At 41.5% G+C, this 1,153,433-nt stretch overlaps 1 non-coding gene across 1 annotated transcript; it reads right to left on the bottom strand.

The window, feature by feature from the left end:
• Positions 1-116,646: 116,646 nt before the first annotated feature.
• On the bottom strand, positions 116,647-116,718 carry TRNAW-CCA (transfer RNA tryptophan (anticodon CCA)). The gene has a single exon. It is a non-coding gene; the product is annotated as a tRNA-Trp (tRNA).
• Positions 116,719-1,153,433: the final 1,036,715 nt, after the last annotated feature.

Here is a 1,153,433-nt window from a genome sequence, read left to right as displayed (position 1 = left end):
CTGGTTGACTAGAGGCTATGGCAGGTGGGTTTGCAGGAATGGGGCCCAGGAAGCATGTCCAGGAGTCAGGAGGTGGAAGGTGGTCTGGGAAAGGGTTTATCTGGAGATGAAAGAGAGAGATGGGAGTGATCTGTGAGGAAGGGCCAGGCATGTAACAATCACAAAGGCCTAGTTTGCCTGGCAGAGTTTTCCTGAAAGTCACTGAAACCCTTTAGAGGGTTTGGGGGCAGGGAAGATGTATTATTAGTTTTGTTATTTAGAAAGATGAGTCTTTTAGTAATGTGGAGAATGGGTTACATTGGAAACAAATGATCCTTTTGTGAAGCAAAGATTATAAGAATTTAATATAGGACATTGGTAATAGCAGTAGACAGGACAGCTTGAATAGATATTAAAGTATCTTTGTAATCTGTTGGGTACAGAGTTTGAAGGAGAGTTGAGCATCTGAAATAATGATTCTTGCATTTTTAGTTGAGTTTTTGAGAATCAGATTAAATATTGACTTGGAAAATGTTATCGGCACACACACACATTTTTGCTGAGAGATTTGGGGGAGCATTTCAATGATCCACATTCCTCTCAAGTGCAGCCTTACTCCATCCCTGAGGTTCATTTAAATTTCATCTCTGTTAAGAACCTCTGGTTTAGGAAAACTGCCTGACATGAGCCTGGGGTAGGTTGCTGCACAATGGAATCGTTACCTAACACAGGGGACAGAACCAAAAGTGAAGGTTGGAGAGGAAAGATGGCATCAGCTGAGGGCGCGTTGAAACCTAATAGATACAACAATTAATGTACCTAAAAGTGCAGGGTGTAAGTGAGGAGGACTACTTTGTCTGAAATAATCAGTTAATAGGTGGTATTTGAATATCAGAAATAAATAAGGTGTTTCAGGATGTGTGCTGAGATAAAAGAGAAGTGAATAAAGGATAGAATCTTGAACCTGAGAGTTCCTTACAATATACTAAGAAAATGAGCAGATAATCAGTACTCCATTTCCGGGAGCCAGTGCGAGGAGTCCCGCCTGTGGCAAAGGTCATGAGGTTAAGGGGCCTGACAGGCAAAGGCGAGTCAGGCCTTAAGGGAGCCTCGCTGGATCTGCTCGTGCATCTGCCCCAAAACCAGAGTCTGCCTGCCTTACTGCGTTATGCTTTTCACTTTCGCTTCTGACATTAACAGGGGCTGTCCCCCACCACCTTCCTCTAAAAGGAATTAACTTAGAGCTCCAGTTAATAAGTCTCCTGGGCGTAAAAAGAATGCCTCGGCTTAAACCCCTCTGATAGCTTTCTAACTTACCTGACCGGTCTGTCTGGATTTTTACAACTGAGCATGTGAATTGTTTACAGCTTCCCAACCGCCAGAGGCACTGAAAGCTTCATGTCAATGTATGGCAAAACCAATACAGTATTGTAAAGCAAAATAAAGTTAAAAAAAAAAAAAAGAAAGAAAAATTCTAGGAAAAATCATTAGAATAAAACTGATTAAGGGTTTCATTGTTGAGCCAATACTTGCTGTCAAGTTTTCATATCTTTTGATGTAACTTTATTTAGTACTTTGAAGGTGATGCAGATTAAGGAAAAACACTCCAGGGACAATGAGATTAACATTCATTAAGGAAGAGAGCCATAAAATGTTAATAGGCCTTTTGGCCCGAAGATAATGTAAATCACCTGAGACCCTTTGTATACAGGAAGATTTGCAGAAAGAAAGCCTGGTCTTGATAAGGGTCAGGGCTGCTGACCCTGCATACCTTTGTATTATCCATTGATCTCTATGTACAACCAAAAGTATAAAAAGCTTTCCTGGAAAATAAAGGATGGACCAGTTTCTCAGACCAGTTTCTCAAACTAGTTTCTTGGAAATCTGGCTCCCCTCTGTGTTGACTCTCTCTCTTTCTCCCTCTCCCTCCCTCTCCTTTTCAAGCTGATCCCTTGGAACGCAGAGGCTCTCCATGTCTACTTATTTGCCTGGGCTTCTAAGACCCATGCAAGAGGGAGCCCAAGGCAGGGCACTCTCCGCTATTCAAGCGGGCACCTGTGGCCTAACGTAGATGGCGCAAGTTTCTTGTCTTGAGACTTTATTAGCTTTCTGTGTAAACCAAGGAATATCAGCCACTTTTCTCCACTAATTTTCCTACTACACTATTCTTTCCTAATCTCTCTTTATATCTCTAATTAAATAAGTCTCTCCTCACTGACTGCGTCCCCGCTTCGAATTCCCTGGATCCACTGGGGCTGGACCCCAGCAATCCATGCTACTTAAAGAAAGATAATTTTGAAAGAATGGGATGATTATTTACAAATGCCTCCATGATGAGATTTCGCCTGTGGTCGAGTGGTTAAGACTCTGTGCTTCCGAAGCAAAGGGCCTAGGCTCAGCCTCTAGTTGAAGAACTAAGATTGCACATGGCCAGAAAAAAAAAGCAACTTTACAAAATACCTCGGAGAGACCGAGAAGTTGAGAACTGCACAATCTCTTGGGTCTGGCGAGCAGAGGTCACGGGTGGGGGTTAATGGCTAAAGCTGTGTCACTGGTGTGGGTAGAGCAGTGAGTTGAGGGGTGAATGGCACTGAGGACCAGGGAGCATGGAGCGCAAGGGTGGTCTTTCCTTTTAAAGAACTCATTCGTGGGGGGAAGGCCAGGCCACGTGTGCATCAAGGGGCACACAATCATTGTAGATGCCTCACTAAGGTAAGTTAAGATGCTCGAGATTCATCCACTGCTTCCTGCAACCAATCCTGCCTTCAGAAGGCGCTTGTCCCGGATTCCAGACAGACCAGGAGTCTGTTCAGAGGCTCAGGCTGACCCGAATGGTCAGGTCAAGACTCACGCTGGATTGCATTTTGTGAGGTTTCCTATTACTGAACATGTGCTGGCAAAACCTGAACTCCCTCTCAAATAGAATCAGTACCGTGAAATCCTGAATCAAGAGGGACATTGTTTACAACATTGTACGGCATTCTTCATTTGTTTTTCTCTCACAAATAATGCATGAGTGTTTCATCTATGTAGTCAAAATGGTGAAGATGCTCCCTGAGAGTGGAATAATGTTTGAAATTTTTTGTCTTACTCAGTGTATCAAGAATGCAGCCCAAACAGAAAAGAGGTAAGGTCTCAAGTTATAACTTGAGTGCTGAAGAGTTGATGCTTTCAAATTGTGCTAGAGAAGACTTCTTGAGAGTCCACTGCACAAAAAGGAGACCAAACCACTCACTCCTAAAGGAAATTAGTCCTGAATATTCATTAGAAGGACTGATGCTGAAGCTGAAACTCCACTACTTTGGCCATCTGATGCGAAGAGCTGATCCCTTGTAAAAGACCCTGGTGCTGGGAAGGATTGAAGGTGGGAGGAGAAGGGGGTGGCAGAGAATGAGATGGTTAGATAACATCACTGACTCAATGGGCATGAATTTGAGCAAACTGGCCTGGAGAAATCCATGGACTATACAGTCCATGGGTTGCAAAGAGTCAGACACGACTGAATGACTTTCACTTCACTGGGAGATAGTATAAGTCTTCCCTGGTAGCTCAGGCTTTTAACAAATCTGCCTGCAATGTGGGAGACCGAGGTTCAATCCCTGGGTCTGGGAGATCCCCTGGAGAAGGAAGTGGCAGCCCATTCCAGTATTTTGCCTGGAGAATCCCATGGACACAGTCCATCAGTTCAGTTCAGTTCAGTTCAGTCACTCAGTCATGTCTGACTCTTTGCGACCCCATGAATCGCAGCACGCCAGGCCTCCCTGTCCATCACCAACTCCCGGAGTTCAGTCAGACTCATGTCCATTGAGTCAGTGATGCCATCCAGCCATTTCATCCTCTGTCTTCCCCTTCTCCTCCTGCCCCCAATCCCTCCCAGCATCAGAGTCTTTTCCAATGAGTCAACTCTTCGCATCAGGTGGCCAAAGTACTGGAGTTTCAGCTTTAGCATCATTCCTTCCAAAGAATTCCCAGGGTTGATCTCCTTCAGAATGGACTGGTTGGATCTCCTTGCAGTCCAAGGGACTCTCAAGAGTCTTCTCCAATACCACAGTTCAAAAGCATCAATTCTTCGGCACTCAGCCTTCTTCACAGTCCAACTCTCACATCCATACCTGACCACAGGAAAAACCATAGCCTTGACTAGACGGACCTTAGTCGGCAAAGTAATGTCTCTGCTTTTCAATATGCTCTCTAGGTTGGTCATAAATTTTCTTCCAAAGACCAAGCGTCTTTTAATTTCATGGCTGCAATCACTATCCACAGTGATTTTGGAACCCAGAAAAATAAAGTCAACCACTGTTTCTACTGTTTCCCCATCTATTTCCCATGAAGTGATGGGACCGGATGCCATGATCTTCATTTTCTGAATGTTGAGCTTTAAGCCAACTTTTCTGCTCTCCTCTTTCACTTTCATCAAGAGGCTTTTTAACTCCTCTTCACTTTCTGCCATAAGGGTGGTGTCATCTACATATCTGAGGTTATTGATATTTCTCCCGGCAATCTTGATTCCAGCTTGTGCTTCTTCCAGCCCAGCATTTTTCATGATATACTCTGCATAAAAGTTAAATAAGCAGGGTGACTATATACAGCCTTGACGTACTCCTCTTCCTATTTGGAACCAGTCTGTTGTTCCATGTCCAGTTCTAACTGTTGCTTCCTGACCTGCATACAGATTTCTTAAGAGGCAGGTCAGGTGGTCTGATATTCCCATCTCTTTCAGAATTTTCCACAGTTTATTGTGATCCACACAGTCAAAGGCTTTGTCATAGTCAGTCCATGGGGTCGCAAAAAATCGGACATGACTGATCGACTCACACTTACCTTCCTGGGAGGTAGTGAAGGACAGGGAAGTCTGGTGTTCTGCAGTTCATGGGTTGCAAAGAGTCAGTTATGACTTAGTGACTGAAAAAGAAGCTGAAGTCCATACGAAAGGAATGACTTCAGTGAGCCCAGAGGCTTTCATCTTCCCGTACATAGAAGAATGCTAAATTCCTCAACTTGGTATCTGATGGGTTTCCTTACTTAGCGATCTTTGATGTTTAGAGTGCCTGCCCCTCTTTGTTGCAAACTTGTATATAACCTGACTCCTAAACCTGCTTCTTCGGAAGCAGGATTTGTGTCCACGTAGCATCCTTTTCATAATTCAGTTCAGTTCAGTTCACTCAGTCGTGTCTGACTCTTTGCGACCTCATGGACTGCAACATGCCAGGCTTCCCTGTCTGTCACCAATTCCTGTAGCTCGCTCAAACTCAAATCCTTCCAGTCAGTGATTCCATCCAACCATTTCATCCTCTGTCATCCCCTTCTCCTCCTGCCTTCAATCTTTCCGAGCATCAGGGTCTTTTTTCAATGAGTCAGTTCTTCACATCAGGTGGCCAAAGTATTGGAATTTCAACTTCAGTTGAATATTCAGGACTGGTTTTCTTTAGGATGGACTGGTTGGACGTCCTTTCAGTCCAAGGGACTCTCAAGAGGCTTCTCCAACACCACACTTCAAAAGCATCAATTCATGAGGGATCAGCTTTCTTCATGGTCCAACTCTCACATCCATACATGACCACTGGAAAAACCATAACCTTGACTAGATGGACCTTTGTTGACAAAGTAATGTCTCTGCTTTTTAATATGCTGTCTAGGTTGGTCATAGCTTTTCTTCCAAGGAGCAAGTGTCTTTTAATTTCATGGCTGCAATCACCATCTGCAGTGACTTTGGAGCCCAACGTAATAAAGTCTCTCACTGTTTCCACTGTTTCCCAGTCTATTTGCCATGAAGTGATGGGAACTGGATACCATGAACTTAGTTTTTTGAAAGTTGAGTTTTAAGCCAGCTTTTTCACTCTCCTCTTTCACTTTCATCAAGAGTCTCTTCAGTTCCTCTTCGCTTTCTGCCATAAGGGTGGTGTCATCTGCATATCTGAGGTTATTGATATTTCTCCTGACAGTCTTGATACCAGCTTGTGCCTTCTCCAGTCTGGCATTTCGCATGATGTACTCTGCATATAAATTAAATAAGCGGGGTGACAATATACAGCCTTGACATTTTCCTTTCATTTCCATATATGAAATATGTGTATATACATATTCATTTTTATATTCTTTTCTACTATGGTTTCTTATATAATATTGCATATAGTTTCCTAGTTCAAGGTGTTTTGATGGTGTGTGGTGGGGAGGGTCTTTTCTAGTCTTGGAGGCTTAAAGAAAGCCTTCATGAAGAACCACCACTGATGTTAGCACTTGAATGAAGAGCAGGGCTTGGCCAAAGGGAAAAAGTGATGGAAAAGAATTTAGGAAGAGACAGTGGTGGTTGTAGAGGACCTTGGTACATTTAAGGATGAAAGGAAGGAAAGCGAGTCAGAGACTTCAAAACATCATGGATGAAATGGAGGTCCAACCAGTCCATCCTAACGGAAACCAGATCAGAAAGAACATTTAGGACTTTGATGCAGACAAGACGGCAGGACATCTGGGAATGATATCAGATTTGTCTTCAATGATCCCCCTGCTGCCAAGTGGAGAAGAGATTCTGTAGTCCAGGAGAGTTCATGTGAAATAGTTTAGGTACCATCTCAGGGATTCGAGTGAGATGGAAGAGAAGGATGTGAAACAGCTGTGCATGGGGATGATGAGAAGCTGACGGAGAGGGACAGGTTCGAGAGGAATTTTGTTGGTTATGATGAGAGCCAGGGCGGTGGCACTGACTGCCCAGTTTCTGCAATAAGTGCCTGGGGGGCCGGTGATTCCTCTGCTCGGATGAGGGACACTGAGGAAGCGGGGTTGCAGGGTGCCTGAGTTGTGAGAGATGAGGCGAGAAGCAGTAATAATTTAAACCAATTTTGGTTTGTATCAGAAAATAACTGTCTCCTTTAATTGACAGTATCATCTAATTAACAGTGACAGTTGAGCCTATGATGTCATTTCCTTGACATTTCAGATGGTTTCAGGCTAAGTAGGTGCTTCTAAATGTACCACTTTTTTAAAAGACACATTTGCCACAAGGGGTTTATTTTCTTCTTTGCTTCTTTTTCCCTCTGATTTGAGATGACCTGAAATGAGAGAATAAGCAGATAAATTCAGCGATGATGATTTCTTGCTGTTCAAAGGACTGTCTGACCTGTGCCAGAGAAATGCTTCAAGGTTTTGCCTCAGCTCACTCCACAGCACCCATGGTGGTCAGCTCTTCAAAAACTATCTGGAAACCGTGCACCTGTTTCATGGATTTCTCGGCAGAGAACGTCACAGAAAGGACATTATAGGGTTGGGATAGTAATGAAAGGAGTTGGGAGTTTGTAGAGAATGTAGACAGTAGTTCTATTCAAAGCCAGGAAACAAGCTGAAATTTAAGAGAATGTATTTAAAAAGAAATCTTGGAAGAAATTTTCAGGGTTAGTGAAAATGCAGTCTGGACCCTCAGGGCCTCTAAAGTGGCGATGTTTGGGTTTTTAGGAATACCTAGGGTGTCCTGCAAGGGCCAGAAATGTGGGCAGGGGCCCTGCATTGACTGCTTGCAGGCCGTGTGGACCCATGAGTCATACCCAGTGCCTCTACCCCCTGCACACAACTTGATGCAAGTCTCAACAACTCCCACGGTTGTCGAAACACGGGACCCCATGTTAGAGCATATTGGCTTATATTTTCATAATGTGGAAATTTTTAAACACGACTCTCAGTTGATTTAAATAACAAGGAAGTGCCATTTCTTGGATGTTGGTGAGTGTGTGTGTGTGTGTCTGCTCAGTCACTCAGTTGTGTCTGACTCTTTGTGACCCCATGAACTATAGCTCGCCAGGATCCTTAATTAATGGGATTCTCCAGGCAACCTACTGGAGTAGGTTGCCATGCCCTTCTCCATGGGGTCTTCCACACCCAGGGATCAAACCTGCATCTTACGCAACTCCTGCATTGGCAGATGGGTTCTTTACCACTGAGCCACCTGGGAAGTATTTCTCGTCACATTGGGTGAACATAGCTACTACCACGAGACTCCCCTGCGTGAGAAAGTTCTGTTTCAGGTTGTACAGCAGCTGGCTTTAATCAAATTAACAAAAGATATAGGAGACGTGGGCCGGCGAAGAAAAAATAGCTGCAATAGTTGCCAATTATTGTGTCTTTACTTCTTTTAAAATGGGGCACTGATTGCCAGTTCTCAAGATAGGGCCATTAACCAGTTGTGTCTTTTCCTTAAAAACTAGTATATCTCATCCTTATCTTGTTTAGAAAATCCTCTTTCTTTTCTTTATCAGATCATTAATAATTAATACTATTATTATTCCTTTAATGTTCTGAGAATGAAATATGCTCTCTAACGCTGCCTACCTGAAGCTACAGCTATTTCAAAATAATGTCTATTATCTTTCAGAAGGCAAATAGGCTGTTCTTGTTGGCTTGTCCAGGGAGCCGCTTACGCTGGGTTCTAAACTGTGTTTTCTCAGTTTCCTGGTAAAAAGAGATTTAACATAAACATGACCTGATGACCCTCTGTCACTGAAATCTGTGCTCACATACAAGGGCCTTGCTTCCCGTGTGGCACCAGTGGTAAAGAACCCACCTGCTAATGTAGGAGACCTAAGAGATGCGAGTTTGATCCCTGGGTTGGGAAGACACCTTGGAATAGGAAATGGCAACCCTCTTCAGTATTCTTGCCTGGAGAATCCCATGGACTAGGAGTTGGGCAGGCTACAGTCCATAGGGTCACAAAGACTGACACGACTGAAGAAACTTAGCATGCACCCACAAGGACTTTAAATAGTTTTAAGATTATGAAAGTTCATTAAGAAAAACAACAGTGGCTGTTTAACTCCTCCAGTGAAAACACTTTGCATGATTCAGTGAAGATTTCTAAGGTCTCTTAAAATCTTTAAAATTAGCATTTATAGCTACATCCTTCAGAAATTATTTTAAGCCATTACTTATCTTCAAAAGGGAATAGGTTCAGATGACCCAATATCCGTGACAATGAACATGCCAGTTATAATAGGCAGCATATTGTGATGATGTCAGGCATCCATCTATCCCTCCATGTATTTCTTATTTTACATATTTCACAAATATTTATTGAGAGTTTCCTAAGCACATTTTTCTTTCTATCTTTCTTTCTTTACTTTTTTTTTTTTTTTAGTTTCTGAGTGCAAAGAAAAATAAAATATACATTTTACTCATAGTATGGCAGGGGAAAAAACATACTAACAGACAGTTATAAAGCAGTTTAATTCTAGAAAATTAAAGGAAGTACCCAAGTTAACAAGATGTGACCTTGAGAAGACCTTACTCTCTCTAGTCCTTCCCCCCCTCCAAAAAAAAAAATGACTTTTTGCTCTCTTCCAGAAAATATTAATTACCTGTATTGTTGTTTAGTCACTAACGCCATGGACTGTAGCCTGCCAGGCTCCTCTGTCCATGAGAATCTCCAGGCAAGAATACTGGAGTGGGTTGCCATTTCCTTCTTCAGGGGATTGGTGTAGGACATACCCATTTCTGTGTTTATAGATCCAGGGGTTGGGAACATTTTGTGTACACAAAACATGAAGACTGAAGTGGCTTGAGGGCTTCAAATCAAACTTTAGATCACTGCTATTATAAATGAAAATAATAACAAAGTTGTAAAGCACTTTATGGATTTAGAAAGATTTACCATTTAGCCTTAGAAACTCAGACATTGTACAGATATCTATTTATAATGGCTTATATATGGTAATTGGCATTTTCAGACAGTGGTTTAAATTGAAGATGCATAGTGTTAGGAAACAAAACTGTCAATCTTGCCATCATAAGGGAACAAGACATTCAAAGATAGGCTGTTAGAGAAGAAATTACATCCCCAAAGCAAGAATTTACAACTGTGAAATATGTTCAATATTAGAAAACACTCTATAAAGAAAGCAACATCTTTCAAGCAGCATATTGTAACTGATGACTGTTAGAAGTGAAATGCACAAGAATTTTTTAATTTTCTTTAGGATAAACATATGTTATTTTTCCAGGGCAAAGCATCCAATCTTTACTGCTTCATAGACGATTCTACCATTTCAGAGGCTTTCAGAAAGGATCTCATAAAAATCGATTATAAAATGGCATTTCCATTCTAAGCCTCAAGTCTTTAGTTTTTTATTATAAATATTTATGGTGAGGCCCAATTGATTATGCTTCATAAAGCAGTAATAGTTACCTACATAAAATTCAGTCTCTGATCTTGTTTAACTGTTGCTTGTACATAAGCATTGCTGGTCTATAGTAAGACTTTATTCCACTGGGTACAAAAATTGCCTAAATGCGGAACTACTGTCATAATTACATTCACCTAGAAAGTCATCTACAAGAATTATGTCTCAAGTTGTCAATTCAGTTGTCACACGTGAATTCATGTAACACAAATGTCACATTTTCCCATCTGTTTCTACGTCAGGTACCCCACCCCCACCCAATGAGAGAACTGTAACTCATGCTTCCCTGTGTTTCCTACTGCAGGAAAACTTTAATTAGGTATAAATGAGTTTAATCAGTGAATAATTAACTTCTATTAAAGTTTAAGGAGATTGCCTGACCTGGCCATTCTATTCTGAATTTAATCTGGAAGAGGCTGGATAATTAGTGTGAAAGAAATTGATGCTAGAGGCTGTCCTTCTCAGTGTTCCCACTGAACTGAGACGAGTCAGCCAGAAAGTTCATTTTGGAGTCAATGTCTCAGGCTCCACAGACCACAGTGCACAATTTCCCCATGGAGTACAACCCAGAAGAGGCTGATCATGCTGTTTTCATTAGAAGGCTACCAAACTGATGGAGTCTTGGTTATCCTCTGTAGAGCCTATCTATCTTAGGACCTGCTAGTCCATGTCTCTTGGATCTACGATTTTACAGCACATGCTAAGTTTCGTTATCAACCATTCATGCATTTGTTCACCTGTTTGCTTGCCTTTCATTTCATACCTGCCATGGCTTGGTAATGTACTAGCTGCTGGAGATAAAAATTTAACCAAAGCCAGTCCCAGATCTTAGAGAACTTACAGTGAGAGGGCCAGAAAAGTACATACACAGTTGACATGGTATTGTGAAAATGTACCTGAGCAGGGCCCCGTGGGCCTTCCAGGGACAGGCCCTCCATCATATCCTTTGCTTTAGCTCCTCTCTGAAGTACCTAAGTAATAGTAATTGATGCATATTCCCTGAGTTGTTTTGCAGATGTAGAGAAACCTCCCAGCATCCAGCAAATGGAAGATGTTAACTACTTGATGACCTTGAGCACACAATCCCAGTCCTCCTGGAGCCTAAGGACTGATGATGTTAACCCCTGTGACACCACCCGGCTACCTCAACATCAGCCAATCAGAGAATTATGCAAAAGATGGTCGCAGACCCTGAAATGCTCCCTACTCCAACCTGGGTTTTAAAACTGCATTGGCTAAACATATCATGGAGGATCCATATCAGAATATGTTATCCAGTGGGCAAGAGACTGAGGTAAATTTGTAGGTACTGCTATGAACGTTTCCCAAGATGCATTGTGAGAAATGCTATGCAGAGTGTATTCATACTTGTGTTAAAAACTCCACCTCCAGAGATGGAACTCTTAATCGGTGTCACAAGACTCAGTGTGGGTGCTTTCATTTTGCATTCATACCTTCCTTTAGTAATTTGCTATCATGCACGGTTAGTCGCTCAGTCATGTCTGACTCTCTGCAACCCCATGGTCTGCTAGCCCACCAGGCTTCTCGGTCCATGGGATTTTCCAGGCAAGGACACTGGAGTGGGCTCCTTCTCCAGGGCATCTTCCTGACCCAGGGATCGAAACTGTGTCTCTTATGTCTCCTGCATTGGCAGGTAGGTTCTTTACCACTAGAGTCACCTGGGAAACCAAGATATGTATTAATTTATGTTGAAAACTAAATACTTAAAGATGGCAATCAAAGTTAAGAAGGAAAAATGTATAATTTAGGACAAGGAGTAATGTTGAAATGTAGTTATGCGTGTAATTCCAAATCAATAAAGTTGATATTTTAATGATTCATTAGACATGCTGGAATAGTATGATTTCTTATTTCAAAATAATTGACACCACTGTGCTGTTAGTGAGATCACTAATGTGGTTCTTTGGAAAAGCTAAGACCTAGGGGTCGCAAACAGTCAGACATGACTGAGCGACTGGACTGAACTGAACTGAGCTGAGAAAGTCGAGAGCCTTGACTCCTGACCACAGTTTGACTAGCCAAGGTGCCATTCACACCTTAGGTCTTAGTTTAAAAGTGCTTGGGGTGTGAGAGCAGTTAAAGCCTCAAAGATTAATAATGAGGCCTATTGAAGAGCAGTAATACATGAAGACGTCTCAGAAACTCTCCAGGAATCAGAGGCTTTCAGGCTTTCGTGTAGATTGTTTTGTTATGGGCTTTTGTATTATTATTATATTTTTGCCCAGGGTGGGGGTGGAGGTTAAGGTTTTTTGGTCTTTTTGCTTTTTGTTTTAGTCCTACAGAGGGTAAAAAGCATCATGTTACACTTGAGAAAGTGTCAACTCTGCTTCTGAAAGTCCCAGAAAACACTGGAGATTCTTGATGTTGTTTCATGCTGCATCCTCTTGTGTTAAAAGAAAAATTTCCACAAGTTACTGATCTAGTAAGCTTTTATCCAGTGATTAATAAACTGGGCAGCACCTAGTCTAGCAGATACAAAGTTGCCATGGAAAAGCTGTACAAAGAGAGATTTTTATAGACCAAGGGGAGCAAGAACAAGGAAGTTATACTGGGCATGGGCTGGCTGGGTAAAACTGGGTTACTCTCTCTTCATGGAGCAGAGGGAAGTCTTGGAGCTGGGCAAGTGGTTGTGCTGAGCAGAGAAGCACTTAGTTGATGTGTAGCCTCAGCTGATTCGTTGGGGATTCCCAGGTAGCACAGCTGGTAAAGAATCAGCCTGCAATGCTGGAGACCTTGGTTCGATTCCTGGGTTGGGAAGTTCTTCTGCAGAAGGGGGGTTTCCCTGGTGGCTCAGATGGTAAATCATCTGCCTGCAATACAGGAGACCCAGGTTTGATCTCTGAGTCAGGAAGATCCCCTGGAGAAGGAAATGGCAACTCACTCCAGCATTCTTGCCTGGAAAAGCCCATGGACCAAGAAGCCTGATAGGTTACAGTTCATGGGGTTGCAAAGAGTCAGACACGACTAAACGACTTCACTTTCTTGGAGAAGGAAATGACAACCCACTCCAGTACTCTTGCCTGGAAAATTCCATGAACTGAGGAGCCTGGTAGGTTGCAGTTCATAGGGTCACAAAGAGTTGGACATGACTGAGCAACTTCACTTTCTTTCACTTTCTGCAAAAGAGATAGGCTACCCACTCCAGGATTCATGGGCTTCCCTGGTCGCTCAGATAGTAAAGAATGCCTGCAATGAGGGAGACCTGGGTTCAATACCAGGGTTGGGAAGATCTCCTAGAGGAGGGCATGGCAGCCCACTCCAGTTCTCTTGCCTGGAGAATTCCCATGGATGGAGGAACCTGGCAGGCTACAGTCCGTGGGGTCCCAAAGAGTCAGACACGACTGAGTGACTAAGCACCCAGCACAGTTGATCGGTTGCTCTTAGGTAGGTTGCTGACTTGCTGCTCTTCCTTTTCTGGGATAACAAGCATAGGAGCTTGCTGATGTGAAGTTTAGCATGAACAACTCCGTCTCAAGCCTAATCCGGTTATTTTAAACTATCTGAGGCGTGGAGTTCCCTGTCCATGAGTTTCCACTCCTTGAGTTTTCAGACAATCCTTATTCCATCTAAACTCAGACTTTCCAAGTATACACATCAACAATCATGTGTTCACATGCGTTTCTTCAGTTTCTGTTTGCTTCACCTTAAATGGTTTTGCTTATTCATTTATTTGGTACTGGATTGATTTCAAATTTCACTTAAAAATAAGAACCAGGAAGTGACATTCCAGTGAAACAGTGAAAGGTCATATCATGCCTGGGGTGATCCTGACAGATTCTCTGATGCTGTGCGAGGGGTCATGTTGGCTTATCCTGGATTTGAGACCAGACCTGTGAAGCTGGTGCTTGGAGGCACCAGGTCTTAGAATTGATATCCGCCAACAGCTGAGAGCCCTTCTGGTCTCTAAAGTATAGTCAACCTGGTCACTCATGGTCATGAGCAGTCTAGCTTTACCAAAGGAAGAATGACCAGAGAATGTCCAGCCAACACTTGAAGGCTTTGCTGTTGTTCAGTCTAAAAGTCCTGTCTGACTCTGTGACCCCATGGACTGCTGCACGCCAGGCTTCCCTGTCCTTCACTGTCTCCTGGAGTTTGCTCAAATTCATGTGCCATTGATTCGGTGATGCTGCTTAACCACCTCAAGGGCTTACCAGCTCATAAATTCAAAGGGGAAATAGGATTTTATTACCCAAACTTTGTTTCCCTGAAACATTTTTAGGATCTCATCTAGTTCATGAGAATGCATACTTATTGGAAAAATGCCAGTATAAACAACTTAGTCTCCACTAAGTAGATTTCTTAGTAGATTTCCCTTCGGCCTCAGGAGAAGGAGATGGCAACCCACTCCAGTATTCTTGCCTAGAGAATCCCGTGGACAGAGGAGCCTGGTGGGCTGCTGTCCATAGGGTCACACAGGGTCAAGAACAACTAAAGTGACTTAGCATGCATGCATGCATTAGAGAAGGAAATGGCAATTCACTCCAGTGTTCTTGCCTTGAGAGTCCCAGGGATGGAGGAGCCTAGTGGGCTGCCATCTATGGGGTCACACAGAGTCAGACATGACTGAAGTGACTTAGCAGCAGCAGCAGCTCCTGCCTCAAGTATGGGCCTCTGTGATATAAACTTCAGGTATGACCAGGAACAAAAATATTTACATCCCCTATCCTAAACCTCATCTTTATAATCATCATTTTTATATTTAATAGTTAAAATCTTTATACACTGAACTTCATTTTCTAAATAAATTCTACTTCTTAAGTATCAATGGTTTTCACAATTTCCTACTGCAATTATTTTAACTACAAATATCAGTTAGATTCAAATTTCTTTCTGTTAAAGAGTCTTGACAACTTTTTAAAAGAAAATGTTAAGTATTAACTCCATATGGTCCACAATGTGCATGAAAATCCTATGGGGTGGTCGTTTTTCCCTACATTTGGAAATGTAGGAAAAAGCAACATAAGGCTTTATAAAACCTATGAGGTCAGTAAAAAGTCAAAGAAAATTTATAAGAAAAGAATGAACGAAGCTTTAGAACAATCCAGGAGGAATGACACATATAAATAGGAAATAAAGTTGAGATGGGGGAAAGTCACACTAAATAAACACCTTACCTGGGAGCAAAATAAATCACAGTGCATAGAGAGTGATGGGGTAAAATGATATTAATAACATTAAAACCATAAAATCTAAGGACAGAGATTGTGTGACTTTGAAAACAATATTGTTCTCCTATCCAGGTCCAACCCAAAGCCTAAAAGAATGATGTGTAATGCCACAATGGGTAGGATTGTGTGAATTTCACTGAAGTTTTTCTATGAGTAATTTATATGTGGCTGCCACTAACTGCATGCATGGTTTCTCAGCTATGATTTTCATATTGCTTTTGGGAACAATATTATTTAGAATCACTCCTTGACCTTTCATCATCTTCAAGTTTATGTATTCACTATGCTTCGTGTAATTTTGATAAGCTGTTTTGTAATTGTTCTGTCATTTCATGTCATGACTCCCTGAAAATACAGGGTTCTTTGAGGTTAGGAACTTTGTCCTTTATTTTTTGTATTTATGACCTATGCTTCCTTTTCCAAACATATTTTCTTCTATTTCTCCCCAACATGTAAGGGCCTGCGCAGGCACACACACACACACACACACACACACAAACACACACACACACACACACACACACACACTGTACCCCATGTGCAGAAAATGACTTCTCAAGACTTCATTACTGACCAAAAATTTTGGAAAAACTAATTGACAGCTTTTCTTTGCATTGAATGGACTGAACATTTTATGTTTTAAAAGTTATGGTAAAAATGGGACTTTAGAATTATCAGCTGAAAAATGTCAACAGTTTTTAATTGATGGAGTATTTATATTGCATTTGGAAGGAGCATTCTGTTGGAAGTTAGCCATATGGGTTTTAATTTTGAATGTGTCTTAAACTGTGTGATGTAGGCAGTTTATGTAATCTTCCCTAAAGTCAGTTTTCTCATCTATAAAATGTAAAGTTCTATAAGATGATCTCTGAAATCTTCCAGTTTTTAAACCTATGACAAAAATAGCTTGTTTTTTTAAAAAAGAAATTAATAGTGAATAGATAAAATGGCAGCCGGCAGGAAGGCAGTTGAAAGCTAACCATGGTGGCTGGAAAATGAAAATAAGAAAATGGAAAACTGAATCCATTTTAGCTCTCCATGCTGACGCAGTTCTCAAGGGCTTTATGAATTCACTGTCTGTGCTCCTTACTCCCAGTCCTTTGTTCTTACTTTGTTGAACTGATAATCTCATCCCATAGATTACCAACCCCTCTTTTTATTTTTATTTTACTTTATTTTTTGTTTGCATTTTATGATTATGACCTTTATTTCAACAATAATTTAACATTATAATTAAATCTGAAGTCATTTTCATTTCTAAAAATATATCCTTTTCCCCTTTTCTGCAATTTAATGAAGTGATTTTCCATCTCAATCTGCAATACTGATTACAAATTTTAATATCATTTTTCAATAAAGTTCTTCTATGTTATTTATCTTATACAATTGTCCAAATACAATCTTTCCCCCCCCCCATATACTTCATTATTTAGCATAGATCCTCATTTGGAATTGCTAGTCTTTCTCTTCTTTATTATTAAGATATCATTTTTAAAAATTTTCCTAAGATATTAAACCTCTGTTTTTTATATTTGTTAAAAAATCTTTCCCCTGTGTTTTTTATTTTTTTATTTTTTTTACTTTATTTTACTTTACAATACTGTATTGGTTTTGCCACACATTGACATGAATCCACCACGTGTGTACATGCATTCCCAAATATGAACCCCCCTCCCACCTCCCTCCCCATAACATCTCTCTGGGTCATCACCGTGCACCATCCCCAAGCATGCTGTATCCTGCGTCAGACATAGACTGGCGATTCGATTCTTACATGATAGTATACATGTTACAATGCCATTCTCCCAAATCATCCCACCCTCTCCCTCTCCCTCTGAGTCCAAAAGTCCGTTATACACAGCTGTGTCTTTTTTCCTGTCTTGCATACAGGGTCGTCATTGCCATCTTTCTAAAGTCCATATGTATGTGTTCATATACTGTATTGGTGTTTTTCTTTCTGGCTTACTTCACTCTGTATAATTGGCTCCAGTTTCATCCATCTCATCAGAACTCATTCAAATGTATTCTTTTTAACAGCTGAGTAATACTCCATTGTGTATATGTACCACACCTTTCTTATCCATTCATCTGCTGATGGACATCTAGGTTGTTTCCATGTCCTGGCTATTATAAACAGTGCTGCGATGAACATTGGGGTACATGTGTCTCTTTCAATTCTGGTTTCCTCGGTGTATATGCCCAGCAGTGAGATTGCTGGGTCATAAGGTAGTTCTATTTGCAATTTTTTAAGGAATCTCCACACTGTTCTCCATAGTGGCTGTACTAGTTTGCATTCCCACCAACAGTGTAGAAGGGTTCCCTTTTCTCCACACCCTCTCCAGCATTTATTGCTTGCAGATTTTTGGATCTCAGACATTCTGACTGGTGTGAAGTGGTACCTCATTGTGGTTTTGATTTGCATTTTTCTAATAATGAGTGATGTTGAGCATCTTTTCATGTGTTTGTTAGCCATCCGTATGTCTTCTTTGGAGAAATGTCTATTTAGTTCTTTGGCCCATTTTTTGATTGGGTCGTTTATTTTTCTGGAATTGAGTTGCATAATTTGCTTGTATATTTTTGAGATTAGTTGTTTGTCAGTTGCTTCATTTGCTATTATTTTCTCCCATTCAGAAGGCTGTCTTTTCACCTTGCTTATATTTTCCTTTGTTGTGCAGAAGCTTTTAATTTTAATTAGATCCCATTTGTTTATTTTTGCTTTTATTTCCAGTATTCTGGGAGGTGGATCATAGAGGATCCTGCTGTGATTTATGTCGGAGAGTGTTTTGCCTATATTCTCCTCTAGGAGTTTTATAGTTTCTGGTCTTACATTTAGATCTTTAATCCATTTTGAGTTTATTTTTGTGTGTGGTGTTAGAAACTGATCTAGTTTCATTCTTCTACAAGTGGTTGACCAGTTTTCCCAGCACCACTTGTTAAAGAGATTGTCTTTACTCCATTGTATATTCTTGCCTCCTTTGTCAAAGATAAGGTGTCCATAGGTGTGTGGATTTATCTCTGGGCTTTCTATTTTGTTCCATTGATCTATATTTCTGTCTTTGTGCCAGTACCATACTGTCTTGATGACTGTGGCTTTGTAGTAGAGCCTGAAGTCAGGCAAGTTGATTCCTCCAGTTCCATTCTTCTTTCTCAAGATTGCTTTGGCTATTCTAGGTTTTTTGTATTTCCATACAAATCTTGAAATTATTTGTTCTAGTTCTGTGAAAAATATGGCTGGTAGCTTAATAGGGATTGCATTGAATTTGTAGATTGCTTTGGGTCGTATACTCATTTTCACTATATTGATTTTTCTGATCCATGAACATGGTATATTTCTCCATCTATTAGTGTCCTCTTTGATTTCTTTCACCAGTGTTTTATAGTTTTCTATGTATATGTCTTTAGTTTCTTTAGGTAGATATATTTCTAAGTATTTTATTCTTTTCGCTGCAATGGTGAATGGAATTGTTTCCTTAATTTCTTTTTCTACTTTCTCATTATTAGTGTATAGGAATGCAAGGGATTTCTGTGTGTTGATTTTATATCCTGCAACTTTACTATATTCATTGATTAGCTCTAGTAATTTTCTGGTGGAGTCTTTAGGGTTTTCTATGTAGAGGGTCATGTCATCTGCAAATAGTGAAAGTTTTACTTCTTCTTTTCCAATTTGGATTCCTTTTATTTCTTTTTCTTCTCTGATTGCTGTGGCCAAAACTTCCAAAACTATGTTGAATAGTAGCGGTGAATGTGGGCACCCTTGTCTTGTTCCTGAGTTTAGGGGAAATGCTTTCAATTTTTCACCATTGAGGATAATGTTTGCTGTGGGTTTGTCATATATAGCTTTTATTATGTTGAGGTATGTACCTTCTATTCCTGCTTTCTGGAGAGTTTTTATCATAAATGGATATTGAATTTTGTCAAAGGCCTTCTCTGCATCTTTTGAGATAATCATATGGTTTTTATTTTTCAATTTGTTAATGTGGTGAATTACATTGATTGATTTGCGGATATTGAAGAATCCTTGCATCTCTGGGATAAAGCCCACTTGGTCATGGTGTATGATCTTTTTAATATGTTGTTGGATTCTGATTGCTAGAATTTTGTTGAGGATTTTTGCATCTATGTTCATCAGTGATATTGGCCTGTAGTTTTCTTTTTTTGTGGCATCTTTGTCAGGTTTTGGTATTAGGGTGATGGTGGCCTCATAGAATGGGTTTGGAAGTTTACCTTCTGCAATTTTGGAAGACTTTGAGGAGGATAGGTGTTAGCTCTTCTCGAAATTTTTGGTAGAATTCAGCTGTGAAGCCATCTGGACCTGGGCTTTTGTTTGCTGGAAGATTTCTGATTACAGTTTCAATTTCCGTGCTTGTGATGGGTCTGTTAAGATTTTCTATTTCTTCCTGGTTCAGTTTTGGAAAATTGTACTTTTCTAGGAATTTGTCCATTTCTTCCATGTTGTCCATTTTATTGGCATATAACTGCTGATAGTAGTCTCTTATGATCCTTTGTATTTCTGTGTTGTCTGTTGTGATCTCTCCATTTTCATTTCTAATTTTATTGATTTGATTTTTTTCTCTTTGCTTCTTGGTGAGTCTGGCTAATGGTTTGTCAATTTTATTTATCCTTTCAAAGAACCAGCTTTTGGCTTTGTTGATTTTTGCTATGGTCTCTTTTGTTTCTTTTGCATTTATTTCTGCCCTAATTTTTAAGATTTTTTTTCCTTCTACTAACTCTGGGGTTCTCCAATTCTTCCTTTTCTAGTTGCTTTAGGTGTAGAGTTAGGTTACTTATTTGACTTTTTTCTTGTTTCTTGAGGAATGCCTGTATTGCTATGAACTTTCCTCTTAGCACTGCTCTTATAGTGTCCCACAGGTTTTGGGTTGTTGTGTTTTCATTTTCATTAGTTTCTATGCATATTTTGATTTCTTTTTTGATTTCTTCTGTGATTTGTTGGTTATTCAGAAGTGTGCTGTTCAACCTCCATATGTTGGAATTTTTAATAGTTTTTCTCCTGTAATTGAGATCTAATCTTAATGCATTATGGTCAGAAAAGATGCTTGGAATGATTTCGAGTTTTTTGAATTTATCAAGTTTAGATTTATGGCCCAGGATGTGATCTATCCTGGAGAATGTTCCATGAGCACTTGAGAAAAAGGTGAAATATATTGTTTTGGGGTGAAATGTCCTATAGATATCAATTAGGTCTAACTGGTCTATTGTATCATTTAAAGTTTGCGTTTCTTTGTTGATTTTCTGTTTAGTTGATCTGTCCATAGGTGTGAGTGGGGTATTAAAGTCTCCCACTATTATTGTGTTATTGTTGATTTCCCCTTTCATGCTTGTTAGCATTTGTCTTACATATTGTGGTACTCCTATATTGGGTGCATATATATTTATAATTGTTATATCTTCTTCTTGGATTGATCCTTTGATCATTATGTAGTGGCCTTCTTTGTCTCTTTTCACAGCCTTTGTTTTAATGTCTATTTTATCAGAAATGAGTATTGCCACTCCTGCTTTCTTTTGGTCTCTATTTGCATGGAATATCTTTTTCCAGCCCTTCATTTTCAGTCTGTATGTGTCCCTTGTTTTGAGGTGGGTCTCTTGTAAGCAGCATATATCGGGGTCTTGTTTTTGTATCCATTCGGCCAGTCTTTGTCTTTTGGTTGGGGCATTCAACCCATTTACGTTTAAGGTAATTATTGATAAGTATGATCCTGTTACCACTTACTTTATTGTTTGGGGTTCGGGTTTATACACCCTTTTCATGTTTCCTGTCTAGAGAATATCCTTTAGAATTTGTTGGAGAGCTGGTTTGGTGGTGCTGAATTCTCTCAGCTTTTGCTTGTCTGTAAAGCTTTTGATTTCTCCTTCATATTTGAATGAGATCCTTGCTGGGTACAGTAATCTGGGCTGTAGGTTATTTCCTTTCATCACTTTAAGTATGTCCTGCCACTCCCTCCTTGCCTGAAGAGTTTCTATTGAAAGATCAGCTGTTATCCTTATGGGAATCCCCTTGTGTGTTATTTGTAGTTTTTCCCTTGCTGCTTTTAATATTTGTTCTTTGTGTTCGATCTTTGTTAATTTGATTAATATGTGTCTTGGGGTGTTTTGCCTTGGGTTTATCCTATTTGGAACTCTCCGTGTTTCTTGGACTTGGGTGATTATTTCCTTCCCCATTTTAGGGAAGTTTTCAACTATTATCTCCTCAAGGATTTTCTCATGGTATTTCTTTTTGTCTTCTTCTGGGACGCCTATAATTCGAATGTTGGAGTGTTTCATATCGTCCTGGAGGTTTCTGAGATTGTCCTTGTTTCTTTTAATTCGTTTTTCTTGTTTCCTCTCTGATTCATTTATTTCTACCATTCTATCTTCTATTTCACTAATCCTATCTTCTGCCTCCGTTATTCTGCTATTTGTTGCTTCCAGAGTTTTTCTGATCTCATTTATTGTGTTATTCATTATATATTGACTCTTTTTTATTTCTCCTAGGTCCTTGTTAAACCTTTCTTGCATCTTCTCAATCCTTGTCTCTAGGCTATTTATCTGTGATTCCATTTTGATTTCAAGATTTTGGATCATTTTCACTATCAATATTCAGAATTCTTTCTCAGGTAGATTCCGTACCTCTTCCTCTTTTGTTTGGTTTGGTGGGCAACCCTCCTGTTCCTTTATCTGCTGAGTATTCCTCTGTCTCTTCATCTTGATTATATTGCTGCGTTTGGGGTGGCCTTTTTATATTCTGGTAATTTGTGGAGTTCTCTTTATTATGGAGCTTCCTCACTGTGGGTGGGGTTGTATCAGTGGCTTGTCTAGGTTTCCTGGTTAGGGAGGCTTGTGTTGGAGTTCTGGTGGGTGGAGCTGGGTTTCTTCTCTCTGGAGTGCAGTGGAGTGATCAGTAATGGGTTATGAGACGTCAAAGGTTTTGGAGTAACTTTGAGCTGCCTGTATATTGAAGCTCAGGAGTGTGTTCCTGTGTTGCTGGAGAATTTGTGTCATATGTCTTGTTCTGGAACTTGTTGGTCCTTGGGTGGAGCTTGGTTTCAGTGTAGGTATGGAGGCATTTGATGAGCTCCTATTGCTTAATGTTCCCTGAATTCAGGAGTTCTCTGATGTTTTCAGGCTTTGGACTTAAGCCTCCTGCTTCTGGTTTTCAGTTTTATTTTTACAGTAGCCTCTAGACTTCTCCATCTATACAGAACCAATGATAAAACATCTAGGTTAAAGATGAAAAGTTTCTCCGCATTGAGGGACACTCAGAGAGGTTCACTGAGTTACAAGGAGAAGAGAAGATGGAGGGGGTAGTTAGAGGTGACTGGAATGAGATGCAGTGAGATCAAAAGAGGAGAGAGCAAGCTGGCCAGTAGTCACTTCCTTATGTGCGCTCTATAGTCTGGACCGCTCAGAGGTATTTACGGAGTTATACAGGGAAGAGGAGAGGGAGGAAGTAGACAGAGGTGACCAGGAGGATAAGAGAGAGGAATGAGAAGGAGAGAGACAAATCCTGCCAGTAACCAGTTCCTTAGGTGTTCTCCACTGTCTGGAACACACAGAGATTCACAGAGTTGGATAGAGAAGAGATGGGGGAGAAAAGAGACAGAGGACACCTGGTGGAGAAAAAGGAGAGTCCAAATGAGGAGAGAGTGGTCAAGCCTGTAATCTCGCTCTCAGGTAAAATTGGGTAGTGAAGTTTGGGTTTTTAAATGTACAAAATTGACAACAAAAACCGAAGAGCAAAGATTAAAAATCTAGAGAAGAGGTTGGATTTTCAAAAATACAATATTAAAGAAAAGAAGCAGAAGGAAAAAGGAAAAAAGAAAAAAAAAGCCACAAGAATTATTAAAAAAAAAAAAAAACACCAATAACCACCCCAAAACTATATATGGTGTTTGCCTTAAAAAAAAAAAAAAGAGTCTTTTTTTTGAATAGTAAGAATAGGTTATAGAAATAAAAATTAGAGGAGAAATAGAAGACATAACTATTAAAAAAAAGTCAGAAAAAAGAAAAAAAAGGAATGATTTTAAAAATAGTAAAAATGTATCTGGCCCTTCTCTGATGTTGTGGGCATTGTGGGGTCACTTCCAAGGTGGTTCCCTCTGTTTAACTTCTTCTTTATGCTGGTTTTTTAGGCTCACTAGTTCAGTCGCGCTGTGGGGAGGGGGGATGCTGCAAACAAATAGCGCTGTCGTGTGCACACAGTGTCTCAGCCCTGCTGGACCTGTCCCTTCTCGCGGTGTACAAACTGCTCCGGCTCTACGATGCTCAGCCGGGAACTGTCTGAGGCCGGCCCTAGGCTGTGTGCACTTCCCCGGTCTAAGCCGCTAAGGTTCGGCGCTCAGGTAGCCCTCAGAGGCTCAGATTCGGTTGGGACTGCGTTTTGTGCCCTTCCCGGGTCCAAGGAGCTCAGGAGTTTGGCGAACGAGATCACTGCGACTTGTCGCCTTTTCTGCCTCTGCTGCTCAGTTTTCTGGGTGGACCGCTGGCACCCCTTGTGAGGCAGATGATGACTGTCCAGCACCCCCCGAAGTCTTAGCAAAGAAGCCTGCTTGCAGTTTGGTAAGTGAAGTCTCTCCGGGTCTGCAATTGCCCCTTTCCAGCCCTTATGGCTCTGGCAGCCTGTCCCCGGCGGGGGATGGTCTGCAGCCGGCTTTTTCCGTTCCGTCCTTTGTTCTGTGCTTGGTCCTGGAGGTGTCTTGTGTTCGAGCTTTTCGCGTGGTAGCTATCCGACAGTCTGGTTTGCTAGCCCAAGTTAGATCGTTCTGGTTGCACGTGGGGCGTTCCTGCCCGATTCTTACAAAGCACTGCAGCCCGCGCCTCCCGTGCTTCCCTGCCCTGCCCCCACTTCCCAGTGGCGGATGCAGGCGTCTGTGCTGCTTTTCCACTGGGGGAGTTACTGTTGGGCTTGTAATCTCTTGGTTTAATTATTTCTTTATTTTTCCCTTCCTGTTATGTTGCCCTCTGTGTTTCCAAGGCTCGCCACAGACTCGGCAGGGAGTGTTTCCTGGTGTTTGGAAAGCTCTCTTCTTAAAATTCCCTTCCCGGGATGGGCTTCCCTTCCTAGGACGGAGCTCCCTCCCCACCTCCTTTGTCTCCTTTTTCATCTTTTATATTTTTTCCTACCTGTTTTTGAAGACAATGGTCTGCTTTTCTGGTTGCCTGATGTCCTCTGCCAGCCTACAGAAGTTGTTTTGTGGAGTTTGCTCAGTGTTGAAATGTTCTTTTGAGGAATTTGTGAGGGAGAAAGTGGTCTTCACATCCTATTCCTCCGCCATCTTAGGACCGCCCAACCCCTCTTTTTAAGTGGGACTTTTTTTATTTCCTGTCCCATTCAGCTCTAGCTAGTTCACCACGCGCTAGAGTATCCCGCATTTGGTCTCCTGACTTTCTCCTTGTTTCTTTGTTCTCGTACTTGCTTTGCTCTGTTAATTTGTCTTTGCATAGGGTATGACTAAGAGCCTCTCCACAGAAGGGAGGTTTACATTTTGAGAAGCAAGACATCAGAAGAAGTAGCACCTTGCGCATCTCCGGGTACAGCCCTCAGCACAGCTACGAGTCCTGAAAACCGAGCACTTTGTTTAGGGCTCTCTTACTTGTACTAGGGCATGCGAGGAAGCCCGATCCATTCAGACTTGAGCAGACTTCTCTCATCTTGGACATCCTTCTTCCCACTCTCACGAACGGACACAGAGACTGTGGGGATGATATTGGAAGCCCTGCTGATCCCACCTTGCTGGCACCAGTGTTGTTCTCAGTCCCCAGAGGAGCCCCCTACCATCTCCTGCTTCCTCAGTCCTTCCGCTTGCTGTTGTCCAGCTTCTCTCCAGATCATCATTTATCCACAAGCAATTCTAGCTACCTGCTGACCATACTATATCACTATATTTTCACTTGATTGTTTCCTTTAACTCCTGACCTCAGTTGTTCCACGGTGACCCTGACACTTTGACAGCTGCTGCTCATGATTCCTCCCTCTTACCTCTGTCAAGTTCAGAAGGAGAGGCTGACATTTTTATCCACCTCAATTTCTATTTCCAAGCTATCACTCTTCCACCTTGCATTAGGCAAACAGAGAGATGAAAAGAAAAAGTAAGGAAATCAAACAAAACCATCACCAAAATACATTAAGAAAGCCCAGGTTTCCTGGTGGTGTGCTGTATACTTCCTCTCCTGCCTCCTCATAGACCTCCAGCAGTCCACACCCCGTTCATTATTTGTGGCAGGTTTTGGAAGCAATCTCGAATTCTCCTTCCCCACACAGCTATGGTCAATTCATCTTTAACCAAGGAGGCAAGAATATACACTAGAGAAAAGAGAGTCTCTTCAGCAAGTAGACAGCCTCATGTAAATCAGTGAAGTTAGAACACACCCTCACACCATACACATAAATAAGCTCAAAATGGCTTAAAGACCATAAAACTCCTAGAAGACAACATAAGCAAAAGCATTCTCTGACATAAATTATAGCAATGTTTTCTTAGGCCAGTCTTCCAAGGCAATAGAAATAAAAATAAAAATAACAAATGAGACATAATCAAACTTAGAAGCTTTTGCACAGAAAAAGCAATCATAAACAAAATGAAAAGGGAACCTACGGACTGGGAGAAAGTATTTGCAAACCATGTGACCAACAAGGGCTTAATTTCCAAAATATACAAACAGCTCATACAGCTCAATAGCAGACCCAATCAAAAAATGGGCAGAAGACCTAAACAGACATTTCTCCAAAGAAGACACAACGATGGCCAATAAGCACATGAAAAAGATGCTCAAAACTACAGTGAGATACATAGATGTTTTATCAATGGGGCTGTATAGATGGAGAAGTCTTGAGGCTACTGTAAAAATAAGAGTGAAACCCAGAAGCAGGAGGCTTAAGACCAAATTCTGAGAACACCAGAAAACTCCTGGCTCCAGGTAACATTAATTTACAGGAGCTCATCAAATACCTCCATACCTACACTGAAACCAAGCATCACCCAAGGGCTGACAAGTTCCTGAGCAAGACATACCATGCAAATTCTCCAGCAACACAGGAACACACTCCTGAGCTTCAATATACAGGCTGCCCAAGTCACTCCAAACCCACTGACATCTCATAACTCATTACTGGACACTTCATTGCACTCCAGAGAGAAGAAATCCAGCTCCACCCACCAGAACACCAACATAAGCTTCCCTAACTAGGAAACCTTGAAAAGCCACCTGTACAACCCTACCCACAGCAAGGAAACTCTACAATAAAGAGAACTCCACAAATTGTCAGAATACAGAAAGGCCACCCCAAACACAGCAATATAAACAAGATGAAGAGACAGAGGAATACCCAGCAGGTAAAGGAACAGGATAAATCCCCACCAAACCAAACCAAACAGGAAGAGATAGGGAATCTACCTGATAAAGAATCCTGAGTAATGATAGTGAAAATGATCCAAAATCTTGAAAACAAAATGGAATCACATAAATCCTTGTCTCACAGCCTGGAGACAAGGATTGAGAAGATGCAAGAAAGGTTTAACAAGGACCTAGAAGAAATAAAAGAGTCAATATATAATGATAATGCAATAAATGATATCAAAAACACTCTGGAGGGAACCAACAGTAGAATAATGGAGGCAGAAGATAGGATTAGTGAGGTAGAAGATAGAATGGTAGAAATAACTGAATCAGAGAAGAAAAAAGAAAAACGAATTAAAAGAAATGAGGACAATCTCAGAGACCTCTGGGACAATGTTAAACACCCCAACATTCTAATCATAGGAGTCTCAGAAGAAGTAGATAAAAAGAAAGACCATGAGAAAATACTTGAGGAGATAATAGTTGAAAACTTCCCTAAAATGGGGAAGGAAATAATCACCCAAGTCCAAGAAACCCAGAGAGTCCCAAACAGGATAAACCCAAGGCAAAACACCCCAAGACACATATTAATCAAATTAACAAAGATCAAACACAAAGAACAAATATTAAAAGCAGCAAGGGAAAAACTACAAATAACACACAAGGGGATTCCCATAAGGATAACAGCTGATCTTTCAATAGAAACTCTTCAGGCAAGGAGGGAGTGGCAGGACATACTTAAAGTGATGAAAGGAAATAACCTACAGCCCAGATTACTGTACCCAGCAAGGATCTCATTCAAATATGAAGGAGAAATCAAAAGCTTTACAGACAAGCAAAAGCTGAGAGAATTCAGCACCACCAAACCAGCTCTCCAACAAATGCTAAAGGATATTCTCTAGGCAGAAACACAAAAAGGGTGTATAAACCTGAACCCAAAACAATAAAGTAAATGGCAACGGGATCATACTTATCAATAATTACCTTAAACGTAAATGGGTTGAATGCCCCAACCAAAAGACAAAGGCTGGCTGAATGGATACAAAAACAAGACCCCGATATATGTTGTCTATAAGAGACCCACCTCAAAACAAGGGACACATACAGACTGAAAATGAAGGGGTGGAAAAAGATATTCCATGCAAAGATATGAGTAGCAATACTCATATCCAATAAAATAGACTTTAAAACAAAGGCTGTGAAAAGGACAAAGAAGGCCACTACATAATGATCAAAGGATCAATCCAAGAAGAAGATATAACAATTATAGATGTATATGCACCCAATATAGGAGCACTGCAATATGTAAGACAAATGCTAACAAGTATGAAAGGGGAAATCAACAATAACACAATAATAGTGGGAGACTTTAATACCCCACTCACACCTATGGACAGATCAACTAAACAGAAAATTAACAAAGAAACGCAAACTTTAAATGATACATTAGATCAATTAGACCTAATTGATATCTATAGGACATTTCACCCCAAAACAATGAATTTCACCTTTTTCTCAAGTGCTCATGGGACCTTCTCCAGGATAGATCACATTCTGCGCCATAAATCTAGCCTTGGTAAATTCAAAAAAACTGAAATCATTCCAAGCATCCTTTCTGACCACAATGCAGTAAGATTAGATCTCAATCACAGGAGAAAAACTATTAAAAATTCCAACATATGGAGGCTGAACAACACGCTGCTGAATAACCAACAAATCACAGAAGAAATCAAAAAAGAAATAAAAAAAAATGCATAGAAATGAATGAAAATGAAAACACAACAACCCAAAATCTGTGGGACACTGTAAAAGCAATGCTAAGAGGAAGGTTCAAAGCAATACAGGCTTACCTCAAGAAACAAGAAAAAAAGTCAAATAAATAACCTAACTCTACACCTAAAGCAACTAGAAAAGGGAGAAATGAAGAACCCCATGGTTAGTAGAAAGGAAAAAAATTATAAAAATTAGGGCAGAAAATAAATGCAAAAGAAACAAAAGAGACCATAGCAAAAATCAACAAAGCCAAAATCTGGTTCTTTGAAAGGATAAGTGAAATTGACAAACCATTAGCCAGACTCATCAAGAAACAAAGGGAGAAAAACCAAATCAATAAAATTAGAAATGAAAATGGAGACATCACAACAGACAACACAGAAATACAAAGGATCATAAGAGACTACTATCGGCAATTATATGCCAATAAAATGGACAACTTGAAAGAAATGGACAAATTCTTAGAAAAGTACAACTTTCCAAAACTGAACCAGGAAGAAATAGAAAATCTTAACAGACCCATCACAAGTATGGAAATTGAAACTATAATAAAAAATCTTCCAGCAAACAAAATCCCAGGTCCAGACGGCTTCACAGCTGAATTCTACCAAAAATATAGAGAAGAGCTAGCACCTATCCTACTTAAACTCTTCCAGAAAATTGAAAGGGAAGGTAAACTTCCAAACCCATTCTATGAGGCCATCATCATCCTAATACCAAAACCTGACAAAGATGCCACAAAAAAGAAAACTACAGGCCAATATCACTGATGAACATAGATGCAAAAATCCTCAACAAAATTCTAGCAATCAGAATCCAACAACACATTAAAAAGATCATACATCGTGATCAAGTGGGTTTTATCCCAGGGATGCAAGGATTCTTCAATATCTGCAAATCAATCAATGTAATGCTCCACATTAACAATTGAAAAATAAAAACCATATGATTATCTCAATAGACGCAGAGAAAGCCTTTGACAAAATTCAATATCTATTTATGATAAAAACTCTCCACAAAGCAGGAATAGAAGGAATATACCTCAACATAATAAAAGCTACATATGACAAACCCACAGCAAACATTATCCTCAATGGTGAAAAATTGAAAGTGTTTCCCCTAAAGTCAGGAACAAGACAAAGGTGCCCAGTTTCACCACTACTATTCAACATAGTTTTGGAAGTTTTGGCCACAGCAATCAGAGAAGAAAAAGAAATAAAAGGAATCCAAATTGGAAAAGAAGAAGTAAAATTCTCACTGTTTGCAGATGACATGATCCTCTACATAGAAAACCCTAAAGACTCCACCAGAAAATACTAGAGCTAATCAATGAATATAGTAATGTTGCAGGATATAAAATCAACACACAGAAATCCCTTGCATTCCTATACACTAATAATGAAAAAATAGAAAGAGAAATTAAGGAAACAATTCCATTCACCATTGCAACGAAAAGAATAAAATACTTAGGAATATATCTACCTAAAGAAACTAAAGACCTGTATATAGAAAGCTATAAAACACTGATGAAAGAAATCAAAGAGGACACTAATAGATGGAGAAATATACAATGTTCATGGATCAGAAGAATCAATATAGTGAAAACGAGTATACTACCCAAAGCAATCTATAGATTCAATGCAATCCTTATCAAGTTACCAACCGTATTCTTCACAGAGCTAGAACAAATATTTCACAATTTGTATGGAAATATGAAAAACCTCGAATAGCCAAAGCAATCTTGAGAAAGAAGAATGGAATGGGAGGAATCAATCTGCTTGACTACAAAGCCACAGTCATCAAGACAGTATGGTACTGGCACAAAGACAGAAATATAGATCAATGGAACAAAATAGAAAGCCCAGAGATAAATCCACGCACCTATGGACACCTTATCTTTGACAAAGGAGGCAAGAATATACAATGGATAAAAGATAATCTCTTGAACAAGTGGTGCTGGGAAAACTGGTCAACCACTGGTAAAAGAATGAAATTAGAACACTTCCTAACACCAAACACAAAAATAAACTAAAAATGGATTAAAGATCTAAATGTAAGACCAGAAACTGTAAAACTCCTAGAGGAGAACATAGGCAGAACACTCTCCAACATAAATCACAGCAGGATCCTCTATGACCCACCTCCCAGAATATTGGAAATAAAAGCAAAAATAAACAAATGGGACCTAATTAAAATTAAAAGCTTCTGCACAACAGAGGAAACTCTAAGCAAGGTGAAAAGACAGCCTTAAGAATGGGAGAAAATAATAGCAAATGACACAACTGACAAAGAATTAATCTCAAAAATATACAAGCAACTCCTGCAGCTCAATTACAGAAAAATAAATGACCCAATCAAAAAATGGGCCAAAGAACTAAACAGACATTTCTCCAAAGACATACAGATGGCTAACAAACACATGAAAAGATGGCTCAACATAACTCATTATCAGAGAAACACAAATCAAACCCACAATGACATACCATTTCATGCCAGTCAGAATGGTTGCTACCCAAAAGTCTACAAGTAATAAATGCTGGAGAGGGTGTGGAGAAAAGGGAACCCTCTTACACTGTTGGTGGGAATGCAAACTAGTACAGCCACTATGGAGAACAGTGTGAAGATTCCTTAAAAACCTGCAAATAGAACTGCCATATGACCCGGCAATCCCACTGCTGGGCATACACACCGAGGAAACCAGAATTGAAAGAGACATGTGTACTCCAGTGTTCATCGCAGCACTGTTTATAATAGCCAGGACGTGGAAGCAACCTAGATGTCCATCAGCAGACGAATGGATAAGAAAGTTGTGGTACGTATACACAATGGAGTATTACTCCATTAAAAAGAATACATTTGAATCAGTTCTAATGAGGTGGATGAAACTGGAGCCTATTATACAGAGTGAAGTAAGCCAGAAAGAAAAACACCAATACAATATACTAACGCATATATAAGGAATTTAGAAAGATGGTAATGATAACCCTGTATGCGAGACAGCAAAAGAGACACATGTGTATAGAACAGTCTTTTGGACTCTGTGGGAGAGGGCGAGGGTGGGATGATTTGGGAGAATGGCATTGAAACATATATAATATCATATGTGAAATGAATCACCAGTCCAGGTTTGATGCATGATACAGGGTGCTCGGGGCTGGTGCACTGGGATGACCCAGAGGGTTGGGATGGGGAGGGAGGTGGGAGGCGGGTTCAGGATGGGGAACACATGTACACCGGCGGTGGATTCATGTTGATGTATGCCAAACATTATTTACAATACAGCATTGTAAATAATTAGCCTCCAATTAAAATAAATAAATTTATATATATAAAAAAACTACAGTGAGGTACAACTTGACATCGTCAGAAAGTCCATCATTAAGGAGTCTGAAAATAACAAATGCTGGAGAGGGTGTGGAGAAAAAGGAATCCTCCCACACTGTTGGTGGGAATGTTAATTGGTGCAGCCCATGGAGGTTCCTTAAAAAACTAAAAACAGAGTTGCTATATAATCCAGCAATCCCATTCCTGGGAATAGATCCAGGGAAAACTCTAATTTGAAAAGACACATGCACTCCAATGTTCATAGCAGCAGTACTCACAATATCCAAGACACAGATGCAACGTAAATATTTGTTCACTGACAGATAAATGGATGATAAAGATGTGGTGTATGTGCATACACGGTAGAATACATAGTGCAGCGCAGTTCAGTCACTCAGTTGTGTCCGACTCTTTGCGACCTCATGAATAGCAGCACGCCAAGCCTCCCTGTCCATCACCAACTCCTGGAGTTCACTCAGAGTCATGTCCATCGAGTCAGTGATGCCATCCAGCCATCTCATCCTCTGTCGTCCCCTTCTCCTCCTGCCCCCAATCCTCCCAGCATCAGAGTCTTTTTCAATGAGTCAACTCTTCGCATCAAGTGGCCAAAGTACTGGAGTTTCAGCTTTAGCATCATTCCTTCCATAGAAATCCCAGGGCTGATCTCCTTCAGACTGGACTGGTTGGATCTCCTTGCAGTCCAAGGGACTCTCAAGAGTTCTTTCCAACACCACAGTTCAAAAGCATCAATTCTTCGGCGTTCAGCTTTCTTCACAGTCTCCTCAGTCATAAAAAAGAATTAAATAATGCCATTTGGAGCAACATGAATGGTCCTAGAGAAAATAATACTAGCTAAAGTTAGTCAGAAAGATAAAGACAAATATATATGATATAACTTACATTTGGATTCTATGATATGATATAAATGAATGCATTTATAAGACAGCAACAGACTCTTAGACATAGAAAACAAACTTATAGTTACCAAAAGGGATAGTGGGGGGTGAAGGGATACATTAGGAATTTGGGATTGACAGATACAGACTCCTACATGTAAAGTCAATAAACAAGAAGAAGCTGATGTGTGGCACAGGGAACTGACAGTCAATTCCTGAAAGTGAAAGTGAAGTCACTCAGTTGTGTCCGACTCTTTGCAACTCGATGGACTGTAGCCCACCACACTCCTCTGTCCATGGGATTTTCCAGGCAAGAGAACTGGAGTGGGTTGCCATTTCCTTCTCCAGAGGATCTTCCTGACCCAGGGATGGAACCCAGGTCTCCCGCATTGTAAGCAAGACACTACCATGTGAGCCACCAGGGAAGTCCTACTCCTGTCATCTTAAAATGTTAAGTTATGGGAGTAGGTCTAGTACAACCTTGAGACATTCTTTTGATTTATTGTAATAAACAATTAAAAAAGTATATAATTCCCTTGCTAAGACTAGTGAGGGGGGCACTCTCCATACCCCTTCTGATGTCTGTGTCACAATCTTTCTGTCTTTTTTCACTTTAATAAAACTCTGCTACGCAAAAGTTCTTGAGTGATCAAGCTTAGTCCCTGGTCCAGAAGTTAAATCTTCAGAGATCACTGATAGCTTACTGTTCACTGTAAGCTATCAGAACCATAATCAATATCCTGTAAAATCCTTATTGGCTACCCAAGTGGCACTTCCAGTAAAGAACCTGCCTGCCAACACAGGAGATGTCAGAGATGCAAGTTTGGTCCCTGGGTTGGGAAGATCCCCTGGAGGAGTGCATGGTAACCCACTCCAGGATTCTTGCCTGGAGAACTGCATGGACAGAGGAGCCTGGTGGGCTACAGTCCATGGGGTCACAAAGAGTTGGGCACAACTGAAGCGACTTAGCATGCACACACACAAGAAACTTAAATGGAAACAAATGAACCTTTATTTCCATCTAAGCCCCCCACCATCTGAGTGGCTCCACCATCACACCAATCATCCAACACAGTCAAGTCTACCTGCTGGGTTTCTCGGCTCTCTCACACATGCGGTTTTCATTTGACGTCCACTTGTATTGTCAGGCTGTGATCCGTGTGATCAGATTGGCTAGTTGTCTGTGATTGTGGTTTCAGTCCGTCTGCCCTCTGATGCCCTCTCTCAGCACCTGTAAAGAAAGATGAGTGCCGAAGAATTGATGCTTTTGAACTGGTGTTGGAGAAGACTCTTGAGAGTCCCTTGGACAGCAAGGAGATCCAACCAGTCCATCCTTAAGGAGATCAGTCCTGAGTGTTCATTGGAAGGACTGATGCTGAAGCTGAAACTCCAATACTTTGGCCACCTGATGCGAAGAGCTGACTCACTTGAGAAGACCCTGATGCTGGGAAAGATTGAGGGCAGGAGGAGAAGGGGACAACAGAGGATGAGATGGTTGAATGGCATCACTGACTCAATGGACATGGGTTTGGGTGGACTCCGGGAGCTGGTGATGGACAGGGAGGCCTGGTGTGCTGCGGTTCAAGGGGTCGCAAAGAGTCGGACATGACTGAGCGACTGAACTGAACTGAACTATATTGTCAGGTGTCTCATATGGTCTTTTCCTGTAAAGTTGCTCATGGAAATTTTCAGGACCTCCACCTCCAGTCCCCGGTCCCTCATTGGTTCTTCAGATGTGTTCATCGTACATTCACCTTCGTCTCCTTTGCCAAATGGGACCTGAAACCCTGCACTGTGTTCAAGCTTCTCCAGGGGTCTGTCTCATCCTACTTGCGTTCATCTCTGATCTCCTCCTCACGTGATCCCCACTGTCAACTGAGCACTGGATGGCAGCTGGTGCAGTTATTTTTCCAAGTAAACTTAAAAAATCCTGATTCTCCATAGAATGTATTTCTAAGTTTGTATACTCTCCTCAGACTTCTTCTCCACTTGCCTTGTATCACCCAGGGAACATGCAATGTAATCTACTAATATTATAAATTCTTTAGTTTGTTGCCATCACATTAAAAATTTGCTTTTATTTTCCCCTATTTCCCCCCTTTCCTTATGTTTTAATAGAAGATGAATTCCTGTTCCTGTCTAAAGACCATCTCCTATTGGTCCCTGGATCTGAACACCCACCTGCTCCCACTCTCAGGGACACGGCTCACTTGCTGCTTCCCACTCTTCAGTCTGTGTTATCCAGAATCTTCCTAGGTGCCGAATACCTCTGACAGAGCCCTTTGTCCCTCCTCTATTCAGCCTCATGGAAAAGAGTGAAAAAAATTTTTTTTTCTTCTCATCCTACAGATTTTATCTCAGGAGCAATTTCCTTTGGGAGGGCTTTGTTGAGCTCCCCGATTAGGCTGAAAGCTTCAACTCTGCAGATCACGGCACCTTTTTTATTTTAGCACCTGTATATATGGAAACTATTCATCTGTTTTTGTGATTGTTTGTTAACAATCTGTTTCTCCACTAGACAGGAGGCTACATAAGGGCAGAGACCTTACTTTTTTTTTTTTTAATTCATCTTTGTATGTCTTGGGTTCAGCACAATGCCTGCCACTTAGGAGTATTTGACAAATAGTTTGTTCACTTATAAAGGCTATCAAATGAGTTACCTTAAACTCGTGCTGAAAACAGGCTGTCCCAAACCATTTCCTGGCTACACAAACATGGCCGGAAGTAGTCCAAGATATGAGATTCTCCCCCATTTATATATCTCTGTAATGAATATAAATATGTTATATGCTTATGGACACAAGCTCCTGCAGGCGAACACTCACCTGCAGACAGAGCGCAGGCAGGATCCTGACCTACTCTGATGGTCCCTCCGGAGCTGTGTTTCTACAAACGTCAGGTGGTAGAGTGATGAGGCCCACCTGCTCTTCCCGATACGGGAGGTCCTGGGCCAAAGCACCACACGGCACTCCAGGACGGTCACACTGATGTGACTGTCTCATAAGTCTTTTCATTTAAACCACAAGCTGTGTGGCACCAGCTCATCGTCTCTCTGGAACACGCCTCCCTGGGGACAGATTCTCTCCAATTACGCACTTTGGCATTGCAGCTGCCCTTTGATGACTTCTCTCTCTTCCTGCCAGTTTATGACTCTGCCTTTCCCCTAGTATAAAGCAAGTCGTTTCCTGCATTTTACGAGTCTCAAGCATGGATTTTTCACTCACAATTAATTTGAGCACCATCCTAGCTCAGTGCTAATGCAATGATGCCCTCGAAGAAGGGAGGGGCCTGCTCTCCTTTCAGATGGACTTAGAGAATGAAAGGATGATTGCGGATCATTTCTCAGATTCCTTTGCCACATGTGAGCCCTGGTGTCACACTATGTAGGAGAAAGTTGGCTCTCTTGTGCTCATCTGTCCTTCACGTCACCCCGTGAAGTTCCTGTTGACACCTGAAAAAAATCTGTGGTGTCTGCTTGTCTTCTTTCAGTAAGCCTTTCATCCTTTCACTTTTTCTGAAGTTGCTACCCAGGGAGAATAATGATTTCCTATTTTCCTTTGACTCTGAGGAACATAAAAATCTATTTTTTTTCTTTCTCTGTTTTTTCCTCTGAGATGATGTAGCAATTGTATTACCATTTTATTGAATACCATTTCTGTCTTCACTGGTCCCCTTCTTCAGACCTCTATGATTAAGTCTTGTTCTGATCAAAGACATGTCCCAAAGTGGATGGGTCTCAAATAGTTGCTTCTATTAATTTGAACTATTTTATATAAATTAATTATGTAAATATGCACCAGCTTACATTCTAGTTGTGGTGAGGCAACTGAGATTCAAGTGTTAACAACCCATAAACAACCATGATTACACAATCTGACCTGTGCCGGGGAGGAGGTTTTCATTCTATACTTGAAGGCTCATTGGGTAGCAATGTAGGCATTTGAGAAAGAGACAGATGGATCCTATTTTAGTTTGAAAAGAATAAGAGGTGTCGTGGAGGCCGAGAGAAGAGAGAATTTCAAGGAAACATAGATGCTGCTTGGATGCAAAATGTAAATATTTGCTGCATTTACGACCAAGCAGTTGTGTAACTAGTGCCTATCTGCTTATATGTAAATACATCTTATAGATATTTTAAACCTTAGTTTCTGTTTTCTTCTAGAGAAGATTAAGTAGGAGATGACAGTAGAAACCAGATTGTGATGCTGGGAATAAAGTTCACAGACACATTTCAGTGGAAGCTCAGAAAATGACCAATGAAGCCTATTAGAAGACATTGAGACCTCGTAGGGCAGATAAAATTGAACCGAAATCAAAGGCGAGAAGCATGAAGGAGTCAGGCATTTAACAGTATGATGAGAAATTCAGAATACATCTATTTGATGGTTTATTAGTTAGGGTGCTTTCCGTGGCAAGTGACGGAATTCGAAAGTTCTGATTAACTTATAAAAGTTAGTGTCAGAAACGGTCACATCTCTGGCTTCACAAATGCCGTCAGGAGCCTGTCCCTCCTTGTCTTAGCTCCGCTTACCTGTGCAGTAGGTTCAATGCCAGCCAGCTTCTCGTTTCAACCTGAGACAGTCCTTAACAGCTCTTGGTTTACATGTTATAACTCCGTGGGGCCTGAGTCCGAGACACTTGCTCACAGCATCTGTACTGGTCTCCAGGAAGGGATTACACAGTACCCTGCACCAGCCACTTGCCCAAGCATTGGACTCTACAATGACTATCGACCATGAGACTTCCCTGATACTGACTCTCTCTGCAACCAAACCTCTGTGCAGGCAGAGGCGGACCGAGGCAGGTGGGTGGGTGAAGGGAGTGTTCCGTCACGGTGGGGAGGGATATGTAATTCCTGACACTGCTTAGAATTACAGAGGCCAGGTGACAGTTCAAAGCAGGACATTTACAGCAGTGGCCCCAACCTTTCTGGCCCCAGGGACTGGTTTTGTGGAAGATGGTTTTTCCACAGACCTGGATGGGGGATGAGTTGGGGATGATTCAAGCACATTACATTTACTGTGCACTTCATTTCTATTGTTATTACATCAGCTCCACCTCAGATCATCAAGTTAGATCCTAGAGCTTGGGGGTCCCTGCTTTATGGTTTGAACTCCTCTGTAGATAATGCACCCTCTTATTGTCCCTCTCAACTTGTACACAACCAAGTATGAGTTGATGTCTTTGTGTGTGTGTGTGTGTGTGTGATGATTGACAATTTTGTTCCTTTGAGGGAGAAAGGTATGTCATCTTGATTTTCTAGTTCTTAAGTAAATGACAGTTATTACAGAATATAAAGTTCTGAGAAAGGGCATAAAAATCAAATCTTCAAATGACCTGTAGTGTTAGAATGACTTTAGTGAATCAAAATCATTCAGCAGAAAGAAATCCATTAAATGAGAGTGAGAATCATCCACTTTTGAAGACAACTGATATGTAGTGGAATGTGTCTTCTTATCTCTTAGTCTGCTGGGACCCTGAAGCTAAAGACCCAGCTAAACCATACCCAGAATCCTGTACCGCAGAAGCTGCAAGATGATAAAGGTCTGTTGTTTTAAGCCAGTAATTTGTGGAAATATGTTATGCAGCATACACATGTTTGCCCTATGTTACAGTATGTTTATCTTTAAATGTGACTTAAGATAGAGCTGTACAGATACTCCTTATCCTTTTTAAAATTCTTTTTTTCATCTTTTAAAAAAATTTAATTGGGTAAAATTGCTTTACAAGATTGTGTTAATTCTGGCTATATAACCACCCGAATCAGTTATATGAATACATATATCCCTTCCCTCTTGGCCCTCCCTCCACCACCCTAATCCCACCACTCTAGGTCATCACAGAGCGCTGAGCCAAGCTCCTATACTATATAGCAGCTTCCCATTAACTCTCTGCTTAACACATGGTAACGTATATGCGTGAATCTGAATCTCCCAATTAGTCGCACTTAATTGAGACAGTTAATTCTGTTTAGATATTCCCTACCCTTATTAGTTCTTTATCTTGTCCTATTCTCTATTACTGAGAGAGAGGTATAGAAATACCCAACTATGGTTGTGGGTTTGTCTATGTTTTCTTGAACATCTGTCGTAGTTTTCTTTGTGTATTTTGAAGTTCTACACCTAGTGTGATACTCTGTTATATACATCAACTTGGCCAGCTGATAGTCCCTTTTATTCAACATTTACCTAGGTGTTGCCTTGAAGTCCAGTTTGTCCAACAGTCAGAGAAGCATTACAGATTCCTGATGCTTCCTGTTTGCATAGTACCCTGAATCCACTACATACAAACAAGGTCTGTTCCAAGACTGTCTCTGTAAGTCCAATTTGTCCTGAAGTCCAACAAAGTTAGCCTGTGCTTAGTCGCTCAGTCATGTCCAACTCTTCCCGACCCCGTGGACTGTAGCCCATCAGGCTCCTCTGACCATGGGATTTCCCAGGCAAGAATATTGGAGTGGGTTCCCATGCTCTCCACCAGGGGATCTCCCCAACCCAGGGATCAAACCCAGGTCTCCTACATTGCTGGCAGATTCTTTACCATCCGAGCCACTGGGGAAGACTTAGGTACCAGTTAACACTATCGGCTCTATAATATTGTAGTGTAATAGGTTTATAATACTTTTTGCACAAATAATACATTAAAAAAAAACATGAAAAATAAAGAAAACATTTTTAATCTTGCAGCATAGTACCTTGAAAAGTACAGTAGTAGAGAACCACAGTGGGCATACCAGGGCTGCCATTCAGTCAACAGGCAAGAAGAGCTATTGTCTGGAGGCTGGAGATGCTAGAGCTGAAGGACCAGGAGCAACAGGAGAGGGAACGCAAGCTGCCGATTCACTCGTGCCTGACATGATGGAATGCATGTTCACATCTTTGAAAGTTGCAGCTTGAAGGTTCATATGTAGAGGACTTACTGAAGTTCCTTTGAAAACGCAGAGATAGGAAACGCACATACACACACTCATGCCTGATTACCCAAGGTCCGTCTAGTCAAGGCTTTAGTTTTTCCAGTAGTCATGAATGATTGAGAGAGTGGGCTATAAAGAAATCTGAGCACCAAAGAATTGATGCTTTTGAACTGTGATGTTGGAGAAGAGTCTTCAGAGTCCCTTGGACTGCAAAGAGATCTAATCAGTCCACCATAAAGGAGATCGGTCCTGGGTGTTCATTGGAAGGACTGATGTTGAAGCTGAAACTCCAATACTTTGGCTACCTGATGTGAAGAGCTGACTCATTTGAAAAGACCCTGATGGGAAAGAGTGAAAGCAGGAGGGGAAGTGAATGACATAGGATAAGATGGTTGATTGGCATCACCTACTCAATGGACACAGGTTTGAGTGAACTCCAGGAGTTGGCGATGGACAGGGAGGCCTGGCGTGCTGTGGTTCATGTGGTCACAGAGTCAGCCACGACTGAGCGACTGAACTGAACTGAACTGCACTGAGTCTCTGCAGGGCTCACCTTTGGGGCAGGCTGTGGTGACTGATGGCTGCAACATCTTTTTGTTTACTGATAAGATAAGCGATGTTTTTTTATTCACATTTAGCTTGTTGTAGCTGCTCTTATAACATGTGATCTTAGGCTCTTTCCTAATGATACTCCTCAATTCCTTCTAAAAATTGTTTTCACCCTCTCAGGTTTAGAAAAGGATGGAGACTAAGCTCCCGAATACGATCCCAACACACTTGCACATGTGTGCATGCGCATGCACACACACACACACACACACGCATGCACACACACTGCCATTTGCCTGGAAAAGACTCTCAAGGGACTAGAAAATCTGCTGCCAGGTGGTTCTTCTCTTCCTGCATAGCACATCTTGATTTCAGATGGCAATGAGCACAATGATGATAATTCAGTAAATAATGCCTGGCCCCCCCCATTAAATGACAATAGACGATTATGAGTACTAACCAGAGGTTCTATAAAGTGCTCTATGAAGAGGTAAAAGAAAATCTGACGAAGAGAAGAGAAGTCCAGAAGAGAAGCAGAAGAAGTCCATTGACAAAGTCCAGAAGAGAAGCAGAAACTGGATCCTGAAGCCCCCATTTGTCTAAATAAAAGATGGGGATTTGCCGTTAAGTAAGTATGTCCTTAAGTGTTTAAGTTTCTCTCTACTTAAAGGCCACCTGCTTGGAGAATTCTTTGCTGACCAACCACCCACCTGACTCTGTAACTCTCTGCCCCTGAAGCATGCTTATGTCTCTCCACCTCACTTTCATTCCCTTCCCTGCCTGTCTTTTTCACTGGAATATAAACTCCCTAATCAGAAATTTCTGTTTTAGCCATCCACCATTCATTCTTGTGAGCAGGTATCCAGTTAGTAGCTGTTGAATGAATACAACGTGGGTGTGACAGGTCTGTGTCTCCCTGTGCCCACGTCTAGAAACATTGTTCCAAATGGAAAATAATTCCATCAAGCTTAAATCTAAGCTGGAAGTTTAGACCTGAGCACCTAGTAGTGTGGGCTTCCCAGACAGCGCTAGCAGGAAAGCGCCCAGCTGCCAATGCAGGAGACGAGAGAAGTGGGTTGTTCCATCCCTGAGTGGGGAAGACTCCCTGGAGAGGGAAATGGCAATGCACTGCAGTATTCTTGCCTGGAGATTCCCATGGACAGAGGAGCCTGGTGGCTACAGTCCATGGGGTTGGGAAGACTCAGACATGACTTAACATGCACACATTTAGTAGGGTGGCTCTGTGACTGCACTGTTCTCCAAGGTTCACTGGTTTTCTCTATAAATAAAAAGTTACATAGAGTAAATGTCAGGTTGTCTTGCTAGAAAAGGCAAACATTAAGTAGCCTTCCCTCAACCTGGACGATGTGTTAAATATTAGCATAAGGACACCTTTTCAAACCATTCCTGAGTTAGAAAGCTCATTATTGAACACACTAATTAATAAGTATTTTTAATTCCACAAGGCTACCCTCATTAGGCTTACTTACCACTTCCCAAGCAGTTCCACCCAGACAACACATATTTTCATCAAAAATTCCTATTTTGGAATAAAAATGTATATATACTTCTGTTTTTATAATGTCCTTCAGACTTGATATGAACATATTAACCTAAAATTGAAACTCCAATACTTTGGCCACCTGATGTGAAGAACTGACCCATTTGAAAAGACCCTGATGCTGGGAAAGATTGAAGGCTGGAGAGGGGACACCAGAGGATGAGATGATTGGATGGCGTCACCAACTCAACGGACATGAGTTTGAGTAAACTCTGGGAGTTGGTGATGGACAGGGAGGCCTGGAGTGCTGCAGTCCACGGGTCACTGGTGACCCACTCTGGTAATCTTGCCTGGAAAATCCCATGGACGGAGGAGCCTGGTAGGCTGCAGTCCATGGCGCCACTAAGAGTCGGACACGACTGAGTGACTCGACTTTCACTTTTCACTTTCATGCATTGGAAAAGGAAATGGCAACCCACTCCAGTGTTCTTGCTTGAAGAACCCCAGGGACGGGGGAGCCTGGTGGGTCACACAGAGTCGGACACAACTGATGTGACTTTGCAGCAGCAGAGTGATTTAACTGAACCTAAAATTTGTGTACCATTTTCCAAAGACCTTTTCTAAGCCAGTGCTTATATTTAGAAAACAGTGAATTGCTTATGAAATTAAAGGCAGATAAACCCCAGATATCAGTGAAAGAAATAAGGAAAAACAAAATAATAGGTCATTTTCTCAAGAGTATTTGTTTAAATGTATTAAACCTGAATTTCTTATTCCAGGTAAAATTTATAATATCTAGCTCTTGCTGATATAGCTTCCCTGGTGGCCCAGATGGTAAAGAATCTGCTTGCAATGTAGGAGATCCATGTTCAATCCCTGGGTTGGGAATATCTCCTAGAGAAGGAAATGGTAACCACTCCAGTATCTTGCCTGGAGAATTCCACAGCCAGAGGAGCCTAGTGGGCTACAGTCCGTGGGGTCAAAGGAATCAAACATGACTGAGCAACTAACATACTTATTGATATAAATAAAGGCCTTCAAGGGACATCCTGAAGTATGCTCAAGAGTCAGGAGTAACTCTATTGAAAGAAACTCTCTTGAATTCCTGCTACTAAAAACCTTGCCCGTCTATGGAGAGGGCAACTCCACCAGGGCCTCAGCAGCAGCAAACCCAACAGAGGATCTAACTGTTTATCATTCCAGTCCAGATGTGGCTCAGATGGTAAAGAATCTACCTGGAATGCAAGAGAGCGCCACAATGCAGGATACCCTGGTTCGATCCCTGGGTTGGGAAGATCCCCTGAAGAGAGAAACGGCAACCCACTCCAGTACTCTTGCCTGGGAAATCCCATGGACAGAGGAGCCTGGGAGCGGGCTACAGTCCCTGAGGTCATGCAAGTCTCACACAATTTATCAACTAAACCAACACCACCACCACAGAAGTATAAAGAAGGTTATAACTTTGTTTTTTACCTGCTTAAGTCAGAACTGGTCAAGTTCAGGCAAAATGATCTATTTGGATCAAACTCCTGAAAGATATTGATTTATAAATCAGAATGCCAATATTATCAATTGATAATGTGAGCTATGATAAAGTGGCTCAGACTGTAAAGAACCTGCCTGCAATGCAGGAGACCCGGTTTTGATCCCTGGGTCTGGAAGATCCCCTGGAGAAGGAAATGGCAACCCACTCTAGTATTCTTGCCTGGAAAATCCCAGGGACAGAGGAGCCTGGTGGGCTACAGTCCATGTGGTCGAAAAGAGTCAGACACAACTGATGGACTACAATTTAATGTGAGCTACAGCTGAAGTATCTCCCGTACAATCAATAGAAATCATGACATCTACAAATTTATTTTCAGGCCACAATCTTCATTTTACTTAGTTCGCCTATTGTAATTAGGCTCTTAGGTACTTTTCCCAGAAATTAAAGGCAATAAAATTATCTGGCATATTTCTGTGATATGAAGCAACTATTACCAAGATGATCAAAAATCATGTTAATTAAACACAGAGTCTACTAATCTTCATAAAGTTACTAGATTACTAGTTCAAACTGCAGGCTGAAATAGACAAAAGAGTATAAAAATTAAAAGTCAGTTTGAGTTCACAACAAATTCTGTGGTCAGTGAAAATGTTTATTCTTTCCCATGAATAATTACCCATTTGTCTGACTCGAACATATTTTTATAATAATGGTTTCTTTTTTAATAAATTATGTTCTTCATGAATTATGGATCACGTTGTCTCTCAAACCCAATACATGCAATTCCACTAGTCATGTCACATGTGTCAAGAAATTACTCAGGAAAATGGCGCATATTTGCTTGAAAAGCTGAGAGTCATTAACATCAGAGGCCATTATCAATTAAAAGTGCGTTGCTGATAGGCATGGATTTCCTGATCTTAGCACCAAATTGATCTACCTTGTGACATGAAACCTGGTTTTGCTTAACACTGAGCATGTAAGTATTGATTTTTCTTCCTGAGTTATGTTTGCACTGAAGTCTAAAGTTGAATTTTTAATGCAGAACAAATTAAGATGTTTTAAGCACCAAGTAGATTTGATATGTCTGAAAGCATAAAAGGGATTATTTTAGCAGTGGTTCAGTGAACGTCTGTAAATGATAGATCTGAGTACTTTCTCCCTGCTCATCTCACAGAGGCTGCATGTTAAACTACATGGAGGTTTTTCAAAAGACAAAATGCCTGAGTTAGAATAGAATAAAAGTACTGATGGGAATAAATATTTATTGCCATCCTTAATGTTATTTATCTTTATATGTCACTGCTGTGTATTAAAGGTTTATATGCAACACCTCAGTTTGGAGAAGACGTAATTAGAAAGTAGTAAGTGCCAAGAGTACACCCTGTTATTGTTCCACTTCATATGTGAGGAGCTGAGGGTTAGGAGTTGTACAACTTGCTCAGCTCACAATACCAGTAAGAGGCAGAGTGAGAATTTGCTTTAACGCCTTGCTTATTAATTTAAAACACACTGCTCTTTTCAATCCCAACACCCTCTGACCCTTTTCAAAATGTACTGAAACAATGAATTGAACAATACGGGTCACACCAAGTGATATATAAATTACCATGAGGGATGAATAAGAAAATAAGCTTAAGCAAACATTAAACCCTAGTTATTAGGAATTTCTTGCATTTTTCAGTGAGTTTGATTGAGTTATTCTAATACTACTTTCTCTTAATTTTAGTATTGAGCAAATAAGTAAATACACTGTAGACGAATCCAGAATTTTCAATGTGAATTATACAAAGAGGTGATAATAAACCTTTGGCATTGAATTGGAATTGGAGTTATCAGTATGAACCCATAATTTGACAGATGGACATAGATACAAATATACATATATAGATGAAATCAGTTCAGTTCAGTTGCTCAGTCATGTCCAACTCTTTCCGACCCCATGAGCTGCAGCACACCAGGCCTTCCTGTCCATCACCAACTCCCAGAGTCCACCCAAACTCATATCCACTGAGTCAGTGATGCCATCCAACCATTTCACCCTCTGTCATCCCCTTCTCCTCCCACCTTCAATCTTTCCCAGCATCGAGGTCTTTTCAGATGAGTCAGTTCTCTGCATCAAGTGGCCAAAGTATTGGAGTTTCAACTTCAGCATCAATCCTTCCAATGACTATTCAGGACTGATTTCCTTTAGGATGGAATGATTGGATCTCCTTGCAGTCCAAGGGACTCTCGAGTCTTCTCTAACATCAGGTCAAAAGCACCAATTCTTCAGTGCTCAGCTTTCTTTATGGTCCAACTCTCACATCAATACATGACCATTGGAAAACCCATAGCCTTGACAGACCTTTGTTGGCCAAGTAATGTCTCTGCTTTTGAATATGCTGTCTAGGTTGGTCATAGCTTTTCTTCCAAGGAGCTAGTGTCTTTAAATTTCATGGCTAAAGAATCTTTTGAAAGAGCAAGGGTCTTAATTTCATGGTGAACTCAGGGTGGAAACTAACTTTCTGCATTGCTAAGCCCTCAGTCAGGGAAGCCTCTTCAAAGGTTCACCTGTAAGGAACTCAGAATGGAAAGGAACTGATGCTGCTCCTAAATGGCTATGGTTCATATCAAAGGAATGATTTCGATAAGCCCAGACTCTTGCATCTTCCCCTACACAGAGAAGCCCTTAAATCCACCAACTTGAGAAGTCTGGCTTTCTTTATTGAATGGTAGTCTTCTGATGTTCTGACTACTTGGTCTTTGTTGAAAAAAAAAAAAAGAGGTCCCTCTCTTACCTCTTCAGATCAGTCCCTCAGAGCTAATTGGGTTTCCATGGTGGCTCAGATGGTGAAAAATTCCCCTGAAACGCAGGAGTGGCAGGTTCAGTCCCTGGGTCAGGAAGATCCTCTGGAGGAAAATGGCAACCCACTGTAGTATTCTTGCCTGGAGAATCCCATGGACAGAGATGGCTGGTGGGCTCAGCCAGTAGGGTGGCAAAGAGTTGGCCATGACTGAGCGACTAACACTTCATACGTCAGTGCTATCTGAAAGGCTGAGTCCTGGGCTTAAATCCTGTTTTGTGTCTGCCACATAAAATATAACTCTCAATTTTAGGTTGTGCTTCTTTTTTTCCAATCTACAGAACCCAACCTTTCCAGTGGTTTAACACAATAGGAGTTTGTTGCTTGCTCGTATAAAAGTTGGAGGCCAATGGTCCTGGTCAGACCACCATGATTTAGAGTCCGAGGCTCCTTAAATCTCACAGCTCACCCTCAGCCTTGCCTTGAGCAAGACAGAAGGGAAAGGAAATGAAGAACGCACATTCAGGGTTTTCCTGACTTGATGGTTAGTGACAACTATACCTCAGTTCACATTCTGTTGGCAAGAACTATTGCTTCCTGCACCCCCAGGACTATTTCTCTGTTGCTATTTTTAAAAATAGTACTTATTTGTAGTTCCAAGGTGCAGGCTTCTCCTGTGGAGCAGCGGCTTCTCCTGTGGAGCACAGGCTCCGGGGGCATGGACTTCAGGAGTTGCAGCTCCTGGCTCTGGAGCACAGACTCGGTGGTTGCGGCACCCTGGCTCAGTTGTCCTATAGCTTGTGGGATCCTCCTGGTCAGCGGTCAAATCCATGTCTCCCTCATTGGCAGGCGGATTCTTTACTACTGAGCCATAGGGAAGCCCTCTCTGTCACATTTTTATGCTTATTTTTCCAAATTAAAAAAAATTAAGGTAAAATGTACATCTGTAAAATTCGCCCTTTTAGTACAGGGTTCAGTGAGTTTTGACCAACGTGACCATTTTAACTATCCCCACGGTAAAGATTTTGGACATCCTCCTACTGATTTCCCTTCAATGGCCTTGTAGTCAAACGGTCCTCCACTCCCAGTCCCTTCCAGCTGCTCATCTGTTCTCTGTGCCCATGCTTTCACTTTGCCAGAGGGTCATATAATGCAATAATACTATATGTAACTGGTGGATTTATCTGTTTTGCTTTTCAGTGTACAAGTTTTTGATTAGTCTAAACTTCAGTTTCAAGTCCACAATGTTTGTGTGTTTTAAAAATAGGCTGAAAAACATCTATTTCTGCTTTATTGACTATGCCAAAGCCTTTGACTGTGTGGAGCACAATAAACTGTGGAAAATTCTGAAAGAGATGGGAATACCAGACCCCCTAACCTGCCTCTTGAGAAATCTGTATGCAGGTCAGGAAGCAACAGTTAGAACTGGACATGGAACAACAGACTGGTTCCAAATAGGAAAAGGAGTACGTCAAGGCTGTATATTGTCACCCTGCTTATTTAAACTGTATGCAGAGTACATCATGAGAAATGCTGGACTGGAAGAAACACAAGCTGGAATCAAGATTGCCGGGAGAAATCTCAATAACCTCAGATATGCAGATGACACCACCCTTATGGCAGAAAGTGAAGAGGAGCTAAAAAGCCTCTTGATGAAAGTGAAAGAGGAGAGCGAAAAAGTTGGCTTAAAGCTCAACATTCAGAAAATGAAGATCATGGCATCTGGTCCCATCACTTCATGGGAAATAGATGGGGAAACAGTAGAAACAGCGTCAGACTTTATTTTTGGGGGCTCCAAAATCACTGGAGATGGTGACTGCAGCCATGAAATTAAAAGACGCTTACTCCTTGGAAGAAAGGTTATGACCAACCTAGACAGTATATTCAAAAGCAGAGACATTACTTTGCCGACTAAGGTCCATCTAGTCAAGGCTATGGTTTTTCCTGTGGTCATGTATGGATGTGAGAGTTGGACTGTAAAGAAGGCTAAGCACTGAAGAATTGATGCTTTTGATCTGTGGTGTTGGAGAAGACTCTTGAGAGTCCCTTGGACTGCAAGGAGATCCAACCAGTCCATTCTGAAGGAGATCAACCCTGGGATTTCTTTGGAAGGAATGATGCTAAAGCTGAAACTCCAGTACTTTGGCCACCTGATGCGAAGTGTTGACTCATTGGAAAAGACTCTGATGCTGGGAGGATTGGGGGCAGGAGGAGAAGGGGACGACCGAGGATGAGATGGCCGGATGGCATCACGGACTTGATGGACGTGACTCTGAGTGAACTCCGGGAGATGGTGATGAACAGGGAGGCCTGGGGTGCTGCGATTCATGGGGTCACAAAGAGTCAGACATGACTGAGCGACTGAACTGAGTTGAACTGAAAATAGGCTGCATTAGCATAGCTTTAAATTCACAGCAGGACTGAGTGCAGGGTACAGGGAATCCCTGTGCATTCCTGCCCCCACACGCTCAACCTCCTCAAGCCAGCATCCTCTGCTGGAGCGGTTCATACGTTGCAATCAGTAAACTGATGCTGGCACACCGTCACCATTCACAGTCTGTGGTTCACACTGGGTTCACTTCCATTTTGTGGGTCTGGACAAATGTATAATGATGTGTGTCCACCATAACCGTATCATGCAGAGTGGTTTCAATGCCCCAAAGGTCTGCTGGGCTGTGCCTCTCCACCCCTTTACCTCCTTCCAGCTCCTGACAGCCACTGTGTTTTTGTCATCTCCCAAGTTTTGCCTTTTCTAGAATTTTGTATAGTTGAAATCACATATAGTATATATCCTTTTCAGGTTAGTCTTTCTTACTTAGTAGTAGGCATTTAAATTTCTTCCATGTCTTTTCATGACCTAGTGTTTAATGATATTCCATTGCCTGGATGTACTACAGTTTATGCATTTACCTGCTGCTGCTAAGTCGCCTCAGTCATGTCCGACTCTGTGTGACCCCACAGACAGCAGCCGACCAGGCTCCCTTGTCCCTGGGATTCTTCAGGCAAGAACACTGGAGTGGGTTGCCATTTCCTTCTCCAGTGCATGAAAGGAAAGTGAAAGTGAAGTCGTTCAGTTGTGTCTGAGTCTTCTACCAGGCTCCTCCATCCATGGGATTCTCCAGGTGAGAGTACTGGAGTGGGTTGCCATTGCCTTCTCCATGCATTTACCTACTGAAGGACATTTTGCTTGCTTCCAAGTTTCAGCGACTGTGAATAAAGCTGCAATAAATATCCTTGTGCAGGTTTTTGTATAATCCTGATTTTCAACTTCTTTGGATAGATACAAGAATCGTGATTCATATGGAAAGATAATATCTAGGTTGTTTTTTTTTAAAAGAAACTGGCAGACTGTTTTCCAAAATGGTTGTACTATTTTGCATTCCCACTAACAGCAAATGAGAGTTCTTGTTGCCCCTCACCCTCACCAGCATTTGATGTTTCTGGTGTTTTGGATTTCACTGGTATCTCATTGCTATTTTAAACTCAAAATTCCCTCATGACGTATGACTTGTACATCATTTCGCATCCTTTTGTGTATCAACCTAGTATCCTCTAACTTTGTTATAATTGCTATTAGTTCTAAATTTTTTGTTGTTGCTGTTGATTCTTTTGGACTTTTATATGCATCATCATATCATCTCTGAGCAAAGACAATTTCATTTATTCCTTCTCAATCTCTCTAAAATTTGATCCCTGTTCTTGCCTTCCTGGTTTAGTTAGGATTTCCAGTATGATGTTGAAAAACAGTGGCAAGAAGGGGCCTCATAGTGTTGCACCCTTAGCGGGAAGTCTTCCAGCTCCTCACCGTTAAGTACAATGCCAGCTACAGCATTTTTTGTAGATGTTCTTTATCAGTCTGAGGACGTCCCCCTATATTCCTAGTTTACTAAGTTTTTTTTTTTAATGAATGGGTGTTGGGTTTTGTCAAATACATCTTCTGCATCTATAGATATGATCTGTGATTTTTCTTGTTTAGCTTGTTGATGATATGGATTACACTGTGTACATGCACGCGTGTTTCGTCATTCAGTCGTGTCTGATTCTTTGTGACCCCATGAACTATAGTCCACCAGGCTCCTTTGTCCATGGGATGTTTCATGTGAAAACACTAGAGTGGGTTGCTATTTTGTCCTCCAGGGGATCTTCCTGATCCGGGGTCTTAGCTTCTGTCTCCCGTGACTTCTTCATCGCAAGGCCAATTCCTTAACTGCGGAGCCATCAGGGAAACCCATCGATTACATTAATAGATTTTTAAATGTTGAGCCAGCCTTACATTACTTGGAATAAATCCCATTTGGTTGTGATGTATAATTCTTTTCATTTTTTTAGTTTACTTTAAAATTAAATTATAGCTGACTTACAATGTTGTGTTAATTTCAGGAGTACAGCAAAGTGAATCAGTTTCTATCTTCTTTTTCAGATTCTTTTCCCTTGTAGGTTGTTACAAAACATTGAGTATAGTTCCCTGCACTATACAGTAGGTACTTGTTGGTTATGTATTTTATATAAGCTTCCCTGGTGGCTCAGAGGTTAAAGCGTCTGCCTGCAATGCGGGAGACCTGGGTTCGATCCCTGGGTCAGGAACATCCCCTGGAGAAGGAAATGGCAACCCACTCCAGTATTCTTGCCTGGAGAATCCCATGGACAGAGGAGCCTGGTGGGCTACAGTCCATGGGGTCGCAAAGAGTTAGACACGACTGAGCGACTTCACTCCCTCACTCACTCAGTGTGTATATGTTAATCCCAACCTTCTGATTTATCAAATGCCACTTTTCCCCTTTGGCAACCAACTTGTTGGATATGACATGCTAATATTGTGAAGATTTTGCTTCTATGTTCATGAGAGATACTGATCTATAGTTTTCTTTTCCAGTAATGTCTTTATTTGGTTTTTATATTAAGGTAATTCCAACCTTACAGAATGAGTGAGTTAGGAAGCATTCCTTCTGCTTCTATCTCCTGCAAGAGATTGTAGAGAATTGGAATAATTTTTTTCCTTAAATATTTGGTAGAATACATCAGTGAACCCACATAGGCTTAGTATTTTAATTTTAAAAAATAGATATAGGCTTATTCAAGTAGTCTGTTTCTTTTTGTGTGTGTTTTAGCAGGTTTTGTCTCAAGCAGTTGGTCCATTCCATCTAGGTTGTCAAATTTGTGGGCTTAGAGTTATTCATAACATTTCTTGACTCTCTTGTTCATGTCAATGTGAGCTGCTTTGGTGGCTTATCTTTCATTTCTGACACTGGTAATTTATGTCTTTTCTTAGCTATCCTGGCTGGTGGCTAGTCAGTTTTATTGATCTAGCTGCTTGAGATGGAAGCTTTGATTTTAGATATTTATTCTCTTCTAATACATCCTTTCTATAGTATATATTCCCCTCTAAGCTCTGCTTTTACTGTATCCCACAAATTCTGAGAAGCTGCATTTTCATTTTTTCCCTTGATTCATGGACCTGACATTCCAGGTGCCTATGCAATATTGCTCTTTACAGCATCGGATCTTGCTTCTATCACCAGTCACATCCACAACTGGGTATTGTTTTTGCTTTGGCTCCATCCCTTCATTCTTTCTGGAGCTATTTCTCCACTGATCTCCAGTAGCATGTTGGACACCTAATGACCTGGGGAGTTCCTTTTTTGGTATCCTATCATTAAAAAGAAAGTTTTAAGTCTCTTGAGGCTTCTTCTTTGACCCATGGGTTATGTGGATCTGTCTTATTTAGTCTTCAAGTATTTTAGGATTTCCCAATTATTTTTCTCTTATTGATTTCTATTTTAATTCTAATGTGGTCTGAGAGCAGCCATTATATGATTTCTGTTCCTTTAATTTTTTAAAGGTAAGTTTTGTTACCCAGAATATTGTCTATCTTAATGAATGTTCCAAATGACCTTGAGCTGAAAATGTATTGTGCAGCTGTTGGATGAAATAGTCTCTAAGTATCAACTGTATGCAGTTGATTGATGGTGCTATTGAAATCAACTACTGATTTTCTGCCTACTGGATCTGCCCATTTCTGGTAGAAGGTGTTGATATTTCACATACAATAGAGGGTTCATCTATTTCTCCTTGCAGTTCTATCAGTTTTTGCCTCACATATTTTGATGCTGTGTATATACACATTAAGGATTGTTAGCTCATCTTGGAGAACTGACCCCTTATCATGATAAATGTCTCTCTTTATCTCAATAATTTTTCTTGCTCTGAGGTTTGCATTGTGTGGAATTAATACAGCTATACCTGCTTTCTTTCCACTAGTTTCAGCATGCTTTATCTTTCTTCATTCATTTACTTTTGATCTATACGTACCTTTTATTTTAAATGGATATCTTCTACACAGTATAAGTTTGGGTCTTCCCTTTTGATCTACTCAATCACTTTTTAAAAAATATTTTAAAATTTTTATTTTTACTTTATTTTACTTTACAATACTGTATTGGTTTTGCCATACATTGACATGAATCCGCCACAGGTGTACATGAGTTCCCAAACATGAACCCCCCTCCCACTTCCCACCCCATATCATCTCTCTGGATCATCCCCACGTGCCAGCCCCAAGCATCCTGTATCCTGCATCGAACATAGACTGGCGATTCGTTTCTTACATGATAGTATACATGTTTCAGTGCCATTCTCAATCACTTTTAATTGTTCTACTTACACTATGAGGCTTCCCAGTTGGCACTGTGCTGTGCTTAGTTGCTCAGTTGTGTCCGACTCTTTGTGACCCCACCAGGCTCCTCTGTTCATGGGATTCCAGGGCAAGAATACTAGAGTGGGTTGCCATGCTCTCCTCTGGGAGATCTTTCCAACCCAGGGACCAAACCTAGGTCTCCAGCATTGCAAGTGGATTCTTTACCATCTGAACTACAAGGGAAGCCCATGGATACTGGAGTGCGTAGCCTGGCCCTTCTTCAAGGGATCTTTCTGACCCAGGAATTGAACCAGGGTCTCCTGCATGGCAAGCAGATTCTTTACCAGCTGAGCTACCAGGGAAACCCAGTGGTAAAGAACCCACCTTCCAATGCAAGAGACTTAGAGATGTGGGTTTGATCCCTAGGTAGGGAAGATCTCCTGGAGAAGGGAATGGCTACCTACTCCAGTATTCTTGCCTGGAGAATCCCATGGACAGAGGAACCTGCCAGGCTACAGTCCATAGGGTCACACAGAGTTGGACATGACTGAAGTGACTTAACACGTATGCAGATACTTAAAGTATGCTATGCTGTGCTATGCTATACTTGGCCAGAAGCCACTAGTAAGTGTGAGTAAAGGCCTATTGATGTTTTGCTTTGAATTTAACTGGAATGTTTTGGTTTATTTAAAAAATTCTTAGAGTTTTGTTTCAATTTGTTTTCCTAATATTTTCCAAATATTCAGAGAATTCAGGAAAATTTTACGATGCTACAAATCGATCTGAGATAATTTTGATTTTAGCATGGTTTCCTTCTTTTTGAATTCCTGGATTGAAGTAGTAAATGGGGGTGCCCTTCAAAGAGACATCAAGGTGCATGTTACCTCTGGGATTTATGCCTTGTGGTGTCTTGTGTGAGAAATAAAATCTGTGCATATATTGAAGAGATGTTCAATTAATTCTATCTTCCCCTGAATCACAGGCAGTACTATGAGGCTGAAAAGGAAGAGAAACTGTTGGAGAATCACTGTTGATTATGTTTCATTTGAGTGCACTAGACTCCTACAAAAAGAATGTTTCACTAAATAAATTTGGAGTTTGTCTTCAATTGTTTATTTCTTTCCTTCATCTTTTTTCAGCTTCCTCAGGAAGCTAAATGGTGTTGATTTAATTATCTTTCAAGCTATTGTAGATTATACCAATATGCATCCTTATTTCTGTGAGTGAATGACTGAACAGTTCTATTAATGAAACTATTGGATTTAGAGAGTTTATTGATTTCAAGTCTTGGAGCAAGAATTGTCAATACGTTGGTTTGGTACTTTGGTTCATTTAGACTCAAAAATTCCTAGAGATAGTAGAAACTGAGGTTCTGCTTTAGAATTAAAAATTTAACAAGAAACCTAATCTTTCCCTTCTTTAAATTTTGGAGACAATGTTGGAAGATCCATTTATGCAAGTAATTACTAAACACACATAGAGAGGCTTTATTGACATCAAGGCTATGACATGAATATGTCTAGCTTGTTACAATTTGAGTTTTGAGAAACTATGCCTTGTAATAATTGACTCCTTCACTTGAATCATCACAGTAATATTTTACTCGGTGTAATAAAATTGGCATATTCTCTAGTAATATTTGAAATTGATCATCTGCTTATCATTAGTAGAAAGAATTGATGAATTAAAAAAAAATCAATCAACATATATTGAATTTCTCTAAAAAGCAGAGAACTAGAGTTAGAGTAACCTAGCTTCCCTGAAAAATCAGGCTATGTTTACAAATGATTCTGAAAGATTTAAAGTAGAATTAAATTGGAATTGTTAATTCCATCCAAAATGGAAATGGCTTCTGGCTTGGCAGTGCTGAACACCTGGCGCTTGTTTCTAGGACATGTACCAAGTCAAACCAACTGGAGATGGGGTAAAACAAAGCGCTGTGCTGGAGAAGGTCCAGATAGAATGAGTGTTATCTGTCTTTAATAGATGGAGCCCTGGTGGTCTGAATTCCTCTAAAGCCCTGGAAGAATGTTTAGGGATTTTAGCACTGCCTACATGCCAGCAGACTGCACTGGCTCAGCTCATGGGCTCATTTAGATTTGTCAGTGTATAAACCTGCAGGTCCACAACAACATCAGGGGCCCCCTTAGGAGCTAGTTAAGAATAAAAACGCAGTCGTGTACAGATACCCTACGAGAGGCTTGGAGGGATCAAGTAGTGGTTCTCTGCTGGCGCTGGTCATTTTCAGTACTTGGGACACTCCTAACCATAAAAGGAGGGATTTGGGCTTTTTATCAGAAATTCAAAACTCTCTCGGGAAAGCACAATTGTTTCGTTTGAAATAAATGTCATTTTTTAAAAATGTAGACTATTTTTAAAGTCTTGACTGAATTTGTTACAATATTTCTTCTATTTTATGTTTTGGATTTTTGGCCCCAACGCATGTGGGGTCTTAGCTCTTCAATCAGGGATGCAACCCGCACCCCTGGCATCAGAAGGTGACATCTTAACCACTGGACTGCCAGGCAAGTCCCATGAAATAAGTGTCCCCTGAGCTGATGCAAAAATGGATTTGTGTCACAAAACCTGTGATTTAGTCTAGGAAAGAAATAGATGCTTCAAGATGAAGATACAGTTCCTGTACTTGCCACTGGCTTAGGCTTCATGGTTGATACAGTGACTTATTTCTGATCCCAAATGGGGCTCAGATACCTTGGGGTATCTGTAGGTAGAGCCCACAGCAGGAGACAACATACATATGAGAGGAAATGTTATTTCTTTGATGTGCTGTACAGCAAAACCCTGGAGATGTGAAAGGAACTTTCAGGACAGAGGAAAAACACCTAACTGGAGGCTCAGAAAGCCTTGGCTATAGTATCAACATCTTCTATTTTCTTGCTTCTTGGAGTGATTTAACAAGACCCAACTCACTTGATTTGCCCAGTTTCTACTCCAGTTCACTCAAGGCTGAGCTGATTGTTTTTAAGATGATCTGAAAATGTAATACTTTCTTAACGATGACATAACATTTCTGGCAGAGAAAAACCAAGAGGAGGGAAACCCTTTGCTGACCTTGCAGCATTTGTTTTTCTTGTGAGAAAATTAAGGAAACACTTGCCTTGTGATGGAGCAGAACAGTAATCTATCTGAAGGTGAGGTGACAATATTATGATAGAATGTATATTAAGTATACACTTAATGTATATTAAGTGACTTAATCCACCTAAGACAGCAGTTTGTTCGTTTAACTGTTATCAGTTGTCAGTTATTTTTGTTTACTCCCAGAGTGACATGGTTTATCAATTCTCAAGCTGATACTTTTTAAGGAAAAAATGTATTTAAATAAAAATTGATATATTTAAGACCTCCTATACTGTGGCATGAAATCCACTAATTTTGGATTTCTGAACAATTGGTTTCAGATTGAATAGATGATTATTTGTCAATATTTCTGATGCTGGGAAAGATTGAGGGCATGAGGAGAAGGGGCTAAAAGAGGATGAGATGGTTGGATGGTATCACCAACTCAATGGACATGAGTTTGAGCAAGCTTTGGGAGGTGGTGATGGACAGGGAAGCCTGGCATGCTGCAGTCCATGGGGTCGCAAAGAGTCAGACACGACTGAGTGACTAGACAAAAACAACCACAAATTAGAATATATACATAAATATCTGGTATTAGTTCTGTCTTTCAATGTGAAACATGAAGAACTTGCCAGGTACTATTTGGATCCAAGTGTCCATCTCTCTTTTTGTTGCGTTCTGTTCTCTTTATGCTTTGGGGTTCCAGTTTTGGTTCTTTTATAGTAACTGAAAAATTCCAGTGTACCAAGATGAGTTGGTTAGATAACATCACCAAGTCAATGGACGTGAATCTCAGCAAACTCCAGGAGATAGTGAAGGACAGGGAAGCCTGACATGCTACCCTCCATCTCAAAGAGTGGAGATCAAAGTGGGATCTCAAAGAGTGAGGTCTCAAAGAGTTCAGACTTAGAGACTGGACAACAACCACAACGTAAAGATCTATGCTAGGATAGGCGTTCGGTGTGACTCTGCATGTGACTTGAAGAACCTCTGTGTGTTTGAGCAGAATCCAGCGGTCTTCTGTATTAACCGTTGTTATAGAGCCACATGCAAATATGTGTGTATTGTTGTTCAGTCACTAAGTCATATCTGACTCTGCAACACCCATGAATTGCAGCACGCCAGGCTTCCCCGTGCTTCACTATCTCCCCGAGTTAGCTCAAACTCATGTTCATTGAATCAGTAATGCCATACAACCATCTCATCCTCTGCCACCTCCTTTTCCTCTTACCCTCAATCTTTCCCAGCATCAGGGTCTTTCCCAAAGAGTTGGCTGTTCACATCAGGTGGCCAAAGTATTGGAGCTTCAGCTTCAGCATCAGTTCTTCCAATGAATATTCAGGACTGATTTCCTTTAGGATGGACTGGTTGATCTCTTTGCAGTCTAAGAGACACTCAAGAGTCTTCTCAAGCACCATGATTCAAAAGAATAATTTCTTCCATTCTCAGCCTTCTTTATGATCCAACTCTCACATCAGTACATGGCTACTGGAAAAACCATGTATGTGTGTACAATATGGACAAACTTATTTTCTAAAAAATACAATAAATGCCTATCTCTTGAACAGAAGGAGACTAAGTTTATGAAGGTCATATTATGGTTTCATCAGACATTGAGCAAGAGGGGTACCACGGAAGGAGGAACTACCTCCTCTTGCAACATTCTCAGGTCGTCAGGACCCCACAGTGTGCTCTTGGGCACCCTTTCTTCTACTGAGGTGCCCTGTATATTGCTAACACCATTTTCTGCTTGCCAACAATCCACACGGTTTTCCAGAATTTCATTACTTTCTGCAAATAGCTGATGGATAAATTAGAGAGTTATGTGATGGAAGTCACGGCCCTGCATCTCTCAATATTTCAACATGACATTAATACCTGCAGATCTCCTAGGGATGCAGCATTGCTTCTGTTTTTCTATTTTTGTCAGTGGAGTTACTCCCAGGGGCTTCTACTTGCTCTTTCTACTAGAACAGTCTGTATTTCACAGTCAGGGACCCCAGGTGGGAATTCTTCCAGCTATTGAGTATATCTCTTTCAGCTCTGCCTCAAGAATAGACATAATAATCACACTGAGTCTGTGTACTCACTGGGCCTACTGTGAGAAAACCTTGGGCCAAACCCAATTATTTTCTGATTTCCTTAACTCCACTGACGGATGAAACACAGTGATGTTTTGGATCACCAGTAACTTGGGTGCAACTTTGGGATGATTAGAGTCTACCTAATCATCTTCAGGAGGTTTCGTTTTTCCCCTTCCCTTTTTACAAGCTTCCTTCACCTTGGGAAACAAGAAACCATGAAGAGAGCTTCATGGTGCATGGTTGTGGTTTGGCAAGATTTTCCTTAAGGGAAGTTCATATTCTCTTTGTCAAGGGATATTGGGTTGAGAAGGGTCCAAGAGGCTTTGATTCTTAATGTTGTATTTAAGTTATATTTTGGCTCCACAGTCCTAGAGTTTTTCTGATTATATTGATCAAGATATTTTAATTTTATTATTAAAAAAATGTTATTGGAGTATAGCTGCTTTACAATGTTGTGTTAAGATCTGTTTTTAAATGGTAACAGTATTTTTCACCACTCAGGATACAATGAGCAGCTTTCCACTGTCAAGGATCTCCGATCAAAGCCTTCTGACTCTTTTACCAATCCTAGTGTCTAATAGGACAAATGACCCATCTTATTTCTGGCGTTTAAGTGATGCCAGTTGGCCTCTGCTCTTATGCAAGCCCATCATCTCCTTTAAAACCAGAGAACTCTTTACCTCCACATGTCAGGGTGATCTCACAGGAATGTGAGAATTCCAAGGTTCCAGATTCACACCAAAGCATCAAATGCACGTTTCCAATTCTTAAACACTCATTCCATCCCAATCAAGACTCTAATTTGTATATAAGACTCTGGATAGCTTGTAAATCCAAATATCAGAATTCTTTCAATATTGAAATTTGGGCATGATTTGAATGGGGTTCCCAGGTGACAAAGTGATAGAGAATCTCCCTTCACTGCAGGAAGTGCAGGAGATGCAGGAGACGTGGGTTCGATCTCTGGGTCAGGAAGATCCCTAGCGGAGAAAGTGGCAACCCTCTCCAGGAATCTTGCCAGGCAAAACTCATCAACAAAGGAGCCTGGCTATGGTCCTAGGGCTCTCAAAGAGACACGACTGAAGTGACTGAGCATGCACGCACACTGAATGTATATAAGTCTTACTGATAAGATATTGTTTAGACTTCTCAGAGAATTTCTTTATTCTCTGACTATACCTTGATCTGAAAGTTTGAGGTGCCTATTGTGCTAGAACCTGGTACCTTCCCACCAAACATGGAGTGAGGGAGTTGGAACACCAATATTCCCATCCAATGTGGGGTGTCAGTGCTGAAACCAGAACCTTTCTGCTGTAACCCCAACATTCTAGGGTGATGGCATTAGAACCCAAGTATTTTCACTCAGTGTGAGAAAAGGAGCTAGAACTCTGACAGTGCCACCCAAAGCGGGGTGAAGGTGCTAGACTTGGGCTTCCCCACTTGATGAGGGGGACCGGGTGCTGGGACCCCAACAGTTCCGCCTGTGAGAGTAGTAAAGATGTCACATTTCCATTCACTGTGGGGTGAGGTGCTAGAACCCCAGCATCCCCCCCCGGACGTCAGCTCCTCCAACAATCATATTGCTCTGGGCCTTCCCTCCGCATCCTCAAGAAGGTCCCAATTTCAGTCTCTTCTTAACCATCCTTGCCTCCTCTCCTCTTGCAGTGAGACCTGTGCTCACTGACCCGAAGGTTGGCCTTGCCTATCTGGCCACCCTCTCCCTTCCATTCAGCACAGGCACTCCCCACCCATGGCTGGTTCTCTCTTGATTTCTGGTTCCCAGAGAACCACCCTGACACTCACTATGCAGCACTATTAGGTCAATTAGTAATAATTACCTGTGGTGTTGCAGAAGACTCTTGAGAGTCCCTTGGACTGCAAGGAGATCCAACTAGTCCATCCTAAAGGAAATCAGTCCTGAATATTCAGTGGAAGGACTGATGTTGAAGCTGAAGATCCAATAGTTTGGCCCCCTGATGCCGATTCATTGGAAAAGACCCTGATGCTGGGAAAGACTGAAGGCAGGAGTAGGGGACGACAGAAGATGAGATGGTTGGATGGCATTGCTGACTCAATGGACATGAGTTCGAGTAAACCCTGGGAATTGGTGATGGACAGGGAGGCCTGGCATGCTGCAGTCCATGGGGTTGCAAAGAGTCGGGCACAACTAACTGACTGAACTGAACTGAAGAAGTATTCTCCTATCTTTCTGAAGATCTGGAAAAAAATGGTGCTTTAAAAATTCCGTTTATGATGGTTTTTATGGATTTTGGTGCCATTCCTTCTCTGTTCTTATTTGAGTAAATCCTGAGAAAGCGTATTTAAAGCTTTCTGTGCAGAGCCAAGATTTGTTGAGGGGATGGCTCACATTTAGAGTAATCGAGTGGCAAAGAGGCTGTCTTGCTGTGAGTGGGGTGTGGAAAATGTACAGTTTGTGGGAGGGATTGTCTGTGGCTATTGAGTTTCTCCAGAGAGGGGCCTACCATATCCCATCTGTGGGCAACACGGAAGGGGCAGCATGCCTTCTGGGAGTTTGTCAGGGGAAGGTGTTGAAGCTGCCACAGTCCAATTACAGAATTTAATCTTCCCTTTTTAGCCTCTCACCTCAGCCCAGGCTTCTGCTGTATCTGGTTTCTCAAGTCCATATCCCGCCAGGTCGAGTTTTTACCGGAAAGAGGACTCCAGCGCCATGGCTGAAGGGTGGTGGAGCCGGCGTGTGTAGAGGAAGGGGCTGGGGTCCCTGCCCTCTATGTGGACCCTCTGTCCTGTTCTGGGTTTCAGCCCACTCCCTTCTCCGGCCAGTGTTCAGCCCTTCACCGTCCACCCCTGTGTGAACCTAGTAACTGCCCTAACTCCCTGTTGCTGTGTTCTAGTTTTCTTTGCCATTTGGGTTAACACCTCTTGAACTTCGCTACTCTACTATTTGTAAAGTCTTGGAGGGAAAAGGGGCAAATATGTGTGCTGCATACATTCTTTGTAAACTGGAAGCTTGATATTTAATTTCCACCAGTGCTATTCAGGCTCTACTCCCCCCCGCCCCCACCCCCTGCAGCATCATGACAGAAGCTGTTTTCTGTGTCTGCGTCATGCAGCCCATGGTCCCCTGGAAAGCTGCTTGTCTTATGCACACTACTCATCTGGTCCCCAAATGGTCAGGGACAGATTCTGCAGTTTCAGCTCTTCATAGAGTCTTCACTTAGCAGAGGAGAAATAAAAATTTTGTAAAGGAAGACATTACCCAGGTTGGCTAACTTGGAGTATAGGTTGCAATTTTACTACCATGAAGCTACCATTCAAATCAAGTGCTTCAGTTCCTGTGTGTTAGTTTTCATATGATATCCATAAGCATATACACTCAGTTGCATATAGATATAGATATACACAGGTATGTATACGTGAATATGTGTGTGTGTGTATGTGTGTGGGTGTGTGTGTTTGCGTGTGTGAGACAGAGAGAGAGAGGAAAAGAGATTGGGAAAAACAGAGAGACAGTAGTGAAAGTAATATTCCAGTGATATTCTGGTTTGTTCTGACTTCGTAAAATTCAGTTTAATTTTAAAGCCACGTGGTACTTACGTAGATCATATGCTTCCGTAACTTATTCTTGGATATTTGCATATGACTTCATCAGAGGTTTATAAAGTTTGAAGTTTAAATTAAGAGTTCTGGGAATGGGTGGGTTTTCTATGAATAAAACTTCATATTTTCAAATCTTAAATGGGCAGTGGAAACTTTTTCATTGAGTATAGATGATAAGTTGCAACCTACTTTTAGTGAGTGGGTTTCCCCTCTTACTTCCCTCTGGGACAGTGTCTCTAGAGTTCTGCAAATAGAAATCTCTTACAAAAAGATTCTTACTAAAGATAATTTAAATTTACCCTTTTTAAAATCAATAGTAAGCACATATTATTTGATCAGTACAATAAAGCACTGTTAGAATATGCACAAATATCTCTCTGTGTTTCTCTTTATTTTCATCCAGTTTGATTTCTCAAACTTCTTATGGTAAATTTATCAATAATCTGATCATATGCAACACCTATTTCTAAATTTGAAATACCCTAAATATTACATGGAACTTAATATTCTTTGCAAGACTAAACTTTCAGTTTCTAATATAGCACTTGAGAAGGGTTCTGAATGCAGAAACTTTCAGCCTTTCTCTGATGCTTATGCTGTGAGACATTGTTCTGTAATCTCAATGCCAGAGGTGTAATTTAAACTTGCATAGAGGTTAATATTGTAGGGCTCTTGGGCCATGGAAGTGACAGCTTCTCACACACTTGAATGCTGATTTTTCTTCACCAGGACCCTACATTTTCATTAACTGCTGATGCATATTTTAAAGATGTAAGAGTCGCCTCAGGCTGTTGCAGAGAAAAATGGTTCTTTTCTGCTTTCATTCCGTCTTCTTGTTCGCGTCTACAGCTTCCCCTTCAGTCTAAGCCTGATTCTGCTGCAGGGACATGCAGCGTGCAACGCGAAGTCCAACAGCCACGTTCTTTTTCTAAGATGACACGGAAGCTGTATTGGGCTGGTTAAAAGTTTTCAGAGAAAGGTTGTTCTCAGCTGAGTTATATCATCAGTTTATGTGGACAATGAAAACTATAATTAAACATAAACCGACGCTAGTGGTAAATAAGTTGCCTGTCAATGCAGGAGACCTGAGAGACATGGGTTTGATATCTGGGTGGGGAAGATCCCCTGGAGGAGGGCGCAGCAACCCATTCCATATTCTTGCCTGGAGAATCCCATGGACAGAGGAGCCTGGTGGGCTACAGTCCATGGGGCCACACAGAGTCAGATATGACTGAGGTGACTTGGCACACAAAACATAAAGTTGGGGAACAATTCAAATAGCATTATATGTAATCTTGTACAAACACACCCTACTTATATTCTTATCCTCAGACCTTCTGTTACTGTATAATTTTATTCCCATGCTTCTCTGACTCATTGGTGGAACACCTTATATGTATATATATATATTTTTTTCAGATTTTGACTTAGAGTATTTTTCCAGTCTCATTAATAAATAATTGACATACCTTTTGGTATAAATTTCCCTCATGGCTCAGTGGTAAAGAATCTGCCTTCCAATGCAGGAGATGCAGATTCTATCCCTGGGTCAGGAAGATCCCCTGGAGAGGAGATGGCAACTCATTCCAGAATTCTCACCTGGAAAATCCCATGGCCAGAGGAGTCTGATGGGCTCCAGTCCATTTAGTTGCAAAAGAATCTGATACAACTTAGTGACCAAACAACAAAAACAGTATAAATTTCTAATGAACAGCATGATTTATATATATTAGGGAATGATTACCAAAGTGGGTCCAGCTAGTGTAATTCTCTTCAGACACGATAAAAATAAAAGGAATGAAAAGGAAAAACGTTCTCCTGTGATGACAACTCAGGATTTACTCCGTTACCAACTTTCCTGAAAATCAGAACAGGGCAAGCTATACTGTTGTCATCCTGGTGTCTATACATCACTAGCGCTTGTAACTGGAAGCTTGTGCCTTCTGACTACTTTCTCCAGTTTCCCCTCCCTCTAACCTGTGCACCTGGCAACCACAAATCTGAGCGCTTTTCCTCTGAGTTTGTTGAGAAGGACAGGGAAGCTTGGAATGCTGCAGTCCTTGGAGTAGCAAAGAGTCGGCCGTGACTGAGCGAGTGCACAGCAGCAACCCGTAAGTAAGATCGTGCGCTGTTTGTCTTTCTCTGACTTTCCTCACTTATCACAGTAACTTCAAGGTCCATCCTTGTTGTCGTGATGGTACGTTTCCTCATTTCTTTAATCACTGAATAACATTCCATTGTGTATATATATACATATAAAAGTGAAAGTGAATTCGCTCAGTCGTGTCCGACTCTTTGTGACCCCATGGACTGTAACCTATCAGGCTCCTCTGTCCATGGGATTTTCCAGGCAATAGCCCTGGAGTGGATTGCCATTTCCTTCTCCAGGGGATCTTCCCGACCCAGGGATCGAACCCAGGTCTCCCGCATTTTAGACAGACGCTTTACCGTCTGAGCCACCAGGGAATACATACATATATACCACAGCTTCTTCATTCAGCTGTTGATGGACACAAATTGTTTCCATGTCTCGGCTATTGTAAATAATGCTGCTATGGATATGGAGGTGCAGATATCTTTTCAAGTTAGTGTTTCTGTTTCCTTTGGGTATTTTCCTAGAAGTAGAACTTCTGGGAGTTCTAGTTTTAATTTTTTGAGGATCCTCCATGTTGTTTTCCATAATGGCTGTGCCAATTTCTAATCTCATCAATGTGCAGAAGGCTTCTTTTTTCCTCCACATTCAAGCCAACATTTGTCATCCCCTTTGAAAATGGACATGCTAACAAGGGTGAGACGATATGTCGTTTTGGTTTTAATTTGCATTTCCTTAATGACTAGAGACGTGGAGCATCTTTTATAGTAGCTTTTGGCCGTTCCTCTATCTTTGAAGAAATATCTATTCACATCCTTTTGCTCATGTTTAATTAGGTTATTTAGAGTTTTTGTTTGTTTGCTTGCTATTGAATTGTACAAGATTTACAAGTATATTTTGGATATTAGTCTGTTATCAGGTACATAGTTTGAAAACATTTTATTTCTAACCTGTAGGTGCCTTTTCGCTACATGATGATGGTTTTTTTTGTTGTGCAGAAGCTTTCTAGTTTGATGTAGTCCCACTTGTTTTTTTGCTGATTTTATTGCTTGTTCTTTAGGTGTTATATCCAAAAAAATTATCAAGGCCCATATCTGATAATTAATCTACTGAGAACATGAGATTTATCAAAAGGTCACAGTTGAAATTTGACTGGGCAAGGAGTTCTGTATAAATTGGAAAGGTATCAGAGTCTAGATGGCAGAGACTTGTTGAATGGTATTATTAGGGTTGCCATTTTTAGGAAATAAAAATATAGAACACCTAGATAAATTTGGATTTCAGACAAACAAAAAATAATCATTCAGTTCAAGTTGTCTCATTTAGTACTTGGAATACTTTTATTAAAATACTAACTCTGAACATTAACTTTTACGTAAATTATATACTCTTATCCTCATCCTCTTGGCTGTGACTGTTTCTTAAGATGTTTCTGATGACCTTAACAGTTTTGAATAATGTTGGGCAAATATATTGTAGAACGTCCCCCAGTGGTGTTTTGTCTCATGGTTTTCTCATGATTAGACTTTAGTTACATGTCTTTGGGAGGGAGACCCCATAGGTAAACCTCATTCTCATCATAACGTATCAGCATCACATCACTATTGGCATTGACCTTGATCATGAACTGAGAGAAATTTTCTTTTAAAATATAGAATCGATTTTGATCAGTTTTAAAATAAAAAATGTCCTGGAATACTGCTTTTCAAATTAATCAACATACATATTGCATAATTCTATTTACCTGTGGAGTTACAGGCTAACAGATTCAGAGATGGGGTGGTATCTAAATGAATTTGCAAGACAAGTTCAGACAGATGGGAAATCAGTCAAGAATTCAGTACCGCTTTTTTACTTCTCTGAGGAAAATGAAGTACCTGCATAGAGGTCTTGGCTGTCAGGAAATGAGGCAGGAAATGAGGGACATGACACAAAATGGGAGTTGAATAGATATTTCTTTGGATCAGAAGGTGATCCTTGCTTTTATAGATTACCAATCAGTTGGATAGCTGCAGGGAGATGCAATCAAGGGACTGAAATACAGGGTTTATTAACCAATAATCTTTCTCCTCAGCTGCAGGGGTGAGTAACTATTTCTGCCTCTTTATTTCCTAGGGTACATGATGGTCCTAAAAGCTTGTACTTATCCCGCCCTACTCCGTGTAACTGGGAACAGACAAATGGAAGCACTGGACAGACTCTTATAGCTACCAGTTCTATGAGCTGGTCCTATTTCTAAATCTGAGGTCTTATATCAGTGGGACCTTGGCTCTGTGTAAATAAGTTAATGACTAATGAAAAGAAGGGGAAGGGGTTAGTCAAGGAAATGGAAGCAATAGATGGATAATGGATGGTGAAGAAGAAAAAAGAAAATTGAACAATAACTAGTACCCACTGAGAGTCTGAGAGCAAAATAATAGTATTATTGAGTAGCTGTATTACAGATGCCAGCAAGAGAGAAGCTATTTGTCTGCAGAGTGTCTCCTTTGTTTGAAGATGAAGGCCCAGAATAGAGTCCAATACATTTAGGGGTGTTTCTTCTCGCTGTGCCCGGGTGATGCCAGGACCACCTTGCAGAGGAACACTCACTTGGTATAATTATATTTCACCTTGTCTTTGGTTCCTTTTCTAACGCTGTATCTCCTATAGAGGACCCCTTCCAGATTTAGCCACACCTGGTGACTTTCTCTCTGTCTCTCACACACATGCATTACTGAAATATTTTAAAGCAAATTTTCAGATTACTTGTGATTTCACTGCTATACAATCAGCATGTTTCTCTTAAAAATATGAACATTTTCTTACTAAGATATAATGCTCTCATCCCACTTATGAAAAGGAACAATAATTCCGGTAACATTTAGTACTCATTTCCCACTCAAGTCTCTCTGATGATCTCAGAAATAGGATTTTACAGTTGGTTTATTTGAAGCAGACTTTAGAAAGTTCACTCGTTGCGTGCACTTGTTCAACCTCTTAGGTCTTTTAAAATATAATACAATCACTCCATCATTTTTGTTTTCATGCAATTGACTTAAAGTAAGTGGGTCAATTACCTTGTAGAAAGTTATAGTTTCTTGATTTATTGATGGCTTCATGTGGTCATTTAACTTGATTCTCCATCTTCTGGATTATCTGTAAACTTAAAGCAAGCTCTAAGGGATTGGTTAGACGACAGGTCAACTGATGAGGAAAAAGGCCTCCTGGTGACGCTATGTATTTTGACTGCATCACAGCCTCCTGGTTCCCACGCCTGCTGATGCCAAGATGGACCATTCCATTTAGTGGAGGCAGCCTACACCTTTCACTGAAATTTTGCCTTCTTTGTTCAAGTGATAATCTTTGCCTGAATTCATCATTTTATTTAAATGTTGCAAAATGGTTGTTTCTTTTTTCTCTCATTTCTAGTTATTAGTTGGAATTGTTCTCTAAACATACCTCTCACGAGCTAGAATTCTTTGATTCCATCGAAGTACATTTCAGAAAAGGATGACAGAAATGTGTTTAATTCTTTTGCATTTTCTGGCAACTTCAGAGTGAGAAGCTGTGGTCTCTAGTAGCACTGTGACTCCCTGCCTACATTCCCTGACTTTGAGCATTTCAGCACAAGTTCCTCAAACCTCACACCAACAGAAACCTCAGCTCTGTTCCTGACAACTTTCTCTGGTGGTCAGGCCCTCTTTGCCTGTAACCACAGCAGACCAGAGAGAAAGGGAAATCAATGCCTATGACCGCCTTTCTCATTGCTCTAACCGGTACCGGACAGGGACAGGTGAAAAGAGACCGAGGGTGCTCCTCACTCAGGTGAGGTACCGCTGAGGTCTCTGCTCTACACTGGCTTCCCAAATCCTCCGCAAGAATCAAGCCCCAGTACCTCACTGTGACAATTAGCTTAAAAATGTGCACTCTGACAGCATACTGAAAAGCAGAGACATTACTTTGTCAACAAAGGTCCATCTAGTCAAGGGTATGGTTTTTCCAGTGGTCATGTATGGATGTGAGAGTTGGACTATAAGGAAAGCTGAGCGCCGAAGAATTGATGCTTTTGAACTGTGGTGTTGAAGAAGACTCTTGGGAGTCCCTTGGACTGCAAGGAGATCCAACCAGTCCATCCTAAAGGAGATCAGTCCTGGGTGTCCATTGGAAGAACTGATGTTGAAGAAACTCCAATACTTTGGCCAAGTGATGCAAAGAGCTGACTCATTTGAAAAGACCCTGATGCTGGGAAAGATTGAGGGAAGGATGAGAAGGGGACGGCAGAGGATGAGATGGTTGGATGGCATCACTGACTCAACGAACATGGCTTTGTGTAAACTCTGGGAGTTGGTGATGGACAGGGAGACCTGGCGTGCTGCGGTTCCTGGCGTCACAAAGAGTCGGAGACGACTGAGTGACTGAACTGAACTGAACTGGTGTGCACTCTACATGTCTTCTCAAGCTTTTTTCCTTTCTCCATCTCGTGCCCTCACTATTTTGCTGGTGTTTCTGGGGTTTATTTTCCAAATAAACTTCACGCACACAAATCCTTGGCCAGGGTCTCTTCTGTGTGAGACCCGAACTAGAAGGATGCCCTGCTTACTGTCAGTGGCAAGCACTGCTTTGATGCTTCTTCCCCTGTGTTTCTTTTCCCTTCTCTCTGGCTCATTCTCAGTCACTCTCCTTTAAGTAATAACACTCATTTTATGAGTTTTATATATTCTGGCATTTCAGTTATTACAGTCATTTTGAAAACACTCAAATTGCCATATTTTTGATCACTGACATCCTTTCTCATGTTATATCTTTAATCCTTTCCTTGCATTTCTTTCAAGATTTTATTTCTAGAGGAATTTTAGGTTTGCAGCAAACTTGAGTGGAAAGCAGAGAGTCCCAGGACACACACAACTTCCCCTGCTATCCCCATATGGTACATTTGCTTCTTTAAGAAAGTCAGAGAAATGGATTCATTTCATGTCTGGCTTCTTTCACTCAGGGATATACATATGAGTTTTATTTATTTTTGATGAGTAGTGCTAATCCATTTATTTTCATTACGGCATTTCATTGTGTTAATGTAGCACACAATATTTCCCATTTTTGTTGTTTTACATTCAGGTTTCTTCCAGAGTTATGAAACACTCATAATTTAATTATGAATAAAATTATGATGAATGATATTGGACAAAGCTTTGAGTATATAAGTAAAATTTCTTAGGTAGATACCTAAGAGTGATATTACTGATTGTATGGTGGGTATATTTTTAATTTCTCTGAAGTTGCTATGACATTTTTTAAATCCTTGCTAGCAATGTAGGAAAGTTTCTGCTTCTATACATTCTTGTCAACCATAGTATCATCAGCTTTTAATTTTTAAAAATGTTTTTAGCTATTCTAGTGGTTTGGCATTATTCAAGGCATAGTTTTCATTTTTATTATTTTATTTTTAAAATTTTGTGTATTTTTATATTTTCATTTGTTGGCTGCACTGGATCTCAGTTGCTACACGCAGGCCTGCTATGGTTGTGGCGGGTGGGGGCTACTCTCTAGTTTCGGAGCACAGGCTTCTCCTTCCGGTGGCTTCTCTTTGTGAGGCACTTCGACCGCAGAGCCTGGGCTTAGTAGCGGTGGTGCACAGGCTCAGCCGGCCTGCAGCGCGCGGAACCTTTCCAGACCACGTCCCTTGCCCTGGCCAGCGGATTCTTAACCACTGGAGCACCAGGGAAGTCCCAGGCACAGTTTCACACAGCGGGCATGGTCTGTGTTTCCTTGATGAGCAATGACGCTGTGCGGCGGAATCCTAACCACTGGAGCACCAGGGACGTCCCAGGCACAGTTTCACACAGCGGGCATGGTTTGTGTTTCCTTGATGAGTAATGACGCTGTGCACTCTTTTGTATGCTTGCTGGCAACTCCTATTTCTTCTTTTGTTAAGTCTGTGTTCAACTCGCTTGCCCATTGTTGAGGTTTTTGTCTTTTTATTGTTGAGTTATAGAAGTCTTTTATATTCTAGATGTAAGTCATTTCCCAGATACATGTGATAAAAGTATTTTCTTCCAGTGTATGGCTTTCCTATCATTTATCCGTGACTTTTATGGAGCAGAAGTGTTTTAATCCTCTTTTTAAAAATGTCTTTAAAGTCCAACTTACAAATTTTGCTTTATGACAAATTCTTTTTCTGTATTTTCTAAGAAGTCTTTATCCCAAGATACCTACCTACCTAATTAACTAAATATATATATATATATATAATAATGTACTTGCTTATTTACACATTTGCATGTATTACTCTGTCACTCTATTGAATATTTTTAAGAACTCTGTTCGTGTACAATGTATGTACCATATGTTTACTCATTTTAAATGTAAAGGCTATTATTAGTAAAGTGATAGAACTGTGTATTCCTGACCACAATCCAGTCCTAGAACTTTCCACCACCCCAGGACCATCGCTCATGCCATTTTTGTGGTCTTTTTCATTCCCACCTCCCGCCTTGTGTAACTACTAACCTGCTTTCTGTATCTGTGGAACTGTGTTTTTAGACATTCATAAAAATAGAATCATACAGCACTGTAACGGAAAGAATTTAAAGCACCCTCATGACTTCTCTCCCTGGTATGATAATGGTGACCCTGGTAATTTTTATGACAAAAGAGAAATGAGGGAAGTGCTAATCTGATCACATTAGCGCTTTAAAGTTGGAGTCTTCTTTGGTTAGGAGCAGAAGGGAAGTCAGAGAAGTGAATGGGAGCACTGAAAGAATCCCAGGAGTCTTTGCAGGCCTTGGAAAATGAGGCGGCCCCTTGAGGGGACAGGACAGCAGCCTCAGGAGGTGGCAGCCAGCCAGGAAATGGGGAGCTCTGTCTTCACACTGCTAGGAGCTGCACTGCGCCATGGCTTGAAGGGGCTTGCTGGCAGATTCTTCCCCAGAGGCTCCAGATCGGAGTTCAGTCTGGCTGACATCTTGATTTCTTCGTGGAAGACCCAGCTAGCTGTGTCCAGACCCCCAACCCACAAGTGAGACGCTGGATGAGTGTTGTGTCTGCGGCTGAGTGTGTGGGACACTTGGGATACAACAACAGAAAATGAATCACACATACAGTCTTTTGTGTCTGGCTTCTGTGACTAAAGTTGAGGTCCCTCAATGTAATATCAGGTGCGTGCCTGCTAAGTCACTTCAGTTCAAGTCCAACTCTTTGCGACCCCATAGACTGCAGCCTGCCAGGCTCCTCTGTCCATGGGATTTTCCAGGCAAGAATACTGGAGTGGGTTGTCATTTCCTTCTCCAAGGGATCTTCCCCACCCAGGGATCGAACCCAGGTCTCCTGGATTGGCAGGCATATTCTTTCCCACTGTACCACTTGGGAAGCCTTTTAGAAATATACATATATTACTTAAAAGACTTGAATCTGGTTGATTTAAATAATTTAATAGATTTACTTTGTATTTTAAAGCTTCATATTTTTATATCCTTTTGATAGGAAATTTAGATTGGTCTACAATTGTAGAAAATACAATCTAATTGTTCACAAAAAAGACACAGCATTGCTCTCCATATCGTGTTTATCAAATTAGCCCCTGAGACTAAAATTGAAAGGATATATGGTTTGCAGACAGAATAAGAAAATGTCTATGAAATCATAGTGAAAAAATACTGTAAGTGACACGCACACACACACGCACACACATATAGGAATGTTGTTGATGTGTAAAATGGCAACCCACTCCAGTACTCTTGCCTGGAAGATCCCTAGGACAGCGGAGTGTGGTGGGGTCACAGTGCATGGGTCACAAAGAGTCGGACATGAAACTCAACGACAACAAACAAGCGTGCTTCCTGTGATCACAACACTTTGTCCCTTTCTGCAAATGTACTTACTTCAACTATTTACACCAAGAGGAAAATAGTATAAATTAGAATTTGAGGCAACTCCTCAAAATGTGGACATAAAGTTGTTTTACCACCTTTTGTTGAGGAAATCTTTCTTTCCTTATTAACTGTTTGCTGTTTTGTTTTTATTGAAAATCAGTTTTTCATTTAAATGGTAGTATAGATATGGCTGTTGATTCTGTTTCGTATTTGTCTATTCTCATTCAGATCCCACATTGTCTTGATATCTATTGCTTTATAATGTTTTGAAATCATTAGGTAGAAATCGCTCCCAATATTGACTTTGGTAGCCTATCAGTTCAGTTCAGTTGCTCAGTCGTTTCCGCCTCTTTGCGAACCCATGAATTGCAGCACACCAGGCCTCCCTGTCCATCACCAACTCCTGGAGTTCACTCAGACCCACTTCCATCGAGTCCGTGATGCCATCCAGCCATCTCATCCTGGGTTGTCCCCTTCTCCTCCTGCCCCCAATCCCTCCCAGCATCAGAGTCTTTTCCAATGAGTCAGCTCTTTGCATGAGGTGGCCAAAGTACTGGAGTTTCAGCTTTAGCATCATTCTTTCCATAGAAATCCCAGGCCTGACCTCCTTCAGAATGGACTGGTTGGATCTCCTTGCAGTCCAAGGGACTCTCAAGAGTCTTCTCCAACACCACAGTTCAAAAGCATCAGTTCTTCGGCTCTCAGCCTTCTTCACAGTCCAACTCTCACATCCATACATGACCACAGGAAAAACCATAGCGTTGATTAGACGGACCTTTGTTGGCAAAGTAATGTTTCTGCTTTTGAATATACTATCTAGGTTGGTCATAACTTTTCTTCCAAGGAGTAAGTGTCTTTAAATTTCATGGCTACAGTCACCATCTGCAGTGATTTTGGAGCCCAAAAAATAAAGTCTGACACTGTTTCCAAGTAGCCTATCATCATACTATATATGACAATTAGTCATGTAGAGTTAGTCGCTCAGTCGTGTCTGACTCTTTGCGACCCCACGGACTGTAGTCTGCCAGGCTCCTCTGTCCATGGGATTTCCCAGATAAGAATAATGGAGTGGGTTGCCATGCCCTTCTCCAAGGATATGATAATTATATCATTATACATATATCCATATCATATGTATATCATAGTATATATCATGATATAAATGCTTTAAGATTTCTTTAATTTTTTTCAACAAAATTTTATAAGTATTTTGAAGAAATCTTGAGTATCTTTTGATAGATTTATTCTTAATCATTTTTAGTATTTGATATTATTACAAAGAATGTTGCTTTAAAATTTTATTATCCAGTTGTTCATTGATAGCACATAAAATTATGTGACTTTTGTATATGGATTTTGTATCCTGTTACCTTGAAAAATGCACATATTCATGATGAAGATTATCCAAAAGTGGCGTATTTGTGTATTGAGAATAGAAATGCCATCAGGTTTGCCCAGAGTGGTTCCACCTCCACTTCAGAAACATTACACTGTGTTTTCCTCAGCCAGCAGCCTTTCCATGTGAGAGTAGGTATTTCAGTTTTATCTGTGAATATCCTGTTGAAGGGAGAGATTCAGTAAAATGACCCTGTCAAATGACACTAAATTTCTGAGCTAGGATTTGGAGGTCTTTCTAATTTAAGGTCATTTTGCTTTAGAACCATTACAAATATTGAAGCTGTGATTTGGCTAATAGCTAGTTTTTATTGCTTGCACAACATGTGTGGCTCAGCGGATGAAGAATCCACCTGCAATGTGGGAGACCTGGGTTCCATCCCTGGGTTGGGAAGATCCCCTGCAGAAGGGAAAGGCTACCCACTCCAATATTCTGGCCTGGAGAATCCCATGGATGTATAGTCCATAGGGTCACAGAGAATCCGACAGGATTGAGCGACTTTCACTTTCACTTTCAGATCATTGATAAAAGTTAAGAAAACAAAGAGACCTCCTATTATAGCAACAAATGCATGATATTCAACCAGCTGTAAATCTGTAAACCCACCCAAGCAAATATCAACACTCCTTTATGGGATTCCTATATAAATATTCCTAGTAAAGTCCTCTGATGTGGATGAATAACTAATGAAACGGATCTTGTATGATAAGTGCTAGATGGGTCTTTAAGGTCCAGCTTACAGTGGGCAGATTATGGACATGGAGCAATGATGTCCACATGAGTCTGATAGGCTGTTGAGTGATCTTTGTTCCCCAACTTATTTTTTGATTTATGAAATGGCATTTATCAAATGCCCTTTGGGCATCCACTCAGCAGTGAGCATAAATTTAAAATACAATAAGTGCGTCTTCTCCATGACATTTTTTTCCAACACACTGAGAAAAGAAAATGCTACAGGGAAACAATTTAACAGAGGAAATCATATGAGCATTAGACAGAGTCATTAAAAGTTGTACACTGGGAAATATAACTGGGTTTCGCTGAATATTTAATCAAAATTAATTAAAAAGGATTCTCTCACAGACTCTTATTGACTTTCTCTGTGGGTGTCTAAATAGTGTTAGATCCTATGGCGAAATAGGATTTCATTGCTATCTGTAAATAATGGATACCTCACTACTGATATTATATATTTTGTCTGCAAAATATGGGGTTGAATTGTATATGTGTATAAAATTGTAACTGATGATATAATCTGTGTTTTCATGAGATATGTAAATACAAAAAAATGTTCTTTGTGACTTTGCTTTTATATTTTTAAAAAATTTCCATGGCAGGGACCTGTGAAGAGCTCTGTCCTTCTGAGATTGCCCTCGATGAAGGGGACAGGGGATGCGTGGAAGAGGATCACGACAGCGTCTCTGCACCACTGTGTGGACTGTGGCCTGTGAGATGGGAAGTGTGTCAGGAGAGCTCTGAGTGTCAAGGGTAATGCTTGGTTTCATTTGTATCCAAGGTTTCCCTAAACACCATGACGCAGCTGTAAAAATGAATGCATTCGACTCGGTTCTAATAAGGTGGGTGAACCTAGAGCCTATTGCACAGAGTGAAGCAAATCAGAAAGAGAAAAACGATATCATATATTAACACATATATGTGGAATCTAGAAAGATTACTGAGGAATCTATGTGCAAGGCAGCAGTGGAGATGCAGGCGCAGAGAACAGACTTGTGGAGATGGGGCGGGGAGCATAGGAAGGAGAGAGCGGCAGGCAGACACACACATTCCCATGTGTAAGACGCATAGCCTGGGGGGATTCGCTGTGTGACGCAGGGGCTCAAACCCAGTGCTCTGGGACCGGGTGGGAGGCGGGAGGGAGTCTCCAGGGGAGGGAGGCATATGTATGCCTGTGGCTGGTTCATCGTGATATATGGCAGAGACCAACACAGCATTGTAAAGCAATTATCCTCAAATCAAAAACAAGTAAATTTAAATAAAAATAGAATTGGTTAACCTGATATGGATAGATAAAGATAACTAATTAATACTGTGGGTTTTCTTTGACATCCTCCAGGGTCCTTGACTCATAAACATTGTTTTCAGTGGCTCAAATCCAGTGAGTATAGGTTATAATTTACATTTGTGAATGAATTTCCACAAATAGAATTAATGTCAGACCTTCAACTAGAGACTCCTGATTACGGAAGAGGAAAGTTTTAGAGATCTACTGAGGGAATTGGAAAATAACCATTCGTTGGTCAATTCCTAACAAAAATAAATCATGTTTAGAGGCAGTAGCTCATGGCCTTTGTCTTTGGAAAGTGTGGGGCAATTTATTGTTAGAAATCTGCATTTATTGAAAGCACTTGGATCTCGTTGATAAAATAAAACTTATTTTGTATATTAAGTGTATGTTTTCATATCATTTGAGTAGAACATTTAAGATTGCTCTAAGACCATAGGCAATAACATTTAATTATCTACAAAGAAAAGACAGCACTGCTCTTTACTGTCATGCTTAGCACTTTAGTCTCTTGAGGCTAAAAATTAAAGAAATATGGTTTGCAATGAAGAGAAAATAAGAAAATAATTACAAAATCATAATGAAAGTACTGGAAGTGGGGCAAAAATAACTACACATTTAGATTCATGTAAGAATTCATTATGACCAACCTAGACAGCATATTCAAGAGCAGAGACATTACTTTGCCAACTAAGGTCCGTCTAGTCAAGGCTATGGTTTTTCCAGTAGTCATGTATGGATGTGAGAGTTGGACTGTGAAGAAGGCTGAGTGCCGAAGAATTGATGCTTTTGAAGTGTGGTGTTGGAGAAGACTCTTGAGAGTCCCTTGGACTGCAAGGAGATCCAACCAGTCCATTCTGAAGGAGATCAGGCCTGGGATTTCTTTGGAAGGAATGATGCTAAAGCTGAAGCTCCAGTACTTTAGCCACCTCATGCAAAGAGCTGACTCATTGGAAAAGACTCTGATGCTGGGAGGGATTGGGGGCAGGAGGAGAAGGGGACGACAGAGGATGAGATGGCTGGATGGCATCACTGACTCGATGGACGTGAATCTGAGTGAACTCTGGGAGTTGGTGATGGACAGGGAGGCCTGGTGTGCTGCGATTCATGGGTTCGCAAAGAGTCGGACACGACTGAGCGACTGAACTGAGCTGAAGAATTCATGACACCACCCTTATGGCAGAAAGTGAAGAGGAACTAAAAAGCCTATTGATGAAAGTGAAAGAGGAGAGTGAAAGAGTTGACTTAAAGCTCAACATTCAGAAAATGAAGATCATGGCATCTGGTCCCATCACTTCACGGGAAATAGATGGGGAAACAGTGGAAACAGTGCCAGACTTTATTTTTTGGGGCTCCAAAATCACTGCAGATGGTGACTGCAGCCATAATATTAAAAGACGCTTACTCCTTGGAAGAAAAGTTATGACCAACCTAGAGAGCATCTTGAAAAGCAGAGACATTACTTTCCCAACAAAGGTCTGTCTAGTCAAGGCTATGGTTTTTCCTGTGGTCATGTATGGATGTTAGAGTTGGACTGTGAAGAAGGCTGAGTGCCGAAGAATTGATGCTTTTGAACTGTGGCATTGGAAAAGACTCTTGAGAGTCTCTTGGACTGCAAGGGGATCCAACCAGTCCATTCTGAAGATCAGCCCTGGGATTTCTTTGGAAGGAATGATGCTGAAGCTGAAACTCCAGTACTTTGGCCACCTCATGTGAAAAGTTGACTCATTGGAAAAGACTCTGATGCTGGGAGGGATTGGGGGCAGGAGGAGAAGGGGACGACAGAGGATGAGATGGCTGGATGGCATCACTGACTCGATGGACATGAGTCTGAGCGAACTCCGGGAGTTGGTGATGGACAGGGAGGCCTGGGGTGCTGCGATTCATGGGGTCACAAAGAGTCAGACACGACTGAGCAACTGAACTGAACTGAACTGAAGAATTCTGTCTGTGGTCACAAAATAGTGTCTCTTTCTGAAAGTATATTTCAGCTACTTACACTGGGAGAAAATAAATGTATTTAAGAAAAAGGAGGTCTGAGGACAGTTTTTGGTTTTTATAAGTAAAGAGGACTTCTGCTGGCATTTGGGCTTCCCTGGTGGTCAGCATTAAAGAATTCACCTGCCAATGCAGCAGATGCAGGAGACACGGGTTCAAATCCTGAGTCAGGAAGGTCCTCTGGAGAAGGAGACGGCAACCCACTGCACTATTCTTGCCTAGGAAATCCCATGGACAGTGGAGCCTGGTGGGCTACAGTCCACGGGGTCCCAAACAAGTCAGATACGACTTAGTGACTAAACAACAGCAACTACTGGCGTTTAGTGTGCAGCAGCTCAGGATACTGATAAAATCTGCAATGAATGGCCCCTCACACAACCTCACAGCTGAGACACAGCTGACATCCAGTGTCAGAAGAGCCAGTGAGCGAAACCCTGACCCAGAGGAAGCTGCCTCTTTCCCTGGTTTGCCTACGTGTCCCCAAGGGCCAGCAAAGGGCCTCCGGGCCTGGTACTGCTAACTGCGTAAGTGGAGGCTGAAGGGCGCGCAGCACGTCTCTAACGGTTTTCAGCTGTGCATCAGTACTTCGGGGCATCCTCAGGTGCGTGGGCCCTGCATCTCCATGACAGGCAGTCACAGGGATGAAGGAAATCGTATTTAGGCCTCACATACGTGAGTTCTCTTCCTCAGTGGTTCTTACTCAGTTTGGTTTAAAAATATTTGAACAGCTGGCACTTTACTGAGAAACAGGCAGCTTCTTGGATCCCAGCCACTTCTGGAAAGTGGCTAAACTCCCACCTGAAGAAGAGGAGTCAGTGTCTCTCTGTGAAAACAGAACTGTCTCCTGAAAACAAGTCAGTGTGGGAATGGAAATACTTCACCTTTTTGAGAGGGAAATGTTAGAAAATCAAGAAAATGCACCATACATTTCTTCAGTCTACTTTAGAAACTGAGGCTTGCCTTTTTCCCCAGTTGAAGTTGAGTTAACGCTAAGAGCATAGTGTGTCTAGAGACTGGAGACTCATTTCCACAAGGATTCAGCAGCCAGGTGTGAGTGAGTGTGTGTGTGAGAGAGAGAGGGAGGGAGGGGGCGCCTCGGTATGGATGCAAGTGTGCACACGTGTCAGTGTGTGAAGTGCAATAGTGTGATCGATGTGTGTGAACACACATGTGAGGGTGTGCAGATCTGTGTGTGCACGCGTGTGTAGTGCCATAGGCTTCTCCAGAGGGACCAGTCCTCGTGTACTAACACTGAATGCTTTGTAAAAGCACACGGGGAAAATGACAGGTCACTAAATACGACCTCCGTGCGAGGGAGCACTCCTTCCTTTGACACAGCACTCTGTCACCTCTAGGATCCAGTGGAACAGACTGGATTGCTGGAGAAGAGGGCACACTGACCTCTTTGATTATGAACACTGGTATCAGTCACAAAACACTGCCTTACGGGTGGTCTTACATCCATGGACTGCGGCCCACCAGGCCCCTCTGTCCACGGGATTCCCCAGGCAAGAATACTGGAGTGGGCTGCCATTTCCTCCTCCAGAGGATCTTCCCAGCCCAGGCATCAAACCCATATCTCCTATGTCTCCTGTGTTGGCAGGCAGATTCTTCTACTGCTGAACCCCTGAGGACGGTCCTACATCTGAACAGTACTTATTAGCTGTGTAGCACTATCCGGCTAGTTGTTTAATTGCTAAGTCGTGTTTGACTCTTTGTGATCCTGTGGACTGTAGTCCGCCAGGCTCCTCCATCCATGGGATTCTCCTGGCAAGAAAAGTAGAGTGGGTTGCCCTTTCCTTCTCCAAGGTAGCTAGTCAGCTGTGTGAAAACAAGGACTCTTCATTTCATGTCTTTTCTTCTCTGTTACCTCCTTGTCCGGCACCTAATACAAAAGCCAGCATGAAAGGGACACTTGAAATGAACTCTGTCCATTTTTACTGTGCATTGCGGGCCAGTCAGTCTGCTAAGGACTGGAGTCCCAGTGATGAAAAAGCCTGAACTGCCCTATGGCACGAGGGTCCATAAATAAAACATGCAAGATGAAACTGCCGCTCCTGATATGGACAAAATCCTGCAGGAAAAGCTAAGGCAGCTTACTTTAGAGTTAAATTCTGAGACATGACTGGAATTTTTCTTGGAAGGGAAAGGAAACTAAAGAGAATTTAAGAAAAGAAAGGTCATAAGGTAGTTTATTGTGCCAAAAGATGATTTACCCTCTTGTTTGGGAAGAATTTGCTTATTTTTTGTACACACATGCCATCAAGAAATGTCTCTTTCTTCCTCTGTCTTATATGGCTTGAGCTGCCGTAGCAGACTATCATAGACTGGGAGGCCTAACCAACAGAAATGTATTTTTCACAGTGTTGGAAGCTGACCAGAGTTGTCTTCCAGTAAATAGACAACCCCTCTGCACACCCCCCGCAGCCCACCGCCACCATCTTCACAGAGAGAGAGAGAGAATCTTCTGGTTTCTCTTCCTGTTCTTACAAGGACATTAATCCATCATGGGCGCTGCACCCTCACGACCTCATGATTCCTGGGTGCATGCTCAGTGGCTCAACTGTGTCCAACTCTTTGCAGCCCCATAGACTGCAACCCACAAGGCTCCTCTGTCCATAGGGATTCTGCAAGCAAGAATACTGGAGTGGGCTGCCATGCCCTCCTCCAGGGGATCTTCTTGATCCAGGGATTGAAGCCGTGTCTCCTGCGTTGGGAGGTGGATTCTTTACCACTGAGTCACTGGGGAAGTCCCTTCTAATCCTAATTGCCTTCTAAAGGCACCACAAGCAATGCTAGCCCTGAGGAGGAGGACTTCCAACATGTGAATTTTAAAGGGACACGATGCTCAGTCCATCACTATATCTATCCATCCTCTCCCAATTTATCGATTATCTGTATGCATTAGGCTGTTTCTCAGCTCTTTCTGTCAAAGTAGGGAGCAATTTCAGATTTTTATACATAGTAAGGAAGAATTACATGAACATGCCTGTATTTTATAGAAGATGTTGTGGAGCAGTTTCAGAGGAGAGGCTGGAAGGATGGAGATGCTCATTTAATGTGCAGGAGATAGTGAAGGTCTGAGAGGCAGAGCAGCAGAATCCGGAGGGGAGGACACGGGTTAAAGGAGAAAGCAGAGATAAGGCGAGAGTCACAGATTCAATGAATGTGGAGTGTCGACAGAAGTGGAAAAACCCTGGATATTTCTGGAAATTGTAACTGTGCAGCTGGTGACGTAACAACAAGACAGTGAACACAGAAGGGGACGGATAACATTTACAGGTAGGAAAAAGACAGCCGTGGACATTACAGTGTGAAAATAGAGCCTGTGAAGAATCATGGGATTTGAAGTCGAGCAAATTTAGGTGCAAACACAAGCTTTCTCATTATTGGGTGTATCTCTTACCGCTTCACTTTTCTATAAAATTGAGGCAATTGTTCCTTTTCTGAATCTGTTGTAAGAATTGCAATATATGGCTTATATTGTTTCTGAGTTATTTTCTTTGAAGGACTTGCAACTATGCTTAGACATAATAAATGCATGATTAATGTTACTACTATCACATAACATTTGCCACTCATCTTGATAAATGCATTAATAAGTAACTGTGTGCTGCAGTCCATGGGGTTGCGAAGAGTTGGACACAACGAGGTGGCTGAACAGCAACAATGTTGCTCTTGCTTTATAAGAGGCATGTTCTCAGATCTCTCCAAATAGCAATGTGCTGAGTTTTCAGCAACATCCTCTGAATTACTATTATAATTTTTATTTTAAAGACGAAAACTGAGACAGAAAAATCTAATAAATAAGCCAGACGAGGGGAAATCCCTAAGTGAGTGATTTGCACTAAGGAGTGAAACAGAAGAGCATGTGGCTGCAAAGGAGGAAACGTGCCGGAAACATCGCTGTGTGTAGTGCCGCGGACAGGTGGAGAGTGAAAGCGAAGGCCCCAGGCTGTGTGCGGAGACGGGATTCCCATGGGGTTGGGGAAGGAAAGGCAGGCGGCAGTGGAACTGAAAGGCTGGTGGAAAGAAAAGACGTGGAAGCAAACTGGGGGAAGAGCAATTTAGGAGAGAAGTGATGTAAGAGAGAAGAGGGAGACGGAGACAGGGAATAAACATGCAGGAAACGACAAATTTCAATCTTTCTATGTAATTTCTAAGGTGGCCCTGCAATTAATTCTCTTCAATTTCATACATGAGAAAAAAGAAAGAAATAAGAGACAGCATCTTGCTTAGGGCAACATTGCCAATCCATTTATGGTGGAGTTTCTATTCAAACACAGAACTTGAGATTTCTCAGGGTACCCCACTGAGCTCCACACCTTTCCACTCTGTCTGTAATTGAAATAAAAACAGGAACATCACCATTTAAGGCAATTCTTGCTCATTTAATGTCTACAGAACCTTTTGTTCGCAAGCAATAGCACAGTATGTGTGCTTTGCATTCTAAGGCTACTGCTTTCAAAATGTTTTCTGGATTACATCTCTAAACAAACTGCTCCAATTTTCTTATGGGTATGTCAACTACGTTATTCGCTATATAACTGAAGTGTTGTAGAGTGATAAGACTTTAACTCAGTGTTCAGTTAGGACCCTTTCTGTCTTGGTGTGTATGAAGCCACCAGCAAGAAAAAGCAATGTGAGTTAATATATGGAATTTATTTTTTCTGTTTCCAACTTACTTCACTCTGTATAGCAGGCTGTAGGGGTATCTGCCTCATTTAAAGTGATTCAAACTCATTCGTTTACACGGCCGAGTCCTATTCAAGTGTGTATGCGTACGACATCTTCATTATCCATTCATCTGGCTATGGACATCGAGTCTGCTTCCATGTCCTGGATATCACAAACAGTGCTACAGTGAACATTGGGGTACATGGGTCTTTTAGAATTGTGGTTTTCTCAAGGTACACTATCATGTGTAAAACAGATAGCTGGTGAGAAATTGCTATATAGCACAGGGACCCCAACCTGGTGCTCTGGGATGACCTAGAGGGATGGAATGGGCGTGGGGGGGAGGCCCCAGAGGAGGCAAAATATGTATAATGGTGGCTGATGCATGTCTATGGCAGAAACCAACACAACATAGCAAAGCAATTTTCCTCCAATTAAAAAATAGAAGCTGCAACATGAGAACTGCCGGGTTTAGGTCTTAGTGCGATGACAGACCCTCTCTCTATTCAAGACCTGCTGGGAGACTGACACTAATTTTCCCAGGACGGGCCCATTATTCACCCTCAGCGCACACACACGATTCTGCTGATGAGTTGGCGGTCAGCATTTCCTTGAGCGAGTCATCAGTGTGCTGCCTGCTGTTTCATTCTTATTTAGGAACTGGTATCTGAGTCCTGCCGAAAAGACTAAGCCTGAGACGCCATGGCCGGCCCGCTGTGGCGGGCAGGGCCGAGGAGGCTGGCGCTGCGAGAGAGCTGCCCTGCACCAAAGATGCATGTTCTCGAGGGCTTGTATATAGACCCTGCAGATAGACCCTGCTTGTTTATGCCACGTGAGGGGCAAGGGGATGCAAATATTGAAGACGGGGACAGGAGAGTCTTCAGCTGGAAAGAGGCATTGCTGAAGATGCTTGGGTGAACCACACAAGGTTGACAATCAAGTTACAAGGTACCCAGTGCGCCAGCAGCAGATGCTGTCAGCACTAGTCAAGGGGCACGTGCCTTTCCTCTAGGCCAGAGCGCGGATCCTCAGGAGAGCCGCTGCGTGCGTCACTTCTCCTCTTTGCGTTCCGTGACGCGTTTGCCGTCACAGGAGCCTTTCCACCTCTGGGATCAGCAAGCACAATGACTCAAGATCTTTATTCCTTGCAGAACTGGTGGTTGAACATCAGTTTAACCTCCTCTCTCCTGCACCCTGGCGAGGAAGGGGTCCAAGAAAACCACAAGCTCATTGGAGAAAAGGTGGAGGGAAGAAGGGAAAAGAAGGGATTCCCCACACACAACTTGTAAGACCGAAGTAGACCCACGTTGAGGAAAGCAGGGAAAGTGATCAATGAATGGACACGGAGTTACAGAGCGGTTGTTGGCTGTTGAACTTGATGAAAACTAGGGGGGATCCTGAAAGGCTAAGAGGCCTCACAGAATGTTTTCGGGAGGGGAAACTGGGTCAGTGAGTATTTAGTGAGTATAGCATGTGAAAAATAAGTATAGCTCACTTTTTTCCTCTGTATATTAAATACATCATTTAAAACTGGTTATAACTTGAGACTTTCCCATGGCAATTGAGTCAGACTAATGTGGTATTTGTGACTCAGAAATGACATGATTAAATATCATTTTATATATCAGAGGCCTACTATTCTCCTTAGTTACTATGCAATAAATGGTTCCTGTAGCTCTCCTTTGAAATCTCAAGACAACCATTTCTCTAGGAGTCTATGGTTTAAGAACCTTAAAATTAGAGAAAACTTAAAATAGTAAAACCATGTTTCACCATTGAAAATAGCTGAAATCAGAACAAAATGGACAAGGGGTGGTGCTTCCACCCTGCATGTCAAAAGCTTCAGTGGAATGCCACTTGAATCCCACCAATGAAAAAAACTCAGAAAATCTACAAAAGATAATTTTCCTTGAACCCACCAGAGAGCAGCTAGGTGTTCTGAAAAACAAAGGCTGCTGAGACCTTCCGAGGAGATTAAGGGCATGCAGACTGCTTTGCCTTTGGTGGAGTGTGGGAGAAAGGGGTGGTCCTTGTGAAAGAGGGTAGGAAGAAAGCAGCTTAAGTTTTAACAAGTTCTTAAAAGACACGAGTTGGCTCAACAACAACCCAGAATAACTGGGAGCCGGGACGTGAGAGGATTCTACACTTTCTCATTCACATGCTTTCTTGTGTATCCTCCAGGGGCTCTGGGGAAAGGACAGGGCAGGGACCTGGGGACACTCTTTCCTGGATGAAGCGGGCATCCCAGTGGTGCTTGATTGCTGCTGGGGGCCGTTGAGAAACAGCACCATCGCCTCAGACCCTTCTCTATGTGAAGTCAAAGCCTGTGGTAAGAAGAAATAACCTTCCAGCCTCCAGCCCACACAAAGATGACTGCTTCTGGAAGAGGAGTGTAAGCCAAAGGATACCCAAGCAGATGTGTACTACCAGAAACATTGACAATTCCTCAGACGAGGATCATGCTAGTGGAGGCAAATTTGAATCCAAACAATAGTGAAAATCACTGGAAAGAGTAAAAATGAGGATAAACATAAAACGCAGTTTATGTTATTTTTAACTGCTTCAAAAGAAAATTGTTAAAGAAAAAGAGTGATGCTGTATTGCCGAGTTCATGACATACATAGAAGGGAAATTATTAAAGCAGTAGCATAAGGCATGAGAGGAATATTACTCAGCCATAAAAAGGAACACATTTGAGTCAGTTCTAACGAGGTGGATGAACCTAGAACCTATTATACAGCGTGAAGTGAATCAGAAAGAGAGAGATGAATACCATATTTTAACACACATATACAGAATCTAGAAAAATGGTACTGAAGAGTTTACTTGCAGGGTGACAGTGAAGGAACAGACATAGAGATTAGATTTATGGACACGGGGAGAGGGGAGGAGAGGGTGCAATGTATGGAGGGAGTAACATGGAAACTTACAATACCGTATGTAAAATAGATAGCCAACAGGAAACTGCTGTATGGCTCAGGAAACTCAAGCAGGGGCTCTGTATCAACCTAGAGGGGTGGGATGGGGAGGGGAGATGGGAAGAGGTTCAAAACGGAGGGGATATATATGTATACCTATGGGTGACTCATGTTGAGGTTTGACAGAAAACAGCAAAATTCTGTAAAGCAATTATCCTTCAATAAAAAACAAATCAATAAAAAAAGCATGAGCAGAAACATGGAAGTAAAATGGTGTAAAGTTTTATGATTCTACATGAAATGGTGAAATACTATTGAAGTTAGATTATGGCAAATTAAGAATTAACTTTCAAACCCTATACCAGCCACTAGAGATGAAATAAACCACAAATAATTTGTTAACTAAAATGAAGATAAAAGGGGAATAAGTAACAAAGAATAGATGGGGAAATTAAAAATAACAAGGAAATGTAGACAACAACTTGTACATGAATATTCAGGGGGTGTTTGAGAAGTTCTATATCTCAATTACAATAGTTGTCACGCAGCTGTGTAAATTTGCCAACACGTTTCAACTGTAGCACTTTAAAGCGGAATATTTTTACCAAATATAAAATATACTACATTAAGTCTCACTTAAAATCTAGAAGAGGTAAAAATATTATTTCAAAAACTATAACATAAAACTTATCATTGTGCTCAGTTGCCTCAGTCATGTCCAACTCTGCGACCCCATGGACTTGTAGTCTGCCAGCCTCCTCTGTCCATGGGATCTTTTAGGCAAGAACACTGGAGTGGGTTGTCATACCCTCCTCCAGGGGATCTTCCTGACCCGGGGATCAAACCTGAGTCCTCTGTGTCTTCTGCACAGAAGATTCTTTACTGCTGAGGCACTGGGAAAACCCAAAACATATCAAAATTACATCAAAAATATAAAAAAGTATTTTTGTTCATTAAAATACAATTTTATTTTTGTTTTTACTTATTGAAGATTTGTGTATACTTGTCTGTGTTTAGAGGTGTAAATTTTTTTAAAAAATTTAATGATGACAATATTGACTATCACCTGAAAGTTACATATTCACCATTAGATGATCAATACTATTATTAGGACATATGAAGAATAAAGGAAAATTGTGAAAACATTGTAACAGACTTAAAATGTTTTTCATGAGACACATGTACCCCAATGTTCATCGCAGCACTGTTTATAATAGCCAGAACATGGAAACAACCTAGATGTCATTAGCAGATGAATGGATAAGAAAGCTGTGGTACATATACACAATGGAGTATTACTCAGCCGTTAAAAAGAATACATTTGAATAAGTTCTGATGAGATGGATGAAACTGGAGCCAATTATACAGAGTGAAATAAGCCAGAAAGAAAAACACCAATACAGTATACTAACACATATATATGGAATTTAGAAAGATGGCAATGACAACCCTGTATGCAAGACAGCAAAAAAGACACAGATGTGTATAATGGACTTTTGGACTCAGAGGGAGAGGGAGAGAGTGGGATGATTTGGGAGAATGGCATTGTAACATGTATACTATCATGTAAGAATCGAATCACCAGTCTATGTCCGATGCAGGATACAGCATGCTTGGGGCTGGTGCACAGTGATGACCCAGAGAGATGTTATGGGGAGGGAGGTGGGTGGGGGGTTCATGTTTGGGAACGCATGTACACCCGTGGTGGATTCATGTCAATGTATGGCAAAACCAATATAGTACAGTACTGTAAAGTAAAATAAAGTAAAAATAAAAATTAAACAACAACAACAACAACAAAAATGTTCTTCATGTTTTCCCAAATTTCACAATCAATTTTTCCTTTAAAATAAATGAAATGTAGCTGCGTACCTTTACTCCTTCCCTCTTAAAGCTATTATTAAATCAATGCATTTTCTAACATATAGCATTTTCTAACATATAGCATTTTAGGAACGAAGAAACTAGCTAGTAATTCAAGAATAAAATGCTGCACATTAGATCAAGTGCACTTTGAATTAACTGACCACTCTAGGAAATGCAAAGCAACTTTCAAAACACACCACTGTATCTACTGGGGTTTGGCCTTTTATGATCAATTCACTATGTGATGCATCTTATTCTTTGTCTTAGAACATTTATTTAGATTAATTTCCCCTCTCTCTCAATGCAATAAGCCCCTAAGACCTACAAATTAAGTTTGCTTGTCTTAGCTTTTATTAAACATCTGTATCTCATTCTAAAAATGCAAGCAAGGAGTCTACTTTGCTGGGTCATGACCAGTCCTGGATCAGATTAATATTGAGTTGTCCTGACTGTGTATATGGTTGTTACATTTCAGAAAATAAGCTATCATTGACTTCAGAAAGCTCAATTAAAAAACTCTGGAAATAGAGAAGAGAGAATGTCAGTGCTTTCGCTCCTGGAGATTGAAACTGACCCTGTCTTTACCATTATTAGAGACCACATTTTCCTCCTTAGGGCTGGAGTGTAACACTATGTTCCTTCTTTCAGGAAGTCTCTCACAAAGGCAGTAAAACTCTTCAGACCACAAGAGTCTTGGTTCTCATTTAAAACATCCCCACGGATTTTATGTTGTATGTTGAAAAGGTAATCAGACATGAGAACCAGCTTTCTTTGACTGATGAAATGAGGTGCTTTATTCTTAGCAGTAAAAATGACACTGATTTTAGAGGATAAGAGAGTGTGGGGAATATCTAACCCCAAACTGCAATTGTTCCTAGAATTTAGACTTTTAAAATCCACCCTCAGGAGGTGAGCATAGCTCTTTAACTCCTTAAAGCAGGCCATGCAGTGATCTCCCTCCCAAAAGGTAAGTGTGAAAAAGAAAGAAAGAACCAGCTTACAGAGGAGCAGCCTGGCAAAGATGACATCAGTCCGGCGATCAAGGCCAGCACTGACAGGGACGACAGCATGCGCTCGTGACGGGATGTGGTCAGCATAGCTGCTGTCTCCATGATCTTCCTCCTCCGAACCCATAACCCATGGCTGGAGATGAGAGAAGCCATCAGAGAAATCCCTGTTGAGGGGCCTTCTGAAAAATCATTGACTAGAACTCCTCAAAAGTTCAAGAATCAAAGACAAGAAAGTGTGAGAAACTGGCGTAACCAAGAGTAGCCTAAGGAAAGATGATGATGTTATGTGGTCTTTTGGATGGGATCCTGGAATGGGAAGAGGATGTTAGATAAGAGGAAGGAAATCTGAGTACAGTATGGATTTTAGTTCAGACCAGGTTTCAGTATTTGTTCACTAATTGTGGCAAATATGCCACTTTATTGGTAGCTGCCAACAATAGTGAACACTGAGTGTAGGTATATGGAGGATCTCTGCACATCTTCATGATTTTCTGTAAATCTAACTGCTCTAAGATACGGGGCTCCCCAAGCGACGCTAGTGGTAAAGAATCCACCTGCACTGCAGGAGACATAATGAGACATGAGTGCGATCCTTGGGTCAGGAAGATCCCCTGGAGGAGGGCATGGCAACTCACTCGAATATTCTTACCTGGGAAATCCCATGGACCGAGGAGCCTGGCGAGATACAGTCTGTAGGTTTGCAAAGAGTCAGACACGACTGAAGTGACAGCACACACAGCGTATTCTAAACTGCAAACTTCATTTTAAGACCTTGAGGGACGCAGTGATAAAATGTCACTCCCTAACCCCGTTCCAGTTAGTGTTACTCGGTTTGAGCATGCAGTGATGCCATTTACTAAATGGAGAATTTTATGCGTTTAACCCAGTTTGATATTTTCCACCTTGTCCTATATTTTCTAGCAGACACCTGTTATTTCCCATTAGTTGTTGCAGAGGTTGGACTCTCATCCGTCTCACCAGTTGTCACATTTTCAGCATAACAGTTAGCACGAGGTGTGAGTATCACAAATGTGTTTATTAGTCTATTTGACCTATTTAGATTCATGAGCTGGGTCAAAACGAATCTTGACGAAGACTGAGTTAAACTCCTTGCCGCATCAAGTTGGTGACAGATCCAGAATTGGAAGCCTTGCTTTCTGAAATTCTGATTTATTGAACTTCTCATTATAATGTGACTGACAAAGGAATATCCCCACTGCATCACATATAGCAATATATAGTTTATAATTAATGCAATTATTTGAGATAACATCAATTTGCTTCCCTATTGATATTAACATTATCAGCTCATTTCTAAAATAGAATTCAATCTTCTTCAAGAAGGACAAGTACCCACCAAAGGAATATTGTTCTCAGTTTACTGAACACCTTCGAGAATCTGTCATTGTCTGAAATGTCCTTTGCTTGTTCTTTTACTTTTTAGTATGGAACATCTTTTACTAAGCTTAAAATAATTTTGTTATTCTTGTTCAGTCATTCAGTCATGTCCAAGACTCTGTGACCCCATGGAGTGCAGCACACCAGGCTTCCCTGTCCTTCCCCATCTCCTGGAGCTTGCTCAAACTCATGTCCACTGAGTCAGTGATGCCATCCAACCATCTTGCCCTCTGTCATCCCCTTCTCCTGCCTTCAATCTTTCCCAGAATCAGGGTCTTTCCCAATGAGTCAGGCCTTTGCATCAGGTAACCAAAGTATTGGAGCTTCAGCTTCAGCATCAATCCTTCCAATGGATATTCAGGGTTGATTTCCTTTAAAATGGACTGGTTTGATCTCCTTGCAGACCAAGGGGACTCTCAAGAGTCTTTTCCAAAACCACAGTTTGAAAGCATTAATTGTTCAGTGTTTAGCCTACTTTATGGTCCAACTCTCACATTCATACATGACTACTAGAAAAACCATATCTTTGACTATATGGACCTTTGTCGGCAAAGTAATGTCTCTGCTTTTTGTATTTTGTATTTCCTCCTCCTCCTCCTCCTCCTCCATATGTAAAATTATAATATAACTTTAGTGAAAATTTGATTTTTTAAAATAATATTTGACATGCAGAAATTATTTAGAGCAGAAAATCACCATCTTCTTCTTTTTGAGTGTCAAGAACCTCTTATTTCCTATCTGGGGATAAATTCATTTGCTTCAGCATTCAAGGCACCATTTGGTGAATGGGCATCATATCAACATACGGTGTCCAAATTTCTTGAATAAATAAGCTCAATACTAAAAAAAGACACAATTTTCTCTTTAAGCAATGATAAGATTAAGATAGCAATTGTCTATTATACTTAGATAAAAGCAGTTTTACCAAGTTTTTTTTTAATCAAATGAGTGTTTACAATGTCATTCTAAATACCATAAAATGGGACTGCTCTTTGTTGAATCAATAGCTGTAATTTGATATGAAACCCCAAATTAAAAAATATATATATATCCTCTTCCTTCTCTTTTTCTTTTTTTTTCTTTTTATTTATTTTTAATTTTAAAATCTTTAATTCTTACATGCGTTCCCAAACATGAACCCCCCCTCCCACCTCCCTCCCCATAACATCTCAGTGGGTCATCCCCATGCACCAACCCCAAGCATGCTGTATCCTGCGTCAGACATAGACTGGAGATTCAATTCTTACATGATAGTATACATGATAGAATGCCATTCTCCAAAATCATCCCACCCTCTCCCTCTCCCTCTGAGTCCAAAAGTCCGTTATACACAGCTGTGTCTTTTTTCCTGTCTTGCATACAGGGTCATCATTGCCATCTTTCTAAATTCCATATATAAGCGTTAGTATACTGTATTGGTGTTTTTCTTGTTTTTGAAAAGTGGGTTACACCTTTGCTTTAACTAGACAAAATTTAAAAATATTTTTTGACGTTTTGGTGGACTTGCTTTTGATATTGGCAAGCAAACGCTCCAAGTCTGCAACACGGCGGGAGGTCGGGTAATGTTTGCCAGAGGAGAGTTCTTCTCTATTGAAAGCCTTGTTCTCACCCACACACCAGTGAAAATAACTGGATAATTGAAAATGAAAAACTTCTCTTGAATTTATCAGAGGTCTGAAATCCCAAGGAAAATAGCTAACTTCAAACCTGGAGAGAGACCAAAGCTTTCAGGGAGAAATGGACCACAAACATTTGTTTATCTGGGCGGGGTGTCACTGAAACATGTTTGTCAGAAATTCTTCATGAATTTATTGAAGGAATAAACACAATGTAAAAATAGAAACAGTTTCCTCTTCACACAGTGATCTGAATAAGGTGACAATTTGTCATTATTAATAGATATAATAGTATCCAGCAATATTAGATACGATGATTAGATATTTCCCACAGCTGACAGTGGGCTAGCCTGAGAATGGGAGGGTCTCCTGAATCACAGACAAGGGGTTGGCTTCACACTTCAGTAGGATTTTCCTCAGAAGCCTCACCAGACACTCACAAGGAACACCACGGGAGTCATGAGAACATATCCCCGCTGAGCTGATGGTGGAGGGAAGTGAAGCCCCCACGGACGCATCTCTGTCTCTTCTCCAGGAATGGAGGCTTTGTCTGCAGGGAGAAAAGCCATGAGACTGTTGGCTGAGGGCACTGGTGGAAATCCCACTGATGATGGAGGCAGAAAAGGAAAACAAAACTCCACAGCTGGTGATGGGAGAAATATGCGGAAGGTGAGCAGGGAGATGCAAATGGCATGGAGGGCAAACTTCCATCCAAATCAGCTCTCGACTCTGCACAGAGCTCCCCCTTCTAAAAGCTGCACATCAGGGTGTGCTCATGCCCAACAACTGAAAAAAAAAGCTTCAGTTTGTCCTGTACAACATATCCACCTCACAGCAAAATTTTGTGAAGTATGACGGATGCCAAGAAAATACTCAGTCTGAAGATACATAACAGTCCTTGGGTTACAGGTCTGGTCTCAAACATCAAGTGTGGGATTTAAGATAACTATCATTAATATGTTACATGAGAAGAAACATAATTTCAGGTGACTGGAAACTGTAAGAAATAACCATACAGAAATGTTATAAATGAAAAAAAAAAAAAAAGAAGCAACAGAGATGAACTCTTTTGTCAGGCTCAGTGCAGACTACAGGTCTAAATATAAAGCCAGGGTCTTAAACATAAGGCAGTAGAAATTACCCAAACTAAAACATACAGAGAAACAAAGAACGAAAGAACAGGCAGAGAGCTGGACATTTTCAGGAGGCCATATTACAGCTACGTGTAATAGTTGGAATCCCAGAAGAATGAATAAGTGTAAACCAATACTTGAAGAAGTGACAGACAAGGACTTTCAAAAGCATTTACAGACACCAAACCACATAGCCGAGAACACCAGCTGGAAGAATACTTCATAAATAAGCAAAAAAGAAGTGAGAAAGAAGCCAAACCAGAAACTAAATGAGACACAACTAGACAGAGGAGACTGGCGGGCTACAGCCCATGGGACTGGACATGACTTAGCAACTAAACAGGAATAGTTGTTAATATATTAATTTCTAATGAAATTGTATACAGAATGAGGAATATTACCAGGGGTAAAGACAGACATTTCATGATGATAAATAGAAGCTTGCTCTCCAAGAACCCATAAACAATTATAAAAACAAATGCATATGTTGGTAATTTAGATGGAATTTTTATGTTTGGGTGCACACGACAATTCTCAAGCGTTCTCCCCTCTCTGTTCCTCCGTGTCGTGCTCACCATCACCACCATGTTGCTGCTAGTTACATCAAACTATTATGAAAATATTGATATTTTCAGCTTTACTAATTTATAAACTACACATTTTCCTTAGTTATTTATTCATGGTGAATTCCCATGTATCTCTTACGTCTTCCATTTCTTCCTGGGTATTTTGTTCATGAGTGCTTTTAGAAAGGGTGTTTTTTAATGCTAACATCTAAATTACTTTTTGTTATTGTTGTTTAGTGGTACAGACGTGTCTGACTCTTTGTAACCCCGTGGGCTGTAGCCTGCCAGGCTCCTCTGTCCATGGGGCTCTCCCAGCAAAAATATTGGAGTGGATTGCCATTTCCTTCACCAGAGCATCTTCCTGACCCAGGTGTTGTACCCAGGTCTCCTACCCAGGTCTCCTGCATTGGCAGGCGGATTCTTTACCACTGAGCCACCAGATATACATTTCTTGTTTGCCTCACAATAGGTTTCCTTCATCTCTCTGAAAGGACCATTTTTGTCTTCCTTCAACTACTACTTCTGTGGAGAAGCCTAACAAGTCTTCCTTTTCAGGTGCTCAATTTTGAAACCTTGAAAGTCTTGACACTCTCGTGTCTTTGATGTTTTAAAATTTCTTTCTAATATGTTTAGTGTGGATTTTTAAAATCCGTATATTCTATACAGCTCTCTATGTCTTTCTGTAATCTGTGGACTTTCATCCCTCTTCACTGGGGTTTGATTTCTTATTTTCTCTAGTTTACTGTTGCTGCTATAATGCATAACCAGAAACATAGTGTCTTAAACACAGACACACATTTCTTCTCTTACGGTTCTGGAGGTCAGGGTCTAAACACAAGGTGCTGGAAGGACCGAGTTCCCTCTGGAGGCTCTGGGGCTTTCCAGCTTCATTCCTGGGCATGTGGTTCTTTCTCCGCAAAACTCCAACTTCTTGCTTTTATCATCACACCTCTTCCCCCATACCCAGACCTCCCCTGCCTCTCTCTTGTAAGGACTTACATGATTACATTTAGGGTGGATTGGATAATCCAGGATCACAACCCCATCTCAGGATCTTTAGTTTAATCACACCTCTGAGTCCTTTTTGCCATGGAGTGTCCCATTCTCAGGTTCTGGGGATTTGGACGAGAATACCTTTTGAGGGATGGTTGTTCAGCCTCAAGATCACTACTTTGAATAGTTGCTCCTCTTCAATAGGTTTTTGCACACCCCTTTCCTTCTACTTTTCAACATTCAGAAAACGAAGATCATGGCATCTGGTCCCATCACTTCATGGGAAATAGATGGGGAAACAGTGGAAACAGTGTCAGACTATTTTGGGGGGGCTCCAAAATCACTGCAGATGGTGACTGCAGCTATAAAATTAAAACACGCTTACTCCTTGGAAGAAAAGTTATGACCAACCTAGACAACATATTTAAAAGCAGAGACATTACTTTGCCAACAAAGGTCTGTCTAGTCAAGGCTATGGTTTTTCCTGTGGTCATGTATGGATGTGAGAGTTGGACTGTACAGAAAGCTGAGTGCCAAAGAATTGATGCTTTTGACCTGTGGTGTTGGAGAAGACTCTTGAGAGTCCCTTGGTCTGCAAGGAGATCCAACCAGTCCATTCTGAAGGAGATCAGTCCTGGGATTTCTTTGGAGGGAATGATGCTAAAGCTGAAACTCCAGTACTTTGGCCACCTCATGCGAAGAGTTGACTCATTAGAAAAGACTCTGATGCTGGGAGGGATTGGGGGCAGGAGACGACAGAGGATGAGATGGCTGGATGGCATCACTGACTCGATGGACATGAGTCTGAGTGAACTCCGGGAGTTGGTGATGGACAGGCCTGGCATGCTGCGATTCATGGGGTCTCAAAGAGTCGGACACGACTGAGTGACTGAACTGAACTTCCTTCTACTTTTATAACATCTTTCGTCAACACTTCTCCTTTTATCCACATCTTTAGCCCCAAAGTACTGCCATCCAAGAACTCGAGGTTTCTCTTGCACCCTACCTTCCTAGTCCCATGAAACTCTCCTCCTGCTGCCTCCTAAAGGGTCTCTGAGTTTGGGGATACACAGAATCTTCTCTTTAGAGGACTTGGGTTTTACCAAAAAAAAAAAAAAAAGAAAGGAAAAGAAAGAAGAAGGAAGGAAGGAACGATGCTAGGAAGGAAGGGAGGAAGGAAGCTTTGATTCCAAGTATATTGTCTTCCCTGCCTGCCATAAATATTCCCGGAGACAAAGAAGCATATTGTCTGACCATCTGCTTGAAATGGGAGGGAAGCAAAACAGGGAGAAAAGACACAAACAAGTCACTGCGGTTGGAAGAAACAGAGCCGAGTTTAACTCTAGGTCTGGAGCTTAATGTGTGAAGCAGAGATAGCAATGCCACCTCACAGGGCTGTGAAAAAATCATCAGTGAACCTGAAAGTGCCATGCGAATATAAGTGCTTATTGTTTTATACAGTTAGGAAGCAAGCAGTGATTCACTTCCTCGTTCATTTCTGTTGCCTTTTTCTTCTGGTTGTTTTTGACTTGTGATAAAGACAACTGCGGCTGAGTGAGTGGAAAATATATATATTTTTTCCTTTTAAAATTGAGGGAAACACAGTTCAAAAGCCATTTTTTAAAATTTTCATGAAATTGCAGTGGACTGACCTCCACTAGATTATCTTGCTGCAAAGCTATGTGAGACTAACCTCAACGAGGCAATTGATTTTTTCCTAGTGCCTTATGAAGCCCGTTAGGCAGGTTTCACTGTAGAGTCCATTACTGCATGGAGAGCCATTGGCCCTTTTTATGACTGGCAATATAAAAGGTTCATTAGCTTCCCGCACCCACACCAGAGAGCCGGGGCTGAGGGGCCAAGGCAGCGCTGGGCAGAGGCTTTTTCCTTTCTGCTTATTAGCACCTTTTAATGGGTGGTAAATCACCACCTTCACTTGTCTGCCTTAGAATCCTTTTCCAAGGAGCAGACACACACAGAGGAACATTAGTGACCTGTTCTTTCCCTCCTTTGTGTGGATATTAAAAGGTCATGGTGACAAAGGCAAGAATGACATGTTTAGAAGGACGTGGAGGTTAGCTGGGTTTGGATTTCGTAGCTACTGTCTTCCCTCCTCCGCTTCATGGACAGATACTGTGAACTGATTAGGGAAATTTTTCTCATTGATTTAGTGTGAATATTTTCTAACTTAAGTGTACATGTTTCTTATATTTTAAACTAGATTTTCCTAAATAAAAGATCCCCAGTTATATATATTTATATATATATATATAATCAATGCACACACAGACACACACATGTGCAGGCACAGAGAGACAGACACACACACACATATATATAGGCTTCTGCACTGACTCAGTGGTAAAGCAGCCACATGCAATGCGGGATACCTGGGTTTGATCCCTGGGTCGGGAAGATCCCCTGGAGGAGGGCCTGGCAACCCACTCCAGTATTCTTGCCTGGAGAATCCCATGGACAGAGGAGCCTGGTGGGCTGTGTACAGTCCATGGGGTCACAAAGTGTCAGACATGACTGAAACTACTAAGTACATATGTGTGTGTGTATATATATGTATGTTTAGAAGCATTGCTAGAAGGAAAAAGTTAAGAGCTAAGAAGCTCTTTTCATCTTAACTTGCCAGTCAAATATAATATTTAGGGGGAGTACAGTTAAAATTCACTGGTGACACAGAACTCTGGTCTTCCTAAATGGTAAAGTTCACAAAATGCTCAGATAGATGTCAGGTGGTCTGAAAAGTCTCCCAGGGACTCTGATTTCTTAACTCTTGCACTAAAATTCATCATTTGATTCATTCACTTTTAAAATGAATAATTCATTTATTATCTAAGACACACATATTCTTTTGAAAAAATATGCAGTGTAATATGAAACTATAAAATTGTCTAAACTACACTGTATAGAATTCAAACATTTCTATGCATATACTTACTTGTATATTAAAGTTATGCTTATTGTTCACTGTATCCTAGGAACAGTGTTTCTGATTAATGAATTTAATCTAATCATCATTCTTAATGTGCACTATTATAAAAGTATATGAAATCACAAGAAATTTTAATAAATGTCCTGTTATGTTCAGCTTTACTCTTTTTATCCTCTTCCTTTTTCTCTTCTTTATTATTTTGCTACTTAAATATGAACATAATAAACATTCGTAAGGATTGGAGAAGGAAATGGCAACCCTCTCCAGTATTCTTGCCTGGGAAATTTCATGGACAGAGGAGCCTGGTGGGCTGCAGTCTATGGGGTCACAAAAGAGTCAGACACGCCTGAGCAACTAGCAACAGCAAAGTTTGTAAGAAGGTAGAATGCTGAGTGTGCAGGCATATGGTGCGTGCTGGCTGGATTTAATCCCAGCTCCATTTGACTTCGCTCTGAAGATGGCCCTGAGGACTTGGTCTGTGTGTGCGTGCTCAGTCACTCATTCCTGTCTGACTCTTTGAGACCCAGCGACTGTAGCCCACCAGGCTCCTCTGTCCTTAGGGTTTCCCAGGGAAGGATACTGGGGTGGGTTGCCATTTCCTGCTCCAGGAAATCTTCCCGAGCCAGGGATCAAATCCCATGTCTTGTGTTTCCTGCATCACCGGTGGCCTCTTTACAACTGTACCACCTGGTGCAGTCCCGTGAGAACTTGGACATGTTTCAAAACTACTTTGAGTCTTTAGTTTCCTCGTGTGAAAATGAGGATAGGACTCACAGGGTTTTGTGATGATGAATTTCAATACCACTTGTGAGTTGTTTGGTGCTGTCCCTGGAATGCAGTAAATACCTTGTAAATGGTAGCCACTGTGTATCAATTCAGTGGTGTAATTGTGCATTGGTCTCACTATTTCTTTGGAATGAATTTCTAGAGGGAGAACTGTTGCTTTCCTAATAGGATTCTTTAGGAGACTGCTGGATGCATAGTTAAGCTGTCAGCCTGAAAGCCTGTGCTAACCTGCACCCTAAACAATGTGCTTACACTAAATTTTTCACTTATTCTCACAAATGCTAGGTATTCTCATGGGTTAAAAAATACGAAAAGGTTGCTCCATTATTAATTTCCAAATTTTTTGGTTACTAGTAAGACTGCACTTTTTAACAACACTGAGGTGTTTTCTCAGCATCTGTGTTTCTTCTTTAGTGGTTTGTTCATTCATGAATCAAGCTGTTTTCCTATTGATAACATTTCCTCTAAGTAATAAAAGCTGTAACCCTTTTTGTGACACAAGCTGCAATTTTTTTTCAGATTTTCATTTACTTTTCATCCTTACTTATATTTGTTTTTTCAAGGCTACAGTGGTTTTTCAATTACTTATGTTATTGAATCTATTAGTCTTTCTCTCTAAGATTTCTGCCTTTGGGGGCCATAGCTGGAAAGTATTTCTTCTTTCTCCTGTTGAAATAAAAAAGCGCTCAGATTTCCTGGTTTGTTGTTTTGTCTTTATTTAAAATTGCCATGGAACACCTGCTTTTGTGAGAAAATTCCAAAAACGTTATACACTTAAACCCACTGTGCTAAATAGTGATGTGAGCCATAAGATATTACAGTAGTGTTAGGGGTCAAGAATTAGTGAGAACATGCCCAATTATAGGTGTGAAATATTGTGGCCTTTTACACAGAGGCTGATGACCTCCAGTATGGTTTATGCTAACTCAAAACGTCTTAATATCTGGTTGCATATATTCCATGTTAGATTTTACCTAGATGTTAATAGAATAAAAGGAGCAGGAACATTTCTTTAACTGCAAGATTATACAAATATTAATTTATAGTTTCTTCCAAAATGTTGTTTTTAGTATATAACTCAGTTTTTTTTTTAATTAAAAAAATTTTTTTTTTTTTGCACAGGCCTCCCATTGCAGAAGCTTCTCTTGCTGTGGAGCATAGGCTTTAGGGCACAGGGGCTTCAGTCATTGAGGCGTGTGGGCTTAAAAGCTGTGGACCAAGGGCTTAGCCACTCCGTGGCACGTAGGATCTTCTCAAATCGGGGGTTCAACCTTTGCCGCCTGCGTTGACAGGCACATTCTTATCCACTATGCCACCAGGAAAGTCCTACAACTCAATTCTTAACCATGTAAGTATCATCCAGAAAAGCTTAACAAAAAATCTGTAGTTTTATACTATTTTAGCTGGTCAATTGGCTCAGGATGCATTTAAAAAGTATCAGCCATTTATCATTGAATTGAGATGGCACCTACTCTCACTTCTTTGACCATTAAATTTTGCTTTTGGAATTGGATTTGGTGTTAATAATTAGATATTATTCTAAATTAAGTGGTATTTAAATAAAGGAAAATACAATATTTTCCTCAGGTCAATACTTTCTAACATAACCTCTTTAACACATTTCAATATTTTGCTTTTCTCCTACAAAATAGATGAAAGGATATCTTAAATTGTAAAACATTTCAACTTGTTAACTTTTTACCTCTTAGGCTATTGGACTTTGTTTATAAAACATTGCACATTTCATAGGAAAAAGTTGTATATTATATGAAACTATGTATTTGCCAGCCTTGTGACTTCAGGGGAGAAAAAGTTATTTTTTCTACTAAAGGAGCTTGCAGAGAGTAATGCTAAAACATTAGCACAAATAGCCAAAAGGCACATTAAATTGCAAAATTATTAATATGTTAGGAAAAGTGCATTCATCTCTCAAATTCTCTGCTTCACTCTCCCCTCTTCTCTCTGTATTAGCAACTGATGTGAGTATAGTAGAGGACACTGTGACTTCATATTCATATCTATTGCCAGGCTCTCTTCCTCAAGCTCTCTAATTGTATCATTTTCATACCTGGGGTGACCTGAACTATATTTACTGGGTGAGTTTCACATCTGTTTCAAGGATTAATTTTAACCATATGTGGGAAGTATTTTTTATATCCAGCCAAAAAGTATACACATTGCTTTGAGTGGAGCTGTACCTATTTACCCAATTCTGAGAATTTTGTTTCTGCTTTCTTAACCTGACTTAGAAATTTTCCTGATCTCTAAGAGCTTCTATATTTGGTTCTTCCTCATTCTAAGCAAATTCTTTCCTTTTTACTACTACCCTTCTCTCCACCCCAGACTAAATTCTGTGCCAGAACCTACCCCAGTGATAGATCCTCTGGCTAGACTTCCCTGATGTAACTGGTAGAATCATTACTGCTAACATTTATCACTAAACAGTAAATTATGTTGGAATATTTAACCAGCTCCCGTAACTATTTCCTTGGATCCTTTGGATAGCTATTTTCATATTATGACCTAGTCCTTTTCTCTGCAAGGTGTGTTGTGCATCAATAAACATCTCTAGTCCTTTTTTTTGGCCCCTCCTAATCTTTCTTGTCCTGCCATAGTTAATGTTGTTCTGCCTGATTCTGCGTTATACTCGTCTATTTTAATGCTGCTTTTTAAAATCTAGTTTTCAGCTTTGTAGATGACCGATCATTTTTATTTACCCCAATATAGGCTAATATAATAAAGATAAAATTGCATTTCTACTGTCAGAAGAAAAGTAAAGTAGTCTAGATGGTCTGGGTAGTTTTAGGGTCTAAGAAAGTGAAGTTACAGGATACTATGGTGCATTTTCCTTTGTTATAGCATGAATATATGAATTTATATGAATTTAGGATGGGCTACAGTGCAGGGTAAAGTTAGAGCTAATTTCTAGATTAAAATGAGACTACCTAGAATTTTTCGTTTCATCTGTGACATGTAAAGAGCTTAAAAGTTGTCACTCCTATCCGTATAGGAGCACTTTTATATCAACTGCTTTTCTTGGATTCTTCAGAGAACTGAGGTCATAGGGCAAACTACCATTCCAAAATCCAGAGACCAGAAAATTAAGAGAGTGATGGCTGAAATATCCTTATTTATCTGGAACAGAGACCTCCAGAGACATGGACTGGTAGAATACTTGGTAGGGGATGGGAAGCAAAAAATGCTCCTGAAGTTCGCGGCCCAGAGACACAGACCCAGTGAGAAGCTGAGGTCTATGTTTAATGTTTTGAAATGCCTTGCCTCTCACACACCCTGTCCCCATACCAACAGAGCTCCAGGACAGTAACAGTGGGTTGCAGCTGGACGGGCCACAAGGTACAGACTGTCTCTGCAGAGAAACAGTTAGGGAGCGCCAAACTAACAGGGAGACAAGAGGGACACTAGGGGATTCAGAGGCTTTAGCACCGACAACTGCAGCAAAGAGGATACAGTCAAACTCCCGACCAGAATACAAAGCTGCGCAAGAACGCCCACTGACATCAGGTCCTCTCCTCTGGCACACTGTGCCTACAACTGCAGCAAAGAGGATACAGTCAAACTCCCGACCGGAATACAAAGCTGCACACGGACGCCCACTGACATCAGGTCCTCTCCTCTGGCACACTGTGCCTGAATTTCAGTGCAAAATTAACAAGATGCGATAAAAGGTAAGAGAAAATACAGTCAGGAGACAAAACAAACATCAGAACCACGCACAAACGTTGGAACTATCAGATAAACATTTAAAATAACTGTGTTTGAGATGTTAAGGATTCTAATGGAAAAAAATAGACAATATTTAAGAATGAATAAGTAATATTAGCAGGAAGATAGAAAATCTAAGGAAAAATAATCAGAAGTAAATGCTGGAAAGAAAAAGTAAAAGATGAGCTCATAAATTGATTGGTTATGGCTGAGAAAAGAGTGAGTGAGTTTGAAGATAAGTTAATAAAAATTCTTCGAACAATAATGCAAATAGAAAAAATTAAAGAAATAGAATAGAATCTCCCCAGAATTGTGGGCCAGTTTCAGACTGTATAGCACACATAAATGGTATAACAGAAGGAGGGAGACCAGAATAGAAAAAAACTATTTGAAGTAATAATGGCCAAAGTTTCACCAAAATTAATAACAGGAAATATACTATAGAGAAAATAACACGCAGGATAAAAAAATAATAAATTACACCTAAGAGCCTCTTGGTGAAAGTGAAAGAGTGGAGAGAAAAAGCTGGCTTAAAACTCAACAGTCAGAAAACTGAGATCATGGCATGGTCCCATCACTTCATGGTAAATGGATGGGAAAACAGTGGAAACGGTGACAGACTTTTTTTTGGGAGGCTCCAAAATCACTGCAGATGGTGACTGCAGCCATAAAATTAAAAGACGCTTGCTCCTTGGAAGAAAAGCTATGACCAACCTAGACAGCATACTAAAAAGCAGAGACATTACTTTACCAACAAAGGTCCATCTAGTCAAAGCTGTGGTTTTTCCAGGAGTCATGTATGGATGTGAGAGTTGGGCTATAAAGAAAGCTGAGTGCCAAAATGTTGATGCTTTTGAACTGTGGTATTAGAGAAGACTATTGAGAGTCCCTTTGACTGCAAGGGGATCCAACCAGTCCATCCTAAAAGAAATCATTCCTGAATATTCATTGGAACGACTGATGCTGAAACTGAGACTCCAATACTTTGGCCACTTGATGTGAAGAACTGACTCATTTGAAAAGACCCTGATGCTGGAAAAGACTGAAGGCAAGAGGAGAAGGGGAGACAGAGGATGAGATTGTTGGATGGCATCACCAACTCAATGGACGTGCGTTTGAGTAAACTCCAGGAGTTAGTGATGGACAGGGCAGCCTGGCATGCTTCAGTCCATGGGGTCGCAGAGAGTCAGACACAGCTGAGTGACTGAACTGAAGTGAGGCATAACGTATTCAAATGTCAGAAAACCAGTGACAAAGAAACCATCTTGAAGAAGCCAGGGAAATAAAATGCTTTAAATATAAAAGAAGAAAGAGCTGTCATCAAAAACTGTGCCAAACAAGAGACTGGACATCACACCTCACACCCATTAGAACAGCCACTGAAAAACCAACAAACAGAAGTAACAGCTACTGACAAGGATGTGCAGAGGCTGGAACCCACTCCCTCGTGCACCAGTGGGTGGAGTGTGAAATAGTGCAGCCGCCAGGGAAACAGCATGGAGACTCCTCAGAAAACAGAACCATCATGTGACCCAACACTCTGCTTCTGGGTATACATCCAGGATCTTGAAAGGTATTTTAACAAATGTATTTATTGCTTCATTATTTAAAACTGCCAAGAGGTGGGAGAAACCCAGATGTCCACTGATGGATGAATGAATACAGAACATGTGGTCTATATATGCATACACGAAAAGGGATATTACTTAAAAATGAGGAAATCCTATCATATGCTACAAAATGGATGAAATCTGAGGACATTGTTAAGTACATAAGTTAGTCACAAAAGGATGAATACTACATGATTTCGTCTACATCTGGTATCTAAAGTAGCCAAATGTTTAGAAACCAAAAGGAGAATGCTGGCTTAAAGGGGCAGGTGGAGAAGGAAAAGAGGAAAAGGAAAGAAGTCGTTCAATGGTTCCAGAGTTTCAGTTTTGCAAGATAAAGAGAGTTCTAGAGGCTTGTTGCCCAGCAGTGCACATAGAGTACTGTGCTGTACACTTAAATATTGCTAAGATGGTAAATTTTATGTTACAGGCTTTTAACAATAAAAGAAACTGCAAGAGAGTTTATATTGGTTTACAGCTTTTTATTACACCAACTTTGTTATTATGGCAGTTCTTTCTCTGTTGAAAGATTTTATGTTTGAAATAAAATATAATAGAATACATTTTTAATAAAGTATTGGGAAATTAAACTTCATTTTCTTTGATTGACAAAGATATTGTTTTCAAAAATACTGTGCTGCCTAGAAGAAACTCACTGGAGGAAAAATAATGTTTTTCAATTTGAAAATTAAGGCATGAAAAAGATATAACAGGAAATAGTAAGTAAAAGAAAGTTATTAGAGCAGTATTACTATTACAAGGACTATTACTTAATGCAAAATTACCCTCAACAAGGACAGAGGTATTTCATACTGGTAAAAATAAATTATCAACCCAAGTACAGATAACATCATGAAATTGAATACATTAATCAGAAGAATTTTAAATACGTAAGACAAACAATTACATTTAAAAGACTTATAAGTAAGAGACTTAGTAGCTTACTTATTAACTTTCAGGAACTCATAGTTTGGGTTTTCAAGTCAGCCTGGAGGAACGGCAGTTTTTGTCGCAGCGACTGTTCAGTGATGGAGGTGCTGAGAGTGATGACTGGTTGGTGTCCAGTTCCTTACTCAAGGATCGGGGCATCTCGCTGACCGCAGGGTTTCTGATCAAGCATGGTTTGTCAAGTTTCTTGTTAATTTTTGAAGATATGGTGTTTTTCTGGAGACTATTTTATTGCCTAAGATAAATCAACAAACGAATAAAAGAAAGAAATGGAGAATTATTTGAATGTCCATAAAATACTAGAACAAAAATAATCATAGATAAAGAATATTTGAGCAAAGAAGTTAACTAGACTGATTATATATCTGAGCATATTTACAAATTTACTATTTACCCAAAACTTAAGAATATGTATTATTTTTCAAAGTACATGGGCCTGGTGCTCTGTGACAACCTAGAGGAATGGGGTCGGGGGAGGCTCAAGAGAGAGGGGATATATATATATATATATTCACTAAATACTCATTGGAAGGACTGATGCTGAAGCTGAAGCTCCAATACTTTGGCCACCTGATGGGAAGAACTGACTCATTGGAAAAGATCCTGATATGGGAAAGAGTGAAGGTGGGAGGAGAAGGGGAAGACAGAGAATGAGATGGTTGGATGGCATCACTGACTTGATGGAGACGAGTTTGAGCAAGCTTCGGGAGTTGGTGATGGACAGGGAGGCCTGGTGGACTGCAGTCAATGGGGTCGCAGAGAGTTGGACATGATTGAGCGACTGAACTGAATTGAGATGTATATATATATGTACATATATATCATAGAGAGTCAGACACGACTGAGTGAGCACAAAAACAGATAAGTAAATAAAAGCACATGGAATATCTAGCAAGAAAAAATGAGAAAAGACACATAATCCTAATATGAGGAGTGTGAAAAGGATACAATTACAGGGTCTATAGACATTAAAAAGATCTTAAGATGATATGTGCAATTATATCAATAAATTGGAAAGCTTAAAAAAGATGGACAAATCCATAGATCTGGATGCTTTACTGGGGAATGCTCATCCTCTCTGACTCAAAAGTAATGAGTTAAAAGAACGGAACGGATGCCATTAATGGAGCCCCTGCATTTTTCTTCTCAGCATCGTGTGATGAGTAGCCTTCTTGCACTTCACTAGATTTGTAAGAATAACTCTCAATTTTTTGTTGTGTGTGTGTTGTCATTTTTTCTTTTAGTCTGAAACCTATTGTTTACATCTAAAAAGTGGATTCCTATTCAGATGAAATATTTTTGTGTATCAAGTGATATTATTACCTGGAAACAATGTGTTTGATTGCAAACAGTTAGCACCTAACACAAAGATTTTACCATGCACACATATAAACCATATAGACTTTCCTGATGGCTCAGTTGGTAAAGAATCTGCCTACAGTGTGGGAGACCTGGGTTCGATCCCTGGGTTGGGAAGATCCCCTGGAGAAGGGAAAGGTTAGCCACTCCAGTATTCTGGCCTGGAGGAGCCCATGGACTGTATAGACCATGGGGTCACAAAGAGCTGGACACAACTCAGTGACTTTCACTTTCATAAACCATTCAGTTCAGTTCAGTTGCTCAGTCGTGTCTGACTCTTTGAGACCCCATGAATCGCAGCACGCCAGGCCTCCCTGTCCATCACCATCTCCCGGAGTTCACTGAAACTCACGTCCATCGAGTTGATGATGCCATCCAGCCATCTCATCCTCTGTCATCCTCTTTTCCTCCTGCTCCCAATCCCTCCCAGCATCAGAGTCTTTTCCAATGAGTCAACTCTTCGCATGAGGTGGCCAAAGTAGTGGAGTTTCAGCTTTAGCATCATTCCTTCCAAAGAAATCCCAGGACTGATAAGAATCTTCTCCAACACCACAGTTCAAACGCATCAGTTCTTCAGCGCTCAGCCTTCTTCACAGTCCAACTCTCACATCCATACATGACCACAGGAAAAACCATAGCCTTGACTAGATGGACCTTAGGCGGCAAAGTAATGTCTCTGCTTTTGAATATGCTATCCAGGTTGGTCATAACTTTCCTTCCAAGGAGTAAGCGTCTTTTAATTTCATGGCTGCAGTCACCATCTGCAGTCCATATAAGAGCAAATTTCCTCTCTGAGGGGAGACGCCACGTGTCCTTTTCCTCATGGTTGCTGGGTCCTGTATCTCTCAGGATGGCACATTGCAGCAGTTAAAACGTGTACTCACAGATGCACCCAACAAGAGAGGCTAGGTCGACAGGCACTTTGTAAGGTCAGCTGCGGAAGCAACAGGAGTAGCTTCCCCAGAACTTGGGAAGCAGCTCATTTTGCTTTTCACCAGGACTACAGTCTTCTCTTTCCCTCTTCCTCCTGTGAGTCAGTTAAGCTTTTCATCTGTGTTACACACAATGTTATTGCATCCTTCTAGATGACTGCTTTTTATGAGACGAAATGGTTGGGTGGTGCCATTTTGACCCCACACTGGATTTACTGTGCTTTTTCTAAAACTGCCGCCATTTGGTATTTCCATTCATTTCCTGGAATTGTAAGTCAGGCCAGCTCAGGAGCGTGGGGCTGCAGATCAAGGCTACTGTATGAGCTGACAGATAGAAAAAGACACAGGGGCTGTCATTTACAGAAGAAATACAGAATTCTGAGTTTATAGATGCTCCGCTAATACTTTTCTGATCAACAAAAGCTTAGGGATTTTTCACGGAAAGTCTCATTTCCAAGAATCTCAAGCAAATGTTGCCAAATCTCTACCAAATATTAGCAGTTTCCCTTTAAAACTTAAGAAAAGTGGATGATTCTCTTACTTCTCCAGTATCTTCAACATCCGCTCCGAACATTTTGAGAAGCAATGGAAAGTAACATTAAGATAACGCTTTAGATTTTCATTCCTGCTCTTCTTTCCCTGAATCCTGCGTGTGTGTAAGAACATGTATAGGAAAAAAAAAATAACAAAATGGACACCAAAATGTGAAATAATACACAGACTTATGTCACCCTAGAGCTGCTGCTGCTAAGCAGCTTCAGGCGTGTCCGACTCCGTGCGACCCCAGAGACGGCAGCCCACCAGGCGCCCCCATCCCTGGGATTCTCCAGGCAAGAACGCTGGAGTGGGTTGCCATTTCCTTCTCCAATGCATGAAAGGAAAAGCGAAAGTGAAGTCGCTCAGTCGTGTCTAACTCTTAGCAACCCCGTGGACTGCAGCCCACCAGGCTTCTCCATCCATGGGATTTTCCAGGCGAGAGTACTGGAGTGGGGTGCCATTGCCTTCTCCAAGGACACGATAGTTTGTTTTAACTGTCTTACTATTGCAAACTATGATTTAAACAAAAGAATATTCATATAACACACTTCTCACTTAGAATTTATCAATAGGATATGTTTCTTATAGGGCACAAGTATTGAAGAGTACCTGAAATGTGTACTTCAGTTGATGTTGCCAAATTGTGCTATTTAGAGTTTGTGTAACTTAACAGTTCTTGCATTTCTTACATGTTTTGTTTCATTTTGGTTTCTTGTATCTCTAGGAACAATTGTAATAGACTATTTTCCTCATAGATTGTCTGCTTCATGGAGATTGTAAAGTGATTTTTATATACATGAACCTGTTTCAGGGCTTCCCTGGCGGCTCAGACGGTAAAGAACCTGCCTGCAAAGTGGGAGACTTGGATTCGATCCCTGAGTTGGGAAGATCCCCTGGGGGAAGGCATGGCAACCCATGCCAGTATTCTTGCCTGGAGAAGTCCATGGACAGAGAAGCCTGCCGGGATACAGTCCATGGGGTCACAAAGAGTTGGACAGGACTGAGCGACTAAGCATAGCACATCTATGTTACGATTTCTTTTGTAGCTGTAATTATAGTCTCTTTCACTCTTCTGAGTTTTTAGATTTGTGCTTTCTCCTTTTTAAAATTAATTATGTTTTGCTGGAAGCTAATTCATCAATTCCTTTTTTGGGGGGCCTGTTTTGTTTTTCTTGCCTTTTTGTGAGTGTGTACTAAGTCGCTTCAATCATGTCCACCTCTTTGCGACCCCATGGACCATAGCCTCCCAGGCTCCTCTGTCCATGAAAACTCTCCAGGCAAGAATACTGGTGTGGGTTTCCATTTCCTTCTCCAGGAGATCTTCCTGACTCAGGGACCGAGCCCACGTCTCTTAAGTCTCCTACACTGGCAGGCGGGTTCTTTATCACTTCTGATTTCATTTCTTAATGTTGTTTCTCTTTAAAAAACACGACTTACACACCACATAAATTAATTAATTAAAGATATGCAATCAAAAAATGCAATCTATGTGCTACAGAGCTTCACAGGTGGCACTAGTGGTAAAGAACCCGCCTGCCAATGCAGGAGACAAAAGACACAGAAGTACAATGCCTGGGTCGGGAAGCTCCCCTGGAGGAGGGCACGGCAGTTCACTCCAGCATTCTTGCCTGGAGAATCCCATGGACAGAGGAGCTTAATAAGCCATGGTCCATAGCGTTGCAAAGTCGGACATGACTTAAGCGACTTACCTCAGCACAGCACATGCGCTACACGATAAACACAGCTTAAAAACAACTGCTGCTATTTATCTGTGTAATAATTTAAGACTATGAATTTCCCTATGAATATAGTTTAGCCATACTCAATAAACTTTGCTGTATAAATATTTTTTATTATCAAGTAATAATCATTTATGTACCTACTTCAGTCTAAGTGTTTATTAGAGTTTTAAAACTTTCAGATAACTTTTAATTTTTCTTCTATTTTTAGTATTATTCTTCTGTTTTATTCCCCATGGTTAGAAAACACTATCCATATTCTTTTCATATTTCAAAATTCATTTGGGTTCTCTTTACAATTTTATATATTCACAATTTTGACTAAATGCATTATACAATTTGAAAATACTTTGCTAGCAATACAGCTTTTATTAAACATCTATTAAATTATTCTCTGAAAATGCTATTCTGATTCCTTACACTTTTCTTTCTTTTTTTAACTTTACTCTCCTTGCTTTCCCAGTGGAAAAGGAATTGCAACCTGGTACAATTCCTGAAATATCCAGTTTGTGAGTCAGATTGCTGCTGTTTGCTGTGTAAATGTTTATGTGTGAAACCTCATTGAACATGCTGCCCCTCATTACTAAATGCTCCCTCCACCCATCTCATTTAGCTCATTCTTCTTGTGGAAAGTCTGCTCATTTTGTGTGTGTGTGTATGTGTGTGTGTATGTGAACATTTTTCCTGGAGATTTTCAAGTTCAACTTTTTGTGTTTGACATATAATAAAATTTCATTTCTAACTAAGTCTTTGAGGTACTTTACTTTAATAAAAGTATTTATTCTATATTTATCTATTGATATTAAAGGGATATTTTGGACTTAATTCAGAGATCCTGAATTTGTTGTGTTTTTTATTATCCTATATTTAATTAGACTATTATCTTTAATAAGGCTCAACACACTCCACAAATGAACACTGCTTTTCCGCCTAAATTTCTGGTGAGTTAGAAATATTAAAAACTGATTCTACATTTGCCTGCATACATACCCATGCTATGTACCTAGTAAGCTTGGAAATTCAAGAAGTGGTAATCCAACCCCTTAAAATATAGGTAGCATACCTGGCTTGATTAAATAAGCATTACTTGTGTTTACTATTAAGTTCAATATTTGGAAAGAAAAAGAGGTCAGTTGGGTTGCTTGACTTTTCTCCACATCAAAGCATGCTACCAGGCCTATATTAAAAGTGGAAAAATCACCTTCTGAAATCAATTTCCTAGATTATTAATATTATATGTGACTAATCATCCTGCATACTCCAAACAAAAATTTATGAGTAATGGCCAAATACTAGTTACTGAAGCGAAACCAGAAATGAAAACAGTCTGTTTATTCCATAAGTAATTTGTGGGCTTTTGGCAATTGATAGAAATTTCTTGTTATTAAACACTAATTAATTTGTCAGCTAGTTTACTTTATGGACTGGCTGGATGTTCTTTTTTTCTCATACATATTTTATTACTTTGGTTAAGTAATTAAAGTTTCTTAAATAGCTTGTGTTTCGCTCTGCAGCTTATCTATGAATTTCAATGAACTTGGTGTGAGTCTCTTTCGGGGAATCTAATATTTGTGGAAACCACAGGCTGCCCTCGGAGATGGGTTAAGCGTCTTCAAAGCCTGGTGCAGCTCCATCATCTCAAGCGCCTGCCTGTGAAGCTTGAAGCCCCAGGACGTCGGGCTTCTGACGATGCAGCTGGAATGAGAGCCTGGGATATGATAGGAGAAGCGCCTTGGAAACCGCGTACAGAGAAAGCTTTCTCAACGTTCCGGGCCTGGAGACAGACTTAGGGATGAGCTGCTGTTGCCAAGGAACCACACAGCGCATCCTCCCAGCACGTGACCCACGGCCCACGCCGAGTCCCCTCCATCCCTGCTTTTGATTAATCTCCTGTTCTCTTATTTAAATTTGGTAATTGCATTTGAGATTCTACAGTAAATATCACTGCTGGAACAGAGCATGTGAAAGAAAAAAGATCTTGCTTTACTGAAAAGACACATTTAAGACAGGGCAGAAATGCGCCTCGTTGGTTATTGTGCTGGTAACTGGGAAACACACAGGGAAGAAGCTCGTAGACTGGTCGTTGCCGCCGGGTGACTGCAGCGGTCTTCACAGAGCTCCCCTACCTCTGGCTTCTCTGCTGGCCTATAAACAGAAGAACACCGTCTCCCATAATTTTGAGGGTCATTCTGTCACTTCTTGGCACTCATTTTCCTGAAGGATTCTATTCAGACGTTATCCACGTTCTTCCTTTCCCCTCCTCTACTTGCTTCTCAACCATAAAACCACCCTGCTGACTTGTTTCTAGAAGAAGGCATTTTTGCTTTCATTTTGAAGTTTTTTTTTTTCATTTTTGTGTGTTACTTTCATTCATTCTCTTCATCTCTCAATATTTCTCTTCATTTTGAAAATTGACAGCATTTATAATACCATTATAACTATATCATCATCCCCTATAAATCCAGCTTAAAATGTGCACAGAGTCCGTTCATTTGTGGTGCTTTGCTGTTGTTATTATTTTAAATTTTCAATCAGAATAAAAACTACATCTGCTTTTCAAACACAGTGCTCTTCTGCATGGCATGCACTTGAATTTTATGCAGCAAGGGCATTTGAACAGTATTTTCACGCGCATCTCTGTTAAATGTTTTGTTTCAAGAAAGAGTGCTTAAGCTTTAAAGTTTTTGAGACATCAGTATGAGGTGAAACATGGGCTTCCCAGGTGGCTCAGTGGTTAACAATCTGCCTGCCAGTGCAGGAAACGAAAGAGACGCAGGTTCAATTCCTGGATTGGGAAGATCCCCTAGCATAGGAAATGGCAACCAACCCCATTATCCTTGCCTGGAGAATCCCATGGACAAAGGAGCCTGGAGGTCTATAGTCCATGGGGTTTCAGAGAGCTGGACCTGCACAAGCACAGACACGCAAGCAATTTGATGTAACTGTAGCCTTCTTTATGGAAAACCATAAACGTTATGGTGGGAGCAGGCGTCTCTCACCTCCTGCGCACGGCTGCTTTATCACATTAACGGCTTGGATGTAGGACTCTCGTGATCTCAGATAGATACACACACACACACACACACACACACACACACACACACACACATATATGTATATATATATACATAAAACGCTGCATGGGCAGCGTTAGCATTGTATAGTCAGTTTATCTGGTTATATCACTTCTGTATTATTCTTGAAAGGCTTTTTATGATGTATGAAGCCCATAATACTTATCTATAAACTAATGCAGTTATATCATTGTTGTGGTGATGCCTCGTTTCACTTGGAAAGCACGCACATGAAGCAAGACTTCTGGTTTCTTGTGTTGTTCAGTCCTAGTTTTTACTTTTATTCATGAAGCATTAGAATTTGCTTTCAATTTTATGGACCTTAGCTCTGAGTTTTGCAGTGGTGGACAGATAGTCTATATCATATATTGCAAATACTTCTACAATTCAGCACTGATATCATACCGAGAGAGTCAATTCCTAGGCAGATTGATATGAAGTCCAGGAGTCCCCAAGGAGAGAGGGGTCTGGAATTCTCAAGAAAGAAGGAAGGACAAACTTTTTTGTCCCTCTACATTCCTTAGGATTATAGAACAATAATGTATCCTGCTTGAGGACAATCTCTGGAAAAAAATCTTCTGGCCAATCCTGTTATCTTAAGGTGTGAATTATGGGAGTAGGTCTAGTGAGGTCTTCACAACCTCCAGACATTCTTTTGAGTCACTGTAATAACTAATTGGAGAGTATGTAACTCCACTGCTAACACTAGCAAGGGGATACTCTTTCTGCCTGCTTCTGATGCCTATGTCAGAAGCTTTCTCTATCTCCTTTATACTTTAATAAAACTTTATTACACAAAAGCTCTGAGCGATCAAGCCTCATCTCTGGCCCCAGATTGAATTCCTCTCCTCCGAAGGCCAAGAATCCTGGCATCTTTGCGTGGTTCAACAACAACCTTTCAATACTGTATTTTGTAAATGATAAAAGCTCTTCATGAAGGGGGGAAAGCAGTGGGCTTGGATTGTCCCTTTCTGTTGCTGAGTCCTGTCATGCTGGTTTATCTCTTTCCCTGGATCTATTGTCTTCTCCTAAAATAATGGTATCTGAGTAGAAGTCTTATCAGCATCATTATTAGTTATCCGTGTCCTTTATTTTTATGAACAGAGTTGTTTAGTTGCTAAGTCGTTTATGACTCTGCAATCCCGTGGACTGTAGCTCACCAAGCTCCTCTGTCCATGGGATTCTCCAGGCAAGAATACTGGAGTGGGCTGCCATTTCCTCTCCAGGGGATCTTCCCAATGTGAATAGAGATCCCTCTTATTTTTTATATTAGACAGCTAATAACAAACTTGAAATTATGAAATACTAAGATATAATTAACACTACAATGATAAACATATTTTAAAACTTCTTTCAAAATTCCCAAAAGGTGGCACTGTAAGTGGTAAAACTCTGATAACTGAGGTCAATCAACCACCCTATGAAAGATCATTCCTGGTACAAATTCACAAGTCTAATATGTGTATTAATAGAACTGACTGTTTATATACACCAATTTGTATTTTTACTGATGCATGAGAATATTTAAGTGAATAAATATTCCATATTTGGAATGAGATTTTTGAAAAATGTCACTGTTTTAAACCGTAGCCAATTGGAAATCTCATTCCTGTGAATAACTGTAAATCTTGCATTGTGTGTATTTGTTGTTGTTCACTCAGCTGTGTCTGACTCTTCGAGACCCCATGGAGGGCAGCACTCCAGGCTCCCCTGTCCTTCAATATCTCCCAGAGTTTGCTCACACTCATATTCATTGAATTGATGATGCCATCCAACTATTGCATCATTTGTTTTCCAGTGATTCATCATAAATATTCACCAAGTAAAATAGTAAAGAATAATTTTATCTTCCAGCTATGGAGTTTTGTCACAGCAATGTTTTCCTTTGATCTTTACTGAATTTTCTTCTTGTGAAGATCTGACTTTTGACCTTTATCAGCAGGTTATTTTTTCATAGGCATTTAGGAAAACATGAAAATTCCTTTAAAATACAAAAACTTCTAATCCAAAAAGAATGAATGAATTCTCAGGTGAACATAAATCCTGTTACCCCAGCTTATTAAAAAAGGACAGATTTTTAAATAAACATGAGAAATCGTTAAATAACTGTTGCTGTCTGCTTATGCAATCACTAGTAATATATTGTTATGTAAGGATGCTAGCTGCCATAATTCAGGGCATATTAATAACACCTCTAACACAGTTGTCTGAATATTTTACAAAGCAGAAACCTTTTTTGTCGTGTGTTTGTGTGTACCTGTGTCTTAACTATCTATTGTTATCCTGAGCAGAAAAGTGCTTAGTGGTCAACCTGTGAAATACTATTGGGTTCGGAAATGAGATGTGTTTATAAAGTGATGAAATTTGTTTCATCTGTGTCTTGTAAACTGTTTCTGAAGTCAATTCTCTGAGACACATAATAAAACCACTTGGAACAATGGCAACTTCATTGTAACAAGTGCACAGTCTTTTATAAGGAAGAGTTTAAAAGGAATTGTAAATGACAGAACATCGATTCAAGCTGGCTTAAATAAAAACACTGTCCATTCGCTTCAGTGGCCGAAGGGACTGGCTGCAGGCATGGCTTGACCCTGGGATTCAGATGGTGCGTGCTGTTGTTTCTGCTCCTCAGCTTACCTCAGTTATGTTGACTTTGGTTTCTGACTTTGTCTAAGTCCAGCAAGTCAAAAGTTCAACTTGGAGGAAGAAGAGTTTGCTTCTTCCTGGCTGATTTAGAAAAATCCTGAGGTTTCAGTCCTTGGGATGCAGGTGGATCCATGGGGATGGAATCGCACTGTTTACCATGTCCCGGGCTATGTATCTGGGCTTCCCTGCTGGCTCACTGGGTAATGAATCTGCCTGCGACAGAGGAGAGGGGGTCACAGCTTTGATCCCTGGCTTGGGAAGATCCCCTAGAGAAAGAAATGGCAACCCCCTCCAGTATTCTCACCTGGAAAATCCCATCGACAGAGGAACCTGGTGGGCTACACTCCATAGGGTCGCAAGGATTCAGACACGACTGAGCTGAGCGACTAAGCTCTGTCTTTATTTTATCGCTAAGTCGGTTGGACAAGCGGTGTTTATTGTGTTCCTGGCTAGACTTGGGGCTTCTCAGGTGGTGCCAGTGGTAAAGAACCTGCTTGCTGATGCAGGAGACCTAAGAGACACGGGTTCAGTCCCTGGGTTGGGAAGATCCCTTGGAGGAGGTCATGGCAACCCACTCCAGTATTCTTGCCTGGAGAATGTCATGGCTAGACTCGGGCAACATTTTCCATCCCAAGGCTGGTTTTGGAGCCCTAAACCATTGCCTACAGCAGAACAGGAAACTTACTTGTTCCTTCTAAGCAAATCTCTGTTAACTTAATTAAGGAAGGTAGATGTAAGCTTGGGTAGAACAAACAAATAGCTAACAACGTGATGCACTTGAAGCCAAAAGTTTTGACTTATATTGCCATAGCTTCCCATTACTGTATAGTTAACTAATAACTCAAGGATTTACATATGAAGGCCTATAAGAACAAGTTAGATATAAAATTAGTCTTATTAAAAGTATTAAAGAAATGAATTAATTCAAATCTGTGCATATATTAAATTTTATTATTTCCTCCCTATTTTTGGCACACCCTGTAGAAAACTACAAATAGGGGCTGCCCTTATTAATTTTTTTTCAGGAAAACTATAATTATCTACTTATTCACAACTCAGTGTTTAGAGATTTTTTTTCCCAGTACGGTTTGAAAAGTGAATTGTCTAATATCCTTATTATTATTAATTTATTTAAAATATGTACACTCTCCATATATTGGTCTTGAAGCTTTCACTCTGCTGCACTTTACTTTCTCTTGTAATCAATTTGTCTTTTTATCTGATAAAGGAAAGGTTAATGCTTGGGGAATTTCCACTCTTGCGTAAGTGACAGCTTGGCGTCCATTTCCCTTTTCCATGCTACCCATTTAGATCACTTCACAAAGCCTCCTTTATCCGAAGGATAACAGACGACTCACTTCTCTCTTTCCATTGCAGAGTATTATAATACTATTTATTTTCTCATTTCTTTCTTCACTGCTACATTCGCCCCATTATCTCCTGAAGGTGCTGTGAGAGGACACAGAGAAAGGAGCAGTGGAGATAAAAAGGGAGCATTTGGCCTCGCTGAGTACGTTTGGAGGGGTGGGGACTGACTGATCGAATTTTGGGTTATTGGCCCTTGTATTTTGCAGCATTGATACTGTTTTCTATGACCTAGACATGTAACATTTAAGCAGACTGAAAGTCAGTTTTAGAGGGGAGAGAAAAAGAGAAATGGATATACTTTCTAAAACTGAATTGAAGCTATGTCATTTGTTGCCCAATTTAGGATTCACCAAGATACTTATAATCCTGAAAATTCTCATATCGCTCCTCAAACTCAGCAAGTCTTCATTGTTCAAGACAAATTTACATTGTGTCATCTTTGGTTACAGCATTTACCTTACTGCACTTATTTATACAGTCATACATGTGACCTGTTTGACTCTGAACTCCGTGACAGCAGGCATTTGGTATCACCGATTTTATAGTCTAGTTTCAACTATTCATGGTGGCCGTTCAAAGTGCGTAGAATTTCTTATCCATGCGCTATTTCCCAGAATCACTGTTTTTCCTATGTTTACAGCCACCCACATATATTCCTGAAAAACACAGAGTTGGAAGATACTTCATAAACCAGGGGACAATTAAAGTCAAGTTACCATTATGTTACAAAGAATTTGTTACAAATAAATTTGTCTTTTTATCTGACAAAGGATAGGTTAATACTTGGAGTTCTTTTACTCAGTTTTGAAAGGAATTAAGCCATCTACAGTGGGTCAGGAAGATCTCCTGGAGGAGGGCATGGCAATCCACTCCAATATTCTTGCCTGAAGAATCCCATGGATAGAGGAGCTTGGTGGGCTACAGTCCATAGCATCACAAATAGTTGGGCATGACAGAAGCAACTTAGCATGCACACATAGTGCTTATAATAATAAAAAAAAATTACCAACACATGAAAATGGAGAGAAAGTTACCATATACTTATCACACAGCTTCAGAAACTAACAACTCATGATTAATCTTGTTTTATCTACATATAACAGCACACACGCCCACATTTTCTCCATCTCTAGGATTATTTTGAAGCAAAGGCATGACATAAATTTATCCCATCCATAAATATTTCAGTGCATACCTGTAAAAGACTCTGAAAAATATGACAAAATCATTATCTCACCTAAAACAAGGAAAATAAAATTTAATGTTAATAACCACCTAGTAGGTGTTAACTGTCTCATAATTGTAAAGTGCATTTTTGGAATTGGCATCAAAATAACATTCACACGATTCTTAAGCCTCTTTTAACCCACACCCTCACCTGAGTCATTTTTTGCCCTGAAGTTTTATTTGCTGATGAAACTGAGTCCTTTGTCTACCAGCTCTTGTGGGGAAATCGCTAATTGCATCCCTGTGGTATCCTTTAACATGTTCATCTTTTCCTGAACTTCCTGTGAATTGGGTAGTGAGATCTGAAGGCTTAATCTGAGATCAAATTTTGGCAAGAATAATCTCATGCATCTTAGAGTGTATTGTCTGCTTCCTTCCATCAGGAAACATGAACAGTTACCTTCCTTTTGTGATGAGAGGTTTTCATAGTGGTATTTATAACCTTGGTCCACAGTGTCATCAGTTGTCATCAAGTGCCGATAATTTAATAATCACTCATGTATTCTCTCTTCACTAATTAGCTGGGACACTATCAAGAAAAAATTCTCATGATATTTGGTTTTACTGTGATAAAGCTCACAAAAGAAAGTGAAAGGTTGTTGAACCATGCAAAGACGCTGGGATTCTTGGCCTCAGGAGGAGAGAAATTCAATCTGGGGCCAGAGATGAGGCATGATTGCTTAGAGCTTTTGTGTAATAAAGTTTTATTAAAGTATAAAGGAGATAGAGAAAGCTTCTGACATAGGCATCAGAAGGGGGCAGAAAGAGTACCCCCTTGCTAGGGTTAGCAGTGGAGTTATACACTCTCCAATTAGTTACTGGAGTGAAGTTAAGTCACTCAGTCATGCCCGACTCTTTGCGACCCCATGGGCTGTAGCCTACCAGGCTCCTCTGTCCCTGGGATTCTCCAGTGAAGAATACTGGAGTGGGTTGCCATTTCCTTCTCCAGGAGATCTTCCCAACCCAGGGATTGAACCCAGGTCTCCTGCATTGGAGGCAGACGCTTTACCATCTGAGCCACCTGGGAAGTCCAGAGAATGTCTGCAGGTTGTAAAGACCTCACCAGACCTACTCCCATAATGTACACTTTAAGATTACAGGATGAGCCAGAGGCTTAATCCAGAGACTGTCCTCAGGCAGGACACATTGTTATGTAATCCTAAGGAATGTAGAGGGGAAAAAGTTTGTCCTTCCTTCCTCCCAGAGAATCCCAGACCCCTCTTTCTTTGGGGACCCCTAGACTTCTTCTCAACCTGCCTAGGAAATGACTCTCTCAGAAAGGCAAGTTAAAGTTTTGAATATTTTTTTCAGTTTTTTTAAAAACTAGTTTTTGAAATAGTGAATATGTTCTCTAGTATCCTGAAAAGATAACCAGAAAGCTTATTTATTCATTTATTTGAGTACTTTTAAAAAGGAAAAGATTTAAACATTGTTGTATTAAATCCACTGTTGTTTATTATACTAATTTTTTTTTTCCTTTTTTGATGTGGACCATTTTTAAAGTCTTTAAAGTATTGGCTCTTTTTTATTTTTCAGTTTTTTAGGCAAAAGGCATGTGGGATCTTAACTCCCTGACCAGGGATTGAACCGTATCTTCTCCTTTGGAAGGTAAAGTCTTAACAAGTGGATCACCAGGGAAGTCCCTTATTATACTTATTGTTCAGTAAGTAATCTGAACGTAATCTGATGTTCAGAGTTTGATCATTTTTCAGCCAGCAAGAGCTTCTTCAATTTGGCTACTGGGTCCTTTTATAAGACTTTATTTTATAGAAACATACAATGCATATAGAAAATGTACCTATCATTCAGCCTATAGCTCACTGAATTTTCCCAAATTTAGAACACCCGGATCAAAGACTAGAACATTACCAGCAAGTGCTAAATCCTAAGACAATGGGAAGGGTGACTATAGATGATATTTCTACTCATTTTACAAAACCATTCCCCATCATCACAAAATGCATGTGGGAGATAGGGTATACAAAAAGTCTCTTGGGAACAAACTGGTTATTCTTTACTTGGTAGAATTGGGAGTCTGGTGTTTTCCTTCCACCAGAGCAGTCTGATATTGGACTGTGTTGACCAATTCCTAAAAAAGTTCCAGGACCTGGAAAAATTAATGTTTGCAGATGAACATTTTTTATGGAGGACGTTCTTCTTTCATAACATTTTTTATTAGAAGAGTCCCCCCTTGCATAATCGATTCTTGACAAAATTTCCCTCTTGCCATATGGGTCATATCTCTATATTCTAATCTGAAAGTGACTTTCCAGTTGTGAATTACAACAAATGATTCTTAGTCACCTAATCAGGAAAGGATTTTTCAAACAGGAACACAAGTTGAGGTAAAAAGTGGGAAGCCAGTGTTTATTAAATACTTTCATGTGTCAGGTACTGTCCTTGATACTTTTTATAAGTATCAAAACTAATCTATACCAGAAACCCCCAGGGAAGTAAGAGTCTTCATTTTATAAATAGAAGCAATGAGGTTTAAAAATTGGAAAGTTACTCTTTCAAGGGCACACAGTTCGTGAGTTGTTGATCCTAGAACTAAAAATCGTTCCTTCTGTGACATATTTTTCTACCATAATAAACTTGTTTTCCTCTTCCACCCCAGTCTTCAAGGAGAGACATTGTACTAATAACCTCTTTATCTTTTCTTTTTTTAAACTGTGTACTAATAATCTGTTCAAGTGGACTGGAAACTCCCTCCAAAGTGTTCTGATATATCGCATTGGTAAAAATCAATGTGTCCACAAGAGTTAATCCTGTTAAATTTATAAAGATACATTTACTTTATTGGTGTTAATTGTGTCACTAAATTTATGCCACTCTGTCCCAAGGTATCAGTGCTTATCTCTATCAACACAGATTCCTGGAAACATAGAAGAGACACTGAGAGATACCTGTACAATTTTTATTAGTCTACAAATACTGGTGATGGACAGGGAGGCCTGGCACGCTGCGGCCCATGGGGTCACAAAGAGTCGGACACGACTGAGCTACTGAACCGAACTGAACTCTGCCTAAAGGGTGATCGTCACAAAGGACTGCCAGGGTCACCTCTTTAAAAGTGAAGTCCCAGAACCAATGCCAAGAATGGTCTATAAGGATGTGCCCATGTTGCCTGGAATATTAATCTTCTGGAAGGCTGCTTCTCCTGGGGTTACTTGATGAAACACAGAATCATTGGAAATATTTTCTCTTGGATAATCTGGCTTTGCATTTTTATTACACACCTAGAGTTTCACGGAGGATTTACGGGGGAGTAAGGAACAATTACGATTGTGATGTGAGAGGGCATCAGAGGGAAGACACACTGAAACCATAATCACAGAAAAATAGCCAATCTGATCACATGGACCACAGCTTTGACTAACTCAAAGAAACTAAGCCACGCCATGTGGGGCCACCCAAGATGGACGGGTCATGGTGGAGAGGTCTGACAGAATGTGGTCCATCGGAGAAGGGAATGGCAAACCACTTCAGTATTCTTGCCTTGAGAACCCCATGAACAGTATGAAAAGGCAAAATGATAGGATACTGAAAGAGGAATCCCACAGGTCAGTAGGTGTCCAATATGCTACAGGAGATCAGTGGAGAAATAACTCCAGAAAGAATGAAGGGATGGAGCCAAAGCAAAAACAATACCCAGTTGTGGATGTGACTGGTGATAGAAGCAAGGTCCAATGCTGTAAAGAGCAATATTGCATAGGAAGCTGGAATGTCAGGTCCATGAATCAAGGCAAATTGGAAGTGGTCAAATAAGAGATGGCAAGAGTGAACGTCGACATTCTAGGAATCAGTGAACTAAAATGGACTGGAACAGGTGAATTTAACTCAGATGACCATTATATCTACTACTGTGGGCAGGAATACCTTAGAAGAAATGGAGTAGCCATCATAGTCAACAAGAGAGTCTGAAATGCAGTACTTGGATGCAATCTCAAAAACAACAGAATGATCTCTTTGTTTCCAAGGCAAACCATTCAATATCAGAGTAATCCAAGTCTATGCCCCAACCAGTAATGCTGAAGAAGCTGAAGTTGAATGGTTCTATGAAGACTTACAAGACCTTCTAGAACTAACACCCAAAAAAGGTGTCCTTTTCATTATAGGGGACTGGAATGAAAAAGTAGGAAGTCAAGAAACACCTGGAGTAACAGGCAAATTTGGCATTAGATATGGAATGAAGCAGGGCAAAGGCTAATAGAGTTTTGCCAAGAGAACACACTGGTCATAACAAACACTCTCTTCCAATAACTCAGGAAAAGACTCTACACGTGGACATCACCAGATGGTCAACACCTAAATCAGATTGATTATATTCTTTGCAGCCAAAGATGAAGAAGCTCTATAGTCAGAAAAAACAGGACCAGAAGCTGACTGTAGCTCAGATCATGAACTCCTTATTGCCAAGTGAAGTGAAATGAAATCGCTCAGTCATCTCCAACTCTTTGTGACCCATGGACTGTAACCTACCAGGCTCCTCTGTCCATGGTATTTTCCAGGCAATAGTACTGGAATGGATTGCTATTTCCTTCTCCAGGGGATCTGCCCAACCGTGGGATCAAACCAGGGTCTCCCGTATTGTAGACAGACGCTTTACCATCTGAGCCACCAGGGAAGTTCAGACTTAAATTGAAGAAAGTAGGGAAAACCACTAGACCATTCAAGTATGACCTAAATCAAATCCCTTATGATTATACAGTGGAAGTGAGAAATAGATTTAAGGGACTAGATCTGATAGACAGACTGCCTGATGAACTATGGATGGAGGTTCATGACATTGTACAGGAGACAGGGATCAAGAGCATCCCCATGGAAAAGAAATGCAAAAAAGCACAATGATTGTCTGGGGAAGCCTTACAAATAGCTGTGAAAAGCAAAGAAGCAAAAAGCAAAGGAGAAAAGGAAAGATATAAGCATCTGAATGCAGAGTTCCAAAGAATAGCAAGGAAGATAAAAAAGCCTTCCTCAGGGATCAATGCAAAAAAATAGAGGCAAACAACAGAATGGGAAAGACTAGAGATCTCTTCAAGAAAATTAGATATACCAAGGAAACATTTCATGCAAAGATGGGCTCAATAAAGGACAGAAATGGTATGGACTTAACAGAAGCAGAAGATATTAAGAAGAGGTGATAAGAATATTCAGAACAACTGTTCAAAAAAGATTATCATGACCCAGATAAGCACTATGGTGTGATCACTCACCTAGGGCCAGACAGCCTGGAATGTGAAGGTAAGTGGCACTTAGAAAGCATCACCACAAACAAAGCTAGTGGAGGTGATGGAATTCCAGTTGAGCTATTTCAAATCCCGGAAGATGATGCTGTGAAAGTGCTGCACTCAATATGCCAGCAAATTTGGAAAACTCACAGTGGCCACAGGATGGCAAAGGTCCGTTTTCATTCCAATCCGAAAGAAAGGCAATGCCAAAGAATGCTCAAACTACCGCACAATTGCACTCATCTCACACGCTAGTAAAGTAATGCTCAAAATTCTCCAAGCCAGGCTTCAGCAATACGTGAACCGTGAACTTCCAGATGTTCAAGCTGGTTTTAGAAAAGGCAGAGGAACCAGAGATCAAATTGTCAGCATCTGTTGGATCATTGAAAAAGCAAGAGAGTTCCAGAAAAACATCTATTTCTGCTTGATTGACTATGCCAAAGCCTTTGACTGTGTGGAGCACAATAAACTGTGGAAAATTCTGAAAGAGATGGGAATACCAGACCACCTAACCTGCCTCTTGAGAAACCTATATGCAGGTCGGGAAGCAACAGTTAGAACTGGACATGGAACAACAGACTGGTTCCAAACAGGAAAAGGAGTGCATCAAGGCTGTATATTGTCACCCTGCTTATTTAACTCATATGCAGAGTATATCATGAGAAATGCTGGGCTGGAAGAAGCACAAGCTGGAATCAAGATTGCTGGGAGAAATATCAATAACCTCAGATATGCAGATGACACCACCCTTACGGCAGAAAGTGAAGAGGAACTAAAAAGCCTCTTGATGAAAATGAAAGAGGAGAGTGAAAAAGTTGGCTTAAAGCTCAACATTCAGAAAACAAGGATCATGGTATCTGGTCCCATCACTTCATGGGAAATAGATGGGGAAACAGTGTCAGACTTTATTTTTTTGAGCTCCAAAATCACTGCAGATGATGATTGCAGCCATGAAATTAAAAGATGCTTACTCCTTGGAAGAAAAGTTATGACCAACCTAGATAGTATATTCAAAAGCAGAGACATTACTTTGCCAACAAATGTCCGTCTAGTCAAGGCTATGGTTTTTCCAGTAGTCATGTATGGACGTGAGAGTTGGACTGTGAAGAAAGCTGAGCACCAAAGAATTGATGCTTTTGAACTGTGGTGTTGGAGAAGACTCTTGAGAGTCCCTTGGACTGCAAGGAGTTCCAACCAGTCCATCCTAAAGGAGATCAGTCCTGGGTGTTCATTGGAAGGACTGATGCTGAAGCTGAAACTCCAATATTTTGGCCACCTCATGTGAAGAGTTGACTCATTGGAAAAAACTCTGATGCTGGGAGGGATTGGGGGCAGGAGGAGAAGGGGGCGACAGAGGATGAGATGGCTGGATGGCATCACTGACACAATGGACATGGGTTTGGGTGGACTCCGGGAGTTGATGACAGACAGGCAGGCCTGGCGTGCTGCGACTCATGAGGTCATAAAGAATCGGGCACGACTGAGCGACTGAACTGAGCTGAACTGAAGGAGCAATTTCTTTCTGTTTTTGTTGTGGGGCCACCTGTCAATCTCACCCTCAATAGCACCGAAAGGGAATTCTGTTAGGTAACAATAAACGTCCATGGATGGCACACATTGGTGGCTGAAGTCACTGTTGGAGAAGAAGACAAGCATTTTATGTGTTCTAAAGCAGCTGTGACTCCATGTCCTTTGTGGCATCACCTCATTCCTCCCACTGTGATTTTCCCAGCCATGCTTTTCGCATCAGTGAACAATGTGTGGTTGAGGATTTTTATCATCCGTGGATAATTTTACTGCTAACCAATAAAATACAATTTTCAATAATTAAGACTAAGAAGTTGGTCAGAAACAAAGTTTAAAATTGAGTGTCTGTTCTATGAGTTAATCCCTGGATTCTTATTTACCCAAATCAGAAGGTAACAGAAGTGCTCTGAAGCACGTGAGAAATAGAGCATCTCTTCTAATGGTTGAAGAAAACATCTCCGGCATGCACACCAGCCTAATCTCTGCTCAGGCTACGGCCACTGCCTCAGGGCAGTCAGAGCCGTGGCTTCTCACTCTCTAAGGACAGAGAGCTAATTCCTCACTTGCTCCTGCTCTTCTGTTGTATGTCTGCAACTGAAATCAGTTCATGCACAAGGAAACGGAATTGATGGAACATTATCTCTTAGATCCAAACGACTGTCTCACTTTCATCCTGAAAAGATAATCTCTGTCATCATTGCATATACTTGCAGAATATGTTCACAGTAGGAGATGGTACCAGATAGTCTAGGCATTTTGAAATTAGATTGTTATATTTAACAGAGAACACAATGGCACGGAACAGTTTCACTGGCCTTGAATTCATGATACAGAGTCTGACTACTTTCAGTTCAGTTCAGTTGCTCAGTTGTGTGCGACTCTGTGACCCCATGGACTGCAGCACTCCAGGCCTCCCTGTCCATCACCAACTCCCGGAGCTTGCTCAAACTCATGTCCATTGAGTCGATGATGCCATGCAACCATCTCATCCTCTGTGGTCCCCTTCTCCTCCTGCTTTCAATCTTTCCCAGCATCAGGGTCTTTTCAAATGAGCCAGTCCTTCACATTAGGTGGCCAAATCATTGGAGTTTCAGCTTCAGCATCAGTCCTTCCAATGAATATTCAGGACTGATCTCCTTTAGGATGGACTGGTTGGATCCAACCAGACTCTCGAGAGTCTTCTCCAACACCACAGTTCTTTATGGTCCAACTCTCACATCCATATATGAAAACTAGAAAAACCATAGCTTTGACTAGATGGAATTTTGTTGACAAAATAATGTCTCTGCTTTTTCATATGCTGTCTAGGTTGGTCATAGCTTTTCTTCCAAATAGTAAGCATCTTTTAATTTCATGGCTGCAGTCACCATCTGCAGTGATTTTGGAGCCCCCAAAAATAAAGTCTCTCACTGTTTCTATTGTTTACCCATCTATTTGCATGAAGTGATGGGACCGGATGCCATGATGTTAGTTTTCTGAATGCTGAGCTTTAAGCCAACTTTTTCACTCTACTCTTTCACTGTCATCAAGAGGCTCTTTAGTTCTTCATTGCTTTCTTCCATAAGGGTGGTGTCATCTGCATATCTGAGGTAATTGATATTTCTCCTGGCAAACTTGATTCCAGCTTCTTCTTCATCTAGCCTGGCATTTCACATGATGTATTCTGCATATAAGTTAAATAAGCAGGGTGACAATATACAGCCTTGATGCACTCCTTTTCCTATTTGGAACCAGTCTATTGTTCCATGTCCAGTTCTAACTGTTTCTTCCTGACCTGCATATAGGTTTCTCAAGAGGCAGATCAGGTGGTCTGGTATGCCCATCTCTTTCAGAATTTTCCACAGTTTATTGTGCTCCACACAGTCAAAGGCTTTGGCATAGTCAATCAAGCAGAAGTAGATGTTTTTTTCTGGAACTCTCTTGCTTTTTTGATGATCCATCTGATGTTGGCAATTTGATCTCTGGTTCCTCTGCCTTTTCTAAATCCAGCTTGAACATCTGGAGTTTCATGGTTTACATGTTGTTGAAGCCTGGCTTGGAGAATTTTGAGCATTATTTTGCTAGTGTGTGGTATGAGTGTAATTGTGTGGTACTTTGAACATTCTTTGGCATTGCTTGTCTTAGGGAATCAAATGAAAACTGACCTTTTTCAGTCCTCTGGCCACTGCTGAGTTTTCCAAATTTGTTGGCATACTGATGACTTTACTTCTCATTTATTTTCAGAGGAAGGCCAGAACTTGTGCATTTGAACAGGAAAGAGTCTATGAACCCACCACTGTCTCCTCTGTGTGACTTTCAAAAAATTAGAAAATGGATCATCTCATCTCTTTACAAAATTTTGTCTCAAGAAAGAATTGCAGATTAATTAATGGGGAAGAATGAGTGACTGAAAATCGTATTATGCTTTTCAAAATTGTTTTCCTTTTGGTAAATAAAATAACTTTAATCTAAAGAATATTTTTTAAGTACTTTATGAAAAGCCTGTCCTGCCAAGGATATAATTCAGTAAGTAAATGGATGCCCGTTTGGCCCCTTAAATGAAAGATACATTTCTAACATATACTCATTCTGGTATTAGTCTCTACAGGGTGAACTACCCAGAGGTTATAAAATTTTTAATTAGTGATATTAATAGTATCTTGGGTCTTTAAAAATACTTCGTAGGAATTCTATTTCTAAAAAAACTACAGTTCCAGGTATGGGTCATTAATTTTGGTCAGTCAGTTAAAAAAAAATTCATATTGAATAATTATCTCAAATCGAAACACAAATGTTTGGTTCTTGGTGTCTTGGGTTTACATTTTAATATATTGCTGATTTGATGATGGCATTGACTTACCGGTATTCTTTTAAGAAGCTTCAGAATTAAACCATGGGGTTTGGAACACGGCCTCCAAATGGGGGGCTTGCTTCCCCTGTGTGTGTTGCAGGCTTGCTGGTTGTGACATGCAGAGTCTCTCGACTTGCAGCGCACGGGCTCTGCAGCCCTTGGGCTCAGTGGTTGTGTCATGCAGGCTTAGCTGTGCCATGGCGTGTGGGACCTGAGTTCCCTGACCAGGGATCAAACCTAAGTCCCCTGCATTGCGAGGTGGATTCTTAACCACTGGACCACCAGGGAAGCCCTCTCCACAGCTTTAAGTTTTCCAAATTGTCATATGGTTGGAATCATAGCTATGGAGCCTGTATTAGATACGTTTTTGCTAACATTTTCTGTGTCTGTGGCTTGTCTTTTCATTCTCTTAGCAATATCTTTTGCAGGACAGATGTTTAAAATTTTAATGAAGCCCAATTTATCAATATTTCTTTTGTAGGTCATTCTTTTAGTGTTGTATTTAAAAACTAATTGTCACACTCAAAATCCATAAATAGTTTTCTATGTTTTCTTCTAGGGGTTTCATGCTTTTATATTTTACATTTAGGTCTATGATCCGTTTTAAGCTAATTTTTGTGGAAAGTGTAGAGTCAGTGTCTAGATGAATTTTTCCCGCCATGTGGAGACCCTGTGGTTTCAGCACTGTGTGTTGAAAGGCGATCCTTTTCCAGAGAATTTCCGTTGCTTTTTTTGTTAGAGATCAGTTGACTATTTTTGTGTGGAAGTTTTTATTGCCTCTATTCTGTTCACCGTTCTCTTTGTCTATCACTTTCCAGGATCCCTCTGTCCTGATTACTGAGCCTTGATGTTCGAAAGGATTTGAAGTCGGATAATGTCAATTCTCTTTGCTTTTCTCCTTCCGTAGGTATTCAGCACTCTGGCCTTTTGCATTGCTTTATAAACTTTAGGGTTGATTTGTTGATATTCATAATTTAACTTTCAGAATGTTGATTTGGATTTCATTGACTCTATTGATCAAGATGGGCAGAACTGACAATTTAACAATATTAAATGTTCCTATTGATGGACATAGAATATCTTTCCTCTTATTTGGGTCTTAGTTATTTAGACCTTATTTATTAGTTATAATTCTTTGTATCTTTCCAAGATGGAAGCTCAGGCGGCTTAGTTGATATTGTTCTTTTTCTGTAGTCTGTGCATTCAGAGCTATGAATTTCCCTCTCAGACTGCTTTGGCTGCACCCCATAGGTTTTGTTATGCTGTCCTTTCATTTTGGGGCTTCCCTGGTGGTTCAGTGGTAAAGAATCTGCTCGAAATGCAGGAGACCCAGGTTAGATCCCTTGGTCAGGAAGATTCCCTGGAGAAGGAAATGACAATCCACTCCAGTGTTCTTGCCTGGGAAGTCCCAGAGACAGAGGACCCTGGTGGGCTATAGTCCATGGGGTTGCAGAGTCAGACACAACTTAGTGACTAAACAACAGAAGCAGCATTTTCACTTTCACTTAGTTCAAAAAATTTTAAAATTATCTAGGGCCTTCTTCTATGAGTCACTTGTGTTTTAGAAGTGCATTGTTAAATCTCCAAATATATTGGATTTCCAGCCATCTTTCTGTTACGGATTTCCACTTTAATTCTGTTGTTGTGTGAAAACATTTTGCATGATGTCTAATCTTTTAAATTTGTCAAGATGTGTTTTACTACCCAAGATGTGTTCTATATTGTGAATGTTCTCCGTGTGCTTGAGAAGAATGTATGTTCTGTTATTGTTGGGTGGAGTAAACTATGTCAACTGGATCCAGTCGACTGATGATGCTGTTCAGTTCAGTTCAATCTTTACAGATTTTCTCCCTGCTGAATCTATTACTGAAACAAGGGTATTGAAATCGCCAACTGTAATAGTGGGTCCATATATTTTTCTTAGCAATTTTGTCCTACATATTTTGATGACCTGTTGTTCCGAGCATACATATTAAGGACTGTTGTGTCCTCTAGGAGAATTGATCCTCTCGCCATCAAGTAATGCTTTTGTTTACCTCTGATAATTTTCCTTGCTCTGAAGTTTGCTTTGTCTGAAATCAATATAAAATTTCCATTTTTCTTTTGATTAATATTAACATGGTATAGCCTTCTCCATCTCTTTCCTTTGAATCAATCTGTGTCTTTATATTTAAAGTGGATTTCTTATAAACAACATATAGTTGGTTCTTGTTTTTGTCCTATTCTGAAAGTTTTTGTGTTTTGATTGATATATTTATATCATTAATGTTTAAAAGTGATCATTTATATATTTAGATGGATATCTACTCTATCTGTCGAGGCTTTCTGTTCATTGTCTTTTTTTCCTTTGTTTTTTGACTTTTCCTCTTCTTCTGCCTTCTCTTATTTTTACTGAGTGTTTTATATGATCTGGTTTTCTTTATTCTGTTAGCAAGTCAGTTATACCTCCTTTTTAACTTTTTGAGTGATCGTCTTACTGTTTGCAATAGACAATTACAGCTAATCCAAGTCACTTTCAAATGACACTATGCTGCTTCATGTTCAGTGCAAGACCTTGTAACACAGAATTAATAATCCCTTTCCCCATCCCTTGCAACACTGCTGATATTCATTTCACTTACCCATATGCTACAAGGGGCTTCCCTAGTAGCTCAGCTGGTAAAGAATCTGCCTGCAATGTGGGAGACCCGGGTTCAAGCCCTGGGTCAGAAAGATCCCCTGGAGAAGTGAACAGCTACCCATCCCAGTATTCTGGCCTGGAGAATTCCATGGATTGTATAGTCCATGGGGTCCAAAGAGTCAAACATGACTAAGTGACTTTCACTTCACTTTATAGGCTACAATTACTGACACATTGTTGATATTATAATCAGAAAAAAAACCTGTTATCTGCTTAATGAATTAAAAATAAGAAATAAAACATTTTATTTATCTTATTTATTCTTTATCTAATGCTGTTTCTTTTAAAATGTAGATCTGAGTTTCAAACCTATAAAATTTTTTCTCTTTCAAAAACTTCTTTTCACTTTACTTATAAAGCAAGTTTGCTGGAAATAAGTTCCCTCAATTTTAATTTTTCTGTGAAAATCTTTATTTCTCCTTCACTTTAAAATTATGATTTTCCTGGATACACTGAAAGTTGTTTCTTTTTTTTTTTCTCTGAGTATTTAAAATGTTACACCCAAATTCTTTCTTGCTGCTATGGTTTCTGAAGAGGAGTCCAGTGTATAGAGTATAGGAAATTTTTTTCCCTCTGCCTTCTTTAAAAAATGTTCTCCTTGTCTTAATTTTCTGAAGTTTGAATATCATATGCCTAGGTGTAGATTTTTGGAATTCATCTGGTTGGGTGTTCTATGAGCTTCCTAGATCTGTAGCTTGATATCTGTCATTAATTTTCCAAACTTCTTAGCCATTATTATTTCAAACATTCCCTCTTTTCCTTTCTCGCTTTCTTCTTCTGGTATTCTTACTGTGTCTGCCTTACATCCTGTGTAACTGGCCCACACTTCTTGGCTATTCTCTTCCGTATTTCTCATTCCTTTATTCTTTTGCATTTCCGTTGTGGAGATCTTTGTTCACATATCTTCAAGAATACTGATTCTTTCTTTGGCCCTGTCTGGTCTATTGATAAGGCCATCAAAGGCAATCTTCATTTCTGTTACAGTGTTTTTGATTTCTATCATTTCCTTTCGATTCTTTCTTAGCGTTTCCATCTCCTTCCTTGTATTACCCGTATGTTCTTGCATGCTGTTAACTTTTCCACTAGGAGGTTTGGCATATTCATCATAGTTATTTTGAATTCCATGTCTGGCCATTCCCAAATCTTTGTGACATTTGAGTATGGTTCTAATCCCTGGTATGTCTCCTCATACTTTGTTTTCCACTTTTGGCATGCCTTCTGACTCTTTTGTTCAAGGAGGACATAATACATTAGGTAAAAGGAACAAAAGAAGACAGTCCTTTGGTGTGAAGTTTTATGTTTATCTGGCTGGGAGTTAGGCTATGTTTAATGTTTGCGGTAGTCATGGTGTAAGTCTGAGGTTAAAATTTCCTGTAGCGGCCTTGCTTTTGTATCCTCTTTTTCCTTTGGGTTTCTCTAGAGCCTCCTGAAGTAGGAGCTGAGGCTTGTAGTTCTTTTAGCTGCAATCTCCTGTTATTATGTCAATGCCTTTTTGATGCAGAGGTAAGAGGTTGGCACAGGAATCATTCTATGGTCCCAAGAGTAAGTCTCGGTGTCTTAGTGAACTTGAGCTGGGTATTTCCCTTCCCCTAGTTCAGATAGCTTTCAGAAAAACCCTAATAAGCAACCTTCTGGTAAAATCATCTCCTTTGAGGGCAGACCTGTTAAGGAAAACAGAGAGTGCTGAACTTTTCTCAAACTTGTCACTTTTCCCCACCCTCTGTAGGAAGTTCTAGGAACTTCTTCTCAGATTGCGTGGGAAGCTGAGGGAAATCTCAAGAATATGTGGGGCTCTTCAAGGCTGAGGCTTTTAGCAATCAGGCTGCTTCACACAAAGGCACAAGCATTTCATCAATTACATTTTAAAGTACTTAAAGTATTTTTATGCTGAACATCATGAAATACAGATTGGAAATATTATAGCTTAATTTTCAATTATAAGCCTAATTTTATGATTTAGGTTATACTATATATATGCATATGTGACATAGACATATGTTATATTCCTATATATTAATATTTATCTTAATTTCATATAGATATTTATTTTAGTAACTTCTCTAAGAGCAAAAGGAATTATAAGAGCTATAAGTCAACAAACCTATTAAATATATTGGGTTGAACAAGACAAGTCTAAAGCTCAATTTCAGTCTGTCAATCCAACATCTTCATTAATTAATGACTGTGTGTAAGTGGCTTAAGTTGATGGATAAGAGGACACATTTTGGATTCAGGCAGACTTGGAGGAAAGTTTCATATCCACACCTGTGAGTTGAGCTTTGGACCTCAGTTCCTCATTTCTGTAATAGCAATATTAATAGCACTTACCATGAATGACTGCCTTGTGAATAAAGGCGCATGCATAGCCTGGAACCGAATATGTTCTGAACATATATATATATTTTTTATTATTGATGTTTTCATCACCAGTGACATTATAGCCATTGTCTTGCATGTAGTTTTTACTACTCCTTGCCACTTGCTGGTGGCTTCCGTGGGGGCTCAGATGGTAAAGCGTCTGTCTACAATGTGGGAGAGCCGGGTTCAATCCCTGGGTTGGGAAGATCCCCTGGAGAAGGAAATGGCAATCCACTCCAGTACTATTGCCTGGAAAATCCCATGGACAGAGGAGCCTCGTAGGCTACAGTCCATGGGGTCACAAAAAATCGGACACAACTGGGCGACTTCACTTTCACTTTCACTTTGCCACTTTCTATCATTTTTTTTGTCCAAATTTAAAGTAAACTAAAGAACACAGCTGAGCACATAACCTGGGTGTGCCTCCCAGAAGCTCCTGGCTTCAACTGTCTTCTGCTTCCCCCAAAACCCTAAGCTCAATATCTCTAGCCCAGAACTTTTTTCCAGGCTTTAGAGCCATATTCCCAATTTTCCATTGTTTTTCTCTATGTAGGATGATAAACAAACCCAATAGCTCATTTTTGCCATAAATCATTTTTGGCAAATTAAATTAGCAAAATGTTTAAAATATAGTGAACAATAAGTTAGTAGTCCTATACATTGCTATGAGAGTTAAGATTTCATTACTAGAGTGTTTTGGTTATATGAAGTGAAATAATTTAGATATTTTTAACTTTTATGTCCATATTTCTACTGCTGGGAATCCAGCCTAGAAAAACAATAAAAAATGTGGAAAAATATAGCTCTAAATTTTGAATTATTTTACCTCCCTTTGTAATGAGAAAATTGGGATGAAACCATACATCCAATTATTAATTAATGTTTATATTAATGTATATTTTCATAATAGAGGAAATAGCTATACAAGGTTAAATGAAAAAATAGCATAATGCATCTATATTAAAGTTTCAAAATAAATGTCACACTCAACACACTCATGAGGCGGAAACAGTGAAGTTAAAAAACTCAAGTTGATTTCCACGTCAACTCCAGCTGGAATGTAGCTCAGTGTCCGTCACATCCATCACGTGTTCCGCACAGCACAGCCTTCGTGTGCTGCTCTGGCCACGTGGATCTCCTCCGTGTTTTCCCATCCTTGCTAATTGACCAGCAGTGTCCATGAGCCTTGTTACTCAGTTATCAGGTCTTATCCCTTTTCTCAGGTAGAAGACATATCACTCACATAACCTATTTTTATGACATTCATTTCAGAAATATGTGAATTTGTTTTGCTATATTTTGTTTAATACATTTTATTTGGATGACAGGAAAGAATACACTTATTCTGTCCTAATATAAATATTCATTGGCCGATAAGCCAGGGAAATAACACACCAAGCTAGAGAAACAAAACAAGGACGTGAGCCTGCTAAATATGTTCCTGGAGAGATGCGTACCTGGCTGAGGGAAGATGTACCTGCAGGTATTTATAAACTTTTAAACCATTATTTCCCAGAGGAGCCCTTACTGCCATCTTCTCTTTTACAAAGAAAAGCAGTGTTTTATCCAAGAGCTCTTCGGGGTGAGTTTTCTCAGCTCACTCCACTGGGGGTATCACACCATTAAAATACCTCTGGGCTCCACTGAAGACCTCAGATATCTTCCCTTCCCCTCCCACCAGAGTTGGGAATGCAGCTCAGGAAGCTGTGGGAATGGCAGCTTCCCTGTGTTATAATTAGTACTCTGCATTTCCACCTTCTCGAGACTTCCCATGCTCCTGACAGACGCCTTATTTCCATTCCTCATGCAGTGAGGCCAAGAGACACACCCTCAAAGGGCTGTGACCCCAGCTCCTGGGGTCAGTTTCCCGGGGAATCCCACCAGCCCTCCTGCCCAAGACAGTGAAATTGCTCAAGGCAGGGCTGATTAATTTCTCCCTGCTTATCCTGCACTCTCCTCTCAGGATATCTGGTCTCGGAATTGACTTCCTGGTCTTGTACTTTTTCACAATCCAAATTAACTTTAATGCACGGCAGAAATCTCATCTCGACCTAGAAGTAACAGTCAGACTATAGGGAGAAATCAAATACTTAGTCAATTTGAAAGGGGAAAAGAAAAAAATAAATTAGAAATACTACATCAAATTTATTTTCAACCCTGTTGAGATTGGAGAGGGAGAGAGAGAAGACAGAGCTTCCCTGCTGGATGGAGATATGTGTACACGCTCACAGAGTTACTGAATGCATTTCTCATATTTCAACCAAATTTTGGCAAAATGCAAACGTGTTCATGTATTGACTGCATGGGGGCAGAGAATATCCTAAAGTGATAGCTCATAACCGCAAATATATCTCCAGTTCTCTTTTTAGTTCTGGCTTGCTCTCGCGTGTGTATTATTTAAACGTACTGTTGGCTTCGATAAAGCGTTAAGGAATTGCACTCTGAACACATCGCGTGCCCCGTGAGTTCAGAATCTCTCCCCCAGCGTTCCTGCCAAGCCTTTGGCATGCCTGTTCCCGGACATGAGTCAGAATACGGAGAGAGGGCTAACTGACAGGTCTCTGAGTCTAAAGGCGAGCCGTGACCTCCAGGAGAGCTGTTCTCTTAATGAGCCAACAGCCACACGGCCCTGTGCTGAGTGCTGACGCGCGGGCTCGGGTCTCCTGGCCGCCAGCAGGTGTCAGCAGAGCCCGGGCGTCCGCCGGGCCCGGGGCTGTGACTGCTGTAAACACCCGCCTTCGCGTCCATTCATCTTCGCTTGTCAGAGTCTTCGTTAAGTGCTTTCTGTAGACTGACCCTGAAACTGCATCATTTAATCCATAATCATATATTGCCAACATTTTCCCCTTTTAAGGCTTATAAATGGCATTAATTCAGAGGGAACAGGGACCACTGATAGCTTTGGGCAGCCTTCTGCAAAAGGAAATATTCATTAAATGCAGACGCACCCCGGAGACTGCCAACTTGCCTGAGATAAAGAAGTGGTTTGGAACGGAAATGGGGAAGCGCGCTGGAAAAATAATAGACACTTTGTGCTTCTTCCTTCGCTTTTCTCTAACACGTTTTACTTGGCATTCAAAACAGATGCATTGGTCAAAGATGCATTTGCTTAGATGTCCTGTTGAATATTTTCCTACCTTTACCCTATCCAACGTAATGCTTTAAAATATCTTTTCCCCAGGATGTTGTTTCAGAGAAGGCATGGGCAGAGGAGCCTGGTAGGCTGCAGTCCATGGGGTCACGAAGAGTCGGACACGACTGAGCAACTTCACTTTCAGTTTTCACTTTCATGCACTGGAGAAGGAAATGGCAACCCACTCCAGTGTTCTTGCCTGGAGAATCCCAGGGACGGGGGAGCCTGGTGGGCTGCCGTCTATGGGGTGGTGCAGAGTTGGACACAACTGAAACGACTTAGCAGCAGCAGCAGGAGGTTGTTTTCGTTGTTGTTTAGTTGCTCAGCTGTGTCCGACTCTTCTGCGACCTCGTGGGCTGTAGCCCACCAGGCTCCTCTGTCCCTGGATTCTCCAGGCAAGAATACTGGAGTGGGTTGCCATTTCCTTCTCCAGGGATCGAACTTACCTCCCCCTCATTGCAGGAGGATTCTTCACAGCTGAAGCACTAGGGAAGCCCAATTTCTGTCTGGGACTGAGCTTCATGATTGAAAATAGGCCCTGAAATATTCTGGTCCCTTTCAGTGAGGTCTTCATGGTCTCATAACTGCACTCAGAGACCATTTCTCAGAAAAGACAAGATGTTATTAAAGTGAAGGCCGTTGGTATACCATGGGTTTAAATAATCAGAGTTAAACTGATGAGTGTAAGGAGGATAAAAAGGCTTTTTTTTTTTTTCTCTTCCAGGAGAGGAAGAGAATGTCTTGCTTATTAGAAAGACTGTCATGATCTCCCAAGGCTCTAGGTGGTGCTACAGAGTTAGCCTGTACCATCGTTTAGTGCAATCCATTTCTTCCACCTTTTGGGGGTGTCTAGCGACCCACTCCAGTATTCCTGCCGGGAGAATCCCAGGGACAGCGGGGCCTGGTGGGCTGCCGTCTATGGGGTCGCACAGAGTCGGGCACGACTACAGTGACTTAGCAGCAGCAGGGCACTTAACATCAGAAAATATATTGTAAAGAGCACATTAAAAAAAAAAAAAGGCCAAGTTGTAAAAGAAATCACCGAGAACTCCGCAGCTTCGGCAGTGACGAACTAAATATGCAGAGATGTGTTTAATTCCAGGACCCATATTTAGAATAATTTTCAACTGAGTCAAAAGAATCTAGAAGTAGTTACTGGTGTTATGATGCAGAATTAATGAATTATGCTAAATTGAAATGAGTTTTCCACGAAACTTTCTAGCAAGTAAAAGGATGCAGCGTTTGTGATGATGCTGGTGCACTGCCTGTTTTTCTCTGTGTGAACCTTCTGTGTGAGGGTGTCATGTGTGTGCCCTCTGCGGGTGCCCTGTAACTGCCTTCAGTGGGGAAGCAGCTCTTTGCACAGGGCAGTGCCTGTGGTTCACAGACAGGTGCACACACACGAGCCTACACACACGTGAGCCAGGTGTCCTCAGACACGCGGTGCCACATGCACTGGTTAGAAAGCGTACAGGTGCCTTTCCAGAGAGCAGAGTCGTTAAGAAAACATCTTTCCTCCTGTTGAGATACGGTGAGTCAAGGAAAAAGAAAGCAGGTACGAAACTAAAAAGAGTAAGGCATGACTATTTACAGAAAATTTCGTGTGACTATTTACTGAGATATTCAGGCTGAAAGAGGGTCTTCCCCATCAATTTCATGAGAGTGGCCCCTAAGGATTCTCTTTCAATCCTGTGTCTGCTGACAGGTAAGCTGATGTATTAACCTCTTTAGGGCTCCTGAGCAGGGCTTTGAGATATGCTGTAAACTCCTTTTCCATGCTCTTGGTTTCATTATTTCTAACCCACCTCCCTTCCACTCACCCTCTACCAACAGCAAATGTTACCTTCATTATTTCCAGCACTTCCTTTAAATTCAAGTCCTCCCTTTCCTATCATGGAATAATTTCTTTCTTTTCAAAACAGACGCACACACAAACTGTCCTTAAACATACACTGTGGACCAGATCCTGTCTGTTATGAAAACTCAGCATTCCATGACCTAATTTTAATCCATACACCATTCTTCCTCAGAGACATCATCCCCACTTTATCAATGAAAATATTGAGTTTCTGAAAGGCTGAGTAACTTGCCAATGGCTCCAAGCTAGAAATAACAGAGACTTTATAGACCCACGTGATTCAAAAGACTGTGCCACTAGAAATTATGTTATAAAAGCTGATTATTTCCTATGAAAAAGAACAATATAAACACCTGAAAAACTAAAAACTCTATCTTCCCTTCTTCATCCACTTCCATTAGCCTGTAATTGTAATTGTATCTGTATCCTGTAGTTGTATCCTGCTATCTGTAGCTGTAGTTGCTATCTGGACTGCCCTTGTGGCTCAGCTGGTAAAGAATCCACCTGCAATGCGGGAGACCTTGGTTCTATCCCTAGGTTGGGAAGATCCCCTGGAGAAGGGAAAGGCTGCCCACTCCAATATTCTGGCCGGGAGAATTCCATGGACTGTTTAGTCCATGGGGTTGCAAAGAGCTGGACACAACTGAGTGACTTTGAGTGACTCATTTTTCACTATCTGTAATTCATTAATCAAAATCTCATTGATTGCCTACTGGCTTCCGTCACTGCTTTCCTAAAGTCAGGGTTTGGGAAAAAGTCACTGGAACCTGTGATACAACATCGAGTGTCCATTGAGAGAGGGCAGGTGAAGACCCTCAGAAAGTTCTTCAAGGATGAGACCGTCCTGCATTTCCTGACCCAGCCGAGGACAATCTGCCTTCCTTTTCCCAACATTTTCCTGAAATTTACTTGTCAGAGATCAATTATTCCTTAATGGAGGGACAAGAGAATCAGTGGTCAAATCCAAGGTCAAAAGCTGGCCCAGTTCGAAGGCCAGGTACTCACAGTTTTGGTTGGGTCAGATGGATGGCTGAGGGACAGATCCATGTGAAAGGCCCACTCCTGACTTTGCAGCCTGTGTTTTCCAAATCCTGCTGACCTTGTTTTGAAATGTTCAGGGCCCGTGTTGTGGTTGCCTGTGACCTCTTGCCTGAAACCAGTGTTGCAGTCCTGGCTTTGGTGGGGAAGGAGAGGGTCCTTCTTTTATCAAGAGTGCATCCATCATTCTACGGATAATGCCCGAGTCCCAGCTTTTCCCAAAATGCCAGGTTGGCTTTTCTTTCTGCCCACAGGCTTACAGACGGCAGCGTGTGAGAGGACCCCTTCCTCTGGTGTTCCAGGTGGAAGTCACTTGTACCGCACGCAGATCAGTGCGTCTAAACTAAGTTGAGGTCAGTGATGTGTTAGGAGGCCTCAGTTCCAGGCCTTGCCCCTCCCCCATCTTTGGGTTAACTTAGAACCTGAGGGAATTGCTGACGGGATGGAGCAGGAGATGAAGGACTTGGGTTCAGTTCAGTTCAGTTCAGTCGCTCAGTCGTGTCCGACTCTTTGCAACCCCATGAATCGTAGCACGCCAGGCCTCCCTGTCCATCACCATCTCCTGGAGTTCACTCAGACTCACGTCCATCGAGTCAGTGATGCCATCCAGCCATCTCATCCTCGGTCGTCCCCTTCTCCTCCTGCCCCCAATCCCTCCCAGCATCAGAGTCTTTTCCAATGAGTCAACTCTTCGCATGAGGTGGCCAAAGTACTGGAGCTTCAGCTTTAGCATCATTCCTTCCAAAGAACACCCAGGGCTAATCTCCTTCAGAATGGACTGGTTGGATCTGCTTGCAGTCCGAGGGACTCTCAAGAGTCTTCTCCAACACCACAGGTCAAAAGCATCAATTCTTTGGTGCTCAGCCTTCTTCACAGCCCAACTCTGACGTCAATACATGACTACTGGAAAAACCATAGCCTTGACTAGATGGACCTTAGTCGGCAAAGTAATATCTCTGCTTTTGAATATACAATCTAGGTTGGTCATAACTTTTCTTCTAAGGAGTAAGCATCTTTTAATTTCATGGCTGCAGTCACCATCTGCAATGATTTTGGAGCCAAAAAAAAAAAAAAAAGTCTGACACTGTTTCCCCATCTATTTCCCATGAAGTGATAGGACCGGATGCCATGATTTTTGTTTTCTGAATGTTGAGCTTTAAGCCAACTTTTTCACTCTCCTCTTTCACTTTCATCAAGAGGCTTTTTAGCTCCTCTTCACTTTCTGCCATAAGGGTGGTGTCATCTGCATATCTGAGGTGATTGATATTTCTCCCGGCAGTCTTGATTCCAGCTTGTGTTTCTTCCAGTCCAGCGTTTCTCATGATGTACTCCGCATATGAGTTAAATAAACAGGGTGACAATATATAGCCTTGACGTACTCCTTTTCCTATTTGGAACCAGTCTGTTGATTCATGTCCAGTTCTAACTGTCGCTTCCTGACCTGCATACAGATTTCTCAAGGACTTGGGTACGTCCCCATATTCTTCACCCCTACAACCAGCCAAATTCCTTTTTAAATTAGCAGAAATGAGTGTCAATGAGTTAAAGGGCTCCCCAAGAGGCTCAGTGGTTAAGAATCCACCTGCATTGCAGGAGACACAGATTTGATCCCTGGGTCAGGAAGATCCCCTGGAGGAGGAATTGGCAACCCACTGCAGTGTTCTTGCCTTGAGAATCCCATGGACAGAGGAGCCTGGAGGGCTACAGTCCACAGGGTTGCAAAGAGTTGAATGAGACTGAATTGACTGAACACACACAACGAGTTAATAAACAAGAAGATACTAATAGATTGCGATGAATTGATGATACTTTGCTCTTGTTTATGAGAAAACACAGCACTGGTAACTCAGCGCTCGTGTTTGTCCCACTGGCTGGGCAGAACAAGACTGTTTCCCTAATGTAAACCAGTGTGGAGTCATTGCTTTAGGAACTTCTGGTGTGTCCCAGCAGTCATGGCCAGTGTGACTCAAGGACACCAGAGAGGAGCTTGGGCTTCAGTTGAGGGTGGATCCTGTGGGCAGGATGGTGGGAGCAGAGACAGGAGCAGGATCACTAAGGCGGGATGTGTGCGAGCTCAGATGACGAAGGTAATGTTGAATTTAGAGGAGCAGAGTGAATATTAGGTAAAACCTTCAAACTTCAGGTCAACTGTTGGCTCTTCTCTGAAACCTTCCCTGATGTTTGCATCACTTCATACTGTAGTCTGTGAGTGTGTGTGTGTGTGTGTGTGTGTGTGTGTACACGCACAAACACATGTAGAGTAGCTGAGTTTGCTAAGGTAACAGTAGTCCCCAAGTCTCACTTCCTCACCATAAAGAGCTCTTCTCTCCTGCTCATGTGATAAGCATGGCTGCTGTGGGTCAGCTGCAAATGGAGCCCTGGTTGCTGCAGCTCAGGCCCCTCATCCCGGGCCATTGGCGGCCCTGTAGCTCTGCTCATATGTGGCACATGTCCTCTGTACCCATGTCCCACTCACTGGTGGAATCCTGTGTCCTGCAGTCCCAGCTGAGGAAGGGGGCTTTGGCAAGTGATGTGGAAACATGGGGAGACTCGATCTCCTTATTGAGAGGAAACAAGTGATTGAGGACAATAATGCGACCTCTCCTGTGCATGCAATGGCTCTGCTGTGCAGTCTGTCACACGTGCCCACTTTTGCTAGATGCTCTCTGAGGTCAGCCATTGCAACTGTATCAGGCAGAATGATGCCTTGCTCCTAGGAAGCATTGCTGCTGCTGCTAAGTCACATCAGTCATGTCCGACTCTGTGCAACCCCATAGATGGCAGCCCACCAGGCTCCCCCAACCTTGGGATTCTCTAGGCAAGAACACTGGAGTGGGTTTCCATTTCCTTCTCCAATGCATGAAAGTGAAAAGAGAAAGTGAAGTCTCTCAGTCGTGTCTGACTTTCGCGACCTCATGGACTGCAGCCCACCAGGCTCCTCTGTCCATGGGATTTTCCAGGCAAGAGTACTGGAATGAGTGCTAATTTAATCGAATGGAACTGGGCCATATTTAATTAAGGAAAACATATGATGAGAGAGGCCAGTCGTCATGAAGATGACTCGAAGACCCAGCTCGGTGCGTCCACTTAGCCGCCCTGTTTTGTTTTGGGTGCTGCTTAACACATGCACCTCACTTTTCTTCTCCGGGAAAAAAGTAGCACAGCCTGTCTTCCAGAGTTGCTGCAAAGATTGAAAGCAGTACTTGCATAGCCCTGAGTCCTCAAGATGCCCTGGGCACATTTTGCTAGACTATTATGTTCAGTCCATTGAGAAGAAGGTCATGGGCAGTTGGGTGCAGCGTTGCTGCTTTGCGAATCCAAGTCTTCACCTCGGTGCCTGCTTAGCTGCCATTGGCCCTGGAGGTAGGAAGCACGGATTTCAGCATTTGGAACGTCACACATCAAAATGCCCCGTATCAGATTATATAGCTGCAATGTAGGTGCAGAATATGTCTGAATCTCTATCAGAGAACTTATAGAAACAAATTTCCCAAATGGAGAAATGTTTATATTTCCTTTCATCATGCAATAGAGCATTAATGAAATAACAATGTAAACACAAGGCATTTTCTCATTTTTTTATTCCCTAGAAGAGCTTGTATACATTGGAATCAATTTTGTCTTGAATGTTTAGTAACTTCTGTCAAACAGAAGTTGAGTATGGGTTTGGTGTTTCATTTGTGAGAAGAATTTGAATTAATTGAATTTGTTTAAGGGATATAGGACTATTTGGATTTCTGTATCTTCCTGAATCATTTTGGAAAGTTGTATGGCTACAGAAACTTGCTCCCTTCACCTAAGCTTTCAAAGGCACTGATAGAAACTTGTTAATTAGCATTTTAACATCTTCAGCATGTCCTGCATTGACCTCCTCTCATTCCTTAATGTTGTTTCTCTCTCTCTTTTATATCTTAGAGACATATTGGTTCAAATGCCAATATATAACCTTGTTGATCATTTCTACCTAATACTTATTTTTCTCTTATTAATTTTCCCTTTTATCCTTATGATTTTCTTCTTTTAATTTTTTATAAACTTATTTCATCAGTTACTTCTCATTCTGACTTCTTAAGCAGATTAATTTTCAGTCATGACTGCTGCTAAGACAGTAATCTGAAATAAATCTATAGCCTTGAGTATATATATGAGTATATATTTATCTTAGTCTAATGTACATCTTTGATTTATGCATTATGCAAATTGCTTACTGGTTGCCAGAAGTTTGTTTCATTCTCTGGTTAGCTTCTTAGATTTTGATCTACCTTAATTGTACTCAAATTGAGGACTTAATTTTTAGTACGTTATTCCTTTTAAATCAGTTGTCATTTGGCTTAAAGATATTTACATTGTTAATTTTCTAAAATTTTCAGTGTGATTTTAAAAAATATGGTTCTTGTTGTTCTCAGTTGAAGTTTGTTCATTGTTTAATCTTATATTTCCAGCCTTTTAGAATAAGATGCTAAATTCTTTCTTGTAATGGGGGACTTACCCTTTTCTCCTTGTAGTTCTGTTTATTTCTACATTATTTATTTTGAGGCATATTAAGTACTGAATTCATGTTTAGAACTTTTTGCTTTTCCTGGTGAACTGACTGTTTATATCAGTATATAGTTGCTCTTTCTTATAGAGCTGAATGTCATTCCTTACCGTTTCTATTAAGCCTATGTCATGTTCTAGATCAATGCGTACAGTCTCACCCTTTCACTTTAACGTTGCCTATTTCCCTGTGTTTTAGATCTATCTCTTGCAAATAGCATAGAATTTTAGAAATGTAAAGTTTGGTTACATAATTTCTATCTCCCAACTGGGGTTCTCAGTCCCTTTTTTGCTGTGTTTGGTCACTTATTTGGATTTTCTCTACTATTTTGTTAGTGCTTTCTCTTCACCCTGTGACTATTTTCCTCAAGTGTAGGCAGTTGTGGAAGTGAGGCACAGCTCAGCAAAGGTGTGCCTGGCATTTGGCCGTAGTGTGGCACCAGTCTCTCTCCCGGTAGCCCTGAGTTTTAGTAATGTGCATGGCTTCTCTGTGGCCAAGTCTCTTCATTTGCTAAATGTGAGTGTGACTTTATCTTATAGGGTGGTTGCAAGTACCAAACAAAATACATTTTGGAAACTGGCTCATACAGTTCCAGTCACACAGCAGTTCAATTCAGTTCAGTCGCTCTGTCGTGTCTGAGTCTTTGCGACCCCGTGGACTCCAGCACGCCAGGTTTCCCTGCTCATCACCAACTCCTGGAGCTTACTCAAACTCTTGTCTGTCGAGTCGGTGATGCCATCTAACCATCTGATCCTCTGTCGGCCCCTTCTCTTCCTGTCTTCAGTCTTGCCCAGCATCAGGGTCTTTTCAAATGAGTCAGTTCTTTGCATCAGGTGGCCGAAGTATTGGAGTTTCAGCTTCAGCATCAGTCTTTCCAATGAATATTCAGGACTGATTTCCTTTAGGATGGACTGGTTGGATCTCCTTGCTGTCCAAGGGACTCTCAAGGGAGTCTTCTCCAACACCACAGTTCAGAAGCATCAATTCTTTGGCACTCAGCTTTCTTTATGGTCCAACTCTCATATCCATACACGACTACTTTAAAAACCATAGCTTTGACTAGACGGACCTTTGTTGGCAAAGTAATGTCTCTGCTTTTTAATATGCTATCTAGGTTGGTCATAGCTTTTCTTCCAAGGAGCAAACATCTTTTAATTTCATGGTTGCAGTCAGCATCTGCAGTGATTTTCGAGCCTAAGAAAATAAAATCTGTCACTGTTTCCATTGTTTCCCCATCTTATTTGCCATGAAGTGATGGGACCAGATGCCATGATCTTAGTTTTCTGAATGTTGAGTTTTAAGCCAACTTTTTCACTCTCCTCTTTCACTTTCATCAAGAGGCTCTTTAGTTCTTCTTTGCTTCCTGCCATAAGGGTGGTGTCATCTGTGTATCTGAGGTTGTTGATATTTCTCCCTGCAATCTTCATTCACATGGCAGGTGCCCTATAATGAAATTCACCTCTCCCACTCCATCCATGGTGAATTAGGAGGCACGTCACAGAGCAAACAATTAAACAATGTTCTGCATAGACCCTGCTCTTCCCAATGATAACAAAAATAGCAATACAAAGAAGTGTTAACTGGGCACTTAACATGGGACACGTGTACTTAATTCTTGCAGCAAGATCTTTTTATTTTTGCCTATACTTATTTTTGGTTATTTTTCCCATATACTTTTTAAAGTTGACATATTTTCATTTTTATTCAGTTCAAGAAATTTTCTTTTGGCTGTGCTGGTATGTGGGGTCTTAGCTCCCCATCAATATTTGTGCTAAGTCATACAGTTGAGTCTGACTTTTTATGACTACCACCCACCCCCACCTCCATCCCACCTCTCCCCTAGCTCCTCTGTCCATGGGATTCTCCAGGCAAGAATACTGGAGAGAGTTGCCATTTCCTCCTCCAGGGGATCTTCTTGACCCAGGGATCGAACCCACATCTTTTGAGTCTCCTGCATTAGCAGGCAATTTTTTTTTTTTCTTTTTAACCAGTAGCGCCATGTGGGAAATCCACTTGGTTCCCCAACCAGAAATCAAACCTGTGCACTCTGCAGTGGAAGCATGGAGTCTCAGTGACTAGACCACCAGGGAAATTCACCAGGGAAAATCACCTATATTTCCTTTTTAAAACATCTTCTGCTGAAACCTTGGGATCACGTGTTTTGTCTAAAGCCTGAGCCCTTATGAAGATTTAGCACCTTCTTGTAACCAGATTACCCACGTCCAAGGTCACAGGACATCCGTGAGCAGGAGAGCAGCTTTCCCTTCCTGGCGCGGCTCCTTGAAGCCACGGGCGTAATTCACACACACTTGCCTAGCGAGTCGGTGATTATCCACCAAGGATGTTTCTCCCGCCGTGCCCGTCATAATGCTCCCCTGGGAGGTGAGGAGTCGGTCATGGTGCATTAGAACCGCTGTTTCTCCCTCCCAGCTACCGTTAACGCCTTTCTCCAGCCAGGGAACTGCTAAGTGGAGAGAGTACATCATTTCTGTTTTCAGATTTCAGACTAGCTAGAGCCCCTGATGTGTGTGGAAATGAAAGAGGCTATCATTTGACACCTCTAGGATGCATTGATCACCTGTACTCCTGCGAGCGGAGCCAGCATGCTTTTCTGCTCTTGGCTAAAGGCATGAAATAGCATGAGAAGATTTGTACAAGTAATATAATTTGCTTGTAGTTGCTCTTCTGAGCAGTAATTTCCCCAATCAGATTTCCTTTCTGGGATTAAAAAATGAAATAAATATGAACCGATTTGTCTGATGCCAGCAAAGAAAATATAAAACTGGTAACTAGTCTGCAGATATGAGAGAGAAATCTCAACAGCCCAATAAATTCTGTGCTTCATTATTTGTTATTCATCACAGGAAAAAAATACAAATGAAAAGGCCTGACCTTTCCCAGGCAGTAGAACTGCTCTGACAATAGTCAATAGTAACAGCTAATAGTTGTACAATTTAAGGTCTGCTGTATAATGATACATTTGTAAACACATTTTTTTTTTCCTGGAGCCATGTGAGGAGCAATCTACAGGCAGCAGATATAAAAATAAAATCTCTCCTTCCTGCTGGCTGTTCTCCCTCCCCTATATTAGAATCCATGGGAGAGCCATCCAGGGAGAGAAGAGGCCCGGCTTGGCGAGGAGGGAGCAGGACAGGGGATACAGACCAGGCGCTTTTTGCTCTCTGACCCAAGCCTCTTGGCAACGGAAAGCGTGTGCTTCCAAAAACACCATGGTGACTGCTTGGCAGAGAGCGGTATCTATGTTTGTGATGAAGGAGATGTAAAAATACACTCTGTGTCGGGAGAAAGGACATAGACGACGGGGATGCAGTGAGAAATCTGGCCCATAGCCAGAGTCACTTTCAAGTCAAAGACATTATATCTCAGCTTATAATAACTACTTGTTATATGTCCTACTTTTAAACAGTTCTTCACTGTCTCTTTGTAGATAGACCCATGGGCTAAAAATCCTTGATAAGGACTAAAATACCAGCTTTTGTCATTTGAAAGGTGTGAGTGTTATCAGCTCACTAATTTCTCCCTGGATATAAATTGGCAGGCCCTATTCTGGTACCTGCACATCTGGTACTTCATCAGGAAACTTGCCAAAACCATCAGAAATGCTTAGCACAAGGTGTAAGCCAAATGTAGGCTATCAATTCAGATAGCAACACAGAAAAATAAAAGGAAGGAATGGTGCTAAATTGCATCAGACATTTAATTATCCTCCTTCTGGACATCTGCACGCATGCACACACACACACACACACACACACACACACACACACACACACACATCTCACTAGAAACTTTAAGATCAAGCAAAGTCACTCCACTTCACTTCACTCCTGAACTCCCTATTTCTCTATGCTCCCAAACACGCAGGCGCGATGCAGGCGCTGGCGGGGCCGGGGCTGTGGATTGGGATCCATCTCCCCTGGCCGGTCACTGAAAGAATCGGCGCCTTGTGGGAGAGACAGACAAGCAAGTAGAAAAGGAGTCTAGCTCCTCAAGTGGGCATCTCTAGGGTCTGTGAAATTTTACCTTTGGGACGAGGTGGCATTACAGATGAGGCGCCTGTGGAGCCGAGCCTTGTCTGCATTCTGCCAAAGCAGATGCGATTGTCTGAAGTGACACACGGGCTTGGAGAAGCAGCCAGGATGGGGGAGGAAACCCGACCTCGTCCACTGCGTCTGGGCTCACAGCACGGGACGTGGGGGCAGAGGGAAGCCGCAGGTGGATGCAGGCGCCTCCACGCCCCCCCCCCCCATGCAGGCGTGCTCTTTATTTCACTGCGGAAGGCTTTCACTTCAGGGCTTTTTGGCTTCCTTAGAGTAACCTCCAGTTCCTTGCAACAGCACTGAAAATGCATGCGTTATTGGTCCTCTTCCTTCCCTTTGCCACCCTCCTACTGACTCCATTGGGACTATTTCCAAGACAAAGCATTTACCCTTAAACGTTTATCACAGTGTCTACCTTGGGGAACTTAATCTACAATGGTAAAGAAGGCAGTGAGAGAGCTTCACAGATACGTTTTAAAGAGAAGGAATCCTACAGACACAGCTGATGCTTGCATTCATCGATTAAAGTCAAGTGGGAGGATTATGGTGAAATGGAGGCTTCTGGTTTGGGCCGCTGGGGGAATGGCATTGCCCGGCATCAGGAATGGAGCACAGGAAGAATGGCAAGATTTAAAAGGAAAACTAGGCATTTATTTGGGGATGTGTGGAATCCGAGGAGCCCTGGAGATGTCCAAAATTGATATTCACAGCTAGTCATAAAAAACCGAGGCTTAAAGAATTGATGCTTTTGAATTGTGATGCTGGAGAAGACTTGAGAGTCCCTTGGACTGCAAGGAGATCAAACCAGTCATTCCTAAAGGAAATCAACCCTGGATATTCATTGGAAGGACTGATTCTTTCCAATTCGTTGGAAGCTGAAGCTCCAATACTTTGGCCACCTGATGCGAAGAGCTGACTCATTTGAAAAGACGCTGATGTTGGGAAAGATTGAGGGCAGGAGGAGAAGGGAGCGACAGAGGATGAGATGGTTGGATGGCATCACCAACTCAATGGACATGAGTTTGAGTAAACTCTGGGAAACAGTGAGTGAAGGACAGGGAGGCCTGGCGTGCTTCAGTTCATGGGGTCACAAAGAGTTGGACACTACTTGGCAACAGCAACAACAGGATGGACTGCCTGCTCCAAGATGTACAGACAAATACCAACAGTCAGTGAGATCCACGTGAAAATTTTAGGTGCTCAAATTCTGTTGGGGCATTTAAAAGAGTCACTTGTCCTGGAAAATGGACTGAGCTGCTCCCACACTCTTCTTCAAGAAAGAATATTTGTGTTCTAAATAGAAGCCCTGGCATTGTCCCAGCTCATGGCCACGTTTAGCAGCAATATTAATTTCATTTTCTTACAGTTGCAGCTGTGAACAACTTAAAAAGGTCATTTTTCTATATTTGAAATATAGAACACATATTAATTTTCCAGTAGATTAACTTAATGATCAAAACTGGAAAATAAAAGAAAACACTTTTTTGGGGAGTCAAGAAAGAAGAAGACAGACATTCTCCTTACCCTGAATCTACTTATTCGGCACAGTTTTCACCCTACGGACATTCTGTTGTCCTCAGTTGACACCTGTACTCAGACTTTGTGTTTTACTCCCTGTCTGAGATGATTCAGAATCACTGCTGTTTCCTACCCCAGTGAGCAGGTAGAGGCCTGCAGAACCTAGGGCCTGTGATAAGGGCAGAAACTCTGGGTCCACAGAACATCCGAAAGTTTATACTGTATACACGTGTGTGTGTGTGAGTCGCTCAGTTATGTCCAACTCTTTGTGACCCCATGGGCTGTAGCCAGCCAGGCTCCTCCATCTACACAATTCTCCTCCATCCATGGAATTTAAGAATACTGGAGTGGGTAGCCATTCCCTTCTCCAGGAGATCTTCCCAACCCAGAGACTGAACCCAGGTGTCCTGCATTGCAGTCAGAGTCTTTAACTTCTAAGCCACCTGGGACATATAGAGTATATTCATAAATATGTCCCATATACACTCCAGATGTAGGAGTGTATCCCTAAAGATATTGTAGTCTCTGGTATTTGTTCTCACATTTGTCTCTAAATCTCTTGAGGCCTTAGTTTCTTGATCTTCATACCACAGTCTGGGCCAGTTGAATTACTCAATATTTGAAACACGTTTGCTGACCTCTTGCACTTCAGTAATTCCTCCAATTATCCAGGATGTTCACAAAATAAATCCCATTCCCTGTCATGATTTTGAGAATGATTAAACAATTATATAACCATTTTGCTCAAATTTAACATAGAATATCCTCATTAAACTTAAGACGAATCTAATCAGTTGGCAAACCTGTTAGTCATTTGGTGAATTCAAAGTAAGTGAAAGTCACTCAGTCATGTCCGACTTTTTGTGACCCCATGGACTATACAATCCATGGAATTCTCCAGGCCATAATACTGGAGTGGGTAGCCTTTCCCTTATCCAGGGGATCTTCCCAACCCAGGGATCGAACCCAGGTCTCCTGCATTGTAGGCAGATTTTTTTTTTTTTTTTTTACCAACTGAGCCACCAAGAGAAGCCCTTGGGGAATTCAACACAATGACTGAAAATATTTATTGAGTACCTAGGTTATCTGAGCTACTACAGATTAAAATAAACAGGTAAAATAGAAATGAAAAGATGGCATAAGTGTAGTGTATATAGCCAGAGTCAGTGGTATGAATGGGATCTTGGATGACAACGTTGAAAAGTTAGGCACAAGCAACATTCACTTGGAAAGCCAGGATACTCATGTGCAGAAGGTCAGGAACTCCTGTCCTTTGAAAACCCTTTCTTGGCCTTGCATTCTGTTCCAATTACTCTTAGCTTACTTATTTGAGGTTCCTTTCGACTTGTAGCATGACTGGCACATGGTTGATAACGTGAATATTTGCCCTTCATTGACTTGATTCTTTGTTACTTTGTATCCAAACCTAACATCCAGAGCGGCGTCTGCCTCTAGGTCCCCTTCTTCGTGGACAGACATTCTGTGTTTGCTCTTCCTTTTGGCTTTGGAAATAGTCACTCTCCTGCCTTTCCCAAAGGCTGGCCTTCCATTAGGGAATTATTTTCTTCATTAATATTGCCTCGGTAACTACTATACTTTGCATGCCACTCGACGTTTTGTAACTAAGATGTACATATTACTTTCAGTTTACAAGTGAACTCCACAGAGAGAATAAACCCAGTGCTAAAACTGCCTTCTCTGTGTTTACAGGTATGCCAGCCTTTGTATTCTAAATTCTTTCATAGTTCTTTTGTTTGTTTATCCCTTTTGACGAAAAGTTCTTATGGAAGTCTCACTGAGTTTGTATTGATTCTATTCATCATTTTTGGAAGAACTGACATCTTAACCCACAGACATGGAATATTTTATTTAGGTCTTTTAAAGACTTCTCTCAGCCAGGTTCTGTAGTTTCCAATGTTTAGGTCTTTCATATTTTTTCATCAAAATTATTGCTTAATATTTAATATGTTCATATTATTCTATACATGTAATATGGTATTTTATTTATTTACATTTCCATTTGGATATTGGTAGTCTATAGAAATACACTGATTTTTATGTTAATTTTCTACTATTCAGATTAGTAAACTCGCTTATTAGATCCAGCTCTCCCTGTAGATATTATCAGATTGCCCGTGTGGATGGTCTTGTCACCCATGAATACAGATTATTCTCCTTTTTAATGCAGTAGTAGTGTTAGTTGCTCAGTCATGTCTGACTCTTTGCAGTCCCATGGACTGCAGTCCACCAGGCTCCTCTGTCTGTGGGATTCTCCAGGCAAGAGTACTGGAATGGGTTGCCATTTCCTGCCTTCCCCACCCAGGGATCACACCCTGATTTCCTTCATTGCAGGCAGATTCTTTATGATCTGAGCCACCTCGGAAGCCCTCTTTTTAATGTGAATGCCCTCTATTTCTTTTTCTTGCTTGATAGCAATGGCCAGAAACTCAGCATAGCATGGAATAGAAGTTGCCACCCCTTGTCAGTCATTCAGCATTGAGTATCGTTAGCTCAGGCTTTTTGTTGATATCCTTTATCAGGTTGAGGAAGTTCCCTTATATTACTATTTTGCTGAGAGTACCAACCAGGAAGGGATGCTGTATTTTTATCATAAACCTTTATTGTACCCATTGAGACCATTATGTAATTTCTCTCTTTTTTTTAAAACATGTTGATTGTATTAATTTATTTCTGAATATTAAATCAACCCTGCATTCTTTGATGAGCTATGAATTAGTCAAGCTGTATTTTTCATTTTACATATCATTGGGTTAATTTACTAAAAATTTGTTAAGAATGTTTGTGCTTATGTCCCGAGGAGTATTTGACAGCATTGCCTTGTTTTGACATCCTTTGCTATTTATGGTATTAGGTATCTGGTTTTTGGTCTTAGAAGGATTGGGGAAGAATTTATTCTTTTTTTTTATTTTTTATTTATTTATTTTTTTAATTTTAAAAATTTTAAAATCTTTAATTCTTACATGTGTTCCCAAACATGAACCCCCCTCCCACCTCCCTCCCCATAACATCTCAGTGGGTCATCCCCATGCACCAACCCCAAGCAAGCTGTATCCTGCATCAGACATGGACTGGCGATTCAATTCTTACATGATAGTATACATGATAGAATGCCATTCTCCAAAATCATCCCACCCTCTCCCTCTCCCTCTAGTCCAAAAGTCCGTTATACACAGCTGTGTCTTTTTTCCTGTCTTGCATACAGGGTCGTCATTGCCATCTTTCTAAATTCCATATATATGTGTTAGTATACTGTATTGGTGTTTTTCTTTCTGGCTTACTTCACTCTGTATAATCGGCTCCAGTTTCATCCATCTCATCAGAACTGATTCAAATGAATTCTTTTTAACGGCTGAGTAATACTCCATTGTGTATATGTACCACAGCTTTCTTATCCATTCATCTGCTGATGGACATCTAGGTTGTTTCCATGTCCTGGCTATTATAAACAGTGCTGTGATGAACATTGGGGTACATGTGTCTCTTTCAATTCTGGTTTCCTCGGTGTGTATGCCCAGCAGTGGGATTGCTGGGTCATAAGGTAGTTCTATTTGCAATTTTTTAAGGAATCTCCACACTGTTCTCCATAGTGGCTGTACTAGTTTGCATTCCCACCAACAGTGTAGGAGGGTTCCCTTTTCTCCACACCCTCTCCAGCATTTATTGCTTGCAGATTTTTGGATCACAGCCATTCTGACTGGTGTGAAGTGGTACCTCATTGTGGTTTTGATTTGCATTTCTCTGATAATGAGTGATGTTGAGCATCTTTTCATGTGTTTGTTAGCCATCCGTATGTCTTCTTTGGAGAAATGTCTGTTTAGTTCTTTGGCCCATTATGGAAATACAAAAAACCTCGAATTGCCAAAGCAATCTTGAGAAAGAAGAATGGAACTGGAGGAATCAACTTACCTGACTTCAGGCTCTACTACAAAGCCACAGTCATCAAAACAGTATGGTACTGGCACAAAGACAGACATATAGATCAATGGAACAAAATAGAAAGCCCTGAGATAAATCCACACACATATGGACAGCTTATCTTTGACAAAGGAGGCAAGAATATTCAATGGAGTAAAGACAATCTCTTTAACAAGTGGTGCTGGGAAAACTGGTCAACCACTTGTAAAAGAATGAAACTAGATCACTTTCTAACACCGCACACAAAAATAAACTCAAAATGGATTAAAGATCTAAATGTAAGACCAGAAACTATAAAACTCCTAGAGGAGAACATAGGCAAAACACTCTCAGACATAAATCACAGCAGGATCCTCTATGATCCACCTCCCAGAATTCTGGAAATAAAAGCAAAAATAAACAAATGGGATCTAATTAAAATTAAAAGCTTCTGCACAACAAAGGAAACTATAAGCAAGGTGAAAAGACAGCCTTCTGAATGGGAGAAAATAATAGCAAATGAAGCAACTGACAAACAACTAATCTCAAAAATATACAAGCAACTTATGCAGCTCAATTCCAGAAAAATGAACGACCCAATCAAAAAAAGAATTTATTCTTTAATTTTCCTGAATTGTTCACGTGGAATACATTCTCTTATTAGGTGCATACATATTTAGGACTGTCATGTCTTTTTGAGTAATTGACCCCCTTACTGTTGTAAAATGACCTTCCACCTTTCTGGTAATCTTTACTCTGAAATACTTGTCTGCTATTAGTATAGCCAGTCAGATTTCCTTTTGATTGGAGTTAGCCTGATGTGTCTTTTCAATCCTTTCCTTTTAATTAATTTTTATTTATATTTAAATGCATGTTGTAGGCAGCATATCATTGGGTCTTAACTTTTCATCCAATCTGGCAATCTCCACTTTGTAATTGGAATATTTATACCTTTATATTTTAAGTGACTATGATATAGTTATAGTTAATTCTGTCATTTTCTGCTTCTATACTTTCTTTCTTCATTTTCTTACTCTCTCTCTTCTTTTGGTTTAAGCATGTCTGTATGATTCTGTTTTATCTCCTTGTTGGTACATTAGCTGAAAGTGTTTTCTTATTTTACTCATCACCGGAGTGAAGTGACTGAACTGTAACAGTAACAGAAGTGTTTATAGTATGCCTGAAAGCGTCTTGATTTTCACCTGGTTTTGTCTGGTTTCTGGGGCGACAGGCGTCTCTTCCAGCAGTTCAGAGTGCTGCCCAGTCTCCTCTCACTTGCACTGTTTCCAGTGAGAAGCTGCCGGCGATCTCTGTTGCTCTGTCTGTAATACCCCTCTACTATTTCCTCCGTTTATGTCAGTCCTTTTGGGTGATTCTTTCCTGCCGTGAGATAGTGCTTCACACATGTGCACAGCTTAGTGCTCAGCCAAGTGTCTGAGGGGAACCCCTGACAAGGCCCCAGGTGTCTCTCTCTCTCTGTCCCACTTCCTGGTCTCTGAATAGCTCTATTCTCTCTGTATCTCTCTCTTTCTTTCACACTCTCTCTGCCTCTCTTAGTCTCCCATCTCTAATATTCAGCCCATTAAACTCCAGCCAGCTTGTCCCCCAAAGCTTCTGCTCTGTCCTTCATCACGGAGCCCAGTGGATTCCGCTTGGGTTCCCTTCCCTGGGCTGTGCTCTACAAGCATCGTGGGGCATGAGCTGGGGTGCTTATAGGGCTCACCTCATTGTTTCCTCATGTATTAGGGATATATAGCTCACCAGTAGCATCTGTGGTGAAGAAAAAAGCTAACTCTATTCATTTCTAAAGTTTGCTTGTTTTATTTGCTAGACTATTGACTCTTATGCAATTTAGAAGTTCACCACAAAGACTCACCCTTGGCAGAATGTCAGCTCCATAAGAGCAAGGATGGTTCACGAAACACCTCCCTGTTTAACGTGGACTCCGGCATGGCACGGTGGCCCGATGCATTTAGCTACGTGGAGGAATAAATGCATATGAAAGAATGTTTTGGTCATTCTCACTGCCACGGCACCTATTTAGACAGTCCTTAGCATCCGCCTCACATTTCTGATGGGCCCTTGGTTGTCTCAGATTGCGCTGCAAACAATAATATCAGTTTTATTTGTGCAAAAGGCTACACTGTTCTGTAGCCAAGAACGCATACCAAAGTTGGTTAGGCACACACTTTACCAGACTTATGATCTACCACAAGAAACTGGGAAGGAAAAATGTTCAAAAATAATTTCTGTATACAAAACAAGCAAAATATTGATATATTTAATATTTTAAACAAGTCTCATAAATCAATGAGAAAAATAAATACACATTGATAGAAATGATTGCTTAAGGATATGAATAATCATTTCCCTATAGAAGAAATAGAAACACTGTTGAACATATGCAAACACTGCTGATGCTCACTATAATTTAGATGACTAGTCACATTGGGAATGATATAAATTATAATACATATTATTGATAACAGTGAAGTGAAAAATGCAATATTACAGACTTTCTGGGGGAGAGCAAATTGATGAAAACTTTCTGGAGAATAATGAGATAACATTTATTAACATTTTCTACCTGAAGAAACATTTTAAAGTATTTTTAGATTTTTAAATTTATTTATTATATCAGGAAATTGAGATAACTGTAGTGTCTGTCAGGAGGTATTTTAAAAAGCAATGGCATATTCACTCATGGAATATTTTGTAGTGTGTTAAACTATTGTAAAGTAGTATTTCATAATCTGTACTTTTGCTAAATAAAAGGCACATTGCAAAACACTGTACCCTGTAGGATTTCTTTCTGAAAAAATAATCAAATGATAATAAATAATAAAATTGCAGAGGGCAAGTCTTGTTGACATTGTAGGTGGTTTTTATTTTCTTACTATTATACTTCTGTAGATTCTCATTTATATGCATGCAAATGAATTAATTTTGTATTGAGAAAACAATCACATGTGAAAACAAACAAAAACTGGAACAGAAAAGAGCTTGAGGCTATAATATCTTCTTTGATAGTGGTCTTCTCACCAAATGAACTAGCAGGAAAGCCATCTGGAGCTGTGATTTTGAAAACATATGCACTAAAATCTTAAAAGCTTTTTCAAACTCTCTTCAGCTTCACTTGGATACCTTACTGCCATCTAAGTTAAGTAACTAAGTCATTTCTCCCCAATTATAGGTTAAGTTGGAGAAGGTGATGGCATCCCACTCCAGTACTCTCGCCTGGAAAATCCCATGGATGGAAAAGCCTGGTAGGCTACAGTTCATGGGGTTGCAAAGAGTCGGACACGACTAAGTGACCTCACTTTCACTTTTCATTTTCATGCATTGGAGAAGGAAATGGCAACCCACTTCAGTGTTCTTGTCTGGAGAATCCCAGGGACGGCAGATCCTGGTGGGCTGTTGTCTATGGGGTCTCATAGAGTCGGATGCGACTGAAGCGACTTAGCAGCAGCATAGGTTAAATAATTTGCCTGTTTCAACCAGGATGTAAATAATCGCCAATTAATGAACTCATTCACTCCGTTCAGTTCAGTTGCTCAGTTGTGTCCGACTCTTTGCAACCCCATGAACCACAGCACGCCAGGCCTCCCTGTCCATCACCAATTCCCAGAGTCCACCCAAACCCATGTCCATCATATCGGTGATTCCATCCAACCTTCTCATCCTCTGTCATCCCCTTGCCTTCAATCTTTCCCAGCATCAGGGTATTCGCAAATGAGTCAGCTCTTCTCATCAGGTGGCCAAAGTGTTGGAGTTCCAGCTTCAACATCAGTCCCTCCAATGAACACCCAGGACTGATCTTTAGAATGGACTGGTTGGATTTCCTTGCAGTCCAAGGGACTCTCAAGAGTCTTCTCCAACACCACAGTTCAAAAGCATCAATTCTTTGGCGCTCAGCTTTCTTCACAGTCCAACTCTCACATCCACACATGACCACTGGAAAAACCATAGCCTTGACTAGATGGAGCTTTGTTGGCAAAGTAATGTCTCTGCTTTTTAATATGCTGTCTACATTGGTCATAACTTTCCTTCCAAGGAGCAAGCGTCTTTAATTTCATGGCTGCGATCACTGTCTGCAGTGATTTTGGACTCAACATATAGCTAATGATCATTGTGTTTTTGCTGTTGGATTAGGCATTTGGGACATTTATGACCAATGTAACTGAAGGCCTGTTCTCTGAATGCTTGGTATTTGTGTACCATGGCAAATCATTTTCATGTCTTGAGAGTGTTAATCCATCAGTCGTGTCCGACTCTTTGTGCTCTATATGGACTGCAGCCCACCAGGCTCCTCTGGCCATGGAATTCTCCAGGAGAGAATACTAGAAGGGGTAGTCATTCCCTTCTCCAGGGGAATCTTCCTGACACAGAGGTGAAACCTGGGTCTCCTGTATCACAGGCAGATTCTATACTATCTGAGCTACCAGGGAACCCTCAGGTGTCTTGGCTACCCTTAAAACCATATTTCAAAGTGTGATTAATTTAGCAGATTAACCTCAAAATTGTCCTAATGATTAGTTTCATTATTGCATTCAATGTGCTGTTTCTTACCTTGGATAACATCTTTTTTAAGGTAGAGCTTCTAAAAGACTATTGATGAATGGGTATCCATGATACGTGTAATTAAACTATTATAGATCTTTCTACCTAATGAAGAGGAAACTTTGCAGGACACCCCCACTATCCTTCATTCTTTCCTCTTAAATTCTGCTTGGAACGGTCTTCACAGTTTCCACACTTATAAATGGTAGAACCAGAGTACTTTTTTAAAAACTATAGAACAAAAATCAATATTCATGAAATAAAATTGTTGTTTCTCAATAGAAGTGGTCACGTTATTAATAAACAGATCTCAGGAGATATACTCCAACCTGTGGGTGGCATGCAGGAGGGAAAAAGTACATGAGACCCCGATGGAAACGCAGGAATTATATCATCAGCCAAACGCTTTCCCTGGTATGAAATATAAAGTTCCTCTAATATTCCTTGTTATCTTTTTGCAGCTCCACATACCTCCTTCTGGCTTATACAGGGAGGTGGAAATGTCCATAACACACCCAGAAGTCTCCTGAAGTATACGAGATCAAAGATTTCCTTTCCTGAGCCAAGAAATAAAATGAGAGGGATCTTTCTGAGTTTCCTGTTTAACCAAAGCAGCTGAGCAGTGATTATGGCCAAAGGCTGCCTTCCTCTCTTTTTATATTCAAAAGATTTAAGTCAGCATCTCTCTAATCATAGCATTGAGTACTGTAATAGACTTTTCTGAAAGAGGATAAAAAATTTCCCTTATCTTTTTTATGATAAAAATTCAGTGCAATATAGCACTAGAAATTGCTTTTCAAGCTTCCTGGAGAAGTTCATCCACTGCAAAAGGGGAGTAATTTGACATGGTGGTAACGTGTTCTCTGGGTAGAGAAAACGATTGAATCTTAGTGTGCTCTGTACTGGAGACAGACTGGGGATCTACTAGGTTTTTTTTTTTTTTTTTTTTTTTTAAATAAAAATCTACTAGGTTTTTTCTCAGGTGGTGCTAGTGTTAAAGAACCTACCTGCCAATGCAGGAGACATGAGAGGCGGGTTCGATCCCATGGATTGGGAAGATCCCCTGGAGGAAGGCTTAACTGCAGTCCACCAAATACACGAATGAATGCTTGGCGCCAATTTAACTATTAGAAACCCATTGTTTGAGTTCGTATGATCACAATTTCTAAACTCGTTTGAGACAAACCTCGCTAGCATTATTGTCTTTGGGGTTTGAAGGAAAAACTTTACTTACCGCTCTGTGCTTGCCGGAAAGGTTGTTCAGGTTTGGGAAGCGGATACTCTGGGTTTCTTAAATGTAGAGTAAAATGAACGGTAGACGCCCTGCTTCTCCTCCTCCAGGACAATGTGAACATGCCACGCAGTTACCGCTGCTACAAACTCTGCCAGGTTATTTCCTTCGCTGACAAATACACTCCAAAGGTCTCCATTCATCAGCAGCATGGCTAAATGTGGGTTGCCAGGACAAGGTGCTTGGCAGGGGGATGATGCTGATGTTGGAGACGGATTGGGCAGAAGTGGAAGCAGCTGACTGCCAGAGCAGGATGCAGGCGATGAGGCGTCCTTGCGCTTTGAAAGCACTGGGAGTCAGTGTACAAGGGCAGTGAGTCGAAAGCGAGGCAGACAACCAAGGGCTGGTTTCAGAGCGCAAGCCACAGAGCCGAAGTCCGGACACAGTCCTCAGAATCGAAGGGTAGACAGCCATGGCTGAGCACCTGAGAACTTCACTGCCAATCAAAGATCAAAGAGTCCGAAAGCACCTGGGACAAAGCAGTCCAGGGAAGTAATTCTATCATAACCATGATCAGATGAATTGTGAAATGAGTGAACAAAACTGTATACCATCGCATCATAGCCTAATGCCATTTTCTTAAAGCAGAGATAAAAATGTCATTACACCAGGAATTCAGGGCAGTGTTATGTCCACTTCGATTTAGTAAAAAGATTGTGATAATTATCATCAGGAGCCTAAGGAGAGGGAAGACCAGTTTTTCATGTTAATGGTATTCCACATCATATTCATGGGACATGGGAAGGATATAAGATATTTGTATAAGTATTGCTTGCACTTTAAGCCTAAAGCTTTCTAATATATGAGATAAATATAGAAAGGCATATCAAATTAAAATGTTTTCATTTAAACTAGGAGTCTTTTATGAGAGTCAAGGGAGAAATTTAAGAGACATAATTGGGTAATAATGCCTATACAGGCTGGGCATGGAGAGATAAGAAAAACATCTTTGCAGAGATGAGATCCATGCTGTTTATTTTCCTTAAGAGATTTTCTTTTACTTTTCAGTGAATAATTTTCCCACTTGTTATAGCTGCCATCTTTGAGGGGATGAATACTGGCTTATAAAGAAACATGAGCATCACATGTTCCTGTTTGTAAAATGTTTTTCAAAGACTATATATGGGTAAAACCTGTACATTAAGGTAAATAAAATGTTTCTCTTCTACTGTAAATTGGTTTCATATTAAACATTGTTTAAGCTGACTGGATATTGAAAATAATTTTGTCCTCCAGAAAATGTTCTAATCAGACAATCAGTCAGTTCAGTCTCTCAGTTGTGTCTGACTCTTTGAGACCCCATGAATCACAGCACGCCAGGCCTTCCTGTCCATCATCATCTCCCAGAGTTCACTCAGACTCACGTCCATCGAGTCAGTGATGCCATCCAGCCATCTCATCCTTGGTCATCCCCTTCTCCTCCTGCCCCCAATCCCTCCCAGCATCAAAGTCTTTTCCAATGAGTCAACTCTTCGCATGAGGTGGCCAAAGTACTGGAGTTTCAGCTTTAGCATCATTCCTTCCAAAGAACACCCAGGACTTATCTCCTTTAGAATGGACTGGTTGGATCTCCTTGCAGTCCAAGGGACTCTCAAGAGTCTTCTCCAACACCACTGTTCAAAAGCATCAATTCTTTGGCGCTCAGCTTTCTTCACAGTCCAACTCTCACATCCATACTAATAGCAGTGCTTAAATTGTTGTTTTTCAGTTGCTAAGTTGTGTCCAATTCTTTGCGACTCCATGGACTGTAGCATACCAGGCCCTTCTGTCCTCCACTATCTCCTGGAATTTGCTCAAGTTCATGTCCACTGAGATTAAATTGTTCCTCTTAGCTTACTCTCCTAAGTAGCTTTTGTTTCAAGTGACACAACAAATATGGTAGCTGGTGGGAATCCATGGCTCCACTTTGCTTTTTGTTTTTGTTTTTTTTTTCCTTTTTTTTTAAATTAATTTTTTAAATTTAATTTTAAAATCTTTAATTCTTACATGTGTTCCCAAACATAAACCCCCCTCCCACCTCCCTCCCCATAACATCTCTGTGGGTCATCCCCATGCACCAGCCCCAAGCATGCTGTATCCTGCGTCAGACATAGAGTGGCGATTCAATTCTTACATGATAGTATACATGATAGAATGCCAGTTTCAAGGGCACAAGGAAGAATTTATCATCACTGGCATCATGGTTAGTTGCATAGATTTCTGAAGTTTTCACCCAAGTCAATCTTTATAGCAATTGAATGTGATAAGATCCAAATGTGTTTCATAGGACCACCCATGATCCCCAAAGCACCACTTGTTTCTCTTTGTGGATGAGAAGTATTTGCCTTTAAGGTACTCCAGTTTTGCTGTGAGGATCAGTGATGAAGATGAAAGGGAACCATGAATTTCTGAGTGAGAAGAGATGAGGACTGATCTCTGTATACAGCAATTCAATCTTGCTTTGCTTCCTTGTAAATTCCCTTAAGCTGTGTCATAGATGTTCACTGTAACTGAGATTTTAACCTCTTTATTTCTTTAGACAGCAAAGGCAGCAGCTCTATCCTTGTTGATCTTAGATTACAAACTTCTCAAGGACATGGCTCTATTAGTTTAATTCACCTCAAATCAAGCGTAGCACCATGATGGAGAAAACTCACTCTCCATCCTTTCTATGGGTGACTTTTTACCTGCTATTCATTACACATCCATTCCTTTTCTTGTCTGAGCTTCAGATGGGGGTGATACCTCTTTTACTCCTTGGAATACCATACCAAGAGGGATATTTCTCTAAGCGACTAGGTATGTAACTGATTTGCCAACATGCAGGCATGTGTGCTGATGACAAGGGCTCGTCTAGTCAAAGCCATGGTTTTTCCAGTGGTCATGTGTGGGTGTGAGAGTTGTACCATAAACAAAGCTGAGCACTGAAGAATTGATGCTTTTGAACTGTGGTGTTGGAGAAGACTCTTGAGAGTTCCTTGGGCAGCAAGGAAATCAAACCAGTCCATCCTAAAGGAAATCAGTCCTGAATATTCATTGAAAAGAATGATGCTGAAGCTGAAACTCCAATACTTTGGGCACCTGATGCAAAGAGCTGGCTCATTGGAAAAGACCCTGATGCTGGGAAAGATTGAGAGCAGGAGGAAAAGGGGATGACAGAGGATGAGATGGCTAGATAGCATCATTGACTTAGTGGACATGAGTTTGAGCAAGCTCCAGGTGTTGGTGATGGACAAGGAAGCTGATGTTTTGCACCCCGTGGGATCATATAGAGTCAGACATGACTGAGCAACTGAACTGAATTGATGCGTGTATGCTAAGTCACTTCAGTCGTGTCTGACTTTTTGTGACCCTATGGAATGTAGCCCACCAGGTTCCTCTGTCCATGGGATTCTCCATACAAGAATACTAGAGTGGGTTCCCAGGCCTTCCTCCAAGGGATCTTCCCGACCCAGGGATGGAACTCGCATCTCTTGTGTCTCCTGTATCAGCAGGCAGATTCTTTACCATTAACACCGCCTAGGAAGCCCAGTTAGAATGCTTTGTGGAAAACCTGACTTTAGTACTACAGAACTTTCCAAACCACAGGACTCTGTTAAGGGCGATTTTGTCCTGTAGCTACTTCGCTAGTACTTCTATATCTATCTAGCTGTTAGCACAGCATGATGGATAAGAAGCTTTATTCACTCAATGGCTTCTTGTAACTACCAGTGGCCAAAGAGACTTAACACATGAGTGCCTGAGACCTACTCTTGTGCTCTGACACTGCCACGCCCTGATGCTTAAATATAATGTGGCATTGTTTCAAACTTAGCAGTAGGGTGTTAAAAAAAAACAAAACTCTTATTCAAAATTAGTGTATACGCTATTGAAATGTCAGACAAATGTGCTGAGCATTGCACACTGAAGTGATTTTATAATTACCTGAGCTCTGGGGAAAACAGGATGAAGTGTAGGGGGTAACAAAATGCTCTTGATCTTCCCTTGTCTTACCATCATGCTTACCTATGTGGAATTTTAAGGCTTCCTAGGGTTGAGTGAAAATTCCCTGGTGGCTCAGACAGTAAAGAATCTGCCTGCGATGCAGGAGACCCACATTTGATTCCTGGGTCAGGAAGATACCCTGGAGAAAGAAATGGTTTCCCACGGTAGTATTCTTGCTGGAGAATCCTATGGACAGAGGAACCTGGCAGGCTACAGTCCATGGGGTCAGAAAGAGTCAGAAAATAACGGAGCAACTAACACTTACTCACTTACGCCTGATATGTAAGAATGAAAATTACTCATCCACTATTGACACCGTACACAATCTTCATTCAAACAATGGTTTTGCAGTGTCCCAACTACAGATTCCCAAATGCGACATTTTCAGGATTGTGTGTGCATGGAACAAAGTGTAATCACGTTGACCCTACCAGGGCTGCACTTGTCATCTTTACCTCAAGGTCATCACGATGGTGCAGTGGTGTGCTATTACCAAAACAAGCATTAAAGTGTCGTCTGGCATGTGGACAAGTCTGTCCAGAACTCTGTCACATAAAATCATCTTCAACTTGCCTTGCTTGGAGTCTAGTTGGATAGACTGGTGATTTCCCTCCTTCCCAAAGATAGATAATCAGGTTTTCTATCTCTTATTTTTGAAAAGTTTGGCTTTATGCAAAGAGCTGCCTGTGATACAGAGGTGTACGACATCATTAGTGTCATTTAATCCATGAGTGGAATCTCAAGGACTTTCTCACCAATCATCATGAACTTGGGGTTCTCAAATGGCCATAAACCACTCATTGTTAATGAGGATTGTCTCATATGATCTGTGGCACAGTGATTATTTAACCATGGCTATTCCTGGGTGAATTTCTTCCATACTGTTGGTTCTGCTGGTAGAACTTCGCCTTGATAAGATTCTTTGGGCTTCCCAGGGGGCTCAATGGGTAAAGAACATGCCTGCAATGCAGGAGACATAAAAGACGCCGGCTCAACCCCTAGGTCAGGAAGATCCCCTGGAGAAGGGCATGGCAGCCCACTCCGATATTCTTGCCTAGAGAATCTCATGGATGGAGGAGCCTGGAAGACGATGGTCCATGGGGTCTCAGAGTCGGACAGGACTGAAGTGACTGAGCACACACACAATCATTCCTCAGGTGCTTGACATGCGCTCTGACGTCTGCTTCTAGATTTCTTGCTTCCTTGTGGGCAAGGAAAACTGGCAAGAACACTGTTTTACACAGTTACATTTTTTAAAACTCTGGGTACGTATGGTCTGCAGATATATACATACAGCTGTACCTGAATGAAGACTGGGTTTTATTAACTAAACAGTGCAGGGAAAGCATTATTGCATTTTAAGGTACAAAGGAAATACTACGACTGACCATCTGGGAAAACAAAGACTTTTAGCATACTTAAGGCATTTCTGAAAAAGGACATGTCCATCAGATATGAATTTCTGAAGTGGTGGTTTTGCAGAAGCAAGTTGAGAGAAAGAGAGACTCTGAAGAATGTCCAGCAATGTTGACCAGATTATAAGGGCTTAGGTTATGTAAAGCCTTGTAGATGTTAGTTAGATTTCTGATTATATCCCAAGTGTGATTTTAGGCTGAAGAAATTTTATATTGTGCTTATTATGTTTTGCATATTGCAGAGATCATTCTGACTGGTTTGCAGAGAATGGAGTGATTAGGAAAAAGAATGTAATGGGCCAGTTAAATGACTATTGCATCAGTCCATCAAGGACTTGATCCTGTATTGTTAGCTGTTATTAATCCATGTGGATAGATTCTAGGTACAATTTTAGAGATAAGCATGAAAGATTTGCCTTGAGGATGAGGAGAGGGAGGGAGACAGAGTTCCAGGAGTGATTTCTGCTAAGAAGCACCATTAAAGGAACAGATTTTCAGTTGATAAAGTGTGAGGGTTTGTTTATTTTTTGCAATGCTTGTTAGATCGCTGGAAACACCTCGGCAAGTCGGTGGATCTGGAGGTGTGGGGCGGAGAGGCACTTTGAGGTCTATCAGGGCTTCAGACAGTGTGCCACGTGCAAGATGATGTACCACAACTGAGCTCAAACTGCAGAATCCAGAAATGAGCCAGAAGAAGAGGGGTGTTGAAAAGAGACCTACAGTGAGCTAACACTAAAGAGTGGGAAAAAAAAATGGTTACAGAAGAATGAGGAACGCCAGTGCTGTGGCATCCTGAGGGTCAAGAGAAAAGCGTGTTTCCTGAAAGAAAGTACTTTCTAGTCAGCTAGGACTTCCCTCGTGGCTCGGGCGGTAAAGGGTCTGCCTACAATTTGGGAGACCTGGGTTCGATCTCTGGGTCGGGAAGACTCTCTGGAGAAGGAAATGGCAACCCACTTCAGTACTCTTGCCTGGAAAATCCCATGGATGGAGGAGCCTGGTAGGTACACTCCACGGGGTCACAAAGAGTTGGACAAGACTGAGCGACTTCACTAACGACTAATAAGGTATTGAAAAGTGTCCACATGAAGTCGCCAGTGACCTTACCCAGAGTAGTTTCCAGTGGGTGAGCATCCACTTGAGTGGATCGAAAAGATACTGGACTTTGGAGAGGCAGAGACAGGATTTCCCACATGCACTCTTACTTATTATTAATGACTTGGGCTATTGTGCACCAAATAACCAATGCTTTTGAACCATGGCGTTGGAGAAGACTCTTGAGGGTCCCATGGACTGCAAGGAGATCAAACCAGTCGATCCTAAAGGATATCGGTCCTGAATATTCATTGGAAGGACTGATGCTAAAGCTGAAACTCCAATATTTTGGCCACCTGATGAGAAGAAGTGACTCCTTGGAAAGACCTGATGCTGAGAAAGATTGAAGGCAGGAGGAGAAGGGGACGATAGAGGATGAGATGGTTGGATGGCATCACCGACTCAATGGACATGAGTCTGAGCAAGCTCCGGGAGGTGGTGATGGACAGGGAAGCCTGGTGTGCTGTGGTCCACAGGGTCGCAAAAATTGGAAAAGACTGAGCGACTGAACTGAACTAAAAAGGAAGATGAACTTTTTTTCCCTTTATTAGTTGTGTAAGTTGTTGCTGTTGTTCAGTCATGATTGGACTCAAGAACTCAGTATTTACAGAATTCAGAACAATTATTCCTTGTTCTTTTTAAGTACACTCAAAGCAACTGTACTGTCGTTAGTATGCCACGTTTACCTTCTCAGCTACTAATCAAAGGCTTTAAGCTAATTTAGAGAACAGAACACATAGCAAATTAAATCAGCTAAAGCGGTTTATCCTCTGATGCATTCTATAAGAAGAATTTTAAACTCTCAAAAGAAATTTCATGTTAAGTATGAAATGTGGGACTCCAAGTCAAATTTGGGAATCACAGCACATTTGTCAAAGGACATTATTTTATTTAATAATAGGTACAGTAATTATATTTATTTAGTGCTTATTCCATGTGTGACTTTTTGTCAAATGATAATATGTAGTGTATTGTTTATTTTGTGTAATGATCCTATAAAGCAAAACCATCTATGTCCTATGCACTTATGAGAAAAAATAAAATGGAACCTGCCTGCTTTCACACAGGAAGTAAGTATCAGAACAAAGAATTTGGAAATGTGTCTGTCTACTTCAGGGATTATTCCCTGACCCGCCACTACATTGTCACTGAAATATTTATTCTTAACAAATTTATATCCTGTAATTTTAATTTCTAGGTTTTAATACTATGGAAATAATTATAGATGTAGCCCAATGGTTATCTTTAAGCAAGTTTGGTCTCACTTTTGAAAGTAAGAGAATATTAAAAATTATCCAAGCATATAAAAATAGATAATTATTTAAATAAATAATAGAGAGCCATATAGTTTTATTTTATGGATCCAATATAAAATAACTTATAAAATTTTGTCAAAAATCTTTCAATAAAATGTCAAGTGAGAACATAAAGAATATAAATACTACTTATTGTATAAACTTATACATTTTTGACATATGTGCACACAAAATTATATCAGCACACTCTAAAATGTTAACACTGATTGCCATGAGATGGTGGCAATTTTACATTTTATTTTTGCCTTCTTTCACTGTTTTTGTATTTTCAAATTTTCTATTACATATTCAAATTTTCTATTATAATTATGTATTTCAAATTTCTATTATGTATTGTTTTTAAAATAGGACCATCACTAAACTAAGAAATAAATGTGATTTTTAAAAATAACTGTTGCTTAAAGTAAATGAAAGAATCATTAAACAAGTTTTTCTTTAGGACAGAAATATAGTCACTCATTCAAACAGGGCTCCAAGATTCCTGGATTTTTTCAGCCTGAAACTCCTTTGTGGTTTCATCCAGGTCCAGTTTGACCCAACATGGCTCTGTGTCCTCAGTTCTCCTGGACCCCTGAGCTGCACTGTCTCTAGGGGTCAATAAACTCACCTGTTCTGTGCTTGCACTTTCAGCTTCTTAATCCTGACGTCTGAGTTCTTCTTCATTTTTAGCAAGTGCCATAGCAACTGAGCATTTTCATAGCATGTCTCAGGGTACAAATCAAATCCAATAACTTTTAAGTTGGACAAAGCGAAGTGTTCTGTCAGACTCAACCACTGTGAACTTTCATAGACTCCACACTAGTCAGCAAAGAGGCTTCTATTGATCATCTTCTCCATACTCCAGAGGCAATTGGTCTTTGTGAAGTAAACGCAGGAAGGAACTAGCAAAAATTTGGCTGAAGTTCCCAACCAGTATGAGATTCTCAGTAACTAATAGGTTCTTTGGGGACATCCCTTGCTCCCCTTCTCCCAAAGCATATTTGTCCCCATTTTAAGTGCTGTGAGCTGTGAGATGTCTTAGAGTTGGTTTAATGTATCAATGTAAATATTGAGCCTTAGTTAATCAAACACAGAAATGACACACACAGGAACCTGTGTAAAAGAGACTGCAGGAAGTTGACTTTGGGGAAAACTCAAAGAAAACCTGCTTGTTAGGGACAAGAGCAGAAAACTTCACCTTCGTTCTCCCAGAGGATTATAAATCGACTGCATTGATCTCTATTTATCATTTACCTAGGGCCAAGCCCCATGCCAGAAGCTGCAGGAACAAAGTGTTGGCTTCCAGGAGCCCTTAGACACTTCCTTTCCATGAGCTGGGACCTGGGAGCTATTTTTGCAAAGTTTAAACTGTCGCACAGTCATCTAGAATTGTGCCTCCCAAGGTGGTACATACTTACAGGTAAACAAAAGACACAGACACTGAGCATTTATCATGTGTGGTGAGGCAGACAACGCCGCTTTCTCGTTTGACTCCTTTTCTGTTTTTACCATCTCCATTCCCCTAGTGCCTTAGTCCAATCCTTTCCCCTCAAAAGAGAAAAAGAAAAGAAATAAGTCCATCTATTGAGTAACATCCTAATTACTCTCCTTTCTATAGTACGTTTTCTGTAAAAATGCCTCGCCATCATGTCAGATTTTTTGCTAACACATCTGATCTTGATTATTCTTGCAAGTAAAATAAGATGGCTTGCCACTGTCCAGAGCATGGGCAAAGGCTGTATTTCTTTAAGCACGTGCATATAATTGCGTGTGTGTGTGTGTATGCACATTCACGTATGCACACTTGAATAGTGCTCATCTTCTATATAAAGTTTTGATCATAACTTAAACTAATATATTGAATATTCACCATGTAATCTAATAATCTTTAAATATGTAAGATTTTGGAGCCAATGTGTGATAGTCTATCTATAACTGTACTATGATATATTTATTCAATCTAGTATCATCAGGCATTTGTTCAATTTTAAATAGCGTAAATAATAACAAATAAATGTCATTATATTAAAACATAGAAATAATGTGGAAATCTTATTTTAAATCCCTGGTCATTTACCAGGATAGCATCAATGGAACAGAGAGAATAATTATTTTGGATTAACTGTGGGCTTGTCTGCTGCTGCTGCTGTTGCTGCTGCTGCTAAGTCACTTCAGTCGTGTCCAACTCTGTGCGGCCCCAGAGACAGCAGCCCACCAGGCTCCCCCGTCCCTGGGATTCTCCAGGCAAGAACACTGGAGTGGGTTGCCATTCCCTTCTCCAGTGCATGAAAGTGAAAAGTGTAAGTGAAGTCGCTCAGTCGTGTCTGACTCTTTGCGACCCCATGGACTACAGCCTACCAAGCTCCTCCGCCCATGGGATTTTCCAGGCAAGAGTACTGGAGTGGGGTGCCATTGCCTTCTCTTGGGCTTGTCAGTGTAGGTCTTTTCTAAGTCATCATTTAATGATACATGTGCAACTCTTTTTCCTTGGAAGTTTTGCTTCTGGAAATCAACAGAGAAAGAATCACTTTCAAGTATAAAAACACCTGCCTTTGGAATTGGGTAGGGGGAAAATTATACAGATTTTACCATTTAGTACAAAATCTTGTGTGTGTGTGCGTGCATGCTCAGTTGGATCTGACTCTTTGCAACTCCATGGACTGTAGTCTGCCAGGCTCCTCTTCTCACGGGACTCTCCAGGCAAGAATATTGGAGCGGTTGCCATTTCCTTCCCCAGGGGCTCTTCCTGACCCAGGGATTGAACCCTTGTCTCCCGCATTGGTAGGTGGGTTGTTTACCGCTGAGCCACGTGTGAAGCCTTAAATCTCGAGATATGAAGTGTTCATTTATCTACTGTAGTAGACAACATGATAAATTCTCAAATTGCTTTTATAAAGAGAAAGCACAGAATAAGAATTTTGAATGTGTTATGTCCTCAAATTACTTCTTTTTAGGGAAATCAGAGAATAAGCATTTTTGGTGTGGGTGGGGTCTTTATGATTAAAACACTTACTGGGAGAAGCAGAAGCTCCAGTGTCTTTTCCTTTGCTACCTATGAGAGCAGTATGCTAGTACTGCTAACAATCAAGACCAGATATGTTAGCAAAAATTCTGACATCGTGGTGAGACATTGTTACAGGGAACAAAACTAGAAAAAGGAGAGTAATTAGGACTTACTTGGTAGGGTTGCAAGCACCCATTGAAATGGCTGTCCCCTGAAGGAGCAAGTATGGTGTAGACCAAGGAACACAGGAAATGAACACTGAATCCTCATTTTCTCTATCCTTTCACTTTTTTCTTCCCCAGCCCACTGAGGAAAAGATTCGAAGAATTGTGTCTTTAGATCTAGATTCTAGTCTAGTCTTTTTTTCCAGCTGAACAACAACAACAAAAAATAAATGATGTTTTGAGAGGAAATTGATGAAAAAAAATTTATTTCTATTTATCTGTATGCATCAATTTGGGCTTTTATTTTCTACTTTAAAATGCAGCAAAAGGAAATTCATTGGGTAGTTTCTACATGGTTGAAGACTCTGAGGCCAAGTCTAAGTTGTTTAATATAAGCTAATACTGGTCAAGTAAGTGGAATAGAATGTACTATTCCAGAGTATATTCTTACTGAGAAGTTAGTTGCCGCCTGCCACCTGCTTGCTGATGAAAGTGGGAGCTGTGTTCTGTGCCAAGTGGAGCATATTGAACAGGAGGGAGAAAGAGGACAGGTGTGCTGAGATGAAGCCGTTGACACATGAGTCCTTGGGAATGGAAAGCAAGCAAGTGCCCTGTGTGAATGGCTAAAAATAATTACTTCTTTAGCTAGTTGTAAGAAAGAAATGATAATAGGCTTATTTTTGTGGGTTTCTAGATATTGGAAATTGTACATATTGCATTTAACTTATTTCACTAAGATTTTTGCTTTAAAAATAGGAAAAATTTGTCCACTTCAGATCTTGCAAATCTCTCTTGCTCTTATAATTTATTTTAAGCATGTCATTTTGGGGGATTTTTTTTTTTTTTTTGCTTTTTCATAAGAGTGAAACATTAAAAAAATGTTTTAAAGCCTTCTCTGTTCTGGAACAAAAATAAAAACAAACAACGAAGGCAAAGATTAGCTTTTTACCCCATTTGTCCATGGAAAACAGGGACCATAAATGTGATAATTTTACAAATACATGTGGCTTTTCTCAGTGATATATTTGTTTTTCACAATGTATGGATTCCTAGATAATGGACTTCAAAAAATGATACACTTTTCTAAGTATGTTGTGTAAACCCTTGACAGAAAATAATCATTTGCTTTATTTTCTTACTGCATATCATTTCACATGTATGCCTGCACATTAGCATATATATATATATATATATATATATATATACATACATACATACATATATCTATATTCTAGCTCATAAAGATGAAATCATTACCTGGGATTGTGTTTACAACTCCATTGTCAATGAAGGCATCTGTTGCTAAATGGTAGTGCCTTTAATTATAGTCATTACTGACTGTCAATGAGAATTCAGGTACTTAAGTTTAACAAGGAAATAAATTACAGACTTTAGTAAATTTCCTAGTAGGGGGCTAAACTCAGTAAACATTTTTACAAGCATGGCAGCTCTGGAAGATATACATGTTGCCAGTAGCCTGTGTGCTGTGGGTGTGAACAGTGACCTTGGTCAGCAGTTGGGAGCAGAGTCTGCACAGCCACAAACTTGTCCTAGTGTGACCCCCTCAATACTGCCCGGAGAGTTACTGCACCCCCTAGCTGCCCATGAGGTGGCACCCACCTTATCTCCTCCTAGGACCCTAACCCTGATCTCCAGGCTGCCGTCTGGAAAGCAATCACACCTCATTCTTCACAAAGAAAGCAGAGGCAAGTGTTCTCAAACTCCTCTTACCCAAATCTACCATCCTCAGTGTATTTATTTGCTCTCAATCTCTGCCTTCACTTATGTCACAAAGAAAAGAAGATGTTTATATTCCTGTGAAGCAGTGTTTCTCATTTACTCGAAGAATCTTTTTAGACTAGTTTTCCTAATTTTAACATCACTTACACACTGTCTATCTGCCCATAAACTGCACACACTCTATATTTTAGGCATAAAAGAGAAAGATATTTTGCTCCCTAGAAACCATCTTCTGGCCAATTGGTGGTAACATTCATTGAACCTATTGACAATGCATATTCAAAGACAACCATCTGGCTGTGCTGTTAGGGGGGTGTGCGTGTGTGTCTAAAGGCAGAAGCTTAGGTAATAGAACAACCAAATAAAGTCATCTCGAATTGAAAAGGGAATTTATTGACCCACATCTCCAATATTGCAAGTGAGAACAACTTTGACGAAAGGTGTGACCTGAGCTTCTGCTCCATTTCTATCTGATTCCCTCGAGTTACTGCTCCTCTCTTAAGTTCCTTGGACCTTGGTTGCCCCATCCTAGGATTGATTTCTTCATGGCTACCACAAGGCTGTCTACAGTCCCATGGGCTACCCACTTCTCTGTTCACTTTCAAGGGGTCTACCTCTCCCATAATCATCCAAACTTGACCCCTTAGCTTTGGGCTGATTATGTGGGTCTTTAATCAACAGATGTTATTTAAAAATGCCATGTGAGTAGGCTTGGGCTCCCTGAAACTGTAACCATGGAAGAGGTCAATGGGCTTCCCCTGTGTAGCTGAGACCATGAAATTCTATCTTGAATCAGGGGAGTAAGGTTAACCCCAACCACACTCCACTGTTTCTCTACAATGGGTCAGGGGAAATCTTAGTTTTGGAGAGATTATTAATGTCTGTTTCACCACTCCGTAATGTCAGTTGGCTCAGGACTTGACTACTGCAGTCATTTCTTCTGCCAGATAATCATTAATTCTTCCTCTGAAGCACACCCATCAAATAATATTCCAAATAAATATTTCTGATAAAATTTTGTCCTATGGATGGCCACAGTCCCATTCCCTCTCTTCCAGATGATAAAATTCAGAGAGAGTATTATTTCTGCTCCCTGTCATCATCTCCATAATATATTTTCTCGTCAATCCATTATAGTTGAGTCTCTTTTTAAGGACAAAAATTATTATTGTCAGTGCCATTCACGTTATCTATCGTGAATTTATATTTAAATCAGATAGAGTTATCACACTTTGTTCTTCTTTTACAAAATTGGTGACTCTACTTTCTTCTTCCATCTGTATAAGTTTTAGAATCGTTGGTAATTTCTATAAAAAGTTACTAATATATGTTTGAAATTGAGTTCAATCTGCAATACATTTTTAAGGAGTTGATGCTGTTACGATACTGAGGCTTTTAATCAATTAATGTGATATATTTCTCCATTTATTTAAATCTTCTTTGATTTCTTTTATCAGTCTTTTGTAGATTTCAGTTTTTCAGATACAGATCTTTCAAACAATTTGAAAGATTTATGCAAAAGGATTTCATGATGTTTGGTCTATTTCAAATGACAATTTAAAATTTTATTTTATTTTATTTATTTTATTTTTTATTTTTTTATTTTTTTAATTTTAAAATCTTTAATTCTTAAAATTGTTTGTTGCTACTGTGATTTTTGAAAGTTTAACTTATGATCTGTGTAATCCTAAACTCACTCCTTAGTTCCAGTAGTTTCTCTGTGAATACTGACAATCATTTTGGCTGCAAATTTTTGTTTCTTCTTTTTGCCTCACTGCACCAGCTAGCACTTCCAATCATTTGTTGAATAGGATTTCTAAGTGGACGACCATGGTTGTTTCACAGCTTAGGGGCAAAGCATTCAGTCTTTCACCCTATGCATAATGCTATCTGTAGGATTTTTATAAGTCACTCTTATGAAATTGAGAAGGTCTCTTTCTAGATCTCATTTGCTGAGGATTTTAATCATTAATATAAGAGAGTAGAAGAACATGGCCAAGAGGGCAGAGAGGTGCTCCAACGCTGAGAGGCAGGGGGAAGAAGACGCAACAAAGGCATCTCAGCAGGAGCAGCAATTGAAGTAAATGTTGTTAGTGAATCTCAAATAAGTGTGTTCAAAGAGACTGAGTGAGATGAAAAGTGACTCTGAATTTTGTAACAAGGAGGTGAGTTTTAACCTTCGCAAGAGCATTTTTAGTGGAGTGGTGGGAAGGATAGGAAGATTCAAGTGCTACAAAAGGAATGGAAGGCGTAAAGTAGGCAACTACAGGCTCTTTTCATCTTTTTTTCTTCTTTTGCTGTGAGGAGGATAGAGCTGTGGGGAGATTTCTTGAGACAGAAGTGAACATAGGCGTAGATTTCTCATGTTAATATGTTCTGGTAGGCTTTTTGGCCAAAAGACATAATCTGAGAAAGAATATGAAATTGATGATAAGAGAAGAAATAGTAAAAACGATAGATGCAAATTCATGAGTAAGACTACAGCGAATGGGACTCAAAGCAAAGTTAGGAGGGCTTGGTCTTTAAAAAGAGCAAGGACAGTTCTCCTGGTTCAATATATGTGACAAAGCGTCGTTCTTTTTAACACAAGACAGAAAGAACTCACAAAGGGAGAACAGATAATGAAACAGGAAGAAATATGAAAGCAAAGGCACATAATCTACAAGAGAAAAAATATAAATAGTAGTCATTTTTATAAGCTTCAGTCATAGTAATAGCATGACAGCAGTAATGATAAACGACAAATTAAAACAGCTGCAGTGATGGGAGTTGGTGGAGTAAATACTCACCTCCTTTCACTCTCACCGGTTTCCGCTACGACACCTTCGCAGCAGGCACATGTCAGTATGGAGAATTTTGAACAGTATCTACAGTCATGTGGGTCAGGAGATATTTTCCTTTTCATTTTCTCTTCGCGCATGCCTCAGCCGCTGAGCTGTCCCAGGCAGAGGCAAGGGCAAGGAAGAGCTTCCAGGAAAAGATGCCAAGAACTAGCTAAAGGGTAAAGTTCCAGCAAGATCCCTGACTGACCACTGGATAGCACACAGCAGGATGGAAATGCAGAAACTTTGAAAACATAGTCGGCACTTTCACTGCAGCCCAAGAAGCTGTCAATATTCTCCATAGAATAAGGAAAAAAGAGACCTAGAAGCGTATAATGTAAAATATCCAAGATACAAACCTTAAGTCTCTACTCATTTTGGAAAAGATAGTCAAGTGAACACCGAAAGAAATAACAAGTCAAGTGCTTTGTGTAATAACACATATATAAGAATGGGTAAAGAACATGCCTACAATGCAGGAGACACAGGAAATACAGATTTGAGCCATGCGTCACAAAGATCCCCTGGAGGAGGAAATGGCAACCCACTCCAGTATTCTTGCCTGGAAAACTCCATGAACAGAGCAGCCTGGTGGGACACAGTTCATGGGGTCACAAAAAGTCAGGCATGACTGAGAGACTAACACATTATATTTTTATATTGTATTTCAAACAATATAAGTGTGGTTTTCCTGGGCTGGCTACTTGGATGTTGGGCAGTTATTACATGATCCTCATGATAACTGTACCGTGATAGTCATCATCGTTTTTTCCACTCTGCAGATGAGTATGGGGGCAGATTTTTAGATAACATGCCCACAGCTTCATAGCTGATGAGCATAGTCTGGATTTTAACTCAGACCATCTGGCACTTGATTCCTTCTTTTCAATCACTGTACTATGTTGCTTTTCAAAAAGGCCATGAAAAGCTAAGACTGAAAATGCTGGAAAGAGAAGAAAACAAATAAAATGTGGAATGTTTTCCACTGAAATATGAATGGATTTTACTGACATATTTAGTGACCCAAAAGATTATTTTTTTGGTAGTGATTCACAGCAAACAAGGGGATGGGAGGAGCCAGGGTTCAGCACCACGTTCTTATGCCCGGCCTTCGCAGGCTGCTAGACTAGATGGAGATTTACAGATCATTTTTAAGTGCAATAGAAATAAATAAACTCTTTAGAAACATGGCCCCTGTTGTGGTCTAAATTGCGTCCCTTAAGAATTCATACATTGAAATCCTCACCCCCAGTGACTCAGAACATGACCTTATTTGGAGAGAGTGTCTTTAAACAGATGATTACAATAAAAGAAAGTAATTAGGGTGGACTCTAATGCAATAGACGTCCCTGGTGGCTCAGGGGTAAGGAATCTGCCTGCCAATGCAGGAGACGTGGGTTCGATCCCTGGGTCAGAAAGACCTCTTGGAGAAGGAAATGGTAACCTACTCCAGTATCCTTGCCCGGAAAGTCTCACGGACAGAAGGGACTGATGGGCTATAGTCCATGTGGTCACAGAGTCAGACAATGACTGAGCGACTAACCCACCACCACTGCTAACTCAATGTGGCTGATATTGCTATACAAAGGGGAAATTTGGGTACAGATATGCACATGGGGAGGATGCCCTGTCAAAACTGGAGCATCTAGACAAGGGCCCACCAGAAGCTTGGAGAGAACTTGGAGCCAATCCTTCCCTCAACCTCTGAGCACCTCGATCCTACATTTTCAGCCCAGAACCATGAGACAACCTTGGGTTGGTTTAAGCCACCCAGTCTTTTCACTTCCTATAGCAAGCTGAGCAAACCAACACCTCCTTGGTGATAGACAAGAACCCAGGAAAGAATTAGTGATGTTGGTCCTGGAGAGAAATGTGTTAGAAACCATAAGGTAGACACATGTTTCCTTATTTCTCCTCCAATAAGTACCACTTAAAACAAACGTAAGGAACCTGAAAAGTGCAGAGCAGGAAAATCAGCTGGGAACCTCAGGATCCAGGAAATGATGTAGTGGTGAGTTCTGTTTCCTTTTCCCCTCATATCCCTAAACTGTGGAGCTAGGAACGCAGAAATAGCACATGCATACACACAAAAAGCCCAAGAAACATCAACTCTTTTCAGCCCAGCGGTGGTGGAAGGGATGCTCAGAGTGGTCCTGGAAGCCACAGGAACCTCTCTGCACTGACTCAACGTCAAAGTCCTCCTGGTGATATATCACCCTAGGCTTACAAGGTGCCGCTGTTGGTGAAAACTAGGCAAAGTGCATGCGGGGCCTCTCTGTCTTATTTCTTTAAACTGTGTGTAATTCTAAAGTTATCTCTGAGTAAATAAAAAAGTTTGAATCCCTCATAGCTCAGCTGGTAAAGAATCCGCATGCAATGCAGGAGACTCTGGTTTGATTCCAGGGTTGGGAAAATCTGCTGGAGAAGGGATAGGCTACCTGCTTCAGTATTCTTGGGCTTCCCTTGTGGATCAGCTAGTAAAGAATTCACCTGCAATGCAGGAGACCTGGGTTTGATCCCTGGGTTGGGAAGATCCCCTGGAGAAGGGAAAAGCTGCCCACTCCAATATTCTGGCCTGGAGAATTCCATGGACAGTATGGTTCATGGGGTCGCAAAGAGTTAGACACGACTGAACGACTTTCATGAGACAGAGAACTTGGTAGAGGAAAACAGTCAAAACTGTGTGAGAATTCATAAATGCACTTTTAATCATTGGTACTTCCAGCCTCTTGTTCATCTTAGGAAAATGTGGCCTTTTTACCAGCCCTCTCTGTGTAGGACATGAAGATGGGCTCTGGGAACACACTGTGTGGGTCCAAGTCCTGACTTCAGGGTTCACCAGCTGAGTGGCCTTGGGCAGGCTTCCCCAACCCTGACCACATTCTAAGGTCAGTCCTTTTCTCTACAAGATAACAATTAGAGAAAGTCCAATGCTTGCTTCTTTCTGGGTAAGAATAAAATTAGTTAATCTACTTGAATACCTTATGTCTCTGTTCTTCACTTTATGCGTAAATGATCTGTGAACTGGTTTTGGTATTTTATTTTTCTTTCAACCAACTTTCTGAAAGCAAAGGCTTTATTTCCCAGTCCTATTACAAATACATCAGGAGAAAAAAAAGTTTCATTAATATTAAAACATGTTCTTAATTTCAAGTGGCCGTATTTTTAAAAAATGAGTATTTTCCATTTGTTCATTAAATATAACTCTAAAAGAGTCTCTTTGTTGTTGTTGTTCAGTCGCTAAGTCATGTCCAACTCTTTGTGACCCCATGGACTGCAGCAAGCCAGGCCTCCCAGTCCTTCACTATCTCCTAGAGTTTGCTCAAATTCATGTCCTTTGAGTTGGTGATGCCATCCAACCATCTCATCCTCTGCCGCCCTCTTCTCCTTTTGCTTTCAATCTTTCCCAGCATCTGGGTCTTTTCCAATGAGTCAGTTCTTTGCATCAGGTGGCCAGGGTACTGAAGCTTCAGCATCAATATCAGTCCTTCCAATAATATTCAGAATCTCTTCTCTTAGTCAAATAAAATTTATATGAAAAGTTCTTCATCTAGTTTTGAATTATTTTTTTCATTTTATAAACTGCAAAGAAATACACATTTCAAACTAAGCTACTAATATTTCTAATACAATATTTTTATTTCTTAAATGGCCAAAATGTAGCTATAGTTAACACAATTTACTTCATTCTTCCTAAAACAAGGGACACTGGATTCATGCATACTTACTGAGGGTAGATTTAGTGAGCATTGCAGAAAAAAGAACAATCTTATTTTTAAATTGATAAGATTTCAAAACAGATATGTCAATTGTATCTAAAACGCATTTTTTTCCCTTTAGCTTTGTGATTAGCTAAGCATTTTATACCAGAGAGATTTAGTTTTCTGAGGACAAAGTGAACTTCAAATTTCTCTCACAAACTATGTATGTTTTCTCAATTTGCATTTGCTTATGAAAGTGTTTGATTCATTTTGATAATGTTACTGAAAGATTTCTCATATAAAATTCAGCCTACGAACTTCAATTTAAGTATGTACAAAGTACGACCGTGTTTAGCCATTTTATTCGACTCGTATCAGGCAAATAATTTGAGGCAGTGTTCTGAGACGTTCTGTCATATAAGTTAAGCTTAAGTCAATGCAGGAAACATTCCCTGAGCATCCACTATATGCATGAAAGGTACCAGGAGCCACCGCTACAAATAGAGGGAAAAGATACAAATTTCCAATCTCACAGGGTCATCCACACTGAACTGTAATCAGGCAATTTTACCATATTTTTATATGCTAATCCAAGGGAGTGAAAGCTACTGTGAGATGGAATAAGAAGAGCATGTAACCAGGAACTTGCAATTGTGACAGGGGAAACAGGTTGGGTGAGGTGATGTCTAAAATGAGTGCTGTCAGATATGGGCTATAAACTACCTTAGCAAGGTCTTTGGGAGAAAGTGAAGAGAGGAACATGTCAAGCAGAAGACATAGTCACCATCAGGGTCAGATGTGGGGCGGGGGAGACATTTTCAGCTTGAGGATCTGAAAGTGACTCAAGAAAGTTGGGGAAAGAATATGTGAGTGAGTGGTGAGAGAGGAGTTCGCAGGTAACTGAGGTCAGTGGGAAGCTTTGGACTATTTTGGAAAGGGGCTGATTGAAGAACTGGTACTTTGGCTTAGAAACAGCACTCAGTGCAATGAATGGAGGGAAGAATACGGCCAGAACTCAGTGGTAGAAACCAAACACAATCCTGGAGGCCTGAACGATGCATAGCAGCACTAGAAATGCTGAAATGCTGAGGAATTAGACAAAGCTAGACTTCCCACGGCCAGAGGAGTCTGGCGGGCTGCAGTCAACGGGGTTGCAAAGAGTCGGACAAGACTAAGCAACTAATATCTTCAGGAAATAAGGTGAGTACAAGTGGACGTTACTTCTCGGACGCATGACAGAGCAACTGTAAAAAGAGGGCATGCATTCCTGATCAGAGCAGTCTGCTGGATTCTGACTGTGTTTCACCTCCTAGAGGCTAGCGTGAACTGTCAGGATTGGCTGTCCACTGGGAGAAAACACTTTCCGCTTCACCCCCTGCTCAGATATGGCCATATGGCTGGTTCTTAGCAGTGGAGGCTAAGTGGAAGTGACGTGAAATATTCCCAGGCTAAGGAATAAAGAAACAGTTATGTCTTCTCCATTTTTCTACTATTGAATGGATAACATGTCTAGGATGACTATAAACACAGATAATACATATGATAGATTGCTATCCACTTAATTACTCTTAACTTAATTATCCTCTTTCACTCAACTTAACTCTTTAATTTTAACAAAGAGTGAAGAAAGGGGTACCTTGAAGTGAAATGCTGCCTAATAAAACTAATCTTAGTGGTCAGATCTGGTGGCTTAGATGGTAAAGAATCCACCTGCAATACAGGAGACCTGAGTTCAGTTCCTGAGTCAGGAAGATCCCCTGGAGAAGAAAACGGCAACCCACTCCAGTGTTGTTGCCTGAAGGATTCCATGAACAGAGAAGTCTGGTGGGCTACATCCCATGGGGTCGCAAAGAGTAGGACACAACAGAGCAACTGACATTTTCACGTTTTTTTGCACACTCGTGGTCAGAAGGAAGGCCACGAGGAAACCAACATGGGTTGGAAAGAGAGGACCTTTTATATGCGGTGGCAAAACATTTGGTAATATGTCCTTTATAAAAACTTGGAAAGCAACTCATATGCATACTGAAGTATAGTTTAGGGGAGGGGTTGGCAAGAGTCAAAATATGGTATAGTTTAATTTTACTTTCTGCTTTTATCAAGACATCCAAAAATAATAGGTGAACTTAGCCAAAAAACTGCTTGAGCGAATAAGTAAAATAAAGCTAATCCAAAATATCCGGATCAAAAATTCAGCTGCCTCCTGATCCCAATGGGAAGAGACAAAACTGAAAAAAAAAAAGGGAACAACAAATGTTCATTAAGGTTTATGAATTATTCATAGAGATGCATCCCTGAGACTCTTCCTTTCCTTTATGCCTAATTTTCAGATCATCTCGTGAAAACTGATGTTAAATTGAGAGAGAAAGTTTTGGGAACAATGGGGAAAAAGTCAGGCTCAAAAGTGATGTCTAGTTGGAGAAAAAATGTGGTTACTGGCACATGTTGCTGACTGGAGGCAAGTAAATCAGGCACCTACTAAATTTTAACTTAAATTACAGTGTTAAGAAGTATAAAGCAGTGCTTAGGTCCCCTATCTAGAACAGCAGAAGGACAGGGTAGGCTTTACAGTACTGAGAAAGGCTGAAATCAGCAGTGCCCATCAGACTAGACCTGGAGAAGGAAGGGCAGAAAGAATCTCAGGAATGGGCCGGAGGCACTGAGGAAAACACACGAGAAACACAGAAAGTGAGGCTGAACAACTGATTTCAGAGGATTAACCATCCCGATTTGTTGCACTTTCTAATTCCCAGGGAAACTAGAATGGCTGGTCCCCCTACAATTGTTCTAGAAAGGAATTTTTCCAGGTGAATCATATGGTAGAAGAAAGGAACAAAGTAGCTGAAGATATAAGTAGTTTGGTTGTAATGATGGATGATGATTCCAAGCCAGCTAGGAAGGGAGGCATGGTAAGCATGGGAAGGCAGAAGGACTCAGGGGCTAGAGGTCAGGGTGAGGTCTGGGTTTAGCCACAGTGAAAGCAAAATGCAAATACAATGGAAGAAGAGTTGACCACCTAATCCAGGATGCATTAGCCCATATATGGTGTACAGGCTAACATATTTTAACCTTAAAGTCAGCAAAAACAAGACCAGGAGCTGACTGTGGCTCAGATCAAGAACTCCTTATTGCCAAATTCGGACTTAATTTGAAGAAAGTAGGGAAAAGCACTAGACTATTCAGCTATGACTTAAACCGAATCCCTAACGATTATACAGTGGAAGTGAGAAATAGGTTTAAGGGAATGGACCTGATAGACAGAATGCCTGATGAACTATGGACGGAGGTTCGTGACGTTGTACAGGAGACAGGGAGCAAGACGACCATCAAGAAAAAGAAATGCAAAAAAAATGGCTGTCTGAGGAGACCTTACATATAGCTGTGAAAAGAAGAAAAGCGAAAAGCAAAGGGGAAAAGGAAACATACACTCATTTGAATTCAGAGTTCCTAAGAATAGCAAGGAGAGATAAGAAAGCCTTCCTCAGTGATCAGTGCAAAGAAATAGAGGAAAACAATAGAATGGGAAAGACTAGAGATCTCTTCAAGAAAACTAGAGACACCAAGGGAACATTTCATGCAAAGATGGGCTCGATAAAGGACAGAAATGGTATGGACCTAACAGAAGCAGAAGATATTAAGAAGAGGTGGCAAGAATACACAGTAGAACTACACAAAAAAGATCTTCATGGTCCAGATAATCACGATGGTGTGATCACTCACCTAGAGCCAGACATCCGGGAATGTGAAGTCAAGTGGGCCTTAGGAAGCATCACTACGAGCAAAGCTAGTGGAGGTGATGGAATTCCAGTTGAGCTCTTTCAAATCCTAAAAGATGATTCTGTGAAAATGCTGCACTCAATTTGCCAGCAGATTTGGAAGTCAGCAGTGGCCACAGGACTGAAAAGGTCAATTTTCATTCCAATCCCTAAGAAAGGCAATGCCAGAGAATGCTCAAACTACTGCACAATTGTACTCATCTCACATGTTAGTAAAATAAAGCTTAAAATTCTCCATGTACAGGCTTCAACTGTACATGAACCGTGAAATTCCAGATGTTCAAGTTGGTTTTAGAAAAGGCAGAGGAACCAGAGATCAAATTCCCAACATCCGATGGATCATTGAAAAAGCAAGAGAGTTCCAGAAAAACATCTATTTCTGCTTTATTGACTATGCCAAAGCCTTTGACTGTGTGGATCACAACAAACTATGGAAAATTCTGAAAGAGATGGGAATACCAGACCACCTGACCTGCCTCTTGAGAAATCTGTATGCAGGTCAGGAAGCAACAGTTAGAACTGGACATGGAACAACAGATTGGTTTCAAATAGGAAAAGGAGTACGTCAAGGCTGTATATTGTCATTCCACTTATTTAATTTCTATGCCGAGGACATCATGAGAAATGCTGGACTGGATGAAGCACAAGCTGGAATCAAGATTGCTGGGAGAAATATCAGTAACCTCAGATATGCAGATGATACCATCCTTATGGCAGAAAGTAAAGAAGAACTAAAGAGCCTCCTGATGAAAGTGAAAGAGGAGAGTGAAAAAGATGGCTTAAAGCTCAACATTCAGAAAACAAAGATCATGGTATCTGGTCCCATCATTTCATGGCAAATAGATGGAAAAACAGTGGAAACAGTGGCAGACTTTATTTTGGGGGGCTCAAAAATCACTGCAGATGGTGACTGCAGCCATGAAATTAAAGATGCTTATTCCTTGGAAGGAAAGTTATGACCAACCTAGACAGTATATTAAAAAGCAGAGATGTTACTTTGCCAACAAAGGTCCATCTAGTCAAGGGTATTGTTTTTCCAGTAGTCATGTATGGATGTGAGAGTTGTACTATAAAGAGAGTTGAGTGCCAAAGAATTGATGTTTTTGAACTGTGGTGTTGGATAAGACCCTTGAGAGTCCCTTGGACTGCAAGGTGATCCAACCAGTCCATCCTAAAGGAAATCAGTCCTGAATATTCATTGGAAGGACTAATATTGAAGCTGAAACTCCAACAGTTGGGCCACCTGATGGGAAGAGCTGACTCATCTGAAAAGACCCTGATGCTGGGAGAGATTGAAGGTGGGATGAGAAGGGGGCAACAGAGGATGAGATGATTAGATGGCATCACCAACTTGATGGACTTGAGTTTGAGTAAATTCCAGGAATTGGTGATGGACAGGGAGGCCTGGCGTGCTGCAGTGTGTGGGGTCACAAAGAGTCAGACATGACTGAGTGACTAAACTGAACTGAACCTGATAAGATAATTTTTTTAGCAAGACAAGTGAATTCAGTTATGAAAATACTTTAATAAGCCATGTTGTATGTGAAAGTGGTCATTATTGTTGTGTGTTTATTTATGTATCAATCCTACTGTGTTACATGTATTTTTCCTAGGTTTTTGAATCATAAAAGACAATATATTTTATTTTTATACCACTTAAGTGGTGAGTCAAAATTTATATCTACAGGTAAAGAGTATTCCAAACAATCATTCACTGAAAATAGTATTCACTAATTTTGTCACAAATGTGCAAAAGAGCATACAGAAAGCCACATACACACGCACAACTTTTTTACACACTTTTTTTTGATGCAAAGAACTTTAAAACATCTCATAAGAAGTCATGAATAAGGGCATCGAGCAAAGACATGCAGTTCTAATAAATTGCTTGTTAATTTAACTCCTGGGCTTAATTTATATTGAGACCTTAGTACAGTGAAATTATTGATGGGAGAGTATATGAAAAAATATGAAGTTCATCCTGATTAATATCCTGACTCCAGTTTCACCATCACTCTCCATTGATAACTAAACTAGATGGCATCAACTGGGTTTAATATACAGAAGATGCTCTTTCCTTAACAATTTGGGTGGGTTGGTTTGAGTTAGCATCGAGGATCTCCAAAAAATAGAATAGAGAGCAGAAATGGTTTTGATTTGATTTTACTGTATTTATTGACTGTATAATTAATATTGGTATGTTTGGAAGAAGGCATGAGGATACAGAGGGTGAATTTTAATTCAACTCAAGGTGTATAAAGTGAGTGATTACACATTATGTGCAAAGAACCAGTCTTGGACTGAGGGGATGACCTTGAAGCTAAGTTACATGGTTTAGGCCCTTTCACATTGGTGTAAGACAAAAATAATCAGGTCCTATTGACAAGAGCCATTCTAGGCTGTTTACAAATGAACACTTGCCCACTCTCACATTTATGGTTATCTGGGTGGTGATGCAATTGTAAACCTTTTGTGCAAACCATACTGCAAGCATCAAGTTTGAATTAAGGGATTTTCTCAGTCGTTTGAATCTCAGTAAACGAACAAGCAAAAAAGAACCTAGTTAACAAGATGCTTGTCCTGAGTTACTCTTTCATAAATTGGATAAAAATGATTTTGAGCACTAAACTAAGAACGGGCTTTAACTTGTGTACCGTCCTCATTGTAAGGAGAACGATTGGAAAGGTAAAGCCCAGTAGGATGGCCAGCGGTTGCCATACATGATGGCTGCACCCTTGCAATGACCGTGAACTGGCCCATGAAGAACACTCACGGTACCATTTAACTGGTTCCTTGTCCCACTTATTCATTGTTTACAGGCACTGAAGTTCATCAAAGTAAATCTGTGGCTGGCAGTTACCAGGAGAAAGTAACAGTGTTATGTATCAGAGCCCTGATTAAATGAATCAGCTAGCTTTAGGCCCTGCAGAATCTGGAGGAATCGAGCATAAGCCTCATAAAGCATAACAGGTGAACAAACCATGTTACTGCGGGCATCATTACCTTCCATCATTTGCCTGTATTTTCACAGAGGGCATAGGTTACTAGATGACTCTCAAGGGAATAGAACTTACTAGGAAGGAGAATCTAGTATATTGCATCTCTTATATTATTTGGCTTTGATTAACTCAATTTGAGTTCTCACGATTATCAGAAATGCTACAGAGGAATTTTTAGAGGATACAATATAAGAAGCTATGGACAACATATTGGAAAGTTTCTTCTGAATTCCTCACGGAGATTTTGGGAAAATTTCTCCCTTCAAACTAATGGAAAAATGTGCTATTGTCCTTGTGGTTGTGGTAGTTGTGGTTGTTGTTGGAAGGACCTCATTATTAACCAGGTAGCAACGTTTCTTTGGCCCCATATACCCGAAAACACCCACTCTTGGATATATCTTCATTTCCCTCTATGCAGAAAACATTTGCCCTCCTGATTTATAAAGGTGTGAGGATCGAGTTAAACAGACCTTCACTGGCAACATCTCAAAACCTATAACATGACGCTGGGGAATCTCTAAAGACAAATGAGAAGACCCTACCCTAAAAAGATCAAGAGTACAGTAGGTTTTGTGCAATTTCTGTCTAAAATAACATGGAATTCCAACAGGTGTTTTATGCATGCTAGTTTTGTGCTTACGTGCTTAGTCACGCAGTCATGTCTGATTCTTTGTGATCCCATGGACTGTAGCCTTTCAGGCTCCTCTGTCCTCGGGATTTTCTAGGCAAGAATACTGGAGCAGGTTGCCATTTCCTTCTCGAGGGATCTCCCAACCTGGCGATCGAACTTCCATCTCCTGTGTCTCCTGCATTGTAGGCGAATTCTTTATCCACTGAGCCATTGGGGTTTGGTAGCGTTGGCTTTTCCAGTCCACTTATCCTTATTTTTCACTCTTTATTTCAGCAACTGAGACGACAGCATCACCAAGGGCAGCTCATGAATATATGAGCACACAGATACAAGGCAGGGTTATGCCGCCCTGGAAAGGAAGGTCAAGAAGGCTGAGAAAAATACACCGAAGCCAAGGTACAAAGGAACTGTGGGGAAGCAACACTTGGTCAAGGCATGAGAATTTATTATTTCTCACAGCCACCTCTACCACTGCCAGATATGCATTTTAACCTAGCTGTAATTGATCTGTGCATGGGTTTAGGAGAAAAGGTGGCCACTGTGTAAGAACAGATGAGATTTAAGCAGGGGAAAATAAATTGCAAGAAAGAGGTAAAAAAAAATTTAGAAATGAAAAACAATACAGTTAGAAAGGTGAAGAATGCCTTTAATAGATTCACCAGGTGACTCAAACCAGCTAAGCAAAAAATCACTGAATATGGAGACAGGTTAAAAGAGATTAAATAAGTCAAAACAGCATGAACCAAGGAATAAAAGTAGCAATTAAACAATGGAGAATATCTCAGGACTGTAGCACAGAAGGGCTTCCCAGGTGGCTCAGCGGGTAAAGAATTTGCCTCTAATGAAGGAGATGCAGAAGTGGGTCCGATCCCTGAGTCAGGAAGATGCCCTAGAGAAGGAAATGGCAACCCCCTTCAGTGTTCTTGCCTGGAGAATCCCCGGGACAGAGGAGCCTGGTGGGCTGCAGCCCACGGGGTCGCAAAGAGTCAGACACCACTGAAGAGAGTGAGGATGCGCACACACAGAACAATTATGGAATTAGCATATGCGGAATTGGAACCCTAGCGAAAGAAGAGACAGTGAATAAAACAGGCGAATTTTGAAGGGATAACAGTAGGAGTTTTCCAATGATAGTGAACAATAAAAAATAATAATGAGGTCTAGAAATTCACTGATATCTGAATAGGATAAATGTCACCAAAAATAAACATATGATGTTCAAACCACTGAAAACGAATATGAAAGACAAAACATTGAAGGCGGTCAGAGTCAGGAAATAAAACATTACAGAAAGTCCTCTGTAGGTGGGGGTTCCACATCCATAGACTGAACCAACTGTGGATGGAAGTATGGAGCCCATAGTTACGAAGGACCAGTGGAAGCTTGCCACTCTGTACAAGGGACTTGTGTTTGCATGGATTTTGGTACCCATGGGGGATCCTGGAACCAATTCCTTGTGAATCCCAAGAGATCACATGCACAAAGGAGCAAAGATAAAGACTTTGCCATGTCTCATTCAAAGCTGCAAATTATATGAATGATTGTTAATGAGGTAAAATGACAAGAAAAAACACCTCACAACCCCTAATTCTATACAGAACTTTTTTTCAAAAATAAACATGAAATTAAAATTTTTCAATTTTTTTTTCAAAAATGAATTTGAAGGAAAGCCATTTTTCCATAAACCAGCTCAAGGAGCCCATTTTCAGATAAACTGAGCCTGAGGACATCTTTTACAGATGTCGCATTTATGCTCTCAATTAATGTTTGCAATAGTCCTGTAAGAGACATCTTACTAGTGTCCTGGTTTACAGATTGGTCAGTGGAGGCACAAAGACGCAAAGTAGTTAGTCTAGGGTCTGGAAGCAGCAATGGCGGAAGCGGGGATTGTCATGTATTCTGAAATGATGTGGGCCCAGGTTCAGGCCATTGCCCAGGTGCCTGTCCAGAGAAAGCCAACTCACAAAACCCACGGAAAAAACGTTCCTACCTACTGACAAGGGCTTGCGTGCTATTACTGCATAATCTAGACACTGCTATCATTCCAGGTGTATTTCTGCACATGATTACATAGGGCAATATGAACCTCTGAGGCTCCTGTTGTTTTCAGCTGGGGTGGGGCGATGGAAGGTTTAGAGATTCTGAAATGGAAAGATGTTGAGACCAGAGGAACAATTAAAGATCGAAACTCCCTGCCACGGTCATCATGACCTCACGGCGACGTACAGCACATCGTGTGCAAGTATTGAGGGCTGTCATTACACCGGCGGGAACGAGGGCGTGGAGGAGAACTTTGGAGGGCTTAGCTCACATGACATCTCGGTTTCCTCCCCGTCCTAAATTAAAGCACAATCTAAGAAACTCTTATGCTCTGAAGCTTCGAGAAAAGTTTTACCAACAAGGATTCCTCCTCCAAGATCCCTTTACCTAGGAATTTAAGAGCAACATGGAAAACACGGAACAATATCCCTGGTTTTCACTCTGCAGCCATCCACCCCATCCCCTTCCAATGCACATGCATGTGCACGCACACACACACACACATACACACACGCACACACACACACACCACATCTCATTCAGAGGACAGTGTAATACCACCGTATGGAAGAATAAGGAATATATTTCCAGGGAACCTCAGCCTGATCCAGCCCTTAAGATAAATCTTGGCTTGCAACGTTACAACTTACACACATAAAAAATTGACTTTGGAGCATGCACAGATAGTATTTTATGATCATTTGATATTTAATATTGCTGTTGTTCTATGAAGATTGAATTAGACTCACCCATGCTGCCATTTAGCACACATACAATTGCCATTACTAGAAAATTACACAGATAACACGGTACCTATCTGCCCCCCACGTGTTCTCATGCACACTAGTAAAGTCCCTTACTTTGCCAATTATGCTGCTCTGAGCCTGGCTACTCGGGCATCATTCACACCGTGTTAGTGCCTGTGAAGATCAGCCTCCATGCTGTCTGGTGGCATTACAGTGACTCCCAGTTTCATTTCTGTGCAGAATCATCCCGGGGTCCCTGTCATTAGACTCATTTCCCGTGGAGCTTCTAGTCGGGCACATCGGGGTTTGTGTCACCGTGACAGGTCACTGAGACTTGCCAGTACTTCCCTGACACTAGCCTTGCATTTTGCTTTTTACGTTTGTTTTAACCTTAATGAAACTTGCTCTGGAAGACAGGCTGGCATAGCAATGAAGCCTGAGTCACTACAGTCCTCTGCACCCAGAAAGAAATGCCAGCGCTGCGGCTCAGTCTTCACAGCTTTTTACATCTGAGTGCCAGGTGGATTTAAAATTTCTTTAAAATACTTCCACTAATCGAGGGTGCATTCCAGGATCCCTCTTTCCTCAAAATCTGCCACCATTTTTCTCTTCCTTCCCTGCTATGCAGACCGAAAAAAGCTATCATTTCAAAAGTATTCATACTGAATTTCTATTTGGCTTTCCCAGGAAATCATGAAAAATGTAATTGTGCATAAATGGAGACATTTTGACCTACAGTGATACAGTTAGGAGACTCATTATTAATCTTTCTTCTTTACCATAACATAGAAATTAAAGCACATGGAGTTGTAAGGGTTTATATATTTCAGATGTATGCTTATTGACACAGGTGTTCTTTTAAAGAATTTCTTGGGGGGAAAAAACCAGTTTCTATGGCAACCACATCACATTTAAGACCAAAAAGAATTGACTTCAACTTGAATTGAATAGCTTCAACTTGTATTTAGAAAATCCAAATAAATTTCAACAAATATAATCTGTGCCCACAGTCTGCTATTAGTCCGTTCTTATCTTTGTTTTTTGGTAACAGGTCTAAGTATGCCTGTCTGACTTAATGAAAGTTCAGAGTGTGGAATTCTAGACTGACAATTCTAAGGTTTCTTTTTTCCTTTCAAGGACTATATGAAGTGACAGTCAACCAAGAGTGCACAGGGATATACATTTTCTCATACCTGGCAATAATGGTAGAAAACTATACATTTTACCAGTTTCACCAGTGGAAATATTGACTCTGGCTTAGTTTACATATTTTTCAATACTAGAGAAGTTCAATAACTTTTCTTCATTATAGCATACCTAGGAGACATTGTAGGTTTGATTCCAAATAATAAAGTGAATATTGCAACAACAGGAGTCACTTTTTTTTTTTTTTTGGTGTCCCACTGTATATAAAAGTTACGTTTTACACTTTGCTACTCCCTGTGAAATGTCCAATAACATTGTGTCTTAAAAATATATACACTTTAATTCAAAATACTCTATAAAAAAGTAAATCATCATCTGATAGCACAAGTTTGCACAAAACTTTAATTTGTAAAAAACACAGTATCTCTGAAGTGTAAAAAAGTAAATCACAGTAAAATGAGGTTTGCCTACATTATCAAGTACTGATATTTTATTTCATTATTGCTATATTCCATTTTTTAAAGGAAAAGCGTAACAATATGTCTTAAATTTTTTTAGCTTATATTTGAGCATAGTCAATTTACAATGCTCTGTTAGTTTCAAGTATATGGCAAAATGATTCATATATATATATATATATATACATATATACTCATATGTATGTATATACATGCATCCATTCATTTTCAGATTCTTTTCTCATAGAGGTTATGACAGAATATGAGGAAAGTTCCCTGTGCTATACAATAAGTCCTTCTGATTCTCTATTTTATATATAGAAGTATGTATATGTTAATTCTTAATTAATTTTTTTTTTTTACCATATTCTTCCTTTGTTATATACACAGAAAATATTTTATGCAGGTCTTTCTCCTTTAACTTTTCTTTCAAGTGATATAGGATTGCTTCTTTTTGATGAGAGCATCTATGTTTGCAAGGCTTTAGGTCTTTTGGATGACTTCTTTCTTTCCTGTCTTGGTTCAGTTTGCTCTAACAGAATACCAAGACTCGGTGGCTTAAAAACAACAGAATTTCTCACAGTCTTGGAGGCTGGATGTCCCCGATTATGGGGCCAGCATGCTGCGGTTCTGATGAAGACCCGTTTCTGGGTTTCAGACTTCTCAGTGTCACATGTTAGAAGGGAAAGGAGCTTCCTGGGGTCTCTTATAAAGGCACTGATCTCATTATAAGGACTCTTTGAATTTCATGAGTGAATATATATCTTCATTTTTATACCTTCAGTTCTCTTCCTCTCTTCACTTAACAGAAATCCTACACTTTTAGCATCACGAAATATAAAATCTCTTTTGATAGCTTGAAGAAAAAACTCTACATTCATAATTTTTCACAATAAAGTCTGCTCTTAATGCGCATGTGTTTCATTATATATATAAATATATATATTAATATTACCATTAATGTCAGGCTCTATGAAAAATCTTGTAAAATTTTTATCTGTAAACCATACTATATTTGTAGATTAGTTTTGAAGAATTAATGTCTTTGCCATATTGATTCTATACCAGGGACACCATCCCTCTAGTAATTCAGACCCCAGTTACATCTTTATAAATGTCTTCTGATTTGTAACATTATTTCCTAAGTATTTTATGTTTTTTTAACATATTCATTCATATTTTATAATTAGTGTTCATTGATTATAAAATATTTATATATATTTATATATTGATCTTACACAAGCCATTTTTTAACTGTACCTTTTCAGTTGATTCTTTTGAATATTGTAGGTAGATTATCATTGTCTGGAAATTCTTACCAGTTTTTCCTTTTTATTATAGTCTTGATAGTTATTTTTTCCCTATTATTTGTCCTTTATGCCTATCATCTTTGGTTACATGTTCTTCTTTCTCTTTCTTTTAAAGGTATACATGATAACTTCACTTGTGATTTTTTTCTGCATTAATAAATTGCCTCGTTACTTATTCTAGGCAATGAGGCAATTTATTAATGCAGAAAAAAAATCACAAGTGAAGTTATCATGCCTCATTACTTATTCTAGTTGAGCTTTCCCTGGTGGCTCAGATGGTAAAGCGTCTGCCTGCAATGCGGCAGATCTGGGTTTGATCCCTGGGTTGGACGATCTCCTGGAGAAGGAAATGGCAACTCACTCCAGTATTCGTGCCTGGAGAATCCCAGGGACAGAGGAGCCTGGTAGGCTACAGTCCATGGGGTCGCAAAGAGTCAGACACGACGGAGCGACTTCACTTCACTTCTTCACTTCACTTCACTTCTTCACTTCATTTCACTTATTCTAAGTGCCACTGCAAATTGTTGTGGCCTGACTTGCTATCTCACTTATGTTTTCAAATGTACCATTAACATTTTTTTTAATTTTATTTTTTTACTTTACAATAGTGTATTGGTTTTGCCATATTTCTAATGTTTATCTTATTTCATTTAATATTTTTAGTGACAATGAGCACTGACTCCCCATGTGCTGCAGTCTCTGGCGTTTCTATGTTTTATTTATTTATTATTAATTGGAGGATGATTGCTTTACAGCCTTGGCTGGTTCTGCTGTATATCAGCATAAATCAACCATAGGGATACGTCTGCTCCTTCCATCTTGAGACTCCCTCCCTTCTTTCATTTAATTTTTGAGAGAATTCAAAACAGATTTTGTCAAAATGGATTTTCTCTCAATTAAGACTTTTTAAAACCTTTTTTTTTTTTTCCTTTTTAATCTACTGATAGTTTGAGTCTTCTTATGTTGCAAAGTAATTTCACGGGACTTGTCCTGGTTCTCGTGCTGGCTAATCCTTGAGCAGGGAGCCTCACTGAGATGATGCTCGCACTTTTTCAGATTGTGTGTTGGGAATCTCACCTTACAGTGTACTTGCTGCCGTTAGATTTTCTTCTCCGGATCTTATGTGGGGGAATGAGTTAAGTGATGAGTGAGGAAGCTGGATTTTGGCGGGGTATCTGTGGAAAGCACCTTCTCTCCATTTGGGTAGACCATTTTGCCAAGGCCCAGCTTCCTTACATACTTTGACTTTGCCCTGTTATTTATTTCCTAGCCTTACTTCACAAAAATAGCACCTGTATGAGACCAATTGCCCAAACCAAACCTGGGAATTACTTCTGACATTTACCTTTTCTTCTCCACTAAAAATCCTGTTGCTGCAACTTCAAGGATATCCACCTCCCCCCTACCCCCCCAAAAAAATACTCATTTCACTTATTCAGTCAGTGCAAAAGCCCCAGTTAAAGTCCCCACAATGTCTTCACAGAGTGTGGAGTCACTCCAACTGATGCTTTGACTTTAACTCCTGTCCCCTCCACTTTCTTCTTTATAGGGAACCCAGGTTATTTTTAAGCATCTCTATTGATTGATGGCAGTCCTTTCTTGGGAATATTCCAAGGTCTGCATCCGGTACTTTCTTTAAAATACGAAGTCCGTAGTATGGCCGGACGATCTGTACGGTGCCATGTGCCTGCCTGTTCAATTGCTTCAGTCGTGTCCAAATCTGCGACCTCATGGACCGTAGCCTGTCAGGCTCCTCTGTCCATGGGATTCTCCAGGCAGGAATACTGGAATGGGTTGCCACGCCCTCCTCCAGGGGATCTTCCCGACCCAGGGACTGAACCCACGTCTCTTATGTCTCCTGCATCGCAGGCGGATTCTTTACCCACTGAACCACCTGGTGCTCTAAGACCACCTAATATATCTGATTATGAATGCTGTTTATCTGACAGAGTCTTTTAATATGGCTCTTCTCATAGCCCTGGCTACCCTTCTTCAACCCTGGCTACCCTTCTTCAACCCTGGCTGATCCAGATAAGGGCTACAAGTGGGATCTTGTTACGGTATTTTTTAAAAAATGTATTTTCAACATCATATTAGTTCTTCAGGAAGAATTTTAGCTGGAGTTCAGTGTCATTCTTCAGTGTTATTTAGCAAAAACAATTGCTCAAAGATAATGGCATGTGAATTCTGTTTTCCAAGTTTCTGATAATCCTGATATTGGGCTTAGCATGTCTGTTATGGACTGAATTGTTTCCCCTTCAAATTCATATCTAAAGCCTTAAGCCCCAATATGAATGTTTGGAGATGGTCTTTTAGGGTATAACTAAGGTTAAATGGGGTCATAAGAGAGAGGTCTTAAACTTATAAGATTGCTGACCTCTTAAGAAGAAGGAGAAAAAGAGATCTGTTTCTCTCTTTAAGCACGTACATCAGGAAAAGACCGCGTGAGCAGACACTGAGAAAGCAGCCATCTTCAAGTCAAACTGAGAATCCTCTAATGCACCCTTCTTAGTATCCAACAGAACTACGAGTTTAAACAAAATCAGGAAACATGTGAAAGACCCAAACAAGATCAATACCTGTGACCCAATTAGCATATAGATAACATGGGCATAGAACTGATTATATGCTGGACTGTATAACCTGTCTTTCATACTGAGAGTGGAAATTATTCAGAGTATGCTGTGTGAACACAATGAAGTTAATCTAGAAATCAGTAAAGGGTAGGTAAGCGGAAAGTCTCCCAATGGTAAAGAACTAATTATTTTTAAACAACTCATGCTGCTGCTGCTGATGCTGCTAAGTCGCTTCAGTCGTGTCCGACTCTGTGAGACCCCATAGACAGCAGCCCACCAGGCTCCTCCATCCCTGGGATTCTCCAGGCAAGAATGCTGGAGTGGGTTGCTATTTCCTTCTCCAATGCATACATGCATGCTAAGTTGCTTCAGTCGTGTCCGACTCTTTGCGATCCCACAGACGGCAGCCCACCAGGCTCCTCTGTCCACAGGATTCTCTAGGCAAGAACACTGGAGCAGGTTGCCATTTCCTTCTCCAACAACTCATGAGTTAAAAAAAGAAAAGTGACAAAGGAAATGAGAAAATATTCTGAACTGTAAGATAATCAAATATGACATATTTAAATATATACACATCCAGCTGTAAATCTATTCTTTGGAAAAATTTCTCTGTGTATATACTACATTTTGGGGCTTCCTCAGTGGCTCAGTGGTAAAGAATCCACCTGCAACGCAGGAGATGCAGATGATTCAATTTTGATCCCTGGGTCAGGAAGATCCCCTAGACGAGGGCATGGCACCCCCTCCAGTATTCTTGCCTGGAGAATCCCATGAGAGGAGCCTCGTAGGGTGCAGTCCATAGGGTCTCACAGCGTCAGACAAGACTAAAGGACTTTGCATGCATGCACCACACTTTAATCAACAGACTCACAGAAAGCCCACCATGACTGGAGTAGAAGTAAGACAAGCTAAGATGTTATTTTATTAGTCCAGGTTGGCAATGATGATGTTTCAGAACAAGGCAGTGGCTCTGGAAGTGGTGACATATAGAAAGAGTCTGAATACATACTCTTGAAACAAAGGCCTTGTGTCAAAAAGCTATAATGGGCTCCTGTGAAACAGTCAAACAAATACTGTGTTAAATGGATACGTAATATTTGGTTAGTGAAGAATTGAAGACAAGCTGAGAAACTCCAGAGAGATGTAATACAACTAGGCAACTGGACAGCTTGGTGGCAAGGTAAGTTTAGTATACACACCAGAGGATAGAATACATTTCAAGATCTGTTTCAATATAAATCCACTATCTGTTCCGTGATGATTGCAGTCACTGGGAAAATAAAGATTGAAGATCCTTGTACTTTGTTCATTTACAACATCTCATTAGAAAATTATTGAGTACTTACGTAGTCTTCATATCCTATACACACATCATCTAAGATTCTAAAACTATACTGAAGAGTGAAGGGCAATAATAACCAAGACATTCCCGAAGAAGAAGGAGATAGGATTTATCTTACATGTTGAGTATATTGTATGTATTAAGTATATCTATGCAGCGGTTGTCAAGCTATGTTACGCTTTTTCAGTGGTGTAGATTTAGGGATTGATGAATAGAACAGCAGAAAATAGTAAGGAAGTCCAGAAACAGATCCATGCTTACGTGAAAACCAGGAATAGATTAGAGCTGTCGTGTCCCCTCCAGGGGGGACAATCATCAGCGCACAGTTTAGGGATGGCCATGTATCCATGTGAGAAAAAGGAAAGAGATCTCTATCTCAACTGATGATAAACAGCAGTTGCTCCATATGAGTAGTAGTCAAGTCAAAGTCTCTCAGCCGTGTCCAACTCTTGCGACCCCATGGACTGCAGCCCTCAAGGTTCCTCTGTCCATTGGATTTTCCAGGCAAGAATACTGGAGTGGGTTGCCATTTCCTTCTCCATATGAGTAATGAGCTTCAAATGCAAAGCTTGCTTTAGTTACTAGGGTTCCATTGACATCAACATCCTGCTTTTTCTATTTACACTATGGATATGTAAGATATTAACATTGGAAGAAGCTGGGAAAAGACAGTAAGCGAATTTTCTGCATTTTTGTAACTGCTTTATAAACATACAATTCTTTCAAAATAAAAGTTTCTTAAAAAAATAGCACAAATAATATATGGTCAATAGACAATTGGATTACATGAGTCCTGAATTTAAATGTGAATAGCAAAACATAATTTTTTTTTAAACAACATAGTAGAATAACTTTACAGTAGGATGGGCTTTCTTAAAATAAGACTTACTAAATGCAAACCGTAAATACATACATCAATAACTACCACTTTATTAAAACAGTAATTTATGCACACTACAATTTTTATCTTATTGCCACAGTTGCCAAAATAAATTTAAGGAAAACGAAATCAACAGGTCAATACTAGCTGATTATCAGATAGTTACTAAGATTTGGAAGTCAGATTTAATCTTGTCTGCTTAATTCCAATTTCCTTGCTTTCAGTGTCATAATCTATTCCTTTCCTTCCCTGTAATGATTATGCTTAACAATGCAAGCAGCCTGCAAACTTGGAAAACATACATGGATAACATTATATACAGCCACACGTGTACCCATATTCTATCTTTTAAGTGTGAAAAAATGAAAATAATGTAGTTAATAATAAAATTACATGTATTTTATTATGTAAATGAAGGAATATGCAATAGATCATACGTAGTTGGAAGATTGTTTCCACTCAAATTTATATTCCAGAGAGGAAAACAGCTAAGTTCTAAGCCTTTTTTCTGTATTATTGGCATTTTGTGGTAAATCATCAATAAGTATACTCATATAATAAAGTTATTGTGCATGTCATAGTTACAAATACAGATGGATACATTTGTTGGATGGGTGACATATACCACAAGAGGTGTGGCGGTTAATAGGCTGATTTTTTAAGGTTGTGAGCAATGTTTACATGTAAACGTTTAAATGTAAACCTAGACAGCATGCTACAAAGCAGAGACATTACTTTGCCAACAAAGGTCCATCTAGTCAAGGCTATGGTTTTTCCAGTAGTCATGTACGGATGTGAGAGTTGGACCATAAAGAAAGCTGAGCACCAAAGAATTGATGCTTTTGAACTGTGGTGTTGGAGAAGACTCTTACGAGTCCCTTGGACTGCAAGGAGATCCAACCAGTCCATCCTAAAGGAGATCAGTCCTGAATATTCATTCGAAGGACTGATGCTGAAGCTGAAACTTTAATCCTTTCGCCACCTGATGTGAAGAACTGACTCTTTTCAAGGCCCTGACATTTCAAGACCCTGACGCTGGGAAAGATTGACGGCAGGAGGAGAAGGGGACGGCAGAGCATGAGATGGCTGGATGGCATCACTGACTGAATGGACATGAGTTTGAGTAAGCTCCAGGAGTTGGTGATGGACAGCGAGGCCTGGAGAGCTGCAGTCCATGGGGTCGCAAAGCGTCTGAAACAATGTATGGTTAATGTCTGAACACAGCAAAGTACATTCTTCCTCAAGGTACATGGCAATTGTTTCTGGAGAAATCCACGGATATTAAAGACCAGAAGAAAATGTTTTACGTCTCAAAAGAGCATTAGATTCAGGCTCAGATCGTCATCCTCCTGAAGGGGTCTTAGTGGGCACTGAACGGCTCCTTAGTGTGCAAGGCTGTCCTATGAACGTCAGCGTATCTGCATCATATGCGTCCAACCCACTAAACCTCAGTGCATTGCCACCCTTCCTGAAACACAAAGCAACTCCCGTGTTTCCAAATAACTTTTGAGGATTCTGCCGAGAACCAATGTCTAACTTACACCCACTTCAGATTATTTTAATTTAGCCTGGTGACATTATATTCAGTAGAAACAATAGCATAATAGTTCCTCCCATTAATTTGCTCTTTCAATTTCAAAGTACTTTCTACCTAACTCTTAACTCAAAAACTGCAAAAGTTGTCACTTCTCCTTTTCAGGTACATTTAACTTAAAACATTTTAGTGATTTGTTCCAAGTCAAGCAGTCAGCAGGTAAAAGCGTGGGTCTCTATTCGGCTGTGTTAGTTCAGCCATCTAAGCCCTTGATACGGAGTGGATCTTTGCCACACTGGGACACATGCCATTTCCTTGGCTGACTTCAACGAAGGAAAGGTTAGCAGTTTGCTCTGGGTGTTCGCTGCCACCTTCCATGGCTTCTGCCCCAGGCTTCCCAGGGCAGTTACTGTTTTCCCTAGCCTGTGCTTCACAGTGCAGCCAGCCTGTCTTGGAGATGTGCACCCAGCATTTCTTGGAGCCCACGTGATATATTAAGAGACTGTGTTCACTGTTGAAGGCAACCATCTGTTACCAAGTGCTGACACGTTTGTACCGATCGCAGCGCTGGGGAGAAATCCAGCAGAGCTGCAGTGGGGTGGTGAGGACAGAAGGCAGCTGGCGGCCCGAGTCCCAGAAGGACGGGATGGGTGTCTCCATGGGAACTGAGAACCACCAAGAAAACTCTCACGCAAGCCATCCAGTTGTGACACGTGAACTATCAGCCAAAGAACAACGTACAAGCAAATTTCTCCATCCCTCTCCCAAGTAGTGCATAAGGAACACAAGGCCATGCTGGGGAAACGCACGCCAACATTTTCAAACTCATCTGTCCCTGTTGGAATAAACAGCTCTGATCTAAAAAGACTGTGTATATCCAATTCTGTGATTAGAGACCCACCTTCTTTAAGGCATAAGATAAGAACCAACTTGTTCTCTACTTCTTGACAGCATGATGGTGCAGCAGGTGAAAATTTATCTGTTAGGGATTCCCTGGACAAGCTTTCATAGGAGAGAACCCTAAAGCAGGTACATAAGAGGGTGTGGTCAGCAAAATAATCACCCCTCAAAAATGTCCACATCTGAGTCCCCGGAACCTGGGAACTCAGCCGTGTTCTATGCTAAAGTGAGTTAGGATGGCAGATGAAATTTAATTTGCTAGTAAGTTAACTGTGCAATGGGGAAATGACCCTGTATTTTCCGGCTGGATCCAACGCAATCTCATAGATCCTTGTAAGTGAAGGAAGGAGGCAGAAGTGTGTCAAGATGATGCAAATAGGAGAATCAACCAACCACTGGAGGTTTGAAGGTGGAAGGGGACCACCAGCCATGGGTGCTGAGAGCCTCTGGAAGCTGGAAAAGGCTGGACAGTGGATTCCCTCCTAGCACATCTGGAAAGGCATGGCGTCCTGCTGAGACCTTGGCTTTTGCCCAGGGAGGGCTATTTCAGACTTCTGACCTCCAGAACTGTATGATAATAACACTGACGTTTTACCAGTCACTAGGGATAATTTTTTTACAGCAGCAATAATAGGAAGCTCATACAGGATGACATAGCTGCTGATGCCTTTTATTTATTTATTTTTCTGCATGATGGCAGCCTGAGCGGCAGGCTGATAAATTTAGCAGCAGTGACTTTGTGGTGAGGGAGAAACATATTTCATGGCTGGGCGCGTGTTGCATCATACATTGAATTCTACCGTAATTTGAGCTTTCCCCTTTTAGGGGCAGTAGAGACTATAAGCAAACAAGTACTTTGGGAATAATTCCAGAGCTCTGGTAAGAGGAAAATTACAAATGATGTCCAGGCAAATTAATTTTGGCTACAGGAAGAACGATTTTGCATCACACATCACGCTACTCATTTGTCAAAGGAATAGTCATTTTGAGAAGAGGGGATTGGAAGAATAATGATTTAAAGAGGCATATAAAGTTAACTGAAGACAGCTGAGGCCAGTCAATGAACTTTGCTTTATTCATACTTTTACTCGACACTTTAGGAGCTATTTTGAGTGTGGAGATGCTAAAAAGAAACCAAACTTACTTTGTGTTCTCTGGAAGTTAATTGTCCAATGAAGGAGGCAATCCTATGGATGATTAAAACACAGCTTGTCAATTGCCTCCCTAGGGCATAAATAGGATTCAGGGAAACATGGAGCTGGAATTCGCATATAACTGGAAGAGGGCAATCAACATTTCACAATATGACCATCGTGCCTGTGTGTCCTCATCGTATCCAAGAACACCCGGTTCTTGCACCCAATGCCACATTACACTGTTTCAGTTATTTGCCAGTCCTTGAGGGAAAGGGCTTCCTTTCTTTCATGTTTGAATTCCTGGAAACTACTGCAGGCTATCGCCATTCTGAAGATGCTATTAACTCACTCATTTGCTGGATGACTGAATGAATAAGTGAATGACGGAGTGAAGGATTGAATCAGGTGACATTTGTCCTGATGGACCGTGAGCTACACGTGAATGATGGGTGGGCCAGGGCAAAGTATCTTCTAAATAAAACAAACACCTTTCTACTGTTTGGACCCAGATTGCAAAGACCTTCCTCACCAATGCACTGTCCTTACACATACATGGGACCTAAACCCAGGTGCTCTCAGACCGAGAAGTAACAGACCAGCGCTGCTCTCCAAGGAGGTGAACACTTTCTCCCAATAGATCGGCACAATAGTTCATTCAAATGACTTAGAAACTGAGCTTTGAGATCAAGGCTTCAGGGAGCAGAGTACAGAAAAGGATCTCTTACTTTGTCCCTGGACTCGGTAAAGTCCTTCTGGCTTCACAATCCTGCTGTCGCCCTTTGCCCACGCCTTGGTCTACCTTCCCGGATTACCCGCGTTGTTCACCTTGGGTCTGGCTAAAGCCACAGTCTTTCCAAGGTCCAGAATCAAAAGAGCCATATTTACATATTTGCCTGCTTCTAAAGAGCCAAGAGACTCTAAAACAATTAGATCCAGACTGATCGCAGGCCATTCTTATTACTTCCAGAAACCACATCTGTAGTGTCATGTGTTTGTTCAGTTTCTTTTTGCTCATTTGTTTGTTTCCTACTCTTTCCAAGGCACAAGAGAAGAGGACCAGCGGTTTGGGTGGGCAGAGTGGTGGCGGTGTTTATTCTCAAGGTCTCATCAGGAAAAAGAAGAAAGTTGGGAGTCAGTTGAGTCCTGTGGAAAAGGTCATGACCAAACATGTGAACAGTTTCCCATCAATAACTGGAAATGGAAGAAATGTTCCTTTATTCAAGTAACAAAGTTGTTTAAATTGCATTTTGGTCATAACATACTGGGGGCACTAATGAGCTTTTATGATGATAGCTAATTTCACATGGTTTAACAAAGTTAACTTAAAAACTTGAATTAACAACTAGCATTTATATATCTATATAGGGTTCTGAAAATGTGATTTTCGCTTATATCTTACTAGAGAAGAGTAAATGTCTACAGATTACGAATTTTATTAGGAACTTGAAACTGATACTTGTTGGATTTGCATATATCCAAACAATACTACTCTTACCGTTTGGACTTTATTATTTATAACATTAGCTGCTGGTTTACAAACTGGAAGGATCATCAGTCCTAGAGTTATAAAAGAACAGTTTTGTATCCTGGTGTTTTGATATAAATACTTGAGTGCTTTTAGGGATTACGCCAGAATCTCTCTGTTGATAATTAGATATAATTTGCTAGAAACAACATTGTTGTCTGTTGTTTAGCTGCTCAATCATCTCTGACTCTTTGCGACCCCGTAGACTGTAGCCCATCAGACTCCTCTCTCCATGGGGTTCTCCAGGCAAGAACACTGGCGCAGGTTGCCATGTCCTCCTCCAGGGGATCTGCCTGATCCAGGGATTGAACTCACATCTCCTGCATTGGCAGGCATATCCTTTAGCCCTTAGCCATGTGGGAAGCCCTTGAAACAACATTAAGACATAAAATCTCAATGTTTATACCATATTGTGTATGTGCTTTTGGAGCCAAGTAGCTAGTGTTGTGACATAGATTTGGAGGCAGTATTAATTTCTTAAACAGTTTACATCCATTATTGTGGATGCTTGTATAGAAATGTATAAAGTCATGTATATATTTTGATAGGCTAATATTTTTATTTTTTAAAATATTTATTTGTCTATGCTGGGTCTCCGCTGTGGCACACGGGGTCTTCCACCATGGCAGAGCACAGACTCTAGTTGTGGCGTGAGAGCTCAACAGCTGTGGCGAGGACTTAGCTGCTCCTCAACACGTGGGATCCTAGCTCCCTGACCAGGGACTGAACCCACATCCACTGCATTGCAAGGTGGGTTCTTGATCACTGGACCACCAGGAGGGGTCTCTGATAGCTTAATATTTCTTAAAAGGCAATGCCAACGTTTCATGAGAGAGGGGTTATGTTACTTGTATCTCAGCTTTACATGTGAAAACAGTGCAACTGGTTAAACAATAAATTGCTTGTCATGTGGGTGCTGAGTTGCTTCAGTTGTGTCTGACTCTTTGTGGCCCCATAGACTGTAGCCACCAGGCTCCTCTGTCCATGGGATTCTCCAGGCAAAAATGGGTTGCCGTTTCCTTCTCCAGGAATTATTTGTTAAATAGAAGATAACAGACTCAAACTTCAGATTTCAACTAAGCTGCTTATCATACATGCATACAATCCTACATCAGCACAGAGTAAATTAAACAAGGGAACATTACTCGGAATATTTTAATATATGTCCAAATATCCAAGAGGAAATATAAAAGTGTTATGGAAAGAAACACCATAAATATCCCCATAAAACTCCTGAAATTTGCCATGCAAATTTTGAAACAGATCAGAGTCATATTTTTTGAGCAATGTAAAAATTTGAAAATTTTCATTGAGATTGCATGTCAGAAGTCAAATTATCTCATAGAAACTCTTGACACTGTTGGGTTCATATTTTCCATTCTACACTCTCCCTCTGTCTCTCTCTTTCTCAGTGTGACTGGGAGGTTGGAGTCAATGTTGTAATTTTCTCAGTGCTAAAGTATTTTGATAATATGGTTTTAAAGTGGCTTTTATTTTTCCTTTCAGGCATTTAACCAATGACTGAAGGAATGAAAGACATATATCAAGGAAACTCCAATATTTAACATTCTTGAGAAACTAGGCTTAGAACTATCAAGTTCCAGTTTCTAAAGACAAATACTCCTTTTAACTTTTTTTTTTTTTTTTTTTGGTTTTTACTACAACATTTGAATACGTCTGGATGTGACCTTCAGTTTCTTAAGAAGTTCTATCAGGTCACTTATGCCTAAAGTTTAATAGCACACAGCAACAGGAGATGAATAATGACAAGGTCCTGAAGCAATGAAACTAAGCATCGTGATACAAGCGTGTCTACAGGATGATTGACAACATGACATTTGAGCAACTCCTGAGCATCTCAGATGAAGGCGGGTCACCCCAGGAAGCATGAGCTGAAAGCTGGCACAGTGACATAAGGAATCAAGTCTTCAGACAGAGTTGTAGCAGCAGGCATGTATCAGTGTGCCAGGCAATAACTTGAGAGGGAATGACTCAGTTTGGGCAAGAGGGGTGGCCATCTAAGAAGCAGAACCTTAAGACATGACAGTTCTCACAGCTGAGGCTACCACTGTGCTCCACAGAATGTACGCCTGCTCTTTAAAAAGCTGTGTGCATGCTGTCAGTGGAGACATTTGGTAACTCAGTGAAGGGCGAGTTCCTTGAGATGTCAGCTTCTGCGTAGTCATCGATACAATAAACATGCAATGTCGCAGCAACACACTTGGTGAGAATAATTTGTTTATGAAGGAATTTAAATTGTCCTTCTAGAATCTTAGCTCCCGATGCTCTGTAGTGAGATAATAAAATCAGAAAAGGAAAAGGAAACAGAAGGTGAGGATAAGCAAAGTCCATATGCAGGGACGGAGCTGCTACTGATGACGTAATGATAGAAAATGTCTGAAATCCTGTCCCTAAGGAAAATGAGGCCTTGGCATCTTTCCATCCCATGGAGTAGACAGTCAAGAACGGCGATAAACATTGCAAGTGCTGTTATTTAATGTATAAATAGTGAGATGCAAAACCAGGGAAGAGGAATGCCTTTTACAGTGTGGGGGAAGTTAAGTCTTAAGAGGCTTTCTGCAAGAGAAGAAGTAAAAGCTGTCTCGACTAACACAAAATAGGTGGTCATTTGGGAAAAAAAATGAGGAGCGTTGGTTAAGGAAAAGTCCTGAAGATTTCCTTGGTGGTCCAGTGGTGAAGACTGAGCTTCTAATGCAGGGGGCAAGGTTTGATACCTGGTTGGAGAAATAAGATTCTACATATCACACCGTGCCGCCAAAAAAAAGGAGTCTTGCAAGAGAGAAACACTTTTAAAGTTTTCAGATAGCTTGAGAATCATGATATTATTATTATTCTTTTCAAACATTTCAGCCTTAGCACTCCGTTACACAAAATTTATTGAGAGCATCAAGAAGTTTCTGTTAATGTGGGTTAAATTTGTCAATATTTACTTGCTAGAAATTAAAGGAAAAATTAAAATATATTTATTAATCTATTTAAAGTGAACGTAATTAAATCATTGTCATTTAACATATCTTATTTTTGCAGATAAAAAATGCAGTTAGAGGACTGGCATTAATCTACCATTCAGTTCAATCGCTCAGTAGTGTCTGACTCTTTGCGACCCCAGGAACCACAGCACGCCAGGCCTCCCTGTCCATCACCAACTCCTGGAGTTCACCCAAACCCATGTCCATTGAGTCGCTGATGCCATCCAACCATATCATCCTCTGTCGTCCCCTTCTCCTCCTGCCCTCATTCATTCCCAGCATCAGGGTCTTCTCAAATGAGTCAGCTCTTTGCATCAGGTGCCCAAAGTATTGGAGTTTCAGCTTCAACATCAGCCCTTCCAATGAACACCCAGGACTGATCTCCTTTAGGATGGACTGGTTGGATCTCCTTGCAGTCCAAGGGATTCTCAAGAGTCTTCTCCAATACCACAGTTCAAAAGCATCAATTCTCTGGTGCTCAGCTTTCTTTATGGTCCAACTCTCACATCCATACATGACTACTGGAAAAACCATAACATTGACTAGTCAGACCTTTGTTGCCAAAGCAATGTCTCTGCTTTTTAATATACTGTCTAGGTTGGTCATAACTTTCTATCTAAGGAGTAGGTGTCTTTTAATTTCATGGCTGCAATCACCATCTGCAGTGATTTTGCAGCCCCCAAAATTGAAACCTATTAATATCTGACATAATTGAAGACAGATGGATTTACAGTTGCTTCTATACTCAATCCATTGCAATATGCAGTTTTAGCTGAAGTTTAAACTTTCTTCTTATATAGATATGTAACTCAAAAAGGAAGAGGTATTTTAGTAACATTTCTCAATAATAATGGACAGTCTTCTTTGATATTATACCAAAATTCAACAAATGGCAGTTTCTCAAAGTTTAGCTGCAATTTTAATAGAATCTCAAACAATATCAATATACTTTCAGTTTATTGTTCTATATTATACTGGCCTATCTTGCACTTTCAATGGCTCTTTCACCAATTGTTTTTTGGTCATCTAGAAAATGCTGTTTAATTGAGTTATGCAGATCTTTCAAATATTGATGCACCTTATCCTGTAATTAAAAAAAAAATGACACTTGGTAACATCACCACAGATTTATCAGAAAACTAAAACACAAACACTTGGAAGTCTTTAAGTTCATGTTGCTGATATTTGTTTTCCAAAAATCTAACTTTCAGTTGAAAGCACAAAGACTATTTTATGTTTTAAAATATATCAACACAATATTGTAAAGCAAATAGTCTCCAATTAAAAATAAATAAAAGAAAATAAATATATAAAGTATAAAATATGTTTTAAAATTTCCTCATTTTTTCCTGATAAGGACATCCAAACATTTTTGTCTTTATATATTTCCAATAATCAATAGTGAAAATCACTCTATCATGTCTGACTCTGCGACCCCAGACTGTAGCCTCCCAGGCTCCTCTGTGCAGGGAATTCTCCAGGCAAGAATACTGGGGTGAGTTGCCATTCCCTTCTCCAGGGGATATTCCCGACACAAGGATCGAACCCAGGTCTCTCACATTGCAGGCAGGTTATTTACCCCCTGAGCCACCCAGGAAGCCCCAGTAGTCAATACACTATTTTTAACCACCATCATCTTGTGCATCAGCAGCAGTGAAGCCGGGGCTCATTTGACTCTTCTTTCCAGACAGGGAGGGCATCTCGGTCCATGCGTGGTGGACAGGTGGCAGGGTGCAACTGACCTGCCTCCCTCTCTGTCACACCTTTCCTTATTTCTGTCCCCTACCTTGTGCTGTGGAATCCCTAGTTCTAGTGAAGGTATTTTCCCACGCAGATAGTTGTCCAAATTGATGTGTTGGTAGGAGGGTGTGCACTAGGATCTCCTATCTTGCCATCTTGCTAAAGTCATCCTAAAATTTTATTGTCAGCAATAACTACTGTCAATTATTTTCCTGAAAGCAAAAGCTTTGAAGCTAATTTCAAGGAGCTGTTAATCTATCAAATATCATATGATATTGCCTATATGTGAAATCTAAAAAAAAAATGATAGAAATGCATTTACTTATAAAACAGAAACACTTTCAGAGTTAGAGAATGAATTTATGGTTACCAAGGGATAGGAGGTGGAAATAGATGGGGAGTTTGGGATAGACATGCACATACTGCCATATTTAAAATAGCCAGTAAGGACCTACCATATAATATGGAACTTTCCTCAGTATTCTGTAATAACCTAAAGGAGAAAAGAATTTGAAAAAAAAAACAAAAACGGATACTTGTATGGATATAATTAAATCACTTTGCTGTATGTATGTAGGTAACACATCACTGATAATCAACTATATGCGCATGCTCAGTCCCTCAGTTGTAATGGACTCTTTGTGACCCCATGGAATCTAGTCTGTCAGGGTCCTCTGTCCATTGATTTCCCAAGCAAGAATTTTGGAGTAGGGTGCCATCCAATTTGGATCTTCCCAACTTAGGGATCGACCCAGCATCTCCTGCATTGGCAGACGGATTCTTTAACACTGAGTCACTAGGAATGCCCATCTAATGAGCTATCAGTTCAGTTCAGATCAGTTGCTTAGTCATATCCAACTCTTTGTGACCCCATGGACTGCAGCACGCCAGGCCTCCCTGTCCATCACCAACTCCTGGTGTTTACTCAAACTCATGTCCATTGAGTCGGTGATGCCATCCAAACATCTCATCCTCTTTCATCATTAGTATAGCTAATGAGCTATACTTTAGTATAAAATGTTTTAAAAAATTAATGCAAAAAAAGAAATTGTCAATCTAATACCCACGTCTGAATATCCATAATTAGTCTGTGAGTCATTAAGTAAAATGATATTTTATGAAAAAGCAGCTAGTTCAGTTTGAAGCTCAAACTATTCTGTATTTCTCCTTGAGAGAGCCATCTGAAATGATTTATGCATACTTCCATTTCATTAGGGCTCCCTCAAGGCTCAGTGGTAAAGAACCCACCTACCAATGTGGGAGGTGCAGAAAACAAAGGCTTGATCCCTTGTTTGGGAAGACCCCCTGTTGGAGGAAATGGCAAGCCACTCCGGTTTCTTGCCTGGAAAATTCCAAGGACAGAGGAGCCTGGTGGGCAGCCTTCCATGGGGTTGCAAGGAGTTGGATGTGACCAAAAATACATACACATCAGTCATTTCATTAAACTATATTAAAAGATGTGAACTCAAGTATTGCAATTTTAAGAACTTCATACATTTTTAGCTTTTTATCGAGAGCAATATTTAGATGATTGTACTCACTCCCTCACTATGGGTGTTTAACTGTGGAGAATCTACTGACTTGTCCAGTCCAGTATGGTGCCACTGTCTTGATTCCAAGGGGCCAGCAGATTGACCTACAATTGCTTTTGTGGCATCTTAGCATTATTATAAAAGTAGATTTAACTCATGTGCCCCTGTACATGACTCCTCACATTCCACAGGATCTGTAAAGGAAGGTAATGAAATATCATTCCCCAGATTATGTGGTCGGGAAAGGCACATTATCTGGGTCAGTTGGACACATGCTCAGCCGTGTGCCACTCTTTGTGACCCCATGGACTGCAGCACACCAGACCTCCCTGTCCATCACCAACTCCCGGAGCATGCTCAAACTCATGTTCACTGAGTCGGTGATGCCGTCCAGCCATCTCATCTTCTGTCGTGCCCTTCTCCTCCTGCCTTCAATCTTTCTCAGCATTAGGGTCTTTTCCAGTGAGTCAGCTCTTTTCATCAGGTGGCCAAAGTACTGGAGCTTCAGCTTCAGCATCAGTCCTTCCAATGAATATTCAGGACTGATTTCCTTTAGGAAATCATTCTCTCAGTGCAGCTCATCTAATCACAGGGGCCCTGAAATTCAGAGTTTTCTCTGGCAGAATAGGAGAGTGGAGGTTAGAGAGCTTAGAATTAAAGAAAGCTTTGAGCCACTGCTGCTGGTTTGAGGATGGAGGGGGTCATGTGCCCAAGAACACAGACAGCAACTAGAAGCTGAGAATGATGCCAGCAAGGGAATGAGACTTCAGTCCTAAAGCTGCTTGAAACTCAATTCTACCAACCGCATAAACAGTCCTGAAGCGGATTTCCATCAGGACCTCCAGGAAGAGACGTCACTCTGCAGACACCTTGCTCGTGGTGGCTATGTGAGACCCAAAGAGAATCCAGCCACGTGTCTGGACTTCTGACCCAGGGAAATTGAAAGACAATAAAGGTGTACTGTTTTAAGCCTATAAATTAGTGGTAATTTGTTCCACATGGATATAACATTCAGAAATAGAAATGAATGCACCATGAAAATTCTCAGGGACTCTGGTGGGCCCACAGGGTATACTTTGAGAATTACCTGGTGCTATATGAATGTCTAGAGGGGTGAGGTGGAAGGAAGAGGGAGGCTCAAGAGGGAAGGAATATATATAATTAAGATTCACATTTTTGTACTGCAGAAACCAACACAGTAAGGCAATTATCTTCCAATAAAAAATTTTAAAAAAGGAATAATTTTGTAGACATCAACTGGAACCTACACTGTTTATACATCTTATATATTCATACATCATATTTTTACACCACACACACTTCTCACAAGCTAAATTTGGGCTTTCTTGGATCCACTGAATGAAGTCTTAGCATTCTGAGATCACAAACCTGTCATCCACAGTCAGACCAGGCCTGTGGGTGTGTTTCCGTGTGGCCCACATGCGTTAGACCACACAGTCTTTTCAATTAGGGGCAATATTTAAACATCAATAAACATAGAAATCCAGACTTGCTGCCTCTTTGCAAATCCACGGTGGGTGGTACAGCGAGCCCCTGTGGCTCGGTGGCAGCATCCAGATGAAGCTGGTTTGAAGATGTGCCTTTACTTCAGGAATGTTCTCTCCAGCTAATCCCAGGCCCCTCCTGTCCTGGGATGTTCTTAGCTCCCCCATCAAAGTCACCCTCTGGGTGCCCGAGCCAGCAGCTCAGCATCAGCAGTGTGAGACAGACTGAGCCAAGTTCCAGCAGCTTCCTCTCGGGCTTCTCTCCCCTTTTCTCGTTCCTTCTGTATCTCCGGGGCAAGGCTGGTTGGCTGTAGACCAGGCGCCAGCCGGCTGGACAGCTGCTTCACTTAACAAGGGCTGATTTGCCTGGAGAGGAAAGGAGAAAAAGCAAGAGGAGCGACCCAGATGGGACAGGAGGAAGCTCACCTCTGTTGTGGGTTCTCCTGGCAGTTTCATGCTGATGATGAAGCAGGGATGGTTTGGGAAATGATGCCTGTAAGATTCACAATGGAGACGCTATAGCATACTTCACTCCTTGGAACAGAACCCACTTTCAAGGTATAAAACTATTGTAAGACGCATGGCTATCTCCAGGCATCAGGAATGACCATCGAGGGCAGGGCTATCAGCAGCCGCTGATCTCAGTGACCATCTCTTTTACAGGGAACCTGGAGCTGTCAGCTTTCACCAGGCGCATTTCCTTGTGGTCAGTTAAGATTCTGATGCTCTTTCCAAGGAAAAAGTCATAAATTCATTTTCAGCTAAGGCTGGCAAACCAGACCTTTTTTTTTTTTTCCTTTAAAGTGTGTCTTATTTCAAACAGAAAGGCACACAAGTAATAATTATATTGTTGCTGTTGTTCAGTTGCTAAATCATGTCCTACTCTTTGCGACCCCATGGACTGCAGCACGCCTGGCTTCCCTGTCCATTGCCAGCTCCTGAAGTTTGCTCAGTCACGTCCACTGAGTCAGTGATGCCATCCAACCATTTCATCCTTTGTCGTCCCCTTCTCCTCCTGCCCTCAATCTTTCCCAGCATCAGGGTCTTTTCCAATGAGTCAGTTCTTTGCATCATGTGGCCAAATTGGAGTTTCAGCTTTAGCATCAGTCCTTCCATTGAATATTCAGGACTGATTTCATTCAGGATGGACTGGTTTGATCTTCTTGCAGTCCAAGGGACTCTCAAGAGCCTTCTCCAACACCACAGTTCAAAAGCATCAGTTCTCTGGCACTCAGCTTTTTTAATGGTCCAACTCTCACATCCATACCTGACTACTGGAAAAACCATAGCTTTGACTAGATGGACCTTTGTTGGCAAGGTAATGTCTCTGCTTTTTAATATGCTTTCTAGGTTGGTCATAGCTTTTCTTCCAAGGAGCAAGTGTCCTTTCATTTCATCACTGCACTGTCTGCGGTGATTTTGTAGCCCAAGAAATAAAGTCTGTTACTGTTTCCGTTGTTTCCCTATGTATTTACCATGAAATGACGGGACCAGATGCCATGATCTTAGTTTTTGAATTTTGAGTTCTAAGCCAGTTTTTTCACGGTATTTCACCCTCATCAAGAGGTTAAATTATCCATACACTGACACACCCACAAACTGCGATCAACTTCCTTGCAATTTTGGCCAGCTTTGAAATTTTTCTTTCTGAAATGTACTGTTTTGATTTGAGCTCATGGTTATAATGATATTCATTATGTTGCAGAAATAGGATCTCCAGTGGATCAAAAAACAATTGTTTTTTTTTTTTTCTCCTTACTGAGACTGCAAGCCCATTGTGTGGGAAATGTTTTTCTCCTACACATGAATGAGATTTAGGCTGGGGGAAAAAATCACTTTCAGTTCACTTTTTGAGTGACAGAAAGTTTTTCCAATCTTTTTTATTCTTCCATAAATGGTCTCGGTTCTGTAACTTTTCATACTTAAGCTATCTAATTTTAGTAAGAAATAGAAAAACATTCCCAGTTAAATAGAAATTGATCTTTTGGTGTGGGCTTTCCTGAACCCACTAGTTGTGCTGGTAAGGAAGGGGAGACACGACCTGCCTTCCCCACCCAACTCACTTCTCTTTCTGATTCTTGGTGAATGGGCAGGAGGTATTTTACTTTCACTGGTACCGTCCTGAGAAAACCAGGAACTTGGTTATCATCCCAGGGTGCCTCTGTGTACATATGGCACGTGATCAACTATTGAATTTCTTTTCCCGCCTCCCTCCCCAGGTGAGGAAGTGCTCACCTTCACGGTCCTTCACCCTGACACCTCTGCCTTGCATCTCTGACTGTTTCCTTCCCCATCAACGGGGATTGTGTTTCCATGCCCAGCATCTCACCTGGGAAAGGCCTAAGGCTCATGGAAGGGAAGTTCTCTCTGACTCAGTTCTCACCTCGTGAACAGGAAGTGCTAACAAACGTGTTGCCCCATTCTGGTCAGGGACATCCTACGCACTCTTGCAGGCCTGTCCTTGGAGCACGTGGGCCTCTACCCTCTGCTCCTTCACACACCTCGGATAGGGTCAGACACCAACGGACACAGCTGCCTTTCCACCAGTGTCCCTGTCTTCCCTTGTCATACCTCTTTGCAGAATATACTGCTTGCTGAGGAGGCTGGAGAGGAAAAAGAACATGTAATTTCACAGGAGCTAAAGAAAATGGTCAGGGATAAGGCCCACGTGACAGTCAGTAGATGCCTGCTTCTGAGTTGATCTGATCTATAAATCAGCACCACCCATGTAAGATTTAAACTGTAGTGCCAACTGACTACACTATTCAGTCAACATCTCTTAGTTCTCAATTATATACCATGAGTGATCTTTTCTGAAATGCTGTGCAGAAATCCATATATTAAGCACATTTTCAAAAGAAAGTCAATTCAAAAGATAATACAAGAAAAACAGTAAAAACCAAAATGATAAAAGGAGGACTTCATAAAAATACGACTTGAAATTTCTTGGCATAAACTGATGGAGATGCTAGAAACTGAAAACCTAAGTTTGATTATCATGAGAAAGTCAACAGTATAAAAGGCAAATTACAAACTGGGAAGAATGTAACATGATAGGCAAATGATTAATGCTTTTATTATTTGAAAACACCCAAGAAAACTGGCAAAAGATATAAACAAGTAATTCATAAATCACTGTATCAAAGTCTAAACTTGTTAATTGTCTAAGAAATGCAAATATAAACAGACTGGGAAGCCATTTTCCGTCTTTCAAACTGGTAGCAATAAATGGTAATAGATAATGCTGGCAAAAGTTCAAGATATGTCAGGAAAAACTAATAGAAGAGGGAAAAAAAGGTTCTACATCTGAATTGGATAAAGTATATGAAAACACTTAAATTATGCATACTGTTTGATTCATCAATCTCTTGTCTAGAAATTTAGGTCAAGGCAATAACAAAAGATTTGTGCCAAGATTAGCTACAAGAATGAGAGGGACTGCTTCTAATAGTGACAATTTTGAAAACAAAATTAAATGTAAGTACCAATTCAGTAGTTGGGTAAACTTACACTTCCTTATAATGATGTAACTTTCATCCACTAAACCACATGTGTAAAGCCGAATAAAAGTACCCTTCTTTCATCATTTATATTCATTCAGTATCTGCTTTGTGTCAAGGCTTTCCTAAGCATTGAACAGACAAGCAAGGCCTCTCATCTCAGAGTTTACCTTCTAGTGAGTTCAAGATAATTTCAGGTCATAAATGCTTTGATAAAAGTAAAACAGGTTAATGGAATAGAGTAAGAGAGATTAAGAGACAGTATATACAAGCCTGATGTATCACAAACTGGAATCCAGATTGCCAGAAAAAATGTCAACAACCTCAGATATGCAGATGATACCACTCTAACAGCAGAAAGCAAAGAGGAACGGAAGAGCCTCTGGATGAGGGTGAAAGGGGAGAGAAGAAATCTGGCTTAAAGCTCAACATTCAAAAAATTGAGACCATGGAACCTGGTCCTATCACTTCATGACAAATAAGGGGAAAAATTGGAAGTAGTGATAGATTTTATTTTCTTGGGCTCCTAAATCACTGTGGATGGTGACTACAGCCATGAAATTAAGACATTTGCTCTTTGGAAGGAACGCTGTGGCAGACCTAGAAGCAGAGACATCACTTTGCTGACAAAGGTCCGAATAGTCAAAGCTGTGGTTTTTCCCGGGGTCATGCACAGAGGTGAGCGTTGGGCCATGAAGAAGGCTGAGCGCCTCACGGCAGTGCAACGGCTATGTTGTGTCCTTTCCTGCAATAAACTTGAGCCACAGACTTTGTCATCTGAGCTCCCCTGAACCTTCTTCAGTAAACAAAGTCGAAGACTGTCTAATTGAAGCCATCAGTGTATTATCTATCTCATTAGAAGATACATATGATTATTTAGAGCAAAAATTGTAACAATTTTTTTGGTTCAGCTTACAATGTGTATAGGTATATAGGAAATGTGACAGTAAGTGCTAAGGCTGAGAGTGTTACAAAAAAATACACTGGACAGAAGTTTCCATTTTACCTTAAGTATCTGAATAACAGTTCTAAGTCTATTGTGATAAAGATGTATATTGTAATCCCTAGAGAATCTACTAAACACAATTGAAAGAACTATAGCTAAGAAGTCCATAGAAGGAATAAAATTAAATCATAAAAAAACTTATTTGACAAAAAAGGATGAAGGAAAGGAGGGAAAATAATGAAAAAAAAAGAGAAAAATAGTAAACAGTCTGTAAAATGTAAATACAGGCATATCAACAGCGATATTGAATACAAATAGACTGAGCAATCTAGTCAAGACAGAGATTATCAGGTTGGGGTTTTTTTAAAGCCTATTCTATTCTGCAAGAGAAACAAAACACACAAGCACAAATAGTTTCAAAACATAGTGTTAGAAAAATGCACCTGGAAAATAAGAAATGTGAGACAGGAGGAGACCATATAATAAGGAAGGACGAAGTAAACCTGAAGACAGGGACATCGCTAGGAGAAAAGACAGAGAGAGGGCACGGAATGCTAAATAATCATCAGTGGGCATGTGTACGACTATTACAGCAAAATCTGACAGAATTTAAGGGAGAAGCGGACAAATCCCCAGGCATAGCTGGAGAGATTAACAAATACAGCTGGAGATAATCAGTGCACTGTTCCTTGTAACTTACTGGATAATTAAAGAGAAACAGTTCAGAATACAGTAGATGTGAGGGCCCCTTTATCCACTGTATCCATTTCTGTTCGGGCTCAGTTAACAACAGCACAACGCATTATTTCGTGTGACCCGGTGAGACCTTGTCGGCATACGTGAATGTTACCGCCATTTCTCTTGACCTGGCCTGCGTTTTCTGCTTCACTGTCTTGTTTTTTTGGCTAGTGTCTTTCTTTCGGGCAGTTTTCTGTGAGCAATATACTCTAAATTTTTGTGTGTCCTAAAGTTAGTTTTATTCTTCCCATTCTTGACAGCTTTATAGGTGATCTTTTGTGCTTGTCTGGTTTTCTCTTTGCTTCCAGTGTTGCAAAGGAAAAGTCTGATTTTTTTTATCTTGTAGGAAACTAGACTTTCAGTCAAAAACTTTTGAGACTTTCCCTGTAGCCCCAACATGAAGGATCTTCCCTCTCCTTGGTTGAGCTGTAGCTCCTGCTTTCGATTTTCCCTGTGGTTTGGTGCTCCATTTCACCCTGCAGTTTCAGCCCATCCTTCCTGTAACACCTTCCCTCCTCATTATCATTTGTCTAAGTAATTGTTACAGACAGTCAGTTAGTTGTTACTGAGCCTACTTTGTCTATAGTTTCCCTGGGACGCTCCTATTCTGAACATTTTATTCATCCTAATCTGCCATCAGCTGTTCTTATATTTCCCTCAGGATGTCCGTTTTCTTCTATTTTTTCACCATACTTTGAAAGTAAATAATGAAAATATTGAAATGAAATTTAATATGTAGTTTTAGCTGCATAATTGATGAAATGTACTGAAATAATAAATGGAATCAGCTAGTGCTTCCTACAAGTAATGCTATAAGCTTTGCCAATTAATTATACAATTCTGTTGAAAAAAATTAAAAAATAATAATAATAAAATAAAAAAATTAAAATTGAAATAAAAAAAAATAAAGCAGTCAATAAATTATCCAACATTAAAGAGGCAACAATTCATCAGAGAAAAAAAAAAAAAAGAAAAGCATGTATCTTCTGCATAAGATATTGAAATGGCCTCAATTTACCTATTATAATAAGTATTCTAATCAAGTTCCTCATCCAGAATATAGCAAAATGTAATTCATTAAAAGAAAATCACAGTCTCTTTATTCAAAGGTTTATTTATAGTCACTGGTTATGAAGTCTTTCTATGGAAACACATTGAATAAAGATTCATAGGACACACACATGGAGCCTACATTGTTGCCTCTTTTCCTATAGAGAAATTTCTAGGGAAATGTCAGGTTGACATGAATGTTGAAAGAATTATAGCAGGTGTAATACATGGCCATTTAAATGAATAGTATTGATTTCCACTTATCGTAAGCTGAAAAGCCCAAGAATCATTGACATTTTCACTATTGGCTTTTTTCTCTCAAAATCTGTTCTAGAAGATAGCAATTTGTTATGACAACCTGCTCTATTCATCAGGACTGGGAATAATCAGGCATTTGTCAATAAGCATTCTGAGGAGTGTGCTCAGCACAGGCGGTGCACTGTGGCTGAGAAATAGTCTGCAAAGCCAACTGCTGGTGCAGTACGTACAATACAGCATTCATACCTTTTGTATAGAAAACACAAAATGCAAGAAGAAACAGTGTTTTGTTTTTTTTACTGGATGAATATATATCCATTTTTTTTTTCAATACATTAAAAGCTGGATTATGCTTTAGGAAGCATGAAATGTACATGGCCATAAAATGCATGCACATAAATTCAAACACGTGTTCAGTCATGTCTGACTTTTTGCGACCCTGTGGATTGTAGCCAGCCAGTCTCCTCAGCCCATGGAATTTTCCAGGCAACATTACTGGAGCAGGTTGCCATTTCCTATTGGATTGGGAAGATCCCCTGCAGGAGGGCATGGCAACCCACTCCAGTATTCTTGCCTGGAGAATCCCATGGACAGAGGAGCCTGGCGGGCTACAGTCCATGGGGTCACAAAGAGTCAGATACGACTGAAGCTACTTAGCACAGACACACACTCCAGGGGGCATTTCTGACCCAGGGATTGAACATGTGTCTCTTGCCTCTCGCGCATTGGCAGGCAAATTCTTTACCATGGCACCACCTGGGGAGCCCCATAGACTCAAACAATTTTACCTGAATCATAACAAGTTGCTGAATTTTGTTTAAATACAAGTTAGATGAATCCATAGAGTCTAAACTATTCTGAAGTAAAAAATCTCAGGGAATTAACCACAGAAAGAGGGGTGTCTCTCCCAGGGAATGTGCTCTAGGTCTGTGTCAATCTCTAAGACAGCTGGCACATGTGACAATTTGATACCCTAGGCTGCTTCAATTAGGACCTACTGACAAGCTTCCCCAAGGCAGTAAGTGCTTCTCGATCACTGCCCCATGGGATGAACCACCTGGAGAGGAAACAGTGGCTAGCAGTTAGTAGAAATATCCAGCTGGGGGGAATGCAGGACACTTCTCACCTGCCAGGGCAAGTCAGGTTCCTTTAGGCATGTCATCCACCCAGCTGACAACAGGACTCCCATGCCAGTGAATAGCAGTTGCCTACTTCTTGGTTTCTCTTCAGAATTGTCCCATCTCTCAAGTTTACCAAGAACCATGCCCATGGCCTTAAACACCATAACAAATAATAATTAGCTTTCAATCTGGTTTTATTAAGAACTCAACACTGCGCTAACCACTCTGGGTATGTTATCTTCCTTAGCTCTTAAGTAAGGCTATGAGCCGATGTACTGCCCTGAGAAGATTCCCATTACATAGAGGGAAACTTTCACACCACAGACTGCAGACAGTCAGGACTGAAACCCACTTTTTTTTCTGATCTGGAAGCTTCTTTCCATGCTACTGCCCCACTAAGTACAGAGAAAGCTTCTGGTTGAATAACATATGCATTGCACTTTACAGTAAATAACTTTCTGTGAAACCAAGACCTGAAATGTATCAAAAGTCATACCAATATGCAATTTTTCCATGCTCAAAGAGTTAGGAGAGGCTGCCTATCTTTAAATCTATAATTTCCTTATAGTTGTAATACAAACAACACATTAAAATGTTGAGGTTGCATGAAACCAACCTTTTCAAATTTAATCTACATTTTTTTACACATTTGAATCTGGATCACTTTTTTTTTTTGAGATCAGAAGCCAGTAAAGTTTTCCCTTAGAGGACCCAGAAAATAAATGTTTTAGGTTTTGCTGGGGAAAAACATTGAGACTATGGTGTAGATGCTTAGTTAACATTTAAAATATAGCAATTTGAAATGTTAAAAGGCATGTTTCACTCTTGACTCTTAAAAAAAAAGAGGTGACTGGCCAAACTGGGCCCACAGGCTGCAGTTCTCCAGCCTTTAGTGTGGAGACTGTCCACTGACAGTGTCGGGGTTTTGGGGACATGCACAGTGTCGTTTTTCACTCACTAAGTCACGTCCAACTCTTTGCAACCCCAAGGAATGCAGCAAGCCAGCGTTCCCTGTCTTTCACTCTCTCCCACACTTTGTTCAAACTCATGTCCATTGAATCAATTATACCATCCAACCATCTTATCCTCTGTTGCCCCTTGCTTCTCCTGCCTTCAGTCTTTCCCAGCATCAGGGTCTAATCTAATGAGTCAGCTCTTCCCATCAGGTGGCCAAAGTATAGGCGCTTCAGCTTTAGCATCAGTCCTTCCAGTGAATACGCAGGGTTGGTTTCCTTTAGGATTGTAGTCCAAGGGACTCTCAAGAGTGGTCTCCAGCACCACAGTTAGAAAGAATTGCAAAGTTGTGAAACTTTCTGATTTGGTTCAAAAATTGCTCAAGAGTTAGGGAAATGCTTGCACACATAATTGATTCTAAGTTTTGTGATTGTTCATTACACTTATACTCGAAAAAATGGCATATGCATTTCTACTCTTAAAATTACATACTATTTTTCATAATATAAAAGAATTGCATACAAAAGAATAAAAAGGACACAAGTCCATAACTCAGAAACAAGTATTCTTTACAATGTGTTATATTTCTTTCAAAGTTTTCTAGTGCATATTTTAAATCCTATTACAGATTTTTTTGACAGTACGTGATCTGTGTACCTGAGGGTTTTGATGTTTGTAATAACTGTGGAAGAATGGTCTAAGTACAGTTTAGAAGGCACTGCATTGTAGACCCATTAAGGTGGGCCTGCTCTGCAGTGTGCCAGTGACTGACTTCACATTTTAATGGATTTTTTTACTTTTTATTTTTTTTCTCTGCTACTGCTGCTGCTGCTAAGTCGTTTCAGTCGTGTCCGACTCTGTGCGACCCCATAGACGGCAGCCCACCAGGCTCCCCCATCCCTGGGATTCTCCAGCAAGAACACTGGAGTGGGTTGCCATTTCCTTCTCCAATGCATGAAAGTGAAAAGTGAAAGTGAAGTCACTCAGTCGTTAGCGACCCCATGGACTGCAGCCTACTAAATGTATGTTAATCATGTAAGATGTGGTCCAGACAAACTAATGAACAGGCACACGTGTTCAGAGTGAAATCTCTTTTTAAGAAGTATGTCAGTGTTGGTTAAAGTAAATCCACCCAGTGTGAGATGTCACAGCTTGTGCTCTGTGTGGACTGACATATGCTGTCAACAGGAAGAATTCCCAGCAAAGCAGCTGGTCACCCAGCTACGATCATGCTTCTATTCTAAGGGAGTAGCCATGTCTAGTCGCTTTTTCCTGAGTGGAACCTGAATTAAACCAGTAACAGAGTTCACTGTCACGGCTACCTGTCACGAGGATCTTGGTTTCAACACATGTTGCATTTTGTTCAATGCATTTCAGTTTATCAGAGCCAAGGATTTCACGGTGAGATCCCTCACACTCACAGAAGTGCCTTCTGAAGGTTGTGACTAATATGTTAAGAGAATTGCTAACACTTATTGGATTTCTCAGATTCAACATCTCTTTGCACAGTCCCTTCAGTGCTTGTTGATTACAATAAAGATTGCACTTCTTGGCTGCTTGACAGGATAGGGTCAGCTGGTGACTTTTATATCCGTTGGTCTAAAAACGGACTGTTTAAAAGCTCTCCACATAAGTTTCCCCGAGCGTTCAAAAATGAGGGAACAGTGCCAAGGGAAGAGAGAATGAACACCGCCAAGAAGCTAAAACAGACGAGGCTGCCAGCAATATATTAAGCACAAATAGCAGAGAAATATGGTGCGCCCTGCTCTGTCCTGCCAGCCTCAGCCAGCTCCCAAATTTCTGTCAGATTCTAATGTTGGCAAAGTGGACGGAGCACAGAGACAGATTGAAACGACCCTACCGGCCAGTCCACGTTTCAGTGGACCACAGGAAGAGTTAAGTAGGTCTGACAGAAAACAGTTTAGAAGAAGAATTTCAGTTAAAGCAAGGAAGGGGAGAGAGAGAGGGGAGAGAAGAACATCCAGAGACGCACAGAGGCTGCTGGTGTGAGGTTCTTGCTTGTTTTCCGTTACGTTTCCTAGCGCTGACGGCTTGCATTCAGCGTCTAAGCAGGAGAGTGTGTCCTCCGAGGCAAGTTTGGTTTTTTAGCTCCAAGAAGCATAGGGCTATCTCCATTAAAAGGAATATGCCTCTATGTCTGTTTCTCCACTGTTGCCCTGTAAATAAATCCTTCAGTACCGTTTTTCAGGTTCCGTATATATGTGTTAGAATACGGGATTTATCTTTCTCTTCCTGACTCACGTCACTCTGTATAATGGGTTCTAGGTTCATCCACCTCCTGAGAACTGACTCATGCTGAGGTTTGACAGAAAACAGCAACATTCTGTCAAGTAAATTATCTTTCAGTAAAAGATAAATAAATTAAAAAAAAATAGGAGTGACCGGATGGAGAACAGGGAGGTGGGGCCAGTGGCTGCTGCAGGCACTGTTGCTGCCGGTGGTGAGAGGGCGCCTTACCAGCTCGATCAGACAGGGCTTGAGTGCTCGCCAGTGTATGCGCCTTAACAAAATAACATGTCCAAGCTTTAGTTCATTTTCAGCTTTCACGCAGAGCTCACGTTAAAGGAAAATGACACCGTGTTTCTGTCAGAGCAATGACTGAAGAGCTGGAAGGAAAAGTGGCCTTCTGTACTCTTAAAAGATGGGCTAATGGCTTAAGAATGTAGCAATCTGAACTTTCTCCCCGTTTCCTTTGAATAGTGACTATAGTACTGAAACATTAGCTTCCATTCAATGTCCAGCCCTAGGAGGGGCATGCTGCAGTGGCCGTGGTGGCCCTCAGCACATCTTGTGCGTGTTTCATTGTGAGGTTCTTAGCACCCAGGTCTTGGCTTCTGCACCCAGACTCAGTATACCTCGTATTTTGATAATTTGGTCAAGATCGACTAAGAAGACTGACCATTGCAGAGAAGAAAAATTTTATAAGTTGATTGAAGTTAGTTAAGATTTCATGTACCATCCACTATTTTGCCCATGTAATTTGCAACTTCATTTAAGTTGTTTTGCTTTCACTATCCTTGACTGCGATAGACTGAATGTTGTGCTTCCTCCAAACCCATATGTTAAAATATATCCCTCAATGTGATGGGATTGGGAGGTGAGGCCTTCGGGAGGCACGTAGGTGCTAAGGGCGGAGGCCTCATGAATGGGATTAGTGCCCTTATAAAAGAGACCCTGTATAGCTTCCTCACCCCAGTGGCCACATGAGTCCACAGAAGAGAGCACCCAGCTATGAACTGGGAAGCAGGCATGACAGTGTATCTACAGGGGCCCTGGCCTCAGACTTCCAGGCCCCAGAGTTTTGAAAAATAAATTTCTGTGGCTTATAAACTACCCAGTCTATGGCGTTCTGTTATAGCAGCTCAAGACGGACTAAGACATTGATTTAATATTTTTGAAATTTGTTGCTGTCCTTATGTTAAAGTTCTTGAATATTTAATGCAAATAGACATTTGAGAACATGGAAAAAATACAAAGACACTGAGTAAAACACAAAGATCCTGTGAAATAAAGCCAGACAATGACCGAAGGACAAGGAGACACCTGCTACTACCTCATTGGGAAGGGCAGGGCCATTCCACGTGAATGCCTTCAGCTTCTCAGGGCCCATGAAATGCAACCCAAGCCCCACATCCACCCACAGTTTCCCTTTCTCCTGCCCACCCACCATTTCCCAATGTCTCCTTGGTTCCTTTTCCCCTCCTCCCTTTGGGATGCTGCTTCAAGAAGCACGCTCACTTATGTGTCTTTTGTGTGAGAGAGCATATCTCTTCTCACCACCACACCATCCCATGTGGCTTAGAATTGTTAGCAATTCTAAGCATTCTCTTTCGTCCCCACTTCATCTGCTCTCTCTTGCATGTGTCACAGCCGACAATATCTCTTTGAAAAACAGTTATTGGAGTCCAGTTGATTCATGACGTTGTGTTAGTTTCAGGAGTGCAGTGATGCAGGATACGGGATGCTCAGGGCTGGTGCACTGGGGCGACCCAGAGGGATGGTACAGGGAGGGAGGTGGGAGGGGGGTTCAGGATGGGGAACATGTGTACACCCGTGGTGGATTCACGTTGATGTATGGCAAAACCAATACAATATTGTAAAGTAATTAGCCTCCAATTAAAATAAATAAATTTAAATTAAAAAAAAGATTCTTTCCCATATAGGCCTTTAAAAGGTATGGAGTAAAGTTCCCTGTGCTATATGGCAGGTTCTTATGAGTTACGCATTTTCTGTGTGGAGATGTGTGTATGTCAGTTCAGCCTCTCAGTTTATCCCCTCCCCCACCTATCCCCTGGCAACCGTAACTTTGTAAAGCAGAGTCACAGGTATAGGCCGTGCCCCGCACAGCTGCCTGCCCCCGTCCTCCTAAGGCCTTCCACCCTCATCAGTTCCCCTCCTCTACCTCTCTTCCGTCCTGTCCTTTCCCTTCACTTCATTTCTCCTCATGGAGACACGTTGCCTCCAGCCCTTCTCGTTCCATGCTGTTCACTACTGATGCTACGGCTCCTGTAGTGATCACGTATCACATTATAGACAGTCCCTAAACTATGAAAGACTGGAAAAGGTCAGTTTTCATTCCAATCCCAAAGAAAGGCAATGCCAAAGAATGCTCAAACTATCGCACAATTGCACTCATCTCACACGCTAGTAAGGTAATGCTCAAAATTCTCCAAGCCAGGCTTCAGCAATACGTGAACTGTGAACTTCCTGATGTTCAAACTGGTTTTAGAAAAGGCAGAGGAACCAGAGATCAAAATGCCAACATCCACTGGATCATGGAAAAAGCAAGAGAGTTCCTGAAAAACATCTATTTCTGCTTTATTGACTATGCCAAAGCCTCTGACTGTGTGGATCACAATAAACTGTGGAAAATTCTGAAAGAGATGGGAATACCAGACCACCTAACCTGCCTCTTGAGAAATTTGTATGCAGGTCTGGAAGCAACAGTTAGAGCTGGACATGGAACAGCAGACTGGTTCCAAATAGGAAAAGGAGAACGTCAAGGCTGTATATTGTCACCCTGGTTATTTAACTTCTATGCAGAGTACATCATGAGAAACACTGGACTGGAAGAAGCACAAGCTGGAATCAAGATTGCCGGGAGAAATATCAATAACCTCAGATATGCAGATGACACCACCCTTATGGCAGAAAGTGAAGAAGAACTAAAGAGCCTCTTGATGAAAGTGAAAGAGGGGAGTGGAAAAGTTGGCTTAAAGCTCAACATTCAGAAAACAAAGATCATGGTGTCTGGTCCCATCACTTCATGGGAAATAGATGGGGAAACGGTGGAAACAGTGTCAGACTTTATCTTTTGGGCTCCAAAATCATTGCAGATGGTGACTGCAGCCATGAAATTAAAAGATGCTTACTCCTTGGAAGAAAAGTTATGACCAACCTAGATAGCATATTCAGAAGCAGAGACATTACTTTGCCAACTAAGTTCCGTCTAGTCAAGGCTATGGTTTTTCCTGTGGTCATGTATGGATGTGAGAGTTGGACTGTGAAGAAGGCTGAGCCCCGAAGAATTGATGCTTTTGAGCTGTGTTGTTGGAGAAGACTCTTGAGAGTCCCTTGGACGGCAAGGAGATTCAACCAGTCCTTCCTAAAGGAGATCAGCCCTGGGATTTCCTTAGAAGGAATGATGCTAAAGCTGAAACTCCAGTACTTTGGCCACCTCATGAGAAGAGTTGACTCATTGGAAAAGACTCTGATGCTGGGAGGGATTGGGGGCAGGAGGAGAAGGGGACGACCGAGGATGAGATGGCCGGATGGCATCACTGACTCGATGGACATGAGTCTAAATGAACTCTGGGAGTTGGTGATGGACAGGGAGGCCTGGCGTGCTGCGATTCATGCGGTCGCAAAGAGTCGGACACGACTGAGCAACTGAACTGAACTGAAGCTATAAAGAATGAGACGAACAATGATCATAATTAGACTACTGTAAACCAATTTTCCTGGCCATGAGAATTATGTAATGGCCTTTGTTCATTGCTTATATTGCTAAGGATATGGCAACAGTGAAACACGCAACAGCTGTCGTGTGCAAGCATTGCTTACAGCTTAAAATTCCATCTCTAAGTTAGATAAATATGAGCTGCATCAATATGGTAACAGGTTTCAATGTTGAAAACATATATGCAATTTAAAAGGATGCAAATCAGGCAATAACCTAATATTAACCAAATAACCTAATATTAACCAAAATATGTAGCATAAGATTATTCTTAATTCTCAAAGTTTAGATGATGTTCCAGGAAGATTATAGTTAAATGACATCTTAAATACAGGAAAGATAATTGCAGTACTGCTCATTTTTTATTTTGACGATGTAATATGTGTTAGCACAGTATCATTATTGGAGAATTTATGTACAATACATATACTAAATTATTGGGGCTTCCCTGGTGGCGCAGAGGTTAAAGTGTCTGCCCGCAATGCGGGAAACCTGGGTTCGATCCCTGGGTCGAGAAGGTCCCCTGGAGAAGGAAATGGCAACCCACTCCAATATTCTTGCCTGGAGAATCCCATGGACGGAGGAGCTTGATGGGCTACAGTCCATGGGGTTGCAAAGAGCCGGACATGACTGAGCGACTTCACTTTCATTTGCAAAGGTTGCTTGCAAGTTAATTAATAAATAAAAATCACAAGGAAACTTGCAAAAAAGAACTCCATAGAAAAATAAATATAGATAGGCAATGAATGTAGAAAGGATCTCCATCACAAGGATAAGTGAGCGTTTGCCATCTGAAAACAATGTGATTATTAGTATGGGAGCGTGGAAAGATGCTTGAGAACTATGATGTGGAAAGCAGCGTATATAGTTGATGATGCTCCAGAGAAATCTGGCTCTGCAATTACTCTTTTAGATAGATATCCTCAGGAAAATATAAACGATGTGTGCAGAGATGCCTATACTGTGGATGCTTTACGATTATAGCATTATTACAGCATTATTTGAAATGAAGATATCCTTGGCATTCAATCATGATATTTTTTGAAATATTAGGAAGTTACTGAAAGTGTTCTAGACAAATATGGTACAGAAATATGTTAATAATGTACATATATGTGAAAACAATGTTTCCAAGCTCTCAGCAATAAGCTTTAATTATGTATAAAATTAGAAAGTTATTTAATATTCCATTGATTACATTACTCTATTAAAATCTAGCACATCTTCATTATACCGTTTTAGCTAATAATTAGATATTGCATTCAAAGTGCATTGCTATCACAATTAATGATTCTTGGATACTATTAAACACTACTTAATGTTGTTTATTTTTCTCAGTCAGTCTCAATGTTTCTTAAAGTAATTATTAAAGAATTTGCCTACTTTTGATTCTTTCGGCTCTTGTTTTATTGGCAATTATTGGAATACTCCCCAATTCACTGAAAAAATTCCCACGACAATGATAATTTCATTCATTTGAACCTATGTTGCACAGAATTACTGTGGCAGGAGATGTATTGTTCTAAGGGAGCATGTGTTATGTTTTGTACAATGTACTTAACACGTCTGAAATATAAGCACAAATAACTATTTTAATAAATAAAATGCTAATTAATGTTTGAGTGGGTAAAAGTAGACATGCTGGGAAAGACTGAGGGCAGGAGAAGAAGAGGGCAACAAAGGATGAGATGGTTAGATAGCATCACTGACTCAATGAACATAAGTCTGAACAAACTCCGGGAGATAGTGAAGGAAAGGGAAGCGTCGTGTACTGCAGTCCATGGGTGGCAAAGAGTTGGACACGATTTAGTGCTGAACAACAACAGCATATGTAAGAAACAGGCTGCATCAAAAGATCAATAAGCATATTTAAATATGAATATAAACATAGGTAATGAATTGAGAGTAAAATCCTTAGAACTAAAATTTCCTTCATATAAGAATGTGTTGTAGGTAAATGCAAGAATGAAAGTGAAAGTCGCTCAGTCGTGTCTGACTCTTTGTGACCCCATGGACTATACAGTCATGGGATTCTCCAGGCCAGAATACTGGAGTGGGTAGCCTTTCCCTTCTCCAGGAGATCTTCCCAACCCAGGGATCAAGCCCAGGTCTCCTGCATTGCAGGCAGATTCTTTACCAGCTGAGCCACCAGGGAAGCTCAAGAATCCTGGAGTGGGGAGCTATTCCTTCTCCAGCAGATCTTCTCAACCCAGAAATTGAACTGGGGTCTCCTGCATTCATAATGCTGTTAAATCCAACTTGATGTAATCCATCAGGTGATTAAAAAGTGCTATTATAAAGTCTGTAATAGGATTAGGGCCAAGGTGAACAACAGGTCTTTACCACGACTGATAGGTTTATTCACTTGTTACATTTTGGGCTCTCTCTTCACACACACTCACTCACACACACACTCACACACACACACACACTGCCTGTGAAAACTCTGTCTGGTAAACTGAGGTTGAGATTAAGGGACTGAAAGAAGCACTTGAAGGCAGTGGAGGAGTTGCTACAGAAGCCTGTTAGTTGCACTACTTTCTGTCGAGTGTGATTCTGAAATGCAGCCTTTTTAGACTCGTGCTGAGGGCACACAAGCCCCTCGAGAAATCTTTGTTCAAAGTACAGACAGAAAATTACTAGTTTTAATTTACCCCTATTTGCTTGATTGGGGTTGTTGGAAAATTGCTTTTGTTTGAGATACTGGGGAGTCTTTAAGGAATTAAGGTGTTAGTGAGTAAACTCTCTAAGGCTGAATGCTATATGCTTCATTTCTCATCTCTCCATCTGGCCCTAGGCCTAAAACATTAATTATTAATACCCCCAATTTACATATTTTTGGTTCCCAAAGATAGGATAATGAGTCTTCTTTGTGAATCATGATTTTGGTTATAAATACAGTTCTTATACTTTGCTCCAAAGATACAGAAAAATCACTGAAACAGGGTAACTTCTTCTATAAATAATTCTAGATATTTGGGTGAAAATAAGCTGAACATTGTATATATGTTATGAAGAGCTGAATTACATGAAAAGCAGTTGGAAAGCTATTGATGCTTTCATTCTTATTATTCAGAAAATAACTAAACATTTGAAAAATAAAGAACTCAAGGAATATCAACCATGCTCAATTTAGATTTTTCTAAAGTGAATCATTTGTTCAGACTGGCTGAGAGTAATTTAGGGAATGAAAAATGAGGATAGATATTCAGAAAATATAACAGGCAGAATATTAAAAATGTTCTTCCTGCTTGATTGAAACTCTAAAGTGTTGGCGATTAATAGTTTGATTCAGAAAGAACTTTGGTTCTGAGAACTGTTGCTTCAGAAACATATCGCCATGTGTATGCATTGCACACGATTTGCAGTTTCAAGGCGTCCATATAGAACTCTGAATAGAAGCATACAGTCCTCAACAGGTTAGGCTGATTGCTTTTGTCGACAGGTGTAAGAGAACATCACTGCTCATTATATCGTTGTCTTAATTGGTTTTCTCCTGAAATACAGAGACAGTAGTCCCTTAATCTGTTCCACACAGGGTGTTTACGGTCAAAACCTCTGAAATGATTGCCTAATTGTTAGTATTTTTAAACAGTGGTTTTATTCTGGAATTGGCTTATGATAAAACACTTGTTTGGCCTTTGCATGGAGATAAATGAAGGGCCGAGAAGGTCATTTTTATTATTTGCAAGCATTAACCACTTTTTGAAGTAAGAGTTCACTAATTTGAACAATCAAATACTGAGATAGGCAAGGGCATTTAATGAGAATATTCCTGTCTTTGGAGTATCACTCTTGTTGTCATGTTACCTGAGCAGAAAGGTCAAATAATGGATTTGAGTTAAGTATTACAAATCTCAGTGATCTATAAAGGGGTTATCTTCAAAATACAACCAGTCAGACCTCAGTGAGATTTATTTTGGTTGCTTTGAAAAAACAACGAGCAAAATCTCTGTTTAATATAGCTTTGATTTTTTGGTTCTGTAACTAGAAAATTAATAAACAATGTTTGCCAAAGGACTTTCAGCTGTGATTTTTTCTGATTATGGCTTACATGGTAAGAAAAATTTAGGTTAGAGAAAAACAACTAATGCATTTAAAAATAGTGTTTGGAGAGCAGCAGTACCTAAAATAGACCCTCCTCACTTCTCATTAAAAGGTGGATAAAGGTGCAAAACAGAATGGGAGCTGAGAAGAACACTGCCAACACGGAGCAACCATACCTGTTCTCAGGACCTAGGAGGAAATTCTTGTAACCAGAGTAAAGCCGGGCTAGCTTGCTACCTGCCTCCCAGCAGTAGCACATTCAAAAGGAAATCAGTAGACGCACAACAGTTGCATACACAATAAATATATTAAACAACAGCTTAAGGGTTTGCTAGGCTTCTCTGTCAGCTCAGAAGTAAAGAATCTTCCTGCCCATGCAAGAGGTGCAAGAGACGGGGATTTGATCCCTGGGTTGGGAAGATCCCATGGAGAAGGAAAGGAGAATCCACTCCAGTATTCTTGCCTGGAGAATCCCATGGACAGAGGGGCCTGGCAGACTACAGTCCATGGGTCACAAATAGTTGGACACGATTAGCAACTGAACAACAATAAATATTTGCTCCTGCTCTATTAAAAAAAAAAAGAAAGAAGAAGGAGAGCCAAAACAACACTGCTACTCATGACTTCCAACGAGATGGCCTACACATCATATTTCTTCACCTGAATCCTGACAATTCTGTTCAAGACTTTCATCTCAGAAAACCTGCAATCTAGTCCACTCAGCCCAGGCAAACCCATGCTCTCACTGTGGCCTTCAACACGGTCTCTCTGACTGCCATTAGATATAAGGTTGATTCAGGGCTTTTGAAATGTAAACCAGTCTAGCCTTTCTTTGTTGTTTAAGGTTTGTCCCCTACCCTATAAGCCATGTTCAAACAAGGACTATGGATTAAAGAAATAAACACGAGCATGGTTTCTAAGAAGGTAGGGGGAGAGAGAGTTCTATCCTTACACAATTCTATTGAACATAACTGGGTTCAGAAAATTTCAGTGACTTAACCTATGCCTAATCTTATGAAACAGAAAACTCAAACTCAACTTCAAAAAGAAATAATATAAGCTTCAGAAATATCACCTGATATTACGTGATTTAGAAAGTAGGCCACTGAAAACTAGCTTTATTTCTTTTAGAATTTTATGCATGGGAAATAATGAAGCATGTCTTTCAGTATACTCTTCACAATCTTAATAAATCACCTGCATTTGCCAAATGTTGTATTATACCCTTACATATTAATCTTGCACTCCATTACAGATTTTCCTGCTTGCTGGTCGTTCAGTATAGCAATGTCCTTTCATGGCACATGACCAGAGCACTAACGCTTGTTTTTCTTAAGCATGATTAGTTTTGGAGACCTTCATAACTTAGGTCTTCATTGATGATACAATAATATATGTAGATAATTTTATGAAAAGACGTGTGCTTTTATCATTCCTCAGTAAGTTCTTCCTGATCTATTAGATTCCTGTATTTCAGCATCTAGGATTTGTAGATGGATCCCAAATTAAAATGCTTTGAAATATTCCTCCATAAGTTATTTGTTATTTTTCCCATTATTTCATGTATATATGCATTGTATATATATATAAGAATCATGCATGTGTGTACATATGTATGTGTATAAATTTTTTTAATTTTGGAAATTGTTAATATATATAAATAATTAATTTACATATATACAATATTTAAATTCAAAACGTATCATTTTGTTCTTTTTTTGAAACTACCCTCTAAATTTCCCTTTGCCAGAATATTCTAAAGAAATTTATTAATTATGTAATTACATTTTTGAGTACGATAGCATACATCTCTAATAAATACAATTTTCAAAAAACTCAAAATTTTTCTCATATCTAACAAATTTAAATTGTCTTTTTGCAGACTTTACCATGTATAATAAAACCACACAATTGTCACAACTGAAATTTTATAGTTGTTTCATTTGAATCAGAATCCAAATAAGTTTACTCATTGAGTTTGGATGATAGTTTTCCTAAGTTACTTTTATCTGTGTCAGTTAACTATCTTTATTTTTTTAATAGGCCTTTATTTATTAAAGAAACCACAGTTTTTCTTTTTCTAATTTTTGTAGAAACAAGCTTAATTATAATCAGTTTAAATTTTTTAAATAATATTTCTAATTAATTAATCTATTTATTTTAATCAGATAATACTTTATACTATTGTGATAGCTTTTGCCATACATCAACACGAATCAGCCTTAGGTACACATGTGTCCCCCATCCTGAAGCCCCTCCCACCTCCTCCCTGCCCCAACACGCTGGGTTGTCCCAGAGCACCGGCTTTGAGTGCCCTGCTTCCTGCATGGCGCTTACCCTGGTCGTCTGTTTCACACAGGGTGATGCACCTGTTTCAGTGCCACGCTCTCACATCATCCCACCCTCGCCGTCTCTTGCTGAGCCCTGAAGTCTGTTCTCTACGTCTGTGTCTCCTTTGCTGTGCTGCATGTAGAATCATTGGTACCATCTTTTTAAATCCATATTTATGTGCTAACACGCAACATAGATTGTAGCATACATTACTGTGGTATATTACTCAGTAATACACAATTGGGCCACCAGAGAAGTCCAAATATAAATTACCTAAACACACTAACTTAAAAAAGAAATCAAATATTCTATAAAGCAAGACACACAACTATATTTTTTTAAATAAGAAGTCTGCCTTAAATGAATAAGCAAATAATACTTGTTTAATTATAGATTAAGAATAAATGAATGAAGAAAGATATTCCATACAAACACCAATCAAAGAAAGCTAGATTGACTATATTAGTATTAGACAAAGTAGATGTGTATTAAAAACCAGGATCAGATATAAAACAAGTAATGATAAATGTGTCAGAAAATTATATAACAGTGATACCACTGCAGACACCTAGTAGCAGACCTTCAAACACACGAAACATGAATTGACCAAAAAGTGATAGGACTGAAGGAATATATTTTTTGTTGTTGTAGCTGCTGTTTTAAACTTTGTGACACTCTAATTACCTTTTTGTTTCTTTTGTAGTTATTCAGTTTGGGTTTTCTCTTTCCATTTGCACTGATACAGATAAATTAACATTTATGCAGGAAGCTATCCTCTTCATGTAGGCTTTTAAACAATTTATCTACACAGTGTTATATAAAGAGGGGCTTCCCTGGCAGCTCAGATTGTAAAGAAACTGCCTGTAGTGCTGGAGAATGGGGTTTGATCTCTGGGTGAGAAAGATCCCCTGGAGAAGGGAATGGTAACCCACTCCAGTATTCTTGCCTAGAGAATTCCATAGAGGAGCCTGGTGCGCTACAGTCCAAGAGGCTGCAAAGAGCTGGACATGACTAAGCAACCAACACTTTCATATAAAGATGTTTCTAATGATATTTAAAATCGTCTTCATTAGGTAGTTGTTTGCCCTTTGTCATCTCAGTACATGTTTTGTATTTGTGCTTCCACACCTACAACTGATACATTGGTAATATGGCAATCTTGTGTAGTTTTCCTTTAGCCAAAATTACTGGCCAAGTGACTACATCCAATCTCTAATACCATGTCATTAGTATAACATCATGGTCAACATGGCACAGGTACTACAGGGGACAAAAGGACTCTCGTATAAAGCGTCAACCTTGACAACCTTGAATTCCTTGAGTGTAAAGACAGTACTATTGTAACTAAGCACCATGATTTACCTTGACTTGAAGAGAACTTTATCCAGCCAGTAATGCTGAAAGCTGATGATGAACGGTTCTGTGATGACCTACAAGACCTTCTACAACTAATGCCAAAATAAGATGTCCTTTTCATCATAGGGAACTGGAAGACAAATATAGGAAGTCAAGAGATATCTGGAGTCACAGGCAAGTTTGGCCTTGGAGTGCAAAATGAAGCAGGGCAAAGGCTAACAGAGTTTTGCCAACAGAATGCACTGGTCAGAGCAAACACCCTATTTGAACACCACAAGAGAAGACCTTATACATGGATATCACCAGATGGTCAATACTGAAATATTTGATTATATTATTTGCAGTCAAAGATGGAGAAGCTCTATATAGTAAAAAAAGCAAGACGGGGGCTGACTGTGGCTCTGATCATGAACTCCTTATTGCCAAATTCAGACTGAAATTGAAGAAAGTAGGGAAAACCACTGGAATATCCAGGTATGACCTAAATCAAGTCGCTTATGATTATACAGTGGAAGTGACAAATAGATTCAAGGGATTAGATCTGATACACAGATTATCTGAAGAATTATGGACAGAGGTTCCTAACACAGTACAGGAGAGAGTGATCAAGACCATCCCCAAGAAAAAGAAATGCAGAAAGGCAGAATGGTTGTCTGAGGAGGTCTTACAAATAGCCGTGAAAAAAAGAGAAGCTAAAGGCAAAGGAGAAGAGGAAAGATATATCCATCTGAATGCAGAGTTCCTAAGAATAGCAAGGAGAAATAAGAAAGCCTTCCTAAGTGATCAGTGCAAAGAAACAGAGAAAGACAATAGAATGGGAAAGACTAGAGATCTCGCCAAGAAAATTAGAGATACCAAGGGAATATTTCATGCAAAAATGGACACAATAAAGCACAGAAATGGCATGGACCTAACAGAAGCAGAAGATATTAAGAAGATGTGGCAAGAATACACAGAAGAACTATACAAGAAGATCTTAATGACTCAGATAACTACAATGGTGAGATCACTCACCTAGAGCCAGAGATCCTGGAATTTGAAATCAAGGGGGCCTTAGGAAGAGCCACTATGAATGAAGCCAGTGAAAGTGATGGAATTCCAGCTGAGCTATTTCAAGTCCTAAAAGATGATGCTGTGAAAGTGCTGCACTCAATATGCCAGCAAATTTGGAAAACTCAGCAGTGGCCACAGGACTGGAAAAGGTCAGTTTTCATTCCAATTCCAAAGAAAGGTAATGCCAAAGAATATTCAAACCACCACACAATTGCAATTATCTCATATGTTAGCAAAATAATGCTCAAAATTCTCCAAGTGAAGCTTCAACACTATGTGCATCGAGAACTTTCAGATGTTCAAGCTGGATTTAGAAAAGGCACAGGAACCAGAGATCAAATTGCCGACATCTTTTGGATCATAGAAAAAGCAAGACGGTTCCAGAGAAACATCTGCTTTAGCTTTATTGACTATGTCAAAGCCTTTGACCGTGTGGATCACAACAAACTGTGGAAAGTTCTTAAAGAAATGGAGGTACCAGACCACCTGACCTGCCTCTTGAGAAATCTGTATGCAGGCCAAGAAGCAACAATTAGAACTGGACATGGAACAGCGGACTGGTTCCAAATAGGAAAAGGAGTGCGTCAAGGCTGTATATTGTCACCCTGCTTATTTAACTTATATGCAGAGCACATCATGAGAAACGCTGGACTGAATGAAGCACAAACTGGAATCTAGATTTCCAGGAGAAATATCAATAACCTCAGATATGTTGATGACAACACCTTTATGGCAGAAAGTGAAGAACTTAAGAGCATCTTGATGAAAGTGAAAGAGGAGAATGAAAAGCCTGGCTTAAAACTCAGCATTCATAAAACGAAAATCATGGCATCTGGTCCCATCACTTCATGGCAAATAGTTGGGGAAATAATGGAAACAGTGACAGACATTATTTGCTTGGGCTCCAAAATCACTGTAGATGGTGACTCATTAAATTAAAAGATGCTTTCTCCTTAGAAGAAAAGCCCAACCTAGACACCATATTAAAAAGCAGAGACATTACTTTGCCAACAAACGTCCATCTAGTCAAAGACTTGGTTTTTCCAGTAGTCATGTATGGATGTGAGAGTTGGATCATAAAGAAAGCTGAGCACCAAAGAATTGACGCTTTTGAACTATGGTGTTGGAGAAGACTCTTGAGAGTCCATTTGACTGCAAGGAGATCAAACCAGTCAATCCTAAGGAACTCAGTCCTAATATTCATCAGAAGGACTGATGCTGAAGCTGAAGCTCCAATACTTTGGGCACCTGATGTGAAGAACTGATTCATTTGAAAAGACCCTGATGCTGGCAAAGATTGTAGATGGGGTAGAAGGGGATGACAGAGGATGAGATGGTTGGATGGCATCACTGACTCGATGGTCACCGAGTTTGAACAAGCCCCAGGAGTTGGTGATGGACAGGGAAGCCTGGCATGCTGCAGTCCATGGGGTTGCAGAAAGTCAGACATGACAGTGACTCAACTGACTGACTCACTGAGTATTCTGACTAAATGCAAGTGTATTCTTTTCAGGTTCAAGTAGGAAATTAATCAGGCATCTTATTTTCCTCTTTCTTGGGGACAGTCTCTCAAAATTTGAAGTCCTTTTATAAGGCTGCTTAATTTTTTTTTATACTATGGGCTATGCCAAGTAATTCTTTAAGATTCCTAATTTTCCAGATCTATAATTCTTATGCCCTTTGTTTCCTGAAAAGAAAATAGATTTTCTTTTAACCGAAACTCTTTTGACATCTAAGCTTTCATAAGATGAAATCCACTATCCACTCAAACAAGATTCCTTTTCAATTATCCAGTGGCTGCTATGATGTCTTGCTCAATTTTTCTTTTAATTTTGAAGCTGCTTTTGAACATAGTTTATAATTATAATAAAGCACAATGTTATTAAAGTTGAGCTGGAATTGTATAACCTTTGATATACTCTGTGCAACATTCTTTGAAACAGTCTGACTCAACAGCTTGTTTAAAGACTTTGGTCAGTAAGCACCCTATAAAACTGACAGATCTACGTCAGAAAAGTACTCAAGGTAAAACAAGAATAGAAGAAAAGAAAAGAAGAAGGAAAAAATGAGAGAGAATTGTGAAGATAGAATCCAGATAAGCAATTCAAACATATTCTGTCCAAATACTTATGTGGAATAGAAATTGGTTTTGTGTATATGTTTTGAGTTTATTTAGTAAAGAAAATGAAGAGTTTGATATTGTCTTTTTTATTATTAACTTGACCATTCATGTTAGTAGAGCATTTACAGGTAATGACAAATCAATTTTTTGCTTTGAACTTCAGAGCAGCCCTGGGAAGGTCTTTGTCAGCAACTATTTGTACATGAGGAAACAGGCAGAAAATTCAGTTAAACTGCTCTAATGTGTCCACATGTTGGACTGAACGAACCATTGTTTGTTTCTTTCTGATTAGGCTTCCCCTCTGTCTATGCACGGAGGAAAACAATTAACAGGCACTGTTCACCCATAAGATTTAGTGAAATGTACATGTTATAGGGTAGTGGGCACACTGTTTATACCTGTCCAAGTATACTCTCCATCAATGTCAGCTTTACGACAAAGATTCATAGATTTAGAGTTTTCCAATAAGATGTTGTGTTAGATTGTGAAGTTTTCCTGGAAAACCCTGCTACTTAATATGAGTAAAATTTAGATATGTAATTATTTATGGATATGGTAGTTTCTATATTTTAGCAATAATTTATTTTAAATTTTTTCTCCTTTTTTAAAAATTGTTTTTTGAAGTATAATTGATTTACAATATTGTGTTAAATTTCTCCTGTGCAGCAAAGTGATTCAGTTATACATATAAATATTATTTTCATTAGTTTACAAATCCTTAGAAGACAACACCTGCTCTATAGATAATTATGGATGCCGATAGATAAATAAGGTAGTGTTGGGCAATTGTGCACATTTGTGTATTTGTGTGGTACCTGTGGCATTTACTTCACTTTGGTGTTATCACAACAGTCATGTTTCCTGATTTCTATTCTTTTTATAAATTCCTCCCACAGCCTGCTTCATAAAACATTTACTACTGCTTATGTAAGTACATAAGACACAACACAATGTTAATGAAATTTAAATCACATGAGTGGGAAGAGTAAGAAAGGAAGGCTAAGGAATCATCAGAGGAAGAAGAATAATAGATAATCCTCAAGAATCTTGGACAACAAGGAGATCAAGCCAGTCAATCCTAAAGGAAATGAACTCAGGAGATTCACTGGAAGGACTGAAGCTGAAGTTCCAATTGGCTGCCTGATGAGAAGAGCCAACACATTGGAAAAGACCCTGATGATGGGAAAGACCAAAGGCAAGAGGAGAAGTGGGCAATACAGGATGAGATGGTTGGATGGCATCACCAACTCAACAGACATGAATCTGAGCAAACTCTGGGACAAAGTAAAGGATAGGGAAGTCCATTGGGTCGCAAAGAGTCAGACGTGACTTAGCAACTGAACAACTGGAACAACAGGCAAGGACCTGCTGTGTAGCACAGGGAACTCTGCTTAATATTGTGCAACAGCTTCAATGGGAAAAGAATTTGAAAAAGGATAATCTATGTATATGTATAACTGAATCAGTTTGTTGTACACCCAAAAGTAACACAACATTGTAAATCAACTATAGTGCAATATAAAATAAAAATTTTTTTAAAAGCAAAGAAAAAGTCACAGAAAATTTAAGCTGTTCAGGACCTGTGTCTGCTCTGTGTTCATACAACCATACCCTCTGTTCCATGTTTCTGGGGAGGGGGAGGGCAGAAATTTGGTTTCAGATGTTTACAGACTGTCACCAAGTAATACAAAGATCAGAAGCCTGATACATTGGGCCTATGGCTAAAAGCTCACGTGTGGTTGGAAGAAACCCCATCCTGTTTCAAAGTGATCAGATCCAGCCAGCATCTCATCTGCCCACATGTCCCTCTGTCCCTGGACATGCAGTGTGCTCTAAGGACACTTTCCAGCTCAGAGTCAACTCTTGAAATATCATTTCAGATAGCTATTCCTGAGCACTCATCTGCTCTTTGGGTTTATGTCAGCCTGTGTGTCCATCAGTGGGGAAAGTGAGAGAAATAAACAGTAACAACCGCCGCAGCAAGGGACAAACAAGCATCTGCTCAGCCCTTCCTTTTTCTGGGCTTTGCTGTCGATCATTTTTCTGTCCCTGCTTTTATATCCAGAAGCAGAGGGAAAGCTAAGATTTAGAGCTTATTTTCCATCTGTCGCTGCTTCCGGCTCACGTACAGCAGCTTATCTGTAGATGTGTGAGACTCTATCCTGTTGTCCTGATTTCAGTAAAGATGGGAGAGGTTTAAGAAGGGAAGGGTACCCCCATCTGCCTCCTCCCGCCTCCTGTCAGGGGCACTAAATGAAATGTTCCATGGGTATTTCTTTCTTGAACAATTTTATTCAATCACTGCAGAAAAATTGTTTTTATTTTAAAAGTGCTAATAACCTGGAATTACCTGAAATAACCGTGGTAACATGTTCTGAAGTAATACATGTTATATATGTTATATAACCATAGCAAAGGCCCTAAAAGTGGAAATTACCTATAACTTATCTCAGTGTCTCACCTTGACAATAGTATAGTGTGTGTTTTTCACAATTTTGGCTATAGTGGCAATTGAGAGTTTATTCAAAAATTGTTTAAAGCATTCCAAAAGGCATCAGTTCTATTTTAATTGCTAAGGTAATTTTTTATTAATAACTCTCTGGATATGATGACACAAACATGAGTTATAAATGAAACATAAAATTTAATACCAACTACACACACCACAAAATTGGGAGCAAATTTTAAATGAAAGAAAGCAAGATACTTAAGTTACCGGTATAAAGAATGCTCTGATGAACAAACTTAGAAACAAGTGCTTCTGTGAACGGGAATGCTTTCTGTTTTCTTCTTCTTTGAACAATATTCAATGTCCCTATTTTTCTATATATTTATAAATCTGCAATTATGCCATATTTGTGTTATGTGAGCCATCAAATCAAAACTGTCTTATCAGACCTCTGGCCCAATTAAGTTAATTCTGGGTGAGGATGGGCTGAGGTCAGGCTCGTGTACCTTCTAACCAAGCACAGCCAGTGGATATTGGTCAGCCCTCCAGTTTCTCCAAGTCCACTGAGACCTGAATTATATCCTGGGCCTATGAAACGACTGACTCTTCCTTAGGCCTCAGAGTTAACAGCCAAGTTGTCAGTTCCCAAATTATAACATGAAAGTCACAGATAGTCCTTGTTTATTTTGACTGTTTAGATTCTCTGATTACTTATTTTTAGAGAAGTTTTCAACAATGTCCTGGCACAAATAGAAGCCCATAATCTTTGATTCAATATCATTAAAAATAAAATCCATTCACTTAATGCTTATCAAAGTGAAAGTGAAAGGCGCTCACCTGTGTTTGATTCTTTGTGATGCCAATGGACTATACAGTCCATGGCATTCTCCAGGCCAGACTGGAGTGGGTAGCCTTTCCCTTCTCCAGGGGATCTTTCCAGTCCAGGAATCGAACTGGGGTCTCCTGCATTGCAGGCAGCCATCAAATTAAAAGACGCTTACTCCTTGGAAGAAAAGTTATGACCAACCTAGATAGCATATTCAAAAGCAGAGACATTACTTTGCTGACGGACCTTAGCCCGTCATGGCTGCCTACAATGCAGGAGACCCCAGTTCGATTCCTGGACTGGAAAGATCCCCTGGAGAAGAGTCAAGGCTATGGTTTTTCCAGTGGTCACGTATGGATGTGAGAGTTGGACTGTGAAGAAAGCAGAGCACCGAAGAATTGATGATTTTGAACTGTGGTGTTGGAAAAGACTCTTGAGAGTCCCTTGGACTGCAAGGAGACCCAAACAGTCCATTCTAAAGGAGATTAGTTCTGGGTGTTCTTTGGAAGGAATGATGCTAAAGCTGAAACTCCAATACTCTGGCCACCTCATGCGAAGAGTTGACTCATTGGAAAAGACTCTGATGTTGGGAGGGATTGGGGGCAGGAGGAGAAGGGGACAACAGAGGATGAGATGGCTGGATGGCTTCACCGACTCGATGGATGTGAGTTTGAGTGAATTCTGGGAGATGGTGATGGACAGGGAGGCCTGGTGTGCTGCGATTCATGGGGTCGCAAAGAGTCGGACATGACTGAGCGACTGAACTGAACTGAATAGAAGCATAATGGCCATTTTCAAGCCCCTTCCTGACATCTCCAATGAGATTTGTGCGACAGCCACCTCCAGCAGCATGCATGAGAGGCTGCTTGGACCCTTGTCCGAGCCAAGCTGCCAACTGGTCCAGCCCTGGAGGTGAGCCCAGCTAGACCAGCAGAAAACTCATTATTGTTTGAGCCAATAGGTTCTAGGCGGTTTTTCATTTAGCAGTAGACAACAGTACACCATAGCTTTCATACGTATACGTTGATTCCTCAGCAAGTTTCTCCTGACTATTTATGCATTTCTTGGACACTGTACATTTCTCAACCCTAGAGAACCACCCACAACACCACTGTAGATGGCCATTTTCAAGCCCTCTTCTTCACATCTCTAATGAGCAAAGTGCACTTTAGACTGGTTCTGTGATGACAACTTTAGGGAAAAGCCACCCTATCCTTAGCAGGATGTGCGCATCTAGAAGAGGGAGGGAAGCGTGTCCGCAGGGCCAAGAGGGTGTATCTCACAATCACTGATTTCTCAGATTTTAGTTGCTCCTCAGGGACAAGTTATTCCTGAGATTTAGCCCTCAAATTCATTGACCCTTAACATCAAAATAGTCCCCAGCTTATTGTATGCTGTCAATAATATTTTTTAAATGGATCAGTAAATGACCCCACAATACTAGCTAAAACTTTGAATGGGTGGGGCCTCCAAAATCTGAAGTCTGATTCTGAGTCTATGTCTCATGAAGACTCTGAATTTTGAGAACTGGACTCTTTTGGCTATTTTCCCTATATTTATATTATTATTAAGTGAAAGACTCCCAGTCATGTCCAACTCATGGACTGTAGCCTCCCAGGCTCCTCTGTCTATGAAATTTTCCAGGCTAGAATACTGGAGTGGGTAGCCATACTCTTCTCCAGGGGATCTTTCCAACCCAGGGATCGAATCCAGGTCTCCCACATTGTGGGCAGATTCTTTACCATCTGAGCCACCAGAGTATTACAATGCACATAAATTCAAATTTTCAAAAGCTTTTAAGATTCAAGAATTTCACAGTATCTTTACCTCTTTTTGGTTCAGTCCCTTACCAATGCATAATGCATTTAATTTGAATATTAGACTGCCAACATGCCTTATTATCCACAACTGTGACAAAAGTATAAATCAGAGACAATACAGTACTTAAAACTTTTATCTCAGCGTGATTGAAAACTTTATCTACTGCAAAAACAAAAGCAAATGCAATGAAAATCTGGAGTTTGTGGTGTACTCTGTTTACGGATGATCTATGAAGGTAGTGGATAGAGAAGTACTATGAAAATAATTCAGGCAGGGGAACTGGTTCCCCAGTCAGCGGCTCTTTCCTCCTGTCTCAGCATCTGGATGCATAGCACTTCTGCCTGCCAGCAGACGATGACCAACCATGGTGAATATGAACTAAATTATCTGTGCCTTATTTTATGAACCAATAATTTAAATCTTGCATTTTCCTTTTTCTGCTTGCCAAACTAAGTATTATACAGTTTTTTTTTTCCAGTTAATTTAGGGTAAAAAAAAAAACAAACGGAAAATAAGTCCTTGTAACTGGCTCTTTCTAGTGGTTCCCCTGCTGCCCCACAGCAGTGGGCTAGGCTTACCAGCTGCCACAGGAAGCCTCAGACCACCCACAGGGATCAGGAAACCTGTTTTTTTTAAGGATAGATTTTATTTTTCAGGATAAATTCTATACAAAGATAGAGACAAAGGGAAGCCATACACTGCCTGAATTTAATGGTATTTATTTCTTTCATAGCCATAAACAAGGCAAGAAAACAGCTCCCACTAAAAGTAGAGAAGAGAGATATTAAACAGAACTAGGAATGAGGCCAGTAGCCTTAGCATCCATGCTGAATATGAAAGACTTCCTTTTCTGGGTATAATTTAGAAATCATTATTATAAGACTATAAATGTAACACAGTCAAAAAGACTATCCATGGTTTCAGGGAAATCAGTTGCCCTCAGTAAATAATAATTTATTGAATTTATACATATAGCACAGAAACTTGTTAAAATAGTAGGTATTTAAGAGAGAATACTGAATAGCAATGATAGCTTCTCGAATAATTAGCTAATCAATCATACTTGTTTAACTGAAAAGTTTAATCATACCTTTAACTGAGAAGTTTTAGATAATTTCCAAAGGCCTGAAAACTCAAGTCTTAAGGTCCCACGATTTTTTTTTTTGTCTTAGATAAAAGCTGCAGAATAGCTGACATTTACGTGATGAGTTTGCCTTACTCATGAACTGTATCCCTCCCTACTTCAGCGCGTGCTTATTCTTCATCGATAACCATGCCCAGTGACACTAACGGAAGTAAAGCCCTCCACAGGAGGCTCAGTGGAAGAATGCGGAGGGGGGGGGGGGGGAATCTCAGTCTACGCAGGCTGCCAAAACAGAACCTGGGTGGCTTAAACAGCAGAAATCCATTTTTTACAGTTCTGGAGGCTGGAAGTCTAAGATAAAGATTTCAGCTGATTTCTTTTCTAGAGAGGCCTCTCCTCTCTCTTCAGCTTGCAAAAAGCTGCCTTCTTGTGAAGTTCTCACATGGCCTGTCCTCTGTGCAAAAGCACAAGGGTGGCGAGAAGAGAGAGAGAGGAGTGGGAGGTGCTCTCTGGGATCCTTTCTCATAAGGACACGACTGCCTTTGGATTAGGACCCCACCTGTATGATCTCATGCAACTTTACTTCTCTAAAGACCCCATCTCCATGAACAGTCACAGGCTAGGACTTCAACATGAGAATTCTGAGGGGGCACACATTCAACCTGCAGCAAGGTGAGAGAGGAAAGAACTGATGAGCTTGAAGAGAGAACACTAGAAATTATCCGGTCTGAGCAACAGAGAGAAAATGAGCTAAAAAAAGGAACATCAAGGACCTGTGGGAAAGAACAGCAAGGACTGTAACAAATCATATGTTCATGCCATCAAAATCCTGGAAATGGATGGTAAAGGGGGAGGGACTGAAAAATACTTTAAAAAATAATGGCAAAGAACTTCTCACATACAGTAAAAGACAGAAAACTACAGATGCAAGAAGCTGGGTGAAACTCAAACCAGAGGAACTCAAACAAATTCAGGTTTATTATAATTGAATATGTGGCACTAAAGACAAAGAAATCTTAAAATCAGTGAGTGAGAAACAACAATTTATCTACAGAGAAAACAAATCAAATAACAGTGGGTCTTACCAAGAGCCAAAAAGACCAAAAGAAAGCAGCTTATTTTTCAAACGCTTAGAGAAAAGAACTATTAATCTAGAGCTTTACATTCAGTAAAAATGTCCTTAAGGAATGAAGGAGAAATGAAGATATTCTCAGAAGAAAGAATATAGCGAGAATTTTTTTTTGTTTTTGTCAGAAGACCTGACATAAAAGGATAGCTAAAAGCAGTTCCCCAATATAAATAATTTAAAAAATACTTAGCACACTTAGAACTTCAGGAGGGAAAAAGAGCACTTTAAACCAAAAATGTGGGGGTTATATAATGATGAAAGAATCAATCAACCAGGAATACCCAATAATCCTAAAAACATATTAAAACAAACAGACAAAAAAAGCAGAGACATTACTTTGCTGACAAAGGTCCATCTGGTCAAAACCATGGATTTTTTGGTACTCATGTATGGATGTGAGAGTTGGACCATAAAGAAAGCTGAGTGCCGAAGAATTGATGCTTTTGAACTGTGGTATTGGAGAAGACTCTTGAGTCTGTTGGACTGCAAGGAGATCCAACCAGTTCATCCTAATGGAAATCAGTTCTGCATATTCATTGGAAGGACTGATGCTGAAGCTGAAACTCCAATACTTTGGCTACCTGATGTGAAGAACTGACTCACTGGAAAAGACCCTGATGTTGGGGAAGATTGAAGGCAGGAGGAGAAGGGGACGACAGAGGATGAGATGGCTGGATGGCATCATCAACTCTATGGACTTGAGTTTGAGCAAGCTTTGGGAGCTGGTGATGGATAGGGAAGCCTGGCATGCTGCAGTCCATGGGGTCTCAAACAGTCAGACATAACTGAGCAACTGAACTGAACTGGTGAAAAGCAAAAATTCATAGTACTGAAAAAAAGAATAAACCCACAATTAAACACTCATTCATGATAAAAACCCTTAGAAAAATATGACTAAAATTCTTCAGTTTAATAAAGGGTACTTGCAAAACCACCATAGCTTCTATTGTACTTAATATAAAGCCTTGAATTCATTTCTCTTGAGATTTGGAAGAAGACCCTGATATCTGTTAATACAACCATTGTTCAGAATAATACATTGTTTTAGCCAGAAGTTCTAGCCAGTGAAAAACAGTGAGCTAAATAAGTAAAAGGCATACAGATCGTAATGAAGAAAATAAAACTTCCTCTTTTCAGATTACATAATTATCCTTGTTGAGTAAATCAAATAAATCTATAAAAATATTGCTAGAAGCAATATATTTTCAGCAAGATTGTTGGATATAAATATTCAAAATTCAGTAGAATTTTTATAGGAGCACTTTGACTTAACTTTAAAATATAATACCATTGATGGCCATTTGCAAAATGAAATAATGTGTAAACTAATGAATATGTAGGACTTGTATGCTAAATACTAGACAACACAGTTTAAAGAAATCAAATATCTAAATAACTGGGGGACACATCTTGTTCATTGGTTGGAAAACTCACATGATGAAGGTAAAAATTTTCCTAAAATTGAAACATAGGTTTAACTAATTTCTTTCAAAATCCTAGTAAAATGTTGTATAGTCACTTATAGACAAGATTATGCTAAAAGCTATAAAGTTGAAGAAATAGGAATATCTGTGGGATACAGTTAAAACAATGCTGAGAGGGAATCTTACGATATTAAACATATATATTAGGAAAGAAGAAAAGCTTTAAATTAACCTAAGGTAAAACTATTAAAAAGAAGAATAAAGAGGAGGGATTACTCTACCTGAATCCAAGAGTTATCGAGTTGCTAAAATCAAATTTCATGGTGTTGATGAAGGGAGGGACACACAGACCGATGGAACAGAGTAGAGTTTGGAAATGGAACCCCGTAGATATGCCCTGATGACTTTCTATAAAGGCATGAAAGCATTCTGATGGGTGAAACATAGAGCTCTATTTTTAACTGCTGCCTTTCACAGTCAGTTCCAGGAAACTCACACTTTGTCTTCTGAACTACCGAATTCCTGATTCCTGGGAGCGAGCACAAGGGAGTCGCTGAAGAACTCCTGGGGTAGGTGAATAGGCAGATGAATAGCTCGATGCCCTGGGAAATTTGCAGCATCATCATGAGGAGTGAACCAGCAACCTTGAGGTTATGGTCCGATGCCGTCTCTACCAATTTTGATTGGTGTGTAGTTGCTTTACAATGTTGTGTTAGTTTCTGCTGTATAGCAAAGTGAATCAGTCATAGAGCCCCTCTTTTTTTCCTATATATATAGTATACACATATCCCCTCTTTTTCAGATTTCCTTCCCATCTAGGTTGCCACAGAGTACAGAGTAGAGTTCCCTGTACAATACAGTAGGTTCTCATTAACTGTCTACTTTATACATAGTAGAGTGTATATGTCCACCCCAACCTCCTAACTGGCCCCACCGCACCTTCCCTCTTTGGTGTCCACACATTTGGCCTCTATGTCTGTCTCCATCTCTGCTTCACAAGTAAGTTCGTCTGCACTGTTTTTCTAGCTTCTATGTATAAGCGAGACTATACGGTATCTGCTGTCCTCTTTCACCCTCCTTCACTCTGTGTGACAGTCTCTAGGTCCATCCATGTCTCTGCAAAGGGCACTGTTTCATTCCTTGTATGGATGAGCAATATTCCGCGGTGATGGACGCTAAGTCGCTCCCGTGAGCTGGTAAACAGCGTCGCAGCGGGCCCTGCTGCCCTGTGTCCTGTGCATGCGTGCCCAGTCGTGTCCGACTCTGTGTGACCCTGTGGACTGCAGCCCGCCAGGCTCCTCTGTCCAAGGGATTCTCCAGGCCAGAACGCTGGAGTGGGTGGCTGTTTCCTTCTCCAGGGATCTCCACCTAGGGTTTGGAGCCTCACTCTTGTATCTCCTGCACTGGCAGGCAAGTTCCTTATGACCTGAGTCACCTGGCAAGCCCCAAACACTGCAGTAACTTGGGGCCATTAGCGGTACAAATTTCTCCAGTGGCCTTTAATTCTCAGAAAGCAAGAGTTTAACTCCAGCTGACTTAATGAGTGGATGTGCCGAATTTTATTCATTTCACTTCGTAAGTAACGCAATTAAATGGATCTTTTCATTGTCATTAAGTCATTATATGGCGGCTAGGGCTGTAAGGCCTTCCCAGGTGGCTCAGAGGTAAAGAATCAGCCTGAAAATGAAGGAGATGCAAGTTTGATCCCTGGGTCAGGAAGGTCCCCTAGAGGAGAAAATGACAACCCACTCCAGTGTTCTTTCCTGGAAAATTTCATGGACAGAAGAGACAGTTCATGGGGTCACAAAAGGGTCGGACACAACTGAGCATGGAATGAGATGTACTTTTACAAAGAAGAAAAACAACAGGAAAATTCCTTTCATTGTCTTAGAATGGGAGATTTCACTTTGATAATTCCTCCAGCATTTTATAAACTGCTTGTATGTATGTAGTAATGAAAAAATATAAATCTACACATATTTCACTGTGGGAGAAATAAATGAAGCCCAGTCCTGCGAGGCTTGTCTTTAATCATGAAATGTGCAACATTTGGCTGTAGTGAATTAGCCATTTGTCTCACTAATGTAAATCCTCCAGAGCACTGAAAGCCCAGCAAAAAATTCCATGGCATACGTGCCCTCCAGGGGCCTGGGCATGAGTTACATGTAGACACAAAAAGATCCTAGTGTATTGATGCCAGATCATATTTATGTCAGAAAAGCCCTAGCTTACATGATTCTCTTTATCCGAAAAAGCTCCACAAATATATCCATCAGAAACACTGCGTTTTTCAGCCATGGGACACCAAATAAGAGACAATAAGCATTCGTTGTCTTGTGATTTATCTTCAGTTTCTGTTAGAGGCATCGTCGACAGAGACAACTGTCCTGGTTTCAGACCCATGTGGTTCTTGGCCTGCTTTCTGCATCTGTCTCTACGTTCCTCACGTTGAGTTTTATTGTTTAAGATGGCAAGAGAAAAAAAAAGTCATATCAGAACATTCAGACATGCAGACAATTAAACAGCCCTTGGGGATTATTTCTACCATAAATGCGGCCATTTTGATTAACTCAGTCCACCTGCTATTATTGCAAACTATTCATCAGAGCCGGCCAGTCCTACATAAATGCCATCAGCAGAGACAGCCTAGCTGAAGAGGCAGCAGGAACATTAATCTTTGCAGCTGTACATTACTCATGTGAGTTTACTATTCTAATCTTGCAGGTTTTAAAAAATCACATCCTCACCAGATAGGGTAGTATTTTCAGATCAGTCTCACCAGATTTACTCTCTGGTCTCAACACTCAGTTGATAGGGAGAGGAGATGGCTACCAGCCATATTAAATCTCACTTTACCTTCAATCCTGTCTCTCAAAAGGAATTTTATATTTTACATTTGTTTTTCTTACATTTCAAAATGATACCATTGTTTTAAATATTGTTCCACTTGAAAATAGGAAGAGTTAGATCTGTGTTTATGGAAAGTCACTTATGGGTTTTAAGTACAATTATATAGAAATTTTAAATACAATTACATAGAAATCAGATTGTGGGTTCATTTTCTGTGTTAATTTTGATATTATAAGTTTGAATTTTGGAGCTTCACTTCATAAGAAACACTGAAATTCTAATACATTAAATAATTTTATTAAAAGATAAAAACCAGAGAATGGATATAAAATTATAGGAAAACATATATATGATCTTGAAATCAGTCACTTTCCAAATTTGAATCAACGTGAAATATGAAAGAAGACCGTAAACAGTAAATATGAATTTGAAGATGTTAATCACAAACCTAATTTTAAAAGTGCAAATAAGAAACATAATTACAACAAATATAAGAGAAGAGGGACAATAAGTTACCATAGAAAGAATCAACATAAGTGGATAAGAAAAATACTAAAATTTAGCAGAAAGATAATTATAAATGACTATTAGAGAAGAGAAATTACAGATGATTAATAAAACTGTTTACATTGTTCAGCTTAATAATTAAACTAAAATTAAAACAAAAATATAACTTTCTTACTTGAGAGATTATGAAAAAAGTTTTAATAGTAATATTCAATTTCAGAAAGGTTGGAATAAAATGAGTTCTCTCATATACTTTTTGAAAAATCAGACATTTAAGGGGAGGGTGAATAATTTGGGGGATACACTCTTTTTCTCTCTCTTCTCTCTCTTTTCCAAAATGTTCATTACCTCTTACCAAGAAATCTAAATAAAACTTTATATAAGCCAATGTTTTGATTAAGAATGTTCATCCAAAATGATATATAATGCTAAAAGCTCGGAAACAAAGCAGAATACCCATGGACAGTCAACATCAATATCAAATGTTCACTTCATAGAAAAATTATCAAATTATAAAATATTATGAACATTCTGTCGTATTTTCAAATATTACTTAGCTACATATGAAACTGAGCGATAACTTAGACAGAACATGACAATCTTATCCACATGTGCTGTGCTAAGTCGCTTCAGTCGTGTCTGATTCTTAGCTGCTGGTGGACTGTAGGCCACCAGACTCCAGGAAAGAATGCTAGAGTGGGTTGCCACGCCCTCCTCCAGGAAATCTTCCCGACCCAGTGATCGAACCCATGTCTCTTGTCTCCTGCAATGGCAGGCAGGTTCTTTACCACTAGAGCTCCCTGGGAAGCCCTTCTATTCATATACAGATGAGTAAAAAATAAATAAAACTATATGCATGTATACACAGGAACAATAAAACAGCATTTGTGTTATATAATAATGTAAATATATAATAGATACAATTATGTATAATATATAATTATTAGTGTAGAGAATATATAAATATATGTAATTAAAATATAATAGCAGGAAATGAACTAAATGTTAATAGTGACTAATAAATTTGATAATACTTTTGCAGTTTATTTGCTTGTCTATCTTAAGTTGTTCCACAATTACATATATGTACTATATAATTATTAACAATAGAGAACATATAAATATATGTAATTAAAATATAATATAAGGAAATGAACTAAATGCTAACTGTGACTAATAAATTCGATAATACTTTTGCATCTCATTTGCTTATCTATCTTAAGTGGTTCTACAATTACATAATAGTTTTGTGTGAAAAAGATTAAATAAAAAGGTGTGTGAATTTAAAGAAAAACAAGTTTGTCTTGCAAAGACTATCTTTGTTTGTAATTTCTCATTTTATATGTTTGTGCGATGCCCTCTGACAACAAGGAAGATGCTTTGCAAACAATTGGTTCCAGGAGTCTGAGCCTAGAGCCTTGTATAATCACTCGTTAAGACAAAAGAAACTAGGGAAAGACTCTTTGCAAATGACACTGGGTATGATGGGTCCAGCTTTTCCTGAAATGTCATGCTTTCTTTATGACGTTTTGCATTCAGATACAACTCACAAACATACTCCGAGCAGGCCGATGTTTTTTCAGCTTGCAAGCCACTCTCAGTTCTCTTTGTGGCTGTCTGCAGGCATGATCCCTGTGAGATGACACACTGAGATCAGAGGGGGCCTTGTCTGCCATGCACTTCACAGAATTCACTCTGGAATTGATCTGTGTCCCGAAGGTTTGGATAATCACAAAAGCAGTGATGATTTTCCTGAGTAAATTCCAGTCACCCAGGAAGTGCTGCACATGGCACTTAATTGGTTCCCAGCATATATTGCTTGTGGATGGAGAGCACTGTTTTCAAAGATATCCATAAACCGTGCTGTGAGCTATTTATAACCTAATTTTTTTCTTCCCATGAAATGTAAAGTGTCTACCCCTTGCGTGAATTGCAGTGAGCTAAGGCACTTGGAAATTTTAGCAATAGAAAATGCAGTTGGATTCTTCAAGAAGTTCAAAATCTGGAAAGATAGACAAGTCAGAGCACACCTAATTTTAAAGCTCCTTTCTCCTGGCTAGGTATCCACATCTTACAATAGAAATGAAACCAGCCGACACACTGGGCTGGAGTTATCCACAAGAGACGATCAGGCTGCCAGGTGGCTGACCTCCCTCTGTGACCTGCGGCTCCCACGGTGTCCTGTCAATCACTTTGTCTGTTTTAGGATGTTCCTGGGGGTGGGGGGTGGGGTGGCATTTAACTAGCACCGGTGGCACGAAGACACAGGCTCAGGTGTCCACAGACAGAGAAAGGAAGGTTGGAATATATTCTCTACCTCTGGAAGTTTATCACCTTATTGGAAGAAACTCAGAATCAAAAAGGTCTTGTAATTTTTACCTGTGTTCTCATTTCCAGCTTGCTCTTACAAAGTAGGATATGATGTGATGATGGATTATTTATTGGTGCTCCTGGGAAGGAGTTCACAGTCTTTTTTTTCTTATTTCATAACAGATGTCTTAATCTTAAGTTATTAATATAAATATTTTGAGGAACTAAGAAGTTGCCATTCATTTACACAGTTACATACTACTTGAACAACCAATTGCATGAGATTCACGTGAGGCCAGGCTCGCACACCCAGATGCCTTGTCATGGACTAAAGGCGGGAGACCAAGGCAGCAGCCCCAGCCTTCAGGACCAGGGCAGCAGGTGGGCAAGGGAGCAGTGGGCAGCATGCTTGGGGCGGGTGCACGGGGGTGACCCAGAGAGGTGTTGTGGGGAGGGAGGTGGGCGGGGGTTCATGTTTGGGAACGCATGTACACCCGTGGTGGATTCATGTCAATGTATGGCAAAACCAATACAGTATTGTAAAATAAAATAAAGGAAAAATAAAAATTAAAATTAAAAAAAAGAGAGCAGTGGGCAGTGCGATGACCTGGTGTCTTGTGAGTCTGAGGGCACGGCCCACTGTCCTCGGATGTCTTGTCTGGTGGGAGTTTGGTATGCTTGGTTCTGCTCTTTTTATGGTCCACTGCCTAAGTCTTTCTAAGTGTCTTATAAGCTAGACAACATCCTTCTAAAAAATCATTTTCCACTGAAATTCATCTGGGTCATGTGCTCTTTACCCCACTCCAGTACTCTTGCCTGGAAAATCCCATGGACAGAGGAGCCTGGTAGGCTGCAGTCCATGGGGTTGCTAAGAGTCAGACACGACTGAGTGACTTCACTTTCACTTTTCACTTTCATGCATTGGAGAAGGAAATGGCAACCCACTCCAGTGTTCTTGCCTGGAGAATCCCAGGGACGGGGGAGCCTGGTGGGCTGCCGTCTATGAGGTCGCACAGAGTCGAACACAACTGAAGTGACTTAGCAGCAGCAGCAGCAGCAGCATATGCTCCTTAAGAAAAATGATTGCTCATTGTGCCCGTGTGCTCAGTCATGTCTGACTCTTGGTGACCCCATGGACTGTAGACTGCCAGACGCCTCCAGCCATGGGATTTCCCAGGTAAGAAAACTGGAGTGGGTTGCCATCCCCTTCTCCGAGGGATCTTTGTGACCCAGGGATAGAAGTGGTAGAGACTTAGAATCATCGATCAGTTCAGTTCAGTTCAGCTGCTCAGTCCTGTCTGACTCTTTGCAACCCCATGAACCACAGCACGCCAGGCCTCCCTGTCCATCACCAACTCCCAGAGTCCACCCAAACCCACGTCCATTGAGTCGGTGATGCCATCCAGCCATCACATCCTCTGTCGTCCCCTTCTCCTCCTGCCCTCAATCTTTCCCAGCATCAGGCTATTTTCCAACGAGTCAGCTCCTCAGTCCTCGATCAAGACACAAGCAAACATGAAGTTGGGTGAGTCTGCTGGAGCTTTGGAAAGCCCTGTTCTCACCGGCTGGGGAAAGCTGGCTCCTTCACGCTTATGCTGCGTGACAGCATTATGTCCTGATGCTAAGTGTCTGGTGCAGATCACAGTGAACCTGCCCTTGTTAAAGAGGCAGAAACAGCAAGACTGGGACCAGGGGAGAAGTGACCCTTTGGGACCTTAATTGTAATTAGGACATATTTTGCAAGGGCTTAGATACTCTCTTCAGTCCATTTCATTTTCAAAATAACATAGTTCTAAAATTACATATGTAGAGCACGAGGCTTTGAGCAGAGATTTTAGCACAAAACTTCATCAACAGCCTCAACATGGTAATATCCATCTTTCTTCCCCCAGAGGCCGTGAAGAGTTGTTTTCAGCACCCACCAGGTAACCTTCCTTGCTATGATGCAGATCCTTTTACAGTAAAAACAATGTCCTATTTTGGTCATGTTTCCTTCAGCGTGTGTGTTATTCTCCAAGGGCTGCTGTGGTGACATGCCACACACTCAATGGTTTATAATGGCAGAAATGGCAGAAATGTCTTCCATGACCGTTTTGGAGGCCAGAAGTCCCAGAGCCAGTTGTCAGCAGGGCAGGGCTCCCTCTAAGGCTCTGGCTGGAACTCTCTCTCCCCTCCTCCGAGCCACTGGTGGTGGCCCCGGCCCTTGGTGTTTGCTTGGCACTGCATCACTCTAATCGCTGTTGCTCTGGTCACGTGACACCCTACCTGTGTGTCTCCTGTGTCTTCTTAGAGGCACCCGTCCATCATATTGGGCTTTCCTCAGTGGCTCAGGGATAAAGAATCTGTCTGCAGCGCAGAAGACACAGGAGATGTAGCTTTGACCCCTGGGTCAAGAAGATCCCATGGAGGAGAAAATGGCCAACCCACTCCAGTATTCTTGCCAGGAAAAAAGTCCCATGGACAAAGGAGCCTGATGGGCAAGGATCCATGGGGTCCCCAGGAATAGGACACGACTGAGCGATTGAGTACTCACACTTACCACATTGTTTCAGGGCCCACTTTCCCCTGTGTGACCTCATTCTAACTTGGCTACATCCACAAAGGCCCCTTCTCCTCATAAGGTCACCTCCCCTGGTGCTAGGATCTGGATTTCAGAGCATCTTCTAGGAGAAACAATTTAACCTAAAAAAGCATGCGACCCGGTGAAGACACATATGCTGTTCAGAGGGTGTATTAAACGTATTTCTCATCTTCTAGCCTCCTTCTGCTCACCAATAAATCGGCATCTTGGGAGTTCTTCCATCCCCCTCTTTCTTCAGTTTTATGCTTTCAGTCTCTCTGTGTATTTAACTTGGGAATTCAAACACATTTCCCACCAGAAAGAATCACTTTTTTCTTTATGTGCGAGAAAAAGCTAAAGATGTTTTTGCAACCAGTTGCATCTCCATGCCTCCTCCGTCACCACGAAGAGCTGCTGCATCTCAACTCTTGGCACCATTTCTCGATTCAGACCTCCTCCTCCTCCTCATGGTCTAGAAAGAGAACCGCACAAACAAGAGACCTACATACTGTCTGTCTTATGAGCCTGTCTCCCCGACGAGTCGCTTCATTTCTTTCTCTCCTCTTCTAGCTCCTCTGAATCCATTACCTCCCCCAACATGGTAGAGAGAAAACATCTGGAGAAGAGTTAAAATGAACGCGGCAATGCGAAGAGAAAAAACGATGCTTTCACTCTGCTGCCAAGGAATTCCTTCCTGGACTGAACCCCTTTCTTAGTCGAGGGCTGACGTGAAGCCCCTGGACAGCAACAAACTCACAGGCCTGCCCCTCAGGCTGTAGACAGAGATGTGTTTGATTTGTGTGTTTGCTGAAACTTGGTTAACAGGCAGGATCTTTTCTTTCACCTCTGAATAGACACTGAGGAATCTGCTAACACAGAAAAGGAAAAACTCTACCCTGCTCCCAAGTTGGTTTTCCCTCGCACCCATCCTATTTCTTCAGCCTGTGAGGTGCTGTTTGGAAAGACAAATAGATCATCACCCGGGAAGCTTCCCAAACTGCCTCCAAACAGAAAAGAAAGAGAGAAAAGATAATCAGCCATATTAGGCTGGCCATATTAGCAAGAAACTGCTTTCCCTCCCTAACCACAGCGTCTGGGGGGAGGCGAGACAGAGCAGGGTTTTCTAGTTTCTCCTGGAGGATTAGCTGTCTAGTCTGTGCTTTTTCGTGGAACTGATCTCTCATGTGTTTCCACCCCTGGCTGTGTGTGTACACCAAGACCTCATGCATTCGCTGCACTAACAGGGAGTGAACATGAGGGATGAGAGGCAACCCTGGACGTCATGCATTTCGGCATCTTAGATTACTTGCTCCAAGTTAAAAAAAAAAAAAAAGTATGCACGGTCATTTCCACTCCTCACACTCAGTAGTAGCTAATGACACATTTCATGGCTCATCTGCAGTCCTAAATGTGGTCATAAATAACCGTACAAGTAACTAATTTAAAGGTCTTTGGAAAAGTTTCAGAGCAGAGTCCCTGCGAACTACTGCTGTAAGCCTGTGACATATTCCTTTCCCTCAGAGTTTACTTTGTACTAGACACAGTGAAAACAATGGACAGCTGCTAGCCAAACTATGGTTTTTCCAGTAATTATGTACGGATGTGAGAGGTGGACCATAAAGAAGGCTGTTTGTGTGTTAAGTCTCTTCAGTCGTGTCTGACTCTTTGCGATCCTATGGACTGCAGCCCACCAGGCTCCTCTTCCCACGGGATTCTCCAGGCAAGGATACTGTAGTGGGGTGCCATTTCCTCCTCCAGGGGATCTTCCTGACGCAGGGAACCCACGTCTCCGGCATCTCCTGCATCAGCAGGCAGGTTCATTACCATAAGGCCACCTGGGCTTCCCTGATGGCCCAGATGGTAAAGATTCTGCCTGAAGTGCTGGAGACCTGGGTTTGATCCCTGAGTTGGGAAGACCCCCTAGAGAAGGGCATGGCAATCCACTCCAGTATTTTTGCCTGGAGAATCCCATGGACAGAGGAGCTTGGTGACCTACAGTCCATGGGGTCACAAAGGTCGGACATGCCTAAGCAACTAAGCACAGCACAGCACCCCTGAGAAGCCCAAAGAAGTCTGAGCACCAAAGAATTGATGCTTTTGAACTGTGGTGCTGGAAAACTCTTGAGAGTGCCTTGGACAGCAAGGAGATAAAAGAAATAAAATAAAAACAGTCAATCCTAAAGGAAATCAATCCTGAATATTCACTGGAAGGACTGATGCTGAAGCTGTAATCCTTTGGCTACCTGATGTGAAGAACTGACTCATTGGAAAAAAGCCTGATGCTGGGAGAGATTAAAGACAGGAGGAAAAGGGGATGACAGAGGATGAGATGGTTGGGTGGTATCACCAACTCAATGGACATGAGTTTGTGCAAACTTAGGGACATAGTGAAGGACAGGGAAGCTGGCATGCTGCAGTCCACGTGGTTGCAAGGAGTCAGGTATGACTTAGCAGCTGAACAACAAGAGCACCTCTTTTAATCTTCATCAAATGTTCATAAGAGTGGAAATGTTATCTGGGAAGAAATTGTGAATTAGAAAGATTAATCAATTTGCTCAAAAACACAGAGCTAAGTCATGGGAAACTTGAAATTCAAAATTAGGACCTCAGACTCAAAAATTCTTAAGTGAATCCCATAGAGATATAGAGATAATCTGGACTTGCGTAGGTCATTCCAAAACCTGTAGTGCTGGAGGTAACGGGGTTGAGGGTTGAGAATAGGAAAATACAGTTTTATTTGAATGAAAGGCTCATTTGTGAGTCACAAATGACTTCTAAACGAACTTTTGATAATTTACATCCTCCAGAGCAAAAACCAGAAATAGAATAAATTGTTCATTGCCTGAAATTTTTTTTTTTTTTTTTTTTACTGGAGGCAGGGAAGAATTTGGGATGACCTGAAGACCACTTTCTTTGTGTGTATTTGAAAACAAAATGGGGTCTCTGTCTAGAGCTGAGAGTGTGGGAATCATAGCCCGATGTCCATTCCTGAAGAGCTGTGCTAAACCTTTGAGGCAGGAACAAGACAAGACGACAGCTGAAACTCGGCCTGCTAGCTTGGAGGGTAGTTATTATGGGATGCGAAACCTATACTTTGAAAGCGCGACTGTTTTTATGTTTCCTGCCTTTTCTTGGCTGTTTCTCTTTATTCTCTCTCTCAGAGTTAGTTAAAAGTCCTTTGGAGAATTCTAACCTGCCTCAGATATTTTAAAGGGAACTGTTAAAGACAGTGCTGGCCTATATTTGGGAAGGAATTTTGTTTTAAACCACGGTAGTACTGGGTTTTTGTTTTTTTCTAATTCACTTGTATTTCCATACTAAAAATGTGATATATGTTATTTGCAAGGAAGCAATGAGATAAAAGAAATACATGTATATTATATGTAGGCTTCCCAGGTGACTCTTGTGTAAAGAATTCACCTGCCAATGCAGGAGACTTGGGTCTCAATCCCTGGGTCAGCAAGATTCCCTGGAATGGGAAATGTCAACCCACTCCAGTATTCTTACCTGGAAATGTCCACGGACAGAGGAACCCATGGGCTACAGTCCACGGGGCCACAGAGAGTCAGACACGACTGAGCGGCTGAGCACACAGAACACTATATAAATAAATATATGCATATATATATATATATATACACACACACACATATAATACTTCCATTTCTGTAAAGGCTTTGTGAATAGTGTGGTATATATTCATCCAGGGTTGTGTGCACGCACATAAGTCTGAGTGTACTGGTTTATTTAGCTAGAATGATAGCCCGGTGACAGATTAAATCATATTGCACACATGTTTTGTGACCTCTTTTTCATAAATATATTTTAGAAAATTAATTTCAATAACTACAGAGAGGTTAGTCCTGTGAATATAATTTATTTTATGTATCGGATTCCTCACTTTCTCCAATCTAACTTTATATGTAAAGCTGTGAGGAACATAGACTGATTTCTGTATATGTTGCTTTTATATTCTAAGTAGTTTATTAAAATTTTCTCTGAACATCCTAGAATTCTCATTATTGGGATATCTAAGTAAAACATCTCTTTAAAATGTGCGTGATTTTGCCATTATAATTCCAATATTCCCCTTTCTCCATCTAGGAGCCACAGTAACTGATCTCATTATATGCCTTGTTTAGTGCGGTGATTAACACCTCTATTAACATGGTAAGAGTTGAAGAAATTGTTAGAGACTGTTGAAAAGTGTAGTCACTGCAAATAGTTACCAACTGTTCATAATGCATTTAGCTTAATTTGTATGGAAAATGGTGTGTGCAACAGCACTTGCCAAGAGGAAGTTTTGCCAACAATCATGATCGTTTTGGCTCAAGAGTGGTGATGGATTCGCACCTTGGGTCAGCCCAGACGCCTCCCTGTGCTTCCGTTTCCGATGGTTAGCTCCATCCTGGGGGCTTTCAGCTTTCCTCTGGAACATCTGGCATCAGCTACTGTCACATACGCAACTCCTGAGTCAATGGGCCGTTAGTTTTTGTGCAGAAATATGTGTGAATTTAGGAAAGGCACTCAGGAGCATCCGTAATGGGGGCCATGTATGATCAGTTGGAGAGCGGGGGGAAATTGGTTTTGCTCAGATCACTATCTTTCCCCACGTGGAAACCTCTGTCCTAAAGTAAACCAAGTGTACACAGGGGCCGTGTGCACAAGGGGTCATCAGAGGTCTCTACCGGACCACTCTGAAGTGAATGCCATCACAGCATCCTCAGGTGAGGATTCCCTGTTCCTCAGGCATTCCACAAACCCTGAGTAGAAGCAGACTTCACTGACAGCAGAGAAAGCAGCTGCTTCTTGGAATAAATTTAGGAGCGCTGAGCAACTCCCTGTGACCCTAATAATTCCCCCTTTAGCAACTCATTCCCAGCATCGAATTATTTTCCAAACTCAATAGTCCTTTGCTTCTGTGCTGAAATAGTGATGCCCTTGGGAAAAGTCACGTCTAACCTAATGATGACTATTTATACTGAATAAAATTATTTTGTAAGATTTCTTGGTTTCCCAAGACAGCTTCTGTGTATGTGAATCAAATTTAGGAAAATGGGTGGACATACACTGCATTCTGACGGGTTATGTGAAATGGGGGTGAAGTTGCAGCCTGCATCCTACAGGGAGTCTGGACTGGACTGGTCCCTCAGTTGAGAGCCTCAGGGTCCGAAAAGCACATGGGCTCTGGTATTGGGGAGGGGGATAGCTCCTGAAGAATAGTGTTGCCTGCTTTAAAGTTATCTTCCTTTGAAACTTTCTTCTATCCTCACCCTCCCTGGAAGAGTTATCCTTCCCTCCAGGTTACTCCACAGTGCAACCCTGTGTTACAAGATATTGTTGTTGTGTTGTTCAGCCGCTAAATCATGTCCAATTTGTGACTTCATGGACGGCAGTACACCAGGCTTCCCTGTCCATGCAGTTTTCCAGGCAAGAAGACTGGAGTGGGTTGCCATTACTTCCTCCAGGGGATCATCCTGACACAGGGATCGAACCTGAGTCTTCCGCCTTGCCTGCACTGCGGGCGGACTCTCTACCTGCTGAGCCACTGGGAAATCGGCAAATAGAAGGGGAAAAAGCAGAAGTAGTGACAGATTTTATTTTCTTGGGCTCCAAACTCACAGCGGACGGTGACTGCATCCAGGAAATTAAGAGACGTTTGTTCCCTGGAAGATGTAGTAGGGAAGGGGTTGAGCTGAGGGAAATCAGTAGCTTTCCCCAAGTTCTCCATTCAGGTGAGCATAAAATATTTCCAACTTCCCTTTGATTTTCCCTTCCCACCTAGAAAACATTTCAGATTTTCTGCATATTTGGAGTATACAAAGCAAGACTTTCATATCTGTGGTTTGACTGGTTTTTCTGATTTCTCTCTTCTGGGCGGACGACGTCAGAGAGGGGAAGGCTGGGTTGTCTGTCCTAGACTTGCACGGGGGTCCGGCTCTACCAGCATCTGTTCCGTGACCTTGAGCAAAGCATGCTTAAGTGCATAATAGGTAATTGTAACTGCTCTGCAGAGGTATTTTGAAGGTATTTTGTCGACTAAACAAATACACACAACCTAAAAGTTGAGAGTTAGGTTTTACTCAGTGGGAATGTTCGGACTTAAGCCCGGAGACACAGGCTCGAGTGGTGCCGAGAGAGCTGCCTCGGAGGAGGCAGGGGAGGAGCCAGGCTGTGTGCAAGCGCGCAGCAAGGGGCAGGCAGTCAGAATATGAAGAGGTAATTGGTAGTTAAGAGAAAAGTGATCTTCTATGTATGAGAAGATGCAAATGCCCAGGCTTGGCGAAATCGCTTCTTTTGTATCCATCGGGCTATCTGGGGCCAGCCTGCTTTCTTTACGGTTCACACAGAATTCCTTGTTTACATCCAGAGATGGAGAATGTGGCGGAAGACGGCTTCTCGCATCCTCCCAGCTCCTCAGCTCTTCCGGGGGAGGAAGGAGCTGATGGCCTCCGTCTAGCTGCTTTGCTTCGACTGGGCTCAGAAATTTGCAGTGGAAAAGGCTTCTTTACTAGTAGAGCCTAGAAGAGAAAATAGTTCATTTCACACACATAATGTACATGAAGTACAAAAGGCCAGGATAAATGTGGTGCCAGATGAAATGTAGCTGATGAAGGTCTTCATTTCTTGAGTGCTTGCTACATGGCAGATATTGGGCTAATAATTTATGTATATTTACTCACTTATTCCTTACAATAACCTCCTCATACTATCATACTTTTATATACTATGACACTGTTGTATATGATACCGTATGTATAATATGCAATACTATCATGTATTGTCCACACCATTATACGTCTATACTATTAGAAATGTACTCTGACACATTTATATACTATTACAGTGTACTACTGTTATAGCACTACTATACTTGCCTTCATCAAGTACTATTATAATTGCCATTTTATAGAAGAAGAAATTGAGATTCATAGGAGAAACGTGACCTCCTGTAGCTGCACAAGCAAGGCAGCAAAATTGTTTTTCAGACTTGTGCAGGTTAAGTTCAGAGTCCTAGACATCTACCTATACTGATTAATACCAGTATCTCCCTGGCTCATCAGCTGTGCTTATGCCTGCCTTGGTTTCAAATTGCAGTAATCTAAAAGACAGCAAGAAGATAATGAAAGGAATTTATGTTTATCATTAAGGAAAAAAAAAGGCTTTCAGGAGTGCCAATGTATTTTTATTTACTATAAGAAATTCCATGAGATGAAATATACTCATAGTTTGAAACTGGAAAGTTTTAAGTTGTGAAACTGATACTTTTTAAATTTCAAACTTTGAAAATGAAGCTTTGAAACAAGAAAATTGGTCCTGTATACAGCAATGAAAAGGAATCAGGATGAGTTAAATAAAGCCATGAAAAATTAAAAGTGCAATTCTTAACGTTTGTGAGAGTAATTCTTAGCTTTCATGGTGTAAACACATGCACAAGGAAGCAAATCAGAACTGCAGAAGTACGAGAAAAAGTATAGTAAGTAGTAAAAAATGATCAGGAGCTATGGACGTTTCATAGACCAACACAAAAACTTCCAGAGAGTTCTTGAATTTTTAAAGATGTTTACAAAGTAGAGCTAAAAGGTCTAAAAATCTGTATCCTCTTAGTATTCCACTGAGGCTGTAACTGCATTAAATAATGAGTTAGACGTTTGTAGGAATCACTTTGTGGCAATTGCAAAGCCTAAAGCATATTTAATTAAATTAAGTAATCTCTATCTAGATGAAAATAAATCATTTTAGTGCTGACTGTTTTTAATGATTCAGGCTGTCATTCAAAAAAAAAAATCGGAAGCTGGTAAAGTATTTCAAAGTCCATTTACAAGACTTTTATAGCAAAGCACTAATGGGATTTTTCTTGCCAGGGAAATGCCATATTTTATTAATAAATGATTCTGAAGCACTCTCAGTAATTACTAACATATATCACAAAATTTGCCAAAAAGGTGGGAAAAATACTTTAAACATATAAGCATCTTTTGAAAGGATAAAAACAGCTTTAGGGTATTTTAAAAATTATGATTACTTAATCCACACATAGGTAAACTTCTAAAAGAACATTGACAAGAGCCATAAGAGAGCTTCACTAAAATTTCTTTCATTTTGAAGTAACTAGATCTGTCTTTTAGTTTCTCAATAGAATAAGCACCCAGCACTGAGGACTTAGGGTTGATATCAGAGGAAGCAGCAGGAATGAGCCTCCCTATGCAGACAGCAATTACACTGGCAAAATCTCTGTGATGTAAGTGCTTTGGAAACCTGGGTCCACTGAATGCTAACACATTCCAGAGGAAGACTTGGAAGGCAAATTGTGGCTAATTTGGTCTATTTTATCTCTTAGCACAGAAGCAGCTACTCATCCTCCACTCTACTCATTCTCATCACCTACCCAAGGTGGGCAAATAGGACCCTCCCTCTGAATATCATGGGTGTGTGCCTTGATCACTGATAGCTGCTTCTGATCAGGGAAGTGTAGGCAATAGGTGGGTAACCCTTGTTGTTGCATCTGCCCTCCATTGTTGAAAGCCCCTCTCAATCAGACTAAAGGGACTTCCAGGGGAGTTAAAGGGCCATGACCTTTATCTTCTCTCACATTTTTGTCCCCTTTTGGGAGCCAGACATTAAAAAATGAGGACATTCCAAAGCTTCTGCATATATAAAGAAAATTAAATAGTAATCACGTCTGTCCAGGGAAAGGCACAAGCTTAGAAGGAACTTGAGGATTCCTTAAGTTCATATATCATGTTGATCCTTGGTACACAATAGCCTATGAAAATTTTAAACACACACACACACACACATACACAAATTAATAACAAAAGGCAGCAATCCCTAGAAGAGATGGAGAATCTGATTTCCAGTTCCCACATCGTTAGACCCAAATGTGTAGTTTTGAACAAAAAATCAGAAGTCAGACAAAGAAACAAGAAAGTATGACCCATTCAAAGGAGACCAACAAATCAAGAGAAAGTAACCTCTGAAAATGACTGATGATAGACATACGAAAGGCTGTATAAATGGTTGTCATAAAAGCTCAAAGAACTAAAGAAAATATGAAGAAAGCCAGAAAACAATGTATGTATGGCTAGATAGACAGACCACCTAAAATAGAAGTTCTGGAACTGGGAAGTACAACTGAAATGGAAAACTGCCTAGAGAGATTCAAAGCAGGTTTAAGCAGAAATGAGAAAGAATGAATGAACCTGAAGATATTAATAGGACAGCGGAAATGGAAAGAGAAGAGAAAGAGGAAAATATTAAAGAAAAGTGACAGGTGCCTAAGGAATCCATGGGCCAGAAACAGATCTCCGTGCACACACACTGTGGGAGCCCCAGAAGGAAGAGAGGGAGGGACGGGGCAGAGAGAACATTAGAAGAAATGATGGGCTGAAACTTCTCAAATTTGATGAATACGTGAATATAAACACCTGAGATTTTAAAGAGACTCAAATAAAATGAACTCTCCTTTCTTAAGCACAATGAAAACTTTAAAAACAAGTTGCCCACTGTCCCAGTGAAAACCAACAGCCTCAGAGCTCCCAAAAGGTGCACAACAACATGGCTGAAACTCCTGCAAAATTCAATTTTCATATAGATATCATCTTTAGAGTTCTCCAGTATTTCCCTGGAAAACCACAGTCATGAAGTTCGTCTTTATTTGACTTGACTTAGAGTTCACCTTGGGGTTTCCCTGGTGGCTCAGATAGTAAAGAATCTGCCTGCAATACGGGAGACCTGGGTTCAATCCCTGGATTGGGAAGATCTCCTGGGGAAGGGCATGGCAACCCCCTCCAGTATTCTGGCCTGGAGAATCCCCACGGTGGGCTACAGTCCATGGGCTAACAAAGAGTTGGGTATGACAGAGCAGCAAAGCAAACACACACACAAACACACGCACAGAGGTCACCCTACGGGGACAGCCTTACCTTGAGGGTGTTTTTTGAAAAAATCAGCGGGAACTAATTAATATTGCAGCTGCCTATGTGGGTGATGACAACTGGGGAAACAAGGAGCTGGGAAAAACTCTGTGAAGGAAACAGTGAGAATGAGCTGTCCATAGGGCGTATGTACAAGGTCACACTCACTCCATGCACTTTGCACATTCCCAGGGCTGTGTGCAAAGGGGAAGTTAAGGCTAAGACCAAAGTGTAGGGCAGTTTCTGCCTCTAGGCTTCTCCTTCAAGGATTTGTGATTCTTGATCTCTTTCTTCGTTCCTGCAGGAAGCAGTTCTTCCTGTGACCTCATTTCTCTGACAGAGCTAAGAAGAGCTGTTGGTTTTCAGTTTGTTCAGCTCTTTTGTTGTGAGGATGGAAGGGAGAATGTCTGAGATCTTCACCCACAACAGCAGAGTATGAATGAGATTTGAACACTCTCCAGCAAAGAGGATCTGTTATTAGTAAATCCCAAATTTGAATCATATCAACAAATCCTAAGGCCTTAAATCACACTAAGTAGTGATTGGAGCACCTCACCTTTAAAAAAATAAAAATATATATGTATTTATGTATTTCTCCCTGGTTGTATTTCTTTTCTAGCTGCTGCTCATGGGCTTTCTCTAGCTGTGGCAAGCTGGAGCTTCTTTCCAGCTGCTGTGCTCATGCTTTTCATTGCTTCTCTTATAAAGGAAAGCAGTGAATAAGGGGCTCTCTCACTGTGGAGCATGGGCCCCAGGAGCTTCAGTAGTTGGGGGCGTGGGCTTCGTTGCCCCGCGGCATGTCAGACCAGGGATGAAACCCATGTCTCCTGCATTGGCAGGTGAATTCTTTACTATCGGACCACTGGGGAAGTCCCAGAGCATTTCAGCTTTTAATATACATCAAAACATTAATATACATTCAAAACATTAATAATAATTTAATGTGTCACAATAATTCAACTTTTCAATGTTTTTTAATCAGTTTTTCTTAATTTTCTATAGCATACATATGTATTCTGTTTCCAAGTTATCCTCATTGTAAAATCAGACTTTAAATAATTTTGGGAAAAATAGAAGATGAGATATAATTTGTTGTAAATTTTTTTAAGGAGAGGCCCAAACTGTTGCTGTATGATAAAGTTATAATAAATTTATAAGTGCTTTAAAATCCACATCTAAATGACATAAATAATTAAAGCATTCCAACCAAAAAATGCATAATGAATTGTATTTCTATGACAAAAGTGGTAAAAGTGGGAATATTGTTGCTTTGATTGGTGCCTAAACATCAATCATGTATTTACTTTGGAAAATATTAATAAACTGTATTGCTGCCTATCTCTAATAATATTAATATTAATATTCTCAATTTGCTTCATATAGTATTTATTACTTTTTTTCTGCTAAGAGTTTTTTAAATTTTTAATTTACTTTTTAAAATTTAGAGTGGACTATAAATACTAACTCCTGTTCTGAGGCAGATGATTTTTTCCTTTTTTTAAATTGGAGTATAGTTTACTAACAATGGTGTGCCAGGTTAGTAGTCATCTGGACTGGATTCAATCTGAGCACACTCTTCCTTGTGTTTATAACAAGGCATTTGATAACCAGTCACTTAACAGGTAATATAAAGGCAAGGCAGTTTCGAATGTGTAGGGATGATCCATGAGCAGAAGGGAAAAACCACCAAAGACCAATCAGTTTGTGTTGCTCAGGGCTGGCCCTGAAGTGACGGAGTGGCATCTCCTACTGTTATTGCTGCCAGGGGCTCAATATGGTCATCGGCTCTGCTGGCGCACTGCTCCAGGCCAGCCCCAGGAAGCTTGCTGTCGTTCACTGAGAAGTCAGTGCTGAGCAAGGGCCTGTCATCAGCAGTGCCATATACCCCTTGGCTGTCTCTAGTGCCCAGAAAAGTTGTCCAACCTCATTTACTCACCTGTCCAGGCAGAACAACAACAAAGAAGGTGATGGTAACAGTCATCCCTTTACTAAGATAGTCAACCTTCTTAAGGAGAAGGAGAGATTAAGATTAGGTAGTGAGTGAGATAAAGAGCATATTTGGACAGATTCTTGCCACCCTATGGGCTGTATAGCCTGCCAGGCTCCTCTGTCCATGGGATTTTCCAGGCAAGATTACTAGAGTGGGTTGCTATGCACTACTCCAGGGGTTCTTCCTGACTTAGGGGTCAAACCCACATCTCTTACGTCTCCTGCCTTGACAGGCAGGTTCTTTACCACTAGTACCACCTGGGAATACCAAATAATATTTAGATACCACTAATAAAAATCATATACCTCGTGGAAAAATTGGGTTATATTTTTACTCATAATACTTGTTATGGTAGAACAGTCAACTTGATATCAAATATATAAATTAAATAAAATATTGCAATTATATTACATATTTGAATACTGTTACATTTCTATTTGTATATGATTATGCTTTTAAATTATGGTCTATCTCTGAAAAAAAGTTATAAAATAATTTTTCTAGAAATTATTAAAATTTTACAGATGAAAGTGAAGGAGAGTGATAAAGTTGGCTTAAAACTCAACATTCAGAAAACTAAGACTGTGGCTTCCAGTCCCATCACTTCAAGGCAAATACAATGGGGAAATAATAGGAACAGTGAGAGACTTTATTTTTGGGGGGCTCCAAAATCACTGCAGATGGTGACTGCAGCCATGAAATTAAAAGACGTTTGCTCCTTGGAAGAAAAGTTATGACCAACATAGACAGCATATTGAAAAGCAGAGACATTACTTTGCCAACAATTCTTCTAGTTAAGGCTATGGTTTTTCCAGTGGTAATGTATGGATGTGAGAGTTGGGCTACAAAGAAAGCTGAGCGCCAAAGAACTGATGCTTTTGAACTGTGGTGTTGGAGAAGACTCTTGAGAGTCCCTTGGACTGCAAGGAGATCCAACTAGTGCATCGTAAAGGAAATCAGTCCAGAATATTCATTGGAAGGGCTGATGCTGAAGCTGAAACTCCAATACTTTGGCCACCTGATGCAAAGAACTGACTCATTGGAAAAGACCCTGATGTTGGGAAAGATTGAGGGCAGGAAGAGAAAGGGATGACAGAGGATGAGATGGCTGGATGGCATCACCGACCTGATGGACTGAGTCTGAGCAAGCTCCAGTCCATGGGGTCACAAAGAGTCAGACACGACTGAGTGACTTTCATTTTCACTTTAAACATTTCAAAACATATTGAAAATTTTGCATATCTTATACTGGTGGAGAAGCTTTTTTTTTTTAAACAAATAATATAATTCTTACTTGGGACAATAAAGCTTTGAAATATGCACACCCACAAAGACAAGGAGAAAGAGTTAAAGACAGGCAGAGATAGTTTCAGAGTGACAAGGTTTTAAAGGAGATTTTAGCATAAAAATAAATGAAATGGCAGTAAGACTTTTCCTACTATTATAGGATGTTGTAGGTGGAGGAAATCACTCCTTTGCAACAATTAAAGAAGTAAACATAGTTTGAAAAATATTTTTAGAAGATATGGAAGTCTAAATACTTAAGAGGACCAGAAATACTATCAGTTGTGCTCATTCAGGTCTGACGCTTTGTGACCTCATGGACTATAGCCCTCCAGGCTCTTCTCCCCATGGGGATTCTCCAAGCAAGAATACTGGAGTGAGTTGCTCTTTCCTTCTCCAGGGGATCTTCTCAACCCAGGGATCAAACCCACATCTCTTGTGTCTCCTACATTGGCAGGTGAGTTCTTTACCACTGAACCACCTAGGAAACCTATTGGAATACGATAATTCCAGGTAGAAAAATGTTTTTCTTTAGTAGAAAGAATACTGGAAACATTTCTTTCAGAGAATTTCTTGAAGTAGAAACAGGCTAAAAATCGGACTTGCCATAGGTAAAAGGTCACTAAAAAGAAGTTTTGATGGCCTCCAGAACTGACATAATGAATTAACATTAGAAGTCCAAATGCCCACCCATGTTTCTTCCTGGAATATTTGGTAGATGTGGAGAAATGCGAACCTTCAGAATGGACTGGAAATGCAGATTGAATTACCTGTTCACAATGCTTAGGAAACAAAGTCTCAGTAAAGAGACTCAGCTTGAAGATATTTGAAAATTCAAAGAACTGGACTGAAACTAATTAAAACTGGAATTCAACCTGGACACAGCAAAATACATGACTCTATTGAATGAAACAGTCCTTCATCTGATCTGTGTAATGAATAAATAAGAAAAAATAGTGCATCTGTGGAGGAAAAACATTGATTTTCTTCTGTATAGTCTATTGAAACATGAAATCCACTGTAAATAATTACAAGAAATGCAAAGATGTAGGAAAACAAAACATACATGAGCAAGAAACAAGTAATGGAGGCTAATCCGCTGTTGGCTTAGAAGTCAGCCAGCAAGGACTTTAAAATAGACAATGTAAATGTGTCAAACTATGGAGACAGCTGTAGAAAATGGATTAAAAATACAGATTTTAATGAGGAGTTGCAATCTATAAAAATGGACCAAAAGAACATGATGGAACTAAATAATAAAATATATGAAATGGGGGGGTATTAAAATCATCCTGGAAATAGTTTTAAACAAAATTAGTAAGATGAAAGCTAGATCAATGGAAAATACACAAATTAAAGCACCAAAGGAGAAACAAAATAAAAGACAGAAGCAAGTAAAGAAATGGATAGCTATGGTAAAATGATGAGATGGCTGGATGGCATCACTGACTCGATGGACGTGAGTCTGAGTGAACTCCGGGAGTTGGTGATGGACTGGGAGGCCTGGTGTGCTGCTATTCATGGGGTTGCAAAGAGTCAGACACGACTGAGTGATTGAACTGAACTGAGCTGATGGTAAAATGGTCTCAGTTTCAGTTCAGTCACTCGGTCTTGTCTAACTCTGTGACCCCGTGAACCGCAGCACTCCAGGCCTCCCTGTCCATCACCAACTCCCGGAGTTCATGTCCATTGAGTCGGTGATGCCATCCCACCTATCCCATCCTATGTCTTCCCCTTCTCCTCCAACCTTAAATCTTTCCCAGCACTGAGGTCTTTTCAAATGAGTCAGTTCCTCACATTAGGTGACCAAAATATTAGAGCTTCAGCATCAGCCCTTCCAATTAATATTCAGGACTGATTTCCTTTAGGATGGACTGGTTGGATCTCCTTGGAGTCCATGGGACTTTCAAGAATCTTCTCCAACACTACAGTTCAAAAGCATCAATTCTTTGGTGCTCAGCTTTCTTTAAAGTCCAACTCTCACATCCATACATGACTACTGGAAAAACTATAGCCTTGACTAGACGGACGTTTGTTGGCAAAGTAATGTCTCTGCTTTTTAATAAGCTGTCTAGGTTGATCATTGCTTTTCTTCCAAGGAGCAAGCATCTTTTAATTTCATGGCTGCAGTCACCATCTGCAGTGATTTTGGAGCCAAAAAAAAAAAATAATAATCTGTCATTGTTTCCACTGTTCCCCAATCTATTTGCCATGAAATGATGGGGCCAGATGCCATGATCTTAGTTTTCTGAATGCTGAGTTTTAAGCCAACTTTTTTGCTCTCCTCTTTCACTTTCATCAAGAGGCTCTTTAGTTCCTCTTCACTTTCTTCCATAAGGGTGGTGTCATCTGCATATGTGAGGTTATTAATATTTCTCCCGGCAATCTTGATTCCAGCTTGTGCTCCATTCAGTCCAGCATTTCTAATGATGTACTCTGCATATAAGTTAAATAAGCAAGGTGACAATATACAGCCTTGACGTACTCCTTTTCCTATTTGGAACCAGTCTGTTGTTCCATGTCCAGTTCTAACTGGACAGTTGCTTCCTGACTTACATACAGATTTCTCAGGAGGCAGGTCAGGTGGTCTGGTATTCCCATCTCTTACAGAATTTTCCACAGTTTCTTGTGATCTGCACAGTCAATGACTTTGGTGTAATCAATAAAGCAGAAGTAGATGTTTTTCTGGAACTCTCTTGCTTTTTCGATGATCCAATGGATGTCGCCAATTTGATCTCTGGTTCCTCTGCCTTTTCTAAAACCAGCTTGAACATCTGGAAGTTCATGGTTCACGTACTTTTGAACCCTAGCTTGGAGAATTTTGAGCATTACTTTACTAGCATGTGAGATGGGTACAATTGTGTGGTAGTTTTGAACATTCTTTGACATTGCCTTTCTTTGGGATTGGAATGAAAACTGACCTTTTCCAGTCCTATGGCCACTGCTGAGTTTTCCAAATTTGCTGGCATATTGAGTGCAGCACTTTCACAGCATCATCTTTTAGGATTTGAAATATCTCAACTGGAATTCTATCACCTCCACTAGCTTTGTTCATAGTGATGCTTTCTAAGGCCCACTTGACTTTGCATTCCAGGATGTCTGGCTCTAAGTGAGTGATCACACCATCATGACTGTACATGTACACGTACAGTTTTGTGTATTCTTGCCACCTCTTCTTAATATCTTCTGCTTCTGTTAGGTCCACACCATTTCTGTCCTTTATTGAGTCCATCTTTGCATGAAATGTTCCCTTGGTATCTGTAATTTTCTCGAAGAAATCTCCAGTCTTTCCCATTCTATTTTTTTCCTCTATTTCTTTTCATTGACCACTGAGGAAGCCTTTCTTATCTCTCCTTGTTATTGTTTGGAACTCTGCATTCAAATGGGTATATCTTTCCTTTTCTCCTTTGCTTTTCACCTCTCTTCTTTTCACAGCTGTTTGTAAGGCCTTCTCAGACAACCATTTTGCATTTTTGCATTTCTTTTTGTTGGGGATGGTCTTGATCACTGCCTCCTGTACAACATCAGGAACCTTCATCCATAGTTCTTCATGCACTCTGTCTATCAGATCTAGTCCCTTAAATCTATTTCTCACTTCCACTGTATAAGGGATTTGATTTAGGTCATACCTGAATGGTATAGTGGTTTTCCCTACTTTCTTCAATTTCAGTCTGAATTTGGCAATAAGGTGTTCATGATCTGAGCCACAGTCAGCTCCTGGTCTTGTTTTTGCTGACTGTATAGAGCTTCTCCATCTTTGACTGCAAAGAATATAGTCAATCTGATTTCAATATTCACCATCTTATGATGGTCAATGGAATTCTCCAGGCCAGCATAATGCGGGCGGGGTTAGCCTTTCCCTTCTCCAGGGTATCTTCCCAACCTAGGGATCAAAGCCAGGTCCCCCGAATTGCAGTTGAGCCACAAGGGAAGCTCAAAATGGTCTCACATATGTAGAATTACAGGCTGAAAGATAGATTAAAACAAAAACAAATACCTAATATTTGATTGTACAATAATAATCAAATGTCAAACCACTTTTAGACATATCGTAGTCGAACTGTTGAACATTAAAAGTAAATTTCAGGAAGAAATGGCACTGGAAAATGGAAATTTGTAGACAAAGATGAAAGAATATTGGTTGTTTAAAAAGAAAACAATAAGTTCATCTATTTAGATTTATAAGCTATAGAAATAAAACACATGGCAACATTAATGAAAAGATCCAAAGGAGGTAAAAATATTTAAACTGTTGTAAAACACTTGTAGTATTCTGCATGCGGAAAAGATAATAAATTAGGAAATCACTGAATAAGTTAAAGCATATATTTTAATTCTAGAGTTTCAATTAGAAAATGATATGAAAAGTTATAAAGCAACATTAATAGAAAAAATATAATGAAATGATTAAAAATACATGGTTATTTCAAAAGAACACAGAAAACAAGAAATAAAAAATATCAACCAAAGATTTGGCAGTTAACAGGTTAACAGAGTAGTGTGTTTAGGAGGAAGATTTCAGAAATGCTGAATTCTGTTGAGAGAGGAACAAGATGAGAACAGGACAGGATCTGTTGGGTTTAAACAAGTAGCCTGGACTTTGGATCTTTATAAGTGGTATTTTGCACTTTGGGAGCAAAAACATATGAAAAAACTGGATAAAAAATGAGAGGTGAGGATAGGAACCAATTGCACTGATAACACTTTTTTGGAAGTTTATCTATATTTTTGAAGCTTAGACGTTATCTGTGCAGAGATACAGATAAGAGATTCAGCACCAAGAGGCCATAGAGATGGTGGGGGAAAAAGTGCAAATAATGGAGGTGCAGGTAGGTAATTTCTAACAGTTAAAACACTTGTGAAACCAGTCCTGCTTATTTAGTCATACACCACTACAAAAATACCCAGAAACATCTTTCCAGCTTCTTTGTGGTCATCACCTTTTACCAAAAATGTCAGCTCTCCATATTACCGTCACCACCACTTATCTTGGCGTATTATTGAACATTACATAAATGAAATCATGCAGCATGTGTTTGCTTATGTCTAGCTTCTTTCATCCATTCCTATATTTGTGAAATTCCTATATTTCATGGCATTTTATAAAACACTTCATTCACTTTCATTGCTATATCATATGCATTTCCCCCAAGATACCATATTTTTCTGTTGCATTCTCTTTTGATAGACATTAGGTTATTTCTGGATTTGTTCAGTAATGAATGAGATGCTCTAATATTCTCTAACATCTTCCTTTTGTAGAAAAATACTTTCATTTTTCTTGATTAAACATCAAGGTACAGAATTACTCCTCAAATGTTTGCATATATCCAGCTTAAATAGTCACTGCCAAACTTTATTTCCAGAATAATTGTACTGTTTTCAATTCCTGACAGCTTTAGAAAGATTTCAACTGATTCACGTTTCTACTAAAACTTTGTAAGATATTTTCCTTTTTCATTTTAATGATTCTAATAGGTAGGTAGGGGTATCTCATTATAGTTTTAATTTGCCTTTCCCTGCCGAATTGTGAATGGAGTGACTGCTCACGGATTTATTGTCCATTTGCCAGCCTCCTGTTGTCTGACATCTTACTGCAGGGGCTGGCTTTGCATCTGGTTTCACATTTCCCACCGTTGCGATAGATCTGGTGACCATGCTAAGTGTGTGACTGCTCTGCTTCCATTCCCCCATTCTATTTGTCTGTCCACAGCCTGCGCCACTCTCTTAGTGACTGTAGGTATGTAAGGCCTCACTTCTCCTTGTGTAAGACCTCTACATTTCTGCTTCTCATCTCAGACCTCTGGATTTCTATAAAAATGTTGGAATGGGCTGGTCAATTTCCACACTCTTATAGAAAAATTCTAGAATTTTTAAATTCTGGAATTTTGTTTTGAATTGCCATGAATTTACAAATTATTTTGGGAATGATGTTTTTATAACAATGAAACTTTCATGCATAACATGTGTACATTCATAAGTTTAAGTCTTCTTGGACTATTTTTAGTAATTTTTTGTAAATTTCAGAGTAAAACTTACATACATCACTTTGTAGATTCATTATGACATTGTAGATTTTTTGATATTGTCAGTGATACTGATTAAATTTCAAATTTTATTTTATTCACATTTATTGACTTCAATTTGCATATTTTTTATACTTCAATTTATTTGCTTATTGCTACTACAGGGAATTATAATTAATTTTTATGTTGAACTTACATGCAATGATGCTGTTAAATTCACATATGAATTATTATAATTTATCTACAGATAAATTATCTATGATTTATTGTCTTGATTTCTATGTACACAAATATTTCTTATACAAATAATGACAGTTTTCATTTTTTACTTTTTATATCTTACAGTTTAGTTTTTTTCCCTGATGTTGGATTTAATTTTCTTTCAGCTAGCAGGAAATGCAGGAAGTGTGCTTTCAAGCCCTGGGTTGGGAAGATTCCTGGAGAAGGAAATGGCAACCCACTCCAGTACTCTTGCCTGGGAAATCCCGTGGACAGAGGAGCCAGGTGGGCTACGGTCCGTGGGGCCCCAAAGAGTCAGACACGCCTGAGCCGCTGAGCAGCAGTAGCAGGAACTCAGACGCTTTGGACTGGAGTGTCAGGCTTTGTGAGTGCTGGTGTGTTCTCATAGGCCCTGTCTCCCTGAGAAAAGCCACTCGGAGGTTTCAGCAGAAAACTCAGGGCATTTTGCAGGACCCTTCCTCTCTCAGGGGATCTGAAGGCCTGGTTTTATCTGAAAGAATTTGTTTATTTGTTTACTTGTTTGTTAGTTTTTCTCCTGAGAGAATGCCGAAAGCTCTCTTGGGTTTCTAACCTCTATGCAGCAGCTTTCTCCTTATTTTCTCAACCTCTGACCCTTGAGCATTTTAGGAATTAGACATGACCTCAAGGACACAAGCCTTGGAGAATATCCGTTGAGTGTGTGTTGGTGAGTGCTCTAGTAGGGAGAACGGGAGGAGCTGTGCGAGCATGGACGCGGGCCGTTGCGCTGATGACGAACTAGACGGTTCTGCTGCTTTTCCAATAAAGGAAGAGGAACATCAACTGAGAGTGGAAACTGGGCAGCCAGTAAAGTAAGGGTTCAGGAGAGTTTGCACGGAACGGATAGGTCTGAGAACTAGTGATCTTCACATGTCTGAAAATGCACTTAATATAAAAGGCTGGTGAATTGCCAGACGTGTTAACATGATTTTTTGTAAGGCAGTTTTCTCACCTGTTTTATTTATCCAGTTCATCTTGCAAGATTGATGTCATCTTAAAAAGAGTGTCTATGAAATGTCTTTAAGAGCTACAAAGTGCTATAAAATATTAAGATACAAATAAAAATCAAGAGTAGTAATAGAGAAAATGGGGTTCGGAAAATGTCAAGGGAAGTAGAATAGTGAGGAAGACCTAAATTCTTACAATCTGTTTTGGAAGAGAAATGGAGACCTAATCAAACATCTGTGTCTTAGGGAACCAAGTCTTCTGTCTTCAGTGAGGAGGAAGTGTAGGGTTAGTGCTTGCTTAAGGGTCAAGTCAGAGACCTGCTGTATCCACGCTAAGTCACCTCAGTCGTGTCCAAATCTTCGCAACCCCGCGGACTGTAGTCCGCCAGGCTTCTCTGTCCATGAGATTCGCCAGGCAAGAATACTGGAGTGGGTTGTGATGCCCTCCTCCAAAGGATCTTCCCAACCCAGGGATCAAACCTGAGTCTCTGAAGTCTCCTGAATTGGCAGAAGAGTTCTTCACCACTAACGCCATCTGGGAAGCCCACCAGAGGCCTGCTATGTACTAGGGAAGGAGTTTTGAATCCTAAACACCTAAGTGCCATTTTTAAGAGAGTTGTCTATTATTGATTTATTTTTGCAGTTAGAGCATCTGAATATTCTGCATCTCTGAAGCAAAGATAAGATGAAAAAACAAGAGTTAAGATTCATTATTGTTATTATTGTTAGTGTATGTTTTAATAAATGCAAACTCTCAACCTACTGTCCCCAAAGGATTCTGCAATCACTAGGCATTCAGCCAAACAGTCATGTATTATTCATGAGGCCGGTTTGTTTGCTTTAAAAGGAATTTAAGAGCTGTTCCAATTGCATACTGCATCCAACCTCTGTATAGCATCTGTGAGCATTCAATTCTTCTTCAGTAGCCCTTTCATCTTGAAGGCTAAAGACATATGGTGTTTGCCCTCACTAGGCTTCTTGGACCCCTGTACCACGTCTTAGTGTGTTCTCTCTGCAATGTGTCATAATCAAAAATGTTAACAACCACTTCAATCATGTTGAATTCCACCCTTGGGTTGAGCTCCCTGTGCATAACTCTGCTGTTTTATGAACCACAGGAGACCTGACTCCTCAAGTAGTTTCTGGAGGACAGGATCTATGTGTTCTTGTTCCTGTGTGTGTGCTCAGTCATGTCCAACTCTTCTCAACCCCGTGGACTGTCGCCCACCAGGCTCCTCTGTCCATGGGATTCTCCAAGTAAGAGTCCTGGAGCGCGGTGCCGTTTCCTTCTCCAGGGGATCTTCCTGACACAGAGATCAAACCTGTGTCCTTACATCTCCTGCATTGGCAGGTGGGTTCTTTACCACTAGCACCACCTGGGCAGCCCACCTGGGCATCATAGAAGGGTTGAGGATTTTCTGAAAGTTACCAGATATGTCCCAGGTATCCAGGCAATAGGATTTATCAGTGCTTTCAACAGTGTATGTGCTGGGGAATATTCGATGGACTGAATGTTTAACCCATTTGATAACATACGAACTAGCACTTGTTTAGACAGTATTTATTGAGCATGTAGAGACTGTAATATTTTGTGCTTCTATTAAATTTCCAATAAGTCAATGGAGTATCAAGTATGGTTACTCCCCATTAATAATTTTTAATTAGCTAAAGAAACAAGCCAGGTGTACATGAAGCAGTTTTCCCAATGAAAACTCACTTTGCACAGAACTTAATAGTTTACTAAGAGCTTCTGTCTCATGGGAGCCTCATAAAACTTTTGTAAAGTAAATCAAAGCAAGTGCCAGGGTCTCTGCTCTAAGGGTTCTGAGAAACTGAGTTTCTGAAGTGCGTACACATCTGGTAAATGGCAGCGCGGGGGCTCTAGTTCCATACGACTGACACCCCTCCCCTGGGGTTGTGTGATGGAGAAGGCCTGTCAGCGCATGTTCAGAGCAGCACACGCAAAGACACGCCTGTGGGCTTGAACGTGGGTGGCTGAGGAAGTGCCATGTCATGTGACCAGAAGCAGCAGATCTTGAGAAATGAGGTTAGACCCGAACTCAGGAAAGCATGCAAGCTTCTTGAGAGAAACAGAAGTTGGAGAGGATATTCTCACCCAGAATATTGCAAACTTGATCTTTTACTTAAGACTCCGTTTTCCATGGAGAGCCCAGGGCCCCACCCCACGAAGCCGAGGTCTGGGCTTTGGATGTAGTGGATACAGAGCTGGGAAAGAAAATAGGGGTGAATGGAGATTTGCAGACAATGAGAGGCATTGCTGGGCTCAACTAGGGAACGGGCAGTGTCAAAAGGTTTCAGTTCAGCTCACTAAAAGACTCTGGCAAAAGAGTGGTTGATTTTGCGGTGTCTTATGCAGACCAAAATACATTATTTTCATAAAGTTAAAACATATTTTTAAACATCACCTTAATAGAGCTGTCATTTTACTCAAATCTAAAAATCTGAACCCCAATTTCTCTATATATTTAGGTTAGAAAGATGCAGCTGGGCTTTAAAATTGGCCCCATGCATTTTTTCCTTCCCTAATTTGGCAAAACTATAGCAACCTACTCTCAAACATTGGCTGACTTCCTTGTTTTCCCACAATGGAAGCTTTCACATCTCTTCCAAAAGGCTTATTCACAATTATGCAACCTTTTATGGAAGCTTCCTACAGAAAGTCACACAGAGTGATGCAGGCACCCCGTTTGTCTGGATTCCTGTGGAGAGGCAGCAATTTAATGAAAACAAGGAAGCCAGACCACAACGTGAGTCCGATTTTAATGTGTGAGGCCAGTATACTAAAATATTAACAAGCCTGATCTTATCAGCCACATTAATGAAAACGCAGATAGTTAAAATTCCAAATGCACTTAATTTTAAAAGCAGTCCTCGTTCCTATACTGACCACATCATACTATTTTTTAATGTTTCTTTTTTCTTGAACCTAAGGTGATGGGTCAGAGAAAAATATGCTTATTACATTTACATTGAAAAAAAAAGAGAATTCTTGCAAATAACAATGAAATATCATTTCCACTCTGAAATATTTAACATTATTCAGAGGAATATATTTAAATGAGGCTAGCAATGAAGCATGAAATATTCAGTTCCCTGATACTGCAGCACTAACTCCCTTATTGTTTTGAGAACAACCTTCCAGAAGTTGCATTCAGATGAAAAGTTTAACCCCTTTAGATTTGCTGGCTGTTTAATATATTTCAATAATCATGTAATTAGCTCATCTTTCCTTCCACATTCAGCATTTCCCTTCTAGCTACTTGCTTTGTTTACTTTAGGGACTTTCTGAAGTTCTGTGTACAGAATTAATAAGTGCAATAATTTATATCCTTGCAGTTCACAAGAAGCCGTTCTGACTGAACGCCTTTATCCAATCAATGGTGTGCGATACAAAGGATGCTGTGATTCTTAGTGTTACTGATTCCAGGAATCAATTTAAAATATAGTTCACTTTATTCTGTTACACTGTGATTTCTTAACCTATAGATTTTGTATCTGAAGTCATTTCCGAAGAAACTTCCTGTCCAAGACATTAAATAACTAATTAAAAGATCATGATATATAAAATACATATTTTACATATGTATTAGTGGATTTGAGATTGACAAAAAACAAGAGGACGCTTTAAACATGTTTCTCGAAGAGATAATGACAAAAGTAAACGGAGTTCAGCAATTTTACATGAAAAGAGATGATAACGCTCTAGGACTGTCTCTCTTCTTTCTTCTATTTAAAGCGTGTTCAGAGACTGAGAAGTTATGCAGGTTAAGCAAGTTAAACAATATATTATGAATATAATGCCAGAGACACTCGAGGGAGAAGTTCCTCTGATTCAAAAAGGTGGATGAAGAGACAAGTGGATACTTCCTTTGAATGAGAAGAGGGTCTCAACAGAGAGAAAAATTTCCTAGTGATGAGAGAGGGTGACCTGAGCAACTGTGCCCAGGGTTGAGGCTATCCATATTAAGAAAAGATTAAGATTGAAGGCAGAAGGAGAAAGGGCATGGCAGAGGTTGAGATGGTTAAATAGCGTCACTGACTTAATGGACATGAATCTGATGAATTTGAGCAAACTTCTGGAGATAAGGATGGACAGGGAAGCCTGGTGTGCTGCAGATCCTGGGCACAAGGGTTGGACATGACCTAGCAACTGAAAAACAACAATAGCAAGACATTAAGGTAACCATGATTGAGTCATAAAATCTAGTGAAGAATTTAGGGGGAAAATGTATATGGCTTTACTAGAATTTCCCCCAACTCTGAGAAGCCAAACTAAGAAAGTACCAGTATTAAAAATGAAATTGAAATATGTTTCAGGTTAATTAAAAGAACTCTGAAACAATCAAAACTGTTCTAAAAATGTAATACACTGCCCCAGCAATAACACACCTGTCATAAATTGAGATGTTCAATTATAATTTATCATCATTTGCCAGGTTCATTTCAGAACAGACTCAGAGAGTAACTGTGTGATTACGCATTACCTCAAGGTTCTATTTTAATACCTCATCACGGGTCCAGTGTTCTTGCCTGGAGAATCCCAGGGATGGGGGAGCCTGGTGGGCTGCCATCTTTGGGGCTGCACAGAGTCGGACATGACTGAAGTGACTTAGCAGCAGCAGCAGCAGCAGCACTGGTTCTAAGTGTTCTTCTTTATTTGTTTACTTTTTATGTGTTAAGATAAATAGGTACTATCTTTGCAAGTTTTATAAGGTGAAAGGATGCTGCCTGACTTCACGTCAATGAAGCACTTTGTAGGTTGAAACATGACCAATTGATGATACTAGTCTAGTTAGGAAATGGCAACCCACTCCCGTGTTCTTGCCTGGAGAATCCCAGGGACGGGGGAGCCTGGTGGGCTGCCATCTATGGGGTCACACAGAGTCAGACACGACTGAAGCGACTTAGCAGCAGCAGCAGCAGCAGCAGCAGCAGCAGCAGCAGCAGCAGTTCAATAAAACAAGTAAAGGAATCACTTCTGAAAACTGCATTTAGACCCACCGTTATTGAAAATGCAGGCGTGACAAAAGTCTCAACGTTTAATTTCCAAACCTGAGTAGTTAATATTAGCATATTTATAATAGCTGTAGTGATTCTGCTGATAAAATAAGACAAAGGGGCCCTAAAATCAAGACATGATCAATACAGACATGAAAAACAACCAAGGAAATAAAATGAGAGAGGTACATAAAATCCTGGTGCAATAACCATGTATCTCATTATTATTTTTACTTTAATTTGATTATGACCTCCCAAGTAGACAATCTTAAACTTCCTCATGTAAAATAAGGAAAAATCCCAGCTGACATATTGTATTTTCATTTCTATTCAACTGTTCATATTTTGTATTTCTCTTTTAGGTTTGACCCAATGGCTTATTTAGAAGTGTGTGCTTAATTTTCAAGTATCTAGAGATTTTTACACTGTCTTTCTATTATTGATTTTTAGTTCGATTGCATTATGGTAGGAGAACATACTCTATGTGGCTTAATTTTTTTGAAATGCACTGAGATTTGTTTTATTAGCCAGAATATGCTGTATCTTGGTGAATGTTCCAACAGTGCTTGGAAAGAAGCTGTTTTCTGCTTTTGTTGGTAGAATGTTCTGGAAGGGTAAATTGGAACCTATAGATTGATGGTTATTCACAGTCTATGGAAAACCTCCTCTTTAGGCTTTTTGCTATGCTTTGCACCTTAGATATTTTAAACATCTTAGATATTTATATAACTTTCTTTTAAAAATGCAAGATGCATTGTACTCTATGTATAAGTTTAATATATTCTTAATTACAGTGTAGATTCTCACACAGGTCTCCCAGGGGACTTTTCCAAAGGATCTTAAAGTTGCTTAAATGATTCCACTGCTGTGAGCAAAGGATTTCATTATCAAATGGCAAAATAAATGTAGACTCGGGAGATGGTAATGAATTTCTTTACAGCTTTTCCAACCATTAAACATGCTAATATTGACAGTGATATGAAGAGGTTCAGCAAGTCTGTGTCTCTTTTTGTGGTGGTCACTTCAGGATCAATAACTTACCTTCCAGTTTGGAAGGGGTATTCCCTGTATCTAGTACGTTCCTAGAAAGTGAAAGTGTTCATGGCTCAGCTGTGTCTCACTCTTTGCAACCCCATGAACTGTAGCCTGCCAGGCTTCTCTGTCCATGGAATTCAGAATACTGGAGTGGGTTGCCATTCCCTTCTCCAGGGGATCAAACCCAAGGATCAAACCCAAATCTTCTGCATTGCAAGCAGATGCTTTTTCACCGAGTGGCAAGTAGCCACAAAACCTATTGAAAAGTCCAGTAAGTTCGAAGCAGCGTCAATTTCCAGGCTTCTTGTTTTTAAGGAGAAGGGGTGGGGAGAAATCTGGAAGGGCAGAAGATGATGCTGTTGTCCATGCTGTGATGGGCCATGAACTTTTGCCCATCAGTGCTCCTTGATAAGAAAAGCTGCTGCGGTAAACTTGTGTGGCTGCCACCCCACATTGAGTCACCAACTGGGAGCCATGGTGCCTCCAGGGTCTCTGAAAAGTGTCTTGTTCTTATCAGCCTACGAACTCCAGATGGATTTCTCCTGTCTTGTCACCAGAGGGCTTCCTTTGCTTTGTCCACTGCTCTTTGTCGAGAGCCAAAACGATAGTTGTGCGTTCTTTTTCCTTCCTTTTCTTTTTCACTTCAGGTGAAAGAAGTGACAGATTAGGAAAGAAACACAAACATCACCGAAGTCTCTCACCCAGATTCTGAGAATGGCTGCTGCTTTCCATAGACCGATACCTTGGAAAGCTTTCGGCATTTTAAATGCATTCCATGTGTCTCACAATGTAAATGCCAGCAACTGCCACAGAAGTATCTCATAACAAAGCATCTCCAAACGCAATGAGTTCATGAATATGCAGGACATTTGGCTGATCTAGGAAGTGTTTGCCCAGCTAAGCCCTACCTCAGGTTGTTGGTTTCCTATGCTTGGTTCCATAGGGTAACTAGCTCAGGAGTGTTATCCTGGTGTCTGTTACTGGACCTAGAGTGAAGATGCATCAGCTCCCTGGACTGTGGTTTTCCATTGTAAATCACTGTAGTGCAAGAGCAAAACCATCCCAAAACAGCATCTTAGAGACTCTGTTCACATCTACTAACATTCCATTGACCAAAGCAAGTGATGTAGCCAAGCGCCATGTCAGGTGGTTAAGAAGCAGGGTGGGTGTGGGAGAAGCTAGTGACAACCTGCTGAGCAATAATCTAAACTATTACACAAATCAGAGCATTTCCTGATCTTTTCAATACACTTCTTATCTAACTTTTCTTACCAGATTCAAACAATTTATTTAAGGGGGATGTGAAGGGGAAAGAGATATTACACTTATATATAGAAAGAAGTCAATCAGTCAGTTAAGCCACTCAGTTGTGTCCAACTCTTTGAGAGCCCATGAACTGCAGCACGCCAGGCTTCCCTGTCCATCACCAACTCCCAAAGCTTGCTTAAACTCATGTCTGTCAAGTCGGTGATGCCATCCAACCATCTCAACCTCTGTCGTCCCATTCTCCTCCTGCCTTCAATCTTTCTCAGCATCAGGGTCTTTTCCAATGAGTTAGCTCTTCAAATCAGGTGGCCAAAGTACTGGAGTTTCAGCTTCAGCATCAATACTTCCAATAAATATTCAAGACTGGTTTCCTTTAGGATTGACTGGTTGAATCTCCTTGCAGTCCAAGGGATTCTCAAGAGTCTTCTCCAACACCAAAGTTCAAAAGCATCAATTCTTCTGTGCTCAGCTTTTTTTGTAGTCCAACTCTCACATCCATACATAACTACTGGAAAAACCATAACTTTGACTAGACAGACCTCTGTCAGCAAAGTAATGTCTCTGCTTCTTAATGCACAGTCTAAGTTGGCCATAACTTTCTTTACAAGGAGCAAGCGTCATTTAATTTCATGGCTGCAGTCACCACTGGTGGTGATTTTGGAGCCCCCCAAAATAAAGTCTGACACTGGGTTTCCACTGTTTCCCCATCTATTTGCCATAAAGTGATGGGACTGGTTGGCATGATCTTCATTTTTTGAATGTTGAGCTTTAAACCAGCTTTTTCACTCTCCTCTTTCACTTTCATCAAGAGGCTCTTTAGTTCTTCAATTTCTGCTATAAGGGTTGTGTCATCTGTGTATCTGAGGTTATTGATATTTCTCCTGGCAACCTTGATTTCAGCTTGTGCTTCCTCCTACCCAGTGTTTCTCATGATGTACTCTGCATATAAGTTAAGTAAGCAGAGTGACAATATACAGCTTTGACGTACTCCTTTTCCTATTTGGAACCAGTCTGTTTTTCCATGTCCAGTTCTAACTGTTGCTTTTTGACCTGTATACAGGTTTCCCAGGAGGCGGTAAGGTGGTCTGGTATTCCCATCTCTTGAAGAATTTTCTACAGTTTATTGTGATCCACACAGCCAAAGGCTTTCGCATAATCAACAAAGCAGAAGTAGATGTTTTTCTGGTATTCTTTTGCTTTTTCGATGATCCAAGGGACATTGAAGAGAATTTGATCTCTGGTTTCTCTGTCTTTTCTAAATCCAGCTTGAACATCTCCTGAGGTTCACGGTTCATGTACTGTTGAAGCCTGGCTTGGAGAATTTTGAGCATTACTTTACTAGCGTGTGAGATGAGTGCAACTGTGCAGTAATTTGAGCATTCTTTGGCATTGCCCTTCTTTGGGATTGGAATGAAAACTGACCTTTTCCAGTCCTGTGGCCACTGCTGAGTTTTCCAAATTTGCTGGTATATTGAGTGCAGCATTTTCATCATAGCATTATCTTTTAGGATTTGAAAGAAAAGGAATGCCATAGTTTCCTTATGACGACTTAAAGGAGAGATAATTAATTCCAGATAAATGATAGATGAAATAATTATAGTTGGGTAGAAAATTAGGGTGAAGATAATGCTTTTCCAAAATAAGTAAACAGGAAAGAGTGGGTAATTTGTTTTTCCTTTAGATTATCTCGTCTTTTATTAAGGTGGTTAGATTAGTTGACAACAGGAACGCCTAATGACGCTGCAGTAAACATGCCCCTTATGTGAAACTCATGCATGTCTACCGTGTTCTCTTCTGGAAAGTAATTGACTTGTTTCCTTTTCTTCAAATGCCTTTAGTTTATTTCTTAAACTGAAATTTGTTCCTCCTGTGTTCAATATTTGATTGGATTTACTGCCTGAGGAAAAATAGATTATAAAAAGATCATCTAGGTTGTAACATTTTTAAATTGTGGAAAGCAGTTAATTTGTCCCATAAAAAGTAATATATGGATTGATCAGATGGATGACTGAACTCATGAATCTACCAGTCTCCCCCAGATATAATTTCTAGAGGGGGTGGAGGGGCGTGTTTAGAAAGATAAATCCAAATTAGCAAGGGAAAATGGACTGCCTTTAGGGGACCCAGAATTATCGGTAATTTCTGAAAGGTGAGAAGGAGGTAAATAGGGCTGCAGAGGAGACCAGTGGAGGGGAGGACCAGTTATGAGCTGTGAGGCTGGCAGGTGGACAAGTGGGAAAGAGCGGTGTTCCCCGGGTGGAAGCCAGATGGCGGATCACTGGAAAGTAAAGATATACGTGCATAAAATAAAAAAGAATGAATGTTACTACATAGAATGATATGTACGATTTCTGTTTCATAATTTTGCACATACATGCATATGAAAATGCCACGATAGTGCGTGCATTTGGAAGAAGCTCCAGACGTCATTCCCGCTCTGTTTTGTGATGTTTATTTCATTGGTTTGGCTGCACCAGGTCTCAGTTGGAGCACGAGGCATCCTCTGTCTTCACCGTGGCATGTGGCATCTCCTAGCGGCAGCGTGAGGGATCTAGTTCCCTGATCAGTGATCGAACCTGCACATCCTGCATTGGGAATGCAGGGTCCTAGCCACTGGACCACCAGGGAAATCCCTTCACTCCTCTCTCCATGCTCCTTACTCCCCAGCTGAGGGCCACTAGCTTACTGAGATGCCATGCACAGGAAGACTCGACATACAGTGGCTGAAAGGACACCCTGAGGGGACAGGGTTGCATTATTCCTTACCTCTTCCACCAGAACAAAACCCAAACACCTTTCTAGAGAGCTAAATGCCTGCGGGAATATTACCAACCAACTTAATATTTCAAGATCATATAAAGTATGTTTGCTGTCCAAAATAAAATTACATGAAAAATCAATAATAAAAAGGCATCTAGATAATCGCTGAATACTTGGAAGCTGTGCAATTCAATTCTAAGTATCTCAGAGGTCAAATAAAATTTCTTGTTGTTCAGCTGCTAAGTCATGGCCAACTCTGTGATCCCAAGGACTGCAGGATGCCAGGCTTCCCTGTCCTTCACCATCTCCCAGAGTTTGCTTAAACTCATGTCCACTGTGTCAGTGATACCATCCAATCATCTCATCCTCTGCCACCCTCTTCTCCTTCTGCCTTCAGTCTTTCCCAGTATCTGTGTCTTTTTCAGTGAGTCAGCTGTTCGAATCAGAAGGCCAAAGTATTGGAGTTTCAGCTTCAGCATCAGTCCTCCCAGTGAATATTTGGGGTTAATTTTTCTTTTTTTTTTAGGACTGACTGGTTTGATCTCCTTGTTGTCCAAGGGAATCTCAGGGGTCTTCTCCAGCACCACAGCTCAAAAGCATCAATCCTTCAGTGCTCAGCCTTCTGAATGGTTCAGCTCTAACATCTGTACATGACTACTGGAAAAATCATAGCTTTCAATGTCAGACCTCTGTCAGGAAAAAAAAAAATAGATAGTTTGAATGAAAGTGAAAACATGATCTATCAAAAATATTAGAAAAGAAATAGGGGATATGATGCTGCTGGATACTAAAGAAATTAAAAGGATAACATGGGGAAATTGTAAATAAGCTTATATAAATTAATTGAGCACACACTTGAAATGGACAAATTCTTTGGAAGACAGAAACTTTTAAAATTTACTTTAAATAATTTATATATGGACAGAGAGCCACAGCACCCCATACCTATCACAAATTGAAACTGTAGTTAAAAGCCTTCCATAGGGCAAACTCAAGGCCCAGCTGTTGCTGTTTAATCACTTAGTCACGTCCAACTCTTTCGTGACCCTCCTGGACTGTAGCCCACCAGGCTCCTCTGTCCATGGGGTTTCCCAGGAAAGAATACTGGAGTGAGTAGACATTTCTTTCTCCAGGGATCTTCCTGACCCAGGGCTCAAACCCATGTCTGTTGTGGCTCCTGGACTGGCAGGCAGATTCTTTACCACTGAACGCCCAAGGCCCAGATGACTGACTGATAAATTTTGCTAAACATTTAAGAAAGAAATAAGAAAAATTATAAACAAACTCTTTGAGAAAATATAAGAGAAAAAAAAACACAACATTACACCTCACCCTTTAGGCCAATATCACAGCAAGAGCAAATGAAAGACATTGTAAAACAGAAAAGAAACAAAAAAAACTAAAGACTAGGCTTTAGTCCACTTTCTATATGGACCTGGTAATATGCCACAGTAAGATTAATCAAGAATTTCACAATTTCAACTTTTATACTTAGATTTGTAACAGATTTTTGTGAATGGTGAAAGTAAGCATTGACTTTTTTTTTTTTCATGTAATTATCCAGTTGTTTCTGAATCATTTCTTGAAAAACCATTCTTTCTACTTAAGATTGATTTGATGGCTTGTCTATATCAAAGGACTGTTTACCCGAGGATCTATTTATGGGCTCCCTGTCCCATTCCATTGACCAGCACCAGATTGTCTTTGTTAGTTTTACAGGAAGTCTTCAGAACAGGTATGCAAGTCTTCTGAGTTTATTCTTTTTGTGTGTGTGTGTGATTTTACTATGTCAGTCTCTTTATTTTTTTAATTTAAATTTATTTATTTTAATTGGAGGCTAATTATTTTACAATATTGTGTTGGTTTTGCCATACGTCAACATGATTATACAGAGTGAAGTAAGCCAGAAAGAAAAACACCAATACAGTGTACTAATGCATATATATGGAATTGAGTTTATTCTTTTTTAAGATTTTTTTTTTTAATATTCTAAGCCCTTGCAATTTCAATAAAAGTTTTAGAATCACCGTGTAAATGTAAAGAAAAAGCCTGGTGGGATTATTATTGGGTTTATATTGAATCTACAGGTCAATCTAAAGTATGATATCTTGAAAATATTGAGATTTCCAATAGATTAACAAGATTTTTTGCTAATTAATTTTTCTTAGTTTGTATTTTATAGTTTTCAAGACTCAAAAGTCTTTAAAAATTTTTATTCATAACTATTGAATATTTTCAATGTAACTGTAATAAAACCTTCTGAAACTATCAGGTTTAGTTTTTCACTGCTAGTATTCTGTTGTTCAGCCATAAACTCCTGTCCGACTCTCTGTGACCCCATGGACTGCAGCATGCCAGGCTCCCCTGTCCTCTGCCATCTCCTGGAGTTTGCTCAGATTCATGTCCATTGAGTTGGTGATGCTATCTAACCGTCTAATTTTCTGCCTTTTAGTATACAGAGTGCAAATGATTTTTGAGTTTCAACGTTATGCTTTGTAATTTAGTTAAATTTACTTACTGACTTCATTACTATTTCATTGATTCTTCAGGAATTTTTATGTAAAATTGCTGCTGCTGCTGCTGCTGCTAAGTTGCTTCAGCCGTGTTCGACTCTGTGTAACCCTATAGACGGCAGCCCACCAGGCTCCCCCGACCCTGGGATTCTCCAGGCAAGAATACTGGAGTGGGTTGCCATTTCCTTCTCATATATATTAATTACATTGTAGTGAGAGAATGTACTCTGTAAGACAGAAATCTATTAAATTTATTAAGACATACCTTATGGCCAAGGATATGATCTGTCTTGGTGCAAATACCACATCCATTTGGAAATAATACGTTTTCTACAGTTGTTCTGTATTGGTATTCTAGCAATTAGGTCACGTGTTTAATAATATTGTTCAAATGATGTATTCCTTTCTTTTAATCTTGCTTCAGTTCAGTTCAGTTCAGTTGCTCAGTCGTGTCCGACTCTTTGCGACCCCGTGAATTGCAGCATGCCAGGCCTCCCTGTCCATCACCAACTCCCGGAGTTCACCAAACTCATGTCCATTGAGTCAGTCATGCCATCCAACCACCTCATCCTCTGTCATCCCCTTCTCCTCCTGCCCCCAATCCCTCCCAGCGTCAGAGTCTTTTCCAATGAGTCAACTCTTTGCATGAGGTGGCCAAAGTACTGGAGTTTCAGCTTTAGCATCATTCCTTCCAAAGAACACCCAGGACTGATCTCCTTCAGAATGGAATGGTTGGAACTCCTTGCAGTCCAAGGGACTCTCAAGAGTCTTCTCCAACACCACAGTTCAAAAGCATCAGTTCTTGGGCGCTCAGCTTTCTTCACGGTCCAACTCTCACATCCATACATGACTACTGGAAAAACCATAGCCTTGACTAGACGGACCTTTGTTGGCAAAATAATGTCTTTGCTTTTGAATATGCTCTCTAGGTTGGTCATAACTTTTCTTCCAAGGAGTAAGCGTCTTTTAATTTCATGGCTGCAGTCACCATCTGCAGTGATTCTGGAGCCCAAAAAAATAAAGTCTGACACCGTTTCCACTGTTTCCCCATCTATTTCCCATGGAGTGATGGGACCAGATGCCATGATCTTCATTTTCTGAATGTTGAGCTTTAGGCCAACTTTTTAGCTCTCCTCATTCACTTTCATCATGAGGCTTTTTAGTTCCTCTTCACTTTCTGCCATAAGGGTGGTGTCATCTGCATATCTGAGGTGATTGATATTTCTCCCGGCAATCTTGATTCCAGCTTGTGCTTCTTCCAGCCCAGCGTTTCTCATGATGTACTCTGCAGAGAAGTTAAATAAGCAGGGTGACAATATACAGCCTTGACGTTCTCCTTTTCCTATTTGGAACCAGTCTGTTGTTCCATGTCCAGTTCTAACTGATGCTTCCTGACCTGCATATAGGTTTCTCAAGAGGCAGGTCAGATGCTTAGCTTTCTATTAATATATGAAAGGGGGAAATGATTACCTTTTCTCTGAAGAACATCTGTAATCTGTGATTATGTAACTATGTTTATGTACATGTTATTACATATTTTCTCTCTCGACTTAATGGACATGAGTTTGAGCAAACTCCAGGAGACAGTGAAGGACAGGGAAGCCTGGTGTACTACAGTCCATGGGGTTGCAAAGAGTTGGACATGACTGAGCAACTGAACAACCACAACAAATATACATATATATGTATATTTATATGTATATACACACATATGTATATATTTGAGGCAAATATATACAAAATATAAAAGCACACTTTATGTATGTATTAACATCTATAATTTAGGTAATATTAGTAACAGAATTATTAAAAATACTTGTGTTTGTATTTTTCAGTTACAGATTTTTCTGGAAAATATAGCTGGTTAGTCATGCCACCAGGGATTTCAGCTAACTAAGTGGTAATGTCCTAAATTCCAGCCTCTCTCTATTAAGAACTGGTCAAAGTTCTGTAAGGTCAACAGAGCAAAACCAAGTTCAAGCAATGCTAACAAAATACATTCTTTACTAAAATTTCTGTCAAATAGATAAGTTTACATGCTGCTTAACAAATATTCCATACTGAAGGTCTTCATTGTGACTCAAAAGAAACTGTCAATACGTGTATTACTCAGGAGTTACAATTTTTATTTTTAACAACTCTGTTATCAGTGTTCTGATAGCAGAACACTCTGGATATACTTTATGTAAGCTGATAGTTGCTACACAGCTTAAAAATGTTATATTTCATTGTTAATATATGCTAGAAAATAAATTTAATATTCTTCTTATGATGACATACCCTGTCATATCCTTATAGACACGTTTATATCGATTAAATAATTTATTAAAAAAAATAATTTAGGATAGCATTCTAATGTACATTTTCCTTTCTCTTTCATTTTTGATAGTAGTGGTGAAAGGGGAGCTTTGAAATTCTGCCTGGAATCTGCTTTTGTCTTAGCCTGATCACAACGTTGTTATATATTAGGTGTGTTTATTTTCTGTCTCTCTGGCAATGAAGTAGTTCAGCAGTGCTTGGCCTCTGGGCAAAAAAGACTATTGAGTTAGCCTTGTCTATAAATTGGTACCACTGGGATGGACAACTACTTGTATTATTGTATTATTTTTCAAAAATGCCATATTCTGAAATACTTCCCATTCATCACCCTAATAGCTCAGCAAGTATCTTCAGTAGCCTCTGTTGTCTGGGTCACTCAGCTCTGGAGGTTAGAATGGTGAGCATGAGGCCAGGGCTGTGGTTTTAATTCCTGTTAGGCTCTCAGTTAGAAAAAAGTCTCTGTACACAGCTACCACCTGTGCTTCTCACTTTGACGTCTCGTAGCTGCACATTAAGGGTTATAAAAGTGATATGTCACAGGAATGCAGATGACACAGTCCAATTTATCATTACTATTAGGATAAAAATTTCAAGGTAAATATTCCCTTGACTAGATTTTTGCTTCATTCTTACACGGGGAAGCCTATGCATTCAGTTGAAGCGACAGATACTTCACTTAAGTGCATTTTGCTGTGTGGTAAACTAAATATAGAGTCAATATTTTATTTTGAGTTTGGAATACTAAAAGATAAAGCAGACTGATAGTTTAACTTTGGAATCATGTTAAAGCCCACTAGGTGCCATGTGCAAAACACCCGTAAATGCAGAAGCCAAGAGGCTCAGAAGTCCCTTTAGACGAATTTGAAACTATTATTTTTCCGATCTTTTATAATGATATTTGGCCTATTTTTAAATTTTTTACCAAGGTGCATTTATTATCTATTTTTTGTTTATCTAGGTGACTGAGACCTGGTGTATCCTAAGGTTAATCTTCCATCCTTCCAGTAATTGAACTTTTGCTATAATGATTCATGATTTTAGAATACTGCCCTTGCCAGCACTACATTTTGACTTCATTAACAAGGGAAATAGATTAAGCTCTTAACTTCTTTCTCCATCCATTTAGTCAGAAAAATCTACTGGCCACCTGCTTTCTTCTGGATGCCTTTTAGTTCTTTCTCTTGCCTGGTTGCTATGAATAGAACCTACAGTGCTTCGAGAAATAGGAGTGATGACAGTGAGCACTTCTGTCTTGCTACTAATACAAGAGGAAAGGCTTTCAAACTTTTATCATTGAGTGTGATGTCAGCTGTGGGCTTGTAATATATGGCCTTTATTATATTGAGACGACTGAAGTTAGGGGTGACCTCGTTCATTGTCTTGATAGCATCATGCCACGGAATGTGTTCTTATCATTTGCTGAAGTCTACTGACATTTTTATCCATGCATAAAAAATCATGTTTTTCTTTCTTTTTGTTAAAAATATTAAGAGGAAATCTTTTTTTTTTTTTTAAGTTTTACTTTTCTATGTGCTCAGTCATGTCTGACTCTTTGCGACCCCATGGACTGCAGCCTGCCAAGACCCCCTGCTGCCCCGTGGCCTGCAGCCTGCTAGGACCCTCTGCTACCCCATGGACTGCAGCCTGCTAGGACCCTCCACTGCTGCTGCTGCTGCTGCTGCTGAGTCGCCTCAGTCGTGTCTGACTCTGTGCGACCCCAGAGACGGCGGCCCACCAGGCTCCCCCGTCCCTGGGATTCTCCAGGCAAGAACACTGGAGTGGGGTGCCATGGCCTTCTCCAATGCATGAAAGTGAAAAGTAAATGTGAACTCTCCTCAGTCGTGTCCGACTCTGTGCGGCCCCATAGACTGCAGCCCACCAGGCTCCTCCATCCATGGGATTTTCCAGGCAAGAGTACTGGAGGTGGGGTGCCATTGCCTTCTCTGGCAAGGATCCTCTATCCATGGTATTTTCTAGGCAGGAATACTGGAGTGGGTTCCTGCTTCCTTCTCCAAGGGATCTTCCTGACCCAGGAATCAAGCCCATGACTCTGGTGTCTGCAACGCCAGGTGGATTTTTTTTACCACTCTGCCACCTGGGAACCCCCTTTATTTTCCTGCTACACTAATATATTCCAATTTATTTTAAACATACATATTTCCAAGTATATTCATGTTGTATGCAGATAAAAATTTTAAAGAATTGCTGTTGGTTTTGACAGTTTCCCTCAGGACATCTCCAACACTTAAAATCAGATCATAAAGATAATTTAAAATGCCGTTATAAGAAGACAATAAAGTGGCGGATGCAGGGTTTTCACTTTATTTATCAAACACCTTGTTGTGCGCAAAAGCACATCAGAAGATTACTGCCCAGCGTGGAGGGACTGACGGAGATGGAGCTCATCACAGCCAATAGGAGATGGAGCTCATCACAGCCAATAGGAGATGGAGCTCATCACAGCCAATAGGAGATGGAGCTCATCACAGCCAATAGGAGCTGTGTTTCTGCGTCCCTGTGTGCTTTTCTGAGTGCCACTTGGGCTGTCTGGTCCAATAAAGAGAGAAAATCCATCTATGCCGCCTACTGCTCTCTTCCTCTCTCAGGTCATTCTGACCCACCTGCAACTTTACTCTGCCACTGAACGTGGCTGTACAATTGTCAAGGGCACAGCTTTGGAAAGGTGACTAAAGCTGGACATTTTTCTACGAAAAAGGAGTGTTATTAATGCACTCAGAGAGAGAAAATAAATGCCGGGATCCTGTGGGAGTGTGGTATAGTTTTTACTGCCAGGAATTGGGAATAATCACCTTAATCATCTGTGTCAATAAATATATGAATCAACTGGGAAGCTTTTCTTGATCAAATGTCCATGAAAACTGCTTCAGGACTCTCCCCATCTCCTCCCAGTTTTTATTTATGACAACTGTTAACTCCAATTTGTTTCAGATTTCTGCTTCATCCTTCCCTTTTAAAGTTGATGCAAAATAGAATGCACATGCTTTCCCTTAATAAGGTGATGAAGAATATATAGTTAACTGGGAAGTCCAGGAATTCGAGGGTGTTTCTTATGGCAAGAGCTTGCATAGCATGATGGAAATATGGGAGGGAAGAAGGCACCTATACAGCCGCAAGAACTGACTGAGCAGCAGTCTTTTATGTTTATTAAGACAGACCTGAAACCACTGTAGTGAAGTGAAAGTTGCTTAGTCGTGTCTGACTCTTTGCCACCCCATGGACTATATAGTCCCTGGAATTCTGCAGGCAAGAACACTGGAGTGGGTAGCCTTTCCCTTCTCCAGGGATCTTCCCAACCTCAGGATCGAACCCAGGTCTCCCACATTGCAGGCGGATTCTTTACTAGCTGAGCCACAAGGGAAGCCCCAAGAATACTGGAGTGGGTAGCCTTTCCCTGCTCCAGCAGCTCTACCTGACCCAGGAATCAAACCAGGGTCTCCTGCATTGCAGCCAGATTCTTCCAACTAAATTTCCAACTTCACTATTATTGATTAGCATTCTATGGAGATTGTGTGTTTTTCCTGGGTTAAAAGGCATATATGGTCAGAAATGAATTCTTGACAAGATGATTCTGAATATTCAAAACAAGTTGTAGGCAAAAGAGAAATTTTTAAAAAAATATTGATTAATGGAAAATAATGCTCTGATTCTGCCAGACTGAGAAAATATAACAAAGTTAAGATGACAAAGGGGGCTTCCCAGGTGGTTCAGTGGTAAATAATTCACCTGCCAATGCAGGACATATGGGTTCAATCCTTGATCCAGAAAGAGCCTACAGGCTGCAGAGTATCTGAGCTTTTGCTCCACAGCTACTGACCAGCGCTCTAGACCCGGGGAACCACAGCCACTGAGCTCTAGACCCTGGGAACCACAGCAACTGAGGCTAAGCACTGCAATTACTGAAGCCCACATGCCAGAGAGCCCGTGCTCCTCAACAAGAGAAGGCCCCACAGTGAGAAGCCTGCTATGACAACTAAAGTGTAGGCCGCACTCGATAGAGGAAAGCCCATGCAACAGCGAAGACCCAGCATAGCCATAAAGAAATACATATACAAAAAGTCAGGCATGCAGTGAGGCAGGAAAGATGACCCACAACAAAACTAGTCAGTCAATAGAAACAGACCGTAAAAAGAAACAGAAAATGCAATTAGTGGGTAAAGACAGTAAAGAAGCTATTTTGAATATAGGCTGCATGTCAAGAGCAGATATGCATGCCCCAAATACTCAAATCAAAATTCTAGAGACTGAATGTATCATATAAAATATGTTGAGTGGGATCAAAAGCCTGTTAGACATTCAAGACCAAAAAGACAAATGAACTTAGGATGTAGAAAAAAAACAGTATCAGAAAAAACCTAAAGTGAGAAAAAAATGTGCAGAGACTCAGTAAGATAGGAAGCATCAGGAGGCCAAATATATACTGGAAATGAATATACTGAGTATATACTGAATAAATTGGAACTCTAGAAAAAGGAGGATACAGAAAAATGTGTCAAGAAATATGGCCAATTATTTCATGAGTTAATAAAAGCTGTAAATTCAGTTCAGTTGAGTCCCTCAGTCATGTCTGGTCATGGACTGAAGGAATGAGCTGAACTAAACTGCAGCAGGCCAGGCCTCCCTGCCCATCACCAACTCCTGGAGTTTACTCAGACTCATGTTCATTGAGTCGGTGATGCCATCCAACCATCTCAACCTCTGTCGTCCCCTTCTCCTCCTGCCTTCAATCTTTCCCAGCATCAGGGTCTTTTCAAATGAGTCAGCTCTTCGCATCAGGTGGCCAAAGTATTGGAGTTTCAGCTTCCGCATCAGTCCTTCCAATGAATATTCAGGACTGATTTCCTTTAGGATGGACTGGTTGGATCTCCTTGCAGTCCAAGGGACTCTCAAGAGTCTTCAGCACCACACTTCAACAGCATCAATTCTTCAGTGCTCAGCTTTGTTTATAGTCCAGCTCTCACATCCATACATGACTACTGCAAAAACTGTAGCTTTGACTAGACAGACCTTTGTGGACAAAGTAATGTCTCTGCTTTTTAATATACTGTCTAGGTTGGTCATAACTTTTCTTTCATGGATCAGGTGTCTTTTAATTTCATGGCTGCAGTCACCATCTGCAGTGATTTTGGAGTCCCCCCCAAAATAAAATCTGTCACTGTTTCCATTGTTTCCCCATCAATTTGCCATGAACTGATGGGACCAGATGCTGTGAACTTAGTTTTCTGAATATTGAGTTTTAAGCCAACTTTTTCACTCTGCTCTTTCACTGTCATCAAGAGGCTCTTTAGTTCTTCTTCTTGGGACTTCTTGGTAGTCCAGTGGTTAAGACTCTGAGCTTCCCCTGCAGGGCACACAAGTTCAATCCCTAGACAGGGAACTAAGATCCTGTATGCTGCATGGCATGGACGAAAAACTAAAATAAAAGCTGTAAATACACAAATGCAGAAAGCTCAATGAACCATAAGCAGCTGAAATAAGAAAAGTACAGAGCTGATCAAAATAAAATTGTCTAAGTCTAGAGAAAGTTATTTAAAAGATACCATCCAAAAAGACCTACATAGATAAGAAAAAGGAAATGCACCGCAGGTGACTTCTCATCAAAAATCCTAGTTAGAAAACCGAGGATAGCCACATTTATGGGAAAAGAAGGAGAAAAGAAGATTTCTATACCTACTCAATTTTTAAAAATAAGGATGATATTAAATGTTTGATGTACAGTCAATTAACAAACTCATCACCAGTAACCAGTGAAATATTTAGAAAGTCGTTCAATCAAAAGACAGACCAGATGGAAATGTGGATCTAGGCAAAGAATTTAAGAGCACTAGGACCTATAAATGCCAATAATAAGACAGATCTTCTTATTTGAAGTTCATTTAAAAGATAATGGAGGTGCTTCAAATTAATAATATCAGCTTCCACATCAAGAAATAGAAAGTAGATAACAAAACAAACTCAAAACGAACATAAGGAAGAAAATGAAATAGAACAGAAATCAATGAAATCAAAAGCAAAAATAATAGAAAAATCAGTCAAACTGAAACCTACCTTTGTAAAAATAACAATGAAATGACAACCTTTTATCAAAACTGATTAAAAAAAAAAAAAGAGGAGACACAAATGTTTAATATCAGGAGTCCTGTAGAGGATAATGAGAAGAGATCCCAGAGACTTGACGAGAATCTCCACGAATACTAGAAACACCTATCAGCACATGAATTTAGCAGCTTACATAAAAGGGATCCTTGACAACTACACATAAGCAAAGTCCCTCAGGAAGATTCAATCCTACCAAACATAAAAGAAGAAATAGCAATTCAGCACAGTCTGCACCAGAGATAGAATAGGAATGAACATTTTTCAACTCATTTCATGACACCAGCTTTGCCCTGATCTTAAAACTAGACAAAAAAAGTACAAAAAAAAAAAAAAACCCAAAAACAAAACTGTAGAATATTATCCTGTAAGAGCTTAGACACAGAAACCCCTCAGCATAAATGATAGCAAATCAAATCCAGTTTTATGTGTATAGATAGATTGATATAAATTTATACTGGTATAAATTTAGGTGTGTGGATGGATAAACACACTCATACATAAATACATAGACAACTGGAAATCTAAAGAATAGCATGTATCCTTTGTGGCTCAGCTGGTAAAGAACCCACCTGCAATGTGGGAGACCTGGGTTCAAACCCTGGGTTGGGAAGATCCCCTGGAGAAGGGAAAGGCTACCCACTCCAGAAGCCTATTTTGGCCTAACCATTCCAGAAGCAACAGTTAGAACCTGATTGGAACAATGGACTGGCTCCAAATCAGGAAAGCAGTACGTCAAGGCTGTATATTGCCACCCTATTTATTTAACTCATATGCAGAATACATTATGAGAAATACTTGGGTGGATGAAGTGCAAGCTGGAATCAAGATTTCCGGGAGAAATATAAATAGTCTCAGATATGCAGATGACACCACCCTTATGGCAGAAAGTGAAGAGGAACTAAAAAGCCTCTTGATGAAAGTGAAAGAGGAGAGTGAAAAAGCTGGTTTAAAATTCAACATTCAGAAAACAAAGATCATGGCCTCTGGTCCCATCACTTCATGGGAAATAGATGGGGAAACAGTGGAAACAGTGACACTTTATTTTCTTGTGTTCCAAAATCACTGCAAATTACTTTGCCAACAAAGGTCTGTCTAGTCAAAATTTTGATTTTTCCAGTAGTCATGTATGGATACAAGAGTTGGACCATAAAGAAAGCTGACTGCTGAAGAATCATGATTTTAAACTGTGGTGTTGGAGAAGACTCTCAAGAGTCCCTTGGACTGCAAGGAGATCAAACCAGTCAGTCCTAAAGAAAATCAGTCCTGAATATTCATTGGAAGGACTGAGGCTGAAGCTCCAATACTATGGCCACCTGATGCAAAGAACTGACTCATTGGAAAAGGCCCTGATGCTGGGTAAGATTAAAGGCAGGAGGAGAAGGGGAGGGCAGAGGATGAGATGGTTGGATGGCATCACCATCTCAACAGGCATGAGTTTAAGCAAGCTCCAGGATTTGGTGATGGACAGGGAGGCCTGGCATGGAGTCCATGGGGTCACAAAGAGTTGGACACGCCTGAGCAACTGAACTGAAAGAATAACATGCCACTAACAAGTCAGGTTTCTTTCCAAAATGCTAATGTTTTCAATATTCAAAAATCAATTATATAGTCCATTATATCACTAGCCTAGGAATAAAACCCCACATGGTTGAGTCAATACAGAGAAGACATTTGGCAAATTATACCCATTCTTAAGACCCTTCCATGGGTTCTGATTGGTCTCAGACTGAGGAATGAGTTTTCCAAGTGTCCCGGAACTCTCTCAGGACTGGCCTCTGTGATCTCTCTGGTGCTACACACCACAGATCAATTACAGGCCCTGCTCACAGTCTCTGGGGATTCGCTCTGTGTGTGTGTGTGTGTGTGTGTGTGTGTGTGTGCACGCTCAGTCCCTTCAGTCGTGTCTGACTCTTTGTGACCCCATGGACTGTAGCCCGCCATGCCGCTCTGTCCATGGGATTTTTCCCAGCAAGAATACTAGAATGGGTTGCCATTCCGTCCTCCAGGGGATCTTCCAGACCCAGGGGTCAAATGTGTGTTTCTTATGTCTCCTGCATTGGCAGGCGAGTTCCTTACCACTAGCATCACCTGGGAAGCTCTTCTCAACTAAAACTGTCATGGCTTCGAAAGGCTTTCCCCTCATGTACAGGTAGACTCTAGATTTAAATCTCTGTAGAGTTTAATCAGGAAGACTTTCTTTGGAAGGTTAATGTAAGTGAATTCTCACTCTGTTACAGCTCTTTATCCCGAATTAATTTTAGAATTGTATTCATATGATAATTTGAAGCTCATGTACACATTTGTGCACGCTTATCTCATTCATCTAGCTCATACTAGGCGTTAGTATTGACATATTTACTGGCTGAGCCAATGACGCCCTTCATAATGAGTTCAGCGTTAAAAGTGTTTCACTAACGGGAATGTCTTCACTTCTTATCAAGCAGGGTAAACACTCCGGGAAAGTACATGCTAAAAATAAATATAATTGAATCTGTTTATTTTGCACTTAAAGAGACCTTTTATTTTAACTTCAATGCCATTTTAAATATATTTATTCATTTTTGTTGTTTATTTATGAAATGAGCATTTATTAAGTTCTTAACGTGTGCCAAGTGTGAGGGCCCAACAGTGAATAAACAGACAGAATCTCTCAAATGTTTGCAGCAAACAGGCTTGTGGCTCTTGTTTGTTTGTTTGAGGAAAGAGAACACAGTCAATGAAATGAACAGCTGTATGTATTCTTTCTTCCTGGATAATGTTAGTTAATATAAAAAAAGCACTAGGCGTGCATGGCTAAAATATTTAAACCATTTAGAAGGGAGTGAGATGAAAAGTGAAAAAAATAGCCCTACCCCAGTTCCCAGTTTATTCTCCTAAAGATGAGCATTGTTTTAATTTTCTTATAATTTCTCCTGGAAAGAAAGAAAGAAAAAAAATATTTTCTTGCTCCCTTAGGGAAAAGAGATGATAATTATTTACTTCTGCTTTTTACTGAAATCATAGCATGGAAAATTTCCATATTAACACATGGATATTTACCTCATTTTTACGGCAATGCAGTATTCTGGATTCACTATAATTAGTATAACAGCTCTCCTACTGAGTAGTTCCATTTTTCTATTGTTTCTACTATAAAAGCATTTTAATAACTATGTAATAGGCTGTAACAAATAACTGGTCAGTGGAGAATGCCATAGAATATTTATTGTACTCATAAATTATGATATTAAATATTATTCTGATCCTCATAGCATAGAGTCTCGTAGTTCAGTAACTATTACTTCTCTGTGTGTGGAAGGACCAGAGAGTCTATCATAAGATAGGGAATGAGGTAAGCAGTGAAAAAAAAAAAAAATCACACTTGGAAAGTAGCTTTTCACTGTGTTCTCCTTTTCTTGGAGCAGAGATAAGTGAATTTCCATAACAATGTCCCTGAAAAAAGAGACAGTATTCCAAAAACTAGAGAAGTATAGGGGAAAATTCCTTTTGCCTGTTTTGTTAACCCGGCATTGTGGCAATGGAAATTCCTTTTGACCAGCAATTTGGGCTAAAACTCAGAATTTTCCACTCTCACCTCTCAGATGGCCACGTTTCGTTTGGAAGGCAGTTGATAAAAAGCTGAGCAGTGATTCCACTCAAGGTACCGGTCCCCTGCTTTCCAGGAGCTGTGGGAAACCAAGACAGTCCACAGAATGCATCACTCGTAAGCACGTTGACAAGGAAACGAGAGCGTTCACCTGAGACAGCCCGCCAGATGCTGCACGATATCCTGTCCATGTGGTTCACTTACTTCCATCAAAGCCTTTCTGACAGCGTGGCAGTTTTCTCTTGTAACTGTCAAGGCTGCTTTTGTATTGGCAGGCTCAGCAGGTATCACTTTTTAGTCTCCTCTTTATTTCTTTCTTCAAGCTCACGTGATCACACAGATGCCATGAAGGACTAATCAATAAATCAGCACGAAGGTCAAATGAAGAGGATACATACATGAGCTAACTCATTTTATCGTTTTAAAATATCCTAAGGGGACCAAGGGCTTCCCTTGTGGCTCAGTTGGTAAAGAATCTGCCTGCAATGCAGGAGACTTGGGTTCGACTCCTGGGTTGGGAAGATCCCCTGGAGAAGGAAACGGCAACCTACTCCAGTATTCTTGCCTGGAGGATCCCATGGAGAGAGGAGCCTGGCAGACCGCAGTCCATGAAGTTGCAAGAATCAGACATGACTTTGTGACTAAACTACCATCAAGGGGACAAAATACAAGAAATGATATATTTCTAGCCCAGTGATGCTTCACACCACTTAATTTCTGCCTTTTCATGAGGTTGGGAATGTGAGTTACATATTTTATTTTTTACTTATTTATTTTCAACTAGAGAGTGTGTGGCTAAAAATGTTGTATTCTTTCCTTAAATCTCCAGGATTTCTGACAATATTTCCCCTAAGTGTTGAAAGTGATGCTCTCTGAAGCTGAAAACTTTAAAGTTCTAACAGATGAATGTGTGGACATAGCAGAACCAACCCCAAGACTTAAGCTGTGAAAGAGAACTAACAGACTGAAATATTAGTAATACAATTGTTCAGCTGGATTTTGACTTCAAACAATGTTGACACATAATATGTCAGACAGTTTCTTTCTCAAAAATAAGATTCAGTCTCTTAAAGAGTTAGATTTTTAGAAACTTTAAAATTTGAAATTGTTTAAATTCAGGAGAAGTTGAAAAACAAAGCAGCATTCCCACATACATTTGACCAAGCTTCCTTAAATGATAACGTTGTACTAAACTATTGTACATGTATCAAGAGCAGCAATATGACATTGATACACCGCTTTTATACAGTCTTTCCTCCCACTCCTACACCCTGGCAACTATGGAATTTTCTCCAGCATTACGATTTTGTCATTTAAAGAATGTTATAAAAACTAAATGAAAAAGCATATAAGCTGTTTTAAACAACTTATCAGAGATAGACTCGGCATATCCTCAAGTCACTCATTTGGAATATACCATTCAGTGCATTTTAGGATACTCACAGAATTGTATAACCCATCACCATAAACTAATTTTAAAACATTTTCACCCCAAAAAGAAACCCCATGCCCATCACGGCCTCCGCCCATTTCCCTAAAAGCTCATACAGCATTAAGAAATCAGGAATTGCTTTCTACTTTCTGTCTCCCTGGATTTTTCTATTCTGTGTATGTAATATAAGTGGAGCCATACAATATATGGTCTTCCGGCTTCTTTCAGCTGAAAACTGATGGCGCCAAAGTTCACATTTTAGCATGCTGCAGACTTTCATTCCATTTTTATTTCTGAATAATGTTCTGTGACGTCTATATAGCATATTTTATCTATTTATGTATCATTCAGTGGGAATTTGTTTAGTTATGGGCTGTTATGACTAACACTACTGTGAACAATTGATTGCACCTTGTGTCTGCTGCAGTCCATGGGGTCGCAAACAGTCAGACACGCCGGAGCGACTGTACGAACAGAACTGAACATGCTGTCATCTACTTGTTGAGTCGTCTGGTAGTGAAAAGTGAGGGTGAAAGTCGCTCAGTTGTGTCCGGCTCTTTATGACCTCATGGACTACAGCCCATGGAACTCTCCAGGCCAGCACGTTGAGTGGGCAGCGTTTTCCTTCTCCAGGGAATCTTCCCAACCCAGGGACTGAATCGGGGTCTCCTGCATTGCGGGCAGATTCTTTACCAGCTGAGCTCTGAGGGAAGCCCGAGTCATCTGATAACCGCATATTTTATGGGCAAATCACATCTTGCTCAACTTCATGCTATGAGTGTTAAGTAGAGATATTTTCATTTTTCTATTATAAATACCCAGGAATATAATTTCGGGACATATAGCACATATTCAGCTTATTGAGCTGAGCAATAAGGACACCCCGATTCAGTCTCTGGGCTGGGAAGCCTGGTGGGCTGCTGTCTATGGGGTCGAACAGAGTTGAACACGACTGAAGCGACTTAGCAGCAGCAGCAGCAGCAGCTCAATAAGAAATTGCTAAGAACGTGTAATTGGACTTAGAAAACCCAGGCTGTAGCTCTTTGGCCTTAAGGAAATTTTGCAAAGCTTCCTGTTTAGCTGAGGATGGTATTCTTCCAAACAGAGTAGCAGCCATATTTTTGCTCAGCCTGGTTCAGTTTTGAGAGTGTAACAGTACCTTCCCTTGTTTCATCCAGATGTGCCTTGAAGTGTTGTTGGTATTTGATTTTGTTTTGTAAGCCCTCAAATTCAGATACAGAGCCACACAAAACCACATACCGTAGACGACAACGTCCATTCTTGAGTGTTCTCTTAATAGCGTTTTCACCACGTCTTTACAATATTTGCATAATGCTTCTTTTCTTGTGCATTTGTAGATAGCTCATGCATATCTCCAGAAGCAGGAGCAAATTGCCAAATAAACACCATTTCATCTCTAAACTTTTCTTCCTGGTCACAAAAGTAGTTCAAACTCTCAATCTTGCAAATCACATGTAAATTATCAGCCATTTGAAGAAGGGCGTCTAAATTTAATTCCTCTGCATGGGTGTTGGATATCTTAGGGACTGGAAAAGAACTTGCTCTTCAACAAATCAGATGCGGTCTATCACAAATTTAAACTAATCCAAGTTTCCTTTTTGTTTTCAATTATCTTTTTTTCTCTTTTTTTATGTGAGGGTAATGCGCTCACAGACTGGTTCCAAATAGGAAAAGGAGTACCTCAAGGCTGTATATTGTCACCCTGCTTATTTAACTTCTATGCAGAGTACATCATGAGAAATGCTGGGCTGGAAGAAGCACAAGCTGGAATCAAGATTGCGGGGAGAAATATCAATAACCTCGGATATGCAGATGACATCACCCTTATGGCAGAAAGTGAAGAGGAACTAAAAAAAAATCTCTTGATGAAAGTGAAAGAGGAGAGTGAAAAGGTTGGCTTAAAGCTCAACATTCAGAAAACAAAGATCATGGCATCCAGTCCCATCATTTCATGGGAAATAGATGGGGAAACAGTGGAAACAGTGTCAGACTTAATTTGTGGGGGCTTCAAAATCACGGCAGATCGTGATTGCAGCCATGAAATTAAAAGACACTTACTCCTTGGAAGGAAAGTTGTGACCAACCTAGATAGCATATTCAAAAGCAGAGACATTATATGCCAACAAAGGTCTGTCTAGTCAAGGCTATGGTTTTTCCTGTGGTCATGTATGGTTGTGAGAGTTGGACTGTGAAGAGAGCTGAGTGCCGAAGAACTGATGCTTTTGAACTGTGGTGCTGGAGAAGACTCTTGAGAGTCCCTTGGACTGCAAGGAGATCCAACAAGTCCATTCTAAAGGAGATCAGTCCTGGGTATTCTTTGGAAGAAATGATGCTAAAGCTGAAACTCCAATACTTTGGCCACCTCACGGGAAGAGCTGTCTCATTGGAAAAGACTCTGATGCTGGGAGGGATTGGGGGCAGGAGGAGAAGGGGACGACAGAGGATGGGATGGCTGGATGGCATCACTGACTCGATGGACGTGAGTTTGGGTGAACTCTGGGAGTTGGTGATGGACAGGGAGGCCTGGCGTGCTGCAATTCATGGGGTCGCAAAGAGTCGGACATGACTGAGCGACTGAACTGAACTGAATGTGCTCAGATTTGAAGGTAAAAACATGTTTCTGCAGGATGTATTCCACTCGTAGAATGACAAGACGAACCATGTTATTGGAGAAATCGATTTCCCATGTCACTGCAAAATGATCTTTAAATATGTATGTTTATATTTTCCCATTAGTAATATAACCTTCAGATATTTTTTTAAATAAAATATTTAGATCAATTCAATGAGATGAACTCCAGTGAGTGCAAAAAAATAATCTCCAAGTAGTCTTCAGAGTAGCTGTAATGATCTCTCATCTCCCAAGCAATGCATCAGGATCTAGTTGTTCTATATCCTCATCAGAACTTGGTGTGTGTGTGTGTGTCTGTGTGTGTGAATCATGTATATTTATCATACACACACACACACACACACACACACATACACACACACTCACTCACTAGTGGGAAAGAATCTGCTTGCAATGTAGGAGACTTAAGAGCTTGATCCCTGGGTCAGGAAGATCCCCTGGAGAAGGGTATGGCAACCCACTCCAGTGTTCTTGCCTGGAGAATCTCATGGACAGTGGAGCCTGGCGGGCTACAGTTCATGGGGTCACAAAGAGTCAAGCACAACTGAAGCAACTTAACAGACAAGCACATGTAATTCTTCAGGAATAAGTAGTATCTCATCATGGCTTTTATTTATTTATTATTTTTTATATGGAAATATTTTTTGTGGTTTATTTATTTTTTATTGTACAATATTGTATTGGTTTTGCCATCATCAACATGAATCCGCCACAGGTATTCACATGTTCCCCATTCTGAAACCCTCTCCCTCCTCCCTCTTAATTTGCATTTCCATGATGGACAACGACATCAACAACTTTGCTGTGAACACTTGGTATTTCATATTCTCTTCCCTGATGTCTTTCACGTCTTTTGCTCATGTTCTAACTGAACTGTATTCTTACTGTATCATTTAGAAAATATTTTATAATTATGGAAACAAGTCCTTGGTCAGTTAAGTGATTTGCTGATATTTGCTCCCCATCTGTGTGGTTTGCCTTTTCAGCCTCTTAACGAGGTCTTTCAGAAATCAAATGATTTTAATCTTGGTGAAGCACAATTTCTTCATTATGTTTTTAATGGATTGTGCTCTTTGGAGTCATATCTACGAACTCTTCCTAATCTTAGGTCACACAGTCTTCTCCAGTGTTTTCCAAAATTATAATTATGCTTTTTACACTTGGACTTATAGGTCAATGTTTTAAATACAATGTAGTTTTAATGAAGATTGTTGCTTGTTTGCTCTGCTTACGGATATCCATTTTTTCCAATATGATTTATTTAATACATTTCTTCATTAAATTGGACTTCCCTGGTGGCTCAGACGGTAAAGCATCTTGCTTACAGTGTGGAAGACCTGGGTTCAATCCCTGGGTTGGGAAGATTCTCTGGAGAAGGTAATGAGAACCCACTCCAGTACTCCTGCCTGGGAAATTCCATGGACAGAGGAGCATGGTGGGCTACAGTCCATGGGTTCACAAAGAGGCAGACACGACTGAGTGACTTCACTTTCACTTTCTTTCATTAAATTGCTTCTGCCACTTTGTTTAAAAATCGTATGTGTGTATTCGTGCTCAACTATTTTTATTCTTGACAATGTTGACTATTACCTGAGCCTTGTGATCCTGGAAAACAGAAAAGGTTCAGAAATTTCCTCAACTTTTGTGTTCTCGGAAGGTGGATGTTTCACTTGAGGTCAGCCTGCTTTTCTGGAAGACAGCTGAGGAGGTACACTGTGCCAGCTGGGGCTGAGTCAGCCAAAGTTCAAGTTCAAGGGCATCTTAAGGAAAATTGGATTCCATACTTTTTGTTCCCATTGATCAGTTCAGATAATCATTTATAAGGAAAAGAACAGGAATTTGGAGGGACTCTTTCTAACCTTCTCAGAGGTAAACAGGGTGGCTTCCTAAGGCTAACCTAAGCCACAGGGCAGAAGGTGTGCCTTTAGCAAAACCACTGCTATGCTGGGTATCAGCTGCTTTTAAAGCAGGTATCATCAGAGATGTGACCATATAAATCCTGAGTTTTAACCTATATTGTTGCTCAAAAATATTGTCATCGCTTCCATACAAGTTTAACAAAACATATAGAAAGAATTTTTCACTGTACATGTGTATTATTGGAATATTTCTTCATTTCTTGAAGGGGCATTCTTTGGGAAAAGTGCCAAGGAAAGAGGGAGTATCTCCTCTGGAGAAAAAGAGAAGATAGTTGGAAACTGACTACTTTCCAATGTGATTGCATAACTACTTACTCTCTTTCTTATGACTTCGGGTCCTTTAATGCATACGGAAGTAAGTTAGCGAACTCCTGGACTCTGCTGACAGAAAGGATTTCAGATGAAAATACTGTTCTCAGTATAACAGTTATGATTTTTCTTTTGAAACGAATTCAATATCCTTCTCTGGTATTCCTCACTGATAAAATGTTTGTCACTACATATCACACACATATCAAAATGCTGCTATAATAGACAAAATAGAAAATTAGAGTTTCTCAATAAGCTAGCTCTATTAATTATGGTATGTCCATAATATTGCATCGCCATAGAAATGAGATAGGTATGCATTCATTGACACAGAAAATTTCCATATATAACTTCATTGAAACATAGGCATGAACAATTATCATTCATTTTCTTCAAATAGAATATATATATATTTTTTCTTTTTTTCCAGAAAGAAAGAAAAGACGTATAGACCATACTTAAAGCAAGTGAATGAGATTACCTAGAGAGAAACAGTTTTGCAGGAATGGGGAAAAGTTCATGACTAACCTCGGTAGAAAATTAAAAAAAAAAAAAAAAAAAAAAAGCAAATGAACTTGGAAAAGATTAACCTGCAGGGATCAGAGGAAAACTGTGGGAATGTGATGGCATGAGATCCAAGCTCAATGGCCATTTCAAGAAGGAAGGCCTCTAATTGCTATTGAGAGGGTTTGGAATATAGAGGGAGAGGGAGTGTTTTCTGGAGTTACCAGCTATACTATCTCCCTGGGGAATAAAACAAACTGGAGATTGATTCAGAGAGAAGGAATGGAAAGAGTGAGTGAAAGGAACTTTCAAAAGACTGCTGTTAAAGAATAAAACCTGGCAAGATGGTACTTGGAGAGAGATATAAAGTCCAAAGAGAAGTTTATTTGCTTTAACGAGACATTCTGAAATAGACCTGCATATTTAAGGGAAAGAAATCAGGAAAGAAAAAGAAGTTTCTTCAGTAGGAGGGAATTGGGAGCCGAAGTAGAAGGATAAAGCTTCTGTGGCTGACAGAATAACATCCCCCAATTGATCCACACCCTCATCTCTGGAATATGTGGATCTGTTACTTGGATGACAAAGGGAGCTTTGCCGTTAGGGAAAGGAGCTTCAGATGGGGAGAGCACCCCGGTAGAGCCAATGGATCATAAAGGCCCTTAAACGTGAAAGAGGGAGACAGGAAAGACGGTCAGAGGAGGAGGCGTGGGGACGGAGCAGAAGCTGAGTGATGTTCTTGACGGCTTTGAAGATGAAAGGCAGTCAAGGCCCGAGGTGGCTCTAGAAGGAGGAAAAGGCAGAGAAAACATCTCCCCTGGAGCCTCAGGAAACACAGCACTGCTGACACCTTGATTTGAGCCTCTTGAGACATAGTGTGAATTTCTGCTGTGTGTGTCAAGTCAATTCAGTCGTGTCTGACTCTTTGCAACCCCGTGGACCATAGCCCACCCGACTCCTCTGTCCATGGGATGCTCCAGGCAAGAACATTGGAGTAGGTTGCCTTTCCCTTCTTCAGGGGATTTCCCCGACCCAGGGATCCAACCCACATCTCTCACATCTCCTGCAAGGGCAAGCAGTTTCTTCACCACTAGCACCACGTGGGATTTCTGCCATCCTCCAAATGATGATAATACATTTGTGTTCTTTTAAGCCACTACTTTTGCCTGATTTGTTTCAGAGATAATAGGAAGCCGCTGCAGCTTCTAGCTGGTCTGTTTCCCTTAAAGGTTTCACATCTGAAGTGTGTTTCTGGTGGTGGGAGATTATATTTCTTATTGACCTCTTTATTCATAAAACTATTTCATTAAAAGCACAGACTTGATTCTTACTGAGAAAATTGCTATCTCTTACATACACATGCGTGCTCAGTCACTCAGTCGTGTCCAACTCTTTGCAACCCCAAGGATTAAAGCCAATCAGGCTCCTCTGTCCATGAGATTTTCCAGACAAGAATACTGGACTGGGTTGCCATTTCCTTCTCCATCTCTTACATATAAAGACACCATTAAGTATCTACACAATAAAAATATTTTGTAGTCAGGTCAAAATCGACCCATATAAAGTCAGATGTTTTCCTATCATTTAAATATTGCAAACAAATCTGATACTTGTTTCTTTTTCTTAACCCCCAAAGTTAGTCATCGTTTGTAAAACAAAATCCCAAGAAATTCCTGATAATGCAGTCTTAGGAGGGAATTCGCAGGAGTGAAATTCGACACCCTTCTCTGATATATTAGGCATCAGGGGTGATCTTCGGGATTTAGTTTTTGTTGAGTCACCATATCTTACCCTTTCCTACTCATCCTCTGTCGACCCTGATAGTTGGATGGCATCACTGACTCAATGGACATGAGTTTGAGCAAACTCTGGGAGATGGTGAAGGACAGGGAAGCCTGGAGTGCTATAGTACCTGAGGTCACAAAGAGTCAGACACAACATAGTAATTGAACAGCAACAGTCTTACCCTTTCAGCCCATTAATACCGCTGATAAAACTGTCCAACAGCAGATGCCATATATGCACAAGGGGGAATCCTTGTCTTCTCCGGTCTACAGCTCTTTGGGACATTCGTGTTGAGAAATGATTGTGCCCTTATTTGAGTTTCCATCATGCTATTATAAAATTTGCATAATGAATAATAGTTATAGATTTACTTTATTATTTTACCTAAAAGATGAATCAAGGATAGGAACATTCATAATTAGTTTTTGCATTTCTAGCTCTAAGCACATTAACTGATATATAACAGGCACACAGCAAAGCATGAAATTGCATACAAGGCAGCGTTTGCTATGGCTTTACCATAGTGTTTACACAGTATTGCCTATCTTTGACTAGATTTTTATACCCTGTGTGAGAAAAGTAATAATAATACGTACTTGGTATGCCATGTTGAATATTATAGGCAACATTGCATATTAAACTCTTAGCACAGTGTCTAACATAGCTTGCCTTCAGAAAAAGTTAGCAAAATCACCACCATCCTGCAAAATCATAATCTGATAACTAATGAATGTTGATGTTGTTTCTACACGATTTTCTGAAATGAAATTCTAAGGAACAAAATAAGCTATATCACTCATCACATTTTATATGAGATACTTAACTGAAGGCAACAGATCAAGTATGAATAATTTAACCTGAAGAGGAATGGATTAAAAAGATATTGAGTGATTCACAAATCCTCTAGGAAATCTAATGAACAGAATTTGGAGGCTACATAAAGAGAAATAATAAACTAAATCCAGTCAGTAAAGGACTTCCCTGGTGGGCCACTGGTTGGCTCTGAGCTTCCAATGCAAGGGTCAGGGGTTAGAGCCCTGGTCAAAGGACTGAGACCCCACATGCTATGAAGTGAAGTGAAGTGAAGTCGCTCAGTCATGTCTGACTGTTTGTGACACCGTGGACTGTAGCCTACAAGGCTCCTCTGTCCATGGAATTTTCCAGGCAAGAGTACTGGAATGGGTTGCCATTTCCTTCTCCAGGGGATCTTCCCAACCCAGGGATTGAACCCGGGTCTCCCGCATTGCAGGTAGACGCTTTACCATCTGAGCTACCAGGGAAGCCACATGCTATGGGGCATGACCAAAAAATATTGAAAGAAAAAATGAAGTCAGTGAAGTACTGGCTGCAGACATACCTTTTCTACTAAAGTCATCTCACCAGCAGTGGACAACACAATACAGATCGAACCTCTAGTGTGTGTACTTAGTCGCTTGGTCGTGTCTGACTCTTTGCAACCCCGTGGGTTATAGCCCGGCAGGCTCCTCTGTCTATGGGGATTCTCCAGTAAAAATACTGGAGTGGGTAGCGCTTCCCTCCTCCAGAGGATCTTCCCAACCCAGGGATGGAACCCAGGTCTCCCACATTGCAGGTGGATTCTTCACCATCTGAGCCACAGGGACCTGGAGGTAACTGCCGTTAGCGTTTTCCACCCATAGCAAGAATGCGTCCTGCTCAGTCACATTGCTTATGATTCAAAGTGTGGGCGCGGCATGTCCAGTTTGGGTTGCTATGTCGTGTTCCCTGCTTACCTGCAAGAGAGGCTGGGACATGAAACCTGGCATTTGTGGTTTTTACTGGGGGGAGATGAAGTTTTGTTTCCTGCAATGTAATTCCCTAACCACAGAAAGGCAAATCCAAAGTGGAACAGCAAAAGTGAATGGAAAAGTCCTCTAAGTCTTAGTGTGTGTTCATACACAGAACTCACGGTATTTCAAGGGAAGGCCAGTTACAGGTAAAAATATATTGATCCACTATAAAACACAGGCTTTCTGGGTGGCGCAGTAGGTAAAGAATCTGCCTCCAATGCGAGAGACACAGGTTCCATCCCTTGGTCCGGAAGATCCCCTGCAGTAGGAAATGTCAATCCGCGCCAGTATTCTAACCTGGAGAATCCCACGGACAGAGGAGCTGGCATAGGGTCACAGAGGGATGGATGCAAGTGAGCACACGCTGTATAGCGGAGGGAGCCCCATGTAGTGCTCTGTGGTGACCTAAATGGGAAGGAAATCCCCAAAAGAGGGGATAGACATATGCATATAGCTGACTCACTTTGCTGTACAGCAGAAGCTAGCACCACATTGTAAAGCAACTATGCTATAATAAGTTTTTAAAATATACTATCTTAGCTTTAATCATATATCAGATATAACACTCTTAAAGATTTTTTCAGCGGTAGACTAGCCCTCACCTTCCTAAAAACCAAAGTGCTTTGCCCCCCTTTATCCTTGTTCCAAATGTTTGCTGTTGTCTTTCTCCCCTGCCCTTGGGCTTAGGTGAGATGTGGCTCAGGAGTGATGGCTGAGACAAAGGTGCCGTGACTGGCAGGCTCCCAGTGACCGGCGAGCGGCTGAGACAGTCACTCAACCCAGACATATTCTGCAATCCCAGGAGAAACCTTAGAACCAATCCTGCATTTGGATTGTGGATACTGTATTCACTCCCTTGTTCCACACTCAAGTTATCCCCAGATTTCGATGAGAAAGTAACCAAATTTAACCTGTGCCTCTGACAGGAAACGCATGGCGCCTGCACAAACACCAGGAGATTGAGCGAAGCCTTAGCTTGAGCAGATTTTTAAAGCAATTCTTTAAAATTTACCACTGGCTTTTTGTATTCCCCAGGGGCATCTTCTTGAATGTTGTTCCAAAGCAATAATGTTTCAGGGTTGAACATGGTGAACGCGTAACTAGAACGGATGTGAAATTCTTGACAAAAAGGTTTTCTCATGAGTGTTTCACAAGTAATATAATGAATTCTCACTATAGTCTCCATAAAAAGTCAAGTTCCTTATTATGGTAAGGTATTCTTATTCACTCAGAGTTAGAATAATCAGAGGAAGCACCATATTTAAATATGTATCATTCTGTGTGTATATAAATATTCATATTATACAGTTTATGAGTTACATCCTATGTCACTAAGCCCAGGGGTACAGTAACATAATTTAAAATACACATGCCACATTTCAACTTTTAAAACATTTAAAGTCAATATGAAATATATGTTAACTAGTAATGTTAATATAACTTTCTCTTGCAATAATCATGTGTGCACATAATATGAATATTAAATATATGAAATATTAAACAATATTTTGTTAAATATATTAAATATATTCTTATAAGAAATAAAACTGCTTTTTATTCCATAAATATTAAAAACATATTATCTGTCAATGTATGGTAGATTATATTTATTTTTAATGAATTAAAATTTACAGAAAAGTTTAAAGATTCCTACCTACTGTTCTGGTCAGAAACAAAAATAAGTCATGAATCTACTCAGCAAAAATCTCTGGAGTCAATATTTCTCTAACAGTGAATGCCAGTTTCTGATGGTTTAAAACACAAGTTTATTGAGGAGAACCTTGCTAACATGAGGACCTCTGATCAGTAGCATGTTCAGTAGATAAAATAGGAAAAATATAGAATTTACACGAGAGCTAAACATTTAGTTTACATCAATTTAGAATTGGTAGTGCCTCCTATTTCCCTGAAGAAGAAAGGAAAAGGTGAAAGAAATTGGGTGCATATATGACACAAGGGGAGAGACACACACATCCAGAGGACACACATCCTACATCTAGGGTTCAAAGTTCAACCAGTAGATCCATTATGATGACAAGAAACACAAAGCTCTTTTTTTATATATAACTTTAAATTTAAAAATTTATTTATTTTTTAAAATATAAATTTACTTATTTTAATTGGAGGTTAATTACTTTACAATATTGTATTGGTTTTGCCATACATCAACATGAATCCACCACAGGTATACACGTGTTCCCCATCCTGAACCCCCCTCCCTCCTCCCTCCCAACACCATCCCTCTGGGTCATCTCAGTGCACCAGCCCCAAGCATCTAGTATCATGTATCGAACCTGGACTGGCGATTCGTTTCATATATGATATACATGTTTCAATGTCGTTCTCCCAAATCATCCCACCCTCACCCTCTCCCACAGAGTCCAAAAGACTTTTCTATACATCTGTGTCTCTTTTGCTGTCTCGCATATAGGGTCATCATTACCATCTTTCTAAATTCTATATATATGGTTTAGTATACTGTATTGGTGTTTTTCTTTCTGGCTTACTTCACTCTGTGTAATAGGCTCCAGTTTCATTCACCTCATTAGAACTGATTCAAATGTATTCTTTTTAACGGCTGCATAATACTCCATTGTGTATATGTACCACAGCTTTCTTATCCATTCATCTGCTGATGGACATCTAGGTTGCTTCCATGTCCTGGCTATTATAAACAGTGCTGCGATGAACGTTGGGGTACACATGTCTCTCTCAATTCTGGTTTCCTCGGTGTGTATGCCCAACAGTGGGATTGCTGGGTCATAAGGCAGTTCTATTTCCAGTTTTTTAAGGAATCTCCACACTGTTCTCCATAGTGGCTGTGTTAGTTTGCATTCCCACCAACAGTGTAAGAGGGTTCCCTTTTCTCCACACTCTCTCCAGTATTTATTGCTTGTAGACTTTTGGATTGCAGCCATTCTGACTGGTGTGAAGTGGTACCTCATTGTGGTTTTGATTTGCATTTCTCTGATAATGAGTGATGTTGAGAATCTTTTCATGTGTTTGTTAGCCATCCGTATGTCTTCTTTGGAGAAATGTCTGTTTAGTTCTTTAGCCCATGTTTTGATTGGGTCATTTATTTTTCTGGAATTGAGCTTCAGAAGTTGCTTGTATATTTCTGAGTTTAGTTCTTTGTCAGTTGCTTCATTTGCTATTCTTTTCTCCCATTCTGAAGGCTGTCTTTTCACCTTGCTTATATTTTCCTTTGTTGTGCAGAAGCTTTTAATTTTAATTAGGTCCCATTTGTTTATTTTTGCTTTTATTTACAATATTCTGGGAGGTGGGTCATAGAGGATCCTGCTGTGATATATGTTGGAGAGTGTTTTGCCTATGTTCTCCTCTAGGAGTTTTATAGTTTCTGGTCTTATTTTAGATCTTTAATCCATTTTGAGTTTATTTTTGTGTGTGGAACCACAAAGCTCTTAAACTGAGTCTTCTAAATACAAAGCAAAAGAAGTCCCAATTAATTTGATTTATCAGAAAAAATCACAGATATAGATACACAGTGACAACTGATATTAGAACTATCATATGGAATATATAAAATAAATGGTTGATATACTTAAAGAAATAAAGTTGACAAAATATAATGAAGGAAAGGAGGATACAGTATGTGACAGCAAATTTAAATCTGAAATAAACAAATTATAGAATGAAAATTAAAATAGATATTAAGCAGCTAGGCACCAAAATAAACATCACTTAAGAGAGAATTAGAGATAGATTTGAAAAACTTAAACAGATGGCTTGAAGACATTGTACAGGAAATGCTCTGTAGAAGAGTGGGGATATATCTTAAAGAGACTTAAAAAGATACAAAAGATTGTGTAAGACATTCTAGCACCATATTAAGGCTTCAGTTAGAAATAATAGAAGACAGGAGAGAAGGGCAAATTGGAAGATGTTTCCAAATCTGTTATATACAATTTACATATTTAGGAAATTCACTGAATCCAAACCAGAATAATAGTGTGTGTGTGCGTGTGTATGTGTGTGTGTGTGTATGTATGATACGTATACATACATATATTTATATAAATACAATTTTTAAAAACTTCACTCTCATGTGATTATGAGAGCTGGCAGGTCTGTAATCTGCAGGGCAACCCATAGGCTAGAGACAGGCGGAAGCTGGCACTTCAGTCTTGAGACAGAATTTCTTTTCACTTTAAACCTCATTTGTTTCTCTCAGGGCCTCTAACTGATTGGATGAGACCCACCCACATTATTAAGGATAATCTCTTATCCTGAAGGCCAAGTGACTGTAGATATAAATCACACCTACAAAGCAGAAAAAGTAATAGAGAAAGTGAAGAAAATGAACATTTAAAATACCAATAAAATTGATGACTTTAGCAAGACTGACCAAGAAAAAAGATTTAAATTACTAAAATCAGGAATGATAAAGGGAAAATTAGAGCTGGATTTATAATATAAAGGTTGTAAGGAAATACTCTGAGCAATTGTATGGCAATAGATTATATAATGCAGGTGAAATGAACAAATTCCTAAAAAGATGCAAACTCCCAAAACTGACTCAGGAGACTTCCCTGGCTGGCCAATGGATAAGACTCTGCTTCCAAAGCAGGGGACTTGGGTTCAATTCCTGGTTGAGGTACTAAGATCTCACATGCCATACTGCATGGTCAATAAATAAATAAATAAAGAGATAAATAAATAACTGCCTCAGAAGACACAAACCTGAATAGAACGGTAACGAGTGTACAGACTGAGTATTTGAAACCATTTTCCCACATAGAAAAATCCAAACCTACATTACTTTGTTGGTAAACTATAATGATGATTTAAAGAATTAACATTCAACTAAAAAAAAAAAAAGAAAGAAAACACTTTCTGATTCAATTTTATTGAGATCAGTCTCATCTGATAGTAAATTATTACAAAAATATTGACACAAAATACATCAACAAATTTCTAAAAACGTGAATCTAACATATTAAGATGATTATACAGCATGACCAAATGGAATTTGCCACACAATTCTAAGTGTGTCTTAACATACAAAAATCAATCAATATAATATACCATATTAATAAAAGGGAAGCAAACATACAGTTGTAATAGACACAGAAGAATCATTTGATAAAATCCATCACTTTATGAAAAAAAAAAAAAGCTGAATAATCCCCCTAGGAATAGAAGCAAACTTTCTGAACTCAACAATAGGATATACAAAAATAAAACAAAACTCACGTTGTCAGTTCAGTTCAGTACAGTCGCTCAGTTGTGTCTGACTCTTTGTGACCCCATGAACCACAGCACACCAGGCCTCCCTGTCCATCACCAACTCCTGGAGTCCACCCAAACCCATGTCTATCAAGTCGGTGATGCCATCCAACCATCTCATCCTCTGTTGTTCCCTTCTCCTCCTGCCCTCAATCTTTCCCAGCATCAGGGTCTTTTCCAATGAGTCAGCTCTTCGCATCAGGTGGCCAAAGTATTGGAGTTTTGGCTTCAACATCAGTCCTTCAACACCCAGGACTGGTCTCCTTTAGGATGGACTCATGTTATGCTTACTGGTAAATTCTTGAAAGCTTTCCTTCTATGACCAGAAACAAGAAAAGATGATATCAGAGCCCATCCAGGACATTATAAACAACAGAAATGTCTTTCTCAAGTTATAAGCAGCAGAAATATATTGGATTGTCCAAAAGTCTGCAACATCTTACAGAAAAACTGAAGCAAGCTTTGTGGCCAGCCAGGATTTCTCACAGCTTTACAGCCTGGGCGGTTGGAGACCAACACGCTGGTAGAGTCAGCACCTGGTGAGAGCCGGGCTCCTGGTTTAGACTCCTTTCTCCTTGCTTTGTCCTCACAAAGCAGAAGGGTGGGAGATCTCTCTGAGGTCTCTCGTATAAGCCCACTGATCCCAGTCATGAGGGCTCTGAATTCATGATGTAAACATCTCCCAAAGGCCCCACCTCCAAAAATTGCTACATGGGGATGAGAAATATTCAGTCTGCAGCAGGTTTGAAAAAATTCCTGTCCTTTAAAGTATGTAAAAAGATAAAAAGAAGAAGGTAGTGGATGGGAATCTATAGGGCTTTTACTTTACTTCTCCCACAAAGGGAAAGGAGAGAGACAGATCTGGTTTACTGGCAAAGGGCTTAGAACTCGGAGTAAGAGATTTTGGTTTAAAGCCTGGTTCCTGCACCAAGTGTCAGTCAGACTATTTATGAGGCCCAAAGTTCATGTACAATACATCTAAGTATCGTTGTTACTGTCTGTCACTCAGTCAGGTCTGATTCTGTGACTCCACTGATTGCAGCCTGCCAGGCTCCCCTGTCCTTCACTATCTCCCGAAGCTTGCTCAAACTCAAGTCCATCGAGTCAGTGATACCATCCAACCATCTCATCCTCTGTTGTCCCCTTCTCTTGAACTCCGTCTTTCCCAGCATCAGGGTCAGCTCCAGAGAGTCAGCTCTTCACTTCAGGTGGCCAAAGTATTGGAGCTTCAGCTTCAGCATCAGACCTTCCAATGCATATTCAGGGTTGGAAGATTGCAAACCAAGCTAGTGAAAGTGAAAATGAAGTTGTTCAGTCTGCAACCCCATAGATAGTAGCCTGCACCAAGCTTCTCCGTCCATGGGATTTTCAAGGCAAGAGTACTGGAGTGGGTTGTCATTTCCTTCTCCAGGGAATCTTCCCAACCCAGGGATTGATCCCAGGTCTCTCACATTGTAGACAGACGCTTTACCTTCTGAGCCATCAGGGAAGAGAAATCAAACTAGTAGGATGTTAAATAAAACAGGTTCTCTCCTCTCAGCTTGACAAATGTACTTTTATAGCACTCTGAAACGCTAGGACCACATTGAGACTCCTTAGATTTCTCCCCAAGTTTCTGGCCTAACATCCCTTCTTCTTACTTCTGACTTTATGCAGCATCACAAGGAGTCTGATGTGCATGGACGTGGATGCCGACCTGCACACCCAAGCTGAGTCCCCTTGGACTCAATGGTAAAAGTCCTGAGAGGTATGGATTACCCTTGGGAGGAGAAAAAATCCATACTGATGATGGAACGGAGCTTAGATCATTTGGCCAAGGATTCAAGAATCCAGGATTCTTGAACCTGAACCTGGTCTACAGATGGACATAGTAGCTCTGTGGCCATGTCCCTTTACTGCTTAAGACTCCCTGCCAGGAGAGAAGCATGGTCAGAGAAGGGCCATCATGGAGGCTTCTGAAGTACAGGTTTCTCTTTGTGTCCAAGGACATTACTGCTTCCACCAATTGCCTGGTGTAGAATGGAGATGATATTCAACTCATTGAATTATGAGAGTTAAAGAAAATCAAAGATTAAAGAAAAAATATTATATCAACATATTGCCTGATACATAGAGTAATGAACTCTCTTTCTCTCTTCCTCTTTTCATTGTTACCTTAATTTCTCCCAGATTACTCATTTATGTTCAGTTCAGTTTCTCAGTCTTGTCTGACTCTTTGCCACCCCATGAACCACAGCATGCCAGGCCTCCCTGTCCACCACCAACTCCCGGAGTCCACCCAGATCCATGTCCATTGAGTCGATGATGCCATCCAACCATCTCATCCTCTGTCGTCCCCTTCTCCTCCTGCCCTCAATCTTTCCCAGAATCAGGGTCTTTTCCAATGAGTCAGCTCTTCACATCAGGTGGCCAAAGTATTGGAGTTTCAGTAGTAAGACTAATATTAGTGCTTCATCCTCAGGACTGACATAACACATACATCATATAATATGTGATAATGAAGCAAGAGATCTGTGAGTGGTATATGTGATAGGGCATGGCAACCTACTGCAGTATCCTTGCCTAGATAATTCCACAGACAGAGAAGCCTGGCTGGCTACAGCTCACGGGGTTACAAAGAGTCAGACAAGATCGAAGTGGCATAGCACACAGCACACGATAGTCAATAGAAGAGGCACTGAACTGGAGGAGAAAGTGGGAAAGTGGGTTTTCCACTTGGGAAAACCTAAGTGGAATTTGTAACTACATGGGAGTTTCTGGTAGGATCATCTTGATATTTACCTTTTCCTGAAAAAATGTTTCCATTAGTTGAAAATGTTTCCATTCATTAGTTGACCTAGAAATTATTTCTTGCCTTAGTTTTAGCCAAACCTGATAATATACACACCCAATTTGGAAAATTCACCAAAGATTTATCACATAATCCCCAATAATATGTGTCAGGGAGATTTCTGGTTAGTGCCAGTCCTCAGATGTTCTGATTTTCCCTGGCCAGCATAAGCAGATGGCATTGTTCAGAGAAGTTGGCCTGGAGATGTAATTGGAAAGGAAACTCTATGTGCATGTAATTTGAAAGCCGCCTGGATCCTGATAAAACAGGAGTCATGGTGGGATTTTGACGCTTCACAGGAGTCATCAACAGAGTGAAATATTCTCCTTAAGTGAGTCCTGAATGTCTTTCGTGTCCAGTCATGGTTCCCTATATATGTGTGTGTAGAACAATATAAAACTCTCTGATCATTTTTGCAGCAGCTTTATTCAACCACCACTTCTGCTCTGTACTCACCCCACGCTCCCAAGAGCATCACAAATGTACATATGTATCAATAAGCAATATATCCTCCAGAAGGGTCTAGAAAGTTTAGCAAAATCTGATTCATGGAAACCACTCAGATATTGATGTTTTAACTGACATTTGGCATGAAATAAAATAATTACTGGGTTTTACAATGTTAATTTAAGGCATTATATTAGATTTTGAAAAAGTCAATGCATCTGATATAAACCTATTTAGTTGAGCCAATAAATTTTAATGAAGACCTTTCTGGATACAAATATGAAAGGAATAAACTTTAACAAAATTTTAATCTTCAAAAACTCAGCTTTATCCAACCAATACACTTTTTGTCTTGATTCCTTTTTAGGGAAAAAAACTAACTTTCCCCACCTCCCCAAGTACCTATCTCATGACAATATATTCTAAAATAATGAGGCTATATTGCAGTGGCTCACTTATTTTAAAAGAAATATGGTGAACATGTAATCCATTATTTGGTTTATGTGAAGAGAAATTCCAATGAAAGATAACTGAGTATATTATTTTTCACATTTTAGAAGAATCATTGCTTAAATTACAAGGTAATGTTAAATATAATAGACAAATGTACAGAGGTCTGTGTGGAAAAATATTTTGCTTTCTCCACATAGTGTTCTGAAAACATTAAAATTCAATTAATTCAGGAGAATCAATCAAAGGCTCCTGTTTTACAATGTGTTGTGCCATATGCATGCGTATGTCCATGTTTCAGTTTGCACAGAGAGATATGGCTGGAGAGAGAGTAAAAGATAAGGAGGCCAGTACACATCGAAGGAAACCCAAAAAAGAGAAGTGAAAAAAAGTTTTCGTGAATTTTCAAACTTTAGGAAAATTACTCAAGTCTTTGTTTCCCAAAAGGCACAGGGAAGATATCTATTAAGGAACCCAAAAGCACTATTCTCCTTTCAACCAGTAAAGCAAAGTAGGTAAGTATAATCAGAGATGGATGCAGAAATCAGAGCCAAGGAATGTTAAATCAGAAATGCAAAACGCCTGATGATTTTTTAACACACAATATCTGAGAGCTTTATTCATTTTCCCTTCTATTTTAAGGGATCCTCACGCTTTCCATGTCAAGAATTCCCTGTTAGTGCTTAGGAAAAGAGGAAGTCAATGGCTGGTTGCATTAGTTTTCCTATTTCAAGCTGTCACAGCTGCAAAATTGCTCAATGCGACTCCACAGCGAGTGCTACCCAGCTATGCAAATGAATTCCAAATGTGACATGGGCCAGCACGGGGGTGGGGGGGGGGTGGTGACTGTGCAGGCTGAGTGACTGCCACCAAGGAGCCAGAGCCATTGATTTCTGCTCATCTATCTCATCATAGTGGCAAGGAAGGAAAGGAAGAGCAAAAGAGAGGTACAGAGAGAAAATAAAGGTAAAATGTTTCTTTACTTCTTTCAAATACCTTTATGATCATGTCATTTCCCTTCACCACATATTTTACTCATATCACAACCAGGTTAATAACTAGTCTTTACTTTTTCTCTGTCCTAATTATGTGACTTGATTTGGTGTTGCTTAATGGGGATTTGTGTCATATTCTTTAGAATTTACTAATTTGAAGAATAGAGATAATGAAGACTTGCTCTAGTTTGATGTAAATTCTAAACCATGCATGCAGAAGATATAAAATATTGTCAGCACTCTTTCGCTAAGAAACTTCAGCCTCATGCGATTTTCCATTTAGCCAGGGGCTCCTTGCTTTGGTGAAATAATCCCTTATTCCTTCATTTTCAGTGGATGAGAGATTACAGGAGAAAGGAAAAATGAAGTGTTAGTGATGTAAAAAAAAAAAAAAAAAAGAGATAGAATTAAGAAACCCAAATGTCCCAAAGCAGTTCATAGAGCTTTCAGAATGCAGGCTAGAATGTGCTTATTTCAAAATGTTTTTGTTCTCTTCATCTTCTCTGTTTGAACTGTTCTAGGTCATTTTCCTTCATGGGAGCAGATTTTTCACAGAGAAGAATTATGTCCTCTGAAAAGTAAAAGTGCTGGTCACTCAGTCGTGTCCAACTCTTTGTGACCCCCTGGACTGTAGCCCTACAGGCTCCTCTGTCCAAGGAACTCTCCAGGCAAGAATGTTGGAGTGGGCTGCCATTAGCTTCTTCAAGAGATCTTCCCAACCCAGAGATCGAACTGGTGTCTCCTGCATTGCAGGGAGATTCTTTACTGTGTGAGCCACCTTGGAATCCCAAGGTTCCCTCTGTTTGAGAATTTAAGAGCTATCTCTCTTGTTTAAAGAGTTACAGTGAAGGCAACGATGGGATGGCAAAAGCAGGGCAGATGTACAGCCAAGTTTGTTTAGCTTTTCCTGGGGGATTCACCCTTGCATTTTCAAGACCTCTCTGAAATTCTCAACTGTTTGTTTGAACATTCCTTTCTTCAGTTGTGTTCAGCTTGTAACACAACTTAGTGGCAATATAGACGACAAGGTATATGGTTGAAGAAGTTTTTTTTTTTTAATAGGAGTTTTATTCTTCGAAGAATCTGTATGCAGTGAAAGCCATCAGAGGAGAGATCACATCAGGATGAGGCTATCAAATCTACTTTCAAGGATTCAGAGAGATATAAGACAGTGGATAGTAGAATTAAGCTAAAATTGACAAAAGGCCTTCTAAGAATCATCAGTGTCTTGCACTACAAATGTCTCACACAAAGACCACATATAAAAGAATGTCTCAAAAAGATTTATGGATGATCCTTTTGGAGCACTGTGTAAATTTTTATTATATTCATAGGAAGCCCAGAAAGGATTTAAGAAGGATATATAAAAGAAAACTCTACAATTAAGTTAGACTGAAAGGGCCAGAAACAGTTTGCGCTTAATAAAGAGAATTAATTAGTGTTGTGCTCAATTAAGAGAAAATATAATAGTCAACCTAAAATTCTAGAGCTAGTGAAATTAGGACTTCTCAGGCAGAAACTGAGTCAGTAGGGGAATTACGCTACGAGAAATAGTCAAAGACAATTTTCAGACTGAAGAATGATCCTAGGTGAAAACACAAAATTTTGGAAGAGATTGGATAACACTGAAAGTGTGAATAAGTGGACTGTGACCAAACAAATATAGTCTACTTCCCCCCCAACCCAAGAGCCAAGATAATTTAATGAGCAATAGTCTCTAAACATATAGTTCTTGGAAAAACAGATAATGATATAAAAAGATGAAAAAGAATATTTGGCTTTTATCACACAAAATAAAACAAACAATATTGATCATAGCTATATAAATCTATAAAGATTTCAGAAGAAAAATTTAATTTTCCACCTTATGAATAGAAAAAGGAGGAGATAATTAAAAGAGCAGAAGCAGTGAAGTAAAAATATAAAAGAAGTAAAAAATAAAAAATAACAAAGCCCTGGATGTCAAGATCTCTCAATAAAATCGAGAAATTTCTATCTAGACTGATCGAGAGAGTAAGACCAAGGATAAAAATGGCCAGTATTAAGGACTGGACACCAGTATAGACAATAAAAATATTTTTTAAAGAAATAAAGAAGAGCATGAGAAAATTTGTTATAGTACATTCACCAGCTTAGATAAAATAGACAATTAGCTTCATAAACATAAGCTCTTCAATAGCCCATTAAAGCTTGTTATCTATTAATAAATAAGTAGCCCTATTTCAATCCTATTAAAATTGCATAAGTAAATTTTTTTTGTACAAAATAAATCTCAGACTAAGATGTCAGTGCTCATGAAATACGTCAAACACGTAGGGGAGAAAAAAGTGTCAGTCTATGCAAACTTTCTTTTTTTTATTCAGAAAATGGACACAGAAAGGAAACTTTCAGACACATTTAGGAGACAAGTATAATCTTGCTTCTAAAACCAGCAAAAGGTATTGCAAAAATAATTCAGGTCAGCGTCACTCATAATATAAAACCAAAAACCTTTAACAAAGTGCTAGAAAATTAAAATCAGTGATATATAAAATGAATACTATGTTATACTTAAAGAAGTTTATCATAAAAGTGCAACATTTGTTCAACATTAAAAAAACTCAGTGAATGCAATTCACCAAATTAAGGGCATTTAGGAGAGGGAAATGGCAACCCACTCCAGTGTTCTTGCCTGGAGAATCCCAGGGATGGGGGAGCCTAGTGGGCTGCCATCTCTGGGGTCTCACAGAGTTGGACACGACTGAAGCAAATTAGCAGCAGCAGCAGGAGAAAAATATAATGAATAGGTTTTTTAAAAAGGACATCTGACAAAATTTAAAATGAATTCATCATACAATTTCTCAATGAAGTAATAATATGAAGAAGCATGCTTAACCTGATACTCACTCTCTATAAAACCTACAAGCCACATTGCATTTATGACTGAATGTTTTCTTCTATATAAGACAAGACAAGATGTCTCTCTTCACTACTTCTTTTTTTTTTTAATTTTTATTTTTACTTTATTTTACTTTACAATACTGTATTGGTTTTGCCATACATTGACATGAATCCACCACAGGTGTACATGCGTTCCCAAACATGAACCCCCCCTCCCACCTCCCTCCCCATAACATCTCTCTGGGTCATCCCTGTGCACCAGCCCCAAGCATGCTGTATCCTGCATCGGACATAGACTGGTGATTCGTTTCTTACATGATAGTATACATGTTTCAGTGCCATTCTCCCAAATCATCCTACCCTCTCCCTCTCCCTCTGAGTCCAAAAGTCCGCTCTACACATCTGCATTTCTTTTGCTGTCTTGCATACAGGGTCATCATTGCCATCTTTCTAAATTCCATATATATGTGTTAGTATACTATTTAACTTTGTGCTTGAGTTCTTAGTGCAACAGGATAAGACAAATATATAAAGCATTACTAAATAGAAAGAAAGCAATCAGTTTCTTTATTCACTGGTGACGCATACATATGTGAAGAGTATCTTAACAAACCCATCAAACAGTCAGCAGGACTGAACACGCTTATCTAGCAGGATCAGATGTCCCAAATTCACTGTAATAAGAATATTTTAGTATTCTGACAATGAACATTAGGAAATTATTTCCATTTATATTTCTAAGCCTAATTCTATCCCAATCATTCTCTCCTCTTTTTCTGGTCGTTTAATTATCAGTCAGTTAGTCAATTCAGTGGCTCAGTCATGTCCAACTCTTTGTGACCCCAAGAACCGCAGCACACAAGGGCTCCCTGTCCATCACCAACTCCTGGAGTCCACCCAAACCCATGTCCGTCTAGTCGGTGATGCCATCCAACCATCTCATCCTCTGTCATTCCCTTCTCCTCCTGCCTTCAATCCCTTTCAGCATCAGGGTCTTTTCCAATGAGTCAGCTCTTCGTATCAGGTGCCCAAAGTATTGGAGTTTCAGCTTCAACGTTAGTCCCTCCAATGAACACCCAGGACTGGTCTCTTTTAGGATGGACTGGTTGGATCTTGCAGTCCAAGGGACTCTCAAGAGTCTTCTCCAACACCACAGTTCAAAAGCATCAGTTCTTCAGTGCTCAGCTTTCTTCACAGTCCAACTCTCACATCCATATATGACCACTGGAAAAACCATAGCCTTGATTAGATGGACTTTTATTGGCAAAGTAATGTCTCTGCTTTTGAATATGCTATCTAGGTTGGTCATAACTTTCCTCCCAAAGAGTAAGCATCTTTTAATTTCATGGCTGCAATCACCATCTGCGGTGATTTTGGAGCCCAGAAAAATAAAGTCAGCCACTGTTTCCACTGTTTCCCCATCTATTCGTCATGAAGTGATGGGACCAGATGCCATGATCCTAGTTTTATGAATGTTGAGCTTTAAGCCAACTTTTTCACTCTCCTCTTTCACTTTCATCAAGAGGCTCCTTAGTTCTTCTTCACTTTCTGCCATAAGGGTGGTGTCATCTGCATATCTGAGGTTATTGATATTTCTCCTGGCAATCTTGATTCCAGCTTGTGGTTCTTCCAGCCCAGCATTTCTCATGATGTACTCTGCATAGAAGTTAAATAAGCAGGGTGACAATATACAGCCTTGACGTACTCCTTTTCCTATTTGGAACCAGTCTGTTGTTCCATGTCCAGTTCTAACTATTGCTTCCTGACATGCATACAGGTTTCTCAAGAGGCAGGTCAGGTGGTCTGGTATTCCCATCTCTTTCAGAATTTTCCACAGTTTATTGTGATCCACACAGTCAAAGACTTTGGCATAAGCAATAAAGCAGAAATAAATGTTTTTCTGGAACTCTGTTGCCTTTTCCATGATCCAGCGGATGTTGGCAATTTGATCTCTGGTTCCTCTGCTTTTTCTAAAGTCAGCTAGAACATCTGGAAGTTCATGGTTTGCATATTGCTGAAACCTGACTTGGAGTATTTTAAACATTACTTTACTAGTGTGTGAGATGAGTGCAATTATGCGGTAGTTTGAGCATTCTTTTATATATGATCAATAATCTGATAGTTTTATAAACTTCTGTACCCTGATTAGGTTTTTTGAATGTTACATATAGGGTCAATTTTGATAATTTCCATTTATTTGTCTTTAAATTTACTAATCATATCTTCTTGGCATTAATTAAATCTATTTCATGATCATTAACTTTCTGACATTGTATTAATTATAGAATGCCTGCTTTTTGTTTAAGAGATTGCAATTATCTGTTAACATTCTCTCCTTTTTAAGATCCTGATTTCCTTGTCTTTTCTCCTATTAAAAAATATGTATTTGAAGTAAAGATTGTACCTATTAACTTCAGCAGATAGCCTGTCTCTGCATTCACTTTTATTTATGTTTTTTCCTCTTGATCACAGTTTTTATTGTCTTGCTCTTTTCTTGGCCTTGAAGAAAATTCTTTCTTTGTCTCATAATATCTAGTAATCGAAGTTGTTATTGTTCTTCCCCAGACAGTGTACATTGTTTACCTGTTACACAGGTAGGATGAAGAGATGAAACAATCAGTCAATTAATTATACATCTTGTCTACAACTAGGGTGAAGTCTCACTTAAATTTCATTTACTTCTGATTCCAAATGATCTGTGGGGAAGAACTGTAAGTTTATGGCAAACCACTCTACATCACATTGCGGAGCTTTCATCTTCTAAGCACCCAAAGTTGACGAGAGATTACTTCGCTTCCCTGTTCTGCTTTCTAACCACTGGACTGCTAGGGACTGCCCAGAAACTCTCGGCTTCCCATGTGGCGCTAGTGGTAAAGAACCCACCTGGCAATGCAGGAGACCTAAGAGACATGGTTTGGATCTCTGGGTTGGGAAGATCCCCTGGGGGAAGGCACAGCAATCCACTCCAGTATTCTTGCCTGGAGAATCCCATGGACAGAGGAGCCTGGTGGGTTATAATCCATAGGGTCACAAAGAGTCGGACATGACTACAGCAACTTAACGCTGCCTTTTTGATACTGAAAGCTCTTTCCTTCCGAGTTCTTGAAGTTTGCTTTTGGTTCCTGCACCACACAAGTTCAAAATCTTGGGGTTGTGTTGGAAGGAGAATTGTTACATCTACAGAATAGGAGTCATCTCGTGTGTCTCTGACTCTTCAGTACCAGCAGAAGTGGGAAGTGTTGCTCTGAGTTTCTGGCCCAGCCATTCAGACTTGATAGCCCCATCCTTCAAATAAAGTCCCTTTGAGATAAATGATGTCTTGGGAGATCGTCTAGCTTTGAATCTTTCACTCTACTCTTCCAGTTATCAAATACTATTGTGCTAATACAGTATAAATGCTAGTATTCTGTTTAATTATTACTTTTTATAATTGCATATTATGTTTTGATATAAAGCAATATATAATACAGGGGAAAAAAGAAAAAGTGGAATTCAGTAATGGATTTCCTGAAAGATAACTTAGCCAAAAATTTAAATTTTGGTAAATTTTATGTTTCACAACAGCTTCTTCATTTATTAAAACGAAACAGTCATTAGTCTTGCATATTCAAAACACAGTGTTCATATGAACCATGACCACTGAGCCACAAAATAAATTTCACAGTGTTCATTCCCTGGGGAATTTGCTTGTTATTTTTCTTCCTTTTTTTTTTCACGTAATTCTCCTGGTTGTGCATTTTTTTGAAAGCTCACAGTACAACTGAAGTCACAGGTTAAATGTAGATAATGCCCATAGCAAAACTTGTAATACGAGTTGCTAATTATTGTGCACCTACTTTACCTACTCAGTACTTATATTACTGTCATCTAATTCTCTCCTGTAGTTTATGAAGTAGGAATATTTGAAAATGCAAAACTAAAGCCTAGATGAGAAATAGCTTGCCCGACTATACATGCCAATAGCTGCATGATCCTGACAGTGAAAGAAGGAACTGTGATCAAAAATGCTTCCAATAATAGAGCACAAACTTAAGGTCTTAGGTGTGAGACAATAGCTCCCTCCAGCTCTCTTGGGGTCTTGAATATCACAGCACAGTAATTGTTGTTCATAGTGATGAACAACACTAAGAAAATCAAATGAACAGATAAAATAATATTTATTGTTTAATAAACTGGGGGACAATGGAATGCACTTTAGAAATATGCAATTACTTCCAGAGTAGTCAGATTTCATTATGTAGTAGATAATAAAAATTTTAAGTTATATGTGGAAAATGAAAAGCAAATTCTGTAAAAGAAATGATATCAAAGTAAGTACACATCAATAGGATTAATATGGCTTTTGTTTGTGTATGTGACGAGGCTGTATATTGTCCCCTGCATATTTAAACCATCAAGCAAAATGCCTGGCTGGATGAAGCACAAGCTGGAATCAGGGGTGCCAGGAGAAACATCAACAACTTCAGATATACAGATGATACCACTCTAATGGCAGAAACTGAAGAGGAATGAAAGAGCCTCTTGATGAGGGTGACAGGGGAGAGTAAAAAAACTGACTTGACACAACATTAAAGAACTAAGATCATGGCATCTGGTCCCATCAACTCATGGCAGATAGATGCGAAAACCATGGAAACAGTGACTGACTTTATTTTCTTGGGCTCCAAAATCACTGCATATGGTGACTGCAGCCATGAAATTAAAAGGCACTTGGTCCTTGGAAGAAAAGCTATGACACAGCTAGACAGCATATTAAAAAGCAGGGACATCATTTTGCCAACAAAGGTCCATATAGTCAAAGCTATGGTTTTCCCGCTAGTCATATGTGGATATGAGATTTGGACCACAGTGAAGGCTGAGCATGGAAAAATTGATGCTTTTGAATTGTGGTGCTGGAGAAGACTCTTGACAGGTCCTTGGACCGCAAGAAAATCAAACCAGTCAGTCCTAAAGGAAAGCAACCCTGAATATTCATTAGAAGGACTGGTGCTGAAGCTGAAGCTCCAATACTTTGGCCACCTGATGTGAGGAGCCAGCTGATTCACTGGAAAAGACTGTGATGCTGGGAAAGATTGAGGGCCAGAGGAGAAGGGGGTGGCAGGGAATGAGATGATTAGGCAGCATCACCAGCTCAATGGCCATGAATTTGAACAAACTCTGGGATATAGTCAGAGAAGGCAGTCGCAACTCAGTCCAGTAGTCTTGCCTGGAATATCCCATGGACGGAGGAGCCTGGTAGGCTGTAGTCCATCAGGTGGCGAAGAGTCGGACACAACTGAGCAACTTCACTTTCACTTTCCACTTTCCACTTTCATGCATTGGAGAAGGAAATGGCAACCCACTCCAGTGTTCTTGTCTGGAGAATCCCAGGGACGGGGAAGCCTGGCAGACTGCCGTCTATGGGGTCTCACAGAGTCGGACACGACTGAAGCGACTTAGCAGCAGCAGTAGCAGCAGCAGCAGCAGACGGCTTCAATATTACAGTACCTAGGGATAGACACCTGCTCCCCAAAGGCAAAGATGAGAGAAGGCTGAAGTGTCCAGAACTAGCAATCCAATGAGGTCAGTTCACATGGCCATACCTGATGAGATGGTGGAGAGTATCCACAACCTTGTGCTCAAAAGGAGAGGAACAGAGAACACTGCTGAGCAAACTTAGCATCTACCGCCAAAGCACATACGTGAAAAAACGATATCCTGTTATTTACTCAGAAATTATTTTATTCTTCTGAAATGGAGCTTGCTATGCCAGGAACAACTAAGGTTTCCTCCAAAAATAATATTTTACAAAGATCTTGAGAAATTTGTTATAAAGCTAAATGTCTGAAATTAAGAAATTAAATATCAAACTTATTAATTGTTTAGTATGGACTTAATTGATATATTAATATTTATATAATATTTTTGAAATATAGTTGATTTACAATATAATGTTAGGTTTCGGTGTACTGCTTGGCAATTCAGTTATATATATTCTTTTTCAAATTCTTTTGCCTTATAGGTTATTATTTTAATATACTATTCATAGCTAAAATTGCAATGACTAATTTGATTCTTCATAGAATAAAATTTGTATAATTTTTTAGGGTTAGGTTAGAATTAAGAGACATGTCGTAGTGTCGCAGTGGAATGTCATAAAATATTCAGTAGCACAGAAGATGCTTAGCCTGATTATTTAAGAACTTATAAAAACCTTACTTACTGTCTAGAACTGTTAATGGGATGAAGAAAAATAATTATAGTTGAAGAAAGTAATACATCCCCATTTTTACTTGCATGCAATATTGAGACATATTGCTCTAATTATTTAAAAACATAAGAATAACAATGTACTAATAATAAACAGCATGCACTGCTTTAGGTAATAATCCAATATTTATTTTAACTATTCTAACCTAATTAATGTTTTTTTAAAACTGTAAGATCCAAAGGTTAGATAAGCATACTAAAAGTCTGGAAATTTTTAACTTCAGATAAATGTTTCCTGAAATATAGAATAAATTTTGATTTGATGATGTTTTAAATTTGTTAAAATAGTAATTGCAATGAATTTAATGAAATATTACTGAATTAAATGAGCATTTATTCTCCATTTTTAATTTATCAGAGAATTTTAAAAGCAAAGCTGACTCCAGAGATTGGGGAAAAAAGTTGTTTACAATACATATATCTTTTAGAGAACTTACATTTAGAATACATAAACAATCCCCTGGAGAGAGAAATGGCAACTCACTCCATTATTCTTGCCTGGAGAAGTTCATGGACAGAGGAGCTTGGCAGGAGAGAGTCCATGGGATTGCAAAGAGTCGGACACGGCTGAGTGACCAACACAATGCACACGAATAACCCCCAGTGCTCAATAACAGAGATGTAATTTTAATTAAGAATGGGAACACGCAGAAAGTTCACAAAGATAATGCAGAAATGACCAATAATCATATCAACAGGTACTCAGTATCACTGGCCATCTGAGAAAGAGAAAATAAAACTATTGTGAGATGCTGCTGCTGCTGGCTGCTGCTAAGTCGCTTCAGTCGTGTCCGACTCTGTGCGACCCCATAGACGGCAGCCCACTAGGCTCCTCTGTCTCTGGGATTCTCCAGGCAAGAACACTGGAGTGGGATGCCATTGCCTTCTCCAATGCATGAAAGTGAAAAGGGAAAGTGAAGTTGCTCAGTCATGCCGACTCTTAGCGACCCCATGGACTGCAGCCTACCAGGCTCCTCCATCCATGGGACTTTCCAGGCTAGAGTATTGGAGTGGGGTGCCATTGCCTTCTCCGTGTGAGATGCTATTTTATATCAAAAAGAATTCAAGTTAGTGACTAAACCAAGTGTTGGGAAGATGTGGAGCAATTACAACCTGTATAGGTCCCATTTTTACTCACATGCAATATTGAGAAATATTGCTCTAGTGATTTAAAGACATAATTAGAATGACAATATACTAATAACAAACAGCACACACTAGTTTAGGTAGCAATCCAATACTTGTTTTAACCATGCTCATCTAATTAATGTTTAAAAAACTATAAGAACTATAGATTAGATAAGCATACTAAAAGGTTGGAAATCTTTAACTTCAGATAAATATTTCCTGAAATATAGAATAAATGGGAGCACAAATGGAGCAACAATCTGCAAAATTCTTGCCAAGCTAAATATACACTGAGGTTGTGCTCAGTCGCTCATCCCTTTCCAACTCTTTGTGACCCCATGGACTGTTAGTCTGCCAGGCTCCCCTGTTCATGGGATTTCCCAGGCAAAAATACTGCAGTGTGTTGCCATGCCCTCCTCCAGGGGATCTTCCCAATTCAGGGATAGAATTGGGAAGATCCTCTTGTGTCTCCTGCTTTGGCAGGAGGATTCTTTACCACTGAGCCACCAGGGAAGCACACGCTAGATTATGAGTCAACAATTTGACTTTTAGGTATCTGATTAAGAGAAATGGAAAAATGCTTACCTAAAGACTCATGTAAAATTATTCACAACAATTCTATTTGTAACAATCCTCAAACTGAGAAAAAGACAAGTTTTCATCAACAAGAAAATTATTTTTAAAAAGCCAAACACACAATGGAATACTTACTCAGTAATTCTTTTTTAAATGAACTACTGGCATAAGCAATAACTTGGAGGAATCTAACACAAGTTAAATATTTATATGAAGCTGTAGAAGGAACAAGATTAGTTTATAGTGACAAAAATGTGAACAGTGAGTAAAAAATTAAAGAAGAGAAATACAAGGAAATCTGAGGAGATGGATGTATTCTCTATCTTGTTTGGGTGATGCTAAAATGTGTATTTGTCAAAATTGAATTGTACACTTAAGACACGTGCTTTGCACTAACTTTACCTCAATTAAAAAATACAAATTTAAGAATTACTGCTTGATTATATTTATTTGGATGTTTTTTATATCTCCAGTGCATGCATGTTCAGTCACTCAGTTGTGTCCGACTTTTTGTGATCCCATGGACTGTACCCCTCCAGGCTACTCTGTCCATAGGATTTTCCTGGCAACAGTCCTGGAGTGGGTTGCCATGCCCTTCTCCAGGGGATCTTCCTGAACCCAGAGATTGCAACTGCAAGTCCTGCATCTGCTGTATTGGCAAGCAGATTCTTTACTACTAGACCACCTGGGAAGCCCCCAAAGCATGCCTAGGCAGCAGGTATAGTCCTAAAATTTATATACCCTATACCTGTCCATATAGTATGTGGTGGATTGAATCTTTAGATTAAAGTCTTAAAATAGTCTGCCGAACTCCTCTGTCCATAGGATTCTACAGGCAACAGTACTGGAGTGGGTTGCCAATTCCTTCTCCAGGGAATCTTCCCAACCCAGAAACCGAACCCGTGTCCTAGGTCTCATGCATTGCAGGCAGACGCTTTACTGCTGAGCCACCAGGAAGCCCATCTCTCTGGTAATAACCAGTTTATTTAACAAGTTGCCCATTTCTGCATTTTAACATTACAGTGATAGTAAAGTGTTGAGGTTCAGCATTTCAGGTATCAGAAACAGCAAGTAAAAAGTCAAGAGACAAGCAAAGGCCATATCCAGAACATTAAAGAATGCTGGTGTGAGTGGATCCTGCTGAAAAAGGAGGTCCTGAGGATTCAGTGGGGGAAGTTGGAGCCAGACATGCAAGGACTTTCAGGTTTAACAGCACTTGTAAAGATGCCCTGATAATATTCATTATTTTTCTTTGCCATGTCTTAACCTTAAACAAAAGCCACAGTTGGAAAAAAAAAAATCATTGAAAGTTTAGACTTGCTTCTGATATTCCTGGCACAAGCCAACATAAACAGTACATTACCTTGTATTCAAAGCACCAATGCCCCATTAAAGGAGAGCCCTTTGAGGAATTCCATATGGTTTGCAAAAGCTTGATTACAGCAGCTTTGCTGAAGGTTAAAGTAAGATCTTTTTTAAATGTTTATGTGTGAACACAAATGCACACACTTTCAAATAGACATGGACGTTTAAACTTTTATGTACACTAAATTCTTGGTAGATATCCAACTATCACAAATTGAATAATTATTTAAGCTTTTTATTTTTCAAGAGTGGAGGAGAATTTAAGGATGCATATGCATGTATTTTATTTTATTTTTTTAGATTTATTTTAAAAAATTTTAAAATATAAATTTATTTATTTTAATTGGAGGCTAATTACTTTACAATATTGTATTGGTTTTGCCATACATCAACATGAATCTGCCACATGTGTACACGTGTTTTCCATCCTGAACCCCCCTCCCTCCTCCCTCCCCGTACCATCTCTCTAGGTCATCCCAGTGCACCAGCCTCAAGCATCCTGTATCCTGCATCAAACTTGGACTGGCGATTCGTTTCATATATGATATTATACATGTTTCAATGCCGTTCTCCCAAATCATCCCACCCTCTCCCTCTGTCACAGAGTCCAAAAGACTGTTCTATATATCTGTGTCTCTTTTGCTGTCTCACATACAGGGTTATCGTTACCATTTTTCTAAATTCCATATATATGCGTTAGTATACCATATTGGTGATTTTCTTTCTGGCTTACTTTACTCTGTATAATAGGCTCCAGTTTCATTCACCTCACTAGAACTGATTCAAATGTATTCTTTTTAATGGCTGAGTAATACTCCATTGTGTATATGTACCACAGCTTTCTTGTCCATTCATCTGCTGATGGACATCTAGGTTGCTTCCATGTCTTGGCTATTATAAACAGTGCTGCAATGAACATTGGGGTACATGTGTCTCTTTCAATTCTGGTTTCCTTGGTGTGTATGCCCAGTAGTGAAATTGCTGGATCATAAGGCAGTTCTATTTCCAGTTTTTTAAGGAATCTCCACACTGTTCTCCATAGTGGCTGTGCTAGTTTGCATTCCCACCAACAGTGTAAGAGGGTTCCCTTTTTTCCACACCCTCTCCAGCATTTATTGCTTGTAGACTTTTGGATCGCAGCCATTCTGACTGGCGTGAAATGGCACCTCATTGTGGTTTTGATTTGCATTTCTCTGATAATGAGTGATGTTGAGCATCTTTTCATATGTTTGTTAGCCATCTGTATGTCTTTGGAGAAATGTCTGTTTAGTTCTTTGGCCCATTTTTTGATTGGGTCATTTATTTTTCTGGAATTGAGCTTCAGGAGTTGCTTGTATATTTTTGAGATTAGCTCTTTGTCAGTTGCTTCATTTGCTATTCTTTTCTCCCATTCTGAAGGCTGTCTTTTCACCTTGCTTATTTTTTCCTTTGTTGTGCAGAAGCTCTTAATTTTAATTAGGTCCCGTTTGTTTATTTTTGCTTTTATTTCCAGTATTCTGGGAGGTGGGTCATAGAGGGTCCTGCTGTGATTTATGTCGAAGAGTGTTTTGTTTATGTTCTCCTCTAGGAGTTTTATAGTTTCTGGTCTTACATTTAGATCTTTAATTCATTTTGAGTTTATTTTTGTGTATGGTGTTAGAAAGTGTTCTAGTTTCATTCTTTTACAAGTGGTTGACCAGTTTTCCCAACACCACTTGTTAAAGAGATTATCTTTTCTCCATTGTATATTCTTGCCTCTTTTGTCAGAGATAAGGTGTCCATAGGTGCATGGATTTATCTCTGGGCTCTTTATTTTGTTCCATTGATCTATATTTCTGTCTTTGTGCCAGTACCATACTGTCTTGATGACTGTGGCTTTGCAGTAGAGCCCGAAGTCAGGCAGGTTGATTCCTCCAGTTCCATTCTTCTTTCTCAAGATTGCTTTGGCTATTTGAGGTTTTTTGTATTTCCATACAAATCATGAAATTATTTGATCTCTGTGAAAAATACCGTTGGTATCTTGATAGGGATTGCACTGAATCTATAGATTGCTTTGGGTAGTATACTCTTTTTCACTATATTGATTCTTCCAATCCATGAACATGGTATATTTCTCCATCTATTAGTGTCCTCTTTGATTACTTTCACCAGTGTTTTATAGTTTTCTATATATAGATCTTTAGTTTCTTTAGGTAGATATATTCCTAAGTATTTTATTCTTTTCATTGCAATGGTGAATGGAATTGTTTCCTTAATTTCTCTTTGTATTTTCTCATTATTAGTGTATATGAATGCAAGGGCTTTCTGTGTGTTGATTTTATATCCTTCAACTTTACTGTATTCATTGATTAGCTCTAATAATTTTCTGGTAGAGTCCTTAGGGTTTTCTATGTAGAGAATCGTGTCATCTGCAAACAGTGAGAGTTTTACTTCTTCTTTTCCAATTTGGATTCCTTTTATCTCTTTTTCTGCTCTGATTGCTCTGGCCAAAACTCCCAAAACTATGTTGAATAGTAGTGGTGAAAGTGGGCCCCCTTTTCTTGTTCCTGACTTTAGGGGAAATGCTTTCAATTTTTCACCATTGAGGATAATGTTTACTGTGGGTTTGTCATATACAGCTTTTATTATGTTGAGGTATGTTCCTTCTATTCCTGCTTTCTGGAGAGTTTTTGTCATAAATGGGTGTTGAATTTTGTCAAAGGCTTTCTTTGCATCTATTGAGATAATTACATGGCTTTTATTTTTCAATTTGTTAATGTGGTGTATTACGTTGATTGATTTGCTGATATTGAAGAATCCTTGCATCCCTGGGATAAAACCCACTTGGTCATGGTGTATGATCTTTTTAATGTGTTGTTGGATTCTGATTGCTAGAATTTTGTTAAGGGTTTTTGCATCTATGTTCATCAGTGATATTGGCCTGTAGTTTTCTTTTTTTGTGGCATCTTTGTCAGGTTTTGGTATTAGGGTGATGGTGGCCTCATAGAATGAGTTTGGAAGTTTACCTTCCTCTGCAATTTTCTGGAAGAGTTTGAGTAGGATAGGTGTTAGCTCTTCTCGAAATTTTTGGTAGAATTCAGCTGTGAAGCCTTCTGGACCTGGGCTTTTGTTTGCTGGAAGATTTCTGATTACAGTTTCAATTTCCGTGCTTGTAATGGGTCTGTTAAGATTTTCTATTTCTTCCTGGTTCAGTTTTGAAAAGTTGTCACTTTTCTAAGAATTTGTTCATTTCTTCCAAGTTGCCCATTTTATTGGCATATAATTACTGATAGTAGTCTCTTATGATCCTTTGTGTTTCTATGTTGTCTGTTGTGATCTCTCCAATGTCATTTCTAATTTTATTGATTTGATTTTTCTCCCTTTGTTTCTTGATGAGTCTGGCTAATGGTTTGTCAATTTTATTTATCATTTCAAAGAACCCGCTTTTGGCTTTGTTGATTTTTGCTATGGTCTCTTTTGTTCTTTTGCATTTATTTCTGCCCTAATTTTTTATGATTTCTTTCCTCCTACTAACCCTGGGGTTCTTCATTTCTTCCTTTTCTAGTTGCTTTAGGTGTCAAGTTAGGTTATTTATTTGACTTTTTTCTTGTTTCTTGAGGTATGCCTGTATTGCTATGAACCTTCCCCTTAGCACTGCTTATACAGTGTCCCACAGGTTTTGGGTTGTTGTGTTTTCATTTTCATTCATATCTATGCATATTTTAATTTCTTTTTAGATTTCTTCTGTGATTTGTTGGTTATACAGCAGAGTGTTGTTCAGCCTCCTAGAGGCATGTATTTTAAATAATACATTTTATATTGATAAAAAGGTGATTATAATTCTTTGTAAGGGCTTCCCAGGTGGCTCAGTGATAAAGAATGTGCCTGCCAATGCAAGAGACACAGGTTCAATACCTGGGTTTGGAAGATTCCTTGGAGAAGGAGATAGCAACCTACTCCAATATTCTTGCCTGGAGAATCCCATGAACAGAGGAGCCTGGCCAGTTACAGTCCATGGGTCACACAGAGTTGGGCAAAACTGAGCACTGCATGCAAGCATATTTCTTTGTAAATGTGTGTTTCCCTGAGTCTATATATATATACACACTAATAGTTAAGATTTGTACAGTGATTTCTTGGTTCCAGAAATTCTTCTATGCATTAACTAAAGCATACAACAGCCTTACAAAGAAAATAGCATGATTTCCAGTATATTGATGCAGGATTTCTAGTTTTCATGCTTTTTTGACCTTGGTAGTGTTCCTCCTTAATTTATGTGTGTGTGTGTGTGTGTGTGTGTGTGTGTGTGTGTGTGTGTGTGTGTGAAAGTCTCTTAGTCATTTCTGACTCTTTACAACCCCATGGATTGTAGCCCACCAGGCTCCTCTGTTCATGGAATTCTCCAGGCAAGAATACTGGAGTGGGTTGCATTTCCTTCTCCAGGAGACCTTCTTGATCCAGGGATCAAACCCAAGTCTCCTGCATTTGAGGCAGTTTATTTACCACCTGAGCCACCTGGGAAGCCCTTAATTTCTGTATCCTCAATTTATTGGAGAATTGCAAAGTAATCACTTTTATAATTCTCTTATTTTATATATATATATATATATATATATATATTTACTTTATAATACTGTACTGGTTTTGCCATACATCAACATGAATCTGCCACATGTGTACACTTGTTCCCAATCCTGAACCCCCACCCATCTCCCTTCCCATACCATCTCTCTGGGTCATCCCAGTGCACCAGCCCCAAGCATCCTGTATCCTGCATTGAACCTAGACTGGCAGTTTTTTTCTTACATGATATTATACATGTTTCAATGTCATTCTCCCAAAGCATCCCACCCTCTCCCTCTCCCACAGTCCAAAAGACTGTTCTATACATCTGTGTCTCTTTTGCTGTCTTGCATACAGGGTTATTGTTACCATCTTTCTAAATTCCATATATATGTGTTAGTATACTGTATTGGTGTTTTTCTTTCTGGCTTACTTCACCTTGTATAATCGGCTCCAGTTTCATCCACCTCATTAGAACTAATTCAAATGTATTCTTTTTAATGGCTTATAATATTTTTATTAATACTTGTTAGAGTAATTTTCTAATAAGATTCTTTCCTTTATCTATTTGTTTGCTCATTCATACAGTTCATATAGGAAAGTCAAAATGAGTGCCCAATTTTAAGTAAAGTGAATTGTTTTTCTAGCATCTTCAGAGGCAGCTAGTTAATCTTATTTGATATAACTTATAGCTTAAATATATTTAATCTGATAAAATCCTTTACATGTTAGGAAAGCCAAAACCTTTTCTTTATATGTATTGTTATTATTATATTTATGACATTTCCATATATTTGTCAGTGAGGGCTCTTTCAAGCTGGCTTCTTACTCCTTTTTGACATAAACCTAGCAATCTTTGATCATTTCTGTGTCTCATGTTCTTCTTGCACATTTCCTTCTCAAAGTTTAAGTTCATCTGTTTCTTCAAGAAGTTCTGGTTTCTCAAATAGAAAATGGCATTTCATATTCAAATCTAAAGCTTATCGGCATGACTCTTTTTTGTCTTTGGACTCTCATGAATTCTAGGGTCTTCATTGGACTGAGCTTCAGGGCAGGGCTAATCTGGATCTTCTATTTAGGATCTTACAATGTAGAGTTGAGGGGCCTCTGGGCTGCATGCTTAACTGGAGGCTCAAGCAGGAGAGTATCTCCAGGAGGTGGGGATCATCAGAAATATGCTAGGGTCCAATCATCACATATTTTAATTTGTATATATATATATATAATGTATATAACATATATGATATGTGTATAATATATAATGCATAACATATAATGTATAATAAACACATATGTAAATAATGTATAATGTTATGTATATAGCATAAATTATAATGTATATATATAATACAAAGATGTATTTACCTAATAGCTACCCCATACCTTGTCAGTTTATGCTTGCTCTTCTAATTCTCAGGACAGCACAGTTTCTATTCCATATGTTTAACATCACATCTGTGTCTGTTTTCACTTACACTGAGAATCCTAGTTGTCAGGGTTGCAGGAGATGACAGAACTGGAATATCTCATCATCACACATACATATCTCTCAGAATAACCATAGCAATACTATCTCACTAGTCTTGATAACTGAAGTGGGTTAGTTTATATACTCTATCTTCTCATTCTCTCCATTTTTACATTTGTGTACTATATTTTCAGGTCAGATGGTTTTCTACATGCTATCATCTTCCATTTCCTTCCTGTTTAATTTTAGTTCTGTAAGCAATTCTGTATTTAATGCTACCCATAAGTCCTTGTGTGGAAGGCTCTTCATTCACTTTGCTTTTCTGACACTCCTCCTTCAGTAGACGGATTCCTCATGCAGAGTCTGATGTGCATCCTTCACAGAAAACATGAACTTTTATCTGGAAAATTGGCATGTTTTTTAACCAGGTTGAGTCTGAATTTACGATTGCCTCATCATTTCAGTTTAGATTCAGGTGGATCCTTCAAATAGCTATTGAAGAAATAGGTGTAGCTATTTCTTCAACTCATGGGCATTTTCCTCTGTTCTTTGTATAAATCTTATCTTCCACGTATGTATTCTTTTTTTCCTGGAACTGCAACTACTCACAGTCTTTTACATCTTCTAAGAATCTTATAATTTTCATCACTTTATATTTTCTCTTTGTTCAATGAAATACCAGGTTCATGTGATTCTTGAGGTTACACAGGTATGAATAATGATGATCCCTATCTTTATCTCTTCAGTTGAATTTATATCTGATAAATCATATGTTTTTTATCTACATCATATCTTTTTAATGATTCTCCTAAACCTCTTTTTTCTTTTTTTATCTGTTGAATGCATTGTTTCTATTTTTATTTATTTTATGTATCAACACTTGGCTGAACCATGGTGCCCAGATATGTAGTCAAACATTATTCTGAATGTTTCCGTTATGATATTTTGGATGAGGTTAACATTTTAATTGGTGGACTTCTAGTAAGGCAGATTGTTTTTTATAATGTGTGGTCTCATACAATAACTTGAAACCTTGGCTCCACAAAAGATATCCCCCAAGAAAGAGGGGATTCTGTCAGGCTGCTGCTGCTGCTGCTAAGTCACTTCAGTCATGTCCGACTCTGTGAGACCCCATAGACACCATCCCACCAGGCTCCCCCATCCCTGGGATTCTCCAGGCAAGAAGCCTGGAGTGGGTTGCCATTTCCTTCTCCAATGCATGAAAGTGAAAAGTGAAAGTGAAGTTTCTCAGTCGTATTCAACTCTTAGAGACCCCATGGACTATCTCCTCCATCCATAGGATTTTCCAGGCAAGAATACTGGAGTGGGGTGCCATTGCCTTCTCCTCTGTCAGGCTAATGGCCTTTAAACTAGAACCAAAACAGGCTCTCCCTTGGGTCTCCAGCTATAGTTTTTGCTTCTCTGGAGAACCCTAACTTATGTGATTTCCTATAGCTGCGATGTTTTGCCAGTTTTTGAGTTTATTCCAATCTTTTTCTCTCTTGTTGCTATTGGATCCTCTGGGATACGATGTTTTTCCCAGATGACTCACTGGGTCTCACATTTGTTTACAGGAGTAACTAACTAATCCAAGAGTGGAAGTCTCAAAATCGGGGAAAGGCAGAGTAAGACTCTTCTAGCTTGAAACAGTGAAATGGGCAGGATGACAACACAGCCGAGAAAGTGTCACTCATTCTCCTCTTTTCTTCTGTTGGGTTTCCCTGGTGGCTCAGTTAGTAAAGAGCCTGCCTGCAACATGGGAGAGCCGGGTTCAATCCCTTGTTGGGAAGATCCCCTGGAGAAGAAAATGGCAACCCACTCCAGCATTCTTGCCTGGAGAATCTCACGGATGGAGGGGCCCTGTGGACTATGGTCCACGGGGTTGCAAAGAGTCGGACATGACTGAGCAACTAACATACTTTTTTTCTATTGGTACAATGTCCAGCTCAGTTGACCTGGAACTCCTTAACCTTCCAAGAGCAATGTCGTTTGGTCATATTCAGGTAGTACCAACATAGACTCTGTGCAGGGCTTTGCCTATTTCTGTAGAAGCAGCTTTTCCCAGAGTCCAGTGGTTTTGCATACCCCATGCCAAATTTGCCTTTGGTGTTATCCAAGTTCTGTAGATCCTAAAATCCCTTAGAATTAGGGTAAATATACAGTTTAGATTTTGCATAAGACAAGGAGGAAGACTTCCTTACTCATAATTTATCCTCAAAAGTATTTTTTTTTGCATTTTCTGAGTACATTTTTTGCTGTTTCTCCCCAAATTTCCTATTATAATGAAATCTGTTCTAAGAATAGAACACATTTTAGCATTATCCATTGATCTTTCATTCCGCTATTAAGTAGACATATTGACATACTGTTATTAACTACATATTGTAGGAAGACACAACACAGGTAAGAAAATAGATAAGTAAGAATTTTAAAACAGTGTCAAAAATCCTCTCAGAACTATAAACTCACATTTCTAAGGATATCCAAATGATCTTCCCGAAACTGATTTTTAAAAAAAATCTTCCAATTTTGCATTGTATTTTTTTTCTGATTTATAAAAGTTTCATTAAGTCATTTGTCAAAGTTGTCACTAAGGACAGCAATATTTTTAATTTGGAAAGTTGAAACAATATTTTTTAAAGAGAAGCTAGTTGAAACACTGAGATTTATACCAAATGTTGTTTTTGGTTTCTGAAAGCTGTCCTAAGAATAATATTTGGGAATGATCAAGGTCATTTTAGTGGATCAATACATGTCTGTGTTAACCATGAAATATACCATTTACATGAGGGTAAAATCTAAGCTATATTCCAGAAAGTGTAGGCTGAGAGAGTTGTGTTGCCTAAATTTCCTAAGGAAGTGGAGTAGAAATAATTGGAACCATATGGGAATTGACCTGGAAATACATTAAATCCAGGAGGAGGAGATGGGAACAAGAGGGAAACACTTAATATCTCACTGGAGAGAAGCTTTCTAAGTATGTAAAATGTTTCTGTGGAAATTTTTATCCCCTAAGGAAATAACATGAGGTTCTGCGACTGTGTTTCTGACACAGGCAAGTAAGTTTCTATCAAAAATTCTACAACTAAAAGGGAACAAATTTCTCAGGAGAACCTATATACCAAACTAATAATGTATATATTTAATAAGCAATATATTTAAGTAGATATTCTTTAGTTGGGTTTTTGAGATCGAAATGACAGAGAAGGGTGGGTGCACGACATGTCTTTAAGGATGGTGCAGAGTCCCAGGAGAAATCTGGCTTTCCGTCTGCTGTAATTCTAAACCAAGTCTGTGTCAAGATATGAGTATATTATGAATAATGTAAAAATATGTGAAGTTGTCAGAAGCTAAACATGATTATTAGAAGCTTATTTGTAAGAAAGCTGAATTTACCTAATGGCTTCCTATCAGTAGTCATGATGTCTGATGAGTTTTTGGGTGGCTGGAAAACTACTTTTCACAACATAACAGATTTTTCTTAAAATAATTTCAAGAAAAGATATAGAATACAAAGGTTTTTTTTTAATTCTCAAAAATTTTAAGCCATAAAAGATTGCCTATGATAAATGAGAAGTAATACATAGAAAAACATTCAAAACATTTGTCTAGCACTTTTGAAGGATAACACAGTATAGCTGAGTTTTGCGTGGATGTGCGCTCAGGCACGAAGTCTTGCCTGACTCTTTGTGGCCCCATGGACTGTGGCTTGCAGGCTCCTCTGTCTACGGGATTTTCCAGACAAGAATTTTGGGGTGGGTTGCCATTTCCTCCTCCTGGGGATCTTCCTGACCCAGGGATTGAATCTGGGTCTCCTGTGTCTCCTGCATTGGAGGTGGATTCTTTACCACTGACCCTCCAGGAGAACTCTAGCTGAGTTTTGACTTCCCATTTAATTAAATCCTCACTTATTCCTTCACATCATGGTTTTGTGACTCCAGTGTCTATTAATAATCTGCTGCTACAGGGCTCTGAAAACCCAATAATAACACAGAGAAATATCTCAACAAATTAAAATGCTTATTCTATCTCATTCTCTGATTTTTTTTTTTAAGAAAGAGACAATGAAAATAGAGTTTTCTGCCTTTTCTCTTCTCCACGATGGTAAAAATATCACATTTTTTTCCGTTTCACCAGTACATTTAAATATGAAGTACAAAACCATATTCTTGATTAATCTTGGTTGACAAGTCATCCGTTCCATGATCTTCCTCAATATCATAGGTATAAAATTCACAACAATGTTTCCTGATTATGGCATTCATTATGTAGATAGAGAACCAATAGATTGAAAATAAGGCAAAATGCATGTTGGGTGTGGTGTGTAAAGTGGCCTGCATGACACAGTCTGGTGTTCAATTAAACTCTGAATAGCCTTAAAAAAGGAAAATGTGTTTAACCTGAGGATACCTCTATTCCAGGACAAAAGCAGAATCCAAGGGAACAGTCCATCACTGTTCAGAGAGAAGTTTGCTCAAAAGAAAGAAATCAGAATTATTTCTTCTGTAAGAGACAGAGACTAACCAGCTTGGAAAATTTTAAATAATTTCATTTATAAAAGACTGCTTTTTATTACAGATTTTGAGAAAATTCACACATAATATATTTCAAAATTTACATCTGTTTAGTAATTTTGTCAATTTAAGCTTCTAGTTCTATCATATAGTAAAAAACAATGACTTTTTCTTAAAAACACAAAATCAGATAGTCATCTTGAGACTCTTTCCCTGTAATATTGCTGTATGGAGCCTACTCTTTTAATTTCCATATTTTCAAGAAATGTGAGAATGTCTCTCCTTACCGAAAGTGGACTGTGAACCTGTTATTATAAACAGGAGCCTTAGCCTACATCTCAGAGTAACAGGTTGCACAGCACGACCTTAATCATGAAATATGTCAGGACTAGTTTGCAAGGAAATTTTTAAGTGCCAGATGATCATAAAATTGAGACACTTTCACTAATCCCTCCTTCCTGATTAGAAAGTGTCCTTTAAAATGTGGAGAAACACTTCACATATTTTATGACTCATTTCAGCTGCACGGTTACTGTCCATGTTTTAGGATTTCATTTGGCTTCTAAAAGTACTGCCAATGAGGAAGTAAGGATCTGGAGTACGTCTTTTTAAGGTATAGCTGAGGATTTTCTTAACTTAAGGGGAAATTATGAGAGGCCAAGCTTGTACTCAGTTTTGTGCGTATACACACACACACACCACAGCTTTGCTTGTACTCAGTTTTGTGCGTACACAGACACACACATACACATACACACACACACCCCGTAAAGCTTTGACTGCCCTGCACACACTGTGCTGGGATATTTTGTTTCCTTTGCATGCATCATTTACAAGTTGCCGCCATGATTCCACAACATCTGCACATCATTCCAACTCACACAAAGTGAATTTGAAGGGAAGAGATATGTTCTGTGATGTCTACGCATGTTTGCTTGTGTCCATTGATTGCTTTTAGCAAGCAAGCCAAGCAGGAAGAAAGATGAACACATTGGGTAAGTGACAGAAAGTGCACGTGTGTGCAGATGGGGGAAGTTCCACCTTGCTCAGGTTACAGCAACAGCCTGACAGACATGCTTTGTACTCCAAACTTCTTTCCACAGTAAATACCTGTGCCTAAGAGCATACCTGGGCCATCCCAGGGAGTTCTGGGGTGAAGAAACTGCCTGCTTATGCAGGAAATGCAGGTTCAACCCCTGGGTGAGGAAGACCCAGCATGGTTGCCTGGGAAATTCCACAGACAGAGGAGTCTAGTGGGCTAAATAGAGTCCATAGGGTCTCAAAAGTGTCAGACACTACTGAACAGCAAAAAAACAAGAGCATACCCATGAACCAATAAGGTATAAAGAACTGTCATGACTAAATATTAAAGGGAAAAATGGAGAGATATTAAAATTATCAAAGAATTGAACAATCACTTCATGAATTAAAAGAAACAAATGGCAAAGTAGAATCTGAAGTATACATCCATAATGGTTCAGTTCAGCTCAGTTGCTCAGTCATGTCCAACTCTTTGCAACTCCATGAACCGCAGCATGCCAGGCCTCCTTGTCCATCACCAACTCCCAGAGTCCACCCAAACCCATGTCCATTAAGTCGGTGATGCCATCCAACCATATCATCTTCTGTCATCCCCTTCTCCTTCTACCCTCAATCTTTCCCAGCATCAGGGTCTTTTCCAATGAGTCAGCTCTTCGCATCAGGTGGCCAAAGTATTGGAGTTTCAGCTTCAACATCAGTCCTACCAATGAACACCCAAGACTGATCTCCTTTAGGATGGACTTGTTGGATCTCCTGCAGTCCAAGGGACTCTCAAGAGTCTTCTCCAACACCACAGTTCAAAAGCATCAATTCTTTGATGCTGAGCTTTCTTTATAGTCCAACTCTCACATCCATACATGACCACTGGAAACACCATTGTTTTGACTAGATGGACCTTTATTGGCAAAGTAATGTCTTTGCTTTTTAATATTCTGTCTAGGTTGGTCATAGCTTTTCTTCCAAGGAGTAAGTGTCTTTTAATTTCATGGCTGCAGTCACCATCTGCAATGATTTTGGAGACCAAAAAAATAAAGTCTCTCACAGTTTCCATTGTTTCCTCATCTATTTGTCATTAAGTGATGGGACCAGATGCCATGCTCTTAGTTTTCTGAATGCTAAGTTTTAAGCCAACTTTTTCTCTCTCTCTTTTCACCCTCATCAAGATGCTATGTAGTTCATCTTCACTCTCTGCCATTTGAGTGGTATCATCTGTCTGAGGTTGTTGATATTTTTCCCAGCAATCTTGATTCCAGGTTGTGATTCATCCAGCTTAGTATTTGGCATGATGTACTCTGCATATGAGTTAAGTAAGCAGGGTGACGATATACAGCTTTGTTGTACTCCTTTCTCAGTTTTGAACCAGTACATTGTGCTGTGTAATGTTCTAACCGTTGCTTCTTAACCTGCATACAGGTGTCTCAGGAGACAGGTAAGGTGGTCTGGTATTATAATCTCTTTAAGAATTTTCCATGGTTTGCTGTGATCCACACAGTGAAAGGTTTTAACATAGTCAATGAAGCAGAAGTGGACATTTTTCTGGAATTCCCTTGCTATGATCCAAGGAATGTTGGCAATTTGATCTCTGGTTCTTCTGCCTTTTCCAAATCCAACATGTGCATGTGGATGTTCTTCCTTCTTGTACTGTTGAAGCCTAGTTTGAAGGATTTTGAGTATAACCTTATGGGCATGCAAAATAAGAACAGCTGTGCAGTAGTTTGAACATTCTTTGGCATTGCCCTTCTTTGGGATTGGAGTTAAAACTGACCGTTTATTAAGGAATATGTTTCTTTTTATCCATTAGTGGAGCAAAGCTTTTACACATTAAATTTTCCTTGTTTAGTTGACTGCAAAATGATACCTTTGCATGAATGGCTTAGCATAATTTATGCCATAATTTTAATTTTATCTAATTTTTTAAAATACCAATAAAGATATAGTTAAATTGCCTGCACAATGTTGAAAAGATATTTTCTTCCTAGAAGGATAGTTATGAATGCATCATATCCTAAATATTTTATTTCACAAAATTACAATGCTTCATGAATAAGATATTTTAATTTTTTTTAATTGGAGTATAATTGATCCAAAATACTCTTTTGGCTTCTGCTATACAACAACGTGAATAAGCCATAGGTATACATAGGTCCCCTCCCACCTGAACCTCCCGCCAACCACCGTCTCATCCCACCCATCTAGGCCATCGCAGAGCGCTGAGTTGAGCTCACCGTGTCCTAGAGCAGCTCCCCGCTGGCTCTCCATTTCATGCGTGGTGGTGTATATACATCAGTGCCTCTCTCTCAACGTGTCCCACCCTCCCCTCCTTCCACTGTGTCCAAAATTTGTTCTCCATGTTTGTGCCTCTATTTATGCCCTACAAATAAATAAGGAGCATTTGAAAGCATCTCATATATTTGCATATATAAGAATATACCTACAAATATAACAATTAACGAATATATGAGATGTTTTTAAATACTCCTCATTTTATTCTTTTATCAGTGGTAAGGATGGAAGGAGGAATCCATATAAATGAAAACACCACCAAAATAGTTCCCTAATAACTTGATGGCATTTACACTTAACACATAGTAGAATTTACCTTAGTTGTTTCTGTTTTTTCTTAATCTTATCTCAGAATTTATCTTTTTCCAGTATCCAGTTTTTTTCTCAGATTGTCTTCCCAAGTATAATGTACAAACTTAAGTTTTAAAATCCAAACCATATATGGAGGGGGCGAGTGTCCACACTAATGACCTTGACCAGCTGGAGAGACATGGCAGACTTTGTCATTTAGGCACAGCTTTTTTAGGTTGTTTTTTTTTTTCATTTTTTAGATTAATTTATTTTTTAATTGAAGGATAATTGCTTTACAGACTTTTGTTGTTCCCTGTCAAACATCAACATTAATAGTTTTTTTAAACACAAAAATCTATTAAAACCAATCAATGCTTTACATTGCTAAATGAAAAAAAAAATTATCATTCTCAAATAGTGTCTTTGTAACTGCTCTGCGCTCAACTGATTAAAATACTGAAATGCTCTAATGGACATTTTATAGAATATCTATCTCATTGGAGAAAATTGTATTGGCACTTAATTGTGTTCAACTGTAAATGAGCATCTATATAGCCTATTGCAGGAGAGGAAGTATCGCACACTAACTTAGCTTTCTGTCTACAGTGTAATGGCTAACCGAATATGGGATTTGTGTTTTTACGTATTTTATTTACGTGTGTCACTTACAACTGCAGAAAAATTTTAAAAATCCATCTTAAATGGTCTTTGGCTCTCAGATAGCATCTTAGCTGGTTACTACAAACACCTAGACAAGGCTGATCTGATATCTGATATCTGATATCACAGCTGTCTAAAGAGGATCAGAATGATCACTGGCAAAACTGTGGTTGACACTGTTTCCTCTGATATCTTTCTAATGGTCACCATTTACTGGGGGGATGGAGGAAGGGTAGCCACTTCTAGAATATGGAACATAAAGTCTACCTGCTGGAATAATACATGCTCCCTCATTTCATCAGGTTTTTCTGAGTGAAAGTCTCAGAGTTGCACTCTTTACACAATTCGGAAAAAAAACACATGAATTTTTCTCCCACTATACCCCTCCTTTCAAGTGCAAAACAAGAAGGCATCAAACTCACAGCACACTCATACCCACATAGACAGCTCCCACACACATACCCACTCTCACATACACACAGGAGAGTCCACCAACCAGGACCTGGGAGAAGCACGTGGCCTTAGAGTTCAGCTGCAGAGGGAGGTCTCCTCATCTCCTTTCCTTACCAACTTGTTCCTTGATAAATGTACTTCATTAATGCTCAATTCCTTGGACTCAGCACTGGAATTAAAAAAAAGAAAAACAAACAAACAAAAAAAACCCTTATCATGAATCATGTGAAAGTGTTAGTCTCTCAGTCATGTCTGACCCTTTGTGACCCCATGGACTATAGTCCACCAGGCTCCTCTGTCCATGGGATTTCCCAGGCAAAAATACTGGAGTGCGTTGCCATTTCCTTCTCCAGGGGATCTTCCCTGCCCAGGGATTGAACCCACTATTGGGTGGGAAATAATCCTAAAGCTACACTTGTTAAGCTTGGATTTCATCCATCATGAGTATCTTGTCTACATTTAACACCAGGAGTACTGGGAACAAGGTATTCTCTCATGAGGTAGCTATGTCTATAGGAAGTTCTTAAATTCACTCAAAGCACATCTCCCTATATGTAAATTGTAACCTGCAGATAACAGTTCTGCCTCTTAGGACAATGCAAAAGGCTAATTCCCTTGTATGGGGGGACAGCTTTTCATATTCCCCCAACATGACCTTTTCTGCAAACAAAATGTATCTCAACAGCTTATAGGAAAAAATGTGTTGCTTCATCATGCTGGTGTTGGTATTTAAAATATGTTCCAATTTTCCTATCTTCATCTTCAAATGTGTTCTCTAACAACAATCACTGGAGATGCCAGAATTTCTAGAAAAGTATTTGCATTTTGTTTTAAATCTCAATAATCTGATAATTGGTAGTTTATCTCCTAGGCTACATTACTATATTGAAATATCAGAAAGAACTGAGATAAAGATGTTATTCTACAGAATAAGATATTGCATTCCTTTGGTGCATGCAACATTGCTATGATTCATTCACACCTTTATAAGTTTATTTGCTTGTCAATTTATTCATTCATTAGAAATGCACAAGGCTATATGCTAGTTTTATATGATATATAAAGAAGAATCAGTCATTGGTCCTGGTACCAAGAGATCATAGTCATTAAGAAACATAAGGTGCATTATGGAAATAAGAAATGTGGTAGAGATTGTAATTTGCATAACCTTACTCCCTTAATGTTGACTATAATCCATATATTGGAAGATTGCTTTTAGGTGGGAGTCGATTTTCTTCTTTTATTTTTAGAATATTATCCAATGTAATATTTGAACCATTATATATAACCCTTTGTCTATATTTTAAAGCTCCTTTTGATTTGGTAGTAAATTATTAAAGATAGAAATTTTGTTGTAAAGCTGAAAACATTTTAAAGTGTATTGTAGTATATTGTGTATTGGCATTTTTATAGTCATAATCTTCAAATATGTAAAAATCTAAATATAGAAAACTTATAAAATGACATTAATTTATACATTGTATAATATTTTTACTTCATCGTGAATGAGATGTTATCAATACTGATGCTTGTACTGGTCCCAACAGACCCTTGAAATTTATGTTCTGCAATCCAAGCAAACAAAGTCAAACTGTGTCAAGAAAATATCTGTGTATCCAGGCACTGAGAAGAGTTGTTTGCTGTGGTTGTTTAGTGTCTAAGTCATGTCCGACTCTTTACAACCTCATGGACTGTAGCCCGCCAGGCTCCTCTGTCCATGGGATTTCCCAGGCAGTGGGTTGCCATTTTCCTCTCCAGAGTATCTTCCCAACTTAAAGACTGAACCTACTTCTCCTGCACTGGCAGGCGGATTCTTTACTGTGAGCCACCAGGGAAGCCCAGTAGAAATGAGTAGATTAACATTTATTCTTCTCATAAAGCTTACAAAGTAGGCAGTGTCAGTCCCAATATTACAGAAAAGGACGTCACATTTTAGATGCTTGAGTCATGGATGCTGACTATAACTAGTAAATTTCAGATCTAACTTCAGATAGACATGGGTTAAATATTTTAGAGACCAAGTCATTAAGACAGATAAGGTGCATCATGGAAGTAAGAAATGTGGTATAGGTTGTACTTTGTATAACCTTATTCCCTTAAGTTTGACTATAAAGATAATTCAGATATTGAAAGATTGTTGTTAGGTGGGAGTCAATGTTATTCTTTTATGTTAAGACTACTTTTCAGGTAAGATTTTCATTCTTACTAAAATCGCTCATCTTGCCAGAAGTACTAGGGGAGTGTAGGATATGTGAGCAGAGAAGGGACTGTTTTCACGTGCTGCTTATCATGGTGATTATGGTAGTCAGCACCTGTATTTACAGCTAAGACCCTTAGAGAAGGCACATGGAACGGACATTCCTCATTCACTGAAGTTTATGGTGAAAGCATAATCATTAGGCCTTTTATTTTTTAAAAAGATTTTTATTGGAGTATAGTTTTCTTAAAGACATAAATCTGAAATTCACAAACTTATCAAAGTAAATTGGGAGGGCTTGATTCAGATCGATGCTAAAGCAGCTGTGATGAAAAACATTTAACTGTAAAACATTTTACTGTAACACATTTAACACTCAGATTTTTAAGTTTGAAAGTTGTCGAAATGTAGCTTCAGGCTCTGCTTTCTTTAATGTATTAGGATAATGAAGTTAGTGTCTATGTTTCTGGAAAATGGATGATGACATTCACTATTGATCTCTGGACAGGTTGAGAACAATATTATAATAATCCATACCAGTCAGCTTGACCTTTCACTGATTTGGCCTTTACGTTGAGCGGGAGGGAAAGGAAGAAGAAAACAAAGGTGTCTCCATGAGTGAAGTATAACACAGGGCTTGTCACATCCCTGGACTTCGTTATTATTTATCATTAAAGCACAGTGATCCATCAAGCCTTTAATCTCATTAGACACCTGTAAATCAGGAAGACAGACCATGGTGAAGCTTCACAGCATCTGCTTAGCAATAAACTTTAAACATTTTCCAAGGTCTTTATAAGAAAATGGGCCTTAAAAGCAATAAAGAGGCTGCAAATACTTGTTACAGCTCAAATATCACCTCTGTAAAGGTTTCTGGGATCTTCACAGGTATAATCGATTGCTCTGTTCTACATATTGTGTCTCTATTATAGGTCACAGATTAAATTCAGAGAGTAGTAACCTTGTGAAGGCATTAAAGTGACAACTAATGATGCAAAGCTCATTAGAGGGACAGGGACCTTTTTTTAGAACATCTGTCTCCGCCAGTAGAATATAGCTACTGGACATTAAACCTGGTCCACCCAACTATGTCTATAAACTGCACTTCACGTCACAGAATATTAATGAATGTAATGGTCCAGGTGAGATCAGGGGAAGAACAGAGAGATGAACAATTGTGAGCAGCATTTCAGGCTCTGAAATGGGTAAAGAGGCTATTGAGGGAAGGAGGCAAGAGTCTACAGATGCACAGGTGAGGCAGCAGAGGAAAGAGTGAACTGACAGTTAGAGAAGCAGTGTTCATTTTGCATGAAGGCAGCGGTAGGTCTTCAATGCAGGCTCAGGGTTATTTAATTTTAAAATTTTAAACTAGGTCTCTTTCCAAACTCATGAAGACTGCGGTTGCTCTTGCGGCCGATCTCTAAACTGCACATCTTCACGATGTTCATGACTACTGCTGTTTTTGAGCCTCACAGATGTCATAAGCATGTACAGAGCAGATCTGAAATAAGCATTAAGCAGCACTGCACAGCTTTGAAAAGTTTAGAAGCTCGTGCCAGTAGGCGAGTTTCAAATCCTGGCTCCATCACTGTGTGACTGGGGACTGTCACACTGCATCTTTAAGCCTCTCTGGTAAACGAGGATAATAAGAGTGTCCACTGTGAAAGTAAATAGAAGAGCAAAGGTTTCTATGAGAAAAATTTCAAGACTGTGCATTGGTCAAGAACTAGAGGTAACGCCAAAAGCATGATCCATAAAACAAACACAAAAGGCAAATTGGATTTCAGGAAGATTTAAAACCTTTGCACTTCAAAAGACCCTATTGAGAACATGAAAAGACAAGTCACACACAGAAAGAAAACATTTACAAGGCATTTCTCTAATAAATAACTTGTATCCAGACTATATAATACACTTAACAATGAAAAGAAAGACAACAATTCAGTTAAAATAGGGAAAAGGTTTGAATGGATATTTCGCTAGAGAAGATACAGTAATGGCTATTAATGCATGAAAATGTGTTCAAATGTGTTTGCAGGGAAATGCAAATTAAATGAGATACCACAAGACCAAAAAAATGCCTCCTGCTCCTGAGGAGGAGGAAAAATGAAAACTTCAACATACCAGGGAGAAATAAAGAATGTTACAGCTGCTTCGGAAGCAGTGTGGCAGTTTTTAAAAAAGTTAAACACAAAACAATGTATGGTGTGTTCATAAAATGGCATGCTATTCAGCCACACACACAAAAAAATAGAACAATTGATAAATGCTACAATGCAGATTAACCTCACAACTATTATGATAAATGAAAGTGATATAAACCAAAAATAAAATAAATATATGGGAATGGATTATATGAATCACTTTATATGAAGTATACAGAAAATACAAATTTCTAGAGACAGACAACTGATCAATGATTGCTTTGGGCTTAGATTGATAGCAGTTAATTGAAAATAGACTCAAGGGCGTTTTGAAATATTCTAAAACTATTGTGGTAATGTTTGCACACTTTATAATTTTTCTAAAATCGTTGAATTCTACATAGAAAATGGGTGAATAATTTTTATGTAATTTTTCTCTCAATAAAGCTCTAAAACATACATTAATTTAAAAAGAGTAAGCAATACTAAAAAAGTGCTACTTATTCTTGAAGGTTTATTAAAGCTCCTAAAAATAGGAATATATGCATAGAATAACATATAACAGTAACAACAAAATACTACTGACTTCATGGAGATTTTACATTAACTAAGAGGCTGCATGTAAATGAAGCTCCATTGCACTTTACAGGGAAGGCATTTGATACATATTTTATCGTGAGTAGTTATTACTTTTAAACTATTCAATAATCATTTATATACATATATGTACAAACATGTTAACATCAATATGTATTTAAATATTAATATTTTCCATTTTAATTATTTATCTCAGCTCAAAACTAGATTTCTTTTGCCACTCAAATGGGGTTCACAAAGTTGCACATTTACCCACTTAAATTATCACAGAGTTGTTTTATTTTTATATAAATTATTTGATAATAAACTTCATTCTTCCTAAATAATTTTTCCATTTTTTGTTTTTTTTTTAACAAAATCTGTGACAGAAACAAAACAGATTCCAAAATGCTGAGGAATGGTTTGAATGACTGAAGAGTAATAAAATGAGATGATATGGGGAGGGTGGTGGGAGGGGGCTTCAGGACTAGGAACTCATGTACACCCATGGCAGATTCATGTCAATGTACGGCAAAACCAATAAAGTATTGTAAAGTTAAAAAAAATAATAATAATAAAATAATAAAATTGGAATATTGTTAGAAACTTACGCCTCCTATTTGCCACTTGCAAATGCCAGCTGATAGTTCTCCCCAGAAGTAACTGCGATTCTGATTCTGGTGTTAGTTATCCCCTCACTGTCTCTACAGTTTTCATAGCTAAGTGTGTGTGTATGTGTGAGTGTGTGAGAGAGATTAAAAGCCATGTTGTTTAGTTTTGATTTTGAGCTACATAGGAATGCAACTGCACTCATGGGTTATTGCCTTTTCACTCAGCATTTCGTGTTTGAGATTAGGTCATTTTACAGGTAGTCAATCTAATTCTTCAAGCTACTTTTATTTTCATTGATGATAGAATTCGATCGAATGGATTCTTTGCAGTCTTGTATTCATTAGATAGGCCATGTAGGGTGTCCCACATTTAGCTCTTATAGATAGTGCGGCTATGAACGTTATTCTGTTCCCTCTTGGTATCTAAGTTAGATTATGTCTCTCTAGTTTGCTGCTAAGTAGTAGCATAAGCGTAAGTTCACACTTACATGTTATGCCAAATATTTCCCACTTTGCTTGTACCATTGACACTCCAATTAGCAATGTCTGTGAGCTCTAGGGTTCCACAGTTTCACAAACATTTGATATATTTAACAGCTTAAACGTTTTGCCAATCTGGATGTTGTGGAATAGAAATCCATTATGTTGTTGATTTGCACTCTTCTGAGTACTACTGGATTTGAACATACTTTCCAATGTTGATTAATCATTGCAACTCCTCTTCTGTTGAAGACTTATTTCCAGGCAAAGGCTTCCCTAGTGCCTCAGACAGTAAAGAATCTGCCTGCAGTGCTGGAGACCTGGGTTTGATCCCTGAATTGGGAAGATCCCCTAGAGAAGGGCATGGCAACCCACTCCAATATTCTTGCCTGTAGAATTCCATGGACAGAAGAGCCTGACGGGTTACAGTCCATGGGATCGCAAAGAACCAGACACATCTGAGTGACTAAGCACAGTCAATATTAATAGAAGGGCTACTAAAATATTTTACTTAAATATTTTCCTGTATTTTGATACATAGAAATACATTCTTTTGAATCTTGGTATTACATTCAGGGATTGTGCTAATTTCCCTTATTAATTTTACTAATCTATTTGTAGATTCTTCAGGGTTTTTTATAGAGACAAAAGGTAAGTAATGTCACTTTCCTTTCTACTTTTATAGTTTCCCATTCCCTTTACTTAATGAACTAACTAGAAATATAGAAAGTGAAAGTGAAGTCGCTCAGTCGTGTCCGATTCTTTGCGAACCCATGGACTGGAGCCTACCAGGCTCCTCTGTCCATGGGATTTTCCAGGCAAGAGTACTGGAGTGGGGTGCCATTTCCTTCTCCAGAGCATCTTCCCGACCCAGGGATCTAACGGAGGTCTCCCGCATGGTAACCAAGAGGCTTTACCGTCTGAGTCACCAGGGAAACAGAAGTAGTGGTGGGAGTACTTAGTGTTGTTCTCAGTTTCAAGAAAATGTTCTTTTATAAGTTTTTATCGGATATTATTTGAGATGCTTCTATCAGTTCATTTCAGTTCAGGCACTCAATCATGTCCGACTCTGCGACCACTGAATTGCAGCACCCCAGGCCTCCCTGTCCATCACCAACTCCTGGAGTTCACTCAAACTCATGTCCATCGAGTGGGTGATGTCATCCAGCCATCTCATCCTCTGTCGTCCCCTTCTCCTCCTGCCCTCAATCCCTCCCAGCATCAGAGTCTTTTCCAATGAGTCAACTCTTCGCATCAGGTGGCCAAAGTACTGAAGTTTCAGCTTTAGCATCATTCCTTCCAAAGAACACCCAGGACTGATCTCCTTTAGAATGGACTGGTTGGATCTCCTTGCAGTCCAAGGGACCCTCAAGAGTCTTCTCCAACACCACAGTTCAAAAGCATCAATTCTTCAGCACTCAGCTTTCTTCATAGTCCAACTCTCATATCCATACATGACCACTGGAAAAACATAGCCTTGACTAGATGAACCTTTGTTGGCAAAGTAATGTCTTTGTTTTTGAATATGCTATCTAGGTTGGTCATAACTTTCCTTCCAAGGAGTAAGCATCTTTTAATTTCATGGCTGCAATCACCATCTGCAGTGATTTTGGAGCCCCCCAAAATAAAGTCAGCCACTGTTTCCACTGTTTCCCCATCTATTTGTCATGAAATGATGGGACCAGATGCCATGACCTTAGTTTTATGAATGTTGAGCTTTAAGCCAACTTTTTCACTCTCCTCTCACTTTCATCAAGAGGCTTTTTAGTTCCTTGTGGCTCAGAGGTTAAAGCATCTGCCTGCAATGTGGGAGACCTGGGTTCAATCCCTGGGTTGGGAAGATCCCCTGGAGAAGGAAATGGCAACCCACTCCAGTATTCTTGCCTGGTGAATTCCATGGATGGAGGAGCCTGGTGGGCTACAGTCCATGGGGTCGCAAAGAGTCGGATACGACTGAGCAACTTCACTTCACTTCACTTCTTCACTTTCTGCCATAAGAGTGCTGTCATCTGCATATCTGAGGTTATTGATAAAACTGCCAAATTACCTCTTTCCTTCAGATTGGCTTTGCCTTTGCATAATATCTTCCCATGTCTATTGCTTAATTTATTACCTCTTACTATTTTCTCATTTAAAGTTTGAGAGCAATTTTGCCAATAAATTTAAAAAAATCATCTGTTTTTTTCTTTGTAGCATTTTTAATGATGCCTTGTTTTCAATATTTCTGATTTTCATTGTTATTTCTCCTTTAATTTGTGAGTTATTTAGAATAATTTCTTAATTTTATAATATATAAGAATTTTGGATATGGAAAGTGAGATAAAGATAATAGCTATATGACACTAATTCTTTGAAATAAATGGAAACTTACTGAATTTACTAAATAATTCATTATAGAGCAAATTGTATGTAATACACCATTTATGGTTGATAAGCACATTCATTCCCAGTAGTCATGTATGGATGTGAAAGTTGGACTATAAAGAAAGCTGAGCACTGAAGAATTGATGCTTTTGAACTGTGATGTTGGAGAAGACTCTTGAGAGTCCCTTGGACTGCAAGGAGATCCAACCAGTCCATCCTAAAGGAAATCAGTCCTGAATATTCATTGGAAGGACTGATGCTGAAGCTGACACTTCAGTACTTTGGCCACCTGATGCGAAGAACTGACTCATTTGAGAAGACCCTGATGCTGGGCAAGATTGAAGGCGGGAGGAAAAGGGGAAGACAGAGGATGAGATGGTTGGATGGCATCACCGATTCAATGGACATGAGTTTGAGCAAGCTCCAGGAGTTGGCGATGGACAGGGAGGTCTGGAATGCTGCAGTCTATGGGGTAGCAAAAGAGTCGGACACGACTGAGCAACAGAATGGAACTGAACTGAGAAAAGTTCATAATTTTAGAGTTCATAGTTTTAGGGTTCAGTTATATATGTACTATGATTAGGTTCCTTGCCATAAAATCTGAACAATTTTATACCTTTACTGATTTTTGTTTTCTTGATCTATTAGTTACTGAAAGAGTTCTCAATCTGTCAGATTTTCTTCTATATCTTTAAGCTGTGTTATTAAATGCACACTATAATTATAATTATTCATGAATTATATTCATATATTATAATTATCTTAATTACAATTACATCTTTCAGCTATATTAAAATTTGTCATTATGAAATATGCAGCAATGTTTACCCTTAAAACTCTATTTTTGTCCAGTTAGAAAGAGTTATACCAGCTTTCTTTTTGCTTAGTATTTTCTTGGTAGATTTTTCCCTAGCTTTTTTGTTGCAACATTTTGATAACATTATAATTTAGATATGTTTTGGTAAACTACACATAGAAGAGTTTTTTTCCATTATTTATGGGAATTTCTTTAGCAAATTCTTGATGAAATTTTGCCTTTTAGCTGCATTATTTAGTCCAATTACATATATTTACTGTCATCTTCGTGTTTTTTTCTAAAAGTAGATCTATTGTCTGATATTTTAAAACCATCTTTTTTCCTTTTGAATTTAGAATTTTAGTTCCTGCCAAGTTCTTAATTTATTAATTCTAAAACTACACTTTTTATTGCTATTCCTGTGCTGGTCATTCTACAAGGTCTAATGCTATCGAAGTATTGCTTTCCAGTAAGTTCCAAGCTGGGACTTACTGCCCCGTTGTGCCCTAAAGGATCATGTGCTGTTTTTTCATGTATTTTAAAACACTGTTCAGTTTTTAACATCAAGAGATATTTTGATGTGTGCTGCATTGTATACACCTTTAATTGGAATTAAAGTGTTTCATCAGTTCTGAAATTTTCCAAATTGTTATCATCTCAATTGCTTCCCTGACTCATTTTCTATCTCCAGTCTTTCTATTCCAATTAGATGAATATGTAAATGTTCTTTGAAGTTTTAATAGCATCTACTTGAGAAACTGAATGTACCTGGGTATTGTTTGACATTTTCTCAATGTCTTAAATAGTAATTGGTCACTTTAGACTATCAGCAGTTACTTTCATTAGGTTATATGTTTCTAGGAAATTGTCCATTTCGCCCAGGTTTTCAAAAAAATATGGAGACAATTGATCAAACTACTTAATATCTATGTTTGAATTACCTCTAATTCTGTGATTACTAGCTCATTCTCAGTTATAAATTTATGTAATTATTTTTCATTAAGATAGCTAGTGCCTTCTCTATCTCAGTATTATTTTTGCACAGAGAAGCAGAAATTGATTTTATAAGCAATTTATTTTTAGAAGCAGAACTTTGTTTTTTAGTTATTATATCCAAGTTCTAATTATTAACTTAATTCTGCTTTGCTATTATTATTATTTCTCATTTCATTTAGTTCTTAAAGTTTTTCCAACTCTTTAAATTGAATGTCTAACTTTTTTTGAAATATTTGTAATATTTTAAGCATTTAAGAATTCATGGTTATGAAACTTTCTGTTTTACATTACTAATTTTAAAAAATACTTTGGAACATGGGTCTTGAATAAAAATTTTTTCTGATGTGATCAATTGTCCTTTTAATAGGCATCTTTGCACAGTTGTTATTTTTTTTTTAGTGATATTTTTATTACAGAAATAAATATCTTTATTTATTTGGAATGTTTTGATTATTTTCTTATAGATTCTTTGTATTTTATCTTTATAATATGGTCAATACTATGTTGTGTTACTTTTATGAAATATTAGAATATCAAAGATTGAATTTTTGTTTTGTATTAACCTTAATATATTATATATTTTTACTTATATTTCTTAAAAATTATGTATTGATTTCCTACTTTGAAGACTGATGAAAATCACCCAACTATTGTTCCTTATTTCTGGTGTTTGACTTTGCTTGGTTATAACATAATTCAAGGGTTATTTTCAAAATGTGGCTCATCTTTTAATGAATAGTGTGGAGAAAGGCAGAGTTGGAGTACATGTTTGTTAAGCTGTCAGAGAGTCAGTCTGGATTTTGGTCAGTTTTTTTCTTTGAATGTTTTCCCATCATTTATCTGCCTAGGGCTCTGCCTCCACTCAGGCCGTAGAGGGTCTTCCTGACTTACCCTGAGCTCTATATGTCATTTTTTAGGGGTAATTTAATGGCAACTTTATTCAAGGTGATACACATCAGTGGCTGCCTAACCTGATTTTGCTCAGTTTTTTTTTTTGTATTACACCCATCATACTAACAGCAAGATGTTGGACATTTACATCTCCGTGTCCCTCTCTTCTACAAGGAGTTAAGCAATCTTCAATACAACTGGATCCTTCCTTCCCAAGTAAGGAACTGTCTGGTGGGCTCCGTGTGTGAGTGTCTGTGCGTGTACTCAGCCATGTCCAACTCTGCCACTTCATGAACTGTAGCCTGCCAGGCTCCTCTGTCCATGAAATTTTCCAGGCAGGAATACTGGAGTGGGTTGCCATTTCCTATTCTAGGGGATCTTCCCAACTCAGGGATCAAACCCATGTCTCTTGCATCTCCTGCATTGACAGGCAGATTCTTTACCTCTAGTAATCCTTTACTAAAACAATCTTCAATATGTTGTTAGAAATTTGAACCAAGAGAGCAGGTTTTTGTTTCGTTTTTTGGGAAAAGTGGAAAGTCAAGATCATAGATAGTCAGATTATTGATCATCGCAAATTTAAATTTAGAAACTTCCTGGGTCAAGTTCTAGTTAATATAAAGTGTATTCTTAAATGATTGAAGCTAGATTCTCACTGTGTTTCTCCAGTGAAGTATTTGTCTGTAATCTTTAATCATGGATGATTCCTCCTACCTGAGATCTTGTTTTGGGGAAGGCTCTGGGTTCAGAGTATCCACAGTCAAGCACTTCCATTCCACTGGCCTGGGGACAGCTCCTAACCCAGGGAGGAGAGCCATGCCAGCCTCCCTCACGGTCCCTCTGGACTTGTTTCTTTTCTGCACTCTTAACACTGCCAGTAAAGATTGTTTATGCCAAAAACTAAACAAAACATTCTTAGAGTGCTCCTTTTTTATCTTTTTGCTCTGCCTTGATTATTGACCAGCCATATAATCTGGGCAGAAGTAGTGTCAGGTAACAAATCATTTCATTCATTATTTCATAATTAAGTGAGAAAGAATGCATGTTCCTTGCTCTAATAGAACTGCATGCTTATTATAAAGGGTTGTTAATTCACTGTAAACTACGTTGAGTCTTCCGATGCCTCTCCTCTGTTGGTCGAATTCTCTGCAGTTTTACATAAGGCTCAGCGTGTGTGCATATTTTCTATCTACTTCTCAACCACTCAGAAATAAGATTATAATCTTCAGTAGCCTGGCACTAGGGTTTATTGCCAACACAGAATCCCAAGCTAAAAGCTATCATTGCTTGTCTATTTTTATTCTTTTTTTTTTTTTTTGTCTTTCCTGATAGTGAAAAACTCTATCAGAGTTGGCTTTATTTTGAAAACCAGAGAGAAACCAAAAATAACTTCTACCTTCTTGAATAGGTACACAGCAATATATTGCCTAGTAGGAAATGTGTAGCTTTGCTGACTGCTGACAATAAAGCTTTGACACTAGTTTCTATAAGTCACACAGAAATCAAGAACAGCAAGTGTCGCATTAATATGGCACTTTATTTTATGTGGCTTTTAAGTCCAAAATCTAACCCGAGGGTAAGACAAATTAGTATGGTTTCAAGTAGGAAAAATAAAAGGTAATTATGAAACTGTAAAGAACAGGTGGTTCTTTTATATTAGCCAGCTCAAAATGGATGGAAAGCAGTTGAATCAAGAGAAGAAAACTGTTCTAGGTGACTTTGAGTGCTAAAGAGAGGACTTTTACACCCCCAGCTCTAATGGCTAGTGTTATGTAAGGAAACAGCAGCATGAAAAGATGGAGATACAAAGCCATGAAGGGCTTATATGATGGGAAAGCCATCAAAACTCATTAGAAAAGATTCTAACGTTAATTTAAAAAAAAACACAAATAAATTAATATTTTATTTCTCTTTCCTGTCACTAATTTGAGATTTCAGTTTGATTTCGAGCAAGAAACATGGAGTTACATTAGTCTGCCCCCAACTGGAAAATTGAGTGTCTGCTGAAAACAGGCCCCTTGAAGTTACACAGCAGTACTGAATAAACTGAGAACACTTCATCTTCAGTTACCATGTAAAGGCCGTCCACTATCACTGTTTCCTCTAGAACTGGACTCAAACTGTGCCATGCCAGGAAAACAACAACAACAAAAAACAAATGGAAACAGCGACAGACTTTGTTTTCTTGGCCTTCAAACTCGCTGGGGACAATGACTGCAGCCATGAAATTAAAAACAAAAACAAAAACAAAAACAAAAAACTCTATTGTTCTTTGAAAGAAAAGCTATGACAAACCTAGACTACATATTAAAAAGCAGAGACATCACCTTGCCAACAAAGGGTCATATGGTCAAAGCTATGGTTTTTCCAGTAGTCATGTGCAAATGTGAGAGTTGAACCATAAAGAAGGCTGAGTGCTGAAGAACCGATGCTTTCAAACTGTGGTGCTGGAGAAGAGTCTTGAGAGTCCCTTGAACTGCAAGGAGAAAAAAGATAGTCACTCCTGAAGGAAATCAACCCTGAATTTCATTGGAAGAACTGATGCTGAAGCTGAAGCTCCAACTGTTTGGCCACCCGATGCAAAGAACCAACTCATTGGAGAAGACCCTGAGGTTGGGAAAGATTGAGGGCAGGAGGAGAAGGGAGTGACAGAGGATGCCACAGTTGGGTGGCGTCATTGTCTCCATGGACATGAATTTGAGCAAACTCTGGGATACATTGAAGGATAGAGAAGTCTGGTGTGCGGCAGTCCATGGGATCTCAAAGAGTTGGACACAACTATGTGCCTGAGCGACAACAAAACCAGTAGTACAGGCATTTTGCATGAATAACAGCAAGGAATGGTCTTGACCAGGAGGGCTGAGCATGAAGGGTGGAATGTTCTAATTTCTTCAGATTCTACCGATATTTTAGGAATGATGGCATTATTCTGACAGTAAAGTGTGGCTGTGTGTAGGGTATTTTGTGGTGGGGCAGAGAAGGAAAGGCCTATAGCACAAAAGATCTGGTTCAAGTCAAAACTAGAAGGGAAGGGGCACCAAAAACTTGCTTCCACTTGAAGCAGAGGAACTTCCAGCCTTGTGTTTCAGATCCTGAAGCCTGGTGTAAAATCTTTTGCCAAAAAGGCTCTGTTTATTTTTCTTTCAGTACAGAAATACATTTGTAACCAATAGAAAGCCTAATAGAACCTAGAGTAAGATGAATGCATCCTATTTTCACAAACAAGGACACCTACCGATCACCAGCTGCTCCCCATCATCCCCATTGTCTGCATCACACGCCATGGCTTGGATCAGGTTCTGGAAGAAGATGAGATGGAGAAATGCCATGCCGTACCCTTGGGCAATTTGACTATGATGTCGTTTGTGTTATTTTTATCTTTCCTGCTTGGATTTGTCAGTCTTTTTGCATCTACAGTTTTATAGTTCTCATCTGATTTGGAAAAATGTCAGTCATTAATCCTTCAAATACTATTTCTGCTCCTCCCTTTCTCCTCTCCTTCAAAGAGCACGCTGCACTCCTTGATATTGTACGCAAGTGTCTGAGGATCTGCTTATTTCAGCCTTTTTCCCCCAGTGTCCTTTATTTTGGTTAACTTTGATTATATATTTCCCCTGCAGATTCTAATATTCTATTAAGTTAGTTCACTGAAAATTTCATTTCAACTCATATTTTTTTCTTCCCTAAAAGTCCCACATATTTCTTTTTATATCATTTATTTATCTCCTTTAAATACTTGAATACAGCTATAATTGCAATTTTACAGAATTTGTCACTGGGATGACCCAGAGGGATGGTATGGGGAGGGAGGTGGGAGGGGGGCTCAGGATGGGGAGCACATGTACGCCCGTGGCAGATTCATGTTGATGTGTGGCAGAACCAATACAATACTGTAAAGTAATTAGCCGCCAATTAAAATAAATAAATTTAATTTAAAAACTAAAGAATTTGTCTCTTATTATATTATCTCTGGAATTTCTGAGTCCCTATTACGTAACATTTTCCATTTATGGTTCACCTTTTCCTGTTTCTTTGCATATCAAGTGACTTTTAAAAATAGAGTCTGGATATTGTGATATTACAATTTTGAATGCTTGCATTTTTGTTGTCTTTCTTCAAATCGGGCTTCAGTTTGAGTTGGCAGGTGATTGAGTTACTTGTAGGTTGTCGTTGTTCAGGTGTTAAGTCGTGTCTGACTCTTTGTTACCCCATGTGCTTCAGCACACCAGGCTCCTCGGTCCTCCACTATTTTCCAGAGTTTGCTCAAATTCATGTCCATTGACTAGATGATGCTGTCTCTCCAGCTCATCCTCTGTCACCCCATTCTTCTTTCCCAGCATCAGGTTCTTTTCTAATGAGTTCATCCAGAGGATCTGCTTGTTTCAGTTTTTCATCCCACGTGAAGCTATAGTTATGGGAGGGACAAGTCCAGGCACAGACACTCTGTATCCCAGGAGGTAAACGCTGAAACTTGAAACTTTTGCAGCTTCTTTTCATGTTCTGATAAGGCGAATCTGGATTGGCCATATGTTACCTCTAGTTGAATCTGACACTGAAGTGTGACCCTCCTGGATCTCAACAGAGAGTTGAGTGGTCTTTCCTCACCCACGCTGGTTGAGGGGAACTCAGACATCCCAGACCCCCACGTGTTTGCCTGATCTGGCTGCTTACGGCTGCAGGGTAGTTTCTCCTTGCTGGTCTCACACATTCCATTCTACAAGTGCGCGTCTCCGTATCCAGGCAAGAATTCACAGGGCCGCTGTGTAGGTCTCTGAAGCTCTTCCTCTGCACTGCGTCCTCCTCTCTGGAACTCTGCAACTCAAATTCCAGCCATCAACACTCCCCCAGACACCACTTTCTGCTTTGTCAAGTCAACAAAACTCCAGACTCTACTTTAAGAACGGTTCCCAGAAATGGTGTACTAAAGGACATCTAGCAGAAAATTGGAGTGATGGTAGGATACACCGCATTGGTCTCCCTTTTCCCAGGGGTGAATCCTTTCCCTTCTGCACTGCAATATATGAAAAAGTTATTTCATATATTTTGTCAAGTTTTCTAATTGTTTACGGCAATTCAGACACCATTGGGTCTGTAACAACATATCCAAATTTGAAATCAGTTCAGTTCAGTCACTCTGTCACGTCCAACTCTTTGTGACCCCATAGATTTCAGCAAGACGGGATTCTCTGTCCATCACCAACTCCTGGAGCTTGCTCAAACACATGTCCATCAAGTTTGTGATGCCATCCAACCATCTCATTTTCTATTGTTTCCTTCTCTTCCTGCCTTCAATCCTTCCCAGATTCAGGGTCTTTTCAAATGACTCAGTTCTTCACATCAGGTTGCCAAAGTATTGGAGTTTCAACTTCAACATCAGTCCTTCCAATGAATATTCAGGACTGATTTCCTTTAGGATTGACTGGTTGGATCTCCTTGCAGTCCAAGGGACTCTCAAGAGTCTTCTCCAACGCCACAGTTCAAAAGTATCAGTTCTATGGCTCTCAGCTTTTTTTTTGGTCCAACTCACATCTATACATGACTACTGGAAAAAACATAGCTTTGACCATATGGACGTTTGTCAGTAAAATAACGTCTCTGCTTTTTAATATGCTGTCTAGGTTGGTTATAGCTTTTCTTCCAAGGAGCAAGCATCTTTTAATTTCATGGCTGCAGTCACCATCTGCAGAAATTTTGGAGTCCAAGAAAATAAAGTCTGTCACTGTTTCCATTGCTTCCCCATCTATTTGCCATGAAGTGATGGGACCAGATGCCATGATCTTTGTTTTCCAAATGTTGAGTTTTAAGCCAAGGTTTTCGCTCTCCTCTTTCACTTTCATCAAGAGGCTCTTCAGTTTCTCTTTGCTTTCTGCTATAAGGGTGGTGTCATCTGCATATCTGAGGTTATTGATATTTCTCCCAGCAATTTGGATTCCAGCTTGTGCTTCATCCAGCCCAGCATTTCACATGATATACTCTGCATATAAGTTAAATAAGCAGGGTATCAATATACAGCTTTGATGTACTCCTTTCCCAATTTGGAACCAGTTCATTGTTCCATGTCCAGTTTTAACTGTTGCTTCTTGACCTCCATAAAGATTTTTCAGGAGGCTGGTAAGGTGGTTTGGTATTCCCATCTTTAAGAATTTTCCACAGTTTGTTGTGATGCAGAGTCAAAGGCTTTAGTGTAGTCAATGATGCAAAAGTAGATGATTTTCTGGAATTCTCTTGCTTTTCCTATGATCCAACAGATGTTGGCAACTTGATCTCTGGTTCCTCTGCCTTTTCTAAAACCAGCTTGAACATATGAAAGTCCTTGCTTCACATATGGTTGAAGCTTAGCTTGGAGAATTTTGAGCATTCCTTTGTTAGCATGTGAGATTTGTGCAATTGTGCAGTAGTTTGAACATTCTTTGGCATTGCCTTTCTTGGAGAGAGAGAGAAGTTGCTCAGTCGTGTCCGACTCTTTGCAACCCCGTGGACTGTAGCCTACCAGGCTCCTCTGTCCATGAGATTCTCCAGGCAAGAATACTGGAGTGGGTTGCCATTGGAGAATGGAATAAAAACTGACCTTTTCTAGTCTGTAGACACTGCTGAGTGTTCCAAATTTGCTGACATATTGAGTGCAGAACTTTCACAGCATCACATTTTCCGATTTGAAATAGCTCAGCTGGAGTTCCATCACCTACTCTAGCTTTGTTTATAGTGATGCTTCCTAAGGCCCACTTGACTTCACGTTCCAGGATGTCTGGCTCTAGGTGAGTGATCACATCATCATGGTTATCTACATGATACCTACATTGATTCTTTTCTCTCCTGCTACATTGATGCATTGAGATACCTACATTGATTCTTTTCTCTCCTGTGACATTTGCAGTTATAATGATTTTTCTCCTTGTGCAGTTTGCATAGAAAATAGGTGTTTGTATTTTCATTTTATTTTTAAATAATTGATGCAAAAAATAGTTTGAGTAATATGTCTCAGATCATACAGTTAACAGGGTTTAGAGCCATAATTCAAATGGATGATGGTCTAATTAAAAAATAAGCTTGCTTTTAACTTCTGTGATATAATAACCTAAATATAGTCATAACTTATGCAAATAGCTTAAAAAGAAAAGTTTTAAAAACACACAGTTTTTCAAGGAAAACTTTACAAACTGAAAAGTATTAAAAACTTTACAAACTGAAAAGTATTAAAAACTTTACAAACTGAAAAGTATTATGGAATATAAGAATGGTAATATCTTGAGGGTAATCATGTCTTGTGAAAGAAGCTTTTAGATGAGTTATGCACTTGTATTTTTCACAGTCTGAAATATATTTAAGTATAAAGAAACATTTTCTCATTTAGAGGTTGTCCAATGAACTCATTTATTTCCATTATTTTTTAATTTATATCTTTTATTGAAGGATAATTGCTTTATACAATTTTGTTGTTTTCTGTCAAACCTCAACATGAATCAGCCATAGGTATACATATATCCCCTCCCTTTTGAACCTCCCTCCCATCTCCTGCCCCATCCCACCCCTCTAGATTGATACAGAGCCCTTGTTTGAGTTTCCTGAGCCATACAGCAAATTTCCATTGGCTATCTATTTTGCATATGATAATGTAAGTTTCCAGGTTACTCTTTCCATGCATCTCATCCTCTCCTCCCCTCTCCCCATGTCCATAAGTCTATTCTCTATGTCTGTTTCTCCATATTTAGAATCTACTATGGTAGGCTCAGAGGATAAAGAATCTGCCTGCAATGTGGGATACTAGGGTTCTATCCCTGGGCTGGGAAGATCCACCAGAAAAGTGAATGGCTACACACTCCAGTATTCTTGCCTGGAGAACTCCATGGACAGAAGAGTCTGGTGGGCTTCAGTCTATGGAGTTGCAAAGGTTGGACATGACTGAGCAACTAACACATATATACACAGAAAGCTCAGGAGAAACCGAGAAAATAAAACACAGGCCCTACCCTGCAAGAGGTGGAAACTTAGAGCAGTGTTACCCAGTCCCTTCTTAGACTCTTCCCTATGATTCCCACCTGGGTCCTTCCTATTTCCTGGCAATTCTATTCATTAATATAAAGCACACTGCTTCTCTCCGATATATCTAGTTTACATCTTCTCCTTCCTCTCAATTGCCCAGCGCTCCTGCTTCCACTTCACCATTAGTTCATGACATGTCATCTACTTTTGCTTAGGAAACAGGAGCTGCAGGAAAATAAAAAGCCCATCTCCCTGGGTACCAAGCTGCTCTGCTTTCTTTCTTGTTAAAGCGGAGAGCTGCTCAGGTGCATTTCCCGCTACCCTATTTCTGCTCTGGATCCAGCGATTCTTGCTCTCTCTTACCCTTTGGTCCTTTAATTCTCCCTTCTTCCTGTAGCATCCTTGCTTTGTCCCTCTCTACTGGATCTCATTAACCGCACCAAACAAACATGTCCTTAAAGAAACTAATATATAAACATGGAGACATCATTTGCTCTCAGAATATGTCTTAACTCGTATACCTGTTCCTCGTCATAGCACAGCTCATTAGTAGGGCTCCTTCCAATCCCTGCCCCCACTTTCTCAGCCCTCTTTACACCCCACATCTCTAGCTCTCCTGTTTCATAAACCTGCTCATGTCAAAGGCACCAGTACTCTGTATGTTTCCACATCTAGTCAGTGGTTTGCACCATCTCTTCATTATTCACTCTTTCTTGAAACACGATCCACAAGTACCCTTCCAGAGCACCACAATCGTGGTTTTTCTTTTCTCTATTCTCAGTTTTATTTACCGGATCATCCTTTCCCTGGCCTCTAGAACTTAAGATGCTTGGCATTTCTCTTTTCTCTGTACACATTTACTACCTGGAATAGTTGTCAAGTTTACATTTCCAGCTCAATCTCTACTGTGTGTCAAGTTCTTCAATTTAAGGCTCTCCTCTCTGATGTCTTGTAGGCCTATTCATGTTAACTTGTCCCCGAAGGAGTTCTTCATTGCACCATCACTCCCCCAATATCGTAAATGTCACTAACATCCATCTCAGAGCTAAGGTTCAAGGCCTAGAAGTCATACTTCATTTGCTGTCAATCATCCAGCGTTATCAGCTCTTCCTTCAAAATATTTCCTGAATCTGCTTATATCCTGTCATCCTCTTTCCTGTAACTTAACTGCAAGTCACCAGGACCTTCAACTCAGTTATTTCTCTCTTTGCTTCCAGTTCCGATTTTCTGAAACTCTCTTCTCCATGCAGGACACAAAGCAGCATTTCCCCAAATTAAACCAGGCATGTTTCATCACTGCTGAAAACGCTCTAACCACATCTATCACACACAGAACTAAATCCAAGCTCTTCCGAGTCCTGGCCCTTGTTTAAGCTCTGACTTCATCTCTCATCACGTTTGTCAGGGTGAGTGTCTCCAACCTGCTGTGTTGATCATGTTTGGAAACTGCCAGGCCTGTCTCTGCTCTGGGGCCTTGGCATCAGCCCTTCCTGTGACTGGAAAGGACTGTCCGAGAAATGTTCATGGTTTGTGCTTCACTTTGTTAGCACCTGGTCCCAGTGTGATTCTTCAGCTTGATTTCTGATGCTGTAGTTAAAACATTACTTGTCCACATTTGCCATTCCTATCACAGTGTCATTTTTTTCTTAGCATTTATCACTACTCCAAGTTTCATTATATATTTGTCTAGTTTTTTTTTTTTTTCACTGTGTCAATTCCATGAGGAAAAAACACAATTTTCTCGACTGCTATTTAGGATCTGCTGCCTCTAGCCTTGAGGACCAGACTCCACAGCTTACCCTGAACACCCTCTTAGCCCTGGCAGTGCTACTTTTAGCGCTGCCAACATTGCCTTTTGCAGAAGTTTGTGTGGCCCCACCAGCATCGCCAGAATGGTCTTCACCACTCGGGCTTCCTTCATCACTAGCTCTGCTCTGCTTCACAGTTAGCTTAGAGACAGAAGAGGAGAAATTGAGGCCGGAGAGAACGCTATCAGTGATGACAGAGAGACTCTGAAAAACTATGAGAAGCAATTAATTTTACACACCATAAACAGAATGAGTAATATAAGAAACAAACAAAAAAATTCACTGAATTAAGTCATCTGACCACTTACAATCTGGATGATAACAATTGTCATAGAGTGAGAAAGTCAGACACCAGATTTCAATGTGATGAAGGGGAAATGCAAGAAATAAATACTGACTTTTATTTATAAAGCTTCACTGAGGAGAAAGAAAGTAGAATGAGGAGAGGAGGAGGAGAGTCAACAGAAAGTCTTTGTTTTACGACAGGAGAGAAATAACTGTCTACTTACTATGGGGAATGGCGTAAGAACTGACGGAGATAAATCTTAGGTCCTGGGAGGAGCCATTCCAGTAGCTAACATTTAATAAGCCCCCAGAGGAGTTACAGGGGGCTTATTTTAGACATATTAGCACATGAAGAGGGGAAATGGAACCTGCCACTGAAACTAGAAGGAGAAGAAAGACAGATCTCTAGAGGGTCTGGATAGACACAGGTTCAAAATGACAGGGAGTGCAGTTTCGTCCCGTCCTCCACTTCTGGCCTCTATTCTGTTTGCAGTAGGAGATGGTCCCTCCTGAGAGTTTTAAGAGAGACAGAAACAAGCCGCTAGGAATACAAAAAAGAAGAGGAGTTCAGTTTTAAGTAATCATCAGAGACTGAAGACTATGAGTTCACAGTGGCTCTCTTCTGTGGTTTTTCATCACTAAGCAGCCTTGTCATAGGAAGGGAAGGATGGATTCTTTAATTAATAGATTCATAAGATGTTGATAGACATGGTAACCACATGATAAGAGGTTATCAGAAACAAAAATATTGATAGTATGGTTGAAGTGCTGAACCTTTGTGACTAAGTTGATCAGGGAGGGTGGTGAAGCCAGAACAGCACTAAACTGTTGAGTTGACGTGGAGAAAGAGATTGCAGCTCTCCACAATGGACGAATAGTGATCCCAGTGGAAGTGGACTGGGACGCGGTGAGCAGAGGGTAGCACAGACCTGACTTGAGACACTGAAACTTCTGGAGTTTAAGATGTCAGAGAAGCGGTAATTCTGGGTTAAGAGATGGTCAAGAATATGGTCACATAATCAGGTGACTGAAGTCAAATGATGTTTGACAGTTTCTAAGGTTGGGTATTTTTTTCTTTGTTATTGTTGTTCTTTAAGTACAGAATGGTGTCCAACAGAGTTCAAATGGCTGGAGGAGGTAAGAGGTGAGCAGTTGAAACATGGAGGAAATTTCCAGAGAAACATGAAATGGGAAAAGTGGAACTCAAAGATGACCATTGACAAGGGATTGTATTGAACTGAACCCCACGATGACACAGGAGGAAGAAGAATTAGATTCGCTAACTTCTAGCTGCCAAGTGGAGATTCGGTGGAAACAACTTTAAGCTTAGTATGAACTGTCTCCTGCAGTCTTTGGAACTTGAAGATATTTCTTATTTTCCAGAAAATAAAAATGTGGATGAGCATCAGAGGAACTTTCAACAGCTTCAAAGGCAATAAAATAGGGGTTTTCCAAGCAGTATTACATTGTCTTAGAAACAGTCTACTGTTAGTGGGTGAGACCATTTCTCAGGGAAGTGGCCAAGATGTGAACTGGCCATGTCAGCTTTGGTCTGGGAAACACAGCAGCTTTTTGGGGTTTTCATTGTGAGAGATGGGTGTGGTCACAAGATGGGCTGTTTTTCCTCTCCTTTATGGATCCCAGCATCCCGTCAAGTTATAGCACTGGATTTGACACTGCCTAACTGGGCATCGTTGTACGTACCTTGCTTGTCATCGCTACCGGAGAACGTGACAGATTTTGCACATCAGTAACCAATTAAGGTCAGATGACTCTGATTTTGAAATAAAAGTTCTAAATTTTAAAAGTGCCCTATTGTAATAAAGATTGCTCTTTACATTTTTCTACTTATTCACCCAATATTAAAAGTTTTATGTCAAAATAGACTTGTATAAAGTCAGAAATATTACTAGCATGGCCAAGCCTTACTTACCCTCGGATTTGTTATTTATAATCTGATATTTCCCCATGAAGCTTAAAGAATACCCTTAACACTGTCCACAATTTTTAAGGACAGAGTGTAGTTGAGTATGTAATAATATTCTATTCTTTGTGACCCACAGACTGTAGCCTGCCAGCCTCCTCTGTCCAAGAGGGTTTCCAGGCAAGAATATTAGGGTGGGTTGCCATTTCCTTCTCCAGGGGATCTTCCCAGATCAGGGATTGAGCATGTATTCTGCATTGGCAGGCAAGTTCTTTACCACTGAGCCACCAGGGAAGAGCTTGCTACTCCTTAGATATTTCAAATAAGGTCTTGTAAAGCTACCACTCAGGTCCCTCAACTTATAGGCAGGATGAGGGGTAACCTTGGGTAGATATTAGCACTTGATAAGTTGTGCAAAGGTTCTATTAGTGAAACTTCAGTAGAACTGTTCATATGAAATCTGGTCAACTGTCCTCTTGCAGTTTTGATTGCATTGGTTACACTGTAATTGTGCCATATTGTTAAAAAAGTAAGCTTTCTTTTTTTAAAGTATGAAATATTCTTTTTTAATTGTTGAAATCTAAAATAAAAATAAGGAAGTAACAGAAAAATCATAAATATGAACGCAAATGTAGTTCAGTTCAGTTCAGTCCTCAGTCGTGTCTGACTCTTTGCGACCTCATGAACCGCAGCACGCCAGGCCTCCCTGTCCATCACCAACTCCCGGAGTCCACCTAAACCCATGTCCATTGAGTCGGTGATGCCTCAATATTTCCCAGCATCAGGGTCTTTTCAAATGAGTCAGCTCTTCGCATCAGGTGGCCAAAGTATTGGAGTTTCAGCTTCAACATCAGTCCTTCCAATGAACACCCAAGACTGAGCTCCTTTAGGATGGACTGGTTGGATCTCCTTGCAGTCCAAAGGACTCTCAAGAGTCTTCTCCAACACCACAGTTCAAAAGCATCAATTCTTTGGTGCTCAGCTTTCTTTATGGTCCAACTCTCACATCCATACATGACTACTGGAAAAACCATAGCCTTAACTAGATGGACCTTTGTTGACAAAGTAATGTCTCTGCTTTTTAATACACTGTCTAGGTTGGTCATAACTTTCCTTCCAAGGAGTAAGCGTCTTTTAATTTCATGGCTGCAATCACTATCTGCAATGATTTTGGAGCCCAGGAAAAAGTCAGCTACTGTTTCCACTGTTTCCCCATCTATTTGTCATGAGGTGATGGGACCGGATGCCATGATCTTCGTTTTCTGAATGTTGAATTTTGAGCCAACTTTTTCACTCTCCTCTTTCACTTTCATCAGGAGACTCTTTAGTTCTTCTGGCAAATGTAGAAGTGGCTGCAAACATAATGTGAGTATGTGTGTTTTCGTTTGTCTGTGCATGTGTGTGTATTAAAAAGAATAGACTATTACTTCACATTTGTAATGTACCCACAAAAGAGTGTTTACTCTTCACATTAAAACTAACTTGTTCCAATGGGCCCTTTACAGGAACTCCCAGGAATGCTGTGTGCAAGTGTGATGACCACTCACCCCAAATTGTGTAAAACCAGGATAAGTGGTGGAAGAGCCTGGACCAGAGCTAAGAAGACACCTCCACTCCTGGTTCTGCCATAGCCTTGTGATAGCTTGTGCTGTGACCTGGCTTTTATAGACTATTGTTTACTCATCCGAAAAGCAAAGTGTTAGAATTTGATAATCCCCTACGTCCTTTTCTGTACTGATACTACTCAAACTACTTTTTAATTTAAGTGGGAAAAAGCAAAGATGTTTATCTCACAGCCTCCAGATTTTACCGAACGTATCATGATATTTTCCTCTTCCTTGAGAGAAGAAAGCAGAATATATATATATATACATATATATATACACACACACACACCTATATAGTTCAAATGGGTTTCCCTGGTGGCTCAGATGGTAATGAATCTGCCTCCAATGTGAGAGACTGGGTTTGATCCCTGGGTTGGGAAGATCCCCTGGAGGAGGGCATGGCAGCCCACTCCAGTATTCTTGCCTGGAGAATCCTCATGGACAGAGGAGCCTGGCGGGCTACAGCCCATGGGGTCGCAAAGAGTCAGACATGACTGAGTGACTGAGCACATACACACATAGTTCAAGTTCAGTTCAGTTCAGTCGCTCAGTCTGTCTAACTCTTTGCGACCCCATGTATTGCAGCACGCCAGGCCTCCCTGTCCATCACCAACTCCCAGAGTTCACTCAGACTCACTTCCATCAAGTCTGTGATGCCATCAAGCCATCTCATCCTCAGTCATCCCCTTCTCCTCCTGCCCCCAATCCCTCCCAGCAATCAGTCTTTTCCAATGAGTCAACTCTTCGCATGAGGTGGCCAAAGTACTGGAGCTTCAGCTTTAGCATCATTCCTTCCAAAGAAATCCCAGGGTTGATCTCCTTCAGAATGGACTGGTTGGATCTCCTTGCAGTCCAAGGGACTCCCAAGAGTCTTCTCCAACACACATACTTCAAACACAGTTTCAAATTACTTAAAATGCCTTGTAAACATACTGAAGTTATTGGAAGTGGCCAGTGATTATTAGCATATAGTCAATTTTTTCAGCTTGTATTTTCCCTTCATGGACTTAAACATGCCTCTTTGCGTGAGTGGTGGAGAAATAGACACATCTCCAGATATTTGCATATTAATTGACTTTCATTTTAGGTGTGAATTAAAGGAAAACACAAAAGAAATATTAAACTCTATACAAATTTTTATATCAAAAGATGCTACCAAATCTGAAATATCATCAGTGCAAGGGAAAAAAGTTAATTTGAGTGGGGTTATTATTAATCTTCAGCATATAATTTATGTGTTTCCTGGCATTTGGCTGGGTTCTATAATTTTTTACTGCATTTTACCACAATGACATGTGCAGCCCCATCTATTCCCACTTTCTTCTGGTTGTAACATTAAATTATATTTGGTCTTTCCCAATCTTATCTCTACATCCCTGGAGAGGTGGAGTCATTCCACATAGCCCTTAGATTATGAGAATTCCAAAGCCTGATTACTATGTTTAGAATTAACAGCTGCTCCTTTCAGTTAGAGAAGATGATAGGTAATGATTTTAGAGTAGTTTTCTTCCTTTTGGAGTTATGACAGTTGGGAATGGACAGCTACAGAGCCTAGAAACTCTTCTGCTTATGTATGAATAATATAAAATAATTTAAAGCTTTTTCTCTTATTAATCTTATAAAACAGAGAAATAGTGAAAGCGATCATTATAGTATCTTCTCGGTGACAGAAACTGATAGCAAAGTTGTGACTTTTTTATATAATATTTAACCATTCTCAGATTATTCAACACTCTGAGATAACTGTTTGTACTCCACTTTGAGAGATGAGATTTAAGGAGATCAAAACGTACCCAAAGTCTCAGTTACCTAGCATCAAGGTTTGGATTTGAATTCAGTTGGAATGGAACTGAAAGGATCCATGCTTTTAGGCACATGTGTATACTTTTCACATCAGAATAAAGAGAACCAGGATAAATAAGAACATACAAGAACTGTTGAAATACAGCCATAGTTCTTAGGATGGCTGCATTGTAATGTTTCTCTAACTACAGTATACCAAACCTTGTAGTTCTTGACAACGGATCCTCATTTAATGAACAAATACTTGAATGTCTGCAGTTTAGCTTGGTTGTTGTTGTTCAGTTGCTCATCTGTGTCCATCTCTTTGTGACCCCATGGACTTTCCCAACATCAGGGTCTTTTCCAATGAGTCAGCTCTTCCCATCAGGTGGCCAAAGTACTGGAGTTTCAACTTTAGCATTGGTTTTTCCAGTGAATATCCTGGGTTGATTTCCTTTAGGATTGACTTGTTTATCTCCTTGCTGTCCAAAGGGCTCTCTTAATTTAAGTAGACAAACCTATATTGGAAACCTGCTGTGTTCAAGGCAGACCACCAGAAATTAAACAATAGCATTAGTAAGGCAATTTCCACCCTTGAGTAAAGATGGTTCCATTCATTATGCTCTGACAGTCAAGAGTGGTGTAAAAGAGAAGCAAACAAAACCCTTCATGAGCAGAGAGAAGGAAGGGCTATCTTCTTACTAAAGGGGAGGAAGGTTTCATAAGGGAAGCAACAACAGAGCTGAATCTTGGAGGTTATATTCAAAGGCCCCCTATCTTGGTTAATTTCCAGTGTGATCTTTTTAAGCCTGAGTAAACAGTGAATTATAGATGAGACACTATATCGTGGTGGTTGGCTGAACCCACATCCTACCTAAGCCTCCGATGATCATACAGTCCTTGACCAGTTGGATAACCTTTCTCCATTTGTTTCGTGCTTGTGCCTCATAGTATTTGTAAAGCAGGGAAGGAGAGGGATGGACTGGAAGTTTGAGGTTATTAGATGCAAACTATTATGTTTAGAATGGATAAACAACAAGGTTCAACTGTATAGCTCGGGGAACTGTATTCAATATCCTGTGATAAACCATACTGAAAAAGAATATGAAAAAGGAATGCGTATAACTGACTCACTTTGCTGTATAACAGAGATTGGCACAGCATTGTAAATCGACTATGCTTCAATAAAATGAAAGGAAGAAAGAAAGAAGGAAGAAGAGAGAGAAGGAAAGAAAGAAGGAAAATTCCAGTGGAAACAAGCAAAAATATCAGACAGGCTGAAAGGCTCATTCAGGGTCTTATCTGAATGTTCAACAGGGAAAGGACACTGTGTTCTCCCTATTTCTGAAGACTTTTCAGATTTTTTTCATCAAAAATCTTTAGCTATAAATGAGAAGCTTTTCATTGCTGTGCCTCGAAGATGCTAGTTTGAACTAAGAAAGAAGCAGAGATGGGTCAAAGAGAAATGCCCTGAAATTGCGATGTGAGGAGCAGGGTGGAAATCTTGCTGCCACTCCTTTCTTTTGTTTCCAGGAGCACGGTGACTCAGACCAGGGCTGGGTTAAAACTGTCAAGCAAGAACCCTATCATTGCCCTTTTCCAAACGTAATTGTTCTCTCTCCTAAATCCACGAGAGGCAGTCAGAAACACAGCCACGAATCAAGGAGCCAAAATAGCTGCTAATTGCTACTCCTAAAATGATGCAGTGTCTAAAAAAAAATCCTGGGAGCCAATTAAAAGTTGTGGAAATATCTTCATGGTGCTGGTGCCTCTGTGCTTCAGGGATGATGACAGCATTTTCGAAAGAGCTCAGGCACCAGCAGTGATCTCTGGGTGGGCTATGGAAAGTCATCCTATACTTTAGGAAAAAAGGGGCAGAAGTAAAATTCACAAGTTGCATGTTGCTCACATCAAGCTTAAAGAGGTTTTGATCAACTGTATTGGCGCTATTTTTTTTCCACTTGTTATCATTTATTTTGATATTTAAAACCATATAAAGTAATACAAAGTTAAAACCAGAATGCTTATATACATAGGAGAAAGTTTTATAGTTTTGAGTACAATAAAACGTATTTCATAAAACTATCTTGAATTCGGATAGACTTGGATAAATTTAATGCACTTGAATTGGTCAGTGAGTGCTTAACATGACTTTGCTAACATTCAACAATACAGTCAGGTCTAATACGATTTAAATTTAGTCCCATGGTATTTTCTTCCCTAAGCTGTTGTATGAATTAGCACTGTTTGGTGAAAGGGCTCTAAATAAATGGCGGGAGCTCTGAGTCTGTAACCTTGAGGAAGGACACAGACCCTCAGGGCTCCAGTTTCTAATCTATGAAACTAGGGCTCTGTATCCACACCTTTAAGGCTATATTCAGTCTTCTGTGTCTGCGTGCTAAGTGGCTTCAATTGTGTTCAACTCTTTGCAACCTCATGGCCTGTATACCCCGGCAGGCTCCTCTGTCCATGAGATTTCTCAGGCAAGAATACTGGAGTGGGTTGCCATTTCCTTCCCCAGGGGATCTTCCACACCCAGGGGTGGAACCCACATCTCCTGTGTCTCCTACGTTGGCAGGCAGGTTCTTTACCACCAGTGCCACCTGGGAAACCCAGCTTCCTGGATGGCTCAAGCAGTAAAGAATCTGCCATACAGGAGATGCTGGTTCAATGCCTGGGTCAGACAGATCCCCTGGAGAAGGAAAAGCAACCCATTCCAGTATTCTTGCCTGGGAAACCCCATGGACAGAGGAGCCTGGAGGGTTGTAGTCCACAGGGTCACAAAGAGTCAGACACAAGTGAGCATGGATGCACTGAGTCAATTAGATAGTTATGTGGAGGGGGAAAATGACCTCTTCCTCATGGCTTACTACAAAAAAAAAACTAAAAAAAAATCAAGCTGCTTTCAATCCTGAATCTCTGATTAGTGTGATGCAACTAGTCAGAGGAGACAAGTAACCTTTTCTCATTTGGGAAATACTAAAGACTCATTCATATTTAGAACCAAATATACCATTTAGCAAAAGACCATTTGTGACTTTTTAAGACTTTTTTTCAGTATTTCACTTCTTAAATCTAGTCTTTGCAGAAGTTCGGGTTCTGCTACTTTGTCTTCAACAGATACAACTACAATGTCTTGAGTTTACTAGTGCGCAGAAGAATGGGAGAAATTCCGGGGCCTAGAATGTAGTACCAACGTGTTTGTATTGTTTTACCTCTCTGAGATACTTGCTGCATTTTACTCTTTTCCTTAGTTTCAGAAGATCCATCCAATGACCACTCTCAGTCATCAGATCCATAGGCCAATAGTTACCTTCCTCAGTAAGACTGCCTTATAAATAATTTCACTGGCTGAATTTACAGAAGGTTTTATTCAATGCTACTGCAATGGTGGAGTGAGACAAAACTCAACTCTGCTGAAATAAAAAGCAGGATGATTGTAAGCGGAAATGAACTAGCGGAAAAGTAAGCAATGCAGGATATTAGGGGAGATTGGTTGCCAGGGGGAGGCCTACATCTTAAAGTAGCAACAAAGTAACTTACAATTGCAAGTTTTCTAAATTAAAGTCTTGAAGAAAAGGGAGGCAAGGGGCCCTTTAAAAATCAGAAGAAAACTGTTTAAAGTTTAGTCAAGCTGAGGGGAACTTCACTGTGTCTTACTCAAGATAAAAAGTGCTCTGAGAATGCTAAGAAAGGGAAGAGTTTTCTTGCTTAGATGAAAATCAGGTATTTGGAGAAAGACTTAAATAATAACTATCCCCCATCGCTTACCTCTGTTTTATAGCAACTCATAATCAAAGTTTTAATTGGTGCTTTCTTATGAACAAGAGGAAAAGAAATTGTAAATTTGGAAGAATTTGACTCATGATTGTGTGAGGTGGTGGCCTGAATACAACTAAATCTGTTTTTCAGTTTTCTTTCTCTGCACAGTCTATGTAATTATTTTAATGACTGTGAATTCCACATAAATGTTGTGGTTGAGTAACGGAAAAGGAGGCAGGTGATGGCAAGTAAAGGAAAAGCAAGAACAGAGAGGAGAGAGACTCCAGGCTGGTTAAGACCTCCACCTTGTGGTTCAGCCTTACTGGGTGTCACAATTCTGCAGATGCTAAGCAGATACGTTGCATCAAGGGCATCTGGGAACCTGGGGATGAATACTGGGAGATGCTGTTGAAGACAAGATGGTCTGGTTGGTTGGAAGAAAGAGGAGAACAGGGCAACCTATGGAAGAAGGATCCCTGCTGAAGTTATTTTATTTTGTGTGTTTTCAATTTTTTCTACAGCTTGAGTGGAGAATCAATGGATAAAGTGTTTAAAAGGCTTGGCTAAGAATGCCACATTACTCAATTCCTAAAAAGCAGTTGCCTTTGCAAAGACCACAAACCCACACATGCACATTTGCACACACATATACCTAAGAGTAATATTAAAACAAAATAATACTTATATTTTCTGTTCATTTCTCTCTTTTTAAAAGACTTAACCTATGCAACCTATACTAACTTTGCAACATTTTTATGTCATATTAGTGCTTCTTCACAAATCTTGGGAAGTAACTCCAAGCAGAAGGTAAAAGAACAAACATGTCTTAGATGTCTTTGGCCTTATGGTCAAAACTAACCTACCCTGATTTCAGTGTTTATTCCAAGTCACATCTTTCAACTAAGCAATTTTTGTTGTTGCTCAGTCTCTAAGTCATTTCCAACTCTTTGCCACTCTATAAACTGCAGCACACCAGGCTTCCCTGTCCTCCACTATTTCCTGGAGTTTGCTCAAACCATATGCATTGAGTCAGTGATGCCATTCAACCATCTCATCCTCTGTCACCTCCTTCTTCTCTTTCCCTCAATCTTTCCCAGCATCGGTCTCTTTTCCAATGAGTTCACTCTTCACATCAGGTGGGAATGTGTACTTAACTAGATGTTGCAATTTTTAATATGAAGGATAGTGTGGATTTCCCCAACTTTTAGAGTAAAATAAACAGTGCAAGAAGACACACAGCACGTACCCTGTCTTCAAAGGCTCTCTTCATCTGATCATTTACCTTGGAGGATGGGGAAGTCCATGTACCTCATTCGGGACTTTTCAGCTGGCAATAATATCTTTGGTTTTAAATTTAAGAAATCGATGTTTGGATAAGAGAATCTTACTTAATATTACATATGTTTTAAGGTGCATGTTTTCTGAAAAATATAGTACATGTATCAAGTAAGTTAAAACCTTTAATGCATGTTTTCAAGCACATTCAGATGGAGAAGATAATAAACCTGTTCTGAGCCAATTTCCATGCCTCCCAGGTTAATGTTCCCAACAATACTAATGATTGAAGAAAACTTCTTCACATTCAGGCCTCCTTGGGCCCTTATGCAAATCAAAGATTTTTGTCTCAACCATTTGCCATGCATACGTTAGTTCATTTATTTATTAAACCTTTCTTGAGCATTAATTAGGTGCTAGTTATAATGTCAAGTACTTAAAATATGATAAATAAGGTCCCAACTTTCAAGAAGTTTACAGCAGGATAGTTAAAATATGTTTAATTTCCATAATGAACAGAGGAAATAACTCTGTTCATTATGACAATATTCAAATAAAGGACCACATGCCTGCAAATTCAACATGCCAACTGTTATTAATACTTGCCTACTACTTGAAATTATTCTTGGTTTTCTTGATCTAGCATATTTAAAGGTTCAGCAATGAAAAGATGATAATATACACTAACACATTAGCATTATACAATAGTTAGAGAGCAGTGAACAATATTAAAAATTCAAACCATTTATTCTCAGGAAGAAATAAGATTTAATCGCTAACACAGTTCTCCAGAATCACATTAACTCTGTCCACTAGAGAATATATTTATTTGAATATATTTTTAAAAGGCCACACATCTTTCAAGAATTCAATGACAGTTATAAGAAAACCTGCTTTGCTTGATTTCTCCTTTGTATTATAGTTAACACAGTTACCTCACTGGAGAAAAGGGATTTAATTGATAAAAATAACAACTACAAATGGTAAGCTTTCTTGGGGTGGGGGAAGAGCTCCTAGCTGATCAGTAAACAAAACCCCTCAACAGCCAGTAGTTCCTTCAGCTAATAATGCAGGATTCAGATTGCCTTGTGGTGTTGGTTAATCTTCTTAGGAATGCGTTATTCTGGTAAATATCCCCTGAAATGTCTCAACCTTACTATTTTGTCCTGTGGAAAAAGAGGAAATATGGAAATGTAGATTCTCTACCCCATTTCACATTAAATAAATCCCAACGTCTGTCAGGATGAAAGAACTCTGAGTGCATTTCAAGTTCAATGGCAGCTGTACTGCTCCCCAGTAAGCTGACCTGGCCATGCAACTGCAGAACAAAATTTACCCAGCATCTAGAACTCTGCCAGAGATAAATAGGTGCTATCTTCCAAGTGGAGGCTTCAAGAAAATCCTATTATCTGATTATGCAACTAAGAAAGCTAAACTACAAAATAAGCATCGTATCAAAGATATGAAACAGAATTGTGTTAGCAATGAAAAGTACTAAGAAAAACTGTTTTTTTGTGTGTTTTTTTTCTTAAGAATACAAGTTTCATCAAAGAATGTCCCATAATTCTTTAATCTGAAGAGGGAGGTTGTGTTATTTATATCATTTTGAGGAACCACTAAAATAACCTCTGACAATGGGATGGCATGTGCCTTTAAAAGCCAGCTGAGATAGTCCCTAAAAATAGTTTACCAAGCAACAAAGTCAAATTGTTGGGGAATCTGCTCTTTAATGCATTAGAGAGTCTATTCCTATGGCACTTGAACTAGCCAACGTAATAAATACAAAATGGTAATTTTTCCCCATGAGCTGTTCTTACCTCTCCCACATGCCTTTGTTCCCACCCAGGAGAAATATAACACTGCCTTCTTGCAGGCTCCTGGACCCATGGGAGAAGGCAGCAGCACTCTGCCACTGGGTTAAACGTTCTCAAGAGAAGGCAGCAATGACAATGAACCCCTCTGTTGCCTGGGCATTGCCTGTCTCTAGTTCCAAGGAGTGAGTACCCATGGGGTGTTTCCAGGACACTGAAATTTCAGATTGCAACAATAGAGTGCTTGAATACCCTTTATGCCCAGTCCAGACCCGCCCTTTCCTTCCCCCAGCCCTAAATCAGGCAGGGAAAATGCTGATCAAACATGAATTTCTGCATCAGCGCTGCCTGTATAAACAACACAACCACTATTAAAGAGAAGCATTTCCAAAGATGAATCATCCAAGGAACTTATTTGAGATAAAAGATGCATTCTGATAGACAAAGCTACTAAGAGACATGTTAAAAATTAAGATATGTGTGTGTGCTGCCTGCTCAGTCATGTCCAACTATTCAGGACCCCACGGACTGTAGCCTGTGAGGCTCCTCATCCATGGCATTTTTCCAGGCAAGAATACTGGAGTAGGTTGCCATTCCCTTCTCCAGGGATCTTCCTGACCCAGGGATTGAACCCGTGTCTCCTGAAAGTCTCCTACATTGCAGGTAGATTCTTCACTGCTGATCCACCAGGAAGGTAATGTGGGGCATACAGAACTGGCCCATTGCAATCTCTTTCAAGATAAGTTATCTTCCGGAAACTCTCAGGAGTTGTCATTTAATGTACACATGTACTGTTGATAGCTTTGCTTTTGTAATGGTGAAAAGCAGATGAAATAGGCGTTGACATTTTATATTGTTGAATTTCTAACAGATCATGAGTTTGAAAATGTGACTCTTTCTATCATCATCATTTTTTTCTACCAGTTTTAACTGGTCCCTTATTAAACTCCTATGGACAGAGGTTCATGACATTGTACAGGAGGCAGTGATCAAGACCATCCCCAAGAAAAAGAAATGCAAAAACACAAAATGGTTGTCTGAGGAGGCCTTACAAATAGCTTTGAAAAGAAGAGAAGTGAAAAGCAAAGGAGAAAAAGAAAGATATACCCAACTGAATGCAGAGTTCCAAAGAATAGCAAGGAGAGATAAGAAAGCCTTCCTCGGGGATCAATGCAAAGAAATAGAGGAAAATAATAGAATGGGAAAGACTAGAGATCTCCTCAAGAAAATTAGAGATACCAAGGGAACATTCCATGCAAAGATGGGACAATAAAGACAGAAATGGCATGGACCTAACAGGAGCAGAAGATATTAAGAAAAGGTGTCAAGAATACACAGAAGAACTATACAAAAAAGATCTTCATGACCCACATAATCATGATGGTGTGATCACTCACCTAGAGCCAGACATCCTGGAATGCAAAGTCAAGTGAACCTTAGAAGGTATCACTATGAACAAAGCTAGTGGAGGTGATGGAATTCCAGTTGAGCTATTTCAAAACCTGAAAGATGATGCTGTGAAAGTGCTACACTCAATATGCCAGCAGATTTGGAAGACTCAGCAGTGGCCACAGGACTGAAAAGGTCAGTTTTCATTCCAATCCCAAAGAAAGGCAATGCCAAAGAATGCTCAAACTACCACACAATTGCACTCATCTCACACGCTACTAAAGTAATGCTCAAAATTCTCCAAGCAAGGCTTCAATAGTACGTGAACCATGAACTTCCAGATGTTCAAGCTGGTTTTAGAAAAGGCAGAGGAACCAGAGATCAAATTGCCAACATCCGCTAGATCACCAAAAAAAAAAAAAAAAAAAAAAAAACCAAGAGACTTCCAGAAAAACATCTGTTTCTTCCTTATTGACTATGCCAAAGCCCTTGAGTGTGTGGATCACAATAAACTGTGGAAAATTCTGAAAGAGATGGGAATACCAGACCACCTGACTTGCCTCTTGAGAAATAAGTATGCAGGTCAAGAAGCAAGAGCTAGAACCAGACATGGAACAATGGACTGGTTCCAAATTGGGAAAGGACTACGTCAGGGCTGTATATTGTCATGCTGCTTATTTAACTTATATGCAGAGTACATCATGAGAAATGCTGGACTTAATGAATCACAAGCTGGAATCAAGGTTGCCGGGAGAAATATCAATAACCTCAGATATTCATATGACACCATCCTTATGGCAGAAAGCAAAAGAAAAACTAAAGAGTCTCTTGATGAAAGTGAAAGAGGAGAGTGAAAAAGTTGACTTAAAATCAGCATTCAGAAAACCAGAATCATGGTATCTGGTCCCATCACTTCATGGCAAATAGATGGGGAAACAATGGAAATAGTGACAGATTTTATTTTTTTGGACTCAGAAATAACAGCAGATGGTGACTGCCACCGTGAAATTAAAAGATGCTTGCTCCTTGGAAGAAAAGCTATGACAAACCTAGACAGCATATTTAAAAGTAGAGACATTACTTTGCCAACAAAGATCCATCTAGTTAAAGCTATGGTTTTTCCAGTAGTCATGTATGGACGTGAGAGTTGGACTCTGAAGAAAGCTGAGCGCTGAAGAATTGATGCATTTGAACTGTGGTGTTGGAGAAGACTTTTGAGAGTCCCTTGGACGGCAAGGAGATCCAACCAGTCCACCCTAAAGGAAATCAGTCCTGAATATTCATTGGAAGGACTGATGTTGAAGCTGAAACTCCAATACTTTGGCCACCTGCAGCAAATAACTGACTCATTTGAAAAGACTCTGATGCTGGGAAAGATTGAAAGCAGGAGGAGAAGGGGAAGACAGAGGATGAGACGGTTGGATGGCATCTTTGACTCAATGGACATGAATCTGAGTGAACTCTGGGAGTTGATGATGGACAGGGAGGTCTGGTGTGCTGCAGTTCATGGGTTTGCAATGACTTGGACACAACTGAGAGACTGAACTCAACTAACTGAGTCTCTTATGTGCATATTACTTTCTTATGAGAGGGTAAGAAATATAATTTGATGATTATATTTTATTAAAGTTGAAAGATTATCCAAACACTTATCTGTTAGCTTAAATACTATTAATGTGTAAATAAATATAGATCTCTATTTTTGTTTTTGAATATTCTGAATACTCACAAAGAAAGAGATTCTGCTTCTGAATAGAAATAGTAAGCCTGGGAAGAACGTCCACCTTATGGGAAAATAACATCCAGAGAAAATACAAATTCATAATGTTTCCTGAACCTCAAAGTGACCTGTGCCGGCAGGGCTTCCAAGGTAATCTGATGAAAGCCAGGCGCCTTCCAGGAACCAGAGTTGGCTATATTCATTTACCTGCATCAGAGCATGAGAGGGACTGATGCTGGGCACCATAAAAATGAGTGACAAGTTCATATGGAATTTTTAAAGAGTTACTAAATGCCAAGATTGAGTGTCTCACAGTTTTGGCTGCCATAATTAAATACTATAGATAGAAAGCCTTATAAAGAATAACTATTGATCACAGTTCTGGAGGCTGGAATTCTGAGATCAAGGTGCCAACAAGGTCGGGTTCTGCTGAGAGGTGGCTTCTGGATTGCAGATACTACCTTTGCATTTTATCCTTACTTGGAGGAAGGGGAGTGGGGGTTGCCTGTGGTCTCATTTATAAGTGCCCTAATCCCGTGCATGAGGACTCCACTCTTAGGACCTAATCACCTCCCCATGGCCCGACCTATGTCCCAAAACCATCACATCAAAGGTTAGGATTTCCACTTATGAATTTCAAGGGACACAAACAGTCAATTGGTTGGTCATTACAGTGAGCTGGTGTGAGAATCTGGAAACCCGGGGAGCCTCTTGTCTGAGGATCTTTTCTAGACAGACTGGCAGCAGTGATGGGATCTCAGGCCAAGTCCCAGTGGTATTTGGAATCAGTTGTGGCACTTGAGAACTTCGTTTTGAATTCACTGTCATTCTCAACACTTTCAAGCAGTGGTGGTAAGTCCCTCCCAGTTGAGCTTCACTTTCTTTGTGCTCAAGTTTCTGATCTGTTTGGCACTTCATACCTCGATTCCCTGGTTTTTGAATGGAAAACCTCAGCTCCTGATTGCCAGCTTCCTTGCTGGGCACTGCTATAGTTCTTCACTTGTTTGGAATGCTTCCCCAGCTTCCATGCTGGGACCTGGGGTGGCATGCACAGTCTCCCTTTGTTCGGAATCTATTGCAGTCCCCATTATTGAGAGGTGTTAGCTCATTCCTTTCCCCTAGTCTACATTTTCATGGGAATTGGCAGTGGGTTAAGGACCAGGACAGGAATGGGTCCAGGAACAGACTGGGTCGAATTTGAAATTTAGACTAGGTTTGGGGTCATATTAAAGAAGCTGAAGTTGAATGGTTCTATGAAGACCTACAAGACCTTTTAGAACTAACACCTAAAAAAGATGTCCTTTTCATTATAGGGGACTGGAGTGCAAAAGGAGGAAGTCAAGAAACACCTGGAGTAACAGGCAAATTTCGCCTTGGAATGCGGAATGAAACAGGGCAAAGACTAATAGAGCTTTGCCAAGACAATGCACTGGTCATAGCAAACACCCTCTTCCAACAACACAAGAGAAGACTCTACACATGGACATCACCAGATGGTCAACACCGAAATCAGATTGATTATATTCTTTGCAGCCAAAGATGGAGAAGCTCTATACAGTCAAGAAAAACAAGACCAGGAGCTGACTGTGGCTCAGATCATGAACTCCTTATTACCAAATTCAGACTTAAATTGAAGAAAGTAGGGAAAACCGCTGGACCATTCAGGTATGACCTAAATCAAATCCCTTATGATTATACAGTGGAAGTGAGAGATAGATTTAAGGGCCTAGATCTGATAGATAGAGTGCCTGATGAACTAAGGAATGAGGTTCGTGACATTGTACAGGAGACAGGGATCAAGACCATCCCCAAGAAAAAGAAATGCAAAAAAGCAAAATGGCTGTCTGGGGAGGCCTTACAAATAGCTGTGAAAAGAAGAGAGGCGAAAAGCAAAGGAGAAAAGGAAAGATACAAGCATCTGAATGCAGAATTCCAAAGAATTGCAAGAAGAGATAAGAAAGCTTTCTTCAGCGATCAATGCAATGAAATAGAGGAAAACAACAGAATGGGAAAGACTAAAGATCTCTTCAAGAAAATTAGAGATACCAAGGGAACATTTCATGCAAGGATGGGCTCGATAAAGGACAGAAATGGTATGGACCTAACAGAAGCAGAAGATATTAAGAAGAGGTGGCAAGAATACACAGAAGAACTGTACAAAAAAGATCTTCATGACTCGGATAATCACAATGGTGTGATCACTGACCTGGAGCCAGACATCCTGGAATGTGAAGTCAAGTGGGCCTTAGAAAGCATCACTATGAACAAAGCTAGTGGAGGTAATGGCATTCCAGTTGAGCTATTTCAAATCCTGAAAGATGATGCTGTGAAAGTGCTACACTCAATATGCCAGCAGATTTGGAAGACTCAGCAGTGGCCACAGGACTGAAAAAGGTCAGTTTTCATTCCAATTCCAAAGAAAGGCAATGCCAAAGAACGTTCAAACTACCACACAATTGCACTCATCTCACACGCTACTAAAGTAATGCTCAAAATTCTCCAAGCCAGGCTTCAACAATACATGAACCGTGAAATTCCTAATGTTCAAGCTGGTTTTAGAAAAGGCAGAGGAACCAGAGATCAAATTGCCAACATCCGCTGGATCATGGAAAAAGCAAGAGAGTTCCAGAAAAAATATGTATATCTGCTTTACTGACTGTGCCAAAGACTTTGACTGTGTGGATCACAATAAACTGTGGAAAATTCTGAAAGAGATGGGAATACCAGACCACCTGACCTGCCTCTTGAGAAATCTGTATGCAGGTCAGGAAGCAACAGTTAGAACTGGACGTGGAACAACAAACTGGTTCCAAATAGGAAAAGGAGTACGTCAAGGCTGTATATTGTCACCCTGCTTATTTAACTTCTATGCAGAGTACATCATGAGAAATGCTGGACTGGATGAAGCACAAGCTGGAATCAAGATTGCCAGGAGAAATATCAATAACCTCAGATATGCAGATGACACCACCCTATGGCAGAAAGTGAAGAGGAACTCAGAAGCCTCCTGATGAAAGTGAAAGAGGAGAGTGAAAAAGTTGACTTAAAGCTCAACATTCAGAAAATGAAGATCATGGCATCCGGTCCCATCACTTCATGGCAAATAGATGGGGAAACAGTGGAAACAGTGTCAGACTTTATTTTGGGGGGCTCCAAAATCACTGCAGATGGTGACTGCAGCCATGAAATTAAAAGACGCTTACTCCTGGGAAGAAAAGTTATGAGCAACCTAGATAGCATATTCAAAAGCAGAGACATTACTTTGCCGACTAAGGTCCATCTAGTCAAGGCTATGGTTTTTCCAGTAGTCATGTATGGATCTGAGAGCTGGACTGTGAAGAAGGCTGAGCGCCGAAGAATTGATGCTTCTGAACTGTGGTGTTGGAGAAGACTCTTGAGAGTCCCTTGGACTGCAAGGAGATCCAACCAGTCCATTCTGAAGGAGATCAGCCCTGGGATTTCTTTGGAAGGAGTGATGCTGAAGGTGAAACTCCAGTACTTTGCCACCTCATGCGAAGAGTTGACTCATTGGAAAAGACTCTGATGCTGGGAGGGATTGGGGGCAGGAGGAGAAGGGGACGACCGAGGATGAGATGGCTGGATGGCATCACTGACTCGATGGACGTGAGTCTGAGTGAAGTCCGGGAGTTGGTGATGGACAGGGAGGCCTGGCGTGCTGTGATTCATGCGGTCGCAAAGAGTCAGACACGACTGAGTGACTGAACTGAACTTGGGATCATATTAGATTGGGTCCAATTGGAGCTGGTCTGAGTCCTCTGAGAGGCCTCAGGTAGATACTAAATAAAGGCCAGTTGCTAACAGGAATCTCTGAAGAAAAGTAAGTGGCAACATTGGTGCACAGGAGTCCAGGGACTTAAAGGATGCTAGGGGCTCACCCCATTTAGGCATTAGTCTGACTCTGAGACAACCAAAAGGACCTCACAGGTGGAACTAGAGGTAAATAATCCACCAGCCAATGCAGGAGACATGAGACGTGGGTTTAGTCCCTGGGTCTGGAAGATTCCCTGGAGGAGGGCATGGCAACGCACTCTAATATTCTTTCCTTGAGAATCCCAAGGGCAGAGGAGCCTGGTGGGTACAGTCCGTGGGGTCGCAAAGAATCAGACACGATTGAAGTCATTTGGCACACATGCAGGAGACAACCAAAAGCTAGCTAAAAGAAACAAGATTCTTCATATCCAAAGAATTGTGTGAACCACTTTCGAGCATTTATTTTATATTTTATGCTTATTTTATATTTGACAACTATAGCCCCAGAAGTTGTGCATATCTAACAAGATGGCAGGATTTTACTAAAAATAACTTAGAATTATTATAACCATTAAGAGGAGCATTCCGAACAGTTAAGATCATTTAAAAATGCACTTAAAAGCATGAACTGCCAAGTCAAGCAGAATGCAATACCTGTTTTAATAAGTTTGCAGAAGGCTCCAGAATGTTTCAGAATTCCACAATGGCCTCATTGAAAGATTTGTTGCAAAAAACTGATGGAAAATTAAAGAGATAAAAAATGTCTAAAACAAAAACTACAACCCAGTTCTTTGGAGAACTGGAAACCACTGCTTTTGTCTTGCAAATCTCTGCATAGCCAAAAGTGTGGCTATAGAATTGTAAAGTTAAAGAGTTTTCTTTTTCTTTTTTTTTTCTTTTCCCAATTCTCCAAATTTCACCTATTCCTCTCAAAACTGAAAATATTCAGAATTGGAGACAGAATTTTCCTGCATGTAATCAGCCTTTGTGGATGTGGATGTCCAGCCTGTATTCTCCAGAATCTAAGAAGCATTCTTTGAAATGCAAACGTTAGGGAGAAATTTCTCTAGTCAGAAGGGGAAAAAGAGAGAGAAGTTTGTTTGTTTTTTTCTTAATTGGGCTAATGGTAAATATCACAACATTTCCACAAACAGCAGTAACTCTAAAGGCTCTGTATCTGGCTGGTTATAAGTGTGTGCATATCTATGTAGGCATGTTGCGGATGTGTGATGTTTTTTAACTTCTGGATGGCATTGCTGAAATTAGTTTATAGAAGATCTCTAGTTGATTTGAAGTCAAGCTCTTGGAGTAATGGGCATTAACAGAAATTAACCCAGATGCTTTTCAAGTTCCTATGATCTGGGATAATCATGGTAAATAAAAGCCAGTAGAAGTTGGTTGGTGTAACTAAAACAAGTATGCATTAGGTCATCAACGCTGGATGCAACGCAGGGAAAGGACTTCTGTGTTGTGTGTTAGCCACTCGGTTGTGCCTGACTCTGTGAGACCGTGTGGGCTGCAGCCCATCAGTCTCCTCTGTCCATGGGATTCTCCAGGCAAGAATACTGGAGTGGGTTGTCATGCCCTCCTGCAGGGGATCTTCCCACCCCAGGGATCGAACGCGGGTATCCCGCATCGCAGACAGATTCTTTACCACCTGAGCCCCCATGCCACCATGGAAGAATAAACAGCTTTTATTCTGAGTTTATTAGTCAGATCAGTTCCTGCAGTCTCTGTCACAAAATTTGTCAGAAAAATAACTCACAGTGACCGTTGATCTTGTCAAATGTCTCATGAAGCTTAGGGAAATAATCTAAACAGAATTGTTAAAAGCAAGTGACAGACATAAAGGGAATAAGCATTTTAGATGAGGTTTTTAGCTATTATGTTATGTATTATATAGACTTAGAATAACCTCCGAAATCTTTTTGGTAACTTGAAATGTCAGAGTTTTGCTAAGCTAAATTAAATGATAGAAATTTGTTAAATATCTACATCATTTCCAAGTAAAGATAAAATACTGAAACATTAATGACAGAACATATGGGTTCTCTACTTTTGACTTCTTATTACAGAAGAACTAGATATCTGGGTCTACAAGAATATATATCTGGTGCCATGCTGAGAAATTTTCTAAGAGCACGTTTCTAAAAACTATAGCAAGTATTTATAAACTTGGCAAATCACAGAATTCTAACCTAAAAGACAGTTTATAATTGTTTACTTCTTTATTTTTAACTAGAAATTAAGGATTTCAGGTTAAAAATTCTAATATATGTAATTAAAGCTACTAGAATGATAAGGCAAACAGCTCTGTGTGCAGGAAAGATAGGATATGCTTTTGCTTTTGAAAACATATGAGGAATGATGATGCTTTTTGTTAAGGGAATGAGAGGAATTTTGTCTAAACTAGAACTTCTGATTATTTTGGTGTGGAAAGAAGAAAATAAGACAAACTAAATGGATATGGAAAGAAAGAGAGAGAAAAAATAGAGAATTTCATCTTGTGTAATCAAAATGGCCCCAAATGAATATACATTATAGGAGTGTTAAAAATAATTCTTAGTATCCATAATATATGGGTTGGCCAAAAGTTTTATTTGGGTTTTTCAGTGAGATTTATGGGAACTGAATGAACTTTTTACCCAGTCCAATACTTACGTAAACTTGATTTTCTTTCGTCTGCTGAACGGAGAGAGCTTTCTTGATTGCTGGTCTGCCGTTAATAAGAAATTGTAAACAAAGGTTTTCTTTACCCTTTGTGTGGTTTGCCTTGAAAACAAAGGTTCTGTGTTTTATAAAAATTATTGTCTGTGTTTGCTGCCTTCATTAGGTCTTTGATTACTTAGGAAAATTGAGTCCTCTTCATGTTAAAAGAGTTCCATTAATAGGTAGTTAAGTGTTAAGTTTTATAATGTTCTGTGATCCTATTAGGCAAGTGTTTTAAAACTTCAGAAGAAACATTTTTGACAAACTTCCCAAAATTCTTTTTTTTAAATGTAAATTTATTTTAATTGGAGGTTAATTACTTTACAATATTGTATTGCTTTTGCCATACATCAACATGTATCCACCACAGGTATACATGTGTTCCCCCAAATTCTAAATGAAGTCTTTTTGACCACAAGCTAACTTTGAGATTTTTCAGAGGGCCCTAAAATATTTTAAAAGGTTTATTCTCTCTATTTATAAAAAGAAAGCTATTAAACTAATGAGACTTATTTGGTATATCAAATTACAAGAGAGGCATTGTCAAATAAGAGATGCCAAACCTTCCTTAATTATATTTGTGTAAATAGGTGTCAGTAATACATATATTCTAGAAATTGTGTAAAATTGCTAGAAATCTAATATGCCCTGGTACAATATTATCACTTGTAATTCTAGTTACTATCTTAACATGTTGGATGATGCCACACCTATCAAAAAATGGACAACAAGAAAATGATCTATCTCGTTGCTATTCTGTATCTTCCTATTCTTTCTCTGGTAGCTTTTGAAAATGTTGCTGTCGAAACTGAGCTCTCACTACAAGGAATGGACTTGAATATCAGGAAAACCTCTTTGCCCATGTTCACGAAAGGGCAGGTGTAGAAAGCTGGGTTGGCACATGTGGATGAAGGCCATTCTGCTTAATGTGGCAACACTCTGTTCCTGAATTGGAGAAATTAAGATGGATAAACAGTGGGTGTAAATGAACTAAATAGTCAGAGAATGTATGGAAGGTCCAAGGTGGCCTCTGGTTCACCCCTACATCCTGTCAATCCCCCATTTATCAGATCTTACACTCCTTCACCCACCATGGTAAATTTAACAACAACAACAAAAAACTACTTTTGTTCTCAGAGGCTAAGGCCTCTTGGCTCAGGACCCTTGGACACCTGCAGCTGAGCTTCATTCAACTGTCACTTGGGATGAGTTCTCAATATATTCTCATCATTGTACATATGTTTGCCAGATAGGTTGAAGCCTCCCACGGCTGCAAAGCCAATATCTTCACAGAGGAAAAGAAACTTAGAAAACATGCTTCCTTCTAGGGGCATACTTTCCACAATCTCCAGTGATAAAGGCATCCACTTCACTGGGAAAATTATATGTGCCTTAACAAAAACCTTGCAGATTTATTGGAATTAACACTCTTCCTATCAGCCTCAGTCACCAGGCAAAGTTGGGAGAACTGCTGGATAAACTGGATTTAAGCAGAACAAGAATGAATAACGTGGGGCTGAAGGAACTGATGAGATGATTATAACTGTTATGACTTAAGTGTTTAAAATATTTCTGGGCTTTAAATGTTTTTTCCCAAATTTAAAGACATTTTTCTTGTAAGCACTCAACTATTTGATAAGCTATATCTTGTGATCAATCCCTGGTAGTTCGGCTGGCAAAAAACCTGCCTGCAGTGCAGGAGACTCTGGTTTGATCCCTGGATTGGGAAGATCCCCTGCACAAGGGGACGGCTACCCACTCCAGCGGGCTTGGGCTTCCCTGGTGGCCAGGTGGTGCTAGTGGTAAAGGACATGCCCACCAATGCAGGAGATGTAAGAAATGAGGGTTCAATCCCTGGTGTGGGAAAATCCCCTGGAGAAGGAAAGGGGAACCCACTCCAGTATTCTTGCCTAGAGAATCCCATGGACAGAGGAGCCTGACAGACTAGTCCATAGCATTGTAAAGAGTTGGACACGACTGAAGTGGCTTAACACACACACACACACACACACACACACAATCCAGTATTCTTGGGCTTACCTAGTGATTCAGACAGAAAAGAATCCACCTGCAGTGTGGAGTACCTGGGTTCAGTCCCGGGCTTGGGAAGATCTCCTGGAAAAGGAAATGGCAACCCACTCCAGTATTCTTACCTGGAGAATCCCATGGACAGAGGAGCCTGGTGGGTTACAGTCCATGGGGTCACAAAGAGTTGGACATGACTGAAGCAACTTAGCACAGCATAGCATCTTGTGGCCAAATATGAAAAATTTACTTTCTCTTCCTACCTGGTTCTTCCAGAACTCAAGTATCCTCAGGAAGTATTATTTTCATGTCCCTTGTAACAGGACACAGTGCCAACATTGACCGTGGTACTGAGGCTTGGACTGAAATGGTATTGAGAAGAAAGTCTGAAAATATCTATGAAAAGTTTCAGCAAAGCCATCTTAAAAAGAACTTATATGGCTGGTTACTATTTTTGTCACATTTATATAAATAATTAGGGCAAGTTTAATACAAACAAACTAGCTTTACTGGGATTATCTTTGTCAAAAATTATGGTAATAGTAGAGAGAAATATTATGTTTCCACTTCTGCGAATACTAAGGTTCTAGTCCTGTTAATTGTCTTTGAGGTTTTGTTAATGTGTGTTAAATCGCTTCAGTCATGTCTGACTCTTTTGCAACCCAATGGACCAGAGCCCACCAGCCTCCTCTGTCCGTGGGATTCTCCAGGCAAGAATATTGGAGTGGGGAGCCATTCCCTTCTCCAGGGGATCTTCCCAAACCAGGGATTGAACCTGCATCTCTGCATTGCAGGCAGATTCTTTACCAATGGAGGCACCAGGGAAGCCCATATTTAGAGATGGAGCTTTGAAAGAGGTAGCTGAGGTTAAATGAAGTCACAAGGGTTTGCTGCAATTTGATAAGATTGTTCTTAGAAAAAGGAAGTGACTCAAACAATACATACATGAGGAAGAAAAAAAATATGACCACTCAGTGAGAAGGGAGTTATCTACCAGGCACAGTGAGAGGCCACTAGAGAAACCAATCCTGACAACACCTTGATCCTAGACCCCAGCCTCTGTGATAAATAAAGTTTACCACAGTTTACCTATCCTGTGGGTATTTTTGTTATGGCACCCTAGCAGACTAATATATTATCTCTGCAATGGTATTCTGAGAATTCTTGATCTACCTGTAAGGCTTGAGACCCAGAGAGTGCTATAATTTATTACATGATATTAGCAGGGTCAGTATTATTGGGTTAGTTAGTGATACTGAACTTTAGGAATATGGGTTTGATCAAGTTATCGAAAATCTTCAGTATCACCTTTGAACTTATATTTAGAGGCAAGTACAGAATTGGAGAAGACCCACGAGCCAGGAAAATGACATAATCAGAATTAAACTTCAGAAATATGAGTAATATCTAAGAGCTATAGCATAAAAAGTCTTGCCCTTGGGAAACCAGTCTGATAGAAAACGATGCTGGCATGAAAGGGAGGCTATGGTTCAGGTGGTGTTGCTTGGCTAGACAACTGGACGTTGATTGTAAAGGAAACAGAAGTTATAACTGGTGCTGAATTTTCAAGGCTGGTTTTTCCGGTTTGGAGTGAGCATGACAGTCTATAAAGAAGCGCTGGTCCCATGGGGCGGAGGTGAGGGCAACGCAGAAGCATATGCTCTAACTTATGGACTTCGTCAATTGCAGCTTTTTGCTGATATTGATTGATCATGAGTAAAATGGAAATTATATCTTGCCTCCTTATGCCAAAGAATTTTGATAAGTAAATGGGATTCTGTGAAACTTCTTTTGGTGAAGAATAATACACACTATTAAAATCCCAAATATTAAAATACTAAAACAAGACACTTACTGTTTTAGAAGGCACGGAAATCCTAAAGGTAGAGCCGGTTTCAGAATGTTGTGCACTTCTTATATCAGTCGTAGGATAAAGCTGACAGGTATCTATTATGTGTAGGCTGCACAAAACAGAAAGGAACTCTCAGGCCTCCTGACCTGACGGCATCAAGAGCTTTGAGGATGAACTTGCTGCCTCTGACTCGTACCTGTGCAGAACTGATGTGAAGAACTCAGGGAACAGAGCTGGTGGAGCCAACAGCAAATGCACGAGGGTTCTAACTGTGGCGGGAAGTGGAGCGGTGATCTGTGCAGAAGAGCCTGGCAACGCACAAGCCAACCTCTGTGCTCATCCTGCTCGGCAAATCAGTTCTCAGGCGGGAGACTGCATAGAGATGGCTCCTTGGCAGAGAGAGGAGGCGAGAACTTGGGTGTCAGGAGAGGCAGGCTGCTTCTGTGGACAGAGTGCTGGGTCCTCAGTCCTCCCCGCTAAGCGGCAGCAGCTGCTCCGTGCACTCCCAGAGAACCGCTTCTGCAGTCAGGGAGTAGCAGAAGCTCAAGTGAAAATGGCAGATTTCACAGCCGTTCTGGTGGAAGCTGCCGCCGCCGCTAAGCCGCTTCAGTCGTGTCCGACTCTGTGCGACCCCGCAGACGGCAGCCCACCAGGCTCCGCCGTCCCTGGGATTCTCCAGGCAAGAACACTGGAGTGGGCTGCCATTTCCTTCTCCAATGCATGCTTGCATGCTACGGCGCTTCCGTCGTGTCCAACTCTGTGCGATCCCATAGACGGCAGCCTACCAGGCTCCTCTGTCCACATTCTGGTGGAAGAGATGTTGTAAAGGGCCCCTCGTGTCCAGCTGTCCCTTCCATCTTGTAGGGATCGGACTCTGAAGCTCGTTATTTCTGTGCTCTCTTGTCAGTGGTGGCTTCCTGATGCAACTAGGAAAGCTCAAGTGCCTGCAGACCCCGGGACCCAGAGCTACAAGGAGGCTGGGAGAGGACCCCTGTCTGCTCCTTCCATCTGTGGGTGATTCCAGCACCCACAGTGCGGGAATGTGAGGACGCAGAGCTGCCACCAGCAGTGGAAGCCTAAGTGCTAGTTTGACCTAAAACATCCTCTGGGTACTTAGAGGAAATGTTCACAAAATGCAAAAATTGACTAATTATCAGCTCTCGCTCCCTCTGTGGAAGGTGCTATCAGAGTGATGTCAGAATTCAGGCTCCCAGAAGAAAATCAAGACACTTAATGGTGTAAAGAGCAGTTAATTAGACCCTTAATGATAGAGAATCGACTGCTATTTGCTATATAACTTGAGGCATTGGAATTAGAGGACACCGAATATCTAAAGCATGTGTGTTTTCCAGATTGGCTTGGGAGGAGTTCAGCCTACTCTGACACACTTTCTTATCTTGGTATAGAAAAGAGAAAAAAAATGAAGAACACATTTCCTGATTATTCATTTTTATCGCATTGCTTTGTTATGTTCTCTAATTTCTGTGTGCTTGATTTGACTTTCATTTTGCCTTTCTTTGCATAAGATGGGTTAGGATAAGGGTCAGAAGAATGGTGACAATTCAATAATAGAACATTTTTAATATACCACTATGCAAATAAACAACAAAAAAACCCAAAATCTATTGATGACTTCTCCTGCTTAAACGTCACCAATCTCTGCTTCTTTTTCTGGCTTCCTCTACTTGACTTTCCTCATCTTCCATGGCTAGGACAGGCAGGCATGCTTTATCCCACCACTGCCACGCTGAGAGATATGTTATACCCATCATTCAGTGGGCTTTCCTGATAGCTCAGTTGGTAAAGAATCTGCCTGCAATGCAGGAGACCCCAGTTTGATTTCTGGGTTGGGAAGATCTGCTGGAGAAGGGATAGGCTACCCACTCCAGTATTCTTGGGCTTCCCTGGCGGCTCAGCTGGTAAAGAATCTGCCTGCAATGTGGGATACCTGGGTTTGATCCCCGAATTGGGAAGATCCCCTGGAGAAGGGAACTGCTACTCACTCCAGTATTCTGAAGAATTTCATGGACTGTATTGTCCATGGGGTTGCAAAGAGTCAGACATGACTGAGGGACTTTCACTTTCATCATTCCATAGTTGCTACGCTTGTGAAATTCCTTCTTGCTTCAGTCACCAAATTTCTACCAGAAGATCATTCACCTTCATTCACACCTTCTCTCTCCATCCACTCCACGCCCCTCCTCAGAATGGATGCAATTGAAGCCTCAGCGCTCGCCCATGACTGCATGTGCCTGAGCAGCTGGTTAGATGCTGGCGTCTCCTCCTCCTCATCCCTAACAGGGGGAATGAGTCTCGTGCTTCTTACTCTCCCACTTGACTATGCCATGGCGAATCTCACTGTTACCATTGGTACTATTAGTAGCATCATTGTTCCCGTTATTATCATCAGGGCCACTGCTTGCATCCCTAGTCAATTTCCATTTGTAATTTGAATCCTTCAAATATTATGGACTAAAAACATTCTTCACCTCCTTGTTTTAATAATAAATCTGCTTCAACTAATCATTGATCTTAAAATGTGGATAGTAATCACGATTCTGTACATTACAAACTTGTTGAGAAACTAAGAGAGATGGTTTCCATTTGCCTGGTATAGTCTTAGATAATAGAGATTGCCACTATTATTATTCCTCTAATTATTACAAATCTGTCTGTTTACCCAGGTCACTGTAGTCTTCTTTTATTGAAGCATCATTGGCCTGTTGGTTTCAGCTGCACACATAGCAACTTGATGCTTGTATGCATTGCAAAATGATCCCCACATTAAGTGGTTCCTATTCATACTACAAAGTTACAAAACTTTTATTTTTTCTTAAGGTGAGACTCTTCCAGATCTACTCTTTTAGCAACTTTCAAACTTGCAGCACAATATTGTGACTATAATTATCATGCTGTCCATTACATTCTCATGGCTTGTTTATTTATAAGCTAGAAGTTGGTGCTTTCGATCCTCTTCCCCCATTCTGCCCACCTCCCAGGTCCCCTCCCATTATGCTCAGTGAAATAAGTCAGACAAAGACAGTGTATGAACTCACTTATATGTGGAATCTAAAACACAAGCCTGATGAAGAAACAAAAAGCAAAACAAAATCCACTGCAGCCTTAACAGAAAGCATTATGATGTTATACTCCTAAATGTTCACTTCATGGGACTGCAAACAGCCTTTCTTCTCTGCATGTGTTACTATAAAAAAGAACAAATATGAATTTTATGGACAGCTAGCAGTCTCTACCTCATCACACAGTTAGGGTGTTGGGAGCAGCAAAGATCCTGAGCCACATCCTTCCCACTTGACCACTGTCCTAGTGAAAAAGAAGGTGCTTTAACTTCCCCTCAGCACATAAAACTATGAACCGACAACAGTCAAAATATCATTCCCTGTGAGCTTGTCTTTCTCTCTTATGCCAGATAAGAGATTAAAATACATGAAGTCATTTAGAAAGGCAGATGTGGGTAATATTTTTGGATAAGATCATCTCACATTTTTTTGAAAAAATATGTTTCTTAATTTTTAACTGAAAATATTGATATAACAAAAAACCATTTAAAATAACAGATTTGGGAAAGAAAATATGTGCAGCCTAACAATGTAAATACATGCAGCTTATGAATAATTAAATGTGCTTTTACTTCTTGACTTTCATAAATTCGAATGTTCTGTTCTCTAAAATAGTAATGTCATTATCCCCTATTAACATTCAAACAATTATAAAAAGGGTACCTTTGGATTTCATTTACAATTCAAGTAACGGTCTATCTTCACTGTTTAGGAAAAAAATTACTGTCAGGAATTACTCAACATTTCTGAATTTGTTTTGTTTTTGTATTGTAAACTATCGAAGTGAGCTGTCTTTATTCAGGGAGTGGGTGCCTTTTGGAGTTAATAGCTGTGTATTACATGCACACAGCACTCTGGGAAGACGTGTGTGAACGTTCACTGTACCATATAAGTAAGACATAGTGAAGTTTGTATTTTCATAACTTCAAAGGAAAAGAATGGATCTGTATCTCCTTTTGCACTCTGTATTTAATCAAAGTTTGTCTGCGTTGCCTATTTACTCTGTAATCTAAATGTCCATTCTGCCCCTTGAAGTAAAGACGAAATTCATACATGCCCATGCTCTACACCCCAGGGCAAACAAATACTATTGCTATAATCTTTGCATTTCCAGATGCTTGACCTCGCTTCTGCCTCCTAGCTCTTGTTTCCAGAGTGCAGGTTGTGTATTTCCTCAAGTGCTTCAAGTATTGATCCTGTCCTTATTAGAACAGGAATTGGATCTGTTCTAACAGATAGAAACTTTCACTTTCTTTAAATCCCGTATAAGTAGACAGAGAAAAACAGACCAAAACTTTCCTATGTCAGTGAGGATAGCAGATTTATCAGCAAATTGGTCGGGAGGAAGGATCAGAGATCTTATACCACAGTCTACAGACAAATGAACAGAAACCTCAGTTAGAGTTAAGAAGCCAGAAGAGGGAGCCCTGGGATGATAGCAGAGCCCAACAGGGAGAGAAGGAAGCATCTTCCTCCCTGCAATGTCTCAGCCAATGAAAAACCAGGATTCTGTTTCCTGCAGTTTGTAAATTTCCCTGCTCTCCATAAAGGAGTTCTCCTTCCCCTGCTGTGTGTGCATTTGGCTCACACCATGGTTGCAAACCCTGAATTTCAATTCTCTGCTGGCCCCAAATAAACCTATTTCTGCTGGAGAAAAATCTGGGCAACAACTTAAAACTGCATTTAAAACTTTTGTTTTTAGATTTTGTGTGTGTGTGCTAACACTTTCCAGCCCTCAATCAGGTGTTTTGACTCTGCATCTCCTCCCTCTTTGCTCTCTCCCTTTCCCCTCCCCACCAGGCTCTTCCATCCATGAGACTCCCCAGGAAAGAATAATTAACTGGGTAGCCTTTCCTTCTCCAGGGGATCTTCCCAACCCAGGAATCAAACCTAGGTCTCCTGAATTGTAGGCAGATTCTTTACCATCTGACCCACCAAGGGAAGCACCCTATATTTTGGACCTACCAGCAAATCCTTGATTGCTATTAAGATGAAACAGCTTAATTTACTTTTTAAACTCTCAGCCTTCTCTCTCCTTGAATTTGCAAATTGTGTTCCCTAAAACTTGAGCCCATTAGTGATATGAAAATGGCACATGGTTGCTCCTTTACCCAAACAACCAGCTAAAGAGAAAACAACTGTAAATCTTCTGTTCAGCTTCTCCATGAGGCAGATACCACTCTCCTCTCCCCAGTGGGCAGGGATGGGAAGATGGGGGCTGGTGTTGGCACTGCCACAAAGCTGGTCAGATAATTGTGGAAAGAATTGTGACACAAATGATGTGTCATTTGTGATTTTTTTGTTTTTTTTAATGTGAAAAGATCATTCCCTTAAAAGGATCATTCCCTTAAAAAGAGCATTCCCTTAAAGAAATGGCTGGCTCACAGGTGGTTGCTGAGGCACTCTTCCAGGGCGTGGACGTATCTGGAGGGAAAGTTTGAAGACGGCAGAGCGGGTGTGCGTGGACAGCAAACAAATTGGGAGACAGGAGAGCGCCTGCTGCGCTGAGACCCCTGGACGTGTGGATGGAGCTGAGCGAGGGCAGGAGGACAAATCAGAAACTGGTGAGAATACATACATACACTCTCTCGTGCAAAATAGCTGGCTAGCGGGGACCTGCTGCAGAACACAGGGGGCCCCGTTCAGTGCTCTGTGATGACCTAGAGGGATGGGGTGGGCTGGGGTGGGAGGAAGGGAGGACCAAGAGGGAGGGGTCACACATACATGCGCAGCTGGTTCGCATTGTTGTACAGCAGAAACTAACACAGCATTGGACAACAACTATCCTCCAAGAAGGCGCTGAAACCACACATACACACACCCCGAGAAAAGAAAAAGAAAAGAGAATTAGGTCAGAATGTTAATCGTCTCAGGCTTTCTTGAAAGAACACTACAAGCCAGGGGACTTAAACAACAGAATGTATTTTCTCCCAGGTGTAGAGGCTGGAGGTGCAACTGGGCACTTTCGGGTTTGGTTTCTGGGCGAGCTCTCTTCCTGATTGCGGACAGTCAACTCTGCTCTGTATCCTTACGTGGCCTCTCCTCTGTGCACTGAGAGAGAGCGCACTGGGATGTCTTCTTCTTTCTACAAGGACTCCAGTCATACAGGATTGAGACTCCGCCCTTGAACCTCACTTAGCTTTTCCTTTATTAGGGCTCCAGAGAGGATAAAGAGACAGAGCCAAAGCGAAAACAACACCCAGTTGTGCATGTGACTGGTGATGGAAGTAACGTTGGGTGCTGTAAAGAACAATATTGCATCAGTTCAGTTCAGTCGATCAGTCATGTCCAATTCTTTGCGACCCCATGAATCCCAGCACGCCAGACCTCCCTGTCCATCACCAACTCCCGGACTTCACTCAGACTCATGCCCATCGAGTCAGTGATGCCATCCAGCCATCTCATCCTCGGTCGTCCCTTTCTCCTCCTGTTCCCAATCCCTCCCAGCATCAGAGTCTTTTCCAATGAGTCAACTCTTTGCATCAGGCGGCCAAAGTACTGGAGTTTCAGCTTTAGCATCATTCCTTCCAAAGAAATCCCAGGGCTGATCTTCAGAATGGACTGATTGGATCTCCTTGCAGTCCAAGGGACTCTCAAGAGTCTTCTCCAACACCACAGTTCAAAAGCATCAATTCTTTGGCACTCAGCCTTCTTCACAGTCCAACTCTCACATCCATACATGACCACAGGAAAAACCATAGCCTTGACTAGATAGACCTTAGTCGGCAATGTAATGTCTCTGCTTTTCAATATGCTATCTAGGTTGGTCATAACTTTTCTTCCAAGGAGTAAGCGTCTTTTAATTTCATGGCTGCAGTCACCATCTGCAGTGATTTTGGAGCCCTAAAAAATAAAGTCTGACACTGTTTCCCCATCTATTTCCCATGAAGTGATGGGACCGGATGTCATAGGAAGCTGGAAAGTTAAGTCCATGAATCAGGGTAAGTTAGAAGTGGTCAAACAGGAGTAGAGTCACACTAGGGGGTTAGGGCTTCGACAGATCAATTTGGGGGGAGCACAACTCAGTCCATATCAAGCAGACATAGAGTGGGACCGAATAATGCCTAATACATGACATTTTTTAGTCTTTATTGAACTGGTTGCAATATTGCTTCTGTCGTTTATGTTCTGGTTTTTTGGCTGTGAGGCATGTGGGACCCCTGGTGAGCTCCCTGACTAGGGATTGAACCCATATTCCTTTCACTGGAAGACATAGTCTTAACCACTGGACTGCCAGGGAAGTCCCATGACCCATGGTATTTAATCCTTGGGAGAGGGGAAGTCACTGGTTCTGAGTGGAGCAGAAACACAAACTGATACAGGCATATGGACCACTCTTTTTTTCTGGCTAAGAAATAGAGTGTGTATCAAATGGAGGAAGCTGAGATACCACAGGCTACTGTTGAACCAGCTCAAGAGGAAGGTAACCGACTCAGGGTGCTGACTGCAATCGCATTTACACCAAAAGCTGAGAAGATTTGCTGATGGGTTGGATGTGGCCTGTGAGGAAAAGCAGGAGTCAAGGAAGACTCTGAATTGGGGAGCTGGGTGGGAGAGGACGTGAGGTGAAGCAAGCAATGTTATCTGTTCATTAGCTGTACAAGGTGAGCGTGTCTCAGAACAGCTGATGGTGGAGGATAGGGAGGGAGTGATTGCCAGCATGAGGGGGGCTCACAGCAGGAAGGTTTGCTGTGGCTTCAGTTCCTCCCAGTCACAGGAGGCAGGGCCACAGACACAGCCAGCATGCTGACTGGTTGGGATCAGGTGATGGAAGCACCTAGAAATTCTCTCCTAATCTCTTAGTGAACAGCATCACAAGCTGAGAAGAGAATGAGGTCCTGCTGAAGGACTGAAGAGAAAGGAAATGTATGAAGTAGTCAGCTGGAAGAGTGGGAGAGGGACTGGAAAATTAGCAGACTTGACTGAGTTAAAAATGTTAGCTTCTCAAAGGATTCAAGAGTCAAGTGATCCACTATATAAACAAGAATAAATAATTTAAATGTATTGTATGGCATTAGTTTAAACCTGATGCACAAACCCACCAAATATTTGTTTACTTGTTTTTTCAAACTAAACATATTGAGAGATAATAGAAGTGAAACCCTAAATAAAATAGAAGCAAGCTGGATCCTTTATTATAAAGAGAAATATGTGCTGTGATTAGGAAGGATTTATTATATGAATATTATAATACTAAAATACTAAAAAGCCTACTTATGTAAGTCCTCAAGTCAAAAGATCAATGGTTATTTGTCAAAAGACAGATTTCAAAGATTTGAAAAAAATTGACATGCCATGAAAACTCTCTCTTTCTTTTTTACCAAATATACTAAGACTTTGGAGCTATCATTTATTATTGAATTTTAACTCATTTGCCTAGGAGGAGAACTGATACTGCATGTTATATATTTTTAGTAGTCAAGTTTTTATAGCTACCAGCTGTCAAATTTACCAACTATCTTTGAAAAAAAAATGCATAGTCTCTCATTGTAAGATGGAAGATTGAAAATATCAATTATACCAGGCTTGCTCATCATTTTATCTGATTCTTTTGAAATTTTTATTTTTGCCAGTTTGATTGATCATTTTAACATTAAGATGATACATTCTCCAATTAGGATCAGAATTGTTAATTTTACTTAAAATTTTAATTTTTAAATAGGCCTTTCTGCTAGACAGAAGCAAGTGTAGAATTTTTATATCTTCCCAATGAATTGTTCTTTTATTAAGTGATGATTATATTTAACATTGTTTTGGGCCTAAAACTATTCAGATTTTAGTTTTACTGTGCTAGCTTTTTTTTCTTTGCAGTGGCGGGGAGAATTGTTGGGCTGTGCTACACTACAGTGCTTGGGAACTCTTCATTCCCTGACCAGGGGCTGAATTCAGGCCATGGCAGTGAAAGCTCCGCTCCTAACCTCTGGACCACCAGGGCACTCTGCATTATATTTCCTTTGGTTACTATTTTTCTGGATGTTTTTCATCTAAATACTTTCAAATTTTTAAATCATTTATCTTTTGGTCTTAAAAAAGATAACCAAGTTACACTTAAACATATTTCTTGTGAAGAATATAATAATAGGATATGTGAGTTTTTAAATGTATTGGATAATGTCATTTTTTTTTCAGAAGTGCTTACACCAGCTTTTATCCCAAGGATCAGTTTATAAATGTACCTCTTGATTGGCAACCTCAGTAGTCTCTCCTTTCTCTACTGACTCGGTGTATAAACGTGCACTTGGTTAAACATCGGATATGCATATACGCATACAGAGATGTGCTATCCTATACGATAGCTTACATTTGTTGTTCGTTTGCTCAGTCACGTCCAACTCTTTGTAACCCCTTGGGCTGCAGCATGCCTGGCTTCCCTGTCCTTCACCATTTCCTGGAGTTTGCTCAAATTCAAGTTCACTGAGTCGATGATGCCATCCAACCATTTCATCCTCTGTCATCTGTTGTCCCCTTCCCCTCCTGCCTTCAATCTTTCCAAACATCAGGGTCTTTTCTAATCAGTCAGCATATATATATATATACACACACATATTATATCTGTATATAATATATACAACATATAATAATATGTATAATATATGCCTGCATATAATATAATATACACTCTCTTCTAAATTTTTTGTTTCTGAAACTCCCAATAACGTACTTATTAAGCTAGAGTGACGTGAAAGTGTTAGTCTGTCATGTCTGACTCTTTGTGACTCCGTGAACTATAGCCTGTCAGGATCCTCTGCCCATGAAATTCTCCAGGCTAGAATACTGGGGTGGGTAGCCATTCCCTTCTTCAGGGGATCCTCCCTACCCAGGGATTGAACCTGGGTCTCCTGCATTGCAGGTGGATTCTTTACCATCTGAGCCACCGGGTAGCTCCTGATAACCTGGAGAGAGACGCACAGTCTCAAAATATGAAGAATATTCCTCTGAGATCAGCTGCCCTCATTATGTACAACAGTAGCTCTGCCACTACCAGTACTGGTTCCGCTGCATTTCTTGAACCCTTCAAAGGTAATTAGAGTTTCCTTAGTGTGTTTCAGAACTGTCTCCAAACTTGAAAGACAGAGATTCTGGGTTGGTAGGCACTCTAATATTTGATGCACAGTTTCGCACACTCCTAGGTGTAGGTTCTTTCTAACTGCGTGTGTTAGTTGCTAGTCGTGTCTGACTCTTTATGACGCCATGGACTGTAGCCGACCTGGCTCCTCTGTCCATGGGATTTCCCAGGCAAGAATACTGGGGTGGGCTGCCATTTCCTCCTCCATGTACTGAGCTTTTGACCTGTCCTTAAACTTGAAAGACAGGGATTCTGGGTTGGCATGTCCTCTACTATTGGACGTACAGTTTCCCAAACCCCTAGTTGTAGGTGGTTTCAGTAGGAATTTATTCATTTAGGTAGCTACAGTAAAATTAGTTACAGTAAAAATGTCGGGGGTCAGGAGAGAGGAGCTGTATTTTGTGCCGGTCTCAGATGATCAAGGTTGATTCTATGGCTAGAAATGTCTGGGGGCATTCACTTCAGCCCCCCAAGCTTCCCACAGACATCTCCAAACCAGGGTTGCCACTGGACTGACCTTTGTGGTTCATATTATGACAGCAAGACATCTTTCAGCGATAACTATGAGGATGCTTTTATTACTTACAGGATGTGGAAATTATAAAGCACACCTGGGGCCACACAGTGAGACTAAAGGAGAGAAACAGAGGCGGGAAGAGAGACACAGAGAGAGAGAGGTTCTGCTTTTACTGGGTCTAGAGTTTCATGGGCTCACTCTTTACCAGTGAATTGAAAACCAAAAAAGTGAGAATTTCAACCCCAGGAACAGAAAAAATGAGTGGCCCAAATGGTCAGTTATCAAAATCAACCTAGATCTCTAAAACAAAGGTGTCTCAGTGGTGTGGCGGTGGCTGGCGAGGTATTTATTTGAGATTATCTTCTTTGAAGAGAATGCCTCTTTAAAGTGGATGCCTCATCAATCAAAGCTTAAGTCAGCCCCTTGCATGACACAGAGAATAGATGGTGGTTTAAATGTCTGAACCAGGGGACCTGGTTTAGGACCAGTATTCCCAAAGCTCACAGTCAGTGGATGCTTTGTAAGTTCTGAGTCTATTTGTAAAGAGAAAATTCTCTGGGCCCAGGAATTCTGAGCAGGCAAACAGTCCAGCTGGTTTCCTCCTCAGGAAGCTCTGTACGGAGTGAATACAGCCAGGGATAGGGAGCCCTGGGCCTCGTTTCTGCCTTTGCCCTCATCCCTTCCATCTGTGGCAGGTCCCAAGGGCAAGCCTCTCAAGCACGCCTAGATTCTGCTCCTCATTCCTCCCATGGGTCTACATTTCTGACTAGTATCCTGTCACTTCAGCAGAAAGGCATTCATGAGTGCTCACTTGCGTCCAACCCTTTGTGACCCCATGGACAGTAGCCCACCAGGCTCATCTGTTCCATGGAATTTTCCCAGGCAAGAATAGTGGAGTGAGTTCCCATTTCTTTCTCCAGGGGATCTTTCCAACCCAGGAATCGAACCCACATCTCCTGTGTCTCTTGCATTGGCAGGCAGATCCTTCACCTCTGAGCCACCAGGGAAGCCCTCAGCAGCCCAGGCTCTAGCACTTCTGTGTGCATCTGCTGGCCAACAAACCACTCAGCTGTCTCTCATCTAAGACTGTCTTCACACCCTCATTTTGAAGGGTATTTTCACTGGACATAGAATTCTGAGATGGTCGTTTCTGTTGCTGTTTCTGGCTCTTTAAAAGGCCCTTGATGTCGCATTTCTCTCGATGCTGGGCTTCTTGTTTCTCTTGCTGGTTCCAGAATTCCCCTTTGTTTCAGCTTTCAGCAGTTGGAGAAGGAGGGACCCAGGGGGTTTCCTTCTGTCTCTTCCTGCCTGAGGTTCTGAGGTTTTGGAACTCTGGGAGGATTTTTGGAAATGCTTATTCTTTGTATCTCTAAACTCTTTTTCCTGCCCCACTCTTACCGTATTGTTCTGGCCCTTTAATGGCTTCGACACTAGAATGTGTGAGATTACCCCACAAGCCTCCGAGGCTGTCTTTACTTTCTTCTCAACTCCTTTTCTCTCTTTTCTTTAGTCGAAAAATGTCAACAGATCAATCTTCAGGGTGTGTGACTAATTCTTCAGCCATCTCCAGTCTAGTGTTAAGTCCCTTCAGTGATTTTTTACTTATTGAACTTTTAATTCTTAGATTTGGTATTTGATTCTTTGAAAAATTTTCATTTCTCTGGTGGCCTTTATCATTTACAACTTAAGGCTCTATCTTTCTTTAATTCTCTGTTTATATATTTTTAATTGCTTTATAGTCTGCCTAACTCATCTCATGGCTGCTTTTGACTTCTTTTTTCTGCTTTCATTCTTCACTTGGAATATTTTACATTATAAACAAGCACACATATATGACATCTAGAAGCATTTTGTTGTTTGCTAGACAGATGCAGGAGATGAATGCAGGTTTAATCCCTGGGTTGGGAAGGTTCCCTGGAGTAGGAACTGGCAACCCACTCCGGTCTTCTTGCCTGGGAATCCCATGGACAGAGGAGTCTGGAAAGTTGCTGCTCATAGAGTCACAAAGAGGTGGACGCTACTGAGTGACCGAGCTTGCACAGGCATTGTGAATAACATTTTAGAGAGCCTGGAGGTGCTTATCTTCCGCTGAAGAGTGCTGCTTTTTTCCCCTTTTACTTTACTGGGGAGTTACTAACTGCTCTCCTTTAACTTGTATGAGGTCCTTCTTACACTTTGTGAATAAGGGTCTGTGGAACACTCCAGGTATTGCTAACCCCTACTTCACACCTTACTTCTCTCTTTACTGTGGATTGTTGTGCTTATGAGGTGGGTCCAGAAGAGGCCTTATTTCTGGTGAGGTTCTTGCTCCCAAGATGTGGCCTGAGTGATATTTCAGCTGGTATCTCACTCTGGTATTATTGAAGGGTCGGTGACTTCTGTCCACCCAGGTAAGGCTCGAAGGCCAACATTTCTTAGCACTGTCTGAACTCTGGTGTTTCTGGTTCTTTCTCTGCCTGCAGCAGCCATGCTCTTGTAAGTCTCTGATACGTTGCCTTGTACATATGTAAGAAAAAATTTGAGAAGGACTCACCTACAGCAAGGACTTGCGGGTTCTCTGCTCAACCCCTGACCTGCCTCGTCAGCTGTGTGGCTTGGCCTGGACAGCAGCTCTTTGCTTTATGTCAGGGAAAGTGTTCTTAGGCAGAGAGATGGGCTAATTGGAAAGCTTGCCACTAGAGTTTCTGTTTATTTCATGGGGTTTTACTCATTATTACCTATGCCCAACGATGAAAAGGGTTATCTCATGTGTTTTGTATAGTTATAGCCTAATTTTTGATGGGAGGGCTAGACCAGTCTCTGCCCCATCCTTATTATTACCCACTGTATTCCATAACCCCAAATTATTTCAACAGGATAGTAAGTAAAAGTAAAAGGAATGATGGGATTTTCATCCTAGTCCAGTGGCTAAGACTGCACTCCCAATGCACAGGGCCAGGGTTGATCCCTGGTTGGGACACTAGATCCTACATGCCACAACTATAAAGACCTGATGCAGCCAAGTAAATAACAAATAAAAATAAATATTAAAAAAAAAAAAAGAAGTAAAAGGAATGACTATACAAAGGAGTTAGTACAATTACTATTAATTTTGAAATGTAGGATAGTTTTGCTCAAAAGTAAAAAAAAAAGCCTACTAAAATAGTAACAGTATTTTTAATTGATTACACAAAAATATGCAAAATTAATAGGCTTCCCATATGCAAGGAGAGAACATCTGGAAATACAGTGTTAATTAAGAAGAGCCGTTCACACCCACAATAGGAGTGATTCCAGCCACTTTGGATTATTTGTTTACAAAAAGATAAACTTTTCTGAGAAAATAGAAAAACTTTTTAGGAAACTGAACCTAGAAATCAATATTTTATTCAGTCACCTTCTCCTTGATGGCAGTCAGTGTGTCTGAGCCTCCTTCTATGGGTGTTTCAAAACCTTCATTTACTTCTACTTGTGTTTTTGTTCAGCCACTCAGTCATGTCTGACTCTTTGTGACCCCATGGACTCTAGCACACCAGGCTGCTCTGTCCTTCCCTATCTCCGGAGTTTGCTCAGACTCATGTCCATTGAGTCAATGATGCCATCCAACCATCTTATCCTTTGTCTTCCCCTTCTCCTCCCACCTTCAGTCTTTCCCAGCATCAGAGTCTTTTCCAATAAGTTGGCTCTTCACATTAGATGACCAAAGTATTGGAGCTTTGGCTTCAACTACTAATAGTCATTAGACTTTCTAATGAATCTTTAGGGTTGATTTCCTTTAGGATTGACTGGTTTGAACTCCTTGCTGTCCAAGGGGCTCTCAAGAGTCTTCCCCAGCACCACAGTTGGAAAGCATCAATTCTTCAGTGCTCAGCCATCTTTTATTGTACAACTCTTACATCTGTTGGTGACTACTGGAAAAACCATAGCATTGATTATATGGACCTTTGTCAGCCAAGTGATGTCTCTACTTTTTAATACACTGTCTAACTTTTTCATGGCTTTTCTCCCAAGGAGCAAGATTCTTTTAATTTCATGGCTGAATTTAATTAAATGAGAATAAATCTCATACACAAACTAACAGTGCTTCATCCCTAGAAACAGTATTTACTGCCATATCAGTAAATTTTAATCACCTCAAAAATGGTGAGAAGTATTCTAACGTGTGAAAACACAACAACTTACTTAAACAACCCTCACTGATAATTGTTTTGATGGTTGTCAGTCTTTAACATAATGAGAAAACTCAGGGATGCAATGATAGTAGTCAGTGACATTATTCACCCAAATTTTCTGACTCTTCCTCATTCTAAGCAGAGAACAGAATGTCATTAGTGGTAGACTCCTCAGGGTGAGCTGTTAATGAAAATGCTATCTGTTACCTTTCAGCTACAATATTTTACATTTTTGTATTTACAGCAAATTTATGTTCCTCAGGAGACCTTTTCTTCTGCTATGGGAACAAGATATTTGAGATTAGGGTCTTGGTGTGTGAACATATGAAACGGAGTTCCCTCCTCAGCATGGGTAAAGTGGAAACTTAGTCATTTTTAAGGTATTGAGATTTTGCCGTCTGTTATTGCATCACAGTCTCTTCAACCAGCTCTATTCCAACTCATGCAAACATCAATTCATATATTTGTTGACTAGGACAAATATCTCTTTAAAACACTTGGAATCAAACACTGGATCAGAGGCTATATTCCTTTTATATTTTGATACATGTTGTCAAATTATATCTTTAAAAGTATGCATGATAAGAGATTATTTATATGTAGGCATCAATATTGGAAAGTCCCCAGGAAAAGAGATTTTAAGAAAGATTAGTTATTCTTAAAAGCAATATTTTACAAATGTAGGAAAATTTTTCCCAACGTTTGATATGTGGCAATGATGTAATCTAACAACCTAAGAATGCTCTGCTTGATAATTTCACGAAATAGACAGAGGGCTACAGGTCCCAGCAGATGGGTAGAAAATGGCTCACTCGAGGGTTATTTCATGTTGAGAAAATCTTCTAAATTACATGGAGCAAGGATCATTTACTATTGATGGGGAGATACACCAGGGGTATTGACTGAAGCGAAAATGTGAACAAATGGCATCTCAACAGCAAGCAGATGACACCAAAAGATCTTTTCAGGAGTCTTTACGCATCGCCATTTCCTTCTTTGTCTGCAGGTGTTATCAGAGGAAATCTTGCTGGAAAACAATTTTCACCACATCATGACCTGATGATAATTAAAGACTTTCATGTAAATAAAAATGTATGTGTTTATTAATATTATATTATATCTTTTTAAGTAAAGGCATAAAATTAATGTTCTAAGATTGGGAAAAATATTAAAGAAATGTATTCAATATGTTTACATCCTTAACTATGAAATATTTACTGTTCCTCACATAGGTAGGGATATATATACAGTATTGTTACAAAAATTAATCTAATCTTTGATTAAACAATATGTTTGTAATATAAAAATGTGTTCTAAAATATAAATGCTTATTTTTTCCATATATAAAGTTTTATATTATATTATACTGTAGGTACTAAGATATTTATTTCCATCATTAGTTTTAATATGAGATATCTAAATTCCAGAAGCATTGTTAATCAAGAGAAAATCATGCCTACTGGGGCAATCATATATACTGAGTACACACAATGAACATTCACTTACAAAAGATCCTCAGGACACTCTGGTGCCTCCTGGAAGACTCTTCTCCACCTTAGTGGCTGAACATGTCCTAGACTAGAGTTCCGGACTCTCTAGAAGCCAAGACATCAGTGTGTGGCTTAATTCTGATCATTTGGACTTTTAGGAGAGTTTTCTGGGGGCCTCTAGGAAAGGTTCCCCCACCAAAATGTATTACTGTGGCTGGACATTTTGTTTACGTTGATTTACTCTCAGTTATTCAACGTGGGCTTCCTGGGTAGCTCAGCTGGTAAAGAATCTGCCGGCAATGTAGGAGACCCTGGTTCCATACCTGGGTTGGGAAGTTTCCCTGGAGAAGAGATAGGCTACCCACTCCAGCATTCTTGGTCTTTCCTGGTGATTCAGACAGCAAAGAATCCGCCAGCAATGAGGGAGACTTGGGTTCGATCTCTGGGTTAAAAAAGTCCCCTGGAGGAGGGCAAGGCAACCCACTCCAGTATTCTTGCCTGGAGAATCCCGTTGACAGAGGAGCCTGGTGAGCTACAGTCCACGGGGTCGCAAAGAGTCAGACATGACTGAGTGACTAAGCACAGCACATTCAACATGAATGTTCTGAAAACATTTGTAACTAAAAGACTGATATCGATATCATCCATACTTGATAATGTATTGAATTTATTAAAAGGAAATATTGCTGCTGCTGCTGCTGCTGCTGCTGCGTCGCTTCAGTTGTGTCCGACTCTGTGTGACCCCATAGATGGCAGCCCAACAGGCTCCCCCGTCCCTGGGATTCCCCAGGCAAGAACACTGGAGTGGGTTGCCATTTCCTTCTCCAATGCATGAAAGTGAAAAGTAAAAGTGACGTTGCTCAGTCGTGCCTAACTCTTAGCAACCCCATGAACTGCAGCCCACCAGGCTCCTCTCTCCATGGGATTTTCCAGGCAAGAGTACTGGAGTGGGGTGCCATTGCCTTCTCCGAAAAGGAAATATAAGTTAGTATTAATTATAATATTTCAAGATTGATTATATATTGATTATATATTGGTGTACAGTGATTTGCCTTTGAGTAAATCTAAAATATATACTTTGAAGTTAAAACACCTTTTACTTTAAAATAATATATTTGTAATATAATCTATTGTTAATAATATTTATGCCTTCATGGTGGGAAAATAGAAATTATGGAATTCTAGGAATTTTCAGTAATCAATTTATTCTAAATTTCATTTAAATTTTTATGAATATTTGTCAATAAATAAATTTTTATGAATATTTGTCAATCTATTTGCTATAGAATACAGATTTTAAAAGTCAACTATCTGTCATGTCTTCTGTGGAAGCCTAGCCAGCACTTCTTTGGTGTCCTGAGCCATTAATAGATGCTGCTTTAGACTCAGAGGGAAAATAAAGATGAAGACGAAGGAGAGTGAAAAAGGGATGGAAAAATGAGGCCTTGGGTGGAGTGCTAATATGTCAAAATGAATGTGCTTTCACCGGGGCACTGCTTTTAAAAAGAAGGAAGACTTTTAAAAGCTAGACTAACACTGTTCTTTGCCAAAGAACGTGTGACACTGAAGACAGCCAAAGCTATATAGAACAAATAAGATTTGGTAAAAATATTTTAAAAAATGAATGGTACTCAGATATTTTTGGACAAATTTGTATCTGCAAATTTCGGTGCAGGAAAAACTTGATTTGATGAAATAATAGTCCCCAAAAAGCACCATGGCAGAAACTATAGTTGAATAAAAAAAAAATGTCCAGTGACCAGTGAAGGCAACTGAATTTAGTCAGAGAAGATGGTGATAAATGAAGATGTTGTTAGTAAGAGATGGAAAACAATAAACAGAACAGAGAGATTTCTTTAAGGTAGCAACTCAAGGATTTCATGATGGACCAACTGGGTAGATGACTGGGTAGACAATGGTGAAGAATTGGAGAATATCATCATTAGTGGCGTATAACTTGCTATTTTTATTTTTGTTCCTTTTGTTTGGTGTTGGATAAAAAGTTCTAAAAATCTGTAACTACACTGTCATCTGTTAAGTGACTAGAGAGGAGATGCATGTTTGATTATTTTATGATAAAATAAGAACTCTTTCACAGAGTTTACATAAAAATAGAGTTTTAAAATGAAAAACTTAAATGCAAAAGGTGAAAATATAAAAAAGTAAAACTGTATTTCGTTGCATAAACACCTAAAGGAGAACTTGCAAAGCTAAATCTCATGAACAGAAAAGTTCCATCATTAAAAGAGAAAAGGAATTAAATCAACCATAAATTGTCAAAAATTATCACAACATGTAATTTATTTGTGTGTATATGTGTGTGTGTGTGTGTGTGTGTGTGTGTGTGTGTAATTTTTAACAGAAAGTGATGAGGGCACAAACATATAAAAGAAATTAGTACAATAATTGAAAATATGTAAAAATTTTTAACCAGATGGATAATTCTTAAAATCAGAGGAAAAAATTTCCACTTTTAGTATGTATCAGAATGTTTTCAGTGATAATACCAAGCATATGGAAGGCATATAGAAAAGACATATTTTTACAGTTTCTGGGGAAGATGGTGTGCAGCATAAATTGGTACAATTCCTCTGGAACAATTAATAATATTTACTGAGAATGTTAAAATCATTAATAAAAATTTCTATATCTTGAAATTTACCCTAATTAAACATTAAGGATTTATGCAGAGATTTTGCTACATGTAAATTAATCATAATTTAATTTAAAGTTTGTGTAACATTGGAGCAAATATTCAAATGTTTAGTTACTCAAGTAATTATATCTCTATGGTGGACTAAAAAATAGGCATTGAAAAATATATTTGAGGGATATATCACAAAGCTGGGAAAGTTTTCATAGTATATGCACTATGTGTACAGAAAAAATTGAATCTCCTTTTCTGAAAAATACTGTATATATGACATGTGTTTTACAAAAGTACAGGAAGGTTTGCCTCATATTTAAGATGAGCCAAATAAAAAACAAATAATATGGAAAAAGAGAAGAGTGTTCTTTTTTCAAAAGTAACTAAACCATGACTCATAACTTTGTTCTTAATACTATGTTCTCCAAAGTTTACAAAATAATGTCATTTTTTTTTCTAGTTTGTTCTAAACTTGAGTGATGCCTTATATTCACTAGGTTGAGGCATTGTTTGAAACCTCTCCAAATATTATCTTGATTAATTCTTATTATAGTTCTATGATGTTATTACTATTTTTATACTCAATTTTGCAAGACTTCTCTGGTGGCTCAGATGGTAAAGAACCCGCCTGCAATGAGAGAGATCTGGGTTCGATCCCTGGGTGGGGAAGATACCCGAGAGAAGGGATTGGTTAACCACTCCAGTGTTCTGGCCTAGAGAATACCATGGACTGTATAGTCCATGGGGTCACAAAGAGTCAGACATGAGTGAGCAACCTCCACTTTGCAGATGAAACAATGAGAATGAGAAAGTAAGAAAGAGGTTATGTCCCCAGAGCCACACGCCAAGGAAGAGTCGCTGCTGCTGTGACATAAAGTACACAGTAATCCACTTTACAAGGGAAAGACATTTAGGAAAGATGTCACCAAGCAATCATCCTTCATTGAGAGTCAAAAGCGGAGGATGTAGTTCCCCAGGGCAACAAGGGGTTCAGATGAGCCATGCTACGTGGAATTATCGTTAGAAAGATGCCCTTCTCTTCTCTCATGCTACATTGTTTATTCTATCATCTTATTTTTCTCATAACCAAGGAAATAATATATACAATTTATTTCCAATTTTATCCATTGTCATATTTCAAAAACCCTTGAAATGCAGGATGTTGAAAATTGCAATTATTATTAAGACTAGCGAGCTTCCCTCCGAATGTGTTTCAGTAAAGAGCAGCCCCATCTACTGTGCTCCCCAAGCCAGAAAGTTTAAGTGACATCATCCTTAACGTTTTTCCATCCTTCACCCTCTACATCCAATCAGTCACCCAGGTCCTAGTGGGTCACCTTCTACCTCCTAAATGCCTCTCAAGACCATCCAGTTTGATCAAGTCTGGGAGCGCCAGCCTGACCTAATTGTTATAGATGGTGATGCAGGGTGGCTCAGGCCCTTGCTGACTGACCTTGACATCTTGCAGTGAACCACCTGCTCACCTTGGAAGAGAGGCTCTCTGTGTTAATCCTATGGCACAGATACTCCAATCGAAGGCCCCACTGAAACGTCTGTCTGTCTAGAAATAGAATGGCTTTAATTACTTTAAATGTTCTGTGTTCACCTGAGAGATGTGAGATGGTTATTTCATTGCCTAGCCAGTTATTATTTTTATGCATCATGATCTTATAAGGTTTCCTTTAGTTTTGGTATCTGTAGATCATACTGAGTGGGCTTCCCTGGCGGCTCAGATGGTAAAGAATGCAGGAGACCTGGGTTCGATCCCTGGGTTGGGAAGATTCCCTGGAGAAAGGAATGGCAACCAGTTGTAGTATTCTTGCCTGGAGAATCCAAATGGACAGAGGAGCCTGGCAGGCTGCAGTCCATGGGGTTGCAAAGAATCGGACATGACTGAGTGATTAAGTACACAGCACAGATCACACTGAATATCTCTTTGAATGTTGGTTTATTTATAGCCCGTTCCTTCGACAGCAGCACAGGCCGCCTTCTGTTTTTCTTCATCAGCTTTGTTTCCAAGGAAGTTGGGAGAAAAGTGCCTTCTACTTTGTTAAAAACATCTTTGCTTAGAATACTTGGCCTTATCGTGAAGATTACTGAGTGGTGCACTCTGTTGTTGGTTCACTCCACTGAGCCTCAGAGGGCAGCAAATCAATTTTTCAAGGCTCCTACTGGCTTGGCTTGTTGGAGGATATGCATGATGGTTCTTGTTTTCTGAATCTTACCTGACAGCTCCCACTGCCCAGTAATCCAAAAACGGAGGCGTGTAAGGAGGAGGAGTGAGCCAGGCTACCCCCAGTTCTGCATGAGGCACAGCTGCAGTGCAGGGCAGCCGGCTGGCTTGCTTCGTACCCCTGTACCCTGGCCACGGAGCACCTCTGGGTTCACGGTCAGGCTGATTAGCTCTGAATCCAAGTATTCCCTTATCCTGAACTGACAGCCACATTTTTGTTTTTGTTTTCTGATAACAATAAACCTGGACTTAACGATGTGAATTCTGAAAAGAAAACCACTAGCCTGCCCTTCTCTGACAATCACACTGCATCTCCATTGCTCGCAGGTAGTCCTGTGGAGGGCTCTTCCAGATCTGCGAATACTGCGAAATGACCTCCTACAAATTCTGCAGGCTTGTCCATCTCCATGCTGTCCCTCCCACCACTGCGGCAGCTGGCCTTTGTTTGCATGCAAGATTTACCTTCCTTTCTCTTTCCTAAGTCTAGCCCTGCTTCTCTTTAAGAACTTGGTTGTTAAAACCTGAAATGCCAACCATATTGTAATTTAAATTTATACGAGACTTCCTTTAGGAAAATGCTTTCTGCTTGCCTGACACTAAGCAGGCAGAGCCCTCCTACGGCACCTTGTTCAGACCTTCTTTTGCTCCTGAGGTTAATGATCAGATCCCTGGTTTCTGTGGGGGCTGAGAAAATTCTGGTATAGATGCCATCACCCAAGAGAATGTCTTCCACAATTATAATGCAATCACAGCGTGACGGAACCCCTCCCAGACCATCGTGGCTGGGCTGCTGATAGACTCCACCCTCTGCTTTTTACTTTCCAACCCAGGGCTCCCCGGAATAATAGCAGGAAAGGGCAGGGGTCCCAGCCCCACCAGACTTACGCCCATGATCTCTGGTCTTGCGCAGGAGGCATCAGATGGTAAGGTACTAAAAGTCATGGGTGGGTACTGTAGGAGGGAAAATGGGTCACTCAGGGTATTCAGTGAAGAACTGGGTGTCTTTTCAGCAGCACCTTTCATTGCGTTGATTTATAATGCTTTTCATTAGCAAACAAAGCAAAATAAAACAAAAGTTCAAGTCACAATTAAAGACTCTCTTCTCCTGTGCAGGTGGCCAGGAAATGAGATAGCTGGGCCCTTCAGCTTCTCAGTGAGTAGTAGCAGTAGTGTGAGTCACTCAGTTGTGTCCGACTCTTTGCAACCCCACGAACTGTAACCCACAAGGCTCCCTCCTCTGTCCATGGGATTCTCCAGGCAGTACTGGAGCAGATTGCTATTCCTTTCTCCAGAGGCTCTTCCCAACCCAGGGATAGAATCTGGGTCTCCTGCATTGCAGGCAGATTCTTTACCATCTGAGCTACAAGGAAGATCCTCTCAAAGAGAGTTAGTTCCAATTGGAAACTGCCTTGTTTATTTACTGTTTACAGCCACCTCTCTCTCCTCTGCCAACGTTAATCTGAGTTAGTTCCATGTATGAATCATTGGCAGATTCAGGATGCCACACAGTTGCTCATGGTCTGTGGAGTATCTACAGAGAAGTTCCCACATGTTGCACAGTCTTAACTACAGGTTGCTTTTCCCAATGAGCACAGAGTATTTAAAGCTGGCTGTCAAATTGTCACAGTGTATAAATCAGTGAAATTAGTGTTGCACCTCATTGAATCTACTTGATAGCAGCATCTGTAATTGACACACACATAATTTATAAAGGCTTCCCTTGTAGCTCAATCGGTAAAGAGTCTGCCTGCAGTACAGGAGACTCAGGTTCAATCCCTGGGTTGGGAAGATCCCCTAGAGAAGGAAATGACAACCCGCTCCAGTATACTTGCCTGGAAAATCTCATGGACACAGGAGCCTGTTGGGCTGCAGTCCACGGAGACATAAAGAGTCGGGCATGACTGAGCAACTAACACTTACTTACTATATTTTAAAAGGGGCAGTATGCTGCGAGGAGCATGGGGGTGATTTTGCACTAGAGCTTTAGCCAGAGAACCAAAGTTCTCTTTGAAATTTAAATTAGAATTTACCCAGGTGTGGAGCTGCAGGTACCTGAGTATATTAACTTTAATTCAAAGAGATGTAACCAAATTTAAGATATGAAAAAGTAGGTCTAGTTTCCTTTTTATATTTTATTCTAAAGTCTGTTGATCTTTTGTGACTTTATTTTTCTTTGCTTCTTACTTATATCTGGTTTGATCAGTGTGACAAATGGGGTAGCCCTGTACTTATACTCTTAAATTTAAAAAATCCAACTCAGATACTTAGACTCTTGGAAACAAAAGCATCTGGAGCAATCATGCAAGAAATCTTAGTAGAATCAAGCTGTCGACAAGCAGGAATCATAGATGTTGAACTGGTTGCATACATTTGACTAAACCACAGAAGCGTCTAATGTGTGCCTGCTTCTCTATATGGGACTGATTTAAGCTTAAGAAAAGTTATATGGCTCTAAATTTTACCTTTGATATTTCATTTTTTGACTCAATACAGTTAGAAATGATTTTACCATAAGTTATTTTGTCTCCATAAAATTTAAAAAAAAGCTTAAAAATAATGATGCCTCATAAATATATTTTTGAAAGTTTATGTTGCTATTTTAAAAATCCATTGATAATTAAAACACATTATAAATTTAAATGTTGAGATTATTATGTAAGGTGATACAATGACAAGACATGAATCACTGTCACTGTTTTAGGCATAATTGTCAAGGAAGATGCAGGCATGGGTGACAGCAGTTATATTTTTGCTCATCTATTGCCTTCAAGTATATCGACAAGTATACTCTCTCTCTCTTCACTCCTTTTAAAGACTTGGTTTCTTCTTACTGATCACCTTGTTTTGGTAAAATATTAGACGATGCCTCAGCATATCACTATTTATTTACCTTCCTATTGGTAAGTTATCTATATAGCTTTTTCAAGCTTTAAATCAATGGACTATAAAAATCCAGAAAATGAATCAACTTCTTTACTTGGTTTGTTATTCAGTATTTCCTCCTATCATCGATCCATCACCCCAGGTATGAACTATTATATCTGTGAAAATTCTTCTTGTGACACAGAGTTCTAAAAATTAACCAAGGTTTTATGAAAATATGTCAGGGTATTCTAGAACCAGCTTTCTATATTTGAAAGCTCTTGACTCTTCTTTCTGCCCTAAACTATCTCTGCATGCCATGTGCATGTGTGCTAAATCACTTCAGTCATGTCCAGCTCTTTGTGACCCCATGGACTGTATGTAGCCCGCCAGGCTCCTCTGTCCATGGCATTCTCCAGGCAAGAATACTGGAGTGTGTTGCCATTAGCTGCTTCAGGGTATCTTCCTGCCCAGGTATCAAACCCACATCTCTTGCATCTCCTGCATTGACTGATGGGTTATTCGAAGAGCTGACTCATTGGAAAAGACTTTGATGCTGGGAGGGATTGGGGGCAGGAGGAGCAGGGGACAACAGAGGATGAGATGGCTGGATGGCATCACTGACTCGATGGACATGAGTCTGAGTGAACTCCGGGAGTTGGTGATGGACAGGGAGGCCTGGCGTGCTGCGATTCATGGGGTCGCAAAGAGTCGGACACGACTGAGCGACTGAACTGAACTGAACTGAACTGAAGTCCACACTAACTCTAGATTACGACAAATATAAGTTGGGGAATTGTGTACTTGATTTAAGGATGAGACAAAAGGAAATGTGCAAAGACCCAGATTGAAAGCCTACATTGCACTTGCTTGACAAATCCCAACCCACTTAAATGCAACTGTCCCTCTGTGCCAGTGCATGTAGTGACAATGAGCCCGGGGAAGAGCCTACAGCCCTGAGAACTGGTGTCACTTTAAATTAAGAAACAATGACCTACTGGCATCTTTAATCTAAACTATTATTTACACATATGTCATTATTAGTCCATTCACTGTTCACTTCTGTACAGTCAGTATTCCATACTTTCTTTTCAAACTATCAACAATGGCACCCTCCCATTGTCAGCCAGTCACCTTACTTCCTGGAAAAAAACTTCCATGCCTATTACTAAGTGAAAGAAGCCACCTTGCAAAGGTTCCATACTCTGATTTCAACCCTGTGACATTCTGGAAAAAGCATAACTGTAGAGACAGTAAAAAGATCACCAGTCACCAGGAGCTAGGGGTTTGGTAGGAAGGATGAATAGACATAACACATTAAATTTTTAGGACAGTGAAAAGATATGCAGAGTACATTATGCAAAATGCTGGGCTGGATGAAGCACAAACTGGAATCAAGTTTCCCGGGAAAATAACAATAACCTCAGATATGTGCATGACATCACTCTTATGGCAGAAAGTGAAGAAGAACTAAAAAGCCTCTTGATGAAAGTGAAAGAGGAGGGTGAAAAAGTTGGCTTAAAGGTCAACATTCAGAAAACTAAGATCATGACATCTGGTCCCGTCACTTCATGGCAAATAGATGGGAAACAATGCAAACAGTGATAGACTTCATTTTTGGGGGGCTCCAAAATCACTGCAGATGGTGACTGCAGCCATGAAATTAAAGAATGCTTGCTCCTTGGAAGAAAAGCTTGACCAACCTAGACAGCATATTAAAAACCAGAGACATTACTTTGCCAACAAAAGTCCGTCTAGTCAAAGCTATGGTTTTTCCAGTGGTCGTGTATGGATGTGAGAGTTGGACTACAAAAGCTGAGTGCCAAAGAATTGATGCTTTTGAACTGTGGTGTTGGAGAAGACTCTTGAGAGTCCCTTGGACTGAAAGGAGATCAAAACAGTCCATTCTAAAGGAAATCAGTCCTGAATATTCATTGGAAGGACTGATGCTGAAGCTGAAGCTCCAATCCTTTGGCCACCTGATGCGAAGAGCTGACTCATTTGAAAAGACCCTGATGCTGGGAAAGATTGAGGGCAGGAGGAAAAGGGGATGACAGAGGATGAGATGGTTGGATGGCATTACTGACTCATGGGAATGAGTTTGAGTAAGCTCTGGAAGTTGGTAATGGACAGAGAAGCCTGGCGTGCTGAGGTTCATGGGGTCACAAAGAGACAGACAAGAGTGAACAACTGAACTGAACTGAAAGTGTTTCTTATGACATTGCAATGATGAGATTGTCATTACACTTTTTCACAAACTGATCCAATGTAAAACATCTAGAGTTGATGTTTAACGTTCATAATTTCAATAATAACTTTCAGTGATTGTGAGATGCCAATGTAGATTGCTCAGTTAGAGCAAGTGTACCACTTTGGTGGGGAGAGTTGAAGACAAAGGAGTCTATGAACATGTGGAGACAGGGGTTACATGAAAAGTCTTTGCAGTTTGAATTTTTCTAAGAACTTTAGGCTGTTCTGAAAATTCTTAATTAAATCAGAAGTCATAATTTTAAGCCTGGCATTGGATGATTACTTAAAATCCTCTATAGTTGCTCCATCTTATTTTACTTCATTAAGTAAAATAAAAAGATATATAAATTTCTCTAAAGATGCCCATGTCCCACTTGCTGGCACTTGTGAATATATTACAATACATAGCAAAAAAAAAAAACTTTGCAGATGTGATTAAATTAAACTTTTTGACATGGGGAGGTTATCCTGGTTTATCTTTGTGTGTGTGCTCAGTCGTGTCCAACTCTTTGCAACCCCATGGACTGTAGCCATACCAGGCTCCTCTGTCCATGGGATTTTCCAGGCCTAATTTAGTCACAATGATCCTTACAGAGGGAGGCACTTGGGATCAGAGAAGGCTATGTGACTATGGAAGCAGGTATCAGAGAGGTTTGAAGATGCTCTTATTGAAGTTGAAGATGGAAGAAGAGGCCTAATGCCAAGGAATGCAGGCAGCCTCTGGAATCTGGAAAATGGAAGGAAATGGAATATCCCCTGGAGCTTCCAGAAAGAATCCTGTCTGCTGAGGCCTTGATGTTTCACTCCAGTGAAGCTGACTTTGGACTGTTGGCTTTAGAATTGTGAGATAATCAATTTGAGTCCCTTTAGGCTAAAAATGGGTGGTAACTTCTTCAAGAAGCAATAGGAATGTAACACAAATTATTTGTTGAAAAATCATAAACTTCAGCCAGATTCTGTGACTACTCCATTTGAAACTGCAGGTGCTTCTTCCTATCTTCTGTGCCTTACTTTCATACTTTACTTTTCTCTTACTTCTATCTGACCTCTTGTTTATTCTCTTATTTCCCCATCTTACTAGAATGTATGTATCCATGAGAATAGAAATACTATTTAGTTATGACTTTTTTCAGCACCTAGGACAGTGCCAGACTTTACACTTGCTCAGACCATGTCTACCATATGAATGGTAAGTATGGAAGGAGAAGGAAACTGTGACTTTAAGCTCATTTATCAAGTGGAGACACATTACTTTGCCTTCCTCTATGTCTCTCCCTCTCTGTATCACCATTGGTACAATTCTGGGCTCTGCAATCCTCTCTGTACCTGTATAATGACACTTGGCACACCATTTTATATTTAGTTATTATATTCTTTCTTGGTGGCTCAGAGGTTAAAGACTCTGCCTGCAGTGTTGGGAGAGTGGGTCAACGGCTAAACACTCCACTATTCTTGCCTGGAGAATTCCATGTACAGAGGAGACTGGTGGGCTACAGCCATGGGGTTGCAGAGTCAGACATGACTGAGTAATTTTTGCTATTGTATTCTTCTCCACATCAATTCTGGAAGAGCAGGACTATGCTCATCTTTTTAATACACATCCAGAAACAATACCAGGAACACAGTAATGTCTGCAGGTATGGCTAACTAGTACAAACCTCAAGACTGTTATTAGCACTCTTACAGAAAAGACAATACCATCTATTAGAAAGATCCCTTCACTCTAGAAGTCAAGTATGAGTTCTACAAATTACCAGTCATAATATCCTAGATAACTTACTCAACCTTTCTGGGCCAACCTCCATTTATAACATGAACACTACTTTACAAGGTTATTAGAAATTTCAGTTGTAATCTTGACTTAAAAAGTATTCACAACCTAAAAGTTGAAAGCTATCTTTTATTTGGCATGAAGTTTTAGGACCTTAAACCGGGGATAGGAGAAGGCAATGGCACCCCACTCCAGTACTCTTGCCTGGAAAATCCCATGGACAGAGGAGCCTGGTAGGCTGTAGTCCATGGGGTCGCTGAGGGTCAGACACGACTGAGTGACTTCACTTTGACTTTTCACTTTCATGCATTGGAGAAGGGAATGGCAACCCACTCCAGTGTTCTTGCCTGGAGAATCCCAGGGACGGGGGAGCCTGGTGGGCTGCCGGCTATGGGGTCGCACAGAGTTGGACACGACTGAAGTGACTTAGCAGCAGTAGCAGTAAGCCTGGGATACAACATCTCAGGTAACTCTGAGAGGACTGCTCTGAGGAGGCAAGGAGTGGAGCCAGGTTATATAAAAGCTTTGTAACAAAGGGGAAGTAGTCTGAATGTCAAAAGAGTATTGTTAATTAATTGAAAGCCAGATATCCCAAGTTAAGGAATTTAGCGTTTTTCTCTATGTATGGGAAGATGCAAGTCTGGGCTCACTCTGTGTGTGCATATATACATATGTGTGGTATATATACATATATGCTTTCACTTTAACTTTCATATATATATATAACTATTTCTCTATGAATTATAAGGCATTATAACATTGCAAGTTTATAATATAATATCTCTAAATCAAGCAAGAAACCATTTGGATTCTGGGGATGAATGTCTCTTTTAATTCAAACATTTCTAGATTCTTAACGAAACACTGCCATGGCTTTACTTCCCACCTGTAAATCGACTACAGTCAAATGTGTAGTAGATCTCCATCCCTAAGTTTTCTCCTAAGTTCAGGAATAGACACGTGTTTTCACTACTAAATGAAGTTGTGAGTGGTCATGGCTGAAATCTACCTACATCAATCCCTTCAACACACTAGTGTATAGATCTTTACTGTATGACTGCAGTGTTCCAGTTAATCTGCTGTGGTTAAAAAAAAAAAAAAGTTCTAACAGCTGAGTGCCATCATGACCATTTGCTCTACAAAGGATCATTCTGTAACTTTGTAGAGGTTGAATTTAAGGGCCAAGCAAAGGTGTGGAGATTCACTAAAGGGTTCTCATAGTTATCCAAAGAGAGGGTGATGGTCCTGCATCCTGAAAGGCAACTTTAATATGAATCAAGTGGAGCCAACTGCACTTGAGGAACAGAAAATAAAACATACATATTTATTGTTTAGTTAAGTGGGTGAGGCAAAGGGAGAAATTAAAAATCACTCCCACAATTCCAGTGTGGGTGATTAGGGGGTTAGCAATCCTAGGTGTGATAGTCATTCAGGAGAAGGCATTGGTTTAGAGGACAGATCGTTAGTTTACCATATGACAAACCACTTTGACAGGTTGACTTGAGGCATCTCAGGACTGTGTACAATGATCCACTCATGTTTGGCCTGTGGATAAATGGTAGGGCTTTTAATTTCTGCTCTGAAGTACTGCTGGGCTACCATAGCAGGTTCCCAGTTTTGATGGGTAAAGAAGATGTTTCCCCCTGTCATCACAGCGAAACACCCAAGCATCAGAGAATAAAATTGGAGAAATGACCTTATCCTCTTGAGTGACTTGTTAAAATATGTTTAGTGCCCAGTGGCAGGTTTTCATCTTTCTTGTTAATGAAGAAACGTAAGCATTAACACTCCCAAAGGGCCTTTCCAACAATTCTGATAAGCACTAAAATAACTGTCCTCCATGAAACATTGCAAATAGAATCATCACAGCACATCATAATGAAAAGTGTGTCACAAATTGATTTTTTTAAGCTACCACCAGATCTTCATTAACACACATTGTAGATGCATTTTCTGAAATCACACACCATTTTCCTAGGCTAAGTGTATTTTAGAGAGGAGCTGTGACAGATCTGATGTGACAAGCACTGTTTTGCAATTACTGTGTGTCTCTGACACTGGCATTCTCTAATTCATACTCACAACAGTCTTGCACATGTAAGATTATTGGCAATTATATTTTGGATGAGAAAACTGAATCAGTGTGTGAAGTGACAATCACATTATACTGTGGGCTGTGAAGCCAAAACAGACTTAAGTTCAAATCTAGGCTTAAGCAAGTTATTTAATATCTTTGAGCCACAATTTATTTGTTGATAAAGTAAGACTATCTGTACAACAAAAATGTTTTTAAAATGTCATTTATTTAGCTAACATTCTTACTTAGTGCTTAGTGGCAGATATGTAACACATGCTGGTCACCTTCTCATCACACTCTTGCACTGCTGCTTTATTTGACTTAAAAACTAAGAACCGAAAGTAAACAGTAAATTTCTACTTCTGATTGTAACAGAACAGAGACAAGCAGATCAATGCAAAACACTCAGAATAATGAAAAGCTTGGAACTTTTCTATTTATAAAAAATTAAATTATATATACTATAATTGTGCAGCTGTTTTTCATTATTCATGGTAGTTGGATTCTAGAAAGCTATCAGCAACTCTGAAATAGTGGCTACTGAGCTGTTTCTCCTAAGGGAAACATAGAGTTAGTTTCCTTCAAACCCCTGATCATAATATTTTTGTCAGCTGATCAATACATAACCTTGTTGTATGTGTATTTCTGCTTAAATATGCTTTATTTACAATGTATTGTTGATGTATTGGCATTGAGATCATGGCATTACAGCCACAACTATAATTCATTTCCGAAAGAAAAATTTCCCTAACATATATTTTCTCTGTAAGGCACATCGCAGTCTTCTTGCGCTTAGAAATACTAGCCAACACTCCAGCACTATTTTAAACAATGAAATCATCAAAAAAAAAAAAAAAGAAGAAGAAGAAGAAGAAGAACAAGAAACACAAAAATGCAAAAGAAAAAAAAACAACTATGCACATGGTACTAAAAATATCACAAAAGAGTTACTTGTCTGTAGTAGTCGGCTGAAAACAAAAAGATAGACCATTGCCAGTACATCCTCAGATGGGACTATGTATACCAAGTGACTTAAATTTTTGCCATACTATACGTTTGTGAGTGATCATGAAAGCACATAAATATTACATTTGAGTTACAAATAAAATTTAGCAAGTAGTTGAGTTTGCAAATATTGAATCTATATATGCTGCTGCTGCTAAGTTGCTTCAGTCGTGTCCGACTCTGTGCAACCCCATAGATGGCAGCCCACCAGGCTCCCCCGTCCCTGGGATTCTCCAGGCAAGAACACTGGAGTGGGTTGCCATTTCCTTCTCCAATACATGAAAGTGAAAAATGAAAGTGAATTTGCTCAGTCGTGTCTGACCCTCAGCAACCCCATGGACTGCAGCCTTCCAGGCTCCTCCATCCATGGGATTTTCCAGGCAAGAGTACTGGAGTGGGGTGCCATTGCCTTCTCCAGAATCTATATAATTCCCTTCAGTGTTTATTTACATATATATTTACAATACAATATTTCTCACTTTCCAGAGAAAGTGTCTTTCAAAATCGAAAGAATAAAAGGCACTATTAGACAAACAATAGCTAGGTGAATTTATTGACAGAAGACCTATACTGCAATAAACACTGAAGGGAATTCTTAGGCTGAATAAAAAGAATTACAATGTGGAGTGTGTTAAATATAGAGCCATAAGGATAAAACTAAAAAGATAAGTTTTTAGTGACTTTAAAAATGGTAGAAGGGAGAACAAGATGGTGGAAGAGTAAGTGGACATGGAGCACATCTCTCTCCACAGATACATCAGGAATGCACCTTCAGACACAGAAGTCAATGCAGAACACCAGCTGTAGGCTGACAGGAGGACCTGACCAGTGGAAAAGAATACATACAACCGTGCCAAACTCAGTAGGACAAAGGAACTAAGGGGAAAAACAGGAGTGTTATTAGGACTGGACCTACCCTCAGCGGCGGCAAAACTGAAGCTGGGGTCCAATCCCCACAGCAGGGCAGTTGTCGGAGTCAGAGGAGAAACATTTAAGGTTGAGAGTGAAACAGCTGTTCTGTGGCAGCCTAAACGGAATGAGAATCACACAGTCCTTGCCACAGCCATACATATGACAGGCAGGAACAGGGGTCTCCTGGAAGGGGCAGTGGCTGGGAGCTGGAGTTTAGGGATTGTGGAGCAATCCAAGGGCGAGGGCTGCTGTTGTCTGCAGAGAGACGGATGCAGGGGATGTGAAGGAGGAGATCATGGTGGAAATGCCTGTGGAGGAAAGCCAGGCAGCCATGGAAGCGAGGGGATACTGCTGAGTCACACATAGTGGGTGGAGCCATCACCATAGCCTCTCTTTCCCCACAGGCCAGCATCGGCAGCTGAACAATAGAGAAGCTGGCCCATCAAATGCCTGACACACTGAACTATAGAGTAGGACCCCACCCAGGGTGCCTCGTTAAGTGCCTGATGTGCCAGTCTACAGAGTAGGACCCCATTGAGGTGCCCCTTTAAGTGCATAATGCTCCGATCTACAGAGTAGGACCCCAGTCATGGGGCCCTTCTCTGTGCCTGATGCGCTGAACAACAGAAAAGGACCCAGGCAAGGGAGCCCTCTAAGTGCCTGAATGAGTGGAGCTACAGAGAAAGACTGGCCAAAGAGATCTGATCACCAGCTACAAGAGGCTTGAAAAAAGACTCTGATAGGGCCATAACTCCTGCAGCGGAGTAAGTCTGTGTCCCTGAACACTTGGCATCACCAAGGTCCCCACAAGCCAAGCAGCTGCACAACCTTCACATTCCCCTCTCACTGGGGCAGAGCTGCCACAGGTGGGGCGGGGGTGGGGTGGGGTGTGGAAATCATGTGTTTATGCATGCAGGGTGTCTTCGGTCCTGTCCAACTCTTTGCAACCCAGTAAACTGCAGCCTGCCATACTTCTGTTTCAGAGAAGGGCTTCTCCAGGCAAGAATACTGGAGCGTATTGGCCAATACTGATTGCCACACCCTTCTAGAGCACTGTATTTCCTGCTGCCCTAGTTGCCAACCCCCCTGAGTATCTGATGCTGCCAGAACCCTTGTGACCCAAGCTGCTGTACCACTTCCACACCTGGCCCTCACTGGGACAGACCCAAGCCCTCCAGGGCAGCCTCAGAAGCTAAATCCCAGTGGACAACCCACATGTAGAGGTGGAAATAAAACCACAATTGAAACCCAGGTGCAGTGTGGCTAAGGAAGAAGACCCAAAACTTTCACACCACCTGTACAAGCTATAGATTAAATACACATGATCAACTAAGCAGGCTCTGTGTCTATGGAATATATGAAACGACACTGAGAGCTCCCACAAAAGAAAACACAGTGGCTCGGATAGCTGTGGACATTGCAGGTAGGAACACACAGGAGTAGGACTAGATAAGAATCTGAGCTGCCCCCACAGCAGGTCCAGAGATCAGCACAGTGTTGGAGGGCATCCTAGGGAGGTGAGGTGGACTGTGATTCCCAGTGCTGGAAAAGACTCTGACAGCAGTGACTCAAGAAAAGCATTTATTATCCTTATTTTTCACTTGTTCTATAGCTACTTTTGGATTTTTTTTTTCCTCCCCCACCCCCGCTATTGTTGTTGTTGATTTTATTGGCACTAAGAAATCCAATTCGGAGAAGGCAATGGCACCCCATTCCAGTACTGTTGCCTGGAAAATCCCATGGATGGAGGAGCCTGGTAGGCTGCAGTCCATGGGGTCGCTAAGAGTCGGACATGACTGAGCCACTTCACTTTCACTTTTCACTTTCATGCATTGGAGAAGGAAATGGCAACCCACTCCAGAGTTCTTGCCTGGAGAATCCCACGGGCAGGAGAGCCTGGTGGGCTGCTGTCTATGGGGTCGCACAGAGTCGGACACGACTGAAGTGACTTAGCAGTAGCAAGAAATCCAATTAAGCTTTTGAGCTTTATATTTTCCCCCTCATTTTTTATTATTGTCATAAACCTCTGCCTCTAAGATGGGCTTTTGCAGTTCTGTGGAGTTTTCCTCCTTTTTTTTTTCTCTTATTTTTTTAAATTTTAATTTTTAAGGCCTAGTTTTTTTTTCTACATTTATTCCTTAGTTTATTTTACCCACTGTTCTTTTCCCCTTGATGTTAATCTTTAATGTATATAAATCTTCATCCACCTCTGTTTAACATTGCATATCTATTCTTTCTTTTCTTTCTTTCCTTTCCTCTCAACATATTTATTAGTTTTGTTTTCATTTCTTTATTTCCCACTTGGCACCTTACTTTAGTTTTGCTTTCAAGTTTGTGCTTAAGTTAGTTTTGTTCTTAACTGATAAATATAATTTTTGATTTCCTTTATTCACCAGATCAATCTACTGTACTTTATTTTTGTTGGACTATTTTCACTTTGCTCATGTGTGTATATGTACATGTGTATATTCCATTATTTTAATTATCGTTTACCTCATATTGTAACTGCCATTTGTCTGGAGCTCATCTTTAGTTTCTCATTTTTGGATATTTGTTTTACTCTCCCTTTATGCCATAACAAACCACTTATGGGATCTTTGTTCCTAACCAGAGATCAAACCCTGAGCCTTTGGAGTGGGAGCACTGACTCCAAGACCCTAAACTACCAGAGAACTAATTCTAGGGAGTATCGAATAGTGAGAACTCACACAAAGTAAACCACTTGAATCCAAGATCCAGCATCACCCAACCACCAGTAGCACCCTGTGCAGGACGCCTCATCTAAACAACAAACTAAGCAAAAATACAAACCCAATCATCAGCAGACAGGAGTATCACGTCACACAGCCTTGCCCATCAGAGGAAAAACAAACAAACAGACAAAACCTCAGCACAAATCTCACCCTATATGAAGCTCACACAAACCACTGGGCAAACCGTAAGAAGGCAGAAACCAAAAGGAAGAAAGCATTCAACCTTCTTCAAGCACCAGGGAAAAGGAGACCTCAAACCCAATAACTTAAAAAAAAGAGAAAGGCAGAGAAATACTGTACAAATGAAGGAACAAACTAAAATACAGAAGCCCAAATAAATGAAGAGGAAATAGGAAAATTACCTGAAAAAGAACTCAGAATAATGATAGTAAAGATGATGAAAAACCTTGAAAATAAAATGGAGAAAATGCAAGAATCAATTAATAAAGACCTAGAAGAATTAAAGAATAAGCACACGGAGACAAATAACACAATTACTGAAATTAAAAATACTCTAGAAGGAATCAATAGCAGAATATCTGAAGCAGAAGAAGGAATCAGTGAGCTGGAAGATAAAATGGTGAAAATAACTTCTGAAGAGCAGAATAAAGTAAAAAGAATGAAAAGAGCTGAGGACAGCCTCAGAGACATCTGAGACCATATCAAATGCACCAACATTTGAATTATAGGGGACCCAGAAGAAGAAGGGAAAAGGAAAGGGTATGATAAAATTTTAGAAGAGATTATAGTTAAAAATTTCCCCAACATAGAAAAGAAAATAGCCAATCAAGTCCAAGAGGTGCAAAGTCCCACACAGGACAAACTCAAGGAGAAACATGCCAAGACACATACTAACCAAACTAACAAAGTCTAAACACAAGAAAGAATATTAAAAGGAGAAAGAGAGAAGCAACAAGTAGCATACAAGGGAAACTCCATATGATTAACAGCTGATCTTTCAGCGGAAACTCTGCAGGCCAGAAGGAAATGGCAGGATATATTTAAAGTACAGAGAGGGAAAAATCTACAACCAAGATTACTGTACCCAGCAATGATCTCATTCGAAATTGATGGATAAATAAAAGCTTTTCAGACAATCAATAGTTAAGAGACTTCAGTACCACCAAATCAGCTTTATAACAAGTGTTAAACAGACTCATATAGTCAAGAAATACAACAGAAGAAAAAAGATCTACAAAATTAACCCCAAACAATTAGAAAATGGCAATAGGAACATATATATCAGTATTACTTTAAATGTAAATGGAGTAAATGCTCCAACCCAAAGACACAAACTGGCTGAATGGATTAAAAAAAAAAAAAAAGACCAATATATATGTTGTCTACCAGAAACCCACTTCAGACCTCAAGATGCATATAGACTGAAAGTGAGAGGATGGAAAAATATATTCCATGTAAATGGGAAGCAAAAGAAAGCTGGAGTAACAATCCTCAAATCAGACAAAATAGACCTTAAAATAAAGAAGATTACAAGACATAAGGAAGGACACCGCATAATGATCAAGGGATCAATCAAAGAGAAGATATAACAATTGTAAATATCTATGCACCCAACATATGAGCACCTCAATACGTAAGACAAACACTAACATACATGAAAGGAGCAACTGACAGTAACACAATAACAGTAGGAGACTTTAACACACCAATGGACAGATCATCAAAACAGAAAATTAATAAGAAAAAACAAGTCTTAAATGGTACATTAGATGAAATGGATCTCATTGATATCTTCAGGGCATTCCAAAATGCAGAAGAATACACATTCTTCTCAAGTGCACATGGAACATTCTCCAGGATAGATCACATTTTGGGTCACAATTTAAGCCTCAGTAAAGTTAAGAAAATTGAAATTGTATGAAGTATCTTTTCTGATCACAATGCTATGAGACTAGATATCAATTACAAGGGGTGGGGGGTGGGGAACTGTAAGAAGCACAAACACATGGAGATTAAACAACATGTTTTGAAATAACCAACAGGTTACCTAAGAAATCAAAAGAGAAATAAAAAAAAATTCTAGAAACAAATGACAATGAAAACATGACAACTCAAAGCCTATGGGATGCAGCAAAGGCAGTTCTAAGAGGGACGTTTACAGCGACACAGCCCTACAACAAGAAGAGCATCGAATAGGCAACCTAACTTTACACCTAAAGCAACTGTAAAAAAAAGAATAAAAAAAACCAAAACTAGTGGAAGGAAAGAAATCATTAAGACCTGAGCAGAAATAAATGAAGAAGAAAAGAAAGAAACAATAGTAAAGATTAATACAATTCAAAGCTGATTATTTGAGAAGATAAACAAAATTGACAAACCCTTAGCCAGACTCAGCAAGAAAAAAAGAAAGAATCGAATCAACAAAATTAGAAATGAAAAAGGAGAGGTTATAACAGGCAATGCAAAAGAAGCACAAAGGATTATAAGAGACTATTATGAACAACCACATGGCAATAAAACAGATAACAGCAGAAATTGTCAGATTCTTAGAAAAGTTCAATCTTCCAAGACTGAACCAGGAAGAAATAGAAATTATGAACAAATCAATTACTAGCACTAAAATTGAAGCTGTGATCAAAAATCTCTGGAAAAAACAACAACAGCAACAACAAAAGCCCATGACCAGATGGCTTCACAGAAGAATTCTATCAAACGTTTAGAGAAGAGCTAATGCCTATCCTTCTAAAACTCTTTTAAAAAATTTCAGAGGAAGGAACACTTCCAAACTCATTCTATAAGGCCACCATCACCCTGATACCAAAAGCACACAAAAGCAATACAGACACACACACACACACACACACACACACACACACAAACTACAGGCCAATATCACCAATGAACATAGATGTGAAAATATTCAACAAAATTTTAGCTAACACAATTCAGCAACATATCAAAAAGCTCATACACCACGATCAAGTTGGGTTTATTCCAGGGATGCAAGGCTTCTTCAGTATGTGGAAATCAATCAATGTGATACACCATATTAACAAATTGAAAGATAAAAACCATATGATCATCTCAATAGATGCAGAAAAAGCCTTTGATAAAATCAGCACCTCTTTATGATTAAAACTCTTCAAAAACCGGGCATAGAAGGAACCTACCTCAACATAGTATAGGTCATATATGATAAGACTACAGCAAACATTATTCTCAAAGGTGAAAAGCTGAAAGCATTCCCCCTAAGACCAGGAACAAGACAAGAGTGTCCTCTTTCACCACTATTATTCAACATAGTTCTGGAAGCCCTACCTACAGCAGAGAAGAAAAAGAAATAATAGGAATCCAGATCAGAAAACTCACTGTTTGCAGATGACATGATACTATACATAGAAAACCCTAAAGATAGTATCAGAAAATTACTAGAGCTAATCAGTGAGTTCAGCAAAGTTGCAGGATACAAAATCAATAACAGAAGTCACTTGCATTTCTATATACTAACAATGAAAAATCAGAAAGAGCAATTAAGAAATCAATCCCATTCACCATTGCAACAAAAATAATTAAATATTTAGGAATAAACTTACCTAAGGAGACAAAAGAACTGTACACAGAAAATTACAAGAATCTAATGAAGAAATCAAAGATGACAATAACAGATGGAGATATACTATATGTTCCCATGTAGAAAGAAAAAATATTGTGAAAATGACTATACTACCAAATGCAATCTACAGATTTAATGCAATCCCTATCAAATTGTCAATGGCATTTTTCACAGAATGAGAACAAAACTTTCTCAATTCATATGGAAACACAAAAGACCCCAAATAGCCAAAGCAGTCTTGAGAAAGAGGAATGAAGCTGGAGGAGTAAAGCTTTCTGACTTCAGGTTATACTACAAGGCTACAGTCATCAAGACAGTATAGTACTGGCATAAAAACAGAAATATAGACCAATGAAACAAGATGGAAAGCCCAGAAATAAACCCATGCATTTATGGGTACCTTATTTTTTACAATGGAGGCAAGAATATACAATAGGGCAAAGACAGTCTCTTCAATAAGTGATGCTGGGAAAACTGGACAGCTACATGTAAAAGAATGACATTAGAACACTACCTAACACCATACACAAAGATAAACTCAAAATGGGTTAAAAACCTAAATGTCAGACCAGAAACTATAAAACTCTCAGAGGAAAGCATAGGCAGAACACTCGACATAAATCAAAGCAAAATCCTCTATGATCCACCTCCTAGAGTAATGGAAATAAAAACAGAAGTAAACAAGTGGGACCTGATTAAACTTAAAAGATTTTGCACAACGAAGGAAACTATAAGCAACGTGAAAAGACAACCCACAGAATGGTAGAAAATAATATCAAATGAAACAACTGACAAAAGATTAATTTCCATAATATACAAGCAGCTCATACAACTCAATACTAGAAAAACAAACAACCCAATCAAAAAGTGGGGAAAAGACCTAAATAGACATTTCTCCAAAGAAGACATACAGATGGCTAACGAAGACATGAAAAGATTCTCAATATTGTGCATTATTCAGTTCAGTTCAGTCGCTCAGTCATGTCTGACTCTTTGCCACCCCATGAACCGCAGCACGCCAGGCCTCCCTGTCCACCCACAACTCCCAGAGTTCACCCAAACTCATGTCCATTGAGTCAGTGATGCCATCCAACCATCTGATCCTCTGTCGTCCCCTTCTTCTCCTGCCCTCAATCTTTCCCAGCATCAGAGTCTTTTCCAGGGAGTCAGCTCTTCGCATCAGGTGACCAAAGTATTGGAATTTCAGCTTCAACAACAGTCCTTCCAATGAACACTCAGGACTGATCTCCTTTAGGATGGAGATCAGTTGCATTCCAAAGGACTCTCAAGAGTCTTCTCCAACACCACAGTTCAAAAGCATCGATTCTGCGCTCAGCTTTCTTTATAGTCCAACTCTCACATCCGTACATGACTATTGGAAAAACCATAGCCTTGACTAGACAGAACTTTGTTGGAAAAGTAATGTCTCTGCTTTTTAATATGCTGTCTAGGTTGGTCATAACTCTCCTTCCAAGGAGTAAGCGTCTTTTAATTTCATGTCTTCAATCACTATCTGAAGTGATTTTAGAGCCCCCCAAAATGAAGTCTCTCACTGTTTCCACTTTTTCTCTTTCTATTTGCCAAGAGGCACTGGGACTGGATGCCATGATCTTAGTTTTCTGAATGTTGAGCTTTCAGCCAACTTTTCACTCTCCTCTTTCACTTTCATCAAGAGGCTCTACAGTTCCTCTTCACTTTCTGCCATAAGGGTGGTGTCATCTGCATATCTGAGGTTATTGATATTTCTCCCAGCAATCTTGATTCCAGCTTGTGCTTCTTCCAGTCCAGCATTTCTCATGATGTACTCTGCACAGAAGTTAAATAAGCAGGGTGACAATATACAGCCTTGACATACTCATTTTCCTATTTGGAACCAGTCTGTTTTTCCATGTCCAGTTCTAACTGTTGCTTCCTGACCTGCATATAAGTTTCTCAAGAGGCAGGTCAGGTGTTTTGGTATTCCCATGTCTTTCAGAATTTTCCACAGTTTTTTTGTGATCCACACAGTCAAAGGCTTTGGCATAGTCAATAAAGCAGAAATAGATGTTTTACTAATGGATGACTAATGACTAATGGAATATTAGTCACCCATAAAAAGGAGCACATTTGAGTCAGTTCTAATGAGGTGGATGAATGTGGCACCTATTATACAGAGTGAAGTGAATCAGAAAGAGAAAGGTAAATACCATATTCTAACACATATATACAGAATCTAGAAAAATGGTACTGAATAATTTATTTGCAATGCAAAAATGGAGATACAGACAGAGAATAGACCTATGGACATGGGGAGAGGGGAGGAGAGGGTGAGATATATGGAAAGAATTACATGGAAACTTACATTACCGTATGTAAAATAAATTGCCAATGGAAATTTGCTCTATATCTCAGGAAATTCAAACAGGGGCTCTGTATCAACCTAGAGGGGTGGGGTGGGCAGGGAGATGTGAGGGAGTTTCAAAAGGGAGGAGATAGGTATACCTATGGCAGATTCATGTTGAAGTTTGACAGAAAACAGCAAAATTCTGTAAAGCAATTATTTTTCAATAAAAAATTAATTAAAAAATGGTAGAAGGAAAGGCATGCTCACATATAAAAAATATTTACATCATCTGTCATATACATTTCCAGTGTTTAGTGCTATTATATGGAATACAAAAAAGTAATAAAACAATTAGAAAAAGGTTATCACATACATACTCAAAAGTGACACAAAATTAGAGATATAAATTTTTAAAATAATTATGATTGTTGCACTAAAGATTAATGGAAAATGTAGGCAAAATTTAGGATCAGGTGGGTAATTTCAGCAGAAATTGAGACTAAAAATAAAATAAAATTTAAATTCTGGAAATCAAAAACAGAAGAGAGATGAAGGCTGTTTTCAATTGGTTCTTCAGTAGATTCCACACAGTCTAGGAAAGAATGAAAGAACCTGAACATAAGTGAATAGAAATTACCCAAACTGAAATTCAAGAAGAAAACATAGGCATAACCTCTCAGGACTGTGAGGGAAAAACAGACCCATATACAGGTACAGTTGATCTTTGAACAAGAGAGTTAAGAGTGCCGACCCCCCATGCAGTTGAAAATTTGCATAAAACCTAATCTTTGACCCTCCACATTCTCAGTTTTGGATCGATAGATTGATTAGCCAGCTGCAGGTTGAGGACTGCAGTATGCATGTATTGAAACAAATCCACAGATAAGTGGATCCATGCAGTTCAAATCCATGTTTTTAAGGGTCAACTGTAACAAGAATCCCAGGAGAAGAAGAAAAAGAGAGAAAACATTTGAAGACACAGTGGCCAGAAATTTCTAAAGTTTGTGGCAAACCACAAACCACAGATTCAAGAAATTAAGAGAATACAAAGCAGGGCAAGTATCAAAAGACTGACAGTGAGCTTACCATATGCATACTGCTGAAAACCAAAGAAAAAGAGAAAACCTTCAAGGAAGCCAGAGGGTTGGAGTGGTGGGGGGTGGCAGGGACATGTTATCTATACAAAACATAAGCATACTTTTGGTGAGAAATTACACAAGAAAGACAACAACCGAAGGGCATCTTTAAAGTGCTAACAGCAATAAAAGAAGCTGTCAACTGAGAATTCTATGCACACATAAGATATTCTTTAAAAATGTAGAAAGAAATACTTTGACAAACAAAATTTGAAAACAACAGACCTTGTCTGTACGTCATGCTAGCAGAATTTTTCCAAGTAGGAAAAATATATGCCAGAAACTTGAATCTTCACAAAGAACACTATAAAGCAACTAAAATAAGAAAAGTATGTTTTATTTTTACTTTAATTGCTCCAAAACATAAGAGCTACTTAAAGCAATATGAATATAAAGTGTTGCTTACTTACACAATATGTAAAACTAAAATATATAATGACAGTAATGTAAAGAATGAAAAGGGGATACAAAAAATATGTTATCATAAGGTCTTTGTATTATTCATGAAACCATATACTATTATTTAATAATGTACTCCATTTATCTTATAAGCCCTAGGGCAGGTGCTAAAATATTTTTAAAATATTTATAAATAATAAGTTGATAGAATATATAAAATATACTCATAGAATTACTCAATTAAAAACCAAGAAAAGCTATAAATTTAAAAAAAGAATAAGCAAAGAACAAATGGAACAATCAGGAAGCAGTTAACTATACAGTAGATTGTAATTTAACTGTATCAATCATAACTTTAAATGTGAATGGTCTAAATGTATTATTTAAAATACAAAGATTGTAGGATTGTATTTAAAAAGTAACACCTACACATAGTTTGTCTACTATATAAAAAACTTATTTTTTAAGAACGTTAAAAGTAAAGTAATAGGCTAAGGTGCATCATGAAATCTTTAATCAGGATATTTCAAAGTAAAATTCAAGACAAGGAGGTTTATTGGATATAATGAAAGATACTGAATAGTGCTAAAGAAGGCAATTCTCTAAGCAGATGTTCTAATTACCATTGTGTATAACTAATGGGGCTTCCCAGGTGGCACTAGTGGTAAAGAACCTGCCTGCCAGTGCAGGAGATGCAAGTGACATGGGTTTGATCCCTGAGTTGAGATTTCCTGGAGCAGGACATGGCAACCCACTCCAGTATTCTTGCCTGGAAAATTCCATGGACAGAAGAGCCTGGGGGGTTATGGTCCATAGGGTTGCAAAGAGTCAGACACAACTGCAGTGTCTTAGGATGCATGCATGTGCACCTAGCAACAGAGCTTCTCTTTAATGAAAGGTCATCACATTTTGGGTCTTGGTTTTATATTTTATTTTTATGTGTTTCTATTATTTTAAGTTTTAAAAATGGGTTGCTTGATTGATTATTGTTGAGTTTTAATATTACTATTTATATTCTGTATACAAGTCCTTTATCAGAAATGTGATTTGCAATCATTTCTTCTCAGTCTTTTAGTCCTATTAATAGTATCTTGAACACAGTAATTGTTTTCAATTTTGACAAAATCTTTATATATATATATATATGTTTTTCCACTTATGGATTGTGCTTTTGTTGCAGTATCTAAAAACTGTTTTTCAAACCCAAGGTCATGAATAATGTTTATATGTTTTATTCTAGAGGTTGTGTGGTTTTGCATTTTACACTTAATACTATGATTCATTTTGAATTAGTTTTTCTTAATGAGTTGTGAAGTATGTGTCATATTTCCTTTCCTGGCATACAGGGGCTTTGGAAGAGCAGTGGAAGGAAGTGGAATTGCTTAAACGTTGGCAAGGAGAAACCATTCACATTTTGAATAAGTGTTTCATGGCTGATGGAATATTAGGGTCTTGAAGAGCAACAGCCAGATCAGGTCAGCCACTTCCTGTCAGTTATTTCCTGTGGGCCTAATTTGAGTTTGTGAAGTGAGTGTGCTGAAGACTGAACACAGAGCAGGAGAGCTGTATGTTCCCCCTCTAAGGTAAACATAACATTCCTGAAGTCTGCAGCAGCAGTGCATGGAAGACTGCTGACGAAGAAAGTATATAGAAAGATGATTCTAGGCTAGAATAATTTCTCCTGCAAATCATCTGCTGCTGAAGGCTGCAGAGGAGTCATGGCAGTTGCTAAGGAGGCCCTTTGGAGGAAAGCTGGAAATTAGGCAAGATTGCTGACAGCCCCATAAGCATGCTCAAGGCCCTTACCAAATGGAAGCAAGCTAGCATTCTGAAAAAGCTGCACACTGAAGCAGCAAATATAGTGAAATTCCTCTAATGCATCCTGGGGCTTCACCATGTGCAAAGAAGCAGCCTACAAAATGCTGTTTGCAGGGCCATGGCCACAGAGGAATTCCTGCAAAGATTCACAGGTCTTCACTGCAGTGGAGAAATCCTGCACAGAGAGAGGGACAGAAACAAATCCGCTGGGGCATTCCGGGTGCTCATTGGGAATAGAGCTGAGACCCACCGAAAACCCAAAGGGCAGGAAGTGGAGGATATCTCCCAAAGAAGAGCCAGGTTTGGGAAAATGAAGGATGAAGCAAGGAGAAGTCCAAATCCTTGGACAGCTGCTGAATCCCAGAAGACCTCAGGGTGAGGTTGCTCAAGTGCTGAGATTACTTACTGATAAGTAAAATTTATATCAGTGGAAATTAGAAGTGCTAAACCAGAAATGGGAAAATAGCTCAGTGACAAAAAAATAAATTCAGAGAGAATAGAATTCAGTTAATAACTCAGAACCTTGGCTACTTCAGCTGATTTGGTGAAAATGAAAGTAGCTGAGAATGGCTCCAGTGCTGCCTGTTCCTGAAAGTTATGGCTGATGACATCACCTGTAGTGGACATGGGTGTGACATAAGATGGGAGCTGGGCATTGGGTAGACTATGGCCTCTAAGCAATGATGACAGAAAGAATACACTTGTCTCTGAATCATTGGATATTCAGTCTGAGAGGAAAATCACTTTTGGATAAGTATCTATCACATCTTAATAGAATGCCGCTGAAATGGGTGTTTTACATTGGTGGTCAAGAAGCTGTTTTTCTTATATTGCCGAGGGCAATCAATTAGCTATACAATTTTCACAACTCGTTGGATGGACAAACCCTGAATCTGATGAGCTAGACAGAGGTGGAAGCATATAAATGTATCTTGAAAAATAAATGCTTTCACCATTGAGGATACTGTTTGCTGTGGGTTTGTCATACATAGCTTTTATTATTTTGAGATGTATTCCTTCTATACCTACTCTCTGGAGGGTTTTTATCATAAATGGATGTTGAATTTTGTCAAAGGCTTTCTAGGATTTTTGCATCTATGTTCATCAGTGATACTAGCCTGCAATTTTCTTTTTTGTGGCATCTTTGTCAGGTTTTGATATTAGGGTGATGGTGGCCTCATAGAATTAGTTTGGAAGTTTACCTTGCTCTGCAATTTTCTGAAAGAGTGTGAGTAGGATAGGTGTTAGCTCTTCTTTAAATTTTTGGTAGAATTCAGCTGTGAAGCCGTCTGGCCCTGGTCTTTTGTTTGTTGGAAGATTTCTAATTATAGTTTCAATTTTCATGTTTGTGATGGGTCTGTTAAGATTTTCCATTTCTTCCTGGTTCAGTTTTGGAAAGTTGTACTTTTCTAAGAATTTGTCCATTTCTTCGAAGTTGTCCATTTTATTGGCATATTGTTGCTGATAGTAGTCTCTTATGATCCTTTGTATTTCTGTGTTGTCTGTTGTGATCTCTCCATTTTCATTTCTAATTTTGTTGATTTGATTTTTCTCCCTTTGTTTCTTGATGAGTCTGGCTAATGGTTTGTCAATTTTATTTATCTACTCAAAGAACCAGCTTTTGGCTTAGTTGATTTTTGCTATGGTCTCTTTTCTCAATGGTGAAAAATTGACAGCATTTCCCCTAAATTCAGGAACATGACAAAGGTGCTCACTCTCACCACTGCTATTCAACATAGTTTTGAAAGTTTTGGCCACAGCAATCAGAGCAGAAAAAGAAATAAAAGGAATCCAGATTGGAAAAGAAGAAATAAAACTCTCACTCTTTGCAGATGACATGATCCTATAAATAGAAAACACTAAAGACTCCACCAGAAAATTACTAGAGCTAATCAATGAACATAGTAAAGTTGCAGGATATAAAATCAACACACAGAAATCCCTTGCATCCCTATACATTAACAATGAGAAAACAGAAAGAGAAATTAATATAATATTCATTATAAGGGCAGGGAACATGGAGATTTAGCAGCAAACATCAACCCAACAAATGAAAATCCTTTCACCAATGCTCCTCTTAAGATCTATTTAGTCTTAAGATAGTGATAAAGTTACATTTTTTACATAGCAAGGACACAGTGATTTATAACAAAGTACAGTGAGCTATTACAAAAGAGAAAATTCATTAACTCAAAAAGTCTAGTATTGCTAACCTTAAAAACTACTATATTTCCTTTTCTATATTCCAAAACATTGATTAGTATATTCCCAGGTGCCTAAGGATATGGAGGCCTGGCGGCAATCATTGACTCAACAATGAGAAAAGCCCTATGTTAATTAAGAGTTTCAAAATACTCCAAAACTCTCTGTGCTGTTTATGGTTGAGAGGTAGTAAACAATCATGTGCCTAGTGGCAGGAGTATGGATAATCCTGTCACACAAGCTAGTCTGTCAGCAGAGAGGTTTGACCTAAGACACCCTTGTCACACCCAGGGCAGAGAATTAGCAGCAGTTATTGGCACAACAACTGAAAAACCCTTCACCAATATAATTCCTAACCAACCCACTATACTCATAATTTCCAACTCCCCAAAAGAATTTGCCTTTCAGTTCAGTTCAGTTGAGTTCAGTCGCTCAGTCGTGTCCGACTCTTTGCGACCCCATGAATCGCAGCATGCCAGGCCTCCCTGTCCATCACCATCTCCCGGAGTTCACTCAGACTCATGTCCATTGAGTCCGTGATGCCATCCAGCCATCCCATCCTTGGTCGTCCCCTTCTCCTACTGCCCCCGCCCCTCCCAGCATCAGAGTTTTTCCAATGAGTCAACTCTTCGCATGAGGTGGGCAAAGTACTGGAGTTTCAGCTTTAGCATCATTCCTTCCAAAGAAATCCCAGGGTTGATCTCCTTTAGAATGGACTGGTTGGATCTCCTTGCAGTCCAAGGGACTCTCAAGCGTCTTTTCCAACACCACAGTTCCAAAGCATTATTAGAGAAATGCAAATCAAAACCCCAATGTGGTACCATTTCACACCAGTCAGAATGGCTGCTATCCAAAAGTCTACAAGCAATAAATGCTGGAGAGGGTGTGGAGAAAAGGGAACCCTCTTACACTGTTGGTGGGAATGCAAACTAGTACAGCCACTATGGAGAACAGTGTGGAGATTCCTAAAAAAACTGTGAATAGAACTGCCATATGACCTAGCAATCCCACTGCTGGACATACACACTGAGGAAACCAGAATTGAGAGAGACATGTGTACCCCAATGTTCATTGCAGCACTGTTTATAATAGCCAGGACGTGGAAGGAACCTAGATGTCCATCAGCAGATGAATGGATAAGAAAGCTGTGGTACATATATGCACAATGGAGTATTACTCAGCCATTAAAAAGAATACATTTGAATCAGTTCTAATGAGATGGATGAAACTGGAGCCTATTATACAGAGTAAAGTAAGCCAGAAAGAAAAAGACCAATACAGTATAATAAACCATATATATGGAATTTAGAAAGATGGTAATGATGACCCTATATGTGAGACAGCAAAAGAGACACAGATGTATAGAGCAGTCTTTTGGACTTTGTGGGAGAGGGCGAGGGTGGGATGATTTGGGAGAACGGCATTGAAACATGTATATTATCATATGTGAAATGAATCACCAGTCCAGGTTTGATGCATGATACAGGCTGCTCGGGGCTGGTGCAGTGGCATGACCCAGAGGGATGGGATGGGGAGGAAGGTGGGAGGGGGTTCAGGATGGGGAACACATGTACACATGTGGCAGATTCATGTCAATGTATGGCAAAACCAATACAATACTGTAAAGTAATTAGCCTCTAATTAAAATAGATAAATTAAAACAAAAATAAATGCTTCCCATCCCTACTTTTAAACACTAAACATAATACTTCTGAGGCTGCTGAGCTGAACCCATAAACAGGGTTGATCTGTAGAGAAAATAAAGACTAGGATTATTCAAACAATGCAAACAGTAAGAATAAAAGAATTCAAGAAACTCAGAAAAATTAAACTGGGTTCAGATGTTTAATTAAATATGGTATGAAAAAGGACAAAGTAGATGGCAATGACTGTGAGTGCATGCTAAATCAGTTCAGTCATGTCCAATTCTTTGCAACCCTAGAGGCTGTAGCCTGCTAGGCTTCTCTGTCCATGGGGATTATCTAGGCAAGAATATTAGAGTGGGTTGCCATGCCCTCCTCTAGGAGATCTTTACAACCCAGGAATTGAACCTTCATCTCTTATGTCTCCTGCACGTTTGGGAGGATTCTTTACCACTAGGGCCACCTAAGAAGCCTAGATGGCATGAAACTACTAATATGTAATAACCACTATAAGAGACTAGGTGTCCTCTGGCTATTCTATCAGCAGGCCAATTGTGTGTGTGTGTGTGTGTGTGTGTGTGTGTGTGTGTGTGTGTGTGTAGAGGGTGGTGTGAGAGATTTGCTTAATTTATCCTAGCCTTGATAACTTAAAAATATCTAATGGTGACACAAAAAAGAAATCCCTAACCCTTCATATCAAGGGGTGATTTTAACAGCTATGAGGTAGAGAAAGGTGTGTGTGAAAGGATGAAGGGTTTCTTGGCAACTTTCTTCTAGGCAACTCCAAAAAGAAGACCTGAGACCATTTGCTTTGATTTGGAGAAAGACTCTGGGGATGGTAAACAAACAAACAAAATACTTTATTCATACGTCAGTAATATGAAGACTGTATTGTCATACTAAAACCTTCCAATGAAAAGCCAAAAGGGAATTTAACTAAGCTAAGAGTGTATGTTGAAAATCTATCTCATTAAAATGAGAATAAAATGCATTTGCTGGAAAAAAAAAAAAAAAGTGCATGGAATTGCCTCCTCCCATCAGAACATGTTTTGGGAGTAGACATGGTGCCCAAATGAAGGGCTTTCCCCTTACAGAAAACACTAGGGAAATATGATGTTGTACAAACTTCCTTATCCTGTTTCAGTTGACCATGGTAGAGGGAAATCTAAGCCATCTTGAGAAGCTAATGTAAAGCAATATAAAATACCTAGGATCATCAAGAAATTTTCAGTTTAACTAAGGAGGTGAGTGTATTTGTACATGCAAATCTATTATTCAATAGACCTGTATGGGCTGGGAGAAAAGCTGATGGCTCCAGGAGACTAATTATAGACTCTCAAGAACTGAAAAAAAAAAAAAAAAAGTAACCTCAATAGTGATGGCATGCCTACAATGGTGCTAAGTATTCATGCTGTGCAACTAGCTAAAGATGATTGCTATTATGTGCTTTGATTTGGTCAATGCTGAGCTAAGGAATGCTCTGTTGAAAAGTTACATAGATACAATGAACATAAAATACCCTCTTCATAGCCAACTTGTCACAGTACATTTTATCCTAAAATCCATAGATCATTTGTTTTTTGGTCTAAGACTATAGTTAAGGTAAAGAATATTTGGAAAACCAAAGCCAACTCAATTTACAGTTGACTCAGTGGGCTCACATATACAAAACTGATAGGGAAAATCTTTGCAAAATTTGTGCCTGTGAAAGGCCTTTGGCACACTCAAACTAAAATATATTTGAGGATGATTGGTACCTATATGACACTATCTTGGAGAATTCAACGTTTTGGTGTCCAAATTATATCCTCAAGTTGCCTTCAAACAATAAGCACCCAATTGCAACATGTTTGTTGGGTAAACAAGCGCTGGCAGAAAGGCTCTAAGTAAAAGACTTGGGGGAAATTAGTATAGATCTAGTGGTCCTAGAAAATTTTAATTTTTATTTACTGGGAAGAGAATGTTGAGGAAAAAGCTGTTTGTCATATTGCTTGTTTAAAAAAGATATCATTTCAGGAGGAAGGGAAGAATGGTGAGCATCCTAGTAAAGAGACTTAAAAGAATTGATAAAACAAACCCAAGAGATACTTAGTGTGATATGGGGAAAAGACAATGAAGTCCATCCACGTTGACCCAGGAAAGGCCATTCGGCACATGCTCCCAGATGAAAATGGAGGTCGTGTCCTGAAAGGACCAGGATCTCATGCGTGCGGTAGGCAGGATTCTGGAGATGCCTCTTGCTCTTCTCCTCCCTCCCAATAGTCTTGTCTCCTAGCTATTCAGTTAATGACTTCCCTGGTAGCTCAAGTGGTAAAGAATCTACCCTTCTCACATGTGTAAAATCATATATGAAATGAATTGCCAGTCCAGGTTCGATGCATGATATTGGATGCTTGGGGCTGGTGCACTGAGACGACCCAGAGGGATGGGATGGGGAGGGAGGGGGGTTCAGGATGGGGAACACGTGTATACCTGTGGTGGATTCATGTTGATGTATGGCAAAACCAATACAATATTGTAAAGCAATTAACCTCCAATTAAAATAAATTCACATTAAAAAAAAAAAAAAAGAGAATCTGCCTGCAAAGCAGGAGACCCTGGTTTAATTCCTGGGTCAGGAAGATCTGCTGGAGAGGGATAGGCTACTCACTCCAGTATTCTTGGGCTTCCCTTGTGGCTCAGCTGGTGAAGAATTCACCTGGAATGTGGGAGACCTGGGTTCGATCCCTAGGTTGGGAAGATTCCCTGGAAAGGAAAAGGCTACTCACTCCAGTTTCTGGCCTGGAGAATTCCATGAACTGTGTAGTCCATGGGGCCACGAAGGATCGGACATGACTAAGTGACTTTCACCAATCTGGGTACTTCTGTGAAGGGTTTCCACAGATGAAATTAAAGTCCCAAGTCAGTTGAGCTTAAGACTCAGAGATTACCCAGGTGGACCTGAACTAACTGTCCGAGGTTTTGAAAGGCTGGAGAAGGCAGATGACAGTCTCTTGCTGCGCTCCTGGAAGAGAGCAAGCAGTTCTGCTGTGAACAGCTGGTGGGCAGAGAGGCTCTGGAGGTCCGAGAGCAGCCCTTGGCCAACAGTCGCCAAGAAAACAAGGATGTCAGCCCCACACCTGAAGAAGTGAATTCTGCCAACACTGCTGAGCTTGCAAATGGACCTTCAGAGGAGGACAGCTGGATTTCAGCCAGTACTGCTGAACAGAGGTTCCAGCTAATGAAGGAAAAGACTTGTACTTGGCCACTCTGAGACCAGGGATCTGGCATGAGGCTGGCTGTATGAAATTTGAAGAAACACATGTCTGCCATGAGAAAGGGCCCTGAGGTGGAGGAGTGGGGCCTGTCTGATCTCTCCTGTACCTTCCTTCTCCTGCTGTCCTGCATCACTTATCTTTATTAAGGCCTTGAGGGAATGTATTCGGAACTCATGTAGTCCTTTGAATGACCTGCCTCTATGTGATCAATAGCGTTTGGGTAATCAAAGTTTCATGGCACAGGACATAGGACTGACCTATCCATGCATGGAGCACAATTTAGAGTCCAGAAACAGGCCGATACACATTAGGTACTTGACCTATGACAACAGTATCACTATAATTCCCTGGAGGAAAGGATGCCATTTTCAATAAATGATGCATGGCCAACAGCATTCATATGGAAATAAGTAATATTGATTCATCCCTCACATTATATACAAACATGAAGTCTAGATGGACTGTTAATCCAAGGGTGAACATTGACAACAAAAACAGCTTTTAGAAAGTAACAGTCTTCACGGCCTTAGGTATGCATCTCTCTCAGGTAGAATCCCTACCTTTGAGAAAAGAATTGATAAATTGGGCTACATTAAAATTAAGAGCTTCCATTCATCAAGTAACACCGCTATCAAAATAAAAATGCCAGGCACAAATTGGAAGATATGTGTAATACCAAAAGTGAATGTCATCCTGAACAGAGTTCCTACAAATCAGCTAAAAAAAAAGAGACAAGTTATACATGATAGGGGCTTCCCTGGTAGCTCAGCTGGTAAAGAATCCACCTGCAATGCAGGAAACCTTGGTTCAATTCCTGGGTTGGGAAGATCCCCTGGAGAAGGGATGGGCTACCCACTCTAATATTCTTGGGATTCCCTGGTGGCTCAGCTAGTAAAGAATCTGCCTGCAATGCGAGAGACATGGGTTTGATCCATCCCTGGGTTGGGAAGACCCCCTGGAGAATCAAAAGGCTATCCACTTCAGTATTCTGGCCTGGAAAGTTCCATGGACTGGATAGTCTATGCGTTGGCAAAGAGTCAGACACAACTGAGAGACTTTCACTTATACACAATAGAAAAGTGAATCCAAATATTAATAACTAAACACTTTTCAAAATAGAATACACAAATGCTAGTGTACATAAGGGGAAAATATTTTCAATCTCACTAGTTACCAGCAAAAAGCAAATATAGTATTGCTACACATGGTTAAATTTTTATGACTGCCAATAGCATTAAAATTTGGAAAACATGTGGTCACGGAGAATTATGTCACACTGCTGGTGGGAGGGTAAGCAGGTAAAATCAGTCTAGAAAACCATTTTGCAAGATACAATTAGACCGAATATTTTAGCATTATATGTTTAACGTTTATTCCTGCAGGTATACACCCAAGATAAATGGCAATATGTGAATAGCAATGCAAACATTATCTTGGTAGCACTACCCATTAGATCCTCAAGCTAGAGGCTACTCAGTAGACGTCAAATCTAGAAGAATGAGTAAATAAATTATGTAATTCACACATAGTATGACAGCATACCCCTGGCACAATACACAACAGTGTAGCTATTTCTTGCAACTGTAATGTGGAAAACACCACCAAGCACCAACCAGTATGTTGTGTAATTCTTTCTGTATAAAGACCAAAAGGAGGCAAAACTAATCACTGGTGGTAGAACTTAGGAACATGGTTACTTCTGGAGACGGGGGAATGGTGACTAGGAGACCTGACAATGACCTCTGGAATGCTTGCATTTTCTTTCTGGATTAGGGTTTTGTGTTAACATTTTAAAAATATATTGAACTGCACATGTAATTTTTGTACATTTTTATGTGCACACATCAATTAAAAAATATTCAAAATATACACAATCTACAGTCTCCTTTAATATTTCAAAGGAAAACCTTCAGGTTTTTAAATTCTAATTAGGCTGCTTCTTCTACAAAGATTATGATTGCCTTTGACTGTATGCCTTTTATTGAAAAATGATATCCTATTTCATTCCATTTTATTTTAAGGATATTTTAATGCATACGTAGAAATTTTAATAGCAAGTTGACAGCAGTTTTGTGTTTGTTGAACGTAAGACAAAATACAAGATAGCACTTGTCTTTTAACAATCAACCTTAATGAGTTGTAATTTACATAAAATGAAATGCACACATTATCAGGGTATAGTTTGATCATTCTGACGAATATTTATACTTGCCACAACTCATGGCTAAACTTCAAAAACATCAAGCTAAGCAAAAGAAGACAGACACAGAAGATTAGCTTGTATGATTTGATTTCAATTCAGTTCAGCCACTCAGTCACGTCTGACTCTTTGCCACCCCATGGACTGCAACATGCCAGGCCTCCCTGTCCATCACCAACTCCTGGAGCTTACTCAAATTCATGTCCGTTGAGTCAGTGATACCATCCAACCATTTCATCCTCTGTCATCGCCTTCTCCTCCCACTTTCAATGTTTCTCAGCGTCAGGATCTTTTCAAATGAGTTAGTTCTTCACATCAGGTGGCCAAAGTATTGGAGCTTCAGCTTCAGTCCTTCCAATGAATATTCAGGGCTGATTTCCTCTAGAATGGACTGATTGGATCTCCTTGCTGTCCAAGGAACTCTCAAGAGTCTTCCCCAACATCACAGTTCAAAAATATCAATTCTTCAGCACTTAGCTTTCTTTATAGTCCAACTCACACATCCATATATGACTACTGGAAAAACCATAGCCTTGACTAGACAGACCTTTGTCAGCAAAGTAATGTCTCTGGTTTTTAATATTTCATGTCATACTATATTAAAACCTAATTTGGGAAGTCATCAATAAGTTATAGATCAAATAGCTGGTGGCTTATCACCTGGAAGACTTCTGGCATCTTGGCTGAACTTTCTTAGAGAACAGGTGGTCTTCTGGCATGGTTGGATGGACAATCCCTGGCCTATGTACGTGCCCTGGAACCTGCCTCAATATCATCCTTTCCTCAGTCACCGTGAGAGAGTGATAAGGCCTAGAAGCTTGAAGAGTCCCCAAGTTTATTTTAAATGTCTCTCCCTTGATCCATTACAGCTCATTTTATATGCTGTTTTAACACATTTTATTTTATTTTTTTTGGTCTCTTCTCTGGAGTGTGAGTGGATAACAGACTGGATACTGTCATGTAAATGCATTCACATCACCATGATGGCACAATACATGGAGGACTGCAGGAGCTCCAGCAACATCTGAGCTGAGGGTCGGGTGGATGAATGCAAGAATCTCCTGCAAAACAGTCACAAAAGATGAGTGTCTCATGCTTGCTTAACACTTATTGTGTCTGGGAACTCATTACTGCCAAGGATCACCCAATTTGAATATCTGTATTAAGTTAAACAGAAGTTTTCTATATAGTGTAGCTTTCAACTGTCTTTTTAAAAATGACTTTAAAAATATATGTATTGTATTATTTTATGGCTGCACCAGGCCTTAGTTGTGACATGTGGGACCTTTTAGCTGCATGTGAACTCTTAGTTGCAGCCTGTAGGATCTTTGTTCCTTGGCCAGGGATCAAACCTGGGACCCTTGCATTGAGAATACAGAGTCTTAGCCACTGGACTGCCAGGGAAGCCCCTCAATTGTCTTTTAACATCTCCATATGTAGTTCTATAGGTAACATTGAGCTTTTATAGGATTACTTAGTTTTATTGACTACAAAGTACTTGGGTATTGAAGTAAATCTTGGGGGAGAAAATAAGATATGAACGAAAAGGAAAATAACATTACTGGTAATTCTCACATCCGGTAAGAGGTATCATTCACATGTCTCTTACCCTTGAACTGTAGATAAGTCTTCCTTTATGATCATAGAATTTGATGTTTATATTCGGGACATCTGTGTAGCTTGTGATGCTAGCTGTTGTTCTGACCTGTAAATCTCACTCCAAACCTTGACTCAGTTACCACCTTACAAGCCCACCCTTTGCAGCCTTCTCTGTGCTACTGCTGCTGCTGCTGAGTGTGAGCTGTTGGTCAGGCCAGGTCACAGAGGCTGTCCACTGCTCTCTTCCAGAGACCCTGATTGCTGTGTCCCAACCCTGACCCCTCTGGGAGAGATCCCGGTACTTGCAAGGGGCTCAGGCTTTGCCCTCCTGCAGCTCCCAGCAGCAGACTCTCTAAATGAGAACACAGTATAAGAACACAGGAGATGGGAGAGACTTTTGAGGGCAGAAAGGTTGGGTCTAGGGAGAGCAGAGGCAGGAGTTAAAGGGCAAAGACAAAGAAATGGGTGACTTGCTGGGGTGGATGCATGAATGTGGGAAGAAGGGCTGAGGGCAGAGGGCATCCACCAAGCAGAGTCATGTTGAACGGATGGACTAGGAAGGCAGTGAGAACATTCACTGCAAATATTTCCCCAGACTTGGCTCCAGTAGATGTGTTTCCAGGCAGTGACCTAGACCAGGTAGAGTAACTCATAATGACCTCCAAGGAGGATGGTATTTCGGTTGTAAACAAACACTTGAAGTCATGCTGTGGTTTGAATCCTGGTTTCATTTCTTACTTCTCATGTGACTTTAGGCCACTTTCAAGATTTCTCTGCATTTGATATTGAGCCAAATGGGAACAATATCAGAATCGACCTCATGGTTATTACAAGGATAGATAAGCTGATACATGCAAAGGACTTGTAAAAGTGTCTGGGATCCATATGAAGTACTTTATAAGGGATAGCTGAGTATTGTAAAAGAATGCTAACTTAGAAATTGACTTAATCTAGAAAGTATAATTGAATTAACATTCATTGACTACACTAAAGCCTTTGGCTGTGTGAATCACAACAAACTGTGGAAAATTCTTAAAGAGATGGGAATACCAGACACCTTACCTGCCTCCTGAGAAATCTGTATGCAGGTCGGGAAGCAACAGTTAGAACCAGACTTGGAACAATGGACTGATTTCAAATTGGTAGAGAAGGAGCATGTCAAGACTGTATATTGTCACCCTGCTTATTTATCTTAAATGCAGAGTATATCATGTGAAATGCTGGACTGGATGAAGCACAAGCTTAAATCAAGATTGCCAGGAGAAATATCAATAACCTCAGATATGCAGATGACACCAACCTTATGACAAAAAAGCAAAGAAGAACTAAAGAGACTCTTGGTGAAAGTGAAAGAGGAGAGTAAAAAAGCTGGCTTGAAACCCAGCACTCAAAGCATGAAGATCATGGCATCTGGTCTCAACACTTCATGGCAAACAGATGAGGAAACACTGAAAACAGTGACAGACTTTATTTTCTTGGGTTCCAAAGTCACTGTGGATGCTGACTGCTGCCATAAAATTAAAAGAATCTTGCTTCTTGGAAGAAAACCTGTGACCAACCTAGACAGCATGTTAAAAAACAGAGACATTAGTTTGCCAACAAAGGTCTGTGTAGTCAAAGCCATGGTTTTCCAGTAGTCATGTATGGATGTGAGAGTTGGACCATAAAGACAGCTGAACACCAAAGAATTGATGCTTTTGAACTATAGTAGTGGAGAAGACTCTTGAGAGACCCTTGGACTGCAAGGAGATCAAACCAGTCAATCCTAAAGGAAATCAGTCCTAAATATTCATTGGAAGGACTGATGCTAAAGCTGAAGATGCAAAACTTTGGCCACCTGATGTGAAGAACTGACTCTTTGGAAAAGACCCTGATGCTGGGAAAGACTGAAGGCAGGAGGAGAAGGGGACGGCAAAGGATGAGATGGTTGGATGGCATCACCGACTTGATGGACATGAGTTTGAGCAAGTTCCAGGAGTTGGCAATGGACAAGGAAGTCTGGTGTGCTGCAGTCCACAGGGAAGCAGAGTCAGACACAACTGAGTGACTGAACTAAATATACGCCTTAATATATGATATTTGCTTTTTTTCTTTTTGACTTATTTCACTCAGTCTGACAGTCTCGAGGTCTATCTACATCTCTGGAAATGCTATTATTTAATTCTTTCTTTATGACTAAGTAATACTCCATTATCTACATGAATGTCTAAGGGTGAGCCCAGTCTACAGAGCCCTTTTTAGGGACTCAGGGCACAACTACAGCCTGAAATTTATTTTGATGCTTGAAGCAAATAGACACTTCAAGGAATCTGCATGGTCCATTATCAGTGCTTGCTCAGGCTGTCGTTGTGCCCTGGGGTCCATAATCATGGCATATTCAGCCTGGATGGACATGGACTGCACAAAAGCAGAAGGTCCTGTGCACTTCCTCTGGATGCAACGGCAGGGACAGAAGAACACATGTTAGAGCAGGCTTAACCAAGAAAAATAGAAAAGGTTAAATTTCTTGCAAGAAATTGTAGAAAACAGATTGAAATTTTAACAAATAAATTCTCATTGAAAGATTTCTGCAGTAAATCCTGTAGTTATTTGTAACGTTATTTTTAAATTTCATATTACATTAAAAATAGATATGTGTGTTAGCCTAGGAACTTGTCCTGTTTAGTAGATCAGTCTGTGACTTGCAGGCGGGCTGTCCCCACATGGTTTACCATGTTCTTGTACAAGTCAGTTAATAAGGATCACAGAAGCTTGATTTGCTGCCAGAACGTTAACATTTTAGTTGTCACAGATCCCAATTTCAGGGTATTTTCTTTAGAAAAATAAAAACCCTTTAAAATGTTCCTATTTTAAATATCTTTCTATTGTATTTGCAATATTTATTATTTCATATGGCCATTTGAAGGTTGAATTTAAAAAGAAAATTAAAAGCATTAATTAAAAAAATGTGAAACTACTTTAGGATGAAAAATTCAATGGTGTTCAAGTCACGAAGTCCCAGTGTTGTTCCGCCACCTGCCCTTCTCTCTCTTTATGTTTGCTCCCCTCTGTTTTACTGAAGGCATAATTCCCATGCAGAATGAAGCTCTTTGCTACCAATTTCTGCTCAGTAATAAATCAAATTTAGAATTAAAAAGGAAAGTTTTTTAACCTGTGTGAAAGAATCAGAGAGTTATGGGGTTTTGACGTTTATACATGAAATACAGGAGAGAGTGAGACAGTTAAATATTTTCAGCAGACGTGGAGAGTTAGTGAGAAAACGTGTTCTGAAAGGACCTAATCAGAGACAATGAAATATTAATACCCATTCCTGTGGATTTTCTCTGTATTTTCCTGTTCCCTTTCAATTCAGCTAAATTGAGGCTGAAAGAATTTTTTTTCAGTTCAAGAGTTAGAATCCTATGAAGCTTTAAAATTGAGAATGACCTTATTATTACTAGGAAGGAAGGATGGGGGGTGGACAGACTTGGAGTTTGGGATGGACACGTACACACTACTACACTTAACACAGATAGCCAGCAGGGATTACTGCATAGCACAGGGAACTCTGCTTAATATTCTGTGAGGACCTAAACGGGAAAAGAATTTTTAAAAATAGAAAAATAAAGTAAAATAGAGAATATCTTCTTGGGGGACAAAAATTTCAAAAGTTGCTCACTTCTAAAGAGTGTCTTTTTGAAAAGGAATTGGAAAGTCATAGGTTCAAGTGTCAAAATCAGAGAGCATTGTCATCAGAACGGGAACCTGTGACAGTGATGATCAGCACCTCCACTCTCCAGCTTGGGCAGCCAGGTGGGCGAGTGGGTATTCATGCCATCTGTGGTCCAGGGTGGGTGGATTGCCATCCCAACTCCCGATACCCTGAAGATTGGGAAACTCCATTTAGGCAATTCCCCTTTCCATATATCTGTCTGCTGAAAACCCTTTTTGGGGTTTCCAGCAGAAAGTTGGCCCACTCTGTTCTGAAGCCCCCATGCAAAAAGCAATTGTTTCTGCCAGAAACAAAGCTGGAAGAAGCGGTCTTCGTTGCTTCACAAACTGCTGAATAAGTGGCAGTCCACTGGCGTGATCTCCTGCACGAGGCCCTTGATGTGGGCACTGACCACATATAAAGGTATATTGTGCCATCGGCTCCTCTGCCAGTCCCCCCATTCTCCATGGAGGGTCTGAAGGTAGAGAGGGGGATGAGGCCATGAACTGGGGGGGCTGGTAAAGTGACTGGACTAAGTGAGCCTCTCGCAGCACTCCAGGGCCTCTTCCTAGCCCCTCCACCTGGGGTGTGTGGTGGGAGAGATGAACTTTATCGTTTTTTCATACATCTGATTCTCTGTTCATACTGGGAAAAGAGAAGTCCCTTGCAGATGGACGAGGGCATGTTACTAATTTTTGCCAAGAATGATAAGTGGAGGTGATGTTGGCTTGGCTCCAGTGATTCCCTCACCTCTCTCACCTTGGCCATAGCACATGGTGACACTCTTGGTGAGGGGGTGTCTGTTGCCCTGGGCCCTGAATGACCACACCCCACCCTGCACTGCATCCTGGGTTCCCAGAGTGAGAAGTTACATGATGAGGGGAAAGACAGCACTGTGGGCTCTCCACCACCATTGCATGCACGAGTCTTTCCTTGATGAATACAACTGATAAGAATAAAGTCTTCTCTCCTGCTAAAGTCTGACCTAGGACACAAACACTCACAGACAAACGTGACTGCCCCCAGTCCTGGCTGAGAGTTTCCACCAATCCAGCAGGACTACTTGAAATCATCATCAGTTAATGTAAAAGATGAATTCAACCCTCGAAAGAGGTTTATAATAACTCAAAACATACGATGATGGGGAGACTGAGTGTTATCTGCACAGCTTTGTGTGTGTGTGCACTCAGTCATGTCTGATTCTTGCGGCCCGTGGACTGTAAACTGCCAGGCTCTTCTCTCCATGGAATTTTTCAGGCAAGATACTAGAGTGCACTGACATTTCTTTCTCCAGGAGATCTTCCCGACCCAGGGATTGAATGTGCATCTCTTTCATCTCTTGCATTGCAGGCGGATTCTTTACCACTAGCACCACCTGGGAAGCCCCCAGTCTGCACATGTATGTTGTAGCACTCAGAGTGTGAACCTCAATGACTTAGTTTGTTTCCCCTGTGCTGCTGCTGCGGGGCCGGTGGACTGGGCTAGGAGCAGCTGGGATTGCACAGGGAGACAGGGACGTCCCAGTGCCTGTAGGGTTTCCAGGGGCTGTCCAGTGTCACCACTGGTGCCCTGGGAAAACATGTGGGAACCAACACGAATGGAATCAAGTTGACAAATACTGGCCATGTGCTTCCTGCTGGCACAGAAAGAGAACAAAGGTCCCACAAAGGGAGGTGAAGGGCACTGAGAACAAGCTGGGTAGATTTGGACCTTCAGTAATTCCATCATTAAGGGACCTAACTGTTTAGCCATCTTGCAGAGAGCAGCATGGGATTCCTATGGATCCCAAGAGAGAAGGGAAGTGTTAATGAACATTCACTGTTTCCCAGAGACTTAGGTTCAGGTCTTGAGTGTGCGTGATGTTTAACATGTACAATGTTTTCTTAAGATCCCCACAGTAGCTGCCAGGTGGCGCAGGTGGTACAGAACACACCCAGCAATGCAGGGGGTGCAAGAGACGTGGATTTGATCCCTGGGTCAGAGGATTCCATGGAGAAGGGAATGGCAACCCATTCCAGTATTCTTGCTTGGAGAATCCCCATGGACAGAGGAGCCTGGCAGGTTACAGCCTATGGGTTTGCAAAGAGTTAGACATGACTGAGTGTGCACACACACACATAGTATTTGATGCTGACAACAGCTTACAACACGAGCAAGAGAGATATTGGTGTCCTTCCTATTCTATCAATGCTGTCGCTGAGATTCTTAGATGTGAAGTAACTTTTGACATCCACACACTGAGCTGTGGGGCTGGTTTTTGAGGTTTTAAATTTTCTAAGTCTGTCTCTTCATTTGATAATTTATACCAGCTTGTCCTAATTAAAGATATGCTTTGATTTTATGGAAAAAGTTGCTTGCCTAGAAGTGATCAAAATAATTAGAAGCTATGTCCCATAAATTTTTATTTACTGGCACATAGATGTAATATTTTAACTTAAAATATTAAATTGTTTTCCTTGAAGTATTATGCTATCTGGATTGCCTAGGAACAATTTTAAAGCATTTTATAGATGATAATGGAACTTGGCATAAAATGCTGATTAAAGCGAAGCACACAAAATTTTTCATGCATTACACATCTCCATAACATATGATGAAGCACATGTTGTATTAATTCATTACAGAAAGAGTAGTCACAATTAATCAGATATTATAAAATGAGTTTCCTTAATCTATGCTGTGGTACTATTTTATTTTATGTAACATTATTCATGCAAATGGTATAAATCGCCTTAGAGAGTTAAACAACAGCTATAGACCATAATGACAAATAATAGGAAAGGAAAATATTAATGAACAGAAGGAAGTGAGAAAAGATACATTATCAAATGAGAAAGGAGAAGGGATTGAAAGTGTATTTCAAAGCCGTGCAGAAATGGATTGGTTGTTTCCAGGAAGAACATTTACATCATGTTCCTAGAACATTTGCCAGCCAGTGGTCTGAATAATGTTTCACTTTAGTAAGAACACTGAAGACGCAGCACAGAGCGCAGCTCTTTCAAAGGCAGGCTTGAGGAAATGCAAGCTCTAGTGAAGAGAAAGAAACCTCAAGCTATTTTCTTTCAAAATTATTTGAGGAAAACTATTTGAGGCTCTGATATTCTCTAGCACATAGTAACTATGACAAATGCCTTATCATCATATTATCTAAAATCCCAGGATGGGCTTTTCTGAAACTAAAGAGAGTGATTATTATTATTCTTGAGAGATTTTGTTCAGAAAATTCTGAGCCTAAGGACAAAATCCTGTAAACAAAGATATCCCCTGAAAAGCACAATCTATTTGTATTCCCAGATCTGTGTTTAGATAACAGCAGAGGATGAGATGGTGGAAGAGCATCACTCACACAATGGACATGAGTTTGGGCAGACGCTGGGAGATAGTGAAGGACGGGGAAGCCTCACGGCTACAGTCTATAGGGTCTCAAGGAGTTGGATATGATTGAGGAACTGAACAACAAGAAGATACAGGCAGATGTCATAAAGACACCTGGGACAATTGAGGGAGAAACTGTCACCAAAAGTTATTCAAACACCAAGACAATGGGCTTCTATTTTACCAAAAGCAGGAATCAAAACTTTCTTGTTCTCAAAAAGGCAGATAGTGGTGACAGTCTGGGTAAACTTGAGTTAAGTGACCCTAAAGATGATATAGATTTCCATATGTGACATTTGGAAAACTGTCTTAATAATTTGTAATCAGAATTAGCCCAGATGCGAGCGCTTGTAAATCCATGAATATTTCTACAAACTTAAAAGATAAGTCTACCAAATCAATTGATTTTTGTCTTTATATTTAACCTGGAATATGGCTGAATCATCAATGATGAGCCAGTAGGAAATGGTAACTACCAGCATCCAAGAGTACCAATGCAAAATTCAACAAAAATACAAAAGCAAAACAGAAATGGAAGAAAAGTTTAAGTGAAAGGCAAAATAAGAAAATGGGAGAAAATGTTTGTTGGAGATGCTCCTTTTGTCCAGTACTCTCAAAAGTAGTTCTATAAACACTGGGTCACATAATACGTAATTTTTTGCTCTTATTCAAGAAGTTCTGTTTTGGAGAACTTATCAACCAAGTCATGGCTTTTCCATAACATGCTTTTTTGTTTCTTGACCTTGTTGCTGTACAGTTCCTCATTTCCCGTAGGAAATAAAGATACTGTGGAATTCCCTGAGGATAAAAATGTGGCTTCTGGGAAGGAAAAGCAGCTGTGAACCAAATCAGAAATGTTGTTGACTCTGGGGGAGAGGGGGTGGGGATGATGTGGCAGAGTCTGCATTGAGGCCAATTTTAGATAAACAAAATGAAAAATTATATAGAAAATAAATGACACTGAAGCCAATTTGCATTGGGGATAGTTCTCCATAACTGTTTTATTCCAGCAGAGATGTGAATGGGTACATAGTTCACATGAAGATTTAATGATGTGCAAAATCTACTGTAGAAATCCAAGAGGGCAGATTACTTGAGTAATCTGTGTGTTGGGAAGATTGCTAAGAATTAATAATCATAAGTTGAAGGACACTCTCAGTGAGGAAGTCAGTTGAAATCTGACCTCAGAAATGTATATGGTGCTGTCATTTGGCAGAATGCCAGAAGGAGACTCCAGCTGAGCCCTGTACACCTGTGCACCACACAGTGACTCCCGGGCACCCAGTGAGTAGCTTCCTATCCTCTTGCTTCACGACCATTACAGCCAGAAATAAACTGCTCCTATCAGACATGCAAAACTTCAGACTTAAATTGAAGAAAGTAGGGAAAACCACTAGACCATTCAGGTATGACCTAAATCAAATATCTTATGATTATATAATGGAAGTGAGAAATAGATTCAAGGAATTAGATCTGATAGAGTGCCTGAAGAATTATGGACGGAGGTTCATGACATTGTACAGGAGGTGGTGATCAAGACTATCACCAAGAAAAGCAAAATGGTTGTCTGAGGAGGCCTTACAAGTAGCTGAGAAAAGAAGAGAAGCTAAAGGCAAAGGAGAAAAGGAAAGATATACCAATTTGAATGCAGTGTTCCAAAGAATAGCAAGCAAAGATAAGAAAGCCTCGCTCAGTGATCAGTGAAAAGAAATAGAGGTAAACAATAGAATGGGAAAGACTAGAGATTTCTTCAAGAAAATTAGAGATACCAAGAGAACTTTTCATGCAAAACTGGGCACAACAAAGGACAGAAATGGTATGGACCTAACAGAAGCACCAGACATTAAGAAGAAGTGGCAAGAATACACAGAAGAACTATACAGAAAAGATCTTCATGATCCAGATAGCCACGATACTGTGATCACTCACCCAGAGCCAGACATCCTGGAGTCCAAAGTCGAGTGGGCCTTAGGAAGCATCACTACAAACAAAGCTAGGGGAGGTGGTGGAATTCCAGCTGAGCTATTTCAAGTACTAAAAGATGATGCTGTGAAAGTGCTGCACTCAATATGCCAGCAAATTTGGAAAGCTTGGCAGTGGCCACAGGACTAGAAAGGTCAGTTTTCATTCCAATCCCAAAGAAAGTCAATGTCAAAAATGTTCAAACTAGCACACAATTGCACTCATCTCACACGCTAGTAAAGTAATGCTCAAAATTCTCCAAACTAGGCTTCAACAGTACATGAACCAAGAACTTCCAGATGTTCAAGCTGGATTTAGAAAAGGCAGAGGAACCAGAGATCAAATTGTGAACATCTGTTCAATCATCAAAAAAGCAAGAGAATTCCAGGAAAACATCTACTTCTGCTTTACTGACTACACTAAAGCTTTTGACTGTGTGGATCATAATGAATTGTGGAAAATCCTTAAAGAGTTGGGAATATCAGATTACCTGACCTGCCTCCTGAGAAATAAGTTTGCAAGTCAAGATGCAAGTGTTGGAACCGGGCAGGGAACAATGGACTGGTTCCAAATTGGGAAAGGAGTATGTCAAGGCTGTATATTGTCACTCTCCTTATTTAACTTTTATGCAGAGTACATCATACAAATTGCCAGGCTGGATGAAGCTAAGCCAGATTCAAGACTGCCAGGAGAAATGTCAACATCCTCATATAGGCATATGGCACCGCCCTAATGGCAGAAAGAGAAAAAGGACTAAAGAGTCTGTGGATAAGGGTGAAAGAGGAGAGTGAAAAAGCAGGCCTAAAACTCACTTGATGAAAGTGAAAGAGGAGAGTGAAAAAAGCTCAACATTCAGAAAACGAAGATCATGGCATCCGGTCCCATCACCTCATGGGAAATAGATGGGGAAACAGTGGAAACAGTGTCAAACTTTATTTTTGGGGGGCTCCAAAAATCACTCCAAATGGTGACTGCAGCCATGAAATTAAAAAATGCTTACTTCTTGGAAGAAAAGTTATGACCAACATAACTTTTGAATAGATAGCACATTCAAAAGCAGAGATATTACTTCACCGACTAAGATCCATTTAGTCAAGGCTATGGTTTTTCCAGTGGTCATGTATGGATGTGAGAGTTGGACTGTGAAGAAGGCTGAGTGCCGAAGAATTGATGCTTTTGAACTGTGGTGTTGGAGAAGACTCTTGAAAGTCGCTTGGACTGCAAGGAGATCCAACCAGTCCATTCTGAAGGAGATCAACCCTGGGATTTCTTTGGAAGGAATGATGCTAAAGCTGAAACTCCAGTACTATGGCCACCTCATGTGAAGAGTTGACTCATTGGAAAAGACTCTGATGCTGGGAGGGATTGGGGGCAGGAGGAGAAGGGGACGACAGAGGATGAGATGGCTGGATGGCATCACTGACTCAATGGACTTGAGTCTGAGTGAACTCTGGGAGATGGTGATAGACAGGGAGGCCTGGCATGCTGCAATTCATGGGGTCACAAAGAGTCGGACACAACTGAGTGACTGAACTGACCTGAACTGAAAACTCAACATTCAAAAAACCAAGATCACAGCATCTGGCCCCATCAATTTTTGACAAATAGGAGAAAAGTGGAATCAGTGGCAGATTTTCTTTTCTTGAGCTCCCAAATCACTGTGGACTGTGTCTGCAGCCATGAAATTAAAAGGTGCTTGCTCCTTGGGAGGAAAGCTGTGATAAACCTAAACAGTGTATTAAAAAGCCGAGACATCACTTTGCCTACAAAGGTCCATCTAGTCAAAGCTATGGTTTTTCCAGTAGTCATGTATAGATGTGAGTTGGACCATAAAAAAGGCTGAGCACTGAAGAATTGATGCTTTTGAACTGTGGTGTTGGAGAAGACTCTTTAGAGTCCATTGGACTGCAAGATCAAACCATTCAATCCTAAAGGAAATTAATCCTGAATATTCATTGGAAGGACTGATGCTGAAGCTGAAGCTCCAATATTTTGGCCACCTGATGCTAAGAATCAACTCACTGGAAAAGACCCTGATTCTGGGAAAGATGGAAGGCAGGAGGAGAAGGGGACGACAGAATGAAATGATTGGATGGCATCACCAGCTCAATCTGTGCAAATTCCAGGAGACAGCGGAGGACAGAAAAGCCAGGCAGGCTATAGTCCAGGTCCCAAAGAGTCAGACACAAATTAACAACTGAACAACAGTAGCAAAATTCTTGATGGCAATTGGCTCCCAGCGGTATAGATTACTACATTCTAGACAGGGATAATACCTGAGAAGAATTCTGCTGGGAACTCTGGAAAATTAGGCCTCATGTCTAAAGGAAGTTCACAAGAAGGTATGGCCTTTGTGCTTGCTCTGCACAAACCACACCCACCGACTCAGGCATGGATGCAACCCTTTTTCTACCAGCCTGAAGAGCCCACTGGGGATAGCTCAGTGGAGTGATGGGAAGAGTTCGCGTCCTTAAGCCATCAGTGATCGTGCATCATCTCTGAGCTTCTTACGTGGTGACACAACACATTGCCTCCTCCTTCAACCAGTTGTGGGTGTTCTTTCAGCCAAATATATCTTACTGAAAATTCAGGCAGAAAATCTGTACTTGGAATATCCTTGCCTCACTGTGTTCAAAGAATTCCTTTCTACATCCTCAATAGTTCACCACAGAGGTTTAAAAAAAATGGTTTGACCTAAACTTCATTGAATTTTCACTAGTATTTTCCACTTGAAACTGTCCTGCAAAAAAGGCAGACATTCATTTTGCTCTTGGTGTGTCTTGCACTTTTGAAGTTAAACATTATACAGGCAAATATGAATGACACAAATCTATGTTTATTGATCCTCAGCTAGGTAGTTCAGGGCTCTATGCTCAGTGTAATACTGCAGTGATAAAATAAAAATTGAAAAATGATCTACCCCAAATTAGGGCTTCCCAGGTAGCACAGATAGTAAAGAGTCTGCCTGAGATGCAGGAGACCTGGGTTCAATCCCAGGGTCAGGAAGATCCCCTAGAGAATAGAATGGCCACCCACTCCAGTATACTTGTCTGGAGAATCCCATGGACAGGGGAGCCTGGTGGGGTATAGTCCATGGGGTTACAAAGAGTCATACATGACTGAGTGACTTTCACTCTGTCATTCCAAAGTATGTTAAAGAATAACTCATTTTTTTGTGTCTCCTTTTACATCTTCCCTTTCCTTGATCCAGCTGAACTAATGATGCTGACTCTGGTCACTCATCAATTCCCAGGGCTTGCCACTCCACTGGACAGTCTGGGTCCACAGAAATGTGTGCATCTTTTTCAGCTTTGCAGATTCAGCCTCTGATGAGTATTCACCATAAAGTGAGTGCTGAAAGATATCTGTGGTTGATGAATAAATAATCACCACCCACATTGGTTAAACTCACCTTGAAACCTCTTCTCCAGCCCAGGTTTCCATGTAGTGGATCACAAACAGACACGTGGAGTCACGTGAATACTCAAGAGCTGAGTCTCAGAGAAGAAGCATTGACTCCTGCAGGAGACCAGAGTTCACGTTTTTGGAAACTGCGTCTCACTAACGACTTGCTGCCTAATGTCCCTGGCAGAAAACCACCATTCCTGCATGCCAGCATGCCTTTCCATAATTTATCATTTGTAAATAATTTAGTGGATTCTTTTTTTAACTGGCATATTAGCACATATGATTAAAACCAAGTTTACAATCATGCCCTCTAAGGATACACAGAGATTACTACTGGGCTTTCGAAATGCCAGCCAACACAAATCTGTATTAATTATCTGCCTTCCTCTATGCATGCAGTTTGTGGCTTATATTGTATTTTCTCTGTAATACTCAACCTGTTCTAGGCTGCATCAAGAAACTCATCCTAAAAGTTGGAAATTTGTAAGATCACTTCCTTTTCCAGGCTTGTCCATTTGTACTGGGATTTCTACAAGCAGTGGGTCTTTTATTGAATGTTGTTCAGTCGCTAAGTCACGTCCAAATCCTTGCCACCCCGTGGACTGCAGCACACCAGGCCTCCCTGTCTGTCACGGTCTTCGTAGACCAGGACCCGGGGACTGGAGTCAATGAGAAGACAGATGCAGGGGACCCAAGTCTCGAGTGAAACAAGGGTCCTTTATTTGCAGAAATGCATGTTTATCTATCTTCAATAAAATGATTACTCAGCCATTAAAAAGAATGAAATTTCACCAGTTGTAACAGAATGGATAGTCTTTTAAGTACAAGGTCACTGAAGAGAGTCACTGAAGGGAGTCACTGAAGGGAACCCAAACAGGTGCCTTTTGTCATGATCTCAGTACTGAGAACTGCGTGTAGCTCCTCTTGATCCTGCTTTCCAGGAACTGATAAGGAACAGAGAGTCCTTGAGAAATGGCACACAAAGGAAGAAAACATATTGGATCCCTTAAAGTGGAACGTCCCCTGACACCTGTCCTTCACTGTCTCTTGGAGTTTGCCCAAGTTCACGTCCATTGAATGAGTGATGTCATCCAACCATTTCATTCTCCGTCACCCTCTTCTGCCCTCAATCTTTCCCAGCATCAGGATCTTTTCCAATGAGTCAGTTCTTTACATCAGGTGCAGAGTATTGGGACTTTTGCTTCAGCATCAGTCTGTCCAATAAGGATTCATTCAGGGTTGATTTTCTTTAGGATTGACTGGTTTTATTGAATAAAATCAATCAGTCAATGATGGGAAGATACTTTTATTTCACAGTGAGATACAGTGGTGCCAACCAGACAGGCACAGGGCATCAACGTGAACCATGCTGATGACCGGGGAGTGCACCCAGGGACCTGTGTTAGTCAGACTCCATTCTTTCCTTTCCAGTCTCCCCACAAAGCTCTGCATAGCACAGTGGTTCACAGTAGTCGTCACACCCTGATTCAGGCTGGGCGTTTGCTGAACACAGGGATGGGGTCCTGGCTTTTCCTCACACCAAGTGGGCTTACGCCTGTCACTAAGTTTCTCTAAGTTTCAGCATATCACCTGAGAAATGGGGATGGTGGTAATATTTCCATCACTGAGACAAGTGTACAGAACATGGAAAGCACAGTATAGGTGCTTCCTATTAGGAAGAGCGAACACTTGGGAACCACAGGATTGTTGCATAGAATTAACATTTGCTGTCCATGCAATAGGAGAAAGTTACTTAATCTGTTTAAGTTGTAATAGATTTCTCATCAATAAGATGAAGTAACTATCTTTAGTCAAGGCTGTGGTTTTTCCAGTGGTCATGTATGGATGTGAGAGTTGGACCATAAAGAAGGCTGAGTACCGAAGAACAGATGCTTTTGAACTGTGGTGTTGGAGAAGGCTCTTGAGAGTCCCTTGGACTGCAAAGAGATCCAACCAGTCCATCCTAAAGGAGATCAGTCCTGGGTGTTCATTGGAGGGACTGATGTTGAAGCTGAAACTCTAATACTTTGGCCACCTGATGTGAAGAGCTGACTCATTTGAAAAGACCATGATATTGGGAAAGATTGAGGGCAGGAGAAGGGGATGACAGAAGATGAGATGGTTAGATGGCATCATCTATTCAATGGACATGGGTTTGGGTGGACTCCGGGAGTTGGTGATGGACAGGGAGGCCTGGCATGCTGCAGTTCATGGGGTCACAAAGAGTCGGACACGACTGAGCGACTGAACTGAACTGAGCTGATCCATATTTTATGTTTTTAAACTAATTTAAATAATATGCACAAAATAATTTGAATATTCTTTATGCTAAGTAAATGAAAACTATTTTTTTTAGCTCTTTTCATTTTTTATACACACCATGTTCTGATTCCCCCTTATTTGTTGTCATATTATTTCTTTTTTCCCTGAACTGACTGCCTCAAAACACTGGGATTTACTGAATGGAAACTAATGGATCTAATATTACCTGTAAGCAATCTGTGGACTAGACTTCTGTATAAAGAAAGAACCACAGGAAGAAGGGTGTTATTTTTTACAAACCTGGTTAGTCCCTAAGGACTTTGCCTTCTTTTGGAAATGAACTTTCTCCCGACTGGAAATGTCTGGCTCTAAGATTAGCTGAGAGCCCCCATCACACTGACTCTCCAGGAGTCAGCAGATCATTGTTCTGACCTTTCATTTCCCCTCCTGGAATGAGAGGATAAGCCACTGCAGAAGGCTCTTATTTCCACCAACCACTGACATAGCGCACACCAAGAGGAGTGTGCAAAATGCTGCTGGCTGCTTAGAAAAAGAAACATGCACACAATAAAATCATTTTGCTGTTTACTTCACATGTAGCTAAATATATTTTAGCCAGACTGCTTTTCTTAAATGATGTAAATTGAGACTTCCGTATCTTTAAAAAAAATTGTGCCTCTGGTATACAGAATTTGATTAATCATAACCCATATCTCACAGTACATTTTCATGATTCATCTGTGAGTTAATCACATTTTAAATTTATTTTAAAATATACTCAATGTCAATGAAACTACCACTAAAAACAGCTATTACTTTTTTCTTTTTTTAAATATATTTATTTTTAGTTGAAGGATAATCGCGGGACAGTATTGTGTTGGTTTCTGCCAAAAATCAACATAGATCAGCCATAGGTATACCTATGTTCCCTCCTTTTCAAACATCCCTCCCACCACCCACCCCATCCTACCCTTTTAGGTTGTTACACTGAGCAAGAAATGTACCAAAAAGAAGAGAATTATCTTCCAGAATAATCCCTGATTTCATGGAAAGTATCAGGTGGTTTTAAAAAAGGTCTCTATACTCATTAGGATATCAGCTAAATGAAACAAGAAATGACCACAAAATGTATGTAAGTTTGTTTTGTGAGGAAGATTGATGGCAAAATGGAAAACAAAATTTCTCAGGTAAATTTAAATGAATGTTCTTGGAAACCTGTGATGTATAGAACAGCTGCATTAGAAAGATCTAAAGTACATATTAGAAGTGAGCATTAACCCATCTCTTGCTTATCATCTCAGAATCTTTGCTTCTAGAGCAAGGGAAATTGTGTTTGATTATCGTTTTCTTCTTTGCTCTATTCTGTTTTGCTTTTGCTAAGCCCCGGTTGACTTTTACTCATTGTTAATTGAGAGAGGCACCGAGGACTTGACAACCATCTCGACTGACGCTAGCTCAAGTGTGACCACACTAATGTCAAAATTAAGGGTGTTTTAAGAAACATGAAGATCAGCTAATGGATACCCTTCAGAATTGGTTGTCTTGAAAAATCCAGAGTACCAGGTAATAAGTACAGTGAAATATCATCAATGTCAATATCTATAGACTTCTCTGGTGGCTCATATGATAAAGCGTCCACTTACAATGCGGGAGACCAGGGTTTAATCCCTGGGTCGGGAAGATCCTCTGGAGAAGGAAATGGCAACCCACTGCAGTACTCTTGCCTGCAAAATCCCATGGATGGAGGAGCCTGGTAAGCTACAGTCCATGGGGTCGTACAAAGAGTTGGACACGACTGAGTGACTTCGCTTATCATCAATATCTAGATACAGGACCTGGATATTGCTACATTTACTTAATAAAAATATGAACATTCATGTAAATATGACCATATAAGTATTTTTTCAAATGATGTTTTGCCTTAGAGTTGGGAGAAGTTTGAGTGAAAGTTGCTCAGTCATGTCTGACTCTTTGTGACCCCATGGACTGTACAGTCCCTGGAATTCTCAAGGCCAGAATACTGGAACACGTAGCCTTTCTCTTCTCCAGGGGATCTTTCCCAACCCAGGGATCAAACCCAGGTCTCCTGCATTGCAGGCAGATTCTTTACCAGCTGAGCCACAAGGGAAGCCAAGTAATTTCTAGACTTGGTTCACTTGAAGAGTAATTTTGACACAATTTATCTGAATTTCTACAATTTGTAAGGGATACTTTATTGCACCCAGGAGAGGATAAGTAACTTCTGGTACTTCTAAATACTTTTTCATTATAAAAGTAAATTTGATTTAGAAGATTACAAGCATAGCCTTCTATCTGCCTTAGAAACTTACTGGATGCTGTGCTCAGTCATGTTCAACTCCTTGCAACCCCATGGACTGTATCCCTCCAGGCTCCTCTGTCCGTGGGATTCTCCAGGCAAGAATACTGCAGTAGGTTTCCATGTCCTTTTCCAAGGGATATTTTTGACCCAGGGGTCAAACCTCTCTTGTGTCTCCTGTATTGGCAGGTGAGTTCTTTACCACAAGCGCCATCTCGGGAGTCCTTAGGAACATATTGCTGCTACTGCTGCTAAGTCGCTTCAGTCATGTCCGACTCTATGCGACCCCATAGACAGCAGCCTGCCAGGCTCTCCTGTCCCTGGGATTCTCCAGGCAAGAACACTGGAGTGGGTTGCCATTTCCTTCTCCAATGCATGAAAGTAAAAAGTGAAAGTGAAGCAGCTCAGTCGTGTCCAACTCTTAACAACCCCACGGACTGCAGCCTAACAGACTCCTCCATCCATGGGATTTTCCAGGCAAGAATTCTGTAGTGGGGTGCCATTGCCTTCTCCTAGAAACTTATTAGTGTTATGTAAAAATTATCAAAGTTAAACTAAGGTACCACAAAAACAAGTAGAAAAGAAGCAGATGAGTCATTTCACAGTGTGATCATACTCAGATTTTCCAGGGTGAAAGGAGTACTAACAAGGAATTGTGCCATTCTGCTTTTCAGAAATGTTACATTTATATCACTGACAAGGTACATGAAGCCAGATTTTTTAACCGAATGTACTTATAAAAACTTTTATTTAGATGTTATTAAATGTATATTTTTCATGTTTGACTTTATATTTGTATTTTTTATTTTATAACTATCTGGAATTCTGCTTTAATTTAGAAAAAAGTGTCAGTTCAGTTCAGTTCAGTTCAGTTGCTCAGTCATGTCTGACTCTTTGCGACCCCATGAATCCCAGCACGCCAGGCCTCCCTGTACATCACCAACTCCCGGAGTTCATTCAAACTCATGTCCATGAAGTCGGTGATGCCATCCAGCCATCTCATCCTCTGTCATCCCCTTCTCCTCCTGCCCCCAATCCCTCCCAGCATCAGAGACTTTTCCAATGAGTCAACTCTTCTCATGAGTAAGCAACATTACATTCTTGGTTCAGTTCAATTCAGTCGCTCAGTCGAGTCCGACTTTGCAACACCAGGCCTCCCCGTCCATCACTAAATCCTGGAGTTTACCCTTTCTCCTCCTACCCTCAATCTTTCTCATCATCAGGGTCTTTTTAAATGAGTCAGCTCTTCGCATCAGGTGGCCAAAGTATTGGAGTTTCTTCAACATCAGTTCTTCCAATGAACACCCAGGACTGATTTCCTTTAGGATGAACTGGTTGGATCTCCTTGCAGTCCAAGGGACTCTCAAGAGTCTTCTCCAACACCACAGTTCAAAAGCATCAATTCTTTGGTCCTCAGCTTTTTTTATAGTCCAACTCTCACATCTATACATGGCCACTGGAAAAACTATAGCCTTGACTAGACAGAACTTTGTTGGCAAAGTAATGTCTCTGCTTTCTAATATGCTGTCTATGTTGGTCATAACTTCCCATCCAAGGAGTAAGCATCTTTTAATTTCATGGATGCAATCACAATGTGCAGTGATTTTGGAGCCTCCCCCCCCACCCCAAATAAAGTCAGCCACTGTTCCACTCTTTCCCCATCTGTTTGATATGAAGTGATGGAACCGGATGGATGTTATGATCTTAGTTTTCTGAATGTTAAGCTTTAAGCCAACTTTTTCACTCTTCTCTTTCACTTTCATCAAGTTAGTTTTTCATCTTTAGTTTTTCCTCACTTTCTGCTTTAAGAGTGGTTTCATCTGCATATGTGAGGTTACTGATATTTCTCCCAGCAATCTTGATTCCAGCTTGTGCTTCCTCCAGCCCAGCATTTCCCATGATGTACTCTGCATATAAGTTAAATAAGCAGGATGACAATATACAGCCTTGATGTACTCCTTTTCCTATTTGGAAACAGTCTGTTGTTCCATGTTCTGTTCTAACTGTTGCTTCTTGACCTGCATACAGGTTTCTCAAGAGGCATGTCAGGTGGTCTGGTATTCCCATCTCTTGAAGTATTTTCCACAGTTTATTGTGATCCACACAGTCAAAGGCTTTGGCACAGTCAATAAAGCAGAAATTGATGTTTTTCTGGAACTCTCTTGCTTTTTTGATGATCCAGCAGATGTTGGCAATTTGATCACTGGTTCATCTGCCTTTTCAAAAACGAGCTTGAACATGTGGAAGTTCATGGTTCATGTATTGCTGAAGCCTGACTTGGAGAATTTTGAGCATTACTTTACTAGCATGTGAGATGAGTGCAATTGTGCAGTAGTTTGAGCATTCTTTGGCATTGCTTTTCTTTGGGATTGGAATGAAAACTGACCTTTTCCAGTCCTCTGGCCACTGCTGAGTTTTCAAAATCTGCTGGCATATTGAGTCCAGCACTTTCACAGCATCATCTTTGGGGATTTGAAATAGCTCAACTGGAATTCCATCGCCTCCACTAGCTTTGTTCATAGTGATGCTTCCTAAGGCCCACTTCACTTCACATTCCAAGATGTCTGGCTCTAGGTGAGTGATCACACCATCGTGATTATCTTGGTCGTGAAGATCTTTTTTGTACAGTTCTTCTGTGTATTCTTGCCACCTCTTTTTAATATCTTCTGCTTCTGTTAGGTCCACACCATTTCTGTCCTTTATTGAGCCCATCTTTGCATGAAATGTTCCCTTGGTATCTCTAATTTTCTTAAAGTGATCTCTAGTCTTTCCCATTCTATTATTTTCCTCTAATTATTTGCAATGATCGCTGAGGAAGGTTTCCTTATCTCTCCTTGCTATTCTTTGGAACTCTGCATTCAAATGGGTCTATGTTTCCGTTTGTCCTTTGCTTTTTGCTTCTTTTATTTTCACAGCTGTTTGTAAGGCTTCCTCTGACAGCCATTTTGCTTTTTTGCATTTCTTTTTCTTGGGGATGGTCTTGATCCCTGTCTCCTATACAATGCCATGAACTGCTGTCCATAGTTTATCAGGTACTCTATCAGATCTAGTCCCTTAAATCTATTTCTCACTTTCACTGTATAATCATGAAGGATTTGATTTAGGTCTTACCTGAATGGTCTAGTGGTTTTCCCCATTTTCTTCAAGTTAAGTCTGAATTTGGCAATAAGGTGTTCATGATCTGAGCCACAGTCAGCTCCTGGTCTTGTTTTTGTTGACTGTATCGAGCTTCTCCACATCTGGCTGCAAAGCAGATAATCAATCTGATTTTTGGCCATCTGGTGATGTCCATGTGTAGAGTCTTCTCTTGTGTCGTTGGATGAGGGTGTTTGCTATGACCAGTGTGTTCTCTTGGCAAAACTCTATTAGCCTTTGCCCTGCTTCATTCTGTACTCCTAGGCCAAATTTGCCTGTTACTCCAGGTGTTTCTTGACTTCATACTTTTGCATTCCAGTCCCCTATAATGAAAAGGACATCTTTTTTGGGTGTTAGTTCTAAAAGGTCTTGTAGGTCTTCAAATAACTCCTCAACATCAGCTTCTTCAGCATTATTGGTCATGGCATAGACTTGTATTACCATGGTATTGAATGGTTTGCCTTGGAAACGAATAGAGATCATTCTGTCGTTTTTTGGGATTGCATCCAAGTACTGCATTTCAGACTCTTTTGTTGACTATGATGGCTACTCCATTTCTTCTGAGGGAATCCTGCCCACAGTAGTAGATATAATGATCACCTGAGTTAAATTCACCCATTCCAGTCCATTTTAGTTCACTGATTCCTAGAATGTCGACGTTTACTCTTGCCATCTCCTGTTTGACCACTTCCAATTTGCCTTGATTCATGGATCTAACATTCCAGGTTCCTATGCAATATTGCTCTTTGAAGCATCGGGCGTTGTTTCTATCACCGGTCACATCCACAACTAGGTGTTTTTGCTTTGGCTCCATCCATTCATTATTTCTGGGGTTATTTCTCCACTCATCTCCAATAGCATATTGGGCACCTACTGACCTGGGGAGTTCCTCTTTCAGTGTCTTATGTTTTTGCCTTTTCATACTGTTCATTGGGTTCTCAAGGCAAGAATACTGAAGTGGTTTGCCATTCCCTTCTCCAGTGGACCACATTCTGTCAGACCTCTCCACCATGACCCATCCATTTTAGGTGGCCCCCTGCAGCATGGCTTAGTTTCATTGAGTTTGACAAGGCTGTGGTCCATGGGATCAGATTAGCTAGTTGTCTGTGATTGTGGTTTCTGTCTGTCTGCCCTCTGATGCCCTCTTTCAGTGCCTACCGTCTTACTTGGGTTTCTCTTAACTTGAACGTGGTATTTCTCTTCATGGCTGCTCCAGCAAATTCTTGGTAGAAGTAGCCATATTAAAAATATGTGTGTGTGTATACACACACACAAACATATGGGCTTCCCTGGTGGCTCAGATGGTAAAAAATCTGCCTGCAATGCAAGAGACCTGGGTTCAATCCCTGGGTTGAGAAGATCCCTTGGAGAAGGACATGGCAACCCACTCCAGTATTGTTGCCTAGAGAATCCCATGGGCAGAGGAGCCTGGCAGGCTACAGTCCATGGGGTTGCAAAGAGTTAGACACAACTGAGTGACTAACACACACATATATACATATATATAAAACAGTCTTTATGTTGACATAATTTCAAAAGCTTAAATGAGTAATGATTATTTAGCTTAACGCTCTCAAGTTTCATCCATGTGGTTGCAAGTAGCAGGATTTCTTTCTTTCTGGTGGCTGAATATTATTCCACTGTATATGTGTGTGTGTGCGCGTGTGTGTGTATAAAGAGAGAGAGAAAGAGAGAACACCTTCTTTATCTGAACACATAGAGACAGAGAGTAGAAGAGTGACCACCAGTGTCTGGGGCCTGTGAGAAACGGGGGATGTTAGTCAATGGATTGGAGAAGTAAATGGCTATCCACTCCAGCATTCTTGCCTGGAGAATCCCATGGGCAGGGGACATGGCAGGCTGCAGTCTGTGGGGTCACAAGGAGTCGGACATGACTAAGTGACTAACACACACTCAATGGATGCAAACTTTCAGTAATAAGATAAATATAGTCTTAAAAATCACATATACAGCCTGGTGATTGGAGATCTTAATATGGAATTATACACTTGGAAGTATAAATAAATCTTAAGTGTTTCACCACAAAAAATAAATGGTAATTATGTGACATGATGGAAGTGTTAGGTAACCTATGGTGATAATCATTTTGTTTAGTTCATTCACTCAGTCGTGTCTGACTCTTTGCCGTCCCATAGACTGCAGCATGCCAGGCTTCCCTGTCCATCACCAACTCCTGGAGCTTGCTCAAACTCATGTCCATCAAATAGGTGATGCCATCCAACTATCTCATCCTCTGTCGTCCCCTTCTCCTCCCACATTCAGTCTTTCCCAACATCAGGGTCTTTTCCAATGAATCCGTTCTTTGCATCGGGTGGCCAAAGGATTGGAGTTTCAGCTTCAACATCAGTCCTTCCAATGAATATTCAGGACTGATTTCCTTTAGGATAGACTGGTTGGATCTCCTTGCAGGAAGAGTCAATGGAACTCTCAAGAGTCTTCTCCAATACCATAGTTCAAAAGCATCAGTTCTTCGGTGCTCAGCTTTCCTTATTGCCCAACTCTCACATCCATATATGACTACTGGAAAAACCATAGCTTTGACTAGATGGACCTTTGTTGGTAAAAGAATGTCTCTGCTTACATTACCATGTGTAAAATAGCTAGCTAGTGGGAAGCTGCCGCATAAAACAGAGAGCTCAGATCAGTGCTCTGTGATGACCTAGAGAGGCAGGATAGGGGGTCGGTGGAGAGGAGGTACAAGAGGGAGAGCATATATGTATACTTATAACTGATTCATGTCATTGTACAGCAGAAACTAACATAGCATAGTAAAACTATACTCCAATAAAAATATACATATGTATATATAAGTGTATCAAATCAACAATATATACATCTTAAATTTACATAATATTATATGTCAATTGTTTCTAAATAAATCTGGGGAAATGGAAATGTTTTAAAATTAAGCTCATGTAATTATCTTTCAGAGGAATTCATTAAATAATTAATATAATTATAGATGTTAATTTCAGAGATTAATTAAAAGTTTAAGAATAATTGGCAATGTTTTATTTACCAAAGGAGTTCATTCTTGAAATTTTAGTGATATGTATGTTAAAGTTAGGATACAATTGCAGTTGAAAAAAATGTCTTGATTTTAAATTGTGATGGTGCTGTAATATATAAAGAATTGAAAGCGTTTTTAATTCTCAATAATTATTAATGCTTTTGAATTGATGCTTTTGAACTGTGGTGTTGGAGAAGACTCTTGAGAGTCCCTTGGACTGCAAAGAGATCCACCAACTAGTCCATCCTAAAGGAGATAGTCCTGGGTGTTCATTGGTAGGACTGATGTTGAAGCTGAAAGTCCAATACTTTGGCCATCTGATATGAAGAGCTGACTCATTGAAAAAGACCCTGATGCTGGGAAAGATTGAAGGCAGGAGGAGAAGGGGGCAACAGAGGATGAGATGGTTTGATGGCACCACTGACTTAATGGGCATGAGTTTGGGTAAATTCTGGGAGTTGGTGACAGACAGGGAGGCCTGGCGTGCTGCAGTTCATGGGGTTACAAAGAGTAGGACACGACTGAACAACTGAACTGAAATGAATTATTAATGGAAACGTTTATTCATTATTATTAGACAACCAAACCAACTAGTTTGAACAGCTGACATAGTCAGTTTTAATTTGTAGCGATAGGCATTTTCAAAGATACTAACTATATTCTATGCACTTGTCAAATTCTCTGTATATTGAGAACAGTATTATATGAGTCACAAAGATATGTTATCATTCATACATGAGTAAGTATGTACTTGATAAATGCTAACTGAGCACGTACTATTTATCAACAGTTGGGCTGTAGTTTGGAGTAATGGTGATAAGGCTAACAAAATGAATGGACTTGGAGAAAACAAATATAGATAGATAGATAGAGATAGAAATGGTTTAAACACTTTATATATTTAGTATGCATACTAAATACTAAAATATACTTTATAAATTTATAAAGTATTTAAATTTATATATTTATATATAAAAAGTATATATACAGTATATATATGTATATGTTGAGAGTATACATATATATATAATTTTCAAATAACATGAGGTGGTAAATGTTATATCTCTTTTTACAGAAAATTAGAAAGAGAAGTAATTTTATTATAATTTTGTATTATAAAGGCTGTCTGAAGACAGACTTTTTCCTAGGGTCCAATATTGCCAAACAATATTTAGTAAGCGAAGAAATAGGAAGAAACAGATGCGTTCAGAGAGAATCTGCACAAATGGACAGCAAAGTTGAAATAAATTCAGAGGTCAAGTGAGACGTGAGAGATTTGAACAAGAGGGCAAGGATAGAAAGAATGGCTTTAAAGGGGGAATAAAGGGTTAATATGTACGAGTGAATTTGTTTAGCAGAAACAGAGAGCAACAGTTGGAATGTAGCACTAGAAGAGACAAGATGGCTACAGTAAAGCACAAAACTGTCCTGGGTCTTAATTTAAAAGGCTTTAATTAAATATAAGTGGCTGTTGTGAGCTCTCAAGCGTTCTTACAGAGACAGTGATGATTAATTCTGGACAGTGGAAGCTTAATGCTAGTGTAAAATTGATCAAAGAAGGGTGAAATGGGCACAGAGAGGCCAGGACGGGACTGTGGGGGCAGGGGGTGGGTGGCGATGTGAGGAGTTCTCAAGTCTTGTCACAGTCAAAGAAACGGAAGCGCACAATCTCTGCGGAAGAGGAACCGGAAGTGGACTGCGCGGGAAAGGTGCTTAATTAAAAGCCACAGATGTGAAATGACCCTCCCCCCTACCAGGTTAAGAATTATGTACTTTGGTGGATTAGGGGCACCTTCCGTTCTATTAGATAACTTGAACAGAAATGTAAGCACTGCAAAAAGAAGTTACATTTGTGGGGGCGAGGGGAAGGATATGAAGGTCAAAATGATTTAACCTGTGAACAGTCAACTATAGTTTAGAGATGTTTGCCCAACATCCTCGAATGAGGCCTTTTAGGACAGGTCATCAAATTATGGGATTGGGCTTCCCTGGTGGCTCGGAGGTTAAAGCGTCTGCCTGCAAAGCGGGAGACCTGGGTTCGATCCCTGGGTCGGGAAGAGCCCCTGGAGAAGGAAATGGCAACCCACTCCAGTATTCTTGCCTGGAGAATCCCATGGAAGGAGGAGCCTGGTGGGCTACAGTCCACGGGGTCGCAAAGAGTTGTACATGACTGAGCAAGAGACTTAAATTTATGAGGAGAGGAGTCAAAGGAGCAGCCAGTTATGAAACAGAAATTTCTGTGAAAAACTACTGCAAACACATAGCGCCTTCAGTCTTCTTTCAAGCCCCTTGCATATGGCCATACTCATTTCACATGAAGTGCACACAGACACATGGGAGAATCTAAACCTCTAGGACTTTTGCAAGACGAGCTGTTTATACCCAGTGTCAGTCCTTTCCAACCCAATCATTCAATAGGGATCATAAAAAGTAAAACGATGTTTATGCACAGTGTTCAGATCCCATTAAAACACTAAAAATTATATTAGAGCCTAGTTTAGAAAAATTATACTTAATCTCATTGGAAAAATTCTGAAAACAGGTAGCAGAATAATGGTAGGCCAACACTTACCCAAGATTTGTTGTTCAGTGTCTAACCTGTGTCTGACTTTTTGTGACCCCATGGATTGCAACACACCAGGCCTCCTCGTCCTTCACTATCTCCTTGAGTTTGCTCACATTCATGTGCATTGAGTGGATGATGCCATCTAACCATCTCATACTCTGTCACCCCCTTCTCATCTTGTCCTGTCTCTTTCCCAGCATCAGCGGTTTTTTTTCCAGTGAATCAGCTCTTAGCATCAGGCAGCCAAAGTATTGGAGCTTCAGCTTCTGTACCAGTCCTTCCAAAGAACATTCAGGTTTGAGTACCTTTAGGATTGACTGGTGTGACCTCCTGGTGTGATCTCAAGAGTCCTCCAGCATCACAGTTGGAAAGCATCAATTCTTCAGTGCTCAGCCTTCTTTGTGGTTCAACTCTCACATCCATACATGACTATTGGAAAACCATAGCTTGGACTATAAGGACCTTTGTCAGCAAAGTGATGTCTCTACTTTTTAACACACTATCTAGGTTTGTCATAGCTTTTCTTCCAAGGAGTAAGCATCTTTTAATTTCATGGTTGCAGTCATAGTCCGCAGTGATTTGGAAGACAAAGATCATAAAATCTGTCACCGTTTCTATTTTTTTCCGCATCTGTTTGCTGCAAAGTTATGGGACAGGATGCCGTGATCTTCGTTTCTTGAATGTTGAGTTTAAGCCAGCTTTTTCACTCCCCTCTTTCACCTTCATCAAGAGGTTCTTTAGCTCCTCTGCTTTCTGTCATTAGGGTGGTATCATCTGCATATCTGGATTGTTGATATTTCTCCTGGCAATTTTTTTTTCCTTGATCTTTATTTCTTAAGCTTAAAATTTCCCATATGTCCTGTCAATCTTGATTCCAGGTTCTGAGTCATCCAGCCCAACATTAAACCTAGTATATAGCTACACAAATTAATACCATTATGTATGAAAAAGAAACACATAGTTTATCAAAGAATACAGAGCATATAAACACAAAAATGCAGAAATTCAAATTATAAAGCAGTCTCATTTTGCATGAGAAGAAGAATTATGTTTCCTAAATTAATCAATTTGGGATAATTCATTATTTGGTAAAAAATTAAGCTAGATCTCTTCCTTACACTAAGTAAAAAAAACATTACTGTTTGATCAAGAGTTTAAATGTAAAAAATAAAATAGTAACAGCTCAAGGAAAAAAGCATGTAAATTTTTTTTATAATTGCAATGTGCAAAAATATAAACAAAAGTCAAAAGCCATAACAGAGAAAATGATAGGTTTAAAAAGGAAAGTGACAATTTAAGTTAAATGTCCATTAGATAGCAAAGAATATAGTTTATAACCTAAACCTGATAGCTAACACCGAATTTCTCAATTTATAAAAAGTCTGTATATATTATAATGAAGTGACAAAAAGCAAATTATAGATAATTTATAGGAAAAAAAGGAAAAATTAACAAAATTTTGATTTTACTCACAATAAAATAAACTCTAGGCAACATAACTATTCCACATTACAAAGGCATTAGGATTAATAATATTTTCAAGTTATTGATAATTATTATATCTCCCACACTGCAGCATTTTACATTGTTAATGCATTTAATCCTCCCAACAGCCCTATGAAATGAGGTAACTGACCAAATTCTCAAAGTGAACAAATGTCGGAATTGTGGTTCAGATTCAAACAGGACCAGCTCTAGGACTGGGCTGACAAATATATTGTGAAAATAAAAGCATTTTTGATACTTCATGTTTGGACACAAAAGGAGAAGCAGAAACTCTCAAAATATGGTAGCAAGAGTGTGAAGCTTTGTAGAGGTTATTTTGGTTGTATTTATTTAATTTTGCCCCAAGGATTTTATTGCCAGGAAATTATTCCTCAATAGCCACTTACACAAATTTTACATATGCATATATATATACAAGTTTCATTTAGTTTGTAAGAACAACACATTGATCAGCTGAACAATTTGCCAATTGGAAAACTGGTTGAACAATGAATTGCAACAACCCTCAAAATTTTTAATCAGCTTATTGTATGAGAAACACAGAATCTTTTTTCAGAACAGATAAAGATAGTATAAAAAATTATGGGTGTATTTAACTCACGTATGCAGATATAAATAAAATATTGTCTGTTCAAATCCAAGAGTGTGTGAGATTAATAAATCATGACCAGGTATGTTTACCCAAGAAGGGAAAAATATTTCTGTAATAAATAATCTATCAGTGCAATTGTCAGATTTAAGGAATAAAGTAATATAATCATCTGAATAGATTCAGAAAAAGCATTTGATGATGTTCAGTATCTATTTATGACTTTTAAGAACCCTCAGCCTGTTACAAATAAAATTTCCTTAACTTGCTAAAAGTACCATATCAAAAATCTACAGCAAACATTATTCTAAATGGAAAAATTATAGAGCTCATTTCCTCTAAAAGGCAGAATAAGAGAAGCATGCATGTTTTGAACCATACTGTTCAACAAAGAAAAGAATTTCCAGCCATTGTTGTAAGAGATAAAAAAAAATGAAAAAAAGCAAGCAATGTAGTGATTTTCAGGTTAACAAAAAAAATTATTTGCCTATTACTTTGCAAACAAAGGTCCGTCTAGTCAAGGCTATGGTTTTCCCTGTGGTCATGTATGGATGTGAGAGTTGGACTGTGAAGAAAGCTGAGCACTGAAGAATTGATGCTTTTGAACTCTAGTGTGGGAAGACTCTTGAGAGTCCCTTGGACTGCAAGGAGATCCAACCAGTCCATTTTGAAGGACATCAGCCCTGGGTGTTCTTTGGAAGAAATGATGCTAAAGCTGAAACTCCAGTACTTTGGCCATCTCATGCCAAGAGTTGACTCACTGGAAAAGACTCTGATGCTGGGAGGGATTGGGGGCAGAAGGAGAAGGGGACGACAGAGGATGAGATGGCTGGATGGCAACACTGACTCGATGGATGTGAGTTTGAGTGAACTCTGGGAGATGGTGACGGACAGGGAGGCCTGGCGTGCTGCGATTCATGGGGTCACAAAAATTGGACACGACTGAGCGACTGAACTGAACCGAACTGAACTGAACTGATGTCACCTACATATGTAAGAAGCATAGACAAACTATGATAATGAATGAGAGAGTTCTACATGTTTATGAATAAGTGAGTAAATTACAAAATGCAGAATAATTTGTCTATAGTGACATAATAGAAAGTAAACTAATTATGATAAGCATATAATAGAACACCTAATAATTATTAAATATATACCTAAAGATCATTCAAGTATGACCTAAATCAAATCCCTTATGATTATACAGTGGAAGTTGGAAGTAGATTTAAGGGACTAGATCTGATAGAGAGAGTGCCTGATGAACTATGGATGAGGTTCATGACATTGTACAGGAGACAGGGATCAAGACCATCCCCATGGAAAAGAAATGCAAAAAAGCAAAATGGCTGTCTGGGGAGGCCTTACAAATAGCTGTTAAAAGAAGAGAAGTGAAAAGCAAAGGAGAAAAGGAAAGATATAAGCATCTGAATGCAGAGTTCCAAAGAATAGCAAGAAGAGATAAGAAAGCCTTCCTCAGCAATCAATGCAAAAAAATAGAGGAAAACAACAGAATGGAAAGAGCAGAGATCTCTTCAAGAAAATTAGAGATACCAAGGGAACATTTCATGCAAAGATGGGCTCAATAAAGGACAGAAATGGTATGGACCTAACAGAAGCAGAAGATATTAAGAAGAGGTGGCAAAAATACACAGAAGAACTGTACAAAAAAAATCTTCACGACCAAGATAATCATGATGGTGTGATCACTCACCTAGAGCCAGACATCCTGGAATGTGAAGTGAAGTGGGCCTTAGGAAGCATCACTATGAACAAAGCTAGTGGAGGTGATGGAATTCCAGTTGAGCTATTTCAAATCTTGAAAGATGATGCTGTGAAAGTGCTACACTCAATATGCCAGCAAATTTGGAAAACTCAGCAGTGGCCACAGGACTGGAAAAGGTCAGTTTTCATTCCAATCCCAAAGAAAAGCAGTGCTAAAGAATGCTCAAACTACTGCACAATTGCACTCATCTCACACGCTAGTAAAGTAATGCTCAAAATTCTCCAAGCCAGGCTTCAGCAATACATGAACCATGAACTTCCAGATGTTCAAGCTGGTTTTAGAAAAGGCAGAGGAACCAGAGATCAAATTGCCAACATCCGCTGGATCATGGAAAAAGCAAGGGAGTTCCAGAAAAACATCAATTTCTGCTTTATTGACTATGCCAAAGCCTTTGACTGTGTGGATCACAAGAAACTGTGGAAAATTCTGAAAGAGATGGGAATACCAGACCACCTGACCTGCATCTTGAGCAATAAGTATGCAGGTCAGGAAGCAACAGTTAGAACTGGACATGGAACAACAGACTGGTTCCAAATAGGAAAAGGAGTACATCAAGGCTGTATATTGTCATCCTGCTTATTTAACTTATATGCAGAGTACATCATGAGAAACGCTGGGCTTGAAGAAGCACAAGCTGGAATCAAGATTGCCAGGAAAAATATCAATAACCTTAGATATGCAGATGACACCACCCTTATGGCAGAAAGTGAAGAGGAACTAAAAAGCCTCTTGATGAAAGTGAAAGAGGAGAGTGAAAAAGTTGGCTTAAAGCTCAACATTCAGAAAAGTAAGATCATGGCATCTGGTCCCATCACTTCATGGCAAATAGATGGGGAAACAGTGGAAACAGTGTCAGACTATTTTTCTGTGCTCCAAAATCACTGCAGATGGTGACTGTATGAAATTAAAAGATGCTTACTCCTTGGAAGGAAAGTTATGACGAACCTAGATAGCATATTCAAAAGTAGAGACATTACTTTGCCAACAAAGGTCCATCTTGTCAAGGCTATGATTTTTCCAGTAGTCATGTATGGATGTGAGAGTTGGACTGTGAAGAAAGCTGAGAACCAAAGAATTGATGCTTTTGAACTGTTGTGTTGGGAAGACTTTTGAGAGTGCCTTGGACTGCAAGGAGATCCAACCAGTCCATTCTAAAGGAGATCAGTCCTCGGTGTTCTTTGGAAAGACTGATGCTAAAGCTGAAACTCCAGTACTTTGCCCACCTCATGCAAAGAGTTGACTCATTGGAAAAGACTCTGATGCTGGGAGGGATTGGGGGCAGGAGGAGAAGGGGACAACAGAGGATGAGATGGCTGGATGGCATCACTGACTCAATGGACATGAGTTTGAGTGAACTCTGGGAGTTGGTGATGGACAGGAAGGCCTGGCCTGCTGGGATTCATGGGGTCACAAAGAGTCGGAAATGACTGAGTGACTGGACTGAACTGAACTGAAAGGCATACTTGATGACCTCAGTAAAGGATCAAGAAAGATATAAGTGAATCCGTGAGATGACATGGAAATATCCATTTATGCCAAACATATTGAAAAATTCAATGCTCTGGTAATTAAAACCTCAGCTGAATTTTTTTAAGGAACTCAAGAATCTTATTTTTAAATGTACACAGGAAAATAAAGATCCAAAGAGAGCTAAGATACAAGCAAATTGTTAAAATATCAAGAATATCACTCATCATTAAAACATCAATTTTATGAAGGCAGGAATTTTTGCCCTTTTTTTTTTTCACTGCTAAATCCTAACATGAAGAGTTGACTTATTGGAAAAGACTCTGATGCTGGGACAGACAAAGGAGGAGAAGGAGGCTACAGAGGATGAGATGGTTGGATAGTGTCATCATCTCAGTGGGTAAGTTTGAGCAAACTCCAGGAGACAGTGAAGGACAGAGAAGCCTGCCATGCTGCAGTCTATGAATTTTCAATGAGTCAAACACAACTTAGTGACTGGACGAAAACAACAAAATCTCTTTTATTTGAAATCACTCCTGGTACATAACAGACAGTCAACAAATACTTGTTGAATAAAAGCTTCATTTGCTACTGGTACAATGATAGATTGCACTAGGTCCTTGGAACATAGACGTGATGATGAATGGCCTGGACTCCATACAGGTTGCAAGCCAGAAATGCACATCAACTTTACAGAAGCAGATGGCCAGATAAGTTTAGTGAGTTCTATCAAAAAGTAAGTGCAGAGTGTACCCTTCTGTATACCCTGAGACTGGCACTTGTAAGCAGTGAATGGACATTGTGAATGAATCTTTCTTTCTTTACCATCTGGCATAGGGAAGGCTCTGGAAGGGCATCATTGCATGAAACTCAGAGAGGATTTGTGGGAAAGGGGATTATATCTCCAGTTAAGCCACCAATTGGATTCCTTCCATACATGCATGCTAAGGTGCTTCAGTTGTATCTGACTGTTTGCGACCCTATGGATGGTTGCCCTCTAGGCTCCTCTGTCCATGGGATTGTCCAGGTGAGAATACTGGAGTGTGCTGCCACGCCCTCCTCCAGGGGATCTCCCCAACTCAGGGATCAAACCCAAGTCCCTTAAGTCTCCTGCAGTGGGCTCTTTATCACTAGCACTGCCTGGTAAGCACCATGTTTCCATCAGACAAAATCTTTAAATGATTAAATGTGATTTTAAAGAATATTCTGATATCTTAGAATCCTAAATAAATAACAAGAAGTTATTTTTAATACCAAAAACTATTTGGAACTCTATAAGTGTAACTTTCAACAAAATTTTGCTATTTTTTGCTATTTTTAGATGTATTAATACACTAATTAGTCAAATAGTTAAGAGAACACTTAAGTAACATTATTCATATTTCAAAACTGCTGATCCAAATATATATATAGGCTATGTGATTAGATTTGAGTTAATATAAAAGATAGATTGACCATGAGAGGGGGAAAAAAAAAAACAGGGTATATATTTCTTTTTATTAAATCATAGCCTGAAGTTATTTTTATTTTCCTAAGCAAGGTATCTGCATTGAGCTACAATATTAAACTATGACTCTGGAAACACAGTCTTTTCTAGACAAGGTAATTTCAACAAGTAACTGGTGTGCTGCAGCTCATGGGGTCACCAAGAGTCGGACACGATTGAGCAACTGAACTGAACTGAACTGAACTGAACCACCTGAGGATGCTCCAAAAAGTGAGAACAGGACTCATTATCAAGTTTCCAGACACCTGGCTGATAATCTCTAGAATATTTATACTTCCTTAAAGTTTGATTTCCACAGTTTATTGTGATCCACACAGTCAAAGGCTTTGGCATAGTCAATGAAGCAGAAGTAGATATTTTTCTGGAACTCTCTTGCTTTTTCTATGACCCAATGGATATTGGCAATTTGATCTCTGGTTCCTCTGTCTTTTCTAAATATAGCTTGAACATCTGGAAGTTTTCATTTCATGTACTGATGAAGCCTGGCTTGGAGAATTTTGAGCATGACCTTGCCAGCAAGTGAAATGAGTGCAATTGTGCAGTAGCTTGAACATTTTTTGGCATTGTCTTTCTCTGAGATTTGAATGAAAACTGATCTTTTCCAGTCCTGTAGCCACTGCTGAGTTTTCCAAATTTTCTGGCATATTGAGTGCAGCACTTCGTATCACCATCTTTCAGGATTTGGAAGAGTTCAACTGGAATTCCATCACCTCCACCAGCTTTGTCCATACTGATGCGTCCTTGGCTTTGCATTCTAGGAGGTCTGGCTCTAGGTGAGAGATCACACCCTCGTTGTTATCTGGGTAATGAAGATATTTTTTCTATAGTTCTTTTGTGTATTATTGCCACATTTTCTTCATATCTTTTACTTCTGTTAGGTCCATACCATTTCTGTCCTTTATCAAGCTCATCTTTGCATGAAATGTTCCCTTGGCATCTCTAATTTTCTTGAAGAGATCTCTGGCCTTTCCCATTCTATGTTTTCCCTCTATTTCTCTGCATTGATCACTCAGGAAGGCTTTTTTATCTCTAGTTGCTATTCACTGAAGCTCTGCATTCTGAAGGGCATATCTTTTCTTTTCTCCACTAATCACAATGGTGGAGTAGTATTCAGCAGAAAGATTGGGACCTACTGCCTGTGGTCAATGCTCAGTGGATATCATCTAGACTTGATGCCATTATTTTGTGAGGAGAAAAGTCTCCATGCATCCATGTACTTAACCCAAGTTTCAAATATTAAGAAAAGATATTCACATTTCCCTATTGGACATGAATCTGAGCAAACTACAGGAGACAGTGAAAGATAAGGGAGCCTAGTGTCCTGCAGCCCATGGAGTCATAGAGTCAGACATGATTTGGCAACTAAACAACAACCAAATCAAGACACTGTGAACAATACTCAATAGAAACCCATGTACCCCATCTCCTGCTTTAGAAGTAAAGCAGATTTAAGATTTTGGTTTCACTTGGGACTTTCCAGGTAAGAAATTTCAAATGTACTTTTCCTGAGGCCTTTATATACCTTCTAGTAGTTTACAACAGATTTTCCTTCGTTATGTCATCTTCAAAATTAATTACACGGTAATACTGTTACCTGAGGAAGGAGAAGAATATTCATATTTGAAGAGGAAGCCAAGTGCCTACATGAACGATAAAATGAATATTCAGCCCAGCTTTTTACAGCCATGCTCTATTTAGAAGTTATTGGTATTCTCATGCAGTGCCTTTATAACCATCGCCAGGATTTACGGCAGTTAAAGCATTATCTAAATGAGCAGACGAACAAAATAAAGTGAAAGTCTCTTACATGACTAACTGTAAAATATCATAAAACAAATAAATTAATTCAATTGTATTCTTCAAATGACATTTTCAGAGCATTGCTTTTGCTTAATGTCTTTTTGAAAGAAGAATTGCTAGGCTCTGCGGAAAGGAGTGCATTTTGAAAACTGTTCCTTGATAATTGTCACTGATACGTTTCTAATTTACAAAAGGTTCTGCCTAGAAATGAAGAGCACCCTTTGCTGTACTGTGGGTGGCAGAAAATGCTTTATTGGGGCTGTAATTTCTGAAATAGTGGAAGTTTATCTGAACCATTTGTAATGGCACAGGAGGCAGAATGTGTGAAACAGGTGAAATGGAGCCACTATATATGGGTAATTCCAGGAATATTCAAATCAGCTGATCTCAAAGAATAACCTCACCTTTCAAGTCAGCATAAGATGCACCGGCAGTGTGTCACTGCAGCTACGACCGAGAAGAGCACAGCATAGGATGAAGGCGTTTCAGGAGCTGTGAACCTCACAACGGTGTATCCGAAAATCTCCGGTGCTTTCACTGTGATCTGTTTCAGGAGCAGAATAGTAAGAGGAAGAGACCTGTGTAGGTCAATGGACTGAGGCGTAATGAGGACTGATGCCCATTCTCCTGGATGCCAACGTCTGCTCTCCCTGCCCGTGAAGAAAGACATGCAGGTGTAACAAAGCTGGAAACCCATGTGCAGGGGTGAGGGTGGAGGTGCCTCACACTCCGGGGGTTGAGGGGCAATATCACTGTTTTCTGAGATCCAGACTAGAGCGGGCTGGAGAAATCAAAGACCTAGCTCTCCTGATCTGAGTTATGGCAGCCTGGGAACCTACATTGGTTGCAGTGTTGAGATCACTAACAAGCAGGAATATTTTAGAACTTTTCTTTAACATCTTCTAAGAATACATGTCCGCTTAGATCATTAGCAGAATGGAAAGAGGAAAAAAGTGTCAAACGCTAAATTTCAACAAATATGTATCGAGCAGCTATTATGCGTCTGACTTTGTTCTGGATTTTGTGAATATAGAAGTGAATAGAGCAGATAGAAAACTTGCTCTCCTGGAACTTATCTTTGAGTGATTTTTCACCAGAGAACGTAAAGAAATGAATTTTAACCCTGCCCCAGTTTGAACCTAATCCAGCATAGGTAGAGATTTCTTACTTAGCCATAGCTATTCCCTTTGCACGACCGTAACAGATAATCAGAGCTTTAGCTGTAACAGATGCACAAATAAATGTTTGTAGAAACTTGTAGTAGAAACTTGCAGTAAATTGATGTTTTTACCGAGTTTCAAGGCTTTCTTTTATTTTTTAAAACCAAATTTACATTAGTGTAGTATCCCTGTGTAGGAGACTTGTAAGACCTGCTGAAACGCGGTGCAGAGGGGTGATGCTGTGATGAATAATTGCAGTACCTATGAAAGGTAGAGGATTTCTTGGAGTGACCCTAGTGAAATGCCATATGAACCCTCCCTTTCTTTTCATGGAAAAGTCAACCACTGCCTGTCTGTTGCTGTGTCTGTAACATCTCACTTAAGTGATCTCTCTGCTCACGTGTACCTGGAGTTTTGAGTCCAGCCCAGAAGGCAGCTAGCAATCACTCTCCTTCTCTAATCTAAGAAATGCAAACCTGTCAGGAGCGTGACTCCTAGTAAAGACTACCTTTCATTGAAATATCAAGTTACCATAGGGCAACACTGGAAAAGACTCTGATGCTGGGAGGGATTGTGGGCAGGAGGAGAAGGAGACGACCGAGGATGAGATGGCTGGATGGCATCACGGACTCAATGGACGTGAGTCTGAGTGAACTCCAGGAGATGGTGATGGACAGGGAGGCCTGGCGTTCTGTGATTTATGGGGTCGCAAAGAGTCAGACACGACTGAGCGACTGAACTGAACTGATAGGGCAACATGAAAATAAGTGAAGTTCCAGATAGAAATTTCTCTGGGTAGTTTTGAAGGATAACTACCACTGACTAAATACAGAGGAGAATTAATTAATCCCCATATTAATTTGCTCTGGTTCAACAACTCCTCATCAAGATTCTACATGTGCAAGAAACAATTCTAGGGACAGGGAATAGGGTAATAAACAAAACAAGCAAGGTAGCTGCTCCTATGGAGTAAGGGAAATATAAATCAGTAAATGTGCAATGAGTTATTTAATTATGCATATGACTTGTGCTGCTAAAAAGAAATAAAGGCTGCCACAGAAAGTGAAGCAGCAGAACTGGTGCCATCGACAGCCCATTCTGAAGATCGAAGCTTGAACTATAAACCTCTAAAATCCTTAAAGTTACCTGCAGATTCATCTGAGTCAGCAGGTGCCCTCTTGGTGGAGATAACTGCAGGGAGCCATCTATCTCTGTGGGCTCTGACCTTCACTTAAACTGGTGTTATTTTGCTAGACTCAGTGCTATTTGAAAGATGTTTCAAGATATTTATGCATCTCATTTTAAAAGAGTAGGTTCATTCAAGTAAAACCTGTCATATGGACAGAAATAGGAAGATGTGTTCAAGGAAGTGAACAGAATCTATGTGGCTCAGACAAGCTATCCTAGAGACACTGTAATGACGATACATTCCAAAGCCTGACCTTCAGAGTCTTACCTCTATTTGAAGACCGTAGTACTTTTCCTAAGAACTTCTGGGAGTCACTGAAAGGTTCCATGCCCGTGAATAACAAATCATATTTTCATTTTGAAAAGATGATCTTGGGTGTAATGTAGAAAATAGTTTGGAAAGGAGTAGAAGTGTCTGGGTCAAACCAGGAAGGGGAATCTTGCAGTTTAGCAGGTTAGGGTCATGCTGGCTTTGACTGAAATTGTGACAGGGTGCTGAGGAGGGGGGAGGGGGGAGTAATAAGATGATGATGTTTTATATATGAAATTTTATATGTCCTTAATATTTGCTATTTTTCCCATAGTGTATTCTAGAACTCAGAACAAATGTACGTCTATTGGAGGACATCACAGTTTTTTAGAAGTAAGTCTTTAAATCATTTTTAACAATCTTCTTTTCTAATGTTACTAATTACAATTTTAATTTTGGTGGTTTGATCCCATAAGAGTTGTATTTTCAACATCCCAAAGTCTGGCTGAAATCAAAATCTTGAAGTCAGAAATAACAAAAAATGGCACATAAAATATTCTTGCTAGCTTAAGCAAAGGAGTGGATACGTTTGAACCTCCTCTTGGTGTACCATCATATTTGGAGTCCCAAAATCTGTCTTTAAGAGGAGAGGGTGAGATGCATGGAAAGACTAACATGGAAACTTACATTACCATATGTAAAATAGGTAGCCAACGGAGGGGAATTTGCTGTGTGGCTCAGGAAACTCAAACCGGGGCTCTATATCAACCGAGAGGGGTGGGTTGGGGAGGGAGGTTCAAAAGAGAGGGGATGTATGTATACCTATGGTTGATCCGTGTTGAGGTTTGACAGAAAACAGCAAAATTCTGTAAAGCAATTATCCTTCCATAAAAAATAAATCAGTTTAAAAAATACAAAAAAACATGGACAGAAATATCTTAAAATTGTAACAAAATGAAGACAATCTAGCAGCATGGAAAGTTGTCTCATGTTTTCCCCCAAAATTCATGAAATGTGTGTTTCACATTATGGTTTTTTTAGAATGAACACAACTAGACAATATAAATACAGATCAAGAAGATTTTTTTAATTTGTTCAAGTATATTCTAAAAGATAAGGAAACTTTGCTTGAGTTACTTACAGTTTTTCTTATTGTAAACATCTGTGTACAAACATCTTAGCACAAAGCCTACTTTTGCTCTGAATGCTTTTTTGCAAATCAGTTTGGCAGATCAATGATTATGCACACACTAAAATTTCTAATTCAAATTTATAAATTGTCTCTTGGACATAAATTTAAGTGATATTTCTGCAAATTGCATTAGTGTATAGCTACATAATGTTCCTTTTTACTGACAAGCAATAACTTCTTATGTCAATATTTTAACGTGAAAAATATGTCTTATTCACTTTCTTTCAACTAATACCTTTGTTTATATGCCAGTTTGCTCATATTGAATTATTTCCTTTTGATGAATGCTCAGGAGTACAATTACTTGATCAAATGTGAAGTATTTCATGTTTCTTGCTGTGCTCAGCATATTGTTTTTCAAGTTTTAGGGCACCGTTTTTGCCTCAGTATCATTTGCCTCAGTGTTAGTTACCAACATTTCTGTTTTACAGTCCAGCTTACTTTAAAAAAAGTATATATACTTTACAAAATATAGAGAAATTAGAATATTAGAAAAATAAAAGAAAAAAGAATTAACCTTGCTACTATTTAGACGTAACCACTTAAATAAACTAACATACTTCCAGATGTTTTTGCACATGGATATGTGTGTGAGTGGGCGTCCCAGCTGACTCAGTGGTAAAGAAGTCACCTGCCAATGCAGGAGATGCAAGAGATATGGGTTCAATCCCTAAACTGAGACGGCTCCCTGGAATAGGAAATGGCCACACACTCAATAACAGTATTCTTGCCTGGAAAATTCCATGGATAGAGGAGCCTGGTGGGCTACAGTCCAGGAGATCACAAAGAGTCGGACATGACTGAGCACACACACATACAGGTGTGTGACTATAAGTGCAATTTTTCCTCAAAAGTGAAGATTGTCATTAGACTATAGTGAACTAATTTAAATATGTGATGCATTGTAGATATTTTCATGTTTTAGACACTCATTTATATTCACAACTTAATATCTCATTGATGTTCTACCTGTGAAGTGTCACAGGCTTTATTTACTTAGTGGATTACCTAATTTGGAAAATGAGTCAACATTTGTGTGTGGCATCTTCTTACTTACTTATAACCACACACACACACAAAGAATTCACAGGAGAGAAATGAATAAGAAAAATTCAGTGAATCAAACTAATAACATATTACATAGTCGTTAGAGGAATAAAATCAATATTATGCATCATACAATGAAATATTGACAATAGCATATTATAACATTCTGTTAGTTTAAAATAGAATAAACTGAGCTAAGTTGCCTGTGTATTCTGATTTTATTTTGAGTTATAAATGCCTCTGTATTGCCCCCAAATCTAGGAAAGTAAAAAAGTACATTGCATAAATATAGAATGAGTTTTTATCTGTTAGAACATGTCATTTTAGTTATAAGTGCTAACTAGTTTTAGAAGTATTGACAGTTATTTAATATTGTTAATTTTCAAGTATAATGATTAAAGCATTAAAATTAAGGAATTATTTCATGATCTACACCAAAGTAGCAAACTTGAGGTAAATATTTGACAGGTATAGAAATATCTTTTCAAAAAGTAATTAAACATCAGAATGAAAACCTTATTTACTGTAAAGGAGATCATCAACAAAGTGAAAAGGCAACCTATGGAATGGGAAAAGCATTTACAAATCATATATCTAATAAGAGGCTAATATACAAAATATAGAGATAATTCAGACAATGCAATAGCAAAAGAGCCTAAACAATCTGATTTTTTTAAAAAAATGGGCAAAGGATTTGAATAGACATTTCTCCAAAGAAGACATACAGTTGGCCAAAAGGTAAATAAACAATTGCTCACCCTTACATATCATCAGGAAAATGCAAATCAAAATCACAATGGGCTATTTCCTCACATCTGGTGGAGTGGCTACTATCAAATAAATTGGGACATAGCAAGTGTTGGCAAGGATGTGGAGAAAAGAGAATTCTTGTGCATCATTGGTGGGAGTGCAAATTGGTACAGGCACTATGTAAAACAGTATGGAAATGCCTCAAAAAAATAAGACATAGACCCATAATATGATCCAGCAATTCCACTTCTGAGTATTTATCTAAAGAAAATGAAAACACCAACTGGAAAAAAATACATGTACTTCCATGTTCATTGCAGGATTCTTCACAATAGCCAAGACAACTCACTTGTTCTCTGATGGATAAGTCAATAAAAAAGACGGACTCCGCGGAATATCAGTCAGCCACGGAAGAATGATATTTTGCTACTTGAGACGACATGATTAAACCTTGAGGGCATCGTGCCAAGCGAAGTAAGTCTGAGAGAAACTGGTATCTCATGACTCACTTGTATGTGGAAGGAAAAAAGCAACAGCAACAAAACCCAGACTTACGGATGCAGGTTGGTGATTGGTGGTTGCCAGAGGAGGGGCGTGGAAGGCAAGAGGAGTAGATGAAGACAGTCAAAAGGCAGTGGCCTCGAGCTATAAAGGAGTTAAGTGATGGGAGTGTAATGCACAGCGCGGTGACTGTAGTTACCACATGAATAATCCTGTGTTAAATATTTGGAAGTTGCCAAAGAAGTAGATCTTAAAAGCCCTCATAACAAGGAAAAACCTGTAAGTATGGGTAGAGACAAATGATAACTAATCTTATTGTGGCGATCGTGTCACAATCTATACAGATTTCTGATCATTATGTTGTAAACCTGAAACTAATATGTCAATTACACTGAAATGAAAATAAATTTAGAATAAATTTAGAATATTCTTCTTAAATAAATAGCTTTAATATCACTCTCTAATAACATTTCTTTACCTTTTTTTTACAGCTCTTCCTATGCTACAAGTCTTGGAATTTCACTATATTTAAAATTTATTAGAAACCATTTCTTAGGAGATTTTATTTTTTCAGTAGTCTTAGACTCTGGTATAGTTCTGGAATATTTCAGATGATGAGTACTTGAACTACACAGCTTCTAATTAGCTTCACAAATTTGAATACAGACATGACATTTACATGAAGAATTTTGGAACCAGGAACCATTAGTGATTCAACAAGTAGAGTGGGTTTCTACCTGTAAGGTGAAAAGCCAGTCTGAAAATGCTAGAAATTCCTAAGTCAGAAATCATATTATTCATTTGAAAACTATTATTTTAGTTTTTTAAGTAATAAAAGATTGTTCTCTCTAGAAATCTGTTATACATAAGCATTAGGCTTATACACAACAACAAATATAACTCTCTGTTTTTTTCATTTCTAAGATGTTGAGAAGTTTTCAGATTTGCCGGGGTCCAGCCCCGGTGGATCCAGGGAATTTGAAGCAGAGACGGCATCAGCATCTGAGGAATTAATTGCTTAATTAAAGATATGGAGGGAGATTAGAAAGAAATAGTGTAGTAGGAAAATAAGTAGAGAAAAGATGCTGAATAACTTGGTTTACGTGGAGAACCAATAAAACTCTGAGACAAGGAGTTTGCACCACCTACATAGGCCACCGGTGCCCGTTTGAATAGCGGAGGGTGCCCCACCTTGGGCTCCCTCTCGCATGGGTCTTAGAAGCCAGGGCGAAACTTGGCGAGCCTCCATGCTCCAGATGGGAATTCAGCCAGAATGTGAGAGAAAGAATGACATGAGGAGACCAGTCTTTCCAGGAACTGATCCGTTTTCTTTATTTTCCAGGTTTGCTTATATACCTTTTGTTACACATAGAGACAAATGGAAATTTTAAAGTCATGCGGGGGTCAGCAGTCCTGACCTTTATCAAAATCAGGTGCTTCATATAAATGTATACAAAGGTCTTAGGGGGCTTTACATCATCTTATGGCCAAGAGGCCTGCTAACATTTTATGACCCTTTCTTTCTGATAACGGTCAGTCAACCAGAAAACTTATTTTCCAGGGGTGATTTTTCTTAAACCATGCACCACCCTCCGAAAGTACCAGATAAAGTTGCATTCCTATAGGGTGAGGGTGCAGGGGGTTATAATCAAGAAAGGAATTTACTTAGCCTAAGGTTTATTTGTCATGATTAATATCAAAGGTTAATACTTATTTCTCCTATATGCTAGTTATATTCATTTATGTGTATAAGGCAGCAAATATTGGCCCAATAAATGAAAACCCTTCACCACTAATACTATACTAATAATTTTCTAACTTCTCAAAAGAGTCTGTATTTAGAAAGTTTAAAACATCTCATGCCTCTCATGGTTGGGAGGCTGTGAACAATCACATGTGGCCAGACGAACCTATTCAGGCAGGTTAGAGACACTTCAGAGGAGTTTGTAAGTTGACACACTCTTGTCACGCCCAGGAATTTTTATTCACTGGAGCTGTAAGTTAACTCCTTCTCCGAGAGAGGTGGTGGGGGACAGCCCCCTGTAAAGTCAGAGGTATAGGTGAAAGCATAAGGCAGTAAAGTAGGCAGACTCTGGTTTTGGGGGTAGATGCTCGGGAACAGGAGGTCTCCTGAGGCTCGATCCTGCCTTTGCGTATGCCGAGCCTCCTTCCTCATGACCTTTGCCACGGGCAGAGTTCCTCATGTTGGCTCCCGGCACAGATTGATGATACAAGTTTTGTTCTGAAGTGATTTTAAAACCCTTTTGTTCTGTCATGGGGCCTAGCAGTGGGGCCTGGTCAAGATTACAGGATTGGAGATGTACAAAATGCAGCCAGTATTCAATTCATGAATTACTCAGTTTACCACACACAAAAGTGAAAAAGTGAAAGTGTTAGTCGCTCAGCTGTGTCCAGCTCTTTGCAATGCCATGGACTGTAGCCTTCCAGCCTCCTGTGTCCGTCGAGTTCTCCAGGCAAGAATACTGGAGTGGATTGTCATTCCCTCTTCAGGGGATCTTCCCTAGACATGAATCAAACCTGGATCTCCTGCATTGCAGGCAGATTGTTTACCATCTGAGCCACAGAGAAGACAACCAGCCTACAAGTTAGTGGAAATTGTAGAAATAGGAAAGACAGTAACAAACCACTCCAAGGAGAAGACCAGGAAGGAGGCTATGTCTCTGGTCTAGGAGCTGTATCTCTGGTCCAGCCACAGGCCCCAGAACGAGTGTGATCAGGAAGTCATTTCCGGCCCCCATGGGGCCTCTGGGAGCATTTTCCTGGAACAGCTCATGGCAGCCTGGAGTCAAGTCCTGAGCAAATGGCCTTCAAGTCTCCTGGGTCAGCGGTCTCATTTCAAAGAGTCTATCAGTAGGACATAAGGCCCATGGGTTCTTGTCTCTATCAGTTGCTGTTTCTGTACAGAAAATCTTTCCGTGTTTGCTACCAAATAAATTTATCTAATGTAACACTTGATTTATCATGCTAAGATTGGCTGTCCTATTTTAAGCATTTCAAAACAACCAATATGGAAGTCTACACTGGCCACTGTGACCCTATGGTGAATTGCTTGACATTCCTGAATGCTTATGAGTTTCACACAAGATGAGTAGAACTCCTAACACAAAAATTACATCAAAGCAGCTTTGGAGAAAGTAACTTAGTTCACTGTATTAACAGCAAAAATGTAGCAGGCAAAGAATGAGATGCTCACTAACTGAAAATGTATCTCATTATGTTATATTCAGACTGCTGCTGCTGCTAAGTTGCTTCAGTCGTGTCTGACTCTGCGCGAACCCATGGACGGCAGCCCAACGGGCTCCCCCGTCCCTGGGATTCTCCAGGCAAGAACACTGGAGTGGGTTGCCATTTCCTTCTCCAATGCATGAAAGTGAAAAGTGAACTAGCAGCCCTAATATAATAATGTATGTTTCAAAACAGGACAAATACTTTCTCGAGACATCTCCTGAACATGCTTAAGTCGGCCTATGCCAGAACATGGAAGAGAGTTAAATGCCCATCGACTGATGAATGGATAAAGAAGATGTGGTCCATACATGAATATAAACATTGCTCAGCCATGAAAAGGGATGGAATTGGGCTGTAGGTAATGATAAGGATGTGCCTAGAGTCTGTCCTACACAGTGAAGTAAGTCACAAAGAGGAAAACAGTATCTTATATTAACACATCTTTGTGGAATCTAGAAAGATGATACTGATGAGCCTATTTTCAGGGTAGGAACAGAGATGCAGATATAAAGAATGGACATTTAAACATGGGAGGAAGGAGAGGTTAAAACAAATTCAGAGAGTAGCATTGACATATATACACTGAAAAAATATAAAATAGATGGTCAATGGGTCAGCTCAGCGCTCTGCTGTGATCTAGAGGAATGGGATGTGGAAGATGGCATGTAGGAGCTTCAAGAGGGAGGGGATATATGTATCCTTGTGGCTGATTCACTCTGTTATACAGCAGAAACTAACATAGTAGTCTAAAGCAATTTTCCTCCAATAAAGAAAGAAATGTAGAGGTCTCTTCTTCATGACCCTTGTCTTCATAATCATAATGGGTCACCTCCAAAGGTCATGTCCAACTCTGTGGCCCCATGGACTGTAGCTCACCAGGCTCCTCTGTCCATGGAATTCTCCAGGCAAGAATACTGGGGAGCCTAGCCATTCCCTTCTCTAAAGGATCTTCCCAACCCAGGGATTGAACCCAGGTTTCCTGCATTGCAGGTGGATTGTTTACCACCTGAGTCAGCAGGGAAGCCCTACTCATCGTGATGCTCGCATTCAGGGTAAGTTGCTTCAGTCGTGTCCAACTTTTTGTAACCCTACGGACTGCAGCCCACCAGGCTCCTCTGTCCATGGGATATTCAAGGCAAGAGTACTCGAGTGGGTTGTGATGCCCTCCTCCACAGGACCTTCCTGACCCAGGGATCAAACCTGCATTTTTTATGTCTCCTGCATTGGCAGGTGAGCTCTTTACCACTACTGCCACCTGGGAAGCCCCCTCATCATGATAAATAGAGTTAATCAATAAAACTGAAATAAATGGATTGACCACAGTATGAGCTATTTTGCCTACATATCCTAAGTATAGTCTGGTGGGAAGAGGACCTACCATGCATGAAAAAAAGGATTGTGGGGTTATCAGTGGCCAGGACTGGCAGCTGCCAAATGTTTTAATACTGTGAGAATGTGCCTAGCTCACACTATCAATTCACCCCTAGTAATTTGGATGCCTGGCTTCAACTGAGAGTGCACTAAATTTCTGATGTATTTAATGAAAAAAAAAAACAATCAGTGTTAAACTCTGCACCACACAGACGATGGAATCCAAGAATTCGCAGTTCAGTGCCCTGTAGTAAGTGAGACACTGGCTGTGTTCCTACTTGAGTAAAACTTTCATGTTCCCTTCCTAACTGAGTCACATTTAATTTTCTCTTCAGTCAGTCCATTACCTGGTGTAGAAAATAGAAGGTCAGAATTCATTTTTTATTTGACATAAGACATTTTATTTCTTGAAGTCAGGTCCCCATAATTGAAAAATGAGAGCGCCAAAGTGTCAGGTTACCGATTACATTTTTCTTTTTTAAAGGAAAATTCAAAAAAAAATTTTTTTAAAATAAAATCTCAGGATTGGAAGAAACTCAGGTGTCATCTAATTGTGAAAGAATGTGTTTAAGCATTCTTTGCTAATAGCCGTGCTTGAGCCCTGCGACCCTGGGTACCAGCACCCCTGGGACACTTCACTGCATCATGTAGTGTTGTTCTTAGGGCTTTATAGACTCTTAAGGCTTGGAGTGTGTCTGAAGCTCTTAAATTAGCTTCTTAGTCTATGTGAGAAATATTTTGTTGAGGATTGGTTAATCAAACATGTAGAAAGCCTTTTTTTTTTTTTACCTGTACATGTTCTGGAAAAAACACATAAACTGTCTGGCATGGGCCCTACCTACCAGCAAGTTGAAATTCCATAAGTTGGTATGCTAGGTATGATTCATGGAAAAATATAATAACATATAAATAGACATCTACACCGTACCTGGTGCTGTTGATTTTCTAATGGATCAGCTATTCCTAACTTCCCTCCATGCAGCCTCCCTTTATAAAGTCCTGCTTGTTTAGCAACTTTCATGAAGGACAATATAATTCTGGGCATTCCATAAATGCTTTCCTTTTTTTTTCTTCTCTTTTACTTTACAATATTGTATTGGTTTTGCCATACATCAACATGAATCCACCACGGGTGTACATGTGTTCCCAATCCTGAACCCCCCTCCCACCTCCCTCCCCGTACCATCTCTCTGGGTCATCCCAGTGCACCAGTCCCAAGCATCCTGTATCCTGCATTGAACCTGGACTGGCGATTTGTTTCTTGTATGATATTATACATGTTTCAATGCCATTCTCCCAAATCATCCCACCCTCTCCCTCTCCCACAGAGTCCAAACAACTGTTCTATACATCTGTGTCTCTTTTGCTGTCTCACATACAGGGTTATCATTACCTTCTTTCTAAATTACGAGTATTACTCAGCCATTAAAAAGAATACATTTGAATCAGTTCTAATGAGGTGGATGAAACTGGAGCCAGTTATACAGAGTGAAGTAAGCCAGAAAGAAAAACACCAATACAGTATACTAATGCTTTCAATTTTTTAACAGAACAAATAGACCTTGATGAATCTTCTTTATTCTTGAACTGACTGCAGAAGCAATGTTTAGACCAGAAGAAGCTATTCTGTGACCATGACGTGGGGGCTGGGTTAGGGGGCAGTGCAAAGAAAGTAACAAAAAATGTGATCCCAGACTCCTGTTTCTGTGGGGACACCAAGAAGGAAATGAGGTGAACAGAACCTTTTGTTAAATCACCGTTTATAGATTTCTGGTTTTTTATAGCTGAATGAACACTGATACACACACCCATAATATTCAATGTTTCTGCTTTGATATAAGCTCTACAAATGATCATTGTGTTGATGACACTAAGCATCTATGGAGTGTCCTCTATAGAAGCAATTGAATCAATGTCTGATTGACATTTTCAGCATGAGATATTTTCATTATTTTTTTTCTTTCTTGGTTTTATTTACTATATTGTAATTTATACAAAGTAAAATGAGCAAATCTTATATTCAGCTCAATGATATTATAGATACATCCAGCAACATTTTCAACATTTAGAATTTTTATATCTCTGAAGAAAGTTCCCTCATGTTGCTTTTTAATCAACACCTCCCAGCAGTTGCATCATCACTTATCTGACTTCCATCACTGTTTTACTTTTATTCATTTTAGAAGTAAAGTCATGTGTTTAGAACATCCTTCAGGTGTGCCCACATCCATAAATTCAGCCTTATCTAATGTTATAAGATATAAGCATCTGAATGCAGAGTTCCAAAGAATAGCAAGAAGAGATAAGAATGCATTCTTCAGCGATCAATGCAAAGAAATAGAGGAAAAGAACAGAATGGGAAAGACTAGAGATCTCTTCAAGAAAATTAGAGATACCAAGGGAACATTTCATGCTAAGATGGGCTCGATAAAGGACAGAAATGGTACGGACCTAATGGAAACAGAAGATATTAAGAAGAGGTGGCAACAATACATGGAAGAACTGCACAAAAAAGATCTTCACGACCAAGACAATCACGATGGTTGTGATCACTCACCTAGAGCCAGACATCCTGGAATGTGAAGTCAAGCGGGCCTTAGAAAGCATCACTATGAACAAAGCTAGTGGAAGTGATGGAATTCCAGTTGAGCTATTTCAAATCCTGAAAGATGATGCTGTGAAAGTGCTACACTCAATATGCCAGCAAATTTGGAAAACTCAGCAGTGGCCACAGCACTGGAAAAGATCAGTTTTCATTCCAATCCCAAAGAAAGGCAATGCCAAAGAATGCTCAAACTACCGCACAATTGCACTCATCTCACATGCTAGTAAAGTAATGCTCAAAATTCTCCAAGCCAGGCTTCAGCAATACGTGAACCATGAACTTCCAGATGTTCAAGCTGGTTTTAGAAAAGGCAGAGGAACCAGAGATCAAATTGCCAACATCCGCTGGATCATGGAAAAAGCAAGAGAGTTCCAGAAAAAACATCTATTTCTGCTTTATTGACTATGCCAAAGCCTTTGACTGTGTGGATCACAATAAACTGTGGAAAATTCTTCAAGAGATGGGAATACCAAACCACCTGACCTGCCACTTGAGAAACCTGTATGCAGGTCAAGAAGCAACAGTTAGAACTGGACGTGGAACAACAGACTAGTTCCAAATAGGAAAAGGAGTACATCAAGGCTGTATATTGTCACCCTGCTTATTTAACTTATATGCAGAGTACATCATGCAAAATGCTGGACTGGAAGAAACACAAGCTGGAATCAAGATTGCCGGGAGAAATATCAGTAACCTCAGATATGCAGATGACACCACCCTTATGGCAGAAAGTGAAGAGGAACTCAGAAGCCTCTTGATGAAAGTGAAAGAGGAGAGTGAAAAAAATTGGCTTAAAGCTCAACATTCAGAAAACAAAGATCATGACATCTGGTCCCATCACTTCATGGGAAATAGATGGGGAAACAGTGGAAACAGTGTCAGACTTTATTTTTTTGGGCTCCAAAATCACTGCAGATGGTGACTGCAGCCATGAAATTAAAAGACGCTTACTCCTTGGAAGAAAAGTTATGACCAACCTAGATAGCATATTCAAAAGAACAGATATTACTTTGCCGACTAAGGTCTGTCTAGTCAAGGCTATGGTTTTTCCTGTGGTCATGTATGGATGTGAGAGTTGGACTGTGAAGAAGGCTGAGCACCAAAGAATTGATGCTTTTGAACTGTGGTGTTGGAGAAGACTCTTGAGAGTCCCTTGGACTTAAAGGAGATCCAACCAGTCCATTCTGAAGGAGATCAGCCTTGGGTGTTCTTTGGAAGGAATGATGCTAAAGCTTAAACTCCAGTACTTTGGCCACCTCATGTGAAGAGTTGACTCATTGGAAAAGACTCTGATGCTGGGAGGGATTGGGGGCAGGAGGAGAAGGGGACGACCAAGGATGAGATGGCTGTATGGCATCATGGACTCAATGGACGTGAGTCTGAGTGAAGTCCGGGAGTTGGTGATGGACAGGGAGGCCTGGCGTGCTGCGATTCATGGGGTCACAAAAGAGTCAAACACGACTGAGCGACTGAACTGAACTGAATGTTTCTTCCTCCCACCTTAGGTTGAGACTTGTACAATCCTAACACTTGCGAGGCTGCAGTGCTACTGGTTAGCATCCTCTTAAGCCATCTGCCCAAGTGGCTATCGCAGAACTTTCAGATACAAAGGGTCAGCTGCTTCCAGTGACTAAAGACAGAATGACTTGAAAATGCAGTGTTATCAGTTTAATCAGATTCTACCGGATATTCCTAGTCTAAGTTTCAGGATCCCGTTCTTCCTCAAAGGATGCTCTTTCACAGGAGAACATTAGCAAGATTAAATCCAACTGCTATTGTGCTTCAGCCACCCCTATTATGATACTTTGTGCTTGGCTTTAGCAGCATCAGCCATTTGGACAGAATAAATAAGAGATACTTACAGGGCTGTGTGGGGAACTCTCTGGCTCTCAGACCTTGAGGCAAGCTGATACTTAGAAGTCTGAGTTTGTCATATTCTATTTGTAATTGCCCAAATGGACTCAAAAGAATCTATTTCACACTCTTTATAGTCACCAGTACAGCCATAACCGTCAAGTTTAACAGCCTCTAAGGTTCCCAAGGCATTTTCTGCAGCTGTCACTTCATCATAATTAACCTTAGGTGATAACTTGATTAATTATGATGGCAGTGTATACCAGGGGCTACTAGCTTCCCACTTCCCAAAGAGTTCAGCTCTGCATTCATCCTCAGAACGTGGGCAAACCAATCGTGAAATCCCATCTTTATGATCAATCTCTTGGGGGCAGTGCCCAGTGATGCTTATTCTGTGTTAGTTAGGATCCAGTAAGGAGAGAAAAATCCACTGGGTGATATGAACATGGAAACAGTAACACAAAGAATTATTAACAGAAATTTGAAATAACAGGGGATTATCCAGTAAGGAATATAAAACTAGGAGGCATACGGAGTGATCTCAGGCTGACTGAGCACTAGAAACAAGGCTGTCTCCACCAGGGCTGAGACCCAGAACGCATTGGAGGGTGCAGCCGCAGAGACTGGCTGTTGGCGAAGTTCTTTAAGTGCTACACTGGCGGAATTTGTGACATGACTTCTGGACGGTAACCACCCATGGGAGGTACCATTCCCTAAAACCCACAGAAAGCTGCCCAGGAGATCCATGGGGAGGTATTCAAGGGAAGGATTGCAGACAGGGGCACAACACTGGAGGGGGTGCCAGGAAAACAGGTCCTGAGGATGTGCCCAGTCTCAGCACTCCACTGTGAAGGGGCTTGAGGACCACGGGCTGAAAGTGGTCACAGGAGGTGCCTTGAGAATGCACGCTGTTGCCAAGTTGCCTGAGAAGATGTTGGCAGCTGCTGGTATGGCAGATGATGCCCAGCGCTGCTGGCTCCCCGGTGCAGAAGGAAACCCCAGACACACTGCAGGAGCCTGACAGACGGGTTGCCATTTTCTTCTCCAAAACATCTATATATAATGGTTAAATCATAATAGAGAGCATATAAATAGCATTGGTTGTCTCAGCCAATTGGGCATATTAATATTTCATTGTGAAATTTTTAAAACTTCACTAGTTACACATATTTTAAAATTTAACAATAAACTGTTAAGGATAAAGTGAGCATGTATATATAAAACTTGGAACAATGTCAGGCAGAATTCAGACTGTTTCATTTGTCTACTGGGGCCTTTTGATTTTTCCTAATAATGTGTGTAAAAATTTATTTGTGATGAATTTCCAACATTGAAAAAAGACTCCTCATGTTATCCATGTATGTGTGTGTGTGTGTGTGTGTGCATATATGCGGGTATGTGTTTAGCCCAAGCAGAATTTAAAAGCTTCTTGGTGACTTTAATATGCCATCAGGTTGAGTAACACCAAGAACATTTGTTACCAAGTGCTTTATAACTAAAGCAAGCATGAGCACCGGTAGAGAGAGAGCCCTGCTTCAGGAAGAATCTCAAAATCCAGGTTCCAGCCATTGATATGCCACCAACTTACAAATGAAACAGCTTAGTTTCTCTCTTTCAATGTCCACTTTTGCAGATCTGGGATACAAGAGCTGACATATTTATCTTACAGAGTAAACTTGGGGATCAGATTCAATATTATGTGTTAAAGTACCTGGGAGATTATAAAGCAGTCCAGCTTTATTACATTGCTATTAAGTAATCCAATTTTATGGCCTAATTTAAAGAAGGAAATTGCTTTAGAAAGAATTATTGCCTAAATTGTTCAGATATTTTAATACAAACAGCACAAGGACACAGGATGAATATTTTCCTAATCAATTTGTAATTAAATTACAGATAAACTTAACATGATATGTTAATGAAATAGTAAACAGCTGAAGTTGCCAAAAAAAAATCAGTTGAAAGACTTTTTCCACATTTTTCATGGCAAATTTTTCCATATATATAACATAATATAACCCTGTAAGCAAAAGGATGGTATGGAGAAGGAAATGGCAACCCACTCCAGTATTCTTGCCTGGAAAATCCCATGGACAGAGGAGCCTGGCAGGTTAGAGTCTGTGGGGTAAAAAAAAAAAAAAGAAAGAAAGAAAGAAAAAGGATGGTAGCTTGGCTTTGTTTAGAATTGTAAGGAGGAACGTTTGCACATGGATTCCTAAAAATTGCTTAGCATTTGAAGGCATATATTTATTTATTTAGAGCATATTTTTTAACTGAGATAAAATTCTACTAACATAGAATTTACTAATTTAACCACTTGAAGGTGTACAGTATTCTCAGTGATAAGTGGTCATCACTACCACCTAATTTCAAAACATTTTTATCACCCTAAAAATAAAATATAATTCATTAAGCTCATTAAGCAGCCACTTCCTATTCCCTGGGTTGGGAAGATCCCCTGGAGAAGGGAACGGCTACCCACTCCCACTCCAGTATTCTGGCCTGGAGAATTCCATGGACTAGTCCATGGGGTCTCAAAGAGTCAGACAGGACCGAGCAACTTTTACTTTCACTTTCCTATTTCCTGCTTTTTCTAGTCCCTGGCAGCCACTTTCTGTCCCTCTGAATTTGCTTATTCTGGACGTTGAATCTAAATGGAATCATGCAACTTGTGTTTGGTTTCTTTCATTTAGATCATGTCGGGGTTCAAGCTTCAAGATGGCATGTCACCTTTCAGTAAATAGAGAAATACCTTTCACTGTGGAATGGTGGCTCCAGTCAGGGTGGATGTCACTGAGACCATATGGATACAATGGAAAGAAAGAGATGATCATCATCAAAGATCTGATGCAGAAGAAGAAGGAAAACAAGGTGATTTGGTGAAAGAATTTGTGAATCTGCTATTTAGTACATTCATTACAAAAGACAAAAACAAAAAGAGCCAGGACACAAGGCATTAAAAAAAAAAAAAAAAACCTAATGTGTACAAATGTGAATTATGGGGGTGACGGCTCACTTGAAACCTACCTTGGTGTATCAGGCCCAAAACCTAAAGTCAGTGAGTGGTCTTTTTCCTCCTCACTTCCACCTCATTGTTGCTTCTGTAGAACTGCGGATTCACCTGTGGCTTCCAGACGGTGTCTCTGCAATTGTTGGTGCAGTTACCTGCTACATCAGATTGCACTCTCATGATGGTGGATTTATAAAAAGTCCTTGACATCAAACAAATGAATGTGTTAATCAGTTTTGAAAATAAGTATAACAGTAAATAGAATGTGGAATAATCCGGACCTCTTTTTTTGTCCTGACTTCCAAACTTCTGAGGAAGAAAGAAATGAAGCACAAACTGTATTGTAAGAGTGGTTCTCTTGAAGTGCACAGCAAAAAGGTCAAACAAACTTAAGCATTATAGAGCAAAGAATTTACTCTCAAGTAGCTTTAAATTTGGTATCTTATCTTTGTTCAGAAAATAAGAAAAGATAAAGTCACAAGTATTCATTGGGTAATATTATTCAAAATCCTTCATATTTTATTTTGTATAAAGGAAGAGGAAACATTGCAGCTAACAATTATACGCTCCTTCGGCAGTTTTAGACATTTTAGGGAAAAAAAATGATTGGGTTTTTTGTATGGCTTAAGAATGAATTATTGTTTTTCCCATTTAAATTAATTTTTAAAGACTTCTATCTAAAGACTCATTATGCCATAAATATTTTAGAAAAAATTATTTTCAAGTAAGTGACTTTATTGGATGCTATTTTAATCACTTCAATAACCATTCAGGCCAATTTCTCAAAAACGATCTTTGAGTGTACAGAATTCACTGATGGTTGCATTGTGAATGGAAGCTGAAAGTGAAATTAATTTTATTCCAGATTTTTCTCATGATTTCTCCAAAAGTACTTACTAAGGCAAAGGAATGTTAAGTTCCTAATCCGAGTCCGTACATTTAGTGAAGACCAAGACAGAGATGGGATTTCGATTATTTATTTCTAACTCAGTGCTCTTAATAATTTGTCCTTGGGAAATTTTTATCTAATTGAAGAGAAATGTATTACAACTGATAACAGCTATTACTGCTCTTTGTAATTAATTGGTGACCCTGTTGAGGTCAGTGCTTCCAGAAGTCACTGAAATCCATGGTGTAGTTATGTTAGAGGTTGAAAAGACTTGAAGAAGACATTTCAAAAATTTTATGCAACCCAAGAAAATATGGTTATCCCCGTCTCAAAATTTAGTGCCCTCTTGAGATGCAGGGAGACACTGAGATGAAGCATTTGTCAGCAGGAAGATCAGATAAATAGGATTATATATTAATGTTTTCACAACATTCATGTAAATAAGATGGTGCCTCCTCAGATATTTAGTTACATATATTTGGGTGAATTTATAATTGTTTACGACAGACTGTTTAATGAAGTTTATACAGATGAGTGGTAACATATAACCATTAATATTAAATATTTTAAAAATATTTGCAACAACTGAGGATAACAATTTTCTCTCATTTCAAACTAATTGCTTGGAGTCTAAGCCCTTTGGGGGACAATTGTTGATGTATTGCTTCTTATTAGAAACCTATCACTTTTCCATATTTCTGACACTTTCTATGACATTCAAGTAATGCTTAAAAACAGATGTACACAAAAATATATCTTCATCAAATGGACTTCCTTGCATTAAATATTTCAATTTCAGTTCCACATTGGAATAAATGATATTAGAAAAGTAATGTGTGGATATTAATAGTATTAAAATACCAGAAATGAGAAATTTAAAAAATTACAAAGAGCCTACCCCACCTCATTAATCCCACTACACAGTAGTACATACAGGCAAACATTTGACATACAACTCCATGACATTCCGTCCATCCAGCATTTTTGCATTAATGAGATAGATACTGTACCACAACCTATCTTGGTTTATTGTTTGGGAGAAGTGTTGGTATGTGTGCTGTTTTTGCTTTTTTCTTTCACCTCAAAGCTCAGTATGGACATATATTAGTGTCTGTTCACAAACAGCTATTTATATTTTCTTTAGAAATCATTGCAACATATTGTGACTTGCATTTCCTTCAGGTTTATGTATCGTCTACTATTGATAACTGGCTCTTGTTTACTTCTCTTTGTTTGTACTCTATGTATCATCAGGATAGAAAATCTTTATATTCAACTTGAGTAACTTCAAGCTTACAATAGTGTCAATACATAGAACTGCAGAGTTACATGTGTTCTTACTCTTGGTGTTCCATGCAGTCATCACAGGGGGCTTACATGAATATCAGCCTTGGGAGGTTTTCCAAGATGACTTGAAAGAAAAGGCATATGATCTGAAATCTAGAGGACTCATATTCTTAGCTCTGTCATTAAATTATCTTTGTAAGCTGAGGCCTTGATTACCTCGTGTGTAAATTAATGGTATTAAACCAGATGATCCCTCAAATGATATTATTCTATGATTGTGCTTCACACAGCTAATCATTAATTTTCTCTTTTTTTTAAAGTAATTCTTTTGCAGATGGGTTTCTGCAGTGCCAGATTGTATATAATTTTCTTTACTAAAGGCGTTCTGGCTATTGAGCAAGAATATAATATTATGTATTCAAATAGATAATATATTTAAGATTACACATGTAGCAGAGATTTAGATGCATTATCTTCAATTCAAAATATTCTTCTCTTTCTAAAGCGTCAGAAGCCACTAGGTTTACTAGAGCATAGATACCTAACTCTTTCTGAAAATAAGGTCAGCACCGCTTATCAAAAATTATATTTAAACTCATCACAGTAAAAGCTTTCCTTGCCGTCTTTACCATCTGTGATCATCCTATGCGATGTCCAGGACTTCATCATGATCTGTTCTCAGGATGCTCCCTGCAGTGTAAGGGTCGTTCTTGCTCGTAAGGTCTAACACTTTACTGAATTTGGAAAGAAGGCATGCTATACAAGCTGATCTTAAACCAGCAAGTGTTACTTAATCTTTCATTATTCATCTATATATCACAAATGTTTTGAACAGATTAAGCAGTAGGATACAAAAAGATACATTTTCAATGGTTTTATTAGTTATAGAGAGTTATTTCCAGGAATTCTTTAAAAAGATGTTAGAATCTGGATAAATTTTAAAAATTAAATTATGAATTTGAAGGTCTCCTTTGGGTTGAGGCAGAGACCACTTTATCTGTTATACTTATTAGGTACCCATTTATCTACTATGCCAGCTGGTAATTCCCAGAAGTCAAGAATCAATGCACTACATCTATTCTGGATATCAAGCCAGCTGCTCACAGGATAGAATGCATGATGTATTAGCCAAGAAATGTTGTGTGAAAAAGAATGATGAATACAACTGCTTAGAAAAAAGTGTTGGGTCTGATTTTATCATGATGGTCCTAATTTTCACTCAAAATTAATCAAATCTAGCGAACCCAACTCAAGCTTGTCCTACGTGCAAGGCCCTTGAGCAAGCAGTGTGGTTAGGAAAAAAGAAAAAAAAAACTGATTAGGGCATTATCCAGCCACAAAAGAGATTACAGTCAAGTAATTCCAATAAAGCTTGCACACACAGAAATATGAGACAGCATTTTGCAATCCTACATAAAAGACACTTAGAGCAATACTTGGTAACTGAGAGAGGAAAGCCTTTGAATGTCACATGGTGGCAGATGTCTGTAATTTAACATATAAGAACATGCTTCTGTGTTTTTCAAATCATCCCTAGTAGAGGAGGAACTTAATATACCCTTTGTATTTATGTTGTACTTACTTATTAACAGTTTGATTTACTTTGCAGTACAGTATCAGTATATTTGGCCTTCCCTGGTGGCTCAGACAGTAAAGAATCTACCTGTAAGACCCAGGGTTGATCCCTGAGTTGGGAAGATCCCTTGGGGAAAGGAAAGGCTACCCACTCCAGTATTCTTGCCTGGAGAATTCCATGGACAGAGGAGCCTGGCAGGCTATAGTCCATGAGATAGCAAGGATTTGGACACACCTGAAGGAATAATATTTTCACTTTCATCAGTATATTTACTGTCTTTGAATATTGGTAAGCTGAATAATAGCATTGGAGAATGACTTTTTCAAGAAAATTATGATTGAGTACCATTAATTCTAATTGTACCTCATCCTCACACTGTGAAAGCAAATGACAATTGGTGATGGTTATTTATATCTAGTTGTTTTACCATAATACAAAATGCAGTGTGTTTTATATGCCCATTATCTTTCTTTTTCAATAGAAGTTATTTCTTTATTCCCTGTGAGGGACAGTGTAAGGATATGAAAAAAAAATTAAACTGTATTTATCACCCAGATTCAGAATTATTGTTTCTTTTATGTTTCAGGCTTGACCCTTTGACATTTACACTGTCATCATTTTAGGAAATACCTTTACTGTATCAAAGATGTGACCTTCCAGGTGGCTCAGTGGGAAGAGTCTGCCTGGCAATGCAGAAGACACAGGTTTGATTATTGGGTCAAGAAGATCCCCTGGAGAAGGAAATGGCAACCCACTCCAGGATTCTTGCCTGGGAAATCTTATGGATGGGGGAGCCTGTCTGGTTCTAGTCCTTGGGGTCTCAAAAGAGTCAGACGTGACTTAGCGACTAAACGAAGCAAATCAAAGGTGCAAAGAATACAGTTGTCCGTATCTAGGACTAGATCTATCTCCACGTCTGATTTAGAACTGGATCTGTATTATTCAAAAGAAGTAAATAACTGAAAACTTCGTTCAGTTCAGGTGCTCAGTGGTGTCCGACTCTTTGCGACCCCATGAACCACAGCACGCCAGGCCTCCCTGTCCATCACCAACACCTGGAGTTTCCCCAAACCCATGTCCATCGAGTCGGTGATGCCATCCAGCCATCTCATCCTCTGTCGTCCCCTTCTCCTCCTGCCCTCAGTCTTTCCCAGCATCAGGGTCTTTTCAAGTGAGTCAGCTCTTCACATCAGGTGGCCAAATTATTGGAGTTTTAGCTTCAACAGCAATTCTTCCAATGAACACCCAGGACTGATCTCCTTTAGGATGGACTGGTTGGATCTCCTTGCAGTCCAAGGAATTCTCAAGAGTCTTCTCCAACACCATAGTTCTAAAGCATGAATTCTTCGGTGCTCAGCTTTCTTTATAGTCCAACTCTCACATACATACATGACTACTGGAAAAACCATAGCCTTGACTAGATGGATCTTTGTTGACAAAGTAATGTCTCTGCTCTTTAATATGCTGTCTAGGTAGGTCATCACTTTCTAAGGAGTAAGCGTCTTTTAATTTCATGGCTGCAATCACCATCTGCAGTGATTTTGGAGCCCAGGATAATGAAGTCAGCCACTGTTTCCACTGTTTCCCCATCTATTTGCCATGAATAGGACCAGGTGCCATGATCTTAGTTTTCTGAATGTTGAGCTTTAAGCCAACACTTTCATTAAGAGGCTTTTTAGTTCCTCTTCACTTTCTGCCATAAAGGTGGTATCATCTGCATATCTAAGTTTATTGATATGTGTTCCAGCAATCTTGATTTCAGCTTGTGCTTCCTCAAGCACAGTGTTTCTCATGATATACTCTGCATATAAGTTAAATAAGGAGGGTGACAATATACAGCTTTGACATACTCTTTTTCCTATTTGGAACCAGTCTGTTGTTAAGTGTCCAGTTCTAGCTGTTGCTTCCTGACCTGCATACTTCTCAAGAGGCAGGTCGGATGGTTTGGTATTCCCATCACTTTCAGAATTTTCCACAGTTTATTGTGATCCACACAGTCAAAGGTTTTGGCACAGTCAATAAAGCAGAAATAGATGTTTTTCTGGAACTCTCTTGCTTTTTTTGATGATCCAGTGGATGTTGGCAATTTGATCTCTGGTTCCTCAGCCTTTTCTAAAACCAGCTTGAACATCAGGAAGTTCACAGTTCATGTATTGCTGAAGCCTGGCTTGGAGAATTTTGAGCATTACTTTACTAGCATGTGAGATGAGTGCAATTGTGCAGTAGTTTGAGCATTCTTTGGCATTGCCTTTCTTTGGGATTGAAATGAAAACTGACCTTTTCCAGTCCTGTGGCCATGGATGAGTTTTCCAAATTTGCTGGCATATTGAATGCAGCACTTTCACAGCATCATCTTTCAGGATTTGAAATAGCTCAACTGGAATTCCATCACTTCCACTGGCTTTGTTCGTAGTGATGCTTTCTAAGGCCCACTTGACTTCACATTCCAGGATGTCTGGCTCTAGGTGAGTGATCACATCATCGTGATTATCTGGGTCATGGAGATCTTTTTTGTACAGTTCTTCCGTGTATTCTTGCCACCTCTTCTTAATATCTTCTGCTTCTGTCATGTCCCTACCATTCTGTCCTTTATTGAGCCCATCTTTGCATGAAATGTTCCCTTGGTATCTCAGTTTCTTTTTTATTTATTTATTTTATTTTTTAAATATAAATTTATTTATTTTAATTAGAGATTAATTACTTTACAACATTGTATTGGTTTTGCCATACATCAACATGAATCCGCCACAAGTATACACGTGTTCCCCACCGTGAACACCCCTCCCTCCTCCCTCCCCGTACCATCCCTCTCAGTGAACTCAGTGCACCAGCCCCAAGCATCCAGTATCATGCGAGATCTCTAGTCTTTCCCATTCCATTGTTTTCCTCTACCTAGTCGAATGCAGAGTTTCAAAGAATAGCAAGGAGAGATAAGAAAGACTTTCTCAGTGATCAATGCAAAAAAATAGAGGAAAACAATAAAATGTGAACTTAAAAATAAATGAAACTAAATAAAAATCTTTAAAACACATGAAGCAAAATGTCATAGGCTTAAAAAAAGAAACAAAACCATAATTTTATTTAGAGGTTTTGAGCACTTGCTCATAACTGATACAACAAGCAGGTTAAAAAAAATCAAGAAATGTCTACAAGGTTTGGAAAAAAATTATCAACAAATCTGACTTAATATATATCTTTGTAGAACCATCCAAGAAATCTAGAACGTCATAGTCATTCTTCCCGAGGTCATATGGAACATGCATCAAAGTAGACTATACGCTGTACAATCAAACACATTTTAAGACATGCAAAGTATTAATGTTATCTAAGCAGATTATCTGACCACAACAGAATTTAATTAGTCATCAATAATATGTTAATTTGAAGAGTCATCAAATATCTCAAAATTACATTAAAAATAGCAACCATCCTGAATAAGCCATGAATTAAAAAGAAATAAGGAAAATAACAACACTTTGAAATTGAATAAAAATAAAAACTATCATACCAAAAACTTGAGATATGCTTTAAGGTTAATTTATTGCTCTATAAGATTTTATTAAGAATGAAAACATATTTTAAAGCATGATGCAATCATCCACAGTTAGAAGCTGAGAAAGAACAGCAAATGGAACCTAAAGCAAATAGAAGTTTAAATATAATAACTGAAAATACTGAAACAGTAAATAGATAATAACGGAGTAAATCAAGGAATTGAAAGATGAGTTCTTATAGAATCCTAATATAGAAATAAAGCTTTAGCAGGAACATAAAGAGTGAACATGATACAAAATTACCAGTATTAGGAATAAACGATGAATGGCATGCCTGCGCTCAGTCACATCCAACTCTTTGCAACCCCACGTACTGTAGCCTGCCAGCCTCTGTCCATGGAACTTTCCCAGCAAGAATACGGAACAGGTTGTAGTGTATTCAATAGTAGAATAATAAGAACATATGGATATAGTAATAAGAATTAATGGAATAATCAGAGAATATTATAGTCATTAATAGAATAATAAAACAACATTATTTTAAAAACTTAATGCAACAAATTTGAAGATTCAGATGAAATGGATAAATTCCTTAACAATAATTTACCAGAACAAACCAAGAAGAAAGAGAAAAGTTTAGTTCAGTTCAGCTGCTCAGTCGTGTCCGACTCTTTCTGACCCCATGGACTGCACCACACCAGGCTTCCCTGTCCTTCACCATCTCCCGGAGTTCACTCAAACTCATGCCCATCAAGTCGGTGATGCCATCCAACCATCTCATCCTCTGTCGTCCCCTTCCTCTACCGCCTTCAATCTCTCTCAGTATCAGGGTCTTTTCCAGTGAGTCAGCTCTTCACATCAGGTGGCCAAAGGACTGGAGTTTCAGCTCCAGCATCAGTCCTTATCCTTACATCTATTTAAAACATTAAAAAAGAATTTAAAACCTTGTGATAAAGAGAATTTCAGGGTCCTATGGCTTCACTGTTTGTTTGTTTGTTTTTCCTATCAAATGTTTAAAGAGAAAATAAGACTTATATACCAGGCTCTGATGTCAGTATTACTTTAAGAATATAAACATACAGGGAGGCTACAAATTTGAATTTTCATAACTGTGGACAAAAATCCTCAGAATGTATGAGAAAATTGATTCCTGTTATTTATTACAAAATCTTATACCATTACCAAGTTCAGTTTAAGGTCACCTAAGTTTAAAATCCAGACTCTATCATAGAGATATCAAAAGAAATTGAATAGAGAACTAAAATTCACCTCAAGTGAAACTTAAATATTCACCTTCACATTCATACTGCTAAACCTAATTGCTATTTAGCAAAACAATGTAGATTTGAACATTGACTTTTGGTGAACTTCCTTAATTTTGTTTACACCCCGATCCTTGACTATTCTAGCTATTCATATGATTCCTCTAGAACTGTCTCTCTCTCTTTTTTTTTTCTTTTGATTGCATACACAGCATGCAGGATCTTAATTCCCTGACCAGGGACTGAACCTGTGCCTCCTGCAGTGAAAGCAAGTGTTCTCAACCACTGGATCACCAGGTTTAAGAATACTTAAACCACTGGGAGTTTATTCCAGGGAAGGTAAATGCCTGCTCAAAAACCTTTCTTTTCAGAGCCTCTATGATGTTGGCCACTCCTCCTGGACATTAGCTGGACACCCTAATTCTGGTACAGGCTGGAGAGTACAAATAAAACAGGGGCAATATCCGTTTGCTGTAATAATGCCCGTGGCAAGTGTACATTCACAGTTTTAACACATCTTCTGTTCTCATCTTTTAATACTAGTTTTAAAAGAACTTCTAGATCTTCATTTCGAAGCCAAGACATCACCAACCAAAAGAACTTTGGACTTTGATCTTTGGAAACTTAGAGCCTATTAAATTTTATCCTGCTATATGAGATTATTGTTATACTTGAACAACGGAGTTTGCATTATAGCCTAACATCTGTAACAGCTATCCCTACCAATGTTATATTGTGTCTTTATTATATGCCAAGTTTGATAAAAATGGAAGAAATGTCTTTCTAAATTAAAATGATTCATCAGTCTATACTCTTTGAATATAGTTGTTCAGCAAATTTTATATATATAGCCTAATACAAAGACATCATGAGGCATGATGCTAAATGGCTTAATAAAACTAAGATAAACCCTATCGGCCACAGTAGGGAACTGCATAAGTCATATAAACAATGCTTTCCAAAAATGCATGTCACCTAAAAGTTATTGTGGTATTTCCATAGTGGATTTTATGTTACAAACAATAAAAGTATTTATCTTTGCCTGGCTTCTGAAAAAATTTGGGCAGTTTCCCTTACTTGTTATGGACTGTTCCAAAGACACTAATATTGTCTAATTATACAGCTTGGAATGAGTTGAAATTCGTCAGTGTTCAGTTGTATGCATGCTGGATAAATACAGAATGGTCTTCCTTCCATTTTAATTTTGTTATAAAATTGAAATAGCTGCCTTTAACACTTCCCTGGGAGATGTTAACTGCAATGTGATCAAACTTTTGACTGATTTCATCCTTGCTTTGCTTCTTGTTCCAAATTCTTACTCTACTATTTCACATAGAGCTTAGGTCTCAAGTCATCATTCTTAAGGTTTACTGGAAAGTGTCAGCCAACTGGTTTTCCATAAAAATCAATTTTTCAGGCAAAACTAAAGCCAAGAAGAGTTGAGAACAAGTGGATGGCCATGGGCCAAGGATGGAAGTCATTCGGAGACAAATTCCTGTGGAGACCATGTCTTCCTCACCCCATGGACTCTCCTCTGTGTCATCAGAGAACCTGTGACATGATTGGAGATTGCCCTATTTTCAACTATTGCTGAAAAATAGATCTGCCACAAAGTAGAAAGTACAATAAAATGTGATATTTTCAGTTGGCATTTGACTCTGCTCTCTTGTTATTTTATGTGTCAGATTTAATCATTCTCTGGTACTTTGCAAATAGAGTAACCAGAAATGATATATCTTACCAGCCTGTAGGGTTGACATCATGTCATATTAATACTGGTTTCTACCACCATGTAAATGACTATGTGTATTCCCAGAAAATTTTGTATATACACAATTTTATTCTTTGGGCCTAAATTTATTTTAAGTGATAATCCATGGTCCTTTGCTTCAACTGAATTATTCCAATTATTCCTGGGTATTCCAATTATTCTTCAGTCACATTTCCTTAACCTTAAGAATCTGGAACTGCTGTCCAATATGGTAACCAATATGTACTTATAATATTTAAATGTGTTAGAATTAAGTAAATTTTAAAATGCAGTTTCTCAGTATCCATATGTCAATAGCAGCTATGTTATTGAAAATAATAGTTATATTGCCATGGAAAGTTATACTGTACAACACTGGTCCAGAATACATCTTGGTATGTAGAAATGAATAGACCCTATTCTCATCTTCTCATTTATTTTAATTCTAAAAAAAAAAAAAAAAGAACTGAATCCTTGCCATTGGGGATAGAGTTTTCTTTAGCTAAATCCTGTCATCTATATAGCCTGGGTCTTCAAGATGGCAGACAAAGGTCCATACAGTCAAATTTGTGATTTTCCCAATAGTCATGTATGGATATAAGAGTTGGACCATAAAGAAATCTGAGTGCTGAAGAACAGAATCTTTTGAACTGCAGTTTTGGAGAAGACTCCTGAGACCTCTTGGACTGCAAGGAGATCCAATCAGTCAATCCTAAAGGAAACCAGTCCTGAATATTCATTGGAAGGACTGATGCTGAAGTTGAAGCTCCAATACTTTGGCCACTTTATGTGAAGAACCGACTCACTGGAAAAGACCCTGAAGCTGGGAAGGATTGCAGTCAGGAGGAGGAGGGGATGATAGAGGATGAGATGGTTAGATGGCATCACCAACTTGATAGACATGAGTGTGAGCAAGCTCTGGGAGCTGGTGATGGACAGGGAAGCCTGGAGTGCTGCAGTCCATGGGGTCGCAAAGAGTTGGACATGACTGAGTGACTGAACTGAAATGAAGGCACATAATATTAACTCCTTAGACAAAAGTGAGGCTCAGACAAGTTAAGGAACTTTTTCAGGTGAAAGATATTGACTTGAAATCAGTTCTTCTATTTCCATACCTTATGTACCTTACCTGCTTAAAAGGACTCTTGGGAAGACAAGCAGACTTAAGTATTCTAAAAGGTGGTCTGTGACGAAGAAGAGGAAGCTAGAAACAGGCAGCTCTGATGATAACAGATTACAGGATGAGCTGGAGTATTGAGTCCCAAGGCAGGTATCTGGCGACACAACTTCACTTTCCAACTGGAGCCACCAAGCTCTTCTTGACTTGTTACAGGTTTTCTCCTCAAGATGTCTGATCTTTTTCATAGAACATACATCTCCAAGTGGTAGAAAAACAGCATTGGGATCTTTAGAGATCCATCTGTTTGTAGTCCATGTGGTCACAAAGAGTCGGATACAACTTTGAACAACAAGTGCTAGATAAAAGGAGGACAGTCACACTTGGAATACTGGAGCCATGGTGAAGTTGATTATTGCAAAACAGGTCTTGGAGTTAATAAGATGCAGAAAATGATATGCTTAAGAGTGAGCCTCTGGGCACATGCCAAGAGAGAGGAATGTCTCCCTTAGTAAAGTCCCTGAGGGACCAAGAGTTCGATGTGCTGGAAGTGAGAGGAAGAGACAGTGAATCTGCTCCAGGTGAGAAATGGTCAGCTCGGTGGGGGCTGGGGCTTCAGGGGTCTTGCAAATGAAAGGGGGAGATGCAAGATGGAGAAATGTGGGCTTGGCAACATGGTGGTGGCTAGAACTGGAAGCAGAGCAGCAAACATCCCCTGCAGCAGGAAGCAAGAAGGACCACTGGGATGCGGTGTCCCTGACTCGGGGCACGATTCTGCTGCCCTGCAGGGCCCGGGACCCCACCCCAGCCATCTCGCAACATCAAAGTGGTGGCACTTCAGCAACCACACAGGTGTTCAGGGCTTGATGACTCATGAGAATTAGTCAGTCCTTGTAGGAGATGAGCGGCAAAAAGGGAAAATTCTGCAGAAGCAGGTAATGACAAACATGGATGGTGGAAAGAAACAAGCTCCCCATCCCCACATTGACCCTCAACCCCAGTCTGGGGTCAGACAAGTGTCAAGAAGACTGTCCTCACCCTACCTGGGAACTCAGTGAGAATCAGCTTGGGAGGTGCCTGCCTCTTGTGCAAGCTGACACTTCAAACAGAGGACTTGGAGACTGTTGGAAATTGATGTACGATAAATGTTTTTGTAGAAACATACCTGGGCTTCACTGTCAGTTGGGGCCTGTGCCAGGGACTGCGATAACAAAAGGAAGACAGACATATTTCCTCTGAACATGTTGCTTACAGGCGAGCAGAGACATTAACATTATATTATTATATTATATTATTATATAGTATATAGTATATTAATTATATAATATTATACATTATATTATATTAACATTATAAAGCAGTTAGAACATGTTTAAGTGATATGCACCCACAAGCCAAGAAAAACAACTTTTTAGTCACTTTGGCACAGCCCCTGTAAGATCCACCTTCAAATAACAAAGAAAGTGTTATGAATCCAGTAGGACATTGCTTTTGGGAGCTCACTTTGCAATGCGCCATCCGCTGAAAGCCTTCAGTGTAGCTCCTGCTGCTTCCACCATCTATTGCGTCTGCCTCCCTCTTCCCCTAGGTGAGGTGTCTTTTTGCCTTGCCTGGTAATTGGATCACATTAGATCAGAGGTGTAAGTGGCTGCTAGAAAGATGGGCGTCTGTCAGATTAATTTTCTACTGGACAAGCAGAACCCAGGGGCCCTTTGGCATACCCTCACACGCTGCACATGCAAAAGATGTTTTCAGAACCGAAGTTCTGCTAAGTCCATGTCAGCGCAGGTGCGGGCTGGCTGGAAGCTAAGGCACCCAGGCTCCTCTGGGCGCCCAGCAGAGAACTCAACACCCTGGGCCCTCTGTGTAGAAGGAGCTTCTGAGCACTCACTTAGCAGTAACATTTAGCCTGTCTGATGGCAGCTGCCACGCCTATGGCAGGTTTCAAAGGCAGGAGGACTGACCGTGAGGATAAGGCTGACTTCAAAAGGAAAGTCTCTTTTCATTAAAAAGCTGCACGGTGCGTGGAAGTGTCAGGCGGAAAGGGATGCTTTCTGCTTCTTTCTGAGCCCATCCTTTCGTCCTCTGTTTTAGTCCATCCTGGAAGGTAATAGGAAAAGAAAAGGCCAGAGAGGAAGCAACCCTTTGCCTGATGATAGAAATGAGATCTGGGAAATTGTTCTAAAATTAACCTTCTTGATAAGTCGTAAGGAAGGCTAATTGGGTTACTCTTGTTTTATTAAAATTGTGTAACTTTTGAACCTCTAGTAAATTTTTCACGTTTAGATAAAATACGTGTTCTACATTCAATGTGCCAAGTAAGGGAGTTAATTAATATAATCAGAGAGAGAGGCCACTGACAGCTCTTATTACTCACAGGCCAGTTAAGTCCGTGAAAAGATTTCTGAAAAAATTCAATCTAATATTGAATGTATTACTTGATTACCTAAAAATAGAGCTTCTAACATTAAAAAGGGGCTGTTGCAATGACATTGGGCCTCCCACAGAGAGAGAAAATAGACTAAAAATAAAAGAATAAATAAGAAAGTTTATTATGCCTCAGTAGTTTGCGACCCCATGGACTGTACCCCACCAGGCTCCTCTGTCCGTAAACTTCTTCAGGCAAGAATACTGGATTGGGTTGCCATTTCCTTCCCCAGGGGATCTTCCCGACCCAGGGATCGAACCTGGGTCTCCTGCATGGCAGGTAGATTCTTTACTATCTGACCCACCAGGGAAGCTTTCACATTCTGCCTAAACAGTTACTATGACAAAGACAGCTCAAGAGTTGCATCAAAACAGACTGGCAAAGAACGGCTGCAATTTCTATACATCTATATTTATATTTTTTATATATTTTTAAATATTATTATTCCAAAGTGAAGATATTGATCATCCTGATGAGTATTTCAGAAGACGTTTTGGCCTCTGAATGTAGATCCGCTGTGAAGCACACCGCAGTACTTTGCCGTCTCGGATGCAGATGTTTGGGGATGACTGATGTGCCCACTTGCACATCAGAGCAGATTCACTCTTCAGTGACCTCACACGCATCCTGAAAAGCTTCCTGCAATAGCAGGAAATGGGTGCTGTGAGCACCAAGATGGTCAGGAGTTTCGCTGAGAAGTGTCACCTGCACCAGGAGACTTCCTCAGAGGGGCAGCAGGTGGGGCTTAGGAGGAGTGAGTGCACTGGGTTGATTTGCCTGAAGATCAATTCTTTTCAAATTATTTTCCCAGCACTTAGCGATAGTGGCAGCATGGGAAAGCTCTCTGCAAGGGAGATCTTGTATTCAACATCTCACGTGTTTTCACATGTTCAGCACTGGTCTAGGCTTCCCAGGTGGCACTAGTGATAAAGAATCTGCCTGCCAATGCAGGAGACACCCGTTATATCCTTGGGTCAGGAGGATCCCCTGGAGAAGGAAATGGCTATCCGCTTCAGTGTTCTTGCCTGGGTTCCATGGACAGAGGAGCCTGGCGGACTATGGTCCACAGGGTCACAAAGAGCTGGACACTAATGGATGACTTTGCGTATGTGCATGCAGGGGGCAGCAAGGGCTCTGAGTAGGGAGTCTCTCATTGCTGATTCCACAAGACACACAAATATTCATCAAATGTCTAGTGTATGTCAGTCATCTCCTGGGCACGAGACACACAGCACTTTTGCTCAAAAAACTGCTGTTTGTTCACTTAACTCACCTCTGTTCTGCAGTGAAGACAGACCAATGTGAAAAAAAAGAACAAACAGACCCCCTAAACTTAGCATGCAGAATATATTAGAACTGCTGCTGCTGCTAATACACTTCAGTCGTGTCTGACTCTGTGCGACCCCATAGACGGCAGCCCACCAGGCTCCTCTGTCCCTGGGATTCTCCAGGCAAGAACACTGGAGTGGGCTGCTATTTCCTTCTCCAATGCATGCATGCATGCTAAGTCACTTCAGTCGTGTCCGACTCTGTGCCACCCCATGGACAGCAGCCCACCAGGCTCCTCTGTCCCTGGGATTCTCCAGGCAAGAATACTAAAGTGAGTTGCCACTAAGTATAATAAAGAAATGCAAGAGGCCTGGAGATGGAGGAAAGCATACACACAGTTTAGTCATTTGGGCAGCTTCTCTGGGAGGTAGTACCTTGTGAACTGTGAGTTGTCTGTAACATAGTCAAGGGGAATGTCAAACAGACATCTTAATATACAAATCTGGAATCAGCAGCATACAGATGGTGATAAAGGCCTATGGACTACATAAGGCTATCGATAACCCTGCTGGGTATTTCAAAAGATGTTTCGTGGTCCCATGGATGATGTGATCCCAGCAGAAGCATGCTTGTGTGTGTGTTTGCATACATGTATGCATGGATGTGGTATCTGTATCTGTGTCTGGATATTTGAGTGTGAAAGTAAGCAGAGAAATGGATGATGACTCCCTGTGGATTTGGGCAGAAGGAATAATTTTATTGAAGAGGGGGCATGGCCATAACATTTTGTAGAATGACAATAACATTCTACAGAGATGTAGAAACTGCTGGTGTCAGAAATATGAGAGCTATTTGAAGGTGGGCAGAGGTTGAGGAGGATGGGGGATGGGGCTTTCGTGAAGTGGTTAATCTTTACAGCAGAAGTGATGCTCCATTGAACAAGAGGCGGAAAGGGACAGCTCGGTGTATTTGCAGGTGAGTGTCTATTTGTGGGTGGAAATATGAGGATGTTATCCTCTGCTGACTACTATTTCTCTGCTGAGCATGTTAGGTTGGGTTGAACGTAAACTTTGAAGCTTGAGGAGTCCTTGCAGCATGTGGGAGCACAAAATGACTGAAACATACTGAAAGCAAACTTTGCTCTGCTTTGCCAGGCAGAGTAGAGTTCCCATTTCAGATTGTAAATCACAAATTCAGTTCAGTTCAGTCGCTCAGTTGTGTCCAACTCTTTGCGACCCCATGAATCGCAGCACGCCAGGCCTCCCTGTCCATCACCATCTCCCGGAGTTCACTCAGACTCATGTCCATCAAGTCAGTGATGCCATCCAGCCATCTCATCCTCTGTCGTCCCCTTTTCCTCCTGCCCCCAATCCCTCCCAGCATCAGAGTCTTTTCCAATGAGTCAACTCTTCACATGAGGTGGCCAAAGTACTGGAGTTTAAGGTTTAGCATCATTCTTTCCAAAGAATACCCAAGGCTGATCTCCTTTAGAATGGACTGATTGGATCTCCTTGCAGTCCAAGGGACTCTCAAGAGTCTTCTCCAACACCACACTTCAAAAGCATCAATTCTTCGACGCTCAGCTTTCTTCACAGTCCAACTCTCACATCCATACATGACCACAGGAAAAACTGTAGCCTTGACTAGATGGACCTTTGTTGGCAAAGTAATGTCTCTGCTTTTCAATACGCTATCTAGGTTGGTCAAAACTTTTCTTCCAAGGAGTAAGCGTCTTTTAATCTCATGGCTGCAATCACCATCTGCAGTGATTTTGGAGCCCCCCAAAATAAAGTATGACACAGTTTCCACTGTTTCCCCATCTATTTCCCATGAAGTGATGGGACCAGATGTCATGATCTTCATTTTCTGAATGTTGAGCTTTAAGCCAACATTTTCACTCTCCTTTTTCACTTTCATCAAGAGGCTTTTGAGTTCCTCTTCACTTTCTGCTATAAGGGAGGTTCTGCATATCTGAGGTTATTGGTATTTCTCCCAGCAATCTTGATTCCAGCTTGTGCTTTTTCCAGCCCAGTGTTTCTCATGATATACTCTGCACATAAGTTAAATAAGCAGGGTGACAATATACAGCCTTGACGTAACCCTTTTCCTATTTGGAACCAGTCTGTTGTTCCATGTCCAGTTCTAAGTGTTGCTTCCTGACCTGCATTTAGGTTTCTCAAGAGGCAGGTCAGGTGGTCTGGTATTCCCATCTTTTTCAGAATTTTCCACAGTTTGTTGTGCTCCACACAGTCAAAGGCTTTGGCATAGTCAATAAAGCAGAAATAGATGTTTTTCTGGAACTCTCTTGCTTTTAGATGATGAGTTCCCATTTCAGATTGTAAATCACAAATTACAGCCCCTTTAATATGCACAAATATGTAGTTTTCTCTGTAATGGTGCAGATCCCAAGAAAGTGAATAGTTTGGTCTTACCAGCAAGAGAGAATCTTAAAAAAAAAAAAGTGGTTATAGAAACCTTGTGATTTATAAAAGAATTAAAATCCACATTTTTCAGAAAGGAATAAAATTGAGATTTCACGAAGTCTTCAGCTGAGGATTGTACATCTAATGAGTAGTAGACCACAAAACTAGAGGCATGCTTGTTATCCAGCCTCTGGGGCAGTGTCCATGGGGGTGGAGAGGGGAGTGTGTGGAGAAGGGTCTTATCCGTAAACGAAGAGCCATGGAGACAGGGAAAGAAGAGGCTTCACATTAGGTTGTTGATGGAAAACAAAAAAATTCAAAACTGCAGGAGGACAGAAAAGGAAAGACATAGAGAATGTGAGGCGTTTTCTCATCAAACAGTGAGCAGGCCAAAAAAGCAGTTGATTTCTAACGTGATGAAAGAAGGGTAAGGGTAAGCAAAGGGCCCTCCTTATAGACTGAATCAGCACTTGGCTGAAGGTTTAATGTTTTTCCTGACAGATCTCATGTAAATTCATCTTTCTCCTCATAAATTGAGCTGAAATAGTAATAGCTGGGACAGCAGTGGGGTGTGGATTTGATGGTTTCTTTCCACTGGATGAGCAGCAGAGATGCAGGGACATTTTATGCATCATGTTTATTCTAAGTGATCTCTGGAGCTGAAGTCCACTCTGCTTTTTATGCTTTTCAACTCTATCTCAAGGACAGGGAGCCTGTGGCTTTCAGAGATGAGACCTACAGATAACTGATTAGGAGTGACTCCAATAGCTGATTTGATCTACTGAGTAATCAGCAGGGGCCAGCGAGGTGTTCTGTCTTATGAACTGAGAAGGAAGTCTTCAAACGCATGAGCACTGGGCCCACTCCACTCAAACCTTCCATTTATCCAAGGACCCTTTCCACTTGTGTGCCTTGCTCTCACGTCAACAATGAATCTAAAAGCAAACGATATGCTCCCTCCACACCTCCTCTTCCAGCACTCCTTCCTGATTTCAAAGTTAAAGTCCTCAGCATCACCTGTCCCAAAGCCTCCCAAATGCATGGCCTTCAGATATTAAAATTACACCCAGCACCACTCTCCCAGAAGGTTAATTGAACTCTGCAATAACGTCTTCTTTTTCTTTTCAAATTCACTGTTTCCTTTTCACTCCATTTGCAAGAGTTTTAATTCATGTCTTCTAATAATCCAGCTGTTTCCAGGTTGTCGCCTCTACCAATACTAGCCTTATTTCTCAAACTTGAATGCCATCAGGTGACTCGTGTCTCAGAAACTTTCAGGATATCTGTCCGCAGGGTAGAGTCAAGTCTCCTTAGACCAGAATATCAGGTGTATCCTATTTCCATCTTCACACTGATGTCCCATTAGTTCCAGAAAGAGCCCTCAGATGTGCTCAGGCCTGCTCTCCTTCCCACAGAGCATGCTATATGTTTTGCTTTGGTTTCTCACCTCTGCGTGCATGCTTTCAACCAAGAATGGCATCTTGGTTTTCTCCATCGACTCCAAATTTTAACCCCGCACTCAAGACTGAGCTCCAATGCCACCTGCTCCCCGAAACCTTTCCTGAACCCTCCAGTCAAGAGGGTCTCTTCTGCCTCTGATTTCTTTCAAATATCATATGTTTCTTTTATATAATACTGAACCATCAATTTTTTAAAAAAAATTTCATTATAGACATCTTTTTTAAAGCCCAGTTTTAAACTTCATCATATTAGTGACTGCATCTTTTGACTGCCACGTTGTTTAGTACTCAGTAAGAGTTTATATTGTGTCATCATATTTTTATAAGCAAATGAACTCTCCTTTTGTAATATATAATTGAGACTGAAGTTTAAGTTGCCACAAAAAAAGAGATAATTAGCAAAAAAAAAAAATGCTGTTACTTGTAACAAGAAAATTTAGGGACAACCATCTCAGATCTTGAGTGAGATGCTGACATTTAAGTCATCTATTGGTATTGATGTTCCTACAAGCTCTTGCTTTTCAGATTTACCCTTTCATTGCATCATATTAGAGGGCAAGGTCAATTTGTTTTTACCAGGTATATCTTAAAAAAAAAAACAACATAAAATCTGACTGAGGTTTTATGAATTCTCATAAAGGTTTAAGGATAAGTTCATCTGAGCTCCCCAAACCAACACTATGAACCAAAAACAGCATGTGCTCTAAAGAAAAACTTGGCAAATTTTTGCAAAAAGTTCAACAGCTGCCACACAAAGAGTGTAGGAAAGAATAAAAGTTAGAAAATTGAGAAGATGAACCCCATCATCTTGGACCTTCTGTTCCATGCTAACAATCAGAATGTTCAGCAGTGCTCAGTTTTCCTAAGTTAATGGAATGTCTCACTGTGATTGTGATGAAAATTACTGTATCCATGAGTTTTAATTGTACTGCGCTGGAACTGAGTACATGCCCTGCATAATCTTATATTTGAAGTGTTATACACATAGGCTTAATTTATGGAATGTTAAAATATTACTGAACTAAATCTTATGCATAAGGGTATAAAACAAACACAAAAACCTTAGGCAGTGTATTAATAAAGTTGGAAATATTCATCCCACAGCTAAGTATGGAGTTTGCTGTAATTAATATTTATAACCCTAAATAGCTGAAAATTTCATTTCCTTTTATTCTTTGTATACACTATAATTTAAACATTATATCATTCTTATAATTCTTTCCCTGTTAGCTGGCATTCCTTGGCATGTGTTAATTCCCTCTAAATCTGCCTCTCAAATGGGTTTCTTGACCATGCAGTTTGGTGGAATGATGGCATATATATGTCTGTTGCCAAACATTTTTCATACAGAAAGGGCAGGGAGATTTAAGATAGGACTTCTTGAATAACTGCAAACAAGAGATATCCAAAATGTAGTTTTGGAGTATAATATTTAAAATAGCTAGAAAGAAAGAGGAGCTATGAAATATTTAGTAGCCACTCAGAATCAGTTAACAGCAAATTAAGTATTTCAAGTGTAGAATTCAAATGACTGCTGAAATATCCACCCAAACTGGCTTCACTGATCTAATGTGGTGGATTTAACACAATCAGAAAGCATTGAACTCTTTGTAGAAAGCTCCTAGGGGATGTGGAACCACGCAGAAGGAAGTGAGTCACCTAATTGATGGTAAATTATAGGAAAAGGATGTCAGAAAAGACAACTGAAAAATCTAAATTTATCACATTCTTCAAATCCTTGCTTCAACTCAGTGTTTCTGCTGCAAAATGAGTGAATGAAAAATCCACATTGATTTTAATGTACTTAAATTGTAAAATATTTGGCATAGGAGCTAAAAAAACAGCTTACTGTTTTTATTGTTTAGTTTTTCTCCTGAACATAAATGTTGCATCAGCTTTGGCAAATTTGACTAAATTACACTTTACAACTGGAGGTCTAATTTAAGCAGCCTATGGAAAGTGTAAAAGAATGTTTCTGAAATATTTGCTACCCTGTATTCTCCTGGTAGGCCCCAGAGATGAATTCCTCACAATCAATAGAAGATATGGATGATTATATGGAAATAAAAAGGAACAATGGTGTCATAAATCAACATAAACACACACTTGAAAATTTTCTGATTTCTCAAAAAAGCGTATTTTTATCCACTAATTTTAAAGCTTTCAAGATAGACATAAATTGGTCTGTTTCAGCTACTTCAGAATTAATCAAGCGTAAGGGAAAGAAGCCAGTCTAAAAGGGTTGAGTGCTATAGAATTCCAACCATATGACATTCTGGAAAAGGAGACGGTACAAAGATCAGTGGTCGCCAGGGTTGGTGAGGGAGGGAGGAGTAAACAAGCAAAGCACAGAAGAGTTTGAAGGCAAGGGATATTCTGTGCGGTGATTATAATGGTAGATACAGGCCATGTGCATTTGCCCAAACCTACAGAAAGCACAACCCCAGCAGTGAACCGTAGCATCAGTTATGGACTTGGGGGGTTAATGACATGTCAGTGCAAGTTTCACCAGTCCTACCACATGCACCCTCTGATGGGAGATGGTGATACTCTTGAAGGTGATGCATTTGTGCCATTGAGAGCATATGGGAAATTGCTAATCCTATCTCTGAATATTCCTCTGAAATCTATTTAAAAAATTAATTGGGGCATTGTGCTGCCTCAGCTGTCCTAGAAGTCTCTGTGTGTCCCTTTGAGCGTGGCCCAGAGATTCTGCTTCTCTCAGAAGGCCTGTCGACAGGGAGGATGTTGGCCTGCCTTTCCTCTTTCGAAGGTGTCATTTATTTGGACCAGTTTTGGGTTCACAGAAAAACTGGGGGGAAGGCACACAGACGCCCTTGAAAAGCCCACTGGCTTGTGCTTCGACTCCACCGTTGTCTGCACCCCCCACGGAGTGGTACACTGGTTAGGAGCGATGAACCTACGCCTCATTATCGCCTAGATGCCATAATTTATGTTAGGGGTCACTCCTGGTGTGATACCTTCTATGGGTTTGGACAAATAGATAATGACGTATAACACTATTATGATTTCAGATACAATAGTTCCATTGCCCTAACTGCCTGCCCGCAGCTCCTGGCAGCCGCTGATCTGTTCACTGTCTCTATAGCTGTGCCATCTCCAGAAGGCTGCCTGTGTTGGAATCATCCAGTATGTAGCCTTTACCAGCTGGTTTCTTTTTATTCATTCACCTACTGAAGGATATAGCTTGGGTGTTTCCAAATTTTGGCAATTACGGTTCTGTCTTTTTCTAATTGTCCATGTATTTTTCCGAAATAATACTCTCTCCCTCAGCTTTAACTATCATCATTGTCTGTGAGTGTTTGTGTTGGCTGTTCAGTCATGTCCAACCCTCTGTGACCCCGTGGACTGAGGCCGCCAGGCTCCTCTGTTCATAGAATTGTCCAGGCAAAAATATGGGACTGGGTAGTCCCCTTCCTTCTCCAAGCGATCTTTCCAACTCAGATGGAACCTGGATCTCCCCTACTGCAGGCAGAGTCTTCATCATCTGAGCCGGAAGGGAAGCCACCATAGTGCTTCTCAAATCCTGGTCTCCAGTTGTGAAAGCATTAAGCTCATAATTTCAATTTTTCACTAGACAAATTATCTAATCGCAACAAAAACATTTCAAACACAAAATATTCCAAAAATTAATTATTTATTTCCTTGAAACCCAAATCCAACCCCCTTTTTTTTTTTGCTGATTTTATCTTATATAATTTCATTATCTTTGACTCTCTTTCCCAGTCTGGAAGGTGATAGACATCTTTCATCATTCCATATTCTTTCTCAGCTGTCATATTTGAGTACTCATCAAGTCCCATGAAAATATTTCAGAATTATCTCAGGGTATTTTCTTCTTCTCTGATAAATGAATTATTACCTCTCTCATAGCTTTCCTAGTTGATTTCAATCACATTTAAGTAGAATCTCTACTTTATTGCCTTTCCTGGCCAATTTTATGTTCTGCTTACTGACTTTTTAAAAATAAAACGCAATTTGACCTTGATATTCTTCAACTTGAATACCTTTGATGGCTCCCAGCATGAGATTATTCACCGTCTAGTTGTAATGCTTTCCCACAGACTTATTTCTGACCAATTGTTCCGTGGGAACGCTGAATTATAGTCATGTGGATTATTCCCTTAATTTGGCAGGTAGATTAATGTCTCCAAATTTGCTATTTTTTTCCTTCTTAATATGCTTTTCTTCCTTGTCTGTTTGATAAGCTTCTGTTCATTGTTAACAACTTGTCTAACATGTGTCTGATATGTGTCTGGGAAGTTAACCTGTACGTATCTAGGTTTTCTCCTTAATGCTCTCATGTCACTTTTTCTTCTATGTTTGTGCCCATTTCATTGTATCACACATTCCTATTCACATATGCCCATCCCCTATTGACGGTGAGCTCATATGTTCATTAACCAGCTTGGCAGTTTTCTCAGAGGATATATTGGTGCTCAATAAATGAAGGATAATGAAAATAATACAAGTAATAAATTGAAAGTAATGGATACTAAGAACTTTCCTGATGGTCCAGTGGTTAAGTTTCCAGGCTCCCAGTGTAGGGGTCATGGGTTCCATTTCTGGTTAGGGAACTAAGATCCCACAGCTTGCATGTATGGGCCAGGAAAAAAGAAAAACCAGTAGTGGATAATAATTAAATAGAAAAAGTTCAGAGATGCACATAACAGAACACCTCAGAGCCAGGCTGATCATTTCTATAATATTATTACAGGTAGTAGTGGATCATTGTATGTCTTTGACCAGAAAAAATAGCTGTCATTGTGCCAATTATTACAGCATATGATTGATGGGCAGCATGAGAGATTGGGAGAACAGAAAACCACCTTGATAGACGTGTAAGCAAAACAGTTTAATTCTTTAAAGAATACAAGAAAATAAGAAACAGATTGCTTTAAGGAAAATACTTTTCATAAACACATTAATTTCAATGGCTGAATGATGGTTGGACTGACTTCAAGTAAATGTTATGATCTGAAACGTGCTATTACTACACTCAGCAAGGTGGGATGCATGAACAGTTAAGTATATGGCTTCTGATCCGCCGCATTTTAGTGTCTAGAGTTTGCCTGTTCCTACATTGAACACAGTAGAATAGATAGAGAAATAGCAGGCACTGTGATGGTCACCGTTATGAGTCATGTTGACTGGGTGAGTGAATGCCCCATTAGCTGGTAAAATATCATCTCAGGTTGTGTCTATCTGTGAGAGTGTTTCAGAAAGAGATTAGCATTTAAATCTATAGACTCAGAAAAGATCACCCTTGCCAAGTGGGTTGCATGTGTGCATGCTCAGCTGTGTCTTACTCTTTGTGACACCATGGACTGTAGCCCCATACGCTCCTCTGTCCATGGTTCTCTAGGCAAGAACACTGGAGTGCGTTGTCATGCCCTTCTCCAGGGGACCCTTTCAATCCAAGGATCAAACCCTCATCTCCTCTATCTCCTGCACTGCAGGCAGATTCTTTACCACTGAGCTCATGGGGAAGCCCCCACGGAGTGGGTTGGCAGCTTCCAATCCACTGAGGGCTTGAAGAGAAGAAAGAGGGAGGACCAATCTGCTCTCTCTGCTTCAGCTGGGACATGTCTTCTCTTGCCCTGGGACACTGGTGCTCCTGGTCCTCAGACCTGTAGACTCAGGCTTAGACATATACCATTGCCCCTCTCAGTCTCAGGTTTGGGGGCTTGGACTAGAACCACCTGGACCTCCAGATTGAAGTCAAGAAATTGTGTGATTTCTCAGCTTCCATACTGCATGAGCCAACTCCTTATCATAAACCTGTATCTATCTATCCCTCTATCCATCTTTGCCTATTGATTCTATCTTCCTGGAGAAGCCTGAATAATACAGAAACAGAGAAGTGCTATTATTAGCACAAACAAACAAAAAAAAAGGCTTCTAAGTTTGACTATGAGTAACACTTACTCCTTGGAAGGAAAGTTATGACCAACCTAGATAGCATATTCAAAAGCAGAGACATTACTTTGCCAACAAAGGCCCGTCTAGACAAGGCTATGGTTTTTCCAGTGGTCATGTATGGATGTGAGAGCTGGACCGTGAAGAATGTTGAGCGCCAAAGAATTGATGCTTTTGAACTGTGGTGTTGGAGAAGATTCTTGAGAGTCCTTTGGACTGCAAGGAGATCCAACCAGCCCATTCTAAAGGAGATCAGCCCTGGGATTTCTTTGGAAGGAATGATGCTAAAGCTGAAACTCCAGTACTTTGGCCACCTGATGCGAAAAGTTGACTCATTGGAAAAGACTCTGATGCTGGGAGGATTGGGGGCAAGAGGAGAAGAGTATGAGATGGCTGGATGGCATCACCCACTCGATGGACACAAGTTTGAGTGAACTCCGGGAGTTGGTGATAGACAGGGCGGCCTGGCGTGCTGTGATTCATGGGGTCGCAAAGAGTTGGACATGACTGAGCAACTGAACTGAAAGGTTGCTTCCTAAGTGGTTCAGTGGTAAAGAAGACACATGCCAAGGCAGAAGATGCGAGTTCAATCCCTGGGTCCAGATGATCCCCTGGAGAAGATAAATGGCAACCCACTCCAGTATTCTTATCTGGGAAATCCCATGGCCAGGGGATAGGTCTAAAATAACTGAGAATTACAAACATGTCGATTTCATCAAAATTAAACAGGGAACAGCATATTTAGGGAGAACTCTGGGTGAAATTTCTGAAGTCAGAGGAGCCTGATGAGCTACAGTTCATGGGGCCACAAAGAGTAGAGCATGACTTAGTAACTGAACATGCATGAAGCTTAGATAACTGGGCACCCAATCACTCATTTTATTCAAGGGCTGCTTGCTTTTACTTCAAAAGTAAAACTTTAATTTGCAAACTAAACAAAAATAAGCAATCTCAAATACGTCTCGCATGATGATTCAAAAGAAAGTCTAAAGTGTTTCTTTCTGTGTCTTTCTGTTAAGAAAGGCATCAGGGAAATGTACTCAAGTGACAACAGATTGCCGTTTTGGTGCATCTGGATCCCTCATAAGAATACATTCATGAAACTCAGATTCTCTCTAAAAAAGACGCTGATTTCATCATCTTCTTTTAAGATGTGTAGCACTTCTGTTCTTAGAGCACCATTAAATTTTTTCTGAATTCCCTGCAGCTTTGTAAGTTAAGTCTGAGCATGATGCTTATGAAGGCAGATATGGTCTAGAAGTTATATGTTCTTAAAGTCACAATGTTGACACCCAATCCTTAAAGCATGAGATCCATAGACATATAATCTTAATAGCCCATGCAAATTGAGCTCCTTGCTTTCTCTGTTCCTCAGAGGAATTAAGCCATAGATCTAAAATAATTGAGAATTGCAAAAGATGTTAATTTCATTAAAATTAAATAGGGAAGCGTATATCTAGGGAGGACTCCGGGTGGATTTTCTGATGACACGTGTATGTGGGTTTTCCCCTTAGAGATAGACAAGGAGATAGAAGGAAGAAATTAGAATAACAAGAATGTTAAAATCATTTGGTTGGGAGACTGCGTATTTTCCCTTACCCTCCATCTGCTTTCTGCCTGACAGGTTTGTATTCAAGAGGTTTCCCTACCACAGTTCCCACCAGTATCAGTGCTGTGCATCAGAGTGGTTGAGACGAAGGCTACGCACACCCTTGAATGTCGGCTGGGATGCTCTGATATGCTCTCAGACTGAACCAAGCAACCAGAAGGGGGTGCTGGAAATGGATCAGCCAGTCTGGCAGTTGGCGGAGCTTCATAACTTAAAGGAACCACCTTTAATAATTATAGAAACCAGATGGCAGATGGGCAGGAAGAGAAGCTGGAACGCAGTGACACTCTTCTAACCTTACTGGATTATTGATTTTGTTTGTCATCTTCGTTTATTTGGGGAATGTGTCTTAAGCCCATAATCACTTGGGAGGGAATGGGAGTGTTGTTTATTTTAAATAATGAAAAAGTGTGGAAAATGTATGAATCTATCTTACAGAGTGGGGCTTATTTCAGTATCACAAGTACGGAGAAGACATTCTCATTGAACTTGATTTGAACCTCAAAGACTGTGGAATTAATTTACATTTTAATATAGGCTGGTAATTCCCTCAGCACTTTATAAGGTGGTTTCAGCAGGGAAAAAAAAAAAAAAACTAAGTCTTTCCTTGGGCTGCTGCAAGATCCTGTGAGCATCCATCCTAAAATTCCAGCCAGAAACGGCAGACCTGAATGGTCTAATCAATAAAAGTCTTGAACTCTCTAGTCTTCTGAGCATTTCGCAAAGAAGAAAATTTTGAAATCAATGACTGGGTACTTCCCTTTTCAATGACAATTTACTTCTGACCCTCCCAGGAAACAAAACCAATAGGTTAGAACATGCACTAGTTCATCATCTAGCAATTATTTCATTGGCAAAGTAAAAGAAATTTGAGTCGGCAGTAAAATAATACTGTTAATATTATTCACACGTCATTTATGCTCCCTACTACCTATAATCTTATCTGTCACAGAAGGACTGTGGCCCCCCTAATGTTACTTAGTGAACTCCTTTTTAAGAATTCACTGTGCTTAAAGCTTAAGTTCTTACAGCTATTTACCTTTTGACAGTATTTCTAGTTTTATTGTTTTATTTACCTCTAACTGCTGAGTCACTTCAGTTGTGTCCGACTCTGTGCGACCCTATAGATGGCAGCCCACCAGGCTCCCCTGTCCCTGGGATTCTCCAGGCAAGAACACTGGAGTGGGCTGCCATTTCCTTCTCCAATGTGTGAAAGTGAAGTCGCTCAGTCGTGTCCGACTCTCGGCGACCCCATGGACTGCAGCCTACCAGGCTCCTCCGTCCATGGGATTTTCCAGGCAAGAGTCCTGGAGTGGGGTGCCATTGCCTTCTCCAATTTACCTCTAAGGATTTACCAAATTAGGTTACAACATTCTAAATTATAGATGACAATAATTGAAATGACGTTGAAGGAGGAAACAGACATAACAGGGTCCATTTTGAAAGCAGGACTGCATCTTGGGCCTGACTGGACTTTGAGCTCTATGCCCAGTGTCTATGGAAACAACATACCAACTGGATCAACAGGCCCCCCAGATGGAAGAGCCACAGGGCCCATACCTAGATTCTCCATTGCCTAAAAGAATACCCTAATTCTCTGTGTAACCAAATAGAATCATAAAATCTATTATGCTTAGTAGAATATGAGAAGGCAATGGCACCCCACTCCAGCGCTCTTGCCTGGAAAATCCCATGGATGGAGGAGTCTGGTGGGCCGCAGTCCATGGGGTCGCTAAGAGTTGGACACAACTGAGTGACTTCACTTTCACTTTTCCCTTTCATGCATTGGAGAAGGAAATGGCAACCCAATCCAGTGTTCTTGCCTGGAGAATCCCAGGGACAGGGGAGCCTCATGGGCTGCCGTCTCTAGGGTTGCACAGAGTCGGACACAACTGAAGCGACTTAGTAGTAGCAGGATATGACCACAGGCCTATTGATAATTATCCACTGTTAACTACCTAGGCTTGAGGCATATGAATCACGGGTTAGCTTTGATTGTATCTTTCTCTTCCTTTGTTCAGACTAGTTTCAAGAAATTTGGGGAGGTGGGTTTGAGCAAATACACTTAGGGTATATAAGGTTTTCACAAAAACTGGTCTGGGTCCTTGGCTAAGAGGAGACTGCCTTGGGCCCGCTGGTGTCATAAACTGCACTCCACTGTCTGCATTGTCCTGAGTTTGTTTCCCGGAATGCGTACCTACAACAAAGCAGCACTGACCATCATTTTCTGGGGCAGTGGCAGATATTAAATTATAATTCAGGCAAATGACCTGACAAGATGCGTTTCCATGTAACTCCACCTCTGAAAATCCTGGAGTTCATCTTTCGCAACCCAGAATTTAAGGGTTCTAACACATCTCTTCAAGCAATTTGACTTGAGGTCACAGTTGTGTAAACATCCTTGTCATTTCACAAATGGTCTCAATTCAGAGGATTTGCATGCTCCAATATGGAACTAAAGACTGTATTACGCACTGAGAGAGGGCCTCGACAAATTTCCACTTAAAGACATTGAAAATTTCACTGAATTCAGCATAATTGTATTCATCAGTATCAAGCCCACAAAGGCACTCTTTTAGCTGCCAACAATGATGCTTGAGAAACCATATATGAATCAACTTACAGTCAATGTTTTGATGCTACTTTGTATGGCACATTGTTGTTTCAAACGATCCCAATCACACATCCCATTCCATAAATTATTTAGCAATTTGACCATGACCCTGTTCCCATTAAGTGGGGGGGGGGGGGGGGGGGAGGAGGTCTGTGTCATTTATTGTTGAATCTGGGCTTATGACTTAAACTAACAGCCTATGGCAGAGGCAATGGTATCCCTGAGACGGTGTTAGAAAAGGGGATGCAACATCTACCCTGGTGCTTTGGTATGCTTATGATGGTGCCTTAAATCACATGGTAGGGAGGTGACTCCTCTGAAGCTACTCAGCAATGAGATAATCCAAACAGGCTCGTGAAGCAGGTCTTCTGGCCCATGACATGGAATGCCTTTTCATTTATTTGGATCTTTCATTTCAACCATGTTTACAGCCTTCAGAGTACAAGTATAGACTTTTTAGTTAAATTTATCCAAATATTTTCTTTTTTAATATACTGTGAATTGAATGTTTTCCTAATTTTACTTTCATGCTCACTAAGTTCAGTTCAGTTCAGTCGCTCAGTCATGTCTGACTCTTTGCAACCCCATGAATTGCAGCACACCAGGCCTCCCTGTCCATCACCAACTCCCAGAGTTCACTCAGACTCACGTCCATCGAGTCTGTGATGCCATCCAGCATCTCATCCTCGGTCGTCCCCTTCTCCTCCTGCCCCTAATCCCTCCCAGCATCAGAGTCTTTTCCAATGAGTCAACTCTTCGCATCAGGTGGCCAAAGTATTGGAGTTTCAGCTTTAGCATCAGTCCTTCCAAAGATATCCCAGGGCTGATCTCCTTCAGAATGGACTGATTGGATCCGCTTGCAGTCCAAGGGGTTCTCAAGAGTCTTCTCCAACACCACAGTTCAAAAGCATCAATTCTTCGGTGCTCAGCCTTCTTCACAGTCCAGCTCTCACATCCATACATGACTACTGGAAAAACCATAGCATTAACTAGACGGACCTTAGTGGGCAAAGTAATGTCTCTGCTTTGAATATGCTATCTAGGTTGATCATAACTTTCCTTGCAAGGAGTAAGTGTCTTTTAATTTCATGGCTGCAATCACCATCTGCAGTGATTTTGGAGTCCAAAAAAATAAAGTCTGACACTGTTTCCACTGTTTCCCCATCTATTTCTCATGAAGTGATGGAACCGGATGCCATGATCTTCGTTTTCTGAATGTTGAGCTTTAAGCCAACTTTTTCACTCTCCTCTTTCACTTTCATGAAGAGGCTTTTGAGTTCCTTTTCACTTTCTGCCATAAGGGTGGTGTCATCTGCATATCTGAGGTTATTGATATTTCTCCCGGCAATCTTGATTCCAGCTTGTGCTTCTTCCAGTCCAGCGTTTCTCATGATGTACTCTGCATAGAAGTTAAATAAGCAGGGTGACAACATACAGCCTTGATGGACTCCTTTTCCTATTTGGAACCAGTTTGTTGTTCCACGTCCAGTTCTAACTGTTGCTTCCTGACCTGCATACAGATTTCTCAAGAGGCAGGTTAGGTGGTCTTGTATTCCCATCTCTTGATGAATTTTCCAGTTTCTTGTGATCCACACAGTCAAAGGCTTTGGCATAGTCAATAAAGCAGAAATAGATGTTTTTCTAGAACTCTCTTGCTTTTTCCATGATCCAGTGGATGTTGGCAATTTGATCACTGGTTCCTCTGCCTTTTCTAAAACCAGCTTGAACATCAGGGAGTTCACGGTTCACGTATTGCTGAAGCCTGGCTTGGAGAATTTTGAGCATGCTCACTAGTGCATATAAATACAGTTGATTTTTTTATAAAATGATCTTTATCCTGATATACTGTGACATTATTTTTCAATTTTAATAGCCAGCAGCTTTTAAAAGCCCTTCATGAATAGAGATCTCAATTGACAGGTCTTTGTTTCAATTTTCTCTCCAGGCTCTCAGGCTTTTATTTTCCCCCCCCAAACTGGTCTTGCAGGCTCAGGCTTCTGTGATGGTAAACAATTGCTGCTGATTGTTTTATCCAAAGCCCAATGGGTAAGGCTTTTTGGGAAAAGACTCTGAGTCAATTCAAGCAACAATAGTACAACTTTTTCATTCTGCTTGTTAATAATCACTTATCTTGCTTTCTTTTGAGAAAGTTGACAGGCAAGAAAGCAAACACTTACAATAAAATATAAGAAATATTAAAGGAATCATAGCAGTATATGGCAAGAACCAAAATAGTCTGGGGTAGAGGCTAAGTCATGTTGAGATGTTCTTAGAAAAAAAAAAATGCGACTTAAACAGAATCATGAAAAAATAAGAGTAATCTTGACTATATATAGGAAGAGTATCTCTTGGATAGAATCCAATGACCTAAATGTGAAAGAACCATTTCTTATGTATGGAAAATCCAAAGCAGAGGAATGTGGCCAGAGGCAGGGCTGGAGAGGGGGAAGAGAGAAGAGGAAGCCTGGAGTGGCACAAAGAAAGAAACCTTTAGAGGAGCAACTGGTGATAGGAATTGGGCAAGATGCATATATATATATGTTAAGTCACTTCAGTCGTGTTTGACTCTGTGCGACCCCATAGACGGCAGCCCATCAGGCTTCCCCATCCCTGGGACTCTCCAGGCAAGAACTCTGGAGTGGGTTGCCATTTCCTTCTCCAATGCATGAGTGAAAAGTGAAAGTGAAGTCACTCAGTTGTGTCCGACTCTTAGCAACCCCATGGACTGCAGCCTACCAGGCTCCTCCATCCATGGGATTTTCCAGGCAAGAGTACTGGAGTGGGATGCCATTGCCTTCTCCGAGATGCATATACAGAAAAGTAAAATTGTGAAGGAGGCATTTTCAGTAATGCTGATGGGAACCAGCATTGGTCTCAGCCAGTATGCGGATCTGAAATGAAGATACAGGAAAGTGAAAGGGACAGTGACTCGGTCACGTCCGACTCTTCGCGACCCCATGGACCGTAGCCCACCAGGCTCCTCTGTCTTCCACTATCTCCCGCAGTTTGCTTAAATTCAGGTCCATTGAGGTAGGGATGCTATCTAACCTTCTCATCCTCCATCACCCCCTTCTCTTTTTGCCTTCAGTCTTTCCCAGCATCAGGGTTTTTTCCACCTTCACATCAGGTAGCCAACGTATTGGAGCTTCAGCTTCAGCATCAGTCCTTCCAATGAATATTCAGGGTTACCTCCTTTAGGATTGACTGGTTTGATCTCCTTGCAGTCCAAGGGACTCTCAAGAGTCTTCATGCCCACAGTCTGAAAGCATCAATTCATTGGTATTCAGGCTTTTTTGTGGTCCAGCTCTCACATCCATGCTTACCTACTGGAAAAACCATAGTTTTGACTATCTAGACCTTTTTTGGCAAAGTGATGTCTTTGCTTTTTAATATACTGCCTATATTTGTCATAGCTTTCCTTCCAAGAAGCAAGAATGTCTTAATTTCATTGCTGCAATCAAGGTCCCCAGTGATTTTGGAGCCAAAGAAAAAAAATCTGTTACTGTTTCCACTTTTTCTCCTTCTATTTGCCATGAGGCACTGGGACCGAATGCCATGATCTTAGTTTTATGAATGTTGAGCTTCAAGTCAGATTTTTCATTCTCCTCTTTCACTATCATCAAGAGGCTCTTTAGTTCCTCTTAGCTTTCTGCCATCAGGATGGTATCATCTATATATCTGAGGTTGTTGATAGTTCTCCCCGTAATCCCCATTCCAGCTTGTGATTTATCCGGCCTGGCATTTTGCACTATGTAATCTGCAAAGAAATTAAACAGGCAGGGTGACAATATATGCCCTTGGCGTACACCTTTGCCAATTTTGAACCAGTCCGTTTTTCCACATCCAGTTCTAACTGTTGCTTTTTGACGACCCTCACATTTCTCAGGAGACAGGTAAGGTGGTCTGGTATTCCCATATGGATGAGATAATGGAGGGGGTGAAAAAGAGGAGACTGCTTAGATGTTATTACTGATAGCCAGCTACAGCCCAGGACAAGAAGCCTGCAAGGGAAGTTGAAAGAGAGGCCAAAGATGAGTGAGACTCCCTGGGGAGAGTGAGGCATCACGGGAGCCAAGGATGCTTATAGAGAGAGTCGGACTGTACAGGGTGTTGCAGTGGATGAGTACAATCGGAACTGAGAGTTTTCTTTTGATTTAGGATGTCTGCATCCAGGCTATTGTAAAGAGTGCTGCAGTGGACATTGGGAAGCTTGTGTCATTTTTAATTATGAGTTTCTCTAGGTATATGCCCCGGAGTGGCATGGCTGAGTCATATGGTAGTTCTATTTTTAGTTTTTGAGGAATCTCCATACTATTCTCTAGCGTGGCTGTATCAATTGACATGCCCACCAACAGTGTATGAAAGTTCCCTTTTCTACACATCCTCTCAAGCATTTATTGTTTGTAGATTTTTTTTTTTTTGATGTTGGCCATTGTGACCGGTGTGAGGTGATACCTCCTTGTAGTTCTGACTTGCGTTTCTCTAAGAATTAGTGATGCTGAGCATCTTCTCAAGTGTCCCTTGGCCAGCTGCTCTTCTCCTTTGGAGAGATGTCTACTTAGATTTTCTGCCCATTTTTGGACTGGGGTGTTTGATTTTTTTTTAATTTATGTATTTTAATTGAAGGATAATTGCTTTACAGTATTGTGTTGCTTTCTACCAAACATCAACATGAATTAGCCATAGCTTTACCCATGTCCCCTCCCACTTGAACATCCTGCCCACCTCCTAATGTTTAATTCTGGAGCCCCGTGAGTATGGGGTCATTTTATTAAAAGCCATGTACAGTGAGTAAGCAGGTGCTTTACTCTGCTTCCCATGCTTTTGTGGTCAGAACACATCTAGGAGCAACCAAAGCCAGCAGATTTCTTATGTCAGTTTAAAGCTTCAGATCTATTTATCTTCCTCAGGACTTAACCCTCAGAGGTTAGGAGAAGCAGGTGTCTGTCATTTTTCTTGTATTCACAGATAATCTGGCTCATTTCCTGGGATCCATTCTATGATACCCATTCTCACTGTGTAATCAATTCTTACTTCCCTGTAATTCTTCCCTACTCTTCAAGACTTACCTGTCGTACATGGGAGTTCTTTATTGCATATATAAGGCAACTTAGTCTGCAGACAGCTACATCAACTGGTGCTGCAGTAACAGCTTTTGTGGGGTAGCTACAACCAGCCCAAAGAGTTATATTCCACTTGTTCCCTCTTGCTTCCCTCTGAGTCAATCTGTGACTCTTCTAGTCTGTCAGCTCTTGATCTCTAAGGCTCCAAAGCAAAAAGAGTAAAAAGCGATCCCTGTGAAAACCATTAATTAGCAATATTCTCAGCACATCGTGGGATGAAAGCAGTGACCAGCCATCACTGTCAGCGTCCGGGGAGGCAAAGTCACCCCGGGAACCCATGGGTTCCCTGCAGGCTAGAGCCCCAGCAACGACAGTCTTCCATCCATGGAAGGTATTCTTATGGCTCTGCAGGGGACCCAGAGGCCAGAAAGAAGAAAATAAGACAGCAATCTGAAAAGAGAGCTGCACACTGGGGCTTCTTAACAGCCCAGTGAGAGAGCAGCTTTTTTTATTTTTTCTTAAATGCTTTTGGAAGGAAACTGTGACTTATAAAGCCACTTTTTTTATTGCTCACATGAAGTGTAAGAGAAGGCGTGGAAATGTTGTAGCAGTGTCAGAATAAGCAGCGAAGGAATCATGAACCAACCAAAAAACAGGATGGAATGTCTCAGAATGATGCAGTGTCTGTCTCTTCCTGTAATACTTAGCCTTCGTGAGAGATGGCTGAGCAAAAACAAGTGACATCCTTTGTGTCTTGCTTCGAAATCACTCAGCATAGGAGATAATTATGATAATGTACTCAGCGGCTTTTTCTTCTGCCAACTTTCCTTTTCATCAGTCTCTCTATTGTTTTCCCCAACAACATGATGGGTAGTAATAGGCGGCCCCGTTCTCTCTCTCTCTCTTTTTAATACCATTAATGCTCACTGAACCACATTTAATTAAGGAAATGTATATTGATACGCATAGCATAATCAGGTCAGGGACTAGAGCTGAAATTGATTGAGGACATCTCTTTCACACTTATTTCAATTTATGAATGCTCAGATGCAGACAGAGAGTGAAAAGGGTTTAATTTCCATTTGTGTTGTTTGCACATTCTTTATAATGTAAGCATTAATTGAACATGTTCAGTGTCAGTGTGGAGCAATCAAGCATATCCATTTTTCATAAATGAAGGTCACAGGTCAATCTTGAGCAAGTTCCAAGCAATCTAGTTATAGAAACGTATTTATATTGGATCAGCCCTGATGTGAAAGATTAGAGATCTGGAAAATGAACACCAGGAAGGCGATGCAGCATCAGCTCTGGAAAGCACGTCCTGGGGAGCAAACACCAGAGGCTTTCCACTCCGTGCCTTGGAATGTGGTTTTTGCACTCGTCACGCGTTCCTCAGACTCTCTTTATTTTGCTTGGAGATACTGATCACTGCAAACAATGAGTTCAGACTACAGAGCTGAGGCAGTGGATTGTTAGCTAAGAGTTAATTTGGCGGGGTGGAGGTGGGGTGGTTGTGGATTTAACTGCACGAAGCATTCTGCCCATTTAATCCATTAATATTTCAACAAGCACTGTGCTAGGCACACTTTAGATAAACTGGATAAAGTAATTTCCAGAGGAATATATGTTTTTTTTTTCATATGATGAAAATGTCAGATATTCATTTAAAATGATGGATCTATAATAGCCTTTTCTTATTATGTATTTTCCCAATTTTATTTTAAAACCTTTGCTCTCTCTCTCTTTTCTTACATCTGTTATAGATTAAACTATTTTGCTCATTTATAGGATTTTAGCCTAAGAATACAATTTAAAATTAATTCACATATTTATTAAAGTGCAATCCACTTTTCATATCTTGATCTAACAATTCTGTAATAAAAATGGATCTCACTTGTTCTTGTGTAAAAATGTGCATGATTTCTCATACCTAGAATAATATTCTCCACATATTAAGTTCACATAGGAATATTCTCCACATATTAAGTTCCTATTAAGTAATAGGAAAAGGAAGTGGAGGATGCTTTCTGAAATTCTTCTCCTCTGAGAATAAGCATTTTACCCAAATAAGAAAATTATTTGTGTCTTGATTAGCAAATGTAATTTTGCTCATTGCCTCAGAGACATTAAAATACACTGTCCTTCTTGAATCTTGTTTTGTCCCTACAGCTTTCAAGAATTTAATGTCCAGGAGTCTTGTATCTTGTATTTTGTCCTTAAGTAGTGTGTGGCCAGTTAAGTAGACATTATATCATTAAATTTTGCATGTGATTTCAAGTTTTTAACCTTCTTAACAGCCCAGTTGAAAAGTTAGAAGGAATGAAGTCTGCTATCATAAAAGTTATTCTGTGTCACATAAAATATTTGTATTTTGCTTTATTCAGAAGAAAAAAAAAGTTTAAAACAATTAGAGTCAGACAAATATTTTAAATGTTTTATTAGAGAAGTCAACAAAAGGAAAATAAAAGATAAGAGTCATGAATTGAAGAAATATAAAAATAATATAAAACCTATATTCCAAGTTGATTTTTTTACCTTGGAACTAAAGCAAATAGCCCATAATTTAACAAATACTCTGAAATAAGACCCAAAAGGAAAACATTTAGATCCTTGGGATATTTCATTAAAGGGTGTATATTGGACCCCATTTCCTAGCCTGAAACATAACTGAAAAGAATGTGAACTTTTAAAATTATTTAAAAGCAAAGACTACATGGGCAGGAGGAGCTTGGTGCCATTATCAGAAGAGACAGGATTATCTAGTCTTTCTTGGTGTGTTTCATCTCTTCAGATAAACATCAAAATTTTTTTATATTTAACCACATGAATGAGGAAATTCCCGGACCTCTTTTTCTCACATGGATTTCTATAATAAATTAAGGTTCAGGGTCTTTACATGTCAAGGAATGAGCTGTTGTAGCACCTACTAGAGAAAGGATGAATATAGTTATTATTGAGAGGTTGGGGAAGAAAGCCCTAGAGACAGGAAAAAAAGAGATGACCTAAATGTCCAGGCTCAAAGAGGAACAAAGCTGCATGACGGATCTAACTCTACTGTCTGTCAGCCTGAGACTTGCACTCTGAAGAAGAAAAAGTCCTTAACCCGACAGGTTTCAGGGGGAACCATTGGGACACATTCTAATCTGAAGGTCCTTCATGGGGAATGATATGCACAATGCCTCTAAACATCTTAGATGGGGAAAAACATTCTGGATGACTTCTTCTCGGAAAGATGGAGTAGTCAGAGGAAACTGTCTGAAGGGAATGTGTGAGAACTGTCCTAAGGGGGCTCGTTCAAAGCTAACGAAAGCAGAAGAGTCCTCATAGACTGCTTTTTGATCTGGAAGAAAGATATATCTCATCACATATACATGATACGGTTTCAGAAGCCGGAGACTCCAATTCCAGAGTCAGGCAAGTGAGCAATATTTTCTCAAAATAACAGAAAAACAAACAAAAAAATGTGAGGTGAAAGATGATACATACAATGAGAATAGGGTAGAAAATTCAAAGCTTAAAAATTTTAAACTATCCCCCCCCCTTTGGTGACAAGAAAGCAGAAGGAAAAATACAGAGTTGTCTTAGTGTTTCTTTGTGGTAGGTGATGCAAAATTAGGTTAACAACTGAGAGGCTTAGTGAATGTTTCTTATTTAATGTTTAAACAGTTGATCAATATAAACTATTTGCCTTTCCAAGTTATGAAATTATTGTAATTTGTTTATCTTTCCTTTCTTTCCAGCTATTACTTCCCTAGAGAAAAATAGTGATGATCAGCTAAAGATAGAATTCTTTTTTTCTAACATGTATGGCCTTAATTATCATTCATTTTGAATATTTATGTAGAGACTTCCTTTGGAACAAAAAGCAACTGCCTTTATAGGAGTCACTTGAACTCACAATTCTCTCTAGAAATATACTAAAGAGCATGCAACTTTATTCCAAAATACAGGTAATAACCAATCTGAAAAAAATACCAGATAATGTTTTATTAAACCAAAAAAAAAGAAAATATAAGAATTTCTCTTTCAAAAAGTCTGAATCACATTTGTACCTTGTAATTTACTAACTTGAAAGTTTGAAAACTACTGCTTGTGGGCCAAATCTGGCCCTTGGCCTGGTTTGTAAATAAAGCTTTATTTAAACACAGCCATGTTCATTAACATACGCATTGGTTTCTTTTGCCCTACAATGGCAGAAAAATATAAATATAATAGTGAAGAGGGACTAAAAAGCCTCTTGATGAAAGTGAAAGAGGAGAGTCAAAAAGTTGGCTTAAATCTCAACATTCAGAAAACTAAGATCATGGCATCCGGTCCCATCACTTCATGGCAAATAGATGAGGAAACAGTGTCAGACTATTTTGGGGGGCTCCAAAATCACTGCATATGGTGATTGCAGCCATGAAATTAAAAGACGCTTACTCCTTGGAAGGAAAGTTATGACCAACCTAGACAGCAGATTAAAAAGCAAAGACATTACTTTGCCCACTAAGGTCTGTCTAGTCAAGGCTATGGTTTTTCCAGTGGTCATGTATGGATGTGAGAGTTGGACTATGTAGAAGGCTGAGCACCAAAGAATTGATGCTTTTGAACTGTGTTGTTGGAGAAGACTCTTCAGAGTCCCTTGGACTGCAAGGAGATCCAACCAGTCCACTCTGAAGGAGATTAGCCCTGGGATTTCTTTGGAAGGAATGATGCTAAAGCTGAAACTCCAGTACTTTGGCCACCTCATGTGAAGAGTTGACTCATTGGAAAAGACTCTGATGCTGGGAGGGATTGGGGGCAGGAGGAGAAGGGGACGACCAAGGATGAGATGGCTGGATGGCATCACCGACTCAATGGACATGAGTTTGGGTGAACTCCAGGAGTTGGTGATGGACAGGGAGGCCTGGCATGCTGCGATTCATGGGGTCGCAAAGAATCGGACATGACTGAGCGACTGAACTGAACTGAACTGAATACTGGCCATATAGTGTCAAAGCCTAAAAATAGTTCTATCTGACTCTTTACAGAAAAAATGTTTGCTGTTCTCTGTACCAAATGCAAATTTGTCTTTTTGTTTGTTTGTTTTTGACAGATGAGGCTTGAAAGTTGTGAGATTCCTGATTTTCTTTTCACTGTTATCCCCTGATTAACCTGCACTGAGGACTAAGTTTGAGTAGTTTTCTGACAGTACATGATGTACAAGTTCTTATATATCCCTGAGAACTTCTCCATGAAGGAGATATCTCTATTTAAGATAAAATAAACTCAGATAATTTAGAAAGATTTTCCTATCACATAGCTAATAGTAGGAACATTTTCCAAATGTTTCCTGGTATTTTCAGTGAATCAATAGTCGGTTCTTAGAAGGACTGGCTATCATAGGTCAAATCCTTCCCAGTCCATTTTGTTTACTTTTTTGTTTGTTTGTTTTTGTTTTATTTTCTTTACTCTCTAGAGCTTTATTCTGAATACAGAGCATTCATTTTGACTGTTACATTTATTTTTAGATAGACCAAAACCTTCTATTTTAACCTCTATTCGGTGTACAGAGACTATTCATGTGCAATTCTGATTGCACAGTCTCACATGATTTCTTGTTTCCCAGGGAGGGTGTAAGTAAGTGCATTGCTATTGTCTTTCTAAAGACTGGGAGATGGCCGGCCATGCTGGTGCCTCCTACCAGGCCTAGCCCTGAGCGGAGGGATGAGAGGCAGGGGCCCCGGATTAGCGTTGGAGTCCTAGGGGTGCTGGACCCTGTGGGCCCTTCTCAAGAGAAGGCTCTGCACACAAGACAAGTCGCCGGAGCAGAAATGGCTTTGTTGGCAGGAGAGGCCAGCATTCCTGGCTTAAGCCCCTGGTCTGAATAATCTGCCTGCAATACAGGAGACCCAGGTTCCATCACTGGGTCGAGAAGATTCTCTGGAGAAGGCAATGGCAATCCACCCCAGTATTCTTGCCTGGAGAGTCTCATAGACAGAGGAGACTGGCGGACTACAGTCCATGGGGTTGCAAAGAGCTGGGCACGACTGAGCGGCTAACACCCTACTACTGAAGTCTCATTTGTTTAATTTGCTTCTGACCCAGTCCAGAGTTTCGGTCCCCTTCTCCTAGCACCATCACCACCCATCTTTACTCCTCAAACACCCACTTGACTGACTTGCTCCTAAAGTGCTCTGCCTATAAACTGGGGCTTAGTGAACAAGCCTGAAAGAGCCTCCAGGGATCCCCAGGGTCCCAGTGTGCCCAGGGGACAGAGAAAAGATTACATGAGGTCCCAAGTAAGGGGACTGAATGGAGATTATGCTTATGCCAATAAGTAGCATGCACACAGCAAGTAAAATGAAGTTCAGTTCTGAACACCGGAGCGCCTTCCTATACTTTCCCATACAGTCTGGGTAGGTGTGAACTGTGAATAAGAAAGTGACCAGTAAGTAACTAGTTGCAGAGCAGATGTTGAGGGTCTGTTTTTTAAAGATGTTGCTGGTTGAGACAAGACTGGAAGGCAGGGCAGGTCCTGTGCTCAGGCTCACTAGATCAAGGCCAGGGTGAATGTTATCTAGTCACCACAGGGCTATTTTATTCAATTAAAAATTAATTCTTGAAAGCCAGATGGTGGCGGGGACGCAGACTGCCAGCAGCTGTCAGGGTCCCTGAGTGGCTGGCCGTTGGAGATGGACCTCCACAGCCCATGGAAGGCAGCCCACATCAGGACAGCCGCGCCAGCTGAGGCCCTCAGCTGGGGCCACAGGACTCCTGTCTGCCGCATCCATCAGCCTCAATGCCTGGCATGTCCTCAGGTACTTGGTAGATGCCCAACACGTACTTGATGTGGACAAAAAGGATAGTCACATATGAGGAGGACAAATAGAACACTTAGTGCATTAAAATCTGAAGGTTTTAACCCCAAATTTAGGGGGTGAGGTAACAAGTGAAAAATGTGAAAGTGTTAGTCGCTCAGTCATGTCTGACTCTGCAATCCCACGGATGGTAGCCCGCCAGGCCCCTCTGTCCGTGGAATTCTCCAGGCAAGAATACTGGAGTGGGCTGTCATTCCCTTCTCCAGGGGATTTTCCTGATCCAGGGATCGAACCCAGGTCTGCCTCATTGCAGGCAGATTCTTAACCATCTGAGCCACTACTTAAGCTGTAGAAGAAACAGTTTTACTCACAGTTGCCAGCTTATTTGAAATCGCAATCCCACTCTTTCCCCCTGCCCTGTTTCTAATCCCCATGACATGATCAACTTCCTTTTTATTCATATCTCCCTTGTCATTTTCTTATTGCCATGTGTATCTCTGCTAAAATGTCATCTCCACTTTGAGCATGTATTAGACAGGAAAGTCTGTAGAAGGACTTCTCTGGTAGTTCAGTGGTTAAGAATCCACCTTCTAATGTAGGGGACATGGATTCAATCCCTGGTCGGGGGACTAAGATCACACAAGCCCCAGGATAGCTAAGCCTTTGTACCTCAACTACTGAGTCCATGTGCCCTAACGCCCATGTGCCCTAACTACAGAGGCCACAGGGCACAGCTAAGACTCACCATGCGTGCATGTGTGTGCTAGGTCATACCAGTTGTGTCTAACTCTTTGAGTCCCTTTGAACTGTAGCCCACCAAGGTCCTCTGTCCATGGAATCTTCCAGGCAAAAATACTGGATTGGGTTGCCATGCCCTTCTCCAGGGGATCTTCCTGACCCAGGGATCGAACCTGTATCTCTTACACCTCCTACATTAGCAGTCAGGTTCTTTACCACTGGTCACACCTGGGAAGCCCAAGACCCAACACAGTGAAATAAATCATTTTTTTTTCTGTTTTGTTAAGGAAAGGCTGTGGAAATGAGGAGCACAAATATCTTAGCACCTTTCAACTCATGTTTCTTTTTCTGTGGGAAAATCAAAGAAGGTGTCCATGCTCATTAATGTCAAGCAGAGATGGACTAAAGGAGACTCAGTGTGGACCACACTACCCTGACCCTAGGTGCCCTGGAGAGGTGATCATGGCACCCACTCACAAGGAGTCGGCAAGGGGACCCACTGTAGGGAAGAGCAGCAAATGTCTGTGCACAGTAAATCAATCTCCCCACAGCAGGAGCCAGCGTCCTCCGTGCCGTCGTTTACCCCAAGCACATACAGCAATAGCTTGTAACACAGGAACTCAATAACTGTTTGTTTCTGACTTGTTTCCAAATTTCCAATTTCTCCAGCTATCTGTGCCAAAGCAAAAAGCATTTCCTGCATCTTGGGGGCAGCGTGTGCACATGCTGTTGTTCACCCGCGGTAAAGCTGCAGTAAGAAAAATTATTATGTGAGAAGATTCACTCTGTTGTCTAATACATATCCCAGGCTTCATTCCCCAAGGGGCAGAGGCAATCAAATCACTTTCCTCTCAAGATCTAAAACATTACGATAATCCTGCTTATCTTATAAGTGAGCTGGAAATCCAGTTTTTATCCAGGATCCTCCTCTCCCAAATCCCAAGGATTACTCCAGCTTGTCCATGAATTCATTTTTGAGGACCAGGCAACATCAGTTAATGAAGCAGGAACTAGGTGGCTCTCTCGGTGGCTGAGTTCAGCAAACCACGTGGTCAGCCTCCTCTGCCATTCCCCGCCCCCTTCACGTGGCACTGGCTGCGGACCCTGGGGTCCTGACAACCGTGCCAAAGCCGGGCATCTTCCTCAGACAGGGTCTGCTCAGCGGCGGGCGAGCTCTTGCCAACACTGGGTCCTGCTCTTTACCTGATCACCTCTGCAGTCGGCTCACCCGGACTCAGAGTAAGAGCGTGTGTTCCTTCTCATTCGTGTTCAGTTAGAGGCACCCAGCAGTAAAACGGCAGGGGAAGCAAGCGTCAGTTTCTCGTGCTGAGAGGGTAATTTCAGCTCACTTGTGCACAGCGTTTTCTCCAGCACATTTCCAAATACAGCAAAGGAGGTCAGATAGAGTCAGGGTCCAGCATCAATAAAGCAAAAAGGTGCAAAGAACCTGTCTCCTTCTCCCTGGCCATTTCCTGGTTTCCTCTTTCCCACAGGGAACGTTTCCTCTCGGCTCTTAGTTTCTCCTCCCCTGTCGTATATTCCTCCCTGGAGCTACGTTCTCAGGTAGATACCTATGTGTAACCGAGGGAAATGGTGGGTGCCAGGGCCGGCTGTCACGTGCGTGGGTACTTCATAAATCCCAGGGCCCTGACACGTTTAAAATACCCTTAAATCTCCACAGCTGAAAGGAACACTCAGCTCCATCTTCCTAAAACAAGGAGTCATCTTGCTCAAAGTAAGATGCCAATCCATGACCAAGAAAGCAGAAGCTGTTTGAAACTTTTTATTTGGCAACTGTCTGGCTTCATCACTGACTCAATGGGCATGAGTTTGAGTAAGCTCCTGGAGTTGGTGATGGGCAGGGAGGCCGGGCGTGCTGCATGCTGCAGTCCATGGGGTCGCAAAGAGCTGGACACGACTGAACGAACAAACTGAACTGAAACGAACTGAAGGAATCTTCAAAAATCTGAAGATTCAGTCTCTGCTGACACCCTGCACCTTTTTTTTTTTTTTTTTTAAGTGTATTTTCACTTTCTGGGACCGCTTATGACAAGTCCCAACAATTTCTATCTGCTGAACAGCACTGAAAAGGATGTTGGAAAAAAATAAACCGATAGTGATTTGAGACACCTGCTTCTGACTTCAGGTAATGTACTCCTCCTCTACCAGGGTCTGGGAGCTTCCCTGTGGCTCAGATGGTAAAGCATGTGCAGGAGGCCTGAGCTCGATCGTTGAGTCAGGAAGATCCCCTGGAGAAGGGAGTGGCTACTCACTCTAGTATTCTAGCTAGGAGAATCTCATGGACGAAGGAGCCTGGCAGGCTACTGTCCACATGGTTGCAGAGTCAGACATGACTGAGTGATTAACGCAAGGTACAACCGGGGTCTGTGTTTCCTCTCAACAGCTGTATCACTAATAATAAAAGTTCATATGATTCATCAAATATTATATAGTTTTTATAAGCAATCATGGACCCAAGTGAGATTTTTATTCCGACACCTTTATATTTAGTTAAATTTCATGCAATGTTGAACTGACCAAACTGTTTTAATTCATACGGTTCACAAAAATTTACTTTGCCAATTAAAACAATAAAGAAATTTCCAGGAATAGAATGTGTGTGTGTGCTCAGTCATGTCTGATTCTTTGCGACCCCATGGACTGTAGCCTTCTAGGCTCCTCTGTCCCTGGGATCTCCCAGGCAAGAGCACTAGAGTGGGTTGACATTTCCTACTCCAGGGGATCTTTCTGACCCAGGGTTCAAACCCATGTCCCTTGTATCTTCTGCATTGGCAGGTGGCTTCTTTACCACTGTGCCACCTGGGAAACCTGCAAATGTATTAAAAAATTAATTTCCACAATTATTCCCTATGCAAATGTCCATTGTTTGAAGACAGCATTAAGTCACCTTTATTGTTTCTGATATCAGTACAACACTAAAACGTAAAAGTAAATTAAAAAATTTAAAAGTGTAGCAAAAAAAATTATTGGTTTTAAGAACATAAATACTTCAAAGGTATTTTCTAATACCGAGTGCTATCTTCCATTTTAAACACATTTATAAACACAAAAGATAAAGAAAAGGACTTACCGTAACAAAGTTTCAGTTAAAAGCTGAGAAAACTGCTCAGTTCCTGACAATTTAAGTAATTTTGTTGACTCTCATGTATTATTTAAAAGTACTAGTGAATGTGCTTATGAGTTATGTTTCTAATGGAATTCTAATGGAATAAAATGAAGACAGTAATTAAGTACTGAGAGTTTACAAATAATTTTTAGCTGACATCAAGTTAAGTATTAATACATAAGAAGTTAGTGTCACATGACAGAGTACCATTTTCTGAGGAAACTCACCTTCTTTTTTCAAAATCAGGACAAAACACAAATTGCCCAACAAGTTATTATCTCAGTGTTTGTTAATAGAGAGAAATTGCAAATACAATGGCAAATATATTTTTTAAATTTCTTCTTATAATAATTATTATAAATTTCATCATAAAGCACCATACATTTTTGCACATCATATGAGAAACCACATACATTTCCTTTGACTCTAATACTTAACTCCATTTTCCCAATTTTAAAGTTGTGTAGAAATTTTTTTCTTTAGCTTTCAAATATTTACTTCTAGTATAAAAAATGGCATTTGTGGGGTCTTTACGAAATAAGTGTTTCTATTATATATTTAACATATTGTGAGTGTGAAAGCGTTAGTCACTCAGTCGTGTCCGACTCTTTGTGACCCCATGGACTGTAGCCCACCAGGATCCTCATGGAATTCCCCAGGCAAGAACACTGGAGTGGGTTGCCATTTCCTTCTCCAGGGGATCTTCCCCTTCTCAGGGATTAAACTCAGGTCTCCCACACTGTGGGCAGATTCTTTATTGTCTGAGCCACCTGGGAAGCCCAATCTAAGGAAATTTGAAAAAGTTAATAATATCAAGCTCCAAAGGAGTTTAACGTGAGGTGTGTCTGACAGAACAATTTTTATACCAAATTTATTTTGAAAAGGCTAAAAATGTGAAACTATGTCAAAGCCTTCACTTTGAATGTGAGACAATTTCCTTAGAATATTTATCATTTTTGATGTTATTCTACTTATATATGATAAAGGTGATTTTGTGTGGTTCCACTTTTACTTAGGAAGTAGAAAACTAAAATAAAATACTGTCCTCACCACAAAAATTGATACCAATTGGACAAACTGTAAAATTATATCTCTATTTAGCCTGTCAGAGAGTCATAAAGCAATAAAGTAAACTGAATCCCAGTACATGACAAGCCTCTCAGAGGACAGAAGGGACATATAAATTATTTCATCTTTGGTAGAACATGAGAGGAAGCAGTAGCAATCATATCTGGCAACAAAATATTCTTCAACATTCACAAATTTCTAAAGGCAGAGTATGTGCCTGTGTGATGGTTTAGAATCTCTGGGAAGCCCAGACATAATAAGAGGCAGCCACTGCTTGCCAGCTCTTGTCCACAGGCAACTCTGGATGCCTGTGAGAAAGCCTGGAGAATCACCCTCCACTGCATGTGTATACAGGCAACGACCAGCCCCTGTTGAGACACACAGGACCAAACTGTACAATGTGAAACCCTGTCTCATAGGAAGTAAATACCATTTACTTCTAGAGAAAGGCAGGAAATTCTCCTGCCTCACTGCCTCAAAAAATGGTCAGCAGCTATTGAAGAAGGGTGGAAACCCTGCACATCTGTCTTGCAAGCATACAAAGTGAAATTTACCTGCTGCTAAAGGAAGCAGAGGAAATCCACTCACGAGCACAATCCTGCATTGACACATAAGAGGGTTTGGCTGAGAATGGAGAGCAACGAAGAGCTAATGTGTGCTCAGAACTCCCACGGACACAAAGCAGAGTTTTGCAGCCTTGTGGAGGAGGTGATGGAGTAGTGAGAAAGCCCTACTTCTGAAGCTCAGTTGCAAAAAGAGGCCCCTGACAATGACCAAGGATGAAGAGAAGCATACATGCACACACACACACATATACACTCACAAACACACACACCACAAGCAAACAAAGAAACCAAATGCCAAGATAAAGAACTCAACAGGTATGCCAAAAACCAAGGTACAGCAGAAGCAGAAACTGATGAAGTTGAAGACAGATCAATAGAATATTTCCAATGAAACAGAGAGAAAGAAGAAATAAGACAAACAATCTAACATCTCTGTCCAAACATGTAATATGCACTTAACTGCAACTGCAGAAGGAGAAGAGGGAGAAAGTAGAAGATGAAATATTGGAGAAGAGAGGCCAAAAAATTGAACAGAACTAATAAAAAGAAACAAACCACAGAAACCAAAATCTCAAGATCCTCTAGGAGAATTTTGAAAGCATCAAGCTTATCAGGTCAAACTACTAGAAGTTGAAGACAGGGAGAAAATTCTGATGACATCAGAGATACAAGAAAAAATATACAGATGAGGGGAAATAAAGATGAGAATAATAGCAGGTTTGGCATCAGAAACTATGCAAATCAGAAGACAATAGAGTTATACATTCAAAGTTCCAAATGAAAAACCTAAAAACCCATAATCTTCCATCATAACTTGTGAAGATATATTTCAAAGGTGAAGGAAAAGCCTTTTCCAGAAAATCATAACTAGACTGATATCATTGAAAGCAAATCTACTCTATAAAACCTTTATAATTCTTCAGAAAGAAGGTGAACAGATAGAAAACTTTTTTTTAAAAGAAAGAGTGTGAGAAGTAATAAATATGTTGATAAACATAAAAAATATTTTACTTATTTGTAATCTCTTTAAAACAAAAGTGACTATCTAAAATTAATGTCAGCAAGACTTTGCTGTTTTTACAATATGTAAAATTAAGAAAGTATGGCAAAAATGAAATTAAGAAATTAGAAATGGAATGTGTACATTTGGAAGTTTATTATGATCTACTTGAGGAGGTATATGTGTATGCAGCCTGCTTCAAGTTAATGGTACATACTATAACCCATAGGGAACACCAAATAAAAAATAATAATGAAAAAGTGGTATATAAGTAAATCAATACTTTAATAGAGACCAAAGTGAATAGTAAAATGCATTCAGTTAATTCAAAGAAGTGGAAAACCTGTGCAGAAGAAACAAATATATTTAGAAGAAATGGAAAACAAATTCCCAGCCATTATCAATAATTCTATTAACATAAAAGGTCTAGAGTGTCTAAGTACAAGGAAACATAATAATATTGGATATAAAAGAAATATCCAACAAGATTTTTTATAAGAAATCTACTTTAAGTAGAAAGATACATAAATTAAAAGTAAAAGGATGGGGAAAGACATATGCAAATTTTAAGCAACAGGAAGCTGGGGAGGCTCTATTAGCTTCAAGCAAGGTAAACATTAGAAAAAGAAACGTTACCAAAGGTAAAATGGGACCGTCCTTAATGACATAGAGACCAAGTCACCAAAAAGATGTAATGATCTTAATATAAATGCACCAAATAATACAGATTCAAAATATGCAAAGCAAAAGCTGACAGAACTAAAAGGAGAAATAGAAAATCCCATTCGTATAACTGAAGACTTCAATTCTTTCTCAGTAATTGCTGCTGCTGCTACTGCTGCTAAGTCGCTTCAGTCATGTCCGACTCTTTGTGACGCCATGGACTGTACCCCACCAGGCTCCTCTGTCCATGGGATTTTCCAGGCAATAGTACTGGAGTGGACTGCCATTTCTTCTCCAGGGGATTTTCCCAACCCAGGGATTGAACCCTGGTCTTCCACATTGTAGACAGGCGCTTTACCGTCTGAGCCACCAGGGAAGCAATAATGACAAAGTAATACTAAATCCAAGGTTTGTATAATAAAATTATATTGGTATTTTAAAGTGCTTATAAAATGCTATTTATAATTATATATTCTTTAATGATTATAGTAAAAGAGAAAAAATAATATGAAATATATGAGATAATCATCCAGCTAAAAAAAAATTGGATAAAGAACATTAGAGTTAAGGGGGAAAAAAATTAAAAGTTTAAGTAGAAGAGATAACAAAAAGCCAGAATTTCACTGTAGGTAAGGATCAGTTAATACTCAATATCTGCCAAGATTATTATTTTTTTAAATAGAAGGCAAATATATCATAAAAAAATTAAGGTGATACAATTACAGACAATATGAGTTATCTTTGAGAAAAAGTGAGTATTACCAAATATCTATGATAAAAAATTTGATAACTACAGGTATATTTCTCAGAAATATGACAATAAAACCAATATGTAAAAAAGATTAAACCAACCAAAATTATAATCATTTTTTAAAAAATTAACTTATTATCCAAAAGTTCATTCAAAAGTAAAAACATAAAATCTAGTTTTATAAGTAAGATCCACCAAAATTTCACACATAATAAAATTTTATTTCAGTCGCTCAGTCATGTCCAACTCTTTGCAACCTCATAACTGCAGCTCACCAGGCTTCCCTGTCCATCACCAATGTCCAGAGCTTGCTCAAAGTCATGTCCATCGATTCAGCCTCTTCTCCTCCCGCCGTCAATCTTATACAAATTTCAGTTTAAACAAATTATCTAAGGATAGGGAAAAATATATTTCCTAAGCAACTTAAAGAATCCAGAATAGTTTTAGTAATACAATTTATTGAAGGCAGTTAAAAGCAATATTGCACACAAATTTTATTTTCCTATATATATAAATAATGAAAAAATATTGGCTGGTAAAATCAAGTAAAGTATTGAATATTACATACATTATGCCTAAGCTGAATTTATTTTAGGAATGTTGGCTGTTTTTATATTTTAAAATATTCTAATTCTTTACTAGCATGTGAGATGAGTGCAATTGTGTGGTAGTTTGAGCATTCTTTGGAATTACCTTTCTTTGGGATTGAAATGAAAACTGACTTTTTCCAGTCCTGTGGCCACTGCTGAGTTTTCCAAATTTGCTGGCATATTGACTGCAGCACTTTCACAGCATCATCTTTCAGGAGTTGAAATAGCTCAACTGGGATTCCATCACCTCCACTAGCTTTGTTCGTAGTGATGCTTTCTAAGGCCCACTTCACTTCACATTCCAGGATGTCTGGCTCTAGGTGAGTGATCACACCATCATGATTATCTGGGTCATGAAGATCCTTTTTGTACAGTTTTTCTGTGTATTCTTGCCACTTCTTCTTAATATCTTCTGCTTCTGTTAGGTCCATACCATTTCTGTCTACCACACAATTGTACTCATCTTACACGCTAGTAAAGTAATGCTCAAAATTCTCCAAGCCAGGCTTCAGCAATACATGAACCATGAACTTACAGATGTGCAAGCTGGTTTTAGAAAAGACAGAGGAGCAAGAGATCAAATTGCCAACATCCACTGGATTGAAAAAGCAAGAGAGTTCCCAAAAAACATCTATTTCTGCTTTCTTGACTATGCCAAAGCCTTTGACTGTGTGGATCACAATAAACTGTGGAAAATTCTTCAAGAGATGGGAATACCAGACCATCTGACCTGCCTCTTGTGAAACCTGTATGCAGGTCAGGAAGCAACAGTTAGAACTGAACATGGAAAAACATACTGGCTCCAAATAGGAAAAGGAGTACGTCGAGGCTGTATATTGTCACCCTGCTTATTTAACTTATATGTGGAGTACATCATGAGAAACACTGGGCTGGAAGAAGCACAAACTGGAATCAAGATTCCCAGGAGAAATATCAATAACCTCAGATATTCAGATGATACTACCCTTATGGTAGAAAGTGAAGAAAAACTAAAGAATCTCTTGATGAAAGTGAAAGAGGAGAGTCAAAAAGTTGGCTTAAAGCTCAACATTCAGAAAACTAAAATCATGGCATCCGGTCCCATCACTTCATGGCAAATAGGTGGGGAAACAGTGGCCGACTTTATTTTTCTGGGCTCCAAAATCACTGCAGATGGTGACTGCAGCCATGAAATTAAAAGACGCTTTCTCCTTGGAAGGAAAGATATGACCAACCTAGATAACATATTCAAAAGCAGAGACATTGCTTTGTCAACAAAGGTCCGCCTAGTCAACGCTATGGTTTTTCCAGTGGTCATGTATGGATGTGAGAGTTGGACTATAAAGAAAGCTGATCACTGGCAAATTGATGCTTTTGCACTGTGGTGTTGGAGAAGACTCTTGAGAGTCCCTTGGACTGCAAGGAGATCCAACCAGTCCATTCTGAAGGAGATCAGTCCTGGGTGTTCATTGGAAGGACTGATGCTGAAGCTAAAACTCCAATACTTTGGCCACCTCATGCGAAGAGCTGACTCATCTGAAAAGACCCTGATGCTGGGAGGGATGGGGGGCAGGAGGAGAAAGGGACGACAGAGGATGAGATGGTTGAATGGCATCACCGACTCAATGGACATGGGTTTGCGTGAACTCCCAGAGTTGGTGATGGGCAGGGAGGCCTGGTGTGCTGTGGTTCATGGGATCACAAAGAGATGGACAAGACTAAGCGACTGAACTGAACTGAATTTACTTCTTCACTTATAAGATTAATAGGGCAATGAAACTACATGCATCATAATAAGCTAGATGAACTTGGAAAAATTAATCAACAGAAAAACATTCATTCATTATAAAATCTCTTAGCTAAATAGTGATTGTTTTAAACCCCAAAACTGTATCTTTACTAATATGGTAACCTCTTACTTACTTATGACTTCCCTGGTAGCTAAGCTGGTAAAGAATACGCCTGCAATGGAGGAGACTCTGGTTTGATTCCTGGAGCAGGAAGTCCACTGGAGAAGGGAGAGACTACGCACTCCAGTATTCTTGGCCTTCCCTGGTGGCTCAGCTGGTAAATAATCTGTCTTCAGTTTGAGAGACCCGGGTTCAAATGCCAGATTGGGAAGATGCTCTGGAGAAGGGGAAGGCTACCCACTCCAGTGTTCTACGGGGACGCAAAGACTCTGACATGACTAAGTGACTTTTCACGTTTTAAAAAGCCCATGATCTTTTGAACCTTTTTTTCTTTTTTTTTTTTAATATTTAATGAAGGAATTTAGCAAGTTGTCTGAAATGAGCATAATATAAAACCAATTGTATTACTCTACGATATGTATATATTTAACTGATTGTAATTAAAAAATAAATGCTGTCTATGGTAGCAATAAAATATTTAGTATCTAGAAATATCCAAAAAAGGCACACATCTTAAGCAAAAATAATAATGTATAGCTTAACTAAGAACAAAGGAAGAAATCATCAGCAAATAGACCTAACATGTCATATATACAATATCTTAACATCATATCATAAACGTGTAATTTTCTGGAAACTGTAAGTTTAGTTTACACTAAACTATAAGTGTAGTTCCAAACATAATCACAAAAGGATTTCCAATAAAATCTATTAAGCTAAGCCTATACTAAAATAATAATGTAAGTATCGAAAATAATAGAAATTTGGGGAGAGAAGACCATTTAGATAAATTTTTTATTTATTTTTATTTTTTTAATATAAATTTATTTGTTTTAATTGGAGGTTAATTACTTTACAATATTGTATTGGTTTTGCCATACATCAACATGTACCTGCCACAGGTATACACATGTTCCCCATCCTGAACACCCCCTCCCTCCTCCTTCCCCATACCATCCTTCTGGGTTGTCTCAGTGCACCAGCCCCAAGCATCCAGTATCATGCATTGAACCTTTATTGAAGGATAATTGCTTTATAGAATTTTGCTGTTTTCTGTCAAACCTCAACATGAATCAGCCATAGGTATACATACACCCCCTCCCTTTTGAACCTCCTCCCATCCCCCTCCCCATCCTACCTCTCCAGGTGGATACAGAGCCCCTGTTTGAATTTCCTGAGCCATACAGCAAATTTCCAGAGGCTATCTATTTAACACATGGTAATGTAAGTTTCCATGTTGCTCTTTCAATACATCTCACCCTGCCCTCGCCTTCCCCCATGCCCATAAGTCTGTTCTCTATGTCTGTTTCTCCATTGTTGACCTGTAAATAAATTCTTCAGCACCATCTTTCTAGATTCCATATATATGTGTTCAGTTCAGTTGAGTTCAGTCCCTCAGTCGTGTCCGACTCATTGCGACCCCATGAATCACAGCACGCCAATCTCTGTCCATCACCAACTCCCAGAGTTCACTCAGACTCACGTCCATCAAGTCCATGATACCATCCAGCCATCTCATCCTCTGTCGTCCCCTTCTCCTCCTGACCCCAATCCCTCCCAGCATCAGAGTCTTTTCCAATGAGTCAACTCTTCACATGAGGTGGCCAAAGTACTGGAGTTTCAGCTTTAGCATCTTTCCTTCCAAAGAAATCCCAGGGCTGATCTCCTTCAGAATGGACTGGTTGGATCTCCTTGTAGTCCAAGGGACTCTCAAGAGTCTTCTCCAACACCACAGTTCAAAAGCATCAATTCTTTGGCGCTCAGCCTTCTTCACAGTCCAACTCTCACATCCATACATGACCACTGGAAAAACCATAGCCTTGACTAGACAGACCATAGTTGGCAAAGTAATGTCTCTGCTTTTGAATATACTATCTAGGTTGATCATAACTTTTCTTCCAAGGAGTAAGCATCTTTTAATTTCATGGCTGCAATCACCATCTGCAGTGATTTTGGAGGCCAAAAAAATAAAATCTGACACTGTTTACACTGTTTCCCCATCTATTTCCCATGAAGTGATGGGACATATTCTAATATATGTGTTAGAATATGGTATTTATCTTTCTTTTTCTGAATCACTTCACTCTGTATAATAGGTTCAAGGTAATTTAAATGCCAAGCATCTACGTTTAATGAAAATATAGACATTAGAACAATAGACTATAGGCACAGATACAGACAAGCAAACCAGTGGAATAAAATTAAGAGCCTAAAAACAGGATACTAGTTTACCCAAGACAAGGAGAAAGATTCAATTTTGGAAGATTACGTAAGTGTTTTCAACTGCTTTGGTAATGTTTCATTATTTGATTTGGATAATTATTGTATAAATTTTATTTTGTTGTTTGTACACTATTATATGTTTTGCCAATGTGATAATAAATTATACATACAAAACCCAATTTTATTACAATCTCCTCATACAAGAGTATCCTCATGGCTCAGAATCTGCCTGCAGTGCAGAAGATGTGGGTTCGATTCCTGAGTTGGGAAGGTCTCCTGGAGAGTGAAATGGCAACCCACGCTAGTATTCTTGCCTGGAGAATTCCACAGACAGAGGAGCCCAGCAGACTGCAATCCAGGGTTCGTAAAGAGTCGGACATGATTGAGTGACTGACACCTTCATTTTCACTTTCATATATAAGAAAGATTTTGTCAAAGGAAAAGTATACTTCTAGTTTCCAAAAGGTTGGACATTTCTGGTAGCATGGAAACCTAGACTATTAACCTGTCAGAAGCTTTTATTCAGTAGCTCAGTTGTCAGAAGCTTTACTTGCCACTTTAACTTCAAAATCATAAAATTGCCATATAGAAATTCAGAGTTTTAGTTTTTTATGCAAAAGTGGGTAAACATTTTTAAATAAACTGCAAGCTGGACTGTAAAAAAGGCAGCACTTCAAAGACTTGATGCCTTCAAACTGTGGTGCTGGAGAATACTCCTGAGAGTCCCTTGGACAGCAAGAAGATCAAAGCTGAATTTAAGGGAAATCAAACCTGAATGCTCATCGGGAAGGATGGGTGCTGAAGCTGAAACTCCAGTATTTTGGTCTCCTGATGCGAACAGCAGACACATTGGAAAAGCCCCTGATTCTGGGAAAGACTGAGGGTAGAAGGAGAAGAGGACACCAGAGGGTGAGATGGCTGAATGGCATCACTGATGCAGCAGACAAGAACCTGTGCAAACTTTGGAAGATGATGAGGGGCAAGGAGGCCTGGCATGCTGCAGTCCATGGGGTCGCAAAAAGTCAGACTGGGTGACTGAACAAAAACAACAAAATTAAAGTTCCATAAATAAAAAGAAAGTTCAAAGGTTTTTTCTCAAAGATTCACAACATTTTTTCCTGGAATACTCAGAATCCTTTCATGTTGTTTGTAATTGGCATCCTAAATATGTTTTCAATCTTTTAAAGAGCCAAAGAGAGAATCCAAACTTATCAACATTAAATTGTGTAAACTAATTAAAATTTCTTTGTTTTGTCTACTACTATATAAATTCAGTGAGAGTAACTCATGATGTTTATGCTAATTAGCAAATTTAATTGGAAATTATAAATGTCTCTTTGACATTGAGCAATTGCTTTATAAATGTAGTCTGTTTAGCAATAGCATATTTTATACCATAAGGTCCAGAAGAGAATATTGATTAAAAGGTTGCTTGATGAGATCAGTTTTGAGAACTACAGAACCATCAATCACAATACACAACTCTTAATTTCATAACTGGCAAGATAATTAGGAAAATATTTAGTAACTTCTAATAGGAATAACCCAAGAGAATCTATTTTATTTCCTACCCTTTCACAGGAAAACATGTAAGACAAAGAGACAAGTCAGCAAGAGCAAACCAGAAAAGGCATGTTCAACCAATTAGGAAAAAGAGAAAACAGAAATCACAAACAATACAACAATGCCATCGAAAGCATCTGTGATGATTGCTGGCAGGAAGGCATATGAAAGAAAAGCAGGAATTGAGACACAGGTTGGGCACCTGATAGTGGAAAATGGCAGTAGTTTCCAGGAGATGCACAAAATCGGAGCACATTTGCCTTTACGACTTGCCTGGTGGCTCAGACGGTAAAGTGTCTGTCTACAATGCGGGAGACCCGGGTTCGATCCCTGGGTCAGGAAGATCCCCTGGAGAAGGAAATGGCAATCCACTCCAGTACTATTGCCTGAAAAATTCCATGGACAAAGGAGCTTGGTAGGCTGCAGTCCATGGGGTCACAAGCGGTCGGACACAACTGAGCAACCTCACTCACTTCACTCACTCAGAACTCTCATGAGGTTGGGCTAAGACTGAACAAAGAGCAAGTACTTGGAGGACACAGAGGAAAGTAATAAAAGTGTGGAGAGTCTCACAGGTAACAGCTCAGAAGGTGAACAAAAACATAACCCTTGAAGCACATGGACCTTAGAAGACATTAAGTACACAACCTTGGACCAGCCACCAGTAAGAGTAAGCACACATGATGATAAAGGCCTCCCAAATTTGTAAGGTTCTAAGAAATAAAGTAAAAAAGTATACACAGGGCTTCTACATTAAAAAAAAATAATAAGCAAAAACAGTAGTTCTCCCCTAATAATCATGAGTTTCTGCCCGTATAGGAAAAGGAAAAACACCATCAACCATAGATTACATATAGGTGAAGACACAGTGACCTGTGGAAGGGCAAAAGAAAATGTTCTCTCACCTTGGAGAAGTGCAGAAAAATCATCTTGAAACCAGACAGTTAGAGATCCTCCATCACAGGGGAAGAAGCTGAATCACATAGAAAGCTCAGTTCCTAAACCCAGGGACACAGGACATAAGACAGAGGCTGAACCAGGAAAAGAGAATCCCCTGTGTTCATCACCAAGGCTGCATGCATGCTGAGTCGCTCCAGTGGTGTCCAACTCTTTGCGACCCCATGGACTATAGCCCGCCAGGCTCCTCTGTCCATGAGCTTCTCCAGCCAAGAGTACTGCAGTGGGTTGCCATTTCCTCCTCCAGAGGATCTTCCAGATCCTAGAACTGGACCTGCATCTCTCATGTCTTCTGTGTTGGCAGATGGATACTTTACCGTGAGCCACCTGGGAAGCCCATGTCAAGCACCAAGTAACTGAGAATTTCTGATGCTGAAGAGGGGAAGGAGTAAAAAACTAGAGCCTGTCTGTAGCACAAGTTCAAAGATAAGATCTAAAGTTGTGTTTGAAGAGGAACATTGAGGTACAAGTCTCCAGAAAATGATCCAGGGTCTAAGTTCAAGGTAATGTTGGGGCAGTTTGAAGGTAAAGGTATACCAAAGGCAGACTTTGAAAAAAAAAAAAAATTCCATGTCCAGATCACTTCTGACTAGATTTACTCAATCCACCATCACCACCAATAATGATAAACTAAAATATAAATATGTCTATTTCTAGGCACAAATGGCACTCACCATAATCTTAAACACACTCTCACATACACTGTGAACATCAATCAGAAATCACAGGATCCGAAAGTAAAAACGTCCAATCAGTCAGCAGAATCAGAAAACAGGTGTGAATGATGCAGGTGTGAAACTATCAGGAAGAAATTCAAAATAACAATGAAAACTACCGTCATAGTGAAAAAGGTAGACAGCATGCATGAACAGATGGGAATTTTATGAACCACGTAGGAACAGAAAGAATCAAGTGGAACTGTCATGTGCAGAGCGTAGTGCTGCAACAAATTATTGAGAAATTGGTGGCTTAAGACAACAAAAAATTATTACCTTACAGTTCTGGATCTAAAGTCCACAGTGGGTACACTAGACAAAAACCAAGATATGAGAAGAACTGCATTTGATTCTGGCGGCCCTAGGGGAAGAATTCATGCCCCTGCCCTTCGTAGCTTGCAGAGACTGACTGTGTTCCCTGGCGCTATGCCCTTTGTTTGCAAAGCCAGCAGTTGGTCAACTGAGTCTAACGCTACATCACTCTGACAGTGACTCTTCTACCTCCCTTTTCCACACGGAAGGACCCTTCGGTCCTTCAAGATAATCCAGAATCATCTTTCTCTTTTAAACTCGATTTTAAGTTAAAGTTCATTAGTAACTTTAATTCCATCTGTAAACAATGTCCATTTATCACATGAATATTTGTGCTCCCTCCACCCTGGATCCATATGTTCAAATTCTAATCCCAAAGTGATTATTGTAGAAGGGGAGGCTTTGTGTTATAATTATATCAGGAGGGTAAAAATAACATGCATGGCGTTAGTGCCCTAATAAAGGAGAGCAAGCACTGAGAGCTGCCTTCCTCCTTAGGACATGTGTGGACGCAGTAAGATGGCCAGCTACAAACTAAAAAATATGGCTGCACCAGACACGGGATCTGCTGCTAAGTCGCTTCAGTCATTTCCAACTCTGTGCGACGCCATAGATGGCAGCCCACTAGGCTCCCCGTCCCTGGGATTCTTCAGGCAAGAATACTGGAGTGGGGTGCCATTTCCTTTTCCAATGCATGAAAGTGAAAAGTGAAAGTGAAGTCGCTGTCATATCTGACTCTTAGCAACTCCATGGACTGCAGCCTACCAGGCTCCTCCATCCATAAGATTCTCCAGGCAAGAGTACTGGAGTGGGGTGCCATTGCCTTCTCTGACACTGGAACTGCCAGTCCCTTGATCTTGGATTTCACAGGCTCTAAAGCTTGAGATACGTTTCTGTTGTTTCTGAGTTTATGGTAATGTGTTACAACAGGCTGAACAGAATAAGTCGTTATATAACATTGCACATTTATATGTTCTAGTGATTAGAACATGGATATCCTCAAGGAACGTTACTTTGCCTACCACAGAGGGAATGAAAAACAGGATAACTAGAGATAAAGAGTGCTTTTTACAAGTTCATCAGTAGCTATGACACAATGAGAAGAGTATTAGTGAATTTAAAGATGGTTCTCCAGTACTTTGGCCACCTCATGCGAAGAGTTGACTCATTGGAAAAGACTGTGATGCTGGGAGGGATTGGGGGCAGGAGGAGAAGGGGACGACAGAGGATGAGATGGCTGGATGGCATCACGGACTCGATGGACGTGAGTCTGAGTGAACTCCGGGAGACAGTGATGGACAGGGAGGCCTGGCGTGCTGCGATTCATGGGGTCACAAAGAGTCGGACACAACTGAGCGACTGAACTGAACTGAACTGAACTGAAAGATGGTTCAACAGAAAGTGCCCAAATTGTAACACCAATGGAAAGGAAACGTATGTGTGAGTGTTGGAGAGGGGGCAATACAAGGAAGAGATAAACAGAGCATTAGAGCATCCATAGTCGTGGAACAACATCCGAAGGTGTAATTGATGCATAGCTGCAATCCCAGACACAGAAGAAAGACTGAATGGGCCAGAAGAAACACATGTCGAGTTCACAGTTGAGAATTTCCAAATACAGTAAAAGCATAACAAATAAAGGTAACATCAAGCCACATAAATACGAGAAAGAAAAGTATCTGAACATTTAATATTCAAATTTCTAAGTTCGTCAAAGTTAGCACCTTACAGTGGTTGAAGGTAAAAAGTAAAGCAGACTTTCCATCATAAAGTACGCAAGCCAGAAAAAAATTGTATGGCCTCTTTAAAGTGCTGAAAGAAAACTGTAGTTGTCAATTCAGAATTCTATATTTAGCGGATTGCAGTTCAAAAAGAAAAGGAGAGAGAAAGACTTTTCCAGACAAGCAAAATCAGGGAATTCATAAATTGAACCTTCACTGCAAGACACATTAAAGAAATTTGGCTGAAGAAGTTTTATACCAACATAAACTTTGATCTACAAAAAAGAAGAGATGACTCCCAGAAATGGTTGAATGAAGGTAATACAATGCATTCTGTTTATCTAATTAATGAGCTTTTAAGAAGTATTTACTATCTAAAACAAAGTTGGTTGCAAATGAATTCTTGGTCAAAAACATGGATAGTAAAATATGACAACAATAACAAAAAAGACGAAAGCGAGAAAGGATAACTTTACCATTGCAAGGTGTTTGTGTAGCATGTGTAGTCATCTGTAACTATTTAAACATAGAATGTTGTTAATTAAACTTTTGCACTTTTACCCTAGGACAAACATTTAAAAAATCAAATTTCTAAACAGCTATAAAAATAAGCCCATAATGAAGATAAAATGGATTATTAAAAATATTCCCTGTTTCAGCCAGAAAATATCCTACTTGATAAACTGATGAAAAAATAAGGAACTGAATATGAAAAAGGTAAAAGAATGGAGTTTATCTCCCTGGAATGACCGCAGAAGCAGCAAATAGAAAAACCTCTGAAGCTTATAAGATTGGCCTGGACTCCAGTTTTGATGCTTCTCACATAGACTGAGAGCTCTTTTTCTGTTAATATTTGTATTCTCAGCTCCAAGAATAGTTTCTGGCTCATAAACCATACCTGATAAATTAATGAGCTGTTGCCTTCCAAAATTTAACACCTTCAGGCTCTCTTGTCACTTTGACATGTTCTTTCCAGAGTCCCACAAATTCTACTATATGCGTCTATGTTTTCTCCAGATTGGAGAATCATCAGTTATAGCTTGGTTCATTGAATCATACTGTGTCATTACTCATTGTTAAATATTTCCAAAGAGAGGTTACTAATGCAGATAAAATATGATTTATTTGTTCAGGAATAAAGAGAATAAGCCACAGTGGAACCGTCAACAAAATATCCTATCAGAGGATTCATAACATTAAAAAAAACAATAAAAAATAAAGTGCTTAAGTTTTGCATTAGAAATTATCCTACTAGGATTGAAAATATCCATCATCAAAAGTGATTTATTGAATAAAGGTTCACATGCAAATTCTACCTCATTATTTAAAGGGGTAGCTAGATTTATATAGAAATCATTCTGGGAATCTTTTTATAGGAAAACATGCTGGCAGTACCGCATCTCAGAAACATAACTCTTACCAGGAATGTACATTAATCAGAATTCCCATAAGTTTCAAAACATTAGAAAAATACTTCCCGGATTTTGATTGTGTCAGGAATTCTTGGGCAAAATTGTGAAACTGCAGAAGAATCCTTGAAGAGAGTGGGTAAGGAGGCTGGCCCAGAGCAAGCAAATAGATTGTGGGTCAAGACTAAAGGCCATGCGACATCCACTGCAGGCTTGTCTTAACTGGGACGCTTTGTGAATTAGTTAGCGCACCAGTTAGAACTCTTTCTTTGAAACAGATAGAAAATTCAAGTTTATTTAAGCCTAGTTGGGGATTTGATCATGACATTACACTCTGATTCAGAAACAAAGGCAAGAATGCAGCAAGGTTTCTGGGGAATCTGGGGGAAAAGAAAAAGCTGTCAAGGACTCTGCATTCTTCTCCCCACTCTCAGCTCCATCCTCTGCGTGCCTGCTCCCCTTGCTTTCTCTTTCCCTCAGTCTGCACAACCATCCCCAGCCCAGAAATACGACTATTCCAACCTGAATCCCATGAAAAGAGGCTCTCCTTCAAGTGCAATTTCAGACGCCCCAACGTGGAGCAGAATTTCTATCAGGCTCTATGAGGTGTCCTTTCTTGGCAGAAAACCTACCATGAGGGAGGAAGGGATGAAAGCAAGTGCCAAGTCCCATCTTACAAAACGGCTCGGGGACCTGCCATGGAAAGTGAGGGGGAAAGCTAAGCGGGTCCCGAATAACAGCATCTTCGAACGCAGAGTGACACTCCTCGTGAGTAAACGTAGTGCCATCTGTGTTCTGCTACGCAGTAAGTCAGTGTTCTTTTTCATTTCCCCCCAAGAAAAGTATCCAAATAAATATGCCCAGAAAGGACACTCCTGAAGCCCTAAACTGTGTATTCATTTTCAAAATTTTAGTCTAGGTGTATGCAATATGGTGCAATGACCAGAATCACGGGGACCTAAGTACAGATCCTGAAATTCCGCTAACTGGCTGTGTAAACAAGGATGGGATACAACCTCCACTGACTTCAGTTTCTGATCTGAAAAATGGGGGCTAGGAAAGATTCAATGATATTATCTGTTGGAAGCCCTTCACCCAGTGCCTGGCACATGATAAACGCTCCCGTGCCTCCTGCTTTAATGAGGGCTGGGCTACCGACTTAAGAAAATTGTGACTTTCATTTCTTCTTATATTGTTGTGCACTATTATGACCTGGAAAAATGCTCAGATTTGCATTACCCCTAATTATGTTAACAACTGAACCTGGGAAACGATACCAATAACTGCATGACCCTTTTTGGATGACCTGTCGTTGTGAATTATTAGTCAGTTGAGTGTCCCAGTTATGGAAGAGCCAAGACATCTACAGTCACTTTGTTCATCCATGCCAACACGTGGAGACTTGTAAACAGCTAGGAAGAGTGCTCGTAGCCTCAAAACTCTGTACAGTCTGCACTTGTTGGCTTGCTTTTTTATTTCTTTTCAGGGACTAACAGCTTTAGAAGTTTAATTATCACATCTTAGGGTGAGGGCGTAATGAGCATACAGTTGTGTTCCCAGGGGAAAAAAAAAAAAGGTATAAAAGACCTGGAGAGTGTTTTACTTAATCTGATGTGAAAATAATGTGTGTACTTTTAAGATTTTGTTTAAAATGGGAGTTTTCTCCAAATACAAGGATATCACAGCGATTCCTAGCACAGAAAGCAAAATTTTCTGTACTGAGAAAACAACCTAAATATATATCTACATCAATAGCTATGTGACCTCTTTCAAAGTGGGAAAAAAAAAATCTGTTGCCCTTGTAACTTTTCATTGACAGAAAACAGGTGATTCTGAGGTTTTATGCCAAGAGTAAAATGACAGATGGGACTAGCCCAGCCCATGAGGCCACCAGGACAGCAGGACAGGAGATACTATCGTATCAATGATGGACAAGTGACTTTCTTGGAGAAAACAAAGGTCTTAGAATTTGAATTAGAACAGCTTTTCTTCTTCATTATGGGTCCTCTTGGAAAATTTTCTCCCACCTTCCAAAAACAGATCTGAAAAGGGTTTACATCAGGAAGAGTAGCAAAATGCTTCTACTAATGTTTTAGCTTCCAGCTTTAATCCTATAGAATACAGTCACGAAATAGGGCCATTTTCCTATTTCTTCTGTTTTTCTCAGTAGCCTCACACATCAAACCCTTAAAATAAAGACAGATAAATGATTTCTTGGTGCACATTTCACTAGTTGTTCAGGAAATAATGAGCAAAGTTACTATTGATGCGTAATTAGAGAATTTTTGAACGGTCTTTGACTAGCACTCAATCAACATGGATTTAAGCAAACTCTGGGAGATGGTGAAGCACAGAGAAGCCTAGTATGCTGCAGTCCATGGGGTCGCAAAGAGTCAGATATGACTTAGCAGCTGAATAATTGTATGCGTAAATTTCTAAACCAAGGACAAAACTAACTGACAGGATGGAGGGGACCTTGGAGGGAGCAGGAAAGCCCCTCCCTGATATCCTCTGCTCTAGCTCCTCTCTAAGGTACCTAGATAATAGCATTTGATGTACATCTCCTGAGTCCTGAGTCTTTGGCAGATGTCAAAAGAACCTCCCACTCTCCAACAAATGGAAGATGTAAATACTTGATGATCTTGAGCGCATGGTCCCAGGCCTCTTGGAGCCTAAGGCCTGATACTATTAACTGCTACCTCTCTATAGCCAATCAGAGGACTGTGCACAAGCTGATCACAAGCATATCTCAGTCTCTCACCTGGATTTTAAAAGTGCTTTGCTTTGATTTGCATTCCACTAATAGTGTGCAATGCTGAGCATCTTTGCATGTGCTTATTAGCCATCTGTATGTCTTCTTTGGATAAATGTCTGTTTAGGTCTTTTGCTCATTTTTGATTGGGTTTATTTTTCTGGTATTGAGCAGCTTATATATGGTGGACATTAATCCTTTGTCAGTTGTTTCATTTGCTATTATTTTCTATTTAAAAAAAAAAGTGTTTTGCCAAAACCCTTCCAATGAGTTGGTTTGGTTTGGCTTTGTTTTTTTCTTTTTTTCTTTTCAGGGCATGAACCACCAGCTTCCCTCCATGACTCTGCAATAAACCTTTGTCTGTTCCAACTTCAGACATTTCAGTTTGTTTGGCTTCACTGCACTAGACATGGGAACTTGCATTAATAAAACTATATGCCATTCTTTTGAATTTTTGATGAATCTGCTTAGTATATACAAACTCAAAGACAAATGCATGTATGATACTGGTTTTTTTTTATGTTAGATGATCCACAAATAAATCTAACCTTTGATAATTTTTTTACCTTAAGGACTATCAGTGATGCTTAACTGATATGACTGTTAATATAAAAAGTGAGCCTGCTTTCTGCTTTTGACATGTTTTCTTATAAGAATGCAGTTTATAACAGTCATTATTCTAGAATTTAGGACGTAAGGACTTACAATCGGGCACACTGTGGCCCTGACTGTCAGCCTGTTTTTGTTTGTTTCTGTTGTGGGAACACTGCCTTTTATGCATCCTCTATGCCTGCTTTCACGTGACAATGTTGTTGCTGTTTTCAGTCACTAAGTCACATCCAACCTTTGCAACCCCATGGACTGCAGCACACCAGGCTTCCCTGTCCTTCACTATCTTCCAAAGTTTGCTCTAACTCATGTCCATTGAGTCAGTGATGCTATCTAACTATGTCATCCTCTGCTGCTAACTTCTCCTTTTGCCTTCAATCTTTCCAAGCATCAGGGTCTTTCCCAATGAGTCAGCTCTTTGGATCAGGGGGCCAAAGTACTGGAGCTGCAGCTTCAACATCAGTCTTTCCAGTGAATATTTAGGGTTGATTTCCTTTAAAATTAGCTAATGTGATCTCCTTGCAGTCCAAGGGATTCTCAAGAGTCTCCTCTAGCACATTACAATAGCAAAGTTGAGTTTTTGCAACAGAGACTTACAGAGTCCTATAGAAAAGTTCCCAACCCTTCCATAGCAGAAATGGACAATTTTTTAAAATTTCACATCTTTATAATACTACTCAAATCTTCAAATTAGCATCTAAACACCCATTAAGTCCACAACTTTGTCCTTGGAACCATAAGCCTGATAAGTGTCTGTTGAGATAAATGTCATGAAAGTATGCCATTAATTGCTTTCCAGTCCACAGTGTTGACTCAGCATTTTCAGTCACACTAGTGCATGGGTGCCCAGAGTAAAACCATCTCTTCACTTTTTAACTACACTCAGTTAATTGCAATGATGTCTCATCTAGTCCTGAAAAAGCTCAAGATGCTATCAAGTGGGTGAAAAATATAGTTTTCTTTCATTATTTTTTTCTTGGCACCTTTGGTGAATAAGTGTGCTATAAGTTTAATTGGTTTAATTACACTGAAAAAAAACCTATAAGGAATATGGTAAATGCAATTAAAACTTAATCAGTTTATGTAGAGCAGATAGAATCCAGGTTTCTTCAAGCCAAATAAGCTCAAAATAATACCATTGACCCTCTCAGGACATGAAAGGGTTCCCATATAATGTGGGCAATTATATTCTCAGTTAATGTACATAAATGAGAAAATAGGAAATAGTGTGCTGATTAAATCATTCAATTTAGCTAGCTTGTGTAGCTCAGGAAAAACATTAAAAATGGAGCTGGCTGTTGAAAAATGACATATATTTAACACTCATAGGGGACTTTACATTTTTTTTCACCTTATTGCATGCTTTGGTGAAAGTCATTAACTTACCTGTGGAACAAGAAATTTTAAATATGTGATTTTCTAAAGGATTAAATTAAGATTTTGCCTGTATATTTACATACATACTAATGACTAGAAGACTAAAATTATATTTTTGATTTTGCCAACAAGCTAAATTTATTCATTAGCTTGAGTTTTATACTGTAAAAATCAATGAAACATTTATCCAAAGTAAAAATGTATATATATTGAAAGAATTGTCATAAATCCCTTATCTTAAAGCACTGATTGATTATAGATAATTATTTTAAAATAGAGATTACCTTAAAGCAGGCATCAGAATAGTTGCTGCTGCTGCTGCTAAGTCACTTCAGTGGTGTCCAACTCTGTGCAACCCCATAGATGGCAGCCCACCAGGCTCCACCGTCCCTGGGATTCTCCAGGCAAGAACACTGGAGTGGATTGCCATTTCCTTCTCCAATGCATGAAAGTGAAAAGCGAAAGTGAAGTTGCTCAGCCGTGTCCAACTCTTAGCGACCCCATGGACTGCAGCCTACCAGGCTCCTCTGTCCATGGGATTTTCCAGGCAAGAGTACTGGAGTGGGTGCCATTGCCTTCTCCATCAGAATAGTTAGGATATAATTATGTCTTGACCTAAAACAAATTAATAATGATTATTATAATTGCTTTTCTTATTTATTTCTCCTTATTGAGCTTTTAAAATAACTTTTTAGAGTAATATATGAGTTGAAAAACCTAAAAACAGAGATGTATTCATGGATTGACTTCTTTTTACTCCTAATGGGACCACCACAAGTCAATCATTGATAACAATTTGATTTGTTTCTTGTTCAACTTTAGCTAATATAGTAGTTCTTAAGGAAATTCATTATAGTTCTGGGGCTCTCTGAGGCCTTCTCAATGGTGCACAAAGTCAAAACTGCTTTTATAACAATACTGAGCTGTCAGTTGCCTTTGCTCCCATTAACATTTGCAGTGATGATGAAAAAGCAGCAGTGGATAAAATTCCTGGTAGCTTAGCATGAATCAAGGCCATGTCACCAAAGTGAACCTCCAGTTATATTTTTCATGACAACATCAATGGGAAAAAGAAGCAATGCTCATCTAAGAATATTCACACAGGAGCAGTAAAAATTATTAATTTTGTTAAATTTCAACCCTTGTTTACATGTTGTTTAAACATAATCTGTTTAAGGAAATGAGATATGGGATTTTTTGGATTAAGTACATCTAGTAGATGCTGAAGGATAGCTGTCCTTAGGAGAAGGACTCATGTCCTTACTTCATTTGCAAAAGGAAATGCTTGACTACTAGCTTTCTTCACTACATCAGTTTTATTTGAAAGACTGACAAACTATGATTAGTCAGACATGTGTTCGACAGATATTTTGTCAAAAAAAATGATAAAAGTGAGCCTATTACATACACAAAAACAACTGACTGCATTTGTAGTTAATGATACAGTTCAAGCTTTCATGTAAAATTCAAAATTGTGGAAAAATTATATCCACCACTTAAGAATTCAACAGCTTCTCAATATTCAAAGACCATTCTGACGAATCCACTGGTGATATAAATGCATCTGAGCTCTTTGATACTAAATGATAAAATTTGGAAACTTTCACAAGATCGAAATTGCTCAAGAATTAGCTAACTTCCAAATGACCATTACATTAGTTGCAAAGCTAAACATTGGCAAAGCATACTTTGAAAATGTAAATATAACAAATGGATCTTTATGAAATGGAGTATGAAAAAGACATTGGTGTGAGAAGGTGACTTACTAAAAGGCCAAAGAAGAACATATATCATGAAAAAATTAGCAAAGGAGACAGAATAAGAAGCAAATAGATCTATTCAATCATAAATAAAATGTAAAAAAATTCATGTTCATCATCAAGGAAAAAGGCCTTGAGAAAGTAAGATATGGGAAGGAAAAATAAACCAGCAGAGATGAGGAACTAATGAAAAAAATATAAAAAATCATTATAGAGATGAAAACTGCTGTAGAAATAAGAAGAGAAACACAATAAACACGCCCAGGAATATGGCAAGTTAGAAGAAGTAAGTGCTATGGAATGGCAGAGGACATAAATATAAAATGATTTCTAATACAGAGATTGGATGGTAGACTGAGAAATTCACAAAGGGTACAAGCAAATAGTTCAGGACATAATGATAGGAAAATCCTGGTACAAAAAGAGACAAATCTATAGATAGATGAGGAAAAGATGCAGACAAAGGAGAGAATGATACAGGAAAAAAAGAAATAGTAAGATAATCCAAAGCAAAGGAGAAAAGTAAAGATATACCCATTTGAATGCAGATTTCCAAAGAATAGCAAGGAGAGATAAGAAAGACTTCCTCAGTGATCAGTGCAAATAAATAGAGGGAAAAATAGAATGGGAAAGATTAGAGATCTCTTTATGAAAATTAGAGATACCAAGGGAAAATCTCAACAAAGATGGGTGAAATAAAGGACAGAAATGGTATGGACCTAACAGAAGCAGAAGATAGTAAGAAGAGGTTGCAAGAATAAACAGAACTGTACAAAAAGGATCTTCATGACGCAGATAATCATGATGGTGTGATCACTCACCTAGAGCCAGACATTCTGGAATGTGAAGTCAAGTGGGCCTTAGGAAGCATCACTATGAACAAAGCTAGTAGAGCTGATGGAATTTCAGTTGAGCTGTTTCAAATCCTAAAACATGATGCTGTGAAAGTGTTGCACTAATATGCCAGCAAATTTGGAAAACTCAGCTGGAAAAGGTCAGTTGTCATTTCAATCCCAAAGAAAGGCAATACCAAAGGATGCTCAAACTAACGCACAATTGCACTCATCTCACACAGTTAGGTTCAGTCGCTCAGTCATGTTTGACTCTCTGCGACCACATGAATCACAGCACACCAGGCCTCCCTGTCCATCACCATCTCCCAGAGTTCACTCAGACTCACGTCCACCGAGTCTGTGATGCCATCCAGCCATCTAATCCTTGGTCGCCCCCTCCTCCTCCTGCCCCCAATCCCTCCCAGAATCAGAGTCTTTTCCAATGAGTCAACTCTTCACATGTGGCGGCCAAAGTACTGGAGCTTCAGCTTTAGCATCATTCCTTCCAAAGAAATCCCAGGGTTGATCTCCTTCAGAATGGACTGGTTGGATCTCCTTGCAGTCCAAGGGACTCTCAAGAGTCTTCTCCAGCACCACAGTTCAAAAGAATCAATTCTTCGGCGCTCAGCCTTCTTTGCAGTCCAACTCTCACATCCATACATGACCACAGGAAAAATGATAGTCTTGACTAGACGGACCTTAGGCGGCAAAGTAATGTCTCTGCTTTTGAATATACTATCTATGATGGTCATAACTTTTCTTGCAAGGAGCAAGCGTCTTTTAATTTCATGGCTGCAATCACCATCTGCAGTGATTTTGGAGCCCAGAAAAATAAAGTCTGACAATGTTTCTGCTGTTTCCCCATCTATTTGCCATGAAATCATGGGACCGGATGCCATGATCTTTGTTTTCTGAATGTTGAGCTTTAAGCCAACTTTTTCACTTTCCTCTTTCACTTTCATCAAGAGGCTTTTTAGCTGCTCTTCATTTTCTGCCATAAGGGTGGTGTCATCTGCATATCTGAGGTTATTGATATTTCTCCCAGCAATCTTGATTCCAGCTTGTGTTTTTTCCAGTCCAGTGTTTCTCATGATGTACTCTGCATATAAGTTAAATAAGCAGGATGACAATATACAGCCTTGACGTAACCCTTTTCCTATTTGGAACCAGTCTGTTGTTCCATGTCCAGTTCTAACTGTTGCTTCCTGACCTGCATACAGATTTCTCAAGAGGCAGGTTAGGTGGTCTGGTATTCCCATCTCTTGAAGTATTTTCCAGTTTATTGTGATCCACACAGTCAAAGGCTTTGGCATAGTCAATAAAGCAGAAATAGATGTTTTTCTGGAACTCTGTTGCTTTTTCCATGATCCAGCGGATGTTGGCAATTTGATCTCTGCAAAGATGCCACAAAAAAAGAAAACTACAGGCCAATATCACTGATTAACATAGATGCAAAAATCCTCAACAAAATTCTAGCAATCAGAATCCAACAACACATTAAAAAGATCATACACCATGACCAAGTGGGCTTTATCCCAGGGATGCAAGGATTCTTCAATATCCACAAATCAATCAATGTAATATGCCACATTAACAAATTGAAAAATAAAAGCCATATGATTATCTCAATAGATGCAAAGAAGGCCTTTGACAAAATTCAACATCCATTTATGATAAAAACTCTTCAGAAAGCAGGAATAGAAGGAACATACCTCAACATAATAAAAGCTATACATGACAAACCCACAGCAAACATATATATGACAAACCCACAGCAAACATTATCCTCAATGGTGAAAAATTGAAAGCATTTCCCCTAAAGTCAGGAACAAGACAAAGTTGCCCACTTTCACCGCGATTATTCAACATAGTTCTGGAAGTTTTGGCCACAGCAATCAGAGCAGAAAAAGAAATAAAAGGAATCCAAATTGGAAAAGAAGAAGTAAAACTCTCACTGTTTGCAGATGACCTGATCCTCTATAGAAAATCCTAAAGACTCCATCAGAAAATTACTAGAGCTAATCAATGAATATAGTAAAGTTGCAGGATACAAAATTAACACTCAGAAATCCCTTGCATTCCTATACACTATTAATGAGAAAGCAGAAAAAGAAATTAAGGAAACAATTCCATTCACTATTGCAACAAAAAGAGTAAAATACTTACGAATATATCTACCTAAAAAAACTAATGACCAATATATAGAAAACTATAAAACACTGATGAAAGTAATCAAAAAGGACACTAATAGATGGAGAAATATACCATGTTCATGGATTGGAAGAATCAATATAGTGAAAATGAGTATACTACTCAAAGCAGTCTACAGATTCAATGCAATCCCTATCAAGCTACCAGCGGTATTTTCACAGAACTAGAATAAATAATTTCAAGATTTGTATGGAAATACAAAAAACCTCGAATAGCCAAAGCAATCTTGAGAAAGAAGAATGGAAAAGGAGGAATCAACTTGCCTGACTTCAGGCTCTACTACAAAGCCACAGTCATTAAGACAGTATGGTACTGGCACAAAGACAGACACATAGATCAATGGAACAAAATAGAAAGCCCAGAGATAAATCCACACACCTATGGACACCTTATCTTCAACAAAGGAGGCAAGAATATACAATGGAGTAAAGACAATCTCTTTAACAAGTGGTGCTGGGAAAACTGGTCAACCACTTGTAAAAGAATGAAACTAGAACACTTTCTAACACCGCACACAAAAATAAACTCAAAATGGATTAAAGATCTAAATGTAAGACCAGAAGCTATAAAACTCCTAGAGGAGAACATAGGCAAAACACTCTCCGACATAAATCACAGCAGGATCCTCTATGATCCACCTCCCAGAACACTGGAAATAAAAGCACAAATAAACAAATGGGACCTAATTAAAATTAAAAGCTTCTGCACAACAAAGGAAACTATAAGCAAGGTGAAAAGACAGCCTTCTGAATGGGAGAAAACAATAGCAAATGAAGCAACTGACAAACAACTAATCTCAAAATATACAAGCAACTTATGCAGCTCAACTCCAGAAAAATAAACGACCCAATCAAAAAATGGCCAAAGAACTAAATAGGCATTTCTCCAAAGAAGACATAAAGATGGCTAACAAACATATGAAAAGATGCTCAACATCACTCATTATCAGAGAAATGCAAATCAAAACCACAATGAGGTACCATTTCACTCCAGTCAGAATGGCTGCGATCCAAAAGTCTGCAAGCAATAAATGCTGGAGAGGATGTGGAGAAAAGGGAACCCTCTTACACTGTTGGTGGGAATGCAATCTAGTACAGGCACTACGGAAAACAGTGTGGAGATTCCTTAAAAAATTGCAAATAATAGAACTGCCTTATGACCCAGCAATCCCACTGCTGGGCATACACACTGAGGAAACCAGAATTGAAAGAGACACGTGTACCCCAATGTTCATCGCAGCACTGTTTATAATAGCCAGGACATGGAAGCAACCTAGATGCCCATCAGCAGATAAATGGACAAGAAAGCTGTGGTACATATACACAATGGAGTATTACTCAGCCATTAAAAAGAATACATTTGAATCAGTTCTAATGAGATGGATGAAACTGGAGCTGATTATACAGAGTGAAGTAAGCCATAAAGAAAAACACCAATACAGTATACTGACACATATATATGAAATTTAGAAAGATGGTAATGATGACCCTGGAAGCAAGACAGCAAAAAAGACACAGATGTATATAATGGACTTTTGGACTCTGAGGGAGAGGGAGAGGGTGGGATGATTTGGGAGAATGGCATTGAAACATGTATACTATCATGTAAGAAATGAAGTGCCAGTCTATGTTTGATACAGAATACAGGATGCTTGGGGCTGGTACATGGGGATGATCCAGAGAGATGATATGGGGTAGGAGGTGGGAGGGGGATTCAGGATTGGGAGCCTGTATACACCCGTGGTGGATTCATGTCAATGTATGGCAAAACCAATACAGTATTGTAAAGTAAAATAAAGTTTAAAAAAAAAATTAAAAAAAAAAAAAAAACAGCTTGAACATCAGGGAGTTCACGGCTCACATATTGCTGAAGCCTGGCTTGGAGAACTTTGAGCATTACTTTACTAGCGTGTGAGATGAGTGCAATTGTGCAGTAGTTTGAGCATTCTTTGACAATGCCTTTCTTTGGGATTGGAATGAAAACTGACCTTTTCCAGTCTTGTGGTCACTGCTGAGTTTTCCAAATTTGCTTGCATATTGAGTGTAGCACTTTCACAGCATTATCTTTCAGGATTTGAAATAGCTCAACGGGAATTCCATCACCTCCACTAGCTTTGTTCATAGTGATGCTTTCTAAGGCCCACTTGACTTCACATTCCAAGATGTTTGGCTCTAGATTAGTGATCACATCATCATGATTATCTGGGTCGTGAAGATCTTTTTTGTACAGTTCTTCCGTGTGTTCTTGCCACCTCTTCTTAATGTCTTCTGCTTCTGTTAGGTCCATACCGTTTCTGTCCTTTATTGAGCCCATCTTTGCATGAAATGTTCCCTTGATATCTCTAATTTTCTTGAAGAGATCTCTAGTCTTTCCCATTCTGTTGTTTTCCTCTTTTTCTTTGCATTGATCGCTGAAGAAGGCTTTCTTATCACTTCTTGCTATTCTTTGGAACTCTGCATTCAGATGCTTATATCTTTCTTTTTTGCCTGTTTTTCACTTCTCTTCTTTTCACAGCTATTTGTAAGGCCTCCCCAGACAGCCATTTTGCTTTTCTGCATTTCTTTTCCATGGGGATGGTCTTGATCTCTGTCTCCTGTACAATGTCACGAACCTCATTCCATAGTTCATCAGGCACTCTATCTATCAGATCTAGGCCTTTAAATCTATTTCTCACTTCCACTGCATAATCATAAGGGATTTGATTTAGATCATACCTGAATGGTCTAGCAGTTTTCCCCACTTTCTTCAATTTGAGTCTGTATTTGGTAATAAGGAGCTCATGATCTGAGCCACAGTCAGCTCTCGGTCTTTTTTTTTTGTTGACTGTATAGAGCTTCTCCATCTTTGGCTGCAAAGAATATAATCAATCTGATTTTGTAGTTGACCATCTGCTGATGTCCATGTGTAGAGTCTTCTCTTGTGTTGTTGGAAGAGGGTGTTTGCTATGACCAGTGCATTCTCTTGGCAAAACTCTATTAGTCTTTGCCCTGCTTCATTCCACATTCCAAGGCTAAATTTGCCTGTTACTCCAGGTGTTTCTTGACTTCCTACTTTTGCATTCCAGTCCCCTATAATGAAAAGGACATCTTTTTGGGGTGTTAGTTCTAAAAGGTCTTGTAGGTCTTCATAGTACCGTTCAACTTCAGTTTCTTTAGCGTTACTCATTGGGGCATAGACTTGGATAACTGTGATATTGAATGGTTTGCCTTGGAAACGAACAGGGATCTTTCTGTCGCTTTTGAGATTGCATCCAAGTACTGCATTTTAGACTCTTTTGTTGACCATGATGGCTACTCCATTTCTTCTGAGGGATTCCTGCCCACAGTAGTAGATATCTCACACACTAGCAAAGTAATGCTCAAAATTCTCCAAGCCTGGCTTCAACAATACATGAACCAGGAACTTCCAGATGTTTAAGCTGGTTTTAGAAAAGGCAGAGGAACCAGATATCAAATTGCCAACATCCACTGGATCATTGAAAAAGCAAGAGTTCCAGAAAAACATCTATTTCTTCTTTATTAACTATGCCAAAGCCTTTGACTGTGTGGATCACAATAAACTCTGGAAAATTCTTCAAGAGATGGGAATAACTGACCACCTGACCTGCCTCTTGAGAAACCTATATGCAGGTCAGGAAGTGATAGTTAGAACTGGACATGGAAGAGCAGACTGGTTCCAAATAGGAAAAGAAGTCTGTCAAGGTTGTATATTGTCACCCTGCTTATTTAACTTATATGCAAAGTACATCATGAGAAATGTCAGGCTGGATGAAGCATAAGCTGGAATCAAGGTTGCTGGGAGAAATATCAATAACCTCTGATATGCAGATGACACCACCTTTATGGCAGAAAGTGAAGAAGAACTGAAGAGCCTCTTGATGAAAATAGAAAGATGAGACTGAAAAAGTTGGCTTAAAGCTCAACATTGAGAAAAGTAAGATCATGGCATCCGGTCCCATCACTTCATGGCAGACAGATGGGGAAACAGTGGAAACAGTGTCAGACTTTACTTTTGGGGGCTCCAAAATCACTGCAGATGGTGATTGCAGCCATAAAATTAAAAGATGCTTACTCCTTGGAAGAAAAGTTATGAGCAACCTAGACAGTACATTAAAAAGCAGAGACATTACTTTGCCAACAAAGGTCCATCTAGTCAAGGCTATGGTTTTTCCATTAGTCATGTATGGATGTGAGAGTTGGACTATAAAGTAAGCTGAGCACTAAAGAATTGATGCTTTTGAACTGTGGTGCTGGAGAAGACTCTTGAGAGTCCCTTGGACTGCAAGGAGATCCAACCAGTCCATCCTAAAGGAAATCAATCCTGAATACTCATTGGAAGGACTGATGTTGAGCTGAAACTCCTATACTTTGGTCACCTGATGCAAAGAGCTGACTCACGGGAGAGGGAGAGGGTGGGATGATTTGGGAGAATGGCATTGTAACAGGTATACTATCATGTAAGAATCGAATCGCCAGTCTATGTCCGACGCAGGATACAGCATGCTTGGGGCTGGTGCACGGTGATGACCCAGAGAGATGTTATGGGGAGGGAGGTGGGAGGGGGGTTCAAGTTTGGGAACGCATGTATACCTGTGGTGGATTCATGTCAATGTATGGCAAAACCAATACAGTATTGTAAAGTAAAATAAAGTAAAAATAAAAATAAAAAATAAAAAAAGAAAAGACCCTGATGCTGGGAAAGATTGAAGGCAGGAGGAAAAGGGGATGACAGAGGATGGGATGATTGGATGGTGTCACTGACTCAATGGGCATGAGTTTGAGTGAACTCTGGGAGTTGGTGATGGACAGGGAGGCCTGGTGTACTGCATTCCATGGGGTCACAAAGAATCAGACACAACTGAGCAAATGAACTGAACTGAACTGAACTGAAGACAATTCAAGGAATTTCTGAACTCTATTTGTAAAAAATTATATTAAAAGACACACACATCCCAATATTCGTTGCAGCACTATTTACAATAGCTAGGACACGGAAACAACATAGATGTCCATCAACAGATTAATGGATAAAGAATTGTGGATAAATTCCAAAGAATTAATGGATAAAGAATATATGTCATGGAATATTGCCCAACCATATTACCCACTCAAAAAGAATGCATTTGAGTCAGTTCTAATGAGGTGGATGAATCTAGAGCCTACTACACAGAGTTGAGTAAGTCACAAAGAGAAAAACACAATTTATATGCTAATGAATACATATAGACTCTAGAAAGATGTTACTGATGAACCTATATGCAGGGCAGCAATGGAGACGGAGACACGGTGAACAGAGCTGTGGACACAGTGGGGAAGGACTGGGTGGGATGAATTAAGAGTAGCATGGAAGCATGCGTTACCATCTGTAGAATAGAGAACCAGTGGGAATTTGCTGTATGAGGCAGGGAACCCAAACCTGGTGCTCCGTGACAACTCAGAGGGGTGGGAGATGGGAGGGAGGTTCAGGAGGGAGGGGGCGTAAGTCTACTGTGGCTGGCTCACGTTGATGTATGGCAGAAACCAACACAATATTGCAAAACAAGTATCCTCCAATTAAAAATAAATAAATTTGAAAAAGACAAAATGTGAATTGAAAAATTTATGCCAGTCAAGCTATCCTTTAAATAACAGACATTTAAATAATCATGAGCAGTTTTAGAGAAAGTAATTGTCTAATCATACTATAAGAAATTTTAAAGAAAAACATTCACTTATTTGACTTTCAGCCAAAGAGAAAGTGAAATACAAATTAAGAAAAATAAAAATGAAAACAAATGTGGTAAAAGTGATAGCTACTGACAACTGAATCCCTTTAAACATAAAACTTCAAAGAAATTCCATTTATTTTCCACTTTAAACTCAAATGAAATTACAGTTAATAATGTCTTTTAAAGAATCATGCAGAGCCCTAAGCTGGACTTCTGACTTGTAGAATGCACTTTAGTATATGGGTTATGTTTTAAGTGACTCTAAGCATATTAAATGTATTAAATGCATTAGGAAACAATTACATATGGTAAAATAAATTGGTTGATTTGGAAAAAATTAAATTAGTCTTGGATTCTAGGTTAAGTTCCTTGGTCATAGCATGTTAATCTCTCCAAATATGTATGGATTATTTTGCTAAAATTTTAAACAGTTCATGACAGACATTGGTCTAAACTTTTCTTTCCTTGCAATGTTTTTACCATTTGTTTTTCATACTAGGATCATATTGGTAGCATACTGTGAGTTGGAAACATTTCTTATTCATAAATTTTCTGGAAAAACTTATGCAGAATAGCTATTCTTTCTTTAACATTCAATAGAATTTACCAGCGAAACCTATAGGCACAGCGAAACCTGTGCCTATAAATTTTACTGTAAGAAGGATTTTTACTGTGCATTCATTTTTTAATAGATATACAACTATTTAAATAATCTGTTTCTTCCTAAATGAGATTGGCTAATGTATGTACTCTAAGGAATTTGTGCATTGAATTCAAATCTTCAAATTTATTGCCATAAAGATGCTCATTTTCTTATTATTCTTTGGATAGTTTTAGAATCTGTTGGTATCACATCTCTCATTCTTGATAATGGCAACTTTTGTCTTCTTTTTTCTCTCTCTTTAATCATTCTAGCTGGAAGTTTACCAATTTTATTGATTTTCTGAAACAAGCCACTTTAGGTTTCATTGATTTTCTCTATTGTCTTTCTGTTGTATTTTATCTATTGTTGGTCTTGTCTTTATTTTATTCTTTCCTCTTCTTATCTACTTTTAATCTCTTTTTTGTAATTTATAAATGTAGAGGCTGAAGTTATTGATCTGACACTTTTCTTTGTTACTAATATAGGTATTTATTGCTATAAATGTTAGCATAAACTCTAATGGAATTCCACAAATTTTCATATACTATATTTTTATTCTCATTCAATTCGAAGTACTTCAAATTAGCTTTTCAGAAATTCATCTTTGATCATGGGTCATTTCAATGTTTGATGATTTTTCTAAAGATTTTTCTGCTATTGATTTCTAATAATGTCATTATGGTCAGAGAAAACACCCTATACTGCTTAAATGTCTTTAAGTTTATTGAGATGTGTCTTATAGCTCAGAATATCGTGTAGTTTGATGGACAGGTGCTTTAACATACTGTTGTACTGTTTAGGGGTGGATTTGTCTGAATTTCAACTGGATTGGCAGCATTGCTTTTTTTCTCTATTTTCTTTCTGATTTTTTGTCTATGTCTTCTATCAATTATTGAGAAATGTAGTGAAGATTCTGAATGTAATTGCTAATTTGAACACTGTTATTGCTGTTTTATCAAATGCTTTTCATGTGTTTTGAAGCTCTACTATTAGATGCAAATATGCTTACTATCATTGTGCTTTTCCTGAATTGACTGCTTTCTCATTATGAAATGACTTTTAAAATCACTGGCATCATTCTGTTGTTAAATTCACTTTTTCTAATGCTACTGTCACCTCTTAAATTTTCTTTTGAATACTGATAGCTTTACCATAATGCATTTTTTCTGTATTTGACATTTTTTATTGAGGTATAGTTGATTTACAATATTATACTAGCTTCAGGCATGCAATATAGTACTTTGGTATTTTAAAAGACTATGCTCAATACAAATTCTTGTAAGATACTATATTTCCTGTGCTGTGCATTATATGTTGTCATTTATTCACCTTACAGCTGGTACTTTGTACCTCTAATCCCCTTCTATTTTTCTCCTCATTCCACTCTCCCTTTTGGTAACTACAAGTTTGCGATCTGTGAGTCTATTTAGCTGTATTTTTTTATTTTGTTTTTTTTAGAATTCACATATATGTAAAAACATACAGTACTTTTCTTTCTGTGTCTGGTATATTTCACTAAGGATAATACCTTCTGGTTTCATCCAGTTTGTCACAAATAGCAAGATTTCACTTTTTATGGCTGCATAATATTCCATTATACATCCGTGTTTGTGTCTGTGTGTTATGTAATAATTTCCACTCCTATGTCTAAAATGCAATGTCTTTCTCCATCAATGTCTAATCACTGTTAATGTCATCGAGTGTGTTTTTCAACTCACACATTGCAGTTTTATCTCTAGAACTTCAGTGTTTATCTTCGCATATCTACCATATTTCTACCTAACTTTTTGAACATATGATATATAATCTTGAGAACTTTTTACTCCTTTAAGATTTGTTTAGTGGGATCAGAGTGAAGTTCAGGGTAGGGCTTATCATTCCCTTCTACTAAGAGAGGATCTTAGTTCTTTACTCAAACCCACAAAACTATGAATTTCCATGGCTGCTTGCACAGGCAATATTCACAGCCTTTTGTAAGTGCTAGATATTCATTCCTGTAATCTTTCAGGATGACTTTTTCTTGGACCTTGAGCACTTTTCTTACACACATGTGGTGATTAGCACTTTGCTGAATGTTCAAAGGGGGTTCTATGAAGGTTGTTGGAGTGTTGTCTATGGTACTTTCTGCTCATCTGTCCTGAAAACTCTCACCTTCTTGACCTCTCTGAACTCTCAACTCTGCCTTTTCTATGTAGGAAGTAGGAGGGGCTCAGCCTGAGCTCCCCTCCCTGTATCATGCCTGAGAGTCTTTCTTGACAGTTATCTGGACAATTATTGAGTTTTCTTGAGTACAGTTTTAAGTGATTTTGTTGGCTACATAGTCTCAGACTGCTTGGAAGATAGAATTTCAAGGACAGCTTCAAGTAAATTTCCTCCACTATTTTCACATTAATTCCATTCCATATCCATAACCACCACATGATGAATTTGAAGAGAGAGCAATGAGGGTGTGCAAATAGTGTTCAGTTGAAGCATCATTCCTGGGAGAGCCATTTGAGTTCCTAGTGGTCCACAGAAAACTGAATTCTCTGTATCAAATATTTAAAGTCCTAAATTTATATAGAAGATGGGAAATGAATTCTTCATCAATTCCTTCTGGGTTTTCTTTACAGATGAGTTCTCTCTATGACTAAGAAAGCATTTCTTAGGGATTTGACAGAAACATCCTAAGGAAATTCCAGGAAATGGAAAGAAAAGTTTAAGAACAGCACCAAACAGATGTCTGGCCCTCCAAAACCGTTCTGCCTTGTTAGCAGAGAGGAAAGTAGCCTGTGTTTTTAAATTCCTTATAATGGTTATCAAGCAGAGTGAAGTGAAGGGACCTCCCTGGTGGCTCAGATGGTAAAGAATCTGCCTACAATGAAGGAGACTCAAGCTTGATCTCTGAGTTGGGAAGATCCCCTGGAGAAGGGAATGGCTACCCACTCCAGGATTCTTCTTAGGGATTTGACAGAAACATTCTAAGGAAATTCCCAGAAATAGAAAGAAAAGTAAGAACAGCACCAAGCAGATGTCTGGCCATCCAAAGCCATTCTGTGTTAACTGGTAGCAGAGAGACAGATTCCCTGTCTGCTAACATTCCTTATAATGGCTGTCAAGCATAACGGTTCCTCAAGATAATGTCTGGCAGAAAAGCATGGAGACAACCAACACTTATCTCACATTTGATATTTAACCGCGTAAAGATTCTCTATTTAGAGCAGTTCAAGTCACGATATAAAAACCATGGCATTGCCCTGTTTGGATAGAAAACTTGGCTAGAGTAAGAAAAGAAAAACTGTAACCTTTCACTAAATGGGCAGAGAAAGCTAAATTTTCCTTGGTTGCAAGGACTGTAAAATCATGGGAGAGATTGTCCAGGCTGATGGTGCAATTGTTTTCCTAGAGAGTAAATAGACCAGTCACCCAAGTATTCCGAAAATTAAGCTGCAGGTATGGCCTCACCTGCAGTGACGTGTGAACACAGGGAGCCCAAAGGGAGCATCCTTAAAAGGGTCAGCAGCTGGTCTTTGATGTTGGATTGAACTTTCCTACCACTGGTAAGCTTTATAACAAAAAAGGAAAATCTGTTTGAATAATTCAAGACAAGCTCACACGTCTACAGCTAATCAACAAAGAAGGAGCTGAACGACTAAGCCAACTTTTGACTGCAAACAAGAGAGAAAATAGGGCACAGTCAATCTCTGAGAAAATGTAATTTACAGTGGAGAGACCATTTGCTACACCAAAAGAACTTGATGACCGCCCATGCAGGTACATTTTCAGCAAGGCCTCTTAAACAAAGCGAAGGGGCAACTTGCAGATGACAGTCTATGGAAAGAGGACTCAACACGTCTTTCCAACTAGAGCAGTTGTTTACCACATTTTGGAAATCCACAGGCAGCCTGGAATAGGGTACAGCTTGAATGTTTCAGCGGAACAGCCTGTATTTTCACTTAGGGGTAAAGCATTTATAATGCAAAGAAAATGCTCTAGTGACCCAAGGGAGCTCTCAGTGTTCCCTTAATGAGGGCAATTAACCACAATTTTTTGTTGTTGTTGTTCAAATTTTTCTACAAGTCTTAACTGATTTAGAAAGGAGAATGCAACCTTTGGCTTAATAGAATCGGGGACAGATTGTGTCCGTGGAAAGGTTCAGCGGCATCACTTGTCCCCTACAGCAGGAATCATCTAGAGAGATACGAAGTTCATGGACTGTACGGATCTGGTCCACACTTTGCTGAGTTTCAGGATATTGGTTCTCTCAGAGAGAAATGTTTCATGTTAAACGGTGCCAGGTGGTTCAGGGTGGAAGAGGTATTTTAGAGACAAAAACAAAATTTTCACAGTATGAGCTGCTTAACTGATACAGAATTATCCTTTTTTCAAATGTTTGCAACTTGAATTCAACAACTAGCTTGAAACTTAAAATTTTGAAGGTTGGTATTCATTGTATAATCTTCATAACAATTTTTAAAACAAGAAAAAAAATGAAAGACACTATTTAATTTGAAGATTTCCTTTTACAGATGAAGGAAACAAAGCCCTGGAAGTCTATTAACCTGTCACAGTAGGGCACGTGTGTTAGCTGCCAGATCGCTGTTCCAGCTCCATACTCACCCACACGACGTGGCTGAGGACAGAAGCGGCTGCGAGTAAGTTGCAGTTGTTGTTTAGTCTCTAAGTTGTGCCCAACCCTCTGCAACCCCATGTTCTGTAGCCTGCCGGGCTCCTCTGTCCATGGGGTTTCCCAGGCAAGAATACTGGAGTGAGTTGCCATCTCCTTCTCCAGGGGCTCTTCCCAATCCTGGAATCAAACCCGTATCGCCTTCATCTTCGGCATTGCAGGTGGATTCTTTACCACTGAGCCACCAGGGAAGCCCAAATTATAGTTGTCATTTCTATCAAAATAGTTTGGAGCCTGAGCTTCTTGTGAAGGCTCACTATTTCACCCTTTCAGTCCCAGGTGGCTCTAAGGGAACTCTATTCGCCATACCAAACCTCGAAGCTCCTAAAGGGCTGGCCTGAAATAACATACTCTAAAATCTCCATCCCTGTGTTCTAACTCTTCTAGGATGTGGTAGTCAGTTAGTCATTAAGTTGCATCGACCCTGCGACCCCACAGACTGTAGCCCACCAGGCTGTTCTGTCCATGGGATTTCCCAGGCAAGAATACTGAACTGGGTTGCCATCTCCTTCTCTGGGGGATCTTCCCAACCCAGGGAATGAATCCACATTTCCAGTTTGTCAGGCAGATTTCTTAGCACTGAGTCATCTGGGTAGGGTTTGGTAAAACTTTCTGAGAAGACGAGGAAGGAATCGTTTTAGAGACTGGGGGGCCATATAGTCTCTATCAAAACTGCTCAACTCTGCCATGACAACGAGAAAGGAGCCACCGACGTCAACATACGAGCGTGCTCTGCTTCCATGTTTATGGGCATTGACATTTGAGTATCGTATCATTTTCACATACAATGAAGTATTCTTTCCATCTCTTGCAACCATTAATAAGTACAAAAAATATTCTTAGCTTTGGGGCTGTACTTAGATGGTATCAGGATTTGAGCCACAGCTGTAGTTTGTTGATTCCTATTCTAGCAGGTAATGGTGAACCTCTTGATAAAAAAAAAAAAAAAAGAAGAAGATGAATCAGTAACAGAATGGAAAGTGCAGAGAACACTGTAGGCACTGGAGGGGGGTGTGAATCGCTGCCATGCGGCTGGACCTCGAGGAGCCAGGCTGACGTAAGAAGACCTCAGGCTCCTTCAGAAGAACGTTCACGCCCTGCAGCTGGGATGGCAAATACTGCCCCGAACAGCTGCTGTAGCCCTTCTTCCCCAGAGGCCAACTCCAAGTGAGCTTCCTCAAAGCACCCAAACAACTGTCTGCAAACTGCATAGGACTTTGATGAGTAGGGGCAGAAGCAGAGGAAAAAGTTGATTAGGCTTTCCTAGGCTCTTCCATGCAAGGGTGGGGAGGGTACAATGTGACACTGAGAACACAGCGAGCGAAGAAAAGACATTTGAATGTTCAAAAGACCCACTGAGAGAGGCACAGGAAGCCCTGCACTGATTCGTGAGTGAGGAGGATGGAGACAGCGTAGAGGAACACCGCAGGGCAGCTGATACAGAGCACAGCTGCACTTCAAGAGATAACAAGTGCTTTCGTGCAATTAAAAGGAAGAGATGAATAGCGCAAGATTTTTATATTAAGTGCCTCTTTGGTGGCTCACTGGTAAAGAATCCACCTGTCAAACAGGAGGCACAGCTTCAATCCCTGAGTCATGAAGATCCCCTGGAGGAGGAAATGGCAATCCACTCCAGGATTGTTGCCTGGGAATTTCCATGGACAGAGGAGGCTGGTGGGTTAGGAAATCAACCCTGAATATCCATTGGAAGGGCTGATGATGAAACTGAAGATCCAATACTTTCTCCACCTGATGTGGAGAACTGACATTGGAAAACACCCTGATGATGGGAAAGATTGAAGGCGAAAGGAGAAGAGGGCAGCAGAGGATGAGATGGTTGGATGGTATCACCGACTCACGGACCTGAGTCTGAGCAAGCACCTGGCAGGAGTTCATGGGGTCACAAAGAGTCAGACATGAGTTAGTGACTCATTTAAGAGTTCCTGTTCTGTTTTATTTAAAAGCTGTATGATTCACCACATAAGAGATGGGGTAGAGAGAGGAGCAGGTGGTACCAAGTGCTGAATTCCATTTTCTCAATTCAAGTTCCTTCTTAACTTCAAAATTTCTCAAGTGCTGCACAACCTAATAGAACTTTTAACCATCTTTGGTTTTGTCAGAAAATGCTCTACACTTTGCTTTCTAACTAGATGACAGGGACCAATTAAATTAATGAGGCTCACAAAAGTATTTCCCTTGGCAAATGACAGGCTGTATTAATGTTTGCACAGTGCCGTTTTTGAGCGCTAAGCCTCTATGTTAAATGCCAGTGTCGCCCCAAATATCTCTGTGTGCTATTGAGGTCTACCAAACTATAGTTGGGCTTCCCAGGTGGCGCTAGTGATAAAGAATCTGCCTGCCAATGTAGAAAACATAAGAGATGTGGGTTCAATCCCCAGGCTGGGAAGATCCCCTGGAGGAGGGAATGGCAACCCACTCCAGTATTCTTGCCTGAAGAATCCCATGGATGAGGAGCCTGGAAGGCTAAAGTCCATGAGGTCACAAAGAGTCAGACACAACTGAAGCGACTTAGCACGCATGCATAAATTACAGTTATATTCTTGCCTGGAAAATCCCGTGGACGGAGGAGCCTGGTGGGCTGTGTAGTCCATGGGGTAGCTAAGAGTCGGACATGACTGAGTGACTTCACTTTCACTTTCATGCATTGGAGAAGGAAATGGCAACCCACTCCAGTGTTCTTGCCTGGAGAATCCCAGGGATGGGGGAGCCCGGTGGGCTGCCGCCTATGGGTCGCAGAGTCGGACACGACTGAAGCAACTTAGCAGCAGCAGCAGCACGTGTGTGTGTGTGTGTGTGTGTATATATATATATGCAATGTGTTGTGCTTATTCGCTACGTTGTGTCCATTTCTGTTGCAGCCCCATGGACTGCAGCCTGCCAGGCTCCTCTTTCCATGGTATTTTCCAGGCAAGAATACAGGAGTGGATAGCCATTTCCTCCTCCGAGGGATCTTCTCAATGCAAGGATCCAACCCACATTTCCCTCATTGGCAGGCAGATTCTTTACCACTGAGGCACTTGGGAAGACCATACACACACACACATATTTTCAGAGTCAAATTTAATCTCCTGTTTCTATGCATAATGTAGATATACAGAGAGAATATGACATACTTGAATATCATCTTCAAGTGAATCACCTCATTTAGTCAAATCTACTTTTTTATTAACAGTCTCTAGATAATCTTTTTCTCTACAATTAGTTATTTAATAATGACAAGTAAAATTTCCCAAATGATCACAAGAGTCTAAAAGATGATAAAAACATGTCTATTCACATCGCTTGAATACTTTAGTACTTTGATAGTGGTCTAATTAAATGCTTATTATAATCTCTCTGACATCATATTTACACTTGCTATCAGTTGAAGAATAAAATCAGAGGCAAATAGCAAAGGCTCAGCGATCAGGAAGAAACCTTCATCTTTATTCTGGACAAAACAGAAATGAAATGTATGCTCTGTTTTGTGATTCCATCAAAATGGTTCAATTTTCTTGCAACATATGAGCACAATGTGTATTTTGAGGACTAGCTGAAGAACTGCAACTCTTTAACTAAGCTCTTTTGCAATATTATTTAAGACTGGAGATTTTCCCTAAACTAGGTTGTAATGTGGTTAAATGTCCATGCTACCTCATAGAAAACATCAAAATATAGATCCGTTGGTTTGCTTCAGCATCCAGGTGGCACCAGTGGTGAAGAATCCACCTGTCAATCAGGAGACACAAGAAACATGAGTCCAATCTCTGGAGAAGAAAATGGCACCCCACTCCAGTATTCTTGCCTGGGAAATCCCATGGACAGAGGAGCCTGGAGAGCTACAGTCCATGGGGTCCAAAAGAGTTGGGCAGAACTGCACGCACACATGCTGCATTGCTCCGCACTGTTCTTACCACACACCTGCTTCTTAAACTGCAGCTCTTAGGTCAGTAGTCACATGTGAGACTGACCAGAGCCTCTACAGCTAAAGTGATTTTTCTCGTAAAAATATCTTTGATAGATCTCAGTGTATTCTGTATAGAAAATCATTACATTCATTGAAAAAAGTCACAACAATCGAATAAAAAAGATTTTTTAATACTGAATCTTTGAATTTATAAGGCATGTGGAAAATGACTAATATGTTAGGGTGACAATGAGCCAATATCTCAAAGACTACTTGACTTTTTAATTTGTTTTAAATGTAAAAATTCACTGAGTACATACAAGGAAAGCACAGGGCCAATTTTGGCATTCTAGTGAAATTCCAATTTAGATGAACTGATTATTTCAATGGAATATTGCACATTGTAGAATTATATTATGTTTCTATTAGATATATGGGTTTTAATTCTAATATGGGTACTTTTTAGCCTTTATAGTTACAACCTAAAGTAGCTGATTTGCTAATCTTGCAAGATAGCTGCTAGTCTTGCTGAAAGATACAGGTTTATCTGGAAAAAAATTTTCATGGTAAGCATTTGCCTTTACCTACAGGACAACTACAAACTGATACGTAAGTTGTTTCGTGTACAATTACTAAGAAGGAATTTACTCATACTAGTGTTTGGAATATGTAAACATCACATTTCTACCATTTATTGTGTAAGTTTAACTCACTATGCCCCAGGAAAAATTTACTAAAGCTGCAAAAGTGTCTTTGTTGGTTGCTAGTGTATTTCTAAGAACATGAAGTAGTAGTTTTAACGCAAATTAGATTAGACAACTGGTAATAAATATATATGGAATATATTTGAGAGTTCAAAATGAATACATTTAGAGTTCTACTTTTGGCCCGGAGATAGTAAGATGATCCAGAATTAGCCTTCTATCATTAGCATCCAGAAACGGAGCAAACTACAGACACAGCTATATTTCAGGCGTTACGAAACAGGCAACCCCGACTGTGATCCCTGGGAGAAAGAGAACGTCACCCAGGGCTTTGTGCCAAGAAGCAATTTCCAAAATGCAGCAGAGGCAGGGAAGACCTCAAACAGACCCTGACACTCTTACAGATGCGAGGACGAAAAGCCGAGTTTGAAAAGACGGAGAGCCTAGAAGGCTTGAGACTGATTTCAGAAAGAAAGGAGTCATGCAGAGGAAGATGTCTAGATATCTACGTAACAGTACCAGTGAGTCCTCAGCAGAGTAGCAGTCTGTGTGTGGTAGGTACATCTTCACAGAAATGGACGAGAACAGCTTCTGAGCTGTTTATTAAAAAGAAACGCTGTCTACATGCGCTCAGTCCTGTCTGACTCCTGGGGACCTTATGGACTGTAGCTTGTCAGAAGCCTCTGTCCATGGGATTATCCAGGCGAAAACACTGGAGTGAGTCGCCATTCTCTCCTCCAGGAGATCCTCCTGACCCAGGGGTTGAACCCATGTCTCCTGCATCTCCAGCACTGCAGGCAGATTCTTTACCACTGAGCCACAGGGAGAGGTGTAATAAGAACAATTTTCAGAGCTTACACAAGGTTAGCAATCAAAAGAGTTCTCTCTTGCAGATTCACACACTTATATGAAATGCAAAACACCAATACACTTGAGAAGGAAAATAAAGCTATTACCTTAATTTAAACAAAAAAAACAAACAAACATGATTTTTGGTATCAGATAACAAGGCAATGACCAAGACAGTATGTTATTGATGCAATATTAGATAAATTGACCAATATAATGTAAAAGGAAACCCAGAAATAGCTCATACCCTTGAATTTTGATGAAGATGGAACTATAGTTTGGAAGGCATGGCTTTTCATTAAGTGTTCCTGGAACACTTGTACAGTAATATGGAAAAATAATAAGTCTTAATCCCTACCTCACAGAATACACCAAAATCAATTGCAAAATGATTTTACCCTGATGTATAAAAAATACAGCATTAAAGCTCCTGAAATGCTTTTCTAGGATGACAGTATATTTATGTGAGTGTGGGATATGTGAAATCTTACAGGACAAAATATTCCTAGCAAAAAGGGCATAAAGGGATGTTTTAGACAACACTAAAATAAGTGTTCATTAAAATATGACTTTCAAAGAGTACACTGGCCAGATGCAAACTTTGAGATGAAATCTGTGGTATCTGCATTCAGTAAGAACTTGTACCCAGATACAGAAAGACTAACCTCACCCAATAAGACAAAGGTATCCAACCTCAATAGGAAAAACAAAAATTAATACCATGTGAGATAAGAATGAAAAAAAGAACAGAACTGTTAAATAGGAAAAGATAGAAAATACCAATTTTTGGCTAGGATATAGAGCAATGGAAACCTCATGCATTGATGATAGAGATGTAATTACCAGAGTTGCCTGGGGTCACTGTTTGGCAACATCTACTAAAGTGACATCACACTTAACCTTGTCATCAGTTCTGCTTCTACAGCACATACTCAGAACGATAAGTGTATATGTCCCTGTATTCATAGCAACACAAATCATGATAACAACAAAATACAGTATAAATAATCAAATGTTCATCAGCCATAGAATTTATAAATCAGTATAATATATAGTAAATTGATTAGTTTGAGTCTTGATTCTAATGTATAACAACTCTTTGAATTTGGGCAATTCATTTGAATTCTCTAAGTATCAATACTGTATCTGTAAAACAGTCAGCATATTTGTCTGGCTGGATTGCTGAGGTAAAACAAAACAAAGAAAAATAAAACAAAAACAAATGTGTGAAAGACACTGGGCAATAGCACAGCTGGAAGGCAGGGCGCCTGGAATACGGCTCTGTCATCGGCTCCCCCGCCCAGCACGTCGAGAAACATTTCTAGTTTCATTGATTTGACCAAATGTATCGCTTTCCTTTTGCTTATATTCTAGTTTAGCTGGTAGAGGAAATCATAGTTTGAATTCTGCATTTAGACATTTAAAATTTTTCTACGTATCCGTCCGTGATTTACTTGTGTTTATTCTCTTCTGTTTCTGCCTTGCTAGATCGTTCTCACTTTTCAAACCGCCTGCTCACTTTTTCCTTCAAAGCCATCCTGCCACTTGCTGCCCTTTCTTCTATTCGGATATAACAGTGAATTTCAATTGCAGCACCTATTTCCTTATTCTTGAACACTTTATTAATAACTCTGATGCTGATGAGTAGGAGGGGAAGATGTTAGATTAACATATCAGAAGACTGAAATCTTTTCTTCAAATATGCATTATTAAAGATACAAGAGAGAAGATTCCCTCACATTAACCCTCCCACTCCTCCTCCTTAAGTGTTGTTCATGTTAATTTGCTAGTAATAGCAGTGTCTGGAGAAACCTATTAGCAGCTGGCAGTTTAGTGGGGAGTTTCACTTACAGCTAAAGAAAATGTACTATAAAGATGGAATGGATATCTTGTGATAAAATGCAGTTTAAGGATCTTAAAAAACAAGAATAGTTTAAAAATACACATGCAACTTTTACTGATTTTGCTTAGAATTTGACTATTAAAAATATTAACATATTAATTTTGCAAAATTGCTTTTATCCGTTCTCTATTTTTACACTAAGCACCAGCCACTTCCAAAGAGCCAGTTGTCTGGCACAGCTCAAACACAGTTGAGGGGGGTTAAAGATAGGCTGGAGCTAGGTTATGACTTTATTTTTATCATATATTCTTCTGTTTATAACTGTATTCAAGTATAACAGATATATAATAAATGGTGCATATTTAATTAGACAGTTTGATGAGTTCTGCCTTATGTATAATTTGTGAAATGATCACAGTTAAGATAAACATCACTTTCAAAATTTTCTCTTATCCCATCATAATCCCACCCCACTAATCCACTCTGCCCCATATGCAGATAACCACCATTCCACTGTGTCCTCACTGATTGGTCTTCCCCTCCTGCTCATCAGCACAATTTTCTAGAGTTTAAATAAATGAAATCAGACAGTTTGCACTATTTTTAGTCTGGGTTCTTTCACTCAGCATAATTATTTAATATACGTATCAATAGTTTATCCTTTTATTATTCAGTTCAGTTCATTCCTTCACTCATGCCTGGCTCTTTGAAACCCCATGGACTGCAGCACACCAGGCCTCCCTGTCCATTACCAACTCCCAGAGTTTACTCAAACTCATGTCCATCGAGTCAGTGATGCCATCCAACCATCTCATCCTCTGTCATCCCCTTCTCCTTCCACTTTCAATCTGTCCCAGCATCAGGGTCTTTTCAATTGAGTCAGTTCTTTACATCAGGTGGCCTAAGTAGTGGAGTTTCAACTTCAGCATCAGTCTTTCCCATGAATATTCAGACAGATTTCCTTTAGGATGGACTGATTGGATCTCCTTGCAGTTCAAGGGACTCTAAAGAATCTTCTCTGACACCACAGTTCAAAAGCATCAATTCTTTGGTGCTTAACTTGCTTTATAGTTCAATTCTCACTTCCATGCATGACTACTGGAAAAACCACTGCTTTGACTAGACTTTGACTAGATTTGAAAAGAATATCTCTGCTTTTTAATGTGTTGTCTAAGTTGGTCATCGCTTTTCTTCCAAGGAGCAAGTATCTTTTAATTTCATGGCTGCAGTAGCCATCTGCAGTATTTGGGAGAACAAAAAAATTAAGTCTCTCACTGTTTCCATTGTTTCCCCATTTATTTACCATAAAGTGATGGGACAGGATGCCATGATCTTAGTTTGCCGAATGCTGAGTTTTAATACAACATTTCCACTCTCCTCTTTCACTTTCATCAAGAGGCTCTTTAGATCTTCTTCGCTTTCTGCCATAACGGTGATGTTATCTGCATATCTGAAGTTATTGATATTTCTCCCGGCAATCCTGATTCCAGCTTGTGCTTCATCCAGCCTGGCATTTTGCATGATGTACTTTGCATAAAAGTTAAATAAGCAGGATGACAATATGCAGCCATGATGCGCTCCTTTCCCGATTTGGAACCAGTCTATTGTGGTTCCATGTCCAGTTCTAACTGTTGTTTCCTGACCTGCATACAGATATCTCAAGAGACAGGTCGGGAGGTCTGGTATTCCCATCTCTTTCAGAATTTTCCAGTTTGTTGTGATCCACATAGTCAAAGGCTTTGGCATAGCCAATAAAGCAGAAGAGGATGTTTTGCTTTTTCTATGATCCAGGATATGTTGGCAATTTGATCTCTGATTCCAATGCCTTTCCTAAATCCAGCTTGAACATCTGGAAGTTTACAGTTCATGTATTGCTGAAGCCTGGCTTGGAGAATTTTGAGCATTACTTTGCTAGCGTGAGAGATGAGTGCAATTGTGCGGTAGTTTGAGCATTCTTTGGCATTGCCTTTCTTTGGGATTGGAATGAAAACTGACCTTTTCCAGTCCTGTGGCCACTGCTGAGTTTTCCAAATGTGCTGGCATATTGAGTGCAGCACTTTCACAGCATCATCTTTCAGGATTTGAAACAGCTCAACTGGAATTTCATCATCTCCACTAGCTTTGCTCGTAGTGATGCCTCCTAAGGCCCACTTCACTTCACATTCCAGAGTGTCTGGCTCTAGATGAGTGATCACACCATCGTTGTTATCTGAGTCATGAAGATCTTTTTTGTATAGTTTCTTCTGTGTATTCCTGCAGCCTCTTCTTAATATCTTCTCCTTCTGTTAGGTCCATACCATTTCTGTTCTTTATTGTTTTTATCCTCACATGAGATTTTCCCTTGGTATCTCTAATTTTCTTGAAGAGATCTCTAGTCTTTCCCAGTCTATTGTTTTCCTCTATTTCTCTGCATCAATTGCTGAGGAAGGCTTTCTTATCTCTTCTTGCTATTCTTTGGACCTCTGCCTTCAAATGGGTGTTTCTTTCCTTTTCTCCTTTGCCTTTAGCTTCTTGTCTTTTCTCAGCTATTTGTAAGGCCTCGTCCGACAAGCATTTTGCCTTTTTGCATTTATTTATTTATTTTTTTGATGATGGTCTTGATCCCTGTCTCCTGTCCAATGTCACGAACCTCTTTCCATAGTTCTTCAGGTACTCTGTCTATCAGATCTAATCTTTTGAATCTATTTGTCACTTCCACTGTATAATTGTAAGGGATTTGATTTAGGTCATACCTGATGGTCAAGTGGTTTTTCCTGCTTTCTTCAATTTAAGTCTGAATTTGGCAAAAGGAGTTCATGATCTGAGCCACAGTCAGCTACCAGGCTTGTTTTTGCTGACTGTATCGAGCTTCTCCACCTTTAGCTGCAAAGAATATAATCAATCTGATCTTGGTATTGACCATCTGGACAAGACCCAGTTTCCCCCTCAGTCAGTCTCCCCCATCAGGAAGATTTTCTTATTGCTGAATTCTTATTTCATTGTGTGGATATACCAAAATATGTTCACCAGTGACTGGACATTTGGGTTGTTTCTCTTTTTGGCTATTATAAATAATACTTTGATCACTTGATGCAGAGTTACTCATTGGAAAAGGCCCTGATTTGGGGAGATTAAGGCCAGGAGAAGAGGGCAGCACAGGTTAGATAGCATCACTGACTCAATAGACATAAATTTGAGCAAACTCCGGGAGATAGTGAAGAACAGAGAAGCCTGGAGCGCTAAAGTCCATGGGGTCTTGACAGAATTTAGCAACTGAATGACAACAAAATTAAATCCAGGATATCACATTTTATTTAAACAACATATATCCTAGTTTCTTTTGATCTGCTCTTTCATGTCTTGGGTTAACTCAGGAATTCTACACCAAGTATTTTATAAAATGTCCATGAGTTATTATTTTGTCTGATATTTTCTTCAACACTAGGCTGGGATTGTGGGCTTGAGAGACAAATACCGTTGAAATGCCCTTCTAATCATATTTCATCAGGGCTGCATAAAACCGATGTGAATTAATGCTGGATATTAACTTGGATCACTTAAGGTCATAATAAACCCAAATTTCTCTCTAAGGTTACTACTTCCCTTTTTTTCATACTCTGTTCTTTGGAAATGAACTAGTAAATCCATCTCACATTCAAAAGGGGATTTTTCACACTTTAAAATGAGGGTGTATAGTAGTGTCTCCTTGTGCATAACAAATGCCCACAGTCTGGATGGCTCATAGCGGCAGAGGTTTGTTCTCTCTCAGGTTTCAATGCTCAGGAGTCTGTGTGGCTTAGCCAAGTCTCTGGCTCTTAATGGATACAATGAACTGAATCTAGGTGTTTTCAATACTGTGGAATCAGCTAGAGCTCGAGTCTCTTCCAAGCCCATTCGGGTTGTTGGCCGAATTCAGGTCACTGTGGCTGTAGGACTGACCTCTCCATATTCTTGTTGCTGTTGCCCAGAGATTGCCCTGGGCCCTAAGGATCCCTCACAACCTAGCTCTATGGCCCATCGAGAGGCCATTCACACAGGATGGCTTGCTTTCTTCCAGGCCAGCAGGCCTCCTGCTCCTGCAACTAAGGTCACCCAGGATAACATCCCTTTTGGATTAACTCAAAATCAGCTGATAATTAACTTAGTTATGAGAGTGAAATCCACTGTATTCACAGGTTCTGCCTGCACTCAGAGGGAAATATGCAAGGTATGTGCACCACAGAGAAGTGGGGGAATCTGTTCAGCCATATTATGTTTCTTGTAACACGTTGTCTTCCTATTATTAAATTATAAAACTTCTTAATCTGTTCCAGATACAAATCCCCCACCAGATATGTGTTTTGCAAATATTTTTCCCAGTCTGAAGCCTGCATTTTTATTTCTGTAACAATATCTTTTGAAAAGCAAAAATATTTGTCTTACCCACAGCCATTAAAATTTTCTTGTGTTTTCTCCCAGAAATTCCAAAATGCCAAGGCAATTAAATGAGGAAAGGAAAAATATTTCAATGAATAATGTTACAGAAAAATAAACATTAGTTGAAAAAAAATGAATCCATTCTTTACTATACAGTTTTTACAGAATTCAAAGAAAAACTAAACCATATATTGAAATGTAAAACAAAATTTTGACTTCTTTATTGATAATATGAAAATTATTATTTGTGATGAGTCTGATACAAAAATATTGCAACTGTTTTTGATATACTTTCTATCATAATAAGAACTCTCCCTCTTTTAATAACAATTTTTCATAGCAAATATTTACTCTGTCCAACTTTGTGCCAAATAATGGGGAGAGAATATTAAGGAAAAACAAACAATCTGTGTTCAGTTACAGCTTGAATTTTAGGGAAGAAACAAGTATTGATGGAATAAATAGATAAGTATCATAAATAAAAAGAAATCTATTAAAATTGCATAGCCATTTACCCTTTGACATAACACTTTCACTAATGTATACAAAGATATACTTGGCAATAAACAAAAATTCCACTTTCTGCCTTCCAGTTGAACTAATATTCCAGCAGATGACAGTTATAAACCTGGACAAAAAAAATGTAATGGTTTGCAAGGACTAGAGAGCAACCAGATATTGGACACAGAAGGGAGGTCTTCTGTATTATCTTGTGTATCCACAGAACACACCACTGTGATTGACGCTGTTTACTTCAACAGTTTCCTCTTTGTAAGGAATTGTGTTATTTTTCCTTCTATCTTTTGCTATAACAGAAACAAAGATGCTGCAAAGAATAGCTTGTACATATGTCATTTGACACTTTCACCAGAGAATCTTTAAGGGAAATTATTTAATGACTTGCCAGCAAGTTTAATGTTAGCTGTAAGAATTTTTGTATATGACATTAATGAAGCAAAGTAAGTTCCTTCTATTTCTAATGTATTGAGTGTGTATCAAGAATGAATGGTTAGCTCATCAAGTGCTTTTGTTAATGTGTCTATTATGAAAAAAATGGGATTTCCCGATGACTCAGCAGTAAAGAATCTGCCTGCAATGCAGGAGACAAAGGAGACACAGTTTCCTTCCCTGAGTCGGGAGGATCCCCTAGAGGAGGAAATGCCAATCCGCTTCGGTATTCTTGCCTGGAAAAATCCCATGGTCAGAGGTGTGTGACAGGCTACAGTCCAAAGGGTCACAAAGAGTCAGACATGACTGAACAACTGAGCACACACATTAAAAAAAAAAATAGCTCTCAAATATGACTGAAATTTTAATGAGAGCTCCAAACCAGATAAAGACACAATTTAAATTTTTGATCATTAAACTGTGGTTTTATAAAAATATTTTTGTTCTTGCTATTACTCACTGACATGTTTAGGGGTTCAGTGGATACAATGCTTGTAAATCTTAAATTTCATGGAACAGTTTTTATTTTGTAGTAACATTAGCATTACCATTCTTGAAATGATTATTTTATGATGAAACAAATATGTAATTGTGCAATATTAGTAGAAACAATGATTTTTCAGGTCATATAAAAATAGATAAAAATCTAAAATAAAAAAATAAGTAAACATTTCAGAGCAGGACAAACTAATTATACGAACTCATGAGTTGTCTGCTGAAAAGGCATACAAGTAGTGACAACTCCGCAAACTCTTCTAGCACTTGGTCATGGTCTCCAGATGACATTTTCCACTAGAGAGAGCCAGGAGTGTTTGAAGGAATGTCTCATTTCTTGTCACAAAAGCACAGATGAGCCTGGACATCATATTCCTTCAGAAACAAGAAGAGAATGAATTATTAATGGGATCTTGCCCAAGAGGAAAGGGAGGAAACAGAGAGTTTGACTCCAACCAGTGGAAGTTGAGACAATTTGAACGATAAGAATGCCCACTAGTGCAGGTTTTTAGGGCAAGAACTCATCATTCAGGAAAATCAATAAAGGGAAATAATTAAGCATTTAACACTTATTTCCAGTACAGACTATTTTCAGGATAAGAAATTGTATATAAGGACTTATTTTCCTCTTTATGAAAACTACAACCAAAAACTAAACTCCTCTGCACAGCAAGGGAAAGCACAAACAGCATGAAAAGACAGCATACTGATGGGGAGAACACATTGGCAAGCCACCTGTCTCATACCCTCCTGAGAAATGTGCGGTAGGGATGTAGAAAGAGGAGCAGGCCTCTGCAACTGCTGCTGTCAGGAACAAAACAGATCACAGAGTTCTCGAAGCCCCTGGCCTTCCTGGCATTAACCATTATTTCCTGGATCGTGGGGAAGTCTGGGAGGGAAAATGAAAAGTGAAAGTGTTAGTCACTCAGTCGGGTCCAACTCTTTGTTACCCCATGGACTGTCGCCCACCAAGCTCCTCTGTCCATGAGGTTTCCCAGGCAAGAATACTGGAGTGGGTGGCCATTCCCTTCTCTGGGGGATCTTCCCGACCCAGGGATCGAACCTGAGTCTGCTGCATTTCGGGCAAAGTTTTAACCATCTGAGCTGAGTTAGAGAGACTAATGAACAACTTTGGAAATATTTTAGTATTTTCACAACTGGCATGGCATATGCTCAGTGAGTTTGAGGTCTTTGACCTTTGAGGAGCACTTTGGAATCTTGAGCTGAGCTCCCCGTTTGCTTCTAGGCCTCTCATGGTAAAGACCTGAGAGAAGGCCCTTCTTCTTATGGGACAACCTTCCAGGCATCTTATCAGAGGAGGCATCCTGTGTTCCTCTCAGGTGGCCAGGTGAGCGGACTGAACCCTGCATTGCAGACAGAGCTCTCCCCGCAAGTATGACTCGAGGGCAGCCTTGAGGTGGAGGAGTGCTGGCTAGACCTCAGGTCTAAGCTAAAATGTCATGCAATTTACCAGAAGCTCTAAATTTTTCAGTAACTGTGTACATGCTTCTGGCATTAATGGAGCAGCTGTTATGATCCTGTTTATATTTAAGTTATGAATTCATTAGCCAGGGAGAAGGAGTGTCATCATCCCCAGCCTACAACAACATCCACATCCCCATGTTCCCTGAATTTATTTATAAGTGACAGCTTCGGAATTCATGACAGTTTATATATGCGTGTGTGTATGTGTGCGAGTCGAAGTTGTGTCTGACCATTTGCGACCCCAAGGACTGTAGTTTGCCAGGGTCCTCTGTCCATGGGATTTTCCAGGCAAGAATACTGGAGTGGATAACCTTTCCTTTCTCCAGGGGATCTTCCTAACCCAGAGATCAAACCTGTGTCTCCTGCATTGCAAAGATTCTTTACCTTCTGAGCCACCAGGGAAGCCCTGTCAGGTTATATAAAACCGTCTAAATGAAGTACTGTTTCCAAGATACTCATAAGCCTATGTTGTGGGGAATGTATTTAGACACAGAGGAAAATCCTGTATGCATTAGACCTTTCCTCTGCCTTCTGGAATTCCCTTTAGGTCTTAGGAGAAATCACTGCGGAATGAGCAGGGGAGGAAAGGAGCAAACCAGGACCCAAAGAGCTTTGTCAGAATGCTCAAGTAAAGGCAACTTCATATAGACTGGAAGATAAGCAACATCAGCAATTAGGAGGCAGGAGCCATGGGAACAGGCAGAACAGCTGCTCGGGAACGGCCTGGATGTCAGATATCCGCTGGATAGAAGCTCATGGAAAAGTGTTCAGAAAGTGAGTCAACGCTTAGTTAGTGGCTCCACCCAACACGTGGAGATGAGCAATGGCTGAGGAGGACGACAAGGAATGAGATGTCATATGGACGCAGGTCTGGAGGAGTAGCTGGCACCCACTGCAGTCATTCTCACCTGGAAAATCCCACAGACAGAGGAGCCTGGTGGGCTACAGTCCATGGGGTCGCAAAGAGAACACAACTTAGCAACTGAGCACACACACACACACACACACACACACACACACACACACACACACACACAAGGATACCGGTAGGGGCTCCCAATGAATGTGAGCCCATACACCCCACTTCAGTGAGTGATGTAGACGCCCACTGAAGAGTTGGGTTCTTGACTTAGGATCCCTAAAATGCAGAAGCTAAGGAGATCTGCAGAAGACACTCGAGGGTATTTAGGAAGGATTGGGTTTCAGACATAGGCAAATGGAGATGCAGATGTTTGGAAACCGTCAAGCTCATTCATGCAGCTGCTGCCATGTTTGTAATTCCTGAAGAGGGAGATGATTAGAATTCAGTTTCCTGTTAATAAAATAGAAAAATTAATAATTAGAAAGGTGTCATTTACAGTAGCTATAAAAATTTTAAGGTAACCTGAAATAATTTTTTTAATGCAAGTCTTTTTCCAAGGAAATTTTAAGACTCAGTTGCAATTCATTTAAGAATACCTAATTAAATAGACATACCATATGATTGCATATAAAGCCTATCATAAAAAATTTCATTTCTCCTCAACTTGATCCATTACTCCAATAAAAATTTCAGTAGAGGATTCTGTGTAATTTAATAAGCTGAACAAATGGCCAAAGTTAGAAAGACATTCTAAAGAAGAAAGCGAAACATGTGAAGTGAAGCTTGCCAATATGGTGAGCATGGAAAGCTATCTTCTTGTGGTTTTAATTTACAATTTTCTGACTACTAAAAAGGTTGAACAAATACTCATATTTTGATCTTTATTTGTTTTTCTCCTGTGAGAGGCCAACAAGTGATTTGCTCTTTTTTCAACCGGGTGATTTGTTTTTTCTTTCTGATCCATAGAAATCCCTTTAAATATTCCTGATTTAAAATTTTTTTCAGTCATAGTTAGGTAAATATTTTCTGTTAGCTTGTGGCTTGTTCTCTAACTCTCCTCATGGTATCTTTCATTGCACAAGCATCTGTGATACAATGGAATTATCTTTCCTTTAATATTTAGTGTTTTCAAAATGTATTTTTATTGTATATTCATCAAGAGTTCCTTAAGCTATGTTTCACGTTTTGAAAATACTCACTTTAAATTTTAAGTAAATACATGCCATTTATTTTTGCTTAACACAGAAGGTAAGAACACAGTTTCATTTTCTCTTATAGATGATTAGTTTCCAGCATTATCTATTGAATATCTCCCCTTTCTGCCTGAAGTATAACAGTGACTCCTGCTGTTGTTTAGTCCCTAAGTGTGCCTGATTCTTTGAGACTCCACGGGCTGTAGCCCGCCAGGCCCCTCTATCCATGGGATTTCCTTGACAGGAATGCTGGACTGGGTTGCCGTTTCCTTCTCCAGGGAATCTTCCCAACCCAGCTATCAAACCCCCATCTCTGGTGTTGGCAGATTCTGTACCACGGAGCCGCCTGGAAAGCCCAGGAGTGCCTCTGCTGTCCAGCCGCTAAGCTGTGTCTGAGTCTGCGACCCCATGGACTGCAGCATGCCAGGCTTCTTTGTCCCTCACTATCTACCAGAATTCACCTAAATTCCTGTCCACTGAATCAGTGATGCCATCCAACCATCTCATTCTCTGCTGCCTTCTTATCCTCCTGCCTTCAGTCTTTCCCAGAGTCAAGGTCTTGTCCAGTAAGTCGGCTGTTTGCATCATGTGGCCAAAATACTGAAGCTTCATCTTCCGCATCAGTCCTTATTCTGGGTTAATTTCCTTTAGGATTGGCTGAGTTGATCTCCTTGTTGTCCAAGGAACTCTCTAACCTGCAGCTAATCTCCACATGAGTATGGACCTGTTTCTCAACTGTTTCTGATTTATTTTTGCTTTATGTCTCCATCTCTGCATAAATACTGTAATGCCTTAATTTGCATATCTTTAAAAAATGTGACTATTAGGAAATTTCAAATTATGTATGTGGCCTGTATTATGCTTCGACTTAACAGCACTGACGTAATCTTTGTAGTGCTGATGTAATCTTGGTAACCACCTCTTATTTTGCAAGCCTTAAACTATTAATTTTTTTTTCCTTGTTTTGTCTGACTGGGATTTCCTGAACTGTGTTGAATAGATGCAGTGGTTGGAGGCAATCAGTTTTGTCCCTGGTTATATGGAAATATGTTTACTATTTTACCATTAACTAAGATGTAGTTGCAGACAGATACACACAGGGATAAAACTTTCCTCCTATTTCTAAACTATTAGTGTTTTGCCTTGTTTTAAATCATTAGTGGATGCTTAAAAATATCCACTGCTTTTTTTCTGCATTAATATGATATATTTGATTATTTTTTAATACTGAATCAACCTATTTTTCCTAATATTCACACGGCTTGCTCAAAATGCATGATCTTTTTAATACATTATTAGATTTTATTTATTAAAATATTTTAAAGACTTTGGTATTCATGCTCATAAATGAGTGAGTTTAGCCTGAAATTTTATTTTTTTAATTAAATTATTTATTTATTTATTTTATTTTTTATTTTATTTTTTTTTTAAGCCTGAAATTTTAAAATGATGTTGTTCCCTGGGTGGTACACATGCAGCCAAGCACACACGCACATAGACACACACACACACACACACACACGCACACACGTACACACACACACATGGCATTCTTATTGTTTTACAAATAATATACTTATCCTCATATTTCTTTGACCAAAATTCTTTATTATGCCTCAGACCTTTCTCTGGGATAGTTTTCCTCCTCTTAAAACATATCCTTTAGAATTTTATCAGAAAGGGGTAAGTACAATTTTTTAGATTTTCGCTTGAAATTAAAATTGTTTTTTACTCTTGAAAGTTAGGTTTGCTAAATCTGGAGTCCCGAGCTGAGATCTGCTCACTGTCCTCACACTGAGGAGCGCAGAGCTATGCTTTCTGGCTTCTGTTGCTGCTGTCGGTGTGTCACCCGGCTGTTGGCAGACAGTTTTTTTCTCTGTTTTTAAGATCTTTTGTGTTGGGAATTCAGCTGTTTGATTATGATAGCTTTAGGTGCACATCTTGAACCTTTTGTCTTTTATCATATTAAAAATGCTCAGCTTATGTTTCATCATTTTGTTCATCCCTTCTCTTATTATCTCTTTTTCCCTAGATTTTGAATAAGACATATATTAAATTGCATTCTTCTATGTCACTGAAATCTTTTTATGCTTCATCTTTCTTTCTTATAAAGGACTTATTCCGACTCACCACTTCAGCCTGGTTCAGTTCAGTTCAGTCACTCAGTCATGTCCAACTCTTTGAGACCCCATGGACTGCAGCACACCAGGCTTCCCTGTCCTTCACCATCTCTCAGAACTTGCTCAAACTCATGTCCATTGAGTCAGTGATGCCATCCAACCATCTCACCCTCTGTCATCCCTTTCTCCTCATGTCCCCAATCTTTTCTCAGCATCAGAGTCTTTTCAAATGAATCAGCTCTTCACATCAGGCGGCCAAAGTATTAGAGCCTAGTACATCTTTAGCCTAGTACATCGTCTTTCTTCTGATTTGTCTAAAATGCTATTTAATCCATCCACTGAGTTTCTGATTTAAGGTAGTGTACATGCATGTGCAATTTATTCTGAAGAACTGTATTTATTTCTTTATCAAATACACCTGCTCACTTTGGAGAGTATTTTATTTTTTATTCTATTTTTATTCTCTTCATATTCCCTTTTGAATATTTAAATATTTATTAGATATTTTCTATTGGATAATTCCAGTATCTACAACACGTCTTCTCTGGGGATTTGTATCAGTTCAGATCTGTATTTTGAAGTGTTGTTTTTTTTTTAATTTTGTATGTTTAGCTGTTATGAACCAATATGTTTTCTTCACCATATTTTCAGAAATAAAAGTTTCCTCAATTACTTTTAGAAAAAACTTTATTTTAATAAAATATTTAGGCTTGGTCATGTGTACTCAGCCACTCACTCATGTCTGACTCTTTGTGACCCAAAGGACTGTAACCCACCAAGTTCCTCTGGTTATAGAATTTCCCAGGCAAGCATACTAGACCAACCCAGGGATTGAAAGGTTGGCTTATCACTCAACATTCAGAAACTAAGACCATGGCATCCAGTCCCATCACATTATGGCAAGTAGATGGAGAAACAATGGAAGCAGTGACAGACTTTATTTTCTTGGGCTCCAGAATCACTGCAGATGGTGACTGCAGCCATGAAATTAAAAGATGCTTGCTCCTTGGAAGAAAAACTATGACAAACCTAGACAATATATCAAAAAGCAAAGACAAAGGTTCATATAGTCAAAGCTATGATTTTTCCAGTAGTCATGTATGGATGTGAGAGTTGGAACATAAAGAAGGCTGAGTGCCAAAGAACTGATGCTTTTGAACTGTGGTGCTGGAGAAGACTCTTGAGATTTCCTTGAACTGCAAGGATATCAAACCAGTCAATCCTAAAGGAAATCAATTCTGAATATTCATTGGAACATCTAATGCTGAGGCTGAAACTCTAGTACGTTGGCCACCTGATGTGAAGAGCCAACTCATTAGAAAAGACCCTGATTCTGGAAAAGATTGAAGGCAGGAGGAGAAGGGGATGACAGAGGGTGAGATGGTTGGATGGCATCACTGACTCAACGGACATGAGTTTGAGCAAGTTCTGAGAGATGGTGAAGGACAGGGAAGCCTGGTGTGCTGCAGTCCATGGGGTTACAAAGAGTCGGACTAGGCTGTGTGACTGAACGACAACAGGGAACTAGGATCCTGCAAGCTGCCCTCTGTGGCCAAAAAACAAATAAACACGTTTAAAGAATTAAAAAGTGTCAAGCCTGCAAAGTAAATATTTCTTGGATTGTGAGGTATTTATTTTCCTCTTTAAATTAGTATTTCTTGACCAGAAGCCCTGGCTGTTCTTGAACTCCCATTTCAAAATTTAAATATTGAACCAGTAATTTTTAATAGCAAGAGCTCTGTTTATGATTTTGTTCACTCATCATATAGGAAAAAATGTGTTTATACATTTTTGATAAAATGCCTGTTATAGTTTTGCTAAATGAAACAAATAGATGTAAGCAAAATGTAAATTATGATTTTCATTATGTTTTAATCCCATAGATCTTTCTATGGAAAAGGAAATTTTAAAGTTACTGTTTTTCCATTTAAATTCTTCATTCTGTGTCAGTTTTAATACATCTTCTCTGTGCTGACATAACAAATGTTCTCTAGTAACTAATGGGTATTGTAATCTTATTCATAAAGAAATTCTAAATAGTTACATCCAGTGAGAACACAAGATCCACTGGCTTTTTGAGACGGCAACTGGTTGACTTTCTATAGACCCCATAAATTCAGTGAAACAGAAAAAAAAAAAAAGGTGCCCCATTTTGTTCCAGAACACATTTAATTAAATTCCTGCCCTTTAGAAATCTGTTCCTTAAAATGGCATCAACCTTGGAGATATACATCACAAATCTAGGGAGGAAAGCACATTTTTCCTATGTGTACAACTTCTGCGTAGCAGAGGAGAGGACTCTAGGGTAAAGGGCAGAACAGAAGTTGTATCTTCCGTTGATTGTCCCACTTGGGGTTGAGAAATATCCATGGGAAGTCTTTGATACTAAATGATGGTCCTACTAAAAGCAGAGGAGGACTTCACAGTTCATTTTTAGTATCCTTCTGCAGTTTTCTTTAGAAAATATAATATTAGAAAGTAACTATTTCAGGAGATAAGGAAATCACACATATTTACACATCAAAATCAATAGATGTAGCAGTCACATAACAAACCTTGGAGTGAGCAAGAGATTTTTTTTTTTTTAATCCCCATTAAATGTAAAGTGTATGGACTGAACGACAGCCCCTGCTATCGCGCCATCACTGATACCATCGCCCGAGAAATACAAATAAAGACCTCCTGAATCAGGGCCAGAGGGGAACATTTTCCAGGCAGGAAGGAATCTATAGTCCCTTTTCAGTTTAGCCAAGAAGAGGTTTCCACTTTCCCCTCTCTGCCTCCTGCGAGAAGTATTTATAGACATTTGAGAGCAGCACATTCTTAAAGCGTATTACTGGAATCCAGTTACACTAAGAGGGCTGCACTTCTAACATTTCAGCATCAGGGACACAGAATTGGGCAAAAGTATGAGGAAAGAAAATGATTGAAGCATTTTAAATAAATCTGGGGTTGTATAATTTTAGAACATTTTTAATAAGAGTTGCTACTTGGAAGAGAAGTTAGAATTCAAAGATAAGACAAATACAAATCAAATCTTTTGTTACAATACCACTTAGATAAAACTATTGTTGATAGTTTGATGTCTCTTATTCCATATTTTCATATGCATCTATTAAGATATTTGAATATCTACTCCAATCTGCCCATCTATCATTAAAAAAATGCATATTAGATATCCTGTTTCATAGCCTGCTTTTTTTTATCTTGAGAATATGTAGCTCACAGCCACCATTTTCTGGGAAACAAATGCAGAACTTTCTCAACATTTTAAATCATTATATATTGTTCCATTTTATGATATCTGTCTATCTATCTATCTAGACCTATACAATCCACATGCAAAGCAGGAAACTTGTTCCAGTCCTGGGTCAAGAAGATCCCCTGGAGGAGGGCATGGCAACCCACTGCAGGATTCTTGCCTGGAGAATCCCATGGACGGAGAAGCCTGGTGGGCTACAGTCCGTGGAGTAGTGTGGAGTCAGACACCACTGAGCAACTAAAACTTTCGCCTTTTCATATAAAAATAGAAACAGAGCTATACAGATTAGAGCTATGCTATATGAATACATTCTTCTACTTAATAGTAATTTGTATTCTCATAGACGCAGATGTAGGGTTTGGAGAGTTCAGATGCAAATGTTGTTAAGGTTAGGCAGTGGAAGAGTGGAAGAAACAATTGAAGAGAAAAATATCAGGTGTGTATAAAATTAGATTATTATTAAAAAGTCATATCTGTAGAAGTGTTTTAATTTATACAGCAGGAATTTTACACTGAAATTAAAATGGTAAAGAACAAGAAGAGAAAAGCAATTTTGTTTCTTGGACCAAATTTTTTCCGTGTGGAATTTGAAGATCTGTGTGTGAAGATTTCTGCATAACCTGTCTCTATTTCTATCTATTGTCAAAATCCCAAATTAAACCACCTGGTGGATAAAACAGTAATTAGCAAGAGTTTGCTGTGTCCATAGGAAAGTTTGCAACCTGGGAGCTTTCAAATCCAAAACTGATAGGAAGCTCATGATACAAAGGGCGTGACATGACAAGATGGCTTGTAAAGTAAAAGGGGGGTGTTGTTCAACATTTGCAGGGATTGGTTATTACAGTACAGCTTCCAGACAGCAGGGAACTGTTTAAAAATGATTATCTTATTCCATTTTAGAAAGACAAATTAACTTTCCTGTATGATCACCAGAGGCATTTACAAGAAATGACGTAAGTTAAGTTAGTTTATGCTCGTGAAATATGTAGATTTATTTTTGCTCATGTGGTTTAAATGGTTTTGTCTCCTTGGAAGACTGTCAAGCCTCCTCTCCATTTTATTTTATTTTAACCCCATCGATACATGCTCTAAAATTCTGGGGAACATTTAATTTGTTTTCATATTTTCACCTGATCTCCCCATGGATTCTTCAGGCTTCCTCAAGCATGGTTGCTGGATTTCCAAGGCCAACATCCTAAGAGAGTCAGGGGCATGGTGCTTTCACGACTTAGCCTCAAAAGTCACTTAGGGTCGATTCTGCTGTCCTCTAATGTTCAAGGCAGTCACGATGCTCAACCCACTTTCAAAGGGAAGGAAATACACCTCATCTTTTGTTCAGGAAGTGCAAAATTCTAGATACACATGCAACATATTTTTACAAAGATTTTTGGAAAATACAATCTGTCATACACATCGTCTCAGTGAACAGATAGTTCACAAAAGGCTGGAAAATAGAGAATATCTTCATAGTTTGTCATAGTTTCTCTATTGCACGAGTGAGACCAGAAACAAGAAATCCATTATTTCCTAAATATATTGTTAACATCTTTTTGTTTAGAAGAGTGTTGGCATTGTGAAATAATGAAATCACTACCTGAAGCTTAGATGCAAAATTTAAAGGTAATCTAGATTTTTAAAAATTTGGTAGCTATTGGATTGGTATAGATTTGTAAAGATCTAAAGACATGGGGCATTTTAAATTTTTTTCTTGTTTTGTATTGGGGTATAGACAATTGACAAACAAGGTTGTGATAGCTTCAGGTGAACAGCAAAGGGACTCAGCCGTACATACGCAGGTATTCATCCTCCCTCAAACCCCCCTCCCAGCAAAGCTGGCACAGTAGCATTGGGCAGACCTCCCTGTGCTGTACAGCAGGTCCTTGCTGGTTACCCACTCTAAACTTCACAGTGTGCGCATGTCCATGCCAAGCTTTCTAAGTGTCCCTGCCCCCATCTTCTGCTCGGTGCCGAGTTTAGCACCAGACACTGATGGGTACAAATGCACTCTTTTAGGTACCCGAATCCATACTATTATCCATCCAGTGTTCAGTTACAGTGTACATGCAGTAATGATGGGAACTGTCCATGTATTCCTGAAACCTCTGTCAAATACTTACATGGAAAACAGACTTGACTTCTTGAAGAGATATTTAAGCTCAAGTAAAGGTGAGCTTTACGTGATTTTGACACCTGAAATTAAGGGACTGAAATATGAGTGCAAGAAACTCTGGTCAATCATAGGCATCTTTTAAAAAATAAATACTGAAGAGGAGCCTGAACACTTATGTGCTCTCTTAGCTTCAATAAGCACCAAGTCTCTGGAAGGGCTTTCTACTCCTGACCCCTTCAAACCAGCCATTGATGGTTGAAGCACCTGCCACTCTTCTAACAGATACTGAATAGAGAGGTTTTTCAAATCCTCTATAGAGCTAACTTTGTTGTGTCTATCGGCTTCTAATAGATACAGACTGTCTTCAAATAAAAACATGGTATTTCACAATAGCTCTTGCCTTATGCCTCTCCCAATTGAGTTGCTAAAGACCACTTATCTGAAGTGAATTTTTTCTGTTGCAATGAAAAAAGATATACTTCCTCTTTTGAAATATCTGACATTCTGACCCGAAACTACCACTGCACACTCTCCACTTTCTATCCAGCATCTTTGTCAAGAGAGAGAATGGAGTCCTTTTTCTTAAACTAAGTTCAGTCAGTTCAGTCACTCAGTCGTGTCCAACTCTTTGCGACCCCATGTGCTGCAGCATGCCAGGCTTCCCTGTCCATCACCAACTTCCAGAGTTTACTCAAATTCATGTCCACTGAGTCAGTGATGCCATCCAACTAATCTCATCCTCTGCCGTCCCCTTCTCCTCTCCCCTTCAATCTTTCCCAGCATCAGGGTCTTTTACAATGAGTCAGTTTTTCCCATCAGGTGGCCAAAGTATTGGAGTTTCAGCTTCAGCATCAGTCCTTCCCATGAATATTCAGGACTGATTTCCTTTAGTATGGATCCCCTCGCTGTCCAAGGGACTCTCAAGAGTCTCCTCCAACACCACAGTTCAAAAGCAGCAATTCTTTGGCACTCACCTTTCTTTATAGTCCAATCCATGCATCTCTCACATTCATGCATGACTACTGGAAAAACCATTGCTTTGACTAAACGGACCTTTGTTGGCAAAGTAATATCTCTGCTTTTTAATATGCTGTCTAAATTGGTCATAGCTTTTCTTCCAAGGAGCAAGCATCTTTTAATTTCATGATTGTAGTCACCATCTGCAGTGATTTTGGAGCACAAAAAAATAAAAGTCTCTGTTTCCATTGTTTCCCCATTTATTTGCTGTGAAGTGATGGGACCAGATGCCATGATCTTAATTTTCTGAATGTTGAGTTTCAAGCCAACTTTTTCACTCTCCTCTTTCACTTTCATCAAGAGGCTCTTTAGTTCTTCTTTGCTTTCTGCCATAAGAGTGGTGTCATCTGCCTATCTGAGGTTATTTATATTTCTCCCGGCAGTCTTGAGTCCAGCTTGTGCTTCATCCAGTCCAGCATTTATCATGATGTACTCTGCATTTAGGTTAAATAAGCAGGGTGACAATATACAGCCTTGATATACCCCTTTCCCAGTTTTGAGCCAGTCTATTGTTCCATGTCCTGTTCTAACTGTTGCTTCTTGATCTGCATATAGATTTCTTAGGAGGCAGGTAAGGTGGCCTGGTATTCCCATCTCTTGAAGAATTTCCCACAATTTGTTTTGATTCACACAGTCAAAGTCTTTGGCATTGTCAACAAAGCAGAAGTAGATGATTTCCTGGAATTATCTTGCTTTTTCTATGATCCAATGGATGTTGGCAATTTGATCTCTGGTTCCTTTGCCTTTTCTAAATCCAGCTTGAATGTCTGGAAGTTCTTAGTACATGTACTGCTGAAGCCTAGCTTGGAGTTGAGCATTACTTTGCTAGTGTGTGAGATGAATGCAATTGTGCAGTAGTCTGAACATTCTTTGGCATTGCTTTTCTTTGAGATTGGAATGAAAACTGGCCTTTTCCAGTCCTGTGGCCACTGCTGTGTTTTCCAAATTTGCTGGCATATCGACTACAACATTTTAACAGCATCATATTTTAAGATTTGAAATAGCTCATTGGAATTCCATCACTTTCATTAGCTTTGTTCATAGTGATGCTTTCTTAAGGCCCACTTGACTTTACATTCCAGGATGTCTGACTCTATGGGAATGATCACACCCTCGTGGTTATCTGGGTCATGAAGATCTTTTTTGCATAGTTCTTCTGTGTATTCTTGCCACCTCTTCTTAATATCTTCTGCTTCTTTTAGGTTCATACCATTTCTGCCCTTTATTGTACCCATCTTTGCATGAAACATTCTCTTAGTATCTTTAATTTTCCTGAAGAGATCTCTAGTCTTTCCCATTCTATTGTTTTCCTCTATTTCTTTGAATTGATTGCTTAGGAAGGCTTTCTTGTCTCTCATCCCAATTCTTTGGAACTCTGCATTCAGATGGATATATCTTTTCAGAGTGCCTGAAGAACTATGAATGGAGGTTTGTAACATTGTACAGGAGTCCGTGATCAAAACCATTACCAAGAAAAAGAAATGCGAACAGGCAAAATGTTTGTCTGATGAAGAATTACAAATAGCTGAGAAAAGAAGAGAAGTGAAAGGCAAAGGAGAAAAGGAAAGATATATTTATCTGAATATAGAGTTCAAAGAATAGCAAGGAGAGATAAGAAAGCCTTCCTCAGTGATCAGTGCAAAGAAATAGAGGTAAGCTGTCACTAACACTGACAATAGTGTATCCTTTGTCATTTTTTAAAGATCAAATTTTTGAGTGTTGCTTTACTTCTTATAGAATTCTTATCATGTCATAATTTTTACATGTCTAATGTGAACTGCTATTCTATGAATGTTCAGCTCAGTTCAGTCACTCAGTCATGTCTGAGTCTTTGCAGCACGCCAGGCTTCGCTGTCCATCACCAAGTCCCAGAGCCTACTCAAACTCATGCCCATTGCTTCAGTGATGCCATTTAACCCTTTCATCCTCTTCTCCTCCCCTCCTGCCCCGTCATCCCCTTCTCCTCCTGCCTATATTTATTATTGAAATCTGCTACTTACCAATTTCCCTTCTTTCTTCATTTCATTTATCTTCATTTTCAGAGTGCTGCTTGTGTGATCTGCTGAACAGACTAGAAGAAGCTGAACGTTTCCCTAAGAAAATGTCTTAGGTTTATGAAAGCTTTGGATATTTGTCTGTTTCATTTTATTTTTCTTTTATTAGTGATTTCCCCCCCTCACCTTTGTTAATGACCAAAAGACCTCTCTCTGTCTCATGGAATAGTCTGATTTCCAAATATCCATGTGAAATATTCTAGGATCTGATGGCCTCTTTTTTGCTCCTTAAAAATATCTGATGACTTGGCTCTAATTTTGGAAACACTATACAATCATAGGGGTTCCCAGGTGGATCAGTGGTAAAGAATCCACTTGCCAATGCAGGAAATGGAAGAGACACAGGTTCTATCCTGGATAAGGATGATCCCTTGGAGTAGGAAATAGCAAGCCACTCCAGTATTCTTGCCTGGGAAATCCCATGGACAGAGGAGCCTGGCGGGCTACAGTCCATGGGGTCGCAAAAGTGTTGAACACTACTTGGTGACTAAACAACAGAGACATACAATCATGTTACTTTGAAGGCAACATAACGCGGTTCATTGAAAACAATGAGAAATCTGTTTAGTAGAGCCGAAACTCGGGAAAGTGGGAGAGCACGTAGTCAGTAAAAGTGTGGTAGTAAATGTAATGAATATGAGGCTGCCTTATAAACTGTTGAGTGCTGTATAAATATCAGCTTGCATGGACAATACGAATTAGTAGTTTCAGTTAAGAACCTCTCTCTCCAAGGGGACATTTACCACAAGGGGATACACCCATATAAAATGCCAAGAGATCTAATGGAACACATCCAATTTTCTCATTATTTTTCTAAGAATGAAGCCACTATTTGCCCATAAGTAGGGCTTTGAACAAGTGGGATGTATGTAGTTGGGGACAACCACAAGAAAAGTTTTAATTCCTCTCACCAGCCCTTTAAAACTTCATGATGAAGTAATCTCAAGTAGGTCCATTTGCAATTCTGGTCACACTAGATAACAAAGCATTCTCAGAATTGAAGTCACACAAGCTGTATGATTCCTGTAATTAATCTATAATAATGAAAACTCCGAATTTCATTATCACCAAAGCTTCCTTTTTGCCCTGTCAGGCTGGTTTCATTTAGACAGAAACTCTGCAGAGGTGAACGTGAAATGCCAGCTCCCTCTGTCTTTCAAACCTTGGCCATTCCCGCCGGGCTTGGGATGGAAAGGACATGTGAAGTTCAGGAAAATATTACCTGACTATAGTGTTATGATGTGCTATAAGTCAACATTTGATGTTGACTCCTCAGAAATCTACTGGAAACAGGCAACCGTCCTTCCCGTGGTGTGGACACCGCGTCTCCTGTGACTAACCCTCCCCTCAGTGCATTGATGCCTCTCAGTCGCATCTCAGATTCTGCAGCTGCCGTGGAGACCAGTTCGACCCTTGGGCCAGCCCTGGAAACAATACAGACTGCACTCCCTTCTGCCGCCTTCCCTGTGCAGTTGCCAGGCCGCTAGTTGGTTAGTCTCATACTTTGGGATATTCCCAAGCATAGTTCAGGTGCCATTTCACCGCACCCACACACTCCAAGAAATGCATATTGACTCTGGACTGGCCCTCTCCAGGCTTGAGGTAAAGGAAAGAGGAAATCACATTTTTCTCTATGTCATAAGAAGGGAGAGATTGTGACAATACTTAAATAACTCCATCAAAAGAAATTCTTTTACCAGATTATACAGAAGGCCTATACTCTTTGACAAGTTAGTAATGTCTATACTACTAACTTGTAATATTTCATATTGTAATCCCATTATTACAATGTAAATTGTATAAATAATCCCATTATATATATATATATACACATATAATATATATTATACATATATATTAAATGTTGAAACTGAAGCTTCAATACTTTGGCCACCTGATGGGAAGAGCCAGTTCATTGGAAAAGACCCTGATGCTGGGAAAGATTGAGGGCAGGAGGAGAAGGGGATGACAGAGGCTGAGATGGTTGGATGGCACCATCAAATCCCTGGACATGACTCTGAGCGAGTTCTGGGAGATAGTGAAGGACAGGAAAGTCTGGCATGCTGCAGTCCATGGGGTTGCAAAAAGTTAGACATGACTGAGCAACTGAAAAACAATAGCATATACAGGATGGAACTACTGACAGATTTTACACCTAGAAAAAATGTGGGCTCCAGTTCAACAGTGTTTGAACAAACCAGGTATAAAAGACATTTTTGTGGTAAATGAAGATATTTGAACATGGTGTAGGCTTTAAATGAAATAAGTGTATCAAAATGGAAAGTTGGAGAGTGACGGAAAAGAGGTACAAAATACAATCTGCAATATGATCTTACGTAAACTAAACATTGCATACATATGGGGAAGAATATGCGTAATATGGTATAAATATCAAGGTACAGATAGTAGTGATCTTTTCATGGTAGAAATATAATATTCACTTTGCCATTCTTGCTTGTCTTATTATCCAACTTTCAGTACTATATTTGAATGATTTCTATATTACAGCAATTTATGAAAGAAGGAAAGAAGAAAAGAAGTTCTATGCAATAAGAGCCTTCTTTTCTGGTTTCTCCAGTTCTATAAATACCCATTAATGATAAGTTAGAGTCAAAAGTTTAAACAAAGAAGAGACTTGTTGGGGATCATCTTTTCCAAATTCTCCACAAATGACCTAATTCCTTATGTTTAATTATGTTGCGATGCAGTCATACCCGATATCCATTTATTTTTCTTTTGTATGCTGAAACTAAGTCAAATGTCCATCCAGTAATATCCCGTGGACACAAATGTTTGTGTCAACTGACAACATAAAATAGACAAGTATCTACCACTTCAAAAAAGGTAAAGAAAGTGACAAACAGTTACGACAAGAATAAGATTTGTGTTTCTCTCCATGACCACAGAGATCTGCATTCCCGCTGCCTGCTGTGATCTTCTCCCAGACCTTCAGGGACTGATTCCTCTGCATGAGTCATGTTTGAGCTCCATGTCCTCAAAAATCTTTTAATTTTATGACAACTCGATCCATTGTTTGCACACCATCCCTTCTCTATTGCCCTAGCCTCTTCAAATCACAGCAGTACCTAGAATTTGTTAACCGGTATATTAACATTTCATTTTTCAGTTTTTAATCAAATTATACTGGAGTATAGTTGCTTTACAGTGTTGTGTTACTTTCTTCTGTACAGCAAAGTGAATCACTGTCCGTGCACATATATCTGATCCACGTTGGATTTTCTTCCATTTAGGTCACCAGGGAACTTTGAGTAGAGTTCCCTTTGCTGTACCGTAGGTTCTTGCTAGTTGTCTATTTTGTACGTAGTATCAACAGTGTATGTGTTTCTGTTCCTATTGTTTGTTATTACTTCTACTGCTTCTGTCACTTTTCTTGTTCTCTGAAGACAACAACTAGGGCTCTCTTCTACTTTATGATGAATCCTTCATATCTACTCGGTATTTGACATGTGCTAGTTGCTTGATGAATGCTTGCTGAATGAGTGAATCAGTGCCATAGGTACCTGGATTCTAATAAATAAGCTGCCTGTAGTAATAACCATAAGTAGGTATTGATTCAACCAAGAGCTGAAGCTAGAGATAATTTGTTAAGAAACACAACTACCAGCAAGCATTTGAAAATAAATCCAAATAGGAAAATAAAATATATAAAAAATAAACAATAGAAAGACTCTGTGCAAAAAAAAGGATTAAAAATTTGCCAAACATTGTCTAAGTTCTCATGGAAATGAACATGCTCATGTATAGTGAAAAGACTTTAAGTGGGTAAAATCTCTCTGGTGAGAAACTTTGAAAGATTCACCAAGACACAAAAAGTTCAGTCATCACTATTTTGAGATATCTTAGGAAAAAATATCACAAATGGGTGTGATAAAAATATCACAAATAGCTATCCTTGACTATTTTCATAATAGTGAGAAATTTATATACAGCCATTCTATCAACAGGAAATTGGTTTAAGTGAAAAACAGTAGAAATATAAGAATGGAATAGTATGCAGCCATTGAGATGCTGAAGTGTAAGAATTAATTAGGTTTATTGCTGGTGGTGGGATTTGCAGTGATTTTTTTTTTTTTTGCTTTCTTCTCTACACATTTTTAAGAGATTGATTATTTCATATTTAGTATTCCTATTTAAAAAATAATAAAGCATTAACAAAAATCATGCTTTCATATGTTTCACAGGTTATGGTGTGTTATACTAAATGTAATATTTTAACAGTCCAGCATAGTGTTCAGTGACGTCCAAAACAATAAAGAGCCTCACCTCACGGTTTCCTCAGATGCAGATGTAGCTTTGCCCTTGAATTGACTGAGTTTCAGGCTTTAATCTGTGTATATCCCATGTGGCTGATACGAGTTTTGTGTCTGCCCTCCAGCTGCAGTCGCTTTCCCTGTGCTTTTGGGAGCCTGAGCAGTAGTTATAGCTATCTCTTGTAGGAACCTCTGAACTCCTGCCTGGATTTATAATACGCTCATGTTGATCTAGAATTCTTTTGAATAGTTTGTACCATTATTAACTTGAAAAATAGATGAATCATTGCATAACTCAAACTACAGAAATGAAGCTATTTTTTTTCAAGAATAAATAGTCTCTGTTTCCCTATGATTTGAATATTTAACTTACATTTTTAAAAAATGTAGGGATTCTTTGCTTATAGTTTTTTACTTGTGAATGACTTGAAAACTGACACAGCTGAATGAATATTGACATAGGACACACTGGTTCTGATGAAATACAAAAAAATCCATATACCACAGGAGATGCACAACCAGCATGATCAAGAATTTTTTTTTTTTTAAAAAGAGCTATAAATAAAGGGTATTCTGTGTGTCACTGAGAAAATTTATTTTTTGGTTCTCTTTCCTGGAAGAAATTTGTTAGCATTTGTGTACAATTCCTGAGGTACTATGTAGATATTTGTGATATGCCAAGATAACTTTTGCATACAAAGCTTGTAGTTTTAATATCAGTTCAGTTCAGTTCATTTCAGTCACTCAGTCGTGTCCGACTCTTTGTGACCCCATGAATCGCAGCACGCCAGGCCTCCCTGTCCATCACCAACTCCTGGACTTCACTCAGACTCACGTCCATCGAGTCAGTGATGCCATCCAGCCATCTCATCCTCTGTCGTCCCCTTCTCCTGCCCCCAATCCCTCCCAGCATCAGAGTCTTTTCCAATGAGTCAACTCTTTGCATGAGGTGGCCAAAGTACTGGAGTTTCAGCTTTAGCATCATTCCTTCCAAAGAAATCCCAGGGCTGATCTCCTTCAGAATGGACTGGTTGGATCTCCTTGCAGTCCAAGGGACTCTCAAGAGTCTTCTCCAACACCACAGTTCAAAATCATCAATTCTTCGGCACTCAGCCTTCTTCACAGTCCAACTCTCACATCCATACATGACCACAGGAAAAACCATAGCCTTGACTAGACGGACCTTTGCTATTTAAGTACTAGGTGGTTTTATTGATGCGTCTTGAGCTTTACTTTTTTTTTTTTTTTCCTAGTGGATATGGGTGAGTTACTATGTATTTTAACACTATTGAATAAGTGATGATAGATGAGAAATATTCATCATTATTGAATATATAACCTAGACTCATGAAAAAATCACAGTCCTTATACCCTTCTACCACATCAAATGGGAAGAAGACAAAAAACTTAAACACTACAATGAGAACCAGACAGAAAGCAAGATATTACTTATTTTCCATATTCATCCAACTAATCAAAAGGGTCATTTTAATAAACTTTCTTCTCAGAAGGTCCATTGATGTTTCTCTCATTCTCTCCTTCTCTTGAAACTGAATCACTGTTTCCTTTCAACCATTTTACTAATGGAGGTAACATCTTTTGAGAAAAACTTCTGCTTTGCCTTGGCGCTTCTTCAGCTATGCCATATAATGTCACTCATCCTTGAAATGTCAAAGAGAGTAAGAAGTGCTCCTATTCTCTCACTGCTCTCTGTTAGATAATTAATGGACTCTTAAAGATGAAGTTTAATGGAATTTCTTACTTTATTCTATGGGCTCTCTCTCCAAAATGACTATTAGTCTTGGTTCTTTGACACGCACACCAGAGATTACTCAAGTTTTCTCTTCTTATTTTTCCGACTTGTCTCTCTTCCTTGCTTTCTTCCTGCTCACCAGCCAAACACATTCATCTCTCAAGCTGAAGCTGAGTTATTTGCTATTCAGTTATATGATCATTTTCCCTTTTCCAGCCTCTTAAGCTTACACTGCTGTCTACTCCTCCCATAGTTTTTTGTCTGTCCATCATGGGCTATCGCCAAGTACTCCTCCATTGCATTGTCATGTATTTTCGTTTTCACCGCTGTAGCCACTAACTGTATTTATGTATTTGTAGTCCTATGTGAGATCTGGTCATAGAAAGTTGAATATGACATGGTTTCTTTCATCAAACACTCAGAATATATCATATAGCTCTCCAAACTGTGACTGACCTCTCCTTCCTAGATACTTTACAGTCATCTACTAAGATAGTCCTACAATTATGAAAAAGACTCTCAGTTAATTAGACTTTATTAACAAATTAAAGTAAGCCCTTTACTACCTAAGGTTTTTCGTAAAAAGGCTTCCAAATTTCAATATTTTTAACAGAGATCCTGAACTTCAACCAAGACATTTTCTAGTAGATCTGGCCTAGCAGACTACATTGAAATGCAGTTTCATCCCAGATATAGATATAGATACAGACAGATAGATAGTTACTTATCTGGAAAATAGACTGTCTCCCTTTTAATTTTTGAGAATCAATTCAAGGCTTATTTTTATCCATAAATAGACCTCATTCCCATTGAAAATATTGTTGGAAACTTTTCATGCAAGAGATACTAACAAAGTTATTACTATGTTTAATACAGTTGGGATCCTAATAAATATTACTACAAAAAATGTAACTACACAATTACGCTGTGTGTTATGAATAAGACCTGGAACAGAAAAATCCTTCCCAACCTTTTGACATCATGGTACACATGGAAGAAGTATTTATGGGATACCTTGGTGTAGGCAGAGAATCCTGCGTATCCAGAGGTGACCAGGCTGTGGGTTCAGCAATCTGCTTCACATCCGAACATCCAAAGTGTTGAAGGAGTCAAAATCTTGTGCATTCCTGGCACACACTGTACTTCCCAATACTGGCTGGAAAGCTGTGGTGCAGGAGACCCTGGGAGAATCAGTCTCTTTCACCTTGAGTAGTCACGGAAGGAGGATTTAAATGTCCTTGAAGCAGTTTTTGGTGCTTAGTTTTTTAAATAGCATAGAAAGAGGAGAAAACCTCTGGTGCATAAATGTTCAGGGTAAACATAAAACAGCATGTTTTCAAAGAAAAGAGAAAAAGACCAGAGAAAATTTTGTTGCTTTTCACTCATGGCTAAGTATATTGAATATCTTATTTAATGTCTCTTTTCAGAATGTTTATTTTAAACTTTTGGTCTTTAGTTTGCATTTTAAAATATAGTATTAGGTTCATAATTAACATTTCTTTCATTTTTTTTACACTGTTTACTCCTTTCTCAGCACCTAACTATTACTGATGCATTATTGAGTATTTTCTACGATTATGACTCAGAGGGAAGACAGATAAAACACTGAACAAGGAAGATAATTGAAGTACCTCACATAGTTTTGGCAAATCTATACCAAATAATTGGATACATGAATGGATGAATAAATGAAAAATGACAAATAAAAAATATTAAAGGAATGTTTTTTGTTTGGAAAAGCCAACCTTTTCCTGAGATAGCAAAACTATGGGTTTCAAGAATAAAATTCTTACAAAACTGCACTGAGCACTTACATTATAAGCCACAGAGTTTCTAAAAACGTAACAACCATCTTCTGACTAAAAGAGAAATAAGAGCTTCACAATAAACTAGACGAGGGAGAGAAGGCTCAGTCTGGATTCCAGAGAAAGGTTTCAGTTCCTTAATTCCTGGGATTGCTAGGTTCTGGCTGCAAAGCAGAGTTGAAGGAGTGTTAGAATACACCAATAAAAATCCAGATAGACTAATGGAAAATCTAAGCACAGCAGGGACTTCTCACATTTGGCAGTGTGTATGCAGGGGAGACTCCAAGTCTTGAAAAGAAATCCCAAGTCCCACATGCTGCGTCAGCCATGAAAGGAGGCTAGAATGTCAGTGCTGGGAGACTCAAAGAGGTCCTGATGGAAGTCAGGTCAGAACCAAGGACAGCAACAGCAGAGTCTTGGTCTCTCCAGGAATGGTAAGCAAGAATTCAGGGACTGTTAGCTTATGTCTACAAGGATAGCTGGGCTGAGATTCACTGCGAGAAGGTCAGCAAGGGAAAAGGATGACTCATGGATAGAGCATCCCATCCCAGATGTAAGGACAATGAATGGATAAATCAACTGAAAACATATCCTCCAGAGAGAAGTAAAGAACAGTGGGAAGAGAAGAATTCTGAATCTGATTATTTACCCAAAAGAAGCAGCTTTAAAAGTGGAAATGGAAGAGCCACCCTGACTATCATATTAAATTCTTCAGCTATAATGTGGAATAAGAGCACATAAATTGTTATTAATTCCTTTATAAACAAGGAAATTAGATCTATTCATTTATTATTTATAACTATGAATTTTAAAATTATTATAGTATGTTTCAGATTCCACCTTCTTATGAAAGGACTATGTTCTGGAGAAAACAGGTCAATGGCTTTTAAATCACTGGGGAAAATAAAGGAGTTATATAACCCATGTTCAAATTTGAATTCCTCTATTCACTAGCTGTGTGACTTTTGTTGCGAATAAATTCTCTGAGTCTCACACGTTCTCATACTTTATGAGCAGAGGCGCTGCTTTCTGTGGTTTGTACTTTCTTTCCACAGATGTTTACAGGCAGAAATGATGTCTTCCTCTGAGGCAAAGGACAGACAAGCTTACTTCCTATTATAGAAGATTTGGATTCCCAAGCTCAGGGTTCCCCTCGTATAATGCATGTGAAATAGTCACCTCTTTTTCTTCATTTCATTCTGTTAAAATTGGGGCTCAGAAAACTGGCATATGAATAAAAATACCAATATCCTAACTAATGCTATTCCTGTGAGTAATAAAGTCCTTTGTTTCTAAACTAGGAGTCTCAGGTCTTCTGTCAGTATCCATGAAATACAGGCAGTATAATTTTTTAGCATGCATGAACATAAACCTGATTTTCCTCACCTTTTAAATAAAGATTGTATGATTGTGCTTTGTTCTTCACAGGATTGTTGTAGAAATGAAAGAAGATCCTGATAAAAAATACAACATACTAAAATTGAGAGCTTGGACCCCAGAGTCTAATAGCATAGATTTAAATCTCAGCTTACCATTTACCAACTAAATGACTTTGGGCAAGACACTTATGTCTCTGTGCTTCCAGTTAGTCATAAGTAAAATGTGGCTGGGTAATAATATTACCAACCTCACAGTGTTCTGAGTGTTAAAAGCTCTAAGAATATTTCTCATGTACTGTATCAGTGTTTGCTATAAGGCTCTGAGAAAGAAATCTCTACCTAACTCATTTGCAATGAACGATATTAAAGACAGACAGATACATAGAAAGTAGATATACGCATACACACACACATACATACATAGATTCATGGAAACATACTTGCTTGAAGTGAAGTGACATGAAAGTCACTCAATCATGTCCGACTATTTGTGGCCCCATGGACTATATTGTTCATGGACTTCTCCAGGCCAGAATGCTGAAGTGGGTAGCCTTTCCCTTCTCCAGGGGATTTTCCCAACCCAGGGATCAAACCCAGGTCTCCTGGACTGCAAGCAGATACTTTACCAGTTGAGCCACCAGGGAAGTAAGATAGAAAATGTTGGTTCAGAAAGTAAAAAGATAACTTCTGGCTACAGATGCTTGTGTAGGATACTGGGTGTTTGAATTGCCCAATGAATGATAAGCAGCATTGATATATATATATTCACAGCTGCTAGAGAATATATTTCTTTATATATAATATACAATATATATTTCTCTATATATTGTAATATAAATATATTTCTATATATATATAAATAAGTGAAAGACTGTGCAATCCAGAAAAATACTCTATCACAGACACACAAAAAATTGGAGAAAGAAGGGACAATAGTAGATAAGAGCTACTATGCCTGCTTTGCACATCTTTCATATCAAGTTCAATGTAAAACACAAAGTAGGTGTTAAATAATGTTGACTACCTGGTAAATTAAGATCTTTCCATAATTACTGTGCCTGGTGAATCTTCAAGTTAAAATATGAGTGGCTTTTATGTGCATTGATTTTTTGAAGATTTTTCCAACTCCATTGGCTGGTAGGAGAGTGCCTAGTGCTATTTAAGGCCAAAAAACAGAGCTTCAAACACCATTTCTTTAAATGCAAATGCATAATCACCCTCTCTTCAGTCCATTGAATTCGAGGTTTATTGGGCACTTTCTCGGTTGCATTGATTTGGCACTAATGATGTGCTTCAGTCTTAGAGTTAGATTATTCTACTTTTCTCTAAGAGAACATAATGATCATCTTAGGTTTTCTGTAATCCATTTCATTTTTTAAAATTCTTTGCTTCTTTACTTTTTGTTCCAGTTTTATGTTATGAACATCAGGTGGTAGCCACAATGGAGAAATATATTCTCCAGCAGCTGTGAATGCTATTCTAGATACATACACTTCCCTAAAGAAATTAAACCATCTGGGTATTTTTCCAAATGCATTGAATTTATTGGAGAAAAAAAGAAACCCATAAGATGCATCTTATTGGAGAGAAGAGGAAAGAAATAAGTCTTTATAATAAATTGCAAATGGATGTTAAGTTTTAACAATCTAGAGTAATTTCACACACTGAGAAAATAACTGATTTTTTCATGTTTGCCCTTCCAATTTGTTTTGCTCATCTGTTTGAAGATTGGAACAATCTGTATGATTCTGAAGGAAATGTTTACAAGTAGTAAATGTCATAATTGTAGACATCTATGCCATCCTGGTAGCATTAGACAGTTTTGTAAGATTATGCTGCCATATCTGGCCAGTCTTAGCTTTATAGATAATGGTGTATGAGTATGCAGAGCTTTGCCTATTGGGATAACAGTAGTAGAATAACAAACAGCTGTCTTCAAGAAGGAAAGCGGAACAGCTGACTCCATGAACAGTTAGCGCGCCAGATGACACTAGTAACTAGGAAGCGCATGTTTCTAGTGCAGCCTTGCTGCGTCAGGTCATAGGTAATGGAAAGCACCTTTCGATAGAGCTTCCCTGGCGACTCAGACGTTAAAGAATCCGCCTGCAGTGCAGGAGACCCAGGTTCGATCCCTGGGTCGGGAAGATCCCCTGGAGATGAGAATGGCTACTCACCCAAGTATTCTTGCCTAGAAAATCCCATGGACAGAGGAGCCTGGCAGGGTCGCAAAGAGTCCAACACAGCTGAGCGACTAACATTTTCACTTTCACTTTCACACATAGTACATTGCGTAGGATGACATTAACAGCCCTGGATCTGTTCTTCCACCTTGCACAAGCTTCAGAAACAGTGAAGACCCTGTTGGGCAAGAGGAAAATGCGGTTCTCTGAACCAGTTCACACGGAAATATCCCTGTGACATCACACGTCCTATTGTCTCAGTTCATTCCTCATACTTGATTGAAAGATAGAAATCTGTAATCCGTGTAATGGATCTTTCGGGTGTGGTTTGCACCATGTGGAGTTGCTGAATGACAGAAAGAGAGGAGGTAGTGCTGGGCCAAGAGAAAAAAGAAAACGTCTCTCATCTGCATTATTGGCATTTCGGGCAAAACGCATCTTTATTGGGAAGTGCTGAACACTGTTGTGAACATTTAGAAATGATAGCTTCATTGGTCTTCATCACTGTATGCCTGGAGTGGCCCCCTCCCCAAGCTCATAGTTCCCAACTTTTCCCTGTGGTCAATGCCAGCATCCTACCTGGTTGAGAACCTAAGGGCCTTGACTGATGCGACCTCCCAGCCCCAGGAGCCATTCCCTACAGCATTTGCAGCTACAACTTAGACAACACAAATATGACTTTTCTTCCAAAAGTTCAGTTCAGTTCAGTTCAGTTCAGTCACTCAGTCGTGTCCCACTCTTTGTGACCCCATGAACTGCAGCACACCAGGCCTCCCTGTCCATCACCAACTACCGGAGTTCACTCAAACTCATGCCCATTGAGTCTGTGATGTCATCCAGCCATCTTATCCTCTGTCATCCCCTTCTCCTCACGCCTCCAATCCCTCCCAGCATCAGAGTCTTTTCCAATGAGTCAACTTTTCGCATGAGGTGGCCAAAGTACAGGAGTTTCAGCTTCAGCATCATTCCTTCCAATGAACACCCAGGACTGATCTCCTTCAGAATGGACTGGTTGGATCTCCTTGCAGTCCAAGGTATTCTCAAGAGTCTTCTCCAACACCACAGTTCAAAAGCATCAATTATTTACTGCTCAGCTTTCTTTATAGTCCAACTCTCACATCCATACATGACTACTGGAAAAACCATAACCTTGACTAGACGGACTTTTTTGGCAAAGTAATGTCTCTGCTTTTTAATATGCTGTCTAGGTTGGTCATAACTTTCCTTCCAAGGAGTAAGTGTCTTTTAAATTTCATGGCTGCAATCACCATCTGCAGTGATTTTGGAGCCCCCCAAAATAAAGTCTGACACTGTTTCCACTGTTTCCCCATCTATTTCCCATGAAGTGATGGGACTGGATGCCATGATCTTCGTTTTCTGAATGTTGAGCTTTAAGCCAACTTTTTCACTCTCCTCTTTCACTTTCATCAAGAGGCTTCTGAGTTCCTCTTCACTTTCTGCCATAAGGGTGGTGTCATCTGCATATCTGAGGTGATTTATATTTCTCCTGGCAATCCTGATTCCAGCATGTGCTTCTTCCAGCCCAGCGTTTCTCATGATATACTCTGCATATAAGTTAAATAAGCAGGGTGACAACATACAGCCTTGATGGACTCCTTTTCCTATTTGGAACCAATCTGCTGTTCCATGTTCAGTTCTAACTGTTGCTTCCTGACTTGCATATAGGTTTCTCAAGAGACAGGTCAGGTGCTCTGGAATTCCCATCACTTTCAGAATTTTCCAGTTTATTGTCATCCATACAGTCAAAGGATTTGGCAGAGTCAATAAAGCAGAAATAGATGTTTTTCTGGAACTCTGTAGCTTTTTCAATGATCCAGTGGATGTTGGCAATTTGATCTCTGGTTCTTCTGTCTTTTCTAAAACCAGCTTGAACATCTGGAAGTTCATGGTTCACATATTGCTGAAGCCTGGCTTGGAGAATTTTGAGCATTACTTTACTAGCATGTGAGATGAATGCAATTGTGTGGCAGTTTGAGCATTCTCTGGCATTGCCTTTCTTTGGGATTGGAATGAAAACTTCCAATAGTTAGATCGTATCAAGTCTACAAGGATCCAGTCTATTTGGACATTTACAACATTTTTATTTCTTTAGAGGTAAGATTAAGCTAAAAGAAGTGCCCTGCTATCTACCTGCTGTGCAGGAGACCCAGGTTCAATCCCTGGGTTGGGAAGATACCCTAGAGGAGGAAATGGAAACCCACTCCAGTATTCTTGCCTGGGAAAGCCCATGAAGTGGACCCTGGCAGGTTACAATCCATGGGGTCACGAAAGAGTTGGACATGAGTTAGCAACAACCAACAACAATAACTATTTTAAAGCCAGGTCCTAAACCATGGCTTCATGTAAAAGGCCAACTATATGTTAGGCAAGGCTCAAGGAAAATAAAATCTGAGGCTCCTTGTTTAAAAAGCAGGGGGGACAGAGTGCAATTGGAAGTGTTAAAATGTAAAAATTTTTCCTTTAAAATATGTTATCATTTATAAAATAAAAGAGAGTAATAGCAATACATGAATATAAATTGTCATAATTTTTATACTATAAAAAGACTTATTAATGGATTCCTTAAATTGATCACAAGCTGCTTCTGGCTCCTTTTTCTTCAAATGCATTCATTAGGTTATCAAGGTTTATACTTTTGGCAGCATCATGAAAACTCCAGCCAATTGCTATTGTATCCCTATTATCTTATAAGGCCCATAATGAAACGGGCTATCTGACAAGTAATTGATATTGATTAAATACCATTTATATAAAATGCCATTGCATACCACTGTGTATGTAAATTAGAACTGTATTTCACAGAGGACCCCAACACTCAGTTTGTTTCCTTTCTGAACTACATTATCCAAGTAGAAATGTGGGGCCCACCTCCTCTGTGCTGCACAGGTAGGAACAGGGGCTCTTATTTGCTAAAAATCTATGTGAGGAAGAAATTCCACACATAACCGGAAGCAGCATAGGTAGACTCTGGCAAATATAAAATCAAAAATCACACCCGAAGCTTTACATTTTAAGAAGTTGAGTAAAATACTCATGTCTTTGTCCGTAATGAGTCACTTCTCACTTAATGCTTTCAAGCTTCTCTCTGTTTTTGACTTTCAAAAGCTGAATTATGAAATTGCCAAATGTAGATTTCTTTAATTCATCCTATTTGGAGTTTATTGAGCTTCTTGAATATGAAGTGCAATATTGTCATTGAATTTGGGAAGACTATGCCATTACTTCTCAAATGTTCTTCCTGAGTGTATCTCTCTCTCCTTCTGGGGCTCCCTTCATGTAGGTCCCTTAGCTTGGTTCATTCTCCTTCATTGTTTTTCTTTGTTCATCAGACTGGATAATCTCCTCTGAGCTGTCTCTAAGTCTGTTGGTTCTTTCTTCTCTCTGAAGCAATCAATTCTTGAGCCCCTTTAGTGAATGTTTCCTTTTAGTTATTATACGTTTTAACTCCAGAAATTCTGTTTAGTTTTTTTTAAAAAAAAACATTTGCTATCTCATTATTTATATTTACCATTTGTTGAAACATCATCTGCTTTACTTTAATCATCTACTATCTTTAATATTTTTAGACATGGCTTATTTTACTGTAGCATTTTGAGCACATTTAAAATAGCTGAAAAAGTCCACCTTATACATTTCCTCAAGGACACTTTCTATTGATTGTGGCTTTTCTTGTAGAAGACATAATAGACGCAGGTTCGATTCCTGGGTCAGGAAGATCCCCTGGAGGAGGGCATGGCAACCCACTGCAGTATTCTTGCCTGGAGAGTCCCATGGACAGAGGAGCCTGGAGGCTACAGTCCGTGGAGCAGCGCAGAGCAGGGCAGGTCTGAGTGGCAGTGTGACACGCGTGTGTGGCTCATACATTCTTGCTTCCTTGTGTGCCTCATGTGAAGTGGAGTCGCTCAGTCGTGTCCGACTCTTTGCGACCCCCGTGGACTATAGCCTACCAGGCTCCTCCGTCCATGGAATTTTCCAGGCAAGAGTACTGGAGTGGGGTGCCATTGCCTTCTCCAGGGATCTTCCCGACCCGGGGATCGAACCTGGGTCTCCCACATTGCAGGCAGATGCTTTAACCTCTGAGCCACTAGGGAAGCCCAGTTTTTATTAAAAACTGAGTAGCTTAAATAACGTAATGTGAAAACTCTGGAAATCAACTTTCACACCTCCCCAGGGTTTTGTTTTAGCTGTTTGTTACAGTTGTCATTGTCTTAGAGAATGTTATGAACTAATGTCTAAATCTGTATTCTTGGGACTTCCCTGGTATTCCAGTGGCTAAGACACCAAGCTCTCAATGTCGGGAGCCCGAGTCCATTCCTTAATCAGGGATCTAGATCCCGAGGGCCACAGCTGAGACCTGGCATGCTGCAACAAAGACTGGAGATCCCACACGCCACAGCTGAGACCTGGCCCAGCCCAGTAAACAAATATGTTTTGAAGAAATAAGGAAATCGGTATTCTTTGTCATGTGTAGCCCTGAAGTTTCTACTCAGTTAGTTTAGTGGTCAGTTAATGGTGAGACAGAGATCCCCTTAAAGGCTTATAAACAGTAAGTCTAGTATTCTTCACTGAGCAGCTCTATGTGGGTGCTGGGGCATGTCTTCAAGACATAACCTGGAGTCTACACCTCTGCCTTAGCCTTTGCTTCCTGCCTGTGCAACCTCAGGATCAACCAGCGGAGGGAGCTTAGATCCCACTCAGGACTTTCCTTAGCACGTGCCCTGCTCCATGCCTGAGCGCAGCCCTGGGTGTGCACATAACCTTCCAGATTCTCTGAATAATTTGAAATCTTATCAAGGTTCCTACAGACATCTCACTTCCCAACTTTCCCTTTTAAGGTCTGTTGGTTCGCTTATTTGCCCCAGCTATGCGCCACCTCAAGCAGGCATGAAGTTAATCAACTGCCTGCTTTTGTTTTGTTTGTTTTGATTGTTTCTGACATTTGCCTTCAAAGGCAATGATCATTTCACTGGAAGAGCCATGAGGCAAGTCAAACGCAGACAGCCTTGCAAGCGTCATTTTCCGGGGCACTGTGAGTTAGGACGGATAAGGGCATTTTCCTGAAAATTAGATTGTTAACAAGCTCCAGCACCATTCTACTTCTTCTGGTGACTATCCATCTACTGATTTTCACCACTAATGCAAACTGTTACCTTTCAAGGACACAGTGGAAATGGAGAGCAGAAAATGGGAAAGTTCAAATGCCGCAAGCCCAGTTGTTCTTACCAAGGGTCAGCCATCGGTTCCTGGTGGGCACCTGCTCTTACAGCTCATAACTTTGGTAGGGGCTCTCCCTTCTGTGTTACCCAAAGTGTGCAGATCTTTGTCACTCAAATCCTTTCCCAGACTGAGGGAAAATTCGCCTGGAATCTTCTTGAGCAGGACTTTCCAAACTGGGCAGATAATTATAGAGGAGGAGGGTAGTTAATGGGAGGAAACTGAGGAGATGTTTAATGGTAGACTTGTTTCAGTTCTCTCTCTGATACAAGGTCAGTATGAAGGTAGGGTCTCAAAAGGAAATGCAGCTGTCCTAACTCAAGTTCGTATAAATAAAGTAATATTCACAGAAGGGCCTATTGACAAGGATGTGAGAGCGGGCTGCATGGAATCACAATGGCTGATGCGATTGCACAGGGCTAACATGAGTGGGACGACGGACGCTTGAGTCCAGGAGGCAGGCAGGAACTAAAACCCAGAAAACACCTGGGAGAGGAGACCAGTGCAGAGAGGCCACTTTGAAAAGAGACTGCATATTGGGACAATTAAGCCTCTGCATTCTTTCATCAGTCTTGGAGACGTGAAGCGAAGTCAAGTCTCTCAGTCGTGTCCGACTCTTTGCGACCCCATGGACTGTAGCCTACCAGGCTCCTCCACCCATGGGATTTTCCAGGCAAGAGTACTGGAGTGGGGTGCCATTTCCTTCTCCAGGGGATCTTCCTGACCTAGGGTTTGAACCTGGGTCTCCCACATTGTAGGCAGATGCTTTACTGTCTGAGCTACCAGGTCTTGAGTAACGTTAAATAATGATGTATTTTACCCAAGGTTCTGGGTCAGAAAACACAGTGAGCCCAGGAAACCTCACAGGCAGGGAGCTCATGTAATATATAACCCAACCTTGATAAACATGCTTCCCTTCAATCTCCTGCCTGGTCCCCACCAGTCACACCCAGCTGGAAATCAGAGAGCAGCTGAGTTTGCTTTGACTGTTGGAGTCAGCTTCCTGGGCAGAGCACAGCATGGACCTGGAGGCCACTGGAAGACAAGACTGAACAGAACAATGGGTCCATGCCTGGGAACCTGGTGACTTAAACCAACATAAGCTGTTTTGTCAAAGTTCTGGAGATTAGGAATCTCAAATACAGGTTCTGGTAGGGCCATGGTCCCTCCAGTCCTCTGGGGAAATCTCCCTTCATCTCTTCTGGATCTGGTGGTTTGCTGATGGTCTCTGGTGTTCCTTGGCTTGTAGCCACATCTCTCTATCTTCCTATGGTCTCATTTTAGTAAGGACACTAGTCATATCAAATTAAAGGTTCACCCTACTCTGGTATGACTTCATTTAACTAGTTATATTTGCAATGATCCTACTTCCAAATAAGGTCACATTCCAACTTTGAGGAGCACAATTCAACTCATAACAAGGCCAATGGGGATGAAAAAGGCATCTGATACAAAAATTCAGTCAGATTAAGATATAAAAATAAAATCAACAATAATATCAGCATACTATAAAAGATTCAGTTAAATTACAAGATAAATCTGAAGAAAAGAATGATATTGGAAAACCAGTTGGCAGCCATTAAAACCATCCCAGAGTGATGCTGGGATTGCACATGGGATTGTTTGTAATATTCACACTGTAAGTGAGACACTAAACTGTATTCTATAGCCAGCAAAGTTGAGATCCAATAACCTAATAGATAATAAATTGAATATCTATTTTCTTTTGTCATATTTGCAACAAAAGCTGTTCAATTATAAAAACCAGAAGTTAAAATTCTATGCAGTATGTGCTTTGCTTTTATACTTATGTGATTATATCTAAGCACAAACAATGACAAGCTTGGAAAATAATTTAAAGATGTTAGTACTACATGGGTTGGCGTGAGCTAACCCATGCCTCTCTGTTCCACTTCTACAAGTTATTGATTTGCAAACTGTATCGGTTAGCTTCTCAATTCTGTCACTTGCTGGATTCATTTTCATGTATATCTTTGTCTCTGTAGCCAAAGTGATCAGACACAGCTCTTGGTTTGGTTGTTACAGCTGTTTTAAGAGGCAATTTGGACCACTGTGGAGTTAAGGGTAATCGCTTGTAAGAACCTTAGAAGCGTCTCAGAAAACACACACAAAAATTCTGCGACAAGACTATCCGAAGGTGGTTAGGGACCACTGCCTGTGGGGGAACTCTGGAGTGTGTCTGCTGCAGCCAGATGTTTGTGTTTTCACAACATTAAGCTACAGAAAACAGTGAGAGGGAAGGCAGGAGCTAGCTGCAGCAGGGCAGAGCCCTAAGCATTAATAAAGCCAACCCACACTCCAATAGCTCACAGGGCCTTTGTGAATCAAACGCTACTCTAAAACCATTTGCAAAGCTGAGTTAATAGCCTTAGAATCTCCCATGTTTTTCTAGGAAAGGAAAAATTATTTAATGACATCTTTGGGGTTTGCTTTGCCCTCTGTAAATCCTACAAGTTTTGCTTTCAAAGAAGCTTTTCCAAGCTTGCAGGGTTATTAAGCAAATAGGGACCCATTCTTTTGTAAAACAAAAAGCTTAAGTTTCTTAGAAACAGAAAGCTGCTCTCACCAGAACACACATCTGATGCACTAATTTGATGGGTATTTTCATCTTCAGAAATCCAAGGTCTAGGTCTGCTTTTAGACAACAATCAGACAGGGCAGCAAAGAATGAATGGGCACGTCGTGTGTCAATCAATTAAAAAAATGAAATAAACAAAGTGAATGAATGAACTCACTTAAAGTGATAGAGTGTTTGCACCAGTGCGGGGAGCAGAAGGGGCCTCTTCATCACTTGCAGGGTGGATCCAACACCCAGGGGAAGGATACTGGGAGTTTTGCAGACTCCAAAGCCAGTATGGGATCTGACTGGGAAGAGATCTGTAATTAGTACCTCTTGCTTGAACATCATAGCCCCATTTGGTACAGTTTTCAGTCCAAAGAAATAAAGTGTGCAAATACTAATACTAATAAATTAGATCGGCTTCCATGTGACAGAAGAATTTCAGACTCCCACTGGGAAATTTGGGGTACTTGATTTCTACTGGTGTACCTAAAATGGTAGGTAAAGACAAGATGAATAACTTATAATCTGTGATCCCAATGCCCCACATCTAGAAGGGAAACCAACAGGTATCAAAACATAAAAGAAAGGCTAAGTATTGGGATGAAGAGCAGAAGGCTATTTTGAACTGAAAAAGCCCAGGATGGCTTTACAATGAAGACAAATTTTGAAATGGGCCCTGAAAGAAGAATAAGATTTTAATATGTACAGAAAAAAATGGGAATTCTGGGGTTGAAGGAATTTTATGAACAGGCAAGGCAGTGTGGATATTGGTCCACTTATTTGCATGCATTGAAATCAGAGTCAGTAAATTTTTCCTGTAATTGGCCACATAATAAATATTTTAGGCTTTGAAGTCCACTTCTCTGGGGGTTGCTTTGTCTTCTATAAATCTTAGAAGTGGTCTCTGTTGCAGCTACATAACTCTGCCATGGTAATGGGAAAGCAACCTGAACAGTATAAAAACAGTGAGCATCAAAAAAACAAAATGAACATGACTATGTTCCAAAAAGTTGTTATAAAACAGATGTCACATAGCTACAGTTTACTACCTATAAACTCCATGAGGACAGGAATTTTTGTCTGTTTTGTTCACTAATTTATTCCAAATACCTAGACAGTGCCCAGCTCATGGTCAATAAACTTTGCTTTTTATTGAGATATAATTGACATATAGCATTATATTACTTTCAGAAATGCAACACAATGATTAGATATTTGCATATACTGTGAAATTATTACCACAATAAGTCTAGCTAACACTAGCTAAATGATACATAAAAAAAAAAAAAAACATGAATCTGGGCAAATGAAATAGGACCATATCTGAGAACCATTGACTGTCATCCTGAGGTGTAGTTTTATAGCACAGCTAATAAGAAACCACTAAGGTTTTCTATAGTGTAATTACTCTCTGCATTTCAGAATGTCATTTGGCAGATAAGATTGATGGATGGAAAAGCAGAGATATTTGAAGCAGAAAGATAGGCTGACATATCACAATCCATATAAGAGAAGAGATTCTGAACTAGGATGTGGGGTGTTAGGCAGAAGTAAAATACAAGTTTTAGAGACTTAACCTCTAAAATGCAGCCATGTGCTGAAATTTAGAGAAAAGCCTTTAAAATAATTATTGGTGACTGGGAGGAGCATTGGAAAAGGAAATGGCAACCCATTCCAGTATTCTCGCCTGGAGAATCCCACAGGCAGAGGAGCCTGGTGGGCTACAGTCCATGGGGTTGCAAGAATCGGACAGGACTTAGTGGCTAAATCACCACCAGCAGGAGCATAGCTAATTCATTCTGTAATTCATGAAGCCAGAATACTTTCAAGGAGAATGGGAAAAAAAAAGTCAAATATAGGTGAAAGTTGACATATCCACCTATAAATGCCATGAGCTATAGGTTAGCATAAAGTTAGTTCATTAGAATGTTCTTCTTCTGAGTAAGAATGAAATGTAACAGATGTTCTCATGTGATTGTCATTGACTTCCTCTACCCACAGGAGACTCCCTTGTAACGCATTTCGAAGGTGGTTCCCAAACTTCTGCTTAGGTAACAGCTCAAAACAGGACCACAGTGAGAGCCAGGGACCTCTATTGAAATCATTTCTGTCTTGCACACGTTACCTGTCAGATATCTACTTTATTTAAGCGACTTTTTTTTTTTTTTCAAAGAAGTGATAAAAGTAGCAATTGACTTGAGTTTTCATGAAGTCTACATTTATGGAGCAGGACATGCTTTGACATTTGAGGTCACAAGTTGGACCAAAAATAAAGTTTTACACTCTCTACCATATGAATCACCAGCACAGAGGCTAATGACAAATGTCACTGATAAGTGCCTTGTGTCCAGGAAGGAGCCCTCAGGGAACAAAGAGTACATGCAGTTGCAGTTTTATTTATGATTCTATTTCTAAAACATTATTCTCTGTCATCACAATTGCAAGAAGAAACACTGATGAGAAACACAATGAAATTAGGTCAGAAATTAAAGAATGAATTTGGTCCTATAGAAGACAAACAAAGGATAACTTAGAAATCTAAGAAGGGAATCAAGATTCAATGCCCCTGATTCTTCCAGAAGAATCACAACTGTTTGCTCCTTTTTCTAGATTTTCATCATCAAAATGTTGTCCTGAATATTCTATTTTCTAGAGAAAAGTTAAATATTCACATTGTTACAGGGGCCAAACAGATAATATCATTGTGGGCAAAGTAGGCCAGAAATAACAAAATGATGAAAAAGGTCAGCGTGAACAACCCATGTCCACGTGACAGACCAAGGGCTGAAACTGCGGTTCAGTTCAGGCAGAATGTGCTTTTATGCCCCTGGCTCTAGCAGTTTTTACGCAAAGCAAGACAAATGCATGTTTCATCTGAAATCTATGAATGTTTAAATATTGTTAATTAATTAATATCTCAATGTGTTGGGTCCAAAAATTATCAGTGGTCCTCAGTTTGCTGTCTCCTATTTTGAATCTTTTTTTTTTTCGGTGAGAAATCCTTGATGAATTGCTCAGTGAAACAGTCCTTGATAAACTGATCACTATTACCTATTGTTTCAAACAAATGTGTTTATAAAATTTTCATAGGGCTTGATTCAGGGGAGAACAAAAATTATCAGGATACATTAAAGAAAAGAGAATTATTATGGTGCTATTTTTATTCAATAAAAGTGAAATATAGTTTTATTGAATACTGAGATTTATTATGATAGCTAGTATTTTTAATAGCTCAGGTGTGTCCAACTCTTTGTGACCCCATGGACCGTAGCCCACCAGGCTACTCTGTCCCTGGAATTCTCCAGGCAAGAATATTGCAGTGGGTAGCTGTTCCTTTTCCTAGGGGATCTTCCCGACCCAGGGATCAAATGTGGGTCTCTTGTACTGCAGGCAGATTCTTTACCACCTGAGCCACCAGGGAAACACCACACTTTTATTGAACTATGTGTTTCAAGAACTGAGATATAGTAGCATGTTTAATCCTCAGAACTGTTGGAAGCCAGCATGAGAAACTCCGCCCATGGCAAAGGTCATGAGGAAGGAAGCTTGGCATACGCAAAGGCGTGATCAAGCCTCAGGAAACCCCCTGTTCCTGAGCATCTACCCCCAAACCAGAGTACTTTACGGGGAGCTCTCCCCCATAACCATTTCTCTCAGAGAAGGAGTTAACTTGCAGCTCCAGTTAATAAAAATTCCTGGGCGTGATAAGAGTGTTTCAGCTTACGAACTCTGGAGGTTCTCTGGCCTGCCTGATCAGGCTCGTCCAGCCGCATGTGATTGTTAACAGCCTCCCAACTGTGAGAGGCGTGGGATGTTTTAAAATTTTTTAAATACAGACTCTTTTGAGAAGTTAGAAGATCATTAGTATAGTATTAGTAGGTTGATTAGGAATTATATTGGTGAAGGGTTTTTTCATTTGTCCTGCCAATAATTACTGCTAATTCCCTGCCCTGGGCGTGACAAGGATGTCTCAGGTCAAACCTCTGTGCTGACAGACTAGCTTGTGTGACAGCCTCTCAACCATAAACAGCACAGAGAGTTTGGAGTATTAGCACAGGGCTTTTTTCATTGATGAGTCAATGATTGCCATCAGGCCTCCATATCCTTAGGCACCTGGGAATATATTAATCAATGTATTTGGAATATAGAAAAGGAAACATAGTAGTTTTTTGATGTTAGCAATACTACACTTTTTGAGTTAATGAATCTTCTCTTTTGTTACAGATCACTGTACTTTGTTATAAATCACTATAAATCACTATGCTATGTAACTTTATCACTATCTTAAGACAAAATAGATCTTAAGGGGAACATTGGTGAAGGGTTTACATTTGTTGAGCCAATACTTGCTGCTAAATCTCCATATTCCTGTCCTTATAATAAATATAACTAGCATATAGGAGAAATAAGTATTAACCTTTAAGATTAATCATGTTAAACCTTAGGTTAAGTAAATTCCTTTCCTGATTGTAACTCACTACACCCTCACCCTATAGGAATGCAACTTTATTTGGAGGGTGGCACCTGATTTAAGAAAAAATCACCCCTGGAAAAATAAGTTTTCTGGTTAACTGACCAGTATCAGAAAGAGCCATAAAATGTCAGCAGACCTCATGGCTAAAAGATGAAGAAACTCGTAAGACCTTTGCATAATTTTATATGAAGCACCTGATTGTGACAAGGGTCAGGTCTGCTGACCCCCGCGTGACTCCATATTCATCCCTATGTATAACAAAAAGGTATATAAACAAACCTGAAAAATAAAGAAATCAGATCAGTTTCTGGAAAGACTGATTCCCCCGTGTCGTTTCTTTCTTGCTCCCGGTTTTCCTGGCTGAATTCCCATCTGAAATGTGGGTACTCACCAAGCCTGCTAATTCTGCCTGGGCTTCTGAGATTGGGCCGGGGAGGCCTCAGTGCCTCCTCTCCTTTGGGAGAATGGAAAGACACCTGTGGCCTGCGTAGGTGGTGATTGGTATTCCATGTAAACCAGTTATTCAGCCTCTTTTCTCCACTAATTCTCCTACTACACTATCTGTTTCTAATCTCGCTCTATATCTGTAATTAAATAAGTTTTTTCCAGGACGCCGGCTCCGTCCCCACCTTCGAATCACACTGGATCCACCGGGGCTGGACCCCGGCACAGAACAGCCTTGCTAGTAGGGGACTCTTAGATGAAGCTGAGGTATAATAAGATTACACAATCTACGGCTTTAAAGTGGCAAATCCCCAAGCTGATTGCCAGTAGAATAAGTCCAGTTTCCTGAGCTCTAGCCTCTGTATATCCTGGCATGTATTAATCCTGGGATGGCAGAAAGTTACTCAGCTTATCAGATCTGAGTTTTCTTATGGTTAAAATAGGAGTTAATAACCGACTACCCCCAGTTGTGTGGATAAAAGTAGATAATATAAATGAGATTCTTATATACTACCACACATTATTTAAACATAAATTGTCACAGACAATTTGGTATAGTATAGGGTTCTTAGCATTGGTAAGACCAAAGGCTATGTCATCATGCTCCATTAAAACAGCTATTATCATCTTTGTAATTCTGCAGCCAAACACTGTACACCAAGTTGGTGAGTGGTCCATCAATGCCTGATTTGATCTTCTTGCTCCACTGGTATCCTTGTATGTTTGCCCCCGGTCTCTCAGTTGTATCTGACTCTTTGCAATCCCATGGACTCTAGCCTACCATGCTCCTCTGTCCATAGGGTATTCCAGCCAAGAATACTGGAGTGGGTTGCCATTTCCTTCTCCAGGGGATCTTCCCAATCCAGGGATTCAACCAGGTCTCTTGCATTGCTAGATGGATTCTTTATCACTAGCACCACCTGGGAAGCCCTCACTGGCATCTTTAGAACACTAAATGTTTTAAATAGATGCCGAATATACAGAGGATTGAATGTAATCAATTCTGTAGTACAGTGACATAAAAAGCATAATAAGGCTGTTCAATATTTTTGCTTCGTGAGTCTCCACCCCCTGGCACTACCAGCTATTTGAATTACCAATGACTGAAGAAGTGCCAGAATGCCATCTATTAGCCTCAGGAGCTTGATGCAATGTCCTACTGAATATGGCAGAGTCACCTTCCACAAGTTGTCAGTCTGTAAATCTGCTAGTAATTATTCCTGCTACACCATTTTACAAGTCTAACCATGCTGATTTGCTTTAAAGAGAAAACTGAATTACTAATCAATAGAAGTAGCTAAAGGTGTGATTATTCTTACTGCTTTCTGAGGATAATATTTTGCCAGGACTGAGAAGGAAGAGAAAAAATAGACAACTGAACTTCTAGCTCTGTTCAATGTGCTCAAACTCAACTGTATCAATTATAGAGCAAACACAAGGAAAGGCTGAGAATATTTTTTAATGAGCTTCTGATGTCTGAGCCAGAGGAAACCGACAATTTAAATAGAGTCAAGTTTTATGAGACAGCTAGGCTGACAAGATACCTAAATGGTTATCTACAGTGTTGACACCCTAGATAGCTCAGCCAGATGGCCGGGTAGGGTACAGTGGGAGGAAACCCATAGCAGGGAGACAGTTGCCACAGAGTCGTCCTCTTCGCCTTCCCACCCCCTTCCCAAACGATGACCATTCAAATAAGCTAATGTTACAAAACCACTTAGCTCAGTGTAGCATGCAGTCAGTAATGGCTGTGGTTATTATTAACTCAAGAAGCCAGAAACATAGACCGGGTCATCTGAAAAACAAGAATAAAATCCTTTAGTCATTAGGCCAGGTTTTGAGCTAAGTGATTGTCAGGAAGAGGCATTGTGACTCTTTGTGGAATGCGAACAATTACTTTATTTAATAGATGACCAGTGCAATTTCTTTGCATGAAGCAGGGCAATCAAAGCTGGTACTCTAGGACAACTCAGAGGGAAAGGGTGGGGAGAGAGGTGGGAGGGGGGTTCAGGATGGGGGGGACACATGTATACCTGTGGCCAATTCATGTCAATGTGTGGCAGAAACCCATCACATTATTATAATTATTTTCCAATTAAAATAAATAAATTTTTAAATAAAGAAAGAAATAAAAGAAAAAAATTGGGAAGAGATAAATAATAGCACACCGTTATATATTATTTCTGCCATACGGAACAATAGATTAAACCTTAAGCATAAAATGTAAAGAAATTATTGTTGATACATTTTTAAAAATAAAAGAAATCTTACTTTTTGGATCATACAAAGAGCAATAAGACAGCCTTGCAGTTCAGATTATGAGTACCATATATTCTCTGCCGTTGTTGTTTAGTTGCTGAGATGTGTCCCACTCTTTTGCAACCCCATGGATTGCAAAGGGGACCAGGGTAAGTCGCCTTCCTGTGTCCACACTCTGTAATTCACATCATCCCTCTCTCTCCTCCACCAAGAAGCAGAGTTTCTCTCCCCACTCCATCAATCTGCTCTGGTTGTACCATTTCTGAGGTTCATTCTTAGGAGTCTTGTTAATTTCACTCCCTCTCTCGGAAACTCTTCTGCCACCAGAGCAGCCCTCACTGACTGCAAAGGCTGGGAGGCCAGTGTCCAAGCTGATGATGACCTCTACCAGCCAACTTGCCAGCTGGCCCAAGATACTTGGAAGATTTCAGCCCAGACTGGAGGAACCACTCATCTGAGTTCAAACCAGAACAGGAAGCTAAATAAGGCTTACCCCCTTCAAGCCCTAAGCTTTAAGATGGTTTATTTTCCAACAAAAGCTGATGATCTGTTTGTTCTCAGGCTGGAAAACTCAGTGAAACTGAGTTCAGCCTCCATAGTACCTGAACTATGTCAGGTTCAACTTGTCAGCTGAACCTACTGACAAGCCCTGACTTTCCGCAGGCAGCGACAGATCAGGACAACTAGATACGGGCCAAGAATGGTCTCGATTGTAAAGGGTCAGTAAGTGATGTTCTGTCATTGATCCCAGTATATCAATTACTAAACACAAAGAAGTCCTGAAAATGTTGAATGAAGAGGTTCCAGATTTCTTCACTCGAAAGGCTTGGATATCCTTGGAGATACACTTCAAATCACTGTCATAACTTGACGTGAACAGGGATACTGAAAATAGTAACTAAAGATGAAGCTAAGCTCATCGATTAGTAAGTTGAGAGTGTATGTGTTTCTCGGAGCACTTTCCTCTCCCTTCAGGGGCATTGGGGATAAACCAAGAACGCAAACCAACAGGGAAACACAATACAGTCTGCTGATAGAACGATGTTTCTATTTTTGTTGAGTTTAACTGTAGTGATAGGGTGTATTCATTTGTAAAGTTTGCTGTAACAAAGTACTGCTGAATACAGAATTTAAGCAATGGATATTTATTTTCTCACAGTGCTGGAGACTAGAAGTTCCAGATCAAGCTGTCAGAGGGTTTCATTCTTTCTAGAGCCTCTGTCCTGCTTTCTACCTGAGTCTTTACCTCATTTATCAACCACAAGCATCTGTGTTCAAATGTCCTTTTCTTATGAAGACACCAGAGGTTATTAGAATCCATCCTAGTGACTTCAATTGAAATTGCTACCTCTTTAAAGACTCCATCTACAAAACAGTCGCATCCTGAGATTCTGAGGGTAGAACCTTAACTTATGACTTTTGAGGGACACAAGGCAAACAGTAAACACTAAATGCACAGCAAAAAAAAAGGCTACAAAGAATGAAAGGGTCTACAACTCCACAATGTGAAACTGTCAGTGGTTTTACTTTTTAAGACTCAGGTAGTTTAAACACACATTATTTGTTCCACAAAGCAGAATAAAATGAACCTTATTTCCTACATAAGGCAAGAGATAATAAACACTGCAAGCACTTAAATAGACCTGGTAGGGAAGAACGTGTTGTTGTTGTTTAGTTGCTAAGTCATGTCCGACTCTTTTGCCACCTCATAGACTATAGCCTGTCCAGCTCCTCTGTCCATGAATTTTCCAGGCAAGAATACTGGAGTGGGTTGCCATTTCCTTCTCCAAGGGATATTCCCTACCCAGAGATCGAACCCCCATCTCCTGCATTGGTAGACAAATTCTTTACCACTTAGCTACATGGGAAACTCCCAGGAGAAGAATGTTCTATTGCCTCATATTTTTTTATGTTTGTATTTTTAAACAAAGAATATTTAACTATAATTTACATACAGTAAAATTTACCCATTCAAAATGTATAGTTCTATGACCTTTGTGCAAATTGTATGTCAGCATAACTACCACCACGATCAAGATATAGAATATTTCCATCCCCCAAAAGTCCCCCATGCCTCCTTGAGATCCATCTTCTCATCCCTGGTACAAAGAAACTGTTCTTTTGTAAAAGTGTCTACCAAAACATTTTGCCTGTTTTTTCTTCTGTCATTTGTCTTATTTTGGAATTGTAATAGTTATTTACATGTCTGGACCACTTGTAAGATGTACATACTGTGAAAATTTTTTTCTAATTCTTAAAGATATGGGAATACGAGTTCCTCTTACCCGTCTCCTGAGAAACGTGCTTGCAGGTCAAGTAGCAACAGTTAGAACTGGACATTGAAAAACGGACTGGTTCAAAATTGGGAAGGGAGTACATCAAGGCTGTATATAGTCACTCTGCTTACTTAACTTATATGTAGAGTACATCATGCAAAATGCCAGGCTGAATGAAGCACGAGCTGGAATCAAGATTGCCGGGAGAAAAATCAATAACCTCAGATATGCTGATGACACCACCCTAATGGCCAAAAGCAAAGAGGAGCTAATGCACCTATTGATGAAAGTGAAAGAGGAGAGTGAAAAAAAAACTGGCTTAAAACTCAACATTCGAAAAGCTGAGATCATGGCATCCGGTCCCATCGCTTCATGGCAAACAGATGGGGAAATAGGGGAAGCAATGACAGATTTTATTTTTTCGGGCTCCAAAATTGCTGCAGATGGTGACTGCAGCCATGAAATTAAAAGAGGCTTGCTCCTTGGAAGAAAAGCTATGACCAACCTAGACAGACATTTCAAAGCAGAAACATTACTTTGTTGACAAAGTTCCGTCTAGTCAAAGCTATGGTTTTCCCAGTGGTCATGTATGGATGTGAGAACTGGACCATAAAGAAAGCTGAATGCCAAAGAACTGATGCTTTTGAACTGTGGTGTTGGAGAAGACTCTTGACAGTCCCTGGGATAGGAGATCAAGCCTGTCTATCCTAAAGGTAATCAATCCTGAATATTCATTGAAAGGACTGATGCTAAAGCTGAAGCTTCAATACTTTGGCCACCTGATGTGAAGAGCTGACTCATTTGAAAAGACCCTGATGCTAAGAAAGATTGAAGGTAGGAGGAAAAGGGTTGACAGAGGATAAGATGGTTGGACGGCATCACCGACTCAATGGACATGAATTTGAGTAAATTCTGGGAGATGGTGAGGCACAGGGAAGTGTGGCGTGCCACGATCCATGAGGTCCCAAAGAGTTGGACATGGCTGAGTGACTGAACAACAGCAATAATCCTTGGCTTGCCTTCTCATCATCTTAAAGCTGTCTTTTGAAGAACATAAGTATTTAATTTTCATTAACTTTACTGCCTCAACTTTTCTTTTATGGTCATATGTTTGTGTTCTAAATTATACTTATTTTTTCTCCTATTATTTCTCCTAGAAGTTACATATTTTTATTTTTTACATTTAGGTCTATGATCCATTTCAAGTAAGTTATGTTTAAAATAAGAAAGTTTACAGATTTATAATTGTTCCAGCTCCATTGTTGAGAGGCCTATCTTTTCTCCATTGAACTATCTTGGCACCATTGTCAAAAATCATTTGTCCATGTATATGTGGGTCTATTTCTGGATTTCATGCTGTTCTGTGGAGCCATATGTTTCTTAGTATACCAATAGTGCATAGTCTGAATTATTGTAGCTTTATAGTCTTAAAATGAGTTAATCCAAGCCCTACAACTTACTGTTTCCTTTAATGTCTTTTAGCAATTTTAGATTCTTTGTGTTTTCATAAAACTTTTAGATTACTTTTATTTTAGAATTGATTTCCATGAAGTCACAAATTTTTGGACGTATCTAAATGGATCTAGATTGTTATTTTGCTTTCAAATACTTCTTACATTTAGTTTTGTCATTAAAAAAAAATCTATATTATCCTAGGGGCTTCCCAGATGGCACAAATATAAAGAATCTGCCTGCCACTTCAGGAGACATAAGAGACAGGGGTTTGATCCATGGGTCACGAAGATCCCCTGGAGGAGGAGATGGCAGCGCACTCCAGTATTCTTGCCTGGAGAATCCCATAAATAGAGGCGTCTGGCAGGACTCCAGGGAGTCACAAAAAGTTGGCCACAACTGAGCACATATAATCCTAAGAATATTCTGAGTTGTTAATAGATACAAATTTCCTGTTGCAATATCTTATTTGTAAATTATAACTTTTTCTGATTATAAATATACTTATCTCCTTGCTATATTTTATATTTTATTAAACTGCCTTTTCCTAGTTATCTTTGCTCCATCCTTTTCCCAAGAGATTATCTCTCAAAAGTATCATATTGTTGGACATTTTCTTGTAATCTGACAGCTTTCATCTTTTCATAGGATAATTTACTTATTTTCACTTGTTCTGATTTGGTTTCATGTTTTCTTCTGTTTCGTCAAATAGTTGAAGAATGCCTATGCTTTCCTTTATTTCAGGTAATCTCAAAAGGACCAGAAATGGTCCAAATCAACTTTTTAATACTTTATAATTTACTACAGAAAACTGACATGAGAACTGACATGAATGTCATACAAATCTCTGATATTTGTGAAGTTTTTATAGTTTAAAAATGACTGTCAAAAATATTAACTCTTTTCATTCTTCTTATTATTATTTTATCTCCATTTTACCCTTGATGAATTCAAGATTTCAAGAGGTTTATTGACTTTTTAAGGTCACACAGTCAGTAATTATGGAGTGGAGAACCACTTATTTACTTTCTTTTTTTATAGTTCTACTGTATGTTACAATTATTTTCAATGTATATAAATAAAGATTTTTAGTCAGAGTTTCAATATAAAACTCTCAAAAAAAAATAGAATGAATATACAGAGAAGTAGAAGGATAAAGGATACTTGAAAAGCACTTCAAACCAATTCAACATAGCTAAGATTTATACAATTTGCACACAGCAGTGAGATACAAATTCTATTCAAGTTCCCACAGACTATGAACTAGGAGACACTGGTGCATATCCAGAGACTTAAAACAAGGTGCAAAAGTTCATAGTCTAAAGGTATTGAAATCCTACAGAGCCTGTTCTGTAACGAGTGTGGAATCACATTAGAAATCAATATCAAAAGATATTTGAAAATAACTCACTTATTTTCAAGTGTAATGTGACATTTACCAACAGAGATCTTTGACTTAGCCTCACTAAAGTTAGAAAACTGAAACACACACACACACACATACACACAGAGTGTGACTGCAAAAAAGAAAGCATTTAATTAAGAAATGAACATCAAAATGAGAAGTTCATATCAAAGATACTTTTAAAAATCTCATGTATTTGGAAATTAAATGTCCACATTTAAATGATGGATGTTTTTAAAAAGCCACAACGAGAAAAATTAGAAAATATTTGTAATAGAATAAAAAAGAAAAGAGAATTTACCAAATGCTTTTCTTATTTTTTAGAAAAGAAAAGCCAGAATACTTTCATTCTTCCCACTCTACCATAATCAGGAGCGAGGGCTGGGCCAGAGGCATATCGACCTGGTCCCCAGTCCTGACTCTCCACTCTGGATGGCTTTTTCCCTTCACATGCGTGGTCACTGGTCACCCTCAGGCCTCACTCTGACCTTAGCCAATAGAGGAGGAGCGACTTCATCTGATTGCCTAGTTTGGCTAAGCCATTCACCTCTGCCTCCTTCTCTGATCATAACTGCTGCCCACAGAGAATATCCTCTCTTTGGCCACCTGGCATTGAGTACATGAGTCTTTGAGCTCAAGTTCTAACCATGTGGCCAGGTCCTGTCAAAGTCCACCACTTCCTGAAAGTGAAAGTGAAGTCGCTCAGTCGTGTCTGACTCTTCACGACCCCGTGGACTGTAGCCCACCAGGCTCCTCTGTCCGTGGGATTCTCCAGGCAAGAATACTGGAGTGGGTTGCCATTTCCTTCTCCAGGGGATCTTCCTGACCCAGGGATCGAACCCATGTCTCCTGCAATGCAGGCAGAGGCTTTAACCTCTGAGCCATCAGGGAAGCTGGGACAATGTAAATCAATCTGTCTGAACAGTGATTCTAATGTAAGAATACATACAACTCATCTACAGGTATGAATCACTTTCTTCATGATCAGATTTGGTAGTAACCAGGTTATGCTGTTCTCCAAGCTACTTCACTCCTTGTTGAGTTTGCACAAAAAAAAGAGGAGTGTTATTTTGGGGAACCCTCTTCAACCTGAAGTGATGATGTGTGAAATAATCTGAATCCTCTCACTTAATTTAAATTTTGTGAGGAAAATAGCCTTTAACTACTGTAACACTATTATCTTGTCTGCAGTCACAAAGGTTGGCTCTGGGAAGGTTTTCTCCACTGGCTCAAAAGTAGGTCAGCAAAAGCTCACAGTGATTGAAACAATTTGAGGGGAGGAAGATTATATTCCGATGATCCTTCAAACAAAGGCAATCCATTAGGCAGCTAAGCCATTTAAGGAAGAGCTTGGGAGATGAGATATGATAACACCAGGGGATGAATATTCTGTAATATCACCGCAACGTCTGTTTAGGTCAGAATTTTAAAGTACAGAGTGCTTTGAAAAATAAATACACACACACATGCATTCCAGTATTCCCAACTCAGAAAATGGAAAAACAAAAGACAGAAATGCTTAGATTTAACAAATATTTAACCCGCATCAATTATTCCTCTCTTAGTGAATAAAGTCTGTGGTCAGGGTTCATATCTGATTCATTTTGTGTTCCTCTGTTTGTCACCATTTCCCAGGCAAGAATGCTGAAATGGGTTACCATTTCCTTCTCCAGAGGATCTTCCCAACCCAGCGATCAAACCCTGGTCTCCCACATTGCAGCCAGATGCTTCACCATCTGAGGCCCCAGGGGAGCCTCTTACTCTGCCTTTAGAATGCACCAAGTGTCCTGGGTATCTGCAGAACGGGGTGCAGCTTCCATTTTTAGCAGAAGAGGGCACAGTGGTTAAGAGGGGGAGGAAGAGGGTAGCTTTGAAGCCAAGCCTTGCACAGTGGGTGTGATGATTTGAGGTTCATGTCGAGGATGATGCTTGACGGAAGCTCTTTAAGTCAGAGTGAGCAGCATTAATACAAGTATAGAGAACATTTTTTTCTTAGTTTCCCATAAGGCAAAACAAGCTGTAACAGAAGCTCTCAGTAAATGAAAGGGCTGCCAATCCAAGTGTGCTAAATTACGAACCAAAACAAGAATGTTTCCGCTTCTGTGGAACCCAGTGTCCAAGAGGGGATGAGAAAGGAGATTTAAGATGGGTAGATCGGACCAGCTCATGGAAGACTTTAAGTACCAAGTTACAAAGTTTAAACTGCCTACTTTTACACACGGAGAGGGCTATTGAGCGTCTTTGAGCACTTTTGTGACAAAAATCAGTGTTGCTTCTGCAAAAAAATTAAAAAAAAAAAAAATTAACCTAGCAAGAGTGCATGCAGACAAGCCAGAGGTGAGAGGGGCCACAGACAAGTCTGTAGTAATTCCTAGGGCTGTTAATGCAGGTGTGAATCTTCAGTGGTAGCTGGACTGATGATAAGAGGAGGATAGAAGTGAGAGCTGTTCTAAATGAGCCAACAATTGACAAGAGATGGAGCGAGGGGGAGGAGAAGGGAGGGAGAAGAGAGCTGTTTGCCTCTCTGATACACCAGCAAGGACTTACCTTCTCTCTCTTCTCAACACGTAACCTAACAGCCAAGAAAGCTCTGAAATGTTCTTTCTAACTGCTGCTTTGCTCCCTAATTTTCTGAGGACCAAGGTAATTAGCATCACAAGGATTTCTGGAGGGAAAGAAGCGCACGCCTTCCTGGGGAACCCACATCACCTGCCTGCCTGGCCTCCAACCTGCTCACCAACGCCTCGGCTCACAAGCCATTCTTCGCCTTCTGGTTCAGTCTGTGTTTAGACAGAGTCAGCCAGGATCAGGGCACATCTCACACTCAGGTTGCCCAGGAGTCACTGCACATCACATATTTTTCATAGGCGTCTGAAAACGTCAGTTTCTTTCCAGGTAGAACCTACCCGGGAGGATGATATCTTGCTGCCTCCTAGTCATACATTTCTCTAAGTGTATTTGTCAAGCACTATGATTTAACCACCTGATTAACCTACCAGTTCGTTTGTCACTACCGGGGAACTAACTAGTTCATGAATTGCTCCCAAAGTAGGCAGAACTGCAGCAGTCATAGAACATGGGTGGAATGCTAGCCTAACCCCTGAAAGCATTTTTTTTTAAATTTTTTTAAAAAAAGAACACCCTAGTAAAGGAAAATTCTCCAACTGTGCTATGAAAAAAACAAAACCAGTGAATATAAGCTTAACACTGACTGTCCAGCCCAAGAATCAATTTCCTGTCTCTCAATTTTGGTCACTAATTTTCATCTTTCTAGGTTTCCCAACATTCACCCATTACTATTAAATGATTGTTGTCGTTCAGTCACTAAGTCAGGCATTTTGTGACCCCATGGATGCAGCATGCCAGGATTCCCTGTCCTACACTATCTCCCAGAGCCTCAAACTGATGTTCATTAAATGGCAATCACTGTTATTAACCACTGTCCAATATAGAAATGGGTTCTTATTATTAATTTGAGCTCACAGAGAACAACTCTGAGATCCAAAGAGGTTAAGCAACTGGAACAACTCACATATTATGGCATATCTCTTGATTTATTTTTCTAAAAATCTAAAAGTTTATGTTTAAATTTCTCAGTTTTTCACTGCATTGATTCATCAGCTCCCATCGCTTGTTATTTTCCTCCACGTTTCTAAAGATTCCCCGCAAAAAGGAAAGAAAAAAGCATTTAGCCGTATTTTCCAGAGGGCATGGAGGAAGTGAATCTGAAGTTTCTTTCATTACGATATGACGTTAGAGTTGACGTGGAGGAGCAGAGTGTAGGTGTTTATAAAAGACCGAGAGACCTGGAGCCTGGGTGTCCAGAGCAGTCCCATTCTGCCTGCCACAGAGGGGAGGACACACTGGTTAGACTACAGAAACCCTCCCTAAGTTAGTCAAAGGGCAGAATCATTCTCATAATAGTGTGTGTGGTCCCGTTACCTCTCAAGGGACTGGCATAAAAGCTGCAATTTATTTTTAAAAATGAATAAATACTTACAATGAGCTGGGCACAATGCCCAGTGGAAAAGTACATCCAGTAATATCAAAAGAAGATACTTTATGCACATGGGCCAGTATCGTCTCTCTCTCCACTCGAGTGATGAAGGAGAATAATTTGTGCTCTCAAAGAACTTCATGGTACTGGGAACAATTTTTTTTTTTTTTTAAGAGGCATTTCTTTGTAAAGGAAAAATAAGGCTCACCTTTAAATGACTTTCTGGGTTTTTTAACCCTCTCTTGGATACAAGAAGGGGAGATAGATGAAAGACAAAGAAGAATGGAGAGTTTTTTTTTTCTGGTCTAGGCAACAATGAATTAACATTTTCATTAGTTATGGAAATATTTGTTCCAAACCTTTTTGTTTTGTTCTAGTGTTTAACATGTAATAGAAATCCTTGTTATTCATGTGACCACGGGGATCTAATTTCCAAGGCAAGTTCTTTCTGTTGCAATTGTTGACAGTCTAGTACCTCTCAGACTTTAAGAACAATAACTTCTAATTTGCAAGCATGGTAGGGATTGATGCCTGACAGTGCAACTAAAGCTTTGTTTTAGCCCCAGGACTCATGAGTCAAACAACAGAACGGCTTTCTGGGGCCTTTACTCCTGTAGCCGAAAGGGATGAGAGGTGCCTTTGGCTCCCGGGCAATCTGTCTTGAAGCCGCAAGCCCTCAGCAGACACATCACTCTCGTCAATAGATGTCTGGACTCCAGTTGGGTTTGTGGGTGGCAGCGCCGACATCTCACTTTGATGGAAGAGTCCTGGGATGCCGTTACCAAAGGTGACGTTTTAATAGCAATCAGACAAATCACTCTTATCTACAAAGTCACTGAGCTTCCATCAGTAGTGTCTCACCTGCCTCAGGAGCACACACCAGACATCTTTTGTGCTACAGCCAGTTAGCCTGCCTTAGAATTGTGACCGAAATGCGTGTTTTACCATCTGGCCGTTGCTGAATTTGATAGAGTCTCTTGTCTGTGCTTATCTTGTCACAGGAACAAATTTTCAGGCTTAGAAATGAAGACAGTCCCCATCAGTCATGGGCCTTGGCTCCTTGGCTTCTTACTGTGTGATAGGTGCCTGGAAATCCATTCACAGGAGTCTGGCGACGGGGAGACAATGACAGTTGGTAAGCAGAAGGGAAGAAAGATGCAGGGTGGGAATACACATGTTTGCTAAAGCTCTCCAACTCTTGTGACACAAAAGAAGGCATGGAGACTTGGCACTTTTTGCAAAAGTGGATGGCCCAGATTTGGAGGGTAATCAGAAGTGCAAAATCAGTGTCTGACGGCTAAACCCATGTCAAAGAATTAAAAAGCAAATGTTATTAACTTCTTGGTGCCTGCTTCAGAGTGAAGCAGGAGAAAGAGGTTAAGTACACTTCTTTTTCACATGAAAAGCAATACATATAACTAGGAGTGGAAGCCAAATAGCAATTAAACTATCATGTCCTTCATAGGGAATACAAAGACATTTAAGTGAAATAAACAGGATATATATAAATAAAGCTTTAAAATCACAAAAAGTAACAAGAAGTGCAGATAACTAAAATCTTGCCATCTACAAGAATTTAACGAATATCCCATAAGTTTAAGACACCATGCTATGTCTCTACCAGAAAAAAAAAAAAAAAAAAAATGTGTGAGGGGAGGCTAAAGCTTTCAGAATCAGGGAAGCCTGACACTGATTCCACCTGAGCTCTTACTGGAGTAAGAAAGTAATGGCACTGTTGAACTTAGATTCCTGCGTGGAACAGTTGAGAATAATATTTACCATCAGGGTTGTTGTAGGAATCAAAACAATCTGCAGTCATTTATTTTATCAATTTAACAAACACTTGTAGGGCATTGTCTTCTCATTTGGCTCATTCTAGCAACTCAGAATAATATGGCTAATCAAATGGGCAAAATTGTCTGCCCTCAAAGGGCTTCAATTCTGGTGGGAAAGAAGAGCAAATAAACAATGTATTCATAAATGTATGGTAGACGGCAAATACTGCGCAGTTGTGAAGCAAGTTGGTATTGAGGGCTAGAAATTGGTAATGGGAGTCTTTACGTAGAGTGGCCAGGGTAACTGTCACAAAATCTGTGAAACTGGGGTAAAGGAATAAGCAGAGTGAGGCAGTGAGCCCTGCAGACATCTGGGTGAAAAATGCAGCAAGAATTTTACCTTTGACAAAGGAAGCAAATATACAATGGAGAAAAGACAATCTCTTTAACAAGAGGTGCTGGGGAAACTGGTCAATCACTTGTGAAAGACTGAAACTAGAACACTTTCAAACACCATACACAAAAATAAACTCAAAATGGATTAAAGATCTAAACGTAAGTCCAGAAGCTATAAAACTCCTAGAGGAGAACATAGGCAAAACACTCTCTGACATACATCACAGCAGGATCCTCTATGACCCACCTCCCAGAATACTAGAAATAAAAGCAAAAATAAACAAATGGCACCTAATTGAACTTAAAAGCTTCTGCACAACAAAGGAAACTACAAGCAAGGTGAAAAGACAGCCCTTAGAATGGGAAAAAATAATAGCAAATGAAGCAACTGACAAACAACTAATCTCAAAAATATACAAGAAACTCCTGCAGCTCAATTCCAGAAAAATAAATGACCCAATCAAAAAAGGGGCCAAAGAACTAAATAGACATTTCTCCAAAGAAGACATACAGATGGCTAACAAACACATGAAAAGATGCTCAACATCACTCATTAGCAGAGAAATGAAAATCAAAACCAAAATAAGGTACCATTTCACACCAGTCAGAATGGCTGCAATCCGAAAGTCTACAAGTAATAAATGCTGGAGAGGATGTGGAGAAAAGGGAACCCTCTTACACTGTTGGCGGGAATGCAAACTAGTACAGCCACTATGGAGAACAGTGTGGAGATTCCTTAAAAAACTGGAAATAGAACTGCCTTATGACCCAGCAATCCCACTGCTGGGCATACACACTGAGGAAACCAGAATTGAAAGAGACATGTATACCCCAGTGTTCATCGGAGCACTGTTTATAATAGCCAGGACATGGAAGCAACCTAGATGTCCATCAGCAGAAGAATGGATAAGAAGGCTGTGGTACATATACACAATGGAGTATTACTCAGCCATTAAAAAGAATACATTTGAATCAGTTCTAAGGAGGTGGATGAAACTGGAGCCTATTATACAGAGTGAAGTAAGCCAGAAAGAAAAACACCAATACAGTATCAGTTCAGTTTAGTTCAGTTCAGTTGCTCAGTCGTGTCCGACTCTTTGCGACCCCATGAATCGCAGCACACCAGGCCTCCCTGTCCATCACCAACTCCCGGAGTTCACTCAGACTTGCATCCATCGAGTCAGTGATACCATCCTGCCATCTCATCCTAGGTCTTCCCCTTCTCCTCATGCCCCCAATCCCTCCCAGCATCAGAGTCTTTTCCAATGAGTCAACTCTTCACATGAGGTGGCCAAAGTACTGGAGTTTCAGCTTTAGCATCATTTCTTCCAAAGAAATCCCCGGGTTGATCTCCTTCAGAATGGACTGGTTGGATCTCCTTGCAATCCAAGGGACTCTCAAGAGTTTTCTCCAACACCACAGTTCAAAAGCATCCATTCTTCAGCCCTCAGCCTTCTTCACAGTCCAACTCTCACATCCATACATGACTACTGGAAAAACCATAGCCTTGACTAGATGGACCTTAGTCGGCAATGTAATGTCTTTGCTTTTGAATATGCTATCTAGGTTGGTCATAACTTTTCTTCCAAGGAGTAAGCATCTTTTAATTTCATGACTGCAATTACCATCTGCAGTGATTTTGGAGCCAAAAAAAAAATAAAGTCTGACACCGTTTCCACTGTTTCTCCATCTATTTCCCATGGAGTAATGGGACCAGATGCCATGATCTTTGTTTTCTGAAAGTTGAGCTTTAAGCCAACTTTTTCACTCTCCTCTTTCACTTTCTCAAGAGGCTTTTTAGTTCTTCTTCATTTTCTGCCATAAGGGTGGTGTCATCTGCATATCTAAGGTTATTGATATTTCTCCCGGCAATTTTGATTCTAGCTTATGGTTCTTCCAGCCCAGCGTTTCTCCTGATGTACTCTACATATAAGTTAAATAAGCAGGGTGACAACATACAGCCTTGACATACTCCTTTTCCTATTTGGAACCAGTCTGTTGTTCCATGTCCAGTTCTAACTGATGCTTCCTGGCCTGCATACAGATTTCTCAAGAAGCAGGTTAGGTGGTCTGGTATTCCCATCTCTTTCAGAATTTTCCACAGTTTATTGTGATCCACACAGTCAAAGGCTTTGGCATAGTCAATAAAGCAGAAATAGATGTTTTTTGGGAACTCTCTTGCTTTTTCCATCATCCAGCGGATGTTGGCAGTTTGATCACAGGTTCCTCTGCCTTTTCTAAAACCAGCTTGAACATCAGGAAGTTCACAGTTCACGTATTGCTGAAGCCTGGCTTGGAGAATTTTGAGCATTACTTTACTAGCGTGTGAGATGAGTGCAATTGTGTGGTAGTTTGAGCATTCTTTGGCATTGCCTTTCTTTGGGATTGGAATGAAAACTGACCTTTTCCAGTCCTGTGGCCACTGCTGAGTTTTCCAAATATGCTAGCATATTGAGTGCAGCACTTTCACAGCATCACCTTTCAGGATTTGAAATAGCTCAACTGGAATGCCATCACCTCCACTAGCTTTGTTTGTAGTGATGCTTTCTAAGGCCCACTTGACTTCACATTCCAGGATGTCTGGCTCTAGGTGAGTGATCACACCATCGTGATTATCCGAGTCATGAAGATCCTTTTTGTACAGTTCTTCTGTGTATTCTTGCCATCTCTTCTTAATATCTTCTGCTTCTGCTAGGTCCATACCATTTCTGTCCTTTATTGAGCCCATCTTGGCATTAAATGTTCCCTTGGTATCTCTAATTTTCTTGAAGAGATCTCTAGTCTTTCCCATTCTGTTGTTTTCCTCTATTTCTTTACATTGATCGCTGAAGAAGGTTTTCTTATCTCTTCTTGCTATTCTCTGGAACTCTGCATTCAGATGCTTATATCTTTCCTTTTCTCCTTGGCTTTTCGCTTCTGTTCTTTTCACAGCTATTTGTAAGGCCTTCCCAGACAGCCATTTTGCTTTTTTGCATTTCTTTTCCATGGTCTTGATCCCTGTCTCCTGTACAATGTCACGAACCTCATTCCATAGTTCATCAGGCACTCTATCTATCTGACCTAGTCCCTTAGATCTATTTCTCACTTCCACTGTATAATCATAAGGGATTTGATTTAGGTCATACCTGAATGGTCTAGCGGTTTTCCCTACTTTCTTCAATTTGAGTCTGAATTTGGTAATAAGGAGTTCATGATCTGAGCCACAGTCAGCTCCTGGTCTTGTTTTTGTTGACTGTATAGAGCTTCTCCATCTTTGGCTGCAGAGAATATAATCAATCTGATTTTGTAGTTGACCATCTGGTGATGTCCATGTGTAGGGTCTTCTCTTGTGTTGTTGGAAGAGGGTGTTTGCTATGACCAGTGCATTTTCTTGGCAAAACTCTATTAGTCTTTGCCTTGCTTCATTCCATATTCCAAGGCCAAATTTGCACATATATATGGAATTTAGAAAGACGGTAACGATAACCCTGTATGCAAGAGAACAAAAAAGACAGATGTATAGAACAGTCTTTTGGACTCTATGGGAGAGGGCGAGGGTGGCATGATTTGGCAGAATGGCACTGAAACATGTATAATATCATATAAGAAACGAATCCCCAGTCCAGGTTCAATGCAGGATACAGGATGTTTGGTGCTGGTGCCCCAGAGGGATGGTACGGGGAGGGAGGTGGCAGGGAGTTTCAGGATGGGCAACACGTGTACACCGGTGGCAGATTCATGTTGATGTATGGCAAAACCAATATGATATTGTAAAGTAATTAGCCTCCAATTAAAATAAATAACTTTAAATTTTTTTAAAAAAGCTAAAAAAAAGAATTTTATTGAATTTGGTGTGCTGATTCTAAAAGTTTACATGAGAGAATGAAGGGCCAAAATAGTCAAATGAGTAAAAGAGAAAATGGAGATTGTTCTATCAGCTACTGAAACTTATAAAACTAAGGTGATTAAGACTATCAAGTTCTGCAGAGTTAAACAAGCAAGCAAAGTAAAAGGAGCCAAGAGAGATCCACACTGATGAATGGTGGACCTAGGGTTATTCCAGAGCATGGGGAAGAGAATGGACTGTCCAGAATTCGTTAGGGAATTGTTGGTTAATCATATAGGAAAAAAGAGAGTTATTGCCCTATATAGCACCAGATATGAGAACAAATTCTAAGCTAAATTGAAAATAAATTTAACACCAAATTTGAAATTTAGGATGACAATATAAATTTTTTTTTTCATATTGTTGAGTTCCAAAAGATTTCTTAAACATATTTCAAAAGGCACAAAACATGAAGAAAAATGGTTGGTAAGCCTGACTGTTGAAATGTGAAACTTCAGTTCATCAAAAGATAGTACAAAAGAAAGCCATAAACTCAGAGGAGATATTTATGATACATAAAACCAATAAAGGAATACAATCCAGAATAAAACACATGAACACACATATATACACATATAAATGTATGAATTATATACAGATGTGTGTGTGTACAAATAGATACACATTGGTGACATATGTACATATGGTTTTATATATATATATGTATAATATAAATCATTAAAAGTAACAAAGCAGCTAATTGGAAAATGAGCTAAAGGCTAAAACAGAAACTTTACAAAATAGGAAACTGGAACTGTCAGTAAAACTTTACATGCCATGTAAATAAAAATACAGGCTCTGGCAATATCAAGAGTTGGGAAACATCACTACTGGTCACTGTTCGCAGAAGTATAAACTGGTACAACTACTCTGGAAATGATTCCATCAATACCAGCTAAAGGTTATAAGCATGTATCGCCTACACTGTGATCCCATTTCTCTAAAAACTTGCGCATGAACAGCAGGAGGTATCTACCATATTCCACAGCAGCATAGTTTATGATATCCAAACATGTAGCATCTATGAACACAAGTATGTTGTACTTATACAATGGACTATTACACAGCAGTAATAATTAATGCATATCAGTAAAACATAAAAATACAGATGTGTGTCCAAAATACAGCATAGCATGGAAGAAAATTGCAGAGTATGTATATCCATTTATATACATTCAAAGTAAGCAAAACCAAGACATAGAGCAAGAGGGAAAGGGATCCAGAAGGCCATTCAGAATGGCCCACTATCACCACTCATTCTCTATTTCTTACATGGAGGAAAGAGCATGCCAGTGTCCACAAAACTGCTGTCCTTTCCAACTTACAGATATGCTGTTACTATGCATTTTTGCACTATTGGGTGAATATTTTTGAAAAAGTGTGAAGTAAGCCAGAAAGAAAAACACCAATACAGTATACTAACACATATATATGTAATTTAGAAAGATGGTAACGATAACCCTGTATGCAAGACAGCAAAAGAGACACAGATGTATAGAATGGACTTTTAGACTCTGTGGGAGAGGGAGAGGGTGGGATGACTTGGGAGAATGGCATTGAAACATGTATACCATCATGTAAGAAATGAATCGCCAGTCTATGTTTGATACAGGATACAGGATGCTTGGGGCTGGTGCACGGGGATGATCCAGAGAGATGATATGGGCTGGGAAGTGGGAGGGGGGTTCAGGATTGGGAACTCACGTACACTCGTGGTGGATTCATGTCAATGTATGGCAGAACCAATACAGTATTGTAAAGTAAAATAAAGTAAAAAAAAAATAAAGAAAAAAAGAAAAAGTGACTAACAAGTGAACTGAGGAGAAAGTGAGGCATTTTGGTTGCGAAGAGGAAAATACCTTTCAGAATGCAGATGTAGAAAATACTGAAGCAAATGGGAGGCTTTGATTTTCTTTGCTTTACAGTTATCTTGAGAAACACTAAGGATGTCTCATTATTGATGATAAGGATTCAATAACGAGTTTTAAGACACAGAAGAGAGAGGAACTATTCAATAATATGAGGATCTCAGGAAGATTTCTTTTTTTAAGGCAGAAAACTCAAAGCACAGTGTAGACGTAGTGGTCCTGAGAATGAAGTAGACAATTCTGGGAGGACAGGCTGACAGTGATACAGACAAATGGTGTGAGCAACAGAGAACTCTGCTCAGTTTTATATGTGACTTTAATAACTCAAACGGGAAAAGAATCTGAAAAAGAATAGACGCACTCATGCTTAGTCATTCAGTCACGTCTGACTTTTTGTGACCCCATGGACTGCAGCCCTCCAGGTTCCTCTGTCTGTGGAGTTTTCCAGGCAAGAATACTGGAGTGGGTTGTTGTTTCCTACTCCAGAGCATCTTCCCAACTCAGAGATCTACTATATTCCAATACAAATTTTTTTAAAAAAATTAAAGAGCTTGTGGAAAATAGACTTAGCAAACAGGGACAGCACTGGACCACTCCCTGAGGATGCAGAGAAGGAACACTGGGTTTCCAGTAGACACAGAAGTGGAAGGGATGCCCACAGGGGTGAGTGTGCTTAAAGACATTGAGCAAGAGGTCCCAACAGTTCAGTAGGAGACGGGAAGGAAACCCAGAAATCAGAGATAGGGATGAAGGCGTGTGGGAGAAGAGAGATGAAGATGTCAACCATGGAAACAGGAACACGGAAATGGGAGTGCCATGAATTCTATCCCAGGGCTTATCTCTGAGGAAAGATAAGCATTGGCTACTGTGTCAGAAATCTTTCGTTCCATTAAAAATGATCTGAAGCCAACATGGGGAAAGTTACCTTTCTTGAAATATGGATAATAAAAGTAACTGCTCATATTATTCCCTATTCTTAGAGGTACTTGAAGTATTTCTTTGTGTAAAATATCCTACATATTAATTTTCTAAGAATAAAACTGTGAAAAACATTTTTCATTGGAGAAAAACCCCGAGTTGAGGAAATTGCAAACAGTAAGGCTGCCTGGGGTCTCCTCTGCCCTTTCCCCGCCAGGTCCATGGACTTGAAATTCAAGTGTCCAGATTCCTCAGCCACTGTCTCCTCACTTGTCTAAACAGAAACTATTCCCTTTGAACCTTGGTTTTCAGGAAAAGTAGGGGTATTTACAGAGCTTTTCCAATGATAATTCTTAATAAATACCAACAAGCTGCTTTGGTGATGTTTTCAATAGTCTTTCACATAAAATGGAACTTGAAGACATGAAAATGATGGAAACAAAGGATGATGGTCAGTATCCTGATGCAGGACGTTGGGAGAATTACTTTTAAAAGCCCCAAATTCTGAGAGACAAACAGTGTGCCTATTGACCTGTCTGAAGATTTATATATGGGCTGCACCCTCTTGCTATGCTGAAAGCCCCCTACCCACAGAGTTGCAATCCTTTTAAAAGTGGCACATGAGGGGCAATGACCCTGTGGTCCTAGCCTGGGTACTTACTGAGGGCTGATTGATCTTAGCCTTCTGTTCCTCAGAGGATCCCCCAGTACAGTATTGCATATTGCTGTTGCAACCATCAATCTGAGCCACTTCATGCTAAATTTAACTCAGGAGGTGGTAAGTTCTCTTTGAGCCATTAATGACATTTGAAAGAGTCATCTCTCCCTTTGGGGTATTTTTCCCTACCAGTATTATGAAGTGAACCTGCCCTTGGCATCATTAAACCCAAGAGAAGTGGGGTTTAACTGCACTTGGTAATTAAAACAAAAAACAAAAAACGTTTCATGGATAAGCTAGTGGCACAGAAATAATAGAAATTTGCAATTGTATCTTCACTGAAGGGGACAAAAGAATTGTTGGTTTTATCATCCAAGGTGTCCAGGCTCAGTGAAAGTTTCCTTTTTTAACTATATCCTACTATCAGTCCTCTAAGTAGGAGTACAGCTCAGCGATTAATTGGCGTGGAAGTTAGACTCTGTGAATGTGCACATGTTACGAGATTTACAGGGTCAGAGGAAAGTCCCGTTCTTGACTTCTCTCTGTACTAACAAAGCTAGACTATATACCGAAAGGAAGACATGCCAAATTAAGGGACAGGCCTTTATGTTACTGGACTTCCCTGGCAGCTCAGATGGTAAAGCTTCTGCCTACAATATGGGAGACCAGGGTTCGATCCTTAGGTCAGGAAGATCCTCTGGAGAAAGAAATAGCAACCCACTCCAGTATTCTTGCCTGGAAAATCCCATGAATGGAGGAGCCTGGTAGGCTACAGTCAATGGGGTCACAAAGAGTTGGATAAGACTGAGCAACTAAACTTTCACTTCTTTCTTTATGTTACTAATAGTTATCAATGTTAATTATCTAGATCCTAAGTTATGGTACTTTACTTCGAATTAGGATATAAAAAGTTACAAAAAAATATTACTCTTACCTTCAGTTCAGTTCAGTTCAGTCGCTCAGCCATGTCCCACTCTTTGCAACCCCATGAATCACAGCACGCCAGGCCTCCCTGTCCATCACCAACTCCCGGGTTTACCCAAACTCACATCCATCGAGTCGGTGATGCCATCCAGCCATCTCATCCTCTGTTGTCCCCTTCTCCTCCTGCCCCCAATCCCTCCCAGCATCAGAGTGTTTTCCAATGAGTCAACTCTTCACTTGAAGTGGCCAAAATATTGGAGTTTCAGCTTCAACATCAGTCCTTCCAATGAACACCCAGGATTGATCTCCTTTAGGATGAACTGGTTGGATCTCCTTGCAGTCCAAGGGACTCTCAAGAGTCTTCTCCAACACCACAGCTCAAAAGCATCAATTCTTCTGAGCTCAGCTTTCTTCACAGTCCAACTCTCACTCTTACCCTAATAATTACCAAAAATCAATACTCTACAAAACGTTACTTCTCTTGAGTCCGTCGGAAAGCTTCGGCCACAAGGGAACAAAATGTACTGAGTTCTTGCAAGTAACAAGTACCGCCAGCACCAGTCCCCTCAGGAGAAATGGGGCATGCAAAGCACCTCTCTTCTGCAGAGCATGGAAGGCAGAAGCAGCTGTCAAAAAAGAAAACAGCAGCCAATATTATATGAATTTTTACTACCAAATATGATCAAATATGAGAGAATAATTGGGAGCCATAAGATTAGAGGTCAGTAAACTGTTCTTTAAAGGACAGAGGATGAGATGGTTGGATGGCATCAGCGACTCCATGGATGTGAATTTGAGCAAAGTCCAGGAGAGAGTAAAGGACAGGGAAGCCTGGTATGCTGCAGTCCGTGGGGTCACCATGAGTCGGACATGACTTAGCAACTAAACAACAACAAACAAATTTTCCTTAAAGGAATAAGAAAATAAGTAGTTTGGAATTTGCCAGTTGTGAGGTCTGCGTCAGCTCTACGATCGTAGCACTAAAGTAGCCACAGACAATGTGGAAGTGAGTGACTGTGGCTGTGTTTCTACAAACTGTCTAGACAGAAACTGGTGGCAGCCCCGTGGCCAATAGTTTGCTGATTCCTGATCAAGGGGTCCCCAGTCTCTTAGACGGAATCCAATCGGCATCACCCTACTTTCTTTTGAGCAAGACGGAGAGAGCAATGGCTGCCAATCAGAAGCTGGCCTCTGCAACTCGCATGAGAGCAAAGAAGCTGGGCCAAGTCCTCATCCTTTCAGAGGCCAGTTTTAGCTTCTAATTTGCTCTTACACTAAGCAGGCTCCCAGACAAACAGGGCAGAAATCCTGGGGCCTCCTTAAGCTCATCCCTTCTATGAGGAATGGACATTGGAACCAGTTAAATTTTAATCTCAAAGGACAAGGACACTCTGACATTTAAGTTGGAGTAGCAAATGGACCCTCTCTTTTTTCACTTATTGTTACAAAAAGGGGATCCTTGTGAAGTTTTCCTAGAATGATTTTCTTTATTTTAGTGAATTAGAAACTTGAGTAAGTGGAACAGGGGCATAACAAAATTCTGGAGGTCCAATATTGTATCTTATTCCTCATAGTATGGGGTAGGACAGGTACAAAATAATTGTTTGATATATGTCTGCTTCTTGAATCCATTTATTTTTAAAAAATTGGCCCCATAGAACAGACCTTCAGTAACAGAACAAAGAAGAATTTATGTTAGATACATCTTAGTGCAATTCTCTTGGAAACATGATTTTCAATAACATGTAATTTTACCTACCAGTAAAGTTGTTAGATTGTGATTACTAGTGAACTTTAGCTACATTGGAAAGATCAAATCATAATATGTTTTAATGGTGCCATTAAATGAAGACTATTCCAGATCGTCATTCCTCTAGGAAATAAGTTTTTCTTAATTCTACAGCAAGAGTTCTATCCACCAGCATGTACCTATCTAAGCGTTTTTGTCCACAAATCTATTTATCTTTCAAGCACCTCTCTTACAGCAAACTCGAGGACCACTTATAGACCAGACATATTCAAACAGAAGACACAAGGCACTAACAGAGATCAACACAGCCCTGGTGTTTTACTTCGAAATATTTTACTATACAGAGAACAAATACCTTGTATTTCCAGAGCCTTTTTGTGAAGCACTTTCATGTAAATTATCTCACTTATCTTTATATTTAAAGCAGAAAAAGCAAATGTTTTCCCACTTTTAAAAATAGAAAACAAACACAATGGATGCTAACTGGCTTGACCAACGACACACAGCTGATAAGTCTTAGAACAAAATCCCTAGCCAGTGTGTATTTTTTCCTCCATATTCCCCTGCTTCAAACAAACATAAAATTGGTAAGGGTTTTGAATGAAAAAATGCTGTTATTTAGATATTTATCCTCAATTCCAGTAAAATCATTTAGCAGAGTTTTCAAATATTCTTCTTTTCAGAGGTTGCTCTGTACTTTTAGGAAAGGAATCAATAATGATTTAAATTATGGTAAAGCAATTTGTAGAATGCTACTTTAATAGGGTGCATGAAAGGCTCAGAATTCTTCAGTAATAAAAAAAATTTAATTCATATACACACAGTAAAATATTCTACAGAACAATAATTAATAGCATCATGACAATGTGTCATGTTTTATTACCTAAAAACTATTTTGACTTGCTTTTAATACCCAGATTTATATATATTGATGGGTGGAATGATTCATAATGCCATTTTACTATTAAACTACCCCAGTTTCACTTCATATTTTAAACCAAACAATTAATTTTGTTCATGCGTACCCTCTCTGAACAGACTGATGTGGATTTGTCATTTATTCTAATTATGCATGCAAAAAGTTGCAGACAGCAACATAGCTGTGCTGCATGCTTGCTGTTTAATATTTATAGTGCTCCAGCAATGATTAAGCAGCGTGTACAACAAAATCCTTGCTCTTCCAGGCATGTAAATTTCAGTGTTTCGACGGAATTTATAGTTAAGATACTGGTTTCATACTGACCAGCCCATTAGCTCTCTGAATCTGTGAACCATGCTGCTGGGCCCCAAGGTCCTGAATTTGCTCCTCCTGCTTACAGTTAACCTTGCTTTATGTTATGGCCACTGAGCTGCATGGTGACTCCAGTCAACCACCTGAAAAACACACTGCCGTGGTGACTCAGGGAGGGCAGGAGAGAAGAGTCAGTAAGCGTTCGATTTTGCTACTAGAAAAGGAACTCAAAGCAACTGACACATTTGCAGCTCCTTTATGAAAGTTCACACCTTCTAAAAGAAGCTCATGGCCGTGCCTTTGTTGATTTCTGTGTTCATTACAGGTATTCTGGCATTGACTTTTTTATTTTCTATTGGTATCAAACTCAGTCTAGTTTCTACCTTGGTGAACAACAAGAAACAATTGCTTCTTCTAAAACTACTGCTGCTGCTGCTGCTGCTAAACCACAGAGCTTATCACATCTGGGGTAAAGGCGATCACAACTTGAGTGCATAATCAGAAATCATCCTATGATTTCTCTAAAGCAACAAGACTAGTTTTGTGTGACTCAGAGAAGTCATTTCATTGTTTGGAACTTGGTCATCTTTAAGAGTAATTAGTGGATATCCTCGGAAGTGAGAACTATTTCATCAGCAAATTAGCATCAACCCGCTAATAAACATTCCTTCTGAGACAAACCCAATGTGCTTAATGTTTTCCCTAGATCTAGAAGTTTCTGGATAAATTACAGATTTTGAGTGACCAATAGCAACAGTGGGCTTCCCAGGTGGCTCAGTGGTAAAGAATCTGCCTACCAACGCAGGATACAAAGGAGATGTGGGTTTAATCCCTGGGTTGGGAAGATCCCCTGAAGAAGGAAACAGCAACCCACCACAGTGTCCTTGGCTGGAGAATCTCAGACAAAGGAGCCTGGTGGCTACAGTCCATGGGGCCCCAGACTCGGACATGCCGGAGCACACACACATTAGCAACAGGTGCATCTTGGCCTATCAGTTGGGTGGTGGTTTAGTCACTAAGTTGTGTCCGACTTTGGACTGCAGCCCACCAGGCTCCTCTGTCCATGGATATCTTCCAAGCAAGAATACTGGAGTGGGCTGCCATTTCCTCCTCCAGGGCTTCTTCCTGACCAAGGAATCAAACCCGCACCTCCAGCATCTCCTGCATTGCAGGCAGATTCTTTACCGCTGAGCCGCTGGCAAAGCCCCCTGGCATCCTGCATGCTCCTCCTAAAACTGACTCCAGCTCAGAAAACAGTTCATGTTAAAAAGGAATAAACAGGGAGAGGAGAATGGCAACTCACTCTAGTATTTTGCCTGGAGAATCCCATGGACAGAGGAGCCTGGCGGGCTACAGTCCGTGGGGTCACAGAGTCCAACACGACTGAGTGACTGAGCACACACATACCCAGGTTATAATATATACTTTTTAGTGCTGCGGAAAGTAAACAAATATTCTTCTCAAAACATTATAGCTTAAAAATGAATAAACACTTTCTTGGTAATACTTAAAATTTTCTTCGTAATACTTAAACCATTTGATTTTAGTTTAAAAAAAAAAAAAAAGCTGTTTTAAAAATGTCCACAATTCAGGACTTCTATGTATTATCGAAGATGCATTCTTTCCCTTTTCTATTAATAACTTCACCTCCCCCATTCCAAATAGTGGTTGCTTAAGATGTTGATTTAGTAACAAATGTAATATTTTATGTCATTTGGCTTTTTTATATTCACAATGTCCAGCTATATGGGAGGAAAAAATCACTACTGCGCTTCAAACAAACACTCCAAGAGATTTTCCTGGGCCGATGAATATAGAAAGAGCTGCCCTATTGTTTTGCAAACAGTGGCTCTTCTCTAGCCTATAAATAATGGAAAGGAAATCCTCATAAAGGGTTTGCTAATTCCACTGGCTTCAGGCTAACTACCCAGCATGCCTTCTTGTTTACAACTGCAAGTACAAATGTATGATTTTTCCCCTTTTCACTCAAAACATTAGCTTTTTGGCTTATGGAATTAACCTCTGCCATGCATCTTTGCTGTTTGCTTGCTGTTGCTATTTTAAACACTGAATCTGTTTTGCACTTTTTACCATAAGGCTCTGAGGGTGTTATATAAACTGCTACTCCAGGAATTCTCTTTTTATCTCACATAAGGTAAATGTCAAGCCCTCATCCAAATGTACTGATGGACAAACTAGAAGCTGCTGGAAACCTTTTGAACATAGGCAGCTGTACCAACCACATTCCTAGCTTCTGAAACAAGCCTGGTGATGTCTGATATCTTATGACAAACACGCATCGGATAATTTGCCCAAGTGTCCTCCCCTTGACCTTCTCCCTCCCTCATCACCCCCTTAAGAGTCCTTGTTCTGGGGGCAGTTGCAAATACAAGCCAGTCACCCCAGGGTTCACACCGTAGTCACCCCAGATCTCCATTTCTCACACTTGAGCCCTGCCTAGATCACCGGACAACTAGCAAGAGCCCCTGAGCCCCAGGGCCTGCTGACCTGACTCAGAATAGTCAGTCCTGAGCCCGCTTCCCTTTCTTCACCTGCTCCCTCCCTGTCCGTACACACTAAGTCACTCAGTTGTGTCCGACTCTTTGCGACCTTATGGATAGTAGCCCGCCAGGTTCCTCTGTCCATAGGATTCTCCAGGCAAGAATACTGGAGTGGGTTGCCATGCTGCCTCCAGGGGAGTTTCCTGACCCAGGGATCGAACCCTCATCTCTTACCTTTCCTACATTGGCAGGCGGGTTCTTTACCGCTAGTGCCACCTGGGAAGCTCATACATAAAGCATGCAATGAATCACCTCTTTTGGGTTTTGAGACTCAGTCAACATAATTGTGAGCATGCACAGTGATACTTCAAAAATAATGATTATTTGGTTGCAGATCTTCATAAGCCTCATGTATTTTTACAAATGTCTTTCACTGTTCTTTATTTGCACTCTTTTGAAGAATCTAAATAATTTGAAAGACATATAAGCAGGTTCTCCTTTGAATGATACATTGATAACTTCTGTCCACTCACCCTTAACATAAACTGCAGAAGTATCTCTTAATTATTGTAGATTTGAGTGGTAGAATATGAGTTGTAAGCATCAGATCTCTGTTGGTTATTGGGTTAAGACATAAGGAATGAGGTCAGCACTTCCCATGATCCTTCAGGACAGGAAACAAAGAAACTTCAGTGTTCAGGGGTGAACCATCTGATCAAAAGTTCAAGAGCTGATGATCAGATGTTCAAAAAGTTTACAAGCCTGTTGTTCAACAGAAATTTATTAGTAACAAAACTATATACACTTACAATCAAATAAATTATATTAAATGCAAAGGCAATACATGCTCAAAGCTTATCATTTATCATTTATTCTCCTATATTGCTCTGCTCCCTACATTCTTGAGGTTGTTGATTTTATTGTCTCCTGTGATGGGAATGCAACCTAGCCATGCTGCCACACAGCTCTTTCTATTCTATCTTCAGGAAAGTCATGTGGACAGTTTGACATCAGCTATAGTGGAAGAACTCACACCACAGAAACCAGCAAATGCTGCACATCAGGGTTTCACTTGTTGTTTTGTTGACTGTTTAGATATAGAAAGTGTTTAAAAACATCATTGCACAGCAAAGGACATCGTAGATTGAATTAAAAAAACTGAATAAATGGAAGAAAATATTTGCAAATGATATGAGTTATGAGAACTTCCCTGTAGCTCAGTCAGTAAAGAAACTGCCTGGAATGGAGACCTGGGTTCAGTCCCTGGATCAGGAAGATTCCCTGGAGGAAGACAAAGGCAACCCACTCCAGTATTCTTGTCTGGAGAATCCCTTGGACAGATGAGTCTGGTGGGCTACAGTTCAGGGTCTAATACACAATGTATAAAAATAGCTTATGCAACTCAACATCGAAAAAACAAACAAGCCAATTAAAACATGGGCAGAAGACCTGAACAGACATCTTTTCAAAGAGGACATTCAGATAGCCATCAGGCATATGAAAAGATGCTCAGCATAATGAATCATCAGAGAAATGCAAATTAAAACCACGCACACACAATAAGACATCACCTTACATCTACCAGAATGGGATCATCGTAAAGGACACAAATAACAAACGTTGGCTAAGATGTAGAGAAAAGGGAACCTTTGTTACTGTCAAGTGGGAATGTAAATCTATGTAGCCACTGTGGAAAAACACTATGGAGGTTTCTCAAAGAACTAAAAATTGAGCTGTTATTAATAGATGACCCAGCAATTTCATTCCTGGGTATATATTTGAAAAAAATGAAAACACTAATTAGAAAAGATACATGCACTCCAGTGTTCATAGCAACTTCATTTAAAATTGCCAAAATATGGAAGCAACCCAAGTGCATCTCAAAAGATGAAGGGATAAAGATGTAGGAAAAGTACACACATACACAGAGAAATAACCATGAAAAAGAATGAAATGTTGTCATCTGCAACAACATGGATAGACTTATGCTAAGTGAAAAAAAAATCAGAGAAACACAAAAACAGTAAGATACTTCAATTAAGAAGCAAACTTTACTAAAAAGTTCTTTATGTCTATAACTATCACATTATAAATGGCACCAAAATGGAAGGAATGTTGTTCCAGTGCTCAAAAGCATTTTCCAATTCAAAAAAGTCTCTTTTATTATTGATGAGCTAGTGAAGTTCTTCGTACATTTTTGTTGTTTCACATTCACCTTGCTCTTTAATGCAAACAAAGTTCTTACTGAGTGTTCATTTCATGGGTACACTTGGAAGGCAATTGCAACCATAAGTTGACCATGAAAATAGTTTCTAAAAAATCAGTGAAAGTATTCCATGAGATTGAATTTGCTATATGAAATTTATGAGAGAGTATTGCATATTTCTAAACTGTTTGCTACACATCTCTGGTATCATTAAGAGTGTTTCTCACTTCAGCTGAGACATACCTGGATAATAATTTAAGTGCTCTGAGGTAGCTGCAGGAATGTATATTACTTTCCAGAATATCAACAACCTGTCAGAAACCCTCAGCAACCCTCGCTGCTTGCATAGGGAAGTAAGATCTTAAGGTACTTAGTGTACTAAGACCTCGCTGCACTGCGAGTGGGAAGTGGGTGAGCAGGAAGAAACTAGGAATGCCCACCCGCTATGTGTTCCAGTAGAGTTACTTCTCCAAAATGTGCCCACAGCAGTGAGGTGGAGACAGAGATGAAACAGATGGGGCATAGCTCTAGACGACCTATCTCCTTGCACTGCGCCCCTCTGAGAGGTGCCCGTGACACGCTCTGTGCCCCTGGGGTTCTGCCAGGCTTGAAAGAAAAGCTTCCCACGTGGTGCACTTGCACACTGGTGTGTAAGAAATTCCCGGAACCATCCCTGTGGTTTTGCCTGTGGAGATGCCTTCTCACCCTGGACCCTTCCCTAAGAACCAGACTTGGAAAGCTCAGCACCACATTCTATCTGGGGTTTGGGGGGGGGACCCCAGAGGCAGCACTGGAGTCAGTCTCTTCAAACAGCATCTTGACCCCTGCTTTCCAAGGCCCTCGGGAAACCCAGGTCTTCATAACATGCTTCCTAGGCAGCCAGATTTGAAGCATCACGGAGGAAGTGCCAAGGTGAACATGTTCACCACCTTCACTTTCTCCTGCTTCATTTCCTCACTGCCATGATACACCCAGCTCTGGGAGTTTGAGTAGCTGGCGTTGTGACAATTTGCTGATGCTGTGCTGCTTAGATTGCCTGCTTTTTCTTATTTTTTTTTTTTTTAATGTGGTATCTCCTGAGTTTTATTTTTTTTTGTTGTTTTTTTTTTTTTCCTTTTTTTTTTTTTATTAAATTTTAAAATCTTTAATTCTTACATGTGTTCCCAAACATGCTTTTTCTTAATGTGGACGATTTACTGAGCTGCAATAAGAATGACCTCTGTTCTGATGAACTGATTCTGCTGACACTTAGCATTTAAGGAGAATGAAGACAGGTAGAGAAACGAGACAACTAGATGAAGGAGCAGCTACAGAATCCAGCAGTCCCTGAAGCTCAGCATCTTCCTGCCGGGACAGCACGGTGGCTTCCAAGAGTCTGTAGAGTGAGGATGCAGACATTCGCTTCTTTTATGCTACTGACAACCATCCTCCCAGAAAACCACACAAATCTTCATGCTATTTTCTCAGTAATTTTACAGAGAAAGTTAAAATGAAAATTTGTTATCCAAAGCAAACGGTGTTTACAAAACCCCTAGACAGATAGATATGTGTGCTTAGTCACTCAGCCGTGTCCAGCTCTTTGAGACCGCTTGCACTGTAGCCCACCAAGTTCCTCTGTCCATGGGGTTCTCCAGCAAGAATATTGGAGTGGGTTGTCATGACCTCCTCCAAGGCATCTTCCCAACACAGGGATCAAACTCAGGTCTCCCACATTGCAGGCAGATTCTTCAGCTTCTGAGCCATGAGGAAAGCATAGATTTAGCCATAGACTATCTAATCAATAGACATAGATATAGATACGAATAAAGATCTATCTTCAAGCGTTTTTTAGAAGCAAACCAGTAACATAAAATAAACATGTAAATAACCAAGGACACTTATTTTAAAACTGTGTAAAAAAGTTATCTGGTTTGTTCTAAAATCTAAATTCATTGCCTTGAAAAAAAATATCATGTCCCCTACTGCCAGAGCTTACAAGTCAACACATTATGATTATCTATAGAAGACGTTATGTACCAGGTCAGGGTCCCTAATACTAGACTGGACTAAGAACCCTCTCAGATTCTGTCCAATTTGAAATCCTGAGATTTGACACATCTCGCATATCTGCAGTGGCTCAGGGATAAAGAAAGCAACTGCAATGCCGGAACCACGGGAGGCGTGGGTTCCATCTCTGTGTCTAGAAGCTCCCATGGAGAGGCAAATGGTGACCGACTCCAGTATTCTTGCCTGGAGAATCCCACGGACAAAGGAGCCTGGCAGGCTACAGTCCACAGGGTCTCAAACAGTCAGACACGACCGAAGTGACCTAGCACTCACGCTGGCACATCACCTTCTAACTTAGCCTAGGTATGTCAGGGCCTAGAGTCTGTAAAAGGGATCCGGGCTTTGCTGGGCCTGGAGAGCACAGAAGGTGAAGGGTGGAGCTCCCCTCTGTCCCGGTTTCTGAGCATCCAGGGCTCGCTTCAGTGCAACCGAGACCTTGTGACCCAAATTGTGACTCTGTGCTACTGGCAGGCCGGGCTGCTTGCAGGAGGGATGGGGCCTCCGCCTCCCACCTGCAGAGATGGGAAACGCACTCCCATCAGGAAGGGCCATGTAGGTGGGGAAGGACTCTGCCTTTCCAATCAAATTTTTTCCTGTCAAGCAGAAGCCGCTAACGAAGAAGATTTTGCTCCTTTCTGCATATGTAGTTAGGACTTCCCTGGGGGCTCAGTTATAAAAGAATCCACCTGCCAGTGAAGGAGACAACAGCTTCCATCCCTGGGTTAGGAAGGTCCCTGGAGGAGGAAATGGCCACCCACTCCGGTATTCTTGTCTGGAGAGTGCCATGGACAGAGCAGCCTGGGCTGCTACCGTGGGTGATAGGGTTGCAAAGAGTTGCAGAAGACTGAGCCGGCACATGCACACAGTGAAGAGCCCAAGACCGTATTCACCTTCTGTCTTAATTTGAAAAACATAACAGAGTAATAATTTTGGCTTCCAATTTGCAAATAGACCATTATCAATAGAATTTAATTTGACCAAAATTCTAGGTTTTGGGAATTTACCTCAAATCCCCTAAATTTAAAAGCAGATGTTACTGGGTCACCAGATCAGAGAAAGCAGGGCCCCACGTTATTGCCACTACCCAGATGTTTTCCTGTCCTGTTAATGTATAAAGCCTACAGCTAAAGATCATCCATCTGGTCTAACAGCTGCCCAGTGCCTTTTCCAAAATCCGGAGCTGTGCTGTGAGGTTGAGAATAGCAGCGTCATTAAGGTAAGCAGGGGACCCTCCCAGGTAGGAAAAGAGATGTGCACAGTACAGCTAATGGGGATAACGATGCCCCGTAGCAGAATACTGGAGACTAACAGCGTTCCTGAGGGAAGACCCAGAAGTGAAGATGACCCATTAAGATAATACTGCTGTGGTGTCAATTGAAAGGTGTGGTGTGTGTGTGTGTGTGTGTAGGACTTACTACTGGGAATTACACTTAGTCTCATATTAGTGTGGGAACAACAACAAAACTTAATCCACATTTATAGTACATGCAGGGCCAGTCAAGATGGACGGGTCATGGTGGAGAGTTCTGATAAAATGTGGTCCACTGGAGCAGGGAATGGCAAACCACTTCAGCATTCTTGCCTTGAGAACCCCATGAACAGTATGAAAAGGCAAAAAGATAGCATACTGAAACACGAGCTCCCCAGGTCGGTAGGTGGCCAATATGCTAACGAGGATCAGTGGAGAAATAACTCCAGAAAGAATGAAGGGATGGAGCCAAAGCAAAAACAACACCCAGCTGGAGATGTGACTAGTGATGGAAGTAAAGTCTGATGCTGTAAAGAGCAATACTGCATAGGAATCTGGAATGTTATGTCCATGAATCAAGGCAAATTGGAAGTTCTCAAACAGGAGACGGCAAGAGTGAACATCGACATTTTACAAATCAGAGAACTAAAATGGACTGAAATGCGTGAATTTATCTCAGGTGACCATTATATCTACCGCTGTAGGCAAGAATCCCTTAGAAGAAATGGAGTAGCCATCATAGGCAGTAAAAGAGTCTGAAATGCAGTACTTGGATGCAATCTCAAAAACAACAGAATGAGCTCTGTTCATTTGCAAGGCAAACCATTTAATATTATGGTAATCCAAGCCTGTGCCCCAACCAGTAATGCTGAAGAAGCTGAAGTTGACCAGTTATTTGAAGACCTAAAAGACCTTCTAGAACTAACACCCCCAAAAGATGTCTCTTTCATTACAGGGGACTGGAATGCAAAAGCAGAAAGTCAAGAGATACCTGGGGTAACAGGCAAATTTGGCCTTGGAGTACAGAATGAAGCAGGGCAAAGACTAATAGAGTTTTGCCAAGAGAACACACTGATCATTGAAAACACCCTCTGCCAGAAACACAAGAGAAGACTCTACACATGGACTTTACCAGATGGTCAACACCAAAATCAGATTGATTATAATCTTTGCAGCTAAAGATGGAGAAGCTGTATACAGTCAGCAAAAACAAGACACTTGCTTCTTGGAAGGAAAGTTATGATCAACCTAGATAGCATTTTGAAAAGCAGAGACATTACTTTGCCAACAAAGGTCTGTCTAGTCAAAGCTATTTTTTTTCCAGTAATCATTTATAGATGTGAGAATTGGACTATAAAAAAGCTGAGCACTGAGGAATTGATGCTTTTCAAGTGTGGTGGCAGAGAAGACTCTTGAGGGTCCCTTGGACACCAAGGAGATCCAACCAGTCCATCCTACAGGAAATCAGTGCTGAATAGTCACAGGAAGGATTGATGCTGAAGCTGAAACTCCAACACTTTGGCCACCCAATGTGAAGAACTGACTCATTGGAAAAGGCCCTGATGCTGGGAAAGATTGAAGGTGGAAGGAGAAGGGGATAACAGAGGATGAAATGGTTGGATGGCATCACTAACTCGATGGAGATGAGTTTGAGTAATCTCCAGGAGTTGGTGATGGACAGGGAGGCCTGGCGTGCTGCAGTTCATGAGGTCGCAAAAAGTCGGACATGACTGAGGGACTGAACTGAACTGAACTGAACTGAACAGTACCTGTGATGGAGTTTGCTTATAGTGTATTGATAATACAGGACCTCATGCATCTAGTGTCTAAAAATTAATTTGTGAGAGTCTTAGGGAAAAGAAAGATTGGACTGATTTGTGGGTCCATGCTCGGTCTTATTGGGCTTTTTGCAACTCCCTGAAAAGTAACCTGCTGGGAGCCAGCATGGGGAATCCCACCCGTGGCAAAGGTCATGAAGAAAGGGGCCTGACAAAACGCAAAGGCGAGATCAGGTCTCAGGGGTCCCCCTGGATTTTCTCAAGCATCTACCCCCAAAACCAGAGTCTGCCTGCTTTACTGTGTTATGCTTTCCACCTACTCTTCTAACATTAACGGGGGGCTGTACCCCAACACCTTTTTCTAGAAAAAGTTAATTTAGAGCTTTAAGATAGTAAGTCTCTTGGGCATAATAAGAGTGGTTCAATCTGAAATCCCCTCTGATGGCTTTCTAGCCTGTCTAGGTTTGTCCGGACTCTTACAGCTGCGCATGTGATTGTTTGCAGCCTCCCGACCACAAGAGGCACAGGAAGCTTAAAACATCCTAGGAATGTAGGGGCTTCCGAGGAGTCAAAATCATTAGAATAAGACTGATTAAGGGTTTCATTGTTGAGCCAATACTTGCTGCCAAGTTTTCATATCTTTTATTTGTTGATATAGTTGGTATGTAGAAAAAACAGGTAGTAGCCCTGGTATTAGCAACATTAGATCTTTGAGTTAAGTACTTTCTTTGTTATAACCCACTGCACCTTTGTTCTACAGGAATGTAACTTTATTTAGTACTTTGAGGGTGAAACACTTCAAGGGAAAATGAGTTTTCTGGTTGATAGACATTTATCTAGGAAAAGAGCCATAAAACTGTTAACAGGCCCCATGGCCAGAAAATGATGTAAAACCACCTGAGACCTTTTGTATATGGGGAGGTATGCAAAAAGAAAGCCTTGTCTCAATAAGGGTCAGGACTGCTGCCCGTGTATAACTCTGCATGTTCCATTATTTCTTTATGTACAACTTGTATATAAGCTGCTTTTGAAAATAAAGTTATGGGTCTGGCACCAATGCTTGGCTCCCCCATGTCATTCTTTTCTCCCCTTTCAGACTGAATTCCCATCTGGAGCACAGAGGCTCTCCATGTCTACTTATTTGCCCTGGCTTCTAAGACCATGTGAGAGGGAGCCCAAGGCGGGGCACCCTCCGCTATTCAAGCGGGTGCCAGTGGCCTACATAGACGGTGCAAGCCACTTGTCTTGGAGCTTTATTGGTCTCCTGTGTAAACCAAGTTATTTAGCCTCTTTTCTCCACTAATTTTCCTACGACACTATTCTTTCCTAATCTCTCTTTATATCTCTAAATAAATAAGTCTCTCCTCACCGACTCCATCCTTGCTTTGAATTGCCCTGGATCCACTGGGGCTGGACCCCAGCAGTAGCCCACCAGGCTCCTCCTTCCATGGGGTTTTCCAGGCAAGAACACTGAAGTGGGTGCCATTTTTTCCTTCCAGGGGATCTTCCCACCCCAGGGATGGAACTCATGCCTCCTGTGTCGATTTTGCAGGCAGATTCTTACCACTGAGCCACCCGGGAAGCCTGAAATGGTTTACCCATATTTATTGTCTACAAATGTTCCCTGACATTTAGCTTGCACATGCATGATCACCCCTTAGTGTAGGGCACATAAAATTGTTGGCATCTATGAAATACTTCAAGAAGAAAAGCTGATAGCAAGCAGAATCCTGTGGTCCTCCTGGGTGCAAAAAACTTGCTGTGTCCTCCATTTCTTGATTATGAGAAATAGGCTTCATTCAGCCTCCAAGATTTATCCTAAATTCCAACAGATAGGTTACAACCGTTGCTAGTTGTGGAAGGAAGGAGATCTGGAGACAAAGAAACAGAAACAACACTCCAGCCTCAGGGCAGGGTCCTGACTCCCCCTCCAGGGATACTCTCGACAATATCTTTGAGCCTTTTTGCAGATACTGAAATCCACGCCAGGTGGGAGAATTTTAAGATATGCTACCCACAAGCTTGTAAACCCCAGACTAGTTGGAGCCAAAAGATTGATGCTGCTGCTGCCAATTCACCCCAATCAGAAGAGTGTCTACAAGCTGATCATACCCCTCTTTAAACGATGACTATAAAACGTCTCACCAGATGGAGACACACAGCCGGGAAGACATCAGCCCTCTGTGGCCTCCTTTGCCTGAGAAAGCAGTAAAGCTTGTCCTTTCTACTTTATGCAAAACTGTCTTGAGGTTTCATTAAAGTGATGGGGTACAGGGGTCAGATTTGGCTTCAAAGCCTCTTTCAATTAGTGTGTACTTTCCACTATGAAAAGGGAAAATCTGTGCATTGGGGCTTTACGAGGTAGAAACCAGAGATGGCTCTGGGTCCACCCAGCTTAATCAAGATCATAAAAAATGTCCACATTTGTGAAAAATTTCCAGTCAACACTAATGAATTTAAAATTTTAAAGTTGAATTTTGCTAGCTTTTAAAAATATCTCTAGATATGGAGAAAATATATATATATATAACCACTTTACAAGTTGATTATACCCAAAGATAGTTTGCTTTGTAACCAGACATATTATTCACCAAAAGTTGTCTTTAAAAAAATGTAAACCCACTTGATTATACTTTATTTCATTTAAGACTCAAAAATTGAGAAAAATATTTGCGTGCAGTTTTGTGTGTGTGTGTGTGTGTGTGTGTTTTGTTTTGTTTTGTTTTTTTTCCAGATAAACAGTGTTAGAGAAATGAGGTATGCTTCCCTGGTCTGTGCAGCTGTTTACCCCAGGTCTGAATCTGCAGGTCAGGTCTTTTGACCCTGAGCTCTTTTCATGATAACACAGTGGCCTCCCAAGATTGTCTGCTGGGCAAGCATTCCTTGAAACCATGCTTTGTGGTGGACCAAATGAAGCAATGGGCTTCCCTGGTGGCTCCGAGGTAAGGAATCCACCTGTTAATACAGGAGACGCAGGGTGGATCCCTGGGTCGGGAAGATCCCCTGAAGTAGGAAACAGCAGTCTATTCCAGTATTCTTCCTGGAAAATCCCATGGACAGAGGAGTCTGGTGGGCTACAATCCCTGGGGTCACAGAAGAGCAAGACATGAGTTAGCCACTAAACAACAAGAACAAAATAAAGCAACTCAGTGTGCCCTGAATATCTGATAAAGTGTGAAATGTGGAAGTGGATAACACCTGTCAAAGACAAAGACAAATGAAGCACTTTATTATAAAAGTTTAATGGGGTAAAAATGAAAAATTTACACTTATTATTCATAGCTCAGTAGGCTTGTGGTAAAATGAGATTACTTACTGAGACCCTATGCCCTCCAACTGGGAAGACAGCAATAGGCAGAATGAATGACACCATCTCAGCCTCCTCATCTCAGGCTCCCAGGAGCAGAGCCCTTCCATGTTGGTGTTATAAGAAGCATTAAATAATCCAAAGTCATGAAGCCAGAAGACCTGCACATTCACTAAAGTCTTCAATAGCTTCCAGGCTCCGTGCAACCTTTTCGTTCTTGACTCTTTTTCATTTGTAAAATGAAAGAACTTTGTAAATCCCTGTAGATTCTGAAAAGTAGTTTTACACACAAGAACCACAGTTCTGCAAATTCTAAAGTCTTAGCTCCACCCCCAACTCCCACCCCTCTGGGTGGCTGGAGCCCTTCTGCTCAGGGATCCAAGGCCCAAAAGAGAAATGCAGCCCTCGTGGCACAAGGCCAACAGTGAGATCTTTTTTTGGATGCTGTTCAGTTGCTAAGTTATGTCCAACTCTTTGTGACCCCATGGACTGCAGCACATCAGGCTTCCCTGTCCTTCAGTATCTCCCAGAGCTGGCTCAAGTTCATGTCAGTAATGCTGTCAAACCATCTCATCCTCTGCTGCCCTCTTCTCCTTTTGTCTTCAATTTTTGCATGATGCAAGTCTAATCATGCTGTCACTCTAAATCTTCTGTTATCTACCCATATTGTCAAGATAGGGACTTCCCTGACAGTTCAGATGGTAAAGAATTTGCCTGCAATGCAGGAGACTCAAGTTTGACCCCTGGGTCAGGAAGATCCCCTGATGAAGGGAATGGCAACCCACTCCAGTACTCTTACCTGGAGAATTCCATCGACAGAGGAGCCTGGTGGGCTATAGTCTATGGGGTTGCAAAGAGTTGGATATGACTGAGCAGCTAACACACTTATTGTCAAGATAAAGAAGACCAAGGTCCTCAGCTTATTGTAATAAGCATCCTTTAAATCTGATCTTTGGACCTTAGCCTCAACTCTCACCTGTTTCCCCTCCACACCTCTGTAGGCTGGTCATGATCGCCAGCTAGTATTTTCACTTCTCAGTGCATTTCCACGTATCTCCAAGGCAGAGCCTGTGCTGATGTCTGGGTCTGCGATCATATCCTCCTGGGACCAGAAGCTAAGAATCTCTCTTCTGGAACAGTTTTAACTGCTAAGAGAACAGGGTTTGGAATCTGTGAGACCTTGTCTAAATTCCCAACTTTACCACTAACAAACTCCACATGTCAATGAATCTTTCTAAGCTTTAGCCCCTTTAAATTGTGCATGCTAAGTTGCTTCAGTCTTGTCCAACCTCTTTGCAACCCTGTGAACTGTAGCCAGGCTCCTCGGTCCATGGGACTCTCCAGGCAAGAATACTGGAGCTGGCTGCCATGCCCTCCTCCAGGGGATCTTCCCAACCCAAGGGTCAAACCCACATCTCTATATCTCCAGCATCAGCAGGTGGGTTCTTTACCACTAGCATCACGTGGGAAGCCCTAAATTGTGAATAAGCATACTTAATTCAAAGAGTTGTTGCTGAGGATAAATACTATAATGAATGGAAGGCATCTAAAACAGTGCCTGGTGCAAATAAATCATTCAATAAATAATAGTATGTTTGTATACATGCTCAGTCTTGCCTAACTCTTTGGGACCCCATTGACTATAGCCCATCAGGCTCCTCTGTCCATGGAATTGTCCAGGTAGGAATATTGGAGTGGGTTGCCATTTCCTTCTCCAGGGGATCTTCCAGACCCAGGGACTGAACCCACATCTCTGGCACCTCCTACATTGGCAGGTGTGTTCTTTACCACTGAGCCACCTGGGAAGCCATATCAGATGGTATACTTAGTATCATTAGGTGAGACCCAACTAGAGCTGTTCCTCCTCCAGAAAGAGCCCTCTGGATGTCTCTAAATCTCTCCTCAAGCCCTAACCTACCATTCCATGGGAGGAATTAAGAGCTCTTCCAAGTACAGAGGTTCTTCATTGACTGAGCTGTGGCAGAGTCTTATAGGCTGAGCCCTTTTCAGGCAAGAAAAGGAAGTTTCTTCTTTCTAAAAACTAAGATCCTGGCATCTGGTCCCATCACTTCATGGCAAATAGATGGGGAAACAATGAAAACAATAACAGACTTTATGTTGGGGGGCCCCAGAATCACTGCAGATGGTGATTGCAGCCAAGAAATTAAAAGACACTTGCTCCTTGGAAGAAAAGCTATGACCAGTCTAGACAGCATATTAAAAAGCAGAGACATTACTTTGCTAACAAAGGTCCGTCTAGTCAAAGCTATGGTTTTGCCAGTAGTCAAGTACGGATATGAGTTGGACTATAAAGAAAGCTGAACGCTGAAGAATTGATGCTTTTCAACTGTGGTGTTGGAGAAGACTCTTGAGAGTCCCTTGGATTGCAAGGAGATCCAACCAGTCCATCCTAAAGGAAATCAGTCCTGAATATTCATTGGAAGGACTGAGGCTGAAGCTGAAACTTCAATACTTTGGCCACTGGATGGAAAGAACTGACTCCTTGGAAAAGACCTTGATGCTGGGAAACATTGAGGGTAGGAGGAGAAGGGGATGACAGAGGATGAGATGGTTGGATAGCATCACTAACTTGATGGACATGAGTTTGAGCAAGCTCTGGGAGTTGGTGATGGACAGGGAAGCCTGGCATGCTGCAATCCACAGGGTCGCACAGAGTTGGACATGACTGAGCGACTGAATGGAACTGAACTGAACTTCTGTCATCATAGGGCCTGAGAGCCGCCACCCCCTTCCTTAGCCTCCTGACTATCTTTTACTGACCTTTCTGTGTATATCTTTTGCTGTGTGCATGCCCACACTGATGAAATATATGGCCACATTTTTTCTTTGAAATATAATTTAAAGTTTTTCATTCTTATTTTTTATTATATTATAGTTGTTTTACAATGCTGTGTTAGTTTCTGCTGTACAATAAAGTGAATCAGCTATGTGTATACATATGTCCCCTTCCTCTTACACCTCCCTCCCAGCACTCCCCATCCCACCCATTATTTGTAGAGATGTGGATGGAACCTCTCCCTTCTCCAGGGGATCTTCCTGACCCAGGGATCAAACCAAGTTTGCTGCATTGCAGGTGGATTCTTTAACCTCTGCGCTACCAGGGAAGCCAATGGATAGAACTAGAGACCGTCATACAGAGTGAAGTATGCCACAATTTTTAACATATTATTTTAAATACACTTCTAAAAGGCCATACCTTTCCATCAAGTTTTTTTTGTTTGTTTTTTGGTTTTTTTTTGCTTTCATGCGACATTTTTCAAGTTGTTGTTGCTGGTCTGTCAGTTGTGTCCAACTCTGCAAACCCGTGGACTGTAGCAGGCCAGGCTTCCTCATTTTTCACCATTTCCTGGAGCTTGCTCAAACTCATGTCCACTGAGTCAGTGATGCCATCCAACCCCCTCACCCTCTGTTGCCCCCTTCTCCTCCTGCCCTCAATCTTTCCAGCATCAGGGTTGTTCTGAGGTAAGATTCAGCAAAAATCATATCCCCAAGACCCAGAGTAAGTATTTGAATTGTTCAATTTTCTGCCATTTATTGGCATTGGTTGCATTTATTTCTTCTCCTCTTACTTGCTTGCAAATTCCCAGGAAACAGCAACCAAGTTTTCATACAACTCTATATCCTTCACAATTTCTTGCACATTATAGTCCCTAGTTAAGTATTTGCTAAGTGACTTATTGACACATTAAATAAGAGACAAATGATTGAAGTGTTATATATTAGAAAAATACAGTGTTTATTTACATTCATCTGAAAAGTAAGTAGCACCATTCACTTAGCTCTTGGAAAAATCTCTGAAACATTGAGCAAAAAAAAAAAATAGAACTTACATATTTTTTTTATCCTGCCTACAGAATGAATAGCAAACTACCCTGTTCTTTTACCATAAAAAAATATAGTGTTAACTGCAGGAATAGACTCTCTTGTCTTTTCAGGATCTCCAGTACATAGGTTGCATGCTGGGAATTATTGTTCTTGATTTCTATCGTGGCTTTCTTGTTAGGCACCAAGAGGAATCTTTATAGACACAGCATTTGGTTTCTGTTCTTTGAGAACATGTCTGCAGCAGCTATTCTTAGGAACCTTTGTGGGAGGCCAAGTTCCACCTCTGCGGAGAGTGAGTCACCAGTGCCTCACTAATTATGCATTATTCCTACTGAAGATTATGGGTCTAAATAACTACAAAACCAAATCCAAGGAACCTGGAGGCTAATTGGGCTGAAAACATCCCTTTGCTCAAGCCGGAAGGCGGGAGATATGCAGTCAATTAAGCTCTAATGGGCAAACCCAGGAACCACTGCTGCCCTCTCCCTGCAACCAGGCTCAACTCGCAGGCTTCAAACCAGTGTGCGTGGATTGTATGCCCCCTTAATTCCCCGAAGCAATTTCCTGGTAAGTTCTGCTGTGCTAGTGTTGGGATTTCCTTTCAAAAAATATTAGTTTACAGTGTTTCTTTCGAGAAATCCTGTTTGTGAAGCACCATGATGGCTCCTGGGCTTCCCTGGTAGTTCAGCCAGGAAGGAATCCACCTGCAATGTGGGAGACCTGGGTTCAATCCCTGGGTTGGGAAGATCCCCCTGGAAGAGGGCATGGCAATCCATTCCAATAGCCTTGCTTGGAGAATCCCCGTGGACAGAGGAGCCTGGCTGGCTACAGTCCATGCGGTTGCAAAGGGTCAGACATGCCTAAGAAACGAAGCATGATGACTCCCGGGGTGACTAAGAGCATTTGCCTCCCAGAAAACGACCTTCTAGTGAGGAGAAACAGACATGGACACAAAGTTAAAAAGAGCTTCTGATGAAGGATGGAGACGAAACAGGGACACACTCAGAACTGGCTAAGCCTTCAACTCCAAACTGTAGCTCTGGGGTCACGGCAAGGGTCCTTTAATTGTTATTCAGGAAGAAAAAAGTTCTGTTCTGCCCCTTTCACCTGAGGTGTTGGTTAGGTCCATACAATCCATGCACAGGATGGATGAGATACAGAACATTACCTTCACATGATGGGTATTTTCAGCAGTCTTGCATAGAGACCAACAGCTGTATCTGTCCAACACACATTTGCAGCGTGGTTGCAGGGTTCCATGTAGTCTTCCAGTCACTGAGCATTGAACTCAGTCAGCAATGGCCCTGTTCTCACTGAGTATCATTTATAGGGAAATGGGAAGGGACAATTAATGAATAAGTAAGGCAGCATACAGTCCTTCAGAAGGTGAGAACCGTGAAACACAACAGAGCAAGATGTGCGATGTGAGTAAGGTGACCAACCATGTGCTTTTCCCGGTGCTGAGAGGTTTCCAGGACTTGGAACTGTCAGAGCTAAAACTGGGGAGTCCTAGCCAACCAGAACAAGTTTTTCACCCTAGGTATGGGAGGCATGGAGGAATCAAAGGTGACTCTAAGGATCTGGGCCAATATGAGGATGGACTTGTCATGGAACACAAATAGAGAGCAGAGGGTTACGGAAACGGTGGATGAAGGCGCACAGAACCAGGACGACTGTTCAGTTCAGTTCAGTTCAGTTCAGTTCAGTTCAGTTCAGTTCAGTTCAGTCGCCCATGAATTGCAGCACGCCAGGCCTCCCTGTCCATCACCGACTCCCGGAGTTCACTCAGACTCACGTCCATCGAGTCAGTGATGCCATCCAGCCATCTCATCCTCTGTCGTTTCCTTCTCCTCCTGCCCCCAATCCCTCCCAGCATCAGAGTCTTTTCCAATGAGTCAACTCTTTGCGTGAGGTGGCCAAAGTACTGGAGGACTGTTGTGACATACTAAGTTTAAGATGCTCATTAAACGTCCCAGTGGGTGTGCTGGGTTAGTAATTAAATACAAGTCTGAATTTCAGGGGGGGGAATCAAGGTAAAAGAAATAAATCTGGCTTTCATTAGAATATAAATACATTACGTTTACTGCATTAAAGCCATTGGGTTGGATGCAATCATTAAGGGGGGCTGTAGTTACAATGGTGATGAGAATGATCCAGAAAAGAAGGAAATTTGATGATACAAAAGAGAAATGATGATTAACAAAAGAGAAATAATGATTTGCAAAAGAGATGGTCATGAATGAGTCAGAGGGGAGAGGAAGCACTGCACAAAAGGAGAGATGATTCTAGATAGGAGAAGGAAGAGCTTTTGCTTGGTTACAGTGGGAGGGGTGATAGTCTAGATGGCACAGGGAACTTGGAGACAGAAGTTTTGATGTAAATTAAATAAGGACTAAAAATATTCTTTGAACTAGAAGAGAGAGCAGAGTAAGAATAGAACAGAATAGGAAATACCAGAGTTCATTGCACCTAATATGAATAAGAGTTTCTTTTCTGAAATACATGTGTATGTGTATCTTAGTCATGATATAATATTTCTTACTGATTGCTTATAGGGGTGATACTGATTGCATACTCCAGTGATATTTCAGAGCTATTTCTCTGTGTGATTATCAAAATAATCATAATTAAAAAATAATCATAATAATGGTAGCAGCAGTACTGAGAAAAGCAACAGTGATTGGAAGTCATAATCTTCGAGGAATGATGGAGAGGGACCCAGGGTTCTGGCTGACTATACCAAGAAAAGGTTTTATATCATGGAGCTGCGGATGGAGGAGGGAACATGACACAGAGTTGGCAGTGATGACTAAGCAGAATTTCTTTATCCACTCCAAGCACAGTGGTGTACAGTGTGGGAGAGAAAGCAGCTGGTACTAAAGCAGGTTGCAAGAGAAGTTACACCCTTAGGACGGCGCTGGTATTATGCACAGAATTGTGAATGCACATGTCTTTTCAAGATAAATATAAGTGGCATCAAAGAAATGTGTCGCTTCTAGGTGGAGAAATCTGCAGCATCCCCACTTGGACTGAGAATTGCATGTGTTCTCTTTCCCCTGCTCTTGGGGCATGGTTCATGTTCCTTGAATCACTGTGAGAAACACTGCCCTAAGGGGAAGCAGGCTACTATGTTTTGAGTGTCTGCTAAGTACTTTGTAGTCATCATTTTATTCTCAGGAAAGCAATATGTGCTAAGATTGTTCTAATTTGAGAGATGAAGAGACTGAGACACAGCACTCTTATAAGGCCGTAGGTAAGTAGTAGCAGAGACACAATTAGAACACACCTCTCCCTGACTTCAGCGCCTGGGCTGTTTTTAATTATGCCACCTTGTAGATTTGGAATGTCTCATGCAGGCCCACCAGTTATACTAGATGATACAACATTGAGAGCTTTTCATTTAAGGTCAGGAACAAAATGGGGTGTCAACTCTCACCACTCTCATCTAACATGATCTAGAAGTCCTAGCCATAGCAATCAGGCAAGAGAAAGAAACAGAAGGCATTCAGATCAGAAAATAAGTAAAACTGTCTTTGCTTATATCAAAATATGATCTTATATGTAGAAAATTCTAAAGGCTCCATTAAAGAACTGTTAAAAACAATCAACAGATTTGGAAAGCTGCAGAACCCAAAATCAACATGCAGGAATTAGTTATGTTTCTATACACTGAAAAGGAAATATCTGAAAAATACATTAATGGAGCAATCCCATTAACAATAGCATAAGGAAGAAATGTTTAGGAATAAATTTAAGGAGTTGGGAGAAGTTGGAAAACCTGCAGACTGAAAACTATAGGAAGCTCCAAGAAATTAACAAAGAAACAACCAGCAAAATATTCCATGTTTATTAGTCAGAAGAACTAGTATTGTTAAAAGGCCCATACCACCCAAAGATAAAGACATCTACAGACTCTATGCAATCTCTATTAAAATTTCCAATGAGCTATTTCACAGAAATTTAAAAAATAATCTTAATATTTGTGTGGAATCACAAATAACCCAAAATAGCCAAAGAAAATCTGATTAAAAGCAAAGTAGGATGCATGATATTCCCTGATTTAAAATTATACTATAAAGCTGTCGTAATCAAACCAGCATAGTATTGGCATAAAAGTAGACAGACAGACCAATGGAACAGAAACAAGAGCCCAGAAATAAAACCTAGGATATGTGGTCAACTGGTAGTTGACAAGAGAGCCAAGAATACTCAGTGGGGAAAGGACAGTCTCTTCAATAAATTGTTTTGGAAACACTGGATACCCCCAAGCAGAGGAATAAAGTTGAAACCCCATCTTACATCATTCATAGAAATTAACTAAAAAATGTTTTAGAGACTTAAACATAAGACCTGAAACTGTAAAACTTCTACAAAAAAACAAACATTGGGTGGGTGCTCTGACCGATTATCTGTAAAACTGTTCTAACTGATCTTCTTGAATCCAAGTTCTTCGATGGTCCCTTTTCATTTTGACTCTACGCTTGAAAAATATCATATAAGAAACGAATCGCCAGTCCAGGTTCAATGCAGGATACAGGATGCTTGGGCTGGTGCACTGGGATGACCCAGAGAGATGGTACGGGGAGGGAGGTGGGAGGGGGGTTCAGGATGGGGAACACGTGTACACCCGTGGTGGATTCATGTTGATGTATGCCAAAACCAATACAATATTGTAAAGTAAAATAAATAAATAATAAAATGAAATTAAAAATAAAAGAAAAATAGAACATTTGCAGAGATTATGTAAACAGATTTGAAAAGTGCTTTCATAATTGCATACAAGGACAGAACTCCTCATGTTCTTTGGAACCCACCTACCATAGCCCCTCTGAGGAAAACACAGCCAACTTTCATCTAAGACATGCCTGACACTGCAACTAACATCTAAGTGTTTTCCAACACCCTAGCTTACATTGAGCCAAGCTCCAGGCTAGAGTGATGTACTGGCTCACAATAGAAATCAGTCAAGTGATCCCAGACAAGAAAAACAGATACGTAAATGTTTATGGTTTTAACCCACTGATTTTGCATTAAAAACCTAACTGATATAACAATGTGTGGGGCAAACAGAAGATTAGACACAGTTAAAGAGAAAATTCAGACCTAGAAGATCTGTAATCTCCAAAATGTAGCAAATAGAGACTAAGAGATGGAAAAGATTAAAGAAGGATATCTGCAGGATACATTGAAAATGTGGCTGTTTGATCTCTGGTTCCTCTGCCTTTTCTAAATCCAGCCTGAGCATTTGGAAGATCATGGTTCATGTATTGTTTAATACTGGCTTTGAGAATTTTGAGCATTACTTTGCCAGCATGTGAGATGAGTGCAATTGTGAAGTAGTTTGAGCATTTTTTGGCATTGCCTTTCTTAGGGATTGGAATGAAGACTGACGTTTTCCAGTCCTGTGACCACTGCTGAGTTTTCCAAATTTGCTGGCATATTGAGTGCAGCACTTTCACAGCATCATCTTTTAGGATTTGAAATAGCTCAACTGGAATTCCATCACCTCCGCTAGCTTTGCTCATAGTGATGCTTCCTAAGGCCCACTTGACTTCGGACTCTGGGATGTCTGGCTCTAGGTGACTGTTCACACCCTTGTTGTTATCTGGGTCATGAAGATCTTTTTTGCATAGTTCTTTAGTGCATTTTTGCCACCTCCTCTTAATATCGTCTACTTCTATTAGGTCCATATCATTTCTGTCCTCTGTTGAGCTCATCTTTGCATGAAATGTTCCCTTGGTATCTCCAATTTTCTTGAAGAGATCTCTAGTCTTTCCCATTCTGTTGTTTTTCTCTATTTCTTTGCATTGATCACTGAGGAAGACTTTCTTATCTCTCCTTGCTATTCTTTGGATCTCTGCATTCAAATGGGTATCTTTCCTTTTCTCCTTCGCTTTTCGTTTCTCTTCTTCTCATAACTAACTATAAGGCCCCCTCAGACAGCCATTTTGCTTTTTTGCATTTCTTTTTCTTGGGGACAGTCTTGCTCCCTGTCTCCTGTACAATGTCACAAACCTCTGTCCATAGTTCTTTCAGTTCAGTTCAGTTCAGTTGCTCAGTCGTGTCCGACTCTGCAACCCCATGAATCGCAGCACACCAGCCCTCCCTGTCCATCACCAACTCCCGGAGTTCACTCAGACTCACGTCTGTCGAGTCAGTGATGCTATCCAGCCATCTCATCCTCTGTCGTCCCCTTCTCCTCCTGCCTGCAACCCCTCCCAGCATCAGAGTCTTTTCCAATGAGTCAACTCTTTGCATTAGGTGGCCAAAGTACTGGAGTTTCAGCTTTAGCATCATTCCTTCCTGAGAAATCCCAGGGATTATCTCCTTCAGAATGGACTGGTTGGATCTCCTTGCAGTCCAAGGGATTCTCAAGAGTCTTCTCCAACACCACAGTTTGAAAGCATCAATTCTTTAGCACTCAGCTTTCTTCACAGTCCAACTCTCACATCCATACATGACCACTGGAAAAACCATAGCCTTGATTAGACGGACATTTGTTGGCAAAGTAATGTCTCTGCTTTTAAATATGCTATCTAGGTTGATCATAACTTTTCTTCCAAGGAGTAAGTGTCTTTTAATTTCATGGCTGCAGTCACCATCTGCACAGATCTAATCCCTTGAATCTATTTGTCACTTCCACTGTATAATTATAAGGGATTTGATTTAGGTCATGCCTGAATGGTCTAGTGGTTTTCCCTACTTTCTTCAGTTTAAGTCTGAATTTGGCGATAAGGAGTTCATGATCTGAGCCACAGTCAGTGCACGGTCTTGTTTTTGCTGATTGCATAGAGTTTCCCCATCTTTGGCTGCAAAGAATATAATCAATCTGATTTCGGTGTTGACCATCTGGTGAAGTCCATGTGTGGTCTTCTCTTGTGTTGTTGGAAGAGGTTGTTTGCTATGACCAGTGCGTCCTCTTGGCAAAACTCCGTTAGCCTTTGACTTGCTTCATTTTTTACTCCAAGGCCAAATTTGCCTGTTACTTCAGGTATCTCTTGACTTTCTACTTTTGCATTTTAGTCCCCTATAATGAAAAGGATATCTTTTGGGGGTGTTAGTTCTAGAAGGTCTTGTAGGTCTTCAAATAACTGCTCAACGTCAGCTTCTTCAGCATTACTGGTTGGGGCATAGACTTGGATTATTGTGATATTCAATGATTTGCCTTGGAAACTAACAGAGATCATTTGGTCATTTTTGAGGTTTGCATCCAAGTACTGCATTTTGGACTCTTTTGTTGACTATGATGGCTACTCCATTTCTTCTAAGGGATTCCTGCCCACAGTAGTAGATATAATGGTCACCTGAGTTAAATTTACCCATTCCAGTCCATTTTAGTTCTCTGATTCCTAAAATGTTGATGTTCACTCTTGCCATCTCCTGTTCGAGAACTTCCAATTTGCCTTGATTCATGGACCTGACATTCCAGGTTCCTATGCAGTAGTGCTCTTTACAGCATCAGACTTTACTTCCATCACCAGTCACATCCCCACCTGGGTGTTGTTTTTGCCTTGGTTCCATCTTTTCGTTCTTCGTTCTTGCTGGAGTTATTTCTCCACTGATCCTCGTTAGCATATTGGCCACCTACTGACCTGGGGAGCTGGTGTTTCAGTATGCTATCTTTTTTGCCTTTTCATACTGTTCTTGGGGTTCTCAAGGCAAGAATACTGAAGTGGTTTGCCATTCCCTTCTCCAGTGGACCACATTTTGAAGGCATAACGGCTGACAGTTTTCAAAATTGTTAAAAAACTTTAATCTTCTATTAATATCCAGTTCAGAATGACTGTGAATCCCAACAAATAAGAAGTAGAACAATGTTAGATCTAGACACACACAAGTTAAAATGTAGAACACCAAAAGAGAATTTAAAAAAAAAAAGATTGTAACAAAGTACAAATTAAGGGGCAATTTACAAGATATCTAGGCTTTACTCTTCAAAAGTATGAAGGTTATGAAAGACAAAGAAAGACTGAGGAGCTCTTATAGGTTAAAGAAGACTGAGGACATAATTAAAAGCTAAAAATGTTTACAACTAAGTGATAATAACAGTGCTAATTAAAACTCATGAGATGCAGCTAATAAGATACTTAAATTTTCTTAGTGTTTAATGCTCTTATTATCAAGGTAGAAAGACTGAAACAAATGAACTAAGTATCCAATTTAACTTGTTAAAAATAATAAATAGAAAATAGAAATAGGCAAAAAGGGCACAAATGAATGAAATGGAAGACAAACATAACATTAGAGAGAATCAGCCAAAATCAAGGACTGATTATTTAAAATAACTAAATCTTTGAAAATATTAGTCAAGAAGAACAAAATTTAAATGAAAATACCATTAAAATTAATAAAAGTATTATTTTAATAGAATTTTAGTATTTTAATAAATTTTAAATTTTTATTTAAAATGTTAAGTATTTTAATAAAAAATTAAAATATTGTTAATACAAAATTAACAGTATTAAGAATATTAAAGAGAAACATATCTGCAGATATAGCTGAGATAAAACAATTGTAAGTGAAACTACAAAAATTCAGACTGATACATTTGAAAATTTATGTAAAATGGGTAAATTCTAGAACATTTCAAATTACTAAATCTAACTTGAGAGGAGAAAGAAATCTTATCATTAAAGAAACTGAATCAGCATGTAGAAATCTTCTCCAGAAATCATTTTCAGACCCAGAGAGTTTTTACCAGTAAGTTTTAACAAATGTTCAAGGAACAATATTTCCAAACCTTACCAAGTTCTTCCAGAGAGTAGACAAATAAGTGTTGCCTCTCTAATTCAGTTTCAAGGGTCTTTGCAGTCTTGAGGGTTTTGTTTGTTTGTTTGTTTGTTTTTTAAGAAAAAGGATAAATGAGGAATGACAATGAAGAAAATTATAGTCTATTTTTACTTACAAGAAAAATATTAAACAAAATAACATCCAAATTTCTGATGTATAATCTAATATACCATTACCACACTTCATTTAATCCACATACAAAGTTGTTTTAGTATTTGGAAAATATCATAATATAAGCCTTTTTATTAAAAGAATCAAAGAAAAAGCAGAGGAAGAATATTTCTGGGAATAAATTGCAAATGACAATTTTTTAAAAAATTGCAAATAGAACTACCTTATGACCCAGCAATCCCACTGCTGGGCATACACACCAAGGAAACCAGAATTGAAAGAGACACATGTACCCCAATGTTCATCGCAGCACTGAATAGCCAGGACATGGAAACAACCTAGATGTCCATCAGCAGATGAATGGATAAGAAAGCTGTGGTACATATACACAATGGAGTATTACTCAGCTGTTAAAAAGAATACATTTGAATCAATTCTGATGAGATGGATGAAACTGGAGCCGATTATACAGAGTGAAGTAAGCCAGAAAGAAAAACACCAATACAGTATACTAACACATATATATGGAATTTAGAAAGATGGCAATGACAACCCTGTATGCAAGACAGCAAAAAAGACACAGATGTGTATAACGGACTTTTGGACTCAGAGGGAGAGGGAGAGGGTGCGATGATTTGGGAGAATGGCATTGTAACACGTATACTATCATGTAAGAATCGAATCGCCAGTCTATGTCCGACGCAGGATACAGCATGCTTGGGGCTGGTGCACGGTGATGACCCAGAGAGATGTTATGGGGAGGGAGGTGGGAGGGGGGTTCATGTTTGGGAATGCATGTACACCCGTGGTGGATTCATGTCAATGTATGGCAAAACCAATACAGTATTGTAAAGTAAAATAAAGTAAAAATAAAAATAAAAATAATCTAAAAAAAAAAGTAAATGATTTCCTCAAGTTTAAAAATTATTGAGTCAGGGGCAGAGAGGTCAGAGTTCTATGAGAGTGAGGTATGGGATTGTGGTTGTCTCCATTTTCTTTTCTTTTTTTTCCATTTTAGAGAATCACCTGAAAATGAGGCATGAAGAAAAGAGCTCAGGCTGGGGGCTTATCTCATCATAGTCATTGTTGGAGGGCTGTTGACAACAGCAACTCACAGTGGGCTGTCTGGTCTGTAGACCCTGAAAAAACTGCCAGTTAAAAGAAATGCCCTTGAAATCAACTTTTCCCCCTAAGATTCCTATTTAAGATTATGTATATCAATTGTTTCCAAAGTTTTTTTTTTTTCCTTGTATGCGATTATACACCATGTTTTTAGATATTCTGATAAGCTTTATACAATGAAATGGTGATGTTAATAAGTGGTGGGTTTTGTGTAAGGATCTGAACAAAATAAATAATGGCAGCTTTGTGTTATATTACACTTTTAATTTTATGGGTCCTTGAAACTGAAAAATTTGGAAACCAAAAATATGTTTAATCATAACTCTTAGCACAATCTTATTTATTTTACTCTCTGTCTCCGCCAGGAGTTATGGAGCCCCTTGAAGATGCAAACTGTGGCCTGTTTATGCAAGATCTGAGTGGATGCTCGCATGCTGGAAAAGCAAAACAGCATACTTTCCTAAGGGGGGATACCACATATTTTCTTTTGTTGGCTCTTTCAGGAAATTTTGATCCATCTAATGAGGAACACTGGGTGATTAGGGAAAGGACATGTTATAAATAATTGCAGTCAGGAGTTTTGCATTGGCTCAGATAAACGAAACGCTGAGGAATGGTTGGCACTATACTTCAGACTCCACAGCAGAATCAAGCCTTAGCCAAAGTGTGAAGCACATCCATCCTGTCTTGTTTGAGAGCGCTTCTCCCAAGGCTGTCCCGAGTACACCTCCCAGGACACCCCTTCCGCTGCTCCCCCAAATCATCCTTCCAGCTTTCTCCCAGGAAAGCAGGCAAGGTTGCATCAGCTGATCACATGGGGGTGGGGAGTATGCTGACATCTCCTGGGGGCTGTGCTCCTGTCACAGTGAACCTATAAAAAACATTGACAACCTCCCTCACACTGAATTCCTGGTGCTTCTCAGTCTTCAGGGGCAACATTTTTTGAAGATAAAGATGAAACCTCCCTTGAACATCATCCCATGTAGATACTAGGCAGCCATCTCCTCCTCTGCCATCTCTCCATCTCCTTGTGGTTGTTATTCAGTTGATAAGTTGCATCAGACTCTTTGTGACCCTTGAACTGCAGCATACCAGACTTCCCTGTCCTTCACTACCTCCTGGAGTTTGCTCAAGTTCTTGCCCATTGAGTCAACGATGCCTTCGAACAATCTCATCCTCTGCCGCCCCCTTCTCTTGCCCTCAATCATTCCCAGCATCACAGTCTTTTCCAGTGAGTCGGCTCTTTGCATCAGGTGGCCCAAGTATTGGAGCTTCAGTTTTAGCATCAGTCCTTCCAGTGAACACTCAGGACTGATCTTCTTTAGGATTGACTGGTTTGATCTCCTTGTTGTCCAAGGGACTCTCAAGAGCCTTCTTGAGCACCACAGTTTGAAGGCATCAATTCTTCAGTGCTCAGCCTTCTTTACGGTCCAACTCTCACACCCATACATGACTACTGGAAAAACCATAGCTTTGACTACATGGACCTAACTTTCATCCCCTACTTTCTCTGCAGATATCCTTCATTGCCTGAATCCATAACTGGATGCTGCAAGGAGTATTTACTTGTCCAGTGACATCAGTGTTCCATTGGCTGTGTGAACACCTCTCCAATCCACCAAGGTCAATAAGAGATATATATTTACTGAAAAGAACTATGAAAATACACCTGCCTTACTTATGTATATTTCACAGACTGTATGAAGTGAGATAGTCCCTGTATGAGCTTCTGTCTCCTCTCTCAGAAAAGAAAAGTAGGTTTCCTCTAATGACGTCAGTTCTGGTACATCTTCGCCTACACTTCACTCACAGCCTTCAAGACCGCAGCTCCTGATGGGGCTCCCAGATGGCCTTGCACACTCCCACGCTGCTGGTGGGATGTGCAGGCCCTGAGCCAGATGGGTCGACAGCATGTCTGAAAGTCATGCTTCTTACCTTCCTTCTGCCTAGATTGGTACAGCAGTCCATCATCTTCCTAGTTCTTAATTTTTCTGTATAAGTAATTCCATTCATTGTGTTAGCATATCAAAAGTATATAATGGTATAGAATGAAGTTTCCTTTCTGTCTCCTCTCCTATTTGCTAATTTCCCAAACTCCTTCCATAGGTAACCATGGTAACTAATTGTTTTTCAAGACATGTAATATACAAATATACATTCCCCCTTCTCTTAAGATACCTAGTGACACAGATACTGTACCCCTTGCTTTTTTCTAGTAGGGATATGTAAATGAGATGATGGCAGAGAAACCTACAAGTCCACAAAGTACATCCTCCCATTTCAGGGTAAGTAGTTATAGCTCAGAGCAGCTGCTCAGGCAGGAACGGGCGTTTTACCACCTTTGTTTGATTGAGCTACTGCTGTGGGTCCAGCTCTTTCAGATACAATCGAGGACAAGTCACGCTCACTTTCAGATCAAGAGTTAAGAAGCAGGGATGTGTTCACCATTCCACTGGCTGGACGCAGACAATGATGAGGCTTTAGAGGGAAGTAGGACTAGATGAGGAAAGGAAAACCATGATGGTCTTCACGCAATCTCAGTTAAAGAAAATAAAATGATCCTTTGGAGTTAAGGTCCCAGAATCACCTCGTGGAGGTGAGAACCCCCTCCAAAAAGGAGGAGAACCCCTTGCCAAAAAGGAGAGTGAGAAATGAACTCCAATTGTCCTGATGCATATGGGCTTATTTTTTTACAGCTCTCTAGACTACCTTCAGACTTCCCTGGTGGCTCAGATAGTAAAGCGTCTGCCTACAATGCAGGAGACCCAGGTTCAATCCCCGGTTTGGAAGGTCCTCTAGAGAAGGAAAGGGCAACCTACTCCCGTACTCTTGCCTGGAAAATCCCGTGGACGGAGGAGCCTGGTAGGCCACAGTCCATGGGGTCGCAAAGAGTCAGCAATGACTGAGCGACCTCACTTTCACTTAGACTACCTTTGGGGGCTTCTCTGGTGCCTCAGAGGTAAAGAATCCACCTGCAGTTCAGGAGATGCAAGAGACACAGTTTCAATCCTTGAGTCAGGAAGATCCCCTGGAGAAGGAAGCGGAACCCCACTCCAGTTTTCTTGCCTGGAGAATCCCATGGCAGAGGAGCCTGGTGGGTTACAGGCCAGGGGGTCGCATAAGAGTTGGACACAATTTAGTGGCTGAACAGCGACAAACAGCTAGATTCCCTCTTACAGCACAGAAATCATACCATGTTGATGCACAAAGAACTTCCCTTCTTCTTGTTTTTACAGCCTTTCATTGTTCTATCACTTTAGACTTTCTCCTATTTTAATTGTTTCTAGCTCTTTGCTCTTAAAAATTGTGCTACTGTGGGTAGAGGTACCCATGGATCATCTCACATGGGAAATACCTTTTACAGAAACACTTCATTCTAGAATCAGAAATCTTGTTTCAGTAGATTATTTAGTGTTTATTTTCAATATATACATGTATATATATGTACATATATCAAGACCTATGCCCTACTAAAATTAATGCAAAATATATACATATCATTCAGTCCCCTTTCAGAAGGGATTATTCCAACAACTGGAACACTGAGAGGCAACCTTACCCAGCCCCTTCTCACTTAAACCAGCAGCCTCAACGATTTGGATTAAAAATGAACCATCTTCTAAGATGGATAACATGGAAAGTCTTGTGTTTTATTATAAATCAATTTCACCTGTGCTCACTCAAGACTCTAATTCACTCTCTCTTTATGACCCCTCTGAAAATATTTGATCATGTGACACATTTAAAAATCGAAAATGGCAAAGAATAGAAGCAAGGAGGAAATTGTGGTGAGCAGAAAGAGAGATGGTGGAGAGAAACCAGAACACCATGAAAACCAGACAGAATGTTTCAGAGGCTTAGAATCAGGCCACTTCAAATCAGGTCTAATGTGGCACCATTATATGAAAGCACAGGGAAATAGCTGATACTCAAAGTGAGAACCTTGAGATATCAAGGAATCAGTGATCTTTTTTAGGCTATTAATAGCATAACTTCATGGGAAATAGATGGGGAAACAGTGGAAACAGTGTCAGACTTTATTTGGGGGGGCTCTAAAATCACTGCAGATGATGACTGCAGCCATGAAATTAAAAGACACTTACTCCTTGGAAGGAAAGTTATGACCAACCTAGATAGCATATTCAAAAGCAGAGACATTACTTTGCCGACTAAGGTCCGACTACTCAAGGCTATGGTTTTTCCAGTGGTCATGTATGGATGTGAGAGTTGGACTGTGAAGAAGGCTGAGCACCGAAGAATTGATGCTTTTGAACTGTGGTGTTGGAGAAGACTCTTGAGAGTCCCTTGGACTGCAAGGAGATCCAACCAGTCCATTCTGAAGGAGATCAGCCCTGGGATTTCTTTGGAAGGAATGATGCTAAAGCTGAAACTCCAGTACTTTGGCCACCTCATGCGAAGAGTTGACTCATTGGAAAAGACTCTGATGCTGGGAGAGATTGGGGGCAGGAGGAGAAGGGGACGACAGAGGATGAGATGGCTGGATGGCATCACGGACTCGATGGACATGAGTCTGAGTGAACTCCAGGAGTTGGTGATGGACAGGGAGGCCTGGCATGCTGTGATTCATGGGGTTGCAAAGAGTTGGACATGACTGAGCGACTGAACTGAACTGAACTGAATAGCAAAATATGTAAAAGTATAGTATTTTAATTAACATTACCAGTCTAAGTAGTGAGCTCTGGTGGCAGCTTAGAAAGTACGCATGTATAAAATTGTTCATTCTCTACCAATTCTGATAAGGTGGACCAGAATATTTAAGGTTCTAGTAATTCAGAACTCTAATATGTATGGTAAGAGGTGAACTACTAAACTTATTAGGAAAAGACGTTTGAGAAAGTTCACTTTTAATGGAAAAAAGGGTATGAGTTCAGTTCATTCGCTCAATCATGTCCGATTCTTTGCATACCCATCGACTGCAGCACACCAGGCCTCCCTGTCCATCACCAACTCCCGGGGCTTACTCAAACTCAGTTTCATTGAGTCGGTGATGCCATCCAACCATTTCATCTTCTGTCGTCCCCTTCTTCTCCTGCCCTCAATCTTTCCCAGTATCAGGGTCTTTTCTAATGAGTCAGCTCTTCTCATCAGGTGGCCAAATTATTGGAGTTTCAGCTTCAGCATCAGTCCTTCCAGTGAATATTCAGGACTGATCTCCTTTACGATGGAGTGGCTGGATCTCTTTGCAGTGCAAGGCACTCTCAAGAGTCTTCTCCAGCACCACCGTTCAGAAGAGGATGAAGTTTCTGGCAAAAAGCAAATGGCTTTCTGACGTTTGTGTTCTTCCATGTGCCTTGTTGTGAGTGACCTGTGTAATATCCTTAAATATGCCCCCTGGCTTCCACCTGAAATAAAGGATGCCCCCTGTGTGGAACTATCCCGGCTCATTCATTAAGAATAGCATTTAGCCGGAAAAATAGGTCCAGCAGAGGAGGATCATTAAAGCCATCACAGGTTAGAAATTCAGGCTCAGAGCTGTGGGCTTATCCATAGGTTGCTATGGTCCTTGACTAGCCAGTTCTTTTCCTATACCTCCAACCTCCCAGCTCCTGCGCTAAGCACAGACTAAGCACCTTCACTTCTTGGAGGGGAGAACTTGAAGGAAGATGCATCAGCGCTACTGATAATCAGGGGTGGGTGCTCATTCTCCAGGGTCACTGCCAAGTGGACATCCAGTTTGGCAGCCTGCAAGGGCTCCTGGAGAAAAGCTGTTTGGATTTAAGACACAGTAAAGGTGAGCTCCAAAATCACTGCAGATGGTGACTGCAGCCATGAAATTAAAAGACACTTACTCCTTGGAAGGAAAGTTATGACCAACCTAAACAGCATATTAAAAAGCAGAGCTATTACTTTGGCAACAAAGGTCCATCTAGTCAAGGCTATGGTTTTTCCAGTGGTCATGTATGGATGTGAGAGTTGGACTATAAAGAAAGCTGAGCACCAAAGAATTGATGCTTTTGAAGTGTGGTGTTGGGGAAGACTCTTGAGAGTCCCTTGGGCTTCAAGGAGATCCAACCAGTTCATCCTAAAGGAGATCAGTCCTGAAATGTTCATTGGAAGGACTGATGTTGAAGCTGAAACTCCAATATTTTGGCCACCTGATGGGAAGAACTGACTCATTGGAAAAGACCCTGATGCTGGGGAAGAGGAGGAGAAGGAGGGCAGGAGGAGAAGGGGACAACAGAGGGTGAGATGGTTGGATGGCATCACCGACTCGATGGACTTGAGTTTGGGTAGACTCTGGGAGCTGGTGATGGACAGGGAGGCCTGGCGTGCTGCAGTCCATGGGGTTGCCAAGAGTTGGACACGACTGAGCAACTGAACTGAATGGAAAGGTCTCCAGCTGCTCTTTACACAAGTTAGGCGTTCGTTTTCGATACGTTTCATTCGCAGCAACTGTGTGCTTTATTTCCTCGACACCGTTCTGTGAATGCAATATCCTTCTCTATTTTGGATCCCAAATTGCTGTTTAATATTGCATGGGGAACAGCTGCCTCATTACTCCCCCTGCCCACCAAGTGGGTTATGGAGACGCTCACTGTCTGCAGCGAAGTGAGAAGACTTTGGGGTGAGTGGTGCTCCGTAAAGGACAAAATATTAACATGGCAATAAGCACCAAGTCCTGTTCTCACTGAGACTGCAATAGGTCCTCACATTTTACAAAGAAACAGATGGGCTAGAACTCATTCCTTGATCTGGAATTAGCAAATTCGACTTTCTGATTATGCTAATCTGAGGAGAGTTTAGCATAGAGCATATGTGTTTGGATTCAGGATATTTCTTATTTACAAGCAGAACTAAATTTAATTTCTCCTTCCCACTTTCTGAGGCCGTTTTTGCAGGTTTTAAACACTTGTTTGGGGACCTCGAGAAACCATCCACCTCTGTCTCAAATGCCAGGATTGGGCCCACGATCGCTTCACACCATTGTCAAATTTGTACAAACATACTTCTTGAAGTCATTCCTTTAAGAATCTCACCAGAGAATCAAATCAGCTGCCCCTAACCATCAACCTTACTCTTCAGTCTGAAACTTACAAAATAATATTTTGTCTAACATCACCCTCAACATGAAAACTGTAGTCTTTTCTTTGCATGATGCTTGATGTTTTATGAAACATTTTCTCTTTCTTTTTTTTAAGACTTTATTTTTAGAATTGACATTGACATTGACAAGTCGCTCAGTTGTGTCCAACTCTTTGCGATCCTATGGACTGCAGCCTACCAGGCTCCTCTGTCCATGGGATTTTCCAGGCAAGAGTATTGGAGTGGGTTGCCATTCCCTTCTCCAGGGGATCTTCCTGACCCAGGGACTGAGCGCAGGTCTCTCGCATTGAAGGCAGATGCTTTACCGTCTGAGCCACGATGGAATTTGTCTAAATGTTTCTTTGAGCTCCTTTTTTGGGGGGTGGGGGGCAAGAATACTGGAGTGGGTTGCCATTCCCTTCTCCAGGAGATCTTCCTGACTCAGGGATTGAACCTGGGTCTCCCATTTTTAGAATACTTTTGAGGTTTACAAGTGTGAAAGGAAGCTACAGAGATTAATCCCACCCTCTGTATGCATAGCCTCCCCAGTAATCACTCATCAGAGAGGTACATTTTTATCAGGAATGAACCTGCGTTAACATATCTTAACCACCCAATAGCCATAGCTTATCTCAAGAGTCACTTAGGTGTTATGCATTCTATCAGTTCAGTTCAGTTGCTCAGTCTTGTCTGACTCTTTGCAACTCTATGGACTGCAGCACGCCAGGCTTCCCTGTCCATCACCAAGTCCCGGAGCTTGCTCAAAGTCATGTCCATTGAGTCGATGATGCTGTCCCACCATCTCACCCTCTGTCGTCCCCGTCTCCTCCTGCCCTCAATTTTTCCCAGCTTCAGGGCTTTTCCAATGAGTCAGTGGGCTTGTACAAAATTACAATGATATATAGCCAACACTGTAATCTCATACAGAATATTTTTATTGCCGTAAAGTCCTCTGTGCTTTGTCTAATCATTTATGTTGTTCAGTTGCTCAGTCGTGTCCGACTGTTTGTGAACCCATGGACTGCAACACACCAGGCTTCCCTGTCCTTCACCTTCTCTTGGAATTTGCTCAGATTCGTATCCATTGAGCTGGTGACACCATCCAGCCCTCTTGTCCTGTGTCCTCCCCTTCTCCTGCTGCCTTCTGTCTCTCCCAGCATCAGGGTCTTTTCCAGCGAGTGGTTTCTTCCCATCACGTGGCCAAAGTATTGGAGCTTTAGTTTTAGCTTCAGTCCTTCCAATGAAATTCAGGGATGATTTCCTTCAGCACTGACTAGCTTGATCTCCTTATAGTCCAGGGGACTCGCAAAACTCTTCTCCAGAACCACAGTTCAAAAGCATCAATTCTTCTGATCTCAGTCTTCTTTATGGTCTATCTCTCACATTCACACATGACAACTAAAAAAAAATCATACCATCGACTATATGGATCTTTGTTGGCAAAGTCATGTCTCTGCTTTCTGACACTCTGTCTAGGTTGGTCATAGCTTTACTTCCAATGAGCACACATCTTTAGTTTCATGGTGCAGTCACCGTCCACAGTGATTTTGGAGCATAAGAAAATAGTCTCACTGTTTCCCCATCTGTTTGCAATGAAGTGATGGGACTGGATACCATGGTCTTAGTCTTTTGAATGTTGAGTTTTAAGCTAGCTTTTCACTCTATTTCACCTTCATTAAGAGGCTCTTTAGTGTCTCTTCACTTTCTGCCATAAGGATGGTTTCATCTGCATATCTGAGGTTATTGACATTTCTCCTGGCAATCTTGATTCCAGCTTGTGCTTCATCCAGTCCAGCATTTTGCATAATGTACTCTGCATATAAGTTAAATAAGCAGGGTGACAATATACAACCTTTTTTTTTTTTTTTTTTTCCGACAATATACAGCCTGATGTACTCCTTTCCCTATTTGGAACCAGTCTGTTGTTCCATGTCCGGTTCTAAATGTTGCTTCTTAACCTGCATACAGATTTCTCAGGAGGCAGGTCAGGTGGTCTCATAATTCATCTCTTTCAGAATTTTCCACAATTTGTAGTGATCTACACAGCCAAAGGCTTTGGCACAGTCAATAAAGCAGGACTAGAAGTCTTTCTGGAATTCCCTTGCTTTTTCTATGATCCAACAATGTTGGCAATTTGATCTCTGGTTCCTCTGCCTTTCCTAAATCAAGCTTGAACATCTGGAAGTTCTCGACTCACATACTGTGGAAGCCTAGATGGAAGGATTTTGAACATGATCCTGCTAGTGTGTGAGATGAGTGCAATTGTGTGGTAGTCTGAGCATTCTTTGGCATTGTCTTTCTTTGGAACTGGAATGAAAGCTGACCTTTTCCAGTCCTGTGGCCACTGCTGAGTTTTCCAAATTTTCTGACATATTGAGTGTGGCACTTTCATAGCCTCATCTTTTAGGATTTGAAATAGCTCAACTGGAATTCCATTGACTCCACTAATTTTGTTCATACTGATACTTCCTAAGACCCACTTGACTTCATACTCCAGGATGTCTGGCTCTACATGAGTGACCACACCATTGTGCTTATCTAGGTCATGAACATCTTTTTTGCATAGTTCTTCTGTGTACTCTTGCCACCTCTTCTTAATATCGTCTTCTGTTAATTCCATACTCTTTTCTCTTTTGTTGTGTCCATCTTTGAATGAAATGTTCCCTACGTATTTCTCATTTTCTTGAGATCTCTAGTCTTTCCCATTCTGTTGTTTTTCTCTATTTCTTTGCATTGTTCACTTAGGAAGGCTTTCTTATCACTCCTTGCTATTCTTTGGAATTCTCCATTCAGATGGGTGTATCTTTCCTTTCCTCCTTTTCCTAACCATTCTCCTTTTCCTAATCATTTATATCTTCCTCTAATTCATTGCAAGTACAGATTATTTTACTGTCTCCATGCTTTTGCCTTTTCCAAAATGTATACTTGGAATCATACAATATATAGACTTTTCAGGTTGCAATGTTTCACTTAATAATATGTATTTAACTTTCTTCCATGTCTTTTTGTGGCTTAATAGTTCATTTCCTTTTGTGTGCATGCTAAGTCCCTTCAGTCATGTCTGTTTCTTTGTAACCCTATAGACTGTAGCCCACCAGGCTCCTCTGTCCACGGGATTCTCCAAGCAAGAATACTGTAGTGGGTTGCCATTTCCCTCTCCAGATCTTCGTGACCTAGAGATGGAACCCGCATCTCTTATGTCTCTTGACTTGGCAGATGGATTCTTTACAACTAGTGCCCCCTGGAAGCCCTCATTTCCTTTAGTACCAAAAAGCATTCGATTGTCTGGTTGTACCACAGTTTATCCATTCACCAACTGAAGGACATCTTGATTGACCTCGGATTTGGAAATTATTAATAAAGCAGCTATAAACATGCACTTACAGGATTTTGTATAGGCATAAGTTTTTAACTCCTTTGGATAAATATCAATTCCAAGTAGTGTGATTGCTGGACTGTATGGAAGGGATGCTTAGTTCTGTGAGAAGCCACCACATGGTCGTCCAAAGAGGCTGGACCTTTGTGCATTCCTACCAGCAATGAAATACAATTCATGTTGCTTTGCGCCCTTGCCAGGATTTTGTGTTGTTATTGTTCTGGATTTTGGACATTCTAACAAGTGTGTATATTAACTTCATACCTGCAACCTTGCTATAATCTTTTATTAGTTTCATTAGTTGGATTGAATTTTTTAAGATTTTCTACATGAATAACCATATCATTAGAAAAGACCCTGATGCTAGGAAAGATTGAAGGCAGGAGGAGAAGGGGACGACAGCGGACAAGACGGTTGGATGGCATCACCAGGTCACTGCACATGAGTTTGAGCAAACTCTGGAGATGGCAAAAGCCAGGGAAGTCTGCTGTGCTGCGGTCCCTGGAGTCACAAGGAGTCGGACACAACTGAGCAACCGAACAACAACAAACCACACCATCAGCAAAGACAGCTTTGCGTCTTCCTTCTCAATCTAATAGATCTTTTCTTAGGTTGTTGCATCAGAAAAGGCTTCCAGTTTAATACTGAAGGAGTGATTACAAAGGACACCCTTGATTTGTACCTCATGTTCGTGTAAAAGTTTTGGGTTTCTCGCCAGTATGTGTTTTGTAGGTAATCTTCATCAAGTCACAAAAGCTCCCCTCTATTCCTGGTTTACTAAGTTTTTATCGTAAATGGATGTTGGATTTTGTCAAATGCTTCTTCTCAATCTATTGACATGATCATATGAGTTTTATTTTTTAGTTTGTTGATATGATGGAGTGCAATGGTTGACTTGTAGTTGTTGAACCAGCTTTACATAATTAGGGTAAATCCCCTTTGGCCATGGTGTATAATTAATTTTATGCTTTTTTTGGGATCAGTATGCTAATATTCTGTTGAGGATGCTGTATCTATGTTTGTGAGAGACATCGGCTTGTAATTTCCTTTTCTTATAATGTCATTCTCTGGTGTTTGAATTAGGATAGCACCAGCCTCAGAGATGAGCTTGGAAGTATTTCCTTTCCTTCTCTCATCTGAAAGAGATTATAAATGATTGATATAATTTCTTTCTTATACCTCTGTATAATTCACCAGCGAACTCATACATCATTATACTTTTGAGTAATTCCAGAAGTGGAATTGCTGGATCATATGGTAGTTCTATTTTTAATTTTTTTAAGACTCACAGTGTGGTAAAGTTCTTTAGTGTGATTTTTTTTTTTTTCCTACATTGAAAAGCTGCAAGAATCAAACTTGAAGAAATAAAGACATGGACAGTATTTTAACTTCTGGGATTTGTTATATAATGGAGATTTTGGGAATTTCAAACTTATTATGTTAAATAACTTTTGTTGCATCTCAATTTATATGAATGAAACTTCTTGAAATTAAAGTTTCACAGTATTATTTGATCAGCTCTTAATGAAGATAAATGAACAAATCTGGTTTCAGTCTCTGTTGAACATGAAATTACAGAGAATACCAATTTGATAATCATTGACAAATTGGCAAGTTAATGTTAAAAAACAGAAATTGTCATTTTATAATTCTTTTCTGTGACAAAAAAATATGGCTGCTATTTCCTCCATCACCCCACTTCTGTATATTCCTGAGCAATATCCAATATTGATTTGCATATTTTAAAGCTTCCTATAAATTATATCACACCAGAGATATCCTTCTAAACCTGTTTATTCCCATAGCGTTGCATTTCTGAGTCATCAGCATTGATCTGCACAGTCTTGGTTCAGTTATTCTCATTGCCCCATCATACTCCATGGCAGATTTCTGCCACGGAATGCAGCCTTTTTGCATCTTCCCGTGGGTGAATATCTATGTTGTCTCCCATTTGCTACCACCATTTCCCAAGTTCAACTCATAGCTATGAGTAGAGCAACTCGATGAAAGGATGTGCATTTCTTAAACTTTACTAGACAAGCCACGTTGTTCTTCAGTATACTTCTATAGAAATACATTCTCATGAGCAATGAGTCAAAGTTCCCAAAGTTCCTTTTAAACTTTTTCAAATATGTGTGCAAAACGTTTTACCACTGTGGTTATAATTGATTTCTCTGATTACCAGTGAGATTGAACATCTTTTCATAGTTTTTTTTGAATTCAGCTTTTAAGGCTTTGGTCTCTAAATCTCACTGCTGCTTCCCCATATCCCCTAACAACAATTATACTCTTGATGTTGTAACTGTAGAAGCTGACATTTATTTATTTGATGACTGTTCTGCTTATCAACAGCCAGTAACACTTAAAAGTAGAGTAACTTATTGAAATTAACTATGTTAATTAACCAGGAAGATATTAGCTATGCAGCCACAAAATTAAAAGATACTTGCTCTTTGGAAGAAAAGATGTGACCAACCTAGACAGCGTATTAAAAAGCAGAGACATTAGTTTGCAACAAAGGTCCGTCTAGTCAAAGCTATGGTTTTTCCAGTCGTCATGTATGGATGCGAGAGTTGGACCATAAAGAAGGCTGAGCACCAAAGAACTGATGCTTTTGAATTGTAATGCTGGAGAAAATCCTTAAGAGTCCCATGGACTGCAAGAAGATCAAACCAGTCAATCTTAAAGGAAATGAACCCTGAATATTCATTGGAAGGACTGAGGCTGAAGCGGAAGCTCCAGTACTTTGGCCCCCTGATGCAAAGAACTGACTCATTGGAAAAGACTCTGATGCTGGGAAGTATTGAGGGCAAGAGGAGAGGGCGATGACAGAGGATGAGATGATTGGATGGCATCATTGATACAATGGACATGAGTCTGAGCAAACTCCAGGAGATAGTGAATGGCAGGGAAGCCTGGCATGATGGAGTCCATGGGGTCATAGAGTCGGACATGACTGAGACTGAACAACAATTATTCATACAGATATTTACTATTATATTTCATATATATCTCTGCTTTTTCTCTATTTAGAATGATTTAATATGTTACAGTTTCTTGTTAAAGCAAAAATATTGAGAAGTACATATTTTTTGCCACATTCTTCAGTGATACACAGAGAACTATTGCCTTGGGACATTAAAATGATTTGACAGAAAATCTAGACAATTTAATCACACGTGAGAACTTGTGGAAAAATACAGTTAACGTGCAGATCTGTGTTCTGTGAAATCCAAACTCTTGCTGTTGGCTGACAAGTCTCGTTCTCCTGACCTCATGTCTTTCCAAGCTCCCCTTCCTCCCTTGGGGAAAGCAGTCACTTGGAGCAGTCCCTCTCCTGAAAACTGCCTAGCTTGTGTCTCTACCAGGAAACAAAATAGGGGGCATCCCTCTTCTTGAAATCCCCTCCTGAGATATTCCCAAGGCCTGATTTCTCAACCAGATTAACCTCAAACTGTCTAATCTGTAGTACTTTCTTTTTATTTTCTTCATATTGTTAATACTTTTTCACCAACAGATGTGGGCCCTTTTTACTTTTTATTATCTATTTTATTAGGCAAGAACACAGCTCCAAGAGAGGGCCCTGTGTATCCCAGTACCTGGATCTCTGCCTGGCTTGCCAATGTGCTGGAAAAGTCCTTTGAGGGCTTACCTAGTCAAGGTCATATTAGAGGTCGCACCCTTCACACGTTAACACATCACAACCCATTAGCAGCTAGGAAAGTGTATTAGTGGCAGTGGCAGTGTTGTCCTGGTGTCCTTTGTGACAAATGGAATGCTATTCAATGTACTTCCTATATTTCAAGTGCCAGACCTTGGCTTCTAAGTTGAAGAGCGATTCTATGGGACTAGACTAATTGAAAGACATTTGAATTACAAACACTCGACTATGGTTTTTGTATCTGGAGGGGAAAAGTGTGAAAATGAAGCTGACAGGCCATTGCAGAGGTCTTCTTATCTGATAATGATGCTCCCGCAATAGCTGTTCATGTGCTGCCGGCTGGAGAGAGCCCAAAGTCACAATTATTCAACAAACGATGTTCAATTCATTATTCTAGCTCAGTCTTAAATGCAGACGACACAGAAATTCCAGACACAAGATCATCTTCAAGGCTGACTTGTATTCACATTGATGAAGAAACTACTTAACCCTGGATTGGGTCTTCGCAGGTATTTTTGAGTGTGAAAAATAAATAAAACAAAAAGTATCATTAGATGTTGCATATTTACTTGGGTACTTTTCAGAATATGAAAGCAAATGGCCTCTAGTTTTAAATGGTACACATTTATGCATTGATAACATGAATGTCATAGGATACAGTGTCAAACCACATTTCTCAGATCTATTAGTTTCAAAAAGAAAAAAAAATCATACTCATGATTCGGAGAGCTGTGTGTCGATTCTTTGTGAACATTTTATTCCAGATGTGACTAATTAGTAGTATAAACAAATTTGCTCAGGGACTGTTTATATTACTTATGAAAAAAAGCCTAATTAGGAAAGAAGCTACACAGAACATGTCTCTGGGAAAAGTTACTGATTTGGGTGATTAGCATCTTATTCTGAACATTCTCTAAAGACCCTTTGTGGGGATCATTTGTTATTATTATTTTTTTTGCATTCTTAGGGTTAATATATAAGCATTTCCATGTATTATTCTTATATATACATAGTAATTATAATATTTGCTTAATGTCACCAGTAACACCGCACAATTGTCAGTAAGGAGCTGAATCTTTGCAAAGAAACTGAGCTTTTTTTTTCTTTTTAGACTAACTAGAAGTCATAACTTCTTTTTAAATATTTTTAAACATTTTTTTATTTTTTGTTGAGGTATAGCCAATTAACAATGTTGTGATAGTTTCAGTTGACAGTGAAAGGACTCAGCCATACACAGACATGTATCCATTTCCCCCCAAACTCCCCTCCCATCCAAGCTGCCACGTGACACTGAGCAGAGTTCCTTGTGCTAACAGCAGGACCATGTTGGTTACCCACTTTAAATACAGCAGTGTGTACATGTCCATCCAAAACTCCCCAACCAGCCCTTCCCCTCATCCCTTCCCCCAGCAACCACTGAAGTCATAACTTCTAACTCCAAAGCTTGAAGAATTTTTATACAGGTTTCTGAAGGCCTTTTCCTGCATAAATATTTTGTTGTCCACTTAAACTCATGAGAATTTGGAATCTTTTTATGCTTCTGATATTAATATTTTAAAAGCATAAGAATAGCAATTAGCTTCCCAGGCGGCACTAGTGGTAAAGTATCTGCCTGCCAATGCCAGGCACATAAGAGGCGTGGGTTCGATCCCTGGGCCGGGAAGATCCCCTGGAGAAGGCAATGGCAGCCCACTGCAGCATTCTTGCCTGGAGAACTCCACGGCCAGAGGAGCCTGGTGGGCTGTGGCCCGTAGAGTCACAAAGAGCCAGACACGACTGAAGTGACTTAGGAAAGGAAAGTGAAGTCGCTTAGTCGTGTCCAACTCTTTGCGACCCCATGGACTGTAGACTACCAGGCTCCTCCATCTATGGGGTTTTCCAGGCAAGAATACTGGAAATTGCCATTGCCTTCTCCAGAGGATCTTCCCGACCCAGGGATCGAACCCAGGGCTCCCATATTGCAGGCAGATGCTTTACCATCTGAGGCACCAGAGAAGCCACTTAGCATGTCCACAATTTTAAAAGCATAGGAATAGCAATTAAATCAGGCCAACTTAGGGGATGCAAGTTGAGTACAGAGACACTCACTTTCCGTATCTAATTAAAGAATTACTCAGACTGAATGAGTCTACTTAGCTGACAGCACCCTATTTATGTTTCATGCAGTCAGTTCTGTGCTTATAAACTGGAGATACTAACCTGATAGAGCCAAGCTCATTTGTAAGTCGACTCCTGGTAGATATGTCTTCTAAACTGAGGTTGTTAGGCCTTTCTTTTGACCCGTGAACCTGTCTCAGTCCATTGAACTGGAGCTGATAGAGTCATTGAGGGAATGAATGGATAAAATTTTCAGTACACAATTACAAACTGACCTTTCACCAAAGAAAGTATTGTTGACCAAATCCTAGACAGAGAACAAGCTTAAGTATATAATTAAGGTAAACTTTGCTTCTAATTAAAGCTAACAGATATTTGGATTATGCACAGAAATGACCAAAAAAAAAAAAATCCACCATATCTTACACGCTGCTGCTGCTGCTAAGTCACTTCAGTCGTGTCCAACTCTGTGCGACCCCATAAACGGAAGCCCACCAGGCTCCCCCGTCCCTGGGATTCTCCAGGCAAGAACACTGAAGTGGATTGCCATTTCCTTCTCCAATGCATGAAAGTGAAAAGTGAAAGGGAAGCGCTTAGTCGTGTCCAACTCTTAGCGACCGCATGGACTGCAGCCTACCAGGCTCCTCTGTCCATGCAAGATTTTCCAGGCAAGAGTACTGGAGTGGGGGGCCATTGCCTTCCTCTCCCCAAAGACAAGTATATTCCACATGCAATCCTTATCGTTTTAGCCAAAGCTGTAGAGGTTTTGTTTCAGCTCAATGTCACTTTCATTTGACGTGCTGGTACTTTAGTAAAATTCTGTACAAGTTAGTCTGGTTATCTATTCTAAAATTTCAAAGTAATAAACTAAAAGCATTTAATATGTTGTTTTAGCCAATTGTGTTTTTGAAAGAAAAAAAATAATAAAGCTTCTACATGGAGACAATTACAGTAAAATTAAGGGAAACAGATATTATATTATTTAAATGTGCAGTTTAAAGCTACATATTGAAAGGTACGGCCCATTAATGTAAGTTATTTTGCGGTGGAAATATCTAATTATCTCTTGCAGATAACAGATATAAATGTAAATGTTTCAACCTAGTCATAATCACCTGCCGAGAGAAAAGCTGCACAATTAGGGATTCAGATGCGCCCCAAAGATGAATCGTTTATGAAACTCACCCTTGGTGTCTCCACTGTGCCATTTCTGGGTGTCTCTTTCATAGATCAATCGAAGGAAATATATTCAGTTTTTGTGTGTTGAAATTACATTTTTACAAGTGCAATTATTTGGGGTGATTAACAATGGCAGTGATTTTTTTTTAAACTTGCAGCTAATATGGTTCTCAGTAAAATACATCACCAATAGTGAATGTATATAAATTAATTTCAAGGATTTTTTTCACCTGCTGATTTCATGCCAGAATTGTTAACCTTTCAGTAGTTATGGGCAAATAAACTATCACAAGCTTCAGCCCTGAAATATATGCTGAAGCAGACAATTTTGTAAAACAACTAGGAATTTGAGTACCCTTTAGACAGCAGTCCCGAACCTTTTTTAGTACCAGGGACCAGTTTCACGGAAGATAGTTTTTCCACGGACACTGAAAGGGATGATTTCAGGATGATTCAAGGGCATTACATTTATTGTGCAGGTTATTTATAATATTATTACATCTGATCATCAAGCATTAGATCCCAGAGGTTGGGGACCCCTGCTTTAGAAGTTATGACTTGCCCATGCTTCATTTATAGGCATTTTCAGCCTAGGTGCTATATATTTTCTATTTAGACATGCCTGGGCTGACCTCTGTTGTTATAGCAGCAAACCCAAATATCAGGAATACTAAAGTCCTGGATATGTAGCCATGATCCCCAAAGCACCACTTGTTTATGAAAATTTCTGACCATTTAGCAGGTCAGAAGCCTGAAAATAAAGGCTTCTGTTAGAATGGGAGTAGAAAAATTTTCCATACAAGTGAAAGAAATGAAGTAATTGAAAAACACAAAGCTAACATATATTTTCACAATATCATGCTTCAGAATTTTTCCAATGTCTTTATGTTAACTGAGAAGAAATATTGATCAATCAATATTTTTGTTCTCTTAGCCACGTGTTTGGATCAATAGTGGATATATGTCCCAAGAACTCACAATCATCTGTGACCATTGTATGAAAGAAGTTTTACTTTTGTTTGTTTGTATAAGGTTGATTAAATGGTAAAGTTCAAGTCTGGAGGTTCTAATGTGGACATTTGTTGCCACATAGGGATAATCAATGTATGGGAAAGCCAACCCTAGTGTAATTGGAGGTGAGAGAAGGAAAGAAGAATCTGGTAATGTTACTGGAGCACCTGGATCAAACCATAACTGAATGCATACTGTTCCTGGGATCTTCCTTTGTGTATGACAATAAATTTCTCTCTCTTTCTTTTTTGCCTCAAATGAGCTTTTTACTACCTGCAATATAAAAAGACCTAACTACAAGTTGCTTAAGCTTCTTGCCCCTTATAACACTTATGCTGTATCACATATTCTTTTCTTGTTCATTTCCTTCACTAGACTGTTAACTCATGGAAGGCTGGAACTATGTCTCATCTTCATGAGCCAATGACTGATGAACTGTATGTTATATTGTGCTGCGGTTGTTATTTAGTTGTTAAGTCATGTCCTACTCTTGTGACCCCATGGACTGTAGCCCTCCAGGCTCCTCTGTCCATGGGATTCCAAAGGAAAGAATACCGGAGAAGGTTGCCGTTTCCTTCTCCAAAGTATCTTCCTGACCCAGGGATTGAAAGGGCATCTCCTGCATTGGCAAGTAGACTCCTTACCACTGAGCCACCTGGGAAGTCCTAGGGTACCTTAGTGATATATACCTGTGCAGTGATATACATGAGCTTCCCTGGTGGCTCAGCTGCTAAAGAATCTGCCTGCAATGCAGGAGACTTGGGTTTGATCCCTGGGTTGGGAAGAAACCCTGGAGAAGGGAACAGCTATCCACTCCAGTATTCTGGCCTGGAGAATTCCATGGAGTATAATCCATGGGATCACAAAGAGTTGGACATGACTGAGTGACTTTCACATTCATTTTCAATGATATATACATGATACATACATTTGTCCAAACTCATATTGTACATTTATTTAAATATTTACTTAACAAATGAAATGAAGATGGATAAACTTTTTTTGCTGTTCAGTAGCAGTATTTTTTATATTGCCAAATGTGTTTATTTTAGTTAAAAATAAAACAAATTTCCATTACAACAAGTAACATTTTATTTTTTAATCAAATTTAGGACTTTTCTCTCTTCAATGTTTTCCTACAAAGAATAAAATCCAATCAATTTCTGTGTTTTCTCAGTGGAAGAGAAGTATCATTTTTCAAGCTTCAGTCTATAGATCCCATTTCAGTGGTTCAACAACAGTGAACAATTTAATAGAGAGAGAAATGAGGTTGATGAGGGAATCAAAGTCCAGATCATGGAGGGTCTCAATTTCTATGCTAAGTAGTTTGGATTTTATTGTGGTTGGCAATTTGGAGCCACTGAGGAGTAACCATCCAAGATTCACACTTAGAAAAGATCATCGCGCAGGTTCAGAGAGCAGGGAAAGAGCCAAAAGATCCTTTGATCTAGAAAAGACCCAGCTCGACTGAGTGTAACTGTCCAAACTGCAGAGGAGGCAGCGAGGAGAGACATGTAAGACAGCAGATGCTGAAATCAGGGGTTGCACGTCGGGGAAGAGGAAGCAGATTAAAAATGATGTCAGATTTCTGGCTCAGATGGCAGCCATCCATTAAAATATTTTTAAAAGTAAAATAAGTAGACCCAGAACAGAAATTAATTTGGTTTTTGGACAAATCACTTAAAAAGAGAGAGAGAAAGAATTTACCAAAAATAATCTTGTGGGCTTCACTTGCCTTTTAGCGGCAATAATTCTTTACCATGGGGCTTCCTAGGTGGCGCTAGTGGTAAAGAACCTGCCTTGCCAATGTAGGAGACACAGGTTCAATCTCTGGGTCAGGCAAATCCCCGGGAGAAGAAAATGGCAACTCACTCCAGTATTCTTGCCTGGAGACTCCCATGGACAGAGGAGCCTGGCGGGCTACATACAATCCATGGGGGTCGCAAGCGTCGGACACCGCTGAGCAGGTGGAGCACAGCTCTGTATCCGGGACCTGGAGCCGGGCAGCTGGTTCTTCAGTCCTGAAGACGTTCTGTCCACGTGCTCTGCCCAGAGGAGTGATCCTTCTGGGCCTGAATCACCTCTGCTGACCTGAGCTTACAGCAGTCTTCTGAGCAGGGTGCTTGTGGCAAGCTTCTTGATGCTTCTCCCATGCCCACGCTTTGAGGAAGCTCTTATCTGGCACACACAGAATCCTGAAATTGGGCATGGTAAGCCGCATTCCACTTTATGATCTTCATGTATTTTTTTTTTAAGGTGAAAGAATGTTCAAAAGTGTTTTATTTATGAAGTTTGCTTAATTTCCAATGAGTCTATCATTGTGACTTTTTCCCTCTGCTGCGGAGCACGGGATTGGGAATGCTGCAGACAGACAGACTGAAGGAGAGCCTTCCTCACTGTGGGCAGTGGGCCAGGTAGAAATCCCGAGTCGTATCTCATCACTTGTATCTGATTTCTTCCCCTTTCGCCAATAGGTGTCCCTGTAGCAAATGAAAGGATTTTGAAAGGAGTCCAGGGGTGTAATTAAGTGAGACAATACAGATGCCAGAATTTAAACACTGCCAGTTTTATGTAATTTAATTAATACTGTGGAGAGGAAGAAATGCTTGCCTGTGCAGTATTTTGTGAAGTAAAGAGCGGCTGACTAAAGGGCATCGTTCTGACAGAATCCAGAGAAATAAAGAGTTGATCCATAGATGGCTCTATTCGCTTAGAAAGAACAACCACATGCAGAGTCCTGTTTATTATTTTATGTCTGACATTTTACGAGTCTGTGTAATGTCATTATCTGGAGAAATTCCGACAGCATGCCAATTGTCCCTTACAGGTGTCCCTGTCTTTTCAGACAATCTTCTCAGACATCTATTACTCATAGCCCCTGTCCCCTTCACGGGAGGACTGGACCTTACGAAGGGCTTTTCCTTACAAATGAGAAGGGAAGGAAGACATTTTGAACTGAAAGGATGGTTCTTCTGCTTAAAAATACGCATATGCTGGCATTGGTATTACTAGCTTTTACTTAGCTTTTATTCAGCTAGGACAGTTTGATAAATATCTATTCCATCTTCCTCAGAGAAGCAGTGATAATGCTTCAGGTGCAGACTCAAAACCAATTTTGGTAATAATGGGGGGAATAGCTCATAGCTCCCTAAATGAAAATCAGGCAACTTGAAAGGAGAAAGCAAGCCTGACTTGCTTTCACAGCAAAACACCCAATGAGATCCCACTGTCTCCAGTGGCTGCTCCGTTATGGCTTATGGGTTTTGAATGAGGGAAAGCTATTTGAAATTTCAAAGAGTTTGGGGTTTTAAATTTGTCTTTGTTTAAAAGGTTCCTTTTTTCCTCTTTGTACTTCATAGTTCTTCTCAGAACTTTCATCCTCAGTACACAGTAACACTGTGTTCTGGAAATAAAAACAGAAGATGATAAATAAAACAAGGAAAAATGAAAGGATACGCTGACAATGAAGGGCAGAGGGCTCCTATGACACGAAGCTCGGTTCTTCACTCTGGACACGCCACCCCAAGACTGATTCTATCTGTCTACTTTCATCAAATATGATTGTACTTGAATGAAGTGGATTAATAATTCTGCTTAGAATACAGATTCAGTAGAACCAAGATAAAATATTGAGGCAATCGATTAGCTTTTGATAGTTCAATAAATGTATGCCAAATAATTCAAGTGTAATCACAGTAAGACATGGCCCTTCTATTTTAATTAAGCATATTTAAAATGCTCATTCAATCATGCTTAGTGTAGCTGAAATTTCAGGAAATTTGATCACTGGCCAAGAACAGTGCCCAAGGCATGAACAAAGCTATTGGATACCGCCTGCTCTCGGTGGATGATTGATTTCTGCTGAGTAACTACTCCCAAAATTTTGTGGCTTAAAATGACAATCATTTCATCTGTTCATGCGCCTGTTAATAAAGAATTGAGACTTCCGGGCTCTGCCAGCACTTCTTTTGTCCGGAGAGACCCAGGCGGGGATCACAGAGTTGCCATCAGGCTGCTTCTTTCCCAGGTGTCTCATTGGAGGGGAGGCTCAGAGCAGGAACTTCCTGTCTCAAATCAGCCAGCTTGGGCCTCTTGACACAGCTGCTAGGTCCCAGGAGAGGGTTTCAAGAGGAGCTAAGCAGGAAGCTTCAGATGCAGGCCCAGCTGTAGATGTCATACCACATCCTCCACTGCACTGTCTTGGCCAAGTTCAGGCAAAAGGCCAGGTCAGAGGCAAAGGGAGGAGTGCAGACCCTGTGTGTCGATTAGAAGCACAGCAAGAATTTGAAGTCGCCTGTGTGTGCATGTTAATTGCTTAGTCGTGTCCAACTCTTTGCAACCCCCCATAGACTGTAGCCCACCAGGTCCCTCCGTCCATGGGATTCTCCAGGAAAGAACACTGGAGTGGGTGGCATTTCCTTCTCTAAAAGAAGCTAAAGAAAGAAAGAAAGTGAAGTCGCTCAGTCATGTCTGACTCTTTGCAACCCCATGGACTTTAGCCTACCAGGCTCCTCCATCCATGGAATGTTCCAGGCAAGAGTACTGGAGTAGGTTGCCTTTTTCTTCTCCAGAAGTCACTTGCAGTCTATTGGAAACCATCCTCTTGCCATGAATTACTTGTGTTCTCTGAGATGCAAAATACACGTTTTCCTCCCAAGAAGCTGTAACTCTTATCCCATTGTGGCATCAGGCACACATCAGGCCACTGAACACAATTCAGTTCAGTTCAATTCAGTCATTCAGTTATGTCCAGTGTCCAGCTCTATGAGACCCCATGGACTGCAGCATGCCAGGCTTCCCTGTTCATCACCAACTCTCAGAGCTTGCTCAAACTCATGTTCATCAAGTCAGTGATGCCATCCAACCATCTAATCCTCTGTCGTCCCCTTCTCCTCCCACCTTTAATCTTGCCCAGCATCAGGGTCTTTTCCAATGAGTCAGTTCTTCACATCAGGTGGCCAAAGTATTGGAGTTTCATCTTTAATATCAGTCCTTTGAATGAATATTCAGGACTGGCTTCTTTTAGGATGAATTGGTTGGATGTCCTTGCACTCCAAGGAACTCTCAAGAGTCTTCTCCAACAGTTCAAAAGCATCAGTTCTGAACCACAGTTCAAAAGCATCAATTCTTTGGCCCTCAGCTTTCTTTATGGCCCAATTCTCACATCCATTCATGACTACTGTTTCCAGGATCTAATTTTCTGTCAGACACAGATATTGATAAGCCACCTCCCATGAGGCTCCTCAGGTTGGGAGATCCTTGAATTAAAAAAAAAAAAATCTAGTCACAGACAAGACAGAATGTGCATGGAGAGACAGGCACAGAATGCCTGCAGTCAACACTCCAAATCAAAGAGGGAAATGGGAATCACAGAGTGATCGTGAAACCCAGCCATGAAGCTCCTCAGTGTCTTGGGCTCATTTAGGAAGATCTAGACCTTCTCACTGTGGCCACATGAAAGCAAAGAACTGCCTCACTGGAGCAGACCCTGGTGCTGGGAAAGATGGAGGGCAGGAGGAGAGGGGACGACAGAGGACGAGATGGCTGGACGGCATCACCGACTCGATGGACGTGAGTTTGAGCAAGCTCCGGGAGATGATGAAGGACAGGGAAGCCTGGCATGTTGCACTCCATGGGGTCGCAAGAGTCAGACATGACTGAGTGGCTCAACAACAACAGCAAAGACCTTCTCAAGCGGAGGAGGCCCGCTCAGCATGTGGCTTCTCTCTTTGGACTGTGGGCTCATCTGCCTGACTCTTCCTTGCTTTGCTATAAGAAACGGACCATGTTTATGACACAGTAGCTTTTGCCTGCCCTCAGAACACTGGGAGAAAAAGAGTCTTCTTTCTGTTTTGTACTTTGGGGACTAAGTGATACAGTTTCCTAAATTAACGTGGGGGGTGCTCAGTCATGTCCAATTCTTTGAGACCCCATGAACTGTAGGCCACCAGGCTCCTCTGTCCTGGGATTTCCCAGGTAAGAACACTGGAGTGGGTTGCCATTTCCTCCTCCAGGGAATCTTCCTGACCCAGGGATTGAACCCGCATCTCCTGCATTGGCTAGCAGGTTCTTTACCACTAGCCACCTGAGAAGCCCATCTCAGGGGGATGCCAGAGTATAAAACCTTTAAATTGAGTCCATTGGACAGACGCAATGCCCAGATTTTTATTTGACACAGGCTTCTCCTTACTTGGGCTATGAGTTGGGGCGTTATGAGAAAACACCATGAAGTTTCCTAGAGATTGTCATAATTGTCATACTGAGTGGATTTTGAGTAAAACAAAGAGAAATATCATGTGATATAATTTATATTCAGAATCAAACAAACAAACATTATACAAGTGAAATTATTTGTAAAACAGAAGCAGGGTTAGGGGGATAGGAGAGTTAGGAAGTGTGGGATGGACATGTACACACTGCCATGTTTAAAATGGAAAACCAGCCAAGACCCAAAGCCTAACACAGGGAACTGCTAAATATTGTGTAACAATCTAAGTGGGAAAAGTATTTGGAAAAGAATAGATACATGTGTAACTGAATCACTTTGCTCTATACCTGAAACTATCACAATATTCATAACCAATCATATTCCAATATACAAGAAAAAATTAAAAAAGAAAGATACTTAGAAGAAGTGGTGTCCTTTGTAGAAGGAATAACCAGCACCTCTTAAAACTCTGAGATCTTAACAAAGCATGGTGTTCCCACACCCCTGACTTGACTTTAACCCCAGGCCTTGTGTTCCTGGCAACATCTGTCTTTGATCTTTGCCCGAGTCACCTTTTACCTTGAGAAATGTTTGCCCAGGGAAGAGGCATGCAGTGAGAAATAGTTTTATTTTCCAACTTAGCAAATCCAAAGTTGGAATATTTCCTTTGAATTCTGCTTAAAAAAAAAAGCAAACAGTTTCTTTTCAAATCCATCTCTCTCTCCACGTTTTATCATTGAGAGCTAAATGAAGCCCAGGATGCTTTCAGCATCCTGCCTGGGACTCTCCTAGGCTAGATCCACAAGTTTACCAGACTCACATTCTGTCTTGTGTTCCCACAAGGACGAGTTTGCAAATGTCCTTCCACTTCAGGCCACGGGCCACCACTCTTCCAGGCTTGAATGAGAATTTGCTCCATGCATTTTGAGTGTGCAGTAGCATTCTTCCCCCTACTCCTCACCAAAGCCATTCCACCCTGGTTTAGGTTTTTGCTACTGAAGAATCCCACTTCTAATACGGTGCTTGCATGCTAGGTTGCTTCAGTCATGCCCAACTCTTTGCAACCCTATGGACTTTAGCCCACCAGGCTCCCCTGTCCATGGGACTCTCCAGGCAAGAATACTGGAGTGGGTTGCCACGCCCTCCTCCAGGGGATCTTCCTGACCCAGGGATCGAACCTGTGTCTCCTATATCTCTTGCATTGGCAGGCAGGTTCTTTACCACTAGCACCACCTGGGAAGCCTATACTCTGTTTCAATTTTTCTATTGCTGTTTAACAAAACACCTTAAAACAACAACAGTTTATCATAAGTTATAATTGTGTGACCAGAGAGTTATTCTGCCTTACTGGTGTCATAAGAAGTGCTGGGATGACAGAAGTTTCCATAATGTCCTCACATGGCTGGCAGTGGTACAGATCACTGGCTCTGCCAAAGGCTGGGGGCTGGGGCTTTTCCATCAGAGTTTCTCCACATGGAAGCTTGGGCTTCATCATGACATGGCAGCTGGGTCCCAGTGAAAGACATTCCAAGAGTGGAAGGCAGAAGCTCTAGGCCTCACAAGGCCCAGCCTCAGAATTTCACAGCATCATTCCCACCATGTTCTGTTGACAAAGAGTCCAGGAGCAGCCTAGACTCAAAGGAGGTGAAAAGAGTCTGTCTCTTAATGTGGAAATGATGAGGTCAAACTGGAAAATTGTCTGTGGAATGGGAGATGTGATTCATCAACCATCTCTGCAAGTACTTAGGGATGCTGCGATGGGGAGAATGTGTTTTATGTGTGAGAAGAACATGAATTTGGGGGAGGCTAGAGGAGAGGAAGTGAACTGTGTGTCTCCCCAGGTTTACATGCTAAAGTTCTAACCCCCAGTACCTGAGAACAAAACCTTATTTGGAAGTACGGTCACTGCAGATATAATTAGTTAAGAGGAGCCCCCTGTTCCAATAGTGGTGTCCTTATAAAAAAAGAAGCGTGGACACAAATGGGTACACAGGGAAAACAACGTGTTAGGGGAGATCTGAGTGAAGGGGCAAAATCCAAAGAACGTCAAAGACTGCGAGCAAACCCACAGGATCAAGGGGAGAGGCCTGGGACAGCCTGTCTTTCAAAGCTCTCAGAAGGAACCAGTTGTCCAGAACCACAGAGCACATGTCTGCTGTGTAAGCCAGCTGGCCTGTGGTGCATTGTGAAGGAGCCTGCGAAACTCTTACCAGTAGCCCTGGGACCTTTGTTGAGCACCAAGCCTGGTAGGTAAAACAAGAACAACAAAATTCCCTTCCCTTCAGTGATTCAGGTTCATAGAAGTACCAGGGTCTTCACAGAAATACAAACATTCAAATAATTTCTAATCCAGTTTCATCCGCCTTTCGGCACAAGATCTCATGTTGGGTTATAATCAGGAACAAGGCATATATGTTTGTGACATATGTGTGTGTATGTGTGTGTGTGTTGTGATTTCCAATCACAAAATACAGGCATTCTCAGTGACCTACATTGGAAAGACTGTTTTTCCTTGGCACCACTGGTGCTTTTACTTTAAGGCTATATACAGAGTTTTTGTTGCTCAGTTGCTAAGTCATGTCTAACTCTTCATGACCCCATGAACTGCAGCCATCCAGACCCCTCTGTCCTCCAGTATCTCCCGGAGTTTTCTCAAACTCATGTCCATTGAGTTGGTGATGCCATCCAACCATCTCATCCTCTGTCATCCCCTTCTCCTCCTGCCCTCAATCTTTCCCAGCATCAGGGTCTTTTCCAATGAGTCAGCTCTTCGCATCAGGTGGCCAAAGTACTGGAGCTTCAGTTCCAGGATCAGTCCTTCCAGTGAATATTCAAGGTCGTTTTCTTTTAGGATGGACTGGTTTGATATCTTTCTTGCCCACGGGACTCTCAAGAGTCCAGCACCACAATTTGAAAGCATCAATTCTTGGGCCTTCAGGCTTCTTTATGGTCCAAGTCACATCCAAGCATGACTACTGAAAAACCCACGGCTTTGCCCACACAGACCTATGTCATATGCAAAGTTTAGACCAGTCTTAGATTTCAACTAGCTCTTCTATGGAGGGAGCTCCCCCAGAAAGCCAGGATTAGACAAGTAGACACCGTTCACACCCAAATCCTCAGACTCACATGTCACTGTCAATTTTGCAAAGAACAGCAGTTTCTTCACTGTTTTATTCTGATTTCCTGGGCAGCTGCTTTGCCAGTTCAGAAAAGTTGTGCTGTGACCTCATGCCAGTGGAGCACATCAAAAATCCAGTACAGATGCTGGAATATGTATGAGGAGATGACGAAGACTGATCTGTCTGCGGGGGATTCAGATGTGAGCATCTGCTCTAATGGCACGAAAAAGGATTAGACTCATCAACTACAGTGATTCATAATGATGGTTGTGTTTGCTCTCAGAATATTAAGGGAATCAACCACTCACTTAATTGCCAAAAAGCACTCTTAAAAAAAAAAAATTCAACGTCTCTCTCACATTCTCTCAATATATAGATTTTTATATAGATAGATATCCCAAAATGGTCTCACTGGCTCAAGCATAAATGTAGCAAAGAAAAATTAAAATGAGCTAATACCTTTGATTAATGTGAGGTTCCATGCCTGAACTTAGAAGCATAAATATCTCTTTATACGTAATACTGTCTGCAAAAAGATCAAATCAAATTTCAAGGCACTTTGCTAATGAAAAGTATTGATCTTTGGAGCATTTGGATCAAACCATTGCCAATTTTCAGTCTCTTTGAGACCTCTTCTAGCAATGAGGGCTTCATCCTTGAATATATAGATCCCTCTCTCTCCTCCTCATCTCAAGCTAACGTTAGACCTCATGGCTTCTCTCTTCAGAGTCTCTTCTGTGTGGACCTAGTTCATTTCTAAAATACCAGCTGTCACCTCCAGGTAGATGACTCCAGGTAGATGTCTTAGTAAGTCGATACCTTCCTTTTCAACGCCTTGTCCACGTAGCCTGTCCTTTACAGCTCGTCTGCTTCCTGAGGGCTTCTTGCGCTTTCTTTTCTCTAACTTTCTGTTCAGTTTGCAGCCTCCACTCCATTCCTTCAAGTGTAACTACCCTTTTTAAAAATTGAGGGCTAGCCCTGGTGGTCCAATGGTGAAGAACCCCCTTCCAGTGCAGGGGACATAGGTTTAATCTGTGGCTGAGGATCTGAGATCTTACATGCTGCAGGGCAACTGACCCCGTGAGCCACAAGAAGAGAAGATGCGTTGCAACTAGAGAAAGCCCTCACACAGCAACAAAGACCCAGCACAACCAAACTAAAAAGTAAAGATAGAACAATTGAGTTGAAGATCCACGTTATCCACCCTTCCTACCTCCTTTCTGGCCCATCATGACTAGGCAGTCTTCTTTCTGAACACCAGAATACATCAGCTGTTCATACAGAGACTGGCTTTGCTCCATCCCCAGCAGCAGAATTCAATGGCTGAACGTGATATTTTGAGTGGGTACCTGTCGTGGGGTAAGAGAAGTGAGGTAGCTGAAGGAAGTAGGCACAGCCTCGCCACTGTGACCCCTCCGATTAACTCTAGCAATTATCAGGGTGACATTTATCTCTGAAAGATCACCAGCACTGAAGCTTAGAGCCAGTCTCACTATTCAGTTAAATATTAATCATCCACCATGTGACACCTCATGTTTTATTGAAGATTTCTATTTAAATCTAGTGTTTTTAATTAGCCTCAGTGTGTTTATATTTGGTCTCCCCAGCTAGAGGATAACTCTCTAAAGAAAAGGCAGTTATCAGTTTTCTAATACCCCTAAGAGGTTTGAGATCTGTTGAACCAGTATAATAACGAAGATTCACCCAGAAGGGACTCCATTTAAACAGTCGCTACTTTGATTGATTGAATCAACCACGAGAACCTCTCAATTGATTTGCAATTGTAACTGAAATGGAAATATTTCCTCACACTAAGTGAGTAACGGAGACAGGACAAAAGAATGAAATGGAGAAGCTATTACTTGTGGTTTTTTGAAGCCAATAGTTAAATGAGTATGCTGGAATCAGGGGCTTCTTTATAGTCATAATAGAAAAACAAATGTGTTTAGAAATAGCCCAGATTCTGTCTTTGAGAAACCCCCATATGGATCTGCTTTGGGCAACAGGTAACAAAGATATTGACTTAAACTCACTTCCAGAGTAGAATGCGATTTCTAAAGAAAGCACCCTTTGAAAATGGTAATCTTTATTTGAAAATAATATATAGAGATGGCTTGCCTGACAAATGGTAATGTTCCTGTGTACTACAGCAGTTGATGTCCAGACACACTCACACACATACATACACACACACTCATTAATCAGCTCAAATGAAAGACACTGTATCCTGTGGAAGACTTTCCTACAGAAATCCTTGCGCTAGGTTATTACAGCTGCCCATCTCTCCCAGAGACCCTAAAGAAAACCTTCACAACCTAGACGTGAACATGAATTGCTTCCTTCCCATGTGTTTACTTTTCTCATCCTATAGATATATGTGGTTTGGTCAATTTAACAAAATGAGTTATGTTATACAGTCAACATCAAACAGCCTTCATTGTTCAGTTGCTAAGTCATGTCCCACTCTCTGCAACTCCAAGGACTGCAGCACACCAGGCTTCCCTGCCTGCTGCTGCTGCTGCTAAGTCGCTTCAGTCATGTTCGACTCTGTGCGACCCCAGAGACGGAAGCCCACCAGGCTCCCCCATCCCTGGGATTCTCCAGGCAAGAACACTGGAGTGGGTTGCCATTTCCTTCTCCAATGCATGAAAGTGAAAAGTGAAAGTGAAGTCGCTCAGTCGTGTCCGACTCCTAGGGGCCCCATTGACTGCAGCCTACGAGGCTCCTCTGCCCATGGGATTTTCCAGGCAAGAGCACTGGAGTGGGATGCCATTGCCATCTCCCCGCCTAGTACGGATTAATCATTATAGCTATGCCTGGGCTGGATACTAAGAAACGGGGAACCGTAAAGAAAAAGTGACTAAAACCAAAGACTTCATAAGAGAAGAGAGAAGGCAGGAGTGGACTGGGAGGTGGCATCCAGATTGAAGTCCCTGAAATTTCTGAACCTGAAAGCTACCAGGATCCATGAATTCTGGATGAAGCAGGCTGGGCTGGGGGCAGAAGGGTGGTCTTGGGACTTTGCACGACGTCCATCCTGTGCATACAGCTGCCAGCCCTTTTAAGATAAGTTCCCATCGTTGTTGCTTGAGGAGATGCACCATTGTTGAGTGACTGTGTGATGAACATGTGTCACTTTGCTCCTTTTTTCCTGTGTCTGTCTTTGTAAGCACTTGGTTAGGCTGAAATCCCTCTGTAATTACAAGCATGGTTGTAATGGTGACCGGGCTGGCGTGCGCTGCCCTGCTGGTGAGATCCTCTGAGTTCAGAGGCTGGTGGAGGCCTGGGGACGCCTGGGCAGAGGTAAATCTCCCAGACATATGGCCTGTTTGCCACCTGAGGCAGAGGGACTTTATCTTCTATTTTAACTCTCATAAAATATGCCTTGGGACCTAGACATTTTTGATGCATAAATCTTGGGCACTGAAAGTTCAATCTTGTTCTCTTGACTCTAGAGTTATTTCAGGCCATATGCCACTGCCAGTACTTCCAGAACAGCAAACGGTGTGAGCGAGGGGGCCAGGGGAGGGAGGGCAGCCGTGGACTCACCCTTGTGGAAAAATACTATGAATATTTTCTGCTTTCAATGTTTGTTATTTTTTTCATGTCAGGGATTAATTAACAACCAAAAGAACATGCCCAGAGACAGGAACTGCAAGATCAGTGAATCACGAAATCGTCACTAGAAACCACCAGCGACGGAGCCCTTTCTGCAGCTGCAGTGTTGCTGTTGTTCTTGTTGAACCTCAGCTGGGAAAACTCAAGGGACACAGAACTCACCACCTCCCTCCCCCAGCTCATTCGCACATAAGATCATGCTCTGTCTTCTAAAAATATTCTTTTGTTTTGAAACAAAATCTTCCCCTCTTCAACTTTCACATCTTCAAAAGATGGGAATACAGTCTTGACAGTCTTAACAGTCTTGAAAACACAAAAATGAAATTTGGTGATAAGAAAATAAGAATAAGTGGCCAAAATAAACAGAATTCAGAAGCTTGCTGTTTTAACTGGGAGCATCATTCACAAGGAACATTAATATCTGCTAATGAGAATGTATAATCCTTTTAATGGAGTGCTATCAGAAGCAAAGCCTGGGGAAGGAAACATCTCATAACAAGCATGCTTTGCAATGCCCAGGCTCATTTAGCAAACCCACAGTTTCATGAATAAAAGGTCAGATAATTTTGGCTCTCTCCCACATAGAGCTTATTAGTAGCCCCTGCAGAAATGACTTCCCTTCATTTACATATTAAAATAATATTGTTTCAGAACTCTAAGCTCACCAGAAAAATTGGTCTTCAGCTCAACTCCTTTAAAAATATCTGTCTTTTCTCTCCTTCTGGCTATCAGGAATTCCTTTATTAATTAAATTTAATTTTTATTTTATGTTAGAGGACGGTTGATTTACAACGTTGGGTTAAGTTATACAGCAAAATGATTCAGTTGCACATATACATATATCCATTTCTTTTCAGAGTATTTTCCCATATAGATTATTACAGAATGTTGAGTAGAGTTCCCTGCACTGTATATTAGGCCCTTGTTGATTATCTGATTTTACGTACAATAGTGTGTACATCACTGCTCCGACTTCAAAGGGAAAGTAAGTACCTCTCAAGGTGCACCCAAGGACCCCACCACAAAAACTTGTTCCCACAAAATCTAGTTGGGAAGGGAACAAAGACAAGAGATCAAGGCTAGCAAATTTCTTTTACTCTCTCTGCCCGATTTGTTCTAGCCCTGCCAAGATGTGGGTTAAGTATCAATCTCTTTATAACCACACTCATTTTGAGAGCTCTGTGAAAGTACAATCAAAGTGAACTCTTGTTGCCTCCTTTTGAAAACATTCCAGACTTGCTGTCTCAGCCTTCTTAAAAATATCCTCAAGGGCATCATCTATGCATCATCTATGCAATGAAAAAGGAAACAAAAGTTTGTACATAACTCTGGTTATCAAATGCCAGTTCTCCCAGTGTGGTCCTTGGACCAGCAGATCAGCCTCTAGGGAACTCATGAGAAATGTAGAATCTTGGAACCCCACCCTAGACTTCCTGCAGCAGAAACTAAAGGTGGAGCCAGGCAGTGTGAGCTCTAAGGACCCTCCTGAGATTCCCCTCAAGCGTGAGAACCACTGTGCGGGCCACCGGGAAAGAGCAAAAGGCTTTTCACGTGAAGAGTCTGGACTGACCTTTCGGCCAAAGGCAAGAGTATGAAACGCACAACCACACAGGACTTTCCCAAGGATGGGGCTGACGGGAAGAGTTAGAAACCTCACGGCCAGTTGCCAAACTTTAAATTCTCACTCTTAATGTTATGATAAGAAAGCTTACTGCCGTGGGAATAATAGGATGTAGTTAACTACCCTCAGTGATAATATGTCATCCAGGCTTGATGGTGCAATTTGAAAATATCATTAAAGAGACAAGTTGTAGGATAGAGGACGACAGAAGTGTGATTATCTTTGGAAATTAAATCCTCAAACATCATGTGGCTTCGGAATGTATGTCTCTTATCGATTTGAAACTCTTGGCTAATAGTTGACTTACTCAAACACTGTTACAGATACATAGGCGTGTGTAACTCCACACACACATTTTAAAGGGATTTGAAACCAGATGGCACTGGTGGTAAAGAACCCACCTGCCAATGCAGGAGACATAAGAGACGAGAGTTCGATCCCTGGGTCAGGAAGATCCCCTGGAGGAGGGCATGGCAACCCACTCCAGTATTCTTGCCTGGAGAATTCCATGGGCAGCGGAGCTTGGTGGGTTACAGTCCATGGGGTTGCAAAGAGTCGGATACGACTAAAGTGACTTAGCACACGTGCAAAAATCTTGAATATCCTTGAAATCCATTGTCTGATTTATTAATAATTGTCTTCCAACATGAATATAGCTTTTTTTCCCTTACTAAATTTGACACAAACTAGCAGCCGAAGAGGAATAATATATGGGAGGGAAGGAAGAGACACAGGGAGGGGAGAAAGCTCAGAAGGAAATCGTCTAAAAAGATACAACATAAAAAGAAGCGAAAATTCACCCGAATTCCCATAATTCAGAGAAAAGCACTAATTCTTCTTGTTCACATCTTCCAGACAGAGGCCTGATGAGTAAATTGGTGGTGCGTGAGTGACACAGCAAGTGTACGAAATGCTGTTCTTAAATGGGCTGCTTTTCAATACATGTCAGACACTTCTTCAAGTTAATAACCATATAGCTACAAAACCATTTTTAATGTTACATGGTGTTCTTTTTGCTTTGTATGCCGTGATTTGATGTTATAGTGTGTTCCATTTTCTATATATGTCATCTTTTCTTTACTACATTTTTATATTTTTGCTACTGTAAACAATATTGTTACAACTATGCCCAGATGCTTTGGCATACCTATGCACTGTCCTTGGGGGATATCACTGGAAATTTGATTTCTAGGTCAAATGATGTGCTGCTTTTAAATTTTGACGCACGATGTACCAGAACAGTGTACCAACATCCACTCTCTCCAATAATGTGTGTTCATGCATATTCTTCTAAACCTTCAGATATATTTGTTTCTACCAGTGGTTTAAATTTTCAGCAACCAGATGAGCAAAGTCATCTATTTTCTTGGTTTTTATATTAATATTCTAACTCCTTATCTTACTGAAATCTCTTACTCTTTCTGGTAGTTTGTCAGTTGATTTCTTATTTTCCAGCATCAAAAAAATCACGTAATCTACAAACAGAAGAAAAAGAATCCTACAACTTTCATGTACTGCCACTTTTTAATTTATACTTTTGTCAATTTCCTTGTTTACTTTCCTTATTCCTGGTTTTAATGGGAATGCGCTTAGTGCTTTAAAATTACCTGCTGCCTTTCAATTAAGCTATACAATTTTCATTATGTGTTACCATTGATTTCTCCTTTTATCACTTTAAAAAGTGTCACATATTTTTTAAACATGGAGTCAATACAGAATTTTAGTGAAAGTTACTTTAGTACTTATTGGAGTGAACATGACTTTTAAAGTTAATTTTATTAATAAAATTATAAACATGAAAGAAACATTCTTTCTTAGAATAATTAATATTTGATTTTCAATTTCCTATCAACTTTTTAAAAAGCAAATATATGTTTGACACATAGTTTTATAATTGTTCAAAAGCTTAAAATTATTTATATGTAACCAGTTAGCTCCTTTTGTTTTCCTTAAATTAATTTTTATTGGAGTATAGTTGCTTTGCAATGTTGTATTAATTTCTGCTATATCGCAAAGTGAATCATTTATATGTATACGTATATCCCATCTGTGTTTAGATGTCTTTTCCATTTAGGTCATCACAGAACATTTTTACAAATATTAAATCAGGGGTTTTTATTTCTAATTATATATAAAAGTATCTGTAGTTTTCTTTTGGATACTTACTTGCTAAAGGTTTGGTATGAGGCATTTTATAAAATTTAGACAAATAAAGGTGATATCTTTTTCTCTCTGCAAAAGCTGATATAGAAGATATTTATTATTTGGAGATTTGAAAAAAAAAACCACCTATGAAAGCATCTCAGCTTGGCTCATCTTTCTGACATGTAGGCTCCTTGACAATGTTTTTAACTTCCTAGATGCAGCCTGGATTTTCTTTCTTCTAAAGTCAATGGGGATAATATATTTTGTGAAAAACTTTTACATTTTATCCCAATTTTAGCTTAAATTCTTACATTGCCCCTCCCCCAACATTAGTGATTCTCTCTGGGACTTTATCATTTATCACTTTTTATTGTTTTCTTCTTTTGTTTCTCCTAAAGAATCAAATTTTGCGGGAGTATATTCATTTTACTGTACTTTTACCTTTAATTCACTTTTCTCCTTTTATCATTAAAAGTGATGTCACTAAAAGTAAAATATCGCAGAAGTACTTTGCTTTTCTGCTTATGTTTCCCTAAGTACAGGTAAGAATACACTTTATAATTTTATATTGTAACTATTTTATGCATAATCTATTATTGCAGTTGCATTTTCTTTATTTTGCACTGTTTATTTTTTGCTCTTTTTTTTTTTTTTCCCTGAGACAGAATTTCATTGTGCTCAGGAGTTGAGGACACTTTGCTTCTTCATTTGATAATTATTTAGGGATTTACCTCTCTGTAGTCTGTGCTAGACAGCTGGTCATTGCCTCGAGATAGCCTGAATTCCCTTTTTCTCATTTCCTCCAGGTCATTTCACCCCCCTCCAATGTATCAATCAGATGGCCCTAGCTAAGGAGTTGCTGTTGTTCAGACTCTAAGTTGTGTCCAGCTCTTTATGACTCCGTGAACTGCAGCATTCCAGGCTCCTCTGTCCTCCACTATCTCCCATGCTCAAATCATGTCTGTTGAGTCGGTGATGCTATCTAACCATCTCATCCTTTGCTGCCCTCTTTTCCTTTTGCCTTCAATCTCTCCCAGCATCAGGGTCTTCTCCAATGAGTCAGCTCTTCGCATCAGGTGGCCAAAGTATTGGCGTTTCAGCTTCAGCATCAGTCCCTTCAGTGAATATTCAGGATTGATTTCCTTTAGGATTGACTGGTTTGATCTCCATGCAGTCCAAGGGACTCTCAAGAGTCTTCTCCAACACCACAGTTCAAAAGCACCAATTCTCTTGTGTTCACCTTTCTTTGTGTCCAACTCTCACATCCATACATGACTACTGGAAAAACCATAGCTTTGACCATATGAACCTTTCTTGGCAAAGTGATGCCTCTGCTTTTTAATACACAATCTAGGTTTGTCATAGCTTTCCTTCCAAGGAAGGGACCATCCAGGTCAGACCAGCTGACCATCTGGGCTGGGCCTGAAATTGCGAGGTGAGTCAAGAAGGAGAGTGGGAACTGCTTCAGCCCCTGGCTGTAGAGCCTGAAGGGTCTGTCCTGAGCCCCCAACCCAGCCCCCTCCGCAGAGCTCCTCTGGCTTCTGTCCTCTTGGCGGGAGTGATCCGTTCCTTCTAGGGGACCGTTGATGTGGTCTCTCCATTTTCTCACTCCCATTCTTGCCTCACCCCTCTGAAACATGATACTATTAAACATGATACTCCACAAAAATGGCTTTTTTATTTCTGCCTGGTATATCATTACCTATTCATTTTTAATTTTCAAAATATCACTGTGACTCATTGTATGCATGGAGGGAAATAAGATTACATCTTTTTTCATTTAAATTTTTTAGATATTTCTCATCTTTTCTAATATTTAAATCGGTTGAAAAGTTTATGATCAGACTTTTTTTTTCCTTACATTTTTAAGTAACTTTTTTTTTTTCCTCATGGTCTCTAGGGTTCTTTCTGTAATCCTCAAGTTCAAAAGCTTCACCAGGGCATGTCTTCATGATACTAAAGAATTTTATCACATTACTGGGGAACATGATAATTTCCTTTGTCAAATATTCATATCCCTTTATTTCAGAAGAGGTTTTTTTCCCCCTAATATATGTTGGAATAGCTTTGCGTCTTTATCACTGTGTTTGATAATTGCTTATTGGTCACTAGAAGCATCAGTATTCAAATCTCTATCATTTACATGCTTCTAATCATCTTGATTTCTTTGTACCTTGTGTGATTTTTGTGAAGAGAACTCTCTTACACCAGTCTAATTTTCTGTTGGTTTCACTATTTACCATTTCTAATTCATTTTTAGTTCCATAACATTGCTCTTTTCTGCACAATCTTGACTCATTTATACCAGACTTTTCAAAAATATTTTTCTGCTAGCATCTGATTTCTTTAAGACTCTGTTGTAAATAAACTGCAATACTTCGGCCACCTGATGTGAAGAACTGACTCATTGGAAAAGACCCTGATTCTGGGAAAGGTTGAAGGCAGGAGGAGAAGGGGACGGCAGAGGATGAGATGGTTGGATGGCATCACCGACTCAATGGACATGAGTTTGAGCAAGCTCCAGGAGTTGGTGATGGACAGGGAGGCCTGGTGTGCTGCAGTCTGTGGGTTCCAAAGAGTCAGACATGACTGAACAACTGAACTGAACTGAACTGTAAATAAATATTTTTACTGGGGCCTTGGAAAGGTGTTTCTTCAGCTCTCATTGGTAGATTTTATTGATTTATTTCTTGTCTGTGTAGGATGTTCTAACCTACCCCATGCCATTTAGTTCTGCTTTGTGGTGTGTTTACCCACTTTTGATGGGGAGTTCTAGTGGGTCCCGCTATTTGCTGAAACATAATGTAAGTAGAAGCTTCATGAAGCATCTCCTCCTTTCATGAAACACCATTCGGGTTTCACTCTGAGCTCCTGCTGGGGGACCAGACATTGATGTTTTGTGTCTTCTGTCCAGCTGTGTGGTTGCCCAAAGGGGTTGGGAAAACACTGTGAGCCTGGAGACAGCTGGGGGCAAGGGGAGGCTTGGTTTGGGGTTTTTCTCAGAATTATCAGAAGCTCTGCCCCATGGGTCAGCTCTCAGGTTGGAGGACGGCTTCTGCCAGAAACTTCCCGACATTTCAAGGGGTTCCCCTGTTACAGGATAGGAAGCTAACGATAGTGAAAATGAGTTCAAGTGATTCTTTCTCCAGCCACCTTTGAAATAAAAAGAAACTGACTGCTGACCTTACCCGTCTTTTGAGGGAAGATAAGTCAGAGGGAAAAGCTCTCTGATTGTGCTTTGGGGCTGTGCTTAAATTTCCTTTTTTGTCCTAAGTGCTATTTAACTGCATTCCTTTTTTTTTTTTTCCTCTCATCTCGTACCTGCTGCCAACATGTACAAGGGAATTCCTCCACACGAGTGACCCCCTCCCCCACCCCAATTAGCCAGGGGTCCACGGGGCTCTTTAGAGCATGCTGTGGTCGGTCACCACTTGTGTGTCCGGAATAGTTTCCATTGCATCCAAACTGTATGCTCTGAAATTTTCAGTCTGAGTGAGGAATCTTGCTTTATTCTTAGCTACTGGTATTACTTTCTGAGGACATTATTTTTGTGGGTTGAGGAGAAGAGCCAGAGGAGTCTGTAAACATATAATTTAGCTGACATCTTTCCCAGAAGTTCTTGTCATATTCATTTAAATTAACTCAGTGCAAGCAGATTTGATTCCATAATATATAATTTGAATATATGCATGACCATACTAATGACATATCTCCAGGGGTCCTTTAACATAAATATATGACAGTTTCTCTAAAGTCTTTTCAGAAAGATCTGGAGAAGAATTCATTTGGCTGAAAATCTGTAATTTAGCAAGTGAAAATAAAGGTGTTTTTTTTTAATCACCCAGTCATAGACACTACTCTCATGTTTATCAAATAATGTCTAACAATTATATTCAGATAATTGGATTTTTTTCAGGATTTGAGTAGAAGATTCGAAATATGTGCTTGTGAAAATAATTGGAATCTTTCTTAATACAAGATTTAGCCTTAATTATGCACATAAATTTACACTGTTCATCACTGCTAACAACACAGGAGCTTAGCACTTCCCACCTGTGCAGAAAGATGCAGAAAAAAGAGTAGAAAGTTAGCTGATAGCTGCTCACTCACTTGTACTTCAAGTCAGAGTTACCAGCTTGACAGCCGATAGGGTAGCTTATACTTTCTATAAGCCTTTCTAGCCGTTGTTTTCATATACACCTGTGCTTCAACATGTAAAATAAGTACCAAATTGCACAGGGTATCAAAGGGACACATTTGCCTGTGCACGCACGTGTGCTGAGTCGCTTAGTCACATCCATCTCTTTGCAACCCTAGGAGCCATAGCCCACCAGGCTTCTCTGTCCATGGGATTCTCCAGACAAGAACACTGGAGTGGGTTGCCATTACCTCCTCCAGGAGATCTTCCCAACCCAGGGATCGAACCCATGTCTCCTGCATTGGAAAGTGGATTCTTGACCATTGAACTACCTGGGAAGACTGGCTTTTGCAAATTGCTAGGCAAAACATTTTCCCCAAAACTCAGTCAGCCTTCCCAACCTCTTCTCCCAGGCTCCTTCCAGATCCCCCATGTGTGACAAGTTCAGTAAAAGGAGCGAAGGAAGGCTGCATTCCGTCTCTAACTGTTGAGACTGAAGCAGACAGATTTTAACAGGGGCCTAAATTCGGCATGCTCTGGGAGGGGAATGTGGGTGGGGCTACTTCTCAGGGACCACGGCAAGCAGGTTAAAGAACATTATGTGTAGACTCACTCAGGTGAGCGCACTGTTCAGGTCAGTAGCTCAGTCGTGTCCAACTATTTGCAACCCCATGGACTGCAGCACGCCAGGCCTCCCAGTCCATCACCAACTCCCAGAGCTTGCTCAGACTCACGTCCATCCAGTTGGTGATGCCATCCAACCATCTCATCCTCTGTCGTCCCCTCTCCGCCTTCAATCTTTTCCAGCATCAGGGTCTTTTCAAATGAGTCAGCTCCTCACATCAGGGGGCCAAAGTTTTGGAGTTTCAGCTTCAACATCAGTCCCTCCAATGAACACCCAGGACTGATCTCCTTTAGGATGGACTGGTTGGATCTCCTTGCAGTCCAAGGGACTCTCAAGAGTCTTCAACACCACAGTTCAAAAGCATCAGTTCTTCGGCACTGAGAACAGTGGTCGGAGGTGCCCACACTCAGTCACAGTGACCAGCCAATGCTCCGCTTGCCCAGCTCTGGAATTCAGGCCGTGGACAGACTATCTCTCCAAGCCTTAGTTTCTCAGATGCAGAGGAGGTAATATTTACCTCATCGAAATGCTACGACTATAAATTATATGAGCTTTAGAAAAGATGTTTAAAGTCCTGGATTAAATCAAAACGAAAGCTCAGTTAAGGGTTTTTCTTGTCGCCCTTATATGTATTATATCAAAGCCATAGTAGGAATGTTTTCAAGTGGCCCCCTGCAAGGGCTTATGTGCCAGGTCCATGCTAGGCCATGTAAGCGATATAACAAATTGAGGTTCATGAAACTACATAAACATCTCCCCTTGTCTTCTGCATCCTCCTTTGCGTTTTGGAATCGGCGGGCTCGCATCCACTGAGAATCTCAAAGAATGCAGACAGATGAAGCTTTCTCGTTTGTGTCTCATTTCCTGAGTGGGCACATCAGGATGAGAACTGAGATTCCAAAAACAAAAAGCAAAACTGTAAACAAATCGCTTCTGAAGAGTTTTCTTGGCAGGATGCAGTTGCCACTTACATTTATAGGAAGCGTTGCAGTTTTAAAATATTGTAATGTGGACATATTGACATATTGTTGTCCTACATGTTTACGTGTGTGTTTGCACATCCCTACATAACTGGGGCTGGACAGAGTGGCATTATAGACACAGTGGTGTTATCACTCCACTGCATGAATGAGGGAACAGAAGCCAAGAGCTCCTGACCAAGTAAATGGGAAGCTTGAAAGAATGTAGCCATTCCCTGACTCTGAGTTTACGCTTTGTTCTATCGAACTTTGTGATTGCCCCTGGTTTGAACCACCACATCTGTGAAAGCTTCCCTAAGAGCTTCTTGATGCTAAGAGGAGAAAATGTAATCTCTGCCCTCTCTCTTTTGATCTCATCTAATACTCTCCCTTAAATGCCAAGGTATTAGCAGATAAACCGTGTGGAAATGGGTAAGTAGATGAATTGCTTTTTGTACTGTGTTACACGATGGATTGGAGTGGATTAAAATTTCATCATTCATCTTCTCCTGCTTCCAAACCCCACTGTTATTTTTACCATTTTGTTTAAGCCAAGAGGATATGCTTATACGACTTATGCTCTTCAGCTATGAAATCCATTTGCTTTATCCATTATACTTCAGAATGATTGATGCAGTTCAAATGCATAATAAAAACTAATAATTACACTTAAAAAAAAATCCCTTGTCCAGTTAAGGCTAACTTAACAATGTAACGTAGGACACACATTTTAACTGTCTTGTTCATACTTTTTTTTTTTTTTGACTAACATGTTAGAATCCCCAGGGCTTTTTCAGGACAGCAGTGTGATTTGATTGGCTGGTTGAGTAGCACGTTCAGCCTTGAACGAGGCCATCTGTGCTCATGCTGGGCACCATATTGATGCCTTCTCTCCCCAGGCTCGTCACTGACTAAGTGAGGCATCCATGGAGGAGCATCCTCAGGAGTCCTTTAGGCAGAATGGTTTCTTTAGTGTATCAGAGAAGACGTGTAAACAGTTACCTGTGGCACCTTGGGAATAAAGAGTATGTGAAGGAATCAGTGCATGTCACACTGCTGGAAGTAGACGCACATCCTAGGTCTTTAAAAGTGGTTTTCAGACTTGCAAGTGGAGAAAGCATAGATATATCCTCTGTCTTTCAAGGTTTCCTTTTAAAATTCCCAACAGATTAATGAGTCAGCCAAGCAAAAATATTTTTTCTAACACAGAATGAAAGGTAGCATAGCAAATGTTTACACGTTGGAATTTTGATTTGCTATTGATGAGAAAATAATTTTAGGTACGCTTGCCATTTTTGAACAATATTGCATAAAAATAAGAAGTCAACCAAATGTAGACTTAAAGAAACATCCTGAGATCAATCTTAAGTGCTGCAGATGTCTGGATGTGTAACTCCAGCCCTGGGCCACACAAGTCATGCTGCAGCAGGGAGCACATAAAAAGAAGTGAAACTCCACGTCGCCATCATCATCGCCTGACTTCCTTTCCATTTATCCTATTCTGTCTGTCCTCTTGATTCAGACCTGAAGGTTTCCTGGCTCCCACCCAGACTGTGTCAGTTGGAAGAAACTTCTAAGCTAACTCCCCTCGGAAAAACAACTCTTCAGTCTCTGCCTCAGCTTGTCTTTTATGTCCATTTTGCATCCATGGAGGCTACTGTTAGAGCCCTATTGTTCCCCTTCTTTAAAGAACTGCTTGGATTTCCAAGAAGAAACTTGGAAACTCCTATATGGATGGACATCCTAAGTCCACCCTGCTCTGCCACCGAGGATTAGAGGGAGGGAAGAAGGGGACTTCAGGCGTGATTAGTGTGCATGGGGAAGGTAAAGGGTCCCTCTTGTTTTTATACTGTTATGTGTTCAGTCCACATTTGTTTTAAGTCAGGCGTTCCTTTTCTTAGGAAAATCGCTCCCAATTTCTAAAATTCCTGAGAAACCACTCCCACAGTTGAAAAAAAAAAAAAAAGAGCTTTCTTTCTAAGGGCAATTTCCCTTCAAGTATTTTCTAGTTTTTGGTAGATTTGACACTCAACGTGCAATTTGTCTCCTTCATAAATGTTAATTTCAAGTCTTTGCAAAAGATGTATATTTTGGGAAACACTCATACGTTTTAGAAGCAGCTGACAACAGAAGGAAATCACCTGTGTCTATAAATATAGCTTCTGTTGCTGTTATAGGTTCAGTAACAAAAAGGAGTGAAATAATTGCGCTTTGTTCCTGCCAGATTCCCAAGGCTTAAGTGTTTCTTCAGGAATGTTCTAATGAGTCACAGTTGCTATCCTTGTGCCCAAATGTGGGGTCTCCATGGCATCTAGAAATGAAGACACCCTACAGGAGCCCCCCTGAAGGAAGAGGGTCTACTCAAGCTCTTTATGAAAGAGTTCCACTTTCCCTTTCTCACACTGAAAGTGGAAGAGGTGGAATGGATGGAAGAGAGGAAAATGCTTAATTGGTAGAAACCAAAGATCCATCTCCTCTGCTATAGTTAAAATACGAGGAGGAATGGAGTTATATGCTCACAAAAGCATTAGCCTCCGGCCTTGAATTTGCAAAGGCACTAAAAAGAGAAGTTACTGTTTTACTGCCATTGATCCAGCGCGCTGCCGAGATTCAGAGCTGAGGCCGGATTAATTGCAGGGGGTATACCCCCTCGTAGCTAAATTGAGGGCGCTCCCTTGCGCTAATTTATCATTTATGACCTGTCACCAGTATAATTTGTTCATCTTTTAATGCTTCACCCAGAAATATAACTTCTCATTAAAAAATTTATTAAATGGTCACATAGCCGAAACAGAATAAATATGAAGTATGTGAAAGATTCTGGTGAATTCTCACAAATGCAATAACCTAGACATTAATATAACTTTCCAAACCAGCTACATCTGCTGTCAGGCAGCTCTACTGGGTCTGCTTGTGAGGGTTACTCCTTTTTCCTTAATAATCCAGTCTTTTTAATTCACCAGTAGAGTGGTGTGCAGAATGAGGTAAGAGGACTCCTGAAAACCAAATGAAGTAATGCATTGGTCCCCTGTCAAGGCCTAGGTAACTGGTGAAAACAAATGGGAGACTTCCCTCGTGATCCAGTGGTTTAGAATCTGCCTTGCAATGCAGAGAATGGTGGGTTCCAGCCATAGCTGGGGAACTGGGATCCCACATTGTGTGGCAACAAAGTCCGCACACTGCAGATAGAGAGTCTGCAGGCCGCAAAGAGAGATCCTGTGTGGGAGATCCCAGGTGCTGCAGCTAAGGCCCAAAGCAGCCAGATGAATAAGGTTTAAATAAATAAATGGGATCAAAACAAGTGCTCAGTTCTAAATACCATAAATATCATGCAGCTATTAAAATGAATACAACATAATCTCTATCAGTTAACCTGAGGAATTTTTTAAAGATATTATTTTTTAGCGAGAAAATTAAGATGCTGAGAAGGTCACGTAATACACTCCATTCTGGTGAGGCAGCAACTGTCACCCTAGATGTGCATTTGCACATTTGCACAAGAGGATATGAGCGAGAAGCAAGACGAGCTAAGACAAAGGGCTCACGTGGGGGCCCTGGAGGGGCCACGTGGGCAGGGAACTGAGCCAAGAAGGGAGCAGCAGGAGGAAAAGCAAGATGCAGGAGCCAGGAAGGACCCATGATGCAATACTCTTCCTGCAAAATTAGATGAACGCTCGCAGCCATGGGGAAACGCATGAGAACGTATTTGCCCAAACAGTCGTGGTATCTACTTTAAGGTGGCAAAAACTCAAGGATGCTCCTTTCTTTTCATGTCTTTCTATATTTTTAAAATGAGTATGCATTATGCATTAAAAAAACATTTATTTCACAGTGATAAAAATAATCAATATCTTAGCATGCTTAATGTCAGATTATTTTGGTTATTAAGAGAATGTCAGGCTACTTACCAGGAACCAAGACACGTGACGCATTTGCGCCTGCGCATGGTTTTCTGTAAAGGAGCTGTAAATGCATAAATGCACAGACATGAATCCATGCCTGCCTTTACACGTGTATGCATGCTTGTACACACACACACACAGGCAGGCATGCCTGCACATTTCTGTGCACATGTGTGCACGCACAGACATATTTGCACATGCATGCATACAACTACATGCATGCACACAGACATGGAACCTTACATGCATACACATGCACATATATAGGGAAACTTACATGTATACACATCTGCAGGCATATGTGTGGTACAGAAGAAAAACTGGCCCAGAAACCAGGGCAACAGAACTCTAAATTCTCTATTCAGAGGTGTGTTTCTGAATATTCACAGGCCTCAGTTTCCTTATGTATAAACTGCAAGTAGGAAAATGGTCAGTGATTTTCAAACCCAGCATTTTCATACAAGTACTTAAGGAGTTTTACAAATGTGACAGTCTTACAAAGTGATTGTTTTTAAAAATGAAAAAAATAAAAGCAATATATACCAAGAAAATGCTATATGTTATGATTTAACACCCTGACGACCACTAATACATCAACTTGTACTGGCCAATAAACTCAATTTTTATAAGGATCGGTTTACAGTTTTCCCAGATATTTATCTGTGAATATACTTGAAGTTCTTGTCATCATGTAATTGCTAGAAAGCCTATAATCCCAAACTCTTCCTTTCATTCCATCTTTGTATTTCAGTCTTCAAACAAATGTAGGGAAGTGCAGTACCCCTTCCATGGGTGCCAGATACACCTGGACAGTGGGCTACGGTCCACACTCACCAAGACACAGCAACGGATCGTGTCATGTATCATGTTCAAGACTTTAGAACTTAGAATAAATATGCATGCTTCAAATATGAGTTTTAATAAACTAAATAGCATGTGTGTATGTGTGTTAGTCACTCAGTCATATCTGACTCTGTGACCCCATGGACTGTAGCCCACCAGTCTCCTCTGTCCGTGGGATTCCCCAGGCAAGAGTACTGGAGTGGGTTGCCATGCCGTTCTCCAGGGGATCTTCCTGACCCAGGGATCAAACCCAGGTCTCCCACATTGCAGGCAGATTCTCTACCATCTGAGCCACCAGGGAAGCCCAAACTAAATAGCATGCATTCCATTTATTAAATGATTAACACACTTGGAAATTCAGCTCAGGTGTTAGTATGAAACTAAAACATAAGTTGCAGAACCAATGAAATAAATGTGAGTGATTTCAACTTTCAATGAATATTGATACACAGGCATCTGTGATTTTAAAAACAAGATTACTACATGCCTCAAAATGTAATACCCTGTAGGCTATTTTCTACTCAAACAGACTTTTTGGCCAACCCAACACCAGGTATGCTTTAACTGGTTAATGAAGTTGGCCTTTGACTCTCTCCAATTTGAACACTTTTCAATTAGGGAATGCAAACAGTTTTTAGACACTGTATTTCATCACTCTGAGATACACTTTTCTCTTTGAAATTTGAAGACTTTTGTCCCCTGGGTAGCTCTCACAATGGATGGCATTGATCCATGGCAAGCCACCTGAGCTGGGCTATACTGGTTTCCACTGCCTGGACATATCTGGTTCTACTGGTGAGACTTCATTGGTGCTCACCACTCTTCCCAGCTTTTCTTGCTTCCTTGGACATGTGGAACAGTTAAACTTAACCATTTCTTTGAAATCAGGGGTCACTATGAGATGTCCTTGGTCCAGTGGGATGTGAAGAGAAGGATCACTTGCCAGTCTCAGGCAGAAGCAGATTTTTTCATACTTTTTTTTTTTTTAGCATGTATTCACTTGTTCAGTAGCCAGCATCACCTATGCAGAGGAGATCCACAGTGAGTTTGAATAAAATTTATCAAATATACTTGTTGAATATGAAATAGCATTTGCTAAATCTGAAACTCCAGGGAAATAGTTTTGAAGATAAAAGACTTCACAAGATAACCAGATTCTAGAATTCACTCCCTACAAAGCTTCTGGGCTAACCCATTAGGCACATAGTTTCAGAACTAGGTAAATTCGCTACTGTATTAAAATTAATAGCGAGACAAATATGACTATCTTGAAAGGAAAGGAAAGCAAAGAAAAAGGGGATAATAGGAAAAAAGCCTGTTTCTCACAGTGAACTTAAACACTGAAGTCAAGGCCTACTATTTCCCTAGAGTTTCAGATTTAGCAAATGGCATTTCACAGCCAAAAAGTATACTTGTTAAATTCCTTCTATGGGTCAGGCACTGAATTGGGTTATAGGTGGTAAGAAAGATAAGACACAGTGGGCTTTCTTACAGAGCAGAGAGCTTATCAGGCAAGATGGAAATTCAAGAGTAAGAATCCCATGTGGTCCCACTGCTGGGAAGGGAGTTCCTTGAGGTGAGTTCTAAAGGAAGAGAGAGTTAGGTTGGAACCTGGAGGAAAAGCGTCCGGATGTTAAAGGGGCATGGAGAGATGATTTTCATCAGCAGAACTAGACATATGAAAGCTCGGGAAAAGAGCAGGCACGTTTAGCCAGCAGGCTCCCGGAGCCCAGACAGTGGGAAGGCACAGGGGACTCAGCTGCTCAGCTGTGCAGAGAGAAATCTGGTTTGATGCAAATTACTCAGGTGCGTTTACCTTATGCTGTTAAAAACTACCTTGAGTTTCAGATTTCAAAGGGAAAAGTTTGTGAACCACATCTTCAAAGGAGAAAAATGTATCACTCTAGAGAATTTCTCAAGGACTAGTGGGAAAAGTAAGTTTTCAAATTTCCTGCAATCTACAAAGAATGAAAGGATAGTGCCTCCAAAGCTGAGGATGGCAAGATTTTTTAGCAATTCACAATCAAAACTATGCCAGGTTGAAGTGGCATCGTTCTGCCCACCTTAATGCCAATTATCCTAAATGTCAGAAACACTTGGGTGCAATAAGTCTAGGAAACTTTTTTAAAAAATAGGATAGAATAACTGTGTAATAGAACCAGAAATTCTAAAACTGTTTAGATACTTGGGAACTGTCCAATGATCTGAAATGTACCCTGGATAGTTGTGTTAATGACTGCAAATGCTTACATCGAGCATATTCATATGTGAGTATTCCAGAATCTAGACGGCATCACCTAAAAAATAAGAGCTGTAACTTCCTTGCTACAGCTGCTGTATCACTGTCAGAATTTCCTGAAGATCATAAGCTACTAGAAAGTATGAACCAACCACCTAATTCTTTGTATACATTTTGACATGATATTAAATACTTAATGATTAGTTTTTGAGAGTAGACAATGAGATTAAGTGCCAAAATCATAACGATTCTGAGCCACAGCTCCTCACAATGAGCTGTGTTCAACAAATAATAACAAGTATAAAGGATTAGCAGATCTGCAGGAAGTTGGCTCACAACCTAATTAGCAACCAACACTGACAATTTTCAAACTTTAGCCAGAAGTATATTTGCACGTGGGCTTTGCTGGTAGCTCAGCTAGTAAAGAATCCATCTGCAATGCAGGAGACCCCAGTTTGATTCCTGGGTTGGGAAGATCCACTGGAGAAGGGATAGGCTACCCACCCCAGTATTCTTGGGCTTCTCTGGTGGCTCAGACAGTGAAAGAATCTGCCTGCAATGAGGGAGACCTAGGTTTGATCCCTAGGTTGGGAAGTTCCCCTGGAGGAGAGCATGGCAACCCACTCCAGTATTCTTGCCTGGAGAACCCTCATGGACAGAGGAGCCTGGTGGGCTACAGTCCGTGCAGTCACAAAGAGTCGGACAGGATTGAGCAACTAAGCACAGCACAGCATATATTTGCATGTATTCCACAGAGAAAACAAACATCAGCTCAAAAACAGTCACAATTAACCCTACATACTTTATTTAATTTTTCATATATTTACATTTTAAACCAGACTATATTTGTCATTTAATGCAAGCAGATATATTCAGTTCAGTTCAGTTCAGTCGCTCAGTCGTGTCCGACTCTTTGCGACCCCATGAATCACAGCACGCCAGGCCTCCCTGTCCATCACCAACTCCTGGAGTTCACTCAGACTCACGTCCATCGAGTCAGTGATGCCATCCAGCCATCTCATTCTCTGTCGTCCCCTTCTCCTCCTGCCCCCAATCCCTCCCAACATCAAAGTCTTTTCCAATGAGTCAACTCTTCGCATGAGGTGGCCAAAGTACTGGAGTTTCAGGTCTAGCATCATTTCTTCCAAAGAAATCCCAGGGCTGATCTCCTTCAGAATGGACTGGTTGGATCTCCCTGCAGTCCAAGGGACTCTTAAGAGTCTTCTCCAACAACACAGTTCAAAAGCATCAATTCTTTGGCGCTCAGCCTTCTTCACAGTCCAACTCTCACATCCGTATTAACTGGGCTCAAAACCAGAAGTCCATCCGAACAATTGAAAAATTCATCTGAAAAAAAAGAAAAAAAGAAAAATTCATTTGAAGTGGAATTTTGGGGTTTCAGTTAAAAATGGCACTTATTTGTCTCTCTTTTTCATGTCTTCCTGATAGAATATTCACAGATTCTTTTAAAAAGGGAACTATTTAAATGCTTCAAATAGGTAAAGAAACTGAGAGTGAAAGTGGCTCAGTTGTGTCCGACTCTTTGGGACCCTATGTACTGTATAGAATTCTCCAGGCCAGAATACTGGAGTGGGTAGCCTTTCCCTTCTCCAGGGGATTTTCCCAACCTAGGGATTGAACCCAGAAATCCCACACTGCAGGCAAATTCTTTACCAGCTGAGTCACAAGGGAAGCCCAATAATATTGGAGTGGGTAGCCTGTCCCTTCTCCAGGGAACTTTCCCAACCCAGAATTGAACCAGGGTCTCCTGCATTGATGGTGGATTCTTTACCAATTGAGCTATTGTAAGGGTGTCAATAATGGACCAGAAATTGGGGGTTCTTTCAGGACTTTGTGAAGAAACTCCAATCCCTTGTATACCCTCCCTTCCAGTATAAATAGAATAGTTGATCTCAATAGCTTTTGACACAACAGTCAAAAACTACTCTGCAAAGAAAGTCATCTCTGTCATGGGGAGGCTGTGTCTCTGAGGCCTGGAGAAATAAAAGCAGAATTTGAGGCAAATTAATTCTCCAGTTCTGAAGCAGAGTCTCCTTGCACAGGTGAATCTGGAATTCCTTGGATGGAATTCCATCCAGAAGAGTGGAATCTGGAAGACGAAACTTGAGTTCTTGCAACCACTGTAAAGGAAAGACAGCAGAGAGGACACAAGGCATCGCACCGAGAATTTAAAATAAGATTATTAATACACCCAAAGGCATTAGGGCAGACGAGTGCACTAAAAGCAGAAATAAGGGACTGCATGGGAGAGTACTTGGCATGAGAAAGTATAATCATTTAGATAGAGAACACATGGATAGGGGAAAGAGAAGATGGACAGAACCAGGAACGAGACAGAGGGCTGGAAATTCAGAAGGAGAACTGCCCCCGAGCAGTGGGACAGCACAGAAGAGACAGCACAGGGGAAGCGAAGCCACACGGGGACGAAATAGACTTGCTGAATCAAGATAAGAGGGGCTTGAGAAGGACAGGCAGTGGAGGAAGGAGGCAGATCAAGAATCGAATGAAAATTTCAGATTTCAAGACTTCTCAAGTTCCAAACAGGATAAATGGGGAAAGCTCACATTTGGATATCACAGTAAAATTTGAAAGCACCAATGATTTAAAAAATCTAAGTCTATCCAGAGGAAAAGTGGTAAATAGATGATAGATATCGACGCACAGGAGTTTGAGCAAGCTCCCGGAGTTGGTGATGGACAGGAAAACCTGGCGTGCTGCAGTCCATGGGACTGCAGAGAGTTGGACGCAACTGAGCGACTGAACTGAACTGAGCTGAGGTACATATAGATAGGCACATTCAGACAGATTCATATATACATATATGTATACATGCGCATACTTACAAAAGAACAGAAGCCTGCGTGATACCAAACTGTCGTTGGCCACACCAGATACAAAAAGACAATCAAGCGTATTTTTTTTTAAATTACAGGAGAAAAAAGTTGGAAATTATTTTTGAGTAACCTTGTACATGGGTTCAGTCCCTGGGTTAGGAAGATCCCCTGGAGGAGGGCATGGCAACCCACTCCAATGTTCTTGCCTGGAGACACAGGAGTCTGGCAAGCCACAGTCCATGGGGTCACAAGAGTCGAACATGACTGAATCAACTTAGTATGTGCACGCAGCCATGAGAACACGTCCTCTCTGTCAAGGTCTTACTCTCTCCTTCACCCCCACATCCGATCGCATGTCGACTCTCTTGATTCTACCTCCCGAAATATCTCAAATGTAATCTCCCTGTTCTATTTCCAGTGCCCAGACCCTATTTTATAGGGTAAGGAATCCTATAGGTAAGGAATCCTCTGACCAATGGGTTGCGAAGGTCTCTAACTGATTTTCTTGCATCCAGCCCCGCCTGGTCAATGCTGAACACAGGTGACCTTGTCTTGTCATATTTGGTTTTGCTCTGATTTCCCAAATGAACAAAATTAAACCTAATTTTTTTCATCTACTATATGAGTCTTTTAGCAGAGCCGGTGTCAATAACCTCATGGAAACGCTTCTGAATGGCAACACGTTCAAGAGAGACACAGGAATCGTCTTCCCATGGAGGCATCCATCTCCATTAGGTCCTCTGCAAAGATAAGAGCGCTTCTGTAATAAACAAGGCCCAGTGCAGTGGAAACAGGGAGATCTGCCGGGTGGCCACTCATCTGCATGCAGGGTCCACGAAAACATGGCAAAGGAGATGTTGTAAATCACCCAGGAGCCCGTGACGGGGCCTCTCGGAAGGCCTGGCTCAGAATTATTAATTAAAGCTTCCTCAAGGCTGGTTTGTTTGCACATCAGTTGAGCTAAGCCACACTGGTATCCCTGTAAATAATAAGACAGCCCGATTAGGCCCAGTCATTAATTAAGTGTCTTCGCTGTGAATAAACAGTGAAATCTTTCAGTCTGAGAGGGCCTATGGCGCAGTGATAAATATGCAGCCGTTGACAGTCGTGGAACACAGCTTGACATCTTCATTCGTTAACCAGAGCTCCCTCCCCAGGGCCGGGCAGCTCATGTCACAGGGCAGATGACACTTCTGCTGCTCTTGGTCCCTAAACTGACACCATAGCCAAGTTTATGAACAACCTACGTTGGGAATAAACAAAGGGGAAAATGGTCCAGACCCTTCACTGCAACCCACAACTGTCACATTTAATTGTCAGAGGCACTGGCATGCTTGAAGGACACAAATTTGGATAAAAACAATCCAGTGCTTTACTTGGAGGAAAATGTCCAAGTCTGTTATTAAAAAAAAAAAAAAAATCATTTGTTGGTCCAGTTGCAGACACTTTCAAAACTGTTAGCTGTTTTCTAACTTTTTTTTAATATTTGCAGCAAATGCCCCTAAACTGACGATACGGTATAAACAATCATCACATTTATAATGTTTGAAAAACAGTCCTCTCTACAGTAAACACTCATAAATTTCCTCATACTCATCTGCCTCTGGAAGTGCTTTGCAAACTCTAAAATACACACCACACAGAAGGGGTTGATTCTTTTTCATTGTAATTTCTCTATGAAGCCATAGTTGCTAATAAGGGCTAGAGTACAGTGTTAGTGAACCTAACCAGCATTTGAGAACCAAGGAATTCTCAAGTTCTCCCGATAATCACCTCCATCACCTCTATCCCAAGGCTGCCAAGGAAGTTATAAACAAGAGCCAGCATGATGGTGGAGAAGCACCAGCTTGTTAGGAATCATTCAAGGTCAGAAGAAGAACTCTGAAACAAGTAAACAAACGAAAGCAGACAAAGAAATGCCTGCCAAGGTCAGTGGGCCCCGGACAGATGTGGGGTGTTGGGGAATGATCAATCAACTCTCATCTCCTCTCTCAAGGACCCACTCTGAAACCTGACCTTCACTCCGCAGAGCGGCCTCAACCTGCCAAACATGGGTGGGCACCTACCCCAGCTTCAGTGAGACTCCCCTTCACAGCTGACCATGTTATCCCAGTGATGATAAAAACAACAGCAATACTAGCTCTTATTTATTTGAGTGTTTAATATTGTCCTGGTTATGTGTTCAGCACTTGAAATCCTTAGAGGGGCCAAAGGGTAAAAAAAAAAAAAAAAAAGGTGAGATTGGTAGTTTATCCTTTTTATTAGTGAATAAACTCAAGGTTACAAATGCTTCTTAATTTCAAGAGCAGAATTTGAGTTGAGGCCTGTCTGACTTCAAGGCCTGCGTTACCTACCCTGTCTACCTACAGGCAGGGGCTGGGCAAGTTGAATACCTTTAATTTTATCTTATGGATAATAGAGGTGAATTATGATTTCTGCTTTACATGAATTTTGTACTTGGCTCCCCTCACAAAAAAAACAATTCAATTGTGCATGGAAGCTTTACTCATACTCCATTTGTGTCAATAAGTATAATGATTCCATATTTTACTGCCATTTTAGTGGAATTAAACTTAGAAAGTTCTATTTTACGTGTTGTATCTCATTCTACTGCAGAGACAGTTGCCCCTTAAACCTGGGCTGCTGGGATGAGCCCTCGAAGCTCTGGTACATGGAGGGGGCGGGGGGTGGTCAGGAAGGGTTTGGTTCCCCCACCTGGCTAACCAGGTAAAATCCCCCTTGCTAAATAGTTCAGGATAGCTGCGCTGTATTATTGCCCTAAGACATCCTCACTGGTAAGATCAAGGAAGCAAGACTTCAATTTCCATGACTCTCCAAGACATCAGAGAATATTCCATCTGCAAATTCTCCTTGGAGTGCTCCCTTCTCGCCGACTCCAACTGCTCTTCACCCCGTTGTACTTCGCCCTTCTTGTGGTTAGGTAACAGCGCTCAGCAGTCTTCTATAATTACAAGAATCTGAAGAAATATTGTTCACTGTCTAAATCCTTAAGGAGGGTGACATTCCTTTTCCTTAAGGCTGATCATCTCCACTGCAGAGATGCCTGAAGTCTCCATCTGAAGATGCAACCTGAGATTTCAAGCACTGTATGATGTTAGCAGAAAAAAAATCACCAGGCTTTTTGCTCTTAATTTGGACTTTTCCCATGTGTGAATGTCCATTTATTCCTGGGCACACGTCTGTGCACTGTCCATGTCCCACATCTAAATGGGAAGTTTTAGCCAGTAGAATCCGCCCACTTTCAGAGAACACAGGCTGACTCCAAGATGTTCTCACTTGTTTGCTCTAATAGGTTTCCTTGTCATGTCCCTCGAACAGCCAGGAGTCCCAGACACAAAAGGTAAATACCCAGCTGAACACTGACAGCTCCGGATTTTATTCTTCACGCAGCATCCTGGCACGTAACCAGCAGTCTGTTATAGATGACAGTATTTAATCTACAGAGTTTTCCATCTACAGGATGGATATTGGAAGGAACTGGATATCACAGCAAAGTCAGACAGTTCATGAACTCTTCTTTTTGAGAGACACAGTTTCTTCCCAGGGAACATACAGAGCACAGAGTAAGAGGCAGGTTTGCTTTACCATTTAGTTTGGGTTCACATTTCACATCTCAAAACACAGGAAGAAAGGGGTTCCCATGTTTTTTGACCCAGTCCTCACTCCAATTCTCCTGGCATTTATCTCTCTTGTGTATGAAAAGCCTCTTTTGAAGTCAGAACTTCAGGCATGAAGGAAGAAGGAATTCATCAAGAGAATTGAGTTTGGAAAGATTAAAATGTAGAGCTTTAATATAGCTATAGCTGACACATGTCAAGGAGATAAAAGGAAGATTTTGGATTCTAAGAACAGTGCCAGAACTATGAAGCTCTACTTTTAAAATACATGTGATTTTTATTGAAATTTGTAGGGGAAAAAATCAATACAATCAACCACTCCATTAAGTAGATTCAGAAAATGTACATGGTCGTACAGCGTTGATTTTTTAAATGGGAAAAGAAAACAAGCTTTCACAGAAAATATTTCGGATGTGGTTTCTAACAAGGGATATTTCTAAGTGTACTCAGCCTAGAGAATCTGCGCTCTCCAATTTTATCCAGAGCCACTGTCACGCAAACCGTCTTATTTATACAAGCAAGACAGAAATGTACTAGACCTTTTCAAAATGGATGAGAATGAAAAATAAGTGTCCTGTGTGCGTCATTAAGGACATTCCCAGTCTCAGGTCAACAAATCTCTCAGTGAGGGAGATTTTCAGTTATGTCAGCCACTAAAATTAACTACTGAAATAAGCTGAATTAAGAATTTTAAATAAATAAATAAATAATAAATGAAAGTTGACAAGTTATGCCCACTTACCAACAGTTATCATCAGATATCAGAGCCTAAGAGGTTTGAATACACAAAAATTTGGAAATGACCAATCTCTCTACAAAAAAGAACAATTATATTAAAAATCTCCTCATGTAAAAAAGAAAGATGAAGTTCTGAGAGATTCATTTCAACATTTATCCCTTCTCACACTCGATGCTCTAAACTACAGAATGCGTTTTAAGGGTGGTGTTGCCCTCAAGTATACGTATGTCAGTGCAGGTATACGTAAGAGACAGGTTCGATCCTTGGGTCAGGAAGATCCCCTGGAGGAGGGCATGGCAATCCACTCCATACTCTTGCTTGGAGAATCTCGTGGACAGCGAAACCTGGCAGATTATGTCCATAGGGTTGCAGAGAATTGGACACGACTGAAGCGGCTTAACACACACACACACACACACACACACACACACACACACACACACACACACACACCCCATCAAGTAGAAATCCCTTTATGAACATGCTAGAAAGCCATTGCCAACAACTCTAGTCAGCTTGTGTTTTCCCAATCTAAGGTAACCCTGAGATGTTTTCAGGACAAGTTTGCCCCGAGTTTTCTGATCAGGTGTGATTATAATGAAAGTTCAGATTCTAGAAAGAAAAATTTTAGAATGTCAAGTAGCATGTTAATTATTATTATTAACCATGAAATAATCACCAGAAGAAAGAGGTTCCAGCTCAATAAATATTTTTGCTACTTCATCAACTTGCTGATTAATAAATTATGATTGTCAGATTAAAATCTTAAAGTTGATATTTTCCTTTAGGAAAAAAGAAACAACAAAACAGAGATGTAAGTCACTCTCTCTTATGCTCATTATAAATGTATACAAAAGACGTCATGGGAGAAATGATCTTAGGGAGAAGTGATGGATTCTACTTTGTCTGGAGGAGGCATTCAAGAAGACATTGGCAGCTTGCATTCTGTTGGTCTCTTCTTTTCTGGAAGCTCAGAAAAGCAGTGCAGGTGAGGTCTGTGGGCTCCTGATTCCTGGGCACTGGTGGTGACTGAAACCATAAGAGTTGATGGGGTCACCCAGCCAACAGGTGTAAACTGGAAAGACACGAGGACCTGAATACCCTCCTGAGATGGTCAGAGGGGAGAAACCCAGGGGGCAGAGCCAAAGGCAACAGCTGAGCCACAGCATTGAGGAAAGGAAGGCATTAATCAGGAAAGAAAATTCCACTGTGTTTAAGGCTTCTGGGAAGTCGAACAAGATGAACGGTGAAGACCGACCATTGAAATTTAAAAAAGAATAAAGAAAAGGTCATTGGTGGCAAATAATTTGGTGAAAGCAAAGCGAAGTCTCTGGCTTAGATAGAGATTAGGAAGGAAGTGGAAACAGAAAGCATAATAGCTCTTTTGGCACTTTTGGTTGTGTAGAGAGAGAACAGAGGCTTGAGGGGATGTGATGACCAAGGGAGGTTCAATGCTGTTTGTTATGAAGATCAAGGAATATAAGGGATTGAGATACTTTGAAAAGAAGCAAGCGATGGGGTTCAGAGGTAAAGTGTCTGGCCATGCACTTTGCAAAATGGGAGCGTAGTTATTACACCTACCCTACAGGAAAGCAAGCAGACAACAAAAGAACCTGATGCTTCAGAGAGAGTAGAATCTGGATTCAATTCCTAGTCCTTGGGCAAAAGCTTCTTTATTTACGGTACAGATGATTATACCTACTGTAAAGAGGCGGGATGAGATCTGAACGGGGCAAGCGTGAAGTGCCATAGCACAGTGCCTGGCACCCAGGGGGCACTCTAGACGTCGCCATGGTGCTAGTGGGGCAGTGCTTTGAGAAACTCGTGTCCATCACGTCGGTGATGCCATCGAACCATCCCATCCTCCTCATCCCTTCTCCTGCCCTCAATCTTTCCCAGCATCAGGGTCTTTTCCAATAAGTTGGGTCTTCACATCAGATGCCAAAGTATTGGAACTTCAGCTTTAGCATCAGTCATTCCAATGAACATTTCAGGACTGATTTCCTTTAGGATGGACTGATTTGATCTCCTTGAAGTCCAAGAGTCTCTCAAAAGTCTTCTCCAGCACCATAGTTCAAAAGCATCAACTCTTCAGTGCTCAGCCTTCTTTAAGGTCTAACTCTTAACATCCATACACGACTACTGAAAAGACCATAGCTTTTATTGTACAGACCTTTGTTGGCAAAGTGATGTCTCTGCTTTTTAATAAACAGGATAATAAAGGGATATTAAGAACATCTATATATCCACAGATTTGGTAACATATGAAATTGATGAACATCTGCAAAGATACCCTGTTTCAGTGATACCACGTTGTGTCTCTTTCTCTCTGGTTTTTCTCTAATCTGTGCCGGATCCTCTTCTTTATGCTTCATTTGCAAATGTAAATTTTTCTAAAGTTTGGCTTAGTATCAACCCCTTAGGGAGGTATATTTACAGGTTTTTTCAGTGAGTGAGTTTCCTTGAATTTCCATCCTCAGCCCTTCCCTTTCCTCTGTAATATCAGGCCTCACTTATCTCACTATCAGAATTATAGCTGTCAGTTCCATGGAAAGAATCTGTCTTCATATACCTATGTCTTCCATAACCAAAGTCACAGGTCTAGATTTCCATCTGGCCTGAAGGCTACTTCTACCAGAGTGGTCCACCACTCAGCTTAAGAGTCTATAAGCTAAACTCATCTTTCTTCCCTTCAGCTCCTTCGGACACTCTCAGGATGCTGAATTCTGTTCATTGGGCTGTTGTTCACTAACACACGAGTCTAAAATTTCAGATAATATCACTCTTTCTTTAAAACTTCCCTCGTTTTGAAGTCCTGGACACTCTTTCTTTCTAATGATCCTGAAATCTACCTCATTTTGTTTCCTTTGCTTCTGGTTCAGGATTTCATCTTTCACTGGACAAATTCAATAGTATCCTAAAATGTGTTCCTGCTTTTTGGTTCTCCTTGCACAGATTTATCCAGGAACCATGTCCCAGAGCTAGAGAGAAGTGACTTTTCAGAAACTGAAGTTCATTTGGTATGGCTGGATTATATCACCCAGCCTTCTTTTTCCCTAGATCATGCTCATACCCTAGCACCTGATTTTTGCATCTTCATTTTTCTTAACTTGGAATAAGCTTCAGAATTTACTTTCGAATGACCAGTTTTCTATGCCCCTCTTATATAATGGAAGTTAACAATAGGCAACTTTCTCTCCAATGAAATGATGTGGGTAGGAAGAATATGTCACAAATCCACTGTCATTAAAAATTGTGCATCTCACAGACTTGAATGGACCAATGCCTTTGCCTCTAGTGATCCAACAGGCAATTGATTTATCTTTATTTTGAGCTCTTTGTTTTTTCTTTACATATGATGGCACCTAATAGAGATTTTTATGTTTGCCCAATGAATTTCATTGATCACCTCTTCCTCTATTACAACCCTGAAGGGTCAGGTCATTTTTAATTCCTTAGAAGTCATAAGCATAAGTTAAATATTATCTTTTCCAACTGGATCCCAGATATTAATAATATCTGTGCCCTTGGCTTTCACTGGGCGTTATCAGCTAGGGGTCTGTGGGAGGCCTGAGAGAGCAGTGAAGGTATTATTCATCCCTCCAAAGCCTCACGGAGTGGTGGGGCTGCCCATCGTCTGGCTGCATCCTCTTCCTGAAGAGGGCATCTCCTCTTTTGATGGCCCATGTCCTCTCAACATCTCCTTTCCCCCAGGTTCCAGTAACCACATCCTCTCTCCGCTTTTCTGTCCTAAAACAATAGTGGTTCTGCTCACTGTGACTGATCCTGCTGAACTATACTACTCCTTGCGATCTTATTGACACAAAACTTTCTATATGCCTCTGAAAATAACCCCTTTATCAAGTGTCCCTCAAACACCAAAGTTGATTGCTGTACGCCTTCTTCGGTCTTCCCAGGTGACTCAGTAGGAAAGAATCCACTTGCCAAGAAGGGGACACTTGTTTGATCCCTGGGTAGGGAAGACCCTCTGGAGAAGGAAACGGCAACCCACTCCAGTATTCTTGCCTGGAGAAGCCCGTGGACAGAGGAGCCTGGTCGACACAGTCCAGGGTGTCACGAAAGAGTCAGACATGACCGAGCGACTGAGCACAGTACGTGCTTCCTTTGGGGACCCGGATGGATTCAATGACTTACTATTAATATATGGCCTTATGTCATTACTTAACTTCTATCACCCTCAGGTTCATTATTGGTAAAGTAGGAGTCATATTTTTTCAGACCTATCTTTCAGAATCTTTGTAAAAAACAAAAAAGATAACAGTTCATTCTAAGGGCAGGAAACTCAAAACTCCACATAATTACAGTGAGATAAGTGTAGGATCATAAAAGTACATGTTTGCATAAACAAAATGGGAAATACAAAAGGCAAATTGGAGAACATGCTTGCCATCTAAACAATAAAGACATTTTTAAATATCTAAAATGAGCTTTCATAAATCAGTGTTAGTGAACCCAATAAAAATGGCTAAGTGGAGTCAATAGGAGAGAAAAAACAAAACTTAGTATTATTAAAAGATGCTCATCTACACATCAAGTAAAAAGAAGTACAAATTAAAATCACAACAAATTTTTTTTAATCCGTTGAAATGAAAATGATCAAAATGTAGGATAATACATTCCTCTGGCTAGGGTATTGGGAAGTCAGAACTCTCATACATCATTGACAGGAACATAAATTGGTACAACCTCTTTGGAGTGAAATTTAACAGTATGTCATAACATGTAAAAGTGCTCACATCCTCTGGGCCAGCCATTCCACTTTCAGAAATTAATTTTCTAGGCATACTTATGCAAGTGAACAAAGATACAAGATTCCCCTGGAGAAGGGAATGGCAACCCACTGTAGTATTCTTGCCTGGAGAATCCCATGGGCAGAGGAGCCTGGCGGGCTGCAGTGGATAGGGTCGCAAAGAGTTGGACACGACTGAAGTGACTTAGCACGTAGAGCTATTCATGACAACATCACTTACGAACTCAAAGATGAAAAACAACCTCAGTTTCCATCAGGGTGGGGCTAGTGTAGAACTTGGACACCAGAGCCCTGATAAGCTGGAATGAATTTTCCCAATCACTTCCTTGAAAAGCTTCTGGATCAGGGCTCACCAAGAGAGGCATGCAAGGCGAGCAGAGCAGAAGAGCGGCTCTGGGTTTGCGGTCTGTGTGGTTGGTGCCCTGCACGCCACGTGCGTGCGTTGCTCACTCACAGCAGCCCCAGCACAACCCCTGCCGCTTTGCCCCAGCGGGTTCAGCGCACCCTGGCCAGGCGCAAGCTTGGCTCTGCGGTCAGGAGCACCAGCTTAGCTCCAGTTCCCCTGAATGGTCAGTGACAGACGTGGTGAGAGGAAGACATGGCTTCACTTTATCTTCACAGCTTCCAGATTGTTCTTTGGTGCACTATTGAAACTTGGTGTGGCCAAGCCCCCTGACTTCAGATCCAGTACCACTGGTGGAGTACACAGACTTCACAGGCTGCCTAACTGACCTCCAGGTCTAACTAATTCTTCTAGATCACTTACAATGGCCCTGCTCCTCTCTTCAAACCCTACCTGATGCAATTTGTTAAGTAAACCATGAGGATGGTACAGACATCAGAAATGATAAGGTGGTTCTATATTTGAACATACAGCATCGCCCAAGACATTATTAAGTAAGCAAAGCAATGCTCAGGAAAATGTATATTGTATGCTACTCTTAGATTTAAAACATGGGAGGGGACTTGCCTGGCTGTCCAGTGCTTAAGACTCTGTGCTTCAAACGCAGGAGGTGCAGTTTACATTTCTGTGTGTTCGTGCTAAGCCTCTTCAGTTGTGTCCGACTCTTGGAGACACCATGTACTGTAACCTGCCAGGCCCCTCTGCCCATGGGATTCTCCAGGCAAGAACACTGGAGTGGGTTGCCATGCCTTTCTTCAGGGGATCTTCCTGACCCAGGGATCGAACAAGCACCTGCCTGTGTTTCCTGCATTGCAGGAGGATTCTTCACCCACTAAGCCACCTGGGGAGTCCTTAGATCTCTGGTCAGGGGACTAAGACCCCACATGCTGTGCAATAGGACCAAAGATATATTTCTTTAAGAAAAGGGAAAATACCCACATACTCAACAGTAATACCTACATGTGCTTGCCAGTCATGGACTAGAAAGACACACTGAAAAACATAGGAACTCTCTTCTGGGGAAAAGAACTGACAGCGACAGGGAAGGTGAGATTTTACTGTATATCTTTTGTGCCATTTGATTTTTTTCCCCATGAACCTGAGTTAATTTTTTAAACAATAAAAATAACATTGACCAATTGAAATAGCTCACTGACATCTCATGGCATGACTCTCCCGAGCCTACGAGGACTTCCTTGCACTGCTCAGAGCGTGTCTCTCACCTCACCAGCTATGGAGAGTCAGCCCGTGTGTCTTTCCTTGGTGAGATGAGAGGTTGCTCTGAGCAGTATTGCAGATGTGATGAACAGAGTGGATCAGGACACGAGCAGGTGTGCATTTATGTCAGGCAATCTGGGAGCCAATGGCCCAGCTAGAGATGCGGACATTGCTGTACGTAAGTTTAATTGCTGAAATAGAAAGGAAAGAGATATGCAATACTTATTGTTGAAGAACAGAAGAAAGAGAGGACCTCAAGTGCAACAAGGCTGCAGGCTGGGGAGAAATATTCCCTCCAGCTGTCAGCTTTCCGTATTTTACTTCAGTTTCCCTGAAAAGAGGAAGTTTGACATACTATGTGAAAATTTGAAATGCTATAACAGAATAAAAATCTCAAATGTTGAATTTTGCCTTATAGCTAAAATATTTAAGAAATATCAGTATGTAGTGTGTGTGTATATGTTGTGTGTGTGTGTGTGTGTGTGTGTGTGTGTGTGTGTGTACTCTGGAGCCTTAGGAATACATCTTTTAAAATAAAAATAAAAAGAGTTTCCCCAGAAGCCACAGTGAGGAGGATATACAATCTGGTTTAATGTATATAGGCAAAAAAAATATATTTATGGCAGGTTATAAATTTTGAGAAATATTCACACACAAATATAAAATACTCTGGTAAAAATATAACTTAAAAAACTCTTTCCTTTGAGTAAGGCATATTTTTGGCTAACTGGTTGTAGGAATAAAAGTTATATATTACAGGCTACAGGCAGAGAAAATAAACTGTCCTCCTACACTCTTGTGGCTTCGAAAACTTGCTCGCTCTTTTCAGATCCCTCTGTCTGAATTATTCCTATGAGATTTCAGCAGCACGACTCTAGGACTCCAGAGCGTTTCTCCTCCCCTCTACACTGAGATGCTCCCACCCCTACAAAGAGAGTGAGATTGCATTTGAAGGGGAATAATAGAGTAAATGGACTCTGGAGATGCCCTGGGAAGAAGGAAAGACAGACAGAGGGGAAGCCTTTGGCCGCAGAAGCAGATTAACAATTAGCGAAATTAGCAGCAATCACAAAAGGCCACTGCGTTGGTTTCCGGCCTGCTTTCAAGGCTTCTGCTCCAGCCTGTCTTGACCCACAGCTGCAAAGTGAATAACAGAAGAGTGATATTTCAGAAATGAAGCAAAAATCCTTTCAGTTCAGTTCAGTTCAGTTCAGTCGCTCAGTCGTGTCCAACTCTTTGCGACCCCATGAATCGCAGCACGCCAGGCCTCCCTGTCCATCACCATCTCCCGGAGTTCACTCAGACTCATGTCCATCAAGTCAGTGATGCCATCCAGCCATTTCATCCTCTGTCATCCCCTTCTCCTCCTGCCCCCAATCCCTCCCAGCATCAGAGTCTTTTCCAATGAGTCAGTTCTTTGCATGAGGAGGCCAAAGTATTGGAGTTTCAGCTTTAGCATCATTCCTTCCAAAGAACACCCAGGACTGATCTCCTTCAGAATGGACTGGTTGGATCTCCTTGCAGTCCAAGGGACTCTCAAAAGTCTTCTCCAACACCACAGCTCAAAAGCATCAATTCTTTGGTGCTCAGCTTTCTTCACAGTCCAACTTTCATATCCATACATGACCACTGGAAAAACCGTAGCCTTGACTAGACGGACCTTTGTTGGCAAAGTAATGTCTCTGCTTTTCAATATGCTATCTAGATTGGTCACAATTTATAATACTGTAATTGTTCTCTGTATTATTACTGTAATTGTGAGAGCCAAGTGTTCAGTGGTCTTTGATTCCAGAACATCGAAACAGAAGAGTGTGTTGTCTCTAGGAAGGGATGCCTGCTGGCTTAGTGGTAAAGAATCCACCTGCAATGCAGGAGACGCAGGATTGATCCCTGAATCTGGGTTGGGAAGATTCCCTGGAGAAGGAAGTGACAACCCGTTCCAGTATTCTTGCCTGGGAAATCCCATGGACAGGGAAGCCTGGCAGGTTACAGTCCATGGGGTCACAAAGAGTAAGACAGGACTTAGCAACTAAACAATAACATATACTCCAAACTTACATCCAAAGTCACCAAAATAACTACTAATTTAGAGCAAACATAGCTCAGCGATACATAATTATAATCCCTTTTAGACCAATGTGTGTTTCCTATGTTGATTAGTCTTGGCAAATAGGACATCAAGCTTTCTAGCGAGAGCTCTCCTTTTGAAATATCAGTTGGTCAGAAAGTGTTTGAGAAAAGAAACAAGCATTTGCCTGGCTGGGGTGCCTACTTACCGCTCATCACTCAGGAACATCACAATCATTATAATTGCCAGGCATTTACAGACCACCTTTCCTCCCCAATCGGTTCATAAATGGTTTCACAAATGGATTAGAAACAGCAGAGATATGGATCACTTCACACAGCACCAAAGTACAGTCCCCTCAAGGGGAAGCTGGGGAACCACTGTATAAATCAGGATAACATTGACAAATCAGGTGAAGGTTTAGGACCAACCATGAAGAATGGCTTATTTGCTCGAAGCCATGGGGAATATTAGGTAAACAGAGGACATTCTGTTCCCTTGGCTGCAAGGTCACGTGGCCTCGTTGGTTGCGGTCTGAGGTTAATGAATCTTGCTTCCAGTTGGCAGTGGTGTTTATCTTCTGGAAGGAGACTGATCAGGTCAGGGCAGGGGTTTCCTGGCTTCTTGGAGTCTTGCCAGCTGGGAGGCACAGACCCAAGAAAGGGATCCTGGGCTCAGGTGACATGACCAAAGGACCTTCGGATGCCCACAGATTCAGCAGACCCCAGGCATGCGCTTCCCAGTGCCTTTCGCAAAGACAGTGTGGGTGCTCTCCTCCAGGGTCCAAAAAGATGACCCACCTTGTTCTTGTGCAAAACCCTGTCAGGCTGGCCAGACCCGGGTGCCTCACTGGGGAGTTATCAGTGTAACTTGGAGAGTATTTACTGTTGATATTAAAATCACCTCTAAGTCCTAGAGTCTGTCATACAGAGGTATGCATGCATGCATGCTAAGTCGCTTCAGTCGTGTCCACCTCTGTGTGACCCGACGGACAGCAGCCCTCCAGGCTCCTCTGTCCACAGGATTCTCTAGGCAAGAATACTGGAGAGTGGGTTGCCATTTCCTTCTCCAATACAGAGGTAAGTAAGTTAGAGAAAGGAACACAAATACCGTATATTAATGCCTAAAAGTGAAATCTAGAAAAATGGTATAGATGAATCTATTTGCAGGGCAGGAAGAGAGACAGAGACATAGAGAACCAATGCGTGGACAAGCAGGGAGGGGAAGGAGAGGGTGGGATGACTTGGGAGAGTGATACTGACATATACACGCCAGCACGTGTGAAACAGACAGCTGTCGGGGCGCTGACATACAGCACACGGAGCTCAACTCGGCGCTCTGTGGGGACCTTGAGGGGTGGGATGGGGGGTGTGGAAGGCGGGTCCAAGAGGGAGGGGGCACATGTATATTTATGGCTGATTCACTTCACTGTACAGTCGAAGCGAACACAACATTGCAAAGCAATTATGCTGCAATAAAAAATAGAAATAAGAAATGCAATCCCCTCTAGAGACGGTGTCAGGAGACATTCTCCTGAGTCTGCCCACCTCCTGCAAGTCCTACCAATACCCCTGAAGCAGCGTTTGAGAAGAACTAAGAATCTCCTGTCAATCTCGCTTTGCAGAGACAGAGCCTCAATCTACTTTACCTTGTCTGTGGCTATTGAAAGTGAATCTCCTCAGGGCAGTTATGCGAGATGCCAATGTTTAATGAGTACTTGTCCTTGGTACTTACTATGTATAGGTGGAGACCTTCCTCAGAGGGATTCGGTGAATTGTGCTAGAAGGTTTCACAGTTTCTCACAGTGTATTTATAATGATTGTGAGAAGCAGTAGCAAATACACGCAGAGTAAGCATATATTTTAGAAAATATTCCGAAAACTCAAAAGGTAGCTGTGTTGGTACCCAGCAAGTAGAGAAAGGTAGCTCAGTGCTCGTCAGATGCATAGACTTGTGCTAACAAGCAGACTCGGGGGCATTCTGTCCGGGATAAGGACCAAGGTTCTGCATTTCTGTTGTTTTTCAGTCGCTCGCTCGTGTCTGACTCTCTTTGACTCCATGCACTGCAGCGCACCAGGCTCCTCTGTCCTTCACCATCTCTCACTGCTAAGCTGCTGCTAAGTCGGTCCAGTCATGTCCAACTCTGTGCAACCTCATAGACGGCAGCCCACCAGGCTCCCCTGTCTCTGGGATTCTCCAGGCAAGAACACTGGAGTGGGTTGCCATTTCCTTCTCCAATGCATGAAAGTGAAAAGGGAAAGTGAAGTTGCTCAGTCGTGTCTGACTCCTAGCGACCCCATGGGCTGCAGCCTACCAGGCTCCTACATCCATGGGATTTTCCAGGCAAGAGTACTGGAGTGGGTTGCCATGCTTTAACTCATGTCCACTGAGTCGATGATGCCCTCCAACCATCTCATCCCGTCATCCCCTTCTTCTTCTGCCCTCAATCTTTCCCAGCATCAGGGTCTTTTCCAGTGAGTTGGCTCTTTGCATCACGTGCACAAAGTATTGCCGTTTCAGCTTCAGCATCAGTCCTTCCAATGAACATTCAGTGAATGGACTGGCTTCTGATGAAATCTGGTTCTCACCTCGAAATTCCTGCCCTGAAGGTGTGGACTGGGTGTCTGTTCTGAAGGCCAGCACGATAGTCCCCGAGAAGTGGGTAAATAAAGAGCTGCTGTGGCTGTTTCTGGAATTTGAAGACATGCTCCCTCCTAGGTGTGACATGACTGAGAACTGGAAGTGACAAAATTGTGCATAACTTGCATTTCTGATCAAACCTATGTTATCTTTCAAGGCTGTGATGCCTTCTTCTTCATAAAAATGCCCTGATGTTCAAGCATGACTATTGAGAGCTCCTAAACAGGGTTTCTCTGATTCTTCAATGGTAAAGACCCTGTGGTCCCAATGAAGGGGGCCCGGGTTCCATCCCTAGCTGGGGAACGGTATCCTGCCTGGTGTAATGAGGATTCGTCGTGCCACAGTTTAGACAGGCAAAGCCAAATAAATTAAAATTTAAAGAAGAAGAATGCTTATATCAGAGGCCAACTCTTGCACATGAAACTCAGAAATAATGGCCTGAGATTCATTTCATCTGAACTGTCGTTTCAGGGTACAGCTTGTTAGTATCTTCCTCCTCGGCTCTCCAGTTTCATCGCAAAAGACTTTTGTTGATGTGCCCCACCAAGAAGAGCCAGAAAACGTCTTGTTTACTGCCTCAGAAGTTCCTTCCACTACCTTCATCCCAGAACTCGAACAGAGAACTAAACAGCCCTGCAGTTTATGTGGAAGAATGAAATTAGCCTCGATTATTTTCTTAACGGGGAGGAAAGAGGAACGTTAAAACCTTCCCCTGCTGTAGCAAGCCAAAGTGTGGGGTGATAAACAGCCTTTCTCCCACAATGTACTTCGCTGAAGTTCAAAGTTGTTTGTTATCACCCAAGATTTCCCCAGAGGAATTCTGTAGATCTGTAGCAAATGCCATTTGCATTTGGTCATTGAGTCACTCTCAAGTTTCCTGCAGGAGAGCTTCAAAAGGCCCTTGTGTGGTGCAGGAGCTAACGACTGCGCTCCCTGCGAGTCCGCTCAGAACGCATCTTCCCTGCAATGACTCGCAAAAGCTCACAGCCTACCCCTTGGAAAAGTCTCAGATGTGATAATTAGAGCAATAGGCATTTTCATATGGCAAGGAGGCATACCTCGGTGACGGGTGTTCCAAATTCTTGTATTTCAGCAAACAAATACACAGCCCTCATGGAAGAACACCTACCTGCCTAACATAAGGCCAACCTGGAATTGAAGAGGGACATCAAACAGCTTTCTGAAGTACCGTACCAACTTTGGAACTCGTGTCTTTCAGGCCAAAAGTTCATGATTTGGTAGAGCAGCACAATACTGCAGAAAGAGCGTTTTCTAGACAGCAGAGACCAGAGTTGAAAACTGCTCTTTGCTCTCTAGTTTTCCAGCAGTGTGTTCTCACAGAAGTTGTCTAACCTCGCTCCATCTCTGTGACATCATCTCTAAAATGCAGATAATAGTACTATACCATCTATTTCACCAAAAGGATTGAATGAAACACAAAACCAAAGTTTCTTGGGACTTCCTTGGATGTCCAGTGGTTAAGACTCTGCCCTTCCATTGCATGGTCCAAGGGTCTGGTCCCTGGTGGAGGAACTCAGATGCCATGAACATGCCTCATGGTGGGGCAAAAAATACATTAAAAATAAAAAAATAAGTTTCTTACACAGTGTATGTAGTCTCAGAGGAAGTTCCCTTTGCTCTCCAATCCTGGACCTCTTCACAATTATTTAAATTCTTAAAAAAAATAAAATAAAGTAAGGTGAGACAGAAATGAAGCAATGCAATCATATTAATCTAAAGGCCAATGGATGCATGTGAAGAAAAAATAACTTGCCTTTACCTAGTGATATAAGTGATGGAGAATTTAAGAGAAACATCAGGTGTCTCTCTTGGAAAGCGTGACGTTTGTTTGTCTTGCTTTGATTTTTTAGAGCTGGAAATTATCATAAAGTGATCTAGCACAAATGTGTCCTTCAAAAAATCAAAAACTTAAATTCTGCAAAATTCACCCTGAGCAGTCAGGTTAATAGAGGCAGAACACGGGATGGAGTCCAGTTTTTCTGATTCACAAACTTCTCCTGGTCCTTCTCCTCCTCTCCTTCTGTTAAAACTCCCCCAGGACATGACTTTGAGAATGCCTGATCTTAGGAGATCCATGAAACTCTGAATAAATTGTTGTCCTTACTTTACTATTAACTTTCAGTGTGACTTTCACAAAACTTTTTTAATGTAGCTGAATCAATGTTCTTAGTTTATACAGTCCCCTAAATGAATCAAAAAAAGAAAATGCCTTTGATCAAATTAGGTAAAGTCTCCAGGACAGGCATTGCTAATCGATCACAGCACCATCGTGCTGGGATCAGACCTGACATCAGAATCTTTTTCAACACAGAACTTAACAGACACTATCAATGAGCAGTTGTGCAAAATGAAACCTATTTGTCATTTGTAAGTTGAGTGTGCTGAAAGTCTCCATGACTATGGCTGATACCAGAGAATTAATTACTGCTTGTTTTTCATTCTGTATTACGTATTTATAATCGGAATTTCCTTACAAGGCTAGCCCACTAATGGTTATGGCTGGGTTAATACAGTAAGGAAACCTGACTCAAGTCCTCCCAAATCTGTATTTTCATAAGTGGTTCATATGTTTCCATATAGGAAAATCCTTTTGGGTTGATAATAGTCCCAAAACTTAAGTAATCCTCTTTTGGGTAGATGTATGATTTCCATCAAGATTTTTGAATATTGATAGTGGCTTAAATTCCTCCAGTATGTTGTCATGATTTCTCACCCAAGTTGGAAATATGCATCCTTAGAAGGTATTCCAGAAAATTCAGCAAAGAAGAGCTCTCTCTGGGTTTTGTGACAGAAATGAGCATATGGCTACACTGCTGATCGATATGTGAAACAGAGTCAAATCATATTGAGGAGGGTGCCATAAAACCGCTGTGTCCCAAGAAGTCTGCAAATCCAGGAAAATAGCTTCTTTTTATAGCTGGTTTGCAACTTACCAGATAGATGCTACAGAGGAGATGCACCAAAAAGATGCAGAAAGCGACTTCTGATCCCCAGGTTCCAGCTTAGAATCCCATGTCCTAGGTGACAGTACCACCCACTGCGGCGGCCGCATCTCTCATACCCCAGGGACTGTCTCCTCTTCCTCAAAGAGTTGGCTCCTGACTCTTGGTTCCCTGAGCACTTGATTCCTGGTGACTTTGAAACTCACCTGGAAGATCCTTCCAGCCTCTTAGATCTGTGATCCACTCTCAGATGACCTTCGTGAGTACACTCTAGCCGACTCAGTTTTGTTCTCAATCCCCAGGCTTTGTCTGGACAGCAACAGCCATCTTCCTACATTCTAAATATCAAGCGTCCTACTCCCCAGACACCTTCACTTTTTAAAACCAATCTCTACACCAGAGAGAGCCCTACCTGATATGTTCACTTTTTCCAACCAAGATTGGAAAAGCCAATCATTTTTATGTTTCCTCTTCCTCTCACCCTTCTGCTTTTTTTCTTGCTTGTTCAGCTTTAATTTCATAAGCAATTATTATTATTGTTCAGTGGCTTAGTTGTGTCCAACTTTTGTGACCCCATAAACTGCAACAAGTCAGGCTTCCCTGTCCTTCACTATCTTCTGAGTTTGTTCAAGTTCAAGTCCATTGAGTCAGGGATGCCATCCAACCACCTCATCTTCTATTACAATTATTATAGTTCACCCTCAATCCCCTTCTCCTTTAGGTTAAACCAAACAATGACTAAACCCAACCTGTGCCCTACTGCACCTACACATCGGCCACTGAACGCAGCTGGAGAACAATATACCTCTATGCTGACTAATATTTGAAATGTATAATCACTAACCTCAGGTGTGCCCTTAATTAGGGCTGGCTATCGGATTATATTCCTTATCCATTCCCTCTTCCACTCTTCCAGATTATTGCTTCATATCTTACTGTCTCCCCCCAAACCTCATGGCTCTCACACCCTCCTTCTACTCCAATAGTCTTAATTCTTGCTCAAGTGGAAAAATTGACTAGAAGATTTCCACAGGCTCCACCATCACAAGGACCCATCTCTCTTCCCAGGTGTCGTGCTATGCTGGTTGAAGGGTCCAGACTCAAGCTAACTTGCCTACTTCTATCCTGCCCCCACTTGACAGGGAAGTCTTACTCAAAGTATTTAATTACTCTGCACCTAACTTCTCATTTGTAAAATGGAGAGAACAGAATCTTCGATTTGGGGTTAGATAGGGAGAATTAAAGCGGTTAATATGTGTAAAACACGTAAATAGCACCTGGCACAGAGCACACACCGTTTGTATTTGCTGCGATTTTCTTTCCTGCATGCCCCACACGTTCTCTGTCTCAGCCCCTGTTCTTGTGAACGAGCAATCACCTTCCTCTGAGCACAGGGTGACCTCTCCCACTAAGCACAGGCTTTCATCCTCTCACCTACGTGAGGACAGTGCTCCCGCAATTCACTACTTCCCACTGACTTTCCCCCCAAATATGTAAAATGCTGGTATTTTCCTACATCCAAATCCCTTGCAGGGGATAGCAGTGTCTGCCTGCCCGGGGGTCCTGTGTTCACCAGGGCTCCCTTTCAGTTTACTGTCAACAGAGTGTCAAACGGTCGTGATTCATTATACTTTTTTCATTCGCAGTCACATTTTTCTTTTTTTTAATTTACTTTTTTATATTGGAGTACATTTGACTTGCAATGTTGTGTTAGTTTCAGGTATACAGAAAAATAATTTAGTTACGCATATATATACTTCTTGGGGCTTCCCTTGTGGCTCAGACAGTAAGGTGTCTGCTTATGATGCAGGGGACCTGGGTTCAATCCCTAGCTTGGGAAGATCCCCTAGAGAAGGAAATGGCAGCCCACTCCAGTACTCTTGCCTGCAAAATTCTGTGGATGGAGGAGGCTGGTAGGCTACAGTCCATGGGATCATGAAGAGTTGGACATGACTGAGCGACTTCACTGCTTCACTGGCTATACTTCTACCCTTTTTCAGATTCTTTTCCCATTTAGATCAGTATGGAGAATTGAGCATGGTTCCACGTGCTTCACAGTAGGTCTTTGCTGACTGTTTTGTAGAGATAGGGTATATATGTTAATCCCAAACTCCTAATTTATCCCATCCCCCATCTTTCCCCTTTGATAACCATGATTGTTTTCTAAGTCTGAGTCTGTTTCTGCTTTGTACATAAGTTCACCTGTATTATTTTTTTAAGATTCTGTACATAAGCAATATTACATGTCTTTCTTACTTATTTCACTTAGTATGGTCACTTCGCGATCCATCCATGTGGCTGCAAATGGCATGATTTCATTCTTGTTCATGGCTGAGTAATATTCCATTGAATGTATGTACCATGACTTTATCCGCGTATCAGTCGATGGGCATTTAGGTTGCCTGCATGGCCTGGCTATTGTAAACTGTGCTGCGGTGATCACTGGGTGCATGTATCTTGGAGTGTCCCACTTCTTAAAGCCCTCTTGTAGTTTTCCGTATCACTTGGACCAAATGACAATGCCCTGTGAGACTCCACAGTTTTGCTTCCACATGTCTGGCTTTGTTTCCAGACCCTCCTTCTCACCCCGTCTCTCTGGTGCTGTTCCCAGAACATGCAGGCACGTTTCTGCCTCAGTGCTTTTCAAGGCTGACCTCCCGGCCTGGAATGTCCTTCCCCTGGTGTCTGAGGTCCAGCTGGCTCTCCTCTGCACCCCCTACAGGTATTTGTCAGATATTTTCTTCTCATGGAGGGCTGTCTTGGATCCAAATGTCACCATTCACCACCTCAACATTCTCTGCCCCCTCTCCCTTCTCTGTTTTTCCCTTTACCCACTGATGTGTCCAGAGGTACAACATATTTTTCCTACTTGACTTACTGTGTGTCTCCAGCAAAGTGGGCACTCCATGTGAGTGGCAACTCTGATTTGTTTATTGAGGTCTCGGCAGCCAGGTGCAAAGGACAAAGAAAGACCTGGTCTTACTACCCAGTCCCTTGGCAGTAACCTCTAACCCCTTCCAAATTCTTGAGTGATAGAAATGTCTTAGTCATTCAGAGGGACCCCTTGGTCCATTATTTTATGATAATAAGGTAGCTCTTGCTGGCCCCTCAGAGAGAGCAACCAAGATGTACTTCTGCCTGCGCGCTCAGTCGTGTCTGACTCTTTGCAACTCCATTGACTGTAGCCCACAAAGCTCCTCTGTCCATGGAAATCTTCAGGCTAGAATACCGGAGTGGCTTGCCATTGCCTCCTCCAGGGGATCCTCCCAACACAGGGATCAAACCTGCGTCTTCTGTGTCTCCTGCACTGCAGGCAGATTCTTTCTTGGTTGGGTCATCGGGAAAACCGATGCTGGACCCTCAAACCTCCACCAAAAAGGAGAGATGCTGGAGACTGAGTTTAATCACACTGGCAACTGATCAGTCAATCATGCCCACATAATGAAGCCCCATTGAAAACCCTGGACAGTAAAGCTCAGGTGTCCTTCCTGGTTGCCAGCCTCCCAGGTATATTGTCACAAGTCCATGCAGGGAGTCACACATCCTGAGGACAATGGAAGCTTTGCATTTGGAACCTCACTTAACTGCCCCGTGCCTCCTTTCCTTGGGCTGATTTTAACATACCTGTTCTTATAATAAACATCGCCATGAGCACAACAGGTTCCAATGAGTCCTGTGAATCTTTTCAAACTACTGAATGCGGGGGTGTTCTGGGGAACCCCCATATTTGCTGTTGGTTTCAGAAGTAGGCAAGACTTTTTGTGAACTCTTACCCCTAACTTTCCGGTTGCACCTTCACTCCTTGCAGTTGGGCAAGGAGTTCTGGGCAGACTTGGCTGCAGCCTTGAGCGTGTTGTTGCTGTTGTTGCTGTTTAGTCACTAAGCTGTGTCCTGTGAGCTGTAGCCCACCAGGCTTCTCTGTCCATGGGACTTCTCAGGCAAGAATACTGGGGCGGGTTGTCATTTCCTTCTCCAGGGGAATTTTCTGACTCGGGGCTAGAATCTGTGCTTCTTGCATTGGCAGGTGGATTCTTTACCACTGTGCCACCTGGGAAGCCCACCCTTAGCCTTACCTGTTGGTTAACTCTGGGTTCCGGTACTGAGACCCGTTGTTGCCACCCCACAGACATCCATAAATGGGTGTTGGATGAAGAGGTCCATGGAACAATAAAAAGATGAGCTATAACCAATGTTCAAATCTGGAAGCATTCAAAACAAAAATTATTAAGCTCATCCCACATTTAACACAGTTTTCTTCCTGATTTCATTTGCTTCTTACCCCTCCCACCCCCATGGACTCTCAGGACCTGTGAGGCAAAAGACTAATCTTCACCCTTGACATATAAAATTTAAAACTACATCTTTTTTTATTCAAAATTGTCATACAGTTATTGGCAACTTACGGACTAAACAGTTTCAGGTATAAAATCATTTGTGTGTGCAGAGTGTGAAATAGAATAGGCCCAAGAATTTTAGTAGTGTCTTACTTCATAATGGATATACATAATGAAAGAAATGTACAGGTTAACCTAAGACACCACCAACATTGACATGAAAATATCAGTTTTAATTTTAAACTTTTTTTTAAGCCCAAATTATTCTAATCCCTTTGAATTCTAAATTATTGCTGTCATTTTAAAAAATACTATCTTTCCATTTTATCTAGTAAACCTTTATATTCTTAGAAAAAATAAATCTTAATCTCATACAGAGAGGAATATAAGAGGGTGACAGTTTTTTAAAAATTCACAGTAAACCGTCTGTTCAAGTGTGGAGGTCTTCTAAGAATCGTATAAGAAGATCCAGTGAGAAGATGGCCTTTGCACTTTTAAAAAGGTTGCAAAATGTTTATCTGCTGATGAAGAAAATGGGGTGAACTTCCTTTTAAATTAATGGCAAATAAAGTCTTCTTACTCCCACTCTGATTTGCCTTCTCCCTGACAATCCAGCAAGGAAACAAGCGGAGGGGCGTGACAGACCACCCAGTTGGAGATTCAGTGCAAGTTGAGTAGGGATTTACAGGAATTTCTGGCAGAAGCTTGAAACACCATTTATACCTCATGTGATACCACAAGCTCCACTGAAACTGTGATGTCAGTAATCAACAGTGAAATATTAAATTATGGCTTGGGGCCGAACAGAGTCTCTTTATCAATTTTATTACTTTGGGAAATGTACAGACACTTTAATATTTTTCAAGTCCTTTCCCAAAACTGCCCAGCAATGAGAAATACATTAAAATCAAAAATAACTTTGACACAGAGTATTTTGGGGTGACAGAATCTACAGGATCGGGTCTCTTTTGAACTTGCCATTCAGCATGGGTCATTCATCTACATTAGAAATATGAGCTGGGATAATGAGATATTCCCACCATGAGATGCACGCTGAGTAAATCGCATTCAAGATGTAATTTGAATTTAATGCCTGGTTCATAAAAGAAACAAAGCATCATAAAAAGTTTAATGGTACACAGTGAATCGAGAAAATCCAAAAAAGGGCCAGAAAACTGTTAAAACTCACCAAGCGCCTTCCTCTGTTCACTGCAGTGTGCTGTCAGCAGTGCTGAGTTCACGCCGCCTCTGTGCGACCCTCCAGCGTGGACTTTCTCGGAACTTGCTGGGCCGCTTCGAGCTGCTTTTTCTTGTCAGTTTTAAAATTATTTTACCAAGTATCCTTGCTTCAGAGTTGATGCTTCCATCTTTATTGGGGAATCTGGCCATTCTGGGCACAAGACCTGGGATTTCAAAAGAAAGGAGTTTATTACTCAAGACAGAGATTCCTGAGGAACATTCTTGTGCCACCATTTGGACAGAAAAAAAGACAAAAATCCTCACTCCCCCAGTTTGCTGAGGTGAACTATGAGGCTGGTTGGATCTGTTAATCATGGTGCAGGAATCTCACTCTTGAACCAAGCTACAGGTGCATCTTCTTCTTTCGGCAAACAAATTATATATATATATATATATATATATATATATATAACAAATTATATACATATGTGTGTATATGTATAACCATGTATATGTAATCATACAATAGTGTGTGTGTGGTGGCTCAAACGGTAAAGAATCTCCTGCAATGCGAGAGACCTGGGTTCCATCACTGGGTCAGGAAGATCTCTGGAGAAGGAAATGGCAATCCACTCCAGTATTCTTGCCTGGAGAATTCCATGGACAGAGGAACCTGGAGGACTATGGTTCATGGGGTCGCAAAGAGTCGGACACGACAGAGTGACTAACACTTTCACTTTCACGTTCATATATATATGAGCCCACAGGGTGCGGGCTTTTAAAATTGTGCCTGTCATCATGGACTACCCCTTGCAGGGGTAAGCCATGCAAACACTAGGAACAAATGAGGTATAGGAATTTTCAGTGAGTACAAGATTGTAAGAAGTGGGGCAAGCTCTGGAATCTTACGATTTGACTCTCAAGATTCAATCTACCACATACTATATGGACAAGTGTAGCGTATATAAATTTTAGGGCTCCAGCTTTCTTGCCTGTGAATGGCAATTATAATATCTGCCCCCTGGGCATGCTATGGGGCTTCCCAGGTGGCTCAGTGGTAAAGAATCCACCTGCCAATGCAGGAAATGCAGGTTCGATCCGTGAGTCAGGAAGAGCCCCTGGAGGAGGAAATGCCAACCCCCTCCAGTATTCTTTCCTGGAGAATCCCATGGACAGAGGAGCCTGGTGGGCTACAGTCCATGGGGTCCGAAAGAGTCAGACACAACTGAGCAACTGCACATACACACACGTAGGATCGCTATAGAGGTGAAAGGACATGATATTTAAAGGAGTAGTGCTATGCCTAAAATGCAATTCTCAATAAATGGTGAGCAACTATTTGCACTAACATACACACAGGACAAGTTTACATATTTTCAATCATAACGTGGAAGTCAGTTGAGTATGTGTATATCAGCTTATCTTTTAGAATTCAGAGATCGTAAGGAATTTTAATAGCTATTCCAAGCTTTGCAAGTAAGAAGTGTTCACCAGATAGAAAACCTGAATCTCAGAGAAGTAACTTTTCCAATATCACAAAAGGAAGTCTTTAAAAAAGGTCTTACTGACACAAGGAAGTTCCAGGTTGAAGTTAGAAAAACTGTAACTTCTCTCTCAACTGAGCAGACCCCCTGGGGTTGCAGCTTCCTCCACAGGGTCGGTGAGCCTCCTCTTTTGATGACAAGGCATCCTTCTGATTTGCTGCGATCCAAAACCTGTCAGGCTCCTTCCTGAAACAAAGTGCAATAGTGGAGCCAGACTGTGAAGGGGAAGAAAAATCACCAGGAGCCAGCCTAACTCGATAGTCTGTAAAGGCACAAGCCCTAAACTCTTAGCTGAGAAAGTGGGGCTCCTTCTCTCGGATGAATGAATGTGCCTGCTTCATCGCAGTCTATTTTTCTATAAATTCGAGAAGGAGCAGGGGTGAGGGGGCGGTGTCTCTCGGGGGTCGGCAATATGGGGCCTCTGTGCGCCCGTTCTTCCCCTCTCTTCCTCTCTGGCTGGGTGCCCCCGGACACACGGAGGGGTGTCCTGGCTGCCTCCCACTTCCCCTCCCCCTGAAGCTTCAGTGTTTCTGCTGAAATCCCTCTATTTAAAGGTAAGATAATCAGCTTTTGTTCCATTGGCTTGGATCAAAGACAAATCTCTGAGCTACAAAACAAAGCCTCGCTACGCTGGGGGCTGCCAGCTTGCTGGCAAAGCAGAAGACTGGGGTTTATTCCTTTTCCAGGACTGGAAATTCTCATGCCCTGGAAACCCCAGCAGGAGAACCCAAAGTGTTTTCCAAAGACAAACACCCCCATTATGCACGGGACTGGGCCTTGGCAGACACCTCCAGCCTCGGCGGGCACTTTGGCACGGGCCCCTCCGAGGGGAGCGGACAGTCCCCCGGTCCTGTCCATCCTTGGGGCGGGATTGGGCGCCGCAGCACAGCCCCGGCGCTCCGTCAAAGCCTCCTTTCTCCATTTAGAGCTTTCCTCATTGTATTATCTGACTCCTCCAAGAAAAGGAGGGCCTGCCTTCGCAGTTCACTGCCCTGTGGAGCGCCAAGCTGCTCTCTGCCCGCCTGGCACAGAATGGGAAGTGCAAGGCCATCACCACCCCCCCGCCCGGAGGTGCCTTGGCTGAAAGCAGCCCAAGGAGGTGCAGGTACAGGTAGGGAGACAAGCAAAAGTAGATTTAACTTTATACAAAACCGCTGCAAAGGCATGCATAAGATCTCCATGCGTGACTGCATACTAAGTTGCTTCAGTGTATCCAACTCTTTGTGACCCTATGGACCATAGCCCACCAGGCTCCTCTGTCCATGGGATTCTGAAGGCAAGAACACTGGAATGGGTTGCCATTCCCTCCTCCAGAGGATCTTCTGGACCCAAGGATCAAACCTGTGTCTCATGTCCCCTGCCCTAGCAGGCATGTTCTTTACCACCAGCGCCACTTGGGAAGCCCTAAAATGGCCATATTTTACATATTCCCTAAAACTACAAATTGAGGAAACTGGTGAGATGATGAAGGCCTTGAGCTCCTGTTTGAGAACCAGACCATCTCTGCTTTGTCAGTTCCCTCCTTAAGTAAGCACTGAGTTACATGCCTCCCTTTTGACTCAAGTGAAGTGAAAGTGTTAGTGGGGCAGTCGTGTCCGACTCTTTGTGACCCCATGGACTGCAGCCCACCAGGCTCCTCTGTCCATGGGATTCTCCAGGCAAGAATACCGGAGTGGGTTGCCATTTCCTTCTCCAGGGGATCTTCCCGACCCAGGGGTGGAACCCTGGTCTCCTGCACTACAGGCAGAATCTTTACCGCTGAGCCACCTGGGAAGCCCCCTTTTGAGTTAAAAAGAGCACAAAAGCCCCACCCCCAACCCAGTGAGCTTTGAGAGACACCTGGCAGCCACGCCCACCTACCAGGTACCCCGGCTTCCCCTGGAAAGATGACACCGACATGTACAAAGCCAGTTTTTGAGAATTCCTCTCTTCCATGTCAAAGGGAAAGAGGAAAGGTCTACAAAATTTCTTAAGAAAAGGACCGTCTGAGTATTTTCATGTCTAAGCAGTATTCCGCAAATTCACTCACTGCTGATTAGCCCTTGAGGTGAGATTTTCTAAAAACCATTTCTGGTCCCAGATCCTCCTTCTCAGGCGAGCCCAGGTCCCGCTGATTACCAAACAGGCTGAAGGTCCTCGTTAAGACCCTCCCCAGTCACTGAGTTCTCTGAGGCGCCCTGATTCTGCACGCCGGCTCCTGCCACTGCAGGCTCTGATTTTCTCAAAACAAGAGCCCCATTCTGTGTTGTGCCTCATTTAAAAATAAGATTTAAAGGCTTCCTCTTCCGTTCAGCCCTGTGCTCCCATTCAGCTCCTGGCATCTGTTCCTTACTTCAGTCTGGGAACACAAAGATTGTCCTTTGCTCTCTGAGAATCCTTTCACATTTTCCGAAGTCAGTTGAAAACATCCAACATGTATACCACAGACAGACAGAGAGAGCTCACTGAAAAGGTACAGATTTCTATAAAAAAAATAACGAGCATATTTCTAATAGCTTAACCTTCCTGCTTCACCAAACGCTCATTATATTTGCCAACCGATCATAAATGTCATATCTAATTAAACCTAAGTAACAGCCTACAGGCTGTAGAGTAAGAATCATGGCTTTAGGGCTTTTTTTTTTTAATAAATATAAATCAATTTATTAAAATATCACTTTAAAATCATCTAAGTTGATTCTAGAATTGTATATACTCTTAATGAGTACCATGTTCTAAACGTCATGATTTCTACACTTTCTCAGAAATTCCTGAGTGATTGTTAGTCAAAAAAGGCAGATACAAGCAGCACCTTCACCAGCGTCATTAAGTTAAGATGAACATTCCGGAGGAAATTTTTAGCAGTCTGTAAAAAAACTTTTATGGCCCCTTAGAACGCCTCCCGCGGTATATGGTTGGAAATCCCCTCAGGTCTTTGGATGTTACTGCCTTCGTTTCCCCTCCTGGTGAACACAGGGCCTGGCTGTCCTGTCTCTCATTTTCCTGATGTAATCCAGGTGGGACACATTTGCTGAAATGTAATCAGCGCACAGGCTCTTTTGGCCATCGCTACCCATCAGTCACCTTCCCTGGTGGCTCAGACAGTAAAGTGTCTGCCTACAGTGGGAGAGACCCAGGTTCAATCCCTGGGTCAGGAAGATACCCTGGAGAAGGAAATGGCAACCCACTCCAGTACTCTTGCCTGGAAAATCCCATGGACTGAAGAGCCTGGTAGGCTACAGTCCATGGGGTAGCAAAGAGTTGGACGCGGCTGAGTGACTTCACTTCACCCATCAGTTAGATGAATAAGAGCATCTCATTGTCTGAGATGATGAGAGGCGGATGCAACCTGTGGGCAAGTCATCCTCTGGGCCGCACCAGCCATTGTTCCAAAATAAATGTGCAGACAGACAAACAGATGCATCCCTCTGTCCCAATCCTTTTCTGTCAGTTAGGACCTTGTCACAGATTCTCAGGAGGTAAAAATAGCAACATTCCTCAAGACGGAGTTATTTCTACTTTCTCGGAATATTCGAAGTACCACCAACAGACTTCAAATCCAATTCCATTTCTTCTCCATTACAGAAAATTCCTCTCTCTTCATAAACTTGTATCTGTGCAATGAATGGATGGACCAAAAAAAAAAAAAATCATTTTTTATTTGGAAAATTCAGAATAGATCGATTGACCAAAAGAACAAACCCGTGCACATGTCTGATTCAAAACAAAAGCACTTCTGAAGGGCAGTGAGGTGGGGAAGGTTCTCTCCAGCAAACAGTGCTGGGTTCCCGGGCTACCTGCATGAGAGACAAAATGGGTTTGAACGCCATCCACAAAACCCAGTTTCTGATAGATTTCACATCTCATTGGGAGAGATTAAAAATAAAGCTTCTAGGGAAAATAGAGGGAGGTTTTGGTGATGTTGAACTAGGAAAAAAAATGTTAAACAGTATATAAGTAATAACAATAGAAGAAAAATTGATAAGTGGCTTCATGTTAAAATTAAGAAGCTCTATTCTTCAAAAGACACCATTATGAGAGTGAAAAGGCAAGGCACATTCACAGTACAAATGTCTGACAAAGGATTTACATCTAAAATACATAATGAGCTCCTGCAAGTCGACTGAAAAAGCAAAAAATACAGGCAGCCCAAGAGAAAAAAGTGAGTTAAAAAACAGAACAAATTCTTCATAAAAAAGGACCTCCAAATGGCCAATAAGCAACTGAAAAGGTAGGCAATTTTATCGGTGTCAACAAAAAAGTAATCAATAGTCAATCAAAGAAAGAAATAGAAATTTTTATACCAGCCAAACTGAAGATTGTAACCTGAGAGACAGTCTCTCAGAGATCTCTGAGGACTGTTGCCAAGAGGTAAGGTGGACACCAGCGTATATGTGATTTTGGTGAAGAGAGGAAGTGCAATCACACATGCATCTCAGTAGAAGGTTGCTGCTAGTCACAGGAACAGACATTTTAGTAAATGGTTTTGTCGCTTTTGTAGGTATGGGAAGATGTAAGAACCCAGGTTCATAAAATTCGTCTCCTGACAATATCTAACTGTTATCTGAGATCTGGTTCTGCCAGGTCCCCCAGAGCCCAGGGGGCCTCATCCTGGCCTTTGTCCTGGCTTCCTTTCAGGGTGCAGTGAAGATTGGCAACTCAATTCTTCTAGAATGGGATGGTGGGCAGCATTCTTTAGTCTGCAACCCATTCCCTTTTGATTTTGATCTCAGCTGAGGTTTGGGACTCATTTGCCCCAAGGCACTATGAATGCCCATCTCCAGGTCAGGTGAGGGTTTTGCTGAGAGGCTCAGCTGACAGCAGTCCAGAGCCTGTGGACCACCTGCCTTACTCATCTGCTGTGCTCCAGGAAATATGGTCCAGCAGCCTCTTGCTGCTCCTTCCCTTATCTAGAGTTACACTGTTACAATCACTGATCTTATCAGGCCGTGTATTTGACCAATCATTTCAAGTCACCGTAATCATCACTCATTTTACCTAAGGCTCGGTCACCTATTAGGTAATGCAAGAACCAGTAATCTTGTGGAGGAGGCAAGAAGCAAGCAATATAGCTGGTAACACTGATAAGGTCCTAAGTAAGTATTTAAGTGAAGAACTTCCATTAGGGGGGACCCCGTGTCTGCCCAGGTTGTCCGGCCCACGTGCTCGGCACCAGTCCCTGTTTTTAAAGGAAGTGAGGTATTGGCATTTGCCGCTAAAGTCCACCAAAAATGTCTGTAGGCACAAGGCTATCGGTGGGTGATCGTGACCCCTTATAGGATTGAGAAAGGAGTGTTGCCTTCTATGGAGCCATATAGTTGATGTCAGAAAGATAAAAATTGATCCTTATGTTTGAGCAGGTATTTCTGCAATGGGGAGGTCTGGTTTTTTCTTTCATCATCAGTCATCATGGAAGTGCAAATTAAGGCCAAAATGCTATAGGCTGCATAACTAACAGAATGGCTAAAATAAATAGATGTAAGTACCCATGTTGGCAAAGACATGGAGTAACCGGAACTCTTGTATACTCCTCCTGTGAGGGTCAAGTGACACAACAGTGTTGGAAAAACCTAGCAGTTTTAGGTAAACTAAGTTTACAGCTACACTCTAACCCAGCAACTGCACTCCCAGGTCTTTATATCCAACGGAAATTCCTGCATACACCCTCACCAAAAGTCACGAATTAGAATTTTCACAACAAGATTTCTCATGATAGATCAAAACTGGCAGCTATCCAGATAGTCATCAGTCAGAGACTAGGCAGAGAAATTGTGCTACACACACTTATTGGAACATTATGCAGGACTGGAAATAAACAAGATTCAACTACATGCAACTCTATGAATAAAACATCACATTACAGAAAGAAGCCAGACACTAAAGAGTATACACACAGTGTAGCCACCTGTATAAAGCAATAAGTCAAGCCCCTCACTCTGTGCTGATAGGGGTCACAAGGCCGGGAGAGCCATTGGAGACTGGAAGGGAGGACAGGGAGGTTTCTGGAATGAAGTTCATGGTCTCCTTATTTGGATGGTAGTTACCCAGGTGTGTTTAATTTACGGACATCCACTGATGTGGATACTTTCTTTATATTCGTATGTGATGCTTTTTAAAAGTAGAAGGTACCCAATTACAGTAAGTGCTCAGTCGTGGCTGACTCTTTGCAACCCCATGGACTGTAGCCCACCAGGCTCCTCTGTCCATGGGATTGCCCAGGCAAGAGTACTGGAGTGGGGTGCCATGCCCTCCTCCAGGGGATCTTCCCGACCCAGGGATCGAACCCAAATCTCCCTCGTCTCCTGCATTGCAGGCCGATTCCTTACCACTGAGCCACCGGGGAAGCCCCATTTACAGTAGAGTATTCAATGAAACGAAACAAGTCAGTCACAACATCAGTGATGAACCTCATATTTCCAGAGCTTGTAACATAGCTATAACCACATTTCACTGCACTTTTAAATTTCACAATAGATGAAACTGAAGGGAAGGCCTTTCCAGGGGAATCTGCTATGACCCAGCTGGAGAGGTTGTCTTCTTAAGATGGGGGCAACAGGTCATCTTCCCCGAGCCTCACCTTCTCGGTGCACACATCTCTCTGCCCCAGCCTCCGTCTGATCCTGAAGACACTGTGTCCACCCCTGGGACTGACCTAAGTTCCAGAGCACTAACCACTCTTGGGACCCATCCTCTAGAGGACTGACCCAGCTCCCTCGTCCCTCACTTGGCTTAGGGCTGGATGCCCACAAGACTGCTGCCTTCCTCACCTCACCTCCGCACACCCCTGGCAGGTAGCCATCACCTCCCCAAGCTACTTCCTGTACACCAGTCCTTGTCTGAAGATCTGCTTTGGCAGCAACTCAAATGAGTACAATTGTGACTGAAAACGAAGACTTCATCTATTTACACTCAAGGACTAACCAGATGTAAAAACAGTAGGAAGTGATGTTCAAGATGAAGAGGAAAATGGGTACGATGAGAAACTGAAATGTGAATTATAGTCCAAATAAACAGCGGCTGGGAGCAAAACAGACTTTGGAGAATCCAGCTGAAATGAGAAGATCTGTAAAGCTCTCTCACAGTTGAGGAAGAAAGAGAAGCGAGATTCCACTTAAGGATAAGAAGTGTTCCCGAGGAATTCAGGGCAATTTGGAAAAAGCAATAATCACATAAATTACTAAAGAAAATGCTTCAGAGATGCGAAAAGGCAAGAGGAATGGAGAGAAGTTTTGATCTTTATCTGAATTGAGAAGAAAGCTGTGTGTCTTCCTTTTCTGACACATTTTATGGTTTATAAGTATGAAGAAAAAAAGTGTTACAAACACCCAGGAAAAAACAAACAAGCTTCTCTCCAAATAGAAAAGGAACAGGCATTTTTTACAAGATGAAATGCAAGAAGAGATCTTCAGACTTGCCAGACAGAGGTTTCTCAGAAAAAGTTCACGATGTAGGAATGTTTTCAATTCTGCTGTTACCCAAGTGAAAGGCAACAGAAAGCTTTACCCCAGAAATGCATGGGGTTAGAAATATTCAACAAATATGCCCTTCCAAGATAATCTATTGAAGATAAATTCCAAGAACCAGGCCAAAAAAATATATTTTTTTAAAATTGAAAACACAGAAACAGAGATGCCATTGAATAAAGTGGTGCTTGACTTACTTGTTGAAGGTTCATTGTTTAACGAACAAGCTTTCATAAATGGCCATAGTGGAATTCCCCACAATAAACCAGAAGATGCTGCAGGAAAGTGGAAGGATTCCTATGGTCCTGGCATCCAAATAGACATTGAGTGTAAATTCTTTCTGGGGAAAGGAGACCTTTGGTTGTCTCTCAAAGCCACCCCCACAAGGACAGAGAAAGGAAATCAGTATGGCATATTCGTCTGCTAGGTCCAGGAAATGGTTCCCTCTTGCTTTTTCCCGTAGCTAGAGTTACACTATTACAATCATTGACCTTATAGGACTATATATTTGATCAGTCATTTCAACTTGCCTAATCGTCATTCATTTTGCTGGAGGATCAGTCACACATTTGGTAACGCAAGAACCATTAAATTGTAAAGCATGCAGAATTCAAGTAATACAGCTAGTATCACTAATTTGATCATAAGTAAGTAGTTGAGCTAAGAAGTTCCAACAGGTGGGGCCCAGCCTCTCCCTGAGTTGTTTGACCCCTCTGCTCTGCACCAATCTCTATCTTTAAAGGAAGCAATGCTTTGGCACTGGACATAAACTTCACCAAAGACGCCTGCAGTTTCAAGGGCACTGGTGGGCGACCCCTTACAGGGTTGAGAAAGAAATGTTATCATCTAAGGAGTTATATGGCTAACACAGAAGGAGAAAAATTGACCTCTGTAGCTGAGCCAGTATTTCTGGCACTGGGGAGGTCTGGTCAATGCAAAATGCAGACATGCAGTGCAAACTCGAGGGGAGGGTGGAGGCCCAAATGGGCAGAGAAGAACTGTGTGCCTTGTTTTGCCTTAATATGTGAGTTTTACTTCATCAGCTTTCAAGTGATAATTCACGCAAGGAAGATCAAAATGTTACTATTTCCCATAGGATCTGTGAGGATATCAGCTTGGTGATATTTTGTAAAACTTAGAAGGAGTTGGATGAACTCTCATTTTTTAGAAGCAGTTTCCAAACAGCAAATCATCTACATTAAAATACACTACTAAAAAACAAATTATGGAAAATAAAGTGTTAAAATACACATCAGAAAAGGATGTTCCCATTTAAATAGAGTCGCATGAATCAGTTCCAAACAAGCAAATCTTAGATATTCGAAAAGCTTCCACAAGTCCACTATCCATGCTAGAATTCTCACCAATTACGCATATTGTACTTTTGTACAACTTTTGCTGTGAAATCATATCAAATACACATAAACTGTTGTTAAATTATATCATGACATCTAATGTTAAGTTTTATATCCTATAACTTCATTTTTCCTCAATACATTAAGTTTTGAGTTCATACCATATGTTCTTGAAACGTTACTTTTAAATGATTCTTTTTTTAATATTTTTTGATCCTTTAGAAATATGAATCAACATTGAATATGATAAATTCAATGAAATTATTCATTTATGATTTTTAAGAGATATTATGTTGAAAAAATCAGTTTAAGTAGGTTTGAGTTTTTATTCATATTGTCTTAAAATTATTCTTAGAATGTGGGTGCAAAATAGAAATGTTTCATTTTCATTTTCATGAGTGCTCGCTCTCTGAAGAACTTACCAGCTAAGAATAGCCATGTAAAATCCCTGAATCTGAGGATGCCATGGGTAGTACTGCACTCCTTAAGAGCACAGAGTTAAGAGATTTCCAAATGAAAGCTGCTTTGTGAAATGCCTGTCAATTAGGGTTATTAGTCTAAAGATAACTAACTCTTTTGAGCACCTATATTGACATTTCATCTTTGGAGATGAAGAAAAATTCATTTACCTTATTTTGTTTTCAGTTTTGCTTATGTTTAATGTTACTATGTCGATAGATATCTTTACAGAATATTGTGTTAAGAGGAGCAACAAAATGTGTTGGAAAATTTGGAGAGACTGAGAGATAAAAATGAGAAAATTTGGAGCTCACTGACATAGGGTCTAAAGTTAACCTTGAAATGCTTCCAAGAGAAAATAAATTCTAGCTTCCCCCCACCCCCGGCCTTAATTAACTCATTTCTGCAACAAGAAAGAATCAAGACTTGGTTGAAAGCCCTTACATGAAGTGCAGGTCTGATGAGAGAAGAGGGGCTGCTTTCTCCCAGGCTCTGCGCACAGGATCTCAAGGTCAGCTTGCTCTTCCCCTTCACTCCACCACCTCATCACCCTAGACAGTCCTTGGAAAACACTAAAGAAACCACTCTGTCTTCAGGGCACCCCTACTTTCCCTTCCATGGCCTCTTGTGGTATTGTTTTGAGCCAGAGTAGACTGATACAAATAACTCTCTTAGAGGATTAAAACAAAGTGGGCCAGGGACTGTGCAAAACACCTCAGGCATCACCCCATTCACTCTCACGTCACTGCGAGGCAGCGTCATTGCTGTTGGCGATGATATTCCCGACCATCTCCCATCAAACCAAGTTTGCTTGCTCCGCTTGCATCTGTGGATTTACATGCGGTGCCTGGAGAAACACTGGGGTTATTATTTTTTCATTTTAGCGTCACGTGACCACCAGATGACAACTGTTGATCCTTGGTGGCGCAAACCAGTGCCAGCTATTCCCAGATTTTCACTTCAGTCTGTGACTCTAAAGAAAATTCATTCTTTGTCTTTTAAATTGGACTCATGACTAATTCTCAATCATTACTGAGACTTAAAATAAAATTCAGAGACATTTTTCAAAGTATCTTTAAATTCCAATCTCAAATAAGAGCAGTTGGTTTTCAAACACTTTAATACGCTTTCTGCTCTTCTGTCAAAGAATAGCTTTGACTTAAAATAAAATTGCTTTTCTTATCTGAAGCCTTCTGTGATGCTCGAACATAGTATGTCAGTGTGTGCCTCTACCTGGAATGAAGACTTTTACAGTTTGCCTTCAAATCATCCTCCTATCAGAATTATAGCTTTACTTGTCATGGAATTCTTCAGATAAAAGCTATCCAATCAAGCTACTTCTGTCTGTCACAATTATTGATACAAACTAGATCCCCTGCTTCTGATCTTTATCTAAACAGCTCACTTCTTGGCTGTGTGATTTACCATCTTCACACGCCATAATACTATTTACCTTACCCAGCTTGGGGAAGAATTAAATAAATAACCATGTAAAACTCTTAACCTGCATATACCAAGCCCTTAATAACCTCACTGCTCTCACTAGCGTTATTAAACCCATCACTATTGTGCGTGTAATATAATCCCATGCCAAGAGATAGAAGGATTCTCTTTATTGATCTCATGATGACACAAAATGAAATGAAATTTGGGCTAAGATAAGATTTGCAATTTCACTCTAACACCAGAATAGTGACATACAAATTTTTACATTGCTTCTAAACTTCTACAAAATCTTTACTTTCCATTTTTTTTGAGACAAGAAAATACAAATGATAAAGCTTAAATAGTCTAATGAACCCTCATTTTAACATTTAATGGATAGTCAATGAATGGAAAATAATTGTTTCAGTTTTAAGAAACTTGAAGATGTCCCTTTGGCCTTCAAGCGCACACTAGCTCTGCCTACCCTGTGTTTCACTGACTTCCATTTTGTCCTCTTTTCGTGTGTTCTCTCTCTCACCCAGATTTCCCTTCCTCTTCTTTAGCGCCCAGAAGAAACAAAATACAGCAGGAGTGAGTGAGTGAGCGAAGTCGCTCAGTCGTGCCCAACTCTTGGCGACCCCATGGACCGTAGCCGACCAGATTCCTCCATCCATGGGACTTTCCAGGCAAGAATACTGGACCATTCCTTCTCCAGGAGATCTTCCCAACACAGGGATTGAACCCAGGTCTCCCACATTGTAAGCAGAGGCTTTACCGTCTGAGCCACCAGGGAAGCTCAAATATAGCATAGATAATGTCAAATTCTTTCCAGATCCAATTTGAAATTTTCCAAAAGTTATTTCTTTTAAATCATTGTAATTATTAACCAAAACATTTTCGTAGCATTCATCAGTCTGAAAAGATGTACAAAGACAGAGTTTAGGGGTTAAGCTTTAACCCTGTGCACCCATTATAACTTATCACAAGCCAGGCTCTGGCTGTATCAAGCTGAACACTCTTCTGGCAGAACAAGGTCTAGTTGCAAATGTCGTGATGCAAGTCCGTGCCTTTGTCTCTTTTGCTTAAGTCTGAATAATTTCATTCAACTTGGGTTGATTTTATGCTTGTCTATCCTCCTTAACAAAGTAAAAGTTAAGATTCTGCTTCTGTTAAAGACATGGTTTTTATAATCATGAGATGTAAGAGGCTTTGAGTCTTCATTCAGCTTATGAGACCTGTAGCATCTAGCAAACTCCTTTAAGCCAATAGACTAAAACGAAAATCTTTGACTATAGAAGTGGGTTTTGTTTTGCTTTGTTTTTGTTGAAAGGATGCTAAAAATTCCTATCAAGAAGGAGAAGAGGGCTGAGTGGTTAGGAATACAGAATGCAGCGCCGAGCTGCCCAGATAACCAGTGGGCGCATCTGTCCCTGCCTCAGTTTCTCTCTATGAAGTGGCGAACAGTATTCCTCCATTCCTCACGGGCTTGCAGAAGAGCTAAATGAGTTGACATGTTGAAGGTACAGAGAATAGTGCCTGATACATAATAAATACTATAATAAGTGTTAGCCATTATTATTACTTAAAAGAACATATACTGTGCCACAAACCAATGTTGACGTTAAAAGGATCTTACCTTTGAGTGTCTCAAGGTGAGTGGTGATGATGGTTTAAGCACTAGGTCGTGTCCGACTCTGTGACCCCATGGACTGTAGCCCACCATGCTGCTCTGTCCATGGGATTCTCCAGGCAAGAATACTGCAGTCGGCTGCCATTTTCTCCTCCAGGGGATCTTCCCGACCCGGGGATGGGACCCTCAGTTCCTGCATCGCAGGCATATACTTTACCACTGAGTCACCAGCCCTATTAAAGTGAGGGGGGGTGCATAAAAGTGCCCCAGTCGGGAGGCAAGGAGCCGGATTCGGAGAGCTGCAGCTGTGCCGCGGCTCCTTCTTGTGTGTCTCATGGCCCGGACTCCAGTACTTGTACACACCTTTCAGCAGAGGCAAGTTGATTTTCTGGAGAGACTATTGAGCCTCCCTCAGTCCATAGGGTCGCTACAAGTCAGACGCGACTGAGCGACTTCACTTTCATGCATTGGAGGAGGAAATGGCAACCCACTCCAGTGTTCTTGCCTGGGGAATCCCAGGGACAGGGGAGCCCGGTGGAGTTGCACAGAGTCAGACACGACTGAAGCGACTTAGCAGCAGCAGCAGCAGCAGCAGGTACCTATAGGTGAAGGTGGATTGACTTCCATCTGAACAGCATGCTTTTTTAAGAGAAAGCTAGAATCTGTAGACCTACTTGTGGAATTGGCAATAATATTGGATCTTCGGACACATGAAGGAGTAACAGACTCCCTCATTTCTTAATTCTTTCTTAATTTCTCACAATCATTTTTAATTCTTACTATAGAGCTCTTGCATACCTTTCATTAGATCTAATCATAATTTGATTTTCTGAATGGCAATTTAAATAGTATCATTTAAAAACTGTCAGTGTTGCTGGTACATATACAACAAAGAACGTTGTATAGTGACATCCTATCCAGCAAATTTACTGAGTTCATTTTTTATTTTAAATTTATTCATTTTTAATTGGTTGGTGAATGCTTTACAATGTTGTGTTTGTTTTTGCCATATATCAACATGTGAATTCATTTTTTTAAAGTTCTAATAATTTAGAATTATATCATTGTTCCATTTTTATGAGTTCCTCTTTTCTTACCTATTCCAATGTCTATAATCTCCAGTGCAATTTTATTAATAAATACAACTAGGCTTGAAAATGTCTTTCTGGGAGATTTTAAATCACATGTTCAACTTCATTAGTAGAAATGGAATTACTGAAATAAAATTTTTATTTGTTTCTTTTTTAGCCTTCGTAATTTGTATCTCCCAGGAATTTATTCAGTTAAAGTTTACTGACATCAGCTCAGTCACTCAGTCGCTCAGTCGTGTCCGACTCTTTGCGACCCCATGGACTACAACACGACAGGCTTCCCTGTCCATCACCAACTCCCAGAGTTTACTCAAACTCATGGCCATCGAGTCGGTGATGCCATCTGACATAAACTTTATTACTGACATAAACTTTGTTTATTGCATCCTCTTAGCATTTTTTAAAATCTGAAGCATTTATAGTGTTACACCATGTTTTATTCCTGACACGGGTAAATCATAAATTTATTAGTTTCCTTGCAAGTAAAGGCTAGTACATTGTTTTGATCTTTTGCTTTGTTTATTTTCTCTATTGTGATAATATTTTCATTTTGTTAATTATTGTTCTTAAATTATTATTTTCTTCCCTCTATCTGATTTAGGCGTAATTTGCTGTTTTTTTCCCTAATTTTTGAAGATGGATACTTATATTCAGATTTCCTTCTTATACATGTTTTAAGGATATAAAAGTTTCTTTAAGCCTCACTTATCTGCATCCTACTAATTATTACATGTCTTATTTTCTTTAGCATTCCTCTCAAAAGACTTACAAATTTTCATTATTTTGCCTGTCACTTACTTAGCAATTTATTATCTAATTTCAGGATTTTGAATTTCCTTATTTTATACTATTGCCTTATAGCCTAATTCCAATGTGGCTGGAGAGCATATTCTGAATGAATTCAATACTTTGAAGTGTTCAACCATGCTTTATCACCCAATTACAGGTCAGTTTTGATAAATCTCTTTTCTCAGAAATTTTTGGCATTTGAAGATTTAGCATCACATGTATGTTAATCTGTAGCTTGTTTACTATTGTGAGCAGAACTTCTCCCTCTATACTGATCCTTTGTCAGGCATATAACCTGCTTTGAAAATAATATGATTTCTATTATGATCGTGGCAGTGTCTCTCTTGACTCAGTTCTATCAATTTTCGCCCTACGTATTTTGCAACTATGTTTGGGAGCATAAAAATTTTAAATGCATGTTTCCTTGATGGAGTGATCCCACCGCAACCTGCATTCACGGTTCTTGCTTCAGATTTTCCTCTCTGATGGGTCTTGATGGCTAATCTTTATCTTCTGGAAAGCACAAAACTATTCCAGGTTTTAGAGACACTGTCCTAAAATTCATAGCCCTGACTTGGTGTGGCTTTGTTCCAGGGGGGCACAGGTTAAGTGTCAGGCTCTCTGATCCTTTAGGCATCAGTTCAGTTCAGTGACTCAGTCATGTCTGACTCTTTGTGACCCCATGGACTGCAGCACACTGGGCCTCCCTGCCCATCACCAACTCCCAGAGCTCACCCAAACTCATGGCCATTGAGTCAGTGATGCCATCCAACCATCTCATCCTCTGTCATCCCCTTCGCCTCCTGCCTTTAACCTTTCCCTTCAGTCATAGTGGGATCCTGAAACCTTGCATTTTGATTAATTAGTTTTCTTTCAAACATCATAAAATTGTCAGTCTCTGGATTTCTTTGTTTCCTATTTACCACCTTCTGCCCCAGCACTTTGGGTTCTCAGAAATATCCCTGACACTACAGTTGGCAAATACTTCAAGGAAACCTCTGCTGTAAAATGCTGGCTTACTTCCTGGTAGTAACCTGTTAAGGCCTGTTGATGCAGAAGCTCTAAAATACCTTTGGGGGTGGATTTTATGTTTTAATTGATTGTTTTTACTTGTCAGTGAAAATTGTGATCTACTACAAGTCTCCCATCTGAGTCAGAAGTGAAAGTCTTAAGACCCAAAAGTTTTTGAAAATCTGGAACTTCTGTGATGAACAAATGTGTTAGCTGCTCAGTCATGTCTGACCCCTTGAGGCCCTTTGGACTGTAGCCCACATGGCTCCTCTGTTCATGAAATTCTGTAGTCTGGAATACTGCAATGAGTAGCTATGCCCTTCTGCAGACAATCTTCCCAACCCAGGAATCAAATCTGGGTCTCCCGCATAGCAGGCAGGCAGATTCTTTACCGTCTGAGCCAGGAAAACCCCTTTGGGCCACAAAAAGAGAACAGTATCATTTCTACATGAGGATACCAGCAATCGCACATTCATTATAGTAAAAAAAAAAAATGTTGTGTGTTTAGCTACTCTTTTATCTTTTTTAAAGTTTCTGTTCAATGCTAGAATACAACTAAAGGCATAGAAGGTACAAGTGCTGTTATAGGACTTGTCTCTTGTAGTTAATCTTTTCTCCACATAAACAGTATATGCAGTTTTGCATTTATTAGATCAGTTGAATTTTAATTTTTTAACTCATTTTACAAAGTGTATTGCTTTCAGGAAATGAACACACATAATACTGAACAAAACTCCCCAAAGGTTATTAAATGAGCATCAAACCTCAAAGAAAAGTCACAAGAATCAATGGATGTTGAATGAGAGAACCGAATTGGACCTAGGCATGCATTATTTACGATAGAGCTAATTTCAAAAATGTATATTTGAAACAGCGCATCAACTAGTCAGAACTAAAGGCTGAATGGGTGTAACATTGAAGAAGGATGTTTATGCACAGAGTTCGGCTTTTTCTCCAAGATGCTACCCAGACTCGAAGAAATGGCGTTCGAGAGGATGTCTCTTGATGAGAACGCCTGTAGAGATGGCTATTTGCAAACCCAGTCCACAGCAGTACATGACTCATTTCCAATGTGCTGTAATTAGAAACAATATTAGTGTCGTGCACATTCCATTAGTCACCGGAAATCTCTCTTGTCCCTGTTCAGGCACTCTCTTGTGACCAGAGGCCTGCGCACCAGTGCAGGGGACTTTTAATTAAAGCTACAGATTGCAATAATTGTGCAATGAAATATTAGTGAGTGAAACCCCATGAATTCCCTGAGCATGCCCACTTTAACAAATGTAAAGACAGTGATTTCACCCTGGCCACGCTGCCAATCATGTGTGTGCATGCTCACTCACGTCAGTCATGTTTGACTCCTTGGGACCTCATGGACTATGGCCCACCAGGCTCCTTTGTCATGGGATTCTCCAGGCAAGAATACTGGAATGGGTTGCCATTCCCTACTCCAGGGGATCCTCCCAATCCAGGGATCAAACCTGTGTCTTCTGCATTGACAGGCAGGTTCTTTACCAGTAGCATCACCTGGGAAGCCACAGATGCGAGCCATTTACTTGGGATGGAGTGATGGCAGGAGAATGTCCAGTCTCAGGAACTCCAGCAGCATCACAAAATACCTGCATTTGTTGCACAGTGACAACCAGCTGTCTGCACAGGAGATGTGCACGTGGATGAAGAGAAACCTTGCAGTCCACTGGGAGGAAGGCAGGCAGAAGAGGAGGAAGGCCTCAGGTTCCTAGGAAAGTCTTAAGAATCAGTGTCCAACTGAAATGTGGGCACAAAGGGAATTTTGAATTTTGATTAGCTGTATTAAGAAAGTAAAATATGGTAAAGTTAACTTCAGTAATGGCTCAATAAAGGACAGAAATGGTAGGGACGTAACAGAAGCAGAAGATATTAAGAGGAGGTGGCAAGAATACACAGAACTGTACAAAAAAAATCTTCATGACCCAGATAATAACGATGGTGTGATCACTCACACTCACCTAGAGCCAGACATCCTGGAATGTGAAGTCAAGTGGGCCTTAGGAAGCATCACTACAAACAAAGCTAGTGGAGGTGATGGAATTCCAGTTGAGCTATTTCAAATCCTAAAAGAAGATGCTGTGAAAATGCTGTACTCAATATGCCAGCAAATTTGGAAAACTCAGCAGTGGCCACAGGACTGCAAAAGGTCAGTTTTCATTCCAATCCCAAAGAAAGGCAACGACAAAGAATGCTCAAACTACTGCACAGCTGGACTCGTCTCACTCATTAGTAAAGTAATGCTCAAAATTCTCCAAGCCAGGTGTCGGCAATACGTGAACCGTGAACTTTCTGATGTTCAAGATGGTTTTAGAAAAGGCAGAGGAACCAGAGATCAAATTGCCAACATCCACTGGATCATGGAAAAAGCAAAAGAGTTCCAGAAAAACATCTATTTCTGCTTTATTGACTATGCCAAAGCTTTTGACTGTGTGGAACACAATAAACACAATAAATTCTGAAAGAGATGGGAATACCAGACCACCTGACCTGCCCTTTGAGAAATCTGTATGCAGGTCAGGAAGCAACAGTTAGACCTGGACATGGAACTACAGACTGGTTCCAAATAGGAAAAAGAGTACATCAAGGCTGTAGATTGTCAGCCTGCTTATTTAACTTCTATGCAGAGTACATCATGAGAAACACGGGGCTGGAAGAAGCACAAGCTGGAATCAAGATTGCCAGGAGAAATATCAATAACCTCAGATATGCAGATGATACCAACCTTATGGCAGAAAGTGAAGAAGAACTAAAGAGCTTCTTCATGAAGGTGAAAGAGAAGAGTGAAAAAGTTGGCTTCAAGCTAGTTTTCTTTCAGAAAACTAAGATCATGGCATCTGGCCCCATCACTTCATGGCAAATAGATGGGGAACCAGTGGGAACAGTGGTAGACTTTATTTTTCTGGGCTCCAAAATCACTGCAAATGGTGATTGCAGCCATGAAATTAAAAGACATTTGCTCCTTGGAAGGAAAGTTATGACCAACCTAGACAGCATATTAAAAAGCAAAGACATTACTTTGGCAATAAAGGTCCATCTAGTCAAGGCAATGGTTTTTCCAGCAGTCATGTATGGATGTGAGAGTTGGACTATAAAGAAAGCTGAGCAATGAAGAATTGATGCTTTTGAACTGTGGTGTTGGAGAAGACTCTTGAGAGTCCCTTGGACTGCAAGGAGATCCAACTAGTCCATCCTAAAGGAGATCAGTCCTGGGTGTTCATTGGAAGGACTGATGTTGAAGCGGAAACTCCAATACTTTGGCCACCTGATGTGAACAGTTGACTCACTGGAAAAGACTTTGGTGCTGGGAGGGATTGGGGGCAGGAGGAGAAGGGGACTACAGAGGATGAGATGGTTGGATGGCATCACCAACTCGATGCACATGAGTTTGGGTGAACTCCGGAAGTTGGTGATGGACAGGGAGGCCTGGCGTGCTGCGGTTCATGGAATTATAATGAGTCAAACACGACTGAGTGACTGAACTGAACTGAATGTATTTTTTTTAACCGAATATGTCAAAATGTTTTTATCTCATCATGTAATCAATAAACCTTACTGACATATTTTATGTAATTGCTTTATACTAAATTTTTACAACCTGGGGTCATTTACACTGGCAGCAGCTCTCATTTTGGAAGAGCCACTTTTCAGGAGCTAAACAGCCACATTTGGTTAACATCTCCCATCTGTGTGTGTGTGTGTGTGTGTGTGTTTGTGTATGTGCGTGTGTGTGTGTGTGTGTGTGTGTGTGTGTGTGTGCGCGCGCGTGCTCATTCACTCAGTCTTGTCTGACTCTTTGCAACCCCATGGACTCTACCCTTCCAGGCCCCTGTGTCCATGGGATTCTCCAGGCAAGAATACTGGAATGGAGTGCTGTTGAGGTCCTTAATGGACTGGAACCTGGTGGTCTGGAGTCAACGATAAGAAGGTAAAGGAGAGAAAGAGGCTGATATTCCTTGGTTTATTCAGAAAGCCAATAAAGCCCCTGACGCGGGGCTTGCTCTGTTCATGGAGGCCTCAGGCGCCCTCTCGATGGGGTGAAGACGCAGAGCGCCTTCTTGAGAGGGTCTTAGAAGCCCAGGCAGGAAAGTGAACTCAGAGGGCCTCTGCGCTCCAAAGAAATAGCCTGAGAGAGAGAGAGAAAGAAAGAGAAAGACACGGGGACCAGAGCTCTGATGGAGCAAAGGTGTTTTCATCAACATGGTGTGGGCATGTATACTGTCTTACAAGTCAGCAAAGATAAAGATTAAAATTCCAGACTTACAAAACATAGGTGATCCATATTAAAGAGAGAGAGTTGTAAACGATCACTTTTACCGCATGGTTCACAAGAAGGAAGAGGGTACTTACCACTGTATATGAAAACTAATGAAGGAAATGCCTGGATTCTTCAGCCCCCGGGAGAGGCTTGCCTCTCCCCTTAATTCCTGAGTATTCAGGAGCAGAGAATTCCTGACAGATCCAAAACAGCATACAGGAAGCCTCCTGTTAAATGCTTCCTGATAGAGTGCCATTTCCTTTTCCAGGGGATCTTTCTAACACAGGGATCAAGCCTGCATTGCCTGTGTCTGCTGCAGTGGATTCTTTACTCCTGAACTACCCAGGAAGCCCTAATATCCCCCATACTGAAAAGCCTATTTATAAAGCCACACAATTTCTTTTAAAAATTATAGATGTCAGGATTTCCCTGGTGGTCCACAGGCTAAGAATCTGAGCTCCCAATGCAGGGGGCCTGGGTTCGATCCCTGGTCAGGAAACTACATCCCGCGTGCCACAGCTAAGACAGCGCAGTCAAATAAATAAACAAATAAATAAAATATTTTTTTCACATGTACCCCAATGTTCATCGCAGCACTGTTTATAATAGCCAGGACATGGAAACAACCTAGATGTCCATCAGCAGATGAATGGATAAGAAAGCTGTGGTACATGTACACAATGGAGTATTACTCAGCCATTAAAAAGAATTCATTTGAATCAGTTCTGATGAGATGGATGAAACTGGAGCCGATTATACAGAGTGAAGTAAGCCAGAAAGAAAAACACCAATACAGTATACTAACACATATATATGGAATTTAGAAAGATGGCAATGACGACCCTGTATGCAAGACAGGAAAAAAGACACAGCGGTGTATAACGGACTTTTGGACTCAGAGGGAGAGGGAGAGGGTGGGATGATTTGGGAGAATGGCATTCTATCATGTATACTATCATGTAAGAATTGAATCGCCAGTCTATGTCTGACGCAGGATACAGCATGCTTGGGGCTGGTGCATGGGGATGACCCACAGAGATGTTATGGGGAGGGAGGTGGGAGGGGGTTTCATGTTTGGGAACACATGTAAGAATTAAAGTTTTTAAAAAAAATAAATAAATAAATGTAAATGGATTAAATACTCTAAAAAAAAAATAAAGATTATATATGTCAATAGATTGAAGTCTTTGGAAAAATAGCTAATAACTATATCCAGGAAACACAACTGAGAAATTATAAATTATCCAACTTTTTATAATTTCAACAAGCATATTAATTTCCTGATTGCTAATACCTTTAACACATGAAGCATAGTAAATATTTAAGCATGCACAACAACTCTATCTACTGTTGATAACTAAGTGAAGTGAAGTGAAGTCACTCAGTCGTGTCTGACTCTTTGCGACCCTATGGATTGTAGCCCACCAGGCTCCTCCATCCATGGGATTTTCCAGGCAAGAGTACTGGAGTAGGTTGCCATTTCCTTCTCCTGGAGATTTTCCGACCCAGGGATTAAACCCAGGTCTCCCACATTGTAGGCAGATGCTTTATCATCTGAGCCACCAGGAAGTTGATAACTAAACATGTACTCAATTAAAGCTTGAAAATATAAGCATGGGGAATATACAGAAATTTCAAGATAGAGTTGGTCCTAGAAAGAAAGGGAAACATGTATTATGTGAATAGAAGCTGTAAAACTTTTAAAAGATCATTTTTCAAAAGAAACCATGTTGTATTTCACATTGGTTAATGTCACACATCTTTCATTAGAGTTCAGACAGCAAAGTTCATTTCTTTTCCCCATGGAAATGTTTCTCTTATTAAGGCATAAAGTAAAACACCAGAAAATTCACATTTATAAATTGCCTTACTGGTTGCTCAGATGGTAAAGAATCCATCTGCAATGCAGGAGAACCAGGTTCGATCCCTGGGTCAGAAAGATCCCTTGGAAAAGGGATAGGTAATCCACTCCAGTGTTCTTGCCTGGAGAATCCCAGGGACAGAGGAGCCTGGTGGCTACAGTACATTGTGTCACAAACAGTCAGACATGACAGAGTGACTAACACTTTCACTTTCTTAAAATATGAAAGTCAGAAGTTTCCAAAGAAAGACTTCACACATTCCATTAGGTGAATATATGGATTCCCAACAGAAACTGGAGAGTTCAGATATGCTGAAGGCAAGAGAAGAGGAAACGTGCCTACAACTTGCCCTAGCAACTGCAGTTACAGTGTCATGACACCGCCCTTCACAGAGACCTCGCTGCACTGGGCTGCCTTGTCGCTCATCAGTACAAATCCAGGATCACGTTCTTCCTCAGGACCCAGACACACTCTTGATGGCCCTGGAAGAGCTTCATAGTCTGAACTAATTTAACTTGTCGTGTTTCCAAGTGTGTTGACGTTCCCCTCATGTACAATTCACTCTCTGGGCAAAGGGTACTCTAAGAAGGCAGAGGCGTTTCTCAACACTAGCGCCTATTATCGGTTTGTTGTCAAGTGATCAAAAAGCCACAGATAATAAAGATGAAGAGAGGATGGCAGTGTTCCTCAAGGAGTGAGAATCCAGCTTTTAATATCCATCGCCTTTGCTCTCAGTCACACATGCAGAATTGCATATATGTAAGTTGCCTTTGCAAACCGTTCTCTTGGTAAGCATCTTTTTGTTTGTTTTTGTTTTGGGGCCAGTGCAGTTTGTAGGATCTTAGATCCTGGACTAGGGTTCGAACCCAGGTCCCTGGCAGTGAAAGCATGAAGCCCTAACCACTGGCCCACTAGGGAATTCCTGCTAAGCATCTTTTCAATACTATCAGGAATACCTCAGTGGATACTAGTCATGTTTCCTTCATAAAAATCAATGCTGAATACTCAGACTCTCTTTTCTCTCACCTCATCTTCGACAGGGGGCATCTTCCACACTTTGGGTCCTGAAAAACTCTATAGTTTTCAAAGTCAAGAAGTAGATGGGAAGAAGGTGTTGTCATTAACTTTAAGAACTCAAACCCTTAGGAATGTGGGCATTTATTTACTTATATTCAGAGACACTGAATATTTATTCTGCTAAATGATTCAATAATAGTGATCAAGGTTTTCATAAATCAAGTAAATAATTTCTGGCATTTTAGGTCTTTTAGCATCATAACCAACCTTTCCAAATAACAATTTATGAGCTAAAGTATCCCTGTGTTATCTCTCCTTATTATGACTGTCCATCAGGGGAGACAGGCTGAGTGTCAGAAAAGAAAGGGGAATGGCAGACAGGACGAAAGGCACATCGCTCAGATGGAGGGTGGAAGACTGGTGCTGGTGAATTTCAGGATATCGACATGATTGCCTCCTCTCATCTTTTACCTGGGGAATTTATAATCTGTTCTGTGGAACAAAGTGAAACCATCAGATCCCTGTGTGCAATTTCTGCTCAAGGAAAAGAAAAGTCTCCTATTTTATCACTTCTCTATCATCCGAGTCCCCTTCAGGTGGCATGAATAAAAATATCTACATTAAGCACACACCCTTGCAAACTCAACAAAGCTATGAGCCGTGTCAGGCAGGGTCACCCAAGAGGGATGGGACCTAGTGAAGAGTTCGGACCGAACGTGGTCCACTGGAGGAGGGAAGGATGGTCCACTCCAGTATCCCTGCCGCGAGAACTTCATGAGAATATGAAAAGGCAGAAAGATCGTATTTCAAGAGATAGTGGAAGACGGAGGAGCCTGGCGAGCTGCAGTCCGTGAGTTCACAAAGAATAGAGCATGATTTAGTGACTGAACAACAACGAAACCACACAAGCAGGGGGGTCTTGACTCTCTCAGAAGAAGCCCTGCTTGCCCAAAGAAATACTGACTCCAAACTCATTCCAGAGATGAAGAGAGAGAACAAAAGAAGGAAGGAAGAAAACCACATCACCTGGAAGCAGCAGTTATCTCGGGAAATCCTACAAACCTGAGAAGGATAAACAAAGCTAAGCACGCCTGGAGCAGACCGAGCGGGGCGGACGGAACTCCAAATTGACAGGAGCCGCCGCCAGGGACCCCGAGGGAAGAGCGTTTGAAATTACTATTGGAAATGTTTAATTGTCAGTGAGATAGAGTTCATGGGGAGCAGTTTTCCAGGAATGAATCAACCAGGATATGGTTCCCTTCGTGGATCTCAGACATAAGTTCAGTTCAGCTGCTCAGTCATGTCCGGCTCTTTGCGACCCCATGAACTGCAGCACACCAGGCTTCCCTGATGGACGGTCACAATAAGCAGTGATAACACAAGGACACTTTAGTTCATAAACTGTTACTGGGAAAAATTGGTTATGATGCTGAAAGTCCCAAAATGCAGGAAATTATTCACGTGATTTATGAAAACTATTATTGAATCATAAGTTATTTCAAAACCAGACAGCATCAGTATTTCCAAAACCAGACAGCACTGGGGATAGATGAGGATGCATCCTTTTCCCCCTCTCGGCTTGCCCCCATGAATCTCCAGGTAGAATCCATAAAACCACCTTAGGGTATTTTATAACCAATAGCAAAACGGCTGCACTCTCCCTTGTTGATTTTCATATCAGTTTCTTCCTCTTTGTTTTCTCAGCACTTCCCATGAGAATGGCAGATACAGGAGTGACCTCCCATCGGGTGTTATCCATTTTATGTTCAGCTAAATGAATAGGAGGGAGTGTTTGTCTCATTTCTTTTCGTGCATTCAAAATGCACTTTTCAATTAAGGAGATGGAACGTGGAGGAAGGTTTCTTTTCAATTGGAGGTCAGTTAATGTTCCTATTTCAGAAGACTGTACAGTATTTTAGAAGAGAGCAAAGCCAGTATGATCAGTAATAAGATAGAAAACAATTAACTGGTGCTCTAACAAGCCCATAGTCAGTAAGCTGCTTTTGTAGAAAGCTCGTGGAAATAATTGATTTAAGGAATTGCAACTGTCAACAATTAAAACTGTGTGATTCTTTTGTCTGTACTTCCAGCTGAGGAACAATTTACATCAACAAACTAATTATTTTTTCTTGAGTTTTTAACAAGTTTATCTATTAATTTATGGGTGTACTAAAAACCACCAAATGGAAACTTGTATGAAGCAAAAATATTGATCTCTGTTTTGAAGGCAGCAAGTGCACTCTGGGGATTGAGAATGAAAACAGTTCAAAGCAATTGTCAGGAGCCTCCCAGGGTCAAGGCTCAGAGTGCAGTTCAGGGCCATTCTGGCTGTGAGAGATTTTCTACTTAGGTGCTATTAGGATTCCCGCATCTCTTAACATCAGAGGGTTGTAGAGAAATCCATCCCCCTCCCTAAAGATCAGACCTCTTGAAAGAAGACAGAAGAGTTCTGTTTGGTATGTGTCTGTCTGACACAAAGCATTGTTTATGCCTGAAGCATGGAGTGTGTGTGTATGTGTGTGTGTGTGTGTGTGTGTGTGTGTGTGTGTGTTAAAGACTTCGGGACAACAATTATTTATATATGCAATGAGTAAAACAAAATAATTGGGTATAATCTCTGTCCCCATCCCCACGTTTCAGAAAGGCAGTGATGAACCAGTTATTCACTGTTCACTCTCTGCCATGTCCAGCTCTCTGCGACCCCATAGACTGCAGCATGTCTGACTTCCCTTTCTTTCACTGTCTCTAGGAGTTTGCTCAAACTCATGTCTACTGAATTGGTGATGCCATCCAACCATCTTATCCTCTGTCACTGCCTTCTCCTCCTGCCCCCTCAATCTTTCCTACGTCAAGGTCTTTTTCAGTGAGTTGACGCTTCGCATCAGGTGATTGGAGCTTCAGCTTCAGCATCAGTCCTTCCAATGACTATTCAGGGTTGATTTCCTTTAGGATTGACTGGCTTGATATCCTTGCAGTCCAAGGGACTTCAAGAGTTTTGAAGTAAAGTGTCTTCTCCAGCACCACAATTTCAAAGCATCAATTCTTCAGCGCTCAGCCTTCTTTATGGTTCAACTCTCACATCCAGACATGACTACTGGAAAAAATCACAGCTTTGACTATATAGACCTTTGTCAGCAAAGCGATGTCACTGCTTTTTAATAGACAGTCTAGGTTTGTCATAGCTTTTCTTCCAAGGAGAAAGTGTCTTTTAATTTCATGGCTTCAGTCACTGTCCATAGTGATTTTGGAGCCCAAGAAAATAAAATCTGCCACTGTTTTTGCTTTTTCCCCCATCTATTTGCCATGAAGTGATGGGACGAGATGTCATGATCTTAATATTTTGAATGCTGAATTTTAAACCAGCTTTTTCACTCTCTTCTTTCACCCTCATCAAGAGGCTCTTTACTTCCTCTTCACCTTCTGCCATTAGGGTAGTATCATCTGCATATCTGAGATTGTTGATATTTCTCCCAAGAGGATGGAGACACTCCACATGGGAGGATCTTGGGAGCCATCTGGTTCTAGGTGTACATAAGGGAACTTTGGTGACAGCACCATTTGCATGATATATACACACAATTACCCAGATTGTCTGTTTCTTCGGGGTGGCTTGGGAGTGAAGAGGTGCTTTACCAATGTTTCATGTGTCAGCCACTCAGAGAAATCTAAACTTGGCTATTTTAGAATTGACAGTGATCTTCAAAATCTAATCTCAATTTATGGATGCCCAAGGTCCTAAGAATCAAACCAACTAGAAGCAGACGGTCTTAACTCCAGGCGTCCTGCCCAACCTTCAGTCCAGTTCAGTTCAGTTGCTCAGTCGTGTCCGACTCTTTGCAACCCCATGAATTGCAGCACTCCAGGCCTCCCTATCCATCACCAACTCCCGGAGTTCACTCAACTCATGTCCATCTAGTCGGTGATGCCATCCAGCCATCTCATCCTCTCTCGTCCCCTTCTCCTCCTGCCCCCAATCCCTCCCAGCATCAGAGTCTTTTCCAATGAGTCAACTCTTCGCATGAGGTGGCCAAAGTACTGGAGTTTCAGCTTTAGCATCATTCCCTCCAAAGAAATCCCAGGGCTGAACTCCTTCAAAATGGTTTGGTTGGATCTCCTTGCAGTCCAAGGGACTCTCAAGAGTCTTCTCCAACACCACACTTCAAAAGCATCAATTTTTCGGTGCTCAGCCTTCTTCACAGTCCAACTCTCACATCCATACATGACCACAGGAAAAACCATAGCCTTGACTAGACGGACCTTAGTCGGCAAAGTAATGTCTCTGCTTTTGAGTATGCTATCTAGGTTGGTCATACCTTAGGGTCCTCTTAACATTGAGGTGGGCTTTACCTCCACCCTTTGTCTAGTATCTGTACTCTCTAGAGGTGTTTTAGACCAAAGTTGCAGCCTTGCAGTAACTGGGCCCTATCCTAATGCCCACGAGCTTATTGGGCCCATGCCAAATGGTTCTGGACAGGACCCAGATCAGGGACTTATGGCTTATGGACCACATGTCTGCTAGCCAGGTGACAAAGAGAGAGAGTGTGGACGGAAGATGTGTTCACCTTTGTATGAGTCATAATTTTGTTTCGCAGGGAACACTATCTCTCTAGCAGGGGTTACGTAATTGGTAGACTCAGTACAAAGTGGAAATGGGGAAGTCGTAGTTCAAAGGCGGGGGAAAAATCTGTGAAAATTCCTAAAACATAAACTTTTGTCTTTTCCTCAGTGACCTCTCTGGAATAGCGGTGATGTTCATTTTGCTTGTTTTTAATGACATTAAAAGTAAAATTACTAACACAGACTTTATCATTGACCTTTATATCACACAAAGTCTGTTTTAGTTGCAATCCAAAGCTTATTTAATTAGAATTATCAAAATTGCACATTCTATGCATTTCACAGCATGTACCAACATGTGGAATGTACTTTGTTCTTACAGAACAGAGGAAATGCTTCAGGAAATGAACTCAACTGTATTTAATTCACTTTTTGCTATATGCACTTTCTACCATACTCTCTGAATTCAGTGAGTGCAGAGGAAAGGGGAAAGAATCATGGATTCCCTTTCCTTTTTCCCTTATGTCATTATTTGCAGTGTTAGTGGTTGGTTAACACTGGAAACCAATGCTAGTAGGAAGGAATATGTCACATTTGCTTGGCTGCTCTTTTTCATAAACTGTCATTGCCGCCTTTTTTTAAACTTTTCCAGCCACAGTGAGAGGCATGTGGGCTTAGTTCCCTGACCAGGGATTGAACCCACACTCTCTGTGCTGGGAGCGCAGAGTCTTAACCACTGGACCCTCCAGGGAAATCCGCACCTTTGCCTTCCTTTCGTTTTCAAACCAAGTTCTAGCTCAACAGAAAAGCGTGGTTTCTAGGAGCCGTCCGCGCTTCTTACACATTCGCAGACTTCACAGGCTGACCTGGTACTTACTCGGGTTCTCTCTGAACCCCGACCCGTAGTGAAGCCACAGAAATTCTTACACCAGGATACAAATGTCATATGCGAACAGAGGAGTGTGTCAGGAAGGACACACGTGTATTGCGTGCGCTTCCTCTGTTCGTACACAAAACACAGGTTCAAAGACAAAACTGTTAAGACTTTCAGGCGGCAACAGTGACACTCTTCTGAACATCTATGGGGGGCAGGGGTGGTGGGGTCTGGGCTTCTGCACATGTCACATACCCTCGAGGCCAGGTCTGACCTCCCTACAGCGTGTGCAGGTGGGTGGTGTCTAAAGCTCCAAACAGAACTTGGAAATCCACGTGTCTTCAGTGGTGACACAAAGCCAGTTATAGAAACCAAGTAAGTAGCTGTGTCTTGGGGAAACAACATGTGAAGACCAGGTATGAGATCATTCTGCCCAGCCATTGCATAAATAGGCTCTAATCTGTCCTATCATATCAAAGTGTTGAAATATAATTAGTCTTAGAGTCACCTCTTTTGGGAAGAGGCCCTAAAGATCAAAGCCCACTAGCTTTGGCAGATTAGGGAACTCAAGGTCATCAAAAGCTTCGCCCAAGGTCTCAGACCCATTAGTGATGGATGAGAGAAGCCCTCCTTCAATGACCTGGTCCACCCCTCACTTTCTACTTTAGGGAATCCCTGTATTCCTGAAGTGAGACCAAAGGTTCTCAAGGAGGTGATAAATGTTGACGACAAAATGAACTTTGGCCTTTGGTTCTTGAAAATGAAAGTTGAACAGTAAACTACGTAAGCCATCCTGGAGAAGGAAACGGCAACCCACTCCAGTACTCTTGCCTGGGAAATCCCATTGACAGAGGAGCCTGGGAGGCTACAGTCCATGGGGTCGCAAAGACTCAGACATGACTTGGCGAGTTAAACAACAACAAATGTAAACCATCCAATTTAGAAATAAAGCGGTTCTCTTAAAATTAGCTGTGTGTGGTCATCTTAAAGGAAACTATGTGAAATCTGCTCCTTTAGTGTTTTGGTTTCATCATATTCTTTTAATATCTCATTTTCCTATGATAATGTTTTGTATTTGCATTATTGTAGATTTTAAAAGAAAGTGCACAAGGCAGACACAGTGAAATTTTTCTAGGAGAAAGTTTGTCAATAACTAGAAAGGAAGGAGTTTTTGGTCTGTTTGTTGCTAATATAATCTTTTGTGTTGGGTCAGGAGATTCATCCTAATAATTAAGAATTGTAAGCTGGTTGAACTAACCAAATACTCAGCTTAAAAAAAAAAGCCCATATGTATCTAAATATTTACTGTCAGTTTGAAATCCATAGGGTACTGATTAAAATCTAAACACGAACAAGAAGACAGTTCAGAATCTCAATGCTCAAGATTGCAAAAAATAATAAACTTATGCAAAGGAATGTTAGGAAAAAAAAATCCTCTTCCGTTCTTATACAATGGATCAAGTATTTTGAAACAAAGCAACTGTTAACTTGAATGGGAATAGCCCCGCAGAGTAAAATGGAGAACCGATCAGACTTAAGATGGAAGCTGCGTAGAATAAATCTAAAAGTTGATCCTGTAACACACTGTAAGGACACAGGGAAGTTTTGAAATAAGAAATTTGAGTGATTTTATTCTTTTCAGATAGAGATGTGGATTTTCCAGCTGTCTACTCCCACTCAACTCTACTGCAAAACATTTCCCTTCCACCTTTTCAAGAGGGTCAAGAAATCTTCCTGCCAAGGGAACATATGTTTCCTGAGATACTGGGTCCCTGAGAACAGTGGGGAGAAGTGGGAAACTCTTGTTCTCAGGCAACAGACAGAAATGTCTATGACCCATGTGGTCTGTGTGAGCAGTGGCTGATGGAACACTCATCTGTGCATGTCTGCTAAGTCACTTCAGGCATGTCCAGCTCTTTGCAATCCTATGGATGGACTGTAGCCCCCCTGATTCCTCTGTCCATGGGGATTCCCCAAACAAGAATACTGGAGTGGGTTGCTGTGCCCTCCTGCAGAAGATCTTCAAGACTCAGGGATCAAAGCCATCGCTTACATCTCCTTCATCGGCATGTGGGCTCTTTAGCAGTAGCTCCACCTGCAAAGCCCAGTGGAGGACTCACACTCAGAGCAAATGGAAGACAAGCAAAGCAGTTCCTCCAGACATGGGGTGCTATCTGCCTATTTGAATGGCAAGTCACAGTCTACAGGTGTTGGCTTAATTCCATTGGTGCTTTTTGTCACAAGAGTTCTTTGCATGCTAGACAGCATATTAAAAAGGAGAGACATTACTTTGCCAACAAAGGTCCTTCTAGTCACAGCTATAATTTTCCCAGCAGTCATGTATGGATGTGAAAGTTGGACTGCAAAGGAAGCTGAGCACTGAAGAACTGATGCTTTTCAACTGTGGGGTTGGAGAAAACTCTTGAGAGTCCCTTGGACTGCAAGGAGATCCAACCAGTCCATACTAAAGGAAATCAGTCCTGAATATTCATTGGAAGGACTGATGCTGAAGCTGAAACTCCAATACTTTGGCCATCTGATGTGAAGAACTGACTTCTTGGAAAAGACCCTGCTGCTGGGAAAGATTGAAGGCAGGAGGAGAGGGGGACAACAGAGGATGAGATGGTTGGATGGCATCACCGACTTTATGGACATGAGTTTGAGCAACTCCAGGAGTTGGTGATGGACAGGGAGGCCTGATGTGCTGCAGTCCATGGGGTTGCAAAGAGTCAGACACGACTGAGTGACTGAACTGAACTGATATCCACCTGTGCCCTGGGGAAGGTGCCACACAGCTTCCTCAAGGTGGTACCCTAACCCGATCACCTTCCCAAGCCAAAGAAGAGAGTGCAAGAGGATGCATGTAGCAAGAGGTGAAATAAAATCAGGCGAGTGAGTGCAGAGTTTCCCTGTTGTGGTAAGAACTCATGCAGGGACCAGCCCTGAAATACAAGTGTGTGATTTCTGTGGCCCCACTGGAAAGTTAAATGCTCTTCTGTGTAACATTATGATTGCACACTATAAAGATGAATGGTAAAATTCATGTTAATGCTTTAAAATATTTTTTCACTTAGAATGTCATCAGATAGCATATTAAAAAGCATCAAACATTTCAAGACTACAGAGTGAAGAAAAAAGCATTGCATTTTAGGACCTGCCCTGGTACATTTTCCTGAGTCTTAAATGGGAGTCTCCGCAAATAATCTGAGTGGCCCTGGTCAGAGCCACCGATCGGATGCTGAGGCAGAAGAGGAGTTAGCCTCTTCTGTGGTAGGCGGTGTAAAGAATGTACTGAAGCCTTGATACGGCTGCTGGGAATAATACAGCAGCTATAGGGCAAAGCAGCATAAAATAGACGGCACCACGGGGAGTGGGACCCCGAGCGGGTCAGGGGAGGACCAGACGATGGGCTCTCTGCAGCTATGCTCAGCGCCCCGCCCTGCTGGAGAGGGGAGATGAGGGGATGGAAGAGAGTGTAGAAAGGGAGGTGGGATCACCGAGAATGCCGCAATCACGTGACTCAGTGTTACAACTTCAGCATAGCCTGTAGAGGGGTAGGTGTGCACGGTGAAGGGGGCCATGTCCTACAAGGAAATAGAGGAGGCAAGCGTGTGGATTCTTCCTTAGACTGCAAACGGGGGTGAGAAGGGGCTTTTTCCTGTGACCTCAGTCTCTTCTGAGGTCCACGGGGTAGAACCAGAGTGTTGAGTGCAGACAGCTGCTGAAGGAAGGAGACTGATCGCCTATCGGGAACTCTCTAAAGGGTGATCCCCTCCCCAGATGCAAACAAGTCCCCAGACCTGACTCACTGTAAGCCTTGCTCTAGAAGTCAGAGGTCCTTACAGAAACACATCCCGTACCTTTCTAATTCCATGCCATCCCCTTACGCTACTTGTCCCCAGAATTTCTTTGCCGACTCAAATTCTACGTTTGTTTGGCATAGCTCACCATTCACAGCTTCCACAAACCCTTTCCATGGCTACTTCTTCTCGTTCCACATTCTTTCAACCTTTCCAGAGACGTCTCTACCTCTTTTATTTGAAATTATCTCCACACGTAAGTGTATGAAATGAATTCTGAGGACAGAATTATATCGTCTTTGAAGTGAAAATACCCTTTAGTCTGCAGTCAAACTGTGGCCTGGTATATAACTCAATTTGCAAAATCCAAGTCACATTCATTCAGTTGCTCATTCACTCACTAATTCATTTGTTTAGATTCTGCTGGAATAATCTGGGAAGCCATTTATCCATTTTCAAATAAACTTCATTGAATGATTACTATGACCTAATGTGTGAGAATATAAAAAACAAGACAAAACTACTATCCTCAGGAAACTTGTAGCCTAGTGACAGTAACACACAAGTCACCCATCTCAGTGCAACAGGCGGAGACACACGTTATAAAGTTTGCATTATTGCCAATGTTGATATCAGCTTTTGACGACAGAGAGACACACTTATCAGTGACTCCATTTTGATGTAAACTCATCCAAATGTTGGTGTCCCTCTATGGCAGACACCCAACACAACTTTGCATCAATCAATAAAACCAACTTCCTGTTACCTTTTAGACAAAATAAGTAACGCAAAGATAATATAAAATTCAACCATACAATATGAGAAAGATATTATCATATAATAATATATTGGGCAACATAGTTCAAGATTATTTTTAATTTCTCAAGAGGGGATTAAAATTAAATTTAGCACTTGAGCACTTCCCGGTAATTAAATTTCCTCAAGGAGGTCATGGTCTCATTACTACTGTATGAGGCAGCCCATTCAGTCATGGCAGCTTTAATTGTGAGAACATCCTTCTTTCCTAGAATGAATCGAAGTCAGTTCTCTGTAACTTTCCCCACTGATACCAGTCCTGCCCTCTGATACTCTCAGAATGATTCTAATCCATCTTCTATGTGGCGGTCCTTCGAGTATCTCAGGGAAGCTGTCATCCCCTCACCTGGTCTCCTCGAAGTCTAGTTACCACAATTGGTCCTGTGCATCAACACATTTAATTCATTGATCAAACAGAAACTTGGTCCTGAATATCCTTAACCCAACAATGTCCTATGAAATGCTGCTCTTCCCTGCACATCTGTGAAGGCAAATGAACAGTATCACTCTTAGGTTAGGCAACCTCATATTTCCATCAAGGTCAGGACAGGAAACACTTTAATGCTCTTTTACTCACCCTGCTCTTTGACCTCTGGGCTCCACAGCCACGAGAATAAATGTCTGTTGTTTCTGAACTATGCAATCTGTAGTGTTTTGTTATAGGGGCCTAAAGGGCTGAACTTAGAACTCAGATTTGAAGCTCCATCTTTGACATCAAAAGCACAAACTAAGCAGAACAGTCAGTCTGCTCATTAACTTGAATTTTTTTAACGTTTCCCCCATTAGTTAGTCTGACTGCTTCAACTCATGTCAACTTTGCTTAAGTCATAACCTATCCTGGCCATTTTGAATTAGTCATAGTACGAGGCCAGGTCTGCACACACAAAAATTTGGGAATTTTTGACAAAAAAAAAAAAAAAAAAAAAAAAAAACCTTAAAAAATCAATCGAAAATGCATTACCATCCACTTGGATGAGGGCTCTGGGATTCCTTCAGCTCAAACAAAATAAACATATCCATGATCAGTGAGCAACTGGCAGTTTCCAGAAAAACAAGTGGGATTTCTGAGAAAAGTTATTCTATGGGGATGTATAAACGAATGATGTTGACAAATGGACTTGGGGCTTTTCTACACCTGAGATTTCCTCATAATGGGAGAAATGAGACAGAGTTGCCTGAGGTGAAAAAGAACTGAGAAGAAGGCCAGTTCTCAACAGAGAAATGGAAAACTAAGAGAAAAGGAGAAAGGGCTTTAAAAAGAGACTGAATAGGAGGGAAAGAAAGAGCCCCGTGGTCTCTTCATGGAGCAGGCGTTTCAGGTTCTGAGCCCAGACTATCAGAGCAGATGTGGTTAAGACGCCCCTGGGGCTCACTTTCCCAAGAGTGTCTTCCTTTGATATAGTAAATTGCGAGTAAGGGGAGAAAGAGACCTCAACCAAGAATTGTTTGAGGCAGAAAACCAAGACTATCTGACCATTTAGTCTGTTTTCTGGCCTGGGGGGGAACAAAATAACATTCTCACAAGTAAAAACATAGCCAAATATCTCTCCAGACACCAATGCAAACAAGAAAATAACGGAAGAGCCCCAAGCTTAGGAACTAGACTTCACGGAAACACTAAAGAATGCATAAATCAAATGCGATATTTTTTCACCCATCTCGCCTTAATTTTAAGAGACTCTATAGCATAATAGCTTTGCTTTGCAAGAACCAAAGACATGAAATAGGCTATTAATGAGTGCCGTGGTACTTTACATGAGTTTCAATCCTCCTTTCAACTTCCAACACAACACAGAATAGCTTGTTACTGACTCTTCTTTTTCTAGATTATATCCGTCCCTACTATGTTAGGGCTTCCCTAGTATCTCAGACAACAAAGAATCTGCCTGCAGTGCAGGAGACCCAGGTTTGATCCCTGGGTTGGGAAGATCCCCTGGAGAAGAGAACGGCACTCTACTGCGGTATTCTCTCCTGGCGAATTTCATGGACAGGGGAACCTGGCAGGCCTCAGCCCATGCAGTCACAAAGAGTTGAACATGACTGAGTGACTAATACTACAATGTTATTTTTTCAATAAATTGTTTAACAATTCATCTCTTACTGACACACAAACCACTGTAAGGAAATTCAACAGTAATAAGGGCTTTAAATCATCAGTTAAGAAGATATTGCAACTATTCGAAAACATGCACCCCAATATTCACTGTTAAATAGCAGTGCTACTTACAATATCCAAGACATGGAAGCAACCTGTGTCCATCAACAGAGGAATGGGTAAATAAGATGCGGCAATATATACAACGGAATATTTTTCAACCATAAAAAGGACTGAAGCAATGCCAAGTGAAGCAACAGAGGCGGACACAGAGATCATTATACTAAGTGAAACAAATCAGAGACAAATATCATGGCATCACCTATAGGCTTATATACGCAGAGTCTAAAAAGGTGATAACAACGAACCTATTCACAGAACGGAAACAGACTTACAGACTTTGTAAACAAGCTTGTGGCACCAAAGGGGAAGGGATAAACTAAGAGTTTGGGGTTAACATATACACACTACTATATAGAAAATAGATAATCACCAAGGACCTACTGTATAGCATAGGGGCTTCTAGTCAATATTCTATCATGACATATATGGGAAAAGAAGCTGAAAAAGAATGGATATATGTATATATAACTGAATCACTTTGCTGTAACCTGAAATTAACACAACATTGTGAATCAACTGTACTCCAACATTAAATAAACACCGCTGTGTAATACTGTATTTGTTATACCTGTATTTAACCTCAGTGTTACCAATACTACAGGTATATAAAACCCATTTATATCCCAAGATATCATCTATCTGGTTGGCCAAAAAGGTGGGTTTTTTTTTTTCAGGAACATTTTAGAGTACATCTTGAATAAATATAGCAAATATGGCCCTAAGTACCTAAACATTCACTTGGTGATCTCTGCAAAGATTCTTGGTTATGTTTGTTTTATCCTGGCTCAACTTTTTCTGAGTAACTGGAAGAACCGCTTAACTGTGATCTCCTTTATTCCTGTCTTGACCCCAGAGTGAATGTCTTGGAGCAAATCTCCAACCAGGGCACATCTTTTCTTAAAGTTTTCATTGTTGTTGTAGTTGCTAAGTCATGTTGGACTCTCTGTGACCCTGTGAACTGCAGCATGCCAGGCTTCCCTGTACTTCACTATATCCCTGAGTTTGCTCAGATTTGGGTCCATTGAGTTGGTGATGCCATCCAACCATCTCATCCTCTGTTGCCTCCTTTTCCCCCTGCCCTCAATCCTTCCCAGCATTCAGGTCTTTTCCAATGAGTCGGCTCTACGGATCAGGTGGCCAAAATATTGGGGCTTCAGCTTCAGCATCGATTCATCCAATGAATATTCAGGGTTAGTTTCCTTTAGGCTTGACTGATTTGTCAATCTCCTGGCTGTCTAAGGGACTCTCAAGAATCTTGTCTAGCACCACAATTCAAAAGTATCAGTTCTTTGGCACTCAGCCTTCTTTATGGTCCAACTCTCACTTTTGTACATGACTACTAGAAAAACCATAGCCTTGACTCTATGGACCTTTATTGGCAAAATGATGTCTTTGCTTCTTAATATGCTGCCTAGGTTTGTCGTAGCTTTTCTTCCAAGGAGTTTAACTGTCTTTTAATTTCAAGGCTGTAGTCTGTCATTGACAGAGACTAAAATCCACACTTGTGTGATCAGGAATCTGTGAAGATCATTAGCTGAGAAGTGGCCCCAATACCCTACACCAGTTATGGACTGACATCTTCATCTAACCCTTCAACCTCACTTTGGGCAACTTTCCACTGGTTGCCTCTTCTTGTTGGGTCTTTGAAAAGCCAGGCTGCGAATCCCATCAGGACCGTAGCCAGAATGCTCTATCTCAGGTCTCACCAGAATCCAATCCAAATGTCACCTCCTCCAGGAAGTCTTCCATGATCGTCCTACCCAAAGCAGTTCCTTGCTCATGGCCAGCATCACTGGTGTAGGACCAGCCCAGGTGAGGACACCCTGGGGCTCAGAAGTGCTCAGAGCACTCAGTTTTGTGCTCTGTCTGATCATCCTCAAATCTGTCACAACTTTCGCACGAAGGCGCTGCGTTGCTTTTTCTTTTGGTATTGACTCTGCAAGCTTTGCTGCCAGCTCTTCCCTCACTCCAGACTGCATTGTCCCATTCGGGTTTTCTCCGTGGCACTTCCATTATTCAAAGTGATCTCTTTTGTTAATCTATTTACTGACCTTTCCCCTCCGACGATGTGAGCTCCAGCAGAGCAGGAACCTCGCCAGCCTGGCTCACCACCGCGTCTCCGGCCCCTGGAACAGGGCCAGGAAGAGGGTGAGTCTCAGAAGCACATGGTGAATTAATGACCAAGGCAGAGCACTAAAAATACAGCCGGGAGTGCAAAACACACAGAGAGGAGTTGATGGTAGCTGGGCTTTCTGCCATGGCTTCAGACTCATTTCCCCAACACCAGCTATCCTACCGAGGTGAGATACTGATTAATAAAAGATGCTCGTGTCATCCACGAGTAAATTCATCCCGACAGGTCAAGAACCAAGATGAAATTTAACCGCTGAGTTCTAGCACGTCCTGCCAGGAGGCGCATCCCGGCGCTGCACTCTCTCCTCTCTTCCTCTTGGAATGCGGGGGTGCTCGGGATGCTTCCGCCTGCCATCTATGTTCTTCCGGGAACTGACCTCAGCCCTGCTCCAGCGGTGGACCTGGCTGGCCTGGCTACCGCTGGGTTCACAGGCGGAATGTTGAGACAAAGGAGCCTCCACTGGGGATGCCAAGAATGTTCTTCCCCGAGGCTCCAGAAGGGCTTCTGCAGGAACTCACTTTTCTGCTAATGATGGCCTGCCCCCAGTGGGCCTCAGGACTACTCAATCTTTGCTCACCACCCGCCCACAAATAAAACCTTCCATGGAAGGAGGGCAAGCCCAGAGCTGTGAGCTGTTGGAGCTGGAGTCTTAGACTGAGCAAATCTGAATCTTGCCAACTACACGTGGCTGATGACCTTCTTGTTGAAGCCAGTCTGGTCCGGTTCTACACGACTGAGCGACTGAACTGAACTGAACTGAACTCTGGTACTTGGAGGCAGCAGCATCCTTGCTGATTTGCAATGATCACTTTCTGCAGAAAGAGAACATCAGTGGGGTAGAACTTCATTTGCTCTTGCCACGCTTGTATCTTCTCCTATGTTCCACAATAGGCAGTGTTTTAAAATAAACTTGACTTTTCGGCATATTTCACTATACTCATGGCTGAAAACAGAGTTGTTGTTGTTTAGTCCCTAAGCTGTGTCTCTTTGTGACCCCATGGACTGTAGCCCACCAGGCTCCTCTGTCATGGAATTTCCCAGGCAAGAATACTGGAGATGGTTGCCATTTCCTTCTCTAGGGAATCTTCCCCCACCCAGGGATTGAACCCACATCTCCTGCTTGGCAGGCAAGATTCTTTACCACTAGGCCAAAAGGGAAACATTGAAAACAGAGATTTGAGCCTTTCATTGTCATTTGCAGTTATGACCATTAAGACAGAACTTACATCACAGAGTCTTTGTCACGACGGCGGGACTGACTGGCTGTAGTGAGAAGCAATCCAGGTTTAGGATCACAGTCCTGGGTCCATCCCGTCCTCTCCTGGGACCAAGACAAAGGCCCTGTGCTCTCCGAGTCTCCACGCCTCCTGCTGTGTGATAGCATCCTCTGATCATTGTAAGGACATTGACTTCAGAAGGTCATTATGAGGATGTGGTCCACTAATGCACACAGGCGCAAGGCCAGGGCCCCACAAGCAGTGAGAGGTCCACACGGATTCATGTGGACTACCACTGTCACTTTTGCGTTAGCCAAGGAGGAGCAAAGGTGCATAGCTGGTCCCTGCTCTTGAGAAACACTAATGTCCTTGGGGAGATGGCCTGAAGTTGTTTGCAAAAAGATAACAAGGTGCTAACTATGATGAATTGCAAGTGTCAATGGTTTGAAGAAGAGGAAGTGTCCACCAGGGCTAAGGCAGAAGGACCTTCTGGTGAAGATGGGCAGAGGTGGGCATGCAGAGAACTGGACCCAAGACCGGGTCTGACACCTCCCAGGGAAGCAGAACAGGAGGGAGGGAGGAGGGGAGAGTCCAGCTGGTGGCCGCAGAGGGCGGGCTCGGCTTCAACTTAGCAAAAGAGACTAAGGAACCCCCAGCAGAGGCAGAAATGGGTATTTCATGAAGGGCTCTGCCTTCCAGCTACATCCAGATGGTGGTTGTCAATATTCTCCGAAACAAAGCAATAATAAAAACACACAAAAAGCTTTAAAGACAATTCAGCTTAATTTTAAGACAGATAAGTAAATAAAGGATGAGAGGACAGAATCCTGAAGAGACCATTAAAGAGAGATTTTACCAAGTCCAGGTTTGAGAGGATGTTATGTGGCGTGATCGGGGGTGGGGGTGGGGGTGGGGGTAATACAAGGATGATGGTGGTGATGAAAGCACCTCCGCCATCTCTGTCTCTCTACCCAGTTCATCTTCAAACTAAATAGATAACATTTTTTCCCCTAAGGATTAGTGGGAAAGGCGAAAACAGAGAAAATATTGGTTTTTTAAAAATAAATTTATTTCTTTTAATTGGAGGTTAATTACTTTACAATATTGTATTGGTTTTGCCATACATCAACATGTATCCACCACAGGTATACACGTGTTCCCCATCCTGAACCCCCCTCCCTCCTACCTCCCGGTAACATCCCTCTGGGTCATCCCAGTGCACCAGCCCCAAGCATCCAGTATCATGCATTGAACCTGGGCTGGCGACTCATTTCATATATGATATTATACATGTTTCAATGCCATTCTCCCAAATCATCCCACCCTCTTCCTCTCCCACAGAGTCCAAAAGACTGTTCTATACATCTGTGTCTCTTAAAATGTTAATACTATAGTTCTTAGAAAAGCAAGGAGGAAAAGGAAACAGCCCTTCCGACCACAAGAGGGTGCTGCTGGCTCCAGGAGCAGAGCAGACACCCGGCCAGGGACCAGCGGGAGGGCTGCCCGGAGGCCGGTCTGAAAGGTGTCGCCTGGGCAGTGCAGAGTGGGGACGGCCCCTGGCCTTTACCCGTGGCCTGTGGCATCCGTGTCGTCCTGAGACCACAGAAGGCATGGAACCCTTATCGCCCAAGGCCTCTCAGACTCCTGCTGGGCCCGGCAGGACCGGGACTTGTTTTAAAGGGACCAGTCACTGCGCAGGCAAAGCAGTAAGGTTCTGCGCCCCCCTCCCCGAAACTGAGCCATACGATGTTCTCCGCCTGTGAGCTCCACGCAGGGAAGGGTTTAGTCCCCCACGGCTCCCAGTGACACCGTCCGGCCGAACTCCGTTTCCCGACCCCGCAGACCAACTAGGAGAACGCCCGGGCACCCAAGATTAAAAATAGGATGTTGCCACCGGGTGCCTGGCCGGCTGGCAGAGACACAGGACCTTGGGATAACCTGGAGCCCTGCCAGTCGGCTGTCCTCGCGCTTGGTCACCCCCCGGGAAGGGGAGGGGGTGGAGGTTTACAAGGAGTCCTGCCAGGAAAGGGCTGGGAGCAGGGGAAGGGTGGAGGAATGGTTTTCCTGTGAGTCAAGGGACAACAGCTGTCACCACGGAGGCAGAGGAGGTCGGAACACTGGGTCCAACCCCTCAGAGGAGCCGTGGCAGCTGAGTCAAAACAAGCAGTCAGAAACTTGAGGCCCTTAAAAATACAGTAATTCATGCGACATCAAAGCAGTGATTAGCACAGCTTCCTGGCTGTCTCCCTCCGTTTATTTATAGCACATTACACATTTTAATGCTATTTTCATAAGGTGCTTCAGCTGCTGTGGTGCCATATTTGGGAGGCCAAGTGCCTGAGAAGTGCTACAGTTAACAGCACCCCAGGCCCAGCCACACAGGAGCCCAGTGTCAACCCCAATGACAACAGCCTCCCAAGAGGAGGCATGGAAGAGAAAGTGTCCCAAGGCTCCCAGTGCCCTGTGAAGCTGGCTGGACGACAGGATGGAAGGGGGCGCAGAGGAGAGGGGAGGGAAGGAGAGTGCAACCGCCAAGTTCGTCTGGATGAGTCCTGTGGGGAGGATGGTCAGCCCTCAAGCCTTTATGCAGAGCCTGCTTTTATTGGGGCACAGAACCTGGCCCTTTGAGGGTGGAGTTGTTCACTGAACTCTGGAGTCCATCCCCCTCGCCCCTCCCCAAACTAGCTCTATTTTAAACGCATTTGAGTTTGTATCAAGGTCAAGGATGAGAGGAGGAAGGAAAAGAGAAAAGTCACAGGAAACATTCTCATTCCTCCCAGGAACTTTCTTTGACCAAAGGTGGATCATTTAGGAAACAGAACCATCCCATCTCGTATCAAATAGACAAGATGCACTCTTCCTGCAGACAAATTTAGTATCAGAGTCTCCAAGTCTGACTGCACTTTACGATTAGTCCCCTTGAAAAATGCAAGTGGGTGTATTTGTGCCATGGGAAAAATATGTCATCTCTGCATCCAGAGATAAAACAGGTGGGGGAAAATAACAGCGGGTCAGGAGAACTAAAGAGCCTCTTGATGAAAGTGAAAGAGGAGAGTTAAAAAGTTGGCTTAAAGCTCAACATTCAGAAAATGAAGATCATGGCATTTGGTCCCATCACTTCATGGCAAATAGATGGGGAAACAGTGGAAACAGTGTCAGACTATTTGGGGGGGCTCCAAAATCACTGCAGATGATGACTGCAGCCATGAAATTAAAAGACGCTTACTCCTTGGAAGGAATGTTATGGCCAACCTAGATAGCATATTCAAAAGCAGAGACATTACTTTGCCAACAAAGGTCCATCTAGTCAAGGCTATGGTTTTTCCAGTAGTCGTGTATGGATGTGAGAGTTGGACTGTGAAGAAAGCTGAGCACCGAAGAATTGATGCTTTTGAAGTGTGGTGTTGGAGAAGACTCTTGAGAGTGCCTTGGACTGCAAAGAGATTCAACCAGTCCATTCTAAAGGATATCAGTCCTGGGTGTTCTTTGGAAGGAATGATGCTAAAGCTGAAACTCTGGTACTTTGGCCACCTCATGCAAAGAGTTGACTCATTGGAAAAGACTCTGATGCTGGGAGGGATTGGGGACAAGAGGAGAAGAGGACGACATAGGATGAGACGGCTGGATGGCATCACCGACTCAATGGACGTGAGTTTGAGTGAACTCCAGGAGTTGGTGATGGACAGAGAAACCTGGCATGCTGTGATTCATGGGGTTGCAAAGAGTCAGACATGACTGAACGACTGAACTGAACTGAGGAGATTAAAGGGAAAAGACACAGCCCGCAATGGCCCTGTGATGAACACGTGCCCCTGAATCATCAGGACCCAGCCACGTGGGAGCCCACGATTTGAGAGGCTGTCTTCAGATAGATGGATGTTCAACACCATATCATCACAGCACCAAATTCAGGGTCACAGTTTCTATTGGAAGCATTGATTCCCTTGTCAATTCATTTAATGTGTATGAAATGTCAGATATCGGCAAGCTTCCAAAATCATCAGTGTCTGTTTTTTTCCACCCAACCATTGGCAGCTGGCTTCCTCGCTTGTAAGTCTGAGACCACTGCCCATCGGCCCTTGTCTGGGTTGGGACATCTTTAGGACCCTTGGAACCATCTGAGAGCTGGTCTCCCACAAAAGTTTCCGAGACCACCGCCAACATTCTCGGATGCACACCTGTCCTCTAGGAACTGAGCTTGAGCCCGAAATGCAGCTCACACAGGCCACTTAAGGGCCGTCCCAAGATAACTCCGGTCGGAATTTATCCAGCCCCCTACAAATAAAGCACATCCCATGACTCCACTGCGGAGGCATCCACTGTTCCAGAGCCTCTTATTTCTAACAGTTGCATCAGCCGTAAACACGCACCGCAAGCTGGTGCTTGGTAAGTAAGATCTCAGCAGATAGCAATGTCTTTCTCTATAGTTCTAAAACTAAATCAGTTTGACTTTGGCACACTCTGGAAGCATTCCCTTCCCAAGACAAAAGCTCAGGGAAGCGTACATTTACCGGGCTCTCCTAATCCTAACAGCAGCTAACATTTATGGAGTGTCAGGATAGACTGTTCCCGGCAGGGCCCCCGTCTTAGCTCAGTTCATCCTCAGAGATGCTCTCAGGTGGGTACCTCACACAGATGCAGTCCCCGAAGGACAGTGGTCCAGTAACTTGTTGAGCCCAGGCAGCATAAGAGCAGGCATTGCCCACCCTGTGTCCAGCGCCCCCCACAAGCCCCTTAACCCAGTGGAGGGCCCAGAGGTCATGTCTTCGTGACTGAGGGCATGTCCCTGCTTCTTTGATAAGAGCAACCACGTTCAAGAGAAACAGTGAAAATAAGTCATTCTGCTGCTGCTGCTGCTGCTGCTGCTAAGTTGCTTCAGTTGTGTCTGACCCTGTGCAGCCCACCAGGCTCCCCCTGTCTCTGGGATTCTCCAGGCAATAACACTGGAGTGGGTTGCCATTTCCTTCTCCAATGCAGGAAAATGAAAAGTGAAAGTGAAGTTGCTCAATCGTGTCTGACTCTTCACGACCCCATGGACTGCAGCCCACCAGGCTCCTCCGTCCATGGGATTTTCCAGGCAAGAGTACTGGAGTGGGGTGCCATTGCCTTCTCCAAAGTCATTTCTAATTCTCAGTAAAAGTAAGGCAGGGCCAGAGCTATGGTGCTCCTTGTTCAGTCTGGGGGTTATTATGGTTGCGCCTGTCATCTTGGCCTGCGTCACTGGTAGTGCTGTTTCTTGCGGTCATTGGAAAGCTACGAGGGTGAAAATCTGTTCCCCGAAATTAACGTAAGATTCAAACCAAGATGTCGAAGACCAGAGCCGGGGAGGGTACGGGCGCCCGTTACAGTCCCGGAGTTAAGGCATCTGTTCCTCACCTTCTGTGTCCAGATACCTCATCAAGCCAAGAAACACCGACAGCAGTCTGGAAAACAAGAGACCAGGGTGAGCTCCCTGTCGGGAGGTCTGACTTACAGACGGAGCCATAGAAGGCATTTTCTCCCAGACAGCGGAGCTCGCGGGCAGCCCGTGGTGCATCTGGCTGATGGGATAAAGCATGCCAGTGTGGGGGGGGGCACCCCCAGGACCCCTGGACTGTGGGGTTCTAGAGAAACCAGGATGATTTGAGGTCTTAAACACTCTGGCTGGTATTAGGAAGCACCATTCTGGATGGGGCTCCACCTGCCACCAGGGGGAGCCTGGGTTCTGGGTGTGCCCGCGTTCTTAAGGTCCCAGGACCTGGACAGAGTGAACTGCCCCACAGCTGTTGTCACACCCTCACACCTTCACACACGGCCGAGCCAACTCCGGATCATCTTTATGTGACCTGGAGACAGATGTCCCCGGGAAGGATCCAGGCTCCATCTTGAATAACCCGCCCCCTGGTGCAGGGTGGCCAGAGAGGCCCCCGGAGACTTGTTAGCAGAAGCAGGGACCTCAGAAGTCACGTGGCTCAGCCCCTCTGGCCCCTGGCCTCAGCTTACTGCATTCTCTAAGGGAGCACTTCCTTAATTATTACGTATTATAATGCATTATACCCACCTCTTCAGTCAAAGAAAAGCATGACGTGAACTCAAGACCCAGATTGACAGTAGTGACCCATCAGGCCCCTAATGAGTCATGCTTCTGCCTGCCGATGTGGCAGGAGCCCCCCTCCCCCGCCCCCACCAAGAGAAAGACAAAAATTCCCACTGTCCTTGACAGACAGCATCAATTTCCGGAGCCGGCATATTCTTCCCTGGCAGATTTAGGACACCAAAGAAAACGAGGGCCCCTGATAGTACCTCGGGGGGATGGGGGCAAGGGGGGACAAAACCCCTGCCCTCCCCAGTGTTTTCATAATGATACCTCGGCGCTTATGCTACCCTGACCGCACAGGTCTACTGGGTCTGTGTGTATGGACGCATCAGCCCAAGCACACAACAGAAAAACAAGCCAGTGGTCCGCCCTTCCCCGCCCTCTACAGGAATTTGGCTGGAGATGAAGGTTTGATCTTTTAGTAATAACATTCTCAGTGTCCAGCTGCGTGCAGCCAAGGGAAATAAACACATCAGCTTCTGAACCTGGTCGTGCCGTGGATTGACATGGCCGCTGACAAAAGATTAACCTCTTGTTGCCTCGGGGCCCTGCCCCACAAAAGATGACCTATATTTTCAACCCAAACAGCTTCTCTGTGTTAATACTTAATGGCCGCAGAACGCAGGGTAACCACGCGGGTGTTTTGCCAAGGTCACCCTCTTTCACAATCGGTGCTCTTTTGGTTCTAAGTGTGCGTCCAGCCTGCACAGTTGCATGGAAATTAAATACCCCTTGAAGGGGAAGTAAAAGAATGGTGTCTACACAGAGGAAATCCAGTGTCACAGACCAGGCCTTCAGGGGGCCTTGGAGAGTCTGAGGAGGCAAATACTCTGAGCCATGGTTCGAATGTACCGGTTCTGCCTTCCTGCTAATGTACCCAGGTCTAGCCCAACAGTGCAATTGCTATTGTAGTTCTGTTTAGGGTCACTTTTGGTCCTGTGGCCTCAGTCTTTCACCTAAATCATTTCAGAAATAATTTAGGATTGAGTGTCTCCAGCACAGCCCTCAAACTATTGTTGTTGTTGAGTTACTAAGTCATGTCTGACCCTTTGCGACCCCATGGACTGTAACCTGCCAGACACCTCCGTCCATGAGATTTCCCAGGCAAGAATATTGGAGTGGGTTGCTATTTCCTCCTTCAGGATATCTTCCTGACCCAGAGATCGAACCTGCATCTCCTGAATTGGCAGGCAGATTCTTTACCTTTGAGCCACCAGGGAAACCCCCCTCCAAATGATATGCTACCCTAGGAAATGACCCAGAGGCAAGCAGAGAGGAACAGTTTACCTCCGGAGTCACATCTTTCCCCTGACATCTTGGGAGAGTTTGACTAAAACTGCCTAGGACAGCAGCTCTTTAATAGGATTGGAATGAAACAGATTCATCACCACTGGTCTGAGGGGAAATTATTATCTGAAAAAAGAAATTTCTAGAATTCCTGTGTAGTCTGTATGTTCCAGAAATAACCCATATTGACTTTGCATCAGCCAGCTCTTTACATCTGGAACAAGACTTAGTGGATACATTCCGTAGGGACAGACCAGCTGTTGTAAAAAAAAAAAACCTCCCCCTAATTTTACTGGCTTAACACTGGCCTATGTATCAGTTCTTCCCAGGTGATGCTAGTGGCAAAGGACCCACCTGCCAATGCAGGAAATGACACAGTTCAATCCCTGGGCAGGGAAGATCCCCTGAAGGAGGGCATGGCAACCCACTCCAGTCTCCTTGCCTGGAGAATCCCATGGAGAGAGGAGCCTGGCGGGTTACAGTCCGTTGGGTCACAGAGTTGGACAAGACTAAGCACTCAGGCACGAGTCAGTTCAGCAGGTGAGTTCTTGGTCTGTGAGCAGATTTCAAGTCTCCTTCCCCTAACATTGAATGCTTCACTAGGGCCTTGCAGTCTTTAGCCTCCAGACCGCACATGGAGAAAGAAAGGGGTGAAGAAGACTTACTGGCTCCCTAACTGTTGTGGCGTGGAAATGACAAACATCACTCCTGCTCACATTCCAACGGTCAGTCAAAACTAGTCACAAGGCCCCAAATATACACAAAGGAGGCCGAGAGCTGCAGTCCCCAGCTGGACAGCTGTTTCTTAGTGAGAAGTCTTTACCGCGGACAGGAGGGGCTACATGTTGGTGGTTGGGTAGCAGTCTCTGCCACGTGGCCATCCAGTGCTGGGGTTGACCCCACGCCAAGACAGTTGCATGGTATACAAGACAAGGCCATCAGTCAGCGTCCTGGGAATTCTGCCAGAGACCAAGAGCTCCCTACTTGGCAAGGAAATCTATTAAACTTTTTGGACGGCACTAACCAACGATAGAGCTTCCCTGGTGGCTCAGTGATAAAGAATCCACCTTCCAATTAAGAAGGTTCCATCCCTGGGTTGGGTTGGGTAACTGGAGGTTCCATCCCTGGGTTCGGTAACTGGAGACGAAAATGGCAAGTTTTCTTGTCTGGAGAATCCCGCAGACAGAGGAACCTGGTGGGCTATAGTCCACTGGGTCGCAAAAGTGTCAGACACGACTTAGAAACTAATCAACAGTCACAACCAATGATAAGAAAGTGCTGATACTGAGTTATGATATTTCATCACAGTTTCCATCTCCTGATCTTAGTTCTCCCCTTCTAGAACCTCACAGAAGTTCTACTTTTTCCACTTGACCGACCATCAGAGAGAAGATCCACCCTGTCTCCCTAAAGTGATTCATTATCTAAGCATGCCCAGCTTGCCGGTTTTCACTCCATTTAGGACACTGGCCATCTTTCTTGGAATATTCACACAACTCGTCTTGGCCACCTTGAAATGTTTATAGCTCAGAACTGAAAACAGGGCATCAGGTGAGCAGAAGGAGACAGGATGGACTCCATGAGAAGGACCCAGTGTGTTTCATTCTGGCAAAATTTTCCTGGGCTGCTGTTTCTCCTCTCTCATCAGCTGGGTGGTGGACTAGGAGAGACAGTGACTCTGGCTCCTGGATATGAGTCTCAGAGGGACCGAAGCCCTGCTGTTCACAGACTTCCCGCTCCTGTTCTTACACAATGAGAGAGTTTCACTGTGAAGGGCTCGTTTCAGATCAATGCATTTTAAAGCTTAAAAAGAAAAATATGGCTGAACTAAAATGATAATAAAGAAAGCTCAAGATAACGCAGTCTTTTATGTAAGCTTTATATCACATGAGCCATGCTTTAGAACAATCCTGGAGGTGAGCATAAATTAGACACAGAATCTTTTAGTTTTAAAAAAAATTAATAAAGTTTAGATTAAATATTAAAGAGAAAAGATGTAGTTCATTCTTCCTGGATGAAACCTCAGAAAAATGAGCTTTGTTACTCTTCCTCCCTTTAGGCTGGAATGGCAAAAGAGTCTCTATAGAAATATTTTTTAAAATTTTTAGAAAGTTTCTTAAATTAATTTTTACAGGTAAAAAGTATATTATTGGAGAGACTATTTTACCCGGATTGGGCCGTTTTGTAAAAAATTGATCCAGAATAGCAATTTGTCTCAATTATATTTTATTTTGCTCTATTTTGATAGGAAAAAGGAAGGGTGGAATTGCAAGCAACCTTTTAATATAGCTTAGAGACTTAATGGGGAAAGGGCACTAATATTGTAATTACCAGTTTTCTTTTATCAGCTACAGTTCTCTTTGTTGCTCCTGCTATTTAAAGTTACTGTTCACACACTGTGGCTAATTCCCTTTGTTAAATTTCACAGTGAATGCAGCTCCCTGAATATTTGTTATTGCGGTCCTATGGATGCAGGCTTCTCAGATAAAGGAGCAACTGGGTGCATCCATCTGTAGGCAAATGAAAAATGAGTTTAACCCCATGGCTTCCGTGACCTGGTCCCCTTAGGCAGAATGTGCCCTATGCTTTGGACTAACAAGATGTAAAATTGAACTAACACATGCTTTATTTTTAACAGTATTTGGTAGAACATCAGGATACATCTTTGATATGTCCCTATAGTCACACAAAGGGGATCTGGGGAGGGAATCCAAAAGGCAGGGCTGGGAAAGAGGGCTATGGGGTCTGGAGAACAAGAGAAAACAGTAAGATATTTTTTTGAAAGAAAAAAAGTCTGTTTTTGTTATTCAAGGTATTGTTGTTGTTGTTCAGCCCCTAAGTCGTGTCTGCCTCCTTGCAATCCCAGGGACTGCAGCACACCAGGCTCCTCTGTCCTCTACTATCTCCCAGAGTTTACTCAAACTCGTGTCCATGGAGTTGGTGATGTCACCCAACTATCTCATCTTCTGCCGCCCTCTTCTCCTTTTGCCCTCAATCTTTCCCAGTGTCAGGGTCTTTTGCAACAAGTCAGTACTTTGAATCCGGTGGCCAAAGTAGTGGCATGCTACTGCTGCTACTAAGTCGCTTCAGTCGTGTCCGACTCTGTGCGACCCCATAGTTGGCAGCCCACCAGGCTCCCCCTTCCCTGGGATTCTCCAGGCAAGAAGCCTGGAGTGGGTTGCCATTTCCTTCTCTAATGCATGAAAGTGAAAAGGGAAAGTGAAGTCTCTCAGTCGCATCTGACTCTTAGCGACCCCATGGACTGCAGCCCACCAGGCTTCTCCATCCATGGGATTTTCCAGGCAAGAGTACTGGAGTGGGGTGTCATTGCCTTACCCCCTAACAAATGAAGAGCTTATGTGCAACTGGATTGGAAGGTTTGAATCATGGTTAAATGAACTTCTGGAGGAGACTCAGGAAGGGAGCAAAGAGAGGGGGCGGCCGAGGCAGGTTGGTCAGAGGGTTGCAGACCACTTGGGGATATGGGGAGTCTCTTGCTAGTCTCTGGCCGGGACCCTGGGCTTTTGTAATCATTATTTTCCACTTCTTTCCTTTCACCAGGATTGCCACTCGTGGGCATCTGTCCTTAGGGGAGGAATGCATATTTGGTTTTCTGCCATCTATTCCTCCTCTTGTAATTTTCAATGAGAGAGAGAGAATAAGAAAGTAATTGACATTTCTTTCTGTCTTGATCAATCTAATATTGGAAAGAGAGAAGGAGGAAAGGGTCTAGAACACACAAGAACAGACTTTGCTTTGTCACTGGGGGTGATACCATTTATTTATTCATTCAGTGAGTATTTGTTGAATGCCCACCACGCATCAGGCTCTATTCTAGGCTTGAGTAGGAGGAATGAACCAGTCAGAGAGGGTCTCAGCTTTCACAGAGCTATATTCTGGTGAAGGGAGATTGTAATAAACCTGAAAACAAATAAAAACGCTGCAGGGGAAGGAGACAAAGCCGGCAGAGGCAAGACGCTGGAGGCGCACGTTTGGCTGGCGCTGGTGTCTGGTCGGGGAAGGACAGTGATATCTGATCAGAGCCCAGAGGGATGTGAAGGATCAGTCCCGTGGAGAGCTGAAGAATCAGGTTCCAGGCTGAGAGGAAAGCAAGTTCAAAGGCCCTGAAAGAGGAAGGACCACCCTCTCTTCTGTTGGAGAGAATCAAAGAAGCCATGGTGGGCTAAGGGTCCCCGGGGAGCGTACAGACGAGGATGGAAGAGTCCACAGAGCAGGTCGAGCACCTGACTCGGACTTTTATCCCGAGTGCAGAAGTAAACAATGGGGGGCCTTACTCACCTATACTTTGTTTGAAGCACATGGATGATCTTAAACATACTCAAAAGTGTAGAACAGAGAGTCGTGGGTCTCAGACAGGCATCATCAGCTTCAACAGTGAACAACCCACCCTGTTCTTATTCCCACCCTCCACCCAATCTTCCCATCTCCACCAGGTTTTACTGAAACTTCTACATATCCATGCATTTCTTTCACAAGTATGAGAGCCTGTATCATGCCTGAACACTGAGGAATAACTCCTAAAGAGTGTCAAATAAATGTTATCAGCTAACGTGCCCCTCTGTAAAATTTTATGTGTGTAAACTTTTGTTTTAGTTTCTTTTGAATCAGGATCCAAATAAAGTTCATATATTGAAACTGGCTGGCTTGAATATGTCACTCAAATCTCTTTCAAGTTACAGCTTTACTTTCAGGAGTGGATTTAAAGCCAGGGAATATCATGACTTGTCGCTTGTTAAAAGACTTCTCTGGCTCCACATGGAGTCCAGGGAGTAGAAGGGCAAGATGGAAGGAGAGCAAGTGATCCCAGGAGAGATGATGGTTCTGAGGGTGACGGTGACATGCAAAGTGTTTGGATGAACATTGGGCTTGCCAATTTTCTGTCTCATTTTCCAGTTCAAGTTTGCTGCTGCTGCTAAGTTGCTTCAGCTTGCCAGATGTGTTTTTCACATATGGTGGTCTAATCGCTAAGTCATGTCCAACTCTTTATGTGTAGCTCACCAGGCTCCTTTGCCCGTGAGGTTTTTCAGGCAAGAATACTGGAGTGGGTTGGCATTTCCTTTTCCAGGCAGTCTTCTTCACCCAGGGATTGAACCTTGGTCTACTGCATTGCAGGTGGATTCTTTACCAACTGAGTCACCAGGGAAGCCCCTCCCTCCCTTTTTTTAAATATAGCCAACTAAAATTTCAGATTATGAATGCATGCATGTATATAAATGATAAAAAGTGAAAGTGCTAGTCATTCAGTTGTGTCCAACTCTTTGTGACTCCGTGGACTATAGCCTGCCAGGCTCTTCTGTCCCTGGAATTTCCCAGGCAAGAATAGTGAAGTGGGTTGCCATATCTTTCTCCAAGGGATCTTCCCAACCCAGGGATCACACCTGCATCTCCTGTGTCTCCTGCATTGCAGGCTGATGCTATACCTGCTGAGCTGCTAGGGAAGCCCCATACTGCTTAACAATAAAAAATAATTCCTACTGCAAATGATGAGCATTTTGCTGTGTGTCAGCCACTGTGCTAAATTTTTAACATGAGTTCAGTTCAGTTCACTTGTCTTTACGACCCCATGAACTGCAGCACACCAAGCCTCCCTGTCCATCACCAACTCCCAGAGTCTGCCCAAACCCATGTCCGTTGAGTTGGTGATGCCATCCAACCATCTCATCCTGTCATCCCCTTCTCCTCCTGCCCCCAATCCCTCCCAGTTTCAGGGTCTTTTCCAATGAGTCAACTCTTCTCATGAGGTGGCCAAAGTACTGGAGTTTCAGCTTTAGCATCAGTCCTTCCAATGAACACCCAGGACTGATCTCCTTTAGGATTGATTGGTTGGATCTCCTTGCAGTCCAAGGGACTCTCAAGAATCTTCTCCAACACCACAGTTCAAAACATCAAATCTTTGGCTCTCAGCTTTCTTTATAATTCAACTCTCACTCACATCCATACATGACCATTGGAAAAATCATACCCTTGACTAGACGGACCTTTGTTGGCAGAGTAATGTCTCTGCTTTTTAATATGCTGTCTAGCTTGATCATAACTTTCCTTCCAAAGAGTTAGCGTCTTTTAATTTCATGGCTGCAATTACCATCTGCAGTGATTTTGGAGCCAAAAAAAAAATAAAGTCACCCACTGTTTCCCCATCTATTTGCCATGAAGGGATGGGACCAGATGCCATGATCTTCATTTTCTGAATGTTGAGCTTTAAGCCAACTTTTTCACTCTCCTCTTTCACTTTCATCAAGAGGCTCTTAGTTCTTCATCACTTTCTGCCGTAAGAGTGGTGTCATCTGCATATCTGAGGTTATTGATATTTCTCCCAGCAATCTTGATTCCAGCTTGTGCTTCTTCCAGTCCAATGTTTCTCACGATGTACTCTGCATATAAGTTAAATAAGCAGGGTGACAATATACAGCCTTGACGTACTCCTTTCCTTATTTGGAACCAGTCTGTTGTTCCATGCCCAGTTTACCATTTGCCATTAGCGAAGTTTTAATCACTTACCCAAAGTCGCCGAGCAGAATTACAGAAGCATGGGTCCCTTGTGGCTTTTATTTGTCCATCATTCTGTCTTCTGGAAAATTAGACCCGCTTTAGGCCTAGTAGTGCTAGCTTTCTGAGTGTATTTGAAACTTCCTAAATCTCCTCTGTGTGTGTGTGTGTGTGTGGTGTGGTTTGTGTGGTATGTATGGTGTGTTTGTGTGGTATGTGTGGTTTGTGTGAGGGGTGTGTATGTGTGTGTGTGGTGTGTATGGTATGGTGTGTGTGTGTGGTATATGTATGGAAGGTATGTCTTGTGTGTCTTTGTGGGATGTGTGTGCAATTATGTTGTGTGTGTGTGTGGTGTGTATGTGTGCAGTGTATGGTTTGTGAGGGGTGTGTGAGTGCAGTGTGTGGTGTGTGTGTGATGTGTGTGTGGTATGTGGTGTGCATGTGTGCGGTGTGTGGTTTCTGTGGTGTGTGTGTGGTGTTTGAGGCTGTATGTGTGTCTGTGGTGTGTGTGGGGTTTGTGATGTGTGTGGGGTGTGTGTGTGGTGTGTGCCGGAGACTTATTGCTTGATTGAGCTCAGTTTCTTCTGTTCAGTTTCCAACTCTACACAATAGCGTTTCCTCCTTCTAGGGGGAAGCAGAAGCTGGGAGAGACCGGAGGAAGCGCCTTCACGGAGCTTCCTGTTGAGGGAAGCAGGAAGTGCTGCAGAGTCACGAGGAAACCTGCCGGCAGAGATTTCTAGGGTTGGAAGGGCAGGGCCAGGGGCCCAGCATGGAGCTTGGAGCACAGAGCTTAGAAGTTGATAGGAAAAGGATGCCTGAACTTCTGTGTTTCCCTTGCTACAATCGTATCAAAAGCAACTCTTGGCAAATACCGAATGGCTAAAGTTTAGAGAAAGCCCATGCTTGTTGGGCCATCTGCACCAACCCAGAGCAAAATGCCAGCTCACAGGTGATTCAAAGAGCAGTGAAGAAGCAGTCAAAAGTGGGTGAAAAATGCTCAGTCCTGTTCCGAGACTTCCACAGTGGCATTCATTGAGAGGCCTCTTTTTGAATGAAATCCTTGAATGCAAAGGACCAGTTAGAATTACTAAAGCTAAAGTTTGGTTGGAAAAAAAAGTAGAATGGAGCAGAATGATACAAATGCAATATGCAAAAAAAGTGGATTTCCTTGGTGGCTCATTGGTAAAGAATCTGCCTCCTAATTCAGGAGACGTCAATTTGATCTGATTGATCCCTGGGTCGGGAAGATCCCCTGGAGAAAGAAATGGCCATTCACTCCAGTGTTCTTGCCTGGAGAATCCCATGGACAGAGGAGCCTTGCGGGCCACAGTCCATGGGGTCACAAAGAGTCGGACACCACTGAGTGATTAAACAACAACAAAATTAAAAGGAAAGGAAAATTTATATAGGATATGGAAGTGGAAGAGATCTACACAAGAAGTTGAAAGTCAACCTGAAGGAACTTGTTTTATTTCGTGAACAAACAGCTTCCATTGTTTTTTGAGCAGCCTGAGGAGTTTCTGGCTAATGAACAAAAGATTGGAGAGTAATACCCCCTCTCAGGGTGCCCTTGTCCAGAACAGACCTGTGTGCTTTAATATTGACCAGTGTGGCACCTGTGACCCATGATCCTTGGGTTTCATCCCTCATTACAAGATCATCAGTGACACCTGAGTTCTTCAATGGATCCTTTCTGGACCTGGAAGCACTGGTTCCTCTGAAACATTGTCAGTGTTGGGCATGCCCGTATTCTTAGAATACGCTTGCATCATTCACCTGGTCTCCTGAACTCCCTGTTTCCCTGGTTTTCCTCTACTCCTGTGGCTCTGTCTTCACCTGCAGGCTTTTGTCTCCCCACCCACTTATGACGTGGTTTGGGGATGAGGGCCAGGATTGCATCTGAGCCGTATCTTTACTCACTCACAGAGATCCATGCACTCTTTTGGCTTTGATTATTATTTATTTGCTCACAGCTGCTATTTTCCTGTGTAGGGCTTCAGCTCTATATGTCTGAAAACCTTCTAGAATCCTCTGCCTTGAAGTCTCAGCAGCATTTCATACTTGTCAAGCTCAAAACAAAGTTCTTTACCTCCTCTGATCTGCCATAGTCCATCTCAGTGCGGCCTCTTTATCCTCCATTTATTCAAGTGGTGAGTCATCCTCAAACACCCCCTCTTTTCCACATACTATAAATTATCGAGGGTTGTCCTCTTCTAAGTATCTCTAAAATCTGTCACCTTTTCAAGCCTTCTTGAGGAGGTACTGTTAAGTAATCTTATTTGCTGACTAGATGGACCTGGAACTAAGATCAGATCATAAACTCCAGCTCATTGCACCCTGGGGGTCCTGAGGCCACGGCCCAGTGATTCAGCTCCAGGCCCCATGTGGTTTTGCACCCTGAGAATGCCACTTTCAGAGCTGACAAAAGTGTGTTTCCTAATGTGCTAAAACTTCTCTGTGGTCTGACTACTTGAAGATTAAAAAATAGCACTCTTTGTGGTCTGCATTCATGTGAATTTATGCCAGTCAGAGTAATGTGCAGTTTCCTCTATGTCTATCTTTCTCCCTTCTCCGTTCGGTAACGCTCTTCTCCATTAACTCCTGCACACCAAACTTCCATTTTGTGACACCTCAGCTTTCTGGACAATCAGTTGGTTATTTTACTACTAATGCTTATTTTCATCTTAAACCTGCCAAGAAAATGAACATACATTTGATATATATAGAAAGGTAGGTAAATAGGTAGATGGATAGAAAAATATTTTCTCAGGAAGACAGAATACACCGAACCTGTTTATGACTTATAGGAATATTATGAAGAATTCAGTTTCTATGACTACATTCAAAGGCAGAAAGATAAACAACCAAGAGAAAAATCACTTAAGCTATTTAAAAAGTAGAACTGGAAAGACATGAAATCTTGAAAACAGATGGATAAAGGAAGTAAAAAGAAACATTGATAACAGCAGGCAAAGCCCAAGGAAATCCAAGGCAAGGAGAAAATGGACAAAGCATTCAGACAAGAGCTAATATAATATTACCTTTTGGGCACAAACCAGTAAATTGTAGGGGTTTTATGCTTTAACATGTCCTCCCACAAGAAACACAAAACAAGATATATTCTTGGCAGTTTGTAAACTTTATTTTTTTCCATTCTACTCTAAAGGCCTTACCCTTTGCTATAGAGTAATGAGCATAATATGTTCACACTGGTGTGCATGTTCTCAAAGAGAGAAGGATTTGTGATCATTTTCATCAGTCTAACCATAACAGAAACACTAGGGAATTAAGAGATGCGTACTGCTGTCATTGCGGGGCACAAAATGTGTTCACATATGTTACTCTTTATGCACAACTGAGATTTCAAACTTAAAAATCATTTATGTAATTGCCCAATTTAGAATCAGAAACTCTGAAGAAAGAGTCAGCAAAGAGTTTTGTGATTGCTGACCTTGATTCTGATAATGCTGTGGCTGCCACAGCAGCCTTGTCCCCAACGCCCTGACCACATGCCGTGGACGCCCACGTGCCATTTCACATACTCACCACTTCAAGACTACACGCGGTAGAATCCAAAGGGTATTACATGGGAACTGATGGGAGGGTGGGGGAATAAAAGGATTTTCTCTCCTCTGGTCTTTATTCATTGCCTTTCCATTTTTACGGGGGAGAAGTAGTCAGTGAATTCTTTTCACTTTTAAGGGACGTCAAAGTTTAATGCGTCTTTAGTTTCAAACAGTGGCAATCTTCTTTCAAATTCTTGGGGAAGTTTGAAAAGCTGCTGTGGTGCTAATAGTTCCTCAATTCAGTGAGTTTCCAAAGTTGATTTAGTCATTAAAGAAGATACTTCTTGATCAGTTCACAGTCATCCTGAAAGGACTCATTCCTGCTGTACAGAGCTGCAGTCCCTCCCTAGGATGGAAGAAGGTTCAGCGAGAACCTCCCTACTTCGGAGGGGATCCTCTGAAGAGATGCTTTTCTGTGTATGCCAGTGACCTGCCAGGTACACGGAGACACGAACTCAGTAAATACTAAAGTTTCAGGAACAGATAATCTGCTCCAATATTTTAGAAGATAGAGGATGACACAATTTACCCCTAGAATTCCAAGATCCTAAAGCATAAATCAACTAGTCAAGGCTTTCAATTCAAAAGTGAATCAGAACCACTTAGTTATGGGATCTGTGTGCTTCTTAAGGCAGTAGGTAGAGAGACTGGCAGGGTGGCTCTTCTCCCAGGAAATAAACTAAACGCAACAGTCACAGGTCAGTATTTTTCCCTCAAAGAATGTCTAATCCTGCTGGGTTTCTCTGGTATCGAGACCATCACGCAGAGCAAGAGGCCCAGCTTCCAGACAGGAATGTGTCCCATTCCTGTCTGTAGACAAAAAGGAAAAAATTGTCCAAGTTCATGCCCACACCCTTCGTGTGAGTGGAGAGGTGATTATGCACCCACACACACACATGCACACACGCAACACAGAAATGCACACAGTCCCTGCTCCTTCTCTTCCCACAGACCAGGGTCCCCCGGGGCCACCATGTCAAAGGGGATTTTCCAGGAGAACCCTTTGCTGAGTGTGAATTTGGAGGAGACCACATTTACAACCCTGCTTCCATCAGTAAATCCTAAGAAGTAAACAAAGTGGGGCTCCGAGGACCTGATAATTTTGCATGTTAAAGTATGAAAACAATATATCCACACACGCTCCCATTCTGTTATGAACCTGTGACTCTTCCTGTAGACTCAGAGTGACTTGCAGGCCCCTGTGCATTAGATGGTGACTGGTCTCAACGTCTCTGAACCCTTGCCACGCCTCCACCCCCTGGTCTGAAATGTGAACATAACAATGCCCTCCTTTTAATGCCTCTCCAGAAGATCAATCAATTGTAACACACAATCAATGTGTGCCCTAAAAAGTCTCATGCACACTTTAGGGGGTTTTATTTCCATTAAATTCTCAGAGAGTTTTAAACTACTGTTTCCTAAACAGGTAAATGAAGGTAGGTATGGACCTCTGCCCCTCCAGTAGCAGCAAGATACCCTAACAGACTGCCTCGTCTTCATCTTCTGGAAGCCCTAGAGAAGTTCTATGAAGTCATTTATTTATTTACCTATTATCAACCTAGACTTGTGGATTCTGCTTTCTTCCATGTTTATAATTTAATACCATCCCCAATTATCTTGGTGCTCCAACTGCACAGATTGACCAGAGAAAGTCCTACAAAATGGTCTCTGTGTCCTTGCAACAAGTTGTCGATCGCTTTTTGAATCTTTCTCTTCTGAGCTAATGATGTATTTCAGGCTCATCTTGCAACTTCCTTGACCTAGCACTGGAATCAGACATTTCTCTGGGAAGCTTTAGTTAGTTAGTTAGTTCAGTCACTCAGTCGTGTCCGACTCTTTGTGACCCCATGAATCACAGCACGCCAGGCCTCCTTGTCCTTCACCAACTCCTGGAGTTCACTCAAACTCACGTCCATTGAGTCGGTGATGCCATCCAGCCATCTCATCCGCTGTCAACCCCTTCTCCTCCTGCCCCAATCCCTCCCAGCATCAGAGTCTTTTCCAATGAGTCAACTCTTCACATGAGGTGGCCAAAGTATTGGAGTTTCAGCTTGAGCATCATTCCTTCCAAAGACCACCCAGGACTGATCTCCTTTAGAATGGACTGTTTGGATTTCCTTGCAGTCCAAAGGACGTTCAACAGTCTTCTCCAACACCACAGCTCAAAAGCATCAATTCTTTGGTGCTCAGCTTTCTTCACAGTCCACCTCTCACATCCATACATGACCACAGGAAAAACCATAGCCTTGATTAGACAGACCTTTGTTGGCAGAGTAATGTCTCTGCTTTTGAATATGCTATCTAGGTTGGTCATAACTTTCCTCCAAGGAGTAAGCGTCTTTTAATTTCATGGCTCCAATCACAATCTGCAATGATTTGGGAGCCCACGAAAATTGAAGTCTGACACTGTTTCCACTGTTTCCCCATCTATTTGCCATGAAGTGATGGGACCAGATGCCATGATCTTTGTTTTCTGAATGTTGAGCTTTAATCCAAACTTTTCACTCTCCTCTTTCACTTTCATCAAGAGGCTTTTTAGTTCCTCTTCACTTTCTGCCATAAGGATGGTGTCATCTGCATATCTGAGGTTATTGATATTTCTCCCGGCAATCTTGATTCCAGCTTATGCTTCTTCCAGCCCAGCGTTTCTCATGATGTACTCTGCATATAAGTTAAATACGCAGGCTGACCATATACAGCCTTGACGTATTCTTTTTCCTATTTGGAGGCAGTTTGTTGTTCTATGTCCAGTTCTAACTGTTCCTTCCTGACCTGCATATAGGTTTCTCAAGAGGCAGGTCACGTGGTCTGGTATTCCCATCTCTTTCAGAATTTTCCACAGTTTATTGTGATTTACACAGTCAAAAGCTTTGGCATAGTCAATAAAGCAAAAATAGATGTTTTTCTGGAACTCTCTTGCTTTTTCCATGATCCAGCGGATGTTGGCAATTTGATCTCTGGTTCCTCTGCCTTTTCTAAAACCAGCTTGAACATCTGGAAGTTCACAGTTCACGACTTGCTGAAGCATGGCTTGGAGAATTTTAAGCATTACTTTACTAGTGTGTGAGATGAGTGCAATTGTGCGGTAGTTTGAGCATTCTTTGTCATTGCCTTTCTTTGGGATTGGAATGAAAACTGACCTTTTGCAGTCCTGTGGCCACTACTGAGTTTTCCAAATGTGCTGGCATATTGAGTGCAGCACTTTCACAGCATCATCTTTCAGGATTTGAAATAGCTCAACTGGAATTCCATCACCTCCACTAGCTTTGTTCATAGTGATGCTTCCTAAGGCCCACTTGACTTCACACTCCGAAGCCTTGGTTCCCTTCCAAGGAGGATGGAGCCAGACACCCAGCTCTGCATCAAGTGTGTGCATTGCTTCGGGGCTGCCAATGCTTCCACACCCTTCCAGGAGACAGAAGTGTGGGGAAATATAAAAAACACACAATGTACAAACATACGGTCATATACCTATGTAACACAGATGTATGCATTTCTATGGAGAAGGCAATGGCACCCCACTCCAGTACTCTGGCCTGGCAAATCCCATGGATGGAGGAGCCTGGTAGGCTGCAGTCCATGGGGTCGCTAGGGGTCAGACATGACTGAGCAACTTCACTTTCACTTCTCACCTTCATGCATTGGAGAAGGAAATGGCAACCCAATCCAGTGTTCTTGCCTGGAGAATCCCAGGGACGGGGGAGCCTGGTGGGCTGCCATCTCTGGGGTTGCACAGAGTCGGGCACGACTGAAGCGACTTAGCAGCAGCAGTAGCATGCATTTCTATATCCTTATCTTAGAAATCTTAAGCTTATACCAATGTTTTAAGTTGCCATTGAATTCACTCCAATTGAATTTGAACTAATTCATATGTATCTGCAAGTATTATGTGTAACACATTGCAGGTACCTTTTGTGTATCATGTATTTATAATACATACATGTGCTCATTAATATACATAGTATCTATTACATCAACATTAAACATTATTATAAATTATAATGGCAGCATGCAGTGTATAATTATATATACACGCACTCTGTACTATACTATCTCTATCTTCATCCTTTTACAATAAGAACCCTGGTTTCCAGCATCTTTCCATTACCTGATTTGCTCAGCCCTATAACAGACGGGACTTCCCAGGAGGCACTAGTGGTAAAGAACCCACCTGCCAACACAAGAGATGTAAGAGACCCAGGTTCGATCCCTGGGTTGGGACGTTCCCCAGGAGGAGGGCATGGCAACCCAGTCCAGTATTCTTGCCTGGAGAATCCCATAGAGAGAGGAGCCTAGCGGGCTACAGTCCATAGGGTCACAAAGAGTCGGAAATGACTGAAGCGATTTAGCAAACGCACATAATAGATGCGCTCAGCCATGCAACAACTAGAAGCAAGCAACTGAATGAAGAGTTGAGGATTTGTTGGCAGTTACTTCCCTGTCCCACCCCCACCCATGCTGCTAGACTGAGGATGCGCAGTCAACACGGCTCATAGGTTATTTGACAGTCTCTTCCTTTCCCCCAAATTGGCTTTGGTATTCATTTTAAATAATATTATATCCATTTGTTTCAGTTTGTTTGCAGTTCTATTCCCCCCTTTGCTTGTTTCAATTTTGTTTTTTTAATTTTTGAAATTTAGAATAATAAGTTATTTTCAAATCTCAAAACTATATAAAAAAGTAATTTCAGAGAGGTTCACATTCTGTTGTATTACTAGAAATATATCCTTAGGGTAAATTTCTATAAGTGGGATTTCTGGGTTGAAGAATAAATGCATATGTAGCTGTGTATGATTTTGCCAAATCCCCCTCCATAAGAGTCATTTAAATTCCCACCAGTGATGAAAGTGAGATAGCCTTAACAGCAGAGTAAATTGTCAAGCTCTTGAATAGTGTCCAAATAGTTGAGTGAGAAATGATATCTTCAATTCAGTTCAGTGGCTCAGTCGTGTCCAACTATTTGCGACCCCATGAATTGCAGCACACCAGGCCTCCCTATCCATCAGCAACTCCCGGAGTTCACTTAAACTCACATCCATTGAGTCGGTGATGCCATCCAGCCATCTCATCCTCTGTTGTTCCCTTCTCCTCCTGCCCCCAATCCCTCCTAGCATCAGAGTCTTTTCCAATGAGTCAACTCTTCACATGAGGTGGCCAAAGTATTGGAGTTTCAGCTTCAGCATCATTCCTTCCAAAGAACACCAGGGCTGATCTTTAGAATGGACTGGTTGGATCTCCTTGCAGTCCAAGGGACTCTCAAGAGTCTTCTCCAACACCACACTTCAAAAGCATCAATCTTCTGTGCTCAGCTTTCTTATAGTCCACTCTCATATCCATACATGACTACTGGAAAAACCATAGTCTTGACTAGACGGACCTTTGTTGGCAAAGTAATGTCTCTGCTTTTGAATATGCTGTCTAGGTTGGTCATAACTTTCCTTCCAAGGAGTAAGCGTCTTTTAATTTCATGGCTCCAATCACCATCTGCAGTGATTTTGGGGCCCAAAAAATAAAGTCTGACACTGTTTCCCCATCTATTTGCCATGAAGGGATGGGACCAGATGCCATGATCTTCGTTTTCTGAATGTTGAGCTTTAAGACAACTTTTTCACTCTCCTCTTTCACTTTTATCAAGAGGCTTTTTAGTTCCTCTTCACTTTCTGCCATAAGGGTGATGTCATCTGCATATCTGAGGTGACTGATATTTCTCCTGGCAATCTTGATTCCAGCTTGTGCTTCTTCCAGCCCAGCGTTTCTCACTGACTTGATGGCCATGAGTTTGAGCAAGCTCTGGGGGTTGGTGATGGACAGGGAAGCCTAGTGTGCTACAGTCCATGGGGTTGCAAAGAGACGGACATGACTGAGAGACTGAACTTAACTGAACTGAGTGGAGGAAATGGAGCGCAGGTAGCTATCCATTAGCAACTATTAGTTTGTATGCACTAAAAATGGGATACTTTCCTATCCCAGGGTATTGATGGAAGCTAACCAAGGTGATAAGCTTGAACGCATCTGAAACAGAGTCAGTTCCTCAAAACATCTGTCTTCACTGTAGCCAGTCACTAGAAAATGTCCTTCCAGGGTGCCAGATGAAGAATGACCTTGACTTTCTTTGCTGACATTTTTTTAGGGGTGTGTCTTTAGAATCTAACAGGCAAGAAGTTAATAACTGCTTCAACTTTTCACTTAGCTAGGAACCATTCTTCAAATAAATAAAGTGCAGTTATCCCCCTTTATCCACAGGGGATCTGTTCAAAGTCCCTCAGTTGCTGCCTGAAACCAAGGATGATTCCAAACCATGTACTATGCTTGCTTCTAGTATTTACAAACCCATGATAAGGTTTAATTTATAAATTAGTCACATTGAAAGAGTAGCCCCGTAGCTAATAATAAAATGGAATGATTAAAACAACATTGTAATAAAAGTTATGTAAATATGGTCACTCTCTCTCAAAATACTGCCTTTTCATTCTTAACTAAACACTTGTCTTGCACTATGGCTGTAAGGATGTTTTGCAGTTTGAAATGCAACAGCAAAGCCAACATGAATTTCTTTTTCCTTGTTCATGAGTTCACAGATAGAAGATTCACTCTTAGTGTGTGTGTCTGTGTGTGTGTCTGTGTGTGTGTGCACGCGCTAAGTCGCTTCAGTCAAGTCTGACTCTTTGTGACCCTGTGGACTGTAGCTCCTCAGGTTCCTCTGTCCACAGGTTTCTCCAGGCAAGAATACTGGGTGGGTTTCCATTTCCTTCCGCAGGAAATCTTGGCAACCCAGGGATTGACCTTGGGTCTCTTACATCTCCTGCATTGGCAGATGGGTTCTTTACCACTAGTGCCACCTGGGAAGCCCCAGGAGATGTTAGCAACCTCGGCATATGTTATTTTTATTTCCTTATTAAGTCAGAAACTTTCATCTTTTCACTGAAAGTAAGGACTTCCAGGCGTTGGCAGATTCTAATTGCCAGCATCACTGCTCTGTGCTTTGGGACCATAATTAAGAAAAACTAGGGCTGGAAGAAGCACAAGTTGGAATCAGGATTGCCAGGAGAAATATCAGTAACCTCAGACATGCAGATGACACCACCTTTATGGCAGAAAGTGAAGAGGAACTCAAAAGCCTCCTGATGAAAGTGAAAGTGGAGAGTGAAAAAGTTGGCTTAAAGCTCAACATTCAGAAAACGAAGATCATGGCATCTGGTCCCATCACTTCATGGCAAATAGATGGGGAAACAGTGGAAACAGTGTCAGACTTTATTTTTTTGGATTCCAAAATCACTGCAGATGGTGATTGCAGCCATGAAATTAAAAGACACTTACTCCTTGGAAGGAAAGTTATGACCAACCTAGACAGCATATTCAAAAGCAGAGACATTACTTTGCCAACAAAGGTCCGTCTAGTCAAGCCTATGGTTTTTCCTGTGGTCATGTATGGATGTGGGAGGGGACTGTGAAGAAAACTGAGCACCAAAGAATTGATGCTTTTGAACTGCGGTGCTGGAGAAGACTCTTGAGAGTCCCTTGGACTGCGAGGAGATCCAACCAGTCCATTCTGAAGGAGATCAGTCCTGGGTGTTCATTGGAAGGACTTATGCTAAAGCTGAAACTCCAATACTTTGGCCACCTCATGCGAAGAGTTGACTCATTGGAAAAGACTCTGATGCTGGGAGGGATTGGGGGCAGGAGGAGAAGGGGACAACCGAGGATGAGATGGCTGGATGGCATCACCGACTCAATGGACGTGAGTTTGAGTGAACTCCGGGAGTTGGTGATGGACAGGGAGGCCTGGTGTGCTGCAGTTCATGGGGTCGCAAAGAATTGGACATGACTGAGCAACTGAACTGAACTGAACTGAGGGTCACTTGTACACCAGCCCTGATACACAACAGCTGATCTAATAACTGAGCTACTAACTGCTACTAACATGACGAACAGTCAGATACACTGGATGAAGGGATGATTCCCAAAAGGAGAGAGCAGGACAGCATGAGATTTCATCCATCACTCAGAATGGTGGCGCAAAATTTAAAACTATCTGTTTCTGGAATTTTCCATTTCATGCTTTTGGACAGAGGTTAACAGCAGGAATCTGAAACCTTAGAAAGTGAAAGCACAGATGAGGGAGCACTGCTGGGTTGGAATGCCTGAGAGGTGAACTTGTTAAAAATAAACAGTCATTTACCAGCAAATACGGACATGAAGAGGAACCCGAGGGCCTCACGCAAATTCTGAGCACATCACCCGACTCAGCTGTTGATGACTCTGCTGAAAAGGAGACAACAGAGGTGGCATTTATAACCTGAAAAATTCCCCGAAGTGATCTTCCTGGCTCAGAGATTTATGGGTCAGGGTGAAATTTTTATCTTCTCTCCTCTAAGTCAGTTTAGAGACTCATCATATGCAGCAAAACCATCAACCTAATAAGGAAGCTACTTTCTTTCTTTCTCCCTCTTATTTTTATTCATATTTCCCCCACAGCACACCTCACTCTTCAGGACTGGCCTCCAGTGCCCAACAACAGCCATGACTACGTCTTCACGAAAGAAGATGGATAAAATATTACCATAACCTCAGAGGCAGGAGCAAAGCCCTTATTAGAATTCAGACCTACAGCTGGAAGTTCCAGCATGGGGCGGGAGATAAAGTTCCCCATTGTTAGCACACAAGTGCCTCAGACTTCCTGGCAACGGCAGTGAATTACGCAGTCATTTATGCAGCCCTTCAGAAGCAGTCCACTGTTCCCAACAAAAAAGGCATTCAGGAAGAGAGAGATGGCTCCCCGGCCCCAGAGAGCTGGCTTTGGACAGTGAATGGACGCTGGGCCTCCCAAGTCAATGGCCTCTATGGGAAAGGCAGTGATGTCACCGCGAATGCATTTTCAGGGTTCTGCCCTGCTTTCCCTTGCTCTCTCCCCCTCGTAGGCCGATGCCCCGCTTTATTTTTCTCCACTTTCTCTCTCTTGCTGTCTCCCTCTGGATTCTTCGAGGCCATTCTATTTTTTCAAAGTGTAGAGCTCAAACCCCAGCAAAGGCTCACGACAGCACGACTGCCGTGGCGACACCGGGGCTTCCACACTTCAGCTTTGGCATAAAAAGTAGAAAACGCTTGAAAGGGAGGCAAGAGAGAACGCAGGGAGGAAGCCAGTGTGTCCCCCGTGGGGGTGGTGTGGGCCAGGAAAGGGCGGCGCAAGGAGGAGGAACCTGTGAAGGGGCTTGTGGGAGACAAGTTTGTAGTCCTTCGCATCCAAAACTTAAAAAAAAAAAAAACAAACTTTGCTGCTGATGGGCATGTAGAAATGCAGGGGGAGAGTAACAGAGCTTCTGCAAGAAATAAGGTCATGCTTTTGAAAACTTGCGCAATGATATGGTGTAGAGGGTGCTTTCAACACTTCATCTGGCTTTCTCCAAAAGAAAGACAGGAAAGAAAAAGTCTCACATGATGTGTGACCCAGTGGAGAGGGAGCCAAAGACAGGCTGATGCATTTGAGGATGCCCCAGGCTCTGGAGTCCCTGGGTGTCAAAGAACTGCAGACATAAACTCTAAGGTGCTGTCGTGTCAAGAGTAGTCGGTGGGGAATAGAAAGAGCCTTTCATTCCCCTGCTTTCTTCTCGCAGAGAATACTTACCTTGAACTCCCACAAGAGAATAAACACATCATTTCTCTGATATGCTTTATGTCCCTTCTATCAAAAAGCAGATATTAAGCAATCTGAAGAAAGCAGCTGCTAGAAAATCCAAACTCCTGCTCCCATGAAAACCAGGCCAGCAAACTGGGCTGTTTTGCTGTGAAGGCACCATCCGGTCACCCAGGGCTCCTCTTCGGTGTCTGCCACCTGATCTGTGTGAGCCTGCATCCAAGTCCGGGGTCCTGCTTAGTCACTGCTTCTAATTCTCTCTTCTACTACTTCCCAAATATTTAATCAGCTGTGGTTTAAGCACTATATTCTCCATTTGTAGAAGATACAATCTATTGGACCCAGAGCCCCCCTCCAAAAAGCTGCAAGACTAGTCAAGGAAGATAGAGCCCTCAAGAGGGCATGGATTGTTTGGGGGCGTCTGCTAACAAGGGGGCATGACTGCTCAGGGGCCTGCCCCAGGGCCTGGCCTAGACTCCCTGCCAACCGCCGGGCAGTCCAAGTTCTTCCCACCAGACCCTCTTCCCTTGTGTCCCTGGAGAGCCTGGGGTCTTCACTACAATCTGAAGGTATCTCTGGGCTGCTTACCCTGTCCGTCCCTCTGTGTTCTTCACAGGAATTTCCCCATAATTCCTTGCCTGCTATTGTTATTGGCTGAGTTCTTCCAAGTCATGTGCAGGCATTCAAACCCCAGGACTTCAAGTAATCAAGTTAAAGGTAATCAAGTGAAAATGAGGTTCTTAGGTTGGCTCTAACTCAGTATGACTGGTGTCCTTATAAAGATGGGGCCTTTGGAGACAGACATGCACAGTGGGAAGTTAATATAAAGAGGCACAGGGGAGAGGGGGCCAGAGACAGAGGATGGGAACAGATCCTCAGAGGAGCCAGCTCGGTAGAAGCCTTGATCTTGGACCTCTGGCCTCAGAGCGGTAAAAAATGATATGTTGCTGTCGTTGAAGCCAGCAGTCTGTGGTACTTTCTTACGGCAGCCCTAGTAGGCTACAGTGAACGCCTGGCTCTGTTCTGAAAACTGCTTCTTGGAAGACCTGAAGTCATGCATATGGTACGAAGAGTGTCTGGGAAAAACACCACACAGGCAGTAAGTGGAGGGTTAGAGACTGACCGACCGCCATGTTGGCATCAGGCCCCTGGCCTCCACAGCCCGAGGGGATTTCTGTTCTTTCAGGTCTCTCAGTTTTGTGCTTTGCTACCCAGGAAACTAGTGCAGCCTCTGAGACTGCAGAAGGGCCAGCTCAGAGGTGGGGTGGCAGAGGAGAGGCCGCAGTAGAGGGGCCGTGAAAACGAGGAGCCACCCCAAGGCCAAGGCACTTGGTCACACGAAGCCCCTTCTTCTAAGCGTCCCCTCAGGAAAAGCAGCTCACGGGGCGGGGAGAGGCGCTCCCCAGACACACACGAAGAGGAGGGGCTGTGCACTAGGGGGGGATCCCTCCACACACGTGTTGGTGGAGGCCGGAACAGAGCTGACAGGTGCCTCCAGTCTTCGCACCTTCAGATCCACCCTCGCGACCATGTCCAGGTCACGTGTCCTGGGCCACGCCCCCGACAACAGAGCACGGCAGGCACCAGGACGAGGGCACTTCTGCCACCACAGGCTTCCTCTCCCCTTGGGCTTGACCTCTGCTCCCGGTGGCCGCTGGGCCTGGCGCAGACTGTGCCTGCGTCTGAAGCTCCTCCACGCACTTTGCTTCCTCCCTGCCCTCTGGCAGATGGCAGAATGGCATCGCTGTCTGAAGCCTCCTCACCTCTCCCATCCCTTCCCCTCCCCTTGCAGACTCTCATGTTCATCTCCTGCAGAAGTGATGCTCTCTTGGCATTTGCTTCTCAGAAGACCTGAATTAACCCAGGAAAGAATTTCTAGAACACTGTCACTCATAAAAAGGATCTCATTGTAAATCAAATTCCTTTAAGCTTCAGAATAACTGATCTCACCTCTATTGATTTACTCACTCAGGAATACACAGAAATAGCTAACACTCCAGGGCTCAGAGCACTAAGAAGTGAACACAACCAGATTAACGAGCTGTGCCCACCTTCTGAGTTCTCTTGATTAGTTCTATCAACCAAGTTCCAAAATATAATTGGGCAGCTTCCAACTGGGGCTGCAACCAGAGATTCCCTGGGGACTGTGGTCACTCACTGCCTTCTAGGGTTCCTTATTACACTAGGGTATTGTGTATCAGCTCAAGAAAGTAAAAACAAGAGAGAGATGGCACTCAGTTTGCACTTTTTAAATAATCTAAAATTGTCAAGTGGCAGCAAGCACCATACCTCCTGCCACAGGTCAGCTTAATCAGTGTAGAAAAGTCCACAGCCAACTTTCTATTTGATTGCTTCCTGGTGACATGTTGCTCTGTGTGATGAAAATTATAGGAAAGTGACAGTTCTCTACCCTCCGGTCTTCTAATCTCACAGAGGGAAATTCATGGGTTCGTGGGTGCAGGCTCAGTCACTCAGTCACGGACTCTCTTCTACCCCAAGGACGTAGCCCACCAAGCTCCTCTGTGGGGTTCTCTCTAGGCAAGAATACTGGAGTGGGTTGCCATTCCCTTCTTCAGGGTATCTTCCCAATCCAGGGATCAAACCTGAGTCTCCCACATAGGGGGCAGATTCTTCACCATCTGACCCATTAGGGAAGCCCGTGCTTAAGAAAGGTATGTGCTATCTCCTTAATGTCAAATTTGGAAACCATGAGGCTGAAAGCACCACTTGCAATCCCATGAAAACTCTTTGGGGGGTTGGGGGGAACCAGACCATGAGCACTCTCTGGGGACTGGGGGAGCCAGAAAGCAGCACTAATGAACGCAGATGAAGAGAAGGGCTGATTGCCGTGATCACTAACATTGTAGGGAGGGACACATGCTGACTAAGAGCTTTCCCACTGAATACATGGGCATCATGGCTTCCAGGAAACGTGCGAGGCTCTCATGGAATTGAAGAATTATCCCCTAGTTGGGGCACATTTCACAGTAGATTCAAGTAGACCACAAAGTACTGGCCGAAGAACTAAAGTTAGAATTTCAAAGAGAAAGGGATTTGTTTGCCAAACAGAAGATTTTGATAAAAGCCCTGAAAAAAGTGTAGGAATTTGATAATAAAATAAGAAGGAAGAGCAATCCTGAATCCAGATGTAACTCTCACTGACGCTGGCAAGAAAAGAGAAAGCATGCTTTAAGACAGGAAGCCTGTTGGTTACCTGGGGGTTCACTGACGTTGACATGTCAAACTAGAAAAAGAACTGAAAACAGACAAAAAGTCCCACAAGTGTCAGACTTTATTTAAATAAAGTGTCTTTCTAAAGGAAACAGTGTGGTCATAAGAGAATGTGGCATTTTAGGATGGTTTCTTTTTAAAAATGAACACTTATTTGATTGCCTATATTTTTATTTATCTGCTTGTTTGTTTTTAATTTTGTGGCGGTTTGATCAAAAGATTCTAGGCCAGCTTACCCGACTTGCTGCACAGAAGCTGCCGCTTCCAGGCTTGAGCTTCTCTCAGCCAACACTCAAGCAAACACCACCAGGAGTGGCAAAGGGTTTTGTTTTCTTTTCATTTTTATATATTTAGAAAAGGACACTGTAAATGTATTACTCATTTCACTAAGTGTCCTTATTTTGTATGACCTACACCTACCTATATTTTCCGCTTTTCCCCATCATAATTTTCATCTCTTTATAATCTTCATTCGTTCTGATTTTATTATTTTTATTTAATCATTTTCTCTGTATGTGCAAATATACAAGCACTTTCATATATTTTCTCTTTGAGGTCACCATTATGATAAAATAAATAAGCTATAAGGACCCCTAGTACAGCAGAGACAATAAAGCCAATATTTTCTAACAACTGTAAGTGAAATATAACCTTTAAAATTGTGAATCATATGTTGTACATATGAAATTTATATAATACTGTACAACTATACCTCAATAAAAATTAAATAAATAAAATGAGATTTATACGAAAAGACAAAGGCAAATTTTGCAAAAGGAAAGTGGGAGGAATTAATCTACCCAATTTAAAAACTTGCTCAACAGCTACAGCAATCAGCGGGAGAGGCAGACACAGAAGAAAGAAATCAGACATAGAGCCACACCAATAGGCCCAGCTGATTTTTTTAACAAGAGTACAAAAACTAGAGAAGAGGGTTAGTTTTGTCAGTAACTGCTACCGGAACAACTGGATAACCATAGGCAAAAAATAATAAGAAACTTCAATGTGAGCCTCACATCTTACACAAACATGAACATGAAATGAATCATAAACTTAAGCGTAAAACGAAAAATTACAGAGCTATCCCAAAAGGGGAAAAAATAGGACCCAAGGCTACATAAAAAGTGACAAGCTTTGACATGTAAAGCACATGTCGTCAAAGGAAAACACAGGTAATACGCCTGATCAAAATTAAAGCTTTTGTTCTACCAACAATCTTGTTAAGAGTACAAAAAGACAGGCAACTAGCTGGCTAAAAAAGGTTTTTCCAAACCACGTATCTGACAAAGGACCCCTCTCTAGAATATATAAAAAGCTTTCAAATTCAACAGTAAATAAACCCTCTAATTAGAACATGGACACAAAATGTGAATAGACTTTTCACAGAAGAAGGAATTTACATGACAAGTAAGCACATGAAAAGACGTTCAGTATCATTAGGCATCAGGGAAATGCAAATTAAAACCAAATATGTATCACTACACACCCCCCAGAATGACTGAAATATAATGCCAATAATAATAATAAAATATAATAAAAACACCAAAGATTCATAGCAGTTTTATTTCTAGCAACCCCAAACTGAAAACCACCCAGCTGTCCTTCAGTAGGTGAATGGTTAAACAAACAGTCATCCATCCACACATGGAATCCTACTCAGCGTTCAAGAAGAAGGCACTCTTCACGCCAGTGATGACTTCAATGAACCTTCGGAGAATTATGCTGAGCGAAAAAAAGGAAATCCCAACAGACTACATAGCGCATGACCCCATCCACAGAACATTCTTGAAATGATAAAGTTATAGAGAAGGGGAGCAGGTTAGTGATTGCAGGGTTTAGGGACGTGCTGAGTGGGGAGGAGGGCGAGGGATGTGTATCTCTTAGAGGCAGCAGGAGAAACTCTTACGGGGACGCAAGTTCTGTGTCTTGACTGATGGTGACACAGATCTGCTCATGTGATGAAACTGTGTAGAACTGAATGCACACACACACACACACACACACACACACACACACACACACACACACACACAGAGTTCACACATACAGCCAGGTTGTCATGCCGTACCACAATCATGCAAGATATTACCATCGGTGAAGGGTATACACCACCACTCTGTGCTTCTTCTTGCAACTTCCTGTGAATCTACAATTATCTCCAAAGTAAAAGGTTTAAAAACATAATTTCTAATTGGCTACAGCCCGGAACAAAATAAAGTGTTTGAAAAAAATAAAACGAAATATGACACAAACGAATAAACCTATAACTAGAAACAGACTCGCAGGCAAAAATCCGTTTCCCTGGCCCTTCCTTCACTATTCGGACGCAGTAGGTCTGGAGTGAGGTCCAGTAACGCGTATTTCTGACAAGTACTCTGATTCCAGGCACGTCCTGCGAACGATTGCTCTAGGCTTTTCTAGTTCTTCCCTTTGGACTTTCTGGCAGGACTGTCAAATTTGACCAGGATGCTGAGTCTGTGAGGTATGACCTAAGAATTCTTCACAGAGTCCTTTTTACCCATAAACAAGTATAGCAGCTTCATTGTAATGAAAAGCAACCCTCAGGCCCATTTCTTATCTAATACCCCATTTTGGGGAAAAGAATAAAGTGGTCTTTTTATTTAGCTGAAACATTTTCTCCATTAGAACCTTAAAAACAACACTGTTTTACAGACTTCTTGTGATGGTATTTTATGGTACTTGGTCAAAAGTTTCAATAAACTTTCTTAAGTTCTATTCCTGGCTGAAATTACCAGTCATCTCTTGAATATCTGTGTTCTAGAGTTGAGGAGAAAGGTTTGTCTTTTGAAACAGCCAATAGAATTTAAATTTTAGGAAGTGCTTTTGCACTTCCCTACCAAAACCCATAATGTAAAGGAATGGTTATACTGTTCAAGGCACTCACAGCTATATTTCATCAGAACTAGAAGCTTGCAGAACAGGTCCATTCTTGGGTAAAGTGCAAGGCTAACAGGGCGGGGATGTGTGTCCTCAGAGGCTGGAAGGAGTTTTCTCCACAACGAGGCACAGCCTGGGGTCCTGACCCAGCTCAGGGGCTCCAGGCTCTGCACACAGGGCTATCCATTAGACGGTCATCTCTCCTCTTCCATGATTGGAACCCTTTGAAGGCAGGGGCTGGTGGCATTTCTGGTCAGTATCCTAGTACTTAGCCGGGCAAGTACCATAGGGTAGATGTTCCACATTACTTTTAAATGAGTATAAGTGAAAGAGAATGAGAAAGTGTGTGGGAAAGACTTTTCGAGGATAAACCCAGAGAGAGACTCTGGAAGGCCTCATGATCCCATCCTCAGTCACAGAAGGGAAGCACTTAGCGCAATGACCTCAAGGTCTGCACTGGAGCCAGAACGTGCCTGGAGATCGTCCCCGTCATCCTCAAAGATTGCATTCTCAAAAGATTTCTCATCTGTGGTTTTGTTCTGTGTTTTATAGTAGCATAAAAGCAGTCAAAAGATACTAACAGTCAAAGATACATTCACATGCTCAAATATTGCTTATAATTTCGTCTCTCACATTTGATTGTAAAGCAAGATTAGACAAGCCATTAAATACGTGTGGTCTCAAGAACTGATCTGAAGTTGTATCAACACAAATTTTAAGAGAAAAATGACAACCGACTCGACAATGTAGATCCCCACCTGCATGGAACAAAGAGCCTAAATGTAGCTGAGAGTCACTCTCCATCTGTGCATTTTAACAGAGTACACCTACATGTACAAAAGGCAGCAAGAAAGGGAAAGGAAAGCTTATTAATAAGTAAGAAGTAACTCAGATCGTAAAGAGTCCACCTGCAATAAAGGAGATCCAGGTTCAATACCTGAGTCAGGAAGATCCCCTGGAGAAAGGAATAGCGACTCATTTCAGTATTCTTGCCTGGAGAACTCCATGGACAGTGGAGCCTGGCAGGCCACAGTCAATGGGGTTGCATAGAGTCAGACACGACCAAGCAACTTTCCTTCTATTCACGTTTCTAGGCATGGATTCTCAGAATATCACAGAAGAAAACACTTTCCCTCAATACTGCTTTTAAATTGATAAATTTGCCAAACTCTTCAGATTGAAAATTTGTTCTAGGAAAAGCTTAATTTTAGCACCTGAGTCTCTATATTCTTTTACTCGATGAAAGTTTCTAAAGAGATATATTAAGACAATTTCTCATCTGTACACAAATAAAATTTTAGATATTTTTCTTTTTAAACTTTTCCCTCTTGTTTCCATGGAGAAGGGAAAGGCTACCCACTGCAGTATTCTGGCCTGGAGTACTCCATGGACTGTATAGTCCATGGGGTCACAAAGAGTCGGACCCGACTGAGTGACTTTCACTCTCACTCACTCTCTCTTGCTTCCGACCCTGGTCTTTTGTTTAACCAACAAAGGAGAAGGAAATAAGACTTCTTCCAAAACCACTAGCCTTTCCACTACAACCACGAGCTTTTCCACTACAGTGTCACTTTTTAAAACACCACCTCCCCAGTGGTGAGTGCTGAGGAGATGTGCAGTATTGCTTTGATTCTACTTCTTCTGCCAAATTAAGTTAATTCTTTAAAAATTAGGTAACCAGTGGTTCTTAACAGAGCACAATGATTAAAACAAGCCGTTAGTCCGGTGATTTTTTCCCTGCTTCTAGAAAAGAATCAGAGTATTCTAAACAGAGAGCTAATCCTCATGGCCCTTATGTGAAAAGCGCCTGCGGCCGGTGAAGGGTTACTGACCCAGAACAAATAAATCCATAAGCTTTAATAATCACATTTGGGTCACTTTATTTTAAAGCACGACATCAACAGCTTTGTCCGCCCTAGTGCACTGGATCGCTGTGGCCAGATGCTGGGAGCTCCCTGGCACAGCAGCCATCTGTGAATGTTCTCAGAAGTTTTTCATCTTAGGAAAGTCTCTTCTTTTTTTTTTTTTTTTGAAACCGGTTGTCATCTGCTTCCCTCTCTGGTGCTTTAGGCCAACAAAGCCTCTCAGCATTCCTTTTGCAGATGACTGGGAGATTTCATGCGGATGAACAGCGAGGAAAGGAGCTTGAGCTGGGCAGGCATGCACCGCCTTGCAGTGTGACTCCTCAGGAAGAAGGCACAGTAGAGACCCAGACCCGGGTCCATCTGCAGGCCGTGGCGCGGCTGGAAGCGCAGCCGGAAACCGCAGGGCGCTGGCTCGGAGGTGCCAGGGCATGACGTCATTGAATCGGGTTTGCGTGATTACTGAAGGGCGCAGGTTATGCACGCTGGATGAAGTCCCCGGAATGCTGGGGAACGGAGAAAGCCAGGGGTCAGAGAAGGGAGCCCTTGGCAAGGGCGCGGGATGGAGGGATGAATAGGAGGGAGGAGGCGAGTCTGCACTGTCAGCCAGGGCGCTGGCCTTATGTTCATGCAGATAAAACCCGCTTCACACACGGCGTTCTCCTGGCTCTCCACTGGTCTGGGACCCGGGCATCCCCAACATGAGAAACTCCAGGTCCTCACAGGGTCCTGGGTGTTGGCAGGTACAGCTTCTGCGCTCCAAACCACAAGAGGAGAAATATTAAAATGGAGGAAGGGAGCAAAATACAGGCACACTGTAAAAAAAAAAACAAACAAAAAAAAAACCTGTGAATGTTAAAATATTTTTACAACCCTAGTAGTAGCATGTTTTAGGAAAAGGAAGTGAGGAAATGCTATTTCCACTGCCCACCCCCGACAGGCCCTTAGATAGAAATATTTTCTTCATTTCTCCAGAGGCTACTATTTATTTAACTGGGGTTTTGTAAATTGAAATTAGAAGGCCTAATAGTGAAGAAATGAATTATATATACACATATATAGTAATTTTTATTTGTGAAAGGATACAGAAAGTGGATTAAATGAATTTTTGCAGAGAGTATTATTTTTGCCCTAAACCCTGCCGTGTACATTGATAAGATGGAACTCTTCCATCACCACAGCAGTTGTCCACTTTAGGAAATTAACACTGATGTACCACTTGTATATAACCTACTCCAATGTTTGAAATACTGTCCTCCAAACTGTTCCATCCAGGAGAGGACCCAGCCATGAGTCAGTTTTTGTACTTAGGTGTTTTCAATCCATTTTCATCCAGATCATTTCTTCAGACATTTTTTATGACCTTGAATTTTTTTTTTATTTTATTCAATTTTTTTAAATTGGTAGAAAAATTGCTTTACGGTTTTGTGCTGGTTTGAAATTGAATTTTTTCATTACAGTGTCCCTCCTCCACTTTTAAGCAGAGCATTCTTCACGTTGTTGTGTGATGTTTCTGCAGGACTGGACCCAGGATGTTGGTTCTCCGCTAGAAAAGGACAGAGGAGCTGCTGTGTCCTTCTCAAGGCCTCGTCCCTGGGGGCACATGACCTCCATCTGTCCCTCAGTGATGACAGCTGCAGACACTCAACCAGTGGTATCCAGTGTCTCCACCGCATCGTTACCTTGTTTGGAAATGAAAAAGAGTGTTGCAAGGAGTTACTTGATGCTTCTCATCAAAATGTCCTCCTATGTTTGTCATTCACTGGTGATTCTTGCATGATCCAAATTTCGTTTTGATATTTGAAAAGACGTTAACTTTCCACGTCTGCCGTAGTCTCCACATGTTCCTATTGGCACATGACATTCTGCTGCAGAGAAGAGCTAGCCCTTCTTCCTACTTAGTTTGTTTACTTACTTGCTTACCTATTCATTACTCATGTGCACTCGTGAGTTTGGTGCTCAAGGTCATATCAGGTCTAAAATAAATGAATAACATCTGTGTGTTTTAGATTTCATAAAATCAATTATATGCACACAAATATAAAAAGTGTGCTCACCTGTGTATGCGTGTGCATCAACCCAAGGATGGCAAAGGAACACTAATGGGATATGGGTCATGTTGGCAGCATCACAAAGAAATTACAAAGAGCCTGTCGAGTCTCATGAGTGGCATTCTACCAATTTAAAAAAATATATGTCGCCATTAAGTAAAACACATTTAGATTATTATTAGACTAGACAACTTCTAGGCTGCTCAAAATATACAAAACTGGGGGGAATTAAATGGTTGCTAGACTGTCTCCCACAGCGACTCATGGAGGATGCTTCTGAGCAAGACATTAAAATCCCCATGGTTATTATTTAACATTTATTTGGCACCATAAAAAGCACACAGAGCAGTGTGATAAATAAAGCCATCCTAGCCCTTAACGCTGTGCCCCGAGGACTCAGAGCCGTGGAGGAATGGCCTAATTGGGCAGAGCCGCGTGTGCTGCGGGGAGAAGTTTCTTCACAGTGTATATTGCTTTCATGACATACTTAGGAGATTGCAGATGAGACGTGTTTTGTTGATTTAATCACTATCAACTCTTTTTTGACCCATGGACTGCAGCCCTCCAGGCTCCTCTGTTCATGGGATTCTACAGACAAGACTACTAGAGTGGGCTGCCATTTCCTACTCCAGGGGAGATCATCCCAACCCAGGGATTGAATGTTATCCCACTAGATGTTGAACACACAACAACTCTGGGATTTGTTTTCCCTATTTACTTTTAAAGTCTCCCTATTTTAACATTATTCTTATATATGAGATGTTCTATTGGAAATGTTTCAGGGGGGGACGCAGGGAGATTCAGAGAGGGGTCCTTGACACTCACCAAGCTAAAAGGACAGTTCATTAGATCAGGTTATGCCATAAATTACATTTGCTTCCTAAATATCCTTACTTTTTTTAAAAAAACAAAGGATTAAAACCCCTCTCTTCATTGTGTCCTCCTCCACCAAGAAGACTGTTTCTCTTACAAACTGGATCAAATTTCTACATCTTATTTTTCCAGCATTTCTGTTGTCCTTAGAATCTTCTATTTTCTTATCAAGTACTGGTATCAAGTGCTGCATAGATGTTTGAGAGTCTAGATAGATATAGATACTAATGCTGTTAGAAAAATGTTAGTGCTTAAAATTGCATGTCTATTTGATGTTTAAAAGGCATAATCTATATGCAACTATAGAACAAAATCCAAAGAGAAATAATACAAATAAAAGCTGCTTTGATCCCGTCCCATGCACAATTCTACTCCTTAAGTGCCATTATTATAGAACAACTTTTCTTGGATTCTCCAGCTTAAGACTCTAAAAATCATTTTAAAAGAAGTCAGATGTGTATCAAAAAACCAAAATATAATAAGAGGGGATGTAGATAGTTCTTAGTCCTTTAGTCACGAAAGTACACATTTCAATGCTAATTTCAGGACAATATTTGAAATTACATCATTCATTATGACTATTTTACTAGTAAATGCCTGACTTTCTGAAATTATTTCCTCAAAAGGCTTAAAAGGGCTTCCATCTCTTGTAGACTAGGTGCCCAGGATGACTTCGATATTTTTGATAAAATGAAATACTGGAAGATAGATAATGATAATATTAAGTCATGCTGTTGCATTGGCATATAAGAAGGAATCCATAGAACTCTGAATGAAAATGAAAGCAGAAACCTGGGGAATAAGCAGGAACCAAAACTGGCTTTGCCTGGAATTTCATCAGAAACCTGGAGGCCTTGAACTTCGGCTTCCATATGGAGGAAGATGAAAACGTAGGCCTGACCGAGGTGAGGAGTCTCCGAGGATGCTTCTCTTCATAAACCTGAGATCCTCAAGGAATCAAACCACTGTCCAGAAGGGAGATTGTTTGACTGCAATTTTTGTACTGTCAGGCTGGAGGGAAAAGTATTTGTAATTTCACACAATGTATAGCCCCAGGTCACAATATTTGTGTGGAAGGAAGGAAGGAAGAAAAGAAAGGAAGAATGAATTTAAGGTTGTTTCAGGCTGGCAGGCCACTGGCAGAAGTAGGTCCAAATCCTAGCTGAGTGAACCAGGTAGGAGACATTTACACACATAAATCCAGGGGAAAGAGCTGACATTTGCATAAGCATAAAACTCAGACAGAAAGAAAGACGCCACGTAGGAGAGCCAGCTGAAACTGTGGACAGCAAAAGAGAATCCAAAATGGGAATTATCAGAATATAAATGTTGTCTCATATGTTTAAAGAAATAAGAGCTTGAAAATATAAACAAGCAGCAAAAGTTTATTCAAAAGCATGAAAATTTTCAAAAGAATAACATCATAACTATCTTCTACAAGTGAAATTAAAATTAAAAGAATGCATTAGACAGAAAATTGAAGAAATTTTTTAAAAAGAAGAAGAATTAGTGAACTGGCAGATAAACAATGTAGCCACAGAGAAAAAATGATGAGGACTATGACAGGGAGATTGAGCCACAGGAAAAAAAAGTGAAAAGTTTTGATTTCATCCAACTAGAATTCCAGAAGAAGAAAATAAAGAAAGGTTAAGAATCACTATTTAAAATATAATGACAGCAGCAAAAATGTTTCAGGGTTGTTGTGCTGTGTATCCAGGAAACCTACTGAGTTGCAGTCAACGTTAGTGAAGTTCATAAAATCCATACTTATTTTTGTGAAACTATGGAGTGGCCAAGGAGGGAAGACAATGAACTAGGCCCCAGGCTGACGAATGATTTCTCAATGGTAAGAACAGAAAACGTTGTGTTTAGTCGCTAAGCCATGTCCAGTTCTTAGTGACCCCATGGACTGTAGCCCACTAGGCTCTGTTCATGGGGTATCCCAAGGAAAAAAGACTGGAGTGGGTTGTCATAAGTCAGAGTAATTGGCTTCTTCAAAGTGCTGATAGAAAATAGCTGTCAAACTAAATTCCTATGTCTTTCAAGAAGAAGAGAAACAAAAAAATATATCCAGCTAGTCAAAATCGAACTTGTCACCAGCAGACTCACTAAAGGACATTCCCAAGGGTGCGTGTGAAGCAGAAGGAAGGTGGCTTCCATTGGAAAGTCTGGGATGTGTTGGTGAGGGGTGACATGATGGGATGTGGGGACTTTCTGACCAGGATGTAAAGCCCCTTCATAGGACAGCTGTCTTCCTGAGACTGGTGGTCAGTATTAAACAACTTAAGATCTTGAGGAGGTTAACAGTCTGGGGCACCTAGAATGCCCTACCTATGTATTAGTAGAGGGAAAAGAACCTAAGGAACCTTCAGGAGGCACCATAAATTCTGTCTAAGAGGCATCTCAAAAGTGCTGTTCTGAAAGCAAACCCGTGATGCTCCTTTCAAACCTGATCCCATCTTTTCCAGCTGGCCACTCTGTTCTTCCAGTGGTTAATAAACTCTACTCTGCCTCTTTATCTAACATTCTATCAGGAAATCTCATTGACTGTGGTCTCCAAAAAGATCAAGAGCTGGCCTTCTTACTGCCATCTTTGCAGGGCTATGTTCACCTCTCGCCTGGAGTGTTGGGGTTGCTTCTGCAGTCAGCCTGCATCTTCTTTCCAGCCAAGCCAGCTGTTCCAAATATAGTAGCAATTATACGTGTAGTCTTTTTAAAGCTTACAACAGGCCATGGTCCTTGTCTGTCTGACTTTCTAGCCACGCCCATTATACCCTTGAGAAGCCCGAGTCCCTAAATTACCCCAGACCCTGAACTGTCCAGCCTCTACCACCTCCCTGACCTCTCCAGGAGGAAGGCCTCAGCCTTCTTCTTTCCACACAAGCTGCCTTGCTTCTCTGATGTGTCCAAACACCACGTTGGCATGTTCTGAACTAAAAGACTAACCATTGCCTCTTTCTGGAAATTTCTTGCCCAGTTATTGCCCTGACTCCAGATATCTACCTGGTGGATCACCTGACTGAAAACTGCAACACCTCCCCAGAACTTCCCCGCCTTTTTTGTACTATTTCCCCCATGACACCCATCACTATTACAACAGCATGTAGTTTAGCTATTTATTATGCTGAGTGGCTATTTTCTGTCTTCACTTTCGTTAAATACACTCCATACATTCAGGGTTTTGTTGGTTTTGTTTGCTGGCATATGCTAAGCTATGGCTGAATATTTGATGACTGAATGAAAAGCTACAACCGTTTTACTTAAGACTGAGACAAAAATAAGGGAATATATACCAAACTAGATAAATAAAGAAATTAAAGGTAAAAAGAATAAAAGAAACCAAATTGCTGTTTTTAGCAAATATGATCATCTACAGTAGTCTCGAGAAATCTATAGGGAAATTACTACAACTAGTGAGAGAGCACGACATAATTGCTCTACACAAAATCAACACACCAAGGTAGGATTGCATTTCTATTCCACAGCTGCAAAGTTATTTAAATCATTAAAAAGAAGATATTTTCAGTAGAAAATAAAAACATATAGGACTTTCAGTTCAGTTCAGTTCAGTCACTCAGTCGTGTCCAATTCTTTGCTACCCCATGAATTGCAGCACGCCAGGCCTCCCTGTCCATCACCAACTCCTGGAGTTCCCTCAGACTCACGTCCATTGAGTCAGTGATGCCATCCAGCCATCTCATCCTCGGTCGTCCCCTTCTCCTCCTGCCCCCAATCCCTCCCAGCATCAGGGTCTTTTCCAATGAGTCAACTCTTCGCATGAGGTGGCCAAACTATTGGAGTTTCAGCTTTAGCATCAGTCCTTCCAATGAACACCCAGGGCTGATCTCCTTCAGAATGGACTGGTTGGATCTCCTTTCAGTCCAAGGCACTCTCAAGAGTCTTCTCCAACACCACACTTCAAAACCATCAATTCTTTGGTGCTTAGCTTTCTTCACAGTCCACCTCTCACATCCATACATGACCACTGGAAAAACCATGGCCTTGACTAGACGGACCTTTGTTGCCAAAGAAATGTCTCTGCTTTTGAATATGCTATCTAGGTTGGTCATAACTTTCCTTCCAAGGAGTAGGCGTCTTTTAATTTCATGGTTGCAATCACCATCTGCAGTGATTTTGGCAATAAATTAAAAATTAACATTCAGTTTCAATACTGTCAAACCAAAGATGTATAAGAAATTTAAAACATCTGTTAGAGAGCTTGTTTGGTGGTGCTGAATTCTCTCAGCTTTTGCTTGTCTGTAAAGCTTTTGATTTCTCCTTCATACAGGATGCTTGGGGCTGGTGCACCAGAGAGATGATATGGGGAGGGAGGTGGGAGGGGGATTCAGGATTGGGAACTCATGTACACTCGTGGCGGATTCATGTCAATGTATGGCAAAACCAATACAGTATTGTAAAGTAAAATTTAAAAAAAAGAAATTTAAAAACAAATGCTAAAGAAAATCTAAATTAAAGATGGGTGACTATAGTGTCCCAGACGGTGAAGACCACCTGCAATGCTAGGAGACCCGGGTTCGATCAAAGCCTGAGTCATGAAGATCCTCTGGAGAAAGAAATGGCAACCCAATCCAGTATTCTTGCCTGCAGGATTCCACGGACAAAAGAGCCTGGGGTCTACAGTCCCTGGAGTCACAAAGAGTCAGACACAACTGAATGACTAACTTTCATTTTCACTTTCAAATGAAAGATATGGCAATTTTAAAATGAAAACTCAATATTGGACATATAATTAATGCTGCACAAACTGATGTATCAGTTTACTTCAGTGACTCAGCCATGCCTGACTCTTTGCGACCTCCATGGACTGCAGCACACCCAGTTTCCCTGTCCATCACCAACTCTCAGAGCTTGCTCAAACTCATGTCCATCAAGTCAGTGATACCATCAAAACATCTTATGCTCTGTTGTCCCCTTCTCCTCCTGCCTTCAATCTTTCCCAGCATCAGGGTCTTTTCAAATGAGTCAGTCCTTTGCATCAGATGGCCAAAATATTGGAGTTTCAGCTTCAGCATCAGTCCTTCCAATGAATATTCAGGACTGATTTCGTTTAGGATTGAGTGGCTTGATCTCCTTGCAGTCCAAGGGACTCTCAAGAATCTCCTCCAAAACCACAGTTCAAAAGCATCAATTCTTCAGCACTCAGCTTTCTTTATGATCTAACTCTCAGATCCATACATGACCACTGGAAAAACCATAGCTTTGACTAGATGGACTTTGTTGGCGGAATAGTGTCTCTGCTTTTTAATAGCCTGTCTAGGTCTGTCATAGCTTGTCTTCCAAGGAGCAAGTGTCTTTTAATTTTATGGCTAGTCACCATCTGCAGTGATTTTGGAGCCCTCCTCACCCCACCCCCCACCCCCCCTACCCCCTCCAAAAAAAAAAGAAAAGAAAGAAATCTCTCACTGTTTCCACTGTTTCTCCATCTATTTGCCATGAAGTGATGGGACTGGATGCCATGATCCTAGTTTTCTGAATGTTGAGCTTTAAGCCAACTTTTTCAGTTTCCTCTTTCACTTTCATCAAGAGGCTCTTTAGTTCTTCTCGTTCTGCCATAAGTTTGGTATCCTCTACATATCTCAGGTTATTGATATTTCTCCCGGCAATCTCGATTCCAGCTTGTGCTTCATCCAGTCCAGCGTTTCGCATGATGTACTCTGCATATAATTTAAATAAGCAGGGAGGAGACATACATCTTCGACATACTCCTTTCCCAATTTTGAACCAGTCCGTTGTTCCATGTCCAGTTCTAAATGTTGCTTCCTGACCTGCACACAGATTTCTCAGAAGGCAGGTAAGCTTGTCTGTTATTCACATCTCTTTGAGAATTTTCCTGAATTTGTTGTGGCTCACACAATCAAAGGCTTTCGCATAGTCAATAAAGCAGAAGTAGATATTTTTCTGTAACTCTCTTGCTTTTTCTACAATCCAATGGATGTTGGCAATTTGATCTCTGGTTCCTTTGCCTTACCTAAATCTATCTTGAACTTTCAGAAATTCATGGTTCACGTACCGTTGAAGCCTCACTTGGAGAATTTTGAGCATTACTTTGGTAACATGAGATGAGTGCAATTGTGCAATACTTTGAACATACTTTAGAACTGCCTTTCTTTGGGTTTGGAATGAAAACTTATCTTTTCCAGTCCTGTGGCCACTGCTGAGTTTTCCAAATTTGCTGGTATATTGAGTGCAGCACTTTCACAGCATCATCTTTCAGGATTTGAAATAGCTCAACTGCAATTCCATCACCTCCACTAGCTTTGTTCATAGTGATGCTTCCTAAGGCCCTTTTGACTTTGCATTCCAGGATGCCTGGCTCTAGGCTAGTGATCACACCATTGTGATTATCTGGGCTGTGAAGGTTATTTTTTGCAGAGTTCTTCTGTGTACTCTTGCCACCTTTTCTTAATAGCTTCTGTTTCTGTTAGGTCCATACCATTTTTGTTCTTTATTGTACCCATCTTTTCATGAAATGTTCCCTTGGTATATCTAATTTTCTTGAAGAGATCTCTAGTTTTTCCCATTTTATTGTGTTCTTTTTTTTTTTTTTTTTGCATTGATCACTGAGGAAGGCTTTCTTCTCTCTCCTTGCTATTCTTTGGAACTCTGCATTCACATGGGTATATCTTTCCTTTTCTACTTTGCCTTTGGCTTTCCTTCTTTTCTCAGCTATTTGTAAGGCCTCCTCAGACAACCATTTTGCCTTTTTGCATTTCTATTTCTTGGGAAGGGTCTTGATCCCTGTCTCCTGTCCATAGTTCTTCAGGCACTCTGCTTATCAGATCTAATCCCTTGAATCTATTTGTCACTTCCACTGTGTAATCATAAGGGATTTGACTTAGGTAGTATCTGAATGGTCTAGCAGTTTTCGCTACTTTCTTCAACTTAAGTCTAAATTTGGCAATAAGGAGTTCATGATATGAGCCACAGTCAGCTTCCAGTCTTGTTTTTGCTGACTGTAAAAAGCTTCTCCAACTTTGGCTGCAAAGAATATAATTAATCTGATTTTGGTATTGACCACCTGGCAATGTCGATGTGTAGTGGTCTCTTGTGTTGTTCAGCGAGAGTGTTTGCTATGACCAGTGTGTTGTCTTGGCAAAACTGTTAACCTTTGCCCTGCTTCATTTTGTGCTCCACAGCCAAATTTGCCTGTTACTCCAGGTATCTCTTGACTTCCTACTTTTTCATTCCAGTCCTCTATAATGAAAATGATATCTTTTGTGAGTGTTAGCTCTATAAGGTCTTATAGGTTCAACTTCAGCTTCTTCAGCTTTACTGATAGGGGCATAGACTAGAATTACTGTAATATTAAATGGTTCTTTGCCTTGGAAATGAATAGAGATCATTCTGTCGTTTTTGAGTTGCATCCAAGTACTGCATTTTGGAGTCTTTTGTTGATTGTGAAGGCACTGCATTTCCTCTAAGTGATTCTTGCCCACAGTAGTAGATATAATGGTCATCTGAGTTAAATTCACCTATTCCAGTCCATTTTAGTTCACTGATTCCTAAAATGTCAATGTTCACTCTTGCCATCTCCTGCTTGACCACTTCCAATTTATCCTGATTCATGGACCTAACATTCCAGATTCCTATGCAATATTATTCTTTTCAGCAGTGGACTTCACTTCCATCACCAGTCACATTCACAGCTGGGTGTTGTTTTTGCTGTGGCTCCATCTCTTCACTCTTTCTGGGGTTGTTTCTCCACTCTTCTCCAGTAGCATACTGGGCACCTACCCACCTGGGGAGTTCATCTTTTAGTGTCTTATCTTTTTGCCTTTCCATACTGTTCGTGGGGTTCTCAAGGCAAGAATACTGAAGTCATTTGCGGTTCCCTTCTCTAGTGGACCACGTTTGTCAGAACTCTCCACCATGACCAATTTGTCTTGAGTGGCCCTACATGGCATGGCTCATAGTTTCATTAAGTTAGAGAAGGCTGTGGTCCATGTGATCAGTTTGATTAGTTCTGTGATTGTGGTTTTCATTCTGTCTTCCCTCTGATGAATAAGGATAAGAGGCTTATGGGAGCTTCCTGATGGGAGAGACTGACTGTGGGGGAAACTGGTGTATAATTTCAGTGCAAGTCAAACAAATCTCCCAACAGAGTTGTCACAAACTTCATGAACTGTTTCTAAAATTTGGAAGGAAGACGAATGACCAAGGATCACCAAGGCACTTTTGAAGAATAAGGTGGAAGTAATTGCTCAACTAGATATTATAGTGCAATAGTAATTAGATTACAAATGTTTAATAAAGAAACCGTCATAAAGATGAATTGTTAAATAAGACTAATTAAAACAGATATAAACCCTAAAGCAGATTTAAACATTCAGAATGCCCAGAAACAAATCCACCACTGTGGCAAAGATCCATCCTGGAGGGTGCAGGGCAGATGAGTGGGAAATGGATGACATCTACAGCAAACAGTTAATTCATCTTGAAAAACAAGGATGTTTGCCCTGAACATTTTTAGGAAAAATGTGAGAGAGTCTTACAGTCTTTAGGTAGCAAAATATTTCTTAAGCAAGACCCCTTCAAAAGGCAGAAAATACATCTGTGTCTCTTTTGCTGTCTCGCATAGAGGGTTATCATTATCATCTTTCTAAATTCCATATATATGTCTTAGTACACTGTATTGGTGTTTTTCTTTCTGGCTTACTTCACTCTGTATAATAGGCTCCAGTTTCATCCACCTCATTAGAACTGATTGAAATGTATTCTTTTTAATGGCTGAGTAATACTCCATAGTGTATATGTACCACAGCTTTCTTATCCATTCATCTGCTGATGGACATCTAGGTTGTTTCCATGTCCTGGCTATTATAAACAGTGCTGCGATGAACATTGGGGTACACGTGTCTCTTTCAATTATGGTTTCCTCGGTGTGTATGCCTAGCAGTGGGGTTGCTGGGTCATAAGGCAGTTCTATTTGCAAAATAAAAATTAAAAAAATATAAAAATAAAAATAAATCAGAAAAAAGGCAGAAAATATTGACAATTTTGACCACTGTAGAATGAAAAAGCTTTTATTCATTAAAAGATACTGTCAAGCAAAATGGCAAGCCACAAATTGAGAGAGGATATTTTGAGCACTTAAAATGAATAAAGAACTGACATTCATAGAATTAAAAAATATTTTTACTAATCAATAAGAAGAACACAAACAATCCAATGGAAAAATTAGCCCCCAAAAAAGGACATGAATAAGTATTTTCTGAAGTGGAATATGAGTGGCCTGCATTCTATGAGAGTCATTCAGAGTATGAATCAGGAAAATAGAAATGAAGTCCACAGTTTAAATCTCTTCTTCTTCTGACAAACTGTCAAAAATTAAAGTCTGATAAAATCAAGTTGGAGAAGATATAGAAGAATGAGAAAGCATATATGCATGAACGTAAATTGGTACACAGAATGGGATTATCTTGAAAAACTGAACTTGCTTATGACTAAATATTCCTCCAGTGAAAACATTGCCCATGTGACCATGAAGTTATATGAGAATGTGCTCTGAGTTCTTTTTAAGAAAAGGAGGTAAGTAATTGGAATGCCTATCAGTAGCAGAACTGACAGTTGCAAAATATCTCTTTAGTAGAATATTCCAAAGCAGTAAAAAATAAATTAACCAGAACCACATACATCACTGTGGAGAAATCTCCAGAACCTAATGTGGAGAAAAATAAGTCCCACAGGAGTTCACCTAGTAAGATCCCATTTACGGGTAGTTCAAAGCAGGTGCATTCAACAGAATTTATTATTTAGGAATGTATACATAGGTGGCAATAGAACAATAAAGAAAATAAAGGAATGATTACGTGAAATTCAAGAAAATGGGTACCTCTAGGCAGGATGCAAACTCAGGGAGAGGCGTAAAATGATTAAGTAAAGTGTTAATCATCACCTTTTTTAAAAACTAGGTCCTTTCTTATCCATTCGTCTACTGATGGACATCGAGGCTGCTTCCATGTCCTGGCTATTATAAACAGTGCTGCAATGAACATCAGGGTACACGTGTCTCTTTCAGTTCTGATTTCCTCGGTGTGTATGCCCAGCAGTGGGATTACTGGGTCATAAGGCAGTTCTATTTGCAATTTTTTAAGGAATCTCCACACTGTTCTCCATAGTGGCTGTACTAGTTTGCATTCCCACCAACAGTATAGGAGAGTTCCCTTTTCTCCACACCCTCTCCAGCATTTATTGCTTGCAGACTTTTGGATCGCAGGATACAGCATGCTTGGGGCTGGTGCACGGGGATGACCCAGAGAGATGTTATGGGGAGGAAGGTGGGAGGGGGTTCGTGTTTGGGAACGCATGTACACCCGTGGTGGATTCATGTCACTGTATGGCAAAACCAATACAGTATTGTAAAGTAAAATAAAGTAAAAATAAAAATTCTTAAAAAAATAAAAATAAATAAAAGTTTAAAAAACTAGGTCCTTAGTACAAGTTTGTTTTTCTTTTAACTCTATGTAATCTATTATGTCCTCTCTTTGTGTCTCATAACATACTTGCTTTAAAAAGTCAATGTATCAAATTTATAATGCTGCCATGTGCTTTTAGGTTATAAAATTGGCACAGAATAAGCTTATCTTTTTCATGTGACTTGATGCTGTGTCTTTCCTTAGACATCCAAAATAACATACTAATCTCAACACACGTCCACAAATTAAATAGAAGTGAAAATGTCCACTCAGAGGTCTACTTTTGGGTTTTAGTACTCTTTTTGGAGCATTTACTGAAACGAAGTTCTCTATGATATGAAAATAGGACCTGGATTCTAATTGTAGAGGGCTTCCCTGGTGGCTCAGAGGTTAAAGCATCTGCCCGCAGTGCAGAAGACCTGGGTTCGATCCCTGGGTCAGGAAGATCCCCTGGAGAAGGAAAATGGCAACCCACTCCAGTATTCTTGCCTAGAGAATCCCATGGACAGATGAACCTGGTGGGCTACAGTCCACGGGGTTGCAAAGAATTGGACACGACTGAGTGACTTCACTTTCACTTTCTAATTGTAAAGTTCCCCATTAGTATCAAACTAGACAACTAGAGATAAACATGTACCTGTGCAGTTTTCCAAGGTACATGTCAGTCTTCTAATTTCAGTTTCAGGAATTTTGTGTTACTGTGTGACTCTGGCCCATGTAAACTAGACAATGGTTAAAACTGTGCTTTGGCAAATTCAAGACATATTATTCTCAAATGCCAACATGAAAAGTTCAAAAAGATAAAAACATGAACAAAACGTGGGCAAGTATATATAAAATACATGAAATGAAGATACCTTCTAATACTTTTACTTTATGCAAGAATGCTGTTGCTAAAAGTTGTGTGTCCTTTCTAGAAATTAAAAGTTAAATTATAGGACACTGTCATTTACAAGTTTACATTTTTTTTTTAGCCAATTACCACAATTCTTCCTCATTAACTTACAAGATATATAAGTAATTTTAGCACTCAAGAATGGTCTGTGAAACACCACTGGAATTTTATAAGTCAATATAAAAATGACACTAATACTAATCTATTAAATATTTTACTTGCAAATCAATTTACTCATGTTCGCTTAGAGCAAGTGGCATAATGCAGCTGCAAATTGTATTACAAGTAGATTTTCTCTAAATAATCACTCTCAGTTCCATGCCTCCAAGTAAATAATCCTGAGATGCTTGCATTCTATTATTTGGAAAATAATAATTATAACAATTATAGTATTTCTTGGGGGACAAATAATCTAGCAAATTAAATCCAGTGAAATATAAATATGTCACCATTATCTTCTAATATTTGTGAATGGAATCAGGGAATACAGAAGCTATTAGTCAATAAATAAATAAGTACGGACTTACTGTTAGCACTGAACAGTAACCATACAAATGTGTCCAGGGCTATTTAACAAGGTTCCTCGTAATTCCATAGCAAAGAATTAAAGAGGAGATTTGTGTTAAACCAGGATCTGACCCTGAATAAAGCAATCTTTATTTTCAGCTTCTACATAACAACATACTGTTGCTTAAATACGCTTGTGGATTTACTAAACTGTTATCCTTGCTCAGACGAAAATGAAAGCAGAGGGAAGTGGTGTGATTTTTAGAACCATGAAAACAAACGAAAATGTCTCTCATCTCAAGGATCCAGGCTTCAGGCGTCTCCTCTCCAAGTCTGTGTCAAGTTAAATTGAAAAGAAAGTAGCTTGTGTTAGTCACTCTGTCATGTCCGACTCTTTGTGACCGTGGACTGTAACCCACCAGGCTTCCATGTCCATAGGATTCTCCAGGCAAGAATACTGGAGTGGGTGAATGAGCGAGTGAAGTTGCTCAGTCATGTCTGACTCTTTGCGACCCCGTGGACTACAGCCCACCAGGCTCCTTCGTTCATGGGATTCTCCAGGCAAGAATACTGGAGTGGGTTGCCATTTCCTTCTCCAGGGGATCTTCTGAACCCAGGGATCGAACCCATGTCTCCCGCATTGCAGGCAGACGCTTTAACCTCTGAGCCACCAGGGAGTGGGTAGTCTTTCCCTTCTCCAGGGGATCTTCCCGACTCAGGGATCAAACCCAGATCTCCCTCACTGCAGGCAGATTCTTTATTGTCTGTGCCACCGGGGAAGCCCCAAGTAGCTTATGTGGTCCCAAAGAAAATAGACTATCCCAAAGCTTTGCCCTGTAGCCAATCTGGATGATTCCGGGGTTATCTCCTAAAACCGGGGTCGACGTCGCACAACTCGGTTGATGAACGTAATGGATGAAGTATGTTGAGTAGAAGCTGAAACCTTATCATTTCATTTCACACCACAAGTACTTCCCCGTGTTCACTTTTTTTTTAATTGTTTGTAAGGTATCTTTATATGTAAGCTTTATTAACTCTTGGAATGTCCTGTAAGAGGCAATATTTTCCATTAATTCATATATATTATCATAAGGCCAAGCCTAAGATGCAAATCTTGTAGAAACTGAGGCATCAGTTAGCAAGAATAGTTTCCAGAATGGTTATTGCTGAAATGTTTTTTGTTGTTGTTGTTTGGCAGGAGAAGTGAAGAGACTGAGATGCCCTTAAATAAGTCATTTGGGTGTGAAACGATTCATACTGTGAATAAGGTCTGCCACGGGCTAGCCTCATATCCCAAGCTCATTTCAGTGCCACTCAAGGAAGAGATGGAACACAACCACCACCCCACTATGGGGTCACCTCTGCTTCTGTCAGCTGAGAGATTCTAAAAATGGTAGAGATTTGTGAGTGCGTGTGACTTCTTAATTTACCTGGCTGTATTTCCTCTTTGCTCTTGATAAAGTAAGCACACTGGCACACATTCTACTTTTTATTTCCCACCACATAGGTCACCATCTGGCTTTTATTAATTGAACATTCAATTGTTATTTCATTGTTTATACACCTGAAGTTGTAAGAAATAATACAGGGTAATAAATAGCTGTGAAAAGAAGAGAAGCAAAAAGCAACGGTGAAAAGGAAAGATATAAGCATCTGAATGCAGAGTTCCAAAGAATAGCAAGAAGAGATAAGAAAGCCTTCCTCAGCGATTAATGCAAAGAAATAGAGGAAAACAACAGAATGGGAAAGACTAGAGATCTCTTCAAGAAAATTAGAGATACCAAGGAACATTTCATGCAAAGATAGGCTCGATAAAGGACAGAAATGGTATGGACCTAACAGAAGCAGAAGATATTAAGAAGAGGTGGAAGGAATACACAGAAGAACTGTACAAAAAAAGATCTTCATGACCAAGATAATCACGATGGTGTGATCACTCACCTAGAGCCAGACATCCTGGAATGTGAAGTCAAGTGGGCCTTAGAAAGCATCACTATGAACAAAGCTAGTGGAGGTGATGGAAATCCAGTTGAGCCACTTCAAATCTTGAAAGATGGTGGTGTGAAAGTGCTGCACTCAATATTCCAGCAAATTTGGAAAACTCAGCAGTGGCCACAGGACTGGAAAAGATCAGTTTTCATTCCAATCCCAAAGAAAGGCAATGACAAAGAATGCTCAAACTACTGCACAATTGCACTCATCTCACATGCTGGCAAAGTAATACTCAAAACTCTCCAAGCCAGGATTCAGCAATACAGGAACCGTGAACTTCCTGATGTTCAAGCTGGTTTTAGAAAAGGCAGAGGAACCAGAGATCAAATTGCCAACATCCGCTGGATCATGGGAAAAGCAAGAGAGTTCCAGAAAAACATCTATTTCTGCTTTATTGACTATGCCAAAGCCTTTGACTGTATGGATCACAATAAACTGTGGAAAATTCTGAAAGAGATGGGAATATCAGACCACCTGATCTGCCTCTTGAGAAACCTGTATGCAGGTCAGGAAGCAACAGTTAGAACTGGACATGGAACAACAGACTGGTTCCAAATAGGAAAACGAGTCCATCAAGGCTGTATATTGTCACCCTGCTTATTTAACTTATATGCAGAGTACATCATGAGAAACGCTAGACTGGAAGAAACACAGCTGGAATCAAGATTGCTGGGAGAAATATCAATCACCTCAGATATGCAGATGACATCACCCTTATGGCAGAAAGTGAAGAGGAACTAAAAAGCCTCTTGATGAAAGTGAAAGAGGAGAGTGAAAATGTTGGCTTAAAGCTCAACATTCAGAAAAGGAAGATCATGGCATCTGGTCCTATCAGTTCATGGGAAATAGATGGGGAAACAGTGGAAACAGTGTCAGAGTTTATTTTTTTTGGTTCCAAAATCACTGCAGATGGTGACTGCAACCATGAAATTAAAAGACGCTTACTCCTTGGAAGGAAAGTTATGACCAACCTAGATAGCATATTGAAAAGCAAAGACATTACTTTGCCAACAAAGGTCCATCTAGTCAAGGCTATGGTTTTTCCAGTGGTCATGTATGGATGCGAGAGGTGGACTGTGAAGAAAGCTGAGCACCGAAGAATTGATGCTTTTGAAGTGTGGTGTTGGAGAAGACTCTTGAGAGTCCCTTGGACTGCAAGGAGATCCAACCAGTCCATTCTAAAGGAGATCAGCCCTGGGTGTTCTTTGGAAGGACTGATGCTAAAGCTGAAACTCCAGCACTTTGGCCACCTCATGCGAAGAGCTGACTCATTGGAAAAGACCCTGATGCTGGGAGGGATTGGGGGCAGGAGGAGAAGGGGACGACAGAGGATGAGATGGCTGCATGGCATCACCAACTTAATGGACGTGAGTTTGAGTGAACTCTGGGAGTTGGTGATGGACAGGGAGGCCTGGCGTGCTGCGATTCATGGGGTCACAAAGAGTCAGACACGACTGAGCGACTGAACTGAACTGAACTGAACTGAATTCCATTTACTGTTTACCTGGTTTCCCCCTATGATACTGTCTTGCAGATATGGAGGGACAGAGTTGATACAGAACATTTTCATCTTCACAAGGATCCCTCATGTCAATGCACTCCCCCTCCTGTCTCCTCTGTCCTTAGCTCCTGGCAATCACAAATGTGCTTTCTGAATAGTAATGCATGTTTTTGATATAACAAATTTTGTTTACACATTGATGCTTTGACAAGCATCTCTATTGTTTCCAGTTTGAGGCTGTTCTGAATAAAGCTATGTTGAGGATTGTAGATGAGCTGTTGTGTGAATGCATGCCTTTATTTCTCTGGGAAATAAAATATTCCTTAAATATTTCTCTCAGTTTTAACCTTGTTTCCTCTAAGCTAATGGAACCTCTTCCTTCCCCTTTACCAAGGTAGCTCTTCCTGTTCATTCTGGACTAAGGTTAAATTACTTCCTCTTGAACCACGTGTATACAAAGCTTCCTGAGATGTACCACAAAATTGCATAAATCCCTGATCATCAAGACAGGCTTAGGCTGCTCCCTGTATGCTCAGTGTCTACTCTCTACCCCAGAAGTGCATCTTAATGTTCTGGATTATCTAGTTATTTGACATTTTGTCTCTAACATTAAGTTCATGATCAGTAGAGACTCATGTGGCTTACCTTTGTGTGCTAATCTCTACCATTCACACTTCCTGACACATAAAAGGGTCTCAGCAAAGCATACTGAATTCAAAGAGAACTGAGCTCACCTGCACGTAGAAGCTGATTAGACATAATAATCTCAGATCCCAAGACATTAGACCTGGAACTATCCTGCCTCCTGGAGCTCTTAGGAGCTCTTAGGAGCTATTGTTATCCTTTCAATAGATATTACCTCTCATTTCTCTGTTACAATAGCTCTAGCTTGGTTTTAAAAATACTGCTCTTTGGTAGTATGAAGAAGGGTCTAGAATGTTCTCTTCTCTCCAGGTGGACTGTTTCCTCAGAAAAGGGAATACGGCCCGCAGTGATTGAGCTCAGGTGGCCATGAGGGAAGGGGAATTCAAGTTCTAGCTCCATCTCAGGAAAATCTCAGAGAAGTGGCTGGATTGGGGTCAGCTTGGGTCACATAACAATTCCTGAACTAATTACTGGGATAAAAGCCCCCAGAGTGGTGGGGGCTGGGCAGCTAGGATTGGAACAGACGCACTTGGACAGGACAGTTCCCACGAAGGAAGGGGAACCACTTCTCCCGTCAGGGGAAGTCAGAGAGGTCAGAGGAAGCTCAGAGGCCCACAGGTAACTACTTCTTGCATTGACTTCACTTCATTGCATCCCCTCCTCAATTCTTAGCAACCTAGGACTCCTGTGTTGGTGGGATAAGGAGGACAACTTGAAAACAAACAGTACATAATACTGCTTCTTTTGTATGTATGGGGCTCAGGAGGTTGAGGAAAATATTTTTGTTTCCCCTAAAAAAATGTAGTCTGATACAAGATTTTCCAATAAATTTTATTATGTTCCAGAAATAGAAATCTTAAAACTAGAATTTTGACTTGTTGATCTTATCTATCAACTAACATAAGTGCTTAGAGTCTTAAGTCATTTCCTAGGTAATGGAGCTCAAACTGCACCTCATGTAGTCATCACTTCTAGCCTTTCTGTAGCATTGATCCCAGCTTCTGTGCGAAGACTTTGAGGGATGAGAAACTCATTGCTTTGCAAACAAACAGAAAATAAAAAGTTTACTATGACAACTATAATTATTAGGGATATACTGCTTATGATAAGTCTACTTTTTCTTTCTCACTCCTACCATCTATTCTTCTCTAGTTTACTCTCTGCCGTATTACAGAATAAGTGTTCCATCGTCCACGTGACAACATTTGACTTTGTGCCCTCATCACTCTCTCTTTTTCAGATTAAATATCCCCATGTCTTATTGTTATGGAATCATATAACAAAACTTATGATCAAAACAGCAGCTTGGTAGTCTTGACATCACCATACGAATTTCAAAAATACATTGGTTAGCCTTTGTGATTTTCATTATTCGTGAGTCACTTTGAAAGTCATGCCATGCATTGACTTACAGCTTTTAGAGAATGATTTTATTTGAGTTGCAAAAGCAAACGCTTTGACCAATAAATGCCCCCCGCCCCAGTTCCAGGCCATCACATGTATAGAAGGATAAATGTGTATGTCACATTGTATTTGGGGATTTGAAGATTAGGATCTTCACACAGCCATCCCTGGGAACTGTTAAATGCCTCTTCTACATACAGCAAATGCGCTACAGTTTAATTTCATTTGAGTAAAAGGTTGGTCATTGTTCATGTCCCTAGTGTTTGCACTGGTTCACACATCACATCCACCTGGGAGAGTAATTACCCTTCCTTAGGCCAACAAAACTTGATAAATTGTAAAAGCCTTCCAGTGGAAGACTTCCCATCACCTAGTGGCAGTAATAAATCAACCAAGCAATGCCATCCAGAAGTCACTTCATTACGGAGTGTGCGCTGAGGCAATGACTTTCTGCATTAGCGTTGCTTACTTAGGAGGGAAGGGATATTACAGTCAAAGGAAAAACTTGACCTTAAAGTACTGCTGCCTTCCTTGATGTCTAACTGGCATTTAAAAAATCATCATTGTAGACAATATATTGGGATCTTTTCCGCTTCCGTATGGATCCTGATGGCAGCATGTTTTCCTAGGCCCTGTGAGTGTAAAGCTGCAGCGTCGCCTCTTGCTTGGGGTCTGGAGGAAGTCCTCCTTGCCTGTGGGCTCCTGCAGCCGTGTCCCTGTGCTGTCCCGCCCAGGGCTCCCTGACCTCCCTCCATACTTCTTGTGCTCCTGCAAAACTCTCAACTTTTTTTTTTTTTCCTGAGTGCCTTTCCACTGATTTAAAAAACAAAACAAAACAAAACAAAACTGAGAATTATCACAGCATCCTTAAAGATCCCGCATGATCTGCTCTATCTTTATCTGTGATGTGACTTTCTCAGTAGAGTCCCATAGAGGTGAAAGGTCATCTCATGGCAGCATTCCAGAGAGCAAATAGGAGCCCTGCGAAGCCTCCGCCCTGCCGAGTGGACTGCACCAGGAGCTTTCTCCACTTGGCAGCTCTGCCTTTCCTTCGGGTTCTCCATCCCTGGGGGTGAGTAGCTAAGTGCACCCCGTATCAGAGAAGAGGGATTAAGTCCATCCTCCCCGAGGAGGATCTAGTTCTTCTGTGAGAAATATTTGTCTCTTTCCATTTATTTTTTGTACATAGTCATTTCTTTATAAAGTTTGGGCTCAGGGATATGCGTTATTACTTGGATATTATCTAAGACAAAGTGTCTGTTGTTGTTGCTCAGTTTATACTGGCTGCTTTGGCTACTGGGAATTCTTTCAAGCTGTCTTTGCTCAGTTTAGTTAGATTCTCTGTCTTTTCTTTAAGCCTTTTCTCAGACATGTATATTGTAAATACATGCTTCCTGGCTATGGCTTTTTTTTACATTCAACGCAAGTTCTGAATTTTAATTAATCCCAATTTATACACCCACTTAAGGTCTTTATTTTTTTTAAGTCAGAAAACTAGAAATAGAAAGAAACTGCTGTGATCTACACCAAAGGATGTCTACAAATAAAATCATACAACTTTCAAACTTAATGGTTAAATATTGGAAACCTTCCGCTAGGTCAGGAATAAGAAAGGAATAATCACCATTACCACTTAACACTATGAGTGTAAAAAAAGGTCGTTGACAAGAAGTGTATATTTGCAATATACATGTCTGAAAAATACTGAACACTGTACTGTATCCTGGCCAGTAGAAAAAAAAGAAGGAAAAGGCACCATTACAGTTGAAAAAGAAAAAAAAAAAGCCATTATTTACAGATGACATGTTTATGCATGCAGAAAGCTAAAAGAATCTACTAAAGAAATAACAAAAATAGCAAGTGTATACAACAATGTTTGTGAATAGAAGGTCAGTATAAAAATCAACTTTATTTCTATATAGTAGTAAAAAACATATGGAAAATGAAATTTTTAAATACCACTTACAAGAGAATGAAAAATTAAATAACTAAAATTTAAAAAATTTCATGACATCAAAATATAACTAAAGAAAATGAAAGATTACCTAAATAAATTGAAAGGCATACCATGTTGATGGATTGGATACCTCAATATCATTAAGAAACTCAATTATCATTTATTTCAAAGATTCAATGAAATTCTAATAAAAATCCCAGAAGGTTTATTTTGCAGAAATTGTAAAGCAACTTAATTTTAAAATCTACATACAAACAAGAAAGATCTATGCCAAGCCAGCGTTCATAAAGAGTAAACCTGGAGAACGTACAATCCTGACGTGGATATGGGGCGGTGGTGGGTGAGGGTAGACGCACAGACCACCATAGTAGACGGAGAGCACACAGGGGTCCCGAGCACACAGTCACCAGGTCTACGATGAAAGTTCCCTTGCAGCCCATTTGGGAAAGAAAGATCTTTCCAATTAATTGTAGCCCATTAATTAGAAGTGGAAAAATGTCTTGATCTCCGCACCTAACACTATGCTGCTGCTAAGTCACTTCAGTCGTGTCCGACTCTGTGCCACCCCATAGACAGCAGCCCACCAGGCTCCCCTGTCCCTGGGATTCTCCAGGCAAGAACACTGGAGTGGGTTGCCATTTCCTTCTCCAATGCATGAAAGTGAAAAGTGAAAGTGAAGTTGCTCAGTCATGTCTGACTTGGCGACCCCATGGACTGTAGCCTACCAGGCTCCTCCGTCCATGGAATTTTCCAGGCAAGAGTACTGGAGTGGGGTGCCATTGCCTTCTCTGACCTAACACTATAGACTCAACTAATTTGAGAAAAAAAGATAATCTAAATAAAAAGTTCAAACAAAAACTAAAAGAAAAGCAAACAATATCATCATGATTTGGGGGGCACATATCTTTTTATTAAACAGCACTCCCAAACCACTAATCATAACAATTATTTTTTTTTCCTGAAAAAATGTATTTCTGAATATCTTCTTGAATTTCCTCAATTGTGTATCATGCACACAATTTGTTTTGGTAATTCTTTATCTTTTTGCTTAGAACTCAACCTTTTACTTAAAATTGTAAAATGAGATCTGACTAAATATTACTTAATATTTCTTTCTCCTCTAATACACTATGATTCCAATATATTGAAGAAGATTGTTTCCCTCTAAGCATTTAATTTTTAAAATACAAGATTATAAAATGATATTTAAGTAACAAGTTCAGTCATAAAAGCCTTCAAGATTTTGAATGACTAAAACCCCTTCTGTATAACAGTCACACTTTTCAACTGCCAGCAAATTTGCTAGTTACCAAGCAGAAGACCACTTTTGTTCTGTATTTCTGCTTCATGGGAGATATTCTCAATATCAAGAAGGTATTTCAGCTACTGAAATTCCCAACTCTATCCCAACAATGGAACAAAATATTCCTAACTAAGATAGGTTTAGTACAGAGACCAATTATAGAATACTACGGGCCTGTATTCATCACCATTTGAAGAGTTAACACACTTTACCCAAAAGGTGTTGCCCTGTTGATCCTATATATAACTGACTTATTAATAGAATAATTGTAAAAACACTTTCAATATTTAGTGAAGTGACTATACAAAGAGAAATGCTAAAAATTGTATTATATGCATAATCATATACAAATTATATACAAAATTCTGAGTAATATACATCTATTCTCAGCTTTTTATATCTTTACAAAACTATATATATATACATATATATATATGTATATATAAACAACCAAAAAAAAACAGATGTAGAAGGGGTGGAAGCCAAAAATTTATTTAACTTTTATCCTTGGCATTTCAGTGCAGGCAATGAAACAGGCACTTTACTCAATGATTCTGATGTGATATGATCTCCAGTGTTACATGGAAACTAACACCATACATACAAACACATAAACTAAAAAATTCTGAAGACTTAGTATTATATATATATATGTATGTATATATATATATAGGTTTTCAGTGAGGGTGTTCATGTGTGTTAAAGGAAGCAGACAGCTTAATGGGCTTGAAAAATATATTGGTGGAGTATTCTTATTTTGGTCCATATAGCCAAAGCTATGGTTTTACTAGTACTCATGTACCGATGTGAGAGTTGGAATATCAATGCTGATTGATAAAGAACTGATGCTTTTGAACTGTGGTATTGGAGAAGACTCTTGAAGTCCCTTGGACCACAAGGAAATCAAACCAGTCCATCCTAAAGGAGATCAGTCCTGAATATTCAATGGAAGGACTGATGCTAAAGCTGAAGCTCCAATATTTTGGGCAGCTGATGCAAAGAGCCAACTCATTAGAAAAGACCCTGATGCTGGAAAAGATTGAAGGCAGGCAGAGGAGGGGACAACAGAGGATGAGTTGGATGGCATCACTGACTTGACGGACATGAGTTTGAGCAAGCTCCAGGAGTTGGTGATGGACTGGGAGGCCTGGCCTGCTGCAGTCCATGGGTGACAAAGAGTCAGACATGACTGAGCAACTGAACAACAACAAAATTCTTATTTAGAAAAAAATGTAAATAGTATTCATTGGTTCAGCTCAGTTCAGTTCAGTCGCTCAGTCATGTCTGACTCTTTGTGACCCCATGAATCGCAGCACGCCAGGCCTCCCTGTCCATCACCAACTCCCGGAGTATGCCCAAACCCATGTCCATTGAGTCAGTGATGCCATCCAACCATCTCATCTTCTGTCGTCCCCTTCTCCTCCTGCCCTCAATCTTTCCCAGCATCAGAGTCTTTTCAAATGAGTGGATCCTTCACATCAGGTGGCCAAAGTATTGGAGTTTCAGCTTCAACATCAGTCCCTCCAATGAACACTCAGGACTGATTTCTTTTAGGATGTACTGGTTGGATCTCCTTGCAGTTCAAGGGACTCTCAAGAGTCTTCTCCAACACCACACTTCGAAAGCATCAATTCTTCGGCGCTCAGATTTCTTCACAGTCCAAATCTCACATCCATATATGACCACTGGAAAAACCACAGCCTTGACTAGATGGACCTTTGTTGGCAAAGTAATGTCTTTGCTTTTGAATATGCTATCTAGGTTGGTCATAACTTTCCTTCCAAGGAGTAAGCATCTTTTAATTTCATGGCTGCAGTCACCATCTGCAGTGATTTTGGAGCCCAAAAAATAAAGTCTGAGACTGTTTCCCCATCTATTTGCCATGAAGGGATGGGACCAGATGCCATGATCTTCGTTTTCTGAATGTTGAGCTTTAAGCCAACCTTTTCATTCTCCTCTTTCACTTTCAAGAGGCTCTTAGTTCTTCGTCATTTTCTGCCATAAGGGTGGTGTCATCTGCATATTGAGGTTATTGATATTTCTCCCAGCAATCTTGATTCCAGCTTGTGCTTCTTCCAGCCCAGCGTTTTTCATGATGTACTCTGCATAGAAGTTAAATAAGCAGGGTGACAATATACAGCCTTGATGGACTCCTTTTCCTATTTGGAACCAGTCTGTTGTTCCATGTCCAGTTCTAACTGTTGCTTCCTGACCTGTATACAGGTTTCTCAAGAGACAGGTCAGGTGGTCTGGTATTCCCATCTATTTCAAAATTCTCCACAGTTTATTGTGATCCACACAATCAAAGGCTTTGGCATAGTCAATAAAGCAGAAATAGATGTTTTTCTGGAACTCTCTTGCTTTTTCCATGATCCAACATATGTACACAGTTTGATCTCTGGTTCCTCTGCCTTTTCTAAAACCAGCTTGAACATGGAAGTTCACAGTTCACATATTGCTGAAGCCTGGCTTGGAGAATTTTGAGCATTTCTTTACTAGCGTGTGAGATGAGTGCAATTGTGCAGTAGTTTGAGCATTCTTTGGCATTGCCTTTCTGTGGGACTGGAATGAAAACTGACTTTTTCCAGTCCTGTGGCCACTGCCGAGTTTTCCAAATTTGCTGGCATATTGAGTGCAGCACTTTCACAGCATCATCTTTTAGGATTTGAAATAGCTCAACTGGAATTCCATCACCTCCACTAGCTTTGTTCATAGTGATGCTTCCTAAGGCCCACCTCACTTCACATTCCGGGATGTGTGGCTCCAGTTGAATGTGAGTGATCACACCTTCATGATTATCTGGGTCATGAAGATCTTTTTTGTACAGTTCTTCTGTGTATTCCTTCCACCTCTTCTTAATATCTTCTGCTTCTGTTAGGTCCATACCGTTTCTGTCCTTTATCGAGCCCATCTTTGCATGAAATGTTCCCTTGGTATCTCTAATTTTCTTGAAGAGATCTCTAGTCTTTCCTGTTTTATTGTTTTCTTCTATTTCTTTGCATTGATCACTGAGGAAGGCTTTCTTGTCTCTCCTTGCTATTCTTCAGAATTCTGCATTCAAATGGGCATATCTTTCCTTTTCTCCTTTGCTTTTCGCTTCTCTTCTTCTCACAGCTATTTGTAAGGCTTCCTCGGACAGCCATTTTGCTTTTTTGCATTTCTTTTTCTTGGAGATGCTCTTTTTCCCTGTCTCCTATACAATGTCATGAACCTCTGTTCATAGTTCATCACGCACTCAGCTTGATTATAAAAGCAATACATGCTTCATGAAGATAGTTTTAAAAATATAGAAGAGTGAATAGGCCCCCATCATTCTCCCCTCCAGAGATCATCACTACCATGCATTATATATCTTTCAAGTCTTTTTTCTTTAGGTTCGATTTTAAATTAAAAGATTAAAAGTTATTATGAAATTTAGTGTGTAAAAAATAGGTAAGTTAAGTCTCTGAGGGGGGTGAAAAAAAAGAAAAATTAGAATTAGGGTCAATCTGTAAAATTCCATTCAGGGATAAACTGAATAGCACTATAAATCATTTTCATTTTCCATAAAACACCTCATTCATTCCATGTAGTTTCAAACTCATTTGCATTTAACATTGCAAAATGATGAAAACTGAATTATTCAAACTTATTTTTTTAAAGAATCACTTCAAGATGATGATATCAAAGACTTTCAACAGGAAAAAAAAAATCCCTCGTGTTGGTGAAATAGCACGTGTGCTCTTTGACTTCTGACATCTTTGTGATCCAGTCATCACCCTTCCTCTCCTTTGAAGGGTTCTACCTGTGTGAGACCCCAACTCATGCTCTGGATCTCCAGCCATGAGGCCCTTGAACCCTCTGAGAGGCCACTCAGGGTCTTACTTTTCCAGGTATGAATACACATGCTCCCTCCATGGGAGCTCCAGAGTTATTTCACTCTACACTCAGGTCCTGCCCACCATGTTTTTGGAAGCCAGTTGGACACATCAGAAGCTTGAACCCAAGTTCACCATCTCCTATCCCTACTTTGCAAACAGTAACCTGAAAACAAGAAACCCACAGTCCTCACTTGGCCAACGTCTCCATGTGTCCCAAAAGAAAGTAACAGTGTTAGTCGCTCGGTCATGTTCAACTCTTGGTGACCGCATGGACTTTAACCCTGAAGACTCTTCTGTCCATGGAATTCTCCAGGCAAGAATACTGGAGTGGGTAGCCATTCCCTTCTCCAAGAGATCTTCCTGATCCAGGGATCAAACCTTGGTCTCCTGAATTGCAGGTGGATTTTTACTGTCTGAGCCACCAGGGAAGCCCAGGAACCCCCCAAAACCAGTATTATATACAATGACTGAAGCACAACTCTCCAGCCTCAGTTTTTCCAGTTCTCATAGCCCCAGACTCCATACATCAATGTAAGAATGCAGTTTTGAATCAGTGAGTCAGAAGACGTTTTGTCCTATTTCAGTGATAATTTCACACGTGATAATCTCAAACAGCTGCTTTTTCCCTGAAAAAGGTGACAAAACAGAGCTCTGTTTGGACTGACAGCCGTATCCTCCTCTGAGCTCATTTGTCTTTTTTTTATTTTTTGGCATTTTTACCTTAAATGACAATAGCCCCACCATCGCCCATAATGCAATCAGATAGGTAACCATCAGCAAATGGACTGCAGCAAATGTTCTGTCCAATGGGATCCACCTCTCCACTTTATTCAGTGTTTTAAAAGAGTTTTGTGAGGACAGCATCTGGCAGAAATGCCTAATCAGAGTGTTTGGAGTATCAACCATTTTAACGCATGTCCTCCCCACTGTCATTCCCACTGGCCAACACGTCTGGTCTCTTGGGAGCGCACCTGGGAGGGTTGTCCATCCACTCATCTCCTTCTGGAGGAGAATTCCCTATTTCAAGTGCTGGACCCATCTGGCACTTTTGGAGCCTTCATGATTTTGAAAGTGCTGGGAAATAGAGCATAAAAACCAGGCAGGCTCCATTAAAATGGAAAGCCCTTGGGCTCATCCCTCAGCTGGCCTCTAATAGCTGATGCTCAAAAAAAAAGTTTCCTTTACAAAATATTAACAATATGACGATGACAGTTGGCATGAGACGTGGAATATAGTGGGGATGTCTGCAGATTGCAAACAGGACCCTCGTCAGAACTTCTGAACTCTATCAAGAGGTGTGACCGGAATGTGAGGGCCCTAATGTTGGCTCGAGGCCTGGATCCCTGTCACAGGAATACCAGGAGCAAATAACTCGAATGGGAAATTTTGTAGGACACACTTAATTTCCCCCAGGATAAAGGATGGCTGATGATGGCACCACGCCAGGCTCCTGGGGCCCTCGGAGACTTTGTAGGCTGAGCAGCATTTGAGGACGCCACTACTCCGGGCTCTATGGATTGCAACTATGACTTTCTCAATATATTTTTTCCTTTCCTCCCTCTCAGTGACATGAGAAGAATGTCTGAAAGGTCGTGTTTTTAGACGTGCACCATGTCTACGCAAGGCTATGGTTTTTCCAGTGGTTATGTATGGATGTGAAAGTTTGACTGAGAAGAAAGCTGAGTGCCGAAGAATTGATGCTTTTGAACTGTGGTGTTGGAGAAGACTCTTGAGAATACCTTGGACTGCAAGGAGATCCAACCAGTCCATCCTAAAGGAGATCAGTCCTGGGTGTTCATTGGAAGGACTGTTGCTAAAGCTGAAACTCCAATACTTTGGCCACCTCATGCGAAGAGTTGACTCACTGGAAGACTCTGATGCTGGGAGGGATTGGGGGCAGGAGGAGAAGGGGACGACAGAGGATGAGATGGCTGCATGGCATCACCTACTCAATGGACATGAGTATGAGTGAACTCCAGGAGTTGGTGATGGACAGGGAGGCCTGGTGTGCTGTGATTCATGGGGTCGCGAAGAGTCGGACACGACTGAGCGACTGAACTGAACTGAACTGAACTGATGTGGATGTAAGGAAACATAGTAGCCAACATCAGAGAAACAGGTCCCTCTCCTTAGGAGCACCTGGTAATAATAACTAAACACACGAAGATGAAAATGAGGGGAAAAAAAAAGCTCATGAGTTAATAGGACACATGCTTGTTTTAATTCTAGTCCATCACAAAAATGATTTTAAGTGATGTGCATTAAAATGTTAACAAATTGTAGCAAGTTTTTGTTAAATAAATATGCTGAATATGCCATTGTTCAGTTGCTCAGTCGTGTCTGACTCTTTGTAACCCCATGGACTGCAGCATCCCAGGCTTCTCTGTTCTTCACTGTCTAATCCACTCAAACTCATGTCCATCGAGTCAATGATGCCATCCAACCATCTCATCCTCTGTCGTCCCCTTCTCCTATTGCCTTCGGTCTTTTCCAGCATAAGGATCTTTTCCAAAGAGCTGGGTCTTTGCACAAGGTGGCCAAAGTATTGGCACTTCAGCTTCAGCATCAGTCCTTCCGATGAATATTCAGGGTTGATTTCTTTTAAGATTGACTGGTTTGATCTCCTTGTTGTCCAAAGGACTCTCAAGAGTCTTCTCCAGCACCACAATTCAAAAGATTATTTCTTCCCTGTTCAGCCTTCGTTATGGCCCAACTCTCACATCTGTACATTACTGGAAAAACTATAGCTTTGAAAAAATGAAGCTGATGAACACATGGGCTAAGCTCCTTTGCAGTAATTAGCAGAGGGTAAATGATCTGATTCTGAGTGCCTGATCATAGGAAAAAACATAGAAATGGTCTTTTGAAATAAGCACAACTTTTTTCTCATACTAGGATAGTAAAGAAATTTACATGTTAGTCCCTCATACAGAAGTCTTATTGAATTTATTGAACTATGTCCTCAAAAATGTGTCTATGAAACATGCAAAAATAGTTTGTCAGTACTTCTTCTGAGACCCATCAATTCATGTCAATGGCATGACAGCAAAGCACCATTTGATAAGAACTAATCAACTATGAGCTAACACGGTGTATTTAGATGTTGATATGCTTGTTTCTTTGAAAGGACTGAAGCTGAAGCTGAAATATTTTGGCCATCTGGTGCGAAGAGCCGACTCATTGGAAAAGACCCTGATACTGGGCGAGACTGAAGGCAGAATGGGAAGCAGAGGATGACATGGTTAGATAGCATCGCTGACTCAATGGACATGAAGTTGAGCAAACTCTGAGAGACAGGGAAGGACAGGGAAGCCTGGCATGCTGCAGTCCATGGAGTTCCAAAGAGCTGAACACAGCTTAGTGAATGAACGACAAAAACAATTCTTTTTTCACCCAAGGAAAAAATAATTTAGACTATCCAGAAGATTAAAGAAGCCACTCAGTTAAAACAAGGGCCATGTAATGTCTGTTTCACCTAATGAGAGAAATGTTAGTAAATGTCTTCACCTAACTAGTGCCTTTTATGACAAAGTCCTCTAAGCAGAGAGACACACAAATGCACAGACACACACAGAGGGTGACACTATAGGCTTAGGAGAGCAGTCTTCAAATAAGAAACCAATTTCACATGTATTGGCTATCTAATACATAGGCTAACTTCTAAGATTCAAGCTTACAAAGTAGAATAAGAAAAAATAAAAAAAAATAAAAATAAAGATGGATCATTAGAAGACTAGAGAATTATTCAAACTCAATCGTTTCATTTTTTAAGTAAAATCAAAATAATCGTCTGTGAATGCTTTTGAGAACAGACCTTAATAAAAGTGTATTTGGAACTAAATATTTGTATCTCACATTATGTACTGAGGAGACGAACTGCTACAATTGACCCATTCTTAATCAACTTCCATTTAACTGACTTGCCAGAAACCCATGCTCTCAATTTCACTGTAAAAACAATCTGGTTGATGTCTGTGATATATCTGAGTGTTCATGGCCCTGCTATCTTCTCTCCAGTTGAACTGTTTACTCTAAAGAGTTCACTGTGTATGCTCTCAATCTTGATTACAATAGCTGAACTTGTAATTGAAATCACTTGAATAACTATTACAAAAAGCAATACTATATGAGCCCCCCAAAGAAAGATTTCTATGAAATTGAATTGAATACTCTGTAGTACTCTAAAAAGTACTACAAAGTTAAATTGTTAAAAATAGTTGTTCTCAAATACAATATGGAAAAGGCAACTACGAAACAACAGGAGAGAAAAAAATTATCCAAGGTTTCTGTGTTCAGATTAAATCACTAATGTCTTGAACTTCTGAGTCTTTAAGGAAACCAGATGTGGAAATTATTTACTATACAGTGTGATTATAGCTTATGTTTTAAAAAAAAGTGACACCAATCAATGGCCTCTAGGCCATATATGCAAATGAAAATAACCTTCGTATTTTGAGCTGTTCTTCAACGTTCTTTTATAAGTTCCCACTGATGGTCCCTCCACAGTCGGTTCATATCTCTACCATTCTACCTGCATTTTAGCAACAAGTTTCTCCAAAAGTTGAGATCACTACGTATTTCTAGGTAACTGCCCGCAGACAGAGCGGGCTTTCTGGGTGTCCGGAGCCGTTGTGCAGCATCGTGTGCTGCCAAGGGCCTCACGATTGGTTTGATGCGTTGTTGCCTTGTCTGGAAATAACCTTACTTTTGAACTTGAGTTTTTCAAGTGAAATCAGACGGTACCACGGAACTGCGACTGCGGGCCTGCGCATGCGCAAGATGGAGCCCTCAGACCACCGGGCCTGCATAGGCCACCGGCCAAGCGCAGTGGTACCTGTCCTGAAGCAGCCTGGGATGCGGTGGACCCTCGAGGAGGTGGCCAGGTTGGGACTTTTGATCAGCTTGGTGGCTGAAATGGCAGCCACAGCTGTGGGAGGCAGAGATGCTGCACTTGGGGACGGCCTGGGAGGAGGGCTGGGGGAACAAGTGCCCATCTCTCTGGAGCTGATTCCTGTGGCGGCTGCACAACCGTCAGCTTTCCAGCCTGAGCACCTGGACAGGAACTACTAGCTGAATTTGTCAGTAAATTATTACAAAATACAGCTGTGCATGTGGTCATCAGTTCAGTTCAGTCTCTCAGTTGTGTCCAGTTCTTTGCAACCCCACGGACGGCAGCAAGCCAGGCTTCCCTGTCCATCGCCAACTTCTGGAGTTTACTCAAACTCATGTCCGTTGAGTCGGTGATGCCATCCAACCATCTCATCCTCTGTCATCCTCTTCTCCTGCTGCTTTTAATCCTTCCCAGCATCAGGATCTTTTCAAATGAGTCAGTTCTTTGCATCAGGTGACCAAAGTACTGGAGTTTCAGCTTCAGCATCAGTTCTTCCAATGAATATTCAGGACTGATTTCCTTGAGGATGGACTGGTTGGATCTCCCTTACAGTCCAAGGAACTCTCAAGAGTCTTCTCCAACACCACAGTTCAAAAGCATCAATTCTTCGGCGCTCAGCTCTCTCTATAGTTCAACTCTCACACCCATACATGACTACATGGTCATCACCATAATGCTTATCAGGAGGTTATCAGAATTTTTTTTTAAAGTTTATTGTCTCTGTTCTTGAAAGCTAGTGCATTGCAAAGCAAGTATCCACAAGCTTAGGAATAGGAATTACATTTTAAGAGCAAATATTATATGGAAAAGAAGCCTGTGAAGCTTCACACAAACCACTTATCAATAAGGGGGACAAATCTTTCTTCCTTGCAATTGAAGCTATAGTAATAAAGTTCATAAACATGAATTTTGTATTATATACAAATAATGAAGTCACTTCCAGTTTCCTCTACAATGCCCACAAACTTCAGAAAATGTCAGAGCAAACATTAAAATGGCATTTTATAAATTTACACTTAAATTCAAATTTGCACAAAATTGATTTGTATGAAGAGTTAAACCTTTTCAGAAAACTTGTTCAGTAAGAATCATCAATTTAAATCTACAAAAATTTATATTTGGGAGTAATTTATCAGAAATATACTCCAATGTTATTACAACTAAAGTTACATCAGCAAAAGGACCCCTCTCAAATTTAAAAAAAAATCAAAAATTGTTTGTGATCTGGCGTTTACCATGAGAAATTAATGTCATTTTTAATTGCAGGTATACTTTAGAGATATTTCAAGCTTGGCTCCAGAGCATCACAATAAAGTGAATATCTCAATAAAGTGATAATAAACACAGTTTATTTTGGTTTCCCAATACATATAAAGAACTTCCCTGGTGGCTCAGACAGTAAAGGATCTGCCTGCAACGCAGGAGACTCAGATTTGATCCCTGGGTTGGGAAGACCCCCTGGAGAACGGCATGGCAACCCACTCCTGTATTCTTGGCTGGAGAAGCCCATGGACAGGGGAGCCTGGCGGGCTACAGTCTATGGGGTTGCAAAGAGTCAGACCCAACTGAGAGACTAACGCTAACCCTCATGTGCATATAAAAGTTATGTTTATACTATATTCTATTAAGTGTATAATATTGTTATATCTTTAAAAAGTACATACCTTTATTAAAAATACTTTATTGCTAAAGAATACTAACCATCATCTCAATCTTCTGGCAGGTGTATCTCTTTGCTGGTGGAAGGTCCTACCTCGATGTTGGTGGCTCCTGACTGATCAGGGTGGCAGTCGCTGAAGATTGGGATAAACATGGCAATTTGTTACAATAAGACAACAATGACGTGTATGGCATCAATTGACTTTGCTTTCACTTGAACACTTTAAGGCCACTGTAGGGTTATTAATTGACCTATTTTCAATTTTCTTGTGTTTCAGGCACCAGGGAGGCCCAAGAAGATGGAGAGACATGAGGGAATGGCTGGTCAGTGGAAGAGTCAGAACATACATATTTATCAATTAAATTCACCATCTTTTATGGCCTTGATTCATGATGCCACAGAATAATTCCAATAGTAATTCTGAAGATACTGATCAATCACAGTGACAAACATAATAGTGAAAAAGCTTCAAATATTGTCAGAATTAGCAAAATGTGACATAGAGACATGAAGTGAACAAATGCTCTTGGAAAAATGGTGCTGATAGATATGCCTGACCCAGGGTTGCCACAAACTTTCAATTTATACAAAACGCAGAATCTGTAAGGGGCAATAAAATGAGGCACACATGCATAGAAATTGAAAGTGAAGTTTCAGTGATCTAATAAATGACTTTCCAGTAGAGTGAGCTAGAAAAATCATATCATCAATTAATGCCACATTAATAAAGTGGTATTTACTATATTACACAAAATAACACCAAAAGTATTATTTTTAAATGTGTATGTCCATGCTGTGACTCATGTGTCACTGTTACCCCTATTATAAGCACTAAAATATTTTAAAGAGTAAAATTTATTACTTTAACTACATTTTCCCCTGCTTTTTGAGCAAGAGGTTTTCATGGCTCTATTTTTTATTGAGCCTCATAGTTTTTGTACCTGGACCTTTATTGGTATAAAATTTGCTTTTTCAATTTCTTAATACTACTTGAGCTCTTCTGGCTATGCTTTCTCTCCAAAAAAAAAAAAAAATAAAGTCACTTATTAGCAATGTTTTACCAGGTTTATTAGAAAGGATTTTGCTGCTTTAAGTATCTCTTTTTGTAAAGGAGGAATTTTTATTTTAAATAATGGACTTTTTTTCAAAAGTTTGTCATTTCTTAAAGACCATGGATGGTTCTCTGGAGATTTTCCACCTCCAATGGTCACTGACAATAACTTCCTGGAAAGCTTCCATTGTTTCTGGTGAAGAGAGGAGCTAGGTATTATTGATATAAAGACCCTCGGGAAGAATGCTTTTTTGAAAGGCTGTGTATCCTGAAAGAGTTCTTCAGATTCCTATGGGAAAAAGAAAATTAGTAAAAGTGCCTTATTAAGTCCACAAGAATTTTCCCAAGTATTGAGCCTCTTGTCTACATCTTAACCTGACAAGTACTGCTTTGTTAAAGCCGAAAAGAAAAGCGTTAATCCGATAGAGGAGCTAAAAATACTAAACCCTGTCAGCTTCACCCAGGGCCTCCCCCCCGCAAAAAAAAATAGTGAATAGTGATTGATAGGACGAACAACTAATTTCAAATGGGAAAAAATGTGAAACACAGAGTCAGCACACGCTTTCGTGGCTGCAAGAAGCAGCGGTCTCTCTCCAGACTGCCTCTGGCTGCCCAGCCGCCCAGCCAGGCCTGGCTGCAACTTGTTCCTGTGTCTCCAGGGATGGGGATGGAGCAGTCTCCCAAGTGGCCACCTGTCTGGACATGCTTCCCATGTGATGGACAGTCAGGTGCATCCCTGGACCCATTCGTGCTCACAGGTCAAAAGGTTTTCTTTCTCTGGCTTAATCATTAAATAAATAAGTAAATAAATAAATTCCCAGACCTTTCACTTCTATCAGAGTCATTACATGAAAATAACTGCTGCTTAAAAAACACAACCCCCCCCCCCAAAAAAAAAAACACAACCCCTGGTTTACCGGGAGGACCTATTCCTATAGCAGGCCAACTCCATTTTCGATCTGGATTTTTGCTCCTAAGGAAATAAAACGTTTGCACGAGTCTCTTGGAACAGTTTTCACCTACAAACTCATTTTTGAGACTTAGAGACAACGGCTGTCAGATGAACCCACTAATTTCACACATTTAGCAAATGTGCATTCTCACAAGATCTGCTCATGAATCTTCTCCATCACATAGGAAGCAACTTCCAAATTCCGTTTTAACTATTTTTTGTTGTTATTAAATATTATTGTTTACAGTTTGGGGTTTTATAAAGAGAATCCTGTTCACTGGCACTTTAATCTTAACATCATCTTTTGGCACAAAAATTCGTTATCTGAGTTACTGTCCTTTGTGAGTTTGTATCTTAAAGCATTTTTAGAAGCAAAGCCCAGGGCAACTTCTTACCCCTCTGCCTAACCTCAGTCCTGTCAGGACGCATTTTTGCAAATAATACAAATAAACAAAAATCTCCCATAGAAATGGTTTCAGGCTTTTAGCAGGAAAGAAAAAAGACTAATATTACTATAATAAAATAACCTCATAATATCATTAAATGAGTATTTGTAACTCCATGTTAAGGTAAGCAAACTGAACTTATATGAAATAATTTGTTTCAAATGACAAGGTGAAAGGATCAGAGTGTGAAGTGCTTGTGTGTCCCTACATTACAGCATCTACACTAACTTTCTGGATAAGCATAAGCACATTATATGATAAGACAGCATGATTAGCAGGGGTTAGTCAATCTTCACATGAAAATGTACACAATAGATTACTTTAAGTAGAAGATCTTTCGATTTATATTATGTTTGGAAAATACTCTGATGCTAGAGAAGATCGGAGGCAGGAGGAGAAGGGGATGACAGAGGGTGAGATGGTTGGATGGCATCACCGACTCAATGGACATGAGTTTGAACTGGCTCCGAAAGTTAGCGAAGTACAGGGAAGTCTGGCATGCTGCTGTCCATGGGGTCACAAAGAATCGGACACGACTGAACTGAGTTGAACGGAACTGAAAGGAGTTAATTAACAAAAAAGATTGGGAATATGGGTTCTAAGCTCTTCTTTGGGCCTTTTTTATTCTATATGCTATTTTCTATACTTGGAAGAAAGTGAAATATTTGATAGAAGCACATGACATGACTTGAGAAATGTATAATTAGGGGAAACAATGGCTAGTTGAAACTTCCAGCACTTCTCAAACTTTAGAATTACCAGTAAAGCTTTTCTAGAATGCATATTTCTTAATCCCATTTCTGAAATGAGTCTGCACTCTTAAAAAAATCCCTGGAAGATAATCCTAATGGAGGTGGCCCATGAGACATACTTTGAGAAATACCAAACTAGAAATTAAGTTAGGGAGGTTGAACAGAACAGAAATGATAATGAAAAATATGGCAGCAAAGGAGCTCCCAACTTTCAGAACCCAGATAGAAACCTAGTCTCAAAACCCCATTAGAGGCCACAGGTAATAAAAACCACATTATTGCAATCTTCCTTTGAATAACAAATAAGCTATGAAAGACAAATAAGCCTGCTTTTAAGGTTTTGAATGTCTGTTCATAACTGGAATGGCATAATCCTCATAGAACTCATACATTACCATAAATGTCAGATTATTCGTGTTGATGAGTTTCTCCCCATTAAAATTCTTTCTTATTCTAAGACAGGACAAAATAATTCCAGCTACAGCTGTTGCTTGTCTTTCACCAGCTAAACCATATACTTTACTGAAAACTGCTAGGTGGTAGGGCTTCCCCGAGAGCTCAGGTGGTAAAGAATCCGCCTGCAATGCAGGAGAACCTGTCTATTCCATGGGTCGGGAAGATCCTCTGGAAAAGGGATAGGCTACCCACTCCAGTATTCTTGGGCTTCCCCTGTGGCTCAGCTGATAAAGAATCCTCCTGCAATGCAGGAGACCTGGGTTCCATCCCTGGGTTGGGAAAATCCCCTGGAGAAGGGAAAGGCTACCCACTCCAGTATTGTGGCCTGGAGAATTCCACGGACTGAGAGTCCATGAGATCTCAAAGAGTCAGACATGATTGAGCAACTTTCGCTTTCACTAGATGGTAAGTACATTCTCTTGTTTAACTTTCCCAATAAGCCATTAAGTTTGTGACTATCATTCTTCCCAACTTGTGGATGAAGAAGATTGCAATCAAGTTCAATGGATACCATATCTATGCTTTTACATACACAACCTCAAAAGAGATCCCAACTATTTTTGTCCATTATTTCATTGCAGGTTAACTAAGTCTCAAAATACTCAATACAAATAATATCTCAAAGACAAAGGGCCGGCCAGAAAGGAAAGGAACTTGAGTGTACCCGGTCCTGGCAGGTCAGCACTCAGAGGAAGGTACAGAGGACAGGGCACCAAGGAGCAGCTCTCTGCGAATGCGGAGTAAACTCCACACTGCTCAGTCACTCGGTTGTGACCCACTCTGTGATCCCATGGACTGCAGCTCACCAGGCTCGTCTGTCCATGGAATTCTCCAGGCAAGGGTACTGTAGTGGGCTGCCATCTCCTGCTCTAGGGGATCTTCCACACCAAGATCAAACCCTCGACAACTGTGTCTCCTGCACTGTCGGGAGATTCTCTACCACTAGCACCACCTGCAAAGGCAATCTTTACATGCACAGAATGACTGAGAAACTGTCTGGGGCTGGTGCCCATGTCAGAGAGCAGAACCTGGAGGCAGACCTGTTCCGATCAGCCAGCAAACACACCAGCTAGTAGGACCACCAGGGTCACACTGAAGCATCTCAAACATCTCCCCCTTTTGGGGGGCGAGCACAGCCTGGACATTGCTTGTGTAGAACCCCACTGCCCAGCCATGTCTGTGCACATGTGAGCACCAGCAGGATGCCGCCCACCCCTCCCCCACTGGGTCACCCTTCCCATGTTTTCTTCACTGCTTCCTCAACTTGAAGTTGACAGAGATTGCTGCAGATCTGTAGGTCCACCCCTGTCCACCCCTTCTTACACCCACAACTTTGACAGAACCTCCTTCACTTCATCAGGCCCCTGAAGAGATCTGAGCAGCATGACACACCTGGCACATGGGGACAGAAGGAGGTGGGACCCTGTTACCCCTTCGGTTCTCCCCAGAACCACTCAGCATAACCCTTTCTTAGTTCCTCTAGGAAGCAGGCTTATGTGTTTCATTTAAAAAATAAGCTTTTCTCCACAGGGACAATAAGCTGTCCATAGATGGGGGATGAGTGATCCCCCTTGCATCTGACAGGATCACACTCAACCCCTGTGCCAGCCCTGAACCACGCCATGGAATCCAGCTCCCATCTCTTTAAAAGTCTCACAGTATTTCCTGAACACAAAAGATAAACCCCGTGGAGTCCTTTACTGCCCCTGTTTTCCTATTACTTCCTCGTTATCTAAGGATTGCAGAGTCTTCAGATTGGCATAACCAAATTCAGCACAGGTTTTCATCTGATTTTCATCTTAAACTCCTCAAACAGCTTTATCTGTACAGAGAGGTTGTATGAAAATGATATGGAAGATGTCAAGGCATTTGCTGATCAAGGAGGTAATTTGCTAAAAGTAGACTTCCATAAAATCTTTCTTTCTATCCATTTGTGGTTTCAGAAAACCCCTTGGTTTTTCTTTCAGAGCAAAAGCTACCAATACTCATCAAAAGCCAGTTCATCTCGAGGGTGTGATCATTCTGAACCATAATGACAATAGTTTCCTTCCTGCAAATTGTGCTTCTGCTTACCCTGGAGTCATGCCCCATGGAGAGGGGCCTCAAGGTAGACCAGAAGGCTCTGCAATATTCTGCCAGACACATGGTGAACTTGACCTAATTTTTGGAAGAACACAAATATTGTGTTCAACTGTCTCACTCATAGCTGCATAGAGGAAAGCACATTTTAGTGTTGAAAGTTCACCTTAACTAATAACTGACAGCATTTTTATTAAAGTTAGGGTGTATCTATATATATATATACACACACACACACACATATAGTTATATAAACACAGATAAATCTTCTGTCTGGGGCCTAGCACACAGTAAGTACTCAGATAATATGCATTTCCCTTCTTTTTTCTTATAACTGCATCAATTCCACTTGACATATATAATTGATATGTTCGTGCTGTAGAGGAATATAGTTTCCTGCTTTGTGGCTTCAATCATTAAATTTTGAGGAAAGAGACAATATATACAAGCCTACTAGCTATTATTATTACTACTACCATCATCATCATCATTTTCCTGTTAATTATGTCTCCTGAAACATTTCTCAATGGAAACTGGATATTTTCCCCCAGAACTTCCTTTCCTTTTTTTCTATAAAGCCCCGGGTAGAGTTTTTTAATCAATACTGAAAATGAAACCTCAGCTTTCTGCAGGCCTTGATATTTTAGGACTCTTTGACAAGTTCACCGCCTTCCTACTGATTGTTCTCTTCCCAAGCATTATTCAAAAATGCCAATTAGCTTCCTCTGAAATCCAGCTGGTCTGATAGAAACTTGTGATTGTCCTTGTTTCCCTGGTGATGCCTATGGATTTCTTTGCGTCACACAAGAAGATTAAATGAGGCCTCCAGAGAACTCATGCTACCTCTAGCTTTTGGTCAACCAAGAAGATGTTCTCCTGGGGACCCATTAAAAGACCAGAGTGTTGGAGCCCAGAGCTTAGCTGCTTGATAAGGAATGGTAGTTGCTTACTCGCACAACAGTGCTCACCCTATAATCTGAATTCTGTCCTACACAGAATGGCATTTGTCCTGCAGCCTCATATTATCACTCCCTTACGAATCCCAGAAGGGACTATGCTTGCCTTCAGCATCTCTTTGGACCAATTTAAAAACTGAGATCATGACCCTTCCTTTTGTCTCTCCAAGTAATGATTTTCAAAGCCACTTACTTCATTTTGCATTTGACATGAAAGGAAAAACAAGTGCTATTTAAAATACTGGTTGGACAGGTAATAAAATCTGTGACTCATTAAATCCATACCTGATTTCCCGAGGCTTTCCCAAGTGTGAGCAGCTACATGCAGTGAAGCAACTTGACTCTTTAACTACCCTTGATTGTTGTCTAATAGTGCAAAGCACTCAGTTTCCCTGATTACATTATGCAGAAAGATTGCATCAAACGCGTCCTGTATTTTTGGATAGTTGTAACCTCTAAAATGGTGGCACCTTGGATCATGTGACAAGAACTTGCATTTTGTACATTACCCACAAAATCATTTACAACTTCAAAGTCCCCATCACAGGCCGGTGGGAACTGGAGATCCCTTCCCTGGCCACTGTGGTTTTGGAAACCCATCTCTGCTTCCCCCATCCCCTTACTTGTCCTTATTCTCTTCTGACAATTTCCATGACTTATACCACTTGTCATCACAGCCCAGCTTCCCACCATGGTGAACACTTTTTCTTGTCTTTGCCAGTGTTTTACTGCAGACAGGAATAGGCATGCTATAATTTCAGAAACTAGACATACATAAAGTTTGGAATGCCCAGACTTTAAGGATAATTCTTACTTATTCCTTCACATCCTTCAAGTGGATCTCTGAAGGAACCAGCTTATTTCTCAGTACAGAGTCAATTTTCCTGGCTCACCCAAATTACCCAGTTCACCCTTCCCTAGTTTGAATTTGCATTTCTTCCATAGCCCAAGAAGTCTATGCTCACGTTTGAAACTGGAAACTGGTCTCTTCTCCTGGGTCCTCCTTCGTCACACCATTTTAGAAAACTCATATCACGTAGCATCTAGCAGGAGTTCAGTGACCATTTGCTGAATGTTCAAGGACCTATAAGTTACATCATATAGCAGGCACAAACAAAATAATGGTTGAGTTGGTCACAGCCCTTGAGAAAGTTAAAGTCCCCTTTCATGCAAGACACAAACATCCAGAGACTAATATAGCAAATGGCAATCGATTCTAAATAATACCAGATGTGAAAGATGGGAACGATCAAAGGGAGCTGAGGACCTCTAGAAATATTTTATGAAAAGGAATAGATTTAAACCAAATTTGATCATATTTTGATGGGTGCAGAGGAGATAAAAACTCAAGGGAAGAACAATTCAAAAACCATAGAGAAGCAGAAAGTAGTTTGAAAACTAGTGATTTAACTTACTAGATGTCTAGCTTTGGAAGCAAGCTCCCTTATTCTCATTTTTCTCATCTCTTAAATAAAAACAACAGTGCTTACTTACAGTGTGGGTAGTTGTGAGTAGTTAATAAGGTAATTTACGTAAGATTTAACACAATGGCTGGTAATTATAAAAAATAGTAACTATCATTGTTGACACTGCTGTTGCTTTTATTAACAGTGATAAGTCTTTAGACAAAGAACACAACCAGCCTGATGGGTTAAATGTTTCAAACAGACCGCAGAGGCAAATGAAACCAGTGAAGTAACATGGATGTGAAAGTACTTGAATGTGACTGAGAACACAGAAAATTGACTCTGTAAGCATGAGTTTATTATATGCTCTCGAAAAAGAAAGAACACTGTTTCTACCTGGCTTGTTTTTTAGAGTGAACTTTATGACATTGAATGTAGGGAAAGAATCTTACCTTATCTGAATATCTGCGAAGTGATCGGTGCTTTGACTCACACGATCACATTTATTTTCTTGTAGCTAGAATAAGGGCTAGGATTAAAATCTACGCATGTCTGATCCCAAACCCAATGTCTCTCTAAAATGCAATGCTGCCTCCTTACCTGAAGGTCATGTATCAGATTAAAACTTGCAGAGGGATCAGGAAAATTGCGTGGGACACAGACACACCCACTTGTTCTGTGGTACCCATGGTTACTTTTGTGCTTCAACACCAGAATTGAACAGTTGCAAGAGTCATAGGTTGGCAAAGCCAAAAGGTATACTAGCGGACCCTCTGCAGCAAAAAAAAAAGTGTGCCTATCCCTGAACTAAAGTGTGATCATACCCTTCAAAACCATCTTGCCTTGTCTACACCTTCTATTACTTAATCCAAGGGTATTTTCTAACCTGGTTCATCCTATTTCACTGTAAAAATTCTTGAAAGAGCCACACTGATCTCAACATAAAGTCCAACCTTTCTTGAGTAATGCTTAGAGGCTGTCATAATGTCTCTACTGACTTCTTTCACCCTCTTCCATGTTGCCTCCTCCCCGTGACCTTCCCACCTGCAGATTCAGTCCTACCTTAGCTCCTGTCTACTCATGATGCCCTCATCCCACTTTGGCCTGTTCCCATTCCCTCTCTCCTTCAAACTCCCCACAAACGTCAATTCCTCCAGCCAAACTCTCCTGCCCTACGTCGTCTCCAGTCAGTCACAATTCAAACATTGTTGTTTTAAAACTTATTTTCACATGTCTCATTTCCCATTAGACTGTAAGCTCCTTGAGGGCAGATCATTTTTACCACTCATACTATTAAGAACATTCAGTTCAGTTCAGTCGCTCAGTCGTGTCCGACTCTTTGTGACCCCATGAATCGCAGCACGCCAGGCCTCCCTGTCCATCACCATCTCCCGAAGTTCACTCAGACTCACGTCCATTGAGTCCGTGATGCCATCCAGCCATCTCATCCTCAGTCGTCCCCTTCTCCTCCTGCCCCCAATCCCTCCCAATATCAGAGTCTTTTCCAATGAGTCCACTCTTCGCATGAGGTGGCCAAAGTACTGGAGCTTCAGCTTTAGCATCATTCCTTCCAAAGAAATTCCAGGGTTGATCTCCTTCAGAATGGACTGGTTGGATCTCCTTGCAGTCCAAGGGACTCTCAAGGGTCTTCTCCAACACCACAGTTCAAAAGCATCAATTCTTCGGTGCTCAGCCTTCTTCACAGTCCAATTCTCACATCCATACATGACCACTGGAAAAACCACAGCCTTGACTAGATGGACCTTTGTTGGCAAAGTAATGTCTCTGCTTTTGAATATACTATCTAGGTTGGTCATAACTTTTCTTCCAAGGAGTAAGCGTCTTTTAATTTCATGGCTGCAGTCACCATCTGCAGTGATTTTGGAGCCCAAAAGGTACATTATACATTTTGTGTATATTGATGGTATTGATTTCATATCGTAAGTAATATAAAGTCATATTTACATTAACATAAATATAAAATATGGTCTTCCCTGGTGGTTCAGATGCTAAAGAATCCACCTGCAGTGCTGGAGACCTGGATTCAGTCTCTGGGTTGGGAAGATCCCCTGGAAGAGGACATGGCAACCCATGCCAGTATTCTTGCCTGGAGTGCAGTGAAGGCCTGTCCTTACTGCCCTCTGTACAGCCCCCTGTACTGGCCTCTGCCCTCAAGGAGCTTACTCTCTAACAAGGGAAATGAGATGTGTAAAAATGCAGTGAAGGTACAGAATCCCCATGGACAGAGGAGCCTGGAGGGCTACAGTCCATGGGGTTTCAAAGAGCTGGACACAACCAAGAGACTAAACAGTCTTCCCTGGTGGCTCAGATGTTAAAGCGTCTGCCTGCAATGCAGGAGACCTGGATTTGATCCCTGGGTTGGGAAGATCCCCTGCAGAAGGAAATGGCAACCCACTCCGGTATTCTTGCCTGGAGAATCCTATGGACAGAGGATGCTGATGGGCTACAGTCCATGGGGTCACAAAGAGTCGGACACGACTGAGCAACTTCACTTCACTTCAAGAGACTAAACACAAATATAAAATACAAAGATTTTCACATTCCTAAACAATATTCACTATTTCCTCTACACCCAAGGAGTCTAAGGAAAATTTTAATATAGCCTCTTGGCATGTATTAGCTTGCCTAGAATTGTCCCCATTGTCTTAATAAGGAAATATATATCTTTAAAATCGCTAACTGAACTGGACCAGGTATCCTGTTTTTCTTTCCAAATAAGAGTAGAGGTGACAAGCATGAGGCCATAGGTCATGGGGAAGATTTCCTCTGCTGTGATAACGGTCCATCCTCGATAGTAACCCATTCTTGACCAATATGAAAGCTAACCATCCTTTATTAAAAATATTGGTACGAATAAGAACTATACTGACAAGCATATTTATCATCTAACACCCTCATTTTTACAACATTTTATTTAACACCTTGCTAACTGTATTCTATTTAAGAGTTTATTTTCTTGGATCTGAAATTTCTAAAATTATACTCTATTCTTATGATTTGACTGTTTATAACTCTGAAAACCAAATGTATTATATTCAGTCAGATTTTCCCACACTGACCAAAGGCTTTATATATAATGTTTATACATTAGAAAACATTGTAAAAAATATACTTATTTTTTAGTAAAAATCTATACATCCAATGGACTTCCCAGGTGGCACAGTGGTAAAAAATCTACCTGCCAATGCAGGGGACTCAGTAGACATGGGTTCAATCTCCGGGTCAGGAAGATCCCCTGGAGGAGAAAATGGCACCCCACTCCAGTATTCATGCCAGGGAAATCCCATGGACAGAGGGGCCTGGCAGACTGCAGTCTGTGGGGTCACAAAGAGTCAGACATGACTGAGGACAGTACAATACAGTGTATATTCAGGTACCCAGAAAAGTAGAATTTTTTAATTATTTAGCAAGAAAATCTACTTGTCTCCCGGTTCTGCTGGCAAGGAAATGGAAATGCATTCTTTAAACACACACACACGCACACTCCACTAGGGTTAGGAAACTGTGGGGAAAGGGTATAAGAAGACTTTTGGAGACTTGGAAAAAGGAGCCCCTACACCAATGATAGCTGCTTTTATGTGCAAGTTTGACTAAGCCAAGGGTTGCCCAAGTATCTAGCTAAACATTATCTCTGTGGTGCTTGTGAGGATGTTTCTGGCTGAAGCATCTGAATTGGTAGACTGAGCAAAGCAGATGGACCTCCCCAGTGTGGATGGGATTCATCCAATCTGTTGAGACCCTGAGGAGGACAGAAAAGATGGAGGTGCTTAAATTCGAGCTGTCTGACTGCTGAGCTGGTCCACGGAGATCACATCCTTGGTGCTCCTGGTGCTCAGGTCTTCTGACCCAAAACAGAATTTGTGCCATTGGCAATCTGTCTTTCAGATCTTCAAACTGCAGCCTTGGCTTTCCTGGGTCTTCAGCTTGAAGATGGAAGGTCCAGGGACTTCTCAGCCTCCATAATCATGTGAACCAGTGTCTTCTAATAAATGTCTCTGAAAGATATATGGACATCCTATTGATTCTCTTTCTCTGGAGAATCCTGACCTATAATTCCCAGAGTTGCTAGAAGCCCAGTGAACCTCCTGTGAGACCCTGACTGCTCTTCTGAGGTTGGACCTTATCAAAGGCTCTCTGTTGATGTAATATCAGAGACTCCAAGACACAAAGGGAACTTGGGACTCTTGATAAGGTCTTGACTCAGGGACCAGACTCACCCTGCAGGAGGACTATAACCAATCACTCACCACGAGGTTGAGGCTGAACCCCTCCTGGATGACTCCCATAATTGTGGGCCTGTCGTGGGGGAAATTGGTGTAAATGCAGTAACGCTCAGCAATATTGGGGAGTCCAGACCAACTCCCCAGAGTTGGGGCACAGAGTGAACCTTCTGTACAATATCCAGCTCACCGTGCTCTCCCCATATCAGATCTCCACACAGAGACCAGAGCAGTTCAGTCACTCAGTTGCATCTGACTCTTTGTGACCCCATGGACTGCAGCATGCCAGGCCTCCCTGTCCATCACCAACTCCCAGAGCTTACTGAAACTCATATCCATTAAGGTGGTCATGCCATCCAACCATCTCATCCTCTGCCATCCCCTTCTTGTCTTGCCTTCAATCTTTCCCAGCATCAGAGTCTTTTCAAATGAGTCCCTTTTTCCCATCAGGAGGCCAAAGTGTTGGAGCTTCAGCTTCAGCATCAGTCCTTCCAATGAATATTCAGGACTGATCTCCTTTAAAATGGACTGGTTGTATCTGCTTGATGTCCAAGGGACTCTCAAGGGTCTTCTCCAACACCACAGATCAAAAGCATCAATTGTTTGGTGCTCAGCTTTCTTCATGGTCCAGCTCTCACATCCATACATGACCACTGGGACAACCATAGTTTTGACTAGACAGACCTTTGTTGGTAATGTTTCTGCTTTTTAATAAGCTGTCTAGCTTTGTCATAGTTTGTCTTCCAAGGAGCAAGCGTCTTTTCATTTCATGGCTGCAGTCACCATCTGCAGTGATTTTGGAGCACAAGAAAATAAAGTCTGTCACTATTTCCATTGGTTCCCCATCTATTTGCCATGAAGTGATGGGATCAGATGCCATGATCTTAGTTTTCTGAATATTGAGTTCTAAGCCAACTTTTTCACTCTCCTCTTTCACTTTCAAGAGGTTCTTTAGTTCTTCTTCACTTTCTGCCATAAGGGTGGTGTCATCCACATATCTGAGTTATTGATATTTCTCCTGGCAATCTTGATTCCAGCTTGTGCTTCATCCAGGCTTTCTCATGATGTACTCTGCATATAAGGTGAATAAGCAGGGAGACAATATACAGCCTTGACGTACTCCTTTCTCAAGAGAAGCTCCTTGCAGAGAAGCTCCCGCCTGACCTGGGATGACTGGTGAGCTTGGTCACTGTGGGCCGCGCCACACTGGATAGTCAGCGGCCAGACTGGCTAGGTCCTTTCTAGGACGACCGTGGCCAAATTACAAATGAAGGTTGATCTGCTCCCTGGCGGCTTGAGCTAGCCTTCGGGTTTCCCTGTTGTATTAAGCACTCAGTTCTGACACTGGGCTGACCAACTACCCCAAGGAAGAGACAAGAGAAAGGAGGAAATGGAGAATGTCAAAGAGAAGACAGTCAACCTTGCAGTGGGTGAGGTGGGCTCCAGAAATCATTAATTTGAATATTTAGATGTTGAACATACACATAAAAGCCCAAAGGGAGGCGTATTTTCCCTAAACTTAGTATTTTACCTACAGTAAAAGCAATGTAATTGTTGTTGCCACGAAGCCAACAATTTTAGTGATATTACCCGTGAGCTGTTATTTTGGAATCACCAAGAATTTCTCTCTATTTAATGGAGCATGACATTCATCCTCCAGGCTGATTACTGATAATGGAATGTATACCACTGAATGTGTTACGTGAGTAATCATTATTCCCATGTTAATTAGTACTTCACAGTTTACAAACTTTCAAATCATGTATAACTTCACTTATCCCATCATATGTATGGGTAAGCTGAGGCTCATTCTCCAGGAGTGGGAGAGCCAGGGCTAAACCCACCTCGGGTGTTTGGCTATGCTTGAGTATCCTTGGGTCATCTGAGAAATGAAAATCATGGTAACACATACATGCCATACCATAGTGCATTTTTGACTACCAACTAAAACTAGGTTCAAAAAGAGACAAAAGAAAGACCTGGCAATGTGGGCAGGTATAAAAGAGCCCTGGAAACCAAGAGATAGGAAAAGATGAGTGAACCGAAAGGTTAGACAGTAGCAACCACGAACTTCACACAAGCAGAGACTTCTGATATGAACCTGCTTGACAAAAGAGCAGACTTTTTCCAGCCTGTACGGAATATTTTCTTCCACTTTTGACAGCTAGACAACTGAGTTCTTAAATACATAAATAAAGCAAAAATTAGTGAGCTTCAGACTTTCATTTAGCACTAAAGGGGCTTCTTTCAACAGATATCTCCTTTTTCATCTGTCAGCATTAAGAAAAGAGAAAGACTACCCATTCAAAAGCAGCTGCCATCCAATTAACATATGATTCCAAGTAATAAATCATATCACAGATTTTACTGACACCCCATATGACATTATCTTTCCAGTGACACCTGGCATGACCTTTAACTCCAAATGGTTTAAAAGAGGCTCAAGTACAAAAATTCAGAAGCTGCCACAATTCCAGAGGATGACACATCCTGGCAAATCATGGGAGTGCCAAACAGAATATGGAAAGGGCATGCTTGCTTGAAATACAATTACTGTTGATTAAGCATCATCCAAGATCTCATGTGTATACAATCTATTTTTAACATGCATATTTAAAATCCAATTGAACTGGGTTTCCTTTATCAAGAGCTCATTATTCCTATCCTTTTTCTCCCCAGGAAAAAAAAATCAAATGTTCTATAATGCATTTCGTGTAGAACACTGTTTTAACACCACAGAAAATTCCGTTAAATGTCAGAAGAATTTAAAGCTTCGTTGTTGAAAATCACAGGCTCAGGATGTTACGAGTATTTAGATCTTTGGAAACTTTAATAACCAATGAGTGTGAAAATCTTTTGCAAGTCCCTGTTTGGCTGTAGAATATGATATGATCCCAGTTTATTAAAAGAAACCAGCAATTATGCATGTGAAACAAGGGAAAGATGTGGGATGCTTTTACTTGGGTGCCATATAAGCATGTATTCCCATGCATTTTCATACATTTCAAGAATATCAGCATGTATTTTCATTCATTCATTCACTATACTTAACAGCAATGTCTGTAGGGTTGTTAAAATAATTTGCAATATTGCATTATCCTCTGAGCACTTAAAATATTGAAAAAACACAGAGGCAGAATTTTTAATCTAGATGGGAGACTTCAACTTGGGTTAAACATGCATACACATGCATGTGCTTGCACACATATGCTCACATACATAAACATGTGTGTACACACATGTACACACTGAGAAACATACATCATGCAGAATTATCTAACACTGAGAATAGAAATTTTGGAAGACATTTTTCCTTCTGGTTAAACACTAGATTATTTTAGAAAGCATTCACATCCTTAACAAGTATTCACATTTTCTTTCAAGAATGTTCTAAGCCTCATGAAATACTGCCTTTCCTAGTCCTGTAATAGTTACAATGCTGAACATATGAAGCCTGAGTGCAGACAGTGAAATACTTAACAAAGAGGTATTGCTCAGGCTGAATAATTAATCTAACAATTAATAAAAGCAAAAAGGTAGGAAAGAATATGATATGAGAAAAAGACATTTTCCATACAGAAAATGCAAATGAAGCTTAACAAAGATGGTAACATGACCAAAATCTGATGTCCATGCTATTTAATGTAAGTGCATTACAAATTTAAATATATATATATAAATGTGTGTGAGTACTTCTGTGTATATATACATGGAGGGAGGGGAGGAAGAGTTCTATTTGCCAGGCCCTCAACTAGACATTAAGCACAGAGAAATAAACATGAATATTCCTGCTCTTACAGAGCTCCTATGATCCATTGCCCACATAAATAAGGTGCTAAATAAGCACAAAGAATAATCTTGATGGAAACCTTAGCCAACAATTATCATTATTCTATGTGCGTGCTTAGTTGCTTCAGTCATGTACGACTTTTTGTGACCCTATGCACTGTAGCCCACCAGGCTCCTCTGTCCATTGGATTCTCCAGGCAAGAATACTGGAGTGAGTTGCCATGCCCTCCTCCAGGGAATCTTCCTGACCCAGAGATCAAACCCAAGTCTCTTGTGTCTCCTGCAATGGTAGGTGGGTGCCTTACTACTAGCGACACTTGGGAAGCCTCCAATTATTCTAAAGATCAGATATTTATTATATGTTATATATATATAAAGAGTTTTCCCTGGTGGCTCAGATGGTAAAGCATCTGCCTGCAATGCGGGAGACCTGGGTTCGATCCCTGGGTTGGGAAGATCTCCTGGAGAAGGAGACGGCAACCCACTCCAGTACTCTTGCCTGGAAAATCCCAGGGACGGAGGAGCCTGGTAGGCTACAGTCCATGGGGTCGCAAAGAGTTGGGCACGACTGAGCGACTTATAAACTCAACAATAAAATTTATCTGGGAAAGCTTTATAAAATAGTAAATGTTACCTCCAATTTTGAAGGAGTAAGATACAAGATTTGGTAGATGCGATTGGAGTAGGCAAATGAAGAAAAATCTATCACTTGATATATTAGAGAGGCAAGAGATTTTGAGCTGTGTGCAAAAGGTAAACGCTTAAAATTATTGAGTCAAATACATATAAAAAGTTTAGTTAAAAGAAATAAAAACTCAATTCATGAAAGGATCTCTTGCTTCAGTTTAGTTCAGTTGCTCAGTTGTGTCCGACCCTTTGTGACCAGTGGACCACAGCGCACCAAGCCTTCCTGTTCATCACCAACTCCTGGAGTTTACCCAAACTCATGTCCATTGAGACAGTGATGCCATCCAACCATCTCATCCTCTGTTGTTCCCATCTCCTCATGCCTTCAGTCATTCCCAGCATGAGGGTCTTTTCAAATGAGTCAACTCTTTGCATCAGGTAGCCAAAGTACTGGAGTTTCAGCCTCAGCATCAGTCCTTCCAGTGAACATCCAAGACTGATCTCCTTTAGGATGGACTGATTGGATCTCCTTGCAGTCCAAGGGACTCTCAAGAGTCTTCTCCAACACCACAGTTCAAAAGCATCAATTCTTTGGCACTCAACTTTCTTTATAGTCCAACTCTCACATCCATACATGACTACTGGAAAAACCATAGCCTTGACTAGATGGACCTTTGTTGGCAAAGTAATGTCTCTGCTTTTTAATATGCTGTCTAAATCTCTGTTCTTACTTCCTCAATAATTATTGATATATTTGACAGTAAAATATAGAGAAAAAACATAAGTTTTAGAATTAATTTAGTAAATATGACCTGGGAGAAGACTTTCTCTCCCTTCCTGGTGTGAAAAATAGGCAAACAATTCTAAATTAAGAGACACCTTTGAGACTCAAGTGAGATAAAACTTATAAAGGGCCTAACATAAGGCTTGATACCTACAATACACGAAACAAATGTTAGCTCATACACTTCTCTAAATATTAGCTCCCTGATCACTTTGGTACAGGCAATTCTTGGCCTAATTTCACAAACACAGCATAAAGCCCTGGAACATAATGGTATTTGAAGACATGACTTTTATGTTTAAGATCCACACTGCTCTAATAAAAGAAAATTCTCCAAGTCATGACTTGATAAATCTGCTTTGCAACAGGCCCCGCAGAAATTAAATAAAGCAAATTGCACATGGTTTAATCACAGTCGAATGTATGTTCCTCTAAACCTCTGCATTAATGATTGTGCAGTATTTAAACACACTCTGTGTGTGGCTGGTATAACAGAGTTTCACGTCTGAAGTTAGCGGTCAGGCAGAAACGGAGCCCCTCATATGCTTTTTAAAACAATTCTACTCCTTAGAGTACAGTGCCAGCTCCTCCCTCCTGTTGACCCTTACAGTTTGACCTGTAATTTGCCCTTGATAATAGTACACATAACCCCTAATAAAGAGCTATAATGTAGCTGAATAATCCTCAGTGAAGCGTAAGGGGCTGGGGCAGGGAAGGGGAGTTTCTCTGGCCACTCTGATCTCTAAGGGAGACTCACAGGGCTTTCTCGCTCCTTCCGTGGAGCCTGGCAGGCTCCCTCCGCTCTGAAGCACTGGGCAGCCTGCCCCCACCCCACCCCACAGTCCATGCTCCCACAGGCGAGACAGGGAAGTGCAGTTTCTAAGCCAAGGTCATCTCCAGGAGCAGGCTGGGGTCCACAGGCTAAGACATGAAAGGTCTAGAGATGCACAATGGGTTTCCGCCCTCACCCCCTCCCCTGAAGGGGCACCGTGCTTCTTCGCAGGATTTTCATGAGACACTTGCTGTCAAAATTCATGTTCTTACGCATAGGTACTTGATCTCTGCAAAAACAGAGCAGCCTGCCTCAGTAAACAGCACATTACCAGCACAGCAATGAGTAAGAAACTCGAAATTCAGAAGCAAGATCTTCAAACTAGGAGCAGACAATTTAAGGGCAGGAACTACAAGGTAATGAAAGAATTCCGACCTGCCTTGGCTTTATCAGCACTCATAGACATTGACTTTTTCAGGCAGTAAGAGTACCCCAACACATGGCCCTAAAACTAAAGTACAAGCCTGTTGCAGCAAGGCATGTTCAATCCAATTCCACAAGTGTTTATTAAGCACAACATTATCGAATCTCTATCCTATGACTTTTTTCTATTCAGTTTGTTCATGACTAATATATTCCCTGACATAATACTCCTTCTTGCTCATGCTGCTACACTTTGCTTAATTTGCCCTCCTTCCCACTTCATAGGTATTTGCTTCACTAACTACATGCAGCTAACCTGCAGGACTTCCCTGGTGGCTCAGAAGGTAAAGAATCTGCCTACAATGTGGGAGATCTGGGTTCGACCCCTGCATCAGGAAAATCCCCTGGAGAAGGGAATGGCAACCCACTCCGGTATTCTTGCCTGGAAAATTCCATGGACAGAGGAGCCTGGTGGGCTACAGTTCATGGGGTAGCAAAGAGTCAGACACGACTGAGTGACTAACACGTACAAACAACCTGCAGAGTTGCTAAAAGGTGGTATATTTTGGAAATACAGGTCCTTCTTGGAAAGCTCCATTTCCAAAATCCCCGACACTTGTGCCTATTTTCCTTTCTCAAAAACGGACTCAGTAGAAGACTGCGTAAGACTCATTTCTCTCACTCACTCCTCATCCATTTATTCATCCATCGCTCATCCATCCATCCATTCATTCAACCAGTATGGAATATTATGATAAGGTAGGCTCTTAACTAGGAACTGGGGTCAGACGGAACCAATCAAGATAGGCTGTGACCCTTACGAAGTTGACGGTCTATGGTTCCGTTTCGTCAATAGAGAGACTTCTGGGGCGCCCAGGACATTCTGGCAGGCTCACGGGACACTGAAGCAGACCTCAAGAGCACACTCACTAGGATTTCAAATACGAATTCCACCACACCCCCAGGAACTCGAGGACGTTATCTTACCCTCTGATCCTTGCTTACCTCATGAGTAATTATAGAACCTTCATAAGAGCGACGGGAGGAGAAATGAAGCAACAATTCAAGCGAAGAGCCCACAACCAAGCATGTAAGCGCTCAAGAAATGTGGGCTCCTATTATTTTGTCTCATTTTTTTTTCAGCTGAAGATTGAATTTTTTTTTTTTTAGACCCAGTACTGGGATGACAAACTGCCAGCCTCCCGCCAGCTGCCACTGCTCATAGCAAGCATACATGCCATACTTCTTCTATGCTATAGTGCTGATTAAAAATAGATTTTCATTCCCCACAGGACAAAGCTAAATGTGTGCACCTGTGCTTTCCCGTTTCACTAGGTAAACCCCTTCAGCTCCCTGACGATATGCCCTTGACATGAGTCTTTGTCCCTACCCCTGGATCAGCCGGGTCTGCAACCACCAGAGGCACTCAGGGCCATCCCCCCCAGAGCAGGGCGCCTCACTCGTTAGACAAGAACTACGAAGTCACTTTTGCCACAACTGTCGTAACCCTAGTTTATTAGTTCTAAGAAATCAATTGCAATTTTTAAAAAACCTCCAAGAATTATGAGAGAGGCTGTCTGGTATCCAAAGTTTTCCCAATACAAACTCTTTGGGGTCAGGGAGGAGGGGGTGGGGGGGAGCTATGACATTGTTGGCTCAGGCAGGGGACATTCCAGCCCTGCCCCATGCTCGGACACTAGGTTCTTTATTCTAAAATTAGAATGCCCTTGGCATTTCTGGGCATTTAATGTCCTGCCCTATATCTCTCTCCTGTGAATTCTGCTTGCATTTATTTTAACTTACAGAGACAATTTAAAAAGCTTAACCTGTAATAGTTTTGTCAGACTCAGTCTAATGATTAGCAGTGTGAGGGAACAGTTTAATGATATTGCTATGGTTCATTAGAAGTCAACTATTTCAAACTCAAACTAGATTCTAAATGTCCTGAGAAGGAATCGGGTCTTTTTCAACTTCCGACCCTCCAGAAACATGTGTGTCACCTGGGAATACACAAGAATGAGTGGCTGGACGGAGGAGCACACAGCAGATCCATCTTCCCCGGTGGGAGCCTGTGGCCTCGGCCGTGTGGCACTTCGGCTCTCACTGCTCTCCAGGCCCAAACAGAGCCAGGGGCTGATTCCCAAGGACACTGTGAACAGCTGGCCGCAGGCGCTATGAGCTGCAGAACTGAGAGCTGATGGGGAAGCAAGAGGCTGGACTCGGGTCGGCTCCTGTCACAGTTCAGTTCAGTTCAGTTCAGTTCAGTCGCTCAGTCGTGTCCGACTCTTTACGACCCCATGAATCGCAGCACGCCAGGCCTCCCTGTCCATCACCATCTCCTGGAGTTCACTCAGACTCACGTCCATTGAGTCCGTGATGCCATCCAGCCATCTCATCCTCTGTCATCCCCTTCTCCTCCTGCCCCCAATCCCTCCCAGCATCAGGGTCTTTTCCAATGAGTCAGCTCTTCGCATGAGGTGGCCAAAGTACTGGAGCTTCAGCTTTAGCATCATTCCTTCCAAAGAAATTCCAGGGTTGATCTCCTTCAGAATGGACTGGTTGGATCTCCTTGCAGTCCAAGGGACTCTCAAGGGTCTTCTCCAACACCACAGTTCAAAAGCATCAATTCTTCGGTGCTCAGCCTTTTTCACAGTCCAATTCTCACATCCATACATGACCACAGGAAAAACCATAGCCTTGACTAGATGGACCTTAGTCGGCAAAGTAATGTCTCTGCTTTTGAATATACTATCTAGGTTGGTCATAACTTTTCTTCCAAGGAGTATAAGTCTTTTAATTTCATGGCTGCAGTCACCATCTGAAGTGATTTTGGAGCCCAAAAAAATAAAGTCTGACACTGTTTCTACTGTTTCTCCATCTATTTCCCATGAAGTGATGGGACCAGATCCCATGATGTTCGTTTTCTGAATGTTGAGCTTTAAGCCAACTTTTTTGCTCTCCTCTTTCACTTTCATCAAGAGGCTTTTTAGCTCCTCTTCACTTTCGGCTCCTGTCGCAGCTAATCCTTAATCCAGGATTCAAAATCGGGAAAGGAGTATGGCAAGGCTATATACTGTCACCTGCTTATTTAACTACTATGCAGAGTACAGCATGCAAACTACCAGACTGGACGAATCACTAGCTAGAGTCAAGATTGCTGGGAGAACTATCAACAACCTCAGATGTGCAGATGATACCATTCTAATGGCAGAAAGCAAGGAGGAACTAAAGAGTCTCTTGATGAGGGTGAAAGAGAAGAGTGAAAAAGCTGGCTTGAAACTCAACATTCAAGAATCTAAGATCATGGCATCCAGTCCCATCACTTCGTGGCAAATAGAAGGGTGAAAATTGGAAGCAGTGACAGATTTTATTTTCTTGGGCTCCCAAATCACTGTGGACAGTAACTGCAGCCACAAAATTAAAAGACGCTTGCTCTTTGAAAGGAAAGCTATGACAGACCTAGAGAGCTTATTAAAAAACAGAGACACCATCTTGCTGACAAAGGTCCATATAGTCAAAGCTATGGTTTTTCCTGTAGTCACATATGGATGTGAGAGTTGGACCATAAAGACGGCTGAGCTCCAAAGAATATCGATGCTTTCGAAATGTGGTGCTGGAGAAGACTCTTGAGAGTCCCTTGTACTGCAAGGAGATCCAACCAGTCCATCCTAAAGGATATCAACCCTTAATATTCATTGATAGGACTGATGCTGAAGCTGAAACTCCAGTACTTTGGCCACCTGATAAAGAAAGGAAGAGAAGTCGCTCAGTTGTGTCTGACTCTTTGCAACCCCATGGACGGTCACCTATCAAGCTCCCCTGTCCATGGGATTTTCCAGGAAAGAATACTGAAGTGGGTTGCCATTTTCTTCTCCAGGGTATCTTCCTGACCCAAGGATCGAACCCAGGTCTCCTGCATTTCAGGCAGATGCTTTACCATCTGAGCCACCAGGGAAGCCACCTGATACAAAGAACTAACTCATTGGAAAAGATGCTGTGAGAGATTGAAGGCAGAAGGAGAAGGAGGTAGCGAAGGATGAGATGGTTAGCAAACATCACCAACTCAATGGACATGAATCTGAGACAGCTCCAAGAGATGGCAGAAGATAGAGGAGCCTGGCGTGTTGCAGCCCACGGGGTCTCAAAGAGGCGGACACGACTCAGTAATTGAACAACAGCAGCCAATAATGAAGTAAGAGAGAGGCTGGACCTGTTCAGACCCAGGAGGACACACTCACAGGCTCCCCTTCTTCCCCCCACCCCCCCTTCTCCCAGTGAGTCCCTCCGCGCTTCCCAGTGCCCCTCCTCTTTGTCCTTCGCTACCTCCCTTCCTTTCCCGTCCCCTTGAGTGTGAATGCTTCCTTCACAGACTCATAAGAAACCATAAATATGGGTATTTGCCAAAATTCCATCCTCCTCTTTCTTCTTTTCCTTGTCCATTCTCTCAGAAATCCTTTCTAATAGCACATATTTACTTCCACATTAATGGCATCATTAACAGTTTTGTGCCAGACTGCTCTGCTTTATTCTAACTGTAGAACTATAGGAAAGGTATTTAAAATCACTGCCTCAGCTGTTCAATCTTTAAAATAGGGAGACTAATAGTTCCTTTTTACAAGAGGCCATTGTATGCATTGAAGGAATTTATACAGGTACAATGCTAAGAAAAATGCCAGTAGAAATATCAGCCGTTTCTTGAAGTACTGGCATTGTAATTTCTGAATGCAGATGAGTCTTGCATCCTCACCCGCACTGAGAACCCTCATCATCAACTCAAGGCCCAAATGTCTAAGTTTGTACCCGTTACATTTGCATGTCTCAACCCTGCTATGTTGAGTATATTCCCCAGCTCGGTCCTCATTCACTCAACCACCAAGCCCGAGCCCAAAGAGGATGACCCTCCTGCTTGCTTTCTCCAACCACAATGCCAAAAGGAGAGAAGATGAAGGTGGGGAGGGGATCAAGGAGATGCGGGCAGAGAAGGATCCCAGTGATAGTCAGTCACTCCACGGCCTGGAGGAGGCACCCTGACGTCACCTACTTCAGTGTTCCCCAGCAAACCAGCATGCTACAGAAAACACTGCTTCTTCACGTCCCACGGAGACTGGCAGCCTACCCCCAGCCCAGGAGCGAGCAGCGTGGCCCTTGCAGAGGCTGGCGTAGCAGAGGCAGAAACAAGGCTCGCAGAAGCCAGCTCGAATCTGTGCCACCTTTCTGTTGCCCAAACCCCTCCTCAGCCGAGCTTCCTCTGCCGCTGCATCCAGGCTGGTGTCTCCTCCCCTCTCTGCTCTTGTGTGTGTATGTGCGTGTCTGTATGTGTGTGCACATGTGTGTGCATGCATGTGTGTGCCTGTGTGTGCTTGCATGTGTTTTATGACCACCGCTCAGCAGCAAAGCTCTCTTGGTCTCCTGGTTCTTGTTACTTTCACAGACCTTGGGGGGCTCGTATTCTGCCTCAAGCCCTGATCACAATGAGTCTTTCTAACATCCTGATCTCCTTTCAGGAATATTGGTGAACACAGGGTTCTCCACCTGCAAAAATAGCTTATCTCCCTCTAATACCTTTGGATAGCTCCCTTCCTGGGAGATGAGTGGAACATTGCAATATTATGAATCACATTGTAATGAGACCAGGGGAGGTGTTTTCTCCTGTAGCAGCCCCCACCTCACAATGGTTCCACATTAATACTGAGATCTTCCCAGGCCTGGAGCTCTCCCATATGTTGGTAGCTCCATGTGGAATATCTTACTTCCTTCTAATCACCTTGTTAAACCCTATTCATTCTACCATCTTATTTCCATTTCCTGTTAGCATCTCTCCAGAACTCCTCTTGAGAAATCTTTACTCATCTCTGGACCACCATGTTCAGTTGCCCAAGTTGTTCACTGCACAACTCCAGTGGGTGCCATTCCCATAACCGTTCACATTGGAATCGATCTGAATCATGCCCTCTGGGGTTATGCAGGGTACAACCAATATGACTCAGTACTCTTTGGTACCAAAGCAATATATTCTTTGGTTCTTTTAGAGAAGCACGCTCCTCTTTTTCTGTAATTTCTTCTTTCCTCCTGCTTGTCTTCCCTCAGTAGCTTACCCCAGCCCAAGAACGAGCAGCGTGGTCCTTGCAGAGGCTGGCGTAGCAGAGGCAGAAACAAGGCTCACGGAAGCCAGCTCGAATCTGATGGCATCACCAACTCAATGGACAGGAGTTTGTGTAAACTCTGGGAGTTGATGGACAGGGAGGCCTGGAGTGCTACAGTTCATGGGGTCGCAGAGACTGACACAACTGAGCAACTGAACTGAACTAAGCTGAATCAGCAGGGAGCATGTTTTCTTTCAGTCTGTCTGGCACCACACAACTCCAGGCACAAGTGGCTCTCTGTAAATAGATAAGTGAATTCATTGATGGGTTCGTGGTAAATGAATCGTAAACTCCCCACTTACTCCTCAACCACACTAGTCACTTAATGAACACTTTTGAGCAATTGTGCCATTGATAGGAGAGAGAGGGAAAGAGAGAGGCTGCTCAAATTGAAAGCCACAAAAAGAAGAGTGTGCAATTAAAAACTGAGTAGTCCCTGATGAAGAAAGTCTCCTAACCACCAAGCCTGATTCTGATCAGATGTGTGATCCTCTATTCGCCTGTACGAACAACAGGATGAGAAAAGCCAAATAAAGCAGGCAGATAAACAAACTGTCCGGAAGGAGATGTCTTGTGCTTTGGGGGGAGACGTAGGTATTCTGCCACTTTACCCTGGAAAGGCCAATGGCGTCTCTCTGTGGAGGCCTTCTGACAAGAATGCCCTGCCTTCTATTTGCAAAGATAAAGCTTCGGACCAAGGCTCAGCCTGTGGGCAGATCTGAGCTCTCGGATGAGTGCACCCCACCATGATGGAGTTGAGCCATTTCCTCTGCGCTGGAGGCTGCAACTTGGAATTAGCAAATGACTGACCCAGCTGGACTGGAAGAAGCACAAGCTGGAATCAAGATTGCTGGGAGAAATATCAATAACCTCAGATATGCAAATGACACCACCCTTATGGCAGAAAGTGAAGAGGAACTAAAAAGCCTCTTGATAAAAGTGAAAGTGGAGAGTGAAAAAGTTGGCTTAAAGCTCAACATTCAGAAAATGATCATGGCATCTGGTCCCATCACTTCATGGCAAATAGATGGGGAAACAGTGGAAACTGTGTCAGACTTTATTTTGGGGGGCTCCAAAATCACTGTGGATGGTGACTGAAGCCATGAAAATTAAAAGACACTTACTCTTTGGAAGGAAAGTTATGACCAACCTAGATAGCATATTCAAAAGCAGAGACATTACTTTGCCAACAAAGGTCCGTCTACACAAGGCTATGGTTTTTCCAGTAGTCATGTATGGATGTGAGAGTTGGACTGTGAAGAAAGCTGAGCACCGAAGAACTGATGCTTTTGAACTGTGGTGTTGGAGAAGACTCTTGAGAGTCCCTTGGACTGCAAGGAGATCCAACCAATCCATTCTAAAGGAGATCAGCCCTGGGTGTTCTTTGGAAGGAATGATGCTAAAGCTGAAATTCCAATACTTTGGACACCTCATGCGAAGAGTTGGAAAAGACTCTGAGGGAGGGATTGGGGGCAGGAGAAGGGGACGACCCAGGATGAGATGGCTGGATGGCATCACCAACTTGATGGCCGTGAGTTTGAGTGAATTCAGGGAGTTGGTGATGGACAGGGAGGCCTGGCGTGCTGCAATTCATGGGCTCACAAAGAGCCGGATACGACTCAGTGACTGAACTGAACTGAACTGACCCAGCTGGGAAAAGTGTTTAGTAAAAAAAAAAAATACCTTAAATATTCTTAGTCTATTTTTAGTAGACTTCTGGTTGACAAAATACAGATGCACCGAGCCTCCTCTCCAAGGTTCCAGATTAGAATTCCTCACGCACTGCTGAAGAGCACGCAGAGTTAGTCACAGAGCACGCAGAGATGGTCACAGAGCACGCAGAGATGGTCCAGGTCTGGGTCGCCAAGAAATAAAGACTGCCTCACTCTGGGGTCCTCTGGCCTTGTTCCCTATCTATTGTTTCAATTCAGACTATTTCTGGAAACAAGATAATGGTCTCCTGGCTACCGAATTCTCCCCAGGCGCTGCTGGGAAGCTGTGGAGCGGGGATATGCTAGGAGCAGCTGTAGACAGGAATCTCTCCCCTGGGTCTCTCCAGCTCCCAGGAGCATAGATCTGCTCTTCAACATCCACCCCAGAGAGTTCTTTTCCATTTTAGGGGAGAATGGAAGGACCACTTTAGCATATTTACAGCAGTCAAAAACCAGGAGGTGAAGGAAAAGAGTTCTGTTAAGAGAAGAACAAACAGGATCTTGAAACATCTATTTGTAGAAAGTCTGGCTAAGGAGCCAAAAGCCAGAGTTTTAAGATCACTCATGTAAATGCCTCCCAGGGTGTCTTCCCTGATTAAGTATGTGTGAGGGTTATTGAGTTTTGAATTAGATGCACTTTAATAAAACAGTAGAATGTTCTTATCTGATTGCACCTGTATTGATTGTGTTAAAGAGGTCTCTCCTTGGATCAGGGTCAATGACTTGACATAAACTTACTAGGGACTCAGGCTGGTATTAGTTTTCAGATTCTTGTAAGCTATCCAATTTGTTAGATTTCAGTAATCTAAGGAACGTGACAACATGCCTCCTGTTGAATACATTTTTTTTTTGCCTGTGTTTTATCTTGCTTAAATCTCTCTGACTGCATACTCAATTGAGGTATTAAAAAATAACTTGCATTAAGTAACATAATGTATTTCAATTGTTTTTTTTAATTTTAAGAAGTCTTTCTTACAAATAAAAGATGCATAGTTAATATTACATAGGAAAACTGGTTACATATCTAATTTAAATGGACTGAATTTTTCACAATTAAATATGTGTTCAATTGATATACATTCAACAGTGTACTTCAAATTACTAGTTGTATTGTTTCTGATGACTTCCAGGAAATCAATATACATGAGTAAATTCATGGACAACCTCCTACCTATTAGTAAGTTAAACCTCAATTCTGCAAGAAAAGACATTCATTGAATTGAAATTTGTAAAGTTTTCAATGGCAATGTGCATAATGTTGTAAACGTTATTACATATCATGGGGATATTAATAAAGACATCTTCGATGTTTTTCCTAGAAGGTACAGAAGCTGTTTTAACAAGGTTTTAGATTTTGCAAATAAACCAAAACAAACACCTCAAAGTTAGAATTCATTAATTCTGTCATTCAATAATCTTTTGTTTTAGATCTTACTCTGCTTTGGTACTGTTCTAGGAACTGGAGATATGATGGTAAACAAGACATATGAGGTCCCTGCCTTTATGGAGCCAAGGAGCTCCTGACCAGACAATATAAGTGAACAAATGGAAACATATGAATTCAGATGAAATGGAGAAAATGATGCAGGGTGGGGCCTTGGAAAGGTTGGGAGAGGGTGGAATTACTGGATGGTAGGAACAGAGCATGGTTCTCTTAGAGAAGGTGAAGAATTAGCAGCAATGTGACTACAGAGGAGAGGAGAGTCTGAAAGCACATGGGAGGAGTGTTCTAGGTAGAAAATCAGCAAGTGCAGAGACCAGATGTGGCTCTGAGATTGGTGTCTTAGAAGCTGTATGACTGTGAGGGAGTGAGCAAGGAGAATGGTGCAAAAGAAGAAGCAGAGGCTTTCTTGGGAGCCGTGACTTGAAGCCGCAGGACAGATCTGGTAAGGAGCTTTCATTTTTTCTTTTATTTTCAATGTGATGGGAAGCTAGCTAATAATTCAAATAGGAGTAACGTTCTGATTTGTTAACTAAAATATCACACTATCTGCTGTTAGGAGAATCGATTGATGAGGAGTATAAATAGAAGCACTGATGAAAATGCAAAGATGCCTTAAACATTGCTGACGCCCACCCAGATCTCTTCTTCTTTCTCACACAGGGCAAGAATCCAGCCTTCTCTGGACAGTCACCTGAATTCCTAGGAAGCTAAACTTCAGTTCAGTTCAGTTCATTTCAGTCGCTCAGTCGTGTCCAACTCTTTGCGACCCTATGAATCGCAGCAGGCCAGGCCTCCCTGTCCATCACCAACTCCATGAATTCAGTCAGACTCACGTCCATCAAATCAGTGATGCCATCCAGCCATCTCATCCTCTGTCATCCCCTTCTCCTGCCCCCAATCCCTCCCAGAATCAGAGTCTTTTCCAATGAGTCAACTCTTTGCATGAGGTGGCCAAAGTACTGGAGCTTCAGCTTTAGCATCATTCCTTCCAAAGAACACCCAGGGCTGATCTCCTTTAGAATGGCTTGGTTGGATCTCCTTGCAGTCCAAGGGACTCTCAAGAGTCTTCTCCAACACAACACTTCAAAAGCATCAGTTCTTGGGCGCTCAGTTTTCTTCACAGTCCAACTCTCACATCCATACATGACTACTGGAAAAACCACAGCCTTGACTAGATGGACCTTTGTTGGCAAAGTAATGTCTCTGCTTTTGAATATGCTATCTAGGTTGGTCATAACTTTCCTTCCAAGGAGTAAGCATCTGTTAATTTCATGGCTTCAGTCACCATCCGCAGTGATTTTGGAGCCCCAAAAAAATAAACTTTGACACTGTTCCCACTGTTTCCCCATCTATTTGCCATGAAGTGATGGGACCAGATGCCATGATCTTCATTTTCTGAATGTTGAGCTTTAAGCCAGTTTTTTCACTCTTCACTTTCACTTTCATCAAGAGGCTTTTTAGTTCCTCTTCACTTTCTGCCATAAGGGTGGTGTCATCTGCATATCTGAGGTTATTGATATTTCTCCCGGCAATCTTGATTCCAGCTTGTGCTTCTTCCAGCCCAGTGTTTCTCATGATGTACTCTGCATAGAAGTCAAATAAGCAGGGTGACAATATACAGCGTTGACGTACTCCTTTTCCTAATTTGGAACCAGTCTGTTTCATGTCCAGTTCTAACTGTTGCTTCCTGACCTGCATATAGGTTTCTCAAGAGGCAGGTCAGGTGGTCTGGTATTCCCATCTCTTTCAGAATTTTCCACACTTTATTGTGATCCACACAGTCAAAGGCTTTGGCATAGTCAATAAAGCAGCAGTAGATGTTTTTCTGGAACTCTCTTGCTTTTTTGATGATCCAGCGGATGTTGGCAATTGGATCTCTAGTTCCTCTGCCTCTTCTAAAACCAGCTTGAACATCTGGAAGTTCACGGTTCATGTACTGCTGAAGCCTGGCTTGGAGAATTTTGAGCATTACTTTACTAGTGTGTGAGATGAGTGCAATTGTGCGGTAGTTTGAGCATTCTTTGTCATTGCCTTTCTTTGGGATTGGAATGAAAACTGACCTTTTCCAGTCCTGTGGCCACTGCTGAGTTTTCCAAATGTGCTGGCATATTGAGTGCAGCACTTTCACAGCATCATCTTTCAGGATTTGAAATAGCTCAACTGGAATTCCATCACCTCCACTAGCTTTGTTTGTAGTGATGCTTTCTAAGGCCCACTTCACTTCACATTCCAGGATGTCTGGCTTTAGGTGAGTGATCACACCATCGTTATTATCTGGGTCATGAAGATCTTTTTTGTACAGTTCGTCTATGTATTCCTGCCACCTCTTCTTACTATCTTCTGCTTCTGTTAGGTCCAGACCATTTCTGTCCTTTATTGAGCCCATCTTTGCATGAAATGTTCCCTTGGTATCTCTAATTTTCTTGAAGAGATTTCTAGTCTTTCCCATTCTGTTGTTTTCCTCTTTCTTTGCATTGATCACTGAGGAAGGCTTTATCTCTTCTTGTTATTCTTTGGAACTCTGCATTCAGATGCTTATATCCTTCCTTTTCTCCTTTGCTTTTTGCTTCTCTTCTTTTCTCAGCTGTTTGTAAGGCCTCCCCAGACAGCCATTTTGCTTTTTCACATTTCTTTTCCATGGGGATGGTCTTGATCCCTGTCTCCTGTACAATGTCACAAACCTCCGTCCATAGTTCATCAGGCACTCTATCAGATCTAGTCCCTTAAATCTATTTCTCACTTCCACTGTATAATCATAAGGGATTTGATTTAGGTCATACCTGTATGGTCTAGCAGTTTTCCCTACTTTCTTCAATTTAAGTCTGAATTTGGCAATAAGGAGGTCATGATCTGAGCCACAGTCAGCTCCTGGTCTTGTTTTTCTTGACTGAATAGAGCTTCTCCGTCTTTGGCTGCAAAGAATACAATCAATCTGATTTCGATGTTGACCATCTGGTGATGTCCATGTGTAGAGTCTTCTCTTGTGTTGTTGGAAGAGGGTGTGTGCTATGACCAGTGCATTATCTTGGCAAAACCCTATTAGTCTTTGCCCTGCTTCATTCTGTATTCCAAGGCCAAATTTGCCTGTTACCCCAGGTGTTTCTTGACTTCCTACTTTTGCATTCCAATCCCCTATAATGAAAAGGACATCTTTTTTGGGTGTTAGTTCTAAAAGGTCTTGTAGGTGTTCACAGAACCATTCCACTTCAGCTTCTTCAGTGTTACTGGTTGGGGCATAGACTTGGATTACTGTGATATTGAATGGTTTGCCTTGGAAATGAACGGAGATCATTCTGTTGTTTTTGAGATTGCATCCAAGTACTGCATTTCGGACTCTTTTGTTGACCATGATGGCTACTCCATTTCTTCTAAGGGATTCCTGCCCACAGTAGTAGATATAATGGTCATCTGAGTTAAATTCACCCATTCCAGTCCATTTTAGTTCACTGATTCCTAGAATGTCGACGTTCACTCTTGCCATCTCCTGTTTGACCACTTCCAATTTGCCTTGATTCATGGACCTGACATTCCAGCTTCCTATGCAATATTGCTCTTTACAGCATCGGACCTTGCTTCTATCACCAGTCACATCCACAGCTGGGTATTGTTTTTGCTTTTGTATTGTTTTATTTTGCTTACTATAATTTGTAAGTATAGTAAGTTATCCTTGCTTGCTATCATTCCAGAAGGAGTTGCCAGTGGGGTGTAATGAGAAATCAGAGAGGGAGTCAAACATGGGGCCTGAGTCCATTGGCTTCTTTTTTCTCCTGACTGTGTGGTGAGGGCAATGGATGTGAGAGCTGGCCAGAGATGCAGGCGTCTTGGGCCATGGGGCGATGCTATGCTGGCGGAAGAAGGTAGAAAGATGTATACCTCTCAAATACCATGTGAAATGATATAGGCATATTTTGTTTCATGGGAGCTTTGTTTTATTTTGTCTCAAACATGTTGCACTATTTTACAAATTGAAGGTTTATGGAAACCCTGCATGGGGCAAGATGATCGGTGATATTTTTTCAACAGTATTTGCTCATTTCACGTCTCTGTGTCACATTTTGATAATTCTCACAGTATATCAAAATTTTTTATTATTACTTTTTTTGTTATGGTGATCTATAATCAGTGATCTTTGATGTTACCATTATAATTGTTTTGGCATTTTTTAGCAATAAAGTCCTTTTTAACTGAGGTATATACATTGTTTTTAAACATACTACTATTACAGTTTAATAGGCTACCACGTAGTCTCAATATAACTTTAATATGCACTGGGCAACAAAACAAAAATGTGTGACTTTTTTGCACTACTCATTTTATTGTGGAGTCTGGAGCAGAACCCACACTATCTCTGGTGAATTCCTCTAAACATTTTTGTTTAAGCCACTGATGTTTTGGGATTTTTAGCTCAGGCAAATATAATTCCAGTTAATTCAGTAGACAACAATGGCTTAAGGAGACACACAGTTGCTTGGATTAAGTACACAGGGTAGAAGGTGGGAATTGTTGGATATCGAAGCGTATTCTGAAAGTAGAATCATGAGTGTTTACTGATCTGAATTTTCTGGATGAATGTGGGCGATGAGAGGAAGAGAAGAACCAAGGATGGCTCCCAGGGGTTTTGCCCGAGTAACCAGTTGGATTGGAAACATGGATAGCAAAACCAGCTCCTGGTGCACGATTAAAAGGGGGTGGATTTGTAACAAAAACATGAGCAACTTCCCTATGAAATACTTCTTGTTTTGCAATGAAAAGAAGTAAGATCTTCCCCTGAGAGGAAATAATGGATAGACTGTTGAATGCTTGAGGAGAGAGGAAAAGATGTGAAAGGGAGGCCTAATGGAGGAAGCGAGTGAGCTGGGAGATGTGTAAATGTTGCTGCCCAGCACTGAAAACTCAGTCTTTGTGATGAGAAGTTTCAAGTAAGACCATCTTTTACCACCAGCATCGTCATTGGATAGTCTTTCTCAGATCACATTCAGCTGGTCAGGTATGGACACACGGAGTTGGGTTTAACCATAACAATAGTCTTACTTGGAGAATGCAATAGGGGATGGAGGGGTTAAAGCCCTGAGGATGTGTGAAGGGAGTTGCCAGAGTAACAGACCGGGAAATCTACTCTGGGTGAGCAGGGAGGGATGGAGGTGAGCAAAGGGGTAGAACAAATGAAGCGGAGGTCTCAGGGCAGAGGAAGTCATATCCGTGTAGAAGTACCAGAGCAAGTGAGCTGGGAAAAATGAGACACTGGGCCAGAGAATGTTTTAATTAAAGATTCTGTAGGGAGTGTGGAGCTGGTAGTAATAAGTACAAGTAAATGGGCATGGGGATGGAAGGCAGAAGTGGAGGAAGAAAGTCTTCACTGGAGGTGAGGGAACTGAGGGACAGCAGGGCCGATGTTTGATGGCCCTTTACCAGGGTGTGCAAGTCCCTGGGGACAACGATCAGTGTATCACTGGGGAGAGACAGAGTCATGTGGGTGCAAGCTCTGGACAGCCCAGAAAAGTGCTGGGGGACTTTCGGGGTAATGGGGGGCATTTGTAGTAATCTGTGTGTGCTTTAAGGATGCTGGTGGGTCATCTGCTTGGTCTCACTTGTTCATTTTACAGAAGATAAATGGACACCCCATCTCTGGGCTCTGCAGAACTCATCACATGGATGAGAGCCATCTCTTGAGAGGACTTCCCATGGAAACCATGTCTTCAGGAGGTGATTGGGTCTGTGTGAGAGCCAGAATGAGATGCATTGATAACCAGACTCCATAGAAAACAAAGTTGGACAGAAATATGGTGTAAAGAGAAAGCAAAGCAAACTGAGAACTCTCGTGCTGACCAACCTCTGGAACACTCTTCAGACTTGAACATGTGCAAAACATCTTCAGTGTGGGAGGTGGGCTTGGGGAGTGTGAGGAGTGAGTGCTCCCTGTCCTAACCTTGTGAATAAATCCAGCTGTCTGTTGAAGCTCTAAGGAGCATTCAGTCATCATAATCTCTTAGAGGCCATACTTGAAAGTCAAGTTTGGACAGGCTGGGTCAGATTGTCTCTGTTTCTTTCTCCCTGTGCCTTCCCTGGGCTAAAGGAAAAGTCAGAGGATTGTCACATGGGTGCACTGTAGTGGTTTAGTAATGCCTAGAGCAAAAGGTCTGTCTAGTCAAAGCTGTGGTTTTTCCACTATGTATGGATGTGAGAGTTGGACCATAAAGAAGGCTAAGCCCCAAAGAACTGATGTTTTTGAACTGTGGTGTTGGAGTAGACTCTTGAGAGTCCCTTGGACTGCAAGGAGATCCAACCAGTCCATCCTAAAGGAAATCAGTCCTGAATATTCATTGGAAGGACTGATGATGAAGCTAAAGCTCCAGTAATCTGGCCACCTGATGGGAAGAACTGACTCACTGGAAAAGATCCTGATGCTGGGAAAGATTGAAGGCAAGAGGAGAAGGGGATGACAGAGGATGAGATGGTTGGATGGCATCACCGACTTGATGGATATGAGTTCAGGAGGTGGTGATGGACAGGGAAGCCTGGCATGCTGCAGTCCCTGGGGTCACAAAGAGTCAGACATGGCCGAGTGACTGAAGTGAACTGAATGCCTAGACACCCTGAGGGTTCATCCTTTAGATCTAATTCCTGAAGTGTGAAAGGGGAGCTCAGATGCTCTTTCCAAATCTAAGAATTGATTGTTGTTCCTTTGCTAAGTCATTTCTGACTCTTTGTGACACCATGGACTGCATGGCAGGCTTCTCTGTCCTTGGGATTTCCCAGGCAAGATTACTGGAGCAGGTTGCCATGTCCTTATCCAGAGGATCTTCTGGACCCAAGGAAGGAACCTGCATCTCCTGCTTGGCAGATGAATGTTTTATCCCTGAGCTACCAGGGAAGCCCCAAGAACTGGTAACATCAAGCCATTCTTGATGTTTAAGACAAACCAGTGAGTTTTCAGAAAGAGAGATTCTAAGAACTAAAAGTGTTGATACCACCCCTTCCTGGGCTGTGTGTACACACACATATACACATACACCTGTCATTCAAACCTCATCATGTCGCCTCTTGCAAGGACCCTTGGTTCCACACTTTTCCTTCTTGAGTACTTACAAGACTATGTAATTTGCCTCTGTTTGTATCTTCTTACTAGACTTGAAAACAGAAGCTTTTCTGTTTTGGGTTTTTATCATTGTGTCTGCAGGGCTTCCCTGGTGGCTCAGCTGGTAAATAACCCACCTGCAATGTGGGAGACCTGGGTTCGACCCCTGGGTTAGGAAGATCTCCTGGAGAAGGGGAAGGCTACCAACTCCAGTATTCTGGCCTGGAGAATTCCATGGACTGTATAGTCCATGGGGTCACAAGGAGTCGAACACAACTGAGTGACTTTCACTTTCATTTTTCCAGAACTCAATAAGTGGTAGGTGCTTGAGAATTGTTTATTGGATTAAAAAAATAATAATAAACAAATGCCCTGAGATCCCTTACAAAGTAAGAGGCACTATTTTGTTTTCACTTGAGACACATCATACAGGTCTCATTTCCCCTGATCCTAAATTGGGCCAGCAAATCTGAGTTCTCTTTTGCTGTTTAAGCCAAGCCGCCTGATGGAGGCGGTGAAATCGGCCGCAGCGGGGTCCGTGGTTGTGATGGCATCTTCTGTACGAGGCTGACCCTTTCCAAGTTAGGGGTGGTCATGGGACTATCCGTCAGTCCAGTGAATGAACCCTGATGTAATGCAAGGCCCTCAAAGACATTTGCTCATCCATTAAAGTAATTTACCTGTTCAACTCTGCCTGCCTCGAAGAATAAAAGGCTGAAATATAAGTATATTTTAATGAATCCGTTTGAGCTTCCCTGGTGCTCAGCTAGTAAAGAATCTGCCTGTAATGCAGGAGACCCAGGGTCAATCCCTGGGTTGGAAAGATCCCCTGGAGAAGGGAATGGCACCCCACTCCAGTATTCTTGCTTAGAGAATCCCATGGACAGAGAAGCCTGGCGGGCTACAGTCTGTGGGGTTGCAGAGTTGGACATGCCAGACCAACTAACACTTTCACAGTTTCAATAAATTCACTTACATGTTTCAAGTGTGTTCTTGGGTAGGCTCTTCCAAAACCAAAGAGAACCTAAGTGTATCAATGAAGCAAAACAGCGCAGAAATAGCATCAATGATCAAAGCCTCATTCATGCTGTAATTTCCTCCCACAAAGACATTTCTCTCTGGTCACAGTCACCTTATAATGTACCCATGCAAATAAGTGCTTCTGTGTGCTGAAGGCAAAGACCGCACGTATAAAATCCAATGGTGTTAAGGCAGGAGGAGACTTGACCTGGTCTCCAGAGGTAACAACTCAACCTACTGTCAAAGGGGACTTTTGGCCCAGTGCTGTTGCTGTTGTTCAGTCTCTAAGTCATGTCATACTCTTTGCAGCCCTGTGGACTGCAGCACACCAGGCTTCCCTGCCCTTCACCATCTCCTGGAGTTTCTTCACATTCACGTCCATTGTGTTGGTGATGCTGTCTAACCATCTCATCCTCTGCCACTCGCTTCTCCTTTTGCCTTCAATCTTCCCCAATTTCAGGGTCTTTTCCAATAAGTTTCCCCTTTGCATCAGGCGGCCAAACTACTGGAGCTTCATCACCAGTTCTTCCAATGAATATTGAGGGTTGATTCCCTTTCAGATTGACTGGTTTGATCTCCTTGCAATCCAAGGGACTCTTAAGAGTCTTCTCCAGGACCACAGTTTGAAAGCATCAATTCTTTGGCTCCCAACCTTCTTTATGGTCCGACTTTCACATCTGTACATGACTGCTGGAAAAACCATAGCTTTAACTATAAATACCTTTGTCCCAATACTAATATCCTTCAAAAGAGAAGTTGAGGCTATAATTTAAGCAATTCACAGAGGATTTAGAAGAGTAATTGCATGTGAACAAGACAAAAGAAAGAGTTTCATTCCATACTTTCATTGCCATGATAAGGAGACAACAGAGAGCCTGAAAGAGCCCGAGAGTAGGCTCCTGTCATGCTCCAAAGCCACATGCAGGCTGCAAAAAAATCCCACAGTCAAGAACCTGCTGATGAAACTTAGACACACTGCCTGGTATGATTCTTGTGCCAACTATACATTTGGGAGCTAACATGGAAGGAGTGTGCCGAACAGCCAAGATTCAGTGTTGGCTTAGTAGCTACAGATGGGGGTCATAGGAGCATTATAGACCACCTCCATGCTTAGTCCTGCCTCAGCGAGGGACCCAAGGCCTGCTGAGCCTGCCAGGAGAAGGGCGGGAAGCTGTTTCCCAGATCTAACAATCATGTGAGCATACAGAAGAGTTTTCAGGGAAATGGGGAAAGAAGGAAGATGGACTCATTTGTCCACGGAATGACACAGTGCTTTGGTCCTTAATAGTAGCTGTTTGCTATGAATAGTTACTACGGACCATCATCTAAGGAAACACAAGATCCTTCCTGCACCTAAATTTTAGATTCTGAGGCCAGACACAAAAGCCATTTTCAGGACCTACTACTGATGCTTGCCAAAACTTTGTTCTTGGTTCATGGTGAAATGGGAAAAATAATGCTAGTGTAGAGCTTTGGGTCAAGCTAGCAGAGTCATAAGGTCCAGTTTTACTTTTTCTACTTAATTTTCAACCCTTTACTGGTACTAGAGTGTCTTTTCTTTTATAGATTATAATGATATATACGGGGCTTCCCAGGCACTGCTAGTGGTAAAGAATCCACCTGCCAATGCAGGAGATGCAAAAGACATGGGTTCGATCTCTGAGTTGAGAAGATGCCCTGCAGCATGATACGCAACCCGCTGCAATATTCCTGTCTGGAAAATTCCATGGACGGAGGAGCCTGGTGGGCTGCAGTCCACGTGGTTGCAACAAGTTGAACACAACTGAGCGCCATGAGCACCAATGAACTGTATGAGATGAGAGTTGAGTGCACTGGGATCAGGTCCTTGTTGGCACAGTAGAAGATGGGTAAGCCTACCAGACCTCCACTCTCTTTGGAGATTTTCACTGCTCCAGAAGGAACAGAAGCAGCTGCCCCAGAGGGCAGCCTTGACTCTTCCATGAAAAACTTGGCATTCTTGCAGCATCCTAAAGGTCAGGGCAAGGTCTCTCCCTCTCTCTTTCCTAGAACGTGTCTGCCCAAGACACAGTTCTAAGAGCAGAACACAGAAGAGGCATTCTGCTCATTACTCATAAAAGCAGGGCATTATGAGTGATTCATGGTTGTGTCATTTCAGAAAATGATGTCCTAAAGACTCCCTCTCTCCGGAAGTCTCTCTTCAAGGGCCTTTTCCCTTCAGTCTTTTAGGACATCTTGGTCTCATCCACCCCACCCCTTCCTTTCTTTTTCTTTCTTGTTTTTTTTTTTTAAACTTCTGATCCACAGCACCTTCTTTCTCCAGTTGGGATTGTTCACAGTAGAGAAGCTCACACAGAGGCCACAGGATGTACTGGAGAAACTGCTGATCTGATCCTAACAAGGACGTTTTTGAAACTAGATTCTTTGGAGGCTTTCATTTCTGCTGAAATTATGTTTAATATCTCCTCTAGCTTTAAACATCTGACCTAGGATTGCTCATAGGTAAATATGTTTTCTTTCACCATAAACACATGAATTCTCCCAGAATCCAGGCCATGAGCCCCGCTGCTCCCCTTTGTTTGCATGAGGCCATGTCTGGTTGAAATCCCATTTATCCACTCTTTCAGTAAAGTGTTCATTCACTCAGTCAATCATTTCTTATTTGTCAAATGCAAATTACCCCCTGTTTTTCTCCACAGTGTGAATGGAAAAGCAATAGCCTGGTTTCTGCAAGGCTAGCTTTCTCTCCTCCCCTGTAAAGTCGTCACCTCCCTTCCCTCTTAAGTCTCCCCCCGCCTTGTGCTTTATCTAGAATTCTGTTGTGAAATGTGTAGTTCTGTGTTATTTTTCACTGTTCAGGCACCTCCCTCCCTGAATGCAGTGTGAGCTCCTTGAAGGTGGGAACTTGGTCTTACCATTTCAACTGCCTAGAACAGATTGTGGCCTACAGCTACCTCAACAATCCTTTACAAAGTCGGTGGGACTGCAAACTAGTACAGCCACTATGGAGAACAGTGTGGAGATTCTTTAAAAAACTGGAAATAGAACTGCCATATGACCCAGCAATCCCATTGCTGGGCATACACACTGAGGAAACCAGAACTGAAAGAGACACGTGTACCCCAGTGTTCATTGCAGCACTGTTTATAATAGCCAGGACATGGAAGCAACCTAGATGCCCATCAGCAGACGAATGGATAAGAAAGCTGTGGTACATGTACACAATGGAGTATTACTCAGCCATTAAAAAGAATACTTTTGAATCAGTTCTAATGAGGTGGATGAAACTGGAGCCTATTATACAGAGTGAAGTAAGCCAGAAAGAAAAACACCAATACAGTATACTAACGCATATATACGGAATTAGAAAGATGGTAATGATAACCGTGTATGTGAGACAGCAAAAGAGACACAGATGTATAGAACAGTCTTTTGGACTCTGTGGGAGAGGGCGAGGGTGGGGTGATTTGGGAGAATGGCATTGAAACATGTATATTATCATATGTGAAATAGACCGCCAGTCCAGGTTCGATGCCTGAAGTCAGGGTGCTCAGGGTTGGCACTGGGATGACCCAGAGGGGTGGGGTGGGGAGGGGGGTGGGAGGGGGTTCAGGATGGGGAACGCGTGTACACCCGTGGCTGATTCGTGTTGATGTGTGGCCAAACCAATACAGTGTTGTAAAGTAAAATAAATACATAAATAAATGGAAACAAACAAACAAACAATCCTTCGCAAAGTCCTTTCTAAATTTCAGGAACCGTCTACTCAGTTTACATGTATTTAGTCATTTAGTCCTGACAATGATCCTATCAGTGATTTATTGGCATCACCCCCGCTATATAGATAAGAAACTGAGACTCAGGGAGTTGGAGTGATCTGGTCAAGTTCACACAAATAATAATAACTAAAGCTGGGGTTCAAGTCCAGTAGACGGATTCCTAATTTCATGCAGTAAATATTATACTACATGGCTTCACCATTTATTGAATAAATTGAAAAATTGATTATACTCATTGGCTTCACACAAAAAAAGTTGGAATGACATAAAATACAGAAATTATATCTAATATGTAATAATACCGCCAAATCAGAATTTTTGTAATGATCTTCAGATTCTGAAATCCCATTTTTATGTACAATTTTAAAAGCTTATGTCTCTGTTGTATAATATCTGTATTATATTAATTGCATAACTCTTTGGGAGCGCTCCATGATAAACTCCTCCACTGAACTGAGCATATTTCTTGCCTCCTGAGCCCTGTTCTAATTCTCCTTCCAAATCAATCTGTTAAGTTTAACTTGTAAATACGTTTACTTGCATAGTTCTGGTTCTAGTCAGGGAAAAGTAAACGGCAATTAGGATGAAAATTCATAATTTTGGAAATGAGAAACCAATCTCAAGGTGCAGCCACGACTGAAATATGTCAATTAGTAAATGGAAGAATTTTTTAAAATGTGCTTTCTTCTTTGTTATTCACTGGATATTGACTAAATAAATGCTGAACTGTGGGCTGTTCAGAGATTAATTTACCAGTTCAATGTGCAAACTCCTCTGAGGTTTCCTCAAGCTGGACTCGGCCCTCAAGTTAATTTCATTACAGCTTGAAGAGACCAGATAAAAAGGAAGATGAATGATATTTGAAATTAGTAGTTCCCCTTTCAGGGCTAATCTACAAATCAGATATTATCAATTTTTTTTATCCCATTCCCAAATCAAATAATTTCAGAGACTCTACTCTGGCTGAGTTTGAAACAGAAATCCCTGGTGAGCTGAGACTCACAGCTGCGGTTTACTTGCTTCGCCTCAACTTAGAAACACAGTCATTAATTTGGACTAGATTCCAGCTTGGCTCTCGTGCAAAGGGGTGGGGAGGCGGGGGGAGGGGGTGGCCAGGGGGCTGGCAACTTCCCCCGGGCCTGGAGGAGTTAGGCCTAAATACACCAGCCCTTCTTTTTAAAAGACACAATAGGAACTTGTGAAGATTCCTTTTTTATTGGTCACTTCATTTTCCTGCCTTTAAAGACATTCTTTAGTAATGTGGTCCTCTTAGCATCTTAAACACCCCACAGGCTGTTACAAAGACACCATTCAGGGCTTCTGGAGAGCAGAGCTCTGTGATATCACAAACCGAGGAACTGGGGAGCTGCAGCCCTTCCCGGGAGGGACTCGAGCCGCAGAGAGCTGGCAGAGGGCAGCGAGGCTCCGGGGGAAGATGGCAGCAATGCCCTTGAGACAAAGGATTCATGGAGGCTGAACCGTTTTCCCCCGAGGATGAAAAGCTGCCACCAACAAAACCGCTCGCTCTGCTCCCTCTCCGTCTCCCTGTCTCTAATCTTCCTGTCCACGCTATCAAATAAGCCACCCACTGTATGCTGTGGAAATGACGTGAAGTGTAGAAATGCGATTTTGTCGGGGAATGTAAGGGCCAGCTTGACAGCTCCTCCCCATATAGTCGAAGGAGTTCTTGGCAGAGTAACCTGGGAGGCAAATAGGCATCGGATCTAGTGAAAACCCAAGTTTCATTTCCAGATGACGTACCCTCGAGACCCCAAATACTGCTATTATTCAACCACAGTAGTCTCGTTGCAGGGGTGTTATATGAGCTTACTTCCCTTCCAAAACACAGAAACACAGGGAGGCTGAATGAGCTGCCATGATCAAAACAACCAAGATTTTTTTTCTTTTTTAATGACTTTATCTAGAGTATCAGTAAATGGACTCAGAAGTCCTCAGTGATCAGTAAACCACTATATTCTTTAAATCAACCACAAAGAGGCTAGTATAACAGTCTTCCCCACGCCCCCCCCCGCCAGCATCTCCAGCAGAGCTACCGGCAGCCTGAATGCCCCTTGGCATCATGTCATTGCTCCTGTACAACGCATACTGTTCTCACTTCATACCGCTGGCTTAAAGCACCATTACAGTAACTAACACGAAGACCATTCAGTTATGTTTATTCGATAATGAAGAATCCCTAGCCTCTCTCCTCCAGGATAAAAGCAAATTGTAGAAACCTTTTTCTCTAAAGGCAATACTCAACAAAAGGCCATTTCTTTTGTCAGTCCAATCTAATTACGGTCTTTGAAAAGCAGTAGGCATTTTGATATTTCACTTAAATCCAATAACCGTGGCAGAGTATTTGACTTGTGAACAATATTATTAAGGCCTAGAAAATTGCCATGAAAATCCCCAAATTTCCAGTTGTGTATTTCAAACAAAGTTCTTGATAAGCAGGTTGGTGTCTTTCCAACGAAGCATGGCTCACACGCCTTTCTAAGAATGCCTTGGAAGTGCAACTTTCATAAAATCTTCTCTGAGGCTGTTTTAAAGCAGGGTATGTCCTACAAAGGTGTCTGCAGCTTTTCCTGAAGCCTGTCTTTTGGACTTGACTGGGATTGCAATTCACGCTCACTCTTGGAGTCCTGAAACTTCTGACTGAGATGTTGTTCAGTCATGGCCCTCCCAGACTGTAGCACACCAGGCTTCCCTGTCCTTCATTCTTTCCTGGAGTTTGCTTAAACTCATGTCCATTGAGTTGACGATGCCATCCAACCATCTCATCCTCTGTTGCCCACCTCTCCTGCCTTCAGTCTTTCCCAGCATCAGTGTCTTTTCCAATGAGTCATCTCTTCACATCAGGTGGCCAGAGTACTGGAGCTTCAGCTTTAGCAGAAGTCCTTCCAATGAATATTCAGAGTTGATTTCCTTTAGGATTGACTGATTTGATCTCCTTGGGTCCAAGGGACTCTCAAGAGTCTTCTGCAGCACCAGTTTGAAAGCATCAATTCTTCAGAGCTCAGCCTTCCTTACGGTCCAGCTCTCACATCCGTGAATGACTATTGGAAAGATCATAGCTTTGATTATATGGACATTTGTAGGTGGAGTAATGTCTCTGCTTTTTAATACTCTATCTAAATTTGTCATAGCTTTTCTTCCAAGAAGCAAGAGTCTTTTAATTTCATGGCTGCAGTCACCACCCAGAGTGATTCTGAAGCCCACGAAAATAAAATCTGCCACTGCTTCCATTTTATCCCATCTATTTGCCATGAAGTGATGGGACTGGGTACCATGATCTTAGTTTTATGAATGTTGAGTTTTAAATCAGCTTTTTCACTCTCCTCTTCCACGTTCATCAAGAGGCTCTTTAGTTCCTCTTTGCTTTCTGTATTAGGGTGACATCATCTGCGTATCTGAGATTGCTGATATTTCTCCCAGCAATCTTGATTCCAGCTAGTGATTTACCCAGTCCAGCAGGTTGTCAGCTGTTCTGACTCCCATCAGGTGTCCTTGCCACCCCCTTTGAAATGTACCCTCTCTGGGGTACTAACTCTGCACATTACGACGTGCCATGTGACCAAAGGTCCACAGGAAGAGGTGTTCTCCTCTTATTCTGCGTGACCTCGGCAAAGAGCATCCATTTCTCTAATTTTCAGTTTCTCACCTTTAAAGTGCACACAACACAACCCACTATTCATATCACAGGGTCATTTTAAGGTTTAAAGAAGGAAGTCCATTCTAAAGGAGATCAGCCCTGGGTGTTCTTTGGAAGGAATGATGCTAAAGCTGAAACTCCAGCACTTTGGTAACCTCATGCAAAGAGTTGACTCATTGGAAAAGACTCTGATGCTGGGAGGGATTGGGGGCAGGAGGAGAAGGGGACAACAGAGGATGAGATGGCTGGATGGCATCACGGACTCAATGGATGTGAGTTTGAGTGAACTCTGGGAGTCAGTAATGGACAGGGAGGCCTGGCATGCTGCGGTTCATGGGGTCACAAAGAGTCGGACACAACTGAGCGACTGAACTGAACTGAAGGTCATGCATGTTGAGCACTTAACAGAGCACCTTGGACCGAGCAAATGTGAGAGGAGCTGTTATTTGGAAAGTTGGGAGCTAAGGATAAAAGCCAGGAAAAATCTAGGAAAGTCAAGAAGAAGAAGAAAAATGATGAGTGATCTAGAAGATGGAAAGAGATGAAAAGACACGAATATGGAGTGGTTTGTCACGGGCTTCTTGCGCTTCTCTATAGAGAGCTGGGTGCAAGGGATCATCTCCCTCATCATTGCTGCAATCCGTGTTCCATGACGATGACTTCAGTCCGGTTGGAACAACAGAGTATAAACAAGTAATGAAATGCTGGCTGTTGAGAATGAACGTCTGGGAAGAAGAGTCACTGGTAGGTCTGTAGTCCCTGCTAGGCAGGCTTTGCACGTATTATCATAATTTTGATGAGAGGCAGGCAGCTTCAGCTGGAGGTAATTGACCAGAGGTGATGAACGGGGCTTCCCTTGTGGGTCAGTGGTGAGGAATCTGCTTCCCTGAGTCAGAAAGATCCCTTGGAGAAGGGAATGGCTACCCACTCCAGTATTCTTGTCTGGTGAGAAGACTGGATAATTTAGCTAATAATCTCTGATGGTCCAATTGAAGGACTTCTTATATAAACGAAGAATGTCTGGTTTTAGGGTAAATGCGTTATCCCTGTATATATACATCTGACCTTACCATGTGTGGGCTATGGAAAATTCTAGAATTCAGCTCTAGGATGCAACTGCATAATCTGGCAGTAAAGTGAGGACTAAAGCAGCTTCACCAGGCTGATAGACTGGTGTTGCAGATTCGCTGCGTGTGGTGGAAACTGAACGCACTGATCAGTGACAACCTGTGTCCTCCCTGGGAGCACATAGGGCTGGCGACAGACAAGCTCTCACGGACATCCTGTGACAGATGTTTTCAGAGATACGACTGAAGAGCTGTGAGGGCTTTGGAGAGGGACAAGTAAAGTTCTGGAGAAATCAGGACTAAGAAATAGCACCTGAGCAGGATAGGAAAGGGCGACTAGGAGTGCCCAGCGCAGGAGATCACCGGGCGAGCCCAAAGCTAGGGGCACACGGGCTGGTCTCTCAGGCTGCTACCTTCCAACCCCAAGCGGCTCAGTGGTAAAGAATCCGCCTGCAGTGCAGGAGATGCCGATTCGATCCCTGGGTCAGGAAGATCTCCTGCAGAAAGACATGGCAACTCACTCCAGCATCCTTGCCTGGGAAATCTCATGGATGGAAGAGCCTGGCAGGCTACAGTCCATAGGGCTGCAAAAGAGTTATAGACACAACTGAGTGATTAAACAACTCTAAGTAATGGTTGAGTTGCATACACCTTGCATCATTGAGCTGCTGCCCTCTTAGTCATCATCAAGTTTGTTATTTGTTTTGGATTGGCTTCTTGCAACATCTTTGGCCACTTGATTAATTGTAAACTATTTGATAGTCAGAAGGAGGCTGACACCCACACTAGCATCTCTGTTCAGACTTGTTCAGCACCTGGATCCGCTCCCTCCTGGCCTGTAGGCCTAGCCTCAGGCACCCTAGGGAAGATTGGCTCTAGTTACCCACCCATCCGGATCTCCCTGGAGAGATGTTGATTGCAGCCCCTTTGTCTCCCTCTTCTCTTCTCTCCATTTGCATTTGAAACTTTGCTCAGAGCACACTTTTGGTACCAAGCTCTTCTTCCGTTTGTGGATACCACACACCCAGGTACATCTTGACCCCTGCCCTCAGCTCTGGCCACACTCAAGAGCTAGGTCCTGACTGCCTAAGCCCTTTAGAAGGAAGTCCAGAATCCAGGATGTTAAGATGCTGGGATAACAGTAAGTAGAAAAGGAAGGTGAGACTGATGCCAGATAATACATGCTCTGTCTCTGAGTCCACAAGAATCAGTCCATGTCGAGGACACATTACATTTTAACCACTCTCCTTTACAGCTTTGTCCTCCTTCCCATCACTTTCCATGTACCAGCTATTCAGACTCCACTGAGCACATTTCATACCCTTTTGCAATTAATTTTAATTAGGTTTTGCTGCTTAGGCATTTTTACCCCTGATGTATAGAGCAGGAAGTGGGGACTCAGAACAGACTACATGATGAGCCTCTCGCGTTATCAGTGGAGCAGAGGCTGACTGAGAAGAGCGGGGCTGGTCCTCCTGGCCATGGCCCATCTCTCAACCGGTACCTCGCTCTGGTCATCACAGACGCTCTTGCATCTCCCCTCTTTTCTCTATCGGTGTCCCTTTTCCCACTGCCTGCAAATAAGCTTAATTACATTGGGGGGGTGGGGGGGGGGGACAAACTTATTTGGATCCTGCTACTTCCCTTTTCTTTTTTCTTTCAAGGCCAAGCTTCTTTGAAGAGTGTTTGACCACTCCTGCCCCCACTTTCTTACCGCCTGCTTGCTTCCTCCTCGGCGCTTTACTGAAATGGCTGTCTTTGGACTTCAGCCCTGACCTTGGCATCACCACATCCTCAGTTAGCTTACTTGGCTTCACTCTCTTCTGTTCTCTAAGAATGCTTTATCTGGACTCCTCTGCTCCCTCACCCCCCATGGCAATTACCAAGCTCTTTAAAGTTTGCTTTCACTTTTCTTACTTTTAACTCTGTGTTCCCTTTCCATGGCCCATTGTCATTACTGCAGGCTCCCATTGTCTTGCACCAGGAAGACACCAACAATTTTTCACTTGCCTTTCTATAATTATACCCATTTCCTCACGAAATTCCAACACTAGTGATACTACTTTCCCACTGATGCCCATGTCATCCCCTCTTCCTTCTTGATGCCCAATTACCCCAGTTGCTTCCTAAGGCTCCCAATGCTACACTTGACTTCAGAGCTTCTTTCCTTCCTCCCTATCCTGATTCTGGAGTTCAAGCAATAGAGTGCCACCGATGAAGCCAAGTCGAAAGTCTTGTTGCACAAAATCCCATTTAGAAGCTCTCTCAGTGGGTTGGCTGTGCAGTGCCTTTTCCTTCACTTAGACCTTTTAAGAATATAAAAAGATGTTTGAAATCTAGAAGTTTGAAATACATGGATAGAGTCTGTGACTCATTCATCCACCAATCTCTGTTCTACCATAATAAAATGGGGGGACACTCCTTGAAAAAATTTGGAGAAGGAAATGGCAACCCACGTCAGTGTTCTTGCCTGGAGAATCCCTTGGACAGAGGAGTCTGGTGGGCTGCTGTCCATGGGGTCACACAGAGTTGGACACAACTGAAGCAACTTAGCAGCAGCAGCAGCCGCCTTGAAAATTAAAGGGGCAAATTAGGTCAAACTGAACACTGATAGTCTAAGAACTGGGCTTCCCAGGTGGTGCTAGTGGTAAAGAACCTACTGCCAGTGCAGGAGACATGAGGCTTAGTTTCAGTCCCTGGGTCGGGACGATCCCCTGAAGGATGGCACGGCAGCCCACTGCAGTATTCTTGCTTGGAGAATCTCATGGACAGAGGAGCCTGGCAGGCTACAGTCTGTACGATTGCAAGGAGTCAGACACGGCTGAAGTGACTTAACACACAGCCTAAGAATTGGAAATACTGAAATGCCTTTTTAAAGGATCAAGAAAAATTGTATAAATCCATAATGTGAATGTCGAAGTGTGGAGTGAGTATGATGAAGACCTGCACCCAGCCCTGCCCACTTGGCCCAGATGTGTCCCTCTCTTATTCAAGCTCCTTCATTCTGAGTTTCCCCAGGACGGAACATTCAGTACAAAAGGCTATCACTTAATTACATTTTGTCTTGAAATGTTGTGTCATAAACACTCATTCCATGACTTCAGCTAGGTTATAAAACTCCTTGAGTTCATAGCCATGCCTCCATTTGTCTTTCTATATCCCCCACAAATCCGATCATTGTAACCATCCAAACATTTTCAAATAGAATTATAATTAATCCTCAAAAGTTTGAGATATGTGCCATCTCAGAAAACCATGTATTTTATATTTAAAAAATGTTGAAACCACTTTCTAGGCAGATAAGTGGGGTGTATGGATTATTGGTCCAATCAGTTACAGTATTTCTTGTGTGGGGCGTAAACTAATTCGTTCTCACAGAATTTATCCATTCAGAGCTGTATATGAGCACCTCAAACCAAACACACATGAGACAGATAAGTCATGCTTAAAATTTCCTAACACTACCAAGAGAAGTCTTTGGTATTGATTTTAATATTGCACAACTACCTGCAACCTTAAATTTGAAGATACTGTTTTCCTTAAGCTGAGCCTAATTCTTTCATAAGAATAAGAATTCACTTATTTTTTCTATATTATGAACTTTCTGTAACCTAATGTATCATCTGTATGCACTTAGAAGACCACATCAGTTGTTATTCTTTTCAAGGATCATAGGAATTTTGTAAGTGCTCCATTGCAACAAGACTGGTAGGAAATAGGTAATTATTGACATAATTAAAATTTATGAACATTGACTCAATGGAAAAGAATCTGTGGGGACTCATCCATTTTCTATAAAATTTCTCAACACTCACCTCACATACAAACACTCAAATTCACCAGTTCAGTGGTTACAGTATTTACAGTGAATATTCATTGGAAGGAATGATGCTGAGGTTGAAGCTCCAATACTTTGGCCACCTAATGCAAAAACTCATTGGAAAAGACCCTGATGCTGGAAACATTGCAGACAGGAGAAAAAGAGAACAGCAGAGGATGAGACTGTTAGATAGCATCACCGACTCAGTGGACATGAATCTGAGCACCCTCCAGGAGATGGTTAAGGACAGGGAAGTCTGGTGTGCTGCAGCCCATGGGCCACAAAGGGTATGGTGCAACTTAGCTGCTGAACAACAAACAGCAGCCAAACTCACACTCTATTGGCAGTGTTTCTACTCTGTGAAATTATAGATGGGAAATCTAAGGGATTCCGTAAAAACTCTGCAAAAATGCAGAACTGAACGTGTCCATTTTCTCCAAATTTGGATGCAGTGGATCTTCTCGACATCAGTGAAATGATTCTGGGTCCATATAACCACACTCACTCGACAGAAGACGGGATAAGCTGGCAGCCCGGCATGGCTGGTCTCCCTGTGGAGCTGACCCATCTCCTTGATGACCATGTTTCTGAGATGACTTTCTAGACAGAGAAATATCCCAGGACAACATTTCAGGCCATACAGTAAAGCATGGCCATCAAACATCACAGGACAAACAACGTAGTCTTGACTCCCAGAATTTGGCTTTTGATCAACTTAACACTGAAATCTCAAACAATTGTTCAGTCCTAAACTAACAGTGCCATTTTCCTATCTCTAGCAAGTCTGCATGCTCAAAATTCCAAAAGCTTAAAAAGTATTAAATGTCTGGACTCCACCACAACTTCTGCTTGCTTTTTGTTTTCACTGTTTTTACTTTGAAAAAATAAAATCTTGAGCCTTAAAGGAGAAATAGTCAAAAAGATCCAAGTGCTTGAAAAATACAGTTAAAGTAGGATATGTTTCTGCTTCCTTTAGCTATTTCTACAGCAAAGCTAGTCCTTTTCCTCTCATCTTCCCTCTCCTCTCTTACCTCTCTGCTTTGAAGAACGGAGAGCTTTCCAGAAGGTTTGATTGATTCAAGGAACCAAATATAGAAGATGTTCTCCCAGCAAAGCCATCTGCTAAGCACTCAGGTTCCCCCAGGCACTAGCCTGCAGCAAATATGACATAATAACTCCAGGCAAAATGCATGACCCAGATGCCAACAGATTTGCTGTTCTTGAACCATTTCTGTGTGATGAGGATTGTAATTTTGGCAGTCATAAACATGGCTTCTGATTTCCTTCACTATAAGACAGTTTTCCTTTTTGTTGAACACTAGGGGGTCACATTCTTTTGACAAATCCACACTTTCCTGGAAAGTGAGACCATTCCCCATCATATAGTATGGTAACCTTTCTTTGCTCTTTGCTTGTACTCACAACAAAACATCTTGAAAGACACTTAAAGAATTCCTTTGACCTACTATAGAAAGATATCCACATATATGAAAAAATAAAATATAACAGCCTCCAGTTTCTGAGCAGCCAATACGCTCATCTCTAACTGAAATTCAAGAACAATATAGCTATAAGCCATACTAAGCGGCTTCTAGGGAAAATGTGTCTTACAGAGTCACTCAGCTGGTTATTCTGTATTAATGAATGCCTTCTGCAGGTTTCCCTAGATAAAGCAATGATGCACCCAGCAGATGCTCATAAAGTAGCTCAAAGGTCAGAAAATGACAAGGAAAACATTAAAAATATAAACACCGATTGATGATTTTTAAACTGCTATTCCCGCCTCCCCATCCCTCTCAACTCCTTGCATTTTCAGACCAAAGCAGTTCCATTTGAAAAGCGTCCCAGCCGGGATGTTGCTGAATGATTAAACACAAATCCTTAAATGGAGAGAGCTGGTTTTTATTAAATATCCTAGAGCAGTGCTGTCTGCCCACACTTGTGCCCATGTCTGGCTGCTAGCTGATAAATGTGGTAGCTTTAAGATACTACTTATTAGCATGCCTGTATATTTCTACCTCACACAGTCACCCAAGGATGATTGCTATCTGTTAATTGAATTCTGTGCCAGCAACTGTGTCTTTGTGTGCTTGCCATTATAATTTCAAGGATTCTAACTTCATTTCCTATTTACAAATAACCGTGATAAAAATATAAAGTGATGTATTGATGTGCTCCCAAGTGTGTGTAAGTGTGCACGTATGTGTAGGCATATACGTGTACATTATATGTATATATTTACATATATATTTGCATATATATTTGCATATATATATTGGGGCCTCTCTGGTGGCTCAGATGGTAAATAATCTGCCTGGAGAGCAAGAAATCCAGGCTTGATCCCTGGGTCGGGAAGATCCCCTGGAGAAAAGAGTGACTGCTCCCAAGCATTCTTGCCTGGAGAATCTCATGGACAGAGGAGCCTGGTGGGCTATAGTCCATAGGGTCGCAAAGAGTCAGACATGACTAAATGACTAACACTATATAAACATTAGGGAAGATTGCTTAAAGTCAAGATGTGTTACAGAAAGACACAACTTAATGAGCCAAGCATTTCTATATAGAAACACACGTATCCAACCACTTGACAGCTTTCTGCTATTGAGCATGGCTGGTGAGTCTAAAAAAATAGAAACAGGCATTTTTATTTTTTGCATGATAACCAAATCTGACATAGTGGGCAGAATAATCAGTGAACAGTTATAAAACTGGTCATTTATAAACCTGACTTTTTTTAGAGCATATAAGAATAAGCCACAGTGATTTGGTTAGCCCTCTTTGGATTTCAGAATGTCTGCCTCTGACTCAGGCATTGCATGAAATGAACCTCTGGTGAAGAATGAAACTGGATCCTGAATCAAGACAGCACTTGGTCAGCTGTGGTGAATAAGGGCAGAGGCCAGTGGCCATGGGCACTTGAGTCAAGAATTTCAGCTTCTCTGGTGCCAACCTGACCTCAATTCCCCTTGATTTACTCCAATTTTCTGAGTTTAAGGGAATTTCCTAAAATATGGTCAAAGTTTTAAGTCTTCCTGCAGCTAAGTAAGGGCTTCCTTGATAGCTCAGTTGGGAAAGAAACTGCCTGCAATGCAGGAGACCCTGGCTCGATTCCTGGATAAGTATGTAATATGCTCCCATGTTCTGTGGTCTTTGGTATGAACAAAAGATACTGACCGACTAACCCAGAAAAGTGTTCCAGATGTCATTAACAGCCTAAATATCTTCAACAAATCTTGCCATAGATATTTCCCAGTTCATGGAAGACAAGAGGGGCGGTTTAGATTTTCTAAGGACGAGTCGTTGATTCTCGGCTATTCTAACCACTGCCTTTAGTGGGACACCTATTTTTATTCCTATGACCCCTAATTCCAGGTGACACTTTCTCCTCTAGAAGTGGTAAGGGACGTGGTGAGCCATGATGCAGCCCAATGCTAAAATGCATCATAAGTCTCATGTTTTCATTGGATTCCTGGCACCTCAAAATACTTGGATTAAAATTATGATGCATTTTGACTCCTAGACCAAAAGTAGAAAAGTGGTAATTAGTAAAAAATAGATTAATCAAATGAATGGACACAGTTTTGCAAAGAATCTACTTTGAAGATAATTTCTAATTTCGTAGAAAGTGCTGCTCCCATCCCTGGAGTGAGTGGTGGTCTGGAGGGTCATGGCAGAGTAGACAAAAGCTTATCATAAAAGCTTATCAAAGCTTATCAAGTTCCCACTTTCTCTCTGCCCAACTCCTAGCATTCCTGAGATGCAGACCTGTGACTGTGCTAAGCTTCCTCCTGAAGGAAGTGCTCCAGGCCCAGAATTACTCACTTAAAGGCATAGGGTGTTAGTCACTTAGCTGTGTCCAGCTCTTTGCGACCCCATGGACTGCAGCCCACCAGGTTCCTCTGTTCATGGAATTCTCCAGGCAATAATACTGGAGTGGATTGCCATTTTCTTCTCCATAAGATAACCTATGGTACCTTCCCCACAAACAAAACAATTCATAATTCTATTCTGTGACTGCAAGTGATGTTTGGGGTCACTAGGGGAAATATTATTTTTTTCAACTCAATTCAGATAAAAGTTGTGACCTTACTTTGTAATGTACTGACGTTCAAACTACAGAAAACACAGAGAAAATAAACATAAATTCAAGTATTCAAGAGTGTTTGGGGAGAACAGAGTGAGACTGATGCGAAAACAGGAAAAAGACAAAAAAAAGTGTCATGAATTTACAGAAAATTAAATGATATTGAAAGGAGGGAAATATCATAATACTACATGATGCTGAAAGAATGGCAAGGGATTTATGAAGAGATGGCATCAAGGATGTATCTTGAAAGGTATTTAAGATTTTGAAATTTGGCAAAAAAACATGAGGCAGATGAACCAAGCGCATGAAATAGTATGAGCAAAGACATGGCAAGCAGAAACTGAGTGCACTTGGAGTGTGCCAGCACTTTCGTTAGACTGTAATCTAAGCACAGAGAAAGAGAGTTAGCTGGCCCCTCAAGTGGAGGATAAGCCATATTGAGCAGGGGTCTCGCTGACCATCTGTGGAAGTGGACCACACAAGAAGTCACAGGGAGCCGCTGACAGCAGTTGAACTGCTCCTGGAAGTTGACTACAATTGTGCCTTAAGAATGGCAGTCCACAAAGTGTGCAGGAGAGGGTGGCGTTGAGACAGAGAAAGCAGAATCACAAGCAGGGGCATTTAGACTAGAAACAGAGGTATGACCAGCTAGCTATGGCTGCAATAATGTTGCATAAAAAGCACCCTAAAAATTAACAGCAGCAAGAAGCCTTTATTCAGGTCACATCACATATCTGTAGGTTGGCTGGGGGTCCACGATCTGGGCTTCCCCCTGCTTCCATCACTCTCCTAGGACCAGGGCACTAACACGTGCCTTCTTCTGGGTGCACACCAACAGACACACGTGCACAACTGTGTAAGCACAGAGTGGAGTCAGACCTGTCAATATCCTTCAACTAATTTAGTCATGTGGTAAGCCCAGGGTGAGGAGAGCAGTGATGCCTACCTCTCCCATGGAAATGAGCAAGAGAGAGAGAACAGTCTGTGTGATCATCTAATCCACCCAAGGGTATCAACCCAGAGGGTGACACAGAAAATGGTCAAGAGGGGTCTTACAGAGGGAAAGCCTGAACAAAACCCAGCCATGATGTCACAGACAGGACAGATTACACGACAGAGTAAAAAGAGATGAATTTCAGGCTTCAAACCTGGGAAGTTACAATTATTAGGAGATCACTCGCCTAAGTACTGAGAAGAATAAAATTTGGGGGAGGAACAGAATGAGTTTCATTTGTGATATGTTGGATGCGAAATGGCAGGAGAACAGAGCCCAGATGTCCAGCTGCTTCTATAGAACTGAGACTCGTGTAAACGATGTGTTGAGTGGCAACTGTGTGAGTTCTCTGTACAGAGGCTGAGCTCAAGGAGTGAACCTTATCAAGGGAGATATCATTCCTGGAAAAAGAGAAAAGGGGCCCAAAGGCCAGGCTCCGAGGTCTGTGCCCACCTCTCAGAGCACACAGCAGGCTGTCTCTGACAAGTCCTTCTCTGCATCAGCCACATGAGCTACTTTTCAAGTTCTCCAAGTACTCTTTTGCTGGAAGGTCCGTCAAACTTTTTCTCAAAGTTTCATGTCCATTGTCACCTTAGTGTTTGATAGGATAGTAACACATCTCATAGCTCCTAGGAAGCTTACAATATAGATTTGGAGTTTGCATAGTTTAAAGTAGAAACAGCAAAGCTAGTTGGCGAGCTGGGAGAGCCGGAGGTCTAGGAATTGGCTGAGATCACAAACAGATTAAAGAGTGGATAAGGAAACAAGAAACTCAGGACAACAAGTCCCTGCAGATCAGAGATGCACAGGGTACGATGCAGGCAGAGAAGAGGGTGACTGTCTGAGGTCAAGACCTTAAGGATCCAGAGAAATCTAAGAACGAAGTAGTTGCACCTGTCAAGTGTGACAGAGGAATGTGGGGAGGTGCGGAGACAGGACCTAATGTGGCCAATGGGAAGTCCTGAAGGTGTCGGGGAGACCCAGGGAGATGCAGGTGGAAGCCAGAGGCCCAGGAGGTGAGGGTACACGGGAGGCGAGCGGTGAGGACCACGTTCCTAAGTTTGATGGTAAGGCCAGAGAGACCCAGAGGGACCCAGAGGAAAGAAAGACAAGAAGCAGTAATCTGGGGAAGCTTTCTTATTTTTGAGCAATTAAACAATTCCATTATTCTCCAACATAACCTTTGCATTTGAAGAAGACTTAGTCCTTGAGTTGACTGAAGATGTGTGGAGACTGGGGAGAAATAAGATAGTCCTTTGCTCAGATCTCATTGCCCAGGCTACACCTCCACACACAGGTAACCCCACCCTTCCACCAGCTGACAAGTTACTGAATTGGAGCTGGAAAGCGGCTGCTTTTCCAACGTAATGGAAACCTCAACCAAAAATTACATTTTATTTTCTATTCTTTGGGGATGAAAATTCTTCTGATTTTCTTATCCAGTTCTACGAATCGTTCTCCTTGTCTGCACACTTCCAGGCACCAAGTCACAGCCACTCGCTTGCTGGATCTCAGCACTCTCTTCTCTGCCATACAACATGGGTACACAGATGAGGTACTGGAGGTTGTTGGGGTGACTCAAATGTGCTGGTCTCCACTCTGGTTGAATTTTAGGGCAACTGGAATATACTAATCAAGAGTACAGGAGAGTTAAAGCAAAGTTAAATATTTGTATTAAATATACTATCAAATACACCTGTTTAATAAGGCATGAAGGTTTCCTGTAGAAGCTATCAATTATTAACACATACATGTACCTGAGAAGCCAGACTGGGGCAAGGGGAGTGAGGAGTGTGTGTGTGTGTGTGTGTGTGTGTGTGTGCGCGCAGGAGACCTGTCATTTTTAAAGTGGAACACTTCCCTCTTCTTCTGCAAAATAAGAGATGATAATCCCAGGTACCATTTTTGAGCATTTGCTATGAGAGCTTTTTACACAGATCATCTCACTCGAGTCGTCTAGCTTTCCGATAAACAATTAATATCTTTGAGTCCTCAGAGCAAAAGGCCCCTCTTCTCTGAACACCGGTACGTTCATATTGTCCCTCATACTCTCTCCGTGTCCTTCTTTTCGATGCATCTTTTCTAGAGTGGTCTTAGAATGGGCTGTTTCCATTTTCACCCCTCCCTGTGGTTATTATCTACTTTGGACAATCACAGTTTACCCAGAAGACTTAAAATCAGAGAATGTCGGAATGCCAAAGAAGTCAGGAGAGTTCTCCCTCCTCCCCTTGTTCTGGTGATAAAAGAATCAAGGCTCTCAGAGGCTGAGCTGTGATGCTTTCAGAACAAGAGCTCCAGCTCCCTGGACCCAAGTCTAGCCCTGGGCACAGGAGCTGTTCATCTCCCCATCCATTGCTAACACCCACTTGACCTGCTCCTTGTCCAGTCCCCCTCTGATTCTGAGTCAGCAGCTGGACTTCCCAAATCTGGTGCCACCCTGCAGCAGGTCTGGTAACATACACAAATCCAACACAAAAGTGGGCAGTTCTCAAGAATGTGTGATTGACACCCCACTTGCCTCAATACAGGATTAGCAGTGATCTGCAAAGCAAGCTACTGGCCTCAGCTTACCAGGGTTGTTGGTGGGTTCTGGGCTTTCAAGTGGGCCAAGGCTGCACACAGACTCAGAACTAAAGTCATCTGAAGCACAGACATTGGACAGCCCACAAGCATAATTAACTCTTCTTCTGCCGAGATTTCTACCACCTGATGAAAGATGAGCAAAGCCAAGGGCGATCACCTGGGGACCCAGCACCATAGTTCTTCTGATTCAGTAGGATCTGCTGATCCAATACTTTGGCCACCTGATGCAAAGAGCCAACTCATTAGAAAGACCCCAAAGCTGAGAAAGACTCAGGTCAGGAGGACAAGGGGGTGACAGAGGACGAGATGGTTGGATGGCATCACCGACTTGATGGACGTGAGTTTGAGCTAACTCCAGGAGATGGTGAAGGACAGGGAAGCCTGGCATGCTGTGGTCCACTGGGTGGCAAAGAGTTGCCACAGACACAACTGAGCAATTGAACAACAACAACAACTACATTAATTCAAAGTATGAGCATTATTATCATTTCTTAATTTCAAAGCTTAAATGTGATTGATTTCGACTTTAATTTTTTTCACTAGATATTTAATACAGCAGTCAACATTAAGGCATCATTTGTAAGGCATCATTTTCGTTCAGTGACTGAATGAAAGTTTCCATGAAAATAAATATCCAAGAATTTCCTAAATATGTATTTATGTAATGAGCTATTTAAATGCAAGGGATTATAACATATGTAAGCAATTGCAAATGGCATGTATGTGAAACTCCAAAGCAAAAATGTCCACTGTTATTTGGAATACATGATTCAAAATTTAGCCAAAACATATTTCTAAGTTTTTCATATAAGAGCTATACACTATACCACAAGCCTAATAAGCAATTAGATCAGCAAAGTGAAAGAGTTAAAATGTAGCCTGACTATGTTGAAAAGCTGAGTGTCAATTAAACATTTTTCCCTGAATTATTTATTGTATAACAACCAGAGGACTATATTTTACAATCCTCAAGATCAATTCTATTACAATGCTCATAGGAGGTGATTTCACACTGATTAGTAAACCCTGACAAATCACATAAAAGGCATGGTTTTTGCACAGGAACATTTAAAATCATGGGCTTCCCAGTGGCGCTAGTGGTAAAGCACCTGCCTGCCTAAGCAGAGACTCGGGTTCAATCCCTGGGTTGGGAAGATCCCCTGGAGGAGGGCATGGAAACCCACTCCAGTATTCTTGCCTGGAGAATTCTAGAGGAGCCTGGTAGGCTACAGTCCATGGAATCACAAAGAGTCGGACACTACTGAAGCGGCTTAGCATGCATGCATTCAAAATCATGTTTTGATTCTAAATAGCTGCAAAGGATGTTTTTAGCCCAATAATGAAAATGTACATTCTCAAAATATTTATTAAAATCAAATTTGCAGAGCCAGCTCAGTAGTGCAGCCTGAACTCTATTAGTTCATCCTTCTTCTATATTTTTCAACCTTTTCACCAGCCTCGTTTTTTCTGTTTATTCCCTAGAAATGAAAACGGGAGAAGGATAAAGAGGCAAAGATGGTGAGAGTGAATGCTTTCTGCTTCTGATGAGCAGTCGAAGGAGGAGGCAGAGGGGTCCAGCTGAGCACTCGCTTGTAGCATTTGGCTGTAGGATCACTGAATCTGCATTTCACGTTGACTACATATTAATCAGTGTCCCAGGAAAGCCACTGTCCAGACACAAGGAACTGAAACCAGTTAAGCTCAGAGCTAATTAATGGGTGACATCGATGGCAAGGACATGGGAAAGGTAAGGGAAGAAGAAAGTATCTGTTATCTGCTGGTAGACTATTTCCCTCTCCCTCCCCACATTCCAGATGATCTGAAATAACCCAGCTATCGAATACACATGGCATGATGGTTTCTTCCATGTAAGCAGATGGAAACCATTTACAACATTTCAAAGGCCAAATGCAAATTAAACCTGGAATTCTTTCATTACTTTCCCACTCTCACCTTATTCAAGAGCCAAGGGATCTTGAAGAATAATTGCTACTAAGAACCTGAGAACCCTGGGTAGTCACTCCAGATGATCGGAAGAGAGCAGGACGTCATCTGTGATGTAATGCTGAGAATCTCACAGCATTACAGGGCACAAAGGCCACATGAGGGAAGATGGTGCCTTCCTTTTCAGGAAAAGGGGCAGCCCAGAACAATGGCACCATTAGACAAGGACCAAGGACCCAGTCATTGCAAATTTTAGGGGGGTTTTCACCTAAAAGTAGCAGAGCTATGAAATTCCAATATTTGTAAACTGGAAACACACACATGCATACACATCTCTGAGTGCATATATGTGTGTATATATATATTATATATGCACACTATGTTCCCTTATATATTATTGCTGTTGTTCAGTTGCTCAGTCATGTCTGACTCTTTGCCACCCCCTAGACTGCAGCACAACAGGCTTCGCTGTCCTTCACTCTCTCTCGGAGTTTGCTCAAACTCATGTTCACTGAGTCGATGATGCCATCCAATTATCTCATCCTCTGTCACCTCCTTCTCCTCCTGTCCTCAGTCTTTCCCAGCATCAGGGTCTCTTCCAACGAGTCGGCTCTTCACATCAGGTGGCCAAAGTATTGGAGCTTCAGGTTCAGCATCAGTCCTTCCAGTGAATATTCAGGGTTGATTTCCTTTAGGATTGACTGGTTTGATCTCTTTGCTGTCCAAGGGCCTCTCAAGAGTCTTCTCCAACACCACAGTTCAAAAGCATCAATTCTTCAGAGCTCAGCCTTCTTTATGGTCCAACTTTCACATCTGTACATGACAACAGGAAAAACCAGCTTTAACTATGGACCTTTGTTGGCAAAGTGATGTCTGCTTTTAAATATGCTGTCTAGGCTTGTCATAGGAGCAAGCATGTTTTAATTTTGTGACCGCAGTCACTGTCCATATATATGTTATATATAGTACATATATATATATATTCCTATATATAAAAATATGTATGAAGGGTCCATTTGCTGATCACAATTCTCAACCGTAAGATGAAGACTCTGAGACTGTGAAATTCCCTCCCACCGTGTAAATTGAAGAGGGTCTTTTCCTGAAGAGGAGATAATAGAATTAATAGGGCCTACTCTCTTATGATGGATTTGACACTTCTACCACTTAACTGACCAACTGAAAAGAATGAGACAGATCTTTCATGGATATGCACAGTGGTTTATGTTCTGTAAGTTAGAATAACAAGAGACTATCATTTTCCCTATTAAATGTTAAGTAAACTTCAAAGCAACGATCAAAGACAAAATGCAAAAGTAGAACACGAAAGGCTTCAATAACATTTCAAAAGATGCTTACAGAAAAAACTATGGAATCAAACCAACAAAGCGGCTGCAAAAGCCCCTTCTTCCGCCAACTCATAGTATTTTCACAGCAAGCTCCTTTTATAGAAGCCACAGGTTTCCGACAGGTTGCTTTTCACCGGTCTGTGACCAAGTCAGTCACTTGTCACATCTAAGTGCATATATTTTGTTCTGACCCATAAACCCCAGAGAAGGTTCACTTTCTTCTTCATTGGAATTCTTCCCCCATGGGTATTTTTTTTCTTTTCTTACAAAGTAATTTCATCCTGCCAATAGTGCTGGCAATTATATATCAAAAGTTAAATTTATGTCAACATCCCCAGATCCACTATCAGATATTGCTATTAACACTGACATCAAAATCATTAAGAAATTTCCATCATGTAAATTAATTATCAGAATTGTATTGTCGTGAATACATAATGACATTATTCATGCAAATAATTAAAAATATGCTTCCTGAAAACAAATTATAATAGTGGAATAAAATGTCATTACTGGAGCTTCGTGACAACCCAGTAGGCCTGGTTTTAGGCACTCGAGTCTTGGAGATCACCATATAGAAGGGAACAAAATGAAGCCATGTCATTAGCATCATCAATGCCAAAATGGAAACCAAGAACAAGACAGCAACAGGCAGGATTGTAGTGATGACCTGGCAGTCTTTTTATGGCACCTCTTTACTGTACAATTATCTCCACAATTACTGCTAAAAAGAAGATAGTTTATTTTAGTGTTGCCAATTTTGCACCTCAAAAGACCTCTCACATAAAAAGGTTGTTGTTATTATAACTCTGGTGTTATTCTAGAACACAGCAGAAAAAATAATAATTATTATTAACCTGAGTTCTCACAAGTTATCTGTTGCCATCCCACAAAAATGTAATTACCACTCATCAGAGAGCACAGAGGGAGTTCGGTTATGGAGTGTGCAGAGGTCTGCAAACTTTCCCTATAAGAGAAAGGCATGTGACGATGGGAATTACGTTCCTTTCGGGGGAAAATGTATCTAACCCTGTTGAATTAACACAGCCAACAACATGCACAGCTGAGCACTGACTTCAGTGGTGCTTCCCATTAATGAATAATGTTCATGACACTAATAACTTCGCCTGGGAGGCTACGTGAGCAGTAGCAATAAAAGCATCACCGAACAGATCACATTTTCACCTCTCCCTCACAGCCAGACTCTCTAAAGAATTTTTGTCTATAGAAGAATTAGAACCTCATCTGAATCCACATTTAGCCTGGGGCTCTCATTCAGAAGACAGACGCAAAAATTCACAAGCATGAAGTGCAATTAAACCACACAAAAATGGAAGATGTTACCATTGAAAAGTCAGCCATACTGTTATCAGTAGAATGGGTTGCTAAGGGGGATGGAGAAAAGCAAAATTGTATCAGTTCAACAGAAAGTTGCTTTGCTAGAATATAGAAAGCAAGCGCTCAGTGGAGTTTGCTTAATGAGGCATCAAAGCTTCCATAGATGTTTAGAAGCCCAGGTCCTGCGGATGTTAATCCAAAAACACATCAAACCTGCACCCTTAACTTGATGTTATATTAATAAGGCCATGTCTTGGGGTTTCTCAATGATAATAAACCATGTGCTGTAAGTATGGTGCTTTTTACAAGGCCACTGCTCATACATAATTCACATGAAGTATTGCAATTTTAAAAAGGCATATTTCACAAAACAAAACCAAAAATAATTTTAATAAATACCTTTCATACTTTGTTTTTTAGAAGGACCATGTCTAAACCCACAACTGGGATTTGAGATGTTCACCCCGCAACAAATCTACCCAAAGATTCCAGATTTGTCCAGGAAGGGAAGACACAGGCCACAGCCATCCAGAGAGAAGAGGAAACCATCTGCATGTTCCCAATATTCCTGGAGGGATTCCCAGGTGGGTGCAAAGAGATCAAGCCAGTCATTCAGAAAGGAAATCTACCTCGAATAATCATTATAAAGACTCTTGCTGAAGCTGAAGCTCCAGTACTTTGGCCACCTGATCCAAAGAGCCAACTCACTGGAAAAGACCCTGATGCTGGGAAAGATTGAGGGCAGGAGGAGAAGGGAGTGACAGAGGATGAGATGGCTGGATGGCATCACAGACTCAATGGACATGAGTTTGGGTAAACTCTGGGAGATAGTGGAGGACAGGGAAGACTGGTGTATTGCAGTCCAAGGGGTCACAAAGAGTCAGACACAACTTAGCAACTGAAGAACAAGAATATTCCTGGAGTCAGAAACCCTTTAATTTCCCAAATGTTTCAGTTCAGTTCAGCTGCTCAGTCGTGTCCGACTCTTTATGACCCCATGGACTATAGCATGCCAGTCCTCCCTTCCATCACCAAATGCTGGAGTTTACTCAGACTCATGTCCATTGAGTCAGTGATGCCATCCAACCATCTCATCCTCTGTCATCCCCTTCTCCCGCCTTCAATCTTTGCCAGCATCAGGGTCTTTTCAAATGAGTCAGTCCTTCACATCAGGTGGCCAAAGTATTGGAGTTTCAGCTTCAATATCAGTCCTTCCAATGAATATTCATGACTGATTTCCTTTAGGACGGACTGGTTGGATCTCCTTGCAGTCCAAGGAACTCTCAAGAGTCTTCTCCAATACCACAGTTCAAAAGCATCAATTCTTTGGTGCTCAGCTTTCTTCACAGTCCAACTCTCACATCCATACATGACCACATGAAAAACCGTAGCCTTGACTAGATGCATCTTTGTTGGCAAAGTAATGTCTCTGCTTTTTAATATGCTATCTAGGTTGGTCATAACTTTCCTTCCAAGGAGTAAGCATCTTTTAATTTCATGGCTGCAGCCACCATCTTCAGTGATTTTGGTAAAGAACTGTAAGTTGGATTCTGTCCAGAACCACAAGGCCTAGTATTACACCACAGATATCCATAAGAGTCGCACAATTAGAACTCTGGAACCTTGGAAAAAACATAAGTCTTCCTCTTGGTGGCTCTAATTCAGGAACAAGGATGTCTTCCTCCTAGAATCTACCGTTAACCAAAAATTGTTATGCATGGACTCCCCCCGCCAAAAAAATGAATATTCCCTATAAAATATAAGGTCTCCCCCTACGTGTTACAACATCAATTGCCCTCTGTATTTTAAGAAAACCAGTTTTAAGATTATCTAGAAACCAAGAAGAAAGAAGATACACATTTGTCTTTCTTTTTAGTAAGCATTCTTTCCTGTTTGGGCAAGAACAAAAATGTAATTATTAACATTAGTATGTAGCAAGAGGAATAAATAAATAACCCTGCATGCGTGCATGCTCAGTCAATGCAGTGTTGTCCAACTCTTTGCAACACTGTGGACTGCAGCCTGCCAGGCTCCTCCGTCCATGGGATTTTCCCAGCAAGAATATTGGAGTGGGTTGCTGTGCCCTTCTGCAGGGGATCTTCCCAACCCAGGGATCGAACCTGAGTCTCCTGCGTCTCCTGCATTGCAGGTGGACTCTTTACCCACTGAGCCACCGGGGAAGCCCAAATATATAACCTTAAGCCCCAATAAGAGTCATCAGCATTGATCATATTGTACTTATGGGTCCCCCTGGCAGAAGAAGTGAAGTGAAGTCATTCAGTCATGCCTGATTCTTTGTGACCCCATGGACTGTAGCCCAACAGGCTCCTCTGTCCATGGGATTTTCCAGGCAAGAGTACTGGAGTGGGTTGCCATTTCCTTCTCCAGAGTATCTTCCTGACCCAGGGATCGAACCCGGGTCTCCTGCATTGTAGGCAGACACTTTACTGTCTGAGCCACCCAGGAAGCCCCTAGGAAGAGGCATGAAAAGAGGAACATTCACTGGTTCTTCTCTTGTGTTTTCTGCAGTCTGTCTGCAGAGTTGCCCTGACAGAGTCTGTGATGACAGGATCAATGAATAGATTTTGTCATGATCGCCTCCTAAGGAGGTAGGGAATGGGGTGAAGGATGAGGATGGATGAGCATGAGGTTGAGAACACACAAGAGAGAGAGCAAGAGACCACGGCCAAGTCCGTCAAGGACACGGCAGAACCGCCAACATTTAAGTCAAGTCTCGGGAGCCCCAAAGTGAGAGCAAAACCACAGATGAGGCTCGTTCTGATGGTGGAGGCATCGGGACTGTGCAGCCCTAAGCCTGCGGGCCGAAGTGTGCACTTGGGCAGGAGAGGGGTGAACAAAAGCATGTCTGGCCCCCCGAGAGCTGGGACGGGTGGAAACAGGGCAGGGAACTGACCCTCCAGGTACCAGTCAGCCAGGAGCCAGACTGGAGAAACCCTGCCCATCAGAGAATTCGGGGAGAGAGTGTGGGCAGCATTTGACCACCATGGGTGGAGAAATACAGCACAGATTAGAGCAGGGCCTTGGGTCTCTAAAGTGTCCACCAGCAGACTCAAGGCCAAGTCCACCCACCGTAAAATGCACTGGGGAGCAGGGAGGCTGGGGGATTGGGGTTGGGGGTGCCAGCCCTGCCCTCCTCTAATTAGTTGGGACGAAGGAGCGTCAGAACCCACAGTCAGCAGCATGTATTTGCCTGCACCACGGACGGAGCTGGAGCAGGTGCCAAAGCTGACGCATTTGGATTTGTGTGACAAAACACACAGGCCAGTTAATTAAGCCTTGGACGCTTGCCCACAAGTGGGGTGCTGTCAGTCCATACAGAGCGGCTTTTGTCACTTGGGGCGCTGGCTCCCAGCACTGCCCCCCAGGAGAGATGCTTCCCGAGGAGCAGAGCGTGGCAAGTGGGGTAAGCAGAGCACTTCCCCCAACCCGCCAACCCTGCTCCCTCCTGTAAACACATAGCTCCTTTTCCCAACGCTAGAATAAATATTTACGGTGATCCCTGATTGAATGCACTTGGAGACAGTCTTCTTTCAAATAAACAAAACCCTTGATCTCATTTGCTCCTAGTTTTTCTCTTTCCTCCAAAGATGCAGTTAGCGCTGAGCTGGGTGGGGAACACGGGCTGAGCAAATACAGATGCTTCCTTAATGTCACCAAATGCTTTTGATAAAAATAGGCTTTGGGGAAACTGCAAATATAATAAAAAGCACCCGAATGCCCATCAGTCGAATTAATAAAAGCAGAATCGTCTCATATAGTTTTGGACTTTCACATGCCTGCCTTAAAAAACAAATGAGTGTTTTTGTACCTGGTACAAAAATATGTTCCAGGGTCTAGATATGTTCTAGGGTCTCTTAGTTTATAACCTATGGGAACTTGAATAGAATTTGTATCTTATTGCTGTGTGAAAATTGTATAAATCTTAATTATGTTGAACTGGTTCGTGGTACTTTCCAGGCCTACTCTATCCTACTTTTTCTGTATATTCATTCGGTTAATTTTTGAGAGTTTGATATTGAATCTCCAACTAAAAAGCTTAATTTCTTTACTTAAGAAATTGTAATAGATACTGGATCTATCTGTAACTTTCTTCTGTATTTCTCGTCTCCTGTAAATGTGTTATCATACTTTCATAACTTAAAAACTAAAAAAGAGAGAGAAAAAAATGAATAATAGGTCATATAACCTCATCTCGAAAATGACGGTATTCCAGGAAAATCCCTTTTTTTTATGCCCTGGTCCCATTCCTTTTCTATTGTTAAGGCATAAACCCACCATATGCCTTAACAAGAGGTCTTTCCAGATTATCTGCAAACCCTTGAATTTAACCAAATGTAAACCCAGATTGGTCGTGCCACAGGCAAACTGCTACAATCTTCCCACCTTGCCACTCTCTGTCTCATCCTTTTATTTCCATCTAAAATCATCGTCACTTGTCTTGCCGACTGCAGAGTTTCCTTTGTTCTTCCTACGCGGGAACACAACTGTTGCAGCGCTCTAGTTAACAACGATGAGCATCATCTCTCTCTGTCATCCTCTTTTGAATCAAATAATCTTTCAAGCTTTCCTCCACTTGGCATGAACCTCTATCCACTACCCAAAAACACTCATCAAAATGTTTCCTATGAAAAAATGCCCATGTCCTTTACCACCCCTGTGATAGTTAATGAGAGACACTTAGCACGATTGTCACACTGCAAATGCCGATAAACAGTTGGATGGGTGCTGGAAAGAAATCACGTAGGTGATGGCATCTTGAAACTGACATGACATGAACTCATGCCATTGTTCATTAAATACATATAGACTTTTGAGGTCACAAACATGCAGACACTCACCTCTGAGGCATGATGTTCAAGACATCAGCACCATTAAAGATATTTCCTCTGCAGCCCCAGAACTAAGGCTGTGGCTGGCTTGAATTCCTCACCATCAGTCACACAAAGATCTTTCTTAATGTGAAAATATGTATATATGGTATCTAAAAAAGACAGTCAGATTAGCAAGATGGTACTGTATGTCACCCTCAGATTGTTGATAGGAAGACCAGGTATGTTGAGATGAGAAGACAGGCCAGGTTACTTAGAGCCCATGGCTTTGGAAGGGAGGTCACATCTCAAACACTAGAGTAAGGATGGAGGTGATCAGGCAACGGTGGGCCCAGGGCCCCATGGAGGTAGGTGAGCCGCACCGGAAAGGCTTTTGAATTAAAGAGTGGGATTCCATGCTCCCTCAACCCAGGGAAAGGAGGAGGGAGGAGGAGGAAGACTGGAATGCAGCAAGCCACCTGGGCCTTTTCCAAATAAGTCAGCCCCACAGTGTCTATGAGGGACCAACAGTAAACGCTCGGGTCTAAGCCACCTTGACAATAGAGGTGCTGGCTGTACACAAAACACCATGTTTCATTTCTCCTTTGGACAGCAAGCTTTTTGCCATCCCAGGCTGTTACTTTGATCTCTGTTGAGGACCTTTTGGTGGCAAGTGAAGGGAAAACACTTTAGAACGGTGTAAGATGTAAGAGGAATTTATTAGAGATGATACAGACTATTTCTCAGGACCTAAAGGCAGGCATGCTTCACTCACGCACATGTACTCTGTGGAGGGTGAATGACACCAAGTTGCCAATATTTAATCAGGGTTCATCTTTAAACATGGTAATTTCATAAGGTGCAATATATATAATTTTTCTTCTCTCCCTGCCCTTCCCCTTCCCCTCCTCCCCTGCGCCAGACTCTCTTGAGGATTATCATGTCCCCAAGGAAGAGAAAACATTCAACATTGTCAGAATCATCTCATCTGAATTCCAAATACGTGGGTGAGGTCATCTCCCTGGTACTCAATCCCGTTGTCAGGGTCTGGGATTAGAAACCGCAAAACATGGCTGCCAATGGCTACCTTTTTAGTCAGATGTATGCACGTGTGTGCATGTATGTATACGCAAGTGCATGTAGGATGGAGGTGGTGAGTGGGTGGAAGGTCCACCAGGGCCAATGCTCCAGGAAGATGATGTGGGATTGGAACACCACACTGGGGCAAATTTTAGTGCATTGAGTATTTCTCCAGACATCCAGACCCTGACAGGAACCTAACAAAAGTTAACTCAATGGTGAAGATGACGTTTTAGCCCAGTTATTACACCATTGACTCGCTGGATGGTTGCATGCAACCTTCTATTTGGTCATTATCATCCAAACATCTCCCAAGATGCTTGTGGGACAAAGTCCATCTTCCTGAGCCACTGTGTGACCCCCACGTGACCTGAGTCCACTCCCTCCTGAAGCCCCATCTCCCATCACCCTCAAGTTAACAGTCATCCATGTGCTGGTCTGGAATCCTCTTCTTTGATCACAGCTCCTGGATCTCAGGGCCAGGTCTCTGCTGACTCCATTTACCCAGGGAATGCCTTCTTCCTCTGCATGAAGTTTGCAGATTTGGCTTCTTCAACATGCCTTTCAGTCCCACCCTCCTCTCTGCAGACGCTTCTCACCAGAGAGTGATGATAGAGACACCTGCCTTATAAAGATGACGTGGGCAGACATCAGAGGAGCGCGCACAGCGTCTGGCATTGACAACCGCTGTCAGCACTATCCCATCACCAGTATTATCTAACAGCAGGGCTAAGATGGCATGCTCTGTCTCTCAGTTGTGTCTGACGCTTTGCGACCCCCATGGACTGCAGCCCACCACGCTCCTCTGTCCACAGAATTCTCTAGGCAAGAATACTGGAGTGGGGTGCCATGCCCTCCTCTAGGGGATCTTCCCAACCCAGGGATCGAACCGGCATCTCCTGCATTGCAGGCAGACGCTTCCCACTGAGCCACCAGGGAAGTCATGCTAAGCTGAATACCATTCTCTCGTTATTCTCTTTCCCACACACGTCTCTGCTTTCCAGGCTCTTAAAGCCTCCTCTGGCTTGGCTTGCCTTGTGCACTGCCTGGCATTCCCATCCAGCTGTCTTGCACCTTCTCAAAAGCCTGTCTTCTCCCGAAGAACAGGCCCCAGCTTTGTGTTTCTTGTTTCCTAACACTGGGCGAGTCAGAGCAGGCACCCAAAGGCTACCTATTAAATTGCCTGGAGAATGAGTGAAAAAAAAAAAGAATAAATAAATGATTTTAGAATATCAGATTTTGCAGATTTTACATGAAGAAAGCACTAAAGGGTAAATAAGACAAATTCCTGACGGTAGCACGAAAGTGCACATAAACAGCAGAAGCAGAGAACATTGCAATTTATTTTCACATAGCATCTTTTATGCAAAGCATTACCAGGCATTCGCTGAAAACCCTTAGCTGTACCAAGGGCAGATGACTCAACGAAACATTTTAGATACATTTTATAATGGGAGTGAGACTCTCCCGAGACATCGTTTGAGACCCGGCAAATGATCAGTAGGCGAGAAAGCAGCAGTGCAGAAACTCAAGAGTATGAAAGAGGCCTCGGAGTTTAACCAGATGACACGATCAATGCAAGGCAGAGGGGCTTCCTGTAACTCAGGGTCGGGGCGACCTAAAGGGATGATGAGCTGAGATTCCAGGAAGCAGCCTCAGCCTACCAGGGCTGCTCCCATGGATGAGTGCCTTCTTCCAGGGGCACCAGGAAATTGGAATTGATTTAAGTCGTACGGATAAGGTTCTGCAGAAACCCAAGAATTCCAAGAGGAATCCAAGGGGCAAATTCATTCTGGATAAATCCCCACACAGGCAACATCTACACGGGCCGCTAATGAAAGACACGTTCAGTGCATTCATCTGGGAAAATATTAATGCTTGAAATATTTGTGTTAGTATTGTAAAAGTCTGAGCTATTTATTTAGCTCTGAATCCCCTACCTTTAATTGCAAGAAAGTAGTAACAAGAGATTCATTTTCTAACCACCAATGCACCCTCATCATCTTTCTAGAAATATTAGTCAACTAAACTACCATGAGCAGGGAAAGGAAGGAAGAGAAACAAGAAACTTTCCAAAATATTTGCATTCAGCAGAGTGAGATTTATGCATGAGATGCAAATTACTATGCGTTATTTACACATCTGAGGAAAAACAAATCTTGAATGTAAATGTTCAGAGGGCATATTATTTTTAAATATGAAAGAGGTAAAAAAAATTATTTCAGGATCTCCCCTTTACAAACATTTTGTTATTGATTAAACATCAAATGTAACATTACCCACTTATTTTCAAGGCTTCCTTACTTCTGTTGGAATTCAAATGAACAGAGCACTGTCTTACCTAGCTACCTTGGTCTCATCTCTTTTATAGATTTAATTTTTTAAAAAAGGAGGAGAAACAAGCAGAGGAAATGGAGATCCACTGACCTAATTCTCTGACTGACCAGTAGTTTATTTGGGAAATTATGCCAAATACCACACCAATACCAAAGTTTTAAGCAGGGGAGGGTTTACTTACAAGCGACAGGATATTGTTTATACTTAGCACTTATTCAGGTCTCTGCTCTAAGTGTTTTACATATTGTGTGAGTGCTCAGTCATGCCCAGTTCTTTGTGACCCCATGGACTGTACCCTGCCAGGCTCCTCTGTCCTCAGAATTCTCCAGGCAAGAATACTGGAGTGGGTTGCCATTTCTTTCTCCCAGGGCTCTTCCTGATCCAGAGACAGAACCCGCATCTCCTGTGTCTCTTTTATTGGCAGGGAGATTCTTTACCACTGAGCTACCTGGGAGGCCATTTTACATATAATTTTATTTAATCCTCACCACAATCATATCAGAACTTTCCAGGTGGCATAGTGGTAAAGAGTCAGCCTGCCAACGCAGGAGATGCAAGAAACTCAGGTTTGATCCCTGGGTCAGAAAGATCTCCTAGAGTAGGAAATGGCAATTCACTTCAGTATTCTTGCCTGGAAAATTCCACAGGCAGAGAAATCTGGCAGGCTCCAGTCCATGGGGATGCAAAGAGCTGGACATAACTGAGCAAATGCACACACGTGCATGCGCACACACACACACACACACACACAATCATATCAGACACTATTACAGTAGTCCCCCTCCAACCTTACCCACAGGAAGAGTTACCTTCAATAACCCCAGTGGATACATGAAAACTTAGTTAGCACCAAACACTACATATACTACATTTTTATACACGTACATACATGTTTATGCACATATGTGTATATGTATGATAAAGCTTAATTAATAAAGTAGGCACAGTAAGAGAATATCTGAATTGCCAGCCCCACTACCCTTACCTTAGGGGCCATTAAGCAGTAAAATAAAGCGGACTTAAACACAAGCATTGCAATACCAAGACACAAAATCTGATAACCCAGACCGTCACTAGGTGACTCTGGGGCGGGACACGCCAGACAAAGGGATGATTTCTGTCCTGGACAGTGTGAGGTTTCATCAGGCTGCTCAGGACAGCTTGAAATTTAAAACTTATGACCTCAGGCAACTGAAACCATGAATAAGAGGGATGACTGTACTATGCTTATCATGAAAGTGAAAGTCACTCAGTTGTGTCCGACTCTCTGCAACCCCATGGACTATACAGTCCATGGAATTCTCCAGGCCAAAATACTGGAGTGGGTAGCCTTTCCCATCTCCAGGGGATCTTCCCAACCCAGGGATGGAACCCGGGTCTCCAGCATTGCAGGCAGATCCTTTACCAGCTGAGCCACAAGGGAAGCCCAAAAATACTGGAGTGGGTAGCCTATCCCTTCTCCAGGGGATCTTTCTGACCCAGGAATCGAACCTCCCCTGCCTCCACACACGTTGGTTATTAGCCCAAAGGCCAAGCTCCGAGCTGGGAACTTTGTGTACGACTCTCGTGTTGAATCTTCTCAACAGCCTTGTGAGGCCGAGTTAGGAGATGGGAAGCTGGGCCATTCAAGGTCACAGTCAGGAGTTGGAGCAGGATTCAAACCCAAGTCCTCTGACTCCTGGCCCACAGCTTTCCCCCGAGCTCCTTCCCGAATAAGAGCCCCAGCTTATGGATGAGGGACCAGTTAGCAGAGATGGACTAATCCAAGCACGTCTGCAAAAAGCTCTGCCTGGTGTGAGGAACCTAGCTCAGTCATATCGGCGCCCTCCTCTTTCTTTTTAAGCAGTCTTACTGAAGTATTATCGACAAACCACACACTGGGCACATTTCAAGATTCTGTTTGGACTAGTTCCGGCCTGTGTCTGTCTGGATGAAAGCATCCCAGAGTTGCGGGGATGGACCCACTGATCCCTGGGAAGGCTGGGCCGGCCCATGGCCTGCAGGCTCGTTTCCTGCTCTGTTGCAGAGTGCTGGGATTCTGATGACACATAATCCTTTCTGCTTCACAAATTACGTAGCCAGTCCTGCCATCACCCCTAAAGTTGCCTCGTGACCTTTTATTTTATTGTGATAAAACATGCAGAACATACAGGTCACCCTTTTACCCATTTTTAAGGGTCCAGTTCAATGCTCTTCACGTAGTCGTGAAACTCTCATCACCACCCATCCATCTCATCTTCCCAAGCTGAAACGCTATTCCTGTGAAACCAGTAACTCCCTACGTCCTCTCCAGCCCCCGGCATCCACTCTTCTACCTTTTCTCCGTGACTTTGTCTCTGGTACCACATATAAGTGAATGCTTATGGCCCTTAGGATAACGACCTCGAGGTTCAGCCACATCGCAGAACGTATCAGCAGTCCCTTCCTCTTGAAGGCTGAACCGTGTTCCACGTGGCCCATGGACCACGTGCTGCTCCTCATTCTTCACTGGATGCTGCGACCTTTCATAACTTCTCCTTTTTGCCCCTTTCCTCTCCTCATCTTGTCTCCAGGGGACTGGTGTGTCTCACATTTTCTAGAATTTTATATACAATTGGAGTCACGCCTTTTTGGTTGGCCTCTTTTGTTCGTGGCAGTTATCTTGAGATCCATTCATGTTGCAGCGTGTGTTAATAATAGGTCATTCCTTCTTCTTGCCGAGTCGTGTGCTGCTGTATGGATGTGTCGCAATTTGGCTTCTGATTTTCTACTTTTATAAGTAAATCTGCTATGAGCATTTGTACACCACTCTTTGTATGGATACAAGGTTTTATTTCTTTTTGACAGTTACTCAGGGGTGAAATGGTTAGATCATGTGGTAAATGCATGTTAACTTTGTAAGAACGTGCCAAATTATTTCCAGAGTAGTTACTGCATTTTGCTTCCTACACACTGACTGGAGAGATCCATCCCTCCACGTTCTTGCCAGCACTCGATCCTGTCTGTCTTTTTTGATGTTGTTATTCGGTCACTAAGCCATGCTGGACTCCTTCTGACCCCATGGACTGCAGCACGCCAGGCTTCCCTGTCCTTCACTATCTCCTGGAGTTGGCTCAAACTCATGTCCATTGAGTTGGTGATGTCATCCAACCGTCTCATCCTCTGTCTTAAATTTTAGCTTTTTATTATTTTATTTATCTTAATCAAGATTTATTAATACATCTCTTACTCCCTTTTAAAATCGGGTTCTTTGTTTCCTTATCATTGAATTTTGAGAGTTCTTAATATGTTCTTGGCAGAGACCTTTTATTAGAAATAAGCCAACCTTTGCAAATAATTTCCCCATCAGTATGTGACTTTTCTATTCACAGTGTATTCTGAAGATCAGTCATGGGGTCACCTCCCTTGTCTCTGTCTTTCAGGGATCGTTATTCCTTGTTGCCTCATGCTCAATGTTTGAAAACTAATGTTACCTATCTTTTTTCTGTTTTATTGGTTGTTTCAGATGACAGGGTGAATCCAGACCCTGGAACCTGGAAAGTAAAATTCAACATATATATACTTTTAAGTATTATGTTGAGATTACCAAAATGCACATTTATTTAAAAGTATTGCTAAAGTTTTAATAGATTTTTGGTATTATTATTTTTTATTCAAAAAGTCCTTGGAGAATTATTATCATCATATGAGAGGGTGGATTTATTTTTAAGTTTGAAAAAAAAGGTATTTCAAATTTAAAAATGTTTAAATAAATGTCATTTTTCAGAAGACTTCTCATTCTGAAAAGGTTAGGAAGCCTTAGGACTAGACAAGATGCAAGAAACCCTAAAAGTGGTTATAATTTAAGCAATTGATACCTTGTGGTGGGTTGGCTTCTAAGAGAATTTTTTAAGGCAGTCATTTTCACAAAAGCAGAAAGAACGTATGTTCAAAGTTCAGAAGTGCCTAACTAGTGGACCTGAGAATAAATTCTGTCTTCTAACATCTTTTGGTTGTAACCCACACAGGGCATTTAAAATTGTGAGATCATTGTCAGTGGTCTTAAATTGAGACATTCCACACCAAAATCCAAATTTCTGGCTTTTCTCAAGCATTCTGGCAACACAACAACAAGAACGGTCAGATAGCTTCCTGTTTTCTTCCAGAAGCCAATGAGATCGACATATATTCATGTGTGCAGTGACGTGAGGCTTAAACTCCCAGTTCCTGCCCTGTGCACATCCGCTGAGGCTTTGAGGAGCCTGGAGAGTTTACAGGGGCGGGGTGAGCCAGGAGCCCGGGGTGTGACGAGGGAGAAGGGGCTGAGAGGAAGGACCAGGCCCTCCAGCTTGAGTCCCCACGGGGACAGACTGAGGGCCTGCCGGGTGAGCCCAGGGCAGTGCGGCCTGGGAGCATTAGGTAGAGCCCAGCCCCACACGGAGGCGAGGTTATCTCTATGTGGAACCAGGAAAAAGTGTACAAGGTCTCCGAAGATTCGGTGTGAGATTTATCTGTAGTTGGCTCCTCATGTGGCCTCTACTCCCCATCCCCATTTAAATTTTAAAAAAAAGAATATATATTTATATATATATACACACATACATATCCAAATCACTTCTCTATACACCTGTAAATAACACAACCCTGTAAATTATCTATAGCTCAATTAAAAAAAAATGAGAATTGAGTAAATTGAGGCTGGACCACCAGACTTGTCTCTGTAAATGGGGAAACGTGAAAACATTTCATTTCATTTCAGGGATTCTCTGGAAGATAAAGAGGTAAATATATATATATTTATTTATATATATGTATGTGTATGTATGTATATGTATGACACATACATACACATGTGTACATGAATATACACACAACATAAACATTACATGCTGCTGCTGCTGCTAAGTCGCTTCAGTCGTGTCCCATTCTGTGCGACTCCATAGAGGGCAGCCCACCAGGCTCCCCCGTCCCTGGGATTCTCCAGGCAAGGACACTGGAGTGGGTTGCCATTTCCTTCTCCAATGCATGAAAGTGAAAAGTGAAAGTGAACATCACATAAATATACATAATATACACACAGGCATACATACAATATATACATATCCACACAAACACACACACACAAAAACATGCATACTAACGCATATACATACACATTCACACACATTATATATATACACACACATTTGTTCAGTCATTAAGTCTTGTCCAACTCGGTGATTCCCACAGACTCTGCAGCATGCCTGTCTCCTCTGTCCTCCAGTATCTCTCAGAGTTTGCTCAAGTTCCTGTCCATTGAGTCGGGAATACCATCTAACCATCTCATCCTCTGCTGCCCCCTTCTCCTTTCACCTTCAATCTTTCCCAGCATCAGGGTCTTTCCTAATGGGTCAGCTCTTTGCATCAGGTGGACAAAGTACTGGGGCTTCAGCTTCAGCATCAGTCCATCCAATGAATACTCAGGGTTGATTTGCTTTTGTATTGATAAGTTTGATCTTGCTGTCCAAGCAACTCTCAAGAGTCTTCTCCAGCACCGCAGTTCAAAAACATTAGTAGTTAGGTGCTCAGCCTTCTCTATGATCCAGCTCTGATATCCATACATGATTACTGGGAAAACCATAGCTTTGATTATACTTTGTATTATTCTTATACTTTCTAGGTTTGTCACCTAGGCATATGGGATTCTCTGGTGGCTCAGATGGTAAAGAGTCTGCCTGCAAAGCAGGAGGCCTGGGTTCGATCCCTGGGTCTGGAAGATCCCCTGGAGAGGAATGGCAAACCACTGCAGTATTCTTGCCTGGAAAATCCCATGCATGGAGGAGCCTGGCAGGCTACACTCCACGGGATCACAAAGAGCTGGACACGACTGAGCAACTTCATTTTCAATTTAGGTTTGTCACAGCTTTCTTTCCAAGGAGCAAGTGTCTTTTAATTTCATGGCTTCAGTCACCATGAACAGTGATTTTGGAGCCCAAGAAAGTGAAATCTGTCACTGTTTCCACGTTTTCCTCTTCTGTTTGCCATGAAGTGATTAAACTGGATGTCATGGTTTTTGCTTTTTGAATGTTGAGGTTTAAGCAAGCTTTTTCACTCTCCTCTTTGACCTTCATCAAGAGGCTCTTCAGTTCCTCTTCACTTTCTGCTATTAGAGTGCTATCATCTGCATATTTGAGATTGTTGAGATTTCTCCCAGCAATCTTGACTCTAGTGTGTGATTCATCCAGACCGACATTTCCCAAGATGTACTCTCCACGTAAGTTAAATAAGCAGGCTGACAATATATAGCCTTGACATACTCCTTTCCCAGTTTTGAACCACGCCATTGTTCCATGTCCATTTCTAACTGCTGCTTCTTGACCTACATACAGGTTTCTCAGGAGACAGATTAGGTGGTCTGGTATTCCCTTCTCTTTAAGAATTTTCCACAGTTTGTTGTGATCCACACAGTCAGTGAATCTGGGGCTCATCTCAAATCTAAAATAATCTCATCTCCAGATCCTTACCACAACTGTACCTGCAAAGACTGTATTTCTAAATAAGGTCATGCTCACAGGTCGGGGAGTTGGGAATGGGACACACTGGTGGCTCAGACAGTAAACAGTCTGCCTGCAGTATGGAAGACCTGGGTTTGATCCCTGGGTCGGGAAGATCCTCTGGAGAAGGAAATGGCAACCTACTCCAGTATTCTTGCCTGAAAAATCCCATGGATAGAGGAGCCTGACAGACTACAGTCCATGGGGTCGCAAAGAGTCAGACATGAATGAGCAACTTCACTTAGTGGGGCTAAGTCAATCCACTGTAGTTTCTTTTTTAGAAAAAAGTATTACTTGTTATTAAACTTCTCCCAGTTTTAATTTTTCTCATTTAACGGTACACAGTGAGATGTCCTCCAAGTTGTTGGAAAAAATCAATCTTGTTATTTTAAAAAATATAATAATTCATTGTAGAAGAGTACCAAATTTTACTTAATCATTTCCATATTAACTGGCACTGATTTGGGGTTTGATCTTGTCAAGTGTGCTGCACTAAACAGTCCTGTAAATATGACCTTACAGTCTGATCTTTTATTTCTGTGGAACTGGTTCCCATGGCACTGCTATGTCAAAGATATCAGTTTAAATGTTAACAGAAGTTTCCAGGTTACTTTCTAAGAAGGATGAAACAATTCACGTTTTCACTAAAACTTTGTGAGCATACAGTTTTCCCACATTGGAGCCAGCTTTTTAAAAAAATTTCTTATCTGGTATGGATACAGTGAGATCTATTGCTCTGGCTTGAATTCCTCTCACTAGGAGAAAGGTTGAGGGTCATATTGTGTGGTTTGCAGGCTACATAGATTTGTTTACCTTGTCCACCCATGTCCTTTGCCTATTTTCTTCTGGATTATTTGCATTAATGTTATCACAATTTGCTACACGATCATTTGTAAATGTTTATATAATTGTGGATTTTAACCCTTTATCTCCCTTCCAACTTAACCTCTCAACATTCCTCAAGTGCAGTGTTCTTCCTCTGTCTTTTGTCAGTTGGCTGAGTGTATGGTGTCTTTGTTTCACAAAAAGTGTTTTATTTTTAAATAGTCAGATATGTTAAGTACATTTATTATTTCTTTTATGGCCTTTGGGTTTACTACCTTGATTATAAAGACACAATCTTTTTCACATTTAACATATCACTTGTCTAAGTTTTGCTTTATAATTTTTACCTTTAAGTACTTATCCACTTACTATTTCATGTATCATGAGAGAGAGAGAATCCAAGCTAATTTCATTGTAGACAGAGAATCATTTCTACCAGCACTGTTAGCAAAGAGTCTCCCCTTTTCTCACTGAATTCACTCCTTTCTCAAGTTTCCATAATTTACTGGAATCTATTTATAGGATTTCAGTATTGCTCTAATTCATAGAATATAAGGAGTTTGATATTATAGACATGAACTCATATCATCAAGAAGAATAACTTTATCTCTACAAGGTTCTGAAAATTATTTGGTTTTCTTATCAGGTTTCTTAGAAACATCAGTAATAATAGTGATGGTAAATTTCTCCATCTTGTTCTAGTTTTGAGGAAATTAGTTTAGCATTTTATCCTTTGGAAATTTATCTGCTGTTGACTTTTTGCAAATAGTTTCTTTCAAGTTTAGGTTGTCTCCTAATTCTGATTTACTTAGACATTTTATTGGGAATACCTGCTAAATCCCATCAAATGTCTTTGGAGTGAGTTTATGCAATCACACTTTTTCTCCTTGAATTGGATGATGAGGTGAATTGTGTAGAGATTTCCTGGTAGAGAATCAATCTTACCTTCCTGAAATCATGCCTAGTTAATATATGCAATCTAAGGGACACATTTTTGGATTTTGGTCATCAATTTTTAATTCAGGATTTTTGCATCTGTGATTACGAGAGTTGTTATGACAGGTTGGTTTTCCAACTTGCGCCTTGCTAACTTCTATCTCTTGACTAGGTCTTCAGTGAGTTGGTGAGCCCTTCAGTTCTGCTTGAGGTCTGTGCCCACAGCCTCTGACAGTCTAGTGTGGCTCCTGCTTGGGGGGACGCTGGCCTTTCCCCAACTCCCTCTTGGGCCAGTGACCCCATTGTACCCCCTAATCTCTGCAAACACCCACAGTCCCCAAGTCAACACATAGACTAATTATGTCAGATGACATTGTGCTTATGAACGTGATGGAAAGTGGCTTCAAAACCACATCACTGAGATATACTCCAGCACAAACAGGACAGAAGGTGATCAGAACAGAAGCACAGAGGTTGGTCAGCCAATGTGTAACACAGGACATGGTCTCCAAAGAAACCCCAGGAGCGTATTAGTGAGTGTGCTGAAACTGTGACATACACCTTGCCATTTCGTAGATTAAAGGAAGAAGGAAAGGTCTTGTTTTAAAGTTTCCTAACTCACCACATTGCATCGTCCCTGGAAGGTGCCCTGGAAACCTCCCAGATGCAGGCTGTGGGTTCATCTCTTCCCTGGACCTCCCTCAGCCTGTTCACAGATCCAGTCTAGAAGAACCAGTTCAGTAATCCACGGAATTCCTGAACACCTCTTGCACGCAGGAGACTGGAACATGCTGACGGCCCGGAAGCCCTGGGAGACGAGGCTGGCTGCCCCTGCGAGGCCGCCCCTCATCGCCCTTGACCCCATCAGGGCTGTGTGTTTGCTTTACTGAACAGCCTGGGGTTACGCTGCTGCAACACAAACACGCCAGGCCCGCTCGAGAGAGCGTCTCCCCCAGCCTGGAATGTGGAAGACAAACACAGTCCCATCTTTCCCAGCTAATGAGGATTCCTGGAATGTGTGAGCGATGGCAACTCGCTGCCAAGGCCCGTGCAGGGGAGGCCCCACGATGAAAGAAGCTCTTAGCTCATCAGAAGACCAAACTGCCACCGTGCCCTCCCAGGGAGTGAGAGGGGGACTGCAGAGAGCTACACTGAGCAAGTATACATGACTTTTCTTTTTCTCCAAGCTCTAAGAAAATCACCTATGAAGATTTAGCTACATACAACGGTAGTCGGTCCAAAGTGAGGAAAGCGCTCCCTATTCCGCAGTGTCAGTTTGTCAGGCTGGTTGTTGCAACATCGTAAAACTCCTCGGGAGGGGAAAGTTGCATCTCTGCAAGGAACAGGCACTGCTGTGGGGACCCCAAAGCCCTGCAGTTAAAGGCCCTCCCCCACGGCACACCCCTTACGTGCCCCAGGTCCCTCCAGAGGACCTTGATTCTCCCCTCAGCTTTCCTCTCCCTGGTGAAGAGTGAACTGAATATACAATGCCCACCAGTCGGACCTCTGTCTGGAGTGTGCCGTTCTGGGAACTGAACTGAGATCTGGACAGCTGGCTGTTCCGGCCCTCCTGCTTGATGCCTCGGGGGGCCCCGGCCGCCCCCTGCACACCTGGGCGTCAGGAGGTGGCCGTGGGGCAGGCTGGGCTCCCACTCTGTCTCCATGTGCTTCCACCTCTGTCCTGCACCGCGGGGTGGTGGCACCTGCTCACAAGCTCATCAGCGACACCCAAGGATGTGAACATCACGAGAGCATCTCAAAGAACTGTGCAGCATCTATCTTCTCAGACACTGGGCTAAATTTTGCTCTGAGAAATCAGAGTGGTCCCACACCATGGAGCCAGAGGAAGTGTCGCTTGCAGGCGGTCTGGGGCTAGGTCAAGGGTTGGGAGTGCAACTTTAACAAGACCCACTGGAAGGCGAGGTGCAAAGTGTCTGACATACCTTGGCCATAACGGGAGCGGCAAAAGAAGCGCCCTTCTGAAAGGGTTGCAGCTTCGTGCTGTGTAAACACATAACAAAGGAGTTTGCCTTAGTATTTTTAATTAAAAATAACATTCATTGTTTTTTCATTACTATAGCAATGCATGTTTGAGAAAATAAAAATAAGCAAAATTTCTTTAAAAATTTTAAATGCATCCGTTATCTCATCATACATTGATAGCTCCTGTGAATGCTTTACACACCTTTATTCCCAAACTACTAACCCATTCCAGAACTCTTGCCTGGAGAATCCCATGGACTCAGGAGCCTAGTAGGCTGCAGTCCATAGGGTCGCTAAGGGTCGGACATGACTGAGCGACTTTTCACTTCACTCTCTGCCTAGATATATTCATTTATTTTTCACACAAATAGACTCATATTCTCACTTTCCTTTGAACTTCCTTCTTCGTTTAATAATAGATCACCCACCGACTTCCATGTCATAAAAATTCTTGTAGAATATCATTTTAACAATAATTTATTTTGCTCTTATTTAATGGCGACTTATTTCATTCCTTTTTCGATTACAAGGTGATGTTTCATTTTTAATTTCAGTAAGGTACTGGCTATGTTTTCAAATATCTTTCTTGGTTTCTTTATTCAGTGTATTCCTGGGTAACTCATGAGTTCTGCTCTGAGAGGATGAACAGTACAGACACCCTCACCACAAAGGAAAAGTAGAGATTGGAGGAAGCTGTCAAGAAAGCACGGAAAAGTTAACTCCAAACTCCAGGTGAAACTGTAAATGCTAGCACTTGTCTTGGAGAAGCCAGAGAGCAGGCAACGGATGGGAACAATATTTGACAGGAGGACTTGATGAAGCAACCGCGTGCGAGGAGGGGACCTTCATGCGGGCGCAGCGCACACGAGGCACCGGGGCGAGCGAGAGGGAGCAGAAGCCGGGACGCTGCGGGGACCGAACGTGGGCGTGGGCACGGGCGCACAGCCAGACACACGGGGCAGCGTGGCCTGACCGTGGGCACAGCGGGGGAGCCCCGAGTCCACACGGGCGACATTACCAGCAGAACTGGAAGCTGACTCGGACGCCCGTGAAGGGTGGGGGCGCGAGTCGGCAACAGGGGTCTCCACGGGAAGGCCTGGCCGGAGAGGGACGTGAAGGGCTGGTTTTCTGTGTCCACTGTGGGCTCTCTGCCAAACCTTCAGAAGATACTGAATATAAAAACAAAAGCATACATCACCTCTGCTGCCACTGCCTGAAGATAATCTCTGAGCCGTTTTTGCATCCCTTTCCAGCACATGTTATGGCTCTGTTCACATAGAAGTGGTTTATTGCTTTTATGATAGAATGAGATCATCTCTCTACTATGCCTATGTTGCATACAAGTTTTCTGCTTATTGTGTAGTTAATATATTTCTATATTGATCAATACAGAATTAATCAATCTGGAATTTCCATGTCAGTAAGTTTATTAATTTAATCCATACAAAGTAATAAAATATGGATATAAAAATAGACCTAAGCAGACCATGGTTAATGAACAGGAGTGGCATTTCCTTTCTTGTATAAACAATGATACCTTCATAACCACTACTTAAGATCAAGAAATAGAATGTTACCAGATTTCAGATCCTCTTTTTTGCCATTTTTCCACTACTACCATTTCTCCCTTCTTGAAGACAACTATGATCCTGACTTCTAATATCTTGGATTAACTTTGACTGCTTTTGAACTTTATAAAACATAACAGTGATTTTTTTAAATTTATCATATGATATTATATAATAACAATTTTATAGTTAAAATATTTACACATATTAATTAATGTGCTTATATAATTGCAGTTAATTACCATCTATTTTAGTTGTATAGATGTATACTCTTCCGCCTGACTTCTCTCACCAACTTTATGATTTTGAGATTCATTTATTGCATATAACTACAGTGTGTTCATTTTTCTTGGGCTATAGCATTCAATTGCATAGATGCATCTTTTCATATATCAGTGATTATTTTCTTGATACAAACTTGGGAAAGTGAGATGGAAAGACCAAAAATCAACTAAGATATTTGCTAGCCATTTCCGGATACTCTTCAGAAAAGGTATATTTGTATGATGAAAACCACCACAATATTGTAAAATAATTATCTTCCAATTAAAGTTTTAAAAATGAATTTTTAGAAAAAGGTATACTAATGTATTCTTCAACCAACCATGCAGTGAGAGTGAAAGTCTCTCAGTCGTGTCTGACTTTTTGCAACCCCATGGACTATACAGCCCACGGAATTCTCCAGGCCAGAAAAGTGGAGTGAGTAGCTTTTCCCTTCTCCAGGGGATCTTCCTGACACAGAAACTGAACTGGGGTCTCCTGCATTGCAGGCGGATTCTTTACCAACTGATCTATCAGGGAAGCCCAACCATGCAGGAGTGGGCCTAATTCTCAACCCATGACCAACATGGGGTAGTGGTTTTATTTTTTTAATTTTTTCCAAACTGATAGACAACTAAAACATTTATTGTTTTATAACTCCTTTCAAATCATGTTTGTTAGGAATTTGCACAATTGCATGTGTGTAAAAACTATTCTGTAGCCTTTTCCTTTTAACAATATTTCATAAACAATTCCCTGTGACCCTAAACCCACAGCGATGCCATCACCTTTAACTAACACATTATAATCTGTCATGTGGATATATCTGAACTTACCTCCTGAGAGTTTACTATGTGCAAGACATTGTCTAAGGTTTGTTTTTCTAAATAAATTTATTATCATAATGTGCTCTTTTAAATTCTAGTGGCAACCTTATGAATACAGGTCTATTATTATGCACATTTTAACAACAAGGAAACTAGGGCACAGAGAGATTATGTAATAATTAGCCTAAGAACAAACAGCTAGAAACATTTGGAACCAAAATTTGAGTGTGGGCTGTTCTGTTTCAGCAGCCATGACTTTAATTTCCTAAATCCTGACTTTTTCAAATAATCATCACACGTTCCTCCCCTTCAGAACAAAAGGTGCGGTTTATTCCCACTGCGCCTTTGTAGCCTCTCGTAGATTGAAATTGTCCAAAAAATTCGCTAATGAAACGCTCTAAAAATGACTGAACACAAAAGTTAACCACTGCTTGATTCCAAAATGTACTGTTTCTGACAACATTTACACCAATAAGTGTTGCTTTCCATGATTGAATTCATGAAATCACTTTCGTTTCATTTCTTAAACTTTGTACCACAAATGTTTATGTGTCCAAAGAAGAGAAATTCCAATATGTCTTTTGATGCCAACTTCTGTAGGATAAATTCCATGTCACTTAAGAGGGGTCACCAATTTCAATCTCAATTAGCCAATCCTGCCTTTGGGTTTGAGGCTTTCTCAACGGCAAAGCTCGTAGAGAGCCCAGTTCTAGATGGTAAAGTCGATGAGCGTATGCACTGTCCGGAAAACTTCAGAATAACTCCTTGGCAGGTTTTCCAGAATGACTAAATAACTGACTTATTCCTCCACATGTGTCTGGCTTTGGAAAGTGACATTAAAATAGGAGATAAGAGACGGGATCAATGGAGTCATTAGGTTTATTGAACATTTGAGAAACGTGAAGTGATATCTGTGAAAAATGACAGCTCCCAAGCAACTGGTGACGATGGGTTAAAACCAGTGTGTTCAGCCAAACTTTTTCCACACAGCAGTAACCCAAATTGCTGTTTTCAAAAGCCAGTGGCTTTCCCTGCTCGACCCAATAGCCGTCACATGATTAATGCGCTGATGTCTTTTTAACCGCTCTGTTACAGAAGCTGACTAACGCACAGCCACCCTCGCTGCAGAGACCTTTTTGTAAAAACCTCGTTGAAATCATGCTGCTCTGACTGCAGGCTACTGCACCTTCCTCCAAAACATCATAAAGAGCGAAGAATTACTGTTTGCCATAATCCAGGCCATAAATCAACTCAGACTGAGAATTGGGGGAAAAAATTATGAGTGCTTCCTGCATTCAAATTCAAAAGCCTATCTGTATAACAGCATATTTTGGAAAATGTCAGAGGATGTCAGAGGACTGGTGGCTGCCTCTGTGTGTGTGTGTGTGTGTGTGTGTGTGTGTGTGTGTGTGTGTGTGTGTGTCTGGTGGAGAGAGATGACAGGAAGGGGGAGATTCGGGGGACATGAAGGACAAAAGAAAGCTCAGCACCAGTTAAATAATTCCAAAGGCTTTGATCTTATCAGGCCCTTCCGTGCTGAAACAATATTTTAAGATTGTTAAAAACAGCCACCTTATCTGTTTGACTCTGTCCCCCACTGCCTAACTTATCTGGTCCCAGCTGTTTGAGAAAAATGCAATGTGGCATGACCTTGATTTCTTAGCACCTGACCTTAATATCTAATCAGCTGCGAGTCTCAGTGAAGCCATCCAGAGATGGCACCCAGGCCCCCAGCAGTCAGGCTCTCAAAGGATGCTTATGTCGTCTCCTCCAGCCCCACACAGCAAGCCCCCCCTACAAATCTGTGTGCTGGCTCCTGAGGGGTGAGGGGGTACTTAAAAATTGTGGATGCCATTTCAGTTGAAAATAATTTGGATGTCATAAAAAATGCCCTGAGTTCATTCTACGTCTCTGAAGGGAAGTCTCAGTTTGGATATTTGTTGTTTGTCTTTAGCCACTAAGTTGTGTCTGACTCTTTTGCGACCCCACGGACCGTAGCTCACCAGAATCCTCTGTCCGTGGGATTTCCTGGGCAAGGATACTGCAGCAGGCTGTCATTTCCTTTTCCAGGGGATCTTCCCAACCGAGGAATTGAACTCGTGTCTCCTGCATTGGCAGGTGGATTCTCTACCACTGAGCCACCAGGGAAGCTCTCAACTTGGATGTAGAAAAGGGTTAATCACTCATGAGTTTTGTTTGTATTCATAAAACACAAACTCTTCCCCTCTTGTGATAATCAGTTTGAAAGTCATACAAACCAAAGCAGTAAATACACATCCCTACACACACACACACACACGCATGTGCACACACAGGAATACACATCCACACGTGTGCACTTACATGGATGCAAATACAGGCACAGACATGCATGCACATACACGACACATGAGCTCTAAATATTACTTTTAAAGAATTTTCTCTTAAGAAGTGTGGCTTAGTGGTCCACACTGAAGTGAAGTCTTAAAATTCTGGAATGATAGACAGAGATGTCAGAGCTATTAAAGTACCATCATGTTATAAGTGGCATAACAGGACCTGGATTTTTTTCTCTCTCGGCAACGTTGGAATCAAATCTGCTTTGTTGACAAAGCAATAGAGTTTCCCCACCCGCCTGGCAGGCTCGTCCTGGAACCTGGAAATCAAGCTGTTTTCTCTCTGGTTCTGACACTGTCACCAAGAATGAGTGTCCTGCCATCACGACACTGCTGCCCACAGCTCAGAGCCAGGTGAGAAGGAACTCTGCCCACTCCTGTCACTACTGGCACCGATTTCCGTGGTCAGTTGCACTCATACAGAACACTCACGGATGAATTCTTGAGGATGCTCATTTTCTACACAATAGTTGTAAAGATGCCTCTGAACTTGAGACAGAAAATTAAGGGAAGCGCCAAGACCCCACTGGCCCTTCTCACCTGCTGGTCTCCCCAGGAAGCTGGGGTCTGGGGCCGGGGCAACACTGCCCACTGCAGGGGACTCCCTGGGATGAGGGCCGTCCTAGCCAAGGGCTCCCTGCACTGGAGTCTCTCTTTGACCCGCATGACCCCGGCCTCAGGCCGCACAGCTCTCTCCAGGGATCTGCAATTCTGCTGCTAAGTCGCTTCAGTCATGTCCGACTCTGCGCAACCCCATAGACGGCAGCCCACCAAGCTCCCCCGTCCCTGGGATTCTCCAGGCAAGAACACTGGAGTGGGTTGCCATTTCCTTCTCTGCGATTCTGGTGCTGTCATTTGTGGTCAGGTCCCAGGGGAGGCTTCCCTGGTTGCTCAGAGGGTAAAAAGTCTTCCTGCAATTCGGGAGACCAGGATTTGATCTCTGGGTCAGGAAGTTCCCCTGGAGAAGGAAATGGCAACCCACTCCAGTATTCTTGCCTGGAGAATCCTATGGACAGAGGAGGCTGGTGGGTTACAGTTCATGGGGTCACAAAGAGCCAGACAGGACTGAGCAGCTTCACTTTCCCCAGGGGAAGGGACCACAGTCATTTCTATGGCAGAGTCCCCGACCCCCTGACCTTATGAAGACAGCCCTGTGGATGGGGAGACACTGGGCTCCGGACTGCAAACCCCTGGGAGAGCATCCCCAGGGCTGAGTGGGGCTCCTGGAAGCTGCAGGACCCCAAGCCCAGGGCCCCAGGACCCCTGCCCACCAGGCAGCTTAGATAGTTATGGTCTGGGCTCCTCCTGGTGCTGTGGTGGCTCGGAAAACTGAGTAGGTTTCCATCAGCCCAAACTTGGTTTCCCCGCACGGCTCACACATCATGCTCCCCCGAGGTGACCCTGGAGCCCACAGGGAGCGCCGGGCACCCGCCCGGAGAGCCGGAGCGTCCACTGGAGGGAGAAGGAGACCCGCACACACCAGACCTCAGCTACTCAGAGACACCAGCAGCTTCCAGAAATGGACATGGCCCGCTCCGCTCTCGGAGTGGAATCTCCTCGCACCTCCATGCCAACAAGAGGACCCTGATGCTGGGCCCGCTGGCCCAGCCGGGCGCTGCTTTCCCAGAGCGGCTGCATACCTGAGCTCGGAGGCCTGGCTCAGACCTGCACTCTCTCCAGACTGCTGGCAGGCTCCTCTCACAGTTTTCCTGTAAACCCAGAACCCCTCTGGAGTGATGAGGCAAAGACCCAACCAGGCAGGGGGACTGCTTTCATGCTGAAGTCTCAGTGAAGAGTTTTGAATAGGTTTACAGGCTGGTCCTCAAAACTCTCCTAAGGTCTGACAAGGTCTCTGAATCCAATGGAAGTGGTGCTGTGTTCACCACCAGGACCCTCCCCACTCACCAGGCCAGCTCGCCCTGCAAGGCCGTCACCCAGGAGTCCCCATAAAACTGGTCAAAGTGTTGGTCACTCAGCCCTGTCAGACTCTCTGCAACCCCATGGACTGTAACCCACAAGGCTCCTCTGTCCGTGGGATTCTTGGGTTTACAGGGAATAAAGTGAGAATTCTACAGGCAAGACTACTACAGCGGGTAGCCGTTCCCTTCTCCAGGGGCCCTTCCAGACCCAGGGATCAAACCCGTGTCTCCTGCATTGCAGGCAGATTCTTTATCATCTGAGCCACTAGGGAACCCCAATCAGAGGGGAGGAACCTTCCAAATGGATGCTGAGCTTCAAGATTGGAAATGCAGAAGGAAGGCAGCAAGGCCACTGGAGGAGAGGGGACCAGTGCCCCTTCGCCACCCTGGGGGCTAACTGAGACACCGACCCCCCACAGCTCCGCCCCGAGCTCCAGCCACGATGGAGGGACCAGACTCGGAGCCTCACACCCGAGGGCCCGGCATGCAGAGCCTTGGAGCTGCGGGAAGGACTGTGTGTCTCTGGCTCTGGCTGGTCACAGGGTGTCACCCGTGCTATAATTAGGTTTTGGACATGCAGACCAGGAGAGGGAAGTGGGGTAATTAAAGACTAAGCTATCAAATGCCTGGCCTCATCCTCTAAAATGAGGCCGGCCTGCAGCAAGTCCCACACCCCAGCCCCTCAAGGGCAGAGGTGTCAGGGGGTCATTACCAGAGTCCCTGGAAGGGAGCCTGTTTTCCACACCAGCGTCAGTCCAGCAAGAGCCGACTAGACGTGACTGGAGATGCGGGGTGGGGGCGGGGCGAGCAGAAACCTGACTCTCCCTTTGGGTTGCAGGATCCTGTCGGATGGAGGGAGTGTCCCGCGGGAAGGACAGCTCACTCTGAACTTGAGCTGGGGCGTGGAAGCAGGGTCCCTTCGACAGTCAAGCCCGCCGGCAATGCAGGGCTTTCCGAAGCTGGCCCAGCTGAGCTCCCATTCAGCAAGGCTCTAAAATTTCCAGCCTATGTCCCCCAGAGATCTGCTTTTCACAGGAGGAGGCCGGCTTTCCCCCTTTGTTTCTAGATGCGAGAGAGGAAGGGAGTGGCTGGGACCACTGGAACACAAGCTCTGCACTCTGCCTGCCTCGTGACTTGGGTTCAGGGAGGTGTCTGGGTTCGAACCCCGGGCCATCCTCACAGGACCTGTGTGGCTTCAGTCAAGTTACTGAACCTCTCTGTGGCAGGGGATTATAGTTGAGGCTGCTGGTTGGTCCTGCCTCCCTTTTTCCAGCGCCCTCTCACTGACTCTGGGCTTGGCTGCGGGATGGCGGTGGCCGATGGGACAGTAACAGAACTCCCAGCTGAGACCTGAGAAACTCCATCTCGCACGGCCTGTAGCCCTCCTGCCGCCCTGCTGGAAGATGCAGACGAGGCCTGGCCTCCCCGCCTCTCTCTCCCTGACGGGGTCATGGGGCCATGATGCCCAGACGAGGCCTGGCCTCCCTGCCTCTCTCTCCCTGACGGGGGCAGGAGGCCATCCTGACCAGACGAGGCCTGGTCTCCCTGCCTCTCTCTCCCTGACGGGGGCAGGAGGCCATCCTGACCAGACGAGGCCTGGTCTCCCTGCCTCTCTCTCCCTGACGGGGGCAGGAGGCCATCCTGACCCAACGAGGCCTGGTCTCCCCACGTCTCTCTCCTTGATGGGGTCATGGGGCCATGATGCCCAGACGAGGCCTGGCCTCCCTGCCTCTCTCTCCCTGACGGGGGCAGGAGGCCATCCTGACCAGATGAGGCCTGGTCTCCCTGCCTCTCTCTCCCTGATGGGGGCAGGAGGCCATCCTGACCCAACGAGGCCTGGTCTCCCCACGTCTCTCTCCTTGACGGGGTCATGGGGCCATGATGCCCAGACGAGGCCTGGTCTCCCCGCCTCTCTCTCCCTGATGGGGGCAGGAGGCCATCCTGACCAGACGAGGCCTGGCCTCCCAGCCTCTCTCTCTGTGACGGGGGCAGGAGGCCATCCTGACCAGACATCAGGGTACAGCCGGCCCGAGCTGCCCAGCTGGGTCACAGAAGCACGGGCCCAGTCCACAGCCCCCGGATGCAGCCACTACACGTGGAGAGGGCTGTCACACAGCAGCCGGAAGAGACATATCTTAAGCCTTCAACGTCATCTTTGCTGAAAGGGGGACAGTGAAAGTGCAGTCAGCACCCTCTCATCCAGGGCCTGGACTTTTCTCGTTTCAGTCACCAATGGCAACCGGGGTCTGAAAACATTAAATAAAAAGTTTCAGAGGTACAGAGTGTGTATGCCCACAACCCCTCCCTGCCCGTGGAGGGGGTCACCCACGTGTCCCACACGTCCCGCCTGTTAGTCGCTCAGGAGCCCCCGATCAGACCGTCGAGGGGTCACAGTGCTGGTGTCCAGCACCCTTGGTTTTGCTGAGAAATTAATCGAAGTGCAGGAGGAGAGATGCTGGCTGCTGGGGTCTGCCACAGAGAAGCAGGAAAGCTGCCTTTGAGTGAAAAGGCGGAAGTTCTCAACTTCATAGGCAAAGAAACAAATCGTATGCTGAGATAGCCGAGATCATGGTGAGAGTGACCCTTCTGTCCGTAAAATGTGAAGCAAGCAAAAGAAATACAGACTAGTTTCGCTGTCACGCCTCAAGCTGTAAAAGTTAAGACCACACTGCTTAGGTGCTTAGTTAAGATGGGAAAAGCATTAAAGTTGTATAGTAAGATATTTTGGGAGGGGGCGGGGCTTCACTTACATAACTTTTATCACAGTGTTTTGTTATATTTGTTCTATTTTACTACTTACTGTTATTAATCTCTTACTCTGCCTGATTTATAAATTAAACTTGATCACAGGCATGTCTGTACAGGAGAAAACACGGTATCTCTGTGCTTTGGTACCATCCGTACTTCCAATTAATGCACTGAGGCCTTGGTCAGGACCCCTTGAGATAAGGGGGCACTTCCCCTCCGAGGGGGTCTTGATGATGAAGGGAAGTGAGTCAGCTCTCACTGATAACGTGCACTGTATATATTACAGTTTGAAAAAAAGAAGCAACTAACCCTCTTCCTAAAGTTTTAACTTTTACAAGCAACTTCTTGGCACTTAAGAAATATCAACTATAACATTTAAAAATGTTGTCAAAGCAAAGAAACTGATGGCAGGGGGAACGCTCAGCATCATTTCTTCCATCCTCTCATCTCCAGGGACACAAAGTGACCTCAGAGCCTCCGAGGCGAGCAGCCAGGGCAAGCTGCACATGACTCCCAACCTGAAATTTGACCACAAGACAGTACCATGCTACTTCTTAGTGGATCCCCCAAATACAGTGGGACCCCAAATACAGACTCCCCTGAAACACCCTGCAGAGGAGACTACCGGTGCCTCACTTTCATTATCCATACCTCAGCTCTGGGAACCAAACGTTTATTTTGACAGGATGGGCCTCAGATTATGCCTGGAAAAGGAGTTGATGGAGGGATAATCAACAGAGCCGCCCTCCTGGGCTAATGAGTGGAAGACCTTGAGCAGTCAGGGGTGGCGGCGGGGAGGGCGATGAGAGCGGTGTTTGGGCGTTTCGGAGTGTCCAGTCGCTCTGTCGTGTCTGACTCTTTGCGACCCCATGGGCTGTAGCCCGCCTGTCCTTCACTATCTCCAGGTCTCTAAAAAGCAAGGGCGAGAAACGTTCAATCTGATGGCTGACTCACTCACTTACACGCCGGGCGCTCAGAGTATGGTGAATGTCATGTTCTCTCCCTTTCCTCTACACCCAACCCACCTCCACAAGCCCTCCACTGTGCTCTGCAAAGCAGGACAAGGCGCTGGGACCCAGTTGAGCCCTGGAATGAATTCGAAGCAGGGTTTGTATTCAGACTTTATGACTCCAAAGTCAGAATTCTCTCCTCTCTTCCAAGATAATCAGAAAGAAGAATCAAAGAATGTTTTGCTTAAGTGGAAGGAGAAACAGTAGCAAAGACAGGGGCTTCGTGAGGCAAAGTGTTTAAGAGTTATAGGGCGAGCTGAGGGAGTCGGGGACAGAGGGGGAAGAGAGAGAATTTGGTCCAAAAAAGTAGAAGACCCAGGTCAGTCCCCAACATTCACTGAGAACTGAGGACCCAGAATCTAGAGCAGAGCAACAGAGAACTGGCATAATTGCCAGGATGAAGCTTGGACTGTGGGATTATCTTTCTGGTATTAAAAGAAGCTGATCAATTTCCACCCTCTCCTCCCCTCCACAAGGATTATTACAAGAGCGCTGGTAAGATCTGTTATTTCACAGAAAAATGGGGTTTTGAACATGTTAGTCAGATTGTCAGGCTAAACCTCTTGAGTGTGTGGCTTGAACGTCCGTCGGGACGACGTCTTTATCCATTCAGGAAGCGTTTACTAAACGCTTGCTGAGAGTAATGCACAGTTTGGGGGCGCGCCAGAAAAACTCGACCTGTGCTCCCAAGGTCTTTGCAAGGTTGGGGAGATGATGGCACAGGGGTGAGTCAGGGCACGGCGTGAGTGCCACTGAATACACCATCAGCAGAGCATACCTGGGGCTCCAAGAGAGCAAGGCGGGGGAGGAGGTAGTTATGAGAAGCGCACCAGGGGCTTCCTGCAGGAGGAGGCGCTGGAGAGGTTAGGAGGGAGCCAGACCCTCTGGCACGAGGAGGCCTTGTTTCCAGAATAAGATGTCCTGTGCCCAGGTCAGGTGTGGCCGGGCCACCGGATCCTTAGGTGACAGCTGAGTGGTTAGGCTTTTAGGGGCAGTGGTGCAGAACGGCTGGCAGCTTCAACATCATCTTACAGAGAAAGCCCCAGGTCCCTGCAAGAGTATGGGAACCACTGGTTCCCACTGTAAACTCTTGAGAGTTTAGCAGACTGTTTGTAAAAAGAACTGCCATTCGACTTACTTTCGTTGTCTCAGAATACAAGTCATTTTTAGAAAAGCTAGTGCCTGGTCTTTGAAGACTGTAAGTAACTTGGAATTAGGGTGGCTGGATTTAGAAGATAGAAATAGGATGCCAGCTAAGTTCAAATTTCAGGTGGACAGGGAGTAACTTTTGGGTAGAAGCATGTCCCGAGAATCGTCGGGCATTCTGAGTTTCGCCTGGGACCCCCGCTTGGAGGGAGTGAAGAGGCGCCAGGTGCTATTCTAGGATGGGTGGGACGATGCATTTTGTTTTCAGGAGTGCAGGGCAGAGAGGCCAGCCATGCCTTCATGCACACAGCAGCTGTGGGCCTGAAAGGGACTTTCTGTTCTTTCTCATGTCCATCATATTTAGAACGGCCTTACATTTGAAGGAATCAAATATGTTTTCAGAGTAAAGAGTATTTCTGTCGTGGCAAGAAGCAATTATCTAATTCTGGCCTGGAGAATTCCATGGACCAAGGAGCCTGGCGGGCTATAGTCCACGGGGTCGCAAAAAGCTGGACATGACTGAGCTACTAAGCACAATTAACCCACACATGTTAGTGTGTTCGATTTAAATCAAATATTTATATTTTGGTTTTTCTCAAAGGAGAAGCACACAGAAGAAAGCCTTTTTGCCAAGTCGGGATGCACAGCCCTGGAGGAGTTTCCATGAAGTCGCTGGTAAGTCCTGAGAGCTCTGGTCTGGGAGCTCTGGGTGTAATCCTCCGATCCCAGAAGGACAGACGGCACATCTCTCTCCCGCCGGAGCCCTCCGAGTCAGAAGCTGGAGCAGACGTCTTCTGACCCAGAATCAGCAGGGTGAGAGCAAAATTTACCAACAACCTCAGGACATGGCGTTGAGAAGGAAGATCTCGGACTGGAGAATTAATTTTCTCTCCTTCCTGAGCAGAGCAGCTCTCCGCCTAAAGCCGAGAATCTTTCCAGAATGCAAGTCCTGAATGGAGACAGTCCAGTAAGCGCCGCGTGACCCTAATCACTCTGACCACGTTGTGCCACAGTTTGCAGTGGCCTACATCTAACACAGGGTCCACGTGACGCACTCCTCCGGAGAACAAGGCTGAAGCTCGGCCAGTGGGCCCGCGTTCCCCAGGGGACCAGGGGGTGCTCTCTTCTATAAACTAATCACAACTGGAGGGCTCTGGGGACAAAAGCCTGTGTGCTGGGCTTCAGCGTTTTCGGTGATATGATAACTAGGAACAGACCCCCGAGAAACAGATCTGGCTCAGACAGAACACGTGTTTACTAAAACGTGATCTGCACAATTAGACCCTTGTAAAGATCTCAAACTGGAAACCCAGCAAAACTAGAAATTTCTCATGAGCTTTTATGTTTCCTAGTAAATATCCCTCTTGCTCAGTCACAGAAAATGATAAGCATCAGCCCATGACCACAGAGGAATGTTTCTGAAGTAGCAGATTTTAAGAGAAAGCCCTGTAATTCTAATAAAAATAAGAAACCTTCCGTTTCAGACACCTTTTGATTTTATGAGAAGAGTTTGTTTTCGTAATATTTGTATCAGACCAGTTTGCTTTTTTCCAATATAGAATCAATACTGTATTTGCCTACAACTCTTTTAAGTCTTCCCTTTTTTAAACTGCCAATTGTTTAAACAAAGCATGTGTATAGAAGCTAAAGAAAGGTAGTATCTACAAAATATTAGTGAATTTAGGTCTAAACAAAGATATTAGTAAGACTAGCACAAACATTGAACAAAGATTCAAGATGAGTTAGACTCAAGATATTCTTTAAAAAAAATCACTAAGTGTAAAAACAGTCTCTCAGCATTAAAAAAAAGTAAAAAATATTGATAAGAAATAGACTTCAATGTTATATACTTTGAAAACATTAGAATAAATTTGAAAGAAAATATTCTTTAAAACAGAACTCTTAGGAAAAAATGAGAGGAATATCATTTTGATATTTCTACATTGATATTCTGTGAAACACTTCCAAAAATATTAATGAGTACCATGTAGAGGTCCACAGCCCAACAATTTTAGGGAAAACTCAGTGTGTTGTTTGAAATATTATTTTCATATTAAAGACTCTGATAAGTGCTACAACCAAGAATCATGTTTGATTGCATTTAATCCACCGTTTTCAAAACTTACTTGCACGTAGGACCCCATTTCTTCCTGCATACCTATCAACAACCTAAAGACTATTTCTCAGGAAATACTAATTTGATAAACAGTCCATGACTGAAAGAGATCAGGTTCGCTGCCTTTATTACCCAAACTTTCAAAAGGACATGAAGAGCTATTGAAAAACATTCATTGAGATATTAACTCATGCAGTTAGTCAAGAGCATGCCATCTATTTTTTTCACAGCATTGGTCATATTCCAGCCTCCTGGTCTCCTAGCTCTTGGGACAGGCCCTCCCCACCCACCCAGCCCTCTCCCCGCCTTCCCTCGCCCAACTCCATTTCCAATGGAAATCTGGTCCCCAGAACTTCCAGCAGGGGGCTCTGTCTGCTAATGCTGATGTGAAGGCCTTGAAGCTGGTTCAAGGTTAAGCAGGCTCAACAGCTAGCAAGCTATAAATGTCATTCTGGCGTTTAGGACACAGCATTACAAAAGTATGATCATGGTTCAAGAATGTTGCCAAGAGAGAAATCTGTGCTCAGAATTTTATTATTAGGTTTCATCATGTGTCCATTTTCAAATACAGTTAAGAGAGTCCAAAGGGGAAAAAACAAAAACCAAGGAGGATTTTATAAAATAAAAATCAAGTTATGACTGATACTGAAAAAAAAAATCTTTAAGACTTAAAAATTTCCCTGCATGGTTGGCAACTCAAGGCTGCCAATTTTCTACCAAAAATAGTACAAGAAAACCAAAATGTGAAAGTACAGTGGAAAATGAACGGCAATAAATCACTTCTACTGAGCTGAAGGACAGACACAATTCTTCAGGAAGGACCTCCCTGAAGGAAGGAAGCACCAGGTTTGGCAAAGTGTCTATTGGAGAAGTTCATATCAGTGATCTGGATTTTTTTTTTTTCTCTTAAACTTCTTTACCACAGTCTCCTGTACACTGCCCCCACCCCCAACACACACAAAAAAGAGTATTTCAAATATTCATAAATTGGATTGTAAAGAGATAAAAATATTTAGTTCAAAGGGAAAGCAATACTGCTTCAGCCAGAAGAGCTGGAAACGCGCCCAACAAGAAGGTCGAAGATGCAAATAGACAACAGACAGAACGCGCACCCACAACACTGCACTTTGCTTTAGTCCCGGGTCAGGGTGGCTGCTTGGAGGGGGCCTGGTTCCCACTGGGGAAGAAACCTGCCACACGAGTGCGAGTGGCTAATGAATTAAGGCCTTTGCAGGAGAGTGGAACAGTTTACTCCCGCCCGAGCCTCAGGAGAGTTTGTACGTGATACACCCACACCACACAAAACACCTCATGGCAAACCGGGCCAAACCTTTGCCATTTTTTTTTATTGAAATGCCAAACCCAACTCTATACATCAGCCCGACGTGAAACCAGTGCATGGCGCTCCCATCGCCCCATAATCATGTGTACAGGACTGTGAGAATATGATCACTTTTATCTGATGTTTTGATCTCCTTAGAGGTCAGCCTTATGTAAAGATGTTATTCCCATGTACTCTGTCCTTTCACATACAGTTTATTTCATCCCAGAAACCAGACTGTTGCAATGCTCGCAGGGTGTGGCCTGTAAACTGTGTGCAGGGGGCAGACTTGGGGAAAACACAGCATGATATAAGTAAAGGGTAATAAAAAGACCTTCCACTTTCACTGGGAAATGTGACCACAGAGGAGAGAGAGCCTGTACTCTGGGAATTCCTCACCGAGCAAGCTCTTCAGGACACACTGCAGCTGTTTCTAGCTCCCAGCAGTGAGGATCCCGGTGGGATGGCACACAGTCTGGCAGGAGCAGGGAGACGGGCCACAGAGCTCGTCAGAATCCCCTGCCTAAACTCCCCAGGCCCAGGCCCCACCCAGCCCAACCTGCAGGGCTCGGAAACTAAATCTGAGAGCTTGTGTCTAAGAGTTAGTGGCAACTAAACGTTAAAAGCAAACAGTTCCATAGAATCAGACCAACCCAGAATTTTCAAAGCAAATATCAGTAGAAACAGATATGCTGGCAAATACTTAAATGGCTAACTCAGGGAATAAAGGTGTGATTTGTAGAACCGGCCAGAATCTGTGGTATAAATACTTTCATCACGGCCAGCTTCAAGTCACTGTATGAGACCACTGGATGCGGAGTTGGGAAGAAATACATGTAACTGCCCCTTAAGCTTGGCTCTCTGTGTAGCCCTAGCAGCCCAGAGCAGGTAGGTTAAGACACGCTGAGGTGTCCCGGCACCTCCAGACTACAAAGCCAGGAAATTTGCTTAAAACACAAAAATAATTTGGTTCAGGAATCTTTGGTCCAGCACTGGAATGGCTTCTCTTTATCCTAAATTAGAATTTGTTTAAAACAGATCTCGAAACAGCCTCTTGATGTTTGTTAAACCCCATAAGCAAAACTATGTTATGTTTAAAAAGCAGTCTTCAATATCTGAAAAGTAACTTTTTCAAAGCTACTTTTCCATACACTCTGGCTGAGTCTTTGTCAGAGACAAAGGCCCTTCCTGAAAGCACTATTTAAAAATACGAAAAAGATATGGACCATGTATTTACAGCTGTGCATTATTCTGGCATAATTTGGATGATTAATTTTCAAGTCATCTTTTTTTTTTTTTTTTTTGCCCCCCCTCTTCAGCCTTACTCCCAGAGTTTCCTGTAACTTCACCTTTTCCCCTGGGATGTGTTCTGGAGGATCAGAACGTTTACAGACTAAAGGACCAGGAGACGTAAGTGCTGAGTAGCGAATGTTGGGGGCAGGACAAGAACTGCGAGATCCACCGGAAGACTTCAGCAAGCCCTGCCCACTCACCGGAAGTGCGGCCTCCTCTAAAGTGTCTCCGTGTGTCCATAAGGCTTCTGTCATTTCCTGTTTTACTGCCACGTAAAATGAAATTTCTTCTCGTGTTCCCCAAGCCATCAAGCTCTTACGTGGCCCTGTGAACTTTCAAGCATTCGTATTTCTTATGTCTCCTATGTAATGAAATATGAGGCCTACCAAATATTGTAGAAGAGGGCAGAAAGAAAGATACCTCGTGAAGAAAAACACCCACGGCTCTAAAGTATAATCTCACACAACTGGTTTGGGCCAGTAAGATGTGGATACAATACTTTCCTTTTTTTTCTTTTCAGTTTTAAATGTACATGAAAATGTACAAAGTCACCTCCAAACAATGAGCATCTTAGATAAAGGAAGCTGAAAAAATTTCAGATTCTCAGCTCATCATCTTACTATTCATGTTATTTCTGGGTTAATTTCTTGACTCCAAAGAATACAGTGACTGAAACTAATTCAGTTGTTTTCATCTTCTGTGCCTCTGAGGCTGGCTTCTGCTCTTGAACACATTTTGTGCTCAGAAAAAAATCTCTAGGGTTGCAAATGTTCTGAACATGCTGAAGCGATCCATCCTTTTTTTTTTTTTTAATTTAACGGTAAGGAACTGATACCAATTTTGTGAATTTTTAACAATGTCATTTAGAACAAAATATAAATGTGATAAAGATAAAAAAATTTTTGAATAATCAATGTGCTATACTCAATAACTCCAAGAGAATGGAAAATTGGGCAAGTTGTTAAAAAGGGCAAGATGAACTCTATAAAAATAACAAACAAAGCCTGTAACAATCTGAGCACTGAGGAATTAGTGAAGGTAATTAAATATTATGAACATTTTCAAAGGAAACAAAAGAAACAAATCAGGGGCTAAAAAAAAAGACACCCATTTAAAGGGAAACTGCACAATTCAATAATTAGATGAGTGTCTTTGGGAAACAGTTTTTCTTTGGCTCCTTTTTCATTCTGACAAAAAATTGAAACTACAGTAAAAACATAAATGACAGGTGCTCCAAAGGAGTCTAACTATACCACTGTAGCTATAAAATTCTCCAAGCACCTGCAAAAACATTAAGGAAAAATTAAACAAAAAGGAGACACCAAGAGGCTAGTGATAACCGTGTTGCTTCTGTTGGGAGCAGGCACGGATGGACAGAGACAGGATGTGTGATTCTCTCAGGAATCAGCTGTGGGACCACGGATCCTCTCAGGGTTTACACCTTAAAAAATAAATCCAAGACAAGAGGTTTTGCCCCAACAACTCTGTCTCTTTTATTAAGCACATAGAGCAACATCTTTAAAGACTCTTTAGGAGATGAACCCACCCCAATGAAGTACGTATCACTGACCATATATGCCAAAAGAAGCTGAATCAGTGGCAGTGCTTCTGTTTCGTCAAACACTTTTGAATGCCTGGCAGTTTATGTAAATGCAATTTGTTACACAATTTTGAAGGGGAAATAAAAAACAAGCTCCTCCCGGCAAGCTAATAGCCTACGATGCTGTGCATTACTGAAAGCTGCAAACCACCCGCAAGATCTTGAAATTCAACTAAATCAAAAACCGGATGAAAAGATTACTAATAACATCTGTGTGGTGTGTGTGGAGGGTGGCTGTTGGGACTTGAGGATGGGTGGCACAGTCAGGTAAAACAGGGGTAAAATTCAGCTGGGGTTCACTTCACACCAGTTGAAACTCCAAGGTGGGTAAGTGCCCTGAGTCACAGCTGGGAAACCGGCCACTGCAGAAGGGTCTGCATGAAGTCGAGGGTTCATGTGACCACATATGACCTCAGAATAAAGTCTACATACCATCCTTCCAACTCAGCACTGTGAGGAATTGCAGAAATGGTAGAGGACCAAAGCTTTAGTTTTCTTTGCTGGTAGAAGGGAGTTTATGTTTGTGTGTGGTGTTGGGGGAGGCATTTGGCAAAAAAAAAAAAAAAAAAAAAAAATCAATAGAATACATGGCTAGGTTACAAGGATCCCATCTCCTGGAGTCAACTGGCACTACACACACACACACGCACACACACACACACACACACACACTGTTTTCTGATGTTGTCTTGGTGATATGTCACCAATACATTAGCCTCCAAACCCACCCTCCAGACTCAAGCACCAACCCCCTTGCATTCTGCCATTTTTCTGAAATAGCCCCTCTGATCATGCTACTTTCCCACTGAAAACTTCAGATGACTTCTCATTCAGTCTGCAGAAATAAGTATAACGACAAGGTATTTGGACAGCAAGGAGATCAAACCAGTCAATCTTAAGGAAATCAACCCTGAATATTCATTGGAAGAACTGACGCTGAAGCTAAAGCTCCATTACTTTGGCCACCTGATGTGAAGAGTCCGCTCATTGGAAAAGACCCTGATGTTGAGAAAGATTGAAGGCAAAAGGAGAGGGGGTGGCAGACGATGAGATGGTTGGCTAGCATCACCGACTCAATGAACATGAATTTGAGCAAATTCTGGGAGGTGAGGAGGACAGAGGAGCCAGGCAGGCTACAGTCCGTGGGGTCACAGAGTTGAACATGACTCAGTGACTGAACAATAACAAAAGGCATTTTACCAACTGGCAGCATTTCAGCGTAGATGCCACGTCCCCCAGCCTTATCACCAGCTCATTCTGTCTCCTTGGAAAACTCACCTCCAGCTTCTCCATCAAGCTAACTAATCATCTTCCGTTTGTTACTTCCAAGTGTCACCTCCTCAATTTGGTGCCTACGGGAAAATTAATTCTCACTCTTCCTTGTTTCAGGGACATTTATTTGTACCTTCAGTTGTTCAGTTGTCTGAATCTTTGCAACCCCGTGAACTGCAGCACAGCAGGATTCCCTGTTCTTCACCATCTCCCAGAGCTTGCTCAAACTCATGTCCGTTGAGTTGGTGATGCTCCCTAACCATCTCATCCTCTGTTGCCCCCTTCTCCTCATGCCCTCAATCTTTCCCAGCACCAGGGTCTTTTCCAATGAGTCAGCTCCTGGCATCAGGTGGCCAAAGTACTGGAGCTTCAGCTTCAGCATCAGTCCTTCCAATGAATATTCAGGACTGATTTCCTTGAGGATGGACTGGTTGGATCTCCTTGCAGTCCAAGGGACTCTCAAGAGTCTTCTCCAACACCACAGTTCAAAAGCATCAATTCTTTGGCACTCAGCTTTCTTTACGGTCCAACTCTCACACCCATACATGACGACTGGAAAAACCATAGCTCTGAGTATAGGGATCTTTGAGTATAGGGATTTTTGTTGGCAAAGTAATGTCTCTGCTTTTTAATATGCTGCCTAGGTTTGTCATAGCTTTTCTTCGAAGGAGCAAGCGTCTTTTAATTTCAGGTACAGAGTTTAGAAGCTGTCACACCACAATGAAGTTTAGACTATATTATACCCATATCATTCCTATTATCCATCTCCAGTAAGAGCAGGGTCCCTCAAGGACTGGGGGAGGTAATTCTCTCTTCGTACACTCAGTAGCCTACTGGCTGAGCACTCACTCAGTGATTATTAGTTGAATAAATAGAGTTTTACAGATTTACAACTTTGATTATTTAAAGTTAGTGATTTTCCATTTTGCAGGCTTAAAAATATAGATATAACCCTTAGAATCACCCAGGGAGTGAGCAGTTATTCCAGTCAGTGATAGACCTGGAGACATTAAATATTTTTTCAAAGGGTCTCGGACACTCAACTTTGCTTCTGTAAGCAGGATAATACATCAACTAGGTTTGCATTAGGAAAAGTTTTATTTGAAAAATTCGTGGCACTGACATTGTTGGGCTCATTTTTTTTACACAAGAAAGCACTAGTACACAAAAAGCTAGACTAATTTACAGAGCTTTCTTGGTGAATTCACAACAGAGCCACAGCTAAGAGTCAAGATTTACTGAACTCTCAAGTTAATCTGAGCCCATTGAACCATTCTGTGGTTCAGCCAAGGAAGACCCAAAGAAGAAGGCTAGGGCTGGGACAGCACCCCACCTGCTCCCGGCCACCAGCAGTGGAGTGCAGCCATCATCCGCCACTGCTATGTAGGGTAAAGAGTGAGCCACGGCCACCTCACATTCTCCCTGTATCTCTGACTGGCTTGAAGCAAGCATGTCACAGCTAGTCATCATGGCACCATCTTTGGACCTGAACCAGAGTAAAGCCAGTGTGTAGAACATGAAACCCACTGAGGTCTAACCTCCTTTGTAAAACTCTACTTAGTTCCAATTCATAAAGATCCCTCCTGAGCCCTAGATGCCTGGAAAATTACATTTTACAGGGTAAAAAGTAAAACTTGCCAAGTTATGCATTGAATGTGACAACCTTCAGTACATTTGGATGCTTCTAAGAAATGTTTCCTAAATTACATTTGGATTTTCTGCATGCTAAGGGAAACAATTTGCATGTCATCAACAGATACAGGAAAATTCCAAGCTGTGTTAGGAAAACTTTATAAACATAAATATTCAGTCTGCCAAATTTCATGCCTAGGTATCAGAGAAATAGCAGCTCCCTCTTGATTCTGTATTTACGTCGTCGGCAGAATCAGTCAGTGATGAATACAGTGCTTTCATTAAAGGGAAGGATGGAAATGGTAGGCAGATTGGGGAATTCATAAATAATCACAGGAGAAAAAATGGGGGGAGAGTCTATAAGGATACCTCTGTTGTTGCTGTTTAGCCACTAAGTCCTATCCGACACTTGCAACCCCATGGCCCACCAGGCTCCTCCATCCAGAGGCTTTCCCAGGCAAGAATACTAGAGTGGGTTGACATTTCCTTCTCCAGGGATTCATCCCGACCCAGGGATCAAACCTGTGTCTCCCAGACTGGCAGGTGAATTCTTTACCACTGAGCCACCAGGGTCACCCATAAGGATACCTTACCTGATCTGAAATCAGTTCTCTTTTAAGTTTGATGTCCCGTAGAACATAGAACATCAGTGCCAAGTAACTGCACGCATACATACGCCCCTGGAGTGAAGTCCCACCTTTGAGGTTATGTAATTGTGGGACCTTGGTCAACTCAAAAATTCTGAGTCTGGCTCCTAATTTACAAAATAAGGATTGTGATGTCCTTAGAAAACAAACTTATTGTTACCGAAGGGGATTGCAGGGGAAGGAGGGAGACAGGTAAATTAGGGGTTTGGAATTAACATACACACCCTACTGTGTGTAAGATAGGTAAATAACAAGGACCTACTGTATAGCACGGACTTCCCTGGCGGCTCAGACAGCAAAGTGTTTGCCTACAATGTGGGAGACCCAGGTTCGATCCCTGGGTTGGGAAGATACCCTGGAGAAGAAAATGGCACCCCACTCCAGTACTCTTGCCTGGAAAATCCCATGGACAGAGGAGCCTGGTAGGCTACAGTCCATGGGGTTGCAAAGAGTCAGACACAACTGAGTGACTCCACTTACTGTATATCACAGGGAACTATGATTAGTCTCTTGTGTAATCTATAATTGAAAAGACTATGAATACACATATGTGTATAATTGAATCACTTTGCCATATACTGGAAACTAACACAACATTGTAAATTAACTGTACCCCACTTAAAAAATCATTAACAATTACAACAAAGAACAGGCGCTTCCCTGGAAGTCCAGCGGTTAAGACTCTGAGTTTCCACTGCAGGGAGCTCAGGTTTGATACCTGGTTGGGGAACGAAGATCCCACAGGTCATAAGACGTGGGCAAAAAAAATTTTTAAGTTTTCTTGAAGAAAAAAAAAGGTATCTGGTGATGGCTTCCTCATGCAACTACTGTGAATATTAAAATAAATATGTACATGAAAATCTCTTATAACTAAGAAAAGCTTTTAGCAGACAGGCAATAGAAACAACAGCAAAATGCACGTCATGAAGCCTAAAATGTGAGAACCTAGTGAGATACAGATAAACACAAAGGTATAAATGGTCCATTTTAACTGTGTACTTTTTAACATTACAACATTTTCTAATTCTTGCATGAGGATTCCATTTGTAGAAAGAAAACTAGGCTATTGATGTGTATGCACAAAATCACCCTCCTGATTGCTTGGTACCTGCCCTCGCCTGGCAAGCTCCCCCGAGTCTCCAAGCACCTCAGGCCTTTGTGTCCTGCAGAGGCCTCACCCCCACCTGCCCCTCCCCACTGGGCTACTTTCAGAAGCCTCACTACAGAGCATCTAGGGGAAGACAGGGCCTCCCCACCCGAGTTCAATAGCGGCACTCAAGAAAAGTGCTTCTGGGAGAGGTGAACAGTGCGCCGGCCCCCAGGCCTGCACTCCGTCTGATCTCACTTCCCTACCCTTCCCTCCCACCGCCATGCTTTCAGCCCAGCTTTTGGTGACCTTGTCTCATCACCTCCTGTGTGCGATCTGCTCCTCTGACCGGCGCTTTGCTTCCTCTGGGCTCTCATTCCCATCCTCTCGCTGCAGCCCGCTCTGTTGCTCTCCTTTTTGCCTTCTTCTCCCAGGCACGGTGCCAAGGGCTCGAGACTGTTAGTGGCCCATGGAATGTTTTAGCTTCTTTCAGAACCAGAAGAGAAAGGGAATTTTTAGGTCAAATAAAGCATGTTAATGAACTTCTTTATACAGTCATAAAATAGACATTCTTAGTACATTCTTTATATGAAAGAAAGAACCACACAGGGCATACAGAAGCCATACGAGGCTCTGCCTTCTTCCTCTACTGCAATTTATCAACACTTTGACTTGACTTTTAGAGTAAAATGCATTTCATCATTTTTCAAAGTTTTCTAAGCATGAGGTCAGTAGCTGACTGTTTGGGTTCCCATAGCACTTTGAACGTATCTATCCCTGATTGCAATTATTACCTGAGCGTCAGTGATCTTTTCAGGGGACTACAAGCCCTGGGCAAGCCTGGACCTATTTACCTTTGCAGGGAATTAATCAGTGTTACAGAGCCTACCTGATCGTCAAGTGAAGTGGGAAATCAGTGATTTACAGGGCTTCCCTGGAGGCTAAGACAGTGAAGAATCTGGCTGCAGTGTGGGAGACGCAGGTTCAGTCCCTGGGTCAGCAAGATCCCCTGGAGATTGGAATGGTTACCCACTCCAGTATTCTTGCCTGGAGAATCCCATGGCCAGAGGAGCCTGGCAGGCTGCAGTCCATGCGGTCACAAAGAGTTGGACACGACTGAGCGACACTCACACACACGGTGACTTACACTGCACCCACTGGCACTTCTCATTCACTAAAATGGACACTCATCACCTGCCGTACAAACAGGGCAGGAAGCCCCACGAGGAGGCGGAGGTTACGACCATGTCAGGACTTTAGGGTTGGAGGTGAAACTTGCTCGATGGTGAAGAGGCAAGATGCCCAGGGTCTGCCGTAGGCGTGGCACCTGGAATCGTGCAGACTTCTGGCAAGTTCGGTCTGCATCTCAATACCCCTTTGCCAACAGAAACTTCCACCGACAGAGTCTGAGTGGCCAGCAGCACACCAATGAATATCTATTTACACACCTAACAGGCCAATCCATTATCCCTACCCCCTGAAGTCTGGTTGGGTGAGGCAGCAGAATTCCCGGCTGCAGGTGGAGAAAGGCCCTGGGATTCCACCGCACTTGCAGGATCTTCGAGCCCATGGAAAGGTGGCCTTAGATCAGAGGGAGGGGTGCTTACGACCAGAGGGCGGAATCGAGAGGAAAGGAGACTACAGATTCACATTTCCAACGCTTTCGTGGCTTCCACAAGCCCCTTTTACAGGCCAGAGAATATTTCTTCGTTTCACGTTATTGCAGTTTGACACAGTTTCAAAGCACCACATGTGCTTCTGAATTGGATAACACACAAAGACAGGGTACATGATGTCACTGCTGAAAAGAATCCTAAGTCACGACTTACAGCTCTTGAACTTCAGCAGATGTCTTGGTAGGTGGGTATTCAAAACCTCTCAGAGAAAGACCAAGGCAGCCACTAAATCGGGACCCGTGTGAGGACATGTCGGCCAGAGAAAACAGGTGCGACTTAGCAAGTTCGACCTGGGGAAGAAGAGAACCTGCTGTTTTCCCTCTAGAACTTGCAGTTCTCCTGTGTCTCTTGTGGCTGCGAAACTGTATTGATTTACAAAGCCCCGGGGAAGGTTGCCTGGGCTGAGCGGTAGCTGGAGGAGATGATACTGGAGGAGACTAAAATTGACGCAAAGAGTCGCACAAGCCCAAGGCCTCGAAGAGCTGAGCCACTAGGCGGCTCCAATACCAGGGCCTCCATCTGAGGGTGAAACCCCCGAGACCTGGCTGCAGTGGCCGGCCTGATCCCTCAGGCCATCCACCACTCAAACTGTGGGCATACGTGCTAAGTCGCTTCAGTCATGTCCAACTCTGCGACCCTATGGACTGTAGCCCACCAGGCCCCTCTGTCCGTGGGATTCTCCAGGCAAGAATACTGGAGTGGGTTGCCATGCCCTCCTCCAGGGGATCTTCCTGACCCAGGGATCGAACCTGCGTCTCTCACATCTCCTGCACTGGCAGGTGGGTTCTTTGCCACTAGCACCACCTGGGAATCCCCAAATTGTGGGGCCTACTAAGGCACAAGGAGTGTGATGCTGCCCTAGCAAGCTTGAAGGTCAACACAAGAAAGAGCGAAGCGAAATGAGGTGCCTAATCTTCCTCTCCTGGGCTTCCCTGGCGGCTCAGCCGGTAAAGAACCCGCCTGCAGGAGACATAGGAGACGTGGGTTCAATCCCTGGGTCAGGAAGACACCCTGGAGGAGGAAATGGCAGCCTGCTCCAGTATTCATGCCTGAAAAAAGTCCCATGGACAGAGGAGCCTGGTGGGCTACAGTCCAGGGGGTCGCAAAGGGTCAGACATGACTGAGAGACTAAGCAATGTTCTTCTTCTACCTACCAAAAATCTGAAAGCAAGATTCTTTCCTTTATTTAGCGAACTCCCACCTGTGAGCACTTGGGTGGGAGAAAATAAATGTGCTCAGCACGGTCAGGGTGGGCTCCAGACTCAGGAAGCCTTGCTAGGGGAGACGTGGAGAAGGTGCCCTTTCTGCACAGAGGCACTCAGTGATTGAGCGAACCCCGTCTATGGTCCAGAGATGGGCACTCAGAGCTGTTCCCCAGGGGGCCTTTCGCTCCTTCACTATTTCCTTTGTCTTCTGGGCCCCTGGCTCATGGGGTTGGAAAAGACTGGTCTGACTTCTTTTGCTGTTTTCAGTTCACCCAGGAACTCACCCAGGGCTCCTTCCAGGCCCTGGGGAGCCCCACAGGAGGACTCTGTAAAGACCTGCTGCTTAAATGTAAATTACAGGTGACCCAGTAACCCCGGCGTGTCTTCTAATCAAGCTAAAGATTTAAATTTGGAAGTTGAACTTTCCCCTCTCTACTAAACCTTTAATTTCATAGGCTTGGCCAAGAGAAAACAAAACCCACAGGCATCGCTGAGAGAACTAACCCAACCGTTCCCTCCGTGATGGTCACATTGAAAAGGTGTCGTCAAACAACTGGTGTTTTCTTTTCTCTCAGACACGTTTTCAAAACCCACTCAAGTCAGTTTCTATGATTAGCATAGAAATGAAAAACTAATCTGTGCAATTTAATTAGTTCTTAATAATTATTATTATTGCTTAGCTCTGAACAAGAAAAATTCCTGGAGTTTTGAGGTTATAAGGCTTTGGGTTTAATACATAATGATCAAAAAACTCTTTCAGGATATAAGCCTCAAAAATATTACAGGAAGAGAAGAGCTCTTGCACTGTACCTAAAAGAAAGGACTTTTTCCAACCTGCCAGACTGGCACCCCACTCCAGGACTCTTGCCTGGAAAATCCCATGGATGGAGGAGCCTGGTGGGCTGCAGTCCATGGGGTCGCACAGAGTCAGACACAACTGAGCAACTTCAGTTTCCCTTTTCACTCTCGTGCATTGGAGAAGGAAATGGCAACCCACTCCTGTGTTCTTGCCTGGAGAATCCCAGGGACAGGGAAGCCTGGTGGGCTACAGTCCATGGAGTCACAAAGAGTCAGACATGACTGAGTGACTTCACTTTCTTCCTTTTCTTTGGACTGCAAGGAGATCAAACCAGTCATTCCTAAAGGAAATCAACCTGAATATCATTGGACTGATGCTGAAGCTGAAGCTCCAATACTTTGGCCACCTGATGTGAAGAGCCAACTCATTGGAAAAGACCCTGATGCTGGGAGGAGAATCTGGTAACAGAGGACGAGATGGTTGGATGGCATCATCAACTCAATGGGCATGAGTCTGAACAAACTTCAGAGACGGTGGAGGACAGAGGAGCGTGGCGTGCTGCAGACTGTGGGGTCACAAAGAGTCGGATGCGACTTGGTGACTGAAGAGCAACAAAGTGAGTTTGCATGAGGCCCCCCTGAAAGGAAATTGTGCCAGGGCCCCCTCTTTCCCAGACTGCCCCAGCCTGCAGCGAGGAAGCAAGGTAGGCTCCTCAGAAGATTTTACATGATACACATGGCTGCTTCAATCTGCTAAGGTGTGCAGTAGTTTCATAAGCAGAACTAGTTTAACAAAGTATTTCACAGTGCAAAGATGCAAGCCTACAACCTTATATGTTTAACACATTTTAGAGACTTTCCAGGTGGTCCAGTAGTTCAGACTTCACCTTCCAGTGTAAGGGCTGTGGGTTCAATCCCTGGCTGAGGAGTTCAAATAGTCCCACATGCCTTGTAGCTACCCCAGACTTAAGTCAGAAGCAGTATTGTAACAGGGGCTTTCCCAGTGACTCAGCAATGAAGAATCCACTGCGATGCAAGAGGCACAGGAGACACAGGTTCGATCCCTGGGTCAGGAAGATCCCCTGGAGGAGGAAATGGCAACTCACTCCTGTATTCTTGCCTGGAGATTCCCACGGACAGAGGAGTCTGGTGGACTTTACAGTCCATGGGGTCACAAAGAGTCGAAGATGACTGAAGCAACTTAACATGCATGCGCTATTGTAACGAATTCAATAAAGACTTTAAAAAATGTCCACATCAAAAATAAAAAAATCTTTAAAATAAATAAAACATTTTACTGGTGAGAGGGTGTATTTATCTTAAATAAAAAATTTTTAAAGTATTTTCCTGGGAAGAGAGAGTATTTGCCCTTAGAATTTTCCTAAGGACGTGTAATCCCTGATTTTGAAATTTTTCAAATATGGGAAAAGTACAAAATCACTTAAATTCAGCAATTCTGACAGGAATCTGAAAACCTTACTTTTGATAAGCAGATTAGCTTGTTAGAGTCTATTACAGCTATTCCTCTTCCCCTTAGTAAGCTCCACTGTTTACAGATGTTAGCCGACCTCCATTAGCACCAAAGGTTACCTGCCCTTTTTCTAGAAAAGGTAAAAACATCCTGTTACTTGTTTTAAACTCTTCACAACAGGACAACAGAGGCCCCAAGCCTCGCTTTTCTGTGGTACCCTAATGAACTCTAACTGGGAAATGAGAAAGCAATAGGAATCCTAGGCTTTGGGGGGTTTTGGGGGGGAGGGTTTTGTTTGTTTTTTGGTTTTTCTTCAATTTTCCCCTTGCACTGAGGCATTAATCCTTGAAGAATAGAAAGCGGGCTTGCCAATAACCCAGCGGAGAAGGGTCCTGGGAGTGAGAGAAGGAAGGAAACTCGCAATTGTGGGAGAAGGTCCTCCCCGTCCCCAGAAACCGCTATTGAATCCTGTGGGCCCTCCCTGGAAGCCCGCCTGAGCAGCATTGGTATTCAAATTAGCCTGCCAGTCTCAGCCTGGCATGGCCCTTGGTGGCCTGTCAGTACAGGGCTTGAAGAAAAGGGACCCGGTCTCAGATCCGGGGAGATCCAGCCAGACTGCCAATCCACTGGCCGTGTGTCATTGGCCTGGAAAGCAAGCTGCCTTGAGGTGGGAAGCATTTTCTTCACCACAGTCTGTATTTTTATTAAAACAAAACTAACCAGAAGACAATGCATCTCCAGCAGAGACTTAGAAAGAAAAAGGAAGGGGTTGCAGAATCAAGCTACCCATTCAGCTCAGCACTGGTTTCTATGGCAACAAGAGTCGCTTTGTGTGGCTTGAGAAAGTCCCAGCTCCCCCTGCTCAATGCGTGGGGGCCAACACCCCGGGACTGTACTTGTGTGGCCAACTTTTTTCTGTGTTGCTCACTTCTCCTGCCCCCACAGGTCCCCAGCAACAACACCCACCACCACAGAAGCAAAAAGAAAAGAAGAGTTCAGTGCATTTGAGCTGAATTGAATCACTAAGCACAAAAGTGGCCAGGAGACCGGCAGTCAGCATTTGGCCCGAAGGACCACAGCCACCATGGGGTCTGGCCTCACGTTCCAACCCTTCTTCAAGCAGGTTCTGACCACTACGCCTTAACTCTTTCCATGCATAGCACACACATTATGGATCCATTTTAAATTAATTTCTCCGTGCATAAAACGCTGTGGGCACACTGGAAAAGTTATACTAGTGGAAACCCAAATGGAAAGTGGTCAGAGAAGCATCGTTTAAAGCAAACTTCACTCAGGAAAATCTCCGTGTTTCCTGTTTGTGTGCAGGCGCACATGTGTGTATGGAGATGAGGGAGACAGGAACTTTTAAAAGGTCCTCCCTGCCTGCCTTGGATGAGGGAGGTGGAGGACAGCTCCAACTGTGAGGCCCCGGAAAACCCAAAGTTCATCTTCTCTGTTTGACTGAATATCTTTAATTTGGCACCTTTTTCTTATTCATTTTGACTTTTAAATTAAAGAGGGAAATATTTATGAATCTATTACTCAGAAGCTGCCATGCAAAACATTTTAGCACATAAATCCTCATCATTTTACTAAGTGTCAGGACTTTTTTTTTTATTAAAGGAAAAGCATATTTCTTCACATTGTTCATAAATCACCACTGAAATATTTCTTGCTATAAGCTCCTTAGCTTTCAAAGACACTCTTTCCTTTAAAAAGCTCTTTACAGGGTGGTTCAAAGTCTACCTCTAGCAAAGCCCAGTGCTACGCCCAGTAAACTTCAGATTCAAAGACACTTGCGTTTGTTTGTAAGTAGTTGTTGAGAAGATCTGCAATGCGTTTTCTTTCGCAAGATGAAATGTCAATTTTCATCACTTAGATTCAAACTCCGAAGGAAAAAAAAAAAGTATAACCTATTTATGTATAACCAAGTTGCAGTCTTGCAGCTTTGAAAGGTGTCTTGGGATATAGGGCATGAAAGGAGTTATTAAAGATTGAGGGCCATTTTAAGCCTTAGTGAATAAGAAGTATGATTTGTTCATAAAAGCCAGAATTCATCCTCAAATCCATCTCTTTCCTCACTCACCTTCCTCATGAATGTAACACCTTTCTCACAAAGATGTCAGGACGTTGGCAATCTGTGTGGACTTTCCACATTCTCACAGCTTGCCTATTGTGTCCTCTCCCACAGAACTGTGCAGGATTCACTTAAAATATTATTTCTCAAAATGTGAAGTAGACCAAAACTCCTGTGTGGGTTGATTTACCTCCTGGGGTCACAGTTAACTCACACCCTTGTTTCTCTTCTTTACTTTTTTCTTCTCTTGTTTCCATTTCTCTTTTGCTTTCTTTTTCTCTTCTTTTCTTTCTCTAAGAACCTTCCCAGCATGAAGCATTCTATGTCAGGATGCCCTGGAGACTAGCCATCACTTTTTCAATGACCAGTGAACTTTCTGCTCTATCCCCACGTCCACCGGAAATTCACAACCATTTCCACTATTCTACGATCGTGAGTATTTTTCAAGACTCTGATCCAGAACACGAAACATGACGTCACCCACCTGCTTTCCCTTCATCATACAGATGTTGACTGGTGAGACAGGTATGGCCTGTGCACCTTAATGGAAATTCCATGCTAGTGGAGGAAGGCAGGTCAGTACAGAATAACACGGTTGTTTGTTAACAGTTGTGGCTGAAGAATCTAAGCTACTCCATTTTGTTAACAGAAAAACTCCACTTTGTAAGGTTCCAGGAAAAGAGGCTTTGGAAATCCCCTGACCTCACCCCACCATCCACGAGCCAATCAGACCCCAGACCAAAATCTCCTGACTTAACGCTCAGGAACTTGTGGTCTACCTAGATGATAGGGACCAATCAAGAACCAACACACAACCCTTCGAAAGAAAGTGACCAATTAGACGTTCCCCTACCTAGAAATCCTTTTTTTCCATGTTTACTCCCTATATGAGCAATGTAATCCAAAACCTGGGGCTCCTCCCTATAGACGCTGCGTCGTATCAGTGGGAGCCCCAGCTCGAGCTTGGTAATAAAAACTCTCTTGCTTTTGCATCGGATATTGGCTCCCTGGTGGTCATTGGGAGATTTCACGACTTGGGCATAACAGTGGCAAGCTGATGATTTTACAAAAGGGCCTGGGAAGGATGACCCCTCTTCCTTCTACTGTGAAGGAGAAAAGCCCCCCACCTAGCTTAAATTATGCTAGTGTTCTGGGAAAGGGCTTTACTTGGCTCAGTGGTAAAGAATCTGCTTACCAGTGTAGGAAATGTGGGCTCAATCCCTGGGTCAGGAAGATCCCCTGGAGAAGGAAATGGCAACCCACTTCAGTATTCTTGCCTGGAGAATCCCACGGACAAAGGAGCCTGGGGGGCTACAGTCCACGGGGCCACAGACAGTCAGACACAATTTAGGAACTAAACAACGGACAGTGCTCTGGACCCCTCCCTTTCTTATCCCTCAAGATTATCCCTCAAGAACCAGCATCTTTCTCTACACCCAGGCCAGCTCCCTGGCTCCAGCCACTGCTCTGCACCGGCTCCACTCTGCCTGAAACATGAGTAGGTCTCCAGAAGTCCTGAGGAAGTTTTCACCAGGCTTTACTGCATCTTCCATTTACTTTCTCTAGTCGCCATCACCATCTTACAAACAAAGGCCATTGTTGTTGCTCAGTAGCTAAGTCATGCCCTACTCTTTGCAACCCCATGGATTGAAGCATGCCAGGTTTCCCTGTCTTTCCATGTCTCCCAGAGTTTGTTCAAACTCATGACCATTGTGTCAGTGATGTCATCCAACCACCTCAGCCCCTGCCACCCTCTTCTCCCTTTGCCTTCAATCTTCCCCAGCATGAGGGTCTTTTCCAATGAGTCCGCTCTTCCCATTAGATGGCCAAAGTATTGGAGCTTCAGTTTCAGCATTAGTCCTTCCAATGAATATTCAGGGTTGATTTTTTTTGAGGGTTGACCGGTTTGATCTCATTGCAATCCAATGGATTCTCAAGAGTCTTCTCTAGCCCCACAATTCAAAAGCATCAAGTCTTCAGCACTCAGCCTTCTATATGGTCTAACTCTCACATCCATACTGGAAAAACCACAGCTTGGATGATGGGGTCATAGTTACCATGTAATTTCTCAGACTTGTAGGGTTTTTGCGTGGGAAGCCACCTCCCCATCGCTCTCTCCTTCCCGTCATGATGACATCTCCAATGGCCTACAGATTTCTCTTAGCTTTCTTCTACCTCTGTGGTTCTCCCTACTCCCACAGGGTACCAAATCCACTCTCCTGAAGGCCTCAATGAGCAGAGATGACTTAAGCCTCTTTGCTCATTGCTCAGCATTCTCTGCCGGAACGCTTTGTTTTCAGGTTTCCACAGAAGCTTCCTGATGCTCCCCCTACCTCTTCACTCTGCTTTCTTCCCTAAATCCTGATTACTTTCCTCTCTTTCATTATTTTCCCCCTGCCCGCAAATCTCCTCATGTAATTTCAACCCCAATTCCAAGTGAGATAACAATTCTTGTCATTTCTCAAACATCTTCATCTTTGCCTTCCACTACAATTCTTGCTTCTGTTTGTCAAGCACCTGTCACCCACCTCCACCTGGGTTACTGAAATGCCCTCCCAACAGGTGAATTCTAAATCCAAAGTTCAATTGGGTTCAAAGTGAAAAGTGACTTGAAAGCTACAAGAATATATGGCCCTTGAGCATCAAAACTATCTTGCCCATCTTTGAATTTCCAGTAACATCTGGCACATCACAGAAATCCTATGTTTGGTGGGCTCTGAAAGACATTCAGTGTTTCGTTCAGAAATGCTCACCACGCCACTACTAAGCAACAGACTCATGGTAGGAAAATATATACACCGGGGTCTCTGCACTTCTGAGAGTTTCAGTCTCAGCCAGTTCAGCTCAGTTGCTCAGTCATGTCTGACTCTTTGCGACCCCATGGACTGCAGTATGCCAGGCTTCCCTATCCATCACCAACTCCCAGAGCTTACTCAAACTCATGTCCATTGAATTGGTGATGCCATCCAACCATCTCATCTTGTCAACCCCTTCTCCTCCCATCTTCAATCTTTCCCAGCATCAGGGTCTTTTCTAATGAGTCAGTTCTTCCCATCAGGTGGCCAAAATATTGGAGCTTCAGCTTCAGCATCAGTCCTTCCAGTGAATATTCAAGACTGATCTCCTTAAGGATGGACTGGTTGGATCTCCTTGCAGTCCAAGGGACTCTCAAGAATCTTCTCCAACACCACAGTTCAAAAACCTCAATTCTTCAGTGCTCAGCTTTCATTCTAGTGGAGGCAAATACATTGAGTCCATGATCATTAAAATAATTAATTACAATTAAAATACAAGGAAGAAGCACAAGGTGCTGTGAAAATGAATAACAAAAGGGCCCACCCAAGCGGGGAAATGAAAAGCTGCCCTGAGAAAGCCTGAGATGGGACCGAAAAGGGCCTGAAGGAAGTTGGGATGGATGGGGACATTGGAGCTGCCCATGGAGAAAGGTAAAGCAGCGACTGAGGAGCACAGGCAGCCGGGAAGGCTGAGGTATAAACAGAAAGGGAAGTGTAGCTGAGCAGGACCCTAAGGCGCCTTCCCAGGACTGACCCTCCTTCAGCTTCCTCTTGCTCACAGAAAAACTTCCGTCTGCTAGGCCTTCCCTGAGTTCCAAAAAAAATTTAATCAGAAAAGTGGGACAATTGAAAAACAAAAGAAAACAGTCAAGCAAGACAAAATAATAACAGGTCGGCCATTAAACAAAGTCAAGGAACTGTAGTTCCTCCTCAGGGGCCACAGGCAGCAGTCTAAGCCATATCTTTTGAGTCTTTTGCTGATACTGAAACCACCACCAGGTGGAAGACGTTAAATGTATGTGTCCCACAGGATGTACACCCCAGAGCAGCTGCAACCAGACGGTTGATGATGTTGACTCCTGATTACCTCACTTCCAACTAATGCAAAGAGTGTCCTTGAGCTGATCATACATCCTGCAACCCTCTCCCTCACCCTGTCTTTAGAAAAATCTTTCCCTGAAATTCACTGGGGAGTTCAGGTACTCTGAGCAGTAACTGCCTGGACTCCTTGTTTGGTATCCTGCAATAAGCACTGTGCATTCCTTCACCACAACCCAGCATCAGTAGACTGGCTCTACTGTGAGCTGGTAAGTGGAACCAAGGTCTGCTAGGTAACAGAAGCAACGGTGCACGATGAAAGGCCTTAGGTCGTTCAGGACCAAGTCATCCACTGTAAGAACCCTGGACTTGATCTTGAGCAGAGGGAGGCCATTACACAGCTCAAAGCATACATGGTGCTTCTAGAGCTTCTTCCCTTCAACTTTGGGCCACTCACACAACTTCTCTATTCCGACTGGAATACATTAAAATATTTTAAATAAATGTAATTGATATGAAGGATCGATGGCTGGAATGGAAAGACTTGAAATGTGAAAACATTTTACTTTCCTGTAGACAGAAGAGGCATACTGATAGACGGGACTAAAATCACAGAGTGCTGGGAGAGCTAAGAGAATGGCTAACATCCCACATGGCAGCATGTGACAGGACAGAAATAGCCAAAGACAGCAAGACTGTCTGTCTTTGGAAACATTCAGCTCAAGCATCTTCAGGCATGTAGTTCCAAGGGATGACCCCAAGCCTAAGAAAATCTTTTCCTGCAGAACCTCAGAGGAATGGTCCTTTCAAAGAAGAGCGTCTTGAAACTTTGTAAACATCTTCTTATCTGTAGGGCAGCAAAGCTTATCCAACTAGCAGCCCCCAGAGCTTTCATTGTATTCAGTTAACAGGCAGGGATGAGCCCAAGAAATGTTTGAAATGCAATCACCATTTTTTCCCCTCTTTTTGTGTGACCATGATCTCAAAAATAGATATAATTTTATAAATAAAAATCAGTTCTCCTTTATGTCTAACTTCTGTACCCACCATCTCTAAATTAATGCATACAAGACGGCAAGATTTTGTTGTTTTCACTGAAGTCATTTGCTGTCAATCTGTCTTTGTAAGCACGTAAAGCAGAGTTACTGCAATTCTAATATTTGGCTTTCAATGATCAAAGACATTAGTCATACCACAAAAAGCTCCTCTCTCTCCATTATCAATTTTTTGGTTTGATTGTCCCCAAGATAAGGTCATCATTTAATCAACCAGTATTAACAATGCAATATAGTTATTCAAATTCATTCTCACTCAAAATAATGTAACAAAGGGATTTTTGATAAGTATGGCTTCCAGTTTATCAAGTTAGGTGAGCATTTACCATTATTTTAATTTTTTAAAAGTACTTTAAATTCTCAAGACTCTTTTCACTTATATTCACTTACTTGATTTGTTTCACAGCTCATTTATTCAGCTGAGTTGCATGACTTGTATCCTGAGAACCTTAGTAAAGTTCAAATATTGGATTGACCAAAAGTTTGCGTTGCTTTTTTCTGAAACATGGAAAAACCCAAGCAAACTACTTACTTTATTTGTTTCACAGCTCATTTATTCAGCTGAGTTGCATGACTTGTATCCTGAGAACCTTTGTAAAGTTCAAATATTGGATTGACCAAAAGTTTGTTTTACTTTTTTTCTGTAACATGGAAAAACTCAAGCAAACTTTTTGGCCAACCCAATATTATGATTCCATTTTAGTTTATTGAGATACTATTTTAAAAGCTATCAATATATATATATATACATATATGTATATACACAGGCTTCCCTGGTGGCTCAGAGGGTAAAGCGTCTGCCTACAATGCAGGAGACCCAGGTTCAATCCCTGGGTCAGGAACATCCCCTGGAGAAGGAAATGACAACTCACTCCAGTAAAAATCCCATGGACTGAGAAGCTTGGTAGACTACAGTCCATGGGGTTGTAAAGAGTCATACACGACTGAGCGACTTCACTTTCACTTTCATGTATATATACATATACATAATTCTTAGAAAATAGATTTAGCTGCTATCTCAGAAAACAAAAAATGACAATACCTTAAATGAGATGCAAATTTATTTCTCTCCCATATAATTGTAGGATGACAGTACCTGGGCTGGAAGGATAGCTCCTACCTTCTATCTTCTCTTTCTGTCCTTCCTAGGAACTTGTGCTCAGCCACATTCAAGTTAGCGAACACTATATCCATGTTTTAGAGAGCAGAATGAGGAAGAGGCAAGAAAGGAAAGTCTCATCCATCCTTTGAAAGCTGTACACATGACTCTGTATATTCTGTTGGCCAGGACCTAGCCTTATGGCCAGAATTATCTGCAAAGAAATCTGGGAAATGTGGTCTACCTAGGTAACAATGTACCTAACTAAAAATCCTACTACTAATACAAGATAGAAAGATTGGATTTATTGGGTAGAACTAGCAACCTATACTTTTTTTATTTCTCTTTTTAGCTTTTCAACTTCTGGCAGCAAAATAAGATTTTGCAGCAAGACCATGAACTCGAGAACCAAATATTGTTGAGAGAAAAGATATACTTCATTTCTCCTTTAGCATATCAAGAACCACACCTGGAGGGCTCACTCAAATCATTCTCTCCTGGAATAGAATGGGCTCCACTTTAAGTTAGGAGGATGAAATTTGTTCTTATATTACTAGTGGAACATGATATAAGGCAAGAAAAAGAAAAAAAAAAAAAACCCTGATGCTATTACAGTCAAGGATATGGCAAGAAGGACACAGAAAGTGAAAGAAGAGAATAAAGAGTCAAAGGCATAAATCTTGCTTACCCTGAAAGGGGCAGTGGGGAAACAGAGAGAGCCGGGGAGGCTCACACTGAGTTCCCCATGTGCTGACTTCCTGTTTGGGACTCTGGGAAGGGGTTTTCTTACAAGCTTCTGTTGTATCAATCTAAAGTTGCTAATGCAATATAGTTTCAGAAGGAAGCATTGAGGTTGAGCTCTCCGAGACTACTCTTATCTCCTGTGTGCTACAAGTGCTGAGATGCAGAAGATACGCTATGTGACCAGCCCAGGCTGGGCTAGGTGCCCTCCCAATGATGTCTCAGAGTCACAAGTTGGACTCAGGGAAGGAAGCGGCTGAGACTCAGGAAGCCAAGCTGAGGCTGAGTTAGCCAGCTTTGTTCAAGATGAAATAAAGACCACTAGAGTATACTGGTATATTTTTCAAGCGTCATGGAAAGAAAATGCATTAGAATTTTCTCCCAGACTTTCTCCTAGAAGTTGGAGAGAATGGGGATTTTCAAAACAAACCAAACAAGCAAAACCTTTGTTATGAACAAAAATATACCACAGTTTCATATGATACATTCCGCAGGGTAAACAGGGACTATTGCCAATGTTTTATGAAGAAAAGACAGAAGGATCCCATCCATCAGTTCCCAAGATCTTAGTGAAACTACTTCCTTGCCTAACTAAAGACAAACAAACGAAAAACTGAAAGGAAGCAAGGAAAAAAACCTTGAAACAAGTGCAATTAAAAACAATGTACTGTATTTTGAACAGAAACAGACTCAGAGAATGAAGTTACGGTTACCAGGGAGGAAGGGTGAGGGGAGGGATAGCTTGGGAATTTGGGATCACAAGAACACATGGGTATATTTAAAATAGGTAACCAACAAGAATGTACTGTATAGCATGGGGCGGTGGAGGGGGAGGGGGAATGTACCTTTTCAAATGTAATCTGGTTCTCATATTGTAACTACTAAGCGCTTGCATTATTGTGGCGTCAAAGTTTCCTTACTTTTCAATGTACACAAGCAAATTCCAATTTAAAGTACATAAAAACACCTCTTCAGTCTTTGCTGCAGCAGAAATGATTGCAGCTTCTGCCCCCTCACTATCTCCTGTCCCTACTGCCTCGTTCTCTCTACTTCTCTACAAACAGCTCAAGTCTCACGCCTTTTTCCTCTTGATCCCGCCATGTCCACAAGAGAATAACTTCCCTTCCTACTTTCTCTCGCAACCAAACTCGTAGAGCAATGCATTTAGGCTTTTTAAGGCAGTCACCTTATTCAAGTTATCCCTCCAGGCTCCGATCCCATCTCAGTATGCACGGATCAATGCTTTATTACTCCATTTAAAGCTCTTTCAAGGTTTTCCTTACTGATGTCCCAATGAGCACACTCAGCAGCCTCTTTGAAGATGCCGTTTTCCCTAAGCTTAGCGGTCTTGGGTCCCGCCTGCCAGCCCTCTTTCTCGGGGATCTCTGTCTTTGGCCGCACTGGCCCACATTCTCTTAGCTCCCCTCTGCTGTTTCCACAAGCTCTCCTCCCACTCCTTCCTGCCTTGTTCAAACAGAGGCTCTGCAAGCGCGCATCTCCATGTCTTTCCAGCATCTCCCCCCATTCTCTGTCACGCCTAGGACTCAGTGAGTGTGCACGCCAGAGTCTCCGTAGGTCCTAGAGTCTTGGTCGTGCAGGAAGAGGCGCTGTGGGGTCACAGCACGTGAGGATACCCAGAGTTACTACTTTCCCAGAACGGGACCAGCCACTGTTCTCATCAGCAGGGTGAGAGGGGCCCAGCTACTGCACTTGTACCACACACATCAGGACAGGACGAGGGCTGTCAAACTGCCTCTCGTGGTTCTTAAAACCAGGTGGTCAAACATCCTTTCATATTTTACTGACAACTTAGGTTTTCTAGCCTTAAGTTTCCTATTTATATAGCTTGCTTAACTTTTAAGTGAGTTCATTTGTCCTTTTTGTTGAATTTCATCACATATCACAGATAGTGATCGTCTGTGGGGCTCTATTTCTTCCAGTCTTTTCTATTTTTTAAAGCTGCGTCTTACTGTCTAGAAGCTTTCATTTTAATATTGTCAATGTTATCAGTCTTTTCCGTTAAGGTTGTGCTTTGTACATCACAGTTAAGAAACTGTTTACCCTAAGACCAAAAATATACGTCAACATTATCTTCTTTTAAAGGTTTTACAGTTCAGTTGTAGATCCGAACAGCGGGAGGTACAACCAGAATCTAGATTTTTGAAAGGTAATAACAACCAGGTATTCTGTGGGTAGTGAATAGTAGCATTTTCCCCACTGATTTATGGCACCGTGTCTGACTTTTGGCGTGTGTGTGCGGCTAATGTGGGCTCCTCCCTGTACTCCATGCCTCCTTCTCTCCCTTCTCTCATCATTAGCATCACACTGTCTTCAGAAAACTGCTCACACTGGCAGCTTTCCTGTTACAGGAGCGTCTTCAGCGTGACTTCATCTGAGGGAGTCCTAGGTTACCCTGAATAAAGGCTCGTAATTGCAACCCTCCTGTGCTTGCTTTTACTGAATGCCCCAGAGTTATGACCAGCTGAGAAGCGCTTTTTAAACTGTGTTTTGGCTTGTGGATGCCTGAACCAAGTGGTAGTACACACTTCAACCTCAAAAGTAGTATGAGGCCGCTACTGTGATTATAAACTCTTAGAGATCTTTTTCTATTTGAAACTAACAAGAAGAAACACCAGCTTCCTAGCAGCTTCCCACCCTTGTGGGCACATTGTTTACACTGAAAACTTCCACTCTGGGTGTTGCCGCTTGAGGATTTCAGTTTTATGCACCTGGTCCTACTTCATTCATTAGTTTCAGGAGCTTATTGCCTTGTAAGCCCAATTCTGCAATTGCATATACATATGAACAGATTGTCTAGGTGTTACTGAAGGAGGAAGTTTAGATTATTTAGCCCAAAATATTGCCTATATGCAAGTTAAGTGACTTATTCCTCGATCTATAACTTGATTCGCATCACCATGTTATGGCATCTCTAACTGCCTGATTGTATAACTTCAGCAAGATGAGCCACAAGCCCTTCAAAATTAACCAAATTTCTCATTTTTCTTCCAAAATAAAGTCCTGTCAGTGACATCACCATCTACTCCTACACACAAGTTCAAACCATCCACTTCAGTGCTTTTTATTGTACGTACCGTTTCCTTTAAAACAATGTGAAAACATCGTTACCTTTCTGTCTTTCTCCCTTGCCTCCAAAGATAGTAAGTGGCTGATTTATGTTAAACTGACCCCTAGAATGCCCATTTTTGTTGTTTCCTTTCCAGCTCCAAACCAGCCACTGTTGTTGAATCTTTGGGGACTTCCGTCCAGACTATGGGAACAAGCTCCTGGTCAAGATACTTCTCTCCTTTAAGCCATCTCACTCTGCCCAGACGAGACTGCCCAAAGTGGAGCTTAGATTCTGCTATTATCTTAATAATTAGACATCTCTATGGCTTATGGACTAAAATCCAAACTCTTCAACCCGAACTGAAAGCCCTTCCTGACTCGATCCCAACCTATCTCTGAGTCTGATTTTCCAACATTCCCAGCTCTTGCTACAAAAGTGTCCACTCACAAAATACATTTTCCACATCCATCATACTCTTGGGCGGGGGGAGAATTGAGTCTGAACTCTGGAGGAAGAGCATCTAGATTCAAGATCTGGCTTCACCACTGACACAAGATTCTTCTAAGTGTCATCAAGATGTATTTTGAAGAGAGAGCAATTATAACTAACTGATGGATTGTAAAAGGGGTGTCAGAAAAAATGAGTCAAAAGAAAGGGCAAGGTTTCTGGCCTGAGATGTGGGAAGGACCAAGACACCGTGAATACCGGGAGGAGAATGGTGAGAGTCAGGAGAGTGGGCGAGAGCAGGAGTCCAGCTGTGGACACCCGACATCAGGGGGTCTATTGATATATATCCTTCCAGACACAGCTCAGCCATCGTCTCCTTTGAATGGCACCACAAATCCTGCCTTCTGCAGTGGTATCCCTCTCTGCTTTCCTCTGGGCACTGCTTTCTCCCTTGTTGGACAGTCGGAGTACCTGTCACCTTTCTCCTCCTATGCATCTGTCTTACCAGTAAGGGGACTCACATGTGAATCACCTCCACCCCCCACCCCAACAGGTAGGCAACGATTTTACACACAGAACCTCAAAAATATGTCTGAATGAAAACGAAAATGTATATGGAATTGTTCCTTTTACTTAGCATCATGAGGATCAATAAAACACTTCACACCAGTGACAAAAGTCACCTTCATGTCTGACGTTCCAGCAACAGGCAGAGCATCCTTAGCAGCCAGTCTCTGAAGAGTTCCTTCTAGAGAGGGTGCTTCCGGTCCTGCCTAGCATTTTCCATCGTATCATATAAGAACCTGTGATTGTAGATAACTGCTGCTGCTGCTGCTGCTAAGTCACTTCAGTCGTGTCTGACTCTGGGGAAGCAATCCGATTCCAGACTTGCTGCTAAATACCCTTTAATTGGAGCCTATGGCTACTCTGCCTTTGTATAACTGTAACTGCCTGAGATGCAGGAGCCGCAGGAGGTGTGGGTTCGATCCTTGGGTTTGAGAAGATCCCCTGGGGGAGGAAATGGCAACCCACTCCAGTATTCTTGCCTGGAGAATCTCAAGGACAGAGGAGCTTAGCAGGCTACAGTCCATGGGGTCGCAAAGAGTCAGACACACCTGAAGCGACTGAGCATGCACGCACGCGCTGAACACAATTGAGCTTTGCATATAACTGTGCTATGCTGTTGTTCAGTGGCTCAGGCATGTCTGACTCTTCTGCGGTCTCTGGGTTGAGCATCTCCAGGCTGCGGGAGGGGAACACTGGGGACGGAGGAGCCTCCTGATGCAGCAGAATGTGTTAGTCGCTCAGTCGTGTCTGACTCTTTGCAACCCCACGGACTGTAGCCCACAGCCACCTCTGCCCCGGGTATTCTCCAGGACAGAATACTGGAGTGGGTAGCCATTCCCTTTTCCAGGGGATCTTCCCAACCCAGGGATTGAACCCACGTCTCCAGCAGGCAGGCAGATTCTTTACCATCTGAGCCACCAGGGAAGCCAGCTAGGGTAAAATAAAAGGGTTCGATACTAAAGTAACTGAATGCTAAAATATTAGAAATCATACAAATGATAGTTCACTATCACAAAGGTCTCATTGGGAGATGGAGAAAATATTTCCAATTAAGTGACGGAAGCAATTGGTGTTTTTTCTTCTTAAAAGTCTTTACCTGTCCTGTGAAGGTGTTTAAGAGGTGGATCTTCGTGATTGTTTTGATTTACGGTCTGGTTCTTGAAACGTATACCAACAGGAATCAGAAAAGTGATGCACAACATTTCCTCGTTAGGGGCCACATGTCTTACTAGGTGAAGGGAACTACATGCCTCCAAGGAGAACTAGGCCGCAAAGACCACACCTGGCTTCTCTCCCATATGAGGGGCTATGTTCTTTGCCGTCTGTCTGCTTGCTAAGTTGATTGATAATTTAAAGTTTTCTGGAAAACAGAGAGTGATCTATAGTTCTGCTGTAAATATCAGTTGTCTTCCAGATGCCCTGAGGATATTTCAGAATGCCCATGTGTCTGCAGGCCCACCTCAGACCTACTGATCCTGAATCCTGGGGGGGGTGGGCAAGGGGCGGGGGGTGTGAGGGGCAAGGGGAATAGGCATCTCTGCAGGTGGCTGGAGAGCTGTGCTGCAGCTTTGGGCAGAGCATCCCTGTATCTGAATCCCAGTTCTGTCACCTCCTAGGGGGTAGCTGCAGCTTGATACTGAGTCTCTCTTCAGTTCAGTTCAGTTCAGTGGCTCAGTCATGTCTGACTCTTTGCAACCCTATGGACTGCAGCACGCCAGGCCTCCCTGTCCATCACCAACTCCCAGAGCTTACTCAAACATGTCCGTAGAGTCAGTGATGCCATCCGACCATCTCATCTTCTGTCGCCCCCTTCTCCTCCCACCTTCAATCTTTCCCAGCATCAGGGTCTTTTCCAATGAGTCAGTTCTTCCCATCAGGTGGCCAAAGTACTGGAGTTTCAGCTTCAGCATCAGTCCTTCCAATGAATATTCAGGACTGATTTCCTTGAGAATGGACAGGTTGGATCTCCTTGCAGTCCAAGGGACTTTCAAGAGTCTTCTCCACCACAGGTCAAAAGCATCAATTCTTCTGCACTCAGCTTTCTTTATAGTCCAACTCTCACAAACATACATGACCACTGGAAAAACCATAGCTTTGACTAGATGGACCTTTGTTGGTAAAGTAAGGTCTCTGCTTTTTAATATGCTGTCTAGGTTGGTCACAGCTTTTCTTCCAAGGAGCAAGCATCTTTGAATTTCATGGCTACAGTCACCATTTGCAGTGATTTTGGAGCCCAGGAAAATAAAATCTGCCATTGTTTCTGCTTTTTTCCCCCATCTATTTACCGTGAAGTGAAGGGACCAGATATTATGATCTTAATTTTTTGAATGTTGAGTTTTAAAGCCAACTTTTTCACTCTCCTCTCTCACTTTCATCAAGAGGCTTTTGAGTTCCTCTTCACTTTCTGCCATAAGGGTGGTGTCATCTGCATATCTGAGGTTATTGATATTTCTCCCCGGCAATCTTGATTCCAGCTTGTGCTGAATCAAGTTCGAATCAAAATAGAGTCTCTCGGAGTCAGGTTCATCCTCTGTACAAGGTTATCCCATCCACGAGGCTGTCCTAGAGACCGGAGATAATGAACATAAAGGACCCAGCATGTGCAAGGTGAGCAGTGTTCAGTACTGGTAGCACAGGCAGCACTTGTTTTATCAAGCTTAGCTTCCCTGGGCTTCCAAGACACTGCGCTTTTTACAGATGGAAATTGTACGGCAGCCCTGCGTTGAGCAAGCTTGTTGGCGCCATTCTTCCAACAGCCTTTGCTCACTTTGTGTCTCCTTGCTATCTTTTGGTCGTTCTCACAGTATATCAAACTCTCCACCAGCAAAAAGTTACAGCTTGCTAAAGGCTCAGATGATGGTTAGCATCTTTTTCTATTTTTTAGAAACAAAGCATTTTTAACTAAGGTATGTACATTGTTCTTAAGATATATTGTCCTGCACACTTAATAGACTATGATACAGTGTAAGCATAATTTTTTATGCACCGGGAAACCATTAAAAAAAAAATCATGTCACTTGCTTTATTGCTATGGTTGCCTTGTGATGGTGGTCTGGAACCCCCCTCCTGGTGTCTCCCAGGCATGCCTAGGTGGGCCATCAGCACCTCTGTTTGGATGACAGAGCCCTACACGGATGCCCCTGCCTGCTGCTGGAGCTCATTCCGCTCTTCTGCCTCAGTTCAGTTCAGTTCAGTTCAGTCGCTCAGTTGTGTTGGATTCTTTGTGACCTCACAGACTGCAGCACAACAAGCTTCCCTGTCCATCACCAACTCCCTGAGCTTGCTCAGACTCATGTCCATTGAGTCGGTGATGCCATCCAATCATCTCATCCTCTGTTGTCCCCTTCTCCTCTCACCTTCAATCTTTCCCAGCATCAGGGTCTTTTCCAGTGAGTCAGCTCTTCAGATTAAGTGGCCAGAGTGTTGGATCTCCAGCTTCAGCATCAATCTGTCCAGTGAATATTCAGGACTGAGTTCCTCTGCCTGATTTGCCCCAAACACTCCAGCCAGTCTCTCCGTCCTTCTTTAACTCAAGCAGGACACGCCAGCTCCCACCTGAGGTCTCAGCTGCAGCTCTTCCCTGTTCTCACTACCCACACCTTCTCTCCTTCTGGAACACCACGCATCCCTTCTGTGAGGGCCCCACACCCGTCTCCCGGCCCCTGCAGACAGGCCAGCTGCCCCGCACCATCTCTCACGTTACAAATGCCTTGCATTCTCCACCAGCGCTTCTGATGACCTACTGCTTGTATTGCATTGATGTATTTCCTCCTTGCTGATCTTTCCCCACCAGGCTCTTGTCTGTCTTGTGCTCTGCTCGAGCCCCAGTACTTGACACAGCATTTGCTGGCTAAACGAACAACCCTGAAAGTCAAATAGCACTCAGCCACAATAAATTCAGATAGTGCTCGGATTCATCCCTCCAATTCTGCAAATCAAAGACCCATATTACAAATCACAAACACAGGGAATCCCTCTGTAAACTGAGAAAGGCATGCACGCCGTGTCACGCAAGTCCGCCAGGCTCCCCTGCCCGCAGCAGTCAGCCCAGGCTGCAGAGAAGGCGAAAACCATAAGAGAAGGTGTAAGAGAACAGAGCTTCTCGAATTTTCTTCTTTCCTTTCCAGTTTCCCTGTGATACTGTCTTTCCTTTCTGTAAAACTGAAGCAAAGCGAAACGGACGGAAAATTACAGGTGCCTGCTGCCCTATGGACAGGGAGTAGCAAGGGGGATGGGGACAAGGAGAGGCCGGGCAGACTCTTCTCCTGATCCGGGGCCACCAGGACCCCACTGAAGCTTCTAGGGGCCTGGGAAACCACAGTTCTAAAGAATAGGAGCAAAGGTCCTAGGGCCAGGTTGCCTGGAGAGAGCCGAAAGGTTTTTAGTTTTTAGTTTTTGTTTTTATTTTAGTTTTATTACGCTTTGCTGGAGTAGAGCTGCTCTACACACATATACATATACATATACATAAACATAAACATAAACATATACATAAACATAAACATATACATATACATAAACATATACAAACACATATACATATATATACATATAGATATACATACACATACACATACACATATACATACACATACACATATGCATAAACATAAACATATACATAAACATATACATATACATAAACATAAACATATACATATACACATACATAAACATACACATACACATACACATATACATACACATACACATACACATACACATATACATACACATACACATACACATACACATTACATACACATACACATACACATACACATACACATACACATACACATACACATACACATACACATATACCCCCGCTTTTTTGGATTTCCTTCCCACTTAGGTCAGCAGAGAGCGCCGAGTGGAGCTCCCTGGGCCACACAGCAGGCTCTCACGAGTGATCTGTTTACCCACAGCAGTGCTCATTTGTCCATTCTAATCTCCCAGCTCACCCCACCACCCCCTTTCCCCTTTGGTGTCCGTACAGCTATTCCCCGTTATCTGTGTCTCTATCTCTGTTTTGCAAATAAGATCCTCAGTACTGTTTTTCTAGATTTCACATACATGCGTCTGATAAACTCTCAGAAACAGCAGCTCCATGTGGTTCTGTGAGAAACTGGGAGGCGCAGACTGTCCACGGCGTTTGTCACTCTAGTCGGGGTCCCTGGGCTTCACTCTGGGCTCTTTCTGATGCAACAAGGGTGAAAGAAGAGCCGCGGCCTTCCGAAGCAGCCTCCACCTCCCTCTCTGTTTGTTTCTCCTTTTCTCTCTCTCTCATCTGTCTGTCTCTTTTGCTAAGCTGCATTTGCATGTCTTGAGTAAACCAGCTGAGAATGAAGCTCTTCCCCTTTAGAACCCACTTCCATAGCCACGTTTCCATCAGGGCATCCACCAGGCAGGCTAGGAGCTCAGAAAACCCTGACGTTGCTATTGGGTTGGTCTTTGGCTTTACTCATAGCTCAGTTGGTAAAGAATCTGCCTACAGTGCAGAAGACCTGGGTTCAATCCCTGGGATGGGAAGATCCCCTGGAGAAGGGAAAGGCTACCCACTCCAGTGTTCTGGCCTAGAGAATTCCATGGACTGCATAGTCCATGGGGTCACAAAGAGTCAGACACAACTGAGCAACTTTTACTTGGTTCACAGAAGGTTTTCTTTATCAATGGAAAACTTTCAACATTGCCTTTCATGTTGTGTAAAGCAACTTTTTACTTTTTCTGTTTCAGGTTCTTTTTTTAATTGACTTTTTGTCAATGTAATTCCTCAGTCACTATTTCTTCTTAGTTTAAGTCAAACTTTCCTGAATGAATTCTTTTTCTTCATTGATTGGCTCTTTTGGAAAGGCTCCCCGTCACTTTTCAACATGCTGTTTACCTATTTTTTTTTCTTTTATATTTTTTCCTTTTATGCTTTTCCCCAGCTAATTATAAAATTTTCCTTTCTTTTATTGGCTTTGTTAGCGTCTGGTTTGAAAGCATTTTGGGAGCTTCTGAAATAAACTTGAACATCACATAGAATGTGGTTTTTAATTACATACTTGTAGGAAGTAAGTGTATGATAAATACAGATTTGAGACCTTTCAGAAACAGAAGTATAGCCATAGTTGGGCTGTCAACGGTGCATATTTCTTGCAAATTGGTCTATTATGTTTTGAACAGTGGAGAGGAAGCTAGCTAGATCTCAAATTCCACCATGTAAGGATGTTCTTTTCCAGACAGCTGTCAGGAGAGTATTGTTGGGGAAGCGAGGCCAGAGGGAAGCCCAGAGCCAATGTAGGTCATAATGTATAGAACCCACATGTGTGATTAATCCCAACGTATAGGGCAGGCCCTAATGTACACGACTGATCCTAAGCTATATACCCAATTCCGAAAGCAGACAGAGGCCACTCACTGCTAAATAAATAAACCACAACAGAAAGAAAAGGGAATCACAGAAGAAATCCCCAGCCCCAACCTGAGTGCCGCTGCAGAAGCTGCCGCACCGCCTTGGTAGGTAAACAAGCCAAAGTCTTTAAATTCCTTTACACAGAATAAGCAAGATAAGTGGTCACCTTCTGGAACATATGAAGGTCTTTTTTAAAAAAATGGAGGCCCATCAGAACCATTCCATGACCCCAGAAGCAAATACCATCCCTGGACCTGCTGTCTTTCTAGGCACATTTCTGTGTTGTGGGAACAGCTCTTTGTCCCAGGAAAGTCAGTCACCATTGGCGCCAAGTGACTCAACAGTGAAAACCGCCCCGCAGGAGAGCTCTAAAGCCGCGTTTCCTCCCAGCCCACAGTGAGCCACTGGCCTAGACACGGACGTGGGCAGACCACGAGTGCCCCCACTCACTTCCAAGTCCTCCTAGCCCCTCTCTCCACACAGCAGCAACCCCCCCAAATGGCGTCATCTTACCAGCCCTCCCCTCGCCCCTCACGGTACTGGACACCCAGGAAATGTGCTCTGAGTCTGTTCTTGGCCAGGAAGCACAGAAAAGAACCAGTTCTTAAGAGATGCCTGCAGCTTGTGAAACGCTATGGCTCACGGTATCTAATCCTATTTCCAAAAGCAAAATACCCTCTACTTGCACTTTCCAGCATTAACAAAAACTGATACATTGGGGCTGCAAGGATGACTCATGAAATATTTCTTAAAAGACATAAAATTATGGCAAAACGAAACTATGGCTCCAGAAAGTAAGCCAGCTGCTTGACACTGCAGATCAACTAGGCTTCTGAGAAAATTTCTTGTAGAAATAAAATAAGATGGGCTTCTAAGATGCAGCACGAAACATTATTTCTAGAGAAAAGATTCTTAGTTTTCAAAACTTCATTTTGGTATTGCTAGATTGATTTAATTGACCATGGCCTGTGTTCAGATAAAGCAGATTACATATTTAATTCAGCTCAAGTCAGCAAACTACTCTCAAGCACCTCCTTTGGCTCAGGTTCTGAGACAGGCAGGCAGTTTACAGCTGTTATCCAGCCTTCCATAGACAAAGGTGGTGGGCACTGGCCTGATTTTGCACATACAAAGACAGTGGCTCAGAGAGACTAATAAGATATCCCAAGGTACACAGCCATTGGCCGTTCTGCAGATCAGCCGGGGTTTGTCTCTGGGCCTCCAGGAGCCTGTGTTGTTTGTGCTCTTAACCACAAACGCGCTTGCAGCTCACCCTTCACCCCAAGAAGTCATACAGTGCATAGAGGAAGGGGAGCAGAAAACGATTTTCAACTGAATAAAGTGATCACTGTCATTTTAATGACCGAAATCCACATAAAGTACTCTGAAAACGCAAAGGAGGGATGGATTAATACATATTTAAAAGCAGCCTTATTACTACAGTCAAGAATACTTCAGCATATCCTCGGGAGGGATATTGCCTTTTTGTTGTTACTGGTATTTGTTTTGACTTTGCTTCACTTTCTAGAAGGAGAAAGAAACTTAGCTTGCCCTGTGGGTTGGCTGAGGCCACCTAAAAGGCGGCCTATAAAGGCAGCCTAACTCCATGCGACCACGCCTCCACAGGGTCATTTGAGAGTTTTAACTGCCACATAAATGTCCATAATTCACCAGTGGGAAAGAAGAACCATAATGAGGCATTCAAAGAACCTTCACAATAAATGCGTAAAATTACTCAGCTGCTCCAAACTCAAAGATGCTTAAGCTCTGTTCCAAAAAATTAAAGCAGTAACACAAAGTTTGTTTTGAAATAACATTGAGACTTACCATCAAACTATTAATAACATCATTTCTTATTTTTTTTAATACCTTAGAGGTACAGCTCTCAAAGCTGTCAACTGTCTGACAATAAAGCTAGATGGGGCATGTAACAGGTATAATTTAGTATCTTCTACTACCCAAGGATATAATAAAAGTCAGATTCACATACACATCCATAAAGCTGATAGAGCAACACCAGAACAGATATGTTCCACAGTCTTATTTAGCACAGTGCCGCTGATAAATATTAAAAAGGAGAGAAAAAGAGGAGGAGGAGAGAAAGCAAGCCTATTTGCTCTGCTGGGGCAGGAGATGCCCAGACTAGCAGCAGTACGTAAAGCTGGTACCCCCGCGCCGAGCTCAGTCAGATGCTGAGTGCGCTGGGCTTGCAGGCCGGAGACAAAGCCCACTTGCACTCAGCCCCCCGACTTTGCTCATGTCTCGACTCTTTCTATGCTTCTGGTCTATTTCGTCTCATCTCAGGGTTTACACCTTTAGATAGACTCTCTTTCTTTTCCTTCCCAAATGGAAGATCATTTTTCTGCTTCACTCCATCTCCATTCGAGACCTACTTTCTCCTCTTTTCCTTTCATTTTCTCGACAGTAATGACACCCCTCATCCAAACACACCTCTTTTATGTAAGCAGCCTGGCTTTCTTTTCTCTCAGATGTGCTGTGATCAAGGCTGGAAGCCAAAAAGTTGCATCTCGCGTACAAGGTAATCTTTCAGATAGCTTTTATTGAAATGATGGCAATCAATGCAGCACAAAAACCATCTTGTAAATGAATGCCAGACAGACTCAACCTGGCCCGCTCTTGTTTACGCTACACGTAGGGGAAAGAGGAGAGAGGGAGAATGTCCTGTATTCCTAACGTTTCCACTGATTTGTTATCATCTACTTAGCCTTTCCACAACCCTTCTGAAGATTATGTAGATAAATCATCAGATGCCAAAGAACACAGTGCTCTTGACAGAAGGACTATCCCAAGTCATATTCACTTCAACCAAAACATGTGAAGATTTCAGGGGAATCCCAAGGGCCTCCCTGAGGAACCACCAGATCTCAGGTCAACTTACTTAAATCTAAACCCAAGGAACTAGGGGACTCCCTGGCGGTCAGTGGTTAAGAACCCAGCTTCCAGTGCTGGGGACGTGGGTTTGATCCCTGCTTGGGGAATTAAGATCCCACACACCTCGGGCCAACTAAGCCTGTGCCCCCCAACTAGAGGGAAGTCTGCACGCTGCAACTAGAGAGACCAGCAATGAAAGATTCCGCCCCCCACACGAAGCCACTGCAACCAAGACCTGATGCAGCAAATGAATAAATAGATACTCAGAAAATAAAATAATAAATCAAGAAACTGGAGAGAGCTCTAGACTGAGGGAGTCAGTGCATTTATCAGTGCAACCTATGTCATGCGTTGAAGGTGGAGGTCACCCGGTTCCAAAGTCAGTTTGAGTGAGCCTTGTTGTTTGTCACCTGTTAATGCTCAGTCGTGTCTGAATATTTGTGACCCCAGGATCCATAGCCCGCCAGGTTCCTCTGTCTGTGGGATTTCCCAGGCAAGAATATAGTAGTGGGTTGCCACCTGCTACTCCAGGGGCTTTTTCTGTTAGAAAAGACACCGGGGATGGGAGGGCGCAGGCAGAATGGAAACCCAGCGCTGGAATGAATGGGAAAACCACGAAAAGACCCCAGGGCATGTTCAGGAGAAAAACACTTCCTGCTCCTTAAGAAACATGTCAATAAAGAGGCAGCTTCCTGTTCCCGGGATTCTGAAGTGAGAGAGCATTCTAGAACCTCCAAAACCCTGACTATACACAGCCTAGTGGTGCTCAACCCACTTTCAGGAGGTCATGCTACACAGAAAGATAGAGTGAAATAAAAAATTTTTAACAGCAGATGCTATTTGGAGTTTTTATTTTTTAAGTTCCACATCCCACTGACCCAATCTGGAACAATGCTCTTTAGCAGATCCCGTACACACCGCCAACTGTGGCACACAAACTGATGTGTACACGCCGCCAGTTGAAAGCCAGGTGCCTCCTCGTCACTTGTTTCCAGTTAGTCAGCATTTGGTCACCCAACAGCCAGACAGTGGACAGGGGAAGGAAGGGCTGTGTTAGGAACTGAAAACAGTTGCTCCCAAAGACATCCACAGGCAGTGGCCTTAACACATGGGGTGGACCCAGCACACCCTAGAGGCCCGTCATTCTAATTCTTTGGAGCCGCTGTCTCTCGCCCTTTCTGTCTCCAGGTGTAGCTACATCTAGTTCTGCCTCGTGCCTTCTGCTGGGCACTTTTGCCCCCATAGATCCCTCAAAAAATATTAAAAATAAAATTTTCTGCCTGCACTGGTATAAAGACAGACATAGGACCATTATATTAAAACATCTTCTTCAACTTAAATTTTTTTAAAAATTTCCTCCTGACTTTAAAAGGCATTAACACCTTTTTATAGGTCTCTAAAGTATGGTGGACATAAGAACTACACTGACTGTGCCTCATGGATGCCAGCCCTGGGTCCAGTTATCACCTCTGTATTCCAGACCAGAGGGCAAGAAAGCGGTAAAGGGCTTGCCTCCCCAGTGAGATGCAATGTACTTTCCTGGAAGATCCTACTGGACTGGCCAGAGCTTAGTTACCTGACATCCAGAGTGACAAACGGGTCTGAGAAATGAGGTCTTTATCATAAGTGTGAGCCAGGCAGCTAGTAGAATCTGCTGAAATTGCCTATCCAAGCAGATGAATATTGCTGGTAACTGAATGAATGTGACTCGGAGCCAAGAGTAAAAATGTAATCTTTAAGAGATAGTATTTGAGATTTCTTTCAAGGCAGCTCGTACCAAAAAATATGAAACAAACAAAAATGCCCTTGCCTGTTTCCTTACGTCTCAAATTCCTGAACAGGAACTTCATTTGAGCACATTATCTCCTGCCATCCTTGTCGCCCACCCTCCATGCCTCCGTTAGGTGACCTGTAGACCCCTTCCCCTGATTCTGGGAGGAGTTCTTCATAAGGGATTCTTCATAAGGCTCAGTTAAAACACGTTCTCCTGGAGGAGCTCTTCCTAAGAGTTTCCTGCAGGTGCAGGGCCCACCCAGGCCCCATGGCCGCAGGGCCCACCCAGGCCCCATGGCCGCAGGGCCCGCTCTCTTTGCGCCTCACCAAGTAGTTCCCAAGTAACCTCTAGTAAACCGTTTGCTTTCCGACACCTTCTCACCATTCACAAAGACTTGTTGAATGAATGAATGTCACTGGATTTTGATTAATTGTGTGTTTGTCTCTGATCTTCAGCCACGGATGGGGCCTCCCTGGTGGCTCAGTGGTAAGTAATCTGCCTACCGACGCAGGCGATGCGGTTTGATCCGGAAGATCGCCTGGAGGAGGAAATGGCAACAGGCTCTGGTATTCTTGCCTGGAGAATTCCATGGACAGAGGATCCTGGTGGGCTATAGGCCATGGGGTCACAAAGAGCTGGATATCACTGTATACACACATACACACACACACACACACCAGCCAGAGGCTCTGAGAACAGTCTGGTTCTCAGATACATCCATATCCAATTCACAGCCTCTGAGAGAGTTTGGCACAGAGTAGGTACTCCGGGAAAGGTTGCTGAATGGAAAGGTAAAATTCTAGTGGCTTAGTAATTGATCATTTTCCTGCTGAAATGTATGAAGGGCTGAAACGCCATGGTCGCTTTTCAGGGGTCAAGGTCTTGCTCCAGGAAGAACAGCCTCACCCTGGGGAGCAGGCAGAGCCCTGCAAGCTAGTCCAGCACTCAGATGCATGCTCACTACCTGATCCTATAAGTAACGTCACCCATTTGTACCACTTCTGGCAATTCAAGGCTCTTTGGGATAAAAGTAAAATAGAAAAACTAACTAAGGAAGGGTTTTAAAGTACCCAATGGCAAATTATCATTTTTCTCAAAATATATATTTATAAATGTTTTCTGAATCGGCTTTAGAGGAGACTCTACTCTCCCTATACAGAGGACAGAGACAAGGGTAAATAAATGCCAACTTCAACAAAATGGATTTACAAACAAGATAAATTAAGCACCTCGGAAGGTGCCCAGCACACACAGCAAAGTGCTTGGATGAATAAATGGTAATTAACCAATCCATAAAGTGATTTGTCACTTTTGCAAAATAACTCACAATTAGATTTTTTTCATCAGGCCACTTTAGCATAATTCAAGTGATTTAATTTATAAAAATCCAATTTGCACTGACTTTTCAAGAGAAGACCTAGTTCCTAAGAGCCAGTTATGACTTCAGGTGTATCTATTAGTTGAAATTTATCTAACTCAGAGCCCTAGTTACCCTCTAATGCCAGGATAAAGGACTGGCGGATGGTGGTTCTGGCTGGTTCCAAAGCCCAGGTGATGGGTAGGGATGCAGAAAGGTTTGCCTGTGCCAGGAACAGAGGCAGCAACAAGTAACAGGGAAGATGTGTATTGAAACCAAGAGGCTGAAAATCAGAAATAGGAAGTATAGGAAACAGAGGATTCCACGCTATCTACAGGGTTCACAGCATGGCACATGGTAATGAAGTCATAAGGAAAGAGCTCATTAAGCTAAACATGCTCAAGAAATGCACACACAAAATATCCTTCTTAGTAGTAGGCATGAAAAATTCGCGCTACTGTTGACAACACCTCTGGGACCAATAAAGCCTTTATTCTCTTGAATGGAGGAAGAGGTCCCCTTCTTTGGACTTAGACCCCCGTCTCCTCCTTGAGAATTGCTGGCACGTGTGGAAAGCTCTCAGATTCCTCAGCTAATGTCAAAGGGCAGATTCTACTCCCAGAAGTACAACTGCATGTGCTTTATCTGTCAAGCTCTTATTTCTGGGGATGGCAGAAATTTTCACTGAAAATTGTCGATTCAAATAAACTCCGCCACTTGCAGTTGACACAAGTCTCTTTTGGGTAAATAACTTGAAGTCACCCTCCTCTTCTCCCCATCAGTCCCTGCAGCCTCTCATCTCCCCCCCCCCCCAGAGGCTTGAATGTGGTCCCTGCATCAGGTCTCGGCTCCCCAGTCCCCGGGCCTTTCTTCTGCTCACACCTTCCTTCTCCTTGTCCTGCTGGTAGCCACCTGCGCTGATGATGCTGAACCACAGCGCCTGCTGACCCTCCTGGTCCCTGGGTGGTCTGCTCTGGAACCTTCTCCAACCTCTCTCTCTCCCTTTCCTGACCTCAGGCTCCTCCCACCCACCCACTGGGCTTCTCAGAACCATTTCACTCTCCTCTGGAGAGGAGGATGTTTAGAACCTCCGAATGCATCCCTTGCATTGACTGAAGATGGCAGAACCTCGTAGGCTACCTTGGGAATTATTAGCTTCATGTCTGAATTAGAAGCGTTGTGGTTCCAGGGCTATTCTGAATATGAAAGTGCTAGTCACTCAGTCGTGTCCAACTCTTTGCCACCCCATGGACCGTAGCCCGCCAGGCTCCTCCGTCCATGGGATTCTCCAGACAAGAACACTAGGGTGGGTTGCCATTTCCTCCTCCAGGGGATCTATGGGGACCAGGGATCGAACCCAGGTCTCCTACACTGAAAGCAGGCTCTTCACCGTCTGAGCCAGGTTCTCAAAAAAACTTTTGCCTTCTCAGCCCTGTCCTGGAAAGCAAGGTGCAATCGTTGCTCTGGAATCCCTGCAAAGTATTAGGCCTCTGCTCTCCCCAGGGGTTTAGTGGGTGAGGAATGAAAGGCAGAGAATTTCTTGGGCTCAGGGGTCTTCTTCCTGCCAATGCAGCCACATCAGCCCATTTTAGGATCCATCCTTCCTTTGAGGGAGGCAGCATGACTGTGATGTCATCTAATTTTCCTTTTTCCTTCAAAGCATTTAGTGCAGTTCCTATGCTTAGTGTCCTAAAGCTTAGCTCCTGATATTCAAATCCCATCTGCTTTAGTCTGCCAAAAATATTTCATTATATTCTCAGTGAAGTCTAGTTCTTATATATCAAAGTCAGTTTGGCTTACAGGCTGTTATTTCTGTTATTTGTCTCAAAAATCCACCCAGAAATTAAATTTTCCATGTTGTCTAAGCTGTATGTTCTTCTTTTTGAGATCAGGTGAATTGGTGCCTCATGAAACAGGGGAAAGATGAAAAGTAAAAAGAAGGAAAAGTGAAGAACTAACATCAAATCAATGTTACCAATTAAATATGGAAGTTCAGGAGAACGTTAGCTATGATCCAGCTAATGTACTCATTCAGATTATTGGTGCATATGTTTTTAGCAAGTTGGAAAGAAGAGATGATAAATATAATTGGCTTGTCAATAATAATTATGGAGATTGTTTGTTAATTTATAAATTCATTACATCCTAAGACACTTTGCTAAACACATGACACCTCCCACAATGTTGTTAGGTTTTGAGCCCTTTAAAGGCAAAGATCATGCCTCATATTTTTTTAATATGTCTCATAGCAACACTCACTGGGAGCTCAAGCAATGCTCAGCACTGTCTGCTCTGGCCAGAGCTGATGAATAGAACCTTGTTCATGGATCCCTATCAACACAGTGGTGGTGGTTTAGTCACTAAGTTGTGTCCAACCTTTGTGACCCCATGGACTGTAACCTGTCAGGCTCCTCTGTTCGTGGGATTTCCCAGGCAAGAATATGGAGAATCAGGCAAAATAAATCAGAGGAGATCAGCTGAGAGGAGGTGGTGTTAGAGGAGGGGAAATGTTATTATTCAATCGTCAATGAGAGGCTTGTATCTCAAGTATCCCTACGGGCAACCGAAGCAGTGTGCTAAGCCATTTCCACAGGAAGGAGGTAAGGCCTCTGTATTAGGTAAGGTGACCATGTAGTTTATTGCTCAAAGTGGGAAACAGTTTAAACTAAAAGGGAGCACTATAAATGATTATCTGACCTCACACATGCCGGGATGTGTGGTCACCCTGGTACCAGGAGATTTTATACACAATAGAATCAGAGAACACTAAAGAGGAGACATTCCTAGGAAATCAGGTAGTTCAATACTAAGAAAATCCATTCCCCAGAAAAGAGGTGTTACTTCTGAGAAGCTAATTTCATTTATACTGATAAACCCTGAAAAAAAATGTATTTTGCAGCCAAATAAATTTGGTGCATATGCTTAGAGACTCATCATGCATATTGAACATTAAAGGGAAATTCTTCCACCAGCAAACTTTGTTTAAAATAGCGTTCCCCCAAATATCTGTATACTGATCTCTTCTACCTTTTTTGTTTTGTTTTATAATGTGCTTGTTGTCACGTCATAAACAGAAACATGTATCTACTTCCAATTGAACAGGGGAGAAAGAAACCTAAAGAGATCAAGTACTGTGTCAGAAGTCATATAGTTTGGCAGGACTGACATAGTGGTGGAACAGTAATAGTGGCAGCAGTAGCAGGGGCGATCATAACAGCAACAAGCAAAGCAGTAGTCGTAAAAGTAGTCGTAGGAGCAGAAATAGGAGTAGGAGTAACATGAACAGTGGTAGTAATGGTGGTAATAATAGTAGTAATAGGAGCGGTAGTATTCACAGTAATAATCCACAGTGGCAGGAGTAATGGTAGTAATAGAAGTAGCATCAACAGTGGTAGCGATAGTACGGGTAATAACATCAACACCAGTAGCAATTTGTAGTGGTAGTAAGAGCAGCAGAAGTAGTAGCAGTAACAGCAATAGTCACGGCTACCATTTTTTGAGTACTCTCTACTAGGCACATTGCAACATTTCAAACCAGTATTGTTTACCAGTCTCCCTAACCAGCTGGCAAACTCAGTGAGAGAAATTTTCATCATTTTATCTGCAGTTCTTAACCCCACTGCCTGGCATAAAGAAGGCATTTCATAAATATTTATAGGATGAGTCAGTTCAGTTCAGTCGCTCAGTCGTGTCCGACTCTGTGACCCCATGAATTGCAGCACGCCAGGCCTCCCTGTCCATCAGCAACTCCCGGAGTTCACTCAGACTCATGTCCATCGAGTCCGTGATGCCATCCAGCCATCTCATCCTGGGTTGTCCCCTTCTCCTCCTGCCCCCAATCCCTCCCAGCATCAGAGTCTTTTACAATGAATCAACTCTTCCCACGAGGTGGCCAAAGTACTGGAGTTCCAGCTTTAGCATCATTCCTTCCAAAGAAATTCCAGGGCTGATCTCCTTCAGAATGGACTGGTTGGATCTCCTTGCAGTCCAAGGGACTCTCAAGAGTCTTCTCCAGCACCACAGTTCAAAAGCATCAATTCTTCGGCGTTCAGCCTTCTTCACAGTCCAAGTCTCTCATCCATACATGACCACAGGAAAAGTAAATGGGATGAGTAAATGCTTATAAACAGTCTATTTCAAGACCAGGAAAGAATGGTCTAAAGCACCAGAGTGTTCCTTTACTATTTTCATGAATCAACAGATTTTTTTTTCTGGTGTTTTTATTTTTCTCCTTTATTTCCTTAAAGGTAGAAACACAGAGCAGTTATGTGCCCTGCAGCTCCAGAAAAGTTCTTGGTTTCAGGAAGCAGAATCAAGAGTACATTCCTCATGCAAACAAGCAAAAATGCATCACAGTGGTTCTGCAAACCACCCTGATCTTGAGTACCATTTGCAGAACTTAAACCTGAGCAGAGCTCTGTATTCAGCAGGGTCATGCACCTTATATAAGGTCCCCCCTGCGAAGATGTTCTTCTACCAGTAATGCAAAGGAAAAGATTCAACAGCAAGTATAGGTAGACAGGAAGGAAGAAACCTGGTCTACAAAACGAAGGGAATTATCTATAATAAAGGAAAATTAAGGATTTTAATGAGCTTGCTGGGACCTCTTGATAATCACTGTCTAATAAGAGGAAAAATAAACAAAGAGGGGAAAGGTAGGTGTTATTGACTCAGAAAACGTCCTCAGTTCATTTCTTATGTTCAGTCTCAGGGCATCCTTTGTGGTACTCTTTTTCCCTTCTCTTTTTTCTTCCAGGATGGCTAGTTTCTATTTTTAGTCTAAAGGGGAAGTTGAGAAGACATATGAACATATGGCTGTCTTGAAATATTTGAAGAGAGGGACATGACACATGACACAGGGAGCCACAGTTGATACAAACACAGATCAGCATTTTCTCACAATTAGAGCTGATCAATAATACGGAGCAGTTTTCCTCAGAAAATATATGATGGAGCTTCTATTGTGATTGTGGAAGCGTCTGAACAGAGCTGGGGTCACCGTGTGTCAGGGGAAATTTTCATTTGCACAAGTTGGTACCCAAGAGATCTGTAACTTCTGGGACTGCACCCCTCAGCTCTTCATGGGATGGGACATGAGAAATGTTCGTCTTCCTGCTATTCCAGCCTAAATGCAAGGCACGTGGTGAATGCTGACAACCAGGGGTGAGTTTCAGGGAGGTACGGGCTCCAGTGGAATCACTGGGGCAGACATTTCTAACTGATTCCCAGGGGCTGTCTGGCTCCGCCCCATTCGTTCAAGGTGAGAGGTGAGCATCCAATGGATCTCACCCTTTCTCACCTCATCTGAGTCTGGCCTGTGGGAGGAGTGAACCCAAAGGGGTAGAAACAGACTTCATCTGCTATCCTGTAAAATTTCCAGTCATGAGTTTCCTGAGCCCTCAAGAACAGCTGAGGACTGGGCCGAGTCTAATTTAGACCTACAGTGAATCCCATGTCATTGTCTACCTCCCCCTAACTTGCACAGAGAGCTCTTACAAGCCATTAAGAGAAAGACAGGTGACCAAACAGATAAACGGGCCAAAAGATTTCCCAGAATAGGACTATGATTTGGTCCATAAATATTTAAATGTCCTTAGACCCTCAGTCAGCTTCTCTGATGGCTCAGCAGGTGAAGAATCCGCTGGCAATGCGGGAGGCACCGGAGACGTGGGTTTGGTCTCTGAGTTGGGAAGATCCCCTGGAGAAGAGCATAGCAACCCACTCCAGTATTCTTTCCTGGGAAACCCTATGAACAAAGAAGCCTAGCAGGCCACAGTCCAAAGCGTCTCAAAGAGTTGGACATGACTGAGCAACTGAGCACACACACAGCTCCTTAGTCATCAAAGAAATACAGATTAGAAGTACAAGTTACTCTTATAATCACCCTAAAGACTGACAATAGAGTCTGTAAGAATGAACAACGACTAGGACTGACGTTGTTGGTGTGTTTATTTGTACAATCACTTTGGGAATCTGTTTAACAGTATCTACACTTAGCTTATGACCCAGAGATTATACTGCTAGGTATATACAGAAGGCATTATTTTGTACACCAAAAAATAGTATACAGGAATCATCAGAGGAGTCTTATTTATGCTGGACAAAAGTTAGAATACAACCCAAATATCCATCAACAACAGAATGAATGGTCAAGTTTGATATTTCCTCAAAATGAAGGGCTAAACTGCAATGAAATAAACTACCCCTACACGCAAGAGCACTGATGGATCTCCTAGTGCTAAATAAAGGAACACAAACAAAAAGTAGTATATCCTGCATGATTCTTTATGTAAAGTTCAATAACAGGCAAAGCTAAGCTGCGGCTTTAGAATTCAGAAGAGCAAGTACCTTTGGAGTGGTGACAAAGATGGGAAATGCAGAGGGGAGCTTCAGTGAGGCTGGTAGTATTTTATTTCTTGACTCAGGCTGTGGTTAAACAGATGTAGTCCCTTTGTAAAAAATTCATTGAGCTATACAGTTATTATCTGTGCACTCCTCTGTGGGCCGTGCATCAATAAACATTTGTTAAAATATATTATTAGAATGAAAAATCTTATAACCTTTCACTTCATTTTTACTTGCTCAGTACTCAAAAATTCTAAAATTAAGACTGACTTAATGTGTATTCATTCTAGGAAAGGAGAGGAAATGAAGTCATGGACTGGAAGAAACCGGTGCGTTGCAGAACTGCAGTGAAGCCTGGTGTTAGAGCTAGAGTGGGATTCCAATAGGAGCCACAAAACACTGATGGAGCCCTGACCCAGAGGACACTAGTGTTTGGCTTAATGCTTAGACAGGAGGAAGCTTGTCTCACTTACATCTTTCCTTCTCCAAGGTGTTTCCTCTTGGACACAGATATCAGGGTTTATTGCCATTTCACATTTGCTAAAGACCTGTCACCTGTTGTGCTTGGGACACAATAGCATGGCCTAAGGACAAAGCTGCTTTTAAAACTCAGTATATTGCTTTGTGAATCAAAGCAAACTGATAAAAATTTAGTTTTAAAATTTCTCCATTTTCCATTTTATAGTCGTTTCTTTCAGTCACAACTTGTTACACACCCAGGTAATGTTTCATTCAGCCCAGTCTGTATGGGATGCAGTCTACTTGTCGGTTCTAGGGTCAAAAGTTGAAACTGTTTTCCTCTGAGTTCTAATTCAGAAACAAAACTGAGAATAGCTTCTGTGTTTAAAACGAACAAACAAAACAAACAAAAACAAAAACAAAAAAAAAAAAACTGAAGGATCTGAGAAACACCGACCTGACCGACGAAATGGCAACAATGAGTGCTATTCTGACAGTAAGTTCCAGCCCCTTTCCACATGTATATGTGTGTATATTTGCATTCAGATATCTGTGTGTCTATCTGTCTGTCTATCATCTATCAGAGAAGGAGGAGGAGACTGGCCGGCCACAGCCCATGAGGTCGCAAGAGTCAGACACAACCGCGCATGTGCACACACACACATAATCTATTACCAATCCATCTATCGCGGTTGCTGTATAAATGTCAAATCCCCACTCACCAGAGACTTGATGAAACCTGTACTGTGGGGGCCTCAGGGAAATTTCTGACCCAGTCAGGCCTGAATTTTCCATTTCTTCTCTGATTAGCTCTGTCTCCTGCCGCCCGGACCACACCACCTTCACCAGCTCGCATGGCTTCCTCTTTGTATACAGAGAATCCCCAGACTTTCTGGCTCTCTCTTCAACTCTGAACGTCCATCCTACCGCCACTCACCAGTGCTGAAATTTCTACTGTTCTATAAAGTATAATTCAGTTCAGTTCAGTTCAGTCTCTCAGTTGTGTCCGACTCTTTGCGACCCCATGAACTGCAGCACGCCAGGCCTCCCTGTCCATCACCAACACCTGGAGTTCACTCAAACTTACCTCCATCAAGTCGGTGATGCCATCCAGCCATCTCATCCTCTGTCGTCCCCTTCTCCTCCTGCCCCCAATCCCTCCCAGCTTCAGAGTCTTTCCCAATGAGTCAACTCTTTGCATGAGGTGGCCAAAGTACTGGAGTCCCAGCCTTAGCATCATTCCTTCCAAAGAACACCCAGGGCTGATCTCATTTAGAATGGACTGGTTGCATCTCCTTGCAGTCCAAGGGACTTTCAAGAGTCTTCTCCAACACTACAGTTCAAAAGCATCAGTTCTTTGGCGCTCAGCTTTCTTCACAGTCCAACTCTCACATCCATACATGACCACAGGAAAAACCATAGCCTTGACTAGGCGGACCTTAGTCAGCAAAGTAATGTCTCTGCTTTTGAATATGCTATCTAGGTTGGTCATAACTTTCCTTCCAAGGAGTAAGCATCTTTTAATTTCATGGCTGCAGTCACCATCTGCAATGATTTTGGAGCCCAGAAAAATAAAGTCTGACACTGTTTCCACTGTTTCCCCATAAAGTATAATAGGGCTTCTTAATTAAATACTCCTTATCAAAAGTTCCATAACTCTTGATAGAAGTTATGGAAGAAGAAGCCATATTTTTATGTGTCCTGTTTCAAGCAGTTACCTATTCCTATGTTTTCCTATTTTCTTCTCCCATTTCCCCCCAGAATTAAGCTCCCTGCGAGTTTGCTGTGTGACTATTGGCCACTTTCATTTTGACCAGACCTCAGGGCACATGCTGCTCCAGTGGTAAAAGCTATTCTTAAGCAAAGGGATAAGACCTTGTCTTTTTTGTTCTCCAGTTTTGTTCACATTCACAGCATAAGGTGTTTCTTCTCATTTTTTTTTCCCCTGGGTTTTGAGTTCCTTGAGAATGGTTTCCCCCATCTGACTCACCGTAAATATTCATCCAAGCACAGGTTACATAAGCTTTCTATAAATATCTCTTTGATAAATTTTTAAAAATCATTGCATACATAAACATTTTTAATATTTTTATGTTTCCCATCTTTAAAAAATACTCAAAAGTCATTTTGCACCCCAGCTCCTTTCCACAATGACACCTTGGACCTTTATTAGTTCTGTGTAGAAAATAGCCCACGTCTTTAAGATTGACCATTGACCAATAGGGCCAATACAAATTTTGGAACTGCATAGAATCATGAAAATTTAACGAAGGGGAAGTGGAGTTGTATAGTCAGACTCTTGCAGGAAGCGATTAGAAAAAGTAGACAAAAGAGTTATTTAAAAGACTAAAGGATTAAGAATGACCAAATACAGGCATAGACTGGAGCAGAGTCTATCCTGGAAAGATGGAAAGAACAAGTGAGGTGTGTGAGTTGGCAGCTTTTTGACTGAGGGCACACCCCAAGCATGCATTCTGTGCAGTAGAAAACCACAGCCTTCCCGGCTGCAGTGACAGAGAACACAGAAGACAGCCGGCGGAGCAGCTACAGAGGACGGAGCTCTAGAGGGGGAGATGAGAAGGCAGTGAGCCCCGGCTTCTGAACCGTGCATGCACAGAAAGACCCCAAGCAAGCACGGCTTACATTATACAGCCAAAATTGCAGCTTCTTCCCACCCCAGGGGAGACACAGTTTGGAGAGTGACTCCAGACAAGGTAACTACTGTGAGAACAAAAATCAACACTCTTCAGAGGAATACAACGGAATCCATACTCTCTATGACATAGTACCATGTCCTAAGTTCACTTTAAAAAAATTAAAGTGACAGAAAAATTGACTAAAACCGAACGCAAAAGCAGTCAAAAAATCACCCCTGGATGACCCAGATGTTGCAATTAGCAGACAAGATTTTAAAACAATTACTATAAATACATTCAGAGACACATAACAAAGCAATTTTATAATGAATTAACAGATGATTAATCTTAGGAGGGAAATACAAACTGTAAAAAAAAAAAAAAGTTGCGAGTTCCTCAAAAATACCTGCAAACAGATGTTTATAACAACTTTATTCGTAATTGCTGAAACTTGGAAGTAACCAAGATGCCTTTCAGGAGGTGATGGATAAATAAATTGTGGCACATCCAGCCAATGCAATATTATTTAATATTAAAAAGAGATGAGCTGTCAAGCCATGAAGAGACGACGAGGAGAAGATTGCATATTACTAAGAGAAAGCCAGGGCTTCCCTGGTGGCTCAGTGCTAAGGAATCCACCTGCTAATCAGGAGACGTGGGTTTGACGGTCAGAAAGATCCCCTGGAGCAGGAAATGGCAACCCATACCAGTATTCCTGCCCAGAGGACCCCATAGACTGAGGATCCTGGCAGGCTACAGTCCATAGGGCGGCAAAGAGTCAGACACGACTTAGCAATTGAACAACAGGAGAAAGTCCATCTGATTTCAACTATAAAATTTCAACTATAAGACATTCTGGAAGAGACAAAACTGGGGTCAGGGAAAAGATTAGTAGTTACCAGGGGTTGGAAGAGAGGGAGAGGAGGAGGTTTGGAGCACAGAGGCTGTCAGGGCAGCAATACCATGTCGTATGATTCTGCAGTGATGGATGCACGGCATCGAACACTTCTGCAAACTCACCGAGGGTACAGCACCAAGAGTGACCCACCAGGTGAGCCGTGGACTCTGAGTAGTTACGGTCTGTCAGTTGTAACAAATGTCCCACTCTCGTGGAGTACTCTAATAATGGGGAGGCTATGCATGTGTGAGGGTTTTGCCAGCAAAGTAACTAGTTTTATGTTAAATTTGGAGTTGATTTTGTCCTATTAATGTGAAGTCAAAATTATGTTTCATTGTTTTAAATAATTCATTTCCCTGCTGATCAAAAATTAATGGATCTATTTCCATAAGTGAGCAAAAAAATATGAAATATATACATACTCTTGCTTGTGTCATTTATTTTTGTTCACACACGGCTGTCTCTATTCAGACTTGCATTTTTCTGGACCAGTCCATCGGACTTTCCAAATGCTGCTATACTTCAGCTGCCTTGTAGAGGAAGCAGCATTTCCATGCTCCATTATGTAGTACTATTAACTTTTTTTTAGCTCAACGACAGAATATTATGCTTTACTATGTTTTCTCCCGCCTAGAAAATAGCTGTTTATTTCTTAATAAAATAGTGCTATGGAAAAATAAATGAATAAAATAAAATAGTGCTATGAAAAAATAAATGAATAAAATGAAATAGTGCTATGAAAAAATAAATGAATAAAATAGTGCTATGTGTTTTCTCCATGATTACTTAAGACTCAGGTGAGATATAAGAACAATAAAATAAAAAATTAAAAACTCTAAGGATTTCACTACTGAATTAGATAAAATGACTACCCTCTCTAAATCCTCAACATCCTTTTTATATAACATATGATTCTATATATTTCAGGAGAAGATCCATCATGCATATTGTCATAATGTAAAGAAAAATAGTCAACATATATTGGAATGAAATTTCCTAAACTATGAAAAGCAGATTAAAAGTATTTATAGACAGAAAAAAGAGTGCTCTGAAATCAAATAAAAATATTAGCAATATTCAATTTAATTCAATAAGCATTTATTGAGAGCCTACAATGTCACAGGGTTATGCTGTTTTAGTCATTAAAGGAAATTTTACAACTACTATGCGTTTCAATACAACATGAGTTTATATACATGTCTTTGGAAAAGCGATGCAAATAGACTAATGAAAACACTGGCAAAATTCAAAAGAATATCTCAAGAAGAAAATAGGCAATTGCCTAGTAATATTTGACAAATTAAAGACATGAAACTTCACTCCTTCAAATATGAGCCATCAGCTGCAAATTTGATTCACAAAGCTCTTCACCTATCAGAAGCAGCAGGCAGGAGAATTGGCTTTGATGAATGAGCTGTTAAAACTTTTTGCCATTTTTCTAAAAAAGTTTTTCATTTTATTCCTAAGTTTCAGGGTCATACCCTTTGTGATTCATATAATTAAACAACAACAACAATAAATCTTAAGAAGAAAGTGAGGAAACAAAGTTGTAGGCCTGTTGAGAAAGAATAAATCACCATCCACAGCAGAACAATTACATGGGTTAAGCATGCGTCTGATCTCTCGGCAGTCTGTTGGGTTAAGCAAAGAAGGCTATGCAGAGTGGGCGTGTACGGCATGCCCTAAAGGCCACGTGGAGATTGCCTTGTACATGATGAGAGTCTCTGGAGGAGATGCGTCACTTTCATCCATGAAAGAGTCCCTCAGGTGGGTGTCCTGCCCAGAATAACATTGTTACAACACTGTGAACAAGATACTCCAACCATTAACAAATCCCGGCATGTCCTTGAGCACTGGAGTCCAGAGGGCCATTTTTGTTTTTACTGGCCTTTAGATATCTTGCTCTGAGGTCATTCTGTGGTGGTTAAGTCCTGTCTGACTCTTGCAACCCCATGGACTGTAGCCCGCCAGGCTCCTCTGTCCATGGGGTTTTCCAGGCAAGAATACTGGAGTGGGTTGCCATTTCCTTCTCCAAGGAAAGTGACGGCAAAATGAGCACATAAGAGGAATAGTCAACACAGACTCAGGGCATCAGAGATTTTTGAAGGGAAGTAAGTCTAAGATGAAGAGGCAGAAATGAGCAGGAATTACATACACCAGCGGAGGAAAGAATATTTCAGGCAAAGAGAATTGCACGCGCAATATCCTGAAAATGGGTGAAATGTGCCCTATTCAAGATGAAAAAGAAGAATGTGCTGTGCCCAGAGCTCTGATCAGGCAGACAGAAGAATGAACAGGTGTGGGGCGTGCAGGCAGAGGAAGTGCCGTCAGACACCTGCTGGCAAGAGGGCCACAGACAGCTGGATTGCCCTCCTCAGGGGGCTTCCCGGGGGGCTCAGACAGTAAAGCGTCTGCCTGCAATGCAGGAGACCTGGGTTCCATCCCTGGGTTGGAAAGATCTCCTGGAGAAGGAAATGGCCACCCACTCCAGTACTCTTGCCGGGAGAATCCCATGGACGTAGGAGCCTGGTAGGCTACAGTCCATGGGGCCACAAAGAGGCAGACATGACTGAGCGACTCCACTTTTCCTCAGGCCAGTGCCCCAACCAGATCTGTGTTTTGAAAAGACCACTGGGATGCAACCCTGAGTACGTCATGAAGCAGGTGAGACTGGATGCAGAATAGCAGTTGCAGGGTCATTAAACGTAGAAAACTGTCCATGATCTCACTGAGGCACGGGGCTGGCAGGAAGCGGGGAGAACCACAGTGGAGATGGAGACGGATGGAGGCGCTTACAAGTTGGAAGCCCAGGCTTGGCACAGGAGGATGGGCAAAGACAAGGACACCAGAGGCCACGGCCCAGACAGAGGGCAAAAACGAGGCCCATCCGCTGGCTGCAGGTTTGCGGGGAAGGGAGAGAGCTGAGCGCCAGCTTGCTTGAACACGAAGCCTGTGTGGGACTGTAGGGCAGAGCCATCTAGCCTCAGTAGGACTGGAAGTCAGGAGACATCATCCTTCTGGGAGAAGCAAACTCAAGAGCAGGTGGTGTCGGCCACGGCAGGAGGAAGCAGAGAGGGCATCCCAGGAGGAGCCTTGAACCCGAGGACTGAGAATCCATCAGAGAAAGCAGCGGAAAGCCAGTGTCTGACAAGTAAGGACATTTTGTCAAGGGTGCCCCCAAGGGAGAAGCTTTTAAGAAAGCGGGAGGACACGTAGCATCAGTTCCTGCACACACACCCCAGGCGCTCGGGAGGCCTGCCAGGGTCACCTGTAAAACGTTGCTTCAAATGTCGAACAACAAACGGCCAAGAACAAACCCAGCCCCCCAGTCTTTCAGGTATGGAAAGTTCTAGAAGTCATTGCCAATCTTTGCCTTTTTCTGTGCCCTCAAGGTGGTCACAGGAATTTGCTAAGTCCCTGAAGGTTTCTAGCACGTTGTTTGGCTCATTTCTCATGCTGGCCTGAGAATAACACCACCACCAATCCCAAGACCAGAGGGGCTCATGCGACGTGACTTTTTCTCACTGACCCCCTGCTGGACCATGGGGAGCACTGCTTTCTTCTCTAGTCAGCAGGAAACGTGGGTGCCATCTCTCCGTGAGCGTCACTAGACTCCCCAGGCTGGCCCAGCCCACCTCCCCATCAGCCCTGAGGATCACATGGACAAGCCAGTGCCTTCAGGGAACTCGGGATGTTGCTCCTTTATGGCGCACACATCAACAAGACTTGCAGGGAGGAGGCTCGGATTTTAGACCAGAGGTGAGTTGAAACCCTGGCCCTCTCTTTAAGCATGGCCCAGGGTGAGCTATGACTGTTTGAAATGTTAATTTCCTTACTTATTAAGTGAAGGTGAAAATGTCCATCGCCCAGAGTTACGACAAGGACTGAGTGCTGTCGTGAACTCAGGGCTTCCCACGTTGCTAGCGCATAACAAGCATGGAAAAGGTACCAATTTCCCGTGACCCTGGTTCTTAAAAACAAACACATGATCCTCGAAAGCAGAGATAGCTTCTTCCCAGCGCTGTCAATCTCATATTCTTGTTCCAAAGACCAAACTCATGCGTTAATACAAAATGGGCTGAGTTGGGCATGACCAGAGTCCAGGGTTGAGAAAGGATAAGAGCAGGCATCTTGCTGTTAAGAAAAAGGTTAGAGTGCTGATGGCTCAAACCAAGCACAAAGCACAGGGGTTGAGAATTGCATAAATGGAAGCAGAATTCTAGCAGAGAGCCGTGATGAGTGTCCAAAGAATAGCACACAGAGGCGGGTGGTCACACACGGGCAGGCAGACAGGTGATGAGACTGAAACGATGTCTGGGGGAAAAGAGAGCAAATTGTAAAGGGGCGGGGAAGAGGGTGCTGGGGACTTCCTGAGTGTAATCACGCTACTCAGGATCTCCAGAATCTGAATTACGGAGGTCACGCTGACATCCGTATTGAACATTTACAGAGGTCACAGGCTGGTAAGGTAAGGAGCCTACCCCTCAGAAGCTAACAGATAGAGTTGGATAAATAAGCTACACTCACAAAAATAACAGAACAGTATATAAAGGTCACAGGTAGGGTACAGTGAGTGAGGGAGCATCAGGGAATGAGTTTTGCTGTGAGTTTTGCCCTGGTGCAGACCATCTGTGAGAGCTGGCTTCTTAACCAGTTACTTAACCTCTCTCGGCCTCAAGTGTCCTAAGGCTGAGTAAGGATGTTCCAACACATTAACAGAAGTATAGAGAAAGTGGTCAGTAAGTGGCGGCTTCTCTCGTCATCAGCCACGCACAGTTGGCTTTGGGTAATTCGCTTAATTCCTGCATGTTAGTTCTCTCATCTCTAAAGCTGGAAGAGTGGACAAAATGCTAAAGCCTCATCAATCCTAAAAATCAGTGAATGATACAAATGACAAGAAATCTAATTCAAAGCAGGAGGTGTTCCCACAGCGGGCAGGGAGGGATGGTCTTTCAACATAGACTTCCTGGCAGAAAAATTCCTGGTGACATGATGTTTGCGCATAAGCAATCACCTCGTTGGGAGGAGGTGAGAGATACCCAGAAAGAGAGCTGAGAGAGATCGGGCTGGGAAGGAAGACGGCGGTTAAGCGAGAAACACTGCAAATGACACGTGACAAACAGAGCTCGTCCCATAGAAAGTAGGGAGCCACTGAGGATTTGAGACAGGGAACAGTGGGTTGACTGGGCTTCCCTGGTGGCTCACTGGTAAAGACTCTGCCTGCAGTGCGGGAGACCGGGGTTCAATCCCTGGGCCGGGAATGTACAATTCCCCAGCATGGACAATTTCCACCTTTACAAGGCTATATTATTGTCAGCTCAGCCTAGGCTTCCCAGGTGGTGCTGTGGTAAAGAACCCGCCTGCCAGCACAGAAGGCTTAAGGAAAGATCCCCTGGAGGAGGGGATGGCAACCCACTCTAGGACTCTTGCCTAGAGAGTCCCAGGAGCATAGGAGCCTGCCAGGCTGCAGTGCTTGGGGCCACACAGAGCCGGACGTGACTGGTGTGACGGGGCAGCTGCCGTGGGTTGACCTGACACTTCAGGATGGTGCTGGCTGTGGTTTGCAGACAAGACTGGTCAGAAATGCAGATTCTAAAGAAAATGAATCAGCAGGCAATTGCAATCCTTCAGACCCAAAATAATAGAGCTCTGAACTAAGGCAGGGGCAAGGGATGCAGGAAAGGCAGGAGGCAGCACTGAAGCCTGAGCAGCACTGAGCAGGGCCCCCTCCAGCGGACATGAGCCCCCAGCCCGAGTGCCTTCATCCGTGGGGTTTTCAGCCCCTTGTTTGGACAAAATTGCCCACGCTTAGGTTCTGCTAACGGATGACAACCAACAATCGGTATGCCTTTGCCCCCATTCTATTCTCAGCTTAAAATAAACCATGATCCGCTGGTCACAGCTGCACTCGCACAAAGAAGCACTAGTCTTTGACTTGCAAGGGAAACAGCTGAGAAGGGAGAAAACAAACAAAATTGCAAGATCTGAGATTTCATCTGGCGTGAGAATGGTTTTCTAAAACTGTTCCTTACCCTAAACTGCTTCCTGTCTCATTTGAAAGCCTCCCCAGTGGGCTGTGACCCCTCTCACACGGGTGATGGGAAGGCCCCCCCCCCCAGTCACAGGCAGCCACTCCTTTCCCAGACCTCCCATCCTCGTGGCAAGAGCAAACACTGGTGCCCTTCGAATCACTGCTAAACATACATCGAGGGGAAAAGGGGGCATCATTTGTGGAAAAGTCGAAGACTTCGATGCTTGAAGGTCACTGGCTTCACGGAGGAAGTCACAGACACTACTTTTCAAGGGTCAACTGGAAGAATAGAAGATTCTCCTCTTGGCCTTCTCTGGCTCTAGAATAATTGGATGCTGCAAACATCAATAAATGCTTGGGACAGCTTTCAAGGGAGAATGTAAACCTTAATGTTGTCTGATATTTGTGTTGTATGAACTCAAGTGAATTGCAGAAAGTCTGATCCCAGGCAAGGTATCAGAGCAGCAGATCTAACATGGTACCACATACTTCGGTCCATCAGCTGTGAGCTTGCTACAACAGCAGAGAGATGCATTGCAATTTGGATTTTTTTTTTTTTATTCCTAAAATGTAAGAGAGAGGCAGACGGGAAAGCAGTCAGGTTGGGGTGGCTGAAAAAAACTGACTAGAAACTTGGGCAGCGATTCCATCCTGGAGATGAGCTGTCTCGTGGGGCTGCAGAGGGTACCTCGCAGGTGCAGACGGAGGGCAAAGCTGGCCTTCAGAGATGGTGCTCCCAGTAAACAGCTCTCCCTGCCCCCTGGCGCCTCCTGCCTCCAGCCTGACTGTTGTTGGTGCCAGGAACCCAGGCTTCTGTGATCGAAAGGAAATTAACAGACAGAGTAACCCAAAGGCCAATGAATACCTCCACTTTTCTTTCAGGACAGTTCTCACTTCTGTGAAGCTTTTCTAGCAAGGTTCTCAATCACTGATTCTCCTTCCTCTGAACATTCCCATAACTTGAGTCTTGGAATTTCCTACGAATTGCTTTTCAGCATCTCATTTTCTTAGTTAACTTTTCCTAAAAGACACCTAGCGAACTCAGCCCAGCACCTCTCATGTTTGAATTCACTCCCAAACAATTGGTCATCTGGCCCCCAGACAGGAGAGATGAGACCCCCCACCCCCACAATGACAGACGGCTCACTGCCTGTGGGGTAAGTCCATTCCACCAAAAGACAGAGAGGACTCTTGGGAAACTAGAAGCTTTGGAACATGCCCACCTATTCGTGGTGGAGATATAAATTTTGGTATTTATGGAGGGCAGATAGGCAAAACATACAGAAATCTTTTACAATGTTCATACCCTTTGACTCAGAAATTCCACTTTTAGGAATTTATCCTAAAATGTCAACATGAGTGGTCCCAGTCAAAGGCACCACTCCCAACTCCACACTCACTGAAATGGGTCACAGGCCTTCCCTGCTGGCTCAGCTGGTAAAGAATCCGCCTGCAATGTGGGAGACCTGGGTTTGATCCCTGGGTTGGGAAGATCCCCAGAACAGGGAAAGGACCCTATAGTCCATGGGGTCTCAAAGAGTTGGACACGACTGAGTGACTTTCACTTTTTTCAGGAGAGATATGTGTGCTTGAACCCCAGAAAGTCAGCAAATGCTACAGTTGGAGCCTTTTCCCCACAAGCTTCAGAAAGCATTTTCAGCATACCACTGAGTGAGCCCAAATACGTGTGTGCCTGCTCAGACACTTCAGTCGTGTCCAACTCTTTGAGACCCCATGGACTGTAGCCCACCAGACTCCTCTGTCCATGGGATTCTCCAGGCAAGAATCCTGGAGTGGGGTGCCCTTCCCTCCTCCGGGGGATCTTCCCGACCCAGGCGTGGATCTCACACCTCCTGCGCTTCCTGCATTGGCAGGCAGATTCTTTACCATTGGGCCATTGGGGAAGCCCCACCCAAATGTTTAGCTAAAGGATATTCATTATAGAATGTCGTCGATTAAACAGAGGACGAACTAAATGTCCATACAGGTGGTAGTTAGATGGATTATAGCATGTCCATATTGTGGAATATTATGCCACCTTCAAACTTAGATTAAAAATGTGGAAATACATGTATACTTTTAATAAAAAAATAAAAGCAGGTTATAAGGCGGCGGCCATGATAAAACCCCACTTTTGCTGCAAGGGATGGAGCAAGAGAAAATACTCAGTGAGACTTTTAACTGGATGGTGGGATTTTGTTTGTTTGTTAGTTTATCAGTATGTGCTAAGGCTTCTGCAATAAACATTCAACTCTTTTGTAGCATTATAGCATTAAGGATCAATTTTTAAAGACGCACACATATATTCCTCATCAGAGCCCATACTTAACTGCAGAGTTTCTTGTCTGACACATTCTTTTCCATAGTTTTTGTGAGGGAAAACTGCTGAAGGGTTGGCTGAGGCAGGGAGACCCAGGATAAAGTAGAAGCTGTTTCTGGGCAGCCGACAGGAGGCTTCTCCTCATGAGCATCCCCATTGACGTGTGACACTTGTCTACACAGGACTTACACAGAATCAAGGGAACAATCAACAAGGCACGAGATCAATAGTCTCATCAAAGTCACCCTATTTCCTGATTTTTCCCATTTAAAAAGCAGGTAGGTCACTTATGCCAGTATCACAATCACAACCAAGTTGCAAATCTGTCCTTTCTCCCCCTTTGGTCTAAGCCTTTCCTTTCTTTCTGGGCACTTCCTCTGCATCCCCGTCAGAGAGGTTTGGGTGCCGGCACTCTCCCTGGTAAACAGCAAGGACCTCATAGATCCCTCTGGTGATGGGGGCTGACTTCACTAGAAGAGGTCCTCCCAGCTCCCACTGGAGAAGACCTGCCCCCAGAGGCTGCTTGACTGATGGATGGGAACCATCTCCTGAACGCTAAGGAAAGGCATCTTGTTCCAGAGCCTCCCTTGCCTGTGGTCTCACAAAGGAAACTCCAGGCACGTTTTTGTGAGAGGCTCCTCCTTAAGGAGAGGCCCTTAAAGCAAGGTGGCCGGCTGCCTTGACACCCTGTCTGGCCCTGGGTGGGACCGTGGGCCTCACACAGCTTGGCCTCTCTCTGCGCCTTGGCCACCGTGCTAGAGAGAAAGGGCTGATAAAGTCTTCCACTTCCTTCCAGAACTATCTGCTCCAACCTGACCTAAGATAATTGTTAGACGCATGTAGAGTGCCTGAAGAAGCTCAGAGGGGTTCCTGTCCCAGTAGTGAGCGCTTCTCATAGAATCTGCCAGGGGAGGGGCCCTGGCATGCAGATTTCAGTTTCCCAGGTGATGCTAAGGTGCATCCAGAAAGCTTCACACCCTCTCATGCATGTGTTGCTGGAGGGAGATGAGCCCACCACTTCCACTACAGTTCTTTTCCCCGGAGACCAGAAATCAGAGCGATAACAGTTACTCTGGCCCCACGGTGTTGGGTATTAGCCATGCCTCACGGGACGTCCTGAATTATTCAGAAAGCATCTTCAGGCTGTTGAGGGATTTCCAAACCCCTCCTCCTACCACCACCAACAATCTTTTTCTTTCTGAAGAGACTGGTGAAAGCGTCTGTACATGCTTCAAAGGGGACAAAGTCTACAGCCAACAAATGATGCCATGACGGAACTCAAAAGGTCCTGGGAAGAGGCAAAACCATGGACTTGAAGGGGAACTTCTCATGAGGTGAAATCTTAGAGGCATGTGGTGAAATCTTCTGATGTGAACTCGTCAAAAGATTAAAGTGTTCAATCTCCCCCTGGCAGGGTGAGATGAGCTGCCAGGAACCCAGAGAAAAGGTGAAAAAAAAAAAAATGTTCTTTGTGATAGAGAAGCTGTTTGATAAATTACCAGATATAACGGGTCTAATTCTTCCATCCTTAGATCAGAAAAATTAAAACTCTAATGCCATTAATGGAACAGCGGCCAAGAGAAGTAATGTAAAAATACAGAGGGAAAGAGACACAGAATGGAGAGAGAATATTCACATGAACTATCCTTCCTCTTAAAGCTTTGTGAGACCGATTTTCGTCTTGTGGAGGTGGGTGAGAGGTTAAAGAGATAGCAAACACATACTTAGACTAAAAAGCTTTCCATTAACACTGTTCATAAATTTTAATGCTTCAAATGAGGACAAATTAAGGTTATCAAGGAAAAAAAAAAAGTGGTAACTGTCATTATTTCTGGTCTAAGTTTTTGGCTAAGAAAAGGAGCAATGTCTATGCACCAAGGCTGCCTTCTTTGCTTTCTACATTTGACTTCGGGGGAAACAAGCAAGCGTGATTATAATTACTTCAAGCAATTCCAAGACCCTGTTGCCCTGACACATTGCACACAATCCCTGTTTTCCCTCCAGGACTCCACTACAGATTTAAATGCATGTGTTCAGTCTAAATCTGTGGTCTGTCCTGCCTCCCCAGCCAAGAAATAATCCACAGAGAGCACAGCCAGACATTACAGTGCGCTCTCTGAGTCACTCCAGGTCATACCATCAAGCTTCTTCCAAGGAGTGAAGGGTAGGGAAACACTAAGGGTCACAAGGTCAGGGAGACTGTGGACCAGAGCTCCACACTCTGTTCTCGGCCCAAATTCTTCCCCCAGTCTAAATGGGAATGGCTATGCCTCCTACGCTGGAAATGTATGGGAATATTGGAAGGGCGCCCATGAATTTTGATCCACTAACACGCATGATGCTAATATTTTTGCAATTCCTCCACTGACTGAGGAACTTAGATGCTTAAAACTCTTGCTAAAAGTTTAGATGCCTATGTTTGGGAAGTCCCCGATCTTTTTCTTCTTGCTTTGTGATATCACACATCCATTCATGGATTATGTGGCCAAGAGCATCGACTTTGGGGTAAGACAGAGCAGCTGACTCCTATCTCTACCGTTTACTTATTGTATGATCTCAGGTAAGTTGGTTAACCTTGTGAAATGTCAGTTTTCTCATCTACAAAATGGGAATCATAATAAAAATGTTTCATGATATCAGAAACTCAGTGTTATCTGTTTCTTCTTATATTTCATGTGCCTTAAAAAAAAAAAGAAAACAAAACAAAAATGCTACAGCTACTCGTGGAATGAATGGATAAATTCTGATAAAAATTAATTTAGGGAAAGGTAACCAAGTGCCTTAGCACACTTCTCATCCATAGTAGTTACTCAGTTAACACTGATTGTCACAGTTATTATAAAAGTAAGTCAATGAGAGACTAAAAGTATCTTTATTCTTGATATTATAGGCATTTTAGCTGTTTTCACCCAGGGAACAGATGCAGCAACCTTGCCCCAGTCACTTCCCTGCTGGCTCAGGCAGTGAAAACTCCGCCTGCAGTGTGCGAGACCTGGATTCGATCCCTTGGATGGGAAGATCCCCTGGAGGAGGGCATGGCAACCCACTCCAGCATTCTGGCCTGGAGAAGCCCATGGACAGAGGAGCCTGGCGGGCTACAGTCCATGGGGTTGCAAAGGGCCAGACACGACTGAGCGACTAGGCGTTACCCTGACCACCTGCTTCCTGGAATCAATACCACGTGGTGAGGTGGAGCTGCGGGTGAAATGAGATAATGTCTGTGTTAGCTCAGAACCTCAGTGAGCACCGGGGTTATTTTCATCCACTCTCATCATCATCATCGTTGTCTGAAGCTTGAGTGCAGAGGGTGCATAGAGACCCCTGGGCTTCATTTTCTTCCTTTCCTCAGATGAGGCAGCTTGTCCAGAATTGTCCAGAACTTCACAACCAGGGCCTGACACTCGCTGTCTGGCTTCTGACTCCTCTCCTTTAACTCAGGTAGGTGTGACTTGTATACTGTGTGTGGGTAAGTACATCCCAAGGGTGGCTGTGGGGCAGAGTAAAGACCACAGGGTCATGGGATGTCAAAGGAAAAGGAATATTGAAAATCGTTAATCCAAAACGTTCTGTTTCCAGGGGTGATACTCGGGGGGCTGAGATGATTCAGTCCGTGGGGTCGCAGAAGGGGCAGACACGACTCAGCAACCAAACAGCAACAACCACCTAAGAATCTTTCATCATTTCATCTCAGCACCCAGACAGCGTGAGGCCAACCTGGACTGATTAGGTTCATCCTAGCTTTGGAAGAAGGAAAAGGCGATGGCACCCCACTCCAGTACTCTTGCCTGGAAAATCCCATGGGTGGAGGAGCCTGGTAGGCTGCAGTCCACGGGGTCGCTAAGAGTCGGGCACGACTGAGCAACTTCACTTCCACTTTTCACTTTCATGCATTGGAGAAGGAAATGGCAACCCACTCTGGTGTTCTTGCCTGGAGAATCCCAGGGATGGGGGATCCTGGTGGGCTGCCGTCTGTGGGGTCGCACAGAGTCGGACACGACTGAAGTGACTTAGCAGCAGCAGCAGAAGCAGCTTTGGAAGAGGGTTATCCTCAAGAAATAGAAACTCAAGACAAATAAAAACTTAAGGAGGAATGAAGATAGCATTTACTACCTACAACATTTTTTAAAAGGCGTATTGCCATAAAACCAAGGCCATGTTTTGAACACTAGGGTCACCATCTGCTGTGGATTACCTGCACTGGTGAAAGCGAAAGTGAAGTCACTCAGTCGTGTCCGACTCTTTGCGACCCCAAGGGCTGTAGCCTACCAGGTTCGTCCGTCCATGGGATTCTCCAGGCAAGAGTATTGGAGTGGGGTGCCATTTCCTTCTCCAGGAGATCTTCTTGACCCAGGAGTTGAAGCCCAGTCTCCCGCATTGCAGGCAGATGCTTTACCGTCTGGGCCGCCAGGGAGGCCCATGTGCACTGGTAGGTGTGCCAAGTGCCACCAGGTGCTTCATACCCACCATCTCACACGCCACACGGTCCTGGGAGAGGTGTGTATTCATGGCTACTTCGTGCGTGAGAAAAGAAAGGCTCAGAGATGGTGGGGAACCGAGAAGCACACACTCCTAGGCTCACTCCAGAGTAGCTGAAACCAAATCTCCAGTCATGAGACTATTAATTTGTGATCGTATGGATTCCCCGGGTCAATCTAAGGGCAGGACCAGGCTGGAAAGCATGGGTTAGGTCGCGTTCCTCGACTAGGTGTAAATTATTGAGATCAGCCAGCCAAATGATGGTTCTGAGATGCCATTCAGGCTGTTTTTTTCTGCTCTCTGCTTTTCAACTCTGCTATTATGAGTAGCATGGGTTTCATCTTTAAGAATGGAAATCCTATAAAAGAGCATTTGGAGAGCAGGAAAGAGCTTTTGAGAATGAAAATTGTGATATTATATATAAATGAAACATGCTTGACTGAAAGAAACCTTAACTGTTTTCCTGAGTCTAAAATGAGAAGTTGCCTGCAAAGGAGCTGGCCCATTACAGAGGCCCAGCCGGTGGCTGGGAGGCCTTGGGGTGTCCCAGAAAGAGTGTAGGTTTTGAAATCCGACAGACCTAAATTCAAATTCTGGGGGCTCCACAATGTAGGCAATCATGACAGTTGGTGATATTACCTGTCTTGCAAGATGGCTCTGAAAATCAAAATTTTAAGATACATCCAACTCCCTTAAACAGTCCTTAGGACATAACTGTGACCAAAATAATGTGAATTTTCTCCCCCGTAACCTCGCCCATCTCTGCTACTTTGTTTGCTTCTCTTTTCCCTTTACTGAGACTACCTTCCCTTTGTGCCACGTTCCCTTCTAAGACGGACTCTTTTGCTAACCCAGTAAGCAATATAGGACTTTTTGCTTTCTAATCTCACAGACTTTTCTGTCTTGAGCGGGGGAAAGGTATTTCCTAAAAAGTGGCCACATTTCCCAAAGATTATTTGTTGTCGTTTTTCAGCCACTCAGTCATGTCCAACTCTTTGCGACCCCATGGACTGTAGTCTGCCAGGCTCCTCTGTCCATGGGATTTCCCAGGCAAGATACTGGAGTGGGTTGCCATTTCCTCCTCCAGGGGATCTTCCCAGCCTACGGATCAAATTCGAGTCTCCTGCTTTGGCAGGCAGATTCTTTATCCCTGAGCCACCAGGGAAATCCACAGATTATTTACATATATTAAAATTAATCATTTTGGGGTTTTTTGCTCTAATGAAAGCTTTATGCTTTAACTTTCCAAAATAAGGTATCCATATAAACATTTGTTTTAGTTCTTTTTCTGATGGGTTATCAAATGTAATCCTTTGATAACTATCAGATAGCCCTTCATGCCTGACTATGCACCACACTGATCCCCTTCCATTACCAAACCCAAGGCCATGTATGTGGCTGTGGGTGCTTAATTTGCCAAGGAAGTTTGAATGTTGGGTAACTTTATTCTTATCAATAATTGAGAAGTATTAAATATATAACGATGTGAATTGGGTGTCACACCTTTAGATGATCTTTCTATAAACCATCTACTTTCATGTTAAGAAATTACACTGTTTTATGATATATGAGTTCATTCATATTAGAGTCTAAATGGGTAAAAAGTTAGATAATGATTCGACATATAATGAATCTTCTTAATTGAAGTGAATAAAATTATGTAAAATTGGAACTGTCTTGGATAATCTGGAACATATGGTCACAATAAATATAGTTTGCTTCCTCTGTGTACTTCAGACGTAGTCACACTATGATCTCACATGAATTAGAGAAACTTACCAGGAGCAAAATTACAGAATAGCTATATTGTACAGAGAAACTCCCTCAGTTAGAAAATAGCCAGGCAGCACTAACAAAAAATATTTAGCACTGAAGAAATGAAATAGATTAATTCAATATAGACTACTCAGAGTCCACAAGATCAATAAGAAAGAAATGTATAGCAGCTGCTGCTCTGAGCTTTGGTTGTTTAGTATGATGCTACATGTATTGAAAATAATTCAAATTGCAAATATGAGGAGACCACAAACTAGTGGAAATTAATTGTGGAACAGAAAGGCCTCTTGTGTTAAAGTGTCTGAAGGACGAGTTTATGGACCAGCATCCAAGTCAACAAAGACTGTGCAGAAACTTAACTCTCATCATCAAACTCTTAACTGATTGATTTCACCTCTGCCAAGAGTTATTCTCTGGGACATTTAGTACATTCTGCTTTGTAATGAGTAGCTGCTAAATGCAATTTCATCAGCAGGTGCATTCTTTATCAACCCACTCAGACAGATGATACTGTTAGAGCTGTTTAGCCACTAAGCTCTCTCTCCGTTGACACCTTGTGGGCTGAATACCAATGCCCAGCACTTGCAGAGGCCTGTGTGCCAGGCTTTACACTCAGTGGTGGACTGGTTAAATCAGTTTCCTGGGGGAGAGGAGGGATGTTCACCTGCCAACGCCTGTGGTGTAAATTCTCCCACCATAGCCAACTTCAAGCTACTAACAGTCTAACAATTGCTTCTCGAAATTAATGCAAGCTGACTCAAGCACACAGTGTCTGATTATTGAATTAACAGTAAAACAATGAGGCAGGCAGCCCTCAGTTCTTAGATGAAGAGACTCAGGCTTGGAGAAATGAACTAAGCTGGCCAAGAACACACAACTGATAAGTAGCCAAGTTGGGATTTGAGCACAGGCTGCCTGTACAGGAAGCTTTTCAGACGTACACCTTGCAAGGCTGTTTGGAGAATCACATAAAATGCTTATTTGAAAAATTTTATAATACAGTCTAATGATGGATAAGCTATATTACTATTCCTTAAGCATCTGGGAAGAACATATTTCTATACAAGATAAGGGGACATTTCCCTGGTGATTCAGTATTAAGACTTTGCATTTCCAAGGCAGGTTCGATCCCTGCATTGGGGAATGAAGATCCCATATGCCACACAGTGGAGCCAAAAAATAATAAATATTATATTTCAAAACATGCAAAGAGTACTTTTCTCTGAAATGATTGCCCTTAAATCACATATTTTACAATCATCATGCCCCATGAAATCGCAGAACCATCTAACTGAACCCAACAGTAGGGTAGGCACCGTGCTGGTCTCCATGACTCAGAGTTGACTGAGATTGGCTCCCTGTCTCCAGGGAGCTTACCACCTAGCAGGCAGGCTGCCCAGGAAACCCTCGTTAATCTACTTAGAGATAAGCCAGGGTCTTAAAGAAACCAAGCATCCAAATCAGTGATTGGGGAGGTTCCCCTGCTCTGAATTTTGAAGAAGAGGAATCATCCCTAGAGTCTGGTGATCAGAGGCCAGAATCACCATGGAATCTTGTCAAACCACACTAGCTAAGGTTCAACCCAGGTATTTTGGTTTGATAGTTCTTGGGTAGGGCTGGATATTCAGATATTAATTTCCACAAGTGATTCTATATATTTCTCTGATTTTTTACCAGAATATTAGAAACTACACTTATTATATCTACCAAACATATTGCAGTTAATCCTTAATATTTGGGGACTCTTGCTGATATCAATAGTAGGAATGATGCTGCCATTGACTTAGGCCACATTTCTACACAACTTCCTCATTTTTAGTTGGAGGAGGGCATGGAAACCTACTTCAGGATTCTTACCTGGGGAATCCCATGGACAGAGAAGCCTGGCAGGCTAAAGTCCACAGGGACACAAAGAGTTGGACACAAGGGAAATCAGTCCTGGGTGTTCATTGGAAGGACTGATGTTGAAGCTGAAACTCCAATATTTTGGCCTTCTGATGTGAAGAGCTGACTCATTTGAAAAGACCCTGATGTTGGGAAAGATTGAGGGCAGGAGGAGAAGGGGATGACAGAGGATGAGATGGTTGGATGGCATCACTGACTCAATGGACTTGAGTTTGGGTAAACTCTGGGAGTTGGTGATGGACAGGGAGGCCTGGCATGCTACAGTTCACGGGGTCGCAAGGAGTCAGACACGAATGAGCAACTGAACTGAACTGAACTGAAGTGACTTAGCACACACGCACCCTGATATCAACAGTAAGAATAATGCTACCGTTGACTTGGGCCACATTTCTACTCAATTTCTTCATTTTTAATTTTAGAGCTCCTTCCTTGCAAAATTAGTTGAGCTTGATTTTTTAATAACCTGAGAACTGTTTCTCTTAAACTGGGGCTCATAATTTAAGCCAACCACATTTTCCCTGAGCTCTGAAACTGTAGAATTAGTATAGTATATGTTTCTCTCTTTATTACTATAGACAGTCGAAACTGCAGAAAATAGTTCCAGTCAAAATATCACCTAATAAACAATCCGCCAGAGACTCTGAAAGCTCCCTACAGAATTCCATCATAACAATGGCCATAAAAACAACATTTTATCCCCAGATCATGCTATGTGTTTATTCAGCCAACAAAATACTGAATGTCATTGGAAACGGCAGCATCTGGCAACTCCTATATATTGATGTATCTCTAGTCCCTTTCTGTGTGACAGCCTGAGAAATGGAATAAAATACCAGATACTAGAGGTACCAGACAAGCGACTTATCACCTTCACAGAACCTCAGCAAGTCCATCTGCTCATCCTAGTCGTGAGGAGCGGAGAGAAGGAAAGGTAATTGACTTAACGGACATATTCAGATGAGGGCAAAGTCAGCACCAACATTTTGGTCTCTTTCTGTCCAAAACCCAAAGTACCCTAGCACCTATTCTTTAAATTACACACTAATGCTGAAATACTCTGTGATTTCTTCATGCACGGTTATAATTTATGGCCAGAAATGAACCACTTTTGCACAAAAAATTAATTGCATGCAAATAAAAATAATTCATAGAAGCTATGTAAATATTTACATATGCAAAGATATTTACACAAGCAATGATCTGGCAGTAAATAGAAAATTTTTAAATTTAAATTAAAAGTCATTAGAAGTTTACAAGTGTAAACTATTGTCAGTACTTTGTACTTTTAGCACAGAGTTCAGATAAAAGAACGAAGCAGAGTTGCCTCCCGATGAGCTTGAAACTATAAATATCAGCATAGAGTGAACAAAGCAGAACTATGCCAAAAATACTGGCAAAGAACAAGTAGAAAAAGAGGAAGAGGAAGGAGGGAAAAGGAAGGAAGGATGGGGGAGCAAGGAAGACACACTTAAACTATTGAGCAATACTTGTGTCCTTTTGAGACTTGCTTTAAGTCATATTAGGCAGGAATAGAGCAATCTTTTTTATCTACTCTTTTTAAACATTTTTTCAGCCACGCATATACATCTATCCAGTCTCCCCCAAACTCCCCTTCCATCCAGACTGCCACATTCAGCAGAGTTCCCTGTGCTACACAGCAGGTCCTTGCTGGTTATCCATTGTAAACATAGAAGTATGTACACGTCCATCCCAAACTCCCTAACTATCCTTCCCCCCAGCAACCATAGGTTCCTTCTCTAAGTCTGTGAGTCTGTTTCTGTTTTGTAAATAAGTTCAGTTGTATAATTTCCTTTTCGACTCCACATATAAAGGACATCATGTGATACTTCTCTGTCTCCGTCCAGCTCACTTCACTCGGCGTGACAATCTCTAGCTCCTTCTGTGTTGCTGCAGATGGCTGAGCAACATTCCCCTGCATGCACGTCCCACCTCCTTCTTACCCATCCCTCTATCAGTGGGCCTTTAGGGCGCTCCACGCAGAACACAGCAGTCTTCATCGAGTCCCTCTGGGGACTGTCCAGTCAGCCTGGGTGAACAGCATTGTTCTTGCTGTTACACGAGCTTTGAGTATCGTTCCTTCTGCTCCTTCCACGTGGTTGCTTCCTCGGCGTGGGGCAGGTTCCTCACGAAAGTGCTGATCAGTGCTTAGGACAGGACTGCAGAGGTGGCTTCTGCGGACCTCTGGAGGGTCCTTCTGCTCCCAGTGCTCCGCCCTGGGAACCCCAGCTGCCTTGGCCCACCTGAGCATCTAGCCTCATTTCCTCAATGCCAGGAGTCTTCTCCACTCTGCCTGCTAAAGGAATAAGCTGTCTGTGTTCATCAATTGCTCTTGCTTGCTGTCCCTCTCTCAGGGATCTCTGTCCTATGCTCTCTGATGTCCAATATCTAAAAACCATTGCTTCACGCATTTTGTCCAGTTTTTAAGTTTCTTTTGAGAGAAAAAAATCTTGTACAGTTACTTGATCTCGGCCAGATGTGGAAGTATCAGTGTTACCTTTGAAATAATCTGTTCCTTATTATAAGCTGGCCATCAGATTTTATCCCCAGTCCCATGGCTTGGGAAGCATGACGCTGCCCTGGAACATGCACCAGTGTCTGTGTGACAGCACACACGTGTCCAATCAGTCAGGCCTGGCTTTTGACCCCAGACCCCACGGTCATCAAGGTGCTGTTGCAAAGGACTTAAGAGAGATGATAACCCACACGAGGCACATGGTGACTGAGCTGGAGCCTGACTCCGACCTTGAATTTCTTCTCAGGATGAATTACTCATGTGCAAGATTTAAAAAGTAAAATAGCGAACATACGTAGCTTGCAGACTGTTGTATACAACCAAATCCTGGGACTACCCATCATACTTTTCAGATGGAAAGTGTATCTATCCAATCTTAGTAGCACCATTAAAAACAATACTATACACTGAAATCAATACTATATGCTATTATTAATAAAATATAAAATACTTTGTTTCCCAGGAAATGTGTACTTGTGTATAAAATTACATCTTTGTTATAACATGTTTTCCATATTCCAATCTTCAAATGCCAGCTATAGGCTTTTGAAAATGGAGCTATAGTAGGAGCTTTATTTTGCATCCAGACTTTCCGGTTTCTAGTGACTATAATACTCCCCAGGAAACTAACTACCTGTACAGGTTAACAAGTTGGAGATTTCATCTGAGAGGAAATGGAGTACCCCATTACAGACCCATCTGACCTCAAGGAAACTTGCCAAGGTTTTAATTTTATTTGAGCAGTCTGAGGCAGAGACTTAGGTTTGGGCCAATTTTAACTGGAATCTTCTGTTTCCAAAACACAGAACTGAATGAGTCTGTTTACCTCATCTCATCTTCACCCACTCTCCCCAGTTTAACTGGAAGTAAAAGAAGTTGGATCTGAAAATATATATATTTTTTTTTTCTTTATTTTGCCTTGTGTACTCATAATAGGTCAACAGAGTGGATTTGGAAATTGTATGACGTGTTTCCCCTGGTCATATTTAAATATACTCTGATATCTGAAAGATAACATAATTTGTCCTTATAACATTACTAGAGATTTATTTTTATCAAAGTTTTATATGTGTATATACATGTGTGTGTATCTGTGTGTGCATTCAGTTCAGTTCAGTTCAGTCGCTCAGTGGTGTCCGAATCCTTGCGACTCCATGAAAAGCAGCATGCCAGGCCTCCCTGTCCATCAGCAACTCCTGGAGTTCACTCAGACTCACGTCCATCGAGTCCATGATGCCATCCAGCCATCTCATCCTCTGTCGTCCCCTTCTCCTCCTGCCCCCAATCCCTCCCAGCATCAGAGTCTTTTCCAATGAGTCAACACTTCTCATGAGGTGGCCAAAGTACTGGAGTTTCAGCTTTAGCATCATTCCTTCCAAAGAAATCCCAGGGTTGATCTCCTTCAGAATGGACTGGTTGGATCTCCTTGAAGTCCAAGGGACTCTCAAGAGTCTTCTCCAACACCACAGTTCAAAAGCATCAATTCTTTGGTGCTCAGCCTTCTTCACAGTCCAACTCTCACATCCATACGTGACCACAGGAAAAACCATAGCCTTGACTAGACTGACCTTAGTCGGCAAAGTAATGTCTCTGCTTTTGAATATGCTGTCTAGGTTGGTCATAACTTTCCTTCCAAGGAGTAAGCGTCTTTTAATTTCATGGCTGCAATCAACATCTGCAGTGATTTTGGAGCCCAGAAAAATAAAGTCTGACACTGTTTCCACTGTTTCCCCATCTATTTCACATGCAGTGATGGGACCAGATGCCATGATCTTCGTTTTCTGAATGTTGAGCTTTAAGCCAACTTTTTCACTCTCCACTTTCACTTTCATCAAGAGGCTTTTTAGTTCCTCTTCACTTTCTGCCATAAGGGTGGTGTCATCTGCATATCTGAGGTTATTGATATTTCTCCCAGCAATCTTGATTCCAGCTTGTGCTTCTTCCAGCCCAGCATTTTGCATGATGTACTCTGCATAGAAGTCAAATAAGCAGGGTGACAATATACAGCCTTGACGTACTCCTTTTCCTCTTTGGAACCAGTCTGTTGTTCCCTGTCCAGTTTTAACTGTTGCTTCCTGACCTGCATACAGATTTCTCAAGAGGCAAGTCAGGTAGTCTGGTATTCCCATCTCTTGAAGAATTTTCCACAGTTGTGGTGATCCACACAGTCAAAGGCTTTGGCATAGTCAATAAAGCGGCAGTAGATGTTTTTCTGGAACTCTCTTGCTTTTTCGATGAATCAATGGATGTTGGCAATTTGATCTCTGGTTCCTCTGCCTTTTCTAAAACCAACTTGAACATCTGAAAGTTCATGGTTCACATAGTGTTGAAGCCTGGCTTAGAGAATTTTGAGAATTACTTTGCTAGCATGTGAGATGAGTGCAACTGTGCAGTAGTTTGAACTTTCTTTGGCATTGCCTTTCTTTGAGATTGGAATGAAAACTGACATTTTCCAGTCCTGTGGCCGCTGCTGAGTTTTCCAAATTTGCTGGCATATTGAGTGCAGCACTTTCACAGCATCATCTTTTAAGACTTGAAATAGCTCAACTGGAATTCCATCACCTCCAATAGCTTTGTTTGTATTGATGCTTCCTAAGGCCCACTTGACTTTTCATTCCAGGATGTCTGGCTCTAGGTGAGTGATCACACCATCATGGTTTTCTGGGTCATGAAGATCTTTTTTGTATAGTTCTTCTGTGTATTCTTGCCACCTCTTTTTAATATCTTCTGCTTCTGTTAGATCCATACCATTTCTGTCCTTTATTGAGCCCATCTTTGCATGAAATGTTCCCTTGGTATCTTTAGTTTTCTTGAAGAGATCTCCAGTCTTTCCCATTCTATTGTTATCCTTTATTTCTTGGCATTGATCACTGAAGAAAGCTTTCTTCTCTTTCCTTGCTATTCTTTGGAACTCTGCATTCAAATGGGTATATCTTTTCCTTTTCTCCTTTGCCTTTAGCTTCCCTTCTTTTCTCAGCTATTTGTAAGGCCTCCTCAGACAACCATTTTGCCTTTTTGCATTTCTATTTCTTGAAAATGGTCTTGACCACTGGCTCCTGTACAATGTCACAAACTTCTGTCCATAGTTCTTCCGGCACTCGGTCCATCAGATCTAATTCCTTGAATCTATTTGTCACTTCCACTGTATAATTGTAAGGGATTTGATTTATGTAGTATCTGAATGGTCTAGCAGTTTCCCCTACTTTCTTAATTTAAGTCTGAGTTTTGCAATAAGGAGTTCATGATCTGAGCCACAGTCAGCTTCCAGTCTTGTTTTTGCTGACTGTATAGAGCTTCTCCATCTTTGGCTGCAAAGAATATAATCAATCTGATTTCAGTCTTGACTATCTGGTGATGTCAATAACCTCAGATATGCAGATGACACCACCCTTATGACAGAAAGAGAAGAACTTGAGAGCCTCTTGATGAAAGTGAGACAAGAGTGAAATGGCTGGCTTAAAATTCAGCATTCAAAAAACTAAGATCACGGGATCTGGTCCCATAACTTCATGGCAAATATATGGGGAAACCATGGATACAATGAGAGACTTTATTTTTGGGGGCTCCAAAATCACTGTGGATGGTGACTGTAGCCATGAAATTAAAAGACGCTTACTCCTTGGAAGGAAAGTTATAACCAACCTAGACAGCATATGAAACAGCAGAGACATTACTTTGTCAACAAAGATCCCTATACTCAAAGCTATGGTTTTTCCAGTAGTCAGGTATGGATGTGAGAGTTGGACTCTAAGGAAAGCTGAGCACCAAAGAATTGATGCTTTTGAACTGTGGTGTTGGAGAAGACTCTTGAGAGTTCCTTGGACTGCAAGGAGATCCAACCCATCAATCCTGAAGGAAATCAGTCCTGAATATTCATTGGAAGGACTGATGCTGAAGCTGAAACTCTCATACTTTGGGCACCTGGTGGGAAGAACTGACTCACTAGAAAAGACCCTGATGCTGGGGAAAATTGAAGGCAGGAGGAGAAGGGAATGACAGAGGATGAGATGGTTCGATGGCATCACTGACTCAATGGACATGAGTTTGAGTAAGCACTGGGAGTTGGTGATGAACAGGAAAGCCTGGTGTGCTGCGGTCCATCGGGTCACAAAGAGTCAGACATGACTGAGCGACTGAACTGAACTGATCTTGATGATTCTAACTATGTAGTACGATTAATTTTTCTGCCCTGTACCTTTTTTTCTTGAGCTATTAATAAAAATTACCTAAATGTTGCTGTTGGCCTAGTTTTCTATGCATTTACCGATATGTCAATCCTAGACTTTCCACTTCTTTTCAGAATCTTTTCTGAAACCCAGACGCATCGGGAATTCTATCTGTTCATCTTCTTGAAATGTTCTCTCACCTTCCTCCTCCAGTTTGGGCTCGGGACCCCATGGCAGCCCCACAGATGTCATCCTGCTGTCCCCGTGCCCTCCCCTGGGGTCTGCTTTGGCTCTCTGAGCTTCTTTTATCCCAAGTCTGCTCACTTCCTGGTTTCCTCCCTCGTTCTGGTGGAATCAGCCCTCCATTGGCTTCCAGTCATGGCTGTGTGGAAGGTAGATCTTTTAAGAACCTGCCTGTCTGAAGACATCTTTCTTCTCCACTCACATTTGTTTATGAGCTGAATGTAATACTCTGAGTTAGAAGCCATTTATCTCTAGAACTTTGAAGTCATGAAAGGTTTGTCTTCAAATCCCCCATGTACCTGTTAAGTCCAAAGCCTTTCTGATTCCTGGTCATATAAATGAAACTTTCATTTCTCTTCCAGAAGTGAAAAGAATATTCTCTTTGTCTCAAATATTCCAAAAGATCATGATGATACAATTTATTGCCTGAGTCTATTTTAATTCACTGGGCAAAGTTCTTTCATTGGCCTTTCAATGTACAGGGTCCTCACTTTCTTTCCTGAGATAGTTTATTTCCCTGATTTGTTTAATAATGACTTGTCTGTCCCATCTTCCTTATCTTCTCTTTCTAGAACCTCTGTCATCAAGATGCTCGAGTTCCCCGATTGGGCTTCTGATTCTCTTGTATTTTTTCCTCCTGTTTTCCATCACCTGGTCTTTTCGTGTCACTTTCTGGGATATTTCCTCCACTTTATCTTCCATCCTGTCAACACGTTTGTTGTTACTATCCTATTCTAACTTCCGGGAACACTTTTTAATTCTCCATATGTACTTTTTTTATAGGACATTTTCTTCCTGAGTGGGTGCAATCATTTTCACTACACTATAGATATTAATGAAGGGTTTTTTTTTTTTTAACATATTTTCTTTCTTCAGAATTTGCCTTTGCTTCAATTGTTGTTGCTTGTTTGCTTATCTTGACCCCTAGCTTTCATATTACGGGTTATCTTAAGATGTCTTGTAATCCTTGGTTATCTGTTTGTGTTTAAGACTTGGCTCCAAAAGCTGGGTGGAGTCCCTGTGTACATGGTCAGGCTTCTTCATTGAAGAACCTTTGATACAGGTTCTTCCCTGGTGGCCCAGATGGTAAAGAATCCACCTGCAATGTCAGAGACTTGGATTCAATCCCTGAGTTGGGAAGATCCCCTGGAGAAAGGAATGGCTACCCACTCCAATATTCTTGCCTGGAGAATCCCATGGACTGAAGAGCCTGGCAGGCTACAGTCCATGCGATTGCAAAGAGTTGGACACGACTGAGCAACTAACACGTTCACTGGATACACGTGCTTTCCGATAGTTCCTTGTGGGCTGATCAGATTGCCCGCTGAAGAATCTCTGTACTAGAAATTACAAGACTGTGGAAGCCAGGTGAAGGGAAGGCTGGTGCTCTGCACTTCTATTTAATCATCTTATGTTAGCGTCTGAGCCCTCCTCCGAGACACACATGCCCGAAAACCCAAAGGCGCTCTGCTGTAACCTTTCCAGAGATCAACTTTCCCTCCGGTGTTTCTCTGTTACAGAAGGAACCTGGGAATCCTGTCCCTTTCCAGACTTGCAGTCAGTCCTCCAGACTTTTCTCCCTCCACATCTGCACTTCCAGAGTCCCCCGATGCCTCCAGTCCCTAAGAGTCCCGTGAGTCTATAAAGCACAGGGTTCCTGGCTTTTCCTACTGAGGACTTTTGTGGTCGCTCAGTCGCTCAGTCGTGTCCGACTCTTTGCGACCCCACGGACTGCAGCACACCAGGCTCTCCTGTCTTTCACTATCCCCTGGAATTTGCTCAGATTCATGTCCATTTAGTTGGTGATGCCATCCAACCATCTTGTCCTGTGCCAGCCCCTTCTCCTTTTGCCCTCAATCTTTCACAGCATCAGAGTATTTTCCAATAAACCAGCTCTTCGCATCAGGTGGCCAAAGTGTTGGAGCTTCAGCTTCAGCATCAGCCCTTCCAATAAACATTTAGAGTTGATTTCCTTTAGGACTGACTGGTTTGATCTCCTTGAGGCTTTAGGATTCAATTTTTCCAATTCTGCTCTCATCTGTCCCTTTGTTTCTTGCTTCCAGAATGTGTTACAGTCTTTCCCTGTGTTTCTCTCTTTGTCCTTGTGGGATTACATTTTGTCATTTTGGTAGGGATTTAGGAAAAGCAAAAGTAAATGTCAGCATTCAATCCACCATCTGTACCTTGAAGTCTGCATATTGTAACTGTTTTACTTACCTCGCTGTGGTGAATCACACACATATCTCATTCCTTGTATTTTTGCCCTTTTTAATGTGGCTTTGAGGGTCCTGTCATCAGGAAGTGAAGTCCACTCCCTTTCTGTTAAATCAAGACTGGTCCTAGGATTCGCTTTAGCCAATAAAATGCAATAGAAATGGAAGCACAATGGCTCCAAGCTTAAGCATCTAGCTGCCCTCCATGTTCCCACTTGCTGTCTGGAGCCCTGTCTAGCTACCATGTGGACCAGCCCAAGCTCTCCTGCTGGCAGCTGAGATGACTCCAGGGGAGATGAGACATCACAGCCGAGGCCTTCCTTGACCAGCTGTCTTCATGGATCCCAGAGCTACAAGTACAGGAGTGAACACCCCTAAAACCAGAAAAACAGACTCACCCAGCTTAGCGCAAATCTCCTACCCACTGAACAGTGAACTGAAGAGTTGTTGTTTTAATCCATTGTTTTAGGGAGCAGTCTAAAGAATGTGCTTTCAAAGATTCATGCAGCTCAACCCTTTAAAGACATGGGAAAATACCTTCACTGAGCCAGGAACAGAACCATCCATCAGATTAGTTCATTGAAATTGCTGTTGATTATGCATACGAACAACGCCTGCATAAATGATAATCTGTTGGTTATTATTACAAAACTACACTCCCCAAAAGATAACAAATCAATTTCATAGCCAATGTTCACGCAGCAGTAGACAATTTATCCTGACACTTGCTACCTGCTGGCTACAGTTCCCAATCATGCCAGATGCTGAAGAGCAAGTCTGTGGACGCTGTGAGCTCAGATTCGTTAAGATGCCAGGGACTCATCCACCACATTTCAGTGCACCATCGAATTCCTCCAAAAGCTAAACAGTGACACCTCCAACTTTCAAGTCTGCTAACTTCTTACCAGAACGAAAGTAACAAATTAATTCACTGTGAAGTTGCCTTTTTGAAATGTTACTGGATTTGCCCACAGTCAAAAAAGAAAATCAAAATATTTGGAGGAGGCCTATATGGGAAAAGAGTTGGACCATATAAAGAAGGCTGAGCACCACCAAAGATGCTTTCATACTGCAATGCTAGAGAAGATGCTAGAGCACATAGCCCCTTGGACTGCTAGGAGATCAACCCTGAATATTCATTGGAAGGACTGATGCTGAAGCTGAAGCTCCAATACTTTGGCCACCTGATGAAAAGAGCCAGCTCATTGGAAAAGACCTTGATGCTGGGAAAGATTGAGAGCAGGAGGAAAAGAGGGCAACAGAAAATGAGATGATTGGATAGCACCACTGACTGACTGAACATGGGTTTGAGCAAACTCTTGCAGACAGCGAAGGACAGGGCAGCCTGGCGCGCTGCAGTCCCCAGAGCTGCGGAGAGTCAGATACGGCTTAGCAACTAAACAACAGCAGCAACGTATGGGAAAAGAATCTTTAAAAAAAAAAAGAATATATATATATATATGTGTGTGTGTGTGTGTGTGTGTGTGTGTGTGTGTGTGTATCAGATTCAGTTTGCTGTACATCTGACACTAATACAGCATTGTAAATCAACTGTACTCCAATAAAATTTAAAAAAAAAATTTAGAGGACTTGTGAATGAAGAAAACACAGTAAAGGAAAGAAACATGATAAGCCCTTACGATTACCCAGTCACACAGATCCAACGAGGACCGTGTGTCCTTCCCACCAGGCTTCTCCAGAGCTGTGGGAAGTGATGACTAGGTGCAAACAGGCGTCAGACTCAGCCCTGTTCCAGAACTGACTTACGCCGCTGGGTGGAAGCGAGAAACAACCCTTGAGGATACAGCATAGGGTTCAGAGGCAGGAGGCAGGTCATCTAATCTGGGAGACATACCAGCTTTAACCAGAGGAGGAAAAGCAAGAGGTGAAAAGAAAAATTTAGCCATGAAAATTTAACATCCTAATTTCCTGAAACCTAGAAAATTCTAGTTAGCACAAGAGAGAACTCGATTGAAGACGTGGAACAAAGAGCTGAGTATCTAATTCTTCAGACATTGATTCTTTTAAATTTTAAGATGCATATAATTATTTTCCCTCGTGAAATTTGCAATAGTGTATTATTTAGAACGTCATTAACAGTTAACGTGGCCGAATCTCTAAAAACGCAGTAGCAAAGCATTTTTCTATTTCATCTTCTTACTTTAGGTATGCCCCTCACCAAATTTCTTTTTTAACCCATAAAACTGACTTGAAGGAACCGCAGGATGTCTTTTTGGATTCCGTTTGTACAGGAGCCCTATGAGTTTTCATAGCCTAAACTGGGTTTTCATTTTCCAGTGAAGTGATCTGCAACTCTTTCCTCTAGTCTCCATATTTATAAATGTAAGACCAAGATACATATATCTCTGTTACCAAGACACAGTTGAGTAAAGCAATGTACCTGTCTGAGAGATCCGTCATGGGAGCCCTTGGGAATCTATAGATTAATATTGATATAGATTACGGATGATGATATTTCTGGGTGTTTGATCAGTTGCTCCCTCAGACTGCTGTCTTGATCCAAACAGGAAGCTGCCTGTTTATGTTTTCCTTGATGAGGGTCCAAAGAGGAAAGAGCCTTCCTCAGACCAGCTCCTTGGGCACAAAGCCTTCTTTTGGCCTGGTTAAACCCCTGGAGCTTCATCGGCCAGCTTGTGCCTCTCTCGATATTCCTTTTTCCTGTTCTGTCCTGTGTGACCTTCTCATGCCCAAACGGTAAGCCCCATTGTGTGTGCTAAGTTGCTCAGTCGTGTCTGACTCTGTGACCCCATGGACTGTAGCCTCCAGGCTCCTCTGTCCATGGGATTCTCCAGGCAAGAACACTGGAGTGGGTTGCCATGCCCTCCTCCAGGGGATCTTCCTGACCCAGGGATCAGACCTGTGTCTCTTATGTCTCCTGCACTAGCAGGCAGGTTCTTTACAACTAGCACAAGCTGGGAAGCCCTAAGCCTCATTAGACAACCTCAGCATCCAGAAAGACCCTACATTAGTAGAGCACTTCACTGTTTATTAAACCAAAGGATGTATGTCAAGGTGCCTGGAGGGGTACTTCTGTTCCTTAGCAAACACATCTTTGCTTGTCCTCTTGTTTAAGCTTCAGAGTGTGTAGTGAGTTGGATGTAACCATTCCCCTTTCTTCATGTAATAATGAATTAATACCGAAGATTTCTTGAGTGCAAGACATTGTTTAAGCACTTTACATGTTAAGTCATTTAGTCTAAGAATATTATCTCCATTTTGCAGATGAGGAGACTGAGGCCTGGTGGTCTAAGGAACTTACTCACGTTTATGCAACTGGTGGATGACAGAGCCAGAACTTGATTCTGCTGCAGTCTTATTCCCATATGGGCTTAACCCCTGCACAGCAACTGCCAATGGAAGACAGCCTACCCATTTGGGAAGGGGCAGGGGGCAGAGAATGGAAGGCGCTTACCCAGGACAGAGCTGGAGAAGGCAGGCTGGACTTCTCACTCAAGCAAAGCATCTGTTTTCTATAACCTGCCACTCTCTGTCTGATTCCCGGTCACATGTCCCCCAGGGAGGCTGCATATACTGGTCAACCCTTCGCCTGACGGTCTCAGCTGTCGGTGGCACTTCAGACCCCACTCACGGCTGCAGCTTTGGGGGCTCAGCCAGATTTGGATGAGAAAATGGGGATGAACAAGTAGGCATCACAATAACTCAGCCCCAAGTGCAGGAGGGCTCATGGCATCAGGCGGGAGGATGTGAACGTGCTGAAATTTGACAAGTGTTGAGTCTCAAATGCAACAATTCTGTACGGCTGGACTGGAGCACCGGTGCTCAGCACAGAGAGTGGGTCTCTGGGCAAGTCGTCGTGAAGTGGTCCCCAGAATCCTCAAAACCCAGAGCAGAAGCGGCCTCAGTGTGCACGGGAAATGGCTCAGGGAGGTGCAGCTTTTCTGATAATGTGCCACGGGGCAGTGTGCAGAAGCATCCCGCAAGCCCAGTGCTGTAAGAACAAAAGAGAACCACCCGACCTTCCATCAGAGGCATTAGGGAGAGACGGAGCAGCCTCGGGAGGCCCTCGTCGCAAAGCAGCAGCTGTGGCCTCTCTGCCCTCCTGGGTATAAAGAGGATGACGAACTGCCTCTGGCGTGGGCATCACATCTTCTTGTGCCTCTGCTCTTGTCTCTTATCACATAACAAGCACAATGTGTCACAGCCAATCGAGACCCAACTGCGGCAAGTTCCCCAGCATTTAAAGCTAAAACGGCATTAAGAAGCACCATAAAGAAAGAAAGTGAAGTCGCTCAGTCGTGTCCAACTCTTTGTGACTCCATGGACCATAGCCTACCAGGCTCCTCCGCCCATGGAGTTTTCCAGGCAAGAGTACTAGAGTGGGTTGCCATTTCCTTCTCCAGGAGATCTTCCCAATCCAGGGATCAAACCCAGGTGTCCCACATTGTAGGCAGACGCTTCACCATCTGCACCACCAGGGAAGCCCAAGAAGCATCATCCCGGTGCCGAAATCCAGGAGTGGAAAGCGGACCTTCCCCCAGCCGTCTGATGGACTAATGGGTGGCGTGAGTCATGTGGCTCATCTCTGGAACATGAGGTAGTTAACAATCGTCCCCATTCATTGATGGGGATGAAATGATGGGGACAGGATGTCAGATGGAATCAGAGAGAAGAATTTAGTGTGAAACAGGAACTGAAACAGTTTCAATAAATCAAAGAAATAAAGCAAGAAGAAACACCACCAAGAGTTCAAGCCACCCCATTAATAGGGAATGAAGTCCCAGAAGCCAGAATAATTGAGGTACAGTGGAGAGGAAATGACCTGTAAAGATGGATTTACAGCACCGTCCTGCCTGATGCAGGGAAAGACCCGAGGAAGCTTTTACGTAAGTATGAAGAGAGAACACGTGTCAGCATACAAGGGCGGAGATTTTCTTGAAAGTGTCAGTCACTCAGTCATGTCCAGCTCTTTGCAACCCCATGGACTGTAGCCCGCCAGGCTCTTCGGTTCACAGGATTCTCCAGGCCAGAATACTGGAGTGGGTAGCCATTCCCTTTTCCAGGGGATCTTCCCGACCCAGGGATTGAACCTGGGTCTCCCGCCTTGCAGGCAGATTCTTTACCACTAGAGCCACCTGGGACGCCCTTCTCGGGGAAGTACCTCTCTCCTCATCAGAGATGTCCCTGCCTTAAGGCGATCCCTTCACGTAAGGGGCAGTCAGAGAGCTGTCAGCCAACTAACAGAGTGGAACTCAATCAGCCAAGAAACCGCACTTTCAGGGGTGTTGAATAATGTCCTATCAGTGATGTCTTTGCGGAGCAAAGGTATTTCCATGTAAAGACAGGAAAAGGGGAAAAAGAAGAAGAGGAAGGAGAGAAAGGAGGAGAGAGAGGGAGGAAGAGGATGGGAGGGTGAGGAGGACGAGCACGCTGGGTTCCCAGGAGCACCTTTGCACAGAGAATGAGCCTTCGGTCCACTGCCTGGGATCTGATGTACCAGGGGTCCGGGGCTCAGACTGTCCTGCAGAGAAACCGCTGTGCTCAGGCCAGAGTCCTAGGGACAGGGCCCTAAAACAGGCAACATCAGGTCAGAGGTCTGCAATCATTTTCTGGTCTAGAAATACTCTGTCCAGCATGGTAGCCGCTAGGTACCTGTGACTCCAGACGACCTGAAACGTGGCTGGTTGAATCCAGATGGGCCCTGAGTGTGAGATACTCACTGGATTTTGAAGACTTGGTACAAACAAGCAAAAAAAAAAAAAAAAAAAAAGGTAAAATATCTCTGCAATACAATTTTATATGAATTAGGGGTTCAATGATAGTATTTTGGATATATGGAGCTTAGTGAAATACATTATTAAAATTAACTTCACCTGTTCTTTTTGCTCTTCTAATGGAAGCAGTAAAAAATATGAAATGTTAGTTGTGGCTCTGTGAGAGTCTAGAAGCAGAAGGAGCCAGGCCTTGCCCAGCCTCTGGGGGTCACCCCCAGGTTGAGGCCGCCGGGCGGTTGCTGGGACAGAAGCAAGCAGGCAGGGGCTCCTGGGTGCCGCCCAGAGTCCAGAAGAGAGAAGCTGGGGCCCTGCCTTGGGAGCCTGCACTGCAGGTGGGGGTCCTGGACAGCGGGAGAGGGCTGCCTTCACGCCTGGAGGGCCGAGGGTCGGAGGAGGCAACACCTGCACCAAGCCGACTTGATTTGCAGCCCAGGAACCTCCAGATCCAGCTCAGAAGCTGTGCCACGGGAGCACCATTCACTCCCGTGACTGCAGAACTCCCTCCTCCCAGGGCAGGCGAGGGTTGTTAACAAAGCAGTCTGTCCTCCTATAGTCAACTCTTGTGGAAAAAACCACTGAGCACCAGCGAATCCAGAAAGCAGGAGTGTGTTGCTTTACCAGGGCTTCCCTCACTGAATCACAGGGGCAGGAACCACAGAAATTCACCCTCTCACAGCTCTTAAAACCAGAAGTCAGAAACCTGGGTGTCGGCAAGGCTGAGTCCTCCTGAGGCCGGGAGAGACAGCCCGTGTCTCGCCTCTTCCTAGCTCCCGGGGACTCGCTGAGCATCTCCGGTTTCCTTGGCTTGCGGCACCATCACCCCATTGCAGACGTCATCTGCACATGGCCTCTCCCTGGGTGTCCGCACTTCGTCTTCCTTCCCTGAATGTCTGCCTCTGCACGTAAGCTGTCTCCTTTTCATGCGGACAAGTCATCTGGACCAGCACTGCCCCTGACGGGCTCTCCTCTGTGAAGACCCCGTCTCTAAATGAGACCACATCCTAGGGTGGGGGGTTAGAACTCTGACAAAGCCCGTCTGGGGGCACAGTTCAGCCCTAACAAGGGGGAGGTGGTCTGTCTGAAACAGCTTAGCTACAGGCAGGGCGTTAAGAGTTCCACACATCCGTCCACAAACTCAGGTGTGAGAGAGAATTTTTCGAAGGGTATTTCCACTACTAAACTTCTGTGAAAAGTTCTACTGCCTGGCCGATTCGGAAAGCCAAATGTCCTCTCCACGTTGTGTGTTGACTTCAAGGACTTGCCTAATGCCGAGGAGCTTTAATTCTGCGTTGGGCCATGAACTAGAATGTGACTCTTCCTGTCTTCTCTCCAAGGGCCCATCTTCTGAATGATCCTGTGTCCCTGGCGGACATCTGCCCCTGAGGCACTGAAGCCCCGCTGAGATATCCTCATTCCCTTTGTCTTGCCCCTGATGTCCAGCACTCTCTGCTTTCCTCTTAATGCTTCCAACACTGGAGACTCAGACGTGGCTCATATGTAGTACCACAGATGAGATCCCTGTAGTGCCGTCAGTAGCACTGACTCTTTGTGACCCCATGGACTGTAGCCCACCAGGCTCCTCTGTCCATGGGGTTCTTCAGGCAAAAACACTGGAGTGGGTTGCCATTTCCTTCTCCGGGGGATATTCCCGACCCAGGGATCGAACCTGCGTTCTCCTGCTTGGCAGGTGGATTCTTTACCACTGCACCACCTGGGAAGCCCAATACTGGTGTGACAAACTTTGAGAAAAAAGATGAAAGGAGAGACAAACATGTAAAATTTATTAAACTAAATTTTAATTATGGTGTAAGGAAAAATAATTTATTATGTGTGTACCTAAGAGATGCAGAGCTTTGCTCATTTTTTAACTCGGTGAAACCTCACTAATTTGGACTTCTAAAAATTATATTTTGCAGCTTCTAAATAATAAAATTATCATGACTTAGCTTTAAAAAGTACTGGCCAGCAGATTTTCCTATGGGCTTTGCTACCTGAATGGATGTTGCCTAAATACATTAAAACATCTTCTGTCCTTAGTGTTTAAACATTCCCCAGGTAATGTTGATTTATCCACTGAGCAAACCCTAGTATTACAGATTGCAGAAAGGCCCTGGCCATTTCTGATTTAACACACATGTCCAATGATCAAAGTCTTATTCTACGTAGATGTATCTGTCTGTAATTGTTTTATCATTTATTCTATCACAGATTTCCGCAAGCGGTGGAATCGCCACCCATTCTGAGGTCCTCTTGGCAACGGCACATGTGGTGGGTAAATTCTCACAAGGCAGAAATCTCTCTCTACACTGGAAACGGGGATTTCACAGGGGGTGAATCAGCTTCAGATCCTTCAGCACCAAGGGGTTTATCTAATAAGAGTGCTTAACAAACCAAAGGGAAGATGATCGGAGAGTGATGAAATATTCAAGACGACAAAATAGCTTCACACAGAAGCAATGGGGCTTGCCAGTGTTTTCTCCAGACCTCTCAAGACAGTCAGATCTGGATGAAGCAGCTGCCCACCCGGGCTCAGATAAACTCTGTGCCAACACCTCCCCGGGGTCTCGGGCCTCCCTCTCACCGCCCCCCCCTCGGGGGACACAGGCTCCCCTCCTGGTCTCTTGGCCCAGGCAGCACCCCACCATCAGGCTCCCTGCCTAAGGAAACGAGGCCTCCGCGCCCCGCGGCCCGGCACGTTCTGTGCAGAGCAGATACGGCGGCTCACGGAGGGCCGGGCCATGAATCATTCAGCGTCAAGGCCTTTTCAAGTCAAATCCCTCAGCTCTGGAGCCCAGCGCTCACAGAGGGCTTGGGGAGCATCAATTATGGAAATGCCTTCAAGTTAAGATTAGAGGTACATTTGGTTATTCATTTCCTTTCCATCCCTGAATTGCAATAACTTCATTTCAGGAGTCATTTTTGCAGCCTCCCATCTACACTTTGGCACAATTTGCTAACATGAAGGGACTTTCAAAACTAAATGTGTGCCACACACACACACACACACACACACATTTATATACATGTGCCTCTATGTATAGAAGCACACAACTTAGGCAAGCCCTGGGAGACAGTGAGGGACAGGGAGGCCTGGCAGGCTGCAGTCCATGGGGTGGCAGTCAGACACGACTTAGTGACTAAACAACATGGATGCACACACAACAGATATACACGCATATACGTATATATATATACACACACACACATATATATGTATACACCTATTTATACACATGTATATTCATTTATGGGCTTCCCTCATAGCTCAGTTGGTAAATCATCTGCCTGCAACTGAACCCAGGAGACCCGGGTTCAGTTCCTGAGTCAGGAAGATCCCCTGGAGAAGGAAATGGCAGCTCACTCCAGTATTCTTGCCTGGAGAATCCCATGGACAAAGGAGCCTGGCAGGTTACAGCCCATAGGATCGCAAGAGTTGGACACTACTTAGCAACTAAACCATCAACCATATGCATATGTATATACCTATGTGTACACATGCATATTCATATATATACCTATGTATATGTATACTCACAGAAATATACTGATATATGCTGAACCATCAACCATATGCATATGTATATACCTATGTGTGCACACGCATATTCATATATGTACCTATGTATACGTATACTCACAGAGATATACTGATATATGCTGCCCCTTAGTCACTCAGTCGTGTCCAGCTCTTTGAGACCCCATGGACTGTGGCCTCCCCGGCTCCTCTGTCCATGGGATTTCCCAGGCTAGAATACTGGAGTGGGTTGCCATTTCTTTTTCCAGTACATATATAAATATAGATATATTTGTGTGTATATATATATATATTTGTTTGAGTATCTGTGAGTGTGTTATGTGTGTGTGGAATGTCACCTAGGAATGAATCAGTTAAAATCATTTTTAATTAATTCTGAGTACAGAACTGAAAAGTCACTTGGTTTTAGGTAGAATTCCTATTGCATGGGCTTCAGAAGTACCCGAGGATGAGCCGCTGCACAGCATTTTGTCAGCATCATCAAAAGCAGGTTTTAAATCCATGCCTGCTAATCCCCACAGCTTCGTGCGTGCTTCATGAACCCATTGTATAATGAGCATTTTATTTAAGCCATTTTTAGAGATTAGAACAGAGTTTATTTCCTTCTACTTTTCATTTACATTTCTTTTAATCCCTTCATTCTATAAACTTAATTGCTATTTTGCTGGTCCCCAAGCAGCTAACCTAAGCCTTCTTTAAGCGTATCTCAGTAATTTTCCTTTCGTTATTTACCACATTTCTCTTTAGTCAGCTAAATGCAACTTTCAGGATATTTCTTGGGTGAATAAAGCTTTCTAATGAGGCATTGCAACTAAACACATTTTATTTTCATCCTTCCCCTCTTCTAGGGGATTTCAAATAGATGACAGAAAGATTGATACCAACCATTAGTAATGTTGTTTTTTTTTTTAATCTCAGGCAAAACAGTCAACATTACATTTGGTAAAAAACAAAACCAAATGAGCATTTGACACAATTGCCACCATTCCCCCTGTCCTGACAGATCTGGATTCTGATCCATACCCCAGTAAGGGTACTTCTTCACCTTGGAGCCCACACGCAGGCTGCCATCTGCCTTATCTTCTTGGCTGACTGCAGGTTTAGCCCTTCACACACATCCGTTATAGCAGCAGCATAATAAAATAAACAACTATATAGATAAGCTTGCAAGACTCCACTGTGAACACACCCTGTCTGGGTAATATAATTTCATCCAGGGAAAAGACTTTAGAGAACAGGTCAATTATTTTCCTACGTAACTCTCTGTGATTCAAAGCAGTAGCAAATACAGAAAGTGGACCAGAATTATTATTAAGAGCTTCACAATGGACGCATAGCAATGAGAAGCAATAGTCATGAAGTCCGTTGCCAAGAAGAACGGGTATATATTTGTATAGAATATACGTATCAAACTATATTTATTGAAATACAAGTGTTTGCGATCAGTTCTTCAAAAGAGGATAAAAGGTGGATTTGGCCAGTAGCATAGTGGCTGGCTTGATGATAAACAGCCGTAGAGGAGCCAAGTGTAAACAGAGGCACAGTAGCAGCAGATCCTGTGTGACAGCATCAGAGTCCTAGCTTCACTTTCACGTTCACTTCTTTATGCAGCACCTCTCACTTCAGTCCCCAGCAGAGCCTTGTCCCTGCCACAGACGACAGCCACTGACATTTCTTTCCAGTGTGACATTTCACAGCAGAATTCCACGTTCACTTCCTCATCTGACCCTGTCACCCCTACCACAAAGGTTTTTGATAACTGGGGGGGGGGGGGGTCTTGATCATCCTATTTCAGCAAGAAGAAGACAGCCTTTTGAAGATATCTTATAGCTTTATGTGACACGATCTCGTGTCTCACGACTAATCCTTTGACACAAAAACTTAATTAAAAACTTTATTCCAAATTTGAACTTCCTTCAACAACCCTGTAGCCACCTCCAAGAAGTATTTCTTTGAAAAGTCAAAGTGAAGTCACTCAGTCGTGTCCGACTCTTTGCAACCCCCTGGACTGCAGCCTCCCAGGCTCCTCCATCCATGGGATTTTCCAAGCATGAGTACTGCAGTGGGGTGCCACTTCCTTCTCCAGGGGATCTTACCGACTCAGAGATTGAACCCAGGTCCCCCGCATTGCAGGCGGACGCTTTACCCTCTAAGCCACTCAGCCTTGATTTAAAAAAAAAAAAAAAGTAGGAATTTTTGTTCATTTCAACTTGAGACCAAAGCCTACATCAACCCGAGGTGACATTCCCTACTCTTACCTTGCAGTGGCTCTAGGATCTGGATTAGTAACGAGGAATCTCTATCATAGACTTGATAAGGACAAATAAAACCCAGCCTGCACAGTGCTGAAACCAGTCCAGTAAAATTGCATCCAGTCTGCTCACCACGATTAATCCTTAAGGATATGAAGTAGGAAAAGGACACAGTTTGTGCACAGGGGTCTTGTCACTTCCAAACTGCAACTGTGCCATATTTTATTTGCACTAATTTGAATATGTTTAGTTCTCCAAGGTAATGAGTATTTAAAACCTCAGTGAAAGATTTCAACACTTTTTTACAAACTAAAATGGAAATTACTAACCTTGATAAAGCAACAAAATAATATGGGAGTGAATGCCAACTGTTGGCTTGCTTACTTTTAAACTGGAAGTAGAATGCTAGTCACTCAGGCTACAGATAACCTTCTGGAGGATACCTGCTTCAACCACCTCATGACACATTGTAAGTTTCCCAATCAAAATAAGATAATAATGCCTGTGAAAGTGCTTGGTGAAGAGTAAAGACTGATGAAAGTGTGAATGGAATTTTTATTCCCTTCGGTATTATTATATTGGGTTGTAGACAGACTAGCATCTCATAATTACGGTTTAATGCAGCATGTTTACTGCCAGCAACTGTTAGAGTATCGGCCAGGCTTGCAGTGTCAAAAAACTCTATAATGAAATCTGAGCCATCCACGTATGAGGGTGGAGTGTCATCACTGCAGAGGAGAAGGCAGACATTACTTAGAGCCCTTCTTCTCAAAACCCACCCCTTTCCCTGTAGCTCTGCTCATCAGAGTCCAGTTGAAAGGAGAGGAGGTAGGTGGGTAGGAGGTAGAGGAGGGGATAGCGTGTGGAGAGAAGGACCCCGGGGCAAAGTGCACGGAGACCCCCGTCTGCACATCCACGGCTCTTCAACCTGTGTGCTAAACCCTGTAGCAACTGCACTCAGCATTTCCAAACGGGAGCTTCTTCATATTCATGTGGCATTGTTTCTCCTCCTTGAAATCTAACACAGAAAATCTCAGTGATTCACCCGAAGGCACAGCCAAACAACCACAGGAACGGCAGCAACACAGGGGGGCATGCAGTGTGTTTGCTTCTTCAAGACCACGCTTACAGCGAGCGCTCCGTGTTTCGGGTGCCTGGGACCGTGGTGTAGTACTCAGGGTTCTTATGCCTTCATATACATGGGAATCTTTAGTTCAACAAATACAAGTCTTCACAGAACCATAATTCCATTGTTGCTGTTGTTAATAAATAAGAAAAAAAAATGCCAGCTTCAGAGATGGGAAAATTAAGGCCCAAAAAAGCATATGAACCATAGTCAGCTACAGGGCAGATCTTGGAGTCAAGTCTTTGGAACATCCAGTGAGAAGACATCCCAGGAGAACAGGCTGTTTCTTCGAGCAAGTAACAATGACCAGGGGGCTGTCAGTTCCAATTCAATACTTTTATACACACCCTACCTTGCAAATTCTTTTAAAATATATATATATTTAATGTGGACATAAAAAGTCAATGTTGCGGCCTCAGCCCCATTCACACCTTGACGCAGTCTATAATGGAAAAGGCAGCAATGAAATTAAAAATGTGTGAACTTCCGAACACTGCTTTTTTGTTGCTTTATGTTTGACATAACTGACCAAATGGGACACGCTCACTTTTAATGTGGTTTTATTTATTTTTCTTACACTATTTCTTTGGCACTTTTTCTTCTCGCATGACACATTAATACATAATTCAGAGCTTTTATGCCTCCCTGCACTGGTAGCATGATTTCTTGTGCTATTGAGCTGCTCTATTTATGAGCAAATGGCCAAAGTGTCTTTGATTATTCATTTTGGGGACCAGTTTTTTAGAAGCTGCTGGGAATTTTAACCCCTAGATCCCAAATCGCTTTTCTCTGTTTCAGAGACGAGTCTAAGCTCTGGCCCTGGCAGTGTCAGTCTGTCCCCTCCTGGGCCATCCTGTTCTCTGTCTGAACGCCGACCTCAGTGAGCCGGCGGGGTGATGACCCGCATGACGGGGGCACAGACGCCCCATGGGCGTCACTCATGCCCAGATTCTCCCGGGCTTTCACCCCCAAGTCTTCACAGCCATTTTCTTGGTCTGTTTACACACGCTTGTCCCCTGATTTTGGTGCTAACTTCCACCATTTGGGACACCATCTTGCTGGCTGCGGTCTTGGGAAATTCCTGAGAAATCCCAGGAAATCTGAAGCTGAGCCCCCTTCCCCTACTCCCGCCCCCAGCGCTCAGAATCCCACATCTTTCTGCATCTCTCAAAGGCAGCACCAAGCCTCCTTCCAAGCTTCTGGGATGAGAGAATCCTGTCAGCGGAAGAGTAAGATTATGCAGCTAAATTATAAGATCTAGGGGCCAGAAGGGGCTTTGGAGATCATCAGTCTTTTTTTCTAGATAAGGAAGTGGAGAAATCAGGCTACTCTCAGTGCAAAGGTCACTGAGAGTGAATGATAAGTGCTTACCTTGACCTGGAGCCCTTGTCTTCCAGAATGTGATCCTTCCACTCCCATCCCCGTGGACTTCCTCTGTTACGTGTGTTTGTGTGTATGTGTGTGTGTGTGTGTGTGTGTGTCTGCTCAGCTGTCCCAGGACCAGGGCTCAGCCTCCACCATAAGTATCTGCCCACCGAGTGCCCAGCCAGACTCCTCTGGGTCCCTTTTGCACAAGACTTTCCACAATTAGAAAAGGCGCAAGAGAAAGACAAGGAAAGAGGAATGACAAGGATGAGGGTGGAAACTGCCCGGAAGCTTCCCCGTTTCCATCTCTTTCTCTCCTGTCTTGGCTACTTTACTCCCCACGCTGTGCACTCTCACACCTGTAGGCTGCAGACACTCCATCCTCCTTGGCAAGAGGACCCGGGTGGAGCCAGCCTCAGCACCACCGCGGGGACACGGGGAGCAGAGAGGGATTAATGTGGTGACGAACGCGGTGAGAGAAGGTCAAGCCCACAACAGCCAGGTCCTGAGCGCCTCTGCCCTTCAAGGCGGCTGAGCACATCCTGTTTGCTCCTTTTTTCTCCCTCTTCCCTCCTTCCTTCCTTCCATCCTTCCTTGTCTGCACATCCTTCCATTTCTCTCTTTGTATTTTTTCTTTTCTTTTTTCCTTCCTTTCCTTTTCTTTTTTTTGCCAGATCCAAAGCAGCCAACAATCCTTAGCATCTCACAGAATCTTGAACTAACAGAAAGATGTCATTCACTCATCCTTTATTTACCTTTCCACTTAATGATGTATCCACAGGCACCGGGCTGGATTCCGGGGCTACGGAGGATAATGAAACCCTGCTCCCACCCTGAGCTGAGCTTGAATGTTTACACTCAGCCCTGTCAGGCCAGCCCTGCCCAGCAAACCTGAAGTGGGCAAATCAGACTGGGCCAGTCATCCATCCAAGCCGCCTTCCAATCTCGCTCTGTGGGCCGCCTTGCTCAGAACAGTGCAGAAGATCATAGAACTTCACTCCCAGCGGCTAAGGCGTTGAGTGTCTCCATGCCCCTGCCTGCCCCTGGGGTCACAGGGGTACCATCGCTTAAGCTGCAGAAGACAGAGACTAACTCTGACCTCTGCCTGCCAAAACATCACTTGTTCCAAAGTACATGATCGATTTTATGAAGCTATGACTTTTTCCAAAAGTAAAAGCAGCCAATGAATGAGGAAGTCCTTACTCGGTGCTGGGCACTGTGCTAAGCCCCTCTTAGGGGTCAATCCGTTTAATCCTCATGCCAGTCCTATGAGTTCAGTGTTTGATTTTTCCTGTTATGGACTGAATTGTATCCAGAAAATCCATATACTGGAGCCCCATCCTCAAAGTGACTGTATTTTAAGGTGGGCTTTTAGGGAGGTGATTAGGGTCCAAAGAGGTCACGAGGTTGGGATCTGACCTAGTAGGACCGGTGTCCCTACAAGAAGAGGAAAAGACCCAGGGTTCTCTATTCCTGTCTCATACAGAGGAAGGGTCCCATGAGAACACAACAAGAAGGTCCGTGAGCCAGGAAGAGCAGTCTCACAGAAACCAACCTCACAACACATTGATCTGGGACACCTGGCCTCCAGAACAGAGAGAAAATAAAGTAATACCATTGTATTTTTGTTACACAGCCCTACCAAACACCAAAGAATTGATGTTTTTCAATTGTGGTGCTGGAGAAGACTCTTGAGAGGCCCTTGGACTGCAAGGAGATCAACCCAGTCCATCCCGAAGGAAATCAACCCTGAATAGTCATTGGAAGGACTGATGCTGAAGCTGAAGCTCCAATACTTGGGCCACCTAATGCGAAGAACTGACTCACTGGAAAAAACCATAATGCTGGGAAAGATTGAGGGCAGGAGAAAAAGCAGGCAACAGAGGAAGAAATGGTATGATGATATCACTGACTCAATGAACATGAGCTTGAGCAAGCTCCAGGAGACAGTGAAGGACAGAGGAGCCTGGTGTGCTACAGTCCATGGGTCGCAAAGAGTTGGACGTGACTGAGCGACTGAACAGCAGAGGACATTCTGTACTGTATGTAGACTATGGTGAGTACACAGAAGTCTTTCATTAGTATGCCTTTAAATATCATAACTTTTGAGCAGCATAAAATACAACCCAAGGGATGGTGGACCACTCACAGCCCTGGATATAACCGGCAGAGCTCTCGGTCTAAATCCACAGACACCTCCAGAAGTAAACAAGTACCAAACCATGGAGAAAAATAAGCTCCATCCTAGTGTGTGGTAAGCACACAAAACTCCTTGAACCTCTTAATATATACACGGAAACCTTTAGTGAACAAGCTTTCAAATTTTATTTACAATTTTTTTTGAACTGAAACAATTTCCTTTCCAGTTCAGAACTAGACAGATAAGACCACAGGGGAAGGCTTTGCAGGTGGATCCAGGGGCCACGTCTGCTTTTACAAGACTCTTGAATCTCCAGCACCTACCTCTACAGATGGCAGATCTGGTTATTTAGGCTTGTGGCCCTTATCACCTCCAGATTCCAATGGAAAAGGATCGGTCCCCAGCAAAATGATGGAAGCTGAGATCTCAGGGAGCAAAACATAAAACGAAGACAAAAATCCCAGCCATGAGTGAATGCTTGCCGAGTAATGCTGCCTTTGACAGCCCCTAGAAGCAGGTTGCTTTTTTACAATAAGTGACCCCAACATGAAAGAGCTTGGGTGTCTGCCTAAGAACTTGAAAACTCAGAGTTTATGAAATTTCAGCATTACAGCTTGGTTTTGCAACTGTTCAGAGACCCTTTCCCCATGTCTGTAGGGGAATAAAGCAATCTTTGTTTAATTTTCACACTACCAGCCAACGAGGGGCCTCTCTCCATTTTGCCACGTTCAGCACTAGGTATATAGCTCTGCCAGGAATAAGGTGCAGACCATGGAGCTCAAATCAGGAGAGCAGTTCAGTTTTTATGCCTTTCAGTGTTTCAAAAGCACAATTTCCATTTATTATATAATTTATGTTGCATATCCTCTGTACCTAGATTTCAACCATCTGACTATTTCTAATATGGCCCAAAATTATCTGCTGTCATTTACTTTATTCTTACAATCTTCTTTAAGAACCCCTTGTGCTGTGATAAGTACGATTTAGGCAATACTTGCATCGAAAACACACACTTCCAAGAATTTGCAACCATGTCATAAAATTTTACCCATAACCAAAGGAACTGAAAACTGTTTTCTATCCAGTGTTATGGACTGAGAACAATCTAAGAGAAAGTGCTCACTGCTTCCAATGATTTGTGTCAACTGGTGAGACCAAACCCACTCTGCAACTCAGGGATTGGGATCCAGGGTGGCAGAGATCTTCTTGAGACTGACCCTGAGAGATAAGTCACGTAATGGACCTTAGTGGGGGCAGGTGTGTGCTTTTTTTTTTTTTTTTTCGGCCACACTGCACAGCATGTGGGGTCCTTCATTCCCTCACCAGGGATTGAACCCAAGACCGCTGCTTTGGGAATAAGGAGTCTTAACCACTGAACCATCAGGGAAGTCTCAGATATAAGCTTTTTTGCATCTGACTGAAAAGGGGAGACACTTTCCCAGGTGTTCCAAAGCAAGACTGCAGAAAGCTTTCCTAACAAAGATTATGGAAAAGAATCTCAATACCTGAAACAAATCTGCAGATAAGCTTCCTTGCAACTTAAAAAACTCTGATGTTCTTGTGCTGGGTAATGTAGACAACTTGCTAGACAATACAGTTTTGAAGCAAAATCCTGAAACGTGTGAATGCGTATGAGGGGAGAGAGACAGAGAAAACAGAAGAGAAATTACAGTCGAAACGTGACCTCCACATTAAGGAAGAGTCCTTAAGTCCACATCACAAAGGAAAAGTCCTCACAGTCGATTAAAATACACACCTTTCTTCCCAAATTCTCAGTTCCTGGCTTAAAGGAAGTCTTGAATTGTCAATTTGATATGGAAAGCAAGGCCAAAGGATGGGCTCAAACTGAAAAGATGATAAGAAAATTCAGCGTCCACATACCCAGTAGTTGAAAAGAGCAGACACAAACCTTCTTCCTTTTCATTCATTTTATCAGTTGCTATAGTCCTTTGACACACATAAAAAGTCAGAGATATTCTTCCATCAGAGATAGACTCTCAGCTTCTCAAGCATCTAATAAAGTTATATAGGCATCATAATGGCATGGAAGCTCTCAACTCAAAAAGCTGATACTGCATAAGTTTAGTAGGATACTTTCTGGGTTTCCCAGGTGGCTCAGTGGGTAAAGAATCCACCTGCAATGCAGGAGACTTGGATTCAATTCTTGGGTCAGGAAGACCCCTTGGAGGAGGGCATGGCAACCCACTCCAGTACTCTTGCCTGGAGAATTCCATGGACAGAGGAGCATGACGGGTTACAGTCCATGGGGTCGCAAAGAATCAGACATGACTGAGCAGCTTAGCATGCATGCAGGGTACTTTCTACTCAATCATGCGGAGGAAATGGTGTGAAAAAAGGGTCATTCAGATGTTCTATGAAGCATAGTAATTAAGACAGTGTGGTATTGGTGAAAGAATACACAAGTGCATAAATGGAATAGAATACAGAACCCAGAAACAGAAGCACCTGAATATAATCGACAGATTTTCCATTAAGGAGCAGAACTCATAAAATGGAGCAAAGATAGCTTCTTCAGCAAATGATGCTGGAACAACTAGACATCAGCATGCAAAAAAAAATAAAATAAATGAATCTAGACACAGACTTTACACTCTTCCCAGAAGTTAACTTAAACTTGGGCTATTCTATGGGTCATAGACAGATAAATAGCATCACCGGCTCAATGGACATGAGTTTGAGCAAACTCCAGCAGACAGTGAAGGTCAGGGAAGCCAGGCATGCTGCAGTCCATGGGGTCATGCAGAGTCGGACACGACTGAGCAACTGACCAACAGCAACATGGGCCATATGTAAACTGCAAAACTGTAAATCTCCTGGAAGATACTATAGGAGAAAGCCCAGACGACTTTAGGTATTATGACAACTTTTCAAATTCAACACCAAAGGAACTACCCATGAAAGAAGGAATAAATAAGTTGGATTTTCATTAAAATTTAAAACTTCTGCTCTGTGAAAGACAACGTGAAAAACAGAGAAGTCGTGGGTGGGGAGAAAATACTTGCAAAAGACACATCTCATCAAGGATAATTCAAAATACACAAAGATTCCTAAAATTCAACAGTAAGAAACAATCCAACTGAAAAATGGACCAAAGACCTTAGCAGACACCTCACCAAAAAAGATATACAAGTTGCAAATATGCATATGGGCAAATGTTCCCCAGCATATGTCATCAGAGAAATGCAAGTGAAACAGCTGATATCACTATACACCTATTGGAATGACCCAAATCTGAAATGCTGACCACAGCAAATTCTGGCAAAGGTGTGGAGCAACGGGAACTCCCATTCATTGCTGGCAGAAATGCAAAACAGTGCCATCACTTTGGAAGACCGTTTGGCTATTTATTACAAAACTAAATACATTTGTACCCTGTGATCTAGCGACTGTGCTCCTTAGTATTTATTGAAAGGAGTTTAAGACTTGTGTTGTTGTTGCTAAGTCATGTTTGACTCTTTGCAACCCCCTGGATTGCAACAAGCCAAGTTTCCCTGTCTTTTACTATCTCCTGGAGTTTGTTCACATTCATGTCCATTGAGTTGGTGATGCTATACAACCATCTCATCCTGTTGCCCCTTTCTCCTCTTGCCCTCCATCTTTCCCAGCATCAGCGCCTTTTCTAATGAGTCTGCTCTTTGCATCAGGTGACCAAAGTACTGGAGTTTCAGCTTCAGCATCAGTCCTTCCAATGAATATTCAGGGTTGATTTCCTTTAGGACAGACTGGTTTGATCTGCTTGAAATCCAAAGGACTCTCAAGAGGCTTCTCCAGCACCATAAGACTTGTGTGCACACAAAAAAATTGTTACACAGATGTTCACAGAAACTTTACTCATAATTGCCAAAACTGGAAGACGTCCTTTAGAAGGTGAGTGGATAAATAATATACTGTGGTATATCCAGATAATGGTATATAACTAAGTGCTAAAAGAAATGACACATCAAACCATGAAGAAAAAAGAAAAACATAGAGGAAACTTAAATACATATTACTAAGTGAAAGAAGCCAGTATGAAAGTGACTGTGTGACTCCCGTGCAGTCTACTGTAGACACCTGCATAGTCTATCTACAATACGACACTCTGGAGAAATCTAAGCCATGGTGTCCAAGAAGATCAGTAGTTGCCCCAGGGGTTGGATGAGAGGGAAGAGGAGGGGTTGGGGCACCCAGGAGTGTCAGGGCCGTGCAAATACTCTGTGTGATTCTGTGAGGATGGATACAGGTCATGGTACACATTTCCACAGAACGTACAACACCGAGAGGGAACTATGGACTCCGGGTGATCGTGACGGGCCAGTGTAGCTGCATCGGTTGTAACAAGTGTGCCCTCTGGTTGACGATGCTGATTATGGAAGAGCCTGAGTGTGGGTGGCCGGCAGTGGGCTCTGGAAGGGGTACGGTGAGCGTGGGGAGGATGATGGGGGAAGAGAGAAGGCGTCAGAGCAGGAGGGAAGGAGATAATGTCCCAATGATGAAGAAAAAAAATAATGGCAGAAACCATGATAAAATCTCAATAAATGGAATGTACGAGAAAAATGGTGATAGAAAGATAACCTTAGCCATTTCAGTAGAAACTTATTCTGTGGATAATAGAAATACTGCAAACAAGGTTTGAGGTGACCTAGGAGATGGGTTACCTCACCCTGAGGGTCTATCATTACTCGAGGGGTCCAGGGCTGATGAAAATGGCCAGCTCCCAAGTATTCGCTTCTGCCTCAGGACCTGGATCTGGGGCTTTCCCTGCCTTCCTGTGAGGGGCTCAGCTTCCTTCCCTGCCCAGAAGGTCAGGATACCCCCTTTATTGTTCCAGCTCACTACCTGCCTACGTTAGCTTGGAACCAGGGAGTTCTGAGCACCACCACGCTCTCACTGCCTTTCAGACCTCACTTAATCAAAGCTAAATGCTCAGAACTTAAATGCAGAAGGAAGCAGAGAACATTCTGGGTCACTGGTAGAATATGACCAAGGTGACCATTTATGAAGCTAAATGTCAAAAGACTCTACAGGATAAACTTAAAAAGAGTGTGTTTGTGAGAAAGACAGCCTGGGTACCAGACTCCATTGAGGTGATGATTGGAGCAGCTCTGGGCCATGATGGGGTCTTGGCTACAGAGGATGAGACATGAGCAGACATACATTGTAGAGGAAGGGCTGTCAGAACTTGGTGCCACTGGGTTTGGGGGGTTTCTTCCTTGCTTGACTTTCTTTGCTGGGGAGGGAGGAAAGATTGTGTACAATAAGTACTGCAGAGAAAGATTTTCTTGGAACCAACCTCTGACCTAAGTTTAAAAACTGTAGGCAGACCTACTCTGGTCATCAGGAGAAAAGTGCCTGATCCAACCTGCTCCTACTCTGGCACAGCGTTCCTCACTCAACACAGCACCCTGACAAGCCAAGTTCCTATCAGTGTGAATAAACTGAAGAGCAGGCATCGCCCAGAAGAGATCAGACTGGGTGACTATGGATCGGACATGATTGCTGACAGGTCTAGACCACGGATTGGCAGTCCAGCATATGAGCCCCCAAGAGCATGTGGACCGATTTCCAGAATCAGTCCTCACAAACAGTGCATTCTTCCCCAATCCCATGCCCAGCTGGCATATTAGTGAGCATGCCCTTTCCCCTGGCAGGTAATGAGCAGCTGGATGGCCCACTGTGGCTCTGGAAGTGACCAAGAACAAGGCAGAGATGAGTTCGGCTAATACACTGTCCACCCCAGAAGGGATCACTGTGGACCTGTCACTATAATGCTGACTTAGTCAGGATGGCTGGAACCACCAGCTCTTCTGAATAGTATCTTTGCTGTCAGTGATATCAGTGGACACAGATATTCTAGACCTAACATCCTGGTTGGCCCAAGACTGGTTTCCTGGATGTGGGACTTTCAGTGCAAACACTGTGGTCTTTCTGCACAAACCAGAAGAGCTGGCCACCTTACATATCAAACAGAAAAACTGGAAAAAGGAGTATACCCTTAAAGTTTTCAATTTTGCTTAAGTTTTCCAACTCACTTCAATTGATTAAACTTAAACATTTACATCTTCCAGCTTTCTGGAAACTTTAAGATCCAGAGTTAATTCTCTTGAGCCCAGTTGGTCAGAAGAACCACTGAAATAGCAGAATTCTTGGCCCAATGCTTGGGCCATGTCAGCAATCCTGAGAGGAACAGAGCTTGGTACAGACAAATCAAAGATGGCTAGTCCGAATTAGGAAGAAAATCTGTTGTTGTTTTTTTCCTCTATTTTGAGATATGAAGATGTATTATTTTCTGGTTTACAACTTTCCAGGTTGCTAATGTTGACTACTCAGATTTTTGGAGTGAATTGCTTCAATGAATAAAATGACGTGTTTGGGCACTCCGATTGTGTTTTAGGAACTAGGTCGTTCTAGAGCTTGAAAACAGTGTGACTGGATATTCAGCCACAGAGGACAGAAGCCACGCGGCAGGGGTCTGTTGACTCTGCAGAGACCATGGTCCATGGGCAGGCAGCGCCCAGGGAAGGTGCCTTGAACCCTTTCCCTTTAGACAGACTGAGAGTGGCTCCAAGGGATGAGAGGCTGCCCAGGTTACTCTGAATGCCAGAAGCAGACCACAGCGGATGCTGCGGATGCCAAACGGCAACAACCCCAAAGATGTGTGGCGTGCTGATGGCCTGGACTATATGGTGCTGCTCAGGCACAAGACAACTTTTTTCTAATAAAACAATTCAACCAGTGAGTAGTGTCGCAAGTCCGGACTAGCTCCCAAGCTGTCAGACTAGAACCATAATTGGTCCCGGGGGAGGTCCAGCCTCTCCGAGGGAAAGCCCAGTTTTAGACTGAGTCCCACTCCTGCATTCCCCACCCCACCAAGCCCCAGCCCATCTCCTGAGTCAGCTCCTCCCTTGGGGAGTGAAGAAACGGCTCTGCATCTATTTCTAACGTTAGAAACGGAGTCATGCTCTATTTTAAAGAGTTTCACCACGTCCATCAAAGAGAAGGAATCTGCCTCTGTGAAACCTAAGAGGAGATTGGGAGCATAAACAAGGCCTTACTGCATCAAAGCTTTAGAAAAGCAGAAGCAACAGGGCTGTCGTGAAGAATCTGTGCTCACGCTGATTTATTATTTGGAGCTGTGACTCCCATGCCGCCCCCAGCCATGTGCCCTTCCGTCGCCCGCTGGTCGGGGCTCAGACTGCAGCTGAAGGCTGCAGGATGGAAAACAGTCTCAGAGACAGCAGTCTTGTGAAAAGAAACCTATCAGGTGACTGCCAATGGCAGATGCTTGCTGTCCTTGGACAGCAGCAGTGGCATCCTGAGAGCTCGGTAGAGATGCAGACCCTCCGACTCCCAGCTTCGCTGCTGGTCACCCCTATGGGCGTCAACACTGGACAGGAAAGGAGACCAAGGGTCCAAGACCCAAGTCCACTGCACCGTGGATGCCACCCGGCAACAGGGCCACGTCACCGGCTCAGCCAATGGTGGCTACGGCAAAGAGCCATATCTGCCAAGCGGTCATTTAGGTGAATGTGTTAGGAAGCCTTGCTTTCACAGATGCTCCCAACTGTGAAGGCTGTGGCTTGGGATTTACTTAGCAGTACGTTTGGTTAATTCAAGTCTTAAGTGCAGGAAGAAATTCTATTTGAACCAGGATGTCAAAGGCGACAGAAAAAGGCAGGGCCAATTCTTCCTTAGGCCACAGAAACCCAAGGACGTAATCACCTCTCCATTCCGAGAGCAACGCTAGAGCACAACCTTTGTTTATCGCATTTGTCTTGGGAAAGCACTCTTAATGTGCAGTCCCTTTATTGACTGGTAACCAGGGAATTATTGGAAAATGACTCATAATTACTGTTTTGATCTCTATGAGTAACCGGATTTCCGATCCTTCTTTAATCATCCCCCAAACCTGGTGACATGCTCTCGGACTGGCTCCTTCGACCTCATGGTGCGGCTGGACTCCCAGAGCTTCTCTGGTCCTGTTACCCCATCGGATCCTGCGTGTCCCCCATCCCTGGCCATCCCCAGGTGAGGGGGCTCAGCAGAGCTGCAGTGGAAGAGAGGTTACACATTCTTAGGAACATATTTACACTTGCTCTCATTTAAACCATGCAAATTCGAGAATCTATCTGCCTTCCTGCCATTTAACCTTGAGAAGAAAATTATTTCAATGAAGTAAAGATATCTATTGTTCATAGTTGCGACGAATTGTTTCTCCCATTAAGAAGAGTTACTTTGAACAGTTCATCATAATTCTGTCTTCTGGCTGTAAGTGGAATATTAATGTCCTCACCTTTTCTGTAAATTGCAGAACTCAGTGGGCAATTTTCCTGAATGAAAATAAGCAAAATTTCTCTAGGATTTACATCTTTCTCTTCTCTGTGTATATCCATGTACATCCTTTAGTGTTTTCCTTTAAAAAGAAGAGCTAGAGGAACGGCCATAAATAACCTATTTCAGCCAAAGCGAGAGGCGGGCACGTTGCATCATGTTCTCCGCGATACGCAGCCCACATCAGTCTTTCTGAAAAAGGGGGCGCTTCACCTGTTTGAGACACATTTTGCTGCACTCTGAATGATGTGTGTGGTTTTTATGTTTATGAAACTACCATCCAGCGAAAAATAGCAGCCTAATATTTTGACGTGAAGGTCATCTGAAATTTTTACGGCTTGCAAGCCCAATCCGTTTGGTTGATAGAAAGCTCCTCCTGGGCCCTTCCAGATGCCCCCACCGGCTCAACTTCTCAGAGTCTGGCATTTTGGCCCCCTCCCTCTATGCCTCCTCCCACCAAGCTAGTGATCAGCTCATTAAGGCTGTTCTCGTGAATGATATTACAGCATTAAGAAAGGCTTTGGGACGAATGTCTGGTGTCAGTGGGTAAGGGCGGTGGGGACTGGGAACAGGAACGGGGTTGGGGGGTCACCAACTCCGTCCGCTGCCCCCGGAGCTAGTACGATCCTTTCCAGCACACACGGAAAAGTCATGAATGTTTCAGCTGCCGTGAAGTTCGGACTGATGGAAACATGTTTTGGGAGTTGCTGCCTTGCCTTTGAAGGAACAGAAATCTCCTGAAGGCAACGTTGCACATGCGTGTGTGGCTGGAGGCCCGCCCATCATCGGGGAGGGTGGCAGAGAGAAGGGGGCTCATGGGGGACGCTGCGGGCACCCAGGCAGGACAAAGCAGGGCATACATGACTTTTTTGCTGAGGGAACCACACCCTGCTGGTCTGTCTCTCTCTTTAATAAAACCCACCCCTGCATTGACAGTTTTCACTACTTGTCTATCTGATTCTTTGGGGTGTTCCAGAGGGCAAAACTAGATACCCCCATTTTCCTTCGAAATTCAGGACACAGAAACCATTGCTGCCCTGAGAACAAAGATGGCCTTTTAACGCTTGGCATCTCCGCAGCAGAGCATTAACAGGAACAAAAGGACACAGACAGCCACTCCAGACCAAAGCAGATCCTACAACCACGTGGAAAACCGAATTACAGGAGAGCAAAGTGCAACGACGTTTTAAAATGCCAAATGTATTTTAAAGGGCTCGGGTTTCCGTTTTCTCCTGCATTCAGAATTGTCGGTGATATGAACACAAGGGGACTGTTTTCTTATTCCAGTAATAGCCCGAATTTCAGTCTTAAGTCTTCTATTTACTACATCTGTCAAGGAAAAAAAAAACACCAAGCTTTTAAATCACATCACAAGCATCTGGCTTTTTTTTTTCCCTGCTTATAATTATTCTGATGCTGTTCTCTGTATCTAGCATCCCTAAGCACTATCAGCTGAGCGGCCCAGCCAGCTGAGCGGCCACACACAGGGGCCACTTCAGCCCCTAATGAGAGACAATCAACTGGCAGCTGAAGTATGCAGCTAATTAATTATCATATTTGGCAGAGAACCTTTTGTAGCTAAGCAGATAATAGAGATGATGAATATCACTCCATCTATCGATGTTAAAACTTTTTTTTTTTTTTTTTTAGCATTAAGTGATGTTTTTCTCAGACAAGGCAACAGCAGAAATTCACATCAGGAGGAAAATGATTTATTTCATCAGTAATGCTCACCCTATCAGATTCATTACCTCTAAGCAAGTGTAAATCTATGTTCAGCTGGAGCTAACATTTCCACACAGCTCCTCAAACCTTTTTAGGCAACAGTGGTAATTTTAATCTTGTCTTCAAAAAAAGAGCCCGGCACGGCGTGGAGGAATCGCGTCTGCAGATCTGTAGATTTGGGGCAGTCAATGGCAGGACATCTCACCCGCCAGCCGCCAGCTGCCTTCCCCATGCAAAGCGCACACTCCACGCAGGGCTTCTCTAACGTGATACTTCTTTACTCTTCCTATTTATTTTTCTTTGATAACAGCATCCGTAATGCAAGAACTTATAGACTGATGATAGGAGAAACAAATTTTAACGGTAGGGAGGGATGTGTCTGAATCTCGGGCCAAGAAAAAGGGCATAAAAATAGATCAACACGAGAACTTATTACTTTAGCCACACATTAATTCATCCATATGGTCCTGGGAAGAACTCCATTTTCTGTAAACATCCAAATGATAAAGATACATCTAACTGCATGCTTAAAATACTTTTAATGTAACCTTTTCTAAGAAAATGGGGTGTGTGTGTGTGTGTGTGTGTGTGTGTGTATACATACACTCAGTCATGTTGGACACTTCGTAACCCCGGGGAGTGTAGCCCACAAAGCTCCTCTGTCCATGGGATTCTCCAGGCAAGAATACTGGAGTGGGTAGCCATTTCCTTCTCCAGGGGACCTTCTCGACCCAGGGATCAAACTCACATCTCTTGCATCTCCTGCACTGACAGGCAGATTCTTCACCACTGTGCCACCTGTGAAGTGCAAGAAAATAGATCAGATAATAAAATTATATTAGGAGAAAAGATAAAATTAAAAAGATAAATAAATAAAGTATAAACAATTAAAATTAAAATAATATTAAAATAAATTAAAAGTATAAATAAATAATGAAATAAAAGATAATAAAATTAAACCCATTGAAAAACAGCCATTCACCCTGCAACAGGCAGTGATGATTCATTTGATTCCACAATGACATTAAAGTGTGGGCACTGTTGCCGCTTTACAGATGGGACTATTGAGGCCAAAAAGGCGAAGTCACTGCCTGAGGTCACAGTGGAACATGGGAGCCTGCCTGGGACTTAGTTCAGTTCAGTTCAGTCGCTCAGTTGTGTCTGACTCTTTGTGACCCCATGAATCGCAGCACGCCAGGCCTTCCTGTCCATCACCATCTCCCGGAGTTCACTCAGACTCATGTCCATCGAGTCCGTGATGCCATCCAGCCATCTCATCCTCTGTCGTCCCCTTCTCCTCCTGCCCCCAATCCCTCCCAGCTTCAGAGTCTTTTCCAGTGAGTCAACTCTTTGCATGAGGTGGCCAAAGTATTGGAGTTTCAGCTTTAGCATCATTCCTTCCAAAGAAATCCCAGGGCTGGTCTCCTTCAGAATGGACTGGTTGGATCTCCTTGCAGTCCAAGGGACTCTCAAGAGTCTTCTCCAACACCACAGTTCAAAAGCATCAATTCTTCGGCGCTCAGCCTTCTTCACAGTCCAACTCTCACATCCATACATGACCACAGGAAAAACCATAGCCTTGACTAGATGGACCTTAGTCGGCAAAGTAATGTCTCTGCTTTTGAATATGCTATCTAGGTTGGTCATAATATTTCTTCCAAGGAGTAAGCATCTTTTAATTTCATGCCTGCAGTCACCATCTGCTGTGATTTTGGAGCCCAAAAAAATAAAGTTTGACACTGTTTCCCCATCTATTTCCCATGCAATGATGGGACCAGATGCCATGATCTTCGTTTTCTGAATGTTGAGTTTTAAGCCAACTTTTTCACTCTCCTCTTTCCCTTTCATCAAGAGGCTTTTTAGTTCCTCTTCACTTTCTGCCATAAGGGTGGTGTCATCTGCATATCTGAGGTTATTGATATTTCTCCCGGCAATCTTGATTCCAGCTTGTGCTTCTTCCAGTCCAGCGTTTCTCATGATGTACTCTGCATATAAGTTAAATAAGCAGGTTGACAATATACAGCCTTGATGGACTCCTTTTCCTCTTTGGAACCAGTCTGTTGTTCCATGTCCAGTTCTAACTGTTGCTTCCTGACCTGCATACAGATTTCTCAAGAGGCAGGTTAGGTGGTCTGGTATTCCCATCTCTTGAAGAATTTTCCACAGTTCATTGTGATCCACACAGTCAAAGGCTTTGGCATAGTCAATAAAGCAGAAATAGATGTTTTTCTGGAACTCTCTTGCTTTTTCCATGATCCAGCAGATGTTGGCAATTTGATCTCTGGTTCCTCTGCCTTTTCTAAAACAGCTTGAACATCAGGGAGTTCACGGTTCACGTATTGATGAAGCCTGGCTTGGAGAATTTTGAGCATTACTTTACTAGCATGTGAGATGAGTGCAATTGTGCGGTAGTTTGAGTATTCTTTGGTGTTGCCTTTCTTTGGGATTGGAATGAAAACTGACCTTTTCCAGTCCTGTGGCCATTGCTGAGTTTTCCAAATTTGTTGGCATATTGAGTGCAGCACTTTCACAGCATCATCTTCCAGGATTTGAAATAGCTCAACTGGAATTCCATCACCTCCACTAGCTTTGTTCGTAGTGATGCTATCTAAGGCCCACTTGACTTCACATTCCAGGATGTGAATTCCAGGATGTCTGGGGCTGGAGACCACAATATTTTTTTTTTAACTTTAATGTTGTTGTGATAAGAACACTTCACATGATATCTCAACAAATTCCTAAGTGGATATGACGTCAGTGTTGACTGTAGGCACAGTGCGGTACAAAGGATATTTAGAACTTACCCATCTTGCACAACTGGAATATTATGCCCACTGATTAGCCCTCCCCATTCCCTGCACCCCCCCTCCCACCCCCAACCACCATGCCACTCTTGGGTTCTCTAAATTTATCTATTTTAAAGACTTCATATAAGTGGAATCAGACGTGATTTGTCATTCTGTGACTGGCTTAAACCACTCCGTCTGATGTCCTGAAGGTTCATCCATGTTGTTGCGTATTGTAGAACTGACTTCTTTTTTATGGCCGCGTAATATTCTGTGGTATGTCTGGCTGCACCCTCTCTGTCCACTGATGGACACCAGAACTGTTTCCATGCTTTGGCTGCTGTAAGTGATGCTGCAGTGAACACAGGAGTGCAGGCATCACTCCAAGATCCTGATTTCAATTATTTGAAATAAATGTCCATAAATGGGATTGCTGGAGTATGTGGTAGCTCTAGTTTTAATTTTTTAAGGTGCTCTTATATGGTTTTCCAGGGCTTCCCAGGTGGCGCTAGTGGGAAAGAACCTGTCTGCCAATGGAGGTAGACAAAAGAGATGCAGGTTCCATCCCTCGGTCGGGAAGACCCCCTGGAGGAGGGCACCCAGGGGAGGAGGGCACAGCAACCCAGCCCAGTATTCTTGCCTGGAGAATGCCATGGGCAGAGGAGCCTGGCGGGCTGCAGTCCATAGGGTGGCACCGAGTCGAACATGACTAAGGGACTTGGCATGCACACATCTCATTTTCCATTTTGCATTCCCACCAGCAGTATGCAAAGGTTCCCTTTTCTCCGCATCCTCAACAATGCTCATCTTTGTTTTTTGATTTTAGGCAGAAGTCATTCTAACCATTATGAGATGTCCCTGGTGCCAATGGCCTCGGGTCACCCTAGGTGCCCAGCCTGTGTGCCCCTCCAACACCTGTAGGTGACTTGGTCACCAATGTGTGCTGGACATTGGGTCAGGCAGTCGAGGGCCTGAACAAAAGTTAGACTTTATGAAGGAAAGTGAAAACCACACAGCGAGTGGCTCGGTCCTCCACAGAGCCTCACTTCAGGGTCTGAAGGGCAGAGAGAGGAGCTGGGTACACTCAGACAGCCGGAGACGCAACGATAGACCCAAAGAACGGCATCTCCTCTAACGGAGAAATAACGCAGGCCTCCTTCTCACGTCTGCCCCTCCCGGGACCCCGGTAGCCTGTCGCGCAGGCTTGGGTGGTTTGGGACCGGGTGGCAGCGTGGTTTGGGGTGGGCATTTTCTGTTTGGCTGTTTCTTCGAGCCGACAGGAGGAACACAGAGAGAAGGGACGCGTCACATCTCGCCTTTGAGAGCAAAGCGGGAGAGTGACAGGGCCCGCCCGCTGGAGGCGCGGTATCTCCGGGCATCGCGCGCCCCCACCTATCAGCGCGCTGGCAGCTGGGGAGATACATTTAGATAAAGCAGCCGCAATCGCCGATAACAAGCCCCTCAAATGTCAGGAGGCACAAAGGCCGCCATTGATTGCCCCGCGCAGCCCGGCCCCCCTCTCTGCAGCCCTCCAGCGCTCCTTCCTCTTCTCTTTCACACAGCGGTGCCTCTGGCGGGACTGATCCGCCTGCGGAAAAGGCCATTGTGCCTGAACACGTATTGTGTCATTTGCTAAATGGAGTTGATCAACATCTCTCCAGTTCCCGGGCCGTGCTCTGCCCCCCTCGGAGGGCGGTGGGGTTTCTCTCCCAGCCAGGCCCGGGGCTGCGCAGCTTCCACCTCCCGCCCCAGCCCAGCAGCCCGTTTGCAGGCACAGAGGCCCAGGGCTGGACAAACCTCAGAGAGCAGTGGGCAGAGGCCCGGAGCCCAGCCCAGCCTGAGCAAACTGGACACAAGCCCAGGGCGGCTGCAGCGCCCCGTGGACATCAGGTGACGGGGAGATGCTCGGGGCTAATAAACTGTTCTCCCTTCCCAGTGAGTAGGGTGTCTTTCCTGGGCAAGGAACTACCTTTCAAGTCCCTTTGAAGCCCCATGAAAGGATTCAGAGGAGGGAAGGAGTGGGCGTGAATACCAACAGCAGCTCCAGCCCTGGTACATGACCCCGTCCAGCCCTGCCTCCTCTCCTCCTGGCCTGGACACCCACCATCGTAGTTGCCCTTGGATTTGCCCAACATGATGACTGTGCAGAGGCAATACCCTGAGAAGGGGCTGTGAGGGAGAGAATAGCACGTTCAACAGCCGCAGGTTTTTCATATTTTAATTTTTGGCTCTGTCCTTTCGAGTATCCTATGTAGCACACTGAGTTCACGTGGAGTCCTTCCAGACCTGTTTAGTGGAAACTCACGCCTTGCCTATCGAATGTTTGCTCACCCTCTGCTGGTTTTTATTGGCGCCCACCGAACTTGACATGAAGTCCAGCGACGTGAGCACCTCTGAGGGGGATCAATTCTAACATGCATTATGATTTTGCTTTTAATAGCTACGGGTAAATAATAGAACTCGACCTCTCTTCTGGCCCACTGTGCTTTAAATAGTTGCTTTGGAGCAAAGACAAGAATTAGACATCAAAAAACTGTTTCAGAAGATTCCAATAGTAAGAGGGGTATACTCTAAAAAGACAAATAGAGCAATGTACCAAGTGAATCAGCATTTAAAAGATTCAAAGATAGACCCCAGAGATGAACACATCGTGATACTCAAGACCTATGAATATGTCCAGCTACTGGGCAGAGAGGAATTAAGATGGTAAACGAAATAAGGTATCTAAACAGGTGGCCTTAAAGTGAGGAGCTAATTCTGGATGATCCAGGCTTATCAAAGTAATCAGAGTCCTTCCACATGGGAGACGGAGGTTGAAGGGTAGGCTGTAGCCGTGGGATATGACAGTGGTAGGATCCTCCCTGCTGGTGCTGGCTTTGAAGATGAAAGAAGTCTCCAGTCCAAGGAGCAGGAGCACCCGCAGGAGCTGGAGAAGGTAAGGGGCCAGATTCTCCCGGAGTCTCCAGAAGGAAGCACACCAGCCCACATCTTGACTTCAGCTCTGTGAAACCCATGTTGGATTTCCAGCTCAGGGCACTGGAGGATAATACGTTTGCTTGAAGTGATTTGTTGGAGCATCAGTAAGAAACTAGCACAAAAGGAAAAGAAGAGTTCCTATTTATTGAGCAAGTATGTGAGTGCTAGGTCACTTCAATCGTCTCCAACCCTTTGCGACCCCATGGACTGTAGCCCACCAGGCTCCTCTGTCCATGGGATTCTCCAAGCAAAAATACTAGAGTAGGTTGCCATTTCCTTCTCAAGGGGATCCTCCCGACCCAGGGATCAAACCCACATCTCTTAAGTCTCCTGCTTTGGCAGGTGGGTTCTTTACCACTAGCACCACATGGGAAGCCCTTATTGAGCAGGTAGGAGGCGCCAGAACCTGGGCTAAGCATTTCACTTGCATTACCTCCCTCACTCCTTGGGGTCCTCCTAGGACATGAGCCCCATTGTGGTTCCCATCAGAAGAGCAAACTGAAGTTTAAAAGGTTCTAAAGCTAAATTCAAAGCTCCAGCTCCCATCCGCTGCTGCTTATCCATGAAGATCCCTCCATGCTTCTGCTACGTTGTCACTGATGCTAAGTCATGCCCGATTCTTTTGTGACCCCATGGACTGTAGCCCGCCAGGCTCCTCTGTTCATGGGATTTTCCAGGCAACAATACTGGAGTGGGCTGCCATTTCCTTCTCAAGGGAATTGTCCTGACCCAGGGTCAAATCCACGTCTCCTCCGTTGGCAGGCAGGTCCTTTATCACTGAGTCACTAGGGAAGCCCCATTTCTGCTGTGTGTGTGTGTGTGTGTGTGTGTGTGTGTGTGTGTGTGTGTGTGTGTGTTAGTCGCTCAGCTGTGTCCATCTCTTTGCCACCCCATAGACTGTAGCCTGCCAGGCTCCTCTGTCCGTGGGGATTCTCCAGGCAAGAATACTGGAGTAGGTTGCCATGCCCTTCTCCAGGGGATCTTCGTGACCCAGAGGTTGAACCCAGAACTGCATTGCAAGAAGATTCTTCACCGTCTAAGCCGCCAGGGAAACTAGAGAATAAAGTATTTATTCCAGTAGTCGAATTATGGCAAACATTGAACCAAAGCCATCAGTCATTGTTTAGAGATTCAGTTTATACAAATGAAATCAAGAACCTAGTGACCATGCCTCTGAGTCATTGAAAAACCATGTCAATTGTCTCAGCCACGCAATATTGGAGATTTCCTAGATGAGTCTGTGGAATTGCCTTGCATGCCACATTCACAGTGAATTCCTCCAACAATACCTTCAGACTGAACCAAATTTGACATTTATAATGGCCCAAGAAAAGCATCTCGCTAATGGTATCACATCACTGCATGCCACAGAAATCAAAAGTGTCATTTCTGATAGAAATAATGGCTCCAACATGATGTCAGGTGACTCCTTCAGAGGGTCAACGGAGCAAAGTGAAGAAGCCTCAATGGAGGGTGTGGACGGTCAAACAGGCGGCTTGCTCATTCAAGGAGAAGGCAGATTCTGCAAGAAGAAGCAGCTTTTCAAGAATGTATACTTTTCCAAATCCTTTGGGGGGGGAAAAAAATCCAAGCACATGTCATTAGAATATCTTGATTCTTTAACAATAATGAAACAAAAGAATGATACTCTACTGTATCACACAGTCAGCTGTCCAAACAGATGTGTGTTCCTCTTCCAAAGCGTAGCACTGCAAGGAAAAGAATTTTCCAGGTCCTCTTACATTTAGTTGGGACCATGATATTAGCTGTCAGAGCTTTCTTGGTGACTCAGCAGTAAAGAATCCGCCTGCAGTGAAGGAGATGCAAGTTCAACACCTGAGTCAGGAAGATCCCCTGGAGGAGAAAAGAGCAACCCACTCCAGTATTCTTGCCTGGAGAATCCCATGGACAGAGGAGCCCGGTGGGAACAGTCCATGGGGTCGCAAAGAGTCAGACATGGCTGAGCAACAAACCACCTCCATCATGATACTACCTCTTACCAATGGAGATTATTAACAGAAGTCATCTTGTCTTTTCTGTGCCAAGTATAGAATAGTGTTAGTTGCCCAGTCGTGTCTGACTCTTTGCGACCCCATGGACTGCAGCCCACCAGGCACCTCCGTCCATGGGAGTCTTCAGGCAGGAATCCTGGAGTGGGTACCCATTTCCTGCTGCAGGGATCTTCCCGACCCAGGAATCGAACCCAGCCCCCTGCATTCAGGGTGGACTCTTTACCATCTGAGCCGCCAGGAAAGCCCTTTCTGGGCTGAATTAGGAGGCCAATGTGTTCTCACTACTGCTGTATCCCCTCTCCCCAGCGAACATGGAGCCACACGAGGGAAGGGGCTTGGGCCCCTGAATCACTGTGTGGAAGACCGTCTGCTGAACACAATGTTGGACGATTATATAAGCAACGAATTCAGTTGTGTTTAAGTCCCTGGAATTTCAGGGTCTGTCTTGTTAAACCTGTTACAGCTAGCTGGTAGCATTATCATAATCAAAACACATTCAAAAGGTCAAGAGGAGCATGTCTTACGGCTTTTGGCAGCAATACTGATAAGTACCTGGAAGGGCAACGTGGAGTCATTTCCATGGGTGGTCTGTAGCAATAAAGAATCCTTCACACTAGCTTCTCACAAGGCATTTTGCCAGAGTTATTAAGGCCACCAGTCTTTAAAGCTCAGAGGTGTGTGTGTTGGCGTGGAATTGACTCTGACGCAGAAAAGACTTTGAAGGCGTGTACTGTATGCCTCACCCTAAAAATCTGTGTTGATTCTGCCGGACCTTCTCAGGGAAAGAGTTTCTTGTTTACAGAAAATACTTTATAAAAGTGGTTCCAAAAGCTCCCAAGTTCAACTCAGAAATATGCCACAAGAAAGCATAGGGAATTTTTTTTCTAAGAAAATATAGTTCTGTATGTACTACTTGCAACATATAGATTGAGAAAAAATAATTTTTCAGTGGAACTTCAAAGACATCAGCTGACCTTTGCATGTTGTTGAGGGTGGGGAGGTGGTGTGGGGAATTACCATTGCAGCAAAATACCTCCAAGCAAGTAATGAGGCTTGAAAGGTAGCAGAGATAATTAAAACAGCGGAAGGATCTTGCTGAATGGCTTTGAGCTTCCCCCCATGGCTCAGCGGTAAAGAATCTGCTTGCAACGCAGGAGACATGGGTTCAATCCCTGGGTGGGGAAGATCCCCTGGAGGAGGAATGGCAACCCACTCCAGTATTCTTGCCTGGGAAGTCCCATGGACAGAGGAGGCTGGTGGGCTACAGTCCATGGGGTCGCAAAGCTGGATACAACTGAGCAACAGCATGCACACAGGAAGCGCCTTGTTGAAGGGCTTTGAGCGCAGGCTGTGAAATGTCTAGCGTGGACCAGTAGGAGTGACGGAGCCTCAGCTTTCCCTCACTTGGAAACTTGTTTGCATCTCACAGGCCCCAGGAGGCATCCGGTTCTCCTTGCTGCAGTGGAATAAGCAGTTAGCCACGCCTGCTGGTCTTACTCCTGAGGTTCCCAAGGACAACCAAGGGGGTGGAAGAGTGCGGAAGCTCTCTCATAAAGAAATCCATCCCACCGACAATCCCAGCTCCCCTATTCCTGTTCCACACTCTCCTCGGAGGTTTTCCCCGCCCCCCCGCCCTTGACTCCTTGGACCGGCAATCACAGATAACTTGTTATTAGGAGGTTATGATTACTGTGCTTCCATATCGCTGTTATAATAACCTATTACTCTCAGGATGATTTGTATGAAATTGACATTTTCATAGATCACAGAGAAGTAAATATTACCAAGTTCATGTGATTCAACTGACTGTAATGCAAGATATTTACAAACTAAGAAGGCCAATAAAACCGCAGCACTGGCCTAGTTCTGACCCCTGAAGTCCCTGCCACATCCCAGCTCCACGCTGTGTGTTGTCCACCTGTCCCTGCCTCCATCGCTAAGCCCTCATCCCTCCTAAGAGCAGACATCAGTACAGCAAGTGGCATCACATTTTGAAGAGGATGCAAAATATATACTGCATATTTTATAAAACAAGTCATTCTCTTGAAAATCAACAGACTCTCACTATAAAAATAGAAAATAAATAAAACATAGTCTTGACGTGTCCAAGAAATGGTGTGAAAGGGAAAATCACTCAGTCGTATCCGACTCTTTGCAACCCTTTGGACTATACAGTCCATGGAATTCTCCAGGCCAGAATACTGGAGTGGGTAGCCTTTCCCTTCTCCAGAGGATCTTCCCAACCCAGGGATCAAACCCAGGTCTCCCGCATTGCAGGCAGATTCCTTACCAGCTGAGTCACAAGGGAAGCCCAAGACCACCAGGGTGGGTAGCCTATCCCTTCTCCAGCAGGTAAGCGGCATTTGAGGCGCTGACCATGCCAGACACTCACCCAGCCTCCTGGTTCCTCTTTACGCAGAACCGAAGGCCAATTTCTTGTTACCTCAGCAAACTGCTTTTCCCAGCACTACACGTATTCCTGACAGGCTCCCAATCCTGATGAACAGACATTAATTACAATTCTTTCTCTGACTCTTAAAATATTAAACCTGATAACTGTTGGGCATATGCTCCACCTGAAACATAACTGTTAAAGATATGCACTGTACATACATCCCCACCTCAGTAAATGACACGCTTTTTTGCTCATCAAGCTCAGCTTGCCTTGTCTCAATATCATTTTGTGCATTTTTTTAAATCCTTTAAAGTCGAGTGGTGAACATCATCAGTGGAGAATCTTACGAAACCAGATGAAGAGCTCAGAAAGCGTCTGCTGTCGGCAGTATGAACTGGGGACAAACCTACCAGTTCACGTTGAGAATCCCAGAGCCTATTCCTCCACCTCATTCGAGTCTGAATTCCTAAATCCGTAGATTAAGGGGGAAAGCCCCTGATCTTCTCACCGGCAACTCCTAGGTTTTAGAAGGGAACGATCCAACATACTTTGAAAAGAATGTCCTCTTTGAGGAAAATCCTTCTGATGATTATTTTTAATAATGATAGCCCATTGATCTGTCTGCGTTTGATGTTGGCACATCAGGAGGGAGAGGGGGGTGGTGCTTGTATCTCCATCAGTGGATTCTTGAAACACACCCAGTCCCCTGAGCACTGCCTGTTGAATTCCCTGAGCTGTCAGCCTTCCCCATCTATAGCCGCAAAGCCTGTGAAGTCTGAGCAATCTGCTGGCAGCCCTCCTGCACTCCTCGGCCTGCACACCCTCCCAGGCAGCAGTGTCAGGCAGTTTAAGGAAAAGAGCATCATTCTGGATGACCAGACAGCCCCACCTCCCGGGGTGAGTGACTGACTGAGGATGCTCCCTGTTGACAGCAGGGACTGGGCCCTGGGAAAGATGTTGATGTAGACCAGGTAGACCCGCAGGTTCACTTCCGGGCAGGTTCACTTCCGGGCAGGTTCACTTCCGGGCAGCTTTGCCCTTGCCGTGGGAGAGGGGGGCAGCCAGGGGAAGGAGAGAAGTATCAGTCAGCTGCGCTGTGTGCTCCGTCACGTCTCTTTGTAAACCCTCTGGACTGTAGCTGCCGGGTTCCTCTGTCCATGGGATCTTTCAGCCAAGAATACTGGAGGGGGTTGCCATTTCCTCCTCCAGATTAGTCACAATCAGTATTTATCACTAAAAGAAAAGAACAAAAAGCCACAAAACTATGAGTCTTCTTACTCAAAGAAAACTAGGAATTAGTGTTTGGTGGATATTCTTGCCTGCAGGATCCCCGTGGCCAGAGGATCCTGGCAGGTTACAGTCCATCCGGCTGCAAATAGCTGGACACAACTGAGCGACTGCACACGCATGCGCACAGGAGCAGGTCTTTATGCAGAGGCTGGCGATGGTCATCTGAAAAGACCCCTCCGGTCCACGGCCACCTGCTTCCCCGTCAGTCCCAGCCTCAAGCAGCCTCAACCAGGGACGTGGTTTGGGCCAACCTTAGCCTCTGAAGTCAGTTGAGGGAGGTCCTGTCAAAGGGAGAATATGCCTCTTTTCAAAGAAAGTTCCAGAAATGAACACAACATTGTAAATCAATTACATTCCAATTTAAAAAAAAAAGAAGAGAGAAACGGGCTTGTCTGGGCTTTGGTCACCCATGAGGAATGTCTTCATTTCAGACAGGAAATGCCCTGCTCTGAAGGGATTTCTGTGTCTCTGGAGTCCCAGCTCCCAAAGACATTCCTTAGACTGCCCCGCTCCGGAGCCTGAACTCACAGGTGGTCGCGGTGATGCGGCTGTAACCTCAGCCATGGGCTCCAGGCTGCACGCTGGAGGGCGGGGGAAGCTTGCACGGAGAAGGCCACACTGTGAGCGGAGGTGCAGGAGGCCACAGCCCTCGGCCCCGCTCACACACCCGCTCAGGGCAGGCGGGCCTCTCTGCAGCCGGTCACGAGTTTACATCCGGGGACTCTTTCCGGTTCCATCAGGGAGTCTCTCATCCTGATTGCTGCTCGCAGCCACCTGGAAGAAGATGAGCGAGTCAGGCAATGAAGCCACGCTTCGCAGCCCAACCCGCCACCCACGAGCCTGGTGATCTTGACAAATGTATCGAAAGTTTTTGAGCCTTGTTCAACCTAGGAAGGGGGCTTCTCAGGCGGTGCAGTGGTAAAGAATCTGCCTGCCAATGCAGGAGATGCCAGAGGTACAGATTCGATCCCGAGGTAGGGAAGGTGCCCTGGAGGAGGAAATGGCAACCCACTCCAGTATTCTTGCCTAGGAAATCACACGGACAGAGGAGCCTGGCGGGGTACAGTCCCTGGGGGTCTCAAAGAGTCAGATACCGCTTAGCTGCTAGACAACAACATCCTGCGGAAAAATAACACCTCAAAATCCAGCTCTACTACTTATAAACTAAGCGATTTGGGCAAATTATTTACCTTCACTGAACACATTCTTATCTAGAAGATGGAGCTAATGATAGGATTACAGTTCTCACCTTATAGAATTCTTCCGTGAATTGAGAAAACTGAGGTAAAATACTTAGCGTAATAGGCATCCATTAAATGTTAGACAGGATTTGTGTGTTCAATATTTGCCTATTCATTTATTCAGCTCAAAAGGTATGGGAATTAATAAGAAAAGGCGTGCCAAATGCCTAGCTAAATGTCTCCGACACAGTAGGCACTAAACGCAATTTATTTCTCTTCTCCTTTTCACAGTTAGAGGACTAAGATCCAGAGGTGCCAGGTCCATTCCATCTTATTTAATGCTGCTGCTAAACCATCTCTGTACCTCGCAAGTCCCCCGCAGGAAGAAACAGAAAGTGAGAAAGGTACAGAGAGAGACCTGAGAACCCCGTATCTGCTTTAACTGATTTACTTCAGGTCAGACTCAAGGAGCAGGGACATAAGTGGAAGTCCATTTAGCCGACTTGAAAGCTCTGTTCTTGACCTCGGAGGACTGGGAGGTCTTTGAACCCATTTGAGTCTCTAAGTCTTTGGCCAGAAGGAAAAATTTCTCAGCTGCTTTTTCATGCCTTCGAAATGAATTAATTTCCTAAATGGAAAATTGAAGTAATTAGGTTATAGACTGAGTGACATTTACTAAGGTGAAAGGCAGAGAAATTTTTATATCCTTTATTAAACAGTTATTAGTTGTATTAAGCAATATGGAACAATTACTTTTATTCCCCTAAATGTGATTATTCTTTTCATGCCAAGGTACGCTCAGATTCACAAGAATCCAGCAGACCGTGACTACTCAAAAAGCGCACCGTGCTGCATTTTCAGCCTTGTTCCCAAGACCAGCAGCTCACTGGGCAGGTGGGCAGAGGGGCTCAAAGAGACACATAGAACGAGGTTCTCAAGATGGCACTCAGCTTTCTTCACACACTTGGACTTATCTTTCTCGTGAATGTTGCATTCTATCCCACCAACCCGCCCAGCCAGGAAATTTACTCAAAACTACTATTAATAGCATCTTCCATGTGCCAGAGGCTTCTCTGATAGCTTAGTTGGTAAAGAATCTGCCTGCAGTGCAGGAGACCCAGGTTCCATCCCAGGGTCAGGAAGATCCCCTGGAGAAGGAAATGGCAACCCACTCCAGTATTCTTGCCTGGAGAATCCCTGGGACAGGGGAGCCTGGCAGGCTACAGTCCCTGGGTCTCAAAAAGTCAGACATGACTGAGTACCCAACATGCACACCCTCAACCACTATATTCCAGACACTGTTCTAAGGTCTACAGCTGTGCGAATAGCAGACGGGGCCTCTCATCTCCATGGGATTTGCATTCTAGAAGGGGAAGTCAGCAGAAAATGAAATAAGTAGAACCCATAGTAAGTCAGAAGGCCACTTGGGTGGAAAAAAGGGACAGTCCTAAGAGAGGTGCTGATAGACCATCGAGGGAGGTGAGGGAGCTGGACACACAGCTGACTGTGGAAGAACATTCTAGCAGAAGGAGTCGCCGTGTGCAAAGGTCTGACATGGCTGGGGTTCCAGGACCCCCAGCAGCAGCGACTCCCACGACCAGTTCAGGAGTGGGCAGGTAAGCAGGGGTCTGAGAGCTGGGGAAGGGCAGTCACTGGGAAGATTTTTACTTTCCTTCTGAGTGAGACAATGAGCCTCTGAGAGATTATGAGCAGGGGCATTCCCATCAAGGAAACACTCAAATATCCATAAAACAGTTACGTGTTGTTTCTCCAATGAGCCTCCCCTCCTACCTCCATCTCCCAAATGACAAATGAGGCCTTTGTCTTAGAGGTAGAGTTTCCCACCCCTGACCTGCTCTGCTTTGGGATCTTGACAATGCAAAGAGGGAACAGGGCAAGCATCTGGCACAGGTTTAGATTGAGTTATAGAATACTGATTGATTCAGAGCCCAGAGAAAAACTCCTGCGTCTTCCAATCCAAAACAGTAACTCGAACAGGTCTCTGCATCTCTCTGACCCTCAGCGAGTGAGTGTGAAGATTACATGAGGTAATGCACTTGAAACGTTTGACATAAACCTAGTGCTCAATAAACAGTGGCTATTTTTACGTAAGGCGTGCCTTCTTATTTCTGAGTCCACCTCCATCTCTGGTTTTGTGTTCTGGCGCTTTCTTCTTACCTGGTGAAGGTGCCTTGGCTCCACCCTGCAAACCCCCTTGCCCCAGTCCCACTTCCTTGCCCAGTTCTGTTTAGAGCCACCGACATCCCCAAAGCGTTCCAACAGCTCCCTTTCAATCGGCACTTCTCACTGGGTAGTGATACTAACTTTCAGTGAATAGAGGCTGGGCATACTGCTAAGCACCCTACATTGCACAGGACAGACCCACAGAGACAACGATCTGGCCTCAAAAGGTAACAGTGCTGCCGATGGGAAATCTTACAAGGGAGAATACAGATGAGGTATCACTCTTACATGTGTGTGCATATGCCCCTGAGGCTGAGATGATAAAGAATCCACCTGCAATGCAGGATACCCAGATTTGACCCCTGGGTTGGGGAGATCCCCTGGAAGAGGGCATGGCAACCCACTCCAGTATTCTTGCCTGGAGAATCCCACGGACAGAGGAGCCTGGAGGGCTACAGTCCACGGGGTCGCAGAGAGTTGGACACGACTGAGTGACTGAGCACATGTGTATTTGGGTTTCCCTCTGGCTCAGTGCTAGAGTCCTGCTGCCAACACAGGGAACCTGGTTCGATCCCTGGGTCAGGAAAATCCCACTGAGATGAAAGTGGCAACCCACTCCAGTATCCTCTCAGAGAATTCTACAGACTGGAGCCTGGCGGACTACAGTCCCCATGGGGTCACCAGAGTCAGACACGACTGAGCGACTAAACCCCACTATATAGGTAACCCAGAAAGCATGTTTGTCCCTCACTGTGCCAGACATGAAAGGCTAGAATTGCCCAATTCTCAGCAGGAGACACGTGACTGTGAATTTGGTGCTGTGTGCTGTGCTTAGTCACTCAGTCGTGTTTGACTCTTTGCGACCCCATGGACTGAAGCCCGCCAGGTTCCTCCGTCCAGGCAAGAATACTGGAGTGGGTTGCCATGCCCTCTCCAGGGGATCGTCTCAGCCCAGGAATCAAACCCAGGTCTCCTTCATTGCAGGTGGATTCTTTACCATCTGAGCCACCAGGGAAGTCCAAGAACACTGGAGTGGGTAGCTTATCCCTTCTCCAGGGGACCTTCTGGACCTAGGGATCAAACTGAATCCTGCATTGCAGGCAGACTCTTTACAAAGTCCTGTTTTCCATGATGGGCTAGAAGTGGGAACTGCCTCCTTGGGAAGGAGCTCAACACACATGAGCTGAGCTGGAGTCTCTGTGGTCAGGGCTCTTACTCCCACCTCCAAGGAAGGCAAGACTTCCGAGTCCTTTCTGAGCTCTGCAAGCACCCCAGGGCGTCCCATGCTAGAACTGCCTGAACTGCCTTCTGCCCCTGTATCCAAGCCTCCCGTCATCACAGTCACATGCCCCCTAGTCAGTCCCCATCATCAAGAGGTGCATTTATTTAACTCTCTTATGTGCCAGCCTGCCCGTTCTCTCCAGTCTGACGGTGCTCCTAGGAGAGAAAATTATTTCTCCAAAGGTGAAAATTTAAGTGGATGAATGACAGCAAAGAAAAACTTCCATCTCCTTTCAGTACTTTCATGAGACCTGCTGGTCACTGTCCACCAACATTGTAGGATGACAGCAGCCTCACCCCCTCCCATGCGTCTCTGTCCCCTCACACTCGTCCTTGGCACTCTCCACGGCCGACGCCTGCCATAAAGGCAAGGTCTGCCGTCTCGTCTCCGCTCCTTTAGAAAAGGAACTGCAAGCGAAAAGCTCGAGGCATAAGGAAAAGCAAAGATCAATCCTACAACATGAGCAAATTCTATAGGAAGCTCTAGGATAACGACGGTTTAAAAAACGGCTTATGGTTTGCATCTTGGTAGCAGATAAAATCACAGTATTGGAAACTTGAAGATGAGTAAAACAAAGGAAATTAGGAAAAGAGGCGGGGGGAACCTCTGTTTCTAATCTATGCTGCTTTTTTCAAAGATATACTTAGGACCAGCTGTCCAGCCCAGCCTCTGAGACTTGTGAGGCAAAAGATGACTTGGCAGCAAGGTGTTCAAGTTCGAGCGAAGTCACAGTCAGCCGTGGGAAAGCCTGTTTCCGGGAGGGTGTTGCCCCCAGGATGGCGTTTCCTAAAAAATGTCAGAGCAGGTCCTCCCCCTCCCCTCACAGCCTGGCTGTCCACTCCAGCTGCCCTGGGAGCCCCGAGATGCAGCCTTCCCCATCTCTTCACCTTCCGCGCTCCTGCCTGCAGGTGTTCCCTGCCTCGACCCTCCAAGCCAGAGGGGTAGTCGGAGCTGCTGGTAGGCCTTGTCATTTAGACACAGAGCAGACAGCCTGCAATGATGTCACCAGCCACAGCAGTCCAGAGGTCTCAGCTACCAGCAGGCAGGTGCATCAGGAGACTGGAAATAAGACAGCCCTTGGAGATACGTGCAGAGACCAGCAGGGCCAACTCGGGGTTGCCAAATTAAGAAAAAGAGAGGCAGGAGGACTGTTTCCAGAGAGTTTTGAGCTGAGTGGCCATGATTTTAGAGGGAATCACCACCCAGGGCTCTCACATCTAAGTGGCAGCGGACTCTAACGACCTTAGCCACCACCTCCCAACCTCGCTCCAGTTCAGAGTCTATACAGCTCTAACTAGTGCAAGGTCCGGATATTTTTCTTAAAATCAAGAACCAGATCACAGCCTGTTTCATGAAGTATTATATTTTATAAGCCCTAAAGTACTCCAATACTTTGGCCACCTGATGCAAAGAACTGACTCATTTGAAAAGACCCTGATGTTGGGAAAGACTGAAGGCAGCAAGAGAAGGAGATGACAGAGGATGAGATGGTTGATGGCATCACTGACTCAATGGACATGAGTCTGAGTAAACTCTGGGAGTTGGTGATAGACAGGGAAGCCTGGCATGCCGCAGTCCTTTGGGTCGCAGAGAGTCAGACACGACTGAGCGACTGAACTGAACTGAACTGAAAATACTATGCCATCCTTTGATAACAAGAATGGGCTCAATTAAGCACGTAGTCCTAGAGAAACTTTCTCTGTATATGAGGCTCTGCTGGGGGCTGCGAGAGGACCAGGTTAAGAAACGCATCATTCGTGCTATTAAGATGCTTAAATTCTCTTGGAGTAATTGGACACAGACATGAATAACCATGAAATACAGAGCCTTGAGAAGCCTAAGATGCTGCAAGGATTCAGAGAATGGGGAGACCTCATCATGTTAAGGACTGAGAAAGGCCTTGAATGGTAGAAGTTTAGGAATTATCTCAAAAACAGAACAGATTCGCCATCTTCAGTCTTGGGTAACCTCATAAATAAGGCATGGTCTCAAGAAAATGCAGGTATAATGGGAATGTATCCACCAAGTCATTGGTTAAGTTAACATCTATCACGGACCTGTTACACGCCAGGCACTGCTCCAGGCATCGGAAGCAGAGGCATGATGGGAGCAGACACTCCTGGAGCTTTAGAGTCAAGTCAACATCCATCGATTTTAAAATGTCACAATCAAAACAGGGCAAACGGAGAGGGCGTGACATTCAGATGAGATCTGCCTATTAAGAAGCTGGCTGCAGGAAGGGAGGACTCTTGGTAGAAGAAAGAGCTGGAGCCAGGCCCCAAGTTGGGCATGACCTTGTCTGTTTGCAGAAGGACAGCGTGGCTGGAACAGAGACAGAATGGGAGAGGGGCTCCCGGGAGGACAGAGATGATGCGTGGTGCCACGACTAGGATGGCAGCGGGGACTCGGGAAAAGGCAGGGGAGGCGGGGAGAGCTGTTAAGGGCACATTCAGGTGAAGCACTGTTGGGATCAGAGAGTCGAGAAGTAAATGGTTAAGGGGGTTCGCTGAGTTCAAATTGGTAGCATTTGCTGATGGCGGTGGGTTTGAGCACCGAAGGGAAAAGAATGAAAGAAAACACCAAGACTTTTACCATAAGGAACTGATGGGTCTAGTTTATGAGATGGGGATGCTGGTGTGAGGGTAAATTTAGGGGGAACATTCTACTTTGTCTAACTTAAGTTTCAGATTATTGTATTTATAGTGATGAAATACCAAGAAGAAATACACACATAAATACACACAAAAGTTGTTTTGAAAGAGAAACAGAAAAATAAGGCAGTAACTGGAAGCGGACGTAGACTTTTTTGTCTTAAGACCAGAAATACTGGAATATTCTGACATAATTTTCTCCACCCAAATACAGTGGGGAAGCCAGAAATATATGCCACAATTCATAGCCATTTCTGATACAACAAGGACATAAAACAATTATCTGTAATAAACCCAAGAAATGCAAATTAGAAGAAAAAAGAGATAATAATATTTTTCACCCAACAGTAGAAAAAGCAAAAAATATAAATAACACCCAGGGTTGATACAGATGTGGGGAAATGAGCTTGCTTGTGTACTTTTGGAAGAACCCTAAATTAGTACACAATCTTTTTTGGAGTCAGTTTGGAGATAGCTATCAAAAGCAGTTAGATCAAACGACTCCATGTGAAATTTACCCTGCAGAATCAAAAATAAATGTATAGGGAATTCCCTTGCGGTCCACACTGCCAGGGCCCAGGTTCAATCCCTGGTCAGCGAATAAAGACACCCACAAGCCCTGTGGTATGGTCCAAAAATAAAAAAAAAAAGAATTATAATGGTGCCCATTGTCTCCTTTCTGATGAGGGAGTAATGCAGTCATTTTACATCCACGTAAAGAAACATTGTCTCAACACACAGCCATGAAAAAGATGTCTTTATTTTAAATGAAAAAAAAAGGGGGGGGCAAGATACATGATAGTGTATCCATGTGATTCTAATTGTATCACAAATATTTACATTTGCCTGTGCATATAGGCAATGGCACCCCACTCCAGTACTCTTGCCTGGAAAATCCTATGGACGGAGGAGCCTGGTGGGCTGCAGCCCATGGGGTCGCACAGAGTCAGACACGACTGAGCGACTTCACTTTCACTTTTCACTTTCATGCATTGGAGAAGGAAACGGCAACCCACTCCAGTGTTCTTGCCTGGAGACTCCCAGGGATGGCAGAGCCCAGTGGGCTGCCATCTGTGGGGTTGCACAGAGTCGGACACGACTGAAGCAACTTAGCAGCAGCAGCGGCAGTGCATATGTACAATGTTATAAATGTGAGCAAGAATTAGAACAGATGACTCACTAAAGCTGTCACTGGAAATCAACAAGGAGAAAGGGGTCTTCCTTCTCGCTTCGTCTATTTCAGTGAGATTGCATTTACTTAAGGAGGAGGATCACCTTTTGAGTCTAACATTAGAAATTAAAGAGAAATATGAGAAGTTTAGACAAGACGAGACACAAAGAGTAGAACTCAGCCCTAAACAAGCGCCTTCTCAGTACTGGCGAGGGTGTGCGGCCATCCTCCCACTGCGAGGGTGAGGCGAGAACTTGGGACGTCACTGGAGGGTACCCTTGGCAAAAGTACAGGCGTCTTTGAAGGAGTTATATACTTAGCTGCGCTAAATACACTTCAAGGAATCTATCCTAAGGGACCAGTCAGATACACAAAGATGTATAAAATAGGATGCTCATTGCCACTTTAGCTGTAATAGTGAGACACTTAGAGAAATATTATTTGATATCAGATCAATCATTTTGTAAATCACATTCAAATAGACAATGGACTCTAACGCAGCATCCAAAATCACATTTTAAAGAGCACTGAGTGATGAGGAGAAATGTTTACTATATATGCTAAAGATTAAAATTAAAAAAAGACACACTTTCCTTCACACTGCATAATCTCTGTTTCACACACATGTGGCTAAACTGGGAAAGAATCCGTCTGCAATGCAGAAGACCTGGGTTCAATCCCTGGGTTGGAAAGATCCCCTGGAGGAGGGAAAGGCTACCCATTCCAGTATGCTGGCCTGGAGAATTCCATGGACTGTATAGTCCATGGGGTCACAAAGAGTCAGACATGACCAAGCAACTTTCACTTTACACACACTTACATGTATATACATCCATTAGCAGTGTTGATTTAATTTGTTTAATTTATTCTGTTTATAGTTCTATTTTTTCCTAAATGTTCTTCAGTGAAGATTCATTCCTTTATAATCAGGATGGTTTTTTTATTTTTTTTTTCTGTTTTTTTTTTACATGGTTATTGGAGTACAGTTGATTTATAATGTTGTGTTAGTTTTTTGCTGTACAGTAACGTGGATCAGTTAACATATACACACATATATTCACTTTTAGGTTATTTTCCCTTATAGGTCATTACAGGGTATAGAGTCGAGTCCCCTGTGCTGTACAGCAGGTCTTTATTAGTTATCTATCGTATACATGTAGTGTGTATCTGTCAACCCCAATCGTCCAATTTATCCCCTGTCCCTTTGCCTCCTGGTAAGCATAAGACTGTTTCTACATCTGTAGCTCTATTTCTGTTTTATAACTAAGTTTATTTGTACTGGTTTTTTTTTTTTTTCAGTTCTACACATATAAGCGATACCATGTAGTATTTGTCCTTCTGTGTCTGACTTACTTCACTCAGTATGATAATCTCTAGATCCTTCCATGTTGCTACAAATGAGATTAATAAGAGAATTAATAAATTAGTATATTTCTCCCAAAGCTCACTGGATTTTATTTTTGTCTTTTGCTCAACTTGAAAAGCTGCTGAAGATAACTCAACTAAAGGGAAAACTACCTCAGTAAAGCAGCTGCATCTCACACATTCCTCACTGCCCACTTTTTACGCATTCCCACTCATCTTATCGATGTTAAGACACATTAACGTTCGGGATCCCGGGCTCCTGGGAGACATATGGGCCCAAGCTCTGGGCAGCATCTGTTAGTCCAACAGAAAGGCATTCCTCAGCAGAAATTGAAATGGATGTTATTTACTCTAACAAACACGGATCGCATTACAGGTGTATAAATCACCTGCACACGTGGGACCAAAGGGTCCAAGCTGAGTGGAGCCAAAGTCTGTGCTAACAACACCTTGTCCATCTTCTTCCTCAGCCCTGAAGGCAAGTCTGCTTCCAGCAAAAGCCAGCTCATTCTGCACATAACCCAAACCGATTTCCACCCAGTGCATCCTCCACCGCAAGGATGGCCTGGGTGTGCTGTATCAGTAGACGCTGCGGGCACTTCCAACAGCCTGATCCTCAGCTGGAACCCACAGCAACAAGCTTACATCCACTCAGGTCCCCTAAAGCCCTCCTCAAAAAGCTGGGCCAACAGTGACAGAATGCCACAAGTGAATTCATATTCTTTAGCCTGGTCAGAGTCAGGTAACCGGTTAATATTAAAAAGACAGCAAAGCAGCCTAGCACTTGACACTTGCTACCATTCCATCACTAGGACAGACCTATGAGACAGAGCGTCCAACACCTCATTTTCTAGATGAGCAGCTAGGACTCAGAGAAGCTAAGGGAAGTGCCCAGAGTCACACGGCTCGTAGATGGTGGGGCTGAGACTGGGATCCAGGCAATCTGAGTCCCCACACAAGATACCCGCCGCATGGGTTTTAACAATACCAGTGTCAGGGGTCTACTGTGACCCCATACATAGAGTGCTTCTCTTTTACTCCATACAGTGCAAGTTTTCAATGAATATGAGCCCCTGTGGTTAAACCTCCTGTAAAAGGCTACGGGAAGAGATAAGGAAGAATGGATCTTTCCTGGGACTCCTGTTACTGTCCATCCGTCTGTCCTAAGGTCACAACTCCCTCAGGACACAATGATGTCTGAACTACTTTGCCAAGCCAAGTGCAGACCTCCGTGCGTCTTCCAGCTCTGACGGCTCAGGAGAAGAAGGCTCCAGAGAGAGGCTGGGCGCGTTCAAGGTGACCTGTGTGACGTGACCTGGGTGGGCAGCCGCTGCATGCTGGCAGAGCAGGATAGTTAATGGTTCCTGCCCTCCCTGTCTTCACAAGCTAATCAGAATTAATCGGCAAAAATCATTTTCAGCTCTGGGTCCTCTGCATCTCAGGGCTTAATTATGATACCTCACTTGCTCAGAACAAGTACTTGGAACCTGCAGACGAATCCTCGCCCTTTGCGCCTTGAATGGGGATTCAGTCCTGACTCATGCTGAATCACGGCTTCTTGAAATTCAACGAAAATAACAAATGCTGATTTTTTCTTCCCCCTCTGATTTTTTTCAACCAAATGGATTAAATAGGAGGATGAAGAGCCATTTTTAAACCATGGACATTTTTTTTCCCTTTGGTAAGCACCGTAAGACTGTTCATTTAGTAGAACAGGTATTACTGCACTGTCTGGTCACACACCTTAAAGTTACAGAACATTCTAGTCTCTTCCATGAGGGTCATTTGATGCTTTAGTTGTAAACTTGCTACATGTCAGAGGAGCCACTCGCTGCCAAGCCATCTCTAAACTTGCGCACAGGACTGACGCCCATTCGCACGTCCCCCACCCGTTCCAATTCACGTGGCGTTCCTGAGGCATCAGATGGTCCCTCTCATCACGGCCTCTTCAGCCCAATTCCCAGCTTCCTCACTCTCAGCACCGAACAGAACCAGGGGTACAATGACTGCCGGAAGAGACGCCCAGCAAAGAGCTCAGCCTCTGCATGAAGAAATCCAGTCGCACAAGCCTCTGCATGAAGAAACCCAGTCGCACTCCGCCTGGCTGATCTGGAATACCTAAGCGTGTTTACAGTTGTGACGACTGATCTAGAAACGGCCTGGGGGCCCCTCCCCAGCCCACCCCACTCAAGTTTCTTTTTTTTTTTTTTTTGCAGAAAATATGGTTTTATTATAGGAATGTAGACATGTCTCTTACATCTAAGCTTTTTACTTATTTGCTGTTTGTTCCTTCATGTTATCTATTTAGTAAATATTTTTATTGAAGTGATTTACAATGTGGTGCTAATTGCTGCTGTACAGCAAAGTGATTCAGTTATATACACGCTCAGTCTCTCAGTCAGAGCCGCAGTTCATGATCCCACGGACTGTAGCCCTCCGTCCACAGAATTCTCCAGGCAAGCATACTGGAGTGGGTTACCATTTCCTTCTCCAGGGGATCTTCCCGACCCAGGGATTGAACCCAGGTCTCCTGTGTCTCCTGTATTATATTGGTAGGCAGATTCTTTACCACTGAGCCACATGGGAATCGGTTATGTGGGGGATGGCTCTATATGTGTGAGAGTTAGACTTGACTGACTGAGCGCACACACACACATATTCTTTTTGTATATTCTTTTCCATTATGGTTTATCATAGGATATTGAATACAGTCCCTGTGCTATACGGGAAGATATTGTTGTTTATTCTGCACATAAAAACTTACATCTGCTAACCCCAACCTCCCACTCCAAGTTTAAGTCAAAGGAAACTATTAGCCTATAAAGGCTTTAAAACACATCTGTCTTCAGCTTCTCTAAGCCATTGTGAAAACCATACAGCTAATCCCTTGGCATATGACCCAGACCCTAAACTTGGGAGGTATTTCAGGACTTCCTGTCATGCAAAAACCTTTTGGGCATAATATGATGAACATTTCTGGTCTCTGCGATTACCCCAGGCTCTGCTGCCAACATCCCAACCTGGCAAATCCATGTCCCTCTGTGCCTGGGCCCACCCCGCCCACACTTCCCCCAGCCGCTTCCAGGAAGTTGCTGAAGGACAGATCCCAGCAGACAATCCCAGATTCAAGGACGCCTGAAGGTTACAGCCTTACTGTGCAGTCACATCTCACAGATGGACGAGTAACACAGAAATAATAAGAATCGCTCCCCGGGTAGGGGGATGAGTCAGGCGGCTCCAGGAATAGCCAGCTGACTTCCGTCTCCTATTACTGCTCGGCATCACCAGCAGAAGACTTCTGGGAGGGCATGGTGCCCTCACACATGTTCTCAGCCCAGAAATATTTGTCTTGAATACTTTTCCAAATCTTCTCAAGCTGCAATAAACTCGACTTGAAATATTTTTTTCTTCCATTAGACAACTCAAAGTCTGGGCCAAAAACCCTACTGAAAATGTGTGTTTATGAACTTGAAACTTTCTCTGGGGCTACCAGTATTACATGCAGGGTACAGAGAGCCTCTAGTTCTGGCCAGATTAATGAGAACACGGCAGGCGGCCTGCACCGTTTTATGTTATGGTGGCAAATAGGCAAGTGCTACTGAAGGGCCATCGGTTATCATATTTGACAGAGAAGATGGGAAGTTCTCCGAGGCCTGGAAAGGGACAAACTTGACCCATATGAATAAGGAGGGAGGAAGACCTATCTCCGTGGCAATGACAAGCCAGTCAATGAAAGTTTGATGTCTCCCAAGACAAATGCAGTAACAATAACAAATAATAACCTTAACAACAACACACACACACACTACTTCACAGCAGGGACTGTTCTAAGAACCAGCTCACTTGGGAAGCCAGGCGCACCCCATCTCCGCTTATCCACACACAACGTACACTGACGCTTACACTCTGACAGGCCCTGTAGCAAACGGACCTACACAACTTTGTTTAATCCGAAACATCCTAAATTAATGGGACCCTAGTTCTGCCTAACATCTATTAATGACAGTTGTGAAATACTGAGACTTATTCATTCATCCATTCCGCAAATACTCATGGAATGCCATTTTTGTCAAGCATGGAAGTAAGCAAACGTTAGGTCAAAAAGAGTAGTCAGCTGAAGATTCAGGTGAGAAACGCAGTAAAAGACTAAAGCAATGAAGCTTCTCTATGGTCTCATTTTTATGAGAAACCAGAGGGTGGGGCAGATAGATGCTTTGCGAAGATCGTCAGGCCCTGCGATGACCAGCCTGTGCCGGTGGCTTCTGCAATCTGTTAAGCTTATATTGGCAAACGGGCTTAAGAGTTGTGAGAATCCCTGTCCCTCGAAATAAAGTTTGTTTGAATCGTCTTTAAAGAAACACCCTAAATAATGTAAATTTCCGTCAAATACAGAGGACATTTGTTCCGCTATAAGGCAAACTTCTTGTCTAAATGATAAAGTGCTCAGCCCAGGCCACCGAGGGGAGTTATGGTCCTTGAAATCTCCACTCACAGGATTGATTGCCATCTTTACTGTGCGGCCGCCTAGCGTGGCTTGAGGCGGGGGCTTGCACTAATGCACCTCTGGAACTTTCTCCCAGACCTTTAGCTGTGACTGTGGGAAACTTGCAGAATAGTAATAAAAGGTGTGTGTGATTGTGTGCAAGCATGTCTGGGTGCATGGGTATGTACACAGATGGACGGGAAGAAAATGACCTGCGAAGATCAGCTGAATATTAAATGTCAAAGCCAAGAGCAACTTTCAGCCTTTATTCAGAGGATCAAGTGTAGGAAAAAGGAAATGAAAACTATAATTGCCTTAAGCCTGTGTCTATATCCTGGGTAAAATTTGCACACTTTACTGTATCTATTACCCCAACTATGGCAATTTCTTTTCCCCCAGAGCAATAATTGAGAAACTTAATTTATAGCAAGAATGAAAATGTCAAGATCCTCATTCTCTTAAATGATGTCAACGCTCTTAGGTTGTTCATTGAAGCTCCTTTCTTTCCTTGAATCCCCACAGTTAAGACAACCACCCAGGCCACCCCTCTGGTTTAAACACCATGCTCCAGAGTCCACTGTGCTCTTGAGATTTGACTCCAAAAAGACCTCAAGAAGACAACAGGGTAAGTGCTTGTGGAAAAGCCATCACAACAAACGTGGTGCTCCACAGCCTCATAAAGGCCACCCCTGGGGCAAGGCCCATGACATCAGGCGTCCTGGACCTTGAACTTGGGAGAGGACCACACTGACAAGAGCAGAGCTAGCAAGACAGCAGGCAAACCAACAAACCTCTAGGGCTTTGTGTGTGTAACACACACACACACAGACACACACACGTACGTACACACACCCATGAACATACAATCATCATACAAACTCCTCTTCTATCTTTAACACTGAGACTAGCTACTTAGTGGTTTGATGCTCTCAAATTGTGGTGCAGTAGAGATGCTCGGAGAAGGCAATGGCACCCCACTCCAGGACTCTTGCCTGGAAAGTCCCATGGACGGAGGAGCCCTGGTAGGCTGCAGTCCATGGGGTCGCAAAGAGTTGGACACGACTGAGTGACTTCACTTTCACTTTTCACTTCCATGCATTGGAGAAGGAAACGGCAACCCAGTCCAGAGTTCTTGCCTGGAGAACCCCAGGGACTGGGGAGCCTGGTGGGCTTCCGTCTATGGGGTCACACAGAGTCGGACACGACTGAAGTGACTTAGCAGCAGCAGCAGCAGAGAAGATGCTTGAGAACCCCTTGGACTGCAAGGAGATCAAACGAGTTAATCCTAAAGGAAATCAGTCCTGAACATTTCTCGGGAAAGACTGATGCTGAAGCTGAAGCTCCAATCCTTTGACCACCTGATGCGAAGGGCTGACTCATTGGAAAAGACCCTGATGCTGGGAAAGATTGAGGGCAAGAGGAGAAGGGGGTGACAGAGGATGAGATGGTTAGATAGCATCACTGACTCAATGGACATGAATCTGAGAAAATTCCAGGAGATAATGAAGGACAGGGAAGCCTGGCGTGCTGCAGTCCATGGAGTCACAGAGTCGGACACGACTTAGACCCTGAACAACCAACAACAAAGCCAGTGATGTGGTCCCAAAGCCTCCTTACCCGTCACCAAAATCCTGCTTCACATGCTCACGCACACTCCCAGAACCCACTAGGTGTCTGCTGCCATCTAATTTTAGCCAGCTGCCATCTGCATCAAAATATCAAGGGAGCACCCATGCAATATGCCCGGATTCTAAGTGTCTGTACACAAATAATTCCTTTTCACACCAGTGAGAAGAACAGATCCTCATACACCACAGATGTTTGCTGTTTTTCCTCCACCCGCTTAGGACTCAGAAGAACATGATCTGACTGAGTAAATCTCAACTCATGTGATTGTTAAATATTTTTTATGATGTACACATCTAAGAAAACAAAATGTTGGACTAGTTGGTAGTCCTAATGAAAACTGCACTTTAGAACATTTCTAGCCGTGATGTACCATCCCCAGAATAACAGAAAATTTCAGGCATAGCTGCCAGCATGACCGAAGTTGGCTTGGAGAGTCAGTCCTCGCAACTCAGCCCTTTGTAAGACATGCCTGAGGTCTCCTGCAGAGCCTGCGGGATAAGCCTCCATCCTGCTGTGTTCCTCTGGTGTCTGCTCTCTTCAGAGGATGAAGGGAACCTTCATCCCACCACATAGCTCCTCTGCCCGCCTCTGGGGACACATGCTCCTGGTCAGACTGTGTTTTCCTTGAGATGCTTTGAGACAGAGAAAGACAGTTTGGCTAAAATGAAGCGCATTTCCAGAACATTAGTACTTAGGAGGCATTTCCTCCTCTGCTTCACTGCCACCCTCCCCCGTATCAGACCCTCTCTGGCTCTCTCTTTTAAACCCAGATGCTTAGAAGATTCTGATTCACTGTCCTCTCTTGCCAAGTGAAGGCACATTTTACCATCCAGCAACCTGTAAAAGCCACCGTACAGCTGATAAAGGGCTGAGATTTGTAGGATTCTTTCTTCTTACCGCCATGGATCTCAATGTCTTTTTAAAATCTCTCACTTGTAGTACCATTTTTCTAATTGTTAATGACAGTTCCATCACCTCCTCGTCTCTTTTTATCTTTAACAAGGTGTCTGTCTCTCTTTCAAAATCTGAGCCTCCTTACATAAGGGGGGGCAGAAATCCCACATGAAGTGACTTCTAACATAAACATATAAACAACTGTTGTATCAGGTAAACATGATGGATGAAATCTGATTCACACACTCTTTGCTGAAGCTTTGATGCTCAGAAATCATTTCCGAGAAATCGGGAAACCTTAAAAATCCAAGGAAAGCCAATCACCTCTAACCAAGGTATGAACTCAGGTCAGAGACGTTTGGGGAAGGGAGCCGCAAAGCCAGAAGCTGAGTCACCCTAAGGAGGGCTTCATGAGTTGCCAACGACACTTAGACGTCGTGTAGTGTGAGCTATGTGAGTGCCAATTATTAATACTAGTGTTTTTATCAGTGCCCTCTTCTTCCTTGCTCTTGAGCAGAACTTTGTGTTTCATCAGGCACAGTCTTGTCAAGCGAACGAGAAGCAGGGACTGGACTTTCCTTATGTCAAAGAGAGTGAATTTCATTTCTAAATGTTCCAGGGTTATTTTACAGCGCTCACGTTGCTTTTCCTCTTATTGGCTTGGATCTCATGGATAATTCATTTAAAAGACTTAAGTGGTCCCTTATGGCTGGAATCCATTTTAATCTCTAAATTGACCACTCTTCTTGATTGAATTGAAGAGCGCAGGGACTGGATGATTTGGACTTGAATTAGTTACTTCATCCCTGACCTTGGCCTGGCGGAGGGGGGTCTTAGCCAAGCAGCTCCCAGCGAACAGCCTTGATCCAGCTCCCCAGACTCAGTCCCACAGACAGTGTCTTGCAGATATCTGTGCCCAGGGGTCTCGCTGCGACATTGGTGAGACCTCAGACAAGTACTCCTGTTATCCACAGTGGCATTGTTGAAACGTCAGTGCAGTGAAACATCTATTGCACATGAAGCAAAGTGCCAGCAACTCCAGAGAACACCGGAAAAAAAACCAAAGTGTCCTCGCTGACAAATTGTTTACCGTGTGATAAGGGAATAAGACATTGCCAAGTGGATAAATCAAAGTACCATGAATTCCAAAGTGTAAAAATAACAAACCTGACGCACAGGGACAGGGGAGTGATTCCAACAGGAAGGGCTGAAGAGGCACGTTTGTGGTGAGATGTTACAGCCCAGAACACTGTGTCCCCTCTCCCTTGCACCACAGGACCCACTGCAGAGAGCGGGAGACACGGGGCTTGGAGAAGCCATAGTATTTCCCCTCTGGCCCAGAATGGGTTTGGACAGCAATGGGTTTGGGTGATTTCACATGTGCACCTGAGGAGGGGCACAAAAGCTTTGCCAAAAAGTTGTTCAGTTGCTCAGCCGTGTCCGACTCTGTGACCCCATAGACTGCAGCACGCCAGGCCTCCCTGTCCTTCACCATCTCCTGGAGTTTGTCCATTGAGTCGGTGATGCCATCCAACCATCTCATCCTCATTTGTCCGCTTCTCCTCCTGCTTTCAATCTTTCCCAGCATCAGAGTCTTTTCCAATGAGTCAGCTCTTTGCATCAGGTGGTCAAAGGATTGGAGTTTCAGCTTCAGCATCAGTCCTTCCAATGAATATTCAGGACTGATTTCCTTTAGGATGGACTGGTTTGATCTCCTCACAGTCCAAGGGACTCTCAAGAATCTTCTCCAGCACCACAGTTCAAAAGTATCAAATGCCAAGAAATACAAAAGATAAAATCAGCTTTTTATGAGAGGGAGACTGTTGTCCACCCCAGAGTCCAATACACCTTCTCGTCTCTGCCACCAGAGGCTTGCCATCTAGTTCCCATACCTCAGGGATAGGCAAGACAAGCTTAGCAAAGTACAGAAATCTCTTTGCATTAAGTTATGAAAGACCTGTTACACAGATAATGTCTGCTTGTAATGTAATTTCATATTCTTTGTCTTTGAGTTATTTTGATTTTGATTAATACACTCTTCTGATTATAAATGCAATACATGCTAATGTATGATATTAGTTAAATATATTAGAAGCATAACAAAATAGTTTAAATCACCTATAATCCCTTCAGACAGAACTTATCTCCCTTTTACATCATGATGCATTTCCTTCTGGGCTTCCCTGGTGCACAGATGGTAAAGAGTCTGCCTGCAATGCAGGAGACCCGATCCCTGGGTTGGGAAGATCCCCCAGAGGAGAGCATGGCTACCCACACCAGTATTCTTATCAGAAGAATTCCATGGACAGAGGAGCCTGGCGGGCTATAGTCCATGGGGTTGCATTTTCTTCTAGCTTTTGCTTATGTCAGTTAATTAATTAATGAGCCTTTACTTATTAATTAATGTTGACATCATATAAATGAGTCTCTGTAAGTACTGCTGGAGGTTTACCTTTAGCAATTCTACATCTCATGACTTTAAACTTGCAAATGTGGCAGGATATACGTGTCCATTAAGAAAAAGATGATACAGTAGGTAAAATGAAACACAAAATATTTAATTCGGGACATATGATAATCTTAAGGGAAAACAAGTGATAACAATAAAATTCTTAAGATATTAAAAATAAAGTAGCTTTTAAGTGACAACTAGGGTCTATAACTAGAAAGAGAATGGGACATGGGAGTGAATTCCTTTGTTTTAAAGATAACTGAAATCTGTATGCAAGTCAGGAAGCAACAGTTAGAACTGGACATGGAACAACAGACTGGTTCCAAAGAGGAAAAGGAGTACGTCAAGGCTGTATATTGTCACCCTGCTTATTTAACTTCTATGCAGAGTACATCATGAGAAACGCTGGGCTGGAAGAAGCACAAGCTGGAATCAAGATTGCTGGGAGAAATATCAATAACCTCAGAGATGCAGATGACACCACCCTTATGGCAGAAAGTGAAGAGGAACTAAAAAGCCTCTTGACGAGAGTGAAAGAGGAGAGTGAAAAAGTTGGCTTAAAGCTCAACATTCAGAAAACGAAGATCATGGCATCCAGTCCCATCACTTCATGGGAAATAGATGGGGAAACAATGGAAACAGTGTCAGACTTTATTTTTCTGGGCTCCAATATCACTGCAGATGGTGACTGCAGGCATGAAATTAAAAGACGCTTACTCCTTGGAAGAAAAGTTATGACCAGCCTAGATAGTATATTCAAAAGCAGAAACATTACTTTGCCGACTAAGGTCCATCTAGTCAAGGCTATGGTTTTTCCTCTAGTCATGTATGGAGGTGAGAGTTGGACTGTGAAGAAAGCTGAGCACCGAAGAATTGATGCTTTTGAACTGTGGTGTTGGAGAAGACTCTTGAGAGTCCCTTGGACTGCAAGGAGACCCAACCAGTCTATTCTGAAGATCAACCCTGGGATTTCTTTGGAAGGAATGATGCTAAAGCTGAAGCTCCAGTACTTTGGCCACCTCATGTGAAGAGTTGACTCATTGGAAAAGACCCTGATGCTGGGAGGGATTGGGGGCAGGAGGAGAAAGGGATGACAGAGGATGAGATGGCTGGATGGCATCACGGACTCAATGGATGTGAGTCTGAGTGAACTCCAGGAGATGGTGATGGACAGGGAGGCCTGGCGTGCTGCGAATCATGGGGTCCCAAAGAGTCAGACACGACTGAGCGACTGAACTGAACTGAACTCAACTGAAGCATGTCCTTCCTGCTAAGCAGACCTGGTGTTCCACAGTGAAAGATGGATCTTCCCCCACCAAGTGCTGGAGAAGAACTGAGACCCCTCCTGAGGACAGAGCCTCAGACAGACAGAGTTGATCTCCCATCTTCTTACCAAGGAAACTGAGTTCAGGGTGAGCAGTCAGGGGAGCTTTCGGAGGGAATTGGAGCCGTAAACCAAGCACACTCAGCTCCTACTTCTGTTTGGTGAGCAAACCGCCTCCAAAAACTCCTCCCTGGTGACCTGGAGGTCATGCTGGACACTCCTGGGTTCCTCCCGGGACCGCCCCTCGGGCCACTTTCCCACGCCCTGAGAGGCGGGTGCAGGTGATGCTCTGACCCAAGGTTCCACCAGATGTCTGCTAGCACGCTGTCAGCAGCATGGAGGGGAGAAGGGGCCAGGGCAAGACTGTCCTTAGGCTCCCAAGAACCACCCCCATGTCTGACTTCCCGGTTCTGCCCTCAGGGCAGAGCTACCTCCAGGCCAGCCAATCACAGCACGGGCTTCCCCATCTCGGTCCTCACCAGGTACGTGGTTAACCTGGTGTGTCGACCTGATCAGGCCACGGTACCCTAGTTTGATCAGACACACTTTGGATGGTGCTGTGAAATATTTTGAGAGCAGATTACTATTTGTATCAGTAGCTCTGAGTAAAGCAGATCACCCTCCTCCGTGTGGGCGGGCCTCATCCAGGCAGCAGAAGGCCTTAGGAGAAACACTGAGCTCCTCAGGAGAAGGGGCTCTGCCTGTAGACGGGCTTTGGGCCCCACGTGCAGCATCCAGCCCTTCCTGGTCTCCAGCGTGCTGGCTGCCCTGCAGATCTCACCGGGACACGCCCACGGGCTCATGGGCCAAATCCGTCTTTTTCCTCTTCATCCTCCCCTTCCCCTGCTTCCTCTTCTCTTTCTCCTCCTCCTTATTCTTCTCTCTCTCTTAATATGTATGTATATATGTTTCAAGTTTGATCAGTTCAAAATTGCTGAGAGTCAAATTCCAGCAGGACTTGTATAGAACTATTTAGATGACATCAAAATTAACTTTTCATAAGAAAATCTAGAAGAAAATACACTGTAACATAAAAGGATGGTACTTCCTGGAGGGAGAGAGATCACAGGTGATTTTATTTTGTTATGCTTTTACTGTGTTTTACCAATATTGTACGCTAACATACATCACATTTATCATTAGAAGACTATTAATGAAAGTAATTTGTAAAGACAAAGAATACATCCTATTGGCCCTGTTTCTCTAGGGAACCTGGACTCCTAAACTTCACCAGAACCAGCATTTCCTGCCACTCATTTGTCCTCAAACCACCCTGGCACAAGTCCCTCTGTTTCCAGCAGAACCCACAGGGTAGGTCAGACTTGACTGAGATAAAAAGCACGAAAATTGTCACTACCATGTCACTGGTGATAAAACTCAGGCTCACGAAGTCTGAGTGAGTCCCTCGGGCCCCAGATCCTTGCCTGGAGAGAGTGACCTCCCGCAAGCTAGGGCTCCCCACGGCATCACAGGACCTTGACCATAGCAGTCTCTACATCCCCCACGACCAGGAACTGAGGGCACGTGGCTCCTCACCCCCAACCAGCGTGCTATACTCCTAAAGCCACCCCACCCTCCTCCTCCCAGTGTGAGCGCCTGGGACCCCCAAATGAAGAAACGTTCTTCTTGAAAATGCCTCCAATGGTATTACCTGAGATAGTTTCAAGGCCATTAGTCCTGCACTGAATTGCCTTTCTGCCAGGGAGGGAAAGATTGCTGGGCACCTAGAAAGATTTGGATCCTATACTCTAGGAAGACACAGTCAGAGTTCTTAATTATTCCACCTCATCCCTGCCTCTATCAGGGGTGGATTACCTCAGTCTAATCCCAGAGCGGAAATAAAAGTTGTAAAGAACTTCTGAGCAAAGTCACTTGCAAAGACAAAAACTGTGAGCATCGCGTCTTCCCACAGATTCAATCACTAGTGCAAGACCCACAAGGAGCTTCAGAAATTTAAATCAGACTGTGTGCAATTAATGACCAGAAACTCCAATTTCATGTTAATTAGTTTTAATTAAATTTTTTTCTCTGCTTATCTACTAGGGCTTATTGTCAGAGTCCCAGCAATGTCGTCCTTGAACTCCCTGCATCCTAGGCTTTACCTTTGCAGCTGAACAATTAAACGTCCAAATTCTCCAAATGGTACTTGAGTGGCCCCCTGGGGGCAAGGAGGAAACCAGTCACAGGGCAGGAAGAGGGACATAACAGCAGACACTGTAAGTTACCCATGAAGATGATACCCAAGAGGCAGGGAATTCATTTCAGACTGTCAAGGCACTAAGCCAAATTTCTCATCCTAACACATCCAGTACTTTGGACACCTCATGCGAAGAGTTGACTCATTGGAAAAGACTCTGATGCTGGGAGAGATTGGGGGCAGGAGGAGAAGGGGACGACCCAGGATGATATGGCTAGATGGCATCACGGACTCAATGGACGTGAATCTGAGTGAACTCCGGGAGATGGTGATGAACAGGGAGGCCTGGCGTGCTGCAATACATTGGGTCGCGAAGAGTCGGACATGACTGAGCGACTGAACTGAACTGAACACAGCATCAAACATTGCCCCCAAACTTCCCAAGGTGACCACCATAATGTGGTTGGAACACCAGACATCAAAAAATTGGAGGGTTATAGATGGAACCGCTTCCCCCATCTATCAAGTCCTATAACGTCCTGCCCTTCAAGGAAATAAGGAAGGGAAGCACCTGTTTCTTGATGTCTGGGTAGCAGAGGGCTGCTTGGGGATGGTAAAGGATGAGGGGCATCCATTCATTTGTGAATAAGAAGCCATCCTGCCAACAACAGGGAAAGGAATAGGTTGGGAAACACACCACCTTTTCCCGCCGCAGGAGCGTTGACAAGAGGCCACAGACTGAAGACACTAACCCACTTCTCCAAACAACCAAACGTACTCTCAGCCACAGTTCTATTCTATGAACATCGTTTTTTGTGCATTTTTCTCCCATATGCATCTTGAGGAAGGGCGGCGAGAGGCATCTATCCTGTCTCTCCCGTAACTGAGGATGTTAACAGCCAGTGTTCGAGAGCACGGCACGACTGTGCCTGTTTTCAGGAACACAAACACTCATCTTCGCGTCTAATCAAAGCTCTCAGGGTTTACAAGCGTCCATTTTAGTTTATTGTATTGTTGAAGGTTCTGCCAACACAGCCTGATCAGCAGAGCTAGTTTTTCCCCTGAGCGCCCTAGTAATGACTCTTCTAAAGTAACAGCTGTGGGCCCATGGAGCCTGTGTATTTTTGTGGAAGCTGTGGCTGTTTGGAAGGTCAGTCATCAAATGGGGCTCATTTTTCACTGGAGACAAAGGTGGCAGTGCCAGGGTCTTTTCAATTTGTCTGGAATTAGGCTGCTTTTGTAGAAGCGATCGTGTGTTTACTGGAGGTTTTTTTTTTTTTTCCTCTAAATATGGTAGAAGATTTATATCTTTAAAAACTCATGAAACACTGGTCAAGCAGCAAAGTTGTAATGAGGTTTACAAAACAAATGATCATGCAGAAGTTATGGCTGTTGGTAAGAAAAAATAATGATCCTTATTAAAAAGATCTTATCATTTCAAAATTTATAATTTATACTAGAATTATTATAGTTAATGAGACATTAAGCCTATTAGGTTAGAAAGAGAGGTATAAGTATAATAAAAATATTTTACTCTGTGTTTTTTACTTTAAGAAAGTTCAAGGAAACCACATTATCGCTATTAATAGTTTAAAGACATGAGTCATACAATCACGGTGTATACATATACACACATATAAGCGTGTGCTCAGTTGCTCAGCCATGTGGAACTTTTTATGACACTATGGACTGTAGCCCCCCAGACTCCTCTGTCCATGGAACTTTTCAAGCAAGAAAACTGGAATAGGTTGCCATTTCCTCCTCCAGGGAGGGGATCTTCCCAATCCAGGGATCAAACCCATGTCTCTTTCACCTCCTGCATGGGCAGGCGGATTCTTTACCATTGCACCGCCTGGGAAGCCCATATATACATATGCATTCATCTAAAATATGAATATTTAGGAAAGGTGAATTCCTTCTGCTTCTGTGTCTCTGAAGACACCCTTATGTCACCTTTGTTTTTGGAAGATATTTTTGCTGAGTCTAGATTTATAAGTGAACAGTGTTTTTCTTTTAGGGCTTTAAAGACACTGCCCCAGTGTTTTCTCATTTGCCCTGTTTTCAGTGACAAGTGCGTTGTTTTCCAATTTTTGTTCTTCTGTACAGATAGGGTTACTTTTGTTCACTTCTTTTAAGGTTTTCTTTTTCGCATTGGCTTTAGATAATTCCATTATGATGCTTCTTGGTGTTTTCTTCATGCTATGATTCTTGCGTATTTATAGCTTTTTAGATTACCACCTTTCCTTCAAATATTTTTCTCTCTTGCTCAAACTCCATTGGAGATTTCAACTGTCTATTATATTGTTTGAAGTTAACTCACAATTCACAGATGCTCTTTCCATGTAAATATCTTCCCTGTGTTTTGCTTTGTATAGTGTCCATTGCTACGTCTTTCAGTGCAGTAATCATCCCTTCTGCCATGTCTAACCTGTTAATTCAGTCCAGTCTATTTCACTGCAGGTATTATAGTTTCTCTCTATATACATTCAGTTTAGGCCATTCCTATATCTCCATGTCTCCACTTAATTTTTTAAAAAATATATACAGTTATAATAACTTTAAAATGTATTTTTCCTGCTAACTCTAACATCTTGGTCAATTCTGGGTCAGTTTTAATTTCATGAATTTTCTTCCCTTAAGTGTCATGCTTTTCTGCTTCTTTGTATGCCTGACAGTGCAAATTTTATCTTGAGTGTAGAATAGCTTTTATTCTTGTAAATATTCCTTGTAAAAGAAATTCTTGTAAAAAAACCCCTCACAGCCTGATTGTTTCAGATCTCGTATAGGAGTGATTTTTCAAGTGTGTCTGGAGAAGTGCACTGTCAAGGGCCAATCACCCCTACCACAGAGGTCAACCTGTCTGAGTACTCAACTCCGTGCCCGACAAGTAGGCTGTTCCCGGATGGCTGGTGTCATTCAGGTAGTCTGCCCGCTTACCTGTGCCGATCTGAACTATGCTGGCTAATTCCGAGGGGACTCTGCTCTAACCTTCAGGGTTTTCTCGCTTCATGGCGTTCTGCTCCCGAGTGCCCCGTCCTGCGGCTGCTTTGACTGCCCCAGGCTTTGCTTCATTTCTTTGACTCAGAGAGTCTCCTGGGCTTGCCCTCTGTGTGCCACAACCTGGAAATTCTCTCAAGACCACAGACTGAGCACTTTGAGCACCGTGTTTTACTCTCATTTCTCTAGGATCATCGTATTTGTTGCCTGATGTCCAGAGCCTAAAAAGAACATTATGTCATATGTTTTGTTTTGCTTTGCTTTGCTGGTTGTTTCAGGCAGGAAGATCCATCTGTTGTGGTGGTTGTGGTGGTGTTTTTTTAGCCACTAAGCTGTGTCCAACTGTTTGCAACCCCATGGACTGCAACACACCAGGCTTCCTTGTCCTTCATCATCTCCCAGAGTTAGTTCAAACTCATGTCCATTGAGTCGGTGATGCCATCCAACCATCTCATCCTCTGTCATCCCCTTCTCCTCCAGCCCTCAATCTTTCCCAGCATCAGGGTCTTTTTCAATGAGTAGGCTCTTCACATCAGGTGGCCGAAGTATTGGAGCTTCAGCTTCTGCATCAATCTAATCCCTGTCATTCCTGAAGAGGAGTGCCCTATATAATAAAATTTATGAATGATGGTCACAGGAAGGCAAAGATATTGAAGCAAGTGGGTCAATGAGTAAACTATGGTTTAATTCTTTCTACTAATTTCTTATACTTTTTCAGAAAATTATCTGCAACTCTCTAGACAAAATGTTCTTGAAATAATAAAAATATGTTAATAAAGACAGTGTAACAGTAAAGTCACGTTAAGTTACACAGTAAGTTACATAGATAGAGAGATTCTTGTGTTTCTCAGTGCCTCTCATACTGTGATTCTTCAACCGGAGCTGAAGGAGGGGCCATTAAGGATCGTACCCGAGAGTATGATTGACCCATATCTTTACTACTGTTTGCAGTATCAAGCTTCTGGCAAAGTTGGGTCAACTCCCATAAAATGTGAGGTTTTCGTGCTCTCTTTTGCTGGATGATCATTTGTTGGGTCACTTGAGGTACAGCAGTTGCACAGAAGCATTTAAGACTCCAGAGATGACATATTAGCATACTACAGTACAGACAAATACCAAGAGGATTATTACCAGATATACAGTCTCCATCCCAGCAAGGAGCTGAGAGTGACCAGACTAGCTAAAGATCACATTCTCCATCTGAAAAGCCTGCAGAACCAAATATAGGGTTATTAGCAAAATTGTGTACTGTTATGATGTATTTGTTTGCATTCCAGATCGTTTTTTAATATTAAAGACCCCAGCAAAGCTTTACAGATACGAACAGAGCATTCTTGTCCTCTGCCCTCTTCCATGAATCTCTCAAGAAAGGATTTATATGCTTTTGGTGGGATTATCTATTCTGTCTTCTAGTCTTTAAATCATGGCAAGCAAGATTCTCCTTAATTTCTTGGCCTTTTGTAAAACATAAAACATGAGATGAAGCCACTTGGAGGAGAAAACAATCCATAAATTTAGAGTGAGTAGTTTGGGTTTTTAAATCAAAGTCCAGACTTTCTCCTTCTTCAGTTGAATTTTCAAATGACCTATTTTCTAGAAGAAAAACTGCTGGATGAAAATGAATGCTAGATCCTGTCATGAAGGTAGGTATCAATTTACCAAAGCAGCAAGTTTCAATCCAGTTTCAATCCAGTTTGACAGCAAGTATGCTTTTGTGTCACAAATCCAGTATTGGTCCCTGGGGAACACTCAACGACCTGGTTTTGGCCAAAACAGGATGGTCTGATGATGTCATAGTGTTTTGATGCCACATTCAAGAATGGTTCAGCGCCAGGCAGCAAACTTTTTAGTCTCCCAACAATTAGGTAGATCAAAAGCAGACTAAAAGTAATGTGACCTGCCCACAAGGTCTGGGGAGGAGATACAGCCTCCAATACATACCCTAGTCCTCTTTCAGTTCTTTTTTTTTTTTTTTTGTAATTTCAGCTACTAAAGTTAGCTCCCACAAAGGCCCTCAAGTCTCGTTTTAACTGGAGATATGAACTTCCTTTCCTAGAGATGCAAAGTAATTTTTTTTTAGATTTCTTGCTGTTGTGGTGGCCATCAAAAAGTTAGCAAAGGTGAGTTCAAGCACCCAAGAAACCAACTGATTGATTATAAGAAGCTAGAACCAAGGGAAACTGAGTAGCTCCCAAGGTAAATGTGTACAAACACAACAGTCAGTTTGGTGATGTGTTTTAGCAAGTAAAGTGTGGCCAGGGGCTGGGCCCAGAGGAGAAGTGACCAGAGTGGAAAGGGCCACATGAAGGACTGAGCCTTGTAAGTAACACAGGTCAAAGTAGCTTTAACCCAGCTAGAGAAGAAAGAAGATAAATAGCTGGAGAAAAAAAAGAACAAAAGAATTCAGGTTAGACCATGACAGTCTGTAGTCTTGTTCTGTGGGTCTCAGGTGGAATGTATCTATACTCTATACAATCATCAACTTGGTCAAAAATTCTGAGTGGAAGCCTTCTGAAGATCATCTCCTTCTTGGGGGTTTCTAAGGCCCCTCAGCTTAAGATCTCCAAAACAGTTTTAATTAAGACACATAAGCCACCTGATGTGAAGAGCCACCTCATTGGGAAAAGACCCTGGGACAAACTGAAGGCAAAGGAGAAGGGGAGAGCAGAGGACGAGATGGTTGGATGGCATCGCCAACTCAATGGACATGAACTGAGCACACTCCGGGAGAGAGTGAAGGACAGGGAAGCCTGGCATGCTGCAGTCCGTGGGGCTGCAAAGTGTTGGACGTGATTTAGCGACTGAGCAACAACGACAAGACGCCCGAATCCAAAAAATCAATCCCTTGGAATTTTACTGCTGTTCTAGTTGTTAATGGTACTTGATAACATCCTTTCCAGTGGGCTTTGGGGACTGTCTCCATTTAATGTCTCTTTCAGAAGACTGGGTTTCTGGATATGAGAATATAAAGTTTGTTTAAGAGGATAATGAGGAAAGGCTGCTTGTACCTGTTAACACAACTGGTGTACTGCGTGAATTCCTGCAGCATTTGACAATGTCTACTGCCATAGTGTAGAGCCTAAAATTGTACATGATATTCACAAATACCTGGGCCATACAAATACCTGGGCCATGCTAATTCTGGGGCACAGAGAGCATGAATCAGATGACCTCACTGTCATGAAAGTCAATGGCAATCCTTTAAATCATGGAAGGTTTAGAAGCCCTCAGAGCTCTGCTAATTTGAATTTTAGAGTTCTTTTTGTTCTCTCTTCTTTTCTTGGAGATTCCTTTTTTTTTCTTCCTTCCTTCCTTCCTTTCTTCCTTTCCTTAAGACTGGAGATGATATACACAGCAGTGAGGCTTCAGGGCTTTGCAAAGCTCTTTATGAATAGTCCCGAGAAAATGGAATTTCCTATGGTTGACACATTCCAGTTCCCAATTGGGAACACAAAATCAAAGAAAAAAATTGCTGTTGTAAGAGTTATCCCACTACTGGCATATACCCTGAGAAAACCATAATTCAAAAAGACACATGCAATTCAATGTTCATTGCAGCACTATTACAATAGTCAGGACATGGAAGAAACTAGATGTCCATCAATAGATGAATAAATAAAGTCATGGTACAAATATGTGGTAGAATATTACTCCGCTGTTAAAAGGAACAGATTTGAGTCAGCTGAAGTGTGGTGGGTGAAGCTGGAGTCTGTTATCCAGAGGGAAGTAAGTCAGGAAGAGGAAAACAGCGATCCTGTATTACTGTACACGTAGAAATACACTGCATAGAAAAGTGGCTCATCAGTACCACCAGCAGGCACAGAGACTCACATGCTGAGTGTGGGCTTGTGGACTCGGTAGGGGAAGGAGAGGGTGGGGCAAGCTGAGAGAGTAGCCCTAACCTCTAACACACGACTGTGTGTGTGCCAGAGGGCTAGCGGGGAGCTGCTGTGCGATGCAGGGGGCTGGGGCAGCGTCCCGGGATGACCTGGATGGATGGATGCTGGGTGGGACTGCAGCGAAGTTCAGAAGGGAGTGGAGAGAGAGATACATACACACCACCATGTGTGAGCCAGAGGGCCAGCGGGGACCTGCTGTGCAACGCGGGGAGCTCGGTGCGGTGTTCCGTGATGACCTGGATGGATGGGGTGCGGGGTGGGAAGGCGGGTGGGACGGGAGCAAGGTTCAGCAGGGAGCGGAGAGAGGTATATACGCACTTATGGCTGAGTCATGTTGTTGTATAGCACAGACCAGCACAACATTGTAAAGTAATTATCCTCCGACTGAAAAAAAAAAAAAAAAGTCCATCCTAAAAATAATCAGTGTTCAAAAGATACATTCAAACTCAGTTGTAGAGAACAGCTGCGGGACATTCACTAGGAGATGAGCAAAAGAGCCCTGAGATTTGGGTTCTCACTCATGTCCCACCTTTACTCACGTTTACCATTGCACCAAACTTCCGCTGCTGACAAATGAAATATATGTTTCAGAACGCTCACCAAACTTAATAATTTCAGTGACATTTCTCCATCAGTGTTGACTGAACACATTGGCCATCTTTCCATCCTAGGGCAGGGAGCTAATGTCTTGCATTCTATTATAGCCTCTGTGTGTCTCTCCAAAGACTTGGCTTCCTGGTATACTCTGAGGGTTGAAACCCCAGTGGGGGCTGCCTTTCTGACTAATAACCAGCCAGGGCACTGCCTTCAGCCTCATGGTATCCCCTTTGTACGAGCATCTACTTTGCAACAGCCTCAGAGCATGCAAACACTCTCTAATTTGCTGCTCACTCTTAATTAGGGTTCCCACTAAGCTTAAGAACACTCTCTGTTTACAAAGCAGTCAAAAATCATAGATTATCCCATAGCTACTTCCAGTGTATATATCAAACTTATTACCTCCCTTCTACCCTTCTGGGTGAAGTCAGATTTTCAGCTTAACCCTTCTGTTATTTTCCTGTTTCAGTCTTAAGAAATGACCCATCAACAACCACAAGTAAGTCTGAGGTTTCTGGGAGCCTTCTTATAAATATGTTCAGGGTGCAGATAGTCCACAGATGGAGATTACGGAGTCAAAGCTTTCTCCTTCTTTAAAGCAGTAGAGAGACACAGCGAGATCCACAGGAGAGATGCATGGAAATACGTGAGGAACTGGAGAAATAACCGAACTTTGTAAGATGTAAGCCTGCTTGCTGAGAAACATCATGTCATCTTGTCTTAGTGATAAACAAAGGATGCACTCCATGAAAGACCAGCACAATCAGAGGGGACCCCAAAGCCAAGCCAGTTCCCGCAGCTCAGAGACTGTGTGGTAGGACCTCACCACCGAGTCGAGAGAAGCACTGGACAGCTCTTGGTCACCAATGATCCCCATGAAACTGCATCAGAACCTGAAGGGCTTTGTCTCTCACGTAAAAATATGTCAAAATGATTCCATAGGCACCAAGTGGGAGGTTGATAAAAGGCTAATTCTGACTCACAGAAAGCCTGTTAATGTTTAGGGTTCGGGAACAGGTAACTGGTTACCCAAGACTTAAGCCACATCGCAGCATCACAGTTTCAGAGAATTTGGGAAACCTCTGTCTGCAGTGAGACCCAGAAAACTCCGGAATTGTGTCTTAATGACTGATGGGGACATGTTTTGAAGGTTCAGGAGTCTGTGATAAATAAAGGATTGACCTCCGTAGGATACAGCATGTCCTGGGTAATGAAGTTACTGTAACAGAATTGTAACTCCTCTTCGAAAACCTTCTGCCCTTTCTGAACTAAAAAACAGTAAGTGGACAGATGGAATCTGTCTTAAAGTTTATGAGCTTACCTCATCTTTCCAACACAACAAAAGGTCATCAACATATCATATGGGGATAGAATCACAGGGAAATTTAAGGTCCTCGAGGTCAGAGTTGAGAAAAACTGATACTGTTTCAGTTCATCCTTGCGGCAAAACTGTGTAGGTATGTTGTCGATTTTCCCAGAAGAAGCAAACCAACATTTGCTGTATTGCTAACGGGCACTGAGGAAGAGCGCCAACGCAATGTGCTAATGTAAAGCACACACTCTCAGCAGCAGCAGAGAGAAACTAGCGTGTGTGTTTGGTGCTACAAGGAAGGAGGGATGACTATTCCATTTACCGTCCAGGGGCTCTAAAGAAAGCGACCTCTCTAAGCAATAGAGGGTTTTGTTTTTCCCTCTGTGTTTGATTTGGTTGCTGTTGTTGTTGTTGGCTGTACTGTATCACCAGGAGTGTGGGGTGCTATAAGAACTGGGGCCCAGCATGAAGAGTCCTTTCTCTATTGGACCTTTGACTATTGCCGTTGGTCCCCCTTTAGCTTCAGCTTTAAGAGGGTATTGTATGAGTTTGAGTAGAGAATGCTTCACTTTATTTGTTCATCTTCTTAGCTTATATAGGTCAGTTTTTTTTATAAACATCCTTTCTGCTTATGGTATCTATAAGTGTCTTTAACAAGTCTTATTTCCTCTGGCTTCTTAAAAAAATAAGATATAATTCACATATCATGGGGCTTCCCTGGTGACTCAGCTGGTAAAGAATCCTCCTGCAGTGTGGGAGACCTGGGTTTGATCCCTGGGTTGGGAAGATCCTCTGCAGAAAGGAACAGCTACCCACTCTGGTGTTCTGGCCACTCATCATTTTAAAATATACAAACTCAATGGTTTAGTACCTTCACTATGCTCTGAGACCATCACTATTATCTAATTTTACAATTTTTCCTAAAAGAAACCCATACTTGTTAGCAGTCAGTCCCAAATCCCCTCTCCACCCATCCCCTGGAAGACACTAACCTAATCACCTGTCTGTTTGGTTTTCCCTGCACTGGACATTTCATATAAATGGAATACACAGTATGTACGGATTTCTGTCTGGCTTTGTTTACACAGCTTACTGTTTCCAAGGCTCATCCATGTTGTAACATGCATAACTACTTCATTCCTTTTTATGGCTGATCAAAGACAGACACAGACGGGTACACACCACTTTCACGCTGGCTTCCCTGGTGGCTCAGACAATAAAGACTCTGCCAGCAGTGCGAGAGACCTGGATGCGATCCCTGGGCTGGGAAGATCCCCACAGAAGGAAATGGCACCCCACTCCGGTATTCTTGCCTGGAAAATCCCATGGACAGAGGAGCCTGGGGGATGATAGTCCATGGGGCCCCAAACAGTCAGACACAGCTGAGCAACTAACACACACACACACACACACACACACACACACACCACACACACACACTTACCCATCCACCTCTTGATGGACATTTGAACAGGAGAAGGAAATGGCAACCCACTCCAGTACTCTTGTCTGGAAAATCCCATGGACGGAGGAGCCTGGACTGCTACAGTCTGTGGGGTCGCAAAGAGTCAGACATGACTGAGCACAACTTCTCTTCTTTCTTTCCCTATCATGAATGATGCTGCCTAATGAAAATTTATGAAACATTCATAATGAACACTTCCATACAGGTTTATGTATAAACAGGTCTTCACATCTCTCAGTTATATGCCTAGTAGGAGTTGTAGTGGAATTGCTGTGTCATGTCATAATTCTACATTTAACTTTTTGAGGAACTGCTACACTGTTAAACTCCCCACTGTGCCTGCATCATTGCACATCCCTATATGAGGGTTCCCATTTCTCCACAGCCTCACCAGCACTTCCCAGATGACAATGATGAAGATGATGAAGGTGAGGTCTGCTATGCTAGTGAGAGGGAAGTGGTATATCATCATGGTTCTGATTTTCATTTTCCTAATGACGAATGGTGTTGGGCTTCCCTGAGAGCTCAGTTGGTAAAGAATCTGCCTGCAATGCAGGAGACCCTGCTTTGATTCCTGGGTTGGGAAGATCCCCTGAAGAAGGGAAAGGCTGCCCACTTCAGTATTCTGGCCTGGAGAACTCCATGGGCTGTACAGTCCATAGGGTTGCAAAGAGTTGGACACAACTAAGCAACTTTCACATCAGTGATGTTGAACTACTGTTTCATGAGTTTGCTTGCCATTTCTTCATTGTTGTTGGAGAAATATCTATTCAGACTTTTTGCCCATTTTTTAATTGTGATATGCCTTTATATTGTGGTAAGGATTTCTTCATATGTTCCGAATACTAGATCATGGCATCTGGCCCATCACTTCATGGCAAATAGATGGGGGAACAGTGGAAACAGTGGCTGACTTTATTTTTCTGGGCTCCAAAATCACTGCAGATGGTGATTGCAGCCATGAAATTAAATGACGCTTACTCCTTGGAAGGAAAGTAATGACCAACCTAGACAGCATATTAAATAGCAGAGACATTAGTTTGTCAACAAATGTCTGTCTAGTCAAAGCTATGGTTTTTCCAGTAGTCATGTATGGATGTGAGAGTTGGACCATAAAGAAAGCTGAGCACCGAAGAATTGATGCTTTTGAACTGTGGTGTTGGAGAAGACTCTTGAGAGTCCCTTGGAATGCAAGGAGATCCAACCAGTCCATCCTAAAGGAGATCAGTCCTGAATATTCATTGGAAGGGCTGATGTTGAAGCTGAAACTCCAATACTTTGGCCACCTGATGTGAAGAGCTGACTCATTTGAGAAGAGCCTGATACTGGGAAAGATTGAAGGTGGGAGGAGAAGGGGACGACAAAGGATGAGATGGTTGGATGGCATCACCGACTCAATGGACATGGGTTTGGGTGGACTTTGGGAGTTGGTGATGGACAGGGAGGCCTGGCGTGCGGCAGTTCATGGGGTCGCAAAGAGTCGGACACGGCTGAGCGACTGGACTGAACTGAACTGAATACTAGATCTTTGTACAGATACACAGACTTACAAATATTTTTTCATTCTGTGAAGTTTTTTTTCACTTCCTTTCCCAACAAATTCATCAAATAAGTCATCCATAAGCCGATAAATCTTCCCCATAAAGCAAGTTTGCTTGTCTACAGAAATTCTAGGATCTCGTGCTGTGCTTAGTCACTCAGTCATGTCTGACTCTTTGTGACCACGTGGACGGTAGCCAGCGAGGCTCATCTGTCCGTGTGGGCTTCTCCAGGCAAGAATTCTGGAGAGGGTTGCCATGGCTTCCTCCAGCGGATCTTCCTGACCCAGGGATCAAAGCCAGGTCTCCTGCATTGCAGGCAGACTCTTTACCATCTGAGCCCCCAGGGAAGCCCTCTGGGAACCCAGCCCTTTTATAAAATATTATTACAATATTCATTAACTTAAAAAGTAGCAATTTTTCCATGTGAAATGTCAACTGTTATCTAAACTTTAATATTGAAAGAAAGGTGAAAAGAGGTGAAAGATTTCAATAAATAGTGAATTTTCGTATTAAACAAATAGGCATATTATTAGACAATCTAACTATACAAATACCATAGACCCATACAGTATTTCATTCAGTTCAGTTCATTAAACAGCCTTATGAGACACTACAGGATTCTATTAACTTTCCTGTATGCCAAATGAAAATTTTAAGAAGCAATTATTCCTGTGTCTAATGAGTGACACTGTAAAACCAGAAAGTCCCACATCAAGACCTAAACTCTGTGCCATGGTTGTTCTGAGCTAAGAACAACCCAGGCCTTCTAATTAGGTTGAAAGGCTCAACTCTGAGCTGAAAATGGAGGGCCCTTGGGCACCTGGAAAAAGATGTGGAGACTTGTCTCTGACAGTGAAAGTGCCCCTCATCATACGCAGCGCTTTTGTTCCTCGAGGCATATGTAAATTGTGCTATTTTCAACCAAATCTGTTTTACACGTACCAGAAGTTTTGCTATTTAAAAATATCTTACAGTAAATCCTTTTAAAAACAAAGAACACTTTGTGAATAAAAATTGCTTTTCAATTAATCTGTACTGTAAGTTTGGATTTTCAAATACTGCCCTGTCTTAAAATAGGACACACCCTGCAATGAGATGACAGCTGAACAATACAGATTATTCTGCAAAGATGGAAAACAGGGGATCAGCATGTACCTGGGTGTAGCTTCGGTTTCTGTATTTTGAGGAAGGTTTTGGGTCTGGAAAGAATCCAGAGATGAGCAGCTACAATGATTAACTTAATGGAAACTAAAGCCCTTGAGACAACCTTAGTGAATTCAAGCTTACTTCACTTGAAACAGAGGAAGCTAAGCTTCTATTTGTTCCCTATCTTCAAAAATACACAATAAAGGCTGAAGGTTTGTAGTAAAAAGAAACAAGCAAGAAGAAAGCAAAGTATTATTATGATTATGTAAGGATAAGTATAAATAAGAGCAAACAATACAATGGAATGTAATGACAAAAACAGTGGATACTTTGGGGAGGTTATGAATAAAATCTGTTTAAAACTTCCCAAAATGTTAATATAACATTACATTGCTCTGTGTAATATTATAATTTATATAATAATGTAATACTGTAATATTAATATTATAATACTGTTATATATAATTTAGATGGGAAAAACACAAGATGGCTTAGATAGAAGTGTTTAAGCAGCCACGGACAGGAAAATTGAAGAGGAAAAGTTAATCTTTTCAAATCATCTGCCTCCTGACTCTTCTATGCTTCTTTTTTCCACCCCATCAGCCTCAAGGATCCCAACATTATTACTTCCCTGCATCAGCTGGGGATGTTAAGCACTTTGATTTACTAGTTGATTCACCAAAGATGAGTTGATCCCTGCGATACACCAGAGGCTTCCCAGGGGGCATTAGTGGTAAAGAACCCGCTTGCCGATGCCGGAGACGTAAGAGACACGGGTTTGATCCCTGGGTCTGGAAGATCCTCTCAAGGAGGCCATGGCAACCCACTCCAATATTCTTGCCTGGAGAATCCCATGGACAGAAGGGCCTGGCAGTCTACAGCCCATAGGACTGCAGAGTTGAACATGACTGAAGCGACTTCGCACGCACACACATGATACACCAGACTTCTGCTAGTGACCAAGGAGGCAACGGGCGGAAACCCCACTTCCAGCCTTCCCTGACTTGCCGGGTTTAGAGAGGTGATTCTCACACAGCACAAGTGCAGGGAGGGCAGCCGGAGCAGATGCAGACAGTGGCAGTATCACAGCAAGAGCGCTGAGCCCATGCTTGTGGGGCTGAGGCCGGATGGGGGGGTATACGGGGAGGGAGACAAAGCAAGATTGCCTGTCATGTTCAAGGGGCTGAAGCTGAAAAGGGAGAGCCCAGTGACATGCCTGGAGAGGACGTCATCAGCCACTCTACTGAGTCTGACCCTGAATAAGCTCTTACGGGGGTTACAACGGGAGAAGGACGTGCTCAGAGCCCCTCTTCAGGAAGATGAGTTGAGTCACCAAGCAGAGAACAGATGAGAGGAGAGAAATACAGGAGCCAGAGGTCGGAGGACATTCCAACGAAGGCAGCAAAGACACTTTCAGCAGGCGCTGGGGGGCGGGGGGCGGGGGCCAGAGTGAAGAGAGCCCCGGAGGTCGTTTTCACTGGACTTGGGAAATGGTTGATTGTGGAGGGGAAGAAGGCAGGGGTCCAGGAAGCTCACACAGTCTTACGAAGCAGACAGACAGGACTGAATTCCTCAAATCCAAGAAGAGCCCGTGACGAGAAGTTTCCGGCTGCTAGGTGAGGGTGGTGATGAGGGGCGCTTTGAGATGCTGGGTCAGGAAGCACAGGCTCAGCGAGGTGACAGGCGTGAAGAAGCACATGTGAGCAGATAGGAGGAGACACCAAGGACCTCGGGGTGCTACCCGCTCCTGCTTCCCAGCGCACCAGCCATACCAGCCTGGAGAGGGACACACGGGGGATGATGAGCAAGGGCCACCAGCAACCTGGGTCTCCGCTGCTTAGAGCGGGCTAACGGTTGAAGCAGCCCGTGAGCCACCCTTCCCCACCAAGGCCCACGATGCCTTTCAGCCATCATTAAAACACTCCCCCTGCAGCCTCTGGGGCTGCTCTTCACTTCAGCACACAGGTATTTGATGCCTGCTCTGTTCAAGGGCCTGGAGGGGCAAAGAGAACACAGTGTCTGTCCCTAAGGAGCCCCTGGTCTAGGAGGAAGCTTAGACCAATGGGGTAATGATAACATGAGTAGTCAACAAAAACACCAGGAGTCAACAGCACAAGATGGGATTCCAGAGAGGTCCTGGGGATGGAAACACGCAAGCCAAGTCTTCAAGGGCCATCCTGAGGAACAACATCAAAGGGGGAAACAGTAGGAGCCGCAGACCGTGCCAAGCCATGGGAGCTGGAGGACTGGGAGGAGCATGGAGATGAGGGGTGAGGTCATGCTGCCTGGGAGCTGGAGCTTGAGGAGCAGGGGATGCTGGGAGGTGATACTGGAGAGCTAAGCCAAGGGCGTGGGTGTCCTGCACTTTCCCCAGGTGTGCTTAGTCACTCAGTCATGTCCAACTCTTTGCAACCCCATGGAGTGTAGCCCATCCGGCTCCTCCACCCATGGGATTCTCCAGGCAAGAATACTGGAGTGGGCAGCCATGCCCTTCTCCGGGGGATCTTTCCTACCCAGGGATCAAACCTAGGTCTCCCACATTGCAGGTGGATTCTTTACCGTCTGAGCCATCATGGAAGTCTAACTTACCCCATAGGATGCTGAAACTGCACTCTACCTTAGGGAGAGAAGGGAGGAATTTTAAAGCAATGATATGTTCAGACTAGCATCTTTCAAAGGTTGCTGACAGGTTTTCTATTTTTACAGATGGTCAAACATATCTGTCAAAAGTACAGCCTGTTTTGAAGCATAACAAAGAGCGTCTTAATTCTGGGAATAAACATCAAGAGATAGTATGAAGTAACGTTTCTAGACCTTTACTTTGTGGTTATCGTCAGTGGGTAATATGTGTACATGCTTCATTCCAAAGGTACCAGATCAGAGTCAATGAAAACCTAGCCTCCCTTCCATGCTCAGACCACCATTACTCCCAGTTTCTTATGAGTCATTTCAAAGAAACAGTCAGCTGTCTCCCTCCATCACTCTCTCTCTCTCACACACACACACAACGCCCACGCCCCCAACACACACACACACACATTTTCCTACACAGATAGTGGCATACAAAAACACTGCTCCATCACTGCTTTCACATAACGTCTCCTGGAGATCATACCTGCAGAACCGCTTCTTTCTTTTTAACGATGCATAGTCTTCTCTTAGATGGACGTACCATTAGCCGGTTTCCTATTTCTCTATTGATGGACCTCTATCTGATAACACTCTTGCTACGATAAAAAAGCATTGTAGTAAATATCCTTGTACGTGTGCTATTTGTATGTAAGTATGAGAAAGTGTGTAGGATGAATTCCTAGAAGTGGGGACTGCTACTCTCAGTTCCTAGAATGCATGCATATTTTTCATGTTGACAGACACGATCTATCTGTTCTATATGAGAGATATAAATACTCCCCAAAGCAATTAGTGCCTGTCTCTCTATTTCATTGCAAAATCCTTGTGATGCCAAACTTCTTGGTCATTGTCAGCTGAAAAATGTTACCTCTTTGTAGATTTAATCTGAATATTTTTGATGAGCTAGATTGAACAGCTTCTCTTATGTTTAAGAGCTGCTTAATTTTTTCACTGTGACAGATCTTATTCTTGGCCCATTTTTCCAATGAATTGTTGATGACTTTCTTATAGATTTGTAAATGCTCTTCATGTATTAAAGAGAGTGAATTTTTTGTGAAATGTTGCAATAATTTTTTATTTTTATTTTATTTCATATGTAATGTTTTTGCCAAGCATAATTTTCTTTAGTTTTAGGTAACCAGATTTATCAGTCCTTTGTTTTTTGTATATAGCTTCTGGATTTGGAGTCAAATTTATAGAATTTTCCTGTGCCAAGATTATTTTTTAAAAAGATTTTCCCATGTCATCTATTTTTATAATTTTATTATTGTATACATAACTCTTTTTTCATTTGAATCTTATTTGGATGGAAAATAAGAAATTCAACTAATTTCTTCCAGATGTTGTACTATAATTACTCCAATGTTATTTTACTGAATATCAGCATTTTCCCAAATGATTTGAAATCTCACTTTTATAATATACAAAATATCTAGAGTGCTTAGACCTGTTTTGGTTACATTGATCAATCTATATATACAGTAAACCATGTTATTTTAAATACAAGGATGCCCACTCTCTATTCTCCCATTTCAAATGTGTATTTATTTTTCCTTAGAAATTTTAAAATTGGTTTACCTGGCTTCCAAAGAGAATAACCACCAGTTCCTGAAATAATTCTACTTTATTTATTTTATTATTTTATGGTGCTGTGGGATTGTATTCTTAATACTGTTCATCTGCAAAGATTATTGCATCTATAGTTTTCTTCTGGTATCTTATTTTTGTTAAAGTTGGCAAGATAGTATTGAATTCATAAAAATAAAAATAATTTAGAAATTGTCCATGTATTCTTTTGATATGCTCTAGAATACTTTAATGATGTTGAAATGATATGCTTCTTAAGTGTCTGGTAGAATTTCTCTATGAAATCATCCGAACCTGATGCTTTTCTCAAAAGGTTGCTCTTGATAGCTTTCACCTACAGTAATTCATCTCTTTAAATGCTTCCTTTTGGGTGGGTCAGTTTTGGAAAATCATCTATTTTGGGGTCTTTTTCATTGCAGGCAGATTCTTTACCAGCTGAGCTACGAGGGAAGCCTTTTTCACTTCTATTTTAGGGTCTGAAATTATTTATGCAGAAATAAGTCATTTGTTAAGATTCTTTAATTTCATCTTCTTGTGCTGACTTTTAAACAATGCGTAACCTCAGAGTTGTGAGTTAAGTTTTATTTGGACCAAGGTAAGGACTGTAGCCCAGGAGATAACACCTCAGTCAGTTTTGAGAAACTGCTCCCAAGAGGTAGGGGTAACGTCAGCACATGTGTGACTTTGGTGAAGGGTGAGCACATATTTGCAGAAGGTTGCTGATAGTCACGAGGGGCGGTCACCAGCATGCAGAATTTTAGTGCTTTTCTAGATGTGAGGAGACATAAAAATTGGGCTTATAAAATCATCTACTGAAAAGCTAACTCTTTGAAGACATATTGGACAGTTTTTCCCAGAGCACAGAGTGCCTCATTTCTAATCTCCACACTGAACTTCTTCTTTATTTGGTTATTATTTTTCTACTTCTTACATTGCCTTCATCATTTATTCCCATCTTCCTCTGATGTTGATGCATACATTGAAATCCATAAATAGTACTCAGGCCTGCAATTTTTTGTCCCATAATTTCTAAGTGGAGTTTAGAATTCTTATTTTCAGGTTTCTCCAGTTTCAGTTCTCATTTTCTTTTCCCTCAGAAGTAGCTTACAAGGTATATATTTCGCTATTATCATCACAGCTTACATTACTGCTTTATTCTTAATTAACAGATATGGATTTTTCATTTTTAATATCTAATTTGTTTCATTAAGATTAGAGAATGTTACTATTTTTCAGTTCAGTTCAGTTCAGTTCAGTCACTCAGTCGTGTCCAACTCTTTGCGACCCCATGAATCGTAGCACCCCAGGCCTCCCTCTCCATCACCAACTCCCAGTGTTCACGCAAACTCACGTCCATTGAGTCAGTGATGTCATCCAGCCGTCTCATCCTCTGTCGTCCCCTTCTCCTCCTGCCCCCGATCCCTCCCAGCATCAAAGTCTTTTCCAATGAGTCAACTCTTTGCATGAGGTGGCCAAAGTACTGGAGCTTCAGCTTTAGCATCATTCCTTCCAAAGAAATCCCAGATCTCCTTCAGAATGGACTGGTTGGATCTCCTTGCAGTCCAAGGGACTCTCAAGAGTCTTCTCCAACACCACACTTCAAAAGCATCAATTCTTTGGTGCTCAGCCTTCTTCACAGTCCAACTCTCACATCCATACATGACCACTGGAAAAACCATAGCCTTGACTAAATGGACCTTTGTTGGCAAAGTAATATCTCTGCTTTTGAATATGCTATCTAGGTTGGTCATAACTTTTCTTCCAAGGAGTAAGCGTCTTTTAATCTCATGGCTGCAATCACCATCTGCAGTGATTTTGGAGCCCCCAAAAATAAAGTCTGACACTGTTTCCACTGTTTCCCCATCTATTTCCCATGAAGTGATGGGACTGGATGCCATGATCTTCGTTTTCTGAATTTATGTAATTTTTTGATAAAATTTTTTGAACATTTTACTGACACCTGAATAGAAGATGTCAGACTATTTTAAAATAATCTTTATTGAAGTATAATTGATTTATAATGTTGTGAGATATATTCTATTTTAAGGATATAGCATTGATTTATGTTAATAAAAAGTACCCTCTTAAATATTTTTTTGTCTGTTTGATCTGTGATGAACTGGAAAAATAAATCAAAGAATCTTTATCCATGAATTTGTCTATTTTTCCTTGTATTTTTCTTTTCATATTTATTGTTTAATTTTTAAAATATTGATGCTGTTTGGTTTGGTACAAAGATGTGCTGTGATCTCTTCATTATAAGTTGCACTGATTACTACTTTAATTGTCTATGTTTGTCTAGTTTGATGCTTTTTTCCCCAAAGTCTAAACTCATCTTTGACCTTCAATGCACTCCTTTAAATACTGTGTTTTGGGTTACTCAGATCTCACAGTTTGTCCAAAGCGGGGGCATACAGGTGTGTTTCTTATTCTCCTGACTGCCCTTGTGTGATTTTTTTTTTTTTTAAGACAGGAGGCCAGACTTCTTTCCTCTGTCATCTAATAAAGGGAAGTCCCTTTTCCATCCTATGCAAGTCTAATAAAGAAGTTGTCTAACTTAGATACGAGGGCTTCCCTGCTGGCTCAGTGGTAAAGAATCTACCTGCTAAGGCAGGATACATGGGTTCAGTCCTTGGGTCAGGAAGATCTCCTCAATGAGAAAATGGCAACCCACTCCAATACACTTGCCCAGGAAATCCCATGGACATAGGAGCCTGGTGGGCTACGGTCCGTGGGGTCATGAAGAGTTAGACATGACTGAGCAACTAAACAACCACAACAGCTGAGATAGGTAGCCTTCCACTCAACAAACACGTAGGCAGAACTTGCTGACAGTCAGGTGCTACACAGGCGCTAAGGCCACCACCTGCCCAGATAGGAAAGCCGTGCTTCCAGCACCTCTGATGGGACCAAGGGGCTACTGGATGAGCTCTGCTTTGAGCTGGCAAAGCCTGACATCACAGGAGACTTTGGGATTGGTGTCCAAAGTCGCACCCCAAAGAAGTCAACAGCTGAACTTCAACAAATCCATATATGATCAAAATTCTGTCCTGGAGCCAGCAATTTACTTTGGTTTGAAATCTAAGCCCCAGGCAACAGCTGCTCCTGCCTCTCATGCTCCAGTGGAGAGGTTCTCACAAATGCCCGCACAGCTGGGAGTTCAAACGATCTATTCTTTCAAGCCAGTTGTTCCCTCAAACATTTGTGCCGTCTGCCCAGGATTTTCCAGAGCTGGACCGGTGCTGCTGGAGTTTGTCTGTTGCTATATCCTGAAGCCCAGGCCAGCTGCGGGTCTGAGGCTGGGCCCAAATGGTGTCGACTTACTTGCAGCTGTCCTAACTCGAGCCCAGCAGGCCCTCGGCACAATTCCCCTGTGAGCCTAAAAACCCTTGCTGTCTCTGATATTGTGGGAACAGGCACTGGGTTATCTGCCTTCTGATGTACAACTCTCAGATCTAGGAAATGGACTCAGGGTTCAAATAGGTGTGTGTATTAGTCGCTCAGTGGTGTTTGACTCTTTGAGACCCCATAGACTGTAGCCTGCCAGGCTCCTCTATCCATTGGGTTCTCCAGGCCAGAATGCTGGAGTGGGTTGCCATTTCCTTCTCCAGGGATCTTCCTGACTCAGGAATCAAACCCAGGTCTCCTGCCTTGCAGGCAGGTGCCTTACTGTGTGAGCCACGAGAGAAGCCCAAATAACTACACAAACTTGATTTCTCATTAAGGTAAAAAGTTTAAAATTAGTTAGGAAATGACCTGCTTTCACAAAATATCGTGGATCTAAGGATCTGAAAGAGCTTTGCAAGTATCAAACATTCTCCTGTTTTAGTCTGTCCAGGGTGGTTGAATTGCTAAAAGTTAAAATATTCTCATTTGAAAAACAAAGATACAGGGTGATTGATTACCTCGGGTGGAAAAGCGCAAAGCAAAGGAAAAGAGGAAAGCAAAGGCTATTATGCACGTGTTTTTGGACAATCAGCTACTTTAACACAAAGGGAGAGAGAGACTCTTGATTAGGTGAGCCCTGATAATTAAGGGTGACCTTTGCTGAGGGAAATTTATTAGGTTTATTCAATAGTTAATAATGAAAAGTCATCTCACCTGAGAAGGTGCATGGTAAGCAAAATGAGGATTTTCAAGGAACCTCCATAAACTGGGAACAGAATTTTGACACAAGTTTAATTAGATGAGAACCACATATATAAAATCACTGCAGATGGTGATTGCAGCCATGAAATTAAAAGATGCTTGCTCCTTAGAAAGAAAGTTATAGCAAACCAGACAGCATATCAAAAAGCAGAGACATCACTTTGCTGACAAAGGCCCGTGTAATCAAAGCTGTGGTTTTTCCAGTGGTCATGTATGGATGTGAGAGTTGGACCATGAAGAAGGCTGAGACCGAAGAATTGATGCTTTTGAATTTTGGTGCTAGACAAGACTCTTGAGAGTCCCTTGGACTGCAAGGAGATCAAACTAGCCAATCCTAAGGGAAATCAGTCCTAAATATTCATTGGAAGGACTGACTCTGAAGCTGAAGCTCCACTACTTTGACCACCTGATGCAAAGAGCCTAGTCATTGGAAAAGACCCTGATGCTGGGAAAGACTGAAGGCAAGTGGAGAAGAGGACTGCAGAGGATGAGATGCTTAGACAGCATCGCCAACTGGAGGGACATGAATTGGAGCAGGCTCCAGCAAATGGTGCCGCAGTGTATGGGGTTGCAAAGAGTTGGACACAACTTAGCAACTGAACAACAACAACATATAATATGTATTTTCTTTCTTTCTATGCATGTGTTTTTTCAAACTTTTAGAATATATTATTATTTTTAAAGTATTACTTAATCTCTAAACTTCTTAGTGGTTAAAACAATGTGAAGAAGACTCACAATATGCAAAGCCTGTTTTGGTTAAAAAGAAAAAATTCCCAAGGCATCTAAAAGACTCTTTAAAATGCATGAATGTACTTGAAGCTAAAACAAAAACAATGTAAATGGCTGACAAAAAAAGACAAGAGATTCTGAAGGTACTTAGAACAATTTCTGAAACTAATAGGAGCAAACGATCTGTTGAAAAGAACTCTCACTGACCTCAACTCAGCTTAGGACCTGAGGAACCAAATTAGGAGCCAACTCCACAAATAAACTACTAATTATTTTAGAAAGAGGAATTGGGACAGATGCAAATGGCACAGATCCACATGAGACAACATCTTTTGTTCAGAGTTTCTGAGAGAAAAGTAGAAAATCACCCTCTCAGTAACAGTATCTTTGGGGAGTCTCTCTTGACAAAGACACCCTCTTTGTTTATGTAAAATATTAGGAATCACTTTTTCCCTTGCATGCCTTGTCGCTTCAATCATGTCAGACTCTTTGTGACACCATGGACTGTAGCCCGCCAGGCTCCTCTGTCTATGAGATTCTCCAGGCAAGGATACTGGAGGGGGTTGCCAAGCCCTCCTCCAGGGGGTCTTCCAGACTCAGCGGTTGAACCCACAACCCATGTGTCTTATATCTCTTCCATTGGCAGGCTGGGAAGCCCTTTCTCCTTACGTGTGAAAGCATATAAGATAATGGTTTGCACTTGATCTGACTCTCCACTGGTAACCCTTCCTAACACAGTGAGATGAGAACAAACACTGATTTACTTCAGCTTTGCACACAGTAGGACCTTAATATGTGGCTATTGAATGGCTTGAATGATGATGATCACACAGCAGAGCTGTTTCAAGCTCAGCTTGGAAGCACAGAGGAAAGCCCTCATATTGGAAACAGCCCCACTGGCCCCCACTTCCTGGCGCCATCGCCCTTGGGTCACCCCCTCCCCTTGGGTGTGGCAGGACCCACTGTCTTCTAACAAACAGGACATGGAAGAAAGCATGAAACGTCCCTTCTGAGGTCAGAGATGGTGGCTTCCATTTTATTACTCCCCCCCCCTGCCCTCTCTTACACTCAGGGAAATGCCACCATGTTGGGATGCAGCCTGGGAGATCCAACCAGTCCATCCTAGAGGAAACCAACACTGAATGTTCACAGGAAAGGCTGCTGCTGCAGCTGAAGCTCCAATGCTCTGGCTACCTGATGCAAAGAACCGACTCACTAGGAAAGACCCCAATGCTGGGAAAGATTGAAGACAGGATGAGAAGGAGACGACAACAGAGGATGAGATGGTTGGATGGCATCACCAACTTAATGAATGTGAGATTGAACAAACTCAAGGAGATAGTGAAAGACAGAGAAGCCTGGTGTGCTGCAGTTCATGGAGTTGCCAACAGTCAGACACAACTTATCAGCTGAACACCACCACCATGTGGAGGGCCCACCCATGTGAGGATGGACACAGGTCTTTCCACGGAACCCTGAGATGACTAACCCTGGCCATCACCTTGATCCACAGAGACCCTGAGCCAGAGCTGTTCCTGCATTCCTGCGCCACAGAGACTGTATGAGTAAAAACGTGCCTCTAAACTGTGGAGTAATTTGTTGGCAGTGATGGAGAAAAAAAATGCTTGTACCCTTAAGGAGAACATTACTCCGGGGAGTGGGCCGGCCACTGAGGGAGGGGCCCAGTCAAGGAAAGACAGCACACTCGAGCTGCTCGGGTGTTTAGAAATGTTGTTCCAGATGTCTACACTTCCTGATGCCTGTGTCAGATTCTGAACAATTCTGTTCTCAGGCCCTTCAGGAACCAACTGAAAGATGGGAAAGACAGACTTTCGAGTGACATTTGAAGCATCACTAAGACCTTCCAAGTTCATTAACAAAGGCAGCCCAGGCTCTTTCTCCCGAAGCACCAGCAATTGCCATCATGTCCGCCGCCCTCCTGGTTGCACTCGGCCAAGAGGCCCTTTGCTGCCCCTCCCTCTCCCCCTTCTGCACACCATCAGTCACACACCTGCCACTCTGCCTCAGGTTTGGCTCTGCCTCTCGTGTCTCCAAGTGCCAGGTTCTTACAGCCTCCACCAGGGATTGCCACAAAGGCCTCCCCGAATCTCCTGCCAGGCTTCGTCCTGCCTGGCATCATCAGACCAACTGCTCAGCAACCACCACTTCACCCCAGTAAACCTTAAAATGACTCCACTCCAGTGAGTCCCCTTATCAGCCCAAAAGGCCCACACTTTGCTCCTTCTCTTCCCCTGGTGTGCCCTGCTCTGAGGTCCCTTCCCACAGCCACATTCAGCCTAAAGACTCAGATCCAAACAGAACTCCTTTGAGAAGCTTCCCATGCCTCTCAGATCCACTCATGCTTGCCCTCTCTTGACCCGGAGGTATAGACAAACACCATGCTTCACACAGATGACTTCTCTTCTCAACTCACTTGAAAACTTGCTGATTCCAGCACCCCAGGCTTCTTTTGTTCCCACCACATTTCCAAAACAAAAAAAACACACTGCAGTCTCTGGACTTAGATGAAGAGAACAGAAGAACACCATTATCACCTGGGCATCCTTATGTGCCAGGTAATTAATAAGTGTAACTTCTTTAATTCTCAATTCAAACTTCTGAGATGCATTTGTGCATCTGTATAACATGGGTAAGATGTCCAAGTTCACCCTGCTGTAAGTGGTTGAGCAAGAACATAAACTCAGGGCTGGAGACTGCCAGGTCTGTGCTCTTCACACTTGCCACACCAACCTCAGTACAAAGTGAAGAAGCTAATTGCACCTAAATTAGCATGCATTGAGGTGACAAAACAATGGGGTGGGTGGCCTTCAGGGACTGACTGCCTGCATCCCAATCTCACCTTCCCCTCTCCCACAGGCTGGTCAATTAGCTTCCATGAGACAGAGATCTCCTCTTACCAGGAGGACGGGGGCAGTAGTAAGTGCCCGGGGATGGTGAGCATTCCGGGGGCTGACACATGAACAGTGCTCAACAGTGAAGAAAAGGCAGCACTGCTGCTCTGGGCTTTGCTCCACCATCGCATCTCTCCCGGAGCAGTTTTACCAAAACACACGCGTAAACTCTGTCTTTCCAAGGATAAATCTTTTAACATCCCCAACGTTTTCTTAGATTTTTGTGTGACTTGCTAGAATTTTTTCCTGCTTATGGTATGCAGTCTGTGTTGTTGTTGTTCAGTTGCTCAGCTGTGCCTGACTCTCTGCGATCCCACGGACTGCAGCATGCCAGGCTTCCCTGTCCTTCATCATCTCCCAGAATTCGTTCAAACTTAGGTCCATCGAGTCGGTGATGCCATCCAACCATCTCTTCCTCTGCTGCCCCTTCTCCTCCTGCCCTCAATCTTTCCCAGTATCAGGGTCTTTTCTAATAAGTCAGCTCATTGCATTAGGTGGCCAAAGTATTAGAGCTTCAGCATCAGTCCTTCCAATGAATGTGCTAAGATGTGCTTAGTCACTCAGTCATGTCCAACTCTTTGCAACCCCTTGGACTGTGGCTCACCAGGCTCCTCTGTCCATGGGGATTCTCCAGGGAAGAATACAGGAGTGGGTTGCCATGCCTTCCTCCAGGGGATATTCCCAACCCAGGGATCAAACCCTGGTCTCCTGCATTGCAGGAAGATTTTTTTTACCACCTGAGCTACCAAGGAATATTCAGAAATATTCAAGAATATTCAGGAATATTCAAGGAATATTCACTGACCTTCCAGTGAATATTCAGGGTTGATTTCCTTTAGAGTTGACTGATTTGGTCTCCTCACTCTCCAAGGGACTCTCAAGAGTCTTCTTCAGCACCATAGTTTGAAAGCATCAATTCTTCAGCACTCAGCCTTCTTTTGTTGATGTTGTTGTTGTTTTCGTTCAGAATCTCAATACTATTTTAATAGTCAATTAAGTATAATTTCAGAAAAAAAATTTTTGTACTTAAACATCAGTAGTCTATATATATTTTTTTGCTAGTCATATAAGTACCCAGAGCCTGATTCAGTCTTCTTGTTTAGTTCAGATGCACAGATCACAGTATGGGAATAGTTAGGAAAATATTTTTTTAATTTTATTTTTTTAATATAAATTTATTTATTTTAATTGGAGGCTAATTACTTTACAATATTGTATTGGTTTTGCCATACATCAAGATAAATCTGCCACAGGTATACACGTGTTCCTCATCCTGAACCCCCCTCCCACCTCCTTCCCCATCACATCCCTCTGGGTTATCCCAGTGCACCAGCCCCAAGCATCCTGTATCATGCATAGAACCTGGAATGGTGATTCATTTCACATATGATATTACACATGTTTCAATGCCATTCTCCCAAATCATCCCACCCTCACCCTCTCCCATGGAGTCCAAAAGACTATTCTATATATCTGTGTCTCTTTTGCTGTCTCACATACAGGGTTATTGTTACCATCTTTCTAAATTCCATATGTATGTGGTATTATACTGTATTGGTGTTTTTCTTTCTGGCTTACTTCACTCTGTATAATAGGCTTCAGTTTCATTCACCTCATTAGAATGGATTCAAATGTATTCTTTTTAATGGCTGAATAATACTCCATTGTGTATATGTACCAAAGCTTTCTTATCCATTCATCTGCTGATGGACATCTAGGTTGCTTCCATGTCCTGGCTATTATAAACAGTGCTGTGATGAACATTGGGGTACATGTGTCTCTTTCAATTCTGGTCTCCTCAGTGTGTATGCCCAGCAGTGGGATTGCTGGGTCATATGGCAGTTCTATTTCCAGTTTTTTAAGGAATCTCCACACTGTTCTCCATAGTGGCTATACTAGCATTCCCGCCAACAGTGTAAGAGGGTTCCCTTTTCTCCACACCCTCTCCAGCATTTATTGCTTGTAGAATTTTGGATAGCAGACATTCTGACTGGCATGAAATGGTACCTCATTGTGGTTTTGATTTGCATTTCTCTGATAATGAGTGATGTTGAGCATCTTTTCATGTGTTTGTTAGCCATCTGTATGTCTTCTTTGGAGAAATGTCTTCTTTGGAGAAATGTCTGTTTAGTTCTTTGGCCCATTTTTTGATTGGGTCATTTATTTTTCTGGAATTGAGCTGCAGGAGTTTCTTGTATGTTTTTGAGATTAATTCTTCATCAGTTGCTTCATTTGCTATTCTTTTCTCCCATTCTGAAGGCTGTCTTTTCACCTTGCTTAGAGTTTCCTTTGTTGTGCAGAAGCTTTTAATTTTAATTAGGTCCCATTTGTTTATTTTTGCTTTTATTTCCAATATTCTGGGAGGTGGGTCATAGAGGCTCCTGCTGTGATTTATGTCAGAGAGTGTTTTGCCTATATTCTCCTCTAGGAGTTTTATAGTTTCTGGTCTTACTTTTAGATCTCTAATTCATTTTGAGTTTATTTTTGTGTGTGGTGTTAGAAAGTGTTCTAGTTTCATTCTTTTACCAGTGGTTGACCAGTTTTCCCAGCACCACTTGTTAAAGAGATTGTCTATTCTCCATTGTATATTCTTGCCTCCTTTGTCAAAGATAAGGTGCCCATAGGTGTGTGGATTTATCTCTGGGCTTTCTATTTTGTTCCACTGATCTATATTTCTGTCTTTGTGCCAGTACCATACTGTCTTGATGACTGTGGCTTTGTAGTAGAGCCTGAAGTCAGGCAGGTTGATTCCTCTAGTTCCATTCTTCTTTCTCAAGATTGCTTTGGCTATCTGAGGTTTTTTTGTATTTCCCTACAAATTGTGAAATTATTTGTTCTAGTTCTGTGAAAAATACCGCTGGTAGCTTGATAGGGATTGCATTGAATCTATAGATTGCTTTGGGTAGTATACTCATTTTCACTATATTGATTCTTCCAATCCAAGAACACAGTATATTTCTCCATCTATTAGTGTCCTCTTTGATTTCTTTTGCCAGTGTTTTATAGTTTTCTATATATATGTCTTTTGTTTCTTTAGGTAGATATATTCCTAAGTATTTTATTCTTTGCAATGGTGTATGGAATTGTTTCCTTAATTTCTCTTTCTGTTTTCTCATTGTTAGTGTATAGGAATACAAGGGATTTCTGTGTGTTGATTTTATATGCTGCAACTTTACTATATTCATTGATTAGCTCTAGTAATTTTCTGTGGGAGTATTTAGGGTTTTCTATGTAGAGGATCATCTCATCTGCAAACAGTGAGAGTTTTACTTCTTCTTTTCCAATTTGGATTCCTTTTATTTCTTTTTCTGCTCTGATTGCTGTGGCCAAAACTTCCAAAACTATGTTGAATAGTAGAGGTGAAAATGGGCACCCTTGTCTTGTTCCTGACTTTAGGGGAAATGCTTTCAATTCTTTTATGGTCCAACGCTCACATCCATACATGACTACTGGAAAAAAACATAGCTTTAACTATGCAAACCTTCATTGGCAAAGTGATGTCTCTGCCTTTTAATACACTGTCTAAGTTTATCATAGCTTTTCTTCCAAGAAGCAAGCATCTGTTAATATCATGGCTGCAGTCACAGTCCACAGGGGTTTTGGAGCCCAGTAAAATAAAAAAATGGAGACTGTTTCCATTGTCTCCCCATCTATTTGCCATGAAGTGATGGGACAAGATGCCATGATCTTAGTTTTTTGAATGTCGAGTTTTAAGCCAGCTTTTTCACTATCTTCTTCTACCTTCGTCAAGAGGCTCTTTAGTTCCTCTTCACTTTCTGCTGTTAGGCTGCTGTATCTGCATATCTGAGGTTACTGGAATACCAGATCACCTTACTTGCCTCCTGAGAAATCTGTATGCAGGATTTACTCTAAATCATGAAGTAAAAACCAGAAACAATACAATCAGAATTTTCCCAGTCACTAAGCTGTGTGGACCGATTCAAACTCTTAAGAGTTACAGGTATATTTCACAGCACAGAAAAATTGCCTTTTATTCCTACTAAGACAAAACACACAATGGCAGTATTTTTCAAGATAGATAACAGAAGATAGACAAATGAGAGAAAGAGATGAGAGAGAAAGTAGTCTTTTGCCACCAACAATGAGATGTGGATATAATATAGACAGACATAGAGCAATGGTATTTTTGGAGGTAGAAGCAACCCTAGGTTTCATCAACTCCCTGCCCCATCCCACCTGCAGTTCTACAAACGAGAAAACTGACAGCCCTGTTCACATACGTAAAGACAGAGAGATCCTATAATCTCTTCCCTTTTCCTAAGATGGGTTTTTTCCCATGGCACTCATCCTGCCCACTCCCCACTTAGATATCAACTGAGGTCTTCAGTTAGCTATTTTTATACCCTTAAAAAGTTTAGTCACTCAGTCGTGTCCGACTCTTTGCGACCCCATGGACTGTAGCCTACCAGGCTCCTCTGTTCATGGGATTTTCCAGGCAAGAATACTGGAGTGGATTGTCATTTCCTTCTCCAGAGGATCTTCCCAACCCAGGGATCAAATCCAGGTCTCCCACACTGTGGGCAGATGCTTTATCGTCTGAGCCACCAGGGAAGTCCAGAAGTTAAAAATAAATTTATACCCTTATCATTGCACTATTTCAGTCCCTGCCTGCGAGTGTGTGTGCTCAGTCGCTTCAGTCATGTCCAACTCGTTATGACCCCGTGGACTATAGCCCACCAGGCTCCTCTGCCCATGGGATTCTCTAGGCAAGGATACTGGATGGGTTGCCATATCCCTTCTCCAAGGGATCTTCCCCCACCCAGGGATTGAACCCAGGTCTCCTGTGGCTCCTGCATTGGCAGATGGATTCTTTACCACTGAGCCACCTGGGAAGCAGTTCAGTCCTTACTCAATTCCTTTGGCCATACAAAATTATCTCAGTCTTCCGTATCATCTACTTTTCCACCCACAAAATGAGCTTTTAAACTCTTATTTCACGGGCACCTCCCAGGAGCCGGTGTAGCTTTGCTAACGGCGCATCATTGTTCTTCAAATGGGATGCACAGCCCATGGGTGGGGTTTCTGGCTCAGGCTGGCTTATTCCATTTCCAAAAGCTCCAAGAACAGAAGGGACTAGCTAACAGGGTCCGCTGGACTGTTTCCTCACACACAGAGCCCTCCCAGCAGCTCCTGGTCCAGCCAGGTGCTGTGTTGCCTACTCCCGTCCTCATCCATCCTTGCTCCTCTTCTCCCAGTCAGCATGTCAGTCCCCATGCTCCTTTGCTCCTCATGCTGTATAAGGCCCAAGGCAGCAGTCCCCAACCTTATTGGCCCAAGAGACCAGTTACGTGGAACACAGCTTTTACACAGACTGGGGGTGGAAACTGGAGAAGGAAATGGCAACCCACTTCAGTACTCTTGCCTGGAAAATCCCTTTGATGGAGGAGCCTGGGAGGCTGCAGTCCATGGGGTCATGAAGAGTCGGGCACAATTGAGCAACTTCACTTTCACTTTTCACTTTCAGGCATTGGAGAAGGAAAAGGCAACCCACTCCAGTGTTCTTGCCTGGAGAATCCCAGGGATGGGGGAGCCTGGTGGGCTGCCGTCTATGGAGTCGCACAGAGTCAGACACGACTGAAGCAACTTAGCAGCAGGGGGTGGAAGGGCTGGTTTCAGGATGATTCAAGCACATTACGTTTATCATGTGCTTCATTTCTATTATTATTACATCAGCTCCACCTCAGATCATCAGTCATTAGATCCCGAAGGTTGGGGACCCCTGGTCTAAGGGGGACCCTAATCATTATATGAAAAAATTTATTGCCATGTGTCAACAGGGTTCTCTGTACCTTTAAACACACTTTTGCTTAATTTCCTCTATACGCGGTCTCTCTAATCCCTCTCATTGCACGCTATCTTAACTGGCTCTGTGTCCAGTCCACTTCTGTGCTGTCACTGGCACACAGCTGCAGCCTTTGGTTGCCAGGACAGCTGGACATGCTAGTCAGTGACATGCTTCTTACAGAGGCATTTACTAACTCACCCTAATGGCGTCAATACTTTGGCCTCCTGATGCGAAGAGCCAAGTCATTGGAAAAGACCCTGATGCTGGGAAAGATTGAAGGCAGGAGGAGAAGGGGACGACAAAGGATGAGATGGTGGGATGGCATCACCGGCTCGATGGACATGAGTTTGAGCAAGCTCTGGGTATTGGTGATGAGCAGGGAAGCCTGGCGTGCTGCAGTCCATGGGGTGACAGAGAGTCTGACACAACTGAGCAACTGAGTAACAATGATGGCTTCATGGATTTAGAAAAAAACTATTGAGAAGGGGATGCCACAAAAGCTTCTGAAATAATATCGACATAAACCCAATAAAATGCTCTTCCAAGTATAGGGGAAAAAAAGTAGACATAATTCTACTGCCCCACCTGATAATTTTGGAGGTTGAGGAAATAAATTCTTTTTCAAAATAGACCCTTTCCACCATACATGGCCAGTCTTAGAAACACAAAGTCCCTACAGCTGGGATAGAGTCCACCCCTTTCCACTTAAAACCAGGACTCAATCAACTTTATCTGCAAAGTCTGGATAGTAAATATTTGGGGATTTGAGGGCTGTAGAGTCTCTCATGCAAGTCCTGAATTCTATTGTTGTAGGAGGAGGCAGCTTTCCATGGCACATAAACCAAGGGGCCTGCCAGTGTCCTGATAAACTTTATTTACAGAAACAGACAGTGGCCAGATTCAGCCTGAAGACTGTAGATTGCAGACCCCAGCTCGAACTCAATCCCAGATCATACACAGCCTCCAGAGAGCTCAGTTATCTGATCTTAGAGTCCCAAAGTCCCAGGGAACGCACTCTCCCATGTGTTCGGATGAAGTTCCAGTCTCAAGCATAAGACCTTGCTGAAGTTAATGAAGATTAAATTTGAAAATAATATCAAAATGGAACAGTGGAGAGAAGGCTAAACATGCAGTCTGAGCTGAGGAAATGCCATACACTCCACTGCATCCACCGCCTGCTGGACCTGGATTAGAGAAGAGGTTGCTAGATAAACAGTAACCTCAAAAAAGGCTGACTTATAAAAAGAGATAGATATGGAAGCTGACCCTCAATGATTAAAAAGTCAAACACAGTGTTATTCGCTCAGTCATGTCTGACTCTTTACGACCCAATGGACTGTGGCCCACCAGGCTCCTCTGTCCATGGGATCCTCCAGGCAAGAATACTGGAGTAAGTAGCCACTCCCTTCTCCAGGGGATCTTCCTGACCCAGGTCTCCTGCACTGCAGGCAGATCCTTTACTGACTGAGTCAGCAGGGAAGTCCAAAAAGTCAAACAGCTGGAAACAAATAAGAAATCCCTGGATTCTCACAGGCAAGTCTGGCCACTAGATCATTCAGGCATGACCTAAATCAAATCACTTATGATTATACAGTGGAAGTGACAAATAGACTCAAGGAATTAGATCTGATAGAGTGCCTGAAGAACTATGGATAAAGGTTTGCAACATTGTACAGGAGGCAGTGATCAAAACCATCCCCAAGAAGGACAAATGCAAAAAGGCAAAATGGTTGTCTGAGGAGGCCTTACAAATTAGCTGAGAAAAGAGAAGTGAAAGGCAAAGGAGAAAAGGAAAGATATACCCATCTGAATGCAAAGAATAGCAAGGAGAGATAAGAAAGCCTTCCTCAGTGATCAATGCAAAGAAATAGAGGGAAACAATAGAATGGGAAAGACTAGAGATCTCTTCAAGAAAATTAGATACCAAGGGAACATTTCATGCAAAGATGAGCACAATAAAGGACAAAAACGATATGGACCTAACAGAAGCAGAAGATATTAAGAAGAGGTGGCAAGAATACACAGAAGAACTGTACCAAAAAAAGATCTTCATGACCCAGATAATCACAATGGTATGATCACTCACCTAGAGCCAGACATCCTGGAATGCAAAGTCAAGTGAGCCTTTCAAAGCATCACTACAAACAAAGCTAGTGGAGGTGATGGAATTCCAGCTGAACTATTTCAAATCCTAAAAGATGATGCTATGAAAGTGCTCCACTCAATATGCCAGCAAATTTGGAAAACTCAGCAGTGGCCACAGGACTGGAAAAGGTTAGTTTTCATTCCAATTCCAAAGAAAGGCAATGCCAAAGAATGCTCAAACTACCGCACAATTGCACTCATCTCACCTGCTGGCAAAGTAATGCTAAAAATTCTCCAAGCCAGGCTTCAACAGTAAGTGAACCTAGAAATCCCAGATGTTCAACATGGATTTAAAAAACTAGAGGAACCAGAGACCAAATTGCCAACATCCATTGGATCACAGAATAAGCAAGGGAATTCCAAAAAAACATCTACCTCTGCTTCATTGACTATGCAAAGACTTTGACTTGTGTGGATCACAATAAACTGTGGAAAATTCTTAATGAAATGGGAATACCAGACCACTTGACCTGCCTCCTGAGAAGTCTGTACACAGGTCAAGAAGCAACAGTTAGAACTGGACATAGAACAATGGTCTGGTCCCAAATTGAGAAAGGAGTATGTCAAGGCTGTATATTGTCACCTTGCTTGTTTAACTTATTGCAGAGTACATCATGAGAAATGCTGGGCTGGATGAAACACACGCTGGAATCAAGACTGCAGGGAGAAATATCAATAACCTCAGATATGCAGATGACACCACCCTTATGGCAGAACACGAAGATGAATTAAAGAGCCTCTTGATGAAAGTGAAAAAGGAGAGTGAAAAAGTTGGCTTAAAGCTCAACATTCAAAAAACTACGATCATGGCATCTGGTGCCGTCACTTCATGGCAAATAGATGGGGGAACAATGGAATCAGTGACAGACTTTATTTTCCTGTGGCCCCAAATCACTGCAGATGGTGACTGCAGCCATGAAATTAAAAGACGCTCACTCCTTGAAAGAAAAATTATGACCAACCTAGACAGCATATTAAAAAGCAGAGACATTACTCCCAACAACAAAGATTCATCTAGTCTAAGCTACGGTTGTTCCAGTGGTCATGTATGGATGTGGGAGTTGTACCATAAAGAAAACTGAGCGTGGAAGAACTGATGCATTTGGACTGTGGTGTTGGAGAAGACTCTTGAGAGTCCCTTGGACTGCAAGGAGATCAATCAACCAGTCCATCACAGACATCAGTCCTGAATATTCATTGGAAGGACTGATGCTGAAGCTGAAGCTCCAATACTTTGGCCACCTGATGCAAAGAACTGACTCATTTGAAAAGACCCTGATGCTGGGAAGGATTGAAGGCAGGGAGAGAAGGGGACGACAGAGGATGAGATGGTTGGATGGCATCACTGACTCGAGGGATGTGAGTTTGAGTAAGCTCTGGGAGTTGATGTTGGACAGGGAAGCCTGGCGTGCTGCAGTCCATGGGGTCACAAATAGTTGGACATGACTGAGCGACTGAACTGACTGACTGAGGAAATCCCTGGACGCCTGGGGACACTTTTTTTTTTCTTGCCACCCTGTTCAGCATGTGGGATCTTAGTTTCCCAGCCAAGGAATGAACCCATAACCTCTGCATTGGAAGCACGGAATCTTAACCACTGGACCATAGGGAAGTCCCATGCCTGAGGACTTTTAATTCACTTTGCTGCCTTCCCAGGTCACATAACTTGGGAATGTCATGCTCTCCTCCTCATCATCCTCATCCTCATCCTCATCCTGATCTTCCTTCTCATCATCCTCTTCACCACATTTGTCATCACTATTTCTAAAAGTTCCCCTTCATTAAAACACTGTGCTCTGCACTTTACATGTACTATTTGATTAATCTTTGCAATGTCCCTGTAAGATAAGAGATATAGGTCATTCTCATTCTGCAGACTAGCAGGCTGAGACCCAGTGGTTAGTAGCTGGAAAAGAGTTCCACAACTAGAAAGCTGCAGAGCCGATTCAGATCTAGTCCTCTGCCATCCACAGCCCATTCTAACTAGAAACGTTGCAATGCAGCATGTGACTGCTGCTCAGAAATGCTCATGACTAAAATCCCTATCACCATCTGCATCCATCCTGAGCATTTTATTGGTACCAAAAACAGCTGTCGATTCAGAAGGACACCAGCAGCCTCACCCTTGCTGATTCCCTTCTGCAGAGGTGAAGGGTTAACAAGCTCACCCATGGTGCCCGGAGCGGAAGCATTTAGTGAGCAGCTGGGAAGACCTACTGCCCTTACGCTCTTAGTGCGTATGCATAGCATCACCCTCGCTAGCCTCCTGCATTTGTTGTTTCGTGGGGTTTTTTCCTCCACAAGGAGACTCTGGAGGAAGACAGCTGGAGGTCACACAGGCTTTGCATGAACTGTGTCTCTTCTCGGAAAAAGCCCTGGTACAGGACAGAATCTGTTCCTAAGGGATTACAAAGATGGGGCTCTTTGTAATAGATCCACCAGAAAGACCACCAGAAATAAAATTCAGTTAAAACAAAAATTGCAAAAGACTATTCATCACCCAAAATTTATAGTGGGCTAGGTTTCCTCAGTCAAGAATACCCATTCTAGGTGCCATACATTCTCATAGCTACTGGTGGTTACAAAATGGATCATGGGGGGAAGCAAACCAGAAACACAACTTAATTTTTTATAAGGGAGCTCTTATTCTACTTGCATGCCTCTTGGAATTAGAGGGACCTGGCTACATTTCAAACGGAATGAACCTCTTCCCATCTGGCCAGACCTACCATACTAGGTGTAGCAGACCTGGTGCTCTGAAGTTCCCCAAAGTCCAGAACGATGAGTGAGCTTGGCAGCGAATTAAGAGGGCAAACCTCAATACAGCGATAGAGTGTCCACTTCTGACACAGACGATCACTTCTCTCTGTGACAACTCCACTTGTGAGCACACCAGACTAAAGAGGAAATGCCACACACAGGAAAAAAATATAGATAGATTTCTGGGCAAGACAAATGGAAGACGTAAAACCAGTTCAGAGTGAAACTGCATTCAGGAAGCAATGGAGTTAGTCACTTTCATTTGCTCTCAGAAAAATGAACATAACCAGGCCCACCCCTCACTCTTCCAGGTTTTCAGTATAAATTACCTCATTGTATACGAATCGCTCAGTTCAGTTCAGTTCAGTCACTCAGTTGTGTCTGACTCTTTGCGACCCCATGAATCGCAGCACGCCAGGCCTCCCTGTCCATCACCAACTCCTGGAGTTCACTCAGACTCATGTCCATCGAGTCAGTGATGCCATCCAGCCATCTCATCCTCTGTCATCCCCTTTTCCTCCTGCCCCCAATCCCTCCCAGCATCAGTCTTTTACAATGAGTAACCTCTTCGCATGAATTTCTCAATACGGTCCAAATATGCAATTTACAGCACTCTGACTACAATAATTATTTTTGAACACATTTCAGACTTGTGACTTGAAGTATAAGGACTTATAAGTACAGAATAATTGAGGGTCTGGTGACTGCTTAGTTTTAGAAGACTTTGCATTGAATTTCTGTTTTTAATAAGGGGGTAAATTTTCACTTAAGTATCATGAAAAAAGTATTCTGATAGATGTAAACAATAGAGTTTTGTGTGCATTATGAATTTGAGCTTGAAACGACAAATTGTAGAGTTGAGTCAGGGCAGACCCTACAATTAGAATCTATTCCTCCTCACCTTTTTACCACCAGTCCTCACAGTGACTGGCTTTAGTAGAAGTTCAATAAATAAATAAATAAATATATATATATATATATATTTTTAAGAAGTACATGAAAGATAATAAAGAAAAAGAGGGTGAAAGGAGGAAAGAAACTAGTCAGTCTGGAATTTTCATATGTTCAAACAATTAACAATTACCATGTCAAACAACATAGGAGGTGACACCCTAAGACCTAATTCTTCTCTTATGCATATGCTTCATAAGAAAAGACAAGCAGGTATGGGCAGAAAGAATTCTTAGATTGAAGTTGGTAATTGAGGGAAGAACGGTGATTCTCTTTAGAAAGAAACATAACTACCAGTACGTTCAGGAGTCTGCTGTCTACACCCCACCCCCCACCCCCAGACTAGCCCCCAGGCAGAAGAATCATGACATTATGCTCTGGTTCAGCCTATGAGAACAAGAAAAGAATGCTAGAAAATAGTGAATTCACCAGAAATTCTCAAGAAAACCTACTAATAGCCTTCCCAGATGGAGGAAGTTGGAATTCTTCAATAAAAGTGTTTTTCTCCTCATCTATAGTTTGAGTATCCAGGGTACAACTTTTATAGGAAAAGGCAGAATGAATGCTTGATTCTTTTCTTTTATTGTCTAGTCTTTGAAACAAAGTTTGGCTTACTAGCATTTTCCAGTGGTGACCAATGAATTGTTCTATTTTGAGTATTACTACAAACTCACTGATAAAATTACATGTATTGGCTATCAGTCCATTATAGATATTATTTGTATTGATGTTCAAAATATTCAGTTTTTCAATATATGAAATCCATCATGAGTCCGTACTGACATACCAAACCAATTCGGGCCCCCAGTGATTCTGCTTTACTCCGTCTATATCATGGCTTCTTCTCTTGTTTCAACTACAAACTTTTTTGTTCTCAATGACATGGGAATAATAGAATATCACATAATTAATCCTCTGCTTTATCCATACCACACAGAACAGTCTCTAAAGTATGATACCAACACAATTACCAGCAATATAATTATTGCAAGCAGATTATAATTTTAAATTTTTTGTCTTGTGTGTATATATGTACCCTGAAGAAGTAAATTATTTAGGATTAAATTTTTTTTTTTTTTGGCCACACCATGTAGCATTCAGAATCTTAGCTCACCAGACAGGGATTGAACCCATGTCCCCTGCATTGGGAGCTCAGAGTTCTAACCACTGGACTTCCCGGAAAGCCCCACGGGTTAACTTTTATTTTTATTTTTACTTATCTTATATTTCATTTTTATTTTCAGGAGTTGTTTTCTCAATTTGTGTCTTAATTATGTAAAATATTTATCTTTACAGAAGCAATTGTATATAATGAAGCTAGTAAAAGTAACCTAACAGAAATACCTTTTGTAAAGCAGTAAGAGCCTGAGTTCCTGAAAATGAAGTTCATTTAATGCACATGTATTAATAGACAAAGGCTTCCCAGGTGGCTCAGTACTAAAGAATCTGCCTTCAATGCAGGAGATGTGGCTTCAATCCCTGGATAAGAAGATCCCCTGGAGGAGAAAATGGCAACCCAATCCAGTATTCTTGTCTGGAAAATCCCACGGACAAAGGAGCCTAGCAGGCTACAGTCCATAAGGGTCACAAGGGTTGGGCACGACTGAGCAACTGAGCACACATCAATAAGCAAGCACTTTCCAGCAGGGTTATTGTTTTATCTTTTGTCATTTATTTTCGTATAATTGTGCTGTAGTAAGCAAATATGGTCTAATGACAATATATATGTGAAATATGTTGAGAATTTCTTTATGGCCTATTATGCAATTCATTTTTATAATTATTTCAGGTATACTTTAAAAACGTATATTCTAGGGACTTCTCTGGCAGTCCAATGGTTACAGCGCCACACTTTCACTGCAGGACGTGCAGTTCCCTCCCTGGTAGGGGAGCCGAGATCCTTCATGCTGGTCCCACATGCTGTGTGGTGCAGCCAAAAATATAATAATAATTTTTTTTAATGTATGTTGTCTAATTTTTAGGTGCAGAGTTCTGCAAATGTTCATTAAATCAAGCAGGCTAACTTATGTTGATTAAAGTTTCTTTAACTTTCCTTATTTCAGGCTACTTTATCCATCAATAATTGAGAGAGTTATATTGAAAATTCATACAATAATGGTGAATGTGTCAGTATCTTGTTGTAGATTTGCCATAGTTTGCATTATATATGTTTATGTCTATTTTATTAAGGCCATACAAGTTGATATTGCTGATAAATTGGAAATTTTACCACTGTGTAGTAATTCTCACTTTTTGATGATATATTTTTGTCTGATATTAATATTACTATAATACTTTTTGGTTATCATTTGCTTGGTTTTTGCCTTCTACATCTATTAATATTGAAACTCTCCATATTTTTATATTTTAGAATTTTCTTTTGTAAACAGTATTTACATTAGGAGCTAGTTTTTTCTTATTTCAATTTGTCATTTAATTGGTGAGGTTAATCCATTTATATTAATTGTGATTACTACTAAATCACAGTTGATTTCTACCACCTAATTTCAGATTATTTGCCTTATTTCCCCCCTCCTCTCTTACTTCATTTTTAATTAAATCTTTAAATCTCTTTTGTTATTTTTTAAATCTCCTCCTTGCCTTTGGTATTATATAACACTGTGTTTGGGTTTCTTTTCATTTATCCTTCTGTTCTTACAGTTTTCTTACAGTATCTGTGGGTTTATGTCATGATTTCTGAAAAATTAGTAGTCATTGTCTTTTCAATATTGTCTTTATTCTGTTGTGCATATTCTATTCTATTCTAGCCCTTCAAACTAATTAGACACAAGTTATCTCTTCTCATTCTAGTCTCCATGTTTCTTAACTTTTTCAGATGTTCCTATTCTTTTCATATAGGGTAATTCTTTCAGGTATACCTTCTAGTTCATAGGTTGTTTCTTCATACATGTCTAAATTGCTCTTTAACGCATTCTGAACCTGTGGCCAGTCTAGCTCCTATTAAGAGAACTCTGTTAATGTGGGAATGCGAGATTTTATTTCTCCAGCTTCCAGAGTTTCAGGCCTTTTCCTGGCATAGTAGCGCTAATCTAAGTGTCTGATCTCTAGTCTACCTCCCAAGCGTTTGTTTATAATTCACTGCTCTCTCCTGTGGTCTTAGATCCCTTTTCTTTCAGGTTTTTTCAATCTTATTTGAGCTTATTTATATCTGAATAAGGACTGAGCTCTAGTTAGCTCTGAGTGACTGAGTGAGTGAAGTCGCTCAGTCGTGTCCAACTCTTTGCGACCCCATGGACTGTAGCCTACCAGGCTCCTCCCTCCATGGGATTTTCCAGGCAAGAGTACTGGAGTGGGTTGCCATTTCCTTCTCCAGGGGATCTTCCCAACCCAGGGATCGAACCTGGGTCTCCCACATTCCAGGCAGATGCTTTAACCAAGTTATGATTATTGTCATATATCCAGAATCTAGTTTTTTACATCAAATGTCTCCTCAAATGAACTATTCTGCTTTATTACCAGAAACAGGATACCCAATCTGCAAAATGAGATTTTGGATATGAAAATTACATTATTAAAAAGATACCAAAAGTTCAAGTTATCTCACTTTGGTTTACATAGAATTATACAAATAATTGAAACAATGAACAGAAAAAAATTATTATAGTAAAAATAAAAGTAGGATTTCTTTATCCATCTATTCTTTTTTTTTTTTTAATTCTCATAGCTCTCAAGACACCATGGAATAGGTCTGTTTCCTAATCAAGAACATACATATTTACATAAACAGAAAGCTTGTGTGTGTGTTAATCGCTCAGTCATGTCTGACTCTTTGTGATCCTATGAACTGTAGCCCACCAGGCTCCTCTGTCCATGGGATTCTCCAGGCAAGAAAACTGGAGCGGGTAGCCATTCCCTTCTCCAGGGATCTTCCTGACCCAGGATCAACCTGGGTCTCCTGCATTTCAGGTGTATTCTTTACCTTCTGAACCACCAGGGAAGGCCCATTACAACAAAACATTTTAAATAAAAATTTATTTTAATATTACTGAAATTAAATAAGTTATTGCGATTAAGGTTTATAAAGTGCTTTTATATCACTTGATCATCACAACTTTCTGAAGGAATGAACACCATTTTTATCCTCAGCTCATTGTTGAAAAAAGAGCCAGTGAGATCAACTGATTCATTGAAGGTGACACAGTAACAGAGCTGAGACACGAAGCCAAGATTACTAATTCCATTTCCTGGGCTCTTTCCACTATAGTGTCTCAAAGAAGATTTTTTAAATATTAACTGAATTAACCTAGATGGAAAAGATTCTCCTGTCCTCTGGAAACTTGTAATTTAAAAAATGGAAATTAAAAAAAATGGTAACAAAATGATAAAATATATTGATATATGTAATTACCTATGCAGCAATGAAACTTGCAAACCAAACTTGACAAGAACAGAAATCATATGTCAATGCAGCCATAGCTTTTTATTAACATTCTAATCAAAAGCAAAGCAATGAAATTGTGCAGGATAACATTCATTCAAGTAAAATATTAAAACATGTATAAATCAGCAGACTGACACCATTTCGAAATTTTGAGCTCCATTTCATAGGTATGTTACTAATTACAGCAGGAAGCTATCAGAAAGCACTCCTACAAGAAGGCCTCAGTCAGGATGACTAAGATCAGAAGCTTCCAAACTCTAAATTATGTATCTCCTCAAAAGACTCCCTCATAGCTCAGTTGGTAAAGAATCTGCCTGTGATGCAGGAGACCCCAGTTCAATTCCTGGTCAGGAAGATTCCCTGGAGAAGGGATAGGCTACCCACTCCAGTTGTCTTGGGCTTCCCTTGTGGCTCAGCTGGTAAAGAATCTGCCTGCAATGTGGGAGACCTGGGTTTGATCCCCGGAAGATCCCTTGGAGAAGGGAAAGGCTACCCACTCCACTATTCTGGCCTGGAGAATTCCATGGACTGTATAGTGACACGACTGAGTGACTTTCACTTCACCTCACTTCAAAAGATTCTATTTGATTCTGTGATCATCCCAAGTCCTAGAGGAAACTGAGGGCCCTGCTATGTTCCTTCCAATTGCCTCTGAGAGAATAAAAATTAACTGGACCCAGGGTCTGCTCTCTCATTGCCCAACTCATCACCAAAGACCAGATAAGATTCCCCAGTAAGGCTCCCCTTGGTACTATCTGAAATCTCTTAAATAACTCTGAGGCTCAGGAAACTAGTCTTCATCTTGTTGTGCCAAATGCTGGAAAACCAACCACCTTCATCATAGGTTCTGAGGCATCAACAATATAGGAAGACCATCATAATGTCATTTAGAAATAAAAGTACTAGCTGATGGTTAGTTCTGCTGGGGGAGACTAAAGTGACCAATGTTGAACTATGACGCAGCATAAATACTCTACGGTTCAGTCTTAGCCCAGGGGAGTCCGTATTTACCTTAGTAAAGGCACGTAACCTACAAACTAGGCGCACAGCTTCTTGGGTCCCTGGGAGAACTGTCTGACACCACTTACGGGACAATTTCCACTTAAAGAATATCATCATCAGATGCAAGTAGCAGAAAAACAAAAGACTTCCCTGAGGTTACAGTGTGAGTCAGAGGAACCCCTGGACCAGAACTTAACTGATAAACAATGGCACCTGCTTCAGAGGAGCTTAGAGACTAAGAAAAGAATGTTTATAACCTGCTCTTCCTATCCTGTAACCATTCTGAGCTATTTTTCTATGCTACCGTTTAGCCCCTTTGTCCATGGAATTCTCCAGGCCAGAATATTAGAGTGGGTAACCTTTCCCTTCTCCATGGGATCTTCCCAACCCAGGGATCGAATCAGGGTCTCTGGCATTGCAGACAGATTCTTTACCGTCTGAGCCACCAGGGAAGCCCCCTTAGACCCCTAGGACCCCTGACTGTTAAAGGCACTTTCACTAAACTCAGGGAAATATGCTGCACGCATGCTTGCGCGCTAAGGTGCTTTAGTCACGCCCAACTCTGTGCAGCCCTATGGACAGCAGCCCACCAGGCTCCTCTGTCTACAGGATTCTCTAGGCAAGAATACTGGAGTGGGTTGCCATTTCCCTCTCCAGGGAAATATACTAAGCTTTGCTAAATGCTACTCTATATATAGCAACGGGCATACTACATTAAAACCATACAGAAATACACTGAAACATGGAAAAAACAGAAAAGTACATACTTATGGGTTCATACACTGGTAGTTTACAAATTTAGTATCAATCAAGAAGGGTTTAAACTTGAGGCGGCAGCTGTCCAGAAACGCACGCATGGCTCACAGTCACACGTGCTCAGTGGCTTCCACATGGGATCGTCCGAGCAAGGGCAGCCGCGGAGCGTGGTGGCAGCAGAACGCTGCACAGACACACCCAGCCACCACGTGCAGATCCGCATTTGCTCCAAGAATCCTCCCCGAAGTCACGTATGTTTATTCCCCATGTAAATTCAGGACTGGATTTTCAGAGTTTGGCCCAGCGCCCCTGCAAATTGCTGCTTTTTTATCATTCACAATGCCACAGCTGTTCTTGTCACAAGGAGGACAAAGACTAGAAAGACAATCCATTTAGTCTTCACCCCTGGCTGTTACTTTTAAAAAGGAAAGAAGAAAGGGGGGGGGGGGGGGTGCTGCTTCTCTCTGTATGTTTGTTTGCACGCTCTTGTCTGTATGCAATATGCTCTCGTATCAGCCCCGTTCTTGGCACCGCGCAGCCACCCAGAATGGTCTAAACCAAAAGTCCGCCTTTAATAGAGATACACCTGGCCATTTCCCCCTTGAAGTGACGCACCTATGACAGGCTGATGTGACTTTTACAATTCTGCTGGCCTGAGCTAAACAGGGACAAGCAGAGTGGGTCACAGGCTTGTTAATGGTTGTTCACCATCAAGCCTGTTAGGATCAAAGCTTTGCTTTTACCAAACCTCCCCAGATCTGCACTGGGGCGCAAGACTTCCTCTGTTTCCATCTCCCCATGCTGTTTGCCTTGCTCCCTCCGGAGTGCCTGTTTAGCCCTGCTTCCTTAAGGAACTGCTGGCTGATGAGAGAGACTTCAGAACTCCTTGAACAACTAAACAATTGGATCCCACCCTTCCTGAAGCCAATAAGGATGTTTGCAAAAACCCAAACAGCCCCGGGAGGTGTCAGGAAGCAAGCCGAGGAAGGCATGCTGTTTCTAGGCCAGAAACGGAGCAGAGATTTTATTCTGGTTTGCTTGTTTGGGTTGCGAGGGGAATTCGGCCCCTCCCAGGGAAATGCTGACAGTCTACAGGCTACCATTCGGAGAGACGATCTCCGTCATGTCTGGCCACAAGCCTCAGGGGGGCCCAAGCAAGGAGACAAATGATGAAAGGATGTCAGAAATAATTGCTTACCTTGTATCAAGTAAAAGAGAAATGGGAAATTTAGAATAGACTTCACAACCTTCTGCACTGCAGGCAGATTCTTTACCATCTGAGCCACCAAGGAAGCCCCTCTCACCCACTGGGACTTGCCAAATGCTTTGCCTACTTGGATACTGAAGACTTAGCTTATTTTGAAAAAGTTATGAAGCTTTTGTTGCCAGAAAATGAGGGAATATGCTATAGAACACAACGCAGGCAGCATGTGGCAGCATAGGAGAGACAGAGAAGCCCAGGAAATAGTCTAAGAACACTGAGGCTTTCTTGATGAAAGAGTGGATGAAAGAGTTCTACTGCCCTTGTGGGTTAAAACTGAGAAAGCCATTATGGAGGTGAGATGTTGGATTTTATAAATTTTAGAGCTAAATGATGCCTTAAACTTCATCTAAAAGAACTCTTAAGCTTTCTAGATTAATTATTCACTGGAGACAGTAAATCCCGTTGAAGCAATCAATAGGTTGGATTGAATGAGACAAAGGAACTTAAAAGACAGGAGAAAGCTCCCTGTTTCCAGTGCCCAGATAGTGACTAAAGCTGCAGGTGGAGGGAAACCCACCAGGTGTCAGGTGGAAAGTAAAAGAACGCTGGAGTCATAGAGTCACAGAATTGGGCATGCCAACTAAGATAACTCTTATGAAGAATCATGGAAGGGGAGTATTTTTAGAGTCCCTTGCTTTTCCTAAAGTTATTTATTATAAAAATCATTACAACAAAAAATTAAAATAACTTAAAATTCTCACAATTGGACTTTCAACATTATTACATGAGTATGTTACATATGCATGGTCAGTTGTGTCCAGCTCTTTGCCATCCTATGGACTGTATAGTCCACTGGGCTCCTCTATCCACAGGATTTCCCAGGCAAGAATACTGGAGTAGGTTGCCATTTCCTTTTCTAGGGGATCTTCCTGACCCAGGGATTGAACCCAAGTCTCCATCTTATCCTGCATTACAGGCAGATTCTTTACTGCTTGAGCCTGTTAAATGAGTAGAATTTAGTCTGAAATCATCAACTTAAGTGGTCAAGAGTTCAAATTGTGCCTTCCAGGGTCCAGAAAGAAACAGACATGCAGTCACCTGAGCCCTCAGCTGGGGTCGCTCGTGGCTTCTGCTTCATGGGGGAGCTGAGCTTTCCCTTTCATCCCCACTTCCTAGTCATGAGCTCCAGCCCCTGCTCATCACAGCCACTTTCCGCACATTCCCAAAGCATGCTGAACTCTGAAACTGAAGATCTTCACACACACGTGAGATTATCAGAACAGGAGAAATAGAACTTCATTATTATCCATACCTCAGCCTTCACTCTCATCCCAACCTACTGAAAAAGGAATAAAGAAAGCCTTGTTCCCCCTCAGCCTCAGCCATCACACCTCGGACCCTCTGCTTTTCAGAACCACTTGAGCTCCTAGGGTTCCAGTTTTTGCTTTCAAGGAGGAAAGTAAGAGAAGGAAATATTGAACCCCAAATAACCTATACTGTTGTGAAATAGTGCTCCATAGGAACAAAGTAGCTTGGAGATTTCTCAAAATATGCACTAGGTTCTTTAAAAAATTATGTCAAACAACCCGGGGACATATTGAGGCCAAAGCAGGTTTAAAGGCTTGGGTCTTAGAATATTCTGTAGACTAAAACATTTCCCCCTTAAACACTCTACTGGTACCCCTTCTTTCAACTGGGCTCAGAGAATGGTGTTTTTCTTTTTTTTTTTCTCCTGTAAGCATTATTAGTTTCTCTCTCAAATCAGGCTTAAAACAGTCAACTAAGGGAAAAAAAAATCACAGGTTCAATTTCCTGAGCTGATGTCATGAACTAGTAACATATCTGATCACTAAATCATAACCAAAATGAACCACGAACTTTACTTTTCACAGCTTCCTAAGATAGCACACGGCACATGGACAGTGATTTTCAATTCCCTGGGATGTCACCTAAGTTCATACCAGTGGCATTCAACGTCTACAGAGTCTTTGTGTTAAAAACGATAGATTTCCTTACACGTCAAAATGCTCACATATCCATGTTAGCAAAGTATATTTGTACCTGACAGCTGTCACGGGCTAAATGGTGTTCTCCCAAAATTCATATGTTGAAACCCCAACCTCCAGTTCCTCAGAATGGAGATGGAGTCTTTAAAGAGGTGGTGAAGCTGATGTGAGGTGGACCCTCATCCAATATGAGAGATGTCCTTATAGAAAGAGGCCATGAAGATACAGGCAGAGAGAGACGGCAGACACTGTGCTCAGAGGGAGGAGCATGTGGAGAGGCCGAGAAGAGACGTCTCAGAGGAAGCCAACCCTGCTGGCACCGTGATCTTGGACTTCTAGCCTCCAGAACTTTGAGGGAAATGTCTGTTGTTTTAGCCACCCAGTCTGGGTCCTTAGTTAAGACAGGTGGAACAAACTGATGCACTAGTCATCTCTGGCACATAAGGAGAACGTGTGGAAATTTTCAGATTTCCTCAGCCACATTCAATGGGGTGGTTGGACCACACGAGTTTTATTGTGCCAGATTGTTTCATGCTGATCCTAATGGAACACAGATCTCCCCACTAAGTGCCTAGTCTGGCCCGGAAATATGGAAAGGGTGGGTAACTGGAATTCTCAAAGGAAGTGAAGGCAGGAAGTTAGTTTATTCTCTCAACACAAATTAAAATCAAAATGAGAGAAATTAATTCCCAAGCACTTCATTCCTCTTTTCCCCTTTGTCTCTTTTCCTTTCTTAATCCGTGTTCTTATCTGCAAAATGAATGTTATAAACTCTAGTCCAAGCTGTAATAAGAAAGGTTGAGTTAATATACTTGAGTGCTTCTCAAATGACAGAAGAGAATAAAATAGTATAGGCTAGGGTCCAAAAGGATGGAGGAAGTAGAGGAGATAGCTAATATGTACGGTGATCTCACCATGTGAAATATTCTATCCTAAGTATTTTATATGGATCACCTATCTGTTTCATTAAAATCTCACAATAACCTAGTGCGGTGGGTAGTATTAATTGTATTTTACAAATACATTTGTAATATTCAGAAGGGTTAATTCGCTGCTCAATTCAAGCTGCCGGTAAACAATACATTTGGGGACCCAGAGATCCCAGCTCTAAACTACTATGATCTGTCCCAAGTTTAAATTTTCTTATTCTAGCTGATAAACTCATGGCAATTTTGCATAGTAATTTGATACTTGTGTCCACATACAACAGAGACAGACGTTATTAATGGATGTGAGCATGTGTAGCCTTCTTCTTCTCCAATTGGCAGGGCAAATAACAGCTGGCAGAAGAAAAGAATTAAAAAAAAAAAAAAATAGGAAGCCAGAGGAAAAGCATATTCATCCACCACAGTGAAGCACTGCCTTGGCAAGTATCAGATGGTACAGAATTTTGAGGGACTGAGGGAGAAAAACAAAGGAAGACAAGAGTTTCAGGGAGCAGCTGCTCTGTGTGGAGGATATTAACAGTGGCAGAAACAGGAGAAACAAAAGTTGGATGGTTTTTTCCCTGTCCTTTGAGAATCTACTCTCTATCTACCCTTCTCCCTGATATCTTCTTGATAAGTGCAGCTAAATACTTGAATTACTTTAAATTCTTTTTTTATGTGAGCTGATGATGAGAAAACATTGGCCACATAGTTCCCACTTTTGCTTGGCTAATATTTTCCACATTATTTTCTAGGCTGGACGTTCTAAAGCCAAGTTGGAGTCGTGGCTGTACTTTTTCTCCGTCTGTTACCCTACACCTGACCAAGAGTATGTTTTGACTCACAAGTTTACCAGCACAAGATTATTGGGAGAAGAAAGGAAAGGAGCAAAAGTGGGTGGATCCAGGGCGTGATGATCCTCAGGAAGCATCCAAACCCTGGAAGGACACTCTGTCAATCAGCAGAGCTTAGGTTATGAGTTTAAAGCAAACGGCACCAGGTCCTCAGTGCCTAACAAAACAAAAGCTTTCTACTCACACAAAGGCTGATGGACTCTGATTGGAGGATGACTCTCACAAGAGGTGGCACAGATGTTTCTTCTATCTGCGGCACCTGCGTGACAACACAAGCCATTGGGGTCAGCCAAGCCAGGAGGAGATACACATTGGCTCTGCCCCACAACTGCCGAGGGGCTGAGACAGGTAGTCTTCCTGCGTCTCGAAAGGGGAAGAAACCTGGAACTACTGTCGGAAATGAGTCATGTCTGCAAAGAAGGCGGCTGAGAACACAGAAAGACAGTTTCACAATTGGAAGGAAAATACAGTGACAGGACTCAGTGTTTCAGGCATGGTAGCACATGTATGTGGCAGGATAGAAGCTCACTTAACAAGGAGTCTAAAGCCTTCATCACAAAGATGTGAGCCTGCATGTTAAGTGCATGAGAGCATGCATGTCAACTCTTTGAGACCCCATGGACTATCACCCACCAGGTTCCTCTGTCCATGGGATTCTCCAGGCAAGAGAACTGGAGTGAGTTGCTATGATCCTCCAGGGGATCTTCCCAACCCAGGGATTAAGCCCACATGTCTTATGTCTCCAGCATTGACAGGCGGGTTCTTTACCACTAGTGCCACATGGGAAGGCACACAAAACTGCAGGCAAGTGTTACTCTCCACGAGCGCCCAATAGGCAGTGATGGCAAAGGCACCTGGACTCACTCAAGGCCCTGGGAGGTCCACCTACCAGGTCCCGAGAGAAGTTGGCAACTGCTACAGGACTTGAGGCCAAGTCAGTTCTGAAGCTGCTTCAGGGGCTGATTTCTACTTTAAACTTGAGAAAAACACAGGATGTGACAATACATGGCCGAGAGACAAATGGAGTTTTGAGTCATGGCTGGAGCTTGCCCCTGGGATGGTACAAGCATGGAAGGTCCTAGAAGCTGAGAAATGCTGCTGCCTGGGGGAGCTGATAAAATCTCTCATTTGGGCTCATCACTAGGTTCAAAGCACAAGATCTGACTCCATTCATGAGAGTAGAGAGCAGACAGATTAAGTTTCTGTGGGAGCAGGTATCACTGAGGCTCAGCGCCACCCACACAGAAAACACTGGGAGTGACCAGGGCTAGGGAGAGAGGACCTTTTTATCTTCATGGTGAAATGGGATGGTGTTTCTCCATTTGCTTTTTTCCTTGAGAGACTGGGGAAGGACCTTGATTACTTTTCATTGCTCTTTTGGATTTTATTTGATATTTTTAAAATTTATTTTACTGAAGTATAGTTGATTTACAATGTTGTGTTAATTTCTGCACAGTAAAGTGATTCAGTTATACAAAAATATGATTTTTCCTATTATTTTCCATTATGATTTATTGATAATAGTTCTCTATGATACACAATAGGACCTTGTTTATCTGATTGACCAAACAGACACTGAGCCATGCGGGGCCCTGCTACAGCTGGTGTACACACACTTTCTTGTCTTTAAGGAATTACCAGCATGTACAATTTCCACCTTTACAAGGCTATATCACAGTCAGCTCAGTCTAGGCTTCCCAGGTGGTGCTAGTGGTAAAGAACCCACCTGCCAGCATGGAAGACTTGAGAGACATGGGTTCAATCTCTGGGTCAGGAAGACCCCTTGGAGGAGGGGATGGCAACCCACTCCAGTACTCTTGCCTAGAAAATGCCAAGGAGAGAGAAGCTTGGCAGACTACAGTCCCTGGGGTCACAGAGTCAGACACAACTGAGTAGGCACCTTGGATAATGGAATCAAATGCCCATCTCAAAATGTTTCTATCCATCGAACAAATTCGTATCATACATGGCTTCATGCCATGTGCTCTTCTGGATTCTGAGAACTCAAGAGTTCTCAAGAACATCCCTGTCCTTGTGGGGCTCTCATTCCAGTAGAGGGAGTGAATGCTGAAAAGCAGGCAAACATAGGAGTGTGGCGGGTGACTGGATAAAGTCGATGACTAATGCCACAAGTAACAAAGAATAGCGGGAGACTGCTCCCTTCCGTGTGCAAGTCAAAGAGCTGCCCTCAGCAGAGGGAACATTTCACACAAGACCAGAGGGCTGAGCTCCTGAGAGCTGGGAGAGGAGCATCCTAGGTGAAGGCAGCAAGTTCAAGGTCCTGAAACCAGCAGTTTGGTGCAAGGAGAATGCCAAAGGATTTGGGTCTGACTCCAAATTCCTTAGTGGAGTGAACATTTGGAAAAAACTAAATATGCACATATAACCTCAAAGAGGTAACCTTACTGCATTTAAAGTATTTTAGTTGTGTTTATAGAACAGGTGGGGAAAGGGGGAAATTCATATGACAACACCTTTCAAATACATACAGGTCTGAGAAACCAGTACATGGCCCAGTGCAAGGATACTGGATTGGGGGGGAGGGGGGTGGTGGTAATTCACACCATGAGATCATCAGCAAGCTACCCAAGATGCCGTCCGTCTCAGCTCCTATGATCAGTGGTGGTCTTGATCTCAACCCTGAATGTGCCTTTTTCTATTTGTTTGCACGAGTCACTGAACCTCTGAAATACACTTTGAGAAATATGCAAGATGAAAGTAAATGTTTGCCAGGAGCATGATGGGGTTTTCCTTCCATCAATCATTTATGTACCAAATATTTATGCAGCACTTACCGTGTACCAGGCACCAGGCTTTATCCTTAGGATGGGACAATGAGCAGAACATAGAAGGGTCTGGCTGTCGAGTCCACAGTTCAGTAAAGAGAGACCCCGATCAAGGAAACAGAAGTAAATGACTGCAGAGAACCACAGTGAACTGGAGAAAACAAGAAGTCACTGCAGGGAGAGACTTTCAGCCTGAAAGAGCAGAGAAGGTTGTCTAAAGAACCAACATCCTTTTATAAAAAATAAATTAATTAAATAATTATTATCAAAGGGACTTTCCTGGTGGTCCACCATCCAATGCAGGGGACATAGATTTGATCCTTGGTCAGGGAACTCCAGTACTCTTGCCTGGAAAATCCCATGGGAGGAGCCTGGTAAGCCACAGTCCATGGGGTCGCTTAGAGTCAGACACTACTGAGTGGCTTCGCTTTCACTTTTCACTTTCATGCACTGGAGAAGGAAATGGCAACCCACTCCAGTGTTCTTGCCTGGAGAATCCCAGGGACGGGGGAGCCTGGTGGGCTGCCATCCTTGGGGTCGCAGAGAGTCGGACACAACTGAAGCGACTTAGCAGCAGCAGCAGCAGGGAACTACATTGGGCTTCCCTGGTGGCTCGGATGGTAAGGAAACCACCTGCAATGCAGGGGACCCAGATTTGATACCTGGGTCAGGAAGATTCGTCTGGAGAAAGAAATGGCCACCCACTCCAGTTTTCTAGCCTGGAGACTTTTATGGGCAGAGAAGCATGGTGTGCTGCACTCCAGTTCAGTTCAGTTGCTCAGTCGTGTCTGACTCTTTGCCACCCTATGGACTACAGCAACAACTCCCGGAACTTGCTCAAATGTATGTCCATCAAGTCCATGATACCATCCAACTATCTCATCTTCTATTGTCCCTTTCTCCTCCCGCCTTCAATCTTTACCCAGCATAGAATTTTCCCCAATGAGTCAATTCTTCACATCAGGTGGCCAAAGTATTGGAGTTTCAGCTTTAGCATCAATCCTTCCAATAAATATTCAGGACTGATCGCCTTTAGAATTGACTGGTTTGATCTGTTGCAGTCCAGGGGACTCTCAAGAGTCTTCTCCAACACCACAGTTCAAAAGCATCAATTCTTCACTGCTCAGCTTTGTTTATAGTCCAGCTTTCACATCCATGCATGACTACTGGAAAAACTGTAGCTTTGACTAGACGGACCTTTGTTGGCAAAGTTATGTCTCTGGTTTTTAATATGCTGTCTAAGTTGGTCATAGCTTTTCTTCCAAGATGTAAGCGTCTTTTAATTTCATGGCTGCAGTCACCATCTGCAGTGATTTTGGAACCCCCAAAAATGAAGTCTCTCACTGCTTCCATTGTTTCCCCATCTATTTGCCATGAAGTGATAGGGCTGGACTCCATTTAGTTTTCTGAATGTTGAGTTTTAAGCCAGCTCTTTCACTCTCCTCTTTCACTTTAATCAAGAGGCTCATTAATTCTTCATTTTCTGCCATAAGGGAGGTGTCATCTGTGTATCTGAGATTAACGATGTTTCTCCCTGCAATCTTGATTCCAGCTTATGCTTCATCCAGAATTTCTCATGATATACTCTGCATATAAATTAAATAAGCAGGGTGACAAAAAAGCCCTGATGTCCTCGTTTCCCAATTTGGAACTAGTCCATTGTTCCATGTCCAGTTGTAAGTGTTGCCTCTTGACCTGCACACAGATTTCTCAGGAGGCAGGTAAGGTAGTCTGGTATTCCCATCTCTTGAAGAATGTTCCACAGTTTGTTATGATCCACACAGTTAAAGGGTTTGGCATAGTCAATAAAGCAGATGCTTTTCTGGAACTCTCTTGCTTTTTTCAATGATCCAACAGATGTTGGCAATTTGATCTCTGGCTCCTCTGCTCTTTCTAAATCCAGCTTGAATATGTGAAGTTCACGGTTCATGCACTGTTGAAGCCTGGCTTGGAGAATTTTGAGGATTACTTTGCTAGCGTGTGAAATGAGTGCAATAGTGTGGTAGTTTGAACATTCTTTGGCATTGCCTTTCCTTGGGGTTGGAATGAAAACTGACCTTTTCCATTCCTGTGGCCACTGCTGAGTTTTCCAAATTTGCTGGCATATTGAGTGGAGCACTTTCACAGCATCACCTTTTAGAATTTGAAATAGCTCAACTGGAATTCCATCACTTCCCCTAGCTTTGTTCCTAGTGATGCTTAAAAAAGGCCCACGTAACTTTGCATTCCAGGATATCTGGCTCTGGGTGAGTGATCACACCATCTTGGTTTCCTGGGTCATGAAGATCTTTTTTGTACAGTTCTTCTGTGTATTCTTGCCACCTCTTAATATCTTTTGCTTCTGTTAGGTCCATATTGTTTCTGTCCTTTATTGTGCCCATCTTTTCATGAAATATTCCCTTGGCATCTCTAATTTTCTTGAAGTCTTTCTCTAGTCTTTCCCATGCTACTGCTTTCCTCTATTTCTTTGCACTGATCACTGAGGAAGGCTTTCTTATCTCTCCTTGCTATTCTTTGGAACTCTGCATTCAAATGGCTATATCTTTCCTTTTCTCCTTTGCTTCTAGCTTCTTCTTTTTTTCTCAGTAATTTGCAAAGCCTCCTCAGGCAGCCATTTTGCCTTTCTGTATTTCTTTTTCTTGGGAATGGTCTTAATCATTGCCTCCTGTACAATGTCATGAACCTCCATCCATAGTTCTTCAGACACTCTATCAGATCTAATCCCTTGAATCTATTTCTCACTTCCACTGTATAATCATAAGGGATTTGATTTAGGTAATACCTGAATGGTCTAGTGGTTTTCCCTACTTTCTTCAGTAGAAGTCTAAGTTTGGCAGTAAGGAGTTCACAATCTGAGCCACAGTCAGCTCCTGGTCTTGTTTTTGCTGACTGTATAGAGCTTCTCCATCTTTGGCTGCAAAGAATATAGTCAATCTGATTTCAGTATTGACCATCTGTTGTTGTCCATGTAGAGTCTTCTCTTCTGTGAAGAGGGTGTTTGCTATGACCAGTGCATTCTCTTGGCAAAATTCTTTTAGCCTTTTACCTGCCTCGTTTTGTACTCCAAGGCCAAATTTGCCTGTTACTCCAGGTATCTCTTGGCTTCCTACTTTTGCATTCCAGTCCCCTATAATGAAAAGGATATATTTTTGGAGTGTTAGTTCTAGAAGGTCTTCTAGGTCTTCATAGAACCATTCAACTTCAGCTTCTTCAGCATTACTGGTTGGAGCATAGACTTGGATTATTGTGATATTGAATGGTTTGTCTTGAAAATGAACAGAGATCATTCTGTCATTTTTGCAATTGCCCCCAAGTACTGCATTTGGGACTCTATTGTTGACTATGAAGGCTACTCCATTTCTTCTAAGGAATTCTTGCCCACAGTAGTAGATATAATGGTCACTAGAGTTAAACTCACCCATTCCAGTCCATTTTAGCTCACTGATTCCTAAAATGTTGATGTTCACTCTTACCATCTCCTTTTTGACCACTTCCAATTTACCCTGATTCATGGACCTAACATTCCAGGTTCCTATGCAATATTGTTCTTTACAGCATTGGACTTTATTTCCATCACTAGTCACATCTACAACTGGGTGTTGTTTTTGCTTTGGCTCCATCTCTTCATTCTTTCTGGAGTTATTTCTCCCCTCTTCTCCAGTAGCATCTTGGGCACCTACCGATTTGGGGAGTTTATCTTTCAGTATCATATCTTTTTGCCTTTTCATACTATTCATGGGATTCTCAAGGCAAAAATACTGAAGTGGTTTGCTAGTCTCTTGTCCAGTGGACCACATTTTGCCAGAACTCTCCACCATGACCCATCCATCTTGGGTGGTACTGCATGGCATGGCTCATAGTTTCATTGAGTTAGACAAGGCTGTGGTCCATGTGATCAGTTTGATTAGTTTTCTGTAACTGAGGTTTTCATTCTATCTGCCCTCTGAGGGATAAGGATAAGAGGCTTAGGAGGCTTGTGGGAGCTTCCCAATGGGAGAGACTGACTGTGGGGGAAACTTGTTCTTGTTCTGATGGGTGGAGCCAAGCTCAGTAAATCTTTAGTCCAATTTTCTGTTGATGGGTGGGGCTGTGTTCCCTCCTTGTTGTTGACCTGAGGCCAAACTATGGTGGAGGTAATGAAGATAATGGTGACCTCCTTCAAAAGGTCCCATGACACACTCAGTGCCCCTGACCCTGCAGCAGGCCACCACTGACCAATGCCTCCACCAGAGACTCCAGGACACTCACGGGAAATTCTAGGTCAGTCTCTTGTGGGGTCACTGCTCCTTGCTCCTAGGTCCTGGTGCACACAAAGTTTCGTTTGTGCCCTCCAGGAGTCTGTTTCCCCAGTCCTATGGAAGCCCTCCTACCATCTTGCTGGGGCTTCTCCTTTCCGCTTGGATGTGGGGTATCTTTTTTTGGTGGGATCCAAGATTTTCCTGTTGATGGTTGTTCAGCAGTGAGTTTTAATTTTGTAGCCCTCACAAGAGAAGATGAGTGCACATCTCTCTACTCCACCATCTTGCTTGCATCTTGGGCTACAGTACAAGGGGTCACAAAGAGTTGGACATGACTGAGTGACTAACACACACAGGAAAACTAAGATCCCACATGCCTTGGGGCAACCAAGCCTGGATGCCACAGCTAGAGAGCATGTGCACCTCACTCAACCAAGACCCAGCACAGCGAAAATTTTTTAGAAACTAAAAAATAAGGGGCCAACGTCTTTACTGATCTAACGGAGGAAGGACAAGGGGAAAACTAGACAAAGAGAAGTGAGTAACTTATGCAAAAAACAAACAAACAAGTCAGCTCCAGAATTCATGAGACGGGTATTGAGTTCAAAGACAACAGTAAGGTTAGAAAGGTATGAAGATGGATGGAAGATGACAGTGACATCCATATAAGGGTTGTTTCTTGTACTGAGAAGCTGAAGACCTCCAGACTCAAGAGGAAGGGTGGAAAAGCAATATGTCCTAACTCAGGTTTCTGGGGATCAGATAGATAATGGTTCCTTTTACCAAAGCAGAAAATTCAGGAGGAAGAAGGAGGTAGGAGGCAAAGCACAAGTTCAGTTTGGATCACCATGAAGTACCCTTAAGACACAAAATGTCAAGTGGGCAATTAGACAACATGCATCTGGAACTCATAGAGACTGCTGATCCAGAAACTCGAATTTAAGGGTCATCGTCACATGAATGGTGCTTAGAGATAGCAGCAGTCATGAGCAGGGACAAGCTCTCCCTGCAGGAGTGGAGCATGAAGGAAAGGAGCTCTGAGAGGAAACCTGTGAGGCACCACAAGCTGCGGCAGCCAGGCAGAGGAGGATGAGCTGGAAAAGCAGACTGAAAAGAGCCTGAGGCATGGGGAGATAGAAGTGTCTGGTGTCAAGGGCACCAGTGGGAGGGCGCAGGTGGAGACCAGCCCTGTCAGATGCTGCGAAGAGAATGCTGTAACTGGGCAAAGGGTACTTCCCTCGAGGCCCAGTGGTTAAGACTTTGCCTTCCAGAGTAGGGTGGCAGGTTCAATCCTTGGTCCAGGAACTAAGATCCCAATTGCCAAGGGGCCAAAACACAAAACATAAGCAATATTGTAATAAATTCAATAAAGACTTTAAAAATGGCCCACATTAAAAAAAAAAAAAAAATGGGCAAAGGACTTGAATAGGACACTTCTCCAAAGAAGAAACACAAGTAACCATCTAGCACATGGAAAGATGTTCAACATCATAACTGTTAGGGAAATGCAAGTAAAAACCACAAAGAGATACTACCTCCCACCCACAGAAGCTGAGAGAGAGGCCTGGAGAGGGCCTTTCTCAGAGAAGGAACCAACCTTGAAGATGGTGGTCTCTGACTTCTAGTCTCCAAAACTGAGATTACACATTTCTGCTTCTTTAAGCCATCCAGTTTGTAGGACCCTGTTATAGCAGCCCTACAAACTAATACTTCACCTTCAAGTATTTCCATCCTAACCTATAAAGGTTGGCTCTTCACATCAGGTGGCCAAAGTATTGGAGCTTCAGCATCAGTCCTTTCAATGAATATTCAGGGTTGATTTTCTTTAGGATTGACTGGTTTGCTCTCCTTCCAGTGAGCCAACTCACTGGAAAAGACCCTGATGCTGGGAAAGATTGAGGGCAGGAGAAGGGGGTGACAGAGCATGAGACGGTTGGATGGCATCACTGACTCAATGGACATGAGTTTGGGCAAACTCTGGGAGATACTGAGGGACAGGGAAGCCTGATGTGCTGCAGTCCATGGGGTCACAAAGAGTCAGACACAACTGAGCACTTATAAGAACTGATTTGGGGAAGGACACTTGGATCCAGGGTTCCCATCTGGTCTGGACAGCTCATAGAGCCCAAGAAAGAGAAAGGCCTTGAGAAGCTTCTGTCTTCTGGGTGAGTCACTACAGGTAGATGGTTCCACAAATAAGTAAAGTCTATCATTTGTTACTTTTCACCACTGTCAGGTTTACAAATATCATCTTACACAACCCTCGCAGCCTCATGCAGAGTAAGTATTACATTCCAAAGAAGGAAACCAGGGTCCAGAGCCATGAATTGCTCCCAAGGCCAGACAAACATCAGACACGTGTGTGTGCACACGTGTGTGTGTGCACGCGCTCAGTTGCTCAGTCTCATCCGACTCTTCCAGGCAAGAATACTGGAGTGGATTGCCATTTCCTTCTCCAGGGGATCTCCCCAACCTAGGCATGGAACCAGCTTCTCCAGTGGCTCCTGTACTGGCAGGCGGATCCTTTAGCAGTGAGCCATCTGGGAAGTTAAATCCAGGTCTGTCTGACATCACCATCCAGTCCACTGCCTGAGTTTCCCAGAGGCTGCCGGCCTACACCTTCTCCAGAAGGGAGGGGGCACTGACATGAGGGCGTCTTTCCTTTCCATTGCTGCTTCACAACAGTTGCTTCCCACCGCCCCTCCCCCCCCCCCCCCCCCCCGCTTCTTTTTCAAAATCCCGGACTTTGGGGTAGTTCTCTTTCTTGCTTTTACGTGTCATCGTCCCCTGACAACCGTCCCAAGCTCCCTGGAGGAATGTGTGAACCCACAGTGACGTTGCCCCTGCCCGGTCCACCAGTCTCCTTTCTCTTCAGGTGCAACCAGCCCCGTTCCTTCTCTGTTCCCCCTACACACCCGACATTCCCCAGCTTCTGGCCTCTGCACTTGCTGGGCCCTCCACCTGCCCCGTTCTCTCTCAGCTTTGCTGGGAGGAAGCCCGTCTGCTCCTCCCAGGGTGACTGAACATCCGACCGAGACCCTGCCCTGTCTACCCGCGTTTTCCCATTCACTCAGGTTCAAATGTCCCTGTCAATCACCTGGCTTGGGCTCTGAGGTGGGGCAGTGGGGAAGACCAGTTCCTGATCCATGGAGCTGGCGCCCTGGTGAGGAGCGGTGAAGACTCACAGGACCGCGCCGAGCCAGAGGTCAACCCTTGCCTGGTGAGGCCCATGATTTCCATTCTTGGTGTGATTCTTGACTTTATGAAGAAAAAGCCTAGACTCCCTTCTAAAGGTGTTTGTCTCATGTCTGCACGCTGTCGCCAGGGAACTACTGATTATGAGAAGTATTCAAAAGCCACATGTAATTTCTGGTGAGGCCATGAAATGGGCTTGGATCACATGTGTGCCGTGTGAGAGCTTCTCCTCTGATTCTGCACAAAGGCAGCAGGCAAGTGGAGGCCCCGCGTCCCCCAAGTCCTAAAGCTGAGCGTGCAAGAGGGACGGGTCAAGTCCACCCCTGGGGGAACGGGCCTGCTGGGGGGAGGGGCGGGGAAGGGGCAGGGGCGGGGCGGGGCGGTGTGAAGAGTCAGCCCCATCAAAGGCCAGCCTGCCCAGTTCCACGGGGAAACACAGCCCTCCACAACGAAGACAGACCCATACTTCAGAGACGCCAGAAAAATGCATTTTAAACCGTATCTCCAGGCACTTCGTTTGGTGTTGACGCAAGTCCCTGCTCGGTGGGTAAGAAGGCTGGCCCAGTCTGGCCCACGGCTGTCAGTCAGTTAGTTCTTCTTCACAGGGGCGACAGCACCGCCTCTCCCTCCTTCAGCTTTACACCCGCCCCCGACACCTCCCGCCTTCCCAGGATGCCCCACGGCAGGTGGTGGTTTCAGCACATTCCCCACATCCGGGTCCCTGATGACACCGGAAGTAGAGCGGGAAGGAGCTGGACGTCACTGCGGTCCAGCAATGACACCCGGTGGGCTGCTTCCTCCGCCACACACCTGGAGCAGGGCTGAGGCTCAGAGGGAGGCTTCGCGGGAGGGGTGGGGATGACATGGCGAGAGGGGGGCGTGCAGGAGGGCGGGTGGGAGAGGGTGGGGGAGGGGAGGGGAGGGGAGGGTGAGACGAGGAGGAGGCCGGGCTCTGAGGAGAGCTGGGGGAGCTGTCTGCGGTTTCCACGGAGGTGACCGCCGCCCGTGAAGCAGCCACACGGTAAATGAGTTTGACAGTGTGTGAAGCGGCAAATGTCACCAGCAGAGGCGAGACGCGGTGAACTTTCGTTCTGATTTAAATGAATGCACTCAAGGAGAGAAAATCCTTGCAAGGTTCCGAGGACTGCGCAAGGCTAGGGTGTGGGCCCGATGCCACCGCTCTGCCCGATGTGATCCACTTCTGTGCGCCATGCTTGTTCACGGATGAGGTGGAAATACTTAGATACAGAAATGCTTCAATTACTGGGATGTCGTCAGCCTCCCGGGCTTTGGGCTCCACGCTCAGACTCATTTTCCCTTTTCAGTTCTTTGCAGTCACGACCCAGAGCCGCACAGAAGGCCGAGACCAGCCCAGCAGTGAAGGAGCAGCGATGGGATGGCTGACCGGCTGGCGGCCACGGGTGCTGGTGTCTGTGCAGTTGCGGAAATCGGCAGGCAACCCTCTGAAATGTCTTCTTATGCACAACACAGGAGGAGGGGGCAAGCCCCGGACAGCAGTTGGGGAAGGATTGCTTCTGAGAGGATCCAACCATAGCGTCTTAGGAACAGTGCGGCCAAGGCCCGCAGGATGGGTCCCTGACGCGGGTGGGAGAAAGGGACGTCACCCGCCAAAGGACGGGGTGGCTGGTGGTCCACCTCTTCTGGGCACGTCCACCTGCTTACACACGCGCTTTCTGCTCACTCACCTCCCTACAACCCTAAAGGAACAGATGCTGAAGTGGGCCACACCTGCTGGGGAGAGCTCAGGCCACCTCTTTCCTTTCTGCATTTACTACCCTAAAAAGTCAGGCTCACACAGTAAATGCTGTGCTGTGCTTAAGTCATGTGGGACTCTCTGCTGCCCCACAGACTATAGCCTGCCAAGCTTCTCTATCCATGGTGATTCTCCAGGCAACAATACTGTGAGTGGGTTGTCATGCCCTCCTCCAGGGGATCTTCCCAACTCAGGGGTCGAACCCAGGTTTCCCACATTGTGGGCAGATTCTTTACTATCTGAGCCACCCGGGAAGGCCAAGAATACTGGAGGCGGGTAGCCTATCCCTTCTTCAGGGGAGCCTCCTGACCAAGTAAACAAACCAGGGTCTCTTGCATTGCAGGCAGATTCTTTTATCAGCTGAGCTGCCAGGGAAGCTGGTACATACCTGACACTAGTAACCTCAAGTGAAGTCTTAGGAAGGAAGGTGGGCAGGGCATGTGCATATTAAATCATGACCCAACAAGAAGTTCTGATGGAAAAGAAGGCAAATGGATTAGAGGACGAGAGGGAGACTGTTAGTGCAGGAACATTTTTGAGATGTTTGGGATGCTGAGATGGCTGTTACCAGAGAGCTGAGGAGCGTGGCCTTCAGAAGCCTGAAGAGTAGAGGTAGGTGAGGAGCTGCCAGGAGAATTAGCATAAGAGACATAAGAGTAATGGACACCTTACATTACACTTACGTCTCTTAAGTAAAGAACCTCTTGATGAAGGTGAAAGAGGAGAGTGTGAAAAAGTTGGCTTAAAACTCAACGTTCAAAAAAATGAAGATTGTGGTATCTGGTCCCATCGTGTCATGGCAAATAGAAGGGGTAAAAATAGAAACAGTGACAGACTTATTTTCTTGTGCTCCAAAATCACTGTGGATGGTGGCTGCAGCCATGAAATGAAAAGACACTTGTTCCTAGGAGGAAAAGCTATGACAAACCTAGATAGCTTATTAAAAAGCAGAGACATTATTTTGCTGACAAAAGTCTGTATAGTCAAACCTATGGTTTTTCCAGTAGTCATGTACGGATGTGAGAGTTGGACCCTAAAGAAAGCTCAGCACCAGAGAACTGATGCTTTCAAACTGTGGTGTTGGAGAAGACTCTTGAGAGTCCCTTGGACTGCAAGGAGATCAAACCAGTCAATCCTAAAGGAAATCAGTCCTGAATATTCATTGGAAGGACTGATGCTGAAGCTGAAGCTGAAGCTCCAATGCTTTGGCCCCCTGATGAGAAGGGCTGACTCATTGGAAAAGACCCTGATGCTGAGAAAGATTGAAGGTGGCAGGAGAAGGGGATGACAGAGGATGAAATGCTTGGATGGCATGACCAAGTAGATGGACATGAGTTTCAGCAAACTCAGGGAGATAGTGAAGGACAGTGAAGCCTGGCATGCTGCAGTCTATGGAGTCGCAAAGAGTCGTATACAACTGAGTGACTGACCACAACAAAGTGATGGGAACAGGTGATCCTAAGTGGCTCATCCAGACTGCTCTGTGATAGTCTGAGTGTTAAATGTGCCCCACGGGAGCTGGGGCAGAAAAGGAAGAACTATACATGAAACTACGGTGGTCTTTAGAACTAGACGCTGCAATGGCGTCATATGGGTTAGCCCTCGTTTACTTTGAATCAAAGGACAGTATTTTTTAAAAGATAATCTATTAAAACTCATTGCAACTTTGTTCAGAGTCTGGGAACAGTGCCTCTGTGGACAGGTGATGGAGATCACGCCGCTTCCTCTCCCCAGGACAGCCTGCAGCTGCAAGCAGCTTCCCCTCCGTAGGGATGGGCATCCTCCTCCCTTAGGGACAACTTCCGGCCAGTTAGCTGAACAGCTCCAGCACTACCTCCCTGTAGGGACAACCTCTTCTGAATTTCAAAGCAAGTGTCTATTGCCTTTTCATGGGTAGTATTTAGTTTCCTGACTATTGCA

Source organism: Capricornis sumatraensis, chromosome 13, assembly GCF_032405125.1.
Source record: "Capricornis sumatraensis isolate serow.1 chromosome 13, serow.2, whole genome shotgun sequence".
In the NCBI taxonomy this organism is placed as follows: domain Eukaryota; kingdom Metazoa; phylum Chordata; class Mammalia; order Artiodactyla; family Bovidae; genus Capricornis; species Capricornis sumatraensis.
This window is presented reverse-complemented; position numbering and strand designations above follow the sequence as displayed.